The sequence below is a fragment of the Cupressus sempervirens genome, chromosome 9, assembly GCF_028749045.1.
Source record: "Cupressus sempervirens isolate cs-2001-9-10 chromosome 9, ASM2874904v1, whole genome shotgun sequence".
NCBI lineage: Eukaryota > Viridiplantae > Streptophyta > Pinopsida > Cupressales > Cupressaceae > Cupressus > Cupressus sempervirens.
Genome location: NC_143126.1, coordinates 167,358,527 through 168,511,959, shown reverse-complemented (window position 1 = coordinate 168,511,959; position 1,153,433 = coordinate 167,358,527). Strand labels below are relative to the sequence as shown.

At 33.8% G+C, this 1,153,433-nt stretch overlaps 1 protein-coding gene, 1 long non-coding RNA gene and 4 pseudogenes across 2 annotated transcripts; 3 read left to right on the top strand and 3 right to left on the bottom strand.

The window, feature by feature from the left end:
• Positions 1 to 52,183: 52,183 nt before the first annotated feature.
• On the bottom strand, positions 52,184 to 53,075 carry LOC149538037 (uncharacterized). Its single transcript, XR_016356510.1, has 2 exons — positions 52,964 to 53,075; positions 52,184 to 52,386 (listed from the first exon to the last, which is right to left on the bottom strand). It is a non-coding gene; the product is annotated as an uncharacterized LOC149538037 (long non-coding RNA).
• A 10,325-nt stretch (positions 53,076 to 63,400) lies between these two features.
• On the top strand, positions 63,401 to 65,627 carry LOC149538036 (peptidyl-prolyl cis-trans isomerase-like). Its single transcript, XM_089799429.1, has 2 exons — positions 63,401 to 63,546; positions 64,757 to 65,627. The coding sequence occupies exon 2, from the start codon at positions 64,769 to 64,771 to the stop codon at positions 65,282 to 65,284; it is 516 nt and encodes a 171-aa protein (XP_089655555.1). The 5' UTR covers positions 63,401 to 63,546; positions 64,757 to 64,768; the 3' UTR covers positions 65,285 to 65,627.
• A 99,241-nt stretch (positions 65,628 to 164,868) lies between these two features.
• Positions 164,869 to 168,866, bottom strand: LOC149538035 (putative isoprenylcysteine alpha-carbonyl methylesterase ICMEL2 pseudogene; annotated as a pseudogene).
• A 4,526-nt stretch (positions 168,867 to 173,392) lies between these two features.
• On the bottom strand, positions 173,393 to 185,919 carry LOC149538034 (isoprenylcysteine alpha-carbonyl methylesterase ICME pseudogene; annotated as a pseudogene).
• A 290,181-nt stretch (positions 185,920 to 476,100) lies between these two features.
• Positions 476,101 to 476,703, top strand: LOC149538033 (18.0 kDa class I heat shock protein-like; annotated as a pseudogene).
• Positions 476,704 to 1,111,928: 635,225 nt separating this feature from the next.
• LOC149538032 (monothiol glutaredoxin-S11 pseudogene) lies at positions 1,111,929 to 1,113,350 on the top strand (annotated as a pseudogene).
• Positions 1,113,351 to 1,153,433: the final 40,083 nt, after the last annotated feature.

Here is a 1,153,433-nt window from a genome sequence, read left to right as displayed (position 1 = left end):
CTAGGCTTTATCTTCCTTTCTCTCTTAGGAAATTTAGATTAATGATGACCAAGTTCCTCACATGTCAAAAAAATAACTATTTTTCTTACCTTTAGGTTCTCTCTTCATAAGAAATTCAAGTCCTTCATCAATCTTCTTGTCTTCTTGCTTTATTGTCCATTCTCTAGCAAAATCTACACTTGTACTCACACTCCTAGTTAATCAAGGTTTTTCTCTCTGCACGCTAAGATAAGTCTCAACTTTAGGTAATCCTCATTCAATTTCATCCATAATTCATGTGCATAAAAATTTCCAAGAAAAATCTCTTTGGTAAAGTTAGGTGTACAAGGAATGACTTTTTAATAATTTGTGCCTTCTGATTATAAGCAAGTGTCAAAGTTTTTAGAATCTTCTGCACAATATCACCTTCTAATTTAGTACCACCACAACTTCTAATTCCTACAAAAGTCTCAAATATCCCACTAAAGTATCCCTTTATAGTTTCATCTTCCCACATTTTAGCACTTTAAAACATAGTTATCAAACTCTTGAATCTAGACTTCTTTGCATACCCATCACCATCAAATATACTCAGTAATCTAATTCAAATTTCATGTGCAAGCTTTAAAGTTTTTACCTCTACATATTTAGATTTAGGAAGAGTTGACACCAGTGCTTCTTTAGCAAGCATGTTCTACATGAATTGATCTTTAGCCTCTTACTCATAAGAATAAAGCTTATCTTCATTTATCACATGTTTTTTCTTTAGTGTAACTAACCAAAATTATGGACCCATGCGCATTGAGTCTTCATACGTTCCTTCCAACTGTCATAACTTACTCCTTCAAACTTCAAATTTCAAACTTGTTTTATTGAAATAAGAAGCCATGAACCTCCCCAAGTTTGTAAAGATTCTTACTAGATTTCAAATTTGTGGCTCGTTGATGTGCAATTTTATTGTAGGTATGAACATTGTTAATAGAGGATATATTTGCTCTAGAATATGTTGAAGTTAGTACATAAATAACAAAGATAATATATGATGAGGGTACGCTCTGATACCACTGACGAAGGGCCACACCACCCTTACCAACTCACAACCAAGAATGCAACAATATGGAGACAACGAGATGACAAAACAATTTTATTACACTTGAAAATCCAATAGTAATTACAATAACATTTTTGCAAGATCTCTCAAGATCTAATCCAAACCCAAGCTAGTCTAGATCCACACTCTGGTAGAAAACTCCAAGATCTCAACTTGTGCTCACAAGCCACCAAGCAACCTCCTTGTTTCTAAATCGCAGCCACTAGCTCTTCTCTAACTCTATCCAAGATCCAAGTGTAAATTGCCTCACATTTGGCGCTCTGTCTACACTCACAACTCCACCATAATCCTACTGTAAACTGCCTCACATTCGGTGCTCTGTCCACAGACTCAAGAAAACTCACTCTTCACTTCCTCCTTCTCTTTCACACCTTGAAGCCTTCCAAGATTTCCAAGCTTCACCTTCCACAAATTTCACCTTTCCAAGCTTTCCTTCCGAAGCTTCTACTTCCTGAGCTTCTCCTTCTCAAGCTTCTCCTTCTCGAGCTTCCACTTCTCAAGCTTCTCCTTCTTGAGCTTCCACTTCTCAAGCTTGATTAGAAATGCTCATATGCCTTGCTTAAATAGGCACTTACCACCCAATACATGACTTATCCACAACCTTCTAGAATTCCTCCACAACCTTCTACAACTTCCATAACCTTCTACAATATCCACAACTTTCTACAATATTCATAACTTTCTAGAATTCTACCCACACACCTCGATAAATGGAATGACAACCATTTATTTTTTATTTTTTCTATTATGCCACCTATTCACCTCGAAAATAGAAATCCCCTTTTCCTTTCTCCTCTTCTTTTTTTCCCCTTTTTATATTTTTAAATTATTTCTCCTCTAATTTTCGTCACTTTCTCTCTCCTCCAGATTTTTTTTTTTTTTTTTTTCCAAATTATTATTTTTTTCAATAATTTTCCCATGCAAGATGCTCCTGCATCAGACTCCCTTGGTAGATAGAAAAGTGTGTCCCACACTTTGACACCAAAAAAGAAAGATCTATCACTATCTTCATCTTCACCAAAGGTTTCCACCTTAACAAGGACAAGAAAACCACCATGCAAATCTTCCACATCTGCATTACTCTATCAAACACCAGAATCTCAACCATCCAATTAGCATGCTCACTCCCGGGAGCAAACTGAACATAATTCTTCATCAACAAACCCTCATTCACATCAGCAACTAGTGAATCCACACCAGTAGCAACAAACCCTGCATCAACAACAACAAACTTCATATCAGCACCAACATGTAGATCTCCATCAATACATGCCAAACTAGCAATATCATTGCTCACAACAAGATGCTCTGCAATACATAACTCACCTCCAACAACAATCGAATCATCCACGACCAAGTGCTCTGCAACATACAAGTCACCACCAACATCAACTAGATCATCCACGACCAAATGTTCTATAGTCTCCATGTCAGACTCAACCATTTGATCATGAAAACCAACCTTTGTCCCAACATCAACAACGTTAGGAATATCTTCAGCAACAACCTCTAGCTGCTCTGCAGGTTTTGCATCAGACTCCACAAACTGATCAGCAAAACCAACCTCTTCCACCTTGACCTTCTTAGCTTGATCAGCCAATCTAGCATCCAACTGAGAAAACATCTTAGAAAAATTCCTCTCCACTATATCATAGATTTTCACAATCATCTTAGGGTCCAATCCTCTTGGAGCCATCTCCCAAGATCTTCATAAACCCTCTGCAACAAATCCTTCCCACGCTCCTTGTGACAACCAAATTGTTTGCAAGTCAGATCGCAACCTGCCACCTCGCACGAACAAGTTCAATCTTCCATCTCCACATCAATTGATCAATCTAAATGTTCTCCCAAGGTCCTAGTGCAAATTGCCTCAACTTTGGCAATCTGTTTACATGCTTAGGAACTCCCACTCTAATAAACTTCACCCAACCAAGGTCCTGGTACAAACTGCCTCACACTTCGGCGATCTACTTGTACACTCAGGAACTCTTGCTTTGATAAACTTCACCCAACCAAGGTCCTAGTACAAACGGCCTCACACTTCGGCGATCTACTTGTACACTTAGGAACTCCTGCTCTGATAAACTTCACCTAATCAAGGTCCTGGTACAAATTTCCTCACACTTCGGCGATCTACTTGTACACTCAAGAACTCTTGCTCTGATACCACTTGATGAAGGTATGCTCTGATACCACTAATGAAGGTATGCTCTGATACCACTGACGAAGGGCCACACCACCCTTACCAACTCACAACCAAGAATGCAACAATATGGAGACAACAAGATGACAAAACAAATTTATTACACTTGAAAATCCAATAGTAATTACAATAACATTTTTGCAAGATCTCTCAAGATCTAATCCAAACCCAAGCTAGTCTAGATCCACACTTTGGTAGAAACCTCTGAGATCTCAACTTGTGCTCACAAGCCACCAAGCAACCTCCTTATTTCTAAATCGCAGCCACTAGCTCTTCTCTAACTCTATCCAAGATCCAAGTGTAAACTGCCTCACATTCGGTGCTCTGTCGACACTCACAACTCCACCATAATCCTGCTGTAAACTGCCTCACATTCGACGCTCTGTCCATAGACTCAGGAAAAATCACTCTTCACGTCCTCCTTCTCTTTCACACCTTGAAGCCTTCCAAGCTTTCCAAGCTTCACCTTCCACAACTTTAACCTTTCCAAGCTTTCCTTCTAAAGCTTATACTTCTCGAGCTTCTCCTTCTTAAGCTTCTCCTTCTCGAGCTTCCACTTCTCAAGCTTCTCCTTCTCGAGCTTCCACTTCTCAAGCTTGATTAGAAATGCTCATATGCCTTGCTTAAATAGGCACTTACCACCTAATACATGACTTATCCACAACCTTCTACAACTTCCATAACCTTCTACAATATCCACAACTTTCTACAATATTCATAACTTTCTAGAATTCTACCCACACACCTCGATAAATGGAATGACAACCATTTATTTTTTATTTTTTCTATTATGCCACCTATTCACCTTGAAAATAGAAATCCCCTTTTCCTTTCTTCTCTCCTTTTTTTCCCCTTTTTATTTTTTTTTATTATTTCTCCTCTAATTTTCTTCACTTTCTCTCTCCTCTAGATTTTTTTTTTTTCCAAATTATTATTTTTTTCAATAATTTTCCCATGCAAGATGCTCCTGCATCAATATAATATTCTTGAACTTGAAATGTCCTTCGATCCTTGGATGTGCTTGCATTAATTGATTTTGATGCCTTGTTTATTTGGGCAGATCAAGTATACATATCATATGGAAGGGTGTGGGGGTTAATGGTAATGTCTCTAAATGGAGACATGAACATTCATCCTCACACCTGTTCGGTGTTAACTAATCATGCCCGATTTGTTACAAACTTAATACAAGTCTAATAATGTATTACCAATCATTATGATCTACAACCTGATATAAAGTATAGATCGATAGTGATCTAAATATCAAAGGAATCAAAAGAAGTTTTGATCATGCCTTAAATGATCTCAGAAAATATACATATAATCATCGGTTTCAACTATGCATTGATTCACATACATATCCACCATGATCTTGAACATACTAATCTTCAATAGATATCAAGTCATATGATATCTATCAACATGCTCTTTTAACTATCATGATTTTTCCATGAATATCAAGTCATGTGATATTCATCATGATAGTAATCTAATAATTATAAAGTCATCACCTTATATTATTCTAATCAATATTTCATTATAAAATATTGTCACCTTTTAATAATGTACATAGGGTAGGCCCATAAGTCATAGAGTTACACATATGACAAAAGAGTTTTACATTTTAAACATCTTTATTAAAATAATACAAATTTACGAAGTTGAGACTCAATCTCATAAACTTACATTTCAACCATACCAAGTTTCTTTTTGAAATGATCAAACTTCACTTTAGGAAGAGCCTTGGTGAGAATTTCAACTATTTGATCACCTGTATTAATATATTCCAACTAAATAGCTCTTCTTTCCACTATGTCTCTTACGTAGTGGTAAGGAATTTCAATATGCTTGGATGTATCATGAAATATCAGATTCACAAATAACTTGATACAACTTTGGTTATCACAGTGAATAGTGCTAAGTTTCATAGGCTCACAGAACAAGTTAGAAAACAACTTCCAAAGCCACACTATTTCTCTAGCTCCCAATGCTACTACAATATACTATACCTCAGTAGAACTCTGAGGAACTGAAGCTTTCTTTCTATAGATCCAAGAGATCATGGATGATCCTAAGTTGAAACAACATCCTGATGTGCTCTTCCAGTATTTTACACTTCTGGCCCAATTATAATTAGTATATCCATGTAGCTCCAAGCTGGTATTCTCATATTTAAGTTCATACCCAATAGTGCCTTAGAGATACCTTAATATATGCTTCAAAGAAACAAGATGAATTTCACGAGGTTCACACATGAACTGACTTAGTCCATTCACAACATAACATATATCAGGTTGAGTATTTACAAGATACATTAGAGATCAAATTATCTATCGATATAAATTGGGATCAACTAGTTTGGATTCAACACTTTCTTCCTTTAGCTTGTGTAATTTGGTTTCCATAGGTGTTGACATAGGTCGATAGTCCCACATTCCAAATCATTTTAGAATATCAACAATATACTTCTTTTGATGCATGAAGATATTCCTAGACTTCTGACAAACTTCCAAACCAAGGAAGTAATGAAGAATTCCTAAGTTTATTTCAAATTTAGAAGCCAAATATTTATTACACCGATTAATTAGATGTTCTTCCCCTGTAATCAGAAGGTCGTCAACATAAAGAATTAGAATCAACATATCACTTTTAGTTACCTTAAAGCAAAGATTTGGATCAACAATATTCTTGGTGAATCCAAGACTTAGAAGGTATTTATCAATCCTTTCATACCAGGCTTGGGGAGCCTGTTTAAGTCCATATAGAGCCCTCTTCAAGTTACATACATAAGAGGTAACATCATGAGTCACAAATCCTTCTAGTTGTTCCAGGTATACTTCTTCCTCAATTTTTCCATTTGGAAAAGTAGTTTTTACATCCAATTGATGGATTTTCCAACCTTTGGTTGTTGCAATGGCTATTACAGCTCTAACTGAGGTATACCTAGAAATTGGTGCAAAAGTTTCTTCAAAGTTGATCCCTTCTTTTGAGAAAACCCTCTGGCCACAAAACAAGCTTTATGTTTTTCAATGCTACCATCTAACTTTGAAGATCCATTTGGAAGAAACAACAACTTTTCCTTTAGGTCATGGAACTATATCCCAAACATCATTTTTTAATATCGAGTGATATTCTTCTATCATTGCATCTTTCCAAGCTTTATGTTTAAGTGCTTCTGAAGCATTTGAAGGTTTAGGATTTGGACTCTCTCACATGAATGCATTGTATTTTAATTTTAAAGGTCTTTTACTTTCTTTGAAAGTCCTAAAGGTGTTGTAAATTCATCTCCTTCCTATATATTTTTTCTTTCCCAAAGTGGCCTTTTTAATTACCAAGACTCTCTTCTTGAGTCTTAGAAAGAATCTTAGTTTCATTTGATGTCTCTTTAGGGTACTCCCTCTAAATCTTAGAAGTAGGAGCCTCATCTCAAGAGTAGGATAAATCATCTTAACCTAGTTCATCTAAATTTTTGGCTCTTTTGAAAGCAATATCTTCTTCAAAGATGACATCTCTGCTGAGTTCTATTTGTTTCTATCCAGGCATGTAGATTCAATATCCTTTTACTGTTTCACTAAAACCAATAAGAATTCCTTTTCTTCTAGTAGGTTCCAACTTTGTCCCTTTCTCTTTAGGTACATGAACATACACGAGACATCCTAATATTCTTAAATGACTAATGTCAAGTTTCATTCTTGAAAATGCTTCTTCAGGAGTTTTGTTGTCCAAATATGAGTGAGGACATCTATTTTGAATACAAACTATTGTATTAGATGCTTCAGCCCAAAATGGTATGCTCAAGTTTTGATCATAAATCATAGCCCTGGCAGCTTCTACAATAGTTTTGTTTTTTCTTTTAGCAACTCCATTTTGTTGAGGATTGTAGTGATGGGGACACAACCCAAGAACATAATGGACACAATAGAAAAGGGAAATTATATTAACTGAGAAAATAAGCTAGTACAAATAGTACAGGAAAATAAACTTCAAAACATGCCCTAAGGGCTTACAATAGCATAAATCTGGAGATAAATTCTCCTTATGGTACCTCCTCTCAAACTCCACTCCGAACTGCCTTTTACAATACCATAAATCTCCTTAAATAGACCCCAGAGGGTTAAGGACTAGGAGTACATTCTAGAAAGTGCTAGTAGGCATCCACCAAAGAAATAGAAGGTTCCGAAAGCTGCGTTAGAAGTCGGTGCAAATCTAGAAGAATCCAGAAACGGTAACCGAACTTTCGGGAGGCATAACTTTTGAACCGTAGCTCTGATTGACGAACCGTTTACATTTTTGAAAAGCTCTTGAAGCGCTCTATAGCCCTATGGAAAAGCTTTGCTTGTCCCCCATTTTTTGACCCTTTTCAAGGTCATTTAATGCCCCAAACCTGACTTTGAAGCATTCTTAGGAGGTCTCCAAAACCCGAAAAACTGCAATAACTTTCAAACCGTGGGGCCTATTGACCTGATTCTTTTTCTAGAATGCTTTAAATCATGATTACATTCATCTGGCCAATTCACACCTTCTAGTTTACTGAAATGATGGCCCAAATACATGCTCCTATTTTTTTGAGATTTTCAAACGCACTGATAGTTGAACTATGAGAGTTGGAACCTTTATTTGAGCCAAATGGGTATCCAAAAATGTAAAGACATGAAATAGAAACTAAGTCTAAGTACTTTTTTTTTTTGGGTCACACAGGATTGCCCTTATACCTCTAGATGCTCCTGCATCAGACACCTAGGGTAGATTGAAAAGTGACCCTGTCACTTTATGGATGGTAGAGGAAATCCCAAGTGGGAAACCTCAGCTACTAAAATCCAAGTTGAGTCCTCGATCGGTCGTCCTTTCCATTTGACCAAATACTCTTCATACTGCCTGTTTCTGGTACTCCTACCCACACGATGATCTAGAATGTCTTCTATCTCCTCCTTCTTAGAAGCAGGAATTGGACATGGCTCTAAAACCAGCTCCTCATTTGCACCATCATCATGATACTCTGTTAAATCTACAATGTTGAAAATGGGAGAAATATGAATACCATATGGCAGCTCCACCACATATGCATTTCCTGAGTTATGTTTCTTCAAAACCTTGCAGGGGCCAAATTTCTTCATTTTCAGCTTGTTGTAAGTACCAACTGGAAATCTTTCTTTTCGTAAGTGCACCATGACTAGATCCCCTACTTGGAATTCCTTATGTCTTCTCCTTTGATCAACCCTAGCTTTATACTCTTGATTCATCTTGATAATGTGTGCTTGAACCTCCTCATGTAGATGCTTGATGTGTTCAACAAATTCCTTAGCTTCAACACTTGTTATCTCCCCTTGTTCTATCTTCCTCAATTCTGGTGCAGTCCTTGGGCTATTCCCATATACAATTTGAAATGGTGATTTTCTAGTACTCCTATTTACAGAGTTATTATAAGCAAACTCTGCCTGTGGTAGAATGAAATCCCATCCCTTGGGCTTATCTCCAACTAAACATCTCAGCAAATTGCCCAGACTTCTATTTACCACTTCTGTTTGGCCATCAGTCTGTGGGTGATGCGTGGAACTGAATTTCAAGTCTGTTCTCAACTTCTTCCATAATGTCCTCCAGAAATACCCCACAAATTTAGTATCTCTGTCAGAAACTATACTCCTTGGAAGACCATGTAGTCTTACCACCTCTTTGAAAAACAAGTCTGCAATATGGACAACATCATGAGTTTTGTGGCATGGAATGAAATGTGCCATTTTGGAGAACCTATCAACCACCACGAATACTGAGTCATTACCCCTTTGTGTCCTTGGCAATCCAAGAACAAAATCCATACTTATGTCCTCCCATGGCCTTGATGGAACAGGAAATGGCTGATATAGGCCAGTATTTTGACTAAACCCCTTGGAAACTTGACAAACCTGGCAACTCTGTACAAACTTCTTCACATCCTGTGTAATTTGAGGCCAAAAATAATGTTCTCTAAGAATGGCAATGGTCTTATCCCGACCAAAATGTCCTGCCATCCCTCCACTGTGTTTCTCCTTAATCAGATTTTCCCTCATGGAACTCCTTGGAATGCACAATTGACTACCTTTGAACAACATGCCATCCTGAATCAAATAGTCTAACCACTTGGTTCTATCTACAACAATAGGTTCTTTACAAGCTTTCCATGCTTCAACAAAATCAGGATCCTCGGGGTACAAATTCTTGAGTTCATCAAACCCAACTACTTCAACCTCCATTGTTGTAAGCAACAACTGTCTCCTACTTAGTGCATCTGCGGCCCTGTTAGATTTTCCACTTCTATGCTTCAACACAAATGTATAACTCTACAAGAATTCTACCCACTTCATATGCCTCTGATTCAATTTACCTTGGCTATTTAGGTACTGTAATGCTTGATGATCAGTATACAAAAAAAATTCCTTTGGCAATAAATAATGCCTCCATTTCTTTAAGGCTTGAACTATTGCATAGAACTCTTGATCATAAATAGAATACTTCTTCTTTGCATCATTCAAATTTTCACTAAAATATGCAATAGGCTTACCTTCTTGGCTTAATACAACCCCAATAGTGCTACCACTAGCATCACAATCCACCTAGAATACTTTTCTAAAATCTGGAAGTGCCAACACAGGCTGTTCAGTCACCTTCTTCTTCAGCAATTCAAAACTTCTCGCAACTGCTGCAGTCCATTTGAACTCTTTTCTATCCCCTCTTATTGTATCAGTTAGGGGTGCACATATGCCACTGAAATTCTTAATAAACTTCCTATAAAAACTAACCAGACCATGAAATGATCTTACCTCAGTAGCAAACCTTGGAGTAGGCCATTCCAAGATGGCTTTTACCTTCTCTGGATCCATTTTGAGACCTTCAGGTGATATAAAAAATCCCAAATAGACTAACTCCCTTTTTGCAAAGACACACTTCTTTAGATTAATTAACAGTTTCTCTTCCCTTAGCCTCTCAAGGACACTACGAATATGCAGTAAATGTTCTTCCAAAGTCTTTCTGAAAATTAAAATATCATCCAAATAGACAATAACAAATTTTCCCAAGAACTTCTTAAGTACCTCATTCATGAGCCGCATGAAGGTGCTTGGGGCGTTCGTCAATCCAAAGGGCATGACTAACCACTCATAAAGACCCTCCTTGGTCTTGAAGGTTGTTTTCCACTCATCTCCTTCTTGAATCCCTATCTGATGATAGCCACTCTTCAGATCTATCTTTGTGAAGTACTGAGCTCCACTCAAGCAGTCCATAAGATCATCCATCCTTGGTAAAGAAAACCAGTACTTGATGGTTATCCTATTTATAGCTCGAGAATCTGTACACATCCTCCAATCTCCATCCTTCTTTGGTGCAAGTACTGCAGGTACTGCACATGGACTCAGGCTCTCTCGAATCAAGCCCTTCCTTAGCAACTCCTGAACCTGTCTATTTAGCTCCTCTGTTTCAGTAGGAGTCATCCAATGAATAGCCTTGTTAGGCAAACTAGCTCCTGGAATCAGATCTATCTGATGACTGATTTGCCTTACTGGTGGCAATCCATCTGGAACATTATCAGAGATAATATCTCCAAATTCCCCTAGTAAATCTAAAACTTCAAATGGTATTTCACTACTACCTTCTTTATCTTTCCTAGGAATCAAAGCATAGCACATATGCTGATGTTTCATGCCATCTAAAAACTTCCTTCCATCAACAAGACAAATCCTAGCACTGCTACATACCTTTTCACCTTCCTTTTTCATGGGCTTCAATTTGTGGTGAACTCCATCCTTTGTTAGAGAGTATGTGTTTGCATGTCCATCATGTATTGCATGTCTATCAAACTGCCATGGTCTACCCAACAATAGATGGCAAACATCCATCGAAATAACATCACAGAGAACTTCATCATGGTAACTCCCAACTTTGAATTTTACTAAACATTTTTCACTTACCAGGACCTTATGATCATCTTTTACCCAAGAAATCCGATAAGGTTGGGGATGTTTCTCCCTCTTGAGCTTTAGCTTAGAGACCATCTCTTCTGATACCAGGTTATCAGTGCTACCACCATCAATGATCACGTCACAACATTTATCCTCACACTTGCATCTGGTATGAAACAAACTCCTTCGTTATCCTGGTTCATTCTCACCACTTAGTAGGACTCTTTCATTTACCAAGGTCTCTCCTCTTTCTGCATCCTCTGAATGTGATGATTGTGCATCCTCATCCACATGAGCAACCCTAGCTTGGCTCTCAGCTCTCCTATCTGTCCTTCCTTGTCGTTGAGGGCATTCAAAGGCACGATGACCTTCTTCATTGCAATGGAAATAGGTACCACGGAAGCCTCCTCTTCCTTGTCCACGTCCTCTACCTCTTCCTCTTTGATTTCCAAAGTCTTGATCATGGGAGCAGTTGAAACCCTCATTCCTCTAGTTTCTGCTAGTACCCACATCTTCATTTTTCTTTTGGGTTTCATTGTGGCCTCCAGATGATCTACCGCTTCCCCTTCCTCCTTGACTGTGCCCTCTTTGTCTTCCTTCAAACCTTTTATTCAGCTTCTCTTCAACTCGTAGGGCAAACTGGTATGCCCCTTCAACGCTGGTCATTCTTACCAGACTTAATTCCTCCTAGATGCTAGGTCACAACCCACTGATATAACGAGAAACCTTCTCCTTATTTGCTTCTGCATGCCCCACTCTAATCAAGAGTCAGTAAAACTCCTCTGTATATTCTTGGACTGATCTTCCTGCTTGCTTTAACCCATGCATCTTCTTAAACAGATCAAGCTCGTAGTCCACAGGAATGAACTGCTTCTTCAATTTGTCCACCATGCGATCCCATCTTGTGATCTTCTCCTTTCCTCTTCTAAGTATTTCCAGTTGAACCTCTTGCCACCAGATTTTGGCATGGCCTTTCAGTTTGGCCTTTGCAAGCTTAACCCTATATGGGTCCCTTATATCCTCATACTCAAAGTATTCTTCCAATTCATTGATCCAATCGATCAACTCATCTGGTTTCAAATTTCCTGAAAATATACCCACTTCAATTGTAGGTCTTTTCCCAAACTTAGTAATGGCCCTAAAAAGCCTTTCCTCTACAGGATTCAGAACTTCCCCGTCAACTTCCTCTTCTGGTCCCATTACTTCCTCTTCATTGTCATCCTCACTATTGTCACCTGCGGCAACATTTGCTCCTCTACGAAGCTCCTCTTGCAATGCTTGTACCTGCCTCTGGAGGGCTCTAACCTCCTTAGGATCAATAGCTCTGGCCCTTCCGCCACGCTCTGTTCATGGAGGCATCTTCTAACTCGAACCCACAACCACACAGTCCTGGTGCAAACTACCTCACAGTCGGCGCTCTGTCTACACACTTAGGAAAACCTGCTCTAATACCACTTGATGGGGACACAACCCAAGAAAAAAATGGACACAATAGAAAAGGGAAATTATATTAACTGAGAAAATAAGCTAGTACAAATAGTACAGGAAAATAAACTTCAAAACATGCCCTAAGGGCTTACAATAGCATAAATCTGGAGATAAATTCTCCTTATGGTACCTCCTCTCAAACTCCACTCCGAACTGCCTTTTACAATGCCAAAAATCTCCTTAAATAGACCCCAGAGGGTTAAGGACTAGGATTACATTCTAGAAAGTGCTAGTAGGCATCCACCGATGAAATAGAAGGTTCCGAAAGCTGCGTTAGAAGTCGGTGCAAATCTAGAAGAATCCAGAAATGGTAACCAAACTTCCGGGAGGCATAACTTTTGAACCGTAGCTCCGATTGACGAACCGTTTACATTTTTGGAAAGCTCTTGAAGCGCTCTATAGCCCTATGGACCAGCTTCACTCGTCCCCCATTTTTTGACCCTTTTTGAGGTCATTTAATGCCCCAAACCTGACTTTGAAGCATTCTTAAGAGGTCTCCAAAACTCGAAAAACTGCAATAACTTTCAAACTGTGGGGCCTATTGACCTAATTATTTTTCTAGAATGCTCTAAATCATGATTACATTCATCTGGCGAATTCACACCTTCTAGTTTACCGACATGATGGCCCAAATACATACTCCTATTTTTTTGGAATTTTCAAACGCACTGATAGTTGAACTATGAGAGTTGGAACCTTTATTTGAGCCAAATGGGTATCCAAAAATGTAAAGACATGAAACAGAAACTAAGTCTAAGTACATTTTTTTTGGGTGACACAAGATTGCCCTTATACCTCTGGATGCTCCTGCATCATGTAGGGAACTGTGAACTCCCTAGTTCTAACACATCTTTAGTTTTTCTCAAACTACGAGGAAATAAATTTTTAGTATTTTTCCTTAAGGCACAACCTTTGTAGGATTCATTGTGAATATGAATTAATTTAGGCATTCAAATTACCAACTTCTCCATAGATGTTAGAGTATGAAAGTTGATATGACCTAATCTTCCATGCCATATTTCATTTGAATATGAAGTCTCATGAATAAGTGCAAGATTTTTCTTAGTGAAAAGCTCATATAGTATTCCTTGTTGTACTCCTATTGTTAGAGCCTTCTTTATAGTTGAATTATTAGGCCATTCTAGTACCATACCTTCCATGAATGCAATTCTATAACCATAATCTTCAAGTGCAAATATAGATATTAAATTTATTTTAATACCTGGTACATAAAGAGCTCTAGAAAGTTGAATAGAATTTATGGATTTCAATTTGATGGTGCAGGTCCCAATTCCTTTTGCGGAATGTATAAAATCATCACCAATTGTAACTTCTTCATCTATTTCTATTTGCATGTTTTCTAGGTTATCTTGATATCTAGTGATGTGTCTTGAAGATCCACTATCAATTATCCAAGTATTGGATTTGGTTGATATTTGACTAGACAATGTTGAATAGAAGGCATACTTCTTAGATTCATGATCTTCATTTGATTTATTAGTTTTGGAAAATGATGCTTGCAGTTTAGATCGATCAAGACAATTTAGTGCATAATGCCTATATTGATCACATCTAAAACATTGAATTTTGGACGTGTCTTTCTTCTATTTTGACTATCCTTTTCCATAAAAGTTGATTTTCCTTTTGTTGTTGTTCTTCTTTCCCTTCTTATGAGAGTTGGTGTTAAGAATTTGAATGTCTTCATCTAAGGTTTTATGTTTTCCTTTAATCATTAATCTTGATTCTTCATGAAGACAATCAGATCTCAATCAATCTAGTTTAGGGATTTTAGATCTTGCACTTATACCTTGTACAAAAGACTCCCAATAATTTGGTAGTCCTCCTAATGCTATTAGTGATAACTCTTGGTTGTCAATCTCATAATTAATTGAAGATAATTGATCTCTCAATTCTATGATTCTCATGAAGAAGGCATTCACTGTTTCTTCTTTATTCATACTGATATTATTCATTTCTCTTTTAAGAGCAAGTTTTTTGCCAATGTTATTTACTATGAATGCATTTTCAAGAGCTTTAAACATGTGATATGTTGTAGCATATTTTTCCACAATAGGAACTATGTGATCTCGAACTACATCCATGATTATCTTCAAGGATTTCTCATTATTTTCTATCCATTCAGTTTTCTCTGGATCATCTTTAAGTTCTTCTTTTTCTTCTCTTACAAAAGATTCCAACTTTTTTTTTCTTATGATAACATTATTATATGAAGTTTCCAAGATTCAAAGTTATCAACACTTGTAAGGTGGTGTTCAAATTTTAATATGTTTGTCATCTTGTAGATAAATGAGAGACTGTCATTTAATGTGAAATATGATCTCTTAAAATTAATGAGATATCTCCTTAACAAGGCTCTGATGCCATGTAAACTTTCTTACCAAATTTTAAATTTGTGGCTTGCTGATGCACAATTTTACTACAAGTATGAACATTGTTGACAAATGATAGATTTTCTCCAGAATATATAGAAGTTAGCATAGAAATAAAAAAGATAATATAATATTCTTGAACTTGAAATGTCCTTCGATCCTTTGATGCACTTGCATTAATTGATTTTGATACCTTGTTTATTTGGGCAAATCAAGTATACATCACACTTGTTCAGTGTTAACTAATCATGCCTGATTTGTTACAGACTTAACACAAGTCTAATAATGTATTACAAATCATTATGATTTGCAACCCGATATAAAGTGTAGATTGATAGTGATCTAAATATCAAAGGAATTATAATAAGTTTCAATCATGCCTTAAATGATCTTAGAAAATATATATATGATCATCGCTTTCAACTGTGCATTGATTCATATACAACAACAATGCATATGCATATATATAAAATAGTATTTGCATCATACTATTGTACATATATACATATGTATATATATGCTTATCACAGTTAATGTCAGATTGAAGCTACATGCTTTAACAACGTTGTTAAACTTTTGAATCAATTATGTGCATAAAATAACTTTTAATAACTTTATCAAATCTAAAATATGTACTCAAAAGATGCAAAAACCATATAAAGATAAACATACACAGTAACACAAAATTTGTTAACTAGGGAAACCCTTGATCAAATGGAAAACCCTAGTGGGAATGATGTCCACAAAATGATGTACTAATATAATAGTTCCTTATGAAAGGATAGACTCTTTTAGGAGCCAATGAAATATAATTACTATATATGAGTCCCTATTAGGAGTTGATAAGAAGATAAATGAACCCACTGTACAAATTGCCTTAGGACTATCTTCACTAAATAATCTTTAGAATAATATATCCAAGTTATTGAACTAAATAAGAAACAAAACCTTTGCCAAAGTAGTTCCTTTGAAGCTCACATTATATCAAAAATGTCAATCACTTTTATGATCTCATCAAACTCGCATCCAAATCTTGCATAACATAGAAAAAAAATCTCACTAATGATTACAACCAAGGAAACAAACTTTCCTTTATACCAAGTCCTAAAAGAAGTATTCATTCGGCCTTGAGGCTTTCTCAATTTACAATGAATAGTATAGGACCTCGATATTACATTTACACATTACATTACAAATAACACTTCCTATAATGATACAAACAATAGTTGACTTCCTAGGAACAACACATTAAATAGACTTCACAACTCATCACGAGGTGAGCATCTTATTTTTCCACATTAACTATAGCATCCTAAACATGTCTTCGACCATAATCCAATCCTGCTAAACAATCTTTAGGCTCAACGAAAAGATATAACACAATTACCAGAAACTCACTCTTAGAGAAGTATCCACAAAATATTTTGTAACTCATGCTAAACTCCACGTCCTAATTTGTAAACATAGATGGAGCATCAAAATACGTTCTTGAATAATTCACTAAATCGACATAACATAATGCTTTGACCACAAACTTCATTGAACGAATCTCCCTCTTAAACTCTGACTAGACTTTCTAGAAAACTAATATGTTGACATCAATGACAAAAATTGTCATGAATTCAACACATAAGCACTCAATAATCTCTCTGACACAGTGATAGTCTCCCTCATACAATTATACCTCTAATAACATCAAACATTAATGCTAAAAAAATTATAGCTGGGGAGTATGATGAAGTTGAAGTTAAAACTAAAAAAGCATTGTTAGAAGTACTAAATAATCCTAAATTGAAGAAGATGCAACCAAGGAGGAAATTAGTTGTATTAAATATTAAGGAATCAACCATTAAGATATGACAAGATGAAGAAACAATATAAATTTTTAGCACAGTAAAGAAACCAAATTTTTTATATCAGTGGAGTATCTATAACATTGGATGAAACATGTGATGAGGTAGAGAACAATAAAGATAACATGGACAAAACATGTGAAATATGAGAAATTTAAAAACATAATTTCATAAGCACTCAATGAGGAAGGAGACATCAGTGACAATAATAAGGAGGACAAAAAACAAGAATAAGAACCTAAGAAGGTTGAACAAGAAGAAATTAAGCAAGACATAGATTTAGATCAGACTACATTTCCGTATGTGCAAAATAAAGATAAATATTTTTTACCCACAACAAATGAAATAATAAGGGAGATGATCAAGCCACCATGGTTGGACGAACAACAACAAATGAAGCACAGGTAAACATTCAACCTTGTATTATTGAGTAGATATTGGTTGATAAAGCAAAGAATATTACCACACCATCTACACCAAGAACATCACTACAAACATTTTTGACAAGTAAGAATGTAGAAGATGACATCAAGAAGTTAGTTTTAGAGGAAAAATCTTAGTATTTGGATTTTCTAAAGTCCAAGAGAAATCAAAGAAGTCAGAAAAGAAAAGATGGTACATGAGAAAGCACTTGACAGGTTACAAAGAACCTTTTTCCATACCAATGTAGTTACATGGAACAAACATGATAGAGAATTTGGATAAGGTGATAGAAGAATTTGATGATCATTTCACTACATTGACTTAGACAACTAGGATAAAAACACAAAAAGAGTCTAAGTCTTCACAATTTTAAAAGGTATGTGCTAATATATAAAATGATATCTTAGTAATTTATGAGTATATAAAAGATATGAGAATTTTCGTTGTTGAATCCAAAAAGATGTACATAGAATGCACTAGGTCACATTATTATGTTGAGGATATAACAAAATGTATTAAAGAGGGTCAAGACAAGATAGAGAAGATAACCAATGAGCTAGAGCAACATAATTTAAGTGTGACTGAAGTAGATAAAAGAGTAAGAAAATCAATCAATGTCATATACACTTTAGAGCATGAGAGAAACAAAGTTTGAGGAGATTGAGTCATTCGAGAGACAACTTAACCCCTAAGTTCGATATGCTACAAAAGGAGTTGAACATTTTACTTGAAACAACGAAAGTATATGAGAAGTTCTCTCTTATGAACTTACAAGGAGCTGAAATTGATGCATATGTAATATGTGCAGTAATGCTTGTAGTAGAATCATTAAAGAAATCATGGGATGTTGAGCATGAGACCGTGAGAAGAAAAATTTCAAATTGCATAAAATTCTTGGATTAAGAGCAGTTTTTGGCACCACAATTTTGATATGTAATACTTATATAATACTCACCTTTTCCATTAATTTCAAAGGGGGATTGAGGAAAATTAAAAATGTATAAGTTATATAAGAAAGAGGGAACAACTAATAGAAGACATGTACACAAGAGGAGTATGGGAATAGGTATGAATAGTATAGTTACATGTAAAGATGATACAAATTTTGTATGGCCATAATTTTTTAATGTTTTACAATTTTGAAGATTCTTGATACTTAGTCAATTTTTATCACTACATGTTGCCATCAATGCCAAATGGGGAGATTGTTGGCAAGTTTTCTGAAGTAAGCACATGAATATTTGCATTAATGACAATATTATATAAGGCTAAGTTTGTTTATGATAGGTATATAGTTTTGGTATGTTAGCATGAAGAAATTGTTAAAGTATAACCAAGAAAAATAAAGTACAAGTATATTGTCCATGTTAGCGAGCTTCATTGGAAGCACCTATAGAGATACAAATTTAGAATATGGTAGTATGGAGAGTATGCATGATACATATATGACATCTTATGTTACTTTTGTAGTTGGAAAAAGTTTTGGATGGAAAACCAGGTAGCAGTTTGTTATTATAGAGGCAATGTATACATGACAATTTTGGTATTTTGATTAAGAAATTGAACTAACTTGTCAATTCAAGGAATTAGGAATGATGGGATGACATCCTATATGTTAAATCTTACTTATCATATCTTAATATTAAGTTTTTCTAATGGGTTGATAATGTACAAGGTTGACTGAATATGAAACTTAATGAAAAGGGTATTAAGACATAATATTTTGATAAGTGCATTGATCAATGTCTATGAGATGTTAAGATTCTTATGTGCAAGATTTTTTATGTCGTAAAGCTTTATTATTATTATTATTAGAATATAACAAAGGTGTATGGGCATGATCATATGCAAGGGACAACAAAGGACTAATTAGATATTTGAGATATTAGCATAGTCAAAGTTCTGCTATTTCTCTATACTGCTTGTAAAGTTGTATACTGTTGTAAGAGAAATGAGGTCGCCTCCTTGTAATGCAACTCCTAATAGGGTTGAGGCCTCTAATAAGGTGTAAGTCCCCAACAATTATAGATACACTATTTCTATGTAATAGACTCCTAACATTGTCAAAACCTTTCACAATGCATTTTTAATTAGTGGATCATTTTGTGGGTACCATCCCCACCTAGGTTTTCCCTTGGCTAAGGTTTCCCTAGTTAAACAAATATGGACTTATGAGTTTCTTTGTGGTATGCATGTTATTTCTATTTAGTTTAATTGTTTATACAAGTTTATGGTTTATATATGATATCCATATTTGAGCAAAAAAATTTGGAATATATTCAAGATAATTATCTAAGATAATATAATATGAAGAGACATGTGTCACATGTTATGTAAAGAGGCATGCCTTTGGAAATATAAAGAATTTTTTTAAGAAATTGAAGAGACCTTTTATTGTGAGAAGAAAATTCTCTTAATTATTTATATGTATATATATGTATGTGTGTGTGTATAGTATTCAATTGAAAGCATTGTACTTAAACATTTTATTATCAATAAAAAGTGATAATTTTTAGTGTGGTTGGGTGTTTCTCTTCAAGGTTGAAGTGTTTTCTCAAGATAGATGTCTACTGTCTTTTGGTGCCTATTTTTCTTTATTGTTGTTATCATAATTTCTTCCTAGATGGAAATTCAGAAACCATGGACCCATGTCAAAATATCTATCTATGGAAAAAGAGGAAAGCCTAAGATGGTATAAAATTCAAGAGATCATTTATAAAGGTTTTCATATTCATAAAAGAGGGATTTACAATACTTTAACACCTACCAATGTAGGAGACGAGTTTATTTGAGGTCACCACTTAATGGGCAGTATATGACAGATGCTTAAACCTCATTGTGAGTTATCACTGTTTAAGAAAAACCCTACACATAGTATGCATGATCAAAAATGTTGCGAAGTAGTTTGATATGAGTCTCGAGGTTCAGACATGGATATTTTCTTACATAATTTGGGCTTGGTCAGCATATTGGTCCAAGACTACCAATAGACTTGTGAATACCTTTAATAGGAGAAATATCTTTGATAGGAGCACTTAAAGCTTGATGATTTTCATTCTTATGTTAGGGATTGGGAAGAATTAGGGATTTATGAGGTTGATATGAAGAGGTAATACAAGGGGATGAGGGGATAATTTGATCTTGACAAATGTTCTTGGATGGAATATGAAGACAAATTTTCTCATGATTTTCAATAAGCTCAATGAAAGTGGTATATTTATTTTGCTTGGGAGGTAGACAAGATATAGAACACGAAGAGATATTTTGTTCTTGAGATGGGGACTGACATCTTGAAAGGGTATAGATGGACCTTGGTCATGATCTTTCTTGATACTTGTTTCTTCATCTTTTTGATAGTCCTCTTAATGTTCATGGAGCCTCTTCTAAGGATAAGGGATAATCTTGGGTTTGCATGATATTCTCTTGAAGAGGTAATGGAGGATTTATTAGAGTAGGTATGATGGGTGTAGTAGAGCATGAAGGTTTAGGATCTTTAGTCTTAGTAGCATTGAAAAGGTTTGCAACCAAATGTAGATTAGCTTGAGTTTCTTTTAGAGGTAGCCCTTTAGGGTATGCATAGTCAATCCAAAAAAGCAATAGGTTCTTTGTTTGATGGAGTCATGTTGGAAAGATTTGATTATTTAGGAGACACATGAGTGTTGGAAGAACTAGAGGTTGCAAGGTGTAATACCCACCCATAGTTTGCTTTATATTATATATGTTGAACTCTTTTAGGCCTATTTCATACATGTGTTAGTTTCAAAGATATATGGTATGATGTTATTTCATTACTTGAAAATATCATTTATGATTACATAGTTGATTATATTTCATGTGTTGTATAATGATTATGATTGCTTATGTGTTAATGTTGCTTTAATGATTCTTGGTTAGTAAATATGATTGCTTTCATAATTATGTTAGATGATATGTCTTTAATGATGATTGTTTTACATCCATAGTAATGCATTGTTATATCTGAGCATTTGATGAGTTGACTCGTGATTCATTATGGTACTTACCCATACTTGCATGTGTATGGTGTGCGTGTCTATTTTAATTTTATGTATAATGTGTCTAATGTGGTTAAGGGAGGGAGTCATAGTCACCTTCTAGTTGGGATCTACATGATGTACCACTCCCTGCCATTGTTTGTTTAGTTTAGTTATATAAATGCATATGTACATGCTCGTCTTTTATGCAGGTTGTAGGAATTGGGCATCGACTTGCCTGAATTGCCAGGATGAGCGTGCCCTATCACGATAACTCAATAGTAAGAATGCAAAAATGATGATTAGGTCCAATCCCAGCCATAGCCTAAACACTTGTGACTCTCTACCCCTTTTTAAATCCAATGTTTGTCTTTGTGTGTGTTGTTTGAGTTTGGATTTTGAATAGTTTTGCTTATGTGGATTTGATTATGTTATGTATTTGGTAAAAGGTTAATTGTGATATTTAGATCAATCAAATAATATTAGAATTATTAAATATTATTTAACTAAAAAGAAGAATTATAATATTAAGATATTTAATTAATTAGAAAATTAAATTAATTATTTTTTTTAAATTTAAAAGACTTGATTTAAAAAGTCCAAATATGAAAGTGGGAAAAGAGGATAAATTAAAATATTAAAAACTAAATATTGATTTATCATGAATATTTAATCAATGATAATAAAAGTAGAGTTGCACATAATTAATGGGCTTTAATTATTAATAATGATTAAACTAATTTTATGTAATTTAATTGCACATTAATTAATAAAATTTAAAATAAGACTTTTGAGTGGGGAATAAATTATTTAATTTAAAAGAAAGGATATTTATTTAGTTTATTGTAAAAAAGATAAATCTAATTTGTGAAAAGAAAGTAAATAAATAAAGAATATGTATTTATTTAATATTAAAAGAAAGGGGAAAAATACAAATTACGTATTTCTTTTATTAAAAATAAATAAATAAAGTGATTTTAAAAAAAAAATATATATATATATATATATATATATAAGAAAAAAAAAGAAAGTATTATTTTATTTTAGTTAAGTTACTTTCTTTTGTAAGTTTACTTATTTTAGAAACCTTAGTTTTATTAGTTTTATTTATTTATTTATTATTTATTAAGAGGTCATTTTGGTCTTTTTGGGGGGAAGATTTTTGGAGAACAACAAGATAATTTAGAACAGAGATTTTAGGAGACAAGTTACAGGTTATCCATTCAGATTTTGACGTAAAAGATTTTTTTCAAAGCTTGGGAGTAAAGTCTACAATTGTGTTTTCTTCTTCTTCTTAACAAATCAACTTGGTGTTTGAAGGTAGGGGTCTTAAAATCTCTTTGAAATTTATGTTGGAAAGATTGTCTTCTTCGTGCTTTCCTAATTATGAATAAATTTATTTGAGGGTTTGAAACATGTGATTTCGTTATAACTTTTATTTAATATATTTTATCAAAAATATAAAGATAATTTTAGAGACCCATTTGGACTTTATTTAACATATATAAAAATCATATATGATTGTTTTGTATACACATAGTCAAAGATTGACTATCATGCTAAAACAAGGCCTATTTGAGCTTGATTTTTCAATAAGAAATACACGAACAATTACTTATAAATTTTACAAGATAAATATATAGGAAAATTCCTTCTTTTTGATTGTAAATAAGTCTATTATGAATACTTTTCTTAATTTTCATGAAGATCCAACAGTTCAAACAAAAGTTATGTTCTTTCTTCTAAATTGGTAACCTTCATATCTGAATAGTGCTGCTAGGAAGATTCATATTTTACACCATTCAAATGAACTTTTCTTTAGCACTGGTAATAACAAAGAATATGTGAAATTAAATTATCTTTCCATCGATGTAGGTTGTAGATCTTTACCATTCCATATGAGATAATAATGTTTAAAATACCAACTGATTTACATAGAGAAAATGCATAAAAACTCGATGTTATGAACTTTGAAAATGTTTTATCTTTGTTTTAAATATTATTTATTTAACATATAAAATATTTAATTCTAAACTTATTAGATAATTAACAAACTAAATTTATCTAAACTTTTGTAACCTTTTTATAATCAAACAAAACTTCTGAAAATGGTCTAATCTAAATCATTCGATAGAACCTTGTATTATTTGGTGTGTGTATAATTGAGGTTTTTTGGTATTTTTTTTGTGATGGCTTTTATGTGAACTATTTAGTTGGCCAAACTAGGATGTGCACCATAGGTGTATTTTGAGATTTCTTTTATGATGGTTATTTGACTAGATGTCAGGATGTACGTTATGATTCAAAATTGAGGGCTTATGTTTATGAGATTTATTTGGTGAGGAAATGTGATGGCTTGGGTTTTGAGAGCCAATTTTTGTTTTGTTGGGTTGCCTATTAATGAACCATGTTCTATCATTATGGGTGTTGTGGTTTGAGACACAATTGTGGTTTATGTGCTTAGGGGAGGTTGTCTAGGTACGTGTCTTTGGGAGTGGCTTGCAATAGGGGTCTAGGACCGAAAGTGGTCATTACCAAGGTAACCTATAGTAATTTGTGTAATAAGTGGTAACATAGTAATTAAAACATCTTGCCTAACCCCTTTTCCTTGAGATACATTAAAAAGATAAGTTAGAGATGTACCTCGCCCATGCCTTGAGTGCTTGTATAGGCTAAGGATGGGAATGGAATGATACCTAATGATGACTGGTTTTCCTCATCTTTATGAGAGGTTATTTTGGTTCCACATGTGTCACGTTGAGGGTGGGTCTGGGGTTCAGAGTGACCAATCCAGGTTAACTCAATGCTTGAGGGTTTAGGGTCTAATGATAGACCAGTCCAGGGTAACTAAAGTAATTTGATCATGTGATGACACTTCCTAATATGTTGCCTAAGTCTCCTCCATAGATTTTGTATTTGCCTCTAGTGTGCAACCATTGGTGTTCTTTTTGTTGGATGTATTAATTTTTGGTGTTTAATTTTATTGATAATGATTGGTGATTCATGGTGATTGTGCTTTTGACATGTGTCTTTTTATTTGAGGTGTATATCTTTTGTAGAATTGGTACTTGATATATATACTTTCTATATGTATGTTGACTTGGTATGTGGTGTTGGTGTTGGATGAATGTTCTTTCAACTTTGGTTATCTTTTCTTCTTGAGTAGTTTGTGTTACCCTTGAGATAAATTTGGCTATTAGGATTCATTGCCTAGGAATTTTTTATGGTTTGATTAGTTGTATGTGGATCGTTCATTATCTTCCTTGCACGGTGGGAGTGGAGGCCTGACTAGGTAACCACGTGGTCGGGAGGTAGTGACTTCTTACCATTTGGGCCCCTCTCATATTTATAGATGTTAGAAGTTTGATGATGTAGTTATACTTTTATCATTCTTATCCCTATGTTGGAGACTTCTATTCAGTTGATATAATTATATGTTATCATGTATCTTATATTTTGATATACTTGTATCTATTCTTGCATACCCTATGACATGTGTAGTGGATGCTATCCATTAGATGTACTTCATTGTATCAGTTGTATTCATGATTTTTTTAATGAGATTAATATGTTATATTTTTATGATAATGGACATTGTGCTTAAGACTTAATCAATTAATAAAAAAAATCTTAAAACGTGACTTAATGTAAAGGAACCCTTGAGGAATGAAATCTATATTGTAATTGCATGTATAAATGTTGTGTTTGTATATATTGCCTTTTCATTGTTACTTTGATGTTGTATAAACTTTAGAAAGAAAAAAATAGTCTAGTAAACTTTGTAACATAGTAGGTTTATTTCTTTTGGGTTCTCGAGCGGGGCGTTACATAGGGGGACCATAACTAGACATATGTTCATCAATTTGATCTTGATCAAGAGTAGTATCCTAATCACATGAGTCTTTAGGGTTTCTAACATCAACAATCCCATCATCAATAAGATCTTCTATCTTATGTTTTAATTCCATACAATTTTTAGTTTTATGACCTTTGTTTCTATCGTAGGTACAATAATGATAATTGTTCTACCACTTAAGTTTTACCTTAGGTTCATAAGGTCTAGAGTTATCTAGTAAAGTGATGATCTTGTGTGTAACTAAGGTATTGAGCATCACATCACATGAGTCTCCCAAAGGGGTGAAGTTACACTTAGGTTTAGGAGATGAATAATATTTTGGTGAGATGGAGTGTTGAGACCTAGAAGAAGAAGATGAATGTGACCTTGAAGAAGATGACTTATATGCATAATAAGAGCTTAAGGGAACCTTGTGATGATGTGATTATTTCCTTTACCATTCTTTTAAAGTGTGCTTACAAATTTAGCATGTTCTTAGTGAGCCTAATGAATTAAGGATCATCTACTTATGTCATCTCTTTTAGCTCTTCATAGTAGGAGCACAAGTCTTGACAATTCTTAACAACGTAAAGGAACTCTCAATCATCTAGAATTGGTGGAGGTTTTGTAGGAAAATATTTTAATCGCATAGCTTTGGGTGAAAACTCAAGCATGAAGGAGAATAGAAGAAGCTTATAGTAAAGCTAGAGTGTCCCTAATTTCCAAACAAGGTAAGAAAAGTGTCCCCTTGTCCCAAGTGAAAAAAAGCATAAAAAATATAGCAAAGATAACTTGTTACAAGATGTCCAAGCCATGGGTACATGCCATGTGTATAGAATTTGTGAGAAAGAAAAGATAAAGATCAATAAAAGAGATATTAAGCGAAGATGGACAATTGAACAATCCACTGACCAAGATGCCAAAGTCACCAAGATGCAAGATGATTCCAAATAGAAAATTAATAGCATATTAATAACCTAAAGACATAAGGTATTAGAGAGTGAGAAGAGAGCCTCCTTTTAAAGAGAAAAGGATGGTTATAGATTAAGAAGCAAAATCTATAGTGGAGAATAATTCTCATGTTCACTTTGGTGTGCAAGATTCTCAAGAGGCAAAATCAATGGATATGTTTAAGATGAAAAAGCTATGTTGAGGAGATTAAGAGGTTAAAAAGATTCAATTGCCTTGGAAAGTTTGCATTCAAGTTGTAGACAAAAAGTAAATTTCCTTTATTTTTAAATTAGGAAATTATTTTTTATGTGCACACATGGGATAAAGGGGATTTTATGTAATTAAAAGGGAACAAGTTCTTCTAATTAAATAAAGACTTAGGATAAGGTGGCCAAACATAAGATAAAATTGAATAAATAATAAATTGATGATTTGATAAAAGATTAGATATTGATAAATATGCAAAATTGATCAAGCATAAGATGTAGTCTAACATAGAGATTAAAAATGTTGAAAAGGGAGCTTATAGTTTACACATCATTTTCGGGTGATTACAATAGACACATATTATGTGTAGGAAAAGACACCATTTTTTATTTGAGCATGAGACTTGTTGGCTGTCATACCGTAAATACACCTTATGAAATAAATTCTATGAAGTGAGATATCTAGAAGGGGGCACCACCCTTGAAGAAAGTCTAGGATCCTCAGAGTAGCCACCAAACATACTTGCATATTCTTTAATGTAATCTAGCTAGTCTTATTCCTATCTCAGATGCAAGCATTATCTTTCTATTCTAAAGGGCCAGTCCCTTCCATAGATAAGTAAAGCTTTTCTCAACTTAGTGATATCAAATTTTGGTAGTAAGATTTTGTTAGCATGAATGTTGATGATAAAACTTTGGGGGAGTATCCTAAGCATTGGAGAGTATTGACATGTTGCATTCATAACTATGTTTTTTTATTGATGTCAACATAGCATAGTTTCTGTAAAGACTGGCTAAGTAGCAGAGATAGATCTTAATGAATGTGTTTGTTTTTTATGTCAACATAACATAGTTTTTGTAAAGACTAGCTGAGTAGTAGACATAGATCTTAATGGTACAAACAATATTTTGATTTTTTGGTGATGTCTAGTTATGGACATGTTCAACACAATATCTCGATGATGTGGTTCACTACACAGAGTCTAAGTCAAAGACGTATGGAAGTTGTACCTAGTTTACAGAGAGCAGTTTAGAGACAAAGTATTGGGAAAGCAATTCCTAATGTTTGTTCTCTATCTTACATCTAAGATGTAGTAAGAAGATGAACAATTAGGAAGTGATAGAAGACAATTCATAGGTGACATTAGCAAGTGTGCAAGCCCTAGTATCGCATGTGTGAAGCTTTGTATAGACCGTGAGCCGATAGTGCTATTGTAATTATAATTAATTAACTATCTTATTAATATTAATTGGGAAAGCCTCAAGGTGGACTCCAAGAATTATTTTTAAGATAAGGTATAAAGGAAAGATCTTTTCCTTGTTTTTAAAGAGTAGTGCATTGTTGTACAAAGTGTCAAGTGCAAAAAGGAGAAGAGTGTTCGGTAAATGCATGTAAGCGATCCAAGGGATTATTGGATGCAAGTTTTTTGATCTGGTTACAAGATCATAATGAGAAGAGGTCCAGTTGATAGGACAGAAGAAGAGGAAGGAAGTACATTTCATTTCTATTATTTTGCAAGGAATAATACAGAGATCATTTGGACAGTGGGTTCATTGGTCTTATACTTGAAGTTGTTTGGGTAGTGGGTCCAACTATCTTCCACAACTCTTAACAGGGTTGGCACAACTCCTAACAAGGTTGGTACAACTCCTAATAGGGTTGGAATCTCCTAGAAGGGATTCAAAGTCTCCCAGTAGGGACTCATATGTACTAAATTTATTCAAAGACTCCTAACAGGGTCCATCCTCTAACAAGGAATATTTATATTAGTACATCATCTTGTGGGTATCATCCCCACCAGGGTTTTCCCTCTGATCAAGGGATCCCCTAGTTAACATATCTGGGGTTATTGTGTATGATTATCTTGTTGTGGTTTCTAGTTATATTTCTCATATGGTTAAAGTTTAATAAGGTTGATAATTGTGGTATTAGTTGGATAGCTTTAGAGGGAGGAGTCTAATGTAGAAATGTAACAATTGGAATCAATTATCTCATTATAGTGATATAAGTTATCACTATTGAGAGGCAGTCTTTTTTGAGAGAGAGTCTCAACCACTCTTATACATGTTTTTAATGCATTCTTAAATGGGAGAAGTGTGAGGTAAAATCCCTCATTCCACCCTCTATAAGTAGGTATGGTGGATTGTCATTTGTGAGTAGGCATGGTGAAAATGCATTTTTCTCTGGTAGAAGTCTAGGGTGAAAGACCTCATTCCACCCTTCTTCGAGTAGGTATAGTGGACCACCCTTTGTGAGTAGGCATGGTGGAATTCATGTGCATGGCTCCATGACTTTAATTTTATGTTCTTATGAAGTAACTATGGTGAATTATGTTATGTTGAGTTAACATGTTTTATGTGATGTGAATTTATCACTGACATCTTTGGTTGCAACTATGTGTGCCTCACACAGTAAAGATCTCTCTCTTGAAAAGAGGAAGTGTTGATGCTTATAATAGTGATAGAGATCTATATCTCTGATTTTGCTATATGTTGAAAATGCTCAATAATACCTATATATTTTATTTATAGCTAGAAAACATATTCAAGATATTTATTAGATATAATATTATATGAAGACACATGTGTTATATGTTTGAAAATATGAAAATACTTATTTTTAGAAATTGTAGGGATCTTCTGTTGTGAGATGAAGAGCCTCTTTATTCTTTATATATTGTATTTGGTTGAAATAATTATACTTGAATATTTTATTATTAATAAAATTGATATTTTTCTGGTGTGTCTTTTCATTTCTATTTCATTTATTAGTGTAATCATAATTTATGGGCTAAACATTAACACCCAATTCATTTTATTTAAATTTGAGTCTTATATTACTTGTTTAATATATATTTCTAATTGGATGACAACAAAAGAATCAACATTCTATTTCAAACTTAACCTCTACCCTACCAAGAGTAAGTCATATTTTCTATCACATCATTATTGTAATGGAGATTTAATGCAGGAGCATCCTGGGTTGCATTTCTATCTTGCATGTTTACCAAGTTCCTTACTTATTGTTGAGTTTCAATGTCTTGCATTATTGAGTTCTCTATGTTTGTCAAGTTCACAGTTGCTGTCGAGTTATCCTTTAGTTGTCGAGTCAGAGTGATTGCCAATTTCTCTTTGATTGCCAAGTTCTTTTTGGTTTCTGAGTATTGTTGAGTTCCTTTGGTTACCAAGCACCTTTGACTATTGAATGTTGCTGAGTTCGCCAAGTTACAACATTCTATTTGGGCCTTTGTGTGCCGAGTTGTTTGTGTGTGGTTTCTAGTTGGAGCCGACCTTTGCATTTAATTTCATGTTAGGTATTTTCTAAGAGCTAATTTGTGGCTTGTTTTAGTTTTTATTGTATGAGTTTATTTTTTTGTATTTGCAATAGGTCGACTTGTGTCCATGCATGTATTTAAAGGGGCCTTTGGTAGAGTTTTGGGTAGTAGGTTAGAGAAGGATAGAAGAGTAGAGTAGTAAGAGCAGAAGCAAAGCTGAAATACAAATTTTATCATTGTGGATCGAATCTGAATTGTAATGTTGGCCATAACCTAGAAGGCCTTATAATTGGACATGTATCTGCTATTCTGATGAATCTATGAAAGCATTTGTTCCTCTATCTCATGTTATTGTTGTTATTATGTTGTGTTCCACTGTGTTTACTCTCGCAAGTAGGTTGGAATAGCTGGGTGTGTCTTTGGCCCTTGTTGTCTCATCTCTCCCTGCATTAGGTGGTATAAGAGCCTAGTTTTTTTCTTGTAGAGATTAGATTATGTAGAACCTTAAGTGAATTTGGGTTGTGTATATGAGCAATGTTAGTATGCTAATAGAAACCAAATTTAAATAAAGCTTCTACAAACTAAACAAAATTCATAAACTTCAAGATAGACTAAGATGAGCTCTCAATTGAGAATATGAGCCATTAATGGGCTCTCTCAATGAGAAGCTCTCTTGTTGAGTAGCTTTGTCTAAATAGATAGGATGTATGCTCAAGCTTATGCTTCAAAAAGGGCTTCAAATGGAGTTGGAATTTGGGTGTGAGTGTATGGTTTTGATGTAAAATGGCTTCTCAAAATGGCATTATGACTTTACTTCATGGATTGTGTTATTTTGCAAAGGGGAAGGATCCAATTTATAGGCAAGAGGCTTGAGGGTTTGAGGGCTAAGATGCAAGGATGGGAAAAAGCTTACGGAGGGCTCAGATTGCATGAGAGGAGAGCACATGGATTGTGCTTCCTTACAACCAATCAAGGAGTGACACATGTCACATGGTGAGAGGATGGAGGAAAGGGGAAGGATGAGTCAACAAAGGAGGCTCAAGGGATAAAATCTTCATAAAGACCCTCATAATGACTTGTAAGAGCCATAAAAGGGCTTGTAAGAGTCATTTATGACCTAGTGGACTTCATAAAGTTTTATGGTTGAGATATTTTGAGGGTGATGAGAGAAATTTTGACTTGGACTTGATTAGGAAGGTTTTAAGCTTGTTTAGGCTTGTGCAAATGATTAGAGGATGGATTAGGATGGTTTAGGATTAGCTTAGGGATAGGCAAGTGGATGGCATTTAATGAGGGTGGGTGAAGGAGGAGATATTTGTTAACTTTGGCTTGGGTTAGTAATTCTTAACCCATGTTTAGGGAATGTGACAAGGTTAGGAGGGGATTAGGATTAGGTTTAAAGACATCTTCTAGAAGAGTCTAGACTTTAGATGAGGATAAAGACTTTCTAGAATAGTCTATAATTTCCTAGGATGAGGATGAAGACTTTCTAGAAGAGTCTAGAACTTCTTAGGATGAGGATAAATTAGATTTTTAAGAAATAAATAAAGTTTTATTTATTTCAAGGGTTTGGGTTGAGGAGATATTTATTAAAACTTTTTTAATAAGCATGAGGATTAATATTTAATCTTAATTAAATATTTTGAGTTGGGATTAGGGGTAGGAAATGATGGGATTAGCCTTTAATCGAAATTAAAGAAGGATTAGAAGATTTTGGAAGAGGTTATTGGTCATAAGGAAATTGGCCAAGTTTTGGGCAAAAAATAAATTTTTTATTTATTTTAGGATTTTTGGTCAATTTATTAATTAAATAATTAATAAATAAGGAAATAATGTTTAAATAAGATTTAAACATTTTTGGGAGGGATTCCTTAATTAAATATTTTTAATTAAGATAAAGGGATTTAATGGCATAAAAATTAATTAATTAATTAATTAATTAATTAATAAATGATGATGTCATCAGGACTTTTTCAGAAAATAAAAATACTTTATTTTCTAAAGGTTTTTAGGTGTCTACAGGTTGTAGGGTTGCAAATCTATAGATTTGACCTATAACTTGTAGAGGTTATGATCTTGCAGGAACTTGATTGTAAAGATGGTTTGAGGTAGAGGAAATGCTGACAATGTCATATTAGATACATTGAGACAAATCCCAGCCAGATTAGATGTTGCAGAGACAACCCAAGGAATAGGAGTGCATCTTGATGATGTGAGTGATTATGAAGCAACAACACCAAACCCTAATCTAGAACCTAAAGAATATCAAGATGAGGCAAGGTTGTTGAGAGTGTTATCTAGGGCAAGTTCAAAGCCTATTATAGAATTTGTTCCTTATGATGGAAAATTGGATACCAATGATGTGTTGGATATGATCTCTAAAATGGAGAAGTTATTTGAGTATGAAAACACTTTTGATAATAGGAAGGTGAAGATTGTAGTTTCTAGGATGAAAGTACATGCCTCATTGTGGTGGGAGCATTTGCAAACTAATAGGAAAAGGAGAGGAAAGGAGAAGATTATGACTTGGCCGAAAATGGTGAACAAGGTAAAGAACAAATTCCTTCTTGTTGATTACCAAGTTAGCTTGTTGAGAAAGATGCAAAATTTGACACATAGAGACATGATTATGAAGGAGTCTATTAAGGAATTCTATAGATTGGACATCATATCTAGACATGTGGATGATGATGTTGAGAAAATTGCTAGGTATCTAAATGTATTGAGATCTAGAATTCAAGATGAGATAAGTTTTGTGAAATTGGAAAGTCTAGAGGAATAATATCAATATGCCTTGAAAGCTAAGGAGATCTTGAAAAATAAGCATGAACAAATACAAAGAGGTAGAGGTGGTAGATTCCAGAGAGGTAGAGGAAGATCTTATGGAGAAGGTTACAGATCTAACAATTCTATGCAAGATAAGCAAAAAAATGAATCGAAGAATGATGATAAAGGAAAGACTAAGTGGAAAGGTGGTGATTCCTATCGAGGAGGTACTGATTCTTACTGAGGAAGAGGTAGTTCTTATTTTAGAGGTGGTTTTCATGGTAATTGTTTCAGATTTGATAAAGAAGGGCATAGATCTTTTGAGTGTAGATCATCTGAAAGTGGGTAAGGTAACAAAAATGTTGTGGTACAAGGAGACACTAAGAGTTCCCCAAGTGAACCTAAAGCTGGAGAAAATATGATGGTGAGAAGAACCTTATGTAATAAGGGAAGTGATGAGGAATCTATTCTAAGGAGAAGTCTTTTCAAGACCAAGTTTTACAAATTTGGCATTAGAAGAAATCATTACAAACTTGTAGTTGCAAAGGTTGGAGCATCCTAAACCTTATCATGTTTCATGGATCAAAGATGAGCATAAGATATTGGTAAGTGAACAATATATTGTGAAGTTCAATATTGGACATTATTTTGATGAAGTTCTATGTGATATTATGCCTATGGATTGTTGTCATATTCTATTGGGAAGACCTTGGCAATATGATAAATATACTATACATGATGGAAGATTGAATCAATATACTCTTTGGGTGAGTAGGAAAAAGTAAATATTGCTGCCTTTGATTGAAAGTCCAGATGAGGATAAATGTATTATTGTGAGAATTTGCATGGTTAATGGAAATAAATTTGAAAAGGAAATAAAGAAGAAACAAGTTTGTTTTTCCATAGTTCCTAGGAGATTGAGTTGTGCTAGTAGTAGTTGAGTATCAAAAAATAGTGTTAACCAAGTCAATAGCAACCAAATGATAGAAGCTAGTGGGAACCGAGTGACACCAGAAACTGATAGTATTGACCAAGTGCCAGTAGAAATTATAGAATTGTTGAATGAGTATAAAGATATTTTTGCAGAGGATATACCTGATGGTGTACCTATAATGAGAAGTATAATTCATTGCATGGATCTTATTCCTAGAGCTAGTTTTCTGAATAAAGCACCATATAGATTGACACCTACTGAAAATGAAGAGCTTAACAGACAAGTGCATGAGTTATTGTAGAAATTTTTGATCAGAGAATGTTTGAGTCCATGGTTGTACCTCCTATATTAACACCTAAGAAGAATGGAGAATGGAGAATGTGTACTGATTCCAAAGATATTAATAAGATTACAGTGAAATATAGGTTTTGTATGCCAAGGATGGATGACATAATGGATTGTTTGAGTGGAGAAAAGTATTTTACCAATATTGATTTGAAGTGTGGCTATCATCAAATCATAATAAGAGAAGGTGATGAATGGAAGATTTCTTTCAAGACAAAAGATTGTTTGTATGAATGGTTGGTAATGCCTTTTAGTTTGACTAATGCACTTAGTACTTTCATGAGGTTGATGAATGAAGTTCTCAAGAGATTCTTGGTTAGGTTTGTGATTATTCATTTGGATGATATTTTGATATTCAGTAAGACTAAGGAAGAACATCTTGAGCATGTTAGAAAAGTATTGCAAAGATTGAAAGAGGAGAAGTTGATTATTAATCTGAAGAAGTGTTCTTTTATGCAAGAGGATATTGTGTATTTGGGATTTTTTATTTCATCGATGGTTTGAAGATGGACCTTGACAAGGTTAAAGCAATTTTGGAATGGCCTATACTGAGAATGTAGGTAAGGTAAGATAATTTCATGGTTTGGCTAGTTTTTATAGGAAGTTTAAAAGGAATTTCAGTTCTATTTGTAATGATATGACTGAGACAATGAGAGGAGATAAAAAAGGAATTCAAGTGGACACATGGAGCTGAAACAAAAGGTTTTTGAGTTACCTGTGTTGGCTTTGGTTGATTTCAATAAGGTCTTTCAAGTTGAATGTGATGCAAGTGGTAGTGCAATAGGAGTTGTATTAAGTCAAGAAGGTAAACATGTTGCTTTCTTTAGTGAGAAGTTGAATGATACTAAAAGGAAGTATTCTGTGTACAATCAAGAGTTTTATGCTATTGTTCAAGCATTGAAGAAATGGAGACATTATTCAATTCCTAGGGAGTTTGTGTTGTATATTGATCATAAAGCTTTACAATACTTGAGAAGTCAACATAAGTTAAATCAGAGACATATGAAATGGGTTGAGTAGTTGTAGAGGTTCACATTTGTGATTAAGCATAAGAGTGGAGTCACTAAATGAGTTGCTAATGCATTAAGTAGAAGACATTCTTTACTAACCAAGATGAAGGAGTTGTATGATATTGATCCTCATTTTTTTGAGATGTGGAGAGAGTGTAGAGCACCTAGTTTGACAAAACAACCAAGTAAGTTTGATGAGTATTTTATTCAAGAAGATATGTTGTTTAAGGGTATTCAGTTATGTATTCCTAAGAGTTCTATGAGGTTGAATTTGATTAAGGAAAGTTGGACATTTTGGAATTGACAAGACACTGAGTTTATTGAAAGAGAAGTATTATTGGCCTCAGATGTACAAGGATGTTCAAAATTTTGTAAAGAGTTGTGGAGTTTGTCAAGTTGTAAAAGGAGTAAATCAAAATAATGGTTTATATACACCTATTTCTATTCCTAAGAATTCTTGGAGTAACATCAATATAGATTTTGTCCTTGGATTTCCTAAGACAGTGAGGGGGTATGATTCTATATTTTTTGTTGTGGATAGATTTTCTAAGGTGGCTCATTTCATACCTTGTAAGAAGACATCAGATGTCAAGCATGTTGCTAATATTTCTTCAAAGAGATTGTTAGATTGTATAGATTACCAAGAAGTATTATTTCTGATAGAGACTATAAGTTTGTTGGTTACTTTTGGAAGACTTTGTGGAAGAAGATGGGTACTGAGTTGAAGGTTAGTTCTACTTTCCATCCGCGGATACATGGACAGATAGAGGTTGTGAATAGAATCTTGGGTAATTTGCTGAGATGTTTAGTTGGAGACAAACCACATAATTGGGAAATGGTATTACCACAAGCTGAGTATGCATATAATAGTTATGTGAATAGGAGTACAAGTTAAACACCTTTTGATATTCTTACTGGAATGTAGCCTAAAGGGATATTAGATTTAAGGGATATTGTTCGTGAAGAGAAGAGAAGTGACGCATGAGAAGAGTTTTTTGATTTTATGAAGTCTTTGTATGAGGAAGTAAAATTGAGATTGGAACAAAGTAATCTGAAGTATAAGGAGAATGCTAATAAGTCTAGAAGACACCATGTTTTTGAAATTGGCGATGAGGTGATGGTTCATTTAAAGAAAAGAAGCTTTCCTATTAGAGCATATAGTAGGTTGAAGATGAAGAAGTTTGGACCTTGTAAGATCGTGAAGGAGTTTGACAGTGGAATTGATTATGAAGTTGAGTTACCAGATGACATGGATATATCTCTTATATTCAATGTTGTTGATTTGTACAAATATCATGAGTAGGATGATGAAGTTTATGTATCAGATAATTATACTAAGAAGCATATTGAAGAGGTTGAATAGGTATTGGATTAGAAAGTTAGTAAGAGCACAAGAGGAAAAGATTACTATGAATATTTGGTAAAGTAGAAGAATAGACGAATTGAAGATGCTACATGGATTTCCCAATCTAGGTTGGATTCAACTTGGGTTGTGACATCTCAATGATTCAAGAGAATCATTTCTTTCAACCTTGGTTGTCTGATGCAAGAGAATCTTGGGTTACATTGCTATCCTACATGTTTACCAAGTTTCTTATTTGCTATTGAGTTGCAGTGTCTTGCATTGTTGAGTTCTCTATGTTTATCAAGTTTATAGTTGTTGTTGAGTTATCCTTTGGTTGTTGAATCAAAGTGATTGTCAAGTTCTCTTCAATTTTTGAGTTCTTTTTGGTTACCAAGTATTGTTGAGCTCCTTTGGTTTCTAAGTGTTTCCAAGTTCTTTTGTTTGCTACATGTTGCCGAGTTCCTTCAATTGTCGAGTGTTTCTAAGTTCATCAAGTTGCAAAATTTTGTTTGGGCCTTCATGTGCCGAGTTGTCTGTGTGCAATTTCTAGTTGGAGCCAACCTTTGCATTTAATTTTGTGTTAGGTACTTGTTGAGAGCTAACTTGTGGCTTGTTTTAGTCATTATTATATGAGTTTATTTTATTGTATTTGCAAGAGGCTGACTTGTGGCTGTACATGTATTTAAAGGGGCATTTGGTAGAGTTTTGGGTAGCAAGTTAGAGAAGGATAGAAGAATAGAGTATGTTAGCATGAATACTAATGATACTACATTAGGGTAGTTTCCTAAGCATTGGAGAGCATTGATATGTTGCATTCATTACTATGTTTGTCATTGATGTCAACATAGTAGTGTTTCTGTAGAGACTAGAAGAGTAGCAGTCAGAGATCTTATGTTGCGCAGTAATTGAGTAAGGGTTAGGTGATGTGCAATTATGGACAAGTTCCTAAGAGTTTCCTATTGGTGTGGTTAAGAGGAAAAAGTTTGAATTCTAGATGTACGACAATTGTATATGATTTACTGTGAGTAGCATAGAAATTGAGCATCTTTTTGACAGTTTCTTATGTTTGCATTATATCTTTTAGCCAAGATGTAATGAGGTGATGCATAGTCAGCCAGTGACAGAGGACAGTTAGGTGATGATGTTAGTGAGTACGTAAGACCTGGAGTCATACATGTAAATTTTTGTATAGATTATAATTGTAATTAATTATATATCTTACTTTAATTAATTGGAAAAGTCTTAACACTGACTCAAGGAATTATTATGAAGATATGGTATAAAGAAAAGATGTTTTCCTTGATTGTAACATGTGTTGAAGTATTAAGATAGTTATGGAAGTGCGAATTGTGAAAAGGAGTAGAGTATTGATTGAATGCGAGTAAGTGATCCAAGGGATTATTGGATGCATAGTTTGTGATCTGGTTACATGATCAGAAGGAGCAAAAGTCTGTTTATTGTGGGTTCTTTGATCTTAACCTTGAAGCTATTTTGGTAGTGGGTCCAACTATTTTCCACAACTCCTAATAGGGTAATACGATTGGAATATCCTATTAGGGATTCAAAGTCTCCTAATAGGGACTCGTATGTACTGAATGTTGTAATAGATTCCTAATAGGGTCTATCCGCTAACAAGGAATATTTATATTAGGACATCATGTTGTGGGTATCATCCCCACTAAGGTTTTCCCTCTGATCAAGGGTTTCCCTAGTTAACATATCTAGTGTTATTGTATATGAGTATCTTGTTGTGGTTTTAGTTTACATTACTCATATGGTTAAAATTGTTTAAATTTTTTATTGGTGATATTATTCATATAACTAATTCACCCCCCTTCCTCTTAGTTATATCAGTAGACTATATATTCTAACAATTGGTATCAAAGCCTCAAGCCCTTGAAGGATAAACTTAACAACTTTGGGAGATCAATGGTGAATATTTTCTGTAAGGATAGTCCTAGACTTGATCGAGCCAACTATGATAATTGGAAGTAGAAGATGAAGACTCATCTATTGTGCATGGGTCTAGGATATTGGATCTTGACAAAGGGAAACAAAAAAATCGTTGAAGAATCAAAGCTAGAAGATTGCAGTGAGGAAGAAAGAGATCTATTCATGTGTAATATGAGAGTAAGAAAAGCTCTATTATCATCCCTTCCAAAGAATAAATAAAATCAAGTAAAATCTCTTGAAACATCTCATGAAATTTGGAAAGCATTAGAATCTACTTTTGAAGGTGATGATCATGCTAAAAGAATGAGGTTACAAAGTTGGATATGTGCATATCAAGATGCTAAAATAATGGAAGATGAATATGTAAGAAGTTGTATTGGCAGATTATCAAAAATAGTTGTAGGAATTCAATCTCATGGTGGAACCAAAGATGATGATGAAGTCATATGGAAGAGTTTGAAAAGTTTGTCACCACACTTCAAGCCAATTACGTAGATGATACAACTAGTGATGCCCTGCACTAAGGATTTCACCAAGGAAACCTTGCTTGGTTGATTGGAATTAGAAGAAGTAGATCTAAGACAGTCTGGTAAAATTGCAAGAGTTAAAACAACCTTTAGTGCCCTAAACATTCAACCTAAGTTAACAAGGAGTGCAAGCACCCATGGAGATTTTGTTAGCAGCAACAAAGCTGATGAGGACAAGAAGATTGAGGAAGGAATAGCCCTTTTAGTAAGAAGAGAAAAAGATGGTAATAAAATATTTAAATGTTGGACTTTTAATGAATTTGGTCATTATGCATCTAAATGTCCTAAGAGTGAGAAAAAATATAAAGGAAAGTTTAATCCTAGAAGAGATAGAGATAGAAATTGCTTATATGCAAATGAGGATGAATAATTTGACGAAAAAGGTCAAAGTGAAGGTGATGATGAATTAAGATTTGTGGCTATCAAGGAAGATGATCTTGACAGTGAAATTAGAGAAGAAAGAGCTCTAGTTACCAAAATGGAAAAGAAATCTAATTGGATATCTGACAATGGTTGTTCACATCACATGAATGGTGATATGAATAAGTTTGTTAAGTTCAAGAATCATGATGGAGGAATTGTTAGAGTTGCTAACAATGCAACTTGTCATATAATAGGGACTGGATCTATTACTCTTGATGGTAAAACTAACACTGATGATGTCTATTTTGTTGATGGATTGAAGCATAACTTGTTAAGTGTTGGATAGTTGGTGGACAAAGGTTATCAGTTGCAGTTTACTGAGAAGACCTACACTATCAAAGATAGAGATGGTGAGATGATTGGAACTAGAACTAGATCCAGAGGTAATGCATTTCAGTTGAATCCTGCTAAGATAACATGTTTAGTAGAAAAAGTTGATAATAGTTGGTTGTAGAATAGAATATTTTGTCATATAAACTTTGATAATATTGTGAAGATTAGTAGTACATTTGCAGTGAGAGATGTACCTAAGATTGTCAAGCCTACTAAAGTTGTATGCAAGGAATATATTTTGGCTAAGCAGAGGAAAGCATCTTTTCCTAGCAAGAAGTTCACTACCACAGAGAAGTTAGAGATTGTTCACATAGACCTGAGTGATTCTCCAAGAACCAGAGGATTCTATAGTGAAAGGTATTTTATGATTTTTTTAATGATTTCACCAGACTGATGTGGGTAGCATTTCTTAAAGAGAAATTAGAAGCTTTTGAGAAGTTCAAGATATTTTAAAATAGAATTGAGGATGGATCTAGCATTAAGATTAAATTTTTGAGATTCGATAGAGGAGGAGAATTTACCTCTAGAGAATTTAACATGTTTTGTGAAGAAAATGGAATCAAAAGATAGTTATTTGCACCTGGAACACTTGAGAAAAATGGGATTGTTGAGAGAAGAAATAAATCTACAGTAGAGGCAACTAGAGTGGTGCTATTTGAGAATGATGTTTCTAAGACATTCCAGAGAGAAGCAGTGAACACAACAGTGTATACTATGAATAGAGTATAGATCATAAAAGGTATGGACAAGACACCTTATGAACTATGGTTTGGACATTCACCATTAGTCAAATATTTCGAAATATTTGGGAGAAAATGTTATATTAAGAGAGACGATGACATTGGTAAGTTTGATCCAAGAAGTGATGAAGGTATGTTTCTTGGCTACTCTTTGAAAAGTAAGGCTTATAGATGCTTTAACTATAGAACTAAGACAATATTTGAGTGTGCAAATGTAAGGATTGATGAAAAGTTTGGAACCAAAGAAAAGATTATAGATTAAAATTTAGACGAAGAATTGGATAACTCTAGAATTGTTAGACAAAATGCTAAAGTTTTCCTTAAGACTTACAATGACTTGCAGATTGATGTGCAAATTATTGAACAAGGAGAAGAGCAGAGATCTAAACCTAGAGAAGAGATAAGAGTTGAGATCTCAACTTCTACCCCTAATAGAAATCTGACAAAGAATCACTCTCCAAAGCAGATAATTGGAAGTAAGGAGAAAGGATTGATGACAAGGAATAGAGTAAATGAGGAGATATGTTTGATATCTCAAGTTGAACCAAAGTGCACAGATGAAGCAATCATGCTGGATCCAAGCAAAGAAGGAAGAATTGGATCAAATAATAAACAATGATACATGGGAATTGGTTCCTAGAACAAAAGACAAGAATGTGATAGGAACTAAATGAGTTTTCTGAAATAAGATGAATTTGCAAGGAGAAGTTGTGAGAAATAAGGCCATACTTATTTGTAAAGGTTATTCACAACAAGAAGGCATTTATTATGAGGAGGCATATGCACTTGTAGAAAGAATAGAAGTAGTAAGGATGTTTTTGGCATATGCAACAAACAAGAAATTCAAGGTTTATCAGATGGATGTCAAGTTTGCATTTTTGAATGGAGAACTAGAAGAAGAAGTCTATATTGAGCAGCCTAAAGGTTTTCCTTTATAAGAAGACAAATACATGGTATGCATATTGAAGAAAGCTCTTTATGGTCTAAAGCAAGCACTAATAACTTGGTATGCGAGGTTAGACAGTTACTTGGCAAAGCTTGGATTTGCTAAAGGTACAGTTGACAGTAACTTGTATCTAAAAGAAATTGAAGATGGTTTATTGATCATTGTAATATTTAATGATGACATCATTTTTGGAGGCAATGATGAAGCTAGTGATAAATTTGGTAAAGATGTGAAGAATGACTTTGAAATGAGCATGATAGGAGAAATGAAGTTTTTCCTAGGATTGCAGATTGCATAGAATGATGATGGTATATTCATCTCACAAAGTAAGTACTTGAAAGACTTATTAAACAGGTTTGGTCTAGAAAATTTTAAAATTGTTGGTACACCCATGATAACTAGTCATAAGTTATCTAGAAAAGATGAGATACCTGCAGTATAACAGAAGAAGTATAGATCAATGATTGGATGTTTGCAATATCTAACTCACACAAGACTAGATATAGCAAATGCAATTGGGATAGTAGCTAGATTTCAAGCTGATCCCAAAGAATATCATTTTGTAGCTGTAAAGATAATATTCATATATCTGAAAGGGACATCTGACCATGGAATTTGGTATGACAGATCTAAAGATTTCGCACTTCGTGCATATATTGATGCTGATTGGGAAGGCAGTATGAATGATAGAAAGAGAACCAATAGTGGAGCAATATTTCTTGGAGGAAGATTGGTTTCTTGGTTAAGCAAGAAACAAGATTTTATTTCACAAAGCACAACTGAGGCAGAGTATGTTGCAACAACAAATAACTATAATCAAGTTATGTGGATGAAGAAAATGTTGAAGGATATTATGATTGAGACTGAAGAACCTGTTATAATTTATTGTGATAATAAAAGTACAATAAGTATGTCTAAGAATCTTGTATTGCATTCTAGATAAATCAAATATCAATTAAGTATCATGTGTTGAGAGAAAAAGTAGTAGAAAAGGAGATCAGATTAGAGTATATAAGTACGAAAGATCATATTGTAGATATTTTCATGAAGCCTTTTCCTAAAGATACATTTGAGTACCTAAGAGGTATGCTTGGGGCTATGCCCTTGCCTACTTTTGAGTAGGAGATGTAGAGAGTGCATCCGTCTAGTGGCACAGAGCACTAATATTTGACTAGACTTTAGCATGATGCTTCTTATATGGGGGAGTATCTAGTATGTACTAGTTCATAGAGGACTCTTGGTATTTAGTATATGGGTATTGAAAAGTATATTTGGATACTTGAGCTAGTTAATGACTTAGAGCAGCAAATTAGCAGTTGGTATGTAACAATTGCTTTTGTGATTGACACCTTTGACATTGATGTCAAAGGAGGAGAGATAGGCATGAAAAAAATCTCCAAAAAACATAGAGGAGAGTGTGCATGAGTAGTACTCCTAAGCAATAGGGAGAGATATCTTTTTACAAAGATTTAGAAAGATTCATGTAACAATGCAGGAATATGCACCTGTTGTATTGTGAATTATTTAGTGTGAAGTAAACAATTGATTCCAAAAGAAGAAGATGATGAACATAGCAGTGTTCCAGAGGATTTCATATTTTATTGATGAAGAGGATTTGAGAAGATGAGAACAATAAGCAACAAAAAAAGTTTACTTGGTATTCTTGGAACTTAGATAGTTTTTCATCTATGTTTCCATCAATGCCAAAGGGGGAGATTATTAGCATGAATATTGATGATACTACATTGAGGGAGTATCCTAAGAATTGGAAAGTATTGATATGTTGCATTGATAACTATATTTTTCATTGATGTCAACAAAGCAATGTTTCTATAATGACTGGAAGAATAACAGTCAGAGATCTTATGTTGTGTAATAATTGAGTAAAGGTTAAGTGATGCATAGTTATGGACAAGTTCCTGAGAGTGTCATGTTGGTGTGGTTAAGAGGACGGGTGTATAACTATTGTATATGATTTACTGTGAGCAACACAGAAACATAGCATCTATTTGATAATTTCTGATGTTTTCATTATATCTTTTAGCCAAGATGTAATGAGGTGATGTCTATTTAGCCACTGATAGAGAATAGTTAGGTGATGACATCAGTAAGTGTGCAAGACCTAGAGTTGCACCTATAAAGTTTTTTTTATAGACTGTGAGCTGACAATGCTATTGTAATTGTAATTAATTATATATCTTATTTTAATTAATTGGGAAAGCCTTAAGGCTAACTCAAGGAATTATTATGAAGATATAGTATAAAGGAAAGATGTTTTAGTTTGATTGTAATGTGTGCTAAAGTATTGAGATAATTGTGGAAGTGCGAATTGCAAAAAGGAGCAGAGTATTGATTGAATGTGTGCAATCGATGCAAGGGATCATTAGATTTGTAGTTTGTGATCTGGTTACAAGATCAAAAGAAGTAGAAGTTTGATTGACAGGACAAAGACACAGTAAGGAAGTATAATTTAGTTCTATTATTCTTAAAGGAATAATAGATAAATCATTTGGATAATGGGTTGATTGGTCTTAATGTTGAAGTTGTTTGAGTAGTGGGTCCAGTTGTCTTCCATAACTCCTAACAGGGTTGGCACAACTCCTAACAAAGTTGAAATATCCTAATAGGGATTCAAAGTCTCCTAATAGGGACTCATATGTACTGAATGTTGTAATAGACTCCTAATAGGGTCTATCCTCTAACAAGGAATATTTATATTAGTACATCATCTTGTGGGTGTCATCCCCACTAGGATTTTCTCTCTGATCAATGGTTTCCCCAATTGACATATCTGGTGTTACTGTATCTGAGTATCTTGTTGATGTTTTAGTTTACATTATTCATATGGTTAAAATTATTTAAAGTTTTTATTGGTGATATTATTCATATAACTAATTCACCCACCCTCTTAGTTATATCAGTGGAATATATATTCTAATAAAGTAGGAAGAGCATAAGCAAAGTTGACATGCAAAATTTATCATTGTAGATTGACTCTGAATTGTAATGTTGGCCCTAACCCATAAGGCCTTACAGCTAGGCATGTATCTGCTATTCTGATGAATCTATGAAAGCATTTGTTCCTCTATCTCTTGTTATTATTATTATTGTGTTGTGTTCCACCGTGTTTACTCTCACAATCAGTTTGGAATAGTTGGGTGTGCCTTTTGCCTTGGTTGTCTCATCTCTCCTTGCATCAAGATTAACACATGTATGAGGCTTAACTTAGGTAATCCCCTATACAACACAACCATTTTTTCCCTATTCTATGTGTAAATTACAAATATGATAATAAATAGTTATAGAGTTGAAAAGAGTAAAATAAGACATTCAATACTAGATTTTAAACACACGAAAGTACCTAGTCTATATCAATTATCACATGTAACCAACACATTTTGGATAGATGATGAAACCACTTTCAAGTCTCTAATTCCTAGTATGGACCAATAATTTTAGCCCCAAATTTTAGTGGCAACTTCCTTTTTATATCTAATTTCTAAATTTGTACTATTATGTTGACTTTTTATTGTACATCTTCTAGTCATGTTGTACATTGTCAACTTCATACCATTTTATCTAGTCATTGCATAGTCCTCTCAAATCAAATCAATGAAGAAAAAAGAGACAAACATTACACACATAGTTAAGCTCTCCTTTAAGATTGAAGTTGGATCTAGTGACTACTTCCCCCAATTTTTGATGATATTGATTTGGGATCTTAGTCTATGACTTTGGGCTACGATCTCATTTCATTTTTTTTGTTAAACAAAATGAATAGCAAGTGAAACAAATACAAAGTCAAATGGTCATGGCAATAAAATTTCCTTAGAGCTATAAGCTAATGAAAAGATACTACACAAGTAAAGGAAATCAAAAGAAAGTCACAAGCAATAATGAGTGGTATCCTAAAAGGCATATTTGAAACAATAAAAGAGGAGAAGGTTAAAACTATAGCCAGATATCATGAATGGCCTAATAAATGTATTTTTAGAAACTAAGAAAATAAAATTACATTATTTACACAGACAAAAGTTATGAATATGTGGTGAATGGGGATAAAATTTTTAATGAGAATCCTTTAGGTAGCACAACAACAATAACTAAATAAATTGATAGTACTTAGATAAAGGTATTTGGTAAGATATTTGAAAAAATGTTTAAATGACATAAATTTCTTGGATATTTGAAAACTACAATCCTATGGATCATATAAAGGGAAAAATCCATCAAGAAATCTAGTCTCTTTGCAACATCTTCACTAAGGTTGGCTAAATTAAGGCGATTTTTAAAAAATAATTAGGCATTTAGGCTAGGTAGAAATAACATGTTTGAAGGATCCTCGTGAATGGCCCCTGGGTGGTTCTGAGGAAGAGTGCATTGTGTTGGTTTCTATCTTTAAGGACAAGCTTTGCAACCCCCTTAACGATAAAGACTTATTAGCTTGGGGTCCTAATCTAAAAGGGAAATATATTATTGATGCTTATGCTAGGTTGGAAAAGAATTTATATGGTGGGGTTGATGGTCCATGGTGGAAGAAGGTTTGTAATAGTTTCTTGTGACCTAAATGTAATTTTTTATTATGGTTAATGGTTCAAAGGAAATGCCTCACTTGGGATAATCTTTGTAAGAGAGGGTTTCATGGCCCCTCTATTTTCTCTCTATGTTGGCGTAGTGAGAAATGTTTCTCCCACTTGTTCTTTTTGTACCCATATTCAAAGGAAATATAACATAGATGGTGGGAGGCTTGGCAATAAGAATTTACTCATGCTACCTCCTTAATATATTTCTAGGAAAGCTTAGGGAGACTCCCTTCAATGAATTATTTTCTTTAGGTGGCTTGGAATATTAGGCATTCCCTATTTTCTAAGATGCATGGTTGGAAAGGAACTATAGGGTCTTTTGTGATTCTTATCTTGGGAGTTTTCAGTTGGATTAGAAGACTACTTGCATGCTCTAGGGGACTATCTTTGCAAAATATGATATATTAGAGACTGTAGACCCAAGTGAGATAGTTTTTGTTTAGAATCTAAAGCTAGAAAATAATAGAGTGGGTTATGCTATGAGAAATAGACCCTGTCATGTTAATAAATGAATCAATAAGGAAGGTAGGTAGATTTTGTTAATTACAGGTAGGAAAGGTTAAGTATTGAGAAGTGGGGTGAACTAGTACTTGTAACAATTTTATTTTTCATTATTTTAATTGATAGTTTGTGACAACATTGTTCTGATAATCCATATCTAACCAATAGGATAAACACTTAACCATCAAAAATCCATATGCATGAAAGTAAATAACAATTCATAAAATAAATTTCACACACATAACACAAAGATTTTGTTATCATAGAAAACCCTTGGTTAGAGGGAAAAATTGCAGTGGGGATGGAATGCACAAATTTTTTACTGTAGTTTAAAATGTTTTTCGATTAGGCATACAACGATGCTTCCTTCTGAGAAACTCATTATGTTAGGAGTGACTAATATAGTGTTAATTGTATCTTTAGCCTATTAAGACTACTTCACCAAGAGATTTAATCCTGCCTATCTAGGCATTTACCTTGTTAGAGGTTCGAACAAAAGTTCATAAACAAACTTAACAATCCTAGAAAAGACTTTGAAAGTCTTGTGAAAACTAATTAGGTATTATACAAGATAACTTGACGTATCTAGTGCTTCTCCTTAATGTTGTCAAACCAACATGTTCCTTTGTCCTTTCTCTGTAATGTTCATATCATTGTTCTCCATTTATCTCTCTCTCTCTCTCTCTCCCTTATATCATTACCTATTTGATAACCCTAAATTTAATCTTGACCATAGATCGTAGGGTTAGTCAAACTCCAAAACTTCTCCTCCAAGTTTTTGATAATCTTGCTTATACTTCTTTGAAAATGTCTTCTATAATCTGATAGTATTTCCTCTCATCGATAGTAACTTGTGCTTAGTAGTCATGATAATAACTTTTACCATAATTATTTTGACATAAATGATAAAACTCAACTTCAACCCCCTTTGGCATTGATGAAAAAAACACAACCTCTGTAAACTAAATTCTTCTCCATGTTGTATAATCTATACCTGTACTTTGTACTCTCCCATACATATATGCATTGATTTCCTCTATATCTTGTAATCTTCTTATTACTCCATCTCTTTATCTCTTCATCATTAACTCACCATATATATGTATTTCTCCCCCTTTTTATTTATGGCAGTCAATGCCAACAAATAGAAAAATATGCAATGAAAAGTTCTTTTTTCACCTTACAATTTACTTACAATATTTGTGTATTTAAAATCAGTAAGTTACAATGATATTTCCCATGTTTTCTTCAGTGCCCAAATAGTCAAAATATACTTCTGAAATTCTACTGCCATCTTCTCCATTCCACTCATTGTAGTTTCCTCTGGTGCCTGTATACTGTGTTGTGCTTTCGATAAGCTTTACCTCATCACATCAACATGTAAACTTATCATTCCTTGCAACTCCATTATTTTAGCAACCAGTTTATCTCTTTTTGCTAAAATTTCTCCTTCTCTTGTAATTGATTCCTTCAGCTTCAATGAATGTTGGACAACATTAACTGATGAGTCCAATCTTCTCATATGACTTAGCCTTTCATTTTCAACTTCGATAAGTCAAGTATCTATTATAGAAGTAAATGTGTGAAAATTACACAAAGCAATATATTTTCTTAATGTAGTATTAAAAATCTCCTATAATGCAATTATATCCTCATGCAACTTCCCTTTGAAATTGTAAGCTTTGTCAACAAGCTTTGCCTTGTCTACTCTTCCAACTTGCTTGCAACTTCCTTTGCTAATAGCCCTTCTAGATTATTTATTACTGCTTCCATTTTGTCTAGATAAACTTTCAACTATCTTTGAATTGGTTTCTCTTTGTTTATTGTGACTTCTGGCATAAGATTTTTAAACATTCATAAAGTCTTCCTCAATACTTTCCTTTTGATTCTTTTGGATCTTCTTTTATCAATCTCAATTTTTAAATCAAATCCTTTCTTGAATAATAACCCATCTTTCTTATTCAAAATTAGTGTTGGTTGCTTTAGTATGTTAAATTGGAGATCATCGCTTGGTGGATCATCATCTATCTCATCCTCTGTCTTCTTCTTATTTCCTTTTACCTTTGACTTTTCACTAACTATATGCTCTTATCACAATCCTTCTTCTTATATTTGTCTTTCTCTTCATCATAATCTCTATATTTTCCTTTATCGGTTGATCTCGCTACACTGATAGTTGTTGGTTGGGACGATCTCAGTCCTTGAGTATTGGTGCTCTCATTCTTTCCTTTTTCTACCTGAGTGTTTGAGTCCTTAAATTGACTCATTGTTTCACCATTATCTTTTTGTTCACTTGTGTTACCTTTAGTAACCTTTGATGCTCATGGTGTCAGTGTTAGAATTTTATCCTCATATCTATTCATAGCATTCATTACCTCCTTTGTCGATGCTAGTGATTGAGTATTTAGATCAAGTGGTGTTTGACCTACACTATGTATCAATATAAATAAATATTGGCTTACTATAGCCTTATCGAATGTGTTTTCTCCTCATTATGTTGAAAACAATTATTCAATTGTATATTTTAATTAATGTTATACAAATGTTGAGCTTTAACCGAGCATAATGTTAACCAAGTTTAGTCAGGCACTAAAAGAGATTCCAATATTAGCCGAGCAGAAGTCAGTGTTAATTGAGTTTGGTTAGTCAATGAAGAATAATCAGTGCTAATTGAGTTTGGTCAGTCAATGAAGATAAGTTAGTGTTAACCAAGTTTGGTTGGTCATCGAAGGAAGCTCTATATTAACCAAGTAACCAGTCCAGTGTTAGCTGACTATCAACCGATTACTTTTGTTAATTAATTGGTTAATGCAAGTCATCTGAATAGATGTTAAATGTTTTTATGGAAGGGTATTCAATTTGACTTGATATTGAATATCATATATATGAAAGGTCAAGTTGTGGATTGAATCAAGTGATTGGGAACAATGTGAAACAAACAAACTGAGACGTATATTTGATTAAGAATAGAGTATCTGAGTTAGAAGATGAAGCTGCAAAGAATATTCTAATCAAGAAGGATGAAGAGGATAAACTAGAACAATGATCTAAATTTGTAAAGTTAGTTTCTTCAACAATTAGGTCAATCATTGTTACTCTCCAATAATTGTAGCAGTGAAGAAATCTATTAAGAAAGTTGGCTTAACAGTCATTTTGTAAATCCTCTAACAAGGTGGCATTTCTAGATTGAAGTGTCTAAAGACCTCTAATAAGGCCACTCCTAACAGGGCGATTCAAATCCTCTAATAGGGTCACACTTAACATTGTGTTTTGTAACCTTTAATAGGGTTGGCTCCTAACAGGGCTCACTTCATAAGAGTGAAAAGTTGTAACTAGTTGCATTGGTGTTTTACCCAAATTGGGTTTCCACGCTAAATCTTGGTGTCTCACGTGTTCATATTATTTGCTTAATGCTTTATATTTTTGCAACAAAGTTACTAAAGATTAATACACATTAATATCTTAAGACTGCTTTGTTAACCAAGTTACAGTAGATATCTAGTTCTAATCGAGCATAGCAAAGATATTTATTAAGTGAGAAGTTTGCATTGACATCTAAGGGACTTGGAATAATTTTGTGGTAACTGAATCAACCCTCTTTCTCAGTTACTCCTTGCATTTCCAACAATTGACATTAGAGTTGTTGGTGCTTGTAGGAAAGGTTTCAAAGACCTAAGCTAAAGATCAAGATGTCTTATAGAAGAAGAGATATTCCTAAGCTTAATCAAGATAACTTTTTAGCATGGTAGGAACTGATGAAGCTATATCTGGGAATCATTGGAGTTACAAGTCTACACTTCCCATTGAACCAGTATGTGGCACCACCAAAGCCTTTAACTATGGATCAAATTATGGATATGGAGAATCACAATACAATGATTATTAATATTGCTTCCTCTCTCAGCTATTTTGAATTTGATGAAGTCAAAGATTGCCGTACTGCTTATAACATGTAGAACAAACTAGAGAAGATCTATGGAGGATATGATAATGTAAAAAGAGCCAAAGTAGAATGTCTAAGAGGCCATTTTGATCAAATGAAGATGAAAGAAGATGAAAACATTGCTAACTATAGTGAAAGAATCAAAGCAAGTGTAAGTGCAATTAGAGCCGCAGGAGGAAAAATAGATGATGCAAGAGTAGTCAACAAGGTATTGAGAACTCTTCTTCCTATTTATTCAATTAGAGTTTCAACTATTCAAGAGATGAGATCTGATCCTAAAAATGATATAACTATGGATGCACTTGTGGGAAGATTAACTTCTTTTGAATTGGATAACTTTGATAACTATCTTCCTAATACTAACAACATAGAATCTATATTCAAAGCCAAACCAACTCTTTCTAAAAAGGGAGGAAACTCAAAAGGCAAATAGATTGACAATGAAGAAGATGATGATTTCGAGGATGATCTTGAAGCCATTGAAGCCCTACTTGCAAGAAGGTTACCAAAAGGCAAAGGTAAATATGAAGGTAAAATGCCATTGATTTATTTCTCAATGAAGAGGTTGGTCACATTGCTGCAAGGTGTCCAAATAGAGAAAACAAAGATCAATAAAAATACAATAAGTTCAAAGGCAAGAAAGACTTTAAGAGTTACAAGGATTACAAAGACAAAGGTAAAAAATCTTGTTACATTGCTAAATATTCTAATAGTGACGATGAAGACGAAATGGTATATATTGTTATTAAGGATGAATTGGATAATGAGGAAAATGAAAAGATGGCACTTATTTCTCATGTTAGCAAGAATGACACATGGATAATAGCTAGTGGTTGTTCTCATCACATGACTGGTGACAAAACTAAATTTGAACACTTGGAACATTATGATGGTGGAAGTGTTAGTTTCAAAAATAATGAACCATGTTATGTGAAAAAAAAATGATACATTTTATTAATTGAAGGAATCAAACGTGACAATGCTTACTAGGTTGAAGGACTAAGGAACACTCTTCTAAGTGTGGCACAAGTGAATAACATTGGATACAAAGTAGAATTCATGAATGAGAATGCCAAGTTGTTGGATGACAAAGGAAACCTAGTTGGGACTGACAATCAAACTAAAGGTAATCTATTATATCTAGATCTCACTAAAAATTCATGCTTTTTGGCACAAGTAGAGGAAAGCTAGCTATGACATAAAAGAATGTGTCATGTAAACTCTGATAACCTGGTTACCTTAAGAAAGAACAAAAGAGTAAGAGGTATTCCAAATCTGAAGAAACCTGATATGGCCATGTGCAAACAATGTCAGATTGGAAAAATGGGCAAAGGTAGTTTCAAAAGTAATAATTTCTAGCACATGTACTTGTGAGAGGTTCAAGGGATAAGCCAATAGTGTAATTTTAGAAAATTATCATTGTATGAAATTGCATAGAATAGGATATGTAATCAAATGATCAAATGACAAATGATAAACTTTAAACTTCTGACTGATAAGTGATCAAATTTATTGTATAATAAGAATTGCATCTCAGAAAGAAAAATGATTACATATGATAAACTTCAGACTTAGAAAAGTGATCAAATTTTCAAGTAATAGGTAGGTATTGTAACAGTTTCAAATTGATTACACATTTAAATAGGAAATTTTAGAAATTCAAGTTCTCATAAATTCTTAATTGAAGTTTAAGCTATGAGGCTCTCCAATGAAGACATCTTAATTAAAGTTCTCAGCTACGATGCTCTCTATTGAGTACATCTTAATTAAAATACATATGATAAAAAGTAATTTGATTAAAATAAAATTGCAAAAGAATAATCTCCAACAGAAAATTAATTCGATCATATGATTAAAAAAGTCACACATGTCACACATGATTCAGCTTGCAACTTAGAACCCTTGCTAAAGGAGGGCATAATAGGTACATTTGATGAATGGAAAATTTGATTAAAGAATATGGTCATCAGAGCTAATTCCTTGGCTTATAAGAAAATTTGATTAAAGAAGCTAACAACCTAATGAATACAACTTTTCTCAGCTCCCCCCACTCTCAACAATGAAATCCAAAATCAGCAGAGTTGTAGCTGAGGAGTCAATTACTTATATCACAGAACAAATCACCAATTGCACAAATATTTTTTAACATAAATGAAACGCATTGCCTCTTAAAAAAATTCATGTGCAAAATTCAGTAAACTTTAACACATGAAATAAACACTGCTATAAAATATTGTAATAGTGAGGATGAAACATTGCACACAAAAAATGTCACAAATTCTTTAAAACATGAGAAGGCTGATGATATGTGATCATAGCATATAGCCTACTTTCAAAGTATGCAGAAAACCTCTGTGCTTGCCAGCTTCCCTTCTGTTAAAAGAGAGAAAATAACTTCCCATCCTGCCCAAGGAGACCAAATGTTGTTGTGTAAGCCAAAGGAAAACATACAATCTTAACAAAACTTTTAGAGTTCTCAAATCAATGATGGAGCTGTATTCATGGCTAGAAGAAAAATTGTCATCTTACTGCCAAATTGAACGCTACTTTGTTTTAAAGCTGACAAAAATCATATCTACTGTAAGGTGCTCTAATTGCCCATAATTCATATCAAACATTGATGCTCATGACAATTATGCTCACAAGAAGCCAGTGATAGATTCTATTTCTCATTCTCTTTACCCAATATTTGATGTTCCTTTTCCTATTATTATAAATTTTGATCACAGTGGCGATTTATTTGAAAACAACTATTGTTCTACATACACAAAGGGCAAATTTCTTGATAAAACAAAAAATTTATTTTCATAAATTTTATTTGTCAAGAACCCTAAGCGTAAATCCCTATAACAGATAATATTTTTCACCTCTAGAAGCACTTATTGTAATAGGCAACAATTAAACTAAAAAATCAAAAGCAAGAACCAACCATTTGTAGAAAATAAAACAAGGAAAAACAAAATATGCACTAGAACCATACCAATTGAAATTTGCTGAATCACAGAACAGGAACGATTTTTTGGTAATTGCTAACGTATAAAGCAATGAATTTTTGGTAATTGCAAAAGTACAAAAGAAAGCAATTCAAGGGATGAAGTGGTTGTTTGTATTTAATCTAATTTGTAGTTGTGTATTTATACTGATTAGCTAAAGATGAATTGTGGTGACTGGTCAAGCGTCCCAGTTTTTGTGCATGCAAACTGCAGCAAGATAGGTATGATGTGGGCTAGTTCTAATCCCTTGGTTCTAGTCACCGAGTTCTGTATCTGGCTTCTCTACCATCACATGGCAATAAACTTGGCTTCTTAGTTGTGATGTTTGTTAGGTTGGTGCTCATTCAACATATACAGTGTACTACTTGCGATTTTAATTATTGTTCGGAGTTATCTCTAGTAATCTCCCTCTTTCTAGTACACATATTTTGACATGAGCTCCCTCTTTGGTTAGAAGTTTGCCCTCTCTTTAGGGCACATGTACGCAAATAGCACTAAACAACTTGGAACTAAGCTCGAGTCTTTGAGATGGGATTAAATGAGAATCAAGCAATGTGTTCTTCAAACTTTCTGTCGCTTCGTTTCAATGTCCTTGGAGTGATCCTCTCGCATAGATCCAATGCCCCTTTTGCATACGCATCTACTCCAGTGTCTCCACGATAAATCTGCATCATCAATTAAAGAATTAACTCACTTGACTACCGAATGAATGCAATTAACTTAGTTGACTGTTGAGTATTTATTGTGTGAGACAATTGATGTACGTGAGACAAAACAAAATAACTATTTTAGATCTATCGCTCCATACGAGAAGCATATCAACTTAACTATATAGAAGAAATCTTGGAACTAGTTCATACATATATTTGTGGACCAATAGGTATAGAGAGCTACTCCGGAGACATATATTTTATTTTGTTTGTTGATGATTATTTTAGGATGATGACAGTGATGTTCCTAAAAGAAAAATTTGAAGCTTTGCAAAAGTTGAAGTGGTATTTGGTTAGAGTTGAAAAAGAAACAGAAAAGAAACTGAAATTCTTGAGGTTAGATAGAGGAGGTGAATTCATCTCTAATGAATTCAATGAGTTATGCAACGAAAGAGGGATTAGAAGACAAGTATTTGCACTTGGTACATCTCAACATAATGACATAAAAGAAAGAAGGAATATATCCATCATGGATTGTGCAAGAACAATGATGATTGAGAAAAATGTTGCAAACAAATACTGGAAAGAAGCAATCAAGACAATAATTCATACCTTGAACTGAGTTCAACTGAAGAAAGGTACAAATCAAACACCTTATGAATTATGGTATGGCTATAAACCTAATTTTTATTATTTCAAAGTATTTGGAAGAAAATGTTATATCTTGAAAGAGGCAAAGAAAGGACAGTTTGATGCAAAAAGTGATGAAGGCATATTCCTAGGCTACTCCAACAAGAGTAAAGCATATAAATGTTTGAATCTTGATACTCACAAAGTTATAGAAAGTGTACATGTGAAGATGGATGAGTTTATAGAAAAGAGTGAAGAAGAAAGTAGCAAGGAACCTGAGGACTACAAAAAAATTGTTTGCTATGAAGCAGAGACATTGCCCAAGTTACAAGCAAGTATGGTCGGGCAATAGTAGACTATACCACTCGAGTCACCTAAGTCTATAGTTCAAACTAAGTTGTAGCCAGTGCAAACCAAGTTACATATAGTTCAAATTGAGTCTCAGATAGAGGAACCTAAGCCATAAACATAGGAACCCAAGTCATAGACAAAGGGAACTAAGTCTCAGACAATGAAACTTAAGCAAGGAACAAAAGATCATAGATTCATTGAACATAGTTTACCAAGTGAAACAAGTATAGAATCTAGAAGAAGAGAACCTATACTTGCTAAATATGTCAGAAGACATCATGCACCTGAACAAATAATTGGAGATCAGACAAGAGGCATATCGATAAGGAACAAACCAAAAGGTACATGTTTGCTTAGTGAATTTGAACCTAGATCTATAAAAGATGCTTTAAATAATGAAAGTTGGATAGAGGCAATGAATGAAGAAATTGAGCAAATTGAAAGAAAAAATACCCAGACTCTTGTTCCTAAACCCAAGGACAAAAATGTAATTAGTACAAAGTGGATTTTTAGAAACAAATTGAATGAAAAGGTGATGTATTAAGGAACAAGCAAGGCTATTGTGTAAAGAATATAGTCAAGATGAAAATATTGACTATGGAGAAACATTTTCTCCTGTTGCAAGACTTGAAGGAGTTAGAACACTACTTGCATATGTTGCTTATAAAGTATTCAAAATGTATCAAATGGATGTAAAATCAGCTTTCTTGAATGGAATTTTGGAGGAAGAAGTCTACATTGAACAACCTAAAGGTTTCATTGATCCAAATAAAGGAGACATGGTTTGCAAACTGCACAAAGCTTTGTATGGTCTGAAACAAGCTCCTAGAGTATGGTATGAAAGACTACATGGATATCTGGTAAGGATTGGTTTTCAAAGAACAAATGATAATAGTAGGTTGCATATCAAAGAAGGACCACAAAACAAGATATTGCTATTAAAAATATTGGTGGATGATATTTTTTATAGGACATGATGACTTCGGTAAATCATTCTCTAAAGAAATGAGGAAAGAATTTAAAATGTCAATGTTTGGAGAGATAAAATTCTTTGTTGGTTTACAATTTCATCAAATGAAGGATGGCATCTATTTCACTCAGTCAAAGTACATCAAGAAACTATTGAAGACCTTTGGAATGGAATATTCCAAACTAGTTGGAACACCTATGTCTACTGGACATAAACTGTCTAAAAATTTTGATTTAAAGGAGGTAAATCAGACTACCTACATATCCATGATTGGGAAACTTTAGTGTGTGGTACACACAAGGCCTGATATTGCATTAACAATTGGTATAGTTGCAAGATTTTATGCAAATCCAAAGAAAATCATATGATGGAAGTTAAAATAATTTGGAGATATCTGAAAGGCACCGAAGATTATGATTTATGGTACAAGAAAGGAGGAAACTTTGAGTTAAAATTCTTTACTGATGTAGATTGGGTTGGAAGAATTGATGACAAGAAAAGAACCAATGGAGGAGCATTATTTCTTGGAAAGAGGTTAGTGTCATGGACAATCAAGAAGCGAAATTACATGTCTCAATTTGCACTAGAGGCAAAATATGTTGTTGCAATAGTTAATTGTTCTAACATAATATGGATCAAGCAATTGTTATCAAGAATGAAGGAAGAAATTAAGGAACCAATGGTTATCTATTGTGACAATACAAGTGCAATCAATATATCCAAGAATCCAGTGATGCACACCAAGGAAAAACACATTACAATCAAGTATCATTTTCTGAGGGAATTAGTTCAAGACAAAGAGGTAAGATTGGAATATGTGAACACTAAGGAGTAAGTTGCAGACATATTCACCAAGACATTATCTAAGGATGCATTTATGTATCTTAGAGGTAAGCTAGGGGTCATTCCTAATGAGACCAAAATTTGCCTTTATTTTATGATGTTTAAGATACTTTGTTGATACTTTGTTTTATCTTTGTCAAAAGATTTGTGGACCTATGTTTACTGAACCTATGATAAACCTATGGGGTAGAAACTATGCCATCTTTTGCTAATATTATACATAGTATGCAGTATTTCATATAGTTATCAGAATGTGTGTTCTTATATTTGAATTTAATTTGATAAATGTTTATTTGCAAACATGTTTTGTGTTATAACTAACTTGTTAATGAAGACTAAAAGATGATTGGAGGAATTCAAAAGCTAAGTGTCAACAACATTTAAGGAGAAGAGAACGCCAAGGAGCAACCATGATGGAGGAAGTTGTGACGGTTCCAAAAGGCATGACAATGAGTAAGGAGGAACTATGAAGACTCATTGCCTTCTTTGCATTTATTGTTTGGCGAGTGGATGTTTAGACTTTATTATTCCCACCTTAAGTCGTTATTCCCTCTTCTCGCCTTCAGTTGTTATCCTCCTATTTTCTCTCTTGCGGATTTAAAGCTAGGTCATTTACTTTTTTGTTATGGAATAAATGTTGATTTCCTCTATATATATATATATATATATATATATATATATATATATATATATATATATATATATATATATATATATATATATATATATATATAGGGATCGACCCAAGTGTGTTAAGTTTTGGAACCAATTAGAGGAAATAGTTTTAAGAGAATAGACTGTTAACTTTTACAGTTGTGTTTTTACAATTCTGTGGTATGTAATGAATTTTTAAATTGAATGGAATAGTTTTTTTTTGGCTTCTATCCTGTGTTAGTAGTTTAGAGAAGCTGACCAAGAGGGCCCACTTGGAAGGTGGATTAGATTAGGATAGAATAGATGTATTTCCAAGCATTCTTAGTTTCATAATTAGAAGTTGTAAGTTCCTTCTTGTAGCATCGTACTTTGTGAATGTTCTTGCAACATATGTGAGAATAGTTATTATGGATGAACCAAGTTGGAATATTTGTTATTTGTTCATTGTATTTCTAGTATTCATAGAATTAAGTGTGTTAGTTTCCTGCACCAATAGTGTAAGTTCTTTTCCTTGCATTTTTACTTTCCTGCAGCATAAGCTTAGTGACTCATTAAGAGACCTAGTGCACATACTATGTCGACCATTTCAAGTATACGTCCCTAGGTTGATAAGATTAAATGTACCTCATAGTGGGAGAAATAGTCCTTAGTTTGCATATATTATTCCTAAGCAAGGCCTAGTGCATGAATATGATACACCTATTGTGAGGCGGGTCAATTACCCTATCTGATGCTCACTCAAATATGGATTAGTGATGCATCAACTAAGCTTTGTTGAAGAATTATCAAGTTGATGCAAGATTATTAGAGCACATTGCATATGAATTAGTACATCAAGTACATTGCAAATTCAATTTATGGCGTATTTGGAATCTGATGTCAAAGAGGAGAGATTAATGTTATGTCAAAGAAAAAAATAAGAAGGAAATATTTGTATAAGAGCAAGAGGGAGAGATTGATAAAACAAAGTTTGAAGATAGATGACAGAGGGAGAATCTCAGAAGGAGTTCTCATGGATGAAGAATCATAATCAAACTAAGGATATTATAAAAGCTTATAAATCATTTTGTTGCTCTAATTTTTTTTTGCATAATGACATGTTGTGTTGCCATTAATGCTAAAGAGGGAGATTATTGAAAACAATTATTCAATTGTATACTATCATTCATGTTACACAAATGTCAAGTTGTAAGTAAGCATAGTGTTAAGTGAGCTCAATTGAGAACTAAAGGAGATTCCAATATCAGCCAAGAAGAAGTCGGTGTTAACTGAGTTTGGTCAGTCGATGAAGAAAAGTTAGTGTTAACCGAGTTTGGTCAGTCAATAAAGAGTATTTAGTGTTAACCGAATTTGGTTAGTCATCGAAGGAAGTTTTGTATTAGCCAAGTGATTAGTCCAGTGTTAGTCGATTGTTAGTAGATTACTTTTATTAATTAATTGGTTAATGCAAGCCATCTGAATAGATGTTAAATGTTTGTATGGAAGGGTATTCAAGCCGACTTGACATTGAATATCATATATATGAAAGGTCAAGTTTTGGATTGAATCAAGCAATCAGGAACAATGTGAAATAAGTGAAATGAGAAGGACATCTGATTAAGAATAAAGCATTTGAGTTAGAAGACTGAGCTATAGATAATATTCTGATTAGGAAGAATGAAGAGGATAAACCAAAACAATGATTTGAATCTGTAAAGTTAGTTGCTTCAACAATCAGGTCACTCATTATTACTCTTTAATAATTGTAGCTATGAAGAAATCTCTTAACAGAGTTGGCTTAACAGTCATTTTGTAAATCCTTTAACAAGGTAGCATTTCTAGATTGAAGTGTCTGAAGACCTCTAACAAGGCCACTCCTAACAGGGTGATTCAAATCCTCTAATAGGGTCACACTTAACTGTGTGTTTTATAACCTTTAATAGGGTTGGATCCTAACATGGCTCACTTTAGAAGAGTGAAAAGTTGTAACTAGTTGCATTGGTGGTTTTCCCAAATTGGGTTTCCATGTTAAATCTTGGTGTCTCATGTGTTCATGTTAATTTCTTGATGCTTTATATTTCTACAACTAAGTTATTAAAGGTTAATACACATTAATATCTTAAGACTTATTTGTTAGCCGAGTTACAGTGGATATCTAGTTCTAAGTGAGCAGAGCAAAGATTTGATTTATTAAGTGAGAAGTTTGTATTGACATCTAAGGGACTTAGAATTAACCCCTCCCCACTTAGTTACTCCTTGCATTTCCAGCACATTGTTCATCACTGACAATAACTACTATATCTATCCCTTGTGTATTTGTTCAAACTTTCTTTCTTATGTGTTGTTACAATAGATTGATTTGATTTTTGGTAAAAATATATATACAATCATTAACTTGTGTTTCAATTAAAAATATCGTCATGCAAAGATAGGTTTAGTTTATGTAGATCATCAGTTATGTTACTGATATTAGCAATTGTTAGTTGTGATATCATCATAGTTCTTTCTTTTAGCAATGAAATTGTTTAAGATTTATATTAAATTTGATGTATAAACATGTTAAACTTGAGTTGTACATTAAAATAGTATAAATTATGTATTCAAAAAATATTGAAAGTCTTATTTTTAGTTTGGTATGTCATCTCATAGGAATATTTTTTTGTCTCAAGAAATTTGTAAGTGAACATATTTTGCATTTGAATGATTGTAATAATTCATTGGCCCCAAAATTGGTTCAAATCTATGGCTGTAAATTGGAAGAATGGCTATTGTGCTAGTGTTTTCCTATGAATTTTAAAGTTATAACTCCCTCATATGATTGTTTTTTATTTCTTTTGAAAGCTTAGTTGGGGCATAATTATAACTAGAAATTATTAAAAGCATATACAAATCACAAATTGTCATGCATGAATGTGGAACAAAAGCTATAATAAAATAATATTTTCAAAACTCTAACTTTCAGGCTCACAAGACATTCATAGACTTATAGAGATAATCCACTTCTACTTATCAACATGAAAATCAACATACTAAGACAAGAATAGACAAGTATGAGTAAAATAATTTGTTCAAATTTCAAGATAATAAAAACTATTTATGCAAAAAAAACATTTCAAAGAACATGTCATTTAGGTGTTCAAGCTCACATGCTTAGAATAGAATACAAGTAACATTCAATTCAATGCAGAAAGACAGATTTTTTAAGAACATAGCCAAAATTTCACTGATCTTCCAATTTGATTGTGTCTCACACTAATACTAGAAAGTATAATGAAAATAAAAATCAACTCGTTGCAATTTCTCGAAACTATTTTTTTGAAGAATTATTCAAAATAACATTAACAAGGTCCTTAGAAAACAATTGAGTAAAAGTAATAAGATAAAAGAGTATTGATATTAAGCTTACATCTCAGTCTGGTTTAGACTAGCATCTCCTTGTTGTGCTTGTCTAGCTTTATAATCTTGAAGAGCTTTCAAAATGGACTAGATCTCCTTCTCACACTTCATCGAAAAAACTACTCATCCTCAATCCCCACAAATCTTGATTAGATACGACGAGTCCTTTTTAATGGTGAAGGTTATCACATGATTGACACACTATATTAGAGAGAGAACAATCCTAGCCAATTTATTATGATTTTCTTCATCGAAGGATTTCAATCCAGAAAAAAATCAATGTTAATCTGAAATGTGACTTTGGGCTCATTTGTTGTAGCATCTTTGAAGCTATAATTTTTCCTAACTTAGTAATCAATGTTACCAAACTCTAGTATGAGATTTACTATTGCTTTATTAACATCTTTAATAACTTAATCTACTCATGCATGTTCTAATGTAGGATTTTGCATTTTCATTTGAGATTCTCGATGTACACCATAAAATGATCGCCTTGAGCATTAGAGATTATCTTTTTAGTGATGACAATGATTGGGACCACATCTCTAATCTCTCGGAGCTCTTTAATCATTTGCACATGTATAATATCTTCTTATTTTACATTTTAAACCTAGGCTGATGTCGATATTGGCTTTATTGTAGATATCCCCATATATGACCATAGATGGTGCTTCTCTTAAGTCATATTGTTTGGAAAAAGGATCTTTCCATTTCATTTATATTTTGCATCTGACTACTTTTAAATTTAATCAAAACAACAATCTTGAAGCCAATGATTTCTTCAAGCTATGAAATGGTAATCACCATTTTCATCTTGCTTATTTTGTGTTATTTATTCAAAGTTTTTAAGGCTAGAAAATGAATCTACAGTGAATCTACATTATAGCCAAAACTATGAATTTGATTCCTAAGCTTTCAAAAATTCAACCCAAATTGAAAAATCTCCACCCATTTTAGTAATTTTAGAATATTTTTGTAAAAAATCTACACCACCACAAGGGAGGTACAAAGTACCAAATAAGACAAACATCAAATAATCACTACAACAATTCATCTAGGATTCAACACAAATACTTGCATATAGTCAAACCCATATTTGAATAAAGTACATTGTTTTTACAAAAGGGATTACTGTGTCCGTAAACATTGCAATGAAATCATATAATATGGCGTGTAGCACACATTTGGAAATGTAGTTTCAAGCCTGATTACGAATGAGCTTTTATAATATGACTGAAAATATAAATCCAAGTTTAAGACCACATTAGTAGAGAAATTTTGCCCCTTCATCAATTTGTCTTGATGGTTTTTAATGGCCATTTCAAGCGTTGTATGTAGAGATGGTGGTCATATTAAATTCATGGCATAGCTCATAATTACAAAATCTTTGAATAAGATTTAATTGCACAAACTCTCTTTCCTTTACTTACAAGAAACAATGAAAATAGTCATTTAAAGAGAGTTTTTAGCATTAAAATATCCTAGTTGGTCTAATATATTGGCATGTTCTAAGATAGTTAAAAAAATTAAAGAAAAAACATGACTTAAAAATAGAGTTGCAAAGATTGCTTACAACAATTTGAAGATCTATTTTGCATTAAGTTTGAGTCGTCAAAAAAACTTTACATGTTTAATTCTTCTCTCATGATAAATGTGCACCTGCTCGCTACTAGGAAATAATCATCGTATAACACATTAACAAAAAATTTACTACATCTTACTAATCACATTTGATGGCAACATGCATGTTGGATGCCACATCTGGTAGTTGGAGGAATTAATTCCTCTCAGAATAGGTACCGACCACCTCAGTCGTCACAGTATCCTTCCACTTCATACATGTGCAATTGAAGTTGTCCATTAACACATTAAATTCCCTGCCATAAAAATGATGACATGGATTTTTGTGTAAGACGATTGTGATAAACTATTTCCTACTCTAGGACTACAAAGATTTAAATTTGTGGGACTTCAATTATTTTTTCACTTGCACAATAAACAATGCATTCACATAACACCACAAAACTAAATGAGATTATTTCTATCAAGGTTTCACATATTTGACATCACACATTCTAGCTATTTTCAACCAATAAACAACCAATTTAGAAGGTTGTCCCTTTACAACAACAATGTTAAAATATTAATAACATACAATATAAACATACATTTCATAGTCACTATATTGAAACAAAAAAATTACAATATATGTTATAATTTAAACAAAATATTTAAAGCATAATATTAAAAATAGTATTCATGATATCACCTCTTTTTTAAAATTTGAATTTAAGTCATATTGTATTATTGCTAATTCATGCAATTATTAACCTTAAAATTCTTTCCACTAAATTCATAAAGGTTTTCCTAAATAATATCTATAGGTAGAACTCACTAAAATGTTCTAGAAAGCTCCTCCATAAAACCTTACCCCAAGAAATATTTCTCCACAAATTAAGCAAACAAATAACACGGTCAAACTATAGTGGGAGTAGATATGTCAGGAGCGTGACACATCGATCTCGAGTGGATAAGTTTGAAAACCCCACCGGCGAAGCCTATTCTATGCATCTCATCATAGGGTCAGGTCGCAGGACACGTGCCGGTCGGAAGTGAAGTAACAAACAAACTACACTTTCTGGGTTTTTCTTTTACGTAATGCTGCACCGCTCGATTAGTACGCTGATGATCGGACGGCCCAAAACGCTTCTGCTCTAAATCTCCGACCTTTCATCTTTAGAAATCACGATAAACATGAGGAACTTAAATCGGCATATTTCGACCGTCCGATGGCCTAGTCCACGATCGGACGGAAGTTATTTATTTCAGATATTCGAAAATTTAGAAATTACGCCTGCCGTCGGATCTGGGAAAGGTGGTTGGACGGTGGCGATCGGATTTTGGGGATCGAGGAGAGTGTTTAAATTCTTGGCCAGCGGCTTCATGGTGCTACAAACGTAGACCAGAACTTTCTCATACGGTTAAAAGCAAGGGTGGTTTGTGTTTTCTTGTAAGCGGTTTATTGGGAGTTGTTTTGGGTTAAAGGCAGTTTGGCTTTCAACGTTTCTGAAAGTTGCAGAAAGGTGCTTCTGTTAAGGTAATTTCTTGTTTAATATCTATTTCTGCGTTAAAGAACTGTTTTTTAAGAGTTAAATCCTGTTATCACGTATTTCCAGCGCTTCTGAAAAGGCTAGATTTGTTCTGTTCTGTTTATTCTGTTTTCCAGTGCAGTGTTTTGTGTTGTTTTTCACAAGAATTTGGATATTCGACGTAGTGTTGGCGAAATACGTAATGTATTTTTGATGGATGCCGTATTTTATTTTCGATTTTGCCTAGGGTTTTGTGTAAAACGATGCATTTGTTCCTGTATCTTGCTATTCTGGAATCTGCAGTGATTATTTTGGATTTTGGCGTAGTTTCGTTCCTTGCAGGATTTTAATGTAGGCGCTCTAGGTTTCTGGCATTGTTTTATTCTTAGTTGTACAGGCGGCGGCGTAGGACATTTTTGACTTCAGGAGCTCTTACCAATTTAATTTCCTTTTCGTTTTTCGTTGGAGAGAACGTAGGAAAAAGTTAATTGTATTTGATTTAAAGATTCTAGGAATGTCGACTAAGATAAAGGAGATTCTAGGAATGTCGACTAAGATAAAGGTTTTATTTTTTGTGATCTGTGTTAATTTGTGTAAACAATCCTTAATTTAAGGCTCTCTGGATTATTCGGTCAATTTAATGGTGTTCCATTTAGTGTCTCGATTAAAATAAAGCTGTTATACTTCGTCATCTGCGTCTATTAGTCTCTATTTTAAGTTTCTCTATTTTAAGTTTAAAGGCATTTTGGATTATCCGGTAAAAATAAGCTGTTTATCTAGTGATCTGTGACCATTAGTACGAAGACTACATTTTCGATGTAAAGTTGATATACAAGTTGTTGTGCAACGAATTTGATTAGCTGATTTGCGACAATAAGTACAAAGACTCCGCCTTTTGGAGGTAAAGATTGTATTACACTCAATTTGTTGTATGCAGTAAATATACGTAACTATGTCCCGGCAGAATATTTTATAAGCAGTGGAGAGCTTTTATTTTAAGGCTTTGTAGAGAAACGATTCATTAGGATTTTAGAATTTGTTGGATGGTTTAGTCAGGGTTTTACAGGAATAATTCAGTTCGCTTTGTTATGTTTTAGAACAAGATTCCAGAATAGTCGCATGCTATACATAGGTTTTCGCACAAATAATGTCATCGCGCAAGCAAAGCTTCCATTTGGGTTCTCGCTAGTTAGGGTTTGATGGTAGCTATGATCGCAGGTTCTCGCGAACATGGCAAATCCGAAGGTGTTCTTCGACATGCAGATTGGGGGCACACCGGCCGGTCGAATTGTGATGGAGTTGTACGCCGATACCACTCCGAAAACGGCAGAGAATTTCCGAGCCCTTTGTACGGGCGAGAAAGGCACCGGCCGCTCCGGCAAACCCCTGCACTTCAAGGGTTCCAAATTCCACAGGGTGATTCCAGGGTTCATGTGCCAGGGCGGCGATTTCACTCGCGGAGACGGTACGGGCGGGGAATCCATCTACGGGAGCAAATTTGCCGACGAGAATTTCTCCAGGAAGCATACTGGACCTGGAGTACTATCCATGGCCAACGCTGGGCCTAATACCAATGGCTCACAGTTCTTCATCTGTACTGCTCAGACTCCATGGCTGGATGGGAAACATGTTGTGTTTGGTCAGGTTGTCGAAGGAATGGATGTCGTGCGCGAGATTGAGAAGGTGGGATCCAGCGGCGGTGCTACCGCTAAGACTGTGGTCATTGCCGACTGTGGCCAACTTTGAATTCTTGCATATTTCTTGCCATTATGAGTAGGATTCTTCAATGATCTTGTAGGCCTTTCTGTTGTGTTTCCTTGGTCTCGATATAGCAGTAGTAAGTAGTGAGTTCTAACATGATCAATATTAGGGGTTGATTAGTGTCACAATTTAGTGTCTAGGACGGATGCTTTAACATTAGCAAATTAGGGGTTATTTAGGGCTCCGGCTACGGTGCTCGATTCTCTGTCTGCCCGGATATCGCCTTATACTCGCATTGGAGTCGGACACTACGGTGTCCTCACCTGCCCCTATCTGCTTTTGTATATAAATATTAATCTTAATAAAAGTAATTAGTATGTTATAAATATTTTGGTTGTTTTAATTCAGTGGAAGGAGACATTTAAAAAATAATATTAATTCTTAACAATTTTTTAATTTAAATATTGTAAAGAAAGAATATATATTTGGTGAAGTTTTAATAATTTATTAGTAAGTATTAAAAAATTAGGGATATATTTTTTAAGAATTTGAAGTCATATATTATTTTTTTAAATTTATTTTGTTTTGTCAACAAGTAGAAATTTAGATTAAAAACTAATTATTATAAAATGTTTCATAATTTTTAACTATACTAAAAATAAAGGACATATTCTAAAATGTCATCATATTAGATATCATTTCTTCAATTTTTCTTTTTATAGATGCATAAATAAAATTTAAACGCCGGCCAAATTATTATTGAAATATAAATCTTCATATAATTTTAAATTTATATTAATATCAATTCTTAATAATCTAAAAAAAATTATATATTAATTTTTTTGAATATTTAGATTTAATAGTAAAAATGTTTAATTAATTTATAAAATAATAATATATAATATTATGTACTTGAACATTTAATAAATTTATGGTAAAACATATATCATATCATTACAAAATAATAGAGAAATGTTGGCTTAATTTATAATTAAAAATAATAGTTTAGATATTCAAAACTAAGTTATTTTTTTCCTAATTTAATGATTGAGAAAAATATATTCTAATTGTTAATAATTACTTTTAAAAGTTAATATATTCTTAGAAATTTAAGTTCTCAAATATTTTATAAGTTAAATTGTAAGTATTATCATATGCATATTTTTAGAAATTTCATGCACATATTTCATAAGTTAAATTGGGAGTATCATTATACATATCAAAATAAAAAGTATTAGTCAATTAGAAATCATTTCTTAAATTTATCATTAAAAATATTAAAAGAATATTTATCATTTTAAAATACAATTAAACTAAATCTTGACATATAATATATAAAAAAAGTTTAGTTTTATAAAGAATTAAGTAATATTGCTATTAAAATATATAAAAAGTGTGTGAAAAAAAAAAAGTAATCACTTTGATGAGCTATTGACCATTGTAATTTGAAATAAACAAAATTATCTTATTTTATCTTCAACTTATTTTTTATTATCTCATACTTATTTATAGTCGGCTTATGCCCTATTTGTCCTCTTTTGACAAGCCATACAAGAGAATCTTAACACGTAGAACTTAATTTATTTCAATTAATAATTTTTTTTCGGATATCATTTTAAATTACAATTAAACTAAATCTTGACATATAATATATAAAAAAAATTTAGTTTTAAAAAGAATTAAGTAATATTGCTATTAAAATATATAAAAAGTATGTGAAAAGAATAAAAAGTAATCACTTTGATGAGCTATTGACCATTGTAATTTGAAATAAACAAAATTATCTTATTTTTTTCGAACTTAATTTTTTTTTTAATCTCGTACTTATTTATAGTCGGCTTGTGCCCTATTTGTCCTCCTTTGACAGGCCATACAAGGGAATCTTAACATGTAGAACTTTAATTTATTTCAAAACAATTTTCTTTTATAAGGTTTAGATGGATGCATAGTCACGATAAAATTATAGGTTGATAATAGTTAGTTTTATTATTTTATTCGTTTATGATATTAAAAGAAAATAATATCATTTTTTATATCGAAGTTTATAGATTGATATTGGATTTATTATTTTACAATATAATAAAAAGTTATGTCACAATGGAGTGAGAGGGAGAGTGTTTTAGGGGAGGGCAACAATGAACACTTGCAACATGGGTGGGAAAGAATGGAGGACTAGCAAATGCTCGTTCAAACTTTAGAATGCATGAAGGTTGGACTTACGGGTAGCATAGTAGAAATCATTGGCCTTTTAATCGAAATGAACAAATAAGAAACCAATGATCCCTACCCTTTTTCACGAGGTTGTGATCATTTCATCCCACCACAAAGGTTTTACAGACAAGAATGGGGAATGAGAGGAAATGGGGAAAATATGCACAAGGCCAAAAAGCTAGTCTACACAAAGTTTAATAGGTTTGACTTCACCAAAATAGCTCATAAGTTTTACAGACCAAAGCATTTTCCATAGGCAAAGGAAAAAGAAGTAGAGGCAATCAGAGATCCAACCCAACAACCAGATGCTCACATCACTTATGAGGTAACGTTTTCCATCCAAATCAATAGTGCAAAATGGCAAGAAACTATTGTTGAGCTGTAGGATAGAGCTTTCTTTTTCAAATGGCATGGTCCATGGCCTTTTGTAACAAAGATCGGATTGGGCTATAAAGCAATATGGGGCAAGAACTCTAGGTTAAAAACCCTAATAAATGGTTTTTATATGGGGATAGCCCTTAGTAAAAAAGATGAATAGAGATCTTAAACAATGGCCCTTACCTTTTAGAAGGTCAAAGAATCTATCTAAAGGCTTGGGAGCCAAACTCTGATCCAGGGAACGCTGCAAGTTTTTCCTATATGGATAAATCTTCATAATATGCTAGTGGAATAGCGGGGAAAGGAGGTTTTAGCATAGATTGGGAATATGATAGGAATTTTTATCAAAGTAGAGGAAGTTCTAAACTTAAAGGATTCATCCACACACCCAAGGGTTCTAATCAATTTGAAGGAAGGAAATCCTATCCTTGACTTTGTTACTTTATGCACGGATAAAGGAGTATGGCAACAATCTATTGAAGTATGGGAAGGGGTGGAAAGCTCGATTTCGAAGGAGGTGATGAAAAATAAGAAGCTTTTAAAAGGGAAGGGGCTAGAGGTCAACAAACTATTGGATGAGCTAGAATTGAGGGAATGCCAGCGAGATATGGAGAAAAGGTCAAAGGAACAAAATCCCTTACAAGAGCCCAACAAGCAATAGGAGAACTTAGACACAATAAGGACAATAGTTTCTATGGAGAAAGTTTTTATGGCTTTGGAGGAGAGAGAGCAAGGGGATAATGTGGTCTCTACCCAAGTGGTTAAGAAACTCCTATGGAATTATGGCAAGAGAATGAGGGAAACGATCTACAAAAGGAAGTCTTGGACCTTGAGGAGGAAACATCTATACCAGAAAAGGTTAGTTTAACTCCTCTAAAATCCTTTCTATGGGCAATCATATAGATAAGAGTACAACGTTAAATTCATAAGCATACTTCAAAGAAACTTTAGGCACTGTGATGGGGACACCCTTGTTAATGCAAGCACAAAAGGAACTGCTAATGCAATAAGAGGAAAACAACTTTTATAAGGATATAGATGTTTCACCAAGTAGAAATCTTTGTGATTTTTTTGAGGAAACAATGGAAAGCGGTAGCGTGAAGGAAGCAAAAGATTCAACTCAAGAGGGGGGCTAGAGGGGGAGGAAAACCTAAAGAATCTAGATTTATTGGAGCATCCATGTATTTTGGATGAAAGATCTATAGAGCAAACAAGTTCTAAAATGCAAAAACCAAAAGTGGGGAGTAAAAAGAAAAGAGGCCCAAATCAATCAAGAAAAAACTTGAATTGGCAGGCAATGCAGCAAGTCAATCGAAAATTTTAAGATCGAGAAAAGGTTTAGCCTTTTCCCGGGAGCTATGAAAACCCTATCATGGAATGTTAGGGGTTGCAATGCCCCTGACAAGGTAAGATTGATCAAAAGATGTCTTGATCAATTGAACCCAGACATGGTGCTGTTACAAGAAACGAAAATTAAGGAGGATTTTGCAATGTTTAAGAATAAATTCAGAAAATGGGAATGCTTGTTAATAGGGGCTCAGGGTGCTTCGGGAGGCATGGCTATTTTATGGAAATCTAATCTTCTAGAAATAATTGTTATCCATGTTGACACAAATTGGCAATGGGTTAAAGTTTATGTTAAATAGTTACATTGTTCCTTTTTAGTGATAAACATATATGGTCCAAATAAGAATGCTCAGAAAAGGACCTTATGGTAGATCATTGTTGATAAACTACAAGGTTTAGACAATGAGGTGGCAATTTTCAGTAATTTTGTAAGCGATAGTGGGCTAGTGGAAATCCATTTCAAGAAAGGTGAGTTCACATGGACAAATATAAGAGAAGGTTTTGTGCATATAGCTGAAAAGTTGGATAGATTTTTTGTGGCAAGCAAGTAGGTAGAGGCAAAGTGGTCATGTTTTACAGAAATCCCCCATTTTAAGGATTTGACCATTTCCCTATCTTTATGAGAATTCAAGATGAAAAAAACTTCGGATAGATGCCCTTTCAAATTTTAAGCTATGTGGTTAAAAACAAAAGGCTTTGCAGATTTGATCGTTGACTAGTGGGATAAAGCTCCAGCAAGAAAATGTAACAAAGCTTTCATCTTTTCCAAAAGACTACAATTTCTTAAGGACCAACTGAAGATTTGGAATAGAGAACACTTTGGTAATATTTTTGATAAGAAATTGGCCTTAGAGGAGAAATTAGAATCTTTAAGCCTTTGAGTCATTGAAAATGGCATGTTTGAAGAAGATTATAAGGAAGAGAAATTTCTGAGAAAGGAACTAGATGAGTGCCTTGCCAAAGAAGAAACTTTTTGGAGGCAGAAATCAAGGGAAGTATGGTTAAAAGAGGGAGATAGTAACACACAATTTTTTCATAATTTGGTCAAAATGAGGAGGGCAGCTAATAAATTTTTTGAAATTCAAAATAAAAAAGGGATTCTCATACAAGACATTGAAGGGATGAATTTAGAAGCAGTAAGTTTTTTCTCCCAAAAGCGCCAACAGGTAGAAAAAACTTTGAAAGAGGTGGAAGAGGTCTTGAGTGTCATCTTGACTTTGATTACTGAGTCTCAAAACAGGAAATAAATGGACCTAGTTAGGGAGTGTGAAGTTTATGAAGCTTTAAAAGGTCTAGGGGGAGACAAAGCACCAGGCCTAGATGGGTTCCCTGAAATGTTTTTTTCAAATATTAGGGTTTATCTTCCAAAAAGAATTATGGGAAGTGGTTGAGGAATCAAGACAAGGGGGTTTCATTCTTAAAGATTTCAACAACACCTTTATAGCTTTAGTGCCAAAAAAAGCCACACAATTGACCTTTGAAGACTTCAGACCAATATCTTTATGTAATACATTATATAAGATCATCTCTGATGTCATGGCCAATAGATTGAAATAGTTATTAAGCTCAATCATCGTAGAAGAACAGAGTGGCTTCTTACAAGGAAGATCCATTTTTGAGGGCGTCGTTGTGGCACATGAAGTAGTCTACACCATTAGAACTTTGAAAACAAAAAACATGATGGTTAAATTTGACATAAAACATGCCTATGATGAAGTAGACAGAGGTTTCTTATCGAGTGTTTTAAGGCGGTTTGGTTTTGGTTAGGAATGGTTGCAATGGGTTGAAAGCTGCATTTTCATACCCTGCTTTTCAGTGCTCATAAATGGAAGCCCTCAAGGTTTTTTTGAATAAGAAAAATGTATTAGACAAGGTGACCCCTTATCTCCTTTCCTCTTTATTATTATGGCAGAGGTTTTGGGAAGGTTAATCAATAGATAGTGAGAATAGGGATTGTGGAAAGGGATTAAAATTACGGAGGCATTGGAAGCTATGAGACCCATACTAGTACCCTATTATAGATCTGATGAAATGAATGTGATTAGGAGTTAATTAGGTTATGAATGACATTTTGTTACTAATAATGATTTATGAGATCCTATTAGAGACTAATGCAGATTTAGGTTATTATAAGTGTAATACCTGTTCAATAACATTAGGTTGAATAGATAAGATCACATGAAAACAAGACTCAATATGTTCTAGCTGGGAACTTGGTCAAGGAATTCAAGGTATGATCTATAAGAAAATTAGGAAAGATGAACAAACATTCACTCTCGTAAGAAATAGCAATGAATATAATGACAAAAAAAACATATGGTTGCATTCATAGAATGGTTTTAAATTATGATGATATAATTATGGAAACATTCTAATGGCCTGAGGAACTAACCCTAGGAAACACACACACACACACACCCCATAACAAGATAAAAAGAAAAGAAAAAAGGAAGGACATTGTTAGAAATAACACTATGGGTAGTTGGTTTGGAAGGATACTAGTTAACTAGTCTGCACATTAGTGATTTTCACTTAAGACATATATGCTAAGATTCATTTTATATGTTTTCATGATTTAGTAAAGAGGACTTTAGAGTTTCATTGTTATGTTAGAAAGAGTTGTGATAATAGTTAGAATGATAATTGGTTATGTTAAGAAAAATAACTATTGATACACATATTTGATATTTCAATGTTTTGAATATTTTATGAAAATGATTAGATGAAAGTTAATTAGATATGTTAATGCGAATTATGTGATAATGGATTATTGTGCATTTCTTTGCATGTATTTCTATATTATTCCATTGGATTATTGACTTTTAAGTTGAGTGTGCAGGAAACTTGAACCACAGAAATTATTCGGGGAAACAAGGTTCAAACCTATGCGAACACGGTAAAGCCAAGGTGAATCTTTGGAAGATTCAAAATTTCGTTGTATTGTGTTTATTTCGTAATGTGTTTGTGCATGTGTGTTATAAGTTTAAAGATCATGATTAATTAGTGACATGTCATCGTGATGTGTAAAGTATTTAATGTGCGTGTGTGTCATTTGACACTTGTGAATGTGTAAATGACATGTCATATAGGACTTTTGGGCATGAAGTCACTTAACCTAAACTTAATTCCATTATGAAATTAAGTTAACCCACCTTGGAGAGTGTTAGGATGAGTTATCTTCATGATGAAATTAAAATTAAATTTGATAGGAACTTCAGCGAGCCTAAAAGTGGTTCCCGAGTGTTATTTTTGGTGAAAATGAGTCACCCACATGGTAGTAGTGTAGGTTGGGGGTCTAAATATAACCATAAGTTGGCCTAGGGGACTTAGGATACCCTCTAAACTAATCATTTTCAATCCAATTCGAAAATCAGAGTGTCACATGACTTTTGTCCTCATTCCCCCACTTGGGCAAGTTCTAATTGGTAGAAAGGTACAAGGGTGTAAGAGGGGTAGGTGAGGATGGAAGTGCAGGTCTTTTTAGGGAGCTTGTGCCAAACTTAGTGGTTGTTCACCCACTCTCTAATTGTAGAGACATATAGGGTTTTGGAAGAAGAAGCTTGGAAGCTGATGCAGACAACGCAACAAAATGATGAATGAGCCAATCAAGATTCTATGCATTGATATCTCCAAACAAATCTCAAGAAATCAAACATAACTCATTGCATAACCAATTATACTTGAGAAAGAAATTCATAATCTCACTGATGAAAATATTAATAAATTTGAATCATTGAACCAACAACAAATAATAGAGGCTTCCAATACAATACATAACCTTCTTGAATCCGCACAGTCAAGAGATAATCGGATTTAAATACAAAAGTCTATTTTAGTCATTCTTTTTGTATTCAATTGATTACATCGATTTCTCTTTATCCTCCATTCTACGCTATCTTACTTCACCACTACCTTCTTGATTCTCTATTATAGAGATAAAGATCTTGAAGAGAACACAATTCGATAACTAACTTTATAACTGACTCTCTAACAGTTTTCAACATCAATTAGATTAAGTTTTAGTTACAATAAAGAGACCACGAAATGTATCATGACTAATCCAAAACTATTGAAATGGCTTACCAAGCCATGTTACAATATAATAATCTAGAAATTTCAAAATATCTTCACGTGTCGAATGCCCCTGCATCAGAAGCCAAGGAAGGAAAGATCTTCATCACCATTCATAACCATAGATTGGAAGGAGGTTAGTGCTTCATACCATGTTTTCTCTCATATCATGAAGGTTGAAAGATGGAAATTGTAAGAGAGTGTTCTTGTAAGATTTACGTATTGTATATGGTGTAGGTTGTAAATGTTTGGGTATGTGAGTGTGCATGTTGAATCCATTTGTATTTGGTTTGTTTTCTTGAATTGTTGAGTTGGTTTGAATGTTGTATTGGGTGTGAAGGCTTCACTCACCCTTGGGAGGGAAGAGAAGCCTTGGGGTGAAGGGGTTAGTTGGGCTTTACATTGAAGTTGAGAAATCCTTCTCTTGGTGAGAGGATAGTGTTCATGGAGTATGGGCTCCATTAAAAGCCATATGCCTTTCTATTGTTCTATGAGAGGTATAAGTGAGGATATGTGAAAGGAGTAAGTATGGATAGCCTAGTTGAGGCATGTGAATATCGATAGCCTTGGATGGCATATGTTTCTTGGAAGCCTTGTTGGGCATAATGCAATTGCAAGATCTGTTAATGCATAAGGATATGGCAATCTTCTCTTTGGAGAGCCCACCTTCACCCAGTGTTTATTATTCCCTCTTTGAATCATTGTGCAAACCTTGGTTGGGGTTGTAAATGAGTTGTGTAAATATTGTATTCATGTTGGTTCTTGTTTGTGATGCTTGATTGAGTGTAACCTGTTTGAGTCTTGTTTCCCCTCCTCGGTGGGTGGCTTCTTAGAAGCCTAGGATGGGAGGTGAGCCTCCATGGTTCTTGTTATTTGTTGTGTCATGTTGAAGGTTTTGTGCTCAAAGAAGTTATGAAAAGAATGCTTAGGATGACCATCTTGTAGATGTTGTTTGAATGAGAAACTTGTTAATGTGCATCTTACATGTATTGGAGGATCTTTTCCCACCTTATTCATGTTGTAGCAATGTATGATAATGCAGTAGCAAGAAAGAGATATGTCATTATGTAATGCATTTGGAAGGAGAGATCTTCCTTCATGCTAGTTAGCATTGTATTTGTAAGGGCAAAGTTTTCCATTTGTTCTTCTTTTTTGTAATGTTTTGTAAATGAGGGTCTTCATTTAAGTATATATATTATTGTGAATATGGTCTTGTGGTAGAAATGAAGGACTTGGGATAAAATCATATATATTTGTATTGTAGTTTCAGTAGCAGGCAACTAGATGGATTGCAATGGAAAGAATTTATGTTTCATAATATTCTTAGGTGGGATGTATAAGAATCTCTCTCTTTAAGGATAATCTATTTCTTTGATACTCAAAAAATGAACCAAGCATTGTTGGTATCATGTTCTTTGGAAATTATGAAACGATTCAAGAGATTGTATTTAAAATAGGTTGGTCATAGTTATGCATTAGAGGAATAAGAAATGTCAATCAAATTTTATCATTGAAAGAATAGAATTAATTCAATTAGTTCATGTTTGACCCTCTTCTAGATACATTTCATGGGTTAAATTTATGCCTCAAGTGATTTTGAATGGATTGTTTATTAGGCATTTACATTGTCATATTGAATAATAATAATGATACAAACATTACCAAACCAATATCCTCAATCTCATAGTTAGGAAGAAACAAATAGACGAGTCTCCATAAGAAAGCATGCCTGTACATGCATATTTAACTTCTGGAATTTGTATGGAAATAAGAGATGGGACTCTCAGCTAATACAGTCTAGTATTATAATCAAGGAATATTCTTAGTATCTTGAGTATAAAATAATAATAAGTGGAATCCCCTTGACTTAAAAAAAAAAAGAGAACTCACACTCTAATATATAAAAGGTCTAGTCCTAAATTAATTACAAGAAACAACCACCATTAAAATATATAAATATGATTAAATTTATGAATACATGCTCTAGACACCTACATGTTAGGAGAGGACATGATGGAAGTTGACTTGACACATACCCCCCACTAGGCGTCCCCACCATTGGTAGAAAAGTAGTGCGCTTTCCTAGGAAACAAAGGTGACCCAGGGTTAAGTGAAGTGGTAGGAAGTCAATGCAAGTTGGATAGGTGCTTGGAGTAAGAGATGACTTGTTTTATGGGTATGTGGTAATGTTTAAGAGCTGAATTAGTATTTCAGTTAAGTGTTAATAGGAGGGTTACGTGGGGGGGAATAAGGTGACAAGTAGAGTAGGCTAGAGGTTAGTGGGTTAGTATATTAGATAATGTGGGTTAGTAGATAAAGTTGTTAGCAAGTTGTGTGATGTTAGATAAGGTCATTTAGAATATTATACTTGTGTTAGAATTTGGAGGGTGCCTTTCATGTTATAGGAAATTAAATATTTTAAATAAATATATTAAAAAAAAAAAAAAGAGAAAGAAAGATAATAATGAAATAAAAATTAATTATCATAGGAAGAAGTAAGCATATGCTAGTTAGTGTATGTACATGTTTAGTAAAAAAAAATAACAAAAAAAAATATATAAAAATATATATATATATATATATATATATATATATATATATATATATATATATATATATATATATATATATATATTTCTTTGAATGTATTTGCAAGTAGGCTTAGCAATGAACTACAATCTATACATTAAGAGTATATAAATATATTTTTAATATATAATTCAAGGTATTCTCCAGTTAGCAAAATAGGTAGAAAGTTGTTCGAATTGAAATAAATTTGTGAATTAATTAATACATTGAATGTGAATGAGAAGAAAGCTAGTGGTGGCTTCCATGTTAATGAAGATGTAAAATTTATTGATTTTGAGATATGATTAGGATGTTAAAATGACGTGGATACTTAAGGAAGGAATATATAAACAATAGAAATTCATGGTAAGAGGTTATTAATACTTAGATTATCATTTGGTTATAGAATAAAATGTTGATAATCACCATCGACATATGATGCTAAGGCTTAATAGAAATGGATGAGCATAAGGGTATTTGATAGTGTTTCTATCGTAATTTTGGATCGAAATTTATCCATCTAATGATTATACTTCACTATTGTCGTATATACTTACGTTTAAAATTCTAGGTTGATATATCCAAACTTCTATATCAAAGATCATTGTGATATAGGTTCAACTATATCACACCCCCATAATAAGTGCATGAGCATCTTGTAATTCTAGGGAACCCTTAGAAATGCCTACAACTCAGTATAGTTTTCTCCATCAACCTAATTATTTTTAGAATCCAAAGTATCAGACGAATGAGGTATCGGATTTGTATCACCAACAATATTGAAGCATTCAATTAACCATATCTTTATAGTTGACCAACCTATAGCATCAGTTCCAAGTTAGTGGTTGAAGTTGTATTCCCTTACAGACACAACCGATACTTGTAGACCCTGAGAAGATGTATGCTAACACCTAATTAATCGGGGTCCAAGTTGCAACATGCATGCGACCATATGTGTTTCCCGAATGTTAGCTTATATATATATATATATATATATATATATATATATATATATATATATATATATATATATATATATATATATATATATATATATATTGTAGTTGTGTTTGGCCCTGTAAGTTGGGTATGATAGAAGCTCTAACTTACTTGCAATTTGTAGATGATACCTTTCTAGCAAGAATAGCAAATGTTGAGGAAGCAAAGGCTATGAAACAAACTCTAGAACTTTTTGGAAGAGTTTTAGGATAGTTCATAAATTGGAATAAATCAGAGATTTTCTTCTTCAACACCCCACAATGTGTTAAAGTCATAATTTGTAGGATCCTGAATATAAAAATTGGAATGTTACCTAATAAGTATTTAGGGATTCCTTTGTTCGAAGGAGCAGACCTTTGGAAAAATTTGATAGATAAATGCCAGAAGAAAAGGGAAGGATGGAAAGGAAAATGGTTGTCTTTAGTAGGGAGAATCGTAATGCTCCAAACAATCATCTCAACAATGCTAGTTTTTGCAATGATGTGTCTAGATATCCCCAAAAAAGTTGTTCGAGTTTTGGAACATAAAATGAGGAAGTTCTTTTAGAATGGGTTAAATGAAGAACATAAAATACCCTTAATAGCATGGGAAAAGATTTGTAGACCCAAGGATAAAGGAGGGGCTGGAATTAGAAATTGGCAACTTATGAACAAAGCTTTGGGTGCCAAACTAATATGGGCAATGTATGAAAACCCACAACTATACTGGGTGAGAGTTCTGAAAGGAAGATATTTAGATTCAGATGAAGCCCATAGGATTTTCATAGTGAGAGATCCACCGAAAGGATCAACAATATGGAATTTCATGCTTTCTTGTAGGCAGATTATTGGAAAGCATATTTCTTGGTGTATTGGAGATGAGAAACAAGCAAAGTTTTGGGAGGACTCTTAGAATGGACACAAAGTTTTGAAGTAGGATGAAAATTTCAATGAGCTAAAAGTTTACTTTAAATAAAGATGGGGAGATTTTGTGTTTGATTATATGACAGAGAAGGATGGTTTGGAAGGAAATGAATGGGGTTGGAAGGATTTCTCAAGGGAGGAGCTGATAGAACAACAAAAGTTACAAATGAAGAGCATCTTAGAAGAAAGAATAATTCTTGTGACCTCAAAGAAAGATAAAATTATTTGGTGTGGATCCCTTTCAGGCAATTATTAAGTTAAACTAGGCTATAGTATTATGGCGAAAACAAATAGTGAAGTTTTCATTTCCAAAGATCTCTGCTAGAATAAGGATATACTACCCAAGGTAGGAGCTTTTGCATGGTTGGCTTATAATGGGAGAATTTTAACTGTGGAAAGGTTAAGGAAAATAGGCATAATAGGACCATCAAGATGTCCTCTGTGTGAAAGGAATGAAGAAACTTTAGATCACCTTTTGGTTCAATGTAAATATGCAAGGAAATGTTGGGATTTGGTTCAATTTAAATCGAAATGGCAGGGACCGAGAGCTCAACATGTAAAGGAGGTCTTTGATGGATGGCCAAGGGAGCAAAGAAAATCAACACTCTCAAGCATATGGTTAGTTGCTCCTTCACTAATTGTATGGGAATTATGGAAGGAACGTAATAGAAGAATTTTACAAGGAGAAAAAGAGACTCTAAGAAGATGTTTAAATAGGATTATTAATGCTATTAAGGAGACAATAAGTGCTTCGGACACAAAAAAGCAAGCAATGAAGATACCCTATACAAAGGAAGACAATGTGTTACAAGCCTCATGGCCAGGGATAAGATTTAAATCTCCCTCGGGAGCACTGGTAACCAAAAAGTCAAAGTTAAAGCCTGACAAGATATAATGGAGAGCCCCAATGGAAGGATGGGTTAAAGCTAATTTTGATGGAGTGGCAAGTGGAAACCTAGGAGCTTCGGGTGTTTGGGGTTGTTTTGAGAGATAGTGATGGCCACATTTTATTGAAAGGAGCAAAAAAGCTACCCAAAGACACCAATAACATAGCAGAGTGTGAAGCAACTCTATTAGCAGTAAGGCTAGCTAGAAAAGAGGGAATACAAAAACTACATTTAGAAGGTGACTCTCTCATAGTAGTGTAGGCAATATCAAAAATGCAAATTAATGCATGACACCTCCAAAAGATAATTGAACTAATTGTGCAACAAATTAGAAATTTTGAAGATTTTAAGATCACTCACATTAAACGTGAAGGAAACATAGAGGCGAACACACTATTAAAAAGGGCAATATTCTTTAATGATGAAGTGGTGCGGATTGAGTATTTAGAGTTTTGGGTAGATTTAAATCGCCTGTGTAAATGATTATGAAGTGCAGGAAACATTAAATGAAAATGCCCCCAAAGGATGGGTCAATCAGAAATGTGATGAAAGTAGATTTAATTGATCCTTTGGCTTGTGTGGGCAGCGAAAAATGTACAAAAACAGAGGCAGGTTTCGGAAATCAAACGTCAGTGTTTTCAATCAGGATAGAGATGCATCAACAAAGTGTGGAAAAAGCTCTTTAAATTAGAAGGGCATGCATCTCAATGCACAATTCTAAATTAAGTAAAAGCGAGTGTGAAGTAATCAATGGAGCTAACATTTACCTTCAAAACAGAGAAGCAACAAAAAGCTTTGTTTGGAAGAGTGGTGGATCGACGTCTCAAAAAAATGGTTAAGTGTCCATCAGAAGATGTCATTAGTGCGATGCAAGAGACCCTGTGTCCCCTCTTCCAAGAGGTAGACCATTAATGGAAAGTGCAGATGGCGTGGGGACTACAAGTGGGTGACCATGAACAAAATGTGGCTTGGGTAATGGAGGCTCTTTTGAAAAAGCCTTAATTCTGGAAATGAAGTCACTTCTGGAGTGGGCATACCCTGGGTGGGCCTTTGATTTTAGCAAAGGATATGAAGATTAGGATGAGGGGAGGGAGAAAGGGATTTTCCCCTTTGTCAACTGGCCAAGGGGGTAGATGGATAGAGAGGCTTACATCAATGAATGCCATCAGGCATGGGAAACTCTGAAAAATGCTATTCGACTTCATTATGAGCAATAGCGAAAAACCACTTTCCCAACTAGTTTTCCAAAGAAAAAGAGGTCTACAAGGAAATGCCACAGATTTTAAAGCAATAGAGGGCACTCCTTTTTGTTTTCAAAGATAATGAAGGCCCATTTTGCAGAACAAAGGATAGAGGGGTTCTCGGATGGTAGTGATGGAAGGTAGCATAAAGAACGATGGCATGTTTTTTTGAAAGGACCTATGATGTGGAAGACAAAACAAAGGGAGGTCGAGTGGCAGTGATTATGGTTAAAAAATTCGAGAAGGAAAATGTAGTTACCAACAACGTTTTTTAATTTTTTAATTTTTGGATTGGGAAAGAATGTCAACTTCGACTATGCTGAGGTCATCATGACAAAGATAACAGTAGTAGAAGTTATAAGTTTTTGAATGTGCACTTTTAAAGTTTATAAGTCTAATTAAGAGGCGTCAATGTAATGGTAGTATAGGAGGAATAAGGCATATTGTAAATGATGGTCCTCAAAGATAGAACATATGGACATTTTTGTTACTTATGTATATCATATTATATCAACAAAATATAAACCTATTATCGATAAAAAAAAATATTATAAAAAGTTATTAATTTATTTTTTTAAAATTGAAGTTTACATATTTAATAAGTAAATATAGATTTTTTTTTGGAAAAAGAGGGGTAAAAATTTATTAAGACAGAAATGATTACGACAAGGAGAGCTCAACAAGGACCTCTTTCCTGAGCAATAAGTTCATCAAATTTTTGCACCAACTCAAAGGGAAGTTGCCCCCTATCCATAATATTCTAGCCCGGAGCACGACCAAAAGCTCATTTGGCCAAACAATCAGCAGCTCTGTTCCATTCACAAGGAATGTAAGTAAACCTAATGAACTCAAGAGAGGTACAAAAGAGAAGAGTCTGATTAACAACAGTGGCCAGCTGCCAACTAATATCCTAACTCCTGCGAGGAAAGCAAGTTCACCACCACTTGGGAGTCAGACTCACAAATAATCTTGCGACATCCTCGCAAACAACACTGTTCTACAACATATAAAATGGTATGAGCCTACATGATATTGTTAGTGTAGTCACCCTAATGCACTGAGAAAAAGAATTTAACTTTACTAGAACTGCAACGAGCCACTTCCCCAATACCAGCAGGGAACCATCAGTGTTAGTGTTACTTTTAAATAATTTATTTAATAGTAAGTTCTTAGATTACTTAAATTTATTACTATATAGTATTATAAAATTAATTAATTTTTCAAAATTTAAGTTGATAAATTAAATTTTGAGTATTATTATGCATATCATATTATCTCTCTTTATATAAAAAGTATTACAATTTGACTTAAATTTTGATTAAATTATAATTCAAAAAAATTACTATAGATATAAATTTTTTCTAATTTAATGAGGTTTTTAATATTTTATAATTCTTTAAAAATTATTTTAGTATTCTTTATTTTAAAGTTATTTAAGATATATATATTTTTTAAAAATTCAAATAAAAAATATTATTTATAATTTTAAACATTAAAGTAAATCTTAAAATAAAACTAATAAAATCCCTAAAAACACATAAAAAGTAAATGATTTTGATTAATAAATAAAACTAAAGTACCTAATCCCTTTCCCTTTTAAATCACTGTTATAATTTGAAACTAAGAAAAAATTATTGTACGACAAACAAAAACTTATTTCTATTTCCCATGTCAGTGAAGGACAGTGGAGTCAAGGGATGGGCAGGGAAAACGAGTAGCGGCTCGGTGCAAATATGTTGCATCGTAGCCAGTGCCGCTATTTAGTGTCACCATATATTATGTAGGACGGAAGCCCACTCTGTTTATAATTGCACAGAAAAAATTAATTTAGATTTACATTGCCTATTGCCAAAAGTTTTGCATTGTTGTAACATTTACATTTGTTTAGAAAATTTGACAATATTACATAATATTAAAATAAATTAAAAGAAAATGAATTATTTAATTACACTTTTATTTTGATAAGTGATAAGGTGTTTGATAATAAAATTATTTTTATTTTTTATAATAAAATTATTTTTAATTATTTATTTAAATTTAAGGTGATAAGGTGTTTGATAATAAAATTATTTTTTATTATTTACTTTTTAATTTTAAAATTAATTTTTATTATTTATTTAAATTCAATTTATCAAATATGGAAAAAATAATCATTTGAAAAAGGTGATTTAAGTGTTGAAAAATAAGTTAATTTAGATTTACACTACCTATTTGCTAAAGTTAAGTTTTGCATTGTTGTAACATTTACATTTGTTTATTGACAATATTGTAATATTAAAATAAATTTAGAAGAAAATGGATTATTTAATTACACTTCTACTTTGATAAGGTGATAAGATGTTTGATAATAAAATTTGTTTTTTATTATCTAATTTTTTTATAATAAAATTATTTTTATTATTTATATAAATTGAATTTATCAAATATGAAAAAAATAATCATCTAAAAAATGTGATTTAAGTGTTGAAAAATTAGATTATTAATAATTTAAATTTAAATAACATACATTTACTAAATTTTTTAAAATATATTAATAAATATTATTTAAAGAAAAAACTAAACTAATATAAAAGATAATGACTGAATTATCAATAATTTTTGATTTAAATACATAACATTTACCAAAATATTAATAATTTTTAATCTAAGTAACATTATATTTACTAAAATATTTTAAATAAATTAATAAATATTATTTATTCAAATTTAATTTATGAAATATGAAATAAATAATCATTTAAGAGAAATCTATTATAAAAATTAATAACAACAAATGAAAAAATAATATGAAAAAATAAAGTTTCTAACAAATGTTCTATTGACTAAATAAATTATAGAAAACTATGAGAGAATATCTAAAGAAATTCACAACAATTTTTTAAAATATAATCTAATTCTTTAAACTATAATCTTATATTAACAAATTAGATTATTAATAATTTTTAATTTAAATAACATAATATTTATTAATTTTTTTAAAAATAGATTAATAAATATTGTTTATTTAAATTCAATTTATCAGATATGGAAAAAATTCATTTAAAAAAAATTCATCAAAAAAGCAAAGCCTCTACCAAATATTCAATTTACTAAACAAATTAAAGAAATTGGAAAAAATAGAAAAAAAACTAATACAAAAAGTAATTTAAAAATGAGAATTTAAATCAATTTTAAGAATCAAAAGTTAAATAAATAGAGATCACAACATGAGCAATTAATGTGGAGTTCATAAGTAATTATTTTTTAAATAAATAGAAAAATAAAAATAATAATTAAAAGCAAAGATAATAATTGATAATCAAAACAAGAGTTAAAAGTGGAGTGAGAAAAAAAAATTGGCCAGTAAATAATTAATGAGAAGGATTTATAACTAATAACTTTTCTATGAAAAATTTAATTTTAGGGAACAAAGTTCCCACAAATAGTCTATCAGCTAAATTAAGTAATTTAGATGCACTAGGATAAATTGGATTAGCTATACATCTAAATCAAGATATATTAAGAAAAAGCTCTTAATCTTTGCAATTTCTCATATTTGCTAAGGGCCCATTTGGCTGTGGGAATAGGAATAGCTATTCTGGAATAGAAAATGGGGCTACTGGTTCAGCCAATATTTGATGGAGAATTTGTAGACCCCAACATTTATGTTTTCTAAAATAAATAAAAGTGGAATAGGAATACATATTCCAATAACACCTATTTGGGTGGAATTGCAAAACTTCATTTTTGGGCCAAAATTGGCATACGTATTCCTATTTTACTTCGTATTCCAATTCTGATTTGGTGCATCCAAACAAAAAATTCAAAATTTTAAGAATTTACATATGCCTATTCCGCTTGTATTCCCATTGCCAAACAGGCCCTAAAAGCATGAACTCCTCCACAAGAATGTTTGAATCCTTTTGCTCATTGTCATATATGTTTGGAATTTCAAATTTTATTGTGCTATGAACCATGTAAAATTAGACATTCCTTTATTGTGCTTTAGAAAAGTGAAAGTTCAACATAAGATTGAAAAATACTTCTGTAAATGCTTTTTGCAAAGTGGAAACCTAATGTTAAATAATTTGGTTTAAGAATTTAATTATTGTTGTATTTCCAAAGATTTGAAGTTTCATTCGCTTTATTTTGTCTTACCAAATATAACTATAAGATTTGAAACCCCATAAACCAACTCAAAGAATTGAAAATTTAGGATGTAATTGTACTTTCACCTCAGTAATAGTGGATTGAAAGTTAAAATGTAGATTCATATTCGTGTGAATAAAGATGAACAATCTCTTATACCTTACTAAACTAATGCGATGTCTTATTCTCTTGTTTGAAAAGAGAGATCTTTTTAATTAAGATAGACATTCTATATTAAGCTATGTAAAATTAGATTTATTTTTTAAAACTTGATAGATAAACAAGAGTTCTAGGAGAGCTCCAGTCCCAACCTTGTGCAAGTGTCAATGAGATATTTGTAGATGTTTTAATGATGTTCATCTTTATTGTCATTGAACATAGGAAAAGAAGAGAAATAGTAAAAATGTTCAATAAATCTGATCAATTTGACCATCTTGCTAATGTGATCATTGATATAAAAACTAAAATTTTAAATTATGTAGAAATGTAAAATTAAATATAATTGTGATTAATGTATGAAACCAAATCTATATTGATGAAAAATATTAAATTAGAATGAGAAATTTAGAGGTTTATTAGTAAAAATAAATTAGAGTAAATTCTTGTAAAAAAATATATAAAAAATAACATGATAAGATATTTTAAAAATATAGTTAATATCAAAATTTTAGAAATCAAAACTCATACCATATAAATTTTAAATTTAGATTGTTGTTGTTTTTTAAAAACTAGATTTTATATCATCATTCTTAAATTGAATTATATAATTATAATATCTTAAAAATAAATTTATATTTTAAAAATATAAAAAAGTAAGATTTTAAATAACATGTATTTTTGTTTTGAAGATAATAATAATTTAAAATATTTTATATCCACTCTTTAAAAATAATTTGAAACATATATTCTATTAAAAAAATACTTTTTGAAACTTGTCTTCTCATCTTTAAATGCATATGCAAGAATGAAATGAAAGGTTGGCATTTTTCAGTTAGTGCAAAATATAACTATGGGTCGATTCCAAATATGCACTTATAAGGTTTAAGCTTGTAATATAAATCTAATAATTAAAAAGGAAAAGTCTAATTGTTAGATAATTTTTTTTTTCTACAATTTGCAACAATGAATTGAAATTGGTAGATTGTCCGAATAGACAACACCAACATGCTGAAGTGACCTTGCTTATAATTTTGATCTCACAATAAATAGTTTCGGCTGTAGTAATTGAAATTTGGTGAATTGTGTTTGTGGACTAATGTGACAAGTAATTAATTTATGATTATCATTCTATTTTTTTTTTTTTTTTTCATTTTATATTGAAAAATAAAATTAAACTCCAAGAAAACAGATTGTAGCCAATGTAAAAATAGCAATTACTTTTTATAAATTTAATTTATAAATAAACACATCCAAACTTTAGACTTTTCAAGCATATGGAAATTAATTGAAGGGGTCAAATGAAAATATTAGTTTCCTACCAAACTTTAGACTTTTCAAGCATATGGAAATTAATTGAAGGGGTCAAATGAAAATATTAGTTTCCTACCTCTATACATAGGTAATACAATTGATTTATTCAGAAGGCTTAGTAAACTGATAGATTGTTATATTGAATACATTCAATCTAAGATATTTGATATCTTCTATTTATTTGATAATTATTTTAGTTTGCCTCCAATAATTTAATAAGATATTTGATATCTTATCTTCAATTATTATTAAGTGTAGTCTAGTAATAAAAGAATAGTATCTTCCAATATTTTTTACTCGTGCAAAACTTTACATATTATTTTCTTTAACTAATACATGTCATTTACTTATTTTTATGGGTGCTTGTTTACTTTAACATGCATGATGCACAATAGCTTCACATCTAATTTACATTACAAAAAATTAAAATGCTAAGATAAAAGATATATCCAACTGAAACTTTACATTAAGATCCACATTGTATAACTCTTAGTTGGAACCTAATCATGTAGCAAGTGAAGTCTAGTCCAGCAATGGAACGTGCATTAGGAATAGGCCACCAATAACATAAACCAAAGGCTTCAAATACTGACTCTTCATGGCTCTAAATTGAAACCACAAGAAAAGAAAGAAGCTTAATATTCACTATCTACCTTAGGTATTCATTACTGGCTAGAATAAATTAAAAGAAATATGCATAGTTGAAAAAATATATGACCTAGATTTATTAGAACATAAACAGAAACATTCATAATTTAAACTTGAAAGATTTATAATTTGTTTCATTAAATTTATAGGTTGAAGTTTGTAGATGCCTTGTTCTTAACAAGGATGCAAAGCGTCAAAGTTCCTGCCTAAGTGTAATTTTTGCATATGACAAGTAGCAATTTAGATAGTGTTTTATACATTGGATATGCAATAGGATAAAGCATGTTCTGCAATTTTTCATTGTATTTCAATAATTGTTTACATTAGCAAAGCATCTACTCAATCATGTTATACAACTTGATAGAGAAAAAGTATGTCTCATAGCATATCAATGCATATACATTATTTCATTATACATATATGACACAGAGAGTGTACTTGGATATGGGACTCATACATATACATTATTTGATTACATGCTTTACTTTATATTGACTGGTATCTTTTGTAACTACCATTAATTATAGCTTGATATGTCATTATAGCTATCCATGATACTTGCAAATTCCATTTTGTGCATGTTAGTATATTGTTATTATGTCTCATAATAACTTGCTTTTCATATTTTAAATAAATGATAATTTGTGAATAGTCATATTTACCTTTTGTTGTGAGAAATTGTTCGATCTTCATTTGTCACAACATGATTGATGGCATTGTTCTAGTTTAATGTTAATTGACCTTTCACAGTGAAATCTTGGAGGCTAAAGATGAACTTTGATTTGTTCTGTGTGTAGTCCTCAACTTTTGTGTCTTTCAGGCTTGGTAGTAGTTGTTCAACAATGGACTTGTCTATTGAACACTAGATGTTTTGTTTGTTTTTAGTTGTGATGATAGTCTTTAGGTATACTGAATATACATATGGAACCTCTTGATTGCATCTATTGCAATGAGTTGTTTTGTCTTCTAGCATTCCATAATCCTCAAATTTTAAGTTGCATTGGGAACAAAAATGCATGAAATGGATTTGTGAATGAGTTGGCTACTTTGAGAACCCCATCAACTTGCAAGATATGTTTTGATATTAATGTAGCTTGTGTATGAATTAATTAGTAGTTGAAGTGCTAAATTATCTTAGTTTGCTTACCTATAGTGTTGTTTGTAGCAATGCATTCAAGGCATCCAATGTTCTCTTGTCTTTTAGTATACAGATGTATGTAGAAACCCCTTGCAAAATATTTTCTCCATGTCGTTCTGTCATACAATGTTTCTAAACAACATTGCAGGAGTCTCACCTCTTTGTAATTGGATTGCTATTTGCATGGATTCTTCTGGGAATGCAAAGTTGATTTGGAGCTAGTCATTGACAATAGATTTTTAATTTCTACTTTTAGAACTCTGTACTCAATAGAAACATGACTACTGTACATGTTGCATAGAAAGAAGGGGTGTTTAGTGTGCTTTTTACCTGTACTTTGTCATCATCATTGTTTCCATCTTTTATGTCAACAACATATTGGGAGCCTGTCTACCATCTTGCAACTACTAGTGTAACTATTGTACTAATGGCATAGGTACTTGTGCTTGTGAGTAGCTATTTGATTGTGGTGCTTGGTATGAATTTGTATTCTTGGCAAAGTTGCGGTATAGTTTCAATTGTGCTTGAATCTTGGAGCTTCAAGATGCAATCTGAATCTCCATGGTCAAAGGTTGTTTTGCATCCTATTTGAAATCCTAAAACTATAATGGATGTTCCTGGAACTATCTTGTTTTTGTACTTTTGTATGAGGTTCCCTATCACATTTAAAGTTATTGTCATTTCTTCTTTAAAGTCTGTCAAGTCTGCACGTAGCACCTCTCACATTTTGTTTTCTCTATCCAATGTTGCTATATATATGACAAGTATGTCTCCTTCAAAAGTGTTTCCTACTTTTCTTGCATTCAAGTCCTCAATTGATATTGCATTGGGGTTTCCTAGTTTAGACTTGCACAAAGTATTATGGTGTTAGTCTAGTACTGTAGTGGTTTGATATTTAACATTTTTTCAAATACTAGAAATTCATGTATTGATTGATCATTTTTCATGTGGGAATTCATGTTATTAGAGATGAGAAAAGCTCTGTACCTTTTTGTAGTTTTCTCTTGCTTGACATGTGTTCCTTTTCCTGTTCTTTTGCTTCCTTCCATTATTGTGCTGCACAAAAATGTAGAACATTGAAATATATACTATTAAATTAGAGTTATTGTCTTTGATACATAAAACTCTTAGGTGTAAGATGTATTTGCATTACTGTATATGCTCTTCTATTTAATTTTGTGTTTGGTTGTCTATATATTAGCAATCTAGAGTGGAGTATGAAACCTTATGAATGTAGCAACCTGATTAGTCTAGTATGCTTCTGCTTTGTAAAATCAACATATATTACTTGAGTTTGTCCAGATGTGATCAATTGATGGGTTGTATAAATTTTCTATTTTTTCTATGATGTAATTCATGTTGTGGTCTTGCATATACTTTTCAAGATTTTCTTTCCTAGCATTTCTTGTTGACATATCAATATTGAAATCGTCTACAATGTATAGATTAGTCATTGGTTTGACATATGCGGTGACTTGTTAAACAATAGTGGCATATTCTTCAATGGGTGTGTTAGGTCTTGCATAAAGATTACATATATTTAGTTCATTTCTTTTGGTCAAAGTTGTTATTGTAATAGATTCTATATTTGTTGTGTTGTATTGCTTTATCTTTGAAATGACTAGGATTTTGTTGGCTAGTGTCTTTATACCATGTATGTGGTAGGCATTGAAATTGTTGAAATGTTAGAATTGGTCATTTATTTTACAAATTTGCATGTGTACTTCTTGAATGTAGATGATGTCCAATGACATTATATCAGTCATTAGTTATGTCATTTATGTGAGGCTTTAAACTATGTGTGTTTAGTACGCATAATAGCATGGATGGTCTGTTATGAGAACATGTATCGTCATTCTCAAATTTCCATTTTGCACTTGATTGTAGGCGGGACATTTCAAGATGTATTCTCTCTTTGATTTTAATTTTTTTTTTTATGTTAGAGGTTTTAATAGGAATAATGAGTCAATTGTTTTAGTTTGTGATAGTGCTATGTGTCAATCCATATTGTCTCACACCTGTGGGGTCAAAAGCCATTGCCTCTATTGTAAGCCTTTGTGACTTGTGTATTGTTCTTGCACATGCTATTTGTATAGGGCATTGTTTTCGTACAATAATTTTATTTCTGATCGATGCCTTTGGATAGGTTGAATAATGTGTAGTATCGGTACCTAGTCATTTTCAATTTTTTCTGTATAGCATTATATGAGTTTCTTGCATTGTTTTTGTCCGATTGTATTGTCATTAAATCTTATCCAAACTATGTCAAAATCATTAAATTTTGTGGATGATTTGAATATGCCATCTGATCCATTTACTAGACCATCTTTTGTGTTGTAGTTTCCTGCATATAGTTCAACTAGAATATTTTTTTTGAGATGTATTTGATGTGGGAGTGAAATTGTTCGTGTGTAGGCATAATGCACCATTATTTTCATCATGTTTGTCAATGACATTGAGGACAGTCATTTCACCAGGAACTATTGCAAGCATTTTTGTATTATGAGCATCAACATCGATTCTTCTATAGAAAAGGAATGGCAGTGTTGGGTCCATTGGTGGTTTTCTCATGCATTGTTCGTTGATATAGTGCAGATCTTCATTTATTTGCATGCTTATTCGTATTTTGTTGAGAACATTAATGAATTTCATCCTTTTGCCTTACCTATACATGTTAATGAATAACTTTTAACATTGTCTATCCAAAAATTGTAAGACACCAATTATGACATAGTTGCTTTATTTTTAAATACGATTGCGTCAAGTACTGGTTGTGCTTGGTACAAGTCTCCGCAAAAGATTATATTGACGTTTCCAAAGTATATAGTGGGCATTTGCATTATCTCATGCAATCATTTGTCAATGTAACGTAGGAATGTGGCACCAACTAATGATATCTCATCAATGAGAAGTACACATAAATGATGATAGTGCTTTGACATTGCATCTAGTATGTTGCTATTGAGTGACAAGAAGTCAGATGTGATAAAAGGTATGTGGAATGCTGAATGTAATGTGACTCCACCTATGTTGTGTGCTACTTTTCCTATGTAAGTAGTTAGTAGGCCCCTAGGTTTTTTGGGATCATTGTCAATGTACTTATTGTAGATCCGAAGGAGAGCTTGGTATATAACTTTTGTAGTGAAAGTATTTCCAATTCCGACTCCGCCTATCAAGAACATATGGAATGGGTTCTTGTTGTTTTAATTTTTTTTAAACAATATCTTTGACGATTGCTTGTTGTTCTCTATTTAGCATTTGCCTCAATTTGTAGTACTCCTTGTTGTCCATAATTTGTGGATGGTGGCTGATTTCAAATGTGTTATAATGTATGTCACTTTGTATCTTGTGTACCTTGTGTTGAATGTCTTTTTGTATGTCATATTGCTCAATTTTCTTGTGTTTGTTGAATGTGAGGTTTTGGCCTCCATGTCATCATTTTTAGTATCTAGATCCTTGACTACTTTTCTCATGTCACCCCATGCAGGAGTTGTGTTATGATTAAATTTTGCTTATTCGTAATGACTATTTGTTGATACTATAAATGTGCTTGTTCCCATGGTGCAAAAGATTGTTTCAATGTGCTCTCATTGACTATAAATGGCACATATGCATTCAGTACAATACATTGCTGCAACATATGCATTCAGTACAAATTGTGCATCAGTATTGGCTCTCCATAGTTGTGGAATTTTCTTCGCAAAGCTATTATTCCAAATTTATGATGGCTTTCATCACAAGAAGAACGTTGATAATTGTAGAGTTGATCTTAGAGCCAAGATATATTCTTCTTCACTGGTTCCAACTTCATCTAAGAACATTTGAAATGTGTATGACAAGTCATAGTTTTCCTTTTCTAATTTTACAAAGATACTTGTTGCTTTTGAACTTATTGCTTCATTCTTCTTTAACAATAGTTCAAGTATTATTGTCCTTTGGAGGGGTGGAAAAGGAAAATTGTATCTGCATAAATTTTTTCTTAGTCTTCTACATCGCTTTGTATGGTGGTGCTTGTGAATTGTATGAAGACTAGGCTTTATATGTTCAGTTGTACAAGTAATGTAATTGTTGATAAAGTCTATGATGGATGTATTGCTATCTATTCCATATATTGGTGCATTTTTACCCAAAGTAGGAAATGACCATGTTCATTTCCTTGATTCTAGAATTTAGGTACTGAGAAGTAATCTACAACATTTCCAAAGAATGATTCATTAGTTAAAATTAATTTCTTCATTGCATCTATTTTGTGCCTATAGTATTGTGCACAAGTCATTGGGTCTTTCTTTATCAGATTGAATTTGTCACCTTTTGTTTCATACTAGTTGTTGTTGAATTTCTGACTGATGCACATTGTGCAATTGTTCAAGTGCACTTAATAGTGGATCCTAATTTTGTTCTGCACTATTAAAATTAACAAAAAAAGTTGAAGGCCCTAGATGGCATATCATTGCAAAAACATTCTTCTTAAGTTGGTGTACATAGTCTACAGATATTCTTATTCTTTTGAAGTCAATGTATCAAATATCTGATCTAAGAATTCTTTCCAAGTTGAGTTTTTGCTTAACATCTTTTGCTTGCAATTTGTGTCCTTTCAATTGTCCCTTTTGTATTCTTATCCACATTGTGGAAAGTACCTATTGTACCAATATCTTGATAGTCTTGAAGAAGATATTTGTTGTGTGGTATGCAAAGTGCCTTTTTGATTGCAAGAGTTCCCATCGTACAAACTTTTGGTAAGAAAATCTTTGAATGATGTCTTTGTCATGTGGTTTTCCAAAGAATAATGTGGGAAAATTCATTTCCTCAACATATTTATCTTCGAATATTCCAATTGGGTGGTGCTCTTGTGTAGGTGTGACGTCAATTATCTTGTCTTGCATTTTATGTATGGATCTAGATTTGGTGAATCCATGTACCAAAGTTTATGAAGGCTCATTATGTTCTTCATCATCGTTTGAATGTGTTGCATTTTCACTGATCAGAGAGGATGTTTCATCTTCAAAAATTACACATGTCATTTCATTATCAACATTAATCTCAAGAGCTTCTTTCCAATCATCTTTTATTTTAACATTTTCCATTATGTATAGTGGTGTACTTGTGAGTTTTGAGAGCACTTGCATCACTACATTTGGCTACACCATTCCTATTTGAAATGCATTTTTGTATTCCAGGCACCTTTTGAGAGCAATGGAAATAGTTGATGTGCTATTGGTTGCTTGTGGTAGTGCATTTTGTATGATGTTCATGTTCACAGGAACATTGATAATAGAACCTGTCAGTCCCACTTGTGATCTTTTCTATCCCAGTTCCCCTATTTGAGAAAATGCAATTCTCACCGACACTAGTCATTCTTCTAGTTGTGACAGGATTTGCACATCTTATATTGGTTCATTAATTCTAATAATTTTTGGTGTACTATATGTTGGGAGCTTGAGTTGTTTCAATGAAAACAAACATGTTCAAAAATTGAAATTATTTAGCGCTTTATATTTTATTTATGTCAGAGTATAATAGTTTTTCTTTTCCTTTTGTTTCATTGGTCTAATGTCTTTCATGAAACACAATAGTTGAGAAAATGAGCATGTGTGTTTTGGTGTATCCTAGATTGTTGTTTCAAATATCTCTATTGGTGACAATCTAGTTTTTGTTTTTTAGTAGACGACATTGTCCTGCCTCTTTTTTTCGTTCTTTGGATTCTAGATGTGCACGTTGACTTATTTTGAGTATTCTTGTTCTGATTTGCATCATTCGTTGTATTATTTTATGTATCTCTAATAAATTTCTTAAGATGACATAGTTGAAGTGCATCTATTGTATTTTTTATAGTATTACTTGGAAAATCTTTGATAAATCTCTTGAGATGACATAGTCAAAGTGCATGCTTTCTACTAGGGTTTTCTAGTTTGATATTTTTAATGTGCACCTTGTCGTGTGCTATATTATTTTTGTTTGCAACTTCTACAATGTGTTGTGCATTATGCTCTTTTATAAATCTCTTTAGTTTGTTGTATTGCATATGTGCTCGATGAATGACTTTTTCTGATTGTAATCTTAGTAGTGGTTCAAAGTGACTAGCAATAGGATTTGTATCATGAAAGAGGATTGAGTATGCCTCTTCTTGTATTCATTCATTGAAGTGCGGGTACTTTTTTCCTATTGTCGTTGACCAAATGCATATTTGCATTTTTAACTACTTGGATAACCATTGAATGCAAAATATATCTCCCCATAGTTTGACTTCTCCATTGTGTATGTTTTGCTTTGTAGAAAGTCACATTCTATGCAAATATGTTTTTGGATCATGTACTTGGTGTAGTTCGTATAGAGTTTGTTGATGAAGTTCTGTACAATATGAATGCAATGCTTTTGATTCACCTTCTTGTTTGCATTGTAAGAAGTAATCGATGGTCCCATTTCTTAGCTAAGTGATGTATATCTATAATTTAGTAGGAATTCAAAGGAGTCAAGTAAGTAGTCTCCTATGTTGTACTTGAATGTTGGCACTCTGCATAGTCCTTCATTCTCTGGTACAATGTCAACACTGCAATTTCTATCTTGACTTGTTGACTTGTAATGCTCTAGGTCTATAATTTATATTTCATTTTGTATCATTTTATGTTTCAGGAAGGACTAGTACAACCTTAGTTTTCTTGTCACTTGTATATTTGCGCAATGTTTATTTTCTACATGTGGATATTTCTTTCCTGCATGACAAGATGCATCTTTTCAATATACTATTTGTAGTTATCTTGGATTATTTACTTTGATTTTTCTATTCTTTAAAATTATACTTGCCATAAGAAACTATACTAGACACTGCAATATTTAGTCCTATTTATTCACAAGTATCTAGTATGACAGAATTCAACTTTCATAGAATAATTATATTTGGACTATGGTTGTCATGATAAGAAAAGTGTACTTCCACATCGATATTTTTATAGAGGAATAATTGCATACACTACTTCACAATGATAAATGTTAACCTGAAGACATGTGGACAATACAAAACTTATACTTCTTATCTCTTCTACTATCACATATTAGAAAAAGATATATTATGATACTAGACTTAAAAACACATAACATGTTACATCATTAGAATTCATTGATGAAATGTTCAAAAAACAAAATTCTAGTAGAAAACACAAGTAGCAAATACAAAAATGAATACTCCTCTTGTTCTTTGGTCATGTCTCCATGTTATCTTTATGCCTTTTTCACCTTTCCTCTTCACATCACCACCACAACATTAAATAGTCATCGATGAAATATTAAAAAAAGATAAATGCTAATACAAAACACAAGTAGAAAATACAAAAATTACTACTATTATTTTCTCTAATCATGTCTCCATCTTATCTTTATGCTTTTTTCACCTTCTCTTCACATTTCCACATCAAATATGATATGCTGACTATGTCATCAAGCAATAGAAATAATGTTCAGATTGCTCTATGTCTGTACCATTTGAATCATAAATTCAACGGTGAAGCTCAATGACATTATTATCACTTAGACCATGACATTCAGGACTTGCATATTCTAATGTCACATGGAAATTGGAGAAGTCAAATTTGTCATGGTTAACACCATGCATGTCTATATTGCTAGGATTAGTAGCAAGATTGTTTATAAATGAAGGAACATTTTTATTGGAAACATTACTAGCATATTTTTCTATAATTGGATCCATGTTGAGAATTGCAAAATTCCATTTTTCATGAGACAGGTGTATGGGGAAAACATCTTGTTGCAATAGTTGCAATGGGCATGGGTTTATCAAATTTAAGGGATGTATATTCTGATAACTCGTTTCAAATTTGAATAGTCCAATTGTACTAGGATAAGTTGATTTAGATAATGGATAGTGAATTTTTGTGTCACTTTCTGAAGAATACGTGTTATCTATGCTAGCAACATATATGGAATTGATATGTTTTTTCCATGAAAGATCTTGTACTAGATTTCTATGAAAACTTTCAAAGATGTTAGGTTTCATGTGCATCATAGTTAGAAAGTGTTGATTCTCAGTGATAGGTATTCTATGACCTAAAAGATCATTTGTATAGACCATTGACATTGGATCATTTCTTTTTGTTTCTATTGGACATCGTTCAACTTGAAGGCTCAATCCAAGTTGATCTTTCTCTAAGTGAGAGATACTTTTTGTTTCATGTATCTCTGTATCTGGATGCACAATATTTGTAATGGCTTTATATCCTTTGAAGGATATTACAGCCAGATCATATACGATAGCAGCTTCCTCTATGGTATCAAATGTTCCTAGCCATTTTTACTTTTGTTGTATAGGATTCCACACTTGTGTAACATAACAACCACTTGAACATTTCCAAACACCTCGGTATGACTTTTCTTTGGACAAATTTTAGATCCATTGCAAAATGACATATGTCCTTTGCTTTCTTCAACTTTTTCAGTATGTTCTTGCAATTCAGACAACTTCATGAACTTAGTTTTCTTCCTGTTTGATCTCATTATAGTTGAGATCTGAGTAATCTATGTATGCACCCTAAAATGGTCGCCTAGACTATGGGTCCCCATTATTCAATTTATTAATTTCTTGAATCAATGGTTTGCAATATTTTATTAAATCAATTTAAATCAATTACCCTGATCAAATTCAATTATTTATTTTTCTAAGGTTGATCATTTTATCCCAAGTCTTATTTAATTAAAATAAAATCTTCCTTTTAATTAAATAAAATAAGTCCCCATTTAATTAAAAGAAAACCTCTCTTTTAATTAAATAATTCACCCACATTTAATTAATTAAGAGAAAAACCTCTTTTTAAATTAAATTAAATATTTCCTATTTAATTAAAAGAACTTGCTTCCTTTTAATTAAATAAATTTCTCACTTAAATATCTCTTTGTGATGAAAAAGGAAATTGAATAAATAAAAATTAAACCCACTTGAAAGAGAAAATTAAATAAATCTTTTTAAATTTTTTTTCTCTACACTTAAATTCACATATCTCTAAGTGGGAGTCCTCTTTTTCTTCTTTCCACTTTCTTCTCAAACACTCCTCTTTTCTCATTGGTGAAATTTTGTCTCACATGGATCAAACTCTATTATCCCATATTGGTTTTGAGAAGCCTTTGACCTCCACATTTTTCTTTATAAGGGAGAGCCCTCTCCTCATTTTGGACATCCACAATTATACATCTATGACTATGCTATTGTTATGCTACAATTTTGGAGAGTGATTTTGGAGAAGGAGTTTGAGCATTAAAGCTTTTTCTGGAGAACTTCTATCTTCTTGTCTTATTCTCTCTTACATCCATGGCTTCCATCATGAGGTTTCATCCTTGCATTTTCATATTATCTTATAGTCATATTTATTTTCATAGATTAATATTGCATTATTATTTCCTTTCATAGATTAGATTTCCTTTCTTGCATTGTTTTGCATTGTTATCATATAGATTAATATTCATCTCCATTTGCATGCATTTCATATCCTTGAATCTCTTGTTTCATGGTGTACTTGCATGGGCACAAACTAGGTCAAATTGAGGGCCTCCATTACAAACCTTTGCACTCCATGAATAGAGAGCTATGAGCTGCCATTCGAAACCTCATTCTTGAGCAATCTTGGATATAAGGAATCGTAGAAGTGTGCTCACATTTTAGGCATACATTTTTGGCGCCCACCATGGGGCAACCCACCTCTACTTGCTGGTTTTAGATATTTTTGGAGTTAACCCCTTGTGTAGATTTGTTTAGAGACAAAAAATTCTAGATTTGAAAGATTTGATCATATCTCCTAAACGGCCAGGTATTTTGATTTGAATTTTTTTACAAGGTGGCGACATATCAGACAAGCTTCAGTCCAATTTTTAGATTTTTTCGAGATATTTTTTATTTTTTATTTTTAAATTATTTTGAGGAGAAAATTAGCAAATTTTTTAAAAAAAGTTTGTATTTTTGGAAAGCTCTCTGAATTCTAAATAATTTGGTTCTCTGTGTTTTAATTTTAGAGATAATAATATGACTCAATAATTTAATTTGCAAAAATTAGTCTATTTTGACAAAATGGCTCCCTAGGGCACAAATGAAAAAATATTTTTAAAATTTTGACATTTTTGGAGAGCTCTCTAATTTTTGATAGGGGTCATTTTTCTACATTTAGGGTTTTGGATCTGAATTCATATCATATAGGTCCAATCTTGATGACTAGGTCAAAAATAAATAAAAAAGGGGCATTTAATGAATAGCTTGCATTAATTTTTTTAAAATGGATCAATGCATAATGTGAGATTTCATTAGGGTTATTTGCTGATTATTATCACTCTTAAAAATTAGATTTTTAGATCTAACCCTATTTTTGTATACGTTGGATACATGTTGCATATCTTGTGTTTGCTTGTTTTGCTTGTTGCTTTGTTCATTGCGAACGAGCGCTCAAGCGTAAATGAAAGGTACAATAGAGAAAAGACACGTTACAAGGATTACAAGGTATTTTTTTGGATCTCTATAACATTTGGATTTGGAAGTAAAATGAACTCTCTCATGTGTTTGGCTTGAGTGCTTTCATAGCTTCACACTTAGTTTGGTGCTCTAAAATTGGATCTAGATTTGCTTTCATGCATCTGTGTTTTACATAGTAATTAGGCCCTATGAACACTATTTGAAAGATCTTGAGAGATTGAGCTTCATTCACTTGCTTTACATGTGAAGCTTCTCTTGACGACGGATCCCCTTGTAGTTAGGGAAGGATATTTGTTATTATCTCACTATTCTGCTTGGATTTGTCCTCAACATCCATTAGTCCTTTCTCTTTTGAGATTGGTGATGTTTGTTGTTAGATTTTCCAATTAGTTGGTGAGGTGATTTCAAATTAGTGTCTCAAAGAATCTTGATTGCTATGTTTGGGTAAGGTGAAGAGGCTAGAGGAGTATGCTCTGTTCTCTTTTGGGCACATCAAAAACTTGGAACCCTTAAATCCAAACCAAGTCCCCATGTGGTATAACTTTGCGATTCTTCCTTAATTAGAGAGGGTTAAACCATAGTGGACATTCTCTTTATTGGGTCAACCATGTGGATGGTACCTAAAGTGGTAATAGCCATTTGTTGATGTGGTAGTAGCAACCACTATATAAATATCTTTGTGGGCGAAATTCTCATGGGTGTAGCCTCCTCAGTATCTCTGATTGATTAAATTCTCAAAATAATTCAAAACAATGGTGCACCAGGATTGGATTTCACCCACTCTAAATTGCAAAAGCTACAGAGTTGAACATTACTAAGAACCATGGTGCCGCCAAATTTATTTTCTAGGACTATGTGCGTGATTGAAAAATATTTTGAGAACATACACAGTAGTGGTTTTAGGGATTAGATTGATACTATGACACTATTCTTGTTCATGTGCAAGGTTGCTTTGTCCATTGCTCATTGTTTAAAGACATTTTCTTGAAATTCTTGATTGCTATCTTGTGTGCTTGGTTCATGATTAAAAATATATTGATACACCTAGTTGGATATTTAAAACAAATAAAATCAGAGTTCCTGAGTCAAGACTTTACAATGAAATTGCTTTGTTGTCCTATTATTTCCAATCTCCCTAGGTTGATCCAGTTCAGATTAGGCTACATACCCTATTGTTAGAAACTTTTTTGCACCTTGGGTTATTGTGCTTTGATCGCTTGAATTAGTAATCATTGATTTCACAACAGACCTTGTTTGGAGTTGGTAAGTTAGAGACCATCCTTCTTGAGAAAGATATACCTTAGATTCTTTAATATTATGCTTGGAGAGTCTTAGTAATCTATTGCTCATCCACTTTCATCAAAATTCAATTTTAATTAACTAAAATTTGGGTAAATCATCCTCCTAGTCCATATGTGTTGGGGTATTCACCCAAAGTTGTGGGCACCTCTGTCGCAGTGTTGGTTTATGCCTATTGCAAGATTCTATCTTATTGCATTTCTTTTAGACAAGTGAGTGCTTTTTCTATATTAGTTTGGTACCAACACTTCTTAGGGTTATCCTATCAACTAGTACATTTTATTTCATGTTGGTTACAAGTGCTATTGCATGTTACTCAACATTCAAATGAGCTCAAATTGTATCAAATTTCCCAAAATGACTCTTGGTCTTCTTTCTTCTTCATCTTCCATGTCTTTCTAATCTCCCATTTCCATTCTTCCTCTTCTTCATGTCTTCTTGATTCTTTTCCTCCTATTATCATATAGTCTACCTTCTTCTATTCATCTTTTCTCTTCTTCTGTTGAGTTTCTCAGGATCTGCTGCAAATGTAATTGCATTGCCTTATTGGTATATGTTTTCCAAATGCATTTATCTCTATTTGTATGAGGAATAAACCGATAAGAGACATGTCCCTTCATGAAACATGTCTATTAATATAATTAATATATTAGTAACTTAATCAAAGTTATATATATATATATATATATAAACTTTTCTATGATCTCACAAGTTTATCCTACTAAAGCTACCAAAACATCAACACTCCCTCTTAGCAAGGGAGGATAAACACGAGAGTAAATAACAATTTTAATGATATCTCAGAAGATTTTCATCATTTGGTATGACATTTAATATCATAAGTATTGGCCTTCAGAATATCAACATATGATAATCACCAAATACTGTAAGTAATGGTCTCTAGAATATCAACACTTGATATTCACCATGTATTCAATAAGGTAATGGTCTGTATAACATCAACATATGTTATTACCATTATAATATCATATTTGAGTATTGGTCTACAGAATATCAACATATGATATTCACCAAATACTCTTTGAGTAGTGGTCTTTAGAATGAGATGTAAGATATTCACCAAGTACTATGAGTAATGGCCTCCAGAATATCAAGTCGTATGATATTCACCACGTACTCCATGTAATGGCCTCTAGAACATCAAATTTGCATAACATTCACCATATACTCAAAATGTTTATAAGGTATGTGAAAATGCATTCTCATAATGCTACCATATAAACATCCATCATGCAAGGTATAATTTATCATGATCTTCATAGATATCATAAGATATCCATCATAATAGAAAAATTAAGTTATTGTAAGATCGTCACCTTTCAATAACTTTTACAAATACAAGTGATAATCATTTGGAAGTTGTCACTTCCTCATGATGTACACAGGAGGTAGGCCCATTAAAATCACATAGTCACAAGGTATACTCATGAATTTCAGTCCTCTTGATTGCTACAATTTATTGATCATTGGAGAATCCATCTCAATGTGGTTTACTCCCTCTAAATCAATATGTTTGAGATCACCAAAGATTGATTGAGTTACATCCTCTATTTGCTCCCTCTCTTTCAATCTCCCTCTTCCTGCAAGAACATTCTTAGAGGAAAAAATCAAGGCATATAGCTCTAATAATAATAAAAAATTTCATTTAATAATTATTCTCAATAATTATATTATATAAGGTCATTCTAATATATATTTTAACATATTAATTTCTTATTAATGCCACAAAAAAATTAAAGTGAACAATTTCACTTATAATCATAAAATATATATATATATATATATATATATATATATATATATATATATCACCATATATTTTCAATGATAATATCTCATATAATGTTTCATTTAAATGAGGAAAGAAACATAAACTTACTTTATTATTTATTTACTTACTCTCGATTTGTAATTGCCCTTACCTCCATTTTAGCGGTAACCACGTGTAGTATCTTATAAGAGGAATTACATACATTTATTAATTACTTGACATTCACAATGACAATATACCTTAACCAAATTTGTCACCTCCTTGGTAAAAATGGAGCTGGATCACCCTTGGCATTGAACACCTGCATCAATCTACAGTGCTTTTGAATAATTCAATTCTTCCTACAGTAGTCTTCTCATTTGAGGACCTTTATTCTTGGTGGAGCACGTGCCAAGTGGAACTCGAGTCACATGATTAGCTTTGTCTATAATTCTATGAAGCTTGTGGTCAGTTAAAATGATCACTTTTTATTGATTCTTGCATATCTGACGTGAATGACCAGTTCGCACGCATGATCACACAAAACCTCCAAAACAACATCGTCACTGGTCTAAAGGGTGTAACTTCAATAATGAGGTATCATCTCTTCTTTGTACTACCGTTAACCCCTGCACCTCCCAACTTTCCTCCACATACACATTTACTAAGCTTAATGTTTTGTGGCCTACGTTGTGAATGTCACTGCTTGGTCGATAATTTTCAAGTATTCTACAAGTTGAAACTGCACAGATTTGAATGGCACAACACCTTCTTTAATGTTGGCTCCCAAGACCCTCTGTGCTATGAACTTCTAGATTGCCCTGATATAAATGGTAAGCTCTAACATTGGGTGCTCCACTGTAGACATGACTCATCATGTCTCATCAAGTCGAGCCTAACATCCTACAAATTTGATGGTGCTGCCTGCTCAACAACGCTTGGAAAATCCAAAAGAACCATCGCTGATTACCAATCTCTGAAATCAACGCATAATGCCAATATCCCATCTTGATAGTCGTTGTCCCTCTATAGACACTATAGAGGGGTTCAATCCTGTGATCAACCTGTGGACATTCACTCCCGAGGTCTTGCGCAAGACTTCAGAATTTCAGAAATTGTCATCTTCATATATAAGCTCTATACATTAGAATGGTCAAGAGTGGAAGGCTTTTGGAGTACAATAATTATACAGGTGACTCTTAGTTTATGCAAATAATGAAAGGATTATTTTCCTTCAAAATAATAGTCATTGACAATTATCATTTGCAACTAGGCTCTGATACCATGTTGAGTTTCTCAGGATCTGCTGCAAATGTAATTGCATTGCCTTATTGGTATATGTTTTCCAAATGCATTTATCTCTATTTGTATGAGGAATAAACCGATAAGAGACATGTCCCTTCATCGGACATGTCTATTAATATAATTAGTATATTAATAACTTAATCAAAGTTATATATATATTTATAAAATTATATTAACATTTCTCTGATCTCACAAGTTTATCCTACTAAAGCTACCAAAACATCAACATCTTCCATTCTTGATTCTTCTTCTTCTAGAACCATGGATCTTGAATATCTTCTTAGGGATCATCATTTGAGCATAGATGAGCTCAACCTCCTTATTGAATTTGAAAAGTGTTGTTACTCCAATAAATATATGGATGCCAACCTTGTGACAAAAATGATGGAAAAATGGAAGAAATTAGATAAGATCATACATAATATCATATCACAATATCCCTCTTCCAAATATTCCTTATCTTCCAAGTCTTATCACGATTCTTCTAAATATCATTCAGATTCTTCATCTTCTAAGTCTTATCATGATTATTCTAAATATCATTCATATTCTTCATCTTCTAAGTCTTATCACAATTCTTCTAAATATCATTTATATTCTTCATCTTCTATGTCTTATCATGATTCTTCTAAATATCATTCACATTTTTCATATTCCAAGTCTTACCATGATTCTTCTAAATATCATTCGTGTAGGTCTTCACCTACCTCTTCTTCATGATATCATTCTTCTTCTACTTCTACCAAGAGTCTTATTCCTCTTATTGAGATATACCCTAATGAACAACATGAAAAGTCTTGTGATATGCCTATCTATAATTCCTATAGTGACAATGATTATGATGATGATGATGACTATTATATTCCTACGATTCCTAAAAGTCCTCCTAGTCCTATGCTTGTGCTTAAAGTGGATGAGTCACTGATAGATATTGATGGTAATCCATATGAATCGAATCTTGAAAACAACATTGATCAATTTTGCGAACAATACCTAAATAATAAATTTGCATTTTTTGAGGAAGAGAAAGCATTTTTTTCTACTGAAATAAAACATCAATACCATAAGAGTTCCTCTTCTAAGAACCCTCATGCTGAAAATAAAGACTACACTCTTGAGCAAGATCATGTTAATGTTGAACCTTTTTCTTCTCATGCTCCCCTTCCATCTTCTACTTCCTCCACTATCCATACATCTCTTAAAGATTCTGAGCCTCTCAAATCTTCTACCAATCTTTCATCCAACAAAGATCTTAATGATTTTCATGCAGTTCCCTATAGTTATCCTCAAAGGCTACCTCTTAAAGAAACTCAAGATAACCTTCACTTAGCTGCAAATAATTTTGATAATGCTAAACCTATAGAGCCTAAGCCTTCATGCACTATAATGCCTAATTTAGCTAGTCCTTCATCATCTATTCCAAAGTCTTCCTTACAATTCCAACATGTTTCCTTCTCCTTAGGAGTTGCTTCATGTTGAGAGGACTCTAAAAATGATAAAGAAAAGAATATAAAGAAAGATCAAGATCAAGAACCCTCCATGTCATCCAATTATTTTCATGATATCTTTGATCCATTTCATGGTCCTTTTGGCCATCTATGCCCTTCCTCATTCAGTCCACCATGTCTTAATTCTTCTCCTGAGCAAGATCAAGCTACTACTTACACTGCTAAGCTTATTGAAAATCAAAATGACCTTAATATAGTTGCACCTTCCAAAGATGATATTTCTATTAAGGTTATTAAAAATGGTGTTGTTACTTCTAATTTTGAGCCTATTAAAAATCAAGAGAAAAACTTTACACTTATGCTATCCAAGGATCCTTGTCAAGGTCAAAGTTTTCCATCTTCTTGTTCTACCACTCCATGTTCCCTTCCACTTTCTACTCTTCCTAAGTCTTCTCAAGCTTCAAGTACTGCTATCAAAGAAGTTTCTCCTATTCAAGATGTTCATGATCCTATTGAAAATCCTAATGCTCACTCTAAAGATGTTAATGTCCTTGACTGTCATATAGATGTTGATGAACTTATTGATTACCCTTTTGCATCTTCCACATCCATCCTTGGACCTCCCCCACTGATATTGAATGCTTCATGTCTTCCTTCCATCTTGGGTCCTTATGTCCCTTCAATTTACCTTCCCATCTCTCCTAATTCAGCATCCATCTCGGGTCCTTACGTCCCTCCCTCTCCTATCTTTCCTCAAGATCACCGTAGATGCATATCCTTGAATCCTTTTCATCCACCCACTTACCTAAACTAGTCATATGATCCTTCTTCTTCCACAAGTCTTTTGGAAGAAACCTTAATGTTCAATACAAGAAAAAGAAGCAATTCAAGAATCTATATAAAAAAGAAGATCACCATGTCTTCTCTAATCAACATGGGGGCATAAAGTCAAAAGAGATATCTAAAAAAAAAATTATAAGACAAGTATGGGTTCCAAAGTCCATCATTGAAGATATTATCTCTAAATCATCAAAAAGAAATGAAAAGAGGCCTATGACTATATGGATTCCAAAGTATCTCTTAAGAGAGTCTAATGTTGAACAACAATTGAAGTTGACATTCAAGATTCCAAATAATTCCACTTCATCTTCTTCCAAAAGCATTCTTCCATTTTGTGTGCCTAAACCACAACCTCTTCTATACACTCACCATATTCCTTCACATATTCCTCCATTCACATTTTCTCCATTCTCATTCCACCCTTCATCTATCCATTCACCATATTCCTTTACGTATTCCTCCATTCACATTTTCTCCATTCTCATGCCACCCTTCAAGGTGTGTGTTGATGTTGATCTTGCTTTCATTTCCATTTTCCAATCTTGCTCAATTTACATAAAGCCATATCCTCCATTTTTTTCTTCCATCTTCCTTTCCCTATCAACATCTTTGAGCATATCATTTCAACTCCTTTGCATGTCATGGTTTAAAATTTCAATGAGCATTATCTAAAAAGCTTGACTTCCAAAAAATTCAAAAAAAAAAAGAAAAAATTTGGAAAAAAAAGAAGGAAAGAAAATGCAAAATTTGAAAATGTGTCTTGGTGAAAACCTGGTAATCAAGCACCTTGGTAGAAAAAGTAAAGAGAAATAAATTCATTCTATGGTGAAAACCACTCCCTTGTGTCACCTTGGATAAGTACCATGATGAAAACCTAACAATCAAGCATCGTACGTAGTTCTTCTACATCATTCATCCATTCTGTCTTTTCTCTTTGATCTTGACAATGTTGACATATACACATGTTGGAAATAATCAAGACTAGCTAAGTTACTGAGAGGGGAGGGGTGAATCAGTAACCTCAAAACTTTTAACAAATTCAACACTTAATCAACATAATCCATTCATCATTAATTCATCTAATCTACTGCATGCATGAGAAACTGAAAGATAAACATTTATGGCACATGAACACAATATTTTTTGACCTAGACACCTTCCAAATAGAAATTAAAACTAGGGTGGGGATGATACCCACAAAACTTCAATACTGCAATATAAAGTTAGCCTGTTAAAGCTTACAATGATCACTTTTGATGATCTGCCCTATTAGGAGCAATTAGGACTGCTAGGTCCACCTTGTTAGAGGCTTTACAAACATACAATGAAGTATGCACTCTGTTAAGAGATTCAATAAAAAGACTGTTAAGTCTACTCTATTAAAGGATTTGAATCTGATTCACCTATTAGGATAAAATAGTAGATCTGACTTACAACTGAATTTTCTGATTAGATCTTTGAATTGTTGATCACCTCTTGTGATAGATTTGACTTGTCGGCTCCTTATTAACCTGGTTGAATACTTTGCTTTGCTGATGAATCACATTCACATTCACTCTTCTCAAAACATTATTTCTTCATTATTATCATACTTGGGTATGATACAATACATTACATATACATCATCCCAATTCTCATGATTACAAGGTTGGCCAAAACACAAGTTAACACAAGTATTACTAAGTCGGCCCAAATGTAGAAAGTCAGGTTCTATAAGCTGACTTGGTGACCTTCTGATACTTAGCGTCCACTGCATTACTCGACATCATCATGCATTTGGTAGAAGTAGAGGCTCAGTCCATACTAATCACTCAATGTAGCTTTTGAACTCGGTGAACATTGGAGACTCGATGTATATAGTGTAACTCGGTAGAACCTTAATTCTACGTTTACCTTGCTTGCACTTGGTAAACACTGCTCATCCCATCACTCGGTAGACACTGGCTTCACATCATAGAAACTGATGACTCGGTAGACACTGTGAAGCTTAGTAACAACTGAACTGCTTGGTGATAACTACTAGACTTCGCACTACTTATTTTTACTTGGTAAGCTTTGGAATGCTTGGTGTGAACTGCTGAGCTACCAAACTCACTTGGCAACCACTAAATGCTCGGTATGAATTGCTGAATTGCTGAAATAACTTGGCAACCAATGAATGCTCGGTGTGAACGGCTGAACTACTAAACTCACTTGGCAACCATTGAATGCTTAGTGTGAACTGCTGAACTGCTGAACTCACTTGGCAACCACTGAATGCTCGGTAAACACTGGAGACTGAATAATGAACTTGATAACCATATAAAATTATGAATAAGTGTTGTCACTAATGACAAACGTAACTTAATGCCAAAAATATCTCCCTTTGGCATTAGTGACAAAAACACTTATTAGCCAAAACTTATGTACAATGACATACTAATTTTTTTGATTTTTCAAAATCTGTCTTTGTAATGCATTTGCACATATCTCCCCCATACTATATACATGCCATAACATAATATCATACAAATATCTCTTCTTCTTTACAAGTCTCTCCTTTTTTTTAAAATTTAGTACTATACATATGTTTCTCCACAAATATCTCTTTCATAAATATCTCTTTCTCCCCCTTTTTGATAGTAATGCCAAACAATTATGCACAACATACTTTATACAGAGACACTAAAATGTGAGAGAAACTTAGAGTGTACCTTGAGAATAAGAGCTAATGTCTTATCCCAGTTATCTTGCAAAATTTTGTAGGTATGAAGTGCCACTTGAACTTCTATTGAGAGTTCAATCATATGATCTACAATTAAAAAATTGTTATCATGAATCAATGTTTTTGAATAGGCAATGTGCTTCTACATTGAGTCCATGATTGGAAGCATCATGTTTTGGATGTCTATAAGTGTAGACCTGATCCTTGCTTCCTCTCTCAATAATTCAACCTGCATATCAGATAGGAATCTGACCCTTATGTGATGTGTTAAGCTTGAGCTAGGGTCAAGTTGCAACTTTTGAGCATTGGCCTTTAGATCCATATCTATCTTATTCAAAATTTTCTTTATTTCCTTAGTGTACTCGATAACATCACATAACTTGGCAAAAAGAGATGTTAAATTTGTAAAATAATTTTCAAGATTAGCCAAAATTGAGGAAAGCTCTACCTGATGAATAGCAATGTGCTGAGCAATGTGCTCAAGCACATTATTGTCAAATTTTTTCTCATCTTTTTCTATCAACTTTTCTTGACCAGTAGAGTCCTCATTGAATTTATTTACTGCTTCCTCTAACTGTAACAAAATATGTTGAGATGAATCAACATCCACACCTATGGCTTCTGTCAAGATATTCTTTGCACTTTCTATAATTTTGTATTCTTTGTCCCTTTCTTCTCTTAATTGCTTCTGTCTGGCTTTCTATTCCAGAAGTTGGCTGACCAATCTCATTTGTTCCATAGTGGCATTGTCAAAATCCAACTTAGGAATTTCAATTTCCTTGTCCAAATCTATATCTTCATCAATTTATTTTCCAATAATTACAAGTTTAAGTGGTGTTCTTGGTTCCACTTCTAATATTACTGCTTTGGACTTTGAAATAGAAACAATTGTAGAGATAGTAGGGCTTGCTGTGAAAACTTGAATAGGGCCTACTAAAGGAATACTAATTGGAGTGCTAATAGAATCCAAAATTGAAGTGATACATAAAATTGAAGTAATTACAAGAGTAAATACAATAGGAGCACTGATAGAAGTATTTACAAATGAAGTACTTATAGAAGCATGCAAAATTGAAGTAGACAAAATTGTAGAACTGGATGCTGTACATACTGCTGATGTCCTTGGCTTAGGAGCTAAAGAAGAGGAGGGCTGTAGCTCGGTGGATAAAGTGGTAGAAAATTCCATGAGTGATACCTAAAGATAAGAGAGTGCAAAGAGTGATTGAGTAGATGATGTATCTATTGAGGTTGCAATCACACTTGCTAAAGCTGTCTCCGTGCCAGATGATGTAGCAGTTTTTGGAGGAGAGTGAGGAAGGGAGGCTGTAACTTGTGTAGCTATCCTTACTATATCATTCTCTTCTTCTTCTCCTTCCTTATATTCCTTATCAAATTCTTCCTCTTTCTCTTCTTCACCATCCTTCAATGCTTGATAATCCTCAGCATCAAAAGTGACACAAGGTGTATTATCTTCTTCATTGTCACTATCATCATCATCATTTATTTCCACTAGATCCTCACTAGGTTTGTGCAAATGATAAACATTTTTCCACATGGATGTAGCATCCTTGACTGCATGCTCAATTTCTTTCACCAAAATTAAACAAGTATGAAATCTCATCATCATCTTCTCTTAATTTTTCTTCATTGCTTCCTTAACCTCAACATTGCTAAGATTTGGTAGCAACTGTTTCAAAGTTTTCTCAAATATATCCTTGGCTATCTAAATAGCCAATTCCCATCTAACCTTGACCTTGTCTAAAAAAATAGCAGGGATTTGTGAAGCAAACTGATCAAGAGAGAATTTCCATCTTTCTAACTTGTCCATGATCAAGTCTTCAACCTCTTTCTATTCAGTTGGAATCCTAGTTTCATATTTAAGTTCTTTGAAGTTATTGATTCCAACACCTACTCTTAACTGGTCGAGTCTTTCCTAAAAAGTAGGAAGAGTCTTATTAAACACAACTTCACTATCTCCTTTCTTTTTAGATCTTCTTATAAACACATCTATTGAGGCCTTAGGTGGCTTGGTGATAATCACCTTTCCTTTCTTTTTCAAAAGCTCTTCCTCCTTTTCTAATTCATTCTCTTCATCCTCAGATTCTTCTTCATCTTCTCCTTTGCCCTCGGTAAGCATGAGAGGAGCATTTTCTATTTTCAACTTTGCTATCTTCCTCTTACCTTTGCTTACTGCCTGTGGAAGCTTGATTTCTAACTCTATTCTGGCCTTTGCTTCCTCATAAGTTCCAAATATGGGTAACTTTGGATCTATTGGTTCATTCACTAAGGCTTCAATTATCTCCTTGGTTTCATCAATATTAACCTCATAGGGAAGAGGTTTCACCCATACAATTTTGGGCCTAACTGCCTGAATGTATACTCTATTACAATCAACCATGAAAAAAACATCATCTTTGTAGTCTTTAACTAGTTTTGGTGGAATTCGGAACCTATTATTCATCTTTTTCTTGAAAAATTTAAAATAGTTATCCATTATACTGTCAAAATTCTCACCCATTTCTGCAAGGAACTCATTAATTTGGTATGAAATTGGAGCGCCCTTTCTCCATACCACTAAACCTTTGGAAGGGAAAAACTTTTGAACATAAAAGAACAAGCAAGTTAACAAAGAGCCAAATTTATAGAGATTATTCTTTGATGTGCTTATGCTTTCCATGTTCTTGTTTAGTTGTTTCAACATCAAGTCTACTAAATCATATTTTAGATTATTCTTAACTACCTTGTAAGCTAGGTCCACAACCTCACACAACACACTATTCAGATGACTAGAGCTATATATCTTATGTGCAATAATATGAATTCCAAACCTAAGTTCCACATCAGATATATTACTGATTTTTAATCCTTTGCTGTTCCACTCAGCTAGGGTTTTCTTCTGTAGCTCATCCCAACCTAGGGTTTTGGTAACTTTGGCCTTATTAAGCATAGAGAGACCCATGATTTTGTGAATCATCTTCTTTGTTATCAAGACGAGCTACTCTAACCACAACTGACCATTATGCACATGACTCAAAATATACCTAATCCATTTGATTTGGAAGTTTCTTGGTAGATGCAAAATGTGGGCCAAGCCTTTCTCCTCTAAATATTTATGCTCGGATTTGAGGGTTCTATCCACACATAGTTCTCCTAGGGCACTATCCATTTCTAGGTTCCAATTTCTTACACAACACATTTGAAATGAGTATGATTATCATTTATGAGAAGTACCTTTGATGGAATTTGCAATTGAGCTCCATTAGGGTCGAGCGATTCTGTAATTGTTGGTACTAGTTTGAAATTTGGAGCCTTCCATTCGACACCTCACACTAAAATTTCCAAAACTTTCTTCATCTTGCTGCTACTGCTAGTGGAGGCCATGCTTTCTTAGTAGACTACGAAAAACTTCTTCAAAAAATTGCCACAAACTCTGCTCAAGATCACTTGAATGCTTTGCAAATTGCTTTGCTCTGGATATACTAAATTCACGGTGAAAATGAAGTCAAAATTTTTCCTTTTTGATGAAAACCTTCCATTAATGCTCGGTATGAAAAGAGCCATAGTGCTTGACATGCTATCATCCACTATCTATCCAGATAACTCGGTAGAACCTTGTTACTCCCGACCTTGCTAGGTAAGATCTAGTCTTGCTCGGTATAAATTGATGCTAAACTACTGTGATCCTTCTGTATCTAAAATATCGATTTGGATCTTTCCTTCCATTTATTGGAACTGCTTGAGATATGACCCTAAGAATGCAATTCTAGTTCTTCCTTAAGAACTTAATTGGAAATGGTGGAGTCACCCACTTCTTGAGTGACATGACCATCATTTGAACTGGTTCACTCGATAGATTTGGGAATCCACTGATGTCTCATCTACTTCCTAATGTTATTAGCTTTAGCTTTCTTTTCATCTTCAACTCTACCTATATTCATGCAATTCTTAGCTATATGACCAAGTTCAGTGCATGGATAAAATCTTATTGTAGTATCCTTCTTTCTCAAGTGATGCCTTGCACAGTTTATGCCAATGTGTCCATATTCTCCATAGTAATGACATCTACACCAAGTATTGTATTCCCAACCAAATATTGCCTTTATAAATTGTTCAACTGGTTTGAATGGTTTAAATATGCATTCAGATGCCTTGTGACCTTGTTTCTTGCATTTGTGACATTTTCCTTCAAACTTTGGTTTCTCCTTGCATTCATTAGCTTTATGACCATGTTGACTGCAATTGTAGCATTTTCCATTGAATTTTTCTTTTTCATTGCTCCAACATTTGTTTTATGTATGACCTATCTTACCACAGTGATTGCAAGTAGGTCTTTGATTCCTTTGAGTACCTTGTTTGGAGGATTCACTTTCTTCTTTGTATCCAAGTTCTGCTTTACCCTTTTTCCTATAAAGATTCTGCTCACTTTGCTAATTTAATTGATCCATGTCTACTTGGGATTTCATTATTCTTTTATTGAGTTGATTTTTAGAATGTAGATAAACTTTCAATCTTTCATTGATTTGTCTTTTAGTGCTTAACTCATTCCTTAATCTTTCATTTTCAGATCTCAGACTCATGATTTCCTCATTTGCATTGGAGAGCTGATTGATAAGACTTTTTTGCTGAAGGGATTGATTTTGAGTTACATTGTTCCTTGCTTCTAAGTCTTCATTTTCCTTATTTCTCTATTCCAAAATTTCACAAAATCTTATTGACTAAATTTCTTGTTCTCTTTTCAATTTTATTATCTCTTCTTGCAGGGAACCATTCTTTTCTAGGAGTTCTTTGATTGCCTCATGTGCTTCGTCAGGACTGCTTGAAGGGAAAAAGTATTCAATCTTTTCTTCAACATATTGGTGATCATTCATCTATTTTGCAAGTTCCTTCCTTCTTTTTAGAGATTGAGAAAGATGCTCTTTTGCTTCCTTGAGTTAAGCTATGTCCATCTCTATATTCAGCTTCTCAGTGTCAATAGCTTTGTCAAGTCCAAATATCTCTATTGTCCTAGATCTTTTCTCAAGCTGTTAAACTTTATCTTGAGAACCACAGAGCTTTGATACCAATTGTTAGAAATAATCAAGACTAGCTAGGTTACTGAGAGGGGAGGGGTGAATTAGTAACCTCAAATTTTTTAACAAATTTGACACTTAATCAACATAATCCATTCATAATTAATTCATCTAATCTACTGCATGCATGAGAAACTAAAAGATAAATATTCATGGCACATGAACACAATATTTGGTGACCCAAAAACCTTCCAAATAGAAAGTAAAATTGGGGTGGGGATGATACCCACAAAACTTCAATATTGCAGTATAAAGTTAGCCTGTTAAAGCTTACAATGATCACTTCTAACGATCTGCCCTGTTAGGAGCAAGTAGGACTTTTAGGTCCACGTTGTTAGAGGTTTTACAAACATACAATGAAGTATGCACTTTATTAAGAGATTTAATGAAAAGACTATTAAGTCTACCCTGTTAAAGGATTTGAATCTGATTAACCTGTTAGGATGAAATAGTAGATCTGACTTACAACTGAATTTGCTGATTAGATCTTTGAATTTTTGGTCACCTCTTGTGATATATTTGACTTGTCTACTCCTTATTGACCTTTTTGAATACTTTTCTCTGCTGCTGATTCACATTCACATTCACTCTTCTAAAAATATTACTTCTTCATTATTATCATACTTGGGTATGATACAATACATTACATATATACCATCCCAATTCTCATGATTACAAGGTTATCCAAAACACAAGTTAACACAAATATTACTGAGCTGGCACAAATGTAGAAACTCGGGTTTTGTAAACTGACTTGGTGACCATTTGATACTTGGCATCCACTGCATTACTCGGCATCATCATGCATTTGGTAGAAGTAGAGGCTTAGTCCATACTAATCACTAAAAATATCTTTTGAACTTGATAAACTTTGGAGACTCAGTGGATATAGTGTAACTCGGTAAAAAATTAATTCTATGTTTACCTTACTTGCACTTGGTAAACACTGCTCATCCCATCACTTGGTAGACACTGGCTTCACATTATAGAAACTAATGACTCGGTAGACACTGTGAAGCTCAGTAACAATTGAACTACTCGATGAAAACTACTAGACTTCACACTGCTTATTTTCACTCGGTAACCTCTGGAATGCTCAATGTGAATTGCTGAACTACTAATCTCACTTGGCAACCACTGAATGCTCGGTGTGAACTACTGAACTATTGAACACACTTGGCAACCACTAAATGCTCAGTGTGAACTGCTAAACTGTTGAACTCACTTGGCAACCATTGAATGCTCGGTGTGAACTGCTGAATTGTTGAACTCACTTGGCAACCACTGAATGCTCGGTAAACATTGGAGACTGAATGATGAACTTGATAATCATACAAAATTATGAATAAGTGTTGTCACTAATGAAAAATGTAACTTAATGCCAACAAAAAAAACATTTGGCTATTATGATGATCTTGTTTTCATTCCTTTTGTGTTTAGCCTTCATATCTATTTTTCTCCATTCATTCTAGTCTTTCACTACTCTTTTCCCATTTAATCCTTTGGTATTGATCTAATAAAAAAGAGTAAAATACAATGCTATGAAGCCCCTTGAAATGTCCACTCCTTTGGATTGCATCTTTCCCACTTTTACATTATACTTTTGTGAATTATCCTATGTTGGCTTTTCATTTCTTGTCCAAATGTGCTTTACATGAAAATTTTCCCTAGCTTGGGTACTCTTGAGGAGTCAGTCCTTGAAGATCACTTTCACTTGCTTCATATACTCCTTTCTTATCCATCATATCCACCAACTTGCTGGTCCATCATGTCCTCTACCTTGCTAGACATTGGGATTGCATGATGTTGTCTTGCTTGAGAGTTTGATGCCCATTCTGTCTGGGCGCATTGTATATTATTTGTATATATTTAATGATCTTGAAAAAATACAAAAAAATGATATATTTTGTATATATTTAATGATCCTAAAAAAATACAAAAAAATGATATATTTTGTATATATTTAATGATCCTGAAAAAATACAAAAAAATGATATATTTCAAAAAATCCAAAAAAATGATATATTGTGAAAATTCTAAAAACTAAAAAAATGATCATCTTAGTAATAAGCACTTTGATGTATCTCCCAAAAAATTATATATTCCAATAAAATAAAATAAAATAAAATCCAATTGGTAAAAACCTGGAAATGGGCACCAATTGAGGCCTTTGCACCCCTGTTTCTTAGTGTGCATCCTTGACCCTTCGCCTTTCTCCATCATGCCTTGTCCTTATTGCCTTGGTTTGGAATTGCTCTTTGTCTAGGGGGCATAACTATGTTAGCTTCAGTCTCTTGGATGTGTTAGTCTTTAGGACACCTTGCAAATGGTGTTTTTCAACACCACCCTAATTGTATTTTTCAATAAAACCCCTGACGTCAAGTATTTTTCAACACTTAATGGTTTGGTCTTAACTAGTTTCGTCATGCGATCTTACCTACTTACAAGCATTTGATCCTTATCCTCACAACTCAGTATCAATTAACACACTTAAATTTTAAACTCAAACACTTAATGCTTGACTTATGTCATGATCTTTTCTTTGTGTGCTAATTGTTATTGATTTTTGTTGAGTGTCATTGTCTAATAAGTCTTTCCAAGATGCATAGCTAGAGGACTTGGGGCATGGAGCATGTTTTTATTTTTTTTCTACTTGTGGGTGTGGTCTTGAAACTCTAGAGTGTCTCTTGTTGTCCCTTTGAAACACTTAGGAGATTTGAGGCATCATCCTTGACTATTTTTGCACAACCATTCTTCTTGTCATCCTAGCATCTATGCCTTGATGCAAGCATGGTTTTGCTACATTAAATTGGGTAAGCTAACATTGAAGTCATCTTGGCCTTTATATATTTGATACTTATGTTAGAATCTTTCCACATTCTAATCTGATATAGATCACATTCATATCTTCATAGTTGCGCTTGTAACTAGTGATGATTGCGCAATTGTGTAATGTCTGTTAATAATGACCCAATGATGAAAATAAGTTCCTTTACATTCTCTAATGAATGATGAACACAAAATCCTATGTTATAGTTGTTCTTTTGCAAGTACACCTTTGCATTTTCGTGTAGCTTGCATTATTAGACTTCATGTTAGTTTATATTTTTAGGTTGCATTATGAGTTTGAGAGGGTTTTCCATTCATCTTTCTTGTGGACTTTTAATAAATTATGGTCATGTTTTGATCTTCATTTTCTTATCTTCTTTTGTGATCTCAATCAAAATTTCTATCTTAAACAGTTGATTGATTTTGGGGCATTGTATTTTTTTCTTTTTGTTTCTTTCCATATCTTCCTAACTTCTATTTTCCATTTTCTTTTACCCCACTTCTTTTCTTCTAATTCACTTTTGGGGCATAATATTTCATGCTTGATGATCTACCTTGGTTTTGTGATTATTATATCTTTCATCTTACATCAAAAACCTTATCTTTAGTTTGATTTGATCAATTTGATCAATTTTTTGTTTCTCCTCTATCTTTTTTCGATTTCAATCATGAGGAGACAATATCTATCAAACTTCAATCTTTGATTCAATTTTATCAATTTTATCCTCTACTTTTTCAAGTCAAAAATTTATTTGTATTCTTTGTCCTAATGTGTTCCTGAATTGACCACACATCTGGGTTGTTTTGTGATCCCAAATCGATCTCACACTTAAATTTCTTTCTTTAACTACATGTGTTCCCAAATCAATCACACATCAGTCAAAGAGGGGCAAATGTATGCACCCTAAAATGGTTGCCTAGACTATGGGCCCCCATTATTCAATTTATTAATTTACCAATTTCCTGAATCAATGGTTTCCATTATTTTGTTAAATCAATTTAAATCAATTTTCTTGATCAAATTTGATTATTTATTTTTCTAAGGTTGATAATTGTATCCTAAGTCTTATTTAATTAAAAGAAAATCTCCCTTTTAATTAAATAAAATAAGTTCTCATTTAATTCAAAGAAAATCTCTCTTATAATTAAATAATTCATCCACATTTAATTAATTAAGAAAAAAACCCCTCTTTTAATTAAATTAAATATTTCCTATTTAATTAAAAGAACTTGCTCCCTTTTAATTAAATAAAATTCCCACTTCAATATCTCTTTGTGATGAAAAAAAAAATTGAATAAATAAAAATTAAACCCACTTGAAAAAGAAAATTAAATAAATAAAAAATTAAATAAATCTTTAAAATTTTTTTCTCTACACTTAAATGCACATATCTCTAAGTGGAAGTCCTCTTTTTCCTCTTTCCACTTTATTCTCAAACACTCCTCTTTTCTCATTGGTGGAATTTTGTCTCACATGGATCAAATTCTATTATCTCATATTGGTTGTGAGAAGCCTCTCACATCCACATTTTTCTTTACAAGGAAGAACCCTCTCCTCATTTTGGACATCCACAATTATACATCCACGATTATGCTATTATTATGCTACAGGTTTGGAGAGCGATTTTGGAGGTGTTTGAGCATTAAAGCTTTTTGTGGAGAACTTCTATCTTCTTGTTTTACTCTCTTACATCCATGGCTTCCATCATGAGGTTTCATCCTTGCATTTTCATATTATCTTAGAGTCATATTTATTTTCATAGATTAATATTGCATTTTTATTTCCTTTCATAGATTAGATTTCCTTTCTTGCATTGTTTTGCATTATTATCATATGGATTAATTTTCATCTCCATTTGCATGTATTTCAGATCCTTGAATCTCTTGTTTCATGGTGTACTCTCATGGGCACAAACTAGGTCAAACTGAGGGCCTCCATTACAAACCCTTGCACTCCATGAATAGAGAACTATGAGCCGCCATTCGAGACCTCATTCTTGAGCAATCTTGGATATAATGACTCATAGAAGTGTGCTCACATTTTAGGCATACACTTTGCACATTGCAAGGTTGATTATGAGGGTACAGTTGATATGACAAAAGTTGGTGTATGCATTACTGCCTCTGATTGACATGTTGGCCATGTCATATGCAAAGGCTTCTTGTTCTACTATGTCAAATGTTCCTAGCCATTTTTGTCTTCATAGCTTGGGCAATGTTATCTCTGTTGAAACTTGACCATATGCTTTCTTGCAAACACCCCTATATGTCTTCTCCATTTCTTCTTTTTTGTTTCTATATTAGAATTAAACTTTTGTTAAGACATGTTTCAATAAACACATATTTACATTACATTACAAATGATCAATCCTCTCAAACAATAATTTCAATTATAAAGAAATGAAAACAATATAGAATTCTAGAAAATAGTAGCTAAAAAATGACTATTGTTATATTCTTCATAATCATCTTTTGTCAATAGCTATTTGTAGCTTATCTTCATTATAAAAATTATTTCCATACTACGATCAATCACAACACTACTAGCTAATAAATACTAAATGTCATTATTATTGTCATGACTAATGATATTACTATTATTGTACATTGCTTAGTTACATACCAAATGCATACAATATGACTACCATACACACTACAATTAACGTTACAAACCACAGAGTATTATCCACTATGAAGAATAGTGTAAAATCTACCAATATTATCAAAGATTAGTGCCATCCATACTTTTGTTACAAGTTCATCATAGGTAGGCACATGCTCAATTTTGTTCTCACCCAACTTAGTCATCATGTTCTATGGATATGATCCATTCATTGCAAGGGGGTCACCAATCATGAGACATAGTTCAAAAAGTGGAAAAAAAATTCTTAGATTGTGGGTGGTCTCAACCTACAAGTGTATATATGCATTCTAATCTATTTTATAAGTCTGCATCTCTGAGATCTATTCAAGCACACCATTTCTTTGATATTTTTTGTTAGCAATCATTACTTTGAACACAAAAACTTATGCCAATAGAGATCTTATGAAATTCTAACATGGATCTTAAATAGAAGGAAACAAGTAGATTTGATGCAGGAGCATCCAGAGGTATAAGAGCAATCCTGTGTCAACAAAAAAAAAAGTACTTAGACTTAGTTTTTGTTTCATGTGTTTTCATTTTTGGATACCCATTTGGGTCAAATAAAGGTTCCAACTCTCACAGTTCCACTATCAGTGAACACCTTGGGATACGTGTAAATGTCAAAAAAATAGGAGTATGTAATTGAGCCATCATTTTGGTGAACTAGAAGGTGTAAATTGGTTGGAAGATTGTAATTGTAATTTAGAGCATTCTAGAAAAAGAATCAGGTCGAAAGGCCCCACGGTTTGAAAGTTATTGCAATTTTTTGATTTTTGGAGACCTCCTAAGAATGCTTCAAAGTCAGGTTAGGGGCATTAAATGACCTTGAAAAAGGCCAAAAAATGAGGGATGAGCAAAGCTGGTCCATAGGGCTATAGAGTGCTTTGAGAGCTTTTCGAAAATGTAAACGGTTTGTCAATCGAAGCTACGGTTCAAAAGTTATGCCTCCCGAAAGTTCAATTACCATTTTTGGATTCTTCTAGATTTGCATGGACTTCTAACACAGCTTCTGGAGCCTTCTATTTGGTTGGTGGATGCCAACTAGCACTTTCTAGAATGTACTCCTAATCCTTACCCCTCTGGGGTCTATTTAAAAACATTTCTGGCATTGTAAAATGCAGTTCGGAGTGGAGTTTGAGAGGAGGTACTAAAAGGAGAAATTATCTCCAAATTTATACTGTTGTAAGACCTTAGGGCATGTTTTGAAGTCTATTTTCTTTGTACTAAATGTACTAGCATATTTTCATAGTTAATAAAATTTCCCCTTTCCTGTTGTTTCCATTCTGTGCTTGGGTCGTGTCCCCATCAAGTGGCATCAGAGAAGGTTTTCTTGAGTGTGTAGACAGAGCACCGACTGTGAGGTAGTTTCCACCAGGATCGTGTGATTGTGGGATTGAGTTAAGAAGATGTCTCCACGAAGAGAACATGGTGAAAGGGCCAAAGCTATTAATCTTGAGGAGGTTAGAGCCCTCCAAATGCAAGTACAAGCATTGCAGGAGGAGCTCCGTAGAAGAACAAATGTTGCCACAGACGACAAAAGTGAGGAAGACAATGAAGAAGAAGAAATTGGACTAGAAGGGGAATTTGACATGGATCTTTTGAATCAGGCAGGGGAAAGGCCTTTTAGGGCCATTACTAAGTTTGGGAAAAGACCTATAATTGATGTGGGTTTATTTTCAGGAAATCTGAAACCAGATGAGTTGATCGATTGGATCAATGAAATGGAAGAGTACTTTGAGTATGAGGATATTAGGGACCCAGATAGGGTTAAGTTTGCAAAGGTCAAATTGAAAGGACATGCAAAAATCTAGTGGCAAGAGGTTCAATTGGAAATAAATAGAAGAGGGAAGGAGAAGATCACAAGGTGGGATCGTATGGTGGACAAATTGAAGAAGCAGTTCATTCCTGTTGATTATGAGATTGATTTGTTTAAGAAGATGTATGGGTTAAAGCAACCAGGAAGATCAGTCTAGGAATATACAGAGGATTTTTATCGACTTCTGATTAGAGTAGGGCATGCAAAAGCAAATAAGGAGAAGGTTGCTTGTTATATCAGTGGGTTGCGACCTAGCATCCAGGAGGAATTAAGTCTGGTAAGAATGATCAGCATTGAAGAGGCATACCAGGTTGCCTTACGAGTTAAAGAGAAGCTAAATAAGAGGTTTGAAGGGAGACAAAGAGGGCGCAGTCAAGGAGGAAGGGGTAGTGGTAGGTCATTTGGAGGTCGAAATGAAACCCAAAAGAAAAATGAAGATGTGGGTACTAGCAGGAACTAGAGGAACGAGGGTTTCAACCGCTCCCGTGATCAAGACTTTGGAAATCAGAGAGGAAGAGGTAGAGGATGTGGACAAGGAAGAGAAGGTTTTTGTGGTACCTATTTCCATTGCAATGAAGAAGGTCATCGTGAATGCCCTCAACAACAAGGAAGGACAAATAGGAGAGCTGAGGGTCAAGCTAGGGTTGCTCATGTGGATGAGGATGCACAATCATCACATTCAGAGGATGTAGAAAGAGGAGAGACTTTAGTAAATGAAAGGGTCCTACTAAGTGGTGAGTGATGAGATCCATTTATGACCCATTTAATACCATATTTTAATCCATTTTATGCACTTACCTACTCATTTCCATATTCCATTTTCATTCCATTACCACCAATTTTACCATTTTACATTGCATATGGTTTAATATATATAAGTAGTATTTAATGAGGTTTTGGGATTAAAATATGAAAAATTCATCATTGATTATATTTTACTAATCTTTTATATTGTAGCATGTTGATATGCATAACAAAACTTCCTGTCGCCTGCCAGTTGGGACTGTAACTTCCTGTCACATTTTGGATGTAAACTATTAATCTTCCAACAGAACATGGTCATTGCATTTCACCATCGATCAAATAACTGTCACTACAATCTTAATCTAGAAGATCAGTTTAACAAAAATTGTGCTTGATTCCATTTGGGCGTATGGAATAATGTTTCATATTATTTGGAGTCAATTTGTTGAAATTGTCAAGCATTATATCTATGGTATACATAGATAGATCCACATGGAGGACCTAAATCGACCAGCATTCTTCCTATTTTTAGTTACAAATAACAAACGAGTTGCGTGACTGGTATAAGGAAGAAAGATCTGCAAGTCTCATGTGGGAAGTTTATTCCTATATTTATTGTTTTTTATAATCAAAGATTGTACAAACTATTATATTATAGTTTTTAGCCATGGGCCGAAATGAAACAAACTCGTTTGGCATAAATAAGCTATATTTGCAACTACTTACAGCCTGTAACCAAGGTTGTATGATATCTGTTATGTTGTCTATTATAAGCTATTCCTATTATGTATTGTAGGCTATGTATATAAATAGCGTAATTCATAATCAAAGGGATGTGTATTAATTTTGTACCATTCCTCTGAGAAATAAATATTATCTATTGTGCTGATCAGACTTGTGCTCAAATGTTTTTAATCTCACCACCTGATGGACTGAGGAGGGGGCCCACTTCTTGGAACGTCTGGTGTATTTTCTAGGTTTATTTTAGTGTGATATGTTTGTATTTCAGTAATATCAAGTTTCATTTAATTATTATTTTTGAACTAGTTGATAATATGATTTGTATTGATATTGTATGCTTGCTGTTCCTATTCAATTTGGAATTTGATTTGCATTTATATAATATGATTATTATTTTCTTATAATTACTAATGTATTTTCATAGTTTTGAATAGAGGTAATCATATTATTATTGCTGGTAGAAAGACATTTTTGTTGTTGATGTTTTTGTTGTCAGAATTACTTTAGTAGATTTCAACCAAGCTCCTGTCGCAGGAAGTGACAGTTCCTGTCGCAGTTTTATTTCAATTTTCATAGATTCAATTTCGTGTGTTGTAGATGCATTCATAATTGCTCATATCACAAGCTGCACCCCTTGATAGCATATTGCTCGGACACCTTTCACAAGCTTATGCTCTCGGATTGACACGTATAGACCAGTCAAACTTCGTCATAAAATTATTAATTCTTTTGTTATTATTTGCCCCAGCGTTGACCTATCAATGAGATTGAACTAGGACAAAGGAGGAGTTTGTTCCGTACTAGATGCAAGTGTGAGGATAAATGTTGTGATGTGATCATTGATGGTGGTAGCACTGATAACTTGGTATTAGAGGAGATGGTCTCTAAACTAAAGCTCAAGAGGGAGAAACACCCCCAGCCCTATCGGATTGCTTGGGTGAAAGATGATCATAAGGTCCTGGTAAGTGAACAATGTTTAGTGAAGTTTAAAATTGGGAGTTACCATGATGAAGTTCTCTGTGATGTTATTCCAATGGATGTTTGCCATCTATTGTTGGGAAGACTATGGCGGTTTGATAGGCATGCAGTACATAATGGTCATGCAAACACATACTCTCTAATAAAGGATGGAGTTCGCCACAAACTGAAGCCCATGAAAAAGGAAGGCAAAAAGGTATGTAGCAGTGCTAGGATTTGTCTTGTTGATGGAAGGAATTTTTAGATGGCATGAAACATTAGCGTATGTGCTATGCTTTGATTCCTAGGAAAGATAAAGAAGGTAGTAGTGAAATACCACTTGAAGTTTCAGATTTACTAGGTGAGTTTGGAGATATCATCTCTGATAATGTTCTAGAAGGATTGCCACCAGTAAGGCAAATCAGTCATTAGGTAGATTTAATCCCAAGAGCTAGTTTGCCTAACAAGGCTGCTCACCGGATGACTCCTACTGAAACTGAGGAGCTAAACAGACAGGTGCAGGAGCTATTGAGAAAGGGCTTGATTCGGGAGAGCCTGAGTCCATGTGCAGTACCTGCAGTACTAGCACCAAAGAAGGGTGGAGAGTGGAGGATGTGTATAGACTCTTGAGCTATAAATAGGATAACCATCAAGTATCGATTTCCTTTGCCAAGAATGGATGATCTTATGGACTGCTTGAGTGGAGCTTAGTACTTCACAAAGATAGATCTCAAGAGTGGTTATCACCAGATATGGATTCAAGAAGGAGATGAGTGGAAAACAACCTTCAAGACGAAGGAGGGTCTTTATAAGTGGTTACTCATGCCCTTTGGATTGACGAACACCCCAAGCACCTTCATGCGACTTATGAATGAGGTACTTAAGAAGTTCTTGAGAAATTTTTTTATTGTCTATTTGGATGATATTTTAATTTTTAGCAAGAATTTGGAAGAACATTTATTGCATATTCGTAGTGTCCTTGAAAGGTTAAGGGAAGAGAAACTATTAATGAATATGAAGAAGTGTATCTTTGCAAAAAGGGAGTTAGTCTACTTGGGGTTTTTTATATCACCTGAAGGTCTCAAAATGGATCCAGAGAAGGTAAAAGCCATCTTGGAATGGCCTACTCCAAGGTCTGCTACTGAGGTAAGATCATCCCATGGTTTGGTTAGTTTTTACATAAAGTTTATTAAGAATTTCAGTGGCATATGTGCACCCCTGACTGACACAATAAGAGGGGATAGAAAAGAGTTCAAATGGACTGCGACAGTTGTAACAAGTTTTGAATTGCTGAAGAAGAAGGTGATAGAACAACCTGTGTTGGCACTTCCAGATTTTAGAAAGGTGTTCCAAGTGGATTGTGATGCTAGTGGCAGTGCTATTGGGGCTATATTAAGTCAAGAAGGTAAGCCTATTGCATATTTTAGTGAGAAATTGAATGATGCAAAAAAGAAGTATTCTGTTTATGATCAAGAGTTCTATGCAATAGTTCAGGCCTTAAAGAAATGGAGGCATTATTTATTGCCAAAGGATTTTTTTTTATATACTGATCACCAGGCATTACAGTACCTAAATAGTCAAGGTAAATTGAATCAGAGGTATATGAAGTGGGTAGAGTTCTTGTAGAGCTATACATTTGTGTTGAAGCATAGAAGTGGAAAATCTAATAGGGTTGCAGATGCACTAAGTAGGAGACAGTTGTTGCTTACAGTAATGCAGGTTGAAGTAGTTGGGTTTGATGAACTCAAGAATCTGTACCCTGAGGATCCTGATTTTGCTGAAGTGTGGAAAGCTTGTAAGGAGCCTGTTGCTTTAGATAGAACTAAGTGGTTAGAGTATCTGATTCAGGATGGTATGTTATTCAAGGGTAGTCAATTATGCATTCCAAGGAGTTCCATGAGGGAAAATCTGATTAAGGAGAAACACAGTGGAGGAATGGCAGGACATTTTGGTCAAGATAAGACCATTTCCATTCTTAGAGAACATTTTTTTTGGCCTCAAATTTCATAGGATGTGAAGAATTTTGTACAAAGTTGTTAGATTTGTCAAGTTGCCAAGGGATTTAGTCACAATACTGGACTATATCAGCCATTGCCTGTTCCATCAAAGCCATGGGAGGACATAAGTATGGATTTTGTTCTTGGATTGCCGAGGACACAAAGGGGTAATGAATCAGTATTTGTGGTGGTTGATAGGTTCTCCAAAATGGCACATTTCATTCCATGCCACAAAACTCATGATGCTGTCCATATTGTAGACTTGTTTTTCAGAGTGGTGGTAAGACTACATGGTCTCCCAAGGAGTATAGTTTCTGACAGAGATACTAAATTTTTAGGGTATTTCTGGAGAACATTTTGGAAGAAGTTGAGAATAGATTTGAAATTTAGTTCCACACATCACCCGTAGACTGATGACCAAACATAAGTGGTAAATAGAAGCCTGGGCAATTCGCTGAGATGTTTAGTTGGGGATAAACCCAAGGGGTGGGATTTGATTCTACCACAAGAAGAGTTTGCTTACAATAACTCTATAAACAAGAGTACTGGTAGATCACCATTTGAAATTGTATATGGAAATAGCCCAAGGACTGCACCAAAATTGAGGAAGATAGAGCAAGGGGAGAGGGCAAGTGCTGAAGCTGAATAATTTACTGAACATATCAAGCATCTACATGAGGAGGTTCAGGCACACATTACCAAGATGAATCAAGAGTATAAAGCTAGGGCTGATCAAAGGAGAAGACATAAGGAATTCCAAGTAGGGGATCTAGTCATGGTACACTTACGAAAATAAAGATTTCCATCTGATACTTACAACAAGCTAAAAATTAAGAAATTTGGTCCCTGGAAAATTCTGAAGAAACATGACTAAGGAAATGCATATCAGGTGGAGTTGCTAGATGCAATTCACATTTCTCCTATTTTCAACAATGCAGACTTAACAGAGTATCATGATGATGGTGTAGATGAGGAGCTGATGTTAGAGCCATGTCCAATTCCTACTTCTAAGAAGGAGGAGATAGGAGACATTCTAGATCATCGTGTGGGTAGGAGTACCAGACATAGGCAGTATGAAGAATATTTGGTCAAGTGGAAAGGACAGCCAATCGAGGACTCAACTTGGATTTCAGCAGCTGAGGTTTCCCATTTGGGATTTCCTCTACCATTCATAAAGTGACAGGGTCACTTTTCAATCTACCTTGGGTGTCTGATGTAGGAGCATCCAGAGGTATAAGGGCAATCCTGTGTCAACAAAAAAAAATGTACTTAGACTTAGTTTCTGTTTCATGTGTTTTCATTTCTAGATACCCATTTAGGTCAAATAAAGGTTCCAACTCTCATAGTTCCACTATTAGTGTTCTAGGATAAAGTATTGAACACCTTGGGATATGTGTAAATGCCAAAAAAATAGGAATATGTAATTGAGCCATCATTTTGGTGAACTAGAAGGTGTAAATTGGTCGAAAGATTGTAATTGTAATTTAGAGCATTCCAAAAAAAGAATCAGGTCGAAAGGCCCCACGATTTGAAAGTTATTGCAATTTTTCAATTTTTGGAGACCTCCTCAGAATGCTTCAAAGTCAGGTTAGGGGCATTAAATGACCTCAAACAGGGCCAAAAAATGGGGGATGAACGAAGCTTGTGCATAGGGCTATAGAGAGCTTCGAGAGCTTTTCGAAAATGTAAACGGTTCATCAATCAGAGCTATAGTTCAAATGTTATGCCTCTCGAAAGTTTGGTTACCAGTTCTGGATTCTTCTAGATTTGCATCGACTTCTAACGTAGCTTCTGGAGCCTTCTATTTGGTTGGTGGATGCCAACTAGCACTTTCTAGAATGTACTCCTAATCCTTAACCCTCCGAGGTCTATTTAAGAACATTTTTGGCATTGTAAAAGGATGTTCGAAGTGGAGTTTGAGAGGAGGTACTAAAAGGAGAAATTATCTCCAGACTTATACTGTTGTAAGCCCTTAGGGCATGTTTTGAAGTCTATTTTCTCTGTACTGAATGTACTAGCATATTTTCAGAGTTAATAAAATTTCCCCTTTCCTGTTGTGTCCATTCTGTGCTTGGGTCGTGTCCCTATCAAGATTTTGGAAACTTGTAACTTTGAAATTTTTGGATTCTAATCAAATGTATAACTTTACCTATTTTGTTCTTCACTCAATTTCCAAGCTCGTGGTATTTGATCCTTGTTGATTTTCCTAATTTGCAATCAAAGTGTCATATTAAGAAAAGCATAATCAAACCTTCACAACATTAGATGTAATTAATAAGGTCACTAGTTTTTATTCTACATAGGCAAAAATAATCTATTGTGTAGCATAATCATTATGCACACATTAAACATAGTAGATCAAACTATTACTAGTTCTTAGTAAACTTTGCAAAAACATGGTTAGCTAAACAAAGCTATCTGCACGTTTGCAATAGTCAGAGTTCAAAACAACTTCTAATATATTATAAAGTGAGATGGAGATTACTGGATACATATTGTAGTACATTTGTTGAAGCCTAAAGGGATACTTCACTACGAAGCAAATGACATAGAAAAGACTAGATACATATTATACTATGTCATAGTGAAAAATATTATGGCTTTTACAGGAAAGTTTTAAACTTTCATTCACAGTAAGGATAAGCTTATACATCATCACTATATTCTTGTGTTGATTGTCGTCTTGTAATCATTAGTTCACCAGTAAAGAAAGTGCCATCTCCCAATATCGTCTACAAGATGAATGCCAAGTGGCTCAAAATTATTCTCAAATACAAACAAAAAATGACATGAGTAATGGTGCTTTATGGTCTTAGCTACCAAGGCTCTCGTCTCATTATCATACCATTGCCCAAGAATCTTTGTGTTGTCATGTCTTATAATCCATTCAAGTGAAAAGGTTGGATATGTTAACACAAGGTTTATTATCTATAAAAGTGTTTCATCTTCAACAACAGTGCTAAATGGTGATAGTTCGCAAAATAATGTCTTGCATGCTAGATTGAAAATGACTGTCAGTTCTTCTACAATGTGATTTTTAGGAGGGAAATGTCTTATGATATCTTCACGATGAACTATGATATGAGCTTCCCTATATTCTTGCACCAGATGTTTTAAGTAAATCAATTCACCATTAGTCATAGATGGGGATAGAACACAAATTTGATTAGTGTATGGTATTGGCTGAATGTCTCCCCATCCATCATATATGAACATGAAAACATGCATATCATAAAAGTATCTTTCCAATATTTTTCTTTGGAATTCGTTTGGAAGTTCTATAATTTTTTCAAGAATACTAGATTCTAGACTTTCAGAGAGGTGATCCATATTGTGATCTAATGAAAAAAATGCATCAAGAAAATCCATACTTGTGTAATATGGAGATGAAAAACCTGTTTGCAATGAGGAACATTTCTTAGAATTTATAGAGCATTAGTTAGTTCTAAGATATATCTTCAAGCTATTGTCATTCTTTCATTGACATTCTTTTTATGGAAATAATCATACAAATATCATTAATATAAATGATTCCATACATACTATTCAATAAATGTGCAACAGATGACTATCAATTATAATGTTTAATTTTGCATCAATGCATTCCACTATTCATTGCATGTTAATAGTATACTATTCAATAAATGTGCAACAAATGACTATCAATTACAATGTTTAATTTTGCATCAATGCATTCCACTATTCATTGCATTTTAATAGTATAATTAGTATTCAAGTTCTAAAGTTATCTATAGTAATTATATAGTATCCTAAGTTTACAACCAATTAGATTCATAGCAAAGCTAGAAGAGACATTACTTTCATTATCTTTTTATTCATATATTGATAAAATACTCATATTACTTGTACATACTTGTTCATTGATAGAATAAAGTGCCTAGATAGAGCACCTAGTCTCTGCAGTATTCTCCATACTTTGTAGATACGTGTAACAATAGGCAAAGGACAATAGTCTCTATGCTAATTTTCACTTATACATACATGTAACAATAGGAAAAGGACAATGTGAAAACTAGGACATTATTACTTTCAATTTATGAGCAGAAGTCAATTTATAGTACTACTAGACAATCAAATAGTTCATGAAGAGCTTGTAGTTGAAGGAGTTGGAGCAGTCAAATCTGTTTTAGTTTGGAGTTGTTTCTCACTTGGATGCTTCTGTTCACATGGAACACTAGTTTCCTTGGGTAGATTTGTGTACAAAGACATGAATGCATTGTACACATTTGTTACTCTTGTCACAAGATGTTCACCCATGTGAGCAGCATGTGTATTTAATGCTTGAACTAGAACAAGACCACATTCATTAGTAATAGCTAGATGCACAACACTATAAACACATGATGCAACCTCACACTCTTCAAGTGCTTTATGGGAACATAGGCCACCAACAATAGAATCATGTTGAGTTCCTCGATATGAAGAAGTTGCTTCATGGTATCCTGTCGGTGGCACAAAGTACTCTCCTACATAAGCATTTGCAAGTTTCTCAATGACTGTTGCTTCTTGTACCAAGTCCATGCAATTTGACAAGAATCATGAAACAATATCAGCATAGAAGATTGTTCCTGAATTATTTTTCAGAAAGTCTTTTCCTATCAATGTCCTTAGAGATTTCTCGACACATGAACAGTCAAATATGAAGACATGTTGCATTGTAGTTGATTCAATTGGTCCTATAATGGGATAGTCCCACTGTGGCCTTGGAATACATACTTGCTTATCTATTTTCAAGGTGTAAAATCTATTATCAACTTTCCAATTGTCAGATTCTATAGTTTTTGAAATTTCTAAAGCTAGTTATATTAGTCACTAGTATAATTCTCCTAGTGGAGGAAGTAATTTCTCAAGATTTTGTAAAACATGTTGCAAATATTGTCTATAGCACAAGTTTTCATGATTGAAAAGAAAAATCAAGAAGATGCACAATAATACTCTTTAGTTTTGTGTTGTTTTGCTATGTTTTATTTATTATAACAATAAATTAACATGAAAATATGGGCTTGAAGGTTTACTTTCAAAAAAATAATAGTCAACATTAAAATTTTCATTATTATTTTATTTTAAAGAAATTTGGTGAAAGCTTGTATTAATAAATAAATCAAATATTCTCTTTTACCAATGAGATATTCTAATGATGGAAAATCTAATAAGAAAGTTTTTAAGTGGGAAATATTGTTTTATTGATAGATTGGCAGAAATGATTCTTACTAAAAATGCTTGAACATCAAATGGATATCACTTTACATGGGCTATGAATTAATATTTGCATAAGTACCTAAGGAAAATATTGTCAGTAACATGAAATATGATTACGATCAATGTCTTTATTTCAATTGTACCTTATGAATATATTGGTCCCACTCTCTATTCCCTTGTCTTCTTCAACATCAATACTTCTTTCTAAGTGAAATCTGTGATGAATCTATCTTAAGTTAATCAATATCAAAATTGGTAATATTGTAGCTATGATATGCACATCTAAAAATAATATTTCAAGTGGAAAATTTAATATGAAATAAACTATCCGTTGGAATATTCAAATATGGAAAGAATACTTATGAGGGGGGGGGGGGGGGGGGGGGGGGGGGGCAGGGGGGGTTGAATCAAAAGTATCACACTTTAACCAATAAAAATTTTAACTGAAAGTAAATTGCATGCATGCAAACACATCAAATAAACATGAAACTAATACATGCATCAACAACACATAACACTGGAATTTGGTAACCCAGAAACCCTCCAGAAATAAGAAGGTAAAACTGGGGTGGGGATGATACCCACAAAATTACTGCAGCAATATTGTTCAACCACTTCTGATGGTCTGCCCTGTTAAAGGATTTAATCACCTTTTGATAAGGATCTACAAATAGCTATTAAGCCAACCTATCTATATAGGGTTTCCTTTCTAATACAATGGTAAGAGAGTATTAGGTATTATAAACTTGATAGTTTGCAATCCTTGATTGCTGAATGCAGGCACTTGTTGGGGCTCTCTCTCTGATTTTGATCCTCTGAGATCTAATTTCTGTTCGTCTCCTTTGCTTTGTTTTGATCAACTAAATATCAAATTGCTCCTCTTACCCTCTATGTCTCCTTTCACTAAATTCCACTATGTTTTCCCTTTTTCATCCCTTGTTACAGTGAGACTTTTGTCTTCCTTAAAAAGACTTCGAAGACTTAGGGTTAAGTATGGATCTATGATCCACATTGAATCTTAATTTCTCGCTCAATACTTGCTTTTTGCTGATTGGTTGCATGCCTTTCCAATTTTCCAATTGGCTACATGCAGATTGCATAGGAAATGTAAAAGATTCGTTCTTATCTCTAGATCTTTCGAGATTTACCTTGTGTCGGCTACAAAAATGGTTTACATCATAGTTTGTGCAATTACAAACTCTTATGCTGATATTCTGAGTTACTTGGCTCATGAAGCATTACTGATGCTCGGCACATGCTGTTTCCTGGATAGCTCGGCACCTAAACAAAACTGTATCACTTGGCACTTGATAAACTCTGTATCACTCGGCACTTGATATCACTCGACACTTGATATTACTCGGCACTTGATAAACTCTTTGCTCAGCATGTATAGTGAAAAATGGTTAAGTGTATTGACACTCAGCTGTCAAAATTGTTCTTTAAACCAACACTATCTCAATCATAAAGATACCACCCTACTATATCCATCAAATAACATGTCAACACCAAGGCCATGTGATCTTCATCACCCTCCCATATGCTTATGCTTATACTCTCTTCTACAACTTCTATCAACTCATTCAATACCTTTGATAATGTGAGTGTCCCAAGTGACACAACTTATACCTCCATCACATCATCTTTTTTTACACATATTGGATTCTATAGTTAGACCCACCTAAGTTAATGCAATTCCTTCAGACACTGCTATTATTATGTTCCATGCTAACATTGGTGTAGATGATACTATGTACTTTACATGGGGCTATGAATTAAAATTTGCTTGAGTATCTAAGGAAAATATTGTCAGTAACATGAAATATGATTATGATCAACATCTTTATTTCAATTGTACCCTATGAATATATTAGTCCAACTTCCTATTCCCCCATCTTCTTCAACATTAATACTTCTTTCTAAGTGAAATCTGTGATGACTCTATTTTAAGTTAATCAATATCGAAATTGGTAATATTGTAGCTATGATATGTACACTAGATCTAGGGGGTTCATTTTGTTAAACCTTTGTGTAACTTTTCTAAACATGAATTAGGAACATACAAACTAATTGTAACATTTCAAAAAAATTAATATAAAAATCTAAAAATAATATTTGAAGAGGAAAATTTAATTTAATTTTCTTTATTTTTTAGTAAAAATCATTATTAAAACATCTTAAATAGTTATCATAATGAAATCTAGTTATATATATATAAAATTATTTTTTCTATTTACCCCTATTGATTGATCTATTTGTATCCCCACCATGACATATGAAATATATGTGTGGCCCAAAATAATTTTTTTTAAATCATTTTGAAAGTGCAAAAAAATATTTTTTTAAATGTATTTACTGTGACATTAAAGACATTATTTTTAAAATGTATTTACTATGACATTAAAGATGTTGTTCATGACGTATTAATATGATTTTGGTTATATTTGAATGAACTAGAATGCCATGTTTCCATACCTACTTCCATTGCATAATGATCCTCCATTACAATGAATGTGCCATCCTTGAAAGAAAAGGGAAGTGGAAAAAATATTATTTAGGTAGAAATGATGGTTTCAAAGATCTAACATTTAGCTTAGTACTTAAAGTTATTATATTTATTTTCCATGTGAGGAAACTTTGTAGGTAAATTAATGAAATAGTCGTAGATAAAATAGTTCTGCAAGGTAGTACAGAGACTACACAAAATCTCTAATAACACACGAAGTTGATTAAATCACCCACACAACTCCCAGTCAAAGACTTTAAAAATAATGGTGGAAAAAGGGCTCGGTAAGTACTCAAGGTATGAACAAGTAACCTTGATTTGAAAGGCTTATTAGTTAGTTAAACCTCATTCATGCTTTGCACCATTGCTATGTTTTAATATTAAGAGAACTTTGATTATTGGTTTAAATAATGTGCTAATTGACATAGACCATATACTATTGATTTGGCATGCAATGATACAACCCATCAAAGAAAACAAAAAAAGAGACAACCCCACAATCAATGGAAACCTGACCCCATACACTTGTCTTGTGTAGTGCTTTTTCCTAAAAGCTATTCATCCTTGGTATCACATCCTGAGCAAGGGTGGGAGCAGTCTTTGAGCTAGAATGCCCAAGGTTGTGAACAAGACCAACGATGACTAATTTCATAAATGATACAATTTGAAACTAGCTTCCCTTGTCTCTTCACAAAAAGAAATATCTAGGAAAATTAAATAGAAAGGAAAACTATGAGTTTACTATTCACACACACACACACACACACACACACACACACACACACACACACACACACACACACACACACATACACACAGATGAAAAAGCTAACACCTTTTGCTAAATTTTAGCAAATATTCTTTTGATTTATTTCTAATCTGCAAATCAAGTTGTCCACAAACTTTTCATAAGACATAAGCCAATTAGGAAAATAAAAGTAGCCCATAATAAAACTACTCGGTAGAGATCCCCTCAATATAATAAAAGGCATTGCAGACCATACCAATATTTAGTAGATTTGAGATAAAACAAATATGGGAGACATCTACCCACCAACTAGATAGAAAAGTTTGCAAATTGTAAAACAACAGACCATTTGGAATATTTTAGGGTGAAATACTTATGATATACATGATGCAGACAAAGGAAGAGAATAACTAGGGTCAAAGGCACACCCAACTATCCAAACCACCCACTGACACAGGAAAAGGGAGAGAATAACTAGGGCCAAAGGTGCACCCAGCTATCCAAACCACCTTGCAAGAGTTAACACAACAAAAGAAACACAAGAAAAAATGTTAAGGAGAGAGAGAATAAGAATATATTTATTGATTCCTCTAGTATTCACCGTACATGCTCAACTATAAGGCCTTCTCGGTTACAACCAATTATAAATGGATTCAAATCGAGACAACCAACTTCAAGTTTGCATCCCTTACTTTATCCTCTAAGTTCTAACTCCCTCTAAACTCAAACCTAGACCTCTTTAAATACTTGCCAAAATGGCGTATAGAAGATTCTAGAACATAGAAAGCCATAAGTCGAGCCAAAATAGATATTAACTACCTATACCAAAATTAAATGCGAGCAAAGTTAGCCCAAACTGGAACCAAACATAGATAACTCGACAAATGAAGACTCCTAGAAAATTGGCATTTAGCACCCACACGAGATCGGCATCCAAAGAAATCACTCGGTAGTAACTACAAACTTGGCATCCTTCAATGCTTGACAACCAAAGAAAATCACTCAGTAACCAAAGGCACTCAAAAACCAAAGGATTCACTTAGCATCCAAAGGAATTCACTCAGAAACCAAAGGAACTCAACAACAATTGAGAATGACTCGGCATCCAAAGAGTTCACTCGACAACCATAGGAACTCGACAATCAAAGGAATGGCTCGGCATCAATTGAACGCTTGACATCCACTAAGAACTCAACAACCACTAGCAAAAAGACCAAAAGTGCAGGATTACAAGGAAACCCAAGATGCTCCTACATCAATACGTTAAAGTCTATAGCTACCCATAATATACACCAAGTTAAAGATAATTGCTATAAGAAATCATAGAAAAAAATAAGCATCCACCCTTATTCCATTTTATAATCCGTCCTTTCAGGGCAATCATTTGATCTCTTCACAAATCAAGTGATATACTTCCATAGCCCAATAATTAGAAGCAAACAACATTTTTGGAATTCATGACATAGAAATTTTTTGAGTCGACATTTAGGCACCTGATTGAAAATATTTTTCAACTAATAGTTAAGATCACTAGTGTAGAAAAAATTGGGTTAAAAATATCAAATCACAACAGATCAACAAATTGTTACACAACTTCAATAATAAATTGACTTCATATTAATAATGGCAATTAAGTTAGATGGAAGGAGTTGAAATGACCAAATTAAACAAACTTTACAAGCAAAGGCCAAGCCTCAAACCACCAAAAAAAAATATCAAAATTAACAAAAATATAAATGACCAACATACCAGGCACAAGGGATTAATTTATGTAGTAAAAAAAACATGAAATTTGCAATATCAATAAAAACTAATAATATCCAAATACTGAAAGATCGAATTACCTTTAATTTGAAAAATAAAATTGACATACACAAAATGTTTGACAAGGCCTCTCTTACCTAACAACTGGGTCTTTCTAGATTTATAGAAGCAAAAAATCACACTTGCTACTGGTGAAATCTAGAGAGTTTATGATCTACCAATAGGGTATTTATAAATTGAAAAAGTTCAGATGAACAGCAGTTGTAGAAGCATGACTAGTGATAAAATTCAAATATTAAGTTATCCCTAATTACTATGCACTCTCATAGATTCACAATTAATAACAAAAAATACCAGACTTGAGCATTTAATGGTAATGGGATACTTTTGAAAGAGAGAAACTGAGGTTCAAATCCCACTTTGTATTGAAACTTGAGACAATCTACAACCTAATGGACTCCCCACTGATAATATACTTAAATATATGGGCAACTCTCACAAGACCCTAAGCCGAAACTAGGAGTCCATGATTTCTATAGGTAACCATGACCAAAACAAGGATGATCATAAGCCCATCTGAGAAGAGACTAGGGCCAAGCCAGGGCTCCATGATTTCGGTATGTAACCTCAACCAAGAAAAGGTGATGATCAAGAGTCCCATAATCACAAAAGTATAGAATCCAATCTAAGGTCTCCACCTAGTTACGCTTAGCAGATTTTCTTTTTAATCATAAGATACCTCAAAATTAGGAGATCAAGCAATCAAAATGAAGGGCACTCTCAATTGCAAAGAAATGCATACTAAATTCCAAAGCAAAGACCCAAGTTGAACCAAAAAACATAAAACATGGACCAATTGTGTAAAATTTAGTATCAACCACTCAAGCAACTATCAACATTGGTTGAATTTTAGCAATGAAAACCCCTCAGCATGTAGGGTCATCGTCCACTACCAGTACTCGCATACCCACCTAGAATTTCTTATCTGCTTTGCCCCTTGTGCCCATTCTCATTACTCCTCATTCACTTCACCAAAGCTCCTAGATCTTTTGAATGACACTAATGTAGGTAGTGCAAGATGGGGGAAGTTAGGACAGAGGAAATGCGATGTAGTCGAGGAGGAGGAAGATGATTAGAAACAAGGGATGATAAACAATTGACACTAATCTATCATCTAAGAATGAATAATAGTCAATAACAATCAATCATCAGAACTTGGTTGACAAACTATTCAACTGACACATTCTTAGAAATCTATTGTTAAAAAGATGAGAACAACAAACAATTGACACTAATCCATCATGAGAAAGAAGGGAGCTATAAACAATCAACACATTTTTGAAAAGCCAAGCAACAACAAGAGTAGGATTTGGACATTTTCTCAGTCCATGCTCATAAAAAAAAGCAATAAGAACATTTATTTTAAAAGAAAAATGAGTTATGAACTTACAAGAAAATGTTGGAGAGGCAGAAGAAGAAGGGGGAACTTGTTGGGAAGGAGTGAATAAGAAACCTATATAGTTTTCAATTGCGTAAACCTCTCTTTTAAAAGTGAACCTCATTGTGGGTCAACCTTAAGGCACAATACTCTTCTATTCATTATGTAAATTAACAACCATTGATTTTGATCCTATTTTTTGTACTAAGTAGTGGAATGTGGAATCCAACTATTCACAAGTCAACATAGTATTATTATTTCCTATTGTCATAGCTTGGTTCTTGACCAATTGTATTCAATTGATTTAACTACACTAATTGTGATGGGTCATCCTTATTCCTATGTATCATTTAATGGAACAAATATTATTCCCTATCCAACAATGTATATGCATAAGTAGTGCAATGTAGAATCCAACTATTCACAAGTCAACATATTATTATTATTTCCTATTGTCATAGCTTGGTTCTTGACCAATCGTAAATAATTGATTTAACTATACTAATTGTGATGGGTCATCCTTATTCCTATAAATCATTTAATGAAACAAATATTATGTCCTATCCAACAATGTATATGTATAAGTAGTGAAATGTAGAATCCAACTATTCGCAAGTCAGCATATTATTATTATTTCCTATTGTCATAGCTTGGTTCTTGACCAATCGTATTCAATTGATTTAACTACACTAATTGTGATTTTTCATCCTTATTCCTATGAATAATTTAATGGAACAAATATTATGCCCTCTCCAACAATGTATGTGCATATGCTACACACATATAAGTATGTAATATTAGAAACAAGCTTCATGAAAACATGTGAATTCAAAGCCATTGATGCTTTTAGTATTCACTAGGTGGATGAATTATGCAATAGTAAAGCCAACACACAACCATTAGATGCTTGGATCCTAAGTCGCCAAGTTGAACTTCAAGTTCAAATTTGGAAATTTGGATGAACTTGACATTATATTCACCTTGTATAATTTAAAATTATATTATATTATAAGATATAATAGTCTATAATAGTATCATACTATATGAAATTTGAATTTGATAAATCGTTTTACTAACATTATTATTAAAATATAATAGATAATCATAAATTTTAAAAAATTAAAATAGATATATTCAAAAATAACAATTTGTCAATATATAAGGAGGTATTAATATGTGTCCAAGTGAATGACTATGAAGTGATCAATTTTCGCTCATTATACTTGAGATCAATAAACAAGAATCAGAATGGGTGCAGCATGTGTTCGATACAAGAAATTTTTTACTGGCTACTATAAGTATAGAAAATAAATCTTATGATGCTTTAAAAAATCCAGGGATGGGGCTTTTAGAGTTAAAACCAATACAAGTGTCCAACAATCACTTAAGAAGATCTGGAAGTCAAACATTGACATCAAATGAAGTGGATATGGACGAAGTGTAAAAATGGATTAGAGGATTTGAAAGTAAAGCTTGTAATAAACATTCTCTAATTTGTATTTGTAATGAATGATTACATCAGTAAACTAACCTCATTACCCCATTTGGGCTTGGTTAGTTTGTATACTAGGGGAATATCTCTTTTATTTTTATTAACAAGACCCTAGATTTTCTTTGTCAGGTTCTTTCCTACTTCATTTCCATCGTAGGGTGCAATGGACTTCAAGACATAATGAACATCATTCTACTCCATGATGGAATTCAGGGCTTCCCCTTCTGCTCCTTGATCGAATACATTTTAAAGATGGCTCTCTTGATAATTGTCAAGGTGAAATGCATTGAACTCTCTTAAACATTAAAAATTAAAAGGTGGAGGTTCAACAGAGGAACCCCATCACCTAGCTTCTTAAAATTCTAGAAGAAGGTGATTTTGATTGATATCTAAGCATTCTATTTTCCATTAATTTAGTTTTGCAAACCATCTTACAAATATCAAGAAAAATTACAAATTCCAGAAGAATGGAAAGATGGGTGAAAGACAAGGAGATCCTATTTAGGTCCTTCAACACTAAACATCAAAAAACCTAATCACAAACCATACTCAAATTGCCATATAGTTTTCTACAATAATCAGAAGCCATACATCAAGCACATTATATTGTTCTACATTTTATCCTTGCACAAAATTATTGTGATCTAAAATATATGCACAGGTCTTCGCAAAAAGAAAAACTCAATTCTTTTACAACAAACTTGATTCTACACAATAGATCATAGATCTCAAATTTTGAAAAATGGATCTCAAATTTTGAAAAAAAAAACTCAATTCTTTTATACAACTCGAATGCAATATAATCTCAAATAAAAAGAATAGAAAAATCTCAGACATACCTTGTACTCTAGTAGGAAGAGACGAAAGCCTTTAAAAATGTGAATTAAAAACAATCAAGCAATGCTATAAATAAGGAAACAACAATTTTAGAGGATTCCATAATCAATGCTCACATAGGACAAATATTGACCTCAAAATAATTTATAAGCCACAACTATAAAGAAAAATATGCCTTGGAATCCTTTCCAGACAAACTTATGCAACAAAACAATGATAAACAATAAGAAATGTTCTCTCTCTAATTGCTTATCATGTTGTCTTATTTTTTTTGTTTGTGTTAATTTTTTAGAAATGGAATACAACTGTAACTACAACAATAATAAACAACAAGAAATGTCATCTTTCTAATTGCTTATCATGTTGTCTTGTTTTGATTGTTTGTGTTGATTTTTTAGAAATGGAATACAACTATAACCACAATCTATAAATGTTTGACAATATGTTTTATTATTATTATTCTTAGTATTGATATCTAAAGTTTGGAAAAAGAGAAAAAACAAATGATTTTGTGTGCAAAAAGAAAATGAAAAACTTTTAAACTCATGACTGTAGCAGACATAGGCCAATCAAATTGCATAAAAATAAGTCTCACTAAATTTGCAAAAATGTCAAAAAAAGATGTCTATAGTGGAAAAAAGATAAAAAAGATAAAAGCCCTTGATTGGAAAAACTAATAAGATCATTTGCTTTTAATGAATGCATAAGTTTCCTAACATGGCAGGAACTAATAATTATGGCAACACCATATGCTAAACATATGTTCATCATTATATAATTCTACAAAGGTAACATATAGTAAAATATCCTCCAAATATATAATCAAGCTTCACTTTGTAAGTGACCTTTGATTATAATCCACAAATAACAAAAACTAAAGGCTATGTATCTATATGATAGATTTATGATCCACAAATACTTTCAAATTAAAACATTTAATTTCTTTCTAGAAGGATATTACCTACAGTATGTTATTACATGAAGACAATTTTTATTTAAATTTTATGTAACAATCTTAACAAATTGTATTTCATTATTACACCTTGTATTCTAAGATAATTCAATACAAGTCATTTATATCAAATTAAATACCAGAAATTTAATTCAGAATCTTATTCATTTATATGTGGAAAAGGATAAAATCACAGTTTGAAAGTTCATATATATATAGATTTAATTCAGAATCTAATTCATTTATATGTGGAAAAGAATAAAATCACAGTTTGAAAGTTCATATATATATAAACATAAAACATAATAACATAAAGAAAAACACTATACTAGAAATATAATTTATATTGATATTGGAAACTATTAGAATATTTTATATCAACTGAAACAATGTTTAAAGCTTTATTCTTGAAATTCCTCAACTTTTACGGGAATTCTTAGTGAAAAAAACAAAAAACAAAACTAAGTAATGTCATCAAATGGTCCTTGTGCAAAGACTATAATCATTGAAAAAAACTTTTCTCTAGAAATCTTCAAGAAATGCTGCAAAATAACCACAAACCAACAATAAAATAGTAAAGATAATTAGAATTTTATAAAAGATTATTATTATTTAATAAATTTATCTATATCTATATGAAAAAAAAGTCATCTAACAAGTTTGGAAAAATAGAAATGAAAACATTAAAAACAATAATTTTAAAATATCGTGAACAATTTGTGTTGGGAGAAACATGAACATGAAGATTGACTTTGCAAAACTTGGGAAGAAGTCTGGCATTGTTCCAATTGATACCTTAAAATTTGCCTTGCTATAAAATACAAGTGCATGCACTTTCTCTTGCTACTCTCCCCCTGATTGCTGAATTCAAATTCGTAACTTCATCACAACATAAAGAAGATGGATGACCTCCTCTACCTCTCAAATAAGATAAACATGGCAATAGGTCCACAGTCAAAATTCCACAAGGTATGGCTGCACATGAACTTGTATAAAATGCTATCAACACCATTAAAACAAGAAACACTGATTTAACCATTTTGGAAGAAAAAGAGAAATCAAAATACAAAAGAAATGAGTATCTGTGAAGCTAAGTTGGCAAGAGAAATGAAAATGAAAATGTGTGAATTTCATAGAATTGTAATGAGTTTATATACATTTTTATGTACTTTGATTGATATAGAAAATTAATATAATCTTGTAGCTCATATATTTTCTTAACTTAATCTTATGTTATAAAGTTCAAAAATATATACTTTTTATTTAATGCTTACATAAACTAATTATTATAATTGATAAAACTATTGTAAACATCACCATTGTACAACAATTCACCAAAAACAATGTATTCAACAAGACATATATTCCATGCAATGACAATATGAAAATTAACTTAAAAATGAGCATTCAACAAAAATAATGTATTCTACAAGACATACATTCCATGCAATAACAATATGAAAATTAACTTAAAAAAAGCACTGATAATGACCAAATCTTAGTTTTATATATTATTTTTTAATTTATAAATTCATATCATTTATTTTAAGTTTGAGTGAACCATAAACACAATATTTCATGAATACAAAAATAATCTATTCAATTTCACATAAAAGACATGTAAAAATAATATGAAAATCAATCAAATATTAAAATTGAATATTAATAAAGTATTGATTTTATTTTAGAGATTTAAAACAAAAATTATTTCACTTAACATCATCACACAACATTTTACCTAAAAACCATTTAATACTAGTAATTGCACGCTTTTATGCTTGCAACTGTTGGAAATATAGATGGAGTAACTGAGAGGGGGGGTGAATCAGTTACCACAAAAACAAATCCACAGATCCCTTAGATGTCTTAAATAACTAGTTATTGCAGTCACTCGGTAGCCACATAGAAAAATGCTATAACTTGGTAGATGAACTGTGTATTAACTTATTACTGATTTTTAAGCATTCACAATTATTAACATGTATGCAAAAGGAAATAACATGAACACAAGAGACACCAGATTTAACGTGCAAATCGAATATGGGAAAAACCACCAAGTAACTAGCTACCAATTTTCACTCTTCTAGAAGTGAGCCCCATTAGGAGCCAACCCTGTTAAAGGTTACAAAACACACTATTAGGTGTGACCTTGTTAGAGAATTTAATCACCCTGCTAGGAGTGGCCTTGCTAGAGGGCTTTAGAACAATTCAGTAGAACTGTCCACCTTGTTAGAGGATTTACAAAATGGCTGCTAAACCAACTCTATTAAGAGATTTACAAATCACTGCTACAGTGATGAAAAAGTAACAATGAAGTGACCTGAATGATATGCAACTAAACTTTGCTGATATAGATCTCTATTCAGCTTCAATAGATCCTCACTGATTGAATACACCTTTTCTGCTCCTTAAGGATATATGATCCTTCATCAAAATTCACTCACTCTACCTCTTAACACAATCAACTCACTTGCATGCTTGCTCATTCATACATTCATCCATACTTTAGAATTCACAACTTGACCTTTTATTTATACCTTACAAATTGTTAAGTCGGCTCAATTTACAAGTTACATTTACCAATAAACAATACATCAGTCGGCTACAGTCATTACATGAAATAATTAAACTTTATTTCCCAAAATAATAAAATCTTTCATTGGCTGACCCTACTCAGTAAACATTGCTCTAGAAATGATTTCCAGTGTTAACCAAGTGAAGCTCGGTAAACACTACAGACTCTGCAAAATCCTTTGGAGACCGAGTGAACTCAGTAAGAATTGATTTTCCTTCGCTAACCTTGTGAGCTCGATAGAAACTGACTTTCCTTTGTTAACCTTGAGAGCTCGATTAACACTAACTTCTGTCACAGAATCCTTTGACGCCCGAGTGAGCTTAGTAGAAACTGTCTTCACAGTGTAGTATTCAGGAATGCTTGGTAGACTCTGTAACTCACTTTGCTGACTATTTGAGCTTGGTAGACTCTATCTTTTGCTTTGCTCACCAACCAAGCTTGGTAGACTCTGGCTGATAAGTGATATGACATTTGTGTAACATCAAAGGCAACACACAATTGATTAATTGTATCCAACAACAACGATAAGTTGATAGGTGCTTGATATTATACTTATTTTTTACAATATAATCTCAAGTGAATTATATTATTAATAATTTTCAATTTAAATAAAATAATATTTACTAAAATATTTTAAATAGATTAATAAATATTATTTATTTAAATTCAATTTATCAAATATGAAAAAAAAAATTATTTAAAAAAATGACATAAAAAATTATATTATGAAAAATTAATGAGAGAAATTAAAAATAGTAATATGGAAAAAAAACGTCTCTAACAAATATTATATTTCACCAAATAAATTATAGAAATTTAAAAAAAATTAAAAAATATAAACTAATAATAAAAATAAATAAATAAATTTAAAATTTAAAACCTAAATCAATTTAAAAAATTAAAAGTTAAATAAATACATATCACAACATGAGCTAATGTGAAGATCACAAGTAATTAATTTTTAAATAAATAGGAAAAGAAAAATAATATTTAAAAGTGAAGATGTAAAATATAATCTTATGTGAACAAATTAGATTATTAATAATTTTCAATTTAAATAACATAATATTTACTAAAATCTTTTAAATAAATTAATAAATATTATTTATTTAAATTTAATTTATCAAAAATGAAAAAAAAATCATTTAAAAAACTCCATCAAAAAATCTATTATGAAATATTAATAAGAGAAGTATGAAAAAATAGCAACATCTCTAACAAATTCTAGTGACTAAATAAATTATAGAAACTAAAAAATAACATTTAAAGAACTAAACTAATATAAATAATAAATTAAAATAATTTAAAAACTAAAATCTAAATCAATCAATTTAAAAAATTAAAAGTTAAATAAATAGAAATCACAAAGCTAATTGGAGATAAGTAATTAATTTTTTAAATAAATAGAAAAAGAAAAAAAAAGTTAAAAGTGGAGATAACAACTAATAAATATAAAAACAAGAGTTAAAAGTGGAGTGAGATAAAAACTGTTCGGTAAATAATTAATAGGAAGGATTTACAATTTTCTAGTCAAATTGACAAATTTTCTGGCCAACTAACAATTTTTTTGGTAAGTTGACAACTTTTCTGTCAAAATTTCAATTTCTGAGAACAAAGTTCCCACAAATAGATTATCGGCTAAATTAAGGAAAAAAGACATATAAACAATTATAAGATAGTTAAATAGTGGCCTTAGTCTAAGGACTGGAACAAGATTGTGAGTCATTATTAAAAGTGATATATAATTATGCATCATATACCACATAACAATGTAGACCTCCCAAAAATATGAGTTTATTTAAGAATTGAATAAATTCAAAGAGAGAGAGAGAAAAAAATGATTAATTATTTATTGAAATAATAGTATTAATTGTATGATTTTTGACAAAGAGTAAGTATTTTTATTATGGTTATTTTACTCTATCTCCAATTTAGAAAAGACGAGGTAATACATTAGGGAACACAATAAGAGTTTTACTCTCCAGTTCAAAAAAGGTGAAGGTAATACACTGGGGAACACAATAAGAGCTTTAATCAAGAAGTAAAATGAACATATATCACATTTCACAATATATCATATTAATATTTCTTGGTAATAGATATTGAGGAATAATACATGGAATTTTTATGAATCTAAAAGATATTGTACTTTGAGGTGATGCATATTGAATCCAAGGAGGATCTATTAATGTTGTTGGACCAAAAAGAGTAACCCCTCAAGATATCATGCTACCACCTTTTGCAAGAATAATTGATGCTACACAATGTATGAAAAACATGAACAAATCAATTACTTTAGCTACAAACTCATATTTTCTTGTAGCATGTTATTTATAATTCCTGCTTTGTCAAAATTTTGTTTAATTAAAATTATACTAAAAATATGCAAATCACGATGTTTAATTAAACTTATAGTAAAAATAAGTAAAGCATGGATTAACAAAAGTTAGAATCCTCCTTTGCCAAAATGTTGTTTAATTAAACTTATACTAAAAATAAACAAAACATGGTGTTTAATTAAACTTATATTAAAAATAAACAAAGCATGGATTAACATGACATCATCCTATTTTTTGGTTGCTTTTATAATTGACTACTCATAATTGGATAACATTTTAAAGATAAAACATAAAAGTTCTAAAGAAAAATTAACTTTAAACTATTAAAAAAATATATAAAGCATTTTTATTAAATATAAATGATTTAAGTAAACTTATTGTTGCAAACATGTATAAAAAAAAATCCACACATTTTGAAGACTTCATAAATTCATAATTGTATATTAATAAAAACTATTAACTAACTAATTGCCTTTCTCCTTTGTAATGGGGTAATGAAAATGCAACCTTAACGAAAATTAAAATAACAACTAAAATAAAAAGATAATACACACAATTAAAAAAAATTCATGTAGGTTAGTTTACTTTGGGAAACAACAAATTATTTCTAGCCTTGCATTTGATTGGGTGAAAGGAAAAATTTTAATTGAAAAAACTAAAACCCAAGCAAATAATACATCCACCAATCAGGAAAAGATAAAATTCAGCAAATATTCAATTTAATAAATATGATGATTATAAACCATAGGTTATAAATTTAAGCACGATTTCCAAAGAAAGATTAATTTATATAGCCTTATCGAAAACATTAATCTCTGCCTTAAGGGCCCATTTGGGTGGAGGAACTCGATGTGAATAGGAAATTTGTCCTCAATGTTTGAGAATATGAAATTTATCCTGCTAGAATTCAACAATACAATGTTTGGTTGCAAAAGTGAAAAATGGAATTAGAATATATTTATTCTAACTTTATAGCCCAAAATGGGCATGATGGACTTCCCACTAAATAGGTGGAACTCTTTTGTAAACTAGATTTAATACTTGGTTAGGTCCGCCACATATGACCGATGTGCATACGGCCAGTAGTTTTAACAGGTTCCATTTTTTCCATCAATCTAACAATTTAAGATTGACCATACGAGGATTTTAATAATGTCAGGTTTTCCTATAGTGAACTATAGCATGGTAATACTTCATAATATCATATCATGGGGGATTATTCTTTAGCAAATCGTGTGTCCTAGTATACTTGGTGTAGATAATATTGTAGACTATTCTTATCTACTTTTGCAAAACACAGAGTTCAGGGCATTCTTTTTTTTTGTCCATGGGTCAAAAATGTTAGTATAGAATTTAAAATTTAAAATTTATTAGTCTTAGATGGCTGCTAAATTGTCTTACATCCTTCAGTTATTACTGTCAAATCTACTACCTGAAATGACATGTATTTCCAAGCTGCTTGAAGATGTGTCTTGGTAAATGTCTTGAACCTCTCCTCTAGAAATTGCATTGTGGAAGACCTTTGACACTTTTGAAACTTTTGATTAGGGTTTCTGCATTATCCTTTTTTATAGAGTTTTGGCTTTAAAAAAAAAACTATGTGGAGACTTTAATAGGTGTGGAAAACATTGCGAAACTACTTTGATGATTAATATTTGTATTTAAGGGACCAAATTATAACTATACATTTTAAAATAATAAGTTTAATATTTTTTAAAATAATAAAAAAAATATTGAAAAATCAATTATAAGTAGTTATATAATACATTGAATATAATTTTAAAATATTTTTATCTAATTTTAAATACTTTCAAAGGTTGTGTTATACATTGACTATAAAGTCAAATTTAATTACTTTTAAAATAATTAACAAAAACGTTCAGATTTTAAAAACAAATTTTGTTATATTTAAAATATAACCCTTAAAAAAATTATTAAATTAAAAAAAAACTTATTCCAATTCCTATTTTAATTGTTACAACCAAACATAGAATAAACATCTTCTGACTTCTCTTCTAGGACAACTAGGGTCCATTTGGATCATGGATTTGAGCAGGAATTGGAATTCAGAATCCTCAAAATTTTCTAATCCACTATGGGTCTGCAAAATAGGAATTGGAATTCCAGGAAATGTGGATTCGGTATCCCCATTTGACCCCAAAATAAGAATTTTGTCTCCCCTCAAAATACTTATTATTTGAAATTTCCATTCAAATTCCCAATTTAAATCCCATTTTTTGAAAATGAGGATTTCAACTAAAGTGAAATTAAATTGGATTTGACATTCGAATGCCCATTTCAGAGCACCTATTTTTGAAATTTAATTGAGTTGTAACCGAGAGAGAGACATTTTAAGAAATGATGCCCTTTGCTTCTACTTCGAGCACCTTTGAACATCATTTTGTAAAACTTAACAAGTGCTACTTGAAGAAATTAGAAAGATTATTGCAAAATTTCATACAAATACAATTTTTTAAAATTGGGGGAAAATTTTTGGCTATTGTTGCACCTGCTCATATGTTTGGATTAAATAAAATAACTAGTACTTCACATATCTGATTTCTTTTGTCTTTCTTTTATTTTTTTATTGAATTTTTATTTTGCAATGAACATGGACATTTACAACATGTGTGGAGTTGGAAGCACCTTAAACAGGATCTTGAACAAATTGGAAATATGAATCACCTTTCTCACTGTAACTTTTATATTCGTATTTTGAACCAAATAGGCTTGGAATAACAAATTCTAAATATCAAATATTTTTTGGTTTGAACCAAACAACCCTTAATAAATTCTAGAAATTATAATATGGATTTCAAATTCCAGAATCCCAAATCAAGGATTTTAGATTCCAATTCCTAAATCATATTCCAGCAACCAAACAAACCACCAAACTTGTTCAAATGATATTCCAGAAGTTATTTTAACAATGCGTGAATTCCAAAAGAGTTTGAGACTAATAATAACATTATGTTTGGATAAGAGATTTGTGCTTTGTTGAGTTGCTATGCGATGTGTAATGCTTACCCCTACTTGACTTTTCTATTGTATTGTTGGATTCGTTTAGGCTAGTTTTCTTATTGTGTTTTATGATTATCGGTAATTGGTTACCAGATTAGGTTAAATGTATTTCATATTTAGTTGATATATGTGCTGAGTTACTTAGTTATTTTAGGTGTTTATGATTGTAATTTTGATGATGATACTTGTATACAGTGATTTCAGTTACTTTAGGATGATAGTTAGATAGGAATGATTTTATGTGTTTTCTATGGTTACTTACCCCATACTTGCATGTGTATGATGTACGTGTATGTTTTCTTTATGTTTGACGTTCTTGATGTGGTTGAGGAAGTGACTCATAGTCACCTACTAGTTGGGATCTACATGATGCACCACTTCTCGCCATTGCTTGTTTAGTTTAGAATATATGTGTTTGTACATGTGTGGATTTTATGCAAATTGTAGGTACCAGGTATCGACTTGGATGAGTGTACCCTATCACAATATTTCAATGGTATCAGTGGGGAGATAGCTCTTGAGTCCAATTCCTAAACTAAGTCTATTGTCATATAAAATAGGACAAACTAACTCTATTGTCTTAAAAAATAGGACACGTATCTAAGTTAGTTTTACCTGTCCAAATTTGTCTAGTGATGTGAATTCATGATTTTGACCCTGGAGTTTGATGTTCTTTGTCTTTAGTTGAGTTGTCGTATTTGGTTTTGTGGGTCTTTTGTGATTTTTGTTATAATTAAATCAAATTTAAAGATAATTTAATGATTTAATTTGATGGAAATTTTATAAAGAGAATTCAATGTTTAATTATATTTAATTAATTAGAAAATTAATTAAACAAAGGAATTAAATTTAAAGATTTTTATTAAAGTTCTATTTGATATATTTATATTTATTTAATTTAATGATAATTATTTAAGAGTTTTATTTTAATAATAAAATCTAAATAGTGTTATTAATTAAGTTAATAAATATATTATTAAAAATGTCTCATGAATTAATTAAATAAAAGAATTAAAATTAAAATATTATATTAAATTTTTATTTTTGATGTATTTATATTTATTTAATTTAATAATAATTATTTAGGAGTTTTATTTTAATAATAAACTCTAAATAATATCATCAGTTAAATTAATAAATATATTATTAAAATATCTCGTTCATTTATTTAAATAAAAGAATGAAACTTAAAGATAAAGTTATGATTCTAATTTAGACATAATTATATTTATTTAATTTAATAATAATTATTTAGAAGTTTTATTTTAAATAATAAACTCTATATAATATTATTAGTTGAATTAATAAATATATTATTAAAACATCTCGTGAATTTATTAAATAAAAGAATTCATTTGAAGATAAAATTATAGTCTAATTTTGGATGTGATAATATTTATTTAATTTAATAATAATATATTTAGGAGTTCATTTTTTAATAAATGCTAAATATTATTATTACTTAATAAATATTATATTAAAAATGATTAAAAAATTAATAAGAGAGAGTAAACAATTATTTAATAAACTTTATATTAATTAAATTGCATAAAACTTATGCATGAAATTAAAATATAATAAATTAATCAAACGGAGAAAGAAAATTAATTTAATAAAGATATTTTAAAATTGCTAAGGGTTGTGCATGAAAAGGTCAAAAATAACAAGTAATAAACAATAATTGATCAATTAGAGCCCCAAATTAAGGGAGAACTCTTTATCAGAGATCGCGTGATTGCACAATCAAAGCCCAAAATTAAGGGAAAACTCTTTATTAAAGATCTAGAGCTCATTATGCAATTACACAAGTTTGAAGGTGCAAATTAGAAAAAAGAGTTTTTCAGAAAGAAAGGAAAATTCTTGTGTGCTTCGTGTGTTGTCGAATTAACATAAGATTTAGGTAGAATCTTGTGGTTGATTTGCACAATAGATTTACATTGTTCAATTTTCTTATCTTCTTCGTGTCTAGTTAAATATGTTTTCAAAACTTTTAGAATTGTTTGAAACCCTTGCGATTGAAATTTATTATTTTATATTCTTGATTACGCACGTGAACAAATTAATGAAATTCAAACCTTGTCGTATATTTTAAATTGTTCTTTGTTCGATTATCTATATATGGGAAATAGAGATTTGAAATCCTCGTGTTAAAATTTACTATTCTCTACTCTTGAATACATCTGAGAAAGAGTTAAATTGAAAAATCTTGTTTAATTATTTCGGTATTTTGTAATTAGATGTTGAAATTGGGATTTGGGTTTTGAAAAGAAAATAATTTTATTCTATAGATTTTAACTATTTGATCTAGGTTTCTCTACCAGATTACTATTGGAAAGTTTTTGTTGTTAGTAAGTTTTCATTTTTAGAAAGTTCCCATTTTTGGAAAGTTTCTGTTGTTAGTAAGTTTCTATTTTTGGAAAGTTTTTATTTTTAGTAGGTTTCTATTTTTGAAAAGTTTATGTTTTTATTAGGTTTCTATTTTAGGAAAGTTTTTGTTTTTAGTAGGTTTATATTTTTGGAAAGTTTCTATTTTTAACAAGTTTAGATTTTTGAAAAGTTTTTATTTCTAGTAGGTTTCTATTTTTGAAAAGTTTTTATTTCTAGCAGGTTTCTATTTCCAAAAAAAAATGTTTTTACCAAGTTTCTATTTCAGGAAAGTTTATGTTTTTAGTGGGTTTCTATTTTTAGCAAGTTGCTATTTTTAGAAAGTTTATGTTTTTTGTAGGTTTCTATTTGAGAAAAGTTTTTGTTGTTAGTAGGTTTCTATTTTAGGAAAGTTCTATTTTTAGCATGTTTCTTTTTTGGGAAAGTTTTTCCAAAGTTTCATTAATTTAAAATTATTATGGTAATAATTGATAATAATAATTATTGTTAAAATTTTTAAATTTAATTATTTAAAAATTTGATTTATTACTTTATTATTCAAATATAATTCTAAAGTAAATTGAAAATCAAAGAAATCATTTGGGAGAATTAATGGTTATCTTTAGTAAACTTGGGTTGTGCTTGATGATTCGATTGTATATGAAAATGATTTATATTGCTAGGGAAATTTTCTTATTCAAAAACTTTAGTAATTAACATACTTTAAAAAAGATGAAAACTATGATGTGTATGTTCACTGAACTCTTATGTTTGATAATGAATTGAACTATGAAACAATGTCTAAACAACTTTATATGATTTGTTGAATCGTTTGGGGTTCTAGTGAACTCGGAAACCATAGTCTATCTGGAAACTAGAGAAATGGAAATTGAAAACCTATTTGAGATCGCAAACTTTATGAACTGTAATATATGAAAAATGAAAATGAAAACTTGAAAACTTTTGATGAATATTAAACCGTTGTGTTTTCTAAACCTAATATTTTGTGAAAGTTACTTTCGTATATACTCATTTTATAACATGTGATTTTACTATTGGGTGTTGGGTTGACTTAGTTCTTTGACCAAATCATGATGTTTACTAGAGGCTCAAGAGTTCTATTTTGTGATGTCACGATGATGTTTTGATCACAATCTTTTATACTCAACCATGATAATGTGTCTTGTATGATCTATGAGGTGTTTTGATCTATTGATCATTATTGCTTTGTAGTGTTCTTGTGTGAAATTGAGGTGAATGGTGTGACCTATCTGATATAACCTTTGAGTCTTTGATCAGTTTTTTTTCAATTGCTTTCCAGTCACTTGTATAGGATTGAGGTGTTTGTATGTTTTGTTCTTGGTGATGTCATGTTATGATGTGGATTGGTTTATGTATACTTGATTTTGGGATTAGTTCGTTAGGATGATTGTATTGGTGGAATATGTGATTATGATCAGTGATTTTCAGTACTTGTTAGTTGCTTATTTAAGAACTGATGTATGGTATGTGGTCTTTTGTGATCTTTTTACTTTATTGAGCTTAGGATAGGTTATCTATATGTCATGTTGGGAACTGGCTTGCAATTGAGGTCGAGGCCCTAAAGAGGCTGACAGGTAACCCATTTTTGGTTATTTAATAAGCGATAACATTTCATTAAATGAGTTTAAAATAAATTAATAAGAGTCACTGTTTTCATTGCCCATGCTTCAAGTGCTAGTACAGGCTAGGATGGGAGTAGAGAGGATGCTTGGTTGCGACCATGCTTCGTTACTATGCCTTGCCACTATGAAAGGATACTAGTGCTGCATAGAGTCATTAGTGGGCCAGAGGATTAAAAGACTAGCTAGGCATCCTTAGAGTTGGTTCGTGTGATGACACTTTCTCACATGCATAATAGATTTCCTATGTGTCTATGATACCTCTAGGATTAGTTGATATTTGTGTCTCAGTACCCTTTGAGATAGTTTGCTTTTGGGTGATTCCTTGAACCTAGATGTTGGTTTTTGACTTGTGAGTTTGTCCTATTTGGGACTTGAGACTATCTCCTTAGTATAGTGGGAGTGGACCTTTTTGGGTTCCAGGAGGTCAGGTGGTAGTGCTTTTTCTTATACCATTGAGATCTGACTATCAGATCCTGCTGCTGGATGTGTTTGTATAGATGTTCTTTTCTATTTGTTCCTATATTTCTACAATGGATGGTTGTAACTATTGTATTGTATTTTATTTCATGGATCTTACGAGATGATGTAATCTATTTCATGATGTCTTTTATTTCAGCCTTTCATACCTTGTGACCTGCACAATGGATGATTGTGCATTTTGTTTATTGCCAAGTGGCATTCAAGATGACTGTGTATTATTTAAATGGATTCATACTTGTATATTATTATTTGATGTGGGTTTATTATATATTGGTCTTAGTTTGAATTAAACTTAAATGTGATTCATCGTCATGGGACCCTTAAGAGTTGTAACCTGTTTATGTGTTGTTGATGTATGAGTGAATGTTAATTGCTTCCGCTATTCTATAACTATTGTTGTATCTTTATCTTAAGAAAAATGTTTGTCAAACTTGGTAAAAATTTAGGTTAAGTTCTTTTGGGTCACATGGTGGGGCGTTACAATGTGATGAACTAGAAATGTTCTTTACTGGGCACCCTTAATTGGGGGTCCTCAAATTTAGAGACCATTTCTTATCTATATCATACTAGGACATAATTTATTCTTATTATGCAGTGATATTAAAAAATAAATATTTTTACTGTATATCACATAACATAATATATTAAAACTTATCCTCTAAACATAGGGGAAATCTACATTAGTGTGCTCAATAAGTGACAGTAAAATTTACATTTTACCCTTTTATAGAATAGTAAAAGAATATTAAAATTTATCCTCTAAACATAGGGGAAATCTACATTAGTGTTCTCAATAAGTGATAGTAAATTTAATATTCAAAACCTTCTTACACAATTAAAATTAATTCAAAACCTTTTTACACAATACTAAAGGATATTTATTATGAGATTTATGCCATCTATAATTTAAAGTAAGAGGATGTAAAACAAAATTTACTGTATAGTTGGGATATTCTTGTCATTTTGTACATTTTCTATTAGTGCATTTGATTTCTCTAAGTTTTCTATCATTCTAGAAAAATGGTAAGGAAAATTGAAAAATGGTTTATTTAAAGATGATTAATAGTTTTACTTTTAGCTATCTTTGTATCCCTAGTTCAAATTAAAGAGCATTAATGATTATAAAATACATATTACCTCAAGAAATTATTAATTTTTTTTGATAGGTAATCGACCGAAGCTTTGATTATTTATAATTATTTGTGAATATTAATTATTATCATTCATTAAGCTTGAGTAGTTTCGAACCCAAGACCTTGATGAGAGGCTCACAAGTTACCATTGCATTGTAGGCTCTTGCCTTACCTCAAGAAATTATTAATAAGTTAAATTTTTATAGATAAATTTAAAATAATTTTTTTTATTATAAACAATATGAATAGAACACACTAGAATTTTTTTTCCATTAAATCCTTTTGCTTTTACAGACATTCCCACATATATTATTAAGTGTAACTTATTTTTCATTTTCTTCTTTCTAGATTGTATTTCTTGTTTTTAGATATAAAGTTGGCCTCTCTTGTAAATACACTATAAATATTTCTCTTTGAATGTTATCATTTATCCACTTTTTTAGCTTTATCTTAGTAATTTTCATTTAGTAGTGCTTCAAGGAGGTACAATAAATGTGTCATGAGGTTAGTAATACAACATGCTATCATTTGTAACCTCTATGTCAAAATTTTGCCTTATTAGAGTTTTATCCTTTCATCTAATCTTTCCATGGACTTTAATCAAATCCATCAAATATAGGGATATTCAAATTGTATGTACTTCAAATGTAGGAACCAAGATATGGTAACAATTGTTGAACAAACCAAATGGTGAATCAATTTTTTCACACTCTCAAAATCTTTCCAACTATTAGCTATAACAAAACATACATCCATTGCTACTAAAGATATTTTGGTTAATGCACAATAATACACCATTAAATGATAATCATTATGAACACAAGTACATCGACAATATGAACACTAGATATGGCATGGAAAATCCAAATTTTAAAAAATCATTGTAATGACCCTTTTTAAGGTCATTTATTTTTTGCCATCTTTTCTCTGATTCTCTCTTTCGTTTCTTGTTAGGGATCCCTTCGACTTAACACTGCCATGTAGGTGTTGTGGTGTTTGTTGCTATTAGAGTATAGTCTTACTACTGAACCATTATTGGATGCATGTAACTTTTGATTGACCTCACTGCTGATCCTTCCTCTATCATCGGCGATCAAATGTTGACCATAACCTTTTATGCCTGGATGTTGAATCCAAGGGATTATCTTGTGTCGTCACTCGCTAAATTGTTGTGCATATGTCATTAACTTAATCATTCTAATTGTATATCTTTTATCAAGCCATTCTGTAGGGTATGACAACTCTGTGCACATCTAATCTCCTTTAATATTATGAGAAACATGAAGAGATACGTCTCTTCTGAAAAGGGTAGATTTAGTTATTAAAAATATTATTAGAAAGTATACTAATATAGTTTTATAAATTATAATATTTCATTTATATTTGTATTCTTATTATTATCATATTAAGTTAATTTAAATATTAATAAGAATATTTAGAATTATTATTTCATCATTATAATACTATTTTATTTATTTATTCTAAATAGTAACAAATCATATATTGATTTAGTGTACCATATATTACACATTATCATTAATCATTTATTTATATATTTTTATACTATCATAATAATAATTATATATCAATATCATATAATAATGCTTGATGCACTACTATTAATATTTATATATTCAATATTTATTTAATAATAGTGTACATAATTTATTAATAACATTATTGTTATTATTATGTGTACAATTGATATCCATGAATCCTGATTACCTTACTAATGTTATCAATCTTTATTTATTATATCTTAATACTATTATCATATTATAATCATAATGTAATATCATATTGTACGATAATAACATTATTATTATTTTATTTATTAATAATGATTTGACCTTTAATATTACCTTATTACCTTAGTAATGTATTATTATATCAATAATATATTATTATTTATTCTTTAATAATATATTATAACATTAATAAATAATATATTTATTTATTCATAATAATTTACTTATATTACTCAAATTAGGGGACATGACAATCATAGAGAAACTAATTCTCATGAAATGAATAACACTGATTAAGGTGAGAATGATTTGTTGATTTGCTATAAGAAGACTTACTACCAGAATGAAGAAGGGGAACTCCTAGTAGGTGGAACTACTAGTAGGTTAACTGGGCTCGCTATGAATGGAAAAATATAGCCAAAATAGAATATAGTGTTAGGCCTCTATAACTCTTGGATTAAGGGTAAAAACATAGACATGTGTCACCTTTTATGACCTCTAAATGATGTAATTTTTTTTTCAAAAAGGTATAGATTTGATAGGGAAGTTTTAACGAGAAGGAAATATTATTGGTTTTTGATAAGGTCGACCTTGAGTACAATGATCACTATATTGCGAATGAAAAAATGTAACCAAAATAGAATATAGTGGTAGGTCTCTACAACTTTCAGCCAAAGAACTAGAGATCAAATGAGATAAATAAAGCAAACATTGATCCCTTTAGAAATTGAATTTTACCATCATTACTTGTAGTTTTCACTTTCATGTAGCCAAATTGTGTTGTGTTCTCTCAAGAATCAAGTTCCAAAATAAGTTGGAGACCTAGTCGATTGTGAATGACAACCCAAGATAAGTATTAGGTAGATTTGCACATTGACATATAAGAATATTTCCAATTTTCTCCTAGAGACTCTCATGGGTGTTGAGGAAATGATTTTTTGATATAATTTATTGTTTGTGTTATACAACAACATATTAACTAAAGAAGCATTGAAAGGCTTTATCTTCAAGCATTGAAGCAATACAAAAAAAGATTGTGTCATCAACAAATTGCAATGGGACAATAGGGGGCAGGTTTGAAGTAAGACACACCCCAAGGAGTTTATTCTCATTAATCATTTGCAATTTTTTTTCCCTATAACTTCTAGCAACATAATAAATAGGTTCATATATTTTGGATATGTCTAGTTTGAATAATTGAACGTCTCTTTTGCACTTTGAACATATAGTTCTATGTTGATCAATTCTTATAATATTGAATAAAATTTATTATGCAACTAGCACCCTAGAGAACACATAAGCTCCTTTTTGTATCTCTCTCAATATTAACTTTGATTAGTACTTAATGGGAGTTTCCCTTCTTAATCATTTTATCTTTGTTATGTATTTTTGTCTTAGGTTCCTCACTTGCTTGTTTAACATCCTTTTCAACTTATAGAAAATATGTAACATCTTAGTCATGCCCAAGCAATGCTAGATTATATAGATTCTAAATTACTCTTTGAAAAAAGGGCAAGGGTCCTTCTCCTAAACTTTAATTACCAAAAGAAAGAGTGTAAAATTTCAAAACTCAACTAATAATATTAGGTGGATCATCATCTAATAGATTGTTCTCATCTCATTAATTTGCAACCACTTTTATTATTTTTGATTTTATCAAAGATATATTGAGTATTTTCAATATATTTAGAATAACAAATAGACCTTTTGTAATCTTTCCATTTACTTGTGGAGTTGGCTCCATTTGTTCCTTTTGAAAATTTTGATTTTTCTTTGGAATCCATGTAAAAGTAGCATCTTCAAATAAGATGATATATTCCTTAGTATTCTTTGGACAATAATGTGAAATCCTACTTTTTTTAATATATATATATATATATATATATATATATATATATATATATATATATATATATATATATATATATATATATATATATATATATATATAGAAATAAAATCATCTTTCTCTTGTTTTATTTAGGTCGATAAGGTGGTTTTTGTTCTTAATACCTCTTGGAGTAATGCAAAGGGCTTTATCGATTCCTTATTTCTCCTTTTCACTAACTTTTTATTTGTTCTTTTAGATAGATACAATGGTATAATTATAAAGTTTTGTTCCTAAAAAATAACCATTAATGTTCCTTATATGTATAGTCATAGTATATGTCTTTAGTGTTCAACATATTTGTCAAGTGTAAAGTGACCTAATTATAAAATGTAATCATAAATATTTACATCTTATAAAATATTTTATAAATATTTCAAACATAATGAGAATGACATTGTTATTGGTATGATTTCTGGATTATATTGCATTCAATTTTTTACCATCAACATTTCGAATCACACTACATGATTCATCATCAGGATGAGAGAGAAATGTTGATCTCAGATTGGTTTTGACAATTGAGTGTCAACACACTTAAGAAATTTAACAAGTTCATGCTGAGCTAGTAACATATGCCGAGTATAATATGTATAGATATCAAGTTGCAATGAGTGCCAAGTCACTCATGTGTTGAGCAGTTTAAGTGTCGAGTGAACAATATGTGCCGATTAGTTCAAGTGTCGAGTGAATAGATGATGCTGAGTAGTTCAAGTATTGAGCCAGATAGAATTATAGTAAGCATCAGTATTAACAAGTGCCAAGTAACACAGAATTGACCTAGTTGTTTGTGATGGCACAAACAACTATGTAAACCATTTTTGAGCCGACATATAAATAAATCTCAAAGCTTCAAAGATACGATCGAATCTATTTGGATTCCTTATGTGATCAACATGCAACCAATCAAAAAAATGGGAGGAATTGAGTGGGAAAAATGAATGAATCTCAATCATAGATTCATACCTAACCCTAAGCCACCAAAGTCTTCTTAAAAGGGAGACGAAGCTCCATAATTCAGTATGTGAGAGAGAGAATTAGAGAATGCATGCGAGGAGGTAATGCTAGCAAAGATTTGAAGGAAGTGAAAAGGGGTGAATTGATCAGTATACATTCAAGGTGACTTAGAAGAAGGAAAAAATTGAAAAATTAGTTATTAGAATAGAGGATCAAGGGTACAAAAATTTCATATCAGATCAGAAAGGTTCAAGAAGGAATGAATTGAGATATGAAATCAGCAATATTAGATTGTAAGTGTATCAAATCAAACATTCTACTGTACTTTCTAACAACTGTATCAACAGAATTAAATCCTTTGTATCAAGGTTGATTTAATAGTCATTGTAAAATCCTTTAATAGGGTGACATTCTAAGTGAGTGTTCTAAAGTCCTTTAGCTAGGCACACTTTTAACAGGGTGTTAAAATCCTTTAACAGGGTGTTAAAATCCTTTAACAGGGTAGGGATCTAACAATCCTTTGTAAGCCTTTAATATTGCAAGCCTTTCACATGGTAGATCATGAGAATGGTCAAATTATGTAACCTTAACAAATGAAATTTATTGTTGTAGTAGTGAAGAATTGTGGGTGTCATCCCCACCCCAATTTTACCTTCTCATTGGAGGGTTTTTGGGTAATCATATCTGGTGTCAAGTGTTTATGTGGATACATTTACTTTACATTGTCATTTCAATATGTTTATGCATGTATTGTTTTAAAGTTAAAAGTTTTATTGGTTAGAGATTAGTACTTTTGATTCACCCCCACTTAGAAATATACATTTCCCTTTGTATTTCCAACAATTGGTATTAGAGCTAAGTTCTCACCAAGAGAAGCCTTACAACTTAGAGAAAAGATCTTGAGATTGAGTCTAAAAGTTAGGAAAGACCATTGAGAATTAGGAGATTGAGATACATATCTTATTACAACAATTTAATGAAGCCATATATGTCTTGAGAAGTTCGCTAAAGAGAAGGAAAGAGATTGCTATAGCTGAAAATGACACACTATACAAAGAGATTGACACCATAGAGTTATATGCAGATGGTAACTCCTATGAATTTGATGCAAAAATTGTAGATCTCATTGACAAGAATAGATCACAAGCTAAGGAAATCATAAATCTCAAGTTAGAAGAATAATCACAAGCAATACTGCTATGTGAGGTGACTGAGCAAAAGAAGAAAGCCATAGAAGACAAGCCATGATTGAAGAAGAAAAAATAATTTTGGGAAATAGATTGGAAGAAAAATCAACAGAGCTATCTAGGATCACAAACATGCAATTGGACTCCCTAAGCCAAATGGTGAATTCTCATCATGAGTTGAATGTCAAGGACATTGAGATAACTACATTAAAGTTACAGAATGAACAATCGCAAAATGACTTGAAAAGAGAAAAGGAGTTTGCTGAAAGTTTCAACAAGCCTAATGAAGCCATCAAATACTTTGAACAACTACTAAAATCCCTTATATCCAACAAAGATACATTAGGATTGGGTTATACAAACATCTAAGAAGGAGAATTATCCAAAGCTACTGAGAAAAGAAACAATAAAGGTAAGAATTCTAAACCTACTTGTCATCATTGTGGAAAGAAAGGACACACAACTAATATTTGCAGGAGCAAGAATGTTAGTCAAAATGCTAAGCCAAAGAACATGACATATTGTTACAAGTGCAACAAACAAGGTCATCAGGCACATGAATACATAACAAGAACCATGCATGCACCAAAATTTGAAGGACACTGCTACACTTTGTAGAAGTTTTGACACAAAGCCTTTGAATGCAGATCCAAGATCACATGGTCATCAAACAAGGGAAGAAGCCATGAAAACTCCTATAATTGGGATTAAAATACAAGACATAGCTATCATTATCTTCAAGAGTATGGATGCATCCCTGAGAATTTCATAAAAACACACTTTAGCGGTAGTTACAATAGATGGTTGAGTCAAACTACATGCTTTAGTTGTTTAAAGACTAGTCATATCAGCAAGCACCCACCAACAAGGAAAAATGCACCTAACTCAGAGTTCAACAAGGGAAAAGGCAAGGTAGATGTTGAGCACATCAGAGGAGAGATGAACAAAACATGGAAGAAGAAAGATGGATGCAACACATCAAATGAAGGGATCACTTCACCATAAAGGTCAAGTGATCACATTTCATCAAACTAAGCAAAAAGAGATATGTGGGACTAATATTTAAATGCTTCATCATACATAAATTCCAAGATAAGTTAGTGCTGAAAAAGGCTAAATTAGCATGAATAAAGATGCAAGTCAACAAGGAAAAACCAAGGTCAAAATTTGAGTTTTCATCTTACTACCGAGTGTGAAAAGTTCTCTTCAATTACTGAGTAAATTCTAGTGTGTGCTGAGTTGACAACCAAGCTAGTTGAAGCCAAGTTAGTAGTAGTTTTTGAGTGAATGAAATTCCTATTGGAGCCAAGTAAAGGTAATTCTAATAGCTTCCAAGTGATGAAAAACCAATGGATGCCGAGTGAAACAAAAATTGCATAGAAACTGAGTTTATAGCTGTACATGCACCATGCATTAAATGTGATGTTTTGAAAGGGTATAAGGTAGATTTTCACTCATTTTTTATCATTAAAAAAATATAGAAGAAGTGATTGATGAGAAGAGATTGAAGCATTTGCACGGATTCAAGCTAAGACCAAGCATCATTCAATCGATCCAAAGGTATTCTTCAAGTGCCAAGTTACATAGTTTTATATTTGTTGAAACCCTAGTTTGCAAAATGGCCTCTAGCTCTAGGAACCCTAAGGATAAGGAACCATTTGAAGTTTAGTTGGTCAGTAATTAGGTAAAACCATACTTTAGGGCTATTCTTGAGGTTTCATACAAAAACAACCCGACAAGCACATTATTAATCATTCCACTCAAGGTCATAATGGTCCAAGATGTAAGAAAGTGTTATAATTGCAAGGTTGGAGGAATAGGAGACATGGAAATTCGTCAAGCATATGATAAATTATTTGAGAATGGAGTGTTGAAAGAATAATTCCAAATCATAGAAAGGAAGGGCTTTACTCGTGCCCTAGATTTCCCCACTGTCTTCAAAACAGAATGGATAATAATTGTCTTGAGCATAATCCATGATGGATGCCTATGGCTAGAAGGAGGACCTATTAAACTATCAAAGAGGATTGCACATAAGGTTATAGGATATCCAACCATAAAACAACCCAAAACCCTAAGGAGTGACTCTAAAGAAGCAATTGAGTGAAATACAGGGGCTAAGTGGAACAAGAGAGGAATGATCATTGATACCATCAAGGATCCACTTCTTGAATTTGTAATGAGGGTCATATCTCACAAATTCTATTAATCAATCTGACTAAATAGTTTTCCATGTATTGCAATTGATGTAGTATACAAGATTGTGAAAGAAGATCACACTTATGATCTAGCAGAGCTACAGTTGCAACAAATCATTGAAAACCTAGGAGCAATAAGGAGATCCAAAAGTGCTCAATGCAAATTCGGTTCAATTTTGATATGCATATTTTTCAATGTTCAAAATGAGTTTCCTTCTTTTGGTAAGGTAGGATGGAAGACCAACAGATCTATAGCTATACAAATAAATGAGTACATTGAACAAATGTGAGACAATTTTGAATTTGTGATGACTAGTTATTTTGAGGATTTCAAGCAATCAATGAAACAAAGACTGATAATTCTAGTTTCCCTAGTGGAGAAGTACTATAATGACATATGTTTCTTGGTAGACATTGATTACACCTTTATCCAGGCTATAGTACCTAGAGTGAGATGGCTAAGGCCTTTGGGTTATGAGATCAACATAGATGAGGCATCTGTTGCCAAGAGGTAATTGACAAGACATCAAAAATCTTTGGTAATTATGATGTTGTCAAATCCAAACTTGAAATGGAGTTGAAAACTGCCTCAACTCTAAAGAAGAAAGATAAATTGGTAAAGAAGTTGAAAGCTAAATTTGGTGAGGGAGCTAAAGGCAATGACGATGATGATGAAGAAGAAGAAGAGGAAGAATAAGAACATGGACAAGAACCTCTTGCCCTAACACAATGTATGGGTGAAGATGAAGAAGAAGGTGCTAAGGAGGAATAAGCTAAGGAAGCACCAACAAAACAAGAGTCAAAGAAGAGAAAGGATAAGACGCAACCTACAACTTAGCCAAAAAAAAAGAAAATTGCTAAACCAAGTCTTGCAAAGCGTACTACTCCAGCCACAAGAGAAACTACAAGGGCCACCACACAAAAGGCTAAGGAGAAAATAAAAGAGAAGAAGAAGGCTACTGAACAACAAGGTCCCATGCAAAAGAAATTAAGGAGAAAATATGTTGCACAACCTGAATCTAATGATGAAAGGACCAAGTTAGAGGAAAATAGCTAGTTCAGAGTGGTAAGTCATGCTCCCAAGTTTAATATTGAAAATATTTGTGACAATATTAGGGATAATGAAGACTTAACTAGTTTGAAAAATATTGATTTTAATAAATTAAGTAGAGAAGATCAAAATAAGGTTGAAGAATTAGTGTATGCCATGAAGGCAAAATTCAAGAATACTCCACTTGGATTTGACACTACAATGCCCAGAGATTTATATTCAATTATTGAGAATAAATGACATTATTTCATAAATATGGAAAAGGAAATAAGAGAATCTACATTGGCACAAGTAATGTTAGAATTATCAAAGGGGCAAATAAAAAATACAAACAAGAAACATGGTAGCAAGTTTGCACTCAAGTACAAGGCATTCAACATTCTTCAAAACAAGATTGAAGATGTTGTAAAGAAGTCCACTCAAATCTAGAAGCTGATATATGGGCTGAAATACTATTAAGGAAGGAGAAGAGGATCCCTTTTGTTGGTGTTTTGAAATACTACAAGTTTCATATTACCCTGATGAAAACAAGACACATCTAGGGGAAGCTAATTCCCATCTTCAACATACTATTTCAGACACCAGGCCAACTATAAGGCTAGACCCTTCTTCTACTTCAGGCTCTGCAAAACCTAGGCCGATGGACCTCAGATTCAATTTATATGGTACAAGTGCTAAAAATATTCCTGAATCTAACAAAGCAGATATAACCCTTATATCTCCTAATACTTATGCAATCACAAAGATGTGCAGTAGCAAATTGCAACTCTATGAAATTCACAAGTTGAGTGAGGGAAATACTTTTAGCTCTTCAAACATAAAATATAAAAATGATTTGAATTTGATTTGATTTTATGTGGGTGGGGAAAGTGGATGAAAACCATGTATGGACAACAAACTAATGATCCTATAGCTGATCAATGCCTCATCCATTGGGCAATTTATGAATCTCCCTCATGCATTTTGGATATCTAAGACACATATCTTATGCCAAGACTTTGAATCTATCCATTTACCTTGTAAATTGGATATCAATATTCAATATAAATCTCATTCTTATCTAATATCCTCCTCAATATACTTGCAACCCTATTGATTTCCTTAAAGCATTTACATAACTCCTTGAATTATAAGCAAAAATGAAACAACATATAGCCTTAAGGGACTACAAATATGATCTAGGCTCTTTGTTCAAAGATCATAAAACATTACAACTCACTAAGAAAGGAGACAAGATTTAAATAAAACTCAACACCTACTATGATTTCCTTGAAATAATACATGAAAATGCATGAAATTAACTCACAAAGTACCTAATAAACAAGACTATACAATGAACATATGCTATCATATGAGAGAGAAAATGGTGAGAATGAGAAACTGATAGGATGGGAAGGAGGTATCATAGCCAAAGCAAAGCTTCATGGTCTGGAACGAACACATCCCATATCTCTCCATTTAGATTTCATCAATTCTAGAGAAACCATTTTTGCTTTAGTTTTCAATTCCAAGGAACCTTTCCAATATCTCCCAACCTCCAAGATGAAAAAGAGAGATTACATATATAGGATGAAAGAATTCAATCCTAACCCAGAGATATTTTCATTTTCTCTTTCATTTCACAAAAGATCTGATTCTTGAATCATGACTCTAACTTCAATCCCAAAATTTAGCCAAGCTAGAAAAACAAATATCCATCATAATTGAAAATTGGAGCCAAATTATACCAGAATGGCATAATATTCTCAAAATCAACCCACAGGCCTTTTACCATGTGTTTTTACCATGCCTATAACTGCATTTTAAAATTTCACCCATTTCATTGAGAAGGCCCAAATTTTACATTTATTCTTATAACTTGAACCAATTAATTTCTGTGCAAAAACAAATTCCATAATCAAAAATTTTGTCTTCTCCTGGTTTTGGCGATATATAATATGTCTATATTTTCCTGTTGAAAACCCCCTGAATATTAGTTTGAAAATAATACACCTAGCATGGCTCAGGTTTGCACTTCCAAATTTTTCAAAAATTTAAAATTTTCTAAAGTTTACAGTTTAGAATAAACTATTTTCAATTTAAAAGTCCGAACTTCCATCCTTTTGAGAAAAATAATTAAAAATAATTTTTTATTACTTTCAAATTTTAGCCATACCCATGCATCTTGTGTCAACTAAGGTTTGACCAGGCTGCCACGTGGTAGCACTTGATTGGTCAACCACTACACAATCATCATCTATTAGGTGCCACATGGCAGTCTCTGATTGGTTTTCCAACTACCATTGGACTACCACATCATTACCCTGGATGCACTTGGCATGTCACTGTGGATAGGGCCCATTGCCACATGGTGCTTAGGCACTTCCCTGCATTATTTAACTGTTGAGCATCTTCCTGAAGTGGGGAAGCACCTATCATAGGATGTGCCATGTGGCACAATCCTACATGTTTGGATCTGAGCTCACTATTTTGGTGCCACATCATCTATGACTGGGCCTACTGCCATGTGGCAGCTTGGCACTTGCCTTCTTTACTTAACCTCTGCACATCTTCATAATGCGGGAATGCATCGATTGTAGAATGCACCACATGGTGCAATCTTGTGTCTCTACCTTCACATCAACATCCGTCATCGTTTGCTCAAAAATTTTCTATGTTGACCTCTAGCTGGCTGACCATGGGGTCCATGCATGCACTTGTTGCTTCCAAAACCAGCACGGTCTTTGAGACACTATTCTTGTTGTGTGTTGGGGTATTTAAAGTCTACAAAGAATGCCTCCACAATGAATGTGGGACAAAAGTTATCTAATCTCTCCTTCTATATTGTGCCCGAAATCACAAATATGGAGAGGCTGATCTCAAGACTTGCAGTAAGCCATGTACAACATTGTGTGAAAATGCCTATCACTGCCCATTGACCCTTGCTAACAAACATCGATGCTACATAGCGTGACTAGGATACTAAATCAATTGAATCTACATTCGTGAAGAAAATGTAGAGTTTATAAGAAAATAGAGCACTACGACATTGCTGTTCTTGGAGGAGCCATTGACCAGTGATCTCATCTTTTCATAAAAGGGGAGATTTAGGAGAGTTTATGTGTGTTTTTCTTGATTGTGAAGCTCATCCTCTTACGTATGCCGTGGGTCTTCTTCTTTGGCATGAACTGCCCTGTTGGCACTTTGGATTTGTGTTGCTTCCCCTAGTGGCTTCTTTAATTTGTGGATCTCTTGCATAAGACAAGGTATGTGTATTTCTCTCTACCACTTCAGCAATCAATATAGGTTCTTGTTATTTAACATGAATGCCATGTTCCTTGCAGTTTATGCCTCCCCTGCTGCTCACCTCATGTTGTGAGAGCTTGAGTTTTATTATTGTCTTATGCTGGGGAATCCTCCTTTGACTGCGGCTCCTTCCATCTTATATATGTTGTCAGTCTATCTTCTACATAGTTAGAATGGGCTAACTTTGTGAGCTAGCTTAAACAGGATCTCTAGTACAAGGCATCTTCTTGGAGGTGTAGTTGCATCATTTGCTAGAGCCACTAGATCTCTTACATGAATGAAAGAAAGAATATCCTCCAAAATTTCATCCTTCCCACCTCGCATGGGGTCTAGTATTTTAGGAGAAAAGTGAGCCAAAGAGTCTTCCTCTTCCATTACACTCAAAAATATAGAACAATATAGGCCTCAATTATGGAAATGATCCATTAGCTGAAGTAGTTTGTAGCTACTAGAAATACCAAAGTAAGCTTTAATTTGAGAGGTGCTCCATGAAAGGTTTTCTCTTCCTATTTTAGCTTCTTCTATTGCATGATGAACCAATGCACAAGAAGAAATATGTGCACCCACTGACTACCCCACCAAATATATCTTGCTTGGATCACCACCATATTGAGCAATATTTTGGCATACAAATGAAATACCCTGTAATCAATGCATGCAACAATAACATCTCTTTCCACCAATTCTTGACCAAGAAGAGAACCCCAAGCTTTATACCCAATAATCTAGGCACCAGTAGTTACAAAGGCTACTACTGGATTTAGTTCATGGTTATTCTCTGGTATATACAAATCCAACCTATTCCTTCAAAATTTATTAGTCCTGGTGGAATCAATCCGGCCGCAAAGTGGGTCTGGCTAAATTTTTTTTGTTTCCAAACACTTGAAGTGGCAAAGTAATTCATTCACCCTCTCATACTGATTAGAATCAAGTTTGATCACTAAACCATCAATTAAAGCTCATTTTACCATTAATCTATAAACTGTCAATTTAATGCTAGAGGGTCTTTTGACCATCTTTAAAAACTAACCCAAACTTGTGACCAGGCTCTAAAATCAAACATACTAATTCTCTATTTTTCATACTTGCACCCTGTTGAATCTCATCTCATGAAGAATTCTCAATTAAAAGATATTGACCACCGAATTTTCACTCTCAGAACTACCTGGAAGAAAACATGTCAGAAAACAATAAATTGCGTATGGATTTGGCTTTGAAAATTGGGTGAACTAACAATTGGGGAAATGAAAATTGGGGCATTAGATCACTGTCATGAGGACAACATGGTTCTAATATTTGGGCTCATGATGAATAACATGACAAATTTGGTGAATGGTCAAAGTAGGCTACTCGAAATTTTTAGACAGGAAACAATAGCAGAAAGGCATACTTGAAGTATTTTTAGAGTATAATGCAGTGGTACAATCCATTTGATTTCACCTATCATAGATTCAAAGTTATGACATCACAAATAGGGTTTCCAAAAAATCTGCACTTCTTGACACTAGTACAAAGTCAGAAATTGCATTTGGAATCACATTTGAAAACTGATCAAACAGATTCATCATAAGCTCAAATTTGAAATGTAGTAAGTTTCTAACCTCTAAAATGCAACAAAAAAGGAATTTTATCAATTTAGTCAACTTGGTCAAAATTATAACAAGTCAAATAGGGCCTCCTAGAATTATGAATAATTTACATCAGCACGACATCAGTTAATGACCGACCTTGAGGGATTCAAAAGCTAGTCAAAAATATTCAAAAAAAATCAAAATATGAAACATAGGATCTCTAGTATGGACACTAAATACTCCCAAAGCAAAAAATCATGAAACAATTACTGGGTGCGAGATATTCAATTGCAAACACAACCTCTTATCACTATTCAACACTTAGGTAAAAATGCAAATTTGGATATTGCTCAAAACAGGACTTCACGTAATGTCTCAAAATGATAAGTTACCATCATGGAATGCATAGACATACCGAATGCAAGGTGTTAGAAACATTAAACACCTCTTAGGCCTCAAATGGATAGTCGGGTACATATGCATCAAAAAGCACTTATAGGGCTTGATTTTTCAATGGTACTCAAAATCGAGGCTTCAATTTTGAGTCCCAACAGTGGCTTTATCTAGGGATGCATGTCCCTTGTGGGTATGGAAAGGATCTAGATATTTGGGAGAAGTAGACCACACACTTGAAAACAAAAACTTCTCTTGCACAACTTTATTGAAGGCAAGAAATCTACTTCTACTATGTACAAACGATGACCCCTGGCCACCAAACTTCAACAAAACTTATTACCTTTATCATAAATCTGATTTTCATCTATACATTTTCATGAGGTTAGCTGCAAATATTATTCATATAAGTCTTGCCAATCATATTAACATCTTGAAACACACCACTTAGCAAAACTGAATCTACACCTTCACTTTCATAATGTGTATAAAAACTAGCTTCACTTTCAACCACTTGCTCATTATGAAAGTTCTGATCAACATGCTAAAAACTATTAGACTCAAATTGAAAATCTTCTCCAATGAATGAATCATGCATGCTATCGGTTTTGAATATGAAAGCTTCATATTTAACATGGGAAAAAAGGTCACACATACCTTCAAATTATATATCCTTATGTATAACCGGATGATATTCAGATGAGAAATTAGATTTGTACTCACACATGTCATCAATGTCAGCATCTATAACTAATCTGAAATCTTCAAATGGCTCTTTGAAATCAAGAAATGGATTAGTCATTACGTTAGAGTATCCATCATAAAACTCATTACAAGGTGCATGCTGATTTTCAATAACAACTTTGTCAAACACCTTATTATCCACATCATGAGATGCAACATAATCATCATTTTTACTATCACATCTAAAAGAAGAATAATCTGATTTCTTATAGCAGTAAGACAATGCATCATCATCAAACTCATTCTCAACTAAATCTGAAAGTTCCATGTGCTCTTCAAAAAATGGATTGATAACTCCATGCAAAGATCCCTTTTGAAAACTTTGAAAAATAATGGGCTGATCATCATCACAATCCTCATCATACAAAGTGTTAGTATACACTTTAAACTGACTACCCATTTCATCTTCATGGAGACTTTCAAATTGTGAAGAAAAATCAAAACTATATGAAGACTCACTTTCTACTCCTCAATGAAGCATATAGAATATAAATCAAAGTTACTTTCATTATCTTCATAAGGGTGATTCAAATGTCTTGCAAACCAATCATCTTCCATCTTACCAATAAGTGCTGATGCATTAACCTCAAAATCATTTGTATGTTGATTATCATTGCATGCATCCTCAAGACATTATTCTACATAATTAGGTAATCCATCCTTATAGATAATCTCTTTGTATTCATATTGTGTAGACAAATATTCTTCACAACTTTCAACCTCTAGCTGATTTGCACAATTTTGAAATGGAATTTCACTTTCGGATTTAGAAAAAGAACTCATACCTTTACTTGCATATGAGCATTCACTTTCGTCATTTCTTTCTTCTTCCCAATTTGCATCTGATTTATATGAAGATGAGTATGTACTATCATTATCCTCTTCTTGACTTGAGAAACCCCTCTCATCATTGTCTTCACATGATGCTTCTTCATAATACATTGGATTAGCAACTTCACCTTCAACATGTGACACATTACTTCCAACTTTTTCATCCTCACATTGTAGTGAACACCTTTCCTCTTCTTGATTCGATATGTTTTCATCATAAAGAAAATCACCAATAGGAGAAGGAATGACCAAACTTACATCTTGTATGTACCACTCATCAAGTGAACTAACTCCATCTTCTACTGCTGTAATATTACCAACATATGCGTTCAATTCAGCAATAATGGAATCATTTTTTCTTTGCAACAAAGAGACTTTATCTTCACATGTCTTTAATTCTAAATCTTCAACCAAATCATTTACAACAATAGTAGTATCTATTTGTTGATCTGAAATCAAATACTCTTTATGGCATTGATTTGTGCTTTGCACCTCATCTTGCCGAAAAACACTTTTAAAGAAGTGACTCTGGGTTAAGCCATATTTTATATTGTTTTCAATCTCTATTGCCGTTATGAATGCCTGATGAAAAGTCTCAGGCTCTTTATCTCTCAATAGGTAACTCATCTTCTTATCAAATGCACCAAGATAAACAACTAAACACACTTGATCATTTGGCTTATAAATTTTAGGAATCTTATTCAAAACTTTTGCAAATCTGATATTAAATTTAGGAACTAACTCACCATTCCTGATTTGGATTTTCAAGAACTTATCAAAATAATCAGAGATGCTTACTCTTTCCCTGAACTGCTTCATGAAGGCTGAAAGTAATTCATCCCAAGATGAAATTGAACATGCTAGTAGAAAGGAAAACCAATCCCTAGCATCATCTTCTAAAGTTTGAACAAACAACTTCATATGAACATCTTCATGAGCAATTTCAAAATCACCAACCAAGTCACTAAACATTTGAACATGATGACTAGCTGAATTTTCATGTTTCCCACTAAACTTAGGCAAATATTTTCTAAAATTATATAGCATAGGGTTTGAAAAACCATGAATGCCATCAAAACATAATGGCATATACCATTAGGTAGAAATAGATCTAGAGATTTCACTAATAGGCTGCATAGTAGGTGAGAAGAAATTTTCCATTTCTTCAAAGATTTGAAACTCATTCATCATAATTACTTTTTGAATTCATTTCTTGCAACAAATCCATAATTTTTTCTACCAATTCAAATATTTAAACATACTTCAAAATGTAAAAACACCTTTGCGGAACCTATTCTTCACAAAGTATTCTGAGATACATCAAACCATTCTCCTACTTAGTGTTGGAAAAACCACTTGATGGAGAAACTTTTGTGAAGCTTACTTTCATGGAAATGAAATCACATGAAAGTGTAAAATACCTTTAGTGTTGTTCATGAAAACATTGATATGCTGATTGGCATAGGTGCTATTTTCAAATCTTCACACCATTGATCAAATCCTTGTAGAGCCACCATCACCTCGAGGAGAATTGAATGAAATCACTATTGTGATTCATTTTAACATTTAAATTTCTTATGATAGAAAATCAATCAACACTTTAAACATCATTATTTAGGAACTCATAGACTCTCTCTTCTTGTCTAAAACTTAACATAACTTTTAGATCTGCATTACCAAGCTGAAAACTCTTTGAAAGCATTTATATATAACCAATCTACACTGGTATAGAGATCCTTTAGAGAGTCGCCACTCACAATTGTGAGAAAGATTTAAAACATGATTCATAACATGACAAATCTAAACTAGATTTTCAACTTGTAGAATTTGCAAAACTTTAAACACTTAGAAGAGAGAAACCATCTTTAAACAATTTTGACTCTGAATTTACAACAATACTTTTAAAACCACAATCAACCAAATTGACTAGAAATAAACTTAGTAACAACACAATTTGCATTCAATCCTTCAAAGCTACTACTATCTTGAACAAAGCATCACTGGGATGCATGAAATTTTGAATAAAAAAATTGGAAAAACATATCAGAGGACTCACTCCTGCAAATTTTTCATGCACTTCTCCTGTTGTACTGAATCTCCTTTTTAAATTCTCAAGGCTTATCTATCATTCAAATTCAATACAATCCCCAGTAAAGTCACCATTTTTTCAATGTTTTGAAATGTTACAGGTTTCAAATTACCCCAATGAGAACAAGACACATCTAGGGGCAGCTAATTCCCATATTCAACATACTATTTTAGACACTAGGCCAACTATAAGGCTAGACCCTTCTTCTACTTCAAGATTTGCAAAACCTAAGCGGGTGGACCTCAGATTCAATTTATATGGTACCAGTGCTAAACATATTCTTGAATCTAACAAAGCAGATAGAACCCTTATATCTCCTAATACTTATGCAATCACAAAGATGTGTAGTAGCAAATTGCAACTCAATGAAATTCACAAGTTGAGTGAGGGAAATACTTTTAGCTCTTCAAACATAAAATATAAAGATGATTTGAATTTGATTTGATTTTATATGGGTGGGGAAAGTGGATGAAAACCATGTATGGACAACAAACTAATGATCCTATAGCTGATCAATGCCTCATCCATTGGGCAGTTTATGAATCTCCCTCATGTATTTTTGATATCTAAGACACATATCTTATGTCAAGACTCTGAATCTATCCATTTACCTTGTAAATTGGATATCAATATTCAATCTAAATCTCATTCTTATCTAATATCCTCCTCAATAAACTTGTAACCCTATTGGTTTCCCTAAAGCATTTACATAACTCCTTGAGTTATAAGCAACAATGAAACAACATACAACCTTAAGGGACTGCAACTATGATCTAGGCTCTTTTTTCAAAGATCATAAAACACTACAACTCACTAAGAAAGGAGACAAGATTTAAAATTAAACTCAACACCTACTATTCTTTGTATTGATTTTCTTGAAATAATACATGAAAATGCATGAAATTAACTCACTAAGTATGTAATAAACTAGACTATACAATGAACATATGCTGTCATACAAGAGAGAAAATGGTGGGAATGAGAAACTGATGGGATGGGAAGGGGGTATCATAGCCAAAGAAAAACTTCATGGTTTGGAACCAGAACATCCCAGATCTCTCCATTCAGATTTCATCAATTCCAGAGAAACCATTTTTGCTTTAGTTTTCAATTTCAAGGAACCTTTCCAATATCTTCCAACCTCCAAAATAAAAGAGAGAGAGATTACATATATAGGATGAAAGAATTCAATCCTAACCTAGAGATATTTTCATTTTCCCTTTCATTTCACAAAAGATTTAATTCTTGAATCATGACTCCAACTTCAATCCCGAAATTTAGCCAAACTAGAAAAACAAATATCCATCATAACTAAAAATTGGAGCCAAATAATACCAAAATGACATGATATTCTCAAAATCAACCCAAAAAAACTTTTACCATGTGTTTTTACCATGCATGTAACTACATTTCCAAATTTCACCCATTTCATTGAGAAGACCCAAATTTTACATTTCTGCCTATAACTCAAACTAGTGAATTTCTATGCGAAAATAAATTCCATAATTAGAAAGTTCGTCTTCTCCCAGTTTAGGTGATATATAATATGCCTATATTTGCCTATCAAAAACCTCCTAAATATCAGTTTGAAAATCATAACCCCTTAGCATGGCTCAGGTTTGCACTTCTAAATTTTTCAAAAATTTAAATTTTTTTAAAGTTCACACTTTAAAATAAACCATTTTCAATTTTAAAGTCTACACTTCCATCCTTTTGAAAAAAATAATTAAAAATTATTTTTTATTACTTCCAAATTTTAGCCATACCCATGCATCTCAGGTCAATTGAGGTTTGACCAGGCTACCATGTGGAAGCACTCGATTGGTTGACTATTGCACAGTCATCATCCACTGGGCACCATGTGGTAGCCTTTGATTAGTTTCCCAACTACCACTGGACTGCCACATCATCACCTTGGATGCACCCACCATGTCACTATGGATGGGGCTTGCAGCCACGTGGTGCTTAGGCACTTCCCCACATTATTTAACTATTGAGCATCTTCCTGAAGTGGGGAAGCACCCACCATAGGATGTGCCACATGGTACAATCTTGCACATTTGGATCTGATCTCGTTATTCTCGTACCACATCATCTGCGACTTGGTCCACTGCCATGTGGCAGCTTGGTGCTTGCCTGCTTTACTTAACCTTTGTGCATCTTCATAATGTGGGAATGCGCCAGCCGTAGGATGTGCCACATGGCATAGTCTTGTGTCTCTACCTCCACATCAGCATCTGCCATTGCTTGGTAAAATTTTTACTATGGTGACCTCTAGCTAGCTAGCCACGAGCACCATGTGCACACTTGCTGCATCCAAAAGTAGTGCTATCTTTGAGACACTATTCTTGTTGTGTGTTGGGGTATTTAAAGTCTACAAAGAATGCCTCCACAATGAATGTGGGACAAAAGTCATCTAATCTCTCCTTCTATATTGCACTTGAAATTACATATATAGAGAGGCTAATCTCAAGACTTGCAGTAAGCCATGTACAATGTCATGTGAAAATGCCTATCACTTCCCATCAATCCTTGCTAACAAACATTGATGCTACATAGTGTGACTAGGATACTAAATCAATTGAATCTACATTCATGAAGAAAAGGTAGAGTTTATAAAAATATAGAGCATTATGACATTGCCGTTCATGGAGGAGTCATTGACTAGTGATCTCATCTTTTTAGAAAAGGGGAGATTCAGGCGAGTTTATGCGTGTTCTACCTGATTGTGAAGCTCATCCTCTTACATATGCCATGGGTCTTCTTCTTTGACATGAAATGCCATGTTGGCACTTTGGATATGTATTGGTTCCCCCAGCGGCTTCTTTAATTTGTGGATCTCTTGCATAAGACAAGGTATGCGTATTTCCCTCTACCGCTTTAGCAATCAATATAGGTGCTTGTTATTTAACATGCATGCTATGTTCCTTACTGTTTATGCCTCCCCTGCTGCTCAAGTCATGCCGTGAGAGCTCTTGTTCTATTATTGTCTTATGCTGGTGAGTCCTCCTTTGACTGCAACTACTTCAATCTTATATATGCTATCAACCTATCTTCTACATAGTTAGAATGGGCTAACTTTGTGAGCTAGGTTCAATAGGATCTCTGGTACAAGGCATCTTCTAGGATGTGCAATTGCATTGTTTGCTAGAGCCATTGGATCTCTTGCATGAATGACAGAAAGAATATCCTCCAAAAGTTCATCCTTCCCACCTTACATGGGGTCCAATATTTTTGGAGAAAAGTGAGCTAAAGAGTCTTCCCCTTCTATTACACTTAGAAAAATAGAACTATAGAAGACTCAATTATGGAAATGATCCACTAGCTAAAGTAGATTGTATCCACCAGAAATACCAAAGTAAGCTTTAATTTGAGAGGTGCTCCATGAAAGGTTTTCTCTTCCTATTTTAGCTTCTTCTATTGCATGATGAACCAATGAACAAGAAGAAATATGTGCATCTTCTGATTGCCCCACCAAATATATCCTTCTTGGATAACCACCATATTGAGCAAAATTATGGCATACAAATGAAATAACCTATAATCAATGCATTCAACAATAACATCTCTTTCCAACAATTCTTGACCAAGAAGAGAACCCCAAGATTTATACTCAATAATCTAGGCACCACTAGTTACAAAGGCTACTACTAGTTTTGGTTCATGGTTAGTCTCTAATATATACAAATCCAACCTATTCCTTCAAAATTTATCAGTCTTGGTGGAATCAGTTGGGCCCCAAAGTGGGTCCGGCTAAAAAAATTTCATGTCCAAACACCTGAAGTGCCAAAGTAGTCCATTTACCCTCTTGTATTGATTAGAATCAAGTTCGATCACTGAACCATCAATTAAAGCTCATTTTACCATTAATCTGCAAACTATCAATTTAATGCCAGAAGGTCCTTTGATCGGCTTTAAAAATTGACCCAAACCTCTGACCGAGCTTTGAAATCATACATATTAATTCTCTGTTCTACATACTTGCTCCCTATTGAATCTTGTCTCATGAAGAATTTTCAATCATAAGATATTGACTGCCAAAGTTGCCCTCTCAGAACTGCCTACAAGAAAACATGTTAGAAAACAATAAATTGCATACGGATTTGGCTTTGAAAATTTGTTAAACTGACACTTGGGGAAACAAAAATTGGGGTGCTAGATCACTGTCATGTGGATAACATGGATCTAAGATTTGGGCTCATGATGAATAAAAAGACACATTTGGTGAATGGTCAAAGTAGGCTACTCAGAATTTTCAGACTGGAAACAATGGTAGAAAGGCATTTTTTTCAAATGGAAAGGACCTGGGAAAGTGTGTAGACAGATTTGTCAAGACTTGAAAATTGGCACACTTGAAGTATTTTCAGAGTGCAATGTAGTGAGACAATCCATTTGATCTCACCTATCATGGATTCAGAGTTATGACATCACAAATAGGGGTTCCAACAAATTTGCACTTCTTGACACCAGTAAAAAGTCAGAAATTGCATTTGTAATCGCATTTGAAAATTGATCAAATAGATACATCATAAGCTCAAATTTTAAATGTAGCAAGTTTATCACCTCTAAAATGTAATGCAAAAGGAATTTTATCAATACAGTCAATTGGGTCAAAATTATAACAAGTCAAATAGGGCCTCCTAGAATTATGAATAATTTACATCAGCATAACTCAATTAATGACTAACTTTGAGGGATTCAAAACCTAGTCAAACGCATTTGAAACAACTCAAAATTTAAAACATAGGCTCTCTAGTATGGACACTAAACACTCAAAAAGCATAAAATCATGAAACATTATTGAGTGTGAGATATTCAATTGCAAACACAACACCCTGTCACTATTTGACACTTGGGCAAAAATGCAGATTTGGATATTGCTCAAAACGAGACTTTACAGAATGTCAAAATGAAAATTTACCATCATGGAATGCATAGACATACTGAATGCAAGGTGTTAGAAACATTAAACACCTCCTAGGCCTCAAATGGATAGTCATGTACATATGCATCAAAAGATGCTTATAGGGCTTGATTTTTCAATGGTACTCAAAATTGGGGCTTCAATTTTGAGTCCCAACACCTTTGAGGGAAGGAACAATGGAGAAGAGGAAGATAATGACAAGGAAGGAGAAATTGAGAAAGAAAAGGAAGATGACACAGTGGAGGCGACACAAAAAAAGGGAGATGAAATGGCAATAGCTGAGGAGCAACAAATAGATCAAGGTGTGCAAGACACACAGCTGCCACCATTAAGCCCTCCACATGACACAAACCACCTACAGAGATAGTAAAAGTAAAAGATGTTCCTGATAGCTTAGTTGAAAACATCAATCCACTAACTTTAGAAGATCTAAAGAAGATCCTTGACCAATCCACACTACAGGAAAAATTGTGTGATAATCCAGCGTTGGTCAGTGTGGATGAGTTGCAGAAAGTAGTACCTGACATATATAGGGATAAGGTGAATACACAAGAACCACCTTCTACCTTCTCTACAACTACTAGTGGTCAACCTCTAGTGCAAACATCAGAAGATACATAAGCAAATGTTGATACTATAGTCAAAGTTTTAATGACTGAACAATAGACTTAGATTGTAGAAGAGTCCACAAAGGAACAAATAGGACAGATAGAGGTATCTATACCTACTACACAAACACAAGGTGCACCACAAATAATTGTGATTGATCAAGGAGGATCAGAAGAAGAAAAGGAAATTCCAAAGGAAAAGGAATAGGGAGCCATTCAGACATTGGTTAATTTACCAACAATTGGGACTCCTACAAAAGTCCTTCAAAAGCCGAGCATTGACACAATGCCACTTCAAATTTTAGGACTAGGCTTGAGCTCCATAAAGGCTTCAAGGGTACTTCACTATGGAGACCCAACATTAAATTAAGAAATTGTTATACCAAAATATGACTATGTAACCATAAACCTTGAACAGATCACTAAGATGCAAGAGGCATTGGAAAGGAAGAAGAACCAAGAAATACTCAAAAAGGAGTATAAGTAAAGGCAAGAACTACATGAAATAAAAGACATCTTTTTAGATGCATTCAACTTGCAAACACCTGATGAAACTAAGCCAATATTGGGACAATTGTCAGAAATTGTTGAATAGGTGACAAATGAAGACCAGGAAACCAATGCAAAACTCATGGAATGATATGAAAAGAAGTTTCCAAGAGGTAAATGAGAAGATATCTAGTGGAGTAGCATTGTCACAAGTGGAATTGGCTACAAATATTGAAAAAGTGAAGAAGGTACTTGAGAATATATTCTCACTATACACCAAATTGTGTGACCCCACACTCTTCACACAAGAAATGAGCCAAAGGATTATGAGTTTGGAAAGAAACCTAAAAATATCTGGTATGCAATTACCATAAAATTTAGCTCAAGGTGAGAATCACTTTCGTTCCACGCTTTACACATAGAAGGAATCGACTTTATTAACAGCAAAAGAGGCTAATGCAAGAGCCAAACTCATCTAGACTCAAGCCTCCCTAACCCCTCACATGAAAATACTACCAAAAGAACTAGCCTATTATGAAATAGTACTCAAGAAAGATCCTAATATTTCAACATTAGATGGCTTAGTTCACCTTGTAGTAGAGATAAACATCCAAATCAAACCATTAGATATTACAATAGACAATTGAGATGCTGCTCTCAAAATTGTAATGGAAGTTAATAAGAACTTCTTGGATAAATACACACTTAGTGTATAGACCCTTTAACATCAGTCTCAAAAAAAGGGAGAAATATTAAAGGGGAAGATATATGCATGGGGGAGACATGTGAAAGGGGGAGTTACAAAATAAATAGAGAGAAGAAAGGAGGAGTAAACAACAAGAAAGTAGAAACAAGGTGTATCAGAACAAATCAGATAAAGAGTATTAGAATAATTGAAGCCAAGGAGAAATAGTAGAGGCAAATCTACTCATAGAGATTTTGGATACAGAAAAGACACATAAACTCAAGGGTAGTCACAAAATTTTGAGGTATATAGTTTATTACAAAATTTTGAACAATTTTGAAGTTTTGTATATATGTTGAACTGGATGTATATTATACTCAAGGAGATTAGATTCATCATGTATAGTTAAGTGTTTTTGCCACTCATATCAAAGGGGGAGATTGTTGATCTGAGATTGGTTTTGACAATTGAGTGTCAGTACAGTTAAGAAATTTACTAAGTTCATGCTGAGCTAGTAACATATGCCAAGTATAATATGGATAGATGTCAAGTTACAATGAGTGTTGAGTCACTCATGTGCCAAGTAGTTCAAGTTTTGAGTGAACAATATGTGCCAAGTAGTTCAAGTGCTGAGTAAATAGACGATGTCGAGTAGTTCAAGTGCTGAGCTAGATAGAATTATAGTATGTGCCAAGCATCACTATTAACAAGTGTCGAGTAACATAGAATTGACCTAGTTGTTTGTGATGGCACAAAAAACTATGCAAACCATTTTTGAGCTGATATATGGATAGATCTTGAAGCTTTGAAGATAAGATTAAATATATTTGGATTCCCTATGCAATCAACATGCAACCAATTAGAAAAATGGAAGGAATTGAGCGGGAAAAATGAATGAATCTTAATCGTAGATTCATACCTAACCCTAAGCCACCAAAGTCTTTTTAAAAGGGAGATGAAGCCCCATAATTCAGTATGTGAGAAAGAGCATTAGTGAATGCATGTGAGGAGATAATGCCAGCAAATATTTGAAGGAAGTTAAAAGGGGTGAATTGATCAGTATATATTCAAGGTGAGTTAGAAGAAGGACATGACTGTAGAATCAGTTATCAAAACAGAGGATCGAGGGTACACAAATTTCATATTAGATTAGAAAGGATCAAGAAGGACTGAATTGAGATTTGAAATCATCAATACCAGATTGTAAGTGTATCAGATCAAACATTCTACTGTACTTTCTAACAACTATATCAACATAATGAAATCCTTTGTATTAAGGTTAATTTAATAGTCATTGTGAAATCCTTTAACAAGGTGACATTCCAAGTGAGTGTTCTAAAGTCCTTTAGCCAGGCACACTTTTACCAAGGTGTTAAAATCCTTTAATAGGGTAGGGATCTAACAATCCTTTGTAAGTCTTTAACAGGGCAGGCCTTTCATAGGGCAGATCATGAGAATGATCAAATTATGTAACCTTAATAGGTGAACTTTATTACTACAGTAGTGAAGAATTGTGGGTGTCATCCCCACCCCAGTTTTACCTTCTCATTAGAGGGTTTTTGGGTAATCATATCTGGTGTGAAATATTTATGTGGGTGCATTTACTTTACATTGTCATTTCAATGTGTTTATGCATGCATTTTTTTAAAGTTAAAAGTTTTATTGGTTAGAGATTAGTACTTCTAATTCACCCCCCCTCATAAGTATACATTTCCCATTTGTATTTCCAACAAGATGATGAATCATGTAGTGTGATTCGAAATATTGATGGTAAAAAATTGAACATAATCTAATCCAAAAATCATACCAATAATTTCAATGGATTGTGGAAATCTGATATCTCCAAATGATAATGTTACTAACATGTGATAAAAATACTATAGTTGGAATAATTTGGCCCAAAGATTACCAAGAGGGGGTGAATTAGTACTCTACCAAAATTTTTTTTATGGATTTGATAAAACTTTTTGTTAAGTAATCACCATATGTATGCAATAATAAATTCATACTTGTAATGAAAGATTCCAAAATAAATGATGATCCACTCAACCCCAAGATTTTTCTTGTGGAAACCCAAATCGGGTGAAAATCATGCAGGATAGATGCCCAAAGATGTAAGATGAACTCTTTTGAAGTATACCCTATAAGGAGCTTAGTCTAGTTAAGAGTTTACAATAAATCTGGTTAAGGATAAACCATGTTAAGGGATTTCCCTCTAGCCCTATTAGGAGCTTTACACTATTAGAGGAGTAGCCGTGTGTGAGAGGAATTCAAACACTAATTTAAGTGTCACCCTTTTATATAATTTACAAATGAGATCTATTAGGATCTACCCAATTAAGAGAGATTATTGTAACAACTATTAGGAGACAACTAGCAAGATGATATGATGGATAGTACTATTTCTTGCTAATACACACTCAACTGACCACATAAAATTTCCTCACATCCAGATACAAAACTTCTATGAACCACACAACTCAATTCACACCCTAGCCACATTGCACGTGATCTTTTCTACTCAAAATACAACTTATTAAACATAGGATGACATTAATACATTACATTACATCAATTAGGGTTTTCCCACCGCCTTCACTTTTAATCTAAAATTTAAATTTCCTCCCTAGAAGTCTGCCAAACATCAACATCCAATTGCACAATGATTTGATAAGAAAGTTAAAACATATTACATTTCCCTAGGTGCATGTGTCTGCTCATGAATCTTTGATCAAATCGACCAATTATTTAAGTCATATGCAACTATTCACATCAACATGGACACATCATCATATAAATTTTTACCATTGATTGATTATTCAATCAAATCTACCTATATTGATCAACAATCTAATTAATTTTTTTACATTATTTGAATACTATAGACCACAATAACATGCCATAGAAATTCAAAGGCATCACAGGTCACACACATTATGCATGTCCACAAACTATATATTTTTTGAGTTTCAACCTAAGCATATAATTCATTAAAACCTTCATCCACTTCCTTAAACTCAAATACATATGCTAAATTGTACCTACAATTATCTATAAATCAAAATTACTTTATGCTTTGATAGTTTGTTTCATATTTCCCATTTTGGACAAGTTGGAAAGAAGTCTAGAATCAAACCTGCCATTTGCATCAATTGCAAAAGCATCTAAAGCCATTTTTAACTTATCTGTTTTGTTTGCATCCTCTAGCTAAGGCATTCCTTCAAATTTATTTTGAGGCATTCTATCAAATAGTTCACATACCTTGTCAATGAGTCCACATCTTGTGTCACTAGTAAAATTGTCTCATGTTTTCAATGAAAATTGGTCGAATATTCTACCCAAATTAGTCAAATGATCCACAAATGGTCTTGTGAACATTTTTCCCATTGAAATTTTGACAACTCCTTATTGAGGTCAAAATTTCTACACAAGTCTTTGTTGAAATTGGCATTACAATTGGCCATTGTGGTCGTCAAAAATTTGACCACTGTTGGTCGAAAATCCTGGCCCATCCAACCAAGATGCCAAACTCATGACAGTATCTTGGTCGGTGATTTGATCAAATTTTTTATGAAGGTTGGTAAAAAATTTGACGAATATAGAATGTTTAAAAAAAATAATAGCTGAAGATAAATATCAAGACTAATCGCTGTTGGGTGATCATTTTCCACCAGGTCAAAGACAAGAATCCATTGTGCCATTCCTCACTTGAAAAGCTAATCTTTTCGAGATCAACTCCAAGGTTTAGTATTTGTCTTGCGACGTACCAAAATCCACTTAGTTGAAGATAAATGTGATTGTTCACAAGGATTCCTTTGCTAGTTCTACTATGCTCTCGGAATGAAGTAAATCTATTTTCTATCTCAAAATAACACACAAAAAAAATTTATTTTTGTATTTCCTAGTTTTTTCAATGAATGCGATTCTAACAGTGCAACTAAAATGAGTTCCTATTCTAACAAGGGATTAGCAAAGCAAATAACAAAACTAAAAGAAAATAACATGAAATTGAAATCCTAAATGGACCTAAGGTACACAAAACAACACATTATGAGTTAAACTTTCGAAGAAATCGGAAGGAAACTAATGAAAATAGGAGCAGTGCTTCCTAGAATCCATTGATGCAATTGTTGATGGGAAATTTCAGTAACCAAATGATGTTTCACTCTTCATCAAATCAAAAGGCTACGGAAAGTGAGCTCATGTGAGACAAAGTGTTATGTAGGGAGAATTTGTGATCTCTCCTCAAGCTAGATACATCAACAAAATTCATAAATTTGTAGCAAACACCGGAACTAAAAGATCACACAACCAGAAAAAACACAATAAACCTTTGGCTACATCACAATCTCATGAATAAAATTCACAAAACAATGACACATTTAGGAAAGAATCACTACACTCCAAATACGAGCACCAAAAGCATAAATTTATTGCATAATAATGGTAGCCCTTGTTACATTTTACAATGGGTTATTTATAAGAAATCGTCTCCTCAATTTGTGTTGAGAGTGAGAGATATCTTCATGTAATAAAATGATTTTAAAACATTAAAATAAACTAAATATATATAGACTAACAATTAATCTGGTGCTTAGAGGGACTCCATCCATATTTCATTCATTAATTGGATGCACAAGCCCTTTACATGTCAAAAACAAAGAAAGCATGAGGGAGAAAGTAGGAGGGAGCCATCAGTCAAAGTGGAAGTGAATGGAAGTGCCAAAAATAGAAGCTGGTCCTTCACTAGGCGTGTGTCAAAGTTAAATTGCTATTAGAATGCACTCCCGATGCATGGAAAGTGCTATTTTTGGAACTAGTAATTAACTATCAGTGCACCTCTGAATTGTGGAGCCACAGACTTGTAAACTTGTAGAGTTGCGAACCTATGGAGCTGCAAACCTGTGCACCTCGATTGGGTCAAAAAATTCAAAATTTTACTGAGTATCAAAATTAAAATTTTGGCATCTGGGTTTTGTTCTTCTTTATCCCAAAGCTATGTTTGGATGTTTGCCGTTGAATTTCTCTATCATCTCAATAATTTTAGTTGCATCTAGAAGATCTAAAGCCTCATATTTATCCTTTACCTTCTATCTGTAGTTGTCCACCTCTATTTGAGTCTCTGCAAAATCTCCAAGTTTGGTGTCCAACTCTAACGATGCTTCCTTTTTCTTGAAGCCTTGCTTGATATCTTCATCACTGGATGCTTCCTCTAATGTCTTCTTGAAATTCTCTACTACTACCTCAACTAGCAATAGCTTCTCTCATTCTTCATCTTCAAAAATGCCCAAGCATGCATCACTGTACAACTTTTTTGCTTCCAAAATTCACTCTCAGGCTTTTTCCTTGAGCCGATGGATCTCCTCGTGTAATGTTTCCATTACTTTATTGCCATCTGCTATCTTCTCTATCCAATCATCTATCATGTCTAGCTCTTCTCTAGTATATACATCAATCAAAGTGCGGTACCTTTTCCCTTTTATGTCTTGTAGAGTTTGTAAATCCTTACTCTAGACACGTACCTCATCTATGATATTGAATTCCTACTTCAAAATTGCTACAATCTTATTCACGTTCTCCTACACAACATGCAATAACTTCAAATTCCTAGTGATTATAGTGACACCTCTATCTTCAAGGATTTCTCACAACTCTTGACAAGCTTTCAAAAATGTATTGAGCCATAAACCTTCCCCTTCTCTAAGAATGGTATTTAGCATCTTCTTAGGGCACTCAAGATCAAGAGGACCAACAACTTTGGCTAGATATCCCTCTAGGATCTCAACTTTCCTTTGAAGTGTTTGAAGTTCAATCTCATCTTGTTCCATGTGCCTGAGATTCTCTTTGACTCCCATAGTCATCATCTATCAAGCTAAATCCCATGTAGGCCTTCCTAACATAACATCATTTACTTCATAATCCTTAAGATTAACGACTTTTGTATTTGTAGCTTCAAGAGTGAAAGCCACCCGTGCAAATAAATCTTGGTTTTGTATGGTTGTGGAAAACACAAATGGAATTGCATCATGTAATGGAGACTCAAGTTCGTTCAAGATCTTTGCAATATCACAAATGTCATGCTTTAAAGTAGGGAACTGAGGCTTAGCACTCCTCATTATCTCCTTTTGGAACCATCTCAGAATTTGCTTCTCTACAACCTTGGCCCTTGATGATGAAGGGTTATGTTGAACTACCTCCTTCCCTTTATCACTCTTGCTTGGAGTCATCTCCTATTGTGAGGACTCTCCTTCTGTAGCTTTAGTCTCTGTAGATCTTGTAGCTTGCTCCTTAGCATCTTGGGAAGGTTGTTGTGCATATTCTACCATTTGTCCCTCCTTTGACACTTCATTAGTAGCCCTCGCCTTTGGTTGCTCCTGTAATGATGGTTCCTTTTGAACATATTCCTCTTCTAAACTCAGAGGTGGGGGAGTTACTAAACCCTTATCTACCATCATAATCTGTGGTGGAGAGGGAGGAATGAGATGAGGACCCTATGTTTCTGGCAGCATCTGCATCTAGTCTTCCTATTGGAGCTCACTTGTAGTGGTATCCCTGATCTTATCCCCAACCAAATTTGTACCCACGGGCATGAAAACAAAATTTTTCATGGAGAAAATATCATCAGCTCCTTCTATTTTCTCATTCACCCACTGCTACACTTCATCTTTTGAAGAAGAGAGTTCTAATGGTTCTACTTGGGTGGATGGTGGGGCACTCGTGGCACTCTTTCTTCTTTCCAACTCTGTGGCTTTTGCTAGCTGAGTCCTCCCTTGTAGGGGTACCTGTTCCTCCTCCTCTTCTAATTCTATTTCTCCCTCATCTTCTTCTTCTTCCAGAATGGTTTCGGGAATAGATGGATTAGGCACTAATCTTCTATTGATCCTTTTCCTTTTCTTCATCTTCATTTTGATCCTCTTATGTTTCTTTGGGATAGAAAGAGAGGGGGCTCTTCTTGTACAGGAGGAATGGAGGCTTATGATATTTCTCCCTCTTTTGGTTGGCTTGACACAACAGGGGGCAACTAAGGTTCATCCTAGATTTGAGTAACTCCAATATCTTGGGACCTTTGTATACTTGGTTCCTACTGCTGGGGAGAGACCTATTTTGCAACCTATTCTATCTAAATCCTCTGAGAAGAGGTCCTCTTTCTCTTTCCCTTCCTTTCTAGAGGGTGATAATATCCAATTGGGCGATCAAGCTAGAAGACTATCTGTGCCTAATAGGAGACTTGAGCGCAAAGGTAGGAACTGTGACTTTCCTTCCTTTACCCCTTTTTGGGTGAGCATGTGCATGGAAGATTACATTATTAGGAATTGGATCAAGTGAAAAAGGTTTTTTGATCCAATCCTTTGTCATTCTGATGACATGTCTTGCTTGATGATTAATGTGATCTCTTTCTTCCATGTCAACCTATGCATTTCGAATACGTCTTTCACCAATTTTATCCACATTGAATAGGGGGTCCAGTAACTCCTTTGAATCTTATTGCTTTATCTCCTTAGGGATGTTCAACTGGAGAGCCTTCTCTGCAAGATACAAAGTCATCCTAAAATAGTCCCTAATACAAACATCATAGTCATTTGTGGCATTCATCCAGTGATCTTCAACACCATCTTCATGATGGAAGTCTTTTCTTGCCAGACTCTCCACTTTACCAACATTTACAAAGTATGGCCGAGGAGAGTTGTATTCTTCAAGAGGATAGTTCTCCCATTCCCACTCGAAGGTCAGAATATCCTATTTTTTCTTCACCTGATACGACCCAATGACCAATGGCCATTCCCAACAGGGTCTCCATCACCTCTTTATCTTCTCATAGGCTGACTCAATTTGCCTAGAGATTTCCAATAGTACTAACTTGTTAGTTGGGTATCTCAGAAGATTCTTAGTATTGATGGATGCACCAGCTATGCATAAATATGTGAATGTGTTGAATTGGATGAAATAGGCTTTGAGAGCCATGATCTGTGCTTTGGCTTCATTAGATAACCTTTTCCCATAGTCACCCTCAATGAATTGTATGATAGAAAAGATGAACACATCATTCACAATCCTATTTTCCTTGCTCGATGCTGAGAGATTCTTCTTCACCAATTGAGGATAAACTATGTAAGGCTAGGCATTAGGGTCCATCATACTGCCTCTCCTATACAAACTAGGATAGTTTGTGGCCCTCGCTACAAGAAAGTACATAGGTAAGAAGTTATTTAAAATTTCTTCTTGTTGTTTACTTCCCTCAGTTTCTCACACAAGTTTTCACTTAGTGTGGTGGCCCAGTCCAATGGTATCTTTGCCTATCTGGTGGTATCAATGAAGTTGACCTTGAATGTGCTAAGGTGACCTGCTAGAGGTAGGACCATGACTCTACTCAAGCAAATAATGGAGTATCCAATGTCTTCCTTCATGTATCCTTGATTCATATCCACTTTTCTAGTTATCCTTCCCTGAGGAGGCTTCTCAATTAGGTACAAGGATTGTACAATGTCAATGGATTCTTGCTGATGCTCCTTGTACCATCTCTCAGCCACTTCATAGGAAAGTTAGATGAACTAGTCTGCTCTTGGTAGGTGGAAAACCTTCTCAATGTTGTCAGGTTGCAAATACAATGCCACTTCCCCTGTGATGCTTTTGACCACCCTCTCATTAGGAATGAAATGCTGTGATAGGGCCATAATTTGTTTAGCTGATTGTACTAACATGAGATGTGATGCTGTACTCACTAATCCAGAACAGATCAATGTAGATACCAAGGCTGACCTCTTTGTTGGCTTGTTGCAAATTCTCAGGAAATCTGCCAAATCTGTGTGTCCGAGGTTGGTATCTTGAATTTTAGCATAGTCATCACGGAATCTTGACTTTGAAGGTACACCTTGGAACTTGAACATGACTGGTTTGGGTGCTACTTTGGATGTGGATGACATTTAATTATCTGTACATTGTGAGAGAAAAAAAAATTGTTATTAGTCCAACATTAAAAAAAAAAAAACTATGAATAAATAATAAAAAAAAATGCTCCTTGTTTGGGAATTTATTTATTTTAATCTAAATTTTTTTTTTCAAAAGTTTAGATTAAAAAAAAAAAGCATTTATAATTTTTTTTTTAACATTTAAGGAAAAGGAAAAAAAAATGCATGTATGGGGGACGCGGGCGCCCAAAGGGGTGCCGTGTGAGTCATGCCACGTAGGTATTGTTAAAGGGGCACTACATGAGCATCACCATGCGAGTGCACTCAAAAGGGCACCACGTAGGTCGCACCGTGCGAGCATCATGAAAGGGGTGCCATGTCACAAAAGGGTGCTGCCATGCAAGCGTCACAAAAGAGTGGCGTGTAGGTCGCACCGTGTAGATGCCATTGCATGGGCATTGAATAGGAGCATTGTGAAAGGGTCTTGCCATGCGACCGCTGTTTAAAGATGAACATCACAAAACAAAAGGGGGCACCATGTGTGGGCACTGCCTCACGGGTGCTACTTCGCGCGCGAGGGAAACTTACCCTAGTGTGAGTGATCTTCAGAAAGAAATGAAGTTATGAGAAAAATTGAGAATGTGTTGGGCTTTTATAGCTCCACAACGGTTTGGGTGCATGGCCCACCTCAGTGCGTAGGGAGCACTCTGTCTGTGCGTGCAGGGATGTGCTTGACAATAATTTAATAATCTTTTTTTTTTTGAAATTTGCATTTCAATTTTCTATAATTTTTTATTTTTTCCAATTTTCTAATGTTTTTGTGTTTTTTCGAATTTCTATTTTTTTGTGATTTTTTGATTTTCTAATTTTTTTTGTTATTTTTTCAAAATTTTAATTTTTTTGTTATTTTTTCAAAATCTTAAAGTTTTGTTATTTTTTCAAATTTTTTATTTTTTGACTCCAAAAAAATCTAACTCTAACAAAACTTTCTTCTCCCGACTCTCGAATTATGAGTCTACAAGTCGAAAAAAGTAGAGGGTTCCCATTCCTTACTAGAAATTGGGTGTGTGTTTTGGACACCATATCAAATAGCCTCGAAAAAAGGAAGAAATGACCAAGGCATTTCTTCATCAGAAAACATTCCTCTAACATGTGTCAAACACCAACTAAACTTTGAACATCTCAAGCGTCTTTCAGATGACTTTACAATCAAAATCTCAGAATTTGAAACCTTCAAACTCAGTATGTGCATTGTGTATTCATTCCTTTTGATGTGTCAGGATGCAGTCAATCAAATTTTTTTGATAACTCAAAAACAATCTTCCACTCCTCCCAATTCATTCATTCAGAATATCCAATAAGGCTTTTTATCAATCAATTGGTTGACCAAATGAAAGAATCAATTCGAGGGCTCTTGGCGGGATGCCACATTCTTTTAAATTTCTAGCTATTTGAATAATTACTCCATGTCATTCAAAATGTTACTTTTGATGAAACAATGTGTATCTTTTTCCATTTTAGATCTTTAGAATCCTTCAGACTTAACACCATATTTTCTCCTTTTTCTTTATTTTCTATATCCTGACTATGCTTAGACTGTGTAGTCAAGACATCAGTGTCGTTTCTCAGATTCGATCTCTTGTGAACATCCCTTGCGTTCCTCTTTTAGAACTTTTGGAAAACTCTCATGCCAAACAAAAATCTTAGCAACCTTTAAAGGAGACCCTTCCTATTCGAACCAGTTGAAGTTTGGATCATCTCTTGCCATCTTTGACTTCAATTTGAAACAACACCTAAACAATCAAATTTTAAAAATTTGCAAAGTGTTGAGAACTTGTTGGTCAAGGCTTCTAATTTCTAGACTGCAAATCCCTTGTTTCCACAAGAAATGTTGGTTGCTCGGTTGGTATAAGACACACAATTGTCCAAATGTTTTGACAAAGAAATACCTCTTCTTGAAATTAGAACCAAAGAGTGGGTAGTGAAATCTTAAGAGAAAATCTCGAGTACACCTTACCCCGCAGGACTGACACAACTTTGAAAAGAAATGCACGAATGAAAGAAAACATGCAACATGAAAGAAAACACACTTGCAAAAATAAAATTCTAAGCTAAACATACAAAGAAAACTTAATTACATTTTTTTGTGTCTTTTAGGCTTCAAAATAATGCTTTAGAAAATGCCCATTTATAGGCAAGGGAAGAAATTCCCCGTATAAGGAATTGAGCCTAAAAGTGTTTTCTCCCAAAATTTCCACGATCTAATAAGGGCCTGTCCACAAGCGTTGAAACTTGGTATGACTACTTGGCTTTTGTTTTGCCTTATCCTAGAGTAGAAGCAGGTCAAAAATCCTAAATGATTTGATCCTGGCTCTTTTGTCAAACCATCTTTTCACAATAGCCTGATGTTTAGCCATGCACTCCAATGTAGCTATTCATTTTTAATCCATCTCTAAAAGATTCGTCAATCTAATTTTTACTTTGTTAGCATCTTCAGCATACCCACTCATGAATTTTAAAATCAAAATTCTGACATTAAATGGGAACATTGGTTCTTGTCCGTAGACAAGAAAATATGGAGAAGTCCCCAAAGCATTTTTGACTCTCACTTGATCTATCCATAAAGCATATTTGAGTTGTGTATGCCAATTCCTAGGATTCTTCTTCAACAATCATCTTATCATTGTGATCAAGTTCTTATTTGTAGACTTTGCTACCCCATTTCCTTATGGGTAGTAATTTGAGGAAAACTTGATAATGACTTGATTTTCAAATGCCCACTGCATCAAGAATGTAGATGCAAAAGAAAATCCGTTATCGCACACAAGGGCAAATGGAATTCCAAATTTGGTAACAATGTGTTCTTCCAAAAAGTTTGTCACCACCTTTGTAGTGCAATTTCTAAATGTTTCTGCTTCTGTCCATTGTGTGTAGTAATCCATAGCTATAAGAATATATGCATATCTAGTTGATGATGGTGGGTTGACCGGACCAATGAAATCTAGCCCCCACTTTGTGAAGGGGCGTATCTTGTACATAGGTTGTAAGGGAATTACTGGATTCCTTTCTCTATTGGCACTGGTTTGATAGATATGCCAAGAGCGTACATGCTCAAAAGTGTCTTTGAATATTGAGGGCCAAAAATAACCTGATCTTAGAATCATGTGGGCTGTTGCTTTTGCCGAACCATGTCCTGTACCATACTTATCATTAAAGTGTTCTAAGACTTATTTTGCTTCCTCACGGCCTAAACACTTCAGATAAATCCCTTCATAGTTTCTTTTGTACAACTTGTTATCCAGTAACATTTAAGACTTGCATTTCATCTTATGTCCCTTACATTGTGAACTATTCATCAATTTGGGGCATTGATCTTGTAAAAGGTAATAAAAAATGTCTTGGTACCATACGTTTGTCACCACTCCTTGATTAACATCAACTTGTGACACAACCATTCTTTTCTGATCATCCTTATCTGTCTCATCATCAAACTTGAATTCCTTTTCATTTCCATCTTGGTTATCAACTATCATCTTTGACAACCCTTGACCTCTGACTAATCTCATGGATTGGATTTCGAGATCAAATTTTTGAAGTATGTCCATCCACTTTTCTCTCCTTTCACTGAGTTCATTCTGCATCAAAAGCATCTTTACTGCTGGATTAGGCACAATTGCATACACCTTACTTCTAAGTATGTAGTGATGGAACTTCTTTACTGCCTTGATCAATGCAAAGTATTTTTATCAAGTTTTGAATATTTCAACTTTGCATTCTTCAAAGGACAACTTATAAAAGCAATTGGTTTCTCATCTTCCTTTTCCCTTTTCTGTGTTAAGATCCTTGCACAAGAATGTTTGAAAGCAAAGGAATAGATCTTAAAAGGCAACTAGTAATTAGGACTCACCAAAACTAGGGCCGTTGAAATGGGAACCTTGATATCTTCAAATGATTTCTTTATCTTGGGAACCCATTTTGTCTTAGCCCCCTTTTTGAGTAAATTGTTAAGGGGACAAACTATCTCTACAAATTCACTTATGAATTTTTGCAAAAAGTTTGTCTTTCCAAAGAAGACTTCAATTCCTTTCGACTATGTGGAGGTGCTAACTTTAGAATGGATTCAACTCTATCTGGATCAATGGAGATTCCAACTTCAAAAATAACATGTCCCAGGAGCTTTCCTTTAGTAACACAAAATGAGTATTTCTTGGGATTAAGAGATATGCTGTATTTACGACACCTATTGAATACCTATCTCAGATTAGCAATGTGAGTACTTCGATCTTTTGAAAAGATAGTAAAGTCATCCATGTAGATAACTATGCATCTATTAATCAATCCTTTGAAAGCTTCATCCATCACTCATTGAAATATAGCTCACACGTTAATTAGTCCAAAGGGCATCCTTCTGTAGGCAAAAGTTCCCCACTTCATTGTGAAAGCCATCTTTAGCCTATCTTCTTCGTCAACCATCACCTGATCATATCTTGAGTAACCATCCAAGAATGACACCATTTTTGAACCATTAACAATTTTCAAAACCTCATCTAGTGAGGGAAGAGGATAATTGTCTTTCTGGGATGCTAGGTTCAAGTTGCAAAAGTCAACACAAAGATGGATCTCTGTAGTCTTCTTCCACATAGGAACCAAATTTGCCACCCATGTGGAATGGAAAATAGGAAATATGATCGTAGCATCTAGTAACTTCTTTAATTCTTTCATGATCAGTGGTTCAATGAGAGGATTTACCGATCTTTGTCTTTGTTAGAATGGTTTGGCATTGGGCTTTAGCAAGATGTCATGTGTGATAATCTTAGGATCATAAGTCTTCAACTCTTCACAGCTCCGAGCAATGACATCCTTATACTTGATGAGTAATTTGAGCATATCCTCCCTTTCTTGTGAGTTGCACCCTTTTCCTATCTATACCATCCTTGCTTCTTCATCAATACCCAAATTGTACAAGACACATTCTTCGATTCCCTTTTCTTGAGTTTCCCTTCTATTAAGTGCTAATTCATCATGATCAAAAATGCATTCTAATTCAACCATTCCTTTCAGAATAGTGTTAGTTTTTAAATTTAGAATCCCATCTTTGTCTTCAAGCCCATCATCTTTAGGTCTATCCTCTAGTGTATCATCAATCTCTTGTCCCTCAAAATGGTGACTACACATGATAAACTCAAGTATATGTTGATCATCTTGAAAAACCTAAAAGTTGGCGATATTATCAGGAATGGATGGAACAATGACCAATTCTATTGAAAATCTTTTCAACTTGGTTGCTTCAACTAGTTGTAAAGCACTTGCTAAGATGGTGAGAGCATCTGCTACCATATTCTTTCTTCTTGGGATGGATTTGATGTTTAAGGCTTCAAAGTCATCCATTATATCCCATACCCTTTTTCTGTAAGCAAGTAATCTTTTATCGTTGCAAGAGTATATGGATTTTACTTATCATATGGCTAGTTGAGAATCCCCTTTATTCTAAGAGCTATGACTCCCTTTTCCAGTGCAAAGAGAAGTCCTCAAATTAATGCCTCATATTATGCAACATTGTTAGTACATCTAAACCGTAACCGATATGTAGCATAAAAAGACCTACCTTTTGGGTTGACCAATTCGATACCTGCATCGGCTCCCATTTTGTACCTAGAACCATCAAAGCAAAGTGTCCAAATTGCATTTTCCTTGGGTTTCCCAACTTTATGTTTATTTACCCTTAATTTCTCTTTCACTTGAGCCTTGAATGACTATTTCTTAGGAACCCATTGTAACTTTCTTGGTGTACGACTTGACGAGTCCCCTCCATAATCTGTAGATAGAGGAAGTGCATGTTTTTCTTGTTTATCTTGAATTTCCCCTATCAACTCTTTGATTTCCTCAACTTTAGGTTCAGGATGAATGACTACTAAAGTCCATCCTTTATCTTTTACATATGATCTCCTTCTTTGGACTTTAATCATCCCTAGATGAGGAGAAGGCAATCCTCCACCATCTGAAGAGGTATCACTATATGAAATGTTCAAATCTTCACTTTCTTCTTCAATATTTTCAACAAGGTTGGATGAGTTGACCAGATTTTGGTTTTTTGTGAATTCATTTGTTGAGGTGTTTTTATCCTTGTTTTCCATTATGTGTGTCAGTACCTTTGCTACTACTTCTTGGCATGATGAGCATTCAAATTTAGAGTGACTAACTTTGTGTAACCAACAAAATCTTAGAAGGAGGAGGATGCTGGGATCATCTTCCTCTCCTAAACATTGTAAATTAGTCACCATACTATCTATGAACTGTGTCACGATTTCACTTTTAGGTACTAGCACCTTAGGTCCCTCTTTCTAATCTTGAGGTGTATTGGTTGGAACCACATCCAATACCATCACTTTGTATGAACCCAAGTCCAATTGTAAGAATGCTATCTCATTTGGGGCATTGCAATCTATAATCATTGTTTTCAATTTGGGCTCAACATCTATCTTGATTTGATTGTTCAATCCTTTCCATGGCAACCACAATTGAGTGAAGTCTTTAGAAAACCATCCTCTCAGACATTTCATCCTTTCTCTACTTAGGAGTAACCCATATGTTTTCAAGATATCAATGACATGTATGTTGATAACATCCTAAATCTGAGGGTTAATTGTCAACTGTAGCCGCACATCTTTTAGTACACCAATGACTTTCACCTCTGTTCTATCCAATTGTATCACCACTCAATTAGAAGGTTGAGGACTAACTCCTAGCCTTTGAGATATCGATAATGGAATTATGTTACATGAAGCTCCTGAATCAATAAGGTAATTGTGAAGATTCTTCACATATATCCTGATGCTAAGTAAAAATGGGGGTACCTCAACTTTGTCTTTGAACATTGTGGGCATCACTTTTGACCCATTTACTTGTTGTGATACTATCTTTTGAGGGACAACATTCGTATTGTGGGAAACCTTTGTATTATCCAATGTTTTCATGAGTGCTTCTCATTGTTATGGACAATTTTGTAACATGTCAAACATGGACATATTGGCAGTGGACCAAGTAGGATTCTTCACTATTGTTGGTACACTCACTTGATTCTGATACTATTATTTTCCCTACACTAGTCTTACCAGTGGTGGATTGTTATTTTCCCTTGGATCAGGTGGAGTTGGTTGTAAACCTAGAGGAATCCCATCCATCAAGAGTTCCTTTCTATTTTTGGGATTATATGTATTCTGATTGTCACTGCGAAAAGAAAACATCTCATCTTGTTGAATATCAGGTTCCTGACTAAATGAGAACAAGAATGAGAATTCCTCTCTTGTTGGTTGTTCCACTTGTGCATTCTATGCAGAATCATAGGATTCCAATAGGATAGCATTGAATTGTACAGGAGGAGGATTGTCATTTACTTGTGAATTTTGATTCATCTCCTGATTGCCATTATAGTAAGAACCATCATTGTTGAGCACATTTTGGCTATCATAATACTGATTGATATTAGCATATTGAACGTTGTTGTTGTTGTTATTAGTAGGAATGCTTCCATTATTTGGTTAAGTGTTCCATTATCAGTTCTACCTTTGGAAGCCATTGTTTCAATGGGGAGGATTGAAGTTGTTTCCTCCATTGTTGTTTCCTGCATTGTTGTTATTGTTCCTGTTAAAGTTCTTGTTGTAATTCTGACCAAAATTATTGTTGTAAGGGCCAACATTGTTTCTTTGGAAGTTGTTATTTTTTCCTTATGAAAATCTAAGATGTGTCAATTCATTGTTCATCTATGGCATAGTCTTCTTCATTTGACCAACTTTTGAAATGAGGTTATTGTCTATTTCCATGAGAACTATAACCTTCTATTCAAAGAAAGCTATTTTTGGAGGCTCATACCCTAGATATGTTATCACTTGAGTTTGTGGAGCAGGTGCCTACTATAATGGAATTGGGTGCATAGGTATGAACTGGCTAGGCACCATGGGTGCTCCCACAGGGTATGTTGGTATTGTAGGGACTACTTGTGTTGGAAGAATCATTCCTCCTCCATCAGGATTGGCTTGCTTCATGAATGTGATCACTTCTGCAATGAATTTGTCTAATGTGTAAATATTTTCTGCAAAAAGTCTTCTTAGAAAGATTGTAGTAAGATGGTCCATAGTATTTAGATAAATTTGAATAGCAGCTTCAACCGATATGGTGTATGGAATTTCCAACTTGTAGTAGGCTATATGAAAGTGATGATTGAAGTGAGAAACTATCTCAGCTGGATCCCTTTTAATTGATATGAATTGTTGATGTATCACAGCTGGATTGATGAATGTTTTGAATTGTTCCAAGAACAATTTTTTGAATGTATCCCAATCTCCAATGCATCCCAATGGAAAATTGACATACCAATTGAAGGAAATTTCTCCCAAAGAGTAGGGAAATAAATGCCACATCCTCATTAGCAACTTGGTTGTGATTGCAAATTTCCTTGAATACTTTGACATGATCTTCTATAGTTCAAGTCTCACCATAGATGAATTTGGGGAAAAACTTCTCAGGATTCTTAAGGGGGTCATGAAGTGCACCTCTCAAGTTTATTGGTGAGTCCATGACATTCTTGAAAAAGGCCATTGGAGGGTTTGGTGGACCTAATAGTGGTTGTTGAGGAGTAGCTATTGAATATGCAGTGGTCCACCAGGTGGTTGGAGTGGAGGTGGAGTTGAAGAAGATGATGAAAGTTTGAATGGAAGTGGTTAAACTAGAGATGTTCCCTTTTCACTACGTGATTAAGCTCAAGAAACTCATGTGCACTTGGTGTAGACCTTAATGCTTGCTAAAATGGGGATTTTGGATCAATATCCTCTAGCTTGCATCAATTCTGGAAAAAGTGCACCTCTCTGCAAAAGTACACTTTCTCACCTCTCTAAATTTTGTGTACCACAAAGTTTTGCACACCTGTGCACCTATGAAGTTGTAGATCTTTGGACCTATGTAGCTGCAGACTTCTAGACCTATGTACCTATGGAGCTATGGAGTTGTGGACCTAAATTTGTCAAAAACTCAAGAATTTTTTTTGAACTTTTGGTGAAGCACAGATTATTGTAGGAGTGCAAAATTTTGCAACTTAGACAAGTTTTCTTCCTTTCTAGTAGTCAAAAGGGGGCCATCCTAGTGCCACTTCTATTGGGTGGTCATTTTACATGAAGTCAATAGCAAGAATCCATTGCACAATTCCTCTCTTGAAAAACTAATCTTTTTGAGATCAACTCCAAGGTTCAACATTTGTCTTGAAACATACCAAAATCTGTTCAGTTGAAGATAAATGTGATTGTTCATGAGGAGGCCTTTGCTGGTTCTACTATGCTCTCAGAATGAAGTAAATCTATTTTCTATCTTAAAATAACACCAAAAAGAACAATATTTTTGTATTTCTTTCTTTTTTCAATGAATGCGATTCTAACAGTGCAACTAAAATGAGTTCCTATTCTAACAAGGGTTTAGCAAAGAAAATAACAAAACTGAAAGCAAATAACATGAAATTGGAATCGTAAATGGACATAAGCTATAGAAAACAACACGCTGTGAGTTAAACTCTCAAATAAATCAATAGGAAACCAATGAAAAGAAGAGCAACGTTTCCTAGAATCCACTAATGCAATCATCGATGGGAAATTTCACTAATCGAATGATGTTTCACTCTTCATCAAATCACAAGGCCATGGAAAGTGCACTCATGTGAGATAAAGAGTTATGTAGGCACAATTTTTGATCTCTCCTCAAGCTAGATACGTCAACAAAATTTGTAAATTTGTAGCAAACACCAGCACTAAAAGATTGCACAATTAGAAACAACGCAATAAACCTTTAGCTCAATCACAATCTCATGAATAAAATTCACAAAACAATGACACATTTAGGCAAGAATCACTACACTCCAAATGTGAGCACCAAAAGCATAATTTTATTGCATAATAATGGAAACCCTTGTTACATTTTACAATGGGGTATTTATAAGAAATTGTCTCCTTAATTTGTGTTGAGAGTGAGAGATATCTTCATGTAAAAAGATGCTTTTAAAACATTAAAAAAACTAAATATATACAGACTAAAAATTAATCTGGTGCTTATAGGAACTCCATCCATATTTTATCCATTAATTGGATGCATGAGCCCTTTACATGTCAAAAATAAAGAAAGCACAAGAGAGATAGTAGGAGGAAGCTATTAGTCAAATTGGAAGTGTTAGAATTGCTTTAGAATAACTGGGGGGGGGGAGGGTGTGAATCAATTATTCACGGTCCAAATGTCCTATTCAAACTTTTCACTAAGTATAGTGAAATCATTCAACCATTCATTCATCCAAGCTTTAACTTATCTAATCAGCAAGTTATTGTAAATCAACATGCAAGCATAACACATAAGAAATCAACACATGACATAGTGATTTACATGGAAACCCAATTTGGAAAAAATCACCAGTAACATGCTACTCAATTCTCACTCTTTTGAAGTGATGCCCTATGAAAGGCCTGCCCTATTGAAGGCTTACAACACACTATTAAATGTGACCTTGTTAGAGGATTTAACCACCCTGTTAGAAGTGGGCCTAGTTAGAGGACTTTAGAACAGTCACTTAGAATGTTACCCTATTAAAGGATTTACAAATGGCTGTCAGGCCAACCTAAGTCCATAGGATTTTTAGATCTAATAAAATTGCTAGAAAGTATTAGAAAGTCTTAACTTGAATACAACATGCAACTTATCTTATAGATCTCAGATCACTTCTCAACTCATACCCTTGCCTGGCCTTCAATCTCTGCAACTCTTTGAAAGCGTACCCTCCTTTCAAGCTTTGTCTCCTTGAGTCTCCACACTCAATGTACCAGTGCAATCAACTCTTCATGACCACTCATAGAAGCAAAGCCTCTATGCTCTTCCTTCTCCTAGATGTCTCCTCCTTGACACCCTTCTAACCACTTTGTAGATTTGTCCCTTTAGCAGCAACAATATTAGCAACTTTTTGCTTCTTGGTCTATGAATTCTTAAATAGAAGTCTTAGAGTACCTTTTTCCATTTGATTCTTCCATTTTTTTTTTTTAAATTTCAATTTGCATGGATTAGGTAGGATTCATTGCATCCAACCCATATTCTGTTTCCTTTAGAAACTTCTTGAATAATCTTTTAGAATTCACACAAAAAAATGATTTACATAGGATTCTGTGCCACCAACTCATCATCCTTATCTTCCAACTCATTCACAAAATTCAATGTAACCACTATGTCAGCTTAGATTTGGAAAATCTTTATCTTTTGAAATAATGTAATAGCTCGACACTATTGAAATAATGGTACTCAACACATATTGTGTTACTTGGCATCAACTGTGTTTTTCTTGATGCTCGACACCTAAAGATCACTTGGCACCAACTGAAATTTTTTGATGCTTGGCACCTGATCTTCACTTGGCACATGAAGATCACTTGGAATACACTAAAGTTTTTTGTTACTCAGATTGTACTAAGAATTTTTTCGGCTTCAACTAACTTGCTCGGCAACCATTAATGATCTTAGTTCAAGCTTTGCAATCAACCTTGTTATAACTTCTTCCTCCAATGTTTCTAAGTGTGACCGCCCTTTGTATCTTTGAGTATGTCATTAATACATTACTTAACCATTATCTTAACTGATCCTTGCACTTCATTACAACATCATAACTCAACCTTTCCCTTAGGTGCTCTTGTTGCATCTTGTTGATCAAATCCTCTTCATTAATCAACTAAGTGATAGTACTTGGATCTTATAAGAAAATATCATCCCTAAAAATAGTAGGTTTGACATCAATGACAAAACAATGATTGAAACCATTCTTTTACAACAATCTTCCTTCTTTGCAACAATCTCCCTCTTTGATCTTCAAAAACAATGAGCTTTTCAATTAGATTTCCAATAGGAAGTGCATGGAGGTGCCAAAAATAGAAGTTGGTCCTTCACTAGGTGTGTGTCGAAGTTAAACTATTGTCAAAATGTGCTCTTGATGTATGGAAAGTGCTATTTTTTGAATTGGCAGTTAACTGTCAGTGCACCTCTAAATTGTAGAGCTATGGACCTATGGAGTTATATGAAAATGCAAAGCTATGGACTTGCGGAGCTACAGATTTGCACCCCTTGACTAGGTCAAAAAATTCAAAATTTTACTGAATATCAAAATTGAAATTTTGGCATCTAGGTTTCATTCTTCTTTATCCCAAAGCTATGTTTGGATGTTTGCCCTTGAATTTCTCTATCATCTCATTAATTTTAGCCACATCTAGAAGGTCTAAAGCCTCATATTTATCCTTTACCTTCTATCTATAGTTGTCCACCTCAATTCGAGTCTTTGCTAAATCTTTGAGTTTGGTGTACAACTCTAACAGTGATTCCTTTGTCCTGAAGGCTTGCTTGATATCTTCATCACTGGATGCTTCCTCTAATATCTTCTTGAAATTCTCTACTACTGCCTCAACTGGCAATAGCTTCTCTCATTCTTCATCTTCAAAAATGTCCAAGCATGCATCAGTGTACACCTTTTTTGCTTCCAAAATTCACTCTCAGGCTTGGTCCTTGAGCCAATGGATCTCCTCATGTAATGTTTCCATTAGTTTATTGCCATCTGCTATCTTCTCTATCCAGTCATCTATCATGTCTAGCTCTTCTCTATGATATACATCAATCAAAGTGCAGTACCTTTGCCCTTTTATGGCTTGTAGAGTCTGCGAATCCTTACTCCAGACATGTACCTCATCCATGATACTGAAGTCCTGCTTCAAAATTGCTATGATCTTATTCACGTTCTCCTATGTAGCATGCAATAAATTCAAATTCCCTATGATTATAGTGACACCTCTATCTTCAAGGCTTTCTTTCCACTCCTGACAAGGTTTCAAAAATGGATTGAGCCATACACCTTCCCCTTCTCTAAGAATGGTATTTAGAGTCTGCTTGGGGCACTAAGGATCAAGAGGACCAACAACTTCGGCTAGATATCCCTTTAGGATCTCAACTTTCCTTCAAAGTTTTTGGAGTTCAATCTCATCTTGTTCCATGTGCCTAAGAACCTCTTTGACTCCCATAGTCATCATCTGTTGGGCTGAATCCCATGTAGGCCTTTCTAACATAACATGCTTTACTTCATAATCCTTAAGACTAATGGCTTCTAAATCTATACCTTTAGGAGGGAGAGCCACTTATGCAAATAAATCTTGGTTTGATATGGTAGTGACAAACATGAATGGCATTGCATCATGTAATGGAAACTTAGGTTTGTTAAAGATCTTTGCAATATCACAAAGGTCATCCTTTGAAGCATGGAACTGAGGCTTAGCACTCCTCATTATCTCCTTTTGGAGCCATCTCATAATGTGTTTCTCTATGACCTTGGCCCTTGATGACGAAGGGGTATGTTCAACTACCTCCTTCCCTTTATCACTCTTTCTTGGAGTCATCTCCTATTGTGAGGACTCTCCTTCTGTAGCTTCAGTCTCCATAGATCCTGTAGCTTGCTCCTCAACATCTTGGGAAGGTTGTTGTGCATATTCTACCATTTGTCCCTCCTTTGATAGTTCATCAATAGCCCTCACCTCTAGTTGCTCCTATAATGATGGTTCCTTTTGAACCTATTCCTCTTCTAAACTTGGAGGTGGAGGAGTTACTGAACCCTTATCTACCATCATAATCTATGATTGAGAGGGAGGAGTGAGATTAGGACCCTGTGTTTCTAGTGGCATCTACATCCAATCTTCCTGTTGGATCTCACCTATAGGGGTATCCCTAATCTTATCCCCAACCAACTTTTTACCCACAAGCATGAAGTCAAAATCCATCATGGAGAAAACATCATCACCTCCTTCCCTTTGCTCATTCACCCATTGCTACACTTCATCTTCTGAAGAAGAGAGTTCTAATGGTTCTACTTGGGTGGATGGAAGGGTACTCGTGGCACTCTTTCTTCTTTACAACTTTGTGGCTTTTGCTAGTTGAGTCCTCCCTGATAGGGGTACCTATTCCTCCTCCTCTTCTAATTCTATTTCTCCCTCCCTCATCTTCTTCTTCTTCTAAAATGGTTTTGGGAATAGATGGATTAGGCACTAATCTTCTATTGATCCTTTGAATTTTCTTCATCTTCATTTTGATCCTCTTATTTTTCTTTGGGATAGAAGGAGAAGGGGCCTCTTCTTGTACAAGAGGAATGGAAGCTTTTGGGATTTCTCCCTCTTTTGGTTGGCTTGAAACAACAGGGGGCAACTGAGGTTCATCCTAGATTTGAGTAACTCCAATATCTTGGGACCTTTGTAGACTTGGTTCCTATTGCTAGGGAGAGACCTGTTCTATCTGAATCCTTTGAGGAGATGTCCTCTTTCTCTTTCCCTTCTTTTTTGGAAGGTGATAATATCTAGCTGGGTGATCAAGCTGGTAGACTATCTCTAGCCTAATAGGAGACTAGAGTGCAATGGTAGGAGCTATAACTTTCCTTCTTTTACGCCTTTTTGGGCAAGTATGTGCATGGAAGATTACAGTATCAAGAATTGGATCAAGTGGAAAAGGTTTCTTGATCTAATCCTTTGTCATTCTGATGACATGTCTCGCTCGATGATTAATGTCATCTCCTTCTTCCCTATCAACCTCTGCATTCAGAATAGGTCTTTCACCAATTTTATCCATGTCAAACAGGGGGTCTTGTAACTCCTTTGAATCCTATTGCTTTATCTCCTCAAGGATGTTCAACTGGAGAGCCTTCTTTTCAAGATACAAAGTCATCCTACAATAGTCCCTAATATAGACATTGTAGTCATTTGTGGCATTCATCCAGTGATCTTCAATAGTATCTTCATGATGAAAGTCTTTTCTTGCCAAACTCTCCACTTTACCAACATTGTCAAAGTATGGCCAAGGAGAGTTGTATTCTTCAAGAGGATAGTTCTCCCATTCCCACTTGAAGGTCAGAATATCCTATTTTTTCTTCACTTGATACATCCCAATGACGAATGGCCATTCCTAGCAAGATCTCCATTGCCTCTTTATCTTCTCAAATGCTAACTCAATTTTCCTAGAGCTATCCAATAGTACCAACTTGTCACTTGGGTATCTTAGAAGCTTCTTGGGATTGATGGATTCACCAACTACCCATAAATACATGAATGTCTTGAAGTGGATGTAGTAGGCTTTGAGAGCCATGATCTATGCTTTGGATTCATCAGATAACCTTTTCCCATATTCACCCTCAATGAATTGTACGATAGAAAAGATGAATCCATCATTCACAATCCTATATTCCTTGCTCGGTGTTGAGAGCTTCTTCTTCATAAGGCCAAGCATTAGGGTTCTGCATATTGCCTCTCTTGTAAAAACTAGGATAGTTTTTTGCCCTCGCTGCAAGTAGGTACACTAGGTAAGAAGTCATGTAAAACTTCTTCTTGTTATTTACTGCCCTCAGTTGCTCACATAAGTTTTCACTTAGTGTGGTGGCCCAGTCCAATGGTATCTTTGCCTGTCTGATGGTCTCAATGAAGTTGACCATGAATGTGCTGAGGTGACCTAGGGTGGGTAAGCCCATGACTCTACTCAGGAGAATAATGGAGTACCTAATGTCTTCCTTCATGTATCCCCAAGTCATATCCACTTTTTTGGTTATCCTTTTGCAAGGAGGCTTCTTAATCAGGTACAAGGATTGTATAATGTCAATGGCTTCTTGCTGATGCTCCTTGTACCATCTCTCAGCTGCTTCATAGAAAAGTCAGATAAATTGGTCTACTCTTGGTAGGTGGAAAACCTTCTCAATGTTGTTAGGTTGCAAATCCAATACCACTTCCCCTATGATGTTTTTGACCACCCTCTCATTAGGAATGAAATGTTGTGATAGGGCCATAATTAGTTCAACCAACTGTACTCACACAGGATGTGACATTGCACTCACTAATCTAGAATGGATCAATACAGATACAAAGGCTGACCTCTCTATTGGCTTGTTGCAAATTCTCAGAGAAATCTCCTAAATCCATGTGTCCGAGGTCAGTATCTTGAATTGCATCGTAATTATCGTGGAATCTTGACTTTGAAGGTACACCTTGGAACTTGAACATGACCGATTTCGGTGCTACTCTGGATGTGGATGCCATTTAATTATATGCACATTGTGAGAAAAAAATAATAATAAAATTGAATAAATAATATAAAAAATGCCCCTTGTTTGGCCATTTATTTATTTTCATCTAAAAAAAAGTTTTCAAAATTTTAGAATTTTTTAAAAAACATTTAAGGAAAAGGAAAAAAACAAAAGAGCGTATGGGGGCCACACTGGTGACATGATGCAGGCGCCCAAAGGGGCATTGTGTGAGTCATGCCACATAGGCATCACATGAGTGCCACTGCGTGGGCATGCTCAAATGAGCACCGCATAGGTAGTGTTGCACGGGCATCACAAAAGGGGTGTCGCGCAGGTGTCACAAAAGGGTACCACACAGGGTGCCACCGTGAGGGCATCACAAAAGAGCATTGCGTAGGTCACTATGACACGGGGGTGCTCAATAGGAGTGCCATGAAAGGGTGTTGCCGCACAGGTACTATTTGAAGAGGGGCATCACAAAACAAAAGGCATTGTCGTGTGCATGCACTGCTCCTCATGCGTGCGAGGGAAACTTACCCTAGCGTGAGTGATCTCTGGAAAGAAATAAAGTTATGAGAAAAAATGAGAACGTGTGCCAATGCATGGTGCACACTCCACCCATGCGCATGTGGATGCATGTGGTAATAATTTAATAATCTTTTTTTTTTAAATTTGCATTTCAATTTTCTATAATTTTTTGTTTTTTCCAATTTTCTAATGTTTTTGTGTTTTTTTGAATTTTTATTTTTTTTTGTGATTTTTCAATTTTCTAATTTTTTTGTTATTTTTTTGAATTTTTAAATTTTTAATTTTTTTTTCAAATTTTTAATTTTTTGACTCAAAATAAATCTAACTCTAACAAAACTTTCTTCTTCGAACTCTCAAACTGTGAGTCCAGGAGTCAAAAAAAGTAGGGGGTCCCTATTCCTCACTAGGAAAGAGGTGTGTGTTGTGGATACCACAACAATCACCAACAACATCTTGGTTGGTGATTAGTCTGGATATATATCTTTAGGTGTTACATCTGGATATTTATCTTCAAGTGTTACTTTGCATTCAAAATACCCAATTTATTGTTGGAACAAAAGTATTTTGTCCATGATATCCCATGATTCATTTATTCTTCTATAGCAGATCTTGCTTACATTTTGCACCATGTTTTCAAAGTCATATTTCATGATAATAAGAATGATATTAAGTGAGAGATGAATAAACATACTTTGAAATATTTGGTGATCTCGTTGCCATAAGCATAGGTGGGGATAACTTTGTCAAACTAAAGAATAGGCATAGATGATGCAACCGCACCAATTGTTAGATGTGGGTACTTTAGGCATCTATATAATAAGCTAAATAAAACTTATAATTGCTAAAATATCTATTTCTCTTGAATGATTAAGTGAGTAGTCTATTTGAATTTTGAATAATCTTAAACATTTACAGTTGTAAACATAGAAGTGAAAGAGGAATCATGAATTTATGAGATATGTTATTGGAGAAGTGTTGGAATTAGACAAGCCACTATTATAAAGATCTTTTACATTAACCAAATTTATTTTTTAAATTTAACATGTAATATAGTTGTGCAAAAAGAACAAATGCTTTGACTTATCAAGACATACAATTGGGCATACCTATTAGCCTTGGAGATCCACCTTCTCCAATAAATTTTGAACTACAATCTTCTTATCATAGCTACAATGTGTGATCAATATAACTATTAGAAATTGATATTTTAGCAATAATTATCTAAATTAACCACTGTATCAAATTTCACTAATGACCACTACAAAGGTTTTTAAGAAAGAAATGTTGCAAAATATGAACGTACCTCATATCCAAGGCTTTGGGGACACAAGTATGAAAGCTGTGAAGAAACTCATCAAATGTTATCCTTAGAGGGTAGCTCTGTCATGGCCCTGACAGTTTTATTATTAACTTTTCTGGATGGTTTGATACTTGTTAAGTTACTTTAATTCTGGTATTATTATGTTAAACTTTTTGAGAAGTCAGAGATTACTCAAAATCTGATTCTCAGAACAGATATTTTAATATTTTTAGTATTGTGTTATATTCAGAATCTTATTATCTGAATTAATCTAGAATCAAGAATTAAATTTTATAAATAAATGTTAGTATGGTTTCAGTTTTACTTATGTGTAAATCGTACTTTCTATTTGATGTATAAGGTGGTTTTAAAATTCAGTAGCACCTTGAATCTGTTGTTTGCCAATTTTTAAGCATAAGTATATATGTATATATATTTATAAGTTGTATAATATATATATATATATATATATATATATATATATATATATATATATATATATATATATATATATATATATATATATATATATATATATATATATATATACATGTAATTGTTATGTATTCGTGTGCTTGCATTTATATTTATACAGGTTATAAATGTTATGTATACATATACGTATACTTATTAATTAGTAAGCAACATTAATATGTAATTAGGATATTAATATTAATATTAATATTAACATTGATATGAATATTAATATTAATATTAACATTGATATGAATATTAATATTGATGTTAGTACTTAATACTATGTTAGTATGGGTTAGTGCCTAAACTAACCTATCGATGGGATTTAACTAAGTCATAAAACCTAAAACTAAAACTTAGCCTAAATTAATCGATGCCTAAACTAAAACTAGCATGAGGGTTTTGGGTTTTGGCTTATGGCGGAAAGTAAGTGGATTTTTTTTATGAAGGGCAGGCTCTTCGAATGTCGAGCTGGTACTTTGGCTGCCAAGTGTTGGTATTTGCTTTTTTTTTGGTGTTTGAGTTAAGTACACAGTAATGGGCATTGAATTGTTGTTTTGGCTGTCGAGTTTGTTGAAGTCTGAGTTTAGACCGCCATTGTTGGTTTTCCGTTGAGGCAATATGGATGCTTTGTTGAGCAGGTTTCTCTGCACTTTCATTGGGAAATTGATGACCATTATGAAGATCATCGTGCCTTACCAACATTTTAGAGGTTTTCAATTTTGTTTATTAATGGGCATTTTCTCAATTTTTATTTTGAATGGATTTCATTATTTTTTTGTGGCAAGGATTAGAGGGTTTTGGAGGTGTTGGGTGTGAGTTTGAACAGAGGGTTCTCCTGGTAGTTTTGTTTACGTTTCATCCCGCATTAATACAGGTAGGGGGCTTTTTTCTCTAACTCTATTCTCTTATCCTTAATATATTCAATGAGTATGAGGAATATTGTTTATTAAATAGTTGCTGTGTTTGAAATTCGATACCCAACTCTGGGTGTGTGCAGTATTTAATGCTTTCATGGTTAAGTTCTGTGTAAACCCAAAATCGGGTGTAGGCTTGAAAAATTGTTAAAAGTTTTTAATGGTATGTAATTTCCACTCTAGCATGGATATTTGTAGAGTATGGTTTTGTGTGTGATGCTTAGCTCTATACATATCCATAGTCAAGCGAGGGTATGGAGATTTAATTTTGGGTAATAATGTTGTATGTTTGTAGTTGTAATTTTATGTGTGGAATTGTGAGATAGCTTATGATACCGGCTATTATAAGTACTAAGCTCTGTGGGTATTCTGTGTAGTGTTTAATATTGTGTATACTATTTGTGACTCGGTCATGAGCTCGCAGTGATAATCGAACATGGTCACGAGTTTGCAACTTACAGATTCTTGGTTGTGAATCGAGGGTGTAGTCTTGTTACAAAGGTTGGATATTTCATCAAACAATTGTCGTTAATATTCTACAGTGCTATAAACTCTATTTTGGTATTGGGTTTAGATATCATTTAGAAAATAATACTATTACTTGAGTCGTAACTCGGCTGCTGTTTATCATCAATGTTAATGTGTTAGGGTCTGAAGTTATAGGCTCATAATTATGTCATTGTTTGTTCTTTGTATTGCAATGAGTTATAATAAACACTGTGATGAATAGATTAAGGGAAAAGGGTTTGACGTTTTTTCACAAAACATAAGTGTGGGTTTCGGTCTATCAAACAGTCATTTTCTTTGTAGTATAGATTTCTTTAAGATTGCTATTTAGGAGTCATGTAGAACAGAGGAAGTTCATTGAGTTAAACAGTGGACATTAAATGAGTTACATTGTTATGATTTTGTTTAGTATTGGAATTAAATAGTTTTAGAAGACAAAACTGGTATGCATGATGGTTATCGATTGTCCATACCATAACTTAGTAAGATTCGTGGCGGCTGTTAACTTACTATTAGTCTTTGAATATCAATTTCTAACTTGAATACCTTGTAGGATGTAGGAGATTTGGGAACTTATAGGTTCTAGTATTTTGTTGTCTACAGTAAATATTTTGATAAGAGATCTGTATTCCATTAATTTTGGTACAAGATTAATTGAGAATAATTATAGTCAGCATTAATTTTCTTTGACATCGGTACATTGTCAAATAGTTACCATTTAAAGTAGTGAATTGTAGTGTATGGTAATGGCTAGTTATTGGATTTACAGTGGAAAAGATTATTATCTATTTTAAATCTGACTTTTAATTAATATGGTTATATATATAGGTATATGTAAGTGAGTACGTGTATGTATATGTATAAATGCTGTGTATATATATACATGTATAAGTATTTATTTATATGTATCAACATGTATGTATATCTTAATGAATTGCATTGTCAGATTTATCATAGATACATAATTTGGAAATTCTTGTGATTATTGATTTTGGAAGTGGAAATTGATTAATTTTATGACTTGATGTCAGTTAGTGATAGTTTATGTGGATAATTTTATTAATGATATTTAAAAAAAAAAATGATAAGTAAATACAGTGAATTTAGGAAAAGTCAATTTCCTTATTATTTAATTAGAATATAGTTGTTATATGATTTAACAAAAAAGTGGTTACAAATATGGTTTCATTTGGTACTTTGAAAGATTGGAAATGGTTTCAAATGATATTTCTATTTGCTGGTGCAATTGTTATATTGAAGCAAATGAAATAAGTGTATTAGTTGGAATTGGAAAATTAATCTAAGTTTTCTTCCAATTAGTATAACTGGAATTATGTGTATGTTAGATTATGCAAGTGTGATCCTTTAGATTGGGTGGCTGTCATAAAGCGAGTAACTTGTGGTGATAGAATTATGTTGCTGGATGCCCTCCGACACTAATCTAGATCCTTATGGGAAAACTTATGACAGTTATTTAATCAAGTGGTAATATTTAAAATTTCATGGGTTGGGAATCATATAATAAGATAAGAACATTATGGTTTCACCTGGCATATTGAGTTTTACGAGTGGCTAAATGTAGAATCTTATGTTGACACCCATGGACTACTGGATCATTACTTTGTCATATTCTATGTGAGTTTATTTCTGCATATCTGTGTGTAAGAAATTATTGCACTTGCTTTACAATTTTAATGTGAAAAGAAAATTGTATTTTTAGTACATCTGTTATTTGGATTTAATGGTAATAATTTTGTTATAAAATCTAACGTGCAGGTTTATTGGAGGTTTTATCATTTTAATTTGTGTTCTAAGCCCTGTTTGGTGTGTTGTGGTTGTGTTGTTTTGGATTTCAGGTTCAAGATAGAGTTGGTTATGGACTTGAGGAAAAGGCTTTTTAACTTTTAGAACCAGTGAATAATTTGAATGTATTTTAATAAGAGTATCGATATGTTGTATACTCTGATGTAATAATTTGGAAATGTTACATTGCTATTTATGAGTAGTTTACTGAACTTGTTGTATTAAGGTTGTCTTGTAATGGGAATTGTTAAAAAAAAATTGTTCAGGTTCTAATCTTATATGTATGTTTGGATTATTGTGTTTGGTTATTCTTTAGTTTTGAGATAGTGAGGGTATTACAAGCTCACACAGTTGATTCTGATGACCTCCATGACACCCTATAATACAGCTAAAGCATAACATCTAAGGAAAATTCTATGTTTAAGCATTCTATCTTAATGATTGATCTTGGAAATCTCATTAGTCATTAAAAAAGAAAATATGCCTACTTTCTAGTTACTATCAAACTCAGAGAATCAAGGGTAGAAATATATTATTTGAAGATGCTCACTTTAAAACATGGTTTTTGTAGAATGTTATTATTCTCAAAATTGCATGGCTCTTTATCATTTTTTCATTTCACACATCATATGTAGTGAGGGTCTATTGATCAGTGTCTCTAGGAGCAATTTTAGTTGTTCCTAAATAAAAACAAAGAATAAATCAACATTTCAATAATTTGAAGATTAGTAATGTCAAAAAAATTATAGAAGCATATGAGTACCCATAAAAAAATCTAAGAAGAAGAAATTATAAAAGGTAAGAAGAAAAACAAAATAAATTAAAATCATGAAAGTCTAAAAGTTAGAAACTGCATTGTCACCTGTGTATAAGAAAGAATCTACCCTACCTCTAAATATGCACCAATTGAGTTGAGTTTGGATGACTTGGAAGGTCCTTAGGTTCCTTATATTGAGCAGGAAATTATTTTTAAAGAAAGGTACATTTTAAAGAACTTAATAGATCTTGATGCTTTTCAATGTCATAATCTTTGTTCTTTTCAAGGAATAAATTAGTCTAATATGTAACTTGGCATACCCATAAGACATAGGAGATGAGCATTCTTATTATACAAATGCAAAACTTTTACATATAAGGTATCATAAATATGAGTTAAAGATGAAGTTTCTCACTATTCCCCCATAGTGATGAATTGTGAAGTCAGTTAAGTGAGGTTTTAGTTTGCTAAACCACACATTTCTCTTGATTGATCAAAAGTTTATGTTCTCATAAATGCATTGTAAGTTTAGTTGAGAAAAGGATCATTCACTTTATATATTTACACCATAAGATTTTGAATTGTATAGAAATACATTTAGTATATGAAGCTTTAGACATGGGTTGACAAAACCATTTATCTAGAGCCTTGACAATGACATCGAATGTGCATTTAATAACACATCCTTTTTTTGCATATAAATGAAAAAAATCAGCAAAAGAAATAGAAATAGAAAAGACCTTTTCAATTAGATCCAAAACATCTTGATTGCTATGACATTTAATGTCACTCCAATTAATTTCTTCTTCTTTGTGTTCATCTTCTTCCATCTTAAATACATGCTACATGACATATACAAAAATCCATGGAAAATGTAACAAAAATGAAGACTTTTAATATGAACAAGAAAAATCATAAATAATATAAGTTATAAAAATGACATATTGCCAATGATAAACTTCTAACTTGAACATTGATATGCTTTACTGTTAATTAGTATCGTATCAAAGTTTCTTTGAGTAATTATGAATGCATCCTTGAGTAACTCTATCATAGACCAAATCACTAGTTGATTTGGCAGTCAAATTTAATTAACTTCAATCTATTATAGTGTTTATGATAAATGTTCAGATGCTTAACAAAAAAGGAAGAAATTTAATAGGAATAAGATTATAAAAATGACTTTGCCAATGATAAAATTCTGACTTGAATAGTGATATACTTTATTGTTAATCAATATTGTATCAAAGTTTGTGTGAGTAATTATGAATGCATCCTTGAGTAACTCTATCATAGACCAAATCACTAGCTAATTTGGAAGTCAAATGAAATTAACTTCAATCTATACTTGATCTTTGGTTTGCATCCAAAGATGAGATTAAGGAGATGTTATTGATTTGAAAATTATTTGAATTGAATGTTTGCACTAGGTAAGTGGTGTAGATAACAAGACTACATATAGTATAGTCCAAGTGTATCCACTCCTTGCATCCTTATGTAGAAGTAATAGTTTAAATTCACAAGTTCAAGTTGCATTTTGTAAGTTGGAAGCTAAAGTATATTTTCAATGCACATTGTGAAGCCATATTAATCGAAGTTAAGTAAAAATTTACTAATAAATCTTACCTGTTTCCTTTTCAATGCTCTTGATATGTCCCATCAATTATGGAAGGTGGTCTCGATTTAATCTAACAATAACTGCACAAATGATTATAAGACCAATAAAGAGAACCATAGTAGAATTAAAGAAAACATATTTGGTATTTTTCAATGTCATAATTTTCATTTACAAAGGATTTAATCTCAATGTCAGACTGTAAACTTGATCTCTACAAGAGGAACTGTGCAGATTTCATGCATTCAAGAAGAGAATACTTAGACAAAATGAAGCCGAATCATGCTAGACAAGTTAAGTATTGGCCTTTCTAGTTTATTATTTGATGGTTTCCTAAAAATGACACATTCAAGATGCACTTATGAGAAAAGACCTAGAACGAATGAAATTGATTAATTAATAAAGGTATGTTAGTTTGAGCTTCACTTGATTTCAAGAATACTTTAATATTCTATACTTAACAAGGCCAACCACGTGAAGGTGGAAGCTCATTTGGCCTCACCTCCTCCCAACATCAATTTAAATTCCCCATTAACATCTAATTACATACTTCATTCATTCATTCATCCATTTATGAACTATAACATTTAATCAATACAATCACATAACATTAATTAATATGATATAAAATTCATTAGTACTAAACACTAATAAAAAATTCATTAACACATAAAAATATTCATTAAAATGACACTATAATTCAATATTAATATGCAACATTCATAGATAATTACTTAAAAAAATGTTCTTTCATTATCCAACAAAGTTTATTAAACAAGGTTTATCAAAGAGCATTTTAAAAAAATCATTTTATTTTTTATTTTTCGTAGATTTCTTAAGGAAAAGGATAATAGTGTCGGTGTTAACTAATTCTAACTCCAAGTTCATTGCTATTTTGGTGCAATAATTTACAGGTGATGAGAAGTTGTTCAACTTTTGCTTAAACAGTGGATGTTCATGCATGCATAAATCATTCTATTATTTCACAATTCTTCACTGTGATTTCTTAATTGTTACGATGGTTGTTATTGTATAAATCATGCATATGAATACAAATTATAATCAATCAATGAGAAAGAGATTTTTTGTTTTAACAACTTTGTTTACTCTACTTTCTTGATCTGCAATTTGGCTTCATTCTTTTAGCAAATTTTTAATTTATTTTGTAGCTTTAGGTTGCAAAATCTTACATGGTATTAGAGCATAGGGAGTTGGAAGAAGAAGTATCCATGTTATATTGGAATTACAATAGGAAAGGTAAACTTTTGAGGGTGGGGGGGGCGCTATGGGTGAATCAGTAGTTTAAACTTTGACCCTTAAAACATTCACCACACATCCATCTCATACATTCACTAAGTAAACTGAAATACCATGTAGAGCATGTACATCTAAATCATGTAAACAAGTAAACACATATGACACCAAATATGATCACCCAAAAAACCTCCAATGAGAAGGTAAAATTGGGGTGGGGATGACACCCACAAATCCTCACTATTGTAGTAATAAAGTGTATCCAACGAAGGTTACAATGTTTTGATCATGAGTTATGATCTACCGTGTAAAAGGTCTACCCTGTTAAAGGCTTACAAAGACTGTTAGGTCTCACCTTGTTAAAGAATTTCAACATCTTGTTAGAAGTGTGCCTTGTTAAAGGACTTCAACTCACAATTAAGTACCCTGTTAAAGGATTTCAATCTAGCCTATTAGAAATACTCTGTAAAGAGATTACATTGATAGGAATGAATATTATGTTTGTGATTCACAACCTTCATTCAGTATGGGCAAGCCTTTCTTTCTATTGCCCCATAGAATAGTAGGGGCCTTGATTAACACTTTCTAAGTGAGTGAAGGTGTCACCTATCCCTCGCTCCTTACCAAATATTGACTGTGAGATTGTCGATCTTCACCTATTAGAATGATTTAGCAATGATCCTATAGTTAGCACTTGATCTCCTGATGATAGATCACCTCTATGCTAATGTATTCTTAATCCTTTTGATCAGATGTCTCACTACTGTATACTATTTCTTTCCTCTATTCTCCTTTAACTGATTCTACAATGTAATCTTAGTTCATAACTCCTTAACCACCATGAATGCTCTATTATTGCATGAAAACTTCTCTCTTTTGCTCCCTTTATTCCTTTGCAACATAGATAGTTTAGGGTTTATCCTCCTTAAGAAGACTTTGGTGACTTAGGGTTAGGTATGAATCAATGGTTGTGATTCATCCATTTTGCCACCTAATCCTTCCATTTTTCTGATCAACTGCATGCAATGCATTAGGAATCCAAATTAGGATTAGTCCTTATCTCCAAATATCATAATTTAATCTTTAAGTTGGCTCAAAAATAGTTTATAGAGTTGTTTGTGCCATTAAAAAAAACTATAATAAAATTTTCTTACTTGACATCTAAAGTCTCTGATGCTTGACATATACTATTCTCTATACTCTAACTTAGCATCTATATTACTTGGCATGCACTTCTTACTCAATCCTGAAATACTCAGCATATACTATCTGATCAACACTTGAGTAACTCAACACATGAATGGCTTAGCACTCACTGTGGACTCGACATTCTCTATTATATACATGTGCTCAGAATGTACTATTTATTTGACATAAACTAAGTAAATGACTAAAGTGTGTAGACACTCACTTGTAAAAACTAATCTAAGACCAACAATCTCCCCCTTTGACATGAGTGTCAAAAACACTTGGTCATGCATTAATATCCTTATTAATACAAGCATAACATATCTCTTATTTGGATTATATACAAAACTTCAAAATTTCCAAATTTTGTAACTTGTACATCAAAATCTGATAACTCCCCCTGAGTTTATATGTCTATTCTATATTCAAAATGATAAATCCCCCTGAGTAAATGTGCTTCAACTGATGCTCTTTGAAACTGATGTTATTTGTGCTTTCTCCCCCTTAGTTTATTCTATCTTTTCTTTGTCCCTTCTCTTACTCTTTGCTCTCATTCTTATTCTTATTTTTCTCTATCTCCTTTTATCTCCCCAAAATTTTATATCTTCCCAAAATCTATTCTAAAATTCTATATCTCCCCAAAAATCTATATCTCTCCCCCTTTTTGACACTTATGTCAACAAGCTTATACACTGATTGTGTTTTTGTCCAAAAAAGATTTATGGGCATCTAGGATAATTTTGAGAGATGCATCCCAATTTTCACATGCCACATCCAAAGATTTGATTTGGATAGCTAGCTTGACAACAAGGTAGACTAGACCATCTAATGTTGAAAGATTGGGGTCTTTCTTCATAAGTGTTTTAGCGTAGCCTAATTCATTGTGTAAAATATCCATGTGTGGGGTCAATGTTGTTTAGATGCTAATCAATTTAGACCTTACATTGGATTCATTAACTTATAATGAAACTAACTGAATCTAGGTTTGTAGCAAATTTTTGAAGTGCTTCTCACTGTGAGTTGGTGTCATAGGCAATTTTGCACCTGATGCATTAATTTGACTTTCCAAACTCAAAATGCAACTTCTTGTCTCTTGTGTAAATAGTGTTGGATTGCACAATTTAGTGTATAGTGAGAAGATATTCTCAAGTGCCTTCTTCACACTTTCTACCTTTGTTGCCAATGCAACTTGTGTGAGTGCTATGTCACCTAATATTTTCTCATTTACTTTGATTTGGAATCTATTTTCTGACCATTCTAATAATTTTTTATTTGTGTCTAGGTCTGCATCATTAACCATCTCCACTATATTCATTTATTTTTCAATAAGTGGCTTGTTTTCATCTGGAGTCAGTAGGTTAAATGCATCTAAAAAGATGTCTTTGATATCCTACAATGCTTTCTTTTGCCTATGCTCCATTCTGAGCATTTCTTGATGTTTCTTTCTAGCTAGGGCTTCTTGGAGTATGCCCATCTGCTCAATTGCCATTGTATCAAAGTCATACTTAGATAAAAAAATCTCTTCATCAAGGTTCACATCTCCATATTGTATCACTTCTTTAGCCTTGATAAGCTTGGACTTTACATTGAGATTTGCAGTGGTGTTGTATCTGTGCTTGGCTTCTGAAGAGTGTGACTAGGAGTGCCAATTTTTGGTAAAGTTACTAGTGTTTGAATGGCTGCTAGCTCCTTCATCTTTGGAGTCAACTCAATCTCTTTATGCTTTTTCTTCACTTCCACAATGCCTTGTGATGCATCCTATACTTGTATTGGAGGTGCAGATAAGATTATCTAACCTATTTTTGTCTTTATTTTTCTAGTGGCTTGGGTTTCCACTATGTCCTTTCTAACTATATCAACATTTTCTGATGTGACTTTAGGTATTTGATCTAAAGGTTGTACATTAGTGACTTGAGGGGTAATATTATGTGGTTCTTGTGTATTCACCTCTTCCCTTGTAGTTTCAGTCACTATTTTTTGTATCTCATCTACACTCACCAATATCAGATTATCACATAATTTGGCATGTATTGTAGACTGATCATTTATCTTTTTTAGATCTTCCTCTATAAGGGGATGGATGTTTTGAGCTATGATATTAGAAACATCCTTTATTGTTATAATTTCAGTTGCTATAATTTTAGTATTTACACTTGTTACATGTTAAGGGCTGACATTAAGAAATAGTGTATCTTGTACACTTTATTCTTGTTGTTGTTTTGCCTCAGCTGTTGCCTTTTCATCTACTTTCATTTCTACATCTCCTTCAAAAATTTCTTCATTTTTGTCATATTCTTCATTTTTCCTTCACCTCAATAAGCTCTTGTTCACCCACCTTTATTGTAGCAAGTCCATAAGTTATCTTCAACATCTAAGTAGACTTTTTAACTACATCTTCAATATTATTTTGTAGAATGCTAAAGGCTTTATATTTAGGTACAAACCTAACTACATATTTATTCATAGCCTTAGCAATTTGTGCCTTACTGAGTTCAGGCATCACTTGTGCAAGTGAAGTCTCCCTTATTTGTCTTTCCAAGTTCAAGCAATAGTGCCATTTCTGTTCAACTCTCTCATATAAAATTTTAGGCATTAAGTTGGCAATTTCTAATGGAGCTTTCTTAAAATTTTCCATCATAGCATATATAGCTTCCTCCACTTGATTTTTCTAAACTTTACCAAGATTATCAAAATCAGCATGAGTAAATCCTATCGAATATGCATTATTCTTGACATTTTCACATGGATTTTCTAAGTCTAATAGTGGATTGTGACTTACCACTTTGAATTGGCTATTGTTATCTGATTCTATTTTCTCCTCATTAGATTCAACTTGTGCAATGTACTTTCTCCTGGGTCTTTTTTGCACTTCACCTCCCTATTTTGTAGGCTTTGTCTTTTATTTTTCTTTTGGTGCAATGAAATGTGTAGTAGCCCTTGTAGTAGGTGCTATAGATTTGGGCTGACTCAACTTGGTGACCTTCTTAGATTTTGTCACTAGTTTGGTCTTGGCCTTCCTCTTCATTTGATCAGTAGGTGTACGTGCTTCCTTGACTTCTTCTCCCTCAACACCTTTAGTAACTTATGTCTCTTCTTCTAGCTGATCTTCACCCATTACTTGAGTTAATGCAAGTGGTGCTTGTGTCTGAATGTATTCTTCCTCTTTATCCTCTTCTTCTTTTTCCTCTTCCTGCTTAGAACCTTCACCAAATCTAGCTTTTAATTTCTTCACCAACTTCTCCTTTTTCTTAATAATAGAGGTAGTCTTTAGTTCCATAGTGATTTTGGATTTAGCCATTTCATAATTTTTGATTTCTTTTCATTTTTATCAATATCTTCTGCATGTAAAGCTATAATAGCTACAAGGGCCTCATCTACATTGACTTCATATCCTAATGGCCTTAGCCATCTTACCGTTGGAGTTGCTACTTGAACAAAATTATAATTAGCATCCACTAGAAAGAAAACATCATCAGAATGTTTCTTGACTAAGGAAACTGGTATTCTCAATCTTTTCTTCATTGATTGCTTAACGTCCTCAAAATAGCTAGTCATAACTAACTGAAAGTTCTCTTTCAATTGTTCAATGAACTCACCAATCTATACTTCCACTGATCTATTGGTTTTCAATACAACTGTGCCAAATGTAGAAATTTTTTTTTGGACATAAAAGAAAATGCATATCAAAATAGAAACAAATTTACATTGTGCACTCTCTATCTTCCTTACTGCTCCTAGATTCTCAATTAGTTGTTGTAGTTGTAATTCCACAAGATCATATGTGTGATCTTTCTTGACAATTTTATAACCAACATCTCCTGCAATACAAGGCACACTAGTCAATTTGCTAGATTGGTAAAACTTATGTGGAATAATCCTTACTGCAAAGTCTATCAAAGGATCTATAATGGTATCAATTGTCATTCCTCTCTTATTTAATATAGCTCTAGTATTTTTCTTAATAAGCTCTTTTGAGTCACTTCTTAGATTCTTCAACCAATCTAGGGTTGGATAACTGTTATCATATGGATTATCCTTTTGGTTATCTTGATGGGTCCATTATCTAACCAAAGTGAGTTGTCATGGATTTTTCTTAACATAATCCTAATCCATTCAGTTTTGAACACATTTAGGAAATCTAGGGCACGAGTTAACCCTTTCTTTTCTAGAATTTTGTATTCTTCCCTTAACACACTATTCTCACAAAGTTTTTCATATGCTTTCCTGATCTCCATATCACCTATACTTCCAATTTTATAGTTGTAGCATTTCCTAACATCTTGCACCATTCAAAAATTTGGTGGTATCATGGATAACACACCAAAGAGGTCTTGTTTATAAGAAATGTCTAGTATGGCTTTGAATATTGGTTTCTTAACCTCATTATTAATTAGTTAAACATTCAAAACTTCCTTTCCCTCTAAATTTTTTGAACTAGATGCTATTGTGCAAAACTAGGGTTTTCTAAAAATATAAATAACATAACTCAACACTTGATAAATACCTTGCAAGATCTAACAAAATGATATAGAATGGCTACTAAAATCTTCTACAATCACTTTGGAAAATTTTTCTAATCACCTTCTACTCTCCTTTCTCTTCCTTGGTTTTGAAATGATGTGAAATGAGTTAAAAATCAATCAAATACCCTTTGAAGTTCTGCAATAAATGCTAAGTGCTTACATAGCTGTAAGCTCAGCATAAACCAATTTTAGGCTCACTCGACATCCATAATCATTCCATTTTTTTGGCAACCATTACGAACTTGACGTCAACTAGCCAATCTGTTAGCTCAACATCTTCTAGCATTCCACTTGGTAGTCATAGGAAACATTTCTTGCTCGATAGTAACATGAAAACCTAAAGATTTTCTTGGATTCCTAATAAAATCTTGCATCTTTATTGATGCTTATATAATCTTTTCAGTACTAAGTCCTTTTGGAACTAATGTATGATATAACCTTTAAATATCAGTCCCATATACCTCTTGATTACTTTGTTTGATGAGGTGTAATCATCTGACCCATTGGGTGAAGTGATCCCTTCTCCATTTGATGTGCAACAAGCATCCTTTTTCTTCCATGTCTTGTTCATCTCATCTTTGATATTTTCAACATCTTCATTGCCTTTACCTTTATCAAATTTACAACTTAGTGCCTTTGACCTTGTTGGAAAATAGCGACTGATGTGACCAATCTTCAAACAACTAAAACATGTGGTTTGACTCAACCACCTTTTGTAGTCACCTTTGAAGTGTGTCCTAACACAATTTTAAGGAACATGTCCATATTCTTGACAATAATGATAGCTATATCTTGTATTATAATCCTAGTTGTAAGAGTTACCATTGTTCCTTACCTTTGTTTGATGACCACATGGGTTTGGATCTTCACTCAAAAGCTCTATGTCCATAATTCTAATAGATATAACAATATCCTTAAAATATTTGTGTGTGCATGGTCTTGGTCCTACATTCATTTGCTTGATGTCCTTGTTTGTTGCACTTATGGTGGTGAACCATGCTCTTATTCTTGACATTATAATTTACAGTCTTGCTCTTCCACACATTAGTAGTATGTCCTTTCTTACCACAATTATGACAAGTAGGTTTAGAGTTCTTACCTTTGTTGTTCCTTTCTTTAGCACTTTTGGATGATTCTCGTTCTTCAATACTTGTGTATCCCACTCCAGTTGTATCATTATTAGATCTAGGGGATCTCAATAATTGCTCAAAGTATTTGATGGCTTCATTTAGTTTGCTGAAAATTTCAAAAAATTCCTTTTCTATTTTTAGGTTGCTCTTCAATTTCTCATTCTGTAGTTTCAATTTTTTTATCTCAATTTCCTTGATATTCAATTCATAGTTGGCATTCATCATTTGAACTAGAGTATCCAATTGCATGTTGGAAATTTTGGTTGGCTCTAATGACTTCTCTTCCAATTTGTTTGTCAAAACTCTTTTCTCATCTTCAATCATGGCTTTGTCTTCCATAACTTTCTTTTTCTATTCAGTCACCTCACATAGTAGTATGGCTTGTGATTCTTTCTTTAACTTGAGATTTCTTATTCCCTTAGCTTGGGCTCTATTCTTTTCCATTAGATTTGTAACTATTGCATCAAATTCATTGGAGTCTTCATTAGCAAATAACTTAGTAATGTCTATCTCTCTGTATTGTGTGTCATTCTCCTCAATGGAAATTTCCTTCTCTTCAAAGATTTATTTAGTTTTTCTCTTGCTTCACCTAGTTGATGTAGAATGCGTTGTATTTCAATTCCTTGATTCTTAATGATCTTTCCCAAATTGTAGACTTCCATTTTCAAGATCTTTCCTCAAAGCTGCAAAACTTTTGTTTTAGAGAATTAGGCTCTGATACCAATTTTTGGAATTATAATAGGAAAATAAACTTCTTGGGGGGGGAGGGAGGGAGGGTGAATTAGTAGTTTAAACTTTGACCCTTAATACATTCACCATACATCCATCTCATACAATCATTAAGAAACTAAAATACCATGTAGAGCATGTACATCTAAATCATGTAAACAAGTAAAGATATATGACACTGGAGATGATTACCCAAAAACCCTCCAATGAGAAGGTAATACTAGGGTGGGGATGACACTCATAAATCTTCACTAATGTAGAAATAAAGTGTATCCAATGAAGGTTACAATTTTTTGATCATGAGACATGATCTACCCTATGAAAGGTCTCCCTTGTTAAAGGCTTAAAAAGATTGTTAGATCTCACCCTGTTAAAGGATTTCAACACCCTATTAGAAGTGTGCCTTATTAAAGGACTTTAACTCACAATTAAGTAAGTACCTTGTTAAAGGATTTCAATACAACCTATTAGGACTACTCTATTAAGAGATTTAACTAATTCACTTGTTAAAATGATTCAACAATGATCCTGTGGTTAGCACTTGATTTCCTAATGATAGATCACCTCTATATTGATGTATTCTTGATCCTTTTGATCAAATGTCTCACTGCTATATACTATTTCTTTCCTCTATTCTCCTCTAACTGATTTTGAAATGTAGTCTTAGTTCATAACTTCTTAGCCACCATGAATGCTCCTTTTTTGCATGCAAACTTCTCTCTTTTTCTCCTTTCACTCCTTTACAACATATATAGTTTAGGGTTTATCCTCCTTAAGAATTGACTATGGTGACTTAGGGTTAGGTATGAATCAATGGTTGTAATCAATCCATTTTGCTACTTAATCCTTCTCTTTTTCTAATTGGCTACATGGAATGCAATGGGAATCCAAATTAGGATTTGTCGTTATCTCCAAATATCATAATTCAATTGTTAAGTCAGCTCAAAAATGGTTTACATAATTGTTTGTGCCATTACAAAAAACTATAACAAAATTATCCTACTCAACATCTAAAGTCTCTAATGGTCGACATATGCTATTCTCTATACTCTAACTCAACATCTATATTACTTTGCATGCACTACTTACTAAGATCCTAAATTACTTGGCATATACTTTCTGCTCAACACTTGAGTGACTCGACACATGAGTGGTTTGGCACTCATTGTGGACTCAACATGCTCTACTATATACATGTTGTGCTCCATATGTGCTACTTATTTAGCATGAACTAAGTAAATGACTAAAGTGTGTAGACACTCACTTGTCAAAACTAATTTGAGATCAACATGTTATTTGCAGGTATTTCAGACCAGAGCTTGTTTAGAATGAATTTTTCATTATATTGGGGGTTGTTAATATTTTTCTTTTTGTAATCATGAACTAAGATAAAGTTCCATTTTGGGGGAGATCAATGATGTCTAGTATGTATTTTCATCCATCTAATGTCAAGCTAACTTAGAAAATTATCTATCTTAGAAAAAGGTTAAAGGATCATTGTGTTGAGAAATATCTAATGTCATATCTCCTTGGACACATTTATGAGCCAAACGAGTATGAATTTTTTTTTGCATGGTTTAATAGTAATGATATTGTCTATAGACTAATATTTCTTACTAGTCTGAGGATATTTTATATCATATAGACCACATAGAGTGCCCTTTCATTGCTTGGACCATCATCTAAAAATTGTATGGAGACATTGGTTCTTCATCTAAAAGTGATGATTCCTTGGATAATCAAACTTCTATGGGTGATAATAAGATTTTAGTTTCCTCATCTTGTGTGGACACATCCTTATTGGATGATAAATTTATTTATAACCCTAGTGCTCCTATTGTTTCTTCAAATATTAGAGTTTCTTCATTGAAAGCTTCCAATGATTCTTTGCAGTAGGATCATTTGTGTCTTCCAAATTTAGTTCATTGGGATAGATTTCTATCATACATATCATTTTTGTTTGTAGAATCCCTCATTTTGGATCTAGAAGACAATATTGATTTCATACATCTACTCTTTGATGAAGGTGATTCTTCTTCATTCATTATGAGGGAACCTTCTTTTCCTCTTCTTCCTTCTCTACATGGTTCTTCACAGATTGATACGAGCTTGGATACATTTGCACAATATTTTGAGAATATTTATTTGCCTTCTGAGGAGATAAAAGTGTCTTTTGATTATGTTATCCATCAATTTCTAACATATTCTAGATATTTCAAGATTTACACAAAGATAATGGAGCAATTTTGTGAGGCATCATACATCTTAAAATTTCTTCCTACATATTCCTTTCAGGACTGGGGAGACTACATTCATACATGTTCATGTTTGTTTCTTCCTAAAGGGAAGAATGTTGCTCAAAGGTCATGGACCACCTTTTGTACACAGTTTCAAGCATCTACCATTCACTACACACCATGTAGGGATCCATCTTCTCTTCCATTTCACTTTCTCAGAGAACTTCTTGTGGTGAAAGAAATTGTAGCATAGTAGTTTTATTGCTTTATTAGCATGCATTTTGAGGGGGGGGGGGGTTATTCCCATTAATTTTTTCCTCTTTCCTCTTTCTTTTCTTTAGATTTTTCAGTTTTCCTTAGTTATAGTTAAGGGGGGGTGTTGATGCTAATTAATTATAACTCCAAGTTCACTGCTATTTTAATGCACTAATTTATAGGTAATGAAAATTTGTTCCACTTCTACTTAAATGGTGGATGTTCACACATGCATAAATCATGTTGTTATTTCACAGTTCTTCACCAAGATTTCTTAATTGGTACGGTGGGTTTTATTGTATAAATCATTCATATGAATGGAAATTATAATCAATTAATGAGAAATAGATTTTTTTTTTTAGTGACTCTATTTACTCTACTATTTTGATTTGCAATTTGGTTTCATTATTTTAGCATATTCTTAATTTATTTTGTAGCTTTAGGTTGCAAAATCTTAGAGATAGGAGCATCAATATCTTCTTCATTCTCCTCCTCTTGTGGCTATAATGTCAAATTATGATGCTTCCTCTTTCTTTGAGGAGCATGAGGCTACTGCACTAAAGGGTGGGGGGGTTGGTGCAATAAAAAATAAATGGGTTAAATTCACATACTTTATTTTTATAGTTACAAGTATTTCATTAACTAGTAGACCATAACATGCATTTTTCTTAATGTGACAATTCCACATCATGTACATTAACATTTTGATCGGCCACCACCTCAACATGTTGAACACTTCGAACATGCTCCACTCATTCACCATGATGTTCAACATGCTCTAAAATATTCAAAAAAAGGTTACATGACTAATTGTAATTGAAGATGTTTAATTCTATTAGTAATTACATACTTTATTTCCAATAGTAGATTCTTACCTCCACCATTGTGATGTGCATCATGGCCTTTGTCATGCGCATTATTATTGTTGTTTTATATATAAAACATAAATAGTCAATTTATGTTGGAAATTAATACCAAACATGAAATTTATCAACTATTCAATTTGATTGACTTTTTATTTGATTAATTTACCCATATCTCATCTAGTGCAATAGATTCTTCAGTATGGCTTTCAGATTCTTGGTGTAAGCGTGCAACCACAACTTTATAGCCTTCCTTGAAGAATTTTTTTTTGTCTTCATTCTCTTAATATCATCAATTTTGCATGTATGATTTGATTAAAAAAAAAATTTTGCAACCTTATATTAAAAATAATAATATTAAATTCCATTTCTTCTACTGACAAGTTGAGAGTGAAGTTTCATATAGCCACTAGAGCCAAGTTTGTGTTGGCCAACGCTTTTTTACTCTCGCTTCTATAGATTTTGTTGTGTCCTACAGTATATGAAAAGTTTTAAACACATTAGATTATATATTTATAAAGATCACTAATTAGTGCATGATTACATTCTAATTAATACTATCATGACATACCTTCTTTTTCCATCTTCTGGTTGAATTCCTCTACTCTTTAGCATTTTCTCTTTTGCATCTTCCATTATTTCATTCCACTCCATTGGTGGAATCATAGGAGGATGCTCATACTTTGGGTTATCCTTTAGAGCCCTTCTATATGAGTCCCTCATAGGCTTTATATGTTTGGATGCTCTTTTAAGAATTAAGGCACTGTCAAAAATGTTATTTTCAAAGAGGTCCTCTAAAGATTTAATGAGCTAATTTTTTAATTCAGGACCCTATTCATTCCACCTTTTTTGAAAAAAACAAAATTGCTAGATACATAACTTTAATGTAGTACAATAAATGGAAGAAAAGAAAAATATTGTACCAATGATATGAAGCTACATACCTTTTACATGTGGTGGGCCTAAATAGCGTCAATGTCATTTAAAAAAAGAGTATCATAAAAAACACAATTTCCTACAAAAACATCATAGGATTATTAGTCCAAAATAAGTTATGTATAAGTAGACTATACTTACACTATAAATAATAACAATTTTAAAGCACTTGGGAGCTTTGGTAGGTTTAACAGAAACATATTTTATTTGTTCAACAATAATGACCCCAGAAATGAACCAGTACTAGTAACACATGCTGATCTAGGAAATGATTGAGCTCAATAGTAATGGTCTCTATTCTTGTATCAACTACAGGAGTATATATTAGTGCACAAAATAGGTCCATGAGTATAAAATGCACCTTAGAAAAAAATCAATGCATGATTAGCACATAAAAAAATATCAAAACAAGGTTTTACCAATTGTGTTGGTATGGACAAAAAATTTTGCAAGTTCCTTTTTGCCAACAATACAACCAATAGTATCAGAGTGGTGATCAAAGGAGGTGTCCACACTTCATCATGAGCTAAAGAATACACTGTTAGTAAAGAAATTTGCAATGGATAATGATCAAATGGGGTACTAGAAGCATCCCAAACATGAGTTAATAATTCATGCAAAGGTTAAATGAATGGTTAAAGGTTTAAGGATTATTTACATGAAGGCTATGCACTACAACCCTCACCATGTTGACTACGTTTCAGAGGTGTCAAAAATCCTATAAGAAGAACAGATCATATTTTAGATCATGATCCATAAGATAGTATAAACTATAAACATCTATTGAAATTTTAATATTGCTTAATTAAGAAATTAAATACTGCTTACCCTCATACAATTGACTCTATGTATGAATTCATCTTCGAGTGCCTCTGTCTCCTCGATCTTGTTTTGTTCCAGGACAAAGGTTAAATTTATTTACTATATTTATTCATCACCTGAGTAGCCATGAAATTGGGGTCAGTGCTAGATGCGATGTCATCTAAATGCCACCTCAATTTTAGATTGTATTTGATCTACTATGACTTTTGCTTTTTCCTATCAATAAGTATCAAGTTCTGACATCGATATAAGTAAAATTCTGTCAAAATAACTCCAAATCCATAAACAAAAGAACATAATAATATGACATTTATTTTTATATAATTTGTACAATTACACTAATTGAGGTTTACCTTTGCTGAAGAAGGTGAACAAGGAACATCCCCACCTGTGCCTTGTGGTGGATCCATGTCATGCTGTGACAAAGATTAGTAATTTTTAGCAATCAATAGTGAAATAAAAGTAATAGAATTCCCAAAAAAAATATTAATAAAATAATACATTGTACATTATAGTCAATATTAATTGGAGGCAATTGGTTTAAATGTTATACTTACTAGTTGTAGTGTCTCTCCCATTTGATTTATATAAGTCATCCTGATGGATGCAACCTTTTTTATCTTTCTTTGTGAAGTGATTGTGATTGGGACCATGAGTGGTCTACACCCTTAAGGTGATTAGATTTATGTTTTAGATTAAGGTAAAAATAGGTTTTGAAGGGACCCGAAACCCTTTAACAAAAGCAAAAGATCAACATTAAGCATAACCAAATTTTACATGGACCTAAAACCTAAAGTTTATCAAAAAACACATGAAACCAAGTTTTACATGGACCTAAAATTGCAAGTTTAAACCAAATACACCCAGGTTTTACAAGGAACTAGAACCTAAAGTTTAAACAAAAGCTGAAAAAAATAAAAATAGAACCAAAAAACAACATGAACTAGCAACCAACACACCAACAACCATGACTAGCACCTACAATAGTTCTTTAATGATCTTCTCCACCTCCTTTCTTGATCCTATAGTATTTTGGATAATATCAACCTTGGCAGAACCAAGAACCTTAGGTGCTTTAGTAACCTTTTGCCTCATACTCTGCATTGAAAGAATTGATTAATATCAATTTTGCACAACCCAAGAAGAACCTGTTAGCCAATAACTTGTCACAAGAGAAGAATAATGTAGATAGAAAAGAAGTTGCTCTCAAATGTGAAAAATGCATAAGCGATTATGAGAAAATTACAAGGCTCAACCTTATAAAGGTGAGATAGAAACCCTAAATGAAAAAGCTAGGTTGAACATTATTAATTACTAATTAATTAATAATGTACCTAAATGAAGCTTAAGTAACTAGAGTAAAAGAAACTTAATTAATTAAATCAATATGATTTAATTAATAAGTATAAATGAAAAAATACTCTAATACCCCCCTTTAAGCTAAAAGCAAGGAGCAAGCTTACCTAGCAAAGAAAAGCTATGAAAGCAAAAACAAGTGGGTCCTGGCAACAAGGCTTGATCAGGTACCCAGTACGAGGAAATCTCTATAAACTAGAGCAAAGGAGAAAACCCAGTGGGAGAAAAAATCCTCTCCAAAAAGGGATGTAAAGAATTCAAGAGACTCTCTCAAAGCCATAAGTACAATAAATGACTTCAACCCCTCCTCATGAGAGAGGGTTGAGGCTCCAAAGCCCCCTCAAAATGAAAGAACCCCTGGATCAATGAACAAACCACTGTGACTCCAATGCAAAGGAGTGAAAGTCAGTGGATACTGTAGAGGGAACCTTAAAAGCTGAGGTGTCATTGGAAGGCCGAGCTAATGCTCAAAGGAGTAGACACAAGGATCTTGCAAGGGAATCCCCAATGTAAGTGGTATGACAGGTGTGCGAACACTATCATCAAAGAGGAGATGAATGTTCTCTATAGAATCCTAAACAACTGCACCTATTGGCTCGATGAATGGAGGTAGAGGATCAGGCAGTGCTGAAGAAGAACTCTATTGAATAGAAAAGAGCTCAAGAGAAGGTGTCAAGGTAGTCAAAGCAGTAGTCTTAGGAACCACACAGAGGTTCAAGAAACCTGACTGTACCACACGATGCTCTCTCAAAGGAGGACAATCCTGCTCTAGCAAAGGTGGACCATAGTGTGAAAAGGAGTAGAAATGGGTGGAAAGATCAACTGTCCCTATAGCAACAATACCTCCTGTCATACTATCCTAGATCAAAACTGAATCTAGAGTGAACTCAACTATCTTCCCAGAGCCACTGTGAGAAATTTGATAAACTGAGAGAAGTTTTGCAAATAGAGATGGAACATACAACACATCATTGAATGTGCCATCCTGAATGCATACAGTGCCTTTCCCACAGACTATCATAACAGTGTTATTCCCAATGATAATACGGGGAATAAGAGAAACCTCAAAAGAAGAGAAAATCTCTTGAGAAGATGCCATATGGTGAGAAGCACCTAAATTCAGTATCCAAGGGACCTATGAAGGAGATGTGAAAGAAGCTCATAATGCATGACCCTTTCCAAGATCCTATCCAGCTGTAGGATTGATAGAAGAAGAATGATAAGTAGACCCCTATGAGCTAGAAGAGGATGGAGAGGAAAGATTTCTCTTTTGAAGAAGAGCTTGCAAATCCGCTATCTGTTTTTGATAACCATCAAAATTTTTCTGATAGCAAAGTGACTCATCATGTGTTCCCTTCTGATAATAGGAACATGTAGGTATCTCATTCTTTTGTTATTCCTTCTTAGAAGAAGATGGTGGGCTAGTAGAGTGCTAAGAAGAGGAATTTGATATCTGCTTTGGCTTCTATGTACTCTGAGGTGGCTTGGCAAGCAATGCCTATGACTATGAACCTGTAAGAGAATCCATCTAAGTGAGCTTTGATTTCTCACGAGTCAACTGGGCACAAAAGGTCTCAAAAGAGGGCATAACATGTCATGCACCTAGAGCATCCATAGTGGAGTAGAAGGTGGAAGTGAAAATTTGATAAGGACCTCGAAGCTTGGACAATATCAGGAAGATACACTCATCATCTGACTTTGTCTTTCTAGCAACCTGTAACATAGATCGAAGAGACTTGAATTTCATCAAGAAATCCTCAATGCTAGCAAAGGATTTAGGAATCAAGGAGGTAAAATCTACATCTATATATAGAATCTTGAACTGATTCATTGTTCCAAATAAGGTTGAAAACTTTTCCCACGTAGCCCTGGGTGTATTCAAACTATCTAGGTGAAACAGTAACCCCTATGAAATATTCATTGCAATGAGGCCCATTGCCTCATCCATTTTATTGCATTGCATAAGAAGCTCATAAGGCCTCTGTAGAACTAGCTGAGCCACATCAAGACATGACCATAACCCCTTCACCATAAGCAATCTAGTCATCTATCCTTTCCAAGTATGGTAGTTGTGTGGTGTAAGGCAAGCGACATAAGAGTCTGCCATTGAGATAAGAAGATGAAAGTAGAAGGGTCTTATTTTGAATTAAAGTATAGAAAATAAAATGCACCCCCCCCCAAAATAGATAATGATATCCCTCAAATACCAAAAAAACAACTATAGAGAGCATAAAAATTGAGAAAAGAACTTGGATTTTGGATGCAGAGAAGAGGGAAACAAAAGGGTCTATTTCAATGCTAAAATTGGAAGCCCAAAAAAACTCAAAATCAAATCAAACTAGTACCAATGTCTCTGTCTCTGAACTATCTTTCTAGCACTTCTTTTAGATTGGAAAAAGACCTCAGTATGCCCAAGTTATGGCCAAAAAACCAATTGTAGGTCCAAAAAAGGAGGTCTTTAGAAAATTACAGACCTAGGAAAAAATTTGATGGTTGTACGACCATCATATGAAATTTTGATGACATCATCATTGATAGTGCACTGATGTGGCAGTTGACTAGGTGCTGATGTCATTGACTGACTGATCACTGATGTGGTTATTGATTGGGTGCTGACATCATTGGCTGACTGTGCGTTAATGTGGCACCTCGAAATGCATGCCCAAAATGCAAATTTTGCCAAATTTGGTGAATCTTGCCAAATAAGGTGGATCTTACCAAAAAAATTGCCAAAGATGGCGGATCTTACTAAAACTTTGGAGAGGAAAATAAAGCTTTTTAAATTTTTTTTAAAAAAAAGGTCAAAATACACATGGTACTATGCTTTGCGTACCCTGCAACAAACTGACACACTAATGTGGACTGACACACTGACACCGACGTACCCTCATGCAACATCAAATCAACTTTTCAAAGTTGATTAATTTAAAAAAAAAAAAAAAAAAACGTTTTTCCAAATGCATGAACAACTTTTTTAAAAGTTGTATAAAATTTGTATTTAAACTTTTTCAAAAATGATGAAATAAAATATTTTTATGTAATTTTTACAAAAAATTGATAAAAAAAATGTTTGCATGTTTTTCAAGAAATTTACCTCAGATTGCATGTCAATGGTCAAAATTTTTACAGATTGCTCTGGTAACTAAAATAGGTCAAATTTTATATCAAAATTCTCTAGATTGATCCTCTAAATCCATTGGTGAGGTCTATTTTGGCTCAAGAGGCCTCCAACAAAAGTGTATCCCCAGATCCAACCAAAAAAAAAAAAAACTTTTGAAAAGATCAAACTCTTGAAGCTCCAGAAAATTCTTCAAATCAAGAACAAGTAGCCATAGATCTGAGCTCTGATACCATGAAAGAATTGATTAATATCAATTCTACACAACCCAAGAAGAACCTATTATCCAATAACCTATCACAAGAGAAGAATAATGGAGACAAAAAAGAAGTTTCTCTCAAATGTGAAAAATGCATAAGAGATTTTGAGAAAAGTACAAGTCTCAACCTTATAAAGGTGAGATAGAAACCCTAAATGAAAAAGCTAGGTTGCACATTATTAATTACTAATTAATTAATAATGTACCTAAATGAAGCTTAACTAACTAGAGTAAAAGAAACTTAATTAATTAAATCAATATGATTTAATTAATAAGTATAAATGAAAAAATACTCTAATATGTTCTCTTGGCCCTCCTAGACTCCTTACCCCAATTGTATCTGGAGACATGATCTCCTCATTACTTTTCTTTCCCAGGTTGGCTGTCACAACACACAAGCTAGAGGTAACCTACTCCATTCTTTGCTGGCTATCCTTTATTAATTAACAGAGTTCCAACTCATACTCCTTAAGTTTTTGAGGGATGTTTCCAACTTATCTTTCTAGATGGTCTCTCATAGCACGCTCATGGTCCAATTATTTCTCAATAACCCCAACTATTTTCTTGAGCACCATGATCTCATTGTAGATCCATGATACACCTTGAAGGGATGCCTCCACTTTAAGCTTGATAGTATGAAGACAAGATAACTTTAGTTGATGAGACTCATCCTTGCACCCTTCATTATCCCTATTTTCCATATCAATACTAGTATCTTTATTTTCTATATTGACTTGGATCTTGGTGTTTGTGTCCTACTTCTCATTGAGCTCCTCTTTATTCTTCTTACTTAGTTTGTGCTCCTTCATGACAAGGGCTTCACCCTCTTTATTCTTTCTAGTGTCTAGTGTCCATGTCCATTTTCTCCTCACTAAAATTCCTTTTAGAAGGAGATAGGTGAGCACTTTGTTTTTGTAAGAATTTGGTATAGCTCTGATACCATGTAAGAATTTTCCTTAGGGAAAAATTCACCCAAGAACTAAGAACTTGAACACAAGCACAACTATAGACCAAAAATGGATATGATCAATTAATCAAAATATGTCCTAATACATTGCTCTGTTTAGTATATTCAAACACACTAGAAGTGCTTGTATATAAAGGGCTCTTAGGAAGCACCTAGAATGTCTCTAGAAAGAACCAAGAGATAAGATAAGCATCATGACAACTAAGCACATTCCTTATCCATCATTCTAGATGAGTGGATAAGAATGACAAGGTTGTAGACACCATGTGCATAAAAGAAGTGTAGACTCCTGTGTTGTCAACATGACAACTCACAAGAGTATGCATACTCCTAGGTGGCTAATAAATAAATAATAAAAAACATGCATTAACCTAAGTAAACTTAAGTAAGTGTAAATAGTAAATACTTATTTACACCAACACCCTCTCTTAAGTGCAAGTTCAGGGAATACCCTTAAGCTTACAAAAACTAGGATGAAATACAAAACGGGTCCTGACTACTAGGCCATGTTAGGTACCCATGTACATAATGATATGAAAATCTCTTATAAAGTAGAGAAAGAGGGAAAACCTCATGGGAAAAACCCTCCCCCAAAAAAAGAGATGAAAAGGGATGCATGGATGGATGGAGTAATCAAGACCCCCCATTACAACATACATCTAGTATATACAAAAGGACAAAACCCCCTAAGAGGAAAAAGTCCCCACCCTACCAAAAAAGAAGAGAAGGAGATGAGGTAGTCCCCCCCCAAGGTAGTGTGCCAATCAGTGAGAAATGCTCTAATGTAGAAGTTGATCCATGAGCTTTGAATGATGTTCCTCCCCTTTGGAAGAAAAATTGGCAAGGGTACAAAGGAGATGCATCCCCTGTATGGAGACAGAATCATGATGATATAAGGTACCTCAAAAACTTGTTCAAGTGTCCCTATGTGGATACTGATGGTGGCTCCCTCCAAGACTGCTGAGAAGAAGTGCAAATCAATAAGGAGTGATCTAGAACCTATTTCAAGGAACCAATGGTCTTCTCAAATGTCAAAGAGACCTCTAATAATTGCTATACATAAGTATCCACAGTCACGCCAACCTATAAAGATTGATCATGTAGAGAATGGACATGAGGCTCAAAGTGGGCCCTTGCAACAACTATAGAAGGATCATCCTTACCAAAGAGAAGAAGTAGATCATCAAAGAAGTCCTCCAAATCCACTGTGTGTGACTCTACAAAAAACCTTGAAATGTCGGTTAGGAAGTCATCACCTGAGGCTGGAAGACCATGTGTACCCTGCTGTGCTAAAGTACATGAATCTGTCACTGTGGCAATGAATGAATTATTCATCTCAAAGAGAATATGAATCCTACATCTTCAATGTGAGACTCCATGAATAGGCTTGTAAGGGAAAAAAGGAAGTCATCACATGAAGGTAGAGTAAGAAGACATAAAGGGTCCTATTGCACTGAATTCGAAACATCTGTGGCTAGAACATGATCAGTAGGAGGAACATGAGTATCTGGAGGTGTAATCTCATCTAAAGAGGAGTCAATAGCAATTGGAGGCATGAGATTTTTTGGGAATGGAGGAATGTTTGGATATCCACATGTCTCCCAAAGATACATCTAAAAATCATATGGATACCATATCTTGGCAACCACCTTATAATAACTAGAAGAAGAGAGACCAGTACAAATGATAACTAATAGTCTAGTAACAGGTGGTTGTTCTTCAGTGTTAGAGATCAATTCATTGGAACATAAATAAGGAAATACTTCCTTATGCTCTCTTCTTAGATGATCAAGGAGTGTATCACTCCATTTGTGATAGTTTCTTTTTGTCAACCTGGGTCTAACTCCATGCAGATATGTGAAACAAAACTCCTCCATGAGATCAATCAATGAACCCCCAAAGAATCAAAGAACCCCCCCAATGTATGATTTGGGCACTTGATAGCCACTTGCGAATTTAGGGCCTATTTCTAAAATTAGTATTTCTATCCAAAAAACTTATAATATGATTGTAGATCTGGAAAGTAGACAAAAAAAATGCACTTTCAAAAAAAATGGAACCTAATTTGGAGTGTAGATGAGCTCATATTAAGCATTTTAAGTAGCAAAAAATGGGATTTGTGAATTGAAAAAGAATTTAGGAATAGAGATCTCAAACCACCTATACCAATGTGTAGATCACAAAATCCTACCCCAAAACAAAAAAAAATAGCTTGCAAAAAGGAGTTCGTATGAGGGAGATATCACTATTTGAAAATCATTGGTGCTGTTTTTTTTTTTTTTTGTGAATTACCACCGCGCCTCCAAAAATAAAATGGCTCTAGATTTTTCCTCAGATGTCCAATTTGGATGAAACAAAATCTGATTTGGGGTTTTTGGACCTTCTGAATGTGATGCAAATATTTGATTTGCATTAGCAAGCTCCAATCTTCACCTACAAAAAATCTCTCCTATGGCCCGATGACCAAAAAAATTGTAGAAAATAATGTAGATCCAAAAAAAATAGTAGAGATGTAGGTGAAAAAAATGCAAATCTAAAAATTAAATGTACAGATCTAAAATGATCATACCAATTCTGCAAATCGGTCCTTTTGGTGCCGGTTTGTAAAAAAAAATTGCCTCAATTTTGACTATGCCTAGGGAGGTGAAATTATATTCAAAATTCACTGAATCAACATTCCAAATGCAATGGCAAGGTTAGATCTAGCTCTAGACACTCCCAATTTTTGTAGTACTCTGAATTTGGGTTAAGGTGTTGAAGCAACCAATGGTCTTGAATGGCTATGTGATGAGAAAATCTTCCAGAGCTTTGATACCATGTAAGAATTTGGTATAGCTCTGATACCATGTAAGAATTTTCCTTAGGGAAAAATTCACAGAGGAACTAAAAACTCAAACACAAGGACAACTATAGAACAAAAATGGATATGATCAATTAATCAAAGTATGTCTTGATACATTGCTTTGTTCAGCATATTCAAACACACTAGGAGTGCCTGTACATAAAGGCCTCTCAGGAAGCACCTAGAATGTCTCTAGAAAGAACCAGGAGATAAGATAAGCATCATGACAACTAAGCACGTGCCCTATCCATCATTCTAGATGAGTGGGTAAGAATGACAAGGTTGTAGACATCATGTGCTTAATTAGCATGCTAAATCCTGTGTTGTAGATACCATGTGCATAAAAGAGGTGCAAACTCCTGTGTTGTCAACATGACAACTCACAAGAGTACACATACTCCTAGGTGGCTAATAAATTTTTTTAAAAAATGCATTAACCTAAGTAAATTTAAGTAAGTGTAAATAGTAAATACTTATTTACACCAACAATTTCCCCTCTTCATCCCCTAAAGCTTTAGACCCTGTGTTAGACTCAATTTTCCTATCTTTACTACCCTCCACATGATCTTTGCCAATTGACATTCCTTTTCTCTTGGAATAACCTTCCAGGTTCAAGCTAAGGTCCCCCATTTCCATTTTATTATCATCCTTGGCAAAATTCTTAGAATCTATAACTTCCTCCACATTTTTCTTTTTAATCTCCCATTTGTTACCCTTTTTGGTACTCTTACTATCACTAGTGCCTTGCTCACTTTTAACTTTTTTCTTTGAGTAAGGTTCATTACCAGCCACTTTTTGCCTCTTCTCCACAGTCAGAGAGGGTTTAATAGCCTTTCTTTTATAGTAATTTTCAATAAGTAAGATTAAACCCTCATAGAGCATAGGATGTGACTCCTTCTTCCTATGGGCTTGGAGGCTTTGAATCAAAGAGTATTTCAAATAAAAGGGAAAATATATTCTATATTTATATCTAAAATGATTTAGGAACAAAAAATGAAACTTGTGGACTCTCTTAGCTCTACAAGCAAGGATACAATACTTACAAATGCAAGATAAAACATCCCTCTAGATAACCTTAATCTGGCTTAGGTCATAGAAATAACCATTTTTCTCATCTCTTTCTCCTCTTCATCAGTTTTAGGGAATTTCTCGAAGGTCACATTCAAAATACTAGTCTCCTTGCTAAATTTAAAACCCTCCATTGGAAGACCCATAATCTCAGTGATAAATTCCTCTAATAGCTTCACAGTGAGCCCATGCAACATAACCCTATCTTCAATCCAATTTTTGAAGAAATACTTTTTAATGTGGGGATTATACCCATAAATTTTCTTGATATAAGCCGTGACTTTCCCTTTTTTTAGGATATCATATATCTAAATTTTCCTTCCATTCTTTACAATTATTCGACTCTTTCTTTCTTGGTTCCCCTCCCATCTCGTATTTGACTTTGCACCTACAACTAGTCTGATAAATATTAAGCAAAATGAAAAATAATTTTTAATTTATTTCCAAGAAACCTTTAACCTTGCATGCATGCCAAGTATGATCCATAATTATACAAAGGTACCACCTTGGGATACTCAAAAAATCTGCCATAAACCTATCACTTCCCTTAATAAATTCATCAATCTTGCATGATCTTTCCTTCAATAGCATGTGTCATATCATAATTAACAATTTTTGTCAACTCTAGTTCCTTTCTTAGGTCATCTTTCAAACCCAAATTTGTTTCCCTATAGACTGCTTGATCCGCAGTCGATTCAGTAGCTTTGTTGCTCTCCTGAAAAATATGAGAAATAAAATTATCAAATTTATTCATAAGATATTTTATTTCTAATATACGTCCCTCAATACTATAGGTTATCTATCTCTTATTATTCAGCATGTTAATAATACTAAGGGAGTCTCCTTCTAGCAATAGATTTTGAAAACCAGATTCTACTACCATCCTCGTAGTGAACAAAGTAGTTGTTGGCTCTTCTTTATGACTAGTAGACTTGCCTATAGGTACAACAATAGCATCCATAAAACTACTATAATGGTCTCTCAAAACACCTCCACAACCAGCACTTCTCAGATTCTCTTTTGCTAAACCATCAAAATTACCTTTGATCCATCCTATTGGTGGACATCTCCACTTTACATTCTGTCTCTAATCCTCTTGATTTATTTTTGTACCTTTGGCATTCATAGGATTACTTATTTGAGTCTCATCAAACATTTTTCTCTAATATTTGAAATTATCTTTGATAGCCTTGATAATATTTTGACCTAAAACCCAATCAGGAGTCTCCTTATTTCTAAAAATTCTATTCTTCCTCTCCTTCCATATACCCCACTAGAGATGAGGGAGAGAAATCTTCCAAAGCAAACCAATATCTTCATCCTTGATTGGGCATGTCTAGCTTTGAAAAAATTGATCAATGTTATTATGTTAAATCCAAACTAAATTCTAGAAGATAAGGAGATGACTCCAAACATTCTAGCTAAAACTATAGTTTAAAAAAAGGAGATTCCTATCTTACAGAGACAACATGTATTGACCAAGTAAACCCCTCTCCTTTTAAAATTATCCAAAGTAAAAAAATTACTTTGAAGCATAGTCCATAAAAAGATATTGGTTTTAGGAATACACCCTTTAATTCATGATTTAGCCCACATAGGGGTATTTCCTTTGCCCTACAATCTAAAAATAGAAGAGACCTTGAAATGTCCTCTTGGTTTAATCCCCTAAACCAAATTATCTTTTTTTTGAGGATAAAGGATAACAACATTCAAGGCCAACTGGATGCTGGAAAAATTATGATTAATCTTAGAAATATTAACCCATTTACTATAAATCCGATAATTCTCCACAAAATCACCATAAACTTGTTTATATCTATCAACAAAAGTCCTATCCTCAAAAGCCTCAATCAAAGGGTGATCCAAAAGCCATTCATCACCCCAAAACTTGATCTTGCTCCAATTACCTAATTTCCATTTACAACCTTTACTTATAATGTGTTAGCTCCCTTGACCACATGGCAAATATCAAAAGAAGAAGGAACAATAGAGTAGGAAAGAAAATAAGAAAAAGAGGGAGCCTCATAAAGGTACTTATGTTTCCATATTGTACTCCATTCTTTGTTATCATGATAGACTCTCCATCCTTGTTTAGCTACTGATGTTTTATTCATACTTCTAATATATCTTATACCTAAACCACCTTCCAGCTTAGGTTTATAGATCTTTTCCCCAGAATTTAAAGCCATTCTCTTCTTTTCCTCAATTCTAGACCAAAGGAATTCCTTTGAATTTTATCAATTCCATCAGCAAATTCAAGTGGAATCCTAAAGAGGCTCAAAGCATAAGTAGGAATACTTTGAAGACAAGCTTTGAGTAGAGTAACTTTACCATCTTGACATAGCATATTACCTTTCCACCCCACCAGTTTCTTATTGAATTTTTTAATGAGATCTCCCAATTTTTTTTTGAAGGACTCAACCCCAAGGGTAAACAAAGATAAGTACATGAAAAAGATCCTTTAGAGGAACCAAGAATATTTACAATCTTTCTTATCTAAAAATTAGAGTGTTAATAAAGAATAAAGAGCTCTGGTTATAATTAATTAGCTGACCGGTAGTAGAGGAATAGAGATTTAGAGCCTCCCTAACATCAATTTTCAAAGGAAGATGGTATCATCAAAAAATTGTTTGTAAGAACATACAAGAGGATGCGATGAAGGTTTCAACCATTGAATATCCCCTTCTAAAACCAACTTCCCAATATATCTACCCAAACAATCAACCATAATAGTAAAGATAATTAGAGATAAGGGATCACCCTGCCTTAGCCCTCTAAAGGGTTTAAAAAATTTAGTAGATCTTCCATTGACCAGCACAGCAACCGAAGTAGTAGAAACCATCTGCATAATAAGCTTAATCATAATGATACTAAAGGTAAAAGACATTAAGATCTTTTGGAGGAAAGACTATTCAACTCTATCATAGAATTTGGCTATATCAACTTTCATAATAAAACCGTGATTGTTAGAAAGAGATAAGGAATGGATATTTTCATGCACAGAAATTATAAAGTTAAGGATTTGTTTACCAGGAATAAAACCATTCTATTGTTTTGAAATCAATTTAGGAAGAATGTTCAACAGTCTCAAAGTAAGGACTTTTGAGATGATTTTATAAATCGAGTTGTAGAGACTAATAGGTTTGAACTAGTCTAAAGAATCAACTCCAATCTTCTTTGGAATCAGACAAAGGAAGGTAGAGTTCATTTCCTTTAGCATTCTTTTTGCCCCAAAGAATTCTTCGATAGTGTCACATACATCTTTTCCAACTAGTTTCCACTCTTTCTAAAAGAAAAGCATAGGGAAACCATCTGATCTAGGGATTTATCTCCTTTAAGGGAGAAAACCTCTCCCTTAGGAATAACACACAACAATTTATTCTACTCCTCGATGACCATAGAGGGAATAATGTCTAACAAATCAGCCTATTTAGTTTGATCAATATCTAGGTCTGAAGACATTAGGGATGAAAAAAAGGAAACCTATTCATCAGAGATTTTCTTTTCATTAATGATTTGATATCTTCCTTTAGTGAGACTGGAAATACGATTTTTGGCTTTGTATTTCAGAGTTGACAAATGGAAAAATTTCATATTCTTATCTCCTTCTTCGAACAAATGGATCTAGACCTTTATCTCCAATAGATCTGTACTTTAGAAATTATGTCATGGTACTGCACCAATTTCTCATTTTCTTCCTTCACCGAATCCATCGAGTAACCCCCCTGCTAGATTCTATCTTGGATAATTGTTAGAACATCTTTGATAATATATTTTCTTTCAAATATATTTCCAAATTATCTTTTATTCCATTATATAACTTTCCTTTTAATATTTTCAAGTTTAGAAGCCACAAAAAATAAATTCATTCCTTCAATGTTAATGTTCCACCATTCTGCAAGTTGATCCTCAAACTATGGATGTTGCATCCACATTTTCTCAAATCTGAATGAGAAATTATTCTTGGCTTGAATAGCCTTTGCCATAAATAAAAGAGGAAAATGGTCAGAAGAAATCTTTTAGATAGCCTTAAGGTTACACACAAATTCTTTAGTCCAGTCCAAATATATTAATACTCTATTGAAATGAGCTTGGATGCATTCATTTCCCACTCTTTTATTGCTCCATGTGAACTCAACTCCTTAAAGATCTAAGTCCATTAATTCCTCCTTGTTTATAAAGTCCATTAAATCCAATCTTCCTTCTAGTTGATTAGCATTTCCACCTTTTTTTCCATGTTCATAAAGAGGGACATCAAAATCCCCCAAAAATAACAATCAATACTCTCTATCTTAGATAAAGAGTCCCAACACTTTTTTCTACCTTTCTTGTTATTTGGTGCATACACATTAACTATATACCAATAGTTATTCTGGGCGTAACTCTTTAGCTTGACAACTATTAAATGTTTATTAACATCCATCAAAGTACTAGAGAACAAAGACTATTTCCACAAAATCATTGTTCCTCCAAAAGAATCTTTAGAACTACTTGCCATGATACAATAATTCTTAAAAGATTTAAGCTTTATCTTTTTCCATTTCATTTTTCTACAACACTAAGATATCAGGTTTGTGCTCTCTAACCAAATTATGAACAATATTAAGTTTATGAATACTGTTCATCCCTCTAATATTCCAAGTGATCACTTTCATTAGAACTTTTTAGGAGTAAAATCTAGAATAGTTTCCTATTTCCCATCAGCAATATTCTATAAACTTTCACTTTCTATTGTCTTCCTAGTTGTTTTTCTACTAGGTTTCTCTAGAATTCCAACATTCAGTTTCAATTTGAGAGAACCAATTTCCATTTTACTTCTCTAGGTTTCAACTCCTATAGATATAGGGATAGGGTTATATTTTTTCTCTATTTTCTTCCTTTGACCCTATTTCTATTTATATTCTTTCTTAATAGTGATAAGATCCATACAGTTTGGCTCTAGAACATTTTCAACAATCAGAAACTCTTGACATAAGGGTCTAAAAATTTTCATTCTATGACTCGTCTAAAATTTCAAACTCACTGAGTTGACCACTACTTTCCTCAAGGATTTATCCTTCCTCAACCTCCTCTGAATCTTCAATACTTCCCAATTCAAGATCTTTATTTTGATAGATTATCATCTGGTTCATAGGATCTTCACACTCCTCTTTATCCTTGAGCCTAGAGTCTTCATTATTTTGAGATTACTCCTTTGATTCCAACAACATCTACTTATTTTTATTATCTTGGACTATTTTAATTTCAATCACCTTTTCAGGGATAGCTTTAGGTTTCCACACCCTTTTTTACTTGGGTTCTACCTTTTTTTCCATGTTCATCATCTTCAGTTTATTTTTTATTTTCATTGGAATATGATTAGATTTATGTTATTATATCATGTTTCTTTGATTATTCTTATGGATGATTTATGAGACTATGATGTGTTATATGGTTTCACTAAGATTTGTGTCAGTGGTTACGAGGATTGATGTGGTATCATGATGCCATTTCATGATTACCTTGAGATGTATATCGAGTTTGCACTGTGTATTATTATCCTACTATACAGGACAAGGTTCCTATAGTAGTGCCTAGTCATGTATTTGACCATGTTTACTTATGTATTTTAAGTGTATTTTATGTTGTTTAACAACCATTATTAAATGCATAAATAATTAGAAATGAATTGTCCTTTTTGGACTCATTGGTTATGTGCTACATATATTTACCTTGTTCATTTTGGTAATTTATACAAAATGGGATATTTAAATATATGAAATTAATTAGATGCTTTAAGTACGTGATTTCATGTAATTGTTGCTTCAGCTATTATTATTTTGCATCTACACTTGATTGTGTTCATATATTGTTCAGGACTTATATCCCCGACAGTGACACATGGAGTTATTCATCAAGCCCATCATGTTGAGCCAATATCATCCTCGTATGGACAATATATCCTTATTGATAGTTTAATCCTCTGGTTATTGGTAAATCCAGATTCATAATGCATTATGTGATTAGATCCATGAGTGTGTTTGTGCATTTAGGAATCCACATTGGTCGTGGAAGTTATCTAATTATTGTGATTTAATTTCGTAAGGGAATTTTATATTGATGAGTTGTTGTAACTTTGAGCCCTCATCTTGTGTGTGACCATTGTTGGTTTCTACTTGTAATTTTGGATTATGATATGATTGGTGGAAATGGAGCTTTTACCTTGGATTTGAAAGAGAACATTCTCATTATTTGTGATATTTTTGGGTTGTGAGTTTCAAAATTGTGCTTGGAGATCTTTGAAAATATTGTAAGACTTCCACTAGTGTAGGTGAACATGTGAGTTTAGCCATGTTCCCTATTCATATCACCTTGTTTTGATGCTTTATTATTGCACTTGGTTACTTTATGTTGTTGTTCAATAAATTATCATAAGAAAAAAATTATTCAGTGCATGTTTTATCCTCGTGTTCCAAGGATCTTCAGGTGAGGCATTACATCTAGTATCATATCCCATGTTCAAACATTGGGATCTCTACATATATGTTGCCCACATGGTTGATGTTGTGATTGTACGAGTGTGAGTGCCTCTTTAAGAGCTCATGAGTTTTGTTGCTTGGGTATTCACTTGTGATGAAATTGCTTTTCTAGTAGATGCAACTAGAGTAGTGTGAGGAGAATGAAGTGAGTCTTTCCTTGTTTTGTAGATGAAATCAATGTGCCTTAGCATGGCTGGTTTTTGTGCAACCCTCTTAGATGGAGCCATTGATTGGTGTGTTGAATTTGAGTGTCTCTTTTGATTTTCCTTGTGGAATAAGGTACATTTTTCCCCTTGTATTCTCCTATTGTAAGTAAATAACTGAATCTTATTTGTGATTTTGTGTTATGTCAATTTAGTAATGCAATGTTCCTCTCATTGAGAAATGAGTGTATATTGTGAATCATTGCAAGGAAGTAGGTGTTGTATAAAATCCTTTGGATTAATGACTTATGTCCCCAAACTACTTGCTTATTCAACTTATGGAAATTATTGTAAAATTGTTGAATATTTAAGTGTTGCATAGCATGGAAAATAATTAAGGAAATTATTGTAGTCTGCATATGCATGAGGTTATTAATGGTATACTGCTTTATGTGTGTGAGTGCATCTCTAACATTGCTAGGATGATGTATTCCATTTCATTGTGTGGTGGTTTATCTCTCTTGTGTGTCTGTTCTCAATCATCACATGTAATGTGATTTGATTGATGCCTTATTTTATTTGGCTTTAGGTACTTTCTTCATTTTGTTGTGCTAGTATTGGTTTTTGGTATTTTCCTTTCTTGGACTAGTCATCAATTTCTCTATCACTCTCTTTGTGGCTATTGTCACACTTTAATCATTTTTGGAATGAGCTGTTGGGTGATTTACTATTGGATTTGACAATTCCCCCATTTGGGCTTTTTTTTTTTGGTTTATGATGACTATTCTAAATGTGTTTTACTAATGCCCATTTGTGTGTTGTGACTCTATCATGTTCATCTCGAACCTCTGGTAGTACATACAAGGGATAATATTATAGAGAACATACTAATGTATTTGTAAAAAGAGGTAAATGGGTTATTGAAAATGAAATCATATAATGATGATTAAACATAGTGTTATTCTTGAAGGAAATTTGAAAAGATATGTACTTGTTTTATGGTAAGTGACTCTTGAACTCTTGCTTCGAAAACCTTTTAGTTTCATTGTGCATTAATTCTTGTGTTATGGTCAACTAATGAAACTATGAAAGAAGTAATGATGGTTTTTATGTGTGAATAACCTTTCATTTCATGTCTTATGTCAATTTGGGCATATTTTCTCTTTGGTTTTGGACATTTTGTTTGTTGCTTGTCTTGATAATTGAGACTATTTGATTTTGCCTTTGTATTTTATCTTGAGTGGTAGCTCATACTGTTAGGTCTTATGACTCTCTAAACTCCATCAAGTTGGAATCCTCATCAAGATCTTTTTGAAAAATTTTGAACAGAGTCAATTAGAGTTTGGATGTGAAAGTTATGGCTTTTGGAGTGAAGGCAATCTTTGTGTTGATTTGAAATTTTGTGTGAGTAAACATGCTATCATGCATTTTCTTTCCTAGGAAATTGCATTATCTTGCCTGATTATGTGAGAAATATCATGAAAGAGTGTGCTAATGTAAAATGACGCCTAAGGAACAACATACACTTTTTGCACTTTTGTGAAGTGAAGTGTAGGCTGCAATAGTTTCCTTGCTTTGGGGTAGATGTTGCCTTTGCCATTTGGGAGTGACTCAATCCTTTTGGTGAGTCTAGTTCCTCCTTTTGGATGTTGAATTTGGTGCATCTTCATATTCTTTCCTCCTTAGAGAGAGTCAACTTGCATGGTTATACCACTAGCTCAATTAGTGTTGGATGAATATTAGATGGTTGGTGGACTTCTAAGTTCTCCCTTATGCATCTTGGTTTATTTTAGTGTGGAGGTTGAGAGAAACTCCCTCTCACTCCTAATAATTTGTAGTTTATTTCTCCCTAAGCTTGTATCTATTGGAAATGATTGAAAAGATCATGAGGAAAGTTGTTGGAATGATATATGGAAATGGTAAAGAATGTTCTCAATCATTGTTTTTTCATTGATGTCAAACTTGCTATTTGCAGGAATGACAATTGCTTTAGTGATCCAAATACTATCAATTAGTTGATTGACGAGGAGGAGGCAATCAATAAGATGTAACTAGTACACCAAGAGAAAGGTTGAAGTTATGATGTTGTAATGAAGTACAAGGATTAGCTAAGCCATTGATGAAAAAGTGTGTTGATGACATACTATAAGACACAAAGAATGGGTACACTGAAATATATCAAAAGATATAAGGCTTTTAGCTAAGACATATGTAAAGCCTAACTAAAAGTTCATTAAAGCTAGTAGGAGCCAAGCAAGCTAGTAGAAGCCGAGCAAGCTAATAGGAGCCGAGTAAGCTAGTAGGAGAAAATTCTTAATTGAAGCGAAGTAAACTTCAAGTGTCGAGTGATATCAAGTGCTGAGTGATATCAAGTGTCGAGTAAACTTCAAGTGCTGAGTAATATCAAGAGCCAAGTAAACTTCAAGTGTCAAGCAGACATAGGTGCCGAGTAGTACAAAGATACCAAGCACCAGTAAAACCAATAGTGCCGAGTAACATAGAGATGCCGAGCACCAGTAAAACCAATAGTGCTGAGTAACATAAAGATGCCGAGCACCAGTAAAAACAATAATGCCGAGTTGCTGCATTATTTTGAAAATCGAAGATTTTCCAGATCTAAGCTAACAAGGTTGTTATCTATAAGTTTGTAAATTAAATGGAAGATAAGAATGATGAGCTGGTGGCACAAAACACCATGTAAAAAATTTTAAGGATACAACTAATGAAGTTTCTAGATAAGAAAAAGATATGAGGTATATACATTGTATCCTACCTAATACCTTTTGAAACCCTAAAAAATAGAAAAGGTGAATTGAGCGGAAAAGGCAAAAATCAGATTTCTATTTAAGGAGACATAAGTTCATGAAAAAAAAAAGCAAGAGAGAGAGGCAGTCAAGCATGGAAGCATAAAAATGTTGAAGGAGGTGCTAAGGAGGAGAGAGAGCATAGTTACTCTGTTTCAATAAGAAGACCCAGATATGGATGCATTGGCATGATGAGTAAGAAGACTCAAGGAGATGAAGCTTGATAAGAAGAAAAGCAATTAGAGATGAAGTTATTAAAGCCAAGCATAAGGATTGAACTGAAAGTGTGATCTAAAATCTTCAAAGTATGTTGTTAGTTATATCAGATCAAAAGGCCATTATTGTTACTTTTGAGCAATTGTAACAATTAGTTTAAATCCTATGGATGTAGGTTGGTTTGATAGCCATGAGATAAATCCTTTAATAGGGTGACATTCCAAGTGAATTTTCTAAAGTCCTTTAACCAAGCCCATTCCTAACAGTTTGGTGAAATCCTCTAACAAGGTCACATTTAATAGTGTGTTGTAAGCCTTTAACAGGGCATCACTTTAGAAGAGTGAGAATCAAGTATCATGTTACTGGTGGTTTTTTCCAAATTGGGTTTCCACGTAAATCATTGTGTCATGTGTTAATCTTGAATACTTTATTTCTGCATATTGATTTACTGTAACTTATTAATATGGTTGATTTGAGTTTGGATGGATGAAAAGTGTATAGATTTATTAAAAGTATAGAAAAAGTATTATTAGGGCATTTTGGACCTTGAATAACTAATTCACCCCCCCTCTCAGTTATTCTAAAGAATTTGAACAGTATCTTTGAGAGGTTATCCCATTCAAGTCTCTCATTTATGGTTGACTTGAGGCAGGAGATTGAGTTTAGCAGTAGGTTGAGTGTAGAATTCCCAACATGTTGATGGAGGGTCATGGTATTGTTGGACACATGTTACCATCTTATGAGTTGGTATGAAGTTATTACATGATTTTTTCCACTGATGAAATTATTTGCAACCTTGTGGAAAGGTGATAACTTGTCTAGTTGGGTTAAGTAACCCTAGTTCCCAGTGATAGTTGAGCTCTTTTACCATAGAGACTAAGTGCTCATCTAGTTGGGTTAAGTAACCCTAGTTCCTAGTGATAGTTGAGCTTTTGTACCATAGAGACTAAGTGCTCCTACGCTTGGTGGTTAGTTGTAGAGAGTATCCTTTTGGAGTGTGCAATTTCTATAGTGAACCATCATAGTTTGTGATCAAAGGGTGAGTTTATGTGGATTCAAGGATGCTCATGTGTGGCATGATAGTATTCTTGGGAATTTTGGGTTGGTTATTCCCCATGATTCCAACTCTTTTTGTAAGGGTGTAGTGTTTTAACTTTGTTTTTTGGTCACTTGGTAGGTGCATGTAGTAGTTGGGCACCTATTGACGAGGTAGAGTGGCTTTTTCCTTATCTTGTAGTGTTGAATTTGTGGCTAGATGGATTTCCTAGTGTAGAGGAAGTTCCTTGTTGAAGGATCTTGTGTTAGTGTGACACCTATTCTTTCATGGTTGATAAAATAATTTGTAAGTGTTGGATTGATTTGGGTTTGGCTTATGGAAAGGTCAATTAATCATTCCTATTATTTGGCTTTGATTTTGTGCTTGATGTGTTTGGTCTATATTCTTGGATTGTAGGCTTCTAGGAGTAAGCCTAATCTATGGGGGGGATGATGTAGTGCCTCTCCCATTTGATTTTTTTAATTCACCCTAATGGATACAACCACTACTACATTTGGACTCGAATTATGATGATAGGACATCACAATTGTGATGACTAATCACCACCCAAGTGATAGTACCAAGAATTGGCTCCTGTTAGATGATCATTAGAATTTTGGCATCAAACATTGCAATGAAAACCTTGTCATCCCAATTATGACACCAAAATATGTCACAATTTGACAAAAGGAAAGGCCTAGAGGTCACCATGACATTGTCATAATTGTGACATGCCTCAATCACAATTATGACATCTAATAGTTTCACTTTGTCATTTGGATAGTGATGATCATACTGTATGGCTGATAGTCAAGTGTTAGAATGGACGTCACAACCACAATAGTATGCAACAATAGTACCATGGGTGTGACGAATCTCTGTCATCTTTGTCTATCACAAATGTAATAGATATGCAACGATAGTGCTCTTGTTCCAATGATATTTTGTAGGACCTACTGATATATTAATAAAAAAATATTTGTTCTTCTTTTTTAGAAATACATTTTATTATGTTGATCACATATGTACATTGTTTAGTGCAGGTCATGCAGTTTCCACTTTGGCTCCTCTCATGGAGATTGTGTTTGGCATTCTTCTAAGTTATTTGATTGATACTACTTCTGCTCAAGCATTTCACAGATAGTGTTGCATTTCAATTTCCTTTTTATATTACTATCGATAAGAAGCCCAATGTTGTGATTATTTCTCTATGTAGGAAGCCATGGATTCAACATACATTTCCTATGCAACATTAGTTTATTGAGGACTTCACATGAAAATAGGTGGACCATCGCCAAATGTTTCCAAGTAGCCTTCTAGAAATGGTTTGCCTATTTTCATGTCAATTCCTCAATAAAATAATGTTGCACACAAAATGTATGTTGTATCCACAACTTTCTACATGGACAAATAATCACAATGTTGGGCTTCTTATCTACAGTAATATAAAAAAGAAATGGAAATGCAACACTATCTATGAAATGCTTGAGCAATAGTATCAATCAGACAACTTAGAAGAATGTCAAATACAATCTTCATGAGAGGGGACAAATAGGAAATTGCATGACCTGCGCTAAATAGTGTACACATATGATCAACATAGTAAAATGTATTTCTAACAAAAAAGAACATTTTTTTTAAAACATGTTCTTCAGATGTTTTCCTTGTGGTATCATTCATTGTTTTTTTATATGTGTTGACAAATGATGAGATATTGTGTTGTATTCACTTATGTACACATCTTGTAAAGGATTTACCATGCCTTTTTATTGCTAAGGGCAGCCTTCCAATGCATCGGTAGGGCATTCATTTATGCTTATGCTCCATGCAAAAGACTGGTATTACTTTATAAGGTCCTTTGAATGTGGTGCAACTTCATTCATGTAGCACAAATTTCCTCCTTCTGAAGCACACTCCATTTGCTCTCCTACAGGTCTACCTAATATTGCAAACAATCTCAATTGCACAAGGTCTACTTTAACTATTTTCTTCTATATCTATTTGTCTTTTATTATCATTTTATAATAGCTGATTTTAATAAAAAATATTTAATACATAGCATTATATAAGTATCCCCTAAAAAACAACGAACAATGAATGTGATTTTGTGGAGTATTTTCCAAGAATCGCTTGCCTCTAAATAATATATACTTGTGATTATGATCTTAAAATCATGCTTAATAACTCACAACATTATGTAGAAGATTGCATGATTCAAGAACCCATTGTGATGGTTCCAGTTTCTTCTATCACAGTTTAAGTTCCTCTTGTTGTTGATGGTGTCACTAGAGCTCTTTTTCTTTCGTTGATCCACTCTGCCTAATAGTGTTTCAATGGGGGATGTGTGTCTTCCTTTGCCATCTCTTTCTTGGAGGTTCCTCTTTTTCATAAGGTTTTGGTCACAACTTCTATTGGTGTGGTTGTAGCTATGGTTGCTAAGATTTGAACACTACAAGTATGTATATTCCATCTTTGAATTAGTATGTTGTGACAAGGCTCATTGAATAGAACATAGATCAAACTAATATTCAACAGAGGTTAATTGAAATCAGATCACAAAAATTAATTATAATGTCGTACTCTTATTTTAGTACTTAGCCAATGGAGAAAGTGTTATCCCAAGGACTAAAAATGTCTCAATTATCATATGGAAAGGGCACAAGTACAATGTTGTGCATCTCTTCTTCAACCTTATACACATGAGCTGTATTGAAGTTAAATATTTTCTAGAAATATTTATTGTTGATTTCTTCATTGTTAGTTGTACCTGACTAATATAGACATGCATGCGGTTGAGAAGATTACTTAGAACTCCAAAAATTTGTTAGAAAAGGAATGATAGTTAAAGAACCTTTCTTTGAAAAGTATATCAATGGAAATTGAGAAATTCAACAACCCTCTTTAGAAATTCTATAATCTTTTTATGTGGGGTGGAAAACTAATTTCAAATTTTGCAAATTACTTTTCTTTTTTGTCTATCCATTATGTGAGAAACCTACCCATGCCAAAGTTGATAGAATATTTCTTCCCCTACATGAATTTTGGTTACCATATGTATCCATGCTATTAGTTCTTCTTCACCAATATTCATCCATCTTTCAGCATGATTCTTGTTGCTTTGATAAGTTTTTGTTTCCAAATACATCAATAACTTCTTCCCTAGATGAATTCTCACACTTTAGAGTGGGAGATTAGAAATGGTAAAATTATTGTGCACTTATGAGAAATTGGTTACATGGAAAATATGTTCACCTTAACCTCCTCCATAATAAAAAAACAATTGAGGACAATACAAATACATATACAATAGGGTATGAATAGGTTCCTTCTTTAGTGACAGATACAAATTGCATGTAGCATGTCTCATAAAATTTGTGCAATAAAATATTCATAAAAAAAAAGGACCTGTTTCATTTGAACATGAAATAGAGTGATCAACAATGTCCTCCATAACTATCTAGATTAGAGGCCTCTCCATAATAGTCAAAATCTTCTTTAGCTTAGATCTCCCAAAATTATCTTTTTTCTCTTCGAATAATTTTGTTATGCTAATACTATGTGAGACTTTGGGAAGAATTATCGAAGCATTCAAAGATTTTACACCAATAATACCATGCTTTGATTCTTTGTCTCTATTTAATAATAATAAACATAATGCTTTTCTTTTTTAGATCCTATATTATAGGAACCACCCTAAAAAGACCCACTAATATATGAATTATTTCAACAAATCAAAAAATAAATCCTATTCAACCTTAAAAAAACTTTGAGAATCATGTAATATTTTCCAACACCTGGTGCACACATTCAAAATTTCAAAAAAAGAAGAGACATAATACATTTCAGACACTTCCCAAACAACCATTTGTCAAACACCACGACACCTATGCCATCCATTCATGCTTTATCCACTTTAAATTCATGATTCAAATTTTAGACATTGTTAATAATTGCATATATGGGTCTACACACTTTATAATCTCAAGTGACATTGTAAATAATAAATATAAAGAATTGGGGTAACATTCTTTGCCACTGAATTTGAAGGGGACCATAAAATTTGGGGAAGGTGGCTAGAAGATGTTGTGATAGGGTCTTGATCAATATAAGTGTTTGTCAAAAAAGCTGTTGGGTTTTCTTGACTTTGCGTCTATTTCTTCTCTATTGCTCTTATCATTTTCCTTTATTTCTATTATGACTGACATTTCTTTCCATTTTTCTTGTTTGGGCAAGTTTTCTATATCTTTATGTTGAATAGTCATGTTTTAGTTATCAACAATCTTTAGTGTGTGTTCAACTCTATTATGGAAGCTTGATATATAGAAGTATGATTATTCTAAATATATAAGTACACCATAATATGCTATTACAATAAGAAGTTTAATTCCATTAAGAAAGTTTTAAGATTCAACAATCAAGAAGAAAACTCTAGGTCCCATGAGACATTTGTAGTTTTGAAGGTTTAGTGATATGCTCAATTTTGAGAGGTGCAAATACCACTCTGAATTTTTTGTTGATGTTAGTTTTTTCCTCCATTTGGGTCATATATTGTGTTTTGTTTCACACGTTTCTTTTCTTATACACTGTGATCAAATTCCATGCATGTTGGTTATGGTAAGTTAATGGGAAGCTTTCTCTAATTGCTATATATAGTTATAAAAATGTGAATGCCATAGATAGAGTGTCCTCATTAAAGGCTATACGGTCATCATAGTTTTAGCACAATTAGCAATTATTCCTCTTAGAAATGTGATTGATTTATGTGTAGTGTACATTTTAAGGAAAGTATGACTTTAAAAGTCTTTTGTTTCAAATTCTCTTAATTTTTTTGCTATTACATGATTATAATATTCTTACACAACTTGTAGTAGGGATAATCTATTAATAACAGTGAATAATATTTAATTTTATATTTTTTGACTACAAAATGATGCTACTTTAATCAATATAGGTAATGATAATCCTTTGTTTGAAATTTTTCTTCCTTGTCTTATTCTTTGAATGATAATCACTTATTGAGTTTGTGGACAATTTTTCTAGATAAGGCTAGATAAGTATTCTCCAAAGATGCTTAAAATGATGTTCTACTCATATGGACTGTATTTCATCCTTGTATTTCAAAATTTTTCATTCTTTCCTAAAGGTGTCAAGATATAAAAGAGTTTGTTATCTTGGCAAGAGCATGGGTTGTGAATAAGGAAGCACACACAAGATTAATGTAGATCTATTACCAAAGATAAAGTGCATATTTATGAAGGATTCTATGGACATATTTATGACCATATAGAGACTATGCAAATATACAAAGCATTTTGAAGAGAGTATTGTGAGAAGTTTCTATGGAAGTTTTATGAGACTTGAAATAAGTTTGGTGGAAAATTTGTTGTCATCATAATACGAATTTGAGGAAGAGGGATTGTGGAGAATAGATTATTTATCATCTATAGGAGAAGCAACATTTTAGACAATTTCTTGGCACTTGTTTAGGATTATATCTAAACAAGTTGAACTTTGCATTATATTGACCAACTCTATATATTAGTGGATATTTAATACTAATTTCATATGTGTTGTCTAACAACATGTGCATTCAAGAAAGGAAAAAAACTATTAAGTTTATCACCTTTTTTGTAAATTGCACCATGCACTCTTCAATTGTAACTTGAAAAGACTTGTTCCATTCATTTATATCATCACTGAGATTAGAAGCCTCATAAGTAAAATGCTTGCTCTTGCGCAAATTCCTTGCCAGATCAGGCATGGCGCCAACCATTGCTACAAAAGATTATGATTTTGAATATTGTTCAAGGATAGCAAAAATTTCAATGATATTAATCTGCACTTGAGAATGACCTACAAATTGACCAGAAAAAAGGCATGAAATATCATTAAAATATTAAAATGAAAAGGTGAACTTGGCATTTGGAAACAATAACTGAAATATTCACATATAAATTTTAATTTAACCTTAAGTATTTTGAAAGTAAAATTCAAAATTCAAATCAGTAGATATCATATACAAACCTAGCTAGAGATGTAGCCAATGAAGTTTGACTTTTGCATATAGTAATTTGCAACAAGGATTATAAATTATGAAATTATAAATGTTACCCACTTTCTCCATTAAGCATTGCATGTCATATAGACTTTATGATCCTCTACTTCCTCCCTGTAATAATATTGAAAATATCACCACACTCAAAAGAAATAATGAGAATAGTTCATGAATCAATGTATACTTTAGAATGATTTAATATCATTTGTGGTACATAAGTATATTAATTGTGAAAACAATATAAAAAACAACTTATTGATTGATGATAATCAAACCCCCCTTCAATGTGACCATTCTCCCAACAATGTTTCTTAGCTATTTTGATTTTGATTCTTCTTGTCTTTAAGCCATTACAACACTTGTGAGGACAATAACACTTTTCATTGCCTGGTCATTGAAAGTTAGACAACAATCTAGTGATTATCTCTCTATTTTGATCAAAATCCATTGTATTGTTTAACACGTTCCTTCTTCACAAGAATAACTTATTCGTGTACCCTTATTGAGTTGGTTGTAGTTAATGCTTATATTTACACATATGGTTTTGAAAGAAATATTTGGTGTAATTAATTTTTATATTTGCAAAAATATTGGACATGTTGTACTTAATGTTTATATCTGCACATATGGTTTTGAAATAAAAATTTAGTGTAACTAATGTGTATATATGCAAAAATATTGGACTTGTTGTACTTAATGTTTATATCTACACATGTGGTTTTGCAAGAAATATTTGGTGTAATTAATGTGTATGTCTGCAAAAATATTGGACATGTTGTACTTAATGTTTATATCTGCACATATGGTTTTGAAATAAAAATTTGGTGCAATTAATGTGTATATCTAAAAAAATATTGGACATGTTGTACTTACTATTTATAACTACACATATGGTTTTAAAAGAAAAATTTGGTGTAATTAATGTGTACATTTGCAAGAATATTGGACATTTTGTACTTAATGTTTATATCTGCACATATGGTTTTGAAAGAAATATTTGGTGTTGAAACACTACAGAATGTTTTACAAGAAAATGCACTTGAAGAACTGTTAGCTTAGAAGCAAGAACATGGTGTTGACATGTACAAAAGGTGCTTGACATGAGAGGTCCGCAAGTGAGGGTGTTGACCAATCTTGAAAACTTGAATGTTGAAATGAAAACTATCGAGGATCAAATACCTCTGCCAGAGTTACAACACAATGTGAACTTGAAAGCTATCAAGGATCAAAAACCTATGCCCCTTGTCCTCTATCCCCTTCCTCTTCATTCCTCTTTTTTGTAACTCCTTTTCACTCCCTCCATTTTTCTTCTTGTTTTTTTGTACATTAAGGGAGTTTTTTCACATGATTCCTCATTAGTTCATATTTTAATTAAATTCTTTTTCCTTCAGCTTAGCCATCTATTGGTTTATCCATGTGCAAGTGAATGGTGTCAAACATGAGTCATTATTGTGTCAAAAATTCATCTTTGTTCAACCAAACTATAGTAGGAGTTACATTCTTTCTTTTTCTATCATGATCACCTTGGAAATAGCATCTGCATTTGCTTAAACCAACATATCTTAATATCTTTATTGGTGTAAATATGTATTTACACTTACTTTACTTAGGTTAATGCATTATTTTATTATTTTATTTTATGAGACACTTCGGAGTTTGCACACTTTTTTGAATTGTCATGTTGACAACATAGAAGTATGCAACTCTATTTTACCACGTGTTGTCTACAACACTGATTTGCATGTTACACCGTTGTAGGCTTATCCTCTCATCATCACACTTACTTTCATGCTTAATGGAGGATAACCCATATTTGGTGGACATGTTCCTAGTTGTATGACTTATCATGCAGCTAATTCCAAGGCATTCTAGATGTATCTTAGAGGCCTTTATATACAGGCACTCCTAGTGTACTCTTAGCATGGCATATTGAATGAATATATTGTCATTTTGATCATACTCTCTTTTTCTGGTCTACAGTTGTGCTTGTATTTGAGTTCTTAGTTCTTGGGTGAATTTTTCCCTTAGAATTTTTTTACATGGTATCAGAGTTTGGAGATTTTATCATCACATAGTCATTCGAGACCATTGTTGCTTTAGCACCTCAGCCCAAATCCAGAGTATTATAGAAATTGGGAGCATCAAGAGCCAGATCTAACCTATCCATTGCATTTAGAATTCTAATTTGGTGAAGATCAACTATAAACTTGGATACCTTGGCCCAAAGTGGACCGTGAGGCAATTTTTTTTTGCAAATCGGCCCCCTGAGGCCCCGATTTGTAGTCTGGGTATGGTCATTTGTAGATTTCATTAATTAATTTTTGGATCTTTCATTCTGTTATTCTCTATTTTTTTTTACAAAATTTTTTTCCTGACAGAGAATTTTTTTAGTAGAACTAGGCTATTAGATCCTAGCCCTGTGTAGAGAATATTCCCATAGTCTCAAGGAATATTCTATAGTATATTCATTCATTAGTGGGCTTACTTCATTGTCGAGCATATTTTTTAGGCACCACTCATTATACATTAGCACTTGGTCTCTGTTCCCAGTCATGCATTTAGTTTCTAGCCCATCTAGTGGTATTCCAACCTTAGTGATTTGACTATCCTGCCTGATGTCATGGACTTCATTTTCGGTGACTATAATTAAATCTCCATCTGTAGGATTTTCCTGCCCATTCAGTAGTTTTGACAATGTTTGAAACTCCCACCCGCAGCCACGTGGCCACATGCCATTTTCCCACACATGTAGCCCACCCATTTTCCATGTGACATCACTGTACTGGTCTCTTTTTTGCCACATGGATAGACTGCAATAGCTTTATCACCATGTTGTAGGTGACCCAATGTCCATGTCAATAGCTACATCAACAAAAGTGTTATGAAACATCATCAGACACCTCAACACATCATTAAGATACACAGACTACCACCTGTGCCATGTCACCTACCACATGTGTAGCTATACAGTGCCACATACCTGTCTGTACAGTATGGTGAGCCCAGTCAGCCTAACATGTCATCCATCTAGTCTTTTTTCATTAACATTAGCCAGTCATGGGAAAAAAATTGATGGCCATCTAACCATCATTCTTAGGCCATTGTGAATTGCTATGGTGACTATTTGACTATCAAATTTAACATAGTAGTTTTCTTGCCAAACCCCTCTCCAGATTGCTTTTTGATTTGGTAGTCTAAATTTGCGAGCCCATAACTTGGACATTCAAACTCTAATTTAGGTGCAATTTTTTTTGAAATTGGGTAGAATTTCTTGAACTTTCTAGTGGCAGTGTTCTTTTCTAATTTTGGTGCAAGGATTTTTTAGAAGTTATGTTTTTGGTGACTGTACATGCATAATCTTGCATTTTACACCTTCAAACTCTCTGTATGAGCTCATCTGGTCACCTTTTTAGGTTCCTTTTTTTTTGAAAGTGCATTATTTTTCATATACTTTCTAGATCTATAGTTAAATTTTAGGGTTGTGTGGACAAAATTCTCACTTTCATAACTAGGGCTTTTTCTACATTGTAAAGCTTTGATTACTTTTTAGAATTGTTGTACATCTGAGCTATAGTGCCTAGTGATAGATTTGGGCCTCAAAAGGCAATTGTAAAAGAAAAATCAAAAAGTCCACTTTGTTCAGTTTGACAAGTGGCTCATTGTACATGCACTACTTATAAAGTGCCAAAAGCTCATTGTACATTGTCAAAACTACTGAATGGGCAGGAAAATCCTACAGATGGAGATTTAATTATAGTCACCGAAAATGAAGTCCATGACATCAGGCAGGATAGTCAAATCACTAAGGTTGGAATACCACTAGATGGGCTAGAAACTAAATGCATGACTGGGAACAGAGACCAAGTGCTAATGTATAATGAGTGGTGCCTAAAAAATATGCTCGACAATGAAGTAAGCCCACTAATGAATGAATATACTATAGAATATTCCTTGAGACTATGGGAATATTCTCTACACAGGGCTAGGATCCATGATATTGCTTGGAATAGATTAATGGAAAAAGGTTATAGTTTTATGTTGATGGTACAATTCCTAAACCAACTGATGCTAAAGAACTCCTTGAATGAAGGAAACAAGACTTGCAGGCTTTAGGAATTATCAAGAGTTGTGTACATAGAGATCTCTTCTTTCACATTGCTAGTTGTAAAGAATCCAAACCAACTTGGGACAAACTTGAACAATTGTATGGTAACGTGGACGAAGAAAAGGGATTTCAGATTGAGGACGATCTACTTCTCTTAGATCCAAAGAATTTTGACACAATTCAGGATTACATCAAGAAAGCCAATGAGTATAGGGCACTTCTTAAATATTGTGGAAATCCCATGAAGGATGAAAAGTTGATTCATCACATCTTAAAGAGGTTACCTTTAGAGTATGCTTTTTTTGTTTTGAGTTTTAATACTCACAAGTTAACCATGGGATTTACTTACCAGAAGCCTAAATTTGATGCATTTGTAGAAATATTGATTGTTGAACAATCTCACTTGTTGGATTTAGGACTTCTCAAGTCATCAAAGACCAAAGCCTTGGTGGATAGTGATGAGCACCAATTAAGTCAATGAGGGAAAAGAAACAACAAGAAGAAGCAATGGAAGCAAAAAACACAATCTGAGACATAACAATCCTCCTCACAACAAGGCAATTCTTCTTTCGACAAGAAAGGAAGTACTAAAAATAAGGAAAACCTTTTTTGTGCATATTGCAAAAAGCAAAATCATGACAAGCATCATTGCAAGACTAAAATAATCGATGAGTTGGAAAACCTACTTAGGAAGAACAAGATTCAAGTGCCAGGTACTTCCAAGGATTCAACTCCAACCTCTTCAAAGGGAAAAGGGAAAGCACTCATAAAAAACACAAGTTCTTCTTCAGAATGGATACCTGACTCGGGTGCCTCCTACCATGTGGGTTCTTCAAAGGAAGACTTTTATTCATTGAAGCAGTCAAAGGTATCACACATCTTTGTGGGAGATGATACTAAAATGGAAGTTGAAGGGAAAGGACATGTGGAAATGGACAATGGGGAATTCAAATATTTTCTCTATGTTCCAAACCTTAGCTTGAATCTCCTATTAGTTTACCAAATCACTCACCTTGGAGATCGTCATTAAGTTGAGTTCCTTCCAGATTCAGTGATGGTGCGCAGTCTTAGTGATGACTCATTGGTTGTAGTGGGGAAAGTCAATCATGACAAGAGGCTTTATTCCTTCTCCCACTTTGTGCCTAAGTCTCCTTCTCAAGCCTTGTTGACTCACTCTAATTCACACATCAACCTATGACATGAGTGGTTTGGTCATCTTACCCTCTGCTCTCGTCAGCAACTTTGCTCAAAACACACGGTCAAAGGTCTACCTAATATCAACTTTTCTAAGGGAGACTGTTCCTCATGTTTAGTGGATATGCATCTCGAGGAGAAGTATGATAAAGGGAAGTCTTCTAGAGTTCTAGTTGTTCTCCATTTGGTTCACATGGTTTTAGTAGGACCCTTTGTAGTGACTTCAGTTAGCCAAGGCTGCTACATACTTACTTTTGTTGATGACTTTTCACGATTCACTTGGGTCAACTTCCTTCATCACAAGAATGAAGTGGTTCATAAGCTTCAGGCCTTTAAGACTCATGTTGAACACAAATCTAGGAAAGCCATCAAGGTTCTATGGGTGGACAATGAGAACATATATGTAGATAGAAGACTTAGGGACTTTTGCAAACTTGAGGGAATTGATCTTCAAAATCCACCACCATTCAGTCCACATAAATTTTATGCTACAACATTAAGGATTAGGACTCTCGAATCCATGGCAAGTTGCATGATAAAAGCCAAGTCTTTTGATCCTACATTAGAAGTTGAATCCATTATCAGTGTTACTCACATACTTAACAGGTCTCCTCATGTTGCCTTAGATGGGAAGACTCCTTTTGAGGCATGTTGCGGTAGAAAACTAGTTGTGAGTCATTTTAGAGTCTTCGGTTGTCCTACATGGGAAAACCTATCATCTAGGGGATGTAAGGCACCAATACCTAGGCCTTGTACTTTCATCAGATATGAAGACAAAATGAAGGCTTATAGACTTATGGATCTAGAGACTCGCGAGATTTTTGTGGAGAATGATGTGCACTTTGAGGAAAGTTTACCTAGCTTATCCTCTAATCCTCTTCACATGTTATATATTGTGGAAACTGATAGTGACACTAGCAATAGTGCTTTAATAGATTTAGACATGTGGGGTTCTATTGACAGCTACAGTGAGAGGTCACATCATCAATTTAGTCCACATGCTTACATTGCCACAATGAAAGGTTCAATATGGCAGGGTACATGTTTTATTCTAGCTCCAACTTTAATTGATGACTAGATGGTAGACATTGTAGGTTTGTTCATGGATTCACACACTGTAGACTTGGGAAACACCCTTGAGGAATAACATCTTCTCTTTGATGAAGATGATCCTTCTACAATTGTTGCGAGGGATCACTTTAACCCTCATGTCTATTCTCTACATGATCAAACTTTTTAGGTTGGTGTGATTGTGGATTCTTATGAACAAAAATTGGTCGAGGTCTCTTTGTTAGTTGAGGAGACAACTAGTTCATTGGAATAGGTTCAACAGACCTCCTTCAGTCTTTTCAACAAAGTTGGAAGGGGTGACCACCAGCATCAACACAGGGATACTTGAGTAGGTTTCAGGGCCACCGTACATCTTCAAGATTGTACCCTTTCCTTTGTTTCTTCTAAAGGGGAGGAATATCATCCAACACTCTTGGACCAACTTCTTCCTTGAAGTAGCTTTCACTGATAGGCATTCTTCATTTTGGGGGGGGGACTACCTTGTCTCTCTTCCTCTTCTTTCTTATGGGGGGGGAGGGGGGGGGGGGGGACTTTTTCCTCTTATGAGGTTTAGTTCTTCTCATTCTTCACTATTGTATGTCGTAATGGGGGGGTCTTGATTACTCCATGCATCCCTTTTCATCTCTCTTTTTGGGGGAGGATTTTTCCCATGAGATTTTCCCTCTTTCTCCACTTTATGAGAGATTGCATTTTCATTATGTACATGGGTACCTAACATGGCCTAGTAGCTAGGATCCATCATGCATTTAATTCTAGTTTTTGTAAGCTTAAGAGCATTCCCCTAAGTTGCACTTAAGGGGGGGTGTTGGTGTAAATATGTATTTACTATTTACACTTATTTAAGTTTACTTAGGTTATGCATTATTTTATTATTTTATTTTGTGAGACAGTTATGAATTTGCACACCTTTTTGAGTTGTCATGTTGAAAACATAGAAGTACACAACTCTATTTTAGCACATGTTGTCTACAACACTGATTTGTGTGTTACACCCTTGTAGGCTTATCCTCTCATCATCACACTTACTTTTGTGCTTAATGGAGGATAACCCATATTTGGTGGACATGTGCCTAGTTGTATGACTTATCATTTAGTTGATTCCAAGGCATTCTAGATGTATCTAAGAGGCCTTTATATATAGGCACTCCTGGTGTACTCTTAGCATGGCATATTGAATGAATATATCATCATTCTGATCATACTCTCTCTTTCTGGTCTATAGTTGTGCTTGTGTTTGAGTTCTTAGTTCTTAGGTGAATTTTACCCTTAGGCAAATTCTTACAATCTTAAATGTTGGTTTCTTAGATTTTTTCATTTGAAATATTTTGCTAGTTCTTTTGTGTGTTCTTTATCTTCTTTCTCCTTTCAAAGTTTGCATGCATGGAATATTTAAAGAAAATACACTTCTCACAAGATTCTTACCATCCAATTTATTGCATTTAAGATATTAAGATATTAGAATTTGTCACGATCACCTTGGAATTTGTCACATCTACATTTGCTTTGCCATTTCTTATAAGAGTGTTTCAAGGTTGGAAACCACTTCAACATCCTTTGCATGGTTTAGAAGTAATTTCATTGTGGTAGAGGCTTCTACAAGGGAATGAGCCTCATGATTATGGCATTTACACAGAAGTAGAACTTTCTTCTTCAACTCCTTTCACTCTACTCTTCACTAAAGTTATTCTTCCAGTAGTGAGAATACTTGCTACAAATTCCTGGGAGCCAAGGGACCCTAAATCTATGCTACATTTTCTGGAGAGATGGGAGAAGTTACTACTAGATTTAGTACTTGATAACATTTTGGATCATATAGTGATGCCTAAATTAACAACAACAAAAGATACTTGGGATCATTGCAAGGAGACTATGCCAATACATGCATGGTTAAATCCTTCGATTCCTTTTTTGGGCTAGTGTATGGAGCTTCTATATCCAAATATTTATTATAAGTTGGGGATTTCACTTCATGCCTGACATGCAAGTGATGCATCTACATATGCAATTTTATTAACTTGAAAAATTGTATTTAATCCTGCTGGCTGGGAACAACCAATTGTTTAAATTATTTTCAACTGAAAAATTATTTTCCCATCTTCAAGTAACCTAAATCCTTTCTTATCCTAGTTGTATTGTTTCTCTATTGTTGTATATTCTATAATAGGTTTTCAATTTCTTTTTGCATGTTTTTATGATGCATATAAAAGCCCACATCATCTTAGGATAACACTAAGGAAAGTGGTTGCAAATAGATGAATAAAGAACTCAAAAAAGAGTTCAATTAAATAGATAATTTGTGTGTCCAGTGCTATTTAATGAAATAATAAGCCAACTATAATCATATACTTATAACAATCAAAGTGTGCCCTAACTAAGATCTTGGTACACAAAATTTCAGCAAAAAATTGAGGGAACAAAATTCAAATAGTGAGTCATATAGTATCTAACTATAATTATGAATTAAACATAATATCAAATACAATATTGTTTTTATTATACAAACTTTTTGTTAGTCAATAACCTTTTTCTTTTTTTAATTTGGTAGTAATCCTCTTGAATTGGGCATACAATGTTTTCTATCCAACTAGTAGCAGGACAAGCAAAAAAAACTCCTAGAATTGTTGTTCATAGACCCAATAGATATTAATGCACACCCAATTCAAAAGTTGCTACCATTAGATCACTGTTTCAGATAATCATATAAGAATTTGGGTTACGGTTCTCAACCTATGAGCACTCTAAGCCTTATCTTATCCTAGATGTCAGGTAAGTACATTCTATTAATCCTTTGATTAAATAAGCAAAAAGACTTAATCCCCACATGCCTTTCAAGAATCAATTACATTAAGCATTGAGATCATTGAAATTATTTTTATTAATGGTGGAATATAGTTTTTATGATTACAAAGGAAACTATTGGAGTGAACGTGTTTCTTGACCAACATCAATAAGATAGAGAGTAAAAACTCATCCATACCCCAAAATGATCGAGGAAGTCAAAGTCTTAAGAACAAAAAAAATGGAGTATATCTTAGCTTGGGCAATTGTACATCCATATGTGATTAATTAGCAAATAATTGTTAGAGTCACAAAATATATTTGTGAATTAATTAACTCCTTCTAGAAGCCACTAGTAGCCTATTGGTTAGGTTGATTTAATCAAGAAGCAACTAGAAACTTCTTGGTTAGGAAGAAACTAGAAACTTCTTGGTTGAGTTGTCTTTATCAAGAAGCAACTAGAAACCTCTTGGTTAAGAAGTATAAAAGGGGATCAAGGGAGGAATTTGGAGAATACAATAGAATAGAGAACAACAAGAGTTGTAGAAGCATTTACAATGTTGTAAAATGAGTTTGTAGTGATAGCAAACAATCTTGCAGTGCTAGGAAAGGCATAATGATAGTATTGGGGATAACAATAGAGGAATATCAATGGAGCAATTAGGAGGTTGTCTGAACTCTACTAGTGAGAGGAAAGGAATTTTGTATCTATTGATTTGCTGAAGTTAATATAATTCCTCATCTTTAGAACTAATTTTCTCTTACAAGTTTTTCTAGGGATGATTTGTCCAAAAATATTTTTCCTTTATGTTCTAAATTTCTTTCCATATTTTTATTAGTAAAGTTGTAGTTGTGTTATTTTTTGATATTAGTTGGAAATTCATTTCCAATAGTTTAATGATCATTTAAGATAGGAGATTAATAATCAGTGACTACAATAGTGTTAATTTAACATGGTATCTGAGCGATATTGAGGGTAGAAGAGTTTTTCCCTAGGAAAGAAATTGTGATCTCTTCAAAATTATTATTGCTCTAATCCCTTGAGATGGCTTCAGCTAGTTTGAGAGATTAGGACATATTGGATGTTGCCTCAAATTTTGGTGTCTAGAAGGCCAAAATTTCTTTATTGTTGGAAGAGAATGGTATCAAAGTTTATGCTACCACTGGTATAGTTGTACCTACATATGCTATATAGCTTACAATATATAAGAAGGATGATGCCAAGGTGAGGAGAATTATCCTTGGTGGTGTCAAGGATCATATTGTTCCACATATTGTGGAGCTAGATCTAGCAAAGAAGATGTGGGACACCATTCTAAATTTGTACCAGAATGCTACCATCAACAGGAAGATGATTATCAGAGAGCAGCTAAAGAATACCCAGATGAACCAGGGGACATTAAAATTTACTTCACCAGGCTTAGAATTGTCAAGGATGAGTTAGCAATTGTTGGAGATAGTCCCAGTGATCATGAGCTAGTGAGAATAACCCTAAATGGGTTTTCTAAATAGTAGTGTCTTTGTTGAAGTTATCAGTGGATGAGATACCTTACTGAGTTGGGATCAACTATGGACTGATTTCACTCAAGAGGAGTTTAGACTAAGTCTTGCCAATGGGGACAACAAGAGTTAGAAAAGTGAGGCAAAATAGGAAAATGTTGCCCTAGCAGGGAAAGGGAAAGCAAAGAAGGGATCTAGCTCACAAAGTGAGAAGAATAAGAAGGATCTTTCTAAGGTCAAGTTTTTTGGATGTCACAAGTATGGTCACTATGTCAGTGATTTCCTAGAAAGGAAGAAGGCAAAGAAGTAGGTGGTTACTTAAGCAAGTGCTGAAGAACTCTCTAGTAGAATGGAAGAAGAGTTTGCACTTATAGCTTGTATGGTAAGCTCAACCTCACAAACTGTCTAGTATATAGATAGTGAGGTGTCATTTCATATGATAGGAGTTAAAGAGTACTTCTCCAATTATAAGGAGGAGAACACCAATATCCAGATTTCTATGGAAAACTTGTCCAAACTCAACCTAGTTGGGAAAGGGACTGTTTAGTTTTAGAGGGAGACTGGAAAGATAATTCTAGTTCATGATGTGTTGCATGTGTAAAGATTAGGTATGAATTTGATTTCCCTATCTATTCTTCAGGATAGGGGATATAATATTCTATTTAGAGGGACACATGTGTTGATTAAGCATAAGGATTAGAAATCACCCATATCTAGGATTTAGGAGTGGTCAGCTTTATAGGTTGTAGTTTGATACTCCTAAGGAATTCATGAGAATCACTAATCCTACAAATATTGCAGAGCTATGGCAAAGGAGGATGGTCCATACTCATCATGGAGCACTCAAATTGCTTCATGAGATGGTGACAGGTGTTCTAGAGGTGAGCATAGAGCATATTTATGTATGTAAGGGATGCATGTTGGGGAAGTTTATCAAAGCATCTTTTTGAAGGAGTGACACTAAATCTGAAAGTGTTCTTGATTAGTACATTCAGGTGTATGTGGACCGATGTCAACAAAATCTCTTAGAGGATATGAGTACTATGTCACTTTTATTGATGATTTCTCTAGAAAGACTTGGATATACTTCTTGAAGCCTAAGGAGTTCAAGGCTCTAGTGGATAACTGTTAGAATTTCTTTAGAATAAGTTGGAAGGGAGGGGGGGGGGGGGGGAGGGGGAGGGCTGAATCAGTTATTCAAGGTCCAAATGTCCTATTCAAACTTTTCACTAAGAATAATGAGACCATTCAACTTATCATTCATCCAAACTTTAACTTTTCTAATCATTAGGCTACTGTAAATCAACATGCAAGCATAACACATAAGAAATCAACACATGACATAGTGATTTACGTGGAAACCCAATTCGGGAAAAACCACCAATAACATACTACTCAATTTTCACACTTTTGATATGATGCCCTATGAAAGGTCTGCCTTGTTAAATGCTTACAACACACTGTCAAATGTGACCTTGTTAGAGGATTTAACCACCCTGTTAGAAGTGAGCTTGGTTAGAGGACTTTAGAACATTCGCTTGGAATGCCGCCCTATTAAAGGATTTACAAATGACAATTAAACCAACCTAAGTCCATAGGATTTTTAGATCTAATACAATTGCTAGAGAGTATTGAAAAATCTTTGACCTGACTACAACAAACAACTTATCTTGTAGATCTCAGATCACTTCTTAGCTCATACCCTTGCATGGTGTTCAATTTTTGCATTTCTAATAGCTTGCTTTCCTTTCCAGTGCAATCATCTCTTCATGACCACTTGTCGAAGCAAAGCCTCTGTGCTCTTCCTTCTCCTAGATGTCACCTACTTGACACCCTTCCAACCACTTCATAGATTTGGCTCTTCAGCAACAATAGTATCAGCAGCTCTTTGCTTCTTGGTCTATAACTCCTTAAATACAAGTCTTGGAGTTCCTTTTCCCACTCAATTCTTCCATTATTTAATTTCAATTCATATGGATTAGGTAGGATTCATTGCATCTAACCCATATTTTGTTTCCTCTAGAAACTTCTTGAATAATCCTTTAGAATTCGCACAAAAATGGTTTACATAGGATTCTATGCCACCAGCTCATCATCCTTATCCTCCAATTCATTGACAAAATTTAATGTAACCATTATGTAAGTTCAAATTTGGAAAATCTTTGTCATTTGAATTAATGTAGTAGCTCGACACTATTGAAATACAGGTGCTTGGCACATACTACTTTACTTGACATCAATTGTGTTTTCCCTGATGCTCAACACCTAAAGATCACTCGACATCAACTAAGAATTTTTTGATGCTCAGCACCTGATCTTCACTTGACACTTGAAGATTACTCTGCACACACACTAGAATTTTTTGTTACTCGGCTAATACTGAGAATTTTCTCAGCTTCAACTAATTTTCTTGGCACCCAATAAAGATCTTAGTTTAAGCTTTGCAATCAACCTTGTTACACCTTCTTCCTCCAATGTGTCTAAGTGTGACTGACCTCTATATTTTTGAGTATGCTATCAATACATCATTTAACCATTGTCCTAACTAATCCTAGCATTTCATTACAACATCATAACTCAACCTTTCCCTTAGGTGCTCTTGCTACATCTTGTTGATCAAATCCTTTTCATCAATCAACTAAGTGATAGTACTTGGATCTTATAAGAAAATGCCATTCCTATAACAATTTTGAGATAAATGAAAAAACAATGATTGAAAAAAATTCTCTTAACAACAATCTTCCTTTTTTTCAAAAATCTCCCTCTTTGATCTTCAACAATGAGCTTTTCAATTAGATTTCCAACAATCTCCCTCTTTGGCATTAATGGCAAAGAAAACTAATTAACCATCAGACTAAACCATTCAACCACAAATTAACTATTTTAGAATAGTAAGTCAAATGCCAAAAAGTAATTGTAGCTTCACATCTCCTTCTACTATTATGATTGCTTCATTTCAGCTTCTCCCTCTTTGCTGTTGTATCCTTATTCTTTATCTTTCTCCCTCTGTATTGCTCATCTTCTTCTATTTTGATCAACTTTTGATTACTTCAGTCAACTTCTCCTATTGATTAGTTTTATGCTATTTCTCCATCTTTGACAACAATGCCAAGGACATATTAGCATCTTAATATGCAAGTGTAGCCTTTATAGGTTCATTCAATGTCTCCCTCTGTCACCTTTCTTGTGACTGATTTGGAACTTCAGTACTTCAATTACTTTAGGCATGAATCCCAAAGTAAACATCCTCCGCATCAATGTGTAAGGTCTTCAATAATTAGCTTATTTGATGCAAGGAAGTCTTGCTTTTGATTCAAGTAGCCTTTGTTAGGGGTATCACCCCTAATTTCCCTCTAAGATACAAAAATGCATCTTTAGGTAGTGCTTTTGTGAAGATTTTAGGAATCTATTCCTTTGAGCTAACATATTCTATTTTCACTTGTTTTTCTTCCACCAACTCTCTTACATAGTGACACTTGATTGCAATATGCTTGGTTTTAGCATGCATTACATGATTCTTTGATATGTTAATAGCACTTATGTTATCACACTAAAGTATTACAGGCTCAGTTACCTCTTTCTTCATACCTTCTACAAATTTTTTGATCCATACAATATTGGTGCAATTTATAGCAGCTCCAACATATTCAGCTTCAATAGTAGATTGTGAGGTGCAACTTTGCTTTTTGCTAGTCCAAGTAATCAACCATTTTAATAAGAAAAGTGCTCCTCTACTGGTGCTTTTTCTATCATCAATGTTACCTCCCCACTCTGCATCAGTGTAGGCTCTCAGTTCACATTTCTAACTCCTCTTGCAGTACAAGCCAAAGTCATTAGTTCCTTTCAAATATTGTATTAATTTCTGGGAAAGATTGTGTAAGAATTTTTTCATCAACGTTTCAGATTATACTACATGATCCATCATCAGGACGCCAAAGATTCAATGAGAGAAAAAATATGGAATGCAGATCTAAGAGTGGGCACAGAGAGTAAGGAGACGCGGATGATGAAGAGAATAAGAAGTAAACAAACTAAAGAAAAAAACAAACAAGAGAAGGGGCAGTCAACAGGAAAGGATGAATGATGCATCCAAGCAAGAAAGAGAGTGAAATAGAGGCAAATGTAATGAAATGACTCAAAAAGATGGAAGAAAAATAAAAATAAAATAAAGAGAGGACAACAATGGGGAAAGAATAAAAAAGAAAGACTATGAATAGGAAAAATAAATAAATAAATTATATGTATATATATATATATATATATATATATATATATATATATATATATATATATATATATATATATTAATGTATGTATGTATACATATATATGTGTGTGTGTGTGTGTATGTATGTATGTATGTATGTATGTATGTACATACATACATACATACATACATATATATAAAGATAAACAAGTGAACGAAAAGAAGTATAAAAATCCAAATGGAAAAGTGAAAATAAATATATGAAAAATGTATAAATATAAATAGAATAAAAGAAACAAAAATTATATTTATACTATTTATATTTATACATTTTTCATATATTTATTTTCACTTTTCCATTTGGATTTTTATACTTCTTTTCATTCACTTGTTTATCTTTATATATATATATATATATATATATATACATATATATATACATACATATATACATACATATATATATATACATACATATATACATACATATATATATATATATACATATATATATATATATACATATATATATATATGTATATATATATATATATGTATATATATATATAGATATATATACATTCATCCTTTACTGTTGACTGCCCCTTCTCTTGTTTGTTTTTTACTTTAGTTTGTTTACTTCTCATTCTCTTTGTCATCCGTGTCTCCTTACTCTCCATGCCCATTCCATCTCTCCTTCCTCTTTTTATCCCCACTCTTAGATCTGCATTCCATATTTTTGCTCTCATTGACTCTTTGGCATCCTGATGATGGATCATGTAGTATGATCCGAAATTTTGATGAAAAAATTCTTACACAATCTTTCACAAAAATTAATACAATATTCATGGATTGTGCAAATCTAATATCCTTTCAAATACCTTAGTACTCTCTTCACTGCCATTAAGTGATTTTCTCCTAGATTTAAAGAAAATCTTGCCTCTATTCCAATAGCTAATGCAATGTCTAGTCTACTATGTCCAACATTTTGCAGCTTTCCAATCATTGACCTATACAATGTCTGATTCACTTTAGCAGACTCATCATTCTTGGATAGCTTATGTCCAGTTGCCATTGGTGTGCTGACTTTCCTTGAGTCTTCTAACCCAAATATTTCGAGTACCTCCTTGATGTATTTGGATTAGGTCACAAATATTCCATGCTTCAATTGTTGTACTTGTAATCCAACAAAGATTTTGATTTCTCCAAACATTGACATCTCAAATTCATTCCTCATTTGATCAGAAAAATCTTTGCAAAGAACATCTTTTCCTCCAAATATTATATCATCCACAAAGATTCCTAATATGAAAATGTGTTTACCTCTTTCAGCTTTGATGTACAAGTTATTGTTGTCATCTATTTTCTCAAATCCTATCTTCACAAGATATTTGTGCAATCTCTCATACCATGCTCTTGGTGCTTGCTTTAATCCATAAATTGCATTGTGTAGTTTGTACACCATGTCCTTATTCTTCTCATCTACAAATCCCTCTGGTTGTTCTATGTAAACTTCCTCTACCATTATACCATTTAGAAAAGAAGATTTAACATCCAATTGGTACAGTTTAAAACCTTTGTATGCAACATATGTAAGTAATGTTCTTACTCCTTCCATTCTTGCAATAGGGGAAAATGTTTCCCCATAATCCAGTCCTTCTTCTTGTGTATAGCCTTTGCAAACTAGTCTGTCTTTGTTTCTTGTTATCTCACCATTTTCATCAAGTTAGTTTCTAAACACCCATTTGGTACCAATCACATTCTTATCAGCTGGTCTAGGAATTAGAGACCATGTTTTGTTCTTCTCAATCTGATCTATCTATTCTTCCATGGCTTTATACTAGTCATCATCTTGTAGTGCATCTTTCAATATTTTATGTTCAACCTTGCTTAGCAGACATGATTCATTCCTCATTCTATTCCTTGTCATTGGTCTTGCATCCTTGTCACCAATGATTTGATATGCAGGGTGATGTCTTATCACATACTTGGCTAACATTGGTTTAGTCCTTCTTTCCATGTTTGATCCTTCATCTTAAGATTTATTTTTTTCTTCTTAATTTGGCATTCCATCATTCCTCTCATGTGTACTATTTTTAGAGTCAGAATGTGCATTTCTACATTCTACAGCTTGACTTTTGAATGCAGCACGACATTCACAGGTTGAGACTTGACAAATACTGAGGTTTGTTGTTGATTCCCAACTTGATTTGTAGCATTGTCTACAATAGTCATTCCTTCATAGAATTATACAAAGGATCTATAATCCTCTATTTGCTTTGACTCATCAACCTAAACTTTTGCATCCTCACGAAATTTATATTTGCACTCTCCACAATCTTATTAGTGTTAGTATTCAAACACTTGTATGCTTTGCTTCTAGTGGAGTATCCAAGGAATATACCTTCCTAACTTTTAGCATCAAACTTGCCATTTCTAGTATCTTTAAGAATATAGCATTTACAACCAAATACTTTGAAATATTTAACATTAGGTGAGTGACCATACCATAATTCAAAAGGTGTTGTATTTTTACCTTTCTTGACTTGAATTCTATTCAGTGTATAGACTGTAGTGCTTACAACTTCTCTGCAGTACTTTAGTGCAACATTTTTCTCCATCATTAAGGTTCTAGCATAGTCAATCACTAATCTATTCCACCTTTCTGCAATACCGTTCTGTGGTGGAGTTCTTGGTGCTAATGTTTTTCTTTTGATACCTTTGTCATTGCAAACTATTTCAAACTCCTTTGATGTAAACTCACCTCCTCTGTCTGATCATAGGCATTTTATGTTCTTTCTTGTTTCCTTCTCAACTCTTGCCAAATACCACTTAAACATTTTAAATGCATCGGATTTTTGCTTTAAAAACATAGCAGTCATCATCCTAGAATAGTCATCCACAAATAGCATTATGTATCTGTCTCCTAGGTAGCTTTGCACTTCAATTGGATGACATAAGTCTATATGGACTAACTCTAGTACTTTCTTGGAAGTGTATGTTTTGCTTTTGAAACTAGACTTAGTCATCTTCCCTAGTTGACATTGTTTGCACATTGTGTTTTCAGGTTTCTTCAACTTGGACAACCCTCTGACCTTCTTGTTCTTGTTGATGCCAATCAAATTATCAAAGTTAACATGACATAGCCTTTTATACCACAACCACACATCATAAAATATAACAACAAGACATGTTGCATCTTGCATATCTAGGTAAAACAGATTACTCCTTATTTGTTCAACTTTTCCTTTTAGATTTCCACCAGTGCCATATATCTTAGTAGTTTTTTTTCCAAATTCAACTTTGCAACCTACATTGTCTAACTGTGATACACTCAACAAGTTGTAGTTCAATCCTTCAACATAGTATGCATTATCACATGAAATTTTCTCAGTGAGCTTAATAGAGCCTTTTCCTTTGATTTGTCATTGGGTATCATTACCAAATCTAACACTATTTCCATCATATTGAGTAAAGGTAATGAACTTAATTTTATCTCCTATCATGTGATGTTAGCATCCACTATCTATGACCCACTTGTCATTCTTTCTCACATAGGTAACCAATGCTATTGCTTCATCTTCTTCTTTATCTAATTCATCCTTCATGGCCACATAGACTATATCATCATTCTCATCAAAATCTTCTTCAACAATGTAGCATCATTTTCCTTTCTCCTTGTAGTCTTTGCTATCATCTTCTCTCTTGTTCCTATACTTATTTTCTTCTTTTTAGTTCTTCTTCTATGTACATCTTGCAGCAATATGACCTACTTCATTGCAATTGAAACATATGATAGGGAGCTTACCTTTGAATTTACCTTTGCCTCTATGGAATCTCATAGCTAATAGTGCTTCTAACTATTCCACATCTTCCTCATCTACGTTGCTATCACCAGATGCATATTTTCCCTTTCTTCTCTTCTTATTTGATGTTTCCTCCTTAGTGTCTTTTATTGTCATGTTGGCCTTTAAAGCAGATTCAATGTTCTCAAGTTTTTAGTTGTCAAAATTAAACAATTCAAATATAGTAAGTCTTCCCACTATTCCTTCAAAGGTTAGTGTGTTTCTTTGTACACACCTTAACTCTTGGATGACTGAAAATCTAATAGCATAGATAGGGAGTAGAGTTCTTAAGTATTTGGTGATTGCAATTTCTTCTTCCAATTGACCACCTAGACTTCTTATTACACTTACCACTTCTTTCATTCTTGCAGCATACTAGGTAGCATTTTCACCTTCCTCCATTTTCATGTCATCAAACTTTCCTCTTAGGCCTTTTCTCTTTGTTCTGTGGACATTTTGATCTCCTCCATAGATTTATGATAAGGCTTTCCACATTTTGAATCCAGTGTCATAGTTTTGATGTCATCATATTCTACATAATTAAGTGTAGGGGCAATCTCCAACATTGCTTGATTGTGCTCATTCTTTTCATTCAAATCATCTACATTAAGAGGTCCTGTTGGATTCACATGCTCTGTTCCAATTGAGGTTTGTGAATAGTCACCTATTGATCCAAGGTGCAATTTCATCAGACTCTTCCATGAAACAAAGTTTTCTTTGTTGACCTTGGGAACTTGTCTCTTGGACATCTTGATCTTCCTACTTCTAGTACCTTGAAACTAAATCGACAGATGGCTCTGATACCAATTGTTAGAATTTCTTTAGAATAACTAAGGGAGGGGCGGGGGGGGGGGTTTGAATTAGTTATTCAAGGTCCAAACGTCCTATTCAAACTTTTCACTAAGTATAGTGAGCCCATTCAACTTATCATTCATCCAAACTTTAAAATTTCTAATTAGTAGTTTACTATAAATCAACATGCAAGCATAACATATAAGATATCAACACATGACACATCGATTTATGTGGAAACCCAATTTAGGAAAAACCACCAGTAATATGCTACTCAATTCTCAATCTTCTGAAGTCAAGCCCTGTGAAAGGCCTGCCTTGTTAAAGGCTTACAACACATTGTCAAATGTGACATTGTTAGAGGATTTAACCACCCTATTAAAAGTGGGCCTGGTTAGAAGACTTTAGAACATTCACTTGGAATGCCACCCTATTAAATGATTTACAAATTACTATTAAACTAACCTAACTCCATAGGATTTTTAGATCTAATACAATTTCTAGAGAGTATTAGAAAATCTTTAACTTGACTACAACATAAAACTTATCTTGTAGATCTTAGATCACTTCTCAGCTCATACCCTTGCCTAGCCTTCAATCTGTGCAATGCTGATAGCTTTCTTTCCTTTCAACCTTAGTCTCCTTGAGTCACTATGCTCAATGGACCAGTGTAATCATCTCTTGATGAGCACTTGTAGAAGAAGAGCCTATGTGCTCTTCCTTCTCCTAAATGTCACCTCCTTGACACCCTTCCAACCACTTTGTAAATTTGGCTCTTTAGTAGCAATAGTATCAGCAACTCTTTGCTTTTTGGTCTATGACTCCTTAAATAGATGTCTTGGAGTTCCTTTTCTCACTTGATTCTTCCATTCTTTAATTTCAATTTGTATGGATTAGGTAGGATTTAGTGTATCTAACCCATATTTTGTTTCCTTTAGAATTTGCACAAAAATGGTTTATGTAGGATTCTGGTGCTCAACACATACTAGTTTACTCAGCATCAACTATGTTTTTCATGATGCTCGACACCTGAAGATCACTCAACATCAACTAAGAGTTTTTTGATGCTCGGCACCTGATCTTCACTTAGCACTTGAAGATTACTCAACACACACACACTAGAATTTTATGTTACTCAGCTCCTATTTAGAATTTTCTCGGCCTCAACTAAGTTGCTTGGCACCCACTAAAGATCTTAGTTTAAGCTTTTCAATCAACCTTGTTACACCTTCTTCCTCCAATGTGTCTAAGTGTGACCAACCTCTGTATTTTTTAGTATGCTATCAATACATCATTTAACCATTGTCTTAATTGATCCTTGCATTTCATTACAACATCATAACTCAACCTTTCCCTTAGGTACTCTTGTTACATCTTTTTGATCAAATCCTCTTCATCAATCAACTAAGTGATAGTACTTGGATCTTATAATCAAATGTCATTCCTACAAGTAGCAGGTTTGATATCAAAGACAAAATAATGATTGAAAAACATTCTCTTAACAACAATCTTCCTTCTTTCCAACAATCTCCATCTTTTCTATTCAACAATTAGCTTTTTCAATTAGATTTCAAACAATCTCCCTCTTTGGCATTGATGGAAAATCAAACTGATCAACCATTAGACTAAACTATTCAACCAAAAACTAACTAGGTTATAATAGTAAGTCAAATGCCTAAAAGTAATTGTAGCTTCACATCTCCTTCTACTATTCTGATTGCTTTATTTCAGCTTCTCCCTCTTTGCTGATGTATCCTTGTTCTTTATCTTTCTCCCTCTATATTGCTCATCTTTTGCTATTCTGATCAACTTTTGATTACTTCATCAACTTCTCCTATTGATCAATTTTTTGCTATTTCTGCCTCTTTGACAAATATGCCAAAGATATATATTAGCATCTTACTATGCAAGTGTAGCTTTTACAATTTCATTCAATGTCTCCCTCTGTCACCTTTCTTGTGACTAATTTGGAACTTCAATACTTAAATTAATTTAGGCATGAATCCCAAAGTAAACATCCTCTACATCAATGTGTAAGGTCTTCAATAATCATCTTATTTGATGCAGGGTAGTCTTGCTTTTTCTTCAAGTAGCCTTGGTTAGGGGTATCGCCCCTAATTTCCCTCTAAGATACTAAAATGCATCTTTAGGTAGAGCTTTTGTGAAGATGTAAGCAATCTAGTCCTTTGAGCTAACATATTCCATCTTCACTTATTTGTCTTCCACCAACTCTCTTACATAGTGATACTTGATTGCAATATGCTTGGTTTTAGCATGCATTATAGGATTCTTTGATATGTTAATAACACTTGTATTATCACAATAAATTATGATAGGTTTAGTTACCTCTTCCTTCATACCTTCTAACAAATGTTTGATCCATACAATAGTGGTGCAATTTATAGCAGCTGTAACATATTCAGCTTTAGTAGAGGACTGTGAGGTGTAGCTTTGCTTTTTGCTAGTCCATGTCATAAACCTTTTTTCTACGAAAAGTGCTTCTCCAATAGTGCTTTTTCTATTATCAATGTTACCTCCCCAATTTGCATCAGTGTAGGCTCTCAGTTAAAAATTTTCACTCCTCTTGTAGTACAAGCCAAAGTCATTAGTTCCTTTCAGATACCTTAGTATTCTCTTCACTAGCATTAAGTGATTTTCTCTTCGATTTGAAGAAAATATTTCCACTATTCCAATAGCTAATGCAATGTCTAATCTACTATGTAAAACATATTGCAGCTTTCCAATCATTGACCTATACAATGTCTGATTCACTTCAACAGACTCATCATTCTTGGATAGCTTATGTCCAGTTGCCATTGGTGTGCTGACTGGTTTTGAGTCTTCTAACCCAAATGTTTTGAGTGCCTCCTTGATGTATTTGGATTGGGTCACAAATATTCCATGCTTCAATTGATGTACTTGTAATCCAACAAAGAATTTGATTTCTCCAAACATTGACATCTCAAATTCATGATTTATTTGATCAGAAAAATCTTTGCAAAGAAGATCTTTTCCTTTAAATATTATATCATCCACAAATATTTTTGATATCAAAATGTCTTTACCTTTATCCGCTTTCATGTACAAGTTGTTTTTTCTCATCTATTTTCTCAAATCCTATCTTTATAAGATATTTGTGCAGTCTCTCATACCATGCTCTAGGTGCTTGCTTTAATCCATAAAATGCCTTGTGCAATTTGCAAACTATGTCCTTATTCTTCTCATCTACAAATTCCTCTGGTTGTTCTTTCTAAACTTCATCTTCTAGTATACCACTTCAAAAAGTATATTTAAAATCCATTTGGTACACTTTGAAACCTTTGTATGCAACATATGCAAGTAATGTTCTTACTCCTTCCATTCTTGCAATAGGGGCAAAAGTTTCCCCATAATTGGGTCCTTCTTATGTGTAGCCTTTGTAAACTAGTTTGGCTTTGTTTCTTGTTATCTCACCATTCTCATCAAGTTTGTTTCTAAACACCCATTTGGTACCAATCACATTCTTATCAACTGGTCTAGGCACTAGAGACCATGTTTTGTTCTTCTCAATATGATCTATCTCTTCTTCCATGGCTTTATACCAAGCATCATCGTGTAGTGCATCTTTCATTGTTTTAGGTTCAACCTTTCTTAGTAGACATGATTCATTCCTTGGTCTATTCCTTGTCATTGGTCTTGCATCCTTTTCACCAATGATTTGATATGTAGGGTGATGTCTTCTCACATACTTGGCTAACCTTGGTTCAGTCCTTCTTTCCATTTTTGATCCTTTAGCTTTAGAATCATTTTATTCTTCTTCATCTAGCATTCCATCATTCCTCTCAAGTGTACTATTTTTAGAGTCAGAATGTGCATTTTCTACATTTTTTAGCTCAGCTTCTGCATGCAGCATGGCATTCATAGGCTAAGACTTAGCAAATATTAAGGTTTGTTGCAGATTCCCCACTTGATTTGCTGCATTGTCTTCAATAGTCATTTATTCATAGAAGTATACAAAGGGTCTATAATCCTCTATTTTTTTTGACTCATCAACTTGAACTTCTGCATGCTTATCAAAATTTACATTTGCACTCTCCACAATTTTATTAGTGTTAGTATTCAAATACTTGTATGCTTTTCTTCTAGTGGAGTATCCAAAGAATATGCCTTCATCACTTTTAGCATCAAACTTTCCATTTCTAGTATCTTGAAGAATATAGCATTTACAACCAAATGCTTTGAAATGTTTAACATTAGGTGAGTGACCATACCATGATTCAAAAGGTGTTGCATTTATACCTTTCTTGACTTGAAATCTATTTAGTGTATAGACTTTAGTGCTTACAACTTCTCTCCAGTACTTTAGTGCAACATTTTTCTACATCATGAAGGTTCTAGCATAGTCAATCATTGATCTATTCCTCCTTTCAGCAATACAGTTCTATGGTGGACTTCTTGATGCTGATGTTTGCCTTTTGATACCTTTGTCATTGTAAAATATTTCAAACTGCTTTGATGTAAACTCACCTCTTCTTTCTGATCTTAGGCATTTTAGGTTCTCTCTTGTTTCCTTCTCAACTCTTGCCAAATACCACTTAAACATTTGAAATGAATCATATTTTTTCTTAAAAAATATAGTAGTCATCATCCTGGAATAGTCATGCACAAAGAACATTATGTATCTGTTTCCTAGGTATCTTTGCACTTCTATTGGACCACATAAGTTTGTATGGACTAACTCTAGTACTTCCTTGGAAGTGTATGTTTTGGTTTTGAAACTAGACTTAGTCATCTTCCCTAGTTGACATTGTTTGCACATTGTGTTTTTAGGTTTCTTCAACTTGGACAACCCTCTAACCTTCTTCTTCTTGCTGATGCTAATTAGATTATCAAAGTTAACATGACATAGAATTTTATGCCACAACCACACATCATCAATTCTAAAAATAAGACATGTTGTATCTTCCATATCTAGGTTAAAAGTAGATTACTCCTAGTTTGTTCACCTTTTCCTATCAAATTTCCATTAGTGCCATAGATCTTAGCATTTTTTTTTCCAAATTCAACTTTGCAACCTACATACACTCAAAAAGTTGTAGTTCAATCCTTCAACATAGTATGCATTATCACATGAAATTTTCTCAGTGAGCTTAATAGAGACTTTTCCTTTGATTTTACATGGGGTATCATTACCAAATCTAACACTATTTCCATCATATTGAGTAAAGGTAATGAACTTACTTTTATCTATTGTCATCTGATGTGAGCATCCATTGCCTATGATCCACTTGTCATTTTTGTTCACATAGGTAACCAATGTTGTTGCTTCATCTTCATCTTTATCTAATTCATCCTTCATGGCCACATAGACTACTTCATGATCATTCTCATCAAAATTTTCTTCAACAATGTAGCATCTTTTTCCTTTCTCCTAGTAGTGTTTGCTATCATCTTCTCTCTTGTTCCTATACTTGTTTCCTTCTTTGTAGATCTTGCAATGATATAACCTACTTCATTGCAATTGAAACAAAGGATTTGGAGCTTACCTTTGAATTTACCTTTGCCTCTATGGAATCTCCTAGCCAGTAGTGCTTCTAACTATTCCACATCTTCCTCGTCTGCACTGCTATCACTAGATGCATGTTTTCCCTTTCTTCTCTTCTTGTTTGATGTTTCCTCCTTAGTTTCTTTTATTATCATCTTGGCCTTGAAAGTAGATTCAATATTCTGAGGTCTATAGTTGTCAAAATTGGACAATTCAAATGCAGTAAATCTTCCTGCTATTCCTTCAAAGGTTAGTGTGTTTCCTTGTACATACCTTAACTCTTGAATGGCTAAAACTCTAATAGCATAGATAAAGAGAAAAGTTCTTAAGTATTTTTTGATTGCAATTTCTTCTTCCAATTGATCACCTAGACTTCTTATTACACTTACCACTTCTTTCATTCTTGCAGCATACTAGGCAACATTTTTACCTTCCTCCATTTCATGTCATCAAACTTTCCTCTTTGCTCTTTGGACATTTTGATCTCCTCCATAGATTTTTGATAAGGTTTTCTATATTTTGAATGTAGTGTCAAAGTCTTTGATGTCATCATATTCTACATAATTAAGTGCAGAGGCAATCTCCAACTTTGGTTGATTGTGCTCATTCTTTTTGTTCAAATCATCTACAGTAAGAGGTCCTACTAGATTCACATGCTTTGTTCCAATTGAGGTTTTTGCATGGTCACCTATTGATCCAAGGTGCAATTTCATCAGACTCTTCCATGCAACAAAGTTGTCTTTGTTGAGCTTGGGAACTTCTCTCTTGGACATCTTGATCTTCCTACTTCTAGTACCTTGAAACTAAATCAAGATATGGCTCTGATACCAATTGTTAGAATTTATTTAGAATAACATAGAGGGGGAGTGGTGGGGTGGGGGGTGAATCAATTATTCAAGGTCTAAATGTCCTATTCAAACTTTTCACTTAGTATATTGAGCCCATTCAACTTGTCATTCATCCAAACTTTAACTTTTCTAATCAACAGGTTACTATAAATCAACATGCAAGCATAACACATGGCATAGTGATTTATGTGGAAACCCAATTTGGGAAAAACCACTAGTAACATGCTACTCAATTCTCACTCTTCTAAAGTGATGCCATGTGATAGGCCTACTTGTTTAAAGACTTACAACACACTATCAAATGTGACCTTATTAGAGGATTTAACCACCCTGTGACAAGTGGGCCCGGTTAGAGGACTTTAGAACATTCACTTGGAATGGCACCCTATTAAAGGATTTACAAATGGCTATTAAAGTAACCTAAGTTGATAGGATTTTAAAATTTAATACAATTGCTAGAGAGTATTATAAAATCTTTGAGCTAAACACAATATACAACTTATCTTATAGATCTCAAATTACTTCCCAGCTCATACCCTTGCCTGGCCTTCAATCTCTACAATTTTGGCAGCTTTCTTTCCTTTCAAGCTTAGTCTCCTTGAGTCACTATTCTCAATGTACTAGTGCAATCATCTCTTTTTGACCACTTTTAGAAGCAGAGCCTCTATGCTCTTCCTTCTCCTAGATGTCACTTCCTTGACACCCTTCCAACCACTTCGCAGATTTGGTTCCTTAGCAATAATAGTATCAACAACTCTTTTCTTCTTGGTCTATGACTCCTTAAATACAAGTCTCAAAGTTCCTTTTCTAACTCAATTCTTCCAATCTTTACTTTCAATTCGTATGTATTAGGTAGGATTCATTGCATCTAACCCATATTTTGTTTCCTCTAGACACTTTTTGAATAATCCTTTAGAATTTGAACAAAAATGGTTTACATAGGATTCTACGCAACCAACTCATCGTCCTTATCCTCCAACTCATTCACAAAATTCAATTTAACCACTATGTTGGCTCATATTTAGCAAATCTTTGTCATTTGAAATAATGTAGCAACTCAACACTATTGAAATACTGGTGCTCAACACGTACTAGTTTACTTGGCATCAACTATGTTTTTCCTGATGCTCGGCACCTAAAGATCACTTTGCATCAACTAATAATTTTTTGATGCTTGAAACCTAATCTTTACTTGGCACTTGAAGATTACTCCTCACACACACTATAATTTTTTTTTACTTAGCTCCTACTAAGAATTTGCTCGGCTTCAACTAACTTGGTTGAAAACCACTAAAGATCTTAGTTTAAGCTTTGCAATCAACCTTGTTTCACCTTCTTCCTCCAATGTGTCTAAGTGTGACCAACCTCTATATTTTTGAGTATGTTATCAATACATCATTTAACCATTTTCTTAACTAATCCTTGTGTCTCATTACAACATCATAACTCAACCTTTTCCTTAGGTTCTCTTGTTACATCTTGCTGATCAAATCCTCTTCATCAATCAATTAAGTGATAGTACTTGAATCTTATAAGAAAATGCCATTTCTAGAAGTAGCAAGTTTGACATTAATGAAAAAATAATGATTAAAAAAAAATTCTATTAACAAATATCTTCCTTCTTTCCAACAATCTCCCTCTTTGATCTCCAACGTTGAGCTTTTCAATTGGATTTCCAACAAGAACTTGATAGAAAGGAAGATAAAGGTTTTTCAGTCAAACAATGGAGGAAAATACAAAGGAAATAAATTACATAAATTCTGTACCAGGGAAGGAATCAAGAGAGAGTGGAAAATTCCTTACAATCTACAATAGAATGGAGTTACTAAGAGGAAGAACCATTCTATATTAGAGGTGGCAAGAACTATGCTACATGACTAGGAAATGGCCCGTTACTTATGGGTAGAGGCATGTAGTACAATAGTCTACATTCATAATAGGGTTCCACACAAGGTTCTAGGGAGGATGACACCAAAGGTAGCTTTCACAAGTAAGAAGCCTAATTTTAGCCATTTCATAATATTTTGAAGTTTGACATATTGCCATATTCTACGTGATACACATACTGAGTTAGATCATACTATAGAGAGGGGGTACTTTGTTGGGTACAGTGAAACCTCAAAGGCATATAGGATTTTTTTATCCCCAAGACGAAAAGAATTATTGTCAAACATGATGTTATGTTCATGGAGGACAAGGCATTTACAAGGTCTAGAGATTTACCAACAGATCATCAAAGTGAGTAGCCAACAAAAGCTCCAAGGCTTAGTCAAGGGTAGTAGAGCACAAGTACAATTACCAGTACAAGTGTAGGCTCAGGTGGTGAAGATTCATAGAGCATGGAGCAATAGTTGCAATAGGAAATGAATCTAGAAGACTTAGAGGTTGATATTTCATCCTCTACAATTAGTAGTAGGAATTGCCAAGTTCAAGAGACATAAAGGGATACTCAAGAGTTTGTAGGAGCTCCTAGAAAGAATACTAGAAAATGGAGACAACCAACCAAGTTCAATGACTATGTGGCATTAGTTAGTCAGTTGGTAGATAGTGAACCTTCCAACTATCAAGAGGCTGCAGAGCATCAGTTATGACAACATGCTATGGTTGAGGAGTATTCCTCAATAATGTAGAATGATGTGTGGGACATAGTACCTAGACCAATAAATAGGGTAGTAGTTGGATCATGCTGGACCAATAAGATAAAGCACAGTGAAAATGGTAGCATTGATAAATACAAGGCAAGGTTCCTGGCCAATGGGTTCTCTTAGAAGGAGGGAATAGACTATGATGAGATATTTTCTCCAATAGCCAGGTAGGCTTATATATGAGATGTGATCTTGTTTGTATTATAGATGGGATGGTAGAAAGGAGGAGGTATACATAGAGAAACCAAAGGACTTTGTAGCACACAACAAAGAGACCCATGTGTGCAAATTGATCAAATATATTCAAGCTAAAGTTATCAGGTTGATGGGCTATACTAATGCAGATTGGGCAAATAGTACAATGGACAAAAGAGCACTTCAGGATGTTGTTTTATTTTGGGATCAAGATTTGTATCTTGGTTCAACAGAAAGCAAAATTTTGTGGCTTTGAATTCAACATAAGCAGAATACATAGTAGCTAGCATGGTGACATGTGAAGCTACATGACTTCAAAAGTTGTTAGTAGCCTTGTTTGGTTAGAACTTTGAGACTACTATGATACATTACGATAATCAGAGTTGCATCAAGTTGTCTAAGAATCCAATATTTCATGATAGGTCTAAACATATAGACATCAAATATCGCTTCATCAGAGATTGTGTACAATGGGGGGGTTTTTAGATATAGTACATACCTAGAAGGAATAGGTAGCAGACATTTTAATAAAGAAATTGGGGAAGGGGAAATTGATCTTCTTTAGAGATAAGTTGGGTGTCATGTAGAAAAACTTCCTCGCTAAGAGGGAGTGTTAGTTTTAAGTAGCTCAGAAAACTATTTGTCCATATGTGATTAATTGGTAAATAAATGTTAGAGTCATGAAAAATATTTGTTATTTAATTGACTACTTCTAGAAGCCACTAGTAACCTATTGGTTAGGTTGCTTTAATTGATAAGTATGAGGTAATTTCCACAACAAGTCAAATTATGATACTGCTATCAGGATTTAATTGTGTGATTTTTGAGTCAAACTTATTGACTCATATTTTATGAGTAGTGATTCAACATGAATCCATCTCTCATGAGAATAAATGGAACAATTAGCACTCATTGGATCTAGGTGATGCTCATAGGGGTGAAGCACAAAGACTTCCTAGGAGGTCACCCATCCCAGTACTACTCTAGCCTGAACACGCTTAACTACAGAGTTTCCTTAATGGTTAAACCCAAATCTTGCAACCCCATTTGCAAAACCTTCACCAAGTGTTGTGCCTTATGAACCATTCATTAGAAAGCCCCTTAAGCTCATCAATTGATAAGTATGAGGTAATTTCCATAGCAAGTCAAATTATGATACTGCTATCAGGATTTAACTATGTCATTTTTGACTAGGTGATTCATGTTGAATCACTACTCATGAAATATGAATCAATGAGTTTGACTCAAAAATCACACAGTTAAATCTTGATAGCAATATCATAATTTAACTGGGTGATTTTTTAGTCTTTCTAATAGCAGTATCATAATTTGACTTGCTGTGGAAATTACCTCATACTTATCAATTGATGAGCTTAATGGGCTTTCTATTGAATGGTTCATAAGGCACAAAACTTGGTGAAGGTTTTGCAAATGGGGTTGTAAGCTTTGGGTTTAACCATGGAGGAAACTCCGTAGTTAACCACATTTAGGCTGGAGTAGTACTAGGATGGATGACCTCCCGGGAAGTCCTGGTGCTTCACCCCTATGAACATCACCTAGATCCAATGAGTGCTAAGTGTTCCATTTATTCTCATGAGATATGGATTCATGTTGAATCACTACTCATGAAATATGAGTCAATGTGTTTGACTCAAAAATCACATAGTTAAATCCTGATAGCAGTATTATAGGTTGCTTTAATCGAGAAGCAACTAGAAACTTCTTGGTTAGGAAGAAAATAGAAAATTCTTGGTTGAGTTGTCTTTATCAAGAAGCAAGTAGAAATTTCTTGGTTAAGAAGTATAAAAGGGGGTCAAGAGAGGCATTTGGACAATATAACATAATAGAGAACAACAAGAGTTGTAGAAGCATTTGTAGTGTTAGAAAATGAGTTTGTAGTGATAGCAAACAATCTTGTAGTGTTATGAAGGGTGCAATGATAGCATTGCGGATAACAATAGAGGAATATTAATGAGATAAATTAGGAGGTTGTCTAAATTCTGCCAATGAGAGGCAAGGAATTTTGTATCTCTTGATTTGCTGAAGTTAATATAATTCCTCATCTATAGAACTGGTTTTCCCTTAGGGGTTTTTCCAGGGACAATTTGTCCAAAAATATTGTGTTCTCTATGTTCTAAATTTCTTTCCATATTTTTATTGGTAAAGTTGTAGTTATGTTATTTTTTTGATATTAGTTAGGAATTTATGTCCAACAGTTTAATAATCGTTAAAATAGGATATTAATAATCAATGACTGCAACAATGTTAATTTTTAGAGTTTGTATAGTGAAAAAATTATTCTATATTTTTAGTATATTTTGTAATATCTACTATGATATGTTTTTGTAAAATTTGTTGCAAACTCTGCCTATTTTTTGTGGTCTACATTATTTTTGTGTAGGATCTTAAGGTAAATCACTTAGCATGTATTGAGTGAGTTTTATTGTTTTATTATTTGGATTTTGGAATATGTATGCAACTGGATCATTTTTTCTATTGTGTAGATAATATTAATAAGCACCATAAAAAAATATCTCTCAAAATATATAAAGATATCTAATATGATATGTTTTTTGCAAACTCTATCCATTTTTCCTGTTGTACATTATTTTTGTGTAGAATCTTGAGGTAAGTCACTTAGCATAGGTTGAGTGAATTTTGTTATTTTATTATCTCAATTTTGGAATATGTATGTAGCTGGATCATTTTTCTATTGGGTAGATAATATGTAATAAGCACCTTTAAAAAGATCTCTCTGAATATATAAAGATATCTACTATGACATGTTTTTGAAAAATTTCTTATGAACTTTGCCCATTTTTCCAAGTCTGCATTATTTTTGTGCAGTATCTTGAGTTAAGTCACTTAGCATGGGTTGAGTGAGTATTTTTTTTTTATTATTTGGATTTTGGAATATGTATGCATCTCGATCAAATTTTCTATTGTGTAGATAATATGTAATAAGCACCTTAAAAAAGATCTCTCTGAGTCTATAAAGAGATACATGTTTAGAAAGAAATATAAAGACATACATGTTTAGAAGGAAAGGAAAAGAATATTTAAATATGTACCTCTTCTCATTCTAGAAGAAAATTGCAGAGCAAGGGTATGTCACAACAATGAAATCATAGAGCAAGGGTGTGAAAATGAAATGTAGAGATCATGAGGGCAAAACAACCAAATGTACTAATCACAAGGGCCATGAAAATGTCCACAACACTACACCTCTTTCATGCCCAACTCACTCCACCTCTTTCATGCACAACTATCCACAATCAAATGAAAAATGAAAAATGATTATCGTGTTTTCTTTTTGTTGTTTATGCTTGCAAGGGCATCAAAATTAAAATGACAATGTTAGTATTGAGAAGATGTTGGGCACAATTGCAAAAAAAAATTGAAAATCAACACAAATTACATGACTATCACAATTTGACCCCAAATGCTGTAGTGAACCTTATTAATTTTTCTTTGTGAAGTGATCATGATTGGGACCATGAGTGGTCTACATCCTTGAGGTGATTAGATTTATGTTATTCTATCAAGTTTCTTTGATTATTCTTATGGCTGATTTATGAAACTATTATTTCATGAAGGTTTGTGCTAGTGGTTACCAGGATTGATGTGGTATCATGATGTTTCGTGATTACCCTGAGATGTGTCCACTGATTGCATTGTGTATTATTATCCTATTGCACATGACTAGGTTTTTGTAGCAGTGGTTAGTCATATATTTGACCATGTTCACTTATGTGTTTTAAGTGCATTTTATGTTGTTTAACAATCATTATTAAATGCTTAAATAATTAGAAATGAATTTTCCATGTTGGATTCATTGGTTATGTGTTATAGATATTTACCTTGTTCATTTCAGTAATTTATGCAAAATGGGCTATTTAAATAGATGGAATTAATTAGACAATTTAATTACATGATTTCACATAATTTTTGCTTTGACTATTATTATTGTGCATCTACGCTTGATTGTGTTCATTTATTGTGTAGGACTTATATCCTCGATAGTGATACATGGAGTTATTGATCAGACCTATCATGTTGAGCCAATATCATGCATGTATGGATGATGTATCTATATTGATATTTTAATCCTCTAGTTATTGGTAAATCTAGATTCATAATGCATTATGTGATTAGACCCATGAGTATGCTTGTGCATTTAGGAATGCACACTGGTCATGGAAGTTATCTAATTATTGATATTTAATGTAGGAAGGGAATTTTATATTGATTTAACTTATTTTAATCGCCGACATCTTTGCCTTAGTTGAATTCTATTTAATTGGAATTTCTTGATTTTGTTTGGGTTGAAAAGGGATTATTTTAGTGAGCCAGTTAATTTCCTAGTTAATCCCATAGGCTTCTTCTATGGAGTGAACACTCCAAAATAAATGTATTTATTGTCTCACATACAGTCAACTATCTTACACAAAAATTAGAATGTTTGTTTATGTTATCACATTTCCCCTCACCATCGCATTCCCCTATCATTACAAACAACTATTTAAGACTATGAGAAATCATTGCATTTCGATGAGTTGTGGTGAAAGAAGTCAACCATCATATTTAAGGTGATAAGCTTCTCCTATGAAGCGATGTTCTAGTGTACATGTATTAAATATCTCATGCAGTAGTTTTGTCTCACATCCATATCACTATCTCATATCCAAACCTCTAGTTTTTCATAGCTTTTAGTTTCTCTATATAGATTTTATTTGGTCAACACAACATTTGTACAATAATTCTTCCATCCAAGAACAACATTCTAGTGCTGCCATTGACAACAATTTGTAACTTCAAAGTCGAGACAATCTGCCATGCAAAATTTTAATTAGAGTAGATCCTAGAGAGCCCATGCGGATCATTGAGAATCCTATGAGAACCCCAAAAATCCCATGGTCATCATAGGAATTGAAGGCACTAGGCTTTAAAAATGATCTTTATGTCAATTAACTCAAGAAGCATTTTTATGTGAGTATTTATAATTCAACTAGTGCCTTACAACATATGCAATCAATAGGTTCTTTTTCAAGTTATGGATGGAATTTGAGGTGCATCATACATGGGTACTAGATGCATTCTCTATAGGAATGCACAATATAGAAATGAGCCACAATAGAGCTCTTTAAACATCATCAAAGGGCTGATTAGTTCATCAATTTTAAGCATGGAAAAAATAGCTCTATCTAAGTAATTGCATGAGCCAAAAGGGCTCACCAAATATGGATATAAGAACAACACCCAATGGGGGAAAAAAGGAAAATACATGTTAAAATCTTGAATCTCTTTTAATTGTACTTTTGGCTTGTACCAAAATGGTAGCTTTGGAATAGGGTATGGGAATCATGCACACATGATGTAGAAGCATACACAATGCACCTAAATTGGTTGACATGATGCATTAGATAAATGTAGTCTCATTGAATGCACATATGCCTCTGATGTAAATGATTTAGGAACTTCTAGTCAAATATAACTAGCTGTTGATCCTAATTTGTTTTAGCATCCTTCCTACCTATTCCCAAATGACAGTTTTGGAATAGATTGTGGACATCCACTAGGGATTTTGGGAGATATTACATATGCAAATGCCTTTGTAGACATATATGCAAAATGTAGAGGAAGAGACAATGCACCTAAACTGTTTGACATGTTGCACCAAAGAAATGCAGTCTCATGCAATGCGATGGTTGCAAGATGTTCACAAAATAAGATTTTTATAAATGCCTTAGAAACTTTCAACCAAATGATATCATCCTTCTTAAGCTAGACTTTTTAGCCTTTTCCATCATCTCCATCATATCCAATCGATCAAAGGGTAAAAGGATAGGGGGATTCTATCATTTCTAAAGCTTAGTAGAAGGATGATTGAGAGTTTTTGTAGCTTCCCTGATAGACATCATCCAAAATATGGAGGCAAACAACACATAGTTGGTTGGATATTTTGTGTATTTGACAAAAAATGTTAATTTTCGACATTCTAATGATTAATATTTTATTAATAATTTCAAAAAATTTCTAAATTTTAATCAATTGTGTTGCACATTACACTTTAAAATTTATGTTATTTCTTTTAAGTATTTTTTGAATCATGTGGAACAAACTCTTAACTATTATTTGCAAGTACTTTTGAATTCGATCTTGTAAAGTTTTTTAGCATCAATGTTTCTAATCTCACTTTGTGATCCATCATCAAGATGAGAGCATAATTTGAGAACATCAGGAGAAATGTATCCATATTATTATTATGAAATGTATCTTTATTATTATGTATCCATATTAAATATTTTCAAATTTGATATGTATCCATATATTTCATTTAGATTTTTCATATTTAATTATTTTGGTATGCACACATTCTTTAACTATTATGTACCATAGTAAAACTACTCATTATCCATTGTTTTACTTCTATCTACACTCCACTATATAAAACAATCCAAACACACTAATAAGGGAGAGGTAGGGAACTTGATTACAATAACTCTGTTTGTCTAATAAATCAAGGTGTACAACTATCTGTCATTTCAACCTCACAACTTAATAGTTGTTGAAATATTAATTCCTTGTTAAAAATTTCTCTTTTGCACAAATATGCTCTTGTTAAATAACAATGTCACTTGTGCTCAACCCAACAATGCAAAGACATTATTTTGTAATCAATCTTTAGATTTTTAGGACCAAAAACATTGACAAATGTATTATATATAACCAACATTAATCTACTTGAAAATTTCCTTTGCCCTTCAATATATTACTCATGTATATCTTTCTATTGGTATGACTATTGCACCTTGTTAGGGTGGAATCACTAGTATTATATTCACTTTTAAAAGTGAATATATATCCAAAAAATGTAGTTCTTTATCACTTCTCACCTTTTGAGTTAGAAAGTTTGAGAGAAAAATCTAAATCCTCTTCAGGAGGAATTATTGTTTTGTTCGTTGTAGGAGCTACAGGTGTGAGATCATCATGAGGTTGGTCTTGTTGGATCTAGCTCTGGGAGACCTTGGATTGTTGTGACTTTCGATAGTTTCTATTAGGTTTTAATTTTACTTCTCGGGTTCCTATATTTTCCCTTTAGGCTATCAGGTAAGGCTCTCCTATTTTACTATCGGATGTGTAGGTTTGCATCAACAATACATGTTGCATCGACAACAGGCCTGCCATGGGTAGCCACATTACTGCCGAAAATGAAAATAATAGAGGAGGAAAGGTGAGTGGTGGCCTCTGCCCACCATTATATATATATATATATATAATTAAAACCAATCTCAAATAAATCCCCCATGAAATTTCACAAAAAACCAATGTATATTATGTGATAAAAATTATCACAATAAAATTTATTTTACCGTGGTTATTTTTATTAACATATAATTTAAAAATAAATAAATTTCTAATATAGATCTATTAGGAAAAATATGGATAACCAATCAATTTTTACAACTCAAATCTTTATATCTTTTCCAAACCCTCGTCTCGATTTTAACAATTTCAAAAACAAATCTCCAAGTTAGCAAACAAGGGTTTCTAATTTCAATTTATTTATAGAGATTTTTTTTAAAACAAAGAACAATCAAATTCATAAACAAATCAGATTTTCTCTTATAAAGCCACATTCCAATTTTTAACACATCTAAAAACAAAATCTTGGAATTCATCAAACAAGGTTTCCAATCTCAATTTTGTCTATAGTCATTTTTGAAATGAAAAGTAATTAAGTTCATAAACAAGGGTTTCACCCAAACTAAATTCTGAAAATAGAACACAGCAAACATGAAGAAGACAAATATTTTCAATGCAAGAACTATTGCATAAAACTCATGAAATTCTACCTAGATCTGATGCTAAATAACGAACACACCAAACATGCAGAATTTTCCATCTCTTTCAAAAACCCTCTTCTTGGAAATCAACTCCTCCAAACCTGTGTATGGAGAAATGAGCTCCGATTTCCCAATAAAGAGCTTTTCCCTAAATCAAGGCTTTGATTGTGCAATCACGTGAAAACCCTTTATCTTTTATTATTTTATTATATTTTAATTTGATGCACAACTTTTTGCAATATAATTAAAATAAACTTTATTAAATTGATATTTTCTCTCTCTTATTAAATCACAAGATGTTTTTAAAATATAATATTTATTAATTTAACTAATAATATTATATAGAGTTTATTATTAAAATGAAACTCCTAAATAAATTATTATTAAATTAAATAAATATAAATACACCAAAATTAGAACTTTAATTAAATCTTTTAAATTTAATTCTTTTATTTAATTAATTTCACAATTAATTAAATATTAATTTTTCTTTATTAAATTTTCATTATTAAATTTTCATTAAATTAAATCATTAAATTATCTTTTAATATTATTCAATTATAACAGAAAATCATCACAGACCCACAAAACCAAATACGAAAACTGAACTGAAAGACAAAGCACATAATCAAACTCTAGGGTCAAAATTATGAATTCACATCACTTGATGAATTCAAATGGGTAAACAATTCAGATACTTGTCCTACTTTCTAGGACAATTGGCTTAGGTTAGCGTTTGGAATCAAAAATTATCTCCCCACTTATACCATTGAGATACTGTGATAGGGTACAATCATCCTGAAAATTTAGGGAAGTCAATACTTGGTACCTGTAATCTACATAAAATCCACACATGTACATACTTATAGACTCTTAACTAAATAAGAAATGGTAGGAAGTTGTGCATTGTGTAGATCTCGACTAGCAGGTGACTACAACTCCCTCCCTCAACCACATCAGGAATGTATATCATAAAGTAAAACATACTCATACACCATACACATGTAAGTAAGGGGCAAGTAACCATAGAACTACATATAAGTCATACATCTAACTATCATCATGAGATAACTGAAATTAATGTATGCTATTATCATCATCAACATATAAAATAACTGAATAACTCAAGTAGCTCATCACATAACTAAACTGAGTATTAAATAACATCTAATCAATCTGGTAAACAAGTACCACTATTCACAAAACATAAACATAAAATAGGGCTAAAAGAATTTGACAATACAATTAGAAAGGTCAACTAGGGGCAGGCATGTACTTCTTTGCATAGAGAAACAAAGTCTTGCATGGAGAGGGTACTTCATCACATGACATGATGTGAAGGCTCACATGACATGATGAAAAGCCTCACGTGAGGCAATGAAAATCCTAGCACACAATTAGGCAAAGTCTTGCATGAGACTGAACATCATTGTTTCATTACACAAAAAACATTGGGCATTTATGCTTGGCTGAGGAAACTTCAGAAGTAGGTTTTCGACACTCTATTGGATTTAAACCTTCCTAGATCATTTTTTTTAATTTTCTATGGGGTTTAAAATATAATACTTAAGATATATTTTAATATATATGACAATTCATTTGAGATAGGTTCTAGACATCTCAGAATTAGGATAAAGATTCTAGGAAATTCAAACTTAGTCAAATTTCAAGGCATTGGGATTTTAGACTTAGCCAAATTTTAGGAGTTAGCATTTATCTTTTAGCATGGTGTCAATGGATGAGTGGTTGTAACTTTGAGACCTCGTCTTGTGTGTGACCATTGTTGATCTCTACTTGTAATTCTAGATTATGATATGACTAGTCAAAATAGACTTATTGTCTAACCATGCTTGGAGCTTTTACCTTGGGTTTGAAAGAGAACATTCCCTTGGTATATTCTCATGATTCGTGTGACCTTTGGGTTGTGAGTTTCAATATTGTGCTTCGAGATCTTTGAATGTGTTGTAAGAATTGCACTAGTGTAGGTGAACATGTGAGTTTAGCCATGTTCCCTATTCATATCACCTTGTTTTGATGTTTCATTGTTGCACTTGGTTACTTTATGTTGTTGTTCAATAACTTATCTTAAGAAAAAGATTATTTAGTGCATGTTTTATCCTTTTGTCGTAAGGATCTCTAGGTGGGCCATTACACTAGTCCCATGATAGTGGTTTTTTTTGTATCTACAAGATTCAAATTCTAATCAATCAGAAGCTCTTCCCATGCACTTATTGATTTTATCGCACATACAAAAACATGATTTCCCTCGCATACCTCAAATATACAATTCATTTTCTTATTAGTTGACATAGGTCAAGAACTATTTATAAAACCTATAATATTCCCTATTTCTTTTAGCCTTCCATTAATATACCCAATGACCCTTTTACTTTGATCATTTTCTTTGCATTGTATATAATTTTTTGATAATGCATACCTACGCATACTTTTTTATATTGCATAATTCACATCCAATTATTGTAATATTAACAAGGTCCTACATACTCCATCATGTTAACAACTTTATTATAACTGACCTTTATGCCATCCATGGAAAATAATCCCAAACCATGTAATGAATATGAAACTATGTGATATATCCTTTCATTAATAGAAAATTAGTGTTAACTAGAGGTAGTTCCTTGGGTACCCATTCTTTTTGAGGATGTGCATACCTTAAGGGAATCATCTTATCACCTTTGGTCTCATTATCATAAGAACATGACCTCCCCTTAGCAAGAAAAAAATGCATTCATTTATTGAATTTTCTTCTAATCTTTTGACCTCTAGTTGATCTCCCTAATATAGACCTATTGAATGTCTCACTTTTTTCTTCTATTCCTACATTTTCCTCACTCAAGGAAGACATATCAAACAAATACCTATTTGGTGATACTTGCAATCCATTAAATGAGAGACATATTAGGATCTATATACTTTGTTGACTAAAGAGAATGAAACCAAATAATAAATCTGATGTTTGACTAAAGCTTATGTGAACAGTAAAGAGAAGACACACAAATGATAAATTGTATCTATAGGGTCTATTGAATTATACCTATCAATCCATGTCACTATGCATGATCCTAGTTAGAGGCATTAAATTTCCTGCATATATAAATCATTTATCTTAAGTTATCCAAAAATTACATGATATGTATGCTACAAAATACATAGAAGACAAAAATTACATGATGCATTCAGCAAAATCATTGTATATTTTTTAATTCCTTACCTCTACTCTATATGTGTTAGCTATGCAAGATTATTGTATATACTCCATGACATTAGAGTTAAACACATAATACCTCAATTATAAAAACATACAACTCAAACAATTTTCTATGAATAAATCAATACCTTATACATGACATTGATCATACCTTGTCATACATTTCATTGAACATGTTATTGATCATCCTCTTCATCCATGTCATCATCATGACTATCATCATCATCATCATACTTGTCACCTTGATCATCGTTGTCATCCATCATCATCACAACCACCACCACCACCATCTTCATCACCATCATCATCATCATCATCATCATCATCATCACCATTATCATGAACATCATCATCACCTTCATCATTGCCTTCATTATCACCATCTTCATCACCATTATCATGATTATCATCATCATCACCATCATCATTACCATCACCAAAATCATCATCATTTTCTTCTTCTTCTTCTTCTTCATTATTGTGTAAAAAAAAGAATTAATGAGTTTGACTATGATATCCTTTTGCATTGCCTAAAACCAAGAGATTCATAGAGTTAGTTGTCATGTCATCATAGGTTAATATTTATCTTCACTATGTTTCAAGAATATTTTAATATTCTCTACTAATCAAGGCCAACCATGTGAAGGTGGAAGCTCATTCCCCCCCACCCCCTACCTTAACATTTAAATTCCCCATTAAGATCTAAAATATTTAAGAGAAGATCAATATTTGAAGTATTAAAAAGGTTCCAGACCTACAAAAGTGATATCATTTTCCCATATTTTCGCATCCAAAATAAGATTCTACCACACTCAACTGCATTATGTATGCATGGACAATATAAGGAGCTAAAAAAATCAAGCATGTTCACAATTATTAAATATGTCTATGCAAACCTTTCACAAAAATGCAAACTCATTGGGTTTTATTAGCTCCACCTAATGTTATATGTGTATGAACAGAGATTTCATATTGAACTATGACATCCTTTTGCATTTCTTGAAACCAATAGATACACATAGTTAGTTGTCATACAATTGTAGGTTAATGTTGAGCTTCACTTGGTTTCAAGAATAGTTTAATATTCTCTACTAAGTAGGGCCAACTACGTGAAGGTGGAAGCTCATTTGGCCCCACCCCCCTAACATCAAAATTCCCCATTAACATCTAAAATCATTAAGAAATGATTAATCTTTAAAGTACAAAAAAAAGGTTCCAAACCTACAAAAGTGACATCATTTTCCCATCTTGTGCATGTCACGATCCATCCAAAATAAGAATCTGCCACTTTGAATCGAGAATACACACATCCAGCTACATTCTATATGCATGGACAATAGGCATAGCTAAAAAATGTGACACAATTACATTTATTTAATAGGTCTATGAAGTTTTTAAAATTATAGACCATCATGAACATTAGAACTCTAGTTTCTATGGCCAAGAGAATGTTCATGATGGTCTATAACATAAAATACCTAATTAAAGACCTCTAAGAAAAAATGCAAACCTGTTGCATTTTTTAGCTGCATCTGATGTCCTATGCATATGAATTGAGATTTCATAGTGAACTATGGTCTCCTTCTACATTTCTTGGAACCAAGAGATTCACATAGTTAGTTTTCATGCAATCATATAAGGTTAATGTTGAGGTTTACTTGGTTTCAAGAATAGTTTAATATTCTCTACTAAGAAGGGCCAACCACGTAAAGGTGGAAGCTCATTTGGCCCCACCCCTCCCCCCCTCCCAAAACATCTAAATTCCTAATTAACATCTAAAATATTTAAGAAAGGACCACTATTTAAAGTACATAGAATTTCTTTATCACCTCCTTCCACTCTTAGGGGAAGTCCATCTTCACTGCTCACAAGCAATTCATCATAATTCTTTATTGATTCACGTACATCTAATACAAGTACATCCAGGAATATCCTCATCACCTCCTACATAAAATGAATCCAATATTACAAAATTCTCTTTAGAAATAATAGTTCACATGAAATAACACATGAATAATGAGAGAGAAAAAGAGGAATATACTTACCAACAAGCATTGCCATCACATCTGTGGCCATGCTACGTCTTGAGTGAGTTTTATTGTTTTTCTAATTAGCCAAGATCTCTTTGTTTATATACATATATACATACATAGATGCACACATATGTGTGTATATTTATGTATATATACATATACATATGTATAAATATGTATATACATACATACATACATACATATACAAAGATCTCAAGGGCACAACAATGAGATGCAGAGATCACTAGGGCACGACAATGAGATACAATGATCACAAGGGCACATAGATATATATACATACACATATACATATATATGCATACATAAATACATAAATACATACATACATACATACATACATACATACAAATATAAATACATACATACATACATACATACATGTATATATACAAAGAGATCTTTTTTAAGGTGCTAAGTGACTTACCTCAAGATCCTTCACAAAAATAATGCAGACTAGGAAAAATGGGTAGAGTTTGTAAGAAATTTTACAAAAACATATCATAGCAGATATTTTTAGAAAGAAACAAGTCATAACCCAGTTAAATGGGTCCAGTTGCTAGTTAGTTGGGTTGATTAAAAAATCCTATAGAACTATCATCATATTAGGTACAATAAAATGAGCGATATGTAGAGATCACAAGGGGATAAAAATGAAATGCAATGATCACAAGGGCATGACAATGAAAGCCTAGATCTCCACTAATACACACACACACACACACACACACACACACACACACACACACACACACACACACACACACATAAACACATATACATACATACACACATATACATGTATGTATGTATACAAAGATATATTTTTTAAGGTGCTTATTACATCTTAACACAATAGAAAAATAGATCCAGCTGCATACATATTCTAGAATCCAAATAATAAAACAATAAAACTCACTCAACCCATGCTAAGTGACTAACCTCAAAATCTTGCATACAAATAATGCAGAGTTAAAGAGCTATATATATATATATAATGTATGTAGGCAAAATATAATTCCCATTAACAATGATATTAACTCTGCCCATTTTTCTTGGTTTGTATATATATGTATATACATGCATACATACATTTGCATTCTTTGCATGGTATAGAGGTAATGTCATTGTGGCATAGGCTTCTACAAGGGAATGAGCCTCATGATTATAGAATTTACACAAAACAAATAGGGAATGATTAATATCATGTTTTATTTTCTTTTTTGTTTATCTCATGCAGTCCTCCATATGGCCTATACTAATATATGTATTGTATCTTCATTTTCTTTTCCATTACATCAACAATAGTTCATACTTGGGATCCTCGTAGGGAGAGCATGCCAATACATGCATGGTAACATCCTTGGCTTCCATTATTGGGCCAGTGTATGGATCCTTTATATCAAACCATTTTTTATAAATTGGGGAATGCGCTTCATGCTTGGCATTCAAGTGATGCATCTACATATGAAATTTTATTACCTTCAAAAACTATATTTGATCCTACTTGCTGAGAACAACTAATTGTTCATTTTATTGTACCTAACCTGATGATAGTTCTATAGGAGTTTGTAATCAACCCAACTAATCAACAACTAGACCTATTTAACTCGGTTATGGCTTGTGTGTGTGTGTGTGTGTGTGTGTGTATGGAACCACTTCAACATCCTTTGCATGGTTTATAGGCAACATCATTATGGCAGAGGCTTCTGTAGGGGAATGAGCCTCACGGTTATGGTATTTACACAGAAGAAAAAATTGCTTCTTCAACTCCTTACACTCAAATCTTCACTAAAGTTATTCTTCCAATAGTGAGAATAGCTACTACAAATTCCTAGTAGCCAAGGGACCCTGAACCAATGCTACATTTTTTGGATACATGGGAGAAGTTACTATTGGCTTCAATACTCCATATCATTCTGGATCATATAGTGATGCCCAAATTAACAACAATAGTAGATACTTGGGATCCTTGCAGGGAGACTGTGCCAACACATGCATGGTTGGGCCAGTGTATGGAGCCTTTATATCCTACAATTCATAATAAGTTGGGGAATGTACTTCATGCATCAGATTCAAGTGATGCATCTTCATAAGCAATTTTATCACCTTGAAAAATTATATTTGATCCTGCTAGCTAGGAACAACTGATTATTTTTTGTATTGTCCCTAATTTGATGACAGTTGTAAAAGAATTTGTAATCAACCCAACTAATCAACAAGTAGACCAATTTAATTGGGTTATGGTTTTGATGTCTATTATTCCCATTTATCATATGGTCAATGTTGGAGACATAATTTTTTCTAAAGTTGTCATAGATTCTCTAAAACAACAAGTGCTTGCACAATTTGGAGATAGATGGGTGATTGCATAATTGGAGTAGCTAGTTGAGATGCATCGTAATCAAACTAGAGGAAATCAATAATAAACCAAACATAAAATGAAGAGAAAACTTAAAAACTTGAATGTTGAAACAATGAAATGAAAGATATCGAGGATCAAACACCTATGCTAGAGTCACATCACAATTTGAAGATGATTATAGATATGGTAGAGGAAGGTATTCAAAAGTTTGATAAGAATTAAAGGCATGAGAGAGAGTTTGTGGCAATATATCCAAGAAATTGTTGTGGTAGGTACTCTGACATTGGAGCCACTTGCAAGTGTCTTTGAGAATTTATAGTCCAAATATCAGGAGGACTACATCATGTATTAGATCTTCATTTAGAGGAATAAATTTTCTTTTTTCATCTTTGTCTCATTGTTGGATACAAAGTGTTCTTCAAATAACAAATTTTAATCATCTACCACTAGTGGATAGATATAATAAATATGCCAAAATTGATTTCTCCCTTGATACAAATGTTCAAAGGAAAACACCATCTTACAAAGAAGATCAGATTTTCACATTCACAATGATCTAATGACCAGGGTATTCACCTAATCTAATGATAGTTTATTTTATTGTACCTAATCTGATGACAATTCTATAAGAATTTGTAATCAACCCAGCTAATCAACAACTAGACCCATTTAACTAGTTTATGGCTTGGGCATCTATTATTCCCATTTATCATATGGTTTTAATGTTGGAGGTAGATTTTTTTCCAAAGTGGTAGTAGGTGATTGTTTTGGGAATAGGGAACAAGTTATTCCTATTTATCTCAATATAGCACTAGAGGCATACTCTTTGGTAAGACCCGTAGTCCCAACCCTTAGTGCACATACCATGTTCCTCTCCAATTTTAATCTTGGCTGGTCACACATCAACAATGTACACTTACTTTTCTTCTACACACACCTTCCTCTTACTAAATACTCTTCATTCATAGAGCACATAAAAAAATCCTCTCATCTATTTTAGTGTGTTTCTATCCACTTGCTATTTAGTTGAAGAAGGGAGAATCTCATGGTAGAACACAAGTTGATTGCAACAATGGATGGGTATGTATGTGGAACTAATGCAATAAGCTCTCCAATATTTCCATTGTACGAGGTTGATTTTGGATAGGAAAATCAATTGGATGTGCAAATCGGAATAATGAATGAAATTAGATTAATGTTTTTGTCATGTGGAAAGGATGAAGGAAAAAACATTTTGGTCTCCACTTGCCTTCCTGAATGCTAGATGCAAGTAGTACATAATCTTCTCTCTATTTAACTATAATGGCTTGCAATATTCCCTTGTAGGATGCAAACTGTGGGCGATGACTAGTAATAATTAAGGTTATTACTAGAGGTAGTCCATAGAAACAATATCAAATGATCTATATTTAAGTCTATAGATGATTTACAGTAGCAATCCAACATATATGAAAGTTAGACCCATAATGAGACCAAAAAAAATTCTACAAGATAATTTACAACATACACATCAATTCATAAAATGAAATCTCTGTCTATTTCACTATACCAAAAGATTTATAATTTCCATATGAACCATTTCAACTTGTATGAAACTCGTCTCCATTGTTAGATCATCAAAAACTTCTAATATGTTCATAACCCACATACATATGTACTAATTAAAGTTTCAATTAAGAAACTCATCTCCATTAGGAGATCATAAACATGAAATCCCTTTACAACCCACACTACCAAAAGCTCTATTAAATCTACAAATGAAATACAACATACCGACCAATTCAAAATCAATTCCATAGTTAGACAATAAAGAGATTTCCATTTATAACCCACAACACCAAATGATAATCCTTTTGAGTCCATAGGCAACTTACAAAAATGCATAATTGAGTTAAATGTGGGACTTGTTTTAGTGTAAGTATACTCCCATTTTCTATATATATAACCATACCCACAGGTTTCATCACCTAATACAAAATGTGATGGATTCTTATAATAAAATTATTAAAGAAATGAATGATGACAAGAGAAATGTATATCAAAATTTAATAACGGAAATCACCTTGAGGAACTTGTGTATGCTCTTGGAAAACATGTCATCAAAAATATTGATGACCTTTTCTGCTTCTACATGTTTTTTCATGGAGCCTTCATACCTAGTGTTCACAAATGTCTACTTAAGGATGTTTTATTATATGGATTTAGGAATATATATGCAGCTGGATCAATTTTTCTGTTGTGCTAAGATCTCTCTATGTACACACACACACACACACACACACACACACACATGTATATATATGTATGTATATACATACATACATACATATATATAAATAATAGTAATATATGTATTGTATCTACATTTACTTTTCCATTGCTTATAAGAGTGTTTTAAGGTTGGGAAACACTTTAACATTGTTTGCATGGTTTAGAGGTAATGTCATTGTGGCATAGGCTTCTTCAAGGGAATGAGCCTCGTGAGTTAACATATAATGTCTTAAAATAGTTAAGTGATACCTAACTATGTCCAAGGTTTCTGCACATTGAAGGTATACTCCACCTATGAGGCTGCCTATATTTCCATATCCATGGATCAAGACCCTTGAACTATTCACTCTAAAAAATATGTAGTTTTGGTTTCTAATTGTTTTGATGTAGCTATATTCCTATAACCACTGGTGAGCTTTACTTACCTAATGCAACTCTTCACCATCATACATCCACTTGGGCAAATCACATGTTTTCTATAATTACAACATTGTAATTCCTTGGTGCAACATTTGTGATGTAGTTTATAGTTAATGTAAGGTTAACCTATATACCTCCTATCTCACTCCTTATATAGTTATGTTTAAAAGCTAGTTTTGAAGCACATATTCCTTTTATTAAATGTAAGGTTGATTTCCTAAATATCCATACATGTATAAGTATGGTAAATTACTTGGAATGTCATGAGATCAATATTTAAAGTACCTAGAATGTCCTCATCACCTCATGCTACTATCAAGGGAAGTCCATCTTCATTTCTCATGAGCAATTGATCACATAGGTACATCTAGGAATGTCTACATTGCCTCCTGCATAAAATGAATACAATATTACAAAATGCCCCCTAAGAAATAATAGTTCAAGTGAAATAAACACATTAAAAAAGAGAGAGAAAAAGAGGAATCTACTTACCAATAGGTGTTGCCATTGCATCTATGGCCATGCCACCTGTTTAGTGAGTTTTTTTGTTTTTTTGTTGTGCCAAGATCTCTCTGGCTATATACATACATACATACATACATATGTACATATACAGAGATTAGAAGGGCATGCCAATAAGATTCAATGATCACAAGAGCATGAAAATGAAATCTTAGATCTTCACTAATCTCCACAATTGACAAGATCTCTCTCTATATATACATACATAAATACATACATAAACACACACATATATACATATACATATGTATATATACATTCATACATATATATATATATATACATACATACATACATAAATACATACATACATATATATACACATACATACATATATACATACATTTGCATATGCAATTGTATCACCTTGGAAAATTGTATTTGCTCCTACTAGATAGGAACAACTGATTGTTCATTTTATTATATCTAATGTGATGATAGTTATACATGAATTTATAATAAACCCAACAAGTTAGAAACTAGAACAATTTAACTAGGTTATGGTTTGTTTCTTTCCAAAAATATCTGCTATGATATGTTTTTCTAAAATTCCTTGCTGACTCAGCGCATTTTTCCTAGTCTGCATTATTTTTGTGTAGGATCTTGAGCTAAGTCACTTAGGATGAGTTGAGTGAGTTTCATTGTTTAATTATTTGGATTCTAGAATATGTATGTAGCTAGATCAATTTTTTTTTGTGGCTAATATATAATAAGCACCTTGAAAAAGATCTCTCTCTATATATAAAGACTACAAGTTGTGCAATTTGTCAAGTATTACAGCTGCATTTGCTTTGCCATTGCTTATAAAAGTGTTTCAAGGTTGCAATGTTAGCATGAATGCTGATGATTCTACATTGGTGGAGGGGGTATCCTAATCATTGGAGAGTATTGATATGTTACATTCATGACTATGTTTGTCATTGATATCAACATAAAAGTGTTTTTGTTAGAGATTGGAAGAACAAAAGTTAGAGATGTTATGTTGTGCAATAACTAAGGGTTAAGTGATGCGTAGTTGAGGATATTTTATTGAGAGTGTATTGATGATGGTTAAGAGGACAAATTTAGAATCAAAGATGTACGCAAGTTGTGTTTGATTTACTATGAGCATCGCAGAAATAGATCATCTATTTGGTAGTTTCTGATTTTTGCATTATATCTTTTAGCCAAGATATAAAGAGGTGATGCACAATCAAACATACCTCCTATATACCTCCTATCAACTTGTAATAGAGGATAGTCAGGTGATGATGTCAGAAAATGCACAAGACCTAAGGTTGCACGTGTAAATTTTTGTATATATTGTGAGCCAACAATGCTATTAAAATTATAATTAATTACATATCTTATTTTAATTAATTGTGAAAGCCTTAAGGATGACTCAAAGAATTATTATAAAGATATGGTATAAAGAAAAGATGTTTTCCTTGATTGTGAGTGTGTCAACTATCTATTGTGCATTGTATCTGTGAAGTGCGAAAAGGAGTAGAGTGTTGATTGAATGCATGTAAGTGATCCAATTGATTATTGGATGCACAATTCGTGATTTGATTATAAGATTAGAAGGAGAAAAAGTTTGATTGATAGGAAAGAGACAGAGGAAGGAAGTAAAATTTAGTTATATTATGCTGCAAGGAATAATACAGAGATCATTTGGATAGTGAGTTTATTGGTCTTTCCCTCCAAGTTGTTTGCACAGTGAGTCTAGCTATCTTTCACAACTCCTAATAGGGTTTGCACAACTCCTAACATGTTTGGAATCTCTTAACTAGGATTTAGAGTCTCCTAATAGGGACTCATATATATTGAATGTATTCATAGACTCCTAATAGGGTCCAACCTCTAACAAGGAATATTTATATTAGTACATTATCTTATGGGTACCATCCCTACTAGGGTTTTCCCTAGTTAACATATCTAGTGTTATTGTGTATGCATATCTTGTTGTGGTTTCAGTTTACATTACTTATATGTTTAAATATTATTTAAAGTTGGTATCATTGTTAATAGTTGTAGAATTGATTTACCCCCCCCCCCCCCCCCACCTTTCCCAATTATGTTAGTGGACTATATAATCTAAAAATTGGTATCAGAGCATCAAGTCCTTGAAGGATAAGGTTAACATCTTTGGGAGATCGATGGAAAATCTTTTCAAAAAGGATAGTCCTAGATTTTATGGGGAAAACTATAATAGTTGGAAGGAGAACATGAAGGCTCATATGTTGTGCATGAGTCTAGGATTTTGGGTCTTGAAAAAGGGTAAGAAGAAAATCGTTGAAGAAAAAAGATAGAAGATTTTAGTGAAGAAGAAAGAGATATGTTCATGTGTAACATGAGAGAAAGAGAAGCTTTACTACCAGCCCTTTCGCAGAATGAATATAGTCAAGTAAAGTCACTTGAAACATTTCAAGAAATTTGGAAAGCATTAAAATCTACTTTTGAAGGTGATGATCATGCTAAGAGAATGAGGTTACAAAGTTGGATATGTGTGTATCAAGATGTTAAGATGATGGAAGATGGATTTGTAAGAAGTTATATTGATAGAATTAGAAATGGTTATAGGAATTCAATCTCATGTTGGAATGAAAGATGATGATGAATTCATATGGAAGATTTTGAATAGTTTGACACCACCATTTAAACTTATAGCTTAGATGATATAGCTAGTGATGCCTTGCACTAAGGATTTCACCAAGGAAACATTACTTGGAAGATTAGAATTAGTAGCAGTAGTTCTGCGATAGTCTGGTGAACTTGAAAGAGTCAAAACAACCTTTAGTGCCCTAAACTTTTGACCTAATTTGACAAGGACTATAAGTACCTATGAAAATTTTGTTGGCATAGGAAAAGTTGACGAGGACAAGAAGATTGAGGAAGGAATAGCCCTTTTGGTGAGAAGAGAAAAAGATGGTAAGAAAATCTTTAAATGTTGGACTTGTAATGAATGTGGTCATTATGTATCTAAATGTCGATGAAGATAGAAATTTTTTTTATGCAAATGAAGATGAAGAATTTGATGAGAATGGTCAAAGTAAAAGTGATGATGAATTAGGATTTGTGGCTATCAAGGAAGATGATCTTGATAGAGAAATTAGGAAAGAAAGAGCTCTAGCTACCCAAGTAGAAAAGAAATTTGATTAAATAATTGATAGTGGTTATTCACATCACATGAATAGTGATATGAATAAGTTTGTTAAGTTCAAGAATCATGATGGAGGTACTGTTAGAGTTGGTAACAATGCATCCTATCATATATTAGGAATTGGATCCATTACTCTTGATGGTAAAACTAACACTGATGATGTCTCTTTTGTTGATGGATTGAAGCATAACTTATTGAGTGTTGGACTATTAGTGGATAAAGGTTATCAGTTCTAGTTTACTAAGAAGATATCTACTATTAAAGATAGAGATGATAAGATGATCAAAACTATTAATAGATCTAAAGGTAATGTATTTTAGTTGAATCCTATTAAGATGACATGTTTGGTAGCTAAAGTGGATAATATTTGGTTGTGGCATAGAAGATTCTATCACATAAACTTTGATTATATTGTGAAGGTTAGTAGTACATTTGCAATGAGATATCTTCGTAATATTGTTAAGCCTACTAATGTTGTATGAAAGGAATTCATTTTGGCTAAGTAGAGGAAAGTGTCTTTTCCTAGTAAGAAGTTCTCTACTATAGAGATATTGGAGATCGTTCACACAGATTTGAGTGGTCCTATAAGAAACAAAGGATTCTATGGTGAAAGGTATTTTATGATCTTTGTTAATGATTTCACTGCAATGATGTAGGTATCATTTCTTATAGATAAATCAAAATCTTTTGAGAAGTTCAAGATATTTAAGAATAGAGTTGAGAATGAATCTGGTGTTAAGATTAAATGTTTAAGATCAGATAGAGGAGGAGAATTTACCTCTAGAGTATTTAACATATTCTATGAAAAAAATGGAATCAAAAGACATCTATCTACACCTAGAACACCTAAGAAAAATGGGATTGCTGAGAGAAGAAGTAAATCTATAACATAAGTAGCTAGAGCAATGCTATTTGAGAATGATGTTTCTAAGACATTCTGGAGAGAAGCAATGAATACAATAGTTTATACTCTGAACAGAGTACAAATTAAAAAAGGTGTGGACAAGACACCTTATGAGCTATGATTTGGACATTCACCATTAGTCAAATATTTTAGAATATTTGGAAGAAAATATTATATTAAGAGAGATGATGATATTGATAAGTTTGATCCAAGAAGCAATGAAGATATGTTTCTTGGCTACTCTTTGAAAAGTAAGTCTTACAGATGCTTTAACTATGGAAATAAGACAATAGTTTAGTGTGCAAATGTAAGGATTGATGAGAAGTTTGGAATCAAAGAAAAGATGATAGATTATAATTCAAATGAAGAAGTGGATAACACTGGAATTGTAAGGCAGAATGTTGAAGTTTTTCTTAAGACTAAAAATAACTTTTAGAATGATGTGCGAATTGTTGAACGAAGAGAAAAGAAGAGATGTGAACCTAGAGAAGAGATAAGATTTGAGATGCCAACTCCTACCCCTAATAGAAATCTAAGAATGAATCACCCTCTTGAGAAGATAATTGGAAGTAAGGACAAAGGAGTAATGACAAGGAACATTGTAAATGATGACATATGTTTGATATCTCAAGCTGAACCAAAGTGCATAGATGAAACAATCAAAGATAATCATTGAATCCAAGCAATGAAGGAAGAATTGGATCAAATAGTAAAGAATGACACATGGGAATTAGTTCCTAGACCAAAGGAAAAGAATGTGATAGGAACAAAATGGGTTTTTAGAAATAAGATGAATGAGCAAGGAGAAGTTGTGAGAAGTAATGCTAGACTTGTTTGTAAAGGTTATTAACAACAAGAAGACATTGATTATGAGGAAACATATGCACCTTTAGCAAGAAAGGAAGCAATAAGGATGTTCTTGGCTTATCTAATGAATAAGAAATTCAACATTTATCATATCAGTGTTAAGTTTGCATTTTCGAATAGAGAACTACAAGAAGAAGTCCATATTGAGTAGCCTAAAGGTTTTCCTTTATCAAAAGACAAAGACATGGCATGCAAACTGAAGAAAGCTCTTTATGGTCTAAAGCAAGCAACGAGAACCTAGTATGCAAGGTTGGATAGTTACTTGGCAAAGCTTGGATTTGTTAAAGGTATGACATATAGTAACCTATCTCTAAAAGAAATTGAAGATGGTTCATTGATCATTTTAATATTTATTGATGATATCATTTTTGGAGGCAATGATGAATCTAGTGAAAAGATTTCTAAAGATATGAAGAATGAATTTGAAATGAGTGTGATAGGAGAAATGAAGTTTTTCTTAGGATTGTAGATTGTGCAGAATAATGATGGTATATTCATCTCACAAAATAACTACCTAAAATACTTCTTGAAAATTTTTGGTTTGGAAACTTGTAAACCTATTGGTACACCCATGATAATTGGTCATAAGTTATCTGGCAAAGATGAGACACGAACAATAGAATAGAAGAGGTATAGATCAGTGATTGGAGGTTTGCAGCATCTAACTTGCATAAGACTAGATATAGAAAATGTAGTTAGGATAGTAGCTAGATTTCAAGTTGATCCTAAAGAATATCATTTTGCAGTAGTAAAGAGAACATTTAGATATCTAAATGGGACATCTAACTATGGAATTTGGTATAATAGATCAAATGATTTCACTTTGTGTACTTATACTATTGCTAATTGGGTAAGAAATATGGATGAGAGAAAGAGCACCAGTGGTGAAGCATTCTTTCTTGGAGGAAGACTAGTTTCTTCTTTAAGCAACAAGGAAGATTGTATTTCATAGAGTACTGCTAAGGCAAGGTATGTTGTAGCAGCAAACAATTGTAATCAAATTATGTGGATGAAGTAAATTTTGAAGGATATTAGAATTGAGATTGAAGAAATTGTTATCATTTACTATAATAACACAAGTACGATGAGTATCTCTAGGAATCCTATATTGCATTCTAAAACAAAGCATATATCTATTGAGTATCATGTGTTGAGAGAGAAAGCAACAGAAAAGGAGATCAAATCAGAGTATGTAAGTACCAAATATCATATTGTAGATATATTTACAAAGCCTTTGCCTAAAGATACTTTTGGGTACTTGAGAGGTATGCTTGGGGTTATTCACTTGCCTACTTCTGAGTAGAGATGTAAAGAATACATTAGTATAGTGGTACAACTCACTTCTATTTGATTGGATTGAATGTTAATGCTTCTTGAATGGGTGAATATATGGTATGTATTGAGTTATAGAGGACTCTTGCTATTTGTTATATGGTATTAAACAATGTCTTTGGACACTCGAGTTGGTTTATGGTTGAACAACTAATAAAAAATTAGTATTTTGATTGATACCTTTGACATTGATGTCAATGGAGGAGAGATTGGCATAAAAAACATCTCCTAAGGAATAGATGAGAGTGTGCATGAGAAGTACTCCTAAGAAATAGGGGAGAGATATCTCTTTAGAGAGATTTAGAAAGATTCATGTAAATATTTTGGAATATACACTTGTTGTATTGTGAATTGTTTAGTGTGAAGTAAACAATTGATGTCTAAAGAAGAAGATGTTGGTCTTAGAATGGTTTTGACATTTCAGTGTCAACACACTTAACCACTTTCTACATAGAAGCTAAGTACATTATATATGTTAAGCTACAGTATATGCCAAGCATTATATAGGTGTCGAGTGATATATAGGTTTCGAGTCATAGTTGATGTTGAGAAAGTTAGAATGCTTCATGTGCTGAGTGAGCTAGACCTATGCATGTGTAGAGCAAGACATAATGTAATAGGTGTCAAGAAAACTAGGATCAAACATGTGCTGAGCACCAGTAATTCAGTATGTGCTGAGTAACACAGAATCAACATATGAGTTTGTGCCTTCACAAACTCAGATTTAAACCATCTTTTGAACCAACATAGAAGGATTTCAAAGGATAATAAGGATAAGAATGAATCTTTTATATTTCCTATGCAATCAGCATGCAGCCAATAAGAAAAATGGAGAAGGCATGCAACTAATGGGAAAAGTGCAAGGAATGATCATGAATTAAAGATTCAATATGGATCGTAGATCCAAACCTAACCATAAGTCTACAAAGTCTTTATAAGAAGGCTTAGACCCCACAATTTTATGTTGCTAAATAGAAATTAAGGAAGTTGCTAAGCAAATAGAAAAATTACAGAATAGGGCAAGTAGTAGGGGCATCAGAGACTTAGTGAACTGAGTAGCAATTACTTATCTAGTTGATTAGAATAGTAAAAGGGCTACGAACATACATCAGATCAAGCAAGGATCACATCATAATGAGTAGATCAAGAGCCTAAAATTAGCAATTGAAGATTGTAAGCAATTAGGTCAAAGATTTCTAATACTCTCTAGCAATTGTATTAGATAGTGAAAACCCTATGATGATAGGTTAGCTTAATAGCTATTTTGTAGATCCTTTGAAGAGGTGACCAAATCCTTTAATAGGGTGACACTTCATGTAAAGTGTTTGTAAATCCTCTAACCAGATCACTATTGACGCAGTGTAAATCCTTTAACAAGGCAGGCCTTTCATAGGGCAGACCATTAGAAGTGGTCAAACAATTATTGTTGTAGTGATTTTGTGGGTATCATCCCCACCCCAATTTTACCTTCTTATTCTTGGAGGGTTTCTAGGTTACCAAATTCTAGTGTCATGTGTTTACTTTATTTTATTTAATATATTTACATGCATGCAGTTTACTTTTAGTTATTTGTTTTAAAGAATTTGAAAAGGTTAAAATTGTGGTACTTTTGATTCACACCCCCCCCCCCTCTCAGAAGTACTCTTCCCATTTGAATATTCCAACAATTGATATCAAAGCCTAGTTAATCACAAGGAAAAGTCTAACAACTTAGGGAAAAGATCTAAAGATGGAAGTCTTCAAACTTGGGAAGATCATAGATAATTAGGTGATTTATGTGCATCTCACTCTACACAAATTGAAGGAAGGTAGAGAAGAATTGAGAAAGTCCTTGAAAAGAAGGAAGGATATATCCATAGTTGAAAATGACATACACTACAAGGATATTGATACCACACAAGTGCTTTCCAAAGGGGATTCTAAGAAATTTGATGCAACACTAGCAAAATTGATGGAGAAGAATAGAGCTCAAGTAGAAGAAATTAGAATACTCAAGCTTGAACAAGAATCACAAGCCATAATGCTTTGAGAAGTGACTGAACAAAAGAAGAGAGCAATTGAAGACAAGTCTATGATAGATGATGACAAGAGAAATCTTACCAATAGACTAGAGGAAAAGAGAATTGAGTTTGAAAGAATCTCAAACATACAACTTGACACCTTAAGTCAGATGATGAATGCTCATCATGAGCTAAATGTGAAGGACATTGATATCTCCACCTTGAAAATGCAAAATGAAAAACTAAAAAATGACCTAAAAGGAGAGAAGGAGATAGTAGAAATTTTCAACAAACCTAATGAGGCTATCAAATACTTTGAGCAGCTACTGAAATCACGAAGGCCCAATAATGATACTTCAAGACTTGGTTACACCAGTACTGAAAAAGGAGAATCATTCAAGACTGTAGAAGAAAGGAGTAACAAAGGTTAGAATACTAAAACTACTTGTCATTTTTGTGGTAAAAATAGACATACCTCTAATGTATGTAGGAGTAAGGATGGCCATTAGAATGATAAGCCTAAAAGTGCAACCTTTTGTCATGAGTGCAAACAGCAAGGACATCAAGCACAAGAAAGTAGGACTAGGACTATCAGAACACCAAGATTTGAGGGTCACTGCTACAATTGCAAGAAATATGGACATAAAGCTTTTGAGTGCAGATCAAAGCCTATGTGGACACCTAATTAGCCTACAAGGAGAAACAACCATGCACACCACTGCAATTGGGACTACAACACCAGGTATAGATGTCACTACTATCAAGAATATGGACACATCCTTGAAAATTGTAGGACACACTTCAGAGGGAACTACAGTAGGTGGTTAAGCCAAACCACATGTTTTAGTTGCTTGAAGACTGGTCACATCAACAGGAATTGCCCAACAAAGTCAAAAGCACCCAAGTCAAAAGTCAACAAAGGAAAAGAGAAGGTAGATGTTGAACAAATTAGAGGGCAAATGAACAAGACTTAGAAGAAGAAAGATGAGTATAACACATCTAATGAAGGGATCACTTCACCTAATAAGTTAAGTTTTTTTATATATTAAAACCCTAGTTTGATATAATGGCTTCTAGTTCTAAGAACCCCAAGGGAAAGGAAAGCCATGAGGTCTAGCTAGTTAGTAACAAAGTAAAACAACCTAAGTTTAGGCCAATCTCTGAAGTTGCCTACAAAAATGACCCTGTCGGCGCATTGTCCATTATTCCACCCAAGGTAGTCATGGTATAGGATGTAAGGAAGTGTTACAACTACAAAATAGGAGCAGTAGGTGATCTTGAGATATTCCAAGCCTATGAAAAATTGTGTGATAACAAAATACTAAAGGACGAGTTTTAGATAATTGAGAAGAAGGGTTTGGCCCATGCCCTAGTTTACCCTAAAGGTTTCAAAATAGAATGGATATGAATTGTCTTGAGCAAGACACACAATGGTTGTTTGTGGTTGGAAACAAGACTATTTAAGATTACCAAGAGGATAGTACATAGGTTTATGGGTTTCCCAACCCTAGATTAGCCTAAGAACCTGAGAAGTGATTCTAAAGAAATTATTGAAAGGAATACAAGGGATAAGTGGAATAAGAGGGGTATGACAATTGATATACTAATAGATCCTATTCTAGACTTTGCAGTGAGAGTGATATCTCACAAATTTTACTAATCTAGCAGATTAAATAGTGTACCATGCATTGGTGTTGATGTAGCATATAAGCTTTTAAAGAAAGATCATACATATGATCTAGTAGAACTAATGCTTCAGTAGATAAATGAGAACCTAGGAGAAATAAGAAGGTCAAAAGGTGCTCAATGCAAGTTTGGTTCAGTTCGTGTGTTTATATTATTTTATGTCTTGGAAGGGTTTCCTTCTATAGGAAAGGTGAATTGGAATCCAAATAAAACTACAATTACTCAAATCAATGAGTACATTGATAAGATGGGTGATAATTTTGAGACCCAAATGATAAGCTATTTTGAAGATTTTAAGAAATCCATGAAGCAAAGGGTTAGAATACTAATTTTCCTAGTGGAAAAAAAATCAAAGACATATACTTTTTGGTTGACATTGACTATACCTATATCCATGCAGCAATTCCAAGGGTGAGATGGCTAAGGCCATTAGGATATGAACTTGATGTGGATGAAGCTTCAGTAGCAATCATAGCATTGCTTGCAGAAGAGATTGATAAAGAGGATCCTAATTTTGGCACATATGATGTCATGAAATCTAAATTTGAAATAGAATTGAAGACAACATCTATAATTAAGAGGAAAGACAAACTAGTGAAGAAAATAAAGAAGAAATTTGGTGCAGGAATTGAAGGAGAAGCAGGTGTTGAAGAGGAGGAGGAAGAAGATGATGAGAATGAAGAAGAAGAAGAGCAAGGGCAAGATCCTATGGAATTAACCCAAGGCTTAGGAGAAGATAAGGAGGAAGGTGCCAAGGAAGCACCTGCACAACTAGAGTCAAAGAAGAGAAAGGCAAACTCTCTACCTTTAGCCTAGGAAAAAGAGAAAAAGAAGGCTACAGAAACATCTCAAGCCAATCCAACACCAGTAACTAGGCCTACCACAAGGGCATCTTCACAAAAGTCCAAATAGGAAAAAAAAGAGAAGAAAAAGGCCACTAAAAATACTGATGAAATGCCAAAGAAAATAAGAAAGTATTTGGCACAACCAAAAACTAATGATGAGGAGAAAATAGAATCAGAGGATATCAGCCAATTCAGAGTGGTAAGCCATCCTCCCAAATTTTCCATAGATAAGATTTGTGAAGATACTAAGAATTCATATTTCAATGATTTAAAAAGCCTTGAATTTAATAAGATAATTAGAGAAGAGAAAAATAAAATAGAAGAATCTATATATGCCATGATGGCTGAATTTAAGAATACACCTCTAGAGCTAGACAATAATATGCCTAGGGAGTTATATGAGATAATTGAAAATAAATGGCATTATTGTCTGAAAATGGAAAAGGAGATCAGAGAATCTACCTTGGCACAAGTGATGCCTAACCTAATAAGACGTCAAATAAAAAAGGCTAATAAGAAACATGATGGCAAATTTGCACCTAAATATAGAGCGTTCAGAATCCTACAAAGTAAAATTGATGATGTAGTGAATAAGTCCACACAATTGTGGAAGACAATCTACAAGATAACTAATGACAAGGATGAAGAAGAAAATAAGGTAGAGGCTAGTGCCAAGGAGAAGATAGAGGAAAAGAAAGTGGAAGAGAAGCAAGAAGAAGAGAAGAAGGAGGAAGCAACAAAAAAAGGAGATGAAGAAAAGAAAGGAGAAGAAGAAAAGAAAGAGGAAGAAGATAAAGAAAAAGGTGAAGAGGAAGAGACACAAAAGGGAGAAGACATGGCAACAGCTGAGTAGCAGTAGCAAGAGGAACAGAGTTTGCAAGACACACAAATTCCACCCCCTAGCCCTCCTCATGTAACCATCACACCTGCAGGCCCAATAACTATCAAGGATGTTCTTGACACTCCTGCTCAGAACATCAATCCCCTAATTGCCAAGGATCTCTCCAAGATCCTTCACCAATCCACTCTGCAGGCACAATTATGCACAAATCCTATATTAGTGAGTGTAGATGACTTACAGAAGGTAGTAGTAGAACCAAAAAGAGACAAGGTGAAACTACAAGAACCACCTTTCATCTATATAGCTACTAGGATTCAAATTTTAATGCTTCCACCACCATCTCCAACAATTGCATTAGTAGTAGGTGATACCATTCAAAAGCTGAGTGTAGAAGAAGGAAAGTCTAATGAGAAGAAGGATACATCAAAGGAAGAGGAGTGGGCCACTATTTAGACATTGGTAGAGATACCAAAAATAGGCACTCCTACAGAAACCCTTCAAAATCCAAGCACTGAAGCCATACCTTTGCAAATCTCCACACCAGGCTCAAGTTCTACAAAGGTTACTAGGGTACTTCATTATGGAGACCTTGAGTTAGATGAAGACAGAGTCATACCTTCTTATGACTCAAAGACTATCACCATGAAGTAGATTACAGAGATGCAAGATGCATTAAATAGAAGGAGAAGACATGAAATACTCAAAAAAGAGTATAAACATAAGCAAGCATTACATGATATTAAGGACATCTTTATGGATGCCTTTAGCTTGCAGTCACCAGATGAGTCAAAGCCCATAATGGAGCAATTATTAGATATAGTTGACCAAGTGACAAGTGAAGACCAGGATACAAATGGAAAACTTATGGAATGGTTTGAAAGGAAGTTTCAAGGGAAGGTGAATTAGAAAATATCAAGTGGCATAGCACTTGCACTAGTTGAATTGGACAAGTAGATTGAAAAGGAAAAAACTATACTTGAGAACATCTTCTCATTGTACAAAAAGAAGTGCGATTTTTCCAATTTCATGCAAGAGATAGGCCAAAGGATAATGAGCTTGGAGAGAAATCTGAAGATTTCTAGCATGCAATTACCAAGAGATCTAGCTCAAAGTGAGAAGCATTTTTCTCAATTATTTCACACTCAAAGAGAATTAGTTACACTTACAAGTGAAGAGGCCAATATAAAGGCCAAATTGATGTAGATTCAGTCCTCCATTAGCCCACATTTGGAGGTCCTCCACAAAGAACAAGTCTATGTTGAAACTATCTTAAAGAAAGATCCTAATCTTTCTACACTTGATGGACTTGTACATCTTGCTATAGAGACTTCCATCCAACATAAGTCACTAGACATTACTTTGGAAAACTGGGATGCAGATCTAAAAATGATAATGGAGGTAAACAATACATTTTTGGCTAAATATGGTATTACTCTTTAGAACCCTTTGACATAAGTATCAAAAAGGGAAAGATAGATATACTATTTAAGGGGGAGAATACAAAGTATTCTAGTAGTTACATTCTTTCATTCATTCTTTTGGAGAATAAAAGGGAAAAGATTGTAGATAGCCAAAAAGGGGGGAGATAAGACATAATGTTTAAATAGTATGGGGAAGAAATAATGTTTTGGGGGAGATATGAATAAAACTTGCAAGTACAGTCAAAGAAGACAGAACAGCTCAACAAGTAGGTATAGGAAACATAAATAGGGCAAAGACAAGGAGTATCAAATACATCAGCAAAAGAATTTTTGTTGCAAGAATGAAATGGCACAATCAGCTCAGGGGGAGTTATAAGAATTTTAAGGTATATTATTCCTTACAAAATTTTGAATAAGTTTTTGGAATTTTGTACATATGTAGAGAAGATTGGATAGGGTACTCATAAGGATAGATGAATAATGCCTAGTTAAGTGTTTTTGAGACTCATGTCAAAGGGGGAAATTGTTGGTCTTAGAATGGTTTTGACATTTCAGTGTCAACACACTTAACCACTTTCTACATAGAAGCCGAGTACATTATGTATGCTGAGCTATAGTATATGTTGAGCATTATATAGGTGCCAAGTGATATATAGGTGTTGAGTCACAGTTGATGCCAAGCAAGTCAAAATGCTTCATGTGTTGAGTGAGCTAGAACTATGCATGTGCCAAGCAAGATAGAATGTAATAGGTGTCGAGCAAACTAGGATCAAACATTGCCCAACACCACTAATCAAGTATGTGTCGAGTACCATAGAATCAACATATGAGTGTGTGCCTTCAAAAACTCAGATGTATACCATATTTTGAGCCAGCATAGAAGGATTTCAAAGGATAATAAGGAAAATAATGAATCTTTTATATTTCCTATCCAATTAGCATGTAGCCAATAAGAAAAATCGAGAAGGCTTGCAACCAATGGGAAAAGTGCAAGGAATGAGTGGGAATTAAAGATTCAATATGGATTGTAGATCCATACCAAACCCTAACTCTATGAAGTCTTTATAAGAAGGTTTAGAATTGATGATTTTATGTTGCTAAATAGAAGTTAAGGAAGTTGCTAATCAGATAGAAAAATTGTAGAATAGGGCAAGTAGCAGGGGCATCAAAGACTTAGTGAATTGAGCAACAATTACTTATCTAGTTGATCGGAATAGTACAAGGGCTACGAATAGATATCAGATCAAACAAGGATCACATTAGAATGAGCAGATTAAGTGCCTGAAATCAGCAATTGAAGATTGTAAGCAATCAGGTCAAAGATTTGTAATACTCTAGCAATTTTATTAGATAGTGAAAACCATATGATGATAGGTTAGCTTAACAACTATTTTGTAGATCCTTTGAAGAGGTGACTAAATCCTTTAACAGGGTGACACTTCATGTAAAGTGTTTGTAAATACTCTAACCAAGTCACTATTGACATAGTGTAAAGCCTTTAATAGGGTAGGCCTTTCACATGGCAGACCATCAGAAGTGGTCAAACAATTATTGGTACAGTGATTTTGTAGGTATCATCCCCACCCTAATTTTACTTTCTTATTCCTGAACGGTTTCTAGGTTACCAAATTTTGGTGTCATGTGTTTACTTGCATGTGTTTATTTTATGTTTATTTAATATGTTTACATGTATGAAATTTACTTTCAGTTATTTTTTTTAAAGAATTTGAAAAGGTTAAAAGTGTGGTGCTTCTGATTCACCCCCCTCTCTTCGAAGTACTCTTCCCATTTGAATATTCCAATAGAAGATGATGAATAAAGTAGTGTTCTAGAGGAGTTCAGATTTGATTGATGAAGAGGATTTGAGAAGATAAGGAAACTATGCAACAATAGAAGTTTACTTGGTATTGTTGGAACTATTTCCAATATGGTCAGTTAGATGTCTTGATGGTTTTCATTTATGGCAACATATATTCAGCATTTCATTTATGCATTCAAATACAAAAAATTGTCTAAGTATTAGGCAATTTGCAATAGTACAACACAGATAATAAAAGTATAGGTGATGAGTAGGGAGTTATCTTATGTGGAGCTGAGGAAAGGCTTCTAACATTTTCATGATGATGTGTACCTATACATATGTGTGTATGGTCAGTATGATACAAGTTACAATAAGTTTAACAGTGCTAGTATTTAAAGTGCAAAACATAATATAGAAGAAAATAGAGTTGTATGACTTTAGGAATTATTTTGGTTTCAAAATTATTACTAAGTCATGTTAAGCTGACTATGTGGATACTATTTTATATTATGTCAAGCATGTGAAGACATGAAAGCCAACTAAGCAACAATTTGTGAATGCACAAGAGATAAGTCAAGATCTTATGTTGCACATATAGTGGGAATGTGAGTTGTGTAGTGAATGTGTGTAATGCACAGATATTGTAGAAGTTGCATGAACCATTGTGAGAACCATCTGTGACCCTTATGTGATGCGAAATTTGATGTTAGATTAGAGAAAGTGTGAGTTATAGAATCAAGAAAGTATTGTATGTATATCTATTTTGTGAAGGAACTAAATTGTATAATTGCATGTTAGGGCAATGGGATCTTCTTGTATACATTGTTATTGATCTACCAACTCCTAACAGGGTTGTAGAAACTCCTAATAGGGTTGAGGCTTCTAAAAAGGACTCGAGACACTATATGTACATCATAGACTCCTAATAGGGTCAATATCCTTAATCAGGTCCTATTGTTTAGTGAATCATCTAGTGGGTATCATCCCCACCAGGGTTTTCCCTTGACCATGGTTTCTCTAGTTAAAAAATAATGGTGTTATGAGCTCTCTATATGTATGGTTATATTTACTATTTAGCATTGTTGGTTTACTTTCATATGCAAGTTATAAATAATTAACAATATTCAGTTGTGGGTAAAAGTTTGTAGAATACTAATTCACCCCCACTCTTAGTATTATCTATTTCTAACAAGAACTTAGACAGTTTTTCATCTATGTTTCCATTAATTCCAAAGGTGGATATTGTTAGCATGAATTTTGATGATACTGCATTGGGGGAGTATCTTAAGCATTGGAGAGTATTGATATGTTGCATTCATGATTGTGTTTTTCATTGATGTCAACATCAGTCAAAGATATTATGTTGCACAATAACTAACTAAGGGTTAAGTGATGCACAATTAAGGATATTTTCTTTAGAGTATCTTGATGACATGGTTAAGAGGATGAAGTGTGAGTAGCGTAGAAACAAAGCATCTGTTTGGCAGTTTTTGATGTTTGTATTATATCTTTTAGCTAGGATATACAGAGGTGATGTGCAATTATCTAGTAATAGAGGATAGTCAAATGATGATTTCAATGAGTGTATAAGACCTGGAGTCACACGTGTAAAGTTTTGTACAGTCTATGAGCCAACAATGCTATTGTAACTATAATTAATTATATATCTTATTTTTATTAATTGGGAAAGCCTTAAGGTCAACTCAACAAATTATTATGAAGATATGGTATAAAGGAAATATGTTTTCCTTGATTATAAGTGTATCAAGTATTTATTGTGCACTATATTTGCAAAGTGAAAAAAAGGAGTAGAGTTTTGATTGAATGTGTGTAAGTGACCTAAGGGATTATTGGATATGCAGTTCATGATCTAATTACAAGATCAGAAGGATCAGGTGTTTGGTTGACAAGATAGAGACAGAGGAAGAAAGTAAAATTTAGTTATATTATTATACAAGGACTAATACATAGATCATTAGGACAATGGGTTCATTGGTCTTTCCCTCAAAGCTGCTTGGGCAGTGGGTGGACAACTATCTTCCACAACTCCTAACAGGGTTGGAATCTCTTAACAGGGATTCAAAATCTCCTAACAGTGACTCATATGTACTGAATGTATTCATAGACTCCTAACATGGTCCAATCCTATAACAAGGGTTATTTATTCTAGTACATCATCTTCTGGATACCATCCCAACTAGGATTTTCCCTCTGATCAAGGGTTTCCCTAATTAACATATCTAGTGTTATTGTGTATGAGTATCTTTTTGTAGTTTTAGTTTACAATACTCATATGGTTAAGATTGTTTAAAGTTGGTATTATTGTTAATAGTTGTATAGTTGATTCACTCCCCCTCTCAATTATATCAGTGGACTATATATTCTAACAATTAGTACCAAAGCACTACTATTTGATTGGACTGAATGTTGATGCTTCCTAAATGGGGGATTATTTGGTATGCACTAAGTCATAGAGGACTCTTGGTATTTGGTATATGGTATCCAACAATGTCTTTGGACACTCAACCTGGTTTATGATTGAGTAGTTGATTAATAAATAGTATTTTGATTGACATCTTTCGTGTTGATGTCAACAAGGGAGAGATAGGCATGAAAAACATCTCCTAAGGCATAGAGGAGAGTGTGCATAAGAAGTACCCTAAGAAATAGGGGAGAGATATCTCTCTAGAGAGATTTAGAAAGATTCATGTAAAGATGCAATAATATACACATGTTGTATTGTGAATTGTTTACTGTTAATTAAATAATTGATGTCTAAAGAAGAAGAAGATGAACAAAATAGTGTTGGATGCAGGAGCATCCTGAGTTCACATGTTATCCTACTCATTTGTGTTCATTTTTCTAGTTGTTGCTGAGTTGTAGCAATTGTTGAGTGCTAGAAATTTTGCGTTATGTGCCAAGTTCTTCAGTATGTTTTGAGTGATCCTTCATGTGCTGAGTGTTCCTATTGATGCTGAGTGTCAATATTTTGGATGATTTCTGTGTGTTTTGGTTCTTAATGGGAGCCACCTTCTGAGATTAATTTTGATCGTGACTTTTATGATAAGATCTTGTCTTGGGATGTGTGCAAACCATTTTAGGGTCAGCCTTTATGATTTGTAATGTTCTAGAATCTTATGTAAACTGTTTTGGCAAGTATAAATTAGGTTGTTAGCCTCAGATTTAGGGTAGATATTTTTGGTAGTAGATTTGGGGGGACCGAGTGAGTTTGTTGCATATGTGTCAGAAGTACAAATTTGAAGCTAGATCTTGGATCTTGAATGTATATTGTATCTAGTCATAACCCATAAGGCCTTATACCTAGGCATGTATGCTAATTTTTTGAAGAATCAATAAAAATGTTTCATTCTCTCTCTCTCTCTCTCTCTCTCTCTCTCTCTCTCTCTCTCTCTCTCTTGATGTTGTTCTCTTTGTGTGTTTGCTTCCATTGTGTTAAGTTTGCAAGGTTGGTTTGGATTGTTGGGTGTGCCTTTGGCCCTAGTTCTTCTTTCCGTCCTTGTACTAAGTGTTATTAGAGCTTGAGGTTTGTCGTTGTGGATATTGGATCATGTAGAACCCTGATTTGAATTTGGTTGCAGGGTTCTAGATCTAAGTATTTGACCTATAACTTGTAGAGAGTTATGATCTTGTAAGAACTTGATTTGTAAAGATGGTTCAAGGTAGAGGAAATGCAGATAATTTTGTGTTGGATGCATTAAGACAAATTACAACTAGATTAGATGCAGTGGTGACAACCTAGAGGAGAGGAGCACATCTTGGTGATGTAAGTGATGATGAAGTAGTAGCACCAAACCCTAATCTAGAACCTGAAGAAGATCAAGATGAAGAAATATTGCTAAGAGTATTGTTTAGGGCACATTCAAAGCCTACTCTACAAGTTGTTCCTTATGATGGAAAATTGGAAATCAATGTTGTGTTGGATTGGATCCTTGATTTGGAGAAGTTCTTTGAGTATGAAAACACTTCTGATAATAGGAAGGTAAATATTGTAGTTACTAGGTTGAAAGGTCATGCTTCATTATGGTTGGAGCATTTGCAAACTGATAGACAAAGGAGAGGAAAGGAAAATATTAGAACTTGGGTGAAAATGGTGAACAAGGTAAAGAACAAATTCCTTCCTACTAATTACCAAGTTATCTTATTGAGAAAGATGCAAAATTTGAGACAAAGAGAGATGACTATGAAAGATTATATTGAAGAATTCTTTGATTGGACATCAAATCTAGACATTTGGATGATGATGTTGAGAAAATTGCAAAGTATCTAAATGGATTGAGATCTAAATCCAGGATGAAATAATTTTTTTAAAATTGGAAACTGCGGAAGAAGCATATCAATATGCCTTGAAAGTTGACGAGATCTTGAGAAAGAAGCATTAACAAAGTCAAAGAGGTAGAGGTGGTAGATTCTAGAGAGGCAGAGGTAGATATGATGGTGAATGTGGAATATTTTATAGTTCTATGCATGATAAAGGTAAATATGAATGCAAAAATGATGACAAAGACAAGATCAAGTGGAAAGGTGGTAGTTCTTACTGAGGAGGTATTGGTTCTTACCGAGAAAGAGGTAATTCTTATTCTAGAGGTAGTTTATGTGGTAATTGTTTAAGATGTGGTAAAGAAGGTTATGGATCCTTTGAAAGTGCACAAAGTGACATAAATGTTGTGATTTAAGGAGACATTGAGAGTTCACTGAGTGGGTCTAAGGATGGAGAAAATATGATGATGAGAAGAACCTTATGTAATAAGGGAAGTGATTTGGAACCTGTCCTCAGAAGAAGTCTTTTCAAGACTAGATGTAAGATGGTTGGAAAATGTTGCAAGGTGATAATTGATAGTAGAAGTTCTACAAATTTGGCATCAGAAGAGTTGTTTATAAAGTTTTAGTTGCAGAGGTTGAAGCATCCAAAACCTTATCATATTTCGTGGATCAAAGATGAGCATAAGATATTTTTAAGTGAGCAATTCATTGTGAAGTTCAAGATTGGACATTACTTTGATGAAGTTTTGTGTGATATTATGCCTATGGATTGTTGTCATATTTTTTTAGGTAGACCTTGGCAATATGATAGATATGCTATACATGATGGAAGATTGAATCAATATACTCTTTGGGTTAATGGGGGAAATAAAATATTATTGCCTTTGATTGAAAGTCTAGATGAGGTTAATGGTATTATTGTTCAAGTTTTCACAATCAATGGAAAGTAATTTGAAAAAGAAGTTAAGAAGAATTAGGTCTATTTTGCTATAATTCCAAGAGGACCGAGTTTTGTTAGTAATGACAAAGTGACAAAAAAAGCTGGTAATGATCGAGTGACAACAAATAGTGGTAGCTGAGTACCAGAAGAAATTACAAAATTACTAAATGAGCATAAAGGGATTATTGCTAAGGATATTCTTGATGCTTTAGACTAGTGAGAGGGTGAACCCACAATAGTGGGTTACACTTTTTTGGAGGAAGAAATTCCTCCAAAAAAGTGTTGCATCAAAAAATTATCTGTAAAGTTTCAATCAAAACTTATCGTGAAAGTTTCAATCAAAATTTTTTTACTTTCTATCGAAAGTAACTTGCGATCGAAACTGTCGGGCGGTCAAATTTTTAATCGAAACTAAAGTCAAGTTTCGATTGAAACAATGAAAGCGGGTTTGCGCGCGGGTTTTAAAGTTTTGATCGAAACTTGATTCAAGTTTTGATCAAAACCCTAAGCCGCTAGCATATATATATGGGCGAAGCCGGTTCTCTCATTATTTTGATTGAAAGTTGGAGAGAGACCAATATCTGCCTTATCAACCGTTGAAAAGGGTATGAAATTTTTTTTTTTTCCTTTTTCTATTGTTTTAGTTAAAATTTATATGTTTTTAGTATTTAAATATATGTTTTTTGTATATTTTATTTTACTGGTCATGCTTAAGCTTCTAATGTCATTGTGAATCTCTATATACACAAATAAGATATTTTTTAAAGATGATTTTTCATCCATATTAGATCTAAATATATAATATTATCTTTTAATTTAAAGTTTATTTATGTTTATTTAGATGTTTTGAAATGTGTTTAATTTATGTATTTATTACAATGTTGAATGATTAGATTAGATTTAAATTCATTGTTTAAACATGTAATTTTACAAATAAATATAACTTTGACCTAGAACCATATAACCTCAACCTAAATTCATTATTTAAATTATAATCTCGACCTAACCATATAGTTGTGTACAATAAAACTCTAAACATATATAACTAAGTACTTAATCACATAACAACTCGCCAAGGGATCCAAACAAAAAACTTCTAGTATTTAAAATAATTTTACTTAAATTGTATTGTACTTTGTTTCATGGATTGAAAATGGATGATGTAAACTATTTTATAAATGTATATTCTTTCAGCCTTTCATACCCTGTGACATATATAGTGGATGATTGTGCATTCCGAATTAATTTGCCAAGTGGCATTCAGAACAAATGTATATAAATTATTTAAATGGATTGAACTGAAGTAGTTAATATTCTTTCATGTGGATGTGTTATTTATTATACTTTTAGTACTTATAATTATTTAAAAATGAAATGTAAATGTGCTCATTAAGGAATGCAATCACTTATGTTTTTTTATAAATGTAAATTAAATTGTATGTATGTTATTGCTTACTTAGTAAAACTTTTGATTAGTTCTTTGGATGCCTTGGCTGAGCGTCATTTAGGATTAACTATAATGTCAATTTCTATTGAATTTAACTCTAATTATAACCCTTACTATCATCTTAACCCTAATCTTAATTTGCTAAAACCTACACTAGATAATATATAAATAATTAAATAACTATCCTATCTTACCTTGAGTACTAATTTTATAAATGTCAAACCCTGAAATTGTAACCTTATTTATGATTTAAACTAAATTATCCTAGAGGAGCATCATATCTACATCTACATGTCATGTACATGTGAATCTAAAAACATTTGTACATATCTAATTACATCATTTATTACATAGGAAGGATTAAAAATTTTCATTATATATATATATATATATATATATATATATATATATATATATATATATATATATATATATATATATATATATATATATATATATATATATATATATATATATAATCCATGCATATCATATAAAAATAATCATATAGAAATGTCATTTACGACATGTCCATCATATCAAAAAATCAAAAAATGAGTGATATCAAAGCATTATATCTTAATATTTAACACTAAAATAAACTAACCCCTGGGTTAACCCTAAACCAAATTGAATATATCAAACTAGATTGAAAGGTAACCCTAGCCCTTAACTAATTAATATTATACTTATAAACCAAATTGAATTAAACCATGATCATAAACCTAATTATATATCCCAACTTAATAGTAGAAACCTTGAATTTAACCTTAAATTCTTTCCCCAACCATTAACCAAGTTAAACGTTGACCTTAAGACTAAACCAAATCACCTAGGTAAACTAGAACTCAATAATATATTCAACACTTTATTAAAAAAAAATTCAAACCTAACTTTTTTGAATTAATCTAAAAGCTCTAACTATAATTCTATATCTAAAACCAAATTTATCACTTCAAAACTTAATTCAATTATTAACTCTTGTCCTAATTGAAACCTAAGCATGTAAACCTAATCAAACAGTACAAACCAAATTGAACCCTAATCCTAAAACTAATTAAACATTGATATCAAGGTCTCAAAATGATACAGTGTGCATTATATATATATATATATACATGTATATATGTCATGATATGTATTTTTGCACATATCATGTGCACGTGTGTGTATATATATGCACATGTGTGCACATATATACACATGTGCATGATAGATATATGTGCAAATATACATATCATGCACATATATGCACATATAAATATATATACATATATATGCACACATATTTACTTCGTGGACCTAAATTGTACACTTGACAAGTTTATGTGCACACATGTATGTCTAAAACCTTTGAACATTCAATCTAACTTAGATAGAAATATAACTTGCACACATGTAGTTCTTAAAAGGTCCTTGAGTTACAAACATTATATATAACAACATGTGTGTTTTAAAATTTAGTTTTCTTTTAAGGTATATGTTCATTTATGTTTTAGGACTTTTATATATATGTAGACATGTACGTGCATGTTTAATTTTATTAAAACAATTTAGATATGTAAGTTTTTTAATTTTGCCAAATTGTACATACATATGTTAATATAAATTTCAAGTTTATTAAATGTCATACATTTTAATTTAAATTTTTAGGTTTACACATTATACATGCACCTACATACATTGACATGGCTGATCAACAACCTTCTATCCCCCCCGAGCAGCCTGTCCCCCTCGAGTAGCCTATACCCGGGCCCCAGCAGCCTATCCCAGGCCCTGAGCAGCAACTTATACCCGGGCCCAAGCAGCCTATCCTAGGCCCTGAGCAGCAGCATGTCCCCCGTGATCAGCTACCTATCCCACTTGAGGAGTTCTATGATCACACTAACCAAGAGATTCATAGACTTTAGGAATCCCTAACTAGTGGCACATGCTCTAGTGTTTATAGTGGTACATGCTAGAGTATCTTACGCAGCCTGACATTTATTCGAGATGAGATTCATGGAACTGCCCCATATTTTGCACATACTGTAGAGACTGTCCTTAACAGTAAGAGACGAGAGGTCTCCTCTGGTCTTTCACTCCAAGAGGTGTCAGGCTTGGTGCCCAAAGATGTCCTGAAGAGGGAATGTTTCCCTCATTATCTTTCACAAAAGTATGTGAAGGGTTATTCTCCCCTTAAGTGTATAGATCCATAGATGGCTGCATTGATATACCCACACTTCCTTGCTGCCCATGGTCGTTATCCAAATAATGACCAAATTCCACTCTATTTTTCCAGACAGCTTTATGTAGAGGGTCGCTTATGCAGGGCGGTGAACTACACAGATTTACCAAGACATTTAGGATAGGGGCATGGTAGATTGGCTAATAGGCAGCCAGGTCGTCCCCCACTGGCACATAGATTGATTGTCGGAGAGAGGGCACCTGCTCTTTCCCCTGTGTTAGGTCCATCAGCTGATGAGGCCATGTGTAACACTCAGTTACGTGGGGTCTTTCAGGGAGTTGGAGAGATTGCAGCAGCTGTCAGATCTATTTTGAGTGATGAGGTTGGTCAGTATTTGATGTCTCGTCGACGTTCTAGATCATCATCCTATGCTTCATCTTCAGGATACTTGTATAGTGTAGCAGGCATCCCTTCAGTGGCTAGCTTAGAGGGTCTCACTGGAGTGTTGGCACAAGATACTATGATTGGTCTGGCAAAGGATCTATTAGATACATATAAATTTGTATCAGAGCATCTTAGCATACCCATATCAGATGTTCGAGGTCATGTCCATGGTAGTACTAGGACACGTCCTCAGCCATATTCCTCTCATTGATCAGGTAGTGGTCATGGTGGTAGTGCATGTGATTATCCATCTACTGACCACTCTTTTGCTCTAGAGAGACATATACATACCACAGACCCTTCAGCCAGTGTTACAGTGCAGGCTCAAAATTCAGGTGTGGGCCTTGATGATGTTGATTTAAGCTTGTCAACCACAGGATGGATGGACTTGTTGACACGTGATGAATCTACTTCTATGCCATCTCATCTACATAGTCCACTTGGCTCGTCATTATTAGGACATGTGCCAGTCACCAGTCATGGGGCCCGCGTAGATCCATAGATTGACCTTGATGTGATGTAGCGAAATCTGGATGCATTAGTGGACATGATCGATGCTAGGCAGTCCGAGTATTATCAGATGCCACCATCTACATAGGTAAAAAAAATTTTGTTCATGTTAAAATTTCAATCATTTCAAACTAATTTAATTTAGACATGTGCATGTGTGCACATGTATGTACATCGTGCACGTAGATTCAAATGTAATCATGTAGACAAATTTTAATTTGATGTGTTGCACGTGCACATGTACAATGTACGGGGACATGCCTCGTTTTACTCTAGCTTTGATGCCAGATCATGTACGTCGTCGAGACTCATTGGATGGTGTCAGTAGTGGACAAGTAATGTTTATTTATGTTTTGATTATGTGTACATGTAAATTTCAATATCACTTTCTCTTGATTAAATGTATGTATGTATTGATATCACTCTCTCTTGAATTTATATATAGGGGTCAGCACATCCTAGTGAGCACCTTGATACTAGTCAGTCTTCAGAGCGCGTTATGAGGAGGCATGGCGATGATAGTCTTGTAGTTGATGATCTATAATTTTTTTTTATCTAGATGATTTGTTGTAGACTTTCATCCAGAGAGACATTCAATATGTTAGATAGACACTTTATATACACACATGATGCATGTTATATTTATATTTGATTTGATATAGATGTACCTAGATTTACATGTCTACATGTGTGCACGCTATTTATATTTGATATTATCTTCTGATAGATCTCTAGATAGATACATGTTTTTGTTATTTGTTCTCAAGATGATTGATACATGTTACATTATGTTGTGGAATCTAATGTACATACATACTATATCTAGATCTAGTATATTATAAATTGTTTCTATGTAAGATATGTAAGTAATTTAAATGTCTGGTAATATATCACATGTATTAAATGTTCAAGTATCAAGTAATTAGTTGTACATAATTCCTAACTCGAGTAAATCTATAGAACTCATCCCTTTTATTTGTACACATATCCTAGAATTTTATCCCCTTAAGCCCAATGTTCTAAAATTCAAGTCCAACTTAAAACATGTGTACATGTTCGAAATTTAGTTTAAACAAATTGCAATTTGAACTTGAAAGCTCACATGTCAAGTAATTAGTTAAATTGAAAGTGTACATGTGTTCTAAAATTGACAAGTTAAATGAAATAGAAAGTTCAAAATGAAAGAGTAAAAGTTCAATTTAGAAAATTAGTTATTCCACCAAATTTCAAATTGATCAAATGATTGTTCAACCAAATTTCAAATAGTTTGAACCAAATTTCAAATTGTTCTTGAGTTACATTTCAAATTTTAATCATAGTGAAATTTTAATTCAAGTACACATGTATCCTAGAATTTTATCCCCTTAAGCCCAATGTTCTAATTCAAGTCCAACTTAAAACATGTACATGTTCAAAATTTAGTTAAACAAATCACAATTTGAACTTGAAAGCTCACATGTCCTAAAATTGAAAGCTCACATGTCCTGAAATTGAAAGCATACATGTGTTTTAAAATTGACAAGTTAAGTGAAATAGAAAGTTCAATATAATATAATTAATTTTACAAACTCCTAATTTCATCCCCTTAAGACAAGTGGTGTTCGAATTTCTTTCCCTCAAGGTGCACATGTCAGGTAATTAGTGTACACACATACATATAAGTTCATAATTTCTATAATTAGTTACTTTAGAAAATTCAAAATGAAAGAGTAAAAGTTCAATTTAGAAAATTAGTTATTCCACCAAATTTCAAATTGATCAAATGATTGTTCAACCAAATTTCAAATTTTTCTTGAGTTACATTTCAAATTAGGAATTGTTTCTATCTCATATCAAGTGGATTAGCTCGTTCTTGGATAACATTTAATATTTTCTCATGATCATCAATATGGAGCCTCCACTTACGTATTCCAGGTCCTTTGACTAGATGAAGAGTTAGACTAGTGGCAATAACATGGTTACTATATTGATATACCTTATTGTTAGGTTGATAATCGGTGAAATGAATCCCATTTTTAAGTACTTTTATTTGCTTCAAATATGTTCCTTGTACAACAATAGAACCTGCACATGTACACATTTAAAAAATACATCAATCTTGAATTTAAGTCAAAGAATTTGAATTCATTAAAAACATGTAGATACTTGACATACATATATACATAATTCAACTATATACTAACCTATGGGAAAAATAATTTCATCTGCTAGAGTTGCACATGCACGATATAATAAATAAAATCAAGTAAGTTTATAAGGGGAAATATGGCTCACTAAATTTAAAAATTAAAGATATAAAGTTTGATAGAGACCTAGAATTCTATAGAGATCTATATTATATACTTGCAAGAGATGCACGTGTACTTGTTTGAACTTGGGATGAACCTTCTCCAATGTCGGTAGGTTGTCCTGGTTGACTACGTCCTAAATAAATTCATTTATTTAAATTTAATCATAATCTAATAAACCTTAATGGACTATAAATTATTAACATAATTGAATAAACAAGGTAATTCCCATGTACTAAATAAATTCATAACTTAAATTTATTCATAATGTAATATCTACCCTAAGGACTAATATGGACATAATTGAATAAACCCTAATGGCCTAAATATGAACATAATTTCAAATAAACTCTTAATATTAAGTTAATCTAGTAATGCTAATTTAAGATAAATATCATATTCCTAATTGGATTTAAACCCTAATCCTAACTAAATAAACTAATTAAATACATTGGAAAAAAGATTGTGCATGTGTACCTGATCTAAGATAGTATCTTGCTAGTGTTTTTTGATGATTTTCATCTTCTTGTTCCTTAGTTCTTCTTCGTGCATATTTACTTGCTCTTTTATCTTTATTGCCCATGTCGTAAATTCTTCCTAAAAAATTCAAAAATAGGTTGAAGTTTGTCAAATATTTCTTTCTTCCCAATTCAAAAGCCAATAACTTGATTTCACATAAATACAAATTGTAAAAAATGAAACTCATATTTATATACAAAAATTTTTTTTAAAAAAAACCTCCTTACTAGCCGACTAGGGAAAAACCCTAAGGAGCTGACTAGAGAAACACCCCTATTGTCCGAATCTCAGAAGTACAAGTCATTGTATGGATTTGATTCATGGATCTAGTTTTCTGAACAAAGCACCATATAGATTAACACCAACAGAGAATGAAGAACTTAAAAAAAAGTGCATGAGTTATTGTAGAAAAGATTGATCAAAGAAAGTTTGAGTCCAGGTTATCTCGCTTTCTTACTTTTGATTGAAACTATCTTCATAGTTCTGATTGAAACTAGGAAAGCAGTTTGCTAGCTGTGGCTATAAATCGCAAATAGTTTCAATAGAAACTTAGAACTTTAGTTTCAATCGAAAGTTTTCTAAATAGTTTCGATAGAAACTAAGTTTCTATTGAAACTAGCTAGATAGAATAGTTTCAAGTTTTTTCAATGATTTCCTCTCTTCGGAGTTGAATTACCAGGTTCAAATGGAGCACTGAAGACCTAAAATTGTACATGATTGAAGTACTTTGAACTAGCTTTCTAATGACTATGAATTTGGTGCTTTTCAAATTTTTTAGGTATATATATTTTAACATGAATTAAATATAAGTTTATTATAAAAAATAAATTGAGATATTCGACGCTCATGGAAAAATAGTAAATATAAAAAATATTTTTTTTGAAAAATAATTACAATCTCCATATTTGAGTCACCTTTCAATCAAATTTTTCTTATTAAAAATTGGGTAAATATATAATAAGTTACATGTGTCAAAAGCCATGTATGTCTAAATTAGTGTTATGCCAACTTTAAACTATAATAGTATATGAAATACTAACGATAAAGATATAAGACCAACTGAATGGTTTAGGTATGGATGTTAACAAACTAAATTCGAAAGAATCACATTGATATCTATTGCAGAAAAAAAGTTGTGTGTCAAAAATAGTGTCACTCTTTAAAAATTAGGTTTTTGATATCATCCCAATTTTCGTAGGAGAAAAAATAATTCAATAAAATCAATTTTAAAAAAAAAAAAAAAAAAGATTTAGAGTCTAGATACAAAATCCTAAAAGACTCTAGTTTACTTCATCTTCAAATTCCTAACCGTTAAATGGGAATTTGCATTTGAAAGTGAACGTTTTCTTAAAAATTTAGAGTTCAATGTCAATTTAGGCAAAAAAGTGTAACCCACTATTGTGGGTTCACCCATCCATGTATTGTACCTACTTTATTAACACCTCTAGGAAGAATGGAGAATGGAGAATGTGTACTGATTCTAAAGTTATTAACAAGATCACTATAAAATATAGGTTTCATATGCTGAGGATGCATTGTTGTCCAGCATCACTTGTAGGATTCATGACATGGCTTAACTGTCTCCTATGGTTCTATAAGACTATTGGTTGTATCGAGCATTAACATGCTGATCTTTTGGTGCAACGAAAACTGTGGCCTTTCTTACAATTGGTACCAGAGCTTGGTCACAACTTTGAATCCTATTAGCCATGGTGAGTGATGCTAGGAGGGCAATTATTGGTAGTGGGCTAGCATCCCTCATAGGATTCATGACATGCCTTAACTACCTCTTGTGGTTCTATAAGACTATTGATTGTATTAGGCATTAACAAGTCAATCTTTTGGTGCAATGACAACTCTGGCCATTCTAACATGGATGACATAATTTTACCAAGATTGATTTGAAGAGTGGTTATCATTAGATTAGAATCAAAGAAGGTGATGAATAGAAGACTACTTTTAAGACAAAAGATGGTTTGTATGAATAGTTGGTTAAGCCTTTTGGTTTGACTAATGCACCTAGTACTTTCATGAGGTTGATGAATGAAATTCTGAAAAGATTTTTGGATAAGTTTGTGATTGTTTATTTGGATGACATTCTGATATTTAGTAAGACTAAGGAAGAACATCTTGAGCATGTTAGACATGTATTGTAGAGATTGAAAGAAGAAAATTTGATGATTAATCTAAAAAAGTGTTCTTTTATGAAAGAGGCGATTGTGTATTTGGGATTTGTGATTTCAGATGACAATTTGAGAATGAATCTTGAGAAGGTTAAAGCAATTTTGGAATGGCCTACACTTGAGAATCATTTCATGGTTTGGCTAGTTTGTATAGGAAGTTTATAAAGAATTTTAGTGTTGTTTGTAATGCTATGACTGAGGTAATGAGAGGAGATAAAAAAGAATTCAAGTGGACACATAGAGCTGATAAGAGTTTTGAAACATTGAAACAAAAGGTTGTTGAGTTTTGATTAAGTAAGAATAGGTTTTAAAGGACCCAAAACCTTTTACAAAGTAACCATAAGTCTAGAGAAAAAAGAATAAAGCTAATAGCTAAGTCTAAATTCATAGTTCAGTAAATAAAAGGCCTCCAAAAAGAGAAAAGAAAAATAGGAAAATAGGAGGCCAACTAGAAAGAGAGCTGAAAAGACAGCAAAGGAACAACAAAAAACCACCACCCAAACAACTACATAGTCTTCAATAGGTCAACAGCCTGGTCTACCAAGATGTGCATATTCTCTGCAGTGGCCTTCACCTCTTCCATCTTGTTCTTTGCCTTATTCTTCTTAGAATGAGCCTGACTATGTTTGCTAGGTCCCTAGTTCTCAACAACAGTAGGGGAGTCATGTCCTTTATCTTGCTCATGCTTATTTAGGAGACTTTTCACATTATCTGCCATAGTCTTTAAAGCATTACTATTATTATCAATCATTTTCTTTATCATCTTTTCCATATTATTCACCTTGGCCTCCAGGCTTGTCACCTTCTTCAAATTGTCACCATTACAAAAGCTTGATGAGTTAATTGTATTGGCTTTGCCTGATTTCAATAAGGTACTTCAAGTTGAATGTGATGCAAGTGGTAGTGCAATAGGAGCTATATTGAGTCAAGAAGGTAAACCTATTGGTTTCTTTAGTGAGAAGTTGAATGATGCTAAAAGGAAGTATTTTGTATATGATCAAGAGTTTTATACTATTGTTAAAGCTTTGAAGTAGTGGAGACATTATTTGATTCCTAAGGAGTTTGTGTTGTATACTGATTATAAAGCTTTAAAGTACTTGGGAAGTCAACATAAATTGAATTAAAGACATATGAAGTGGGTTGAGTATTTGCAAAGTTTTACATTTGTGATTAATCATAAGAGTGGAGTTACTAATAGAGTTGTTGATGCATTGAGTAGAAGACATTATTTGTTAACTGAGATGAAGGTTGAAGTTCTTGGTTTTGATGAAATGAAAGAGTTGTATGATACTGACCTTGATTTTTCTAAGGCATGGAGAGAGTGTAGAGAACCAAATCTAATAGATCACATTGGTAAGTATGATGAATATTTTATTCAAGAAGGTATGTTATTCAAAGGTGTTCAATTGTGTATTGCTAGAAGTTCTATGAGAGTTAATCTAATTAAGGAAAAACATAGTGGTGGATTGGCTGGACATTTTGGAATTGATAAGACATTGAGTTTGTTGAAGGAGAAGTATTATTGGCCAAAAATGTATAAGGATATTCATAAATTTGTAAAGAGTTGTGGAGTTTGTCAAGTTTCAAATGGAGTGAGTTAAAATACTAGATTGTATAAACCTATTTTTATTCCTGAGAAACCTTGGAGTGAAATTAGTATCGATTTTGTTCTTGGATTGCCTAAAACAAAAAAGCAGTATGATTCTATATTTGTTTTTGTGGATCAATTTTCTAAAATGCCTCATTTTATACCATGCAAGATGACATCAGATGCCGAGCATGTTAGTAAAATTTTCTTCAAAGAGATTATCAGATTGCACGGATTACCAAAAAGTATTATTTCTAATAGAGATAGTAAGTTTGTTGGATGTTTTTGGAAGACTTTGTGGAAGAAGATGGGTACTGAGTTGAAATTCAGTTCTATATTCCATCCACAGACTAATGGATAGACAGAGGTTGTGAATAGAATCTTGGGTAATTCTAAGATGCTTAGTTGCAGATGAACCACATAAGTGGAAGATGGTATTGGAACAAGCTAAGTTTGCATATAATAATTCTATGAATATAAGTACAGGGAAGACACCTTTTGAGATTGTTACTAGAATGAATCCTAGAGGAGTATTAAATTTAAGGGATGTTGCTAGTGAAGAGAAGAGAAAAGCTATAGAAGAAGAATTTTCTAATTGTATGGAGTCTTTGCATAAGGAAGTAAAGCTGAATTCAGAACAAAGTAATCAGTAGTATAAGGAGAATGTTGATAAGTCTAGAAGACATTATGTTATTGAAATTGGAGATGGTTCATTAGAAGAGAGGAAGATTTCCTATTGGAACATATAGTAAGTTGAAGATGAAGAAGTTTGGACCTTGTGAGACCTTGAAAAAGTTTGATAGTGGAAATGCTTATGAAGTTGAGTTACCTAATGACATGGATATGTCTCTTATGTTCAATGTTGTGTATCTGTATAAGTATCAAGTGTTAGATTATGAATTTGTTGTACTTGATGATTATCCTAAGAAGTAGATTGAAGAGGTTTAACATATATTAGACTAGAGAGTTGGTAAAAGCACAAGAGGAAAAGACTACTATGAATATTTGGTGAAGTGGAAAAACATACTAGTTGAAGATGCTACATGGATTTCTCAATATGAGTTGGATTCTGCTAAGGTTATGACACTTGCATGATTTAGGAGAATCATTTCTTTCAATCTTGGTTGTCTAATGTAGGAGCACCGTGGGTTGTCTTGTTATCTTGTTCATTTCTATTCATTCTACCAGTTGTTGTCAAGTTGCAACAATTGTCCAATGCCAGTAATTTTGTACTATCTATCAAGTTGAAGTTATCCCATGTTATGTTAACCATTAGATTAGCATGTTATCCCATTTCACTCTGTAGTATGTGTCGAGTGATCCTTCATGTGTCGAGTGTTCCTATTGATGTTGAGTGTCAACATTTTGGATGAGTTTTCTATGTTTTGGTTCTTAATGGGAGCTGACTTGCAGGATTAATTCAAATTATAATTTTTATGATAAGATCTTGACTTGGGATGTGTGAAAACAATTTTAGGGTTGACCATTTTGATTTTTAATTTTCTAGAATGTTCTATAAGCTATTTTGGCAAGTATAAATAGGGTGTTTAGGCTTAGAGTTAGGGCATAGATTTTTGGTAGTAGATTTCGAAGGACTGAACAAGTTTATTGCATGTGTTAGAAGTGCAAATTTGAAGTTGGATCTTGGATCTTGAATATATATTATATTTGGCTATAACCCAAAAGGCCATATAGCTAGGCATGTAGGCTAATTATTTGAAGAATCAATAAAAGTGTTTTGTTCTCTCTCTCTCTCTCTCTCTCTCTCTCTCTCTCTTAGTGTAATTTTCTTTGTGTGTTTGCTTTCATTGTGTTAACACTGCAAGGTTGGTTTTGATTTTTGGGTGTGCATTTGGCCCTAGTTCTTCTTTCCCTACTTGTACCAGTGTTCTAGATCATTTTAGATTTAATTAATGAAGATGATTTGAGAAGATGAGAACAACAAGCAGTAGCAGAAGTTTACTTGGTATTCTTGGAATTTAGATATATTCTCATCTATGTTGCCATCAATGCCAAAGGGGAAGATTTTTAGACTGAATGTTGATGATACTACATTAGGGGAGTATCCTAAGCATTGGAGAGTTCTGATGTGTTGCATTCATGACTGTGTTTGTCGTTGATATCAATATAGCACTATTTCTATTAGAGACTAGAAGAACAACAGTTAGAGATCTTATGTTGTATAGTAAATGAGTAAGGACTAATTGATGTGTAGTGAAGGATATGCTCCTTAGAGTATCTAGATTATGCGATTAAGAGGAAAAAGTTAGAATTGAAGATGTATGATAGTTGTGTTTGATTTACTGTGATCAATGCAAAAACATAGCATCTATTTAATAGTTTTTGATGTTTGCATTATATCTTTTAGCCAAGATATAAAGAGGTTATGTGTAATCAACCATTGATAGAGGACAATCAGGTGATGATTTCAATGAGTGCACAAGACCTGGAGTTCCATGTGTAAATTTTTGTTTAGACTATGAGATGACAACACTATTGAAGTTGTAATTAATTATATATCTTATTTTAATTAATTGGGAAAGCCGTAAGGCTGACTCAAGGAATTATTATGAAGATATGGTATAAAGGAAAGATATTTTCCTCGATTTAAGTGTATCAAGTATATATTGTGCATTGTATTTGTGATGTGTGAAAAGAAGCAGAGTGTTGATTGAATGCATGTACATGATTGAAGGAATTGTTGGATGTGTAGTTCATGATCTGATTACAAGACTAGAAGGAGCAGAAGTCTGATTAATAGGATAGAGATAGAGGAAGCAAGTATAATTCAATTCTATTATTATGAAAGGAATAATACAAAGATCATTTGGATAGTGAGTTCATTGGTCATTCCCTTGAAGTTGTTTGGGAAGTGGATCTAGCTATCTTCCACAACTCCTAATAGAGTTGGAATCTCCTAATAGGGATTTAAAGTCTCCTAATAGGGACTCATATGTAGTGAATGTATTCATAGAATCCTAATAAGGTCCACCCTCTAACAAGGAATATTTATATTAGTACATCATCTTGTGGGTACCATTCCCACCAAAGTTTTTCCTCTGATCAAGGTTTTCCCTAGTTAACATATTTGGTATTAGTGTGTATGCATTTGTTCTTGTGGTTTTAGTTTACATTACCCATATGGTTAAGATTTTTTAAAGTTGGTATTATTGTTAATAGTTATATAATTGATTCACCCCACCTCTCTTTGTTATATCAGTGGACTATATATTCTAACAATTCTTATCTCAATTTTTAATTAATTATATATTCTAACAAGGGATAGTACACACATAATAGTAGATGTCAAAGAAAATCCCTTTGCAACATTTGGCCATTCTACTATTGGCAATATCTGATGCAAAGCGTACATCAATCAAGTAATTAAGCCCAATGAGAATCTAAAACATGACATCTCCTTTCAATTCCCAATCAATCATTCTTAACTCATGATATAAATAACTATAACGAAACTCATATCTTTTGATATATCAATGATGAGAGTATCCTAAACTAACACACCAAAACTGTTTCTTAGTACCTTGTGGCTGTCAAAAATACCACCTTACAGATTCAACATGAGCATGCATTCAACATAACACACTAACACCTTTACCATCATTTGAATGTTGATATCCAAACATATAGGACTCTGTCTACTATATAACACCACGCTCCACATTCACCATTCTATTTGGGACAAACCCCAAACTATTAGTGTCCCCAATCGAGACTGTCAAACCTGATTACAATTAACTGTGGAATGCAATGAACCTGTAACAATTTTGTATTCAAGAATCTTTTAAAACATTAACTTCTTTGAACCCACTACCAATAAATAACCATATCAATCCTCAAACTAAAATGATGAACTGAAAAAAATGAGTGTGTTATCAATATAGTAACATTGATCTTGAAAATTGAATACTATCCAAATTGAATCATTATTCCATTATAACTTTAGAAACCCGATTCCATAGCTAATCACTTCCTCCATTATACCTGAAATCAATCCTCAGTTCAAATCCAACTAAACCCAGATATTTCAAAATTGAGATTAATACATTACACTCGGTTCCAGTAACATAAATTTTTTTTTTTTTTTTTTTGATACGAATAGCTAGTTCATTTTCAAATAGAACTCATATCAAGAACAAACTAGGATTGAGATCTTCGATTCCATATAATCGATACCAACTATCTCATATTGAATCAGACCAATACTAAAACATATTCAATGAAATGAAGACAAAAACTTGATTTCACCAATATGCATATAACAATTTCTGTGATAACCTTTTCAAGATTCAAATTCACCAAAAATAGAGACTTATGGGAATCAACATAGATCTTCAAACTAAATGAAAATGATATCTATTCCGAACATTACACAGTTAATGAAATCATCCATAGGTAAATGAGAATAAATAATTACAAATGATAAATTGAAGAACCGAAACTCTCAATAAAAATTTCATTCTTCTTTCCATTAATTAGTTTCAATTAGATCTTTTCTTTCCATACTCAATACTCGTTCATACTAGCATACTCTCTCTTGGGTTTCTTTAATTACATATATATAAAAATATTCAAAAGAAGGTAACCTGATAATTAATTCTTAAAACTGACTTTTAACTTTCCACACTCGACTCATTCTAATTCTAAATATATTAAAGATACTAGTAAAGTATCTTGGAGTTTATTTAAAACTCTTAACTTCTAACCCCCAATTACCTCATTAAAATAACTATATAAAACTAAGACTCAATCCAACTAGTTACATCCAAATTGACATTCAATGGCTTACCAAGCCATAGGACAATGTAAAAACAATCATTTATAATGCATGTAAAATCCTAGTTCTATGAAATGATTGGAGTCCCCGAATGTGCCTGCATCAATATCACCACATACAGTAGCTTAGATGATGAGGAAGAAGATAAGAAGAAAAAGGAAGAATAAGAAATGAGGAAACAAGAAACAAAAGAAAATAAAAGAAAGAGATAGAGGAAAAGAAATGAGGAGAAGATGAATAGAAGAAGAAAAAAGAAGAAGAAGAAAATAAGAGGAAAGAAAAGGAAGAGGAGGAAAAGAGAGCATAAGAGAAGGAAGAATAAGAGAAGAGGAAGAAGGAAGAGGAAAAGAAGAAAAAAGAAGAAAATAAGATTAAGGCTACTACAACCTCAGTAGTATCAGTAGTTGGAACATCAACAACAGTACCTATTCCATCTGATGATGAAGGTCGGAAAGAGCTAATGGGCACCTTAAGAAATTTTTTTGAGGAAAAACAAATCTATGAAGTCTTTGGAGAAGACTCTTGCAAATCCAATTAGCGAGGTTGAATTTGGTCTCCCCCAACAATCATCCACAAATGGGTACTTAGCACCAAGAAAATAATTGTTCAATTCATCTTCACAAACTCATTGCAAGAATACTTAAACATCAAAGAAAATCTGAAATTTATCTAAAATTTTTGTGAAAAGCATATTTAAGAAAACATAATCTATCACTACTATGTCTTGGTGTGATTTTCCTTACCACATGCTCAAAATCTTCTGAGCTCTGATACCTCCTGATGTAGAGCTCACAATAGTAAAGTAATTAAGCCCAATGAGAATCTAAAACATGACATCTCCTTTGAATTCTTGATCAATCATTCTTAACTCATTATATAACTGACTATAAAGAAACTCATATCTTTCGATATATCAATGATGAGAGTATCCTAAACTAACACACCAAAATGGTTTCTTAGTACCTTGTAGCTATAAAAAATACCACCTTACAGATTCAACATGAGCATGCATTCAACATAACACACTACCACCTTTACTATCATTTAAATGTCGATATCCAAACATATAGGACTATGTCTACTATATAACACATGCCCCATGTTCACCATTCTATTTGGGACAAACCCTAAACTATTACTGTCCCCAGTCGGGACTGTCAAACCTGATTACAATTAACTATGGAATGCAATGAACCCGTTACAATTTTGTATTCAAAAATCTTTTCAAACATTAACTTCTTTGAACCTACTGCCAATAAATAACCATATCAATCCTCAAACTAAAACAATGAACTCACAAAAAAGAGTGTGTTATCAATATAGTAACATTGATCTTGAAAATTGAATACTATCCAAATTGAATCATTATTCCATTATAACTTTAGAAACCCAATTCCATAGCTAATCACTTCCTCCATTATACCCGAAATCAATCCTCAGTTCAAATCCAACTGAATAGAGATATTTTAAAACTGAGATTAATACATTACACTTGGTTCTAGTAACATAATACTCCATAATAAAAAATCTAATACCAATAGCTAGTTTAGTTTGGATTACATCTTTTCTTTCCATACTCAATACTCGTTCATACTTGCATACTCTTTCTTGGGTTTCTTTATATATATATATATATATATATATATATATATATATATATATATATATATATATATATATATATATTCAAAAGAAGGTAACCTGATAATTAATTCTTAAAACTGACTTTTAACTTTCCACACTCGACTCATTCTAATTCTAAATATATTAAAGATACTAGTAAAGTATCTTGGAGTTTATTTAAAACACTTAACTTCTAACCCCCAATTACCTCATTAAAATAACTATATAAAACTAAGACTCAACCCAACTAGTTACATCCAAATTGACATTCAATGGCTTACCAAGCCATAGGACAATGTAAAAACAATCATTTATAATGCATGTAAAATCTTAGTTCTATGAAATGATTGGAGTCCCCGAATGTGCCTGCATCAATATCACCACATATAGTAGCTTAGATGATGAGGAAGAAGATAAGAAGAAAAAGGAAGAACAAGAAATGAGGAAACAAGAAACAAAAGAAAATAAAAGAAAGAGATAGAGGAAAAGAAACGAAGAGAAGATGAATAGAAGAAGAAAAAAGAAGAAGAAAATAAGAGGAAAGAAAAAGAAGAGGAGGAAAAGAGAGCATAAGAGAAGGAAGAAGAAGAGAAGAGGAAAAAGGAAGAGGAAAAGAAGAAAATAAGATTAAGGCTACTACAACCTTAGTAGTATCAGTAGTTGGAACATCAACAACAGTACCTATTCCATCTAATGATGAAGGTCAGAAAGAGCTAATGGGCACCTTAAGCAAATTTTTTGAGAAAAAACAAATCTATGAAGTCTTTGGAGAAGACTCTTGCTGAAGTCTTGGAGTGGATGTAGAAGAAAATTTCCACAGTTGTAGCAAATCCAAATCTAAACTTACAAGTTAAGGAAAAAGACATTGTGAAGACCTTTGATAAGGAATCACAACTTTAGGTGAAGTAGCAACACTACAAGCATACAAAAACCTCAGATGTATGTATAAAAAAGCTAAGGAAGAGCTTAGATGAAGGTAAGAAGTTGTATGGATAGTGCATAATTTCTTACAATTACTTAGTACATTTTGATGCAAAGATCAAAGGCCATATGAGTGATATTCAGATACTCACTACTAGATTGCAACAACCAGAGGTCAAAATTGAAGATTCTAAAACTGAAATTGAGAAGATTAAAAATGTTGTTAGAGACATTGATTTTGACAAGGAGAAGGTATTAAGGAATTTTTTTGTTCTCAGAGAATATTTGACACCCAAAGTTCATTTTATAGAGGTGGTTGGAGGAATGTCTTGTAGTGAAGACATCCTATGACAAATTTGCCTATATTGACTTGAGCATAGTTGAAGTAGCATCTTTTGGACTTTGCACACTCATCGGTATATCAGATACATTCCAAGGCAACTAGAAGGACATAGATAGGCTGAAGATTGATTTTGTAGATAGTATATCTAGAACGACGAGCTGATCATCAACAAGTTGCAAGTTTTGTGATACAGTTTTTGACACCTTTGTCAATGATGTCAAAGGGGGAGTATTATGTAGAGAAATTTGTATAGATTTAAATGTATATGTAAGGAGGATCTTATGTATGTATCACTATAAAGGAGTGATAAGGAATGTAATGATGCATCAAAACATGAATAAAATTGTTATGTTTTCAAGGCAATTTTGTAGTTACTTTATTTTTCTTATTTTTGACATGTATGACATCATTTTGGGACTTAGCCAATTTTCCCAAATGTTCCCATAAATTCCAAAGGAGGATATTGTTGGAAATATGGTCAAATTTATGTCTTGACGCTTGTCAAATTTATGGCAACATGTATTCAACATTTTATTATGCATTTAGAGATAGAAAATTGTCGAAGTGTTAGACAGTTTTCAGCAGTACAAAGAAAAAATCTTAAGAGTATGGATGACTCATTAAGAGTTAGCTTATGTGTAGTTAAGAGAGGCTTCATGAAACTATCATGATGATGTGGTTAAGTGCATAGATGTGTGCGGTTAGTACATCACAAGTTATGATTAAAATACCAATGTGTGTATTGAGGAATTATTTTGGTTACAAAATAACTACTATTTTATGATGAGCCAACTTTATGGATATTATTTTATATTATGTCAAACATGCAAACACATGAAGGTCGACTGAGAAGAGTTTTGTGAATGTGCAAGGTATAAGTAAAGATCTTATATTGCACAGTTATTGTGAAGTCATGAGATGTTGTATTTTTTATCCAAACTATTATGCAAGCCTTATGTGATGTGAGATCTAATGGTTGATCATAGCAAGTGCAAGTTATAATAGTAAAAGCAAGTATTGTATGTATACCTATCTTGTGAAGAACTAAATTGTATTATTTAATGTTAGGGCAGTGAGCTCTTCTTGCATACATTTTATTTGTTCTACCAGCTCCCAATAGGGGTGAGGCTTCTAAAAAGGCCTAGACACCTAATAGGGACTTGAGACACTATATGTAATTCATAGACTCCTAATAGGGTTAGTATCCTTAACAAGATCCTATTTTTTAGTAAATCATCTTGTGGGTATCATCCCCATCAAGGTTTTCCCTTGGCCAGGGTTTCCTTGGTTAACAAATAATGGTGTTATGAGTTATCTAGGTGCATGGTTATATTTATTGTTTAGCATTGTTAGTTTACTTTCATATGCAAGTTATAAAGTAAGTGACAATAATTATTTGTGGGAAAATTTTTTTAGAATATTGATTCACCCACCTCTCAGTATTATTTCTAACAATTGGTATTATTTTCTTTGCCATTTCTTATAAGAGTTTTTCAAGGTTTGGAATGTGCTTCATTTATCGCATTCAAGAGATGCATTTGCATATGCAATTTTATCACCTTGGAAAATTGTATTTGATCCTACTAGTTGGGAAAATTTGATTTTTTATTTTATCATACCTAATTTGATGGCAATTTCATAGGAATTTATAATTAACCCGGCTAATCAACAACTAGATCAATTTAACCAGGTTATGGCTCAGGTATGTGTTATTCCCATTTATCATATGGTTGCAATGTTGGATGTAACATTTTTTTCAAAGTGGTAGTACATTTTGTATCATTGGATTTTTTCAAAACCTGATTTTAATGAAGTAACAAAGTGCTTTTTTTTTATGGTGGAATGGACTATATAACGAAGAGAAAACTTGAAAACTTGAATGTTGAAATGTTGAAATGAAAGATATTGAGGATCAAACACCTATGCCAAAGCTAAAACACAGCGTGAAGTTGATTTTAGATATATTTATATATAAAATAAAACATAAATCATTCTACATTTCTTTTGATTGTGGAGAGCTATGTGTGAAAGAGGGTGGAGAGCTCTGAACAAGGGTAGAGAGATTTGAACATTGGTGGAGATTTCATTGATGTGCTCTTGTGATTGCTACATTTTTTTGTCATACCCTTATGGTCTCTACATTTCATTTTTATTCCCTTGGTGGAGATTAGTGAAGATCTACGATTTCATTGTCGTGCCCTTTTGATCACTGCATTTCATTGTCGTGCCCTTATGATCTCTACATTTCATTATCATGCCCTTGTGATCTCCATTCCTTTTCTCTACAATTTTATTTTTGTGTCATGCCCTTCTGATCTCTATGCCCTTTGTACTACATCATTTGGGGTCAAATTGTGATGGCAATGTAATTTGTTGTGTATTTGTGTCATGTCCCCTTTTCAAATAATTAAAAAATAATAATCTTTGCTAAGGCAGGCAGGCCCAAGAAAGTGAAGTTTCGGAAAAAGGGGGTTAATCTTTGGAAACCGTTGGACTAATAAATGAAAATTATTATTAAAATAAGTTTTATTAACCTCTCTTGGACGTGAGTTACAGTTATGCCCTCTTTTAAGGGGTTTGGAGGCATTTTGGGCTCATTCCAGACTTGATTTTCGCTCATTCTTTGTTATTCTTCAGAGGCTGCCAAACCTGTGGAGAAGGAGACCCAAGAACGGGAGTTTGCAGGTTTCCAGGGAGACCCAAGAACGGGAGTTTGCAGGTTTCCAGGAAGGCTAAGGACGGGAGTTTGAAGCCATTCCATGTGCATGCTCATACAGAGTTTGCCTTTGTGCTGAACAGTGCAGATTTGTGAGTTTTCGGGTGTATTTTTGTAAGAGTTTGGTGTTTCCGGTTGAGTATTTCATATCAGTTTTGGTTGCTGCTGTATTTTAGACTTTAAGCTATTAAAATAGATCTGAATATATATATTGGGACGTGATTAAACTTCTGAGATAGATTATTAGTGTTCTTGTGGTGTTTCCGGGCATATTTTGTGCTATTTCGGGAGCCCGATGAGCATAGTTTTGGTCCTACATTTTTGAGCTGTTGTGTAAAGGCTATACGGATCTGGAAATGTCAATTTGTAGGCTGTTATGCTGCTGAAAGTTCTGTAAAAATTTCCATTTTCAGATTTATTAGTAATTGGTGAAGCTGTGAAGCTTTTGGCACAATTTCTGGCATACCCGATTTGGGGTTTCTTGAGAAATTTGGAGGATCTTTGTGATATTAGTTGTTTGATCTTAAAGATCTGATTAAAGGTTGGAAATATCATGTAAAATTAGAAAAGGGACATTTCAGTGGTATCAGAGCCATGATCTTGCCAGCCTGAGGGTTTGTAGAAGTTTGCAGGTCAGTTTTGACAACTACCCAGATCTTGCATTTCAGTTTTGAGAACTACCCAAATCTTGCATGTCATAATTTATGATTGCATGTTGCTTCTAATCAGTTGCATGTCCAAATCTATGGTTTCATGCTACTTCTAATCATCTGCATGTTAGTTCTTGGTGAATTTGGTGGTTGTAGAAGTTTGCATGTCAGTTTTGACAACTACCCAGATCTTGCATGTCAGTTTTGACAACTACCCAGATCTTGCATGTCATAATTTGGTGGTTGCATGTTGCTTCTAATCAGTTGCATGTCCAAATCTATGGTTGCATGCTACTTCTAATCATTTGCATGTTAGTTCTTGGTGTTTGAAGAAGTTATATCCTATTGGGGTTACACTCTACTTTATCCAGAATGGACAGGTATAGTACAGAGTCTCAGAGGAAACAATCTTGGACAACTGATAGCCAGAGTCAAAACAGTAGAAAGGATGGTTATTTAGACATTCGAGATAAACTTATGAAAATAAGCCATGACATGTCTAAACAGTTGGTTGAGCACCACCGCATAAATGACATGTTATCTGACCCAGCTAAGGTGGATAAGTTGACTGGATTTCTATTTGGCAGATTTTCTCACAGGACAGATGACACAATTCCCAAGAACTTGCATGAGGAGTTTGAGAAACTAGCTGATAGCCAGGTAGAGGTCTCAGATTCTACTCTGCCACAGGAGGTGGTGGGAAAGGATATCACACAGATTGATAGTAACAGTCAACTTGATACTCAAATTGAGACAATTGTTTACAGGTCATCAAAGGGTGATGCCACAGGTATTCAAGATGGTATAGTTACAACAGGCAGTGACTACAGTGTAGTGGGTTCAGATGATCATTATGAGGATGTTGTTGTGCAGGATGGTGGGATACCGGGTAGAGATGAGCAGACATTGAGCATTCATGACTTTGCTGAGAAAGAGTACCAGGCGCAGTTAGATGCTTCATCACATGAGGTTGAGGCAGGTAGTACTTCACATGATTTATCCCGCCAGCTGAAGGTGAGTGAAGATAGTATTGTGACTTCATTACCTCATCATGATAGGTATGTGGAGTTAGTTGGTATTGGTCATATTACTCAGGTGAGGAGTTTGCTTGAGTTACCAGTTGATTCTAGTTTACGGATATGGACTCGAGATTGTTATATTGGTGTTTGGGATTCAGTTGACTGGAGATCTTTAACACTTTTTGGTAGCAGTGTTTGTTTGGGTGCTATCATGGATTTGATTAGCAGATTACACGGTGTTGTCTTTTCTTGTGCCAGTATCTTGTCTGATGTTGGTATTAGTTTTTATACACCGGTGTTGGGCTTTGTTCATATATCCAGTCGACCATACTTGCTGGAATGTGTTGATGATATTTCATATTTGGCAGTGTGTATAGATGAGTCCCAGGATCATATTGGCATTGATGACATCCAGGAGGATGCAGTGGGCAGTTTTGAAGACTTAGTTTCCTTGGGTACAGAGGAGTTGGACAGCAATGCTAATGTTTTTGATACTTTGTATGTTGATATGAGCTTTAGATTTGATTCACAGGATATGGATGGTAATACTCTAGAGACTAGTAACTTTGAGGACACTCCTTCAGACAGTGCATCAGAGGAGGTTTGTAGGAGACAGTCAAGCCAGTACCATCATGTGTCTAATCAGTTGAGAGTTAGTGACCAAGACATTGCTATCACTTGCCAACATTTTGATGCTGCTCGTCAGTTGTTAGCAGTTTATGGATGGGGTTCTCCTACTAGTGATGAGCAGGGGGGAAGTTATCTTTCCTTGACAGAGATCCACTCTTTATGGGAGGCTATTCGGATTTTGAGACAGAATTATATGCAGTTGGTAGCTGACAGATATTATCTTATGGAGTGGGGTAGTAAAGCATATGATGCATTGTTGGCCAAGGAAGATGAGGTGAGTGAGCTTACTGAGCAGCTTGAGGTGACTTCTGAGATTCTTGAGAGTACACAGTTGGCTTTCAAGGAGTCACAGTTTCATTTGGCTAAGGTGACCATGGAGTTAGAGCAACTACAGTCTTTATCTAATTCTATACAGTCACAAGCTATGGTGTTTGATGATTCAAGGATGTCCATGGCTGAGATTGTCAGAGACAGTGGAGATGGGGATGCATCCATCCTTGATACTAACATTGGCATATCAGGTTCATTCCCACTAGAGTCAGGTTTAGTTGAGTTGGGTATTGTAGTAGATTATTGTATGCCTGACAGGGTGGTAGCCTCTAGTACTGAAGGCACAGAGACTAGAGATGTATCAAAGGTCATGTGTGATGTTGGTGAGTCGACAGTTGGCATGGTTCCTGCTAGTAATACTACTCCTTTGGTGATATCTTTGGAGGTAGTAGTCAGTTCCAACATGGTTGATGATCAATTGCAGTTAGTTTCATCTGGATTACATTTTGAGCCACTGACTGAGATTGGCGCATTCTATCAGCATTACACTGTGAGGTACGCTCATCAATTTACCTTTGATGACCATGTTGATGAGATTATGACACAGAAATGTACTTTGTTTCCTAGTGCTTATCATCAGTTATGGAATAGTTTGATGCCTCGAGATGAGAGTTGTGATGGGCACGACATGGCGACAGGTTCTGTAGTTGATAGCTTGATAATACATGACTTAGAGCAGGAGTTTTGGAGTGATGCTTCAGCAAGTGTTGTTATTGATTATACTCCTTTGGCTATGACATCTCCTGACTTAGCTAGTGATCAGTCACAGTGGGTTGTATCACTTGTTCATGGAAAATTTGGTTTGGGTTCCATTTCTTGTTGTTTATCTTGTGATGGCTTTTCACCATCAAGGGTGCATGGGAGTTATGGTTATGAGATAGTGGCCAATGATCTACAGAGTTGTGTTGACTGCAGGAGTTGTACAGTGTGTGGATTCTCCATACCTGGTATAGTTTCATTTGAGAGCATTCACCATTGTTGCAGAGTTGGATTGTACATTCCATATAGGCCAGTGGAATGCATTGATGGTATTTACTATGTTGGTAGTCCACTTTACTTGGGTTTTGATATTCTAAGAGTTTGTGTCTCATGGGTTTTTGACTGTGGTAATGGTGATTTTGGAGTTTGGTTGAGCTATAATTGCCAGTTTGATTATGGATTCCTCTTGGTCATATTGCAGAGGATCTTGCAGGAGTCTGTGTTAATTGGTAGTAGTATAGTTCATGACTACATTTGGGATCCAGGAGGATTGATTGGTTTATTGTTTAGCCATTGCTTGAGGACAAGCAATGTTTGGGAGGGGAGGACTTGTCATGTCCCCTTTTCAAATAATTAAAAAATAATAATCTTTGCTAAGGCAGGCAGGCCCAAGAAAGTGAAGTTTCGGAAAAAGGGGGTTAATCTTTGGAAACCGTTGGACTAATAAATGAAAATTATTATTAAAATAAGTTTTATTAACCTCTCTTGGACGTGAGTTACAGTTATGCCCTCTTTTAAGGGGTTTGGAGGCATTTTGGGCTCATTCCAGACTTGATTTTCGCTCATTCTTTGTTATTCTTCAGAGGCTGCCAAACCTGTGGAGAAGGAGACCCAAGAATGGGAGTTTGCAGGTTTCCAGGGAGACCCAAGAACGGGAGTTTGCAGGTTTCCAGGAAGGCTAAGGACGGGAGTTTGAAGCCATTCCATGTGCATGCTCATACAGAGTTTGCCTTTGTGCTGAACAGTGCAGATTTGTGAGTTTTCGGGTGTATTTTTGTAAGAGTTTGGTGTTTCCGGTTGAGTATTTCATATCAGTTTTGGTTGCTGCTGTATTTTAGACTTTAAGCTATTAAAATAGATCTGAATATATATATTGGGACGTGATTAAACTTCTGAGATAGATTATTAGTGTTCTTGTGGTGTTTCCGGGCATATTTTGTGCTATTTCGGGAGCCCGATGAGCATAGTTTTGGTCCTACATTTTTGAGCTGTTGTGTAAAGGCTATACGGATCTGGAAATGTCAATTTGTAGGCTGTTATGCTGCTGAAAGTTCTGTAAAAATTTCCATTTTCAGATTTATTAGTAATTGGTGAAGCTGTGAAGCTTTTGGCACAATTTCTGGCATACCCGATTTGGGGTTTCTTGAGAAATTTGGAGGATCTTTGTGATATTAGTTGTTTGATCTTAAAGATCTGATTAAAGGTTGGAAATATCATGTAAAATTAGAAAAGGGACATTTCAATTTGGGCCCAAATGTAGTAGTGCTCTACAATTTTCTTCAAGGGGAGAAGAGACACCTACGTAAATGTTCTTTTCTTTTTGTTCTAATTATCTATCTCTTTATATTTCCCCTAGCAAATGATTAGAAAATCTTCTCTTTATATATATGTATATATACATACACACACACAAACATGTGTGTCTATGTATGTATTTATATAGAGAAGCCTCTCTTTATGTATGTGTATGTGTATATATACATACATATGCACACATATGTGTGTGTGTATGTACATATACACATATGCATGTGTAAGTATATATATAAATACACATATATACATATAATAAGATGAAAAGATACCTCTATGTATGTATGTATGTATATATATAGATATCTGTTTGTTTATATACATGTATACATACATACATAGACACACATATGTGTGTGCATGTATGTACATATATATATGTGTGTGTAAGTATATATATATATATATATATACACATATATACATATACAGAGATCACAAGGCATGACAATAAGATGAAAAGATACATATATACATACATACATACATTTGCATATGTAATTTTATCTCCCCTCAAAACAATGTTAGTCATAGAAACTCAAACTCAAACTGATCCAGGTGGATCTTGAAAACCTCAAAAATTTAGCCCACTCAAAATCTCCCAAAATTGGCATCAACACATAGAGCACAGTGAAATGTTCCTAACATAAATTGAAGTGTGTCAAAAGGAGTCTATTTGCTCGAGATATGCTTGATCAAAGTTTGGGTCAAACTAGTGAACTAGGGGTTGACCAAAAAGGTGGAAATTTGACCATCTCAAAAGTGGTCAACAATGGGTTTCAAATTAAAGAGCCCATCAAGAGCTTTCCAATGACATTCGTTTCATTAAAAATGGAGTTCATATGTGAAAGTTATGATCGTTTAAAGTTGGATGCTAAGGCCAAGTATGATGACATCATGATAGGGTGTCATGAATTTCCATGATTTACCATGATTTTTTAAGATTTTTTAGAAGGACTTTTTGTTTTAAAATGACTAATGTTGTTTTAAAATATAAAATGAACGTATAACCTTCCTATTAATAAGGATTCACTTTCTTATTAAAAATTTTAATAAGAGGCCATAATGTAACTGTGATTTCTATGTAAGGCTTGACTTATAAAAGCCAAAAATTGAATCGGTTAGAATATGAGGGCTATTAATATTAAGGATTTACATGGGAGGTATATGGAAGATTTATTTGTTATTTAAGGAGGAGATACTTATCAAATTTTTTATTTGGTTTTACACCAAATAAGGAAAATAATTTGTATAAAAGCGAATTTATTTTCTTGAGAAGACAATTAATCCTGGAGGAGGATTTGATAAGCCTTTGTAATTCTCAGAGAGGAGAATTTTGGAGAAAATGCTTCAAAAAATTAAGTGAGACACTTAGTAAATTTTCTTGAGAGTATTTTTCATGACCTTATGTCATTATTGTAAATCTATTAGAAATCTATATGTTTTTTAGTGATAACAAATATACAATTCTAATTCTAATTTAAAGAAAAATAATAGTCTTAAATGTATACAATTAAATAAAATTAAAAAGAGTACTAGCTATAGCTGTATAATTCTAGTATTAGGGATTATGTTAAACAAAATGTTCAATAAAAAAAGTATGAAGTAACATAAATGGATCATTTGATTAATCTTATTATGACTTAATGTGAATGCATCCAGTCATTGCTAAGATGATATTATGCATGAGATCTTTACTCAATCACCAAGAGAAAATATAATCTGTAAGTACAAATTTTTGCATACTTAGTTTGGTATGAATAATTTTGATTGAATGCAAGGATAATTGCTTGTGTGAATTCAAGACATGAATGATTAATTTAATTTAGCACAAGGAATATGTAAGTGTGTATGTATGCATGCAAAGTAGTTCACATTATGAACTAATATAAATATGTACATGCACATATGCATACAATAATCATAATCAGTTATCGTTGAATCTGACCAAAGCTATTATACATGAACAAGAGTGATGCAGGAGCATCCTGGGTGTAAGGGCAATCTTGCATCACCAAAAAATATTTTATTTTCAGCCTTTTCTATTTTAATAAGGACTAGTAGACAAGGTGGTTATTATTTATGGGAACTTACTATTTTTAGTAAGTTTTTCATATGAGCTCAAAATGTTCTCATTTTCTACAAGAAGGTTCATTTTAGAGTTGTAAGCCTACCATAAAAATCTCATTGCTCAAGCATTAGTATCAAAGAAGTTATTGTGGGTTTTCGGTGGAAAAAATTGCAGAAAAATCTTCAAGCTCATTGTTGGAGACCTTAGAGTGCCCGAATGAGGTCTAAAAAACTCAACGGAAGGGCATTAGTGTCATTCCAAGCTTGTAGATTAGGATCTAGCATTTTTGAAAAGTGGTTATAATAGCCAATCAGAGTAGCGGTTCATGAGTTATGGCCTTCAGAAGTTGGGCTATCAAAATTTCTAAAATAATTTGTCAAAGATGTATTTGGCTGACTCTATGTGTATTGTTAGGTCTATCGGCCCTAGGTATTAAGTTTAAGAATCTAGAACCTTCCCGAGTGGCATAAACTACTTATTTAAGAAAGATTCAAACATTGTCCAGGATAGCTCTAGGTGATAGTTGATTGCACTGTCTTGCAAATTTCTATGATGAAGGCACCCATTTGGATTAGTATATTGTAATTGAGAATTCTACAATTCTGCATTTGTGGTGGTAATAAGAAGTCCATTTTTTTTTCTCACATTTTTTATTGTTCCTTTGTTTTCATTATGAGTTTATGGTATTAAGGGGAGTCCCCTGCATCAAGTAGTATCAGAGTGAGAGTTCTTGAGCATGTGGATAGATCATCGACTGTGAGGTAGTTCGCACCAGGACTATGGTTTGGGCTGAGCATGTAGACAGATCACCGATTGTGAGGCAATTTGCACTAGGGTTTTGATAGAAGCATGAAAGTGCCTCCACAAAGAGAGTGTGGAAGAAGAGCTACAAGTGTTACACTTGAGGGTTTTTGAGCCCTCCAAAGATAAATGCAAGCACTAGAAGAACAAATGTGTAGAGGAATGAATCTTCCCATAAGAGATGAAAGTGAGGATGAGGATGAAGTAGAAGAAAATGCTGAAGCGGAGGCAGTTCTAAACCTAGAGGAAGAGAGGCTTTTTAGGGCCATCTCCAAGATTGGAAAAAGACCTAAGTTTTAGGTTCCCATATTTTTTAGGAAATCTTAACCCAGAAGAGCTGATCCATTGCATCAATGAACTAGAGGAGTACTTTGAGTATGAAGATATTGAGGATCCAAATAGGGTCAAGTTTGTGAAGGCAAAACTGAAGGGACATGCAAAGATTTGGTGGCAAGAGGTTCAGTTGGAACAAAATAGAAAGGGAAAGGAAAAAATCACCAGATGGGATTGGATGATAGCTAAAATGAAGTGACAATTCGTTCCTATGGATTATGAGCTTGATCTATTGAAGAAGATGCAAGGAATGAAGCAAGTGGGAAAATCTGTTCAAGAGTATATTGAGGAGTTCTACTGAGTTCTCACTAGAACTAGCCATGTAGAAGCTGATAAGGAGAAAGTTGCCTATTATCTTAATGGATTAAGGCCCAACATTTAGGACGAGCTCAGTCTGGATTGAATGAACAATATTAAGGAGGCATACAAATTTTTCCTAAGGGTTGAGTAGAAACTGAGCAAGAAGTTTGACAATAAGAATAGTGGAAGAGGTCATGGTGGAAGATCTAGTGGATGATCTTATGCATGGTGAAAGCACAAACCTGTGTCACCATTTGTGATATTTGGAGGGGTTACGGCCGAAATAGTTTTGGCCATAATCGTTATGGCTGAACAAGTTTTGACCATACATACGTGGCAAGTTTCCTCGTCGACGTGGTAAGCATAGTTACGGTCGAATCACATTCGGCCAAAACAATTTCGGCCGTAACCCCCATGTTTTAAATGACTCAAAATATCATGAAAATAGCCAAAAAGTGATTGACAATAATTTTATACACTGGGGGGTTACGGCCGAAACCCTTTCGGCCGAAAGGGTTACGGCCGAAACCCTTTCTGTTGGAACTACCTATGTGGCATCCTAGGTGGCAGCCACACAAACAAAAATAAGAACTTTTGCAAACTTCTCACTTTGAAGGCCAATTTGATTTACTAAATTAAAGTTTTCTTTAAAACTAAAAATATAGTTTTGTAGGTCTCGGAGTCAAGATTATGATTATGTAATTTTTAAAAAATTTTGATTATGGATAATATGTTATAATTTGAAAATAGTACAAGTAGGTATTTTAAGATTCAAGAAGATGTCTATTCAAAAATAAGAAAAAAATAGTAAATCATGTTCAAAAATTATTATTTTTTAATGCTGCACTAGAGGAGAGAGTCTTCTTCAAGAATATGTAATTTTACAAAAAAAATATGTAGGTTTGATGGAAAAAGTTTGATGGGAGAAAAAAAACTGTCAATTTCTGATAACTTTGACTTTGACTAGTTATAACTTATAAAATATTAGCTGAATTTCAATTTTTCTTTTTTGGTGCACTAGGTATACATGTTGACTCTAACATATTCCAAAATCAGACCAAAATATGAACATTTTCATATATTTGTTTGACGAAGAAAAAACTCTATATTTTTAGCATTTTTAAAAAAATTAAAAATAGACTTTAAAAATTGAAAAATAGATAAAGTTTTCACTCAATTTTTTTCAAAAAAATTACAGACATAAACTTCATCCAATTTCACACATTTCATTAGTTTACATCATCTTCAAATTCTAAGCACAAATGCCACTTTTATGCCATTAAATTTGAAGACTTTAAATTCTGATATCACTTCTCCTTTATAAAAGGTGACACGGGTTTGTGCTTTTACCCTGCAGGTCATAATGATGATCAGAAAAAAAAAGTTTGAGGCTAGAAGTAGCAACTAGAACCAAAGGGAAATCAATTCCAATCATTTCCATGATGAGAAAAATAGAGATCAAAGAGGAAGAGGTACAGGTACAGGACAAGGATCTAGAAGAGGAGGCTTCCGTGGAAAATGTTTTCACTGCTAGGAAGAATGGCATAGAGCATTTGAATGTACCCAGTTCCAAGGAAGGACATATTGAAGAACAAAAGGTTAGGTGAGAATTGTACATGTTGATGAAGATGCCAGATCCTCACATTCTAAAGATGTTGAAAGAGAAGTCCTAGTTAACAGAAGAGTCCCATTGAGTGGTGAGAATGAACCTAATCAAAGGAGTTTGTTTCAAACAAGGTGCAGATGTGAAGATAAGTGTTGTGATGTGATCATTGATGGTGGAAGTATTAACAATCTGGTGTCAGAAATGATGGTCACCAAGTTGAAGCTAAAGAAACGTAAACACCTATGTCCATACTATATTTCTTGCGTGCAAGATGACTACAAGGTCATGGTCAATGAGCAGTGCTCAGTGAAGTTCAAGATTGGAAACTACCAGGATGAGGTACTATGTGATATCATACCTATGGACATATGTCATATGTTGTTGGGTGGGCTGTGGTAGTTTGAAAAGCATGTTGTACATGATGGGCAAGCAAATACCTACACTCTAACTAAGGATGGAGTGAAACATAAGTTGAAGTTGTTGAAGGATAAAGAAGAAAAGGTATGTAGTGCTGCTAGAATATGTTTTGTTGATGGAAAAGAGTTTCTTAAAGGTATGAAACATGAGCATATGTGTTTTGCTATAATTCCTAAAGATAGTAAAGAAGAAGTAGAGGAGGTACCTGCAGAAGTCGTAGATATGTTGGAAGAGTTTTTTTATATTGTATCAGATAATGTACCTTATGAATTGCCCCCAATGAGAAAGATCAATCACCAGATGGATTTGATTCCAGGAGCCAATTTCTCAAACAAGGCAGTGCATAGAATGACACTAGTAGAAATTGAAGAGTTGAATAGGCAAGTTCATGAGTTGTTGTAGAAGGGGTTGATTCAAGAGAGTCTAACCCCATGTGTTGTACCCATAGTATTAGCACCAAAGAAGAATGGAGAATGGAGGATGTGCACAGATTCATGTGCTATCAACAAGATCATGATAAAGTATAGATTTCCATTTCCAAGGATGGATGATATTATGGACTATTTGAGTGGAGCTAAATATTTCACAAAGATAGATCTGAAGACTGTGTACCATTAGATTCGTATCAGAGAAGGTCATGAGTGGAAGACTACTTTCAAGACAAGGGAAGGACTGTATGAGTAGTTAGTTGTGCCTTTTGGGCTAACCAATACACCGAGCACTTTCATGAGGCTCATGAATGAGGTACTGAAGGAGTTTCTAGGTAAGTTTGTCATTTTTTACCTAGATGATATATTGATATTTAGTAAGACATTGGAGGAGCATTTGATTCATATTCACAAGGTGTTTGAAAATTTGAGGGAAGAAAAGTTGTCGATAAACCTGAAGAAGTGCAGCTTTGTAAAGGAGTTGGTGTACTTGGGATTTGTAGTCTCGGGAGAAGGTCTAAAAATGGACCCAGAGAAAGTGAACGCTATCCTTGAATGGCCTACTCCAAGGAATGTGAAAGGTGTAAGATCTTTTTATGGGCTGGCTACATTTTATAGAAAGTTCATAAGAATTTTTAGTAGTATTTGTGGACCCTTGACTGAAACAATGAGAGGAGATAGGAAAGAGTTTAAGTGGACTGTAGGATTAGATAAGAGTTTCAATCTGTTGAAACAAAAAGTTACTAAGCAACCTATTTTAGCACTTCCTAATTTTAAAAGGTGTTTCTAGTAGACCATGATGCTAGTGGTACTGCAATAGAAGTTGTTTTGAGCCAAGAAGGTAGACTTGTTGCATATTTCAGTGAGAAGTTGAATAATGCAAAAGGAAAATAGTTTATTTATGATCAAGAATTTTATGACATAGTTCAAGTGTTGAAGAAGTGGAGACACTATCTTCTTCCCAATGAGTTTGTTTTGATATTGATCATCAAGCTTTGCAATATTTGAATAATCAAAGAAAATTGAACCAAAGGCATTTAAAGTGGGTTGACTTTTTGCAAAGTTATACATTTTTTTTGAAACATGAAAGTGGGAAGTCCAATAAAGTTGTAGATGCTCTTAGTAGAAGACAACTTTTGCTGACAGAAACGTAGATAGAGGAGGTTGGGTTCAAGGAACTCAGTACCTTGTATCTAGATGATCCTAATTTTGGTGAAGCGTGGAAGGCTTCTACAAAACCTGTTACACTTGATAGGACAAAGTGGATGGATTTCATGATACAGGATAAAATGTTGTTCAAAGGAACCCAGTTGTACATTCCCAAAAGTTTAATGAGAGAGAACATCATCAAGGAGAAGCATAGTGGAGGATTGGCTGACATTTTGGTAGAGATAAAACTATAAATTTGGTTGCTGAAAATTATTACTAGCCAGAGTTATAGAAAGATGTGAAAATTTTTGTACAAGGTTGTTGAGTATATTAGATGGTGAAAGGAGTGAAGTAGAATACAACATTGTATCAGCCATTACCTATACTAGAGAAGTCGTGGGAGGATGTCAGCATGGATTTTGTTCTTGGGTTACCAAGGACATAGTGTCTAGTGGTTGATAGGTTTTCAAACATGGCACATTTTATTCCTTGCAAGAAGACTAGTGATATTGTTCATGTAGTAGAGTTATTTTTTAGAGAAGTGGTGAGATTGCATGGTCTACCAAAGAGTATAGTTTTAGATAGAGATACCAAATTTGTTGGGTATTTCTGGTATACATTTTGGAAGAAGTTGAAGACAGATTTGAAGTTTAGTTCATCACATCATCCATAGATTGATGGGCAGATAGAAGTTGTGAATCACAATTTGGGAAACTTGCTAAGATGCTTGGTTGGAGATAAACCAAAAGGATGGGATATGATTTTACCATAAGAAGAATTTGCATATAATAATTCTATCAATAGGAGTACTGGTAAATCACCATTCCAGATTGTATATGGGAGTAGTCCCAGAAATGTTTTTGAATTGAGGAAGTTGGATAAGGGAGAGATAAGTAGTGCTGAAGCAGAGGATTTTACTGAACATTTGAAGAACATCCATGAGGAGGTGAGGAAGTGCATCATAAAGATGAATAAATAGTATAAGGCTAAGGTAGATGTAAAAAGGACATATAAGGAATTTTAGATTGGAGATCAAGTCATGGTTCATTTGAGAAAGGAGCATTTTCTAGTAGGTACATATCATAAACTGAAGATGAAGAAGTTTGGAACATGCAAGATAGTAAAGAGACATGATTCTGGAAATGCGTATGAAGTGGAGTTTCCTACACGAATTGAATATTTCACCAATATTTAATTTTTCAGATTTGACAGAGTACTATGAAGGAGGTGATGGAGATGAATTTGCAAAAATGAAGTGGAGCATTCTAGTACCTAGTTCGACTACCAAGGAGATTGAGGAGATACTAGATAGTCGTATTAGAAAAAGTACTAGAAAAAGAACTTATGAGGAATATTTTGTCAAATGGAAAGGGAGACTAGTTGAGGATTCATCATGGCTAGCAAAGGAGGAGGTCAACCATCTCAATTTTCCTCTGAACACCAGAGACGTAATAGGGTCACTTCTCAAATTACCCCGGGTGTCTAATGCAGGAGCATCCTAGGTGTAAGGGAAATCTTGTATCACCGAAAAATATTTTATTTTCAGCCTTTTCTATTTTAATAAGGACTAGTAAATAGGGTGGTTACTATTTATGAAAATTTACTATTTTTAGTAAGGTTGTCATACAAGCTCAAAATGTTCTCATTTTCTATAGGAAGGTTCATTTTAGAGTTGTAAGCCTACCATAAAAATCTCATTGCTCAAGCATTAGTATCAAAGAAGTTATTGCATATTTTTCAGTGGAAAAAATTGCAAAAAAATCTCCAGGCTCACTGTTAGAGGCCTTGGAGTGCCCAGATGAGGTCCAAAAACTCGATGGAAGGGTGCTAGTGCAGTTCCAAGCTTGTAGATCAGGAGATGGCATTTCCAAAAAGTGGCTATAATAGTCAATTAGAGCAACGGTTCGTGAGTTATGGCCTTCAAAAGTTGAGCTACCGAAATTTCTAAAATAATGTATCAAAGATGTACTTGGCCAACTCTATTTGTATTGTTAGGGTCTGTCGACCCTAGATATTATGTTTAAGCATCTAGAACCTTCTCGAGTGGCATAAACTAGCCTATTTAAGAAAGGTCCGAACATTGTCCAAGATAGCTCTGGGTGATAGTTGGTTGCACTGTCTTGCAAATTTTTGTAATGAAGGTGACCATTTGGATTAGCATATTGTAATTGAGAATTTTGTAATTCCGCATTTGTGTTTATAATAAGAAGTCCATATTTTGTTTCTCACATTTGTTGTTATTTCTTTGTTTTTGTTATTAGTTTATGGTATTAAGGGGAGTCCCTTGCATCAAAGAGATACATGTTTAGAAGAAAAGAAAAAGAGAACATTTACATAGGTACCCCTTCTCCCCTTGAAGAAAATCATAGAGAAAGGGCATGAAGATCACAAGGGCACAACATGACAATGAAATACAGTGATCACAAGGGAATGCCAATAAAATCCTATATATCCACTAATGTCCACCAACATTTAGAGCTCTTCACCTTGTTCAAAGCTCTCCACAATCAATCAAATTAGATGGGAAATGATTAATATTGTATTGTATTTTCTTTTTTTTGTTTATAATCCATATTCGACAATCCATAAGATCTCTTTGTATACATACATACATACACACATATATATACATATATACATGCATGCATAGATACATACACACACACACACACACACACACACACACACACACACATATATACATACATACATACATGAAAATAACAATGCACTTTCTAAGAGTTTATAATTGTTCAACAAAATTAATGTTTTACAAGATAATGCACTTGAAGAACTGTTAGCTCAAGAGCAAGAACATGGTGTTGAAACAATAGAGAAAGTGCTTGACGTAATGAGAGGAAGATGTTTAGAAGTTTGATAATCAAAATTTAAGGCATGATATCAAAGGAGAAGGAGAAGTAGCGGCTTTAGAAAGAGACTACATGACAGAAACAACAACTAGACAACATAGAGAATATTATGGGAGCCACTAGATAGAATAGAGGAAAGTGTTGCAGTAGGTACTTTGACATTGGAAACACCAGTTATAATTGGTATAGTTGCTTATTAGCTAGGTTGATTACTTCATTATTCTATGATCTAATGGTAATGTTATCTATTATGTTGACATACATGAAAATATTACTATTATTCATTATTATATATACACACATATATGAAAAAAACAATGCACTTTCTAGGAGTTTACAATTGTTCAGCAAAATTAATGTTTTACAAGAAAATGCACTTGAAGATCTATTATCTCAGAAGCAAGAATATAGTGTTGAATCAGTACAAAAAGTGCTTGACATGAGAGGCCTGCAATTGAGGGTGTTGATCTAATCTGATGACAGTTCTATAGGAATTAGTAATCAGCCTAGCTAATTAGCAACTAGAACCATTTAACTAGGTTATGGCTAGTTATTTCTAAAAATATCTTTTGTGATATGTTTTTGTCAAATTTCTTGTGAACTCTACCCATTTTTCTTGGTTTTCATTAGTTGTGTGGAGGGTCTTGAGGTAAGTCACTTAGCACAGGTTGATTGAGTTTTATTTTTTTATTATTTGGATTCTAGATGTATGTAGCTAGATGAATTTTTTTGTTGTGCTAAGATGTAATAAGCACCTTAAAAGAGATTTATAAATATACATGTTTAGAAGGAAATACAAAGAGATACTTGTTCAGAAGGAAAAGAAACCAACATTTACATATCTTTCTTGAAGAAAATCATAGAGCTAGGGCACAACAACAAAATCGTAGAACAAGGGCACAAAATGACAAAACAATCGTAGAGCAAGGGCACATAGATCAAAATGGCATGACATGGTAACAAAATCATAGAGCAAGGGCATGACAACAAAATTGTAGAGCAAGGGCATGACAACGAAATACAGAGATCACAAGGGAATGAAAACCAAATTGCAGAGCTAGGGTACAACAATGAGATGTAGAGATACACAACAATGAAATCACAGAGTAAGGGCACAAAAATGAAATACAAAGATCACATCAATGAAATGCACCAACGACAAGGGCACAACAATGTTCAGAGCTCTCCAGCCTTGTTCAGAACTATCTACCTCTTTTGTGCACAACTCTCCACCACAATAAAAAAAATGGGGACTAATTTATGTCATGATTTATTTTTTATTTATATTTATACTCAAGCAGCCATTGCAATTACAATGCAAACATCAGTATTGCGATGGCATTGGGTAAAATTGCAAAAAAAACATTAAAAATACCACAAATTATACTACCATTGCAAATTATTGTCACAATTTGACCCCAAATGTTGTAGTGCAAATACATGATTGCTTACTAAAGTTTTCCCACTAGGGTATCAAAATATCCACACATGCAAACATATTTGAACCCAATACCAAATGTATTTTAATGATCAATGTGTCTACTAAAAATCATGATGAAGATCCAAGGAAAAGTTTTTTTCAGTGTGCTGGAGACTTGAGCTCACTTTGGGATATGCTAGTTAGGACAAAGATCCAAGGAAATTCTCCTATTTGAACTTCACATTATTAGTTTTATTAAAAGTATTCAATCACAACAATTCCATCACCGTAAGCGTAATAATCATTGTGTCAAACAATTGGGTTGTGTTCTTCATGCTTCCACTTTTATCAAATATGTCTATTGATACCTTTCATAGCATTCTCTTCTCCTCGAGCTAATAGGCACTCTGTCATACATTTATTGGCTCTTTTTGCACTCATACATAAATAAAACATGTGCCTTTTAATGGTTACACTCCATGAATTTTGAGTTTTTCCACTACATTTCTTATGGTGATTCCTTCTTCTTTACCTTTTGATGGATAATATACAAGTTGTGAGCCATTATGAAAAAGCTAGAAGAGACATTGAATGGTCAAATAACTGCATGAAATGCCATCTCATGAAATATGCAGTTTCATTTAACATTTTTTATTCTTCATGTTAAACTTCATTGGACTTCTATAGGAATTTTCATATATGATTAAAGCTCCCAACCAATATTGTTTGATTGATTTTGATAGCAAAGTGTCAACATAGTTTGTAGTAAAAGATTCAAATTTTCCAATTTCATATATTCCACAAAATTCCATACACACACACAATATATATATATATATATATAAATATATATAGTGTATTCACATTGTTCTATTCCCCAACCTGATGTGCATGTGTACCTCTATTATGTTTGGAATGCATTATTGAGGTAAAATTTATGGGAGGTGTGCTTTCTAGTTGTTGTGACCCCTATGGTTTCAAGATGTTGTGTTAAATAGATCACATATCGATAAATCAATTAGTTTGTCATAAGCTTGGGAATGGAAGTTTCAAACTACAAAATTTGACACAGCCTTTGCCACTAATATTCCTTTATTGACATCCAAGAGATGTTCTAGTTCTCTCATTACTCTTGAAGAAATAGAATTTTTGAATTGTCACTGTTTGTGACTTCTTCTCAAGTTTTTTTCATTTTATTAGAAACCTATGACTAGATTGGTAGATAGGAAACAAACTTAGGTACACTCTATCAAACAATTCACATTATCAACAAATCCATGTTTGGCATGCCTATCTACCACAACATTTGCAGAAACATCTAACAAAGTTCCTCTATTGTTCATCCTATGATGGATGCCATGCCCTGATCCAGAGCTCACATTTGCACTTTAAAATGTTCCTTTTATGTGTAGAACTAAAACCACATCATTTTCTTCTCAACCAAATTTGGTGTATACCTCATGATCTTCATAAAATATTTTCACCATCTTATGCCTGAGGTTTTTAAATAACATCGATAATTTGCATTTCTTTGCTCTGACAATGACTTGAACATCAATTTTCAAAATTTTTGAAGCCTGTCTATGAAAGAACACACCACATGACTTGTTAGTTAAATAATGTAACTCTATTAAGGATCCATGATGTATACATAACCTTATATGTTCTTGCCTTGTGTGGTGGATTTTGAAGTGACGAATTGAGAAATTTAAACCCAAAGAACATAATCTCCCCTCAAAACAATGTTAGTCATAGAAACTCAAACTCAAACTGATCCAGGTGGATCTTGAAAACCTCAAAAATTTAGCCCACTCAAAATCTCCCAAAATTGGCATCAACACATAGAGCACAGTGAAATGTTCCTAACATAAATTGAAGTGTGTCAAAAGGAGTCTATTTGCTCGAGATATGCTTGATCAAAGTTTGGGACAAACTAGTGAACTAGGGATTGACCAAAAAGGTGGAAATTTGACCATCTCAAAAGTGGTCAACAATGGGTTTCAAATTAAAGAGCCCATCAAGAGCTTTCCAATGACATTCGTTTCATTAAAAATGGAGTTCATATGTGAAAGTTATGATCGTTTAAAGTTGGATGCTAAGGCCAAGTATGATGACATCATGATAGGGTGTCATGAATTTCCATGATTTACCATGATTTTTTAAGATTTTTTAGAAGGACTTTTTGTTTTAAAATGACTAATGTTGTTTTAAAATATAAAATGAACGTATAACCTTCCTATTAATAAGGATTCACTTTCTTATTAAAAAATTTAATAAGAGGCCATAATGTAACTGTGATTTCTATGTAAGGCTTGACTTATAAAAGCCAAAAATTGAATCGGTTAGAATATGAGGGCTATTAATATTAAGGATTTACATGGGAGGTATATGGAAGATTTATTTGTTATTTAAGGAGGAGATACTTATCAAATTTTTTATTTGGTTTTACACCAAATAAGGAAAATAATTTGTATAAAATCGAATTTATTTTCTTGAGAACACAATTAATCCTGGAGGAGGATTTGATAACCCTTTGTAATTCTCAAAGAGGAGAATTTTGGAGAAAATGCTTCAAAAAATTAAGTGAGACACTTAGTAAATTTTCTTGAGAGTATTTTTCATGACCTTATGTCATTATTGTAAAGGCTTACTACTCATTGAGAGAGAGTTATAGTTATATTACTTAGCATTATAAAAAGTGACGAAGGAGCTAGACATGAACATGTTGCTAGAAAGTTCATGTCATCGCAGTGTAGAAGCAAGTAGCAGATTGTAACTCCATGGAAGACCATGGTAATGTATGAGTTGTTGCATCATAGTAATGGAATTGATCTTGCAAATTTGCAGATCCAAAGATGTAGCCAGAGTTTGGTGAACTCCGAAATCAAATCCTTTGTCTCTTGTTCTTTCTTATGCATATTTTGTCTAGTTTTTTCTTTCACATTTCTAAGTATCATCTTCTCAATTCACAAGCAATTTTAGTTACGATATTTATATTTAAATCTATATCCTACTGAATCTTAAAATTCTAAGTGATCCATAACAAGGAGTTTACAGATCAAGTTTGGTAGTAGATCTAGTCTGACAAATTGCAAGTTGTGAGATACTTGGAGAAAATTGAAACAAAGTGAGGCAAGATGGTTTCACATAAGGAAAATCATTTTCCTTTTGTCTTTGATGAGATGTATGAAGAATGGAAGTCTGAGAAACAAGGCTTCTTAAAGAAAGCTAAAGATGCAGGCTTAGCAAAATCTCTTCACTCTTCTTATTTTCTTCCTTGTTCTCTTGGTAATTCTCATAAACAATCTCAAAATATTGGATTGGGGTTGTCAACCAAGATGGGGAACAAAGGAAAGAGCCTTGGAATTGATGAACAAGGTATGGTTGCACCTGTGAAGGTGAAAGCTAGACCTCTTGATGCAAGATTGGGGGTTGGTGAAGGAGAATGCTCCCATGTAGTGGATGCAACAAATTCTCTGAAAGAAGAAAAATCTCAAGAACAATATGAGGGAGGAAATGACACATTATCTTTAGGCAGTGGTGACACATGCAAGATGTCCAAGAGAAGAGCAAACACAAATTCTTCTCGACATGCATGCACCAAGGGTTACCATGAAAGGTATAGAAAGCCTAGTAAATCCAATGTTTCTTTTGATTATAAGAGTATTGGAAATATATAAAGTTTATGTTTTAGAAAACCATGCACATTTTTTGGGTTGGATAACCATAGTGTTGCCAAGTGTTGGAAAAGGATGGCTTTATACAAGAAGGTCAAGTCAACCAGTAATAGGACAATGCATAAAGACTTGTCTCCAAACAAGAAGAAAGAGAAGGGAAAGAAAAGTTGGATGTTGAGAACACCTTGCCCTTATTGTAGAAAAGGTAAACATCAAGAATCTCATTGTTGGAAGCTTCATCCAGAGCTTCTTCCAAAGGACACAAAGAAGATTGTAGTTGATTCTCCATTGGTGAACACTGGGCAAATGAAGAGGCTCATTTATGTGAGTAAAACTTCTTCACTTATGTTTGCAAAGGTGGGAAACAAGGTGATTCAAAGCATGAAAATGATGTAGTTTCTCGTATGCCTAACCATCATGTGCCTCAATGATCATCAATGCCACAACATGAGGATTTGTCATGGAAATCTATTTTGAGGATTAAAAGTATTACTAACTCATTTTCATTATCATCTTTGTATTTTTTAGTGCTACTAATGTGTTGCACACAGATAGTAGCTAGGGTAATAAATACAAAAAGATATGGGAAAATGCAAATGGGTAGCAATGTGATTGCAATTTTCATAATCATTGTACAACTTTTTGGTGAAGCAGGTGCACAAATAAGGTGGATAAGTACTGGACAAGTGGCAAAGTGTTTCTCTCACTTAGTGTCTAATTAAGAACCTTTTGAAGGTCCAAAATTTCCTTTAGTGGGGAGGAATGATCTAGGTGGATCTTGAAGACCTCAAAAATTCAGCCCACTCAAAATCTCCTAAAATTGGCATCAACGCATAGAGCACAGTGAAACGTTCCTAACATAATTTGAAGTGTGTCAAAAGGAGTCTATTTTCTCGAGATATGCTTGATCAAATTTTGGGTCAAACTAGGGAACCAAGGGTTGACCAAAAAGGTGAAAATTTGACCATCTCAAAAGTGGTCAACAATGGGTTTCAAATTAAAGAGCCCGTCAAGAGCTTTCCAATGACGTTTGTTTCATAAAAAAATGGAGTTCATATGTGAAAGTTATGATCGTTTAAAGTTGGATGCTAAAGCCAAGTGTGATGACATTAGCATGACATCATCATGATAAGGTGTCATGAATTTCCATGATTTACCATTATTTTTTAAGATTTTTTAGAAGGACTTTTTGTTTTAAAATGACTAATGTTGTTTTAAAATATAAAATGAACGTATAACCTTCCTATTAATAAGGATTCACTTTCTTATTTAAAAATTTAATAAGAGGCCATAATCTAACTGAGATTTCTATGTAAGGCTTGAATTATAAAAGCCAAAAATTGAATCGGTTAGAATATGAGGGCTATTAATATTAAGGATTTACATGGGAGGTATATGGAAGATTTATTTGTTATTTAAGGGGGGGATAGTTATCAAATTATTTATTTGGTTTTACACAAAATAAGGAAAATAATTTGTATAAAAATGGATTTATTTTCTTGAGAAGACAATTAATCCTGGAGGAGGATTTGATAAGCCTTTGTAATTCCTAGAGAGGAGAATTTTGGAGAAAATACTTTAAAAAATTAAGTGAGACACTTAGTAAATTTTCTTGAGAGTATTTTTCATGACCTTATGTGATTATTGTAAAGGCTTAATGCTCACTGAGAGAGAGTTATAGTTATATTTCTTAGCATTATAAAAAGTGACGAAGGAGCTAGACACGAACATGTTGCTAGCAAGTTCCTATCATTGCAGTGTGGAAGCGAGTAGCAAGTTGTAGCTCCATGGAAGACCATGGTGATGTATGAGTTTTGCATCATAGTAATGGCATCAATCTTGAAAATTTGTAGATCTAGGGACATAGCCAGAGTTTGGTGAACTCTGAAATCAAATCCTTTGTCTCTTGTTCTTTCTTATGCATATTTTGTCTACTTAGTTTTTTTTTTTTTTTTTCCACATTTCTAAGTATTATATGCTCAGTTCACAAGCAATGTTAGTTACGATCTTTATATTAAATTTGTATCCTAGTGAATCTTAAAATCCTAAGTGATTCATAACAAGGAGTTTACATATCACAAACAAGAGCTTCAAATTTTTGGAACCCACATGGGCATAGTTGCCTAAGTGCAATCAACACTTATTATGTGTTGATTAATAACTCAAGATCAAATGTGTGTATGGGATCATACTCACGACAAAGAATAAAGGTAAGGCACCTCTAAAAACCTATAAAAACTCACCTTAAGATGCTCCCACATGCGCGAAACAAAATACCAAAATACAAAACAACAATCTAAACTTTTTTTGTTTCACTTTGTTTATGAGCCTATTTTTGTATTGTATAACATGTAAAAAGCCTATTTTTATAACTGTTGGATGATTTTTAATCAATGGTCCAAATCTCATTTTAGGCAAAAAAATTTGAAGGACACCAAGTTTTAGAGAAAGTTCCTAAAATAAAGACATATGCCTACAATAATATCTATTTAGGGACAAAATGAGAAATGATATAAAGTTCCAAGGAAACTCTATGGAATAGTCCACATTGGTTGAAATTTCAACCAAATCGAGCCCATCAAAATTGGTCAAACTTTTGATCAAATTGGGCTCAAAAAAATTTGAATTTAACAAGACGAAGACACCTTGGTTGAAATTAAAGGTCAAAAACTGACTCGTATTTAATGTCAAAAAAATTTTGGGGGCATTTTGTCAAACATGTCACATGTCTTCTCTTTCTTTACACTTTTTTCATACGCATCTAACATGGTAGTTGCAGCTATTTCCTCAATCATTTTAATTCTTTAATTTTGGATATCCATACTTTGTTGCGATGCTCCTATATTCACATAGGCTAGGAGGTAACAAATTTTATATCTCTACCAATCTCATTTGATTGAAACTTTCTAAATCCTTCATTAACATTTAAATCTACAATTTTTATTTGAATTAATATGCTTTGATCTATGTCCATTCTCTATTGCAAAACCTCATGGAATTTGACCATATACGTAATAATTGCATTTGTTTAAATTTTCTTTTTTAAAAGCCTTTTCAGAAAATCAATTATGAACACACAACTGTCATTTCTTTCTGCAAATAATATTTTATTATAGCATTTTGAAATGGTTTATATTAGTTGTATGTGTTGCAAAATAATAATATTATTTTTTTGAAATGGTTTACATTAGTTGTAGGGAGGATTTTGACTTCCAAGAGACTACATTATAAAGGGTTCAATATGTTGTTTGAAGGTTCCCATGTTGGCAATGATTCAGAAAATGCCCGTACATATTGTAGATTTTCACATTGTGGGAATCAATATATTTGTATGAGTATAGAGGAAGTCTCACATCATCATCATCATCATACCTAAATCTAAAAAGCTAAGTATCTTAAATTATAAAAGAACTTTTTGTTCTTTTCTTCTTACTAAACAAATGGTTTATAATGAATCTTTCCTTCTTTCTGAGAGTTCATACACCAATATATCAACTAAAATAAAATTTGGTTGGATTGTGAGAAGAACGAAGCGAACTGAAGAACACTAGTGAACAAGAGAACCCTAGCTTTTTCTGCATTTTCTCGAGCACATTGGAGTAGTTTTTCCAGAAAATCTAGTTTCCATGGGGGGTTTCTCAGCTTTTTTCATCGGGCATAGAGACTTAGGTGACAAGAAAGCAGAGACAAAGGTTAATGGAGTGATAATAGCTGGCTATAAGGAGTAGGAACCTAGAATGGACGAAACTGTAATAGCTGTTTGCAAGGAGTAGGAACCCAGAATGGATGGTAGCTTTCCCAAACAAATGTGACTAAAGTATGAGGCCCATCTGAAAAATCAAGAGCAGGTGAAAGGAGTTGTACAAGTGGAGTCCAAGCAAAATTTTCAACTCACAAACTCTGTTTCAGAAGGCAAAGATCAGGTTGGCGTTAATGAATGTCTTAATTAGAATAATCATATTGATACAACAATGGAAAAAGGGAATGTGGATCCTAATGAGCCTATGGAAGAAGAAAATCAAGGTAAAACCTTAGAAATCCAACTTCTAGATGACATTGTTGAGATTATTGAAGACTATCAAAACAAAACTATCATTTTGTTTTTCTCTAAAAGGAGTCCCTTCTGAATCAGAATTTTATAAATGGGCTAGGCTAAATTGGGAAAGTAGGGGATGGGAGATTGAAACATTATGAGGTTTGGGAAAAGGATATGTTTCTTGCATGTTTAAACAAGAAGAACATGCTCAAGCTGTGCTATAGTATGGCACTTGGGTAATATGTGGGCAAGTCTATTACTTATAAGCTTGGACATTCAAATTTCACCTTGAAGGCCCTTCATGCTAACATTACCCAATGTGGGTTGAGTTGCCATTTCTTAATCTAGCTTTCAAGCCCTTTTTAAAGGATATTGTGGCCCGGTTGGTCAAATTAATATGGTGTAAACATAATGCTGATAAGTTTTCAAATCTTCGAGTTCACCCAAGGGCATGTGTTGAAGTAGACTTCAAGAATCCATTGCCAGAAAACATTAGACTTTTTGGCCTTGGTTTTGAATTGGTTCAGCCATTAGTTTATTTGAATAAGCCAAATGCCTTTTTTTAGTATCGAAAAGGACACTTTCTTTGTGATTATCCCATTAGGAAAAGTAAATTAGTATAGCTTCTACAAAAGTCTACTCCAACCAATGGCCATAGTCCATCATCTACTCAAATAGTGGGTCAGTTGTCTGCTTCCGCCACTAAGACTGTAGTTATTCCATCAGATCTTCATAATGGTTCTTCTATTGTTTTGGATACTATTGTTTCTTCATGTGAAGATGCATTGATGTCAGATGGTTGGATAATGGCCAAGAAGAGGAAAGATCCACCTGTGTCTTCCTCTCATTCTTTGATTTGGCCCCAATCCAGAGTCTAGGCACCTTCTCTAGTTGCCTCCCCTAATACTCATGATATCTCTCTTTCTTCTCACCCAAACTCTCCTTCTCCCACTGCTACATCCCCTAAAATACATGTCACCCCTCTTTCATCTCGTCATTCATTTCTTGAACCATGCATTAAAAATTCCACCTCTAGTTCTCACTCTCATCAATGCTCACAATCTCCCTCTTCTACCAAAGAATGTGATCCCAAAGATGCCGAACTCAACCTAGGTAATAGTTTTAGTGTGTTGGATCAAAATGACTCAGCCTCTAATGATCATCATGACTCATAAAATATTGTCTTGGAATGTTCAAGGGATTTCTCTCCCTCCTTGCAAGTCCAAGATGAAAGAAATGGTTTCTAAATGGAAGCTTGGTGTCCTTTTCCTTCAGGAAGTAAAACTCAATAGCACTAAGCTAGAAATTGCTTTATGAAATGTTTGTAAAGATGCTTCTTTTTGGTATACATATCATCCAGATGGCAAGGGAGGGGTTCTTATTGGCCTCGCTCCTTGGGTTGCCAATTATGTTATTGATAAAGGTGAGGATCCATCTCATAGTTGTGCTTGGGTTCTTACCTTTATCAATAATCAGCTCCTTGGTCTTTGTTCCATCTATGCTCCCAATTTTTCTAAGGAAGGCATTAAGTTATGGAATTGGATGATTGACATCAGCAGATTGGGTTTTAGGGGGAGACTTCAATATGGTTGAACATCCTTCTGATTGTAGCTGGGTTAAACTAACCAATCTTAGTCATGAAGAATTTAATAGTTGGTTGATATTCTGCAATTCTCTAGGTGTGGTTGATCCTATTTATAACAAACTCTTGTGTCAATCCAATAATTGGTTCACCTGGTCAAATTGTAGAATGGGTGATGATAGGAAATTGAGCAGGCTAGATAGATTTTATATATCTCCAATGCTGCTTGTGGTTTCCAATTCAATGGGAGTGGGTGTTCAAGTGGACTTATCGTCTACTGTTTCTAACCATTATCCTATCCTTTGTAACATTAAGTTGTCTCAAACAAAAAATGTTAATAATTCTTGACCTTTCAAGCTTAATGTATTGCATTTAAAGAATCCTATTTGTATAGCATCTCTATCAAATATTTGGAATTCCCTCTCTAAACCTATGAATGGGGAATTTGATGTAAGGCCACACCACCCTTACGAACTCACAACCAAAAATGCAACAATATGGAGACAAAGAGATGACAAAATGCTTCCCAAGAAATTTTATTATACTTGAAAATCCAATAGAAATTACAATAATAGTTTTGCAAGATCCCTCAAGATCCAACCCATACACTAGCTAGTCTAGATCCATGCTCTGGTAGAAACCTCCAAGATCTCAACTTGTGACCGCAAGCCACCAAGCAACCTCCTTGTTTCTAAACCGCAACCACTAGCTCTTCTTACAAAGTTGCAATTCCACCACAATCTTGCTATAAATTACTTCACATTCGGTGCTCTGTCCACAGACTCATGAAAACTCACTTCTCTGCTTCATCCTTGTCTCCAAGTTTTTACTAAGAAGAGATCACACATTGAAACTTTCACACCTTCTAGCCTTCACACCTTGAAGCTTGACCTTCCAAAGCTTGATTAGAAATGCTCATATGCCTTGCTTATATGGGCACTTACCACCCAATGCATGATTCATCCACAACCTTCTAGAATTCCACCTACACAATATCCACAACCTTCTAGGATTCCACCTAAACAATATCCACAACCTTCTAGAATTCCACCTACACACCTCGATAAATGGAATGACAACCATTTTTATTTATTTTTCTATTTTTCCACCTATGCACCTTAAAAATAGAAATTCCTCTTTTCTCCTTTTTTCTATTTTCTATTTTTTATTATTTTTCTTTCTATTTTTGTTACTTTCTCTCTCCTCCACATTTAAAAAATAAATAAAAATTTACCATGCAAGATGCTCTTGCATCAAACTGCCTCGGTAGATAGAAAAGTGTGTCCCACACTTTGACACCAAAAAGAAAGATCTACAACCATCTTCATCTTCGCCAAAGGTTTCCACCTCAATAGGGATAAGAAAACCAACATGCAAATCTCCCACATTTGCATCCATATGTCAAACACTAGAATCTCAACCATCCAATCAACATGCTCACTCCCAGGAAAAAATTGAACATAACACTTCAATAGCAGCCCCTCATCCATATCAGCAACTAGTGAATCCATACCAAAAATAACAAACTTGACAACAAGATGCTCTGCAACATACAAGTGACCACCAACAACAACTGGATCATCCATGACCGAGTGCTCTGCAATCTCCATGTCAGACTCAACCAACTGATCATGAAAACCAATCTCCATCCCACATCAACAAGGTTAGGAATATCCTCAACAATAACGTCTAGTTGCTCTATAGGTTCTATATCAGGCTCCACAAATTGATCAACAAAACCAACCTCTTCTACCTTGACCTTGTGATGCCATCTTCTCTCTCAAACAAGTCTCTTAACCGTCCAAACAACTCTCTTTTGGATAGGTAGACTCAAACTCCACAAACATTCATGAAATTCCTTCCTTACCTCATTCTTAATTCTATCAGCTAAGCTAGCTTCAAATTGAGTAGTCATCTTAGAAACTTCCTCTCCACTATATCATGGAGTTTTGTAATCATCTCAGAGTCCAATCCTCTCAGAGCCATCTTCCAAGATCTTCGTAAACCCTTTGCAAAAAATCCTTCCCACACTCCTTGTGACAACCTTAAATTTTTTGCAAGTCAGATCACAATGTACCACCTCGCATGAATAATCAAGAACCACATCACAAGTCCAGGACCATGGATCTACAATCCACAACTCTCTACGATCATGCCTCAACAAGATCATTCTTCCATCTTTGCATCCATCGATCCATTTGCAAGCCCTCTGTAATTGCAAGTCAAAACCACAATTTACCACCTTACAACCAAGAGATCTAGGACTCCAAAAAGAAAAATCCACCACCAAATCAAGACCAACTTAGATCTACTTCTCCAACCTGAGTCTTGGTGAAAAATTCCTCATGTTCAACGATCTGTCTACATGCTTAGAAACTCCCACTCTAATACCACTTGATGCAAGGCCACACCACCCTTACCAACTGACAACCAAAAATACAACAATATGGAGACAAAGAGATGACAAAATGTTTCCCAAGAAATTTTATTATACTTGAAAATCCAATAGCAATTACAATAACAATTCTGCAAGATCCCTCAAGATCCAACCCATACACTAGCTAGTCTAGATCCACACTCTGGTAGAAACCTCCAAGATCTCAACTTGTGCTTGCAAGACACCAAGAAACCTCCTTGTTTCTAAACTGCAACCACTAGCTCTTCTCACAAACTCACAATTCCACCACAATCATGTTGGAAACTACCTCACATTCGGCACTTTGTCCATGGACTTAGGAAAACTTGCTCCTCTACTTCGTCCTTGTCTCCAAGTTTCTACTAAGAAGAGATCACACCTTGAAACTTTCACACCTTCCAGCCTTCATACCTTGAAACTTTCACACCTTCCAAAGCTTGATTAGAAATGCTCATATGCCTTTCTTATATAGGCACTTACCACCCAATGCATGATTTATCCACAACCTTCTAGAATTCCACCTACACACCTCAATAAATAGAATGACAACCATTTTTATTTCTTTTTCTATTTCGCCACCTATGCACCTTGGAAATAGAAATTCCTCTTTTCTCCTTTTTTCTATTTTTTATTTTTTATTATTTTTCTTTCTATTTTCGTCACTTTCTCTATCCTCTACATTTAAAAATAAATAAAAATTTTACCATGCAAGATGCTCCTACATTAGAGTCTTGGGTTGAATGGTGGTGTGTAGCTATTTCTCAATGCACTACATTCTTACGCTTCTTTGGCAAAAAAATGGCATGGCAGCGTAAGCGTAAGGAGAAATCACTTTAAGGCAAAGTTGCTTGTGCTAGGAAACTTTTAAATAATCAGCCTAGTAACGTTCACATTCAATCTTCCATTGTTATTGCAGAGGCTGAATTAGGCAAATAAAAATTACAAGGGATAGGGGGCTAAAATTAGATCAAGACTTCATTGGATTAAAGAAGGCAATAAAGGCACCAAGTATCTCTTCAATTACCTTAACTATAAAAATTGAAAAGAAAGAATTGATATGATTAAGGATGAATTTAATATCCCACAATCTAATCCCTCTACGACTTATAATGTTTTCAAGCATTTCTATGAGAAACTTTTTGAGGATGACTATTGGTAAGCTATTCAAGAGGGTCTAGAAGACTCTATTCATGATTTCATCCCTACTCGAATTAAACTTGAGTATAGTCATTACCTAGATAGAAGGTTGACTTTACATGAGCTAGAAAATGCTTTATTTCAATGGCTCCTTACAAAAGCCCGGACAGCGATGGACTTCCTATGGAGTTTTATCAAGCTATGTGGCCACATATTAAGGAAGATTTGTACCACTTGTACTTGGAGGCTATTGAAAAAGGGTCATTGGGTCCTATTATCAATGGTGGTATAATTATATTTATCCCTTAAGGAAAAAAAGAAGATACCATTTTTGGTTGGTGCCCTATAACACTGCTTAATACTTCCTACAAAATCATAGCTGAGGCATTGGCTATTAGAATTAAACTTGTTGTGCAAGAAATTGTTAGACATGAGAAAACAAGGTTCATTGTTGGAAGATTCATCCTTGATAGCCTAATGTTGGCATGGGAGACATGTGAATGGGCCCAACAAACAAGCCAAAATGCTATTTTGATCAAACTTGATTTTGACAAAGCCTACAATAGAATACATTCGAGCTTCATTTTTAGAATGCTTCAATGGTTGGGATCTGGGCCTATTTTTCAAGCTTATTTGCAGATGTTGTTCAAGTATGCTAATGCTCATATTATCATTAATAATATGATGACAGATTCATTTCCACTACAACGATCTATACGGTAGGGTTGTCCTTTATCTCCATATCTCTATTCCCTTATAGTTGATGCCTTAGGATATATGCTTAGCTATTCTAATAACATGAAATGGGTTTCAGGAATCTCAATTCCACATGATGTTGTTGTAATTAACTGACACTATGCTGATAATAGCATGTTGTTTCTTCAAAACACTAAAAAAGATGTACATAATACTTTGGATATTTTATAGTTGTATTGTGTTGTTTCAGGATCCAAGCTGGCCAATGACAAGACTGAATTCTTGTTGGTACAATCTGGTCCAATCCCTCATTAGATCACTAAAGATTGGAAACAAATTAAACATGGGGAAATCATGAGGTATCTTGGTATACCTTTTGGTATTGGGTTACCTCTTTCTGATATGTGGAGATGGTATCTTGTTAGGGTAAGGAATAAACTACATAATTGGGGAAATAAATTCCTTTCCTTGGTTGGTAAAATTTAGGTTGCTAATAAAATCTTTCTGGCAACCCATGTTTACTACTCATCACGTTGGATGCCTTCTAAGATGGGATATGAGGACCTAGTTAAAATTATTCATCAATTTCTATGGGCTAAATGGGATGGTACTAGAGGTTTTATTTCTACCTCATGGGCTCATTGCATTCAACCTAAAAGCAATGAAGGACTGGGACTAATAGATCCAAGAACAAAAGGATTCTATTTGGCATCTAAATGGATAATTATATCTACTCATGGGAATGAGCCATGGAAGATACTCATACAGAATTGTATTGATCTTGCTATTGTGAAAGGTAAATGGTAGCAAGTGGGACAACTTGATAAAGTGATTCATGCCTCCTTTTCAATCAAAGCCTCCTTCTCACTCCAGTCTATATGGAAAGCTTGGTAGCATATTTTTTGTCTTTTGAGCTAGAAAGGAGACTCTCTTCAACATGGCTTTAGCTTTTCCACTTCTTCTATTTGGTGGAACAGACATGTTCATTATCAAAATCAACCTATTTCCTTAATGTTTCCCAAGCACTCCTATCACCTATTTAAAAAAGGAATTAATAGAGTTGGGGACCTTTGGGATTTCCATTCAATGGATTGGTTGCTTTGGGACACACTTAAAACTAAATTTGGTTTGAGTAATGGTTATAAAGCTTTCCTAATTTTTGTCCAATCTCTTGTCCCTTTGGAATTGTCTATGAAATTATGAACCCCAATACAATGTAATTTTTTCAAGGATTGGCGAGGCTATCTTCATATCCCTTTTTTTGTTTCCCTTTAAAGAAGGTTTATTTATGTATGCTTCTTGTGGTGCATGTGAAATATCAATTGAATATTAAATGGAAATGTAGATTTAATGAATCTTTTTGGCTGAAATTGTTTGCTCAAATTTGGAAGACAAAGATCAATGCAAATGCTCAATTGCTCACTCGGAAGATTCTACATTGCAAGCTTCCCATTAAGGATAGGTTGAAATATATAATGGTCTAGTCAATCAGTTGTCCATTTTACTATAAACTAGAGAGCATGAGACATTTTTTTGGGACTACTTGTTTGTGAAGAAGCAGTGGAATTTTGTTTTCAATGATTTGATTGCTATTTTTTATCACAAGCTAAGTTGGAAAGAGCCTCTTCTAGAGGTGGGTCTACATAAAAATATTATTGTTGATGGCGTGTGACAAGTTATATTATTCCATATATGGAAGACAAGGTGTACAACACTCTTTAGTACTCACAATAGTAATCATCTGGAATTTGCACTTTTAAGGCTTTATTTAGACATTTTTTATTGTCTGATATCTCTTTTCTCTCAGCTTTAGGTTGCTACTGAAAAAGATTTTAGATTGGATTTTCAGATTCAATGAATTAGCGCTCAGATTAATCAACCTCTTTGCTAGAAAGAGATCAAAGTAAGGCGTCACATGGCTGCATTACTAAGAGATTGAATTTGGCATATAGTTGCTTCTTGTTTTGCTCCATCTATGACATTTTCTATATGTTGAACTGATATTGTTATTTGTTTTGCTACAAAAATGTCATATGTTGTTTTTTGTGTTATCTTGCTGATTTTCTTGCAGTCCTAACTATAAATTTGTAACTCACATTTTTTAATTTAAAAAAAAAAGAGTTCATACACCTTGTCTATATAAGCATGCATGTTTATCAGAGCATTTGAAATAAAATTTATATCAGCTCTTTGAGTTCATGCTTTGACAAACTTCCATACATTGATACAAATCTCTAATTTTAGCCCACTTCAAAAGGATTATGACAAATATTGTGGAACAAAGCCATATATACCTATCTTTTTCATTAATTCAAAAGCTTTTAGAATTGTTTCCAACAAAATCATTTTGTATATGGTGTAATCATGTTTCTTTGAACTAGAAATTTCTCATATTGCTTAAAATTGTATAGAATAGTTTCTCTTGATACTTTGTAATTTTCAAGACTTAATTGTTTTTGCACTTCCATCAATCATTTGGATCACAAATACAATATGATAATTATTACTAAACTTGAATTTGTGAATAAGGTGTAGTCATTTGCAATTGGTTGTTCACAAAGAAAAATCTGTGACAAAGTTCATTTATGGAGGTACTAAACTATGGCCACACATATGATCATGAGGACTCTTGAAAAACATTGAATTTAACACAATTTAAGAAGGAAAAAAACTTGATGTATACAAGTGCAGCCAACAAACATGTAGAGAATAATGTTTGTGTGAAATTATGTGAATAAGTTGGATTCTTAAATAAATGAAAAGATAATAGGGAAAATATTACATCAAAAAATAATAGTCATATAATGATTTTGATTAAATAATGATTTTTAAAAAGATGAGTAAATCTTATTTAGATAAGGAGAAATATATTGAGGAATCTTTGATTTTGATTTGATTATGCACATTAGCATGAAGAAATGTTTTAGTATTTTTTCTATGAACAATATAAATAAATTAGCACCATCAAGAGGAAGAGAACATTGTCAAATAAAGGTACCCTTGCTCATACTCATTTGGGAATTATTCTTAAATGAGTATTTGATGAATGTGTTTGCTTGCATTATCTTGAGTTTTTACAAAAATGAAACCAAGACTGCATTTTATTTTTAAAAATACTAACCATTTTTTATATGAACCTCATTGATGGTGTTTTGGATATGATGATTAAAAATTAATTATTGTCATTCAATTATTGTGGCACATTTGGTAGTGAAATGGAGATGGTGACAAATAAAACACCATGGTTATCGGAAGAAGAAGTAGTTAAGGGAAGAATAACAGAGTAATTCATCCTACTACTAAAGGAATATATGCTACATACATGTCATATGTAATATTATACGCAATCAAATCTATCAACAAGGGAACCATTTTGGAATTGAATCCTAAACCTACTTATTAATTTCACATGAGTAGGTAGTTGTGAAGCTTGAAGCTTCAATACCATCGTTATATATATATATATATATATATATATATATATATATATATAAAGAGAGAGAGAGAGAGAGAGAGAGAGAGAGAGAGAGAGAGAGAGTAATTCTATTTTTAATGCTACTACAATCTCGCCAATACATCACATGTAAATAGTGGACATGGTACAAGGAAAAAAAGTGTTTTGGTAAGTAAGTGTGGACACTTTATAGATTGTTATATTGACTTCATGATTTACAAAACTATGTCTTTATGGTTGTTAAGTAGTTATAAAAATCAAGAACGGGTACATAGATTGTATCCCAACTGATAACATTTAACTTTAGAACCCGTAGTGGTACTTTATAACCTTGTACTACTCACTTTCCATGATTGATTTCCTTGCTTTATATTGGCAATTATAGTCTTTTTAGGTATTATTCTTGATACTGAAGAATCATTTGTGTGATGTTTTCTATTGGTGATTCAAATTTGTGTCCCTTATTATGCCATCTTTTTTGGGGTTTTTATAGTGCAAAAGCCAATATAATGAAATAAAACTATGGAGGAATATATTACACCTTGTGCACACGTATTCTATTCATGGGTAAGTGCACAAAGTTGCAGTGCCATAAGGGGGATATAAGTGGCTACTTTTTTTTAAATTATTATTATTAAATTTCTAAAATCAACAATTTCTGAACTTCGACAAGAATTTGAAGACAATTACGCTCAAAATTGTAAGATATGACAAAAACAAAAGTAGTAGTCTTTTGAATCTATTTTCTAAACTACTAACTTTTTTTCAAAATGGTTTAGAATTAGGCCCTCAAAAAAGGGGGCCACAAAAAGTGGTACTATTTTTTTAGAAAAAATATAACATAGTGCAAAGTGTGTCCCCTTAAAATTTTGACTTTTTAAAAAAAATCCTTTAATTGCTCTAGTCAAAAGTTACCTAACACTGTGTAGTTTATCCCATATTTTTTGGGTAATTTTATAATGTGTAACTCTTTTTAAAGAATTTTGTAAGTAGGCACATCCCAAAAATGTGAAATATCTATATGCTTCCCTTATAAATTATTGAAAACTAATCTAAAATCAATTTATTTTTCCAAAATGTGTAGAATAGAGCCTAGATTCTAAAAAACTATCTTATTGCAAACTTTGATGAATGAGCTAAAATCTACACCCCAATTAGTAAATGTTGGTTTTTGAGAGAAAATGGACACACTTTCAAAAGAAATTATAGTTGAAAGGCTTGAAATAGTCTAAAATAGAAATAAATTATATAGTTATATAACTAACATAGAGATCTACAATATAATGTAACCTAATTTTATCAATACTCAACTATAAGAAAGCTTGAAGGAGAGCACAGAAGAAAACTCAAGCATTTTTCGTATGCTTGCTACAAAAAACACATCTCACACTAGTTTAGAGCCTCTAAACCTTTGGGTTAGATCTCCAAGGGAAATCTAACACTTAGTCTTGGTTTAATCCAATGCTTTATATAGCATGTGCGCTCTATAGTGCATACATGCAATGTAAAACATCTTTTAATTCAAGGCTTATATAGTGTGCACACACTGTGTAAGCCTTGTATTTCAATAGTGAGGACAGAATAGGGAGGGAGCAAAGGAGATAGACAGAGAGGGTAGAGAGGGTAGAGAGTGAGAAAGAGTGTTGTGATGTAGAACCTAATCAGACTTAAAGGTTTATTTGGTGTGATTTCTCCCTAGATTATTTCTACAAGGGTTTGGGGGCAACAGCCCTATAGGGTCTTGGGATAATGCAGGGTGGGGTAAAGGAGCAATGACCTTGTCAAATTTTTCTGTTGTAGTGTCCTCAAAGGCAAAAATGACCTTATATTGTAAAAGGTGTTGACAAGTATTTTTCTATTGGATGACTTATTGTAGCCATAATTTTTTAAGTAGTAAAATCTTGTATAAGAAGGCTTAGGATTAGGGATTTCATAATGTATGGTGATATTGTAGCTTCTTGCAGTGGTATTGAGTTATAAGGGATTGTAGATTGTAATCACTAGATAGTAATAATATTGAACTTGTTGTTGGTGGATGTAGCCCAGGGGTTGGGTGAACCACATTAAATCTTGGTTTCTTTTGCTCTCTTCTATGCAATATATTATTTTCTAATATTGGTTATATTTGCATGTAACAATTATTTCTATTTGTGGTTAATCCTACAAAGAGTAGATGATAGGGAGGGATTAGGGGATGGGGAGGGAGAAAGGGAGGAGAGCGAGAGAAATAGAGATGCAACTCAAGAGATGGAGATAGAGAGAGAGAGAGAGAGAGGTAGAGGGAGTGAGAGAGATGGAGAGTGTAGGGGATGGGGTAAAAAGTATGGGATGAGAGAGAGAGAGAGAGAGAGAGAGAGAGAGAGAGAGAGAGAGAGAGAGAGAGTGGGGGAGAGTATGGGATAGGATGAAAGGAAAGAGAGAGAGGATGGGTTAAGGATAGAAGGAAGGAGAAATTGAGAGAGAGAGAGAGAGAGAGAGGGAGAGGGACAAAAAGAGAGAGGGAAGAGAGAGAGGGGGGGGGGGGGGGGAGAGAGAGAGAGAGAGAGAGAGAGAGAGAGAGAGAGAGAGAGAGAGAGAGAGAGAGTTCACATAGTGTGTATGCACTTTATAGGGTGTATGCGCTATATCTAAACACCAAAAAATGGTTACAAGGAAAGTTTGGATGCCTACTAACCCATATTCTTTATTTTTTTCTATATTTTGTTCTATTTTTTTGACAAAAAACAAGGGATTCATGGTATTGGAAGCTAGAAAACACCAAATTCAATTATTGGATACACTATTGAAGGGTTTTTGAACATTATTTGTATAGAAAAGGTTAGTGCACTTTTTAAATATTCTTTGTTACTATAGACACAAATTTTATTATAATTTGACAAGTTGTTTAATATATAGTGAATTCATTGAAATTTATATGTTTGAATGAATTGTTATTTAGAAATGGTTAGAAATTTTAATATATGAATAATTTATTATAATTTTACAAGTTGTTTAATATATATTGTGTATTCATTGAAATAATTATAATTTGTATATGTATTTGAATGATTTTTTATTTACAAATTGTAAGTAATTCAGATGTTTGAATAATTTGACATGTAGAAATCATCATCATGCCAAGCAAGAAAGAAAAACTCAAACAATGGAAGAGAGCGAGTGAGATTTGGCAATTAGAAGAGATAAAATGAAACTACTACATGAACAAATAAAATTGCAATGGAATAATGAAGAATTTCCTTTCGAAGAGGAATGAAAACCACCAATACAAAGAAACAAAGAAGACGATTTGGAAAGACAAAGAGAATGAATGATACTCTTACGCTCAAGAAGACAATTTAATTGTGAAGCTACACCATCTTCCAATGTTAGAGTAATCATCTCATGTTGAAGAGACACCAATTTCTATGTCTGAGAATGTACACACTTCATCATGTTATGTTGAAGGCACAACATTGACATATCAAGTAGGTGATATTACATCTTTTGCATCTTGTTGCCAAGGTACATCATCTTCGGTTCAAGTTACACAATTCACTCAACCTTATGTTGATGTTCAAAATGTTGAGGGAATGGAAGAGATTATAATTCCTTCTATAATTCATTTTAGAAGACCAAAATATTTGATTTATATTGATACTAACCTTTTGAAATCAATGCCTAACAAGATTAGCAAGCGTACTTGTCAAAGAAAAGTTAATCATATGTGGAGATTATTCTTTGAAGAATTAAATGTGATAGGTCAATACCATTTTTTTTTGAAATGATGAGGAGTTTTAAATTTAGGCCCATCATGAAGATTCTTGGGCTAAGAACGATGGATGAGTCAAATAAAAAAACATTGTAAAGAATCTAATGAGTGCATATGACAAATTGGGTTCTAAAGCACATACCAAAGATAGTAATATGACAAGACACGTACTTACATCAACAATAGTAAGTACCCAAATGAAAAAAGATTGACTCATGAGAAAGACAAGCAAAAAATTAAAAATTGGTAGAGGTACTCTTAGGAGAGCCATGGTAAGGTGTGAGAGAGTGGACAATCCAACAAAAAATGAGTTATGGACATTTAGCGGTAGACTACCATGAAAGGATAAAGAAATTAGTGAAGCTTTGAAATCATTGATTGAAGATTTTTGGACAAATAAAACATGTGTTTCACCTAATCAAATAGATGTTGTAACAAGGAGGATTAGTAGTTGAAATCACAATCCACATCCAAAACATTTTTTGGACTCAATTCAGATAAAAAAATTTACAAATATTATTGGTATGTATCCTCAAATTCAAATAAGTAAAATATTTTTTGAGATGGGTAAACCTCTTTATGTGAAGATAAATCATAAATGCACAACTTGTTGTAGGATACATATTGAATTTTCTAACCATTTTGATGTTTTAAGGCATATATGTGTGTTTTTGCATTCTAAGTTTGTTTTGTAGGATTGTGACATAAATGAGCCACCTAGATCTTCAAGGGAATTCATATCCAAAATTTTATGTGAAATAAGGGATGGTCAAAAATTTTACAAGTTGTCATTCTTGGATGGTACATGCTTATTTGGCAATTCTTTGCAAATTTTATCAACCTATGAACATATGGATAGTATACATTCAATTGGAAATCATATAGTATATTACAAAAAATATAAGACAATGACATGCTTTAAAAGATGAGAAACATGGTAAAAGATCTGATTTAGTAATTGAAAAGATTCTGGTGTATGAGTTCATGAAATTTTTTTTGAAAATATTATTTACAAGTATGCAAGGCATACACACAGAGATCAATGGCTAGATTTGTAATTCAATTTTTGCAAGGATACATTTCCAATGGATACTATTGTTTCAGTTGTAGACTTCACAGAGAACTACACACTACAACCACAAAATGAGGTGCAAGTGAAGTATAGTTACACTTCTCAACATGTTTCCATATTTGTATACATAACATTCATGCATTCACCTACAAATATAGAGGATGACATGAGGATATTGAGGGAATATCATTTTTACATTAGTGATGATCGATCACATTCTACAGAGTTTGTACATGGTTGTTTTCAACTATTTTATGGAAATTTGGGTAACAAGGGCATACAATATCACCAACACATTATTTAGTCAGACAATTGTGCATTTTAATTCAAGAATGCACAGATGTTTTGTTGGTTGAGAAGGATGCACAAGTTGTCTAGAATGCAATATATGTGGAACTCGATGCATCAGTGAAACCATCTTGCACCATTTCACAGAGACTAGTCATGGAAAGGAAGAGCATGATGGTGTAGACACGATGGTATAGCAAGAAACCCATATAAAAGAATAAGTAATGACAAGGCAAAGGAGAACTGGAAAGATACAAAGTGAGAGCCTTGGGAAAGGATGAGAAGTAAGTCACCTAGAGGCTACTTAAACATGCAATTTTAATAGAGACTCAATAAATACCAACAATACTAACTTGACAATGGAGAAACTAAAAATACATGATGTGCTTCTTTAAACCATTATGGAATACTAGATTCTTGATCACTTTTTGTAGTTTACAGATGTATAGTTCTAGTGGGAGTGGAAGGCTAGCTTCAACTCCATAGACCAGCTCAAATGGAGAAATTTTGATGGTCTTCTTGGGTGTCACCCTATCTTCTTAGAGGGATTCATGTAGTCTTTTGTGCTAGTCCTTCTTATTCTCAAAAACCAACTTCTTCATGATGTCAATCAATTTTTTAATTACTTGATTCTGCTTGACCATTCCCTTGAGGGAAGTAATATGATGAATGATTAAGGTGTATGTTGTTGTCATGGAAGAATTCTATAATCCTTTTAGAAGATAAATACGTAGAATTATCCATGACAAGATTTAGTGGCACCCCAAAACTTACTAGGATGTTTCCTTTGATAAACTTATAGACAACTTGAGAAGTAGTTCTCTTGGAAAGCTTGGCCTCTACCCATTTGGTGAAGTGTGAAGTAATCCGTAGCAGTGATAATGTATAAGTGACCATCAAAAGGAGGATTAATTGGTCTGATGAAATCAATTTCCCTTTACTAAAAGGGGCCTTCTATGACAACTAGCTTCAATGGAAAGGAAGCTTGTTGAGGTTTTCTATAAAACATCCTACATTTATCACATTTGGCCACCCACTTATAAGCATCTCTAAACATACCAGGCCAATGGTAGCACTGCCTCAAAATCTTGTATATTTTAAATGTAAATGAAAAATACCCACCACAAGTCTCATTGTGGAATGTACAAACTCCTAAGTATCTCACCTAAAATAATAATAAAATAATGCAATGTAATAAAATAATGCATTAACCTAAGCAAAATTAAATAAAGTGTAAATAGTAAATACTTATTTACACCAACACCCTCCCTTAAGTACAACTTAGGGGAATGCCCTTAAGCTTACAAAATCTAGGATGAAGTGCATGATGGGTCTCAGATACTAGGCCATGTTAGGTACCCATGTACATAATGAAATTCAATATCTCATAAAGTAGAGAAAGAGGGAAAACATCATGGGAAAAAGCCTCCCCCAAAAAGAGAGATGAAAAACACATACGATGTATGGATGGATGAAGTAATCAAGACCCCCCCATTACGACATACATCCAATATATACATAAGAGAAAAATGAGAAGAGGAAGAGAGATAGGATATGCTCCCCCCCCCAAAAGAAGAATGCCTGGCAGTGATTGCTTTGATGAATAAGCTGATCCAATACTATAGAATGGTGTTCCTCCCTTTAGGAAGAAACAATGCCATGGATACAAATGAGACACTTCTGCTATGCGTGGAAAGAATCCCATAGGTAAGTGATGTCTCTAAAACATACTCAACTAGTTGAAGAACATATCTCAACAAACTGTCTATCTCCTCAACTAATGAAGAAGCCTTCTGCAACGACTGATCATAAGTATCCACAATCACTTCAACTTTTGATGATCAATCATGTAGAGAATGAACAAGAGGGTTAGATGGATCCCTCATGAAAATTGAAGAAGGTGTTTCTACATCAAGAAGAAGAGGCAAACCATCAATATTATCCTCCTAATCTATCACTAATGCTACACCTAGAAGATTGAATGTAACCTACTATGCTAGACCTATCACTGTGGCGCTATATGCATGTGGATTGGATTGATGTAGTGACCTCTCACTACAACTATTAATAGAACCCCACATGTCTAAATCTGTTGAAGCACTATCGCTGGTGTCACTATTAGTTTCCACATGGTATGATGTGTGGAGAGGATTAGAGGACAAGCTTGGTGAACTTTCCTCAAAGTGTACATCCTTCTCTAAAAAGATCTAATGTGTCTCTAGATCCAATAGTCTATATGTCTTCATACTATCTTCATAACCAATGAAAGTACAAGGTCAAGGTGATTGTGCCTTGCATCCCCTGGAAGATATCTTTGCCCATGCAAGATAACTAAAGACTCTAAAGTGTGTTACAATAGGTTTTCTACCGCACCATGCCTCAAAAGAAGTCTTTCCATCTAAGGTTGGATGAAGAGACCTATTAAGAATGTGAGTGACACTACTAATTGCTTTGACTTCTAATGATGGATCTAGAGACTTGGCCTATATCATGCAACTTGCCATGGACTTTAGAGTGTTGATCCTCAATGCTGCTACATCTATCTTATGTAGATTGAATGATGGAGGATTCTGAAGATCAATTCCCTCAAGTTGGCAAAATTCTTTAAGTCTTCTATTCACATACATGCTTCCATTTTCCATTTTTAGAACTTTGATGGCTTTCCTCAATTTCTATTCAACATGAGTCTTGAAGGCTAGAAACTTGTCCAACACTTCATTCTTATGATCAAGAAAGTAGAACTGAGTGTATCTTGAGAAGTCATCAACAAAAGTAAGTATATAGTGACCTTGACTAATAGTTATCACTGAAAAAGCACTTGCTAATACCATCTGAACCATCTATAGAACAACTGGTGCTCTTGAAGACTTCCCTTGTGGATGCATATCAACTAAATCTATTGAAAATTCACCATGGGAAAATTTGAGGTAGACCTTTGACCATTCTATTTGTGCAAAGTTGTTGAAGGTAGCGGAAGGAAAGATGTCCAAACCACTCATGCCATTATTGCATTTGAGAATTGGATTGAGATAACAAGGCCTTTGAAGGAGACTTGGGCACAAAATGGGAGAAAGAATACAACCTTTTTTCATGTTTCACTTTCCCCACTGCAACCAATGAGTCATCTTTTAGACTATGCACCTGTACTAAGTCTGGAGGGAACTCAACTCTATGTCCATCTCCAAGGTAAGTGATTTGGTAGATTTATAGGAGATTAGAACTTAGGTGTGGAACATAGGAAACATTTTGAAACTCTCTATTTTCTATCTCCACATTTCCTTTCCCTTCAACTCCCATTTTGGTATCATCTCCCACAAAGATGTGCAGTACCTTTGACTGCTTCATTGAAGAAAAATCCTCTTTTGAAGAATTTGAATTTGCCTTGAGTGCTTTCCCTTTGCCCTTTGAATCTGAAGATGACCCTTTATCCTTATAAGCATTAGGTAATGGAACATTATGTTTCTTCATGATGTTGGCCAACTCATCAATCTTTTTATGATAACACTCATGTTCTTCATGGCCCATTTTCTTGAAATAGGCACACTTTTTCTTCTACTTATTGTTGTCCCCCTTCTTATTGGAATTTGAGAAAGACTTTCCTTGTTGATTTGATTGTGGTGTTGTCTTTTTTGCATCCTCTACTTCCACTTCTTATTCTTACCCTTTCCTTTGTTTGAAGACTGAGCAGCTGAATCTTGAGAACCCTCATTGTTGGCCACCAATGCTTTAGACTTAGGTGATTTGATAATCCCCATTGATATCAATTTCTTTCCTTCTATATCCAACAAATCAGTATTTTCATCAAAAGAGACTTTCTTATAGGCAAACCCTAATGTAGTCTTTGAGGTGTTATAAGAAGAAATAAATATGGAATACTCCAATGGTAGCTTGTTATGAATAAGATAGATCAATCTGTCATCTTTAATAGGACTCCCACAATCAATAAGATTTTTCCTTAGTTCATTCACCTTGATGATGAAATCATGTATAGAATCAAATGACTTAGGATCTAAGGAGACAAGCTCATCTTCAATTTTGAAAACATCCTCTTTAGAAACTTTACCATATAGGTTTTTGAGGGTATCCCAAGCTTCCTTGGATGTAGAAGATTTCTTAATTTCATACATGATCTTGTCATCAACCCCCAAACATATGTCACCTAGGGCTTTCCTATCCATTGCCACCCAAGCTAAAATATCACTTGCTAGTACATTATCACCTGTTGGTTTAGCAAGGGTACCATCTACATATTGAGAAACTCCATTGTGCATTAAATGATACCACATTTTGATGGACCATGTAGCATAGTTATGTGGAGTTAATTTTGGAAACTTAAATTTTTTTGTAATGTAGAAAATGAAAGAAAATTGTAGAAAAGAAGGAACACAACACCAAGAACACCCCCCCTTTCACTAAATGAAGAAACCCCCTCCCAAAATATATGCTTTTGGCACTTTATAAGTAGTGCAATTACAACGACCACTTGCCAATTTTGGCCTTTGTGGACTTCTAAGTTTTCTTGTTACAACCTCTTGAAAGATTAGAAATGTGGAACTTCACAATGTACAACAATTCTGAAGCAATACAAAGAAAAGAAAGGCCCTATTTCTAAAAGTGACTTTTGTCCACACAACCCTTCAAACTAACTACAAATCTAGAAGGTAGACAAAAAGAAATGAACTTTCAAAAAAAATAGAACCTATTTTTTAGTCCAGATGTGCCTGTATGAAGCATTTGAAGTTGCAAAATGTAGGATTACACAGGTACAATTTCCAAAAGATGTAATTTCTAACAAATATATGCACCAAAACTAGAAAAGAGCTACACCACTAAATTTTTTAATAAATTCTACCCAATTTCAAAAAACATTACACCTGATTTGGAGTCTGGATGACTGAGATATGGCCTCCCAAAGTTGGACTACAAATTCAAAAATCAATTTGGAGAGGTGTTGCATAAGCAAAAGATGGGGTTAAATTTGATGGTCATACAACCATTGCAAAAATTCTAATACACCCTAAAACAATGATCAGACGACTATCAAATTTAGGCTCGTAGATTTGATGATGTCAGCAAAAATGAGTCCCCTTGATGATGTCAGCACCGTACAGAGAAGTATGTCCTGTCATGTGTCATGTACAGACTAGCTAACTCAAATTGTTTAGATATCCATGTGGATGGTTGACGTGGAAGCTGAGTCACTATACAGTCTACCTGCGTGTTATGCTGACATGGATTGACGTAGGTGGTTGATTACTATCCAACTAGGACACCACATGGCATGTGCATAGTGGCTAGTGTAGGGTGATGTGTCACCACATATGCTACTGATGTGGGTAGGTAGTTTTTGTACATGTCATTCACATGGATGAATTAAATTATGTCACATGGCTGATGACTGTGTGCATGCAGACATGAGGCGGCGAGCCCTATCCACGTGGGCTATGTAGTGTATGTTGTGTCCAAGTGAATTAATGAGCGACATGTGTCTACTACTCTACATGGCCACAAGTTCATCGAGATTTAGATGCCACAATTCTTGCACTAGAAAGCATTTTAATAGTCACCAGAGAATAAAGCAAGAGTGGGAGTGATGTAATAGTGAGCGTTGATTTTTATTTCACAGTTGCCAGATTTTTGTTGCGAGGTCAGAGATTGGAGATCCTCACTGGTGATTGGTGAGACTTAGTCCCACATCACTTACACAATGATAGTGGGTGTTGTTTAAATGCCCACCAATGTAGAGCTAATGCCAAATGAAAGGTGTCATATTGTGTGCAAGGGCTGCTAGTTGGATTATGTCCATCGGGTTTACTTGGTTGCTCAATCGGAGGTGACCAAAATGTTTAGCATGTGGCCTTAGCTAGATTATATGGTACAAAAATTGATATAATGTGCGCTAGTTAAAAAATTCTGACCAAATTTGTACGGCCGAGGTGTGATAGCCCAGTTCTACAATAAAAAATTCTTTGACAACCGAACTGGGCAAAAAAATTCTCTAAAAATAAAATTCAAAAAATAAATTGTAGAGAATTAAATTAAAAATCATATCTAAACAATGATTAAATAGATCGATTAGATCATACCCGATTTGCAAATTAGGGCCTTCGGGTGCTAGTTTGCAAAAAAAATTGCCTCACAATCAACTTTCACTCAGCATAGGAAAACTTATAGTTGATCTACATCGAATCGATGTTTTGGATGTAATGGCGAGGTTAGATCTAGCTCTAGATGCTCCCAATTTTTGTAGATACTCTAGATTCAGGTCGAGGTGCTGAAGGATGAACAGTCTTGAATGGGTATGTGTAGAGAATCTCCCCAAGCTCTGATACCATGTAAGAATTTTTCTTAGGGAAGAATTCACCCAAGACCAAGGAACTCAAACACAAGCACAATAGTAGACCAAGAATGAGTATGATCAGAATGACAATATATTCATTCAATATGCCATATGAAAGTACACTAGGAGTGCCTGTATATAGAGGCTTCTAGAGAGCTTCTAGAATGCATAGAAGTTAGCAAAATGATAAGTCATACAACCAGGCACATGTCCACTAGATATGGGTTATCCTCCATTAAGCATGGAAGTAAGTGCAATGATGAGAGAATAAGCCTACAATGTTGTATCATGAAAATTAGTGTTGTAGACAACATGTGCTAAAAAGGGAGTGTGAATAATTGTGTTGTCTACATGACAACATAGTGAATGATGCAAACTCTAGTGTTGTAGACAACACGTGCTAAATTAGAGTTGCGTACTTCTATGTTTTCAACATGACAATTCATGAGAGTACACAAACTCCTAAGTATCTCACCTAAATAAAAAATAAAATAATGCATTAACCTAAGTAAACTTAAGTGTAAATAGTAAATACTTATTTACACCAACACAATACAATAAGTGAAATCATCCATCATAAAGTTATAATCATCTATCATAATGCACAAAGATAGAATGAAAGGAAAAGCAGACAAGAAACTCCAGCCATGGCAACACCGAATAGATCTCAATGGTAAGAGTAAACATCACTAACACTTGACCTCATGGTAACCCAAAAAGGTTCACTCCCATTGCATCGAGGAGATAGTCTCAAGTCCCAAATAGGATATCAATCCCAAAATCAAAAGTAATATCTATGTCTAGGAAACCCTAAAAGTAATCTAACTCAAAGGTTCCAAGATAAATCAACATCTAGACCCAGAGGCAACAAAGACATGTAGGGAATCTACTATATAAGTAGACAACTGTCATCACACAAATTAATGCTAGATTTACCCTGGAAATCTAACTTGACCCCTGCCCCCTAGTGACTCTATGCGGCAGTAGTATCCTTTTGTACTGAAAGGCATATTAACAATTCATGTCACAACTAAGCATTCTCTCTATTCCCATCCTAGTTTGTACTAGCACTCAAGGCATGGGTGAGAACATACAAAGACTCTTATTCTATTCATTTTACTCTCATTTAGTATAGTTTTTTCACTTATTAAACAACTTATAATGGGTTACCCTGGTAGCCACTTTGGGCCCCAACCTCCATTGCAAGCCACATCTTGACATTACATACAAATAACCTACCCTAAGCTCATAAAATCACAAATCAAAGAATCATACTATTTCACCATAGTCCTATAAAAGTGATTGAAAAACATCAAAAGATAATTCACAATAACCCACCAGTTCTTTATAAGCAATTGGAAAGCATCCCAAAAATACTAATCAAAGACTCAAAAAGGTTAAGTCAAATATATGATAACATTCATCTCGTTATCCCACAAGGACATTGAAAGCAATAAAAAACAATATAACCAAACTCATCATAGAGCATACCAAACATGTTACCATGGTTGAGTTTAAAAGATCAAGTTCAAATCATCACAATACCACAATCACAGAACTCTCAAGCCTTTGGTAGACATCCTAAAACTGGTCAACACTAATGCAGGAGCATCTTGTATGGGAAATTTTATATTTAAAAAAAAAAAATGGAGGAGAGAGAAAGTGACAAAAATAGAAAGAAAAATAATAATAATAATACAAAATGGAAAAAAGGGAGAAAAGAAGAATTTCTACTTTCAAGGTGCAAAGGTGGCATAAATAGAAAAATAAGAAAAATAGTTGTCATTCCATTAATCGAGGTGTGTAGGTGGCAACTTAGAAGTTTGAGGAAGGTTCCTTAAATCATGCATTTGATATTTGTTGTGATCCATAAAGGAAATGTAATTTTCTAATTAGGCCACATGGTGGTGCTTAGTCATATTTAGGTGGAATTCTAGAAAGTTGTGGATATTGTAGAAGGTTGTGGATATTGTGTAGGTGGAATTCTAGAATGTTGTGGATAAATCATGCATTGGGTGGTAAGTGTCTATTTAAGTAAGGCTTATGTTCATTTGTAATCAAGCTCTTTGAATGTAATCTCTTGTAAGGAAGCTCGAGAAGTAGAAGCTCTTAGTGAGAAATCTCTCTTATATTGTAAGAATTTGGAGTCCTTTCATTTGGAGAATATTGTAAGGGTATTCAAGTATTAATAAAACATGCTTTGAAGAATTTTTTCATCTCTTTGTCTCCATCTTGTTGTGATCTTGGTTGTGAGTTGGTACAGGTGGAGTGGCCCTTCATCAATGGTATCAAAGCATACCTATATTAGTGGTATCAGAGCGGGAGTTCATGAGCATACAGACAGATCACCGAACGTGAGGCAGTTTGCACTAGGACCTTGAGTTGGGTGAAGTTTGTCAAGAAGCTCTTGATTGTGTAGACAGATCGCTGACTATGAGGCAGTTTGCACAAGGGTCTTGTGTTGCACTAGATTTGTCTTCTAAAGACTTGATTATGGAGAAGAGAAAGAAGAAGATGACTTTTGTGATTGGATGGATTCTAAGGATTCCTCGACTTGAGAAATTTAGAGCAAGAAATCAACAGTCATTGGTAGTTGATTTGCAGAAGAAAGTGAATGAATTAGAAGTTGAATTGCAGAAATGAAGAGTGTGTCACCAGAAAAGAGATGTTGATAATTCCTTGTAGTCAAAAAAGAAAAAAAATCCAGTGGAGTATCCAATATGTGGTACAAAAGAAGAGCAAGAGGATGAAGAGGAAATTATTTGCGAACCTAAAGTTGAAGAAGATGAAAGAGAAGAGGAAGAGCATGAAGATGACAAGATTTACGAACCTGAAGTAGATCAAGATGATTTGAAGATTGCAGCAATGGAGGAAAAGTATAGTGCCTTAGTTGGAGATCAAGAAAGTGGAGTAGTTACATGCAACATGAAAGAGGCAAGCAAAGATGAAGATGTCAAACAGGTAAATTCTTACGAATCATGGGATGTTGTCTTTGAGATGAGTTTGAAAGATATTGATGATGGTTTGCATGAGGATCTTGTTAGTCATGTGTGGCATGCAAAGCAAGATTGGTATGGTGTTGCTAGGTTTATTACAGGTGTGATTAATTCAACAAGATTGGATGAGGATGAGAGTTATACTTGGATAGAGTTCATTGCAAAGGAGTATTTTCAGTAGCAAACATTTGTTCCAACTAGGTGTTGGAAAAGAAGAAAGAAGGAAATATATTGGCACCAGATACTTGTTCTAGCTAAGTGTTGGAAGAGCAAAAAAAAAATTTTGTTAGCAATGGCTACTTCATTTTGTGAATCCATATTCACAAAAAAAATTTCCTACCATGGGAGTCGGATGCAGGAACATCATGCATCAGAAAAAAAAAAAAAAAAAAAAAGATATGGAAGATTTGCATGTTGGTTTTCTTGTCCCTGTTGAGGTGGAAGCCTTTGGTGAAGATGAAGATGAAGATGGTTGTATATCTTTCTTTTGGCGTCAAAGTGTGGGACACACTTTTCTATCTACTAGGGGAGTTTGATGCGGGAGCATCTTGTATGGGAAATTTTATATTGAAGAAACAAAAATTAAAAATTAAAAAATTAAAAATGGAGGAGAGAGAAAGTGATGAAAATAGAAAGAATTTTTTTTTAAAAATAGAAAATGGAAAAAGGGGAGAAAAGAAGAATTTATATTTTCAAAGTGCAAAGGTGGCATAAATAGAAAAATAAGAAAAATAGTTATCATTCCATTAATCGAGGTGTGTAGGTGGCAATTTAGAAGTTTGAGGAAGGTTCCTTAAATCATGCATTTGATATTTGTTGTGATCCATAAAGGAAATGTAATTTTCTAATTACACTCTAGTCAACCCAAACCCAAAACATAGACAACATACAGATAACAGAGTAGTTTGATAGTTTGGTTTGATTTGAAAGCACATAGATGAGTTAACAGTAAGGTTTTAGTTTTCATTTTCAATGTAAGCTTTTGAGTATACAATATTTGCATTTTAACCCTTACTATTTAGCCCATTTCTTGTATATGAACAAATTGCACAATTACCTTTATCTTATTATAAGTTAAATATCCTAAAATAATCTAAAGGTAATTATTTATTAAATTATTACAATAAATATTATTGATTTTCAAATAAAGTAATTACAATTTGATTAAAAATCAAAATTATTAATAGTAATAATAAAATAATTTTAAAACTTTATTAGATAATAATCATTATTAATTAAACTAAATTTAATTTAATTAATTAATAATTTTAAAAATAAACTATATTATTATTATTTAATCATTAATTAAATTAATAATAATAAAACTATTAATAAAAATTATTAATAAATAATAATTAAAATTGAATAACATAAAATTTAATTAAAATTATTAACAAATAAAAAAACGTGAATTACTAGCACATTTTAGGCCAGCCGGCCATATATTGATACGACTGCAGTCATAACACCTATGGCTACTATCGTAGCCATGCTGCAACCATAGCAATTATTAACTGTTGCTACCGCAACACTATTGTGAGCATCAGTTGCGACATTAAAGTCACAAGGGATGGGAGATGGGGCGTGGAGCCCGCCTCCCCCCTACATATAATTTATATAATTTTTTTGTTTAAATGTTTTTTTTGTATTTTGTTTTTAATAAATTTTGTTTGAAACAATCCATCAACATTATATATATATATATATATATATATATGTTCTATCAAACACTCTGATAGGGAAAATACAACAAACTAATCGAATTTTAAATCTAAAATTTCTATTTTTTGTGAAACCCTTCCCAGTTTAATTTATTAATTTTAAATCTACTAAAAGAGGGTTCTAATGAAATTTTAATCTTCACGTATACAGATGAAATCCACATGCATACCAACAATTTCAAAATCCAAAATTGAAAAATTCATCACAATGAAATTCAAATAAACAATTCATAACCATGAAGAAGACAAGAATATTAAATAACATAATTTAACTAGGTGAATAAAACACAATGATCTACTTGTTTCTAGTGCTAAATTTGCAAACACCCAAAAGATTATGAGAGAAATCTTTTCTTTCAAAACCTTCTCTCTAAAAATTCCTTCTCCAAAATTCCCGGTCCCCCAAAAATGAACCCTTAATTGCTAATAAGGAGTTCTCTCCTAAATTTGGGGCACTAATTGTGTGATCACCAAAGGGAACTCCTTGATCACCACTCTTTAACTCTTTATTAACTTTTCTTTTATGTTTTCGTTCATGCTTATTGCAATATAAAATATCTTTATTTAAATTTACTTGTCTTCTCTTGTTTAATTAATTTATTATATTTTAATCTCATGCATACACTTTATGCAATTTAATTAAAATAAACTTTATTAAATAATTACTTACTCTCTCTTATTAATTTTTGAAGCATTTTTAATATAATATTTATTAACTTAAATAATAATATTTAGCATTTATTTAAAATTGATCTTCTAAATATATTATTATTAAATTAAATAAATATTACTACTCTCTCAAAATAGATTATGATTTTCTCTTATAAATTTAATTCTTTTTTATTCAATTAATTTATCACTTAGTTAAATATTGAAAATATCATAATAATTTTCCATTAAATTAAATCATTAATTTAATCTTTTAATTTCACTTAATTAATAGAAAAATCCCCAAAGACCTATAAGACGAAATACGAAAACCCATCATAAAATACCATATAAAAGATCAAACTCAAAGATTATAATCACGAATTTATGTCATGCGATGCATTCGAAAGGGTAATCATCTCAGATACTTGTCCGTATTTTCTAGAACAATTGGTTTAAAGGTTTAGGATTTGAACTCAAGAATTTATCTCCCCTCTCTTACCATTGAGATATTACGATAGGGTACACTCATCCTAGCAATTCAAGGAATTTGATACCTGGTACTTGCAATCTACATAAAATCCATGCATGTAAAAGTTCATATTTATTAAACTAAACAGATAATGGTAGGAAGTGGTGCATCGTGTAGATCCTGACTAGCAGGTGACTACGACTCCCTTCCTTAACCACATCAAAAACATCATACATAAAGGAAATATACACGCACACCATACACATGCAGTGTGCGGTAAGTATCCATAAGAAAACACGTATAATAATCCATCTAACTAATCATCATCAAATAACTAGAATCACTATAATAATCATCATCAAGGTATAATCATGCATAAAAGAAGTAAATAGTATCAAGTAGTCTTATCATAAAATCAATTAAATATGAAACAATATCTGATAATCTGAAAGATAATGCTACTAATCATCAAGCATAAACTGGCCTAAAAGAGTTTTGCAATAATAATAAAATGTAAACTAGGGGTAGACACTACATGAGGTCCCTTTTCTGCTTGTATGTCAGTCCATTAGGGAAATCTTTGTAAGTGAGAAAATAGGCGATGTTTGAAAACCAAGGGTCTTGGAGACTGACCATTAATGCTCTTGAGGATTCTTCTTCTTGACTTGAGTCTTGGTTTTTTGCAATTACTTTGCATACGCCATTTCCTTGCACCAATTTTTTTGGCTTCATTTCAATATCATACTCTTAAACTTTGGTTATCCATACACCTCTAGTGTTACACCCTATTTCTTGTTGGGTTAATATGTTCTTGACAACTGAATTAAGTATATATACAATAGAATGAGAGTGTAAGACATATAAACTAAAATTCTTGAGGGCTCTTACTACTGCATAGGTGTGCTTTTCCATTTGAGAATATTTCAACTTATGCTCCTTGAGAGGAGTTCTCATGAAAGTAATTGGTGCTTGAATACCTTCTTTGTTTTCATGCATGAGTATTGTAGAAAGTGTGTGATCTGAGGCATAGCAATACAATATGAATTCTTTGGTGTAATTCAAGTGGACTAGGATTGGATCTTTGACTATGGCATCCTTGATTTGATCAAAATCTTTTCTCCTAGGGTCATTTTATTTGAAGCTTTGGCTACCCTTCATCATGTCAACTATGCATTTGATGATTTCAGAAAAATTATGGACAAAGCATCTTAGAAAATTCACCTGTCCAAGTAATGACTTGACTCAAGATTTACATGCCAAAAAATTCAATTTGTGGATGGCTTTAACATGCTCAAGGTCAATTTTTATGCCTTCTCGGGAGACTATATGACCTAGTAATCTGCCTTCAATAACTCAATAAATGGACTTTTTGGGATTAAGTGAAATGCCATGTTCCCTACATCTTCTGAACACTTTCTCTAGTTCTCTTAAGTGATTTTGTCTTTTCTTGGAGAAGAATGTCAAATCATCTAAGTATATGATAATTGACTGCCTCACAATAGGTGTATCATTGTCATGCTCTAGGCCATGCTTAGGAATAATATATTCAAACTAAGGACAATTTTGCCACTATGAGGTGCATTTAATCTTGTCAACCCAAGGATGTATACTTGAAATGGTCGGCACAATATGTGCACTAGGTCTCTTAATGAGTCACTAAGATTATGCTGCAAGAAAGTAAAATGCAAGGAAAAGAAATTACAGTATTGCTACAGGAAACTAACACACTTAACTCTATGAATACTAGAAATACAATGAAAGGATAACTAATATTCCAACTTGGTTCATCCACTATAACTGTTCTCACATATGCTACAGGAACATTCACAAAGTGCGATGCTATAGGAAGGAACTTACAACTTCTACTTATGAAACTAAGAATGCTTGGAAATAAATCTATTCTATCCTAGTCTAATCCACCTTCCAAATGGGCCCCCTTGGTCAGCTTCACTAAACTACTAACAAAAAATAGAAGCCAAAAACTATTTCATTAGATTTCATAAATTCATTACATAACACAGAACTATAAAAACACAACTGTAAAAGTTAATAGTCTATTCTCTTAAACTATTTCTTCTAACTGGTTCAAAAACTTAACACACTTGGGTCGATTCCTATATATATAGGAAATCAACACTTATTCCATAACAGAAAATTAAATGACCTAGCTTTAAATCTACAAGAGAGAAAATAGGAGGATAACAACTGAAGGTGGGAAGAGGGAATAACAGCTTAAGGTGGGAATAATAAAGTCTAAACATCCGCTTGCCAAAGAATAAATGTAGAGAAGATAATAAGTTTTCATAGCTTCTCCTTACTCGGTATCGTGTCTTATGGAACCGTTGCACCTTTCATCCGCCGTGGTTGCTCCTTAGCATTCTCTTCTCCTTGAATGTTGTTGGTGCTTAGCTTTTGAATTCCTCCAATCATCTTTCAATCTTCATTAACATGTTAGTTTCAATACAAAGACATGTTTGCAAATAAATATTTATCAAATTAAAATCAAATATAAGAACGCACATTTTGATAACTATATCAAATACTATACACTATATATAATATTAGCAAAAGATGGCATAGTTTCTACCCATGGTTTTATCATAGGTTCGGTAAACATAGGTCCACAAATGTTTTGAGAAAGATAAAATAGAGTATCAACAAAGTATCTTAAAACTATCATAAAATAAAGGCAAATTTTGGTCTCATCATCTATTGTTCTCAAGCATTGCACTTCCTTGTTAATGACCTGAACTCTCCAATTTTTGTCCTTTCTTTTTTGTTGCTCTTGAAAGTGTAGTAAAATCCTCTAGTTCTCTCCCACACTTTCCTTCTATGATTTTCCTAAAGTTTTTTGAGTCTATCAACATTAATTTCATACAAAGGCCACAAGAGCATTGGAGGCTACATGGTTAGGGGACACCATAACTTTGGCCTAGCCTGCTTCCCTAAATCTAAATATTTTGGAACCCTGTGAGGTGTTGCCTCCAGGTTGATGGGACTGTGTGGTTTTAAATTTTTAAGAGATTCAAGTAGTTTGGCCCATCTACTCCTAGCACTAGTCATATTTCCTTGTATAGTTGACTGCATCCTTGTGAAGTGTAAGCTAATAATAACTAGTTGTCAAGATTTTGAAAGTTGTTCTTTTTGCTGCAAAGTGTCCTCTACATGGTTCATTATGACATGCATGTAGAATTTCATATGTCTCATCTTTTCTCACACATCTTCTCATAACTTGATTAGGTCCAGTGTCAAACAAGAGATTATCTATCTAGGAGAAACAAAAACTTTTCTCCACAAGAAGCTTCTTTTCCTTGTAAGAAAAATGTGCTAGTATCTTATTGGCTACAATGTAGTTAGCAATGTCTGCATACCATGGAGTTTGAACAAAAATACAAAACAAATGCTCATCCAGAAATGCATCATCTACCAAAGTAGTGTCAATATCATCATGATGGATTCTTGATAAATAATCAGCTATAACATTGGCTTTTCCAGGCTTATCAACAATAGTTATATCAAATTCTTGTAACAATAGTAACCATCTTGCTAACCTACCTATTATAGTAGGTTTGTTCATGAGATATTTAATTGTCACATGATCAGTATGAACAAATATGGAATAGCCAGTTATGTAATGCCAAAATTTGTTGAGGGCATAAACTACTAATAACAATTCTTTTTCAGTCATATTGTAGCTCAAATCTGGTCCATGAAGGCTCTTACTGATATAATAGATTGCATTTTCAAGATTCTAGAATTGTTGTGCTAGGATTGTACCTATGGCATAATCAGAGGCATCTGTATATATATGAAAAGGTAAATTCCAATCAGGGCCTTGTAAAACTAGAGCTGTAGTCAAAAGTTTCTTAAGCTGTGGGAAGGCTTCATCACATTCGGATGTCCAACTAAATTTAGCTTCTTTTGTGAGTAACTTATACAAGGGACTAGCTATTTTTCTATAAAAAATTATGAAATGTCTGTAATATCTAGCATGACCTAGAAAAGATCATGCATCTTTTGATTTTTTAAGTATGGGAAATGTTTGAATTACCTCTATCTTAGCTAGAACCACATGTATTCCTACAACAGATATAAAATGACCAAGTACTACACCTTCCTGCATAAGCATGAAACACTTTTCACTATTAAGTGCCAAATTATGTTCTTGACATCTGACCAAAACCTTTTCAAGATTCACCATTGCTTCCTCAAAAGTGACTCTAAATGTTGTGAAGTCATCCATGTAGATTTCCATGCAATTATGTGATATATGAACACATGAGTCTCCAAGGAATCTCCTAGAGGAAATACAAGAAAAGCCGCCTCCAATAGTTGATAAGCCATGTCATCTAATCCAACCATGTGAAGTAGTTAGTGATGAAGCTTCCCCATCTATAATATCACCCCCATCTCCCATAGCTATCATCCCCATACCATCCATCAAGTTGCTTAAAATCCTTCCACTTCCCGCAAGAATCAAATTCCCACCACCCATCGAATCACTCCAAATCCCATCCACATCTCCTCCTCCAAGCATTATCCAAATCCCATATAATGAACCTCATGCATCCACTCCCATCCATTCCTATGAAGATCTTGTCCAAAAGCATGTTGAAATATCCTCTGATAGAACAGCAGATCTCGCCATCCCACTTATTCCCCTACATGATCCACTTTTACCATCCCCTCCATATCTAAATCCTACCATCTTACTTACTCCATCTCAAGATCCCTTTCCCTCAGCCCACCCAACTCAAGATCCTATCCTCCCATCTCCTCTGCTTCATGATCATACATCTCCCATAATCTATGATGATAGATCCATCAAAAAAGAACTAATTATCATATCTGAAGCTCCAACTCCTTCAGCTAGTAATGGACTCACATCTTGTGTTCCAAATAATGAACATCATATTGAAAAAATAAATGAAAATGTATTTCTAGATGTTGGTATCCCTGCTATTCATGCATGGTCCCAAGTCCTTCCATCTCCACCCCAAAGTTCCCATCCATCTTATTCTGCATCTATTTTGGGCCCTCGTCCTACTCCTTATCTCCAACCCTCCATTTTGGGTCCATATATCCCTTATCTAAATCCCACACCCTTTCCATCCATTTTGGGTCCTTACATACCTAATACGAATCCTTTATCCCCTCCATCTATTTTGGGACCTACACCTTCCCCGTTTCCATCTATTTTGAGCCCATATCCTTCCTTCCCTCCATCCATTTTGGGCAATTATATCCATCCATATCCTATGTTCTAATCTATCCTTCCATCCCCTCAAATCCACCAGCTAGATCATCAAAGGCACTCACCCTTAAATCTTGTCCAACCTTTAAACCCTATCACTCCATCAATTATCCCTCCATCTCCTCCATGCTCTTGTTCCCATCCCATGGCTAATAGAAGCATATTGGATGCCAAAATACAAAAGCATAAATCCAAAAATCCACAAAAATCCAAGTCTCAACATGTCCCTTCTAAAATACATGTTCAAAACAAGAAACATTTAATCCCAATCAAAGAAAAAGTCAAGAGGCCACAAAAGCCCAAGCTAAAAAAGTAAAAAATCATGTGGATACCTAAGATGCTCATAAAAGAAATGCATCTCAAAGAAAAATCTCAATTGGCATCCATTCATGCTACTCAAAAAGCCTCATCCATCCATCCTTCATCCAAATCCCCATATAAGCATCCTTCATCCCCCCAATCCACTTTTAGTCCATATGATTCTTATCCTAAATTTCCCATCCTCCATCTTCCAACTCTACTTTTAGTCCTTATCTTTCTCTTCCTCCATTTTCTCCTCAACCTCACTCAAAACCATCTTTCCCACTACTTTATCACCTCTCAAGGTGTGTGCCAATGATGATCTTTCCATTTTCCTCATCCATTTATCCACAAGCCTTATGTCTTCGCATCCATTATCTGTCAAACTCCCACCCACCATTCCACTTGTTCAATCCAATCCTTTTTCATCCATCCTACCAACATCTATGAGCCAAAAATAGCTGAAGAAAGCCAAAATCATTCCAACTAAGTCCAAAGTCAAAAATTCAAAAAAAAATAAAGAAAAATAAAGCGTCCACTGGTGAAAACTTGGCAATTCAAGTGCCTTGGACAAGTACCATGATGAAAATTTGGCAAACAAGCATCATGTGTAATCCTGCCATCCCCAGCTTAGCCTATCACCCTCATGCTTTTGGTCATCTTTTGACATCCAACTCCATCTTCCAATCTATCCACCTATCCTCCACCCTCCATCTTCCATCTCACACCATCCACTTATCTCCTGCAGCTTCAACCAACCATCCTAGCTATCATCCATCTCCCTAGCCCCTTTAGCTTTTTCCATCCTAGCTTCAATCCTATCACATCCATCATAAGACCTCGTTCTACATGTTATCTTCTGATTGGGGGCACTATATTCCTTGGAGATCTTGTCTTGTCCATCCTCCCTTGTCATTGGTATCTAGCTCTAGGCTATCCTCATGCAAACCCAATGTCATCTCTTTATATCCATCATAATCCTTGCTATCTACCATCCTATCCAGCCATCTCATCCTTCTCCTCTAGCTATCCTTGGTCACAAAATCTCTCATCATCATTGGATGCATCCTACCAAATCCATATCTTTCGCTATCACCCCACCCTTAGCTTTTGCATCTTGGACAACATCAAACCATCCTGCTATCCTATCATCCTGAGCTTTTTCCTTCTTGTAACTATCTTGGTCAGCTTCATCTTGTAAATATCTTGGTTCGTTAGCTTGTACATCCTCTTTAGCTTAGTACCATTGTATCTATCCAGCATTCGTGTTAGTTCGTCCTTGATCAGCATCTTGCACCCATCGCACATCTTGGTTAGCTATTCCAATGCATCCTTTAGCTAGATTTCGTGTCACCAAAGTGTTATCTTTCTTAGTTCAGCTTGCCAGATGCATCACTCATCCAAATCCACCAACTTAGGTGCTCTCCGATAGGTCCTTGCAGGATATAGCTTTCCTCATGTCTAATCTTGGTATGTTAGTACCTTGTCCTACCCATCTCGTTGGCAAACGGTTCTCTTTTGGATTTTCCCTTTCTTTTGATTTGGACTCTTCCCTGTTGGGTCTTGAAATATCTTTTCCAAGCAATCTCCTTGTTCCCTCCTCAAGGTTGCCACGATCTTCCATATCATGGTATACTACGAATGGGGCAATCAGAGTGTAAGGTCTTGATCATGTCTTTTGCTTGTTTTCTTTTCTGCTTGTGGGTTACCCAGTGTCGTTTCCACACTGCTTCCTCTGGGATTCATGTGTGATGCTAGGGAAATCCTTGCGTGTTTGTTTTGAGTCAGTTCGTCAATCCTCTAGACAGTTGGTGAAAAGGCCTTGATGTTCTTGGTAACCTTGGAAATTAACCAATAGTCCTATAGAAAATCTAGTGCTCAACTACATGGTGGTACTTCTCTTTGAAGTATCCCCCCACTCAAAAAGCTTCAATGGTTTTCCTTCATCTCCATTGTCCCCCATCCATATCCAGCATCTGTCTCTCCTACCTCAACTTATGCATTAGTATCTCTTTGAATCACTCCTTACCTTTAGCTTTAGGGATCCACAATCCTAGTCTTAGGGATCCACCAAGCCTCATCTTTCGAGATCCACAATCCTAGTCCTAGGGATCTCCGAAACCCATCTTCCGCCAATCTGACTCTTTGAAATCCTGTTGCATCAGCTTTTTAATCCCCTCATCCATCTCCCCATCCTAGATTCCTTGTATAGCGCTCCACTCCTTCATCCTCTGCAATCCCTGAGATCTTAAGCTTGCTTCCCCTTGTGCCTCTGATTCTCCCTTTATCAGTCTCCCATAGTGAGAGTTTGCGCTAACTAAACCTCTTCTCTTAAGCCAATCTGAGTCTTCTTGCTCATCTCGAATTCTTGTACTTTTCAAGAAGTCATTGAGCCTCACTTTCTCTCCTCTTCTGCTCTAGCCTTGGGCATCTTATTTTCTTATCTTTGATGCCATGCCACTTGCGGCATCACATCAAAGAGGGGGAAAATGTAGACATCTAAAAACCTTTAGAAAATAAAGTATTTTTATTTTCTGAAAAAAAATTTTGATGACATCATCATTTATTAATTATTTATTTATTTAATTTATTTATTTATTTTTATGCCATTAAATCCCTTTATCTTAATTAAAAATATTTAATTAAGGAATCCCTCCCAAAAATGTTTAAATCTTATTTAAACATTATTTCCTTATTTACTAATTATTTAATTAATAAATTGACCAAAAAACCCAAAATAAATAGAAAATTTATTTTTTGCCCAAAACTTGGCCAATTTCCTTAAGACCACTAACCTCTTCCAAAATCTTGTAATCCTTCTTTAATTTTGATTAAAGGCTAATCCCATCATTTCCTACCCCTAATCCCAACTCAAAATATTTAATTAAGATTAAATATTAATCCTCATGTTTATTAAAAAAGTTTTAATAAATATCTCCTCAACCCAAACCCTTGAAATAAATAAAACTTTATTTATTTCCTAAAAATCCAATTTATCCTCATCCTAAGAAGTTTTAGACTCTTCTAGAAAGTCTTCATCCTCATCCTAGGAAATTCTAGACTATTGTAGAAAGTCTTTATCCTCATCCAAAGTCTAGACTCTTCTAGAAGATGTCTTTAAACCTAATCCTAATCCCCTCCTAACCTTGTCACATTCCTTAAACATGGGTTAAAACTTACTAACCCAAGCCAAAGTTAACAAATATCTCCTCCTTCACCCACCCTCATTAAATGCCATCCACTTGCCTATCCCTAAGCTAATCCTAAACCATCCTAATCCATCCTCTAATCATTTGCACAAGCCTAAGCAAGCTTAAAACCCTCCTAATCAAGCCCAAGTCAAAATTTCTCTCGTCTCCCTCAAAATATCTCAACCATAAAACTTTATGAAGCCCACTAGGCCATAAATGACTCTTCCAAGCCCTTTTATTGCTCTTACAAGCCATTATGAGGGTCTTTATGAAGATTTTATCCCATTGAGCCTCCTTTGTTGACTCATCCTTCCCCTTTTCTCCATCCTCTCACCCTGTGACATGTGTCACTCCCTGATTGGTTGTAAGGAAGCACAATCCATGTGCTCTCTTCTCATGCAATCTGAGCCCTCCATGAGCTTTTTCCCATCCTTGCATCTTAGCCCTCAATCCCTCGAGCCTCTTGCCTATAAATTGGATCCTTCCCCTTTGCAAAATAATGCAATCCATGAAGTAAAGTCATAATGCCATTTTAAGAAGCCATTTTACATCAAAACCATAAACTCACACCCAAATTCCAACTCCATTTGAAGCCCTTTTTGAAGCATAAGCTTGAGCATACATCATATCTATTTAGACAAATCCACTCAACAAGAGAGCTTCTTATTGAGAGAGTTCATTAATGGCTCATATTCTCAATTGAGAGCTCATCTTAGTCTATCTTGAAGTTTATGAATTTTGTTTAGTTTGTAGAAGCTTTATTTAAATTTGGTTTCTATTAGCATACTAACATTGCTCATATACAGTTGGTTATTTGGGTTTGGTTGAGGTTGTGTAGGTAACTGTGTTTTCTTTTGAGGTCTCGAATTTGCAGGCAGTGGCATTAGAGTAGGTTGTTGAACTGGGGGCAATAATTGTGGAGCACCAGTATTTTCTTTAGGCCATTGTTGAGCTCCCCTCTATTGCTTTGTAGACTGCCAATTCCCTTGGAGTGGTTGCCATTGGTTCTACTGATCTAGCTAGTAGTTCTGTTGGTTCTGCCAAGGTGGTTGGGAATTCTAAGGCCATTGGGATTGTTGTGGGTTATTTTTCCCAGCATTGTTCCAATTGGGTTGATTTTGTGGAGGACCTTAGGGATTACATTTTTTCCATTGATTACCATATGAATTTGAATTTTGCAAGGGGTCTTGAGGTATACCCTTACATTGGGCCCATGATCGGCATTGAGTAACAAAGAATTATTGCTCATCATCTCCATCTATCTTGATGTACTTAGTTGGGAGATGTTGGTTCTCCATGCTTGCGACCGGTTTACATTGGTAATCCTTCTTTTGCTTCTAACAATGAGGGCATTATTCAACTAGTTGTAACTTAGCTTCGGCTTGCTTCTTCTTTGTAGTCATTATGTCCAAATGTGTCGCGACATCATTGCTGATATCTTGTTTGAAATCTAACAATAGGTTAGATATCTCAAGCTTTGAAATGCCTTTAGTGATTCCTTTAGTGATAGTGGTCAAGGTCCTCAGGATTTCTTCATGGTTGACCTTGAATAGTTCACCACCAGCCATTAGGTCCAATGCTTCTAAATAGTCATTATTCACACCTCTCAAAAAAACTAGCTTTTGTGAATCTTTAGACAAAGTGTGCTGAGGGTTCTTCTGCAGTATATATGAAAAATGTGAAACATAATCTTCCAATGTTTCTTCTTCCTTCTGTGATATCCAAAAGATTCCATCCCCTCTTGAACTATATGCTATGCAATATTCTTTATACTTATCTAGAAACAAAGCTTGCATCTCATCCCAACATCATACTGCATTGGTTCCTCAACACATGAACCATCGTAGAGTTGATTCTTTCAATGTTGTTGGAAACACTTTAAGCTTATGGGCATTAGTGTTGTAGACAAAACTATGACAAAGGATATCAAATTCAAACAAGAAAGTATCAAGGTCTTTAGTTGCAAGGCCATAGAACTTTGGAAGAGCAGTGGGAGGTATGTTCTTAAGATTAGCATTGGTTACAAGACTTGGAAGAGGAAATGGAAAAGTATGTTGTGTCATGATTAGAGGTATCAGATTATGAGGTTGCTACTAAAAAGGGACTTTGGGTACTAGATGATTAACAACTAGTGGATTTAGAGCAATGTTATCAAGAAAACTAGCCAAAACTTCAGTGAAGGTGTGAAGACCACTTATATCTATTGGTTCAGCTCTTGATGTTGATGCTATGGGAAAAACAGGGCTTGCATCTTCAAAATGTAACTCAACTTCTTCTTCTTCAATTTCTTTGTTCAAATTAATAGACTCCCATGGAAGAAAACTGCCATATTCATCTCGTTGTCTTCCTCTTCAATGCATGCAATTAAACTTTTCACACTGGTGAAAGAAACTTCAAACTAGAGATTTCTAAAAAAACTTTATCTAAGAAGTAAGACTCAAAAATACTCCTAGCTTGCCACCATCCCGGGTAATAGTGCAAAAAATGATCTGCCTCACAATAGGTGTATCATAGTCATGCTCTAGACCATGCTTAGGAATAATATATTCAAACTAAGGACTATTTTTCCCACTATGAGGTGCATTTAATCTTGTCAACCCAGGGATGTATACTTGAAATGGTTGGCACAGTATGTGCACTAGGTCTCTTAATGAGTCACTAAGCTTATGTTGCAGGAAAGTAAAATGCAAGGAAAAGAACTTACACTATTGCTACAAGAAATAAAATAAAAGGATAACTAATATTCCAACTTAGTTCATCCACTATAACTGTTCTCACATATGTTGTAGGAACATTCACAAAGTGTGATGCTATAGGAAGGAACTTACAACTTCTACTTATGAACCTAAGAATGCTTGGAAATAAATCTGTTCTATCCTAGTCTAATCCACCTTCCAAGTGTGCCCCCTTGATCGGCTTCACTAAACTACTAACACAAAATAGAAGCCAAAAACTATTTTATTAGATTTCAAAAATTCATGACATAACACAAAATTGTAAAAACACAACTGTAAAAGTTAATAGTCTGTTCTCTTAAACTATTTCTTCTAACTAGTTCAAAAACTTAACACACCTAGGTCAATTCCTATATATATAGGAAATCAACACTTGTTCCATAATAGAAAAGCAAATGACCTAGCTTTAAATCTGTAAGAGAGAAACTAGGAGGATAACAACTGAAGGTGGGAAGAGGGAATAACGGCTTAAGGTGGGAATAATAAAGTCTGAACATCCGCTCGCCAAAGAATAAATGTAGAGAAGATAATAAGTCTTCATAGCTCCTCCTTACTCGCTATCGTGTCTTATGGAACCGTTGCACCTTTCATCTGTCGTGGCTGCTCCTTAGCATTCTCTTCTCCTTAGCATTCTCTTCTCCTTGAATTTTGTTGGCGCTTAGCTTTTGAATTCCTCCAATCATCTTTCAATCTTCATTAACATGTTAGTTTCAATACAAAGACATGTTTGCAAATAAATATTTATCAAATTAAATTCAAATATAAGAATGCACATTTTGATAACTATATCAAATACTATACACTATATATAATATTAGCAAAAGACGGCATAGTTTCTACTCATGGGTTTATCATAGGTTCGGTAAACATAGGTCCACAAATGTTTTGAGAAAGATAAAATAGAGTATCAACAAAGTATCTTAAAACTATCATAAAATAAAGGCAAATTTTGGTCTTATCAATGATAATATTACACTTGAGGGCATTCTATTATAAGAAAATGTTCCCCAAGGGGTAGTGAACACTATTTTGAATTGATCTTTTGGGTCTACCTCTATTTGGTTGAAACTTGAGAAATTATCTAACATAGACATCATTTTCAAGCTGACCACTATTTAAAGTAGATGATCCATGTTGGGCAAGTTGTAATTATCCTTTAAAGATGCCTGATTCAAATTTATGAAGTCCACATAAATTCGGATCTCACCATTTTTCTTTTGAACAGTGACAATGTTGGCTATCCAAGTCAAATGGTGTATGGGGTAGATGATTCTTTCTTCTATCATCTTGTGAACCTCTTAAAAATGGCACCAAAAACCATTGGGTTGTAATTACATTGCTTTTTTCTTAAACGAGTGGCTTCAGTCTTGAGGGGAATCTTGTGCTTGAACTCACCATTTATAAAGGTCTTTAGGTCGTCATATCCCCAAGAAAACACGTCTTGGTATTCAGAATGTAGTCCTTTAACCTTATTCCTTTCTTCATTTGGGAATTTGCTACCAATATTAACCATCTTAGGTTTATACTCGATGCCAATATTCATTCATTCAAATTCTATAGAAGATCCCCCTTTTGTACCCCTTTCCCTTTTGATAAATGCATCATGCCTATCAACCAATTTTTCAAGAGAAATGAGGTGTCTAGGAATCTTATTACCTTTAAGTTGTTCAACACCAAGCTCTAACTCTTTCTTGCTATCAGGGGAAATTTCTCAACAAGTACTCAAACTTCCTTCTAAGTATTGTTTATTGAATGGTTCAGATCCTTCCAGAAAACATTGAATTTGTTTGTCATTATTGAAGACTTGCCATGATTTAGCATTTTTAGGAACATTGGGTTTGAACAAAAATTCAATGTTGTACTAATTATCTATGAACTATGAATGTGGAAGTAGAAGCTAAGATGAGGTAGCTAACATATCTACCCTTGCATTCTACTCCCTTGGAAAAACTTATATCAAGAAGGCATCCAAGTCTTCAATCTCATCCTAGACCTTGTTTTTGTAGCTTCAAAGCCTTACATTTTTTAGAGTGTACTGAGCTGAGGCTTTCTTTACTAGAAGCTTTACATCTCCTTGGGCTCTTAGGATATTTACTCCTCTCTACTTCACAGTAGTGATACCCAACAATGCTTCGTACTCTGTTGTATTATTGGTATTCTTGAATTGTAGCTTGTATGCATGTTGTAATATATTTCCATCTGGGAAACAAGCACAATACCATCTCCAGATCCAAAAGTAGCAAAACTACCATCAAACTCTAAGGTCCATATCTTCTGATCACTAGGAGGATCTGATTATTATTCTTAATGGCTAAAGTTAGAGAACATGTAGTTTCCAAATTCCATCTCTTGGTATAGGATTTGGGCCTTAGGATTATTAGACTTATGACAATGAATTTAACCTTCTCCTCAGGTTCTAACTTGATCTTATTATTACCAACTATAATTATGGCATGAGACCAATCCATGTCTGTAGAAAACCTTCTAATCAAAAGCATGCCATAGCTAGCCAAAATATCAGCTACCAAGATGGTCAATTTCATTCTTTTTGTAGGGAGCACAACTAAAGCTACTTGTGCATCTTTTATTTTCCCTAAAAGGGGGACCTGTTTTGCATCCATGGAATATCAATGTCCAAATGTTTTTGTAATGGTCAATCCTAGAGCATGAGCAATAGAGGAAGGCATGACATTATCAGAGGCTTTGAAATTAGTTATCAAGTTACTAAGTTTATGACCATTCACATACAAGGACATGTATCAAGTTTCTAACTAGGGGAAGTAGCCAAGACTGATGCTTCTTCCTCTTTAAAGAGACAAGGTAAGACATGATCTTCATCAGTTAGTGGGCCACCATTCAATTGGGGTTGGTTATTGCTAACATTAGTATTGACATTGGGTTACATTTTACAAGTAGCTTCACCTTTACAGTAATCTACTAGCTTTTGCAATTTGACAAGGTGAGTTTTCAGATAATCAAGGGGAGATACCTACATACAAGAATCTTTATAGTACTAAATTATGTCAAATGAGGGATGAGGCTTACCATTTGGTTTGAATCTTGTCTTCTCTTTCCTTTAGGATGAGGAAGTAGATGCTCTAGCTATAGCTGGTAAAGAGTTAGGGGTTGTGTTTTGGGTAGGAATTAAGTTCATCAGGGTTCACTCTGTTTGGATTCTGGTTACCATGGTCATCTATATTCCATCTAAAGTGGTAAAGTAGTTACTTCAAACATTTGAATGTGATTCATACTCCAAGAAAAATGTTCTAGAGTCACCAGGGGCATCAAAATCATCTTCACTTTTAGGATATTGAACTGTTATCTCATTACTAGTACTGACTTGTCTATATCCATTCATCTTTGGGAAAGAATCACCATCGCGATCTACTCTTAGGTGAAATATACACATGTTTTTCTTTTTGGGAGTTGCCTCAATGGAAAGATTTTGCTGAGTAGATGGTAATTACAATGGTTTTCCTTGTTGCCTTCTAGGAATATCTTGATAAGGTTGCTAGAAGGAGGGAATTGTCTTCCCCATTTTCCTTTTCATGGCAATCATATTATTTGATAGCTTCTGAAGCATTACTTCAGTTTTATTAGTTGTACCATTAGCAGAGCTTGTCGAAGCTCCACTTTGAATTTCTCTTTTCCATTTCCTAGATGCTATCAAATCATCCTCCAATTCTATGGCCAAGGTATAAGAAGCCCAAATATTAGCCACATGCACTTGTCTAATCTGAAAGCTATTGTTAGGGGGCATAGAGCTACTTAAAAACATTTTCTAATTATCTATTGTTGGTCTACTTGCAACAAAAATCTAGTTTACCAACTTGTTGAACATTGCAATAAAGTCTCACATAGGAACATTGGGTTCCTTCTTTATTTGTGTGAGTTGAGTCAACAATGTGTGTTCATCTTATGTACTCTTTTAGTGTGCTTCAAATTGATTTTGCATGTTGTCCAAGATTGTGATACATCCCACTAGGAGATGTTGAAACCAATCAGCTACATTCTTAACTAGGGTTTCTACAAACATCCTTACTACTACATATTTATGTTGAGGACAAATAATACTACATGTAACAAAGAGAGTCATGATGTGCTCATCAACAGGGACCTTCCCATCACCATTAAATTTAAGAAAATTCTTTTGAGAAGCTCTAGGTGGGTCATTATTAGCAGCAACTCGAAGAGGGCCAATAACATTACCCTTGGGCATAGCCATTGAAGCAGGGAGAATTACTGGTATGTGCTAAAAAGTGGCATTGATGGGAAAACTACTCTATAAAGAGTGAGAGTGTTACAAAATGATGGGATTTGATGCAAAAAAATAGGAGGAGAAGATGAATGACTTCGTATCCAAGAGATAAGTTGGAGTGGTAGAAATAGAGCTCCATGGATACCTTGAAACACTGGATCCCATGAGTAGGATCTTCCTTGTCTTAGAGGATCTTCCAATATAGGAAACTCATCTTTCTTTATCTCTTTGAATACTGGGTCAATTTTCCCTTTGCCACAAACACTTCAGGTATACTTAGGATCCAGGATAAACTTTCTTGATTTGCAACAAGTGTCCTTCTCAATCTTCTTTCCTATAATACTCCTTCCCAATACTCAACATTAGCCTCTTATCTTTTGAGGGTGAAGCTAACTCTTTGATATTGGTCAAGGGACTTCTAGATTTTCTAGGCAAGGGTATTCAACTAGTTTCTTATGTGTTCTTTCTCATCCTAGTAGCCGAGGTTAGGTTGTATTGCCAAGATTTGTCCTTCATGGGGCAACACCATTTCTCCTTACAAGATAATATACATGACTCAACATTTTGAGTGCCATAGAAATGAATTCTAAGTTATCTAGTAAAGCCACAGACAAACTTACTAAGAAAACATAATACATATAAGTTCTTCCCTAGTAGAGTCACCAAAAACTATTGGCTAATAGTTTGTCTCCCTTAATTCTTTGGTTTATACCTTGACTCTTAAATATTTCAATAGCTAATGAAGAAAAAATAAGTTAACAAAAGAATGGGTTAGTGTAGTAATCTATCAAAGACCCCTAAATTAAAAGGAACAACTCCCTTTTAGATGCATGATTTGCAATGAATTTTGTTTGTCAGGTTTTTTTTCTTTTTTTTTTTTTGTGGGGGGTGGTGGTGGTGGGGGGGGTGTTGGAGAAGAAGCCAAAGACCAAATTGTTCAACACTTCAAACAACCTAGGCAATTTGAAAATAGGGACTAACTCTTCAAATGCAAAGATGGATACATGTAGGACAAGCTATGATAGTACGAGAGTAGGAAGGATGACAGAATAGGCAATTCTCAGATTGATGAGTTAACTGATATTTGACAATACCCAGATTGTCTACTTTCTAGCTACACCATTAATCAATTTTCGGTACTCTCATACAATGAACTAAATTACACAAATAAACCACGAAGTATAGCACAAAGAACAACAATTTTTCTAAAGCTGAAGAAAGTAAATCTTACAATCCACCGAATGAAAAAAATAAATCAAAGTTCACTTACATTCATTCAATTTTCAATGATAGCATACTTATTCTAAACACTATACTATAACTAAATGAACAACATAATTAAAACTAGACTTAGAGTCACACACAATAGTCCTTGCTATAGGGGTTTACCCACAAGTAATTTTGTCAATCTTATTCATTTCTCAAAAGTTACATATATAGACCTCTTCAAAATGGCTAGTTACATTAGATGATTATGATGCAAAGTATCCTTGAATGGAATAAACAAAAAATAGGACATGATTGAATCATTGTTTGTTACAAAGACTAAGCTAACTAATAGAATGCCATAAATGGCTACAAAAAGAAAGAAAGAGAACGGAATTACATATGTCTGGAAGAATGTTAGAGCATCATGTCTCCTTAGGAGTAACTACCTTAGCTCTATAAGATTTAATTGCATTAGTTACTTTGTCTAACTACTCGACAATTGGGATAATGATATTGTCAACTCAAATCATCCAGTAGTTGTGCATTTTTGTTAGCTCATCCACTCTAGCAAATTTTGACTGAATTTCTCTAATGCCCTCCTTATGATCGAGTCTCTTGATGAGAACTCCTGAATCATTGACATCTAGAAATTGAGTGTATCAACAACTTCATTAATAAATACTAGGAATATTGACTTTATCCTCTCAATATCTACTAGTTTTCCATTGGTAGACACATAGGACTCTATATGCAACACTTTTAGATATTCAAATAAATTTTCTATGACCTTCTACACTAGGTCATGCACATCCTTTAGCTCATTTGTGGACCTCACAGAGCTTTTGACTATGAATTCCAAATATTATTTCCAACAAAACAATGGATCTTTGCCCATTTTGGGGATCTCGTGAGAGATGGAAACACTAGTCTTGATGCTAATGACCTCTTGCAATAGGGTCATCTTCTCTATCAAGCTATGTGTTGCCTTTCACATGGTGATCTGATGACTGGAAGTAGCTTCCCTTAACTTATCAGTGTCCAATAGAAGATTTCCCAAATTTTCAATTAATGAGGGACCTTGAGCCTTCATCTGATTCACCCATGTTTGGCCAATCTATGTGAATTGTCTTTCTTTTTGTAGCTTCGGAAGTGCATTCGTGTTCTCCTCTACATTAAGGTTAAATTGTCTTGTTGAGGTATTCCCAAGTGTAGACCTAATATACTCCATCAATTTTTTAATTTAGGCCTTGAAGACTTCTTTTTTTGCTCTTAACTCTTCTAGCTTGTCCTCGACCTTCTCATTAGTAGACTTCCATATGTTAAATATGGAGTCATGAATAGGGATTTCAAGATCCACCAAAAGTCATTTGTGGTAAGTTTATGGAACTTCCCCTCTCTTTTTGGTTCTGCTATCTCCACCAACATGTGGCCAGTAGAAGGATCAGTAGCCAATGTTGTAATTGATATCTACTTCTTTGTCTTCTTGAAGGGTGGAAGAGAAGAAATAGCTCATGTAATTAGATCCTTTGATTAGGTGGCTTTTGTATAAATCCACTTCTTTCAATAAATAATTTCCTCCAACCTTGACTTAGTTGAGAGGACATTGATTTCAGATTGCAAGGCAATAGGATCAAACAACTTCCTTCGAACTAGGGGAGGTTGTTTGCTCTGAGGAGAAATGGGGAAGGAAATTAATTTGGCCACTAAGAGGGCTAAGGTATCCCCTTGTTGTGGCATATCTTGTCCATCCATGGGGTTAGTGTCACCATTCAAATTGATGACTTGAACTAGGGAGGTTGTCTTGGCCACTGAATTCTCTTGCTCTTTGTCCTTGTCCCCTTCCTTCTTCCCAAATTTTTTGGTGTCTAGAAGAGAGCCTCCTTCATAGGTTGGAGTGATTAGCAAATATTTTTTAGAGGGTGGTCTCCACCTTGGCCAATAGACTGAGTTGGACCTAGGAATGTTGAAGTAGCAATCATGGTGGTAGTCACTATAGTTGATTAAGAAGCTCCATAAGATGCTCCACTAGTAGAACTAGTGCTTCCCATCCTCTTCTTCCTTGCATAGGTCCACTCTACCTACTTTTCCATCCTCTTGATAATTTTGTGCATTAGAACCTCCATGGTGTCGATAACAAGACTTATAGGTGGGGTTGACACAATGAGAGTGCCTCTGATCTTCTTGTAAGATTAGAGATGCATGTCGAAACCATCATTTGCAAGATTAGAAATGTTAATAGAATCATTATATAATTTAATTTCATCGATAGTTAACTGGGACCAAAATATCTAACAGGTTTGATACTCATTGAGACATCCCACCCAAAAATCTTCAATATCCAAAATGTGTCTATAGGCGTATCCCAACTTCAAATGATTCCTCATGAAGTTCACTGGGTCATATTGAGGCTGAGTACCTCATAATAAATCAGTTTGATCTTACTTTCAAAATTCTTTACTAGATTGTGAGCATCGGATCTAAAGGCACATGAATAGGGTCCAACCACTATGGAGATGAATATCTTGGCTATGTTGTTCATATTTGAACATAAGGTGTTCACTTCAAAAATTTATTGACACAATTTGACAAGAACAACTTTGTCATCTAGGTACCTAGGAAGTCTTTTGGGAAATCCATAAAAAGAACCTATCCATAGGTAGGAGAATCTTGGAAATTAGATGAATGAACATCCAAATTGGCTAATAGCTAAAATGGCTTCCGGTGAAAATTTTCTCTCAAGGCAGCCTTGTAACTCCCTGTACAATCACACTATAAGGTGTCATTCATGACCACATATTCCTCAAAGCTCCTTTTCAGCTATAGGTGTGGGTATAACTCGTACACCTTTGTGTGTTCACCATAATTCTAAATTTTAGGAAGTTCAAGCCATAGGTGATGCATAGCCAAGACATAGATTAGGTAAGAGGACATGTAGAAGTGTTTGAATCCTCTGGCCAAATTTATCCATGAGGCGAGCTTGTCATAGATGATATGGGCCCAGTCGATTTGTAAACCTTCAGCATAGGTAGCTTGCATCAGGAAGAAATGGTGCTCAATAAACATTAGAATTTTCTCCTTTCTCTTTAGTCTGAGCAACAAGGCAAGGATATCTACAATCTCCCTTTTCAGATTGGTCCCAAAAAAGGGTCTTGGGAATCTTTCTCTTCTTTGAGCAAGGCATTTGAAACTAGGTCCTCTGCATATCCTCCCTTATAAGGGTCTTCTTCTCATTAAACATGGATTTAGAGGAGCCAAAGTTGATGTTATAATACTCCTCCTTCATAGGGATGTCAAACATAGACTGCAATAAAGATTTGTTGATTTAGAGGAGGATGGATTGATTGGGAAACAAAATTTGCTTCATTTTTGTATCATATCTCTCTATACACTCCCTTACTATCTTTGGAGCTTGCATTGCCTTGGGAAATCCAATCGCTTCTACCAAACAACTTTCTTTTATCTTTTGAGTGATTAGGTGAATAGGCTGAAAGTTTAGTCTTCTATAGCGATAACCTAAATCATAAAACTTAAATGATGTATGTGTTAAATCCTTCAACTCACTCTCCAAGCCATAATTTGCAACTCTTATTTTGATTTTCTATGATTTCCCAAGATGCAATTCTCAATTAATAGCCATTTTAAAAAAAATCTTGAGGAAACAAATTTCATGCAATTTTGATGAAGTAGATGTAGAAAACCAAACGTTGGTGCCACACAAAAAAAATTAAGTTTAGCCAATGATTATAATGGTAAGATTTGCATTAAATTTCATAACTAATGGCTATATAAACTTTCCATTTTCATGCACATAAAAAATTATAATCCCAAAAGCCTTGTTACTTTACTTAAAGTAAAGTCTTATCATTAAAAGACACTTATCAAAACAAGGACTTTGTTTTAGCGGAAAGTGTCTTGTTTAACTTCAGAATCTAGAATGAAGGAATGTTGGACAACTTCACATGTGCAAGGGAGAGAGAGAAAGTCAACTTTATCATAAGCCCAGCTTTCTTTGATTCAAAATTGCAATGTGGGGAATGATCTTTTAATAGCTTGCACACTTTATTCTTTCATTTTACACCCTAGACACTTAACATCTAATTTTCTTTATGTTGAGGTTGCACCTTAATAGCTAACCTTGACAAAAGCATCTTTTGAGAATCTCTAAAGAATATTTTCCTATTAAAATGATTTGACTTTCTATTTTCAAAACCTTCAGAGAAGTGGCCTTTTTCATTAGCTAATGACAAAAAACCGGTCTAAGAGCAACATTTTCCAGAGATAGGAAAAGCTCACGACATCTTCTCTTTGATCTCAACCTAATGGCTACAAGACAAGGTCTTGAGCATGGATCATTTTTTATGGGCTCAGAATAGTTCCTCTTAGCATTATGCTCATCTTGTTCATACATAAAGACTTGGAATTGGGCATCAACCAAGATGGCTTTGGAATTAGAATATAGTAACTACATTTCCATTAGTGAGTAGCTACAAATCCATAGATCTTTATTTCTTCATAATAGTAGATTTTTACATTAGAAATTTGTAAGAAATCGAGCAAAATGAAAACTAATAGAACAATCCAAGAGAGCTTAATGTGAAGAATATTACCATAAACCAAATGAGCTTCACAATGGATCAACAAGAATGGAGACAAGATATTTTGAAAGGGGAAAGCAAAGAAAACCCCTTGTGTAATATTAAGAATGTGGCAAAGAAGCCTAAGGAAGGAGAGAGGAGGAAGAAGTATTGTGGAGAAAATTAGCTCATTACAATAACATCAAGAAGATGTGTAGAAGAAGTTGTTGTAGAATGAGAGACGCATCTCTTTTATAGAGATGAGAAAGGAGTTGCATGTGTAACTCCCATTTATATAAATTCCACCATTCATAATAAGTGTGTGCAAAGTGTCAATATCCTCTTAAGGAGGAATAAACTACTTTCCTTAATAAAGGAATTACAAAAAAGAGTTATCCTCATATGTGGACTAGAGGACAAGAAAATAACATGTCCTTCACATGTGTACTAAAGGATAAAATACATAAGGGATACCTTGGTTTATCCCATTTAATAAATAAATAAAACCAAGGAAATATTACTACTTATAACATCCCCCTTTAATCTTTACTTGGGGAGATTTTATCAAAGGGTGTCAAACCCAATTTACAATATTACAACTTGATTTTTTTGAAATATCTTCATTGTGCAAGAGGTCTCATATTATCGTGGGTACATCATTGGAGAACCAAGAGAAGTGGATAGTCCTTCAAGTGTGTTACATATTCAAGTGGATTCATGTGGCATAGGATCTGTACAACAAATAATGATGTCTTGTATGTGCCTTGATGGATTACCTGAAACATAGAAACAAGAAAAAAGGCAACTATCCACAAGGATAATTTAATCTTATATTCAAGTTAGAAACTTTTTATGTATAAGTAAACTCTCACAGAATAAACATAAGTGTAACTTGGTACCACAAAGAAATCAAGATAAATCATATCCTACAAAGAACAAATACGTTATCAAAAACCTCAAGAAAGGAATATAAAAGGCACAAATGACCATAGACAAAGCCAAATAAAGAAACCAAAATCAACAATGCATCAATCACGTGGATATAGACAGTCCACTAATAAGTCATTTCACAACAGGTTAATGGGTGATCAATCCATAGCCTACATGACTCACGATTGAAGCAATGAAGTATACATAACATTATATGACATATTTTCAAAGATGTCAAAGGGAAGAAGTATGAGTATTAACAATAGATTGCCTTCAAATAAGAGTAAAATGCCTTCAAGATGGGTCAAAATAACTAAAATTGGAGGGAAACTCCAAGAATAAATGGTATAAACCATAAAGTGCCAATATGGCAATAGAATGATGCTAGAAAAGCATAAAATGACTTATGTGCCATTAGTAAAACAAAATAAATGTTGAAGGAAATAGTGTATAATAACTCATAATCTCAAAGAATAAGGAAAAGAAAAAAATAAATAAATAAATTTACTTATGTGAAATAAAGAATGCACTCATATTTGATAAGTCACAAGAGTCACAATAGTTTGTATATTTATCAGGATATATATGTGGGCCCCCATATACACACATGAATAAATATACCTAAACTATCATGGTATGAAATTATGCAAATAGAATTAAGATCATATATAGAACATAATTTCTAGGCAACATACTAAAGAGAAATGCCAAAGATGATGAAAGAGAATCATTAACATCAAACAATATTTGCAGTAATTAATCCTCCTAGGTTGAAGTCCACCAATTCTAAAAATTGATCTCTTTTACTAAGTACTTTTTGAAACCATTTATTTTTTCTCTTATCAAATTTATCACTAGAGGAAGAGTCATGATGTATGAATGCATCATTTGTTTCAGCATTAGCATTATTACCATGATCAATATTAACATTATTACCATGATCTATAAATGCATCATTACCATTACCATTGTAAGAAAGAATAGGAGGAATAAAGGTAGATATATGAGGAGTAGGGTTTAGAGAAGGAGGTTGGTCCTCCACTAACACAATTCTGCTTTCACAAAATTGTTCATTTTGAGCATTAGAGACATCATGCATATCTTTTTCTGCAATACAAACATTTTGTGTTATTTGCACTTTGTTAGTAATAGGATTATAAGCTTGACAATCTTTGGTATTTTGTATTTTTTCACTCATGGATCTAGTGCATGCAATCTTAGATGGAGCAATAGGAGGTAAATTGTCAACCATATTAGATGAGATATGCTCATTTTTCAAATGAGCAAGCCTTTCATGCTCCATATTAAAGGCAATATCTTTGTGCAAAGAGTGTCTAGAAGAGGTGAACCCAAAAAATTTAAATAAGTTATCATAGCCTAACTTAGCATTAGCAACAACTTCATTAGTGTTAAGATCAATAACAGAGCACATGTCCCTATGAAACTCAACTTTGTAATTTTGACATAATTTTACAACAGAAAGAAGATTGTATTTCAACTCAGGAACATAAAGGACATCATGTAATTTTCCATTTGGAATACTAACATTACCAAATCCTTCAACTTTGCAACTATGATTATCAGCTAATTGAATTGGAATATTAGAAGGATTAGGTTTTAAATTATCAAACAATTCTTTCTGAAAAGTAACATGTTGAGATGCACCAGTATCAATAATCCATTTTAAATTTTTAGGAACATTGTAACTAACAGTAAACGTATGATGAGATGGATGAGAGTTTTGATTATTGTTATTGATAGGTTGCTTATCTTTTTATTTTTTAAAACAATTATTAGTTACATGACCATCTTTCCCACAATACATACAGTGGGGTTTTTTATTAGATTGATTAGGATGAGCATTATTACAATGTGTGTTTGGATTATTATTATTAAATTTATGATTATTGTGATTATTATTATTATGAGTATTGGGAGAATCATTATTAGAAGATTTGAAATTCTGATTTTGACTTTTAGACACAAAGGCATGTTCATTAGATCTAAGAGTACCAAATTGTAACAACTTAGCTTCCTCTTGACGTAACAAATTTTGAAAAATACTATAAGTTAATTGAGTAGACAAAGTAGAAATAGCAAGTTGAGAATGAACATTAGTGATAAATTTTTGAAATTGTCTAGGAAGACATTTCTTTAAAATAATGGTAATTAATCTAATATCAGTGAGAGTAAAGCCTAATCCAATTAGTTGACTTTTAATATAATCAAATTTAAGTAAAAATTCATCTATAGATTTGAAATCAATATACCTCAAGTCTTCCAAATTATCTTGCAATTGAATCTTGCATGATTCAGATGGTCTGTCATATGTTTGCTTCAAAATATCCCAAGCTTCGTGGGCATTAGTGCAATGAGCAATTAGAACATATAAATCAGGGTTAAGAGATATACCAATGAGGCCAAGGGCTTCCTCATTTTTAATATTCCATGCATTTTTTTCATCTTATGTAGCCGAGGTACCAGGAACTATAGAAGGGTCAATAGCAACATCTAAAATATGCTTAAATCAAAAAATGAAGGAGAGATGTGTTTTCCAAACATGATAGTTAGAGTTATTCAACTTAATTTTAGGAATTAGAGTTGACATGATTAGAAGATTAATGTATCTAAAAAACCTTCTTTTGATGAAATAAATTTGAAAATTAAATTATAAAAAAATTGCCTTTTATACATTAAAAAAATAAATTTTATTAAACAAATGAAAGTATTTAAGAAGAACTGTAATCTTAAATAAATTTTTTTTTTTTTGAACTTGATTATAAAAACTTAAAAAAACATAGTGATATTAAAAACTTTCTAATAATTTTGAAGTTTCTAAAAAGCTTTAAAAATACTTTTAATATTTTAAAATTTTCTCTAAAAATCTATCCTTAAAATGAATCGTGCCTTACCCTAAAATAAAAGAAAGTGAAGATTTCCAAGTTTATAATAATATTTGCTCCTCTTTAAATGCTTATAATGGATTTAAATTTTTTTGAATAGGGAGTGAATAAATAAATCATTCTATGTGGTTTTCTTTAAGAAAAAAATTAAGTCATACAAATTTTGAAAGAGGATAAATGTTAAAATAAATGAAAACTAAACTTAGAAAAATTGTTACTTTTAGGCTTTCAGAAAGAATAATTGGTCAAAAAAAAGAATGTTATGCACATAATGATTAAAAGGGTGAGCTTCTCAACTTCAGAAGAAATTGTAGACTCTAATAGGAAAAATAATTTGAAATGAGTATATTATATATTATATAGTAAAAACTATTGCCAGAATTATCATGAAGGAATATAATGAATTAATGAAACCTGCTAGAGAATGTTAGCCAGAGTTTTAAAAAAGAATAAAATTATTACTAAGGCTGCAAGGATTGAAGAAGTAATAATGAGTAATTAGATTCCACACACAAAGAGAAATGTTATAAAATTGTTTTGTCTATTTTAGTGTCAGAAAAATGGTGAGAACAAAGTTTAGCCAAAGAAAAATGCCTAAGACTGTGAATTCAAATTGGGAGCTAGATATGATAAAAAAAATGATAATAAGCTAAGGGTATAGGCCAAAAAAATTGGATGGCATCAATAGATATGCACTCAAAGAAATGAGCAAAGCCAAGGCAGAGGGACACGTAAGACTAGCAAATGAAACAAGAACCACGTGGGATGAGATAAGATGGAGAGGGGGGAGAGCACATAGGGTAAGGACAAGGGTAATCCAGTGAGAGTGAGGGGAGAAGGAGGCCCACGAAATGAATAGGGCGCACAAAAAAATGAGGTGAGAAGAGGGCAAGTTAAAGCTACATCGAGCTACAAGCAGGAAGAAGGGAGAGAGCTGCGAGTAGGCTGAACAATACCAAGGCACAACGCATGCAAGGGGAGCAAAGAGGAAGTAGGAGGAGGCTACAAAATGTAGGATGACAGGTGCAAGGAAGCCACAAGGAGAGGAAGTGCAGGATAGAGGACTATGCAACTAGTGCAAAAGACTGAATTGGCCATGTTGATCCTAATTCGAGAATTTATTTCAAAGACTGCCTTTTTATCTGCCTCTACGCCCCAGGGGACACGCTGCAATCTAATCCATTTTGATCGCTTGTGCCTAGTAATATATTTTGATAATTCTCTGATAAAATCTATTGTTGTAATGTCACACTAAATTATACAAAAATATTTTATGCAGCTACTGGCATTACTTTTCAAACCAGCACAATATCCTTATTAAAACATATCAAAATGAAAAAAATTGTTATTTTTTTATATGTTTCTTATATTGCATCCCTAAACCAAAACCAATGGCTACAACTGTAGTTGATTCTACACAAGGATGCCCAAAAATAAAATTACCAATAAACAGAACCAAGCAAGGTCATGGCACAACAAGAGGAGAAGGGGTCGGCAAGAGATGAGAAAAAATATGGAAAAAAGAAGGAAATGATCTTAAATTTTTTTGAATAAAATAGAAAATTACAGAATTGCTTTAAAAAAACAAATATTAAAAATTTAAAAACCAAAAGTTATAGATATGAGAAGATTTTTTTTAAAAATTCTCAAAAGATATAAAAATGTAATAAGAAAATATGATTTTGAAGTGTTGCCTCTAATGAAATTATTAGGGAAGCAATAATTTTTTTATTTTAAATATTTAGAAAGAAAAAAATATAATAAAAAATTCTATAAATCTAATAATTCATAAATGCTACTTGTTAAAACAAGGGCAAAAAAAATTTTTGATTTAAAAAAATACCCTTTGACGGCAAGCCTTCCAAAGAGGGTTAATAAAAAATGATGAAAATAATAAAAACCTGCAACAAAAAAAATAGGAATGGATTTTTTTTCCTTCACTTCTCTTGTCAACAAAATTTTTCAATATGGTAACTTTCACAAAAGCTCAAAACAAGAATTAGAAAGCTCTGATACCATGTAAGAAATCAAACAAAATGAAAACTAATAAAACAATCGAAGAGAGCTTAATGTGAAGAATATTACCATAAACCAAATGAGCTTCACAATGGATCAACAAGAATAGAGACAAGATATTTTGAAAGGGGAAAGGAAAGAAAACCACTTGTGTAATATTAAGAATGTGGCAAAGAAGACTAAGGAAGGAGAGAGGAGGAAGAAGTATTGTGGAGCAAATTAGCTCATTACAATAACATCAAGAACATGTGTAGAAGAAGTTGTTGTAGAATGAGAGAGGCATCTCTTTTATAGAGATGAGAAAGGAGTTGCATATGTAACTGTAATTTCTATGAATGTCACCATTCATAATAAGTGTGTGCAAAGTGTCAATATCCTCTTAAAGAGGAATAAACTACTTTCCTTAATAAAAGAATTACAAAAAAGAGTTATCCTCATATGTGGACTAGAGGACAAGAAAATAACATGTCCTTCACATATGTACTAAAGGATAAAATACATAAGGGATACCTTGGTTTACCCCATTTAATAAATAAATACAACCAAGGAAAGATTACTACTTCTAACAAAATTTGACTCAAGATTTTTCGTGCTTTGAGTTTCACCTTCATGGATCTTTCTATTATGATATAATCATGTACATAGTTGTTGGGCATTCATTTTGCATGAGGTCAATGATAGGAATCCATTCATAATTCCTCTCTTGAAAAGTAAATCTTTTTAAAGATCCACTCCAAGGTTCAGTGTTTGTCTTGCAACATACCAAAATCTGCTCAGTAGAAGATAAATGTGAGTGTTCACAAGGAGGTCTTTGCTGGTTCTAAAACTCTTTTATCTCAGAATCAAAGTAAATATGTTTGCTGTCTCAAAATATCACACCAAAAGAGAACAATATTTTTGTATTTTTTATTTTTCAATGAATGCAACTCTAACAATACAGCTACTCTGAGGTCCTATTCTAACAAGGGGTTAGTAAAGAAAATAACGAAACTGAAAGCAAATAACATGAAATCAAATGACTTGAAATTGAAATTTCTAAATGGACATAAGCTATAGAACACAACACACTACGAGTTAAACCTTCGAAGAAATCAATACGAAACTAATGAAAATAGGAGCAGTGCTTCCTAGCATCCATTGATGCAATCGTCAATGAAAATCTTTAACAAATTGAATGATGTTTCACTCTTGATCAAATTGAAAGGCCGCGATGTAATGCCCCGCCAAGGGATCCAAAAAATTAACCTAGAATTTCACTAAATTTGGTAACATTTTTTTTTTTACATGAAAGTAAATACCATACATAACTTATTCACAATAACGGAAGCAATAGCAATGTCCATCTGAAAAGTAAACATAACATACATAACAGATTACATTCTTTAAGATCCCTTAACGTTGAATTACATACATGAATCCATCTAGTACAACAACCACATAAAATAATAATGATAAGTCCAATGTTCATACATTACATTTCCAAATGCTCAATCATCCACTGTACATGTCACAGGGTATGAAGGCTTAAAAGAATATACATATGTGAAATAAGGTACATCATCCTATTCTAATCCATGATACATCAAAGACAATCACATGATACATCATCGTAGAAGACATATACATCCATCATAAAGATCAAACAAAATAAACTAAGTGCATGGTTCCTCCCAACCGTTAATAGCATTATTAGACCATCGTGGGCCATAGCCATCCCTCCGTGCATAACATCCCAAATCATCGAAAGGATCATCGGTATTAACATAGTAGGAATGTCACTCCTAACATATACAACATCATATGTAGAAAGTAATCTAACATGCAAATATAAGCATAAGATAACATCATCTAACATATGCTAATCATCAATGAAAGGATACATATCCACCATCACGGAGGACGCATCAGCCACGATGTCTCGATGAATCTCAAATGATAAGAGTGAAAAATACACTACCACCCGACCGCGTGGTACCTAAGTGGTCCACTCCCACCATGCTGAGGAGTTAATCGCAAGTCCCAAACAAGCTATCCATAACACATAGCACAAATCTCTATAGTCCAAGAATCCTAAAAGTATACTAACTCAAAGGTTCCAATCATGAAACTAACATCTACTTCCCAAAGGCACACAACGACATGTAGGAACCTACTATGCAAGTGAGAAAGTTTCATCGCAATTATCACGTACAAGTTACCCTGGCAGTTAGCTAAACTCCATGGGTCCATACTGATTTCATGCGGCCACTAGTATCCTCTCATACTGACGAGGCATACTACGAAATGCAAGGTCGCAACCATGCGTCTCACTACTCCCATCCTAGCCTGTACAAGCACTCAAGGCATGGGCGAGAAGAAAACACTTATCTTTTTAGGTTCATTTTGTTAGTATTAGGTGTGAATGTTATCACTTATTAATCCAACTTACAATGAGTTACCCTGACAGCCTCTTAGGGCCCCGGCCCCCATTGCAAGCCACTTCTCGTCACTACATGCAAATATCCTACCCTAATGCTCATGGACTCATAAATTTCAAAATCACAAAAGATAATCCATAAAATCATCAAATATGCATAAAAGCATCAAATCTCCATGAGCAAACATCCATAGAAAAACATGAACACAACAGCTCTCTATTGGCAACTGAAGTACCACCGATAATCAAAGTATATCTCAATCATACTAATCAAAAACTCCAGAAATGGTTGAGTCAAACATGCCACAACATGACATCATCAAGAATAAATCCACATCTCAGTCTCATCATGGCGACTAGAAAATAATCAAGGATAACTGATCGATAACTCAAAAATGATTAGCTCAAGTGTCTCATGCACATACATCTCAACTTCACACATGAAGATTGATGAATAAATACAAACAGTAAATACAAACATGTCATAGAGCATACAATCACATTACCATGGTTGGGCTTATACAGATCAAGACCAAATAAGATCAACATGCCAACACATCTCATAACCCCCGAGTCTCTGGTAACAACCTAGGACTGGTCAACACTAGTTAACCCAAAACAAAAAGCATATAGATTACACGATGCAAACACATGTTTTGATTTTTGCTAAGTTTTCAAATTTGAATTTAGAAGTCTCAGTTTACATATTCTCAAATTATATTAAGTGGAAAAATTTCACGTTTTTCCTAACCCATGTATTTGTTTGATAGATAAAAGTTTCTCCTCAAAACTATTAGACTCCATTTGCTAATTGTACTAATAATATTTTGTCTATATAAACGTTGTTTGAAAAAGATCCCTATCACAAACCAATAAGACTCATTATAGATTTTAATATGAATAATCTTCAAATTCTTAACATTATCATCTTCATTAAACAACTCTAAAATTGTTTAATATATATTAAATAGTATTCAATATACATTCTAAAATTTTTACTATATTAAAATCGCTTTTCTTTTAATTTTCTCTCATTTAAAAATCCATTTACTTAGATTGACTAATAATTAATTACACTTCTTCTACTATTAACTAATCTTAATTAAATTTGATTTAATTAGATTAGATAATAAACCATATAAAACTAATGCATATTAATAAGATTCTAATAAGGGAAGATTGCAATAATATCTTTAATTCATTCAATGCTTTGGTATATTATCTTTTTTCTTGTGAAGTTTTAGCATAAAGAACTCTTGGTTATGGGGAAATGGAGAAATAACTGTCCTTGACTAAAACAGTCTCAGTACGATGGCCATATCTCCCTAATGAACCGTTGGATCGGGCTAAAATTGAAATATGTTGAAGAGGGCCAAGTCGTGCCAATTCTAACCGGAGCGATCGAATAAATTCGATCACAATAAAAAGTTATGAATGACTGAGTTTGGGCTATCCAAGGGGCAGCGACAGGGCAGTTTGTGATGAATTAAAAATTTCCTCTTAAAAATAATTGTTCTCTAAATTTAACCATAAAAGAGTTTATTCATACGCATCCAAAAATATAATATATATCAAGATTACGTCCAATCATTCGAATTTTCACCATAAAATTTCTATTTTAATTCCAAATCTTGTCTTTCTAATTTAATATAAATTTGAACCCAAATCCGATTCATATCTAATTATTTCTCCTTAATTGGATCTAGGGTTTTTCTATTTTTTTCTTCTCAACCAAATAGCATATCTAGATTCCAATTTCAAATTACAGATTCAATCATAGAGAAGTTTCAGACACATAAAACAGACACGATGAAGACAGGAATGCATGATGCAAAAATAGCATAAGTAAAATCACAAGAATCTACCCGAATTCTGATGCTAATTCGTTCTTTCTCCGAAAATCCACAGAGCAAGCTCCCTTCTTTAGAGTTCTTGAGTCCTCCAATGCTCCAATTGCTCCCCACCCTCTCCCTAAGCTTCTATGAATGCCTGAATACCAAGTGCTCTCAAGAAACCTTTGGAATGCTTCTTGAAACCGCTAAAAGATGTCACCAACTAAGCATGAGTCTTTTTCAATTCTTTTTTATGAGTCATAGAATTGTAGACACCTTGTGCTTAATTGATGCACTAACCCCCGTGTTGTTGACACATGTTAATTCTCATGCAAGCTTATAACTCCAATAATTTCTATTTAAATTTTATAACTTTCATTTTAATCTTTTATAACTTTAATTATTATTATTTTATTTATTACTTTATTATTATTTTATAATTATTATTAATTTTAATTTCTAGTTTTTTTTTCATTTAATTACTTTTCCCCAATAATTCACATTACAATCAAAATATCAAAGATCATGATATTTTATTAATTTTTTCAAATAAATAATTTATTAATTAAATCTATTTGTTAAGACTTAATTAATGGAAAATTCACCATAGACCTCCAAGATAGAATATGAAAACCCATCATAGAACAAATCATACAAAATAAATCTAAAGGGTTAAAAATAATGGAATATGTCATCCGACACATTCGGTGGGTATTCAACTTTGATACTTGTCCTAACTCACTAGGACAAATGGTTTTTTTAAGTTTGGGATTTAGACTTGAAAATTTATCTCCCTTCTCTTATCATTGAGATAGTATAATAGGGTACGCTCATCCTGGCAATTCAGGGAAGTTGATACTGGTACCTACAACTTGCAGAAAAACTATGCATGTACATACAATATATAATGCTAAGCTAAACAGACAATGGCAGGAAGTGGTGCATCGTGTAGATCCCGACTAAACAGGTGACTACGATTCCCTTCCTTAACCACATCAGAAACGTCATACAATAAGAAAACACGCACACCATACACATGCAAGTATGGGGTAAGTAACCATAATAAAACACATGAGATAATAAACCATCTAACTAATCATCATTAATAACTGAAAATAATGTAATGATCATCATACATACATGAAATGTAAAGTCTAAATGATCTCATCATATATCAACTGAATCCTTATCATAATATCTGATAGTGTCAAAACAACACCACTAAACCATCAACCATAAAACTAGTCTACATAGTCTGATAATAATAGCAACAATAAGTCTAGAAAAGATGTGAACGAGGATAGGCACTAGACGCGAAAAGTGCACTCATGCAAGACGAAAAGCTATGTAGACACAATTGGGTGATCTCTTCTTAAGCTCATTACGTCAGCAAAATTCGTATATCTATAGCAAACACCAGAACTAAAAGATCGCACAACCAAAAACAACACAATAAATGTTTGGCTCAATCACAATCTCATGAATAAAATTCACAAAAATATGACACATTCAGGCAAGAATGACTACACTCCAAATGCGAGCACCAAAAGCATAACTTTATTGCATAATAATGGCAGCCCTTGTTACATTTTACAATGGGGTATTTATAAGAAATTGCCTCCTCAATTTGTGTTGAGAGTGAGATATTTTCATGCAACAAAATGCTTTTAAAACATTAAAACAAACTAAATATATACAAACTAACAATCTAATTGGTGCTTAGAGGGACTCCATCCATATTTTATTCATTAATTGGATGCATGAGCCCTTTACAGGTCAAAAACAATGAAAGCATGAGAGAGAAAGTAGGAGGAATCCATCAGTCAAAGTGGAAGTGTATGGAGGTGCCAAAAATAGAAGCTAGCCCTTCACTAGGCATGTGTCGGAGTTAACTTGCCATCAGAACATGTTCTTAATGCATGGAAAGTGCTATTTTTGGAACTGTCAAGACACCTCTAAATTGTGAAGCTGTGGAGCTATAGACTTGCGGAGCTACATGAAAATGCGAAGCTATGGACCTGTAAAGCTGCAGACCTCAACTGGGTCAAAATCTCAGAATTTCACTAAGTGTCAAAATTGAAATTCTAGCATCTGGGTTTTGTTCATCTTCATCAAAAATCTATGTTTGGATGTTTTCCCTTGAATTTCTATATCATATCAGTAATCTTAGTCACATCTAGTATATATAAAGCCTCATACTTGTCCTTAACCTTCTGTCTGTAGTTGTCCACCTCGATTCGAGTCTCTGCAAAATCTTCGAGTTTGGTATCCAACTCTAACAGTGCTTCCTCTATCCTAAAGGCTTGTCTGATGTCTTCATCACTGGATGCTTCCTCTAATGTCTTCTTGAAATTATCCAGTACTACCTCAACTAGAAATAGCTTCTCATGTTCTTCATCTTCAAAGATGTCCAAGCATGCATCACTATACAACTTTACTGCTTCCAAAATTTGCTCTCGGGCTTGGTCCTTGAGCCTATGTATCTCATCATGCAATGTTTCCATCACTTTATTCCCATTTTCTATTTTCTCTATCTAATCATCTATCATGTCAAGCTCTTCTCCAGTATATACATCAATCAGAATGCGATACCTTTTCCCTTTTATGGCTTGTAGAGTTTGCAAATCTTTGCTCCATGCTTGTACCTCATCCATGATACTAAAGTCTTGCCTCAAAATTGACACAATCTTATCCACATTCTCTTGTGTAGCATGCAACAACTTCAAATTTCTTGTGATTATAGTGACACCTTTATCCTCAAGGTTGTCCCACCAATCCTGACAAGCTTTCAAAAATGGATTGAGCCATACACCTTCCCCTTCTCTAAGAATGGTATTTAGAGTCTCCTCAGAGTGTTCAAGATCAAAAGGACCAAAAAATTTGGCTAGATATCCCTTCAGGATCTCAACTTGCCTTCGAAGTGTTCTGATCTCAATCTCATCCTATTCCATGTGCCTGAGAACCTCTTTGACTCCCATAGTCATCATCTATCAGGATGTATCTCATGTAGGCTTTCCCAACATAATATATTTTACTTCATAGTCCTCGAGACTAATTGCTTCTACATCTATACCTTCAGGAGGGTGAGCCACTTATGCAAATAAGTCTTGGTCTCATATGGAAGTGACAAAAGCAGATGGCATTGCATCATGTAATGGAGACTCAAGCTTGTTCAAGATCTTTTTAATATCAAAAATGTCATCCTCTAAAGCACAAAACTAATCCTTGGCACTTCTCATTATTTCTTTCTGAAACCATCTTGGAATATGTCTCTCTACAACCTTGGCTCTAGATGATGAAGGGATGTGTTCAACTACCTCCTTCCCTTTATCACTCTTGCTAGGAGTTTCCTACTGTGAAGACTCTTCTTCTATAGTCTCAATCTTAGTAGATCTTGTAGTTTGATCCTCAACTTCCTGAGAAGGTTGTTGTACACATTTTACTATCTGTGCCTCTTTTAATGGCTTATCAATAACCCTTAGTTCTAGTTGCTCTTGTAATGATGGTTTCTTTTGAACATGTTTCTCTTCTGAACTTGGAGGTGGGGGAGTTACTCAACCCTTATCTACCATCGTGACTTGTGGTGGAGATGGAGGAGTGAAATCAGGACCTTGTGTCTCTAGTGGTATCTACATCCATTCTTGCTATTAAAGTTCACCTGTAGGGGTGTCTCTGATCTTATCCCCAACTAACTCCATACCCATAGGCATGAAATCAAAATCCAGGATGGAGAGAACATCTTCACCTTGCTCCCTTTTCTCATTCACCCATTGCTACACTTCATTGTCCCAAGAAGAGAGTTCTATAGGTTCCGCTTGGGTGGGTGGTAGGGTACTCATGGCACTCTTCCTTCTCTCCAATTCTATGGATTTTTCCAACTGAGTTCTCCTTTGTAGAGGCACTTGTTCTTCCTCCTCATCTGATTCTATTTCTTCCTCATCTATTTCTTCCTTCAGAATGGTTTTTGGAACTAATGGATCATGCACTAATCTCTTACTGACTCTTTGCCTCATTCATCCTAACCGTGATCCTTTTTTGTCTCTTTGTGAGAAGCAGACTCTTCTTGTATAGGAGGAATAGAGCTCTCTAGAATTTCTCCCTCTTTAGGTTGGCTTGAAAAAATAGGAGGCAACTAAGGTTCATCCTAGATTTGAGAGGCTCCAATACCTTGGGATTCTTGTGAGCTTTGTTCGTGCTACCAAGAAGACACATGTTCTGTATCTAAATCCTCTGAGGAGAGGTTCTCTTCCTCTTTCCCTTCCTTTCAGGAGGGTGATAATATCCCACTGAGCGACCAAGCTAGTAGATTGTCTCTAGCCTAATAGGAGACTAGAGCTCAAAGATAGGAACCATGACTTTCTTTCCCTTACCCCTTTCTGGGCGAGCATGTGCATGGAAGATTACAGTATTAGGAATTGGATCAAGTGGAAAGGGCTTCTTAATCCAACTCTTTGTCATTCGAATGACATGTCTTGCTCAATGATTAATATCATCTCCTTCCTCTCTATCAACTTCTGCATTCAGAATGGACCTCTCACCAACTTTATCTGCATTGAATAAAGGATCTAGTAGTTCCTTGGAGTCCTATAGCCTTATCTCATCAGGGATGGTCAAATGGAGAGCCTTTTTTGCTAGATACAAAGTCATCCTACAATAGTCTCTGATGCGGACATCGTAGTCATTTGTGGTGTTCATCCAATGATCTTCAATGGTATCCTCATGATAGAAATCTTTCCCAGCCAGGTTTTCCACTTTGCCCACATTGTCAAATTATGGTCAAGGAGAGTTGTACTCTTCAAGAGGATAGTTCCCCCATTCCCACTTAAATGTTGAAATATCCTATTTTATCTTCACCTGATATGCTCCTACAAAAAAAGGCCACTCCCAACAAGGTCTTCATTATTTTTTGATCCTCTCATAAGCTAACTCAATCTGTTGAGATATTTCCATTAGGACCAACTTGTCACTTGGGTACCTTGAGAGTTTCTTTGGATTGATAGATGCACCACCTACCCGGATATATGTAAATGTCTAGAATTGGATGAAATATGCTCCAAGAGTTGTGATCTGTGCCTTGGCTTCCTCAAAAAATCTCTTCCCATAGTCCCCCTCGATGAATTGAATGATGGCAAAGATGAAGGCATCGTTTACAATCTTGTACTCTATGCTCTATGGTGAGAACTTCTTCTTTACCAACTAAGGATAGACTATATATGGCCAAGCATTGGGATCCTGTGTACTTCCTTTTTTGTATAACTCGAGATAGCTCATTACCATTGCTACAAGTAGGTACACCACATAATAAGTCATATAGAACTTCTTCTTGTCCTTTACCATCCTCAACTACTCACACAAGTTTTCACTAAGTGTAGTGGCCCAATCGAGTGGTATCTTCGCATGTCTGATAATCTCAATGAAGTTGATCATGAATGGAGCAAGATGACCTACTATAGGTAAGCCCATGACTCTACTTAGGAGAATAATAGAGTATCTAATGTCATCCTTCATGTATCCCTGAGTCATATCCACTTTGTTGATTGTCTTTTCTCGAGGTGGCATCTCAATGAAGTACAAGGAATGTATGATGTTGATGGCCTCTTGGTGATGATCTTTATACCATCTTTCAATTGCTTCATAGGAGAGTCGGATGAATTGATTGACTCTAGGAAGATGGAAGACCCTCTCGATGTTATCAGGTCGCAGATCTAAGATCACTTCTCCAATGATGCTCTTAACTACCCTTTCAATAGGAATGAAGTGTCGAGACAAGGTCATGACCAATTCAGTTGATTGTACCGACACAGGATGTGATGCTGCATTCACTAATCTGGATTGGATTAAAGTAGAAACCAAGGTTGACCTTTGTGTTAGATTGTTGCAAACTTTTAGGAATTCTCCCAAGTCTATGTGTCTGAGGTTAGTATCTTTGATCTCAGCATACTCATCATGTAATCTTGATTTTGGGGGTACACCTTGGAACTTGAACACAACTGGTTTTGCTGGTGCTCCGGATGTAGATGCCATTTGATTGTGTTACCTATGCATCCCGAGAAAAAGAAAAAATGATCAGTCCTTAGATAGTGAAAAAATGACATAAGTAAAAAAAAGTTCCCCTTAAGGACTTATTTATATTTTGGTTTTTTTTTTTTTTAATTATTATTATTATTATTTTTTAAATTATCATTTTTTTTTGTTTCAAAGTTTAAAATGTTACATCTTTCGCAATAAAATTAAATTAAATTAAATTAAAAAAACAATGAATAAAGGCCGCAGGTGCTACCATGCAGGCACAGGCATGTCGTGTGGGTGCTGCCCCGACATCACTAGGGCACAAGTGCGAGTGCCACACCAACATCCCAAAGGGCGTCAGGCAGGTGTTGTGGCTAGCACCATGAGGGCACGAGCGTGGACTCCACGAGGGTGTGGGCATGGGTACTATGCCTAGCACCACGAGGGCACGAACGTGAGCATCTCACCTAGTGTCGCACCTGTGCCATGAGGGTGCAGACATGGGTGTTGTGCTGGTGCCATGCAGGCACCACACACGCGTGTCGTAGGCGTGCAACATGCGTGCACCCATTAGGATGTTGTGGCAAAAGAGAGAAGGGGGGGAAGGCTTACCTCTCCCTCCTTAAACACTTCAAGAAAAAGAATGAGGAGGAGGGAGAGGAGGGAGGGTTTTATAACCCTCCTCCTCTCGCACGTGTCATGCCTCGATGCGCACATGTGGGTCAGGGGAATTTGAGATGGTTTTTTTTTTTCAAAACTTGCATCTCAACCTTTTCAATTTTTCTAATGTTTTTATCTTTTTTAATTTTCTATCCTTTTTTTTGTGATTTTCTCATTTTTTTTAAAAAAAATTTATTTATTTATTTTTATTTTTAAATTTTTTATAACATAACTTATAAACAAATTTTTTTCCCAATTCTCGAACTGTGAGTTTAGGAGTCAAAAAAAGTAGGGGGTCCCCATTCCTAGTGAGGAATGGGGTGTGTGTTGTGGATACCACAACAATAGCTTGTTAGTCATTATCATAGCTTCTTTCCTTAGATACATGCTCGATGAAATTTTCCCAAGTGGAAGATTAACTTGATTCTTTAGAATATGAAAGAAATGGGCATGTTGGAGTGAGATATTTGCTATAGAAATAGGAATAACTTACTTCTCATCTGGAAGATGCTCGAAACACTTCCAATCCCAACCTAAGCTACCTAGACCCAAAACAAATTTGAATAGGAAGAAACCGGTATGAAAGAATAAGTAATAGTAAGGCAAAGGAGATCCAAAAAGGTAAAAAGTGAGAGCCTTGGGAAAGGATGAGAAGTAAGTCACCTAGAGGCTACTTAGACATGCAATTTTAATAGAGAATTAATAAATACCAACAACTCTAACTTGACAAGGGAGAAACTGAAAACTCTGAGAGAGGGCATTGAATTAGCATTTAAAATTTTTAACCTCTAAAACTATTCACCACACATCCATCTCACAATCTATGCATATAAATTGAAATACCAAATTAAACATATACATCCATAGCATAAGAGTATATATTCAACACATGTATGACACAAGATATTTGGTTACCTTGAAACCCTTTAAGGATAAGGTAAAACTGGGATGGGGATTACACCCACAAATCTTCACTACTAAAGTAATAAAGTGAATCCAATGAAGGTTACAATGTTTGATCATGAAACATGATCTACCCTATGAAAGGTCTACCCTGTTAAAGGCTTACAATATTGTTAGATCTTACCCTACTAAAGGATTTAAACACCCTACTAAAAGTGTGCCTATTAAGAGGACTTTCACTTACAATGAAGTAAGCACCCTACTAAAGGATTTACAATAGCCTATTAAGACTACTTTGTTAAGAGATTTAATTGATTCACCTATTAAAATGTCTAAGCAATGATCCTTTGGTTACCACTCTATTGCTTGATGTCAGATCAACTTTATACTAATGTGTACTTGATCCTTTTTGATGAGATGTACCTATGTTGTCATCTGATTCCTTTCCTTTGTTCTCCTTTAATTAATTCTACAATGTAACTCAATTCATAACACATTAATCAGCATGAATGCTTTGTTTGCACATGAAAACTCTCTTCAATTCTCCTTAGCATTCTTTTTTCTCACATAGAGAGTTTAGGGTCAATCTTCCTTAAGAAGAGCTAGGTAATTTAGGGTTAGGTATATATCAATAGTAGTGATTCACCCATATTGCCACTTAAACCTTCCCTTCTTCTGATTGAATGCATGTAATGCATAGAGATTCACAATTAAAATTCATCCTTATCGATAAAAGATCGTAAAATAATACTTAAATCAGCTCAAAAATGGTTTACATAGTAGTTTGTGTCAATACAAAAAACTATGTCAAAACTATATTACTCAACATCTGAAGTACTTGGTGCTTGACACAAACTATATCTTCAATGCTATCACTCAACATCTAAATGACTTGGCATGCACTACTTGCTTGACACTTGAATCACTTGGCACATACTATTTTCTTGGTATATAAGTGACTTGGTACTTTAGTGGCTTGACACTCACTATTTACTCTATTAGGATTAAACCTCGGATATAAATAACAATTACATGCAAATATAAATAATATAAAAAATAATAGGTCACACAAAGGAGAACACAAAACACCAAGATTTCATGTGGTTCACCCAATCCTTGGGCTATGTCCACTAAATAGCAAGTCCAATATTATTACAATCTAGTGATTACAACTTGATTACAATCTGTAATCCCTTACAACTCAATACTACCACAAGAACCAATTTCACATCACCTACAATGAAATAATCCCTAACCCTAAGCCCTTTTATACAAGTATTTTATGCCACTTTAGGGTTACAACATGCCAGCCATATGTCGACCATACATCGGCCATAATAAATTTATGAAGTGTGTACAGTACTTTCTTGATTAGTCACCACAAACTAACAATATCCCACTTGGAGATTGATCAGACTCTACACTAGAAAACAATATCCCACTTGGAGATTGATCTTGTAGCAATATTGCTACCACATGAGGCTTCCACTAGATCAAACCACCCTTGACTCTATTGTACTTTTATTCATGTTCAGTCTAGAAGACCAACTAAAGCTGAAGAGGAGTTCAACTTCTCCATGTCACTACCTTTGTAAACATATCCACTGGATTTTCATCTATATGTATCTTATCTAGCTTTAATTGTCCATCATCCAAAACTGACCAAATGAAATGGTACCAGAACTGAATGTGTTTGGCCTTTGAATGCAGAGCTAAATTCTTTGCAAGATGAATGATACTCTGACTATCTATAAACAAATAATTATCCTTTTGAGGGTATCTCAATTCTTCCAAGAAGAACTAAAGCCATATCATCTCCTTGGCTGCCTTTGTAGTAGAAACATACTCTACCTCTGTAGTGGATAAAGCATTAACCTTTTGTAACCTTAAAACATAGCTTATAGCTACCCCACCAACAGTGAAGACATAACCTATAATACTCTGCCTGGTATCAATATCCCCTACCAAATCTGAGTCAACATAGCCCCATAAGTCAGCAGTAGAGCCTCCAAAGTGTAAACACTTACTAGGTGTTCCTCTCAAATATCTGAGAATCTATTTTATTGCATTCAAATACTCAATTCTTGGATGACTCATATATCTGCTAATGACTCCCACTGCATGTGCAATATCTGGCCTTGTACATATCGTAGCATACATCAAGCTTCCTACAGTTGAAGCATAAGGTACCTTGGACATCTTATCCTCCTCTTCTTGTGTCTTAGGATGCATCTCCTTAGTCAACTTCAAATGACCAGGTAAAGGTGTGTTGATAGCTTTAGCAGTCTCCATAGAGAAATGTTGCAACACCTTCTAAGCATAATTAGCTTGAGATAGCATCAATTTCCTATTCTTCATATCTCTACAAATCTTCATACCAAGGATTTGTATGCATGTGCTAACTGAAATTTCAACCCCTTAATCTAATCCATGTTAGACCCAACTACAAGCATATCATCAACATATAAACATAAAATAATGTAGCTATCATCATCTAACCTCTTAAAGTAAACACAATGATCTTAATGACACCTACTATATCCATGCTTATGCATAAAACTGTCAAATTTCAAATACCATTGTCAAGGTGCTTGCTTCAAGCCATATAAACTTTTTTTCAATTTGCACGCTAAGTTCTTACCTTTAACCTCAAATCCCTATGGCTAAGCCATATATATCTCTTCATCCAAATCACCATGAAGTAAGGTTGTTTTAACATCAAGCTGCTCTAAATGCAAATTTTCAATAGCCACAATACTTAAAACAATATGGAAAGAAGTCATCTTAATAGCAGGAGAAAATATCTCATCAAAATCAATGTCCTTTTTTTGTGCAAATCCTTTTACAACTAACCTGGCTTTAGATCTTTTCTTACCTCCATCCTCTTCTTTTAACCTATAAACCCACTTATGTTGTAAAGCTCTTTTAGCTACAGGCAACTTGCATAAATCTCATGTCTTATTCTTTAGCAAAGAGCCCATTTCATCTTTCATTGTAGACTCCCACTGAATCTTAGTATCCACCTACACAACTTCATCATAACATTCAAATTCACTAGTATCTATTAATAAAATAGAATACAAAGAGGGAAAAAATCTTTTTGGATGTCTACTTTTCCTTTTTGACTGTCTAACATTCACTGGTGTGTATGGTATTTGTTGTTGTGATTGTTGCACATCATGAGGAATGACTAGAACATCATCTTTTGAAGTATCATCCAACACTACATAATCATCTTCTTATTAGGATTAAACCACAAACATAAATAACAATTACATGCAAATATAACCAATATCAGAAAATAATAAATCACACAGAAATTAACACAAGACACCAAGATTTAACATAGTTCACCCAAACTTTGGGCTACGTCCACCAAATAGCAAGTCTAATATTTTTATGATCCAGTGATTACAATCCATAATCCCATACAGCTCAATACTGCTGCAAGAACCAATTTTGCATCACCTCTTATAAAAAAATACCTAACCCTAAGTCCTTTTATACAAATATTTTTACCACTTTAGGGTTATAATTAATAATTACATGTCAGCCCAAAAAGCCCCAAATAATTTATGAAGTATGTACAGTACTTTTCTAATCAGTCACCACAATTTAACAATCTCCCACTTAGGGACTAATCAAGCTCCACTCTAAACAACAATCTCCCACTTGGATACTGATCCTATAGCTATGTCACTACTCCATGAGGCTCCCACTGGATCAAACCACCTTGGACTCTCATGTACACTGATTCCTATTTAGTCTAGAAGACCAACTGAAGCTAAAGAGGAATTCAACTTCTCCCTTTTCACTACCTTGGTAAACATATCTATTGAATTTTCATCTGTATGTATCTTGTCCAGCTTTAACTATCCATCCTCCAAAACTAACCGAATGAAATCTCCCACTTAGATACTGATCCTATAGCTATGTCACTACTCCATGAGGCTCCCACTAGATCAAACTACCTTGGACTCTAATGTACATTAGTTCCTATTTAGTCTAGAAGACCAACTAAAGCTGAAGAGGAAACAACAATCTCCCACTTGGATACTGATCCTATAGCTATGTCACTACTCCATGAGGCTCCCACTAGATCAAACCACCTTGGACTCTGATGTACATTGATTCCTATTTAGTCTAGAAGACCAACTGAAGCTAAATAGAAATTAAACTTCTCCCTTGTCACTACCTTGGTAAACATATGTATTGAATTTTCATCTATATGTATCTTGTCTAGCTTTAACTATCCATCCTCCAAAACTGACCAAATGAAATGGTATCACAATTGTATGTCTTTGTCTTTGAATGTAGAGCTGAATTTTTTGCAAGATGAATGACATTCTGACTATCTTTAATAAAAAAAAATTATCCTCCTAAGGGTGTCCAAATTATTCCAAGAAGAACTGAAGCCATATCATCTCCTTGGCTACCTTTGTAGCAATAACATACTCTAACTCTATAGTGGATAGAGCATTAATCTTTTGTAACCTAGAAACCCAACTCATGACTACCCCACCAATAGTAAAGACATAAGCTATAGTACTCTACCTGGTATCAATATCCCCTACCGAATCTGAGTCAGTGTAGCCCTATAAATTATTAGTAGAGCCCCCAAAGTGTAAATTCTTATTGGATGTTCCTCTCAAATATCTGAGAATCCATTTGACTACATGTCAATGCTCAATTCTTAGATGATTCATATACTTTCTAATGACTCCCACTACATGTGCAATATCTAGCCTTGTACATACCATAACATACATCAAGCTTCCTACAACTGAAGCATAGGGTACCTTGGACATCTTATCCTCCTCTTCTTGTGTCTTGGGACACATCTCCTTAGTGAACTTCAAATGACTAGGTAAAGGTGTGCTGACAGCTTTAGCATTCTCCATAGAGAAATGTTGCAACACCTTTTCAACATAATCAGCCTGAGATAGCATCAATTTTTTGTTCTTCCTATCTCTACAAATCTTCATACCAAAGATTTATTTTTCTACCCCCAAATCCTTCATAGCAAATGCATGTGCTAACTAGCATTTTAGCCCTTTAATCTGATCCATGTTAGACCCAACTACAAGAATATCATCAACATATAAACATAAAATAATGTAGCTATCATCATCCAACCTCTTAAAGTAAACACAATGATTTGAATGACACTTACTATAGACATGCTCATGCATAAAATTGTCAAATTTTAGATACCATTGCCAAGGTGCTTGCATCAAGCCATATAAACTTTTCTTCAATTTGTACACTAAGTTCTCCTTACCTTTAAGGAAGATTGTTTTAACATCAAGCTGCTCTAAATGCAAATCTTTAGTAGCCACAATACTTAATACATTATGAATAGAAGTCATTTTAACAACAGGACAAAATATCTCATCAAAATCAATACCCTTTTTCTGTCCAAATCCTTTTACAACTAACTTGGCTTTAAATATTTTCTTACCTCCTTCCTCTTCTTTCAACCTGTAAACCCACTTATTCTATAAAGCCTTTTACCTGTAGGCAACTTGCATAAATCCCATGTCTTATTCTTCAGCAAAGATTCCATTTCATCTTTCATTGCAGACTCCTACTAAATCTTAGTATCCACTTGCATAGCTTCATCATAACATTCAAGTTCACCAGCATCGGTAAGTAAAATTGATTACAAAAAAAAGAGAGAATCTTTCTGGAGGTATAATTTTCCTTGTTGACTGTCTAACATTTACTGGTGTGTGTGAGATTTGTAGTTGTTGTTGTTGCACATCATGAAGAATGGCTAGAACATTATCTTTTGGAGTATCATCTAGCACTACATAATCATCTTCTTTCTTCTCATGTTGCTGCAACAGATCTTTGTACAACACTTTCTCATTGAATATGACATCCCTACTTCTTACAATTTTATGATTTTCAAAATCCCAAATCCTATAACCAAATTTATTAATGTCATATCCAAAAAATACACATTTCTTTGACTTAGCTTCCAGCTTGGTTCTATTTTTAGAATCTATGTGAGAAAATGCTTCACAACTGAAGGTTTTGAGAAAAGAATAACTCACCTTATTACTAGTCCATGTTTCTTCTGGAATACCACAACGCAAAGGAGTAGAGGGAACTCTATTGATCAAATATATAGTAGTATTGACAGCCTCCACCCACATGTGTAAGGGAAACCCAACATGTAACCTTATGCTCCTTGCATGCTCCATTATAGTCCTCTTCATGCCTTCAGCTACTTCATTTTCCTGTGGAGTCCTTCGAACATTTTTTTGTCTACAAATACCATTAGTCAAGCAATAATATTCAAATTCATGACTGCAATACTCACCACCATTATCAAATCTTAGACATTTTAATTTCTTACCAGTCTCATTTTCAACCAAGCATTTCCATTTCTTAAAAGTTTGAAATACATCAAATTTTTGTCTAAGGAAATAAACCCATAATTTTCTAGTTTCATCAATAAATGTAACATATTAATGAGATCCACCAAGGGAAGATATTAGAGCCAGTCCCCATACATCGGTATGCACAAGTTCTAATTTCTCCTTTTTATTTTCCATCCCAAACTTCACAAAACTCACTCTCTTTTGTTTTCCATACACACAACTTTCATAGAAATCCATATTAACACATTTTAGACCTGGTAAAAAAAAATTTGAATGAAGTACTTTCATACCTTTCTCACTCATGCCCAAGTCTATTGCACCACATCAATATAGTAGAATCTATAGTAGATATTTGTTCTCCCTACTCAATTGCAAAAATTATTCTTGAACATTCATTTTTCTCTAAAACAATTAAAGTAGAAGGAACAATATGACTTGTACAAAGATATAAGGTTCCTACTTTCACACTTTTTGCTACTACAAGGGAACCTTTTGAAACCTTCCAACTTTTATAAAAAAAAGTGACTACACAACCCTCATCACTGAGTTGCCTTGCTGAAATTAAATTCCTACTCAGCCTTGGAACATGTCTTAACTCATGTAGTAGCCAATGATTCTCATTCTGCAACTTAATCTTAACTTTTCTATTTCCAACAATCTGATAGGGTTCATTATCCCCCAAATAAACAAGCCCAAAATATCCTTGGACATAATCAATGAAATAACCTCTATGAGGTGTAGCATGAAATGAAGCACCAGAATCTAAAACCCATGAATCATCAACACTTTCTAAACATAGAAGCAAAGCATCCTCTTCGAATTTGTTACTTACCAAATTTTCCTCCTTTTCTCCATCTGGTTCATCTCCTTCATTTTTATTTCGAGTCCAATAATCTTTCTTTTTATGCCCTAGATTTCCATAGTACCAGCAGTCATTTTGTCCTCTCGATTGAGACCTCCTCCCTTTTGACTTTCCTCTTGATTTCCCTCAATTTTTAGAATTACTTCCTCTCTCAATTGTTCTACCTTGACTTTGTGTTCAAAGAACTTCATAATGTAGATCCACCTAAGGATTTCCTATGAGTTTTCTCACTCAAAATAACATTGAACACATCATCATATTTTAGGGTACTAGATCTAGGAACAAAATTACTCACAACCATTACCAAGCTATTCCAGTTTTTAGGCAAAGAACACAAAATCAAGAGAGCCCTAATTTCTTCATAAAAATTGATACCACCAGAAGATAATGAACTAGTAGTAGTATTAAAATCATTTAAATGATCGATAAAAGATCCACTTTTTTCCATTTTCATATTAAATAAATTCTTCATGAGAAATACCTTGTTTGAAGCAGAGGGCTTTTCATACAGTTTCACTAGGGTTTGCATCAACTCTTCTATTGTCTTCTCTTTTGTAATATTAAATGCCACTGATGGTGCCAAGAATAATTGAATGATTCCAAGTGCCTTTCTATCCAAAAGATCCCAATTTTCATTTGACATAGATCCCTGATTCTTGGTTTTGCCTTCCAACGGCTTCCATAAATCCTTCTAATAAAGATAGTCTTCCATTTGCATCTTCCATAACTAAAAGATCTGCCCATGAAACCTATCAACCCTTAGCTTACCCTCATCTGCCATTGCTCCCACTCAATCATGAGACTTTCCTATAGAATATAATTGGAAAATAAAAACTTCACTTTGATACCACTTGTTAGGATTAAACCTTAGATAGAAATAACAATTACATGCAAATATAAACAATATCAAAAATAATAGGTCACATAGAGAAGAACATAAGACACAAAGATTAAATGTTGTTCACCTAATCCTTGAGCTATGCCCACCAAACAGCAAGTCCAATATTATTACGATATAGTTATTACAACCTAATTACAATCTATAATCCCTTATAGCTCAATATTGCCGCATGAACCTATTTTTCATCACCTACAATGAAACAATCCCTAACCTTAAGCCCTTTTATACAAGTATTTTATGCCACTTTAGTGTTACAACATGTCGGCCATCTGTCGGCCATATGTTGGCTACAATGAATTTATGATGTATCGTAATTCCCTGATCAATCACCACAAACTAACATACTCGGCATGCTCTATCTGATATGTTATGCTTGACATATGTTACTTGTTCGGTATGAACTAAGTAAATGACTTAAGTATATAGACACTCATTTGGAAAAACCAATCTAAGATCAATAGTCTCCCCCTTTGACATGAGTGTTAAAAACACTTGGTCATGCATTAATGATTTTATCCTTACAAGCATGACATAGATATCTAGTATCTATTTGACTTCTATACAAAAATTTCAAAATATCAAAATTTTGCAACACATGACTTATCAGTCATACCTCAAAATTTCATAACTCCCTCTGAGTTGATTGTTCTATGCTAGACATCATATCTAAACAAAAATCTTTCTCTTGCTAAGTAGATTGTTTATTTTTGTATCTCTATCTCTATCTCTCCCATACTCTTTCTCATTATTACTCTTCCTTTTCTCTTACTCCCATTGATTCCTTACTCCCCCTTTTTGACACTTATGTCAATAGGTTATACACTAATAGTGTGTTTGTCCAAAAATGGTTTGTGGATCTCTAGTATAATCTTTAGAGTTGCATCCCAATTATCACAAGCTACCTCCAATGACTTGATTTAGTTGGCCATCTTGGTAGCAAGGTATACTAAGACTTCATGTGTAGAAAGATGAGAACCTTTCTTCATGAGCATTTTAGCATAGGTTATTTCCTTGTGCAGTATCTCCATGTATGGAGTCAATGTGGACTAGATGCATATCAATTGAGCCCTAATATTAGCTTCATGTGCACATAATGTTTCTAACTAACTTTGGGATTGTAGGAAGGTGCTAAAGTATTTCTCACTTTTGGCTAGAGACTTTGATAGAGTTATGCCATAATACTCTCCAAGTTTAGGCTATGACTCCTAACTTCCCTTGTGAAGAGTGCAGTATTATTAAATTTAGTATACAAAGAGAAAATATTCTCTAGTATCTTCTTCACATTCTCTATATTGGTTGTTAATTTAACCTGTGTTAGTGCAATAGCACTTGATATCTTTTCATCAACTTTATGTTGGAACTTTCTCTTAGACCATTCAACTAATTTGACATTAGAATCTATGTCTATTAAATTTAGCTTCTACACTAATTTGGTTAACTATTCTATTATTGGCTTGCTTTCCCTTGGAGTCAATAGACCGAATGCATCAATAAAAATGTCTTTGATTTCAATCAAAGTTTGCTTCTACCTATTCTCCTTTCTGAGAAATTCTTGATTCTTCTTCTTTGCTAGGGCTTTCTAGAGTATTCCCATCTACTTAATAGTAATAGTTGCATAATCAAACTTGGCAAACTCAATTACTTCATCTAGATTTACATCAACAAATGATATAACTTCAACTTCTTTCGATGTGCTTGGACTCGGCCTAGAGGATTGTAAAGGTGCAACTTCTATGCTTAGCCTCTAAAGAGCTTGACTTGGAGGAGTGGCAGATTTTGATAATGTTACTAGTTCTTGTATTTCTAATTGTTCCTCTGGCTTTGTTGTCAAACTTGACTCTCCACTAGGTGTGTCCTTCTATTTCTTTGTATTACTAGTAACACCTTGATTTTGTGCTGTAGGTGCAGAAGTATCTACCCAACCTATTTTAACTTGTGTTCCTTCATTCTTCTATATCTCATCTTTCTACTCTCCAAAAGTCTCACCCTTGTCATGTATACTTTCCTTTATAGTGATTGAGACTGGAGTACTTTGTGCCAATGTACTAATGGTAGGAGTAGTTGTCTCCTTCATTCGATATACCCGAAGGGGTAATGTAGGTTGTATCATGATGCATTGAGGAGAGGCTAAAGGTGTGATTCATTGTTGTACTTCCTCCCCTGCAAATACCTTATTTTCCTTCTCAATCTCATCAATACTCACCATTACACAATTCTCACAAAGTTTTCCCTAGGTTGTGGATTCCACCAGTATCTTCTTCAAGTCATCCTCTATGAGGGGATTGATATTATGAGCGGTAGTATCAAAAAATCCTTTATCTAGATAGTATCATCTTCCATGTTCACCTCATGTAGAGGACTAGCACTTGGCACTAGTGTATGTGGTACACTCTATTTTGTTGGATGCTCATCCTCAGCTAGAGCCTGTGTGATTTATGTTCATGTCCATGCCTTCCTCAACTATATTTTGTTGAGTGCCCTCTTCTTTTTCTCCTTTTTTTCTTCACCATCCTCAATAGGTGCCTGCAATATTGCCTAGGATGTTAACAAATCATATAGTGATTTCCACATCAAAGTATTCTTTTGTACAACATTCTCAATGTTATTATGCAACATAATGAATACCCTATATTTTGGAGCAAATTTTCTAGTATGTTTCTTAATGGCTTTGGCCATTGCACCCTTATTTAGTTCTAGCATTACTTGGGCAAGTTTTGTTTCTCTTATTCATTTTTCAATATCTAGACAATAGTGACACTTTTGCTCAACTCTCTCATACAAACTTTTGGGTATGGAGTTTGCAAGTTCAAGAGGAGTCTTTTTAAATATTGCCATCATGGTATATACTACCTCTTTAACTTGATTATTTTCAATCTTCCCAAGATTTTCAAACTCAAAGTGAGAGAATCTACATAATTCAACATTATTTCTAATATTCTCACATAGATTATCTAAATTTGAAGAAGAACTATGACTTACCACTTGAAACTATTTGTTGTCATCAGATTCAATCTTCTCTTCATCAGATTTAGCTTGAGCAACATATTTTCTCCGCAGTCTCTTATGTGATTCTTCAACCTTGCTAGCTTGACTAGCTCTCTTCTCCTTTGGCATGGCTACTTCCTTAGCCTTTTGTGTAGTGGTCCTTGTGCTAGCCCTAGTTGTAGGTACTATAGGTTGAGCAGGTTTTGCAATCTTCTTTGGTTTGCTTACTGCTAGTGTTTTAGCTTTGCTTTTCTTCTTTTCAGTAGTTGTAGGTGCTTCACTAGCTTCTTCTCCCTCAACACCTTTGACAATTTCTACTTCCTCTTCTTCTTGGTGCTCTCCTTGACCTTGAGTGATGGCAAGTGGTGCTTGGATAGCTGCAAGTGTTTCTTTTTCATCATCATTATCATCTTCTTCTTTTTCCCCTTCACCAAATTTATCTTTTAGTTTCTTTACCATCTTATTCTTCTTGCTAATGACTAAAGCAATCTTCAAGTCCATTATGGATTTTGATTTAGCCATATCATAGTTCCCAAAATTTGTAGCCTCCTTGTCCACTTCTTCTGCAAGTAATGTTTTTATTGTTGTAGAGGCTTCATCAATGTTGATTTCATATCCTAATGGTCTTAACCATCTAACTCTAGGAACTGTGGCCTGGACATATGTATGCTCAGTGTCAACTAGGAAGAAAAAATCATTAAAAATGTTTCTCCACTAGTGAAAATGGTATCCTCAGTCTTTTTCTTCATTATATGCTTGAAGTCTTCAAAGTCGCTTGTCATTATTGACTCAAAGTTATCACCTAGTTGCTCCATGAATTCACCTATTTGCACTACAATAGGTCTATTTACCTTCCATGCAACTTTACCAAAAGTAGGAAATGTATTCTATACATACAAGAATAGATCCAAATTTTCATTATGCACTTTTAGTCTTCCTTATGGATCCCAAATTATCAGTCAATTGTTGCAACTACAACTCAACAAGATCATAAGTATGATCTTTCTTCACTATCTTGTATCCCACATCCACTGCAAAACATGGAACATTGTTGAGCTTGTTGGATTGATACAACTTATGTTCTGTAATCCTCACTACAAAAGAAATTAAGGGATCTATGATTGTATCTATTGTCATCCATCATTTATTTCGTACAACCCCTATGTTCCTTTTAATTGCCTCTTTTTCTTCACTTCTTAGTATCTTGGGTCGATCTAGGGTTGGATATCATGTAACTCTATGCACAATTTTCTTGTTGATTTTCACCAATCCATTATCTAGCCATACATAATTGTCATGTATCCTAGTCAAAACTATCTTTATCCATTCTATCTTGAAGACATTGGGGAAATCTAGGGCATAGGTCAACCCTTTCTTCTCAATAATTTTGAATTCTTCCTTCAACGCTCCATTTTCACATAATTTTCCATATGTCTCCCTAATTTCCATGTCTCCTATGCTTCCAACCTTACATGTATAGCAACATCTAACATCTTGAATCATTAAGACTTGTGGTGGTATCATTGACAACACAGCGGATGGATATTGTTTATAAGATATGTCTAGAATAGCTCTAAAATTAGGTTGTTTAATTCCATTGCTTATTAATTGTACATTCAAAGCTTCCTTTCCCTCTACAACCTTGGCTACTGAATAACTAGATGTCATTTCATAAACTAGGTTTTGCAAAAATTCAAACTATGTAGCTTGGGACACGATAAATACCTTTGTGAATCTACAGTGATGGTGTCAAGCATTTGTTGAATTTGTTTACAAAAGCTTAGGAAAATTTATTGTGCTCTCCTTCAAATTTGAATGATGTTGAATGAGTAGAAATCAACCATATAGACCTCAAAACCTTGCAATTAATGCTTAGTGCTTACACAGTTGTAATGCTTAGTGCTTACACAGTTGTAAGCTTGGCTTTAATAAAGATTCTAACTCACTCAGTAATCACTACAACATAGGTCAACACTAACAATTTTGATAGCTTGAAATCAAATAATATTTCACTCAGCAACCATGGTGAAACTTTTCATGCTTGGCAATAACATGAAAACTAACAAAACTTAAAGATTTTTTCTTGATTCTTAACAAAACTTTGCATTTTTCTTCATGCATATGTAATCTTTTAAGAACTAAATCCTTGGAATTGATGTAAAGTATATCCTTTTAGATATCAGTCCTACTTACCTTATGATTTCTTAATTAGAGGAGGTGTGATCACCTAACCCACTGGGTGAAGTGATCCCTGCTACACTTGATGTGTCACACACTTCCTTTTTCTTCCATGTCTTGTTCATTTCATCTCTAACATTCTCAACATCTTCCTTTCCTTTACCTTTGTTGAACTCACTGTTTGGTTCCTTTGACCTTGTTGGACAATTTCTGCTTATGTGACCAGTCTCCAAATAGCTAAAACATGTGGTTTGACTTAACCATCTACTATAATCACTTCTAGAATGTGTTCTTATGCAATTTTTAGCAACATATTCATACTCTTGATAGTAGTGACAACTGTATCTTGTATCATAATCTCAATTATAAGAGTTACCATTGTGCTTTACCTATGTTTTCTTATTTGATGACCATTTAGGCTTGGATCTACACTCATATGCTCTATGTCCATGCTTCTGATAGCTATAGTAGTGTCCTTCATTTTTTTGTGAGCTTATGGTCTTGGTTCTGCATTCATGTGCCTGATGTCCTTGTTTTTTGCATTTATGGCTATGATTCATGAACTTCTACTTAGGATTCTGATTTGTAGTCTTACTCCTATAAACATTAGCGGTATGACCTATCTTACCACAATTATGACAAGTAGGTTTTGAGTTCCTACTTTTTTTACTTCTTTCTTTGCCACTTTTCAATGATTCTCCTTCTTCAGTACTAGTGTATCCCAATCCAGAAGTATCACTATTGGATCTAGGGGATATCATCAATTGTTCAAATTATTTGATGGCTTCACTAGGTTTGTTAAAACTATCTGCAAACTCATTTTCTCTATTTAGATCATTTCTCAATTTTTCATTCTACAACTTCAGCGTTGTGATCTCAATATCCTTTGTATTTAGTTCATGATTTGTAATCATCATTTGACTCAAAGTTTCCAATTCCATGTTAGCAATCATAGTTATCTCTGATGTTTTCTCTTCTAGTCTATTAGTCAAAATCCTTTTCTACTTAGTCACCTCACATAGAAATACTAATTGGACTTCTTGTTCTCTCTTTATATATCTGACCTCTTAAGTTAGGGTTCCATTCTTTTCCATTAGATCTGCAACTACTACATTGAATTCATTGGAGTTTCCATTTGCAAATAATTCAGTAGTATCAATCTCTTGGTATTGTGTGTCATTCTCTTGACTCACAATTTCCTTCCTTCTCTTCAATGATATCTTTAACTTATCTCTTGTTTCATTTAGTCGGTGTAGGGCAATTTGTATTTCAATTGTTTGATTCTCAATAGTCTTTCCCAATTTGTAGACTTCCATCTCAAAGATCTTTCCTCAAAGTTGCAAAGCTTTTCTTTTAGAGAACTATGCCCTGATACCAATTGTTGAAAATACAATAGGAAGGTAAGCTTTAGGGGAGGTGGGGTGAATCAAAACTTAAAACTTTTAACATCTAAAACTATTCACCACACATCCATCTCACAAACTATACATATAAAATGAAATACCAAATTAAACATATACATCCATAACATGAAAGTAAATATTCAACACATGTATGACATAAGATATTTGGTTACCCAAAAACCCTCCAAGGAGAAGGTAAAATTGGGGTGGGGATGACACCCACAAATATTCACTACTACAGTAATAAAGTATAACCAATGAAGGTTATAATGTTTGACCATGAAACATGATCTACCCTATGAAAGGTCTATTGGAAATATGATTGAAAAGCTCATTGTTGTTGAAAGCTCAAAGAGGGATATTGTTATAAAAGAATGTTTTCAATCATTGTTTTTCCATTGATGTCAAACCTACTATTTGTAGGGATGATATCTACTTATAAGGTCCAAGCACTATCACTTAGTTGATTGATGAAGAAGATTTGATCAACAAGATGTAACAAGAGCACCTAAGGGAAAGGTTGAGTTATGATGTTGTAATGAAGTGTAAGGATTATTTAAGAAAATGGTTAAGAAATGCATTGATGACATACTCAAAGATACAGATGTTGGTCACACTTAGATACATTGAAAGAAGGAGTTGTAACAAGGTTGACTACAAAACCTTAACTAAGATCATCAGTAGATGCAAAGCAAGTTAGTTGAAGCCAAGAAAATTCTTAATAGAAGCCAAGTAACAGACATTTCTAGTGTGTGCCAAGTAATCTTCAAGTGCCGAGTAAAGATCAGGTGTCGAGCATTAGAAACATTTTAGTAGGTGTCGAGTGATCTTCAGGTGCTGAGCATAAGGAAAAACACAGTTGATGTTGAGTAACACAGTATATTTCGAGCACTAGTATTTCAATAGTGTCGAGTTCCTACATTATTTCAAATGAAAAAGATTCACTAAATCCAAGCCGTCTTAGTGGTTACATTGAATTTTGTGAACAAATTGGAAGATAAGGATGATGAGTTGCTAGCACAGAATCTTATGTAAACCATTTTTAGGCAAGTTCTAAAGGATTATTTAAGAAGTTTCTAGAGGAAATAGAATATGGGTTAGATGTAATGAATCCTACCTAATCCATGTGAATTGAAATTGAAAAATGGAAGAATCGAGCGAGAAAAGGAACTCCAAGACTTTTATTTAAGAAGCCATAAACAAAGAAGCAAAGAGCTAATGATACTGTTGTTGCTGAATCTACAAAGTAATTGAAAGGGTGTCAAGGAGGTGACATCTAGGAGAAGGAAGAGAACAGAGGCTATGCTTCTATGAGTGGTCATGAAGAGATGATTGCACTGGTACATTGAGTATGGAAACTCAAGGAGATAAAGCTTGAAAGAAAAGGCAAGATGTTAAGAATTGCAAAGATTGAAGGCTAGGCAAGGGTATGAGTTGAGAAGTGATCTAAGATCTACAAGATAAGTAGTATGTTGTAGTCAGGTCAAAAATTCTCTAATACTCTCGAGAAATTATATTAGATCTAAAAATTCTATGGACTTAGGTTAGCCTAACAACCATTTGTAAATCCTTTAATAGGGTGGCATTCCAATTGAATTTTCTAAAATCCTCTAACTAGGCCCACTTCTAATAGGGTGGTTAAATCCTCTAACAAGGTCACATTTAACAGTGTGTTGTAAGCCTTTAATAGAGCAGGCCTTTCACAAGGCATCACTTCAGAAGGGTGAAAATTGAGTAGCATGTTACTGGTGGTTTTTTCCAAATTGAGTTTCCATGTAAATCATTGTGTCATGAGTTGATTTCTTGTGTGTTTTACTTGCATGTTGATTTATAGTAACTTGCTAATTAGATAAGTTAAAGCCTGGATGAATGAATGGTTGAAAGGGTTCACAACACTTTGAGAAAACAATTGAATAGGACATTTGGACCTTGAATAATTGATTCACCCCCCTCCCCACACACCCCCCCCCCCCCCCCCTCTTAGTTATTCTAAAGCAATTATAAAAATTGGTATAAGAGCCTTCTGCTGATTTAGTTTCAAGGTACTAGAAGTAGGAAGATCAAGATGTCCAAGAGAGAAGTTCCCAAGCTCAACAAAGACAACTCTGTTGCATGGCAGAGTTTGATGAAATTGCACCTTGGATCAATAGGTGATTATGCACAAACCTCAATTGGAATAGAGCATGTAACTCCAAGAGGACCCCTCACTATAGATGACTTAAACAAAAAGAAGGAGCATAACCAAGCAATGTTGGAAATTGCATCTGCACTTAGCTATGTTGAATATGATGACATTAAAGATTGTAACACTACATTCAAAATGTGGAAAATCTTATCAGATATCTATGGAGGTGAGCAAAGAGAGAAAGCCTAAGAGGAAAGTTTGATGACATGAAGATGGAGGAAGGTGAAAATGTTGCCAAGTACATTGCAAGAATAAAAGAAGTGGTGAGTGCAATAAGAAGTCTAGGTGGACAACTAGAAGAAGAAACATCCATCAGCAAATATTTGAGAACTCTGCTCCCTATCTATGCTATAAGAGTTTCAGCCATCCAAGAGTTGAGGTGTGTACAAGGGAACACACTAACCTTTGAAGGAATAGTTGGAAGACTTACTACATTTGAGCTATCCAATTTTGACAACTACAGACCTGAGAACCTTGAATCTTCTTTTAAGGCCAAGATGACAATGAAAGACACTAAGGAGGACACATCAAGAAAAAGGAGAAGAAAATGAAAACATGCATCTAGTGATAGCAACACAAATGAGGAATATGTGGAACAATTAGAAGCACTACTGGCTAGGAGATTCCATAGAGGAAAAGGAAAATTCAAAGGTAAGCTTGCTATCATATGTTTCAATTGCAATGAAGTAGGTCATATAGATGCAAGATGTCCATAGAAGAAAAAATATAAAGAAGGAAACAAGTTTAGAAATAAGAGAGAAGATGACATCAAAGATTACAAGGAGAAAGGCAAGAGATGTTACATCATTGAAGAAGATTTTGATGACAATGATGATGAAGTAATCTATGTAGCCATGAAGAATGAATTAGATAAAGATGAAGATGAAGCAAAATCATTAGTTATCTATGTGAACAAGAATGACAAGTGGATCATAGATAGTGGATGCTCACATCACACGACAGGAGATAAAAGTAAGTTCATTACCTTTACTCAATATGATGGAAATAGTGTTAGATTTGGTAATGATGCCCCATGTCAAATCAAAGGAAAAGGCTCTATCAAACTTAAAGAGAAAATTTCATGTGATAATGCATACTATGTTGAAGGATTGAACTACAACTTGTTAAGTGTATCACAGTTAGGCAATATAGGTTGCAAAGTGGAATTTGGAAACAAAATTACCAAGATCTATGATATTGATGGAAATCTGATAGGAAAAGGTGAACAAACTAGGAGTAATCTATTTTATCTTAATATGGAAGATGCAACATGTCTTATTGTTAGAATTGATGATGTGTGGTTGTGGCATAAAAGGTTATGTCATGTTAATTTTGATAATCTGATCAGCATTAGCAAGAAGAACAAAGTCAGAGGGTTGCCCAAGTTGAAGAAACCTGAAAACACAATGTGTAAACAATGTCAACTAGGGAAAATGACTAAGTCTAGTTTCAAAAGCAAAACAGACACTTCCAATGAAGTACTAGATTTATTTCATACAGACTTATGTGGCCTAATAGAGGTACAAAGCTACCTAGGAGATAGATATATAATGCTATTTGTAGATGATTATTCCAAGATGATGACTACTATGTTCTTAAAGCAAAAATCTAATGCATTCCAAATGTTCAAGTGGTATTTGGCTAGAGTTTAGAAGGAAATATGAAAGAACCTGAAATGTCTAAGGTTAGACAAAGGAGGTGAGTTCACAACAAGTGAGTTTGAAAGAACAGATGACAATAGCAACTTGTACATCAAAGCTAAGAGAGGTAAAAACATTTTGATCTCAGAAATCTTTGTTGATGACATAATATTTGGAGGAAAAGATGTTTTATGTAAAGATTTTGTTTATCAAATGAGGCATGAATTTGAGATGTCAATGTTTGGAGAAATCAAATTCTTTTTTGGATTACAAGTACATCAGCTAAAGCATGGCATATTTGTGACCCAATCCAAATACATCAAGGAAGTACTCGAAACATTTGGGTTAGAAGACTCAAAACTAGTTAGCACACCAATGGCAATAGGCCGCAAACTATCCAAGAATGATGAATCTACTGAAGTAAATTAGACATTGTATAGGTCAATGATTGGAAAGTTGCAATACATTGTACATAGTAGACCAGACATTGCATTAGTTGTTGGAATAGTAGCAAGATTTTCTTCCAATCCAAGAGAAAATCACTTAATGGTAGTGAAGAGAATATTGAGATACTTCAAAGGAACTAATGACTTTGGTTTATATTGCAAGAGGAATGAGAAGTTTGAACTGATAGCTTAAACTAATGCAAATTGGGGAGGTAACATTGATGATAGAAAAAGCACCAGTGGAGGAGCATTTTTCTTAGGAAAGAGGTTGATTACATGGACAAGCAAAAAGAAAAGCTACACCTCACAGTCTACTGCTGAAGTTGAATATGTGGCAGCTGCTATAAACTACACCAATATTGTGTGGATCAAACATTTGCTGCAAGGTATGAAGGAAGAAGTAATTGAACCTATGACACTTTATTGTGATAATACAAGTGCTATCAATATATCAAAGAACCCAATAATGCATGCTAAAACTAAACATATTGCAATCAAGTATCACTATGTAAGAGAGCTAGTAGAAGACAAACAAGTGAAGATGGAATATGTCAGCTCAAAGGAATAGATTGCTAATATCTTCACAAAAGCACTACCTAAAGATGCTTTTCAGTATCCTAGAGGTAAGTTAGGGGTGATACCCGTAGCTAAGGCTACTTGAACTAAAAAGCAAGAATGCCCTACATCAAACATGCTAAATGTTGAAGAATTTACACATCGATGCAGAGGATGTTTACTTTGGGATCCATGCGTAAAGTAGTAGAAGTGCTGAAACTTCAAATTAGTCACTAACAAGGTGACAAAGGGAGATATTAAATGAACCTGTAAGAGCTACATCTACATATTAAGATGCTAATATGTCTTTGGCATTGTTGTTAAAGAGGGAGAAGTGAACAATTAATCAAAAACTATTGAAGATAAAGGATTAGAGAAGTAGAGGGAGATTTCAGAGGTTGATCAGAATAGTAGAAGATGAATAACAAGAAGAAGATGAATAACATAGAGGGAGAAAGATAAACATAAAGGATATAGCAGCAAAGAGGGAGAAGTGAAATGAATCAATCAGAATAGTAGTAGGAGATGTGATGTCACAATTTACTTTTTGGCATTTAACTTATTGTTCTAACCTAGTTAGTTTTTGGTTGAATATTTTAGTCTGATGATTGATCAGTTTGGTTTGCCATCAATGCCAAAGAGGGAGATTGTTGGAAATCTAATTGAAAAGCTCATTGTTGTTGAAAGATCAAAGGGGGAGATTGTTGTAAAAAAATATTTTCAATCATTGTTTTACCATTGATGTCAAACCTGCTATTTGTAGGAATGATATCTACTTATAAGATCCAAGCACTATCACTTAGTTGATTGATGAAGAAGATTTGATCAACAAGATGTAACAAGAAAACCTAAGGGAAAGGGTGAGTTATGATGTTGTAATGAAGTGTAAGGATCAGTTAAGACAATGGTTAAGAAATGCATTGATGACATACTCAAAGATACAGAGGTTGGTCACACTTAGATACATTGAAAGAAGGAGTTGTAACAAGGTTGACTACAAAGCCTTAACTAAGATCATCAGTAGATGCCGAGCAAATTCTTAGTAGAAGTTGAGTAACAAAAATTTCTAGTGTGTGCTGAGTAATCTTCAAGTGTCGAGTAAAGATCAGGTGTCGAGCATTAAAAAAATTTCAGTAGGTGCCGAGTGATCTTTAGGTGTTGAGCATAAGGAAAAACATAGTTGATGCCGAGTAACACAGTATGTGTCGAGCACCAGTATTTCAATAGTGTCGAGCTGTTGCATTATTTCAAATGACGAAGATTCACCAAATCCAAGCTGACTTAGTGGTTACATTTAATTTTGTGAACGAATTGGAAGATAAGGATGATGAGTTTTTGGCACAGAATCGTATGTAAACCATTTTTGGGCGAATTCTAAAGGATTATTTAAGAAGTTTCTAGAGGAAATAGAATATGGGTTAGATGCAATGAATCCTACCTAATCCATGTGAATTAAAATTGAAAAATGGAAGAATCGAGCGGAAAAAGAAACTCCAAGACTTCTATTTAAGAAGTCATAAACCAAGAAGCAAAGAGCTATTGATACTATTACTGTTGAATCTGTGAAATAGTTGACAGAGTGTCAAGGAGGTGACATCTAGGAGAAGGAAGAGCATAGAGGCTCTACTTCTATGAGTGGTCATGAAGAGATGATTGCAATGGTACATTGAGTATGGAAACTCAAGGAGACAAAGCTTGAAAGAAAAGGCAAGTTGTTAAGAATTGCAAAGATTGAAGGCTAGGCAAGGTATCAGCTGAGAAGTGATCTGAGATCTACAAGATAAGTTGTATGTTGTAGTTAGGTCAATATTTTTCTAATACTCCCTAACAAGGTCACATTTAACAGTGTGTTGTAAGCCTTTAACAGGGTAGGCCTTTCACAGGGTATCACTTCAGAAGGGTGAAAATTGAGCAGCATGTTACTGGTGGTTTTTCCCAAATTGGGTTTCCACATAAATCACTATGTCATGAGTTGATTTCTTGTATGTTTTACTTGCATGTTGATTTATAGTAACTTGCTAATTAGATAAGTTAAAGCTTGGATGAATGAATGGTTGAAAGGGTTCACAACACTTAGAGAAAAAATTTGAATAGGACATTTGGACCTTGAGTAACTGATTCACCCCCACCCCCCCCCCACCCTCTCAATTATTCTAAAGTAATTCTAATAAGGTTTTCCCTGTTAAAGGCTTACAAGATTGTTAGAACTTACCCTATTAAAGGATTTAAACACCCTACTAAAAGTATGCCTGGTAAGAGGACTTTAACTTACAATGAAGTAAGAAGTAAGCACCCTATTAAAGGATTTACAATAGTCTGTTAAGATATTTTAACTAATTCACTTGTTAAAATGTCTTAGCAATGAACTTTTGGTTAGCACTATGTTTCTTTTTGTTATATCATACTAATGCTTACTTGATCCTTTCAAATTAGATGTACCTCTACTATCCTTTGATTCCTTTCGTTTATTCTCCTTTAACTAATTTTTGAATATAGCTCAATTCATAACACTTTAATCACCATGAATGCTCTACTCATACATGGAAACTCACTTCAATTCTCCTTAGCATTCATTTTTGTCACATAGAGAGTTTCATGTTTATCTTCCTTAAGAAGACCTAGGTGATTTAGGGTTAGGTATGAATCAATAGCAGTGATTAACCCATGTTGCTACTTAAACCTTCCCATTTTTTTGATTGGATGCATGTAATGCATAGGGATTCACAATTAAGATTCATCCTTATCAACAAAATATCATGAAACAATACTTAAGTTGGCTCAAAAATAGTTTACACAATAGTTTGTGCCAATACAAACAACTATGTCAAAACTATATTACTTAACATCTAAAGCCCTTGGTGCTCGACACTAATTGTAACTTCAATGTTGTCACTTGGTATCTGAATGACTTGGTATGCACTGCTTGCTTGACACTTGAATCACTCAGCACTTGCTATCTTCTTGGCATCTAAGTGACTCAGCACTTAAGTGGCTCGACATTCACTATTTACTTGACATGTTCTATGTTATATTTTATGCTTGGCATATGTTACTTGTTCGGCATAAACTAAGTAAATGACTTAAGTGTATAGACATTCATTTATCAAAATCAATATGAGATCAAAAATCTGAATAGAGACTCAATAAATACCAAAAACTCTAACTTGACAAGGGAGAAACTAAAAGTTGGCAACAACTCCAAGTGGTTGGGTAAACATTATTCCCACGCTTGTCCCATCTTGTTGACTGCTCAAATGTTCTTGAGCACGCCAGACAAAATTGACCTTGAGAATCACTAAATGTCATAGGGCAGTGATCTTTGATGGGGCATATCTCAGAGTTCATACAAGGTATGGATGCAATGTTGGATGCTACATGATCATGTTGTTAACACCTAAAATAACCTCTCTCTCTCTCTCTCTCTCTCTCTCTCTCTCTCTCTCTCTCTCTCTCTCTCTCTCTTGGAGATTCTATTCCATTTTAATTTTGTGGCACCATCTTGGATGATATTGAAACTTGTAGTGTTGGCTAGTACAAATTTTCCAACTTGTGAATCTCTCTAACCATTCATTGTGGGATCAAATTCTCTACTCTGAGTAGCAAGATAAACCCTAGTCCCAAGCTCATCCTGTCCCACAGATTGCTCGATCATTTTCAGGCACACTAGACAAAATTGACCCTGAGAGTCACTAAATGCATAAGGCAATGATCTTTGATGGGGTATATCTAGGAGCTTGTGCAAGGCATGGACGTAATTTTGGGTGCTACAAGATCATATTTTTGACACCTATAATAACCTCTCTTACATTTTGGAGATTCAATTCCATTTTGATTTTGTGGCCCCATCTCAGGTGATGCTAAAACTTGTAGTGTTGGCCAGTACAAAGTCACCATCATCATGGGATCGAACTATCTACTCTGTTAGCTTTGAGTGGCCAAGTAAACCCTAGTTCCAATCTCATCCCACCTCATTGATCACTCAAACATTCTTGGGTATGACAAATGAAATTGACCCTAAGAGTCACTAAATATTGTTTGTCAATACTTGTAAGAATGAAAAAGATACAAGAAGTTGAAGATGACATCCTAGGGGTGTAGAATCCATCACCATAAAAAGAAGGTCAAAGATAGTGTAGTCAATGCATAGTGGATAATGACACACAAAAGATATGTAAGAAAAGATGCAACAACTATAGCTACATGAATCATAAGAAGAGCACACATAATGTGTTTCCATGAATGAAGCTCTCGAAGAGATGGATAAACAAGCAATCTTGATATCAAATTTCATGAATAAACTAAAAACTTTATCTCAAGTCTTCTCGTGTTGTGAAGATAAAGCATATATAAACTCTTGACATGTTTTTGATGACACTAAGATTCAAGCTTAGACATTTACATAATGCAACCAACTCAAGATTCAAATTTCAATGTTAAATTGTATAACAATAATAAGAATTCAAGTTTCACTATTTTCATCCCAAAAAAAACTCCAAATAGGTTACTCATAATTAAAAGTACTCATAACTTGTACAATCTAAATACAAATTAATATCATAATCTTATTCATATGTCAAAAGATACTATCAAAGCTTATTATAATGATTCCTACCCTTATTTTGGATTAAAATTACATTAAAATGAAATACATGAAATACTTAAAATGTAAACAAGAAAATATATATATATATATATATATATATATATATATATATATATAATGATAACCAACAATGTCGTACATGAAGAAACCGATGCATCAAAGTTGTAAGTCTAATAATGTCATGCATCAAATATATAATGTCATGTATAAATCAAATGTATGTCGAATATGTCCATTAACATGAAGTCCAAAATATATGTCCACTAATGCCTATATGTGTATACATCTGTGTATCTTCTCCTTCCCATGAGGGGAAGGAAACAAATCCCTAGAGGTCTTCAATTATCACATGGAGGGAAATGATGGGAATATTAGGGTCTTCCTCACACACTTGCTTGTCCTCTTGTTTAGGCTCCTCTCTAACTAGAGCTGATACAAAAAAAGTATAAATGAATCAATTATTATTATACATTGAAATCAAATATATGTACACACAAAATTAATAATTTGCTTACTGCCATCAAATAGTCACTCTATACATCCACCTCAAAGGCATGTGGATGATCAGGAGTAAGAAGGCCCTACAACAATTCAATCAATATAATTGCTTGATCATACTTATGAATACCATTTGAAATTGCAATACTAACTATTATAAATAAAAACTAAAACAATAAAAATTGTTTCATACCTCTATTAATGGCTCTGAACTAGCCATCATGACAATAACTCCACAATAGATGGACTAGCAAAGATGAGGAGTCTCTGATGTCAACAACTGCAAATCATATTATCTATATATATATATATATATATATATATATATATATATATATATATAATCAAATGGATTAAATTAACATGAAAAAAGTGTACCTCTACAAAGCTTGTATCATGCCTAGGCTCAGAGTTGGTTGTGAATATCAATGGTCCAATAGAGAATTAATGCACATGGATAATATTTTTTTGTCAATCCTTCATATGATTACTTAATAAATACATGTTTTAATTGAAATGATTAAATTGATACATACCCGTTGACTCATTGACAAGATGTAAAATAGGGTCAGGGAATCTATACTAGGGCCATCACCATCTTACCTTGAATTTTGAACAATGTCAAAACGTGCTAATTTATTAGTCATTCATTGTACATGCAAAATGTGATCAAATTAGTTTATTATAATTGTAAAAAAAATTGTGTCAATGCCAAATGTCTCACTCGGGAAGTCATCAGTGACTATCCCATCATCCATAGTGTCTCCAACGTGACTGTCAAATATTCATAAGGATCCATATCACATGCAAATGTGACCATGACACAAAGAAGGCTCTTCCTCAAATAATGGACTAGTACAATGAATGAAGGTCTATGTCAAAGCATTGATAGTCCTTGAGCACTAGTCTCTACATGTTCCTTCACAACAACAAGAATAATGACATGCTCACCATGTGGCTTGACAATAGGATCCCTAACTCCATTAGGGTCACAATATGCCCCCAACCTCTAAAATGATGACCCCCCAACTCTACCTTGAGAATCTAACATGTCAAAATAATTGAGGATCCCCCCAAGGACAAATTTACAATATAATTTTCTTAAGAAATATATTGAAACCTCATGATTATTGCAGTGAGATGCATCAAAACCCATCCACCATCTATCCCAAAATTTAATTTTAATATCATCATGGATGCACCAATGGATGGGGAACCATTTAGTTGTAGGTTTAATAATGTCTTCTTCTCCTAGCTTTTTAAACAATGCACATATGTCATCTTTCGTTATCTCCTTGTTTTTTACATCTTCATAGTATAACTTTTTTGCTTGATATCTTCTTTCTTCTTCTCTCTTAATATTCCAAATATCCAACTGACCACTAACAGAAGCTACTTAGCTCACACTAGACTCAAGAGAGGATGTCAATTATGCTCTCGTAGAATTAGTTTTCTTGCAAATTTTTAACCTACCAATGATTGATTCTAATTGAGTCTTCTTCATTCATTATATTGTCCTAGGTGTTAGGAGGAGGTCTTGCAATTGTTGGAGGTTGTGGAGGTTCTTGCTCTTCTTCATGAGGGTTTTTGTTTTGATTCTATGGAGGATTTTGTTGATCGGGCTGGGGATTTGGATCATTTGATGGTGTAGGGTTTGAATGGTTGATTATTCATATTTCTTGATGAGAAACCAATTGCATTTCAAAACACTAAACAAACTTGAAGTAAAACTAAAAACAACATACAAAGCAATGCTAAAACATACAAAACAATGCAAAAACAAGGTTATAAGACATACATGATGAACCCAATCTTGATCTCTAGTGATGAGTAGGTATTTTGAGGAGGCAAGAGAAAAGCTTTCACCATATACAAAATGTGTGTGTGTTGTTGGGGGTAGAGAAGGCAACCAACAAAAGAAATGAGAGAAAATGAAATGTGCCACAGGTTGTAGTCATTTTATGTGATTTTACATAGTGCATACATGTTTTGTAAAATCATACAACATGTACACATTATAGCATGCACACACTATGTGAATCCACATAGAACATGTACACTCATAGGCTGCACAAGCCTTAGGCTTGTGGAGCCCAGGCCATAGTGCATACGTGCTATAGGAAATTTTGAAAAATAATATGGGTGTCATCTTTTTGGCACCACAACTTGGTGCATTCACCCTCTTATCCTTTAATATGGTTAGTTACATGAAAAAATTCTAAAGTTATTATATCGATGCCTTGTTATCACTTCATTCAAAGGATCTCTTAGCATCCACATTTTTAGTTTGAATCATTGTGATTCACACTCCCTTTGATATTAAATGATATTGTTACATTATCTTTTAGAATGTAGTATATATCATGTTGCACAAAATTCATTATTTCTACCAGTTTTAGAAATTGATAAACATCCTTGTCTAGTGTCACATATTCTTTATGTTATAAAGAATTATGGGTTAGCATAGGTGATGCAAGAGCATTTTGGGTTCAAAGCAATCTTGCATCAACCAAAAATATTTATATTTCTAATTTATTTTTGTTTATCAGTTTGCATAGTCTAGAATATCAATTGAGTGATTAATCATATGTTCAAGTTAGCATTTGTGAACTTGGGATTCTTATTAGGACCTATTCATGGACATCTTCCTAGGATCACAACTCATTTGGTTCATCATTTCTCAAGCTATGTTTGATTTGTTATTAGATTTCATATTTATTCTAGTTCTTGGACATATTCACAAAGATAGGATTTTTGGCAGAAATTTATGATTGACGATCATTGATGGTGAATATATCTACATTCAAGTATCATGTGTGAAACTAAATCTTAGACAAGAAGTTCTCAAACCATTTTTGTAGTTTGTTCCTTATAATTCAGGACCATCCCTAACTACTGTAATACATTTCCTATTTTTGGGGAATGTAATTATTTCTTGTAAAAAAAATCATAATTAGAAACTAGATAGGAGATTCATGGTTTGTGACCAAATATTCATTTGTAATAAGGTATATTTTTCTTGGCATGTTTGAAGGTGTGTTACAACTAATTGTAAATTTTTTTTCTAGTGCATATAGGAATGAACTCAAATTTTTCTCTCTAATTACTTATTATTTCCATTCTATTTGCTCTTGTCACATTCTTATAGAAATCTCTTTGAGGTCCCTTCATGTGTGGCTTCACCAAGTGGTATCAAATCTAAGTTTGTGTTCCTTACGAAATTATGTGTTTAAATATGAAGTTGTGAAGCCCAACTTAATTTGTTATACAGTGGTAGAGTTGAGATCTAACCTATAATTGAAAAGGGTTGGAAGATGGTTCATGGATAGAGAGATGTGGATCTAAAAATAATGGACTAGTTTAGAGAAATTACATCTAGATTTGAAGTTGTGGAAACTGCCCAAAGAAGAGGTAGAGATATAGAGGATGTGAGTAATGATGAAGATGAATAAATTACCATTGAGCGTAAAGAACTTTTACTTGAGAAAAGAGATGAAATATTTCATGGAGTCCAAACTAGAGAAAATTCCAAATCGCATTTCACCCCTCTTGATTACAATGGAAAGTTAGTTTGTGATGAATTAATTAATTATATCACTAAGATGTACAAGTATTTCGAATAAGAAAGCACCAATGTTGACAAGAAGGTGAAGTATGCTAATATCATGTTGAAAGAACATGTGTATTTATGTTGGGAACACTTGTAGTTGGATAGGAAAAAGAGAGGAAAGGATAAGATCAAGTCACTAGATAAGATGGTAAATAAATTGAAAGACAATTTTTTACTAAGAGACTACCAAGTTAAGTTAAGGAAATTGTAGAGCTTGAAGTAGAAGAGACTACTACAAAGGAATATACTAAAAAATCATATAGGTTGGATATCAAATCTATGTAGGATTTGTCAATCCAACTTCATGAAACCAAGATTATTTACATGCAAAGATAACCTATCACTGGGAAAAATGGAATAGAAAAAAAAGGATTTGGGCTCTGAAAATATGAAAGACTAGATTATCACATGAAATGAATAAAAGATACAATGATCAATCCTTATAAAGGAGATTGTGAGTTCTAAAATAGGGAATCTTAAAAAGAAAACATTTCATAATTAATATAATTATTAAGTGTCACTAATGGGTAGAGTATTATCTTAAGAGAGAAGTAAAGGTAACTTAATGACCATGTCAAGATGACTTAATAATAAAGTTATTGCTTTATTCTAACACCTCCCCTTAAGATGAGTGATAATGCATGAAAATGTAAAAATTAAACTTGGGTTCCAACAACATGATCTGATGAGGTACCCAATCAAAATCAAATCTCTATAAAGAGGAGAAATAGATAAAACCTCATAGGAAAAACTATACTTCAAAAAGAGATGGAAATAATGTTGAAAAAAATATGAGGGAAGCAAGGCCTCATGAATACCCCCCAAGGATAACTTCATTCACCCAAAACATGGATCACAATTGAAGATAGTGTGCAAAGATGCCAAAGGTTTAGTGAAGATGTCTACAACCATCTTCTCTATAGCTATGTGCTCTAAGATGAGAGCACCATCCTGAATCAATTATTTGATTAAGTGCACATGGATCTCAATGTTCTCAGTATGTTGATGCTCCAATGGGTTGGAAGAAATGTGTATGGAACTCTGATTGTCACACAAAAGAATAGTGGGACTATCAAGAGGAAACCCAAACTCTATCAACAATCATCAAAGCCATGGCATCTTCTGACTAACTAAAACCACTACTCAATACTCAACCTCTATGGATGATAATGCAATACTAGTCTACTTCTTATAAGACCATATGATAGGACAAGAACCAATATAAAATATGAATTCAAAAGTAGACTTTTGATCATCAATATCACCAACTCAATCTGAGTCTTTGAAGCCAAAAACGTGAGGGGATCTTGGTGTATAATAAATGCCATGGTGTGCAGTTCCCTGAATGTACCTCAAAACATGTTTGGCAACTTTCCAATAAATCTCATGAGGATCATGTGAGAATCTAGAGACAAGGCCAACTAAAAAGGAAAGATTAGGATCAGTATGTGTTAGGTACAACAAACTACCAACCAACTATTAGTATAATGTGGGATCTACTAAAGGAGTAGTGCATGTGGTAGAACAAACAACACCTAACTGAAATGGTGTGGGGGCGGGCCTATGAACAAGGATGCCAAAGTGCTGAAACATATCAAGAGCATACTTCTACTAGAGTGTGTAAATCCCATTAGAAGACTAAATAAAATGTAGGCCTCAAAAATAGTGCAGAAGACCAAGATCTATCATCTCAAACTACTACATCAAAGTGTTGGAAATATAAGAGGAGTAACTAAGAGGGGAGGGATGAATCAATTAACACTAAAATAAATCCCAGATCCCTTAGATGTCAACACAAAATATAAATTTCACTAAAAATACTTTTGCTTAGCAAACTCATAAACATTCGATTAATACTGATAATATGTTGTAACTCAGTAACCACTTGAATAGGAACTGTAACCAAGCAAATCTTAAGATATCATATGTGAGTAACCATACTTAACTTTTTTGCATACACATAAAGGAAATAACAGGAACACAAGTGACACCAAGATTTAATATGGAAACCCAATTTGGGAAAAACCACCAATTGCAACTAGTTACTGATGTTCACTCTTCTAAAGCGAGCCCTGTTAGGAGCCAACCCTGTTAAAGGTTACAAAGAACACTGTTAGGTGTGACCCTCTTAGAGGATTTAATCACCCTGTTAGGAGTGGCCTTGTTAGAGGTCTTTAGACACTTTGATCGAGAAATGCCACCTTGTTAGAGGATTTACAAATAGTTGTTAAGCCAACTCTGTTAAGAGATTTAAATCACTGCTACAATGGTTAGAGAGTAACAATGAGATGACTTGATTTCTGATGCAACTGAATTGCCGATTAGAGATCTCAATTTTGGCTTGTATACTTGATCCTTTCTGATCAAATGTAGCTTTATAGCTCCACAAGGTTATTCTGCTTATCCCTTTTATTCACTTCCTCTAAGCATCTTCTATTCTTTTGTACACTTGCACACATTCAATCCTCATCTTGACCATATACTTATACCTTATGCATTGTCAAATCAGCTTGAGTACAACTTAGAATAATTAATATTCATCTCCTCAGTCAGGTAGAATTAATAAAAAACCCCATTAAACTCAATATGCCAAAATAAGAACATCCTTTGTTTGCTGACCCTACTCGGTAGGCACTAACTTAGAAATATTTTCTTGTATTAACCAAGTAAACTAGGTTAACACTACATCTTCACAAACTTCCTTTGGTAGCTGAGTGAGCTCGGTTAACACTGGTTCCATCCAACTCTTCCTTCATCAACCGAGTGATCTTGGTTAATACTCAACTTCTGTGAACTTCTCTTTGTCACCCTAGTGAACTCGATTGACACTGTCTTCTAAACTTAGTAGACACTAGAATGCTCACTAGATGCATGAAATTGTCTACATCACCTGAGTGAGCTCGACATACACTGACTGACAAAGAAATGAAATTTTTTGTAACATCAAAGATAATACACAATTAACCGATTATTTTCAATACAAAGCTCACTGAACACCTTGAGCCATATAGGAAGAACTACCCATTGTACAGTCTTAAAATAAGCTCACTTCATTTTGAGAACTTTTAGCCCTCCTAGTTTCAATCTCTCTTTTTCCTCCTTAATCCATCTTGCACTTCTATATAATCTCTTGTCTTCTAATATGGCCCTTTAAGTGTTGCTTTGCTACCTTTTTGGTTATATCTCATGGCAGTCCCACTATTTCCACATTTCATCTACACTCCCTCTCAGCCTTCTAGAGGCCTTATTTCTACCTCTCTCTGGAAACGAGTCAACACAAGTCAATCTATTCTGGAACAACTTGACCCTAGGCTGACCTTGTCTAGAAGGTCAATCTCTTCCTTAGTCATTGTGGGACTTGGGGCCCAAGAGGCCTTGGAGTTCTAATTGTTAACTCTTTGCTTCCAAGTCAATTTGTATTGTTTTCCTGCCCAAAAGTTAGTATATAATGAGGTTTGGGGGCTTCATTTTCACAAGCATGCATTCACAAGACTTTGATGATACATCAAACAATCAAGGCAAGGAGTTTAAACAAGAAAACAAGTATTTTCAAGCATTCATCATGTCAAAGCATTTCTCCTTTGCTTCAAGTTGCTTCCTTCAAGGTGGTAGTGGAGTTCAACTTCAAAGCAAGAGAACTATCACTGCATTCCTGCATGATTCTTCCATCATTCATTATGGGATGTCACATATGTTCCTATTCATTAAATTTTAGCTTCTTTGATTTTCCTTTGATTTCTTTGAGTCAAGACTATTATATTTATGTATACTTGATCACATATCAAATTGAATTGCATCTATGGAGGTAATTACATCTTTCATTTGATATTATTCAGTCCTACTACATGTTAGCATTTCCTTTATCAATTATATCTCAATTCAAGGTTGATTCCTCAATATAGGGCTTGATTAAGACAAACCCTCATCCACTCAACAATAAAAACATATGTTTTATGTGTGCATGAGTAGATATCAAAATTGTGATTGTAGATCTAGAAATAACTTGTTGAGATATTTCTGATGAATTTGGGTCAACCTTATTACAGTGCCCCAAAAATACAACAACATCATAGGAATCCTTCCAGAATAGTTACCACCAAGTCAGCCCATTCCTTTCTTCTCGACCGAAGAATCAATTTATGGGTTTTTCATTTTGTTAAGAGATCTACAATCATATTTTCAATTACAGGTATGGATCTGCACTTTTTAGAGCCAAAACACAACTTCCTCTTTTCTCTTTCAAGGTGAGTCTTATTTCTTTCAATCCATTAAATTAGTATAATTCTATATCTTAATTTGGCTGATTGTATATATTTTACATCTTGATCTACATTATTTAATCAATTACTTCAATTTGTGTACACATTATCACACACTCTAGGGACACATGTAATATTGTTAATATACATTGAGGAACTTCTAACTCCTATTATATAGAACTTAAATTAATATAAATATATAGCAATAATAAATAAATTTTCATATTTAAAGCAAGAGCCTACAATACAACAATAAATTGTGAGTCTCTTAATTAGGAGGTTTTAGATTCGAATCAATAATAATAACAAGTGCCACATAGTGGCTTAGTGCTTGCCTTTAGCTTTTATATAAATATAGTTTTAATTTAATAAATTTATTATAGTTTATAAAATATTTTAATTAATAAAAATATTAGATAATTATAGTTTTCTATAATGATATTAATTATAATTATAATTTAAATTTATTTATAAATATAATTATTAATATATATGTACTAGCACTCTCCATTGATGGTGTGGGAGAGAGAATAGGAAATTTTTGAACACTGGAAGAAATGGCTACCAAAAAATGGTAGGGGAAACCATGGTTGGAATGGAGATGCTTGATCAGGGATTCGATGATATGCATGTTGGTCTTATGGATATCAAGTCAATAATCTATGGCCTCTTAATCATTATAATAGAACTAGTTTCTAGCAAACGATGCCCTATGCCCAAAGAAATGATTATGTCAATCCACCACAAAGGAGATAAGTTAAGGGAATGAGAGGAAATGGGGAAATCGGGCACATGGACAAAAGCCAATATAAAAAAAATTTGATAGATTTGATTTCACAAAGATTGTTCATAAGTTTTATAGGCCCAAACATCAACAACAAGCTTTGGCAAAGGAGAAAGAGGTAGTTAAAGATGCTTCCCAAAACCCATAAGAGCATATCTCCTAGGAGGTAATGTCCACTATTCATATAGATAATGCAAAATGGAAAGAAACAATAGGTAAGTTAAAGGAAAAAGCTTTCTTTTTCAAATGCCTAGGCCCATGGCCTTCTGTAAGAACTATAAGGTTAGGATGCAAAGCAATACAGGGAAAGGAATGCAAATTGAAAACCCTAACAAATGGCTTTTACATGGGGATAGCTACAAGTAAAATAGACAAATGGGAAATCCTAAACAATGGCCCTTTCCTTTTAGAGGGCAAAGGATTTTTTATGAAGGACTAGGAGCCAAATTTTGACCCACACAAAGAAAAGTTGTAGACGTTTCCTTTATGGATCAATCTCTACAACCTACCAGTGGAATATTGGGGGGAGGAGGTTCTGACAAAGATTGGGAACATGATTGGAACTTTTGTTAAATCAGAGGAAGTTTGAGTATCAAGGATTCTTCCTTCCACCCAAGGATTTTAATCGATATGAAGGAAGGGAACCTTTGCTCTGACTTCATCACTCTGAGCACAGAAAATGGAGTGTAGAAACAACCTTTATATGTATGGGAAGGAGAGGATAATCCAATTTTGGAAGAGGCTTTACAGTGTAGCAATTTTTTGAAAGGGAAAGGGCTAGAGGCAGAAAAACTTTTAGAGGTTTTGTAATGGAGGGAATGCCAATTGGAAAAAGATAAAAGTTTAAACAATCATGGTCACATAAATGATCTCTATGTAAATTAGGAGATTTCTACTACAATAAAGTCAGATGTGGTGGAGAAATTTCTTATGGACAAAGAAGCAAGGGAGCACGAGGATAAAGAGATCTCAACCCAACTGGTGACAGAAACCCCTATGGAACATTGGGAAGCAAACAGGGGTGAGAACTTACAAAGGAGTAATCTAGAGAAGGACAAAGAGATGCAGGAACTAGTAAATGACACTCCATCTATGTTATTGATGTCAGGAAATAATAGAGAAAGAGCCCAGCCTGAAAATTTAACCCCCAAAGGATTTTTAGGAAATACTATGGAAACACCCTTGAAAATGCAAGATCACATTGGAAGACTATATTGGGAGAGGAAAACCAAGTCTTTAAGGATATAGAAGTATCCCCTAATCAGAACTTAAGTGAATCCTTTGAGGAAACTATGGAGAGTAGCAGCATGAAAGAAGGAGGAGATTCATCTCAGGAGGCACCATAAGAAGAAGATAACTTAAATGACCTAGGCCTGTTAGAGTGTCTAGGCATTCAAGAGGAAAGAACAATAGAGAAAAAAAGCTCTAAAAAGAAGAAACCAAATGTAGGTAGCAAAAAGAAAAGAGGCCCCAAATCTATCAAATTAAAATTGGAAATGGCAAACAATGCAAAAAGCCAATCAAAAATATTGAGATCGGGAAAAGGCTTCGCCTTTTCCAAGGAGCCATGAAAAATCTATCGTGGAATGGTAGGGGCTGCAATGCCCCTAACAAGATTCGATTGATCAAAAGGTGTCTTGATCAATCGAAACTGGACTTGATACTTTTACAGGAAACAAAGATTAAGGAGGAGAATTTTACCATTTTCAAAAAAAAAATTAGAAGATGGGAATGCTTGATGATAGGAGCTCAAGGAGCCTCAAGAGGTATGACAATTTTATGGAGATCAAATACTCTAGAAATAACTAAATTCCTTTTGGATACTAATTGGTAATGGATTAAAGTATATGTTAAACAATTACATTGTTCTTTCTTGGTGTTTAATGTCTATGGTCCAAATAATAATGCTCAAAAAAAGATTTTATGGAAAACCTTATTTGCAAAAGTGCAAGATTTAGATAATGATGTGGCAATCTTAGGAGGGGATTTTTATGCACTTTTGAACCCGAGAGACAAAAAGGGTGGGAAAGGTTGGATTCCATGAAGCCAAAAATATTTTAGTAATATTGTGAATGATAGTGGTTTAGTGGAAATTCAATTCAAAAAAAGTGATTTCACATGGACAAACAGAAGAGAAGTTTTTGTGTATATAGTGAAAAAGTTGGATAGATTTCTTGTGGCAGGCAATTGGGCAGAGGCAAATTGGTCATGTTCAGCTGAAATTCTCCCTTATCCAGGTTCTAATAATTTCCCTATTTTCTTGAGGATTCAAGATGGAAATACTCCAGATAGGTGTCCTTTTAAATTTGAGGCCATGTGGATGAAAACGGAAGGCTTTGCAGATCTTATTGCTGAATGGTGGACAAATGCTCCAACTAGGAAAGATAATAAAGCCTTCATTTTCTTCAAAAAACTACAATTCCTCGAGGAACAATTGAATATTTGGAATAGAGAACATTTTGGTAATATTTTTGATAAAAAAAAGGAACTAGAGGAGAAATTAAAAATTTTAAGTCTTAAAGTCATTGAAAATGGAATGTTTGAGGAGGACTTTAGAGAAGAGAAATTGCTTAGAAAGTAATTAGAAGCATGTTTTACTAAAGAAGAGATTTACTAGAGACAGAAATCAAGAGAATTGTGGTCAAAGCAGGAATACTAAGTTTTTCCATAATTCAGTAAAAATCAAAAGGACATCTAATAAAATCTATGAGATTCAAAATGATGAAGGGGTTCTCATCCAGGATAAAGAAGAAATCAATTTAGCAGTAGTTAATTTTTTCTCTCATAAAGGATAGTAGATTGTAAAGAATTAGAATGAGGTGGAGGAGGTGTTGAATGTTATCCTAAAACGGATAACAACTTCCCAAAATAAAGCACTAATGGACCCAATCAAAGAGAGTTCAAAGTGGTTGAAGCTTTAAAAGGTTTAGGAGGAGATAAAGCCCCAGGCCCAGATGGTTTTCCTGCTATGTTTTTTTAGAAATTGAGTTTTATCTTTCAAAAGGATTTATGGGAAGTAGTAGAAGAATCTAGACAAGGTGGTTTCATTCTTAGAGATTTCAAAAACACCTTTATAGCTTTAGTGCCAAAAAAAGAAACACAAATAACCTTTGAAGAATTTAGACCAATTTCTTTATGTAATATAGTTTACAAGATTATTTCAAAGGTAATGGAAAACAAACTGAAATAAGTTCTTAGCTCAATCATTTTGACAGAATAGAGCGGCTTCTTACCAAGAAGATCCATTTTTGAAGGGGTAGTGATAGCACATGAGGTATTTCACACTATTTGAACCTCAAAAATACAGAACATACTGGTCAAATTAGATATAAAATAGGCTTATGATGAAGTTTACTGAGGTTTCTTGCTGAGTGTGTTAAGGAGATTTGGATTTGCCTCAAAATGGCTACAATGGGTAGAAAGATGCTTATTTACACTATAGTTCTCAGTGTTGATTAATGAAAGCCCACAAGGCTTCTTTGAACAAGAAAAAGGCATTAGACAAGGGGACCCCTTATCCCCTTTTCTCTTTATCATAATGGAAAAAGTGTTAGGAAGGCTAATTCATAGACAACGGGAGCAGGATTTATGGAGAGGAATAAAAATTATAGAGACAGTGGAAGCCCTTACTCATTTAAAATTTGTAGATGATACTTTTTTAGCAGGAGCATCAAGTATAGAAGAAGAAAAGACTATGAAGCACATTCTAGAACTCTATGGAAGAATCTCAGGGTAGTTTATAAATTGGAATAAATCAAAGATCTTTTTCTTCAACACCCCACAAAATATTAAATTGAGAATATGCCAAATAATGAACATTAAAATTGGGCTGATGCTAAATAAATATATAGGGATTCCTTTCTTTGCAGGAAAAAATAAAGTAGAGCTATGGAATAATTAGTAGAGAAATGTCAGAAAAAGATGGAAGGATGGAGAGGAAAGTGGCTATCTTCAGTAGGCCAAATCCTTATGCTTCAAACAGTAATCTTAGCCATGCCAGTTTTCGTAATGATGTGTTTAGATTTACCCAAAAAAGTTGTCAACATTCTGGAACAGAAGATGAGAAATTTTTTTTGGAATGGATCTAATGAAGGTGACAAAATTCCTTTACTAGCATGGGAAAAGATATGTCAACCCAAGGAAGAAGGGGGTACTGGTTTAAGGAATTGGCAACTAATGAATAAAGCATTGGGAGCCAAATTAATTTGGGCAGTGTATGAGAATCCACAACTCTATTGGGTGTGAATTTTGAAAGGAAAATATTTAGACTCAGATGAGGCTCAAAGGATCTTAACAATTAGAGACCCTCCAAAGGGTTCAGCCATATGGAACTTCATGCTCTCCTGCAGACAACTTATAGTGAAGCACATCTCTTGGTGTATAAGGGATGGAAAGCAAGAAATTTTTTGGGAAGACTCTTGGAAGGGGCATAGAGTTTTGGGGGAGGATGATGGTAACTTAGATTTAAAAACATACTTCAAAGATAAGTAGGGAAATTTAGTAGTGGACTATATGGTTGAAAAGGAAGGTTTAATAGGGAAAGAATGGTGTTGGAAAGATGTTTCAAGTGAGGAGTTAATGGATGTACAAAAGAAAAGAATGCAGAGCATATTCAAAGAAAGAACAATGATTGTAAGTCTCAAGAAGGATAAAATAATTTGGAGTGGATCCTTATTAGGTAATTACTCAGTTAAATTAGGATATAATATTCTGGTTGAAACAAATAGGGAGGTCTTCATTTCAAAATATCTTTGCTGGAATAAGGACATTTTACCTAAGGCAGGGGCCTTTGCATGGTTAGCCTATAATGGGAGAATTTTAACAGCAGAAAGACTGAGGAGAATAGGTATAATAGGCCCATCAAGATGCCCTTTATGTGAGAAGCATGAGGAAAGAGTAGATCACCTTTTAATTCAATGTTAGTATGCTAGGAAATGTTGGGATTCGATTCAATTCAAGCTAAGGTGGCAAGGCCCAAGAGCTCAAAGTGTCAAAGGGGTTTTTGATGGATGACCAAGGGAGCAGAGAAAATCAATTCTCTCAAGCATATGGAAAGTTACTCCATCTTTGATCATGTGGGAATTGTGGAAGGAACATAACAAAAGAATTTTGAAAGGGGAAAAGGAAAATTTAAGAAGATGCTTAAATAGAATTGTAAATGCAATAGAGGAGACAGTTAGTGTTGCAACCACAAAAAGACAAGCGATGAAAATTCCTTACAAAAAAGATGATAGTGTGTTACAATCTTCATGGCTAGGGATGAGATTCAAATCTCCTTCTGGGGCATTGGTAACCAAAAAGAAAAAGAATAGGCTAGAAAAGATAGAGTGGAAGGCTCCACATGAAGGTTGGGTGAAGGCGAACTTTGATGGGGTTATAAGTGGCAACCCAGGGATCTCAAGGGTTGGGGTTGTATTGAGAGATAGTGCAGGTCAAATCCTTTCGAAAGTTGCAAAATAACTACCCACAGGCACCAACAATATGGCAGAATGTCAAGTAACATTGTTAGTTGTAAGGTTAGCAAGAAAGGAGAGGGTTAAAAAGCTGCACTTGGAAGGTGACTCTCTTATAGTAGTGCACGCATTAGCAAAAATGCAAATTGGTGCTTGGCATCTTCAAACGATAATCAGTTGAACTGTGGAAGAATTAAATCACTTTGAATATTTTAAAATCATGCATATCAAATGGGAAGGAAACAGAGAGGCAGACACCTTGTCAAAATGGGCACTATCTTTAAATGATGAAACGATTAGAATAAAACATTCAAATTTTGAAAGAAATATAAATTAGAATCTAAGTGAGGAAGGAATGTAAGTAACCTCCAAGCCAACCTATGCAAGGATGGGGAAGTCAGAAAGAAGTCTTTAGTAAGATATATTAAAGATTTTAAATCTTTGTGAAGCATGTGTGTTAATTATTTTGTGTGGCAACATGACTAATTTAAAAAGGGGAAGATGATGGCTATGATAATGTGATAGAGAATGCATCAGCAAGAGCATGCGAAGCTCTTTAAAAAAAGGAAGGGAGTGATTGTTTTAAACTATAATTTTCTTTAAGAAGGTAATTTGGTGCAAGTTTCATGGATCCAACCTTCACCTTCAAAATGATGAAGCAACATAAGGCATTGCTTGGGCGCGTGGTGGACCATCGTTTGAAGAAAATGGTGAAATACCCGTCTGATACAATGATTCAAGCAATGCAAGAGACTTTAGGCCCTCTCTTTCATGAAGTTGACCACCGTTGGAAGGTCCAGGTGGATATAGCAGCAATGATAATGGCATGGGGTTTGCATGTCAGCGAACATGAACAAATTGTTGCATGGGTGATGAGGGTGCTCTTTGAAGAGGCTTTAATTTCAAATTTAGAGATGTTGTTGGAATGGGTGCATCCAAGATGGGCCTTCGACTTTAGTGAAGGTTATGCAAATGAGAAGGAAGGAATAGAAAGAGGGATTTTCCCCTTTGTAAATTGGCCACATAGATAGATTGACAGGGAAACCTACACGAATGAGTGATGCCATGCATGGAATGATCTCAAATCTTCTATCCTATCCTACAGTGACTAGAAGAAGGGGGCCACTTTCCCAAAGGGAAAGAGATTGGCAAGAAATTTTCACCGTGCATAAGGTGAAGGAAGGTAGTGATAAATTTTGACGTGACAAGTGAAACTCGTGTTATGAAAGTTAAAGGAAAGGGAGGGTTGGATTTTTTTGATGGAAGGGAGCGTAAGATGATAGCAAAATATGGTGCTTCTTGATTCAGCAGTAGAGCCATTTTTGGAAAGCAGGAAGACCTAAAGACATGGAAGATAATGCATATAAGGACGCTTGGCTCTGCAATGGAAGATTTTGATATGGATTTGTAATTTCAGAATACAGATGTTTTTGGAGGAGCAACTCAGTGTAAGTTTTTTGGAAGCATCGAGGATATAACTGACGCAGGTGTAGATGATTTTTTTGTTTCAAAAAGGAGGAAATGCCTTTAAGAAAATCAGCCTAGTAGAGGCCTTTTGTGTTTTAGATGGTTAGGAGAAACATCATATTGTAAATGATGGTCCTATAGATAGAATTATGGATCTTATAATCTTGATTTAAATATTTTTATAGTATTAATAAAATCAAACTTATTACCGACCAAATACACACACACACACACACACACACACACACACACAATTGTATATATGTCATTTGATAATATTATATTAGAAATATATTAAAATATGAAAAATAATAATATTTTATAATAATAATAATAATATATAATGGTATTTCTTAAACTATTATATAATCTATGAAAGATATCTTTTTAATATTAATAATTGAATGACAAATATTATATTATAAAAAAATTAAACCAAATCATTTACATTAAAAAATATTAAACATCAATGAATCATATTCACCTTAATAAAAACTAACTCTTAAAGATTATTAGTTTTACAATCCACTCGGCCAATATAAGAGTCAAATGAATTCAACTAATCAAATCTTAGAAAAATAATTTCTAAAAATTGTAATTTTAACAATCATGCATCTATCTGGCAAGGTGGGAAATGGAAGTAATAATCCAGTTGAGGCAATGGCTTTGTTCTAGGGCTGCAACTTACTAGTGAAATGCAACTTAAGGAAATAACAATAGAAGGGGACTCCAAATTAATCATTGATCTGGCTAATGGGGTGTCCCAACTAGGATGGAATATCCAGACTATAATTATGGATATCAGGCATATTTTAGATGGGATGGAAAGAGTCCACTTGTAGCACATCTACAAGGAAGGAAATAAGGTGGCCAACACAGTGGCTGCCATGGGGTTTAAATCCATGACATTCACATGCTGGAGGAATATGGAGAATCTTAATGAAGACATTAAGTCCTTGATAAGCAAGGAAAGTAGAGGGAGTATCATGTAATAATGTTTATAATATTTAATGTTTGGGCAAAATTTGGCAAGTGTGAGTTGAAGTGTACTAAAATTAAGAAAGGTTTTAGGAAAATGAGGAGACGTGGCCATACAAACGAAAATATGAGTGAATGCAAATTAAGAAGAAGGTCACTTCATCATTATGGTAACCCATCGCGAATTCAAATTTCTCCCCATTTAAAAGTATGAATGATATGATTTATCAGATTGTCAGAGATCTTCGGGGTGCTAAAATTATGATACTATGCAATCACGAATCCCATAATGTATTCGCATGGGATTTTGAAGTTTATCAAGGATGGGACTGTAAAACTTATTTGCTAATTGTTGAAAGACTCAGGGTCGGTTGTAGGTGTAGTGCTTTCGCAGACAAGGAGGTTCAGATGCTCATCACTGAAGTGAAGGAATGAGAAATTGGCAGGATAGATATGGGTAGGGACTTGAATAGGATGGATCCCATAAAAATGGAGAACTTCAAAGATAGGATGGCCACCTAGTTTTTGTTGAAGGAGGGGGGCTTTTTTCCCTACATGTAGTCAATGGCGAGGTATGACGAGAATTGTGCCCTTCAGTTTGTCAATGGATGGAACAACCACAAGGTCAATATTAATGGAATCACTTTTCAAGTGAATAAAGAGGTGATAGCCATGGCTACTGGTCTTTCAATGAGAGGAAAGAAATGGAAGAAGGTCACTAAAACTATGGACAAGGCTAGTGAGAATATTTTTTTTGCAAATGGTGAGGAACCAGTGCACTATAGAGGAGGATTTAAGAGGGACAAACTGCCAGCTCCATGGGATGATGTGTGTTTGGTTCTTATGAAATATTTGATGTTGGAGGGCAGGTTTGATGTTTGCTTCTACTATCATTTCCCTTTGTTGAATCATTTTAGGAGTAGGGATTTTATTTCTATCCCTTTTTTTTTGTCGCATTCTCTTGAAGATATGATCAGTGATGTTAGGGAGAAAAGAAATAAAGGGAAAAACTTTACCATTATCCACCAAGACCTTATCTTTCACCTATACCAATTCCACATTTCCCTTTCTCCCCCTAGGGTGGTGGTGGTTGACAACTAGTGCCACCGTTAGAATTCACCCCCGAGCACCAGTATTGGAACAAAAATTCATACCCTGCGACCCTCCCCTAGCTATGAAAATAAGAAAAAGAAAAAACCTGATACAGTTGGGGAACAAAAGGGTAGTAAAAAAATTTAAATGGAAAAACCAGTGGTGGTGGAAGAGGAGGACTCAGAGGAGGAGGTTGAGGAAAAGGATAGGAGAAGGTCTAGGAGAATTGCCCAATCCCAAGCAAGACACAAACAAAAATCCAACAGGTTCATGGTTGAGGAGGTTGAAGAAGAAAGAACAGAAAATAATGAAGAAGAAGGGGAGGAGGAGGATTCCAAAGGAGAAGAAGGAATGGAGGAGGTAGAAAATAGTGTTAACTTAGTGGACAATTCTGTTGACAATGCCCAGTTCTATGTTGATAATACTCAAGTGGCAGCTAGCAATGCTGCAACCACGTAGACTACCCATGTTTTTGCTAGCTTTACCCTTTAGTCCATTACCTTCTATGAGGATAGCAGAAAAGTGGACACTTCCCCTATCACTATCTCCTCCTCGGCCAAAGAAAAACTTAAGGTTTTTACTAACCCAAGGGTTTTGCAGGATGATAACCAGGTGTAGAATGCTAAAGAGGAAGCTAAGAAGGTGGAAGTGGATAATAAGGAAGAGATCGAGGAGCAATTGGAGGTGTATGCCAAATTGGAAAAGAGGGTTAAAACTTTAGAAGAAGGGTTCTTCCCCTTCTCTAAATTTTCCCTTAAGGTCACCCACGCTGCTACCACTACCCTCTAACTGCTGGCTTAGGAGAAGGAGGACATTGGAATGAATATGGAGGATCATATGCTCCTCTTTAAATTCCTTGCGGATGAATGGGATCATATTCTACTCGGAAAGGAGAAAACTGTTAATTAAGTTTTTTAGATTTTGGGGATCCTCGGATCCAGATTTTTATGTTTATATGTTGCTTCTAATTTTTTTGGTTTTTAGTTGTTGCTCAGACTTGGGTAGGCATGGTTATGTCAATAGTTTTATGATGAACTCTCATAGTTTGATAGACTTATTAGACTGCTACTATAGTTTAGATGATTTTGTTCATAGTATTATGCTGGTTGGTAACATGCATAAGTTTTCTTGTGGTTAGGTAGAACTTTAGTTCAATTTGTTAAGGTCCTCAGTTGGTCTCTGCTAGTAATGTGTTGGTTACCAATTTTTTGGTTGTAAGGGCCGACCCCCTTGTTCTTGGTCACTTTTTATTTCAAAAACAATCATGCATCTATGCTATGCAACATATTAGTTGCATAATTTTTTTTTAAATCAATTAATTTTAAAACTGTAGAAACCAAAAAATAGTACTTAGCCTACCGGCAAGTTAGATAAAAATAAAAACTATAATCTAAAAAATGATAATCTAAAAGTTTATAAAATTGCATAAGAAAATTAAAAAAATATTACTATACAATAGTTAAAAAATAATAACGTTCACATTTTAATAAAAGAGGTGAAATTGTGTGAGATTTTTTTTCCATAGACGATTCTAGTGGCACTCTATATTCATCAAGATAAACATCATAAAACATAATTGAATCCAAAAAAATTACACTAATGATCATTGATATTCTATCTTTTAATTTTTTTTATCATAAATATTTTATTAAGCTAGTAGGCTTTCTCCCTAGAAGACTTTCGTTGGAATTTTCGAAGTTTTTGACGTTGTTGAATGCTTGAAAAGGCTAAAATGGGGTCGATAAAGAAAATGGTGTCGGGAGTTTCCTTGTCATAAAAAATGATAGTGGTGTCAGAAAAAGAAATAGTAGTTTGGACGCTGATAAAAAGAAACAACATTGGAAGAAAAATTCTTACTTCAGTGGCTGCTTCGCTGAGGATGGAAATATAACCATATTCCTCAGATTCAATTTATATTTTGTTGGACTCTTCAAACATGCCCTCCTCAGGAAAAATGGATCGAAGAGTTGAAAGGACAATTTAATTTGGTCATGTAATTATTATATATTTTTGACTTCAAGATATGGTCCTTCTCTAGTGAGATAATTGCATGAGCTTGTGAACCATGTCGAAGTTTGATGAGATTCAATGGATGAGAGATGCCAAAGAGTATCTGAGTTAGAAGAATAAGATTTATGAGAAGCCTCTATGCATTTTGAGTACATCCATGGCCTTGCTGAAGGAAAATGAGAATTCCTATGTGCCTCAGATTGTTTCCATCGGCCCTAACTATTTCAGGAAAGAGTGGCTCATGGGAATGGAAACATTCAAAGGCGATGCAACACATAGAGAGGTGCTTAGAATTCAATATGGCACTAAGAAATTGGACATTGAATTTGAACAAGTGATTGCAAGAATTAAGAGGAGGTAAGAGGACATAAAGAGGTGTTACTATACATCTCAAAACCTAAACTAAATTATCCTAATGTATGTCATAAAACTATAATACAACACTAAAAACTAAATATTGTGTTATGCATAATACTAATAAAGTGTATATATATAAGTAAAATTGGTAAGTAGATCAAATAAAACCTAGGTATCATTTCATGTTCTCTCCTGATTTTAAAATCATCAATCATGTATAAGCATTTTGGAAATGGAACCATCAAGATCTCAATAGAAATTGGATATTGTAATTAAAGACTATAAGGTCAACATCCAAGTTCAATACCTCCTAGCCTCTATTATCTTCAAAATCTATCAAATAAAAGGTAATATTCTCCCTTTAAAGCAAGTTTCTCTCCTATTTTATCCAAGTACACTACAATTATCTATCTAGTTCCCACTTCAAATCCTCCATTATATAGCTTTCCTCATAACTACTATATTTAATCTCTTACTTTGTAAAACACTCTCCCCATCTGACAAACCCTTGTACTTAAAAGGCACCTCAAATATGGAAAGTGAGTAGGAATTATGTAAAATTATAATTTTCTAAACGAAATATTGTAATATACAAAGCAAATATGAAAGAACCTTTTAACGATTAGAAATCATTTGAGATATTCTTGTTTTCCACATGTACAAAAGTCAAAATCCGTGGACACAAATTAATGAGACAATCCAAATCATGCTAATATTGGGAAACAAAAAAAATGTTTAAATGAATCATATTCTAAATGCCTCTTCCATCCTAGAAAATCTTTTACATTATTGGGAAACGAATTGAAAAGTGGTCTAACTTGATGCAAGCGAGTCCTTTTTGGCTAAACATGTCTTCTTTAACAAGAGGCCAGCTACAATGCCGCGATAGAGGTTAAGTAAAAATTTAAATATCTTAATTAGAAATATTATATTATGATTGTAAAAATAGTTTAATTTCATATACAAAAGTAATTATATTAGAGTATATGAGTTGTACTATATATTTTAATTAATATAATATTTAAAAATTTGTATTTTTTAAATTTTAATATATAGTGATTGAATTTTTTTTTGAGACTTCCATTGTAATTTCAATATAACTATAGTGATAATACATATTTTTTAAAATTATGATATATTATTTACAAATAAGGTATTTATAATTAACTTAAGTGTCAATGATGAATACAGGGATAGGGAGGTATATGAAGGATAAGGGGACATAAGCTAGGGGGGTTGAATAAGATGAATAATGTGAAGAGAGAACACATATAAAGAGCTAAAAAACTTAATATTGATAAAAAATAGGGAGGGAAAAATAGAGAGTGTGGGCATTTATGAGGGAGATTAATATGAAGGGAAAGATAAAGAAGAAGTGGGTGAAGAGTGGGGAGTTTGAGCAATAGAATATATATATATATATATATATAGTGAGAGGTGAATGGTAAAGAAATGGGTAAGATAAGATAAAAGTAGGGATGGAGAAAGAAGTGTGTGTATGAAAAATATATAAAGGAAATGCTTTGGAGGTAGATAGGGAGAATGTGCAAATTAGAGAGAGACATATGGACATAAAAATAGAGAAATATACAAAATATAGAGGAATATGGAGAGGAAATGATAAAGGCGACAGGATAGAAACAATAGCTAGGTTGTCCATTTTGTATTGGAAATAATAGTTAAAGGGATATATAATTATAATAAGAGATAAGGAGAGAGCGAGTGGGGTGGATAAGGGGGGAGGGAGTGAGTGAGATGAATATTATTAATAAAAAAGAGTGATAGAGTGGTGAACATATTGATTGAGATAAAAATAGATAGGGAAATATAGGAAGAGTTAGTGTATAGATAGATGGATTGGGATTGAATATCAAGGTGGAGGATAGTTATAAAGGGAGTGACAAAAATGAGGAGAGGTGGAGGGAGAGAAATAGGAAGAGAAGAGGAGGGAGATAAAGAGAGAGAATGATAAAGATATTTGAGGTGATATATGGATAGTAGATACATAGATTGATAGGTAGACATAGCACATACATAGAGTATAAAAAAAAAGAGAGGATATAGATACACGGGAAAAAATGGTAAAGAGGGTAAGATAAAATAGAGATAGAGAAAATATATGTTAATAAAAGAGATATAAGGATTAGGTAGGGAAGTAGATGGGGAGAGTTTATAAATAACTATTCAAGAACATCATCAAAAGTATACAAGATTATTGTTCTTTGGTGACTCATGTTGAAGTGACATATCATTTCATAAACATATTTGAAATTGACCTGCCCATAATAATTTGCATCATACATAGAAGAAAATATTGATCATTAGTGAAATCTTCTTATCAATCTTTTGTAACTTTTCCAAAAAATATATTCACCATGTCTCTGATTCCTAGCTTTGGTAAGAGATCCAACGTAGTACATCCATTTTCTCTTGATGTGTGGGATTTGTTTGGAGCTTTTAATTCAATTAGCAGGGATTTGGCTCCTTCGAAATTTACAAGGGAAACGATAGCCATTGGAAATAAAAAAATTGATTGAAAGGAGACTCCAGATGCACACATTTTCAAGGCTAATCTGCCAGGTAAGTAATTTATTCTAGCTTTATTTTATTTTGAAATTTGAATCTAACATTTTGACTAATGCATTTGCAATTTCCTTTTTCCTTTGTAGTTATTGATCTAATAGGGTCTAAATTTCTTATTTTTCATTAGGTCTGAAAAAGGAAGAGGTGAAAATAGAAGTTAAGGATGGACAGATCCTACAAATTAGTGGAGAAAGGAATAAAGAAGCAGAGGAAAAGAATGAAAAATATCATCGAGTGGAGTGCTAACATGGCAAATTTTTGCGACAATTTCGGTTCTTGATAATGCGGAGCTAGAAGATGTCAATGCTGCCATGGACAATGGAGTGCTAACTATGACTGTGCCAAAACAGTTAGAGCTAAAGTGAGAGGTTAAATCCATTGAGATATCTAGTTGATAGATGAGAATAGGATGGATTTGTACAAGGGTAAAACTAGTTTGTATGTAGTACCGCTGATTTAGCAAAATGAAAATAAAGTAGCATGTAACCTATAAATTTAGGTTTTGTTCAGCAATGTGAATGTAATGGTGTTTGCTCATTGTGCATATAAAAAGTAATATCAATATAGTTTTATGTTTGTACTATATATCTAGTCAATGTGAAAATAACATTTTGATAGTACTGTTGAGTATTTCTTTGCATTCCTTATAAGCGATGGACGAAAATAGATCTTTCAGTGATTTTTGGTATTGCAATTTTTTCAATTTCTAAATGATTTTTGGGCTTGTTTATGATTTGATATATTTGAAATTTAATTCAACTTTTAAAAAACTCAAGAAATAATATTTCAATTCATTTTAGCACAAACCTTCAATCGGCAACTGTTCCCATTAAAACTAGTGACCATAAAAACAAATTTTTAACATTTGATTGCAAAGACAAATTTGATTGGAAATTGGATAAGTTAAAAAAAATTATAATGAGATATTTTCTATATACATTAACATTAAAAAGATAGGCAACATGAAATACAGAAAATATATTAGACACCTTGTATATAAATTTGATGATTTTATTGTTTGAATTACCTAAGAGTTCCCAAGGTTTGCATTGATACACATTTTCATTAATCATACTTTTATCATTGTCACTCATTGGATTATTAACTTTCTAGGGAGTCTTCTGGGGTCTTTAGGCATTCATTACGGGGGAGTGGATCCTGAGTTTAGCATGGAGTAGCTAGAATTTTTTTTGATATGTGTGTTACTGCTTGGAATTTGTGAAATGTGTGCCTTTACAATAATATAATATATTATTCTCCCTCAGATGATCCTTGTCTTTTGAATACAACTGAGATCTTTGCTACAATTATTTCTCATGATTAAGAAAAAATGGTAAACCAAGTTTAGAGACACACAAAATACATTGAGCGTACATGTTTACACAAGAAAGAAAACAAGGTCACATGCATATATAAAGCCTCTTGGAAAGAGAAAGTTGTATTTAGATGATATATTGACTGCATTTTAGAAGGCTAGGTTATCCAAATCATTTATGAAATGATAATTAGAGGGAGGGAGAAATAGTAAGAAAGAGTGCACATATGAGGGAGGGAAAGGAAAACAAGAAGGAAGCGAGAGGGAGAGAAATAGGAAGTGGGACAGGAGAGTGGGCAGATGAAGAGATATAATTTGATAGAGATATGTAAGGTGATAAATAGTAGATTATAGATAGATACACAGAGAAGATAAAAGATAAATAGAGAAAATGAAATATAAATAATGAAAGGTGAATGGTAAAGAGAGGGGTAAGATAAACATAGGAAGGGGAAATGAGTTGAAATGTATATTAAAAAGATATGTAATGCTTACAACAAACATTTGGATAGAAGCAAGACTCGTCAATGGAGCTATAGGTGAAATCACATAAATTGTCTACAGAACGGGTACCAAACCACCAAAAATGTCCATGTATGTTGTTATACGTTTTGAAAACTACAATGGACCACCATGGAATCAAGATGAGTTGGTGGAATTGAAAGACAATGACTCATTTTTATAGCTATATCTAGAGTAAAAAAAAATAGATTGCCTCTGTGTCCAACCCGCTTTCACTCTTGAAAGATACTCAAAAATGAAAAGCAATCCATATACAATTATATGCAAACAAAACAAGGACTGCCTATATTAGATAGTTCTTCAGACAAAGTGTTTATATTTTGAGTGTGACAAGAAATCAAAATAACACAACTGAATCAAACATATTACATAAAGAATATACTCAAGCATATACTCAAAAGTACATAAGACTATCAGGCAACTCCTTGCACGATCAAAGGTGCAAGTGCTAGTAATAACAAATGTTAAGATAAATTCTTTGAATTGAACTTGCCCTAGGGGAGAGGACCTAGTACTTGAGCGCGTACCAATAGTTGTGACAGTAGTTGTTAACTTGATATCCACACTTGTTGATTTAACATGCAACATTTTTGACAAGATTGTACCAATAGATGTCTTTAAAGTTGTTCTTGTTAATGATAATTGTCCATAAGTGAATGAAAAGTGTCCCTTTTCCCAAAAAACAACCAATAGTGTGATGCCACATCAGCGGCACAACTATGGGGCTCTCCAATGCACTATGATTGGTCTCACTTTTTTTTTGGGCTGTTTTGGACACTTTGAGAAAAAGCATGCTGATGTGACATCATATTTGATGATGTGGCTCTGAAATCTTAGTTATAAGCAGGGGACTTGCCAAGTAAGCTACTACCAAAAAATAAGAGTGATTTGAAATTTTCACATAAGATTTTGAGAAGTGCGAAGTTAGGGTGCACAACTATTGAGTCCTCTCTTCTAATTGAGAGATAAGTAAAAAAAGTTTAAACCCTAAAATTCCGATTTGAAGTTTATCTAATTTATTAATTAATTTTAAAATCATAAAACCACTGATCTATCATTTTAAAATTAATTAATAAATTATTTACACTGTCAAATCGGGTGCATATATTCGGCTGTTTAGCCAAGGGCGAAGTTCAAACCCGTGAATTGTACGGTCGTACAGGTCCAGAAATGGCAAAACCCCCATTACAAATCTATACCAATTCTTCCTTAGAGCAGAAAGCGACCGCCATGGCCACGTTAGAGCAGAAAGCGACCGCCATGGACGCGTGGCCCTCTCAATAAATGCAACATTTAAAATCTGCGCCAGTATACACGTCAACCCATTCTGCCATCTAAAACAGTACGTGAAGGCCAGCTTGTTCTTCGCATCAAACCCTAACTTTACTCATCGCCATTTCCATTAATGGCGTCCGTACCAGGCATGGGAAGCCCCTCTCTCGAAAAGGAGCTCAAGATCGTCTTCACCTTGCAAATTAAGTGCTCTGAACCTTTAGATCCACGTCATCCACCAATTCCCTAGGCTTTCTTCGTGTCGGAGTAGGGGAAGCTGGACCTTTCCGGGGGACACCGCAGCGCCATGTAAACGCCGTTCCGCAGGTCCACTGGACGCCGAGACTAATCAGGAAGGGCCGCCATTAAATCAGCGGCGAGTGATTCATTATTATTGCGGGGCCACTTTTGGGAATGCCTGCAGGTGCCCCGTCTCGTCTCCGGTCGCCATCGCGGATCAAGAGGAGCGATTCTCTGACGCATACACTTTGTCTATATCGCAATAACTGCGTATATACACTGTATATCTAGGTTTCATTCTGTCTATATAGCAATAAGTGCGTATATACGCTGTATATATCTATGTTTCATTGTGTGTATATCGCAATAAGTGCGCATGTACACAATATATATCTATGTTTCCTTGTTTCTATATCACAATAAGTGCGTATACACATAACTTCTCTACGTTTTAATTTTTCTGTATGTGTGTATGTTACGGATCATTTCGTGTTTATTTGTGTATATATCGCATCACAATGCATCTGTATAGTAGGTAGCATGATTTATTCTAAGTATTTTTCCCATTGTGCTGTATATACAATTTGTATATCAAAATATATCGTATATAGTATATACTATTCATGTCAATTTATTTTGCCAGAATTTTGTATAAATTGCGGTTTATGTTTTTACATTTGAAGTGTCTATATTATGATGTATATATACATAATTTATATTTGCTGTTCATGTCTATATTATGATGTGTATATACATAATTTATATTTGCTGTTCATGTCTATATTATGATGTGTATATACATAATTTATATTTGCTGTTCATTTTGTGTATATATTTCGGTACAATACGTATTTATAGATCGCATGATTTACTAGACATTGATCACTTTGTGGTGTATATACAATGTATATATGAAAGATATTTTGTGTGTATGTGTATAAATCAATAATATTTTGTCTCTCATTGTTGACATGCAATCCATATGTCAATTATCCGTACAAGTAGGCGATATATACACATCAATTGCTCTGTCAAAATTATGTATGCGTCACGATTTATTTACTGACATACCTATCGTGCATAACCGCTCATTTTCTGTATATTTATATTTATACATATTATGATTGTTTCGCTTTGTGTACGTACTACATACTACGGTGCATTAGGGGATTCATTCATATTATGATTGTTCCGCTTTGTGTACACAGTACCGTTCATCAGGGGTTTATTTGTGTGTATATCATATTATGTGTATATACATCACATTTTATTTAAATACATTTTATTTAAAATATGTGTATTTATTACATTAAAGGTATATACAGTAGACATTTCTTTAAACAGTATGCATTTATTTAAATATTTCTGTATATATCACATTTTTGTGTATACAGTATAATTTTTTTTAAAAATATTTGTGTATATATCACGTTTCGTGTATATACGGTATATTTTCTTCTAAATATGTGTAGGATATATACACATTATATATTACGATTTATTCAATATATATTTATGTACCAGGATTGACAAGTGTATATAATATATTGTATATATCACATTTTTGTGTATATACAGCATTTTCTTTTAAATATTTGTGTATGTATCGCATTATATGATACATACACATTATATATTACGATTTATTTAGTATATATTCATGTACAAGGATTGGCGTGTGTGTATATATCACAATTCAATTTAATATCAGGGTTCATTTAGAGGGTCTTTGTTGTGTATATCTCACAGTGGACTTGATGTAGATTTGTGTAAATATCGCGATTGACAGATGCATTTACAGGCAGGGCGCGGTGGTGGTGTTTTGAATGGGTGCCTGGGGAAGAGGGAATGGGCACATGGGTGTCAGAGAGTAGGACGGCGTAAGTAGCCTCCATTAATAATGATGTACAGGCTGTCTTTGAGGAGGTTTGAGAAGGCCACTTGCCTGTCAGGAATGTACCCCCTTACCCCCTCCATACGTCATTTTCTTTTCCCTGCTTTGTTTGGTTCTGCGGAGCTGAATCATTATTAGTAATTTGCCATCTTTTTCTTCTCCAGCCGCTTCGGGCATACGCACAAGTCCACGGCAGTCCCACCAGAGAAAGATGCCGTTTGGGTACACAGAGACAGCCATGCGAGAAAAGGTGTTGTCCGTGGGTGGGTGATTGCTTTTGTCCAAAGATCCCGAGATTGCATGAGATGGATATTTGGCAACTGCAGCTTTCGGACAGCTTTCATCTCCTTATCCCGCTGGGCTCCACTTCAACCTCAGGTTGGTGCTCTCCCTGGTAATTTTGATCATTTTGGTTTAAAGCTTCCGGTATACGTTCTCAGGCAGTCTCAAGATTTTTTTAATGGGATTGTTGGAATCAGAACTTTCCAGTCACCAATTTTTCTATGATGGTTTGAGTATTTTAATGCCTTTCATTTTAAATTTTTTAAAATAGATTAATAAATATGATTTCTATAATTTTTAATTTATGAAATATGAAAAAAAAATTACTCAAAAAATAATATGAAAAAATAATGTCTCTAACAAATATTGACTAAATAAATTATAGAAACTAAAAAATAATGTTTAAATAAAAACTAAACTAATATAGAAAATAATTTATAAACTAAAACTTAAATCAATTTTAAAAATCAAAAGTTAAATAAATGTGGAGATCACAAATAATTGTTTTTTAAATAAATGAAAATAATTATTAAAATTGAAGATTTAAAATATAATCTTATGTGAACCAATTAGATTATTACTAATTTTCAATTTAAATGATATACTATTTGCTAAAATCTTTTAAATAAGTTAATAAATATTATTTATTTAGATTAAAAAAATCATTACAAAAAATCTATTATGAAAAATTAATAAGAGAAATACAAAATTAATATGAAAAAATAGCAACTAACAAATATTTTATTTATTAAATAAATTATAGAAACTAAAAAAAATTAAAGAGAAAACTAAATTAATATTAAAAAATTAAATCAAAATAATTTAAAAACTAAAATCTAAATCAATTTTAAAAATCAAAAGTTAAATAAATAAAAATCACAACATAGCTAACGTGAGATCACAATTAATTATTTTTTAAAATAAATAGAAAAAGGAAAAAAAAAGTTAAAAATGGAGATAATCACTAATAAATTTCAAAATAAGAGTTGAGATAAAAACTGGCCGATAGATAATTAATGGGAAGGATTTACAATTTTCTGGCCATATTAACAACTTTTCCAACCAAGACAACTTTTCTAGTGAATTGACAACTTTTCTGTCAAAATTTTAATTTTCGAAAACAAAGTTTCCACAAATAGTCTAACGACTAAATAAAATATTTATTAGAATTCGTAAAACAAATTTTTAAATCATATATTCTTTTTAGGAACATTCTAATTAAAAAATAATATATACTAATAATATATATATATATATATATATATATAACACAATTTATGACATTTATTTGCATTATTAAATAAAAATTTTAATTGTCTAAATTTTTTTTGATGGTTTATTAATAAATTTAAATATCATATTACAGTGTTATAGATATTAGTCTATCAATCTATGGTCTTATAATTTTTATCCCATTATATATAGTTCAAAAGTGCAAAGATGGGCCAATACAACCATCGATTGGGATGTTGGTTGTCGGTATTTCTTTGCTTGGTCTCTATTTTCTTTAACATTCAAGATAGGATATTTTTCATTTTAATTATGTGGCTTTTTTTCTTTAACATTCAAGATAGGATATGTTTCATTTTAATTATGGTGGCTTTTAGAGGGAAGTGGTTATCTATATTTGAATGGGAAAATTTGTACTTTTAGAATTGTTTATAGTATAAATAGTTAAATTGTACTTTTAGAAGTTCAAAAGTACTTTACTAATTACTTGCTTTTTAATGTAAAGAGGTACTTTGGACTATTTAATTATATAGATATGGACATTTTGTGTTATTTGAGCATTATAATTTAAGTGGTAAATAGTTTTTTGGGATTATTGAATTATAGATAGACATTTTGTCATTTAAGCATTATAATTAAAGTTGTATTTGAATTATGGTGTTGTAGAATCAATTGGTTGAGTTGTATACTTTTCCAAGTTTGATGTGTACCTTCTTAGTTATTCACTCTCTACCAAAAACATTTTTTTATTGACTAATTTGGACTTCAAACTTTATATTTGGACATTTTGGTCATTTAAGCATTGTCTTTTAATTAAATTGTTATCAAGATTGTTTAGAGGTGGAATTGGTTCAATCCTAATTCCACCAATTTTAACATATACTTTCCACAGATTTTTTATGGGATGATTTGAATTATAAATATGGGCCTTTGAATATATACTTTCCTTAGAATTTTTTTATGGGATGATTTGGATTATAGATATGGAAATGTATGTCATTTAAGCATGATGGTTGAAGTTGTCCTTTAGTTAAGTAATGAAAATTGTTTAGAGGTTGAAATGATTAAATTTTCATTGTCTTTTAATTAAATTGTTATCAAGATTGTTTAGAGGTGGAATTGCCTCAATCCTACGTCTAGCAATTTAAGCATATGCTTCCCCACAAATATTTTCTAGTGGATGATCTTCATTATTAATATGGGCATTTATGTCATTTAAGCATGATGGTTGAAGTTGTCTTTAAGTTAAGTTATCAAAATTATTTTAGAGGTTTAATCTTTTTGAGATTGAATTGATTAAATTTTAAGTTGTACTTGAAGATATTGTTAGAGTGGGGTTTCTGTTGCACCAAAAGACCAATCTGTCAATGCCTATTACAACCACACAACTTATAATACATAGGAGGCGGTTAAGCCTTTGTTACGAATCTTGAGGGGAGTACTAAACGAATTTCTAACAATCTCCCCCTTAGTGTTACTCGAGGGTATGAGGATTCAAACTTGTGACCAAGCTTTGGTACCACTTGTTAGAGTGGGGTTGTCGTTGCACCAAAAGATCGCTTTGCTAATATGTGATACAACCACTCAACTTATAATACATAGGAGGTGGTCGAACCCTTGTCACAAATCTCGAGGGGAGCGTTGAACAAATTTCTAATAGGTATACCATATACTTTTCTAGTTAGTTAGAATTTAGGTTTTAAATTTTTTTTTAATGGACCATTTAGATTATAGATGTATGCATTTATGTTATTGACCATGATGTTTAAAGTTACGTGTCTCTATCATAAAAATTATTTAGAGGCTGGATTAATTAAATCCTACTTCTAGGAGTTTGATCATGTACCTTCCTAGTTAACTACTTTTCGTTTTGCGGATAATTTGGATTAATTGATATGGACATTTCTAGTGTTCATCTTTTAATTAAATTGCTATAAGGTTAACAAGTTTGAAACCTTAGAGTCTGAATTGGTTTCATATCCTATTTGTTTACTATATAATTATATAGGATTTTTCATTTGTGCCTATCGTGTATTTATTACCTAATGTGTAATTGAATGGTATATTTTAGTATCAACATTTTAGAGTAGAGTATAAAAAATACCAAAACAAGAATTAAGATCACACTTCATGATTCATCATCACGTAATGAAAATAATTTATAAAAAAATATCTCATCTTGATAATGGACTATAGAATGTAATTTGAGATGTTGATGCTACAATATTTGTTATAATTAAATCCACAAACATTCTTAATCATAAATTAACTTATTAAATTGAGAATATAATTTTGAAATTTAGATCTATTTTTTTAATTTGACATAAAATCTATGGAGACACATATTATAAAGATTTGCAACATTAGGTGTGATCCTATTCTCATATAAGTATATTTTAATTCATCTTATAAAGATTATTTTTGCAACATCAATTATGATCCTATTCTCATCCTTTGACTAATGAATCACAATAAGTTTCTTCTTAGTGGGCATTATGTGAGCCATCTAACTTCACTAGTAGTCCAAGAGGTCACTTCACATTTAGTTAGAAATCAAACTTGTAGAATTTGAGTTTGTGTTGTTTCAATATATGATTGTTTTGACCGATTGTTTACACTAATGATATTTCTCTTGTTCTTTTTGGCGGAGATGTTGATAATGACAATAGAAATGATGATAATGCTAACTAAAGAAAATTAACATGGACTTTCAAAATGTACCATTTAATTATATGATAGTGTTTACATGACCATAGAAATCGTAGTGAGGTTTTTTTTAAATTTTATTTTCATTCCAATTACCATTTAGAATTCATGAGAACTATATAGGTACAAGAATAATCCTTATGTTTGGTTTCAATGTTTCAATCTTTATATTCCTCATTCTAGTATGTCATTCATTTGTCATAAGTTCCTTACAAAAGGGAAAAGTTTATTAAGTTAGCAATCTAGTAATCATTCTTTTGCATCAAAGCAATAGAGAAATGAAACAAGAAAACATGAAATATTGCTAACTAGTATTATTATTATGGCTATGATATCTTTGTAATGCTCTTTGTATCTTTGAACTCAAATCAAAATTTTAATTATATAAATTGAAGACCTTGAACAAAATTTACTATGTTTTTCACTCATTTTAGGTGTTTTTGTTTACTTGTTTCTGTACCATGTTATTGTCAACATGTTCTCTAGTATTATTTGTAATTATGTATTGTGTTTCCCTTCTCCTATGTCTTGAAAAACCTTGTAATAATTTTTTTATATATCATAGTACATCTTATTTTTTGATCTTTTCCTATGTGAAATTATATTTGTGTGTATCCCATTATATGCACCATAGACTTATATTCCTTATTTATCAATTTTTGTGGATCACAAAGACAAGAAACTTCTTCAATTCTCCAAGTTTTCCTCCAAACTCTCTCTCTCTCTCTCTCTCTCTCTCTCTCTCTCTCTACTATGCACACAATATGTTTATATTCCTTGATGTAGTTTCATAGAGTGTACCCATTTAATTAGTGATTATGGTTTCACAACCTCCTAGTACCCATCTTAATTTTTCTCTTGTTATATCCTTTGATCCCATTTTTGTATTGAAAATTAATATTAAAAACTATAGAATACAAGAGTTACCTTATTTTATACCTTATCTTAAATCTCAATACCCTTTTGGGATCCTTTTAGTGTCCCCTTTATTCTATATTATTTTATACACCCTCAAAACTCTAGATAAGATGGGTTGGACTATTTCAATAACACTAAACTATGTCAATCACTAACATAGTGTAGCCACCTTTCTATAACATAATGTGTAAGCCTTCTAAATGTCTAGATCTATCCTTGAAATGTGAATATGACCATTATAGGTCATCTTGAATGAAAACCAACATAATGTTGACAAATCCTAGTACCCCATGGTAATGATTTTAAAAGTTTCCATTGCTAGCAAAAGACAAAGGTGTAAAGGCTAAGTTATACTTAAGGATGTTATCGGCTTAGGAAGTGTTATCAAAGAAATGACAGAGCTATCAGAAAGATTGAAGTGTTCTTGGAACCCTAAAAGTTTATATCAACAACAAAGAAGCTAATATTCAACACATGGAGGTGCAAATGGGAGATATCCCAAAAAAACTAAAGGATTATGAGCAGAATCTTAGAGTGCTCATCAAGGAAAGTGGAACAAAAATGGAGCAAGTAACCTCAAGCATTTGTGTAGCTGCGGCGATATTGGGCAAAAGAGAAAATGAAGGAACCATATCTTCGGAGGGCCTAAGCAAGAGGACAAGACAGAGTTCGAGGAAGAAAGCTTTGATTGCTGCTGCTTCTTTAGCTGCTAACTCCATCCAGGACACGGCTAAGAGTGGTAAGGAGGCAGTGAAGATGATTACGAAACTGCAATAGTTTCCTGGGTCTTCTTTTCTGGTTGGGTTCCTGTCCAGGTCCTATTTGCTGGCTGTTACTTCTAGTTCCTGTGTTTGGTCCTATTTTCTGGCTTTTAGTTTTTAATATGTACTGACGGTTCCAGGTCCTTGAAAAACCTGGGTACTGTATTTGGACATTATTAGTGGTTTCAGGTCCCTGTAAAACCTGATTTTGGTTTTACTTTTCAGTAGTTTTAAGGGCTCTTTCTTGTTGGATGGCTTGTTTTTTCCTTTTTTGAGGATGTGAAAGGGTTTCAGGGTCCCTTCAAAACCTATTTTTACTGTAATCTAAAACAAAGAAGCTAAATGAAAAGGTAAAAAATGGTCCATGAATTTTTTTAGAAACCCTAATTAGGTCATAAAATGGAACACGAGATATTTTAGTAAAGAAGAAGATAAAAAATAAGAGAAAGTGAGAATGAGAAGAGAAAGTGATGAGATACTAAAGCACGTGTAAGTAATAGTGATTAGCTATCAGAAGAAGGAATGGTGGAACAATACAATAAGCTATCAGATAAAAGGACAAACAATACAAGGAAAAGATGACCTATCAAGTAGAGGAGAAAGGCTAGTTAGGTCAATCTTTTGATTTGTATAGTTAACAAGTTTTTCAACAAAGATTGTTAAATCCTTTAATAAGGTGGTCTTAATTAATTGGACTTAGAAGTTCTTGTTTCAAACATATTTTAAATCATTTAAGAATGTGAAGAGTGTATTAGTGGGATTAAATCTCTTGATCGAGTAGTCTGTAATAGGATTGTTGATACTTCTAACATGGTATTAGACACTTTAAACATGGTTTAGTCATTTAGAAGATGACATTATTGCAAGCTCTTTATGATGCACCTTATTACTATAGTGATGAGGTGTGGGTACCATCCCCACCAAATTTTTTCACTCCAACCAAGGGTTTCTACTAGACCAAAATATTGTGTTTCAAGTTCATGAGTTTTAATGTTTGTTTTAGTTACTTTAGATTGTAGTAAATCATATGAATACAGAACCTGTCGGTAAGGTTATTGGTTACACAAAGGAATATCAGAGCAAGTATTTAATAGTTTATTTGTTTAAGACATCTAAGGTGTTTATCTTTTTACTAATTCACAACACCCCCCCAAGTATCTCACATGCAACTTACCAACAATTGGTATCAAAGCATTTGGTTTTCAGAAGGAAGTTTGATAACTTGATTAGGTTTGGAACAATGGTAAGCTACATGTATAAGAAGGAATTAGAAGAAGATATGGATAATGCAAATGAACAAATCTTTGAATTAAGGATCAAGTTAAGAACATCCTTTGTAAAAAGAAAATAACTAACTTGAAAGTTGCAAATGAGTCTTGATGATTTGGGCAGGTTATCAAAGGGAAGTGTTAACTCTAAGCAAGTTGATGCTGCAATAAATGAACTACTAGAGAGAAATGGTAAACTACTGGAAAAGAACAAAGAATTGAAGGAAAAGTTGAATTTGATGAAAAATGAACATGGAAGTCAAGCCATTAGAATGACTAAAATACTAGATAGAGTGAGAACTATCGAAAATGATAGAGATGATGTTGAATTGAAGTATTAAGATGCTTTAGAGACAATTACTGGAAAAGATCTAGTCATGGAAAGATAGAGAAATGAAATCCATGCATAAGATGATCTAATAAAAAAACCAGTTCGATAGAAGTCAACATATGGAAATGGAAAATTAGAGACTAAAGACTGAGAACAATGACCTATGTAATGAATTGAAACTTGAGAAGGAAATCAATGTTAGACTTGTAAAGCTTAAAGGAGGTATACTTGAATTTGATAAAATCTTGATGAAACAAAAGGAATGGTTAGATGCTACTAAGTTGCGAGTTATAAACAACCATACGAAGGGGAAAGGCAAATCGACAAAGTCTAAACAACCAATGTTAGAAGACGATGAAATAGGTAAATGAACTACAATCTTATATATCATTATTTTAGAGATTATGGACACACATAAAATGTTTGTAAATTCAAAAAAAAGATGAGTGAAAAAAGAACATTATTCAATGGTTACTATTTTTAATTGCAACACAATTGGTCATAGAGCTTGATAGTGCAGGGTTGAAGCTAACAATAGTACAATTAAAAATAATTACAATGGATATTGCTACAAGTGCAATCAATATGATCACAAAGTTGATGCTTGCATATTTAGAGCACTAACAACCAAGAAAACTATGTTCTTTTGAGAAATCGAAGGTAATGATGTAGTGAAATTCTACAAATTTGGAAATCTAGGACATTCAACTATTGAATGCATATCAAGAATTACTTGGCCTTAGAGATCACTTGGATTACCATGTTATATATGCTCAAAGAATGGACATTTTGCCTAGAACTGTCACTAATAGTACTCCATTAATAATGATTAAGAAGGAAAAGGAAAAAGGATTGTTGATAAGGAACAAGTAAGAGATAAAACGAGGAAAATATGGGTTAGAAAGGAAGAAGATACAATTAAGACTAAAGATCCTTTGTTAGATGACATAACTACTTCATCCACCAACTAAGCAACTAAGTATATGTTTAGGGACATAGAACTTCATCAAGCTTACATATGCACAAGTTCTTAAAAGAGTAGATAAGAAGAGAAACATACTTCAACAAAAATTGATGAAATGATTTTTTTTGGAAATCATATCAATTTTTTTGTTAAATTAGTAAATGATTTAGTTATTAGTTATTGTTGACTTGCATTAAATTTTTTGGTACAATAGTTGTTGGACACTTATTTACTATATAAAAGGGGCATTTGTCATAATGTATTCATATTTGAGAAAAGATCAAGTCTAGAAGAGAAGTAATAACATGAAACACATATCCATCAAATTGTGAACCCTAGTTATAATATGATCTTGAGTTAGAGTTTGGAATCAAACATCAAGCATCATGGAGAATAGGAATATGTTGATTAGGAGATCAAATGAAGAGGAAACTGCATACATGTCATGCTTGTTGAAGCCTAAGGACATATATGGAACGAGAGCCCCATCAAGTATACCTAATGAAGTATTGCTCAATAAGGACATGAATGGATACATCCAAAGCAAAAAAATTATGACAATGAAGAAATAAGTGTAGCATACAAAGAATTACTCAAGGGAAAGGATATACAAAATGATGAGTATGAGTTATCTCATATCACTCATATGTTGAAGAACATTGATGAAGAATAGATCAAAATTGTGTTGAGAAAGATACATGGAGAATATTTATGGTTGGAAGTGTTGGTGTTTTACACTACCAAGTAACAAAATACCTAATACCAAGATGATGAAGAGAAAATTTAGTCTAAGGATTAGCTATTTCCTATGCTCAGCTAAGAAGTCTTCATATTTTGACCCAACTTCAACAAAATCATAAAGATTTTCTACTCTTTAGGCTTTGCAAAACCAAGACGGGTACACCTGAGGGATAAAATGATTCAAAACTTAATACGATCTTCACACTTGATTTATTTACTGATATTCTCTCACAATACTAATCCCCTATAGAAGATTTTTGGTCATGATTCTTCTTAAATTTACATGTAATCTTGGGTAACAACAACTAACTAAAACACAAAGATTAAAAGCAATCAAGTATTGACCAGCTATGATACTCTTCATACATTTAATGTAAAATTGATTTGATTTCAAGATTTTTCTTGATGATTATCCATGATCTCTTCATATGCAAACTAAAATAATTGATTAGTGCCTCATCCATTGGGATTCAGAGTCTATCCAACTATTTTGACCTAATTGATTGCATTGCAATCAATATTATCAACAATTTTACCTAAAACTTATTCTTATACATATCCTTTTTTACTGCCTGGAAATTCTATCATATTACTGAAGCATTTACTTAATTCATTAAATTATAAGCAATGACAAAATGATATACAACCTATCTTGGCTACATTAAATTGAATAAGCTTTTCCCATACAACTTCAAGATAACTAGTCAGAAAGAATGGAGATAAGACTCAGAGAAAATAGATATGGTGGTGATTCATCTTTGTATCAATTTACATTGAAAATCATATAACATTTGGAATAAAACTCAACACAACTCAGGACAAGGCAACCTAATCCTTCGAAGTTAATGTATCTTCAATTTTGTAGAGAACATACATCACCAAATTGACATTAAGGAAACTAGACCAAACATAAACCTACCAAAAAATTGAAAATTACATAATAGTTGAAACCCCCTCTCTAGCCTTGGAATCTCATTTATATAGTATGAGATGCAACAAGTGTTGGGCCTAGAGAGTACTGACAGCGGTTCTTATGATAGAAAAATATTTACAAAAGTTATTGTCACAAAGACAAAAATTGGTGCAACAGAATGATTTGTATCATGAATATTCCTTTTGTGGGGACCACTTCTATTGCACTTCTTTGTTGCTGAGGAGTTTTTGATTGGCTTTGATATAGTACCAAAAAATTGATAGTTATACTTGATTGTCCTATTGCCAAGTCATTAGTTTGAACCTCTGTACTTGCTACTACAATTGATTTTTTATCTTTCTCTTCTTATGCTTTAGTTGATGTATCAGTTGTTTGCAACTCATCTTGTTCCATTTTATCTTCATCAGTTTCAACAAGCACTAGCTATGTTGAAAGTACAAAATCTGCCATCCACTTATCAAAAAATGTGTCATCTAGCCAATTAAAGCTTAGAATCTCATATTGTTTCTTCAAAACATATTCTCCTAGTTTATCTATTTCAATAAACTCCTCTCTTAAAGAATCATAAGATATTTGAACTTTAAAAACTTCTTTAGTTGTATTTGTCAACCATGCACATCCCTTTTTATTTATGACCTTATTGAGCCTAAGGCATAATAGATCATCCTATTCTATGGCCCATTCCTCTTTATCTTTCAATTTGTCCATTTTATTCACCGCATGAGGGAAGTTCAAAGTTTCTACTCATATATTTTGAAAGATAGTTTATGATTCTCCTCTGCAATGCAAAAGATAGTTTATGATTCTCCTCTACAATGCAATTCTTTTATTGTCAAACTCAGAGAGATCATTAGTCAAGTCAAAGGTCTTTTCTATTTTCTCATAAGACAGACTGATAAGTGAGAAACATAAAAGAGTGACCTCCTTGTCCCTGTTATTCCATTTTTTAAAAATTGGCTTCAAAGCATCCTCATTTCCTTTTAGCTCATTCCATATGTTCATTACTTTTTCCAATTGTTCATAAAATATAGGCCAACCAATCTTATCCACCAAATGCATAATTGTTTTCCTCAATTTGTCTTCATACTGGATATCTAGTTCCACATGTAATGCCCAAAGTTTTATTTTTTCCTCTTCAAAATACGCTGTTGTATAATATTGAGGTCTCTATGGGGTATCTGGAAGCTCTATAAGGGGAGTTAATTTAAAAGGCTCAATTAGAGGATGAGTATAAGTAATTTTAGGTCTACTAAACTGTCCTTGGTACCATGTCATCTTATTCTCAAGCTCTATTTTCTTCTGTACTTCTTTATTATAAGCTCCCAAAACCTGCTCATATTTTTCTTGTAGTTCTCATTTTTGTTGTTTCTTCTTCCTCTCTGTAGCTTAATGTGAGATTAGCTTTTCCAACATTTAATTATGTAGCCTATTCATTCAGAATATCCTCCACCCTTTTAACAATCAAGTTTTCGATCATGTCAGTATCATCAAGCTGAGAGAAATTGGCCCTCTGGATCCTCTTCTCATAGACCAAATTACTAAGGCAACATGATCTTCACTGAACTTAGCACCTCTTAGCTCCTTTTTCACCTTTTCATTTGCACTTAGCTTCTTGTTAATAGTCATAAAAACTATTGCATCTGCAATATCCCAATTTGGCAAGAGCAAAACCCCAGATGATCTTATCCTTTTTCTTCCTTCCACAGGGGTCAAATTTTTAAATTCTTGCATCATTTCCTCTTTTATTTGACCTTGCAGAGCTGCCTCTTCCATTTCTAGATTCTTTGCCTCCCTCTTATTGCACCTTTGCTCAAATTGTTCAATGTTAGTCCTCCATGCAAATTGGTAGAAAGCTCTTGATTTGACAAAACTATCAGCTGAAAGAAATTCATGACTAGCTTGGTCTACCATGGGGTCTAACTCCTTTCCTCTATAATAAAAAATAGTTAGCTCAAGGCTAGGCATGGGAAGCTCTTGAGGATTCATTTCCTCTAATTTTGAAGTAGTAATAAAAACTCCCCTCGGGATCCTAATTGCTCTATTTTCTCCTTAGTAAGTTTCTCATCTTCTATATGCAATGGAGATTGAGCAAGTGTGTATTATTCTATTTGGGATACTTGTTTTTCTTCTATCTTTTGCCTCTTGGGCCTTGGCTTTTTAGGGCTTTCTTCCAAAACAATAATAGTTGATCCAACTATTTGTTTTCCCTTGTCAACTGCATGCTCTTTGTTCCTAATAATGATGTAGCTAAACCTTATTTGAATAACAAATTGTCCTAATCCTATTGTAGGGGTAAAAGATCAAATTTTCATTACTTCTTGAGCCTTGTAAAGATAAGAATTGATAAAAAAAGGTCTTCTTTCAATTCCTAGCCTCCATAATCTCTGGAAAAGTGATCATTAACTTATTCATCTTATCTACTTCTGTCTGTTCATTTTTCAAAGGCTTATAACTTTGTCAAAATAATTAATAAATTATAAGACCTTGTAATAAAATCTCCATTTCTCCTTTTTTATCTCTTATTCTTAGAGAGAATTCATTTCTTATTACATCTTCAGGAAAATAAGGTTGATGCTTTTTAGCACTAGTCCTTGCCCTTTGTCTGAATATTTTAAAAAATTCTTCATTATCATTAAAACGAGCATGAGAGATAGCCATTTTGTATGGTTCTAAAATTTTATATAGAAACAACTAGCCACCTTTTGTGATTATGAACTAATGAGCAACTGTACAAGATGGGAAAATAGAGCCCCTAGACTGACTAGTTAGTTCTGCTTCCTCTAAACTACCTATTTGCCATAACATCTCAGTTATTTCCACCTTAAGAGGTACTTGATAGGGAAGCACACGTGGAGTTCCTTGGAATCCATATACTCTGATTACTATTGACACAGGGTATGGTATGATATCTACCAAATTATGAGAAATTCTTAGACTAGTAGGGTTATCCATAGGCTTGATGAAATCTAGTAATGGCTTAGGTATCCTAGGGTCATCCTTTACTAATAGGCTCCTCAACCTAGATGCAAAGTATTTATCAAATCTCACAAAATTGCCTTCCTCTGCATCTTGGGTCATATTTGCACTCCACAATTGAAGTGGTAGAGATTCTCCCTCATATTCTCTTGTCAAAACCATTTCCTTTTCAAAGAAAGTAACCCCCTTATCTAAAAACATATGCATCAATAAAGAATAAAAATTAAAGGTTTTCTCAAATTTTCCCTTTGCAATTCCAATTAGACCTATGTGAATTTATTTTGCCAGAAAGGATGCAAAATCAAAAATAATATCCACACCAAAGGAAGAGATTTGTATCATTATATAGATAAAATTTATTGGTACAAATTCTTGTTCATCTTCACCAAAGACCTTGCACAAAGTCATGTAGATGTCTATGGCGCTAGAATTGAAAAACTATTTCTTGAAAGGTTCTCTAGTTGATGGTGTAACAAAAGTCAAATTAACAGTTGTGGCCAAGTGTCCTCTTAGTGCCCCTTGCCTAACCTAATCCTTATGAGACAAGTATTCTTTCTCCAATCCCTAAAAATCAATGACCTCATGATAATCTATGGTCGAGTCCATTCCAAAAACTTCTTGAATTTCTTTTGTAGAGATTTTCATTAAACATTCCCCATCTATTCTCCTCACCACCCTAGTTACCAGGTCATAGTTTTGGGCTATAGCTATGAGGAGGTCTAAATCCATGAAAATCCCAAGAACTACTAACTTACCTAAGTCAAAATTCCAAATATTTTCATGGGGAACAAACAATTTTCTCTCTAAAAACCACTTTTTAAATAATTGTAGCCCTGTTTGAGAAGTTATGGCACCCCTAGTCCAATTCCCCTTGTCAAACAAACCATCTGCAATTTGGAGTCTAGCGTTTACAAGAACTATTTTCTTTATTTGAGCAGATTCGTTAGTAGATTCACTCAATTGTTTCAAAAATCATTATGGATATTTCTACTAGCATATTCTACCTTCCTAGAGAAACCCTTTTTTGGAGGCATATTGGAACAACAATGAAGAGAGACTAGAATTCTTTTAATTATATGCAGACTGAGATACTTGTCTTTCTTATTTCTTCTCTAAATGCTGCAATGAATTGTTGATTTAGAAGATTTTTACAATTCAACCAAGCAGGAAAATAGATTCTTCAATAGGTTCCAACTTTAGGAAATTGAAAATAAATTTGTATGAAGGAAATCTCAACTGCCTACACTACATTCCTTGTTTTATTTAGCACGAGGAGCTTTAATTTCCATAAATGGATCACAGAGGAAACATAGTGGCATTCCTCTTCAAATTTGAAAATAGGTCATTGATTTTTTTAGAAAAATCTGATGATTAAGAAATAAAACATTTTATGGCCGAGCTTCAACCTTCCTAACTGACAATCAATCCAATTGAGTCTTAGCACATGAGCTTTTTCTTACCTTGTTGGCAACTTACATAGAACCCATTTATGTATCTAGATACGTATCAGGCTGTTGCTATGTTGCCAAGGATAAAATCTTTGCAACTTTTGTTGGTCACAAAGTGACCGCCGTCAATCTCAAAAGATCTAATAGTACGAACAATTATTACATCCCTGTGTAGTATATTCCTTACAACTGTAGACGCTCAAAAATGGTTGGCATCTACAACCTCATCACTTCTTCATATTAATTTATCCCATTTTCTCATTCTACTAACTTCGATCTTTTGGCCAGATTGATCATATTTTGTCATTTATATCCCCTTTCACATCAATTTCATATCAACTCGAAATCATATCAAATCAACTCAAAATCACCCCAAATCAACTCGGAATCACTCGAAATTGGTCCTAATCAACCCGAAACATATCAAACATCCCAAATCAATCATCATTTATCCGCTCCTAGGCATTGTTGTGGCTTTTAGTGCCTTGGAAACGTATCAACCTATCAATCTTATCAATCTGATCTTAGTACTGCCATGGCTCTCAGTACTAGGTCAAACTATCATTCATGTCATCCAATCTTTGACATTGTTGAGGCTTTCAATGTCAGATCATGGCATCATCAACCATTTTAATAACATTGACAATGTTTGTCGGTGTTATTATGATCAAACCTTATCAATCAATTTCAATCTTGTAGCATTTACAATGTCGGTTAAATGTTACATATCAACCAATTCATGTCATGTGTCCTTGGCATGTTATCAACTTCAATCAATCAATTTGACCATGGCTTTGGTCTTCTTTTTCATCATCTTATTCGATATCCATCATCGTCATATTTTCATCAAAGGATACGGTCACATTTATTTAATCAATTTGGCCAATCATCTGCTAATTTTCTCTATAGGATTAAATAACCCATAATTTAATTCTATTATTCTCACTAATTATTCTTCCTGATTATCATCCTCAATTAATTAATTTTATTAATTAATTGATTCATTATCTGCAAACCATGGAAATTTACAATTTTTTAAGTTCCATTTTCCATCATTAATTCCATTTTCTACTAATTCTTATTTTGTGGAATAAAAGGATTTTTAATTCCAATACTCCATAAAATATTTCATCATCATGACACTTGGATGTGACACCTCGTGGATTCTCCTTTGACACTTGGCTGAGATTTGTCATGATCAAATATTCTTATCTCTTATGCATGTCCCTATTTGGCTTATTCGTCATAGATTCTTGGCTTTAAGTGGGTTGAGGAATCTTATGACGCGTCATAGATTCTCTTCCACATTTAGCCAAATTTGACTCTCATGTGTCATAGAATCTTACTTTTGGCATATTCTGTCATATGCGTCATAGGAATTATTATTACCTCTTATGCATGTCCCTATTTGTCTTATTCATCATAGATTCTTGGCTTTAAGTGGGTTGAGGAATCTTATGACGCGTCATAGATTCTCTTCCACATTTAGCCAAGTTTGACTTGCATGTGTCATAGAATCTCACAATTGGCATATTTTGTCATATGTGTCATGGATTCTCAAAGGAATCTCTTGCCACATCGCATGTCTGTGGGTGACAAATCCAATGCTCTCACCTTACATGAAAATTATAAAATGAACACTCTTTCTCTCATTTTGAGTCCTGGAGTCTCTTGAATCCTAGAATGCTGAAGTCTTGAGTCTCTAATTTGCATTTTACATTCTCTCTCTCACATAAAATCACACTTCAAGTATTCTCATGGCATTATCCACATCATAGACTTTTGCTTCAATTTTGTGTGCACTATAGGCGAATTAGAGCTACAACCATTTGGAGAAGAAAGAAGAACATGAGAGCTACAAATGAAAAAGGGGGTTTCTATTGCTTTCTTAATTAGTTTGGCTTTCATGGTAGACTAGTGGGTGCTAATACATGATTATTGAGTTTTGTGATTTTCTCATAGTGTGTTATGCTTTTAGCCCATTTTTCTAGTCCTACAACAACAAATAAAAATTTGACATTTTGACAGTCTAATGATGATATGGAACCCATGGTACTTTTCATAAGGGTTGGTCCTGCCACATATCCACGTGGCAGGTTGTCGCTATGTCGTTGAGGATAAAAATCATGCTACTTCCTTTGGCGACAAAGTGAGGCCTATCGATGTTCCATCTAGTCTATGACAAAGACTTTACTCTTGAAACCTTGCTCCTTCTGACTAGGTCCCGCAAACAGGTGGTAGGCTATCACTATGTCGCCAAGAGTAAAAGGCCTCACAACTTTCATTGCCAACATGGCGACAACCCTTGATCTTAAGGGAGATCAAGGGTTATTGTTAACAATTTTTTCAAACAAAATATGTAAACCCACAAAATATTAAAATAAAATATATGGTTAAGACCTTTTACGAGAACTTAGGGAAATTGGATAATGTAAACAAGCCTTTTTATAAAAAAAAATACTTGGGAAAAAGGAAGAAAAGCATTAAAATGAATTTTCCCACTCACTTTCTTTTAAAAGAAATACACCACGCAAACCTAACTCAAAGGTCCTCTAGAGTAAGATTTAATCACTAGAAAATAACATAATAGAATTAGCGATTTTTTTGAGGTCAACAACAAATTACAAAAACCTTAATTTTTCTAAAAAGGAACTGGAATTTTCACTAAGGATGTATCAGAAAGTTTTATATGAAAAATCAAGCCAACAAAAAGATTACAAACAAATAGTAATACCAAAAGAAATTGTCAGTATTGTTATAAGACTATTGACAAATGACTGTAAATGCATAAAGGAACTGGACCTTAAATTTTAAATCAACAGACTAATTAGATACAAAGAAGATCATAACACTTTTAATTTGAACAATATCATGGATATAGGAATAATGTTTACATCCATGGTAATTGGGTACAATATTTATCAAGATGAAAACACATACAAGGTACTTGGAGGAGTTGTGCAAGTTGCATATGAGACTATCATGGAAGTGAAAAAGTTTTATTTTTCAGAAATGATGAGAGACAAGTTGATGATGAATCAAAGAAATATCAAGAAGAAAGGACTAAGGTATGGACCATTATGGGTGTGCATATTCTTTCATGTGCAAAATTTCTTTCTTGGAACTGAAACAATTAATTTGATAGTTTGAAAACCTGTCATACATCATATTAATAGATTTATTAAGAGATTAATCAAAAATTTCAATTTTACTTAATGTGATTTTTCTTAAAGATTTCAAAGTGACGATGAGTAGAAGAAATCAAGTTCCACCTCATCTAGTGGAAAAGTATAAGAAAAAAAATGCTTTCTAGTAAGCACACATTCATGCATAGTGAAAATTGTGGAGATAAGAATATCTTGGTTGGCACCATTTGGTTATAAAGTCTTAGAAGGAGAATTAATACCAGTGATAGAACAATTGCTAGTTGAACTAATAGATAAAGAAATTGAGAGATTTAAAACTTGTAATGAAAACTATAGGAGAATAACATTGGAGGAGAATAAATCGAAAGGATAAGGAAGCAGTAGGCCAAAATGTAGTGCCTACCCTAGTTTGGTTTTAGTTATAGGCTAGTTTTTATGCTTATGTTAAATTTCTTTTAGTGCTACTTGGTTACCAGGTTTGTGATACTAGTTTCACATTTTGATCATATATTTGAGGAGCTATTTCATGTGTTATTGTGGTTTATGATTATTCATTTAATTATGTTGGTGTCAATACTTTCATATAATGATTACAGTTTGGTTCATTATGATAATGATATATAGATTTTGGCTACTTACTCCATACTTGCATGTGTATGGTGTACATGTATGTATTACTTTATGATTGACGTATTTGATGTAGTTGAGGCAAGGAGTCATAGTCACCTACGAGGCAGGATCTACACAATGTACCACTCCCCCATCATTGCTTGTTTAGTTTATATATTAATTATATGTATATGTATATGTTCAAATTTTATGCAAGTTGTAGGTACCAGACATCGACGTCCCTGAATTTCCATGATGAGTGTGCCCTATCATAGTATCTCAATGGTAAAAGAGGGGATATAGTTCACAGGTTCAAATCCTAAACCCAAGCCTATTTTGTCTAGAGATAAGGACAAGTATTTGATTCCTCTACCCTTCCAAATTCATCAAGGTGACATGGATTTGAGAATTTCACCCTTGAGTTTGATTTCATACTTTGTATTTTAGTTTAGTTTTTGTATTGGGGCATGTTGCATATTTATGTGGTTTTAAAGTGTAATTATTCAGCAAAGAAAATTATTAAATGAATTAATTAAATGAGAATTTTAGGAGATAAAATATTATAATATTATATTTAATTAATTAAATAAAAGGATTAAATTTAAAATATTTTATTAAGAGCCTAATATTGGAAATTAAAATAAATTAAAATTGCCAAGGCTAAATTTTACATAATTATAATTATTTAATTTAACAATAGTAAATTTAGAAGTTGCATTTAAATATCGAGCTTTAAATATTATTTTTAGTTAAAATAATAGTTATATTTTCTACAAAACATCATGCTGAATTAAACGAAGTGGGAATAGTAAAATAAAACATGATTATAATTAAAAGGCACTAAGTGCATATAATATTTAATTAAATTAAAATAATAGTTACAGGGTCACAACCCATCTATTCTCCTCACCATCCTAGTTACCGGGTCATAGTTCTAGGCTATAGCTATGAGGAGGTCTAAATCCATGAAAACCCTAGGAACTACTAACTTCCCTAAGTCAAAATTTCAAATATTTCCATGGGGAGCAAACAATTTCCTCTCTAAAAACCACTTTTTAAATAATTGTAGCCCTTTTTGAGAAGTTATGACATCCCTAGTCCAATTCCCCTTGTCAAACAAACCATCTGCAATTCAAAGTCTAGGGTTTACAAGAACTATTTTCTTTATTTCAGCAGATTTTTTAGTAGATTCACTCAATTGTTCTAGAAAATCATTATGGATATTTCTACTAGCATATTCTACCTTCCTAGAGAAACCCTTATTTGGAGGCATATTGGAACAACAATGAAGAGAGACCAGAATTCTTTTAATTATATGTGGATTGAGATACTTACTTGTCTTTCTTTTATCTTCTTTGAATACTACAATGAATTGTTGATTTAGAAGATTTATACGATTCAACCATGCAGGAAAATAGATCCTTCAATAGGTTCTGACTTCAAGAAATTGAAAAAATATTTGTATGAAGGAAATCTTGATTGCCTGCACTACATTCCTTGTTTTATTTAGCATGGGGAGCTTTAATTTCCATAAATGGATCATAGAGGAAACAAGGTGGCATTCCTCTTCAACTTTGAAAATAGACCGTTGATTTTTTAGAAAATCTGATGATTGAGAAATAAAACATTTTATGACTTGGCTTCAACCTTCCTAACTAATAGTCAATCCAATTGGGTCTTAACACATGAGCATTTTCTTCCTTTTTTAGAAACTTACATAGGACCCAGTTATGTATCCAAACACATGTCAGATTGTCGCTATGTCATCAAGGATAAAAACCTTGCAACTTTCGTTGGCAACAAAGTGACCTTTGTCAATCTCAAAAGATCTAATAGTATGGACAATTATTGCATCCCCGTGTAGTATATTCCTTACAGCGAATGAAATTTTGACATTTTGATAGTCTAATGATGACATGGAACCCAGGGTACTTTTCGTAAGGGTTGGTCCTGCCACATATCCATGTGGCGGGTTGTCGCTATGTCACCAAGGATAAAAATCATGTTTCTTCCTTTGGCGACAAAGTGAGGCTTGTTGATGTTCCATTGGTCTACAATAGAGACTTTACTCTTGAAACCTTGCTCCTTTTGACTGGGTCCCGCAAACAGGTGGCAGGCTATCGCTATGTCACCAAGAGTAAAAGGCCTCGTAACTTTCATTGGCAACATGGCGATAACCCTTGATCTTAAAGGAGATCAAGGGTTCATCTTACTTAACAATTTTTTCAAACAAAATACGTAAACCCGCAAAATATTAAAATAAAAGATAAGGTCAAGACCTTTTATGAGAACTAAGGGAAATGTTGGATAATGTAAACAAGCCTTTTTATAAAAAAATACTTGGGAAAAAGGAAGAAAAGCATTAAAATGAATTTTCCCGTGCACTTTCTTTTAAAGAAACACACCACCCAAACCTAACTCAAAGGTCCTCTGGGGTAAGCGTTAATCACTAGAAAACAACATAACGAAATTAGGGATTTTTTTGAGGTCAACAATAAATTACAAAAACCCTAATTTTCTGAAAAAGAACTAGAATTTTCACTAAGGATGTATCATAAATTTTTATATGAAAAATCATGCCAACATGAAGATTACAAACAAATAGTAATAGCAAAGGAAATTATTAGTATTGTTATAGGACTATTGATGAATGACTTTAATTAATAAAGGAACTAGACCCTAAATTTTGAATCAACATACTAATCAAATACAAAAAAGATCATAACACTTTTAATTTGAACAATATCATAGATTTAGGAATAATGTTTACATCCATGGTAATTGGGTACAATATTTATCAAGATGAAAAAGTAGACAAGGTACTTGGAGGAGCTGTGCAAGTTGCGTATGGGACTATCATGGAAGTGAAGAAGTTTTATTTGATAGAAATGATGAGAGACAAGTTGATGATGAATCAGAGAAATATCAAGAATAAAAGGACTAAGGTATGGACCATTATTGGTGTGCATATTCTTTCATGTGCAAAATTACTTTCCTAGAACTGACACAATTAATTGGATAGTTTGAGAACCTATCATACATCATATTAATAGATTTATTAAGAGATTAAGTAGAAATTTTAATTTTCCTTAATGTGATTTTTCTTAAAGATTTTAAAGTGAAGATGAGTAGAATAAATCAAGTTCCACCTAATCTAGTGGAAAATTATTAAAAAAAAATGCTTTCTGGTAAGCACACATTCATACATAGTGAAAATTGTGGAGATAAGAATATCTTGGTTGGCACCACTTGGTTATAAAGTCTTAGAAGGAGAATTAATACCAGTAATAGAACAACTAATAGTTGAACCAATAGATAAAGAAATTTAGAGATTTAAAACTTGTAAAGAAAACTGTAGGAGAATAAAATTGGAGGAGAATAAATCAAAAGGATAAGGAAGAAATAGGCAAAAATGTATTGCCTACCCTAGTTTGGTTTTAGTTATATTGCCAAATTTTTTTAGGCTAGTTTTTATGCTTATATTCAATTTCTTTTAGTGCTACTTGGTTACCCGTTTTGTGATACTAGTTTCACATTTTGATCATATATTTGAGGAGCTATTTCATGTGTTATTGTGGTTTATGATTATTCATTTAATGATGTTTTTTTCAATGCTTTCATATATTGATTACAGTTTGGTTCATTATGATGATGATATATCAATTTTGGCTACTTACTCTATACTTGCATGTGTATGGTGTACATGTATGTATTACTTTATGATTGATGTATTTGATATAGTTGAGGCAAGGAGTCAGAGTCACTTGTGAGGCAAGATCTACATAATGTACCAGTCCCCATCATTGCTTTTTTAGTTTAGATATTAATTATATGCATATGTACATGCTCAAATTTTATGCAAGTTGTAGGTACCAGACATCGACCTCCTCGAATTTCCATGATGAGTGCGCCCTATCATAGTATCTCAATGGTAAAAGAGGGGATATAGTTCATAAGTTCAAATCCTAAACCCAAGCCTATTTTGTCTAGAGATAAGGACAAGTATTTGATTCCTCTACCCTTCCAAATTCGTCAAGGTGACATGGATTTGAGAACTTCACCGTTGAGTTTGATTTCGTACTTTATATTTTAGTTTAGTTTTTGTATTGGGGCATGTTGCATATTTTTGTTGTTTTAAAGTGTAATTATTCAGTAAAGAAAATTATTAAATGAGAATTTTAGGAGATAAAATATTATAATATTATATTTAATTAATTAAAAATTAATTAAATAAAAGGGTTAAATTTAAAAGATTTTATTAAGAGCCTAATCTTGAAAATTAAAATAAATTAATATTGCCAAGGCTAGATTTGACGTAATTATAATTATTTAATTTAACAATAATAAATTTAGAAGTTGCATTTAAATACTGAGCTTTAAATATTATTTTTAGTTAAAATAATAGTTATATTTTCTACAAAACATCATGCTAAATTAAAGGAATTGGGAATAGTAAAATAAAACATAGTTCTAATTAAAAGGCACTAAGTGCACATATAATAATTAATTAAATTAAAATAATAAAAGATTATTAAATGGAGAGGGCTTTGCATGTTAGTTAGCTGAAAACCTTAAGGAAGGTAAAATGCTTTATTAGGAGATTCATGCTCACTCTCCATACACATTTGGAAGAGAAATTTTGAAAGTGAACCAATGGCAAAGGTGAGAATGAAAAGCTCATTAAGTAGACAAGAAGATCAATGCATCTTCGAGGATATGTGACAAAGATCTACAAGAAAAGACAATGCTATATCTAGATCTTGTTAGGTAATTGAGAATGGGGAGGGTTTCGGGGGGGGGGGGGGGGGGGGGTGTCCAGTTATCCTACAATCCCTTCAAACAATTTATTACCAACAAAATTTCATAAACATCGTAAGATTTCTCTCGGTGATCTCATTCAACTTAACAATTAACACTTATTAACAATTTAATCCAACTTTTTCATTCATTATTTATATTATTACCGAATATCATAATATAATTATTTTATTACCTAGTTGTTACTAAGTTGCATTAAAAATAAATATCATGAAAATCAACTTGCAACATAATAAAAATCACACATTTGACACCAAGATTTTCAATGTGGAAATCCTGTAAAGGAAAAAACCACTTGGGATTGACAACCCAAAATTTTCACTCTTTTGAAGTGAGCTTTGCTAGGAGCCAACTTTGTTAAAGGTTAACAAACACATTGTTAATGTAACTTTGTTAGAGGTTTTACACCAAAAGATCATTTATACCTTATCACTCCTTGGTCTTGTCTAAAGAGTGGCCTTCTCTAAAGGACTTATAAATACCACAAATTGATATTACCGTATAGGATTTCATAAACTTTTCAGGTCCACTTGATTATGAGATTTATTTTCTACAATGATTATAAAGTAAAAGTACAAATTGATTTGTTAGGTTTAGCTCTACCTTTCTTATTCAGATCTCTTTTCTGCTCACTCCATTTCTAATCTCCTCCTTCAGATCTATTACCGGTTGATTTACTCCTTCAATTTTTCACTTTCTACTTAACTCTTCTTTGATCTTCTCTTTTCTTTTCTTGGTTCACTCTACTTTCAACTTCAACAACTTTTCACTTTGATCTTCTTTCTTATTATTCAATCAACATCCAATGAACAACCAACAACTCTCTCAACTACTCCTTAAATAGTAGTCTCTATTCTTCTAGATTCTTCCAATTATTGCCACTTAAACACAATTGTCTATCTCAAATTCATTACATTTAGTCACTTAAAAATATAAATTTTATATAACTTTACACTTGTCCTTATTCTTCTTCAATCTCCATCATCAAATCTTCATTGTATTTTTCTATCCGCAGATCTTATAGCAAACTTTGACCGATGCCTTTGAACTTCTCAACCATTTTTTATTTTTACCAAAATTCAGCCCCAACTTCCTTCTTTATAATCTAATTCTTCTTGCTATTACTTGGTGAACATAATAGTAAAAGATCGCTTGATCAATACTTAACTTACTCGAACAATGTTGAACTTTCAGTTGCTTTTCCAATTGCTCGGTGTTCACACTATCTTTCTTCTTTAACCTTGTCACTCGGTATAGATTGTATAGCTCAATATATTACAAGATTACATGATTTTAAAACAATCAAACCAAAATTATATTATCACTATCCAATTTATTCAAGTGCCCATTGAATACCATACTTATCAACTCAGTCATCAACATAATTTCTGCAAATCCTCTTCATTAATCAAACGATATGGTACTCTACTAAATTAATATTTAATGTCTAATCAACTAAGACTTGAAATTAATTAAAATATAAAAATTGATATGACTATTTTATATACATTCATAGAATTCTCAATTATATCATCAGTTGGGGCTAACAGATATTATACATTAGCTTGCTTTATTACCATCACATCTATTTGTATCTCCTAACAGAGCAAGCTTTAGTTGTAATCTTTTGTAAATCTTTTAACAATGTATCTCTCCAAAGGAGATTTGTAAATCCTTTGGAAAGGTAGCCTTCATAGTTTTGTGTAATCCTAATATATACATTGCTAATAGGATGTGCTTTCAGAAGAAACAACTATAGCTCTTAACTGGGCAACCCTTTACATGCATTATTGTAAGAATTTGCTTAAAGGCAAGATTCACCCAGGAACTAAGAACTCAAACAAAAGCACAACTATAGACAAAAAATGGATATGATCAATTAATTAGAGTATGTCCGAATATATTGCTATGTTCAGAATGTGATGTTCAAACACACTAGGAGTGCCTGTATATAAAGGCCTCTTAGGAAGCACCTAGAATGTCTCTAGAAACAACCAGAAGATAAGACAACTAAGCACCTTATCCAACATTATAGATGAATAGATAAGAATGAAAAAGTGTCATATGTGTGTAGAAGATTCATGTGTTGTAGACAACACGTGCTTAAAAGAGGTGCGGACCCCTGTGATGCCATCATGACAACACACAAGAGTGCACAAACTCCTAAGTGTCTCACAAATAAAATAATGCAAATAAAATAAATAATGCATTAACCTAAGTAAACTTAAGTGAGTTTAAATAGTAAATACTTATTTACACCAAGACCCCCCTTTAAGTGCAACTTAGGGGAATGCCCTTAAGTTTACAAAATCTAGGATGAAGATGCATAATGGGTCCCAGCTACTAGGCCATATTAGGTACCCATATACATAATGAAAATGCAAATCTCTCATAAAGTGGGAAAAGAGGGAAAACCTCATGGGAAAAACCCTCCCCCAAAAAGAGAGATAAATAAGGATGCATCGATGGATGGAGTAATCAAGACCCCCCCATTACGATATACATCCAATATATACATAAGAGAAGAATGTGAGAAGAACAAAACTCTGTAAGAGGAAAAAGTCCCCCCCAAAAAAGAGAAGAAGGAGACAAGGTAGTCCCCCCCTCCTTAAAAGTAGTGTGCCGATCAATGAGAAATGCTCCGATGTAGAAGCTGATCTATGACCTTTGAATGATGTTCCTCCCCTTTGGAAGAAACAATGGCAAGGGTACTTGTGAGATGTGTCCCCTGTATAGAGAAGAAATCTCAATGATGATCGGTGTCTCTAAATCTTGTCCAAAAGTCCCTGTGTTGATACTAATGATGGCTTCCTCCAAAACTGCTGAAGAGAAGTGTAGATCAAAAAAGGAGCGTGGTAGAAGCTTCTTCAGGAAACCAATAGTCTTCTCAAATGTGAAAGAGATCTCTTGTAGATGTTGTACATAAGAATTCATAATCATGCCAACCTGGAAGGATTGATCATGTAGAGAATGGAGTTGAGGGTCAGAGTGGGCCCTCGCAACAACTGTAGAAGACTCCTCAACAAAGAGAAGCGAGAAATCATCATAAAAGTCTCCCATATCTTCTATGTGTGACTCCAAGAATAGAGCTGAAATGTCTGGCAAGAAATCATCACCTGAAAGACCATGAGTACCCTATAGTGCTGAAGTACATGAATCTATAATTGTGGCAAAGGATGAAGTATTTGCCTCAAATAGAAGATGAATGTCATCAAGAATATCTCCCACATCTTCAATGTGAGACTCCACGAACAACTGTGCAATGTTTTAAAGGAAGTCTTCGCATGAAGGTAGATTAGGAAGATATAAAGTATCCTTCTGCACTAAATTCAAAGCATTTGTGGCTGGAACAAGATCAGTAGGAGCAATAGGAGATGGAGGTGTGATCTCATCTGAAGAGGAGTCAGCTGCAACTAGAGGAATGAGATCTTGTGGGAATAGAGGAATGTTAGGATCTCCATAGGTCTCCCAAAGATACATCCAAAAAACATATGGATCAGATGACTTAATTTTGAATGTCTTTTTCATAACTTTATACTCCATATGGGAAAATAGAGTAGGAATAAGGATGTTGATTTGATCAACAATATACTCAAGATCTGGCACATATGGCAATGCATTATGCTGAGAGAGATATCTAACCATAAGTTGACTCCATTCCTGATAGTTATCTAGGGTCAAGTAGATCAAATCTACCTCTTCCATGATGGACAAAGCAAAGAAACCTCAAAAAAAAATCAAAGAACCCCCCCCTAATGAATGATTTGAGCACTTGATAGCCACTTGCCAATTTAGGGCCTATTTTTGAAAGTAGTGTTTCTGTTTACAAAACCTATAATGTGATTGTAGATCTAGAAAGTCGACAAAAAAATGCACTTTCAAAAAAAATAGAACCTGATTTGGAGTTCGGATGAGCCTGTACTAAGCATTTTAAGTAGAAAAATTTGAGATTTTGGGATTGCAGAAAAATTTAGAAATAGAGATCTCAAACCACCTAAACCAATGTGTAGATCAAGAAATCCTACCCCAAAACAAAAAAAAATTCTTGCAAAAATGAGTCTGTATGAGGAAGATATCGCTGTTTGAAAATCGCTGCTGTCGTTATTTTTTCTGAATTGCTGCGGCGCTTCATAAAAAACAAATGGCTCTAGATTTTTTGGACCTTTTGAATATGATGCAAATATCCGATTTGCACTAGCAAGCACCAATCTTCACTTGCAAAAAATCTCTCCTGTGGCCCTATGGCCAAAAAATTTCTGAAAAATAATGTAGATCTGAAAAAATAGCAGAGATGCAGATGAAAAAAATGTAGATCTAAAAATTAAATATAAAGATCTAAAATGATCATACCAATTTTGAAAATCAGTTCTTCAAGTGCCAGTTTGCAAAAAAAATTTGCCTCACAATCGACTTTGGCCTAGGGTATGCAGCTTTGTAGCTGATTTTCATCGAATCAGCATTCCAGATGCAATGGTGAGGTCAGATTTGGCACTGGACACTTCCAATTTCTGTGATACTCCAGATTCAGGGTGAGGTGATGAAGCAAGTGTGGTCTCAAATGGCTATGTGATGAGAAAATCTCCAAGTTGCTCTGATACCATATAAGAATTTTCTTAAGGGCAAGATTCACTTACAAATTAAGAACTCAAACACAAGCACAACTGTAGACCAAAAATGGATATGATCAATTAATCAGAGTATGTTCGAATACATTTCTCTGTTCAGAATGTGATGTTCAAACACATTAGGAGTGCTTGTATATAAAGGCCTCTCAGGAAGCACCTAGAATATCTCTAGAAACAACTAGAAGATAAGACAACTAAGCACCTTATACCAACATTCTAGATGAATGGATAAGAATGACAAAGTGTAAACATTGCTCTGTTCAGAATGTGATGTTTAAACACATTAGGAGTACCTGTTTATAAAGGCCTCTCAGGAAGCACCTAGAATATCTCTAGAAACAACTAGAAGATAAGAAAACTAAGCACCTTATCCAACATTCTAGATGAATGGATAAGAATGACAAAGTGTCATATGTGTGTAGAAGATTCTTATGTTGTAGACAACATGTGCTTAAAAGAGGTGTGGACCCCTATGATGTCATCATGACAACACACAAGAGTGCACAAACTCCTAAGTGTCTCACAAATAAAATAATGCAAATTAAATAAATAATGCATTAACCTAAGTAAACTTAAGTAAGTGTAAATAGTAAATACGTATTTATACAAACAATTATAAAAGAAAGTGGGTACATAATCCCCACTATGGTTTTCATATCTAATCGAGGTTTTCCATGTATAAATCTCTATGTCATTCTGATAAATGATTTTGTTTATGAGTTTATAAGTTTTTATTTCATCACATTTATCATTGATTTGGTTCCTAAAAGGTTATTACTCATTTTATTTAGAATGGTTAAAAGAGAAACCAATCTGAGATTTGGTATTGATTCACCTCCCTCCTAGTACTGGTTGGGACCAACAATTGGTATTAGAACCCATTCCCTAGCAATAACAAGATTGAAATCTTGAGGGAAGATCCAATGAGATCACTTAGAAGGCATCCTGAAGAAGCACATGACACCATTGAAGATTTGAAGAACAAGCTCAGGAAATCTTTGACCAAAGGAAGAAATGATAAAAAAGAATAGTGATATTCAAGAGGTTATTGAACAAATGGAAGAGCATAATGGTTCTAAAGAGTTAGAAGAAGAGATGATGAGAACAAAAGTCCAAAAGACATGATTTATCAGATAAAAAAGGAGAAGGAAGAGCTGATAAAAGAAGTGAGAAAAACTCAAGTAGAATGAGACAATGCCATCTCTACTAGAGATGAAGCTGAAGTAGAATTTAGAAGAAAGGATATACAAAAGACTAAGGAGAGAGGTCCTCCTCACATGAAGCAGTTCATGTAGTTGACAGAGCAAGTACTCAAGATAACAAAAGAGATAAGGAGTACAAATAAGAGGAGTGAAAAGTTGAGAAAATCCAATGAGATCTCAAAGAAAATAGGTAAGCAATTGAAAGCACAAAGAAGAAACAAAAGAATAGTCTATCTTGGATACAAAGGTGATAGCAAGACTAAGGAAGGAGTGATCTCTGTAGAAAAGAACCTGGACATTAGAAGATTAGGAAGCACATCTCCAAAAGGTAAGAATACTGCCAAATCTACTTGTTACTATTGTGGTAAGAAAGGACATACATCTAGCATGTGTTGGTTTAAGAAGATAGGACTTGTTAAGTAGCATACAAGTTTGAAGGGTACTACAACAAATACCATCTTCATGGCCATACAACACAATAGTGTATATCTCATTTTGATGATACGAGAATAGATGGATGTTGCTAATATTTCAATAAGTATGGGCACATAGAAAAAGAGTGAAGGATAAGAGAAAGCGATAATCAATCTTCTCTAAAGGCAATGAGTCCCAATAGGAGGGATAAGTTTCCCACATATGTCTGTATGATTTTTGGGAACAACAATCATCTAGTGACATGATATAGACTAAGTATAAACCAAAGAAGCTATAATGAACCATGGAAAGGTACCAAAATTGCCTGCTACATATGCGAAAAGATCAATCATTTTGTAAGAGTTTGTAGAATTAGTAGAAGACTAGGTAGCAAATCCTAGGTCAAGAAAGAGAAAAAAAGACCATGGAGCAATTGGAAAATGACATCATCAAAAAGTAGATGAAGAAGAGTTGAGTAGCCAAGGTAGTGAAGCCTGATGAGGTCACCAACTCATTAGTTAGTGGTGAGCCATCACAAATAGACTATGTAACGCCCCGCCAAGGGATCCAAAAGAATTAACCTAAATTTTTACTAAGTTTGCCAACCAATTTTTTTTTTGTCATGAAAGATAAACCATTCACATCGAACACATAGTAGCAGAAGTAATAACATACAATCAACTATAAGGATACATAACAGGTTACATTCCCTAAGGATCCCAAGACGTTGAGTCACATTTAATCTAATTAACACTAAGTCTAACAACTACCACATCCACATGAAAGAATAGTTAAAGAAGTCCAATGTCCATAATATACATTCATTTTCAAATGCCTATTTAGAATGCTCAATCATCCACTATACATGTCATAGGGTATGGAAGGCTTAAAAGAATAAACATATGTAGAAATAAAGATACATCAGCTTCATTGAATCTATGATACAAGTGCAATAAAGTAAATGGAACTATTAACATACATGATACATCCATCCATCAACAATGATATAACAACCATCGTAAAAGATATCCATCCAACATAAAAAACAAATAATCTAAGTGCGTGGTTCCTCCCAACCATCAATAACATCATTAGACCATTGTGGGCCCTAGCCATCCCTCCACGCATAACATCCCAATTTACTGAAGAGATCATCGGCATTATCATAGTAGGGATGTCACTCCTAAAACATACTAAAACATATGCAGAAGGAAATATAACATGCTACAACATATACATAAGAAATCTAATCATGCAAAATAAAGCATAAGATGATCCTACAAAGTAGATAACATCATCTATCACATGCTAATCTTCAATATAAAGAAAATTGTCAGTAAATACATCCATCATAATGATCCAAGAATAGAAAGAAGGTAAATACCAATAAAGAATGCTCCAACCACGGTGACTATGGATGGATCTCAACTGGTAAGAGTGAAAAAGAACTACCACTTGACCATGTGGAACCTAAATGGCCCACTCCCACCGTGCTGAGGAGATAGTCTCAAGTCCCAAACAGGTTATCAAATTACATAACACAAGTACTCTCTAAGTCCAAGAAATCCTAAAATTATACTAAAAGGGTCGACACCTATACCCAGAGGCACAAAAATGACATGTAGGAAACCTACAATGTAAACGGGAAAGTGTCATCGCACGAATCACGCTAGAGTTACCCTGGTAGTCTCTCAATAGACCTTGGCTCCCTAGTGATCCCTATGTAGCCACTAGTATCCTCTTATACTGACAAGGCATACTATAGAATGCAAGGTCACAACCAAGCGTTCTCTCTACTCCCATCCTAGTCTATACTAGCACTCGAGGCATAGGCGAGAAAATACAATTATCTTATTAGGTTCATTTGAATCCCCATTTAGTGTAAATGTTTTCACTTATTAAATAACTTACAATGAGTTACCCTTGCAGCCACTTAGGGCCCCTGTCCCCACTATAAGCCACTTCCTGACACTACAAGTAGATAACCTACCTTAGGCTCATGGAATCATAAATCACAAAATCACCTCAGTCCTATACAAGCGACTGGAAAAATACCAAAAGATAATCTACAATAAGAACATCAAATCTCCATGAGCAACTTAAAAGCATCCATTGATAATCATGACCACAACAATTCTCTATTAGCAATTGAAGGTATCAATGATAATCTCAATATCCATATCAATGATAAATCACAATATCAAGAATAAATCAACACTTCAGTCCCATCAAGGCAACTGGAAAGTAATCCAAGTATGATTGATCGATGACTCAAAAATGGTTAAGTTGAGTGTCTCATACACATATAACTCAGCTTCACACAAGAAGACTAATGAGCATCAATGCATAGCAAATACAAACATCTCATAGAGCATACCATCACATAACCATGGTTGGGTTATAAAAAGATTGAGACCAAATAACATCAACATGCCATCACATTCGCATAACCCCTGAGCCTCTGGTAACAATCTAAGACTGGTCAACAATCTAGTCAACCCCAAAATCCCAAAACACAAATAGTATACATACAACAACGCAAGTTCCATGTTTGGGTTTAGCTCTGAACACACAATGTCAGTTCACCGCAAAGTTCCAATTTCCATTTCAGTGTGAGTTTTCAAATTTAAAGAGGTACATCTTTCTTGATATAGTTGTAAGCCTTTTCCCATATCTAATAAAATTCCATTTGCCCCACTTGATTTAAAATAACTTTTGAAAATAATCTAGAGGCAAGTTATTCATTTAACTTATTGAAGCAATAAGTAAGTTCGATCTAAACCATATAACTAAGAATAACATTAGAATAAAGATCTACAATATTCATTCAACTATATACATCATTAAATTTAATTAAACTAATTAATTAATGATGATCAAAATCCAAATGCTTGTCTTACTACCTCAACAATTATTAGTCACAAATAATTAATAAAATTACCTTTTAATTTTATCAATTAAAATTGACTATATTAGATGTAATACTACCTACACCAATAATAAAACTTCATTAACAATTATTATTATTGAAATAATAATAAAGAAGTATAGAAATCTTAGTAAGGCAACTTATTAAATAATTATGAATTCAAATGTTCATTTACAATAATAGGTAAACTAATTCCAAAATCTATTCTAACAATTGCTAGCAAACTTAATCTGTGAAAATATCTTCTTTGCCTAATTAAAATGTAACCCTTTGATTACAACTAACTTTTAGAAATTTAAATTCTATATATAAACTTTAAGTAAACTTAGAACTTGAATAATCTATCACTTGGAAATCACTATTTCTATTGGATGTAAAAGTACAAATCTTTGACTAAGAATCGATGATTGAAAAACATATGTCCCAATTTTGTCCAATCTAAAAGACATTATATAAAGACGAGCATTACCCTTATCAAGTATATTCCACCAAACAAACTATAACATTTATAGTAGTCTACTATTTGAATACAAGTATTAAAAAGAATATAAGGCTCTCATTTAAAAATTCATTTACTTAAATTGACTAATAATTAATTACACTTCTTCTACTATTAACTAATCTTAATTAAATCTAATTTAATTAGATTAGTTAATTAAATCATATAGAACTATTGCATAATAATTTGTTAATTTAAATATAACCCAAACCTGATTTAAAAACTAATTTCTTTCATCAAAGGAATGATGGTTTTCTAATTGAGTTTTTCCTTGATTTCTTCGCACAAAGAAAGGATCAACATGCATACCCAAATTTTCACAATATAAACATTCATCACAAGAGTTATCGAAGAAGTCATCTAGAAAACATGATGAAGCCAGGAAGAGAAACAACGTAATAAAATATGCAAGATAATCATGAGTACCTACTTGGACACTGATGCTAATTCGCTACACCTTAGAAAATTGTAGAGAAGCTCCTCCTCTTAGAACCTTCTCCTTTTTGAAAATTTCTTCCTTTTCCAACATTCACAATTCCTCCAAGAATCCGAACCCCCAAGTGACTAGAAGTGCTTGTAGAAGCATATAAGAATGTAGAAGCCTATGAGCTTGTAGAAGCATATGAGTATATCCAAACACACTAGGAGAGCCTGTATATAAAGGCCTCTAGGATGCATCTAGAATGTGTCTAGAAAGAACTAGGAGATAAGCATGACAACTAAGCACATAATTTTCACGATAAGAAGATAAACATGATGAGGTGTCTAAAATGTTGTAGACACCATGTGCTCAAATAATGTGCGAACTCCTAAGTGTAGACAACACGTGCATAATTAGAGTGCAAACTCATGTGTTGTCAACATGACAACTCACAAGAGCTCGCATACTCCTATGTGAATAAATATTAAAATAATGCACATTAACTTATTTAATGTTCACTTGACTCCTTTTTAAATTAATTTATTAATTTTAAATCTCATGCACTCACTTTATTAAATCCACTTGTTTTATCTTAATATGCATGCATCATGTGATTTAGAATCTTTTAATAATTTTAATATCTTTTCCATTTTAAACTTATTTTTGAAACTTAATTGATAAAATATTTATTAACTTAAATAATAATATTATTTAGCATTTATTTAAAAATGTACTCTAAATATATTAGTGTTAAATTAAATAAATATTGTCACGTTCCAAATTTAAACTGATAACTTTCATCTCCAAATTTAATTCTTTTTATTTAATTAATTTCTCAATTAATAAAATAAAATAAAATATTAAATTATCATAATAATTTTTTTATTTAATTAAATTATTAATTAAATATTTTAATTAGACTTAATTAATATAAAAAAATACACCAAAGACTCATAAAATAAAATATGAAAACCCATCATAGCAAAACACATATGATAATAAATCATCTAACTAATCATCATCAATAACTGCAAACACTATAATAATCATCATACATACATGAATTATAAAGTACCAAGTAATCTCATCATATAATACGCTGAATCTAAGACACTATCTGATAATCTCAAAATAATGTCACTAATATCATCAACATAAAACTGTTCTAAAAGAGTTTGGCAATGATAGCAAAATGTGAACTAGGGCAGGCACTACAGACTGAGCTCAATAAGCTTAGATGAATTATATGATAAAAGATCAATCATAAACCAATCCCCTAATCTGAACTAATAGAACACACAAGCAAGAAGTGAAGATGCAAATGCATAAAGTAAGCACAAACTATTGATCACAAAAAGAAGGGTGAAAAGTAACCATTGCAAGACAATCAATGGCATCAATGACATAAGTCCTATGGTAGGTAAAGCTTTTACTAACCATTGTAACCCTAATGTTACAATTTTACAACATGAATATGTGGATTTCAAATAATTTGTTACTTTGTAAATATTGAAATAATTTATGCTTTCATACTGCAAAACCCTAAGAGATCAAGAGCGAATCTATAAAAACACTATTTACAAGAAGAATCTTGCACAATCTAGCATAATGGTAAATTTAGAGTTAAGCAAGAATACAATGGTAGAAGAAATCAACAAGGTTAATATGATCAAAAGTAGACAATGTGATTATTCTTATTATGAAAGCATAATAGAAAAATGGAAAGATGTGGAAGATAAAATGGGATTATCATTGCTCCATGATGATGTTTTTCTTACAGAGGACATAAGTGAATACCTGAAAGTTGAGATATAGGATATAGGTGATAAAGAAATTCATGAGATGCATAGGTCATTCTATTTTGAAGGAATTTTGAAGGATGAACATAAAGACTTGGAAAGTTCTACACTAAGATAAGTGGTAGACATACCCAATTTCTTCCATGAAGAATGGGTAAGGTTTGTTTTGATTCAAATTCATGAACAATACATATGGTTGGATAAAACCTATAAGATTTCAAAGGCCCTAGTATAAAAGGTAACTAGATTTAATGCGAATGACATTGACCTATCCATGAACATCGTGTTGGCAAAGCAATAGACCAAAATCACTAGAGGGAAGCTGACCAAGATGCAATGGGATGCATAGTGAATGAGATCCTAGAATTGAAGATAAGGTTTACAACCATCGTAATGAGGTACAAGATGTGCCACACATGTAGGGAGAAGAAAATCCCTAGTAACACAAGTTATAGAGCATTCCAATCTATTCACAATAAGTCACCAATTGATCAATGTAGATATCTGCATAGGCAGATAATAAACAATCTAGCTAAGATCATGAATGGTTAGAATTGATCAAACCTTAAGATTTGGTTCAATACTAGTATGTATATTTTTCTATCTTGGAGGAGAATTTATAGGATCCCCACTCTACAAATTGAGTAAAGACCAATCAATCACCAAAAAAATATGTGAAATTTATAGAAAGTTGAATGGTAGAGGAAATTCCATTTTATGTGATTATTTCAAAGGTTTCTAGAAGTAAATGAAGCAATATGAAATGATACCCACTAGTCTAGTGGAGAGTTTCAAATATAATGTTTGTTTTCTCAAAAGCACACATAAGCAAATTATATGTGTAGTGCAATCAATAACTCATTGCTTGACACTATTTATATATGATGTGAAAGAGGAAGAGACAAAACTCTACAATAGAATGACTAGAGGAAATCAAAGAAAGGTCAATCCTGCCAAGGTTTGACACTTGTGCTAAGATAAGAAATAAGCTCTCATTGAGAGAAGAAAGGTGAGACAACCCCATAGAGGGAAACTAGGAGTAAAGCCTCAAGACCATTAAAGAAGGCACCATTCAAAGTGATGAGAACTAAAGAAATGGAAGCATAACTAGAAATTAGTCCCCCTTACATGACTCAATCTTAGAAGGATAAAAAGGAGTTAACATTGGCTCAGCCATACAAAGGATCATCAAAAATTGAGATTGATGATGAATTAGCTAGAGCAACTATAATTGTAGAGAAAACCAAGGAAGATGAAGCTAAAATATCAAGGACACCAAAGAAAGGTTAGAAGAAATATAAACCTTTTCCTATTGAAGAAATTATAGAAATAATTGTCAAAAAGCATAATTACTCAATTTAATGAATACATTCTCAATATTGTCAAAGGATAATTAGAACAAAGCCATAAGGGTTGTTCTCACTTGTATGAGAGAAACTGGTGATAAACCACATGATATTGGGTATAGATACCCAAAAAACTAAAGAAGACCCTTAATGAAAAATGGAGCATAGGTGTGAAGAATCACAAAAAATGGTACAAGATTCTTTGATTAAGATGAGACCAAAACTATTTGAAGCTCAGAAGGCTATGTGTATCGAATTATACAAGTGAAAGTTCAATTCTACCAAAGATATGATTAATATCACCACAAGTTGTACCAATCAAGCCTAGGCAAGCTTAAATAAATATTGGCAAGAAATGACTCAGAAAATAGACACATATATAAAGGGAAATCAACCACAAAAGAAACCATCCAACTCCAAAGGAAAAGACACAACCAAAGAAAAATAGATGATGCAAGAACAAAGTGCAATTACTAAGACACGCACATAAATTAAAGTGAGAACACAAAAAGCAACTAGTCCTCAAAGAGAGGAGGAGCCACAATTAGAAGAAAATAAATAGGAAACTAATGTGACTCAAGGATAATTAACTAAACCTTAGATGGAGGAGAAGACACTTGCAACTAAAACTATGAATGTCGAACAATTGATAGATGCCCCACCAATCACACATGATACAAAAACTACTAAAGAAAAAATCAAGTCATCTACATGTATGACTCAATAATAGATTGATGAGATCATTAGGCTTTCTGAAATCATTGTTGAATCATCTCTAAAGAAGGATATAATGGAAAAGTAAAAGTCACTTGTAGTACCAAATGAAGAGCTCTTAGAAGAAAAGACTCAAGAGTTAGAGTACGAACATGAGTCACCATAAGGATTAATGAGACAAAAATAAGAATTACATGGAAATATAACCAATATTATAAAATAATAAATCTCACAAAAGAGAACACAAGACACAAAGGTTTAACGCGGTTTACCCAATTCCTAGGCTTTATCCACCAAACAATGAGTCCAATATTCTTATTATCTAGTGATTACAACTTGATTACAACCTTTAATCCCTTACATCTCAATACAATTGCAAGAAGCTACAATCTCATCATACATTATAAAATCCCTAACACTATGCATTTTTATACAAGATTTTTTTGCTTATAAAATTAGGGCTAGAATAAGTCGGATGGGCATTAGACTTTTGGCATTGGACATTGCAACAACAACCTCATCCGTCACAATTATGACAGCCAAAGTTGTTGCAATTTGGTAGAAGGTAGGACAAATAGGTCATTGTGACATTGTCGTAATTGCAATAGGTCGATGTCGCAATTACGACATAAAATAGTTTCAATTTTCCATCCTAATAACAATGATTGCATTGTATGGCCAATAGTCAAGCATTGGAATGGTCATTGTAATTGGGACGATAGGTGAGAATGGTGCCATGAGTGCGACATCTCTCTATCATCTTTTTTTTTTTTGCAATTGTGATGGATATGCGACAACAATTCTCTTGTTCCAATGGTGTTCTATCAGACTTACTATCCCAATTGCGATGACTTGCTGATATATTTAAAAAAAATTTGTTCTTCTTTGTTAGAAATACATTTTACTATGTTGATCACATGTGTATGCTGTTTAGTGTAGGTCATGCAATTTCCTTTTGGCCCCTCTCATGAAGATTGTGTTTGAAATTCTTCTAAGTTGTCTGAATGACACTGCTTTTGCTCAAGCATTTCACAAATAGTGTTACATTTCCATTTACTTTTTATATTATTATAGATAAGAATCCCAACATCGTGATTATTTATCCATGTAGGAAGTCATGGATTCAACATACATTTTGTGTGCAACATTAGTTTATTGAGGACATGACATGAAAATAGGCAAACCACTGCCAAATGTCTCCAAGTGTCCTATTTTCATGTCAAGTCCTCAATAAACTAATACTACACACAAAATGTATGTTGAATCTATGACTTCTTGCATGGAGAAATAATCATGACATTGGGCTTCTTATCTACAATAATATAAAAAGGAAATGCAAATGCAAATCCATCTATGAAACACCTGAGTAGAAGTAGTATCAATCAGACAACTTAGAAGAATAAAAAACACAATCTCCATGAGAGGGGCCAAAGAGGAAACTGCATGACCTATGCTAAACAACATATGCATGTGATCAACATAGTAAAATGTATTTCTAACAAAGAAGAATAAATTATTATTTTTTAACATGTTCTTCAAATGTTTTCCTTGTGGTATCACTCAATGTTATAGCTCATGTCTTGACACATGATGAGATATTGTGTTGTATTTACTTATCTACCCATCTCCCAAGGGATTTACCACACCTTTTTATTGCTTAACATTGATTTTATAAGGTCCTTTCAATGTGGTGCAACTTCATTCATGTAGCACAAATTTCCTCCTTCTGAAGCACACTCCATTTTCTCTCCTGCAGGTCTAGCTAGTATTGCAAACATCCTCGATTGCACAAGGTCTACTTTAACTATTTTATTCTAAATCTATTTGTCTTTTATTATCTTTTTATAATAGCTTATTTTAATAGAAAATATTTAATACATAGCATTATATAAGTATCCCCTAAAATTAGTAAGCAATGACTGTAATTTTGTGGAATGTTTGCAAAGAATCACTTGCCTTTAAATAATGTATGTATATGAGCAATGTTAGTATGCTAATAGAAACCAAATTTAAATAAAGCTTCTACAAACTAAACAAAATTCATAAACTTCAAGATAGACTAAGATGAGCTCTCAATTGAGAATATGAGCCATTAATGGGCTCTCTCAATGAGAAGCTCTCTTGTTGAGTAGCTTTGTCTAAATAGATAGGATGTATGCTCAAGCTTTATGCTTCAAAAATGGCTTCAAATGGAGTTGGAATTTGGGTGTGAGTGTATGGTTTTGATCTAAAATGGCTTATCAAAATGGCATTATGACTTTACTTCATAGATTGTGTTATTTTGTAAAGGGGAAGGATCCAATTTATAGGCAAGAGGCTTGAGGGTTTGAGGGCTAAGATGCAAAGATGGGAAAAAGCTTATGGAGGGCTCAGATTGCATGAGAGGAGAGCACATGGATTGTGCTTCCTTATAGCCAATCAAGGAGTGACATATGTCACATGGTGAGAGGATGGAGGAAAGGGGAAGGATGAGTCAACAAAGGAGGCTCAAGGGATAAAATCTTCATAAAGACCCTCATAATGACTTGTAAGAGCAATAAAAGGGCTTGTAAGAGTCATTTATGACCTAGTGGACTTCATAAAGTTTTATGGTTGAGATATTTTGAGGGTGATGAGAGCAAATTCGACTTGGACTTGATTAGGAAGGTTTTAAGCTTGCTTAGGCTTGTGCAAATGATTAGAGGATGGATTAGGATGGTTTAGGATTAGCTTAAGGATAGGCAAGTGGATGGCATTTAATGAGGGTGGGTGAAGGAAGAGATATTTGTTAACTTTGGCTTGGGTTAGTAAGTTTTAACCCATGTTTAGGGAATGTGACAAGGTTAGGAGGGGATTAGGATTAGGTTTAAAGACATCTTCTAGAAGAGTCTAGATTTTGGATGAGGATAAAGACTTTCTAGAGTAGTCTAGAATTTCCTAGGATGAGGATGAAGACTTTCTAGAAGAGTCTAGAACTTCTTAGGGTGAGGATAAATTAGATTTTTAGGAAATAAATAAAGTTTTATTTATTTCAAGGGTTTGGGTTGAGGAGATATTTATTAAAACTTTTTTAATAAACATGAGGATTAATATTTAATTTTAATTAAATATTTTGAGTTGGGATTAGGGGTAGGAAATGATGGGATTAGCCTTTAATCAAAATTAAAGAAGGATTAGAAGATTTTGGAAGAGGTTAGTGGTCTTTAAGGAAATTGGCCAACTTTTGGGAAAAAAATAAATTTTTTATTTTTTTAGGATTTTTGGTCAATTTATTAATTAAATAATTAATAAATAAGGAAATAATGTTTAAATAAGATTTAAACATTTTTGGGAGGGATTCCTTAATTAAATATTTTTAATAAAGATAAAGGGATTTAATGGCATAAAAATTAATTAATTAATTAATTAATTAATAAATGATGATGTCATCAGGACTTTTTCAGAAAATAAAAATACTTTATTTTCTAAAGGTTTTTAGGTGTCTACATTTTGCCCCTCTTTGATGTGATGCCGCAAGTGGCATGGCATCAAAGATAAGAAAATAAGATGCCCAAGGCTAGAGCAGAAGAGGAGAGAATGGACTGTGAGATGCCCCTCAAGAAGGTAGCGAGGAGAGAAAGCGAGGCTCGATGGCTTCTTGAAAAGTACAAGAATCCGAGATGAGCAAGGAGACTCAGATTGGTAAAGAGAAGGGGCTGAATTAGCTCAAACTCTCACTATGGGAGAATGATAAAGGAGAATCAGATGCACAAGAGGAAGCAAGCTTAAGACCTTAGGGAAGGTGGAGGATGAAGGAGCAGAGCGCTATAAAAAGGAATCCAGGATAGGGAGATGGATGAGGGGATTATAAAGCTGATGCAACAGGATTTCAAAGAGTTAGATTGGTGGAAGATGGGTTTCGGAGATCCCTAGGACTAGGATTGTGGATCTCGAAAGGTGAGGCTTGGTGGGTTGATTTGATTGGTGGATCCCTAAGACTAGGATTGTGGATCCCTAAAGCTAAGCGTGAGGAGTGATTCAAAGAGATACTGATGCATAAGCCGGGGTAGGAGCGACAGATGTAAGATATGGATGGGGGATAATGGAGATGAAAGAAAACCATTGAAGCTTTTTGAGCGGGGGGATACTTCAAAGAGAAGTACCACCATGTAGTTGAGCACTAGATTTGCTATAGGACTGTTGGTTAATTGCCAAGGTTACCAAGAACATCAAGGCCTTTTCACCAACCGTCCAAAGGATTGACAAACTAACTCAAAACAAACACGCAAGGATTGCCCTAGCATCACACATGAATCTCGAAAGAATCAGAGTGGAACCGACACTGGGTAACCCACAAGCAGAAAAGAAAAACAAACAAAAGACATGATCAAGACCTTACGCTCTGATTGCCCCATTCACAGTATACCATGATATGGAAGATCGTGGCAACCTTGAGGAGGGAACAAGGAGATTTCTTGGAAAAGATATTTCAAGACCCAAAAGGGAAGAGTCCAAATCAAAAGAAAGCGAAAATCCAAAAGAGAACTGTTTGCCAACGAGATGGGTAGGATGAGGTACTAACAGACCAAGATCAGACATGAGGAAAGCTATATCCTACAAGGATCTATCGGAGAGCACCGAAGCTGGTGGATTTGGATGAGTGATGCATCTGGCAAGCTGAACTAAGAAAGATAACACTTTGGTGACAGGAAATCTAGCTAAAGGATGCATTGGAATAGCTAACCAAGATGTGTGATGGGTGCAAGATGTTGATCAAGGAGGAACGAACACGAAAGATGGATAGATACAATGGTACTAAGCTAAAGAGGATGTACAAGCTGACAGACCAAGATATTTACAAGTGAGCTAATCAAGATATGGTACAAGCTAACGGACCAAGATAGTTACAAGCAGGCAAAAGCTCAGGATGATAGGATAGCGGGATGGTTCGATGTTGTGCAAGATGCGAAAGCTAAGGGTGGGGTGATAGAAAAAGATATGGATTTGGCAGGATGCATCCAATGATGATGAGAGATTTTGTGACCAAGGATAGCTAGAGGAGCAGGATGAGATGGTTGGATAGGATGGTAGATAGCTAAGATTTTGATGGATATAAAGAGATGACATTAGGTTTGCATGAGGATAGCCTAGAGCTAGATACCAATGACAAGGGAGGATGGACAAGACAAGATCTCCAAGGAATATAGTGCCCCCAATCAGAAGATAACATGCAGAAGGAGGTCTTATGATGGATGTGATAGGATTGAAGCTAGGATGGAAAAAGCTGAAGGGGCTAGGGAGATGGATGATAGCTGAGATGATTGGCTGAAGCTGCATAAGATTAGTGGATGGTGTGAGATGGAAGCTCGAGGATGGAAGATAGGTGGATAGATTGGAAGATGGAGTTGGATGTCAAGAGATGACCAAAAGCATGAGGGTGATAGGCTAAGCTGGGGATGGCGGGATTACGCATGACGCTTGTTTGCCAAGTTTTCATCATGGTACTTGTCCAAGGCGCTTGAATTGCCAAGTTTTCACCAGTGGACGCTTTATTTTTCTTTTCTTTTTTGACTTTTTGACTTTGGACTTAGCTGGAATGATTTTGTCTTTCTTCAGCTATTTTAGCTTTTTTGGGATTTTTCACTGGCTGTTGGAATGTTCAATTTTGTTGCTAGCTATTGGTACACCGGATGTGTGATTTATGCAATAGATTGGATTAGATGGGATTGATGATAGGAGATGGAGGGATGAAAATGTTGGAAAGGAGCATGAGATGGGGATGCTTGCAAGAGCAACATTGGCACATGTTGGAATGGGTGTGAAAAGAGCATATGGGGGATAGATGGTAGATGCGGGCGTGATGGAGGATTTGTGGAAGCGTGCTTGGGGATATAGGCACCCAAGATGGAGTTAGGAGATGGGGGACATGAGTCACTAGATGGGGGATTAGCAATGGTGGATGCCATTATGCATTGGATTTCAAATTTTTTCTTGGGGATCCACATGGTTTTGGATTTTCTTTTCATAGGCTTTTGCATTGTTTCACATTCTTTGATTGGATTTTGCCTTTTTGGAGTATGTCTTTTAGAATAGACATATGATTGCCTAGGATGTGGATTTTTATCTTTATGCATTTTGAAGTTGGCATTTACATTGTTGTGGTAAGATTTAGGAAGATGGTTAGGAGAAGCTTTGTGAGATGGAGAGGATATGAAAGAGCATGTAGGGGGATGATGATGGATGATGTGCCCTGATATGTGCCTTTGTTGATCTTGCATAGGAATGGATGGAATAGGATTTTTATGATGGTTGATAGGAGGATGGAGGATGGTAGATTTTGGGACATAGGGACCCAAAATGGATTTAGCGGATGAAGGGGGGATATGGTAGGTTGTTTTGGGTTGCAAAGATGGTGGAGGGGGGATGACATAAGATTTCTTGAAGGAGTGATGGGAGGCTGGCATGGTGGGCTTGGAGATAGGCTTGGTTTGGGGGTGTGGTGTACCAACACCTTTAGATGGTGAGCCTTTGGATACATATCCAAGACCATGAAATCCTAGATTTTTTTGTGCAATAATAGGCTCTCTGATTCCTTGCTCTTGTGGTCCTAAACCTTGACCTTGATAATGCCATCGATTGAGCATTTGAACAAGCTGAGGAAACTTTTTGCTTGCAGAAAATGGTAGAAGTGATTTATTAGGTGTATTGCAATGGGGAGATACTATTCTTAATTCTTCTGCTGAGAGAGGGCCATCGTGGATGAATGTGAGTGAACCAAGAGGGTAGATTATAGATGGTGGAATAGCTTGGATAGGTGGTAAGATGGAAGCATGGAGCGGGGGAGATAGAAGGATAGGATCTTGATGTAGCTGGTGGGATGACAAGATATCTTGTAGTGGAGGAGATATGGCTCGAGGTTTTGGAGATGGAGGAGATGGTGACTGCACTATGGATGGAAGACATGGTACGATGATATCTTCATTTATGCTTTGGGGGATGTCAACATGCTTTTGGGTAGGATCTTGATAGGATTGGTTTTGAGTGGATGGTGCGATAGGAGGTGAAGGGATGGATTCTTCAAAGGCAGCGAATGGATAGATGGGAGATTCAGTAGTGGAGATGGGTGAGTAGAAGATGGATGCATAAGGGTCATTACGAGAGATTTGGGAAATGCTTGGAGGTGATGTGGATAGGATTTGGAGGGATTTGATAGGTGGTGGGATTTTGATGCTTGTGGGAAGTGGAAGGATTTTAAGCAATTTGATGGATGGTATGGAGATGATAGCTATGGGAGATGGAGGTGATATTATAGATGGGGAAGCTTCATCACTGACTACTTCACATGGTTGGATTAGATGACATGGCTTATCGACTGTTGGAGGCAAATTTTCTTGTATTTCCTCTAGGAGATTCCTTGGAGACTCGTGTGTCGAAGGTGGAGGTGGATTGACAGGAATAGCTAGTGTGATGGGGGTGGAAGATTGGAAGCTTGGTTGATGGGGTGATGGAGGGGAAGCTGGAATATCGGATGGCATGACTAGATAGTTTGGAATAACTCTTGGATTTTGGGGGATGCTTGGGGGAATGTTTCTAAGGCTTTCAATATACCCGTCATAGTCAACAAGATTTTCATCATCATTGGAATAGGAGGTAGCGGGAGCAAGGACAATGCGACCAAACACATCATGATAGGATTGGTACTTCATGCTTTGATGATGAGTTTGATGGGGATGGGGTCTTGCATATGGATGAACACGGAAGCTCATGGTTGGATTTGGATTAAGCACAGATTTTGGATTGGCTGATGAAAGATTTCCTAGGGAGAGTCAAAGCTGTATGACAGACCTAAGGAGGATTGGCTAGAGATTTTTGGCTTTCTTGTGGGTGGAAGACTTCAAGGGTATGCTATCAAAAAGTGAGAGTTTTTCTTTCCTATGTGCAGGATTCGTGGTGATTGTGTCAACTTAAGGATAGACTAGTGATCCTATGGCATGACACAAGATTGACCACTTGTGGATCCCAACCTTTAGCTCAAGGTGATGAGGGATACAAGTGACAAAGCTGGATTACCCTAGACAATGCTCTGTCAAAGGGATAACCTTGGTGAGATTGGTTGATTGGTAGGATTGATTGGATAACAAATTTTGGCAAAGTGACAACAACTCTTTAAAGGCTTGGGTGATTTTGGATTGGGTTGCTAGCTGGCTGGGGGGATGATTTGGATGGACTTTGGATTTGGGATTGTTCTAAGGCAAAGAACTAGATAGATTCGGTTGCAGCGGGGGAGCTTGGATGATTTTCTGATAAGGCAGTGACTACGCTAAGTATGCCTTGAGCTAGGAGATTTCTACTTTTTTGGGATTTTGACCAAAGTTGGCAAACATTCATTCAAAAGCTATGAAAAAATAAGTAGACAAAAGTTTTGAGCAATCTCGTCAAACACACCAACATCTTAGGAAGCTTTCTACAAGGATGAAATTTGGTTTAGCTAGGGAGTCCTCGATATACACAAGGTACGTGAGGCCCAAATCCGTAGATGAAACCAAAAAGATGTCACATAGCCGAGAGGAGCGGTAACCCACTTCTCCTCTTTCACTTCTCAAGGGTATAAAGTTCCTTGAGGCTTAGCCCGAGTGACAAAATCTTGATCCCAAGGGAGGTGTCTTTGGATTCACCTCCCGATCTTTATACTCCGTCGGAACGCTGGAGTTGAGGTCGTCCCAAGGGGTGATGAAATCCCCAAGCAGGCCTCCTAAAAAGCTAAGACAAGATTTTGGATCCTAATCTTATGCACCCAAGATGGCCTCGAAAGACGACAAGGGGAGAGAAGACTTGGATGATCTTGGGCTAAAAAACACGCTTTTTCTTTTCCAATTGATGATTTAGATTTTGTAAGCTATGATTGAAGACACTCGTGATTAGGACATACAATGTTCATTCCAAATTGACAGCGTCATCAACATAATGAAAATTGAGAATTCGTCAGCATAAGAAATGCGAGCGTCATTGAAAATGCATCAAAACCATGCGATGTTCATTGATTGTTAGGCATTCAAGATTGAGTGTGAGTTTGTTTTAAGCCCAAAACAAAGATGTGTGAAACTCGATTGCCAAGCGCGCGCCCGGAGGCTCTCCACGTCAAGATTTGTCCAATTTTTATGCCCAAATGAAGTGTGAGCAAGATTAATGCGCATTCAAGAAATTTTCTAACTTAGAAAAACCACTAAAGACCCAAGTGAGTGGAGTTTGATCTTTGTGGAGCACTTAACACACTCTTAGGTAGACCCATCCCCATAGATGGCGCTGAGATTGCAACCAATGGTTGAATTGATGGGTGATTAAAGAGGGTGAGTCCAACTAAAAACTTACTCAAAGCATCTTTATTAGTTTTTATAACTTAGAAGATTTCAAAAATGTGGATTCTTTTTATGCCCCAAAAGATGATTATTTTATCTATGGCATTCAAGATTGGATTTTGTTGTTTTAATCATGCATATAAAAAAAACAAGCTTGATTTTAATCCATGGCACTCAAGAGTGATTTTAGCAACATGCATTCAAAGACAAGTAATTAAACATTCAAGTTTTTTCCTTTGAGCATTCGAGATTGAGATTTTGTGTGTTGTTTTAAGAGCTTTGAAGTGCTTTGTTTTAACCTTAGATCATTCAAGATTGTTTTTGAACTCAAAAGTGAAAATGACTCTTTGGACTTTGGTTTTCATTCAAGATTTTGTGTTCTAGTTTGCATATTTTAAGCCCAAAAAAGATATTCCTAGATTGCTTTGATGCATGAAAAACCTAAGAAACATTCAAGATTTTGCAACAAGACATTTGTTTGGAACAAATAACAAATCTTTTAGGACAATTTTTGGCAACCATTTAGGACTCTTAGTTTTCATGAGATTTTTTTAAAAGAACTTTAGTGTGCACTTAGTGTTGATTTTGAACCTTTTGAAATGGAAACTTGAAGTTCTTTTAAATTCCCAAAAATGAAGTGTTCCTAATTTTGCATGAATGCATCTAAAACCTTGATGTTGCAAGGATGCAAATGATTAGATTGGTTTAGTTTCACTTGTTAAAAGATTTTTTCTTTTTTGCAAATTTTTAATTTTTCAATGGATTTAAGTATGATTTGGGGGTTCATTTTAAGCACTAAAAAGAAGTGTGCATGATTTTGCTTCCTTAAAAAAATGGCCAAGATCTCCCACAAGAAGAAGAAGAATAAGTAGATGGAATAAGAAGAATATAGACAAGAAGAGGAAGAAGAATTTCAAGTTCTTTGTCCACCTATAAGCTTGAAAAATCTGCAAACACTATGAGATAGATTATGAGTTCCTTTATCTTCTTCATGCTCATGTGGACCTACAAAACAAATTTATACAATCCTACCAATCACAAAAACAAGAAAAATTAGCCAAAATCAGCAAATGACATACAAAACTTGACTAAAAAAGCTAATGAAGATGACCCATGCAGGGTCCCACCGGGCGTGCCAAAATGTATATGAGCAATGTTAGTATGCTAATAGAAACCAAATTTAAATAAAGCTTCTACAAACTAAACAAAATTCATAAACTTCAAGATAGACTAAGATGAGCTCTCAATTGAGAATATGAGCCATTAATGGGCTCTCTCAATGAGAAGCTCTCTTGTTGAGTAGCTTTGTCTAAATAGATAGGATGTATGCTCAAGCTTTATGCTTCAAAAATGGCTTCAAATGGAGTTGGAATTTGGGTGTGAGTGTATGGTTTTGATCTAAAATGGCTTCTCAAAATGGCATTATGACTTTACTTCATAGATTGTGTTATTTTGTAAAGGGGAAGGATCCAATTTATAGGCAAGAGGCTTGAGGGTTTGAGGGCTAAGATGCAAAGATGGGAAAAAGCTTATGGAGGGCTCAGATTGCATGAGAGGAGAGCACATGGATTGTGCTTCCTTATAGCCAATCAAGGAGTGACATATGTCACATGGTGAGAGGATGGAGGAAAGGGGAAGGATGAGTCAACAAAGGAGGCTCAAGGGATAAAATCTTCATAAAGACCCTCATAATGACTTGTAAGAGCAATAAAAGGGCTTGTAAGAGTCATTTATGACCTAGTGGACTTCATAAAGTTTTATGGTTGAGATATTTTGAGGGTGATGAGAGCAAATTCGACTTGGACTTGATTAGGAAGGTTTTAAGCTTGCTTAGGCTTGTGCAAATGATTAGAGGATGGATTAGGATGGTTTAGGATTAGCTTAAGGATAGGCAAGTGGATGGCATTTAATGAGGGTGGGTGAAGGAAGAGATATTTGTTAACTTTGGCTTGGGTTAGTAAGTTTTAACCCATGTTTAGGGAATGTGACAAGGTTAGGAGGGGATTAGGATTAGGTTTAAAGACATCTTCTAGAAGAGTCTAGATTTTGGATGAGGATAAAGACTTTCTAGAATAGTCTAGAATTTCCTAGGATGAGGATGAAGACTTTCTAGAAGAGTCTAGAACTTCTTAGGGTGAGGATAAATTAGATTTTTAGGAAATAAATAAAGTTTTATTTATTTCAAGGGTTTGGGTTGAGGAGATATTTATTAAAACTTTTTTAATAAACATGAGGATTAATATTTAATTTTAATTAAATATTTTGAGTTGGGATTAGGGGTAGGAAATGATGGGATTAGCCTTTAATCAAAATTAAAGAAGGATTAGAAGATTTTGGAAGAGGTTAGTGGTCTTTAAGGAAATTGGCCAACTTTTGGGAAAAAAATAAATTTTTTATTTTTTTAGGATTTTTGGTCAATTTATTAATTAAATAATTAATAAATAAGGAAATAATGTTTAAATAAGATTTAAACATTTTTGGGAGGGATTCCTTAATTAAATATTTTTAATAAAGATAAAGGGATTTAATGGCATAAAAATTAATTAATTAATTAATTAATTAATTAATAAATGATGATGTCATCAGGACTTTTTCAGAAAATAAAAATACTTTATTTTCTAAAGGTTTTTAGGTGTCTACAATGTATACTAACATATTGTGAGTATGATCTTAAAATCATGGTTAATAACTCACAACATTTTTTATAGGATTGTGTGATTCAAGGACCCATTGTGATGGTTCAAGTTGCTTGTATCACGATTCAAGTTCATGTTGTTGATGGTGTTTCTAGAGCTCCTTTTCTTTTGTTGATCCACTCTTGTTATTGGTGTTTTAAAAGGGGCATGTGTGTCTTCCTTGCTCGTCTCTTGCTTGGAGGTTCCTATTTCTCATATGGTGTTGATGGCAAATTTTTTTGGTGTTGTTGTCCCTGTGGTTGCTAAGATTTGAACTCTACAAGCATGTATATTCCATCTTTGAATTAGTATGTTGTGACAAGGCTCATTGAATGGAACACCAATCAAGCTAATATGCAACATAGGTTAATTGAAATCATATCGCAAAAAAAAATTAGAATGCAGTACAAAGATAATATGAGAAAATTTTACATGTGAGTTTGAGCAGAAATATGGAAGCATGCAAAGATTTTATACAAATAATACCACACTTTGATTCTTCGTCTCTATTTAATAAGAATACACATAATGTTTTTTTTTTCCAGATCCTATATTCTAGGAACCACCCTAAAAGGACCCCCTGATATATGAATAGTTTCAACAACTCAAAGAAACAATTTTATTTAACCTTAAAATAACTATGAGAATGGTGTAATATTCCCAACACCTGGTGCATGCATTCAAAATTTCAAAGAAAGCATAGACAATATATTTAGACACATCCCAAACATCCATTTGTCAAACACCACAACACCTATGCCATCCATTCATTCTTTCTCCATTTTAAACATATGATTCAAATTTTAGACATTGTCAATAATTGCAAATATAGACATATGTAGGATTGGTTTCATTATGCTATAGTTAATCCATCATATCTCTTCCTATTTCCATATAATAAGCATCCTTCTATGCAAATAATATGATAAAGAACTATGTGAGATGAAATTAAAATTTGATAGCTTAAAAACAACATTCAATATTGGGTAGGATGGATAGCTACTTCAAATCGAGCCACCATGGCAAAAAGGAAATGTAGTACATTTTAAAGGCCTATCAAATACATGGATTCCAAACTGATTAATATTTTTGATTAAATAAATATTGGTAGAAAACGTGTTTTAAAAGAAAACTCTAACCTTGTAGAAAAATATTAAGTGACCAAGTGATTAATCGATGTAATTGTAATAATTTTGAAAAAGTTATAGGCCAACTATTATCACTATATCAATGTCTTTTATAACCATACCAAAATTTGCCTACAAATAAATGCAGCTTGATCAAATAAGGAAAGCTAATAGAGGCATAACCCAAGTTCAAATCTTTCTCACATTAAAATTAAAGAGCTCATAATTAAATTCCCAAAAAAGTATGTTAGAGTTCAACTAGATTTACATGTCTTAAGAATACATTCCAAGTTTGTCTTAACTGCAAAATTTGCACCAGTTCTACTAAAAGTGACTCACAATCTTACCAAAGATGCAAGTCATACCTCCAATTTTTAGATAACTCCATAATTCAATTCACTTATTTATATTTATTTTGGTTATGTTAAAAATCACAGATTGTTGTGATAGGGTCTTGGTCAATATATGTGTTTGCAAAAAATGCTATTGGGTTTTCTTGACTTTTCCTTTGTTTCTACTCTATTGCTCTTATCATTTTCTATTATTTCTATTATGACTAACATTTCTTTCTATTTTTCATGTTTGGACAAGTTTGCTATATCTTTTGTTTAGGAGTACCTTGACCATCTCCTTCGAATTTGGAGTCATAATTAGTACGTTTTTGAGTCTTCATAGGTTAGTGTATTAGTTGTTTCAATTTATGTTATTAAGTGTTCAATTAAGGTCATGTTGACCAAGTTCATGTTTTAAGCAATGTGGGTCAAAGAGAGTCTAAATGTGGAAAATGTCATGTAAGGTCAAAGGTGTAGTGTTAAAAGGTCATAATAAGATTTTGGACCTATTTGGGGTGCCAAGAAAGCATAAAATGCAAAATATGCAAGAAAAAGATGTAAAATTGTCAAAAAAAAAATTGCTATCAACATTTTTGCAAAATGACAAGTTTTGGGGAGATGGAAGGCCATCCATCTTGGAAAAGCCCTTAGAGGAGGTGAAAGGTCATGTTTTTGTATAAAATAATGTAGTCTTAGGTAGAAGATATAGAGAGATGAGATGTGGAGAAGAAAGATGAAAAAAACATAGTGTGTAATCTTGCATAATAAATTAGTTATTTTGTGAAATTTTGTTGATGTATTGATGTTTGAATTATAATCCTTGTATCTTCTCTCATATCTCATGGCTATGGTGATTCTTGAGCTCCTTATATGTAGTAATGAAGTTTAGAGTTATTGTTGATGTTATAGGTGTACATAACATCATTACATTTTGCCAAAGTTCTCATTGTTCACTGTTTTGGATAGTAAATTATGTACCTTGTTAGAGTGAAATACCTCTTTAACTACATATTACCACTGAATGGAGTTAAGGGAGTTGAGAATGTTTTCTTGGTTTCTTTTTATTTCCATCTAATAGTTTAACACCAAAATCTTGTTTCTTGTATTGGAGGTGGCTAGGAATCAACATGTATTTGTTGTTGCATGTGTAATGCAGTAAAACATCATTTTGGAAAAGCATGACACAAGTTGTCTAGATTTGCATGTGAGAAAGAAGATTTTTATACACTCATGGGATGTTGGAGAATCCAATGGAAGGGTTAGTAGCCGAGATGATGGAGGGTTGAGATTGGTTTCATAAATAACCTTGAAACCCTCATTAAAGGAAAGGGTTTGAAGGTTTCATTATCTCCTAAATAGCTAGGAGTCCACAAGTTGGAATTTGGAAACCTTTTGGTAAGGTAATTGCATATGCAAGTTCATTTTTAAGGATTCTTTGAGAGTTTGATGAGTTGGTAGCTCGAATATGGGTTTTAGGCCTATTAGCCTAGATTAGGGCCTATGAGTTATGTGCCTTAATGAACAAGTTAGAGCCTAAGATTTTGGAATTGGAGAGAGTTTAGTAATGGGTGTTTGAATCTGCCTTTTTTGGTAGATGTTTGGAAGAGTTTGATTTCTTACCTAAATCCCAAGGTAGGGCTACAAGTAAGAACCCTCATTAGGTCTATTTGCAAGAATTGAAGTTTGAAGCCCACCAAGGTGTGTAGAACCTTATGCATGCTTGAAATCTCTTTACCAATAATGAGTTAAGCCTTTGGAAGAAGTTTTGAGGTATGATGTTGTGAAAGATCTTGGAGGGTGAAAAGTAGTGGAGGTGCTATGTGTTGTGAGAGATAGTTAGTTGAAGTTAGTGAAGTTTTAGGTAGAGATATTTGGAATAGATGAGTGTGGCATGAAAAATAGGTTAACCACCTAGTCTCTAGCCTTGGAAGAGTCCTGCAGGATTGGTGGAATGTGTTTGGTAGGTTTGGAAGAAGCCTAGTTATAAATTTTTGGTAATAAAAACAAGTATAGTACCTCCTCCTTGCATCAATCTTTATGCTGAATAGTCATGTTTTAGTGGTCAATAGTCTTTAGTGTGCATTCAAATCTATTATGCAAGTTTGATATATAGTAGAATGATTATTCTAAATTGATATAAAGTAGCTATGATGTTTTTCATGTTCGCTATATTGAAGAATATGAATCTACATTTGAGAATGGCCTACAAATTGACCAGCAAAAAAACATGAAATATCATTAAATATTAAAATGAAAAGGTAAACATGGCATTTGGAAATAGTAACTAAAATATTTATGTACAAATTATAATTTAACCAAAGTATTTTGAAATTAAAATTCAAAATTCTAATAAGTAGATATCAGCTATAAACCTAGCTAGAGATGTAGCCAATGAAGTTTGACTTTTGCACATTGTAATTTGCAACAAGGATTATAAATTGTGATTATAAATGTTACTTGCTTTCTCCATTAAGTGTTGTATGCCATATAGACTTTATGATCCTTTGCTTCATCCCTATAATATTATTCAACATATCACCACACTCAAAAGAGAAAGGAGAATAGTTCATGAATCAATGTATACTTTAGAATGATCTAATATCATTTGTTTCCACTATTCAAATTCTTCTTCATGTCTACCAATTTACAACAAAAGTTATCATATGCAATCAAACATGATTGCAGATAAATATAAATAATAGCATACCTTGGAGAGGAATAATTTAAGGAAATCTCATAGAAAGCCATTCTTTTGAATACTTCATACACTGTAACTAAATTTTATAAATAAATGAGTTTGACTGTGACGTCCTTCTACATTGCCTAAAACCAAGAGATTCATATAGTTAGTTGTCATGCAATCATAGGTTAATTTTGAGCTTCACTTGGTTTTGAGAATAGTTTAATATTATCTACTAATTAGGGCCAACCACATGAAGGTGGAAGCTCATTCGCCCCCCATCCCCAACATCTACATTCCCCTTGTTAACATCTAAGATTCATTCATTCTATTAATAAAATGTAACATTCATGAATTATCACATGATAACATTCATTAATACATTAGTGTTATTAGAACATTCACATTAACATTGAAATATAAGATTCATTAGAAAATTCACATTCACATTCAATGGAACATAAATAAAAAATCTATACATAAACATCATTCATTATCAAATAAGTTACACAAGTTCATATGAATCATTTCTTTTTTCTTTTTTTATTTGTTTGTCCTTCCCTATATTGTTGTAGAGGTGTATCCATGTCATTGTCGATATTTATTCTCACCTGTGGACATGCACTTGATGTCCTTTGTAAAGGTTGATCCTCTGCAATAAAAAATAAAAGGTTTAAATTTTAAAAAAATGAGACTTTAAAGATTTTAAAGAACATTTTAGTGCTCTTTACCTTGTCCAACCACATCATCTTGCCTGCTAGCATGGACCTCAACACACTCATCATCTGCATCCCCTACAACTACAATACAAGATGTTTTGTTAATCCCAACACATATTATGGTTAAATTTTTATTACTACACCAAATTCAATTTAAAATAATTAATTTTATTAATAATTCAAAAATAAAAAATCGAATAGAAAATGTTTGCTTGTATATACATTGTTATTATTCTTCATCCATCTCATCATTAGGATCATCGTCGTCATCGGCATTGTCACCACCACTATTCTAGTCATTGTCAGCATCATCATCATCATCATAATCATCATCATCATCCTCATCATCATCATGATCAGTAGAAGCATCATCATCATGATTAGTAGAAACATTATTTTCTTCAGGAGCATCATCAACTAACTCTCAATTATGATCCACTTCTTCCTCTTCATCAATATCTTCTTCTTCCATCTCATTATACTATATCAGCCTTCCCTTTGGATCATGTCTAACAACAAATGACCAAACTAGTTTATGTGGAACCTTTGAGTAAAATACCTGCTCACATTGGCTTGGAAGAACATAGGGCTCATCCCGAAGTGGATCGAACTACCTTGTATTAATCATTGGAAATCTATTCTCATGCTCAATAATAGTTCTATCAGGATTATTTTTATTGAGTCACAGTCTATATCATTTGACGATGAAGAGAACTAATTTGAAGGAATAAAAATCACAGTCAACTATATCAACCAAAATTTTATAGTATCAATTTTGAGATTTTTGAAGATGTAAGTCATTTCTAGATGAAATATTGGTCACTTAGAAGATTGCACTTATCCCAGAATCACAAGTTCTCTTCGTGTCATCTAAATATTTGATGCAAAATTTATAATCATTGTAGAACATAGTCTTATGGTGTTTCACCTACAATAATATCAAATATGTATAAATTTTTCCACCATGAGTTCAAAAACATAAGTTTGATTAACAAACTTATAAGTACCCGGATATCTCTTAAACCATATGCTAAATCTATTTCCTTTTGTGTAACATTGGGATCTCTATTAAAATGAGTTTTTTTAACAAATGAAGACACATATTTTGATTTTAATCCATAACCAGAATGTTGACATCGTTCAATCCATACTGTCATCCAATCTTTGATTGTTTGCAGTGAACAAATGTTTTGCATCTCACTCTTTAGCAATTGTACAAAAGTAAATAGATAACTTAGAATAGATTTATTTTGAAGATTAATAATTAATTAAGTGTAATAACATCTCATAATTTATTACCTCTCACTTTCCTAAATCTACCTTTTCCCACCAAGTACTCCCCATTTTTAATGGATTTGAGATCCCAAAAACAATCTATATGGGTCTTTGTTGCAAGATTAGGAATATATTGAGTAATGTACACCATCATTTGGTATGCTTTATACCCCTCAATCATATAATCCTTGGGAAATTCTCTTTTTCAAACCAAACCTTTCAAAAATTTCAAGTGTCTCTCAACCATCCACATTGACCTAGGCTGTATAGGTCCACACAATTCAATCTCCTCAACTTGGTGTATAAGGTAGTGTTCTTGTGCATTGAAAAAAGTTGAAAGTAAACACTTTTACATTTCACACATTAGTATAGGAATTCTTTTTTTCTAATATTTTATATCTTCTTTATGTATTTCTTTAGATGAAAACCACCTACAAGGGATTGAAGACACAAAAACATATATATACAAGACTTTACAATATATTACTTGTTTGATATATTAAACAAATATCACTTCTCACCTCATGTATTTTCAAAGATCATATATCACTTGTTTGATATTATTGTCAAAGTCATCTGGGAGAGATAGGGGTAGCACATATTGCAACAATTATCAACCATTCATTTCATTCCTTTCTAACGTAATATAATCAAAATTCAATTTTCAATGAAAATTGAATTGGGCATACCATGTTTTCTATCCAAGTAGTATTAGGACAAGCACAAAAAACTCCTAGAATTGTTGTTTACAGACCTAGTGAATATTCATGCACACCCAATTCAAAAGATGTTACTATTAGATCTCTGAGTTTTAGATAATCTCATAAGAATTTGGGTTATGGTGCTTAACCCATGAGCACTCTAAGCCTTATCTTATCTCGGATGTGAGCTAGGTACATTCTATTTCTCCTTTGATTAAATTAGCAAAAAGACTTAATCCCCACATGCCTTTCAAGAATAAATCACATTTAGTGTTGAGATCCTTGCAATTCTTTTTATTAATGGTGGAATTTAGTTTTTATGATTACAAAGGAAACTATTGGAGTGAATGTGTTTCTTGATCAACATCAATAAGCTAGAGAGTAAAAACTCATCCATACCCCAAAAAGACTAAGGAAATCAAAGGCTTAAGAAAACAAAAAATGGAGTATATCTTAGAAGTAGAAGATCACCTAGCATTTGGTGGAGCTAAGAAAAGAGTGTGGGGTTGATAAAATTAAATTAATATTGCATAGCTCATGCATTCAACACTATTTATTTTTCTATTCAACAAAAAGGAAGAGTTTGTATAGTAAAAAAATCATTATGTGTATTTTTTGTATTTTGTAATATCTGCTATGATATGTTTTTGTAAAATTTCTTGCAAACTCTACCCATTTTTCATGGTCTACATTATTTTTGTGTAGGATCTTGAGGTAAGTCACTTAACATGGGTTGAATGAGTTTTATTATTTTATTATTTAGACTTTGGAATATATATGCAGCTAAATCATTTTTTTCTATTGTATAGATAATATGTAATAAGCACCTTAAAAAATTTCTCTTCAAATATATAAACATATTTGCTATGATATGTTTTTGTAAAATTTCTTGCAAACTCTACCCATTTTTCCCGGTCTACATTATTTTTGTGTAGGATCTTGATGTAAGTCACTTAGCATGGGTTGAGTGAGTTTTATTGTTTTATCATTTGGATTTTGGAATATGCATGCAGCTAGATAATTTTTTCTATTGTGTAGATAATTTATGTAATAAGCACCTTTAAAAAGTTCTTTCTGAATATATAAAGATATTTGCTATGATATGTTTTTTCTTGCAAACTCTACCCATTTTTTGTGGTCTGCATTATTTTTGTGTAGGATCTTGAGATAAGTCACTTAGCATGGGTTGAGTGAGTTTTATTAGTTTATTATTTAGATTTTGGAATATGTATGCAACTGGATCATTTTTCTATTGTGTAGATAATATGTAATAAGCACCTTTAAAAAGTTCTCTATGAATATATAAAGAATTCTGCTATGATATATTTTTGTAATATTTCTTGTGAACTCTGCCCACTTTTCCTAGTCTGCATTACTTTTCTGTAGGATCCTGAGGTAAGTCACTTAGCATGGGTTGAGTGAGTTTTATTGTTTAATTATTTGGATTTTAGAATATATATGCAGTTGGATAATCTTTTCTATTGTGTATGTAATAAGTGTAGACACCTAAAAATCCTTTAGAAAATAAAGTATTTTTATTTTTTGAAAAATTCCTGATGACATCATCATTTATTAATTAATTAATTATTTAATTAATTAATTAATTTTTATGCCATTAAATCCTTTTATCTTAATTAAAAATATTTAATTAAGGAATCCCTCCCAAAAATGTTTAAATCTTATTTAAACATTATTTCCTTATTTATTAATTATTTAATTAATAAATTGACCAAAAATCCTAAAATAAATAAAAAATTTATTTTTTCCCAAAAGTTGGCCAATTTCCTTATGACCAATAACCTCTTCCAAAATCTTCTAATCCTTCTTTAATTTTGATTAAAGGCTAATCCCATCATTTCCTACCCCTAATCCCAACTCAAAATATTTAATTAAAGTTAAATGTTAATCCTCATGTTTATTAAAAAAGTTTTAATAAATATCTCCTCAACCCAAACCCTTGAAATAAATAAAACTTTATTTATTTCCTAAAAATCTAATTTATCCTCATCCTAAGAAGTTCTAGACTCTTCTAGAAAGTCTTTATCCTCATCCTAGAAAATTTTAGACTATTCTAGAAAGTCTTTATCCTCATCCAAAGTCTAGACTCTTCTAGAAGATGTCTTTAAACCTAATCCTAATCCCTTCCTAACCTTGTCACATTCCCTAAACATGGGTTAAGACTTACTAACCCAAGCCAAAGTTAACAAATATCTCCTCCTTCACCCACCCTCATTAAATGCCATCCACTTGCCTATCCCTAAGCTAATCCTAAACCATCCTAATCCATCCTCTAATCATTTGCACAAGCCTAAGCAAGCTTAAAACCTTCCTAATCAATTCCAAGTCAAATTTGCTCTCATCACCCTCAAAATATCTCAACCATAAAACCTTATGAAGTCCACTAGGTCATAAATGACTCTTACAAGCCCTTTTATTGCTCTTACAAGTCATTATGAGGGTCTTTATGAAGATTTTATCCCTTGAGCCTCCTTTGTTGACTCATCCTTCCCCTTTTCTCCATCCTCTCACCATGTGACATGTGTCACTCCTTGATTGGTTGTAAGGAAGCACAATCCATGTGCTCTCCTCTCATGCAATCTAAGCCCTCCATGAGCTTTTTCCCATCCTTGCATCTTAGCCCTCAATCCCTCAAGCCTCTTGCCTATAAATTGGATCCTTCCCCTTTGCAAAATAACACAATCCATGAAGTAAAGTTATAATGCTATTTTGAGATCCAAATCCATACTAAAGCCATCTATCCATACCAAAAATCCACAATCATTCATTGAAGCCTTTGGAAGCATATTGAGCATACATCTTATCTATTTAGACAAAGCTACTCAACAAGAGAGCTTCTCATTGAGAGAGCCCATTAATGGCTCATATTCTCAATTGAGAGCTCATCTTAGTCTATCTTGAAGTTTATGAATTTTTTTTAGTTTGTAGAAGCTTTATTTAAATTTGGTTTCTATTAGCATACTAACATTGCTCATATACATTTTGGCACGCCCGGTGGGACCCCGCATGGGTCATCTTCATTAGCTTTTTTAGTCAAGTTTTGTATGTTATTTGCTGATTTTGGCTAATTTTTCTTGTTTTTGTGATTGGTAGGATTGTATAAATTGGTTTTGTAGGTCCACATGAGCATGAAGAAGACAAAGGAACTCATAATCTATCTCATAGTGTTTGCAGATTTTTCAAGCTTATAGGTGGACAAAGAACTTGAAATTCTTCTTCCTCTTCTTGTCTATATTCTTCTTATTCCATCTACTTCTTCTTCTTCTTCTTGTGGGAGATCTTGGCCATTTTTTTTTAAGGAAGCAAAATCATACACACTTCTTTTTAGTGCTTAAAATGAACCTCCAAATCATACTTAAATTCATTGAAAAATTACAAATTTGCAAAAAAAAAAAATCTTTTAACAAGTGAAACTAAACCAATCTAATCATTTGCATCCTTGCAACATCAAGGTTTTAGATGCATTCATGCAAAATTAGGAACACTTCATTTTTGGGAATTTAAAAAGAACTTCAAGTTTTCATTTCAAAAGGTTCAAAATCAACACTAAGTGCACACTAAAGTTCTTTTAAAAAAATCTCATGAAAACTAAGAGTCCTAAATGGTTGCCAAAAATTGTCCTAAAAGCTTTGTTATTTGTTCCAAACAAATGTCTTATTGAAAAATCTTGAATGTTTCTTAAGATTTTCATGTATCAAAACAATCTAGGAATATCATTTTTGGGCTTAAAATATGCAAACTAGAACACAAAATCTTGAATGAAAACCAAAGTCCAAAGAGTCATTTTCACTTTTGAGTCCAAAACAATCTTGAATGATCTAAGGTTAAAACAAAGCACTTCAAAGTTCTTAAAACAACACACAAAATCTCAATCTTGAATGCTCAAAAGAAAACACTTGAATGTTTAACCACTTTTCTTTGAATGCATGTTGCTAAAATCACTCTTGAATACCATGGAATAAAATCAAATTTTCCTTGAATGCATGGTTAAAACAACAAATCCAATCTTGAATTCTAAGGATCAATTAACTATTGCAATATCAAACACTTCATTTGGAGCTTCTAAAAATTGAACAAAACAAATCTTTTTTCCACATGCAATCTAGGTAAAGTTTGATTTTTGGACATTTAAGAAACCTTGTTAAGTTAAAATACAAATTTGCAAAAATCAATTTGAGTAGTTCCTTGGACTCACCTCTTTTCTAATCACCCATCAAATATTAACCATTGGTTGCAATCTCAACGCCATTTATGGGGATGGGTCTACTTGAAAAAGGTGTTAAATGTTCCACAATCTAACTCACTCACTTGGTCTTTGAATTTTTTCTTTAACTTTATCAAAATTCTTAAATGATCAAAACTCTAGATTAAATCGATCACACTTCAAGTTTGGGCACTAAAATTGAACAACAACTGACGTGGAGAGCCTCCAGGCACGCGCTTGAAATCGAATCTCACACACTTTTGTTTTGGGCTTAAAACAAACTCACACTCAATCTTGAATGCCTTAAAGAAAATTAATCGATACTTGACGTGGAGGGCCTCTAGGCACGCGAGTTTGCTTTTGTTGACCCTAACTCTTCTTATTTTTTGCATTCTTCGATCGATTTACTTTTGTTGGCACTTCAAGTTGGAATAAACATTGTATCTTAAACATGAGTGCTTGCAAAGTCTAGATCAGAAAACTTAAGCGTCAGTTGGTAAAAGAACAAGCGTGTTTTTTAGCCCAAGGTCATCCAAGTATTCTCTCCCCTTGTCATCTTTCGAGGCCATCTTGGGTGCATAAGATTAGGATCCAAAACCTTGTTTCTTTTTAGGAGGCCTGCTTGGGGATTTCATCACCCCTTGGACGACCTCAACTCCAGCGTTCTGGCGGAGTATAAGAATCGGAAGGTGAATCGAAAGACACCTCTCTTGGGATCAAGATTTTGTCACTCGGGCTAAGCCTCAAGGAACTTTATACCCTTGAGAAGTGAAAGAGGAGAAGTGGGTTACCGCTCCTCTCGGCTGTGTGACATCTTTTTGGTCTCATCTACGAATTTGGGCCTCACATACCTTGGGTATATCGAGGACTCCTTAGCTAAACCAACTGTCAACCTTGTAGACAACCATCTAGGATGTTAATGTGTTTGAGGTGACTGATCGAAACATTTGTAGAACATACACACTCCTTGGCGCAAGTATCACTTTCTGAGAATCAAAAAATTCTATCTGGTTGTTTCTATCTATTGCTTGATCTTTTATTTGTTGAATGAATGTTTGCCAAACTTGGTCAATCCTAGCTTAGGGCATACTTAGCGTAGTCACTGCCTATTCCAAAAGTTGAACGAGTTGAAGCAAAACAACCAAGATCTCTCAAAGCCAAACAGATTCAAAAATTGATGTCAGAGCAACCCAAACCCAAACAAAAGTTTCACAAAGTTAAACTCAAACCATCTCTAGCATACCAAGAACTTTCAGCCAAGAGAAAAGAAATAACACCAAGCCCACGAATTGCCAAACTCCACAAAGCAGAGGACAAAGCTACCGACGAAGCACTTCAAGAGGCCTGGTTAGAGCGCACCATCAAATTTAGCCAACATCCAAGAGTTAATCTTGCTTATGCCTTACCAACTAGGCATGATTTCTATGATTAGACACCCTTGTTTCTCCACATCTTCTTGGATTAGCTTCACTTTAGAGTCATCTTTGTAGAAAAGCCAGCCATCTTAGGTTATCCCCTTAAGCATTATTAGCTCATCCATCTCATTTAGAATCAAACCATCTAGCCAACAATCAAAACCTCACATCCAAGCCTTCAAAATTGTTGTCACTTTTGCCAAAAGTTTGCCACTCCTAAAATCTTCCAAATCCATCAATCTCACCAAGATTATCCCTTTGACAGAGCTTTGTCTAGGGTAATCCAGCTTTGTCACTTGTTATCCCTCATCACCTTGAGCTAAAGGTTGGGATCCACAAGTGGTCAATCTCGTGTTCTTCCTAAAGGATCATCAGTCTATCCTTAAGTTGACACAATCACCACCAAGCTTGCACATAGGAAAGCAGACCTTTCGTGCTTTGGCAACATATCTTTGAAGTTAGAATCTCCAACCCAATCCTCCTTAGGTTTTTTCATATAGCTTTGCCTTAACCTAAGAAATCATTTGCATAGAGAAGCCTTCCCCCTTTTGCATCCATCAGCATTATTGCATCTCATCCCTAGGAGCATTTTTTATGCCACCCGTCACTCGCTTAGCCAAGAAGAAAGAAACAATGGATCCCTATCATTTGGATCGAACAAACTCACCCCCCTTGAGCACTCAGCCATCCTTCAGCCCAGAGAAAGCCATGCCATCATGTACTGACATTGAAGCTTTCATGAACCAACCAGGAAATGCAGTATTGGTAAATGCCATTATAGACAAGAACAAAGAGACAATCATGGCTAATTTTCGAAGGGAAAATGTAGGAACCTTTGACTTTGGAAGACCCCCTCCATTATCAGATCCATCTCACCCATTGTTTGGGTAGCTACCACCACCCATAGGCTCTTATGATCCAAATTATCCTCAATATATGCCAAAAGAAGAGCCTCCAACCAATCCATATGATCCAACAGACCCAAACATACCATCATCCACCCAAGTTGAAATCTCCATGCCGCAAGCCAACCCATCCACCACCACTCCATCCTTGGTTCATACCTCTTCACTCCAAACCCCCTTTACCCAAAATAGCTCACCGTTCACCCCCTTCACTATTGCTGCTGCTGCTCCCCAACCCAACCTTCCAAATCCACCCATCTCCCAAATCAGTGCTAGCATCTTTGGCCAACCTCAACAATATACAACAGGGATGCCACCCATGGGGCCAAGTAATCAACCTTTCATCACCCCCAGCTTGTTCACTGCAGCCCAAAGCACAATCCCATCATTTCCATTAAGTCTTGGGAGCTCAATACCATTAGCCACAAATCTACAAGCTACTACCCTCACTCCACAAAGCTATCAAATCCCACAAGCGACTACCAATTTTCTACCAACCTCCCAAGTGACCCCAGCCCCTGCCACCACTCTACCAAGCTTCCAAATCCAACCACAAAGCTATCAAACCCCATCAGTTTCATTCCCAAGCTTTCAATTCCCACCACCTCCACCACCAACTAATCCATTACCTCCAATTACCAACTACTTTTCAATGCCACTTCTAGGAGGTAATCCACCACCCTAGCCAACCACCAATTATTTGCAGATACCATCCCAAATGGGGGCACAACCCACATATATTGGTCAAACCCCACAAGCCCCCCGATCCTTTCCCCAAGGCTCTCAACCATCTTATACCTTACCTCTACAAAGCAATCCATTTATCCCACAGCCAGCTTATGGTCCTCAATCCCAACCTCAAATCCCATATCAACGGCAAGCCTCGCAGCACATGCAGCAATATGCGCCACCTCCCCCTCAGCAACCTGTCATCCACCATGTAGCTACCCAAACAATGTATAATCCCTATCAGCAAATCCCTCATAGCCATCCATATTCAGTGGCCCCATCCAGCACATACCTACCTCAAGGCACTCCTACATTGGGGGCACCCCAGCCATCACTTATCAATTCAGAATGGGAGCAAATGAAGATAGCTCTGAAAGCCATCCAAGAAGGGAATGATCCGAAGACATTCAAGTTTGAGAATGTGTGTCCTTACCCATTTGACAGAGCCATTACCATGACACCATTTCCCAAACACTTTGAGGTACCCAAATTTTACAAATTCAGAGGAAAAGGAGACCCTATCACACATATCAAAGAATTTTACATGCACTGCCAGGACGTAGTATACAATGATGTCTTCCTCCTGCGCCTTTTTCCCAAAAGCTTAGTTGGACCAGCTCTTGAATGGTTTTATAGAATCCCCTATGGCACAATTAAAAACTTTGCTGAATTATCTGAGGCATTTGTAGCCCAATATGCCCATCTTATTGAAACAGAGCTATCAATAGTTGATCTTGTCCACACCAAGCAAAAAGGTGGAGAAAGCCTTGCCAAATACCTGCAAAGATGGAAAACCCTTACCACCCGCATATCCTGCACCTTGCCAGAACGCCATGTTGTGAAAATGTTTATTGATAATGCCCATCCTAGCTTGGCTCACCACATGACCATGAACTGTTTGCAAACCTACAAAGATATCAAAGAGAAAGGAATGATCCTTGAGCAAGGACTCATTAAAGATGGTGTGGTCAAGCTTTACAAGGAAGCCAACCAAAATCAATCACATTCCAATGACAAGTCTAGGTATTGGAACAAAAACAAGCACGTTGCAACAGATGGTGTCACTGACACCAGACATGTGAATATTGTTGGTCCTTCTCACAACCAGTCCAACCCACCATATCAACCAAAAAATCAACAAGCTATCAACTACCAACAACAGAATAACCAAAGCTATCAAACCACAATCCAAGACCCAACTTCCAAGGGTCTAGCAATCAAGCTAATGCCATCAATGTAGCTGCAGGACAAAAGCCTAGATTCCAACCTACACCTAGAAACTATACACCCCTTGGTGAGCCATTGGATGTCATTTTTGAGAAATTAGTCAAAGAAAACCTCATCAAATTTCCTCCTACCCAGCAAATTGACCCAAGCCAATCCAAAGCTGCATGGTACAAAGATAATGAGTACTGCAAATTTCATAGGGTAAAAGGTCACACTACCCTCAGATGCATGAAACTGAAAGACTATGTGCAAGACCTCATTGATCGGAAGGAAATCACTGTTGGTGCCCAAACCTCTCCCAATGCAGGCTTACAGATCTATCAAAATGCTTTTCCTCCACACCACAACCAAAATCTTGGAAAAGCACCTATCCAAACCAACAAAAACAACACCAACAACCGTCAGCCAAACCAACAACATGGGAAGAACAATGACCACACTTCATCCTATATAGACTATGGTAGCCTTATAGGTTGTATATCCGAGAAAGAGCCTTCCGTCAATGTTATCAATATCCAAGGACCAAACAATGAGTGTGCAGTCACCACTCGAAGAGCGCGATTTAACATCGCAGGCCCACCTGTTAAACCAACACCATCAGCTCCATCAAAAAGCCAGTACAATATCTTGGAACACCTTGGGAACATGCCAGCCCAAATCTCCATTTTAGACCTTCTTCGCACTAGTCCTGTGTACAAGAACATCCTTGACAGTGCCCTCATAGAATCTTGTGTCCCTTTTGATATCAATGCTACTGATTTTCGTAATCTTGTTGGACACCTCTCATCCTCATGTGCCCTGTCGTTCAAACCCACCGACATACCCGTGGTCGAGCCAGATCACACCCTTCTGCTTCGCATAGCCATCATGGTATCCAACTTTGCTGTAAAAAGAGTAATGATAGATAATGGATCAGCCTTGAATATTTGCACCCTAAAATTCATAAAACACGCTGGGTATACTGAGGCAGATATCATCAGTGAGGTTATCACCATCAAAGCTTATGAAAACTTGGAAAGAACCATAGAAGGAACTATTTTGCTGCCAATCAAGGTTGGGCCAGTCATCCAAGAGACACTCTGCCATGTTATTGATCTAAACCTACCATTTAACATCCTCCTCGGTCGCCCATGGATTCATGCCATGAAAGCCGTTCCATCCACTTACCATCAGTGCATCAAATTTCCGCATCAAGACACTGAGGTAACCATCCATGCCGATCCAGAACCCTTTGCTTACTGCAATGCGGTTGAAGCTTCATATACAAACCATTGCCCTGGAATTGATATCGGCACATCCATCGCCAGCTCATCCCACACTTATAATGACCCAGAAACCATCCTCGCCTCTACCCTGTCTACCGTAAAGATCAATAACAAAGGTTGTGGAGAGTATAGTCTATCAGATGCATTTGCTGTCGGGGCACTCCCACTTGATCCACATGCCCATGGACGAACGACATATCACAAAGCTAAGGAGGTTCCACCTCCTCGATACAAACAGTTTGGCCCAACAACCTTTGTATCCTCAAAAATCCCTCTTCATGAGGAGCTCACTCCAGATATCAACGAATGGTTACATAAGGATGCACCTTAAAGAAATCAAGCACGCCTTGATCACTTCAGCCAAAAGTATCCCCAAGAACATAAGCTCATCACTGACAAATGGAACTATCAAGGTGGTGGTCTAGGACTAGAAGAAAGAGGCATGCAGTGCCCTATCGACGCACACAAGTGGGAATCGAAGTCAGGTCTTGGCTTTGGCATACCCACAATTGGGGGCACCAATGAGAATGGTCATGCTTTTTTAAACATTCACCGCAACCTTGTCGAAATCGAAGACATTCCTGAGGAAGTTGAAAAGAGAGCCTACGATGATATCCTAGACCAAATCTCCCTCGGAGACTCTATTCTCCAAGAACTATCCATCCACCTCATTGACCTACCACTCGCCCATCCAAAACTCATAGATTGGGACCAACCAAGTGTCATACACATCGATGAGTTCACATCAGAGGAGGCACTTCTAAGATTCATGTGAGTTGAAACTCCTCACAAGAAAACAAAGCCAGATTCTGCCTATATCTACAAGCTAGATCCCAAGGGGTATTTTGGAGAAAATCCCCAACCTAGTTCCGATACACCCAAAACTGGAACTAAGGTGAATCTAAGACTTTCTAAGGCAACGAAGAGAACCCCTCAACAAGAAAATCCAGAAGAACATGAGGATTTAGCATTGCCTCCTCAAGATAATCGACTAGAGGTGTCTTCTATTCTAATTGAGGATACTCGAGAAGTCAACATTGGTTCATCAGAGATCCCCAGACTTGTTCACATTGCTGCATCCCTATCACAAGACCAAGCTGACCTCCTCTTTGAGGTCTTAAGAGAGAACATTGGCTGATTTGTATGGTCATATTAGGACATGCCAGGACTTGATCCAAAGCTTGTAGTTCATCATCTTGCAGTTGATCCAAAGATCAAGCCCGTCAGACAAAAGCTTAGAAAAATGCACCCCAAGGTGGCATTATTGGTCAAAGCTGAATTAGAAAGAATGTTAGCTGCTAAGGTTATCCGACCTATCGACTACTCAGAGTGGATCTCTAACATGGTCCCTGTCACTAAACCTTCCGGTGACATCAAAATCTGCACTGATTTTAGAGATCTTAACAAAGCTTGTCCAAAAGATGAGTTTCCCTTGCCCAACATAGATATGATTGTAGATCTTACAGCTGGACATGAAATTTTGTCCCTCATGGATGGATTTTTTGGCTATAATCAAATCAAGATTGCAGAAGAGGATCAGCATAAGATAGCATTCACTACCCCTTGGGGAACCTTTTGCTACAACATGATGCCTTTTGGCCTAAAGAATGCTGGGGCTACCTATCAAAGAGCTATGACAACCATTTTTCATGATCTCATCCATAGCATTTTGGAGGATTATGTGGATGATATCTTGGTCAGGTCTCATACCTTCATGGATCATCTTGCTGACCTGGAGAAAGTCTTTGATAGGTTAGCCAAATATCATCTCATGCTGAATCCCAAGAAATGTGTCTTTGGGGTCACATCTGGCAAGCTTCTAGGCTTCATAGTTTCTAAACGAGGTATAGAGATCGACCCCAAGAAGGTCAAGGCTATCTTAGACATGCCTCCTCCCTAGACGCTGCGACAGCTTCGCTCTCTTCAAGGAAAGCTCCAATCTGTTCGGCGCTTCATCTCCCAGCTTGCAGATAAGTGTACACCATTTTCACATTTACTGAAGAAGGATGAGAACTTCAAGTGGGATCCTTTATGTCAGCACAGCTTCGACCATCTCAAGCAGTATCTCATCAATCCCCCTATCTTGGTTCCACCAATTCCTGGTCGTCCCCTAATTTTGTACATATCAGCAACACCTACTGCTCTAGGGGCACTTCTAGCACAGCTTGATGACTACAACAGAGAAAGAGCCCTCTACTACATCAGTAGAACCCTAGTTGGTTATGAACTCAATTACACTCCTATGGAAAAAGCTTGTTTGGCAGTTGTTTTCTCAACTCAAAAGCTTCGCCATTACATGCTAAGTCATACCATCCAACTAGTCTCCAAGATTGACCCTCTCAAGTATATGCTCTCTAGAACAACACTTACAGGCCGTTTGGCCAAATGGGTTATGCTCCTTAGTGAATTTGACATCTAGTATGTGGATAGAAAGGCAATCAAAGGGCAAGCTATAGCAGATCACCTAGCTGATGCACCTCTAATAGATGCTTATCCATTGATCATAGAATTTCCAGATGAGCATATCTGTCTAATTGAAGAACAACCCCCATGGAAACTTTATTTTGATGGCTCATACACATCTCATGGATCAGGGGCAGGAATATTGTTGGTCACACCTCAAGGAGATTACATTCCAAAAGCCTTCAAGCTACAATTCTCTAGCACCAACAATATAGCTGAATATGAGGCCCTCATAGCAGGATTAAAGATTGCTGCGGAATGGAACATTGTCGAGCTACAAATCTTTGGCGATTCTCAGCTCATCATCAAGCAAGCCCTAAATGAATATCAAACCAAAGATGAAAAGCTATTACCCTACAAAGAGCTGGTTGATTAGCTAACCCAACATTTTACAAAGCTTCAGTTTACACAAGTGCCTCGAATATAGAACAAAGCAGCAGATGCTATGGCTACTATAGGCTCACTCTTGGAAATTCCCCAAGCAGCTACACAGTATGAGTTTTTAGTGGAGCAGCTCCTCACACCCGCCTATACGAATGAGGATTCAAACCGTGTTTGTATCTTGGTTGGTCCCCAATCCCCTTGGTACCATGAGATTCACGCTTACCTTAACGATGGTATCATATCCCCTCACCTCACACGTACCCAACGCCAGAACCTCATCCAAAAATCATCCCGCTATGTTATCATAGCCAATACCCTATATCGTCGGGGTTATCATGATACTCTCTCTCGATGTTTAGACCAAAATGAGGCCGCGATGGTGTTAAAGGAAGTACACTCTGGACTTTGCGGTGCCCACACGAGTGGTATTGTCCTAGTGCGATAAATCCTTAGAGCAGGCTACTATTGGCCTACCATTGAAGAAGACTCCTGTGACTTTGTCAGAAAGTGTCTCCCATGTCAGCAGCATGCAAATCTTGTGCACGCTCTAGCACAGGATCTACAGCCTATTGCACCACCTTGGCCTTTCGCTTGTTGGGGCCTTGATCTAGTTGGAACTATCACACCCCTCTGATCTGATGGACATAAATGGATAATAACAGCTACAAACTATTTCACTAAATGGGTAGAAGCAGTCCCCCTAGTCTCAGCTACAGGAGTTCAGATCTCCAAGTTCATCTTGTACCACATTGTTTGCCGCTTCGGCATCCCATCCACCATCTTCACCGACCACGGAGGTAACTTTGAAAATCTCAACATGGAAGAATTATGCACTTCCCTTCGCATCCATCACCACTTTTCTAGCCCATATTTCCCACAAGGTAACGGCCAGGCAGAGGCAACTAACAAAACTCTCCTCAAAATTCTAAAGAAAGTTGTCAATGATTCCGACCGTGATTGGCACCTACAAATAAATCCAGCCCTATGGGCCTATCGAACTTCCTTCCGTACATCCACAGGCACAACTCCATACTCCCTAGTCTATGGTGCCGAAGCGGTACTACCTATAGAGGTTGAACTTCCCTCCTTGCGCATATCTTTGCAAGGGCAAATATCAGATGAAGAATATAGAGTAGCTCGGCTCACCCAGCTAGATCTCTTAGACGAGAAGCGACAACAAGCCTATGATCATCTCACAGTCTATCAAACTCGTCTCAAAAGGAATTTCAACAAGAAGGTGCTTCCACGACACTTTCAGCCAGGTGACATGGTCCTTAAAGAAAACATGAAAGTCCAAGCAGATCGAGAAAAGAAAGGCAAGTTTGAACCTACATGGCTTGGTCCTTATGTTGTCACTGCTTCCTTTGGCTCTGGAGCTTATCAGCTATCTACACCAGAAGGAGAACTCTTGAATGATCCTACTAACATCATTCATCTCAAGAAGTTCTATGCTTGAAGATCCTTGGTATACCCAGCTTTTGAAAAATACAAAAAAAAAAAAAATAGTAAAGAGAAATAAGCGTCCAATGGTGAAAACTTGGCAATTCAAGCACCTTGGATAGGTACCTTGGTGAAAACCTGGTAATTTAGGCACCTTGTGTACTAAAGACTAATCCATTATCTATCACTATCCTATCCCTCATCCATTCACCCACCATCCCATTAGACACACTTGCTTGTTCCCTTGATGTTCCAACCAAATATCCAAAATCTGATGAAGCTTGTAAATACCTCCTGTACAGCTTGTAAAATCTTGTACCAAAGCTTGTATTATACCTTGTAAATCTCGTACCATACCTTGTATATCCAAATCTTGTCCAAAGCTTGTACCATACTCCAAATTGTAGATAATCTTGTATCCTAGCTTGTATCCTATCACATGCACCCAAAGAATTCCATTTTCCTTAAGCTTTTCGCAAACCATCTACCTATCCACCTATCAACAATTATAGACATCCCATCCTTCACAAACATTTCCATCTCACAAAAAACCAAAACATGAACAAACTTGTACATTTGTAACATATCTTGGTCGGTCAACCTGTACATCCTCTTTAACTTAGTACCATTGTATCTATCCAGCTTTCGTGTCATTTCATCCTTGATCAGCATCTTGTACACACCACACAGCTTGTTTAGCTATTTCAATGCATCCTTTAGCTAGATCTCCTGTCACCAAAGTGTTATCCTTCTTAGTTCAGCTTGCCAGACATACCACTCATCCCGATCCACCAACTTAGGTGCTCTCCGATAGGTCCTTGCAAGATATAGCTTTCCTCAAGTCTAATCTTGGTCCGTTAGTACCTCGTCCTACCCATCTCGTTGGCAAACGGCTCTCTTTTGGATTTTCACTTTCTTTTGATTTGGAATCTCCCCTTTTGGGTCTTGAAGTATCTTTTCCAAGCAATCTCCTTGTTCCCTCCTCAAGGTTGCCACGATCTTCCATATCATGGTATGCTGCGAATGGGGCAATTAGAGTGTAAGGTCTTGATCAAGTCTTTCTTTTGTTTTTCTTTTCTGCTTGTGGGTTACCTAGTGTCGGTTCCGCACTGCTTCCTCTGGGATTCATGTGTGATGCTCGAGCAACCCTTGCATGTTTGTTTCGAGTCAGTTTGTCAGTCCTCTAGACAGTTGGTGAACAGGCCTTGATGTTCTTGGTAACCTTGGCAATTAACCAATAGTCCTATAGCAAATCTAGTGATCAACTACATAGTGGTACTTCTCTTTGAAGTATCCCCCCGCTCAAAAAGCTTCAATGGTTTTCCTTCATCTCCATTATCCCCCATCCATATCCAGCATCCGTCTCTCCTACCCTAGCTGATGCATCAGTATCTCTTTGAATCACTCATCACTCTTAGCTTTAGGGATCCACAATCCTAGTCTTAGGGATCCACCAATCCAAATCAACCCACCAAGCCTCATCTTTCGAGATCCAAAATCCTAGTCCTAGGGATCTCCGAAACCCATCTTCCGCCAATCTAACTCTTTGAAATCCTGTTGCGTCAGCTTTATAATCCCCTCATCCATCTCCCTATCCTGGATTCTTTTTTATAGCACTCCGCTCCTTCATCCTCTACAATCCCTAAGGTCTTAAGCTTGCTTCCTCTTGTGCATCTGATTCTCCTTTATCATTCTCCCATAGTGAGAGTTTGAGCTAATTCAGCCCCTTCTCTTTGCCAATTTGAGTCTCCTTGCTCATCCCAGATTCTTGTATTTTTCAAGAAGCCACCAAGCCTCGCTTTCTCTCCCCGCTGCCTTCTTGAGGGGGCATCTCCTAGTCCATTCTCTCCTCTTCTGCTCTAGCCTTCAGCATCTTATTTTCTTATCTTTGATGTCATGCCACTTGCGGCATCACATCAAAGAGGGGCAAAATGTAGACACCTAAAAATCTTTTAAAAAATAAAGTATTTTTATTTTCTGAAAAATTTCTGATGACATCATCATTTATTAATTAATTAATTATTTAATTAATTAATTAATTAATTTTTATGCCATTAAATCTTTTTATCTTAATTAAAAATATTTAATTAAGGAATCTCTCCCAAAAATGTTTAAATCTTATTTAAACATTATTTCCTTATTTATTAATTATTTAATTAATAAATTGACCAAAAATCCTAAAATAAATAAAAAATTTATTTTTTTCCCAAAAGTTGGCCAATTTCTTTATGACCAATAACCTCTTCCAAAATCTTCTAATCCTTCTTTAATTTTGATTAAAGGCTAATCCCATCATTTCCTACCCCTAATCCCAACTCAAAATATTTAATTAAAGTTAAATATTAATCCTCATGTTTATTAAATTTTTTTTAATAAATATCTCCTCAACCCAAACCCTTGAAATAAACAAAACTTTATTTATTTCCTAAAAATCTAATTTATCCTCATCCTAAGAAGTTCTAGACTCTTCTAGAAAGTCTTTATCCTCATCCTAGAAAATTCTAGACTATTCTAAAAAGTCTTTATCCTCATCCAAAGTCTAGACTCTTCTAGAAGATGTCTTTAAACCTAATCCTAATCCCTTCCTAACCTTGTCACATTCCCTAAACATGGGTTAAGACTTACTAACCCAAGCCAAAGTTAACAAATATCTCCTCCTTCACCCACCCTCATTAAATGCCATCCACTTGCCTATCCCTAAGCTAATCCTAAACCATCCTAATCCATCCTCTAATCATTTGCACAAGCCTAAGAAGCTTAAAACCTTCCTAATCAATTCCAAGTCAAATTTTCTCTCATCACCCTCAAAATATCTCAACCATAAAACTTTATGAAGTCCACTAGGTCATAAATGACTCTTACAAGCCCTTTTATTGCTCTTACAAGTCATTATGAGGGTCTTTATGAAGATTTTATCCCTTGAGCCTCCTTTGTTGACTCATCCTTCCCCTTTTCTCCATCCTCTCACCATGTGACATGTGTCACTCCTTGATTGGTTATAAGGAAGCACAATCCATGTGCTCTCCTCTCATGCAATCTAAGCCCTCCATGAGCTTTTTCCCATCCTTGCATCTTAGCCCTCAATCCCTCAAGCCTCTTGCCTATAAATTGGATCCTTCCCCTTTGCAAAATAACACAATCAATGAAGTAAAGTTATAATGCTATTTTGAGATCCAAATCCATACTAAAGCCATCTATCCACACCAAAAATCCATAATCATCCATTGAAGCCTTTGGAAGCATATTGAGCATACATCCTATCTATTTAGACAAAGCTACTCAACAAGAGAGCTTCTTATTGAGAGAGCCCATTAATGGCTCATATTCTCAATTGAGAGCTCATCTTAGTCTATCTTGAAGTTTATGAATTTTGTTTAGTTTGTAGAAGCTTTATTTAAATTTGGCTTCTATTAGCATACTAACATTGCTCATATACAATAAGTACCTTCAAAAAGATCTCTCTGAATATATAAAGAGATACATGTTTAGAAGGAAATATAAAGACATACATCTTTAGAAGGAAAGAAAAAGAACATTTAAATATGTACCTCTTCTTTCCTTAGAAGAAAATCATAGAACAAGGACACATAGATCACAAGGGCACAACATGATAATGAAATCATAGAGCAAGGGCATGACACAAAAATGAAATCGTACAGTAAGGGTATGACACGACAATAAAATCACAATATAAGGGCATGACATTGAAATGCAAAGATCATGAGGGCATAAAAACCAAATGCACTAATCACAAGGGCCATGACAAGTTCACAACACTAACCTCTTTCGCACCTAGCTCACTCCACCTCTTTTGTGTACAACTCTCCACAATCAAAATAAAAAAGAAAATGATTGTCCTTTTTTGTTTTGTTTATGATTGTGAGGCCATTGCAATTATGACACCAATGCCAATATTATGACATTGTTGGGGAAAATTTCAAAATAAAAATAAAAATCACCACAAATTAGACCACCATCGCAATTTGACCCCAAATGTTGTAGTGTTTGATAAACAAGTTTGTACTTGTTTATTTGGATGATATTACTATTGTTTCTAAGGATACTAATGAACATCTTGTGCATTTGAGGAAATTTTTTGAGAGATGCAGGGAGTGTGGAGTATCCTTGAATCTTAAAAAGTGTTTATTTTCTATCCATGAGGGAAAATTTCTTGGGTATGTTGTTTCCAAGAATGGTAATACCATTGACCCTGGTGCGCAGAAGCTATCCTAGCCTTACCTCTACCAACACATGAGAAAACAATACAAAGTTTCCTAGACATGATTAACTTTGTTAGAAAGTTCATTCCTAATGTTGCAATGCTAATAAGGCCTATCACTTAGATGCTTAAGAAGAATGCAATATTAATATGGACTAAGGCCTATCAATCAGAGGCTATCATTTTTTTGATTGATGAAGATGATTTGAAAAGAAAGGATAACAAGAGAACCTCAAGAAAGGTTGAGTTATTTGGTGTATAAAAGGAGCACTAAGACCAAACAAGACATTGATGATATAGTGTATTTTTTATCTACTTAAGGCCATAATGAAAGGAAACTTGAGAAAAGACTTGAAGGAGCTTAAGTAAAGAAAAATGTTTGCCAAGCCTAATCAAGTAAATAGTGCAAGCTAAGCAAAGTTAGTGCAGGGTAAGCAGAAAATAGTTGAAGCTGAGAAGCAAAGTTCACTATGTGCCGAGTGAAGAAAGTGAGTATAAACCGAGCAAGTGAAATCTAGTTGGTGCTGAGTGAAGATAGTTTAGTATGTTTCAAGCACTAGTAAAGACCCAATGGATGCTAAGAAACCTAGTGTTGGCCAAGCATTAGAACACAATGTTTGCTAAGCAAACAAAGTGTTATTTTCGAGTGCCAAGAAAATGTGCTAAATCAAAAATTTAACAAATCTAAGTTGACAAAGTTAATTCCTTGAATTGTGTGAAGCACGTGGAAGATTACTATGATGAGCTAGTGGCACATAATTTAAGATAAACTATTTTGATGAAAATTCAAAGAGGATTGTAGATAATGTTTCTAGAAGGGCTAAAATAGAAAAGTGGGTAGATTCATTGAATCTTACCTAACCCTATAATGGACAATTGTGGTTAAGCAAAAAAAGATCTAAATTCTCTATTTATAGAGATAAAAAGCCATAATAAATAGTTGTCATGGGTGAGAACTTAAGGAAGACAAGAAGTCTAGGGTGTTGCTTCATATGGTGGTCGAATAGAAGAGTCTACAAATGGCACATTCTTGGTTAACAATTTGTCCCTCTTGCTAACTTGGCTTTACCTTAACTCTAGATGCCCAGAATGTGAGGAAACAAAAGGATGTCACCAACAAATGGGTCAGTGTATGCATTATATTATTGCTCTTTGAATTATAAGGTACAAATCCCTTATATGAAAGATATGCAATGAATTGTGTCTTTAATAGATCATTGAGATGAGGGGTATGCTCTTAACCTAAGAGTAGAAGAGGATAAACCAAGATGCTCATAACTACAAACACCTCAGGTAGAAATAAATTTGGGCAACCTATAACACCTAGTGAAATGGATATCACAAGCTACCTTAAAGCCCTTTTAATACTACTCCTAATCTAATATAAATGCAGATTAGTCTTATTGAAATGAAATCTAGGGAGAGAGTAGAGATGCACATGAAAGATGAAACGAAATCCACCATGACTGATAACCATCCATTAAAATGGAATCTAGTAAGATATCCTTAGCTTCAAACACGTGGCCTATAATCCCATAGAGACTACTTTACTATGCATGGTTAGCTCAACTGGAGAAGACAATAAACAAAAAATTAGAAATGTTGATCCTAAATGGAATAAAGATGACACAAAACCTAGTTGTAGCTATCAATCAAATCCTCCACTTCATACAACCTCTTGATTCTCACTCAGTATTTGGAAATACAGGGGAAAAAGTTGCATAAAAATACTAACCCTTTCTATTAACTTAGAAAATTACATATATAGGCCTCCTCTTAGGGTTCTTGGTCTATTACGAATTCATTATTTATATTAACAAAGCACTTGAATCACTCATAAATTAAACAGTCACCAATTACAATTCAATGCATTAAAGAAAGAAAACAAAAATTATTAGAAACCCTAAAAAATGTTAGATTGTGGTGATTGATTAGGGAAGTACTGCATATACTCCATAATTCCTCACCAGGGTTTTGGGCCCTATTTTATCAAAATTTTGGGCCGACATGCAATTATTAATTATAACCCTAAAACAATAAAAATAAGTGTATAAAAGGGCTTAGGGTTAGAATTTTTTACATAGTGGTGATGCAAAAATTGGTTCTTGCAACAGAATTGAGCTGTAAGGGATTATGAATTGTAATCAGGTTGTAATCATTGGATCATAATAATATCAGACTTGTTGTTTAGTGGACATAGCCTAGGGATTGGTGAACCACATTATATCTTAGTGTCTTGTGTTCTTTTCTCTGTGATTTATTATTTTTTGATATTGTTTATCTTTGCATGTTATTATTATTTCTGTCGATGGTTTAACCCTAACAAGTGGTATTAGAGAATAGTTATTTTTTTAGTTATCCTTTGTAGGAAAGTCTCACAGTTGAGTGGGAGCTATGGTAGATGAGGGTAAGCTAAGGGTTGATAGGTTTAATGGGCAGAACTTTTAGTTATGGAAGGTGCAAATTGAAGACTATCTTTATTAGAAGGATTTATGAAAGTTGTTGGAAGGCAAAACCAAGAATTAGGGATCTATGTCAAATGACATATGAGATCTTTTAGAAAGAAAAGTACTTAGAAGGTTTTGATTATGCTTGGCACCATCAGTGGTATTTAATATTACAAAAGCAAAGACAATAGAAGAGTTGATGCAAACCCTAGCGAAACTGTATGAAAAGCCCTCTACTTCAAACAAGGTATTTCTCATGAAGCATTAATTTAATATAAAAATGATAGAAGGTGGATCTATTTTAGATAATTTAAATGAGTTTAATACTATTACTAGTCAGTTATCTTCTATGGGTATCAATTTTGATGAAATTAGGGCTCTCTTGATTTTGTGTTCTTTTCCTGAAAGCTGGAATGGCTTGGTAATGGTTGTGAGTAATTTTGTTCCTGGATCTAGTACCCTAAAATATTATGATGTGATTGGTGTTATTTTGAGTGAGGAAACTTGTAGGAAATCCTCAAGTGGATCTACATCAAGAAGTTCTTTGAATACACAAAGTCGAGGCAAAACAACTAAGAGAGGAAGTAATTCTAAAAATCATAGGAAATGAAGAGGAAAGTCAAAGGGGAGGAGGTCTTAATAGAGAGGACCAAATGATTGCTAGTACTGTGGGAAACCAAGGCATAAAAAGAAAGGTTGTTGGACTCAAAAGAAAAATGAATGAGATAAACTAGATGGAGACAAAGAGACAAATGTGGTAAGTAACAAATCCAAAGAGGATACTTTGCTTCCGTCTTTAGAAAGTGTTGATGATTCATGGGTTTTAGATTCTGGTGCTTCATTTCATGCTACACCTCATAGAGGTTATTTCATTGATTATGCCTAAGGGGGTTTTAAACTTGTTTATTTGGGAGATGATGAACCCTATTAGATTGTTGAAAAATGAAAAGTTAAGATTAAGTTACAAAATGAGAATCATTGGCTACTACATGAGGTAAGACATGTTCCAAGATTGAGTAGGAATTTAATTTCGGCAGGGCAACTCGGTGATGAGGGTTGTGCAGTTACTTTTAATGATAAAAATTGGAAGGTTTCAAAAGGTTCCCTTGTAGTAGAAAAAGGTGTGAAAGTAGGAACCTTATATCTTTGTACATGTCATATTGTTCCCTCTACTTTAATTGTTTTAGAGAAAAATGAATGTTCAGGAACAATTGCTACAGTTGAGCAGGGAGAATAAATAGCTATTGTAAATTTTGATACAATGCTGTGGCACAAGAGACTTGGGTACATGAGTGAGAAAGGTATGAAAATACTTCATTCAAAGAATGTTTTATTGTAATGCTACACTAAACAAAAATAAAAAACTAGGAAATCATGAACAAGCATAAAGAACCATAGAATTTTTTTTTTTATAACCAACTATTACAAGAACAAGAACAATGATTGAGTCACTCTCAATTCGAAGACCTCAAAATATAAGAAGATATTATCCCAATAAATTTCCATAATGATGTTAATACATAAAGAGTTCAGTACAATAATGAAGAACAATATCATTCTTAGACGCTTATGTCCAACATATGGACTTTACAAGTATCAAATTCAGTTTCAAGAAGTAACTTCAACAGTCTTCCTTAGCACTAGTTATTCAACTTGAACACCTGAAACATACACAAAAATGCAACACAACACAAAGAGGGCTCAGTACACACTGAGTTGAAAAGTGTAGTCTACCTACATACATATTAGAATAAACATATATAAAACCATAATGCAGATATCTGAACCAAATAACATAGTGCAATTTTAAAATTAATATGCAAGAAGTAACCATCTTCTTAACAAAGCAAAATTAAACTCGCACTAAGAATAACTAATAAATGAATCATATATATACAGAGGTCTCATCACTATGGTGCTAAGATACTGCATCTGTATATGGTAAGCTCATAGACAACACATAGTAGAATTCTCTATGGTACTCGTGAAATGATGTAATAGAGACTTGCCTTGTTCTTCGTACTTAACCTTACTGGTTTAAGTCATAGGTAAGGCCAATTATCTTTTATATGTAATTAACCCACCCAATTCATCTTAAAATTATCACTGAATTAATTAACTGAATAGAATAATTCGATATTCAGCCACCTCGATATACGTTCATTACAGCTATCCTTAAAATACACATCAAACAGATATTCTAAGAATGCACTCGCAATGAATAACAGTCAGATTTCACATGCTATTACATTCTTCATCTTTTAAAATCTCATCTTCTACTACCAAACTTGAAAGTAAACTTAGGTTATTTTAACAATAGAAATAAATACTACAATATTACGATCTCGTAAATATAACTAAACTGTTACATCAATTTAATGATATTTACCAGTCATAATACTATAATACTTATTTCTATTGTTATAACAAACTAAACTTATCCTTCGAATTGGACAAGATAATAATACAATGCACATATGATATTCTCTCTTTGAATAACATATCATCAAACACATATATCATAAATATATCTTTTCCATAGAAAACAATCTTCAATTCAATATTGGACAGAAAACATCATTAAAATAATAGAATTCCAATTCACACACATATAATTTTCATCATAATATAAATACTATTGGCATATCTAAAATGCTTCAAAACAAATCAAATAAAATCATGTCTTACAATTCCCAACAGTGTACAGTTAACTAAATTTTCCAAGCTCTGTTGTTGTTTTAAAACAAAAACAACATAATCAATGGTACCAAGTGATCATACAAACTCATTTCCATTTTGCCAAATTGCAAGTTCTGACGCATGGACATCATATTTACTATTTAGAATCTCCAATATACTAACAGACAAGATGCAACACAACATAACATGTTACCAGTTTACACCACCTCAAGTAACTATTATAAAGGAATTCGAACTATACTATAATGTTTAGACAGTGTGTTAGTTGTTACTCATGGAAATTTTCAAACATTTCAATAACCATAAAAGATAAATGCTAATAACATGTAGATTCAACATTATTATGGTTTCACACTAACTATTCAACAAAATGCCTCTGCCCTTGAGTACGGTCATGAGCCCGTAATTTAAAGCAAAATCATGACTGAGGCCGAGCCTCTCACCTATTTGCTACAAATAAACAAGTGAGCTTTAAAATATGGGTTCTCACAGAGCTAGGCCCTGTCAAAGCCGAATACCCACATATAACAAAATCACATACTAATTAATTGTCGCAAGCATGAGGCTCCGACCGGGTTTAACTCGGTGAACAATATTTATATTTAAGGAAAAACTTGAATATATACATATGACTACACCCAATATGATATCTTCATACTCCACATTCAAAGGTGGATATATACAGAGCTAAGCATCACACACATTGCCATGCTTTGCATATACCCATCCTTGAATGTAAATTCACAATATGTAAAACTGATAACCATTTACATCATGCCAATTGAAATAACATTGCAATTGCAAATAGAGAGAGAGTAGGGTAAGAAATTGCCCCTATGTGAAAATTGAAGATGGAAAATGCTCTGCAATCTAACTCGATGCCAAAGCCCCAAATGCCAAATCAAATTGGTAACAATCTCCACATAGCTGACACATAATAATTCGCAAATGACTTCACAATGGGATGTAGTAGAAGAATCCCAACAATAACCAACATTATGTCGATACCTTAGCAACAAGATTACAAATGTTAAGCCAAGTAGTGCAATGCGGCCCAGTTTCTAGCCCATATTCTGCAAAAAACCTGACTCACAACAAGAAATGGCCAACCAAACTTCAGTGCCATTATTTTTCAAATAAAAGCATTCAATACCCATTAAGAATCACAGAGCCGTGTATTTGATAGTGTCAAAACCACTGCCATGAATTTGGTTTTTAACACAACGAATATGTTTCCTCTTTCATGGCATTTGATACCCATTTAGGGTTACATGATGCTTAAGAGGTAATTAAACCCTTTTAAAAATAAAAATGTTAATGCCAATCACAACTTAGAGTATTTAGCCCTTTTTAAAACAAGTATATATATATGTGCGATGCAAATAGTGGTTTATCAAACCCTATAAAACAAAATGAATATAAGTTATGTAATTAAAACCATCACAAGGGTATAAGCAATATAAAGTATTTAATCCCCATTACATCATATGCCTATATGCTAAATTGAAAACAAATCAAATGAAATAATTTAATCCCGTCTTAGTCACACATACGAAAATACAATGACAAGTTCTATATATATATATATATATATATATATATATATATATATATATATATATATATATATATATATATATATATATATATATATACAACATATTAACATTCAAATTAATCATACAATATATATTTACTTTCTTTCCAAAGTATACAAACACAGAATGTAGTTTACAATGAATTAAAACATAATAAACATAATTGTTACCCAATCAACATGAAATTATTTATATACCAGTTTTGAATCTTTAAATCCTAAATCACCATCACTACTAACAACATAGTTCAAAACAGAAAATACATTCAGCATAAGTCTCGAGTTTCAAAGGAAAGTACAATAACCAAGTTCTTACAAAAATAAAAACATAACAACAGCAAGGGACTTATAACAACAAGGTCCTAGAAGTAGAAAAACCCAAAGTAGTGGTCAAGCATGACATTTACTAGGTTCAAAATGTGTTAATATAGATTTTTGTGAAAGTTGTGTGTATGGAAAACAAAAAAGAGTGAGTTTTGTAAAGACAGGGAAGGAAAATAAAAGAGAAAAATTAGAACATGTGCATACTGATGTATGGGGACTGACTCAAGTATCTTCTCTTGGTGGCCCTCATTATTATGTTAGATTCATTGATGATGCAACTAGAAGAGTATGGGTTTATTTCCTTAGACAAAAATCTAATGTATTTCAAACTTTTAAGAAATGAAAATTCTTGGTTGAAAATGAGTCTAGTAAGAAAATAAAATGTCTTAGATTTGATAATGGTAGTGAGTATTGTAGTCATAAATTTAAAAATTATTGCTCCACTAATGGTATTTGTAGACAAAAAACTATTCCAAGGACTCCACAAGAAAATGGAGTGGCGGAATGCATGAACATGACTATAATGGAGCGTACAAGGAGTATGAGGTTACATGCTGGTTTGTCCTTACACATGTGGGTAGAGGCTATTAATACTATTGTATATTTGATTAATAGAGGTCCCTCTACTCCTTTGTGTTGTGATATTCTAGAGGAAGCATGGACTGGTAAGAAAGCGAGTTATTCTTTTCTCAAAACCTTCGATTGTAAAGCATTTTCTCACATAGATTCTGAAAATAGAACCAAACTAGAGGCTAAGTCAAAGAAATGTCTATTTGATAGATATAGCATTAATGAATCTGGTTATAGGCTTTGAGATTTTGAAAGTCATAAAATTTTAAGAAGTAGGGATGTCATATTCAATGAGAAAGTGTTGTACAAAGATCTGTTGCAGCAACATGAGAAGAAAGAAGATGACTATGTAGTGTTGGATGATACTTCAAAAGATGATGTTCCATCTATTCCTCATGATGTGCAACAAAAAATACCACACATACCATTAATTGTTAGATGGTCAACAAGGAAAATTAGACCTCTAGAAAGATTTTCTCCCTTTTTGTATTCTATTTTACTTGCTCATGCTAGTGAACTTGAATATTATCATGAAGCTGTGCAGGTGGATACTAAGATTTAGTGGTAGTCTACAATGAAAGACAAAATGGACTCTTTGCTAAAGAATAAGACATGATATTTGTGCAAGTTTCCTGTAGGTAAAAGAGCTTTACAGAATATATGGATTTATAAGTTAAAAGAAGAGGATGGAAATAAGAAAAGATTTAAAGCCAGTTTAGTTGTAAAATGATTTGCATAGAAAAAAGACATTGATTTGATGAGATATTTTTTTTTCTATTGTTAAAATGACTTCTATCTATATTGTTTTAAGTATTGTAGCTACTAAAGATTTTCATTTAGAGCAACTTGATGCTAAAACAAACTTCCTTCATGGTAATTTGGATGAAGAGATATATATGGCTTAGCCACAGGGATTTGTAGTCAAAGGTAAGGAGAACTTAGTGTGCAAATTGAAAAAAAGTTTATATGGCTTGAAGCAGGCATCTCGACAATGGTATCTAAAATTTGATAGTTTTATGCATGAGCATGGATATAGTAGGTGTCATTCAGATTATTGTGTTTACTTTAAGAGGTTGGATGATGATAGCTACATTATTTTATGTTTATATGTTGATGATATGCTTGTAGTTGGGTCTAACATGGATCATATTAAGGGGCTAAAATATTAGTTAACACATCCATTTTCTATGAAGGATTTGGGGGCAAAAAAATAGATCTTTGGTATAAAGATTTGTAGAGATAGGAAGAACATGACATTGCCGCTAGCTCAGACTGATTATGTTGAGAAGGTGTTGCAACATTTCTCTATGGATAATGTTAAAGCAGTTAGCACACTTTTACCTAATCATTTGAAGTTGAATAAGGAGATGTGTCCCAAGACACGAGAAGAGGAGGATAAGATGTCAAAGGTACCCTATGCTTTAGTTGTAGGAAGCTTGATATATGCTATGGTATGTACAAGGCCAAATATTGCACATACAGTGGGATTTGTTAGAAGGTATATGAGTCATCCAAGAATTGAGCATTCAAATGCAGTCAAATGGATTCTTAGATATTTGAGAGGAACATCCAATAAGTGTTTACAATTTGGGAGCTCTACCACTGATTTATAGGGCTATGTTGACTATAGGTTATTGATACCAGGGGATATTGATACCAGGCAGAGTACTATAGGTTATGTCTTTACTATTGGTGGGGGCATCTGTGAGCTGGGTTTCTAGGTTATAGAAGGTTAATGCTTTATCCACTATAGAGGTAGAGTATGTTGCTGCCACAGAGGCAACCAAGGAGATGATATGGCTTTAGTTCTTCTTGGAAGAATTAGGACACCCTTAGAAAGATAATTATTTGTTTACAGATAGTTAGAGTGTCATTCATTTTGCAAAGAATTCAACTCTGCATTCAAAGACAAAACACATATAGTTGTGGTACCATTTCATTTGGTTAGTTTTGGAGGATGGACAGTTAAAGCTAGACAAGATACATATAGATGAAAATCCAATAGATATGTTTACAAAGGTAGTAACAAAGGAGAAGTTGAAATCCTCTTTAGCTTTGGTTGGCCTTATAGACTAAATATGAATAAAAGAATAATAGAATGTAGAGTGGTTTGATCCAATGGGAGCCTCATGGAGTAGCGACATAGCTACAAGATTAGTCTCCAAGTGGGAGATTGTTATTTATTGTGGAGCTTGATTAGTACCCAAGTGGGAGATTGTTAGATTGTGGTGGCTAATCAGAGAAGTACTGTACATACTCTATAATTCCTCGCTAGGGTTTTGGGCCCTATTTTATAAAGATTTTGGGCCAACACATAATTATTAATTATAACCCTAAGGTGGTAAAAATACTTGTATAAAAGGGCTTAGGGTTAGGGATTGTTTACATAGTGGTAATGTGAAAATTGGTTCTTGTGACAGAATTGAGCTGTAAGGGATTACAGATTGTAATCAGGCTGTAATCACTAGATCATAATAATATCAGACTTGCTATTTGGTGGACATAGTCTAGGGATTGGGTGAACCACATTAAATCTTGGTGTCTTGTGTTCTTTTCTCTGTGATCTATTATTTTCTAATATTGTTTATATTAGCATGCAATTGTTATTTTCGTCCATGGTTTAACCCTAACAAAAAATGGTTCACATTCTTCTTTGATTTGTAACAGTCACGTTGGTACCAAATCTAAATAATTTGAATCTCAATGATCACAATAGGTTCAAATTCTGACAACCAATCTTGAATCAACAATCACAATTAGAACCTAGCAATCTTCTTTATATACTTAAACCGCGTGACCATGAAAATGAAGAAAATTTAAGCATTCAATAATCATATTCACTAGGTCATGACTTAAAAACCTTTACCTGCCTGATTACCCATGAGAATCCAATTGTTTTCTTTAACGGTTAACTATTATTGTTTTGCCAAGTCACAACTTAAAATCTCAAGTTAATTTAACCTTGCGACCTTGCAATCTTTGGTAGTTGTTGCTTCATAGCATTAACTTCATGAGGTTCCCCTTAACTGCAAGCAACTGTGTGATTTATTCCTTTCGCTTAGTTGTGACCTTAACTTGTAGTTTGCGTTAATCATGAGTGACCATGGGATAATCGTAGATTTTTAGGATTTGATGGTGGTGATAAAAGATATTAAGTCTTTGTTTTACTCTACATTGTGGGTCCACTTTCTAGCTATGAACACCATAGAAAATAGGTGGCATAATTTCATTGCTTGGAGAATTTGACATTAACCTTTTTGCTAGGTTGCAACTTATCATGTCTTTATTTCGTTAATTGCAGCAACTGGATAACAACTATTCATTAACCATGATCATGATTTCACAACATTAAGCTTAACTTCTTTTTTTGACTTGTGACCATGCAATGACTGATTTGATGTTAACTATTACTATAGTTTCTAATTTAAAACTTAACATTTCTTGAATGTCTCTTAACTGACGACCTTGCAAAAACTAATCACCTTAACTACTGCCATCTCTTACACTGTGACTGTGGTTTATCCCTTAACATTTCCTCAAACTATGACCATGCCAATAGGTTTTACTTATGACTTCACTTAGTCCCTACTTGAGCTATAAGTTACCCTTAACTACGTGCGACCATGCAATCAACTAACTGTTTGTAGATTTATCGATTTAATTTGAGTTACTTTTCGACCACCCATGACCATGCGATCACTTCACCTTTAACTATTTTTTCTCAGTCATTGTCATGTTAACTGTAGGTTACCTCTAACCACCAATGACCATGTGATCACTAGTTTTTTCTTGTTTGGCATGTTAACCCAAGGTTGACTTAAACTATCTACAACTCTGCTATTTTTTTTTTCACTGCTTCACCATGCTAACTCTAGGTTACTTTAAGTTGTCTGCAAACATGCAAAGATTGTTGATATTTATGATTTGATGGCTGGGAAGATATATCTCTTAAGGACCATTATAATTCCATCTTAAAATGTCATCTGTCAATTTGGTCTTCATTTGATGATCTGAATTTAATCTTTGAGCTATTTGACTTGTCAACTTTGCAATGTAGCTAGTTGGATCAAATGTGAACTATTCATTTTAATTTCAAAGAAATTCATACCACCTTTGACTGGGTTCTTTCACCATTTTTGAGGATTTATCTACTTCTTTTATATTTGATCTAATTTATTCAGTTTCCATGATGTTCTTATGATCTACATATCATATTTTAGCCTCAATTTTCATATTCTTTGCTGCCATTTTCTCTAAATATGCTTGTGATCTCTCCATTCTACCTATATTATGCCTTCAATGGAACTCTTGATCATAGAGTTAGGGTTATTATGAATAGAACTACTTCTCTCTCTCATCTAGCATATGCAAAAACTTACCCTCCAAAATCCTAGTCACCTAGCCTGATTGAATCCATTACATTGTTCTTGTATTCCCACCTAGGCAACTTAGAGATAAAGATGAGAGAGGAACCCTAATGGAAACCTAGACCAAACACAGACATGAAATATTAACACAACCCTAATCCTATAATCTTAAAAAATATAAGAGACTAAAAACATGCAAAGAAAGAAGGCTAAGAGGATGAATTATTGAAAAGTGAACAAATTGTCAGAGATGACGAGGATGAATGCCAAGAAAAATGGAGGACTGAATGTGAGATCTATGAGTTGTTATTGTTATCAGGTCAAGTCCTATTTTTACTTGCTAACAATTGTATCAATTTGCATAAATCCTTTGGATCAAGGTTGACCTAACAGTCATTAGTAAACTCTTTAATAGGGTGACATTCTAATGGAATGTTCTAAAGTCGTTTAACAAGGCTCACTCCTAATAGGGCGATTGAAATCTTTTAACCAGGTCACATTTAACAGTGTGCATTGTAACCTTTAATAGGGTTGGCTCTTCATAAAGCTCACTTCACAAGAGTGAAAATTGGTAGCATATTACTGGTGATTTTTTCCAAATTAAGTTTCCACATAAAATCCTCGTGTCAAAATGTGTGATTGATTTTTTTGTTTTACATGTTTACATTTTGCAGAGTTATTTTGACATAGGACAACAATATTCACATGTTTCAAATATTGAATGGTTAATGCATGCATAAGGATAAGTTGTACTACTAAAACTTTTTATTTGTACATTTGGACCTTGGATAACTGATTCACCCCCCCTCTTAGTTATTCTAAAGTATTCCAGTAGATATGAATGTTGTTCTAATTAATGGTGATGTAGGAAGGAATGCAGAGGAAAAAAATACCTCTAGTTGGGTCGCATAAATGAAGCATTATTTGGTTAATGGTCAATTTCCCTAAGGTTTAAACAACAAAAAAGGAGTATTATTGACTACAAGCCATTCCATTTTTAGTTATTGATATGTTTTGTATAGAAATGATTATACTGGATTGTTATTGAGATGTGTAGAACAAGACTAGATTGACAAGATTTTGGAGGAATTCCATGATGGAGTAGTTGGTGGACACTTTGCTCCTAGGACCATAGCTCTTAAGATCATGAGAGTTGGTGGTATAGGAGCACCCTCAATAATCACTATCAAACCTTGGATCCAAATATAAAACCTCAGATATTAGAATAAAACTTCAAAAAGATTAATCAAATAGGCATCTAGACCAAATTGTATGACCTAGTTCTAAGATTTGTACTATTATAAGCCCTTGGTCAACTATGGTCAAAGATGGTCAAAGGGACTAGAATATTAGTATTTTAAATTATTTCATGTTTTACCATGTTTGGGACCTATTTGGGTCATTAGATTTAAGTTTTTATAACATTTTCTTATAAAATGAAAAAAGTGCAAAAAAATACAAAATTGCTTTAAAAGTTGTCAAGCAACTTTTTGCAAATCAAAGCAAAAAATTCCCTAACGGCCATAAAAAATTTGAAATTTTGTTATGACCATTGGAAGGAAGGCCTATAATAAGCCCTTTCAGGTGGGTGATTGGCAGAGAGAGAGAGAGAGAGAGAGAGAGAGAGAGAGAGAGAGAGAGAGAGAGAGAGAGAGAGAGAGAGAGAGATTATGTATTTTCTGTTGGATACAATTGTTCAATTGTGTGTTGTCTTTGATGTCACAAAAATTTCATATCAATCATCAGATAGTGTCTATCAATCTTAGAAGGTTAGCAAGACAATAGACAGTGTCTACCAAGCTCAGAAGGTCAACAAGGCAATAGACAGTGTCTACTGAGCTTAGAAGGTTAGCAAGGCAATAGACAGTCTCTATCGAGCCCAAAAGGTTAGTAAAGATAGCTTGCAGTATCTATCGAGTAGAAAGATGATTACCGAGCCTTCAAGGTAATCAAAAAAATTCAGTTCTTTATGAGCTCACTTGGTAATCAAAGAAAATATGACAGAAACAGTTCTTACCGAGTTCACTCGGTCATTAGAGGTAATTTGGTAAAAGCAGTTCTTACCGAGTAAACTCGGTAGCCAAAAGATTTTAAGATTTTGTAATGTTAACCGAGTCAAGAAGGTTAACTCTAGAAATTCTTAGAAGCAGTATTTATCGAGCAGGGTCGGAAAATAAAGGACATTTATTTGTTTAAGAATAATATCTGTAGCTGACTGATGAATGATTTATTGGTAAATATAACATGTAAATGGGCCGACTTGACAACCTGAATGGTATAAGTAAGAAGTCAAGTTGCGAATTCAAAATGATATGGAGATATGAGAAGTTAATGTGATATGAAGACTGATTATTGTGGAAGCAAATTTTAAGAATGATCAGAGATCATTAAGGAGCAACAGAGTCATATTTGATCAAGGAGGATCTAATGATGCTGAACAGAGACCTGTATCTAGAAAATTTAGTTGCATCTTGTTCAGGTCAATTCATTTTTGCTTTCTAACCATTGTAGTAGTGATTCCAAATCTCTTAATAGAGTTGGTTTAACAACTATTTTGTAAATCCTCTAACAAGGTGACAGTTCAGTTGAATTGTTCTAAAGACCTCTAGTAAGGCCACTCCTAACAGGGTGATTAAATCCTCTAACAAGGTCACACCTAATAGTGTGTATTGTAACCTTTAACAGGGTTGGCTCCTAGCAGGGCTCACTTCAAAAGAGTGAAAATTGGTGAGTAGTTACTTGGTGGTTTTTCCCATATTGGGTTTCCATGTTAAATCTGGTGTCTCTTGTGTTCATTTTGTTTTCAGTTACATGTATGAATGCTAAAGGATAAGTAATAGCTTAATTTATCGAGTTGTAACATTTGTTTACCAAATATCAGTAGTAACTAGTTCGTTAAGACATCTAAGGGATTTGTGGATTAATTTTTGTAAGTAACTGATTCACCCCCCCCCCCCCCCTCTCAGTTACTCTATCTTTAATTCCAACAATTGGTATCAGAGCTTTTGGTGCTTATAGGAAAATATTTCAAGGATCTAAACTAAAGATCAGGATGTCTTATAAGAGGGAAATTTCTAGACTTAACAGGGACAACTTCTTAGCATGGCAAGGGTTGATGAGACTTCATCTAGCTTCTATTGGAGACATAGGACTAAAATACCTTGATGAAAAATATGCAAAACTAGCTGGTACACTATCTATCAATGATATTGCTAAAAAGAAGACCCACAACATTATGATGATAGATATAGCATCTGCTCTGAGTTATGAATAATTTGATGACATCAAGGACTACAAATCTGCCTTTGAAATGTGGGAAAAGCTAAAAGAAATCTATGGAGGAGATGATAATGTAAGAAGAGCCAAAGCAGAAAGTCTGAGAGGACAATTTGATCAAATGAGGATGAGAGAGGATGAAAATATTGCAAAATATGTTGAAAGAGTCAAAGCATGTGTTAGTGCAATCAAAGCATCTGGAGGAGATATTAAGGAGGAGACAGTCATAAGTAAAGTTCTTAGAACTCTACTTACCATTTATGCAATCAGAGTCTCTACAATTCAGGAAAGAAGATTTGAAGCAAATGATAAGATAAATCTAGAAGCCATAGTTGGAAGATTGACTGCATTTGAGCTTGACAACTATGACAATTATGTTCTAGCTACCAAAAATATCGAATCAACAGTTGAAGCCAAGCTTTCACTCAAAGAAAAAGGGAAAAAGATGAAAGATCTACAATCAAAAAGTGATGAAGAATCAGAACAAAGTTCAAATAGTGATCTTGAAGTGGTTGAAGCTTTGCTAGCAAGGAAATATTCTAGAGGCAAAGGAAAATACAAAGGTAAGGTTCCTTTAATTTGTTTTTCTTGTGAAGAAATTGGACATATTGCTGCTAGGTGCCCAAATAAGCAAAATAAGGATGAAAAGAAAGGTAACAAGTACAATGGCAAAAGAGACTTCAAATCATTCAAAGATAAAGTTAAGAGAACATTTTTTATGCTAAAAAATTCCAATGATTCTGATGATGAAAAAGAAGATGAAATTGTCTACATTGCTGTAAAAGATGAGTCTGATAATGATGAGGAAATGGCACTCATTTCTCATATGAGCAAAAATGATACATGGATCATAGATAGTGGTTTTTCTCATCACATGACTAGTGATAAAACTAAGTTTGAACACTTTGAAGACTATGATGGTGGTAGTGTAAGATTTGGTAACAATGAACCTTGTTGTATAAAAGGAAAAGGAAGAATCTCACTAACTAAGGAACTTGTATGTGATAATGCATATTGGGTAGAAGGACTAAAGCTCAATTTGTTGAGTGTAGCACAACTACTCAATAATAGATTCAAAGTAGAATTCATGCATGGGAAAGCAAGATTGCTGGATGGCAAAGGAAAGCTGATTGGATATGGCACTCAAACAAAAAGTAACTTATTTTATCTTGAACTTGGTGAATGTTCATGTTTCATTGCTCAAATTGAAGAAAGTTGGTTATGGCATAGGAGGTTGTGTCATGTAAACTTTGAAAACTTAATAAAGATCAGTAAATTCAAAAAAGTAAGAGGTATTCCTGACATAAAGAAACCTGAGGTTGGTCTATGCAAGAATTTTCAAATTGGTAAAATGGGAAAGACTAGTTTTAAAAGAAAGAATTATCAGACTGAAGAAGTTCTAGATATTGTGCATACTGATTTGTGTGGACCTATTGGTATTGAAAGTTATATTGGTGAAAAATTCTTCATTCTGTTTGTTGATGATTATTCAAGAATGATGACTGTCATGTACCTTAAAGAGAAATTAGAAGACTTTGAAAAGTTCAAATGGTATTTGGCCAAAGTAGAAAAAGAAACAGGCAAAAGACTAAAATGCTTAAAGTCTGACAGAGGTGGTGAATTCATTTCACATGAGTTCAATAACTTTTGTATTGAAAGAGGAATCAAAAGACAGGTTTCAGCACCTAGAACTCCTGAACAAAATGGAATAGCAGAAAGAAAGAACATATCTATAATGGATTGTGCAAGAACTTTAATGATTGAGAAAGACATTGCTATCAAATACTGGTAGGAACCTATCAGCACTACAGTTCATACCTTGAACCAAGTACAGCTGAAAAAAGACTCATTCAAAACACCCTATGGGTTGTGGTATGGCTACAAACCCAATGTAAGTTATCTAAAGGTATTTGGAAGAAAATGTTACATTTTGAAAGAATCTAGAAAAGGTAAATTTGATGTTAAAAGTGATGAAGGAATATTTTTGGGATACTCTTGCAAAAGCAAAGCATATAGATGTTTGAACTTATCTACTCACAAAGTTATAGAAAGTGCACATGTGAAAGTTGATGAGTTTGCAGAAAGAACAAAAGAAGAAAGAAAAAAGGAACTTGAAGACTACAGAAGATTTGTTTACATTAAACCTAATACAATACCAAGTATACCTATCAATCAAGAATCTTCAACTCTCGAGTCTTCATTAACCGAGTCACAGGAAGTTCAAACCGAGTCAGCATCTACCGAGCTACAAGAACCTGAGTTGCAAACATAAGCTACCGAGTTAACATCTATCGAACCCAAGCAATCAGAATCAGAACCAAAAGTTGAGATTCAGAAGGATAAAAATGCAAGTCATTCAAAAGGAAAAGAGCCTGTGTTAGCCAAGTATGTCAGAAAGCATCATGCACTAGATCAGATCATTGGTAATAAATCATAAGGAATAATGACAAGAAGTAAGTTGAAAGGCACTTATTTACTTATTGATTTTGAATCTAGAAATGTTAAAGATGCACTAGACAATGAAAGTTGTATTGAAGCTATGAATGAAGAGATAAAAAAGATAGAGAAAAACAAAACATGGACTCTTGTACCTAGACCCAAAGAAAAGAATGTGATTGGAACAAAGTAGGTATTCAGAAATAAACTAAATGAAGATGGTAAGATATCAAGGAACACAACTAGACTAGTATGTAAAGGATACTCTCAAGAAGAAGGTGTAGACTATGGAGAAAATTTTGCTCTTGTTGCAAGATTGGAAGGTGTCAGAACCTTACTTGCATATGCTGCATACAAAGGATACAAAGTTTATCAGATGGATGTTAAGTCAGTATTTCTCAATAGCATATTGGAGGAAGAAATTTACATTGAGCAGCTTGAAAGTTTTGTTGATCCATATAAAAAGAACATGGTATGCAAGTTGCATAAAGCATTATATGGTCTGCAACAAGCCCCTAGAGAATGGTATGAAAGATTGCATAACTTCTTATTCAGATTGGTTTTCAAAGAACTAATGACAACAACAGTTTGTACATTAAGGAAGAACTAAATAATAAGATTGTTTTGGCAGAAATATTTGTAGATGATACTTTGTTCACAGGAAACGATGATCTTTGCAAAGAATTTTTAGAACAAATGAACAAGGAATTTGAAATGTCAATGTGTGGTGAGATAAAATTATTTTTTGGTCTTCAAATTCAACAGAGTAAGAATGCCATCTACATTACTCAATCTAAATACATCAAGGAGATACTGAAAAAGTTTGGTATGAAAGATTGCAAACCAGTTGGGACTCTTATATGTACTGGATTAAAACTCACCAAGGATGATGAATCAAAGGAAGTGGATCAAACATTGTATAGATCTATGATTGGAAAATTGCAATATGTAGTGCACACAAGACCAGACATTGCCCTTGTAGTAGGAATTGTAGCAAGATTCTCAGCAAAACTAAAAGAAAATCACATGATTGCAATCAAAAGAATCATGAGATACTTGAAAGGAACTGAAGAATATGGATTATGGTATAAACTTGGAGAAAAATTGGATTTAAAGGTGTTTATTGATGAAGATTGGGAAGAAAATATTGATGACAGAAAAAGCACAAGTGGAGGAGCTTTCTTTCTCAGAAAAAGGTTGGTTTCTTGGACAAGTAAAAAGTAGAATTGTACATCTCAATCCATAGCAGAAGCTGAATATGTTGCAGCAGCAGTAAATTGGTCAAACATTGTGTGGTTTAAACAATTATTGAAAGGTATGAAGCAAGAAATCATAGAACCAGTTGTTATGTTTTGTGATAACACCAGTGCAATTAATATCTCCAAGAATCTAGTTATGCATTCAAAAACCAAACATATTTCCATAAAGTATCACTTTGTTAGAGAATTGGTGCAAGAAAAGGAAATAAGATTGGAATATGTGCATACAAAGGAACAAATTGCTGACATATTCACAAAACCTTTACCTAAGGATGCATTCTTGTATCTAAGAGGTAAGTTAGGGGTCATTCCCCTATCTGAAGCTCACTAAAATATAGTTTTAGTGATGCATCAACAAAAACAAAATTGAAGATCTATCAGTTGATGCAACAAACCAATGAAGACATTGCATATGAATCAGTACATCAGATACAATGCTATTCAGTTATTTTGTCTTTGTCATGTGTTTTCAAAGAGGGAGAATATATATTTCATATCTTTCTAAAATTTGCAAATAATAAGAGTTTATATAAGAGGGAGAGATTATATGTAAGAGGGAGTCTTATCATTAAAAAGACATGCTTTCAAATTTCATTCTCCTATGACATGTTGTGTTGCTATCAATGCCAAAGAAAGAGATTTTTGGATACAATTGTTCAATTGTGTGTTATCTTTGATGTCACACAAATTTCATATCAGTCATCAGATAGTGCCTACTGAACTCAGAAGGTCAATAAGGTAATAAACAGTGTCTACCGAGATCAGAAGGTCAACAAGGCAATAGACAATGTCTACCAAGCTCAGGAGGTCAGTAAGGCAATAGACAGTGCCTACCGATCTCAGAAGGTCAGCAAGGCAATAAACAGTGTCTATCGAGCCCAAAAGGTTAGTAAAGATAGCTTGCAGTATCTATCGAGTAGACAACTGATTACCGAGCCTTCAAGGTAGTCAAAGAAATTCAGTTCTTACTGAGCTCACTCGGTAATTGAAGAAAATATGACAAAAATAGTTCTTACTGAGTTCACATGGTCATCAAAGGTAATTTGGTAAAAGAAATTCTTACGGAGTAAACTCGATAGCCAAAAGATTTTAAGATTTTGTAATGTTAACCAAGTAAAGAAGGTTAACTCTGGAAATTCCTATAAGTAGTATTTACCAAGCAGGGTCGGCCAGTAAAGGATGTTTATTTGGTTAAGAATAATATCTGTAGCCGACTAATGAACGGTTTATTGGTAAATATAACATGTAAATGGGCCGACTTGACAACCTGAAAGGTATAAGTAAGAAGTCAAGTTGTGAATTCAAAATGATATGGAGATATGAGAAGTTAATGTGATATGAAGACTGATTATTGCAGAAGCAAATTTGAAGAATGATCAGAGATCATTAAGGAGCAGCAGAGTCATATTTGATCAAGGAGGATCTAATGATGCTAAACAGAGACCTGTATCTAGAAAATTCAGTTGCATCTTGTTCAGGTCAATTCATTGTTGCTTTCTAACCATTGTAGCAGTGATTCCAAATTTCTTAATAGAGTTGGTTTAGCAGCCATTTTGTAAATCTTCTAACAAGGTGACAGTTCAGTTGAATTGTTCTAAAGACCTCTAGCAAGGCCACTCCTAACAGGGTGATTAAATCCTCTAACAAGGTCACACCTAACAATGTGTATTGTAACCTTTAACAGGGTTGTCTCCTAACAGGGCTCACTTCAGAAGAGTGAAAATTGGTGACTGGTTACTTGGTGGTTTTTTCCATATTGGGTTTCCACGTTAAATTTGGTGTCTTTTGTGTTCATTTTGTTTTCAGTTACATGTATGAATGCTAAAGGATAAGTAATAGCTTAATTTACCAAGTTGCAGCATTTGTTTACCAAGTATCAATAGTAACTAGTTCATTAAGAAATCTAAGGGATTTGTGGATTAATTTTTGTAAGTAACTGAGTCACCCCCCCCCCCCCCCCTCAGTTACTCTATCTTTAATTCGAACAATTTCAACTTTCAATCAATAAAAATACCTTGTTTTTACTACAAATAGCCTGTCATCCTATGTTATACAGATTCGTATGGATTCATCTAGGGTTTAAAACGTACATTTTTGGATAGGTGGATGAAGTAGATTTCCAATTATTCTATTTTAAAGTCTCCATCTATTCTCTAACTCAAAATATTCATATTTTGTGTAAGTAGGTCCATATTTCTTGCTAACCTAGGGTTTTGAAGCATTTTTCAGCATAGAGGGGGATTTCACCATGGGAATTTAATGAACTCTAGTGAAATTATAGTATTGGATATTTAATATAAGATGAAAGTGGTTTTAAGTTTTTACTTGTAGGGATCCTTGAGAAATTTGATGCCCTAGGCATGCATTTCCCATGTGCATGCTAGGAAATGATGCAACATCTTCCACAAATCCAACTAGACTTGGCATCAAGGCTTGAAATAAAATTTGTAACTTGTCTAAGGTTTTTCTCACATGTTTCCATAATTTATTTTTAGGATGGAGTCATAGAACATGGACTTCCTTTGTAAATGGAGGCCTAATTATCTTAGTTGCCTAAGCGAGAAAGTGAACAAAAACCCATTCGTTTGTGTCATCAAACCTTGGTGCCTTAGTATGTTTTGTAAGTACCAAAAAGGTGTCCAAAAATAAATTTTTTTTCCCTAGTTTTTGTGGATATATTTCCTTTAAAATTTGATTTTCATCAAAAAGGGCTACTAGTCTTTTTGGATGGCTTAATAAAGCAACTATGTGAAAAAACTTACATAGTTTTGTTTTAACCATTGTTTCATGTCATTAGTGACCTAAATAGACTATTCCCATGTTTTGGAGACTTCCTTTTGTCATCTAAAGAAGTTTAAGGTTGTTTTCACAAAATTGGTCAATTTGTGCATTACAAGCAACTTGTGATAAGTTGTCTTGTTCATAGGGTTCCATAGTGATTAGGTTTTTCCTTGTTTGGGTGTAGAGTTGTGATATCCTAGTATCATCCTTGTAGCACTTTTGATAAGTTCTTGCACATTTGATCATCTTTACTAAGAGATTTGGTTGAAGGACTTCAATGAAGAGGGTCTTTGGACTAGTTGATCACCTTGTGATCAATCCCACTAGGCTACACTGCATCAAGTGGTGTTAGATCCATGGCTCTTATTAAAGTAGAGGAAGAAATGCCTACCAAGGTAACAAATGCTAAAATTGAAAAAATAGTAAGGGAGCAAAGATTAACAAATGCTGGTTTAGCAAAGAGGTTGAAGGAAATTGAAGGCAAGTTGGATAAACAAAGAGGCACATGGTCTGAAGAAGATAAGAATATAGAGGTTGAAGATTCTGATGAAGACGATGAAGTGCTTGCTAAGCAAAGGCCTCTCTTGAATGCTCTCAAATCCATGGAGAAAAGAACCATGGAGGGGAAGTTGGAATTATCAACTTTCAATGAAAAAATGAATGTTGATGTAGCATTGGATTAGATAGAAGCCCTATCTAGTTTCTTTGAGTGCAAAGACATCTGAGAGAAGTAGAGGGTAAAGATGGAAAAGTCCAAGTTGAAGGGAGCAACCTTAACTTGGTGGAACTTCATCCAGACATAGAGGGTGAAGAAAGGAAGAAACATGATTTCTTCTTGGGATAGAATGGTGGCACTAGTCAGGGAAACATATTTGCTTGAAGACTATGGTGTACAACTCCATAGAAGGAAACAAAGTTTGAAGCAAAATGATCTAGATGTTAGTTCCTTTATAAAGGAGTACTTAAAATTATTTATGAAGACCAACATAGTAGAGGATGAGGAAGAAAAATCGGCAAGGTACATGAATGGCCTTAAGTTACCCATCCAAGAAGAACTCAACCTTCACACCCTAGTTTTGTGACCAAGTGCTATCAATTAGTACTCAAGATGGAAGAAAAATGGAAGAGAAAGTAGGATCAAAATAAAGGCAAGGAGAATAATAAAAAATTCAAACCCAAGAAAAATTCTTGGAACAAGGGACAAAATAGTGGAAACAAACCTGCTCATCAAAATAAGGATCAAGGAGGGAAAAGTTCTAAGGGAAACTATAGAGGAGGAAAGTCTTTTAGAGGTAGAGGAAGAGGCAATGGCCCTCTCACATACTACAATTGTAATCAAGTAGGACATCATGCAGAAAAGTTCGCTAAAAGGAGAAACAATAATCAAGGGGAAAGAAAAGCACAAATTGTGGGGGAAGAGCATTTTGATTGCAGAGAACTTGAACTTGAGAAAGGAGCATGTCTAATGATGAGGCAAACACTTTTGTAGATCCCTCACACCTAGGGGCCACCCCAAAGAAAGAATATCTTTAGGACAAGGATCAAGTTCCAAGGAAAGGTATGCAATTTTTTGATTGATTTAGGTTCTACTAAAAATCTAGTTTCCTCTAAAATGGTAGAAAAACTTAAAATACCTAAGAAACCCCACCCCTTTCCATATCATGTTTTTTGGCTAACAAAGGGTCAACAAACCTTAGTGATTGAACAACCATGGGTAGAATTTTCTCTAGAAGACTTCAAGGATAAGTACTTTGTGATGTTGTAAAAATGGATGCATCTCATCTACTTCTAGGAAGACCCTGGGAATATGATGTTGATGCCATCCACCATTGCAAGAAGAATACCTATTATATAACTAAGAATGGTGTAACCTTCTCCATGAAGCACATTCCTGATCCTAAAGCCTTGAAGGAACTTTATGACCAAGGTTTTATTCTAGTCTCTAAGCCAAAGGAAAAGATAGCTTCTAAGGACCAGGATCCCATCCCTAAAAAGATACAAGATCCACTACAAAAGTGCAGTCAGTTTATTATTATTGATCTTCCCACAAGCATCCCTCCCATTAGAGATATTAGTCACCAAATTGACTCGATACCTGACCCTTCCCTACCTAACAAGGCACCCTATAAAATGACACCAACTCAACATGCTGAAATTGCCAAGTAGGTGAATTATTTGTTGGAAAAAGGTCTTCATTTGTCCTTGCTCCTAAAAAGGATGGAAAATGGAGGTTGTGTACTGATAGCAGGGCTATCAACAAGATTACCATAAGGTATAGATTTTTCATGCCCATAATTGAGGATCTATTGGATCAACTAGGAGGAGCTTGATATTTCACTAAGATAGACTTGAAGTCTAGCTACCATCAAATTAGAATAAAACTAGGTAATGAATGGAAGACAACATTCAAAACTAATGAAGTTTTGTTTGAATGGTTAGTAATGCCCTTTGGGTTATGTAATGCCCCTAGCACTTTTATGAGGCTTATGAATGAGATATCAATATATTTTATTGAAAAATTTGTTGTTATTTACCTTGATGAAATACTAATAATCAGTCATAGCAATGAGGAACATCTTGATCATGTGGAACATGTACTAAGGAGGCTTCATCAGCACAAGTTGGTGATCAACTTGGAAAAGTGCATGTTTATGAGGAAGGAACTTGTGTTCCTAGGATTTGTGATCTCATAAGGTACCCTCAAGATGGACCTTAAGAAGGTTGAAGCAATCATCAATTGGCCCCCACCAAAGAACCAAGGTGATGTAAGAAGATTTTATGGTCTTTCCACCTTCTATAGGAAGTTTATCAAAAACTTTAGTCATGTGTGTGCACCCATGCTTGACACCATCAAAGGAGGAAAGAAGACGAAATTTTCTTGGACAAAGGAAGCCAATGATGCATTTCAGTACTTCAAGAATAGAGTCTCTCAGTGCCCAATATTGGTTCTACCTAATTTCAATAAGGTTTTCACTATGGAAATTGATGCAAGCAATTTGGCCATAGGTGCTGTCCTAAGTCAGAAAGGTAAGGTAGTAGCATTCTTTTTTGAGAAACTAAATGATGCTAAGAAAAAGTTTTCAACTTATGACTTGAAGCTTTATGCCATGGTACAAGCCCTCAAGAAATGGATGCACTATCTAATCCCAAAGGAGTTTGTAGTATACATTGACAACCATGCATTGAGTTTCTTCAATTCTTAGGAAAAGCTATTTGTCAGACATCTAAAATGGATGGAGTAGTTGCAAGCTTATACTTTCAACATCAAACATAAGAAAGGTGTTGCAAACAAAATTGCTCATGCCCTTAGTAGAAGGGTTGGTCTAGTTGAAGAAGTACAACTAAAAAGTTTTGGAATTGATTTCCTCAAGTAGTTATATGCTGATATCCTAATTTTGCAGAGATTTTTCAAGTTTGCATAGATATGGTTGGAAGATATGATACAAATTTATTTGAATATCTAATTTAGAATGGACTCCTATTCAAAGGATCTTAGTTATGCATTCCCAAATTCTCAATGAGGATAAATATCATTAGGAAGAAACACTATGGTAGTCTAGGAGGACATTTTGGCATTGACAAGACAATAGATTCAACAAGTGAACAAGGTGAGCAGGTAGACATCCATAGTGAAGACAATGTAACTGATCTCCTTCAAAAAAAACTAGTGGAGTTAGAAGAAATTTTGGACACTAAGTTGCTAAAAAAGACTATAACCAATAATTACATGTAGTACTTAGTCAAGTGGAAAGAGCTCCCCAAAATTGATGCAACTTGGATGACAAAAGACCAGATCAAACAACATGTTACTTTTGTGGAGCAATATCCCTCAAGTAGGAACTTGAGTTTTGTAACACATGGGGAGTATGGTGTAGGAGCATCCATAATAAATCATTATCAAACCTTGGATCCAAATATAAAACCTCATATCTTAGAATAAAACATCAGAAAGATTAATCAAACAGGCTTTTAGACCAAATTGTATGACCTAGTTCCAAGATTAACACTATTATAAGCCCTTGGTAAACTATGGTCAAAGATGGTCAAAGGGCCTAGAATCTTAGGATTTTGGATTATTTCATGTTTTATCTTGTTTAAGACCTATTTGGGTCATTAGATTTAAGTTTTCATAACATTTTGATCCAAATGATGAGAAGGAGACTATGATCTTGAAGGTTTGATGATTACTCTTGTACATTGGGGAAGAATGTTGCCATTGTTCTTGAATGGAAGATCTTGAACAATTGTAATTGATTTTGGAGCTAATTGGATCGGTCCCTCTATTGGAGCAGGACCCAGAGACATAGTCCATCCCATGGATGAACTCTATTATCAATTGTGTTTTGTCTTCTATCTCTTTCTTTTAGTCATTCCTTATTATGCTTTGTTCATTTAAGCATTTAATTTATGTTAATTTGATAAATAATTCTTTGAATTAAATTTATGCAATTATGTTAAGAATTCCTCTATAATCATCCTAGATCCTAATTAGATCAAATCTGGTATCAGAGCTCTTGTGTGACTAGTATTGCAAATTTGAATGTTAACAAGATCTAGGATCGAGAAAGGCAAATGAAAGGTCAAGGATTACAATCCTGAGATCAAAAAACAAAAGAATAAACCATCATCACAAATGACAGATGAAAGTGGTGAACAAGTTTTTCAAGATAAGAGTATCCAAAAGACTCTTCAGAATTTGCAAATAATGGTAGAAGTTTTGGTATAGGAAAGAGAAGAAAAGATGTGAAGATCTGCAACTTAGAAGGACAAAGGAAAAAAGAAAGGAGATGATTGTGATCCTCAAAAAACACCTCCCTCTTCTCCTCCTTCTGCCTCTTCTCGTTCTCCCCCATTTTCTCCTTATTCTACCCATTTTGAGTGGTGGACATAAGCCTTGAATCAAGTATGATGTAAAGTTTGACTTATCAAAGTATTGTGGGGAGTTAAATTCTGAGAAATTAGATGACTAGATTCATCAAGTAGAAGTCTACTATAGAGTTGAAAACCTTGTAGATGATGTTGATAGAATTAAGTTAGCCACTCTTTGGTTAGGTGGTGTAGCTCTAACCTAGTGGGAGAGTAGGACTTGGGATGAAACTTCACAGCATGGTAGGTTCAAATTGTCTTGATAGAATTTGTTAGTGCTTTAAAGAAGCAATTCTGCCCCTTAGGCCATATGCAATAGTTAGTGATGAACTGGCAACATTTTAGGCAAGGGAAAGGTCAAACTATCCAAGAGTACACCCATGAATTTCGTAAAAAGGCTATTTTATTAAATGTTCCATTGTACACCTAGGATACTTTACTCAAGCAGATAGGTGGTATTCATTCTTACCTTATATTTTCTATTTTGGTTTTGAATCCATGTAACTTGGATGAAGTAAGTGTACAAGCAACACACTTAGAGTCAATGGGTAAGGGTACTTTCATTGATAGGGTTAAAAAGAAGCCATCTAAGTTTGAAGGTAAATCTAAAGAAAAAAGGAAGGGGAAAAAGACAATTACAGTAAAGAAAGAGGGTGAAAAACCCACATGCTCACATTGCAAGAAAGAAGGGCATGATGATTCTAAATGTTGTAAGCTACATCCAGAAAAGAGGCCAAAGCAATATGGTGGAGACAAAGGCAAACAAATGACTACTACTGTAATTCAACAAGATCTTGGATCTAACTCTAGAGATGAGACAAAAATGTTGCTACCAGGATCCAAGGTAAAGGAAAAGGTATATCTCTTTCATTAGCTACAAGTTCTTCAAATATAAGTGCAAGTACAAGTAAATAATCTTCTCCTAAGAATGATAAGCAAAGGAATGAATTATTTCATATTTGGGTGGTTATCAAACATATTAAGGTCGATACTTTGTTTGATATAGGTTCTCAAGTTAATTTGAGATCTGAAGAAGTTGTTAAAAAGCTTAACTTGACTACAACACCTCATCCAAAACCATATCCTCTTGGATGGGTTTGCAATGATGCACAGTTACAAGTAACTAAGCAATGTAAATTGAATTTTTTTATCACTGCAAACTTTGTAGATCATGTAGAAGCTTATGTAGTTCCTTTAGATATTTGTGGCCTTTTGCTTGGGAGTCCATACCTAAATGATCAGAAAGCTATCTTTTATAGGGGGAGAACAAATATCATCTTTTCAAAGATAAGGTTGAATACATTGTAAAGAGTAATCTTGCACTATTTAATCCTGGTCAGATGAAAAGCTTAGTCAATTCCTGTAAGAAATTTGTATTAATGCTTGTAAAAGCCAAAGAAGATGAAGCATCTTAGGCATTCAAGGGGTGTGATCCTAATCATAAATAAAAAATGGTCAAGATTATTTATGCTTATAATGACTTGTTTCAGGAATCGAAAGGGTTACCTCCTAAGAGAGAGATTTAACATGAAATTCAATTATAGCTAGATGTGCCACTTCTTAATATTGGCATGTATCATTTATTAGTTCTATAGAATAAATAAATTAAAAAGAAGGTTCAGGAGCTGGTTGAGAAAGGAGTTATTCATCCAAGTACTTCTCCTTGTGGTTCTCCTATTATGTTGGTTCCAAAGAAAGATGAGACTTGGAGAATGTACATCAACTATAGAGCTATTAACAAGATAATAGTAAAGAATAGGTATCCTCTTCCTAGGATAGATGATTTACTTGATCAGTTGAAACATGCAATTTATTTCACTAAGTTAGACTTGGATAGTGGATATTATCAAATTCGAATTGCAGAGAATGATATTTGCAAAATTGATTTCAAGACGAAATAGGGACTATTTGAGTGGTTGATCATGCCTTTTGGGCTTTGTAATGCACTAGCTACATTTATGAGAGTCATGAATGATGTCTTTCATCCCTTTATTGATGATTTTTTCATAGTCTATTTAGATGATATCCTTGTATTCAGTAAGTTTTGGGATGATCATGTAACTCATGTAAAAAGAGTCTCGAATGTATTGAGAAAAGAAAAACTTTATGTAAAGATGTCTAAATGTGAATTTGCTAAGACATAATTAGTGTACTTAGGCTATGTCATAGGGGATGGCCAATTGAAAGTAGACCCTATGAAGTTTGAATGCATTTTAAAATGGCCTAAGCCAAGTATAGTTACAAAAGTCAAGAGCTTCTTAGCTGCAGTTCAATACTGGAGGAAGTTCATTGCAAACGTCTCTTACATTGCATTGCCATTGCATGTATTAACCAGTACAAAGGAAACTTTTCAATGGGAAGGTCTGCAATACAAGGTACACTTTGAAGGAGAAGTTGAGTACTGCACCAATTCTAGCTCTACCTGATTTACATCAACCATTCGAAATCAAGACAGATGCAAGTGGGTTTTCCATGGGAGCTATATTAATGCAAGGAGGTAAACCAATCTGCTACCACTCTAAAAAAAATTTAGGGGCAATAAGTGCCTATCCCACTTATGATAAGGAACTTTATGCTTTGGTTCAGAGTGTTAAAAAATGGAAGAACAACTTAATGGGGAAAGAAACTATAATCCACACTGATCACCAACCACTTCAATATTTGCTCTCACAATCTAAGTTGCAACAAAGTAGGCACTTTAGATGAATAGTTTTTCTATAATAGTTTTATTTGGTTATTAAGTATAAGAAGGGTGCCCATAACAAAGTAGTAGATATTCTCTCTAGGCTTGCTATTACGAATGCTTTGATAATCCTTTAGAATAGTTCTATGATCATGAAAGTTTTTAGGAACAATATGCTAATGATGAGAACTTTAAGGATGTCTATGCAACTTTAATCTAGGGTAAACATGTAGAAGAGAAAGATTACTATGTCTAGGATAATTTATTGTACCACTTGGGAAAACTATGCATTCCTAAAGATGAACTGACACATGTAATTCGGGAAGCACATACCTCTTTGATTGTAAGACATTTTGGGGTAAGTAATACATTGGCTCAATTGCAAAAATATTGTTACTAGCCTTATATGAAAGAAATTCACTAAGCATATTAAAGGATGTGTAATGTGTGCAACTAGCAAACCAAATAATAGGAAATTGGGTTTGTACACACCATTACTTGTACAATCCCATCCATGGGAAAGTGTATCTATGGACTTTATGGGGGGTTTACCTATGTTTAGGAAGGGTCATGATTATTTTTATGTAGTAGTTGATCGGTTTAGAAAAATGTGTATCTTAATGTCTTGTAAAAAGCAAACCACTACTAAACTGACATCTCATTTGTACTTTCAATTTGTATGGGTTCATTTTGGGTTACCTACTATTGTATCAAATTGAGATTCTCGATTCTTTGGGGAATTTTGGTAATCTTTGTGGGGACTCATGGATACCAAGCTAAAGAAGAGTACAACCTGCCATCCATAGACCGACAGAAAGACAAAGGTTATCAATAGGATAGTTGTTCATTTGCTTAGAGGTTACTGTAGTAAGCATCCTAAGTTGTGGGATGAAAGTCTTCACTATGTGCAACATGCTTACAATCATGCTACACACTCTTCTATAAAGAGGTCTCCTTTTGAGATTTGCTTCAGTTACTTGCCTAAGACACCAATGGATTTCGCTTTTGGGAAGGATGATGTTGTAGATGGATGCCATAATGCAAAAAAGGCTTTAAAGTTCATCAAGAAGGTCCAAGCAATCCACTAGGTAGTAGAAGCACAGTTGGAGTAGAACCAAGCAAAATACAAGGCTTACCATGATAAGCATTGCATTGATCACCATTTCCAAGCTGGTGACATACTTTGGTTACATATCAATAAGGAAAGAATGCAAGGTGAAGGAAGGAAGCTCAAGCCTATCTGCTATGGTCCTTTTGAGATCTTAGAAAAGATTGGTACCAATGCCTTTTTCCTTAATCTTCCTCCATGTATGCAAATTTACTCAGTTATCAATGTTGAGAATTTGAAGTTGTACGAACCTCCAATGATCTTGGATGAAGACACAGACATTTAGGTTCCATCTATTGATGATCTTTCACCAAAGTACATGTTAGAATTGCCAGAAGATGTTATCCTTGATAGGAATGTTAGAAATTCATGAAGAGGACCAATTGAATATGTTTGAGTGGGATTCAAGGGGATGCATCTAAGCAAGGAAAGATGGATGGATATTGGTAAAGTGAGGGAACTATACCCTCGCCTACTTTTTGAGTAATCAAACTATCGGAGGTTCAAAAGCTCTTTAGTGGGAGGCTTGATCCAGGTGATGAGAAGGAGACTATGATCTTGAAGGCTTGATGATTATTCTTGCACATTGGAGAAGAATGTTGCCATTGTGCTTGAAGGGAAGATCTTGAACACTTGTAATTGATTTTGGAGCTAATCAGATCGGTCCCTCTATTGGAGTAGGACCTAGAGACATAGTCTAACTTGTGGATGAACTTAGTTATCAATTATGTTTTGTCTTCTATCTCTCTTCTCGCTATCTTTTAGTCATTCCTTATTATGCTTTTTTCTTTTAAGTATTTAATTTATGTTAATTTGCTAAATAATGCTCTAAATTAAATTTATGTAATTATGTTACACATTCCTCTATATTTGTCTTGATCCTAATCAGATCACATTCCCCAGCAACCATAACAAGTTTGAATAGTTGTTACAACCATTGGAAGGCATATAATAAGCCCTTTTAAAGTGGGTGATAGGCACGTACAAAGAGAGATTATGTATTTTCAACTTTCAATCAATAAAAATACCTTGTTTTAATTGCAAACAACCTACCGTCCTATGTTGTGCGGATTTGTACGAATTCACCCAAGGTTTAAAACCTATACTTTTGGATAGGTGGATGAAGTAACTTTCCAATGCTTCTATTTTGAATTCTCCATCTATTCTCTAACTCAAGATATTCACATTCTATGTAAGTAGGTCCAAATTTCTTGCCAACCTAGGATTTTTCAGCATATTTCAGCATAAAGGGAGATTCCACCATGGGAATTTAATGGCCTCTAGTGAAACCCTAGCATTGGATATGTAATTTAAGATGCAACTAATTTTAAGTTTTTAATTGCAGGGATCCTTGAGAAATTTGATGCCCTAGGCATGCATTTCCCCATGTGCATGCTAGGAAAAGGATGCAACATCTTCCACAACTCCAACCAGACTTGGCATCAAGGATTGAAATCAAGTTTGTAACTTGTATAGGGTTTTACTCACATGTTCCCATAATATGTTTGTAGGATGGAGTCCTAGAACATGTACTTCCTTTGTAAATGGAGGCCTAATTGCCCTAGTTGCCTAAGTGAGAAAGTGAACAAAAGCCCATTCATTTGTGTCATCAAAACTTGGTGCCTTAGTATGTTTTGTAAGTCCCAAAAGGATGTCTAAAACTGAATTTTTTTCCTTGGGTTATGTGGAGATATTTCCTTTAAAAATCTAATCTTCATCAAAAAGGGCTACTAGTCTTTTTGGATGGCTTAATGAAGCAATTATGTGGAAAAAAATTACATAGTTTGGTTTTGACCATTGTTTCATGTCATTAGTGACCTAATAGACTATTCCCATGTGTTGGAGTCTTCCTTGGTCATCTAAAGAAGTTTAAAGTTTTTTCCACAAAATTAGTCAATTTGTGCATTGTGAGAAACTTGTGATAAGTTGTCTTGTTCATAGGGTTCTCTAGTGATTCAAGTTTTCCTTGTTTGGGTGTAGGGTTGCCATAACCTAGTATCATCCTTATAGCACTTGTTATTGGTGCTTCCACATTTGATCATCTTTACCAAGAGATTTTTTTTGAAGGACTTCAATGAAGAGGGTCTTTGGACCAGTTGATCACACTGTAATCAATCCAACTAGGCTCCATTACATCAACTGGAAACTATTGGCTTGATATTTATAAAGATAAATTCAAATGGGTAAGGAAATGGAATAAATGTGCTTTATTTACTAGTAAGAAAAAGCTAGCAGCCCTTCCCCTACATCCTATTCAAGTTAAGAAACTATTTCTTAAATGGGGATTAGATTTTATTTGTCCCATTAACCCTCCTTCTAGTTTTGGTCACAAATGGATTTCAATAATCACTCATTATTTTACTAAGTGGAATGAAGCTATAAATCTTAAGGTTTCTAATGAGAGTTTAGTCCTAAATTTCTATGAAGATTTTGTGGCTAGGTTTGGTGTTCCAGATTCTATAATATCTAATAATGCATTGGCTATTATTGGTATAATTTTTTTAGAATGGGCTTTGAATAATAACATTTATTTGAATACCTAATATAACTACTACTTGCAAGGTAATGGTCAAGTTGAATTGAAAAAAATTAATTTGATTCAAATTATAAGGAGAACAATTGAGCAAAATCAAAGAGCTTGGCACAACAAGCTGAAGTTTTCTCTTTGAGATGAAATAATAACCCCTAAAAGGTCAAAATTTAACTCACCCTATACTCTTGTGTATGGTAGAGAAGAAAGAATAACCATTTCTATTGAGTTAGCTACTTTGAGTTTGATTAAAGAGTTAGAATTAATGGAAGAAGGACCTATGGAAGTTAGATTTGTTGAACTGATTTAGTTAGAAGAAACTAGAAAGTAAGCATTGCTGAATCTTGAAGCTCACCAAGTACAAATGAAGAGGATATTTGACAAGAAGGTATTACCTAGGACCTTCAATATGGTAGACTTGGTACTTTAATGGGATGGACCTAAGAGTAAACCTAGGAAATACACTAAGTTTGATGCATTATGGAATGGCCTGCTTGTGATTTCACCATTTAAAGCACATAATGATTTCCAACTTTCTAATATGGAAGGAGAAGAGCTCCCTATCCCAGTTAATGGGATCCACCTCAAAACTTTATATTGAGGTTACTTTCTACCCTTGTATAATATTGGTTTATTGTTTTCAATAAGTGTGAAGCATAAGTTGAATTTTTGTTGCAGCTTTTATTACAATTCAATTTTATATTTCCCTAAGTGTTGGAGCATATTTCGGTTTCAATTTGGGTTTGGTTTTAGTTGTTGTTAGTAATAAGTTTGAGACTTGTTGATGACATCTTTCAAAGCACACTTAAATGAATGTCAACCATTGGTATCATTAGGAAGAGTTGCACTCATACAAATCATTGACCCATTCTTAAATGGACTCTTTAGATTACATCAGTAAACCCTATATGGTTGGTTAGTTTCAATTTATTTTGTTGTTGTTCCCAATTTTGAGGCCTTATCTTCTTATTCCTATCTAGTGAAGCATTTCTACATCAGTGAACATGTTAATCAGATGAGAGTTAGTAAGGCATATGGAAAGTCATAATTTCCACTTTTGAGATCATTTCTAAGCTATCAAAACTCCATGCCAAATGGATAATTTAAGGCACCTAGTCACGATGCTTAGAAAATAAGAATTCATTAGAACTCGCTAGAAGTGTTACCATTTTTCATGTTCATTCATTTCGGTGCCAATTAGAGGCCTAATTACTAGGTGTATTGGTTCTCTATGATACCCTAGTTTGTGATTAATAAGTGACCTTAATTAGACTTTATTTTTCATTTTGCATGGAATGGAAAATGTACATGTATAATTAGTTGAACTAAAGAAACACACTGAAGGGAAATGAAGAGCAAGAGATATAGCTAAAACATTGTGTATATATTCACTAAACAATCAAATGTAAATGGTATAGAGTACATGAAATGATTATCAAAGAAAATGCATGGGTTCACACAAGCTATGAGCATGTCCAACCATATATTGAATATCATAAGAACAAGTACATGCATACACAAAAATAGGAGAGTGTAGCATACCATACATTTCCTGTGTAGACCTTGAATATTTTGACCCTTTGCCTTGATTCTTGCATCCTTCTAGTATCCAAATGCAACAAAACCTTCATGGTTTTCAAAATAGAAAAGGGGGTTGGGGTAGGGGGTGTTGGATCTTGAAAAGATCTATGCAATGCCTGATATCATACAATTTAATCCTATAGTCATGCATACAAATATTCATTCCTATAGTATGCAATATCTAGCTGGCCATACTCAAAACAAGTGCAAGATGATCCAAGGAACCATGCAAAAGGAGAAAGAAGTAACACATTTTTATCTAACAATGTTTGTTCTATAAGAAAGACCTTGTTATCCTAGATCCCAATACCCCTACTAAAAATATACCAAATATGGATTTGGATGAGTTGGAATATAGGAATCAAGAAGAGGACCCCTTTAGGCATATGGAGGTGGCTGGGATGGGCATTTATATCATGCATGAGCAGAAACACTTTACTCCTAACTTGGTCAAAGGAGAGATGCAAGAGTATGAAAATCAACACAGTGATTTGTTGCAGCTATTCTTTGATGGTACTAAAGGAAGGTAGGTTCTAGTGGTGGTGCAATGTTAATTTCACTTGAAGGGAAAATATATCACTTTGTAGTTCATTTTACCTTCAACTGTATAAATAATATGACATAGTATGAGACTCTTATCCATGGTATAGAATGGGCTAGGAAGAAAGGTATAAAGTGTTTGGAGATAATCAATTACACAACAAAAATAGCAATATACATGATGTACTTATGATGTATAAGCATAGAGTGTGGGACTTGATGGAATCTTTTGATGTTTTAAATCTTATTTTCGTGCCTCAAAATCAAAATAAGCATGTAGACAAGTTAGCTATGATGGGATCCAAGTTTGACATTCCCAAGGAAGTAAAATATGTGGAGGCACAACAATATTTGAAGGTGGTTGTAAGGCCTTAAATTCTAGATAGTCAGCTTAGTTGACAAGTCTTTGAAAGTGATAAACAAGTTTTAAATTTCTTAATGGAAGAAACTAATTTTTGTAAAGAAAATAAGAAGAAATTAGAACAATTGAATGGTGATAATATTTTATAGCTAAGATCTAACAAGTTACTCAAGGGTTTGGTCACCCTTGAGTCTATTTATAATGATGATTATTAAATTAGCATAAATAAGGAAAATATGATAGTTAAAGAAGAGCACTATCAACCTGTTGAGGTACTCCAAGATAATTCTCTAAAGCTTGACAAGGTATGCTCACAAGATGAACAATAAGCATTTGTTTCCTTGTGCAAAGAATTAACTTCTATTTTTGCATGGGCGTATCATGATTTGAAAGGGTTTGACCCTTAGTTAGCAAAACATACTGTAGAGTTGTTGCCTAATGCAAAACTAGTCCAACAAAAGAAAAAGCCCATCACTCCTAAGCTAAGAGCACTCATGAAGGCTAAACTAAGTAAGATGATTGAAGGTTACATTATATTTCCTATTAAGCACACTTCATGGGTATCTAAGTTCCGGTTAGAAAGAAGAATGGTGAGATAAGACTTTGTGTAGATTTTAGAGACCTTAATAGGGCCTCTCTTAAGGATCACCATGCCATCCACTCCATGGATTAGATTTTGCAAATAGTTTCAAGATCTGATTGGTTTTCTTTACTTGATAATGTTTTTGGGTATAATCAGATCCTAGTAAAGGAGGAAGGGCAACATAAGGCTACATTCACCACTAAGTGGGGTACTATTGTAATGCCCTGCCAAGGGATCCAAAAGAACCAACCTAAATTTTTACTAAGTTTTCCAAACATTTTTTTTAAGATAACACATAACAACAATTATAAAGTAGTAGAAACAATAACATACAATCATACATAAGAAAACATAATAGATTACATTCCTTAAGGATCCTAAGACATTGAGTCATATTTAAATTCAAATAATACTAAGTCCAATAATTAACACATCCACATGAAAGAATAACTACAAGTTCAATACATTTAAATAATATACATTTGTTCCAAATGTCACTTGGCATTAATTTAGAATGCACAATCATCTTCTGTACATGTCATAGGGTATGAAAGGCTAAAATAATATACATTTATAAAATAGATTACCATCCCTTTCAGATCCATGAAACAAAATACATTACAATAAGTAAAATCATCCATCATATAGATATAACCATCCATCATACTACACAAAGATAGAATGAAAGTTAATGCAACACAAGAAACTCCAGTCATGACATCAAGTGACAGATCTCAATGGTAAAAGTAAAAAGCACTACCACCTAACCTCATGGTAACCCAAAAAGGTCCATTCCCATCGTGCCAAGGAGATAGTCTCAAGTCCCACCTAGGATATATCTCCCAAAAATCAAAAGTAATATCTAGGTCAAGGAAAACCCTAAAAGTAATCTAACTCAAAGTTTCCATGATAAATCTACATCTAAACCCAGAGGCAAACAAAGACACGTATGGAATCTATACTGCTAGTGGGTAAGTTTCATCGCACGAACCAACTCTAGGGTTACTCGACTAGTCTTTTAATACTCCACCCCACTAATAATTCTATGCGGCAATAGTATCCTTTCATACTGACAAGATATACTAATGATGCATGGTCACAACCAAAAATCCTCTCTACAACCATCCTAGTCTATACTAGCACTCGAGATATGAGTGAGGAAACACAAAGACTCTTATTAGGTTCATTTTACTCTCATTTAGTATAATGTTTTCACTTATTAACTACTTATAATGGGTTACCTATTAGCCTCTTTAGGGCCTCGACCTCCATTACAAGTCTCTTCCCAACTTAACATATAAATTACCTACCCTAGGCTCATAAAAATACAAATCAAAGAATCACAGTTCTCACCTCGGCCCTATACAAGTGACTGGAAAACATCAAAAGACAATTCACAATAACACCTTAGTCCTTTTTCAAGAAACTGGAAAGCATCCAAAAATAACTGATTGAAGACTCAAAGGTTAAGTTAAAAAGGTCACACCATTCACCTCGGTTTCACACAAGAACACAATAACGAACAATAAATCTAAACTCATCATAGAGCATACCAAACACATTACCATGGTTAAGTATAAAAGATAGAGATCAAATCATCATCATGACATCACAAACATAGAACTCGCAAGCCTCTAGCAAGCATCCTAGAACTGGTCAATGCTCTAGTCAACCCAAACCCCAAAACATAAGACAACATACAGTTAACAATGTAGTTTCATAGTTTTGTTTGATTTTGAAGACATAGTCTAAGTTAATAGTAAGGTTTAAGTTTTCATTTCAATGTAAGTTTTCAAGTAGATAAGATTTACATTTTTACCCTTACAAATTTAACTCATTTCTTATTTTAGAATGAACTGCACAATTACCCTTAACTTATGAAATTACAAGGATTATAATTAAATTTCTTAAAATAATTTAAAGATAATAATTTATTAAATTATTAAAATAATAATTGATTATTATTTAATAAAATAATTACAATTCTATTAAAAATAAAAATCATTAATAATAATAAAATAAATAATTTAAACTTTATTAGATAATATTTATCATTAATTAAAACTTAATTACACTAAAATTAATTAATAATTATTAAAAAAATAAAACTATATTAATAACTTATTAATTATTAATAAATTAATAAATAAAAAAATTTATTAATAAATAATAATTAAATTTAATAAAAATTATAATTAGTAAAATAATTAAAAAATCATATATGAAAAAAAATGTTTTAGGCCTGCTAGCCAACTACATAGTCGACAGCTGCCACAGGCAGTACTACTACTGCGGTAGTAGAGTACTGCCCATGATGATACTCTTGCTACCACAATAGTAGTAACTATTGTGCATAGCCATTAAGGTGGCCAATAGTTCTACTGCCATGTAGAACAATCATGGGGAGGGGTGGGGTTTTGGTGGCCTCGCCCTGATTCTCATAATATTATATTTTTTTATAAATTTAAAACTCCCCCAATAATAATATGATTTTTAATTTTTAATTTTTTTTTAAAAAAATATCTTTTTAAAAACAAGACCCCCAAAATAAATGTTTATATATATAGATATTATTTAATAAAAAATGTGAATTTAATTTGATAGGGAAACCCAGATAAACTAATTGAATTTTTGTTCTAAATTGTGATCTCATTTCAAAACTATTCCCGATTAAAATAATCAACTATTCAATTTATAGAATGAAAGTTTCCTAATCTTTCAATCCTCATATACAAATAGAAGTTCAATATGAATACCAGTAAATTCACAATGAAAGATTGAAAGGTTCGTCACAAATGAAATTTGAAAAACAAATTAACAAACACGATGTAGACAACAATATAAAATAACATAATTCATTATGTGAATAAAGCACAAGACTCTATCTAAATCTAATGCTAATATGCAACCACCCAAAGATTGTGAGAGAATTCTCTTTTTCTCTCAAAAACCTTCTCTTTGAAAATCCCTTCTCCAAAAATCCCGATCCCTGTGAAATGAACTCTCAATCTCTGATATGGAGTTTTCCCCTAAATTTGGGGCACTAATTATGTGATCACACGAGGGAACTCGTTGATCACAATCTTTTAACTCTTCATTTACTTTTTTGAATATTCATGCACACTTTTTGCAATTTAAAATATCTTTAATAAATTAATTTCTCTTTCTTTCTTTAATTAATTTTCAAACCATATTTTTTTTGATAAAATATTTGTTAACTTAAGTAATAATAATATTTAGCATTTATTTAAAAATGATCTCCTAAATATCTTATTATTAAATTAAATAAATATTATTCTGCTCTAAAATTAGAACTATCAATTTCTCTTTAAATTTAATTCTCTTTATTTAATTAATTTCCTAATTAATTAAATATAATTAAATATTGAAATTGCCTTAATTATTTTCCATTGAATTAAATAATTAATTAATATTTAAATTTGAATTAGTTAATTGAAAAATCACCAAAGACCTACAAGATGAAATATGAAATCCATCATAAAATACCACATACAAGATCAAACTCCAGGGTTATAATCACGAATTTATGTCATATGAAAAATTCAAAAGGGTTATCATCTCAGATACTTGTCCTAATTTTCTAGGACAAATGGTTTAAGGTTAGGATTTGGACTCAAGAATTTATCTTCTCTCTCTTAGCATTGAGATATTGATAGGGTACACTCATTCTAGCAATTTAGAGAAGTTGATACCCGGTGCCTACAATTTGCATAAAATCTATGCATGTACAAACACATATATTATAAACTAAACAAGCTATGGTAGGAAGTGGTGCATCATGTAGATCTCAATTAGCAAGTGACTACGACTCCCTTCCTTAACCACACCAGAAATGCCATACATAAATAAAATATACATGCACACCATACACATGCAGTATGGGGTATGTATCCATAGAAAACACGTATAAATAATCCATCTAACTAACAACATTAAGTAACTAAAATCATTGTAAATCATCATCATCAAAATATAATCATGCACACATGAAGTAACTAGTACCAAAGTAGTCTCATCATATAATCAATTGAGTATGAAAAAAATATCAATATTCTGGGAAACACTATCACTAATCATCAAGCATAAACATAAACTAGCCTAAAAGAGTTCGGCAATAAAATCAAAAAAAGTTAACTAGGGGTAGGCACTATATATATGGCATACATAAAAGTGTATTTTGGGTTGTCCAATGTTGGTGTAACTTTCCAAAAGGTAATGGAGATGAACTTTCATGGTTTGATAAACAAGTTTGTACTTGTTTATTTGGATGTCATTACTATTTTTCCTTAGGATACTAATTAACATCTTGTGCATTTGAGGTATATTTTTGAGAGATGCAAGGAGTAAGAAGTATCATTGAATCCTACAAAGTGTATATTTGGTTCCCATGAGGGAAAATTACTTGTGTATGTTATTTCCAAGTATGGCACTACTGACCCTGAAAGGTTGGAAGCTATCCTATCCTTACCCCTACCAAAACACAAGAAAGCACTACAAAGTTTCTTAGGCATGATTAACTTTTTTAGAAGGTTCATTCCTAATGATGTAGCATTACTAAGGTCTATGACTTAGATGGTTTAGAGGAATTAAACATTCGTATGGACTAAGGAAGCTAAATATTATTTTGAAGAGGTAAAATAAGCTATTGCTACAACTACTAATCTTATCAATCCAATTTTTTCAATAGTTTTTATCTTGCATGCCTTTGAAAGCACTTATTTTGTTTCTATAGTGTTGGTTCATAAGAATGATGATAATCAAGAGAAACACATATACATCTATAACCAAGGTTTGGATGGGTTTGAACAAAGGTATACATTTGTTGAAAAATATATTTTGGTTGTTATTAGAAGTTTGAAAAAATTCAAACATTTGGTTTCACATAATATTATTCATCTTATAGTTCTAGATCCTAGTATTAAAGAATTTCTATTGAACAAGGATCTTAACCATAAGAGGGTTGGATTGATTGCAAAAGTTGTGATGTTTAGATTAAGATTAGTAAGATAATTAGAGGAAAAGACTTATGTGAACAACTAACTGGGAAACCTATTGATGGTGAACCATAAGATATGAATGTCGTCGTAATTAATTGTGACACATGACATAATGCAGAGGCAAAAAATACCTCTAGTTGGGTAGTAGAAATGAAGCATTATCTGTTGATTGGTCAATGTCCCTAAGGTTTGAACAATGCAAAAAGGACATATTACCGATTGCAAGCCATTATATTTATAGTTATTGATAATGTTTTGTACATAAAGGATTATCATGGAGTGTTATTGAGATGTGTAGAACTAGACCAGATTAACAAGATTTTGGAGGAATTTCGTAATGGAGTAGTTGGTGGATACTTTTCTCCTAGGACTGCAACTCTTAAGATCATGAGAGATGGACACTATTGATATGATCTCTACAAATATGCATTCAAATGGGTAAGGAAATGCAAGAAATATGCTCTATTTACTGGTAAGAAAAAGCTAGCAACCTTTACCCTACATCCTATTCAAGTTGAGAATGCATTTCTTAAATGGGGATTAGTTTTTATTGGTCTTATTAACCCTCCTAGTTCTAGTCACAATTAGATTTTAATAGCCACTGATTATTTTACTAAGTGGATTGAAGTTGTAGCTCTTAACAATTCTAATGAAACTTCAGTCCTAAATTTCTATCAAGATATTGTGGCTAGGTTTGGTGTTCCATATTCTATCATCTCTGATAATGCATTGGATTTTGCTGGTATGAAAATTTTAGAATGGACTTTGAATAATAACATTTATTTGAATACCTCATCTAACTATTAGCCATAGGGTAATGGTCAAGCCAAATTGACAAACACAAATTTGATTTAGATTATAAGGAGAAAATTTGAGGAAAACTAGAGAGCTTGGCACAGTAAGTTGAAGTCTTCTCTTTGGGCTGACATAATGACCCCTAAGAGATCAATAGGTAACTAATCACCCTATTTTCTTATACATGGTAGAGAAGAAAGACTACCCATTTCCATTGAGTTACCTACTTTGAGTTTGATTATAGAGTTAGAATTAATGGAAGAAGGACCTATGAAAGTTAGACTTGTTGAATTGATTGGGTTAGGCCAAACCATAAAGCAAGCATTGAAGAATATACAAGGTCACTAAGCAAAAATAAAGAGGAAATTTGACAAGAAGGAAACACCTAGGACCTTCAATGTGGGAGACTTGGTACTTAGTGGGATGAACTTAAGAGTAACCCTAGGAATCACACTAAGTTTGATGCATTGTGGAGTGGCCCATTTGTGATTTCAACATGTAAAGTAAAAAATGATTTCTAGCTTTGTAATGTGGCCAAAGGAGAAAAGCTCCCTATCCTAGTTAATGGGATCCACCTTAGACATTGATATTGAGGTTACATTTTGTCCTTTTACAGTATTAGTTAGTTGTTGTTTTCAATAAGTGTGAAGCAAAAGTTAAGTTTTCAATTGCAAATTTAAGTTCAGTTTATTTTTCTATTTTCCCTAAGTGCTAGAGCACATTTCAATTTCAATTTGGGTTTTGTTTTAGTTATTGTTTGTAGTTTTTTTTAATAATAAGTTTGGGACTTATTGATGACATGTTTCAAAGCACACCCAAATGAATGCCAATCATTGGTATTAGTAGGAAGAATCCCTCACATAAATCATTGGAGCATATATAAATGGTAAATCCTCGATGGTTAGCTAGTTTCAGATTGTTTTTTTGTTGTTTTTGTTGTTATCACTTTTGAGGCCTTGTCTTCTTAGTCTTATTCAATGAAGCATTTATGCATAAGTAAACATGTCAATCAGATGAGAGTCAACAAGGCATATAAAATGCCATAGTTTCCACTTTTGAGATAATTTCTAAGCTATCAAGACTCCACACCCAATAGATAATTTGAGGCACCTGGTCATGATGCTTAGCAAGAAAGCATTCATTAGAAGTTGCCAGAAATGTTACCATTTTTCATATTCATTCATTCTACTGCCAGTTAGAGCCTAATTACAAAGTTTATTGGTTCTCTATGATACCATAGTCTATGATTATTATGTGATCTTGATTAGAATTTGTTTTTCATTTTACATGGAATGGAAAAAGTACATGTATAATCAACTGAAGTAAAGAAACATGCTAAAGGGAGATGAAGAGAAAGAGATATATCTAAAAAATTATGTATATACTCACCAAGATATCAAATGTACATGCTGTAGAGTGCATGAAATGATTATCAAATAAAATGCATGGGCTCAAAAAGACCATGAGCATAGCAAACCATATATTGAATGTCATAAGAACAAGTACAAGCATACATAAAAATAGGATAAGTGTAGGCCAGTACCAAACTTTTCTTGTGTACACCTTGAAGAATTTGACCCTTTTTCTTGATTCCTACACCCCTCTGTGTCCAAATGCAACATAACCTGCATGAGTTTTAGAAGAGAAGAAGGGGTGGGGTAGTCATGTACACATTATTCATTCCTACAATATGCAATATCTAGCTAGCCATACTTAAGAAAAGCACAAGATGATCCAAGGAACCATGTAAAACGAGAAAGAATTACCATGTTTATATCTAAAAATGTTTGTTCCATGTGTAGGTATTAGATGCTGGTTATTGCTTTCTAATACAATAAATGCCCTCAACTAGAATATTCAGCACCAAGGGAGGATAGCTCTCTTGAGCTCCCTTTTGTGTTGGGATATTTTGGGTAAGAACACTTATAGGAAAGAACTAGGCCCCTCATAGTACTACACATCAGTGCTATGAGGTAGGATGGAAGATCCCTCACTAGGAGTTACCAACATGACTCTAGCACTAAGGATCTTTTACTGTTGCAACTAAAAGACAATCACATTGGAGGCAGAGAAGCAAGCCTAGGGGATCACTATTATATAAAGTAATGTCTCATCATGCTTTCACAAGTACACATTCTCAAAGGAGCTACAAGAGATTTCATGGTGATAGGAGCTTCGTAGGTTGGAAACTGCATAAGTGCAGAGTACTACAGGAAGTAGAATGAATCATACAACAACAGATAGTTAGTGCAACAAGATATTTGGCATCATAAATATATTGCTATAGGAGGAAAATAATGCAAAGATAAATCTGATTACAAATGCATTCCATATTTTCTTTGTATTTCATCAATACCTCATAAAGAGGAATAATTCTTTCAACTTGTTGATAAGATAATCAAAAGGAATAATGCTCATTGTCTTTCATACATGCATACACATACACAAGTTACAGAAAGAGAAATACATGCATGCATACCTAAAAGATAATACATATTGATGATGTTTCTACCTCATGAGCATAATAGCATACTGGTAAATCAAGTAGAATGTTGAAAGTATAGGAAATGAATACAGATGCAACTAGTACCATGAAACCAATACATTAGAAGTATGCATCCTACATGTTCTAGCATGCAATTACGGTAATATATAAGATAACAAGAAAGAAGTATGCATATATTGAAATAAACTTAGATTAAGAAGATTTGATATGCTACACCATAAATGATAGAATGAGCAATGCCCTTGGTGATGAAGGCATGGCCTTTTCATTTCAATGTGACAAAAATTCAAGAAATGACAATAAGATAATATGTAACCCATAAACATTCGTTTTAATAGAAAAATATTTTAGATTAATAGATGCAACTTCAACATGAAGGTACATGGTACATGGTCCTTGCATACAAAAGAGTTTGCATATATACATTAAAGATGAGACATCAAGATGAAAGTACAAAAATAAATATTTAACCACAACCCACATTGACATTAAGATAGAAACACCATATTAAAGATGATGTCCTACCCATATTATGTAGTCATGGGCTCTAGCATGCAAACCCTCATTCACTATATAAAGGGAGATGACATGAAATAAAAAAATTAACATTTCTTGAAGCATGCAACATAAATAAATATGTATGTAGTCATAGCCTTAACAAAAGCCATTCATACAAAAAAAATGAAGAAATGCATAAAAACTAAGTTGCAGGCCACAACTATTAAAAAATGTAGAGCAACACGAGTAAAAATGAAGGCAAAAACCAGAATGAATCGTGCAACCCACTATCTTCATTATTATCAGATTCAAGCATATATATAAACAACGTAAAACATTCATATAAATGAAAGCAATAAACAACCCCAATGTAGATTGAGCCATAAGAGAAATAAAACATGAAGCACTTGTATTCCTTGAAATGTAGATCAATCAAAAGGGGACAAAGAAAATCAAATGCCTACCTTATACATTCAAAGTTTTAGCTGTTTCCAAAAATAATGCCACAAAAAGTAGATCCAACTCATTGCAACCATGACAACTTTCCCTCTTCATTCCAGTTTGAGTGCGAGTACAAACTAGGGCATCTATTGAAATGTTTTGTTTTCATCAAGTCTTGCCTTGGATTGGATCATTCTTATGACTTTAGGCATTTCATAAATTAATATTTTTATTTAAATAATTTTTAAAAAAAGTTTATAGAAAGGCATTTGCTGCATTTTATTGGAAGAAGGATATTCAAAATGCCTAATTTAAGGGGGAAAGTATTGTAAATATTATTGTAAAGGGGGAATATTTTATTTCCAAATTCCTAGGAGTGAGAATTTATTATAAAGGCATTATTTTTGGGGAAAATAAAATGTTAAGTGTACAAGGGGGTTTAATTATGCATTTGATATTAAACATATACATTTAAATGGATGATGTCATTATAGATTATTCAATTCAAGTATAGTTTTAGAAATAAAAATATGCTAGAAGTGATATGGTTTAGTTATGTCAAATTCATGGGTAGGAGGATTTTTTAAAAAAGGGCACGTTACATACACCTACCACCAATAGATTTTTGGAGAGATGTCAGTTTTTAGGTTCAGTATGATTTGTGAGGGTGATAGATTTCAATTCTCAACTGATTTGATGGAAACCATAGATTGGTTTCAATTTGGGGATGGTGCATATTGTGGGTTTTTAAACCTATTTATACCCCATTTCTTGACATTTTTTAGTTAGTTCTTGCATCCTATCTCATTGCACAAGGATTTGTTCTTTCTCCTTACAAAGATAGTATTGTTTATAGCTAATGTCCTATACTATGATGTAGATTCTGAGCCTTTTTTCCTCCTGAAAGTAATATTCTAGTGATATTCTTTGGCCCTATTGTTAGTTTGCCATTTTATTTTGAGTATTTTCATCTTCAAGTTATTATAGTTTAATTAATTCTTGGCTTAAGTTAAATGTTTGAGAGGCATTTGAGAAATAGTTTTATGAGAAGAGTAAATGTAATTTGTGTGTAATCTAGTTTGAAAGTTTTGAACAAGTTTTATTCTTTTGAACCCTACATCTTGTTATCTTTCATGTACTTAAGATTAATAAGATTTTCTCATGATAAAAATATTTTAATAATTTCAAGGTGTGGGTTGATATTTTAAAGTTGCATCATCGTCATAGTGTTAGTGAATCACCTTCATTTCTAGTTTAGTGTATGTTATTTGTTCCCTCTCCCCTTTTCCTAGTACCAAGTTCAAGTCAAGTGTTACTAGGTGATTCAAGGGAAGTTGACCCTTTATATTGGAGGTTGATCCTCTTTATGACATAACCCACAAGCTAAGGATCATCCCATGTTTCACTAGATTTCTAAATGTTAAACTTTAGCATAGGGTTGCAATCTACGTGACAATACTACATGTCTAAGACACAAGGGACATTACATCTAATCCACCAAATTAAGCTCAAATAAAGAAAATAATAATTAAACTAATGGAATTTCAATGCACACTGTCATCTATGAAACACATGTCATAGAAGCACATATTTCTGATGCAAATGCACTAGTGGCCAAAGAACCAATCAACATACTAAACAAAATTGAAGATATCTCAGAAGATATAAGGAATGAGATGATTGCACTCACTAAAACCTTCAGAAGCTTACAAATATCTAAGGGGATACGTGGAAAAATATATAAGGGGATATAAATTCTTATTATTCCACTACTCAAGTAGGTACAATCCAATACCAATTTTCCATATGTGGAAGATGAATCTGGGTAGGCTCTTTGTTCCAAAGGTTTTTGTAAACATTGTACTATTAGAAGTGTTGGCTAGAAACTATTATTCCTAGAAGAGGGTTATATTGGACTCACAAAATAAAACCTCTATGTATATATATATGATTTTCTTCTATCATTTGAGGAATTGGTGGAATAATATACTAGGTTGGATACAACCTATAGGGATTGGAAATTGGCCATTCACAGAGAAAATGAAGAGGGGAAGTCTAGTTCTTTAATAGATGATGATTGTCATCGAAATAAAAATTATTCCAACAAAAACACAAACCTAAGTCACATTTTATAAAGAAAAAGGATTGTAGAATGTAAACAATTTAACTTTAATGACATAAAAAATAGTATTTTTCTTTAGAATTTGAAGATGATGTAAAATGATAAAATGTGTGAAATTGGATGAATTGCATTCCTATAATTTTAAATTCTTTTTGAATTATATATATATATATATATATATATATATATATATATATATATATATATATATATATATATATATATATATATATATATATTTGTAATTTTGAAGTCCCTTTTTTAACTGTGAAAATATACTGTGTAGCTCATGTCAAACAAGTCCATGCAAATCATCTTTTTCTTCTTCTCTAATTTAAAAATATGTTATAGATGACATGCATAGCTATGGGAAAATAGATAAATATTGGTTTTTGATTTATATTTTTTTTGTTATAAGTACTCAAGGTTGACCTTATTAGAAACCAACTATTTTTTCCTCCTATCAAAATTTCCCTATCAAATCTACACCTTTTCAATTCTTTTAAATATATTCTTGAAGAGAACTCTCTCCTCTAGGGCTAAATATAAAATTTAATTTTTTTATGTGATTTGCTAATTTTTTCCTTTTTTGAGGGAGAATCTTCTCAAATGTTAAAAGACCTACCTGTAATATTTTGAAAGTGTAACATATTATAACTAATCAAAACACTATGACATTTATATAATAATGATATTGACTCAAAGATATATAAAATGGTATTGTTGGTTTTTGAAAAAAGTCGAGTTTTGATAGAGAAATGAGATTTGACCAAAACAAGTTTAGAGGTCCTAAAAGATGACACATATTTTACTTTTACCCAATACACATACTTTTCCTATGGACACGTTGGAGATGTTGAGGTCCCTCATGTCATGACAATGGGTCTAATGGTGTTGGTAATATATTTCAAAATGTTTGAACCAGGCCATTTGATTACGCTCAATATGATGCTTAAAAAATGCATGAATGATTTATTTCTCTTCAAAAGGATGGTGATTAGATAAGATTCAAGTACTACTGAATATTGATGCATATGGTATTATTTCATGGGTACAAAAGGGGCATGTGAATAGAGAATATGATATTAGCAAAAATGGACAAAGAAGGGAAGGATAAATTGATATAGTTACATAAATCCATTTGGGATTCCAGGCACATCAATTCAAGCCATGTTAGATTTAAGAATTGGGTTGTAAATAATATTTATCATATGTATGGCCATCCCTATCACCATTCAATATCCATGGCGATAAAGAAGTTCCTAAGGCCTAAGAACTTCAATGACAGAAAAATAGTTTAGCTAACTAGGGTGACTAGTATGTACATCATGACTTTACTTGCATTAGAGCCTATGGTGTTTAAGGAAAAACATACACATTGCCTAATATGACTCTTGATAGGATTTCCTATCTTGAAATTGCAAGACAATTTCCAGGAGTCTCTTAACCTCTTTTTCAATTTTGGTAAACTGTACCACAAAACTTTCTTATGGATAACCTTAAGTTTTGGAGATTTACTATTGTTTTCAAAATAGTATATGAAGTTGTACTATTTTTTTTTTTGGATTAGTTCAATTTGAATGATTAGTATCCTTGAAAGGGATACAATCTTTAGGGATACATTCGCTCATGTAGAAAGAGAAAGATCCTAGGTGATTACCCTCATATTCCTAAGCAAGAAAATGATATATTACCCATGAAATAATTTCAAGTTGATAGAGATGATAGGTTGGAAGGACATACCACATTTATTTTTGATGACATGTTCATTAAGTCAAAAGAATTCACTTATCTTTCTTGTTTATTCTAAAGGTCCAAAATTTAGGGAGTCCTTTTTGTACATCACTCATGACAATGAATGACAATTGATGAAAATGAAAGGAAACTTTTAGAGTAGGAAATGTAGAACAAAACTCCCTAGAGGGGAAATAAAATGAAAATGGAATTAGGAGTAATATTGTTTCTAGGCTGGGATATAAGTGCTTCCCTAATATTTGATAGTTTCTTGCACATTTAGATAACAAATACTTTAAATAAGATATTAAAGGTATTAGTAAGATCTACATAGGATTAAGGTTTGACCTGGAGATAAGAATGCCTTGTTTCTACTAGAACTATACCCACTATAGAAAAGGCCTAATATCATTGATTTTATCAAGGCATTTGGGCATATAATGAAGTTAAAGTTAGGAAAATTGATGCCATTATTTATGAAGACATGAGTATTAATATGGATAAGCTCAATAAAGCCTAGGTGTTAGTGTTGGTTAGAGAAAAAGAAAACTACAAGAAAAAATATGGAATTGGATTGATGATAGGTAGTTCCTCAAGGTTTAGAATCACTATATTAGAGGACACATAATTGAAAACTAAATATGAATATTTATGAACAGAGTATTCAAAAATAAGTGAGAACATGAGAAATAACAAGTTGGATATCATTTCCACTATATTACAAAACATACATGATAAAATGAGAAGTGATGTCCATAATTTTTGGATTGTTTCTAAGGAAAACATGAAAAATATGATCATTCACAATAGGATAAAGAACATAATGTAAACCAAACTTCATAGTATGAAGAGAAATGGATTAGATACCTAATCTCTTTCAACAATGAATAATGCCATTATAAAGCATACCAACTATTCTAAGAGTTTGAAGTCAAAATATGTGAAAATTAGGATGACAGTCAATAAGGAACTCCCCAAATTGGTAGAAAAAGGTGGTCATGTGAAAGATACAGATCTATGGATTAATGAATACAATTCGATTCTAGTAACTAAATTAAATACTACTCAAGGTTATGGATCAATTAATTTGGATGGAGCTAGCACACAAATAGAACACATAATTGATTTGGATTATGTAGTTCATGATGCAGATACCTATGTGTCTAAGGGATACAAGAAACACATTAGTAAAAATCTTTGCTAGGAGATGACTAGTTCCAATTTTTAAAATATAATATTAATCGATTAGTTATTTAGTTTTATTTTTAGTTATCAAAAAATTGAAGTTGTAATTAATAATAAAGGGACATGCCCTTTCACTTTTGTAAGATCTTCTTCTATATAAAAAAGACCATTTTGTAATGAAAAATTCATCATTATGACTTTATTTTGAAATTTGTTTTGATATAATGGGTTGTATGTAGATATTCCTTCATTATTAATATATATTAGAACTTCTCTTTTCTCAAAAACATGGATTTATCCTTTCAAATAAATCAATTCTTTGTGATTTCTATTTTTGAGAAAGTAGAAACTATTTGAGTCTCGTATGGGATATTGTTTTGATTATATTGGCATTTGAATAATAGAATTAGTAGAGTTGTCATATTGATTTAATCTTATTCATATTTTCCCAATAAAATTTAAATTCAGTAAGACTAATTGCAACATAAGACAACAAAATAAAGGCATAGAGGTTACTATATGTGATAGATCCATTCAAGTGGTGGATTTAAACTATTATCTCATAAAGTTAAACACATGGTTAAGGATAAACTTAGAAGTGATGTCTAGAATGCTTGGATTGTTTCCAAGGAAGAAATGACAAACATGATAATTCACAATTGGACAAGGAACATAATAGAAACAAACCTTCATGATATGAAGAGAAATAGATCATATACCCGATCTCTTTCAATAATGAATAATTCCATTATAAAGCATGCAAACTATTCTAAGAGTTTGAAGTTAGAATATGTGAAATTTAGCATGAAACTCAATAAGGGACTCCCCAAATTGGTAGAAAAAGGTGGTGATATAAAAGATATTACTACTACATTTGGACCCAAATTGCAATGGTAGACCATTGCAATTGCAATGTCTACCCATCACCCAAGTGAAAGAACCACAAATTGGCTCTTGTCGGACAACCACCAAACTTTTACTGTCTAGAAAGGGTATTTGTCATAATAGCAATAGATGACATTGTCATAACTTGGAAGAAGGAAGGGATAAGAGTTCAAGTTCAAAATGTCACAATTGTGATAGTATGCTATCGTAATGACAATGTCTTAAGCTTCTAGTATGTCGTCACAATTGTGACGACTATGCGACAACTATGCTATGAAAATGAAATTCATTCATCGAGACTAGCCATTACAACTATGATATTTGTTACAATAGCTATGCTATGCAAGTTATGGCTAGCTATCAGAATAGGCTATTGCAACTATGATAATTAGGAAAATTATTTAAAAAAATATTTCTTTTAATGCCTAGGCTACTTCTACTATTAGAGAGGCTTCAAGCTCTAGTCACCATATGTAAAGAGAAGTAAAATAGGTGAAGAGATTTGAGAATGACATGGACCTATGTCTTAGAGGTCTCTTTCTAGAAGGGGCTAGGTGACATGGATAAATTTGACATTGGAAGGACACCTTTAATGAAAATAAATATGGTTACAAAAGTGGGTGGATGTGGTTTAAGTGAGTTAGTTATAGTTAATAAGTAGCCTTCCAATTAATTTGGACTATAGTCTAGTTTGGAAGTAGATTGTCCATGTGAAGTTGCAAATAACAGAGTTGGAAAAGGTTTGTAAGACATTCGAGGGATGCAAGTCATGATGGAGTCTTACCACATCTTTTCCTCAATAAGAAATGTTTTTGATTCAACTAGTCATGCCAATCCTTTTCCAAGCACAAGACTAGGGTCCCTACATGAATACAAATATCACAGGGATTCAAAATGGGGAAGACTTACACAAAAGCAAGAAAGCCTATAGAGTGCCAAGAAATGGATAACCTTGTGAATAGGGACAAGGAAGCTACAAATTTTTACAATGCTCTTCACTCATTCACTCCAGTAAATCAAATGTTGAAGTGTAGAAATTACAAACCATTAGATGTGTGGTGGGCTTATCTTTTCTCAAACTCTAGTGATCACTCAAACAACTCCATCAAATGTTGGGGAAGGGATATCCATCAGTGATTGATTATTCAGATTCATTAACCTTTGTAGGTGGAATATTATTTGATAGAACTATCACAAATTCCTCGGACACAGACTCCAACTTGTTTGCATAGAAAGTTCAAGAGCATATTTGATGTTTTCCTTTTGAGGAGGAGAATATGGATTATCACAATGAAATGAATACAACTCAAAAATGATTTAGCTCATTGACTAAGAAAAATGTTCTCAGTACCAAGAATATTCTAACAGACTCAACAAAACGTAATTCACCCATAGCTACTATTGAAATCTAATTGAAAAGGTCATTATTAAAGAAGGGAGATTGTTGATAAATAATGTTTTCAATCATTGTTTTGTCACTGATGTCAAACCTACTATTTTTTGGAATGACAATTGCTTATAAGATCCAAGTACTATCACTTAGGTGATTGATGAAGATGATTTTATCAATAAGATGTAACAAAAGCACCTAAGGGAAAGGTTGAGTTATGATTTTGCAATGAAGTACAAGGATCAGTTAAGACAATGGTAAAATGATGTATTGATAATACACTTGAAGATACAGAGGTTGGATGTACTTAGAAACTCTAGAAGATTAAGTTGTAACAAGACTATTTGCAAAGTTTGACTAAATTCATTAGTGGGTGCCAAGTAAGTTAGTTCATGCCGAGAAGATTATCAATAAGTGCTGAGAAAATGCAAAATCTAGTGTGTGTCAAGTGAAATAGAAGGTGTCAAGCACGTTTAGGTGCCGAGCTAAAAAAAAATGTAATAAGTGCCAAGCATCAGTAAAACTTAGTTGATGTCGAGTGAATCCATAGTAGGTGCAATGGAGGCATTAATAAGAATCCTTTTACCAACCTCACACTAAGTTAATCTTTCTGCTATAGAGAACCTTTAAAGATAGTTTATTTGGTTAATGACCGTTCTAACTTCTCACAAAAAATGGATCAAACCATTCCCCATTTAAAGAATTCTGTAATATGTGTAGAAATCTATCTAATCAAAATAACAAATTGATACTATGATCTTTGAATTTTAAAATAATAGACAATTCTAAAAACACCATTGAGTAAAAAGATGTATGAAAATGGTGTTACAATACAGTGAAAATACATAAGAGTATCATGTAACAAACTACCACATTAGTGTGACTACTAAAAAATGTTTTGCAAAGATTGAGATGGAAAAAATAATGAATATAGGATTACATCCACAATCAACTAAGTATCCTTCAATTAGACCAAAAAAATGAGCACATATAAAGTGGGAGAATGCCTTACTTGAAGCAAATATTACTTCAGGTTTGCATGAAACCACATTAACTTGCAGAAAATAACATGAAGATAGATAACTTGAGGATAAAATATAAAAGAATTAAAACCCAATGGATCTACATAAAGCCATTATTTTTTAAATGCACATCTACTTTAAAAAAAACCTACCAAAACTAAGGTGATAATACACACAGGACAAGGCTAGATCATGACTAAATTTAGATGAAGGGCTACATATCTATTTAATTGCTATATAAAAACTACTCTAGGAATGGCTCACATAAAACATAGGGACCAATTTAACCATTTTACCATCTCTTCCAAGTCATTTTTTCCTTGCCTGCTATGATTTAGATATATAAAAGGTTACCCAGTAAAATAGTCTAGTCTAGAGATGCAATGCATTATTTTTTATTAAATATGTTTACTCACATACAATCAACCATCTACTTCATATTCTATTTGAACTTCCTCTCTAGCTATTAAGTTTAGCTGCAAGTGCAACATCAACCAACAAAGAGTTAAAAAAATGCTTGATCACATGTATCCATTTCAAAATCTAGGAACCCATAACACTACCAAATATTTAAAGACAAATAAAGATACTCACGCGGGAGTCTAGCTAGTGATCTTGTGATGATGAAATTGTTGAAAGGTTACTTTGTTTGGTTTGTCCAGGTATAAAATTATCCTCTTGGTCAATGGAAAAAGTACACCTATTTCAATCTAAAATATGAAGAAAACAATGTTCTTAAATGATATGTGTGACAAAATATTCATATTCATGTAGATACGTGTGACAAAATATAACAAAAAAAGGTTCCAGATATGCAAAAGTGACATCATTTTCCCATCTTCTGGTGCATGTCATTTTTTGGTCGCATCCAAAATAAGATTCTACCACTCTAAATTGAGAATGCATGTGCAACTAAGTTCTTCATGGACAATAGGTGTAGCTGGAAAAATGCAACATATTTACATATATTTAATAGGTCTATTAAGTTTTTAAAATTATAGACCATCATGAACATTAGAACTCTAGCTACTATGGCCAAGAGAATGTCCTCAACAAGCTAACACATAGAAATTCTTGATATTCTTGCATGTTGAGGTGTTTACCTTTGCCTATAAAAATGCACCATGTTTGAATTTATTTAATAGGTCTATTAAGTTTTTAAAATTATAGACCATCATGAACATTAGAACTCTAGCTGCTATGGCCAAGAGAATGTCGTCAACAAGCCAACACATAGAAAGTCTTGATTTTCTTGCATGGTGAGGTGTTTACCTTTGCCTATAAGAGTAAAGTTACAATGTTTGTGATGGTTTATAACTTAAAACACTTAATTAAAGACTTCTAACAAAAATGCAAACTTGTTGCATTTTTTAGCTCCACCTAATGTCGTATGCATATGAATTGAGATTGCATATTGAACTATGGCCTCCTTATGCATTGCTTGAAACCAAGAGATTCACATAGTTAGCTATCATGCAATCATAGGTTAATGTTGAGCTTCAGTTGGTTTTGAGAATAGTTTAATATTCTCTACTAATTAGTACCAACTCGTGAAGGTGGAATCTCATCCCCAGCCCCCAAAAAATAAATAAATCTAAATTCCCTGTTAACATATAAATTGTTTAAGAAAGGATCAATCTTTAAAGTACCTAGATGTTGGGATACTCTTAGGGTAAGTCCATCTTCATTTCTCATGAGCAATTCATGACAATTATTTAGTGTTCCCATACATCTAACATGGGTACATCTAGGAATGTACTCAATGCCTCCTACATAAAATGAATCCAATATTACAAAATACCCACGACTAAGAATTTAAGTGAAATAAACACATGTAAAATTAAAGAGAAAAAGAGGAATCTACTTACCAATAGGAATTTCCATAGCATATATGGCCATGTTATGTGTTGAGTGACTTTTATTTTTTTATTATTTGGATTTTGGAATATGTATGCAGCTGGATCAATAAGCACCTTAAAAAAGAGCACTCTGTATACATACATACATACATAGACATACATGTGTATGTACACACACACACACACACACACACACACACACACACACACACACACACACACACACACACACACACACATGTATAGACACATACATACATACATACATACATATACATACACCATAAGGGCACGATAAGGATATGCATAGATCACAAGGGCACATCAATGAAATACAATGATCACAAGGGAAAGACAATGAAATCCTAGATCTCCACTAATCTCCACGAACATCCAGAGCTCTTCACTGTCTTTCATGCGTAGCTATTTGCAATCAATCAAAATAAATGGGGAATGATTAATGTCATTTAAAAAAATAATAATAACCATAATCCATAATCCTCAAGATCTCTCTGTATACATACATACATACATATATATACATACATACATATATACATACATGCATGCATGCATACATACATCTACATATGCAATTTTATCACCTTGGAAAACTATATTTGATCTTGCTAGCTAGGAACAACTGATTATTCATTTTATTGTACCTAATATGATGACAGTTCTACTGGAATTTGTAATCAACCTAGCTAATAAGAAACTAGACCAATTTAACTAGGTTATGGATTGTTTCTTTCTAAAAATATCTTCTATAATATAATTTTGTAAAATTTCTTGTGAACTCTGCCCATTTTCCCTGATATGCATTATTTTTGTGTAGAATCTTGACCAATCTTGAAAACTTGAATGTTGAAATGAAATCTATCAAGGATCAACACCTATGCCAGAGTTACAACACAATGTGAAGTTGATTTTAGATATGGTAGAGGAAAATATTGAGAACTTTGATCAAAATTGAAGGCACAAGAGAGAGTTTGTGGCAATATACTAGAAGAAGAAGGAGTGGCTTTATAAAGAGACTGCATGACATACACAACAACTAGACATAATAGAGGATATTATGGGAGCATTAGATAGAATCCAAGAAAGGGTTACAATAGGTACTGTGACATTGGAATCACTTGCAAGTGTCTTTGAGAATCTACAGTCCAAATATTGGGAGGACTACAAGTTGTGCAATTTGTCATGTATTGCATTTGCATTTTCTTTGACATTGCTTATAAGAGTGTTTGAAGGCTGGGAACTAGTTCAACATCCTTTGTATGGTTTAGAGGTAATACCATTGTGGCATAGGCTTCTGGGTATGTGTAGGATCATGGTGTGGCAAAAAGTGGCAATCTAAAAAATATGTAGCTCTAAATTGCCTCAAAGCATTTCAAAATCTATTCCAACTTTTTTCCACCCATCCTGATACAAAATAAAATAATTAATAACTTTATAAGACCTATTATATATTTTGATACCAACCATACATGGTCAACTTTAAAAACATCCTGAAAATGTGTTTTTGGTTTGTTCTTATATGTTTTTTAATTCAAACATGTAGCTGACGACCTTTTTCTCACCAATAATTAATGAAATGAAAAGGGTTTCTTAAGAATGTTCTTAACTTCCCATATATATGGTTTTTCAAATTACGAGTTTAGTAAGTAATTATTACTTATTTTCTAATAGAGTTACATATAAACTATTGATTGACACACTACTTGAAAAATAACTATAACTTTCAAATGGTACAAGATTTTTGAAATCCAAAAGATGCATCAAATTCTATGATTCTTCTACTATAACTTAAAAAATTAAAAAAAAATTTACAAAGTTTTGAATTAGTTAAGGTGGTCAGACACAAGAGTTTTTTAATTCTAAAACTACTATATAGTAAAAAATTATTAATAAATTATTTATTTAGAATAAAAATGCCCAAAAATATTTGGCATCAACGCATGAGTCTATTTATTATATCTGGTATATTATTAAAAAATATTATCATTTGATTTTGATTAAGGTGTCAAACATACATCTACTTATTTTTGTCCTAAAATTTAGTACTATTGCATTAAAATTAAGAATTTTGACCAATCAATTTTTATTACTTTTAGATAAGGCGTAGTACATTAGAAACTAAATTTGATTTCCTAGAGATTCTTTTGTCTCAACTTTTTGATATAAAGTTTATAACAAGTAGAAAATTGCACGTCAAGTTGACATAACCCTGATTTGCTAGTTTTCTATTGCAACTTAAGAGCATAGTTTGGTTGACCATGATCTTGCACATACCCTTCTACAAGTGAATGAGCCTCATGATTATGGCATTTACATAGACACAGAACTTGCTTCTTCAACTCCTTACACTTAACTCTTCACTAAAGATATTCTTCTAATAGTGAGAATAATTGCTAAAAATTCCTGGGAGCCAAGATACTTTGAATCTTTAGTACATTTTCTAGAGACATGGGAGAAGTTACTATCAGCTTTATTACTTCAAAACACTTTGGATCATATAGTGATGCCCAAATTAATAGCAACAGTAGATACTTGGGATCCTCACAAGGAGATTGTGTCAATACATGCATGGTTACATCCTTGGCTTCCATTGTTGGGCCAGTGTATGGAACCTTTTTATCCAACAATTTTTATAATTTGGAGAATGTGATTCATGCTTGGAATCCAATAGATGCATTTTCATATGAAATTTTATCACCTTTGAAAACTATATTTGATCCTGCTTGCTGGGAACAACTGATTGTTCATTTTATTGCACCTAATATAGTGATAGTTCTATAGGTAATTCGTAATTAACCAAACTAATCAACAACTAGACCAATTTAATTGGGTTATGGATTATTTCTTTCTAAAAATATCTGCTATGATATGTTTTTGTAAAATTTCTTGTGAACTCTGCACATTTTTCCTTGTCTACATTATTTTACTGTAGGATCTTGAGGTGAGTCACTTAGAATGGTTGAGTGAGTTTTATTATTTTATTATTTGGATTCTGAAATATGTATGCAGCTAGATCAATTTTTCTATTGTGCTAAGATGTAATAAGCACCTTAAAAAAGATCTCTCTATATACATACATACACAGACACACACACACACGTGTGTATGTATGTATATATACACATAAATACATATACACATGTACATATATATGTATGTATGTATATAGATTATATATACATATATATTTATGTATTTATATATATATTACACACACACACACACACACACACACACACACACACACACACACACACACGTATACATATGTAAATACATACATACATACATACGTACATATATCCATCTACAACATCAACACAACTCCCATTTCATATTGATTACTTATTTGGACTATCTTTCTCCCATTGATAAGTGTACAATTGTTTAAAAAAACTAACGTTTTACAAAAAAATGCACCTCAAGAATTGTTAGCTTAGAAGCAAGAACATGGTGTTGAAATAGTATAGAAAGTGCTTGACATGAGAGGTCCACCAGTGAAGGTGTTGACCAATCTTGAAAAATTGAATGTTGTAATGAAAGCTATCAAGGATAAAACATCTACTCTAGAGTTACAACACAATGTGAAGTTGATTTTAGACATGGTAGAGGTAGATATTGAGAAGTTTGATCAAAATTTAGGGCATGGGAGAGAGTCTGTGGCAATATACTAAAAGGGCTAGGAGTGGCTTTAGAAAGAGACCGTACAAAAGAAATAATAGCTAGACAACATAGAGAATATTATGGGAGCACTAGATAGAATCCAAGAAAGTGTTGCAGTAGGTACTATGACACTGGAATCACTTGTAAGTGTCTTTGAGAATTTATAGTCCAAATATTGGGAGGACTACAAGTTGTGCAATTTGTCATGTATTGCATCTGCATTTGCTTTTCCATTTAGTATAAGAGTGTTTCAAGGTTGGGAACCACTTCAACATCATTTACATGGTTGAGAGGTAATGTAATTATGGTAGAGACTTCTACAAGGGAATGAGCCTTATGATTATGACATTTACAGAGAAGCAAACTTGCTTCTTCATCCCCTTACACTCAACTCTTCACTGAAGTTATTCTTCCAGTAGTGAGAATAGCTATTACAAATTCTTAGGAGCCAAGGGACCCTAAACATATGCTACATTTTCTAGAGACATGGGAGAAGTTACTATCAACTTCATTACTTCATAACATTCTAGATCATATAGTGATGCCCAAATTAACAACAACAATAGATACTTGGGATCCTCACAGGGAGATTGTGCCAAGACATGTATGGTTACATCCTTGGTTTCCATTGTTGGGAAAATGTATGGAGCCTTTATATCCAACCATTCATTATAAGTTAGGGAATGTGCTTCATGCCTAGCATGTAAGTGATGCATTTGCATATGCAATTTTATCACCTTGGAAAATTATATTTGCTCTTGCTAGCTGGGAACAACTAATTATTCATTTTATTGTACCTAATATGATGACAGTTCTACAAGAATTTGCAATCAACATAGCTAATTAACAACTAGACCAATTTAACTAGGTTATGACTTGTTTCTATCTAAAAATATCTACTATGATATGTGTTTGTAAAATTTCTTGTGAACTCTACCCATTTTGCCTAGTCTACATTATTTGTGTGCAAGATTTGAGGTAAATCACTTAGCATGGGTTGAGTGAGTTTTATTGTTTTAATATTTGGATTCTAGAAGATGGATCAATTTTTCTGTTGTGCTAAGATGTAATAAGCACCTTAAAAATAATCTCTCTATATATATACATACATACATAGACACACACACACATATGTGTGTATGTATGTATATATACATATACATATACATATACATAAAGAGAAGCTTCTCTAATCTCTGATGAACAAGTACTAGATTGCATGGATATGATGTCCTTGAATACTTTTCCTCCAAAGGATAGAAAAATGGACTTTTGGCCAACAAAGCCAATGGATTTTAGTTGCTTAAATCTTTGTTAATTTATATTGATAAAAATATTATGTAAAACCTATTTATGCCTCTTCCTCTGTACTAGGTCTCTGATGGTTGTAGGTATGAAAGACCATTCTACATTGGTAAGTTTTTATAATCTATTTCAAAATAATTCCTTGGTATATTAGCTCTATTCTTGTTCATCTCATTTTCATCATTTTCATTTTTTTATCAAATCATGTTTCCCATTTCTTGCAAAGATACTATGGATGAATATGTTCTAGGGACTCAAAGACTTAGCAATAAAATTCTTTGCCTCCTATATGAGAATCTTGGGCTAACATTAGACTATTTCCTAGACATGTGCAAAAAAATGAGATAGAGAATGAGAATGAATTACTACTAAGCCTAGGAAAGAACTAAGAGTGATGTGTGTGTGTAGAAACTCACCTTGACTTGATTTGTTTTGGAGGGGTGTTTGAATATTACATTAAGATTAGGATGATACCAAGAAGAATGATACTGAGGATAGAATACTTAATCTCCCTACCAACAACATCCCCAAGGGAATGGTTGCTTTAGAAAAAATATTTGACTTAGGAACCCAAGTGAAAGAAAATATTCTCTAATCACATGATGGGGAAAATATAAAGAGATACATGTTTAGAAGGAAAACAAAAGAACATTTACACAAGTACATCTTCTCCCCTTGAAGAAAATTGCAGATCAAGGGTACAAAGATTAGAAGGGAAAAAAGATCACAAGGGAACGACACAGAAACAAAATTGTAGAGCAAGGGCATGAAGATCAGAAGGGCACAACAATGAAATGCAGATATCACAAGCAAGGGCATGAAAATGAAATGCATTGATCGCAAGGGCACTTCAATGAAATCCTAGATCTCCATTAATCTCCACCAAGGGCACAACAATGAAATGTAGATATCACAAGGGCACAAAAATAAAATGTAGTGATCACTAGGGTATGACAATGGTCGAATCTCCACCAACGTTTAGAGCTTAGAGCTCTACACCAACATTTAGAGCTCTCCAGCCTTGTTTGGAGCTATCCACCCTCTTTCGTGTGCAACTCTCCACAATTGATCAAAACAAATGGGAAATGATTTATGTCATGTTTATTTTTTATTTTTTTGTTTATACTCATGCTAGCATAGCAATTGTGATGCCAATGTCGATATTGTGATGATGCCAGGGATAATTGCAAAAAAAACATGAAAATCACCCAAAAATTACCTTGTAATTGCAAATTGACCCAAAATGTTGTAGAGTATGGATATATGGATTAATGAATGTAATTCTATTCTACCAACTACATTGACTTCTTTTCAAGGAAATGGATGAATTAATTTGGAGGGAACTAGTGCACAAATAGAAAACATGATTCATTTGGATTATGTAGTTCATAATGCAAATACCTAAGTGTCTAAGGGATACTAGAAACACATCAATGATTGCAAGGCTTCTCTAGGAAATGACTAGTTCCAATTTTATTTATTTATTAAGCGATTAGTTATTTATTTTATTTTTAGTTATTACAAAATTGAAGTTGTAACCAATGATGAAGGGGTAATGCCCTTTCACTTCTGTAAGGTCTTCTTCTATATAAAGAAGATCATTTTGTAATTAAAAAATATCATGAATACTTTTTTTGAAATTTATTTCTATATATGTGTTGTATGTAGACAAGCCTTCATTTTTAATATATAATAGAACTTCTATTTGCTCAAAGGTGTGGATTTATCCTTTCAAATATAACAATTCTTTGTGATTTCTATTTTAGAAAAAGTAGTTCAACCATTTGATTCATTGTTTGGGATATTATTTTCACTACATTTCCATTTGAATTTTAGAATTAATATAGTTATCATATTTGTTAGTTTTTCATAGAGGATTTTTTGCAAATGCATTACCACTGCCATTTTTCTTGGTATGTGTTCAAAAATCTCTTATTTATATTGATAATAAATCAAGAGGAGACATGTCTATTCATTAAAATGGTAACAACATAATTAATTAAACTACAAACAAACAAACATACATACATACATATAACTTGAGTTTTAATCTCAAAGTTTATCCAACTGGAGCTACCAAACTTTAACACTCCCTCTTAGCTAGGGAGGATAAACTCAAGACATATATTAGGAATATATTTGATCAAAAGACATCCAACATTTAGATATCACATTTGATATCACAAGTATTGGCCTCCTAATATATCAACGATATTCACCAAGTACTTAAAAGGTTTTGATATCACATCTAGTATCAAGAGTATTGGGCTCCAAAAATATTGACATCCGATATTCACCAAGCACTCAAATAAGATTTTGATATCACATTTGATATAAAGAGTATTGGCCTCCTAGAATATCGACATCCAGTATTCACCAAGTACTCAAATAAGGTGTGATATCACATTTGACATCACGAGTATTGGTCTCCCAGAATATCATACGATATTCACTAATTAATCAAAATAAAGTTTAATATCACATATGATATCATGAGTATTCGCCTCCTTGAATATCAATGACATTCACCAAATACTTAGAGTAATGGTCTCCCAAAGTGTTGAGATGCAAGACATTCACCATTTACTCAATCTATTAGATCTCATAATACAAGTTATTGTAAGATCGTCACCTTACAATAACTTCTCCAAAATAAAAGTGATGATCATTTGGAATTTGTCACTTCCTCATGATGTACACAGGGGTAGGCCCATTAAAATCTCATAGTCATGAGACATATTCATGAATTATTGTCCTCTATAGAATCCATCTCAACATGGTTTACACTCTCTTAATCAATACGACCAAGTTCACTGAACAACATCCCCAATCTTCTCCCTCTCTTTCAAGGTTGCCTCTAGTAACATGGTAGGCTCCCTTTGAATCTCAATCTCCCTATTCTTGCAATAATATTCTTTGAGGAAAAGAATCAAGGAAAATAATTGTTATAGTACGCATAGAAATACAAATAAGAGATTAACAATAAAAATAAGTAAAGTTATTTTTCAAGATATAATAATCAAAAAATACTTATCTCTCTCCTTATCTTGAATTCCACTTAATATTCTTTATAGATAGTATCTTTAGAAATGGTTCCTCTTCACAAGACAATTGGATTACACATACTTTGGCTTATTAATTTCATCACTTCATCTGTAATCAATTTATTATGTATTGAATAAACGTCTTTATTCCTTCTATTTTATCATTGAATAAGTCAAACCAAGCTTTTCAAGAAATGACATGGAGTCTATATCTTGAATCATAAATTGGCATCGATGTTGCTTTAAGAAATGATTATAGATGTTACTTTAAGCCTTTTTCCATTTGAATGAGTCACTCCATTTTGTTTTACATATGATAATAGTCATTGCTTCCACTAATCACTATTTTTAATGTATTGTATACACATTTTAGGTTGAGCACTACTTGTAACATTCAATGGCCTATCTGACAATATTCATATGTATGCAATATCTACTGTGAAGTCATGTGTTCTTATTTGATAGATTGGTGTATAATTGATCCATTGCCTTCAACAAGCACACAATATTATTACATATTGTTGTCTTGATGTATCACCCTCAAATATTAATTGCAGTTTTGTTTTGTTTTGAGGCATTGTGAATATTTTTTTGCGTTGTTAAACTTGACTTTTAAAACTCTAATTTAGAGTCATCACTTTACATCTAAAGTCGCAGCTATAAATTTAAATTTTATATCATTTACATATACTTCATTTTTGGATGAAGCCGATAATTCAAATATTTTTCATGTCTTCAATGAATCACTACAGCTAATAGTTTTTTTTTTTTTTTACACTATTGGTCATTGATATCATTGTTTTCTTCATTGTTGTTGTATTCCCATCTGTATGATATCCTTCCTTAATATCCAACACTGTATTTTTAATTCTCATCTTTACAATTCTTCTTCTATCGCTATTCATATATTTTGCTGCTAAAAGAGGCTGGGCAATATATGTCATCACAGATTCATGGTGTTAAATTTTCTTTTCAAAATGGATATTCTATTGCTAAGCCATTGAACTCTTGATACTGTTGAATTGAAAAAAGCATTGATAGGATGGGATCCTTTGATTATTGCTTTCATTCATTGTCTTGATGTAAAATTTTCCCATTATCAAGTACAAGCTTCCTTTTCTACATTTGCAGTGTGGCTCTGATACCATTTTAGTTTTTCATAGAGGATCTGTTGCAAATATATTAGGACTGCCATTTTTCTTGGTATGTGTTTTCTACTTTGCAACAATCTCTTATTTATATTGATAATAAATCAAGAGGAGACATGTCCCTTCATGGACATGTATATAAATTAAAATGGTAACAACATAATTAATTAAACCACACACACACACACACACACACACACACACACCTTGAGTTTTTATCTCAAAGTTTGTCTAACTGGAGCTACCAAACATTAACAATATTGATTTTATCTTATTGGTGTATATGAGAAATATGTTAGCAAGTAATACTAATCTATTAAAAAACAAAAGCATTAATTAGCATATAAACCATAACATAAATGAGAGACTAAAGAGGAAACCCCAATTGGAAATGTGAGCCAAATGAATGGACTCTCCCAATAGGATTTAGCTCCTTGCTTGGTAGATGGGTCTAAGGATTGGGGTGTATGCTCAAGGTTCCTAAAAAAACTAGCTTCAATGGAGATGGAAAATGGCAAATTGGTAGCTTTGTGAGCTCTCAATTTGGCATCATAAGGGTATGGTTGATGGCTTTTGGCTCTCAAAAGGGCATTATAACTTTAGCTCCAAGATTGTGATGAAATGGCTTGGGAGGGGATTCAATTTATAGGCTAAGGGATTGAGGGATGGAGGGCTAAGATGGAAGGAAAGATGAAAGCTTAAGGAGGGCTAGGATGCACTCAAAAGGGAGCACATGGATTGTGCTTGTTTAGCATCAATCAGGGAGTGACACATGTCACAAGGTGAGTGGATGGAGGAAAGGGGAAGGATGAGTCAACAAAGGAGGCTCAAAGGATAATATCTTCATAAAGACCCTTCATTATGGCTTGTAAGAGCTTGTAAGAGTCTTTATGGCTTTTGTAAGAGCATTCATTGTTGGGTGGTTGGGATATTTTGGAGGGAGTTGAGATTGTTGACTTTCCTTGGCTTAAGAAAGTCTTAAGCTTGCTTAGGGAATGTGACAACATTAGGGGGTGGATTAGGCTTGGGTTTAGGATTAGATTAGGGATGTTAGAGATTTGCAAGTGGATGACATTCATGAGGGTGGGTGAGTTAGTGACTAAGCTTAGTTAGTATGGGTGGATGGGGTGGATTAGGATAAAAAGAGGATTTAGGATAGGTTAGGGGTTATTAGATTTGAGGGTTTTATTTATCAAATAGGTTTATTTAATAAATGGGGATTTTGGATTTAGATAGAAGAATAGGATTTAATTGATAAATAATAGGTTATTTGATTTATCAATTAGGACTATAGATGATTAATTAAATTAATCAGCTAGGGGATGGCAAAGGATTAATTAAATAGGAATTTAATTAATGATGCCTTTAGAGATAACTAAATAGGATTACCAAAGCAATGTAATCAAATTTAGGTGTCTACAATTGGTATTTTCTCAGCAAAATTTAAAATCAATAAAACTAATTGCAATAAAAGACAACAAATATAAATAAATAAATAAATAAATTATATATATATATATATATATATATATATATATATATATATATATATATATATATATATATATATATATATATATATATATATATATATATATATATAACTTGAGTTTTAATCTCAAAGTTTGTCCAAATGGAGCTACCAAACATTAACAATATTGATTTTATCTTATTGGTATTTTCCCAGGAAAATTTAAAGTAAATAAGACTAATTGCAATATAAGACAACACCCCCCCCCCCCCCCCCCCCACACACACACACACACACAACTTGAGTTTTAATCTCAAAGTTTGTCCAATTGGAGCTACCAAACATTAACAATATTGATTTTATCTTATTGGTATTTTCCCAGAAAAATTTAAAGTCAATACGACTAATTGTAATTTAAGACAACAAATATATATATATATATATATATATATATATATATATATATATAACTTGAGTTTTAATCTCAAAGTTTGTGCAACTGGAGATACCAAACATTAACAGTATTGATTTTATCTTATTGGTATTTTCCCAGCAAAATTTAAAGTCAATAAGATTAATTGCAATATAAGACATCAAATTAAAGATAGAGGTTAGTACATGTGATGGATCCATTCAAGTGGTGTATTTAAAAGTTTATTTCATAAAGTTATACACATGATTAAGGAGCTTAATAATTCTATTCCCAAAGGAAAGAAGGCACTAGTCCAAATTAGTTATTCAAGCTCTTGATCTCAACTTTCACATTCATAAAAAAGTATTAAAATCAATACAAAGTATCCAAGTAACAATGACATAAGTTAAATAATCAGATAGTTCTAAGATACTCAATCATATCTTTTTCAAGAAATCATTACCATCTTTATCTATATCATCTAAGATTTAAATACAATTTATCTTTTATAAAAGTACTTTAACCAACATATAGTGGTAATGTATAGGCTCTCCCACTTTGGTTTCACAAAGACTAATGCATAGGGGAAGATGTTTGTAATCAACCATTCCCATTTATTGGAAAAGTCCTTTAGAATATTTGAGCATTGATTTTGTTATGCTCATAGAATTCTCCAATCTATTGATTTGGGAACCAACAAACCCCTAAGTAAAATAAAGTTGTAAAAATAATTGACATGACATTGATGGAGAGGGAAATGAGTATGTTTAGTGGTGCTTGCCTTGGAAAAGTTCTTTTTTCAAGGATGCATTTTATTTTAGTTTGATTAACATATATACTAAACTAACTCTTAATGAAAAGACACCCATGGAGGTGTAGTTAGGTTATAAGACTATAACTTTAGATATCTACTAAGTTAGGTGCAAACTTTTATTATATAAAACAGGCTCAAAAGTTATCATTGTATTGTAGACCATTTCCTAACAAGGCTGTAAAGTAGCGAAGTTCTTGCCTAAATTATGGTAATTTCATTTCAACTTTGAACATTAATTTGATTTTTTTAATGGAGCCTTCTAATTATCATTTTTTGGTGTAGGTTAAAGAATTTTTTTCTATGTTTATTTATTTATATAGCATATGATACTCAATCATTGTAGAGTTGTAGACAAGATTGTCATGATGGAAATAAAACTGAAGCAATGTGTTACAGAGGTTGTATACATGTATTACTAATAGTGTATTAATTGATTTAGATACAAGAATTGTTTAAAAATACACATAGGTAAATACAATACTAACTGATAATAAGAGTATACCAAGAGTTTAACAACTTTTTGTCAATTTAAATAGATTTTATTTTAGAATATGAAAATAAAATCTTCCTTAGTAATAATATTAAAAGAATCCATATAATACTTATACAAAATCATGCATAACATCTAATAAATAGAAAAAATAAGATAATTACGATACAAGTTGAAAGAAACACTCTTTAGTGAAAATTGTCTAGTAAAAAATAAGATAAAAAAATGTTAACTTACCAATTACCATACACAATATTTTTGCAATTATTTGAGTTTATTAAAATGTTAATGTAATATATGAAAATTTAATAGATATATATTTTAAGACTATGTTAAAGAAATAATTAAAAATATGATTGTATTATTAGATGTATATTATTTGAAATAAATACTTAAATATTTTAAATTTATTTAACAAAAATAATTAAATTTCTTTAATAACTTCAATCTAAAAAAATAAATACATATTCAATTAAAAATATATTATTAAAAACTTAAAACTTAAACTTAAATACTAAATGTTTTTGATTAAGAAAAAAAGGTTTTTTTACAGGGGCTCCTAAAACCCACTAGTTAACTCCAAAATACAACTAAAAGTTTAGGTCTAGCAACCAAGAAATAGAAAAAATAACAGGCCATACCCAATCAATAGACATAAACAAAAAAGAAAAGGCCAAAAGTCAGGGTACAAACAAAAAACCAGGAGCAACAATTAGGGCACCAACACTTTAGCCAACTTCACTTTCTTGAGCTCTAGCTCTCCGATGACCTTAGCCTCGTCGATCTTTGATTGGCTATCATTCAGAGAGACCTCCTCTTCCCTCTTCCTCTTTTCCGCTCTCCTTCTCTTTCTTAGGCTCTCACCCTGAAATGGCTTAGGATAATGAAATGGTGGGTTCAAATCCTATCAAACCTTGTGTTGAGCATAATGTGGGATATAATCACCCTTAGGATAAACCTCCACAATTTTTTAATAGATGCAGGCTCATAATAGGCACCAGTCTTCACTAGATCCTTCATCTCCTTCATGTTCTTTGTAAAGTCTTCCACCACATTTAGGGATATTTTCTTATCCTTATAGAATTGTATGCTCTGATTGAAAGAGTTAATGAACTTGATGATGATCCCTTCATTGACTTGGAAGTTGATCCCATCAATCTTCACCTTCCCATCTCTCCATGACTTAACTATAAGGTCATTTATCTTCGAATCCTAGCCATGAAGTTTTTTAATGAAGGACAAGATGTTGCCTTCCCTCAGCCTCTCCCACACCTTCAATTGCCTCTTCCACTTCTCTACTTCTCCCTCTGGCTCTCTACAATGCCTCTCCCCAATCATTATGTTGTAGAAAGAAAAACAAAAACTCTATGTTTTCTACACACCATGAGCCAAACCCTCATTTTTCTCATAAAACCTATACTTGGGTCCAACCTCAACAAACCAATAGTAATAGTAATTACTGATTGCCCATAAAATCTCCCATAAAATGTGCCTCAAAGCCCCCCAATTATGATGCCTCTAAATTGATTTGTGCTAAGCTTTCATCACTTTATAAGTTTGATTCACAGCATTAACTACCATTATTACACTTTATGTTGCCTATCCTCCTCTGGATTCTCTCTAGCTCAATTATACTTTTAGCGGCCATCAAAAATCCCTCTCCACTAGGCCATCTATGTGATGTGTCCCTCCTTACTACCTCATTAGCCATCCAATTAGCACCCACATTTCCCTCATGGTAAACATGTGACACAAAGACCCTTTCAAAGGGAAGTAAGATATTTTTTGTTTCCTCCATCATATTCTTAATAGTCCATGACAGAGGGTGTTCTCCCCTTAGGAATTTAATAATAATATTTGAATCCCCCTCCAACCATAGGCATTTTACCCCTACCTCTTTAGCCAATTTAGTTGTTTCAAGGGTAGCACAAGCCTTCACATAATGATTTGTTTGGTGTCCCAGGGGGAAAGTAACCATTGCAATACCATACCCATGACTTTTTCTGATCACTCCTTCGCATCTCATTGCTCTCAAGTCACCTTTGGCTACTCCATCAAAGTTGGCTTTGTGCCAACCTTCCGAGGGTAAAGAACAATGAAACTTCGTTCTTCTTATCTAAGTATCAATACTACTTCCAGTTTCACCTCCAAAAGGGTTAGATCCTTTCATAAAAATATAGTTTTCTATGAGGGTATTTTGAATTTTACTAGATACAATACTAGTAGGAAGGCTAGCATCCCTAAAGATATGGTTATTGCACTCCTTCCAAATATCCCATCCAAAATGAGGCAAGCCCCATTTACTTATAGTTTGAAGCTCAAGTTCAATTCCTTGCTAAGAGTTATCTCACTTGTTAAAGAATTCAATAGTTGAGTTAGAAGCACACTAGCTCAACCCAAAAGCTTGACTAAAAAAAGACCAAACCTCTCTAGTGAAGGAGCAATGTATAAAAAGGTGATCTATAGTCTCAACCTAGTTTTTTCAAATGAGACATCTATTAGGAATAGGAAGATCCCTTTTACTCAGCTTGTCTATTGTCAGGATCTTATTCTAGAGTAAAAGTTCGAAGAAAATATTGATTTTAGGGATAAGAATAGGGAACTAGGTCTTTGCCAAGTCTGATCAAATCCTACCTCATAATAGCTTGGTATCCTAAGGCCACAAAGTAGGTACCATCTGAAGTATTCTCCCAAAAAAGTTGGTCCTGATCCTCATTCAAAGCCACTGAGTGAAGAATTGTCATTAGAGGTTTTAGGTCCTCTAATATTGAACCAAGATCCCTCCAACCTTGGCCTTGTCTATAATCACTTACAAATCTGCCAAACCTTTGGATGGAAAAGCGGGCCCATCTTTCAAAATCATGAATGAAGATAGGATGCCCCTAAATCAACCAATTGCCCTGCTAGAAAAGGGTGTCATCTCCATTCCCAACACTCCATTTTGCACTACTGTTAGCTATCTCTTTAGCGACAAGAAAAATGTTCCATATATTAGATCCTTTGGAAATGGACTCACCAAAGAGAAAGTTTCTATTTGAAGGTCTTCAAAGGTATTTTTCTTCCAAGATGTCCCTCCGGTCCCCCTTGTTGGAAAAGATTCTTCAAATCTATTTAGCTTGGAGGGCTTTGTTGAAAGATCACAGTTTCCTTATCCCTAATCCTCTATTCTATCTTGGGAGGCACAAATTATCCGACACAACCAAGGGAAACTACTTGTTGTCTTCTGATCCCAACCAAAGAAAGTTCTCTTGGATCTTCTCTAAAAGATCTACATACTTTCTTGGAATCCCAAAGAGACCCAGCACATAAATTGGAAGATTCTGAAAGGTTGATTTTACCAACTAAATCTTGCTAGCTTAGCTAAGAGTGACTCCTTTCCAGCTAGCCAATTTTTTTTATTAAACTTGTCTATTAAGTTAATCTAGAAAGAGTTAGGGGGTCTCAGTTCCATGGGGAGACCCAAATATTTAGAACTTGTAGGCTTCCTAGATCACATCCTAGAATAGTAGCAATCTTCCTCTGACAACCAATTGGAGTATTCATGAGGAAAATAGAGCTCTTGTTCCAATTGATAAGCTACCCCAAACCCCTAGAGTAAGAGCTCAAGATCTTTTTCACCACCCTGGCCTCACCAATGGTAGCTTTTCCTCCCATTATGGTATCATAAAAAAATTGTTGGTGGGAGAAAAATAGGGGACTAGAAGAAGGTTTGATTGCTAATAGAGCACCCAAAATTCTGTGGGTTGAAACCATCCTTCCAAGACATTCAACCAAAATAATGAAAAGAATGGGTGAGATCATATCTCCTTTCCTCAGACCTTTGGAAGGTTTGAAAAAATTTGAGGGGAAGCTATTGACCAGCATAACCAAAAGGGTAGTAGTCACTAACTAGCCAATAAGTTTGATGACCCTAGAATTAAACCCAAGGTCCCTAAGAACTTTGAAAAGAAAGGCCCAATCCACTCGATCATAAACCTTTGACATGTCAAGCTTGAGGAGGAAACTATCTCTCTTACCTTCTTCAAAAAGTGGATAACTTCATGGACAATCAAAATAGAATCCAATATTTGATGCCTTGGGACAAATCTAGATTGTTGAGGCATTATAATGGAAGGCAGAACCTTGATTATCCTTGAAGCCAACACTTTCGAGATAATCTTATAAAAAGAGTTACATAGGGTGATAGGTTTGAATTGGTCCATATAATCCACCCTAGCCACCTTTAGGATAGGGACTAGGAAAATGGGATTAGCCTCCTTGAGTAGACTTCTAGCACCAAAGTATTCTTACACTACTTTGGTGACATCCTATTAAACCACACTCCAAAACATTTGAAAGAAAAAAAGATGAGAAACCATTCAGACCTGGGGACATGTTAGCTGCAAGAGAAAAGACAACCTACTCAACTTCCTAAGGGGAAGGAATAGCCCTAGTCATTGAGTTTTCCTCAAGTTGGATTAGAGACGGAATATTCAATAAGATTTCCAATTGATCTTGATCCACTAAATCTAGATCTTTTGAAAGAAAATTAGTGAAGAAAGAAATAGCCTAAGAAACTATTTCATTTTCTTCTTCTAGAACAACATCCCTCTTCTTGATGTTGCTAATTCTATTATGAACTATATTTTTCAGAGTAGAGGTGTGGAAGGACCTAGTATTTTGGTTCCCCTCTTTCAACCAAAAATCCCTTGATATTTGTGTTGATCTTAGATTGGTTTTGACGAGTGTCAATACACTTAAGTTATTTACTTAGTTAATGCCAAACAAGTAGTACATGTCGAGCACATCCTATATATATTAGAGCATGTTGAGTTTATAGTGAGTGTCAACCCACTCATATGTCGAGTCACTCAAGTGCCGAGTAGACATTGAGCAAATAGTGGATGTCGAGCAATATAGATGCCAAGTCACAATAGAAAGATTACTGTATGTTGAGCATTAGAGACTTCGTATGTCGAGTAAGACAATTTTGACATTTTTTTTGTAAAGGCACAAACAACTATGTGAACCATTTTTGAGCCAACTTAAAGATTAATTACGATATTTTGGACATAAGGATGAATCTTAAGTTCGATTCGCAATGCAATTACATGAAGCCAATCAGAAAAAGGGATGAATTAAGTGGCAAAATGGATGAATCTCAGCCATAGATTCATACCTAACCCTAAGTCACCAAAGTCTTCTTAAGGAGGACAAACCCTAAACTCTCTAGTGAGTGCGTAAGGTGTTGAAGAAGAGTATAGAGAAGCTTGCATGTGCAAATAGAGCATTCATGGTGGCTAAAGGAGTTATGAAGTGAGATTACATAGCAACATTAGTTAGAGTAGAATAGAGGAAAGAGATAGCATACAAAAAAGATACATCTAATCAAGAAAGATCGAAAAGACAACAATTTAGAAGTGATCTGTCATCAAGCAATCAAGTGCTAATCATAGGATCAATGCTGAGACATTTTAATAGGTGATTTCAGTCAAAAGCTCTTAATAGAGTAGTCCTAATAAGCTATATTGAAATTTTCTAACAAGGTGCTTACTTAATTGTGAGTTGAAGTCCTTTAGCAAGGTACATTTTTAACAGGGTGAGACCTAACAATCTTTATAAGCCTTTAATAGGGCAGATTTTTCATAGGGTAGATCATGTTTCATGGTAAAAACATTGTAACTTTCATTGGATACACTTTATTATTTTAATAGTCAAGATATGTGAGTGTCATCCCCACCCCAGTTTTACCTTCTCATTAGAAGGTTTCTAAGTAATCATATCTAGTGTCATGTGTATGAAAGTTTTCTTGTTTACATGTTTTAGATGTACATGTTGTACATGTTATTTCAGTTTACACATTCAGCGTATAAGATGGATGTGTGGTGAAAGTTTTATGAGTCCAAGTTTAAACTACTGATTCACCCCCACCAGATGTTTACCTTTCCTATTGTAATTTCAACAATTGGTATTAGAGCCTTATTCTCTGCAAGAGGAGCTTTGCAAGTTTGAGGAAAGATCTTTAAAAATGGAAGTTTACAAGTTGGGAAAGACTATTGAGAATTAAGAGATTGAAATACATCTCATTCTACATCAAGTAAATGAAGAAAGAAAAGAACTAAAGAAATCCTTGAAGGGAAGGAAGGAAATTTCTATTACAGAGAATGACACACAATACAAAGAGATAGACACTACTAAGCTATTTGAAAATAGAGACTTCAATGAATTTGATGCAACAGTTGTAGATCTAATAGAAAAGAATAGAGCCTAAGCTGCAAAAATCATAAATCTAAGATGATAAAATAATTTTGGCCAATAGACAAGAAGAGAAGTCAATAGAACTAACAGATATCTCCAACATGCAATTGGATACTCTAAGTCAAATGATGAATGTCAACTATGAACTGAATGTCAAGGACATTGAGATAACAACATTGAAGTTGCAAAATGACCTAAAGAGGGAAAAGGAGTTTGCTGAAAGTTTTAGTACGCTTAATGAAGTCATCATATACTTTGATCAATTATTGAGATCCCCTACATCCAATAATGACAAGACTTGGATACACAAGCACTAAAGAAGGAGAGTTATCCAAATGTGCTGAAGAAAGGAACAACAAAGGTAAGGATTCCAAACCTACTTGTCATAATTGTGGTAAGAAAGGACATACTGCTAATGTGTGTAGGAGTAAAACTACAAATTAGAATGTCAAGCACAAGAGCATGGTTCACTACCATAAATTCAACAAGCAAGGTCATTAAGAACATGAATGCATAACCAAGACCATGGACACAAAAAGATTTGAAGGATACTACTACAACTATCAGAAGTATGGAGATAGAGCTTTTGAGTGTAGATCCAAATTCATGTGGTCATCAAACAGGAAAACAAAGGTAAGGAACAATGACAACTCTTATAACTGGGATTATAATACTAGGTATAGCTATTATAAGAGCATTGGACATGTTATTAAGAATTATATTAGGACACACTACATAGGTGACTACAAGAGGTGGTTGAGTCAAACCACATGTTTTAGCTATTTGAAGATTGGTCACATCAGTTGTTATTGTCCAGATAGGTCAAATACACCAAGTTGTAAATTTGATAAAGGAAAAGGTAAGGCAGATGTTGAAAATGTCAAAAATGAAATGAACAAGACATGGAAGAAGAAAGATGATTGTAGCACATCAAATCGAGAAGGGATCACTTCACCCAATGGGTCAGGTGATCACACCTCATCAAACTACGAAATCAAGAGGTATGTGGGACTGATATTTAAAAAGTTATATCATACATTAGTTCTAAAGGACTTAGTACTAAAAAAGATTACATTAACATGAACAAAGATGCGAGATGTTATTAGAAATTCAAGGAAAATATTTAAATTTTTCATGTTGTTGCCAAGCATGAAAAGTTTCCTATGTGTGCTGAGTAAAATGCTAGAAGATATCGAGCTAATAGACTGGCTAGTTGATGTCGAGCTCGTAGTAGTTGTCGAGTGATTGAAATGGCAATGGATGTTGAGTGAGACTCAAATTGGATGATGCCGAGCTTATAGATGTGTAAGCACTCAACATTTATTGTGGGGTTTTCAAAGGGTATTTGGTTGATCTTTGACTCATTTTTCATCATTTCAAAATAAAGAAAGACCAAGGAGAGAAAGAGGTGATCAGAAAACTCATCCAAAGTGATTGCAAAAAATCTAAGCAATAGTTCTACACCACTTCATTAGATCTTATAAGGTATTTATCAAGAGTCGAGCTATGTAGTTTATATTTTTGTAAACCCTAGTTTTGTACAGTGGCTTCTAGTTCAAAGAATATTAAGGAAAAGAATGTTTTGAATGTCTAACTAGTTATTAATGAAGCTAAGCAACTAATTTTCAAATCTATTCTTGATATTGCTTACAAGACCCTTTGGTGCATTATCCATGATACCACCTATTGTTTTAGTGGTTTAGGAAATACTATAACTATAAAATTGGTAGCATTGGTGATATGGAGATCAGGGAAGCATAAAAAAAACTTTGTGATAATGGTGTACTGAAGGAAGAATTCAAAATCATAGAGAAGAAAAGGTTGACACGAGCCCTAGATTTTCCAAATGTGTTCAAAACTAAATGGATTAGGATAGTGCAACTCAGCTGAATTCATAATAGTTCATTATGGCTAGATAATGGACCTATCAAAATTACTAAGAGGATAATCCATAGGGTTATCAGTTATCTAACCTTGGATCAACCTAAGACACTGACAAGTGACTCAAAAGAGGTGATTAAGAAGAACACTGGAGTTGTATGGAACAAGAGAGGCATGCCAATTGATACAATTACTGATCCATTAATAGAGTTTTCTATCAAGGTTATTTCACATAATTTTTACCAATCTTGTAGATTAACAATGTGTCCTATATAGTAGTGGATGTGGGATATAAAATTGTTAAGAAAGATCGCACATATGATCTTGTAGAATTGCAACTACAAAAACTAGTTGAGAACCTTAGAGCAATAAGGAAGACATAGTGTACAATGTAAATTTGGTTCTATATTGATATGAATGTTCTTTTATGTGCAAAACACATTCCTTATATTTGGAACAGTTGCATGGAAAATCAATAGATTAGTAGCAGCGAAAACTTCAAATAGTCAATGAAGAAGAGATTGGGAATACTAGTATCTCTACTAGAAAAGAATTATGATGATATTTTTTTCCTAGTGGATGTTGACTATACATTTGTCCAAGCTACTATACCAAGGGTGAGTTGGTTGAGGCCACTTGGGTATGAAATAAATGTAGATGAAGCCTTTGCAGCTATAACTACATTACTTGTAGAAGAGGTAGATGAAAATGCTAAGACATTTAGAAACTATGAGTTGGCAAAGTCCAAAATCTCAATGGAATTGAAAAATTCTTTTTTTATTAAGAAGAAAGATAAATTGGTGAACAAATTAAAAGCTAAATTTGCAAAGGGTGCCAAGTGGGAGGAAGAATAGAAGAAGAGGATGAAGAGGAAGAAGATTCTCAAACACAAGTATCTCTTGCACTAACTTAGGATATGGGAGAGGACCAACAGGAAGAAGAGGAAACTGAAGTTACTGAAGGTGCCGAGGGAGAAGATGGGGAAACACCTACTCCCACTAAAAAAGAAGAAGAGGAAGACCAAGGAACAACCTATGGTAAGGACTAAGAAAACTATCAAGCCAAGCCAAGCCAAGCCTACAACACCTACTACAAGGGCTAGTGCATGTGCAACTGTACAAAAGGCTAAGGAAAAGACCATACCAATAGAACATGGAGGTCAAGTGCAAAAAAGGCCAAGAGGGAAATATGTGGCACAAGCTGAATCTGATGAGGAGAAGACAATCAGATGACAAAAACCAATTTAAGGTGGTGAGACACAATCCCCTATTAGATCTTGAGAACCTTTGTGAAAATGTTAAGAACAATGCATATCTATTAGGATTTTCTCATGTAGATTTTGGCAATGTTGGTAAAGTGGAGAAAAATAGAGTGGAGGAAGCCATATATGCCATGATGGAAAAATTCAAGACTACCCCACTAGAGATTGCCACCTTAATACCAAAGTGTTTATATGATAGAGCTGAGTAGAAATGACAATATTGTCTAAACTTGGAGAGACAAAAAAGAGAGACCTCACTTGCACAAGTGATGGCTAAACTAAGGGTCAAATTGCTAAGATTATGAAGAAATATGCAATTAGGTTTACACCTAAATGTAGAGCCTTTATCATTTTACAAAATAATATTGAAGATGTAGTTAAGAAGTCCACATAGATGTGGAACCTTACATATGGGTTGACTACAGTCAAGGAAGGTAAGCCAGAACCCATTGAAGTGAAGGATGATGAAGAAGATGATAAAAATGATGACACTATTGAGGGAACTTTCAACAATAGTCACTAAGGTTTTCTCTTTGACTTCTTCATTATCCATCATCTAGAAAATTTATCATCTTAAAATCAACTTCATCATGCTCATCAACATAGAAGCAATCATGTGTAAACTTTGACTTATAAGGCTTTCTAGACTTTATCTTCTTCTCTCTTTTAGGATAACTAGATGAAAAATGACCAAATTCTTTGCAAGTCCAACAAAAAAAATCATACCTTGATTTTCATTTTTCGACCTACCATAATTAATTTCATTAAATTTCAAACTTTCTTTTCTAAAATACACCATAGATCTCCTTAAGTTATTGATCTTTTCCTTCAAGGACCTAATACTATAATACCAGTTGTTAGAAAGTGAATTCTGCTCAGATAGTTGATGGGGGGAGGGGTTCAATCAATTATATAATTAAAAAAATTCTCAATGTCTTTATTAATTCTAAAATGTGTAAACATTAGATGCAAAAACCATAAAAAGATAACAATGCACAATAACACTAGATATGTTAACTAGGGAAACCCTTGATCAGAGGGAAACTCCAGTGGGGATGGTACACGCAAAATGATGTACTAATATAAAATTTCCTTGTTAGAGGATAGACCCTATTAGGAGTCAATGAAATTTAATTAGTACATTTGAGTCCTTGTTAGGAGACTCTGAATCCATGTTAGGAGTTTTAGGGAGGACCACTAAATCCACTATCCAAATATCCTGTATACTATTCCTTCAAATAATATTATGTGAAGCAATAATTGCCCAACCAAAAACTTTTGATTTCCAAATATAGTTCCTTGTAATGTCACCATACCAAACTATGAAATGATCTTCACAAGTTCACATACCAAGTTCACACAATAGATATGATCACATATTCACACTCTACCAAATGGAAAAAAATATTTCTTTTATACCAAGTCTTAAAATAATTTATTGAGTCAACCTTGAGGATTTTCCAATTTCCAATTTATTAATATAGGACATATTATAGTACAGTTATACCTTTTTTCAATATTTTCAATGATCTATCAACTCACAGTCATTTTAACTTTTCCCACATTGATTATCTAAATATTCCCTCTAAACCAAGGAATACATAACATGTTTTAAGCCTCCATCTAACTTCTCACAAGCCAATTCCATTCCAATAATTAGATAGAATCAAAACACAAGTACCCACTTTTTAGAAACATTGTCTAAAAGCCACTTTTAGTAAAATCTTCTTAACTTCATATAGACTTTTTATTTCTTTACACCCTATGAACCATAGAATCTATAGAATGTATTCAACCTCCATCTAGGTTCTCTTAAGCCAATTCCATCTCAGTAAGGATATAGATTCAAAACATTAGTAACTACTTTCTAGACATGTTGTTTGAAAATTGCCTTTGGTAAAGTCTTCATAACTCTATATAGACTATGTATTTTTGAATCCCCTCTTAAGAAAAGAATGTTGGAAATGATTGAAAAGCTCATGAGGGAGATTGTTGGAAATGACTGAAGAGATCATACATAAAAAGTAATGGAACTGGTAAAGAATGTTCTCAATCATTGTTTTGTCATTGATGTCAAACTTGCTACTTGCAAGAATGACAATTGCTTTAGTGATCCAAATACTATCAATTGGTTGATTGATAAGGAATAGGCAATCAATAAGATGTAACTAGAACACCTAGGGAATGGTTGAAGTTATGATGTTGTAATGAAGTAGAAAAATCAGCTAAGCCATTGATGAAAAAGTGTATTGATGACATACTCTAAGACATAGAGAAAGGGCACACTGAAACATATCAAAGATGTAAGGTTTTAGCTAAGTCATTTGTAAAGCCTAACTAAGTTCATTAGAGAGAGAGAGCCGAGCAGATACAAGTGCCAAGCAAAAACAAGTGCTGAGCAGAAACAAGTGCTGAGCAGATACAAGTGCCGAGTAGAAACAAGTGCCAAGCAGATACAAGTGCCAAGCAGATACAAGTGCCGTGCAAGAAACAAGTGCCGAGAAAATACAAGTGCCAAGTAACATAGAGGTGTCGAGCATCAGTAAATAAATAGTGTCGAGTTGCTACATTATTTCAAAAATTGAAGATTCTTCAGATCTAAGCCAACAAGGTTGTTATCTTGAATTCTATAATTAAATAGAAGATAAGAATGATGAGTTGGTGGCACAAAACACCATGTAGAACATTTTTGGAGAATACAACTGGACTCTAGATGAAGTTTCTAGATAAGAGCAAGATATGTGGTAGATAAATTGTATCCTACCTAATCCATTTGAAACCCTAAAATTGGAGAGGGAGAATCGAGCGGCAAAGGCAATCCAAATTTCTATTTAAGGAGTCATAAGGTCATGAAGAAAAAAAAAAAGAGGAGGCCAAGAATGAAAGCATAAAGTGTTGAAGGAGGTGCTAAGGAGTAAGAAAGCACAGTTACTCTACTTCAACAGATGACCATTGATATGGTTGCATTGGTATGATAAGTAAGAAGACTCAAGGAGGTGAAGGTTGAGATGACAAGCTGTCAGAGCTGAAGTGATCAAAGCCAATCAAAAGGACTAAACTGAAGTGTGATATGAAATCTGCAAAATATGTTGTAAGTTGTATCAAATCAACAAGCCATTATTGTTACTTTCTAGCAATTGTAACAGATAGTTTAAATCCTATGGACTCAGGTTGGTTTAATAGCCATGTTGTAAATCCTTTAACAGGGTAACATTCCAAGTGAATGTTCTAAAGTCCTTTGATTAGGCCCATTCCTAATAGTATGGTGAAATCCTCTAACAAGGTCACATTTAACAGTGTGTTGTAAGCCTTTAGTAGGGCATGCTTTTAACAGGCATCACTTTAGAAGAGTGAGAATTAAGTAGCATGTTACTAGTGGTTTTTCCCAAATTGAGTTTCCACGTAAATCACTATGTCATGTGTTGATCTTGCATGTTTTATCTCTGCATATTAATTTACTGTGATTTGCTAAGATGATTGATTTAAGCTTGGATGGATGAAAAGTTTATGGATTCACTATAATTTGTGAAAAAGTATTATTAGGGCATTTGGACCTTGGATAACTGATTCACCCCCCCCCCCCCCCCCTTAGTTATTCTAAATAATTCTAACAACTGGTATCAGAGCCAAACTGCTGATTTAGTTTAAAGAGACTATAAGCAGAAAAGATTAGAATGTCTAAGAGAGAAGTTCCCAAGCTCAATAAAGACAACTTTGTTGCATGGAAAAGTTTGATGAAGCTACATCTTGGATCCATAGGAGATTATGCCAAAAAATTCAACTATTACTGAACATGTTGATCAAACTGGTACTCTTATTGCAGAAGATTAAAAAAACAAACAAGAACACAATTAGACAATGCTGGAGATCGCTTTTGCACTCAACTATGCTGAATTTGATGATATCAAAGGATGTGACACCGCATTCAAAATGTGGAAAGCCCTATCAGACATCTATGGAGGAGATTGGAATGTCCAAAGAGAAAAAAGATAAAGCCACAAAGGAAAGCTTGATGATATGAAAATGGAGGAAAGTGAGAATGCTGCTCAGTATGGTGCTAGAATAAAGAAAGTGGTAAGTGCAATAAGATGTTTGAGTGGTAAATTGGATGAAGATACTATTAATAGTAAGTTCTTAAAAACCTTGCTCCCTATCTATGCTATTAGAGTATCAGAAATACAAGAACTGAGATGTGTGCCAAGAAACAATCTAAGTTTTGAAGGTATAGTGGGTGGATTGACTGCATTTGAGTTATCCAACTTTGATTACTACAGACCTGAGAATGTTGAGTCTGTTTTCAAGGCCAAGCTATCATTGAAAGATGCTGAATAGGTGAAATCAAAGAAAGGAAGAAAAATGAAATATGTATCTAGTGATAGTAGCACTGATGAGCAAGATGTGGAACAATTGGAAGCATTGCTAGCTATAAGATTTCACAAAAGCAAAAAAAAATTCAAAGGTAAGATGCCTATCATTTGTTTCAATTGCAATGAAGTAGGACATATTGCTGCAAGGTGTACACAGAAAAAGGATTACAAGGAAGGAAACAAGTACAAATATAGAAGAGAAGATGATAAGAAAGATTGCAAAGACAAAGGCAAGAAGTATTATATTGCTGAAGAGAATTTTGATGATAATGATGATGAAGTTTTTTATGTAGCCATGAAGGATCAGTCTGATGAAGAAGAACCTACAACACTGGTAACATGTATGAACAAAAATGACAGATGGATCATAGATAGTGGATGCTCACATCACATGACAGGAGACAAAAGTAAGTTTGTTAATTTTACTCAGTATGATGGAAATAGTGTTAGATTTGGTAATGATGCTCCATGTGAAATAAAAAGAAAAGGCTCCATTAAGCTCATAGAATAAATTTCATGTAATAATGCATACTATGTTGAAGGATTAAACTACAATTTCCTGAGTGTCTCATAGTTAGGCAATGTAGGATGCAAAGTAGAATTTGCAAACAAAATTGCAAAAATATATTGTACTGATGGTAAATTGATAGGAAAAGGAGATCAAACAAGAAGTAATCTATTTTTATCTTGATATGGATGATGTTTCTTGTTTTGTTGCAAAATTTGATGATGAATAGTTATGGCACAAAAGGCTATGTCATGTCAACTTTGACAATCTGGTCAATATTAGTAAAATGAAGAAAGTCAGAGGTTTACCAAAATTGAAGAAGCTTGATAATATCATGTGCAAACAATGTCAGCTGGGAAAGATGACAAAGTCAAGTTTCAAAAGTAAAAACTATACATCTAAAGAAGTAGTTGAGTTAGTTCATACTGAATTATGTGGTCCAATGGAAGTACAAAACTATAAAGGAGATAAATACATAATGTTGTTTGTTGATGACTATTCCAGGATGATGACTATTATGTTCTTCAAACAAAAATTTGATGCTTTTCAAATGTTTAAGTGGTATGTGGCTAGAGTTGAAAAGGAAACAGGAAAAAGTTTGAAATGCTTGAGATCAGACAGAGGTGGTGAATTCACATCAAATCAATTTGAGATATTTTGTAATGACAAAGGAATCAAAAGATAAATGTCAGCTCCTAGAACTCCCCCACAAGATGGAATTTCTGAGAGAAGAAATAGATCTGTGATTGACTGTGCCAGAACATTAATGATGGAAAAGACTGTTGCTCTAAAATACTGGAGAGAAGTTGTAAGTGTAGCTGTTCGTACATTGAGTCGAGTACAAGTTAAGAAAGGTACTAATACAACACCTTTTGAATTATGGTATGGTCACTCACCTAATGTAAAACATTTCAAAGTATTTGGTTGCAAATTTTTTATCCTTAAAGATGCTAGAAATGGAAAATTTGATGCAAAAAGTGATGAAGGTATATTCCTTGGTTACTCCACTAGAAGTAAGGCATACCAGTGTTTGAATACTAACTCTAACAAAATTGTGGAAAGGGCAAATGTAAACTTTGATGAGCATATAGAAGTCCAAGCTAAAGAACCAAAGAGAATGAACGAATACAAAACTTTTGTGTATTCTTATGAAGGAATGCCTATTGACGAGGATGTTGTCAATCAAATTGGGATTCAACAACAAATTTCAGTTTCAGTCGAGTCACAACCAGTGAATGCTGAATTTCATTCAGAAGCTGAGTTATAGAATGAAAGAAATCCTAAAGTCAGTATACATGAAAGAGATGAGGAACAATCTGACAACTCAGTGCATAGTGACCTTGAATTTGAAAGATCAGACATGGAAACAAGGATAGAATCAAGATTATCCAAATATCTAAAAAGACATCACCCTACTAAACATATAATTGGTGACAAAGATGCAAGACCAATGACAAGGAATAGACTAAGACATGAATCATGTTTGATCAGAAAATCTGAACCTAAGACAATATATGGTACATTACAAGATGATGAATGGTATAAAGCTATGGAATAAGAGATTGATCAAATAAAGAAGAACAAAACCTGGAGTTTGGTTCCCAGACTAGTTGACAAGAATGTGATTGGCACCAAGTGGGTATTCAGAAATAAGTTAGATGAGAATGATGAGATTACTAGAAACAAAGCTAGACTAGTATGCAAGGGTTATGCTCAAGAAGAAGGATTAGACTATGGGAGAATATTTGCCCCTGTTGCTAGAATGGAAGGAGTAAGAACTTTACTTGCATATGCTACATATAAAAGTTTTAAAGTCTATTAGATGGATGTAAAGTCTACTTTTTAAAATGGTATACTAGAAGAAGAAGTCTATATTGAACAACCAGAGGGATTTGTTGATGAGAATAGTAGGGATATGGTTTGTAAATTACATAAAGCACTCTATGGTCTGAAACAAGCACCCAGACAATGGTATGAGAGACTTCACAAATATCTAGTGCAAATAGGATTTGAAAGAATTGATGATAATAGCAACATGTAAATCAAATTAGAAGAAGGTAAGGATATTATTGTATCTGAAATCTTTGTGGATGACATAGTTTTTGGAGGAAAGGAAGTGCATTGCAAAGGCTTTGCTGACAAAATGAAATATGAGTTTGAGATGTCTATGTTTGGAGAGATAAATTTTTTTTTTGGATTGCAAGTACATCAACTAAAACATGGTATATTTGTGACACAATCAAAGTGCATCAAAGAGATACTTAAAATGTTTGGATTGGAAGAGTTCAAACCAGTCAGCACACCAATGGCAATAGGAAATAAGCTATCCAAAAATGATATATCAGTTGAAATCAATCAAACAATGTACAGATCCATGATTGGAAAACCACAATATATTGTACATAGCAGACCAGACATAGCATTAGCAGTTGGAATAGTGGCTAGATTCTCTGCTAATCTCAAAGAAAATCATCTCATAGCAGTAAAAAAAAATAATGAGGTATCTCAAAGGAACTGATAACTTTGGTCTATATTACAAAAGAATGAGAAGTTTGAACTCAATGCATATACAGATACAGATTGGGGAGACAACATTGATGACAGAAAAAGTACAAGTGGAGGTGCATTATTTTTAGGTAAAAGGCTAGTTACTTGGACTAGCAAGAAACAAACATGCACATCCAGGTCCACTACATAATCAGAATATGTGGCAACAATGTTAATTGCACAAACATTGTGTGGCTCACACATCTATTGAAAGGAATGAAAGAAGAGGTAACTAAACCTATGATATTGTATTGTGATAACACAAGTGCTATAAACATATCCAAAAATCTAGTAATGCATGCAAAAACCAAGCATATTGCAATCAAGTACCATTATGTTAAAGAATTGGTAGAAGACAAACAAGTGAAGTTGGATTACATTCACCCAAAGGAACAAACTGCAGATATCTTCACCAAACCATTGCCCAAGGATGCATATGAATATCTTATAGGCAAGTTGGGGGTAATACCCCTAACTCAAGCAGTATAAAATAACAAAGAAGCTGCCCTACATCAATAGGAATAAATCATTGAAATATCTGAAGAATGATGTAGAGGATGACAGTAGGAGCAAAAAATCTAAATTAGTCACAAGCATGGTGACAGAGGGAGAAGACATCATTGCCAAAAGCTTATATTGTGTCTATTAATGATGCTACATCTTTGGCATTTATGTTAAAGAGGGAGAAATATGCAGAAAACTAATCAATACAAAGCAAGAGGGAGATATATAAGAAAGAGGGAGATATATATGAAAGAGGGAGATATATGAGATCAGTAGTAAGGATGCAACAACCAAGAAAGTAGTAGACAATGTATACAATCTTGGTGGTAACTAAGTTAATCAATTGATCAGTTTGGTTTGCCATCAATGCCAAAGAGGGAGATTGTTGGAAATGATTGAAAAGCTCATGAGGGAGATTGTTGAAAATGATTGAAAAGCTCATGAGGGAGATTTTTGAAAATGACTGAAGAGATCATACATAAAAAGTAATGGAACTGGTAAAGAATTTTTGCAATCATTATTTTGTCATTGATGTCAAACTTGCTACTTGCAATAATGACAATTGCTTTAGTGATCCAAATACTATCAATTGGTTGATTGACAAGGAGGAGGAAATCAATAAAATGTAACTAGAACACCTAGAGAAAGGTTGAAGTTATGATATTGTAATGAAGTAGAACGATCAGCTAAGCCATTGATAAAAAAGTGTATTGATGACATACTCTAAGATATAGAGAAAGGGCATAGTGAAACATATCAAAGATGTAAGGTTTTAGCTAAGTCATTTGTAAAGCCTAACTAATTTCATTAGAGAGAGAGAGCCGACCAGATACAAGTGCCAAGCAGAAACAAGTGCCAAGTAGATACAAGTGCCAAGTAGATACAAGTGGTGAGCAGAAACAAGTGCCGAGCAGATACAAGTGCCGAGCAGATACAAGTGCCGAGTAGAAACAAGTGCCGAGCAAGAAATAAGTGCTAAGAAAATACAAGTGCCGAGTAACACAGAGGTGTTGAGCATCAGTAAACAAATAGTGCGGAGTTGTTGCATTATTTCAAAAATTAAAGATTCGTCATATCTAAGCCAACAAGGTTGTTATCTTGAATTCTGTGAATTAAATAGAAGATAAGAATGATGAGCTGGTGGCACAGAACACCATGTAGAATATTTTTGGAGAATACAACTAGACTCTAGAGGAAGTTTTTAGATAAGAGCAAGATATGGGATAGATATATTGTATCCTGCCTAATCCATTTGAAACCCTAAAATTGGAGAGGGAGAATCAAGCGGCAAAGGAAATCCAAATTTCTATTTAAGGAGTCATAAGGTCACAAAGAAAAAAAAAGAGAGGAGGTCTAGCATGAGAGCATAAAGTGCTGAAGGAGGTGTTAAGGAGTAAGAAAGAACAGTTACTTTGCTTCAATAGATGACCACTGATATGGTTGCATTGGTATGATGAGTAAGAAGATTCAAGGAGGTGAAGCTTGAGATGACAAGCTATCAAAGCTAAAGTGATCAAAGCCAAGCAAAAGGACTGAACTGAAGTGTGATCTAAAATTTGCAAAATATGTTGTAAGTTGTATTAGATCAATAAGCCATTATTGTTACTTTGTAGCAATTGTAACGGATAGTTTAAATCTTATGGACTTAGGTTTGTTTAATAGCCATGTTGTAAATCTTTTAACCAAGTGACATTCCAAGTGAATGTTCTAAAGTCCTTTGATCAGGCCCATTCCTAACAATATGGTGAAATCCTCTAACAAGGTCACATTTAATAGTGTGTTGTAAGCCTTTAATAGGGCAGGCTTTTAACAGGGTATCACTTTAGAAGAGTGAGAATTAAGTAGCATGTTACTAATGGTTTTTCCCAAATTGTATTTCCATGTAAATCACTGTGTCATGTGTTGATCTTGCATGTTTTATCTTTGCATATTGATTTACTATAATTTGCTAGGATGATTAATTTAAGCTTGGATGGATGAAAAGTTTATGGATTCACTATAATTTGTGAAAAAATATTATTAGGGCATTTGGACCTTGGATAACTGATTCACCCCCCCCGCTCTCAATTATTCTAAAGAATTCTAACAAAGAATCCATAGAAATATCTCAACATATATTTAATTGTGCATAATATAATCTTCATTCCATGAACCATGTCAAATTTTTCTTCCTCTATAACTCTGTCAATCTCCATATATTAACCAGTATGCTAACATCAATGACAAATATTGTCAAGAATGAAACACATAATATTTGAATCATGTTCTCCAACAATACTAATATACTCCCTCGTAGGAATATAATCATCATTCATGCTATCAGTATACTGCGATGTAAGGAGGGATATTAATAACCATATCATTTTCATTCTTGTCTTCAATTAACAGTCTCAATTTTCATATTGACCTCTATATCAAGGGATTTTTTTGTAGGGGCCTTTTTTCTTTTCCACATTTTGTTTTACGGTGGCCCTTCTACACTTAACCTTTTTGGGCTTCCACTTCTTCTCTTTCACATCTTTTACTTTCAAAACTAGTGGAGGGATGGCTTTTTTTACCTCAGGAATCTTGTTATTAGTAGATTTAATGAATATCCCAAATGGATTGTTAGAATCATTGTTCACCACCCTATTCCTCAAGTTATAGGTTCTCATAACTTGAGCCATCATTTTTATTGTGATCTTATCTATCTCTTCTTTGGACAATGTTCTCAAACTCACATGGTCTTAATCATATGTCATTTTGCAAGCTTTGTTAGCTACTTCTTCTTCATCATCAAAAAACATTGCTAATGGAATTTGTCATAAAATTGTCTCTATGTGTTTACATCCATGTTAGCTTCCTCTTGATTAGAGACATCTCCACATTTGAAGTAGGATCTTGCCAAGTTACATGCCATATCATCTAGATTACTTTTGTTAGCATCTTCTTTTTCCTCACAATATTGAGATGTAGAAATTGATTAAACTAAAACACAATACTCAAAGAGATGTTGGGATTGACATGCCATAAACCAAGATGTGTCTTCTATAACATCAGTTAAAATCCTTTGTAATAGATCTAGAGTGACCATCTCATTGTTATTCTTTATGGGGGTAATGATAGGTTTCCCATCCTTCCATTAAGTATTATAAGAGAAACTTTGTAGCCTATTTTTCCTATTAAAATTATTACCAAAATGAGGTTCACCATTAGCAAAACCTTTATTGGCAGTATTAATAGTAGGCTTCAAATTCTTTAAAATATTCAGTACTTTCTCCATCTTGTCTTCTTCTTATTTCTTATTTCCAATAGGTTTAGCATTCTCCCTTTTTTATTCCTAGAACCAAATAATTTATTGTCATCTATTCTCCCTAGTTTCCTTCAGGTTCTCCTATTAATCTCAATATTGATAGTAGTTCTAAAGGCATCCCTCAAAGTCTTAGGATCCTTATCTCTCAATAGGTAATTCATTTTGTTGTCAACAACATTCAAGTTTGTAGTGAGACACATATTTTCATCCAACCTCATGCCTTGGATCAACTTATGCGTTGCCCTTTGAAATCTAACACTTAAGTCAAATGTAGATTCATTTTGGTTCTTAATATTGTTGAATTAGCTGAGCATGAAGTTGGCATTTTAATTATCTCCATATTTCTCCTTAAAACACTTTTCAAATTCATCCCATCAGTTAATACTATTATCAGGGAATCTTCAAAACTAGTCTCTAACATCTTTAGTGAGAGAATGTACATATAGCATCATGACTACATCATCATAATCTACTTGATAATTATTCAACATGTCCATGAAACTCTTAAGATATTCCTATCCATGAATGGCATTATTATCGACAAACTTACTGACCTTGTCTCTCCTTTCATTTAGAACTAGGTTTGGGTATCCAAGGATAGCTATAAAGAATATCTTCTTATATCTTTCTAAATATATAGGCACTCTCTAAAAATCCAAACCACTACTACCACTAGGACCAATAGTATTAGCCAAATTTCCCAAGTTTGTACTCATTTTTTGTCCAAATATAGCTTCATCGATTCCAATAGAAGAAAATGTAGGACCAACTTGGGAAGTGTTAGCCATTTTTGTCCCCCTTCCAAAGTTTGAATATTCAGGGTGATATCCATAACCATGTCCATTGACTAATTATTAAATGTCATGTAAGCCTAATAGGGATACAAAAAAAGACTTTGACTTTTCTTTTATATCCCCAAGCCTTATAAAGCTCATATTGAAGGAAGAATTTAAGATGCAATGATGCAATCCTTCCTTGCTTGCATTATCATAGGAAGTTAAGACTTAACCATCAAGGAGGTTACAAGTGTGCGACACAATCTTCTCAATAGTTAGCACAACTTTGCGGTTCATAGGGCTAGCATCTAGTTCATAAGTGTGATAGAGCGATTAGCTTCAATCACATGATCACAAGTAGTCTCATCTTTAAGAATTTTTTAATTTATGACCATTGAACCTTAACCCCAAAAGTTTGAAACTATTTGCTTTAGCACTGTCATGAAAGGTTAAGGGAAAATCAAGGTTAGGGTGGCAAAGTCATGAATCACTTTGTGCACATTATTGTAGGTGTTCAAGATGCAGTCACCCTTTAAGTCATGATGATGAGAAAGGAAATAACAGATGCTAAGTTTAAAGTAGTCATAGTGTCAAGGGAATTTTATGCCACCCTTAATCTTAAGCTGTGAAGGGGTAAAAAAGATAGAACAACCAATTTTGCATCATCATGCGGTTAGTGGTTAGTTAGGCCCAAACCATGGAGATGGTGCAAAGGGCCAATTTCACAATGACTGCAAGGTCACAATAGCTAAATGAATAAAGTGAAAGCAAGTTGTGAAGCAATTATAAGAATGAAACATGAGGACAGTCACAGTTTCATAGGGTTAGACCATTAAAGAAATAAATAAGTTGTGAAGTTGTGAACAAGGGAAAGCATAGGTTAATGAAAAATAGTTGAATGTCGTATAGGGCCATGTGGCAAAGGTAGAATAGTTGAATGTAGTTCACTTGTTGATACGACTAATCTGGCATGTCGTATAAGAAGTACATGCAATATTTGGAAAAGAATGGATAAATGATCTGATTCATCTACAACCACTTCTTCCCTCAATGCTGCTGCACTCCATGCCTCTTAAATGCATGTCATGATACATTTTTCTCAGATTTAATCTCTTGTGGTTGAGTGCATTTTTTCCCTTGTTCTTTCTATCATTTCTTGTGGGTGATTACACTTCATGATCAGATTTTTTGCTTGGGAATGTGCACCTAATCAGATTTGGTTCTTTGATTCTTGCTTATTGCTCTCTTTTACAACTCAACCTCACTTGGTTGGGGTTTTAACTCAATGTAATATCAGAGTTATGCTTGAACTCTATAAAAGGAAGTTGTAAATATTTTTTAGTGGTTCTTCTCTATTCTTTTTGGGTTCATGATAGTAGCATTATGCTCTATTTGTGTAATTGTTTGCCTTATATGAAATTTTTTTTTAGTGTACCTCTTCTTACATTTAGCTAAATGTGCATATTCCTTACCTTGCATTGAACACCTTCTCTTTGTCTTTCTAAGTTTACATGTTGTGTCAACTATCTTATGAATTCTACATTGTGAAAGTTATTTTCCTTATATCAACTCATTAGTTTTGACCTATGTGTGAATTTTGGGAGATAAATAGAACTAAGATTTGTGCATTTTTTATTTGTATTCATGTTTTTTGTATGTATAGGAAGAGTTGTAACCACTATTCTATCTTGTTGCATCACCCCTTTCCCTTTCAACATTTTTATTTTTGCATTCTCTCTCCCTTTTCCTCTCAAGCATTAGTTTAGGTGCATCTTGATACTAAGGAAGTCAACCTTCTCTAGAGATTTGATCTCAAAGTGCAAGTACCACACTTGGAGGTCATTTCCATGTTACACGAGGTCACTTTTTGGCCATACCTCAAGAAAGGGTGCAAAGTTTTGTATCAACAATTTTTGGCACACCTGGTGGGATGGCCTTTAGATTCATAAGTTCACTGGTTAGTCAGTTTGGAGATTCATTCATTAAAAGTTGGGTATTTTTTCTCAGTGTCATTGGCCTTGAAGACATTCATCTAATACCATGGCAACTCTATGCATCTACCAGTTTCAACAAACCAAGTGTTGGTGTGATTTTTGGCTTTTATGTTTATTCAGGATTTCTATGAAGGTGCTTGTTTGAATGTTTTTTCATGGATCCCCTTCATAGAGATGCCTCCCACTTTCCCCCATATTATGGAGAGACTATTCCTTAGCCCTCTCATTCCCTACATCAACCTTCCCAGTCTTTTGTAGAAACTTGTAGTGATCTTGGGTCAAATGTAGGAGAGCTTTATGATTGCTTAAATAGTTTAGGGTTCAGGTTTGTTGACCTTGGAAATATTTTAAGCCATGTTAAAAATCCATACCAAAATATGGATTGTAGGGATTTTTATTTTGTTATGCTCATTATAACTTCTTTGATTAAAGATTTGAAGGGTGAAAAGGAGATTTGGGGGAATGATCCTTATGTTGGTAGCATGGTGTCTGAGGATTTTGATATTTTCAATGAAGCTCATCGAGACCTCCTTAGGTTGCAATAGAAGGAAGAAATATGAGGAGGAGGAAAGACTCAAGCTTTCCCAAATGTAGAGAGTTGAAGTGAAAGAGCCCCCCAAGAGGGGGTTTGCTAGCTTTAGACAAAGCAACCCTCCCTAGATTTCTATGCCAAGCTACCCTAAACCTCAACCCTCAATTCAGATACCTCCACATGTCAATGATGATGAGCCCCAGAATGATTATTGTCCCTTCTTTATAATTCCTATAAAAGTGGATATATCTTTGTCTATATCAAAGACAAAAAAAGAGAAGCCACCCATTGAAGAACATGTACTACAGAAAGAGGTTGAGGAAGAGGAAAAAATGGAGGAAATCCCTACCATTGAGGAGGAACACATCAATGTGTATGAGGCTGCTCCCCAACTTGCATGCAATAACATAACAGAAAAGACCATCCAGGTAGAAGTTTTCCTCTCTTCTTAAATCCATCATAGAGACTATTGTGACATGAGGACATCATAGTGGATGGGGAAGATTGATTTATGTGAAGTTGATGCCTCATGCCTATCTAACAAGTCATCTTCCCCATATGAGTAACATATGTTGCAGTAGACAACCCTTCATAATGTGGAGGATGAAAAGGAGGATCCTAAGGATAGAGAACATGTTGACATTCATGAGGTTTCCCCTCAACCTATCCATGTTATTGCAACTATAATTGAGGAGATCAACAATGAGGATGATCTCTTAAAATAGTTTTATGCTACATGCACTTCCATAGAGATTGAGTCATTATGCCCTATACATGAAGAGCATGTTCTATAACCGCAACATGTGGAGAACCATGCCATACAAGTAGCTCCCAAGGAAATGGATAACGAGCACAATGAAGACAAGGTGGAGATTTTTTCTTCACATGAAGAGGAGCTACTTCCAGATTAGTTGGATGCTACCATTGCATAGCACATCAACATAGTCAATGTTGATTGCCTAGACCTAGCACCATCAAGAGGATGCCCTATACGACATCTAGCTCTATAATAGTGCAAGTTGCCCCCATTTATGCTTTCTCCTAAGCATGAGGAAATTTTTCACAAAGAAGAGAAAGCATGTTTTTCTAAGGTTGAAAATGTCCCAATGTTGGAAAGCTTCATTATTTTCAATATTGGGAAGGTGCTCCAGGTTGTAGCAGTATGCTTGTCATGCTTACTACCATTTTCAGCTACCCAAACACATGGAAGAAGAAATCAACTAGTGAGGAAGGGAGGCTACTTCAATAAATCAATTAATGTTTTTGTTTTATATTTTCTTTGTAAATTTCTGTATATATTAGAGAAAATTTTCCCAGTCTTTCAAGAAGTGCACAAACATAGGCTATTTCTCTATGAGATAACAAGTTTTGACATTTTTGATAGTTGTAGAGATTTTAGTTTTCTAATTATCTACATTGAAGGTTTCATTTTTTGTGACTCTATAGACCAATGGGTTGCTTAAGGCTACTGGCCTACGCTTAGTAGGAAAGCATCCCCTTTGAGTTGCTATAATTATCAGCCATTTTTGCCCCCCCTTCAAAAGTTTTAATATTCAAGGTGATAGCCATAACCATGTCCAATGAATAATTATTAAATAACATGCAAGCCTAATAGGGATACGACAAAAGACTTTGGATTTTCTTTTATATCCCTAAGCCTTATAAAGTTCATATCGAAGGAAGCATTTAAGCTGTGATGATGTGATCTTTCCTTGCTAGCATTATCATGGGTAGTTAAGACTTAATTGTTAGTGATGTTATGAATGTGTGACATGTTTTTTTCAACAGTCAATGTTCAAAGAGCTAGCATCTAGTTAATAGTTGCAATGGAGTGATTAGCTTCAGTTGCATGATTGCAGGCATTCTCATCTTTAAGAATTTTCAAGTTGTGACCATGTGAACCTTAACCCCAAAAATTTAAAATTATTTACATTTTCATTTTAATAGAAGGTTAAGGGAAAATTAGGGTTAGGGTGGTGAAGTCATGAATCAATTTTTGCACATGGTCATTGGTGTTCAAGATGTAATTAGGCTTTAAATCATGACCGTGTGAAAGACAACAATGGTCACTAAGTTTAAAGCATTCACAGTGTCACAAGAATTTACCCTACCCTTAGACTTAAGCTATGAAGGGGTGTCAAAGATAGAACAACCAATTTTGCATGATCGTTTGGTTAGTGGTTGGCTAGGCCCAAATAGCGACAATGGTGTGAAGGGCCAATTTTACAATGATCACAAGGTTGCAATAGCTAAATGAATAAAGTGAAAGCAGACTATGAAGCAACAATAAGCAAGCAACATGAGGATGGTCATGGTTTTATAGGGTTAGATTGTTAAAGAAATAATTAAACTGTGAAACCATGAAAAAGGGAAAGCATAGGTCAATGATAACTAGTTAAATGTTGTATAAGGTCATGTAGCAGAGGTAAAACAATTGAATGCAGTTGACTTGTTGATACAATTGATCTAGCATGACATACAAGAAATACATGCAATAGTTGGAAAAGAATAGAGAACTAATCTAATTTGTCTACATTCCCTCAATGCCACTACACTCCATGCGTCTTAAATTCATGTCATGATCTATTCTGCTAAGATTTAATCTCTTGCAGATGAGTGCACACTTTCCCTTGTTCTTTTTGTCATTTCTTGTGGGTGATTGCACTTCATGATTGGATTTTCTACATGGGAATGTGCACCTTATCAGATTTCTTCTCTAATTCTTGGTTATTTCTGCCTTTTGCAACTCAACCCCACTTGGTTGGGGTTTTAACTCAATGTAACAGCAGAGTTATGCCTGAACTCTATAAAAGATAGTTACAAATATGTTTTAGTAGTTCTTCTATGTTCTTTCTAGGTTCAAGACAATAGCCTTATGCTATGTTTGTGTAATCATTTTCCTTATATGAATAGAAATTTTAGTTTACCTCTTCTCACATTTAGTTGTATGTGCATATTTCTTGCCTTATGTTGGATGACTTCTTCTTGTCTTTCTAAGTTTACATGTTGTGTCAACTATCTTATGAATGCTACATTGTGAAAGTTATTTTCCTTATATCAACTCATTAGTTTTGACCTATGTGTAAATTTTGGAATTTGGTTCTTAAGGCTTCACGATCACCAAAGATATATGTATGGAATGATATATGGTTCTCCTCCAACCTCTTATTTTGATCTTTTGACAATGTTATTCTTCTAAGTAGATTCTCTCTCTCCATGATAAAATTCATGGTCTCCATTTCTTTCTCTTTTTCCAAATGTCTACATTTTTCATCTTCCTCTTTAACTCCCATTCTAGGAGCTTCAAGCTTAGTGAATAAGTCATTAATATTGATAGCAATTGTCCCTAACTCTATGCTATCACATAGATCTATGAGATTTCTTTAAGTTAAGGGAACTATAGTGGTTGAGATCTACAAGGTTGTACACTTGTTGATTTTCCATGTTGATCCACATTTCTTGAACCAATGTACTAAAATGTGGTGTCTCCAATAGATGCAATAATTTTATCTTTCTAGACTCCTTGTTGAAAAGGAGTATTGAAAAGTCCATCTGAAAGCCTAATATTATCACATGTAGAACTTCTGGAGGAAGATTCTTTTTGTCCTATTGGTTGGTACTAAGGATTACTTATGTTATCATTGTCTTTCCAAGCATGAGAATTACTTGATTCTCCTTTTTATTGAGCCAATTCTTCTTGTTCCCATGGGATAACTCAATGTGCAATGGGATTTTGGGATGTGCCCTTGTATAAATCCTTGTATTATTTCCCCTATGAACCATTTGAATAATATAAAATAAAACATTGTTTGAGGAACCTTCATTTGAGTTGCCACCCACTAGAGGAAAAGGAACCTTTCTAAAGACAAACCTTGAGAATCTAAAAAAGTGCTAAACAAGACACAATTGGGTATGGATCCCAATCACATGAAAAATAATAGTACCTTTACATGCCCACTCGAGACAAAAAGTTGCACACTTATTTAGAATTGTACTCAAAGCACAACCCCAAGAAAGTAACCACGTAGTACAAATAAAAATAACTTTATGAAACAACCCAATGACATTAATCTCATAAATACATTGTGGGTTTTAAATACTATGCATGCATTTTTTCTCCAATAGAATCATCATTCTATTGGCTCCTAGTTTGATAGAATTTTAACAACCTTGTAGAGAGAAAAATATACCTAAGGGGTAGCTAATTCCCATGACAAAGACAACTCATCTTTCTCCACTTTAAACTCTATTAAATTTAGGTGGGTATGCCTAGGATTATGTTCATTCTTCTTTTAGCATCACACTTAACTTAATCCCAAACAAAGCAGATAATAGCCCTTATTTCTTCTAAATAAAAATAAAATAAAATGAATAACAACTAATTATCTAATCTAGTAATATCTAGGCCAAGTGAGGGGAAAAATTTAGATCTATAATATAGCATAAGGTAAAACTGTTTTTGATTTAATATTTATAATTGTGATGGCTTCAATATATGCTTACTAGCAATATTATTACTAGTGATTTATCCATTAGGGATCTCTCACACAAATCAAACACTACAATTGAATATCCCTTCATCTACTTTGTAAATGAAAATTAATATACTTCTTCCATCTTCTACTTATAAAAATATCTTCATGAAATCATATGACTCTCTCATATCATGTTAAGCATCTACTTAATTTGTTAAATTAACAAAAAAACATGATGCACGATATAACTCTAAATGAATTACAACTGGGATTCAGTTTCTTTGTCACCTAATCACATAAAATCAAAGAACAACATGAAAAGAGAAAAGATCCAAAATATGTAAGTTCATGAATTATTCATTGTATTAATTTTCTTGAAATTTATACATGTCTAGTATTAGATCTGAGCTCCAAAATCACCCAAAATAGGCTCAAACTATAATAATTTCATTTCATCCCTTTTTTATGTTTACAAGCATATCAAAACAATCACAAAGTGTTGGACCAACAGAAAGGAATATAACATTCAAAAAATCAAAAAATTTCCTGTTCTCCAAGTCTTGGGAATCCTTTAATAAGGAAGGATTACAAAAAGCTTAAGGCTAGAGAGAATGACACATGTCACATATTCATTTGATGCACATCTTTAATTATAAAAAAATACATGATCTGGGAATAGAAAAGTACATGCACATTAAACAAAAAAATTGGAAGAGAGATTAAAACATTTACAAAGGCAACTGACATCCTAGATTTGTAGAATTACTCTTGGTTTGTTATGTAAGAATGGTCATAGCAAGTGAATTGCAAAAGCAAAGCATTTTGGTCATGTGATTTGTCCTTCTTTTATTGGTGTTTCATGATGCTCATCTAGCTCTATCTTTCACTACTCCTAGGTGGTGGTGTAGAAGCTTCAACTCTATTCTCTTCTTCCAAATCAAGTGTCACCTATGTACTCACCTCATTTAAACTATATTTTTATGCCCATTCGTTAAAAAATAGCATCATCAGGCCATTGGAATTGAACCAAATTTTGTTTCTATACGATTATAACTTTCCACATTGCCTTCAAATATTTTTCCTATTCCCCTAAAAAATAAAAGTATATTTCATCTTTTACAATACCATCAATAGTCCTTGTAAACAAGTAGTTATCATCATTACTTAGGATACTATTGATTCTTGAGCTAAGGGTTGCTGGAAGTCTTGATTGGAAACCAAGATACTGAAGTGGGTGTTGAAAAAAAATTGATACAAGTATGATAAATGTTTTTCAATCATTTTCTTTTCACTAATGTCAAGTCTAGTACTTGGTGGTAAGATAATTGTTTATATGATTTAAGTACTATCATTTTTTTGATTGATGAACAAGATTTGAATAAATGAGGTAACAATAGCACCTAGAGAAAAGGTTGAGTTATGATATGGAAAAGGAGTACAAGAAATAGTTAAGACAGAGATATTATAGTGTATTAATAATCTACTTAAGGTTGCAAAGGTTGGTTACACTGATTAAGTTCAAAAGAACAAGTTAAACAAAGTTTGTTTGCCAAGCTTGACAATTTGCATAGTAGGTGCTGAGAAAAGTTAGTGCAAGCCAAGTAGAAAATCAATTGGAGCCAAAAAAAGTTGATTTTAGTAGAAGCTAAGTAAAGTTTAGTTGATGCCAAGTGCTAGTAAACTTTAGTTTGTGTCGAGTGATTTGACAATGGATGTGAAGCAATGTAGTATGTGACGAGCAACAAAAGCTAGTTGATGTCGAGTGTCAACATTATGAGAAAGATCGAGAATTTGATAAATCTAAACCAACAAGTTTGATTTCTTAGATTGTTTAAACCATGTGGAAGATAAGGTTGATGAGTTGGTGGCATAGAATTCATGATGAATGATTTTGAGGTGAATTCAAAGAGGATTGAAGGACAAGTTTCTAGAAGGAAATGAAATGAAATAAAGGGGTAGATTCATTGAATCCTACCTAATCTAACCTAACCCTAAAATAGACGATGGACGATGAATGAAAAATATCTTAATTCTCTATTTATAGAGATGGCTACTCAAAAGAAAGGGTTCTCATGTGTGAGAACCTAAAGAAGACAAGGAGTCTAGGGTATTGCTTCATTTCATGACCTAAGAGAAGAGACTGCATTAGCAAGAAAAGCAAGAAGGCTTCAGGGTATAGATGCTTGAAGGGTGAACAAGTTATTAGAGCTGAAGTGTGTGAAAGCTAAGAAGAATGGAGGATTAAAATAGAGATTTTTAATCTACAAGTGTGTTGTAAGTTGTTATTAGATCAAACCTTAATGTTATTTTCTAATCATTGTATCAGTCTAGGGTAAATCCTTTGGATTAAGGTTGACCTAAAAATGATTTGTAAATCCTTTAACTAGGTGACATGTAATGCCCTGCCAAGGGATCCAAAAGAATTAACTTAGATTTTCACTATGTTTGCCAAATAATTTTTTCTTAAATCATGAAAGATAAACCATTCACATCAAACACATAGTAGCGGAAATAATAACATACAATCAACTATAAGCATACATAACATGTTACATTCCTTAAGGATCCCAAGATGTTGAGTCACATTTAATTTAACTAATACTAAGTCTAACCACTACCACATCCACATGAAAGAATAAATAGAAAGTCCAATGTCCATATTACACATTTGTTTCAAATGCCTCTTGGCAATTAAATTCAGAATGCTCAATCATCCACTGTACATGACACATGGTATGAAAAGCTTAAAAGATTAAACATATGTAAAAATTGCTAGCATAAAGTTATTTGCCATTAGTGACAACACTTTTCTCACAGTATTAACCGAGTAAAGAAGAACTCAGTGTTATCCGAGTTCAGTCGGTTAACATAGAACTTAGTATTAACCGAGTTCAGTCGGTTAACTAAGAACTCAGCATTAACCGAGTTCGGTCGGTTAATTAAGAACTCAATATTAACCGAGTAAAGACGGATGCAGTGTTAACCGAGTTCAGTCGGTTAACATAGGACTCAGTGTTAACCGAGCTCAGTCGGTAAACAAAGAAGTTTGTTCTACCGAGTTTGTTTTGCTATTTGGCCGACTCAGTTAAATTTTGTCTACTTTTATTCAGCCGACCATTGCATGTAATTTTAACTTGGATGGTATATATATGTAATGTATTGTATCATTCTAAGTGTGTGTGAAGTGTGTGAAGTATGTGAAGTATGAGAAGTATGTGAAGAATGTGTGCGAAAGCATGTAAGCTGAATTTTGAAGGTTTTCAGCAAGGTCAGCATTGGAGCAGAAATGTTTTATCTATCATATCAAGGACAATCAGAGCATAGCGGATCTTATCAGCAATCAGTTGTATTCAGATCCACTGTTTCATTCTAACAGGTGAATCAGTTTTTATAAATCCTTTAATAGGGTAGACTTAACAGTCTTTGTACTAAATCTCCTAACAGAGTGCATACTTATGAAGTATGTTTCAAATCCTTTAACAAGGTGGATATAACAATCTTTTATGCTCCTAACAGGGCAGATCACCAGAAGTGATCATTGTATGCCTTAACCGGCTAACTTCCTACTGCAGTAAAGAAGATTTGTGGGTTTCATCCCCACCCCAGTTTTACTTTCTATTTTGGAAGGTTTCTGGGTCACCAAAATCTCTGTGCTTATGTGTTATGAATGTCTACATACTGCAAATTAGGTGATTAAATATTTTACTGGTTAATATGAATTGATTTAAGATTTTATGTTTACTGATTCACCCCTCCCCTCTCAGTAAACTGTTATATCTTGAATATTTCCAACAATTGGTATCAGAGCTAACTTGGTTCTCAGGACAAATCTTGACAGCTTGAGCAAAGATCAAAGTCAATGGAGATATTCAGACTGGAGAAAGTTATAGAAAATGAAAAGTTAGATCTTGAAATGGCCATGGTTCAACTTAAAGAAGCAAAGGAACATCTTTCTCAATCCCTAAAAAGAAGAAAGGATCTTGCAAAACAAATGAATGATCATCAGTATGTTGAAGTGAAGATTGAAGACCTGTTACCATCAAGCAATTCAGAAGAAGTTGACCAAGCAATCAAAGAACTTCTAGAAAAGAATGGATCTCTACAAGAAGAGGTAAGAAAGCTTAAGAGAGAACAAGAAATACAGTCAATCAGGCTATGTGAAGCTTTGGATCAAAGAAACAAAGCACAAGAAGAACTGGAAGATAGAAGTCATGAAATCCGCAATCAAACTCATCAGTATGAAGATCTCATAGACCAACTCACCAATGCAAATGAAGAAATCAGGATTCTCAGAGCACAAAATGAAAGAATAAGGAATGATTTGAACATTGAAAAGAAAATCAATGAAAGTCTACAGAATGACTTGAGATCAGAAAGACAAATCAATGAAAGCTTGGAAAATGACTTAATCTCTGAAAGGCAAGTCAATGAAAGGATGATGAAATCTCAGGTAGACGTAAATCAATTGAATGAGCAGAATCTTCAAAAACAAACAAGCAAAGCTGGTCTTGGATACAAGGAAGCTGGTGAATCCTCCAAGCAAGGTGAACAAAGAAATAAAAGATCCACTTGTAATCATTGTGGCAAGATAGGTCATACATCAAACAAATGCTGGAGCAATGGGAAAGCAAAATTCAATGGTAAGTGCTTCAACTGCAATCAGCATGGTCACAAGGCAAATGAGTGTAAAGAAAAACCAAAATTTGAAGACAATTGTTAGAAATGCAAAAAGCATGGTCACAAGGCATTCCAGTGCAAATCCAAATCATTCAATCCAGCTGAACAACTTGTCAAAGCCATATTCGGATGGGACTACAACACCTGGTGCAGATGTCACTATTGTGGAGAGTATGGACATACTGGCATGAATTGTGCCAGACATCACCTAAGGAAAAAGGACACAACTGTAAGGTGCTATACATGTACAGAACTCGATCATATAGCCAAAAATTGCATGAATATCAAAAGAATTGAAGATGAAAAGAAAATCAAAGCAGATAACATTCGAAAGCAAATGAAGCAGCAATGGATTCCAAAATCTACCGAACAAGATAAGTCAGATAGGAGTGTCACTCAAGAGGTGGGTGACTCTACCATTTCCAATTAGTATTCATATAAGAAACATTGGAACTACATCTTCCAAGATTTATCCTATGCAGCTCTAAAAGAAAAAGATGGATCAAATTAGTATTGTAGATACACTCTGACTCCAGGACGGTTCAATACTTTACCAAGTTTGGTTGGATGTAACAAAGCTTCATTAATCGAGTAGCAGTTACCGAGTTGAGTCGGTAAGAGACTTTGCCAAGTTCGGTCGGTCACAACTAAGTTTCATTGACCATGTTGTGTCAACCGAGCAAGGTTGGTTCGTGACCTAACCGAGTAAGGTCGGTACTTCAATATTTTCTTTCGATCGCCGAGTTGATAATATCTACCGAGCTAGTGGATGACAACCTGTCATTTCTTCTGCCATCGTACCAAAACATTTATGGAAAATTTGTTATCAAAAGGGGCTAAATTTGATCTAAATTTTTACTGCGAACAAAGAGCTAAGGTATTTTTTGCAATTTCAGAGCGAGCTGAAGACATTTTCGAGCGAATTTTTCAAAAGAGCGAAAGAATCAATTCAGAATTTTTCTACACCTACCAAGTAACAATGGCATCCGGAAGTGGAAGCTCTAAGACTAAGAAAGGCTCAGAAATGCTGGTTAGAGGAGAGGAATGGAAGGCGCCGAACTTCAAATTAGCACCAGCTATTGCAGAATCACTGGACCCTAATGGTGCCCAATCTCAAATTCCTTCAAAGGTACTTCTTGTCAATGATATAAGATCTCATTTTAAATGCTCTATTCAAGAACTTGGAAACCTAGAAATTGATAATGCCCTAGGTGAAATGAGCATAGATGGAAACCTAAAAACCGAACATAAGCATCTTGAAACAAAAGGGTTAACCCACATTTCACACTTGCCAAGGAAATTTCAAGTTAAATGGGTTAGGTATGTACTCAGTCGAGTTCACAATGGCCAATTGTGGTTAGAGCAACCAGTGCTCATCACAAAGAAAATGATTAACAAAATTACTGGACTCCCCATGCTGAGCAAAGCCAAGTCTACCAAAACCCTGGGTCGGGAGGAATTGTAAAAACTGACCCAAGCAGAATGGGATGGTAGGGGACTTAAGCTGAATACTGTAGCTGACGTCGAATTGAGATTTGGCATTCACGTCATTGCTCACAAAATCTATAGTTCAAGCTATCCAAACAGTGTACCCTGTGAAGCTGTGGATCTGGCATACAAAATAGTGAAGAAGAATTTAGAATTTGATTTATCAGAATTACTTTTATCCCAAGTCAATAAGAATATGGAAAGCATTAGAACCTCCAAGAACAATCCCTGCAAATTCGGTTCGCTTTTGATTTGTTTATTCTTCTATATTCAGAAATCTTTTCCATCAAAGGGATCAGTAGTATGGAGAAAAGATATACCAATTCTTTATCAGATAAATGAGTTCATTGCAGAACTAGGTGAAAATTTTGATAGTATTTTGGATAACTATTTTGAAGAATTTAAGGAAAAGATGAATCATAGGTTCCGAATTCCACCCAAACTGGTTGAAGAATATAAGGAAGACATATGCTTCATGGTAGATTGTGACAAGGTATACATTCAGGCAGCCAGGCCTCGAGTAGCATGGGTGAAACCTCTTCCCTATGAGGTAAAAATTGACGAAGCCAGGGATATCATAGAAGCACTGGTGAATGAACCAGTAGACCCAAGGCAACCAATTTTTGGAACATATGATCAAGCTAAGGCCAGAATTGAGCTCCAAATTAAAATCCCTCAGGCCATTAGCAAAGGAAAGAGAAGGATAACCCAACTAAAGACGGAAGTTGGCTCTCTTATGATAATAGAAGGCAAAGGAGAAGACGAAGAAGAAGAAGAGGAAACCGAGTCAGACAAGGAAAAGGAGCCTCAACAAAAGAAAGGCAAGGTGATCATCACCAAACCTAAAAGGCAAGCCTCTGCAGTCTTCTCCAGGAGAACAAGACAAGGAAAGAAAGAACCTGTACTTGTTAAGCCTCCACTCACATTTGAGGATAGATTGAAGCAATTAGAAGCAGGTGCTAGCTTCACAAACTTCAAAGCATTGAAGTTTGAAACCAGAACAGAACAAGAAAAGATGTAGATTGAGGAACTGGTACTGACTAAAATGGGTAAATGGAAATATTCACTGGACCAGATAGCCTCCCAGATTTCCAAAGAACTATTGGAGAGGTTGCAAATCAGATGGGAAGCTGCAACCAAGACTGTAAAAGACATCTATGAGCAGACACTAAAGAATCTCCTGCCGAGTTTCACTAATGCTGAAGTGAAAGCATCACTGAAAGATCACAAAGGCAATATGATGATTAGATTCCACACCTGTTTGATACTTGTCAAAGACATTGAGCATGTGGTAAATGATGCAGCAAACATGTGGAAAACCATCTATCATCTACACAAATCCAGTGATGATACTGTTGAAATCAAGGACATTGACAACAATGATGATGATGAAGATGATGATGATATTGAAGATATTCTAGAGGATCTTCATTCAATCATGTTAGAAGTGGAAGAAGAGGCTAAGAAAGAATTAGAGGAAGAAGAAGTTGAAAAAGAAATGGAGGAGAAAGAAGATGAACAAGCAAAGGTGGAAGAAGATCCAGTACAAATTGCAGCTGAAGTCATTGCATCTCTTCCACACTCTCCATCCAAAACAGTTACATCAACTATGGAAATAGCTTCTACTGGTAAGTCCTCTCAGCTCCGTGTACCATCTATGCAAGTGCCAATCACTTCATTAACCGAGCTGCAGCCACCTTCATTAACCGAGTCTCTATTAGTCTCTGCAGTAAGTTCATCATGCACATCAACCTCTACTGCAGAATGTATAATAAGTGTACCTACAGATACTACAATTTTGACTTCTCTTAATCAAATTTTGGCAACTATTAGCTCTTCCACTCCATCCTGTACAGCAACATCAATTTTTGATACCATTTGCACATCTCTTAGTCTTCCTTTACATAGTCCTATTCCAGTCTTATCAGCCAGCCCTGCCTCATCAACTATAGTCTCAGTTCACAAGGGTCAAGATGAAGTCTTTGCAGGAAAAGCAAAAAGATACATGTTTTCCAGCAAGACACTGGATGAGGAAATTGATTTGGATAAGGACATTATCCTTCCTAAAATAGATCTTGATACAGCATCAGTTGATGAAATGAGAATGCTCAGTCAGCTATTAGAGCAGAAGGCTAGGCAGAAACAGCTACGGCATGAAAGAGATCTGGAATATACCATCATTGAGAGTGCTAAAAATATTATAACAGAGGCTATAGGTGTTGAAGTAGATTCTACTCAACACATTTTGATTCAGTTGGAAGAGGCTGTAAACAAATTCAATGAGGATACCTCCGGCCAAGAAAAGTTGATTGAAAAGGCAGAGAAGAAATTTGACAATAAGGTGCTTGAGCACATTGCTCAGCATATTGCATTAAATCAGGTAGAATTGTCTACAATTTTGAATAATTTTGAGAATTCTTTTAATAATGTAACTTCACTTTTTGGAAAACTCTGTGATGTTACTAAGTATACCAAGGATATAAAAGAAAAGTTGAATAAAATTGATGAGGATATGAAGGTCAGTGCCCAAGTGCTACAATCTGACCTTAGTACAAGTTCTTCCCATCATCATAAAATAAGATTTTTGTCGGAGAAACAGGCAGAATTGCTGAGAGAGGAAGCAAGAATCAGGTCTACTCTCATAGATATCCAGAATATGATTCTTCCTGTCACGACTTCAATGCAAAAGCATATTGCTCATTCCAGAACATTGATTCATGACAACAATTTCTCAGTTGCAGATCATATGATTGAACTTTTTGTAGAAATTCAAATTGCACTCTCCTCCAGCAAAATTTTGCAAGAAAATTGGGATAAGACTTTGGCTCTTATTCTCAAGGTACATTCAGAATTTCTCTCTCATTTTGAAATCTCAGTATAAATATATGTTATTTGGCATTATTATCAAAAAGGGGGAGACAGAACTTCAGAACTTCAGAGCTATCCGTGCAAAGATATATGTATTGATCTGTAAATACTGTGCATATTGTATGGGGGAGACATACATCTAATAAGATCTACAATTTTGGAAACTTTTTGAAATGTATGTCAATTTCTGTACATAAAATTTAATTGTTTTTGTCACTAATGCCAAAGGGGGAGATTGTTGGCATAAAGTTATTTGCCATTAGTGACAACACTTTTCTCACAGTATTAACCGAGTAAAGAAGAACTCAGTGTTAACCGAGTTCAGTCGGTTAACATAGAACTTAGTATTAACCGAGTTCAGTCGGTTAACTAAGAACTCAGCATTAACCGAGTTCGGTCGGTTAATTAAGAACTCAATATTAACCGAGTAAAGACGGATGCAGTGTTAACCGAGTTCGGTCGGTTAACATAGGACTCAGTGTTAACCGAGCTCAGTCGGTAAACAAAGAAGTTTGTTCTACCGAGTTTGTTTTGCTATTTGGCCGACTCAGTTAAATTTTGTCTACTTTTATTCAGCCGACCATTGCATGTAATTTTAACTTGGATGGTATATATATGTAATGTATTGTATCATTCTAAGTGTGTGTGAAGTGTGTGAAGTATGTGAAGTATGAGAAGTATGTGAAGAATGTGTGCGAAAGCATATAAGCTGAATTTTGAAGGTTTTCAGCAAGGTCAGCATTGGAGCAGAAATGTTTTATCTGTCATATCAAGGACAATCAGAGCATAGCGGATCTTATCAGCAATCAGTTGTATTCAGATCCACTGTTTCATTCTAACAGGTGAATCAGTTTTTATAAATCCTTTAATAGGGTAGACTTAACAGTCTTTGTACTAAATCTCCTAACAGAGTGCATACTTATGAAGTATGTTTCAAATCCTTTAACAAGGTGGATATAGCAATCCTTTATGCTCCTAACAGGGCAGATCACCAGAAGTGATCATTGTATGCCTTAACCGGCTAACTTCCTACTGTAGTAAAGAAGATTTGTGAGTTTCATCCCCACCCCAGTTTTACTTTCTATTTTGGAAGGTTTCTGGGTCACCAAAATCTCTGTGCTTATGTGTTATGAATGTCTACATACTGCAAATTAGGTGATTAAATATTTTACTGGTTAATATGAATTGATTTAAGATTTTATGTTTACTGATTCACCCCTCCCCTCTCAATAAACTGTTATATCTTGAATATTTCCAACAAAAATAAAGATACATCATCCTCATCCATTGTGATACAAGTGAAATAAAGTAAATGAAACCATTAGCATACATGATACATCCATCTATCAATAAAGATATAACATCCATTGTAAAAGATAACCATCCATCATAAAAAACAACTAACTAAGTGCACAGTTCCTCCCAACCGTCAATAGAATCATTAGACCATTGTGGGCCCTAGCCATCCCTCCACGCGTAACATCCCAAATTACCGAAGAGATTATCATTATTATCATAGTAGGAATGTCACTTCTAAAATATGCTACTACATATGCATAAAGAAATCTAACATGCTACAACATATGCATGCAAACATTAAGCATAAGATGATCCTACAAAGCAAATAACATCATCTATCACATGCTAATCTTCAATATAAAGAAACATGTTAGTAAATAACATCCATCATAAGATCCAAGAATAGAATGAAGATAAACGCCAACCAAGAATGCTCTAACCATGGTGTCTACAAATGGATCTCAAATGGTAAGAGTGAAAAAGCACTACCACCCAACTGCGTGGGACCTAAATGGCCCACTCCCATCATGCTGAGGAGATAGTCTCAAGTCCCAAACAGGATACCAAATCACACAATACAGGTACTCTCTAAGTCTAGGAATCCTAAAAGTATGCTAACTCAAAAGTTCCAACACACAGATCGACATCTACTCCTAGAGGCACAACAATGACATGTAGGAAACCTACTATGTAAGCGAGAAAGTGTCATCGCACGAATCATGCTAGAGTTACCCTGGTAGTCTCTCAATAGATCATGGCCCCCTAGTGATCCCTATGTGGTTACTAGTATCCTCTCATACTGACAAGGCATACTGCGGAATGTAAGGTCGCAACCAAGCATTCTCTCTACTCCCATCCTAGTTTGTTCTAGCACTCAAGGCATGGGCGAGAACATACAATTATCTTATTAGGTTAATTTTAATCCCCATTTAGCCTGGCAGCTACTTAGGGCCTCGACCCCCATTGCAAGCCACTTCCTGACACTACAAGTAGATAACCTACCCTAGGCTCATGGAATTATAAATCACAAAATCACCTCATTCCTATACAAGAAACTGGAAAGCATCAAAAGATAATCAAAATAATCACATCAATTTTCCACGAGCAACTGAAAAGCATCCAATGATAATCATAATATCCATCAGTTCTCAACGAGCAACTGGAAAGTATCTCAAAATAGTACTGATCAAAGACTCCAAAATGGTCAAGTCAAAACATGTCACAACATGACATCATCAAGATTAAAATAAACACTTCAGTCCCATCAAGGTGACTGGAAAGTAACATAGGTATAACTGATCAATAACTCAAAAATGGTTAAGTCAAGTATCACAAATACATACACCTCGGCTTCACACAAGAAGACTGGAAAGCAATAACAATTAGTAAATACAAACATCTCATAGAGAATACCATCACATTACCATGGTTGGGTTTTAAAAAGATCGAGATCAAATAACATCCACATGCCATCACATTCACATAACTCTGAAGCCTCTAGTAGACATCCTAACTGGTCAACACTCTAGGACCACCCAAACCCCAAACATGGATAGCATAAAGAACAAGATACAAACACATATTTTAGTTTTCTTTTGCAATCACATGGTTAAGCCAAATATTAGGTTTCAGTTTTTGTTTTCAAGTACATTTCAAGTGTATAAGATTCTTCATTTAATCTACAATTCAACCCATTAATTTTTTTAAATAAAACATAGAATTATCCCTCCATTATTTTAAAAAAATTTTCTATAATAATCATAACATAATTATTTACTTATTTAAATCATTGAACTAATTCCCATTGACTTTTGGATAAAATCATTCACATTACTCAAAACATTAGAATAATACTTATCAACTTTCAAATAATTAGTTTACAATTTCCTTTAAACACTTCAAGGACAATCATTTATTTAAAATAATCCTCATTGATTTCAAGTAAAATCAATCTCATTAATAATTCAATTATTTAATTCCACTTATTAATATCTCTTTTCTTTTAATATGCCCTCATTTAAAAATTCATTTACTTAAATTGACTAATAATTAATTACACTTCTTCTACTATTAACTGGTGCAGGAGCACCAGGGCCAAGGACAAAAGGCTTAGAGGAACTAGGGTCACTAAATAGATCCTAGGGTAATCAAAGGATGAACATGACCTTGAAGGGTCATTTTATTGTAATAAGTCCACAATGGTCACTTAATAATGTTTTGTTTATGTTTTAAATGTTTTGATTGATCACTTTGTAAAAGGATCAATGATGTAGCCTTAATGGCATTTTGGGAGTTAGTGTACCTAGGGTTCACTTTGGGATTCTAAGGTAGATGAGTTATTTAAAGACCTTTAAAGGTCCAATTTATTTTAATATGGAAAGTAGAGCCATTATATGGTGTCAAATGCACTTGAAGTGCCTAAAAATGTAAATTGCCAAAAAATGGCAAAATGAAGCCTAGAAGGCTGGTAGAGGGTTTATGGGATTTAAGAGTGGTTTGAGGATTTAAAGTTGGGATAAAACTCTTGAAAATACTTTGGACTATTAATAAAATGCATAATGATGTAAGGCTATCAAATTTGACAACCATGTTGTCAACTACACAACAAAACATTCAACTAAATGTAAACAGTCATAACTGACTGTAACCGGTTTGAGGAAGTTGCAAATGGTTTGAAATGTATTATTAGCATTGATGAGCATGATTTTTAGGAGGGGAGGAATAGTAGGGAATTTTTAGGGTGTCTATGGTTGAAATGATGCAATGTAACAAAGTTTCATACAATATCAAATTAAATTATCTGTAAAGTCCTAGCTTGCTGCTGTAAGGGCACAATTTGTTCTTTGTATTGAAAAGACTTCTCATTTGGATAAAATATTGAGTATAAATGTCTTAGATCTATGTTTTTTTAGTTTTTAATTCATTCCATGCTTTGATAGATTATTTTTGTGAAGTTTAAGCACAAAGAACTCCTGGTTATGGAAAATGGAGGAATGACTGTCATTGAATAAAATAGTCCTAGTACGGGGGCCATATCTCCCTAATGAACTGTTGGATCGAGCCAAATTTGAAATATGTTGGAGAGGGCCAAGTTGCTCCAAATATGACTGGAGCGATTAAATAAATTTAGTCAATGTAAAAAGTTATGAATGTCTGAGTTCGGGTCTATGTAATGGACAGCGACAGGGCAGTTTGTGATGAATTTCCTTCATAAATAAAACTAGAGTTTCCTAATGTTTTCTTTGCAACCAAATAAAAATTAACATAAATATCTAGATTCCAATTTCAAGATTGAATATTTATTCATGGAGTATATTCAGACACATATAACAGACCTGATGAAGATAGGAAGAGAAAGAGTGCAAATGGAATATGTGAAAATCACAAGTGCATTTGGATACTGATGCTAATTTTCTATGCCTTAGAAGTCCATAGAAAAATCCCTTCCTTCTCCAACATTTTCCATTCCTCTAAGAATCAAAACAATCAAAACCCCCAAGTGACTAGAAGTGCTTGTAGAAGCATATGAGCTTCTCGAATGCATGTAAGCTTGTCCATACACACTAGGAGAGCCTCTATATAAAGGCCTCTAAAATGCATCTAGAATGTGTCATAAAAGAACTAGGAGATAAGCATGACAACTAAGCACGTAACTTCCACGAGAAGAAGATAGACATGATGAGGTCTCTAGAATGTTGTAGACACCATGTGCTCAAATAATGTGCTAACTCCTAAGTGTAGACAACAAATGCATAATTAGAGTGCAAACTCTTGTGTTGTCAACATGACAACTCCCAAGACCTCGCATACTCGTATGTGAATAAATATTAAAATAATGCATATTAATTTATTTAATATTCACTTTATTTATTTTTATAAATTTGTTAATTTTAAATCTCATGCACTCGTCATGTGGTCATGAAATTTTAATAAATTAATTTCTTTTCCATTTATAAATTTATTTTTGAAACTTAATTGATAAAATATATAATAATATTATTTAGCATTTATTTAAAAATGAACTCTAAATATATTATAATTAAATTAAATAAATATTATCACGTTCCAACTTTAAACTTATGACTTTTATCTTCAAATTTAATTATTTTTTATTTAATTAATTTCACAATTAATTAAACAAAATAAAATATTAAAATATCATAATAATTTTTCTTTAAATTAAACCATTAATTAAATCTTTTAATTAGGCTTAATTAATAGAAAATACACTAAAGACTCATAAAGTAAAATACAAAAATCCATCATAGAAAAATACATACAAAATCAAACCAAAAGGGTTAATATCATGACTTACGTCATTCGACGTATTCGAAGGGTACCTAACTCAGATACTTGTCCTAATTTTCAATTAGGACAAATGGCTTAAAGGGTTGGAATTTGGACTTGAGAATTTATCTCCCCTCTCTTACCATTGAGATAATGTGATAGGGTACACTCATCTTGACAATTCAGGGAAGTCAATACCCAGTACCTACAACCTGCATAAAATCCATGCATGAAGATCTCAACTAGTAGGCGACTACGACTCCCTTCCTTAACCACATCATAAATGCTATACAGAAAGGAAACAAACACACACACCATACACACGCAAGTATGGGGTAAGCATCCATAAGAAAACACACACAGAATAAACCATCTATCTAATCATCATCAATAACTGAAATCACTTGAATAATTATCATGCACACATGAACTATAAAGTACCAAGTAATCTCATCAGTTAATAAACTGAATCTGAAACAATATATGATAATTCTCAAAATAATGTCACTAATAATCATCAACATACAATTATTCTAAAAGAGTTCGAAAATGATAGCAAAAATGTGAACTAGAGGTAGACACTACATAACATTCTAAGTGAATGATCTAAAGTCCTCTAATAAGACTCACTCTTAATAGGGTGATTAAAATCCTTTAATTGGGTCATATTTAACAGTGTGTATTGTAACCTTTAATAGGGTTGACCTTTCATAGGGCATCACTTCAGAAGAGTGAGAATGAGTAGCATGTTACTAGTGGTTTTTTCAAATTTGAGTTTCCACATTAAATCATTGTGTCAAATGTGTTATTGAATCTGTTATGTTTCATGTTTACATTTTTGCAAACTGTTTTGACAATATCTTACAAGTTTTAGTGATTGTATAATCTAAGGGATGCATGCATGATGAATTTTTTTTTTTAATGGATATGGGTTCTCTAAGTTGTGAAAAGTTTTATTTATGCATCTGGACTTTGGATAATTGATTCACCCCCCTCCCCCTCTTAGTTATAATAAATAATTCCAACATTTGGTATCAAAGCCATTTGCTTAAGAGGACTAGTTTGAAGGTACTAGAAGTGAAAAGATCAAGGTTTCAAAAAGAGAGGTACCCGAGCTCAATAGAAGTAACTTTCTGGCATGGAAAAGTCTGATGAAGCTACACTTAGGAGGACTTGTAGATCATGCACAATCTACTATTGTTGTTAAGCAAGTTGATCCTACTAGAGTCTTAATTGTTGAAGATCTAAAAAAGAAAAAAGAGTAGAACCAGACAATGTTGGAGATTTTCTTTTCCCTAGCTATGCCAAGTTTGATGATATCAAGGGTTGTGACACTGCAAAGAAAATGTGGGATGCTCTACACACTATCTATGGAGGTGAAATTTTTTTTTTAAGTATTGGAATTCTTTAGAATAATTGAAAGGGGGGTGAATCAATTATCCAAGGTCTAGATGTACTATTACAACTTTTCACACCTTAATGAACCCATAAAACATTTATCATGATGCATGCATCTATAGGATTATGCAATCACTTAAAACTTGTAGGTTACTATCAAATCAATTTGTAGAAATGTAAACATGAAACATAATAGATTCAATAACACTTGAGATAATGATTTACGTGGAAACCTAATTTGAGAAAAACTAACAATAACATGTTACTCTTTCACACTCTTCTAAAATGATGCCCTGTGAAAGGCCATCCTTGTTGAAGGTTACAATGCACGTTATTAAATGTGACCCTATTAAAAGATTTCAATCACCCTATTAGGAGTGATCCTTGTTAGAGGAATTTAGACCATTCACTAGGAATGACACCTTGTTAAAGGATTTACAAATGATTGTTAGGTCAACATTAATCTAAAGAATTTACCCTAGACTGATACAATTATTAGATAGTAATAGTAAGGCTTGATCTAATAGCAACCTAAAACTATATTTGTAGATTAAAGATCTTTGTTTCAGTCCTCCATTCTACTTTTCTTTTACACAATTCATCTTTGATAGCTTGTTTACCCTTCAAGCATCCACACCCTTAAGCCTCTTTCTTTGCTTGCCAATGTAGACTCTTCTCTTAGACCATTGAATGAAGCAATACCATAGACTCCTTGTCTTTCTTAGGTTCTTGCATATGAAAACCTTTGCTTCTAACCAACCATCTCTATAAATAGAGAATTAAGATATTTTTCATTCAGTCTCCATCATCCAATTTAGGGTTAGGATTCAATGAATCTACCCTTTATTTCATTTCATTACCTTCTAGAAACTTCTCCTTCAATCCTTTTTGCATTTACCTCAAAATGGTTTATCTTGAATTTTGTGCCACTAGATCATTAATCTTATCTTCTACATAGTTCACATAATCTAAGAAGTCAACTTTGACAACTCAGATCCATCAAATTCATAATCTTTCTAATAATGCTGACACTCAGAATTTACTAGCTTGTGATGCTTGGCACATACTGCGTTGCCTGACATCCATTGAGAAATCACTCAGCATGAGCTAAAGTTTACTAGTGCTCGACATCAACTAAACTTTACTCGGCAATAACTATTTCACTTGGCTCCAACTAATTTTTTGCTCGGCACCTACTATCCACTCAGTCAAGCTTGGTAGACAAACTTTGTTTAACTTGTTCTTCTAACCTTACTCAATTTAACTAACCTTTGCAACCATAAGTAGATTATCAATGCACTATGATATTAGTGTCTTAGCTAATTCTAATATTCTTTTTCTATATCATAACTCAACCTTTCCTCTAAGTGCTACTGTTACATCATTTTGATCAAATCCTCTGCATTATTCAAACAAGTGATAGTACTTAAATCATATAAGTAGTTGTCTTACTAGCAAATAGTAGGTTTGACATTAGTCAAAAATAATGATTGAAACACATTTATCATACTTTTATCAATTTGTTTTCAACACTAAGGGCCAAATTTGATAGTCCAAGAGGTAAGTTCAATGATATGAGAATGCAAGAAAGTGAGAATGTTGCTCAATATTGTTTTAGGATAAAAGATGTTGTTAGTGCAATAAGAGGAGCTACTAGTAAAATAGATGATGATACTATACTAAGAAATTTTTGAGAACAATGTTGTCCATATATGCTATTAGAGTTTCTATAATAGAATAATTAAGATATATGCGAGGGAATGATCTGACTTTTTAAGGTCTAGAAGGTAGGCTCACTACTTTTGAGATATCTAATTTTGATAATTATAAACTTGAAAATATTGAATCTATTTTCAAAGCTAAGTAGTTGTTGAAGGAACCCAATGAGAAGAAGAATAAGAAGGAAAAGTTAAAATATGTGTCCAATGACATTGATACAAATAAGGAAGATGTAGATCAACTTGAAGCACTACTCGCAGGGAGATTTTACAGAGGTAAAGGAAAGTTCAAAGGTAAGTTACCTATCATATGTTTCAATTGCAACAAGGTTGCTCATATTGCCACTAGATGTCCAAAGAATAAGAACTATAGAGGTGGTGACAAGTACAAAAGTAGAAGAGATGAAGACAACAAAGATTACAAAGATAAAGACAAGAATTCTTGCTATATTATTGAAGAGGAAACAAAAGATAAATTTGATGATCATGATGATGAAGTGGTATGTTGCAATGAATGATGAATCTAATGAGGATGAGGAAACTACATTAGTGTCTTGTGTAAACAAGAATGATAGATGGATCATTGATAGTGGGTGTTCACATCACATGACTGGAGATAAAAGTAAGTCCATTGCCTTAAATTATTATGATGGAAAAAGTGTAAGGTTTGATAATGATGCATTATGTCTGATAAAAGGAAAAGGTTCTATCAAACTGATAGAAATTTTTTTATGTGACAATGCTTATTATGTAGAAGGACTTAACTATAATTTGTTGAGTGTGTCGCAACTAAATAATTTAGGATGTAAGGTTGAGTTTGAAAAAAAAATTGCTAAGATATATGATAATAATGGAAAAGTAATTGGAAATGGTGATCAAACTAGAGGTAATATATTCTACTTTGATATATAGAATGCTACTTGTTTAATTGTAGAATTTGATGATTTATGGCTATGGCACAAGAGATTATGTTATGCTAATTTTGATAACTTGGTTAGTATTAATAACATAAGAAGAGATAGAGGTTCTCCTAAGTTGAAAAAGCCTAAGAATATAATTTGCAAACAATGCTAGCTTAGCAAAATGACAAATTTAAGTTTTAAGAGTAAGACTCATACCTCTAAAGGAATACTTGAGATTTTTCATACTGACTTGTATGGACCAATTGAAGTGCAAAGATACAAAGGAGATAAGTACATTATGCTATTTGTTGATGGTTATTTTAGAATAATGACAGTTAAGTTTTTGAAACAAAAATTTGATGCTTTCCAAATATTTAAGTGGTACTTAGCAAGAGTTGAGAAAGAAATAGGTTAAAGTTTGAAATTTTTGAGATTAGACAAAGGAGGATAATTGACATCAAATGGGTTTGAGATGTTTTGTAATGACAGAGGAATCAAAAGACATACATCCTCTCCTGGAACCCCTCCACAAAATAGAATTGCTAAAAGGAGAAATAGGTCTATAATGGACTGTGCTAGGACACTCATGATAGAGAATAATGTTTCTTTAAAATACTAGAGAGAAGCTATAAGTACATCTATCTATACCTTGAACCATGTGTAGGTCAAGAAGGTACTCATTCAAAACCTTTGAACTATGGTATCAATGTAAAATATTTTAAGAAATTTGGAATCAAATGCTATATTCTCAAAGATTTTAGGAGTGGCAAACTAGATGCAAAAAGTGAAGAAGGTATATTCTTTGGCTATTCCATGAGAAGTAAGCTTACAAGTGTTTAAATACTAACACTAACAAAGTTGTGGAAAGTGCAAATGTGAAATTTGATAAATACACAAAAGTATATGAGGCTGAAACTATAAAGAAATGAGAATATTACAAATCATTTGTATACTTTTATGAAGTTATGTCTGCTGAAGAGGATGCTGAAAATCAAGTTGCAACCCAACAATAAGTTTTATTGACTTTCTAGTCACATATTATGAATGTAGAGTTGCATTCAGGAATCGAGCTACATTCAGTTGTCGAGTTACAGAATGAAGTTGAGGCACATTCTAATTCTAAAATTAGTGTGCATGAAAGAGATGTTGAACTACCTAAAAAAGATGCACATAGTGATTCAGAAGTTGAGAGACCAAATGAAGAAAATAGAACAAAACCAAGATTGTCTAAGTATGTCAAGAGATATTACCTTGTTGCACAAATCATTAGAGATATAGATGCTAGACCAATGACAAGGAACATGTTGAGAAATGATACATGTTTGTTGAGAATGTAAGAACCCAAAAAAATGAAAGATGCCTTAGAAGATGTGGACTGGAGAAAAGAAATGGAAAAAGAGATTGGACAAATTGAGAAAATAAAACATAGGGTCTAGTTCCTAGACCAGAAGAAAAATAATGTGATTGATACCAAGTGGGTATACAAAAATAAGTTAGATGAAAATGGTAAAGTCACAAGGAACAAGGCAAGATTAGTTTGTAAAGGATATGCACATGAAGAAGGGATTGACTATGGGGAAACATTTTCCCCTATTGCAAGATTGGAAGGAGTAAAAACTGTGCTTGCTTACTATGCATACAAAGGTTTCAAAGTTTATCAAATGGATGTTAAGTCTTCATTTCTAAATGGTATATTGGAGGAAGAGGTTTATATAGAATATTTAGAAGGATTTTTTGATGCTAACAACAAAAGCATAGCGTGTAGACTACAAAAAGCTTTATATGGTTTGAAGCAAGCACCAAGAGTATGGTACGAGAGGCTTAATGATTATCTTATAAAGATTGGATTTGAGAGGATTGATGATAACAACAATCTATACTTGAAGATAGAGAAAGGATAAGGTATTTTGTTATCTAAATTTTTTATTGATGATATCATATTTGGAGGTTAAGATATTATATTTGGAGGTTATGATATCAAGTTCTTTGTGGGTTTGCAAGTACATCAGATGAAATATGGTATATGCATCACTCAATAAAAGTATGTTAAGGAGATACTGAAAACTTTTAGATTGGAGGATTCCAAGCTAGTAAGTACACCTTTGGTGATGGCACATAAATTGTCAATGAATGATGATTCAACTAAGGTGAGTCAAACATTATGCAAGTCTATGATTGGAAAATTGCAATATGTAGTACACAACATACCTAATATTGCATTATTTGTAGGGACAGTTCTAATATTCGCTGCTAATCTTAGGGAGAATCATTTGATGGTTGTTAAGAGAATAATGAGATGTATGAAAGGAATAGAGGACTATGGTCTATACTACAATAAAAATGAGAAATTTGAATTAAGAGCCTATATTAATGTTGATTGGGCTTGAAATATTGATGACAAAATAAGCACCAGTGGAGGATCTTTTTTCCTAGGCAAAAGGCTAGCTATATGGACTAACAAGAAACAAAACTACATTTCTCAACCTACTGCTGAAGATGAATATGTTGTTGCTATAGTAAATTGTACAAACATTGTATGGATCAAATAGCTACTTAAAAGGTATGAAAGAAGAAATCACTAAACCTATGATACTTTATTGTGATAATACAAGTGCTATAAATATATCAAAGAATCTTGTGATGCATACAAAGACTAAGCACATTGCAATCAAGTATTATTACTTGAGAGAATTAGTTCAAGATAAAGAGGTGAAGATGGAATATGTCAACACCAAAGAGAAATTTGTTAATATCTTTATAAAAGCAATATCTAAGAGGTAAACTAGGGGTGATACCCCTATCGAAGGCTATCTAAGAAGCATGAGGAGTGCCCTACATCAAACAGTCTTGATTGGCATATGTTACACATCAATGTAATGGATCTTAGTTTAGGAGCTGCCTAAAGTAATCAAAGAGTTGGAACTATAAATCAGTCACAAGAAAGGTGACAGAGGGAGAAACTAAAAATATTCATATCTACATATGAAGATGACATGTCTTTGGCATTGTTGTCAAAGAGGGAGAAAGTATACTAAGTTTCATGAAAGTTGAGGGAGATGAAGGAGAGATCCTAATCTACCTAATCTTGACTACTAAGGGAGAAAGTATACCTGTTAATTATAAATACCTAGTAAGAGGGAGATAATATTATGGGAGATATAAGAAGTGATCAAGAGGAAGTAATAAGGATAAGTTGACTGTCTATTGATCATAATAGAATTTTGTGATCTATTTAGAAGATCAAAGCTATTGATAGAAGGAGAGATTTCAATACAAGAAAATACTTTCTTTTTTGGTATTTTGTTGGTTATACTAATTAAGTTTGGTTAGTTTGGTTTGCTATCAATGCCAAAGAGGGAGATTGTTGAAAACAAATTGATGCAACTATGATAAATGTGTTTCAATCATTTTTCTATCACTAATGTCAAACCTACTACTCGTTGTTAAGAAAATTGCTTATATGATTTAAGTACTATCATTTATTTGATTAATGAAGAGGATTTAATCAAATGAGGTAACAATAGCACCTAGAGGAAAGGTTGAGTTATGATTTGGAAAAGGAGTACAAAAATCAATTAAGACATGGATATTATAGTGTATTAATAATCTACTTAAGGTTACAAAGGTCGGTTAGACTAATAAGTTCAGAAGAAGAAGTTAAACAAAGTTTGTCTACCAAGCTTGACAATTTGCATAGTAGGTGCCGAGACAAGTTAGTGCAAGTCGAGAAAAAAATTAGTTGGAGCCAAGCAAAGTTAATTTTAGTGTAAGCTGAGTAAAACAGTGTAAGTTGAGTAAAGTTTAGTTGATGTTGAGCACCAGTAAACTTTAGTTTGTGCCAAGTGATTTGACAATGGATGTTGAGCAACATAGTATATGCTAAGCATCAAAAACTAGTTAATGTTGAGTGTCAACATTATGAGAAAGATCAAGAATTTGACAAATTTGAGCTGACAAGTTTGATTTCTTGGATTTTGTAAACCATGTGGAAGATAAGGTTGATGAGTTAGTGGCATAGAATTCATGATGAACCATTCTGAGCCAAATTCAAAGAGGATTGAAGAAGAAGTTTCTAGAAGGAAATGAAATGAAATAAAGGGGTAGATTCATCGAATCCAACCTAATCTCACCTAACCCTAAAATGGATGATGGATGATGAAAAAAATAAATCTTAATTCTCTATTTATAGAGATGGTTGGTTAGAAGCAAGGGTTGTCATGTACAAGAACCTAAGAAAGACTAGGAGTCTAGGATATTGCTTCATTCAGTGACCTAAGACAAGAGACTGCATTGGCAAGCAAAGCAAGAAGGATTATAGGTATGAATGCTTGAAGGGTGAACACGCTATCAGAGTTGAAGTGTGTGAAAGCTAAGTAGAATGGAGGAAAAAAATAGAGATCTATAATCTGCAAGAGTGTTGTAAGTTGTTATCATGATCAAGCCTTATTATTACTTTCTAACCATTGTATCAGTCTAGGGTAAATCCTTTAAATTAAGGTTGACCTAACAGTCATTTGTAAATCCATTAACTGGGTGATATTCCAAGTGAATAGTCTAAAGTCCTCTAACAAGGCTCAGTCGTAAAAGGGTGATTGAAATCCTTTAATTGGGTCATATTTAATAGTTTGTATTGTAACATTTAATAGAGTTTTCCTTTCATAGGGCATCACTTCAAAAGAGTGAGAATGAGTAGCATGTTATTGGTGGTTTTCCCCAAGTTGGGTTTCTACATTAAATCATTCTGTCAAATGTGTTATTGAATTTGTTATGTTTCATGTTTACATTTCTACAAATTAATTTGACACTAACCTACAAGTTTAAGTTATTGAATAATCTAATGGATGCGTGCATGATGAAAATGTTTTTATGGATATGGGTTCACTAAGTTTTTGATGAAATAGCATCCTGGCTATTCTGTTATCTTGTTGATTCTATTGGTTGTTGTTGCATTACAACAATTATCGAGTACTAGTAATTTTGTAGTTTAAGCCGAGTTGAGGTTATCCCATGTCATGTTAACACTCAAGTTAGCATGTTATCCCATCTCACTCTATGTGTGTGCCAAGTTCCACAATGTGTGTTGAGTAACTCTTTATGTGGCAAGTGATTCTTCGTGTGTCAATTTTTCCTATTGATGTTGAGTGTCAGCATTTTGGACACATTTTTTGCATTTTTGGTGCAAGCTGACTTGCAGAATTTATTTTGATTTTGAAATTTATGATACGATCTTGTCTTGGGATGTGTCTAGACCATTGTTGGGTTAGAATTTCTATTGTGTAATGTTCTAGAATGTTTTGTAAGCTGTTTTGGCTAGTATAACTAGGGTGTTTAGGCTTAGAGTTTGGAAGAGATTTGACAAGAGCAATTTTTAGAGTAGCTAAAGGGAAAGCTTTCTTGAGTTCATGAATAGAGCATTGAATGTGAGGTAGTTTATAGTAGGATTGTGGTAGAGTTGTGATTTTGGAGAAGAGTTAGTGGCTTCAATTTAGAAACAAGGAGGTTGCTTGGTGGCTTGCGAGCACAAGTTGAGATCTTGGAGGTTTCTACCAGATTGTTGTTGTATTATAGATCTAGGCTAGCTGGGATTAATGTTGTGAGTTAGATCTTGAGGGATCTTGTATATTTTGTATTGTAATTGATATTGTATTTGACCATAACCTAGAAGACCTTATAGCGATGTGTATTGCATGCAAACAATTATTTTATAATTAAAGAGTTGTGATTTGGTATCAGATCTTGCATTATTGTTATCTTGGGTTGTGTTTTTGCTATGTGGTTATATTTTTGGGGGTTAGGACATCTCCTTTGGGAACACTCATTCTTTGCACTACATTAGGTGGTATTAGAGTGAAGGTTATTCCTAAGTGTGTAGACAGATTATCGAAGTTGAGGTAGTTTGCACTAGGACTTGGGTTGAGAGAAGTTGATTTGAGAAGATCTTGATTTAGTGGTGGACTTTCTTTCTAGAGTCTTAAATCTCTTGTTTGTGAGGTGGTAGAACATGGTTTAGACTTGCAATTATAGAGGGCTTGCAGATGGATCAATGGATGCAAAGGTGGAAGGTTGATTTTGTTGAGACATGATCACAGAGAGTTTGTGGATTGCAGATCCATGTTCCTAGACTTGTGATTTGGTTTCTGATTGTTCATGCAAGGTGATAGGTTCCAATCTGACTTGCAACCAATTTGGTTTTATCATAAGGAGCGTAGGAAGGATTTGTTGTAGAGGGTTTATGAGAGAAGGCTTTCTAAGATGAGTACTTAGTTTGAAGCTAGTTTGGCTGATTGAAATAAGGACAAGATGAGGAAGGCATTTCATAGATGTTTGTGGTGTTGGAGTCTACTGATCCAAAAGAGAATTTTCTAGCTAGTTAAGAGACTTGTTAGTGAGAGAAGATGGCATAGCAAGGTTGAGATTAGTTTTGTTGATTAGATTGTGGAGTCTAATACAAAACTTGCAGAGCAACTTGAGGTTGTTGCTGAGGATATTCCTAACTTGTTGATGCTAAGATGGAGTTTGGTTTTCATAATCAATCGGTTGGGTCTGACATGGAAATTGTAGAGCACTTGGTTGTGGATGATCTGGTTGCTATTGGTGGTGACTTGTATGTTGTAGAGCATCTTGTTGTGAGTAATGAAATTCCTAGTGTTGTGAGTTTGGCATGTGTTGATGGAGATCTACATATTTTTGTTGATGTGGAGTTAGTTGTTTTTGGTGTGAATTCACTAGTTGTTGCTATGGATGAGGATTTAATGTTGAAGCACTATATTTAGTTTGTTCTTGGGAGTGAGCATGCTGATTGGGTGGTTGAGATTCTAGTATTTGAGAGAATGATGTAGATATGGATGGTGTGTAGATTGGTTTTCTTGTCCCTATTGGAGTGGAAGCCTTTGGTGAAGATGAAGATGGTTGTTTCCCTTTCTTTGGACATCAAAGTGTGGGACACACTTTTCTATTTATGTAGGGAGTCTGATGAAGGAGCATCTTGGCCATCACATTATCTCATTGATTATGTTGGTTGTTGCTGATTTATAAAAATTGCTAAGTGCTAGTAATTTTGTAGCTTAAGCTAAGTTGAGGTTATCCCACATCATGTTAACACTCAAGTTAGCATTTTATCTTAGCTCACTCTGTGTGTGTGTCGAGTTCCATAGTGTGTGCCGAGTGACTCTTCATGTGCCGAGTGGTTCTTCATGTGTTGAGTTTTTCTATTGGTGCCAAGTTCTCCTATTGATGCTAAGTGTTAGCATTTTGGACATATTTTCTGCATTTTTGGTGTGAGCCAAATGGTAGAATTTATTTTGATCATGACATTTATGATAAGATCTTGTCTTGGGATGTGTTCAGACCTTTGTTGGGTCAGATATTCTATTTTGTAATGTTCTAGAATTTTTTTTAGGTCATTTTGGAAAGTATAAATAAGGTGTTTAGTCTTAGAGTTAGGAAGATATTTGAGAAGAGTGATTTTGGGAGTACCTAAAGGGTGAGTTTTCCTGAGTCTATAAATAGAGCAGTGAATTTGAGGTAGCTTAAAGTAGGATTGTGGTAGAGTTGTGAGTTTGGAGAAGAGTTAGTGGCTACAATTTAGAAATAAGGAGGTTGCTTGGTGCCTTGTGAGCACAAGTTGAGATCTTGGAGATTTCTACCAAATTTTTGTTGTGTTACAGATCTAGGCTAGTTGGGATTAGTGTTATAAGCCGGATCTTGAGGGATCTTGTAGAACTATTATTGTAAGTGTTGTTGTATTTGGCCATAACCTAGAAGGCCTTATAGCTAGGCATATTACATGTAAATAGTTCTTTTATAAATAAAGAGTTGTGATTTGGTATCAGATCTTGCATTGTTGTTATCTTGTGTTGTGTTTCTATTGTATGGTTATATTTCTAGTGGCTAGGACATCTACTTCGTGGATTATCCTACCTTTCACTTTGTCAGTTGTGAAAAGTTTTAATTTTACTAATTCATCTCTCCCCCCCTCTCAATTATTCTAAAGAGTTCCAATAGAGTGGGGTTGAATCATGATTTTTGACACTTTAAACCTTTTCATAATGTTGGTGCATTCACCTCATTTACCATCTCATATTCAATTGATTATGTATGCATAACTTATAAAATCAAATTTTAATAACATATAGATCTAATCTATCAATCACATGCATGAAAAGTAAGCACATGACACAAATATTTTGATTACCTAGAAACACTTCAAGGTGAAAGTAAAACTAGGATGGTGATGACACCCACAAATCTTTATTATTGCAGTAATAAAGTTAACCTATTAGGGTTACAATGTTTAACCATATCCAATGATCTACTCTATGAGAGGTCTACCCTATTAAAAGATTTTGAGACTATTAGAACTCACCTTGTTCAAGGATTTCACACTTACAACACAGTAAGGACTCTATTACGAGATTTACAAATATATTTTACGACCAATATATTAAGAGATTTACCCTGACTCAATATGTTAAAATTGATTTAGTAACTAATCCTTAGTCTTCTCTTATAAGTTATTCTTAGATCTCCTCTTTCCAATCTAATCTTTGATCTAATATAGCTTTACTATCCTTCACTTCTTGACTAGGTCGCTTGCTCTATTCTGAATAATAAAACTCTTTTGCCTCTTCTGCAATTTTTGTGCATTCACACTTGAATCACATGAATAACTCATCCACTCCCTTACATCATTGTACTATTCACCACACCAAAGCTAGGTTAAGATCTTCTCTATTTATATATTTCTTAAAGAGTTTTCTAGATACTTCCTTGTTTTGCTTCTCTATCTAATTCATTCATCTTAGAACATAGGGATCTGTGATCTGTGTCATAAAATATATAATGTACTCTGTAAAAACTCTACAAGTATTAAATATCTTGTCTATGTTGGCCTAAAATGGTTTACCTCAAATTTTGTATCATTCCTAACTTGAATGTTAATTTTGTGTTGCTCTGTCCGATACTCAACATTCACTATATATGCTACTAATGCTCAATCTCTACTATATATGCTCGACACCTTCTATGTAACTCGGCAACAATATTCTTAAATTTATCAATAAATATTAGAATTGACTTAAATTATTGGTGACCAAAGACTTACTCATCTTCTATAGAGCTTGGTATATACATGTTTATATACAAATCTATCTTATGACTTGGCCTATATAGAGTAGCTTAATCATAATGATGATCGTCTGACTCTACCTAGTCTATAACTAAGTGTTTGACACTAATAGACAATAATAGTTAGAGATATCAAAAATCTCCCCATTTGACATTAGTGGGAAAAATACATTGTCATGATTACATTGTTACCCTCCCCCTAAGCCTATGACTTAGTTTATATAGAACTACAAAACATTGACTTATGTTGAATAAACAAATAATGAACAATGAACAATATATACACATGACTCTAAGTAAACTGATTATTTCAATGTCATATCATATTTTCATTTTGCATTTTGATTGCCTTCTAAAATATGATGTTTGACTTTGAGCTCTTTTGATCACTACTTTTGTCATTATCTCCAATGAAAAATATGTAATCATCATTATAATTTCATTCCATCTTGACTTCTCTTCTGAATTTTCTTTTTTCCCCTTGACTTCTCTTCTTTCCCCCTTGGTTTTTTTACTTACGTCTACTATTGGGGTTGAATGGGTGGATTCAAACCATATTTTTCAATAAAAGGTTTGTGAACTTTGTTGATCATAGAAAGTGCATGATCCCAAGTGGTTCTTGTTGATTCCAAAATGTGACTTTGCAACTATAACCTAGATGCCAAACCAATCAAACTCTTAACCACTAAAATATTATGATCTTCATTGATAAGATCTTGTGCTGATTTGATTTCTCTCTACATAACCTCCAAGTGTGGTATTATCACGGATTGGATGGAGATTGACTTTGATCTCATGTGGTTATCAACTAGCTAAATTTTGGCCAATTTCCTTGAACATTCAATAATTATGATAATTATTTGAACTAGATTCAGCTGACTATGAAATGATGTTTCTTGTTTGCTTCATATCAGCTTGAATCTGATTGATGTTTATCTAGAGATCACGAGTGAATCTTGGCACATCACACAATTTTTTTTACAAATGTTGTACTTTTTGAATTAGTAATATTTTATTCTATACACACTCTTTTAATAACACTTTCTTCTCAACAATAGTTGTAGAAACTTTGTCCACAACCTTATTCTCAAATTTCTTTTCTAACTAATCCATCAATTTTTCACTGATTTTTATATCTCCTGCATTTATTTGTTCAACAATATTTACAAGCTAGGAAATAATTGGGGCTTTCCCATCAAAATTTTATATATCAAATACCTCAACAAAAATATCTTTACCATCATGCAATACCTACTTTTTTTGATGTTCTATTCTTAGCTCTTCCTTCTTATTCTTGGCCAAAATCTCTTGCAACAAAATTGTTTTCTTAAGAGTGAGATTTGCCAAATCTAATTGTGGAATCTCAACAACTTCATCTAGACTAACTTCAATATTTGGTGAGTTTTCTTTTATTTCTTTCCTTGTAAGAAGAGTAGAAGTTTTGTTGGTGAGAACTACTTTGGGGGTTGGTGAGGATGTATCAGCACTCAGTCTTACTTCTACATCAATACTAGAGGCAACAATAGTAGCATTTAGCACAATTTGATTTTTCTCTATATTTTCCTCAATATGAGCTAATGATACATTTGGTCCTTCTTGACCTTGGTAGAAATGTCTACACTTGTGTCTTTATCAGTTTATTCTACCCCTTGCTCCTCCTTGTCTACATCTGAGGGCTTCTCTAGAGTGTCAGGGGTGTCAGCATGAATTGGAAAAATGCTACCCTATGAACTCGACACACCTAAATTCATTTCATCAATCTCATCATCTTGAATAGTTACTGTCTTAATTTCCTTTGTTTCTTATTTTGTTATGAGACCAAAAATACTTTTCCAAAGTAATGCATTCTATTGAATTACAGCTTCAGTTTTATTTTTCAATATCATAAAGATTCTAAATTTAGGAAAATAAATGTTCCTGTATCTCTCCAAAAATGTATCCTTATGTTCTTGTGACAGATCAGGGATGACATTGGCTAATGTGTTATTTCTAATGTTTTTATCTTCTTCTTCTATCTATTGTCACCTTTTATCAAGTCTATTGTATAAATCTAAAGGTATCTTCTTCTATACTTCATTTAGAGCTAACCTATGATTCACCATCATATCTATCATGGCCTCCTCAAATTTTTTTCTATCAGCATTATCCAATATATCATATTTCAAAAATCTAAAACTAGATAAACCTGAAGATCTTCTTAGGTTGGCACATACCTCATTAATCAATTTTATTTTCCTTGTGGGTAGTCCTTTGACAAATCTTCATCTCTCTCTTTTTAACCTACTAGACTCAGTATTCTCCACTACTCTTTTCTTTGTAGATTTCTTGGCACTAGCTATTGACCTTGTCCTTGGTTTTGTAGGTGGTGGAGGAGAGAGGGGCATCACCACTAGATTCTTTGTAGTTCCTTCAACCTTCTTTCTAGGTGGTGTGACAATAATTGGGGCTTTAGCCTTGACTCCTTCTTCTTCTTCCTCAGCACCACTATCCTTTTCTTCATCTTCTCCTAGACCTTATGTAATCTGCAGAGGTTCATTGCTCTTGCCTTGGGATACCTCATCAATTGATTTTTTTTCCTTGTGGGTAGTCCTTTAAAAAATCTTCATCTCTCTCTCTTTAATCTAGTAGAATCAATATTCTCCACTACTTTTTTCTTTGTAGATTTCTTGGCACTACTTTTTTCCCTTGTCCTTGGTTTGGTAGGTGGTGGAGGAGAGAGGGGTGTCACCACTAGATTCTTTATAGTTCCTTCAACCATCTTTCTAGATGGTTTGAAAATAATTAGGTCTTTACCCTTGATTCCTTCTTCCTCTTCCTCGGCACCACTATCCTTTTCTTCATCTTCTCCTAGACCTTCTGTAATTTGTAGAGGTTCATTGCTCTTGTGTTTGTTTTGCCTCTAGGTCTTCAATCATTTTCTTTATTTTCTTTTCCTTGGAAGATATTTTGATATCTATATTGATTCTTGCCTTAGCTTCTTCATACTTCCTAAAAGATTTTGCTTCATTGTCAATTTCTTCCTTCAACAGTGCAATAATATTTGCATTAATTGTATTACTATCAACTTCATAATCAAATGTTATTAGTCATGCCTTCCTTGGCTTCACTACCTGCACAAATGTGTTAACTATGTCTACTAAGAAACATACATCATTATAATGTCTCATTACCAATTCTTCTAGTATTCTCATCCTCATCTTCACTATTTGCATGAATTCATCAAAGTATGTATCCATGAAATGTTCAAAATTCTCTCCTAGTTGTGTTATGTATTCATTGATTTTCCTTATCATTGTTTTCCTTGTTCCCAAACAATATTTCCAATACCAAGAAAATACTTTTGAATATAAAAGGAAATACACAAACAAGTGATCTGAACTTACACATTGAGTTCTTTTCCTTCCTAATGGATATAAGGTTTTCTACTAATTGAAGTCTCTACAACGTGAAAAGATCATATTCATGATCTATTATGACTATCTTTCATGCTTGATCCACTATCATACATGGCACATTGTTTAATCTGATAGATTGATAGAATGTGTGAGCAATCACTCTCACTGCAAATTCAATCCATGGATTAGGAATGTTTGTGATAGACAACCCTCATCCATTCCACTCAGCTCCTATATTGTATTCAACTTCTTCCCAACTTTGACTTTGCATTGTCTTCTTTTTGTCTAGTGTATGATAACAAGTAACCTTATGAATCATCTTCTTGGTTATTTCAATTGGTCCATTGTGTAGACAAAAGTTCATGTCATGGATCCTTCTCAACACAACCTTGATCCATCAAATCTTGAAATTACATGGAAACTCTAAGACATGAATTAACCCTTTCCTCTTAATAATTTTAAATTCCTCCTTTAGAACTCCTTCATCACATAATTTCTCATAAGCTTCTTGAATCTCATAGTCACCTACTTCTCCAATATTACACATGTAGAAACCCCACAGATTGTGTATCATGATTATCTTGGGTGGTATCAAGGATAACACACCCTTTGAGTCACCTTTCATTGTGATCTTAGGAATAGCATAAAACTTAGGTGGAGGATGAGCGTCACTCCTCACCAATTTAATATTACTAACCTCTACTCCTTGACTCTTTCCTACGGAGGATGAAGTTGCCGATTTTCTCTATTAAGGTTCAAAAATTTCTTCTCTCTAGATCACTCAGAACTACAATCTTTTATTTTAGATTATCTCTTTAAAATTCCTTAGGATCTCTTTTCAATCAAATTGCTCTATGCTCTCAAAATATATATGCAACATATGAAATAATGTCTTCATATTTTGATAAATACTTCCTTTTTCTTGATTTAGGGTCTCCATTAATGTTGTGTACTCAAGTAGGTGGAATCCAGCTATCTTGGTCAACATTGTTCCTTCAAACTAGGTATTTACTATACAACTCAGTTTGTTCCATCTAACTCAGCCTATATACCTATTTAGCTTTTGAAGTACTCGGTCCATATGGAAATACTCTGTCACTATAGATAATTTTACTAATGTTTGGCACTGACTATGTATACAATTATTTTGTAGTATTCCTTTAATAAATTTTTTCTTTTACATCTTTACTTATTCCATTATTTCTGCTACCTCCATCTTCTTTCTTTTTCTTCCATGTTTGATTCATCTCCTTTCTTATTTGATCAATGCCCACTTTTCCTTTACCCTTGGTGTTGTTGTGATTTGTAGTTGATACTTTTTCCTATAGTATTTTCTTGAATGTCTAAACTTGTGGCAGTTGGAACATATATTTTTAGGTGCATGGTTTTTCCTTTGATTTTTCTTATAGGTTTTTGTCTATCATCTACATTCATATGCTCTATGTCCATACTTTTGATAATTATAATAGTATCCTTCAAATATAGGTGTAGACAATGTAAACTTCATTCTTCACCTACACTCATGTATTTGATGTCCTTGCTTCTTGCAGTAAAAACAATAACCAGTAAAGTTAGGTTTAGGATTTTGCATACCATTTTTGTTCCTACAGATATTTGTTGTATGAACCAATTTTCCACAATCATAGCATGTTGGTTTGCATTTAGATTTTACATTTCTCCATTTCCCACTCTTGAATGATTATCCTTGCTTAGTAGTTGAATGTCTGAAACCAATAGTGCTACTAGATGACCTTATAAGTTCTTCAAAGTATTTCATTGCTTCATTTGGCTTGTTGAATCTCTCCACAAGTTCTTTTTTTAGTTTTTAATTCATTCTTCAGTAGATCCTTCTATGATTATAGATTTTCTATTTCCACATCCTTTCTCTTCAACTCCTGATTTGCAAGCATTAATTGATTCATCACGTCAAGTTGAGTGTTGGTAAGCTTTTTTTCATCAAATATCCTTTCTTCAAGTTTAGTTTCCATTTTATTTTTGTCTTCCTTAGCTTTCTTCTTTTGTTGAGTGGTCACTTCACATAGCCTTACTGACTAGATCTCATGTTCCCTTTTTAGTCCTCTAACTTCTTGATTTAGGATTATGTTCTTATCTAGAAGATTTATAGATATTGTGTCATTTGAAATTACTATTTCAAATAGTCCTTTAGTTTCAAATTCTTCATAATAATGATCTTTTATTTGAATAGCCAACTCCTTTCTCCCTTTTAGGGTTTTCTTCATTTCCTCTCTTGTTGTTTCAAGTTGATACAATATGAGTTGGATGTCAATCACCTGATTGTTAATAAATTTTTCCAATTTATAAGCATCCATCTCCAAGATATAAACTCCATGTTGTTAAACTTCTCCAAGAGAACTTATCTCTGATACCAATTGTTGGAAGTCTTAATTGGAAACCAAGATATTGAGAGGGAGGTGAATCAACATTTTTGACACTTTAAATCTTTTCACAATACTATTGCATCCACCTCATTTACCATCTTCTATCCAATTGCTTATGCATGCATAACTTGATTTTGGTTACCCCAAAATACATCAAGGTGAAGTAAAACTAGGGTGGGGATACACCCACATATCTTCACTATTGTAGTAATAAAATTGACCTATTAGGGTTATATTGTTTGACTATATTCAATGATCTACCCTGTGAGGGGTCTTCCTTGTTAAAAGATTTTGAGACTATTAGATCTCACCCTATTAGAGGATTTCACATTTACAACAAAGTAAAGAATCTATTAGGAGATTTACAAACATCTATTAAGATCACTCTATTAAGAGATTTACCTTGATTCATTCTATTAAAAATGATTTAGAACTTGATCCTTGATCTTCTTTGATAAATTATTCTTGGATGGGTAAAAGCACAAACCTATGTCACCCTTTAACAAATGAAAATGCTAACAAAAGTATAGCTTTTCACCTTCAACGACATAAAACTGGTATTATTATTTAGAATTTTAAAATGAAGTAAACTAATGAAATGTGTAAAAATGGATTAAGTATAGGATTATAATTTTTAATAATTATTTGGAATAAGAAATTATATATTTTCCTATTTTTTAAAGATAATTTATTTCCTGAAAAATGTTGGACATTGGGGGTCTAGTTCTCGCTAGTAAACTACATGGAAATAAACTTATTTCCCTTTGATCTCAAATTATGTTATAGATAACATATGTAGCTAGAAAAATAAAAAATAAAAATTGGCTTTAGAATTATATTTTCTCTTTTATAATGATCAAATTTCAACTTATTCAAATCGATAATTTTCATCTCCCACCACATTTTCCAAAATAAATCAATTTCAACCAAAAGAAAAATTATAGATTCTAGAAGAGGACTCTCTCCTCTAGAACGTCATATAATAATTATTTTTTAAAAATATGATTTAGTATTTTTTTTTCTCTCAAAATTGACATCTTCTTGAGTGTTAAAATACATACTTGTAAAATTTTTTAATTACAATATACTATATCTAATTAAAATACTATAAACTATATATGAGAATATTCTTGAGTTTGAGCTCTATAAAATGGTATTTATATGTTATTAAAAAAATATCATAACAAATAGTAAGAGTTATTGAAATGTCAATTTTCTAAAACAACTATATTTTTTTAGTTATTGGATACTAACTAGTATAAAACATGCATTTAATAAACATTTTCAATTCGAAAAGTGTGAGACCATATATAACTTAGCTAGAATAAATTTATCAAGATCATATGTTTTAAAAATTTGAGTTTTAGATAGAAATACTTAAATTTAGTCATTCTGATAAGTTAGCATGAAAGGTGACACAACTTTGTACATTTACTTGGATCTCCTCTTTGCAATCTAATCTCTAATATGATCTAGCTTTATTATCCTTCTCTACTTGACTAGCTCTCTTTCTCTATTTTGAATAATAGAACTATTTTGCCTCTTTTGCAATGTTTGCACATTCACACTTGAATTGTATGAATAATTCATTCACTCTTTCACATCACCATACTCTTCATCACATAAAAAATAGGTTAAGATCTTCTCTATTTAAAGATTTCTTAAAGAATTTTCTATATACTTCCTTATTTTGCCCCTTCATCTTTTTCATTCATCTCATAACATAGGGATCTATGATCCATTTCATAAAATGCATAATGAATTCTATGAAAAATCTACAAGTATTAAATATATTTTCTATGTTAGTATGAACTAGTTTACCTCAAAGTTTGTATCATTCCTGACTTGAATGTTAATTTTATATTGCTTGGCACTTAATCTCTTCAACACTCGACATTCACTATATATGTAGCTGACTCTTAGTCTCTACTATGCTCGGCCCCTTTTATGTAACTTGACAAAAATATTGTTGAATTGCTCAGTAAACATTAGACATGGCTTACATTGAAAATAGTCAGTGACTAAGGACTTAGTCAACTATTATAGAGCTTGGTATATACATGTTTATATACAAGTCTATCTTAAGACTTGACCTATATAGAGTAGCTCAGTTGTAGTGATGACCGTTTGACTCTGCCTTGTATATGACTAGATGTTTGGCCTTAATAGACAACAAAAGTTAGAAATATCAACATAGAGAGCATCTAATTCTCCTACCTAGTCTTCATGGGTATTTAATATTTTTTCACCATTTAAAATACAAGGAAAATGATCAAAACTCTTATTGATATACTTAAAAAGAAAATTTTTTGTCTTCCTCTACAAAGACTATCAGTTGATGAAATATTCTAGAAAATTTATAGCACAATTATAGGTTTACTCAATTAAATTTTCTACTTTTGTGTGTTCCCTAACCACTAAATAAATTATGTCCAACTCAGTTTCTAGTCCAACCCACTTATTTAAAATATGTTCCAATAGATTCTTATTTGCTTTGAAAGGATTTGAAAAATCAACAAGTTTTTATACCCATATTTAATAAATAATTTTTGTATTTACAATGTTAATGAGGTGCAAAAGTCTCCTCATATTTTTGGATAGTATTTATTTATAAGGCCTTGTGCTCGGCCTTTTATTCTTGTAACCCTTCACCAAATTTTGATTCAAGGACCATTAGGAATGGGTGCATTTCAACAATCGAGCTTGGTGGGGGTGGTCATGTAGGCAATGATGCAATTAGTTTCTAAGAACTCTTACCAATTGCTGCATGTCAAGCTGGCTAAGTTTCAAATTGGAAAATCCTTTGTTAGAAATATGTAATACTGAGAGGGAGTGAATCAATATTCTGTAAACTTTTTCCCACAACTAGATATTGTTAATTACTTTATAAATGCATAAGAAAGTAAACCAACAATGTTGAATAGTAACTAGAACCGTACACATAGAGAGCTTATAACACCAATATTTTTTAACTAGGGAAACCCTATCCAAGGGAAAACCCAAGTGGGGATGATACCCACAAGATCCACTAAACAAAAGAATCTTGTTAAGGATATTGACCTTGTTAGGAGTCTATTAAAATGCATGCAGTGTCTCAAGTCCTTCTTAGAAGAGTAGGGCCTATTAAAAGCCTCAACCCTGTTAGGAGTTGGTGGAACAATTACAATGTATGCAAGAAGATCCCACTGCCCTAACATGCAATATACAAATAAGTTTCTTCACAAGAGTAGGTATACATACAATACTGTCTCACTTTTGTACTTTGCAAATCCTCTAATCATATACTAGATCTCACATTATACAAAGCTTTAATATCATATGAACTTCCTTCACAATAGTTTGTATTACATTCCACATTCACATTAGCTACACAAGATATAATCTTTACTTATACCTCAAAGATTAACAAAACTCTGCTTAGTTATCCTTGATGCTTATATGTGCTTGGCTGATTATAAAATGACTTCAAGGTTAACATCTAGGATGTTGGCCCATCATGGCTAAGTAATTATTTTGATAACAAAATAATTCCTTAAGCTGTACAATCAATTTTTTTGTCATTCTCTATTGTACTCTATTAATTACCTATACTGGTAATTCCTCCATAACTAATGGTGTACTATTCATATAGACTTGTGCATTGATGTACATCATGAAGACTTTATCATCAATCATTCCTCAATTACATGTTTCCTATCTCAAACTTTGTCATCTATACATACCAAAATGATCTTTTTGCTACTGCAAATTGTCTAATAATTACACAATTTTCTATCACTAATTTCATAATGAAATACCAAAATATTTATGTTTCCATAAATGATAACACTACCATATCAACTTAGCCACATTTTCAAAAATCTCTCCCTTTGAAATTGATGGCAACATTTGGAAAAATTGGCTAAGTCCCAAAATGATGCCATACACAATAATAAATACAAAAAGTAACTAATCAAAATTAGCCTTCAAAACTTGAATATTTTATTTATGTCTTGATGGAGCATTATATTTCTTATGAATCTTTTACATTGATTTCCTATATTCATAGATGAGCTCCCCCTTACATGTATATTCATTTTTTATACAATTTTACTTTACATTCTTCTCCCCCTTTGACATCAATGATAAAGGTGTCAAAACCATAAGACAAAAACTTTGTTACCTTCCTTTGATCAACTTGAAATTCTTGAAATACATTCTACAAAACTAAATTTCATCTTTTCAAGATCCTTCCTCTAGTTCTCTTTAACTATATTAGATATATTGATAAGTGTACAAAGTGCATAAGATGCAACTTTAACTATGCTCAAGTCAATATACAATTTTTTTTCATAAGATGCCTTAGCTGCAAGACATTCATCAAATTTCCACTACAAAATGATAACTTTAGGAGATAAATATTCTCTAAGAACAAAGAATCTCTTTATTACGTTCTCCCCTCTGATAAGATTGTGAACTATCTCCATTTTAGCTTCAATGTCTTCAATAATTGTGTGAAGTTGTTATAAATTGATTATGAGTGTTTGAAGCTCACTCATTCTTCCTTTGATCTATACATCAAAATCTAACAAGTAATTGTATGACAATGTGCATTGTTTATATGATTTCAACTCTTCATCTAAGGTCTTCCTCAGCTCCTTTATGCAAAAATTCAAGGTTTGCAAGTGATTCCTGACATTAGTACATATTGTGTCAAACAATGATGCATCAAGCTTAGTTTGAACATGTAATGAGGAAATATTAGACAAAGTGGTGAATTCTGCATCAAAAGATCTCATCATCTCTTTTGCCTTCCTCTGAATAGCTTGTTCTATAATAGTGAATTGCACTATCTTCTACATTTGTTCCAGAAATTTTTCTAATGTTCTCTCCAAGGTCTTCATATACTTGTTCTTCTCTAGTAACTTGCCCAAAGAGGTCACCAAACCTTTATGATCATCATTCTCATCAGATACTATAGGCAATATAGTAACTGCTACTATTGGGGTAGCTTCTGGAATGGGTGTGACTACTTTTAGTTTAGTACTCTTCTTCTCCTTCTCTTCTTCTTTCATTCTTTCATCTTTCTTTTTCTCCTCTTCTATTGTTTTCTCTTCCTCTTTTCTTTTCTCATCTAAAACTTTATTCCTTTATTTCTCTTTCCTTCTTTCTTCTTCTTTTTCTATTGTTTTCCTTCATTCTTTTCTCTTCCTCTATCTTATTCTTTTCTATGCTTTCATCCTCTTCATCTGAGTTGGAATAAGCAGTAATATTTCCAACAATATTGGTTCCAAATTCTGCAAAAGGATTCTCTTTAGCATCTATAGTTATATGAGTACTATCCACTTGCATGGATTCGGTACCAATAACTATATGTGGAGGTGAGCTAATTTGTTGAGATTCCTCAACCTCTTCTACATCATTAGTAGGTGTATTGGATTCAATGTAAATAGGACTTGCACTTTCTCATTGCACACTTCCTTTAGTATTTTTTGGCATAGAAGTCATATAATTAATTATGGCTTCTTCATTTTCTTTCTTTACCTCTTCATAGCTACCTCCCATTAGAAGAATGGATCTTCTTTTATTTTGCAACAAGGGTTCAATACCTTTCAAAATTATTTTTGTATCCCCATCAAGGTTGGCTTCACACAATTTCTTAATCATATTTATCTTAGTTTTGTATCTTATTCTACTCTTCTCTTTCTATTAAGTAACCTATTGTACAAATCTTTAGGTATCTTGTTCTGAATTGTATCAAATCATTTATTCATTAGAATCATATTTCGTACTATAACATTTTCTAGCTACCTTCTATCCATGTTACTGTAGAGACTTTAATATTTATTTAATTGCACAAAATTTTCATTCTCAATAATTTTCATATTCAAATTTTCAACTTTAGGCTTCCAAGATCTCTGACTACATGTTGTTCTTCCTTCACTAACTACCTATTCCATGGCTTTTTCTTCAGTCTCTTTATCAAAATCATATTCACTAATATCTAGTGTCTTCCTTGTCTTTCCTAGACCACTGGTGGTTTGATTTTTCCTCTTTCGAGGGGATGGTGTAGGTTCTTGCTTCACCTTTACCAATCTCCTAGATTTCCTCTATGCAAATCTTACTCTTATCACATCTTCATCAGGTTTCTTCTTTTGTTGTACAAGATGATCCTTGACTGGTCGAACTTGCACAACTCTTGCATAGGTTGTAATAGGTATCTATGAAGTAGATCATGTTATTGACAGTCCTTTAGAATGTGTTGCAATGGAAATAGGAGTAGATACAATTACTTATGATTTCCTATTGGACTTCATTTCCAAAGCAATACCTTTGATCTCAACAAATTCTTGTCTCGTCATACCTATTTCCTTGAGAATGGGTTCTATCCTTTTCTCCACATTCTTCTTGAATATTTTTCTGTGAATTTTAGAGTGAACTTCCTTAATATTTTCATCATATGTTTTCCATCTATGACATTCAATATCTATATTATCCTTGTATAACCTTCAATGACTTCTTCACTCATTTCATGGCCCATAGGTTCTATAAATTTCACTCTTGCTTCTACTACCTTTATACAATTTGTATCAGTTTCTACCGTAAAACATATTTCATCCTTATACTTTCCTACCATAATAGGAGGGATTTTTTAATCTTTTCTTCATTTCCACTTCAAAACTCTTTATAATTTTTTCAATGTCTATCTCTTTGACATCTTCAAGTCTAGCCCTGTAACACTGGGTGACCATCTTCATAGAAAATTCATTATCATCCCAATTTGTCAATTTGGGGAATTTTTTGGTTGCATAGAAAAACATATGTGTCAACAAAGATTTATATCTAAAAATGTCATTCTTATATTTCTTCAACTAAGTAATATTATCCAACAATTACACTCTAACAATTTCACACAAATTCACCTTTCTCTTTTCAACAACCATCACATATGATGCATTTAGAAATCCTGTTGGCACAAAATTTACCCTTGAATTGTAATTTCGCTTATGGTCTATAATCTTTCTCAATTCTCTAATTCATGTGTCTTGAATTAGGTCAACTCTCATGTTTCTTCCATTAAAATTTGTATTCAAATTTGTTTCAACTATCATTCTGATGTTCTTTTCATTTACGTGATTACACCCTTCAATGCTTAGTCCAGTGACCTTATCAATTAGGTCATTATCAATTACAATAGTTATGTCACCTACCAAAAACATTTCCTCACGAAATCTTCTTAGGATAATCCTACTCCACTTGTGACAATCAAATTCTTGTCTTCCTTCATTATTTTCTCTTCCTGTATCTTCTTCTTTTTTGCACTTTCATCCTTTTCATTGGAGTTGGAATAAGCAGTAATATTGCCAACAATATTGGTTCAAAATTCTGCAAAAGGATTATCTTTAGCATCTATAGTTATATGAGTACTATCCACTTGCATGGATTTAGTACCAATAACTATATTTGGAGGTGAGCTAATTTGTCGATATTCCTCAAGCTATTCTACATCATTAGTTGGTGTATTGGCTTTAACGTACATAGGACTTGCACTTTCTTGTTGTGCACTTTAGAAGTCATATACTTAACTATGAATTATTCTTCTTTTTTTCTTTTTTTACCTCTTCATAAATACCTCCCATTAGAAGAATAGCTCTTCTTTTATTCTACAACAAGGGTTCAATACCTTTCAAAATTCTTTTTGTATCCTCATCGAGTTTGGCTTCACACAATTTCTTAATCATATTTTCTCTCAGTTTTGTATCTTATTCTACTACTATTCTCTTTCTATTAATTAACCTAATATAAAAATCTTCAATTATCTTGTTCTAAATTATATCAAATCATTTATTCCTTAGAACCATATATCTTACTATAGCATTTTCTAGCTACCTTCTATCCATGTTATTGTACAAACTGTAATAGTTGTTTAATTGCACAAAATTTTCATTCTCAATAATTTGCATATTTAAATTTCAACTTTAGGCTTCCAAGCTCTCTTACTAGATCATGTTCTTCCTCCACCAACTCCCTATTCCATGGCTTTCTCTTCAATCTCTTCATCATAATCGTCAGAATTACTAATATGTAGTGTCTTTGTTGTCTTTTTTGGACCACTGGCAGTTTGATTTGTTTTCTTTCAAGGGGAGGGTGTAGGTTCTTGCTTCACCTTTACCAATATCCTAGATTTCCTCTATACAAATGGTACTATTATCATATCTTCATCAGTTTTCCTCTTCTATTGTCCAAGATGATCCTTGACTGGTTGAACTTGCACAATTCCTGCATAGGGTGTAGTAAGTATCTAGGAAGTAGATCTTGCTATTGACACTCCTTTAGAAGGTGTTGTAATGGAAATAGGATAGCTACCAATACTTTAGATTTTCTACTAACCTTCATTTCTATAGAAATACCTTTGATCTCATCAAATTCTTGTCTTGTCATACCTAATTCCTTGAGAATGGGTTCTATCCTTTTCTCCACATTCTTCTTGATTTTCTTTTTTTGTCAAGTTTAGAGTGAACTTCCTTCATCTTTTCATCATATGTTTTTCATCTAGGACATTTAGTATCTCTCCCTAGTTGCAATATTATCCTTGCATAACATTCAATGAGTTCTTCACTCATTTCATAGCCCATAGGTTCTATAAATTTCACTCTTAGTTCTATTGCCTCTATATAGTTTGTATCAATTTCTACCATAAAACATATTCCATCCTTATACTTTTCTACCATAATAGGAGGGATTCTGTATCTTTTCTTAATTTCCACTTGAAAAATCTTTATTATTTTGTCAGTGTTTGTGTCTCTAACATCTTCAAGTCTAGCCCTGTAACACTGGGTGACCATCTTCATAGCAAATTCATTATTGTCCCAATTTGTCAATCCAAGGAATTTTTCGGTTGCATAGAAAAACATATGTGTCAACAAAGATTTAAATCTAAAAACTACATTCTTAAATTTCTTCAACTAAGCAATGTTATCCAACAATTTCACACATATTCACCTTCATCTTTTCAACAACCATCACATATGATGCATTTAGAAATCCTGTTAGCATAAAATTTACCCTTGAACTGTGATTTGGCTTATACCCTATAATCTTTCTCAACCCTCTAATTCATGTGTCTTGAATTAGGTCAAACCTCATGTTTCTCCCATTAAACTTTATCTTCAAATTTGTTTCAAATATCATTTTGACATTCTTTTCATTTACGGGGTTACACCCTTTGATGCTTAGTCCAGTGACCTTATGAATTAAGTCATTATCAATTACAAAATTTATGTCACCTACCCAAAACATTTCCTCATGAACTCTTCTCAAGATAATTCTACTCCACTTGTAACTATCAAATTCTATATAAAACATATACTTGATTAGGTTTAGCTCATTCAAGTATTCGTACTCAAGTTTAAGGGTTAGGTTATCATTGCACATAACTCCTAAATCCTTGTGAATTTCTTCATCATGAACACTCTCAAATTTACAATGAATGTAACTTCTCACATCTTCTACATGAATTACATTAGGCGAGATTTGAGAAAATGCTCCCAAAGGATCATCAATAAGGGAAATAAATAGGTGTTTCTTAAACTTGTACCTTGGTCTCTCACTAACATCACCTACTATCTGGCTTTCCATAATGCTAACTATTTTAACGAAAAATTCCAAGTAAAAGCTTTGTAAACTACCTTAATTATCACATAATAGGGCTTATGTAACTTCACAATTTTGGATACTTCAATTTATTGTCAAATCACACACAAATGCTCTAAACTCTTTACATGAACAAATGGTACTAAAAATCTTGTTTGTAATCTTTAAATCATTTCAATTTTAACTTTTCATTAAATGCATATCTACTTTATCTTCACAAATTATTTTTGATTACTAGTAACCTTGATTTCTTCCGTATGACTTGCTGTGATTATACAAATACTTGTGCACTTTACTATAGTTCCCTCACTATGTCTTCTACCTTTTGTTGTCTACTACTAGAAATTCTTAATTCAAATAGGATGAGTCACAAATAACTGTTGACTTTAATCTTCCATTGGGTGCATCAAAATATTGCTCTTCTAAAACTGTATAAGAACTTTCTGGATCATTAGCTTTCACAAACGCTTCCTTGAATTCATCAACATGCACTTTAAATGCTTTCTTCTAACTATTATCACTACCACTGTCATTTTTTCTATTATTTCTATTATTTTTCATTCCTTAATTAGGATTCCTACTAATATTTCTTCTATCCATTCTGTAAAACTTTGTTTTGTGTCCAAAGTTATTGCATAACTAATATATAGGTGCATTCCTTCTTAGATTGGTCTCATTCTGACTATCAAGTGTTCTACAATTCCTTGCAATATGTCTAATTTTGTTACATTTGTAACACACAACCTGGTTCCTTCCTTCATTAGGTCTTTCACCATAATTGGATCTTCTTTGTGATCTCCATCTTTCATTTCCTATAGGATTAATATTCCTAAACATTCTACTATTTACAGTACTACTATCAAACTTAGGATTCTTACAATCTATTGTCTTATAACCATAGCCATGAGAATTATAAAAATAGAAATTAGAAATAGGTTTAAACGACTTACCTATGAAATCTCTCTTCATATGAAAAAAATCATTTCATAAAAAGCATCTACCTTTGAATTCATGTCTATCTTCCTTAGGTGATTGTTTTGTTTTCTTAGGTTCATCATGTTTCTCAGATAGATTGATTTGATTTGTTTCCTTAGGCACTTCTATGGATATGCTTGATTCCATCTTGCTTTGATTAGTTCCTTTAGGGGTCTCAACAACTGGATCTATTTCTTTCCTAACTTTAATTTTCTTAGCTAACTTTTCTCTAACAAGATATCCAAGGATTGTCTTATCATAAGAAGATCTTTGGTAAAATAATTGTTTATTAATTTTCTCACTACTAGAATAAATCTTCTCTAACTTTTGTTTAGCTTGTGTCAATTATCCTTTCACAATAGTATTATACTTTTCCAATTCTACACATCTCTATCTCAATAGAATCTAGTTCAGATGTTCCTTGAGACAACTAGGGTCTCAGGTTTGCATTCTCAGATTTTGGATCTGGTTCAATCTTACAGTCATCTTTCTTCATACTCAACTTAAGTTCAACAATTTTCAACTCATTCTTAAAGATCACATTTTCTTTCCTGAGAGTTCCTACTGCATCATTTTCACTAGTTTTCTCTTTATATTCTTTCCTAGATCTTAGATCATCAACCTGATCATTCAGTCTGCCAATGTGAACTTTTGCATCTTCATACCTATCTTCTAGGTTATCTTATTCTTCAATAGGAAGATCTATTTTATCAAGACCTTCTTCAAGATTTCTCTTCAATTATTCCATATCCATAGGGGTCTTACTCAAGTTTTTATGACTCTTCTGGGTAACTATGCTTTGATACCAATTGTTATAAATATATTATAATGTGAGGGGGGGGGGGGTGATGAATCAGTATTCTACAAACTTTTTCCCACAACTAGATATTGTTAATTAATTTATAACTTTCATTAGAAAGTAAACTAGCAATGTTGAACAGTAAATAAAACCATACACATGGAGAACTCATAACACCATAATTTTTTACTTAGGTAAATGTTGGCCAAGGAAAGACCGCTATGGGGATAATTAATTTATACGTTTCATTGGAAAGTAAACCAGCAATGTTGAATAGTAAATAAAACCATACACATAGAGAACTCATAACACCGTAATTTTTTACTTAGGTAAACAATGGCCAAGGAAAAACTCTTGTGGGGATGATACATCACCTATTGACTAGCTTTCCATAATGCTAACTATTTTAACAAAGATATTCCAAGTAAAAGCTTCATAAAATACCTTAATTATCACATAATAGGGCTTTTGTAACTTCACAATTTTGGATACTTCAATTTGCTATCAAATCACACACAAATGGTACTGAAAATCTTGTTCGTAATCCTTAAATCATTTCAATTTTAACTTTTTATTAAATATATATCTACTTTATCTTCACAAGTTGTTTTTGATTACCAGCAAGCTTGATTTTTTCCGTATGACTTACAATGATCATACAAATACTTGTGCACTTTACTATAGCTCCCTCACTATGTCTTCTACATTTTGTTGTCTACTATTGAAAATTCTTAATCAAATAGGATGAATCACAAACAATTGTTGACTTTAATCTTCCATTGGGTGCATCAAAATATTGCTCTTCTAAAATTGTATAAAAACTTTTTGGATCATTAGCTTTCACAAATGATTCCTTGAATTTATCAACATGCTCTTTAAATGCTTTCTTCTAACTATTATCATTGCCACTGTCATTTTTTCTATCATTTCTATTATTTTTCATTCTGTAATTAGGATTCCTACTAAAATTTTTTCTATCTATTCTATAAAACTTTGTTTTGTGTCCAAAGTTATTGCATAACTAATATAGAGGTGCATTCCTTCTCTGATTGGTCTCATTCTGACTATCAGGTGTTCTACAATTCCTTGCAATATGTCTAATTTTTTTACATTTGTAACACACAACCTGGTTCCTTCTTTCATTAGGTCTTTCACCATCATTGGATGTTCTTTGTGATCTCCATCTTTCATTTCCTATAGGATTAGTATTCCTAAACATTCTACTATTTATAGTACTACTATCAAACTTAGGATTCTTACAATCTATTGTCTTATAACCATAGCCATGAAAATTATAACAATAGAAATTAGACATAGGTTTAAAAACTTACCTATGAAATCTCTATTGATATGAAACAATTCATTTCATAATTTAAAGCATCTACCTCTGAATTCATGTCTATCTTCCTTAGGTGATTGTTTTGTTTTCTTAGGTTTATCATGTTTCTCAGATAAATAGATTTGATTTATTTCCTTAGGCACTTTTATGGATATGCTTGATTCTATCCTACTCTGATTAGTTCCTTTAGGGGTCTCAACAACTGGATCTAGTTCTTTCCTAACTTTAGTTTTCTTAGCTAACTTTTCTCTAACAAGATATCCAAGGATTTTCTTATCATAAGAAGATCTTTGGTAAAATAATTGTTCATTGATTTTCTCACTACTAGAATAGAGCTCCTCTAACTGTTGTTTAGCTTGTGTAAATTCTCCTTTCACAATAGTATTGTACTTTTATAATTCTACATGCTCTATCCTAATAGAATCTAGTTCAGATGTTCCTTGAGACAACAGGGGTCTTAGGTCTGCATTCTTAGATTTTAGATCTGGTTTAGTCTTATAGTCATCTTTCTTCAGACTCAACTTAAGTTCAACATTTTTCAACTCATTCTTAAATATCACATTTTCTTTCTTGAGAGTTCCTACTGCATCATTTTCACTAGTCTTCTCTTTATATTCCCTCCTAGATCTCAGCTCATCAACCTTATCATTTATTTTTCCAATGTGAACTTTTGCATCTTCATACCTATCTTCTAGGTTATCTTATTCTTTAGTAAGAAGATCAATTTTATCAAGACCTTCTTCAATATTTCTCTTCAATTATTCCATATCCATAGGGGTCTTACTCAAGTTTTTATGCCTCTTCTGGGTAACTATGCTCTGATACCAATTGTTATAAATATATAATAATGGTGGGAGGGGGTGAATCAGTATTCTACAAACTTTTGCCCATAACTGGATATTGTTAATTAATTTATAACTTTCATTAGAAAGTAAACTAGCAATGTTGAACAGTAAATAAAACCATACACATAGAGAACTCATAAGTCCATAATTTTTTACTTAGGTAAATGTTGGCCAAGGAAAAACCCCTGTGGGGATGATACCCACAAGATGATCTGTTAAACAAAAGAATCTTGTTAAGGATATTGACCTTATTAGAAGTCTATCAAATACATATAGTGTCTTGAATTCTTGTTAGATGACTAGGCCCTATTAAGAGCCTCAACCTTGTTAAGAGTTGGTGGAAAAATTACAATGTATGCAAGAAGATCCCACTTCCCTAACATGCAATATATGAATAAGTTTCTTCATAGGAGTAGATATACATACGATAGTGTCCTACTATTGTACTTTGTGAATCCTCTGATCATATACCATATCTCACATTATAAAAACTTGCATATCATATAAAATTCCTTTAAAATAGTTCACATTGCATTCCACAGTTACGTTAGTTGTGTAAGATATAATCTTTATTTATACCTTGTAGATTATCATAACTCTACTTAGTCAGCCTTGATGCTTCCACACACTTGGCTAATTATAAAATGACTCTAGGATTAACATCTAGGATGTTGGCCCATCACAGCTAAGTAATTATGTTGATAAAAAAAAAATTCCTTAATTCCTACAATTAGTTATACTGTCGTGCTCTATTCTAGTCTATTAATTAGTTGTACTAGTAGTTCCTCTATAACTAATGTTGTACTATTCGTATAGAACAACACACTAACATACATCATCAAGAGATTGTCATTGATCATTCCTCAATTGTGTGTGTCCTAGCTTGAACTCTGTCATCCATACATACCAAAAGTATCTTTTTGTTGCTACAAAATTTCCAATACTTAGATAATTTTCTATCATTGATTTCATAATGAAATGCCAAAATATGTACTAGCACATCTGCTTATCCATATTTCTAACATCCTTCCCATTACTTCACTATTTTCTTCTTCTTTTCATTATAATATTTCATTATTGAAGAGTCATATTTGTGGCTTCAATCCCTGAATCTTCATCTACCCTCCTTACAATCAAGTTTCCAATGAGATCAGTGATGAAATTTTCAGCCCTTTTAGATCTATCTCACTTCTGACATGACCACATCATAAGGGCAGCATGATCATCACTATAAACAATTCCCTTTTAAGTTAATTGGGCTTCCTCCTCTATTCTATATGTAGTTTTGGTTTCTCTTTTGATGCATTAAAAACCATTGCATCAACAATGTCCTACTTGGGAAAAATAATAACTCCTCCCTCTTGATGGGTAATCTTTCTAAATTCTTCCAACATCTATCTTTTTATTTCTTCCCTAATGACAGAGTCCTCTTTATCAAGTTTCTCTACATGATTTTTCTTACATGTACTCTCAAAATCATAAATATTGGATCTTTAAGAAAATTCAACAAAAGCCTTGGACTTCACAAAATTGGCATCCTCTAAAGACCTATCACAAGCTTGCTTGTGATAGGATTGAATTCCTTACCTCTGAAGTCATCCATTGTGAGGTCCAGGGTGAGTGTAGTAGGGACTTGTAGAACTTCTTTCTACTCAACATATGTAAAAACAATATTCCCAAGGCTTCCCAATTGCATTAATTGTTATGATGCTTCATGTTCACTTTCAAAGTGGATGGGGGATTGAGAGCGAGTATGTGTTTCTTCTCTTGGAAACATTGTTTCCTCCACCCTCTACCTCTTAGGAGAGGGGCATGTTGGGGAATATTTAAAGATAGGTATCTTGTATGTTGAGGATGGATCTACACTTGCTACATGTGGTGGTGAGGGAATTTCCTCTATCCCTTTATCTCTCCTTCTGACATCCTCTATGGGTTTCATCACACTATACCCTATGTTATTTTGCAAAGTGTGCTGACTGGTGCTAATCACATGAGTAGGTGCAAGTTTATTCATTGAAACTTTGGCTTGGTTAGGATATGCATTTATGACCATAGTCTTGTCCTTATTCAAGGAACTCATAATTTCTTCAAAATGTGTTGTCAATTTACTTATTTTCTCACCAAAAGGCTTACAATCCTCCAAAGGAATATATCTTTAATAAAAAGATTTAACAAAATCTAAAGTCTTCTTGTAAACTAGCCACTTTTACTCTTTATCTTGTGTCCTTATAGAGAGAATTCATTCCTAATAATATCCTCTAGATAATGGAATTAGTGAGTCATAGCTCCAGACCTATTTCTCTAACTAGGCATCTCAAAAAACCCCTTATGGTCAACAAATCTTTCAACAAATGTTGTCATTCTATAAGGTTCCAATATTTTATCCAAATGATTCTAGCCACCCTTGGTGATCACATATTGATGTTCCTAAGTAAAATATAGGAAAATATTGCCTCTTCCTCTACCTCTTCCTACAAATTCTTGCTTGTGCACACAACCAATATCGCATAAAATGTTTATTATACCCACCTTAATAGTGGTGTAGGAGCACCTAGTCAAACTTCTTGTTTTGATTTCTAGTTGTGATTTTTGGCATGTACTAACTCTAGCCAAATCAAGAGTGTGAGTTTGGACCTTTCAAGGTCATGTTTGTTTCCTCCTAGATGGATTGTGCCTAGTTCAACCTAGTCTAGATGTTTTTTTTATTTTCTTTATTGTTCAGGGTTTTTGAGAGAAAAACTAGGGTTATGGGTCTTATACCCTAGCAACTTGAGATAGGTGTTGTAGACACCTAAATTTGATTACATCACTAGGTAATCTTATTTAGCCATGTCCTAAGATATTATTGATTAAATATTTATTATTTAATTAATTAATCATCATCCCCTAGTTAATTAATTAAATTAATTAACTATTGTCCAATTGATAAAATCAAATGATAAGCCAAAATCAACTTATCAATTAAAACCCTATTCCTCTATTAAATGAAATAAATTCTCAAATCTATTTAATTTAATTCCATACCCTCATTTTATTAAATAAATCATTTAATAAAATATCTAAACTCCTAAAACATCCCTAAGACTAACCTTTACTCCTAATCCAACCTATTCACCCATACTAACCTCACTTAGCCACCTAACTAACCCATCCCATCAAAGATAAACCACTTAAATCCTAACCCCATTTCTAAGCTAATCCTAATCCCCCTCTTAAACATGCGCACAAATTTATGCAAGGGTTAAGACTTGCTAACCCAAGCTGAAGTCAACAAACTCATCCTCACCGTCACCCTCCAACATTTATGATTCTTACATCCTCTTTTATGACTCTTATACCCCCCTTTATGACTCTTACATCCCTCTTATATACTCAACCTCCCTCATTACTCCCTTGACCAACCCTTATCCTATCCTTTCACACTCATCCTCCTTGTGACAAGTGTCACTTTCCTATTGGCTCTAAAAAAGCACAATCCTCGTGCTTCTCTTTGAGTGCATCTTAACTCTCCTTCACTATCCTTCCATATTTGCATTAAACCTCCTTCACTATCCTTCCATCCTTGCATCCTAACCATCCATTTCACTACCCCTTGGCCTATAAATGAAACCCGCTCCCTTCACAAATATCATCCACCTTTTCATGCAAAGTTATAATGTTATTTTAAGAGCCTAAAAACTACCAAAATACCATCACAATGTTGAAATCCCTCCATACCCCCATTGTTGAAACCCTCATCCATACACACACTTGGTAAAAACCCCCATCATTTGGAAGCTTGAGCATGTTCAAACATACATCCCCTTCCATCAGAGACATATCCACTTCATCATGGGTTATACCATAAGGAGCCTACCATTTTTGGTTTTCTTCCTTTGGTGGTGATAACCTTGGTCCTATCTTAAGTGTTAACTTGTTTAGTTGTGTGAATGCTGTTGTTAATAGTTAGTATTCATTTTACACTACTAGATTAGGTGATACATGCGTGGTTTTGAAAAATCTTGTCCTTTATGATTCTTGTACATCCTTATGCATAGGTTGGAGACTATGCCTTTCCATTTGACAAAAGTTGGGGAAAGATGTCAAAAATATGTAAATTGTACAAAAGTTGTTAAATAGGTCCAAATGGCTAAAATCATGTAAATTGATGTTGTGAAGGAAATCATGCCTAGAAATGCTTTGGAAGTTTTGGAAAAATGGCTCCCCCATTAATCCTCACAATGTAATCATCATGGTTTTGGGGATATGGAAGTGGATCCCTTGTAAAGTATACATAGAAAATGAGAGGCCTAGAAAATCTTGGAAACTATTTTTAAAGTGATGTCTTAGGCAAGCCTTAGATGCATGGCTAGGTGGTCATAGTGCTAGCAAGTGAGATTTGATAGATTGAATGTGTTAGATACTTCAATTCGAGAGTTACAAAGTGAGGATGGATGTGTAAGGAATCCTTGTACCAAAGGAGAAGGTTCCAAGACCATTTTTTCCATATTTTTTATCAAGCCCTAATCAATGTTGTTTGGGAATGTTAAAAACCCTTGTTTATAGGCATTAAAATAGCAAGGGAGTGTACGAATAGGTTGGGAACCTGAGATCCACAAAATCTCATAAATTTTCCAAAAGGGTATCCATATCTAAGATTGGTTTTCCATGTTATTAAGAAAAACTTGGAATGGTAGCCCAAAAACTAACTTTGGAGGCCTCATTCAGTTAGGACTTTTTAGGACAATTTTGTCAAGATTGAGGAAATCAATAAGTAAACCTATGGAAAATGAGTCAAGGATGGTATGGATAGTCTAAACAACATTAATATGCACTCGAAACTCCATGATGAAGGTAGGAAGATTAAGCTTTAAGAAATGGTGAGCTTGAGGACTAAGAAAGATGTCCCTAGGAAGCTAGCAAGTGTGAAAACCTTGGTGTAACAAGAGAGTGAAGTGTAGAGGGTAAGGTAGATATCCTCTTGGGTTTACCAAGTGACATAGGGGAAGCCTAATAGGATAAGAAGAGAGCCTAGTGATTCCTTAGTAAAGGAAATGACAAAGCAAGCAATCCAGCTTACATCGGATTGGTATTAGACCTTAAAAGATTGGGCTTGTGGTTAAATGTATCAAATTGAAGAATCATTGGATGAGAGAAAAATGGTGACTAATATAGGCTAGCTAAAGAAATGGGTGAGAAAAAGGAGAGAAATAGAATCCTTGAAGAAGCCCTAGAATAAATGAAAACAAAGTTAGAAGAAGTTGTTGAGGCACCTAAGAAGAAAGACCAAGAAGGTGAAAATAGTAGTATTGGTAAAGAAAAGATTGATGAGGAAGACATCATACCTATCCAAGACCCTCCATTGAATGAGGAACCATTCTTAAAATCCATCAAATTATTAGGTGGGAAATATCTAGAAGGAATCCCTTTGTTTAGTGGGAAGATGGACACTGGACTTGTGATGGAATGGATTTAAGGGATGGAGATCACTTTGAGTGTGAAGGTGTGACTAAAGCTTAGAAGATTAAGGTAGCCAAATCTAGGCTAAGGGGGTCAGCCCTAACATGATGGAAATACCTCCAAGAAGAGAGGGAGAAAGTAGGAAAGATGTGCATTACAAATTGGAAAGCCATGGTAACAAAGGTGAAAGAACAATACATGCTTGAAGACTATGAAATTTAAATACACAAGAAGAGGTAAAGTTTAAAACATAAAGACATGGATGTGGAAAATTACACTAAAGAGTTTTAGAAGTTTTCTTTGAGGTCAAGAGTACAAGAAGATGAGACCATCAAATTGGCCAGGTATCTAGGAGGCTTGAAGTGGAACACACAAGAAGAGATCAATCTATGGTCTCCTACATCAGTCCATAAATGCTTCCAACTTGCTCTGAAAGTGGAAGAAAGAAAAAAGTAGACAAAAACTTTAGAGGCAAAGATAGAGGAAGAAATGGAAGAAGTCAAAGAGTCTATGGCGGAAGAGGATCAAATTCAAGGTCAGAAGGAGAAAGCAAGTTGACTAAACAACAAGAAGGATGTTCAAGAAGAGGAAGTTTCAATAAAGGCAAAGGTTCTAACACTAGTTAGAGTGGGAGGAGTAGCAACACAAGGGAGAAGATCCTACTTCACCACTGTGAAGTGCTATCATTGCAATCAATTAGGATACCCTACATATAGATGCCCTAAAAAAGGTTCAACTTCCCAAGTTTGTACAAAAAGAGTTAATTATGTAAAAGAAGAGTCTAGCAGTGGACATAGGAAATCTAAATTACCTTTACCTACCTTTAGAATCAGAGGAAAGGGGGAAACTTGATGATAAGAAGAAAATTGATCACGGAGCCAAGCAAAGAAGAACCAAGTCAAAGAAGAGCACTCTTTATAATTAGATGTAAAACCATGCAAAAGGTGTGTAGAGTCATCATTGCCTCAATCTCAATAGATAACATATTCATTGAAGAGGTGGTAGGAAAGTTGAAGCTAGAAATAATCCAACATGCCTACCCATATAAGGTGACATGAGTCAACAAAGGACAACATATTATTGTGGGAGAGAAAGCATAGGTAGAGTTCACCATAGGAAGATATAAGGATAGAGTGCTATGTGACATTATTCCTATGGATGCATGCCACCATCTACTTGGAAGGCCATGGAAATTTGATAGCCAAGTCATACATGATGGAACCAAAAATGCCTACTCATTCAAGAAGGATGGTGTGACTTTCAAGATTCAGTCCTTGATAGAAGAATTTGGAGAGATGAAGACCTCAAGTCCAAGTGTACTCATGATTGGTGAGAAATATTTCTTAAATACCCTAGATGAAGGAGATGGAGTTGATTTTGCATTAGTTTTGAAGCCCAAAGATGAAGTTGTTGCCAAGAAAACATAGATACCAAATGAAGTACAAGAATTACTCAAACATAATCATGAAATTGTTAGTGATGGACAACTTGCCACCCTACCTCCTAAGAGACTTGTTAGCCACAAAATAGATTTTACACAAGCTACCCTCCTCAACAAGGCTGCCTATAAGATGAACCCTCAACAAAATAAGGAAATCACCAAACAAATTTAAGAGCTCCTAGACCAAGGCCTAATTAGGAAAAACATTAGCCCATGTGCAATCCCTACTATTTCAGCCCTCAAGAAAGGAGGAACTTGGAGACTCTTTACTGATTCTAGAGTCATTAATAGAATCACCATTAAGTATAGGTTCCCAATACCTAGAATTGAAGACCTAATGGACTATTTGGGGGAAGCAAAATATTTCACCAAGATAGACCTAAACAATGACTACCACCAAATCAAAATAAATGAAGGGGACGAGTGGAAAACAACCTTCAAAACCATAAAAGGTTTGTATGAATGGCTTGTAATGCCATTTGGTTTTTCTAATGCTCCATCTACTTTTATGAGGCTGATGAACAAGGTATTGGAAGCTTACATTGGTAATTTTGTTGTTGTCTATTTAGATGACATTAATTTTTAGGAAAAAAGAAGAAGAGTGTATCAAGCATTTGCAAATTATTTTTAAGAAATTACACAAAGAAAAAATAATGATAAACTTGGAGAAGTGTGAATTCATGAAATATGAGCTAGTTTATCTTGGATTTGTTTTGTTTCAAAGTAACCTTGAAATGGATCAAGACAAGGTGTATGTCATTCTAAGTTGGCCTATTCCCAAAGCAAGAGCACAAGCTTGAAAAAAGATAGTTATATAGTATCCAAAGAGTTGAGAGTGTAAAATTTAAAACTTGAAGAAAAGTGAGATATCCAATTTGAACTATAAGACGACCAAGAATATTAAATAGGAGAGGATGTCAAACTTGGGCTCCACCAGAGCCATAATATTCCTACTCAATTTAGTAGGGATAGACACCAGGGTCATAATTATGGATGACAAAAATTTAAGAATCAAACCTGAAATCCTTTTACCTCGCTTCATAAAAAATCATAACTCAGAGTCATACCATACCATTATAGTCCTTCAAAGAAAACCCATAGGAAATGAAGATGACTAAAACAACAAGGAAGATGCCAAACCTAAGTGTCACTTCAGCTTGATCATAACTAATAAAATAAAGAAAAGAAGGGTGAATAATAATAGGGGAATTCATAAATGATTGACAAAATGACAAGAATTGAGTTTTTATAAGAGGAAACCTTGGTGGGAGATAATCTAAAATTTAAAATTTATGGGGCCGAGATATATAAATTTAAAGAATGAGTAGATTAAGAAGGGATAGGAGAGGAGACCAAACTTGGGGTCTATCAAAGACATTGCATTTTTTCTCTATCTAAGAGGAATATGCCTTGGGGTTGGGATTCCAGGGGAAAATAACAAAATATTTTAAAATTGGGCCAGAAAGCTTGCTTCATAAATGATCAAAACTCAATCATATTATAAATTCTTCAAAGAAAACCCATTACAGATGGAGATGATTGAAGCAATGAGGAAGATGCCAAACCTAAATGCCACTTCAGCCTCTAAGTAGTTGAAAAGATAATAACAAAAATAGGGGGACTAATAATAGGGGCAATCATTAATGATCAACAAAATACCAAGAAGAAAGATTATATTAGAGGCATCAAATAAACATAATACATTATGATAAGAGTCCATATATTTATTGAAAAAATATCAATTTTCCAGATTATATAAAAGATGACAAGTAGATATAATAAGTTTTGATAGAAGTCACAGTCCATGGATTGAATAACTTTACACTATAAAGGAGTAGATATAAACATTAGAACTACAGATAGCAAAAACCAATGGGACCTAACTACTCATCCTTCAAGCTAGAGGATGAGTCAGACCCCTGGTCACTATAAAGAAATTAGATGATTTAGATGTTATCAAATAATAAAATTGATTTATGAACAAAGTAATCAAATTATTAAAAAAGGTTTAAAAATTCATGTATTTTATGTAATGGAACCACCAAGAGTAATTTTTGAAGCAAAGTTGAAGAGGACGACAAATGAGGACTATGTAAAAGAGTAAAGCACTCACTTGGTCTTTAATAAATACATAATCCTAATATTATGTGTGTATAGAATCTAGAGTATTTTTTTCAACAACCAATTCTAGTAAAATTAGATCTATGAAAAATCTATTAGTGTGTATATAGAATTAATAAAGTAGGAGACTAGAAATATGAGTTGTGATTAAGAATGCATTACTAAAATAAGAAAACACATACATTATGTCATTTTTAAATAGATAATATCCTAATAATACTAAGATAAACTCAAATATTTATTATAATGGAAGAAGAAATGCATTAAGATAAAATATTTAGATATTAGAATAAAGTCATAGGGCTCAAAACTAAAAGGAAACAATTCTTTTTAACAAAATAGCATCACCTATTCAATGTATCCTTGAATGAAATGCCTCCTTGATCATTGAATAGATGTTAGTTTTTGTTCTCAAAATAAATTCATCCAATAAAAGATCAATAAACTAGAATAGAAGTCTATCATTAAATGTCATAGGTTAAAAATGGTTACCACAAAGATAAAATGAGAAGTGGAATGGATCCTATGGTAATAATATGATTGGAAAGAAACATCTTGGATCTCTTTTTTAAAAAGTCCTATAGAAAGTTTATTTACAAATTGATGAAAAATATTATTTAAAATTTGTTTAATTCAAAAGAAAAATAGTTCAAAATGCAAGATTGATGATGTTATCTTAGCCACTTAAATTGCAAGATTGATGATTTTGAAAAGTTTATTTTTTATATTACAATTTTGATGTTACCAATAGATGTTTTGGTAGAACAACAACCACACTTGTAACAAGTTGTATCAAATCTTAGTCATAGGTTCAAATCTCTCTCATGAGTGATGTGAACCTACTCAACATGATGTTGGAGAATGATTTTTAGTAGTGTGTCAATGTCCCATGATGAATTCATGACATGGTTTAACTACCTCTAATGGATTCTACAAGTAAATTGGTTGTATCAGACATTGATATGACAATATTGTGGTGCAATGAAAGCTACACTAGTGAAGAGTTGATTCTCTAAAAGGATGGTACTTTAAAAATGTGTTAGGGTGGCCTATTTTGTGGTGCTCATGTATCAATTGTATAGAGTGATTTATTGTTTTGGATATGGTTGTGGAAATACAATTTTTTTTCTTTGTTTTATGTCATGTTGATGTGGTCTAGAGGCGTAATTATTAAAATTTTATTTATCGTTAAGCATTTGGGTGTATGTTTGTGTGTTAGGTGGTCCACTTTTCATTCCTCCCCACTATGGGAATGCTTAGTATGGACCTATTTAAAAATGATATTGGATGACTTGGCAATTTCATATTTGTAACATCAATGTAAGTGAGTAGTTGTTTGTGATGGATCAGTAAGGAGGTTGATTGAGAAGAGTCTGACATTGTGCAAAGATCTTGTGGAAGCACTACTAGCATTGGGCCAATGTCCCTCATCAGATTTGTGACATGGTTTAATAGCCTCATGTGTCTTCTATAATTTTACCGGTTGTATTGGGAATTAACAAGTTGATCTTTTAGTCCAACAAAAACCTTGGAAGTTCATAAGAAGCATCATAACTTTCTCATAGGTTAAAATCCTTTCAGGAAGTGAGAGTAATGCAAGGACCGAGATTGTTGGCAGTGGGCTAGTGTTCCTCATTGAATTTGTGACATGATTTGACAACCTCTCATGTCTTCTACTAGTCTAGTGGTTGTATCGAGAATTGACATGTCAATTTTTTAGTGAAATGGAAACCTTGGCAGTTAACAAGTACAGAGTTGGATGGTGAATAGAAGACATGTGTTGTTTTAAATAGTCATTGAAAGTAGTGAGCTAATGGTATCTTCTATACCAAAGTGGTGGATTTCCAAAGTATCTCTTCTTTCTTACGGTAGTGATCCATCCTACAATGAGAATCCTGGTAGTAAGCCACCCATTGTAAAAAAAATGTTAACTAGTATTTCTATTCATGAGAATTAGCTTCTTTGTGGTTTTCTCCATATTGAATTTTGAATATAACAATCTTGTTTTTCTTGTATATGATTCATGTGTGTTATCTTTCATGTTTACGTTTGGTTTGATTAACACGACATCATATTAATCTATTCATTGTTGATTTTTGAAAGTGATATGTATTTGACAACTAAACCAACCTCTCAATTATGTGAGACATTCATCATATTATGATCAAATTTAGACAAGAATTAGAAGAATTGTGTTGAAAGAACAATAAGATTTTGGTCTAGAATTTAGGAAATACCAAAGAAATAGAGTTGAAACATCTATTTACCTAATTTTTAAACATGTTATAAATATTGTTTCCATCTCAAGACAATAGTGCAATTATCTAAATATTCATTAAGTTGTGGTTCTTCTTAATAGGAGATCCATATTATAGAGCTAGAGTAATAAAATAAATAGAAAATATATATTTAAAAAATTATAAGAACACAAGTAGTTAGTGCTTAAATTTAGGAAAAGGTGAAGGATGATATATTTAAGTCATCTGTACAAGCTATTGTGATGAACACTAAAATAAGTATGTTGTTTAATTAGGTATGTCATGTTTGTTATTAAGTTCTCACTAAATTTATGTCTCTCTTGTTTGAAGAGGTAATAATTTAATTACATGGGGAGAAATAAATATTTCATAGGAGAGATTTCATTAAAATGAATAGTACCAAATATAATCATTTATGCATATATTTTAAAATTGATGAATGAACACACTAGCTTAGATATATGTGAGGAATTTATAGTATCTTGATTCATGTTAAGGTGGATAGAAGGTAAGGTAGAGGAATAAGTTGAATTGGTCTAATGAGCTATTAGATTTACTCACATATGCATAAATGTGCATGTACATATGTACATACATACATACATAAAAGAATTGATTAAATGACAAACATGAATCTTTACAATAGATTAGAAACAAATGAAATATATGTATCCTTGTCCAAAGTCTCAAGAATAGTTTCAATGGTCCATGCATATAACTTTCCTAATAGTTTAGTCTATTTATAGAATCAATTTTAACAAGTTTGAATGTAGTATTGAATTCATTTTATGTGGGTGAACCCTTAGACTAGAGCATTATCATGTTAGACACACATATAGAGGGCACACATATATATAAGAGGCCTTCTAGTGTGAAGTTAGCATTTCTAATCTTATGATTAATATTTTTGACAATGTAGAATGCATTATAAAATTCATTTTGATGATTACATGTTCTACTATAAGAAGAACAAGTCCGTTTGCATGGTAGAACTTAAAAACTGGACTTCTATTATCATTTGATAGCTTAAATATAATAGAAACGTCTTCTTGGTTTTGCACATCTGACCGAATTCTCCTCCAAAAAGCTAACTGAAACTATTCAAAAAATTGAAAGTTAATAAGAGTCTTAAACTACAGAAAAAGAATGATAATAGACTAATAATTATAGAGCAATATAAAAAATGAGTAACAGAAGAAGATTGTGGAGTGTAAAACTACAGATTGAGTTTCCTCAATTCTCAACTCGTACTGTATAATACGCACTGACAATGCTTTCTATGTCGACAAACTTTATGATGATGCTTACGGTTGATATTCATAAGTGAAATGCTGTACTTTTAGATTGCCCATAAAACCCTGAAATTATATCTCATTAATCATTATGGCAGCTCTCTAATATAGCTCAGTAACCATTAATAACTTATCCCCTCTTCTAAGGAACTCAACATGGTAATATGTGGTGCAAATCTGTCCATACTTGACATACTTTCTGCTACACTGCACAGACAAGAAAACAAAATGTATCAGAGTTTAACTAAAAACAGTGAATTGAATTGAGCACATTAAGATCTGCTTAATTGTACTGCCAATGTAACAGACAAAGTCAGGTTTTGTCTAAATAGACTCAGTTGAATGTAAAGAGCAAGTAATATGGAACGTTTTACAATATGTGCTTCTGATTGGATAAGTGGGAAAATAAGTGACTTGACCTTCCAAAAAAACTGTCTTCTCAGACAGTACAGGTATAATCTGACTGAAACACCACTTCATTTGTTTACAAAACAAATGAATTATGGTTTATTTAAATAAATATATCTTGATGTATGAAGAAGTAATATTTAATGTTGTTTTTTTTTTTTTTTTGGTATAAGTGAGAATATCAAATTTTTGACTGTACTTTTTACAAAATTAGGTCAAATGTAAAGAACATGTAATATATAATGTTTTACATTATATGTTTTAATTAAGTAATTTAGAAAATAAAAATTTCAAGCTGACACAAAGCAAAATAGATCCAAGTGATCAGAATTATCAATCTTTTTATTTCATTGAAAAACATCATGTATTCTTTTATTAGGTAAACTAGAAAACTACAAAGTAGACTCTCACAAGTTTAAAATGTGTCATTGAGACAAAACAAAACAAAATAGACCTTACTGACTAGAATTATCAGTCTCTTTACATTGTGTATTCATTGGGGAACATCGTTTAATTGTTGTCCAGGCCTGTTATATGTATTGAGTGTAAGGAGAAACTTATATCCTGTGTTTTTTATTAGATCACAGAAAATAAGACCTTGACCTTTTACAAAACTTGAACACACCCCAACTGAGGAGATCTTTTACTAAGAAAATAAATAAAATTAGAGTTTACCTAAATAAACATATCTTAATATAAACAAATAGAATGAAATATTTTATATTATATGTTTCTATTAGATAAGTGAAAAAACCAAAAAATTGGTTCTCATCTTTTACAATAATTAGATAGAACAAGTAATATACAATGTTTTACATAATATGATGTTTATTAAATAAGTTAGAAAGTGAAAAGCTCAATTTGACTGTGTACCAAATTAAATAGATGTAAACGTGAATTTCAGGGCCCCTCTTATTCTGTTTTGTGTGGTAATGGGGAGGAGTCTGTCTCCCATCTGTTCTTCCATTGCTCCTATTCTATTCAGCTATGGCACCTTTGGTGGCATACTTGGGGTTGCTCTTGTAGGCATGCTTCCTCTTTGTCTGGGTTCTGGGCCCGCTTGGGAAGTGCTCCCTCCAAGTCTTCTCCTCTCCATGCTGCTTGGATTGCTGGTCCTTCATTCATGCTTTGGCATATCTGGTTGGAGAGGAATCGTTGAATATTCCAAGATGTTCGGCTAGATGTTTTGCATCTTTGGTGGAAGATCTCACATTCTCTTCAGGAAACTATTCATGTGCAGTACGAGCTAGATGGGGGTATGGATCCAGTTGATCTTGCTATATGCAATCGCCTCAATTTTCATCTTCAGGATGGGGCTATAGCTAAAAGGTTTCCTTCTATGTCTAGGTAGCTTCAACATCAGAGGAAGGGTCGGGTGAATCGAGATGGGCATTGGACTCCTCCTCCCTATGGAGTTCTAAAAATTAACACTAATGGTTCTTCCCGAGGGAATCCAGGCCTTGCTGTTATTGGGAGAGTGGCTCGCTGTAGTTTTGGTGATGTTAAATTCTTTTTCTTAGTTCATAAGGGTGATTTCACTAACAATCTCATAGAAGCTCAAGCTATTTTATATGCTGTGGAACAATGTTGCTTGCGGGGATGGCATAAGATTATCTGTGAGTCTGATTCCTAGGTGGTGGTGAACTTGCTTTCTTCACAGGAGCTTGACAATGTTAGTTGGCAGCTGGCCACTATTGTTAATCAGATTATTCTCTTCTCTACCTTTTTTCAATTCATTAGGTTCATGTATATTCCTCGTGAATGGAGCAGAGTTGCTGATTGTTTAGCCAAATGGGCTTCTAGTCATGATCCGGGTTGGAATATTATGGATAGGAGGCATCTTTCCTTTGAGATGGTGCAAGAATTTGATGATCTTGTTGCTCAGGATCGAGCTCCTTGTTGAGCTCTCCTTGTTGTATTCTTTTTTGTCTCTTATTAAGAAAAAAACAAAATAAAATTGATCCAACTACCCAAAATTATCAGTTTTTTTGGCATTGTGTATTGAATTGGACAACATCATTTAATAGCTGCTCAGTCCTCTAACTAAAAACTTACATCCTGTATTTTTAATTGAATCGGCAGAAATTAAGAATCATGACCTTTTACAAAAACTGAACACACCCAAATGACCAGAAATCAGTCCTTTTACAAACCAAATCAGACAAGAAAATAAATGAAATCAGGGTTTACCCAATTAGAATGTAAAGAATAAATAGCACGCAATGTTTTACTTGCCTAGGGAAAAATCTCCATTCTCATCTTTTACAAAATTGGTCTTTTTAAGACAAAACAAAACAGACCCAAATGACCTGAAACATTAGAGGTTTTCTTTAAGACAAATAAAACAGACCTAAATGACCAGAAAGAGCAATCTTTTTACATTCGCTTAATATATTTGTAAGCAAGATAATAAAACTAACTCGTACTTTCTCCAAAATTCAAAGGGATCCAGAAATATTAGTCCTTTTACATTGTGTGTTTATATTAATTGGGGGACATCATTTAATGGTTGTTCATGCCATTTTACTTGTATTCATCTCCCCGTATCTTGTCATTTATATTGTTTTTTTTTTTTTTTTTACTTAAAATTGTTAATGAAGGGTTTATCTTACATTCTAAATTTTTGTGAGATATTTTCATGGTGTTGAAGATCACCTGGTTGATATGAATGGATTCTAAACATCACTCATAATAACTTCGATCTGCCTGATCATTCATTCTTCATGTCATTAATCTTCTTTTCGGACAAACATTTTGTTTCTGCCAGTCTGCCTCTCCTTCACCCATCACATTCAGTGTAAATTCATTACAGTCTGAATATAAACTGAACTTTAATGTTCTATACAAACATTGAATTGGTCTGAATATAAACTGAACTTTAATGTTCTATACAGACATTGAATTAGTCTGACTATAAACTGAACTTTTAATGTTCCACACGAACATTGCATACCATTCAGAAATCTTTGAACTACATTCTGATCTCTGTCCAGAATTTCATAAATAATGAACGGACAGCGTTTGTACTTTTCAGTTCATGGATCTTTAAAATACGGCAATGTCTATGCTGTTATCAAGACTACAATTTTTTATTTTTAATAATTAAACTTAAATTTACAATGCAGTTTCAAACTGATTTTTAATTTAATTATTAAAAATAGAAAATTGTCATTTTAATGTCTGCATAGACATTGGCCTGAAATGCCTCCTACACCCATTCCCACATTTACATGTTTAAGAAACAAACTATGTATGATAATATTATATTCTGTTTTTAATTATATTTAAAACAGTTGATTTTGTTTGAACTATTATTTTTATTGTGATTCTTAATTATATGGTTTTGAGCGAATTTCATTGATTCTTGATTCATGAACGTTAGTTCACATCAATCAATTTCTCATAAATTCCCTTATTATTTGAATTAATTATAAAACGTATAAAAGATAAAGAAATAGTGTAAGAAATAATATTATATAACTATACTTGTTGAAGAGAATTTAAAATTAGTTCTTTTGACTATCAACTGATAAAAATATTGAAAACACAAAGAATTGTAGATTCCACTCCTCTTAATTCACCTCTCCATAAATAGAGGGAACTCTTGTGGATGAAGGTTAGTTCAATTGAGTGCCATCAAATATTGATTGGTCAACTATAGATTTATTATATTTATGTTAAGTGAGATATTTCATGAACAATATGATTGGGCTATAAGAGTTTTTATTGTTTTTTCTTTTATATAACATTTTTCCTTTGTAGACTATAGAATTATAGGTATCGAGCTAATTTTAACTAGTGACTAAACTAAACAACTTCAACCAATCAAAATTTACTATTTTTAAAATTGTATTATGTCTATAGTTCATAAAAAAATTAGCATAAGAGGGATTTTCCCCAATTAACCATTATGCAAATATATTGACTAATTTCTAACCTTAATCTATTGCTATACAAAAATTATAATTAAAAATCAAATTTTCCAATTAAAAATATATGCATACCACAAAACCTAAAATTCAATTGTTTCAACATACTTTTTAAATATTATTATTTTATATACATTTTAACATTTCAAATTTTAAATGATAATAAGTAAAATATATAATGTCTTGTAATTAAAATTTTAAATAGGAAGTTTTAATGAATATCAACATTTAGAATTTTCACAAATGGCCAGGTGAGGGAGCGGGTGTCGAAGCGGGAATTGGAGAGATAGGAAATTTGAATTTAGCCTTGGGCGACTCTATCCAAGATGGAGCAGAAAAGGGTTCAGGTGCTTTCCAGGAGGAGGAAGACCAGGGGAATATTGTTCCCTCAGGGAATGAGGGCCCATGGAATCAAGGCAGGCCCTAGGGAAGGAGGATTTGAAATCTGGTCGGACAATGTTGGGCCTGCAAACTACTCGGAAGGTACCTGACTCGAGCTTTCAAGGTCGATGGTCTTCTCTCTTTGGGATAAAGCCCACAAGTGAGTGTTCCTTCCTGGAGATAAAAGCCATATTAGACAAAGAAAAGGGTATGTTTTCTATTGAAATCCCTAATGAACTTGTAGATCATAACACTGCATCTATGGCGCCCTCTTTAGTTGGGAAGTTCATTGGCCCTAGGCCGAATATAGACATTGTGAGGACCCATGTGAGAAACAAATGGGACCTAAAAGGGCATGTGGAGATAGCGGTTATGAAAAAGAGCTTCCTCTCCTTTAAGTTCTCTTGTATGGAGGATCTCACAAGGATTCGGTGTGCTAGATCCTAGTCCTTTGGACATTTGATGCTAGCCTTGTAGAAATGGACTTCAAAGCTAGATCTCAATGATTCCTTCTTTGTTCAAGCACCTATATGGGTCTGTCTGCCTAAACTTCCAATGGATTTTTGGTATGAGGATGTTTTTTATAGAATAGCTAAATCATTTGGGGAGCTCTTATCCATAGATCTTGTCATAGTGTCGAGGAGTCGGTTAACTTATGCTAGAATATGCATTGGAGTCAGTGAGGGAAGAGATATGCCATAGGTGGTTTACCTCCACTCCAAGCTAGGTACCCTTATTCAAAAGCTAGATTTTGAAAGTGTCCCTTTGCTTGTTTTCATTACAAGAAAGTAGGCCATGTGGCTAAGCTTTGCCCTAGGTCTTGGAGGAGAAAGCTAGGAAACAAGATTAGAATAAAAGTAAGGCCAAGGGAATAAGAAAGGGAAAAACCAATAGCTCCAAAGAGGGAGAGAAATTTTGAAAACTGAAGGAAATAACTAACAAGGAATCAGCTTTGGAACAGTAGTAGGAAAAAATGGAGGTTGCTTCTCCTTTGGTAGTTGAGGGAGTCCCAGGGGAAGAACCTACAGGAACCAAATTTATTGTGAGGAATCCCAAAGGCCTGTGGTTGAGGAGTAGAGGATAGTGTCTGAGCCAAAAGCTCTAGAAAACTTGAAGCTATCATGCCCTACGAGGGAATTAATCCAAGAGGATCTTCCTAGGAAACTGAGACCTAACCCAAAAATAGGCAAGGATATATCTTATGTCCCCATGACCTACGTCTGGGTTGAGAATGAGGAGGCAAATCTCTTAGGTAGTTCAATCCTCATGGGAGGTGGTAATCTCAATATGAGGATTGCCTCTCCCAAGAAGATCTCAAGAGTAGTGGAGATGGTAAGATCCTCTTCGCCAGCACAACTTACTCAAATGGAGGATCTGTTTGTGACCTATATTCTCAAGTACCTTCTTCACACTTTTTGCTTTTTTTGCCAATGCAACTTGTGTTAGTGCTATATCACCTGATATCTTTTCATTTACTTTTCTTTGAAATTTCTTTTCTAACCATTCTAATAACTTAGTATTTATATCTAGGTCTGCATCACTAACCTTCTCCACTATGTTTGTTAGTTTTTCAATTAGTGGCTTGGTCTCATCCGAAGTTGTCAAACTAAATGCATCTAAAAAGATGTCTTTTATATCTTACAATGCTTGCTTCTGCTTGTGCTCCCTTCTAAGCATTTTCTAATGCTTCTTCCTTGCTAGGGATTCCTAGATTATGCTCATCTATTCTATAGTCATTGTATCATAGTCATACTTGGGTAGAAAATTTTCTTCATCAAGGCTCACATCTCCATATTGTATGACTTCTCCCTTTGATGAATCAAGGCTCAACACTGAGATTTGCAATGGTGTTGAATCTGTGCTTGGTTTTTGAAGAGTTTGAGTGGAAGGAGTCCCAGATGTTGGTAAGATTACCAAGGCTTATATATCTACTTACTCCTTCATTCTAGGTGTCAATTCTGTCTCTTTAGGCTTGCCCTTGACTTCCACAATGACTTGTGATGCACCTTGATCTTGTGCAGTAGGTGCAAATGACTCTACCTAACCTATTTCTTGTTGTTCTTCACTAGTGACTTGTGTTTCCACTGTAACCTTTCCAATTGCATCAACCTTTTTAGATGTAGCTTTTGATGTTTTTTTCAAAGGTTGTGCATGAGTGACTTGAGGGATGATAGAAGGTGGTTCTTATGGATTCACCTCTACCCTTGTTGTTTCAATCACTAATTTCTGCAATTCATCCACACTAACCAATACAGGATTATCACAAAGTTTTTCCTATAGTGTGAACTTATCTAGTATCTCTTGAGATCTTCCTCTATAAGGGGATTGATGTTTTGAGCTGTAACATTTGAAACAACCTTAACTATGATTGTTTCAGTATTTTCACTTGTTACATGTTGGGGGCTAACACTAGGAAATTATGTGTCTTTCACACTCTATTTTTCTTGTTGCTCTGGCTCAGTTGTTGCCTTGTCATCTACTTGCATTTTTGTTCCTACTAAAGTCAAATTTGATGAGAGATTCAATATTTAATTATAGAGGATACTTGATTATGATTATGTTGGAGAGGCTAATGATATAACTAACATTCAGAATGCCAAGCAAGAATTATTTTATGACATTGACACTAATTTGTAGACTGATCTACAAGGAGAAATAAAGAGAGATAAACCTAGCTCTGAGCCCACAGAAGAAAGAATAATTGAACAAGCGACAGTTAGCAGAAATATGGAAAAGAATCATCCCATTGAACAAATCATTGAGAGCAAGGATAATGGAGTTATGACAAGGAACACAGTACATGAAGAAATATGTTTAATTTATCAAGTCGAACCTAAAAATGCTAATGAATCTTGTAAAGATGATCATTAAATAATAGCTACAAAAGAGAAATTGGATTAGATTGAAAAGAACAAGACTTGGGAATTGGTTCCTAGACCCTAAAGATAAGAATGTTATAGGAACTAAATGGGTATTTAAAATTAAGATGAATCAACAAGTTGAAGTTGTGAGAAACAAAGAAATATTGGTATGTAAATATTATTCACAGAAAGAAGGAATTATTTTTGAATAAATTTTTGCACTTGTTGCTAGACTAGAGGCAATAAGAATGTTTTTGGCATATGCAGCTAACAAGATCATTAAATTTTATCAGATGGATGTCAAATTAGCTTTTATAAATGGATAACTAGAAGAAGAGGTATACTTTGAACAAAATGATAGTTTCCCTTTGATAGATAAAGATGATATGGTTTAAAAATTGAAAAAGACATTATATGGGATGAAAAAATCACCTAGATCCTAGTATGCAAGATTGGATAAATACTTGAAAAATCTACAATTTGGAAAAGGTATTGCTAATAGTAACTTGTAATTGAGAAAGAATGATAAAGGCTTATTGATTGTTGTAGTATTTTTTGATGACATTATTTTTGGAGGTAATGATGAAGAAAGTGAGACATAATGAAGAAATAATTTGTGATGAGTATGATTGGAGAGATGAAATACTACTTGGGATTCTAGATTGTAAAGAACAAAGATAATTTTTTTTAATATATAAAATGAAGTATCTTAATTATTTTTTGAAAAGATTTAGATTGGAAACTTGTAAACTATTGGAACACCTATGGTAACTAGATGTAAGTTATCTAGCAAGGATGAATCCCTTATTGTTGAAAAAAAAATTATAGATCTATAATTGACAGAATGCTTTATTTGACACACATTAGACATGATAAAGGTAATGCTATTAGAATTGTGGAAAGATTTCAGGAAGATCCTAAAGAGACACATTATGCAACAGTAAAAAGATTTTTCAAATATTTGAAAGACACATCTAATTATGGATGATGATATGATAGATCACATGATTTTATTTTGTGTTCATACACTGATGTTGATTGGGTAGGAAGTTTAGATGACATAAATAGCACTAGTGGTGGAGCATTCTTCTTGAGAGGAAGATTGATTTCTTTTTTGAGCATGAAACATGATTGCATTTCACATAGTACAACATAAGTAGAGTATGTAGTAGTATAAAAAAAACTATAATCAAATTATTTGGATGAAACAAATGTTGAAAGATATTGAGATAGAGTTCACTGAGCTTGTTATTATACATTGTGATAATACAAGTACTCCAAGTGTTGGTCTGACTTTTTTGTAGTAAAAACTTTCAGTTAAATCATAGAAAAGTCAAATGTTCTATGCCTAAGTGAAACATAGGGTTTTGGATAAACCATCTATAAGAAATAATTGCCATATAAACCCTATATCATCTCTATTCATAAATTGTCAGGCGCGAAATTTTGAATTTTCAAAACAGACGAATATGCTGTCATTTTCCTTTTCCTTTCTCCCGGGTTACCTTTCTTCCTTTTTGTCCCAACCGTCGGATCCGATTAGATCTACCATTGGCGTTACCTTGCTATTGAGAGTTGCATGCTCATTAAGTATAGCGAGATAGCGAGTATTGAGTTTTTTTTAAGCGGTGGGACCATAAAGTGAAGATGCGGCGATCGAAGATTTGGTTATTAAATATTTTATTGTGCAGGTACACTTTGCAATTCACCATCCAAAAGAGGGGGGGGATAGGGACCCACTAGAATATCTGACATTAGAGCCAGAATGTTGATTTTTTGGGAAGTTCCGCCACCTCGCTATTGGAAAATTCAGGCACTTCACCGTTAGCGAAGTAGCGAGGCCACGTGAAAATCTAAAAATGATGACATTGCATCTTGCCTGTATCATAATTACACCAGGTGGCATGACCAGTCATAAATACCGTTGTCAGAATCAGTTTTAATTAACAGAAGTAATTACTGGGTAACCCTTGCATTTTCCGGCACATAATCCTTTCAAGTGCTGGAGCTCGCTACCTCGCTATCGAAAAATTTAGGTGCTTCACCGTTAGCGAGTTAGCGAGGCCCCATAAAATGGAAAAAGATCGGTAAGATCTTTGATGATATGTAATGACAGATGACTGTGATAAATTTTGACATGTGCCTACTATGCAGAGATCCGATTCTCATTAATGCCTATCTGACTGAATGTACAAGAAATCTTGAACGTCAGCTTGAAATGGATCAATGGAGCTCGCTACCTCGCCATGAAGAGATGCAAGGGAGATAATTATAGCGACATAGCAAGTTGGGCCCACCGCCTTCTTTCTTAAGAAGCCCTGTAGCGTATCTTTCGATCATTTCTTGATCTGATCAACGATTGTTGCCGCTTCGCCATGACAAGGTGCTTGTTCTTTATGCATAACGAAGTAGCGACATGCTGACACGTGTTCTCCGTCGTCAGTAGGTCTAAATATAAGCGCCATCAAAAGAAAGAATTCTGTACGTGGCAAGTTCTCATTGGGTAAACTAACTGACATGGCAAATATAACTCCTAGTTGTTCTCTCTGTACCACATGATCGTAGGATCTTTGAAGATCAACGCTGCAGTTTTAAACAAAAAATGTAGTGCCACTCTCTGTATTAATTAGACAAGAAAGCTTCGTCCGTGAGGAAAAATAGAGTATAATACAAAGAGATTGCACCAGTTTCATTTCACGCGAGAAAAGATTTGAAGCCATTCTTGTGCAGAAGCCATTACTGAAAGAAAAGTGTGCCAAGGTTTGATAAAAAAATTGTCAAGTTGTCTGTTCGCGAAAATTTTGCAGGAATACAGAGGAGAATTGAGACAGAATTCAAGTAAGTAAAACTACCATCATCTTCGTGAGCTTTTAAGTTTTAAAAAAGATAGCCCAAGATGCCTCCTAAGAAGGGATTTACAGGTGCAATAAACTACCTGGATAGAAATGTGCATGATGATCTGCTTGAGTTACTTCCTGAATCTACTGTAGAAACGGTGCAAGTTAAGAGGTTAACCTCACTCAACCCTAGGCTAAGGGTAGCTGATGGATTGTATGATAAGGGTAATTGGGTCCGGGATGCTCAAACTTCTCAAACTGGTTTGAGTTTATTCAAAAAATGGTTTGTGGAAAGGAAGTTATATGCCCCTCATGCCAATATATGGAATTTTGATCTTGGGAAGCTTGTTGTCCCCAGCGTGTTTATGGATTTTGACCTGCTTGAAGCTATAGCAAAAAACTATGACCAAGCCACTAAGGTAGTGAGAAGAATGGATGGTGAGGCTTTAGTTACCATCAGTCCTGAGGAGATTAGGAAGGTTTTCAGTCTGGGACCCCTCACCATGTATCATGTGCTCATTAATTTGATAGATTTAGAAAAAGAATATATATCCAAGAGGGATGTAGTTAGACAGGGTGCACTGAAAGCCCACATAGGCCGGATTGGAGGCCTCCCAACCATAACATCATCTTCTAAAGAACCATTCAAGAAATCATGCTTTAATGCCAGGGCAGTGGAGATATATAGGACCCTGTGCAGAGTCTTCGGAGAGGGTGAAGAAGATTTTATTCCGGTGAGCTTCATGTATATGATCACCCAAATCTCTTCTTTTGGTGTGGAAATAATTTTTGATTTTGCATCTTACTTGGCAAATGAGATTCATTAGGGATTGGTGGGGATTGCACAGGGCAAGGTGGAAAAGGTTTGGGGTCAGTATTCCTTATTGATGCATATGTTTCTTTTTAAAGGGGCCACTTATTTTGGTAAAGAAATGGTTTTGAATAGAGAACAAGAAGGGGAAGCACTGCCAGTCCAATTATGGAGTGCAGACATGACCTGGGAAGCGAAAAATGCTAGCTTCGTTAGATTTGATAGGCACTTTGCCTCCAAACTAAGGTGCCTCATATTGAGTGATAATCCCAGAATCCCTAAGGCATTAATGCACCTTGTCAGGCCTATGGACAAAACCCATAATCTAAAAGTTTCACATAATTGGGGAGATATTATCCCATATTTAGTCTCAACTGTCATCAGGGTCTATGGATTCAAAGGAACACCCCATGTGTTACCCTATTAGGTACCTTTAAAGGTAGGGATAGCTAAATTTTTGTGGCAGTTGGGAGGAGTGGAGGAGGCCTTTTTGCACAAAAGGGGGACAGGATCAATTTTTCCTACTTGTACTATAGCCCACCAGTTTGTAATAACTAAAGAAGGGTGGGTCTTTCTCCATAAAATTTTGGATCAATATAAGATGGCAGTGTCTCACTCTCATTGTTGTGATACAGAAGGTTTCTTTAACTCTGCCCTTAGATTGAGAATCAAGCTTCGTCCAGTTCAACATGAATTCTATTTTCTTGAAGATATAATAAGAAATGAATACTCTCTCCATGAGCAAGAAATAAAGAAAGAAAAATGGAGAGTCTATTCAAAATTTTTGGAATTCATTAATTGTTTTGACAAAGATTTCAGTGATCTTAGTAATGCTGCAACCAATGCAGACAAAATACATAAGCTCATGAGTACTTTCTCTGAAATAATGGAAGTAATGAATGAGAAGAAACAACATTTTATTAATTCTTTTCCAGATAAAGCCAGAGAAATTATGAGAAAATTGGGTTTCACCCCCAACATTGGGATAGGTCCACTGGTGGTACGAAAGAAGACAGGATATACTATTGTTCAACAGCAGGTGCTCATTGTACATAAAGAAAAATAGATAGTTGAATCCACCAGCACTGTCCTAGAAGAAAGACCCCCTGAACCTTCTCCCAAAAGAAGGAGAATAATAAGGGAGGAAGAATCCCCTGATGAAAGTTACTCACCTTCTCAAACCCCAATAAGAATTGAGGAAGAACAACTCACCAATGAGAAATTCGAACAAATGGGGTCACAAGGAGAAATTTTTGTTACACAAGCAGAAATTGATGAAGGGAACCACCAGGAACCCCCTGTGCCAAGTTTTGAATTAACTACAGCAGATTTCAGAGGAAGGGAATTGGACCCTGTTTTGGAACAAGCCAGTCAGCATTTCTTATTTGATAACAATTTTGTAAGATCTAGGGCTTTCCATCAATTTGCGTGGAGAGTAAACATGCACATTTTTGAGCAAAGGTGTAATAATATGAAAATAGAACATCCAGAAATGGATGAGACCTCCATTCAAAATCTAATAAAGGAACAAATGGTGCAAGAGTTCCAAAATATAACCCCTAATGAGGGAAGACAAATGGTAAAAAATGCTAATGTTTTATTATTGCCCAATTGGGACATTGCTGACGCATTAATTTTTAATTCTGTTTCAAATAATTTAGGACTCCAGGATCCAAATAAAGAGGAATTCTTGGGTACAGCATTCGGCAATGATCAAGCTGCCCTTGTTATGTGGTCCCTGAGAAGAGGATCCAGAACTACTTCATCACAGCCTGATGATTCAGGATTAACAGGGAGTATCATTGTAAGAAGAGTTGCTGACACTTCAAATGTACAAGCAGCCCACATGAATGTGGATTATTCTAAATTTGCCTTGGCTACTACGGAAAGAGGAGAGAGGGAAATGATTGATATGCATAATAAATATGAAATAGTGGTGGAAGCCTATAACCAAGAGGTAAAAAGGAGAATTGAGTTAGAAAACAGGGTATCTCAATTAGAAAAGATACTTGGAAAGAGGAAAGTGGGAGAATCCAGTACACTGAGAATTGCATATCCCCCACAGTCATCCGTGGGATTAACCCCTATTATTGAGATACCTGACACCCTTGAAAGACCCCAATTCTATACTGCAGAGGAATTTGAAGCAGAAAAAACCAAATTACATGAGTGGCAGATAGAATTTAGAAATCAGCAAGAAGAGAAATGGAGGCAGGGTGTGACATATTTGAGGGATAAAATACAATGGTCAACTTTTTATGATCAGTTGACAAGGATTGTAACCCTCATGGATGAGCTAAATAAAGAAAAGAATGGACTAGATTCTCTTGCACAGAAATGGAGACAGAGAAACAATGATGTTACAATTATTTGTATATCTACAGTCCAAATGCCTTATCATCAGGTTGAAAGGATTTTTGATTTATTGAATCAATTAGATAATTTTGAGAATAAAAGAGATTCTTTACAGAGAAAATTGATACTCTGTTTTTCAAAATATCTTGCTAAAAAATTCACCCTATTTCTTTGTGCCTTAGAATCTGTTGATACAGTAAAGGAAAAAGACAAATGGAAAAAGGAAATGGATGAATTATTCGATAACAGAATAAAAAACATCATCAGTGAGACTAGCCATTGGTTTTGGGCAAAGACAAATGAAGAGCTGGTAAAAATACAATTATATTATGCTGATATAAGAAAAGAATTCGATGATTTAGAAGAAAATGCCAATTCTTTAATAAAGATACAAAGAGAAACCCTAAGTTTTGATTGGCCAGATGATGATACTTTTAACAGATGGAAAAATCAGTTTAGTGAGCAGATGTCAGGAGACGATGACGAAGAAGATGTAAGAGTAATAGTTACTTTTGTAGTCAGCAATGATGACATAGAAAATCCCTAGGTTAAAGTGAGTTTGCATGTAATAGAAGATGATACATCACTTACAGACCTTATGGGTATGTACTCTAAAGATGAAGAATGATTGTGAGATCAGATCATAACAACCAAGAAGCATAACAGAAAGGGACCCGCCAAGAATTGCTGTTGTAATCAACCTTTCTGTTATTCTTGTTTTTGTTTTTCAAAAGGACACCTGTCACCTTTTGTAGCCTGAAGCTTGTTGCATCTCACATTATTTAAGTGAGATCTCAAGGCTAAAGATGGGTCCAAATTTTGTTTTCACTAAGTATTGTGCTTAGTTCTATTTTTGGTCCAAACATTTTGGGAAGGAAATTTATAGTATACTTTTCTGTCAAAATTTCTGAGATATAGATGAATGTAGAAAGAACTGTGCTTCTTCTCTGAAGGTTTTTTTTTTTTGGTCTTTTGTAAAGGATATACCATTTTCAAAGGAAATGAATACAAATTATGAACTGTCCCCATATCTGTTCTTCTCTGAATTTTGTCTCCTTTTAAATACTTAGCTACCTTGATGTTGTGTGAGTAAAAGCTTATGCAATTGATTGCAATATAGTAAGACTGTACATCCATTTGTTATTGCTGTTAATTCAATGGATTAAATAAAGGCTCTAATGAATGTGATGAGGTTGCTTGGGTGTTAATAAGGATTTTTGAATCATAAATTCTGGTAAGAATTGCTGATGAAAATTTGTTGCAAAGCAACAAATTAGATCTAAGAATTTACTTGACTCTGAATTCCCAATGGATTAGGCACTGATTGAAAGTATTTCAGCCAAAAGAGAAGTATATTATGACTAGCTTTTTCAAAGTACATCATAAAATCAATCTTTACTTATATTTCCTGTAAGATATTCAAAGCTGGCCAGCACTTGCCTGCATGGATTGTTTTAGCTTCACTTAGCCATTGCTGTTGGAAACATCTGCAGAGCTATAGAAGATTTCTTGGCCATATCTGTTCAAGGGATGTGTTTATCAATTAGGTAAGATTTACGTATATGTTTGAGGATTTAGAGATGAGAATCAAAATGAAACTAAGAATAATTCTCATACAATTGTTCCATCTTTGAACCATCCCTGGGTACACCCGCCCTGGTTTTTACAGAGCCAAAAGAGTAGAAAACTGTCTAAGGTTTTGTTGGAGTTGGGTCCTAGTACTTTGCATATGCAAGTGATAATGAGAATTGGCTATTCTTTAGGTTGTGTATGTACTGATATCTAGGTATTAAGCCTTTTGTCGCCTAGTAGTTTTAGCACTGTTAACATCAAAATAAAACACCAACACCAAGTATGCCAAAGAATCTAGTATTACATTCAAAGATAAAACATATATCTATTAAGTATCACTTTTTGAGAGAGAAAGTTGCAGAAAAAGAAATTAGATTGGAATATGTTAGCACAAAGAAGAAAATATACTCACAAGACCTTTGTCTAAAGATACATTTGAGTATTTGAGAGGTATGCTTGGGGTTATTCCCCAAGATAATTTTGAGTAATTGATGCAAAAATTTCATCAGTCTGGCTAGTAGTATAGCAGTATTTCTTTATCTGGACTAGATGTTTGATACTTCTTCTATAGGGGAGTATCTGTGCTTGAGTTGAGTCATTGAGGACTCTTGGTATTGGTATTCAATAGTTTCTTTGGACACTCAAGATTGAATAGATTGTTTTGGAAATGATTGAGCTTTGAGAGTTGATGAAATGTCCTGCTCAGAGATCCTTGGAACAAGGGTAAATAAAGGCCAAGATATATTTTTTTATACACAAGTATGGATGCATATTATAATAAACATAAAAGGATCACAAAGACCACAACAAGAGACTAAAAACACATCCAAACACCAACATATCTCCAAATTCCACTACTAACTAGAAACAACAAATAATAGAAGTCACAAAACACATTTGAATCTGAAAAATTCTGAATTTGAAATATCAAACACTAGGGATCAAGAACTCCACAATGGGTATCCCAATTACCTCTCTAAACCTTTTGGTCAAGTCAAAAAGTGTCCGTTGGTTACCCAAGTGGGTTTTCTCACAAACTGAAGTGATACTCTCATACAGCTTAGGCGATACTTTCTAGTATCATACGACCTTTTCTCAAAGGGCGTGAGGTACTTTTAGGGTAAAGGTGACACTTCTTCTAAATTTGTGAAACACTCTTCTAGTATTCTATGAAATTCCACCAAGAGGTGTGTGATACTTTATAGTATCGCATGACATTTCTCCTTAAGGCATGCGATACTTTCCAGTATCACGTGATACTTCTTCTTTGAGTGTGTGATACTTTATAAGTATCGCCTAGTGTTGGAAGTGTCACCCAAGAAAAGAAAGAACACTCCAATGAACATTCAGTAAGGTAAGAAAAGAGTTAGAACATCCATACTAAGGAGTATTGGATCCACAAATTGAGGCTTGAACAATTGAACACCAGAAAGGCATTACAAAAAAAAAACTAACCATTAGAACATAGCAGTAAAGGAAATGCACTGAAAGAAACATCACAATGAATGAACATAACAAAATTCATGTTCCTCCCAACCATAATAGCATCATTAGACCTCAAAGGTCCTAGCCATCCCCCACACTTCATCTCAAACTACCAACTAGATAGTCGAAGCTATCTTATGAGGGTGTCATTACTAAAATGTAATAACATTGTAAGAACAAGGAAATATAACATACTAATCCAATAAGTAATAGATAATCCAACTAAGTAAATCACATCATCTAATCATATGCTAAAAATCATAAGATAGGAATGCATAAAATAACTAACATCAACTAAACATGATATCCAAGCATTCTAATGAAAGTATAAATCACAATTAGGAAGCATACTACGAAATCCCAAATATACCAAGTGAAACATCAAGCACCAGTCTAACTAGAATAATAGATCATCTTTGTAAACTAGTCCCCAGTAGTGGTATAGGCAGCTACACTTCCCAACCATGTGAAATCCATAGGCTCACTCTCATTGTGCTGATGGAGATAATGACCCAACCACAAACACACATAAAGAAAATGTCCATGGCTAACACTCACACCAAACAATAAAGATGATTGAAACCAAGATCATGAGACAATGCAAGTACACTAGGTTATGGTTAGACACTCAATGGGTAACTATATAGGGACTAGCCTGGAGGGGAAAATACTTGGCATCGAGAGCGTAAGCTAGTGTTGTGTTTAACCAAATTCCCAATAGAAGGCTCATGTACTGTGTCCTCAGACTAACATTGGATGCTCACAAAGTATTTTATTATCTTAAATTTATTACCCAATTAATTTATTTAGTTATTACTTGTTAAGCCTTCTTTCCACCAACCTGGAAAATATCACCAAGGTTGTGGTAGAAGTCGCTCCATGAAGCTACCCTACCCTACCCATACTCATCCAATGATGAGCACATGTAGACATGCATATTACCAATCCAACCCTAATGAACATAACTCAATCAAAATACAATGAGAGATTGGGCTTCACAAGTCACCCAAAAAATGCATGCACATGTGCTTGTGTGTGGGTGCACCACCCACAACAATATTTGGGGTCAAATTGTGATGATAATTTGTGATGGTAGTGTAATTTGTGGTCATTTACATGTTTTTTTGGAAATTTTCCTTGACATCATTGCAATACCAATGTTGGCGTCATAATTGTGACACCCTCCAATCATTAAAAAAAAAAAAAAACACGACAATCATTTTCCATTTGTTTTGATTTTGTAGAGCTATGCATGAAAGAGGTGGAGAGCTCTGAATTATGAGGGTGGAGAGATGCGAATGTTTTTGTGGCCCTTGTGATCAATGCATTTGGTTACTGTTCCCTTGTGATCTCTACATTTCATTTTTGTGCCCTTTCTCTATGATTTCATTGTTGTGCCATGCCATTATGATCTACGTGCCCTTGCTCTATAATTTTCTTCAAGGGCTAGAAGAGATACGTATGTAAAAAAAAAATTATTTTCCTTGTAAACATGTATGTCTTTACATTTCCTTCTAAACATGTATCTCTTTATATATTCAGAGAGACCTTTTTCAAGGTTCTTATTACATATATGATCTAGTTGCATACATATTTTGAAATCCAAATAATAAAACAATAAAACTCACTCAACTTGTGATAAGTGATTTACCTCAAAATCTTGCACAACAATAATGTAGACTGTGAAAAAATGGGCAGAGTTCACAAGAAATTTTATGAAAACGTATCATAGCAAATATTTTTAGAAAGAAACAAGCCATAACCTAGTTAAATTGGTCTAATTTCTGATTAGATGGGTTGATTACAAATTCCTGTAGAACTTTCATCAGATTAGGTACAATAAAATAAACAATCAACTTTACAAAAAATGATCCAAATAATAAAACAATAAAACTCACTCAACGCATGCTAAGTGACTTACCTCAAGATCCTGCACAAAAATAATGTAAACCATGAAAAATGGGCAGAGTTCATAAGAAATTTTACAAAAACATATCATTGTAGATAATATTAAAAAGAAACAAGGCATAACCTAGTTAAATTGGTCTAGTTGCTAATTAATTGGGTTGATTACGAATTCCTATAGATCTGTCATAAGATTAGGTACAATAAAAAAAAAATCAACTTTACAAAAAATGATCCAGCTACATAAATATTCCAGAATCCAAATAATAAAATAATAAAACTCAATCAACCCATGCTAAGTGACTTACCTCAAGATCCTGTACAAAAGTAATGCAGACTACGAAAAATGGGCAGAGTTCATAAGAAATTTTACAAAAACATATCATAGCAGATATTTTTATAAAGAAACAAGTCATAACCCAGTTAAATTGGTCTAGTTGCTGATTAGTTGGGTTGATTATAAATTATTGTAGAACTGTCATCAGATTAGGTACAATAAAATGAACAATCAGCTTTACAAGAAATGATCTAGCTGCATACATATTCCAAAATCCAAATAATAAGACAATAAAACTCACTCAACCCATGCTAAGTGACTTGCCTCAAGATCTTGCACAAAAATAATGCAGACCACAAAAAATGGGCAAAGTTCACAAGAAATTTTACAAAAACATATCATAACAGATATTTTTAGAAAGAAACAAGCCATAACCCAGTTAAATTAGTCCAATTTTTGATTAGCTAGGTTGATTACAAATTCCTATAGAACTTTCATCAGATTAGGTAGAATAAAACAAACAATCAACTTTACTGAAAATGATCTAGCTACATACATATTCCATAACATTGGCCTCCACATCATTTTACTTATTCTACAATAAAATCATAGGGATGACACATTTTTCAAATAGATGTAGAGAGTGTATTTTTGCATAGAAATATTCATGAGGAGATCTATATGGATCAACTATAGGTTTTTTTTTAGGAATTCTATGTTTCTTCTAGTATCCAAAATTTATTATATGGCCTCATTGGTAGGAGAAGATGAACTCTCTCTCTCTCTCTCTCTCTCTCTCTCTCTCTCTCTCTCTCTCTCTCTCTCTCTCTCTCTCTCTCTCTTCTAGTTTCACCCATTGTCATTCTAATCCCATAGTTTAAACTCAATAGCAAGGTGGAAACAACAAGAGGAGTATAATTTTATCTTGGTATTATATGTAGATGATTTGGTCCTTACAAATAGATCTCACTCTATGATTCAAAGTGTTCAGTAGACATTGGTGGAGATTTTTGACTTGAGAGATCTTGGGTGTCTATGCTATTTCCTTGGGATTAAGGCTATCTTTATTAGTTGATATTTATTTTGGCAATCTATGATACTAGCACATACTTGTATTAATATTTCTATTATGGTTTACCTTTACATGGTCACTTTTCTCATGATCCACATGAGTGAGTAGCAGACTATCAAATGCATTTGAGGTACTAGAGTTTTTTTTATGAATTTTGAGGTTTTACTATTTACATGAAGAAATGCAGTATCCTTATTGTTTTGATGTGGTTATGAAAGCTTCCACTAATGGAAATTTTCAGGGAAAACTTGTCAAAATGTTCAACAAAGCTTGGAAAAAAAGAGAAATAGAGAAATCCATGTTCAAAAGATAGGGCTAGGAAGAGCAATTTATGGTCATGGTCTTCCAATGGGTAGTCCTTGACCCAGATCATTCTCTTTTATCCATAAAACAATATTTGGTGGGTTCTTGTAGTGCACCATAGTAGAACTCATCTGACCTCTCATCAAATGGGTATAAACACTACCATTCATTCTTCCAATATTACTTAGGTATTTAATTGATGCCTCCTCCTCTATTTTAACCTTTGAAGATGCATATGGTTGTATTGTAGTTCTATAAAGATGACAAGTAGAGTGAGAGTAAAGCTACATATCAATACATTCTGTATGGAAGCTATGGTTATAGTTTGACAAAATTCTACATTTATCATTCTCTTGGAATTCAAAGAGACACACTACACAATCTTGTCCTTGATTGCAACTCTTTGATTTGTATGCAAATATAGGTAGAGCATCTAGAATTTATTTATTCAAGCCTATGGTGGGAATAATTGTAGGATTTTCTTTAGAGTTAGATTAGCTAGTCCTCCTGAGGTGTATCTAGTCCTAAAAAGAGTCTATCAATTGAGTCACCCATTTCTACTAGAAACCATTCATTGCTCAAAATACACAATTGGATAGCAACTTTGACAATTGAAAAAGAGGTTTTGGGTGAGGATTTTATATGTTTTCCTACACCATGGAAGATTTTTAAAATTCTCAGAGCATGTTTGGATAGGTTTAATTAAATCATTCTTAAAGAGGAATTATATTTCTTCATAACTTTATTTATCTTGGTTTAGGTCTTATTTCATTTTTTTGCAAGAACTAATTTGTAACTGCATTATCATCTACAAAGGCTAAGTACAAAGCGACAATTATAGTCAAAAGGTTTTATGGCATAATTATTTAATGGTAGAGTTTCTCTTTCCTCCTAATGGTCTCATTATTCTTTTGTGTGATAATTAGAGTGCTATTCACATTTTGTGCAATCTTTGTAAAGCCTTTGGCATCTCCGTGCTATCTTTATTTGCATTTGATTATTTCAAAGAAGGAATTTTTCCTTGAGGGGTCCTCTTGAGGCCTCCCTTTATTTTACATTTCATATAGTTACATCTCTCACTTTTGGAGAGGGTTTTTTGACCATGTGGTTTTGCTCCTTTTTCTTCACTTTGAGAGGCTTTCACTGTGCAAGGGTACTTAATAAGGTATTTTTTTGTTAGGACCTATTCATGCATTTCATGTTGACAAAGTTTGCAATCTTGCATTAACTAATTTCCTGCATGTTCAAGAATATAATCATAGACATCTATATACATAATGAAGAACATGTTTGTACATTCATGCACTAACTTAATTTCACTTAATCGAGCCTAAATTTATAATATTCTAGTCTAGTTGGGCTCTAGTTTATACATTGTGCAAATCATGCACTTCTAACTTGTATATCTAGCTCTATTATACTACAAATTTAGTTTGAGTTATCTCTTCATTGTAATTCATATTGCATATTATGAATTATTTTTAGGAATATGACTCCCTATTTGAATTTTATTTCCTTTTTTTAGCTAAAATTTTGTGTACTAAGATCTTACTTTGTGCATACTTTGATCATTATAAGTATATGATGATTAGTTGGTTTAGTATTTCATTAAATATCATCGAACACACAAGTTACTTATCTAATTGAACTCCTTTTTGAGTTTTTTATTCATATATTTACAAAAACTTTCCTTAGTGTTATCCTAAGATGATATGGGCTTTTCTATGCATCATAAAAACATGGAGAACAAAATTAAAAATCTATTCTACAATAACAATATAGAAACAATAAGTCATACATAATAGTACTGACATGTTGAGTACAAGTAGAGGGAGTGGAGGGAGCAATGGTTTTCAAAATTTGAATTTTCAAATGGGAGGGACACCTCTGGTCTATTAGGATTGGGCCCCTGGAATGGAACACAGGTCACAAATGGGGGATGATCAGGCAGTTCCTAATACTGGGGACCAATCGAAGATCATGGATAGGGACCTAGATGTCCCCCCCAAGGAAGTGGTCAAGACTCCTTCGGATCCCAAAGCAGATTAGCAAGGCCCCACAAAATGGTCCTGCCTTTTCAGGACCAAACCCTCAGGTAAGTCTTCTTTCCTGCCTGTCAAAGCCCTTTTTGTTTTGGATAAAGGTTGTTGTGCCATTTCCATCCCTGACAAAATTATGGATCATAGCATTCAATCCATGACTTCAACTCTAATCAAAAATTTTGTGGGGCCTAGACCAAACATAGATGATGTCAAATCTTTTATAAAGAAGAAATGGGCTCTCAAAGGCCAAGTTTCGGTCACAGCAATGGAAAAGGGATTTATGTCTTTCAATTTTTCATGCTTGGAAGATCTTTCCAGCATTGTGTGTGAAGGATAGTGGGCTATTGGACGTTCCACTCTGGTACTTCAAAAGTGGTCTTCCAATCTAAACTTAAATGACTCCTTTTTTGTTCAAGCCCCTATTTGGGTTAGATTACCCGAGCTACCTTTAGAATTTTGGAACAAAGATTTTTTTGTGGGGCTTGTGAGCACCTTTGGTGAACTCCTCTCAATGGACCCTATCACTACCTCCAAGTGCTACCTCAACTTCTCTCACATCTGCATTGGTATTAGTGAAGGCACATATATGCCAAAGACTGTGGCCTTTCATTCCAAGCTCAGATTGCCCATCCAAAAACTGATCTATGAAACTATTCCTTTTGCCTATTTTCTCTGCCTAAAGGCTAGTCACAAGGCTCATCAGTGTCCCAGGGTAGAAAAGCTAAAGACCAAGGCTCCTGATACCTCAAAAGAAGCTAAGAAGACATCCCTCCCCTCTCATCCTTCATCCAAAGGGAAGAAGAAACTGATATAGAGGTGCAAACTAGCCAAGTCTCCAAATTCAAGGGAGAGTAAGGTAGACAAGAAGAGTGCCCCTAGGTAGAATGTTACCAAGAAGGGTGATCTTGCTTTGGAGTTAGCAGCTATTGCTTCCCCAGAGGAAGCCCCAGATGTAGAGGAAGTAGTAGTGCTAGAAGGGCCTGCATAGATTGCCTTGTGGTAGGTCTCACCCTCTAATACAAAGAGAGAAGTTTAGAGGAAGGAGTCCTCCCCTAGAGGCCTTCCCCTAGGCCCAATGATTCCCTACTTTTCCCTTCAGGCTTGGTCCCAGCCTAGGGGAAGGCTCATTCTAGTCTCATGGGTTTGGAGGCCAAACTCCTACAACTTATCAACAATTCCTCTCCTGACCAAGTCTCTCATTGGGAAGAATGAATTGACAGTTGCTCTCTTGGTAGCCTGAACAACTAGTGCATGAAAAAAAAGAGCCAAATTCGAGATCACCCTCCTTTGTCCCCAGCGACTACTCGAAGCAAGGTTAAGGTTTATGTTGGTTTTAATCCCAAGCAACCTAGCAGGAAGAAAATCAACCAACTCTTGCAAGAAGAAACCAAAAGGAACCTGGCAGATGGGAGCCAAAGAACCATCAAGGAATTCTCAGAAGTAAGAAATGAAGGTAATTTCTTGGAATATAAGGGGCCTTAATGGGGCCCATAAATAGGAATTAGTAAGAAATATGATTAGAGATCAAAGACCAGATTTTTTTTTGATCCAGGAGACCAAGATGAAAAGGGAATTCGTTAATAAGTTATCTTTTAGTAAAATCATGAATAGTGTAGCCACTGATTCAGATGGAGCCTCTAGAGGGGTGTTGATTCTTTACAACAATAGGAAGTACCAATTGTCCTCAATTTTCAATGCTAATAATGCTCTCCTCTACAAAGTCTCCCTTCTCCATAGTGATGATTCTTGGTTCATCCTAAACCTATATGCACCTAACTCTAAAAGGGAAAGGAAAGCCTTTTGGGATAGATCCATTGCAGTAATCAACAACATCAACACCAAAAAAGGTATCATCATGGGGGATTTCAACTCCCCTCTTACTAATGATGACAAACATGGAGGGCTAGCCCCAGATCAAGATAGTAAGCTTGACCTCACCAACTTCATCAACAATCTTACTTTTTTGGATGTGGATCTCTTGGGGGGTAGTTTTACTTGGTCTAACAAAAGGGTCAGAGGGGAATGTATCCAATTTAATCTTGACAGAGCCCTCATCTCTCTCAGGTGGCTTTAGACTCACTCTTATAGACTATCCCTCCTCCCTAGAGTTGGCTCAGATCACTCCCCTATTTTTGTTTTTGTTAGTCCCCTTGTTGTAAAAAGGACTTTTCCTTTTTTATTTGAGAAAATGTGGATAACCCACCTGGCTTTTGAACCTAAGATTTCTTCATGGTGGAACATTGAGATTGAAGGCACTACCATGTATAGGGTTTCCCATAAAATGAAAAATGTTAAAAGAAACATTAAAATATGGAATAAAACCAACTTCGGTCATATTTTCTAGGATAAAGATGAGAAGTTTACTCAGCTTAGCAATATCTATGAAGAAATTTAGCATATCGGTTACAATGATTAGAAAAGGCTAGAAGAGAGGGCCACCCTCTTAGATCTCCATAACATCATTTCAAAGGAAGAACACTATTGGAAACAAAAATCTAGAGTTAATTGGTTAAAAGAAGGTGACCAAAACTCAAGGTTTTTTCATCTGACTACCCTAAAACATCAGCAAAAAAACAAGATCTCTTCCATTAAGAAAGGCCAGGATCATTTAACCAAGGACAATGAGATTGCTAATGAACCTGTTCAGTTCTTCTCCTCCCTCGTTTCCAAGGATCCTTCTCTCTTGGATCCTGACAAAGCTGACATTTTGTCTGCTATTCCATCCTTGTTGCAAGTGCACCACAATTCGATGCTGAAAGCTATCACCTCCCCGAAGGAAATTTTTTGGGCTCTCAATTCCCTCCTGGGAGACAAAGCCCCTAGCCTGGATGGTTTCTTGACTTTCTTTTCCCAAGTCTTTTGGGAAGTGGTCAAAAATGATATTATTAAGGCGGTACAAGAATTCTTTGGCACCATAAATCTTGTGAAAGAACTTAATGCCACCTTCCTGGTTCTCATCCCTAAGATTCCAGGAGCTGATTCGATGGATAAGTTCAGGCCCATAAGACTTTGCAACTCTTTGTACAAAATCATTTCAAAGGTTCTTACCTCAAGACTCCTTAGCATCATCCCTTTAGTTATTTCCCCCCAGCAGACTAGCTTTGTTCCTGGGAGACAAATTCTTGACTCCATTATCACGGTCCATGAGGTCATCCACTCTCTTGAGGCTGGTTAGAAGGAAGGTTTCTTACTCAAACTGGATATGTCTAAAGCCTATGACAGGGTGGACTGGAATTTCCTTCTGGTAGTTCTACAAGCTTTTGGTTTTGACACCTAGATTTGCAAGCTCATCTCTCAACTTGTTGCTTCTCCTTCTTTATCTTATTTGGTAAATGATTCCCCCTCTCTTTTCTTCTTTCCTTCAAGAGGGCTGAGATAGGGAAACCCTATTTCCCCTATTCTTTTCATCATTATGGTTGAATGCTTGGGAAGACTCATCTAGAGGAAATGCTAGGACAAGAGTTTGCTTGGTCTTAAACCCTCTTCGGGTCCCTCTACCTTCACTCACCAAAAATTTGTGGATGATACCATTTTGGGGGGTGAAGCCACTATCAATGAGGCCAGAGTTTTCAAGGGTCTCCTGAACACCTACACCAGGGGCTCAGGCCAAGTGATCAATTGGGAAAAGAGCTCAGACTTCTTCATCAACACGCCCTTGGAGAGATAGAGGAATATTGCCCACATCTTGGGAAGTAATATTGGGTCTCTTCCTGCCAACTATCTTGGCTTGCCCTTGGGCACCCGACCCCCAGATTCTCTCTAGAACAACATCCTAGATAGATTCAATAGGAAACTTGTAGGCTAGAAAGGTGCCACCCTAAGCCAGGCTCGCAAGTGCACTTTGGTTAAATCCATCTTTCAAAACCTCCCAACTTTTGGCTTAAGCCTTTTTGGCATCCCAGTCAAACATGTTGATAGGACTTTCTCTAGTCAGGGTCTGATGACCATAAGAGATACCACCTAGTTTCCTAGGATCTTGTTTGTCTCCCCAAATGCTATGGTGGTCTTGGAATAAAAAAAAATTAGACATCTCAACAATGCTCTCCTAGCTAAGCAGATGTGGCACATTTTTCAGAGTTCAGGTGTCTGGAGGGATATCTTGACTGAGAAATACTTGAGAAGGCAATCCCTCAACTCCATGTTTGATGGGTCTAAGATTCCCCAGGGGTCTTACATTTGGAATGGTTCTTGAAGGTAGAGCCCTTGGCCAATTCTAAGGCTAGGTGGAAAGTTGGCAATGGGGACAATATCCTTTTCTGGCATGACAACTAGACATGTTAGGGACCTCTAATCAATCACCCTTGCTTTGGTAGATGGGTTGAACAAAGTATAGAAGGGTATGGTCTATATGTCAGAGATTATAGATCTTGAAATGATTGGCATGACCTATCTGAGCTATCCCTAGACCTCAACTCTTTGATGATTTATCTGAAAGCCACCTTCCTTAATAATAGCAAGGATACTCTCATTTGGGGGGATTCTTCGAGTGGGTAGTTCTATGTTGCCTCAGGATATTTCTCCATGTGGGACAGGATGGAGAAGCCAATTTGGGCTAAAGCTTAGATTTTTGGTCTCACTCCTAAAATCAATATTTTCTTCTGGCTTCTCCTACAAGACAAAATCCTTACCCTAGACAATTTAGCCAAGAGAGGCCAAATTATCCCCAATAGATGCAGCCTTTGCAAACATGAACTAGAAACAGTTAATCATTTGTTCATTCACTTCCCTTTCTCTTCCAAGGTGTGGAACCTCCTAACCAGGGACCTTGGTTTTAGTTGGTGCCCCCCAATTAGTTTCCAAGACTTCTTTAGCCAATGGAGAAGCCATCACTCTGGCTTGAATTCACATTTATTTAGCTTATGGATTCTCCCAAACTTCTGCTGGGGAATCTGAAAAGAGCACAACAAAACAACATTCAGAGAAAGGGAGTCTCTAGAGTTCATAATTGCTAAGAAAATTGAAGGTCTCACCTTGGAGAACTATGCTATAACCAAGTGGGGAAACATCAAGGAAGGAGGGAACTATAAAGCCAGAAAGGAAGACAAGGACAAGAGGAGACAGGATGCCAGATGGTCCTTTTTCCCTAAGGATTGGCACAAAGAAACCTATGATGGGGCAACAAAAGGGAATCTTGGTCCCACCGAAGGTGGAGGCATTATTAGAAATAGTTTGGGCAAAGGAATTACTACTATATCCTTCCCTCTTGGTCACCAAACTAACCACTTTGCTAAAGCTAGTGCGGCCAACCATATTGTTAAACTGGCTTTGGCTTCTAGAATTGAGCATCTCTAGCTTAAGGGTGATTCCTTAAACATCATCAACTATATCAAAGGCCTCACCACACCATCCTAAACTATTTCCAACATCATTGAGGATATCAAATCCAACTTGGGCAAGTTCAAAAAGACTTATGTCAGCCATATTTTCAGGGAGGCCAACCTAGTTGCTGACTGGTTTGCCAACTACGCAATCACTAGAAATTCAGTGATGATGTGGAGGAATAGTGAAAAAATTTTGGTTTCGATGACTAAATTGCTCTAGCTGGACTAAATCTAGGGCACAAATATTATCCCTTTTTAATTATGACAGGATTTTCCAAATTGCATGTCAGTAGAAGAGTAATAAGAAGTAATGTGGAGCCCTTTTCAAGATATAATTACATGTACGAAAGGCATGCTTTGAAGGTAGGCTCGAATAGAACCACTAAAATCATAAAAAAAATAAAAATTGTTTTTTGCATCCCAACCAATTCTGCACTCTGGAATAATTCTAGTCGTTTCAAGTTTTCTGAGTTGAAGATTACCATGGTGGGTGAAAGGATCATAAGAGAGCCTTTGAGGGAGTCAGAGAGTTGGAAGGAGAAGAAGAAGGTCAGCATAAGCTCAAAAAAGGGGGAATAACCAGGTTCATGGAGAAGCTACATGGCTTTGATGCTAGGGTTATGAAGGTCATGGTGGACTCTTGGAGCAATGGGAGAGTCAAAATTGATGGAGTAACCCACTAAATCACTGAGGGCTTAATCGTGGAGGTGACAAAAATCCCGCTGGAAGGCATAAAATTTTATAGGGACAAAAAGATGTTGGCCAATGCTGTTAATGATTTTGTCAAGAATGACAAGGAGAGAGACAAGCTCATCAAGATTAACACCTACTATGATATTGAATCCATCAAGAAATTATGGAGGTATGTCCTCAGAATCCTCATTGAGTACATTACTCTTGATCTCAGGTTCAACAGGATAAGAACACACCATTTTGTTTTGCTGAACCACTTTAGGCATGGTGTTGAAATTTCTTTTCCCTTCTATCTTTACACTTCCATATCTAAGGGTATTGTGAGTTTCAAGAAAAAATATGTTACTAATCTTTCCCTCCACGAAGGCCTTCTTCTCTTGGTTTACGAGTTTTTGAAAGCCTATACCAGAGGAAAATCCCTTGGTGACCCGGGTAGTGAATCAAAGGATACTGGCAGTTTGGACTCGGAGGATGTTCAAATAATTAAAACAAAGGATGCCAAACCCACCTCTATTGCTCACAACTCTAGCATACCCAGTAGAAAGAGTCATAGGAGCCACCCCCCCTTCCCCCCAAGCTTGAACCTCAGGAGGAGAAAATTGTTAGTGAGGAAGAGGAGGAGACATAAACTAATTCAGATGAAGAGGACAAGGAGTAGGGGAAGGACAATGTGAGTGAGGAGAAGAAGGGGAGGGATATCGACAAGGAGGAGGCTACCCCAATTTCCCCTATGTGTAACCCCAAGAAAAGAAAGGCCGACCAGCACCTAATTCAGGAAGAAGCCTAGATTCTTGAAACCCATGGCCCTGACTCTCCCATATCCCCACCTGAGGAGATGAATGAAATTATGGTGGAAAGAAGTGGGGAGGTGAAAAATAAGAATAGGAGGAGGGCTTGTTGAACCGGTGAACATCTAGGTGTTGAAGGACCTAGATGGCAGAACCCACTATGGTGAGTTAATTGACCTTGCGATTTTGGTCATCTCCGACAACATGCGAGAAACTGGCTTCAATTTCTTGAACAATGCAAAGAATAACTTGATAGACAATTTTTGCTCTATCAAATGGTTGTTTCAAGAAATTGAGGCCCTTAAGGAAAAGAACAACCACGACACCAGTTAGAATACCCGCAAGGTTCAGGAGACCAAAGGAAAGAAAACTACCTAGGTTGGTAACCAGAACATCCATGGTAGCTAGGAGACTAGGGATGGACAAGAGGACAGACTCTCCTTGGTTGAACAAAAAGTCCAGAAGTTCGAATCCATCCACTAGGTGCTAACTAAACAAATTGTGGACACCCTACACACTTTGAATGAGAATAATGTCAACTTGGGTGACTCTTTGATGAGAGTCGGCTTAGGTAGGGATACTACAAAAAGGAATGGGAAGGATTTCAGGCAATTGGAGTTGGCTCAGTCTGAAGTTAGGGACCAGAGAACAAGGCGGACTAGATGGAGACATAGAATAGGAACCAAGAAGGAGCAGATTGTCAGAAGGACAAAAAAGCTACAGAAACTCTGCAGGACCTGGAGAAGGAAAACCAATAGTTTGCTTCACTTTTGGTTTTGTTCTTTGTTTTGGTTTCTAGCCTTTGCCTCCTGGCCTTAGGCCTTTTTTTAGTTTTTGGCTTTTAGCAGTAGTCTCATGTTAGCTGGACTTTTTCTTTTCTTTTCTGTTATGCAGTAAACTTTTGGGTTTCAAGATCCCTATAAAACCTATTTTATTTAATCAAAAATAATATTGAAAAAATACATCTGGGAGAAGTAAGGATTTAGGTTAGTTGAAGATGGAGAAATAATTTTTTAAGTGAGAATAATTTGAACAATAAGCTATTCCTAGCTAGTAGGATCAAATATAGTATTTCAAGATGATAATATTGCATATATAGATGTATCACTTGCATGCCAGGCATGAAGTGCATTCCCCAACTTATAACAAATGGTTGGATATAAATGCTCCATATGCTGGCCCAAAAATGGAATCCAAGGATGTTGAAGAATCACTCTAAACATATTGAAAGACATTTTGTGGTCGACATTGAGACCCTTTCAAATGATGATCAAATAGGGCCCTAAGGTGCAAATGTCTTGGGTATTAATTTGAGCACCCAAGATCATGATTAAGGATGTCAAAGTCATGAGGATGAACGAGTTGAAATCACCTCCCTAACATGGCTATCAAAGTAAATGTGATGGGGACAAATAATAATAGCCCAACCCATTGGGAGTTAGCAAGGTAGATCTAGTATCAACATCATGTTCCTTCTTTTGAGCTAATAGTTCTTTAGGTGCATTTTCTTGTAAAAAATTAATTTTGTTGAATGATTGTAAACTCTTAGAAAATACATTCTTTCTTTCTATTACCATTGACAAACTTCCCTTGAATAAAATCAAAATGAAGAGGCATAAATACACCAATTTTTTGTTTCAAAACCATATGTGCAGATAGAAAGATTAAGTACAACATGTCCAATATTTTTACAGATATACACATTAATTACACCAAATTTCTCTTTCAAAACCATATGTGTAGATATAAACATTAAGTACAACATGTCTAATATATTTGCAGATAGACACATTAATTACATCAAATATTTCTTTCAAAACCATATGTGCAAATATAAACATTAAGTACATGTCCAATATTTTTGTAGATATACACATTAATGACACCAAATTTTTCTTTCAAAACTATATGTGTAGATATAAACATCAAGTATAACATGTCCAATATTTGATATGAGAAATATGTTAATGCAATTTTTTTGTTATGTATTATTCTTTTCTAATAATTTAGATTGATTTTAAATATAGAGCTAATAATATTTCTCTTGCAAGTGAGTGTTGATCAGGACAAGGGAAAGGAAAAAGTAGTCCATGAGCATAAGGAGCTATGCCATGATGAGCTGGTTGAATTTACTATTGATTTTAATTTACTCCCTAATCTAGTTCTTGCATTGAAGGACTGTATTAATGATATAGGAAAAATATTATCAAAACTAACATTAACTCAACCTCAGACTCCTACAACACAAGATAAGATCAATAGGTTGTTGACCCTAGTTTGCACAAGTATTAATGTAGTTTTTAATTGTAAAAAATGTTCAATTACATTTTTCATAGTAAACTCTTTTATTTATGTGATTAAATAAAATTAATGTGTTATTTTTTTAGAGGATGGTAAGGATGTTAAGGGGCGATCTCCTAGAGGATGATACTTCAAGTGGTTCAAGTATCTTGTGTGTTCTATCCCACACTTGTGTTTTTCTTGAACAATATTTTTTTATTAGCTCTAACAATCTTGTTTTATTGTACTCTAAAAATCTCATTTTTTAGCTCCTACCATTGATCCTCTATTCACTATGTTTCCTACTATAAGGAACAAAACCAAAGAGGCACTGTCGACTAAAAATTTGGCAACACGTAGCTTGATGATAGATGCAATGGCACTGCCTATTGGTAAGTTGATTCCTCTTTTTCTCTCTCATTTTTCATGTGTTTATTTCACTTGAACTATTATTTCTTAGGGGGAATTTTGTAATATTGGATTCATTTTGTGTAGGAGGTGATGAAGAATTTATTGGGTGTTCCCTTGTTAGATGTATGGGAACATTAAATAATTCTGATCAATTTCTTGTTAGCAATGAAGATGGTCTTCCCCTGAAAGTACCCCAACTTCTAGGTACTTTAAAGATTGATCCTTTCTTTTACTATACAATCTTATAATTCTAATCAAATGCACTAACCTCCTATGCAATCCCTTGCAATAACTACTAATCACATTATTATTTCACAGGGAATAATATATTTTATGAAAAACTTGATGATGGATTTTATGTCTATTTGGGCTGACCATATGCATAGGGTGTCATATTTTGATTTCATTGCTAGATCACATTTCCTTAATTTGATCAATTTCTTCAAGTAAATTAAAAGGTAGCTTCAGTTCATTTATAAATATAACAATTTTTTTCTTTTCTTAAAAGGTGGAATTTGCAAGCGAAAGAGTTAAAGGACCAACTCATTAATGCCATGACATCACTTTTTGAACCCAATGTCTTTCAAAGACTTAGGCTCCTCGAGAAATTAGGCCACGCTTTGAAGTATATTAGGTTCAACTATAGGACCCAAATGAAAAGAAACTCTTGTTATCAGTGACTCCCCTATATTCCCATTATTGAGTGGGATAATCTTATAAAGGATGCCACTGAGATAAAATCAAGAGATGATGGAGAACCAATTTCACTTGAGGAAAGAATGTATGTCATAATATTAAGAATGAAATTATGTAACAATTAATCTTAATACCTATGTGATCTAACATATTTCAAACTTTACATAGGTTGCTTGACACATCAAAGGAAAACGAAGCAAGAAAATAGAAGCATGAGAAACACAAGCCTGGCTCAGGTGGATATTCAAAACTTGTTGCATGAGTTGTAAGTATAAGTAAATGAAAAAATATATGCAAATATTTATAAATTCTAAACAATTTGGTCTTGATGAAATTGATTACAAAAAAATTTCATGATACCAAGTGAAAAGGTAGGCCATGGAATTTTGAAAAACAATCTTCTAAGAGCACAAGAAATTAGGCTACACAAAAGACTATAAAGCCATCGTTGAATGACTCCAACCAATGAGTGCGCAAGGTTCTTCTACTAGATCAGTCAATGGGATAAATAAGTCAATTGATTTTTATTTCAATTTGAATACTCTACCAATTACTGTATTTGATATTATCTTCCAAAAATATAAATTTTTATATTTGTTTAAAGTAAGGAAACAATGATTATATATTTGATATACTTATTAAAATGAATGATTAAGATTTTTCACTATTTGTCTTGTATTTATATGTATATATTACTTATAAATGCACTAATTATTTACATTGGATTGTAGCTTGCCAATCCTGATACATCAACCAAGCATAATGGAGGTGGCAATTTGAATGTGGATCCTAGTACTCAAGGTATATATTTTCTATTCAATTTTTTATATTTAAATTATTAATACAAGTAAAATTTTAAATTAAATTTAGTGTACTAATACAAATTTATCTATAATATGTGTTGGGATTAAAAAACATCTTGTATTGCAATTGTATGGGATGTAGAGGTTGTTCCTGATGGGCATGTTGAGGTCCAAGCCAATGGGCAAGATGATGTGGTTGAACAAGGTAAAGAGCACTACAATTTTCTTTAAAATCTTTAAAGTATCAATTTTTTTTAAATTAACCCTTTTATTTATTATTGTAGAGGACTTTCTTTTGCAAAGGACAATGAGTGCACATTCATGGGTGTGAAGAAATATCGATGACAAAATGGATATGCCTTTGCAACAATATAGTGAAGGACAAAAAAACAAAAAAGAAATGATTCATGTAATTTGTTGTAACTTATTTATGTAACTTATTTGATAATGATTGATGTTTATGTATAGATGTTTTATTTATGTTCTATTGAATTTTCTAATGGAATTAATGTGTTATTGAATGTTATCATGTGATAATTCATGAATGTTACATTGTATTAATAAAATGAATGAATTTTAGATGTTAACGAGGAATTTAGATATTAGTAGGGGGGTTGTGGGGTGGAGCAAAATAAGCTTTGACCTTTATGTGGTTAGCCCTAATTAGTAGAGAATATTAAACTATTCTCAAAACCAAGTGAAGCTCAACATTAACCTATGATTGTATGACAACTAACTTTGTGAATCTCTTGGTTTGAAGAAATGTAGAAGGACACCATAGTCAAACTCATTTATTTATGAAATTTAGTTGCAATGTATGAAGTATTAGAAAGAATGGCTTACTATGGGATTACCTCAAATTATTCCTCTCTAAGGTATTCTATTGTTTCTATTTATCTGCAATCATGTTTAATTGCATTTATTAACTTTTTTTTATAAATTGGGAGACATGAAGAAGAATTTGAATAGTGGAAACGAATGATATTAGATCATTCTAAACTATACATTGATTCATGAAATATTCTTATTATTTATTTTTAGTGTGGTGATATGTAGAATAATATTATGGGGAGGAAGAAGAGGATCCTAAAGTATACTCATTATCTCAAGGAAGAGCATAAAACTCTTGAGATAGCCGAGTTTTTATAAACAAACATCAATAGACATTATTTCAAATTCCACAAAACCTACCATCATTAAAGAGGTATTTATTTGAATAAATCTAACATTTCTCTTAACTAGGCTTTGATACCATGTTAAAGATCCTATGTAAGATCAAAGTTTTGATTATTCATCAAGTCTAAAATCACCAGATATCGAACAATAAAACAAAGAGTGGTGCTTTGCCCGCTGCTTTGTCATACAACATACTTTGTCATACAACATACTTTTTCATACAAATAAGCTTAAAGAAGAGATGCACAAATTATACTTGTGCCCTTTCCATATGATAATTTAGACATTTTCAGTCCTTGGGATACCACTTTCTCCATTGGCTAAATATTGAAATAAGAGTATTGCATTATGATATTAAGTCATTGTGTTGGCCTCTAATATTTCTTTGGTGACTTGCATATACCAAACTGATCACAACACTAATGGATTTGATACCAATATGATGTATAAGGGATTGTGGTTTAACTAACCAAATACATTTTTTCTTAACAAGGTCTTAATTGTTTCTCCTACAAATCCTAAATGACCCCTAAATTAAATTTCCTACTCTTTTCAAGATATGAAATAGTATCAAAGAATGGGAATTTGGTTTTTTTCTCCTAACTCCCTTCACCTAGATTGAGCAAGATTAGGCCTGATTTGCAGATTTAGGACGAACTTGCTTTGTTAGTTACTATTGAAAATATTCACTAGACATCTCTGTTACTAAGGACAAAATCCTATACCCTTGATGGTATGACTTTTATATGTTTTCATTGTTGGTCAAAACCTTTATATTATGTTGTATGACATAAGGAGAAGTGTTATCAAACAAGTGTTATTGATATACTTATAATCTGGTCCAACTTCCATTAACTTACATTCTCATTGGGACTTATTTTTAGTTTTCTATTAATTGTTCACTGTTATATTTTCCAATTTGCTTCCAGTGTTTTCACATCGTTCTTTCTTTTCTTCTACCCAATTGTCTATTTGTTCTCATCTCTAATGCATCATTTTGACATAGGGTGAAATCATTTTTTAGACAAAGGATTTGTATTTAATAGAGTAATATTTTTACAAGAACAAGAAATAACTCCTTGTGTTGTCATTGTAAAAAAAAATAGCATTTTTGATCTCACACAAACCTTCGTCCAATATTTCCTTTTATCCCCCAAGTTTTCGAAATGGGGAGGATGGTAAGGGACAACAATTAAAATAAGGAAATTAATAGAAGTATAAATTTTTTTTTTTTTAATTCCAATCAAAATAATTATTCACTTTCTTTTACCTAATAATTATTACAAGATTCACATAGATGTAAAAATTTAATGAATATGATCATTACTATATTAAAACACTACATAGATAATAATAATAAAAATAAACTATAGAGAGAGAGAGAATTCTAGTATGCATATTAAAATCACTCTTAAACAAATTTTAAAATAGTTGTTAATGTCTTGTTAGATCTAACATTGACAACAATTACTTCTTGCTTGTTAATTTAAACCAAGATCTTATCATGACTCATGTCCTATCAATTAATTTGCCACACTTCAATAGATCGTCTATATGAATGTACATTCATCACCTTCTCTTTAATTTAAACCCCTTAATTTGATTATAAGATGTCCTTGCACTAAAACAAGCATATCATGTCATCTTAGGTTTTTTTTTGGCACTAGCTTCCTATTTTATTAGCTTTTAAAGCTCCTAATGGGTCTCTTTCGCATTTCTTCTTAAACTCTATTTTTTTGTGATATGAATTGGTTTTTGTCTCAATTAGTTTGAAAATGTGTTACAATGTTGAAATTTTTTTGAATTTAATTGTGTAAAGAATTATTTTGTTATTAGAATGCAAGAGAGCTATGGAGTTGAAAAAAAACAATTCCATCATCCAAGCACTAAAATCAAGATCAGCAAGTAGCAAACAAATTGTAATATAAAAGCATTCATTTTTTAGCTTGAAAGTAATAGGAAAAGTTAGTTTATTCAATCATTACTTTGATGTATTTATTTTTCTTCTAGTTCTAATTTATTTACATGTAATTACAAGAAGGGAAAGATTTGATGTTTTGTTGATTTTAGAATTAGATTGGGTAATTGCAATATACTTTGATGTACTTATTTTTCTTCTAGTTCTTTGGTTTTGGGTAATTGCAATATATGTGAGATTGTGGTTGTGAGGACACTAACCATACATATATGGTTTGCTAGAATATTTTGGATAAGCACAATAAGCAATATTTAGATCCCTCAAGGGCACTTGTAAAATATGGAATCCCGATCTTAAATATCATTGTTTATATTTTTTGAAGAAAACTATTCATTGTAGAAGGGCATTGCAATGATCCATCACCCAACCACCTATTTACATAAAATGAGAATATCAGTAGCAAGTACAAGTCTAGATAGTGAAATGAGACTTTTGAGTGATACATTTTATGTCCATTGGCTAACACGATACAACAAGTACAAGTCAGACTTCAGATCATTATAATTCCTTGTACAATGAATAGTTATCTTCAACAAATAAAAATAATGATATTTAAGATCGCGATTCCATATTTTGCAAGGGCTCTTGAAGGATTTGAATATTTCTTATTGTTCTTATCCAACATATTCTAACAAACCATATATGTATGGTCAATTTCCTCACAACCACAATCTCATGTATATTTCAATTGCTCATAACCAAAGAGTTAGATGAAAAATAAGTATATCAAAGTATATTGCAATTGTCCATCTTCATTCCTATCAAACAATTTTTTTTTAAAACTATTTTAGCATGACTTCGTAATTGCAATGGCCCAGCCTGATAGAACACCATTGGACCAACAATGGTATCATCAGATGCCCATCACACTTGCAACAAAATAATCTAATAGATTGTCTTTGCATCCATGACATAGTTGTCGCACACTGTGGCACTTGCGATGACATTTTGATAGATGATTGTCAGTCATAGAGCACACACATCACTATGGGGATGACATAATGGAATAGTTGGCCATTGAATTGTGATGCCCACCTATCATAAATATGATAATGTGATAATGACCTATTGGAATTACCATCTGCCAAATTATGATTTTTTTGTGTTGCAATTGTGATGGAAGAGCTTGCTATGATAATTTGCAATGCCAAAAGTATGACGCTTGTTCGATGGGAGCCAATTCTTGGTATTGTCACTTAGGTGATGGTTGACCATCACAATTGTGAGATCCTACTATCATAATTCAGGTCCAAATATAGTAGTGACCATCATGAAGATCATAAAACAAGGTTAATGAGAACACAAGAAAAGTAACATTCAATCGAAACCAAGATTAGAAGGATGGATGCGATGCGTATCCCAATGCAACATAAAAGTGAAATAATATTCTAACTAACATCCTACAAATAATCCAAGTCCACAACCAACATCATGCCAAGAAAACCCAAAAAAACTGGGTGGCACACAAATTGAGGTAAAAACCTCAAAACTCAAAACCTTGAAAATTAAAACCCATTTGGTCTTAGGCTGCAAAAGCCACAAAAATTCAATAAAATTTAGGTTCAGACATCATGTACAAAAATGAAAAGCATAATGGTGTAAAACCCTAGACCCTTATCTAAAAATAAGAAAATATTCATACCTAACCAACTGGACATAACTAATAATAAAAAATAGAGGGGAACACTAGTTCTCAGCCTCCTAACATACATTTACTAGAAATGAAGGTAGAAAAAGAGCTAAAATACAAAAATAAGAGAGCCTTACTTGATAGCCAAAAGGGCTAAAATGGGAATCAGCCAGATAAAATAAATATCCCGCAGAAGATGCCAAAAGTCAAGGGAAACCAAGGTCTCCCCGAGCTAAATTCAATGAGACTAACCTTATGAAGATCCCACACCCGTAGCTCTCACAAAAAATAGAAATGTAATCCTCCAAAAGAGGATTTTGGAAAAATCTCTCAAATTTCTAAGTTGGAAAAGTGAGAAGTGAGGAATTAATTTCCTCTCTAGATACTTATTTAATTTTTAGGGGAATAATTGATTAGGATAAATAACCAAGAAAAATAGTTAAACCCTGAATCAACCCAAATGAAAATAGGTTGTTCGAAGTAATTGGAATTCATCTATGGAAAAATATCTAGAAATTAAAATCAATAAAAATAAAGTTTGAAAATCCTTAAAGTAAAATCATAGAAAAACCTTACAAACTTCTGCAACAAATGATAACCTCCAAACACATAGACATGTTCATAGGTCTAATCATGTAATGCAAATGAGTCTAGATTTATTAAATTATCGAAAGGTTTAATTTAAACAATTAAATAAGATGCGTCAAACATATAGGGATGACATTTGTGAAATATGAATAGCTGAATCACTAACTCCATATGCTACTACCACGGGTATAAATATCCTGCACACTAAAGCACATGATCAAGTGCAATTTCATACAATAACATAGCCAAAACAATAACATTAAATAACCTAATTTAATAATTTATTTAATTATACCTAAATAATCTATTTACATAACTCACCTACACATAAAGCATAAAAAAAAAGAATGAAGTAAATTACCATCGCATTAAATCCAACATATAACATAATCAAAGATATGTCCAAATACCAGATAACTAGATATCATCATAACACATACTATCTTCTCAAAATTACATCATCATGCAAATATGATAAACTAAACATCATAGTAATCTAACATCTATGATAGTAGAAATAAAAGTATGACATCTGACCCTTAGTTAATCTCAAATGTAAAAAAATAACATGAGTACAAGTATCTCTCAAATCAAAATAAACAAGGTATAGATTGCAAACATGAGAGGCACTACAATTGACATAATGATACCTTTTCATTGATGTCAATGGGGGATAGATATCTACATGAAAAACATCTATTGGGAAAGATGTGTTTTGGGAAGAGAGACTACTGATTAATGAAGAGGATTTATGAAATTTGTTGATGTATGGAAGATTAACACCTTCCTTATGTATGTTGGTTACTTCGTGACATATGAAATTCATGAGCAACATGAATGGTGGATCAAAGACATATGAGGAAGAAGTATATTTGGTATTCTTGGAACTTAGATATTTTTCATTTATGTTTCCATCAATTCCAAAGGGGGATATTTTTAAAATGAATGAAAATTATGTTTCTATGGGGAAATATATTAGCATTTTTAAATACATAATTTAGAGCTTATATGTTTCATTCATGACAATGTTTGTCATTGATGTCAACATATTGGTTATTCTGCAAAGACTGGTTACAAATGAAGAAGCAGTTGGCATGGATTGTGGGGTGAAGATCAGCTTATGCACAGTTAATTGGATGTTTATATATGTCTATATATTCTATGGTTAAGAGGGAATAAATAAATATGAAGTCTGTATGATGTTATGAAGATTTTACTAAAGGTAGCTTTCATATACCTTTTCTAAAAAGTAGTTACTGATGTTTTGATTCTATATCCTTACTGAAATGGAATTATCTTGAGTTAAATCACATGGAGGTTGAAGAAATAAAATATATTCTATGGTATATAGGGTGTAAATAAATAAAAATAATGTATGGAGTTATGAAGATTTTACTAAAGACAACTTTTAGACAAGATTTTTGGAATGTGGGTATTGATTTTTTAATTGTATCTAATTACTAGGATGGAATTTTCTTGTGCAAGTTTATATGGAGCTTGAGGAAATGCTAGAGATGCTTTGCTTTAGAGGGCAGAATCATATTATTAGAATTCAAAAGTTTATGATGACTATGAGCTAACAATTTATTGTTAATCTAGAAAAGACAATATAATTGTAATGTAATGTGTCCTATATAACTATTGTAAATTAGGAAAGCCTCAAGGCCAAATCAATATAATTTTTTAGGACTAAAGGAAAGATTTTTTCTTTATGGTAGAGTGTGGATATGTGGTCATATCATTGTATTACCTATTGTAAAAACTTGGTATGTGAACTTGTGACGATCACAAGAGAGTTGATTCCTAACATGGTATACCCTCTAACAAGACATAACTATAGTAGTACACCATTTTGTGCAAACCATTCTCATAAGTTTTTTCCCTCTGATCAAGGGTTTCCCTAGTTAACATATCTAGTGTTATTGTGCATGGTTATCTTTTTATGGTTGTTGCATCTAATGTTTATATGCTTCAAAATTAATAAAGATATCAGTAGTTATTTTAATTACATAAATAATTCACCCCCCAACCTCCACCCCCACCCCTTCAATTATCTTGGTAGACTTTATAACATATAGATATTGTCCATGTTGTCATAGACCACTCTAAAAATTCCCTTATCTGAGATTTTTAGAATAGAGGAACAAAATTCAAAGGCCCTTGCATGCATAGATGATATTGGAGATAGTAATACCACTAAATATAGTTGGCATATAGGTGTAAATTTAGAGGTTTCACACAAGGAAAAGGAGGATGAAGGGGAAGTTTTCCAAATTCCCCCAATACATTTAGATAGCTCTATTGAAACATATATTAAAAATATTGATCCATTTTTCTTAAGCCTCATTTTTAATGGTAGGACAAGAATAAATTGTATGATAGATTCAGAAGCTTCTATTATTGTCATGCCATTTAAAATTATGGAATCCATTGGTTTGAACGTAGACACCAAGAAAGGAAGGTGTTGTGCCTTAGATTCTAGAGAGGTCCCTATTATAGGAACCATAAATGCTTTTCCATATAAGTTAGTTTCTTACCTAGAAAAGGACCTAACTATAACTATACACATAGTAGATATCCCTCCTCATTATGGTATGTTGTTGTCAAGAAAATGGAGTGATTCTAAGGGTGGAAGTTTGCAATGTGATCTATCATTTGACACATTCCACATAGGAGATAAATGATGCAAGGGCATATGAGGTTCCTAAAAATTTTGGTAGTTTTCACCGAGTTTCTATGTTAGCCTACAATGTTAATTGAGTTACAGTGTTAACTTAGAGGGTTAACTAAGTTGCAATGATAACCAATTTGTAGTGTTAACCTACGATTTTAACGGAGTTGCATTGTTAATCGATTTGTAGTGTTAACCTGTAGTGTTAACGGAGTTGTAGTATTAATCGAGTTGGCAATGTTAATTGTGTTTACAGTGTTAACCGAGTGTTCCTTTGTATAGAAAGTGAACTTGATATTTTATGATACTTGGAAGTGGTTTTTTGATGCTCAGTCATGTCTTTCTTTTAGCTTTTCTTGAGTTGTTTGTGTTCAGTTTCTAGTGTGATCCTACCTTGACATTTAATTTGGTTGTATGTATTTAATTTTTTCTGTAAGCTGACTTGTAACTTAAATGTGCATTTAATGTAAGGGTTTATTCAATTTTTAACATACTAGGCTGACTTGTGTCTTAGTTGGGTATAAGTAGGGGTTCTTGTGGAGTCTTGAGTCATTATTTAGTGTGGGATCCAATATGGAGAATATGAAGTAGCTGAGTGAGAGAAGTTTTCCTAAGTGTGTGGACAAAGTGCCAAATATGAGGAAGTTTACTCCTAGATCTTGGGTAAAGTCTAAGAAGGGCTAGTAGTCAAGGCTTGAAAAATAAGGAGATTTCTTGGTGGGATTGCAAGCACAAGTTTAGATCTTCCTTGGAGTATTCTACCATATTGTGGATCTGGACTAGCTAGGGTTTGGGTTGGATCTTGTGAGATCTTGTAGAACTATTATTTTTATTTATTGTTGTATTTGGTTGTAATCCAAAAGGACTTATAGCTAGGCACATTACATGTAAACAATTATTTTATGAATGAAGTGTTGTGAATTGGTATCAAATCTTGCATTATTGTTTTGTTTCTACTATATGGTTATTTTTTGGGGGCTAGGACATCTCCTTTGGGGACTCTCCTACCTTTTACTATATTAGATGGTATCATAGTGAAGCTTTTCCTGAGCATGTAGATACATCACCAAAGTTGAGGCAGTTTTCACCAGGACCTTGGGTTGGAAAAGTTGATCTGAGAAGATCTTGATCAAGTTAATATTGTGGTTAATTAAAATTTCTAGAGTCCTATATAGATTAGCTATGAGGTCGTAGATTTTCATTTTGACTTACAATTCTAGAGGACTTATAGATAGACCGATGGATGTGAAGATGGAAGGTTGATCTTGTCGGAGCATGATTGCAAATATTTTTTGTGATGTGTATTGAAAATCCATGTTCTTGGACTTGTGATATGTTCTTGGTTGTTTGTGTGAGGTGGCAGATTGCACTCTGACTTGTGAAACTATTTGAGTTTATCATAAGGTTTGTGGGAATGATTTGTTGTAGAGGTTTTGTGAAGATATTGGAAGATGTCCCTGAGAAGATTGGACCCTAGGATGATTGTGAATCTCCATGATGTGGTGGAGAATACAATTTCAGAGATGTCTACTCAATTTGAAGCTAGATTGATCAATTATGTTATGGAAGGGATGCTTGAGTTTCATAAAAAATTGTGGAGCTAGAGTTTATCAATCCAAAAGAAAGTTGTCTAGCCAATTAGAAGACTTGTTTGAGAGAGAAGATGGCATAGAAAGGTCAAGGAGGAAGAGGTTAGTTTTGTTGATCAGTTTGAGGAGTTCGATGAAGAACCTGCAGAGAAACTTGAGGTTGTTGCTGAGAATATTCCCAACCTTGTTGATCCTAGGATGGAGACTTGTTTTCATGATCACTTGGATGGATCTAACATGGAAATTATAGAGTGCTTGGTCATGGATGATTCAGTTGCTATGGGTGATGATTTATATGCTATAGAGAATATTGTTGTGAGCATTGAGATTGTTGGTGGTTGATGATGGATTTCAAATTATTTTTGATTTGGATTTGATTTTGAGTTTTCTTTTTGTTATTGTTGCAGATGTGGAGTTTAATGCTCTTATTGTTGAGATGGCTTATGGTGATAAGTTTCATACAAATTGGTTAATGGTGATATAAACAATTCTAGTGTTTGGATGGATGCAATAGTTGTGACTAATTTACGTATTTGTTCTATTTTCCCTAATGGAGTGGAAACCTTTGGTAAAGATGAAGATTCAATTCGATCATTCTTTGGGAACCAAAGTGTGAGACACCCTTTTATTTATAGCCTAGTAGTCTAATGTAGGGGCATCTGAGGTTCCTGAAGATCTCGGTAGTTTTCACCAAGTTTATGTGTTAACCTGCAATGTTAACTAAGTTTTAGTATTAACTTACAATGTTGATCGAGTTTCAATGTTAACCTATAGTGTTAACCGAGTAGTAGTGTTATCCTTTAGTGTTAACCGAGTTGCACTATTAACTTGTAGTGTTAACCAAGTTGCAATTTTAACCTATAGTGTTAATTGAGTTGCAGTGTTAACCTGCAACAATGTTAATTGAGTTTGCAGTGTTAACCAAATTTGCAATATTAACTGAGTGTTCCTTCATGTGCCTAGTGAACTTGATATTTGCTAAAACTTGGAAGTGATTTTCTGATGCTTAGTCATGTCCTTGTTTTGGCTTTTCCTGAGTTTCTCACATTTAATTTCTAGTGGGAGTTGACCTTGGCATTTAATTTGGTTTTATGTATTTACTTTTTATTGTAAGTTGACTTGTGTCTTAAATGTGTATTTAGTGCAAGGGTTTATTTAATTTATAACATACTAGTCCAACCTATGGCTTAGTTGGGTATAAGTAGGGGTTCTTGTAGAGTCTTGAGTTATTTTTTAATGTGGGATCCAGTAAGGAGAAGATGGAGTAGCTAAGTGAGTCAATTTTTATGAAGTGTGTGGAATGTGAGGAAGTTTACACCTAGATTTTGGGTAAAGTTTTAGAACGGCTAGTAGCCGAGGCTTGGAAAACAAGGAGATTTCTTGGTGGGCTTGTGAGCACAAGTTTAGATCTTCCTTGGAGGTTTCTACCAGAGTGTGGATCTAGACTAGCTAGGGTTTGGGTTGGATCTTGAGGGATCTTGTAGAATTTTTATTATAATTTCTATTATATATAGTTGTAACTCGAAAGGCCTTATAGCTAGGCACATTTCATGTAAACAATTATTTTATGAATGAAGTGTTATAAATTGGTATCAGATCTTGTATTTGTTGTATTATTTCTATTGTGTGGTTATTTTCCTGGGGATAGGACATCTCCTTTAGGGATTATCCTACCTTGCACTACATCAGTATATCTATGAAAGTAGATAGGGAGCCAAGGGTCAAAGACATGATCAAGCAAGGCATTGAAAATCATGCAACATGTTTCTTGGATATAGATATGAATGCTTTTAGAGTTGAGGTAATTTTTTTGTAAAAATACATAACACCTACACTAATGATATAAGAGGTAATGAAAAAATTTGAAATGGGAGACTTGTGGACTATGTCCTTTGATGGTGCCAACTCTAAAGTGGGTGATAGTGTTGGAGTATTATTGATTTCACTAGGGAAGAAGACATTTAAGTTTTCATTCACTTTGGATTTCACTTGTACTAATAATATTGCTAAATACTAGGTATTGCTCCTTTCTTCACAAGTAGGTGCAAAAATGGTATAAATTATCTACATTTGATTGGAGATTATGAACTAGGGGTATTACAAGTTAGATTATCATATGCATCCAAAAATAATAGGCTCAAACAATATAGAAATGTAATATGGGATGTGATTAAAAAATTTGATGCCTTTGGGATTGTATGGATGGAATAAAATAATAATAAAATGGAAGACCTTCTTGCAAATGTAGCCATAAAACCAGATGATATGACTTTTGTAGGAGTACCAAGATTTAATGTACAAACCTATAAGAATTATTTATAATAAATGGGGGGGCGAGGTGTGAATCCTTAGGCCCTAATGCCCAAATTAAACCTCTAAAAACTACAAATACTTCAAATCTAAACATTCAATAGCTCAATCTATATAGTAGATAATTAGTAACATAACCTTACATTCCATTGTCCTAATAGTAACAAACTTGTAAAATGTAAAACATTAATAGTAAAACATCTCAAATGACATCCATACAAGTATGACACTAGGGTTTAAAATAGAAATCCAATTTGGAAAAAACCACCAATAACATGTCATTTTTCACTCTTTTGAAGTGAGCTCAATTAGGAGCCATCCTTGGTGAAGGTTACAAACCACTCTATTAAATGTGACCTTGTTAAAGGATTTAATCACCTTCTTAGGAGTGACCTTGTTAGGTTGATCTTGATTAAAGGATTTCAACATTGATATAATGGTTAGAAAGTAACAATAGGTTGATCTGAAAAATACAAGTCATTTTGAAAATTCAAATCATAATTTGGTTCATATATTGATCTACAATCTGGCCTTCATTGTCATCTCAGTCTATGATCTTCTTGGCAACCCTTCAAGAAATCACTCATCACCTCTTCTGAACTCTTTTTAGCTTCCTAATAAAGTTTGTCAATCAATAGCATTAGCAAAAACTCCAACCTTATGAGGTTAGCCCTTACATCTCCTTAAATGGGTAATTCCAATCTTTTAATGCTTAAACATCACCATAGATCTTAAGGTTTGGTGAAATTCATCAAATCCTTCTATCATTTCATCTTCTTCATTGTCTTCTCGAAACTTCTCCAAAATTCTCCTTGAACTATTGCATATAAATTCTCAAGCATGGTTTCCCTTGAATTAAATGTTCCATCTCATCCATCCTTATCTTCAACAAACTTTACACATTCCAAGAAATTAACTATGTTGGCTAGAAATCATGATTTGCTAATTATCTATCAAATGTTGCCCCTTGGCCAAAATTTTGTTCTGACACCCAGTCATCATTGGATTAGTTGATTGCTGCTAAATTTTCTATTCTACACATACACTAACACTCGGTCAGTACTAATGCTTAGTTGACACTATATTTTCTTGGCTTATGCTGGGACTCAATTGATACTAGCATGATTCAACATGAACATCAAGTTCCTTAATATTTTACTTTTTTGCTCGATCAATCCTATAATCACTTCTTCTTGGCATTAGTACAATTGTCTTCTTTACTTAGGTTATGTTTAAAGAATCATGTTATCTTGTCAAATTCTAACTAATAAAGTTCCCATTATGGTTCTTCATAAATCAACCTTTCCTTTAGGTCTTTTTTTTATGTCCTTCTCAAATCCTCTTCATTAATTATCTTGATATGTAACTCTATTTAGATAGAAAAGTGTCTTAATTGTAAGGTTTGACATCAACAAAAACATAAAAATTGTTTCAATTACAGTTTCCAACAATCTCCTTCTTTGGCATTTATGGCAATACTTCTACTTACCATGCAATCCAAAATATGTACTACTTCGAGCATATTCCTCTATGTTTAATATTACATCTTCATTAATATCCTTAGTTTCAATATTATTCTCACCTCAGTGTCCAACAATCTCTCTTTTTCAGTTTCATTCTAATTTTCATCCATGTAGCTCTGATATACAACACATAAAATCCCTCTATCATATTAGATCATGAAATCAATCAACTTCCTTTGTATTGTTGGAAACATCTCTTGTTGAATAACTCCATCTTCACATGACAATTGTAGTGTTTAAAACAAATTGATACAAGCATGAGAATGTGTTTCAATCATTGTTTTATCACTAATGCAAAACTTGAAACTTGTTGGTAAGATAATTGCTTAGATGATTTGAGTATTATCATTTTTTTTATTGATTAAGAGGATTTGATCAAATGAATAACAATAGCACCTAATTGAAAGGTTGAGTTATGATATGGAAGAGGAGTAAAGGGATTAGTTAATACAGTGATATTATAGTTTATTGATTATCTACTTAAGGTCACAAAGGATGGATATGTTGATTGTGTTCACAAGAACAAGTAAAATAATTGTGTCTACCAAGATTAACAATCTACATAGTAGGTGCTAAGAAAAGCCAGTGTAACCCAAGTAGAAAATTAGTTGAGCCAAGAAAAGTCAAATTTTAGTGTATGTCAAGTGATATAGTGTTAGCTGAGTAAAGTTTAGTTGATGCTAAGCACCAATAAAATTTAGTTCATATTGAGTGATCTGATAGTGGATGTCAAGCAACACAACATGTGTCAAGCATCATAAGAAATTTAATGCCAGGAGACAATATTACGAGAAAGATCATGAATACAATGAATCTGCACCAACAAGTTTGATTTCATGGATTGTGTGAACCGTGTGGAAGATAAGCTTGATGAGTTGGTGGCACAAAATTCAAGATGAATAGTTTTGTGGTGAATTTAAAGAGAATTGAAGAAGTTTATAGAAGGAAATAAAATGAAAACATGGGTAGATTCATTTAATCCTACCTAATCCTACCTAACCCTAAAATGGATGATAGAGGAAGAACTAAAAAATATCTAAATTTTATGTTTATAGAGATGGTTGGTCAGAAGTAATGGTTGTCGTGTGAGAGAACCTAAAGAAGAAATGGAGTCTAAGGTATTGCTTCATTTAGTGACCAAAGAGAAAAAAAATTTATTGGAAAGCAAAGCAAGAAGGTTTAAGGGTATGGATGCTTGAAGGGTGAACAAGCTATCAGAGTTGAAGTGTGTGAAAGCCAACTAGAATGGGGGAAGGAAATAGAGATTTGTAATCTACAAAGTGAGTTGTAAGTTGTTATTAGATCAAGCCTTATTATTACTTTCTAATCATTGTATCAATATAGGGTAAATCCTTTGGATTGACATTGACCTAATAGTCATTTGTAAATCTTTTAATCAGGTGAGATTCCAGGTGAATGGTCTAAAGTCCTCTAACAAGGCTAACTCATAATAAGGTGATTGAAATCCTCTAACCAGGTCACATTTAAAAATGAGCATTATAACCTTTAACAGGATTGGCCTTTCATAGGGCATCACTTTAGAAGAGTGAGAATGAGTAGCATGTTACTAATAGTTTTTCCCAAATTGGGTTTCCACATAAAATTATTGTGTCAAATGTCTTATTGAATCTATTATGTTTCATGATTACATTTTTGCAAAGTTGATTTGATAGTAACCTATAAAGTTTCAGTAATTGTATGATCTAATGGATGCATGCATGATGAATATGTTTTATGGATATGGGTTCACTAAGATGTGAAAAGTTTTATTTGGACATCTGGACCTTGGATAACTAATTCACCTCCCTCTTAGTTATTCTAAAGAATTCCAACAATTGGTATTAAAGTCATCTACTTAATAGACTAGTTTGAAGGTACTTGAGGCCAAAGATCAAGATGTCAAAAAGAGAGGTACCAAAGCTTAATAGAGATAACTTCCTTGCATGGAAAAGTATAATGAAGCTATACCTAGGAGGTCTTGGAGATCATGAAGAATGTACCATCATCACAGAAAATTCCAATCCTATTGGAGCCCTAATTGCTAAAGATCTGAAAAAGAATAAAGAACACAACTAAGCAATGTTGGAGATTGCCTCTACCATAAGTTTTGCCAATTTTGATGATGTCAAGGGTTGTGATAGTGCAAAGGAAATGTGGGATTCTCTTCACACTATTTATGGAGACACAAATGTTCTAAGAGCCAAATTTGAAAGTCTTAGAGTTAAATTCAATGATATGAAAATGCAAGAAGGTGAGAATGTTGCTCAATATTACTCTCGAATAAAATATGTTGCTAATGCAATAAGAGGAGCTACTAGTAAGATAGATGATGAGATTTTACTAAGAAAATTTTTGAGAACATTGCTTCCCATTTATGCCAGTAGAGTTTTTGCAATACAAGAATTGAGATGCATACTAGGTTCTAATCTAACTCTTGAAGGTCTAGTAGGTAGGGTCATTGCTTTTGAGCTATCTAGTTTTGATAATTTCAAATATGACAATGTTGAATCTGCTTTCAAAGCCAAACTATCATTGAAGGAACCTAATAAGAAGAAGAATAAAAAGGTAAAATATGTTTCTAGTGATAGTGATACAAATGACGAAGATGTAGAACAACTTAAAGGACTACTAGCAAGGAGATTTCATAGAGGTAAAGGAAAATTCAAAGGTAAGTTACCTATCACGTGTTTCAATTACAATGAGGTTGGTCATATTGTTGCTAGATGTCCAGAGAAGAAAAATAATAGAGGTGGAGACAAGTACAAAAATAGAAGAGATGAAGACAACAAATATTAAAAAGACAAAAGAAAGAAGTCTTGTTACATTGCTGAAGAAGAAACTAAAGATGGATATGATGATCATGATGATCATGATGATGAAGTGGTGTATGGTGCAATGAAGGATGATTCTAATGAGGATGAGGCAACTGCACTAGTGTCTTGTGTGGACAAGAATGAGGTGGATCATTGATAGTGGGTGTTCACATCACATGACTAGAGATAAAAGTAAGTTTATTACCTTGAATAATTATGATGGAAATAGTGTAAGGTTTGATAATGATGCACCCTGTCTGATAAAAGTAAAAGGTTCTATCAAACTCACTATTATGTGACAATGATTATTATGTTGAAGGACTTAACTATAATTTGTTGAGTGTGTCACAACTAAATAGTTGAGTTTAAGAACAAGATTGCTAAGATATATGATACTAATAGAAAACTAATTGGAAAAGATGATCAAACTAGAGGTAACCTGTTCTACCTTGATATGGAGGATGCTACTTGTTTAGTTGTATAATATGATGACGTGTTGCTATGGCACAAGAGGTTATGTCATGTTAATTTTGATAACTTGGTTTGCCTAAGTTTAAGAAACCTGACAATATAATTTGCAAACAAAGTTAGTTAGGCAAAATGAAAAAGTCATGTTTTAAGAGTAAGACTCATACCTCTAAAGGAATATAAGAGATTATTCATACTAACTTGTGTGGACCAATTGATGTGCAAAGCTACAAAAGAGATAAGTACATTATGCTATTTGTTAATGATTATTCTAGAATGATGATAGTTATGTCTCTGAAATAGAAATTTGATGTTTTCCAAATGTTTAAGTGGTACTTAGCAAGAGTTGAGAAGGAAATAAGTAAAATTATGAAATGTTTTAGATTTAATAGAGAATGAGAATTTACATCAAATGAGTTTGAGATATTTTGTAATGACAAAAGAATCAAAAGATAGACATTTGGCCCTAAGACCCCTCCACAAAATGGAATTGTTGAAAGGAGGAACATATATGTAATGGACCGTGATAGGACACTCATGATGGATACAAATATTGCTTTGAAATATTGGAGAGAAAATGTAAGTACACCTGTCTATACCTTGAACCATGTGCAAGTCAAGAAAGGTACTCACTCAACACGTTTTGAACTATGGTATGGTTACTCACCCAATGTAAAATATTTTAAGGTATTTGGAAGAAAATGTTATATTCTTAAGGATTTTAGGAATGGTAAAATAGATGCAAAAGTGAAGAAGGTATGTTGCTTGGATGTTCCACACAAAAAAAGCTTATAAGTGTTTAAATACTACCACTAAAAAAGTTGTGGAAAGTACAAATGTGAAATTTGATGAATATACTTAAGTACATGTGGTTGAACCTATAAAGGAACCAAAGGAGTACAAATCATTTTTATATTTTTATGAAGGTATCCCTGCTAAAGAAGATGTCATAAATTAAGTTGCAAATCAATAGAAAGTTTTAGTGACAGCCAAGTCACATACTATGAATGTCGAGTTGCATTTAGGAACTGAGCTATAATTAGGTGCTGAGTTACAAAATGAAGTTGAGGCACATTCTGATTCTAAGATTAGTGTACATAAAAGATATGTTGAACTACTTTATAGAGATGTATATAGTGATTTAGAAATTGAGAGACAAGATGAGAAAAATAGAGTAGAACCAAGATTGTTAAAGTATGTGAAGAAACATCACCTTGCATCACAAATCATTGGAGATAAAGATGCAAGACCAATGATAAGGAAAAAATTGAGAAATGATACATGTTTTATTAGCATGCAGGAACCTAAAAAAGTGAAAGATGCCTCAGAAGATGTGGACTAAAGTAAAGTCATGGAAGAAGAGATTGAACAAATTGAGAAAAATAAGACATGGACTCTAGTTCCTAGACTAGAAGATAAAAATCTGATTGGCACTAAGTGGGTGTATAAAAACAAGTTAGATAAAAATGATAAAGTCACAAGGAATAAGGAAATATTGGTTTGTAAAGGATATGCACAAGAAGAAGGGATAGACTGTGGAGAAAGATTTTCTCTTGTTGCAAGATTGCAAGAAGTAAGAACTTTTCTTGCTTACTCTGCATATAATGGTTTCAAATTTTATCAAATGAATGTCAAATTTTCATTTTTGAATGGTATATTGGAAGAGGAGGATTATATAGAAAAACCAGAATGGTTTGTTGATGCTAACAACAAGAACATGGTATGTAGACAACACAAAGCTTTATATGGTTTAAAGCAAGAACCAAGAGCATGGTATAAAAGACGTTATAATTATTTTGTGAAGATAAGTATTGAGAGGGCTGATGATTACAATAATTTGTACTTGAAATAGAGAAAGGAAAATATATTTTACTATCTAAAATTTGTGTTGGTGATATCATATTTGGAGGTCAAGATACTTTATGTAAAGTTTTTGCAAATGAAATGAAGAAAGAATTTGAAATTTCTACATTCGAAGAGATCAAGTTCTTTATGAAACTGCAAGTACATTAGATGAAATATGTTATATACATCACCCAGTCAAACTATCTAAAGGAGATACTAAAAAATTTTGAATTAGAATATTCCAAGCTAGTAAGCAGACCTATGGTGATAGGACATAAATTGAAAAAGAATGATGATTCAACTAAGGTGAATCAAACATTGTATAGGTCTATGATTGGAAAATTACAATATGTAGCACATAATAGACTTGATATTGCATTATCTATAGGGATAGTTGCAAGATTCTTTACTAATCCTAGGGAGAATCATTTGATGGTTGTTAAGAGAGTAACGAGATATTTGAAAGGCATAGAAGGCTATGCTCTATACTATAAGAAAAATAACAAATTTCAATTTAAAGCCCGCACTGATGTTGATTGGGCTAGAAATATTGATGACACAAAGAGCACTAGTAGAGGACCATTTTTCTTAGGAAAAAGGATGGTTACATGGACTAGGAGGAAAAAAAATTGTATATCTTAATCTACTATTAAAGCTGAATATGTTGTTCTTGTTAATCTCAAATTAGTTTTGACATATGAGTGATAATATACTTAAATCATTTACTTAGTTAATGTTGAACAAGTAATACATGCTGAGCATAAGTTGTCAGATAGTATATATCGAGTGATAGATATTTAGTATGTGTGAAGATATTTAGATGTCAAGTGATTAGTGGATGTTGAGTCATTCAGAGGCTGACCTCCAAGATTGAAGTTACATTTGATGTTGAGCATCAGGGACTTCAATTGTCGAGTTACACAATTTTGTTATAGTTGTTTGTAATGGCACAAACTTCTACGTAAACCATTTTTGGGCCGACTTAAGAATTGTTTTACGATCCTTAATGATAAGGATGAATCTTAATTATGAATCCCTATGAATTACATGCATCCAATTAGAAAAAGGGAAGGTTTAAGTGCCTAGATGGGTGAATCACTACTATTGATTCATACCTAACCCTAAGTCAACTAGGTCTTCTTATGGAAGAAAAACCCTAAACTTTCTAAGAATGCTTAAGGAGTATTGAAGAGAGTTTACATGTACAAATAGAGCATTCATGGTGATTAGGGTGTTATGATTTGAGTTACATTGCAGAATTAGTTAAAGGAGAATAGAGGAAATGAATAAGAAGATAACAGAGATACATCTGATTAGGAAAGGTCAAGTACAAATCACTATAGAGGTGCTCTAACATCAAGCAATAGAGTGCTAACTGAAGGATCATTACTGAGACATTCTAATAGATGAATTAGTTAAATCTCTTAACTAAGTAGTCCTAACAGGCTATTGTAATTCCTTTAATAGGGTACTTACTTCATTGTAAGTTTAAGTCCTCTCAATGGGCACACTTTTAGCAGGGTGTTTAAATCCTTTAACATGGTAGACATTTCATATGTTAGATCATGTCTCATGATCAAAATATTGTAACCTTCATTAGATACACTTTATTATTGTAGTAGTGAAGATTTGTGGTTTCATCCCTACCCTAGTTTTACCTTCTCCTTGGAAGGTTTCTGGGTAACCAAATATCTTGCATCATACATGTGTTGAATATTTTACTTTCATGCTATGGATGTATATGCTTAATTTAATATTTCAGTTTATATACATAGATTATGAGCTGAATGTGTGGTGAATATTTTTTGACGTTAAAAGTTTTAAGTGTTGGTGCACCCCCCTCTTAAAGTTTACTTCCCTATTGTATTTTCAACCAATTGTTGTAGTAAATTGTACAAACAATGTATGGATCAAACAACTACTCAAAGATATGAAGGAGGAAATCACTGAACCTGTGTTACTTTATTGTGATAATACAAGTGATATAAATATATCAAATAATCCTATAATGCATACAAAGACTAAGCATGTTGCAATTAAGTATCAGTATTTGAGAGAGTTAGTTCAAGATAAAGAGGTGAAGATGGAATATGTTAACACAAAAGAGAAAATAGATGATATCTCCACAAAATCATTAGGTAAGGATGCTCATGCATATCTCAAATGTAAACTAGGGGTGATACCCCTATCCAAGGCTATTTAAGAAGCACAAGAAGTGTCCCGCATCAAATAAGATAATTGATATATGTTACACATTGATGCAGTTGATCTTACTTTAGGAGCTACGTAAAGTAATTAAAGAGCTAGAGCTAAAAATTAGTCACAAGCTAGGTGATAGAGGGAGAAACTAAAAATGTTCATATTGGTATATTAAGACGACAAATCTTTGGCATTGTTGTCAAAGAGGGAGAAAGAAAAAGATAGAGAGAAATAAAGGGAGGTATAATATCTACTTAGAGGGAGATAGTGCTAAGGGATATATAAGAAGTAATCAAGAGGGAGTCATAAGGATGAGTTGATTGATTGTATGTTGATTAGAATAGAATTTTGTACTCTATATAGAAGATGAAAGTTGATGATAGAAGGAGAAACTTCAATAGAAGGTATGATTTCCTTTTAGTATTATTGTTGGTTGTACTAATTAAGTTTGGTTTGTCATCAATGCCAAAGAGGGAGATTGTGGAAAACAGATTGATACAAGTATGAGAATGTGTTTTAATCCATTTTTTGTCACTGATGTCAAACCTACTACTTGTTGGTAAGATAATTACTTAGATCATTTGAGTACTATTATTTGTTTGATTGATGAAGAGGATTTGATCAAATGAGGTAACAATAAAACCTAGAGGAAAGGTTGAGTTATGATATGGAAAAAGAATACAAGATCAGTTAAGATAGTGGTATTATAGTGCATTGATTATCTACTTAAGGTTGCAAAGGATGGATACACTGAATTGTGTCTGCCAAGCTTAACAATATGCACAATAGGCGTTGAGAAAAGTTAGTGTAAGCCAAAAAGAAAATTAGTTGGAGCTAAGAAAATTCAAATTTTAGTGTATGCTAAGTGATAGAGTGTTAGTCGAGTAAAGTTTAGTTGATACCCAACAATAGTAAACTTTAGTTTGTGCCAAGTGATCTAATAGTGGATGTCAAGCAATACAATATGTGTCAAGCATCATAAGAAAGATAATGCTAAGTGACAATATTATGAGAAAGATCATGTATTCAATGAATCTAAGATGACAAGTTTGATTTATTGGATTGTGTGAACTTTGTGGAAAATAAGCTTGATGAGCTAGTGGCACAAAATTCAAGATGAACCATTTTGTGGTGAGTTCAAAGAGGATTGAAGAAGAATTTTCTAGAAGGAAATAAAATAAAAAGATTGTTAGATTCATTGAATGCTACCTAATCCTACCTAATCCTAAAATGAACGATAGAGAATGAATGACAAAAGATCTAAATTTTCTATTTATAGAGATGGATGGTTAGAAGAAAAGCTTGTCATGTTTAAGAACCTAAGGAAGACAATGAGTCTTAGGTATTGCTTCATTCAGTGGTCAAAGAGAAGATATTACTATTGGAAAGAAAAGAAAGAAGGCCTAAGGGTATGGATGCTTGAAGGGTGAACAAGCTATCATAGCTGAAGTGTGTGAAAGCCAAGCAGAATGAAGGATTGAAACTAAGATCTATAACATGCAAAGTGAGTTGTAAGTTGTTATTAGATCAAGCCTTACTATTACTTTCTAATCATTGTATCAGTCTAAGGTAAATAATTTCAATTGAGGTTGACCTAATAGTCATTTGTAAATCCTTTAACTGGGTGACATTCCAAGTGAATAATATAAAGTCCTCTAACAAGGCTCACTCCTAATAGGGTGATTGAAATCCTCTAACCAAGTCACATTTAATAGTGTGCATTGTAACCTTTAATAGGGTTGGCCTTTTACAAGGCATCACTTTAGAAGAGTGAGAATGAGTAGCATGTTACTAATGGTTTTTCCAAAATTGAGTTTCCATGTAAAATCATTGTGCAAATGTGTTATTGAATCTATTATGTTTCATGCTTATATTTTTGCAAAGTTGATTTGATAATAACCTACAAAGTTATGTGATTGTATGATCTACTGGATACATGCATGATGAAATTTTTCATCTAATCTAATGACTGTTACAACATTTTGTTCTTCTCACTTCACTACTTTAGGGAACTCCTAAAGTATGACTTTCTGCATCAACTTTTAAGATATTCTAATCAACACATTTGATGCAAAGATCCATCTTAGCTTAAGCATCCTTAGCTTAGAGAATTACCCTTAATTTACCTATTAGATATTCATGAGAATCCTTAGGTAAAGCCTTAGTGAAAATATTAGCTATTTTATCCTTAGTGTTTACATACTCCAATCTCACTTCTTTTTCTTGAGAGCAATATGATTGGTCTTTGTGTGTATTATAGGGTTCTTTTATATATTTATAGCACTTTTGTTGTCATAAAAGATAACAAAAAGATCAGTGATCTCTTCCTTCATACCTTTCAACAATTTCTCGATCCTCACAATGTTTGAGAAATTTAATATTGCTACCATATATTCAACTTCAATTGTTCATTGTGAAATACAAATCTACTTCTTACTTGTCCATGAGACTAGTCTCTTTCCTAGACAAAAAACTCCAACACTTGTACTCTTTATGTCATCAACATTGCATGCCCTGTCAATATTAGTGTATACTTTTAGCTCAAACTTGTCATTCTTCTTATAATAAAAACCATAGTTGTCTATTTCTTTCAGATATCTTAGTATCCTTTTCATTGGTATCATATGATTCTCCTTAGGGCTTGTGAAAAATGTTGCAACAATCATAATTGTTAGGGAAATACAAGATCTGCTATGAACAATATATTGTAGTTTCTCAAATATTTATCTATACAATGTCTAGTTCACATTAGTTGAATCATCATTCTAAGATACCTTATATCTTGTAGCCATAGGTATCCTGACTGGTTTTGAGTCTTCCATCCCAAAAAAATTTAGGATATCCCTCATATAGTCTTAATTTGGTATACTTGTAGTCCAACGAATAATTTGATCTCATTAAATATAGACATTTCAAATTTCTTTTTCATTACATGTGCAAATGATTTACATAATGCATCTTTTCCTCCAACTATGATATTGTCAACAAATATTTCAGCTAACAGTATCACTTTATCACTATTCGTCTACAAGTATAGATTGTTGTTATCATTAGTTATAACAAATCTTGACATAGTGCAAGGCAGGAGAATCCCCAAAAAAGATGTCCTAGCCCCCATCAAAATAACCACATAGTGGAAACACAACACAAGATAACAAAAATGCAAGATCTGATTCCAAATGACAAATATTTTTTTATAAAGATAACTATTTACATGCAATATGCCTGACTGTAAGGCTTTCCAGGTTAGGGCCAAAAAAAAATAAAAATACAATAACAGTTTTGCAAGACCCCTTAAGAGCCAATCCAAACCCTAGCTAGTCTAGATCCACAACTAGATAAGAACACCAAGAAGAATCCACACTTTTACCCTTAGGTCCACTAAGCTATTCTCTTGTTCTCAAGTCATAGCCCTAGCTCTTCTCACAAACCTACAACTCCACCACAATCCTACTGTAAACTACCTCACATTTGGCACTCTATCCATAAACTTTGGAAAAATTTCCCTTTAGCTACTCCCAAAATTGCTCCTCCCAAATCACTTCTCCTAGATTGTTGCTTAACCCTAAGCTTAAAACCCCTATTTATTCTTTCCAAAATGGCTTAAATAATACTCTAGCACATTGAAAAATAGAAAGGCCAACCCAACAATGGCCTAGACACATCCTAAGACAAGATCTTATCATAAATTTCATAATCAAAATAAATCCCACAAGTCCGCTCAAACCAAAAACATAGAAAACACATCCAAAATGCTGACACTTAGCATCAATAGGAAAAATCAACACATGAATAATTACTCATTACATGAAGAATAACTTGACACACACTATGGAACTTGATACACACTACAGAACTCAACACACAATACAAAGTGAGATGGGATAACACACTAACCTGAGTGTTAACATGACATGGGATAACTTCAACTCAGCTTAAACTACAAAATTAATGGCACTCAACAATTATTGTAACTCGGCATGAACCAACAAAATTGGTGGGATAATGCAATAGCTAGGATACTCCTACATTAGACTCCCAAGTAAATAGAAAAGTGCATCCCACACTTTGATGCCCAAAGAAAGAGCAAAAAACATCTTCATCTTCACCAAAGGCTTCCACTCCAATAGGTACAAGAAAACCAATTTGCACATCATCTGTATCTACATTATTCTCTCAAACACCATAATCTCAACCACCCAATCAGCATGCTCACTCCTAGAAACAAACTAAACATAATGCTTCAACATTAGTAGATATGCATATCTCCATAAAAACATGCCAAAGTCACAACACAAATAATCTCATTTCTCACAACAAGATGCTCTAAAACATACAAGTCACGAACAACCACTGGATCATCCACGACCAAGTGCTCTAGAATCCCCATGTCAAACCCAACCAATTGATCATAAAAAAAATCTCCATTCTAGCATCAGCAAGTTTAGGAATATCCCCCACTCTTGAATTTCTATGTCAGACTCCACAATCTTATCAAAAAAACCAACCTCAACCTTGCTATGTCATCTTCTCTCACAAACAAGTCTCTTAACTGGCCAGACAACTCTCTTTTAGATCACTAGACTCCAACTCCACAAACATCCACAGAATGCCTTCCTCATCCTATCGTTATCTCAATCAATAGAACTAGTTTCAAACCAAGTGACCTCCTCCTTAGCTTGATCATCCAAATGTTGTGGTTCCATAATGCATGCCCCATTTCGATCAGAAATGGGGAGCCCTAGTTTATTTTTTTGTTTTTGGAGCTCTAGTCCAGGGTCCAAGTCCTTTTTGTGGTATTCCTAGTCCTAGTTTGTGTTTGAGTCCCAATTGAGAAGTTTGTTTGTTCAAAAATTAGGCATTTTAACCAAGAGATCTTTTTTTGCAAGAAGAAGGCACGCTAGCACACATAAATAGGTGCACTGATGTGCCAAATTAGAGAGGGAGAATTTTTTTACCACAACTACATAGCTGCAAACCCCCTAATGGCACACAAATTACTTTAGGCCTATAAAGCCCCCTCCCTCTCCTCATTTCTTACCTCACTTTTATTTTTTTCCCCTCTAAGTCTTCATAAGCACATCTCCTCACTCCTCATAGCACTGCATCTTCACACTAATAGAGGTGTGTCACTCCTTCTTGCTTCAACCTATGAACACAAAGAGAAAAACAATGTTAAGGTTGGTGCACATCAGCACACCTCCCGAAGTATGTTGATGCACACCAAACTTTCAAGTCAAAAAACTTTTAAAACTTTTAAAATTTTGTGAAAATCCACTCTAGGTTGGGTGCGCATTAGCACACCTTCCCAAGTGCACTGATGCACACCCATTATCTCTAAAATAAACTTCAAAAACCTTAAATTAAGCTTTAAAACCTCTTTTTGGTGCATAGTAGTGAACCTAAAAGACATAAGTAAAATTTTAAAAAAGATTGTGCATCAAGTGCCTCTATTAGGTGTGTCTGGTGCACCAATCCTGTATATCAGTTTTGGGACATTATTATCCATTTTTTCTTCAAATTTGAACTAATGGGCATCTTTTGTGTAGATATAGTGGCATCTTCCTCATCCTCCCTTGAAAATGGCACCAAAACTTGTAGTGTTTAAGTTCTAGGGCATCCCAACAAAATCAAGGTTTCAAGATGACAACTTGGATATCAAGGATACAGATTTAAGACATACAAACTTGGGGGAATTCTTGAATATTTGCAACAAACCCACCAAGATGTTTGAAATGATCTCTACACTCATTAGATTAGGATTCATCAATGCAACATCACACCTAGTGTTGGTGCAGTCTTTGGAACACATTATGACACTTTCAAAACACTTTGTTCCTAAGGAGAGGGTTGTGAAGAGAATAACAAGAGAAATTGTTCTAGATCTTTGACTGAAGAATATTGAGAAAGTGTTCCATCTCCCATGATTAGATCAATTCATCAGGCTTACCTATGAGCAAGCAGAATGGTGGTACTGAGAATATATTGAGGAGGCCTTTGCGATCATTCAATCATTGTACCTCATAGAGAAGACTCCTTTGGGAAAGAGAACTAGAAAAGTGGACATTTCCAGAGGGTACATGAAGGAAGATATTGGATGTTTGATCATACTCTTCAGTAGAGGTATGGGTCTACCAGTAGTTGGACACCTAAACTTCTTTATGGTGCACTTTATTGAAATAATAAAGAAAGTAGAAATTTCACTAGATTGGCCTTCCACTCTTAGTGAAAATTTGTGTGAATAGTTAGAGGTGACAAAGAACAAAAGAAAGTTCTATATGACATTATATTTGGTGTCTTGTTGGGTGCAAGAGCAAAAGATTATCTTGAGCTCTACAAGAGGGGTAGCATGCAGGATGCTAACATATGGCCATATATCATGTACCCCTAGCTGGTAAAGAAAAGACTTTCAGAATAGAGAAAATAATACAAAATTGTTAATGATGCCTTCATATGCCCTGTAATCAAATTCATAGAAGGGGATTATGCGAAGAGACAATCAAATGATGCAATGACATAGATATTGTTGGTTAGGGCTTATTATATTCAATTCAGGATATTTACATATCTAAGGGTAGCAGTACAATTGTTAACCCCAAGAACCTCCCAAGGTATCCCAATGACATACTCGTTCTCTTGGAGATCTCCCAACAACTCTTTTCTACATATGATAGAGTTAGAAAGCAACATAAAACATGTTGGAGGTGGCCTATGATGATAGGACCTTTCTAGGTGGATCAATACCAAGATATCTCTTCTTTTGAGTGTGAGTGGGATCAATATCCCTTGTAAGAGTACAATTCTCCATGACCTTGTTTTGATAATATTGGGGGAGTACAATATTTGGTGGAAAAAACATTTCAACATGAAGAAGCCATCAAGTATCATTGGATGAATGCAACAAATGACTACGATATCCAAATAAGGGATTATTGTAGGATGACTTTGTATTTGGCAGAAAAGGCCTTAAAAGTAAAAATTCTATTGAAGATATTGCAGTAAGACTCTAAAGAGTTACTTGATCCTTTGTTCAACAGGGATAAGATTGGTGAAAGCCCCATTATGAATACTGAGGTTGATAGAAAAGATAATTATGATATCAACCATAGGGCAAGGCACATCATTAAAATGATGTAGGATTGGATCAAGAAACCATTTAAGCTTGATCCAATTCCTAAAATGGTTATCACTCATGCACAAGCCTATCTAGCCAAAGGTAGAGGGAAAAAAGTCACCATCTGTACTTTTTCAGCTCAATCACCAGTAAGGTGGGAAATTGTACGCCAACTTGATAGGCTAGTTGGTTATTATAGAGGTCAAAAGGGAAAAGGAAGGGGCAAGAGGAAAAGAAGTTCTCCTCAGAGAGTTGAACCTAAAGAGGGAGAAATCCTAGCACTTCCACAACAAGGAGAAGAAAATATACAAGGTCTAGAGAATATTGGAGTCATGCAAGCCCAGGTTGATCCTTAAGTTCCACCAGTTGCAGTGAGCCAAATAGAATAGGCATCTCCTTCAGTGTCAAAAAGAAGAAAGAGTAAGACTTTGGTGAAAAGGAGACAAAAGGTGATCAAGAAAGTGATCCCTTTTCTAGCCATCCGTGAACTCATCCCAGAAGAGGATGAAGAGGATAATCTACCCTTGAGTCAAAGGACTCAACTAGCCAAGGCCATAGAGAAAGAATGAAGAAGAAGCTCTATGGTTACACCACCATCTATCCCGAATGAACCCTTGCAAACCACCATGTTGGAGGATGAGATGCAATAATGGATAGATGAATAATAGGTAGAGAGCACTAATGTCATTAAGATGTCAAATTTTGAATTTATGCCTATGGGTACCGAGTTAGTTGGGGATAAGATCAAAGAAACACTGACCAATCAACCTCAATAGGAGGATTGGACTTAGATACCTCTCAAGTCACAAGGACTCAAAATGGTTCCCCCATCCTAGTTGCAAGTCACATTTTGTGTTGACAAGGGATTAGCTACCCCTATTCCTCTCAGTGTAGAAATTGAACAAGTCCAAGGGGAACATCAAGAAGAGACACAACAAGTATCCATCAAGGAAGTATCAAAAGAAGGATAGGGAAGTGAACAACCTCAAAAAAGTTCCCAAGACATAGAGGTACAAATTATGGGCTCCATAGATACAGGGACTGTAGACAAGGAGCCTTCACAAGGGGAAAAGACCCTAGAGAAGAGTGATAAGGGCAAGGGTATAGATGAAAAAACTCCTTCATCTTCAAAAGGAAAGTCCCCAGCATAACATGTTCCAAGCTGGCTTCAAAAAGAAGTAATTAGAAACAAGAAACAATAGTTCACTACCAAAGAGGAGGATATAATAGAACTAAGATAAGTACTAAGGAAACCCGATTCTCCTCCAAAGGATGCAAGAGCATTAGCCTTCATCATGAGTGATCAGAATCAGGACCTTTTTTCTCACATGGATATCCCTCCTCCAAAATCAAATGTTCAATAACTAACTCCTAGGGATTATCAGATCTAGGAGGTGATCCTTGGGAAGCCAAACTTGGAAACTGTGAAGCTAATGGTTACTACTAGGATGAAGGAAGTTTTCAGGAGCTTGGAATAGGATGGGGTAGAGTTGATAACAATTTGATGAAAAAATGAAATCCTAAAAGGATATTTGAATGAATTTTTTGGACCTTTTGATCCCACTAATCCTGAGGAGACTCTAAATACAAAAATTTAGAGAAGGGATAGGGGAGTGGTGCAATTGGATCCATTTTTTAATGCCTGTCAGCAATGGCAGGAAATTTTTGAGGAGAAATGCGTACTCATCATCTAAGGGAATCTTAAGCTACTACATGTCATGTAGGAGAATGTAGATAAAATAGTAGCAATTTTGAATCAAGATTTTGGTCTTATGGATGAGGTGCATACCTAGGGGAAGGATCTATAGCTATTATAGGTGATAAAAGGCCAAAGGTATTGGATGCTCATGGATGTATACGAAAAAGGAACTAGATTTAATAGATGATTGGATAGAGAAGATAGTATATAGCAATAAAGTAATAGAATCATTGCATGCAGATATTCACAGGCTCAAGGACCAAGCCCAAGAGAAAATTTTGGAAGCCAAGAGACATTATAGTGATGCATGTCTAGACATTTTTGAGGATATGGATTGGAGAAATTAATACCTGTAGAGGTGGTGGTTGAGAGATTCTGGAAGACTTTTGATGAAGTTTCCAATGATGAAGATATCCGGTAAGCATTTAGGACAAAGGAAGCTTTGTTAGAAATTGATACAAAACTCGAGGATTTTGCAAAAACCCGTATAGAGGTGGACAACTACAGGAAAAAGGTAAAGGATAAGTACAATGTCTTAGATTTACTAGATGAAGTGCAAGTCACCAAAAATAATTGAGAAATTAAAGGGCAAGTACCTAGAAATATCTTTGGTATAGAGGGGAACAAAACCTAGAAGACAAATTTTTTTTTTTGACACTCAATTAAATTTTGCATTTTTTGGCCTCAGAGGTGTGCTAGTGTGCTATTTCGCCAGGTGTGCTAGTGTACTTTTTACAATAATGTTTTGGAAGATTTTTTGAGGAAGTCAGAGGTGCACTAGTGCACCAAGTCTGCTTCTTCCGAGGTGCACTTTTCTAGAGGTGCATCGATAGTTAACTACTAGTTCCAAAATTAGAGCTTTCCATGCATTTTGACAGTAGATTAACTTTGATAGATGCGCAGTGAAGGTTAAGCTTCTATTTTCAGCACTTCTAGACACTTCTACATTAATTGAAGGCTCTCTTCTTCTTATTCTCTCATGATTTCTTTGTTTTATGACATGTAAGGGCTCATGCATCCAATTAATGATATAAAAATGGATGAAGTCCTACTAAGCACTAGTTAGATAGTCAATTTGTATATAATTAGTTTGTTTTATTAGTTTAGAAGCACATGATTCCATGAAGATATCTCTTAATCTCAACATAAATTAAGGAGATGATTTCTTATAAATATAGGATTGTAATATGCAATCAAGGCCACCATTATTTTGCAATAATATATGCTTTTGGTGCTTGCATTTGGAGTGTAGTGATTCCTACTTAAGTATGTCATTTTTTTTGTGAATGTATGTTCATGGAATTGTGATAGAGCCAAAATTTTATTGCATTATTTTAGGTTGTGCAATCTTTTAATTCTAATGTTTGCTCTAGGTCTACAAATTTTGCTAACATATCTAGTTCAACAAGAGATCGCCATATTGTTCCTGCCATGAGTACACTTTCTATGGCCTTGTGATTTGATGAAAAGTGAAACATCTTATGGTTACTAAATTCCCATTGATGATTGCATCAATGGAATTAAGGAAGTGTTGCTCCTACTTTCATTAGTTACCTACTGATCTTTCTGAAGGCTTAACTCATAGACACATTATTTCCATGGCTTATGTCTATTAGGATTTTATTTCCATGTTATTTACTTAATTTTCTCATTACCTTATCTTCATTATTTGCTTTACTAACCCCTTTTTAAATTAGGAATTCAAATTAGATGCATTGTTAGATTGCATTCATCAAAAAATAGAAAATAAAAAAATATAGTTCCTGTTGTGTGTTTATTTTGAAGTAGCAAATAGATTCAATATCTTATCTGAAGTCATTTGAACCAGCAAAGGCCTCCTCATGAACACTCACATTTATCTTCAATTGAGAAGATTCTAGTAGGTCACAAGATTTCTTAGAACCTTGAAGTTGATCCTCATATTAGCTTTCCAAGCGAGGAGTTCAAAAGGATTCTTGTCATTAAGCATCATGCAAAATGATAGCTCAACACCAAACTAGCTTCAAACTGAGTAGTCATCTTAGGAAACCTACTCTCCACCACATCAAAAAGATTCACAATCATCTTAGGGTCCAATCCTCTTGGATCCATCTCCCAAGATCTTCATAAGCTCTCTGCAAGAAATCCTTCCTACACTCTTTGTGATAAAATCATTTTTTTTGCAAGTCATATCACAACCTACCACCTCACAGAAACAATCAAAAACCAAATCACAAGTCTAGGACAATGGATCTGGAATCCACAAACTCTCTACAATCATGCCTCAACAAGATTAGTTTTCCATCTTCACATCCATCAATCCATCTACAAGCCCTCTACAATTTTCAACTTAGAACCATGATCTATCACCTCACAAATAAAAGATCTAGGACTCTTGAAAGAAAATCCACCACTAGGTCAAGATCTACTTGTCCAATCGAAGTCCTAGTAAAAACTACCTCAGCTTCGACAATCTGTCTACACACTCAAGAACAACATTCACTCTAATACCACCTAAAATAGCCCAAGGTGGGAGAATCTCCAAAAGAGATGTTCTAGCCCCCAGCAAAATAGCCACATAGTAGAAACACAACACATGATAACAATAATGCAAGATCTGATACCAAATCACAACTCTTTATTTATAAAGATAATTGTTTACATGCAATATGTCTGGCTATAAGGTCTTTTAGGTTAGGGAAAAATATGACAAAAAATACAATAATAGTTCTATAAGATCTCTCAAGATCCAATTCAAACCCTAGCTAGTCTAGATCCATAATTGGATAAGAACACCAAGAAGAATCTAAACTTGTACCCTCAGGTCCACCAAGCTATTCTCTAGTTCTCAAGCCATAGTTGTAGCTCTTCTCACATACTCACAACTCCACTAAAATCTTGATGTAAACTACCTCACATTTAGTGCTCTATTCATAGACTCAGGAAAAATTTCCCTTCAGCTACTCCCAAAATTGCTCCTCCCAAATTGCTTTTACCAAATCATTGCTTTACTCTAAGCTTAAACACCCTATTTATACTTTCCAAAATGACTTATAGAACATTCTAGAACATTACAAAATAGAAAGGCCAACCCAACAATGGTTTGGTCACATCCTAAGACAAGATCTTATCATAAATGTCATGATCAAAATACATCTTGCAAGTTGGCTCACACCAAAAATGTTAAAAGTGCATCTAAAATGCTAACACTAGGCATCAACAAGAAAACTTGGAACATGAAGGATCACTCGGCACATGAAGAATCACTCAGCACATGAAGAATATCTTAGTACACAATGTGGAACTTGTCACACACTACAAAACTTTGCACACACTATAGAGTGAGATGGTCTAACGCGCTAACCCAAGTGTTAACGTGATGTAGGATAACTTCAACTTGACTTAAACTAAAAAATTACTGGCATCAACAATTTCTATAACTCATGAGAAACCAAAAAAATTAGTGGGATAATGAAATGGCCAGGATGCTCCTGCATCAAATCTAATCTTTATCAAGTAATTGTACAACCTTTCATACCATGCTCTAGGGGCTTATTTCAATCCATATATTGCTTTGTGTAGTTTACATACCATTTTCTTCTTGTTGGGATCAACAAATCCTTCTAGTCATTCAATATAAACCTCTTCTTAAAGTATTTAATTCAAAAATGTAGATTTGACATTCATTTGGTACACTTTGAATCCTTTATAATCACAATATTCAAGTAGTGTTCTAACTCCTTCCAATCTTACAACTAGGGCAAATGTTTACCCATAGTCAATACCTTCTTCTTGTGCATATCTTTTTCATACCAATCTATCTTTTTTCCTAATGACTTCTCTTTTCTCGTTTAACTTGTTCTCGAATACCCACTTAGTTCCAATAACATTCTTATCCTTTAATCTAGGTACTAGCATCTAGGTTTTGTTCTTCTCTATCTCTTCAATTTATTCATTCATTGCTTGAATCCTATCTTCATTCTCCAAAGAATATTTTACTAATTTAGGTTCAACCTTAGAAAGTAAGCAAGTATCACTTCTAATTATTTTCCTTGTCATGAATCCAAATTCTTTGTCTCCAATGATTTTTTTAGGTGCTTGGTGTCTTCTCACATATATTTTTAGTTTAGGATCTTTCCTTTTTTCTTCTTGCATAGGTTCATATTGAAAATTGATCTCAAGTTCATTTGGCATCTCTTCTTTTGGTTCTAGTTTAGGTTCTGCTTGCTCAACATTGTTTTCATGATTTTAGACATCTTCTTCATTTATCTTGGCATTATTCTGCTGCTTATTCACACTTGCAAGTTGTTACTTGAAATCCTACTACTACAACTCGACATTCACTGTTTTTTGTTGCTTGATAGGTTTATTATCTTTCTCAAGTAAGGTGTATTGAAAATTCTCACTAACATTTATGAATGTGTTGTAATCTTTAGGTTCTGTCATGCATTCAACTTCATTCTTTTATGCATATTCATCAACTTTCACATTTGCACTTTCCACAACTTTGTTAGTGTTAGAGTTCAAGCACTTATAAGCTTTTCTCTTACTAGAATATCCTAGGAATATGCCTTCATCACTTTTAGCATCAATTTTTCCATTTCTATAATTTTTGAGTATATAATATTTTCTTCCAAATGCTTTAAACTACTTCACATTAGGTGTATACCCATACAATAAGTTAAAGGGTGTAACATTTGTACCTTTCTTGACTTGCACTTGGTTCAAAGTAAAGATTTCTATACTTATAGCTTCTCCCTATTATTTTTGTGACACATTCTTCTCCATCATCAGTGTTCTAGCATAGTCCATGATTGATTTGTTCTTCCTTTTAGCTATTCCATATTGTGGAGGGGTCCTAGGTGCTTACATTTGCATTTTGGTCCATCTATCATTGAACAACATGTTGAATTCATTAGAGATAAAGTCTCATCCTCTATTAGATCTCATGCACTTTAGACTCTTACATGTTTCATTTTCAACTGTGGCCAAATACCACTTAAACAACTAAAAAATATTATATTTTTCTTTAAGAAAGATTACAGTCATGATTCTAGAACAATCATCAAAAAATATAATTAAACATTTGTCTCCATAATAGCTTTCCACTTTAATAGGTTCACAAAGGTTAGTATGAACCAATTCCAAAATAATATTAGATGTATATGTTTTTCTCTTGAAACTAGACTTTTTCATTTTTCCCAATTGACATTATTTACACATAGCATTATCAGGATTCTTCAATTAATCTTGGTAATCCTCTTACTCTTTTCATCTTACTAATTCTTACAAAATTTTAAAAATTCACATCCTCTTGTACCATAGCCATATATATTCATTTTGTGCAAACAAGCATGTCTCATTAGATAAATTTAGATAGAACAAGTTACCTCTTGTTTGATCTCCACTTCCAAGAAGTTCACTAGAGGCATCATATATGGTGGCCTTCCTATGATAAAATCAACTTTGTATCCTAATTTGTTCAACTATGAAACACTTAGCAAAATATAGTTAATTCCTTCAGCCTAATAAATATTATCAAAGTTCATCTTATCAGTCAATTGTATTGATCCTTTACCTTTCGTAAGACATGGTGCATCATTACCAAATTTAACACAACTACCTTTTTGTTAGCATGAATGTTGATGGTATTCTATTGGGCGAGTATCCTAAGCATTTCTAGAGCATGTGGGCAATTTTTAGCATGATTTCCAAGTTGCATTCATGACTTTGTTTGTCCTTGATGTTGACATAGCAATATTTATAAGAGGAATGACAGAGTAGAAGATAGAGATTGAGGTCATACAGGCAAATAAATGATGATTAGGTCAAGAACAATTAAGGACATGTTCTACATTGTATCTTCATAAAGTGGTTAAGTGCACATCTAGAGAGTTGAAGATATGTTTGATTTACAAAGAACATTATATAGACTCAACATCTAAGAAATAGTTTGTGATGATTTATTTGTATCTCTTTACTGTTATATAATTGTGATATGCAAGATTAGACAGTAACATAAGACATGTAGTGTCTCTTGTGTTTGTAGTCTATACCTTGTTTATTTTGACTCATGCAATACTTGATACTCTTATTATATGTACTTTGAGATGACATGAGGGTCGGATGTTATACTTTGATTTCAATAGCATAGATGCTTTACTACTATGTTGTTTAGTTTATCATATTTTCATGTTGACGACATTTTGAGATGATAGTAGGTTAATGATGATATGTAGTTATTTGGTATTTGGACATACCTTTGATCCTATTATTTGATGGATTTTATGCTATAGATATTGATGAGCCTTTAAAATGTCATATTTATATTAATCTACTATAACACATTACCCCATGGTTTCAATATATTCCCAAGCCATTTCCATACATTAACTTGATTTATGAAGTACCATAGATTCTTTACTACTATATTGTTTAGTTTATCATATTTGCATGTTGATGCCATTTTGAGATGACAGTAAGTTTATGATGATATCTGGTTATTTGGAATTTGGACATACCTCTGATCCTATTATGTGATTGATTTTATGCTATGGATATTGACGAGCCTATAAAATGTCATATTTATATTCATCTACTATAACACATTACCCCATGGTTTCAATATATTCCCAAGCCATTTCCATACATTAACTTGATTTATAAAGCATTAACTATGATAAATGATTTATTGATTAACATTTGTATGTGTAGTTAGTCAATGCTAAATTATGATGATTTATTATGATAAATGGTTATTATTAAATAATAATTATCTTGAGGTGATTAACATGTTGTTTGTGAGATATTTGAATCGTTCATGTAGTTGGAAAGAAGGAAAAGCAAGTTGACACTTGTCAATATTTAGCAGTTGTAGGAAATGTAGAAAAAGTTAAAAGTCAGTTTCAGTAAAATAGGTATATCTCACTCAATACATAATGAAATTAAGAATAACTTATGGATTTGGAAATATAAAAACAAGGTGCACAAACCATTTTGAGTGTTTGAGTTGGTTTGGAATAGTTAATGACCACCATGGATCATAAGTTGACTAAGTAAAAGGTGGCACATTTTCAGGCAGCAGAAAACCACTTTCAATTAAATAATCATAAATTCCACATTTCTTAATGGAATTTAGGTTTTCAAATTTATCTAAAAAAGTGAAAAGAAAGAGAATAACATGATAATAAAGGAGCACCATGCACTTGAGTGGACTGCTAAAAAGATGGAACAGAAAATCAACATACTTAGTCATTATTTTTTTAATAAATCTCTTCCTTGTTTGAAGGAATGATGAGACACTTGTTAGAAGGTTGTTAGAGAGTCAATAAGCTTATATATTTGAAATTTTAATCAATAATTTGAGATGGATGGATGTGGAGATATGTAGAGATAGATAGAAACTTGTAGTTTTTAATATATAGTTCGTACAACCATTACTGTGCAGTTTCTTGCAGTTTCCTATAGCCATTATTGTGTACTTAGATTTATTTCCAATATTATTATAGTTTATGTTTTGCAATAATATAACATCTTAGAGAGTTTCATGGTGCATATACTTTGCAGACTTGCTTCAAGTATACATCCTCGAGTTGACAATTTAAATGATTCTTCTCCATAAGAAAGATAGCTACTCATTTTGGATGTCCAATCCATGAGTTGTGTTTTTTAGAACCAAGTTATTGATCTAATTGGGAAGCCAAATTTTTTGGCACCATTGCCATGGATAGGTCAAGATATGAGAGTCTCTGAGTTTTTAGTAGCTAGAATCTTAGTTTCTTTTCAAAGCACTTAGGATCATAGAAGTTGGTAGCAACACAATATGGATTTTAGATCCATGGAGAATAAGAATAAAGAGCCACTATCATTTTCAACAAGTTTGGAAATCAATGAAGACATGTTTTCTTGCATAATAGAGGAATTTTGTTCACATATTGATGATAAAGTGTTGATTTATGAAGAGGAAAATGAAGGGAACCTTGTTTTACAAAATGAAGAAATCACCATACACAAGGTTGTTGTTGAAGATGAATGTGATGTCAAATTAGAATTCCTACTTCAAGAAGAGAGTTGTATAAAATAAAAATCAATCCTCCCATGCATAAAAATAAAGAAGATATTGAAGAAGATCAATTTTGGGATGATTTAGAAGAGTTTTGTTTATCATTAGATGTTAAATCAACATCTCTTGTAGAGAGAAACTATGAGACTTATGAAGATGGCACAGAAATTCCTATACTTTTATCAAATCAGCCACACAAATTGGTTTTTAAAAGTCAAGAAGAGGATGAAGAAGCAACTCATCTACACAAAGCCTACAAGGAGGGTTCAAATTTTTTCCTTTCATGAGTGTGTCCAATTAGACATCTCATTCATATAGAGGAAAAAATATTATCACAAGCTATGATTAGAACAAAGAAATAACTTACAATTGAAGACGAAGCTGCATATACAACTATAGCAAAAGGGGACACATTTCAGCTTAAATATGTACTTCAATATAGCAATATATATTGTCAACATGAAGTAATAAGTGAGTTTGTTAATTTATTTTCAAAATTATTCTTGTTTATTAAGTTTCTACTGATGTTGCAGCTATTTCCAATTGCTCATAAGCATGTGAAGCATTGGAAGATTTTGAGAAGAGGAAGATACTTCAAAGAACTAGTTAATGGTTTTTTTTAGAAAAGGTGATGTTATTTGATTAGTGTAGGTTAGGATATATTAGGGTAGGTTTTTCATTCAATAAGTTTTCTTACACAATTTCTTAGAGTTAATAGTTGTCTAGTTTAGTTTGTTTCCTGGATCTTCTTGTCTCAATGACTATTTTGGAGGAGTTACAAATGGTTGGTTGCTCATATTTTCAATCATATTTCCAAGGGTGTGAGTGATTCAAGTCTTTAATTCTAGAAGAGAGTCTTTGCATATATTTCCAAAAGTTGCATTGAGTAGTTAGGTCTTTATAATGTCAAGAATGTATATTCAACAATGGAATCTAGTTGGTATTATTTGTAGGTTTCATGTTGTAATAGTTAGTCCTGCAGCAACTACTATTTGGTTTTAACAATCAGTCTTGCAGCCACTACTCTTTGGTTCAATAGAAAATCCTAAAGAAACTATTATGTGACTAAATAGTAATTTTGCAACAACTATGTGATCTATATTTACTCATATTGAACATGCAACACTCTTGAAGGGACCTGATTATTCAACACTAAAGGGGCCTATACTTTCAGCTATTTGCAAAGAACAAATCTTCTCAAAATAACACAAATGGTACTATGTTTATGATTTTCATTTATTCATAATATTTATCATTTTTAGTAATTGATCATCTATGCATTTCATTTTGGTTTTCAATTATCATTATTATAATTATATTCTTCATAAATGATTTGATGCTACCCTCATACATACATTATCATTTGAGGATAAACAACCTTTCAGTTAGGGGGAGCACATGCATGCCTTGTGTTATTTAGACCATTCAAGGATGACCTTTAATATATATTTTTAGGTTACCTCCTATATTCTTGGTGAAAAATATGTAGATGAGAGATGGAAAAAATTATGGAATAGTAATAGCTTTCATGACTATCTAATGCCTATCTCTTGCTTGGGGACAAGCAAGATTTTAGTTGGGGGGAATGATGAGCCTATAAAATGTCATATTATATTCATCTACTATAACATGTTATCCCATGGTTTCAATAAATTTCCAATCCATTTCCATACATTAGCTTGATTTACGAAGCATTAACTATGATAAATGATTTATTAATTAACATTTGTATGTGTAGCTAGTTAATGCTAAATTATGATAATTTATTATGATAATGGTTATTATTAAATAATAATTATCTTGAGGTGATTAACATGTTCTTTGTGAGATTATTTAATCATTCATGTAGCTAGAAAGAAAGAAAAGTAAGTTGACACTTGTTAATATCTAACAATTATTGGAAATGCAAAACAAGTCAAAAGTCAATTTTGGTAAAATAGGCATATCTCACTCAATCCTTAATAAAATTAAGAATGAATTATGGATTTGGAAATATGAAAACAAGGTGAAAAAACCCTTTTGAGTGTTTGAGTTTGTTCAAAATATTTAATGAGCACCATAGATTAGAAGTTGACTGAGTAAAAGGTGGCATGTTTTCAAGGAGCAGAAAACCACATTCAATTAAATGACCATAACATACAAGTTTCTTAATGGAATTAAGATTTTAAAAATGATATGGAAATATGAAAAGGAGGATAATAACCTAGTAAAAGTGTTTGATGCAATTCATAATAATAAAGGAGCACCATGTGCTTGAGTGGATTGCTAAAAAGGTGGAACATAAAATCAACACACTTAGTAATTAGTTTTGTAATAAATCTCTTTCTTGTTTAAAGGAATGATGAGACATTTGTTAGAAAATTTTTAGAGAGTCAATAAGCTTATACATTTGAAATTGTAATCAATCATTTGAGATGAATGGATGTGGAGATATGTAGAGATAGATAGTAACTTGTAGTTTGTAATATTTAGTTCCTACAACCATTACTATGTAGTTTCATGTAGTTTCCTATAGCCATTATTGTGTAGTTAGATTTATTTCTAGTATTGTTATAGTTTATGTTTTGAAATGATAGAGTAGCTCAGAGAGTTTCATGATGCATATACTTTTTAGACTTGTTTCAAGTATACATCCTTAGGTTGATAGTTTAAATAATTTTTCTCCATAAGAAAGATAGCTACTCATTTTGGATATCCAATCCATGAGTTGTGTTCTTAAAACCAAGTTATTGATCTAATTGGGAAGCCAAATTTTTGATCCCAATTAGATCAATAACTTTTTTCTAAAAACACAACTCATTGATTGGACATGCAAAATGAATAGCTATCTTTCTTATGGAGAAGAATAATTTAAATTGTCAACCCAAGGATGTATACTTGAAACAAGTCCACAAAGTATATGCACCATGAAAATCTCCAAGATATTCTATCATTGCAAAACATAAACTTTAACAATACTAGAAATAAATCTAAGTACACAATAATGCCTATAGGAATTGTATATTACAAACTACAAGTTTTTATCTATATCTACATATCTCCACATGCATCCACATGCATCCATCCTTTTCAGTAGTTCACTCAAGCACATGGTGCCCCTTTATTATATGAAATTAGATCAAACCCTTTTACTAGGTTATTCTCCTCTTTTTCACCTTTTTATGTTATTTTTAAATATAAATTCTATTAAGAAACATGGAAGTTATGATCATTTAATTGAAAGTAGTTTTTTGTTGCCTAAAAGTGTGCCACCTTTTACTTTGTCAAATATTGATCTATGGTGCTCTTTAACTATTTTGAAAAAACTCAAGTGCTCAAAAAGAGTTTGTGTGCCTTTTTTTCAGCTTTCCAAATCCTTAAGTAATTCTTAATTTCATTAAGAAATTAGTGAGATATGCCTATTTTATCAAAATTGACTTTTGATTTTTTCTGCGTTTCCTGCAATTGTTGAATATTGACAAGTGTCAACTTGCTTTTCCTTCTTTCTAGTTGCATGAATGATTTAAATATCTCACAAAAAAAATGTTAATCACCTCAAGATAATAATTATTTAATAATACCCATTTATCATAATAAATCATCATAATTTAGCATTAACTAGCAACACATATAAATGTTAATCAATAAATCATTTATCATAGTTATGTTGGAGTTGATGAAATCCAACTCCAAAGATGCCCAAGATCACCTGCATATAAAAACCTATCAAAGGGAAGCCAAGGAAGGAAGAGCATGGAGCAAGGGAAAAACCCTAAATGGACATGAGAGACAAAATATTGCAAACACAAGAAAATATGTATTTACAATATGCTAATTTTTTTGATGTTATGAAAATACAATGAGGGAAAGACCACTTATAAAGGCCTTAATGAATCTCCTAGAACAAGCTAGAAGAAGGTAGGAGATAAGTGTGACAACTAAGCATACATCCACATGAGGTGGAAAGTTCTCGAACAATGTGAGAGGATAAGTATGACTTAGGAGAGAACACACTCCTAGACTAAAACTAATAAATAAATGCATTAACCTAAGTAAGCTTAAGTAAATAGAATAAATAATTAGTAAATTAATTATTTACTCTAACACCCCCCCCCCCCCCCCCCCCACCCCCCCCCCCCCTCCTTAAGTGCAACTTAGGGAAATGCCTTAAGCTCACAAAACTTAGAAATGCAGAAATGGGTCCCAGCAACAAGGCCATTTTAGGTACCCATGAACAATGCAAAAGCTGCAACCTCTAAAAATGAGGAAAGAGAGTAAACCACGTGGGAAAAACCCTCCCCCGAAAAGAGGTAAACCTAGTGAAGAATTAAGAAGTCTCCAACTAGGGGAAATTTCCCCTAAAACAAGAATCAGAAAGTGATCAAGAAAGAGCATCACTGAAGCATGTAGAAGCCGTAAATCTATCAAACTATTAATCTGAAGAACCTCTATGGAAGAAGAGGGCAAGAACTAAGCATGTCTATATGGTAGATGATCTATCTCACCGAAATGCATAGGTAGCCAGCCACTACAATCGCCTTGTATATAGGATCAACCACTGAATACATAGCTCACACTAATGAACCATCAAACCATGGATGCATTAGAACAACAACATAACCCCCCCTAATGCAGATGGGATGAGATGACAGACAACTAAAAAGGTGGGCCAAAGTCTCCTGCAGACAAACCAAGAACGATGAGAGAGGAAGAGGTACAAAAAGCTATAAAGACACGGTCAAACTGATGCTGCATGGGGCTAATGTCTTGGAAGGGACACTCACTTGAAAAAGGGAGAATGCCTAAAATAGCAAACAACTATCCCCCCATGGCACTTTATAAAAACAATGCATGTACAACTGACTCAAAAATAATGTTCATGACCCTGAAATGCAAGAGTGACACTTTATCTTAGTATGATACATAAAAGTGCTTCAAAATGATAGTTACAATGATCAAAACTAAAAACAATCTGTAACAAAGCAAAGTACAGCCTAAAAAAAAAGAAACCATGCTAGGAAAATGATCCTCGGGCCTAAAACACTCTAGATATCCACCATATAGAAAAAATGCAAAAAAATGATAGAAAGAGCATGGGCTAGAATCTAAGGAAAATGACTACATTTCTAAAAAGGTAAGAAAACTAGCTTTCCAAAAATATAAAGTTTTCAAAAAATTGACATGGGATGCAAAAGATATGAATGTTGAAGTCAAAAACACAACTTTAGACTTCAACTAAAAAAAGGGCAACAAAAATGCATCAAAACCTAGAAATACCTATACCAATGTCTTTGTCTCAGAATTAGCTTTCTGATGCTTCTTTTAGATCAGAAAAATACCTCTGTATGCTCAAGTTATGGCCAAAAAACTAAGAGTAGGTCAAAAGGGACCTTAGAGAATGCAAGAAGAAGGCTTGATGATGCAGTGTTGACATCATGCTAATGTTAGCATTTTATGACCTTAAATTTGATGGCTAAACTACCGTTGTAGCAAGAAAGAGGGCCACATGGTAGAAATCTGGCATGGCAGGTGACATGGCAAGGCCACATGGCAAAGTGCCACATGGTTGACCTACCACGTGTCACATGGCAAGTGGTTTAGGAATCAACATGGACAAGCTGATTGTGCACAAAATTCAATGTGGCAAAAATGTGGAAGTCCACATGGGCAGGATAGTCACTAATGTTTTAGAAGCAGAGGCTAAGGGTTTGGGAAGCACCACCAGCGGAGCTGTTGGTGTAGTGACAGGATCACGAAGGAGCCACCAGCCGTGGTGGCAATAGGGCGGCATCGGGGTGGAGGCTTTAGACAGGCTGTGTAGTGGCCAAAACCACCAGAGAACAAGAGGCACAGCGAAAACTAGTGGGTTTCAGGTGGCCGCTGGGTGGTGCTTTGTTGGCCACTTGGCAGTGTGCCCTACAATATATTTTTTAATTTTTTTTTTGTGCAAATCATTCATATAGTCTGTACGGAAGGCTTGAAACAAAAATTTTTTTGCCTCTCGAAACTTGTCTCTAAAATTGAAAAGTTTTATATGAATCCTAACTGTAAACGACCTTTCAGATCTAATGGAAGCATCCATTTAGGCTAAAAGTACTTTGAGAAATTGTTGTTCCCCTGATTTGAAGAAAAATGCACAAACAAACTAGGGTTTTTGACTCCAAATCATGGCTTCAAATATCTTCAACAAAGCAGCAGTAGGGAGGCTTTGATACCATGTTGAAGTTGATGAAATCCAACTTTGAAGACACCCAAAATTACCTGCATGCAAAAACCTGTCAAAGGGAAGCCAAGGGAGGAAGAGCGTGGAGCAAGGGGAAAACCCTAAATGGACATGAGAGACAAAATATTGCAAACACAAGAAAATATGTATTTACAATATGCTAAATGTCTTGATGTTATGAAAATACAATGAGGGAGAGACCACTTATAAAGGCCTCAAGGAATCTCCTATAACAAGCTAGAAGAAGCTAGGAGATAAGTGTGACAACTAAGCATACATCCACATGAGGTGGAAAGTCCTCGAACAATGTGAGAGGATAAGTCTGACTTAGAAGAGAACAAACTCTTGTATTGTCAACAACTTATAACAAAATCCTAGACTACAGCTAATAAATAAATGTATTAACCTAAGCAAGCTTAAGTAAATAGAATAAATAATTAGTAAATTAATTATTTACTCTAATAGTTAATGCTTCATAAATCAAGTTAATGTATGGAAATGGCTTGGGAATATATTGAAATCATGAGGTAATGTGTTATAGTAGATGAATATAAATATGACATTTTATAGGCTCATCATATATTTACTTCATTCTTGTTTCAATATGCTTTATGAAAAAATGAGTGATGTAAATGGATTATTTCAATATAATTAAATAAATGGTTAAGTTAGTCATTTAATGCATTTATTGCTTTAGCTATGATATTATATGAAATTGTACTTGATCATGTGTTTTAGTGTGCAAGAATTACTGGCAGTGGCACATGGAGTTAGTGATTTAGCTATTTATATTTCACCAATGTCATCCTTGTATGGTCGACTTATCTTTAGATGTTAAATTAAACCTTCCAATGATTTCTTAAATCTAGACTCATTTGCATTATGTGATTAGAACAGTGAGTGTGTCTGTGCATTTAGAGTTTCACTTTGTAAAAAGTTGTTAAGGCCTTCTATGATTTTGGTCATAGGGTTTTCATGCTTTGTTTAATCAATTTTTAATTTCTAGTAGCTTTGCCTTGGTGAATTCCTATTACGAGGGATAACATGTTTTTGTTTGGGTTGATTTAGAGTTTAGCTAGTTTAACTATCTATTTTCCCTAATCAAATATTCACTCAAAAAGTGAATAAGTATTGGAAAAAAGTAATCATTTTCTCACTTCTCACTTTTGCAAAACACAAATTTGAGAGTTTTTTTTAAGAATCCTCTTTTGGAGGATCACAGTTCTATTCGTTGTGAGAGCTATGGGCATGGGATCTCTGTGAGGTCTATCTCATTAGATCCAACTCAAGTAGACCTTACTTTGCCAATATTTTTGATAGTTTTAGCAATAATTTATTTTATTGTTTCCCATTTTAGCCCCTTCTACTGTTAGGTAGGGCTCTCCCATATTCTTGTTTTAGCTAAGATTCTATATTTGTTTTTGGTAGTTGTTAGTCTGGAGGCTAAGAACTAGTGTTCACCTCCATTTCTATTTCCTAATTTTGTCGGGTTCGTCAGGTATGAACATTTTCCCTATTTTTGGGATGGGGGTATGGGGTTTCATACCCTTATGTTGGATATTTTTGCATACGGTGTCTAAACCCAAATTTTATTGGATTTTTGAGGATTTTATGCCTAGAGACCAAATGGGTTTTAATTTTGAAGTTTTCCAGTTTTGGGGGTTTTTACCTCATTTTGTGTGTTGTCCTATTTTCTTAGGTTTTCTTGGGATGATGTTGATCATAGACCTAGATCATCTATTTGGATGTCATTCTGACCATTTTTGTACTTTTATGTTGCATTGGGATGTGTGTCACATCTATTCTCTTGAGTCTATTTTTGATTGAGTGTATTTCTGCACTATGTTCTCTATAGTGCTATGATCTTTATGATAGTGGTATGGCACACATGATTACATGTGTGTGCATTTATTGGGTGATTTTTGAGGTCCAATATTCTATGATACTTTCAGAAGTTATGATCATTAGGGTTGGGTTGGGAATATGCATGCCTATGGGCATTTATCATTGGATGAGCATGGGTAGGGTAAGGTGGCATGTGGAGGGGCTTCTATCTTACAACCTAATGATTATTTCCCATTGGTTGGTAGAGGAATTTTTATATAAGTGATAACTAAATTAAAATACTAGGTGGTAATAAATATAAGATAATTAAAATATTGGGGAGAGTACCTTCTAGTGGGAACAATTGCCACCCAGATTGTGCACCTTCTATGGGGAGTGCAGCTGCCAAAACTGGCTTGGGCTTTTAGATGCCAAGAGACTCTCCATGATGTCAGTCCCTACTTAGTAGCTCATTGAGTGTATGACAAGGACTATGTTGCACTTGCATTGTTCATGATCTTGGTTTTAGTCATCATTACCATTTGGTGTAAGTGTTAGCCATGGACATTTTCTTTATGCATTTTTGTGGTTGGATCATTATCTCCATCAATACAATAGGAGTGGACCTTTTAGTTCCACATGGTTGGGAGGCATAGTTATGCAGACCACTGCTAGGGACCGGTGTATAGAGATGTTCTTTTTTCCTAGTATGATAGTTGCTAGATGTTTTCACTTAGTACTTCGGGTTCTAGAGTATGCTTCCTTATGATTTATACTTTCATTAGAATTCTTGTATATCATGTTATTTATTTGACTCATTCCATTATTGTGATTTTTAGCATGTGATTAGATGATGTTAGTTGATTAGTTGGAGTATCTATTTCTTGTTGTTTAGCATGTTATATTTTTAGTTCTTATGATGTTATTACACTTTAGTAGTGATGTCCTTATAAGACAACTCTGACTATCTAGTTGGTAGTTTGGGATATTATGTGTAGGGGATGGCTATGACCTTTGAGGTGTCATAATGCTATTATGGTTGGGAAGTGCCACACACTTAGCTCATTGTTTTGTTACATTGCATTGTTGCATCTATTCACTACGATGTTTCTTTTAGTTATTTTCCCTTCACTGTTTGTTAGATGGTTAGATTTAGCTTCCATCTTTTAGTTATTCATTCGAGTGTCTTTTTCTTGATTTGTGGATCTAGTACTCGTTAATGTGGAGGAATTAATTTTCTAGCTTTCTTCCCTTAATATTTTTTTGGCCTATTGTTTTGGATTCTTGTGTGGAATTGTAGCTTCTTGCATGAGAATTCAATTTCTCACATGGTGTGTTGGGTTTTCTCACACAATCTCTGGCACTTTCTTGCATGAAACCCAACACTAGGTTTAGGTGTCTAGGCTATTGGGCCAAGTACATTCTCGTGTCATTTGGTGCACTTCCTCGCATGAATGGAAATTTCTCATGTGGCATGTCAGGCTTCCTCGTGCAAGAATCCATCAGTCTATTGTCCCCAGATGAAAAATAGGGGGTATCTAGGCTTTTCTAGGGAAATTTTAGAAGTTGGTTTTGCACACCCTATTATGTTTAGTCTATTGTCCTCGCATGAAAAATAGGGGGTATCTAAGCTTTTCTAGGGAAATTTTAGAAGTTGGTTTTGGATACCTTGTTATGTTTTACACCTTCCTAGTTCAAAAAAGATTTCCTATAATTTGACATATATTTAATTCCTTATACTTAAGACATATTTTAATATATACAACAAGTCTTTTGAGATGGGTTCCAAACCTCTAAAAGCTAAGATTAAGATTCTAGCAAATTTTAGGGTTTTAGAATTTTAGACTTAGCCAATTTTTTTGGAGTCAATTTTTTTCTTTCAACATGGTGTTTAGTAGATGAGTTGTGCTTCTGTTGTGATCTTCATGATCTGCATATGATAGTTGACTTGTGCTTCATACTTGTGAAAAAAAAGTTGTTTGCCTTTTATCTATCCTTGTTCCAAGGATCTCTAGATGGGGCATTACAAAATAATCTAATGATGACATTAGCAAGTGCACAACATCTAAGGTCACACATGTGATAATTTGTAAATACTATGAACTGATAGTGTTGTACAGTTGTAAAATACTTAATTGGCTTAATGAGGTCCTATTATAATTAATTATGAAAGCCTCAAGGTTGAATCAAGGTGTTATTTTGAGGATGTAGTATAAAGGAAGGCTATTTTCCTTTTGGTAAAGCATGGGAATGGGATGTTTATCAAGTACAAAGTGTGCAAACAAGAGAAGAGCATGTGGTAAATGTGAGTAAGCAATCCAAGGGTTTATTGGATACAAAGTTGGTGATTTGGTATTGAGATCAGAAGAAGATAATCCTAGTTGACAGGAAAAAGGACAAGGAAGTAAAAGTACATATCATTTCTATTATTATGCAAGGAATAATATAGATATCAATTGGATAGTGAGTTCACTGGTCTTTCCCTTGTAGCTATTTGGATAGTGGGTCCATCTTCCTGCTATAACTCCTAGTAGGGTTGGCACAACTCCTAATACATTTGGAATCTCGGAACATGTATTGACATGTACTAAATGTATTTCATTGACTCCTAATAGAGTTAATTCTCTAACTAGGAACATTTATATTAGTACATTAGTTTGTGGGTACCATACCCATCGAGGTTTTCCCTCTGATTAAGGGTTTCACTATTTAACATATCTAGTGTTATTATGTATAATTATCCTATTATGGTTTCTGATTATATTGTTCACATTCTTAAGAATTAATATGGTTGGAAATTATTATATTAGTTATATAACTGATTTAGTTTCTATCAATTAGTATTAGAGTGTGAGGTCCTTGAAGAGAAATATTATAATTTTGGGAGATCAATGGCAAGTCACTTCAAGAAAGAAAGTCCTAAATTTGATAGAGTTAATTTTGACACTCAAAAGATGAAGCTCCTTGGTGAGATATTAGAATAATGTATAGAACATAAGATTGAGTTTCTAGATCTAGAATCTTTTTGATTCATACAAAAGAATATAAGCACAAGTAAGGAAAAATCTAGATCTAAAGAAGACAAGAAGCTCAAAGAAGGAATTGATCTTCTTATGAAAAGAGAGCCAAAAGGTATGATTTTTTGTCTTTTTTTGGACATGTAAGGAATTTGGTCATTTTTCATTGAGATATCCTAAGAGAGTAAGTAAAAATAGAGAGGATTCACTTTCTAATAATGATGAAGAAATTAAAGCAAGTATGGAAAGATTCTTGAATGATAGTAATGATAAAGATAATGATCTTGAATTGGTTGAGAAAAAGGAAGTATTGAAATAAAAAGATTTAGTAATAATTATTGATGATTATAATGAAGAGGCTAATTTGAAGACTAATAAAAAAATATTGAATTTTTTTATGATACTAAAAATGATTTGCAGAATGATGTACAAATTTTTGAGCAAAGAGGAAAACATAGAATATAACCAAGAGAAGAGATACAAGTTGAGATAACAACTCCTACACCAAACAAGAATTCGGCAAAGAATCACCCCACAAAGAAGATTATTGGAAGAAAAGAAAAAGGAGTGATGACAAGAAATATAGAACATGAGGAATTATGTCTAGTTTCTCAAGTTGAACCTAAGAGCATAGATGAGGCATGCAAAAATGATCGTTAGATTCAAGCAATGAAGGAAGAACTAGATTAGATTGTGAACAATAAGACATGGGAATTGGTTCCTAGACCTATAGATATAAATGTAATAGGATCTAAATAGGTATTAAGAAATAAGATGAATGAACAAAGTGAAGTTGTGAGGAACAAAGCTAGAGTGACATACAAAGCATATTCATAGCAAGAAGGAATAGATTATGAAGAAACTTATGCCTCAATAGCCAAAATGGAAGCAATAAGAATGTTCTTTTCTTATGTAGAAAAATAAAAAGTTTAAAGTGTATCAAATGGATGTCAAATAACCCTTATTGGATAGAGAACTTGAAGAAGAGGTTTACATTGAGAAGCCTAAAGGATTTTCATTGACAAAAGAAAAAGACATGGTATGTAGATTGAAGAAAGCACTATATGGTCTAAAGCAAGAACCCATAACTTGGTATGCAAGGTTGGAATTTGGAAAAACTTGGAATTTCTAAAGGTTCACAAGATAGTAATTTTTATTTGAAGTAAATTGAGAATGGATTGTGGATTATTGTGATATTTGTTGATGACATGATATTTGGAGGTAATGATTAAGCAAGTGATAAGTTTGCTGAAGAGACGAAGAACGAGTTTGAGATGAGTACAATTGGTGAGATGAAGTTTTTCTTGGGGCTATATATTGTGTAAAATAGTAATGGTATTTTCATATCACAAGCTAAGTATTTTAAAGACTTTTTGAAAAGATTTATCTTGGAAATTTGTAAGCCTATTGGTACACCTATGGTAACTAATCACGCCTATAATTGAGAAAGGATAAGATGCCTACAATTGAGAAAAATAAGTATAGATCTATGATTGGAGGTTTACAATATCTAACTCACACCAAACTAGATATAAAAAATGAAGTTGGAATAGTAGCTAGATTTCAAGATGATCCTAAAGCATCTTATTATGTAGCAATAAAGAGGATATTCAGATATTTGAAGGGTGCACCCAATTTTGGATTATGGTATGATAGATCGATTAATTTCACTTTATGTGCTTATACTAATGTGGATTGGGTAGGAAGTATGGATGATAGAAAAAGCACTAGTGGTGGAATAGTTTTCCTTGGAGGAATATTGGGTTCTTGGTTGAGAAAGAAATAAGATTGTATTTCATAGAGTATAGTTGAAGCAAAGTATATAGCAACAAAAAGAAATTGTGGTCAAATCACATGGATGAAAAAGATGTTGAAATTTATTAGGATAGAATTTTTAGAATTTGTTATCATACATTGTGAAAACACAAATATAGTGACTATGTTTAAGAATCTTGTATTGCATTTTAAGACTAAGGATATATCTATTAAGTATCATATTTTGAGAGAGAAAGTGATAGAGAAAGAAATTAGATTGGAGTATGTCATTAAAAAAGATCAAATTATAGATATCTTTATGAAGCCCTTGCCTAAAGATACATTTGAGTACTTGCAAGGTTTATGCTTGGGGTTATGTCCCTACCTACTTCTAAGTAGTTGATGCAGAAATTGCATTGGTCTAGTGGTACAGAGAGTTATTGTTTGACTGAATTGAATGTTGATGCTTCCAATATGGAGGATTATCTAAGATGAGAGGAGTCATCCAAGAATCTTGGTATTTGGTCTAGAATACTATTGTTGGACACTCAATCTGGTTGAAGACTTGGAGTAGATGATTAATATATTGAATCCTTTTCCATTGATGTCAATGGGGGAGAGAATACATGAAAAAATTATCCTTAGTACTATGAAGGAGAAGATCCTCTAAGCACAATAAGGGAGAAAATATTATTGATGAAAATGGGGAGATACATTGAATGTGGGAGAAGTTGAGAGTTGTTCCTCAGAATCAAATTTTGAACAACTAATGCTAATCCTAAAGAAAGAAGATGTAGATAGAGCAGTGTTCTAGTGAGGTTCATATTTGATTGATGAAGACAATTTGAAAAGAGAATACTGTTATTTTGGTATTCTTGGAAATTAGATGTTTTTCATCTATGTTTCCATCAATGCAAAAGTAGGAAACTATTAGCATGAATGATGATGGTATTCCTTTTGGGGGAGTATCTTAAGTATTGCCAAAGCATGTGGGAGATTTTTAGCATGATTAACATGTTGCTTTCATGATTATGTTTTTCATTGATGTCAACATAGTAATATTTTTTAGAGGAATGGCAGAGTAATAAACATAGATCAAGGTCATACAGATAGAGAATTAATGATCCATTCAAGTGTGGTTAAGGACATGTTCTACACTATGTCTTGATAAAGTGGTTAAGTGCACATACAAAGAGTCAAAGACGTGCATACGATATGTTTTATTTACATAGAGAAATACATAGGTAGAGTATCTAAGAAGAATTTTTTGATGATTGATTTGTATCTCTTTACTAAGATAGAATCATGACATGCAAGGTTAGATAGTAAAAAAAATAGTCTAATGATGACATCAATGAGTGTGTAACAATTGAAGTCACACATGTGAGTAGTTGTAAATACTATGAGCTAATAGTATTTTGTAATTGTACAGTAATTAATTTCCTTAATGAGATTCTATTATAATTAATTGGGAAAGCCTCAAGGTTGACTCAAGGAATTCTTTTGAGGACATTATATAAAGGAATGTTATTTTACTTTTGGTAAAGTGTGAGAATTGGATCTTAATCAAGTACAAAGTGTGTGAACAAGAGCAGAGTATGTGGTAAATGAGAGTAAGTGATCCAAGGGATTATTGGATGTGAAGTTGGTGATCTGGTATTGAGATCAGATGAAGAGAACCTAAGTTGACATGATAGAGGAAGAGTAAGTACAACTACACACAATTTCTATTATTTTGCAAGGAATAATGTAGAGGTCAATTAAAAAATGAGTTCAGTGGTCTTGCTAGACAGTGGGTCCATTTGCCTTCTAGAATTCCTAATAGGGTTGGCACAACTCCTAAAAGGGTTGGAATCTCCTAACAAGGATTCAAAGTTTCCTAATAGGGACTAATATGTATTGAATGTATTTTGTTGACTCCTAATATGGTCCATCCTCTAACCATGAACATCTATATTAGTACATCATTTACTGGGTACCATCCCGACTGGGTTTTTCCCTTTGATCAAGGGTCTCCCTAGTAACATATCTAATGTTAATGTGTATGAGTATCCTTTTATCATTTCTGATTATATTGTTCACATGATTAAGGATTAATAAGATTGATAATTGTTATAATAGTTATATAACTTATTCAACACCCCCCCCCCAGTTATATTGGTGGAGCTTAATTTCTAACACTTTGTATAGTTCCATGGTTTCAAACTTTTATCACTAGTCATGTGATGTGAGAAACCACTATTAATTATCCACCTATCACCTTTAATCACATATGAAATTAATGTAGTATTATCATCTTCATCAAAATCTTCTTTTATAGCAACATAGACAATTTCTTCATGATTACTATTAGACTCGTTATCTATTTCTTGTTTAGCAATGTAACAAGTTTTCTTACCTTTATCTTTGTAGACCTTATTTCTCCTATTGTCTTGGTCACCTCTTCTACATTTGTACTTGCTTTCTCTTTCTCATCCTTGTCATCTCTATTAGGAAATCATGCAGCAATGCGACCAACTTTGTTACATGAAAAATAGATTATAGGAAGTTTACCTTTGTATTTTCTTCTACCTCTCAGAAGTCTTCTTTCCATTAGTTTAGAGATCATCAATTTCATCATCAAAACAACCACTTTCAATATTCACACACCTTCCTTTCTCTTTCTTACTATTAATAAAGTGATATTCAAAAGCATATTCAATAGAACTAGGAGTGAAATTATCAAATTTTGACAATTGAAAAGCAATAGTTCTACGAACTACATCTTCCAAAGTCACATTGTTACTAGGGGTACATCTTAGTTCTTGTATCACATAAACTTTGATAGCATAAATAGGAAGTAGGTTTCTTAGTACCTTTTTGATCATAGTCTCATCATTAATCTTTCCATTTGGTCCTCTTATAGAATTTACCATCTCTTTGATTATTCCATAGTATTACACAATATATTCACCTTCATCCATTCTTATTTTGTCAAATTTTCCTCTCAAACTTTTTGATTTTTCTCTCAAATTTTTTTTATCTCCTCAATAGATAGTTTGCAATGTATCCCACATTTTCTTAGCACTAGTGCAATCCTTTATGTCATCAAACTCGGCATAGCTAAGGGTCAATGCAATCTCCAACATAGCCTAATTATGTTCTTTCTTCTCTTTCATATGTCAAGATGTTAGAGAACCTAGTATTATCACATATTCATTTTCCACATAGTGTATTGCACCATCTCCAATTCCTGCTAGATAAAACTTCATCAAATGTTTCCATGTAGAAAAGTTCTATTTGTTTAACTTTGGCACCTCCTTTTTGTACATCTTAATATTTATCTCCAAGTACCTTAAAATGTTTCTCTAGAAGCACCAATGCTCAAATACCAATTTTTTGAATGATTTAGAATAAAAGAGAAGGGGGGGTTGACTCTGTTATCCTTAGGTCCTAATGTACCAATTGAACTTTTAAACACACTAAAATACTTGAAATCTAAACATTTAATAGCTCAGTTTGTATAGTAGATAATTAGTAACATTAAGTTGTAGTCCATTTTCCTATTAGCAACAAGCTTGAAAAATGTAAAACATTAATAGTGAAACATCTCAAATGATATCCACACAATTATGACACCAGGATTGAATGTAGAAACCTAATTTGGGAAAAACCACTAGTAGTGTGTCACCAATTTTTCACTCTTCTAAATTATGATTTGTTAGGATCCAACCTTGTTAAAGGTTACAAAACATACTATTAAATGTGACCTTAATAAAGTATTTAATCACACTAGTAGGAGTGGCCTTGTTAGAGGGCTTAAGTACATTCCATTAGAATAACACCTTGATTAAAGGATTTACATATGATTGTTAGGTCAACCTTGATTAAAGGATTTCAATACTAATCCAATGGTTAGAAAGTAACATGAGGTTGATCTAAAAAATACAAGGTGCTTTAACAATTTAGATCACAATTTGGTTCATATGTTGATCCACTGACTAGCCTCCATTGTCATCTTAGTCTATGATTTGCTTGGCAACCCTTCAAGCAATCACTCTTGACCTCTTCACAACTCTTCTCAACCTCTTACTCAATTTTTCCAATCAATAACATTAAAAAAAGCTCGAACCTCATTAGGTTAGCCCATACACCTCTTAAAATAGGAAATTCTAATCTTTTGTCACTTAAACATTGTTACCAGACTTTCAGTCTCCCTTTTTCAATCTTCTAGTTTGATCATAATTCAAGGAAAAAAAATTTATATCCAAATTAAGCTAGCCCTTAGGGGACATTCTTTCTCACCTTCTTCTATAATCTTATCAATATGAGTATCAAAAAAGTAGTGTATATTAGTCAAGCTAGGCGACTATACATTTTGAAGGGGAACTGCCATGCATTTTCCTTGGTATGAAGAAGACTAGTTACTACAGTATGTGCTCTAAAGCACTCACATCAAAGTTAGCATCCATATGAAGCCAACTTAGCCAAAACTCATCTTCTAAGTGACATGTGTGGAATTTTCTTCAAAAAGATGAAATTCATGCTCTTGGGAACTAGAGGCCAACTTTCTTAAATGAAGACATAATGAGAATTTCACCCTTTTGGGTGATTTCAAAAAGTCTATGCTTCAGGTCTACAACAAAGTTCTTCATCCCTATTTCTAATGAGTTTTTTTTGCCCCTCTATTAAAATTTATAATCCATCTATCATTTGTAGTAAAATATAAGTCATAGATTTTCTCAAGCATTAAAAGGATGTGTTTTGATTGCAAATATGGTAAAGAAATGATCCTAGTCACCATTAGCTCATGAAAGAGCATAAATATGTTGTCCACCATCTATTTTGGAAACTATCATTCTTAATTCACCAAGGCCATTGTAGAGTAGCATTTCTAGTTAGTTGAAATCATATTTGAATGAGTTGGTTCAGTCTCTAAGATGGAGGAGATTGTAGAATTGTATAGCAAAAAGAAGGAGCATATACATCATGGATTGTGCAAGAACCTTGATGATAGAAAAGAATGTTGCAATCAAATACTAGAAGGAAGAAATTAGTACTATAGTGAATACCTTGAATAGAGTAAATTTGAAGAAATACTCAAATCAAACTCCTTATAAACTATGGTATGGCTATAAACCTAATGTAAGTTACTTGAAAGTATTTGGTAGAAAATGTTATATCTTGAAGGAATCTAGGAAAGGTAAATTTGATGTCAAAGGTGATGAAGGCATATTCCTAGGATACTCCTACAAAAGTAAAGAATTTAAATGTTTGAATTTGTCAACTCACAAGATGATAGAAAGTGCACATGTGAGAATTGATGAGTTTGCAAAGAAGAGTGAAGAAGAAAGCAACAAAGAACTTGAGGATTACATAAGGTTTTTCTACTATGAACCTGATATAGTGCCAAATCAAATTGGAAGTTAGTAGAATTCACCTCCCAAGTCCCCAGAATCTCCAAAAGCTATTGAGTTGCAACTAGTGCAACCTAAGTCACAGTCTGAAGGACTCAAGCCACAGTCAGAGGCTACCGAGCTATTGCCAAAGCAAACCAAGTCTAATGGACCTGAGTCATAGATAGCAGGACCAGAGCTTGATATAAAAGATCTTGAAGAAGTTAGTGGAACATTTTCTAAATCCAAAATACTTGTGTTAACAAGATATGTTAGAAGGTACCATGCACCTAACCAAATCATTGGAGACAAGTCAAATAGAACAATGATAAGAAACAAATTGAAAGGTACATGTTTTCTTGTTGAATTTGAACCTAGAAATGTTAAAGATGCTTTGGATAATGAAATTTGGATTGAAGCTATGAATGGATAAATAGAATAGATAAAGAGGAATAAGACTTGGACTCTTGTTCCTAGACCCAAGGATGAAAATGTAATTGGCACAAAGTTGGTTTTCAGAAACAAGCTAAATGAAGATGGAAAAGTTTCAAGAAACAAAGAAAGGTTTTTTTGTAAAGGTTATTCTCAAGAAGAAGGTATTGATTATGGTGAAACTTTTTCTCCTATTGCAAGATTAGAAGGTTTTAGAACTTTACTTGCTTAGGCTACACATAATGGAGTTAAAGTTTATCAAATGGATGTAAAATCTGCATTCTTGAATGGAATTCTTGATGAGGAAGTATACATAGAACAACCTAAAGGTTTTTTGGATCCTAACAAAAAGGGTATAGTCTAAAAATTACACAAAGCATCATATGGTCTCAAGCAAGCTCCCAAAGCTTGGTATGAAAGACTTCATAACTACTTGATAAAGATTGGTTTTCAAAGAACAAATGATAATAGTGGTCTATATATCAAAGAAAGATCAGGCACAAAGATTGTGTTGGCAAATATCTTTGTGGATGACACTTTATTTACAGGAAATGATGACTTATGTGAGGCATTCTTAGAAGAGATGAGTAAAGAATTTGAGATGTCTATGTTTGGAGAGATAAATATATCAAGGAGATACTAAAGAAGTTTAGAATAGAACATTCAAGACCAGTTAGGACACCTATGTCTACTAAACATAAGCTTCCCAAAAATGATGATTCTAAAGAGGTAGATCAAACCACATACAGATCAATGATTGGAAAATTGAAATATATAGTGGACACATGGCCTAATATTGCATTAGAAGTTGGTATGGTGGTAAGATTCTCAACAAATCCCAAAGAAAATCACATGATGGCAATCAAAAGAGTCATGAGGTGTTTGAAAGGTACTGAAGACTATGGATTATGGTACAAAATAGGAGGCAATTTTGATTTGAAAGCATTCATAGATGTTGATTGGGTAGGAAGTGTTGATGATAGAAAGAGCACCAGTAGTGGAGCATTATTTCTTGGTAAAAGACTAGTGCACTAGACAAGAAAGAAGAAGAATTGCATTTCTTGGTCCACAACAGAAGTAGAATTTGTGGTAGCAATAGTTAATTGTTCCAATATTGTTTGGGTCAAGCAACTGTTGGTAGGCATGAAGGTAGAAATCAAGGACCCAATGGTTTTCTTTTATGATAACACCAATGCAATTAATATATCAAAGAATCTTGTGAAACATACCAAAACAAAGCACATTGCTATAAAATATCATTTTTTGAGAGAATTCATACAAGATAAAGAGGTAAGATTGGAATATGTGAATACTAGAGAACAAATTGTAAAAATATTCATGAAACCATTACCTAAGGATGCATTTATGTATCTAAGAGGTAAGCTAGGGGTCATTCCCCTATCTAAAGTTCACTAAATGCAGTTTAGTGATGCATCAACCAAAGCATGTTGAAGATCAAATAGTTGATGCGGTATTGAAAAGCCATATTGCAAATGAAATAGTACATGGGGTACATTGGTATTCATTGAATATTGTCTTTGGCATGGGATGTCAAAGAGGGAGAAGTTTTCTATCATATCTCACATTAATTTTCTAAAGAAGGAAAGTATATATTTTAGAGATGTCAAAGAGGAAGAACTTGGTCTGATATCAAAGAAGGAAAGTTTTCTATCAGAATAAGATGTTGAAGATAGAGTTCTATTAAAAAAGGGAGAAACTGAAGGAAGAGAGAGTTCACACTGATAGAGGGAGTTCTCATGGATGGAGATCATAATGAAACTAAGGATATTTTCCTTAATTTATTTTTCTCTAAAAATTTCATTGTATTATGACATGTTGTGTTGCCATCAATGCCAAAGATGGAGATTGTTGAAAATAATTAATTAATTGTGTAAGGTGTTTAATGTTACACAAAATGTCATATCATTGCCAGTCAGTTTATACCAAGCTTACTCAATTGATGAAGAAAATTTCTTGTGTCTATCAAGAATTCTAGAGTTTGCCATGTTCAGAAGATAGTATCTACCAAGTTCACTCGGGTGTCAATGGAAATTTTGCAGAAGTTGAGTGTCAACTAAGTTCTCTCGGTTAATGAAGGAAATGTTAGATGGAACTAGTGTTAACTAAGCTCACTCAGTTACCAGAGGAACTTTATGAATATGCAATGTTAATTGAGTTCACTTGGTTAACATAGGAAAAAAATTTTTGAGTTAGTGTCTATCAAGTAGGGTCGGCTAATGAAGAATTTCCTTGTTTTGGCATATTGAGTTCAATTGATTTGATTGTTGGTTCTAGGAAACTCAGGAGATGAATATTAAGTATTCTAAGTTGTACTCAAGCTGACCTAAAAATGTATAAGATATAAATATAAGTTCAAGTTATGGATTGAATGTGTGGAACAAAATGAAAAATTGAAGATGCTTAGAGGAAGTGAATTAGAAGGATAAGGAGAATATCCTTGTTGAACCGCAAAGATACATTCGATTAGGAAGGATCAAGCATACAAGCTAGAATTGAGATCTATAATTAGAAATTTAGTTGCATCAAAAATTAGTTCATTTCATTGGTACTCTTTGACCATTGTAGCAGTGATCTAAATCTCTTAAAAAAGTTGGCTTAATAGCTATTTGTAAATCCTCTAACAAGGTGGCATTTCTAGATTGAAGTATCTAATGACCTCTAACAAGGCCACTCCTAATAGGGTGATTAAATCCTCTAACAAGGTCACACCTAACAATGTGTTTTTTAACCTTTAATAAGGTTCACTCCTAACAGGGCTCACTTCAGAAGAGTGAAAATTAGTAACTAGTTGCAATTGGTGGTTTTCCCAAGTTTGGTTTTCACATTAAATCTTGGTGTCACTTGTTTTCATGCTATTTCTATTATATGTATGAAATTAAGTTAAACTTAAGGTTAATCATATTAAGATCAATGTAGTCAATTATTTTCAAGTTGAATTTGATTCTCAATATCTACCGAGTTACACATTTGCTAGTAGAAACCAAGTGCATGTGTGTTTGTCAAGTAACTACATATACAGTTTAAATTAGAGCTCATATTTTGATTTGTATTGACATCTAAGGGATATGGGATTTATTTTAGTAGTAATTGATATTCCCTTTCCCTCTTAGTTACTCTTATATTTCCAACAACAAGCCATTTTTCCAAAATCAGAGATATGGCTAATAATGAAGGTATATATGACAAAGCCTAGAATTCTAGTGATGCTCAGAAGCATTCAAATTATGATTAGATTATCCTTTGGAATATATAGTAAATCTATTAAAGTCAACCCTAAGCCTTGGATAAATTCAAAATTGAGAACTTTAGTTAAAGAAAGTCCCCATTGGAAAGGGTATTGTTTTGACTATGCACTTGATGAGTGAGTATAGGATAGGGCATGTTTCCAAAGTGCAAAGGTAACAAAGTGAAAGGTCATTTTGAAAATAGAATGTTTGTTGGAGATTCTTGGAATGTTCTATTCTCAAGAGAATTATAAAGAGTGAATAATTATAAGGAAGTACTAAATTTTAGACAAGAAGTAAAAATGCTATGCACTCAACCGAAGGAAAATAAGCTAAGTTTTAGAGGTATCGAAAAAACACAAAATGGATATGTGCTCAAAATATTAAAGAAGAGAGTTGTGAAACATGATACATTGGTATTTTCTTCAAACCATTATAGGGGTAGATGTTGTTCCTTGAGGCCTCCAGAGCTTATTAACTAGAACATACATAGGCATTGGAAAAGTGCCATTTTTTTTATTGTCAAGCTTAAAAGGTGAAGTTTATGAAATTGAGTGATAAATATCACTCTTAAGCTTGTAGTTTATTCAAATAATACCATTTACCCATCATATTAATGGAAAATATAGAAATTTTCATCCTAATTGGCCTAATTTTCTCATCCTTCCACACCCCACTCGTGTAATGTGATAGATTCAAAATTTAATAGTTATATTTGAATCAAATAAAATATTTGATGGGCATTTTCTTCTATAATATCTTGCATTGACACTATTCCTTTCTATGTGTGAGATGTTATAAGTTTATGTAATCCATGGCCTTAAGAAATGAGATGGAAAATAAGTTACCTAGTCTAGTGATTAAATTAAAGGATTTAACATACACTTCTTTCCATTTCTATGATCTATGTAATCTTCATAGAAGACTGAATTCCCAGCTAGTCCACCAAGTCACAAAGAGACTCAAGTGGAGTGGGTTGGCTGAATCTATGAGATTACCTATGGCCATTCAAGTCTTTAAGTTGGTTCAAGGGTACATTTTCTAGTATGACTGCACGACAAAACATATAAAGATGCCAGATCATTCTAAGTTGCTAACTTTTAATAGAACCTTGATGCAAAGTAATTTTGGGTTGCCAGATAGAGATGAATTTTGTGATATCAATTTTGGATCATGTGCCTCCATGTATAATGAAAAGAGGACTTTGAGGTGAGGTGATATTCTAAGAACTTAGTTTCAACCACCAAGGAGTTCAAAAATTAAGTTTCCTAAGACTACTTGGAGCTAATTTGAAAAGAGAAATTGTGGATATACTAGTTTTTTTGTTAAGATTAAAGGGTCAAGAGTAACTGTTAAATTTAATTGAACATCACTTATTTTCAGTCCATGTTCTATGTGATGATGGACAATATATAGATTGGGCATAGATATTGTATGATGAATTCACAAGCTAGATCAACTCAGCTAAGAATTTTAAATAGTTTTACTTGTCTTCCTATCTAATTTATGCTCTAGAAACACATAAATTATGGCCAAGCTTTCCCTATAATGAATATTTTGATGAGTCCACCAAAGTGCATGAGTTTTATCCTTGTCTTCCACTAGAAAGAAGCTATGAGAAATTCATGAAAATAAATTATTTTTTCACTATGAGATTGTGTAGGGAGCTTCAAGGGTACCTTGAAAGAAGATTTCATCCAGAAGCCATTGCAGTGGTGACTCAGTTTGGTTTTTGTTTGATACAATTCCCTTCTTTCTCTAACATCTGAATTGGTGGTTTTGATGGTTTTCCTTGGAAGATACTTAGATATCCAAATGATAGAGTCATACTAATTGAGCTTTACATACAAGTATTCAAAGTAAACACTCTTTGTGTTGCTAAAAAGAAGGTTGGAATCTTCTTTCCAATTGAGATAGGACCTTATTTGTGTGCATTAGGATCTGATGCAAAAAACCTCATAAAGACCTTTTAGAGTAAGTTAAAATTCAAATATTATGAATTTATTAGGCCTCAATTTGATCATGTGAGATTTATGAAGAATAATCTCTAGCTAGGTGCAAGATTCAAGCATATTCCTTACCTTAAAGATTACTGAGCTATGTGTTACATTGAATATCAGATTAGGGAAAGATACTAGCTGAGGCTCACTATGGAGGAAATTTTTTTATATAATGTGAACATTAATTTGGATGATATTAATGATGAGAAATCTAATATGACATCAACAACTTATGAAAAAGAGATGAAAGACAAGCCTATTCTGTCCATGCCACCTGAGGGCCCAGTAATTGATAAATTGGAGATCTTCATGGAGGAATTGTGAAAAGATCTGATAAATGGGTCGAGTGAACTAGAGTGAGGATGAAAATGAGTGGAGGCAATAGTTCTTCTATGGAAGCATCTTTAGGTGCTCTCAATAAATCATCAACTATCACTTCTACCACACCTACTTCTACTTCTACAGTTATGGGTCCTTAACAAAAAATTGGTGTAGGAGGTGGAGATCAACCACTTGAGAAGAACATCCATATCCCTCTAACTTGAAAAGGAGGCTCTTTGAAAAATATAGGAAAATTTGAAGAAGCCAAGGTAGGGAATGAAAAAGAGAAGGGTAAAGAAGAAGAATAGGTTATCATGCCAATCATTAATTTAGATGGAGAGGAAAACTAGCCACCTAGACACCCTTTCAAAGGTGGAAAAGGTGGTGACCAACAAGCCTTGGACACTTGTTAGCTACAAGGAGATGCAAATCAAGATACTATTCCTAATCATTCTTCTACTAAAATGGTGTTCTTTCCATTTTCTAGTAGGAAAAAGGAGACTCCTCCCTTGGCTAGAAAACTATTGATCCTTGAACTCTTGAGTCAAAATTCAATTTCCTTCAAACCAATTCTTGGCTAGAAGATACTATTGATAGAAAGAAAAGGAGAATGGAGGAGAGAATCCCACCAAAGAACTTGATTTTACAAGCAAAAAAACTATCACAACCAACACCTAAATAAAATAAGTAGAAGACTCTTGTTTCTTTGGCTATAGATTTAGATACAGAGCACATGGTGGTAGAGGTAGTTGAACCTCAAAAAGAAGGAAGAATTGGGAGCTTATATCCTAGTGATTTCTGAATAAAGTTGGTTGATATAGGTCTTCCTATACATGACTCTTGGTCAATATATGGAAATATACAAATTAGAGGATTAAAGATAGATTGGATGAATTTAAAGTAGCAAAGGAAACATTGAAGGCTTCCAACAAGAAATTGGTTGATTATATAAGAGTTATGTTGGGACCTTTGGCTATTGCACTAGTGGATAGTGCTACACCAAGCACATTTGATCCAAGTGTACAAGAAAATAGGAACTTTTTGATGAAATTGCAATAGGAGAGGCTATTTGGATAGATTGCTCAAGATTGGATTGGAGCTCTTAAGTCATAGGGTCCCCTTTGATTGAGAATTTTGGAAATCTAATTTTGGATATACACAAAATAAGGGAGGTAGTGTCTTCACATCAAGTCTCAATGTAGATAGAGTCTGAGAAGCTTAAAGATGAATTGATACTAATCCAAGAACTAATTGACATGAAAGATGATGTTGCCTTCAATCTTGGCATACTCAGAAATTGAAAAGATCCCTTTCTTCATTGGAAGTGATCAATTTAGTTAAAACATGAGAGCTTGGTTAAAGCTGAACCAGAGTTGAAAAGGGTATATTATATTGTGAAAAAGATTATTGAGAAGGTCTACATGTATCTTAAATACTTGTGTATTGATACACATATCACTGAAAATAATCAATTTCTTGACATTGAAAGGATGAAGGTAAAATTATTGAATTCATAAACGAGTCAACCAACTATGCAAACTTTCAAGATTCAATGATTTTAGAGTTGGTTAATATTAATGGAATACTAAAAAGAGTTCTAGAGAAGCTCTAGTCTAAGGTTTCCATGGTGGGGAATTTGATAGAGGACCACAACTATTGGGTGGTGACAGCTGATAATGTCTACAACTTACGCGTCAAGGAGATAAGGATGATGTAGGACACATTGAGGGAATGGAAGGTCATTATAGTAAAAAAGAATTGAATCATTACAGTGCTTCTCATGATGTCCTCCCAATCCTAATTTTACCCTCTCTCTCTCTCTCTCTCTCTCTCTCTCTCTCTCTCTCTCTGCTCCCCTTTTATTGTAGCTAAATATGACAAGTCAATCCTATTTTGAGATATTCCCATTCAAATGCTTTAAAATTTAATCATGCAATGTAACTAGCCAAAGCTAAGAGGGACTATATATGTAATTTTTAAATTTTAATGGAAGATCAAATTTTTATACGTGAATGAGCTTTGCAGTTCCATCTACCTAGTTTATCTAGTTTTTTGTCACTCACTTGCATTTAGTTTAGTTTTTTCCCTTGAAATTGTAGGGTAAATACAAATGAAGCTTCTAATTTCTTACTAAATTCCATTTTAGATAAATTTTATTTGTTAAATAAATTCCATTTTCCTTTTATATGTATTTCTACTCTTGTTCTTGGTTGCATTGCATGTTACAATTATTTTCATGAAGTTGAGACACAAGTGTACGTGAACTTGTTAGTAACTTCCTAGATTTCATTTTAGCAAAGTGTTAATAATAAAATCAATTCCATTTTCCCCTCATATTCACTTACACTTCTTCTACTTGTTTTCATTGCATCTTTTCATTCATTAGAAGTAGAGATAGTCATTAAAGTAGCAATAGGAGCAAGCTTACATTTAGAAGACTAAAAAATAACTTGTAGAAGACTTTCCACTGGTATTATGAGCTGACCAAGTCATTAATCTACCTAGGTTTTTTGAGGTTATAGGCATCCTAGTGTTGACCTCTATTTCTCTCTAGTTAAGATCATACCCCCCGAAATTGATCTACTAAGGGTAGGGTTAAATGAAAATCTTTGTAAATATAAGGGATTTGTATCTTTAAATTTAGGGGTTAGTGACATAAAGTTGCACTAACCCATTCTATCATTAACATACTTTTATTTCTCCATACATTGGACATTTTTAGAGTCAAGTTATAAACCAATATAGGATAATAAATTTTTAACCAAAAAACATCACCATATATCTTAGGGTTTGGTCATATTCATTGAACCCTTCCATTATTTCATCGCTTCTATTCTCTTATAGAAACTTCTCCAAACCTCTCCTTGAATTCTGCATAGAAACACTCAAAAATGGTTTCCCTTGAAATAAATGTTCCAAGTCATCCATCCTTATCTTCAACATGCTTTACATATTCCTAGAAATGAAATGTGTTGGATAGAAATCATGATTTCCTCATAATCTATCAAATGTTGTCTCTCAACCAACACTGTGTTTTTACACTTAGCCATCACTAGATTACTTGGTTACTAATAAGTTTTTTGTTTAGCACATATACTACACTTGGTCAATATTGATGCTTGGTCAACACTATTTTCTTGGCTTATACTGGTGCTCAATTGACACTAGCATCATTAGGCATAAACTTTAAGTTCCTTAATCTTCTTCTCTTTTCTTTGGTCAAGCCTATACATTTGGTCATTTTTTTATTACTTCTTCTAGGCTTCACTACAACTATCTTCTTCACTTAGGTTATGATTAAACAATCATGGTATCTTTTCAAAGTCTACCTATTCAAGTGCCCATTGTAGTTCCTCATAACTCAACCTTTCCTCTAGGTCCTTTTGTTACGTCCTTCCCAAATCCTCTTCATGAATCATCTTGGTCTATTCAGATATAAAAATTTATTTCCTATAAGGTTTGACATCAATGGAAACATAAAAATTATCTCAATTTTAGTTTCCAACAAAACCATGCCTCAATTCTAGATAATATTGAAATTTGGCAGGTATTTGAGGATGATTCATATATCTTAAATTTTCTCAACTATGAAGGAAGATATTATGGTGATGAACTTGATTGTAGTGCACTTGTGCAAACCATGGATAAAAAGGAGACAATTTTTGGGAATGGGGTGATTCATCTTTAAAAGAACAAGGCTCCCAAGGGCTTGGTTCTATTGGAAAGTATTTTTGACAATCAAGATAGGATACAACTAGATGTTAAAGATATGAAAGAAGAGGATTTAGAGAAGATAAACGTAGGTACTAATGAAGCCCCTAAAAAGGTGTGCATAGGTAAGAAGATATCCCCTATAGTAAGAAAAGCCTTGATTGAATAGTTAGGGAAGTATCAACATGTCTTTTCATTGTCCTATGATTATCTAGAGGCTTATAGGGAAGACCTCTTCAAGCATGTTATCCCATTGAAATAAATTGAAAAAATATTTAGGAAAAAGAAAATACCAATTAACCTAACTCTTTCCCCAGAGATGAAAGAGGAGTTGATAAAACTTAGGGATGCTAGTATCATAAATCCAATTCAACACTTTTCATGGATTTCTAGTCTCATGCATGTTATGAAGAAAAATAGAGATATCAAACTGTGTGTTGGCTTTAGAAACTTAAACATGTCATCATTGAAAAGAATTTATGCCTTTCCTATTATGGAGGCCATGTTGTAGAGGGTAACATGTACTGATTTGATGGCAATGATGGATGAGTTCTCAAACTACAACTAGGTGTTGGTTGAGGAATTAGAGTAATATTAAACTTTATTCACCACACCTTAGGGGCATATATTTATGCGAGGATCCCATTTGGACTTACTAACATTGGTGCTAATTTAAAAAGAGGAATGGATGTAGCCATTGCAAATTCCATAGATAAATTCATGGTGGTGTATCAAGATTATCTCAATGAATATTCTAAGTAGGAGGAACACTATAAACACCTTGAGGAAATTTTTGTAAGATCTTTGGAGAATGATGTTTCTTTGAACCTAAGGAAATATACATTTAGGGTGAAAAAGGTAATCTTTTGCATCACTTGGTTTCCAAGGAATGGGTTAGGATAGACCCTGAGATAGTTGAAGCCATAGACAAGATCTCAAGGCCCAAGAATGTGAAAGGAATTCAATATTTCTTTGGACAAGTTAATTTCTTGAGAAGGTTTGTAATCAACTATGTATAGACAACTATACATATCTTGAAAATGCTCAAGAAAGGAGTAGAGATAAGATGGGATGATGAGCCATTAATATCATTTAAGAACATCAAGGAATCCATTAAGAATTCACCTTTGTTGAGAACTCCTAGCTATAGAAAATAGATGCACATATTCCCTTTTGCCTCATTTTAGACAATTGTAGTAGTCTTGCTCTAGAAAAATGAGGAGGGTTTTGAAAAGCCCATTTATTTTTTCAAAAAATCTCTCCAAGGCACAAAATTAGACTATGATATAAATGAGGAGAAATACTATGCATTGGTGAAGGCTATATAGACATTTAGATGTCACTTGGTGGGAGAAACAATAATATCATTTATCCCTAGTGTAGAAATGAAGGATATTTTCTCTCAACCAGAAGGTTTCAAGGAGAAGATGCAAATGGATCAATACGATCCAAGAATTCAATATATATGTCTAGATCACCAAGTCGGTTAGAGGTTAGGGCTTAGAAAAACTAATAGAACAAGATAATACAAATGCCTATCAAATAAATAAAATATATGATGATCACAAGGAGTTTTTTTTTAATATTCATGTGACCAATATAAATATATCATCCATTATTCACAACATATTTAGTTCCCTCCTAGGTTGAGTGAAAATGAGAAAAGGGAATTGAAGTTGTAGGTCATTAAGTATATAAGTGTGATAGGAAAACAATGTTGGAATATTGTAGAAGGTGTTTTGTTAAAATGTATAGACCAAGCACAAGCAATCAAGATATTAAATGAGATGCATGGTGGGGACTGTGGCAGTCACTAAATGGAAAATACACTACCCATAAGGTGATAAGGGTTGGGTTTTGGTGGCTAACAGTGTTCAAGGATTCCCATCAGCTGGTAATGAAGTGTGATGCATGCCAAATATTTTTAGGTATGTTAAATTTTTTTAGAAATCTATCATTGAAACCAATAGAAGTGTGGACACCATTTCAAAAATAGGGAATAGACTTTATAGGTGAGAAATAAAACAAGTCTAGTGGGGGACATTTTTGGGTTTTGGTAGAAAATGATTTGATGTAGGAGCATCCTGGGTTGATGTGTTATCCTACTCATTTTTGTTCATTCTACTAGTTATTATTGAGTTGCAGTCATTGCCAAGTTGTAGCAATTGTTGAGTGCTAGTAATTTTTTAGTACAAGCCGAGTTGTAGTTATTCTAAGTTGCGTTAACCTTTTGGTTAGCATGTTATCCCATCTCACTCATCAGTATTGATCAAGTTATATAGTGTGTGCCAAGTTATCCAATATTGGTTGAATGTTCATGCATATGCCGAGTGAGTCTATTATTTGTTGATGCTCAATTTCTTCTTTAGCCAAGTTGTTTGTATTTTGATTCTTCATGGAAGCCAAATTGTTTGTTTAATTCTAATCATGAATTTAATGTTAGGATCTTATCTTGGAATGTGTGTATACTATTTTAGGGTCATCCTTCTATTATATAATATTCTAGAATCTTCAATAAGCTTTTTTGGAAAGTATAAATAAGGTGTTTAGGCTTAGAAGTTGGGAGAAAAACTTAGAGGAATGAGAAATTTTGAGGCATACGTCACTAGAAATACAAATTTTTAGTTGGATCATGGATCTTGAACGTATTTTTGTATCTGGCCATAATCCAGAAGGCCTTACAACTGGGCATGTATGCTGATAATTTGATGAATCAATAAGAGTATTTCATTCTCTCTCTTTAGTGTTGTTCTCTTTGCATGTTTTCTTCTGTTGTGTTAACTTTGAAAGGTGGTTTGGATTGTTGGGTGTTTCTTTGGCCCTAGTTCTTTATCCCTCCTTACATTAGGTGGTATTAAATCTCAAGGTTCATCCTTGTGCAGATTGGATCGTGTATAACCTTAAGTAGATTTGGTTATCGAGTTGTAGATCTACAGATTTTACCTATAACATGAAGAGGGTTATGATCTTATTGGAACTTGGTTGTAAAGATGGTTTGAGGTAGAAGAAATGATGATAATGCCATATTGGATACATTGAGACAAATTGTAGCTAGATTGGATGTTGTAGAGATATCACAGAGGAGAGGAAAACATCTTGATGATGTGAGTAATGATGAAGTAGTAGCACCAAACCCTAATCCAAAACCTGAAGAAGATCAAGATAAGAAAATATTTTTGAGAGTATTGTCTAGGGCATATTTGAAGCCTATTGTAGAAGTTGTTCCTTATGATGGAAAATTGGAGACCAATGTTGTGTTGGAATGGAACTCTAATATGGAGAAGTTATTTGAGTATGAAAACACTCTTGATAATAGGAAGGTCAAACTTATAGTTACTAGGTTGAAAGGTCATGATTTACTATGGTGGGGGCATTTGTAAATTGATAGAAAAAGGAGAGGAAAGGAAAAGATCAAGACTTGGGTGAATATGGTGAACAAGGTAAAGAAAAAATTCCTTCCTACTAATTACCAAGTTAGCTTGTTAAGAAAGATGTGAAATTTGAGACAAGGAGACATGACCATGGAGTATATTGAGGAATTATATAGATTAGACATTAGATCTAGACATGTGGAAAATGATGTTGAGAAAATTGCAAGATATCTAAACAGATTGATATCTAGAATTCAAGATGAAAAGTGTGGAAGAAACATATCAATATTCCTTGACAGATGAGGATATCTTGACAAAGAAGTATGAACAAAGAAAAAGAGGTAGAGGTGGTAGATTCCAGAGAGGCAAAGGTAGTAGATTTGACAATTTTGTGAAAGATAAGGCCAAATCTGAATGGAAAAGTGATGACAAGAATAAGACTGAGTAGAAAGGTGGTGATTCTTACCAAGGGGGTACTAGTTCTTACCAAGGAAGGGATAATTCTTATTCTAGAGGTGTTTTTCATGGTAATTGTTTTAGATGCAATAAATAAGGGCATAGATCATTTGAATGTAGATCCCTTGAAAGTGGGCAAGGTAACACAAATATTGTGATTCAAGGAGACATTGAGAGTTCATCAAGTGGACCTGAGGCTAGATAAAATTTGAGTGAGAAGAACCTATCCTAAGGAGAAGTCTTTTCAAGACTAGATGTAAGATGGTTGGAAAATGCGAAAAGGTAATCATTGATAGTGGAAGTTCAAAAAATTTGGCATCAGAAGAGCTAGTTACAAAGTTGCAATTGTAGAGGATGAAGCATCCTAAACCCTATCATATTTCATGGATCAAAGATGAGCATAATATATTGGTAAGTGAAGAATGTATTTTAAAGTTCAAGATTGGACATTATTTTGATAAAGTTATGTGTGATATTATTCCTATGGATTGTTGTCATGTTCTATTGGGTAGACCTTGGCAATATAATAGGTATGTTATACATGATGGAAGACTAATTTAATGTACTCTTTGGGTGAATGGGAGAAAGAAAATATTATTGCCTTTGATTGAAAGTCCAAATGAGGTTAATTATACTATTGTTAAAGTTTGAATGGTTAATAGAAATAAATTTTAAAAATAAGTGAAGATGAATCAAGTCTATTTTTCCATAATCCCTAGAGGACCGAGTTTTGGTAGTAATGACCAAGCAACAAAAGGTGATAAGGACTAAGCACAAGAATAAATTGAAAGTTTTTTTAATGAGTATGAGGAAATTATTTCAAAGGATATACTTGATGGTTTATCATCAATAAGAAGTATAAATCATTGCATGGATCTAATTCTTTGAGCTAGTTTGTCGAACAAAGTACCATAGAGATTGACACCTACAGAGAATGAAGAGCTCAAAAAACAAGTGTATGAATTGTTGCGGAAAGGTTTGATCAAGAAAAGTTTAAGTCCATGTGATGTACCTATTATATTAGCACCTAAGAAAAATGGAGAATGTGTACTGATCCCACAACTATTAACAAGATCACTATGAAATATAGGTTTTTTATGTCGAGGATGGATGACACAATGGATTGTTTGAGTAACGAAATGTATTTTACCAAAATTGACTTGAAGAGTGGATATAATTAGATAAGAACTAGAGAAAGTGATGAAGGGAAGACTACTTTTAAGACAAAAGATGGTTTGTATGAATGTTTGGTTATTCCTTTTGGTTTGACTGATGAACCTAGTACTTTCATGAGGTTGATGAATGAAGTTCTCAAGAGATTTTTGGGTAAGTTTGTGATTGTTTATTTGATGACATTTTGATTTTTGGTAAGACTAAGAAATAACATATTGATAATCTTAGACAAGTATTGTAGTGATTAAAAGAGGAGTAGTTGGTGATTAATTTGAAAAAGTTTTCTTTTATGCAAGAAGAGATTGTGTATTTGAGATTTTTAATTTTGGCTAATGGTTTGAGAATGGATCCTAAGAAGGTTAAATAAATTTTGGAGTGGCCTACACATGAGAATGTGGGTGAGGTAAGATCATTTTGTGGTTTGTCTATTTTTATAGGAAGTTTATAAGGAATTTCAATTCTATTTGTAATGCTATGACTAAGACAATGAGAGAAGATCAAAAGGAATTCAAGTGGATACATGGAGTTGATAAGTGTTTTGAGACCTTGAGACAAAAGGTTGTTGAGTTGCCTATATTGGCTTTTCCTAATTTCAATAATGTATTTCAAGTTGAATGTGATGCAAGTGGTGGTGCAATAGGATTTATATTAAGTCAAGAAGGTAAACTTGTTTTTTTCTTTAGTGAGAATTTGAATGATGCTAAAAGGAATTATTTTGTGTATGATCAAGAGTTTTATGTTATTTTTCAAGCTTTGAAGAAGTAGATACATTATTTGATTCATAAGGAGTTTGTTGTATATTGATCATAAAGCTTTACAGTACTTGGGAAGTTAACATAAATTGAATCAAAGACATATGAAATGGGTTAAGTATTTGTAGATCTTTACATTTTTGATTAAGCATAAGAGTCATGTTACTCATAGAGTTGTTGATGCATTGAGTAGAAGATGTTCTTTGTTAACTAAGATGAAGGTTGAAGTTCTTGGTATTGATGAGATGAAAGAGTTGTATGATACTGATCTTGAGGTGTGGAGAGAGTGCAAAGCACCAAATCTATCAAATCACATGAGTAAGTATGATGAATATTTTATTCAATAAGGTATGGTATTCAAAGAAATTCAATTGTGTATAGCAAGAAGTTCTATTAGAATTAATTTGATTAACGAAAAGCATTGTGGTGGATTGGCCAAACATTTTAGAATTGATAAAACTATGAGTTTGTTGAAAGACAAGTATTATTTGCCACAAATGTATAAGGATGTTTAGAAGTTTGTGAAGAGTTGTGGAGCTTGTCAAGTTGCAAAAGGAGTAAGTCAAAATACTGGATTGTATGCACCTATTTTTATTCTTGAGAAACCTTGGAGTGACATTAATATGCATTTTTTTCTTAGATTTCCTTAAACAACAAAGGATATGATTCTATATTTGTTGTTGTGGATTGATTTTCTAAAATGCCTCATTTTATACCATGTAAGAAGACATTAGATGATGAGCATGTTGCTAAACTTTTGTTCAAAGAGATTGTTAGATTGGATGGATTACGAAGAAGTATTATTTCTGACAAAGATAGTAAGTTTGTTGGTTATTTTGGGAGAACTTTGTGGAAGAAGATGGGTATTGAGTTGAAGTTTTTAATAGAAGCTTGGGTAATTTTATAAGATGCTTAGTTAGAGATGAACCACATAATTAGGAGATGATATTGGCACAAGCTGAGTTTGCATATAATAATTTAGTGAATAAGAGTATAGGGAAAACACCTTTTGAAATTGTTACTAGAATGTAGCCTAGAGGAGTATCAGATTTAAGGGATGTTGCTGGCAAAAAGAAGAGAAGTTCTAGAGGAGAATAATTTTTTGATTTTATGGAGTCTTTGCATAAGGAAGTGAAGTTGAAGTTGGAACAAAATAATTAGAACTACAAGGAGAATGTTGATAAGTCTAGAAGACATCATGTTTTTAATGTTGATGATGAGATGATGCTTTATTTAAAGAGAGGAAGATTTCCTATTTGAACATCATAAGCTGAATATAAAGAAGCTTAGACCTTGTAAGATCTTGAGGAAGTTTGACAATGGTAATTCTTATGAAGTTGAGTTACTTGATGACATGGTTATATCTTGTATATTCAATGTTGTTGATTTTTACAATTATCATGACTTAGATGAGGAAGTTTCTATATCATATGATTATCCTAAGAAGTATATTGAAGAGGTTGAATAGATATTGGATCAGAGAGTTGGTAAAAGAACAAGAGGAAAAGACTATTATTAATATTTGGTAAAGTGGAAGGACAAACCAATTAAAGATGCTAAATGGATTTCTCAATTAGAGTTGGATTCAACTCAAGTTGTGACATCTCAATGATTCAGGAGGTCCATTTCTTTCTACCCTAGTTGTTTGATGCATGAGCATCCTTGGTTCATGTGCTATCCTTCTCATTTGTGTTCATTCTACTAGTTGTTACCGAGTTGCATTCATTGGTGAGTTGCAATAATTGTTGAGCACCAATAATTTTTCAGTATCAGTTGAGTTACAGTTATTCCAAGTCATGTTAATCTTGTGGTTAGCATGTTATCCCATCTCACTCTATAGTATTGACCAAGTTATATAGTGTGTGTTGAGCTATCTAGTATTGGCAGACTATTCCTTCATGTGTCGAATGAGCCTATTATTTGTTGATGCTCAGTTCCTTCTTTATTTGAGTTGTCTATGTTTTGGTTTTTAGTGAAAGCCAACTTACATATTTAATTTTGATCACAAATTTAATTATAGGATCTTTTCTTGGAATGTGTGCAAACCATTTTAAGATCATCTTTTCTGTTATGTAATGTTCTAGAATCTTCTGTAAGTCATTTTGGAAAGTATAAATAGGGGTTTTAGGCTTAGAAGTTGGGAGACAAACTTAGACGATTGAGAAAGTTTGAGGCATATGTGTCTAGAAGTGCAAATTTAAACTTGGATTGGGGATCTTGAATGTATTTTTGTATCTGGCTATACCCTAGAAGGCCTTACAACTGGGCATGTATGCTAACAATTTGATAAATCAATAAAAGTGTTTTTCTCTCTCTCTTTGGTCTTGTTCTCTTTGTCTACTTTCTTTTTTTGTGTTAACTCTGCAAGGTGGTTTGGATTGTTGGGTGTGCCTCTATCCCTAGTCCTTCATCCTTCCTTGCATCATAATTACTTCACAAAATGGGTGAAGTCTATCCCAAATAGAAGGTCAACTAGAAAATTAGTGGCTCACTTCATTTTGAACAATATTATAATTAGGTTTGTTTTCCTTGAGAAGGTTGTAACCAAAAATTCCATGTGCTTCAAATAATAAATACATACAATTATGTGATAAATATGGGATTACTAGATCCATATCTTTCCCATACCACTCCCAAGGGAATGGAAAAACATAGTCTAGTAATAAGTGCTTATTGAAAATCAAGAGGATCTTACATGAGAATAAGAGAGCATGGTATTCCAAATTATGTTTGCCATTATGGGAAGATAGAGTGACAGTTAAAATGGTTATAGGTTGTGCACCTCTTGACTTGGTCTATGGTATACATGCAACACTATCTCAAAATAACTTTATTTGAATGTTTAAATTCATCCAACATATGATAAAGATGTCAAATATGACATCTTTGAGTTGGATGAGACTAGAAGAGACACCTCTACCAAGAATGTAAATTTTCAATTACAAGTGAAGCAATTGTATGACAAGAAATCCACAACAAGAAGATTTGAGATTGATGACCTAAACCTTGTTTCGAATTCTAGATTAAAGGAAAAAGGTAAATAAGTTAAATTTGACTCAATTTGGATAGGTCCATATATGATCCATAATAAGTGGTGAGAAGATTCATACATCATCTAGGCACTCTCTAGTGACCTTTTGGAATCACCTATTCATAAACAATTCCTAAAGAAATACTTTTGTTGAAGGTATTTTTCTTCCATGAATAGTATATAGGTGCATATATCTTGTGAATCATGTATATTGGTTTTTTTTTTTAGTATGGTTGTTCCTTTTACATATGTTTTTCCTTGGTTTTTTCCTAGTTTTCTATTTTTTGTTGTTTTCTAGCCTAGTTCTCTTTGAGTTGTCAAAGTGTGAGGTGTGTAGTCTTCTCACTCAAAGATTCTAAATTTCTTGCATGGACATAAGTTTCTCATCATCCCCAGACATAGCTAGTGTTAGCCCTACTTCTAGTGAAGTGTAAAAACTTGGAATTGTGTCTTAAATTATTTATATTCTTCTATTAAAATGGTTTCTACATATTACCATATTTATGAAATTTTTCTAAGTATGAAAAACCCTAGGTAAAACCCGTAGAAACCATTACTATTTTATAATTTTGAGTTATTTTTTGGAGAAACTTAATGAAGGATTGGGCGTTTTTATTTTTCTAATTTTATATGTAATGCCTACCCCTAGTTTACTTTTCATCTTATATTGTCAAATTCTTTTGGGCCAGCCTTATGGTATGTTTTATGATAAGTGATACTTGATACTTAGTTATTTCATGTGTTCATGATTATTATTTTGATGATGATGCTTCATATGTTCATATGGTTATTTCAATTCTTTCATGATGATAGTTAGATAGATGATTTATATGTGGTTTCTATGGTTACTTACCCCATACTTGCATGTGTATGGTGTACTTTTATGTTTTACTTTATGTTTGACATTTCTGATGTGGTTGAGGGAGGGAGTCATAGTCACTTGCTAGTCAAGATCCACATGATGCACCACTCCATGTCATTGTCTATTTAGTTTAGATTTTTATGTATATGTACATGCTTGGATTTTATGAATTTTTTAGGTGTTAGGATTAACCTTAGAGAAAAATAAAAGTTACATGCAAATATAACCAATATTAGAAAATAATAGATCACATAGAATAGAACACAAGACACCAAGATTTAACGTGATTCAACCAATCCCTCTAAGGCTACATACACCAACAACAAGTTCAATATTATTATTATCAAGTGATTACAATTCGCAATATCTTATAGCTCAATACCATTGTAAGAAGCTACAATATCACAATTATATTATAAAATCCCTAACCCTAAGCCTTTTTATACAAGATTTTAGAACTTAAAAAATTAGGGCTAGAATAAGTCGTCCAATAGGAAAAATAATAGCTGATACTTTGTACAATATAAGGACATTTTTGCCTTTGGGGGCACTACCCCCAAAAACCCCCACAGGGGCATTGCCCCTCGACTCCACCCTATACTGCAACAGGGAGTGCACTTGGGGTGCTACCCCCAAAACCCCATAGAAATAATATGGGGAGAAAATCATGCCAAATAAACCTCCCAGTCTAATTAGGCTTTGCATCACAACAATATCCCACTTGGAGACTAATCAAACTCCACAAAAATAACCTGCCACTTGGAGACCGATCATAACATTGCTAAACCTGTAGCTCCCACTAGAATATCAAACCACTCTGGACTTTATTGTTCTTTTATTCTACTCAGTCTAGAAGACCAACTGAACTTGAAGAGGGTTCAACTTCTCACTGGTCACTACCTTTGTAAAGATATCCCCTGGATTTTCATATGTATGTATCTTCTCTAGCTTTAACTGCCTATCATCCAAAACTGATTGGATGAAATGGTACCACAATTGTATGTGTTTTTTCTTTGGATGTAGAGCTGAATTATTTGCAAGATGAATGATAGTCTAGCTATTTGTAAACAAATAATAATCCCTCTATGGGTGTCCCAATTCTTTCATGAAGAATTGAAGCCATATCATCTCCTTACATGCCTCTATTGCAGCAATGTACTCTGAACCTTTTGTAACTGAGAAAGCCAACTCACTATTGCCCCACCAATAGTAAATACATAACCTATAGTACTCCATCTGGTATCGATATCTCCTACCATATCTAAGTCAACATAGCCCTATAAATAAGTAGTAGAGCCCCCAAAATGTAAACACTTACAAGATGTTCCTCTCAAATATCTAAGAATCTATTTAATTGCATTCCAATGCTCAATTTCTGGATGAATCATATACATAATAACAACTCCCACTACATGTGCAATATCTAGCCTTTTACATACCATAGCATACATCAAGCTTCCTATAGCTGAAGCATAGGGTATCTTGGACATCTTATTATTATCTTCTTTTGTCTTTGGACACATCTCCTTGGTCAATTTCAAATGACCAGGTAAAGGTGTGCTGACAACTTTAGCATTTTCCATAGAGAAATGTGGCAACACCTTCAAAATATATTCAACTTGAGATAATGTGAATTTCATGTTCTTCCTATCTCTACAAATCTTCATGCCAAGGATTTGTTTTGCTACCTCCATATCTTTCATAGAAAATGAATGTGTTAACTATTCATTTAACCTCCTAATGTGATCCATGTAAGACCTACCTACAAGAATATCATCAACTTATATAAACATAAAATAATATAGTTTTCATCATCCAAACTCTTAAAATAAACAAAATGATATGAATGACACCTACTATATCCGTGTTGATGCATAAAACTATAAAATTTTAGATACTATTGCCAAGGTACTTGCTTCAAGCCATATAAAAATTTCTTCAATCTACATACTAAGTTCTCCTTACCTTTAACCTCAAATCCTTGTGGCTATGCCATATATATCTCTTCATCCAAATCACCATGAAGAAAGATTTTTTTAACATCAAGCTACTCTAAATGAAAATCTTTAGTAGCCACAATACTTAAAATAGTATGAATAGAAGTCATTTTTACAACAAGAGAGAATATCTCATCAAAATCAATGATTTTTTTTGTGCAAATCCTTTTACAACTAACCTATCTTTAAATCTTTTCTTACCTTCATCATCTCCTTTCAACCTGTAAACCCATTTATTCTGTAAAGCCCTTTTTCCTATAGGCAACTTGCATAAATCTTTTCTAAGTCCCATGTCCACCTAGACAACTTCATCATCTTCAGTAAGTAAAATATAATACAAAAAAGTAGAAAATCTTTCTAGAGGTCTACTTAGCCTTATTGACCACTTGAAATTCATTGGGATGTGTGGTAGTCAGTTGTTGCAAATCATGAGGAATTGCTAGAACATCATCTTTTGGAGTATCATCCAACACTACATAATTATTAAATTTCTTTTCATGTTCCTACAATAGATCTTTGTACAACACTTTCTTATTGAATATGACATCCCTGCTTCTTGCAATTTTATGATTTTCAAAATCCCAAAGCCTATAGCCAAATTCATCAATGCCATATCCAAAAAATAAACATTTATCTGACTTAGCTTCTAGCTTGGTTCTATTTTCAATATCTACATGAGCAAATGCTTCACAACTAAAGGTTTTGAGAAAAGAATAACTCACCTTCTTAACAGTCCATGCTTTCTCTAGAATACCACAACCCAAAGGAGTAGACGGGCCTCTATTAATCAAATATACTATAGTATTGATAGCCTTTGCCCACATGTTTAAGGGAAACCCTACATGCAACCTCATTCTCCTTGTATGCTCTATTATAGTTTTGTTCATGTGTTAAACCACTCCATTTTTCTGTGGAGTCCTTGGAATAGTTTTCTATCTAAAAATACCATTACTGGAGCAATAATCTTCAAATTCATGATAGCAATACTCACCACCATTATCAAATCTGAGATGTTTTAATTTCTCACCAGTCTCACTTTCAACCAAGCATTTCCATTTCTTAAAACTTTGAAATATGTCAGATTTTTGTCTAAGGAAATAAACCCATACTTTTCTAGTTGCATTATTAGTAAATCTAACATAATAATGAGAGCCACCAAGGGAAGATATCTGAGCTAGTCTGTAAACATCTGTATGCACAAGCTGTAATCTCTCACTTTTCTTGTCCTTCCCAGTCTTCATAAAACTCACTCTCTTTTTCTCCATACAAACAACTTTCACAAAAATCTATATTAACACATTTTAAACCTGGTAAAAATTTCTTTGAATGAAGTACTTTCATACCTTTTTCAACTATGTGCCCAAGTCTATGATGCCATCGCATTATATCAGAATCTACAACAATCATTTGTTCTCCCTACTTAACTACAACAATTGTTCCTGAATATTTATCTTTCTCTAAAATAACAAAGTAGAAGGAATAGTATGACTTGTACAAAGATATAAGGTGCCTACTTTCACCTTTTTCTACTATAGGGGAACCTTTAAAAACCTTCCATTTTTTATCATTAAAAGTAACTACACAACCCTCATCACCGAGTTTCCTTACTGAAATTAAATTCCTACTCAGCCTTGAAACATGTCTTACCTCATGTAGTAGCCAATGATTCCCATTCTGCTTAATCTTAACTTTTCCCTTTCCAACAATCTAATAGGGTTCATTACCTCCCAAATAAACAAGCCCAAAATCTCCTTGGACATAATCAATAAAATAACCTCTATGAGGTGTAGCATGAAATGAAGCACAATAATCTAAAAACCATGAATCATCAACACTTTCTAAAGATAGAAGCAAAGTATCTTCTTCAGATTTGTTAGTTACCACATTTGCCTCATTGTTCCCTTATGGTTTATCTCTTTCATTATTCTTATGAGTCCAACAATCTTTCTTCTTATGCCCTAGTTTACCATAGTACCAACAATCTCTTGGTCTTTTAGATTGAGACCTCTTCCCCTTTGACTTTCCTCTTGATTTCCCATGATTTCTAGAACTATTTACTCTCTTAGTCATTATGCCTCCACTTTGTGTGTTCAAAGCACTTCCTAATATAGATCCACCTGAGGATTTCCCATGAGTTTCTTCATCAGACTAATAGCAATGACATCATCAAATTTTAGGGTATTGGATCCAGAAATAGAATTACTCACAATCATTACCAAGCCATTCAAGCTTTCAGGAAAAGAACACAAAATCAAGAGAGCTCTAGAATTTCTTCATCAAAATTAATAGCCTCTAGAAGATAACTAACTAGTAATAGTATTAAACTCATTTAAATGATCCCTAATAGATCTACCTTTTGTCATCTTCATATTAAATAAACTCTTCATGAGAAATACCCTGTTTGAAGTAGAGGGCTTTTCATATAGTTTTGCTAGGGTCTACATCAACTCTTCTATCATCTTTTATTTTGTAACGTTAAATGTCACTAATAGTGCCAAGAATAGTCAAATTCTTTGAAGTGCCTTCCTATCTAAAATCTCCTAGTCCTCATCAAACATAATTCCTTGTTTCTTAAATTTTTCTTCCAACGACTTCCATAAATCCTTCTAATAAAGATAGTCCTTCATTTGCATCTTCCATAACTGGAAGTTCTGCCCATTAAAATTCTCCATCTTTAGCTTACCCTCATTTTTCATCACTCCCACTAAGCCATGAGACTTTCCTATAGAAATTGCCAAAAAAAAATTTTAAAATGGCAATGGTCTAGCTAAAAAAAATTTGCAATTGTTTGGCTTGGATACCTCTTGTTAGGATTAACCTCAGATAGAAATAATAGTTAAATGAAAATATAACCAATATCAGAAAATAATAGATCATACAGAAGAGAAAACAAGACACCAATATTTAACGGTGCTTCACCCAATCCTTGGGCTATGTCCACCAATAGCAAGTCCAATATTATTTTTATTTAGTGATTAGAATATGTAATCCCTTACAGTTCAATACTACCACAAGAAGCTACAATATCACCATTACATTATGAAATCCCTAACCCTAATCCTTTTTATACAAGATTTTGTCACATACAAGCTTAGGGCTAGAATAAGTCATCAAATAGGAAAAATAACAACTGACACCTTTTACAATATAAGGGCATTTTTGGCTTTGGGGGTGCTACCCCTAAAAACCCTCATGGGGTTATTGCCACAGAACCTTGTAAGGGTGTTGCCCCTTGACCCTATCTTGGTGGCACTGCCCCCAAACCCTCGTAGAAATAATATGGGGAGAAAACTACACTGAATAAACATCTAAGTTTGATTAGGCTCCACATCACAACAATAGGTACCAGAAATTGACTTCCCTGAATTGCCAAGATGAGTGTGCCCTATCATAGTATCTCAATGATAAAGAGGGGAGATAGTTCTTGACTCCAAATCCTAACTCTAAGCTAATTGTCTTAGAAAATAGGACAAGTATCTGAGTTAATCAACCTTTCAAATTTTTCAAGTGATCGGAGTTCAAGATTTTGACCCTTGACCTTGATTTACTATTGTCTTTAATAAGAGTTTTCTTATTTAGATTTGTGATTTTGTTGTGATTTTTTAGTTAGAATAAAATCAAATTGATAGAATATTAAATGATTTAATTCAATGAAAATTTTATAAAGAAAAATCAATTTTGAATTATGTTTACTTAATTAAGAAATTAATTAAATAGAAGAATTAAATTTAAAAGGTTTAATTAAAGTTTTAATTTTTAGCATGATTATATTTCTTTAATTTAAAAATAATTAATTTAGGATTTTCATTTTAATAATAAAGTCTAAATATTATTATTAGTTAAATTAATAAATATACTGTTAAAAATGTCTTGTGATTTAATAAAAGAGAGAAAAATAAATATAATAAATTTTATTTTAATTAAAATATAAAAAGTTTGCACATGAAACTAAAATAAATTAAAATAATAAAGAAAAGGGTTTGCTAGATTGTAAAATTGAAACCCTAAAGGGAGAAAGCCTTTTATTAAAAAATTAGAGCTCACTTCTCCACACACAGGTTTGGAGGAGGAAATTTCAAGAAAGATGGTGTTTGAGAAAAAAAGAATTCTTGCAAGCTCCAAGCATTCATCTAGTTAGCATCAAATCAAAGTAGGATCTTATTAAGATTTGCATAGTAATTTTCCTTCAAAATTTCTCTGTCTTCTTTATGTTTGTTATGGATTTATTTTTAGAAATAATTTTTGTTGAAACCCTTGTTAAAATTTTGGTTTTCATCATTGAATTGTCTGTGAGAGAAATCAATTGAAAATTCTTTTGGAAATTGCATTGTTTTAGAGAATTATGAATTGGGTTGGGGTCTGGAAAAGAATACCAGAAATTAAATTAAAAATTTGATAGTTTACAATTATTTTCCCTATCATATTTATACTAGGATTTGTTTAAAAAAATATATCTTATAAAAAATTACCATAGTAAATAAATTACTATGATTATTTTATATTAAATAAAAATTTCTTTTTAATCCAAAAATTAGGTTTTGTAATGTTGTCAAAATACTAGTTTTTATGTGTTTTTATACACATAAAAAAGTTTAAATCTTATTGGGGGAGGCAGGCCATTACCCCCACACCCTCCCCTTTACCTTTCTTGGTCATAGCAAATCATACTACATACAATAGTAGTGAGTGCTCCAAGTAGCAGCTCACATTGTTGTAGTAGTCATGAGGGCTATAAGCAACAACTCATGCTACTTTGGTAGTGAGCATGCTACTTTGGTAATGAGCGCTACCTTGTAGCCTCACGTGCAAGTGTGCTAGCCCATCGGGCTTAACAAATAAATTGTTATTTTATTTTATTATTCTTATATTTTATTAAATTTTAATTAATTAACATTATTAATATTTAATAAAGTTTTATTATATAATAGTAAATTAACTTAATATCATGTTATCAATAATCCAATAATAATCATAATAATTAATTTAATAATTTTTTTATTAAATCTTAATAAATGTTTAATTAAAGACTTGTTTAAATGGATTCACTTTATGTATGTATGTATGTATGTATATGTATATGTATATATAGATATATAGATATGTATATGTATATATATCTATATATACATATATATACATATATATCTATATATACATATATATATACATACATATATATATATATATACATATACATACATATATACATACATATACATACATACATACATACATACATACATATATATGTATATATATATATATATATACACATATATACATATATATACATATACATATACATATGCATATACATATACATATACAGGTAATTGTAATTCAATTCAAAAAATTGATGGCTTTTAATAAAATTCAAATTTTTGTTTAAAGGGTTCATTTTATATGTAAATGATTTCATACTAAGGAAACATTGTTTCTTTTATAAGCTCAAAAAAATTTGCTGTTAATATGAATCTTTGGAAACAAAAACTTGAACACTGTTTGTAAATAAGATTTGTATGTTTTCAAACCAAACAATTTATGAAGCTTCCCTAGTGATATACTTGATGTGATGTATATTTTACCTTGCATTGGGTTTGGGTTTGACTTAGCATGTTGACCAATTTTGGATGTTTACCAAAAGCCTAGGAGTTATTGTTTTATGATATTGTATGTCATGTCATGATTAGGTGTTTTGATCTATGACAATGTTATGTTTATTATTTGGTCATGATCTTTTAATTCCCAACCATTGTGATGCATTCACATAATTCTATGATGAGTATTTGATTAGTTATTTGCTAGTGCTTTCCAGTTGCTTGTATAGGACTGAGGTGATTAGTGTGATTTTCTTGGTGTAACCTATGAGGTTTTGGTCAAATGTCTTTTGGTGCTTTTTAGTTGCTTGTATAGGAATGCGGTGAATATTATGATTTTCTTGTTGGAACTTTTGAGTTTTGATCAGTTATCTTTTGGTGCTTTCTAGTTTCTTGTATAGGATCAAGGTGAATATTGCAATTTTATGAGTTTACTTTTTATGAGCTTAGGGTAGGTTATCTATGTGTATGTTGGGAACTGGCTTGTAATGGAGGTTGGGGCACTAAAGAGGTTTCCTAGGTAACCCATTGTAAGTAGTATTAATAAGTGATAACATTTTATTAAATGCATTAAAATGAATTAATAAGAGTCATTTTTTTACCTTGCCCATGCCTTGAGTGCTAGTACAAGCTAGATGGGAGTAGAGAGGATGCTTGGTTGTGATCTTACTTCATTAGTATGTCTTGTCTATATGAAAGGATACTAATGTTACATAGAGACACTAGGGGGACAAAGTTGAGAGAGGCTGCCAAAGTAACCTTAGAGTTGGCTTATGTAATGAAACTTTCCCACTTACATAGTAGATTTCCTATATGTATTTTTTGACTCTAGGTTTAGATGTTATTTTTGTCTTGGTACCTTTAAGATAGATTACTATCAAGTTTTCCTTAACCTAGATGTTGGTTATGACTTTTGGATTGATATTTATATGGGACTTGAGATTATACCATTTGAGATATGATAAATGTATGTTGTTGTTGGCTGTGCTCGTGCAGTTGTTCTATTCTTCTTGTATTATGATAATGGTCTATGGTCATATTCTAGTATATTGTACTTTGATTATTTGGGATCCTATGAGATGTTGTATCATATTTTGATGTATATTCTTTTAGAATTTCATACCTTGTGACTTGTATAGAGGATGATTATGCATTCTAGTTGTGCCATGTGGCATCTTATGTACTTCTATATTATTTCATTTGATTTTGTACTTATGGTTATCCTATGATCTAAAATTTGTTATGTATTAGATTTAATTTTAATAAAACTTATGAATGTGATTCAACATCATGGTACCCTTGAGAGATGCAACTATTATTGTATTGCTTATTTATGTATGTGATTTATTGCTTCTACTATGTTATCTCTTGTTTTAATCTTTCAAAAAAGAAAATTGTAGCAAACTTAGTGGAACTTTAGGTTAATTTATTTTGGATTCCCTAGCAGGGCATTACATTTAGTATTAGACCCCAAGTTTTTGCATTGGGAGCTCTAGGTATATTAGAATGCCACTACATGACAACTAGTTAAATTGAAATGAAACTTAAACAATTTTATGTATCTATTACAACATGAAAACTTTGAACTTTAGATGCATTTACTTGAACAAAGAAGAAGGACAAAATTGCATAACTCTTGATTTGGATTTCAAACATATTTTCTTATGATTGTGCTTTAACATGGTATGCCTATGTTGACTTTGTGAGCATTTTTGTTATTCTTGCTTGGGATGTGTAGGAGGATAGTGTATGGGACTAGATTACCTATTAGAGGTAGTAGTGCAAGTTGAGGTAGAGGTTGTGGGAGAGGTGGACATGATAGTCCTCTTTTGACTCGTATAGAGACTCCTATTCAAGAAGAGAATAGGCAGGAAAGCCATAGAGGAGAACATGCTAACTCAGAGCAGGATAATATGAGAGAGATGATGAGGATGATATTAGAGCACATACCTCCTCCAAAGGGTGTTGATTAGGAGGAATTACATCATGTTGGGAATGAGGAGAGGCAAAGATCTATGAGTCCTTAGGGAGACCTCCATAGAGATAGAACCTCCAAAGGGTGTTGATCAGGAGGTATTACATCATGTTGGGAATGAGGAGAGGCAAAGATCCTGGAGTCCTTGGGGATACCTCCATAGTGATAGAAATGGTTTGGCTAAGGCTTCTTAGATAAGGGACCTATAGAGGTCCAAGATCAAACCTTTCAACAGAGTTGATATAGGATATGTGGCAGAGCAGTGGTTAATTGCCTTAGACAGATATTTTACTATGCAAGACTTTGACTCCAATGTTAAAGAGAGGTATGCCATCACACATCTAGAACTCTTTGGGGCTACATGGTGGAATATTGAATTAAAGAAACTAGGTGTGGATATAAAAATTATTACTTGGGAGTTATTCCTTGAAAACTTCTATGATTGCTTCCTATTAGAGGAGTGGCACCAGTAGAGGGCAGATGAATTTCATAATCTAAGGTAGTATACCATGATTGTGGTAGAGTACAAGTGAAAATTCTATGAGCTCATGCCTTATGCAGGGACCAATGACAGTTCACCACTGATGGTTCATTATTTTATTTGGGTTTTGAATAACCATTTCATTGGGGGTGTAAGGCATTCCAACCTAAAACCCTCAAGGATGTGGTAAATTATGCTATTCTTGTAGAACATAGTGTCATTTTAGGGCATGGTGGTTTTGTGGGTGCACCTACTAGTGGACATGCATTATCTAGGTCCAAGGGCACACAAAACTAGGGAATAGGTAGTAAAAAGAAGCCTACTTCTTTAGGAGGAAATGTACTCTAGCATGGAGTGGTGGAGGTGGTTCACACTCTAGGGATTCTCAATACTCTCAGTGTAATAGGAGCAACTAATATGATCAGCCAACTTAGAGTACTCATTCTTATGCTAGTGGGGGTAGCTTTCAATAGTCCAATGCACCTAGAGTGCATGAGAGTTTTGATGGAGAATGCTTTTCATGTAGAAAATGTGGGCATAATTTTTCCCATTATCCTCAACAAAAATGACAACTCTCATATTAGAGGCCTACATTTTTCAGAACCCACAATTGAAGATATGGGTAGATCGCAGAGGGTGTTTTCAATGGAGTCTTATCCTCCTACAGTGGAAAAGGGTCCAATGGGACCCACACATTGAGTGCCTAAATTTTATATTATTTGTAGGCTTCTAGGAGTAAGCCTAAGTCTAGGAGGTGGATGTAATGCCTTCCCCTAGTTTACTTTTCATGTTATAATGTTGAATTATTTTAGGCCAACCTTATGGTTATGTTTTATGATTGGTGGTACTTGGTTACTTGATTTGATTAGATGTTATTTCATACTTAGTTTATATATTTGATGAGCTACTTGATACTTAGTTATTTCATGTGTTAATGGTTATCCTTCCGATGATGATGCTTTGTATGTTCATATGGTAATTTTAGTTATTTCATAATTATAGTTATATGGATGAATTATATACAGTTTCTATGGTTACTTACCCCATACTTGCATGTGTATGGTGTACGTACTTGTATGTTTGACATTTCTGATGTGGTTGAAGGAGGGATTCGTAGTCACCTACTAGTCAAGATCTACATGATGCACCACTCCATACCATTTCCTACTTAGTTTAGATTTTTATGTATATGTACATGCTTGGCTTTTATGCATATTATAGGTACTGGACATCAACTTCCTTGAAATTCTAGGATGAGCATGCCTTATCATAGAATCTCAATGGTAAAGAGGGGAGATAGTTCTTGAGTCCAAATCCTAACCCTCAACCTTTCTAGGACAAGTATCTAAGTTAATTATCCTTCCGAATTTGTCAATTGATGTGAATTCAAGATTTTGACACTTGAGCTTGATTTAACACTTTGTCTTTAAAAGGAGTTTTCTTATTTAGATTTGTGGGTCTGTTGTGACTTTTAGTTAAATTAAACCAAATTGAGAGAATATTAAATGATTTAATTTAAGGAAAATTTAATAAAGAAATTTCAATTCTGAATTACATTTAATTAATTGAGAAATTAATTAAATAGAAGAATTAAATTGAAAAGTTTTAATTAAAGTTCTAATTTTTGACGTAGTTATATTTATTTTTATTTAATAATAATTAATTTAGGAGTTTCATTTTAATAATAAAATCTAAATATAATTATTAGTTAAATTAATAAATATATTATTAAAGACTTCTTGTGATTTAATAAAAGGGAGAGAAAATTATTTTAATAAAGTTTATTTTAATTTAAATGCAAAAAGTTTGCACATGAAATTAAAACAATAAAGAAAAGGGTTTGCATGATTGTAAAACTGAAACACTAAAGGGTGAAAGCTCTTTATTAAGAAACTAGAGCTCATTTCTCCACACAAGTTTGGAGGAGCAAATTTCATGAAAGAGGGTGTTCAAGAAGATACAAACTCTTGTGAGCTCTGAGCATTTGTCTAGTTAGCATCAGACCAAGGTAGGGTCTTGTTGAGATTTCCATAGTAATTTCCCTTTGAAATTTCTTTGTCTTCTTTGTGTTTGTTATGGATTTGTTTTCAAAAATAATTTTGGTAGAAACCCTTGTTAAAATTTTGGTTTTCGTTATTGAATTGTGTATGAGAGAAATCAATCAATTTTTTTTTTTGGAAATTGGATTGTTTGAGAGAATTATGAATCAGGTTTGGGTTTGGAAAAGAATATCAGAAGCGTAACTAATAATTTGATAGTTTACATTTATTTTCCCTATCAGATTTATACTTAAAAATATATATATATATATATATATATATATTATAAAATTACCATAGTAAATAAATTACTATGATAATTTTATATAAAATAATTATTTGGTTTTTACCTAAAAATTGGGTTGTGTAATGCTATCAGAATATTGGTTTTTATGTGTTTTTATATACACAAAATAATTTTAATTTTTTTTGGGGAGGCGGGCCATTACTCCCACCCCAGTTTCCTTTCTTGGCTGCAACAACTCATGCTACATGTAATCGTTGTGAGTGCTGCAAGTAGTGGCTTATGCTTATGTCGCAGCTCATGTTGCTTTGGCAGTAATGAGCATTGCCTTGTAGCCTCACACAAAAACATGTCACCCCATCAGGCTAAAAAAAAATGTTATTTAATTTATTATTATTTTTTATTATTCTTAAATTTCATAAAATTTTAAGTAATTAACATTATTAATATTTAATAAAAAAAAAAATTATAGTAAATTTGATAATAATGATTATTAATAATTTAATTAATATCATGTTATTAATAATTCAATAATAATAATAATTTATTTATTAATTAAATCTTAATAAATAATTTCAATATATATATATACACATATATATATATACATATATGTATGTACATACATATATGTATACATACACACATATATATATATGTACATATATATATATGTATGTACATATATATATATATATATATATATATGTACATGTATACATATATATACATGTGCATATATATATGTACATATATACATATGTATACATGTACATATATATATATGCACATGTATATATATGTATATATGTATATATATATATATATATACATATATACATATATATACATGTGCATATATATATATGTACATGTATACATATGTATATATGTACATATATATATGCACATGTATATATATGTATATATGTATATATATATACATGTACATATCAATATATATATATACATGTACATATCTATATATATATATATATACATGTACATATCTATATATATATATATATATATATATATATATACATGTACATATATATATATATATACATGTACATATATATATATATATATATATATATACATGTACATATATATATATATATATATATACATGTACATATATATATATATACATGTACATATATATATATATATACATGTACATATATATATATATACATGTACATATATATATATATGTATATGTATATGTATATACATATATATATATTGATAATTGTAATTCAATTAGGAAAATTGATGGCTTTAAATAAAGCTCAATTTTTTTTAGAGTGTTCATTTGATATGTAAATGATTTTATACTAAGGAAACTTTGTTTCTTTCATGAACTCAAAAATTTTTTTTGGTTAATATGACTCTTTGGAAATGAAAATTTGAACCCTATTTATAAATCGAATTTGTATGCTTTCAAACCAAATAATTTATGAAACTTCACTAGTTATATACTTAATGCGATGTATGTTTTACTTTGTGTTGGGTTCGGGTTTGACTTAGTATGTTGAGTAGTTTTGGATGTTTACTAGAGACCTGAGAGTTATTGTTTTGTGATGTAATATGTGATGTAATAGTTAGGTGTTTTGATCTATGACGATGTTATGCTTATTATTTGGTCATGATATTTTAATTCCCAACCGTTATGATGCATTCATGTAATTCTATGATGAGGTTTTGATCAATTATTTTCTAGGGCTCTCTAGTTTCTTGTATAGGACTAGGGTGATTAGTTTGATTTTCTTGGTGTAACCTATGAGGTTTTGATCATTATCTTTTGGTGTTTTCCAGTTGCTTATATAGAACTAAGGTAAATATTGTGATTTTCTTGTTGGAACCTTTGAGTGTTGATTGGTTATCTTTAGGTACTTTCTAGTTTCTTGTATAGGATGTAGGTGAATATTGTGATTATATGAGTTGTCTTTTTTATGAGCTTAGGGTAGGTTATCTCCATGTATGTTGGGACATGGGTTGCAATGGAGGTCAAAGCCCTAAAGAGGCTACCTGGGTAACCTATTGTAAGTAGTTTTAATAAGTGATAATATTTCATTAAATGGGTTAAAATGAATTAACAAGAGTTAGTGTTTTACCTTGCCCATGCCTTGAGTGCTAGTACATGCTAGGATGGAAGTAGAGAGGATGCTTGGTTGTAATCTTGCTTTGTTAGTATGTCTTATTTGTATGAAAGGATACTAATGTTGCATAGTGTCACTAGGGGGGTGGAGTCAAGAGTGACTACCAGGGTAACCATATAGTTGGCTCATGTGATGACACTTGCCCACTTACATAGTAGATTTCCTACATGTCTTTGTTGCCTCTAGGTTTAAATGTTATTTGTGTCTTGGTACCTTTGAGATAGATTACTATCAGGTTTTACTTAACTTGGATGTTGGTTATGACTTTTGGATTGATATGTATATGGAACTTGATATTATCTCCTCAACACAGTGGGAGTGGGTCATTTAGGTTCCATAAGGAAATGTGGTAGTGTTTCTTATACCATTGAGATCTGACAACTATATGTCATTGCTAGCTGTGCTTGTGCAATTTTTCTATTCTTTTTGTATTGTGATTATGTTCTATGGTCATACTTTGGTATATTGTACTTTGATTATTTAGGATCCTATGAGATGTTGTATCTTATCATGATGTATATTTTTTTAGTATTTCATACCCTGTGACTTGTACAGAGGATGATTATGCATTTTGGTTATGCCATGTGACATCATATGTGGTCGTATATTATTTCATTTGATTTTGTATTTATGGTTATCCTATGATGTGGACTTTATTATGTATTAAATTTAATTTTAATAAAATTTATGTATTGATTCAATGTGATGGAACCCTTGAGAGATGCCGTTGTTATTGTATTGCTTATGTATATATGTGAGTTATTGGTTTCATTATGTTATCTCTTCTTGTTTTAATCTAACAAAAAAAAAGTTTGGTAAACTTAATGACATAATAGATTAATTTCTTTTAGGTTCCCTGGTAGGACATTACATCATAAATTGATATTCCTACCCTATTGTCTTATATCCTAAATTATTATTTTTATATCATTAAAGGATGGGTTGGTCATTGTATAGAGGGTCCCCTTTTATTTCCCTAATGAGTCACAAAATTTTAATGTTTTATGTCTAACCTTGGCCATTACTTTTAATAGGTCCCTAAATCCTTTTCTGCATTTGCAAATGATTTTCTACATTTACAAAGATAGAATTCCAATATCGCTTTGCTCCTTATTCTACATGGTAGGATCTTATTTGGTGACACTTTCCTAAAAACCAATGGACCCACTAGTTCTATATCCTAATCTCATTATCATCTGATTAGATCTGACATTGGTTGTGAACCTGCAAAAAAAAGATGCACAATGTTTATTCATTATGACTTCACAATAAAGTGTCATATATTTGGGAACTCCTTTTTTATACGAGTCAAATTTGATCCAAGATAGAAAGAATTTAGCAATTTTCATGGACCTACAATGGAAAGACACAAGTTAATTTAGTCATTTTGGCTTAGCAATTGAATGCCATGTGTCCTTGGAAACTTGCAATGTGCAGAAAATATGTGAAAAAGGATTAGTGTGATCTGATGACTGTTGTAAAACCATGATTGGAAGTTCTGTGATATTTATTTTTTATAGCTTCATGATATTTTTCCACATGTCTAGTATGACAATGTCAAATCTGGGTGAAGATTAAAATGATCGATGATAGTTATAAACCCACAATAAAAAGATGCATGATGTGGCAAGCATTGTGTATTAATGACAAACTAACACTTATTTGATCTTATTGATGTTGTGCAAGTCAGATATGGTCAATGGAGGAAATATCCAATAGTGGTCATGAACCCATGATGGAAATATGCAGCCTAGTTTGGTCTTTCTAGCTTCACAACTAAACACCATGTGTTTAGGTAGGTAAAAGAAAATTTGGGTATAATCTTGATCATGAAGATCAAATGGTTGTTGTGAATCCATGATGAAGAGTTGTAAGAAGTTTATTCATCACATCTTCATGACAAGTTGACACATGTCCACAATGCATGGAAACCTAGGTGGTGGGGTCTACATGCAAAGTACTATCTAGATGTTTTCTTTTCATTGGTAAATCTCCAAATGAGCATAATAAAGGGTGGACCTAGTGTTTTAGGGATAGATCCGAGCTGAAAAATATTCTTGCATGGAAATCGATTGACAACTCAAATTCAAAATTGTTTCATGGTGGATTTTTCACCTGTTAGTTGTGACATTCAATTTTGGTGGAAGATAATTCAAAGGGTTTAACCATTAATATTGTAGACTAATAAGTCCTTCTATGGTTATCATCATTTCAAAAATAATTCAAGATATTCAGAGGGAAATTAAACTATGAATAGATGTTGTTGGAAACAATTGTAGAGTTAAGGTTTCCTAGTGGATATTTAAGTTTCATGCATGTGAAATAGAAGGTCATTTTCTTTAATCCCACTAAATTTACATTTTATTTAAAGGAAATTGTGAAGTGTCATGTTGAATTTTATATTTTAAATCCTAGATTATAAATGACACCATGTAGGGATTTAACTAGGAAAATAAATTACCAATATAAGGTTGTTTACAATGATTTCTTAGAAAAATTAGAGAAGTTTACAAATGATTTCACAAAAGGAAAAAATCACGTCCCCAGTTAACCTCATTTGAAGGTTGATGAGAGTTTATATGAAAAGGGTAACTGGTTGAGGATGCCAAAACAACTATTAATGGTCTAGGTTAGGTTAAGGTTAGGTTTGCATAGAGAAACTCTTATGCCCCACATAGAAATACATGGAAATTTGACATGGGTAAACTAGTAATTCTTGGAGTATTCATGGATGTCATCTTATTAACCAAAGTTACAAGGAGCTATGACCTAGTGACTAGGGTTATGAGGGATAAGAATAGAGATCATCTATTAAGCATTAATATAAATAAAATTCATGAAGTTCTTAGGCTAGATCTACCCTCTGGTTTTCATGAGCCTATTGATTTTGATTTTTTAAGGAAAACCTATGAAGCTCAAAGGGTTTATATTAGAACTAGCACTTTGAAAGAGCACTTTAAAGTTTTTGGGGCTGTAGCATCTTCAGATGGACACACTTTATTTTGAGATCATTTAGCCCTCCTAATTGTGGTTTTGATATCTTTTTATCCTTTCCTCTTTCATTTCATTCCTCTTTATCATCTCTCACTATATGACATGGTCTTCTAGGTGTCACCTTGCTACTCTTTTTTTACCATATCTCATGTTCAGTCAAGTATTTTCATTTTCACCTACACCTCCCTCCAGGGCTCCCTATGGCTCCCCTAATCTAACCTCTAGGACCATGTCAACCTAGGTTGATCTAGACAAGACTAGGTTGACCTAGGTCAACCAAGATTGACCTAGTCCCTAGTAGTTATGAAGTTTAGGGTGAGAAAGTTTTTGAGTTTGAAAATTAGTTAAATTAACTCCCACATTGACCAAAGTTATTTTTCCACCCAAAAACTAGTATAAAAGGATGCTTGGGGGATTCATTTTTATATATCATCTCATGTTCTCAAGATATCTTATCCACAAGAAAGCAAGTAATCAATCCATTCTACTTCAAGAAAGCATTCTTTAAGCATCCGAGTCTAAGCATCTCCTTATTGCATCAAGCTTCTTCGTTCAAGGTGGTAGTGGATTTTTTCTATAAGGATAAGATTTATCATTCTAATCCATTCAAATTATTCTACTATTCATCCATGGCATGTCACATACATTTTCATACATGAGGTTTTAGATTCTTTGATTTCCTTATAGTTTCTTTGAGTCAAGGCTATTACACTTATATACTTGATCACATATCAAAGGCAATTTGATCTTCAAAGGTAGCTATATATTTCACTTGATATTATTCAGCTCTACTACATAAAAGCATTCCTTTTATTAATTAAATTTCAATTTATGGTTAATTCCTTAACCTAGGGCTTGACCAACACAAGCCCTCATAAAACCCCAACTAGAAAACCCTTCTTCTTGGTGTTTACTTATAGGATACCAATAAGAGATTATAGATCTAGAATAAACTTTTTAGGATATTTCTCAAAATTTCATTTTTAGGTTGTTAGACAATATAAACCTGGTCAAAAGGTTCCTTTCCAAGTTGACTTATATTTTTAGTGTCCTTTTCTAGGGAGATTTTTGGGTTTTGTTTCTTCGTCATTTTTTATTGAGATCCATAAAATTGATATTTAGAAATAGCTCAAATCTATGAGTTTTGGAGCTAAAATAAATCTTCCTCTACTTATTTCAAGATGAGTCTTTCATATTTTATTTTCCTTGATATCTTTACCCTAGATCTATATCTTAATTGGGCTAATTGTATTCACATAGCATCTAGATTTACATTATTTAAGCAACTAGTTCAAATTCACATTTACATTATCCTATCAAGGGCCAAAGAGTACATTTCCTTGTATAGCATTCTCCTTTATAATTTAGATTTAGTATTAACACCCTTCTTCCTTTGGGTTATAGCTAATCTAATTTGGATCATAAGTGGAATCATATTTGGAAATTCCCCTGTTTGGAAAAGAAGAGATCTACAGTCATATTAAAGTGTCTCCCATTTCCCTATAAAAATTTTGGTGAACTCAACTTTGGATTATATTCTTTACCTTATTTTGGTGAATCTGATCTTCTTACTCTCTTTCTTAAAGTTAGATCTTTCTAGATCTCCCTTATTTCCATTAAGTGTTTACCTTCCTTTTTGGGATCTTAAACATGGCATTCTTTTGTCTATAACAATTTTTACGGTTACTACTCTTCTTACATGTCTTTATCATACTTATAATGTTTATTCAAGTTTATATCACTTTATATTATTCATGTCTTTATATTGTTTTCTTGTATTGTCTCTTTTATGCTTAACTAACACAAGATTTTCAGCTAGAGCATATTTCAATACTATCATTAGACTTTTATATGGTTTTCTCATCTATATTTTAAATGTAATTATAGATTTTGTTATTCATCCTCCCAATCCTAACCCTAATCCTATGTCTATTCTTTCTAATGAGGAAATCCTCTCTACATTTCAAAATATTCAAGGTATGGTTCATGATCTTGATATTTCTAGTTTTTAAATGAGTTGTCTCCTTTGTCACCTCTTTCCACTTCTCAAAATTCTTTTGACACTACTTCTCCTATAATTCCTCCTTATACTATGTTTTCTCATACTTCTTCCAACACTAGATTTTTTCCTTCTACCCGTCATCGTACTTATACTATGGGTTATAACATTTTCACTCGACAAGGTTATAAGGGTTTAGGTCTTGGTATTAATAAACATGGCATTAAGAACTCTATTGAACCTCCTATAGAAAATCATAAGTGAGGTCTTGGTCATATTCCTTATTCTAGTGATCCTTCTTCTTCTTCTCCTCTACCTCAATCCCTTTACATCTTCTTGTTCCAGGTCCACACCTTTCTTCTATTGATACTATGGAAGCTTTAACCTTAAGGGTTTATCTTAACCTTTTGCAAGCTCCTATCTTACAATATAAACAACCAATTCCAAATGTTTTCTCTATATTTAAATGTCCTTTTTTCTGCACTAATAAAAATTATCTTCATGATTGTATATAATCTATTGTGTATATTCATGGTAACATTGAAGATGGTAAAATTTCTTATATAAAATATAGTTACTCTCATCTTCACAAAAATTCTTGGCATTTCTAACCCCTATTTTCATCACTCCCTTTTATTTTGCATAATATTTTTAGGAGTATTACAATAGGCCCTTCTCCTTGTTTATCTTCACTATGAAAAATGATCATTATGACTTGGGATATATTTTGGTTATTTTATATCTAGATATCCTTTCTTAAAGTGCATATTTAGTTTGGGTATAGCCTCTTATGTTATCCCTTAGTCCTTTTTAGGTGTGTATTCATTAATATTTTCACATTGATCGGTTGTACAACTTGATCTTTGTATTATGCATATTATAATGATCTCACGTGAATGCATGTTTTCATCTTCTTTCTTCATGTTATCTCTTATTATAAGTATACCATGTTTCTCCTCAATCTTTTCACTTATTTCTCCATAGATTGTATTATTTTATGGTAAATTTTTATCTTTGGTTAAATATTTTAATACTATGTATGCTTGTCAATTGGCTCAGAATTGTAACATGACCCATGTTTTTTCCTTTGGGCTATTACTTATAAAACTAACACTATAGCTTCAAATATACCTCTTCACTTTGTGAATAAGATTTAATACACAATCTAGATCTGATACTTGACATAATCTCTACATGAAACCCTTTAATTCTCTCATATCATATTAAGAAATTTACTTAATCAATTTAATTGACAAAAAAAATGAAACAAGATATAATTCAGAATGAATTGTGATTGGAATTCAACATGTCATTGAATCACAATTTTTTTTTTTTTGAAAAGCATGAAAAGAGACAAGATCCAAAATAAGCTATTTAAAATGACTTCCTCATTTGTATCAATTTACTTGAAATAATACAATTGGAGTATCATATCTTATGAAATTAAACAACTCAAGACACACTAAAAAGCAATGAAACTCTATTTCATTCTATTCATGAGCCAAAATCAAAATACAGAACTACATAGCATTGGACTGATTGAGCACATAATATAATATTTGTTTCTTCAAAATTTTTACCAATTTTCAACTCTTGGGAGCTCATTTATAGATATGACTTACAAGAAGCTTTAGACTTGAAATGAAAATATACATGTCTCAAAAATATTGGATACAAAATCTTGCACAAAAGACAAAATGTCAACATCCGTTATTTGAAAAAGGAAATGAGAAGATATAGTTATAAAAGTTACAACTAGAAGCTCAAATTTTCAAGATTAGTTCCTTGTTTTTCATGTAGGCATATCCATAGTAGGTGAACCACAAAATTAAGATACCCTATTTGGATAACTATCTTCCCTCTTTTGGTATTCATTGATAACCTCCAACATGCTGTTTAAATATCTTCAACTATTGGTTGGGAAACATCTTCAAGTGGTAGTATAACCTCTTCTAGTTTATTTTGATCCTAGTCACCAACTCTCACCCACAGATTATCTTCCTTTAAACCATATATTTTTACCCATTCATTAAAAATAGTATCATTAGCCTAGTTAAATTCAACAATCTCGTTTTCCTTGCTAGTAATATCCTTCCATGTTTGCTTCAACTATTTTATTTCAAACCATAATGAATTAAAGAATATATCAACTTTTATAATTTCATAAATTGTTCTTGTAAATAAATAATTATATATTTTTTTTATTATATCATTCATCCTTTGGTTGAGGGCATTATTCAATTCACCTTCCCATTCCTCATGAACCTTCATACTATTTGTATCTTTTATGACATAAGGGAATGATCAAAAGCATTATTGACATACTTAGAGAAACTAAATCTTACCCTTATTTGCAATAGTTCTCTTTTTACATTGAATTCCATGAAACTAGCCACTAGACTATTTCTCTTCTCCATTAATTCTTTAGCTTGTGATTTCTCCTTAGTAGCTAAATAAATTTCATCTATCTCTTTCTCTCTATTGATCCATCTATTCAAAATGTGTCTTAACACATGTTCATTCTTTAAATAATTTCCAATATCAACTAGCTTTGACATCCAATAATGAAGAATCATGGTATCAACATTACTTTTACATCAAATTCCTTGAAACTAGCCACTAGACTATTTCTCTTCTCCATTAATTCTTTAGCCTATGATTTCTCCTTAGTAGCTAAATAAATTTCATCTATCTCTTTCTCTCTATTGATCCATCTATTCAAAATATGTCTTAACACATGTTCATTCTTGAAATAATTTCCAATATCAACTAGCTTTGACATCCACTAATGAAGAATCATGTTACCAACATTACTTACCAAGTACAATATTGTATCTCGGATATTCTCTTCATATCTCTGTACCACATCTATTTTTACAACTTTGAGTTTATCTTTTTCATCCCCAATTTCTTTGTAGAACTATTCTTTAGGATGCAAGGGAGTATGAGGGAGTTCAATTATAGGACCAATAGGAGGTGGTGATGATGTAATCATTCTCTAAGAATATTATCCTACCTTCATTTGTCTCACTTTTTGACTTTCATACATAGCCACTATTTTCAACAACTCACTATTTTTTCTTCTCTCTATATCATAAGCTTTCAAGACCTTTTCATACTTGAGATTTAAACCATCCAATTTCTATCTTTCCCCTTTAGTAATGGCTAGTGAAAAATCTGTAGTCTCTTTTCTCATAAGAGCAGCTTCAACTCCTGAAGTCTCACCTACTCTTCTTACCATTAAGCTTTCCACTTGATCAATATTAGATAATTTATGTTGTCTAAACTTGTTTCTCTTTTGTAAAGACTACATGACTAGTGAATCATGATCCTCACTATACTTTATCTCTCTTAATGCTAACCTAGCCTCTTCTTTAATTCTATACTTAGCATTTTTTCTTTCCTAAAAACATAAAAATCCATGGCATTTGCAATGTACCATTAAAAAAGAATTAGTATCCCTTATTCTGTTATCATCATTCTTCCTTCTTTTGGAGTAAAGAATTAGTATCCCTTATTTTGTTATCATCGTCATTCTTCCTTCATACTTGAGATTTAATTCATCCAATTTCTATCTTTCCCCTTTAGTAGTGGCCCGTAAAAAATCTGTAGTCTCTTTTCTCATAAGAGCAGCTTCAACTCCTTAAGTCTCACCTACTCTTCTTACAATTAAGCTTTCCACTTGATCAGTATTAGATAATTTATGTTGTCTAGACTTATTTCTCTTTTGTAAAAACTACATGACTAGTGACTCATGATCCTCACTATATTTTATCTTCTGAATGCTAACCTAGCCTCTTCTTTAGTTCTATACTTAGCATTTTTTCTTTCCTTAAAACATAAATGTCCATGGCATTTGTAATCTCCCATTAAAAAGAAATTAGTATCCCTTATTTTGTTATCATCATTCTTCCTTCTTGCCAAATTCTTCCATCATTTCTTATTTTAATTCATCCTTTATGATAGAGTCCTCTTTGTTATGTTTTTGTGCTTGCCTCTTTCTACATAGGGCCTTCAAACTGGATATGCTCAATCTCAAGGAAAACTGGATGAAAGCCCTAAATCTAACAAAATGATAATTTGATAAGAATTTTTGACAAGCTTGTTCAATAATAGGGTCTAACTCTTTTCATCTAAAATCCTCTACAATGAGGTCCATGATTGGTATTGGGGGTTCTTTTAGTATCCCTTCCTCCAATTCAACTATTGTAACAAAAATGTCACCTTGGCTACACAACTGCATCAATTATTCATCTATTACTTGTTCATTTTCAAAATTATTTGGGGATTGGGAAGGTGAATATACCTCTTTTCCTAATAAGGTGAATATACAAAGATCTTTTATATGTTGAGGCCAAGGAGTCACTTGAAATACATGGGGTACTAAAGGCCCACCCTCTACTTCTTTACCTCTCCTAGTAACATCTTCACTTTCAATCTCACAATAATATACCTTGTCTTTTTGTGGAGAGTGCATTGTCTAGGATTAATAGCAAGGGAAAGTGAAATCCTTTGTATTACCTCTCTTAATCTATCTAGATATGAATTAACCATCATATCTCTTTTCTCATTTAGAATCTCAATAATCTTAGTAAAATGTGTCATCAATTTATTCAATTTTTCACCCAATGTCTTTACATCCTTCAAACGATTATAATCTTTATCAAAAGAATTTATAAAATCTAGGGCATTCTTGTAAACCCTCCATTTATCTTTCTTGACTTTTTCTCTTGCAAGGAAAATTCACTTCTGTTGATATCCTTAGGGTAATAGAACAAGTGATCATGCCTCTTAGCTTTAGTTCTCTTCTAGAACATTTCATAGAATCCCTTTGGGTCTTAAAATTTGGCATGAGATGTTTCCATCCTATAGGGGTCCAATAATTTATCAAAATGTACCCATCCTCCCTCTGTGATTATAAATTGATGTGCAATAGAGTGAAAAGGAAATATTGTACCTCTTGATCAATTTGTTAACTCTTTCTCCTCTAATCCACCAATTTTCCATAGACCTTATGCAATACCTATCTTAAGGGGAACTTGATAAGGAAATACATGGGGAGTCCCTTGAAAATCATACACTCTAAAACTTGTAGAAACTAGATAAGGAACAATATCACCCCAATTGTGGACCACTTTCAGATCTTTAGCAATTTACTTTGGTCTAATGAGTTCCAATTTTGGTTTCGGAATCCTACAGTTTTTAAGTGATAACAATGCTCTTAACTTAGAAGAATAATATCTGTTGAACCTTACAAAACTAGCATCCTCCCTATCCCATGACATACTTGTACTCCATAATTGGATAGGAAATACTTCTCCATCTTGTTCTCTTGTCAATTTCATTTCCTTCCCAAAGTAATAAGCTCCCTTAAACAAGAATATGTCCATAAGCATGGAGTACCATACAAAAGGTTTTTCCACCTTTTCTTTTTCAATTCCAATTAGGCGATTATGAATCTCTTCATAAATCTAAGAAGCAAAATAAAAAATTACATCAATACCATAATGGAGAGTCTGGACCATCACGTACATAAAGTGGATAGGCATATAATCTTGTTCATCTTCACCAAAGACTTTACATAAATATATATATACTACTAGTGGACAAAAATTGAAATAGGTCTTGAAGAAAGGCTTAAGGGTTGATGGTGCAACCAAAGAAAAATCCCCAAAAAATGATAAGTGCACCTTCCAAGAAATATTTCTTAGATAAACCCTTTGAGCTTCATTTACTTATTGTAGCTTTTGAAATTCAATGGTCTGATAGAAACTAGAAGGTGGGCCGAACATAAAAACCTCATGAATTTCTTCTACTATGATTTTTACCAAACCAACTCCATTATTATCATGCACCAATCAAAGAACTGGATTGTATTTCTTTGCAATTAGGGTTAGGAGGTCCACATCCATAAAAACCCTTGGTACAACCAATTTCTCTAAATCATAATTTCAAACATTAGTCTATAGGGAAAATATATTTCTCTATGAAAACTAGTGTTTGAATAACTTCCAAACACTTATCATTGTTTTAGCATCCCACACCCAAATTTTCTCTAACATTAAAACCCTCAACAATCCAAAGATAGATCAAATTCAAAATAAGTTTCCTACCTTTGAATACTCATTCGTAGACATGTCTAACTATTCCAAAAAAGCATCACACACATTTCAATTTTAGTAATTTATCTATCTCGTGAAATCCCTTCTAGGCACCATCTATTGGGTTTATAATAATACCATAGCCATAGGTACTCAACTCCAATTAATTTCTAAAAATAAATTCTATGAGCTAGATAGGAGTACTTACTGGTTTTTAAGATCATAATTTCTACAATAACTTTCCTAAAAAACTCTATTTCTCTGATAACTTCTTCTAGTAATGTATGCTTGCAATTTTACCAAGATGTCAAATACAATTCAATAAGAAATTTTTTGATGAGATAGAAAAGGTTGATCTCATTAATAGCCACATAAGTTTTGAATTAATTTTCCATCAATTCTATAGAAAACGGGCCAAAAGAACCATGGATCAATGGCTTAGATTTAATCTGCTAATGATGAGTCAACTTTATTTTGGTGACAGGGAGGTTAAATGAATCAAAAAATAATATCTATAATCCACCTTGACACTAAATGCCATCTTTTGACCTTTGGATCACCTATAAAAATATTGTGGTGTTGTAGTGGGTAAAGATCATGTAACTTCCATAGAGACATCATGTACACCATCATATTTGTTCAAATTTGATGCTCAGGAACTAAACATCTAGTTTTTTTTTCATGGATCACTTCATTGCCTCACATGTGCAATGTGCTAACTTGATAGGATTTAGGGTGTCTCATCCTTGGTAACTACAACTTAGCAACTAGCTCTTTTGATGCCAATTTTTTTGAACCACCACTATCAATGATTACCTTCGAATATTATCCTACAATCTTTCATCTGGTCTTAAAAATACTTTACCTTAGGAGGGATTCTTCATTAGTTCTCTCATTACACAAAGTTATCCTCACCATCAAAATTAACCCTTTTTTTAGTTCCATTTGGATGACTCACAGATTCTCCTTGGATTACAACATTTCTATTACTACTTACAATTTTCTTACATTGAAAGGCTCTATTTCCCTCTTCACCACATTTGAAATAGGTTTCATGAAATCCTCCTCTTCCATACCAACCTTGAAAATAAATAATTCTTCCTTACTAAGAACTTTTAGTGCTTTCCCCTAGTTTACATTTTTCTATTTTTCCAAACTATTTTAGGCCAGTTTTATGCTTGATGATTAGTAGCATTATTTTGAGATTATCAGATATTGTTTTAGATTTAGTTGATTTATGATGAGATTACTTGGTACTGTATGTTGAAAACAATCATCTAATTGTGTGTTGTCTTTGATGTTACACAAATGTCATATCAGTTGGTAGTCAGTACCTACTAAGCTCAATTGGTTAGCAAAGAAAATTTTTGTGTCTACCGAGCATTCTCAGAAATTACTCTATGGAAATAATGTCTACTGAGCTCTCTTGAGCATCAAAGGAAAATGTGGTAGGAAGTAGTCTTAACTGAGCTCTCATGGTTAATGAAGGAAAGTAAGTGTGTACCAAGTTCACTTGGTCTCCAAAGGATTTAGCAAGGTTCGTAGTGTTAACCAAGCCTCTATTGGTTAACATAGGAAATCTTTTCAGGAATAGTGTTTATTGAGCAGGGTCAGCTAATGAAGGATTTTGTTAATTTGTGAAATAAAGTTTAATTGTTTCAAGTATTGATTCTAGCCAACTGAGGTAATGATTATTGGTAATTGTAACTTGTAATTGGGCTGACTTGATAATCTGAAAGGTATATATGAAAGATCAAGTTGTGATTCTAATGTGTAATGAGCGAGTATGCAAGTGTATTGATTTTTTGAAGAGAAAAATGTGAGCAAACTTTGAAGGATGGTTAGATATCCTTGAGGAGCAACAAAGTTTCATTTGATTAGGGAGGATCTAGTGAAGCAGAAAAGAGATCTGTATCAGCAATTTAGTTGCATCTCATTCAGGTCACTTCATTGTTACTTTCTCACCATTGTAGCAGTGATTCCTAATCTCTTAATGGAGTTGGTCTAACAGCCATTTGTAAATCCTCTAACAAGGTGACAGTTCTTTTAAATTGTTCTAAAAGACCTCTTACAAGGCCACTCCTTACAGGGTGATTAAATCCTCTAAAAAGGTCACACCTAATAGTATGTTTTGTAACCTTTAACTAGATTGGCTCCTAACAGGGCTCACTTCAGAAGAGTAAAAATCAGTAGCTAGTTACTTGGTGATTGTTTCCATATTAGGTTTCCACATTAAATCTAGTGTCTCATGTGTTCATGTTATCTATTTAATGCATGCATGTTAATCACTATGAATGTTTAAGATCCATTAAAGTTAACATACACAACATTTACTGAGTTACAGTAGTTTCTATATGTTTACTGAGTGACAGTAGTAAGTAGTTTTATTAGACATCTAAGGGATCTATGGATTTTTTTTTGTGGTAACTGATTAACCCCCCTCTCAATTACTCCATCTATATTTCCAACAATTGGTATTAGAGCTTTTGGTGCTTGTAGGAAAGGTTTCAAGGACCTAAGCTAAAGATCAAGATGTCTTACAAGAGAGAAATTCCAAGGCTTAATAGGGCTAACTTTTTAGCATGGCAAGGTCTCATGAGGCTTCATTTTCTTTCCATTGGAGATACAAGATTGAAATACCTTGATGAAGAATACACAACTCCTTCTGGTACATTATCTGTTAATGAAATTGTTGAGAAGAAGACACATAACACCATGACGATAGATATTGCATCTGCTCAAAGCTATGAAGAATTTGATGAAATCAAGGATTGCAAAACTGCCTTTAAAATGTGGAACAAGCTAAAAGATATCTATGGAGGTGATTAAAATGTGAGGAGAGCCAAAGTAGAAAGTCCTAGAGGATAATTTGATCAGATAAGAATGAGAGAGGATGAAAACATTGCCAAATATGTTGAAAGGATCAAAGAAAATGATGCGGGAGCATTTTGACCCTTCATACATTATGATGAATTTCATAATATTGTAATATTTAATTCATTTAGATTTTCCTATAACCATGTTAAAGAAATGGTTGAAATGCTTAATTTTGCATTGTGATGTATTAAAACTAGGAAAAAAATACATTTGCATTGTAATGAGTGTGCTTAAAGAAGCATTGAAAAATGTACAAGGATTAAAAGAATGTGTTGGGTTGGTTAAAAAGGTGGTTGGAAAGTTTTAAACCACCAAAACCAATTTAAAATCATTGTATTGGTCATTCCAAAGAGAGAGGAGTGAATGAGAAGATGAAAAATTTCATTTTTGAAGCAATTGGTTTTCAAGAACTTGTCATTTTGATTGGTTTTAACTGTTTTAGTGCTGGTTCTAGGTCTTGTATAGACATGTATAGCCTAAAACAATTTTATTAAGTTTTGAAGAAGTTATGCTAGTTTTGGTGAAAGTGCTCATTTGCAAATTTGAGGATGCCCAGTTATAGTTGGATTTATATGTTTGGTAAGGGAATACTTGAATGAAATAGAAACTCTAGTTGTATTCATTGGAAATATATATAAACTATATTTTATTTCCAATTGGTTTGAGTTGTTTTCATTTAGATATGTGTCAGTTATGTTAATTTTAATGAAGACTTGTTTTTAAAGATTTGTGTTGAAGTTGCAGCCAATAATTTGTTCTTGTAGAATGATGTATCAATTGGAAAAATTAATGGATTATATATTCAGAAACTAGACTCATGTAGGGTTGATTGAAAATTGGTTTGGTTTCATTTGGAGTCATTTTGAGAAATTTATTAGATTCTCAAGGAAGGGTTACTGGTTTTACTTCAGATTTATGACAAATAAAATGGATCTAGATGCAGAGACTATAACGTGTAATGGATTGAGTTTTTTTGGCTCAGATTTTGATATGTTTTAGTATTTTTAAATTATAACAAATAATCCAAAGGGTTTTGAAAGAAAATTTTAGGATTGAAATTTATGATTAATGTACTCAAGTATAGCAATCAGACTATGTGAATGGTAAAGTATTGTAAACCAGTGTTGGAAAGAGTTTTGTTTTGCCCCATTGAGATGTCTTTGAAAATTGAATTTATTTCATGAATTTTGAAGGAATAAGCATGTATTAAAACATTTGGTTTACTCCATTTATTCTATTTACATCAGATTGGTATCAGAGCCAGCGAAAGATCTGGTGTTTTTGTGGGTAGAGATAACTGGTGGTATGTGGATCCATCATAGCTGCAAGAAGGATGCATTTGCAATTGTGTATGTGAAGATCTCATGAGAAAAGGTCTTGGTATTGTCTCCATTAGAGATATGGTTGGAGTAGGATGTTGAGAGAAACCACTGAGCGAGAGTGGGAAGTGCATCATCAGACCGAGTCTATTGTTGGGTAAGATGATAATAAGGTGGTATGAAGAAGCAACATGAAGCGTGATGGCTAGCAGCTAGTTTTTACTCCTTTGATGGGATTTATTTGAAAAGGTTAGAGTACATAGTAGAAGCATGGACCTAGTGAAAAAGACAAAGAAGTGAAATATTTGTTCTCCAAACTCTCCATTGCACATTTCCATGGGACATGGAAATCTTTTAAGCCTGGGAGTATGATGCAGGAGCATTTTGACCCTTTATACATTATGATGAATTTCATAATATTGTAATATTTAAGTCATTTAAATTTCCTATAACCATGTTTAAGAAATGGTTAAAATTTTTAATTTTGCATTGTGATGTATTAAAACTAGGAAAAAAATACATTTGCATTGTAATGAGTGTACTTAAAGAAGCATTGAAAAATGTAAAAGGGTTAAAAGAATGTGTTGGGTTGGTTTAAAAGGTGGTTAGAAAGTTTTAAACCACCAAAACTACTTTAAAATCATTTTATTGGTCATTCCAAAGAGAGAGGAGTGAATGAGAAGAAGAAAAAGTCATTTTTTAAGCAATTGGTTTTCAAGAACTTGTCATTTTGATTGGTTTTAACTATTTTAGTGCTGGTTCTAGGTCTTGTATGGCCATGTATAGCCTAGAACCCTTTTATTTTCTATAAATTTGAATATTAGGATGAATAATCATCTTTCTCTTTTTTGTTTGGAACAATTTTATTAAGTTTTGAAGAAGTTACGCTAGTTTTGGTGAAAGTGGTCATTTGCAGATTTTAGAATGCCCAGCTACAGTCAGATTTACATGTTTGGTACAGGAATATTTGAATGAAATAGAAACTATAGTTGTATTCATTGGAAATATATATAAACTAGCTTTGATTTTCAATTGGTTTAAGTCATTTTCATTCAGATATGTGTTAGTTATGTTAATTTTAATGAAGAATGGTTTTTAAAGATTTGTGTTGAAGTTGTAGGCAATAATTTGTTCTTGTAGAATGATGTATGAATTGGAAAAATTAATGGCTTATATATTCAGAAACTAGACTCATTTAGGGTTTCATTTGGAGTCAGTTTGAGAAAGTTATTAGATTCCCAAGGAAGGGATATTGGTTTTACTTCAGATTCATGACAGATAAAATGGGTCTAGATGCAGAGACTATAACATGTAATGGATTGAGTTTTTTTGGCTCATATTTTAATATGTTTTAGTATTTCTAACTTAGAAAAAAAAATCCAAAGGGTTTTGAAAGAAAATTTCAGGATTGAAAGTTGTGATTAATGTACTCAAGTATAGCAATCAGACTATGTGAATAGTAAAGTATTGTAAACTAGTATTGGAAAGAGTTTTGTTTTGCCCCATTGAGATGTATTTGAAAATGGAATTTATTACATAATTTTGAAGGAATAAGCATGTATTCCAAAATTTTGTTTACTCGATATGATGCTTTTTACATCAGCAAGTGTCAGTGCAATCAAAGTTTCTAGAGGAGATATCAAGGAAGAAATAGTTATAAGTAAAGTTCTTATAACATTACTTCCCATTTATCCAATTAGAGTATCTGCAATTCAAGAAAGGAGATGTGAAGCAAATAATAAGATAACTTTGGATGTCATAGTGGGAAGGTTGATAGGCTTTGAGCTAGATAACTATGACAATTATGTTCCAGCTTCCAAGAATATTGAATCAGCATTTGAGGCCAAGCTTTCACTTAAGGAAAAAGGGAAGAAAATAAAGGACTCTCAGTCAGAAAGTGAAGAAGAATCAGAGGAAATTTTTGACAGTGATCTTGGAGTTGTTGAAACTCTACTTGCAAAGAAATATTCTAGAGGCAGAGGAAAACACAAAGGTAAAGTTCCCCTAAAAAAAATTTTATGTGAAGAAATTGGTCATATTATAGCCAGGTGCCCAAACAAGCAAAGCAAGGATGAGAAGAAAGGTCATAAGTGAAATGGTAAGAAATATTTCAAATCATTCAAGGAAAAAGGTAAGAAAACATGTTTTATGGCTAAGGACTCTAAGGATTCTGATAATGGTGAAGATGATAATGGTGATCATAGAAAGTGGTTGTTCACATCATATAACTGGTGATAAAACAAAGTTTGAACATTTTGAAGACTATGATGGTGGTAGTGTAAGGTTTGGAAATAATGAACCTTGTTGTATAAAAGAAAGAGACCAAATCTCATTAACCAAAGAACTTGTACGTGATAATGCCTATTGGGTTGAAGGACAAAAACATAATCTATTGAGTGTGGTATAGCTAATCAATATTGGATTCAATATGGAATTCATGCATGGCATGACAAGACTATTGGATGAAAAAGGAAAGCTGATTGGATTAGGCAAACAAAAAAAAAGGTAACTTGTTTTATCTTGATCTTGGTGAGTGCTCTTGTTTTATTGCTCAAGTTGAAGAAAGTTGGTTATGGCACAAATGGTTATGTTATGTGAATTTTGATAACATGGTAAAGATAAGAAAATTCAGGAAAGTAAGAGCCATTCCTAGTATAAAGAAACTTGATGTTGGTCTATGCAAGAATTGTCAGATTGGTAAGATGTGTAAGACTAGCTTTAAAAGCAAAAACTATCAGTCTAAAGATATTTTGAAAATTGTGCATATTGATTTGTGTGGACCTATTGAAATTGAGAGCTATTTTGGAGAAAATTTCTTCATTCTTTTTGTTGGTGACTACTCTAGAATGATGATTTTTATGTATCTAAGAGAGAAGTCAAAAGCATTTGAGAAGTTCAAATGGTATTTGGCCAAAGTAGAGAAAGAAACAGGGAAAAGATTGAAATTCTTGAGATCAGATAGAGGTGGTGAATTCATCTTCAATGAATTCAATAACTTTTACATTGAAAGAGGAATCAAAAGACATGTGTCAACTCTTGGAACTCCCGAGCACAATGACATAGCTAAAAGGAGGAAAAGATCTATCATGGATTGTGCAAGGACTCTAATGATTGAAAAGAAAATTGCTATCAAATACTGGAAGGAAGCTATCAACACTGTAGTTCATACCTTGAACTGAGTAGAGATAAAGAAGGACTCATTCAAAACCCCCTATGAGTTATGGTATGGCTATAAACCCAATGTAAGTTACCTGAAAGTATTTGGAAGTAAATGTTACATTTTGAAATAATCTAAAAAGGGTAAATTTAATGTTAAAGGTGATGAAGGTATATTATATTTTTGGAATATTCTTGCAAGAGTAAGGCATATAGATGTTTGAATTTGTCTACCCACAAAATCATAGAAAGTGCACATGTGAAAGCTGATGAGTTTGAAAAAAGGAATTAAGAAGAAAGAAAAAAGGAACTAAAAGATTAAAGGAGATTTATTTTAATTTAACTTGATACAGTAATAGATACATATGTCAATCAAGAGACTTCTACTCCTGAGTCTTCCTTAGTCACCAAGTTGCAACAAGTTCAAACCGAGTCACAAGGACCTGAGTCACATTCTGAAGCTACCAAGCCAAAGCCTATCAAGTCTAAGTAGCCAGAACCTAAAGTCGAAGTTCAAGAGGATGACAATGCAATTCATTCAAGAGGCAAGGAACCTATATTGGCCAAGTATGTCAAAAGGCATCATGCACCATATTAGATTATTGGAGACAAATCAGAAGGTACTATGATAAGAAGTAAGCTAAAAGGTACTTGTTTACTTGCTGATTTTGAACCTAGAAATGTCAAAAATGCATTGGAAAATGAAAGTTGGATTGAGGCTATGAATGAAGAGATAGAGAAAATAGAAAAGAACAAAATTTGGACTCTTGTACCTAGGCCTAAAGATAAAAATGTGATTGGAACAAAATGGGTATTCAGGAATAAGTTGAATGAAGATGGTAAGGTATCAAGAAACAAAGCTAGATTGGTGTGTAAATGCTACCCTCAAGAAGAAGGAATTGATTATGGTGAGAATTTTTCTCCTATTGCAAGATTGGAAGGTGTCAGGACCTTACTAGCATATATAGCACATAAAAGATTTAAGATAAATCAGATGGATGTTAAATCTGCATTTCTCAATGGTATTCTTGATGAAGAAGTTTACATTGAGACACCTGAAGGTTTTGTTGATCCAGACAAAAGGGACATGGTTTACAAATTATAAAAAGCAATGTATGGTCTGAAACAAGCCCCTAGAGCATGGTATGAAAGATTGCATAATTACCTTAGTCAGATTGGTTTCTAGAGAACTAATGATAATAGTAGCTTGTACATCAAAGAAGGACTAGATAACAAGATTTTTTTGGCAAAAATATTTGTGGATGATATTTTGTTTACAAGGAATGATGATCTATGCAAATTTTTTTTAGAGAAAATGAACAAGGAATTTGAAATGTCTATTTTTGGGGAGATTAAGTTCTTTGTTGGTCTTCAGATTTAGCAGAGCAAGAATGGTATCTACATCACTCAATCTAAGTATATCAAGGAGATACTCAAAAAGTTTGGTATGGAAGATTCAAAACCAGTTGGAACCCCATGTGTACTGGACTAAAGCTTACCAAAGATGATGATTCAAAAGAGGTAGATTAGACTTTATATAGATCAATGATTGGAAAATTATAGTATGTAGTTCATACAAGGCCTGATATTTCTCTTGCAGTTGGTATAGTGGCAAGATTTTTAGAAAAATTTAGAGAAAATCATATGATGGCAATCAAAAGGATCTTGAGATACTTGAAAGGCACTGAAGATTATGGATTATGGTGTAAACTTGGAGAAAATCTAGACTTAAAAGTTTTTACTAATGTTGATTGGGCAAGAAACATTGATGACAAGAATATTACAAGTGATGGAGAATTCTTTCTTGGAAAAAGATTAGTCTTGGACACGCAAAAAAAAAAATTGCACATCTCAATCTACAATAGAAGCAGAGTATGTTGCAGTGGTAGTGAACTGTTCTAATATTGTTTGGTTTAAATAGTTGTTGGAAGGCATGAAATTTGAGATCAAAGAACCATTTGTTATGTTTTTTGATAATACAAGTGCGATTAACATATCAAAAAATCTAGTGATGCATTCCAAAACAAGGCACATTGCTGTAAAATATCACTTTGTCAGAGAATTGGTGTAGGAAAAGGAAATTAGATTGGAATATGTCCATACAAAAGAACAAATTGTAGACATATTCACCAAGCCGTTATCTAAGGATGCATTTTTATATCTAAGAGGTAAGTTAGGGGTCATTCCCCTATCAAAAGCTCACTAAAATAAAGTATTAGTGATGCATCAACATGAACCAAGTTGAAGGTCTATTAGTTGATACAGCATAGTCATGGGAACATTGCATATGAATCAGTACTCAAGGTACATTGTTACTCATTTGGTATGTGTTGCCTTTGGCATGTGTTGTTAAAGAGGGAGAGTTTACTGTCATATCTTTTTGAAATTTGTTTGAGAAAGAGTCTGTTGTTTGAAGAAAAAGTTATATAATTCCTTCATAGAGAGAGATTACTACATTAGAGAAGTTTGTGGAATAAAATCTAAGAGGGAGAACATATTCTATTAGAAAAAGACTTGTTTTCAAATTTCATTGTGCTATGACATGTTGTGTTGCCATCAATGCCAAAGAGGGAGATTGTTGGAAACAATTGTCTAATTGTGTGTTGTCTTTGATGTTACAAGAATGTCATATTAGTTGGTAGTCAGTATCTACTGAGCTCAGTTGGTCAGCAAAGCAAATTTATGTGTCTACTAAGCATTCTTGCAAATTACTTTGTGGAAACAGTGTCTACCGAGCTCACTTGGGCATCAAAGAAAAATTTGGCAAGAAGTAGTGTTAACCAAGCTCTCATGGTTAATGAAGGAAATTTAGTGTTTACCAAGTTCACTCGATCTCCAAAGGATTTTTTAGGGTTCACAACATTAACCAAGCCTTTGTTGGTTAACACAAGAAATATTTTTAGGAACAATGTTTATCCAAAAGGGTCGGCTAATGAAGAATTGTGTTAATTTGTGAAAAAAAGTTCAATAGTTTCAAGTATAGGTTCTAGCTAACTGAGGTAATTATTATTGGTAATTGTAACTTGTAATTGGCCTAAATTGATAATATGACAAGTATATATGAAAGGTCAAGTTGTGTTTCTAATATTTAATGAGTGAGTATGCAAGTGTATTGATTGTTTGAAGAGGAAAGTGTGAGTGAGCTTTGAAGGATGGTCAGATATCCTTAAGGAGTAGCAAAGTTTCATTTGATCAGGGATGATCTAGTGAAGTAGAATAGGGATCTGTATCAACAATTTAGTTGCATCTCATTCAGGTCATTTCATTGTTACTTTCTTGCCATTGTAGCAATGATTCCTAAATCTCTTAATAGAGTTGGTCTAACAGCCATTTGTAAATCCTGTAACAAGGTGACAGTTCCTTTGAATTTTTTTTAAAAAACTCTTACAAGGCCACTCCTTATAGGGTGATCAAATCCTCTAACAAGGTCACACCTAACAATGTGTTTTGTAACCTTTAACCAAGTTGGCTCCTAACAGGGCTCACTTCAGAAGAGTGAAAATCGGTAGCTAGTTACTTAGTGGTTTTTCCCATGTTGGGTTTCCACATTAAATTTGGTGTCTCATGTGTTCATGTTATTTCTTTTATGCATGCATATTAATCACTCTAAATGTTTAAGATCTGTTAAAGTTAACATACATTACATTTACCAAGTTATAGTAATTTCTATATGTTTACCGAGTGATAGTAGTAAGAAGTTTTATCAGACATCTAAGGGATCTATGGATTTGTTTTTGTGGTAACGGATTCACCCCCCTCTTAGTTACTCCATCTATATTTCCAACACTCTATACTTCATGTATGCATCGTGATTATTCAATGATTTTAGTTATTGATGATGATTAGCTAGATGCATTATTATGTGTCTTCTTATGGATACTTACCCCATAATGCATGTGTATGGTGTGCATGTATGTTTTCTTTATGTATGGCATTTTTGATGTGGTTAAGGAAGGGAGTCATAGTCACCTGCTAATCAAGATCTACACGATGCACCACTTCCTAACATTATTTGTTTAGCTTAGAATATTGTGTTTGTAGATATGTGGATTTTATGCAGGTTACAAGTACCAAGTATCGACTTCCTTGAATTTCCAAGATGAGCCTACCCTATCACATTATCTCAATGGTAAGAGAGGGGAGATAAATTCTTAAGCCCAAATCCTAAAACTTTAAGCCATTTGTCCTAAAAAATTAGGACAAGTATCTGAGTCGTTTACCTTTCAAATGCGTCGAATAACATTAATTCAAGATTATAACCCTTTAGTTTGATCTTGTATGTTTTTTTCTATCATGGGTTTTTGTATTTTGGTTTATGAGTCTTTGGTGGTTTTTCTATTAATTAAGTCAAATTAAATAATTAAATTAATGATTTAATTTAATAGAAAGTTATTATGATATTTTAATATTTAATTAATTAAGAAATTAATTGAATTTAAAGATGAAAGTTAAAGGTATAATATTAGAATGTGATAATATTTATTTAATTTACTAATAATATATTTAGAGTTCATTTTTAAATAAATGCTAAATACTATTATTCTTTAAGTTAATAAATATTTTATCAATTAAACATTCGAAGATAATTTTAAAAGTGGGAAAAGAAATTAATTTGTTTAAAGTTTCATGATTGCATGATGCATGTATGCGATTAAATTTAATAAATTAATTTAAAAAGAAGTCAAGTGAAAATTAAATAAAGTAATTTAATAATTCAATAAACGTGCATGGGAGAGAAATAGAAAAGATAAAGGAAAGATAAAGAAATTTAATTTTGAGTTGAAGTTTGGTGAGCAATGAGTTCTCTCAGGTGAACACACAATTAGTGCCCTGATTTTAGGAGAGAACTCCATATCACAATGTGGGGTTCATTTTTGAAGATGGCAAATTTTGGGGAAGGAAGGAATTTTCAGAAAGGAGAAGGCTCTAAGAGGAGAAATTTCTCTACAATTTTTTAGAGTGTAGCGATTAACATTAGTGTCTAGGTAGGCACTTGTGATTATTCACTAAATTTATTACGCTCATTCTTTCCTGTCTTCATCGTGTCTATTGAATGTTTTTTTTAAAAATTCTTGTGACAAATGTTTTTAGTAATATGCATTCCTAATATGAATATTAAATCTTTTGTTTATAGAGCAAATCAAAAGATCTATATAAACCTCTTTCAGTAGATTAAAGAAATGAGAAATTAATTGGGAAGGGTTTGAATTATAATGGATATTTTCTTAATAAAAAATTAAAAAAATTTGGTCGGTTCACTGTAATTTCTCAATCAAGTTAATGCTGAGGTTGTAATAAAAAAAAAGTTTTAATTACATTATTTTTTAATTTTTTTTATTAATTACGAATTTAATATAAAATAAATTAACTTTGAAACAAATATTTTAATGAAAAGAATTATTAAAATATATATTAAAAAATTTTAAAAATTAATTTTGATTGGGGGAGGGAATTACCCTATACCCTCTTCTGTTACTGCGTGCGGTTAATACCTATTGTTGTAGGTACTGTGACAACAGAGGTACTCTATACCCTATTGTCGCAAGCCTTGCGACAATAGGGTACTACGGTGGGCCACAGGCCTTTAATAAAAGTCGACAGGCTTTAAACACTGATTCATATATTTTTTTAAATTAATTTTTATTTAAATTAGTTTTATATAATGCTTTTAATTAAAATTTAATTTTTAATTTTTAAATATTAATTTATTAATAATATTTATTAACAATTTTAATTTTTAATAATTAATTAAATGTTAATTATATAATTATTAGTTTGATTAAATATAAATTAATTAATTTAATAATGGGAATTAGATAATTAGGTGTAAAATTATTTAATTCTGACATTACTAAATTTCAATTATTTTTATTGAAATTCTATGAGGAATATTTTAAATGATCCTTTATATTTATATATATATATATATATATATATATATATATATATATATATATATATATATATATATATATATATATATATATATATATATATGTATGTATGTATGTATGTATGTATGTATGTATGTATGTATGTATATACATATGTATGTATGTATGTATATACATACATACATACATATGTATATGCATACATACATACATACATATATATATATGTATATGTATATATATACATATGTATGTATGTATTATATATATATATATATACATATATATGTGTGTATATATATATATATATATACACACACACATATATATGTATATGTACACACACACACACACACATATGAAATAACTTTAGAATATTTTAGGTAATTGAATTAAAATATAATGGGGTAATTCTATATTTTATTTGATTAAATGAATAAGTTAAACTATAGGGTAAATGAAGAATCTTTGTACTTAAAACATACACTGAAATGGAAACTAAAACCTTACATTTAACTCAACCATGTGTTTTCTAAACAAACCAAAACATGAAACCTACACCTTGTTTTCTGTGTGATGTCTATGTTTGAGGTTTGGGGTTGACTATGTTGTTGACCAGTTCTAGGATGTCTACTAGAGGCTTGGGAGTTTTGTGAGTGTGAAAGTATGCTGACTTGATCTTGATTATTTTAATTAATCCATGGTAATGTCTTGATATGCTCTATGATGAGTGTGATTATTATTTTTATTTCCTAGTTTTCATTGTTATTGTGAGATAGTGAGATAAGTGCCATGTTATATTTGGCTTAACCATTTGAGTCTTTGATCAGTATTATTGAGATACTTTATGGTTGCTTATTGAGAAATGATGGGTATTGTGATTTATCTATGATGCTTTGCAAATACTTGTTTAGGACTGAGGTGATTTTACTATGATTCTTTAATTTTTGATTTCATGAGCTTAGGGTAGGTTATCTATATGTAATGTCGAGAAGTGGCTTGCAATGGGGGCTAGGGCCCTAAGTGGCTGCCAAGGTAACTCATTGTAAGTTGTTTAATAAGTGAAAACACTATACTAAATGAGAGTAAAATGAACTTAATAAGAGTCTTTATATATTCTCAGCCATGCCTCAAGTGCTAGTACAGACTAGAATGGGAGTAGAGAGAATGCTTGGTTGCGACCTTGCATTCGTAGTAAGTCTTGTCAATACGAGAGGATACTAGTTGCCGCATAGGGATCACTAGGGTGTCAGGGTCCTAAGAGACTGCCAGGGTAACACTAGCATGATTCGTGTGATGACACTTACCCACTTACATAGTAGGTTTCCTGCATGTCTTGTGTGCCTCTGGGTATAGATGTCAACCTATCTTGGAACCCTTGAGTTAGAATGCTTTTAGGATTTCCTAGACTTAGAGAGTAATTTTGATATTTGGTTTGATATCGTGTTTGGGAATTGAGACTATCTCCTCAGCATGGTGGGAGTGGGCCATTTAGGTTCCACGCAGCAGGGTGGTAGTACTTTTTTTAACTCTTATCATTGAGATCTATTCATGGTCACTGTGGCTAGAGCATTCTTTGTCTGCATTTCCTTTCATTCTTTCTATGAATCATTATGATGGATGGTTATATTTCATGATGGATGTTTATATCTTTTATGATGGATGGATATATCGTGTATGGTGGATGGTTTCATTTATTTTCTTGTACCTTGTATCATAGATCCAAGGAGGATGATGTGTTTCTATTTTTACATATGTATATTCTTTTAGCCTTTCATACCCTGTGACATGTACAGTGGATGATTGAGCATTCTAAATTTCGTTTGACAAGAGGCATTCAGAACAAATGTATATTATTTAAATGGAGATTGAAATTTTTTAATTATTCTTTCATATAGATGTGGTATTTGATGGATTTAGTATTAATTAACTTTAAATGTGATTCAACGTCATGGAATCCTTAAGGAATGTAACCTAAAATGTATGCTTTTCGTTGATTGTATGTTATTGCTTCCGCTACTATGTGTTTGATGTGTATGTTTTATCTTTCTTGTTTAAAATTAAAAAATGTTCGCAAACTTAGTAAAACTTTAGGTTATTTCTTTTGGATCCCTTGGCAGGGAGTTATATTTGGTATCAAAGCCTAAGTTTCTACATTGGGAGCTTTGGCTATTTTGGAATGCCACTAGTTGTTAACTAGTTGAACAAAACAAAGCTTAAACTATTATGTATATCTATTTCAAACTAAAACTTAAACTAGTTGAATTGAAATGGAACTTAAACTTTTAGTTGTATATTGTCAAACTTGAACTTTTAAACTTCAAAACTAAATTATATGTAAACCTAAAAATAGGCAAAACTGAAATTGAACTCATACTATTTTGAAAACTTGTGTCTTTTGTAAATGTTGTAGTATGTTTTATGGTTATTATAACACCTTGTTATCTCAAATATTATTGTTGTAGTTTTCTTAGTAGAGTCGGATCCTCCTACAGGGGGAAAGGGTCCAATGGGACCTGTATAGTGAGTTCTTTCCTTTTCTCATTCTTGTAGGCTTCTAGGGGGTGGATGTGGTACCTACCCCTAGTTTACATTTTTCTATTTTGCCAAACTCTTTTAGGCTAGTTTTATACTTGATGATTAGTAGCATTGTTTTGAGATTATTAGATATTGTTTCAGATTCAGTTGATTTATGATGAGATTACTTGGTACTCTATACTTTATGTATGCATGATGATTATTGATGATGATTAGTTGGATGGATTATAATGTGTCTTCTTATGGATACTTGTCCCATACTACATGTGTATGGTGTGCGTGTATATTTTCTTTATTTATGGCATTTCTGATCTAGTTAAGGAAGGGAGTCGTAGTTACCTTCTAGTCGGGAACTATACGATGCACCACTTCCTACCATTGTCTATTTAGCTTAGAATATTGTGTTTGCACATGCATGGATTTTATGTAGGTTACTGGTACCAGGTATCGACTTCCCTGAATTGCCAGGATAAAGTACCCTATCACATTATCTCAATGGTAAGAGAGGGGAGATAAATTCTTAAGTCCAAATCCTAACCCTTTAAGCTATTTGTCCTAGAAAATTACTATAAATATATGAGTTGTTTACCTTTCGAATGCATTGAATGACATTAATTCATGATTATAACCCTTTACTTTGATCTTGTATGTGTTTTTCTATCATGGGTTTTTGTATTTTGTTTTATGAGTCTTTGGTGGTTTTTTCATTAAGTCAAATTAAATAATTAAATTAATGATTTAATTTAATAGAAAATTATTATGATATTTTAATATTTAATTATATTTAATAAATTAAGAAATTATTTAGATAAAAAAAATTAAATTTAAAGATAAAAGTTAAAAGTATAATATTAGAACATTATAATATTAATTTAATTTAATAATAATATATTTAGAGTTCATTTTTAAATAAATGCTAAATAATATTATTATTTAAGTTAATAAATATTTTATCAATTAAATGTTCAAAGATAATTTTAGAAGTGGGAAAAGAAATTAATTTATTTAAAGTTTCATGATTGCATGATGCATGCATGAGATTAAATTTAATAAGTTAATTTAAAAAATAAGTCAAGTGAAAATTAAATAAAGTAATTTAATAATTTAATAAATGTGCATGGGAAAGAAAAAAAAAGATAAAGGAAAGATAAAGAAAATTAATTTTGAGTTGAAGTCTAGTGAGCAAGGAGTTCTCTCAAGTGAACGCACAATTAGTGCCCCAATTTTAGGAGAGAACTCTATATCACAATGTGGAGGTTCATTTTCGAAAACAACGAATTTTGGAGAAGGAAGGAATTTTCAGAAAGGAGAAGGTTTTGAGAGGAGGAATTTCTCTACAATTTTCTTGAGCGTAGCAATTAGCATCAGTGTCCAAGTAGACACTTGTGATTATTCACTAAATTTATTACACTCCTTCTATCTTGTCTTCATCCTGTCTGTTGAATATTTTTCTGAAGAATTCTTGTGATGAATGTTTTCAATAATATGCATTCCTAGTATGAATATTAAATCTTCTATTTATTGGGAAAATCAAAAGATCTGTATAAACCTCTTTCAGTAGATTAAAGAAATGAAAAATTAATTAGGAAGGGTTTGAATTATAATGGATATTTTCTTAATAAAAAAATTTAAAAAAAAAAAAAATTGGTGGGTTCGCTGCAATTTCTCAATCAGGTTAATGCTAAGATTGTGATAAAAAAATGTTTTAATTACATTGTTTTTTTAAAAATATTAATTAAGAATTTAATATAAAATAAATTAAGTTTGAAATAAATGTTTTAATGAAACACATTATTAAAATATATATAAATTTTTTTTAAAAAATTTTTTTGATTGGGGAGGGAATTATCTCATACCCCCCCTTGTGCTATCATGTGCAGTTAGTACTTGTCATTGTAGGTACTATGATGACAAAGATACTCTGTACCTTGTCACCGTAGGCCCTATGACATTAGGGTACTGCAGTGGGCCGCGAGCCTTTAATAAAAGCCGATGGGCTTTAAACGTTCATTCATATATTATTTTTTAAATTAATTTTATATAATTTTTTTAATTAATTTTTAATTTTTAATAATTAATTAAATTTTAATTATATAATTGTTAGTTTGATTAAATATAAATTAATTAATTTAATAATGGGAATTAGATAATTAGGTGTAAAATTATTTAAGTCTGACTTTACTAAATTTTAATTATTTTTATTTAAAAACTATGAGGAATATTTTAAATGATCCTTATATATATATATATATATATATATATATATATATATATATATATATGAATGACCTTAGAATATTTTAGGTAATTGACTTAAAATATAATGGGGTGATTCTATATTTTAATTGATTAAATGAATGAGTTAAACTATAGGGTAAACAGAGAATCTTTGTACTTAAAACATACATTGAAATGGAAACTGAAACCCTACATTTAACTCAACCATGTGTTTTCTAGACAAACCAAAACATGAAACTTACACCTTGTTTTCTATGTGATGTTTATGTTTGGGATTTGGGGTTGACTAGGTTGTTGACCAGTTCTAGGATGTCTACTAGAGGCTTGGGAGTTTTGTGAGTGTGAAAGTTTGCTGACTCGTTCTTAATTATTTTTACTAATCCATGGTAATGTGTTGATATGCTCTATGATGAGCGTGATTATATTTGTTGTTTACTAGTTTTCATTGTTATTGTGAGATAGCTAGATAAGTGCTATGTTATATTTGACTTAACCATTTGAGTCTTCAATTAGTATTATTGAGATACTTCCAGGTTACTCATTGAGAACTGATGGGTATTGTAATTTATCTATGATGCTTTCTAGTTACTTGTTTAGGACTGAGGTGATTTTAATATGATTCTTTGACTTGTGATTTCATAAGCTTAGGGTAGGTTATCTATATGTAATTTTAAGAGGTGGCTTGCAATGGGAGCTAGGGCCCTAAGTGGTTGCCAGAGTAATTCATTATAAGTTGTTTAATAAGTGAAAACACTGCACTAAATGAGAGTAAAATGAACCTAATAAGAGTCTTTGTATGTTCTCACCCATGCCTCAAGTGCTAGTATAGACTAGGATGGGAGTAGAGAGAATGCTTGGTTGTGACCTTGCATTTGTAGTATGCCTTGGCAGTACAAGAGGATACTAGTGGCCGCATAGGGATCACTAGGGGTCTGGGGTCCTGAGAGACTACTAGGGTAACTCTAGTGTGATTCGTGCGATGGCACTTGCCTACTTACATAGTAGGTTTCCTATGTGTCTTGTGTGCCTTTGGGTATAGATGTCAACATACCTTAGAACCCTTGAGTTAGAATACTTTTAGGATTTCCTAGACTTAGAGAGTACTTTTGATATTTGGTTTGATATCTTGTTTGGAACTTGAGACTATCTCCTCAATGCGGTGGGAGTGGTCCATTTAGGTTCCACATAGTTGGGTGGCAATGCTTTCTTTTATTCTTACCATTGAGATCCATTCGTGGTCACTATAGCTAGAGAATTCTTTGTCTGCATTTCCTTTCATTCATTCTATGTATCATTATGATGGATGGTTATATTTCATGATGAATGTTTATATCTTTTATGATGGATGGATATATCATGTATGGTGGATAATTTCATTTATTTTCTTGTACCTTGTATCATGGATCCAAGTAGGATGATGTATTTCTAGTTCTACATATCTATATTCTTTTAGCCTTTCATACCCTGAGACATGTACAGTGGATGATTAAGCATTCTGAATTTCATTTTCCAAGAGGTATTCAGAACAAATGTATATTATTTAAATGGACATTGGATTTTTTTAAATTATTCTTTCATATGGATGTGGTATTTGATGGTTTTAGCATTAATTAAATTTAAATGTGATTCAACATCATGGGATCCTTAAGGAATGTAACCTAATATGCATTCTTTTAATTGATTGTATGTTATTGCTTCCACTACTATGTGTTTGATGTGTATGTTTTTTTCTCTCTTGTTTGTTTTTTTTTTTTTTAATGTTGGGAAACTTAGTAAAACTTTAGGTTATTTCTTTTAGATCCTTTGGTGGGGTGTTATAGAACTACCACCTTTCCCCTTGGTCTTTCCTTTTTCATCATCTTTCCACTTGGTTTTACCCTTATCTTTCATAGTATTCTTTGATCTAGTACTTTCTCCATAAGATCTACCTTTTTCTTTTTAAAATATTCCTCCTCTACCTCTTTGTCTTTGTTCATGATTATTTTCAAATATTTTCCTCAGCTTTCAATGCATATTGATATGCTTCTTCCATAGTATCCAATTTCACAAAACTAATCTCATCTTGAATTAGCATTCTCAACCCATTCAAATACCAGCTAGCTACTTTCTCTAGCTGATTATCAAAATGTCTAGTCTAATTTCTAATCTATTAAACCCCTCTATATATTCTTTGGTACTCATATATTTTTTAACCAAATTTTATGTCTTCCTCAACAAATTGACTTGCTAATAAGTAGGGACAAACTTCTTCTTCAATTTATTAACCATGTTCAGCCATGTCATAATCTTCTCTTTACCTTTTTTTCTATCAATTTTTAAATGTTCCCACAAAAGTAAATCATGACCCTTTAACTTGGTGACTACTATCTTTACCTTCATATTATCAAGAGTGCTCTCAAATTTGAATAATTTCACCATCTTAGAGATCCAATCCAATAGAGTGTTGGTGTCCAATCTTCCATCATATCTTGTAACTTCAACAATAGACTTAAAATGAACTCTAGATAAAAATCTCAATACTCTTTCCTCATTAGATTCTACCTCGGGTTTAGGGTTAGGGTTTGGCGCGTGAGGTGCACCTTCATCTTCAGTCACAGCATTAAGATGTACCAGTCTCCTTTGGGCTATCTCAACAATAGCTATTATGGCTGAAATTTGTCTCAATATATCCATAATGGCATTATTGACATTTCTTCTACCACAAACCATTTTTATAATAGGCTCCAACAAGGTTGTAACCCTCTACAAGTTATAGCTCAAATCTTAGATTTGACACCCTATAACCAAACCAACTTAGGGTTCTACATGATCCAATTTTCACAAGGATGAAACCTTTCTCTAATACCACCTAACACAAGGAGAGAGGTGATAATTATGTCTAAATAATTTCCTAACAATCAACCAATCTTGTAGAGTTAACACAACATAATAAAATCAAGAAGAGATAATGCCAAAAAGGAGAGAGAAATAGAAATCTTCATAAATTCATCAAATTGACATCATACATGCCTAACAAAGAGGCCTTTTGGGTTATGGCCAATACCAAGATTCAATACAGAAGAAATAACCACCAGCATGCATGATCTATGATCTCCTTTTACAAATTCTATCTCCCATCACTCGATCCTACTGAACTCACCAACTCTTTCTTTTTTAAACCTCAACCAAGATCCTATATTTATACTTTCCAAAATGGCTTACCAAATATTCTAGATTATCATATGAAGAAGGCTGGCCACATAATAGTCTATATGAATCCCAATGATTGATACAATACATTAAATTACAACCTTGAATAAATACACAAATTAACTCACATATAGAACCAAATAGAAAACTCGATGAAAGAAATCACTGAACAACAACATGAAAGGTCATCAAGGCACTTGGTGAACATAGAAATATAATCATTTGGTGAAAGAAGAACCTGAGTCACTTGATGAACAAAGGCATAATCACTTCCACTAAGCCAATCAATAATGAAGTCATCGAGTAGGTCCACAAGTATAATTGAGAACATATCTTCTAAAAAGGATGACAAAGCAACCCTAGATGCTCCCATATGATAAGTCAAGAAAGTCTCAATAATTTTAGTTTAAGTGTTTGTGTGAAGATTCAAGTCATTATCTTTGTAGGACTCTTGACTGCAAGTGAGAAACATTACATTATCCTAGACTAGAGAAAGTATCAACTTAAGGTAAAGTATCTTATAAGTGTTGAGAAATAGTTGATGTCAAGTGAAAGTGTCAAAAAACACCTTTTAGATAGCCTCCAAAGAAATGTAAATGAAACATAGAGATCTAGAAATATATACAGTTCATGTCCCCTAAACCTAGAAAAGATCTATTCCAAACTAGGAAAGGAAAATAGATCTAAGATGATTAATTCAGAATGCAAAGTGACATGCTAATAGAGATAAGTGTGAAGGTCTCAAGTAGCATCTCTTTCTAGGTTTTCACAACTTGGCAAGATTGAGTGGCTCTTGAAGCAAGATCATATCATTTTGTCCCAATGTCAGGTAATGTATAGGAAATGAAAAATTAGCAAGTTAGGATAAGCAAGGATGAGTGGAGCAAGATGAATGTGATCCTCAAGGACCATCTCCTCAAGAGTTCCCAAGATAGGGGAAATAGCCATATGAAGCAAGTCTGAGATAGGTAATCAAAGCCAATAAGAAAGATATAAAATAGGATAATGAGTTGATGTCATTAAAGTATATAGCCCAAAAGAGTAGACATGTTAAGAGGGTTCTAAGAACCATGGTTTTCTTTTTTTAATCAAGACAAATGGGTTTAATGGATAGGATAGAAGGGTAAATTATCATTATGGAGGATAAAAGTGAATGATTTTGGATAAGAAAGATCATGATGGGGTAACTAATGGATAATATAATGAATGCTTATGAATAGCACAACATTGTAAAGGTCAAAGGGGAAAGATAGAATTGATGAATTACACATGAAACCTATTTGTTAGGTTTCATCATGGTACTTATTCAAGGTGCCACAAGAAGTGGTTTTCACCATTGGAAGAATTTATTTCTCTTTAATTTTTCTACCAAGGAGCCTATTGACCATGTTTTCACCAAGGAACATTTTTCTCTTTTTTTGTTGTGATTTTTCTATTTGGATAGTGCCCCTATTGGGAGGATAAGTCATGATAAGTCAAGACCTTAGAAAGGTATACTCAAAGATGCTAATAGGTTGATAAAAATAAGATGATAGAGAAAAGCTATACAAAGGATAAGGTTTGATACTTTGGAGGGATAAAAGGAGGATGGATAGTAGTTAAATATAGAATTGAAAGAATTGCATAAGAGTAGGTGAGAAAGTGAGCAAGGTCAACATTGACAAACACCTCGAAGCATGATGAAATCATGGAGGAGTCATGGATGAAAGAGATTGAGGATTTGAGGCATGAAGTGGTAACGGATTTATGGAGGAAGATGGAGTGGAAGGATTTGGAAGGTTTTGAGGAAGATGTCTAGATGAAGATGGAGTGGAAGCCTTTGAAAGCTTGAATGTCAACTTTGATTTATCGAGACTTGAGAATACATGTAGATTTTGATTCTTCTTTTCCTTTGGATGCTTTAGACTGAATTTATTTGATGATGGATTTAAGAACCCATATTTTTTTTTGGTTTGAATCTTTGTTTAGTGGGCCTTTGTGGTCTCTTGAATGTTTCTTCTTTCTTCGTATTCATATGTTGATTAAATAAGAAATAGTAATATTCTTTTTAAATGGATTCTTAGATTTCTTATTATGTTATACACCCAAATTGCTTCTAAAGACTTGGGGTTTGTGGATGGATAAGGTTTATATTGTGGGTTCATATGAATTGATTGATAAGAAGGGTTCAAGGATGTATATATTTATTGATCTTGAGGTATGATGGGAGTGTTAGGAGTGGACATTATAGTAGAGGTTTGGACATAAGGGCCCTATATAGAGGGAGAGTATGAAGGATAGATTTAGAAGATACAAAGGGATAATGGATATTAGCATCTTTAGAGTGAGTGACATGTCCAAGACCATTGATAGACTCATCAGTAAGTTTGATAGGAGAAATGTCTTTAGTAGGAGAATTTGAAGCTTGAGAATATTTTTGAAGTTGATATGGGGATGTAGAATAAGAGGGGATACTTTAGTCTTGACAAGTTTCTTTAAATAGCATAGGCATAAAACTTTTCTCATGATTTTTAATATGCTCGATGGAAATAGTGGAAGTGGTGCATTATCCTACTTGGGAGATGGACAAGACATATGATATATAGGGATATTTTTTTCATGAGGATGAGGTATGAAATCTTGAAAGGGTATGGAGGGATATTCATCTTCATCTTTCTTTATAATTTTTTCTTCAAATTTTTTATAGTCCTCTTGAAATGAAGCCACTTGTAAGGACAAGGGAGTATGTGAGGTTTGCATTATAGGATCTTGAAAAGATAGTGAAGGATTAGTTGGGGTAGGAAAACTAGGCATAACATCACATGAAGGCTAATAATCTTTAGTCTTAGTAGTATGGTAACAGTTTGCATCCAAGTGAAGGTTAGCTTTAGTTTATTTTAAAGGTATCCATTAAGAGTATGCATATTCAATATGGAAAGCATTAGGTTCTTTTTTGGATGAGGTTGTTAGAAATATATAATACTAAGAGGGGAGGTGAATCAATATTTTACAAACTTTTACTCACAACTAGATATTATTAATTACTTTGCAACATGCATATGAAAGTAAATGATTAATGTTGAACATTAAATTAACCATACACAAAGACAACTTATAAAAACATATTTTGTTAACTAGAGAAATCCTAGCCAAGGGAAAACCCTAGTGGGGATGACACTGAAAAAGTTATCCACTAAACAAAAGAATCATGTTAAGGAAATTGACCCTGTTATGAGTCCATTAATTACATTTGTATCTCATTCCTTGTTAGAGGAATATGCCCTATTAAAAGGCTCAACCCTGTTAGTATTTGGTATTATAATTACATATGTATGCAAGAAGATCTCACTACCCAAATATGCAATTATAGAATTCAATTCCTTAAACAAGATAGAATAGATACAATAACCTCTTATCTGTAGTCTATTGTATTTTACATAGCTATGATATTACATCAAAATTCACATCATAGATCTTTCATGCGAGTTCACATATCACATACTTAGTTTGCATATGCACAATATACTTCACATTCACATTACACCACATCACACTCTACTTTGCAAGTAGTGGCTCTTTACTTATACCCTTTTCTTTCATAAAAACTCTTGTGCATTGAGCTTGATGGTTTCACACATTATGATAACTTAGGATAAAAATTTAGGGTGTCATCCCTACACAAGTAAGTAACTATCTCATGTTTAAAATAATTCCTTAACACTTTATTCCTTTATTTCTCTTGTACTCTATTGTACTATGTTTACTACCTTTACTAGTGTTTTACTTGAACTTCATCTATAATGTCTATATTGATCTATGCACTTAGGTACATCATCATGAAACTCTATTCTACTTGTCCTTAACTACACACATATTAATTACCACTATAGACTTTGCAAAGCTAAAGTTGCCTCTAAACTAATATCAGAACTATCTAACACTTAAATAATTTTTTGTCTCTAGTCATAGATTCTTCAGCTGTAAGACCTATCTTTTATTCCATAATGATAAGTTTCCATAAATGACAACCCTTAACCTTACCGTCTTAGCCATATTTCCAATAATATCCCCCTTTTCATTAATGGAAACATATGGGAAAATTGGCTAAGTTTCCAAAATTGTTACAAATTTGTTCTCAAAACTTGGCCTTTACGAAATTTTCAAAATTTCAATTTTTTTGGATCATTACATATTACCATCTTTAATTTATAACTCCTTATAGTTTATACAATTTTCATGTATACTTCTCCCCCTTTAACATCAATTACAAAGGTGTCAAAAATTATTTACCTATCAAAATTTAGTTCATTACCTCCCTACGAGGCTAATAAGTGAGGAATGTAGTCACCAAAGATGATTTTCATATACTTCATGTTCTTTTCCCATAAATGCTTTAATCCTTATGAGATGCTAAGAAGAGTGCATAATCAATAGGATGCAATCTTCACCACATTCAAATCTGAGTAAACAAAAGTGTCAAAGGATGTCTTGACTAACATACATTCTTCCAACTAATGTTCAATTATGATTAGTTTCACAGATAGGCGTTCTCTTAGAAATTTTGGAATTACAAATTGGAAATGTATACTTTTGAGGGGGGGGGGGGTGAATTAGAAGTACTAATCTCTTTCCAATAAAACTTTTAACTTTAAAACAATGCGTGCATTAACATATTGAAATAACATGCAAAGTAAATGAATCCACATAAGCACTTGAAACTAGATATGATTACCTATAAACCCTCCAATGAGAAGATAAAATTGGGGTGAGGATGACACCCACAATTCTTCACTACTGCAACAATAAAATTCACCTATTAGGGTTACATAATTTAACCATTCTCATGATATGCCCTATGAAAGGCCCGCCCTATTAAAGGTTTACAAAGGATTGTTTTGATTAAGTAAAAATAGGTTTTAAAGGACCCAAAACCTTTTACATAAAGTCTAGAGAGAAACAAAGAAGAAAGGAACATAGAGAGATACCCAGAGCAAACATGAAATAGACCTCCAACAAATACATCCAAGAGGTCACTCAAAGGACTATTAAAAAAAACCACAAAAAGATAGCAAGAGAAACAACAAAATGCTAGCTAAGAAGACTTGATCAGGTCAAGTGCCTGGTCTGCAAGGATGTGCATATTTTTAGCCACGACCTTCACCTCATCCATTTTTCTCATGTCCTCAATCTTCTTTGAGTGAGCCCTGGTATGCTTCCTGGGACCCTGAATCTCAACAACCTAAGGGGAATCTTGACCTTTCTCATTCTCCAATTTCTTTACCAGAATGCTCACATTCTCAGCAATCTATTTAAACAATTTTTTCAAATTGCTCACATTCTTCACCAGAATGCTCACATTCTCAGCAATCTTTTCAAATTTTCCAAATTGCTTATCAAATTGATAATTTTTACTTTTAAATCTAGTCTTTCCCATCTTACCAATCTAACAATTCTTGCATAGACCAACCTCAAGTTTCTTTATACTAGGAATGCCTCTTACTTTCTTGAATTTTCTTATTTTCATCATGTTATCAAAATTCACATGACATAACCTTCTATGCCATAGCCAAATTTCTTCAACTTGAACAATAAAACATGAGCATTCACCAAGTTCAAGATAGAACAAGTTACCATTTGTCTGTATGCCTGATCCAATCAGCTTTCCTTTGTCATCCAATAGTCTTGCTTTTCCATGCATGAATTCCACTTTGGATCCAATATTGATTAGTTGTGCCGCACTCAACATATTGTGTTTTAGTCCTTCAATCCAATAGGAATTATCACATACAAGCTCTTTGGTTACTGAGATTCTTCCTCTTCCTTTTATGCAACAATGTTCATTATTACCAAATCTCACACTACCACTATCATAATCTTCAAATTGTTCAAACTTTTTTTTGTCACCAGTCATATGATGGGAAGAAACACTATCTATGATCCATGTATCATTTTTTCTCACATGAGACATAAGTACCATCTTATCTTCCTTATCATTATTAGATTCTTTCGTAGTAATGTAAACAATTTCATCTTCACTATCATCAAAATCCTTAGAATCTTTAGCCATGAAACATGTTTTCTTACCTTTTTCCTTGAATGGTTTGAAGTTTTTCTTGCCATCACACTTGTGACCTTTCTTCTCATCCTTGTTTTCCTTGTTTGGGCACCTAGTAGGAATATGACCAATTTCCTCACATGAAAAACAAATTAGAGGAACATTACCTTTGTATTTTCCTTTTCCTCTAGAATATTTCCTTGCTAGTAGAGCTTCAACCACCTCAAGATCACTGCTAGTGTAGACACCTAAAAATCCTTTAGAAAATAAAGTATTTTTATTTTCTGAAAAATTCCCGATGACATCATCATTTATTAATTAATTAATTATTTAATTAATTAATTAATTAATTTTTATGCCATTAAATCCTTTTATCTTAATTAAAAATATTTAATTAAGGAATCCCTCCCAAAAATGTTTAAATCTTATTTAAACATTATTTCCTTATTTATTAATTATTTAATTAATAAATTGACCAAAAATCCTTAAAAAAAATAAAAAATTTATTTTTTTCCCAAAAGTTGGCCAATTTCCTTATGACCAATAACCTCTTCCAAAATCTTCTAATCCTTCTTTAATTTTGATTAAAGGCTAATCTCATCATTTCCTACCCCTAATCCCAACTCAAAATATTTAATTAAGATTAAATATTAATCCTCATGTTTATTAAAAAAGTTTTAATAAATATCTCCTCAACCCAAACCCTTGAAATAAATAAAACTTTATTTATTTCTTAAAAATCTAATTTATCCTCATCCTAAGAAGTTCTAGACTCTTCTAGAAAGTCTTCATCCTCATCCTAGGAAATTCTAGACTATTCTAAAAAGTCTTTATCCTCCTCCAAAATCTAGACTCTTCTAGAAGATGTCTTTAAACCTAATCCTAATCCCCTCCTAACCTTGTCACATTCCCTAAACATGGGTTAAAACTTACTAACCCAAGCCAAAGTTAACAAATATCTCCTCCTTCACCCACCCTCATTAAATGCCATCCACTTGCCTATCCCTAAGCTAATCCTAAACCATCCTAATCCATCTTCTAATCATTTGCACAAGCCTAAGCAAGCTTAAAACCTTCCTAATCAAGTCCAAGTCGAAATTTCTCTCATCACCCTCAAAATATCTCAACCATAAAACTTTATGAAGTCCACTAGGTCATAAATGACTCTTACAAGCCCTTTTATTGCTCTTACAAGTCATTATGAGGGTCTTTATGAAGATTTTATCTCTTGAGCCTCCTTTGTTGACTCATCCTTCCCCTTTCCTCCATCCTCTCACCATGTGACATGTGTCACTCCTTGATTGGTTGTAAGGAAGCACAATCCATGTGCTCTCCTCTCATGCAATCTAAGCCCTCCACGAGCTTTTTCCCATCCTTGCATCTTAGCCCTCAATCCCTCAAGCCTCTTGCCTATAAATTGGATCCTTCCCCTTTGCAAAATAACACAATCCATGAAGTAAAGTTATAATGCTATTTTGAGAGCCAAATCCATACAAAAGCCATCTATCCACACCAAAAATCCACAATCATCCATTGAAGCCTTTGGAAGCATATTGAGCATACATCCTATCTATTTAGACAAAGCCACTCAACAAGAGAGCTTCTCATTGAGAGAGTCCATTAATGGCTCATATTCTCAATTGAGAGTTCATCTTAGTCTATCTTGAAGTTTATGAATTTTGTTTAGTTTGTAGAGGCTTTATTTAAATTTAGTTTCTATTAGCATACTAACATTGCTCATATACATTTTTATCTCATAGTCCATTCTCTCCTCTTCTGTTCTAGCCTTGGGCATCTTATTTTCTTATCTTTGATGTCATGCCACTTGCGGCATCACATCAAAGAGGGGCAAAATGTAGACACCTAAAAATCCTTTAGAAAATAAAGTATTTTTATTTTCTGAAAAATTCCCGATGACATCATCATTAATTAATTAATTAATTATTTAATTAATTAATTAATTAATTTTTATGCCATTAAATCCTTTTATCTTAATTAAAAATATTTAATTAAGGAATCCCTCCCAAAAATGTTTAAATCTTATTTAAACATTATTTCCTTATTTATTAATTATTTAATTAATAAATTGACCAAAAATCCTAAAAAAAAATAAAAAATTTATTTTTTTCCCAAAAGTTGGCCAATTTCCTTATGACCAATAACCTCTTCCAAAATCTTCTAATCCTTCTTTAATTTTGATTAAAAGCTAATCCCATCATTTCCTACCCCTAATCCCAACTCAAAATATTTAATTAAGATTAAATATTAATCCTCATGTTTATTAAAAAAGTTTTAATAAATATCTCCTCAACCCAAACCCTTGAAATAAATAAAACTTTATTTATTTCTTAAAAATCTAATTTATCCTCATCCTAAGAAGTTCTAGACTCTTCTAGAAAGTCTTCATCCTCATCCTAGGAAATTCTAGACTATTCTAGAAAGTCTTTATCCTCCTCCAAAATCTAGACTCTTCTAGAAGATGTCTTTAAACCTAATCCTAATCCCCTCCTAACCTTGTCACATTCCCTAAACATGGGTTAAAACTTACTAACCCAAGCCAAAGTTAACAAATATCTCCTCCTTCACCCACCCTCATTAAATGCCATCCACTTGCCTATCCCTAAGCTAATCCTAAACCATCCTAATCCATCTTCTAATCATTTGCACAAGCCTAAGCAAGCTTAAAACCTTCCTAATCAAGTCCAAGTCGAAATTGCTCTCATCACCCTCAAAATATCTCAACCATAAAACTTTATGAAGTCCACTAGGTCATAAATGACTCTTACAAGCCCTTTTATTGCTCTTACAAGTCATTATGAGGGTCTTTATGAAGATTTTATCTCTTGAGCCTCCTTTGTTGACTCATCCTTCCCCTTTCTTCCATCCTCTCACCATGTGACATGTGTCACTCCTTGATTGGTTGTAAGGAAGCACAATCCATGTGCTCTCCTCTCATGCAATCTAAGCCCTCCATGAGCTTTTTCCCATCCTTGCATCTTAGCCCTCAATCCCTCAAGCCTCTTGCCTATAAATTGGATCCTTCCCCTTTGAAAAATAACACAATCCATGAAGTAAAGTTATAATGCTATTTTGAGAGCCAAATCCATACAAAAGCCATCTATCCACACCAAAAATCCACAATCATCCATTGAAGCCTTTGGAAGCATATTGAGCATACATCCTATCTATTTAGACAAAGCCACTCAACAAGAGAGCTTCTCATTGAGAGAGTCCATTAATGGCTCATATTCTCAATTGAGAGTTCATCTTAGTCTATCTTGAAGTTTATGAATTTTTTTTAGTTTGTAGAGGCTTTATTTAAATTTAGTTTCTATTAGCATACTAACATTGCTCATATACATTTTGGCACGCCCGGTGGGACCCCGCATGGGTCATCTTCATTAGCTTTTTTAGTCAAGTTTTGTATGTCATTTGCTGATTTTGGCTAATTTTTCTTATTTTTGTGATTGGTAGGATTGTATAAATTGGTTTTGTAGGTCCACATGAGCATGAAGAAGACAAAGGAACTCATAATCTATCTCATAGTGTTTGCAGATTTTTCAAGCTTATAGGTGGACAAAGAACTTAAAATTATTCTTCCTCTTCTTGTCTATATTCTTCTTATTCCATCTACTTCTTCTTCTTCTTCTTGTGGGAGATCTTGGCCATTTTTTTTAAGGAAGCAAAATCATACACACTTCCTTTTAGTGCTTAAAATGAACCCCCAAATCATACTTAAATTCATTGAAAAATTAAAAATTTGCAAAAAAGAAAAAAATCTTTTAACAAGTGAAACTAAACCAATCTAATCATTTGCATCCTTGCAACATCAAGGTTTTAGATGCATTCATGCAAAATTAGGAACACTTCATTTTTGGGAATTTTAAAAGAACTTCAAGTTTCCATTTCAAAAGGTTCAAAATCAACACTAAGTGCACACTAAAGTTCTTTTAAAAAAATCTCATGAAAACTAAGAGTCCTAAATGGTTGCCAAAAATTGTCCTAAAAGCTTTGTTATTTGTTCCAAACAAATGTCTTATTGCAAAATCTTGAATGTTTCTTAAGTTTTTCATGCATCAAAACAATCTAGGAATATCATTTTTGGGCTTAAAACATGCAAACTAGAACACAAAATCTTGAATGAAAACCAAAGTCCAAAGAGTCATTTTCAGTTTTGAGTCCAAAAATAAAAATAAAATCTTGAATGATCTAAGGTTAAAACAAAGCACTTCAAAGTTCTTAAAACAACACACAAAATCTCAATCTTGAATGCTCAAAAGAAAACACTTGAATGTTTAACCACTTTTCTTTGAATGCATGTTGCTAAAATCACTCTTGAATGCCATGAATTAAAATCAAATTTTCCTTGAATGCATGGTTAAAACAACAAATCCAATCTTGAATTCTAAGGATCAATTAACTATTGCAATATCAAACACTTCATTTGGAGCTTCTAAAAATTGAACAAAACAAATCTCTTTTCCACATGCAATCTAGGTAAAGTTTGATTTTTGGACATTTAAGAAACCTTGTTAAGTTAAAATACAAATTTGCAAAAATCAATTTGAGTAGTTCCTTGGACTCACCTCTTTTCTAATCACCCATCAAATATTAACCATTGGTTGCAATCTCAGCGCCATTTATGGGGATGGGTCTACTTGAAAAAGGTGTTAAATGTTCCACAATCTAACTCACTCACTTGGTCTTTGAATTTTTGCTTTAACTTTATCAAAATTCTTAAATGATCAAAACTCTAGATTAAATCGATCACACTTCAAGTTTGGGCACTAAAATTGAACAACAACTGACGTGGAGAGCCTCCGGGCACGCGCTTGAAATCGAATCTCACACACCTTTGTTTTGGGCTTAAAATAAACTCACACTCAATCTTGAATGCCTTAAAGAAAATTAATCGATACTTGACATGGAGGGCCTCTGGGCGCGCGAGTTTGCTTTTGTTGACCCTAACTCTTCTTATTGTTTTCATTCTTCGATCGATTTACTTTTGTTGGCGCTTCAAGTTGGAATAAACATTGTATCTTAAACATGAGTGCTTGCAAAGTCTAGATCAGAAAACTTAAGCATCAGTTGGTAAAAGAACAAATGTGTTTTTTAGCCCAAGGTCATCCAAGTCTTCTCTCCCCTTGTCGTCTTTCAAGGCCATCTTGGGTGCATAAGATTAGGATCCAAAACCTTGTTTCTTTTTAGGAGGCCTGCTTGGGGATTTCATCACCCCTTGGACGACCTCAACTCCAGCGTTCTGGCGGAGTATAAGAATCGGAAGGTGAATCGAAAGACACCTCTCTTGGGATCAAGATTTTGTCACTCGGGCTAAGCCTCAAGGAACTTTATACCCTTGAGAAGTGAAAGAGGAGAAGTGGGTTACCGCTCCTCTCGGCTGTGTGACATCTTTTTGGTCTCATCTACGGATTTGGGCCTCACGTACCTTGGGTATATCGAGGACTCCTTAGCTAAACCAACTGTCAGCCTTGTAGACAACCATCTAGGATGTTAATGTGTTTGAGGTGACTGATCGAAACATTTGTAGAACATACACACTCCTTGGCACAAGTATCACTTTCTGAAAATCAAAAACTTCTATCTGGTTGTTTCTATCTATTGCTTGATCTTTTATTTGTTGAATAAATATTTTCCAAACTTGGTCAATCCTAGCTTAGGGCATACTTAGCGTAGTCACTGCCTATTCTAGAAGTTGAATGAGTTGAAGCAAAACAACCAAGATCTCTCAAAGCCAAACAGATTCAAAAATTGATGTCAGAGCAACTCAAACCCAAACAGAAGTTCCACAAGGTTAAACTCAAACCATCTCTAGCATACCAAGAACTTTCAGCCAAGAGAAAAGAAATAACACCAAGCCCACGAATTGCCAAACTCCACAAAATAGAGGCAAAAGCTACTGACGAAGCACTTCAAGAGGCCTGGTTAGAGCGCACCATCAAATTTAGCCAACATCCAGGAGTTAATCCTGCTTATGCCTTACCAACTAGGCATGATTTCTATGATTAGACACCCTTGTTTCTCCACATCTTCTTGGATAAGCTTCACTTTAGAGTCATTTTTGTAGAAAAGTCAGCCATCTTAGGTTATCCCCTTAAGCATTATTAGCTCATCCATCTCATTTAGAATCAAACCATCTAGCCAGCAATCAAAACCTTACATCCAAGCCTTCACAATTGTTGTCATTTTTGCCAAAAGTTTGCCACTCCTAAAATCTTCCAAATCCATCAATCTCACCAAGGTTATCCCTTTGACAGAGCTTTGTCTAGGGTGATCCAGCTTTGTCACTTGTTATCCCTCATCACCTTAAGCTAAAGGTTGGGATCCACAAGTGGTCAATCTCGTGTCCTTCCTAAAGGATCATCAGTCTATCCTTAAGTTGACACAATCACCACCAAGCTTACACATAGGAAAGCAGACCTTTCGTGCTTTGGCAACATATCTTTGAAGTTAGAATCTCCAACCCAATCCTCCTTAGGTTTTTTCGTATAGCTTTGCCTTAACCTAGGAAATCATTTGCATAGAGAAGCCTTCCCCCTTTTGCATCCATCAGCATTATTGCATCTCATCCCCTAAGAGCATTTTTCATGCCACCCGTCACTCGCTTAGCCAAGAAGAAAGAAATAATGGAGCCCTATCATTTGGATCGAACAGCCTCACCCCCCTTGAGCACTCAGCCATCCTTCAGCCCAGAAAAAGCTATGCCATCACGTACTGACATTGAAGCTTTCATGAACCAACCAGGAAATGCAATATTGGTAAATGCCATTATAGACAAGAACAAAGAGACAATCATGGCTAATTTTCGAAGGGAAAATGTAGGAACCTTTGACTTTGGAAGACCCCCTCCATTATCAGATCCATCTCACCCATTGTTTGGGCAGCTACCACCACCCATAGGCTCTTATGATCCAAATTATCCTCAATATATGCCAAAAGAAGAGCCTCTAGCCAATCCATATGATCCAACAGACCCAAACATACCATCATCCACCCAAGTTGAAATCTCCATGCCGCAAGCCAACCCAGCCACCACCACTCCATCCTTGGTTCATACCTCTCCGCTCCAAACCCCCTTTACCCAAAACAGCTCACCGTTCACCCCCTTCACTATTGTTGCTGCTGCTCCCCAACACAGCCTTCCAAATCCACCCATCTCCCAAATCAGTGCTAGCATCTTTGGCCAACCTTAGCAATATACAACAGGGATGCCACCCATGGGGCCAAGTAATCAACCTTTCATCACCCCTAGCTTGTTCACTACAGCCCAACACACAATCCCATCATTTCCATTAGGTCTTGGGAGCTCAATACCATTAGCCACAAATCTACAAGCTACTACCCTCACTCCACAAATCTATCAAATCCCACAAGCTACTACCAATTTTCTACCAAGCTCCCAAGTGACCCCAGCCCCTGCCACCACTCTACCAAGCTTCCAAATCCAACCACAAAGCTATCAAACCCCATCAGTTCCATTCCCAAGCTTTCAATTCCCACCACCTCCACCACCAACTAATCCATTACCTCCAATTACCAACTACTTTTCAATGCCACTTCTAGGAGGTAATCCACCACCCCAGCCAACCACCAATTATTTGCAGATACCATCCCAAATGGGGGCACAACCCACATATATTGGTCAAACCCCACAAGCCCCCCAATCCTTTCCCCAAGCCTCTCAACCATCTTATACCTTACCTCCACAAAGAAATCCATTTATCCCACAGCCAGCTTATGTTCCTCAATCCCAACCTCAAATCCCATATCAACAACAAGCCTCGCAGCACATGCAGCAATATGCGCCACCTCCCCCTCAGCAACCTATCATCCACCATGCAGCTACCCAAACAATGTATAATCCCTATCAGCAAATCCCTCATAGCCATCCATATTCAGTGGCCCCATCCAGTACATACCTACCTCAAGGCACTCCTACATTGGGGGCACCCCAGCCATCACCTATCAATTCAGAATGGGAGCAAATGAAGATAGCTCTGAAAGCCATCCAAGAAGGGAATGATCCAAAGACATTCAAGTTTGAGAATGTGTGTCCTTACCCATTTGACAGAGCCATTACCATGACACCATTTCCCAAACACTTTGAGGTACCCAAATTTGACAAATTCAGAGGAAAAGGAGACCCTGTCACACATATCAAAGAATTTTACATGCACTGCCAGGATGTAGCATACAATGATCTCTTCCTCTTGCGCCTTTTTCCCAAAAGCTTAGCTGGACCAGCTCTTGAATGGTTTTATAGAATCCCCTATGGTACAATTAAAAACTTTGCTGAATTATCTGAGGCATTTGTAGCCCAATATGCCCATCTTGTTGAAACAGAGCTATCAATAGTTGATCTTGTCCACACCAAGAAAAAAGGTGGAGAAAGCCTTGCCGAATACCTGCAAAGATGGCAAACCCTTACCACCCGCATATCCTGCACCTTGCCAGAACGCCATGTTGTGAAAATGTTTATTGATAATGCCCATCCTAGCTTGGCTCACCACATGACCATGAACTATTTGCAAACCTACAAAGATATCAAAGAGAAAGGAATGATCCTTGAGCAAGGACTCATTAAAGATGGTGTGGTCAAGCTTTACAAGGAAGCCAACCAAAATCAATCACATTCCAATGACAAGTCTAGGTATTGGAACAAAAACAAGCACGTTGCAACAGATGGCGTCACTGACACCAGACATGTGAATATTGTTGGTCCTTCTCACAACCAGTCCAACCCACCATATCAACCAAAAAATCAACAAGCTATCAACTACCAACAACAGAATAACCAAAGCTATCAAAACCACACTCCAAGACCCAACTTTCAAGGGTCTAGCAATCAAGCTAATGCCATCAATGTAGCTGCAGGACAAAAGCCTAGATTCCAACCTACACCTAGAAACTATACACCCCTTGGTGAGCCATTGGATGTCATTTTTGAGAAATTAGTCAAAGAAAACCTCATCAAATTTCCTCCTACCCAGCAAATTGACCCAAGCCAATCCAAAGCTGCATGGTACAAAGATAATGAGTACTGCAAATTTCATAGGGTAAAAGGTCACACTACCCTCAGATGCATGAAACTGAAAGACTATGTGCAGGACCTCATTGATCGGAAGGAAATCACTGTTGGTGCCCAAACCTCTCCCAATGCAGGCTTACAGATCTATCAAAATGCTTTTCCTCCACACCACAACCAAAATCCTGGAAAAGCACCTATCCAAACTAACAACAACAACACCAACAACCGTCAGCCAAACCAACAGCATGGGAAGAACAATGACCACACTTCATCCTATATAGACTATGGTAGCCTTATAGGTTGTATATCTGAGAAAGAGCCTTCCGTCAATGTTATCAATATCCAAGGACCAAACAATGAGTGTGCAATCACCACTCGAAGAGCGCAATTTAACATCGCAGGCCCACCTGTTACACCAACACCATCAGCTCCATCAAAAAGCCAGTACAATATCTTGGAACACCTTGGGAACATGCCAGCCCAAATCTCCATTTTAGACCTTGTTCGCACTAGTCCTATGTACAAGAACATCCTTGACAGTGCTCTCATAGAATCTCGTGTCCCTTCTGATATCAATGCTACTGATTTTCGTAATCTTGTTGGACACCTCTCATCCTCATGTGCCCTATCGTTCAAATCCACCGACATACCCGTGGTCGACCCAGATCACACCCTTCCGCTTCGCATAGCCATCATGGTATCCAACTTTGCTGTAAAAAGAGTAATGATAGATAATGGATCAGCCTTGAATATTTGCACCCTAAAATTCATAAAACAAGCTGGGTATACTGAGGCAGATATCATCAGTGAGGTTATCACCATCAAAGCTTATGACAACTTGGAAAGAACCACAGAAGGAACTATTTTGCTGCCAATCAAGGTTGGGCTAGTCATCCAAGAGACACTTTGCCATGTTATTGATCTAAACCTACCATTTAACATCCTCCTTGGTCGCCCATGGATTCATGCCATGAAAGCCGTTCCATCCACTTACCATCAGTGCATCAAATTTCCGCATCAAGGCACTGAGGTAACCATCCATGCCGATCCAGAACCCTTTGCTTACTGCAATGCAGTTGAAGCTTCATATACAAACCATTGCCCTGGAATTGATATTAGCACATCCATCGCCAGCTCATCCCACACTTATAATGACCCAGAAACCATCCTTGCCTCTACCCTGTCTACCGTGAAGATCAATAACAAAGGTTGTGGAGAGTATAGTCTGTCAGATGCATTTGCTGTCGGGGCACTCCCACTTGATCCACATGCCCATGGACGACCGACATATCACAAAGCTAAGGAAATTCCACCTCCTCGATACAAACAGTTTGGCCCAACAACCTTTGTATCCTCGAAAATCCCTCTTCATGAGGAGCTCACTCCAGATATCAACAAATGGTTACATAAGGATGCACCTCAAAGAAATCAAGCACGCCTTGATCACTTCAGCCAAAAGTATCCCCAAGAACATAAGCTCATCACTGACAAATGGAACTATCAAGGTGGTGGTCTAGGACCAGAAGAAAGAGGCATGCAGTGCCCCATCAACGCACACAAGTGGGAATCGAAGTCAGGTCTTGGCTTTGGCATACCCACAACTGGGGGAACCAATGAGAACGGTCACGCTTTTTCAAACATTCACCGTGACCTTGTTGAAATTGAAGACATTCCTGAGGAAGTTGAAAAGAGAGCCTACGACGATATCCTAGACCAAATCTCCCTCGGAGACTCTGTTCTCCAAGAACTATCCATCCACCTCATTGACCTACCACTCGCCCATCCACAACTCATAGATTGGGACCAACCAAGTGTCATACACATCGATGAGTTCACATCAGAGGAGGCACTTCTAAGATTCATGGGAGCTGAAACTCCTCACAAGAAAACAAAGCCAGATTCTGCCTATATCTACAAGCTAGATCCCAAGGGGTATTTTGGAGAAAATCCCCAACCTAGTTCCGATACACCCAAAACTGGAACTAAGGTGAATCTGAGACTAGCTAAGGCAACGAAGAGAACCCCTCAGCAAGAAAATCCAGAGCCACAAGAAGAACATGAGGATTTAGCATTGCCTCCTCAAGATAATCGACCAGAGGTGTCTTCTATTCTAATTGAGGATACTCGAGAAGTCAACATTGGTTCTTCAGAGATCCCCAGACTTGTTCACATTGCTGCATCCCTATCACAAGACCAAGCTGACCTCCTCTTTGAGGTCTTAAGAGAGAATATTGGTCGATTTGCATGGTCATATCAGGACATGCCAGGACTTGATCCAAAGCTTGTAGTTCATCATCTTGCAGTTGATCCAAAGATCAAGCCCGTCAGACAAAAGCTTAGAAAAATGCACCCCAAGGTGGAATTATTGGTCAAAGCTGAATTAGAGAGAATGTTAGCTGCTAAGGTTATCCGACCTATCGACTACTCAGAGTGGATCTCCAACATGGTCCCTGTCACTAAACCTTCTGGTGACATCAGAATCTGCACTGATTTTAGAGATCTTAACAAAGCTTGTCCAAAAGATGATTTTCCCTTGCCCAACATAGATATGATTGTAGATCTTACAGCTGGACATGAAATTTTGTCCCTCATGGATGGATTTTCTGGGTATAATCAAATCAAGATTGCAGAAGAGGATCAGCATAAGACAGCATTCACTACCCCTTGGGGAACCTTTTGCTACAACATGATGCCTTTTGGCCTAAAGAATGCTGGGGCTACCTATCAAAGAGCTATGACAGCCATTTTTCATGATCTCATCCATAGCATTTTGGAGGATTATGTGGATGATATCTTGGTCAAGTCTCATACCTTCATGGATCATCTTGCTGAATTGGAGAAAGTCTTTGATAGGTTAGCCAAATATCATCTCATGCTGAATCCCAAGAAATGTGTCTTTGGGGTCACATCTGGCAAGCTTCTAGGCTTCATAGTTTCTAAACGAGGTATAGAGATCGACCCCAAGAAGGTCAAGGCTATCTTAGACATGCCTCCTCCCCAGACACTACAACAACTTCGCTCTCTTCAAGGAAAGCTCCAATCTGTTCGGCGCTTCATCTCCCAGCTTGCAGATAAATGTACACCATTTTCACATTTACTAAAGAAGGATGAGAACTTCAAGTGGGATCCTTTATGTCAGCGCAGCTTTGACCATCTCAAGAAATATCTCATCAATCCCCCTATCTTGGTTCCACCAATTCCTGGTCGTCCCCTAATTTTGTACATATCAGCAACACCTACTACTCTAGGGGCACTTCTAGCACAGCTTGATGACTACAAAAGAGAAAGAGCCATCTACTACATCAGTAGAACCCTAGTTGGTTATGAACTCAATTACACTCCTATGGAAAAAGCTTGTTTGGCAGTTGTCTTCTCAACTCTAAAGCTTCGCCATTACATGCTAAGTCATACCATCCAACTAGTCTCCAAGATTGACCCTCTCAAGTATATGCTCTCTAGAATAGCACTTACAGGCCGTTTGGCCAAATGGGTTATGCTCCTTAGTGAATTTGACATCCAGTATGTGGATAGAAAGGCAATCAAAGGGCAAGCTATAACAGATCACCTAGCTGATGCACCTCTAATAGATGCTTATCCGTTGATCACAGAATTTCCAGATGAGCATATCTGTCTAATTGAAGAACAACCCCCATGGAAACTTTATTTTGATGGCTCATACACATCTCATGGATCAGGGGCAGGAATATTGTTGGTCACACCTCAAGGAGATTACATTCCAAAAGCCTTCAAGCTACAATTCCCTAGCACCAACAATATAGCTGAATATGAGGCCCTCATAGCAGGATTAAAGATAGCTGTAGAATGGAACATTGTTGAGCTACAAATCTTTGGCGATTCTCAGCTCATCATCAAGCAAGCCCTAAATGAATATCAAACCAAAGATGAAAAGCTATTACCCTACAAAGAGCTAGTTGATCAGCTAACCCAACATTTTACAAAGCTTCAGTTTACACAAGTGCCTCGAATACAGAACAAAGCAGCAAATGCTATGGATACTATAGGCTCGCTCTTGGAAATTCCCCAAGCAGCTACACAGTATGAGTTTTCAGTGGAGCAGCTCCTCACACCCGCCTATTCGAATGAGGATTCAAACCGTGTTTGTATCTTGGTTGGTTCCCAATCCCCTTGGTACCATGAGATTCACGCTTACCTTAACGATGGTATCATATCCCCTCACCTCACACGTACCCAATGCCAGAACCTCATCCGAAAATCATCCCGCTATGTTATCATAGCCAATACCCTATATCGTCGGGGTTATCACGATACTCTCTCTCGATGTTTAGACCAAAATGAGGCCGCGATGGTGTTAAAGGAAGTACACTCTGGACTTTGCGGTGCCCACACAAGTGGTATTGTCCTAGCGCGACAAATCCTTAGAGCAGGCTACTATTGGCCTACCATTGAAGAAGACTCCTGTGACTTTGTCAGAAAGTGTCTCCCATGTCAGCAACATGCAAATCTTGTGCACGCTCCAGCACAGGATCTACAACCTATTGCACCACCTTGGCCTTTCGCTTGTTGGGGCCTTGATCTAGTTGGAACTATCACACCCCTCTCATCTGATGGACATAAATGGATAATAATAGCTACAGACTATTTCACTAAATGGGTGGAAGTAGTCCCCCTAGTCTCAGCTACAGGAGTTCAGGTCTCCAAGTTCATCTTGTACCACATTGTTTGCCGCTTCGGCATCCCATCCACCATCTTCACTGACCACGGAGGTAACTTTGAAAATCTCAACATGGAAGAATTATGCACTTCCCTCCGCATCCATCACCGCTTTTCTAGCCCATATTTCCCACAAGGTAACGGCCAGGCAGAGGCAACTAACAAAACCCTCCTCAAAATTCTAAAGAAAGTTGTCAATGATTCCGGCCGTGATTGGCACCTACAAATAAATCCAGCCCTATGGGCCTATCGAACTTCCTTCCATACATCCACAGGCACAACTCCATACTCCCTAGTCTATGGTGCCAAAGCAGTACTACCTATAGAGGTTGAACTTCCCTCCTTGCGCATATCTTTGCAAGGGCAAATATCAGATGAAGAATATAGAGTAGCTCGGCTCACCCAGCTAGATCTCTTAGACGAGAAGCGACAACAAGCCTATGATCATCTCACAGTCTATCAAACTCGTCTCAAAAGGAATTTCAACAAGAAGGTGCTTCCATGACACTTTCAGCCAGGTGACATGGTCCTTAAAGAAAACATGAAAGTCCAAGCAGATCGAGAAAAGAAAGGCAAGTTTGAACCTACATGGCTTGGTCCTTATGTTGTCACTGCTTCCTTTGGCTCTGGAGCTTATCAGCTATCTACACCAGAAGGAGAACTCTTGAATGATCCTACTAACATCATTCATCTTAAGAAGTTCTATGCTTGAAGATCCTTGGTATACCAGGCTTTTGAAAAATACAAAAAAAAAAAAAAAAAATAGTAAAGAGAAACAAGCGTCCAATGGTGAAAACTTGGCAATTCAAGCACCTTGGATAGGTACCTTGGTGAAAACCTGGTAATTCAGGCGCCTTGTGTACTAAAGACTAATCCATTATCTATCACTATCCTATCCCTCATCCATTTACCCACCATCCCATAAGACACACTTGCTTTTTCCCTTGGTGTTCCAACCAAATATCCAAAATCTGATGAAGCTTGTAAATACCTCCTGTACAGCTTGTAAATCTTGTACCAAAGCTTGTATTATACCTTGTAAATCTTGTACCATACCTTGTATATCCAAATCTTGTCCAAAGCTTGTACCATACTCCAAATTGTAGATAATCTTGTATCCTAGCTTGTATCCTATCACATGCACCCAAAGAATTCCATTTTCCTTAAGCTTTTCGTAAACCATCTACCTATCCACCTATCACCTATTATAGACATCCCATCCTTCACAAACATTTCCATCTCACAAAAACCAAAACATGAACAAAACTTGTACATTTGTAACATATCTTGGTCCATCATCTTGTACATCCTCTTTAGCTTAGTACCATTGTATCTATCCAACGTTCATGTCAGTTTGTCCTTGGTCAACATCTTGCACACATCGCACACTTTGGTTAGATATTCCAATGCATCCTTTAGCTAGATTTCCTATCACCAAAGTGTTATCTTTCTTAGTTCAGCTTGCCAGATGCATCACTCATCGAAATCCACCAGCTTAGGTGCTCTCCGATAGGTCCTTGCAGGATATAGCTTTCCTCATGTCTGATCTTGGTCCGTTAGTACCTCGTCCTACCCATCTCGTTGGCAAACAGTTCTCTTTTGGATTTTCACTTTCTTTTGATTTGGGATCTTCCCTTTTGGGTCTTGAAGTATCTTTTCCAAGCAATCTCCTTGTTCCCTCCTCAAGGTTGCCACGATCTTCCATATCATGGTATGCTGCGAATGGGGCAATTAGAGTGTAAGGTCTTGATCAGGTCTTTCGTTTGTTTTTCTTTTCTGCTTGTGGGTTCTCCAGTGTCGTTTCCACACTGCTTCCTCTAGGATTCATGTGTGATGCTGGGGCAATCCTTGTGTGTTTGTTTTGAGTTAGTTTGTCAGTCCTTTGGACGGTTGGTGAAAAGGCCTTGATGTTCTTGGTAACCTTGGCAATTAACCAATAGTCCTATAGCAAATCTAGTGCTCAACTACATGGTGGTACTTCTCTTTGAAGTATCCCCCCGCTCATAAAGCTTCAATGGTTTTCCTTCATCTCCATTATCCCCCATCCATATCCAGCATTCGTCTCTCCTACCCCAGCTGATGCATCAGTATCTCTTTGAATCACTCATCACTCTTAGCTTTATTGATCCACAATCCTAGTCTTAGGGATCCACCAATCCAAATCAACCCACCAAGCCTCATCTTTCGAGATCCACAATCCTAGTCCTAGGGATCTCCGAAACCCATCTTCCGCCAATATAACTCTTTGAAATCCTGTTGCATCAGCTTTATAATCCCCTCATCCATCTCCCTATCCTGGATTCTTTTTTATAGCGCTCCGCTCCTTCATCCTCTACAATCCCTAAGATCTTAAGCTTGCTTCCTCTTGTGCCTCTGATTCTCCCTTTATCATTCTCTCATAGTAAGAGTTTGAGCTAACTAAACCTCTTCTCTTAATCCAATTTGAGTCTCCTTGCTCATCCCAGATTCTTGTATTTTTCAAGAAGCCACCAAGCCTCGCTTTCTCTCCCCGCTGCCTTCTTGAGGGGGCATCTCATAGTCCATTCTCTCCTCTTCTGTTCTAGCCTTGGGCATCTTATTTTCTTATCTTTTATGTCATGCCACTTGCGGCATCACATCAAAGAGGGGCAAAATGTAGACACCTAAAAATCCTTTAGAAAATAAATTATTTTTATTTTCTGAAAAATTCCCGATGACATCATCATTTATTAATTAATTAATTATTTAATTAATTAATTAATTAATTATTTAATTAATTAATTATTTAATTAATTAATTATTTAATTAATTAATTAATTAATTATTTAATTAATTAATTAATTAATTTTTATGCCATTAAATCCTTTTATCTTAATTAAAAATATTTAATTAAGGAATCCCTCCCAAAAATGTTTAAATCTTATTTAAACATTATTTCCTTATTTATTAATTATTTAATTAATAAATTGACCAAAAATCTTAAAAAAAATAAAAAATTTATTTTTTTCCCAAAAGTTGGCCAATTTCCTTATGACCAATAACCTCTTCCAAAATCTTCTAATCCTTCTTTAATTTTGATTAAAGGCTAATCCCATCATTTCCTACCCCTAATCCCAACTCAAAATATTTAATTAAGATTAAATATTAATCCTCATGTTTATTAAAAAAGTTTTAATAAATATCTCCTCAACCCAAACCCTTGAAATAAATAAAACTTTATTTATTTCTTAAAAATCTAATTTATCCTCATCCTAAGAAGTTCTAGACTCTTCTAGAAAGTCTTCATCCTCATCCTAGGAAATTCTAGACTATTCTAGAAAGTCTTTATCCTCCTCCAAAGTCTAGACTCTTCTAGAAGATGTCTTTAAACCTAATCCTAATCCCCTCCTAACCTTGTCACATTCCCTAAACATGGGTTAAAACTTACTAACCCAAGCCAAAGTTAACAAATATCTCCTCCTTCACCCACCCTCATTAAATGCCATCCACTTGCCTATCCCTAAGCTAATCCTAAACCATCCTAATCCATCTTCTAATCATTTGCACAAGCCTAAGCAAGCTTAAAACCTTCCTAATCAAGTCCAAGTCGAAATTGCTCTCATCACCCTCAAAATATCTCAACCATAAAACTTTATGAAGTCCACTAGGTCATAAATGACTCTTACAAGCCCTTTTATTGCTCTTACAAGTCATTATGAGGGTCTTTATGAAGATTTTATCTCTTGCGCCTCCTTTGTTGACTCATCCTTCCCCTTTCCTCCATCCTCTCACCATGTGACATGTGTCACTCCTTGATTGGTTGTAAGGAAGCACAATCCATGTGCTCTCCTCTCATGCAATCTAAGCCCTCCATGAGCTTTTTCCCATCCTTGCATCTTAGCCCTCAATCCCTCAAGCCTCTTGCCTATAAATTGTATCCTTCCCCTTTGCAAAATAACACAATCCATGAAGTAAAGTTATAATGCTATTTTGAGAGCCAAATCCATACAAAAGCCATCTATCCACACCAAAAATCCACAATCATCCATTGAAGCCTTTGGAAGCATATTGAGCATACATCCTATCTATTTAGACAAAGCCACTCAACAAGAGAGCTTCTCATTGAGAGAGTCCATTAATGGCTCATATTCTCAATTGAGAGTTCATCTTAGTCTATCTTGAAGTTTATGAATTTTGTTTAGTTTGTAGAGGCTTTATTTAAATTTAGTTTCTATTAGCATACTAACATTGCTCATATACAGCTAGAACTTTCTTCTGATTCTTTTGATTCTTCTTCACTTTTTGATTGAGAATCCTTTATCTTTTTTCCCTATTCTTTGATTGAAATCTTGGCTTCAAATGCTGATTCAATGTTCTTGGAAGCTGGAACATAGTTGTCATAGTTATTTAGCTCGAATGCAGTCAATCTTCCTACTATGGCCTCTAAATTTATCTTATGATTTGCTTCTCTTCTTTCTTGAATTGTAGAAAATCTAATTGCATAAAGTGGAAGCAATGTTCCAAGAATTTTACTTACAACTATTTCTTCTTTGATATCTCCTCTAGAAGCTTTGATTGAACTAACACTTGCTTTGACTCTTTCAACATATATGGCAATGTTTTCATCCTCTCTCATCCTCATCTGATCAAATTGTCCTCTTAGACTTTCTTCTTTGGCTCTCCTCACATTGTCATCACCTCCATAGATATCTTTCAACTTGTTCCACATTTCAAAGGGAGTTTTGGAGTCCTTGATATCATCAAATTCTTCATAGCTTAGGGCTAATGCAATGTCTATCATCGTGGTGTTATGTGTCTTCTTCTCAACAATGTTATTAACAGATAATTTACTAGAAGGAGTTGTGTATTCTTCATCAAGGTATTTCAATATTGTATCTCCAATGGAAAGTAGATGAAGCCTCATGAGACCTTTCCATGCTGAAAAGTTATCCCTATTAAGCCTTGGAATTTCTCTCTTGTAAGACATCTTGATCTTTAGCTTAGGTCCTTGAAACCTTTCCTACAAGCACCAAAAGCTCTAATACCAATTGTTGGAAATATAGATGGAGTAACTGAGAGGGGGGTGAATCAGTTACCACAAAAACAAATCCATAGATCCCTTAGATGTCTAATAAAACTACTTACTACTGTCACTTAGTAAACATACAGAAATTGATGTAACTTGGTAAATGTTGTGTATGTTAACTTTAATAGATCTTAAGCATTCATAGTGATTAACATTCATGCATAAAATAGATAACATGAACACATGAGACACTAGATTTAATGTGGAAACCTAATATGAAAAAAATCACCAAGTAACTAGCTATTGATTTTCACTCTTTTGAAGTGAGCCCTGTTAGGAGCCAATCTGGTTAAAGGTTACAAAACACACTATTAGGTGTGACCTTTTTAGAGGGCTTAATCACCCTATAAGGAGTGGCCTTGTAAGAGGTCTTTTAAAAAAATTCAAAGGAACTGTCACCTTGTTAGAGGATTTACAAATGGCTGTTAGACCAACTCTATTAAGAGATTAGGAATCACTGCTACAATGGTTAGAAAGTAACAATGAAATGATCGGAACGAGATGCAACTAAATTGCTAATACAGATCTCTTTTCTACTTCACTAGATCCTCCCTGATCAAATGAAACTTTGTTGCTCCTCAAGGATATCTCACCATCCTTCAAAGTTTTCTTACATTTTCCTCTTCAAAAAATTAATACACTTGCATACTCCCTCATTACACATTAGAATCACAACTTGACCTTTCATATATACCTTTCAGATTATCAAGTCGGCCCAATTACAAGTTATAATTACCAATAATCATTACCTCAGTTGGCTAGAATCAATACTTGAAAGAATTAAACTTTATTTAACAAATTAAGAAAATCTTTCATTAGCCGACCCTGCCCAATAAACACTATTCCTAAAAAGATTTCCTGTGTTGACCAATAGAGGCTTGGTTAACACTGCGAACCCTGAAAAATTCTTTGGAGACCAAGTGAACTCAGTAAACACTAACTTTCCTTCATTAACCATGAGAGCTCAGTTAACACTACTTCCTACCACATTTTCCTTTGATGCTTGAGTGAGCTTAGTAGACACTATTTCCACAGAGTAATTTCTAGGAATGTTCGATAGACACAAAAAAATTATTTGCTGACCAACTAAGCTCGGTAGGTACTGACTACCAACTGATATGACATTTGTGTAACATCAAAGACAACACACAATTAGGAAATTGTTTCCAACATAGAGTACCAAGTAATCTCATCATAAATCAACTAAATCTAAAACAATATCTGATAATCTCAAAACAATGCTACTAATCATCAAGCATAAAACTGGCCTAAAATAGTTTAGCAAAATAGCAAAATGTAAACTAGGGGCAAGCACTACAAGTTCTTACTAAGGAAGAATTATTTATTTTCAAGGTTGGTATGGAAGAGGAGGATTTCATGAAACCTATTTCAAATGTGGCGAAGAAGGAAATAGAGCCTTTCAATGTAAGCAAATTATAAGTAGTAATAGAAATGTTGTAATCCAAGGAGAATCTGTGAGTCATCCAAATGGAACTAAAAAAAGGGTTAATTTTGATGGTGAGGAGAACTTTGTGTAATTAGAGAACTAATGAAGAATCCCTCCTAAGGTGAAGTATTTTTAAGACCAGATGAAACATTGTAGGATAATATTCTAAGGTAATCATTGATAGTGGTGGTTAAAAAAAATTGGCATCAAAAGAGCTAGTTGCCAAGGATGAGACACCCTAAATCCTATCAAGTTACCACATTGCACATGTGAGGTAGTGAAGTGATAGATGAAAGAAAAACTAGATGTTTAGTTCCTGAGCATCAAATTTGATCAAATATGATGGTGGACATGATGTCTCTATGGAAGTTACAAGATCTTTACCCACTACAACACCACAATATTTTGATAGGTGTCAAGGGTGATCCAAAGGTCAAAAGATGGCATGTAGTGTCAAAGTGGATTATAGTTATTATTTTATGATTCATTTAAACTCCCTATCACAAAAATAAAGTTGACTCATCATTAGTAGATTAAATCTAAGTCATTGATCCATGGTTCTTTTAGCCTATTTTCTATAGAATTGATGGCAAATTAATTCAAAAATTATGTGGCTATTAATGAGATCAACCTTTTCTATCTCGTCAAAAAATTTCTTATTGAATTGTATTTGACATCTTAGTACAATTGCAAGCATACATTGCTAGAAGAAGTTGTCAGAGAACTAGAGTTTTTATGGAAAGTTATTGTAGAAATTATGATCTTAAAAACTAGTAAGTACTCCTATCTAGCTCATAGAATTTATTTTTGGAAAGTAATTGGAGTTGATTACCTATGGGTATGGTATTATTATAAACCCAATAGATGGTGCCTAGAAGGGATTTCACGAGATAGATAAATTACTAGGATTGAGATGTGTGTGATGCTTTTTTGGAATAGTTAGACATGTCTATGAATGAGTATTCAAAGGTAGGAAACTTATTTTGAATTTGATCTATCTTTGGATTGTTGAGGGTTTGTATGTTAGAGAAAATTTGGGTGTGGGATGCTAAAACAATGATGAGTGTTTGGAACTTATTCAAACACTAGTTTTCATAGAGAAATATATTTTCCCCATAGACTAATGTTTGAAATTATGATTTAGAGAAATTGGTTGTACCTAGGGTTTTTATGGATGTGGACCTCCTAACCCTAATTGCAAAGAAATACAATCCAGTGCTTTGATTGGTGCATGATAATAATGGAGTTGGTTTGGTAAAAATCACAGCAGAAGAAATTCATGAGGTTTTTATGTTGGGGCCACCTTCTAGTTTCTATGAGACCATTGAATTTCAAAAGTTGCAGTAAGTAAATGAAGCTCAAAGATTTTATCTAAGAAATATTCCTTGGAAGGTGCACTTATCATTTGTTGGGGATTTTCTTTGGTTGTACCATCAACCCTTAAGCCTTTCTTCAAGACCTATTTCAATTGTTGTCCCCTAGTAGTATATATATCTTTATGTAAAGTCTTTGGTGAAGATGAAAAAGATTATATGCCTATCCACTTTATGTACGTGATGGTCCATAATCTCCATTATGGTATTGATGTAATTTTTTATTTTGCTTCTTAGATTTATGAAGAGATTCATAATCGCCTGATTAGAATTGAAAAAGAAAAGGTGGACAAACCTTTTGTATGGTTCTCCATGCTTATGGACTTATTCTTGTTTAAGGGAGCTTCTTACTTTGGGAAGGAAATGAAATTGACAAGAGAACAAGATGGAGAAGTATTTCCTATCCAATAATGGTGTATAAGTATGTCATGGGATAGGGAGGACACTAGTTTTGTAAGGTTCAATAGATATTATTCTTCTAAGTTAAGAGCATTATTATCACTTAAAAACCTTAGGATTCCAAAACCAATATTGGAACTCATTAGACCAAAGTAAATTGCTAAAGATCTGAAGGTGGTCCACAATTGGGGTGATATTGTTCCTTATCTAGTTTCTACAAGTTTTAGAGTGAATGGTTTTCAAGGGACTCCCCATGTATTTCCTTATCAAGTTCCCCTTAAGATAGGTATTGCATAAGGTCTATGGAAAATTGGTGGATTAGAGGAGAAAGAGTTAACAAATTGATCAAGAGGTACAATATTTCCTTTTCACTCTATTGCACATCAATTTATAATCACAGAGGGAGGATGGGTACATTTTGATAAATTATTGGACCCCTATAGGATGGAAACATCTCATGCCAAATTTTAAGACCCAAAGGGATTCTATGAAATGTTCTAGAAGGGAACTAAAGCTAAGAGGCATGATCACTTGTTCTATTACCCTAAGGATATCAACAGAAGTGAATTTTCCTTGCAAGAGAAAAAGTCAAGAAAGATAAATGGAGGGTTTACAAGAATGCCCTAGATTTTATAAATTCTTTTGATAAAGATTATAATCGTTTGAAGGATGGAAAGACATTGGGTGAAAAATTGAATAAATTGATGACACATTTTACTGAGATTATTGAGGTTCTAAATGAGAAAAGAGATATGATGGTTAATTCATATCTAGATAGATCAAGAGAGGTAATACAAAGGATTTCACTTTCCCTTGCTATTAATCCTAGACAATACACTCTCCACAAAAAGACAGGGTATATTATTGTGAGATCAAGTGAAGATGTTACTAGGAGAGGTAAAGAAGTAGAGGGTGGGCCTTTAGTACCCCATGTAGTTCAAGTGTCTCCTCAGCCTCAACATATAAAAGATCTTTTTATATTCACCTTCCCAATCCCCAAATAATTTTGAAAATGAACAAGTAATAGATGAATAATTGATGCAGTTGTGTAGCCAAGGTGACATTTTTGTTACAATAGTTGAATTGGAGGAAGGGATACTAAAAGAACCCCCAATACCAATCATGGACCTCATTGTAGAGGATTTTAGATGAAAAGAGTTAGACCCTATTATTGAAAAAGCTTGTAAGAAATTCTTATCAGATATTCATTTTGTCAGATTTAGGGCTTTCATCTAGTTTTCTTGGAGATTGAGCATATCCAATTTGAAGGCCCTATGTAGAAAGAGGCAAGTACAAAAACATAACAAAGAGGACTCTATCATAAAGGATGATTGAAAATAAGAAATGATGGAAGAATTTTGCAAGAAGGAAGAATGATGATAACAAAATAAGGGATACTAATTTCTTTTTAATGGGAGATTACAAATGCCATGGACTTTTATGTTTTTAGGAAAGAAAAAATGCTAAGTATAGAACTAAAGAAGAGGCTAAGTTAGCATTCAGAGAGATAAAGTATAGTGAGGATCATGATTCACTAGTCATGTAGTTTTTACAAAAGAGAAATAAGTCTAGACAACATAAATTATCTGATACTGATCAAGTGGAAAGCTTAATGTTAAGAAGAGTAGGTGAGACTTCAGGAGTTGAAGCTGCTCTTATGAGAAAAGAGACTACAAATTTTTCACTGGCCACTACTAAAGGGGAAAGATAGAAATTGGATGAATTAAATCTCAAGTATGAAGGAAGAATGATGATAACAAAATAAGGGATGCTAATTCTTTTTTAATGGTACATTGCAAATGCCATGGATTTTTATGTTTTTAGGAAAGAAAAAATGCTAAGTATAGAACTAAAGAAGAGGCTAGGTTAGCATTCAAAGAGATAAAATATAGTGAGGATCATGATTCACTAGTCATGTAGTCTTTACAAAAGAGAAACAAGTTTAGACAACATAAATTTTTTGATATTGATCAAGTGGAAAGCTTAATGGTAAGAAGAGTAGGTGAGACTTCAGGAGTTGAAGTTACTCTTATGAGAAAAGAGACTACAAATTTTTCACTAGCCACTACTAAAGGGGAAAGATATAAATTGGATGGATTAAATCTCAAGTATGAAAAGGTCTTGAAAGCTTATGATGTAGAGAGAAGAAAAAATAGCAAGTTGTTGAAAATAGTGGCTATGTATGAAAGTCATTGACAGATAATGTACCAGAAGGAGTTACATATTCTTCATGAAGATATTTCAATCCTTTATCTCCAATGAAAGCCAGATGGAGTCTCATGAGACCTTTACATGCTGAAAATTTATCCTTGTTAAGCCTTGGAATTTCCCTCTTGTAAGACATCCTAATTTTTAGCTTAGATCCTTGAAATCCTTCTTGCAAGCACCAAATGCTCTAATACCAATTGTTGGAAATATAGATGGAGTAGCTGAGAGGGGAGGTGAATTAGTTACCACAAAAAAAAAATCCATAGATCCCTTAGATGTCTTATAAAACTAGTTACTGCTGTCACTCGGTAGCTACATAGAAAAATGCTATAACTCGGTAGATGCAGTGTATGTTGTCTTTAACAGATCTTAAACATTCATAGTGATTAACGTGCATGCATAAAAGAAATAAAATGAACACATGAGACACTAGATTTAATGTAGAAACCCAATATGGGAAAAACCACCAAGTAACTAGCTACTAATTTTCACTCTTCTAAAGTGAACCCTATTAGGAGCCAACCCTATTAAAGGTTACAAAACACACTATTAGGTGTGACCTTGTTAGAGGATTTAATTAGCCTATTAGGAATGGCCTTTCTAGAGGACTTTAGAAAAATTCAATAGAACTGTCACCTTCTTAGAGGATTTATAAAATGGCTATTAGATCAACTCTATTAAGAGATTTAGAAATTACTGCTACAATGGTGAGAAAGTAACAATGACTTGACCTAAATGAGATGCAACTGAATTGTTGATATAGATCTCTATTCTAGTTTACTAGATCCTCTTCTAATTGAATACAACTTTGCTGCTCCTCAAGAATATATGATCCTTCTTCAAAATTCACTCACACTTTCCTCTTCACATAATCAACATACTTTCATGCTCGGTCACTGCACTTTAGAATTCACAACTTGACCTTTTATTTATACCTTAAAAATTGTCAAGTTGGCTCATTTACAAGTTATAGTTACCAATAATCATTACCTTGGTCAGCTACAATCATTACATAAAAAAATTAAGCTTTATTTTCCTAAATAATGAAATTCTTCATTGGCCAACCCTGCTCGGTAAACACTACTCCAGGAATGATTTCTAGAGTTATCCAACTGAAGCTCGGTGAACACTGCAAACTCTACAAAATTCTTTGGAGACTGAGTGAACTTGATAAACATTGACTTTCCTTTACTAACCTTGTGAACTCGATTACCATTGACTTCTACAGCAAAATCCTTCAACGCCTGAGTTATCTTGATAGAAACTGTTTCCATAGAGTATTTTTTAGGAACTCTCGATAGACTCTGGAATTTTCTTTGTAGACCAACTGAGCTCAGTAGACTCTATCTAATAACTGATATGACATTTGTGTAACATCAAAGACAACACACAATTGAATAATTGTATCCAACACATTCTATATTACTTGGCACTTGGTAATACTGATTCTCGACAGTTACTATAATTATGTCTTGCTTGGCACTTGAACTTGCTTAGAACTATCTATTTTCTTGGCACTTGATTGACTCAGCACATGAGTGAGTCGGCACTCATTGCAACTCGACATCCATACATATTATACTCAGCATGTGTTACTAGCTTGGCATGAGCTTAGTTTAAATCTTTAGTGTGTTGGCACTCAATTGTCAAAACTAATCTAAGATCAACAATCTCCCCCTTTCACAGGAGTGGCAATAACACTTAACATTACATAAAAAATCTAATTTCCTTGAGTATAATATACATACAGTTTGGCATATGTACAAAACTTTAAAATTTTTTCAAAATTTTTTAGTGGACTATATACCTCAAATTTTGTAACTCCCCCTAAGTTAATGTGTCTTTTCTTTATCCAAAATCTCTCTAAGTAGATTTTCCTCTTCCTAATACTCTTTATCTTCAATCATTTTGATATTTTTTATCTGATATGCTCTATTTCTGCTTCTTTGTTGTTTACTCCCTCTTTGTTTGATCTTTTCTCTATTTACTTTATCTCCCCTTTCACATGTCTCCCCCTTGCACATTTGTCTCCCTTGGATTTTATCTCCATCTTATGCTTATCTCCCCCTTTTTGACACTTATGTCAAGGGGTCTATACATTGAGTGTGTATTTATCCAAAAAATTCTTATTGACTTCCATAACAATCTTTAGAGTAGCATCCCAATTTTCTATTGCAACATCTAAGGATTTGATTTGGATGGTTGTCTCTGCTACAAGGTGAACTAAACTGTCCAAAGTTGAAAGATTAGGGTCTTTTATTAACACTACTTTTGCATAGGCTAGTTCCTTCTATAGTATTTCCATGTGAGGGATCAGGGAAGCTTGAATGTGGACTAGCTTGGCCCTTGTGTTAGCCTCTTCTACTATTAATACAACTAGTTCCTTTTGTTTTTAAAGCACTATATGGAAATGCTTCTCACTCTGAGTTGGGTTTTGTGGAAATTGCATGCCAGATATCTTTAGGTTTCTTTCCAAACTCAAAATCCTCTAGCTCATTTCTTATGTGAAGAGTGTGGTATCACACAATTTTTTGTATAGTGAGAATGTATTCTCAAGTACCTTCTTCACTTTTTCAATCTTTGTAGCCAACTCTACTTGTGATAGTGTTATTCAACTGGATATCTTCTCATTTATTTTTCCTTGAAATTTCTTTTCAGACCATTCCATGAGTTTTACATTGGTTTCCTAGTCTTCACTTGCAACATGTTCAACAATTTATGATAGTTGTTCTAATATAGGCTTGGTTTCATTAGGTATTTGCAAACTAAAGGCATCTAAGAAGATGTCTTTGATCTCATGAAGTGCTTGCCTTTTCTTATACTCTTTCCTGAGTATTTTTTGTTTCTTCTTTCTCTCTAATGCTTCTTGCTTGATATTAATCTATTCTAAGTTCATGGTTGCATATTCATATTTTGGTATAACTATTTCTTCATCTAGTGTTGGGTCTCCATAGTGAAGTACCCTTGCAACCTTTGTTGAGCTCAAGCCTAGTGTAGAAATATGAAGTGGCATTGCATCAGTGCTCGGCTCCTGAAGGAATTTAGTAGGAGTGCTAGTTGTTGTTAAATTAACTAATGTTTGTATGGCTTCCTGCTTCTTTTCCTTGGGTATGTCCTTCCCTTCATCAGATTTTCCTTAATCAATCACAATTATTTGTCCTACACCTTGAGTTTGTGTGTCAGGCATAGATACCTTTGTCTATCTTGTTTGATCATTTATGGGCTCCTCTGTAGTGTAAGTATGTTGTTCAATCATAACAAATTTTTACTGTGGTATCAACCATTGTTGATGTATCATCTAATGTTTGCACTGGAGATTGACCAATAGTAGTTGTAGGGATGGTAGAAGGTGGTTCTTTTGTGTTCACCTTGTCCCTATTTATGTTAGCTATGACTTTCTATAGCTCATCCACACTGACCTATACTAGATTATCAAACAATTTAGCTTATAGTGTGGATTGGTCAAGGATCTTCTTCAAATCCTCTACAGTTAATGGATTAATGTTTTTAGTTGAGCTGTCAAGAACATCTTTCACTTTTATTGTGTCTACAAGTGTGTTTGTGTCATGTGGAGGGCTTAATGCTAGCAATTGTGTATCTTGTACACTTTGTTCTATTTGCTACTCCTCAGCTATTTCCATTTCATCCTTTTTCTATTGTGCCTCCTCCACTATATTATCTCCCTTTTCTTTCTCAATTTCTCCTTCCTTATCATCATCCCCACCTTCTCCATTATTCCTTCCCTCAAAGGGATCCTCTTCTCCTTCCTTGATAATATTCAAGTCATATATCAACTTCCACATTTGGGTGGATTTCTTTACAACATCTTCAATCTTGTTTTGCAAAATGTTGAAGGCTCTATATTTGGGTGCAAATTGCTACCATGTTTCTTATTTTCCTTTGTGATTTTTCCTTTTGAAAATTCTGGCATCACTTGTGCCAATGTAGATTCTCTTATTTTATTTTCCATATTTAGGAAATAGTTCCATTTATTCTCAACAATTGAATATAAATCTTTGGGCATTATGTTGTCAAATTCAAGAGGTGTATTCTTGAAATTTGCCATCATGGCATACACTAACATATTCTAGTCTTCTCTACCAAGTTTATTAAATTTAATATTTTTCAATCTTGTTAAGTCTACATTATCCCTAACATTGTTACTATAAGAATTTTGCTTGGGAAAAATTCACCCAAGATCAAGGAACTCAAGAAAAAGCACAACAGTAGACCAAAAAAGAGGATGATCAAAATATTGATATGTATTTGATTCAATGTGAAAGTACACTAGGAGTTCCTATATATAGAGGCCTCTGGAATGCTTCTAGAATGCCTAGGAATCAACATCATGATAAGTCATACAACCAGGCACATGTCCACTAGATATGGGTTATCTTTCATTAATCATAGGAGTAAGTGTGATGATGTGAGGATAAGCCTACAGAGGTGTAGCACACAAATTTATGTTGTAGAAACAATGTGTTAAATTAGGAGTGCAAATAACTGTGTTGTCTACATGACAACTAAGTTAATGATGCAGACTCCAGTGTTGAGTTAGAGTTTCTTATTTCTATGTTGTCAACATGATAACTCATGAAAGTACATAAACTCCTAAGTGTCTCACAAAATAAATAATAAAATAATGCAATATAATAAATAATGAATTAACCTAAGTAAACTTAAGTAAAGTGTAAATAGTAAATACGTATTTACACCAACACCTCCCCTTAAGTACAACTTAGGGGAATACCCTTAAACTTACAAAAACTAGGATGAAATCCATGATGGGTCCTTACTACTAGGCCATGTTAGGTACCCATATACATAAAAAAATGCAGTCTCTCATAAAGTAGAGAAAGAGGGAAAACCTCATGGGAAATACCCTCCCCCAAAAAGAGAGATGAAAAGACAAGATGCATGGATGGATGAAGGAATCAAGACCCCCCATTACAACATACATCCAGTATATACAAAAATGAAGAATGAGAAGAAGAAAATCTCATAAGAGGAAAAAGTCCCCCCCATAAGAAAGAAGAGGAAGAGAGACAAGGTAGTCCCCCCACCCAAATGAAGAATGCCATTTAGTGAAAGATGCTCCAAGGTAGAAGTTGGTCCAAGAATGTTGAATGATGTTCCTCTCCCTTTGGAAGAAACACTGGCAAAGGTACAATCTTGAAGATGTATGGTGGCCCTAAAACTTACTAAAGTGTCCCTATGTCGATGCTGATGGTTGCCCCTTCCAATAGTGCTGAAAAGAATGAATGTAGATCTAGCAAGGAGGTCTATAGAACCTATCCCAATGAACCATCTATCTTCTCAACTAACAAAGAGACCTCTGAAAACTATTGTTCGTAAGGATCCACAATCACATCAACTTGTAGAGATCGATCATGTAGAGAATGGACATGAGGATCAGAGTGAGACCTTGCAACAACTATAGAAGGATCATCTTCATCAAAGAGAAGATATAAATCATCAAGGATGTCTCCCAAGTCTGCTATGTATGAGGATATATCTCCCTCCCTTATTGCTAAAGCTGAAAGACATGGTGTACCCTACCATGCTAGACCTATCACTATGGAACCATATGCATGTGGACTATACTGATGTTGTCACCTCTCACTACAACTATTGATAGAACCCCATGTTTCTGAATCTATTGAAGCACTATCACTTGTGTCATTATCAATTTCCATAGTGTATGAAGTGTGGAGAGGATTAGAGGATACATTGGGTAAAATTTCCTCAAAGTGTACATCCTTCTCCACAAAGATCTCATGTGTCTCTAGATCCATAAGTTGGTATGCCTTAACACTATCTTCATATTCAATGAAAGTACAAGGCCTAGGTGTTGGTGCTTTACATCCCCTAGAAGATATGTTTGCCCATGTGGGATAACCAAAGACTCTAAAGTGACTCACAATTGGTTTTCTACCAAACCATGCCTTAAAAGGATTCTTCACATCTTAGGTATTATGAGGAGACCTATTAAGTATGTGAGTGGCACTGCTAATAGGTTTGACTTCAAGTGTTGGATTAGGAGACTTGGCTTGTATCATGCAACTTGGCATGGACTTAAGAGTTCTAATCCTTAGTGCTACAACATCTATCTTGAGCAGACTAAATGCTGGTGGATTTTGAAGATCAATTCCTTCAACTTTGCAAAAGTCTTTAAGTCTTCTATCCACATATCTACTTTCATTGTCCATCTAAGGAACCTTGATGTCTTTCCTTGATTTCTATTCAACATGACTCTTGAAGGCTTGAAGCTTATCAACCACTTCATTCTTATCATTAAGGAAGTAGACCCATGTGAAGCATGAAAAGTCATCAACAAAAGTAAGAATATAGCAGCCTTGGCTAACTGAGGTCATTCCAAAAGGACCTGCTAAAACCATGTGAACCAATTGAAGAGCAATTCGTGCTCTTGAAGACTTCCCTTTATCATACTTCTCCTCAAGATTCATGTCCACTAAACATGATGAACACTCACCCTTAGAAAATTTGATGTTAGGTGGACCTTTGATCATGTGTTTTGAGAAAAGTTATTGAAGATAGTAGAAGGCAAGATGACCAAACTTCTCATGCCATAGTTTGAATTGTGAATTAGATTGAGTTATCATCAAGGCATGTGAAGGAGACTTAGGCACAAAGTGGCAGAAGGAATAAAGACTCTTATCATGATTAACTTTCCCCACTGCAACCAATGAATCATCTTTGAGACTACCCACCATCATTGAATCTAGAAGAAACTCAACTTTGTTTCCATCTCCAAGGTGAGTGATTTGGTAAATTGAGAGGAGATTAAAGCTTAGGTTTGGAACATAGAGAACATCTTTGAATTTCTCATTTTCCATCTCCACATGTCCTTTCCCTTCAACTTCCATTTTAGTATCATCTCCCACAAAGATGTGTGGTACCTATGACTACTTCAATGAAGAAAAGTCCCCCTTTGAAGAACCCATGTGATAGGAGGCACCTGAGTCAAGAATCCATTCTGAAGAAGAACTTGTGTTTGCCATAAGTGCTTGCCCTTTTCCTTTTGAAGAGGTTGGAGTTGAATCCTTGGAAGTACCTGGCACTTGAATTTTGTTCTTCTTGAGTAGGTTTTCCAACTCATTGATTCTTTTAGTCTTGCAATGATTCTCATCATGATTTGGCTTTCTGCAATATGCACTAAAATTTTTTTCCTTCTTTTCATTACTTCCCTTCTTGTTGGAAAAAGAATTGCCTTGTTGTGAGGAGGATTGTTGTGTCTCAGATTGTGATTTCTACTTTCACTACTTATTCTTATTATTGTTGGAACCTTTTCCTCCTTAACTTGAGTGGTTCTCATCAGTGGCCACCAATGCTTTGGTTTTTGATGTCATGAGAAGTCCCACATCTATCAAGTGAGATGTGATGAATTGACTTTTCATCCATCATGGGATTCTCACAATCTTTAAGTAGTTCCCTATACTCATTGGCTTTGTTGATGTAATCTTGAAATGTGTCAAAGTTCTTGGGATCCAATAGAAGTAGATTATCCTCAATTTGAAATCCCTTTTCCTCATCCACCTTACCATACAATGATTCAAGTTTGTCCCATGAAATTTTGGATTCCTTGAAACTAGAAATGTGGAAGAAGAGATCTCTATGTACACAATTCTTGATAATTCCTAAAGCCTGTTGGTCTTTTTTTTTCCAATCAATGAGTGTTGTAGCATTAGAGGGTTTGGGAATTATACCATCAACATAAAGACTTAGAACTTTTTCCATTAATCTACTCCATGAAATATCTTTCCATGTAGAATAACTACATGAAGTTAGAATTGGACATTTAGGTGAACCCATGATGCAAAAAAGTAAAAGAGCACAAAAGAGAGACACGACACAATACACCCCCCCCTTTTCACTCAATCAAAAGACCCCCCAAAAAAAGTTTCTTTTGGCACTTTATATGTAGTGTGTATAGAATAGGCCACTTATCAAAATGTACAAAGTGGACATCTAATTTTACTTTTTACAACTGCCTTTTGAGGCCCAAATTCATCACTAAGCACTATAGCTCAGATGTACAACAATTTTTAAAAGTAATCAAAGCAATTCAATGCAAAAAATGCCCTAAGTCTAAAAGTGAGATTTTGTCCACACAACCCAGAATATGAATGTAGATCTGGAAAGCAGATGAAAAATAATGCACTTTCAAAAAAAATGAAACCTAAAAATGTGTCCTGATGAGCCCATACAGAGCATTTGAAGTTGCAAAATGTAGGATTGAACAGGCTTAGTCGCCAAAAATTGCAATTTCTGACAAATCCTTGCACCAAAACTAGAAAAGAACATGACCATTAAAAAGTTCAAGAAATTATACCCAAAATAAAAAAGAAATCACTCTTTACTTGGAGTCCGTATGACCAAGTTATGGCCTCTCAAAATTGGGCTGCCAAATAAAAAATGCATCTGAAGAGGGGTCTAGCCAGAAAACTGTGAACTTAAATTTGACAATCAAATAGTCATCGCAGTAGTTATAAATTTCCTAGGAATGACAACCAGATGATTGTCAAATTTGACTTCATTAAATGTTGATGTCTGGCAAAAAATCAGCATCTCAGAGTGATGTGGCAGTTGATTGGATCGTACAGATAGTATGGAGGGGTGACACATGGTCATACAGTGCTACCTTGGTGAAGGTATGGATTCTGTATGGTATGGATGATGTGTCTTTGCTGCTGATGTGGCTAGAGTGTGATGTGGCAGTCTATCCCAACTAATTGGATGATGACTTGGATGCTCAGTTGGCATGTTGATAGAGTAGGTGTGTTGTCCATGGGCTAAGCTAGCATAGGTGTTATATGGATAGTTTACACTAATTTGGATAGTCCAAAGTGGTAGTGCCACATGAGCAATTGAGCTAGCAGGTCCATTGGAGGCAAGGCCAGACAATGTTGATAGCCCTAAAAAAATCAAAGCCACTGGAAAGAGGTTGTTCAGGCTAGAAAGCAACGGTGCCAGTGGGAAGCTATCAGGATCAGGTTTTTTGCACTAAGAGATGTTTCATAGTTGGTGATGAGTTTGTAGGGGCTGAAAAAATTTCCAAGCATTGGTGAAGATGTAGACCAGTGGTGTTGAGTTTGATCACTAGCGAGGAGGTAAAGTCTAGGCAGTCAATGACGGGAGCTGAAATAAAATGCCAGTAGGAGTTGAGGAAAAAATGATTGCTAGGTATATGTGGATTATCCCACAGGCATGCACAAGGCATAAAAGAAATTATTTAAAACTTTCAATGCCATGGGGTGAATATAACTAAGCCCGCCATGAAGAGATGTTGTCACTGCTTATGGTGATTATTGAATATAAATGTAGAAGTTGTTGGAAATATAAAATGTGCTCGTCAAAATGAAATAGAATATTCTCTACAAAATATTCTTTGTGCAAGGAAAATTTAGTATGGTCATACAGTGCTAGGGTGTGATTTCCTAGTACCTATACAAAAAAAAATTCTCTACAGGGCCACCTAGCCAAAAAAATTCAAAAAAGTAGAGAAAAAAATTAGATCCGAAAAACAATTAAGTAGATTTGAAAAATGAACATACCCAAATTGCAAATTGGGTCTTCAAATGCTGATTTGCAAAACAAAAAAAAAATCCTCATGATCAAATTTGGCCTAGAGTAGCCAAATTTATAACCAATTTTCACCGATCTATGCTTTAGACACAATGGTGAGTCTATTCTAGCTCTAGATGCTCCTAATTTCTATGGTACTCTTGATTTGGGTCGAGGTGTTTACGCAATAATGGTCTCGAATGACTATGTGAAGAGAGATTCTCCAAGCTTTGATACCATGTAAGAATTTTCCTTAGGGAAAAATTCACCAAAGATCAAGGAACTCAAGCACAAGCACAATAGTAGACCAAAAAAGCATATGATTAGAATATTAATATGTATTCAAGTCAATGTGAAAGTACACTAGGAGTGTCTATATATAAAGGCCTCTAGAATGCTTCTAGAATGCCTAGGAATCAACATCATGATAAGTCATACAACTAGGCACATATCCACCAGATATGGGTTATCCTCCATTAAGCATAGGAGTAAGTGCAATGATGTGCGGATAAGCCTACAAAGGTGTGGCATGCAAATTTATGTTGTAGACACCATGTGCTAAATTAGGAGTGTGAATAACTATGTTGTCAACATGAAAACTTAGTTAATGATGCAAACTCTAGTGTTGAATTAGAGTTTCTTACTTTTATGTTGTCAACATGACAACTCATGTAAGTACTCAAACTCCTAAGTGTCTCACAAAATAAATAATAAAATAATACATTAACTAAGTAAACTTAAGTAAGGTGTAAATAGTAAATATGTATTTACACTAATAGCTACAAATATTTTCAATATTAGACTTGGGAGCATGACTTACCACTCTAAATTGGCTTGTGTCTTCTGACTCAGTCCTTCATCATTTGACTATGGTTGTGCCACATATTTTCTTCTTAGTTTCTTTTGCACAAGACCTTATGGTTCAGTAGCCTTTTTCTTTTCCTTTACTTTCTCCTTAGCCTTTTAAGTGGTGACTCTTGTGTTGGCTCTTGTAGGGCTTGGTTTAGTTTCTTACTTTCCCCTTGGTTGTGTTGCAGGCTATGTTTTATCCTTCCTCTTCTTTGATTCTTGTTTGGCTAGTGTTTCCTTGACTTGTTCCTCCTTGGAACCTTCTTCTTCTGAAACCTCACCCATGCCTTGGGTTAGGGAAAGAGGTTTATGACCTTGCTCTTCTTCTTCTTCATCATCATCATCATCATCATCTTCATCTTCAATGCCTTCTCCAAATTTTGGTTTTCAGCTTCCTCACCATTTTGTCTTTCTTTTTCAAGGTTAAGGTAGTTTTAAAATCCATTTCAACTTTAGATTTCACAACATCATAGTTACCAAAAAAAAATTAGCTATTTTATCAACTTCTTTAGCAAGAAGTGTAGTGATAGTGGCTGAAGCTTCATCAATTTTTATTTCATAACCTAGAGGCCTTAACCATCTCACTCCAGGTACTACCACCCAAATGAAGGTGTAGTCAATATCCACAAGAAAGAAAATATCATTATAGTTTTTCTCTACTAGGGAAATATAAATTTTCAGCCTCTGTTTCATGGATTACTTGAAGTCTTCAAAGTAACTAGTCATTGCTAACTCAAATTTCTCTCCCATTTGTTCAATATACTCATTTATTTGCACAACCACTGACCTATTGGTCTTCCATCCTACTCTACAAAAATATGGGAATTCATTTTGAACATAGTAAAATATGCATATTAGTATGGAACCAAACTTACATTGAGCACTTTTAGACTTCTTTATTGCTCCTAGGTTCTCCATTATTTGTTGCAACTGTAGTTTTGCAAGATAATAAGTATGATCTTTCTTGACTATCTTGTACCCTACATCAACTCCTATACAAAGAAAACTATTTAGTAATCTTGACTAATATAATTTATGTGATATGACCCTCACTACAAATTCAAGAAGTGGATCTTTGATAGTGTCAATAGTCATTCCTCTCTTGTTCCATTTCACTCCTGTATTTCGCTCTATCACCACTTTTGAATTGCTTCTCAATACTTTAGGCTGATCTAAGGTTGGGTAACTAGTAACCCTCTATATAGTTCTCTTTGAAAGTTTGATGGGTCCACTTTCCAACCAAAGACATCCATCATGTATTTTTCTTGGAACAATCTTGATCCTCTTAGTTTTGAAGACAGTTGGAAAATCTAGGGCATAGGTTAAACCCTTCCTCTCTATGATTTTGAATTCTTCCTTCAACTCCCCATTTTTGCATAACCTATCATATTCTTGTCTAACTTCCATATCTTTAATCCCTCCTACCTTGTAGTTATAACACTTACTCACATCTTGAACCATAACAGCCTTAGGTGGAATAACTGATAGTGCACTTGCTTGATCATTCTTGTATGCAACTTCTAGTATGGCCCTAAAGTATGGTTTATTCACTTTGTTTCTAACTAATTGAACTTCAAATGGTTCCTTATCCTTTGGATTCTTAGAACTTGAGGCCATTATGTAAGCTAGGGTTTTACAAATATGAAAACTGTGTAGCTTGGCAGATAAAGAATACCTTAAAATTTGATGAACTGACACTTGATCTCCACAATGATTTGTGAAAATGCTTTTTTCTTTCTTTTCAATCACTTCTTCACTCTACTTGCTCTTGCTATATGTTTTTGATAAGGTAAACAGGTTTTAAGGGGTCCTGAAACCCATAAGTTTAACAACAAGACAGGCTGAAAATAAGCGAAAAATCGCCCAGCCAAATCATAATCCTTATGGCTGAAAATAAGCCCAAAGGCCCAGCCCGAAACAGCTGCCCACTAAAAAGGCCAGAGAACCAACCAGAAAAAATGGAAACCAGACAAAAAGCCAAAGCCAGGAGAAACAAAAACCAAAGGACAGAGACCAAACCTAGCAGACTACTTCTCCATCTCGAGCATGGTCTGGGCAGCTTCGGCGCACTCATGTTGCTCTTCTACCTTATGGTCCTGGGCGTTCGTCAGATCCTGCTCCATAGTGTTGTCCTTGGCTTTATCTACATCCAGCCTATCTTTGTTTCTGTTCTGTTGATCATCTTCCTCCATCTGGTTCCTGTCTTTGAGATTATCCCAGAGAGAGAGGATGTTGTCGTTGATCGAAGCGAGGAAGGAGATCATTTGACTAGCCAAGTTGTGATTGTAGTTCTCAATATTTTTTACTCTCCTCTCCATCAGAGTCTCCCAGCTGTTTCAATCGCCTTGGCTTTCAGCACCAGTCTTGCTCTTGATTTTTTCCATTTGGGAAACCCTATCTCTGACATCCTCAAGCTCATGGAAAAGCCATTTAATCGACCTGAAGTTGTTGATCATGCTATTGCGAGCATTGTTCAATAGATTCATTCCCGTTTCTCTTGCATTATCAGAAATAGCCACCATAGCCGGGTCAATTAGCTCATTGAGTCTAGGCTTTTCGAGGTCGTCCACCAGGAGTTGGGGGTTCATCGCCTCTCTGTAAATTCCCATAGTGGCCGTTCTCACATTGAAGTTCTTGCAAGCCTTCCTTCTGTTATTTACCTGCACTTCGCCCTCAATCTGTCCAGAGTTATCATTCTCCTCCAAAGGAGGTTGGGGATGTATAGGGGAGAGGGGAATGGCCAGAGAATCCTTTCCCTGACTGCTGGATCACTCCATGCTCTCTCCTTCCCTCTTCTATCTTTTTCTCAGTTTCTCCTCATCCAGCTCCTCCTTCGAAACCTTGTTAGAATCATCAGTATCCATTTCCTCCTCCTCCTCAGCAGAGCCAATTTTAGCTGGGGTATGACCTCTAGGGCTCTTTCTGCTGGGTAATTTGATAGAGGGGTAATCCTTCTTATGGCTTTTAGTCTTCTTACCTGAATGCTCAAAAACCTCATCAGAGCTGATGCTCTCGACATCTTCAAAATCTGAGGAAAACCTGGAGCTGCTCTTGTCAACATCTGCCCCCTAGATAGGGTTTTTGCTAATGGTTTGAGCATGGAAATGCTCATGAATCAGAAGCAGAAGACCCTCATGCAGAGCCGAGTTGACGGTAGCTTTCTTTTTAAAACTAGAAATGGCCTTGTTCATCGAGTTAAAAAGATAATACGTGAAGGAGATCTTACTACCATGCCGAAAATGATTTAGAATCACAAAATGGTGAGTCCTAACCCTATCAAACCTGGGGTCTAGGGTTATATATTCAATGACAGCGTAGAGAACATACCTCCAGAGCTTCTTTATAGTATCCGTTACAAAAAATGTCTCTTTCTTGCCCAGCTTGTTCAGCTCTTCAGTGTTTTTCACAAAATCCTTGATAGCATTAGAAGACATCTTCTTGTCTCTGAAAAATTTATGCCCCTCCTTCGGAATCCCCGTGACTTCAGCAACCACATCCTCAGTAATTTGAAAGTAGACCCCGTTCACCTTAACCTTACCATTATTCCATGAATTCACCATGTTGTTAGTGATCTCAGGATCCGAGCCATGAAGTTTCTCGAAGAAATTAGTAACCCCACCCTTTTCCAGCTCTCTCCAAACTTTGGCCTTGTTCTTCCACTTCTGAACTTCCCCCACCGGCTCCTTTCTGCTCCTCTCACCCGTCATGTTTACCTGATCAACTTCCACAATTCTCATGAACTCTGATCTATGCAAGTTATTTGCATTCGAAAAAATGGTGATGTTTCTTTTATGATACCCATGAATAAACCCCTTTCTGAAAATAATGGTATCGTCCTTTCGAACGTGTCGAAATGTCAGAGGAAACCCCTTTTGCTGGTGCAAATCACGATGCCAAAAATGGCACTTACCATTTAATAAGCAATCATTATTATCTATAATTGCATTGGATTTGAGCCGTCCTTCCCAAGATATTATCTTGGTCGATGAGCAACTTTGCCTCCGTCGAAAAATCTTTTCCGGCATGCCAGGACAGATTATTGGTGGCGTTAACCCCTTTATTAGCAAACCAATCAGCGACTGGGTTTGCCTCTCTGTAAACATGAGTGACATGGACTTCATCGAACTTTGTGAGAGTGGCGCAAGTCTCAGCAATTATGTTCGCAATCATCCACGAGGGAGGGGAAATACCATTAATGGTATTAATAATGTTTTTGGAGTCCCCCTCAAGCCAGAGTTTAGTAATCCCAGCTTCAAAAGCCAACTTGACCACCTTACTCGCAGCTCTAGCTTCAGCCAGATGAATAGTCTGGATTCCCAGCGGGGAAGCAAAGGCAGCTATTCCCTCCCCATAGCTATTTCTTATGATTCCACTGCAGCCTAAAGGGCTTGGGTTACCCTTGGAGGCCCCATCAAAGTTGGCTTTTGACCAACCATCTAGGGGGAGAAGCCAGCTAGCATCCTGCCTTTTGAGGTTCCTGTCTTTTTCTTTAGCTATCTTTCTGTCCCCTTCTTCTTCTTCTTCCTCCTTCAGCACTTGGAGATTTTCCTTTATATTCTTCGAGACCTTCCTGCCAAGGATTATAGCCGGCTCCTCTCTGTCTCTAAATATTCTATTATTCCTTTCCTTCCAAATTCCCCAGCAAAAATGGGGTAAAATCCAGTCCGAGTGATCCTGCCGACCAGCAATCTTACAAAGACCTTTCCACTGATGGAGAAAATCCATGATATTATCCGGTTTGCACTAGAGGGTTTCATTATCATGTGTGATGACATTCCACACCTCCCTGGCATATTCACATAAGACGAAAATGTGATTTTCGATCTCAGCCTGATTGTTACACAAGGGACATCTACTGGGCATAACATGTCCTCGCTTCATGAGTAAGGATTTTATTCTAAAGAGCCAGCCAGTAAAAAATGTTGATCTTTGGAGTGAGACCCAGAATCCAAGCCTCCGCCCAAGGGGCCTTCTCTTTTAAGCTCCAAAGGGAATTATAGCCTGAGGCAATAGAGTATCTTCCATTAGGATTATCCCTCCAGACCAGCTCATCCCCCAAATTGATAGGAATCATGGAATTGAGCATAAGCATTATAGGAGTCAAGTCCTCACAGATGAGGGATAGGTCACTCCATTCCTGGCCATTCCAATAATCACAAACTTTGGACCCAATTTGATCAGTACAAGCTGGCATCCATCTCTCAAAAATAGGGTTATTGATAAGTGGATCTTGGGAAAGCCATCTATCCGACCAGAACTGGATGTCCTTCCCATTTCCCAATTTCCATGATATCCTGGCCTTAGCCAGGTCCCTGGCTTTCATGATCCCCTTCCAAATGTTCGATCCTTTTGGGATATCTTCATTAAAAAGGGTGAAAAGAAGAGTGGGTCTTCTAAGGTACTTGTTTACCAGGGTGTCCCTCCATTCACCGGTGCTACTGAAGATCCGCCATATTTGTTTAGCTAGGAGAGCCTTATTGAGGTGAGTGATCTTTCTAATGCCCAGACCTCCGTACCTCATAGGGAGGCATACCTTCTCCCAAGAAACAAGAGGATATCTTTTCTTCCCTTCATTACCATTCCAGAGGAAGTCTCTCTGGATTTTCTCCATTCTTTCAGCTATTTTCCTCGGAATTCCAAAGAGGCTCAGGGCGTAGATTGGCAGATTTTGAAGAGAAGATTTGACTAAGAGGCATTTCCCCGCTTGACTAAGAGAGACCCCTTTCCAACCAGCCATCTTCCTGTTGAATCTGTCCAAAATATCATTCCAAAAAGACTCTGGGTGTGAGGATCCCAAGGGAAGACCAAGATAGGTAGAGGGGAAAGAGCCTACCCCACAACCCAGAATCCTGGCGATTTTACTTTGTCTAAACTTAGAGGTAAAATGTTTGAAATGATGAAAAATGGTAAAAAATATGCCTTATACCCTTTCAAAATATAGCATTTATTGCATGGTACATATACATTTATAAACTCGGCTTCAATGTAATTTATGTTTCAGTTGACATGCATTGGTTTTCATCAGTCGACAACTATAAGAATTATCCTTACTTGAAACCAATAGAAATTTCCTTCACTTGAAAACTACTACTGACTCGACTTCATGTAGCTTTGGCTAACAACTCAGCAATTGAAGAGGTCTTTTCACACTCAACAGTAGGATGAGAACTTAAAGATTTAACCTTGGTTTTTCCTTATTATCTTGCATCTTCCTTCGTGCTAATACATCTATTTGAGTATTAACTTCTTTTGGAATTGATGCATGATAAATATTTTAAATATTAGTTTCACATACCTCCTTTTTCTTAGTTTGATGAGATGTGATCACTTGACCTATTAGGTGAAGTGATCCCTTCATTTGATGTGCTGCATCCATCTTTCTTTTTCTATGTTTTCTTCATCCCTCCTCTAATGTGCTCAACATCTACATTACCTTTTCCTTTGTTGATCTCTAAGTTAGGTGCCTTTGTTCTTGTTGGGAAATGCTTGTTGATATGACTAGTCTTCAAACAAATAAAGCATGTAGTTTGACTCAACGATCTATCATAGCTACCACTGAAGTATGTTCTTATACAATTCTTAGGGATATGTCCATACTCTTGACAATAATTATAGCTATGTCTTGTATTATATTCCTAGTTATAGGAATTTTCATAGCTTCTTCCATTTGTTAACTTGTTTGATGACCATGTGGACTTGGATATGCATTCAAAGGCTTTGTGTCCATACTTTTGACAATTGTAGCAATGTCCCTCAAATTTTGGTGCATGCATGGTTCTAGTTCTACATTCATGTGCCTGATGAGCTTGTTTTTTGCACTTGTGACAATGAGTGATGTTCTTTGGCTTAGAATTTTGAATAGCATTCTTGCTCCTGCAAACATTAGTTGTATGTCCTTTCTCTCCACAATGATGACAAGTAGGTTTATAATTCTTACCTTTATTATTTATTTCCTCAGCAGCCTTGCATGAATCTCTTTCTTCAATGCTTGTGTAGCCCAATCCTGATGTATCCTTACTAGATCTAAGGGATTTCAGATGTTTCTCAAAGTACTTGATGGCTTCATTTGGCTTGTTGAAACTTCCAAAAAACTCCTTTTCTCTTTTTAGGTCATTCTACAATTGATCATTCTACAACTTCGATGTAGTTATCTCAATATCCTTGACATTCAACTCATGATTAGCATTCATCATTCAGCTTAGAGTGTCCAATTGCATGTTTGAGATCCTAGATAGCTCTACCAACTTTTCTTCCAATCTGTTTGCTAAAATTATTTTGTCTTCTTCAATCATGGCCTTGTCTTCTATAGCTTTCTTCTTTTTCTTAGTCACATTACATAGCAATATATTTCGTGATTCTTGTTCCAACTTGAGATTTATGTTCTCCTTAGCTTGTGCTCTATTCTTCTCCATAAGATTTGTAATTGTTGCATCAAATTCATAGGAGTTACCATCTGCAAATAACTTTGTGGTGTCAATCTCTTTGTATTGTGTGTCACTTTCTACCATAGAAATCTCTTTCCTTCACTTTAGCGAACTTCTCAAGGCATCTCTGGCTTCATTTAGTTGTTGTCATAAGAGATGTATCTCATTGTCTTGATTTTCAATAGTCATTCCCAACTTGTAAACTTCCATTTCAAGATCTTTTCTCCAAGTTGTAAGGCTTCTTGTGATGAGAACTTAGCTCTGACATCAATTGTTGAAATTACAAATGGGAAATGTATACTTTTGAGGGGGGGGCGGGGGGGGGGTGAATCAAAAGTATTAATCTATTTCTAGTAAAACTTTTAACTTTAAAACAATGTATGCATTAACATATTGAAATAACATGTAAAGTAAATGTATCCACATAAGCACTTGAAACCAGATATGATTACCCATAAACACTCCAATGAGAAGGTACAACTAGGGTGGGGATGACACCCCTAGTTCTTCACTACTACATCCATAAAGTTCACCTGTTAGGGTTACATAATTTCACCTTTCTCATGATCTTCCTTGTGAAAGGCCTGCCTTGTTAAAAGCTTATAAGGATTTTTAAATCCCACCCTGTTAGAGGATTTTAACACCTTATTAAATGTATGCTGATATAGTTGTTAGAAAGTATAATAGAATGTTTGATCGTCTACATACAATATGGTATTGCTGATTTCAGATCTCAATTCAATCTGTCTTGATTCTTTCTGATCTAATATGAAATTTTTGTATCCTTGATCCAATATTCTACAAACTGATTTAGCAATTTTTTCCTTCTTTTAAGTCACCTTGAAACTGATCAATTCATCCCTTTCATTTCCTTCAAATCTTCACTAGAATCACCTTCTCGCATACACATTCACTCATAATCTCATTTTTTCTTGGTTTCATCTCACTTTAAAAATGCTTTGGTGGCTTAGGGTTAGGTATGAATCTATGATTGGGATTCATTCATTTTTTCCCTCCCAATTCCTTCCATTTTTCTAATTGGTTGCATGTTAATCGCATAGGGAATCCAAATAGATTTGATCTTATATTCAAAGCTTTGAGATGTATCCATAAGTTGGCTCAAAAATAATTTACATAGTTATTTGTGCCACCACAAACAACTAGGTCCATTATGTATTACTTGGCACTTGATGATACTGATGCTTGACACTTACTATAATTCTATCTTGCTCGACACATGTACTTTTTTGGCATCAAGTATTCATTTGGCACTTGAACTTGCTCAACACTGTCTATTTTCTCAGCACTTGATTGACTCAACACATGAGTGACATGACACTCATTGTAACTCAGCATCTATACATATTATACACAGAATGTGTTACTAGCCTGGCATGAACTTAGTAAAAATCTTAAGTGTGTTGACACTCAATTGTCAAAACCAATCTGAGATCAACAAGAAATAAGCACATCTTTGTCAACAGACTTATTTTATCATAAGTCTTTCTAACTTATGCTTCAATTGCTTCAATTTGTACACCAAGTTGACTTAACTAAATTTCCAATGCTTCTACTTCTATGCACTTACATTTAAGTTCATTATCAATGTCTTTTGTAAGGATAAAATACACTGCACATTTTGTATATAGATATTTTCCTTCAAGCTCGGACTTCCTTAAAGTCTTGATACTAGTATCAAGAGTCAACAAATTATTTCTAATGTTCTAACAAATAGTGTCAAACATTTGTGCATCATGCTTGGCCTAGGATTGTGCTACTACAACCTCTAACAAACTTGTAAATTCAACATCAAATGCTTGAATCAAAATGTTTGCCCTATCTTCAGGGTTAGCATCAAGTGACTTCACAATCATCTAATCCTATGAGTGCTACAAGGGTAAGAATAATGTTAGGTGCACTTTCTTCTTTCTTTTTCTCTATTCTTCTTCTTTTACACTTTTCTCTTCTTTTATCTTATCTTCTTCCTCTTTTATCTTCTTTTCTTCTTCTTTTTTCTTTCTCTCCTCTTCTTCTCTCTACTTCTTTTCTATCTCCTCTCTCCTCTTCTCTTCTCTTTTCTTTTCCTCTTCTTCTATTTTCTTCCTCTTCTTTTTCTCTTCTCCTCTCTTTCTTTCCTCCTCTTTTTTCTTCTTTTTAGCCTCTTCTTTTCTTTTCTTTTCCTCCTCTTATTTTCTCTTTTTCTCTCCATCTACTTTCCTCTTTCTTTCTTCTTTCCTTGTTTCTTTTTAGTTTCTTCTTTTTCTTCCTTTCTCCTTTATTCTTCTTTTCTTTTCTTTTCTTCAGCTTCACTTTTTCTTTTCTCTTTATCTTCATCAAAGCTAGTATAATCAACAATATTGCCAACAATGTTTGGCCCAATATCCTTGAAAGCATCCTCTACGATGTTCATTGTTTCTTTATTTTGACCAATTTACATGGTATTTGGCCCAATCAAGATCTGCAAAGATAGATCTTCTATTTTGGTTTCCTTAACTTATTCTTTTGTTGTATTTGAATTAGTCTATTAAAAAATCATAGGGATTGCTCCCCCTATCTTCATGCTCTGTTATGAGATCTTAGGCATAGATGCCATATACTTAATGATAACTACCTTAGTTTCATTTTTAATATCTTCATAGTTTCCTCCCATTAAAATAATTTCTCTTCTTTTGTTTCTTAACAAAGGTTCAATACCTTTCATCATTCTAACTAAGTCATCATCTATGTTGATTTAGTAAAGTTTTTCGATCATGTTCTCCCTTATTTTCTTATCCTCATCTATAACTCTTCTTCTTGTATTTATCAATCTGATATACAAGTCCTCTAGTGCATGCCTTTATACATCTTCAATTTTTTTACTCTTTAAAATTATATTTTTTACCATTGCATTCTCTAATTGTGTTTTGTCTATATTTCTATACATACTATAAAACTTACTCAACTAACTGAAATTATCACTATCTATAATTTGTACTTTTAGATTTTCTACCTTATGTTTCCAAGCCTTCTTCCCTATCAAAGTTTTGTCTTCACCTACTACTTACTTTGTAGGCTTGTCCTCAGTTTCTTATTCTTCCTCTAATTCTTCAGATTCAGATTCAACAATCTTCAAAGACTTCCTTCTCTTTCTAGGTCCACTTGCCTATTGCTTGACTCTTTTCTAGCTTATGGACTCTAAAGGTTCAATCTTAACCTTGGTGAGTCTTTCTGACTTTATGGTGCTAGGAGGAGTACTTGAATTATCCTCATCAATATGTACTTCTTCAATCTCTTTCCTTTTGAATTGATTATGTTTCATTGGTACAACTGTGGCATAAGGCACAATAGGCATTTGTGAAGATGATTCTACTATGGTGGCTCCTTCATAAGGCCTGACCACTGCTAGAGGTGTGGCCAAAAACACATTAGACTATCCACTAGCCTTAATTTCCAAGGCTATACCTTTTACTTCTTTGAAATCCTATTTGGTCATTCCAAATTTCTTGAGAATTGATTCAATCTTCTTCTCAACATTCTTCTTAATCTCCTTGTTGCAGAGCTTGTGCTCTACTTCTTTGATCTTTTCTACATAGGTTCCCCATCTAGGAGTGTCTTTTTTCTTCTAAGATTTAAGTATAATCTTTGCATACCCTTCAATTATCTCTTCACTTAAATCATAGCGCATAGGGTCTATGAACTAAACTCTTTACAAAACTACCTCTATGCAAGTTACATCTATTTCAACCATGAAATATGTCTTCTTTGTAATTTTTCACCAGTGAGGGTGATATTTTGAATCTTTGCTTCGTTATAGTTTGAAATATTTTCATCATTTTGTTTATATCTTCAACAATCCTCTCCTCAAACTATTTCCTATAGTGGTTTTAGAAATAATAGTCCACCAAGATAATTGAGATGGGGGGAGGAATTAGTTATCCAATACTTAATGCATTTATCTTCTTTAAAAAAACTTAACCATTGAACCAAAGTAAACAACAACCATAATAAAATGCACATAGAAAATTACACCATATATGTTAACTATGGAAACTCTTGATCAGAGGGAAAACCTTAGTGGGAGTGATGCCCACAAGATGATGTACTAATATAAATGTTCCATGTTAGAGGATGGACCCTATTAGTATTATATTAACATTTAGTATATAAAGTTCCTATTAGGAGACTTTGAATCCTTGTTAGGAGATTCCAACCCTGTTAGAAGTTTTTGTACAATGTATGGAAGATGAGCCCACTACCTAAACATGCAATTTCAACTACAAGAAGAGCTCACTACTCAAACATGTAATGTACTATTATATCCTTCTTTCTTTTGTTCTATCAACCAAACCAATCACTATCAGACCTTGTAGACTAGGTCATGAATATCAAACCTCTAATCACTTAGTAAAACCTCAACAATGAAGTTTTCTTCACATCCACATTGATCTGCTCAACTTTGCATTCCGCTCTTACTACTTCTTATCATCATTCACAAAACCATATCATTCCATACCATGATAAAGGAAAATGTCCTTCCTTTATACTGAGTCCTCAAAACAATTCCCTAAATCAGTTGTTAGAACTTCTAAATTAATTATTATAGGACCACATTAAGAACACGTTACACTTAGTGATAACATAAATCTCTTGCCTTACAACTTGAATATATTTTCATACATGCAATATTATGATGAGATAACTTAGCCACATCATTATCAATATTTCTTTATCATGTGCTTAACCTCAATTCTCAGAATATCAACTTTGCTAAGAGATATAACAAGTTTACTAAAACATGCCTCTGTAAACTCTATATCAGAATAGACATCATCAGAACTTACATAACTTATTCTAGACTTATTATTTATTTTTCCAATGTTAACTACATATACTATATGCTCAGAAGTATCTCCCATAACTTTAGATAGTGTAAACACTCAACTAGCCATCTGTACCGACTTGATCTTTATGCTATTCTTCTATTAGATACCACAAAAAATTACTATGTTGACATCAATGACAAACTCAGTCATGAATGTAACATATCTACAATACTCCCCCATAATAATATCATCAATATTCATGCTTCCAACCAATCTTCTAACAATCTCCGCCTTTGTCATTGATGGCAACATAGATGAAAAAAATCTAGTTCTAATAATACCAACAAAAAGATTGTTCAACTTCTTTTCAAATCTTCTTCATCAATCATTCTCCCATTGATATACCTCAATGTTATTTTCTATCAAACTATTATTCCATGCTAAACTTATGTCAAACATTTCCATACTATTTTTCATGCCAAACTTCTTCAACAATATAATGTTTTTCATGCAATATTTATCCCCCATTGACATCAATTTCAAAGGTTTCAGCAACCAACTTTACTACATCAAACTCTACAACAACTGATTCTTACTAGCTCGAGTGTCAAAAGACATTGTTCACAACAATATCCAACAAGAGTCCTAGATGACTTTGTCCATCATAGATACTTCCCCATATAGGAAGCATCAACATTTAGTCCAGAAAAATAATAATGCTCTATTACACTAGACTGATGCACTCTTGCATCTTTTACTCTGATGTAGGAAGGGGCATTTTATAACCCAAAACATACATCGTAAATACTCAAAAGTCTCTTTGGGAAGAGGCTTAGTGAATATATCTATAATCTACTCTTTCATGCTCACATACTCCAATCTAATTTCCTTATCTGCAACTTTCTCTCTCAACATCTAATACTTGATAGAAATGTGCTTGGTCTTAGAATGCAACACTAGATTCTTATACATATTTAGCATGCTTGTGTTGTCACAATGTATAACAACAGGTTCACTAATTTTACTCTGTCTAGTTCTTTTAGGTGTGTGAACTCTTGTTTTAATGACAAGTCTCCAATACTCTCAAATTTGCAATGAATGTATGACCTAATATCTTCTACATATAGAAAATTTTCCAAAACTTGCAAAATTGATCCTAAGAGATCATATACTTGAGAAATGAAAGGCTTCTTCTTAAAAACATACCTCAGCCTCTCACTAACATCACTAATAGTATGATTCTACATTTTAATAGATTCGAACACTTTAAAAATTTCATAAAATACCTAAATTTTGTGTAATTAGGGCTTTTCTCACTTTGCACCATGAATGCTTCAAATTATCCTTTACTTACTTTCAAATCGCTTTGAATTTCTCCTTAACTCTTCACATGATTGAATGGTACTCAATATATTGTTCACATCCTTTAAATCTTTCAAATTGAATTTACATTAATTGTGCATCTACCAAAATTTTTAAAATTGTTACTCTTTTAGCCAATAAACTTGTTTTTCTTCATTCTCCTTCATGCGATTACCAAATGAATTTCACTCTTGATTAGAGCTTCCTTATAATATCTACTACCTCTTGTTAACTTCACAACTCTCAACTTGAATTATAACTTGTGTTCCATCTTTTTGATGCTTTGTCTATGATAAAAGGTGTAATTCAAATAGGATGAATCATACATTATGGCTGATTTCATTCTTTCTTTAGTTGCATCAAAAAACTATTATTTTAAAATAGTATGTGAACTTTTTGGATTTTTTTCTTCAATATTCTCATTAAGTGCTTCCTTCTAGCTATTATTGCTATCACTATGTTTTTGATAAGGTAAACAGGTTTTAAGGGGTCCTGAAACCCATAAGTTTAACAACAAGAAAGGCTGAAAATAAGCGAAAAAATGCCCAGCCAAAACATAAGCCTTACGGCTGAAAATAAGCCCAAAGGCCCAGCCCGAAACAACTGCCCACTAAAAAGGTCAGAGAACCAACCAGAAAAACAGAGACCAGACAAAAAGCCAAAGCCAGGAGAAACAAAAACCAAAGGACAGAGACCCAACCTAGCAGACTACTTCTCCATCTCGAGCATGGTCTGGGCAGCTTCGGCGCACTCTTGTTGCTCTTTTGCCTTATGATCCTGGGCGTTCGTCAAATCCTGCTCCATAGTGTTGTCCTTGGCTTTATCCACATCCAACCTATCTTTGTCTCTGTTCTGTTTATCATCTTCCTCCATCTGGTTCCTGTCTTTGAGATTTTCCAAGAGAGAGAGGATGTTGTCGTTCATCGAAGCGAGGAGGGAGATCATTTGACTTGCCAAGTTGTGATTGTAGTTCTCAATATTTTTTACTCTCCTCTCCATCAGAGTCTCCCAGCTGTTCCGGTCGCCTTGGCTTTCTGCACCTGTCTTGCTCTTGATTTTTTTCATTTGGGAAATCCTATCTCTGACATCCTCAAGCTCATGGAAAAGCCATTTAATTGATCTGAAGTTGTTGATCATGCTATTGCGGGCATTGTTCAATAGATTCATGCCCATTTCTCTTGCATTATCAGAAATAGGCACCATAGCTGGGTCAATTAGCTCATTGAGTCTAGGCTTCTCAAGGTCGTCCACCAGGAGTTGGGGGTTCATCGCCTCTCTGTAGATTCCCATAGTGGCCATTCTCACATTGAAGTTCTTCCAAGCCTTCCTTCTGTTATTAACTTGCACTTCCCCCTCAATCTGTCCAGAGTTGTCATTTTCCTCCAAAGGAGGCTGAGGATGTATAGGGGAGAGGGGAATGGGCAGAGAATCCTTTCCCTGACTACTAGACCGCTCCATGCTCTCTCCCTCCCTCTTCTATCTTTTTCTCAATTTCTCCTCATCCAGCTCCTCCTTCGAAACCTTGTCAGAATCATCAGTATCCATTTCCTCCTCCACCTCAGCAGAGCCAGTTTTAGCTGGGGTATGACCTCTAGGGCTCTTTCTGCTGGGTAATTTGATAGAGGGGTAATCCTTCTTATGGCTTTTAGTCTTCTTACCTGAATGCTCAAAAACCTCATCAGAGCTGATGCTCTCGACATCGTCAAAATCTGAGGAAAAACTGGAGCTGCTCTTGTCAACATCCACCCCCTGGATAGGGTTTTTGCTAATGGTTTGAGTGTGGAAATGCTCATGAATCAGAAGCAGAAGACCCTCATGTAGTGCCGGGTTGACGGTAGCTTTCTTTTTAAAACTAGAAATGGCCTTGTTCATCGAGTTAAAAAGAAAATACGGGAAGGAGATCTTACTACCATGGCGAAAATGATTCAGAATCACAAAATGGTGAGTCCTAACCCTATCAAACCTGGGGTCTAGGGTTATATATTCAATGACAGCATAGAGAACATACCTCCAGAGCTTCTTTATAGTATCCGTTACAAAAAATGTCTCTTTCTTGCCTAGCTTGTTCAGCTCTTCAATGTTTTTCACAAAATCCTTGATTGCATTAGAAGACATCTTCTTGTCTCTGAAGAATTTATGCCCCTCCATCAGAATCCCCGTGACTTCAGCAACCACATCCTCAGTAATTTGAAAGTAGACCCCGTTCACCTTAACCTTACCATTATTCCACGAATTCACCATGCTGTTAGTGATCTCAGGATCCGAGCCATGAAGTTTCTCGAAGAAATTAGTAACCCCACCCTTTTCCAGCTCTCTCCAAACTTTGGCCTTGTTCTTCCACTTCTGAACTTCCCCCACCGGCTCCTTTCTGCTCCTCTCACCCGTCATGTTTACCTGATCAACTTCCACAATTCTCATGAACTCTGAACTGTGCAAGTTATTTGCATTCAAAAAAATGGTGATGTTTCTTTTATGATACCCGTGAATATACCCCTTTCTGAAAATAATGGTATCGTCCTTTCGAACGTGTTGAAATGTTAGAGGAAACCCCTTTTGCTGGTGAAAATCATGATGCCAATAATGGCACTTACCATTTATTAAGAAATCTTTATTATCCATAATTGCATTGGATTTGAGCCATCCTTCCCAAGATTTTATCTTGGTTGATAAGCAACTTTGCCTCCATCAGAAAATCTTTTCCGGCATGCTAGGTCAAATTATTGGTGGCGTTAACCCCTTTATTAGCAAACCAATCAGCGACTGGGTTTGCCTCTCTCTAAACATGAGTGACGTGGACCTTATCGAACTTTGTGAGAGTGGCGCAAGTCTCAGCAATTATGTTCGCAATCCTCCATGAGGGAGGGGAAATACCATTAATGGTATTAATAATGTTTTTGGAGTCCCCCTCAAGCCAGAGTTTAGTAATCCCGGCTTCAAAAGCCAACTTGACCACCTTACTCGCAGCTCTTGCTTCAGCCAGATGAATAGTCTGGATTCCCAGCGGGGAAGCAAAGGTAGCTATTCCCTCCCCATAGCTATTTCTTATGATTCCATCGCAACCTGAAGGGCTTGGGTTACCCTTAGAAGCCCCATCAAAGTTGTCTTTTGACCAACCATCTGGGGGGAGAAGCCAGCTAGCATCCTGCCTTTTGAGGTTCCTGTCTTTTTCTTTAGCTATCTTTCTGTCCCCTTCTTCTTCTTCTTCCTCCTTCAACATTGGAGATTTTCCTTTATATTCTTCGAGACCTTCTTGCCAAGGATTATAGCCGGCTCCTCTCTGTCTCTAAATATTCTATTATTCCTTTCCTTCCAAATTCCCCAGCAAAAATGGGGTAAAATCCAGTCCGAGTGATCCTGCCGACCAGCAATCTTACAAAGACCTTTCCACTGATGGAAAAAATCCATGAGATTATTCGGTTTGCACCAGAGGGTTTCATTATCATGTGTGATGAAATTCCACACCTCCCTGGCATAGTCACATAAGATGAAAATGTGATTTCCGATCTCAGCCTGATTCTTACACAAGGGACATCTACTAGGCATAACATGTCCTCGCTTCATGAGATTGTCATGAGTAAGGATTTTGTTTTGAAGAGCCAGCGAGTAAAAAATGTTGATCTTTGGAGTGAGACCCGGAATCCAAGCCTCCGCCCAAGGGGCCTTCTCTTTTAAGCTCCAAAGGGAATTATAGCCCGAGGCAACAGAGTATCTTCCATTGGGATTATCCCTCCAGACCAGCTCATCCCCCAAATTGATAGGAATCATGGAATTGAGCATAAGCATTATAGGAGTCAAGTCCTTAGAGATGAGGGATAGGTCACTCCATTCCTGGCCATTCCAATAATCACAAACTTTGGACCCAATTTGATCAGTACAAGCTTGCATCCATCTCTCAAAAATAGGGTTATTGACAAGTGGATCTTGGGAAAGCCATCTATCCGACCAGAACTAGATGTCCTTCCCATTTCCCAATTTCCATGATATCCTGGCCTTAGCCAGGTCCCTGGCTTTCATGATCCCATTCCCAATGTTCGATCCTTTTGGGATATCTTCATTAAAAAGGGTGAAAAGAAGAGTGGGTCTTCTAAGGTACTTGTTTACCAGGGTGTCCCTCCATTCACCGGTGCTACTGAAGATCCGCCATATTTGTTTAGCTAGGAGAGCCTTATTGAGGTGGGTGATCTTTCTAATGCCCAGACCTCCATACCTCTTAGGGAGGAAAACCTTCTCCCAAGAAACAAGAGGGTATCTTTTCTTCCCTTCATTACCATTCCAAAGGAAGTCTCTCTGGATTTTCTCCATTCTTTCAGCTATTTTCCCCAGAATTCCAAAGAGGCTCAGGGCGTAGATTGGCAGATTTTGAAGAGAAGATTTGACTAAGAGGCATTTCCCCGCTTGACTAAGAGAGACCCCTTTCCAACCAGCCATCTTCCTATTGAATCTGTCCAAAATACCATTCCAAAAAGACTCCGGGGGTGAGGATCCCAAAGGGAGACCAAGATAGGTAGAGGGGAAAGAGCCTACCCCACAACCCAGAATCCTGGCGATTTTTCTTTGTCTAAACTTAGAGGTGTTGATGAAAAAGAGCGAGCTTTTGTTCCAATTAATCAGCTGACCCGTCCCACTGGAGTAAGTATCAAGAATCTTCTTCAGGGCTTTGGCCTCTTTGACAGAAGCTTCCCCCCCCCCCAAGATAGTATCGTCAACAAATTGCTGATGAGTGAAGGGAACACAATTAGAGGAGGGAAGGATCCCTTTGATACAAGCCTCACGCTTTCTACAGTCTATAATCCTTCCTAAGCATTCAGCTAAAATGATGAACAAAATGGGCGAAAGGGGGTCTCCTTGTCTGAGGCCTCTGGAAGGTTTGAAAAAATTAGAAGGGACTCCATTAACCAGAACAGCCAACGAGGAGGTGGACACCAATTGAGAGATAATTTTGCAAACTTTACTGTCAAAGCCAAAAGTTGAGAGGACCTTCCCAAGGAGAGACCAGTCCACCCTGTCATAAGCTTTAGAAAGATCCAGTTTGAGAAACATACCTTCCCGTCTGGATGCCTCAAGAGAGTGGATGACTTCGTGCACCATCTGGACAGAATCCAAAATTTGTCTCCCTAGAACAAAACTTGATTGACGCTGCGAGATTATCATGGGCAAGATCTTGAGCATTCTTAAAGTGAGAACTTTAGAGATGATCTTGTAGAGTGAGTTGCACAGACTAATAGGTCTAAATTTGTCCAACGAGTCCGCCCCAGGGGATTTAGGAATGAGAACCACAAAAGTCGAGTTTAGCTCCTTGAGAATAGATTTGGCTCCAAAGAATTCCTGGACATCCTGAACAACCTCTCCCATGATCACCAGCCAGAACCTTTGGAAGAAAAAAGTGGGAAAACCGTCCGAGCCTGGAGCCTTGTCAGCAGGCAGAGAAAAGAGAGCCTCTCTAACTTTCGAAGCATTAGGAATAGCACAGAGCTGTTAATTATGGATAGGTTGAATGAGCTAAGGGATACAGTGTAATGAATCCTCCTGGTCCAAATTGGAAAGCATTGGGTCCTCAGAGAGAAGGCTAGAGAAAAAGGAAACAACTTCTTTCGAGATGGCAGATTCTTCAGTTAACAGCTCCTGTCCCTTTCTGATACCATAGATCCTGTTACTAGCACGGTGCTTGAGGGTGGTTAGGTGAAAAAACTTAGTGTTTCGATCTCCTTCCTTTAGTTAGGATTCTTGTTGAAATTCCTTCTATCCATTCTACAAAATCTTTCTATGTGTGCAAAGTTATTGCATAGATGACATACAAGTGTATTCCTTCTCTGATTGGTTCCATTCCAATTATTTGGTGTTCTATAATTCCTTCCAATTTGTCCAAAGTTGTTACACTTGTAACATACAATATAGTTCCTTACTCTATTAAGTCTTTCTCTATCATTGGATTTTCTTTTTGACCTCCTTTCATTAGCTATAGGGTTAGTATCCCTAAACATTTTACCATTTCCATTATTATTATCAAACTTGGATTTCTTTCAATCTACTACTTTATGTCCAAAACCATGACAATTATAACAATAATAGAAATTGGTTCAAAAGACTTACCTATGTAATTTCTCTTCATATGACCAACTTCATTGCATATAAAAAATCTACCTCTAAATTCACATCTATCCTCCTTAGGTGGTTCATCTTGGTCTATTTTTTTTGGTTCATCACATTTTTCAGGTTGATTTACTTTCTCAACTTATTTATCTAATTCTATATATTTTCTTGGCTAAACCCTATTCTTATCATTTCTTTAGGTTTAGGGGTTTCAATTACTAGATATGGTTCCTTCCTAACATCAATTTTCTTGGCAAATTTTTATCTAATAAGATATCAAAGACCTATCTTATCATAAGAAGATGTTTGATAGGATAGTTGTTCATCAATTTTCTCACTACTAAATAAAGCTTCTCTAACTCTTTCTTATCCTAAGCTAATTCTCCTTTCACAGTGGTATTTTACTTTTCTAATTATGCATGCTCTATTATGATAGAATTTATTTCAGATGTTACTTGAGTCAGATGGGATCTTAGATCTGCATTTGTAGACTTCAAATTTAGTTTAATCATAATATCATCCTTCTTTAGACTCAACTTAAGGTCAACAATTTTCTACTCATGTTTCAAGTTCTCATTTTCTTTTTTAAGGGTTTCTACTTCATCACTATCACTAGTCTTCTCTTTTGATTCTTTTGTAGATTTTAGATAATCAATCTTATCCTTCAATTTTCCAATAGTCTTTTTCATCTTCATAACTTTCTTTCAAGTTGTCTCTTTCTTCTATAAGAAGATCAATTTTCTCTAGGGATTCTTCAAGATTCCTCTTTAACTATTCCGTATCCATAGGGATCTTACTCAAGTTATTAAGCCTCTTTTGAGTAACTATGCTCTAATACCAATTTTTAGAAATTGATAATACTGAGAAGGGGGCTGAATTAGTATTCTACAAATGTTTTCCTAGAACTAGATATTATTAATTACTTTACAACATGCATATGAAAGTAAACCAATAATGTTGAATAACAAATAAAACCATATAAAAAGAGAACTCATAACACCATATTTTGTTAACTAAAGAAACCCAGACCAAGGGAAAACCTCACTGGGGATGGAACCTACAAAATGATCCAGTAAATAAAATAATCTTGTTAAGGTTATTGACCTTGTTAGGAGTCTATTAATTACATATAGTGTCTCAATCATTGTTAGAGGACTAGGTCCTATTAAAAGCATCAACCCTATTAGAAGTTGGTATTACAATTACATATTTATGCAAGAAGAGCCAACTACCTAAAAATGAAATCATATAATTCAATGTCTTAAACAAGATAGGATGGATACAATAACCTCTTATATGTAGTCTATTGTATTTTTCATAGCTTTGCTACTACATCAAAATTTGAATCATAGATCTCTCATACAAGTTCGCATATCACACATACTTAGTTCTAGTTTGCATTATACTTTACATTTACATTACACCACATCACACTTTAATTCACAAGTAGTGACTCTTTACTTATACTCTTTTCTTTCAATAACAAAGCTTGTGCAGTCTTCTTGATGCTTTCACACGTTATGCTAAATTAGGGTAAAAATATAGGATGTCATCCCTACACAATTAGGTAATTATTTCATGACTGAAATAATTCCTTAACACTTTATTCCTCTATTTCTTTTATGTTTTTTTCTATTGTATTTACTACCTTTACTGTGGTTTTACTTGTAACTTCATCTGTATTATCCATACTAATCTTTGCACTTAGGTACATCATCATGAAACTCTATTTTACCTATTTGAATATCTTTTTGTTTTTCTATTAAGGGTTTTGGGTTCCTTCAAAACCTATTTTTACCTTAATCTAAAACTATGCACATGCTAATTACCACTATGGACTTTCCAAAACTAAAGTTGGCTTTGAACTGATATCAAAATTGTCTATTATGTAGACAATTTTTTTGTCACTAATCATAGATTATTTAGCTATAAGACTTACCTTCTATTCCAGAATGATATGTTTTCATAAATGACAATGCTTGATCTCACTATCTATCCATATCTCCATTAGGAGGTATGTTGGGAGTTTTTGAAGTTTCAGGAAGTTCATACATGTTGGAATAATTGGAGGTGTCAAGATGACTATCACTAGACATAGGTTCATCAACATGATCTTACTCAAGAGAAGTATCCTCATCACATGAGTCATTAAGAATTGAAAAAATAGCTAACCCATCAACAATGAGATCTTGGACTTTGTGTTTCACCTCTATGCAATATGATGGACTATGCTTGTTATGCTGATGATAGGCACAATAGATCTCCAAGAGTGGGTTTCTTTATGAGCTAGAGTTAGGAAATGTGATGAGCCCATTATGAAAGAGTATTGACAAGATGACATCACAAGAATATTCAAAAGTATGTCTAGGCTCTTCTTATTGTTCTTCAAGTGAATATCATGCATCCGTGCCTTCATCATATTGGTAAAAGACATGCTTATAATGAATGGAGATAAATTCTTGATTAAAGGTAATATTTATTTTTGTGTTCTCTAAAAAGGTCTTTAGATCACATAACTAAAGACAATTGATGTCTTGAAGAGACAAGGTGTGTAGACATAGAAGAAGAGGATGACCTTAAAGAAAATGACACATAATATGTGAAGGCCTTAAGAATAATTCATGTGATGATTCTATCATCTCTTCTAACATTTGTTTAAGCTTAGAGGGAATTTCCATTATGCATTTACTAATACAAAGGTAAGTGGGATCATCTATCTCTTCTAGTTCTTTGTATCGAGGGTATAGGTCTTGAAATGCTTGAGTGACCCATAGGAGATCATGATCATATAAATTTTGTTGAGGTTTGGAAGAAAAATACTTGAATCCCATAGTGATAGATAGAAAGTTAGGCATGAAGGAGACTAGAAAAAGCTAATAAGGTGACATAAGATAACTTGATGTCCAAACTGTTGGAAATGATTGAAAAGATCATGAATGAAAGTAATGAAATTGGTAAAGAATATTCTCAATCATTGTTTTGTAATTGATGTCAAACTTTCTACTTGCAGGAATGACAATTGCTTTAGTGATCCAAATACTATTAATTGGTTGATTTACAAGGAGGAGGCAATCAATAAGATGTAACCATAACACCTAGAGAAAGGTTGAAGTTATGATGTTATAATGAAGTATAAGGATCAGCTAAGCCATTGATGAAATAGTGTATTGATGTCATACACTAAGACACAAAGAATGAGCACACACTAAAACACATCAAGGATGTAAGGTTTAGCTAAGTCATTTGTAAAGCCTAACTGAGATCATTAGAGAGAGCCAAGCAAGCTAGTTACTGCCGAATAGATTCTCAGTTGAAGCCGAGCAAAGTTTAACTTTAGTAAGTGTCGAGTGATCCTCAGGTGCTGAGCGGCCTTTAGGTGTCGAGTGAAGATCAGGTGCAGAGCATGATACAAGTGCCGAGCAACACAGAAGAAGTTGAGCATCAATAAACCAATGATGCTGAATTGCTGCATTATTTTGAAAATTGAAGATTTTCCAAATCTGAGTTTACATGGTAGTTATCTAGACTTTTGTGAATTAGATAGAAGAAAAGAATGATGAGTTGGTGGCATAGAACACTATGTAAAATGTTTTTTGGTGAATACAATTGGATTCTAGACGAAGTTTCTAGATAAGAGCAAGATATGGGATAGATACATTGTATCCTACCTAATCTATTGAAACCCTAAAGTTGGAGAGGGAGAATCGAGTAGGAAAGGTATTCCAAATTTCTATTTAAGGAGTCATAAGGTCATGAAGCAAAGTAGATGGTCAAGCATGAAAGAATGAAGTGCTAAAGAAGGTGCTAAGGAGAAAGAGAGCATAGATACTCTATTTCAATAGATGAACACATATATGATTGCATTGGTATGATGAGCAAGAAGACTTAAGGAGAGAAAGCTTGAGATGACAAGCTATTAGAGCTGAAGTGATTAAAGCCAAGCAAAGGAGTGAACTGAAGTGTGATCTATAATCTCCAAGATATGTTGTAAGTTATATTAGATCAAAAGCCATTACTATTACTCTCTAGAAATTGTAACAGTTAGTATAAATCCTATGGACTTAGGTTGGTTTAATAGCCATGTTGTAAATCCTTTAACAGGGTGACATTCCAAGAGAATGTTCAAAAGTCCTTTGACCATGCCCATTCCTAACAGTATGGTGAAATCCTCTAACAAGGTCACATTTAACAGTGTGTTGTAAGCCTTTAACAGGGTAGGCCTTTAACAGGGCATCACTCTAGAAGAGTGAGAATTGAGTAGCATGTTATTGGTGGTTTTTCCCAAATTGGGTTTCCACATAAATCATTGTGTCATGTGTTGATATTGCATGTTTTATTCCTGCATGTTGATTTACTATAACTTGCTAAGATGGTCGTATTAAGCTTGGATGGATAAATAGTTTAATGGGCTCACTATAATTGGTGAAAAAGTATTATTAGGGCAGTTAGACCTTGAATAACTAATTCACCCCCCCTCTCAGTTATTCTAAAGAATTCTAACAGTTAGTATCAGAGCTTTGTTGCTGACTTAGTTTAAAGGGGCTAGAAGCAAAAAAGATCAAAATGCCTAAGAGAGAAGTTCCCAAGCTCAACAAAGACAACTTTGTTGCATTGCAAAGTTTAATGAAGCTAAATATTGGATCCATAGGAGATTATGCCCAAAATTCAATTATTATTGAACATGTTGATCCAATTGGTACTCTTACTACAGAAGATTTGAAAAACAAATAGGAACATAATCAAACAATGCTGGAAATTGCTTCTGCACTCAACTATGCTGAATTCGATGATATCAAATGATGTGACACTAGATTCAAGATGTGGAAAGCCTCATCAAACATTTATGGAGGAGATCTGAATGTCCAAAGAGAAAAAAGAGAAAGCCTCAAAGGAAAGTTTGATGATATGAAAATGAAGGAAAGTGAGAATGATGCTCAGTATGCCTCTAGAATAAAGGAAGTGGTAAGTGCAATAAGATGTTTGAGTGGTAAATTAGATGATGATACTATTAATATTAAGTTCTTAAGAACCTTGCTCCCTATCTATGCTATTAGAGTATCAACTATACAAGAGCTAAGATGTGTGTCAGGAAACAATCTAAGTTTTGAAGGTATAGTGGGTAGACTCACTGCATTTGAGTTATCTAACTTTGATAACTACAGACGTGAGAATATTGAATCTTCTTTCAAGGCCAAGCTATTACTGAAAGATGTTGAACAGGTGAAATCAAAGAAGGGAAGAAAGATGAAATATGTATCTAGTGACAGTAGCACTGATGAGGAAGATGTGGAACAATTGGAAGCATTACTAGCCAAAAGATTTCACAGAGGCAAACAAAAATTCAAAGTTAAGATACCTATCATCTATTTCAATTGCAATGAAGTAGGACATATTTCTGTAAGGTGTACACAGAAAAAGGAATTCAAGGAAGGCAAAAAATACAAATATAGAAGAGAAGGCGATAAGAAAGATTACAAAGACAAAGGCAAGAAGTGCTACATTGCTGAAGAGGATTCCGATGATAATGATGATGAAGTTGTTTATGTGGCCATGAAGGACTAGTCTGATGAAGAAGAGCCTACAACACTGGTAACATGTATGAACAAGAATGAAAGATGGATCATAGACAATGGATGCTCACATCACATGATAGGAGACAAAAGTAAGTTTGTTAACTTTACTCAGTATGATGGAAATAGTGTTAGATTTGGTAATGATGCTCCATGTAAAATTAAAGGAAAAGGCTCCATTAAGGTTACAGAGAGAATTTCATGTGATTATGCATACTATGTTGAAGGACTAAACTATAATGTGCCAAGTGTCTCACAGTTAGGCAATGTAGGGTGCAAAGTAGAATTTGGAAAGAAAATTGCAAAAATATAGGAAAAGGAGATCAGACAAGAATTAATCTGTTTTATCTTGATATGGAAAATGCTTCCTGTCTTGTCACAAAATTTGATGATGAATGGTTATGGCATAGAAGGCTATGTCATGTCAACTTTGATAATTTGGTCAATATTAGTAAAATGAAGAAAGTTAGAGGTTTACCTAAACTGAAGAAGCCTGACAACATCATGTGCAAACAATGTCAGCTAGGAAAGATGGCTAAGTCAAGTTTTAAGAGTAAAAACTATACATCTAAAGAAGTACTTGAGTTAGCCCATACTGACTTATGTGGTCCAATAGAAGTACAAAGCTATAAAGGAGATACATATATAATGTTGTTTGTTGATGACTATTCCAGGATGATGACTGTTATGTTCTTAAAACTAAAATCTGATGCTTTTCAAATGTTTAAGTGGTATGCGGCTAGAGCTGAAAAGGAAATAGGAAAGAGTTTGAAATGCCTAAGATAAGATAGAGGTGGTGAATTCACATCAAATGAATTTGAGACATTTTGCGATGACAAAAGAATCAAGAGACAAACATCAACTCCTAGAACTCCCCCACAGAATAGAATTGCTGAGAGAAGAAATAGATCTTTTATTGACTGTGCCAAAACATTAATGATGGGAAAGACTGTTGCTCTAAAATACTGGAGAGAAGTTGTAAGTGTGGTTGTTCATACACTAAACTGAGTACAAGTCAAGAAAGGTACTAGTGCAACACCTTTTGAATTATGGTATGGTCACTCACCCAATGTAAAGCATTTCAACGTATTTGGTTGCAAATGCTTTATTCTTAAAGATGTTAGAAATGAAAAATTTGATGCAAAAAGTGATGAAGGTATATTCTTTGGTTACTCCACTAGAAGTAAAGCATATAAGTGTTTAAATACTAACATTGACAAAATTTTGGAAAGTGCAAATGTAAACTTTGATGAGCATACATATGTCCAAGTTGAAAAACCAAAGAGAATGGATGACTATAGAACCTTTGTGTATTCTTATGAAGGAATGCTTGTTGATGAGGATACTATCAATCAAATTGGGATTCAATAGCAAGTTTCAATTTCAGCAGAGTCACAACTAGTGAATGATGAGCTGCATTCAAAAGCTGAGTTGCAGAATGAAGAAAATCCACATTCTAGCTCTGAAGTTAGTACACATGAAAGAGATGTAGAACTACCTGACAATGAAGTGCATAGTGACCTTAAATCTGAAAGATCAAACATGGAAACAAGGACAGAACCAAGATTATCCAAATATGTAAAGAAAAATCACCCTACTAAACAGATAATTGGTGACAAAGATGCAAGACCAATGACAAGGAATAGACTAAGAAATGAATCGTGTCTATTAAGAAAATTTGAACCTAAAACAATGTATGATGCATTACAAGATGGTGATTGGTATAAAGCTATGGAAGAAGAGATTGATCAAATAAAGAAGAACAAAACCTGAACTTTGGTTCCTAGACCAGTTGACAAGAATGTGATTGGCACCAAGTGAGTATTCAGAAAATAGCTAGATGAGAATGGTGAGATTACTAGAAAAAAAGCAACACTAGTATGTAAGGGTTATGCTCAAGAAGAAGGATTAGACTATGGGGGAAAATTTGCCCCTATTGCTAGAATAGAAGGAGTAAGAACCTTACTTGCATATGCTACATATAAAGATTTTAAAGTCTATCAAATGGATGTAAAGTCTACTTTTTTGAATGGTATATTGGAAGAAGAAGTCTATATTGAACAACCAGAGGGATTTGGTAATGAGAACAACATGGATATAGTTTGTAAACTACATAAAACACTCTATGATCTAAAACAAGCACCTAGAGCATGGTATGAGAAACTTCACAAGTATCTAGTGTAAATAGGATTTGAAAGAACTGATGATAACAACAACATGTACATCAAATCAGAAGAAGGTAAGTATATTATTATATCTAAAATCTTTGTGGATGACATAGTTTTTGGAGGAAAGGAAGTGCTTTGCAAAAGTTTTGTTGACAAAATGAAACATGAGTTTGAGATGCCTATGTTTGGAGAGATCAAATTTTTTGTTGGATTGCAAGTACATCAACTAAAACATGGTATATTTATGACACAATCAAAGTACATCAAAGAGATACCTAAAATGTTTGGATTGGAAGACTCCAAACCAGTCAACACACCAATGGCAACATGACATAAGTTATCCAAAAATGATGTATCATCTGAAGTCAATCAAACAATGTACAAATCCATGATTGGAAAACTACAATATGTTGTACATAGTAGACTAGACATAGCATTAGTAATTGGAATAGTGGCTAGATTCTCTACTAATCCTAAAAAAAATCATCTCATAGCAGTAAAAAGAATAATGAGGTATCTCAAAGGAACTGATGATTTTGGTCTATATTACAAAAAGAATGAGAAGTTTGAGCTCAATGCATACACAGATGCAGATTGGGGAGGCATCATTGATGACAGGAAAAGAACAAGTGGAGGAGCATTATTTTTAGGTTAAAGGCTAGTTACTTGGACTATCAAGAAGCAAACATGCACATCTCAATCCACTGCAGAATTAGAATATGTGGCAGCACCAGTCAATTGCACAAACATTCTGTGGCTCACACATCTATTGAAAGGAATGAAAGAAGAAGTAACCAAACCTATGATATTGTATTGTGATAATACAAATGCTATAAAAATATCCAAGAATCTAGTAATGCATGCAAAACAAAGCATATTGCAATCAAATATCACTATGTCAGAGAATTGGTAGAAGACAAACAAGTGAAGATGGAGTACATTCACACAAAGGAACAAACTACAGATATCTTCACCAAACCATTTCCCAAGGATGCTTATGAATATCTCACGGGAAAGTTGGGGGTAATGCCCCTAACTCAAGCAGTTTAAAGCAACAAAGAAGCTGCCCTACATCAACAGGAACTAATCATTGAAATATTAGAAGAATGATGCAGAGAATGACAACAGGAGCAGAAACTCCAAATCAGTCACAAGCATGGTGACAAAGGGAGAACAAATGAGATGTAAAGCTTATATTTCACATGTTAAAGATGCTACATCTTTGACATTTATGTCAAAGAGGGAGATATATGCAGAAAACTGATCAATACAAAGTAAGAAGGAGATATATATGAAAGAGGGAGATTTATGAGAAACTGAAAGGTAAAGATATGGAGATATATGAGATCATTAGTAAGGATGTAGTAGTCAAGAAGGAAGCAGAAAGCAGAAAAAAAAGTATATAATTTTGGTGGTAACTAAGTTGATCAATTGATCTGTTTGGTTTGCCATCAATGCCAAAGAGGGAGATTGTTGAAAATGATTGAAAAGATCATGAATGAAGAGTAATGAAATTGGTAAAGAATGTTCTCAATCATTTTTTTGTCATTGATGTCAAACTTGCTACTTGTAGGAATGATAATTGCTTTAGTGATCCAAATACTATCAATTGGGTGATTGACAAGGAGGAGGCAATCAATAAGATGTAACCAGAACACCTAGAGAGAGGTTGAAGTTATGATGTTATAATGAAGTATAAGTATCAGCTAAGCCATTGATGAAATAGTGTATTGATGTCATACACTAAGACACAGAGAATGGGCACACACAAAAAGACATCAAGGATGTAAGGTTTAGCTAAGTCATTTGTAAAGCCTAACTAAGATCATTAGAGAGAGCCAAGCAAGCTAGTTAGTGCCAAATAGATTATCAGTTGAAGCCAAGAAAATTTTAACTTTAGTAAGTGCCAAGTGATCTTCAGGTGATGAGTAGCCTTTATGTACCAAGTGAAGATCAGGTGCCAAGCATGATACAAGTGCCGAGTAACACAGAAGAAGTTGAGCATCAATAAACCAATGATGCCAAGTTGTTGCATTATTTTGAAAATTGAAGATTTGCTAAATCTGAGCCAACATGGTAGTTATCTAGATTTTTGTGAATCAGATAGAAGAAGAGAATGATGAGTTGGTGGCATAGAACACTATGTAAAACAATTTTTGGTGAATACAATTGGATTCTAGACAAAGTTTCTAGATAAGAGCAAGATATTGTATAGATACATTGTATCTTACCTAATCTATTGAAACCTTAAAGTTGGAGAGGGAGAATTGAGTAGGAAAGGTATTCTAGATTTCTATTTAAGGAGTCATAAGGTCACGAAGCAAAGTATATGGTCAAGCGTGAAAGAATGAAGTGTTGTAGAAGGTGCTAAGGAGAAAGAGAGCACAAATACTCTATTTTGATAGATGACCATAGATATGATTGCATTGGTATGATGAACAAGAAGACTCAAGGAGACAAAGCTTGAGATGACAAGCTGTCAGAGCTGAAGTGATTAAAGCCAAGTAAAGGAGTGAACTAAAGTGTGATCTGTAATCTGCAAGATATTTTGTAAGTTGTATCGGATCAAAAGCCATTATTTTTACTCTCTAGCAATTCTAATAGTTAGGATAAATCCTATGGACTTAGGTTGGTTTAATAGCCATGTTGTAAATCCTTTAACAGGGTGACATTCCAAGAGAATGTTCAAAAGTCCTTTGACCAGGCTCATTCCTAATAGTATGGTGAAATCCTCTAACAAGGTCACATTTAACAGTGTGTTGTAAGCCTTTAACAGGGCATCACTTTAGAAGAGTAAGAATTGAGTAGCATGTTACTGGTGGTTTTTCCCAAATTGGATTTCCACGTAAATCACTGTGTCATGTGTTGATCTTGCATGTTTTATTCTTGCATATTGATTTACTATAACTTGCTTAGATGGTTATATTAAGCTTGGATGGATGAATAGTTTAATGGGCTCACTATAATTGGTGAAAAAGTATTATTAGGGAATTTCAACCTTGAATAACTGATTCACCCCCCCTCTCAGTTATTCTAAAGAATTCTAACACAAACTAGGGAGGTAGAGTGTTTACTTGCTAAGATAGAAGCAAGTGATTAAAGTGGCCTATCAAGAAAAGTGTGTCCAAGTAATTTATGACACTACAGAATTAAGCCAAGTGATAAGTAATTAGCTAAATAGATAAGTAGGTAGATAAAAAAGGACAAGTGGAAAAAATCCCAATCAAGTAGTGTAGTCAAGATACCAAGGTAACCATGCCTAAATAGTTCCTAAATGTAAGTTTTATGCCAAGAGACCAGGGTAGACCAAGTATAGACCCTCTAGATCAATCAAGAACAAGTTTGAAGAAAGACCAAGTAACTTTAGTAACTAAATGATACAACACATTAAGCCAGATGATGGTAGGACAATAGATAGGGTTGTAAAATACTTTGCAAGAAGAAATACTATAATTAAGTCCAATACCATACTTGGCAAGAGGTAGTATGATACTTTGCAAAACCAGTATAATACTTTGTAGATACCAAAATTATATTGTACAATATTTCTCATGGTAAAATATGATAGTTAGACAATTTGATGATATAGACAACTTGTAGAGTGTTTTTTCTAAAAATGCTTAAATTGATTGAGTTTTTTGACCAAGTAGATTGTTGTAACTAGGTCCAATTCCAATGTTAATAGTAAAAAATAGGTTTTGAGTGGGAATGATGATGCAAAAATATGTCTTCAAAAAATTAGACAAGGGACAAATAAACCTTACAAATACAAGCACTTGTGAGGTCTTGAAAAGTAAAATCCCTATGTGACTACTGATTGTGTATGTTCAATAAGATTTATGTAGGTGTCACACATTTGAAAATACATGAAGCAAGATCTACCCAAGGTCATGCCTCACTACTCAATAAATTGGCCTACAACTTTATTCTCCCTTGCCTCACACAAAGTGGTTTCCCACAATGGATATTGGCTTTGTCATAGATGGGTTATCCACATCTAAAGGAACACATAGCATGAGTATAAATCCTAGGGTGATCTAGGTAGTCCACTAGGATCTCTTCTTGCAATGAGATACTCAAAAGAAAAATAGGGCAGCTTCTAACCTATGGTTCTTAGTAAAGATTTTATTCATAGTACCCCTCTTACATGTGATATGGGGTGAATTCCTCACAACCACAAGAGTACCTTAAGCATACCCATCTAATGTTTTCCTCATTGTCACAATCCCACAAGTAATCTCACTAAGTGAAGTCAAGTATTATATCCCCCACGACTTTCACCTTTGTCAAGGGCCTTGTAATTATAGTGGGTCAGATATATGGGTTTTTTGTGTTCCCACTTGGGTTGTTCCTATTGTTATCTTTCCAAAAAATAGTGGGCCATCTAAAGGAGTAAATCTTAGTAGGATATTGAACAAAATGGATCCACACCATGTACGTCAATATTTCTGATTCACCAAGAAGTTGAAGAGAATACTCTCCTATTATCTAATGCTTCCCTTGAACACACCAAGAAAGGTAATTAAGACCACTAAAGAGTAGAATATAAATCCCAATTTCTTGACCCAATGAAGAGTCAAGATTTCTAAATTTCCTTAAGGAAAAAGAGCATACTTTCATATCTTCAAAATAACCTTACTTATGGTTTTTATGTTCATATGAAATAAAACAACTAGTAGATCCAAGAACAATGAAATGAAGACACAATAAAATAAAATAAAATTGGGAAGACCTACAAACAAGTGTTAGTAGCCCCTTTTTGAAACTTTAACTTTAGCAATGCAAGCAAGCAAGTGGTTTCCTATAGAGCCATAAAATAAGGGCTTCAAATAAGCATGAAAAATGCAAAATAACCTTGCAATTCCAATATTAGAAGCTATTAAAAAACTAGAAAAATAAAAATGAAAGCTTAGAAGTGCAAATGAAAACCCCATACTTGTGTTATGCAAGAAAACTAGATTGTACAATACTTTACATACTGACAAAGTGTCATTCAATATACCATAGTGGGCATAAATTTATAGATAATATGGTATTCATAGCACATAAATCAATGAATCCAATATGGATAACTAACTTTCTAATTATTTTAAGCATGTAATGATGTAAGAATATCAATTACTCAACAACACAAAGGGTGTTATAAACATATAATTCAATCTGGTCAAACTCATGAGTAAACATTATTATAGGAACATAGTCAAGTGTAATCGGACAAATAATACATAGTGCAACCATTATTCCCATCTCAGGGTAATCATGACACAACATCATGATACCATTATGATTCAAGTAACCACTGGCACAAACATGAGTGAAAGCATCAAATACATCATAATCTCATAAATTAGGCATAATTATAATCAACCAACTAATGAAATAATATAAATCAAATCACCCAAAGGGTATAGACCACTCTCAAGTCCTAATCATGATCATTCACAAAGAAAGACCATCAAGGTTGCATCCATCAGGAGGACTTATAGAAATTAAATGGGAGAGGAACTACATCACCCCCCCCCTAAAGACTAGGTTTACTTGTGGAAGCTTGTAATCCAATAATAGAAACCAAGCACACCAAGTGCAAAATCAAAACCATCCAAACAAGAAAACCATATTGACTTCTCCACAAGTCTAAGCATATGAGTCCAACATTTGAAAAGCATCTTTCTAACTCCAAAATATATCAACCATGAGAGAGAAAAGGTGTCACATTGATCCAAAGTTATTTAACAAGGAACTTCCTATACACTGGGAAAACCCAAATGATATTTCAATCTAGTATGACACTTGACACCAAACCAATACAATAATCTATACAAGGGAGTATGATAGAGTACATAATTTTAGTATGACAAAAAACTACAAGAGTATAATACTAAAATAGAAGAAAGTATCCAACTATAGTACAAAAAGTGTCATATAATACTAGTGCCTTAAAAAAAATGAACATAGAAGTACAAAATCTAACAAAAACTAGCAAATGGAGTTAAAAAAAAGAGTATAGATCCATAGTGGGTGCCAAAAAATGTTTTCATAAAAAGTGTGAAAATTATATAAACCATTATTCTCAAGAATACCCATGATGAAGAGCATCTCAAGAGAAAGCCTATAACTCTCTACCTATGATGCACAAGAGTACAATGTAGTATGGTGGCTCTCAAATAAGCCTAGTTAGGTAACCCCTCAAAGGAGTAGAGACAAGAGTTCCAATATCCAATAATCAAACTATGCAATACAAATACAAGTAAGAACTAAATTAAATGCAAGATGTAAGCTAGCAAAGAGTTATAAAAACCCTAAATAGACTAGATGAAGTAAGATATTGCATAAAAGGAAACTAAGATAAGAATGAAAGTAAAGAAAATGTGAGTGAAAAGTTCTCAAGAGTCAGTAAACAAAGTGACAACATAACACTAGCATGAGTGTCTAAGATATGAGAGAGTGGGAAGAGAGCCTCCTTTTAAACATAAATAAATGATAGAGATTAAGAGGCAAAATAAAGGGTGGAGAATGAGTTTGATGTTGACTTTGTGCACAATAATATCAATAAGCAAGATTTAAAATGATGTCTAAGTGGCAAAATATGTGTGAAGGAGAACTAAAATAATTTTAAAAATAAATATTCCTCTAAGATAGAAAAATGTACCCCTCATGCATAGGAAAAAATGGGTTTATTTTTATTTTAGAAATAGGGAAATGCCTTTATGTGTGCATATAGGAATAAAGTGGGATTTTATTTAACTAAAAGGGAACAAGTTCTTCTAATTAAATAAAGACTTAGGATAAGGTGGTCAAACCATAGGTTATAATCAAATAAATACTAAAGTGGTGATTTGATTAAATATGAGTGATAGGTAAATTATGCAAAGTTGCTAGAAAGGGGGCTCATAGTCTAGAGGACCATTTTTGGGTGATTATAGAAACCACTATTGTCAAAGTAATGTGTGTGGATAAAGAAGCATTAGAGACCTAGTTCACTAAATTTATTGATTAAATAAAATATATTTTGAGAAATTGAGTCAATGACTATTCATATTTACATATTGGATTAGATATTATATCTATCTAGATGATATAATTTTTTGTAAAATGATGTGATAAAATGTATGAATTGAATGACACAATTATTTTCGATTATGACATTGCCCATTTGACTTGAAGATGCTCTTATCTCAAAATTTATAACAAATGATATAGGAGCTTGGTATTATTTTTATTTACTTAATGGAAAAATCTAGGGTTAATGAAAATTAAATAAATGAGCTGCACATAAAAATTTGATACTAAGTATTGAAGGGAAGAGCTCTTTAGGAATTGGGTTCAATCAATAATAATGAAACTCATTTACTTTATAGTGTTATTGCATATTTTATCAATATAAGAAATCAAGTTACAAAAACTATTCATGGTATTTTTTGCAAAATATTATAATTTTAAACAGGCTTTCAATTTTTTAAATATTTTTAAAAAGGGGATATTATAAATAATGCATCTACATTTATCTTTTTTGTATTGTGGCTATTTTATTATTATCCATTTATATTTACCTTATTATATCTTCATTTCATCATTTTTTCCCCCTAAGATCTTATATAAGGAAGAACATGAAGAATTTTGTTAAGTGAACCTTCAAGAGAAGAAGAAATGAAAAAAGTTCAATTCTTCTAGTGAGAACAAAGTGAATAGGTGAAATAAACAAGGATACCAATAGTTATCATTTTTCATTCATTAAATATTAAGAAAATTATTCTTTTTTACTTTACTTACATTTCTAATAGTCTTCTCTTTATATTAGGAATAATTTTTCATCTTAATGTAGTGTCAATCCAACAACCCTTCCCAAGATTTTAGGATTGACCATAGCATACTTTTTGGATATAATAAATCCACCATTTCTTTTTTAAATGGTGAATTCATTCAATGGATTAAAAATAACTTGATTTGGAAAGATCACTTGTTGTGATTGTGACATGGTAAATTTTGATTCCATTATATTATTATATCCTTGATGGTTTATTCTAAAGGCTCTATTCTTGATCGATTTAATAAAGTAACTTTTCTACTTTGACTACATTTATCTAAATCAGGATTTCCAATTCAATGGTAAAGTACTTGGCTTTTAAGTGTGGCTATGGTCTTTTACATGTTCAAGTGAACAAGTAAATTCATCTATAACATTGATTAAATTAGTAAGACTATGATTGATTTTAAAAATAAAAATAAAAATAAAAAATCAACATGTCATTTCGAGAATCTATTGGAAATATAAAGGGATAGTGAGATACTAAGAGGGAGATGGGGGGTGGGGGGTGGGGAGAATCAGGATCTCTAAAACTTTTACCACTTCAAATATAAATTATATTTAAACTTAATTCACCACACATCTCAACCTTAACCTTAACCATGCATAATTATGTAACAACATGTAATATTAGATCTAACATCTACTTACATGAATAAAACACATAAAAAAGTAATGAACATAGAAAACAAGATTTTTTAATGCAAAAACCCTCTAATAAAGGTAAAACTACATTGGGGATGGTACCTACAAAATCTTGACTACTGTAGTAATAATGTTCCTATTAGGGCTACAATTTTGATCACTTCTAATGATCTATCCTATGAGGGCTCTCCTCTACTAAAATGTTACAAGACTGTTAAGTCTACCTTGATTAAAGGATTTATACATCACAATTAAGTGAGCACTTTTTTAGGAGATCTTAAATAGGTATATTAGGACCACTATGTTAAGAGATTTATCGTGATACACTTCTTAGAATGTAATAGTGCCTTGATCCTTAAGTTTGCACTAATATGCTAATAAAAAAATTATCATTCCAAATTGTAATCATCTCAATGTGACTAATTGGCAATATCTCCTCTCTACACTGCTTAGTCACCTTAGTCCTTCAACCTCTAATTCACCTTCAACTTTGTATTCCTCTTGATAACAACTTCAACAACACAAAATTATATCTTAAACCCTTCTTAAATAGTCATCTTAAGAATTTTCTAGAATGACATCAATAATCTAGATTCATCCTTATTGCTGCTTAGTCTTTCCAATTTTTTTATTGGTTGATCATAGCACATAAGGATTAGTGATGCATAATTATAGGAATAATTACCTCCTTGATTATCTCCTTGAACTTAGCAACATGATTCATTCTTAGCAAAGTAGTTTGATTATGATTTTGTGTAATTCTAGACTCATATACAAAAACTATGTAACTCAACACTTATACCTTCCTTACACCTAATTATGCTTGGTTCTTGATGTTGCCCCTTGACATGAACTTTACTTTATCTCTTCTTTTCTCATCTCATGTAGCACTCGAAAATACTATTCCTTCCTTCTAGATAACTTCTCTTGTGTGTTACCCTCTAAACTTCTCAACAACTACTGGATTTCTTAGTGACACTTACGTGCACTTGAAAACTACATCTTATTAGCACATACTGAACATTTTTACTTCTTCACTATGTATCTTGGCCTTTATGGTGACTCGGTCATAGTGGTGACCAACAAATTGTGTCTTGTGAATGATTTAGTGTTTTTCACTAGTAGACAATACTAAGATTTCCCTTAGGGTTAACAATATCCCCTTTGATATTAGTGGTAAAAATACTTATCGTGATTAAAAAATTCATAACAAAACTTCAAAATATTTTCTCACTCTTAGGGTGTACTCCATACCTATAGCTCGGTTATCATATAGTGCACAATTACTTAATTTCCTCATTGTAATTCTTAGACATATTTTACATAAAAATCTACATACATATATACATTTCACCCTTAAAAAATATTTCTCTAAAATCTTCAAATTATTCATACATTTCACCCTTTATACCCATACACATATTTCCCTCTCTTTTTTTCACTTATGTCAACTAGTGACATTCAAATGTGGCCCAAGGAAAATACCAAACTCTTTCAAAAATGGGTGGTACAATCTCATAACCATAGCCATAGTTTTATCCAAATTATTCTTGAGTATCTCAAGTACTTGTGTTTCAATCTTCATTCTAGCTATGAGATTCACCATATTATCTATTATACATACTTGTGGATTTTGCATAAGATATTTAGCAACCTATAAGTGTCTTTGCATTACTTCAAATTGAGGTAATAATAAGGCTTGTATGGAAGTGACCTCATTTCTAGTGTTGCACTCCTTATGTAATAGTTCTGACTATTTACCTTGCCAAAAGCTTATCTTTGAAGAATAAACTAAACTAGATCTAGGATCCAAGTTCATATCTTATTCACATTTACATAACTCTTCATCAATTTTGTCCATTTTCTCCCCTATTTCCTTTGTGAATCCTAGAACATTGAATTATTTACCAAATAATGTGTTGGCACTACAAACTAATTACAATTGGTAATAAGAGTACAAAGCTCAACCTTCTTAATTGTAATTTCTATTGCTACTTTCTCCAATACTTTATTCTCAAACTTCATTTATGACCATTGCATGAATTTTCTTGAGTATCAATGTTAGGGTCATTGAGCTTATCAATAGTCTTAATAAATTGATCAATTATGGGGGATTTATCATCCAAATCATCAACAACAATAGTCTCAAGAAATATATCATTGATGTCATATAATAGTTGCCTTTGTTGATGCACTTTTATCATCTCCTCTTGCTTGGCCTTTCTAGTTAACAAATCACTGAGTATTTTCATCTGATCACCAATTTAATTATTTGTGTCTCAATTAGGAATCATTATATCTTCATCTAGAGTAATATGCTTACCCTTAATCTCTTCCAGTGACTACTTCACCATCTTCTTTATTCACTTGCCTTTAGAGTCAGGTTTGTTGGAGCTTTATAAATCTTGAAGTTCTTGTGTTGGTACTTCTAGACTTAGCCTATGTGGTTCCTCTTGTATCTCCTATGCCTTCTTGCGTTCTTCACTTGGCTTCTTCTCCTTAGGTTTGTTTGAGTCTTATTGTATTGGTTCATATCACTTCTCCTTGTTACCATCAGTGTCAATTTTACTAGTTGAACTCTACTATCTATCCTCCTTATTTCCCTCAATCTAAGGTCCTAAGGCACTTAGTCTCTCACTGATAGTAGACTAATCTACTTTTTCATTTAGGTTTTTTTATTCCTTCTCACCTTCATTTTTTACATTGGTATTTCTTCAGGAAATTGTGCTTTTTTCCTTCATTGGTTTATATACTCTATTGCTTGACATGACCAACATTTCCTTCACCTTGTCCTTGGTATTGACTAATAGGAACAATAGAAGTAATAGGTGTGGATTCTACCTATTGTGTGGAATCATGTATACCAATCTTAGGATAGTCTTTAACTTGCACAATTATAAGATTTAGATCCATCAATATCTCACAAGTTGTCATTTGTATTGTTTTGATCCACATATGACATTCATTCTATCTCTCTAGCTCATCTATGACATTCTCTTCATTCAACATATTCTTGTCTTGGCTTATTTGTGACTTAGCATCTATCACTAATGTCTCTATTTTCCCTTTACTTTATTCAACCATGTTATGACTTGTATCCACAAGTTGTTAAGTGTCATCATATATATCTTCTTTTTTGTCCAATTCAACATGTTTAGCCTCACCTATTTCTTCCTCATCTTTCTACTCATCATTGACAATTAATCCAAATGAATTCTTCCATATTACCATAATTTCTTCCACAATATTATCCACTTTATTCTTCAAAATAAGGAAATCTCTCATGTTTGCAATGAATTTATCATTGTATTTTTTCATATCTCAGGAAATTTGTTTCTTACCCAAATGAGGCATGACTTGGACAAGTGTGCCCTCTCTGATTTGTCTCTTAGTTATTAATGAAAATTTCCACTTTTGATCAATATTCTCATACATTCCATCTAAAATCATTTTTCCTAACTCTAATGGTATATATTTAAAAAAATTTATTATATCTACAAGAACTAATTCTATTGTTTCCTTATCAATTTTACTTAATTTATCATACTTTACATATTTAAAGCCTAATAATCTTGCACTCCCCCCAATGTTCTCACATACCTCATCAATATTCTGGCATTTCTTGTGCACAATAATATTGACCTGGCTGATTTCATTGGATTAGGTCCTCATCATCATCATCATCATCATCATCCTTCTAAATTATGAGTCATCTTCTTTGCATCTTTATAGTTTTTGTCACCTCAGCTTCATCTATGGTATTCTTCCTCTTATTTTAATTCTTTCTTTGTGTTTCTTTTGTCATGATTAAAACTCCCTTCTTCTATGGCTCTACAACTGTAGTTGTAGTTTCCCTAGTTCTCTACCTAGTTACTCTTTGTGTAGTAGGGGCAATCTTAGTATTTTTATTCCTCCCTTTGCTACCCTAAGGATTGATTATAACTATATCTTTTTCTTTTCCTTTGACTTCCTCTTCTTCAATGTCTCGTTCTTCTTCATCATCACTTGATAAGTCTTCACCTTTTTATTGGTGATCTTCAATGGTAGTTCATGTTCAACACCTTCTCCAAATGTCCTTTACAAAATATTTATTATACATTTTCTTTTCCTCTCTGAATTTGGAATTTGTGTTTGCATCATAATTTTTAATTTTGCAATCTCATATGTGTTGAATGGCTTGGCATCCCTATCAATAGGTTCATCCAACAATGTTCTGATTACTACAATATATTCATCAATATTAATTTCATATCCCAAAGGTTTTAACCATATAATCCTAGAGGTAACTACTTGAATATGGATCCTATTTGTATCCACTAGAAAATAGATGTTGTCATAGTAATTACCCACTAAAGATTTAGGGATCCTTGACCTATTCCCTATCTTATATTTAAACTCCTTAAAGTAACCATCCATTACTATCTCAAAATTATATCCCAATTGACTAATGAACTCATTAATCTATTGTGTTACTAGCTTCTTCTTATTCCATGTAATATCACCTATGGTGGGAAAATAATTTTGTACATAAAAAAATATGCAAACTATTAAGGATCCAAACTTAAACATGATATTGTTTTCCCTCCTCAATCTCTCTAAGTTCTCACCTAATTACTTCAACTATAAGTTAGAAAGGTCATAGGTATGACCCTTCTTCACAATCTTCCATGCGACATCTACAATGACATAGGGGACACTATCTAGTTAGCTTGATTGATAGAACTTGTGTGAAATAACCCTAACTAAAAATTCTATCTTGGCTTCTTCAATAGTAGAAATCAGCATTCCTTGCTAGGTCCATTGAGATAAAGTGTATTACTCGATCACCTCTTTGCTTTGGCAATGCATTGTCTTCACTTTATCCATAATAAGGTATCTGGTAACTCAATGAACAATATATCTTGTAATCTCAATTGGTCCATCTAGCCATAATTTTATCTCTTGAACTTGGCTCAAAATAATCTTCATCTACTCTATTTTGAAAAAACTTAGAAAATATAGGGCACACATGAGTCTTGTCTCAGTAATATGTTTATGTACATCATTTAATTTCCCATCAATGTATAACTTTTCATATGTACTCCTAATTTCATAATCATTGACTTCACCAATATTACATGTATAACAAGATGTTACATCATAAATTAAAATTACCCTTGGCGGGATCAAAGATAGGGCACTATATGAATATCCTTTCACTGCAATCTATGGATATGCATTAAACTTAGGTGGATTACATGCCTCATTTCTAATCAATTGCACATTACTAACCTTTGATGACTTCACCCTGTCTTTAACAAATTAACTTGATACTATTTTCACATTTAGAGTTTGATCTTCAAAAATCTACTTCACTCTATATCAACATAACTTCCTCAAATCACTTCCAACTCTGATGACACACTATGAGATCTTCACACAATCTATCAAATTCAATGAGAAATCTCTCAAACTCTATTATCTCTTTAAAACTCAAATGCAATAAGACTAGAATTATTAATAAAATTTTCTATATAATTCAAAAAAGCATAATTTTAGGGCCTCATCAATGTTTCATACATATAGAAAATACAATATAGGTTGTCTTGATCATTACTACAAAGTCGAGTAGTAACATATCATTTTTTATTCAACTCAACTAACACCAAAACTTGTTGTATACTAGAAAATCTTTTCTTGGTCACATAACACTTTCATTCTCAATACTAATACTTTGCAATTATGAAATTTTCAACTCACAAATTCATACACATTACTTGGTTCAAACTTCAAATATGTCCTTAAGAATGATCATATGCTCATTTGGACCTCTTTATCTTAGTTTGGGGTGGGGAAGTCATCTAATCCATTGGATTGGGTGATCAAAACTTTATCATTTGCTTTGTTGCTTACTTCATATTTCTATTCCATATATGATTCATCTATTTTCTTACTTCTTCAACATCAACCTTTTCTTTTCCATTTTTCTCTTCATTATTGAATGTCGGTACTTGATTCCTATGGTCTCTTCTTAGCCGACTGACCTTCTAACAGTGAAATTATATTTGACCAAAGTTATTCTAGTTTCTAATTCTTCCTTTGAATTGTATTCTTGCATAATTTTTTGTAATATGTCCACACTTTCCACATAATTGACAAGTGAACCAAGTATTGTAAGCCAAATTTATTTCATTACCTTACCTAGTTTTATTTCCTTGTCCTTTAGGTGTCCAATAGTGTTTTGCATTGAATCTACAATCCTATACCTTATGGCCATACTTCAGACATGTATAGCAATAATCTTCAAATTTAGATGTATCTTGTGTCTTACTGATTTTGTATCTATGTTAATGTGCTTGATGTCTATACTTTTTGTAATTAAAGAAATAACCATTGAATTTAGTGTTAGGATTATACTTACCATTTTTTCTCCTGCAAATATTTTCTATATGACCTATTTTTCCATAGTGATAGCATGTAGGCTTATTGTTTTTTGGTTTTGCATATGCATTCCTTTGTTCTACATTCTTTGATTACTCTCCTTTCTTGGTAGATGATAAAAACTTTGTATAGCCTAATCCAATAGTGTCATGAGGTCTTCTTTGTACTTTCTACTATTCATGAATTTTTCTCATGGCTTTTTTAGATCTGTTCATTATTTCAACAACTTTCCTTTTGAGATCTCCATTCATTATTTAGATGATCATCTCAGATTTACAATCTCTTCTACCTTCCTATCAGTCTCATGATTTTCATTTAATAACTGATTGACCATGTCAAATTTATTGTGTATTAGCCTTTTTACTTTAGTGATCCTTTCATCAATTCTTGTATCCATTTTCCACCTATCTTCATCAACCATTACTTTATCATCTTCATATTTTCTCTTTTGTTCCATGGCTTTGCATTATCTCACTAAGCGCATTTCATGTTCTCTCTTTATTGCTCTTAATTCTTTATTCATATTGTTATTCCTTTCCAAAATATCTACTATTGCTACATCAATTTCATGAGATCTACCTTCATCGCATATGTCTTCAATTTTTTTTCTTGGCATTGTTTGTTATTTTTTTGGATTGTCATCTCCTTTCTTCTTTTCAAAGATTTCCTTGGTTCCTCTTTTGTAGACTTAACTTGTTCTAATGGAAGTTGCACATCAAAATTCCAATTTTCAATCACCTTTCCTAGTTTTTAGGCTTCCATCTCGAGGATGTTTGACTCTCAAGTGGTTAGAATTCCTTCTTAGAGAACTAAACTTTGATACCAACTATTGGAAATCTAATGGGAAAGTGAGATGCTAAGAGAGGGGGAATCAAGATCTCTAAAAAATTTTACCACTTCAAACATAAATTATATCTAAACTTAATTCACCACACATATCAACCTTAACATTAACCATGCATTATTATGTAACAACATGTAATATCAAATATATTGAGTTGTCATTTTTCACAATGCTGAATGATAGAGATCCTTTCAAATCCCTCTCTATAAAAGATGATCAAGGACCAACTCCAAGGTTCTAGGAGAGTTTTTCAACCTACTGGGTAACTCAATTGAAGATAAATGTCTATGTTTACAAGGAGGCCTTTGTTGGTTTGAACCAATCTACACAACCTGTTGCTTAAATGTAACCACATAAGAGATATATTTTTGTATTTTGTATTTTATGATGAATGCAATTTATTGATGCAATTATATGAATTCTTATTGTAACCAAGTCTTTGAAAATAAAATACAACGATAGAGTAATGAAGGATTAAAGAAAAATAAAAATGAAGGATTAAAGAAAAAAATAAAATGGAAATTACTAATGGACATAAGCCAAAGCAATAACATGTTTACGAATTAAATTATCAAAAGGATTGGGTAGGAAACCAATGAAATTAGGAGTAGTTCTTCCTTAACTCCAATGATGCAATCGTTGTTGGAAACTTCAATAATAAATGAAAGATGTTTCACATTTCATCAAATCATGAGGCCACAAAAAGTGCACTCACATGAGAGAAAATACTATGCAAGAAAAAAGATTATCCTTTCTCCAATTCATCACAATAGCAGAATTTGTTAACACAAAGAAAACACTAGAAATAAAATAATGCACAATCATAAAAACACAATAAAATTATTGGCTCCATTATTATTATTGAACATGCATTCACAAAAATAACACACTCTGGCAAGAATAAATATACTCATAATGAGAGCACCAATAACATATATTATTGCATCAAAATAATAACTTGGAGTACATATTACATCCATGTATTTATAAGAAATAATCTCCTCCATTTGTGTTAGGAGTGAGAGCTTTTTAAAAGAAAAATTATGCTATAAACTAATTTAAAAAATCTAATTATATACAAACCAACTCTCTAAATGATGCTAACTAGGTCTCCACCCTTGTTTATATTCATTAATGGGTGTATGTGCCTTTATATGAGATAAAAATAATGAAAGAATAAGGATATAAGAAGAATGAAGCTTTGAGATGATGTAGTAGTCTTTGAATCTCTAAAAATAGAATCTTGTCCTTCTTTAGGTATTTCTGGGAGTTGAAATACCATCAAAATGTATTTTCAATGCATGGAATGCTCTGAAATAGCAACTAGCAGTTAAGTGTTGATACATCTCTTTGAAAAGTGAACATGCACACCTTAGTGACATGACTCAAAAAACCAAAAAATCTTCTAAGTGTCAAAATTGAATTTCCAACATCTAGGTTTTCTTCCCCTTTATACCAAAATGATGTCTAGATGTTTATTCTTGAATTTCTCTATTATATCTACTACTTCACTGGCTTCAGGTAAATCTAAAGAATCATACTTATTCTTTACTATTTTTTAGTAGTTGCTTACTTCTATCCTCATTTCTCCAAAATTCTCAAGCTTGGTGTGTAGTTCCAAAAATGCCTCTTCAGTTCTGAATTCTTGTCTTATATCATCTTCTGACAAAGAATCTTTGAAAGTTCCTCTAAATTATTGGACTAATGATGACACCACAAAAATATTGGTCTTTGACTCATCCTTAAAAATCTCAAGGCTAATTTTGTTATAGTACCTTTCCACCTCCAAAAATTATTCTTGAGCATTGTCCTCTATCTTTTGGATACTCTCACTAGAACATTTTGACCAATTTTTAGATGAAACTTGGTTGAATTCAACTAATGGCTTTGTGGCTATTTTTGTCATCAAAATTTTGACAAATTCTTGTACTGGTCAGAATTTTGACCAAACATTTGGTCGAAATAGGTTTCCCTTGGTGTGAGGACTATTGGTCACAATTTTGATGAGTATTGGTCAATATTTTCACCAAACTCTAGTCATATAATTGGTCAAAATTTCAACCAAGCTTGGTTAGAATGGCCACCAAGCATTGGTCAAAAGTTCAACCAATGTTAGGCCTTCATCGACTAGCATGCTAAACCCACAACCAAAGAATTGGTTGAAATGTTGAGTAAAGTTTGGTCAAAAGTTCAACCAATTCTAGACTTTGATCGACCAACATGCCAAACCCATGACCAATGCATTGGTCAAAAGTTTGATCAAACTTTGGTGGAAATTTCAGCCAAGTTTGGTCAAAATTTTGACCAATATGATTAGTTTTCAAAAAAAATAATGGGTCTACCACCACCTTGAGATGAGATTTCATAGACCTATATTGGTGGCACTATAAGTGGCTACAAATGGATGAAGTTATGATATTGTCATCATATACAAGTCCAAATGTGATTGTACCTTGATCATTGCACTCTCATACCATTGAAAATCAAGCCACTTCAACCAAGGAATATAATCCCCAATATTAACACAACAATTATACAAAAAAGACTCCTCAATCTCCTTGAAAATAATCTCCTCTGAGACATGAACATCTTGAAGTTAAAGAAGGAGAAGAACCTCTTCATGTTAACACTATTCTACAATTGATCCTACTCAAATAGAGAAGCAGCTCCTTTGCGAAGTTGTTGCTAGACTCTCTTAGGAGAGAGAAGCTCAAGAACATAAATCCTTTAATAAATTCTCTAGAAGGGTCCATATGTAGCCCAAGAAACCATTGAATAATTCTACCCCAAATGATTCCCTTGTAAAAGTCCATCTATGATGTAGAACCCTCTGTTGTCACCATAAGTAAACTAATTCAACTCGAGGATTCAACAAGAAAATTAGAATTAGTCATACTCAAAGATAAAATGGAGTTCTCTAACTTTATAAGACATTCCCACAACCATTCTCATGATTTTACTAAAAAATATCTTTGTTCCCATCTCTCCAAGCACCAATACCCTCTTAGACCACCTAGTGCATCTAGTGCCTCCACCATACCAAAACTCCAACCGGGCTTCACAACTTGATACTAACACATTAGATCATCTCAACATGGTATATTTTACATGTTACAACTTCCCATTCACTCCTATCCACTCATCTTCAACCCTTTCTAGGCCTACCTAGTAGCCATTCCAACACTGAAATCAACAATTCTCTCCCAAAACCCCCAAAAAACCTATCAAGGTTTTAACACTTAAAAATAACCTTTTTAGAGTTACTAAGTTCACAACATTCTCAAACTTTCATGACCTGAATGGTGAACATTTCCTACACCCCCAACCCTTCAACTAGGCCTAATTAGCCCTTGCCCAAAGAAGCATTTCTATCATCCATTAATCTGTAGGACTTCACAACCCAAAATAATCTTGACACAGAATTATAATATAGGTTAAAAATGAGTAGGGGAAAAGAAGGCATTAAGTTTTTCACAATTTTGTAGACTATCATATCTATATATATAGAAAGATTTATCCATTCAAATATAAAATGACAATGTTACTTTGCATTTATAAAATGTCGCCTCGCTACAATTGCAAATATTTCAAAAACCCCATTCATTGCACCTCCAAACTTGGTCTTGTCTGCCTCAAACTTGCTAATTCATGTAGTATCTTCTATATGTCCAATAAAGTACCTGAAGAAATGGAACATGGTGAATATATGAAATGCATGAAAGTGACAAAGACAAATAATTTATAATAGAATTGTTTATGGTACTTTTACTTACCTATCAAAAGGATAATTAATACAAAAATTGCACTATGAGTCTAGCCTTGCCAATAAATGTTGCAACACCATTCAAGAGAGCCTATTATAACAAAAACCATTTTTGTGTTTTCACAAATTGAGCATGAAAATAAAAACAATGAATAGACATAATGGATAATTTGATAAGTCAAGAAGGGTCCATGACAAAACCTATAGTGGAGTTTATTCCCCATTATCCTTTGATATAATTTCCATTAAAATACCTCACTCAATATTTAATCCTCCTCCAGTAAGCTATGATAAGCTAGTAAAATATGTCAATACTTAGTAGTATTGTTCAAAAGCCATCTATCGCATTACATCTAAAAATTAAAATTTGACTTTTTTGATCTTTGTGAACCAATAGTCAAAATAGGGAGTTAAGATGATGACAATATCTTAATAATTTGCATCATAAACTTATAAGATATCTATCACCTTGAAAACATGTCATTGACACAACTTAAGAGAGATTTGCATACAAATTTGCTTTCCCCAATCATGCTAGATTCATCAATTGAAAAGGAATGCCCTTCAATTACAATGCCATCTATAGGGACCTAAAAAGAAATGATAAATGTCTAAGAAAGAAATAATTCATTTCCAAAATAGACTAATAAATGAATGTATAGGATAAAAATGTTAGGCAGTTTACATATATACCTAATCACCAATATTTGAAGGTAGAGCATCACCAATGAGAAGATAAAAAATGGAACCTTAAATCTTTTCCCCCCTTAGATAACCTGAACATGTAATGCAAAACATTGTCAAATCAAAGAAATTGATAGTAGAAGAAAAAGAGACAGAAAAAACTTGTCTATTGGTCAAATACAAGATTGAGGAAAATAAAAAGATATATACCTCTAGTTGAATATTCCTTTTTTCTTCATTTAGATTTTGAAATTGTAGAGACTATCGATAGTCACTAATTTCTACAAACAAAAAAGGCAAGGCACATAATAGTTTGTAAAATACTATTCCTTCACAATGGTGGTGGTAGAGAATCCCTTAATGAGCCATCAATTCATGAAGCCATCAAAGTCAAAGGACATTTTTGGGAAATTTTCTATGTTACATTGGCCCAAAAGATACAAGTGTTTGCATTCATTCCAATTAATTCTAGTAAGAAATATGCATTCATTTACATATATTTATTAATATACAAACTTCCAATTATAAGTAGATACCAGGATAATTGCCAATAATAACACCAAAATAGATATGGAATTACATGCGATAATTTTTTGTACAAATTCAAGGCTAAAAGAATTAAGACAATTTTGATGTACACGTGAGATATATAGCACACCTTACTATTATAATGTACACCTTACTATGAGCACCTCTAGTTAGATCCAAGGTATTGGAAAGATGATTGAAAAATGGCTATGATATTCTGGTAGCAATTTGTAGAGCCTTTTGGTTTAACTTCCATGTCTGCAATATTTAATCAATTAAAGAAGTAATGGTAAAGGGATCTTTAGAAGATAAAATAGATAAAATAAACATAGTAATTTAATACCATGTTCACATACAACAAGAAAATATCACAATGTAGGCCATGTGATGACAGCATATATCTATGCATATAGAACAAGTTATTCTTAAAAACCTTTGGAAGAACCAAAATATAAGGCAAAATCATAGCTACTATTTCTTTTAACCTATTTGGATATTGCACTAAGAAACTTGATGATGCTAGTGTTAGAACAATTGATTAATTGTGTATTGTCTTTGATATTACAAAAATGTCATATCATCACCAGTCAGTATATGTCGAGCTTAGTCAGGTATTGAAGACAGTTTTCTATGGCTAAGGAGCATTCCAAAGTTTTCCTAGTTCAGAAGTCAATATCTATTAAGTTCACTTGGGTGCCAAAGGAAATTATATGGAATATTAGTGTCAACTAAGCTCACTCAGTTAATAAAGGAAATGTTGGATGGAACCAGTGTTAATCAAGCTCACTCAGTTACCAAAGGAACTTTGCGAGTATGTAGTGTTTACCAAGTTCACTTGGTTAACATAGGAAAATCATTACTAAGTTAATCTATACTAAGCAAGGCTGACTAATGAAGGATTTTCTTATTTGGGCATATTGAGTTCAATTGATTTATCTATTGAATCTAGCTGAATGAAAAGTCAAATTTTAATTATTCTAAGTTGTATTCTAGCTAACTTGACAAAATAAAAGATATAAATATAAGGTCAAGTTGAGAATTAGAAAGTGTGAGTGCATGGAAGACAATTGAAGATTTAATGATGCTAAGAGGAAGTGAATTAGAAGGATAAACAAAATATCCTTGAGAATTTGAACAGATATATTCAATCAAGAAGGATAATGTATACAAGCCAAAATTGAGATCTGTAATCAGAAATCTAGTTGCACACAAATCAAATCATGTCATTGTTACTCTCTAACCATTGTAGCAATGATCTAAATCTCTTAACAGAGTTGGCTTAACAGCTATTTGTAAATCCTCTAACAAGGTGGCATTTCTATTAAAATGTCTAAAGACCTCTAACAAGGCCACTCCTAATAGGGTGATTAAATCCTCTAATAGGGTCACACCTAATAGTCTATTTTCTAACCTTTAATAGGGTTGGCTCCTCATAGGGCTAACTTCAAAAGGGTGAAAAATAATAACTAGTTGCAATTGGTGGTTTTTCCAAAATTGGGTTTCCATGTTAAATCCTAGTGTCAAATGTGTTCATAATATTTCTCTTATGTGTTTGCAACTAAGTTTAAGTAATAAGTCGTCATAGATAACATCTTAATATTTCCATGTTAATTGTTTACCGAGAATTCTTAGTATTTATCGAGTTACAACATTTTTAGTGTGTTTACCAAGAAACAACAGAGTTAAGTTTTTAGAGATTATTTTGTACTAACATCTAAGGTATCTTGATAATATTTTGGTAGTAACTGATTCACCTCTCCCCTCTTAGTTTCTCTTATATTTCCAACAATTGGTATTAGAGTTTTTGGTGCTTATAGAGAAGGTTTCAAGGACCAAAGCTAAAGATCAAGATGTCGTATAGAAGAGGGATTCCTAGTTTGAACCAAGACAACTTTGTAGCATGGCAAGGACTTATGATGTGACATCTAGTAACTATCAGTGATTAGGTTGTAAGTATATTGATGTCAAATACAAGACTCTTAGTAGAACATTATCAGTTGAAGATATTACTGAAAAGAAAAATCATAACATCATGATGATTGATATTGCATTTGCTCTTAATTATGTTGAATTTGATGAAATAAAAGACTATACAATAGCTCATGAAATGTGGACCAAACTGAAAGACATCAACGGAGGATATGATAATGTAAGAAGAGCTAAAGTAGAAAGTCTCAGAGGTCAAATTGATTAGATGAAAATGAGAGAAGATGAAAACATTGCAAAATATGTGGAAAGAATCAAAGCAAGTGTAAGCACAATCAAAAAATCTAGAGGAGACATTGATGACAAAATAGTTGTAAGAAAGGTAGTCAAAACTCTTCTTCTTATTTATGAAATTAGAATGTCTACTATTCAAGAGATGAGATGTGATCCAAATAGCAATATAACTTTGGATGCTTTAGTTGGAAGATTGATAGCTTTTGAGTTGGAAGATTGATAACTATGTTCCTAGTTCCAAAGGTATTGAATTTGCATTTGAAGCCAAAATCTCACTCAAGAAAAAGTGTAAGAAATCAAAGGCCAATCAATCAAGAAGTGAAGGAGAAAGAGAAGAAAGTTTTGACAATGATATTGAAGTTGTTGAAGCCCTACTTACAAAGAAATATTCCAAAGGAAGAGGAAAATACAAAGGTAAGATTCCTCTAATCTATTTTTCTTGTGAAGAAGTTGGTCACATTGCTGCTAGGTGTCAAAATAGAGAAAACAAGGATGAAAAGAAAAGTAATTTGTATAAAGGTAAGAAGGAATTCAAAAACTACAAGGACAAAGGTAAGAAAACTTGTTTTATGGCTAAAGATTTGGTTAGCGGTGAAGATGAAATGGTATATATTGTTGTAAAAGATGAATCTAATGATGAAGGAGATAAGATGGCACTTATCTATCATGTTAGAAAAAATAACACATGGGTTACTGATAGTGGTTGCTCACATCATATGACTAGAGATAAACCAAAGTTTGAACATAGAATTTTATGATGGTGGTAGTGTGAGATTTGGAAATAATAAACCTTGTTGCATAAAAGGAAAATGATGCATTTCATCAACCAATGAACTTATATTTGATAATCCTTATTGGGTTGAAAGAATAAAGCATAATCTACTAAGTGTGACATAGTTGAATAAAATTGGATTCAAGGTAGAGTTTATGAATGGGAAGGCCAAACTACTAGATGGAAAAGGAAATATAGTTGGATCTGACAAGAAAACAAAAGGTAACCTATTCTATCTAGACCTAAGTGAAAGTTCATGTTTTATTGCTCAAGTAGAAGAAATTTGATTATGGCACAAAAGATTATGTCATATCAATTTTTATAATCTTGTTAAGATAAGAAATTATAGAAGAGTAAGAGGTATTCCTAGCTTGAGGAAACCTAATATGGGTCCATGCAAAAATTGTCAAATTGGTAGGATGGGAAAGACTAGTATAAAAAAAAAGAACAATCATTCTGAAGAAGTCTTAGAGCTTGTGCATATAGATTTATGTGGACATATTGGAATAGAGAGTTACAGCAGAGATAAGTTTTTTATTCTTTTTGTTGATGATTATTCTATAATCGTGATTGTAATGTATCTAAAAGAAAAATTAGAAGATTTTCAAAATTCAAATGGTATCTAGCAAGAGTAGAAAAATAAATTAGAAAGAAGTTGAAATGTTTTAGATCAAATAGAGGTGGTTAATTCATCTCCAATGGATTCAATGAATTCTACATTGAAAAAGGAATTCAAAAACAAGTATTAGCCCTTGGTACACCTCAGCAAAATGGTATGGCTAAAAGAAGGAATAGATCTACCATAGATTATGCAAGAACTTTGATGATAGAAAAGAAAGTTGCAATGAAATACTATAAGGAAGCTATCAACACTGTAGTTCATACTTTGAATAGAGTAGAGCTGAAGAAAGACTCAAATTAAAACTCCCTATGAACTATGGCATGGCTACAAATGTAATGTAAGTTACTTGGAAGTATTTGGTAGCAAATGTTATATCTTCAAAGAATTTAGGAAAGGTAAATTTGATGTCAAAGGTGATGAAGGCATATTCCTAGGATACTACTACAAAAGTAAAGCATACAAGTGTTTGAATTTGTCTACTTATAAAATCATAGAAAGTGCACATGTGAGAATTGATGAGTTTGTAGAAAAGAGTAAACAAGAAAATAGCAAAGAGCCTGAAGATACAAAAGATTTGTCTACTATGAACCTAATACCCTGCCAAATCTATCTAAAAGAAAGGAGGCTTCACCTCCCATGTCCCCAAAATCTCCAACAACTACCAAGTTGCAAAAAGTGCAGCCAAAGTCACAGTCTGAATGACCCAAGTCATAGTCAGAAGCTATTGAGCTAGAGGAAACTAAGTTTGATGGACTCGAGTCACAGATAGTAGGACTCAATCTTGATATAGAAGTTCCTGATAAAATAAATGAAAGAAACTCCAAAACCAAAGAACCTATGTTAGCAAGATATGTGAGAAGGCATCATGCACATGATCAGATCATTGGAGACAAATCAGGTAGAACAATGACAAGAAGCAAATTGAAAGGTACATGTTTATTTGTTGAATTTGAACCTAGAAATGTTAAAGATGCTTTTTATAATGAAATTCAGATTAAAGTAATGAATGAAGAAATATAATAGATAGAGAATAAAAAAATTGGACTCTTGTTCCTAGACCTAAGGATGAAAATATAATTCATACAAAGTGGGTATTCAGAAATAAGCTGAATGAAGATGGAAATCTTTCCATAAACAAAGAAAGGTTGGTATGTAAAGGCTATTCTCAAGAAGAAGGTATTGATTATAATGAAACTTTTTCTCTAGTTGAAAGATTAGAAGGTGTTAGAAATTTACTAGCATATGCAACTCATAGATGATTTAAAGTTTTCAAATGGATGTAAAATATGGATTCTTGAATAGAATTCTTGATGAGGAAGTCTACATTGAACAACCTAAAGGTTTTGTAGATCCTAGCAAAAGGTACATAGTCTGCAAATTACACAAGGAATTATATGGTCTCAAGCAAGCTCCCAAAGCTTGTTATGAAAGACTTCATAACTACTTCATACAAATTGGTTTTTAAAAAATTAATGATAATAATAGTTTATATATAAAAAAGGACCAAATAAGAAGATTGTGTTGGCAGAAATATTTGTTGATGATACTTTATTCATAGAAAATGATAACTTGTGCAAGACATTTTTAGAAGAAATGAGTAAAGAATTTGAGATGTCTATATTTGGAGAGATAAAATTCTTTTTTGGATTGCAAATTCAATAGAAGAAAGATGGTATCTACATTACTCAATCTAAATATATCAAGGAGATACTAAATTTTTTTGGAATGGAAGACTTAAGACCAGTTGGAACCCCTATATCTACTGGACATAAGATTTCCAAAAATGATGATTCTAAAGAGGTAGATAAGTCTACATATAGATCAATATTAGAAAATTTCAGTATGTAGTGCACATAAGGCCTGATATTGCATTAGCATTTGGTATGGTGGCAAGATTCTTAGAAAATCCCAAAGAAAATCACATGATAGCAGACAAAAGAAGCATGAGATATCTAAAAGGTACTGAAGAATATGGTTTATGGTACAAAATAAGAGGCAATTCACATTTAAAAGCATTCAAAGATGTTGATTGGGCATGAAGTATTGATGATAGAAAAAGCACCAGTGGTGGAGCATTCTTTCTTAGTAAAAGACTAGTGTCTTGGACAAGAAAGAAAGAAAATTGTATCTCTCAATTCATAGTAGAGGCAAAATATGTAGTAGTAGTAATCAATTGTTCTAATATTATTTGGTTCAAACAATTAATGGCAAGTATGAAGATATAGATCAAGGATCTAGTAGTCATATACTGTGATAACACTAGTGTAATCAATATATCAAAGAATTTAATGATGCATATCAAAACAAAACACATTACTATAAAATATCATTTCTTGAGAGAATTGGTTCAAGATAAAGAACTCAGATTAGAATATGTAAATACAAAAGAACAAATTACAGATATATTCACCAAGCCATTACCTAAGGATGAATTTATGTATCTAAGAGGTAAGCTAGGGGTCATTCTCCTATTTGAAGCTCACTAAATGAAGTTTAGTGATGCATCAACTAGAGCATGTTGAAGATCAATTAGTTGGTGAAATTATGACAAGGGCATATTGCGAATGAACTAGTGCGGTACACTGATAGTCACTGAACATTGTCTTTGGTATGAAATGTTAGAGAGGGAGAAGTTTGCTATCATATCTCATAGAAATTTTGTGAAGAAGTTTGCTATCATATAGAAATTTTGTAAAGAGAAAGAGAAAGAGATGTCAAAGAGGGATAATGAATTTGGTTTGATATCAAAGGAGGAGTTTTCTATCAGAAGAAGTTGTAGTAGAGAGAAGTTTTATGATAGAGGGAGTTCTCATGGATGAGAATTTGAATGAAACTAAGGATATGTTCCTTACTCTTGCTCCAAAATTTCATTGTATTATGACATGTTGTGTTGCCATCTATGCCAAAGAGGGAGATTGTTGGAACAATTGATTAATTGTGTATTGTCTTTGATGTTACACAAAATTTCATATCATCACCAGTCAGTGTATTTTGAGCTCACTTGGGCATTGAAGACAATTTTTTGTGGCTCCTGATCATTCCAGAATTTTCCTAGTTTAGAATTTAGTATCTACCAAGTTCACTTGGGTGCTAAAGGAAAGTGTGTGGAAGATGAGTGTTACCTAGGTGCACTCAATTAATGAAGGAAATGTTGGATGGAACCAGTATTAATTGAGCTCACTTAGTTACCAAAGGAACTTTGCAAGTATGTAGTGTTGACTAAGTTCACTTGGTTAATATAGGAAAATCATTTTTGAGTTAATGTCTAGTGAGCAGGGTTGGCTAATAAAGGATTTTTTTGTTTTGGCATATTGAGTTCAATTGATTTATCTATTGGTTCTGGTTGACTGAAAAAATGAATATTAATTATTTTAAGTTGTATTCTGGCTGAATTGAAAAATTTAAAGATATAAATATAAGGTCAAGTTGAGTACTAGACAGTGTGAATGGATGGAAGACAATTGAAGATTTAATGATGCTAAGAGAAAGAAAATTAGAAGGATTAGCAAAATATTCTTTACAAGCTAAAAAGATATATTCAATCAAGAAAGATCAAGATACAAGCCAAAATTGAGATCTACAATCAGCAATCCAGTTGCATCCAAATCAGGTCATGTCATTGTTCCTCTCTACCCATTGTAGCAGTGATCTAAATCTCTTAATAAAGTTTTCTTAATAGCTATTTATAAATCTTCTAACAAGGTGGCATTTCTATTGAAATGTCTAAAGACCTCTAACAAGGCCACTCCTAATAGGGTGATTAAATCCTCTAAGAGGGTCACACCTAACATTGTGTTTTGTAACCTTTAATAGGGTTGGCTCCTAATGGGGCTCACTTTAGAAGAGTGAAAAATAGTAACTAGTTGTAATTGGTGGTTTTTCTCAAACTAGGTTTCCACATTAAATCCTAGTTTCAAATGTGTTCATATTATTTCTCTTATGTGTTAACAACTAAGTTAAAGTAATAAGTAATCATAGATAACATCTTAAGATTTGCATGTTAAGTGTTTGTCAAGCATTCTCAGTATTTACTAAATTAAAACATTTTTAGTGTGTTTACTGGGCAACAACAGAGTTCAGTTTTTAGAGATTATTTTGTACTGACATCTAAGGGACCTCAAAAATATTTTTGTAGTAACTAATTCATCCCTCCTCTTTCAGTTACTCCTCTTATATTTCCAAAAACAAGTTCAAAGCATAAATCTACAACACCATAAGCTTGTTCTTTTAATGCCTTGGAACCTACAAAGAAAAATAATATTAATATTAATAATGTGACTATTTTAAAAAAATAGGTAAGTTACAAACATGCAATATATCAACTTTGTTCAATAAGGTATTAGTATTCCACATGTCTTAATGAGTATAATATCTTGGATGGGGTAGTAGGGGCTTAGAGAGTCATGTTGATGGGCTTAAAAAGATGCATCGTGTAGACTTTACTACTGGAACAAAACCTAATGAATACAATAGAACACCATGCAGACTTTGCTGAGGGATGAAAACCTAATGAATACAATAGAACAATAGTTGAAGGAAGAAGAGGTATCAGGATCAAGATTATATTTCTTGTTAACTAAGCTAAAGATTATAAAAAATAAATTGTTACTTTGGAACAAGAATGACTTTGGTAATAATTTTGAAGAAAAAGAAAGGATAGTGTAGGAAATTGAGGAGCCTAAAAGAGTAGTGATTGATAAAGGAATGGACACATAACTCTATCTCAAAGAAAAGAAACTATTAGCTAGTTAGGAAAATATCCTTAGTATGTTAGTTTGAGCTTCACTTGGTTTCGAGAATGCTTTAATATTATTTACTTAACACGGCCAATCACATGAAGGTGGAAGATCATGTGGCTTCACCCCCCTCCCCCTAACATCAATCTAAATTCCCCATTATTATCTAATTATATAATTCATTGATCCATTCATCCATTTATGAACTATAACATTAAATCAATACAATCACATAACATTCATTAATATGGTATAAAATTCATTAATACACAATACTAATTAAGACTTCATTAACACATAATAATATTCATTAACATAAAATAAAAAATTAATATTAATAATCATCATTCATAGATAATTACTTAAAACAACGTTGTTTCATTATCCAAAAAAGTTTATCGAACAAATTTTATCAAAGAGCATTTTTTAAAAATCATTTCTTCTTTTTTGTTTTTCTTAGATCTCTTAAGAAAAAGGTAAATAGGAACATCAATATCTTCCTCATTATCCTCCTCTTGTGGCACATGTAATGTAAAATTATGATGTATCCTCTTGTTTTGAGAAGCAGGAGGCTATTGCACTAAAGGGGGCTCTATTGCAAGAACAAGTAAATGGGTTAAATTGACATACTCTTTTTCTTTTTTTAACTATTACAAGTATTTAATTAATCAGTACAACATAACATGCATTTTTCTTACCTAACAATTCCACATCATGTACATTAAAATTTTGATCTGCTGCCACGTCAACATGCTAAACACTTGGAACATGCTCCACTCCTTCACCATGATGTTCAACTTGCTCTAAAACATTCAAAAAAATTTTACACATCAAATTGTAATTGAAGATGTTAAATTGTATTCATAACTGCATCCTTAATTTCCAATAGAAAATTAATACCTCCATCACTGTGATGCACATCATGGCCATCATCATGTGTAGGTTTTGTGATAGGATATGAAGGTTGCAGTGAAATGTTATGTAGTCAATTTATGTTCAAAACTAACACCAAGAAAGAAATTTTTTAACTATTCAATTTGATTTAATTTTCATTTGACCAATTTACATGTGTCTCATATAGTGCACCAAATTCTTGGGTATGCCTTTTAGATTCTTGGTGTACGCGTGTAGCCACGACTTTATAACCTTTCTTCAAGACAATTTTTTTATCTTCATCTGTGGGCTCTACATTGAATTCTGTGCCCTATTTTTTCTACTAAATATCATTAGTTTTTCATGTATGATTTGATTAAACAAAATTCTTTGCAACATTATATAAAAATAATTATATGAAATTCCATTGCTACTACTTACAAGTTGAGACTAAAGTTTCATATAACCACCAAAGCCAAGTTTTTGTTGGCCAAACATTTTTACTCTCACTTTTGTAGCCACTAATGTGTTCTACAGTCTATGAATAGTTTGAAACATGTTAGATTATATATTTACAAAGATCACTAATTAGTGCATGATTACATTCTACTTAATAATATCATGACATACCTTCTTTTGCCCGCTTCTAGTTCATTTTCTTTATCATTAGCCTTTTCTCTTTTGCATCTTCTAGTATTTCATTCCACTCCATCAGTGGAATCATAGGAGGATGGTCATATGTTGGGTTCTCTTTTATACCCCTTCTATATTGGTCCCTCACAATCATTATATGTTTTGATACTCTTTTGAGAAGTATGGCAGTATCAAAAATGTTTTTTTCCAAAAAGGTCCTCACAAGATGTAATGAGCTAGTTTTTTAATTTAGGACCCTGGTCATTCCACCTTTTAAAAAAAAATGTTAGATCAATAATTTTAATATAGTACAATAAATGAAAGAAAAGAAAAACATTGTAGCAATGATACGAAACTATGTACCTTTTATGTATGGGGGGTCCAAATAGCATCAATGTCATATCAAAAAGATGATCAAAGAAAACATTATTTCCTACAAAAAAATGATGGGATTACCAAGCCAAAATGAGTTATGTATAAGTAAATAAAAATTACACTATAAACAATAACAATTTAAAGCACCTAGAAGCTTTTGTAATTTTAATGGAAGGAGAGTTTCCTTGTTCAACAATAATGTCCCTACAAATGAACTAGTACCAATCATGTACACTACTCTGGAAATCAGCTTCAGTAGTACTAGTCTCTATTGCTCTATCAACTAACCGTCTATCTATTAGTGCAAAATCTAGGTCCATGAGTATAAAATCCACCTAGTGGAACCCAATATTTTGCATATATTTGTTCACCTTCTTGGATGCTTTCATTAATTATTTCTTGTATGTTCTAAAAGGTTTTGTGAATAAAATAAAGCTTCACTTATTTCATCTATTTGTGTTTTGATAGAAACTTGGCAATTGATTATGATGTCATGGCTTCAAAGTGCTCTCTATTACATAGGCATCAGATGGTGTAGTCTTATTTGGAAACATATTGATTGGTTATTTAATAAGAATTCAAAATTGCCATTCATTAGTTATAGTGAATGTCTCAAAATTATCCTTGCTAAATATAGACCCTACTTTATTAGAGTGGATTTATATTTCTTATTAGAAGCATATGTCTTGTCCTCGTCAGTACTAAGTGTAGACACCCAAAAATTGGCAAAGACCTGAATTATGCAATTTTGATCAATCAACACAAATTAAGGAGGAAATCAAAGGAAAATAACAAACTTTCAAATTAAGGATTACATCAGATCATTAATCGATTAAATCAACTATCAAATTATTAATACCTAAACCAAATTCAAAAAAGGAGAGAAACAATTCAAAATCATAAAATGAAATTCAAAAGGGAGAGGGAAAAAGACAAACTTTTGAAAATAAATGGAACTTTTATTAAATCAATAAATCCAGTTCTTTGAGCTCTGCTCAGGCTGTGAAAGCCACACATCCAGCATATCTCGTATGAACAGCATATGAATTTCATAGATAGTTCTGATACAGTAGTGTGATCTTGTATCTTGTTTTATGCATTCCTGATGTACTTATTTCAAGGAGATAAATACATTGTACAGAAGGTTTTGAATTTCAATATAATTATGTCTCCTTTCTTGTTGAATTTGTAATTTTATATGTTCAAGAACAAAGATCTTGAACCTATTTGCAATTGCCCAGTTGTATGTTTGAGGTTTGCTTGCCTTTGACTCAAGGAGTCATATAATTGCTTGTGGTTTTAGACAGGGTTGCAGATTCATTGAGAAGGATGCGTGAAAGTATGGGGTTATATTGGATATTGTTGTCTGATTCATAAGGTGAACAGACAGAACATGAATGTTTCTACATATACCATATGTTGAGTGATGTTCAAGGATGCATAATTCTGGAGTATAGGATTGCCCTAATGGATAAGGCACTGGTCATTTGTAGGATCATCAAGTTTTTGCTGCATATTAGACATGCTATCTTTTCTCAATATAAATCAATCATTTTCCCTTCATGTTGAAGTGGAAATAAAAGTTTAAACCCTCACTCAGTTTATGAATAATATAGGTTTGCACCTAGCTATTGTAGAATCTGTGTTGTTTCATAAGCCATTAGGAGAAATAAGGGTTTCTATCTGCTTTGTATTAGATTCAGTGTATGCTTTGACAACTGGTACCATATAAGGAATCTATAGGTTCACCCACCTAGGTTTTGCAGAGCCTGAAGTGCAGAAGGAGTATAGCCTTATAGTTGGCCTGGTGTCTGAATGGATGTGTTGATAATGGGAGTTAGCTGCCCCTAGATGCATCTTGTTCTCATTAGGGTAATTGGAAATGGGTAACGTTTTCAAACTCCAACAAAATGGCGACTCTGCTGGGGAAATAAGATGGCAATCCATTTTGTTGAAAGAACAGGAGCCTTTGATGTGAAACAGATTGGATATATCATATCAATAGCAAGATGTGTTCCTTTTCCTTGCTGAAGTTTCATGTTCCCCAGTTAAGCTTTATTCATTATCAGCAGTATGTTGAAACTGGATGAAAATTGTGTTCTATGACTGTCATACGTCTATCTTCAATCAGTTCAGTTTTTGCAAATACTGTAGAAAAAGTTTCAGAGTCAAGAATTCATTTATAAAGTATATTTTCTTTTCAAGATGTCAGTGATCTGCAAGTTTCTCCTACATTGAAGGTCTGGTTCAGATTTGTCAAGTGACAAATTATGTTTTATTTCTCACCAAGTGTGAGTGGCGACTCTCAAATCTCTGTACCAGTTTGTTACTAGTTGATTTCATTGCAAAATTTGGAAGGACTTTCAGTTGTATGGGCAGATCTGAAGCTTTTGGTAGTTTCTTGAAAAGGAGTTTCAAATTCTTGATAAGTTTTTAAGTGCTGGTTGCAATCTACTGTTATAAATAATTGAAATATAAAAATAGATCACAGCAGTGGTTATTTCATTCCTCTTGCAAAGAGGTGGCGACTCTACAAAGTTTGATCAGTGGTGTAAAGGATTTTCAGTCTTGCACCTGTGCCAAATCAGCAGATCCAAGTTCAGTATCAGCACTGGAGGTATTTTGGTTTTCATGTTTTCTTTTCATGGAAGTCAAGTGTTTAAAGAAGTTGCCTCTATTTAGTGATTTTCAGCACTAGAAAGAAGAGGTAGAAAGTTTGTTTTATGATGGAGTCAGATCTTAGATCTGAGATTAGTTCCCCGAATTCTGAGAGTTTGAAAATCGTGAATAATAACATTACTATGTTGAATACAATGGTTTACAAAAGGATTGTAAATCTTATAAGAAATGAGGTAGGCAGTACTCAAGGTCTAAGTGTCGAACAATGTTATTTAAGGCTTAAGTCAGTAATCAGTAAGATGCCTTTTCATTGTAGACCCGAGGAATCTTCACTACCTAATATTTTCCTTGATGTTCTAGTACCCGATTCAATCAATTGGCCAGCACCTATAAGATTACAAAAGTTTTTACAAATTGAAAGATTCATTCAGGAGATGGAAGATGATGATTACAGATTTCATATTATGTCTCTTGATGATAATGAGTGTGTTGAAGGCTAAGGTAGTAATGAATACAATGAGTCCGTAGAGCAAGATAATCTATCTTCTGATTGTGAAGAGGCGGATTCAAATGTTAATGAATCAGGTAATAGCAATCAGCATGAAAAAGATGGATATAAAAGAGAAGATAAATTTTGTTATAGTACATATGAAGTTGAAGAAAGTTGTAACAACAGTAGATCTAGTGATTGCCACGATAAGAAAGAATATTGTAATAATGTTGATTTTCCATATTGTTACACTAAGGATCTTGCTGTTGTAAGTTCTTCATGTTATCCAGATGACAATCACAGCCAGGAGAAGATTTGTGAGGAAGTCTTTTTGAGCTCTAGTAAAATCTCAAAATTGTTGGCTTGTGAGTTTGAAAAGCACGTAAGTATCTCTAAGGATCTTCATATTTTCTCTCATAATACTTTTTCATTCAGTCAAATCAATTTCCCAAAGTTTGATGTGGAAAAAGAGGTAGAATCCGAACAATCTTTGTTAGACTTTGGAGGTGTAGGTGACAGTTCCTCAAATGTCTTTGCACATGACGATTTGTTGAATGCCGATTATGTTAATGAAGGGAAGTTTAATGCTGTTTCAAATTCTTTCCATGCTGGTTATGCTACAATAAGTTTTGAGTTTTCATATGATGAGGAGGAAAATAGTGAAGGTTGTCAATCAGATTATAGATTTTCTTCATGTGCTAATAAGTCTTGTAAAGATGAGTTCAAGGTGTATTCCGACATTCAGTTTGATGAAGAAAATGATAGTGATCAGCATAGTCTAGATCAACACTTTCAGAATGAATTTTCATATATGGTCACTAATCAATGTTTTGAGTGTGAAGAGGTTTCAGCAAAGGAGGATAAATCTGATTCAAAGTGTAACATGGTTGCAAGTAGGCAACGATTAGACTTCACATACTCTTCATTTATGGAAGCACAAGGTGAGTTACAATCTGCTCCATGTAACTCGTTGAATGAAATAGAGTACCAAGCTTTTGTGTTTCCAGTTGAAAGAATCCATGACTCAATCAGTAGTGATCAATTTCATTTTCAGTATGATGTAAGTTATTATGATCACGCTGATTCATATTTTCATAGTGGGCAAGATGAAGAAAGTATATCTAATTTTTATTCGCACTATGAAGATGATGATAGTTTTGTTTTGCCTATTGAGCTGATTGTGAATAATGATGTGTTGGGTAAGACAAGGAAGAATGAGAGTTTCAGTTTTCCTCAGGAGAATGTCAATGAAAATAAGGTGTATGATAGAGGTAAAGAGTTCTGAAACTTTTCGGTGGCTTGGGGCCATCTCTTGTACATAGTTAAGAGTAGTTTTCCTGTTTTCAATAAAGTTGTTCGAGAGAGTTTTGCTATTCAGTTGTGTGGTCTACTTCTCCCAGAGATCTAAATCCTTGCCATGCCCGCAAGGGGCATGCATCCACAGACAGAGCCACTGTTGGGACTGAAAATTGCATGCTTCATTTTTAGTCACATTTTGAAAATTTTGGAAAATCATGTCCTAAAGTGCCTTTTATGCATGTGGTCAGTTGGTAGCTTGAGGCCTAGATGGTGTTTGAGTGGCTTAAAACCTTTCATTTGACATATTCATATGATCCACAATGTAATTTTTCCATCCCGAATCATTCTGTGAAGTCCCATTTTGAGCTAGTGTCAAAATTTGCAATTCTACCAAGTGTCAAATATCGATCAGAGGCCTAGTTTGCATCTGAATATCTTTTACCCAGGACTGTGTCATGACTATTCACTTTGGGGATGTTTAGTGTGTATAACAAAGAACCTATGTTTTAATTTTCAAGTCTTTTCGAATCCGTTTGACTAGGTTTTGCACCCCGCAAAGTTGGTCATTTACTGTTTTGTGCATTTAACTAGTTGATCACAATTCTGGGAAGCCCTGTTCGACCAATCATACCTTTGACCCAGTTGACCCAAATGAAAAAATCCTTTTTGCATTGTGTTCTAGGGGTAAGACACTTCATATGTTCCAATTTTGAGATCATGTCGAATCCATTTGATCAGTTTGCTAACATGATCAAAAACCCAGTTTGCATTGTTTTGTTATGGCTACGGTATCCAGATTGATCCGTACCCCTGTTCGGCATGTTATAACTTTGATCGTGTGATTGGCTAGCCTAAATGGATTGTACCATTGTGTTGTGTCCTAGAAATCCTTGAAGTATGCCAGTTCTTAAGTCATGATGAATCCATTTGCATACTTTCTTATGTCTATACATTTGCCAAAAATCACTTTTTGACACATTTGCCAGTTAAAATTTCCAAGTGCCTGTTTTCGAAAATTCGCCAAATGTGCCCTGTGATTCTTCATGAGCCCAAAACATGGAATTATATCCTCTTCATGGCAAAGAACTTATATCCTAGTTTTCAAAACCCCAAGTGATCAATAACCTAGTTTATAATGCCGAACCCGAGCCCAGTTTATGTTTTCTAACATTGTTTGCCTGCAGAGTAATTGAAGTATGGATGTTCGGCAATTAAAATCTTTTGACTGGGAATCCATCATGGGTTGAAAATTTGCAGTGTGATAGAGTATGCAGGATTGAACACTCATGCCGATTTTCATGGCCTGGTTACCTGATTCAGTTAGTTTTTACGGCCACCTGGCGGGCCTTCAGACACAAATTTCACACTAGTGTGGAAATGATTTAAAATGAAATTTTAAATTGATTGTTTTACATACAATCATTACAATGCTTCACTATACTCATTGCCATTATCTTAGTTCACTAAATGTACGAGATTAGACTTTTTCTCAATGATAAAAGAATCAAATAAATGTGAAGGGCTATTTGTTTTGACAATATAATGTTTTAACACAAGAAGAAAACTAAGAAGATGCATTGAGCAAAATAGAGGGCTTTCATGCCATAATAGAGGCATCACCAAGAAAAGAGTCATTCATCCATAGGCAAGGAAGAAGGGAAGCACCAGCTGAGAGTCTCATGTTTTAAATAAGACAACCAACAAGGAACTCCATGTTTTGGAGCAAATCACAGAGCAGCCCACATTTTTGGGGCATCCATATGTTGCAGGGCGTCCAAAGAGTAGAATAAAGATTACAAAGGGAAATGCCACTGTCCAAGGCAATAGGAACAACAAAAGGCTCCACGTTTTGGCACAGGGACCATGAAAAATGCATCTCACACACTGAATGGAGCCCCACAATTAAAAGGCAAGTCCATGGCAGCAAATAATGCAGCAATGCACGTTTTTGAGAGGGGCCATGTGAGGATAAGTGCAGCAATTTACACAATGGGGAGGCCCATCAGAGATGGTACATGATCCATGTATGAACAAGGGAGCTATTCACTACAGCAAAAAAAAAAAACATTGAAACTGTTTTATCCCATATTCATTGTGGGAAAGAAGTTTTGATTATTTAAATACAAATCTTTACCAATGCTTAGTGTCAGCAAGACAAAGGCTTTTATAAAGCCAAAGCTAGTGCAGGTGGGTCCGTGGTTGGTTGGAGACAAGTAAAATTTTGAAGAAAAACGTGTAGACAAAAGGATGACGTCAGCAAATCCGACTGGAAAAGTCAAAAATCCGGCAGGTCGCTATGTCGCTTGCCGGAAAATCTCAAAAAATCCGGCTAGCGATATAGCGAGGTTGTCGGAAAATTCAAGAATCCGGCAAGAGTCAAATCAGCGAATCAGCACGTGACACATGGCGATATGGTCAAACCAAGTTTGACCCGACTGAAACATATGGTGGAATTTTCAAAGGTTAAAAAAAAAAAAAAATTTAATTTTTTTTTCTAAAAGATCACGTGGGGTAGATTTTTAAAATAAATTTTCACTTATCATATAGTTTGAAACTATATAAAAGTTAAAATTTTTGCAAAACTAGATGGAAGTCATGAACAAGACTGAGATTTTCAAAAGGCAATATCTGGGGCAATTTTTAACCAAATTGGGCACTCCAATATACCATCGGAATCGGGAAGATCTGAATTTTCCGAATTTGAGGTTGGTTCTTGCACAGGTGCTCACCAGTTTGAGTTATAGGTCAATTTGTGTTTCTTGGGGCATTAGCGACAGAATGAGAAAACTTGATTCTAGAGCATCAAAATTGGTTAGAGGGAAATTTTAAAAGCTTGTCGGGATTTGAATATGGAGAAAAATCAACTCTCAGCAGTTTTCTTGCATTTTGGAGGTCACTGTGAACTGATTTTCACTTTTACATTGAGTTCTTTTTTTTCATCAAAATCAGTTACATTATTTCATCATTAGGTTGTTGAGATATTTGATGCTCTTGAGAGGTAAAATGAAAAGATTTGATTCACCAGTTGAGGGGAAAGATTAAAGAGTTGTTTTAACCTGTTAAGAAGGTTTTTCAGATAGACAAGTGTCAATTGCAAATCAAATCCAGGAATTGCCTTCTCCATACATATTCTGTCTTCTTCCCTAAAAAAAAGGTTGTTGGTTGGTTTTCTTTTTCCAGTTCTTTGAGCTCTGCTCAGGCTGTGAAAGCCACACATCCAGCATATCTCGTATGAACAGCATATGAATTTCATAGATAGTTCTGATACAGTAGTGTGATCTTGTATCTTGTTTTATGCATTCCTGATGTACTTATTTCAAGGAGATAAATACATTGTACAGAAGGTTTTGAATTTCAATATAATTATGTCTCCTTTCTTGTTGAATTTGTAATTTTATATGTTCAAGAACAAAGATCTTGAACCTATTTGCAATTGCCCAGTTGTATGTTTGAGGTTTGCTTGCCTTTGACTCAAGGAGTCATATAATTGCTTGTGGTTTCAGACAGGGTTGCAGATTCATTGAGAAGGATGCGTGAAAGTGTGGGGTTATATTGGATATTGTTGTCTGATTCATAAGGTGAACAGACAGAACATGAATGTTTCTACATATACCATATGTTGAGTGATGTTCAAGGATGCATAATTCTGGAGTATAGGATTGCCCTAATGGATAAGGCACTGGTCATTTGTAGGATCATCAAGTTTTTGCTGCATATTAGACATGCTATCTTTTCTCAATATAAATCAATCATTTTCCCTTCATGTTGAAGTGGACATAAAATTTTAAACCCTCACTCAGTTTATGAATAATATAGGTTTGCACCTAGCTATTGTAGAATCTATGTTGTTTCATAAGCCATTAGGAGAAATAAGGGTTTCTATCTGCTTTGTATTAGATTCAGTGTATGCTTTGACAACTGGTACCATATAAGGAATCTATAGGTTCACCCACCTAGGTTTTGCAGAGCCTGAAGTGCAGAAGGAGTATAGCCTTATAGTTGGCCTGGTGTCTGAATGGATGTGTTGATAATGGGAGTTAGCTGCCCCTAGATGCATCTTGTTCTCATTAGGGTAATTGGAAATGGGTAACGTTTTCAAACTCCAACACTAGGTAGGATTACTCAGCCATAGAAAAGCTACCTTACAAGTTGTCGTAGTAGGGCTAGTGAGAGAGAATGCCTCCCAATCTTGCATTCCCAATCAAATTGAAGAGATATATGTTTGAAACATAGCCTTCCTCTAGTAGTCCCATAAGGGATTGCACCAAACCTCCTTAACATATGTGGGGAAGCTCTCCATTAGAGGAGATGTAAACCTGAACATTGATGGGTAAAAATTAAAACCAACTAGTCACTAGCTCTAGATAACCTTGTTAGGAAGTTCCTTTCTTCCATTTTCTAGGTGCATGCATTTTTATATTTTATTGTGGGCTCTACAATTGTGATTGGATGTGTTTTAAAATTTTAATAACAAACTCTAGTTTGAATCACAGTCCTTTTGAAAGACATGACTATAAACTGATAATAAGAAGCCAAGTTCAAAACTATAACATTAGTGAAAGACTCTGAAACAATGCATCTACCTCTCCAAAAAATATATCTAAATAATCGTGTGACACATTTTAACTCTATTAAAATGCATATAACTTCAAAACAATGCATCTGAATCCTTAAATAACACATTTTTCCTACAAAACAATGCATATGAAAGATAAAATAGAATATTTGAACATTTAAATAACACATATGATCATTGAAATAGCACATATGATTAATGAAATAGTGCATTTAATCAATCTTGTGACACATCTAAGAAAGAACCTAAAATAGAGGCTATCTACATACTTGACATTTATAAATGAAAAATGGATTTGGATACACTTTTTTCCCATTGATATTCTCCAGACTGAGAGATGCTGAAATTGACCAGAACCATTTTTGAAACAAGAAAAGCTATGAATGATATTATTAATCCAACAACCCTAATTGCTTCATTTCACATATCAAGGTAGAAATGTCCAAAGAAACACATTTGTTCCCTACCTGACTTCGCAAGAGTGAACTTATCCCATCAATATTTCCAAACACCTTGTCTATCCTAGCTTTTTACTCATAACAAGTCATGGTCAACGAAAATCCTCATATTGTGAAAATACATACGAGTTAGAGGAATCCTGTTCACTTCTCATGCCACTATGTAAAACTAGTGTTACTGTGAAGCTAAAATGATCACCTAATTGGGTGAGTGCCAAAATAGCTAGTAGAACCATCAAACCTATTATCCCAAATGATTATTCACCAAACATAGTTACTCACAAGTCACCCCTGTTCAACCAAAGTTTAGAACCCTTTGCCAAAATGGATTCATCTAAAAAATATGATGAAAAGAGAATTGAAACTAAAATTAAAGGCTTTCAGCAAAATCCTAAACTTGTCGATACCACGGACAAGATACTTGAGAAACACAAAGAATGCTACATACTAGCACTAGCACAACAAAACACAAAATTTTCATCCAACTTTGATGTGACCAATCTGAAAACAAGATGAAGAAGAGTCACCCTTAGATATTGCCAAACAAAAATTACAAGACTTACAATTAGAAATGGAAAGGATGAAGCAAGTGAAAATACAACCCATAGAGTTTAGCCTCGAAAAGGTATGTCCTCTACCATTTGATAAAAGCATTGCCTTCATACCTTTCCCTCAAAATATCCAAATACCAAAATATGATAAATATTTTGGTACATCAGATCTAAAAGATCACCGTAGATAATTCTATGCACTAAGTATGGATTTTTTCCATGACACGACTTACCTAATGCTTTTGTTTCCTAAGAGCCTCGAGGGGCAAGCATGGAGTGGTTTCAAAGATCTCCTCCAACATTAAAAACTTTAACCAATTGGCTTCCATTTTTATCGCCCAATATTCCAATAACATCGAAAGGGAAGTTACAATGATTGATTTGTGTAACACAAAACAACATCCTGGCAAATCATTCAAGGTCTTCCTACAACAATGGAAACACACATTTTCAAAGTATCATAGAGACATACTAGATAAAGAGAAGAAATAAATCTTCATCAATAGTCTCTCAAAACCCATAAATTACTAGCTCCAACTTCAAGGGCCTAAATATTTTAATACTACCTTAGAAAACACTTCTAAGGTAGAAGAAACCTTGATAAACAATGACATTATTAAATTATCTAAAGATAGTAAGGGTTTCTCCAACAATTCCTCTGATTGGTCCATTAACAAGAAAAAATTGTGGTCAAGAAACAATAACAAAAACATTGAGAATGATGGGGTGGTTGAAGCCAACCATATCAAACCTCAAACTCAACCCCCTCTAAATCAACTGGGTCCTATCACCAACAACACCAATCCAAACACACATTGACAAGATAACACTCATACATTTTACCAACGTAATACAACAACTCCCTCTACATATAATTAGAAAGTTTCTTATAATCAAGCTCCTCCCCAATGAAGATATTAGTCTTTTGATATACCCAAGGAGTATACACCTATCGGGGTGTCTTATGAGATTTCTTTACAAACCCTCTTGGCCGATGAACTCATTGTGCTACCTAAGGCCAAACCATATGAACCCCAAGTCAAACCAAAGTGGTGGAATGAAAAGCACATTTGTGCATATCACAAAAATAGGGGGCACTTAACAAATAACTATTTCACCCTTAAGGGGTCCATACAAAAATTAATCAATTCTAGAACTATCGAAGTAAATAACCTTAGCAACAATGAAGACATATGACCTTCAAGAACCCTTTCATATGTCATTAAAAGGGTGAATCATCAAGAGCTAATTAGAAGACACCTCCCATAATAAGGTTAATTATGAACATAAATATGATAACACCATTGGCATGATCTCTAGATTTGATGATACCATAAATGTCATCATAATTAAGGAAAAAAACAAGAAACAATCATCAAATGTTGTTACCTAAGGCCAGGCCTCTAAAGTCATTTTACTAGGACCCATGATAAATTCAGATCATGCAACCATGAGTTCCTCCTTTCCTAAATATAACTTGGTCAACCAATTTCTTAAAACTCCTACTCATATCTTCATTTTTGAGTTGTTGTAAATCTCATCAAAGCATAAAGAAATCCACACCAAACCCTTAGTGCCAAATGACCTAGATGTTAGTAGGTTTCAAAACATGGTCAGTAATATTGTGACAACTCATTAAATCTCCTTTTAAGCCCAAGATGACATGTCCATCATCTAGCTGCAAAATTCCCCTCTGCATATTGAAGTCTTTATCTATAGAAATAGAATTAAGAGATCATTGGTTAATGGAGCAAAATGTCTCAACATTTGCACACTAAATTTAGTGAAATCCCTAGGATATTCAGAAGATGTTGTTGATCCAAGGAAGAAAATCATGATCAAAGCTTATGATGACGAGGAGAGATCCTCCAAATGCATGGTTATTATGTCAATTAGGGTAGGACCAATTATGAAAGAAGTCATTTGTCAAGTCTTAGACTTGCAATTAACTTATAACATCCTGTTAGGAAGACCATGGATTCATGACATGAAAGTTGTCCCCTCCACTTACCATCAATGTCTTAAATTTCCATACATGGGTCAAGAGGTGACCATACCCAGGGACCAAAATGTTGCACAATATTGTAACTCCCTTGTTCCTCATAATAGTGAAGACACTTGCACATTGACAAATGACATCAGTCGGTCCACATCGATAGACACTTCATGTTCTACTAGCCAAAATAATGACCACTCATCTACATCAACTAAGGGTAAAGAGAAAGTTGGTTGTTCAAGTTCTTCCCTTCCTTCACCATCATCACCAAAGGACACTAAATAGACATATTATGAAGAAATGGATAGGTTGATGAAGGAATTTGATAGAAAGTGTAAAATACAACACAAAGGGGTAGGTGAGTACTCGGTCTCCTTATTTGATCCCCCACTCTCTCCAAGATCTCATGGAAAATTATTATCCACCACTAGACCGTATCACACACATTTTGTTAAGGCAAGTGGAGTAACCCCAATCATAGTAGAAGAAATTAGTAAAAAAAATATTGACATCTCCCCCAATCTACACAGAAAAGGTTTTGATCTAATGAAAAAGATGGGATGTATGGGAGAAGGTCCCTTAGAGAAAGGGAAAGGCATTATCAAACCTATTGTAGCACAATTCTAGTCCAACAAGTCCAAAATAGGGGTAGGGTATAGCAAACAAGGGAAAGTATAGAGCACCCCTGAGTCTCTTCCAAAGAAAAGTGATTCTACCTCTTCTGCTTTGGCATGGGTATCGAAAGAAAGAGGTGGTAATAGCAAGAAGGAAATTGATATAGTAAATGTTAATCTATCTTTCCTTAGTTTACAAAACACAAGAGAACTGCTCATGGACACCTCCAATAATGAAGACAGTGACAACTTCACTAAGTGGGAGTTTGAATCATTATCTAAAGAGTCCACCCATGACAAAGAATGTGATGTTTTTCACATTCCTGTAGCCAATGATTTCACTACACATGGATCAACCTCTCATCTGGATCTTACTCCACCAAGGGTCAAAGTACAATAGAACAACTTAGGGGCTACTACAAAACATACATGTCACACTGCATCATATGAGGATGATGAATATTTTGAAGGATTCCAGTTTCAAACCCTATTTCTTGACTTCTTTCCAGAAAAAGTCAAAGACGACTACTACAAGCCACTCACAAGCTCTACTTTTCTTGACACTTTAGAGGAAGCAAATGTCATAGACCTAACTGATACAACATATGAGCCATCTAACAAGATCATGTTTTTGAACCTCATGAAACCCTTTCCATATTATGAATCACTCTCCCTAGTCCATGTTGAACTAATTAGCTGGGATACAAGTGAGCCTCACCATATTCCTTATTTTGACACTGACTGTGATGTCCTTGTCTACCTTAACATGGTTGAACCATCTCATTCACAAAGAACCAAAGAAATGCACACAACCAAGTCTGATATCAATCTTCTCAGTCATACTAGTACAAGCCAATTAGTTCATAGCCTTGAGGATCACTACCAAGTTTTAGCCAATATTGAGAAATAAATAGAAATAAATAGAAGTGATGCATCCAATGGTGAAAACCCAACTCTGGCACCCATGGATCAGATGATTGATACCTTACTTGTGCACTCCCAGGAAAGATCATCCATTTTAATTGAACAAACCAAAAAGTCAACATTGGTATAGAACATGAACCAAGGATCATCTATTTGGTGTAGTCTTTAAGTACAGAGGAAAGAACTGCATTCATTTTATTCTTTGAAGAGAGGCAAATAAACTTTTCATGGTCTTGCATAGACATGCTAGGATTAGACCCAACTTTAATCCTCCATCACCTCAACATTTCTCTAGTGGTCAAACTGGTCAAACAAAAACTTAAGAAAATGCATCCCCACATAGCTCTACTAGTCAAATAGGAATTGGAAAAATTGATTAGTGCCAACTTCATTCAGCCCCTAGTGTATGTTTCATGAATATCAAACATTGTGCCCATATCAAAGAAGGATGGAAACATACACATTTGCATTGATTTTTGGGATATGAACAAAGCATGTCCCAAAGATGATTTTTCCCTTCCAAATATTGACACCATTGTAGATCTGACAACCGACCATTCCATGTTTTCACTTATGGATGGATTTTCAAGGTATAATTGGATCAAGATAGCTCCAAAAGACCAAGAGAAAATAACTTTTACTTGTGCATGGGGCATGTTTTGTTGGAATGTGATGCCCTTTGGGTTGAAGAACGCAGGGGTGACCTATCAATGAGCCATGACCACTATCTTTCATGAAATGATGCACATCTTTATGGAAGACTATGTAGATGATGTCATTGCCAAATCCCACACACAAGAAGAAAATATCCTCATCTTGGACAAGATATTCTCTTGCCTAGAAGCATTCAAAGTTAGAATAAATCCAAAGAAATGTGCTTTTGGCATCAAATTTGCAAAGCTTCTAGGATACGTTGTCTCGGCCAAAGGGATAGAAGTTGATCCTAAAAAGGAATAGGTCATAGTTACCATGCAACCATCGAAGAACCTAAGTCAACTACATTCCCTCCAAGGAAGGATTCAATCAGTCTATCATTTCATTTCCTAGTTAGTAGAGATGTGTGTGCCTTTCACCCACTTATTACACAAAGACATAATTTTCAAATGGGACGATCAGTGTTAGAAAGTTTTGATTTACTCAAAACCTACTTGATGAATCTACCAGTGTTGGTGCCTCTAGTGTCACACAAACCATTACTGTTGTATATTTCCCTAACTGAGAAATCCATTGGATCCCTCTTTGCACAAGAAAATGACCAAGGAAAGGAAAGGGCCATTTATTACATCAGTTGTAACCTGGTCAACTATAAGCTAAATTAATCCTTTATTGAAAAGGCATATTTAGTTGTAGCTTTTGCTTCCCAAAAGCTACGCCATTATCTTTTGACACATAAGGTCAAGCTCATTTCCAGGATTGATCCCCTCAAATATCTTCTTAGCAAAATAGCATTAATAGGTAGATTGGCCAAGTGGGTGATGATCCTAAGAAATTTTGATATTGATTATGTTGATAGGAAAGTAATAAAAGGACATGCCATCATCAAAAAATTGGTAGATGCACCTATAGAGAGCTTGAGTCCTATCTTAGTTGATTTTCTAGATATGCACATTCTTCAAACAAAGTCGATAACTTAGAAGTTCTATTTTGATGGTTCTTACACACACCATGGTTCAAACACCAATATTTTGTTCATCACACCACTAGTTGTTACCATCCCCAAATCATAAAAACTACTTTTCTCCTACACCAAAAACATGGCAGAATATGAAGCCTTGGTCTTAGGTCTCAAGCTAGCTTTAGAATGGAAATTAACAATGCTAGAGGTTTACGAAGATTCCCAGTTGATCATCAATCAAGTCACTGACACATATCAAACCAAGCATGAAAATTTATTGCCTTACAAATATATGGTTGACACACTTAAGGAATATTTTCTTCATATTAATTTTGAAAAAATTCCTAGAGACAAGAATAGAGCAACAAATGCGATGGCCACCTTGGCCTCCTTGCTTCAGTTACCAAAGTAGCATAAGCGGTATGAGTTCTTAGTAGAAGAGGTGGTTAAACATGCATTTATAAACCTGATTACCTTATCATTTTTCATTTAGATGCTCCCAATTCCCTCTAGTATAGCCCCATCATCACTTACCTTCATGATAACACCATTCCCTCCAACCCTCCCTGTACGTATTGGCCTCTACATTAGACCACGTGCCACACCCCTCCAAGGTAATACCATAGCTACTCAGCCTCACCCTCCATATCTCCCCCATGCTCTAACCACACCTCTGGCTCTCCCTCTACCCTACCATCTCCATCTCCCTCTCCTTGGACCACCCTCATCATTCTCATCCTCCCTCACTCGATAACTCATGAATCCCTGGAATAGGCTCTGCTAAATCTGTGTATCTTAGAAAGGGATGCTCCTGAAACCATTGTGCATAGTCCCCCTCCATCCCTACATCTGCCTCTCCATCCCACAAATCCCATGGTTGTATTGTGTCTATCATCTACAAAAAGGCCTCTAGATAAGCCTCATACTCCAAGGTTGGCCTCCACACTACCCTTTCTGACTAAACCTGAGCATAATGTGTTGACCCCTGTGGCATGCCCTGCCACCACCCAAACTATCTCACCATCCACCAAAAAAAAAAAACTCTATCACTACAAGTAACCAACCAAGAAAATATTTTGGACCAAAGAAATATACCATCTCATCATTGTCCTTGGCCCACGACCCACGACTCTATGAACCTATATGGTCTCCACACAACCTCATCAATGTCGTCCAACATACACTGCCAATACTTTGTCTTGCCCAAATGGGGCTGCATTATCACCAGAGTAAGTGTACATGTAAGGCACACCCTAGGACCACTTTCACACACATACTAGATGAGTAATGGGTAAATACTCCCATGTCCATAGTTGTAACAAAACCACTCCTACTGATAGTGATGAGGCTCCCGAATATACAACCTAATGCAAGTCATGGTACAAGTGGGCCAATATACAACTACCCCATGCAAATCTTTGTGGTTGATCTATCATATCCTATATCAACTGACCCCATCCAACTAGAAATCCTTGCCCTTGTCAGTCTAACAACAAAAAACCTCCTATCAATCTAGCCAAAATTGTCAACAATGGATCATACTACAGCATCCAGAACCATGATACATTGTCATCCCCAATGCTATCATCTCCAAACAAATCTCTGAAAGTAGTACCATATGCAGTCTAATCATAGTACACTAAATCACCTATTGTCAAGATCTACAATATCTGATATACATCCTTTGAGTCACCATCATCTCACCCATCAACAAATAAAAGGTGTTGTGGTCTGAATGTCATTGCTCAACCACAACTATCAATAGCCCCCTATTCACTTGGAATTGGGGCATCTATAGTAAATAAGTAAATCCACATCTGTTAATATCTATCACTCCTAAATTGACAATCTGCCTACTGCCTCTAGGTGCCATGGATATAGCTCTTATACCATGAGCTTTCTCCCACATACCTATTTTTCATCAAACAAATAAACAACAACATCATCTTTCATCACAAAATGATCATCATACATCAGTCTACTATCTATATCTAGCTACTTAGCTACTGGTTCTATCTTGAACCTGTTACTCATCTTTCTCTATCCTAAGTCAGACTTGTTTGTTTTCCCTACTCTATATCTTGAGTTGGGGCATCATTATTTCCCTATTTATCATCAGAGTGATCCTAAGACATCACTTCATGACTACTTAGTTGATAGACCTAGAATCTAGCTTTTTGCATTATCTTACACTCAGTTATGACTTTATAATCTATTTCTACCCTTCAAAGTTCATTTGCACTATTTCCTATGACATATGCACTATAAGATCCATCAAATGAGCTAGGACATCCATATGCACTATTATAACATTTGATAGCACTATTTCTTGGATCGAATGCACTATAACATATGTAAGTACTATCAAAATGCTCATATGTGCTCTTTAACAGTGCATAAGTGTTATTATAACCAAAAACATTAAAACACAATGCATATGGGCTACAAGATCATTCAAATGTTCCCAAACACTCAGATTTACTATTTAAAACTCCAAATGTGTTATTACCTAAAGCATGGTGCTCCTGCATCCGACTCCCATGGTAGGAAAATTTTTGTGAATATGGACTATTTTCCTCCTAACCTAAGGTTTCAAATGCACTATTTTGTTGCACATATGTACTAAAAGAGTCTTCAAATGTGCTAAAAGAATGCATATCCACTAAAATAAAACCTAAATGCATGACAATACCTAAACTATCACATTTACCAGAAAAATTCACTCAAAATCACACAAAATTAGGTACAGATGCACAAATCTTAACAATGGAGGATCTCGAGGACTTATCGAGGCATTGTAGTCTATTGGACACTCGTACCTATAACCCCACTCAAATTTATGCTCTCATAAAGGAACTACAAGCCTCATAAACTTAGATCTCCAAAATGCCAAATGTCAAAGTAGAGTGTGAAAATGACAAGACTAAATGCCCTTTTGACCTATTTAACCCTAGTTAGGGGCATTTATATCACTTTTCCACTCTATTTACCCAACATTAGAACCTTTTTTTCTCATTTTCGTAAATTGGGTATTGTATTTGAACCAACTTAATCCTCTTTATCTGCCACATATTGAACGTTTCAAAAATAAAACTAGAACCTCTTTAATTTTTGTCCTTTCATTTTTTTCCAATTTCATTTCTCAGGGGACAGTATATCCATATCAAATTGGGGCATCAAATTTTCCAAAAATCAAAAACATTCTACCTTAGCAAAAATTTCAAAAATTAAATAAAGCCAAATATTCTACCTTAGCCAAAATTTCAAATGTCAAATCAACCAAAACTAGGGTATCCAAGTAAAAACATCACAACATCAACCAGAAAAATCAACGACAATCAAAACATCAAATCATCAATAATCAGACATCAAGCCATCAACAAATAGACACCATGACAACTATGAAATGTCAAAATATCATCGAACATAATTACAATCATCAGAATTTGACCTAAAATTAGAAAATCATGATAGTCTTTGAACTAATATGCTTCACATATTAGCTCAAAGAGGGGCATTTCTAGACACCCAAAAATTGGCAAAGACCTAAATTACGCAAGTTTGATAGATCAATGCAAATTAAAGAGGAAACTAGAGGAAAACAACAAACTTTCAAATTAAGGATTATATCAAGTCATTAATTGATTAAATAAGCTATCAAATTAAGAAGACCTAAACCAACTTCAAAAAAGGAGAAAAATCATTAAAAATCATAAAATGGAATTCAAAACAGAGAGGGAAAAAGACAAACTTTTGAGAATAAATGAAACTTTTATTAAATCAATAAATCCATTTATCCTCACAAAATGAAAATCCTCCTTTTATATTATAAAGAATTGAAAAAATCCACATTTATCCTAAAAATCAAGACTTTTGGACTACTCCTATTGTCTCTTATGAGACACTTTACTTGAAAAAAATCCACATTTATCCTCAAAAATCAAGACCTTTGGAGTCCTCCTCTTGTCTCTTATGAGACATTTTAGTTGAGAAAAATCCACATTTATCCTCAAAATTGAGACTTTTGAACTCCTCTTGTCTCTTATGAGACATTTTCAATTTCACGTCTATCCACCAATTAAAGGTAGAACCTATATTCTTACCCCAACCCCTTCTAAAATCTTATAAATAGAAGGAGAAGTCAAGAGCAAAGGGACTCAAGTTTTAGGCATCTGCATTATAGGCATATTCAGAGATGTCATATTGAGCATATTAGCATTGTTATTCTAGCAAGTTTATGTCATTTTGATAGTATTTTAGCTTTGTTTTCATGTTATTTAGTATCATCTTAACACATATTTAGCTCATTGCATGTTCATTTTGATAGTACTCTAAGAGTTGTTACTTGCATGTAATCTTCATTTTTATCTTAGATCTTGCATACATACTAATAGATTTGCATTTTAAGCATACTTCTCATTCTAGAAATATCACGAAGATGTTGATCTAAGAATATTCTTAGTGGTTTTAGTTAGGGAAACATGGAACGTTCATAGAGTTTGCATTTTGATAATGATTTCTTGGGTTTAGTCTAGTTCATTATCATTTTATCTGGACTCTACATTAAGGCTTCATGAATACGTGAATATACCATGTACAAAATGGCACTCACCATGGGGCTTCATATTAAAGCTTCTCTATTCTTCAAGTTTTCTTGCTAATCTATTATTTTTCTTTTAGATCTATTATTCTTTTTCTTTTAGATCTACTTTTTTTTCTCTGGTTTTTGGTGTAGATCTAACCTTCTATAGGTCTAATAGTGTGTGAGGAGCTTCATAATGAGATCAAAAAACTTTCAAATACATTTCCAACCTCATGAAGATCAGATTTGCCATTCTGTTGATGCAGTAGTGCTTTTACACACCATTGTAACACTTTTGCCCAATCTTTTAATGCATTTGAAGAATTCGCTCATTTTTATAGTGCATTAAATCATTCTTCCAGCACATTAGATCAGTTTTATAGCACATTTTCTTATTTTTATAGCACAATTGCTCATTTTTATAGTGCATTTGAAGATTCTTATAGCACATATACCGCTTTTTGTAATGTATATGTTGTTTTCTTTTATACATCTAATCTGATCTATTAACCTTTAGATCTATTGTTCAGATCTAATTTTTGATTGTTTGCAAACCTCATATAAGCTGACAAAAATTCTCAGGTTACTCAAAATGTGCGACAGGAATGAAGACCCTCAAAAATACACCTAGTGTTTGCTAACTCTGAAATACATAAGTAGATCAGAACCCTCATGAATTAGACAGTGGCATTTTTAAAAATCCATAACCTATTCTATGTAGTACATTTTACCTCATTGATCTAATCATAATTAGGCCTATGCTCTCAACTCATGAGAGTTGATCAGAAAGTCAAACCTTCTGTGAGGGTTAGTAATAGTCAAATAGGGAAAGAACAAACACATAATTTAACTAGGAGCCCCTTTGTCTACTATAGTTAAGGGCTTGGAATTGAACAAAACTTTTTTGTTGTGTTTGGGAGGTCAGAATAGTAGGGATATGCTCTCACTCTCCTAGAATGATCAAATTCCTGGACCTATTTATGATATCCATTTTCCTACTTTTCACTAGGTAGGATTACTTAGCCATAGAAAGGCTACCTCCCAAGTTGCCTTAGCAGGGCTAGTGAGGGCGAATGCTTCCTAATCAAATGCAAGCCACTTGTGTTTGAAACATAGCCTTCCTTTAGTAGTGCATAATGAATTTTGTAAAACCCCCTTAGCATTGGTGGGAAGCTCTCTATTAGAGGAGAGGTAAATCCAAACATTGATGGTTAAAAACTAAAACCAACTAGTTACTAGCTCTAGATAACCTTGTTAGGAAGCCCTTTTCTTCCATTTTCTAGGTGCGTGCAGTTTTATATTTTATTGTAGCCTCTATCATTTTGATTGGATGTGTTTTAAAATTTTAATAAAAAAATCTATTTCAAATCACAGTCCTTTTGAAAGTTGTGACTATAAACTGATAATGAGAAGCCCAGTTCAAAACTAGAACATTAGTGAAAGACTTTGAAACAATGCCTCTATCTCTCCAAACAACATATTTGGATAATCATGTGACATGTTTGAACTCTGTTAAAATGCATATAACTTCAAAACAATGCATTTGAATCCTTAAATAGTGCATTTTCCCTGCAAAATAATGCATATGACAGATAAAATAGCACATTTGAACATTTAAATAGCACATATTATTAGTGAAATAGAACATATGATCAATGAAATAGCGCATTTAATCAATATTGTGATGCATCTGAGAAAGAACCTAAAACAAAGGCTATTTGCATACTCAATATTTGAAAATGAATGATGGATTTGTATAACCTTTTTCCCCATTGATATTCTCCAGACTGAGAGATCTTGAAATCGACCAGAACCATTTTTGAAACAAGAAAAGCTATGAACAATATTATTAATCCAATAGCCATCACTGCTTCATTTTGCATATCAAGTTAGAAATGTCTAGAGAAACATATCTATTCCCTACCTAACTTTGTGAGAGTGAACTTATCCTATCAATATTTCCAAACACCTTGTCTATCCTAGCTTGTTACTCCTAACAAGTCATGGTCAACGAAAATCCTCATATTGTGAAAATACATTCGAGTTAGAGGAATCCTATTCGCTTCTCATGCCACTATGCAAAACCAGTGTTACTGTGAAGCTAAAATGATCACCTATACAAGTGAGTGCCAGAATAGCCAACAGAACCATCAAACACATGAAACCTTTGGATCTCATTGAACCTATTACCCTAATAGATTGTTCACCAAACATAGTTACTCACATGTCACCCCTGTTCAACCAAAGTTCAAAACCCTTTTTCCAAAATGGGTTCATCTAACATATAGGATGAAAAGAGCATTCAAAAATAAAATTGAAGACTTTCAAAAAAATCTTGAACTTTTCGATATCATGGACAAGATACTTGAGAAACACAAAGAACACTACATACTAGCACTAGCAGAATAAGGCACAAAATTTTCATCTAACTTTGATGTGACCAATCTAAAATGAGATGAAGAAGAGTCACCCTTAGATAGTGTCACACAAAAATTATAAGACTTAAAATTAGAAATAGAAAGGATGAAGCAAGGGAAAATACAACCCATAGAGTTTAGCCTCGAAAAGGTATGTCCTCTACCATTTTATAAAAGCATTACCTTCACACCTTTCCCTCAAAATGTGCAGATACCAAAATATGATAAATATTTTGGTACATCAGATCCACAAGATCACCTTAGATAATTTTATGCACTACGTATGGAGTTTTTCCATGACACAACTTACCTGATGTGTTTTTTTCCTAGGAGCCTCAAGGGGCAAGCCAAGGAGTGGTTTTCCAAGCTACCCTCCAACATTAAAGCCTTTGACCAATTGGCTTCCATTTTTATCACCCAATATTCCTATAACATCGAAAAGGAAGTTACAATGATTTATTTGTGTAACACAAAACAACATCCTATGAATCATTCAAGGTCTTCCTACAATGCTGGAGATACACATTTTCCAAGTATCATAGAGACATACCAGATAAAGAGAAGACATACATCTTCATCAATAGTCTCTCAAAACCTATGAATTATTTTCTCCATCTCCAAGGGCCTAAATATTTTAATACTACCTTAGAAAACATTGCTAAGGTCAAAGAAACCTTGATAAATAATGACATTATTAAATTATCTAAAGATGGTAAGGGTTTGTCCAACAATTCCTCTAATCGGTCAACTAACAAGAAAAAATTGTGGTGGAGAAACAATAACAAAAACATCAAGAATGATGGGGTGGTTGAAGCCAACCATGTCAAACCTCAAACTCCACTCCTCTAAATTAACTGGGTCCTATTGTCAACAACACCAATCCAAACACACCTCGACAAGATAACACCCATCCATTTTACCAATTAACATATACTATGACCCCCTCTACATCTAATCAACAAGTTACTTGCAATCAAACTCCTCCCTAATAAAGATATAATTCTTTTGATATACCCAACGAGTATACACCTATCGAAGTGTCTTATGAGAGTGCTTAAAAAATCCTCTTGGCTAATGAACTCATTGTGCTACCTGAGGCTAAACCATATGAACCCCAAGTCAAACCAAAGTGGTGGAATGACAAGCACATTTGTGCCTATTACTAAAATAGGGGGTAGTTAACAAATAACTATTTTTCCCTTAAGGGAGCCATACAAAAGTTAATGAACAATGAAGACCATATGACCTTCAATAACCCTTTCATGAGTCATGAATAGGGTGAATCATCAAGAGATAATCAAAAGGAACCTCCTCATGATAACATTAATTATGCACATCACTATGATAACACCATTGGAATGATCTTTGAATTTGATGATACCGTAAATGTCATCATAATTAAGGATAAAAACAAGAAACAATCATCAGATGTTGTTAGCCGAGGTTAGGCCTCTAAAGTCATTTTACCAGGACCCATGATAAATTTTTGTCATGCAACTACGAGTACCTCCTTTCCTAAATACAACTTGGTCAACCAATTACTTAAGATTCATACTTATATCTCCATTTTTGAGTAGTTGCAAATCTAGTCAGAGCATAAAGAAATCCTTAACAAACCCTTAATGCCAAATGACCTAGATGTTAGTAGGTTTCAAAACACGGTCATTAATCTTGTGGCTCCTCATTGCATCTCCTTTTCAACCCAAGATGACATGTTCATCATCTAGATGTAGAATTCCCCTCAGCATATTAAAGTCTTTAAACATAGAAATAGAGTTAAGAGGGCATTGGTTGATGGTGGGGAAGGTCTCAACATTCACACACTAAATTTAGTGAAATCCCTAGGATATATGAAAGATGTTATTGATACAAGGAAGAAAATCACCATCAAAGCTTATGATGACGAGGAGAGATCCTCCAAAGACATGGTTATTCTACCGATTAGGATAGGACCAGTTATGAAAGAAGCCATTTTTCAAGTCTTTGACTTGCAATTAACTTATAACATCCTATTACAAAGACTATGGATTCATGACATGCAAGTTGTTCCCTTCACTTACCATCAATGTCTTAAATTTCCATACATGGGTCAAGAGGTGACCATACTCCCTTGTTCCTCATAACATGGAAGACATTAGCACCTTGACAGATGAAATCCTCCTTTTATATTATAAGGAATTGAAAAAGTCACATTTATCCTCAAAATCAAGACTTTTGGACTGCTCCTATTGTCTCTTATGAGACACTTTAGTTTAAAAAAATCCACATTTATCCTATAAATCAAGACTTTTCGACTCCTCCTCTTGTCTCTTATGAGAAATTTTAGTTCAAAAAAATACACATTTATCCTCAAAATCAAGACTTTTAAACTCCTCCTCTTGTCTCTTATGAGACATTTTCAATTTCACCTCTATCCACAACGTAAAGGTAAAACCCAGATTCTTACTCCAACCCCTTCTAAAATTCTATAAATAGAAGGAGAATTCAAGAGCAAAGGGACCCAGGTTTTAGGTATCTACATTATAGGCATATTCAGAGTTGTCATAATGAGCATATTAGCATTGTTATTCTAGCAAGTTTATGTCATTTTGATAGCATTTTAGCTTTGTTTTCATGTTATTTAGTATCATTTTAACACATGTTTACCTCATTGCATGTTCATTTTGATAGTACTCTAAGAGTTGTTACTTGCATGTAATCTGTATTTTCATATTAGATCTTGCGTATACACTAGTAGATCTAGATTTTAAGCATACTTCTCATTCTAGAACTATCACTGAGATGCTAGTCTAAGATCATTCTTAGCAGTTGTAGTTAGAGAAACATGGCATGCTCATAGAGTTTTCATTTTGACAATGATTTAGTCGGTTTAGTCTAGTTCATTGTCATTTTATCTACACTCTACATTAAGGTTTCATGAATATGCGAATATACCATTTACACTAAGAATCTGCCACACAACCTTTCATCAATGTTGAATGAAATGTTTCCATTACTAGATGAATTATTTTTAATGTTGACCATATTTCTCTCTCCTTATTTGTCAATGATAATGGTCTGTATATATATATATATGTGTGTGTGTGTGTGTGTGTGTGTGTGTGTATGTATGTATGTATATATATACATACATACATATATATATATACACACACACATAGATATATATATATATATATATATATGTATATATGTATATATGTATGTAGATATATGTATGTATATATGTATATATGTTGTATATATATGTATATATATATGTATGTATATATATATACATACATACATACATACATACATACATACATACATACATACATACATATATATATATATATATATATATATATATATATATATATATATATATATATATATATATGTCACAAACTGAATGTTGCACATTGAGAAATCTAATGATGTACTACTGATGGTACATATGTTGATGCTAATTGTTTGACCCATCTTATTTTGTAGATTGGTATCATATTTTACTACCTATGGATGTAGCTTGCTGCTATAGGTGAATGTTTTTTTAGTAACTATTGAGTTCATCATGTTTTCTCATCACTAGTTAATAAGGAACTTCCATTAGTAATAATCATCTAAGAATATGATTGTTACATTCTAAGAATATTCACTTTAACTTTCATTCATGAAGACTTCTTTTATAGAAATTGTTACTTAATTCTTAGATTTCTCTATCGGTATTTTTAAGTTTATCACTATAGCTACAACAATAAGAAATTAGATTTTGAGATACATTGCAACAATTGAGTTTTAATAGTTTGAAGTCTAGCATGGTGTCGCTATAGGAAATACTGATTGGGTTAGTCACTGAACAAAAACATGTTTAGGGAAAAACTCGAATATATACATATAACTACACCCAATATGATATCTCCATACTCCACATTCCAAGGTGGATATATATAGGGCTAAGCATTGCACATAGTGCCATGCTCTGTACATATCCATCCTTGAGTGTAAATTCACATCATGAAAAAAAATTGATAATCATTTGCAACATGCTAATCAATATCACAATGAAACTGTAAACAGAGACAGAGTAGGGTCAGAAATTGCCCCTATGTGAATACTGAAGATGGAAAATACTTTTGCAATTTAGCTCGATGCCAAAGCCCCAAAAGCCAAGTCAAAACTAGTAAGCAATCTCTACAATGCCAACACATGTAACTCACAAATGACTTCACAATCGAGTGAAGCAAAAGAACCCAAAAAAACAACAGACAACTTCTGATGAGTAACTCCATCGTGCTTAACCACATGCATGTATCCCTTTCTAACAAAATCCTTCATTATGTCGATACCTCAGCAACAAGGATCACATATGTAAATCAAAACAGAGCAATGCGGCCAAGTTTTCGGCCCAAATTTTGCAAGAAACCCAACTCAAAAAATGAAAAGGCCAACTAAACCTTTAGTGCCATAATTCCTCATAATCATGCATTCAATTCAATTGTGACACTTCATAGGGCTATGCACATGATAGTTACAATGCCACTGCCATGTTTGGCTTTCAAAAATAGTGAATATGTTCCCTCTTACATGGCATTTGATACCCATTTAGGGTTGTATGCCCTTTAAGAAATATTAAACCCCTTTTTAAAATAGAAAATGTTTATGCCAACCTCAACTTAGGGTGTTTAGACCCTTTTAAAATAAGTATATATATATGAAATGCAAACTGTGGTTTATTAAACCCTTTAAAACAAAATGAATATAAGTTATGTAATTAAAACCATCTTAAGGTTATATGCAATATAAAGTATTTAATCCCTTTACAGCATATGCCTATATGCTATACAAAAAAACAAATCTAATGCAATAATTCCATCCCTTCTCAATCATGTCTATGAAAGTACAATGACAAGTTCTAAATGCATATAGCATATTACCATTCAAATGTATTTGCAATGTCAAGTTAACATAAAATATATAATAGAATGCAGTTTACAATGAGTTTGAAACATAATAAACATAATCGATACCCAATCAACATGCAATCATTTATATGCCAGTTTCAAATCATAAAATCCTAAATCACATTCACTGCTAATAAAATAGTTCTAAACAGAAAATACGTTCAGCATAAGTCTCATTTCCAAAGGCCAGTAATATAACCAAGTTCTTATAGAAATAAAAACATAACAATAGAAAGGAACTTATAACAACAAGGTCCTAATATGTAGAAAAACCTGAAGTAGTGGTCAAGCATGACACCCTCACCCACTAGGATTCGACTTTCTCCTAGAAGTCAATAAACAAGAATGAATGAGTTGCTCTCATCATTTCAGTGTCCTCCCAAGTAGTAGATGTTTCATCATTGGGGTCCCATAGGACCTTTACCTACCTTATTTTTCTCCCTCTTAAACTCATAGTTCTACTTTGAGTGATTTGCACTGGTTCCAGCATGATTTGACCATCCATAATCTACAAATTTTTCCAATCAAGCACATGAGCAATATCAGGTATATACTTACACAAAACTAAAATATGAAATACATTATGAATGCATGAAAGACTTGGTGGCAAGGCAAGTTTATAGGCAATAGGTCCAATCCGTTCCAGAATTTCAAATGGACCCATGAATCGAGGTGCTAACTTGGATCCCTTTCCATAACAAATTGGACTCTTATGCGGTCTTACCTGGAGAAACACTTTATCACCAACCAAGAATTGACAGTCAATTCTATGCTTATCAGCATATTTCTTCTATCTATCTTGAGCAGTAATAAGGTGCTCTCTAATCCTCTTAACTTTCTACTCCAAATCTTGCAACATATTAGGTCCTAAAAGAGTCCTATCCTCCAAATTATCCCAACAGAGAGGTGTCCTACAAGGTCTACAATTAAATGCTTGAAAGGATTCCATACCTATGGAACTATGATATCCATTATTATAAGAGATTTCTACCAAGTGTAGATACTCCTCCCATTTATTTTGTCTCTCCATTATGTACATCCTAAGCATGTCTTCCAGAATCTGGTTGACACGTTCAATTTGTCTATCTATCTCTAGGTGATAAGCTGAACTAAAATTCAGTTGAGTACCTAACTCTCACTGCATGGATCTCCAAAGAGAAGAAGTAAACACTGGATCCCTATCAGAAATAATCTTTTTAGGAATACCATGTAGCTTAACTACTTGCTCCATAGATATCTTGGCAACCGTTGTTGTATTATAGGACGATCTAACTGGAATAAAGTGGGCAACCTTAGAAAAATGATCCACTACCACCATAATAGTGTCATGCCTATGAGCTATAATAGTAAATCTAGTAATAAAATCTATAGAAATGGTGTCCCATTTCCATTATGGAATATTATGTGGTTGCAATAATCCCACAGGGTGCTGATGTTCAGCCTTAACCCGTTGACATTCTAGGCATCGGGCCACAAAATCTACTATGTCTCTCTTCATTCCAGGCCAATAGTAATGCTGCTTAAGGTTAGCATGCATTTTCTTAACACTCGGGTGAGCCAAATACGGTGCTTTGTGGGCCTCAAACAAAACCAGATTTCTCAAATCACCCAACTTAGGAACGTTCACACTCCCTCTAAAAAGCAGTAAACCTTGAAACCAAAGATTTGCAGAAAGTTTCTGTAAAATCTTATCCTTAAGATCCACTTTTAGGATCAAAGAAGATAATTCATGTCACCTTCTGCTAAGTGCATTAGCAACAACATTCTCCTTCCCTTGCACATAACTAATCTCGAAGTCATATTCACACGAAAATTCCATCCATCTTCGCTACCTAGCATTGAGGTCTGGTTGTGTGAAAAGATACTGAAGGCTTCGGTGATCAAGTATGTAACTCAAACCATTGACCTAAAAGAAAATGTTGCCACTTGGTCAAAGCATGCATAATCGCTGCAAGTTCGAGATCATGAGTAGGGTAATTCACCTCATGACTCTTTAGCTTTTTTGACTCATAAGCTATAAAATGTCCTTCTTGCATCAACACTACCCCTATGCCATCCAAAGATGCAATAGTGCAAACCATGAACTCCTTAGCTAAATTAGGGACTGCTAGAACTGGTGCACTGGTCAAACATTCCTTAATTTTTTGAAATGCTACCTCACACTCCTCTGTCCACACAAATTTCTTCTCTTTTCTCTGAAGAGACATGATATGATGCGCTATTTAGGAAAATTTTGACACAAATCTATGGTAATAGCTTGCTAAGCCCATGAAACTTTGAACCTCGGACACATTTGCAAGTGCTGGCCAATCTACAATAGCTCAAATTTTGGATGGATCTACAAAAATTCCATCCCCTAAAATGATATGACCTAAGTAAAAAATTGTTGATTTGAAGAATTCACACTTCATAGGATTGACATACAGTTTGTTTCCACGAAGGAATTCCAAAACTTGCTCTAAATGTTGGTCGTGCTCCTTAGCAGTGTTAGAATACACCAAAATATCATCCAGGAAAACCACTACAAACTTATCTAGAAAATTTCTAAGCACACCATTCATTAGGCTCATAAAGACAGAAGGTGCATTTGTTAATCCAAAAGGTACTACTATGAATTCGTAGTGCCCATACCTAGTGCAAAAAGCTGTCTTATGAATATCAGCTTCCTGGATTCTAAGTTGATGATTACCAGATTTCAGATCAATCTTCAAAAAGACTCGGGCACCCTTGACTTGATCAAACAAGTCATCAATTCTAGGCAAAGGATACCTGTTCTTAACAGTAACCTTGTTTAACTGTCTATAGTCTATGCAAAGTCTCAAGGAGTCGTCTTTCTTCTTGACAAAGATTACTGGAGCACCCCAAGGTGATACACTAGGACAAATTAAACCTTTCTCCAAAAGCTCCTCCAACTAAAATTTAAGTTCAACTAACTCTTGAGATATCATTTTGTATGGAGTCTTGGAAATTGGTTCTGTTCCTAGCACTAAATCGATTCAAAAATCAATTCCTCTTCTTAGAGGTATTTCGAGAATCTCCTCAACAAAAACATCCAAAAAACTTTGCAATACTGGATGATCAAGAGAAGAACCTTTAACCATGGAATCTTCTAAGTCATTTACCAATATGGCAAACAAACTGCAGCCTTTTCAACCACACCTTGCCAATTGCTTGGAAGAAATAATCCGCAAAGAGATGGGTCTCTTGATTCCAACAATAACCCTAACTAATCCAACATCATCTAAAAAAATTAATTATCTTATCCTTGCAATCCATAATAGCTTGATGCTATTCTAACCAATCCATCCCCAAAACTATGTCATATGATCCTAAAGGTATAACCCTAAGGTTTGCTGAAGTAGTAAAAGGTTTCATTCAAATTTTACAGTCAGGAGCAACAATATCAGCATTCACCCTAGAACCTGACACTAACTCCACTTGCCATCTATTCCTTGCCTTAACCACAAGAAGTCCACTATATGCAACTAAAGAAGAAGAAATAAATGAGTCTATAGCTCTAGAGTCAAATAAGATAGATACTTTCATACCTTGAGTATTACTCTGAGCTTCAATAACCATGTTCTAGTCTTCGGCTTGCCTCTGATCCAGGGTACAAAAACATGGTGGTTCCTGGCAGAATCACCAACTATTACCTCAAACCTAGCTAGCTTAGGTCCAACCTTTGGCTTGTCCCAGTTAGGGCACTGAGACTGGTAATGACCTATCTGACCTCAATGATAGCACTCAACAGATTTCCTGAATCCCATGTTCTGACCAGAAAGACTAGGAGATGGATTATTACTCTGTACACTCTGAGGTGGTTGAGATGGTCTAGGCCATTTTGAACCCTTGGAGTTCTTATCAAACTTCCTCTTCTTGAATTTGCCAACTGAAAATCCTGATTTCAAACTATTCTGAGGAGGCTTTTGATTCTTACTAACATTCAGGGTAGGTAGATCCATGCTAATTTTGTATGATGTCCCATGATAGGCAGTCTTCATCTCAATCAGCTCTGCTCACTCTGAAGCTTCCTGCATAGACACAAGTCTAAAAGTTCTCACTTCCTCCCCAATCTTGGGCATAAGCCCCCTGATGAAATGTTGTATCATGGCCTTATCATTTTCAGCCGAGCCAAAAAAAATTTAAGCTCATAGAACCTATGTTCATAAGCTTCCACTATAGAGCCAGACTGCATAGTCTGAAAGAACTCCTCTGCACAGGCCTAATGCCAATATTCATACATGAACCTCTCCTTGAAATTCTCTATAAAGAGCTCCCAATTAACTAAAGAGATATCAATGCCAAGCTTCTCCAACTCCTATTCCCACAACAAGGAACTAAATCCCCTCAAATGCATAACCATCCATCTTACTTTCACGTTACTCAAGTAACGGTGTAAGATAAAGCACCGCTCAATATTTAGTAGCCAAGCTTCTGCTACTGTACCCTATTCCATACCATAAAATAATGGCCCTTTCACCTTGGACAGATCCTTGAGCTGAGCTCTTGCCACTAGATCATCCTCTATAAGAAGGTTAATACCCTGCATAAGAGGTATCCTAACATTTTCTCCCCCACCAGGAATCTAGTTGTTAGTCTCAATATTATTGAGACATTCCAGTATCTATTGAAGAACGATATCTTGATCTACCTGGTTATCCTGGTTGTTTCCAACCCCAGCATTCTGATCAAACTGATCATCCCCAACAATTCTCTGGTGCCTAGGACCTCTACCATGGCCCCTGTCGCTACTTTTGCCTCTGCCAACAAAGTTATCCTCAGGAATACCGCATCCTCAAGCTCCTCTAGTGACAGGAGGCATAATAGCAACCTAAAAAATAATAATTGTTAATAACACATTGATAATGAGAAAAACCCTATAACCCAAGAGTCCTGGTTATTCTAACCATGCTCTGATACCAAAATGTAATGCTATACTAAAACAAAATAAATAAATAGGAAACCAAGAAAAAGCATAATGCATGAAAGAATTTTTTTTTTTAATTTAAACATCTTTTACAAGAATAAGAACAATGATTGAGTCACTCTCAATTCGTAAACCTCAAAATAGAAGAAGATATCATCCTAATAAATTTCCATAATGATGTTAATACATAAAGGGTTCAGTACAATAATGAAGTACAATATCATTCTTAAATGCCTATGTCCAACATATGGACTCTACAAGTAACAAATTCTATTTCAAGAAGTAACTTCAACAGTCATCCTTAGCTATTTGTTAACCAACCCGAAACACCTGAAAATACACAAAAATGCAACGCAACACAAAAAGGGGCTTAGTACATACTAAGTTGACAAGCATAGTCCACCTGCATACATGTTAAAATAAACATATACAAAACCATAATGCAGATATCTGAACCACATAACATAGTGCAATTCTAAAATTAATATGGAAGAAGTAAACATTTTCTTAACAATGCAAAATTAAACTTGCACTAAGAATAACTAGTAAATGAATCATATATATACTGAGGTGTCATCACTATGGTGCTAAGATACTAAATCTGTATATGGTAAGCTCATAGACAACACATAGTGGAATTCCCTATGGTACTCGTGAAATGAGTAATAGAGACTTGCCTTGTTCTCCATACTTAACCTTACTAGTTAAAGTCATAGGTAAGGCCAATTATCTTTTGTATGCAATTAACCCACCCAATTCATTTTAAAATTATCACCCAATTAATTAAATGAATATGATAAATCGATATTCAGCCACCTCAATATATGTTCATTACAGCTATCCTTAAAATACACATCAAACAGATATTCTAAGAATGCACATGCAACGAATAACAAGTCAGTTTTCTCATGATATTACATTCTTCATCTTTTGAAAATCTCATCTTTTACTGCCAAATTCAAAAGTAAAATTAGACTATTTTAACAACAGAAATAAATAATACAATATTACGTTCTCGTAAATATAACTAAACTGATACATCAGTTTAATGATATTTACCAGTCATAGTACTATACTAATTCCTACTATTATAATAAACTAAACTTATCCTTTGAAATGACCAAGATAATAAAACAATGCACATATGATATTCTTGCTTTAATTGACATATCATCGAACATATATCATAAATTTGCCTCATATATGAAACAACTTTCCATTTCAATTATGATCGGAAATACACCTGTATAAGTAAAAATGATTCTGTTTCAAACATATTATCTCAAAACAATCCATAATTGCTTTTAAGATTCTTCTTAGAAAAAATTAAACATAATTGAATCCAAGTGCAGCCAATGCATTAACAAATGATCCTTTACAATGTCATTGAATATTCAAGTGTCCATTGAAGTTTTACCACTATTTGGCAGTAAGCCACCACCCAGTTATAACTACAATAGCATTTAAAAATCCAATATTTGAGATCAATTCAAAATGCAATTCAAAAATATGCAAAGTAACTTACATCATGCCAATGACCAAAAGTAATTAGGATGCAAATCCCTAAGCTATAAGAAGCACACAAACTGTTCACATAATGACCCTGTCAATAATGAACTAATAGCATGTATCCATATCTTTGTTTATAAAAATAATGTCTTAATTAGTTACGAATAGTTTCACATAAACAATTTATTACTACTCAATTTCCATCATATATTAATGGTTAATTTATGTTGTCGAAGAGAATTTTCTACTTGAATTGAGTATCCTTTTTAACTATTTGACATAATGTTGTTACCATCAGTAATCAAACACTATTCACTATATTACTGATTTAAATACATAATGACCGAGCTATAGAATTCAAGCACACTATATATTATAATAACTTAACCCTTGGTTCTAGTTAACTAATTCTTAAAATAGAGTGACTGTGCCCTTAATCAATCGTGAGACTGCAACCTAATGCAAGCTCATGATTGTGGCCAAACCACACATATCAATAAACTCAAGATATGGGTTCTCTCAAAGCTCAGCCCTATCAAAGCCGAATACCCAAGTATAACACAATCACATACAAACTAACTGTCACAAGCATGAGGCCCTGACCAGGTTCAACACAGAGAAGAAAAAATATGTTTAGGGAAAAACCCGAATATATACATATAACTACACCCAATATGATATCTCCATACTCCACATTCAAAGGTGGATATATACAGGGCTAAGCATTGCACACAGTGCCATGCTCTGCACATATCCATCCTTGAGTGTAAATTCACATCATGAAAAAAAATTGATAATAATTTGCAACATGCTAATCGATATCACAATGAAATTGTAAACAAAGAGAGAGTAGGGTAAGAAATTGCCCCTATGTGAATACTGAAGATGGAAAATACTTTTGCAATTTAGCTCAATGCCAAAGCCCCAAAAGCCAAGTCAAAACTGGTAAGCAATCTCTACAATGCCAACACACATAACTCGCAAATGACTTCACAATGTGGTGAAGCAGAAGAACCCAACAAAACAACAAACAACTTTTGATGAGTAACTCAATCGTGCTTAACCACATATGCATGTATCCCCTTCTAACAAAATCCTTCATTATGTCGATACCTCAGCAACAAGGGTCACAGATGTAAATCAAAACAGAGCAATGCGGCCAAGTTTTTGGCCCAAATTCTGCAAGAAACCCAACTCACAAAATGAAATGGCCAACTAAACCTTTAGTGCCATAATTCCTCATAATCATGCATTCAATTCAACTACGAAACTTCACAGGGCCATGCACATAACAGTTACAATGCTACTGCCATGTTTGGCTTTCAAAAACAGTGAATATGTTCTCTCTTACATGGCATTCGATACCCATTTAGGGTTGTATGCCCTTTAAGAAATATTAAACCCCTTTTTAAAATAGAAAATGTTTATGCCAACCTCAACTTAGGATTTTTAGACCCTTTTAAAATAAGCATATATATATGAAATGCAAACTGCGGTTTATTAAACCCTTTAAAACAAAATGAATATAAGTTATGTAATTAAAACCATCTTAAGGTTATATGCAATATAAAGTATTTAATCCCTTTACAGCATATGCCTATATGCTATACAAAAAATCAAATCTAATGCAATAATTTCATCCCTTCTCAATCATGTATATGGAAGTACAATGACAAGTTCTAAATGCATACAGCATATCACCATTCAAATGTATTTGCAATGTCAAGTTAACATAGAATATATAACAGAATGTAGTTTACAATGAGTTTGAAACATAATAAACATAATTGATACCCAATCAACATGCAATCATTTATATGCCAGTTTCAAATCATAAAATCCTAAATCACATTCACTGCTAATAAAATAGTTCTAAACAAAAAATACATTCAACATAAGTCTCGTTTCCAAAGGCCAGTAATATAACCAAGTTCTTACAAAAATAAAAACATAACAACCAAAAGGAACTTATAACAACAAGGTCCTAATATGTAGAAAAACCTAAAGTAGTGGTCAGGCATGAAAAATGAGCTCTTATTGTAGTTGAAATTGTATGTTTGGGCAGTGGGTTCTTCTTACATATGTTGTACCACAACTCCTAACAGGGTTGGAATCTCCTAATAGGGACTTATTGTACTAAATGTTGTAATAGACTCCCAACAAGGTGCATCCTCTAACAAGGAATATTTATATTAGTAAATCATCTTGTGGGCATCATTTCCACAAAGGTTTTCTCTCTTATTAAGGTTTTCCATAGTCAATATATCAGGTGTAATTTTCTATGTGAATTTAATTATGGTTGTTGTTTACTATGTTTGAATGGTTAAGTTTTTCTATTGAAGATAAATGTTTTAATTATTAGATAACTAATTCACCACACCCCCCACACACCCCCCCCCCCCCTGCTCCCAATTATCTTGGTGTACTATGGTTTCTAACAATTGGTATCAGAGCATCAAGTCCTTGAAGATAAAGTTTAACAAATTTGGGAAATCCATGGCAAATATGTTTAGGAAAGATAGTCCTACATCTAATAAAAGAAATTTTGAAACTTGAATGGTGGAATTTCTTGGTGAGTTATCATATTTGTGTAAGGAGCAGAGTATTGAATTTCCAAATCCAAAATCTTTCTGTTGTATACAGAAGAACAAAATTTCAAGCAATGATGAATCCAAATCTGAAGAAGACATGAAGATAGAGGAAGGTATTGATCTACTTACAAAGAGAGAGCTAGAAGGTATAAAAAAAAATTTTGTTGGACAAGTGAAGAGTTTGGTCATTTTTTGAGTAGATGTCCTAAGAGATTGAGAAAAGCTAGAAGGAATTTACTCTCTAATAAAGTTGAAGAATTTAGAGAAAGTATGGAAAGATCCTTGAAAGAATGTGTTAACGAGCCTAGATTGATTAATGAGAAGAAAGTAATAGAATGAAGTGAAAATGTGAGAATTGATGAGAAATTTAGAATACAAGAAAGAATAGTTGATTACAATTCAGATGATGACGTTGTCACTAATTCAAGGAATGATGAATTATTTCTTAAGACTAACAATGATGTGCAGAATGAAGGGGAGCCAAGGAAGGAAAAAAGCTTGGAACCTTTAGTAGAGCGAAGAGTTGAGAAAGCAACTCCTACTTCAGGAATGAATATGATAAAGAATTGCCCATCTGAGTAGATCATTGAAAGAAAAGATAAAGGTGTGACAACAAGAAGCAAAGTCAATGAGGAACTATGCTCGATATCTCAAGTTGAGCCTAAGAATGTAGATGAAGCAAGTAAATATGATTATTGGAAACAAGCCATGAAAGAGGAATTGGATCAGATGGTAAATAATGAGACATGGGAATTGGTCCTTAGACCAATAGACAAGAATGTGATAGGAACTAAATGGGTATTTATAAGCAAGATGAATAAGAAATGAGAAGTTGCAAGGAACAAAGAAAGATAGGTATGTAAAGGTTTCCCACAACAAGAAGGGATATATTATAAGGAAACTTATGCTCTAGTGGCTAGAATAGAAGTAGTAAGATTATTCTTAGCCTATGTAGCATAGAAGAAATTCAAAGTATATTAGATGGATGTCAAGTCAGCATTTCTAAATTGAAAACTTGAAAAAGAGGCATACATTGAACAACCTAAAGGATGTCCTTTGACAGATGGAAAGGACATAGTATGTAGATAGTATGAAAACTAAGGAAAGCATTGTATGGATTGAAGCAAGAAACTAGAACATGGTATGCAAAGTTGGACAAACATTTGACAAAACTTGGATATAAAAAAGGTATAGAAGATAGTAATTTGTATTGGAAAGAAAGTGATGATGGTTTCATGATTTTGGTAATATTTGTTGAAGATATCATATTTGGTGGTAATGACGAGGAAAGAAAAAAGTTTGTTGAAGAGATGAAGAAAGAATTTGAGATGAGTATGATAAGAGAGATGAAATATTTCCTAGGATTGCAAATTATATAGAATAAAGAAGGAATCTTTATTTCTCAGACTAAATACTTGAAGGATTTACTAAAAAGGTCTAGATCGAAAGCATGTAACTTATTGGAATACCTATTATAATTGGACACAAGTTATCTACAAAGGATGAGACACCTATTGTTGAGTAGAAAAAATATAGATCTATGATTGGAGGATTGCAATATCTAACTCAAACAAGGCCAGATATAGAAAATGCAGCTAGAATTATTGCAAGACTCTAGGCTAATCTAGAGAAGCACATTATGCAACTATAAAAAGCATATTTAGATATTTGAAAGGAACATCAAAGTATAGATTATGGTATGATAGATCTAATGATTTCACTCTAATTGCCTATACTAATGCATATTGGGTAGGCAGTATGGATGATAGAAAGAGAAACAGTGGCGGAGGCTTCTTTCTTGAAGGAAGATTGGCTTCTTAGTTAAGAAAGAAGCAACATTGTACATCACAAAGTATAGTAGAAGCAAAGTATGTTGCAAAAAAAAAAAATTGCAATCAAGTCACTTGGATGAAGTAGATGCTAAAACATATAAGGATAGAAATCAATGAACCTATTGTCATACATTGTGACAACACAAGCACAGTAATATGTCTAAGAATCCAATGTTGCATTCTAAGACCAAGCACATTTATATTAAGTATCATATGTTGACAGAGAAAGTTGCAAATAAGGAAATTAGATTGGAGTATGTCAGCACTAAAGAGAAGATTGCATATATATTCACTAAGCCTCTTCCCAAAGATATGTTTGATTATTTGCAAGGTATGCTTGGGGTTATACCCCTTCCTACAATAGAGTAGAAAATGCAAGAGTGCATCAATCTAGGGTAATAGAGCACCATTATTGTCTAGACTAAATGCTGATGCTTCCCGTATGGGGGAGTATCTATGATGGATAGAGTCATCTAAGACTCTTGATTAATGTTGCTATGAAAAATGTCTTTAAACACTCGAGCTAGTAAGAATCAATTATTGTAGAGTTTGATGTAGTATGGTTGGTTGCTGAAACCTTTGACATTGATATCAATGGGGGAGAATATTACATGAAAAAAATTATGTTGAGGAAGATGTTCGGCATGAGTACAAGACATTTAGCATAATGTTAGCATGGAATGATAGTTTGTTAGAAAGTACATTGAGGTATATCAATGGGGGAGAATGATTGATGAAGAGGATTCAAAAAGTAAGATGAGCAATCTTTTGTGGGTATTCTTGGAACTAGATATTTTTCATCTATGGTGTCATTAGTGCCAAAGGGGGAGATTGTTAGAATATTGGTTGAAAGCATGAATGCTGATGATATTCTTATGGGGGAGTATTATAGATATGTTACTATGATGATATGTTACATTCATGATTGACTTTGTCATTGATGTCAACATAATAGTTTTCGATGGTATTTAACAAAAGAATAGTGGAAAGATCAAGTTGGTACAGATAGTTAGTTGGCTATTCTCACTACCCAAGGTTATGGGAGATACTACTAAGTATCTAGTATATGTTTTTAATGCTAGAAGAAGAAATGATAAGTCTAAAGGAAGTTATGTGAGTATTAGTGTTGTCTATTCTGAGATGGAGTTTACAGAGGCATGTTTTGGTAAACTTGTTATATCTCTTAGAAAATTTGTTATTCTAAGAATTAAGGTTGAGGAGATAAAGAAGACATATTGATAATGATGTGGCTAAGCTTGGTCATCAAAATATTATGTTTATGAAAATTTATTCAAGTTTCAAGGCGGAAGATTTATGTTATCACTAAGTGTAACATGTTCTTAATGGGGTCCCATAATAATTATTTGAGAAGGTCTAACAGCCAACTTAGGGAATTGTTTTGAGAACTTGGTTAAAAGGAAGGACATTTTCCTTTATGATGATATGGATGATATGTTTTTTATATTGGTGTTAAGCAGCAACAAGACCAGAATGTGAAGTTGAGCAAAGCTGTGCAGAAGAGAAGGAAACTTCATTGCCTAGGTTTTATTGAGTGATTTAAGGTTTGATATTTGGATCCAAGGTTTGTGACCTAGTCTATAAGGTCTGATAGTGATTGGTTTTGTTGATAGAAAAAAGGAAAGGAAGACATAATAGAAATTACTTGTTTGAGGAGTGAGCTCTTCTTGTAGTTGAAATTACATGTTTGGGAAGTGGGCTCTTCTTGCATACATTATCCCACAACTCCTAATAGGGATTCAAAGTCTCCTAACAAGGATTCATTGTACTAAATGTTGTAATAGAATCCTAATAAGGTCCATCAAATAATTTATTCACAACCCCCCCCCCCCCCCCCGCTCTTAGTTGTCTTGGTGGACTATTGTTTCTAACAATAAATGCACAAATGCAGTTTGTTTTGTAATAAAAGGGTAATCATTATAATTTTATGGTTACAAATTCTCATAAGTGATCTAGTAAAGTTAACATTTTTCTTCAGTATTCGCAAAAGATTTGTATTTGAAAAAGCATTAGGAACAATCATGGAGAGCTTGAGTTCTATTCAGAAAAGGAAAGTAGAGAAGGTTAAGGCAAAGGCTAAAAAATAGTAGAAATTTGATGATGAGGTGCTACCATGAAAATTGAATGAGGATCTCATTAAACAAATGGAATTTGCAAGCCCCAAATTTAGAAGAAAAAAATTTTCTTCTCCAAACAAGGTGGAAAACAAGTACAATGAGGTTGAGTTTTCCAGATTTAGACTAGAGGCTATGGGCTATTTCTATATTGTTATGTGAGAAGAAACCATAAGGCACCCATTTTTCATCCTTGGGAGATGAATTTGGGAAATTTGACAATGTCAAATGTATTCTGCAATTTGGAGTTGCACAAGGTCATTATTAGCAAATATAATACTGAGGACAGATGCATATATGACAAAGATAGGAAAAAATTCATGGAAGTATCTATTGAATCCTTGAATGAAGAATTTCGACTCACTAATTGCCTAACAATGAAATTTTCTTTTATTTAATTAAAAAATGAAAATGAATAGTCAAATATCTCATACATGTTGTGGATGTTAATGTTGCATAAGATAGAAAATGAGCCTTTGACATTAGCAAATGGGCCTCCTTTCAATGCCAAATTAGTTTAGACATACTTAGATATGACTTATCAGTAATGCAAGCAAGTAGGGTGAATGGAAGCACCTAATTTCATGGAGGTTGGCCCTATGGTATTAGCATCAAATGTACAGATGCTAGAACCAAGATCCTATGATTACACAATGTAAGTTGTTGACAATATTCATACTACTTTTGTTAATTTTGACGATGTAGAATACCCTAACTTTAAATTTTTTTCATTATTTATGCATATGGTTTTATATTTTGGACAAAAGAAAGGATAATAGGGTGAGGTTTTAAAGTTGAATTTAAGAAAGTCCAATGGGGATATGAAACCAGTTCAATATGGATGTCAGTATGGGATTATAGGTTCAGTGGTTCTTATTATCTAACATTTGAATATCACTATGTGCAACCTTGGTATACACTGTTTGGACATCACTCTTACCCTTCAATTAGCCCTAGCATCAAAATATTCTTAAGAGCTAAGGAGAATGGGCTAGGTGAGAAGATTAAGCATAATTGGGGAGAAGGGAGACCAAATAGATTTCTTGCATTAGTGTGTTAGAATATATAGCGCACTGATATAATTGAGAGGGTAGGGGGGGTAATCATTTATATAACTATTATAGCAATCATTAACATTAAACAATAATAACCATGTGAGTAATGTTAACTAAAACCACAACAAGATACTCATACATAATTAACACCAGATATGTTAACTAGGGAAACTCTTGATCAGAGGGAAAACCCCAGTGGGGATGGTACCCACAAGATGATGTACTAATATAAATATTCCTTGTTAGAGGATAGACCTTGTTAGAAGTATTTTACAAAATTTAGTACATATGAGTCTCTATTAAGAGACTTCCAATCCCTGTTAAGAGTTGTAGAAGATAGTTGGATTCACTGCCCAAATAACTTCAAAGTTAAGACCAAAAAACCCATTGTCCAAATGATCTCTATATTTTTCCTTGCAATTAATAGAACTAAAATATACTTCCTTCCTCTATCTATGTCCTATCAACTAGACTTCTTCTCCTTTAGATCTTGTAACCAGATCTCATAGTGCACATCCAATGATCTCTTAGATCACTTGCATGCATTCAACAAGCATTTTGCTCCTTGCACTACACACTAATACTTCAAATTTGACTTGATATTCTTCTTCTAGATACCTTAAAAATAAGGAAAACAACTTTCCACCATACCTTATCTTCATAATAATTCCTTGAGTTGGCCTTGAGGCTTTCCTAATTAATTAATTCATAATTACAATACCACTGTCATCTCGCAGTCTATACAAAACTTCACACATGTGAAACCACATCTTGCACACACATTGATGTCATCCTATGACTATCCTCTATTATTGTATGACTACACATCTTGTCATTACATCTTAGATGAAAGATAGTGATAGATCATCAAAACTCTATTTTCCAATGTTCTATTTCTACACTACTTATTGTAAATCAAGTGTAACTTGTGTACACCATTGACTCATAATTAGTCCTCTTCACCACATCATCAAGACAACCCCAAGAACATGTCATCCACTATGCATCATCTAAAACATACTCAACTTCTACATATCATAAGATTACTGACTAGTATTCTTCTAGTCTTAACATAATTACTGCTATGTTAACATCAATGACAAATGCAGACATGAATGCAACATTTCAATACTCTCTAATGCTTTGGATACTCCCCCAATGTAGTATCATCAATATTCATGCTAACAATATCCTCTTTTGGCATTGATGGCAACATAGATGAAAAAAATCTAAGTTCCAAGAATACCAAATAGTACTCTGTTGTTGTTGTTGTTGTTGTTGTTGTTGTTCTCATCTTCTCAAATCCTCTTCATCAATCAAATCTAAAATTCTGTGGAATATTGTTCTGTTCATCTTCTTCTTCTCTAGGATTGGCAATAGTTGTTCACACTAAACAACTTGTAATACATCAGGTGCATATTCCAACATTGCTACATGAATCTTTCTAAATCTCCCTAAAGAGATATCTCTCTCCCATTTCTTAGTAGTTCTTCTCATACATATTCTCCCCCATGCCTTAGGAGATTTTTTTCATGTGTATCTCTCCCCCATTGACATCAATGTCAAAGGTGTCAATCAGAATACCAATTGTTAATCAGCTGCTCAAACCATCAACCATCTCAAGGGTCCAAAGACATTATTTAATACCAATTATCAAGAGTCCTACATGACTCAGTACATACCAAATACTCCCCCATTTAGGAAGCATCAACATTTAGTCTAGTCTAACCATAGTGCTTTGTACCACTAGATTGATGCACTCCTTGCATTATCTACTCTAAATTAGGTAGGTTCATAGCCCCTAGCATACATCTTAGGTACTCAAAATTATCTTTAGGAAAAGGCTTCTTAAATATATCTACAATCTTATCTTTAGTATTTACATACTCTAACATTATTTCCTTTTCAACTATATTTTCTCTTAAAACATGATACTTAATGGATATGTGCTTTGTCTTAGATTGCAATACTAGATTCTTAGACATACTTACTATACTTGTGTTACCACGATAAATGATAATAGGCTCTGTAAACTCAATCCCAATATCCTGCAGTATTTGTTTCATCCACATAACTTGATTATAATTATTTTTTGCTACAATATACTTTGCCTCAATTGTACTCTGAGAAATGTAGTCCTATTTCTTGTTAAACCAAGAAATTAATCTTCCTCCAAGAAATAATACTATGCATACAAAGTAAAATCACTTGATCTATCATACCAAATTCCATAATCAAATGTACCAATCAAATATCTAAATATCCTCTTTATTACTGCAAAATGATACTCTATAGGATTAGCTTGAAATATTGCTACAATCCCAACTGTGTTTTCTATATCTAGTCTAATGTGAGTCAAATATTGCAATCCTCCAATCATAGATCTATACTTTTTCTGCTCAAGTGTAGATGTTTCATCTTTACTAGATAAATTGTGACTAGTTACCATGTGTGTACCAACATGTTTACAACTTTCTAAACCAAATCTTTTCAACAAGTCATTTAGATACTTAGTTTGTGAGATAAATATCTCATTTTGTTTTGTGCAATCTGCAATCTTGGGAAAAACTTCATTTTTCCTATCATGCTCATTTCAAATTTATTTTTCATCTATTCAGCAAAATTATCACTTTCTTTATCATTTCCTCCAAATATTATGTCATCCATAAATATTAAAATGATAAATAAACCATCATCAATTTTCCTCAAATACAAATTACCATCTATTGTACCTCTAATAAATCCAAGCTTAGACAAATACCTATCCAACCTTATAATTCTAGGTGCTTGCTTTAGACCATATAGTGATTTCTTTAGTCTACATACAAAATCTTTATCTTCTGTTAGAGGGAATCCATCAGGTTTTTCAATGTAGACTTCTTCTTCAAGTTCTCCATTTAGAAAAGATGACTTGATATCCATATGATAAACCTTGAAATTCTTTCCTACTGCATAAGCCAAGAACATCCTTACTGCTTCCATTCTTGCCATAGGTGCATACGTTTCTTCATAATCTATGCCTTCTTATTGTGAGTAACCTTTGCAAACAAGTATGGCATTGTTTCTCACAACTTCTCCATGCTCATTCATCTTATTTCTAAATACCCATTTGGTTACTATCACATTCTTGTCTTTAGGTCGAGGAACTAATTCCCATGTCTCATTCTTCACAATCTGATCTAGTTCTTCTTTCACAACTTACATCCAGTGATCATCCTTACATGCCTCATCTGTCCTCTTAGATTTTTCTTGAGAAATTAGACACAATTCCTCATTCACTCTATTCCTTTTCATCACACCTTTATTCTTTCTCTCAATTATCTATTCTAGAGGGTGATTCTTTTTCATGTTTCTACTAGAAGTAGGAGTTGACATGTCAAAACTTATCTCTTCTCTAGGTTCAGATCTCTGATCTTCTCTATTCTCAATAGATACATCATTCTACAAGTCATTGTTAGTCTCATAAATAACTTCAACATTCTATCTAACAAATCTATAATTATCCTCTTCTTTATCAAAATTATAATCTACCATCTTCTCTTTATTACCAAACTTTTCATCAATCCTTACATTTGTGCACTCAACTATTATCTTAGTTCTATAGTTGAAACATCGATATGCTTTACTTTTCAATGAGTAACCAAGAAATATACCTTCATTGCTTCTAGGATCAAACTTACCAATATCATAATCTCTCTTTATGTAACACTTACTTCCAAATATTTTAAAATATTTGATAGATGGTGAACGGCCAAACCATAACTCATAGGGTGTCTTGCTCATACCTTTTCTAATTTGTACTTTGTTTAGAGCATATATTACAATGTTAACTACTTCTCTCCAAAATGTTTTTAACACATCATTCTCAAATAACATCACTCTTGTTGCTTCTACGACTGACTTGTTCCTTCTTTCAACAATCCCATTTTGTTAAGGTGTTCTAGGTGAAGATAATTGTCTTTTGATTTCATTCTCTTCAAAGAATAGGTTGAACTCTCTAGAAGTGAATTCTCCTCCTTTGTCAGATCTCAAATATTTAATCTTGACAATAGATTCATTTTCATCTATATTCTTAAATATCTTAAATTTCTCAAAGGCTTTAGACTTCTCTTTAATAAATGCTACCCCACATCATCCTAGTGAAATCATCAACAAAAATCATAAAGTACCTTTCTCCATAGAATCCTCTAGGTCTTGTAGGACCACTCAGATTTGTCTCAACAATCTCTACTTTCTCTATTGTAGAGAACACTTTGTAAGGAAAAGACACTATCGTCTACTTAGGAAAAATACATTCCTTATAGATAACATTAGTAGGCTTAATAATCTTATATAGATCTCTCACTACAAATGTACTACTAAATTTCACAATATCATCAAATTTTATATGAAAGAACCTTCTATGCCATAACCAACCATTGTCAAACTTTGCAACCAAACATGTTATTTCATCAGGATTTAACTAAAATACATTACCTCTAGATCTGGTTCTAGTACCAATCAACTTACCATCTTTGTCTTTGATAATGCATGTCTTTTTGTAAACTACAATAGATATCCATTGTCTACCAACTATCCAACACTTAGCAAATTATATTACAAACCATCAACAAAGTAAACATCATCAGTGTTATTTTCACCATCAAGAGTAATAGGTCAAATCCCTATAATATGATTGGATGCACTATTACCAACTCTAACAATACCTCCATCATGATTTTTGAACTTAAAAAATTTGTTTATATCACCAGTCATGTGATGTGAACATCCACTATCAATTATTCAATCTAATTTCTTCTCAACTTTGGTAACTAGAGATATTTCTTCTCTTATTTCTTTATCAAGATCGTCTTCCTTGATAGCCAAAAATCCTAATTCATCATCACTTTTTCTCTATTCTCTTTCATCAGATTCTTTATCTTCATTAGCATATAAACAATTTCTATCCTTATATCTTCTAGGCTTAAATTTTTCTCTCTTTTAGGAGATTTAGATGCATAATGATCATATTCATCACAAGTCCAACAATTAAATATTTTCTTACCATCATTCTCTCTTCTTACTAGAAGGGCTATTCCTTCTTCAATCTTCTTATCTTCTTCAAATCTACTACTATTGGTAAAGTATCCTCTTGTGCTTGCACTTCATGATAGATTAGGTCAAATGTTTAGAGCACTAAAGGTTGTCTCAACTCTGATTAATTCTCCAAACTATCTCATTTCTACTTCTATAGATTCTAATCTTCCAAGCAATATTTCCTTTTTGAAATCTTGGGTGCAGGAAATTACTAGCTGAATCATCTGAGCTATTTTCTTGAATGGTGGTGTTAAAATTTTCAAGAACTTTCATATAAGCTCATCATCTAGTTTAGTTCCACTAAGAGACATAATACCTGCAAAAATTTCTAATATTCTCCCAACATAATTTCTTATAGAATCATCTTTCATCATCTTAGCATCTTGAAATACACAAATCCAAGTTTGCAATCTCATTCTTTTTGCATGATAATCACCTTCAAAAGTAACTTCTAATGCTTTCCAAATTTCATGAGAAGTTTGAAATGTCTTTACCTAATTATATTGATTCTTTGGAAGACCTGATAGTAGGGCTTCTATGGATCTCATGTTACACATGAACAAATCTCTTTCTCCCTCACTACATTCCTCCAACTTTGATTCTTCAACATTTTCCTTCTTAGCTTTCATCAAAAGCCAATATCTTGGACCCATGCATAGTAGATGAGTCTTCATCTTTTCCTTCCAACTATTATAGTTGGCCCTATTGAATATTGAACTATCCTTCCTAAACATATCCATCATCAATCTCCCACAATTGTTAAGCCTTATCTTCAAGGACTTGATGCTCTGATACTGATAGTTAGAATATTTAGTCCACTGATATAACTGAGATGGGGGCTAAATCAGTTATACAATTGCTATAGCAATCATTAACTATAAAAAAATTTAACCATGTGATCAATGTTAACTGAAACCACAACAAGATACTCATACACAGTTGACACTAGATATGTTAACTAGGTAAATCCTTGATCAGAGGGAAAATGATGAAGGGTGCTCCCCTTAATACCATAAACCCATAATAGAAACAAAGAAACAACAACAAATGTGAGAAGAAGATATGGACTTCTTATTTGTGTCGTAAATGTGGAATTATAGAATTCACATGTACAATATTCTAACCCACATGGGCACCTTCATTACAGTAATCTACAAGACTAAGCTATGAACTACCACCCAAAGCTATCCTAGAAAATGTTTGGGCCTTTCTTAAATAGACAATTTTATGCTGCCCGAGAAGGTTCTAGACAATAAAACTTAATATTTAGGCCCAACAGACCCTAAAAATACATATAGAGGTTGCCAAATACATCTTTAACAATTATTTTAGATATTTTGGGTAGCCCAACTTTGGAAGGCCATAAATATCAAACTATTGCCTTGATTCTCTATTATAACCACTTTTCAGAAACACCAACTCATGATCTATAGGCTTGGAAATATGCAAGCACCCTTCTATTGAGATTTCAGACCTCATCTAGGCACTCTAAGGCCTCCAACAGTGAGCATGAAGATTTTTATGTAAATTTTTCCATTGAAAATCCACAAAAAATTTGCTAATACTTAAGTTGGAGCAATCTAATTTTTATGGTGGGCTTACAACTCTAAAATGAATATTCATGTAGAAAATGAGAACATTATGAGCTCGTATGAAAAACTTACTAAAAAGAGCAAGCTCCCATAAATAGTAACCACCCTATCTACTAGTCCTTATTTAAATAGAAAAGACTGAAAAGAAAATATTTTTGGGTGATGCAAGATTGCTCTTACACCAAGGATGCTCCTTCATTATGCACTCGATGTAATTTGAGAAGTGACTCCATCATGTCTCAAGTGTTTAGGGGTAATCCAAGATGGTTAACCTCCTCTCTTGCTAGCCATGATGAATCCTCTACTGGCCACCCTTTCCATTTGACCAGGTATTCCTAATAAGTTTTTTCCTTGTACTTTTGCCAACACGACTATCCAATATCTCCTTAATCTCCTTAGTAGTCGAACTAGTTGTTAGAATACTCCACTATGCTTCTATAACATCATCTCCATCAATTCCTTCATGATACTTTGTTAAATATATTCTATTAAATACTAGTGAAATATTTGATTCAATAGGCAACTCCACTTCATAAGCATTTCCAAAATCATGCCTTTTCACTATCTTGCATGGTTCAAACTTCTTCATCTTTAGCTTATTATATATACCCACTATAAAATGCTCCTTTCTCAAATGAACCATGACTTCAACTCCAATCTAAAATTCTTTATACCTTCTTTTTACATCTTCCTTAGCCTTATATTGTGTATTCATAGTTATGATGTGTTTTCTCACCTCCCCATGGATGTTCTTCAAATGTTCAGAAAATTCTTCTACTTCAGCACTATTTATCTCTCCTTTATCCAACTACCTCAATTTAGAAGCATTTCTAGGACTACTCTCATATACAATCTGGAATGGTGGTTCACTAGTACTCCCATCCTTTTGGTTTGTCTCCAACCAAACATCTCAACAAGTTTCCCAATCTATGATTCACAAATTTTGTCTATCCATCATTCTATAGATGATGTGATGAACTAAAATTCAACTCTTTCTTCAACTTCTTCAACAATGTATGCTAGAAATACCCAACAAATTTGGTATTTCAATCTGAAACTATACTCTTTGGCAAACCATGTAGTCTCAACACTTATCTGAAAAAGAACTCTACCACATGATCAACATCACTAGTCTTCTTGCAAGGAATATAATGTGCTATCTTTTAAATCCTATCAACCACCACAAAAATAGAATCATACCCTCACTACATCCTTTGTAAACCAAGAACAAAATCCATGCTAACATCCTACCATGACTTCTCTAGTACAGGTATTGGCTAAAACAACCCTGTATTCTACTTCACTCCTTTCACCATCTAACATACTCTACAACTTTGTACAAGCTTATTCACATCTTGTTGAAAAGTGTTTTAGTGATAATTCTTAGCAACCTAAGCTATGGTTTTATCTATGCCCAAATGTCCAACCAATCCTCCACTATGCTTCTCCTTGATGAGATTATCTCTCATTAAACTTCTGGGAATGCACAACTAGCTTCCTTTGAACAACATACAATCCTAGATCATGAAATCCAACCACTTTGTCCTATCAAGTGTAGCAGGTTCTATACAAGATTTCCATGCTTCACCAAAATTAGGATCATTTGGCTATAAAGTATTAAGTTCCTTGAACACAACCTCCTCTATCTACATTTCTATTAGCAAAAGTTGTCTTCTTCTTCTACTAAGAGCACCTGCAACTTTGTTAGACTTCCCACTCCTATGTTTCAAAAAAAAAATATAATTTTCTATTTCAACAAATTAAAAATTTTATCTACTCATATAGTCCACTTAAAGTCTTTCATATCCCCTCTCATTATTTTAGTCAAGGGTCCACAAATACTACTAAAACCTCTTATGAACTTTTTGTAAAAACTAGCCAGTCCATGAAAATATCTTACCTCTCTCACACTTTTTGGAGTAGGTCATTAAAGGATAGCCTTCACTTTCTCTGGGTTCATTTTTAGTTTTTCTACTGAGACTACAATTCCCAGGTACACCAACTCCTTCTCTAAAAATTGCACTTCTTTAGGTTTATCAACAACTTTTATTCCCTCAACTTATCAAACACCTTTCAAATATGAATCAAATGCTCCTCCAATGCCTTACTAAAGATCAAAATACCATTTAGGTAAATAGTGAAAAACATAACCATAAACTCCTTTAGTACCTCATTCATGATCTGTACGAAAGTGCTCAGTGCATTGTTTAGCCCAAAAGGCATGACTAACCACTCGTATAATCCTTCCTTTATCTTGAAAGAAGTTTTCCACTCATCACCTTCTATGATATGAATATGATGGTACCCACTCTTCAGATCTATCTTTTTGAAATTCTCAACTCCACTCAAACAGTCCATAATATCATCCATCTTTGGAAATTGAAATCTATACTTGATTATTTTCTTGTTGATAGCACAAGAACCTATGCACATCCTCCATTCTCCATTCTTTTTTGGTGCCAATACAGCTGGTACATCACATGGACTTAGACTCTCTCAAATCAATCCCTTTTGTAACAACTCATGAACTTGTATGTTCAACTCTTCACTTTATGCTGGTGTCATTCTATGCATCACCTTGTTTGGCAAACTGGCTCTTGGAACCAAATCCATTTAGTGAATAATCTTCCTTATTGGGGGCAATCCATTAGGTACATTATCTAATACAATATCAAAAAACTCTTCCAACATATCTACAACTTCTACAAGTACCTCCTCTAATTCTTCTTTACTATCTTTAGGAATTCTAAAAAAACACATATGCACACACTTCATACCTTTGAGAAACTCTTTTCCATCAAAAAAACATATAATGGTGGCACTATATACCTTTTCTTCTTTATCCTTCAATGGCTTTAACTTATGCTTCACTCGATCCTTAGTTATAGTGTAGGTATTTGCTCGCCCATCGTGTACACAATGCTTGTCAAACTACCATGGCCTATTCAACAACATATGACATATATCCATAGCTATGATATCAAATAGTACCTCATCCTAGTAGCTTCCAATCTTGAACTTCATTGAGCACTTCTCATTGACCATGACCTTACTGTCATCTTGCACCCAAGAAATATGGTATGGATGTAGGTGTTTGTGTCTCTTCAACTTGAACTTTGAGAGCATCATTTATGACACCAGATTGTTAGTACTTCCACCATTAATGATTACATCACAACACTTATATTCACATATTTACCTTGTATGAAACAATTTCCTTCTTTGATTAGGTTCATTCTCACCACTTAGGAGGACTCTTTTGTTAACTAGGACTTTTCCTCTTTCAACATCTTTAGAATGTGATGATTTGACATCTTCATCAACATGTGCAACTTTGTCTTGGCTTTTAATTCTTTGATCTATCTTTCCTTGGATATTTTGATCTATAGGACTAAAATTACAAAAGCACCCTTCCATCGAGTTGTCAGACCTTATTTAGGCACTCTAAGGCCTCCAATGGTGAGCCTAAAAAAAATTCTATAAATTTTCCCCCCAAAAATCTGCAATAGGTTCTTTCATACTTAAGTTCAAGAAATGAGATTTTTATGGTAGATGTACAACTCTAAAATAAACCTTCTTGTAGAAAATGAGAACATTCCGAGCTCGTATAAAAAACTTAATAAAAATAGCAAGCTCACATAAATAGTAACCACCATATCTGCTAGTCCTTATTAAAATAGAAAAGAGTGAAAAGAAAATATTTTGGGTGATGCAAGATTGCTCTAATACCTAGGATGCTCTTGCATTAGAAAACTTCGGTGGGGATGGTAACCACAAGATGATGTACTAATTTAAATTTTCCTTGTTAGAGGATAGACCTTGTTAGGAGTTTGTTACAACATTTAGTACATAGAGTCCTTGTTAAGAGACTTTGAATCCCTATTAGGAGATTCCAACCTTGTTAAGAGTTGTGGAAGATAGCTAGACCCATTGCCCAAACAACTTCAAGGTTAAGATCAAAGAACCCACTATCCAAATTATTTTTGTATTATTCCTTGTAGAATAAAGAAACTAAAATATACTTCCTTCCTTTGTCTATGTCCTATCAACTAGATTTCTGCTCCTTTAGATCTTGTAACTAGATCTCATACTATGCATCCAATGATCCCTTAGATCGCTTACACACATTCAGCAAGCATTCTACTTATTCTTGCACTACACACTAATACTTCATATTCCACTTGATCTTCTTCTTCTAGGTACCTTAGAAATAAGGAAAACAACTTTCCTTTATACCTTATCTTAATAATAATTCCTTGAGTTAGCCTTGAGGCTAATTAATTAATTCATAATTACAATAACACTCTCATCTTAGAGTCTATGCAAAACTTCACAAGTGTGAAACCATATCTTGTGCACATGTTGGCATTATTCTACAACTATCCTCTACTACTATGTGACTATGCATGTCTTCATTACATCTTAGATGAAAGATAACAATATATCATCAGAACTATATTTTCCAATGCTTTATTTAAGTACTACTTCTGGTAAATCAAGTGTAACTTCTGTACACCCTTGATTCAGACTTAGTCCTCTTAACCACATCATCAAGACAACCTTAGGAACATGTCCTCCATTGTGCACCATCAAAAATATCCCCAACTTTTTCACATCATATGATTACTGACTACTATTCTTCCAATCTTAATAGAATTACTACCATGTTGACATCAATGACAAATACAATCATGAATGCAAGATATCAATACTCTTCAATGCTTAGGATACTACCCCAATCTAGTATCATCAATATTCATGCTAACATAGTTCTAATCAGATTTCTTATTTGGAGATTGTTAGGAAGATGTCAGAGTCCAGCAAGCAACATTTTGGAGATAAGAAGAGAATGCATTATTTCCTTCCTTCAACCTTATCATTTGGAGATTGTACTATTTGTTCAACTAAGCCATATGATACAATAGAAGAAAAACTATAGAATGAGTATCATATGTATATTGTGGATTCCTAGACTAACTATGATCTAGAAGGATACACTCATGTATTTAGAAAATCACAAAAGTTGGGTGATTACACTCACCATGGAAAAGAGTATGAAGATAGTGTCAAAAACATAGAATTGATTGAAGTACAACAAAATATTGAGGAATAAGAAAGGAAAATTGAAGAACAGAGGCAAAAAGCCAAGGAGCAATTCATAGAAGAAATTCAAAGAGTTCCAAATTACCCTATTCAAGTTTCTAGAACTATGGAAAGGCTAGTACTTCAACCTATGAAACATGATGTACAAATCCTAGAGAGGATATATTTCAAGAAGGATGAGAGAGTTTTAGAGTCTAGAAAATTTGCAAATGATGACGCTTTCATCAAATCCAAAGAATTTATAGTTGTATTGTATAAACATAGAGGTAAAGTGTTGAGGAAAAGTATCCCTAATATCTCTCGTTAGAATGAGAAAGAATTAATGTCAAACCTGAAAGAAGATATTAGGAGAGAGGTTGAACACATGACTCCACCAAGAGGAAGAAAATTGTTGAATGAGGTAGGGGTAATGGTTCTGCCTGGTCGGGACTTAAGTGCATCATATGTTTTTGATAGTTTGATCAATTTGGGCAATTAGAATATGAAGTTGGATGTGCAAGGAGTCAAAGATGTTATTATTCGATCACAATTTATTGAGGATGAAAAATGTATTTTTCTTTGCGCTTTATATCCAACACATAAGAGGCCAAAAATCATCAATATTGAATAGGAATTTGGTCATTTAATGACATTAAAGTTACTATCACAAACACAAAAATTTACAGGCATCCAAGTAGATCTTGCATTATTCAATGAAGTAATTGTTAAGTGGCTTACTTTTGAAAGATATAATTGGAAAGCTATGTATGAAGATTTTTCAAAAATAGGACAGCCTCATATGCAACCAAGGATACACTTATCCCATGATACCCTAAATTCTAAATTGAAGAGGATGCGAGAGGAAATGCTAAATTGAAAGATATCTCACTGATCAAAAGGGAGGTTGTTAATACCATGATAATAAATTTTTTCAAGAAATTGTTTGTTAAATTAGGTTAGGTCTTGGATACTTAGAATGTGTATGAACCTCTAGCCCAGAGACATAACAAGATATATAAGAAATTGGTTAAAGAAAGAGATACCCTCAAATAGGATGAAGATATAAAGGAGTCTAAAAAATGGATCAGACATCATACTATGTATTCTCTAGAATTCCAGGTTTCTTTTGGATTGATGGAGCAATTAGTGATAGAGCATGGAGTTGTATCTTGGCAAGAAAAAAATGGTGACATCATTAGCTAAGATATATGGATGGATACATTCCATGTGATGAGATAGAAACCCTAGAAGTAGTAGATAATGATGATCTATAAATGACAAAGGCTAGCATGCAGATAGAGTGTATGTTCGAGATTGAACTCAAAGCTCAAGAGATTATTAATGATGCAAATTTGTTAGAGGATGAAAAGTATACCAAACACATCAGGCTATGTGATCATTTTATCAAATAATCATCATCAGAATCAATGACATAAAGCCTTTTATTTTATAATTATGCTTAAAAGTGCATTCAATTTTTTGTTAATATGTCAATTAGTTATAAATTTTGTAAACAAAGGGGCATGCCCTTTCACAATATAACCAATCTAATGCCTATAATTATAAGTGTTGGATTTAGAATAGAACATCATAGGACATAAAATTTTACATTATTAATCAGAGTGAGTTAATTCTTTTTGTTCACTCTGGATTTTGTCAACTCTATGCACCAACAACATATGTAACCATGTGGTGAAGCATTTCAAATTTAATATAAAGGCTTATATGCTCATTTGATATTTTGGTGATATTTATTTTGTCTCTTTCATTTTGTTTCTTGTTATCAAATCTTAAAAGTTTTCTTTTTTGATAGTCAAATTGAATGTATGGAATAAGGAATTTCAGTATTCAAAGAACAATTGTGTTGTATTAATTGGTCAATTTGGGCACAAACACCACACAACAAAAATAACAATGCATGATAAGCACATTACAAGAAAAAGAAGGTTTTACCAATTGTACTTGGCATAGTTGAAGATGTTTGCAAGCACCTTGTTACCAACAATGCACTTGACAATATTAGAGTGATGATTGGAGGAGGTGTCTGCACTTCATCATGAGCTAAAGAATACATTGTTAGCAAAGACATCTGCAATGCATAAAGATCAAATACTAGCAAGAAGCATCCACAAATAAAAGTTGAGTGTTATAATATTGATGAAAATAAACAATGTTACATTAGTAGGGCCACAATCTTCTGTTATTGCTCACACTATTTCACAATGTGTACAACTATTGCATTCTTTCTTCTCATGGGAATACAAGAAAGTATTAATTAAAGAGAAAGTGTAATAATAGTATAATTTTTAGTAATGTTCAATATTTGGATTAAATGTATATATTGTATTTTCATATATCTGACTACAAAATCAAACCCACATACATTGCCCTTTGTATAACATTATTATTTAACTTATCAAACTTGAATGTTTAGAAGTTACCATTCATCATTATAAAACAATCAATAGAAGGAAATATCTTAAAGTGGATTTTTACAAGATCATTATCACCGAGTAATAATTTTTCTAATACGAGACATTGCACACCATAATGAAGATCAAAACTATTGATGGATGAATTAGGTGCAACCATATGGAACACAAAAAATGCCCCTTCAAATGTTGCAAGGGGAAATAAGGGAGTGCTACGTAATTATACATATTTTAATGATACAAAAGGGTACATATGTGTGCTAAGTAATTGTTTAGAAATTGTTGGAAGCATGAATTCTGATGATATTCCTATGGGGGAGTATTTTAGATATGTTACTATGATTATATGTTACATTCATGATTGATTTTTCCATTGATGTCAATATAGCAATTTTCTTTGGTATTTGACAAAAGAACAACAAAGAGATCAAGTTGTTATGGGTGGCTAGTTGAGTATTCTAACTATCTGATGTTATGGGAGATACTTTTGAGTATCTATTATGTTGTTAATATTGAAAGAATAAATGATAATTCTAGAAGAAGTTATGTAAGTTTTGGTGATGTTTGTTCTAAGATAGAGTTTACAGAGGCATGTTCTAGTAAACTTGTTCTATCTCTTAGTAGAATTATTATTATAAGAATTGAGCTTGAGGATGTGTAGAAGACATGTTCATGATGATTTTACTAAGATAGCTCATCAAAATATTGCCTGTACAGAAAGCTATTCAAGTTGCAAGGCAGAAGATTAATGTTATCGCTAAATGTAATGTGTTCTTAATGTGGTCTTATAATGATTAATTGAGAAGGTCTTGTTGGAATACTTCAGAATAACTAAGAGGTGGGGGGTGCAGTTATCCAAGGTCTAGATGTATAAATAAAACTTCTCACAGATTAGTGAAGCCATACAACATTCATATCCATGCATGCATCCATAAGATTATGCAATCACTAAAACTTGTAGGTTACTATCAAATCAACTTTCTAAAATGTAAAGCATGAAACATAATAGATTCATCAACACACTTGACACAATGATTTATGTGGAAACCCAATTTGGGGAAAAACACTAGTGACTTGCTACTCCTTTTCACTCTTCTGAAGTGATGCCCATTGAAAGGCCAACCCTATTAAAAGTTACAATACACACTATTAAATGTGACTTGGTTAAGGGATTTCAATCACCCTATCAGAAGTGAACCATGTTATAGGACTTTAATCCATTCACTTGAAATGTCACCCGATTAAAGGATTTACAAATGATTGTTAGGTCAACCTTAAACTAAAGGATTTACCCTAGATTGATACAATTGTTAGAGTGTAAGAGTGGAGCTTTGATCTAATACAACTTAAAACTTCTCTTGTAGATTACAAATCTCTATTTCATCCTCAATTTTGCTTGGCTTTTGTACATTGCAACTCTGATAGCTTGTTCACCCTTTAAGCATTCATCTCCTTAAGCCTTCTTTCTTAACATGCCATTGCAAATTCTTCTCTTAAGTCACTTGATGATTCAAAACCATTAACTCCTTCTCTTCATTAGGTTCTCGCACATGAAAACTTTACTTCATGAAAAGATTTTCCTATAAATAGGAAATTAAGATATTTTCCTACTTATTTTCCATCTTCCAAATTTAGGGTTCGAATGGATTAGGTAGGATACAATGTATCTACCCTATATTTCATATCTTTTCTAGAAACTTCTTCTAGAATCGATTTGGATTTTCCTAAAAATGGTTTACCTCAAATTCTGTGCCACTAGCTCATCAACCTTATCTTCCACCTAGTTCAAAAAATTTAAAAAAATAAACTTGTTAGCTTTAATTCATCATCTTCAATCTTTTAAATAATGGAATAGCTCGACATTATCAACATTTCGATGCTCAACACATACTGCATTGCTTGGCATTAACTATAAAATCACTCGACATCAACTAAAGTTTATTGATGATCGACATCAAATAAACTTTACTCGGCATCAATTTTCTTCCTCAGCATCCACTAGAATTTTCTTTTACTTAGCTCCATCTAACTTTCTACTCAACTTGCACTGACTTTGCTTGGAACCTACTATCCACTAGGTCAAGCTTGGTAGACAAACTTTGTGTAACTTGTTCCTCTAAAATTTCTATGTGTAACCAGCCTTTGTAACCTTAGGTAGATTATCACTACATCATGTCATCACTATCTTAACTAATCCTTGTACTTCATTACATAATCATAACTCAACCTTTCCTCTATGTGCTTTTGTTACATCTTATTGATCAAATCCTCTTCATCAATCAACTAAGTGATAGTACTTGAATCTTATAAGTAGTTATCTTACTAGCAAATAGCAAGTTTGACATTAGTGACAAAACAATGATTGAAACACATGGTCTTCTTCAACAATTTGCCTCTTTCAATAATCTCTCTTAGCAATGATCTTTTCAATCAGATCTCAACAATATCCCTCTTTGGCATTGATGGCAAACCAAAATGATCAACCAAATCAACAAAATGGTAAAAAACCTTTTTCAACCAAACTGATTAGGTTAAAATAGTAAGACAATACCAAAAAGAAAACTTGTATCAAAATTTCTCCCTCTACCATCTTATGAATCAGTTACAACACTCTTTCTTATAACTCCCTCTAAGTTCCTTCTTGTATCTCCCTCTTACAAGTTAGATTAGGATTTTTCCCTTTGACTTGAATTGTTCTCTATCTCTCTAATCAGTAATCTCTTGATATCTCTAATATCTCTTTCTTTCTCATTCATCTTTCAGATACTGGCTTCATCTATCTCCCTCTTTTCTCAGTAGAATATTTTAGTAGAATATCTCCCTATACATTCTAGCTTTTGATAAGTAGAATATCTCCCTCTTTGACAATGATGCCAAAGACACATACCAATAACATGTCATCTTAAATATGTAGATATAGGCATTTGTAGTTTCTTTAGTTTCTCCATCTGTCACCTTTCTTGTGACTATTTTGAAGTTTCATTTCTATGATTACTTTAGGCAGCTCCTAAAGTAAGATCCTTTGCATCAATGTGTAACATATGAATATCAGCTTGTTTGATGTAGGGCATTCCTTTTGTTACTTAGATAGTCTTTGATAGGGGTATCGCCCTAATTTACCTCTTAGATTCTCATGAGCATCTTCAGGTAATATTTTTGTGAAGATATCAACAATTTTCTCCTTTCTATTAACATATTCCATCTTCACCTCTTTATCTTGAACTAACTCTCTCAAGTAATGATACTTGATTGTAATGTCCTTTGTCTTTGTGTGCATCACTGGATTCTTTGATATATTGATAGCACTTGTATTACCACAATAAAGTATCACTAGTTCTATGATTTCTTCCTTCATTCCTTTAAGTATCTATTTGATCCACACAATGTTTATGTAATTTACAACAGCAGCAACATATTTAGTGTCAGCAGTGGATTGTGAAGTACAACTTTGCTTCTTGCTAGTACATGTAACTGGTCTCTTGCCTAAGTAAAATGCTCCTCCATTGGAGCTCTTTCTTTCATCAATATTTCCAGCCCAATCAGCATCAATGTAGGCTCTCAATTCAAAATTTTCATTCTTCTTATAGTATAGACCAAACTCTTCTATTCCTTTCAGATATCTCATTATTCTCTTCACAGCCATTAAATGATTTCCTTGGGATTATCAGAGAATCTTACAACTATCCCTATAGATAATGCAATATCAAGTCTACTATGTACTAAATATTGCAATTTTCCAATCATAGACCTTGATGCAAAGATATCAAAAATAACAAATTTCTTTGTAAAACCCTTCATTTTCAAGCAAATTCAGACCTTCTGTCAAAGATTTTATCATATCTCACACATCCTAGCATCTCAAGACTTTGAATCTAATTCATTTGAAACATATTACAACCCCCTAAACATATATGAATGATTCAAACCATTTTCCTTCCACAAAAACATGTGACAAAGCTGGAAACAAGAAGAAAAAACATGAAGAACAATACTCAGAATTTTAATCATTGTTCAGTAAATTTTAGTTATCTCCCTCATATGGAAGAGTTAGAACCTCCAACTAGATTCATCGGAAAGCTAATAAAAATATATATTCAACCATATAATTTTTAGATATTATACAAGTTTCATATACAAATGGGAATCAGACAGTGGCAAACATTTTTTCAAAAATTAGAAAATCTCTCTTGTTTCTATATCCAAACTTGTCAAAAAACCCATTTTTCGTTGTTCATACGTTTTCCCTATGATATAATTCGACCATAAAAGCATATATAAATGTCACTCTTGGCCTTTTGAGTTCTTGTGTATTTAAAAGGCTCTTATACTTCTAAAATTTCTAGAATTTCCTAGTTTTAAAGTGCAACTTTGTAATATGCAAGCAATATTAAAATACCATGCATTTCTATTTGTGTGACCCCTATGAAGCACTTAGATGATCTTGATATTGAATTAAAATAACTAATTACATGATTATAGGCTAGTTGAAAACTTGAACATGATGGCTTATAGGTGTGCCAAAGCATGTAAGTGTCTTACACAATAAGCCTTTATTATAACTAAATGCAATTAAAAGACTAGATGACATGAACACATCCTATCAAACATGAGTAACATAATCTATCTTAATGCATGATGGACATATGTACATGTGGAAATGAAATTTAAAAACTTTTTATGTAGGATCTCATGCCCACTTGAGATGAGCTCTTGTAGAGTGGTACCCTTCTTTATATCTTCCTCTATCATCCAAACAACATCTAAATTAGAATAGCCTCTTATTTTTACCAAGTATTACTTTTACTCCTTTCCTCTCATCTTCTTCACTACTTTGGTGTCAAGTATCTTCTCTAGCTTTGGTGCCTCCTTCAATGGTAGATCTTTAATGTCTTCTACATCAACAATCTATCATGTATCAAATCCTTCATTGGCTACTTTGAATGGTGTGAGGTCTTCTATGTTGAAGATGGGAGAGATTCCAATCTTAGGTGGCAATTGAATCTCATAAGCATTGGTTCCAAACTTCTTCACTATTTGGCAAGGACCTAGTTTTCTCAACATGAGCTTGGTATGTTTACCTTTTGGTAGCCTCTCCTTCTTGAGATTAGCCCACACTAAGTCTCCAAATTTAAATTCTAAGTGTCTCCTTTTCTAATCTACATGCTTCTTATACTTTTTAGAGGTTTGTTGGAGTTGTGCTTTGACTTCATCATGTATCTCTTTTATGGTTGTAGCAAACTCCTCTCCTTGTGCACTAACTTGTTCTTGTGAACTCATATCTCTTAACTCCAAGATCCCTCTACGATGAATTCCACACACCACTTGAAATGGTGAATTTCTTGTACTCCTATTGATGGAGTCATTATATGAAAATTTAGCTTGGGGTATGATTGCATCCCACTTTTCTCTATGTGTCATTGTGAGTGATCTCAAAAAATTTCCAAATGTTTTATTAACTACCTCTATTTGCCCATCAGTTTGAGGGTGATGGGTTGATGAGAATGATAAATTGGTTCCAAGTTTTCTCCATAAAGTCCTCCAAAAATGTCCCACAAACTTCACATCCTTGTCTAAAACTATGTTGAGAGGTAGCCCATGAATCCTTATGACTTCTTTGAAATAGAGATATGATATATGGGAAGCATCATTGGTTGATTTACATTGTAAGAAGTGAGCCATCTTTCTGAACCTATCCACTACAACAAACACAATATCATGCCCTCTTTGTGTTCTTGGAAGCCCCATTACAAAATCCATTGTTATGCTTTCCCATGGCCTAGATGGTATTCATAAAGGTTGATAGAGCCCTACATTTTTAGTCCTCCCTTTGGCTCTTGACAAATCATACATGTTTCCACAAAGTTTCTAACATTAGTCTAAATTTTAGGCCAATAGTAATACCTCCTAACCAATTCTAAGGTTGTATCCAAACCAAAGTGTCCACTCATTGTTCCACTATGCTTCTGTTTTATAATATTTGACCTCATAAAGCACCTAGGTACACATAGTTTCCTTCCTTTGAAAATAAGTCTATCTTGTATCAAAGAAAAACAAAAACCAACATGGTATCTATCACCAAACACCATATATACCTTGTAGATTTCACCAAAATTTGGATCTACTACATACAAGTCCTTTAATGCTTCAATTCCTACACTTTTCTAGCTGAATTTGGGAAAAAGTCATGTTCCTTCTACTAAGAGAATCAACAACCTTATTTTTGTTACCCTTCTTATGCTTCATGGTGAAGGTATAGGCCTGAAAAGACTCCACCCATTTCATATGCCTATGACTTAGCTTGTCTTGGCTATTCATAAAACTAAGTGCTCAGTTATTAGTATACACAAAAAACTCCTTTGGTAACAATTAATGTCTCCACCTTTTGATGGCTTGAACCAAAGAATACATTTCTAAGTCATATGAAGAGTATTTCTTCTTGGATTCATTTAGCTTTTCACTTGAAAAAGCCACTAGTTTTCCTTCTTGACTAAGAACAACCCCTATAGCAAACTTGCTAGCATCACATTCTACTTGGAAAACTTTGTTAAAATAAGGTAAAGAAAGAATTTCTTCTCACTAACCTTTTTATTAATAAATTTAAAAGCTTCATTTTCTGATTGACTCCATGCAAACTTACACTTCTTTCCACTTTTAATAGTTTCTAAAATAGGAGCGCATATATGACTAAAATTTCTTATGAATTTCCTATAAAATGTAGCAAGACCATGAAAAATTCTAACATCTCCAACTATTTTAGGAGGTCACCAAGATATTATAACACTTAACTTATCATTATCCATCTTCAAGATACCTTGGGAGATCAACAAAACCAAGATATGTTAGCTTCTCTTGCATGAACGAGCACTTTTCCAAGTTTATCACCAATTTCTCCTTGTGACATATTCTCAAAACCATGTCAATGTGCTTTAGTTTTTCTTCCTTTTTCTTTTTGAAAATTAATATGAAATTCAAATATACTATGATGAATTTACCATGGAAGTCTTTAAGCACTTCATTCATAAGTCTCATAAAGGTACTAGGAGCATTAGAGAGTCCAAATGGCATTACCTTCCACTCATACAATCCATCATTGGTTTTGAATGCTATCTTCCACTCATATCTAGCCCTTATCCTTATTTGATGGTACCCACTCTTTAAGTAAATCTTGGAGAAATACTTTGCACCTCTCAAGCAATCAAGAAAATCTTCAATTCCTAGCATTGGAAACCTATATCTGATTGTAATCTTATTAATGGCTATTCAATTAGTGCATAACCTCCATGTTCCCTCCTTCTTGGGTGCCAAAATAGTAGGTACAGTGCATGGACTTAAATTTTTTTCAATTAAACCATAATCTAGCAACTCCTTTACTTGTCTAACAATCTCCTCATTTTGTTGAGGTGTCATCTTTCATGCAACCTTATTTGGTAAAGAAGTTCTAGGAATGAAATTAATACAATGACTAATGTCTCTTATAGGTGGTAAAGAATTTGGCATGCCTTTTGAAATCAAACCTTCATACTTATCCAAAAATGCTTTCACTTCACTAGGAATTGCCTTCTTTGTTTTAGCCTTCTTCTTGTCATTTTCAATTTATCCTTTTGTTTGTGGTTTAGGTATCAAAAGAAAAAAAGTCTTAGGTTCATCCTTCATGTCGTGTAACAACTCCTTATCAACCATCATAATTTTGGCTCCCCTCTCTTTTTTCTCTTTCACTTCTTCATGATCAATAAATGGAATCAATCCAATCACCTTTCCATCCTCCTTGATGGAGTATACATTAATTTTTCCATTATTTTGTGCCTAAAAATCATATTTCCAAGGTCTACTAAACAATAGGTGGCATGCATCCATGCCAACTATATCAAACAAAATTCTATCATTATACTTTCCAATTTAAAAATCAACCCATGCTTGCTCATTTACAAGAGTTTGTTGACCCTTTGTTAGACATGAAACCTTATAGGGAAAAGGATGAGGCACCCTCCTAAGTTTTAACTACTGAAACATCTCAAGAGAAACTAATTTTTTAGTAGATCTCAAGTTGATAATGACTTTACATACCTTACCTCCTGATTCGCAAGCAGTCCTAAAGATGGTCTTACTTTGTGGTGGCTCCATGGTAGTAGGCATATTCAAAAGTATTCTTCTCATCATCAAATTTTCTCCTCTTTTAGGTACACTATCAAAATCAGCCATCTCCTCTTGGTATTAATCATCTTGTACCAAATGTGTTCTTCTTTCACCTTGTCAACTTGAACTAGCTCTATTCAGGCACTTGGATGCATAATGTCCCTCCTTATTGCAATTCAATCAAGTTATTGGACTTTCCCTTCTACCACCAAACCTACCTCTTGAATTTCCCCTTCTACCTCTTAAATTATCTCTAAAATTTCCTTCACTTTGATTAGATTCTTGCTTTATCTCCTTGTGATCTTCATGGATTTGTCATCTTCCTTGGAAGTTTCCTCTTCCCCTTTGGTCTCTTCCTCTTCCTCTACTATTTTGATCTCATCTTCTCTTCAATTTGGATTCTGCCTTAAATGCTAATTGATAACATTTCTGAACTATATTAAGACACAAAAGATTAAATTCTTCTTGAATGTTCAACCTCAATCCATTGAGGTCTCTTAGGTTCAACCTCAAAAGATACACTTTCACATTCACTATGTTTTTCCCTTAGGCTCAATTTTTGGAATTCTTTAGTATAGGTTGTGACATCTAGCTCCTTTTGTCTTATACTTTGTCTTCTTATATGTAGTTAGATTTCATAATGCTCAGGTAGGTAAGCTTCTCTTACCTTGACATTCATCCCGCCCCATGAATTTATCATGTTCTTACCTTCTTTGACCCTTTCTCCTTGGGGGAAATTCCACCTAGTGAGGGTTGTTCCCTTCAACTTTGACTTGGAAATCTTTACCTTATCATTTAATACTACATTTTCACATTCAAATTGGTTGTTCAAGGGTTCTATCCAATCCACAATAGCATCAACATCCATCTTGCCTAAAAAGATGGGTAGGTCACCTTTGACATCCTTCTTGCCAACTCTTTCAAGGGCTTCTATGAAGTATCTCTAATCTACAAGCAAGTTAACCACCTCCTACTTAGGGTAATTTTCTTCTTCCCCTTCTTCCTCTTTCTCCAAGGTATTCTTTAATCTTTTCTCCTTTTGGCCCTCCAACTTCTCAAGTTCATCCAATAACCACTTATTGGTTTCCTCATGTTCTTGAATCTTCTTTGCCAATTCAATATTGGTGACCATGTTTGATTTCTTAGCTTAAAAATTTTATTCTAACATTAAAAAAAATTATTTTAGGAGCTTTCCCCAAGTTTAGATACCAATAATGATGCAAAGATATCAAAAACAACAAATTTCTTTGTAAAACCCTTGGTTTTCAATCAAATTTAGACCTTTTGTCAAAGATTTTATCATATCTCACACATCCTAGCATCTCAAGATTTGAAATCTGATTCATTTGAAAGATATTACAATTCCCTAAACATTTATGAAGGATTCAAACCCTTATCCTTCCATACAAACATGTGAAAAATCTAGAAACAAGAAAAAAAATGTGAAGAACAATATCCAGAATTTTAACCACTATTCAGTAAATTTTATTTTTTTTCCCTCATATGGAAGAGTTAGAACCTCCAACTAGATTAATTGGAAATATAATTCAAATATCTATCCAATCATATAAGTTTCAAACCTTAACCAAGTCACATATACAAATGGGAACTAGACAGCAGCAAACATTTTTTCAAAAATCAAAAATTCTCTCTTGTTTCTATATCCAAACTTGTCAAAAAAAACCCTTTTCACGATTCATAAATTTTCCCTACAATATAATTCAGCAAAAAAAATCATATATAAATGTATCTCTTGTCCTTTTGAGTTCTTTTTTATTCAAAAGACTCTTATACTTCTAAAATTTCTAGAATTTCCGAGTTTTAAAAGTGCAACTTTGTATTATGCAAGCAATATTAAACTACCATGCATTTCCATTTGTGTGACCCCTATGAAACACTTAGATTATCATAATATTGAATTAAATGAACTAATTACATTTGTATAGGCTATTTGACAACTTGAACATGATGGCTTATAGGTGTGCCAAATCATCTAAGTGCCTTACACAATAAGCCTTTATTATAACTAAATCCAATTAAAAGACTAGATGACATGAACACAATCTATCAAACATGAATAACATGATCTATCCTAATGCATTATGAAAATATATATATGTGGAAATGAAATTTAAAAAATCTTTATGTAGGTTCTCCTGCACTAGGCCTATACATTGTTTGGTTCACCTCACCAAAATCATCATTTTTTGACAACTTATGTCCTATCACCATAGGTGAACTTACTGGTCTACAATCCTATAATCCAAAAGTTTTCAATATTTACTGGACATACTTTGAGTGTGTGATATATATACCATATCTCATCTGATATACTTGCAAACCCACAAAAAAAATGATCTCTCCAAACATAGACATTTCAAATTCTTACTTCATCTAATTTGAAAAATTCTTAGAAAAAGCATCTTAACCTCCAAATATGATATCATCAACAAATATTTTAGATAATAAAATACCTTTTCCTTTCTCTATCTTTATGTATAGATTGTTGTTATCATCAGCCCTCTCAAATCCAATCTTCACAAGATAATTATGAAGTCTCTCATGCCATGCTCTTAGTGCTTGTTTCAAACCATATAGGGCTTTGTGCAATCTACATACCATGTTCTTATTGTTATCATCAACAAAACCTTTTGGATATTCTATGTAAACTTCTTCCTCTAATATACCATTTGGAAATGCAAATTTAACATCCATCTGATAAAATTTGAAACCTTTGTATACAACATAAGCAAGTAGAGTTCTAACTCCTTCCAATCTAGTAACAGGGGCAAATATCTCTCCATAGTCAATTCCCTCTTCTCTTCCATATCCCTTGCAAACTAATAGTTCTTTGTTTCTTATGACTTCACCATTTTCATCTAGCTTGTTTCTAAATACCTACTTGGTAACAATCACATTCTTGTCCTTTGGTCTAGGAAGTAGACTCCATGTTTTGTTCTTCTCTATTTGTTTAATCTCTTCTTCCGTGGCTTTGTACCAGTCAACATATTCTAGTGCACCTTTTACTATTTTGGGTTCCTTTAAGCTCAGAAAACATGTTTCACTTCTCAAACTATTTCTTGTCATTGTTCTGGAATCTTTATCTCTAATGATTTGAGCAACAACATGATGTCTATTGACATACATAGACAATCTTGGCTCAGCTCTTATTTCTTCATTTTGTCTTTGAACTTCAAAATCACTGTGTATATCTCTGTTGAGTATCTCAACATCTCTTTCATGTTTACTAATCTCAAAATTAGAATGTTCATTGACTTCATTCTATAACTCAACATCTAGATCCAGCTCTGTTCCTAAATGCAACTCGACATTCATAGGGTGTGACTTGGTAGTCACTGTAACTTTTTTTTGATTTGAAACTTGATTTGCAACATCTTCTTTAGCAGGAATTCCTTCATAAAAGTATACAAATGATTTGTATTCTTTTGGATTTTTCATAGGTTCATCCTCATGTACTTTTGTATATTGATCAAAGTTCACATTTGCACTTTCCACAATTTTTTTAGTGTTAGTATTCAAACACTTATAAGCTTTACTTCTTGTGGAATATCATAGGAATATGCCTTCTTCACTTTTTGCATCAAGCTTCCCATTCCTAACATCTTTAGGAATGTAACAGTCACTTTCAAATACCTTAAAGTATTTTACATTAGGTGGATATCCATACCATAGTTCAAAATGTGTTGAAAGAGTGTCTTTCTTGATTTGCACACAGTTCAAGGTATAGACAGCTATACTTGCAACTTCTCTCTATTATTTCAAAGAAACATTCTTCTTCGTCATGAGTGTTCTAGCATAGTCTAGTAATGATCTATTTCTCCTTTTAGGTATTCCATTTTGTGGAAGGGTTCTAGGGGTAGATGTACATCTTTTGATTCCTCTATCATTACAAAACATCTGAGATTCATTTGATGTAAATTCTCATCCTCTATCAAATCTTAAACATTTTAGACTTTTACCTATTTCCTTTTCAACTCTTGCTAAGTACCACTTAAACATTTCAAAAGCATCAAATATTTGTTTCAAAAACATAAGTGTCATCATCCTAGAATAGTCATCAACAAATAACATTATGTAATTATCTCCCTTGTAGCTTTGCACTTCAATCATTCCACACAAGTCAATATGAACAATCTCTAGTATTCCTTTAGAGGTATAAGTTTTACTCTTAAAACTTGACTTTGTCATTTTTCCTAGCTGACATTGTTTGCACTACATTATTAGGCTTCTTCAAATTAGGAAAATCTCTAACTTTCTTCATGTTACTGATACTAACCAAGTTATCAAAATTAACATGACATAACCTCTTGCGCCAAATCCATACATCATCACATTATACAACAAGACAAATTGCATCCTCTATATCAAGATAGTATAGATTACTTCTAGTTTGATCATCTTTTCCAAGTAGTTTCCCAGTTGTGTCATATGTCATAGCAATCTTGTTTTCAAATTCAACCTTGCATCCCAAATTGTTCAGTTATAACACACTCAAAAAATTATAGTTTAGTCTTCAAAAAGTAAGCATTGTCACATGAAATCTTATCTATGAGTTTCATAGAACCTTTTCCTTTTATTAAACATGGTGCATCATTACCAATTCTTACACTATTGCCATCATAAAAATTCAAGGTAATAAACTTACTTTTGTCTCCAGTCATGTCATGTGAACATCAATTGTCAATGATCCATCTATGATTTTTATTCACACAAGTCACAAGTGTAATTGCCTCATCTTCATCAAATTTTTCCTTCATTACAACATACACCACTTCATCATCATGTTCATCCGAATCATCCCTTGTTACTTCTTCAACAATGTAGCATGACTTCTTGCCTTTATCTTTGTAATCTTTGCTATCATCTTCTATTTTCATCTTGTACTTGTCACCACCTCTATAGTTCTTCTTATGTGTACATCTTGCAGCAATATGACCAACCTCATTGTAATTGAAACAAATGATGAGTAACTTACCTTTGAACTTTCTTTTAGCTCTGTGGAATCTTTTTGCTAGTAGTGTGTCACTAGACACATATTTTATCATTCTCTTCTTCTTCTACTTCAACTCATTAGAATATTTTAATAACTTAGCTTTGAAAGTAGATTCAAGACTCTTAGGCTTGTAATTATCAAAGTTAGATAGCTCAAAAGCAATGAGTCTACCTACTAGACCTTCAAGGGTTAGATTATTTCCTAGAATACATCTCAGTTCTTGAATTGAAACCACTTTAATAGCATAATTAGGTAGTAGTGTTCTCAAGACTTTTCTTAGCACAATATCATCATCTATCTAACTAGTAGCTCCTTTTATTGCACTAACAACTATTTTCATCCTAGCAACATATTGAGCAATATTTTCACCTTCTTCCATTCTCATATCATCAAACTTACCTCGAAGACTCTCAGATTTGGTTCTTTAAATATTTTTGTCTCCTCCATAGATGGTGGCTAGGGCATCCCACATTTTCTTTGCACTATCAAGATATTTGATATCATCAAATAGGCAATCTCCAACATTACATGATTGTGTTCTTTCTTCTTCTTTGTATCTTCAATAATTAGGACTCCAGCTGGATCAACATGTTCCACAGAAATGGTAGATTGTGCATGATCTCCAAGTCCTCCAAGGTCTAGCTTCATCAAACTTTTCCATGCAAGAAAGTTATCTCTATTGAGTTTGGGTAATTCTATTTTAGATATCTCAATCTTTATGCTTCTAGTACCTTCAAACTAGTCCTCTTAAGTAAATGGCTCTAATACCAATTGTTGGAATACTTTAAAATAACTTAGAGGGGGGTGAATTAGTTATCCAAGGTCCTGATGTATAAATAAAATTTTTCACAATTCAGTGAACCCATACAACATTCATATATATGCATGCATCCATAAGATTATGCAATTACTAAAACTTGTAGGTTACTGTCAAATCAACTTGCTAAAATGTAAAGAATGAAACATAACAAATTCATCAACACACTTGACACAATTATTTAAATGGAAACTCAAATTGGAAAAAACCACTAGTAATATGTTACTCCTTTTCACTCTTCTAAAGTGATGTCCTGTGAAAGGCCAACTCTGTTAAAGGTTATAATACACATTTTAAAATGTGACCCAATTAAGGGATTTCAATCACCCTATCAGAAGTGAGCCTTGTTAGAGAACTTTAGGGCATTCACTTGGAATGCCACCTAGTTAAAGGATTTAAAAATAACCCTTAGGTCAACCTTAATCCAAAGGATTTACCCTAGATTGATACAATTATTAGCGAGTAATAGTAGAGCTTTGATTTGATACAACTTACAACTTCTCTTGCAGATTATAGATCTATATTTAGTTTGCAATTATGTTTGGATTTCATAGTTTTTAGCTCTGATAGCTTGCTCACCCTTCAAGCATTCATCTCCTTAAGCTTTCTTGCTTAACATGTCATTGCAGACTCTTCTCTTAGGTCACTTGATGAAACAAAACCCTTAACTCCTTCTGTTCCTTAGGTTCTTGCACATGACAACTTTGCTTCATGACTAGACATTCCTATAAATAGGAATTAGGATATTTTCCTTCTTATTTTCCATCTTCCAAATTTAGGGTTTATATGGATTAGATAGGATACAATGTATCTATCCCATATTTCACATCTTTTCTAGAAATTTGTTGTAGAATCCATTTAAATTCACCTAAAATTGTTATTCCTCAAATCCTATGCCACCAACTCATCAACCTTATCTTCCACCCAGTTCACAAAATTTAAGAAAACAAACTTGTTCGCTTAAATTCATCAAATCTTTGATCTTTTAAATAATTCAACACCTCAACATTACCAACCTTTTGATACTTAGCACAAACTATGTTGCTCAGTATCAACTATAAAATCACTCGATATCAACTAAAGTTTACTAATGCTCAACATCAACTAAAATTTACTTGGCATCAACTATCTTTTTGGGCATCCACTAAAATTTTCTTTTACTTGGCTCTAACTAACTTTCTACTCTACTTGCACTAACTTTGCTTGACACCTAGTATCTACTTGCTCAATCCTGGTAGATAAGCTTTGTGTAACTTGTTCTTATAAACTTTCTAAGAGCAACCAACCTTAGTAGCATTAAGCAGATTATCAATACATCATGTCATCACTTTCTTAACTGATCCTTGTACTTCATTACATAATCATAACTCAACCTTTCCTCTAGGTGCTTTCGTTACATCTTATTGATCAAATCCTCTTTATCAGTCAACTAAGTGATAATACTTGAATCTTATAAGAAGTTGTCTTACCAAAAAATAGTATGTTTGAAATCAATGACAAAATAATGATTGCAATACATAGTCTTCTTCAACAATCTCCCTTTTTCAATAATCTCTCTCAACAATGATCTTTTCAATCAAATCTCAACAAGTCTAATAGATGACTTGGAAATTTTTTTTATGGACTTGATATTAAGGAAGGACATTTACCTTTATCATGATGTATGGTATTTTATGAAATTATATAGATGAGAAGTAATTGTGAGCAGTAGAGAGTAGAATGCAAAAATGAGAAAAGCAAAGTGAAAGTTAAGGAAATTTCATTTATGGGGTTTTGCCGAGTGATGTGAGGTTTGATATTTGGAGCTGAGGTTCATGACCTAGTCTACAAGGTCTAGCATTTCTTGGTTTGTTTGATAGAACAAAGAAAAGAAGAACATAATAGTAAATTTCATGTTTGAGTAGTGAGCTCTTTTTGTAGTTGAAATTGCATGTTTGGGCAATGAGCTCTTCTTCAATACATTGTACTACAACTCCTAACAAGGTTGGAATCTCCTACGAAGGATTCAAAGTTTCCTAATAGGTACTCTATGTATTGAATATTTTAATAGACTCCTAACAGGGTCCATCCTCTAATAAGGAATATTTATATTACTACATCATCTCATGGGCATCATTCCCACTGGGTTTTTTCTCTGATCAAGGGTTTCCCTAGTTAACATATTTGGTGTAATTGTCTATGTGCATATTATTATTGTTACTATTTACTTTGGTTAAATAGTTAAGTTTGTTTAAATAATATTAATGTTTTGATTGTTGGATAACTAATTCAACCCCCCCCCGCCCCACTCTCTCAGTTATCTTGGTGGACTATAGTTTCTAACAATTAGTATCAGAGCATCAAGTCCTTGAAGATAAAGTTTAACAACTTTGAAAGATCCATGGAAAGCATGTTCAGGGAAAGATAGTTTGGAGTTCAATGGAAAAAATAATGACAACTAGAATGAAAAGATGAAGACACGTCTATTGTGTATGGGTCTAGGATATTGGATCTTGACAAAATCAGTAAAGACAACCATTGCTAAAAAGATTTGGAAAATTGTATTGAGGATGAAAGAGATCTTTTTATGTGTGACATGAGAGCTAAAGAAGAATTATTAACTACACTTTCTAAAATTGAATACAATCAAGTAAAGTCACTTGCTACTTCATGTTTGATTTGGAAAGCTTTGGAAAAGTTTTAAGGTGATGAATATTCTAAAAAAATTAGGCTACAAAGTTGGATTTGCACATTTCAAGATGCTAAAATGATGGAAGATGAATTTGTAAGAACATTTGTAGGCAAAATATCAGAGATTACTATAGGTATTAGATCTCAAATAGGAACCAAAGAAGATGATGAGGTTATATGGAAGATATTGAAAAGCTTAACACCACCATTTAAGCTAGTAGTTCAAATGATATAGTTGTTAATATCTTGTACCAAAGATTTCACAAAGGAGACATTGCTTAGAAGACTTGGAGTAGTTGAGAATGAACTTAGATAGTCCAGAGAATTGACCAAAACTAAAACAACCATTAGTTCCTTGAATATTCAACCTAGTTTATCAAGAATCACAAGTGCTAGAGGATATTTTGCTAGCAGCAAAAGATCAGAGGCGGATAGAAAGATTGAAGGAGTAGCTCTTCTGGTAAGAAAATATTTAAAAGTTGGAGTTGTGATGAATATGATCATTATGAATCTAATTTTCCTAAAAGAGAGAAAAAGTATAAATGAAATTAAAAACCTAGAAAAGATAGCGAGTATTTCTATGCAATAGAAGAAAATGATTCTGATGATCAAGCAGTGAGTGCTACTGATGATGAAATTGGATTTATAGCAATTAAAGAAGAAAGTCTAGAAAAAGTAGCATTGGTGTCACAAGTTGAGAATAAATTTGATTGGATAATTGATAGTGGTTGTTCACATCATATGACTGGTGATATGAACAATTTTGTTGACATCAAAATTCAAGATGGAGGCATTGTTAGAGTTGGAAACAATGTAGCATGCCAAGTTAGAGGTATTGGATCTATAACTCTTGATGGTAAAACTAAGATTGAGGATGTATATTTTGTTGGTTGTTTGAAGTACAATATTTTGAGTGTTGGAAAATTAGTAGACAAAGATTATTAGTTATAGTTCATAGAAAAGACATGCATAATCAAAGACAAAGATGGAAAGGTGATCGGAATAGGAACTAGATCTAAAGGTAATGTATTTTAGTTGAATCTCACTTAAATTACATGTTTGGTTGCTAAGGTAGATGAAAATTGATTATGGAAAAAGAGATTTTTTCATATAAACTTTGACAATATTGTGAAGACTAGTTGCATGTTTAGAGTTAGAGATTTGCCAAAGATTGTAAAGCCTACTAACACAATTTGCAAGGAATGTGTGTTGGAAAAGCATACCAAAACTTCTTTTCCCTGGAAGAAGTTTACTACTATAGAAAAATTGGAGATTGTACACATAGATCTCAATGGTCCTATGAAGACTAAAGGAATCTATGGTGAAAGGTATTTTATGATTCTAGTTGGTGACTTTTCTAGAATAATGGGTTGCATTTCTTAAAGAGAAATTTGAGGCATTTGATAAGTTCAAGATATTCAAGAATAGAGTTGAGAATGAATCTAGTGTGAATATTAAATGTTTAAGATCAAATATAGGAGGGTAATTTACTTCAAATGAGTTTAACATGTTTTATGAAGAAAATGGAATCAAAAGACAGTTATCAGCTTCAAAAACCCCTGAACAGAATGGCATTACAAAAAGAAGGAACATGTCAGTTACAGAAGAAGTAAGAGCTATGTTAGCTGAGAATGATGTATCCAAGATGTTTTGGATAGAAGTTGTGAATACAATAGTCTACACAATGAATAGAGTGTAAGTCAAGAAAGACACAAACAAGACCCCTTATGAACTATGGTTTGGTCACTCACCTATAGTTAAGTATTTCAAAAAAATTGGGAGTAAGTGCTATATGAAAAGAGATGATGATATTGGTAAGTTTCATGCTAGAAGTGATGAAAGTATGTTTCTTGGTTATTCATTGAAAAGAAAGGCTTATGGATGCTATAATCTGAGAAATAAGACTGTTATGGAAAGTGAAAATGTGAGAATTGATGAGAAATTTAGGATACAAGAGAGAATAGCTGATTACAATTTAGAAGATGATGTTGTTACTAAGGAATGGTGAAGTATTTCTTCAAACCTACAATGATTTGAAGAATGAAGGAGAGCCAAGGAAGCAAAAAATCTTGGAACCTTTAGTACAACCAAGAGTTCAAATAACAACTCCTACTTTTGGAAAGTATATGATAAAGAATCACCCATCTGAGTAGATCATCAGAAGTAGAGATAAAGGTATGATGAAAAGAAGAAAACTAAATGAAGAACCATGTTTGATATCTCAAGTTAAACCTAAGAATATAGATGAAGCATGTAAAGATTATTATTGGAAACAAGCTATGTAAGAGGAATTAGATCAGATAGTAAGGAATGAGACATGGGAATTGGTCCCTAGACTGGTAGACAATAATGTAATAGGAACTAAATGGGTATTCAGGAAAAAGATGAATAAGCAAGGAGAAGTTGTAAGGAACAAGGAAAGATTGGTATGTAAAGGGTACTCACAACAAGAAGGAATAGATTATGATGAGACCCATACTCTAGTGGCTAGAATAGAAGTAGTATCATTATTCTTAGCCTATGTAGCACAAAATAAATTCAAAGTGTAATAGATGGATGTCAAGTTAGCATTTTTGAATTTAGAACTTGAAGAAGAGGTATGCATTATATAGCTTGAAGCTTGTCCTTTGACAGATGACAAGGACATAGTGTACAAACTGAAGAAAGAATTGTATGGCTTGAAGAAAGCACCCAGAACCTAGTATGCAAGGTTGGAAAAACATTTGACAAAGCTTGGATATAGCAAAGGTATGGGAGATAGTAATCTATATTGGAAAGAAATTGATGATGGTTTGATGGTTTTGGTAATAATTTTTGATGATATCACATTTGGAGGAAATGATGAGGAAAGTGAGAAGTTTGCAAAAGAGATGAAGAAATAATTTGAGATGAGTATGATATAAGAAATGAAATATTTTATAGGATTGTAGAATGTACAAAATAAAGAAGGAATCTTTATTTCTCACACTAAGTTCTTGAAGGATTTACTGAAAATGTTTGGTTTGGAAACATGTAAACCTATTGGAACACCTATGGTAAATAGACATAAGTTATCTATAAAGGATGAGACACCTATTATTGAGTAGAAGAAGTACAAATCTATGATTTGAGGTTTGCAATATCTAACTCACACAAGACTGGATATAGCAAATCTAGTTGGAACTGTTGCAAGATTGCAACCTAATCCTAGAGAAACACATTATGAAGTAGTCAAATGAATATTTAGATATCTGAAGGGAACATCAAAGTTTGGATTGTGGTATGATAGATCTAATAATTTTACTCTAAGTGCTTATACTGATGCTGATTGGGAAGGCAATATGGATGATAGAAAGAGCACTAGTGGTGGAACCTTTTTTCTTGGAGGAAGTTTGGTTTCTTGGCTAAGCAAGAAGTAGAATTGTACATCACAAAGTATAGTAGAAGTAGAATATGTTACAACAAAAAACAATGGTAATCAATTTGTTTAGATGAAGTAGATGTTGAAGAATATAAGGATAGAAATTAGTGAACTTTTTTTCATACATTCTAACAACACAAGCACAGTAAATATGTCTAAGAATCTAGAATTGCATTTAAAGACTAAGCACATTTCTATTAAGTATGAAAAGTTGAGAGAAAAAGTTGCAGATAAAGAAATTAGATTGGAGTATGTGAGAACTAAAGAGAAGATTGCAGATATATTCACTAAGCCTCTTCCCAAAGAGACTTTTGATTATTTTCAAAGTATGCTAGGGGTTATGCCCCTTCCTACATCAGAGTAGAAGATGCAAGAGTGCATTAGTCCATTGTAAAAGAGCACCATTTTTGTCTAGACTAAATGTTGATGCTTCTTGTATGGGGAGTATCTATGATGGATAGAGTCATCTAGGACTCTTGTTGGATGTTTTTTTCAACAGTGTCTTCTAACACTTGAGCTAAGTAACACTAGTAAATTTGGACCCAATTTGCAACCAATTTTGGTCAAAATTTTGACAAATGTATTCACCAAAATTTTGACCAACCTACAATTTGGTCAAAATTTTGATGAGAAAAATAGCAACAAACCTGGGTCAAAATTTAGACCAAAATTTGTCAAAAATTGGGTCCAAATTTACTAGTGTAAGAATCAATTGTTGCAGAGTTTGATGTAGTGAAGTTGGTTGCTGAAATCTTTGACATTGATGTCAATGGGGAAGAAGTTTAGCATGAAAAACATGTTGGGGAGAAGTACTACATCATGAGAAAATCATAAGGAGAAGTACAACATGGAATGATAGTTTTATGAAAAGCACATTTAGGTATATCAATGAAGAGAATGATTGATGAAGAGGATTTGAAAAGAAAGATGAACAATCTTTTGCTGGTATTCTTGGAACCTTTTGAGAGATTTTTGGAAGCATAAAAGCTAATGATATTCCTATGGGGGAGTATAGTAGATATTTTATTATGATGATATGTTACATTCATGACTAAGTTTGTCATTGATGTCAACATAGCAATTTTTTTGGTATATGATAGAAGAATGATAGAAAGATCAAGTTGGTACAGATGGCTAGTTGAGTATTCTAACTATCTAAAGTTATGGGAGATACTTTTGAGTATCTAGTATATGTAGTTAACATCAAAAGAAGAAATGATAATTTTAGAAGAAGTTATGTAAGTTTTGGTGGTGTCTATTCTGAGATAGATTTTACAAAGGCATGTTCTAGTAAACTTATTATATCTCTTAGCAAAATTATTATTCTGAAAATTGAGCTTTAAGATGTATAGAAGACATGTTGAAGATGACATGGCTAAGATCGCTCATCATAATATTTTGTGTATGGAAAGCTATTCAAGTTGCAAGGCAAAAGATTAATGTTATCACTAAGTGTAACATGTTCTTAATGTGGTCCTATAATGATTAATTAAGGTCTAACAACCAAATCAGGGAATTTTTTTTATGGACTTAGTATAAAGGAAGGAAATTTTCCTTTATCATGATGTGTGGTATTATATGGAACTATATAGATAAAAATTAATTGTAAGTAGCAGAGAGAATATAATGCGAAGTTGAGCAGAGCAGAGTGAAAGTGGAAACCTCATTACCGAAGTTTTGTTGAGTAATTCAAGTTTTGATATTTGGATCCAAGGTTCATGACCTAGTGTACAAGGTCTAATAGTGCTTGGTTCAGTTGACAGAACAAAGAAAAGAAGAACATAATAGTAAATTGCATGAACTTGAACAAGGAGCTCTTCTTGTAGTTGAAATTGCATGTTTGGGTAGTGGGCTCTTCTTGCATACATTGTAATACAACTCCTAATAGGGTTGGAGTCTCCTAACAAGGATTCAAAGTCTCCTAGCAAGTACTCTATATACTAAATTTTGTAATAGACTCCTAACATGGTCCATTCTCTAACAAGGAGTATTTATATTTGTACATCATCTTGTGGGCATCACTCCCACTGGGGTTATCCCTCTGATCAAGGGTTTCCCTAGTTAACATTTCTAGTGTGATTGTTTATGTGCATCTTATTATGGTTGATGTTTACTTTAGTTGAATGGTTAATTTTTTTTCAAGAAGATAAATGTTTTAATTTTTGGATAATTGATTCACCTCCCCTCTCAGTTATCTTGGTGGACTATTGTTTCTAACAGTAATTAAACATCTTTTAACTTAATTATGTTAGCTATTGCCTAAAATGTTGTTGAGAATGGAGCTGATTTAAGTGCAACAAATAATTCTAAGAAAATAATCAAGATCACATGGAAAAATACATCTTGGGCATCAATATGGGTTTGTTGGTGTAAATAGGTATTTACTATTTACACTTTACTTAAATTTACTTAGGTTAGTGCATTATTTTATTATTTTACATTATTTTATTCTTTATTTTTTGAGACACTTAGGAGTTTTCATACCTTTATGAGCTATCATGTTGACAACAAAAAAGTACACAATTCTAATTCAACACATGGTGTCTACAACACTAGAGTTTGCATCATTCATTGAGTTGTCATGTAGACAACATAGTTATTCGCACTCCCAATTTAGCACATGGTGTCTACAACATAAATTTTCATGCTACACCATTGTAGGCTTATCCTCTCATCATTGCACTTACTTTCGTGCTTAATGGAGGATAACCCATATCTAGTGGACATGTGCCTAGTTGTATGACTTATCATGATGCTGATTCTTAGGTATTCTAGATGCATCTCAGAGGTCTTTATATACAAGCACACCTAGTGTACTTGTACATTACATTGAATACTATACAGTTATTCTGATCATACTTTGGTCTATTTTGTGCTTGTGTTTGAGTTTATTGGTTTTGGGTGAATTTTTCTCTAAGGAAATTTTTTACATGGTATCAGAATTGAGGGAGATTCTCATCACAAAGCCATTGGAGACCTTGTTGCTTCATCTCTTGAAGAGCCCCCATTTAGATTCAGAGCATCTAGAGCCATAGAAGACCTCACCATTATGTCTGGAGCAATGATTTGGTGAAAATCAACTATAAATTTGCCTACCCTAGGAAAAATTCAATTTTGAGGCAAATTTTTTTTGCAAACGAAAATCGGAAGGCCCGATTTGTAAGCTGGGTATGGTTTTTTACTTAGATCTACAATTTAATTTTTAGATCTAATTTTAATTTCTCTGTAAAAATATTTTGTTATTTTTAGATTATTTTTGAATTGCATTTTTTGGCCCAATTGGCCTAGTAGAGAAATTTTTTTTGGTACAAGCACTGGCAATCACACCCTGGCCCTACACCTACATAGAATATTTTGTAGAGAATATTCTACATATTTTGGTGGGCATTATCTTACATTGTTCAGTGGCATTTAATTTAAATCTAACTTCGAATATCTGGCACTGGCTGAGCAAACAATCCAACCAGTGGCACAATACTTTGTTTATGATTATTGCATGCAGTGTTTTATTTAACTACCACATCATTACCACATTAAATGTGGGATAATTGGTGTTAACTTTGGTGAGTTTAAATTTTTGATGCCTATCTTATACTTGTCAGTGATAGTTTACTTCATGGTACCCAATGACTATCTTGGCCCCTAGTGGCAGTTTAGTTTACAGCCCATAAAATCTTCTAGTGACTATTGAAAGCTTTCCTAATAGCACTTTTTTGAGGACATGTGGCCTCCTAAAGACATGCCACAGAGCCTTCCTTTATGCTCCATGCAGAAAAATCCCTACCACTATCAGACCCCTTGTGCACAGTACACATGGTAGGCCATCCGGACACCACGCAGATGCAACTGCCTCCATGATGGATAGACATGACAGCTTAGCACACACATCACCCTACGCTATCTCAAATTGTACAGTAATCTAACATGTCATCCGCGCTATCAGCTAGCTTGTTGTCTAGTCAGCAAGGGTACGACTGCCACCTCACCTGCCTAGTCAGCCTTGAAAAATGTCAATGTACGTCAAACCCTGATGTAAATTTTGTACAGTGTCATACATGCTAACATCATCAGCTATATAGGTGACATCATCACCATGTCAGCTAGGGCCTATGTTTTTTTTTATGTCAAAAAAATGCTAGCCTAAATTTGACAATCATCTGACCGTCATTCTAGGGTAATTTTGAACTAATGCTATGGTAATTTGATTGTAAAATTTAACATAGTTTTTTCCTCTATAGACCCCTCTTTAGATGTAATTTTGATTTGGCAGCCTAACTTTGAGAGGTCATAACTCGGTCATCCGAACTTCGAATAAGATGCATTTTTTTTATTGTGGGTAAAATTTCTTGAACTTTTTAGTGATGTAGCTATTTTCTAGTTTTTGTGCATGGATTTATCAGAAATAACATTTTTTGGCAATTGTACCTATCTAATCCTGCATTTGGTAACTTCAAATGCTTTGTAGGGACTCATCTGGACTCCTTTTCAAGTACCATTTTTTTTTAAAGTGCATTTTTTTGTCTACTTTTTAGATCTATAGTCAGATTGTAGGCTTGTGTGGACAAAAATACCACTTTTAGAAATATGTCATGTTTTTCATTGTATTGCTTCACAATTATTGTATTTTTAAGCTAAATTGTAAAATTTTAGATTTGTACTCTATATAAAGGTTGTAATCAGCAAAATTAGAAGCTCACTTTGTCCATTTTGACAAGTGGCATATGGTAAATGCACTACAAATAAAGTGCCAAAATTATTCATTTGGGGTGGGGGGAGGGGGTTGTGGTTTGATTGATTGAAAAGGGGGGGGGTGTATTGTGTATTGTGTCTCCTTGATCTTGTGCTCTTACATTATGGGTTCTTTTTCAAATTTAACTCCACATAATTATGCTACTTGGAAAGAAAACATTAAGGAACCATTGGTAGAAAAAAGTTTACTGTGTTATGTAATTGGTGCAACAAAGAAACCTCCTATTGATGTTGATGAAGCTCATAAAGAAGATTGGGAATCCAAACAAGAGATGGCCCTACGAACCTTGTTGAAAAATATCTCTGATCCTGTCAAATTTCACATTAACAATCTTATCGATCTAAAAGAGGTATGGGCTAAACTTGAAGCATTGTATGGGATAGTACATGAAGACATGGCTTAGACCATAGAGGAAAAACTTCTCAAGTTGGATCCTAGGAATTTTGACACCATCAAAGACTATCTTACCCAAGTAGACATGTATAGGGCACAACTTAAGGATTGTGGTGAACCAATCAAGGATGGGAAGATGATCAAACACATCATGACTCATCTTCCACCTGAATGTGCTCCTTTTGTTTCTAGTTATAATACACACAAATTAACAATGGGTAGTGCCTATGTTAAGCCTTCATTTGATACATTTTCAAAAATGTTGTTCTTAGAACATGACAATCTAGTGAGTATGGGAATTCTCAAGTCTTCCAAGACCAAAGCCTTGATAGCTAATGAAGGTAATTCAAGTGGTAAAAACTCCAACAAGAAGTAGAAGTAGAGGAAGGCTAAGCCACAAGTTAACACACAACAATCCTCCTCAAAACAACAATCTTCCTCAAATCAATCTTCTTCCACTCAACAATCTTCTTCACAACAAGGAAAGTCTTCTTCCAAAAATAACCAAAAGTGGAACAATTCTAACAAAAAGGAGAAGAAAACTTGTTCCTATTGTAAGAGGAATGGTCATGATGAACATGAGTGCAAGGATAAGAAAATTGATGAATTGGTCAACATAATGAGGAAACACAAAATTGATGTACCAAATGCATATAAGGAAAAGGGATCTTCATCCACTTCAAAGCAAAAGGGACAAGCTTTGGTAGCAAGTACAAAAAAAATTGAAGAATGGGTTCTTGATTTAGGAGCAACACATCATATGGGTGCTTCAAGGGAGTAATTTTCCTCTTTGAAACTATCAAATGTACCTTACATTTATGTGGGCAATGATACTAAAGTGGAAGTTGAAGGGAAAGGAAATTTTGAGTTGCAAAATGGCATCTTCAAGGATGTACTATACATTCCTAACATTAGCACCAACCTTCTCTCCATCTATCAAATAACTCACTATGGATGTGGTAACAAAGGAGAGTTCCCGATACAATTATGGTGAAATATCTCCAAGATGATTCTATGGTGGTGGTTGGAAAGGCTAATCATGAGATAAGACTTTATTCTTTCTCACATTTATTGCCTAAGTCCACTTCCCTTTCCTTTTTGACTCATTCAAATACACAAAGTAAACTATAGCATGAGAGATTTGGACATCTCAATTATCGCTACCTTTAACAACTCAGCAACAAGGAAATGGTCATTGGTCTACCTCAAGTCAAGTATTCAAAGGGTGTATGTCCATGTTGTGAAGTAGGCAAGCATCCTAAAGAGAAATATGACAAGGGGAAGTCTTGGAAGGTAACTATTGTTCTTGAATTGGTTCATAGTGACGTAGCTGGCCCATTTCAAGTGCCATCATTTGGTAAGGCCTGCTATATTCTCACATTTATTGATGACTTTTCATGGTACACTTGGGTCTTTTTTCTTGCACATAAGAGTGAAGCATTTGATAACTTCATTACTTTCAAAGCTCAAGTTGAGAAAAATTAGGGAAAGCCATCAAGATTCTATGAATACATAATGGCCGGGAATATGTCAAATCTAGGCTTATAGACTTTTGCACTCATGAGGGTATTGATCTTAACCATTTAGCTGCATACATGCCACAACAAAATGGTTTCATTAAAAGAAAGAATAGAACCCTTAAGGAAATGACCGCTTGTATGCTTCAACATAAGTCTCTAGATCAAGTGTTATGGGCAGAATCCATGTGTTGTGCCAATTACATCCAAAATAAAAGTCCCCATAAGGCCTTAGATGGAATAACACCTTTTGAGGCATAGTGTGGCAAAAAAAAAAGTGAAAGCACTTTAAAGTTTTTAGTTGTCTAGCATGGGCAAGGATACCTCCACAAAAGTGAAAGGCATTAGAACCATAAAGCAAACCATGTATATTTGATGGATATCCTGACCATCTCAAGGCATACAAACTGATGGATCTAGAGACTCGTGAAATCTTTTATAGAGGAGTGTTCACTTTGAAGAAACTTGTCCAAGTTTGGCTTCTTCAACTCCTAATTCTTCCTCCTTTGTGGATAGTGATTATAGTGAAGATAGTGACTCAGAAGATGAGATTCCTTCAACTTTTACTTGTAAGACACCACCTTCATAGGGTCAATAAATAGTTGAGGACATTCCTTCTTCTAGTAAACCTTGTTCAGTACATCAAACCCTTAATGTAGCAAGTTCATTGGTGGAGAATCCTTTGGACACTTGGAGGAAAAGGTCACAACACAAGTCATTTCCACATGTATATATAGCCATTGCTTTAGATCCACAATCATTTAAAGAAGAATCAGGGATTGGAAAATGGGACAAGGCTATGGAGGAAGAATATAATTCTTTGATGAAAAATAACACTTGGGACTTAGTTCCCCTTCCTAAGGGAAGAAAATTGGTTTGAAGGAAGTGGATCTATCGAACCAAATTTATAGTGGATGGAAGTATGGATAAGCATAAGGCTAGACTAGTTGGCAAAGGTTTCTCATAGGTTCCAAGTATTGACTATATAAATAATTTTGCACCAGTTGCCAAGATGAACTCCATTCACTTGACACTAGCTATTGTTGCAGCTCATGGTTGGGTTGTACACCAGATGGATGTAAAGAGTGCTTTTTTGAATGGTGATCTTCATGAGGAGATTTATATGGAGCAGCCATAGGGGTTCGTATAGGATTCTACTATGGTTTACAATTGAAGAATCTATTTATGGTCTTAAGCAGGATCCTCAGGCTTGGTATGCCAAAATGGATTCCTTTCTACTCTTAGTAGGATTCACTAGGTGTTATTCTGATTCAAATGCCTACATTCTTCAGAAGGATGACTCACACTTGATACTAGTGCTTTATGTAGATGACTTGATCATTACAGGAAGCACTTCATCCATCATTGCCAGTGTCAAGACCTATCTATAGGACATATTTGCTATGAAAAACTTGGGTTTGCTACATTACTTCCTTGGCATTGAGATCACATAGTCTTCAGCATGTATCATACTTTCAAAACCCAAGTATGCTCTTGACTTGCTTTCTTGGTTTCACATGAGTGACTACAAGCCTACTCCTACTCCCTTTCTATCAGGTGTCAAGTTAGAGGCTACGTGTACCACTCCACTTGTTGATGTTGCATTGTACAGACAATTAGTTGGGAGCCTTATCTACTTGACACATACATGTCCTGATATAGCTTTTGCAATTAGCATGGTTTCACGCTTTATACAAGAACCACATGAGCTTCATTGGAAGGTTTCCAAGTGCATTTTGCACTACATAAAGGGTATACATACACATGGGATACATTATGCATTAGGTATAGGACTTCATTTGGTTGGATACATAGACTCAGACTATGCAGGGGACTTAGATTCTCTTAAATCTACTTCAGGTTACATATTTCACCTTCGTTCTGGCCCTATTTGTTTGCAAAGTAAGAAGCAAAATAATGTTACTCTTTCTTCCATAGAGGTTGAGTATTGAGGAGCTGTCAATGTAGCTATAGAGGCTCTTTGGTTACAAAATATCTTGAAGGAGTTTGCATTTGATCTACCTAAACCTATAGTCATTCATTGTGACAATCAGAGTGCTATTGAGATCTATAAGCATCTAGTTCAGCATCAGTCGACCAAGAACATTGAGGTTCATATGCACTACATCAAAGAGTTTATACATGAGTAGATCATTGCACTACAATATTGTGCTATAGCAGAGCAGGTCACTGATACCTTCACCAAACCCTTCACTAAGGTCAAGTATACTCATTTGCAAGATCTCTTGGGGGTGTGAGATGTTGTAGAAAGGGGAGTCCCTTGACTTATCTCTTCTCTTTCTTTTGGGAGGGATTGTTTCCTCATCTGAGGTTTTCTTCTCTCTCATCTTCTTTTTTGTGATTATCTATCTTTTTGGGGGAGGGTTTCTCCCATGAGGTTTTCCCTCTTTCTCTGGTTTATGAGAGATTGCATTGCATCATTGTATGTATAGCATTACTTTTGTACATGGGTACCTAACATGGCTTCATAACTGGGACCCATCATCTATTCGTGAGCTTAAGTGCATTCTCCTAAGTTGCACTTAAGGGGGGGTGTTGGTGTAAATACCTATTTACTATTTACACTTTACATAAGTTTACTTAGGTTAGTGCATTATTTTATTATTTATTTTGTGAGACACTTAGGAGTTTGTGTACCTTTATGAGTTGTCATGTTGACAACATAGAAGTACTCAACTCTAATTCAGCACATGGTGTCTACAACACTAGAGTTTGCATCATTCATTGAGTTGTCATATAGACAACACAATTATTCACACTCCCAATTTAGCACATGGTGTCTACAACATAAATTTGTGTGCTACAACATTGTAGGCTTATCCTCTCATCATCACACTTACTTCCATGCTTAATGGAGGATAACCCATAGCTAGTGGACATGTGCCTAGTTGTATGACTTATCATGATGTTGATTCCTAGGTATTCTAGATGCATCTCAGAGGAATTTATATACAGGTGCTCCTAGTGTACTTGTACATTGCATTGAGTACTATATAGTTATTCTAATCATACTCTAGTCTGTTTTGTGCTTGTGTTTGAGTTCCTTGGTCTTGGGTGAATTTTACCCTAAGGAAAATTCTTACAGGGTTTTTTTGGCAAAATAGGATAAAGAAAACCTTAAAAAGCATAATAGAATTACATAATTCTCTGTTGATAATAATCAAGTATCAAAGCTAGGTTTTGATCCTAGGACCTATGGGTTATGGGGTAATTCTAATATGGAATCATATATCACATAAAAGCCACATTTAGTTATAGATTTTAATCATAGAATGTGAAGTTTCATTTCAAACCATAAATCTTTTACCTCATACGATATGCAACTTAAAAATGAATATGTTAATAGTAAATAAGTTCTCAGTTCAACTCTCACCTTTCATCATCAAGCATAGCTTAAACTAGTTCAAATTGAATATGCCTTAAATAAACTCAATGGCATAATAATACTATTATTTTCTGTAATGTGTAATTTTCAGTAATGTTGTAAAGAGAAAGTGTTATTTACATGATGGTTTTGTGTTACAACCCTCACCATGTTGACCACATGGTCTCGCAAGTGTTGATCAGACCAAAATTTGCCTTTATTTTGTGATGTTTAAGATACTTTTTTGATACTCTATTTATCTTTGTTAAAAGATTTGTGGACCTATGTTTACCGAACCTATGATAAACCTATGGGGTAGAAACTATGCCATATTTTGCTAATATTATACATAGTATGTAGTATTTCATATAGTTATCAAAATGTGTGTTCTTATATTTGAATTTAATTTGATAAATGTTTATTTGCAAACATGTCTTGTGTTATAACTAACCTGTTAATGAAGACTAAAAGATTATTGGAGGAATTCAAAAGCTAAGCATCAACAATATTTAAGGAGAAGAGAACACCAAGGAGCAACCACGGTGGAGGAAGTTGTAACGGTTCAGGAAGACATGGAAATGATTAAGGAGGAACTATAAAGACTTATTACCTTCTCTACATTTACTTTATGGCAAGCAGATGTTCCAACTTTAATATTCCCGCCTTCATTTGTTATCTTCCTATTTTCTCTCTTGTAGATTTTAAGCTAGGTCATTTACTTTTCTATTATGGAATAAATGGTGATTCCTATATATAGTAATCAACCCAAGTGTGTTAAGTTTTAGAACCAATTAGAAGAAATAGTTTAAGAGAACAAACTGTTAACTTTTATAGTTGTGTTTTTACAGTTCTATGTTATGTAATGAATTTCTAAATTGAATGAAATAGTTTTTGGCTTTTATCTTGTGTTAGTAGTTTAGAGAAGCTGACCAAGGTGGCCCACTTGGAAGGTGGATTAGATTAGGATAGAATAGATTTATTTTCAAGCATTTGTAGTATCTTAAGTAGAAGTTGTGAGTTCCTTCCTGTAGCATCGCACTTTGTGAATGTTCCTACAGCATATGTGAGAATAGTTTTAGTGGATGAGCCAAGTTGGAATATTTGTTATCTTTTCATTGTATTTCTAGTATTCATAGAGTTAAGTGTGTTAGTTTCCTACAACAATAGTGTAAGTTCTTTTCCTTGCATTTTTACTTTCCAGCAGCATAAGCTTAGTGACTTATTAAGAGACCTAGTGCACATACCATGACGACCATTTAAAGTATACATCCTTGGGTTGATAAGATTAAATGTACCTCATAGTGGGAGAAATAGACCTTGGTTTGAATATATTATTCCTAAGCAAGGCCTAGAGCATGACTATGATACACCTATTGTGAGGCGGGTTAGGTGCCACAAAATCATTTAGAAGAACATATAATATTTTAGATCATGATCCATAAGATACTATAAAATATAAACATCTATTGAAATTCTATTATTTCTTGAGATTAATTACTTATTACCTTCAAATATTTGACTCTACATAATAATTATTCTTTTAGTACCCCTATCTCCTTGCTTGTGTCACTGTCGAGGATAATGTTAAGAATTTCATCACTGCATCTTTGTGTGAGTTGATAGGCCATGAAAATGGGGTTAGCACTAAGGGTGATGTCATCTAGAAATGACACCCCTATTTCAAATTGCATTTGATCTACTGTCATTTTCATTTTTTCTTATCAATAAGTATCAAGTTGTGACATCAATATTAGTAAAATTCCATCAAAATAACTCCAAAGCCATAAATAAAAGAACATAATAATATGACATTTGTTTCTATATAATTTGTACAATTACAATAATTAAGTTTTACCTTTGCTAAAGAAGGTGTATGAGATGGTACATGCCCATCTGTGCATTGTGGTGTATCCATGTCACCCTATGAAAAAGATTAGTAATTCTTAACGATCAATAGCAAAATGAAAGTAATAGACTTACCAAAAGAAATTATTAATAAAATAGTAGGTTGTATATTGGAGACAATATTAATTGGAGGTAATTGGTTTAAATGTTATAGTTACCAGTCTCATGATAGGGAATTTTTTTGTATCTACATGATTCAAATTGTAATCTCTTAGAAGCTCTTCCCCTACACTTATTGATTTTATTGCACATACAAAAACATGATTTCCCTCCCGTGCCTTGAATATACAATTTTTTCACTTACTAGTTGACGTGGATCAAAAACTATTTATAAGTCCTTCAATATTCCCTATTGCATGATGCATTTTTCATACGTTGACATACATTTCATTGATCATGTCATTGATCATCATCTTCATCCATGTTATCATCATCATTGTAGTTGTCGCTTAGATCATCATCGTCACCACCACCAAATTCATTGCCATCATCATCATCTTCATCACCATTATCATGACCATCATCATCATGGCCATCATCACCTTGGTCATGATCATTTTCATTAGCATGATAATGATTGTCATCATCATAAACATCATCACCATCATCATTAGCATCACCAAAATCATCATCATCTTTGTATAAAACTCATGCATGATCATCATTTAATTTATCTTCTAATTTTTCAATATCTTCTTCCTCCATCACATTATACTTTATTGGTTTTCCTCTAGGATCATGTCTAACAACAAATGACCAACCCAGTTTATGTGGACCACCAAAGTAGAACACTTGCTCACATTGGCTTGGAAGAACATACGACTCATCTACAACTGGCTCAAATGACCTTGTATTAATCATTGTAAATCACTATCATGTTCAATAATAGTCCTATCAAGATCATTTCAATTCAGTCATGGCATATACAATTTGATGAAAAAAAGAACTAATTTGAATGAATTAAAGTTGCACTCAAGTATATCATCCAAAATGTCACAATATCAATTTTCATATTGTTGAGGATGTATGTCATTTCTAGACAAAATATTGATAACCAAAAAGAATGCACTTATCCTAGAATCACAAGTTTTCTTTGTTTCATTTGACTTTTTTGTGCAAAATTTCTAGCTATGCTAGTGCATAGATTTGTGGTGTTTGATCTTCAATTATTCAAACATGTAAGGATTATTTGCATTGATCTATAAGTTGATATTAAACTTATGAATCTTCTACATACCTTTCTATCTCTTAAGCTAGATGCTAGATCAAGTACCATTAGAGCAACATTAAGATCTCCATTATGTTGAAATTATTTAACCAACTATGCAACACCATCTTGTATAATTGCACGACCATTTTGTTGCTACTGTTGAATCCATACCATCATTCAATCAAGATTGTTTGCAATATACAAATGTAGTGCATCCTACTCATGACCAACTATAAAGAAAGAAAATAGACCAGTTAGAAATAACTTATAATGATGATGGATAAGAATTAATTAACAACAATAACATCTTATAATTACCTCTCACTCTCCTCAATCTACCTTTCCCCATCAGGTACTCCCCTTTGGATTTGTTAATAGAGTTGGGATCCCAAATGCAATCTACATAGATATTTGTTGCAAACTTCAAAAGAAATCCATTAATGTACACCATAGTCTGGTATACCATATAACCCTCTACCATAAAACCCTCAAAATGTGCTCTTTGTCAAACCAAGCCCTTCATAAATTTCTAATGCCTCTCAACCATCCACATTGAGCTAGTTTGTATACGTTCAGACAATTTAATCTCCTCAACTTGATCTATGAGGTAGTGTTCTTGAGCATTGAAAAAAGTTGAAGGTAGACACTTTTTCATTTCACACATAATTTGTGGAATTTTTCTCTTCCAATATTTTATATCTATTTTTATCAATTTCTTAAGATGATAACCACTTAAAAGAGATTCAACATGCAAGGACATATAAATAAGATTTCAGATAAAAATATACAATAGATTACATAAACAATAAAGCAAGTCATAAATAAAATATATGTACAACAAATCTAAGAAATACCACTTCTAACCTCATATATTTTTCAAGATCATATATAACTTGTTTAATACTATTTTTAAATGGGTGTGGGAGGGATAGAGGTAAGATGTATTACAATCATTAAAAAATAATCTTTTCAATATATTATAAAATAATACAATAGGTAAAAAAAATTGGTATTATTCGCCATTTGTAGATTTTCCACTAAAGTTATGGCTAATTATGGCCGACATGTTATAACCCTAAAGCAGTTTAATACTTGTATAAAAGGGTTTAGGGTTGGGTATTTTTCATTATGTTGTGATGCAAAATTGCTTCTTGTGGTGGTATTGAGCTGTAAGGGATTACGGATTGTAATCAGGTTATAATCACTGGATTGTAATAATATTGGACTTACTGTTTGGTGGACATAGCCTAGGGATTGGACGAACCATGTTAAATCTTGGTGCCTTGTGTTTATTTCTATGTGATCTATTATTTTCTTTTATTGGTTATATTTGCATGTAGTTTTTATTTCTGTCCGTGGTTTATCCTAACACTCATTACACCATAGTAGACTTCTATGAATCATTGTACCCACAAGGAGTACTTGAGCTCACATGAGGAGAACATGTTATCCCAACTTTATAACCAAAGTGTATTATCTCTTAGCTCCTCAAGTACTACTACACAATCTAAACTTTTTGATTCTTACTCTCATTCACATCTATGATAAATTCTCATGGATAGTTATTGAAACTCTACCTCTCCATGTTGAAATCAAATTTCAAAGATTTTCCAATGTTGCTTCTCACTAAATCCTATATTCACATCACTCTAAGCTTTCCTTTTGGGTAAAAATGTATGTCTTGTATTGGGTCAAAGAATATTTGTGGGTTCTTGTCACTTGAAATTTACATGATTTGGTATGGACCTTGTTTCCTAGTGGAAGTTTTTGATCTTTTGAAAATTGGAATGATGTTTAATGATGTATCCCAATGCACCTAAGTATGAGAGATGTATGCAAACTACACCTTGTTTTTTCTTTTTTGGATTTTTTGAAATATAAGTATGAAAAAATGCACACTAAGGGTATGTATGAAAAAAATTTGGAATTTTTGAAATTTTGGATTATGAAATTTTGACATTAGCAGTAGAATCTAGGCAAAATTTGACGGACTTTAGACTTATTTTTAAAGTTCTTTTTTGGACTATTTTGATCAACTCAACCCTCCAACCTTAAAATAGACAACTAAAAAACAATGAGTTATCCTAGGACTAGTAGCGATGTACTCTCCAATACAACATATTCATGATTAATTTACAACATATTATAATATTAATCTATGGATGATCATTAGAGGGAGGTCAAAATCTTAGGGAAATTGAAATCTAATTAAACATAAACAATTTCATTTCAATGTTTCATGGGAAGGATAAATAGAGTTAAATCTATAACTTGTTTGAACTAAAAGACTTGCTTATTCCCAAATTCTAGCATCTCAAGACTTGCAAGAAATGAAGGAAACCAACCTCCACTTGGAGGTAATCTATGATTAATCCATTCTAGCACATGAATGAAGTTCCCATCCTTGTTCATGAAACTCAAGTGACTTCATTTTTGCCAAGATCTTATCATTGATAAGTAAACTAAAAATAATCTCAATGCCACTCTCTGGCAATCTATAATCACAAATGTAGATAGTAAAATCACTTTCTATTCTCTTGATTTTGATTTGCATACCTCTTATAGAGCTTTAGGTGTTTCAATTGTGTCTTGAAACAATCCTTGAGACTCAATAACCTCCTTGCACACAAGTGTATCTTTAAAATCTACTGCACCAAAATTGCATGTCCTAACTGCTATTCCACAAGAAACAATCTATAGAAAGAAGAGATAAATATCATTTTTTATTGAACACAAATCATAATCCCACAAATATATAGGCATATTTAAAGAGCACAAGAAAATTATATTGCTTAAAACCCTTTTTTCAAACAAAAGATGAAATATTTCTAAACTTTGAGCTTCTCGTACATTGCAAGAAAATTTCTTCAAATACCTCCTCAACCAACAACACCATCATCAAAGGGGCACTACACTACTAAAGTAGAGCATCGGGGGTTACCTAAAATTATATGGGGTGTTGAACTAGTGCATCTTGTGGTAGAAAAGTTGTGCATTGAAAATATAGCTCTCACTATCCCGATATTGTCTAGCCCACCTCTACTCCTAGCTTCAAAATTCTTGCTAGGAACAATCATTCAGAGTGTCATTCACTTACATTCAAAATCCTACAATTGATAACCTATATTCAAAATGGTATGGAGTCAATGGATGACCAAATAAATGAGCTTGATAACTCCTCTCACACTCATGATTTATTAGTTCATAGTGAAAATGAAACCTTCTATGCACTTTTCTCTTTTTTTCTAATGTTTATAATCAATTTTGGTCAAAATTTCAACCAAAAAAGCTCATGTTGCTCATATTTTTTACCAACTTGGGATCTTCACCAAAAAAAGTGAACATCAAATGGAAAATGGCATAAGGTCAAAAATTACCACCAAATATACTAGTGCCTCATGAAATCCCTTCATTACTTTATTACCTGCACATATTTTCTTTATCTAGTCAGTGAGCTTATCCAACTCATCTATAGCATATACTTCCATTATCATCTAGCACCTTTGAACCTTTATTGATCTAAGTTCTTTTAGATCATTTTCCTAGGTAAATACTTCATCCATTAGCCCAAAACCTTGGTTTAAAATAGAAAAAAACTTATCAGTGTTTAACTAAATGTTGTGCAGCAAGTTCAAATTACCTTGTATTATTTGTACTCCTCTTTCCTCAAAACTATCACACCATTTCTAACATGCTTCCAAAAATGAGTTCATTTGTGACCTTTTTTGTTTCCTTCCCAATGTAGTTCCAAGAGAAATCTTGATGTAGGAGCATCCTAGGTGTGAGAACAATATTGCATCACCCAAAAATATTTCACTTTTAGTATTTTTTATTTTAATAAGGACTAGTAGACAAGATGGTTACTATTTATGGGAATTTGCTATTTTTAGAAATTTTATCATATAAGATCAAAATATTTTCATTTTCTACATGAAGGTTCATTTTAGAGTTATAATAAGCCTACCATAAAAATTGTGTTTCTCCAGCTTAAGTATCAGAGAAGTTATTGCATATTTTCAATGGAAAAGTTTACAGAAAAATTGGACGAAATTGCACTTGCATTGTTTCGAGCCTGTAGATTGGGAGCTAACATTTCCAAAAAGTGGTTATAATAGCCAATCAGAGCAATGGTTCGAGAGTTATGGCCTTCCAAAGTTGGGCTACCCAAAATATCTAAAATAATTGTCAAAGATGTATTTGGCCAACTCTATATCTATTTTTAGGGTCTATCAGCCCTAGGTATTAAGTTTCACTGTCTAGAACCTTCCTGAGCGACATAAATTTGCCTATTTAAGAAAGGCCTAAACATTAAATAGGCCTAAACATTGTCTAGAACAACTCTAGATGATAATTTGCAGTTTGTCTTGTAAATTTTTGTAATGAAGGTGCCCATGTGGGTTAGCATATTGTAATTGTGAATTTTTTAATTCTACATTTGTGGCAATAATAAGAAGTCCATATTTTGTTCTTGCATTTTTTGTTGTTTCTTTGTTTCTATTATGAGTTTATGGTATTAAGGGAGAACCTTTCATCAAATCTTTGGGTTCTCCAAGTCAATGGGTCCCACTACTTCATTCAAGTAGCCTCTAAATATATCATTCATCTTTTGTAGTGTTATCAATTCCAACTCATTCAGATCCATGTGTCTAAATACCTCCTTCAGGCTCGTAGTGATCAACACTTCAGCTCTGGCCACCATGGGCTTTCCCACTATAATCTCCTTCATTTGATAATCTTTAGGAGTCAATTCTTCAATATTGGCATGAGGAGGAGGAATGATGATATGGGAAAGAAGGTCATGATCTTGATAATTAATAATGAAGGCACATGTTCTAGAATCACCCTTAGGTGGCTCAAGTTTTTTTTATCACTTTAATAAATTCCTTCATTTCTTCCTCTTCTGTTAGCTCCATCTACTTCTTTTGTCAAAACATAACTTCTTCAAAAATGATGGTGTGGTGCCTATTGGTAACATGTACTTGTTGAAGAAGGTGGTTCTAAAGTAGGCTTCTTTCCCTTATTACACCTCTCTAGAATCTTCTCATGCTGGGAAGATCTTTGGAAGGAGTTTTTGTTCTTTTTCAAGCTAAGGGTTTTAGCTCTATATCTAGGGGAGTTTGTTAAGTTTCTTCTATTTTCCCATCTTTAGATACTTCATCGGCATGAAGCTATTGGTTTTCTCCCTCCTAAGTGTTTTGACTCTTTGGTTCTCTTTGTATTGTCAAAGGAGGTGGGACTACTAACCCTTTATCTAATATGGTGGCCATATCTTGTGGTGGTGGTGATTGGATGCTAAGAGGTCCTTAAGGTAGAGGAGGAAATTTGTTCCAAACCTCTCCTAAAGGCTCATTGGTAGGAGTATCTCTTATCTTCTCACCACCATCTTAGTGTCCAATGGCATCAAATCAAAGTTTGAGAGGTCAAAAACATATGTCCCTTCACCCTCCATCTCATATATCCACTTCTATTATTCATCTTCTAAAGTTTCTACCTAGATAGGCTCCCTTGGAGAAAATGGAGGTTTCTAAATAGAGCTTCTCCTTCTCTCTTCCTCTACTACTTTTTCCAAGTGATTTCTATGACTTAAGGTGAAAATTTCTATTTTTTCTCCTACTTCCTCATCCTTTTCTTCATGTATGGTCTCTAGAACTTATGGGGATGGATTACTTTTCTTCTTTAATCTCTTCCTATTTACACCAACCACTATCATTTCTATTTTTTCTCTCTTTGGCATTGAAGCAGAGAATTCTTCCTCTAAAGTTCTCAATGGTGGTTCCCTTTCATCCTCTAGAACTTCCTCCTCTTGTTGCTCTAGCTAAGCTTACTCTAGTTGAGGCCGGTCATTTGGCTTTGGCTTAGCTTGCCCTTGCTCTTGTTCTAGCTTGGCTTGTTGGGCTTGTAGTATTGGTTCCCTCTCCATAGGGGCTTCCATTTTCCTCTTACCTTTTTGTCTTGTCCATAACAAAATAATCAACCTTCCACTCATGTTGATGTACTATTTCTAACCTCACTAGGGATTTAGCAAGGTAGGTTGGTATGGTGACCTTAGCACCTTTACCTTTTTGAGCCCCAACTATAGCTTGTAGAGGTATAGCCTAGGGAACTAGATCTATCCAAAATGGATTTTGGATCCATTCCCTCCTTAGTTCTACCATATGTCTGGCCTAATGATCTATATCATCATTTTCCTCATGCCCTATTTTTTCATTTATAATTGTCCTACCATAGATTTTGTCCCTATTATACAAAGGATCCATTACCTCCGGGACATCCTTATTTGTGACCATTAGGGAAATCTTCATTTTAAGGAAATTTTCTACCAAATGTAGACTCATCCTACAATAGTCCCTAATGTAGACATCATAGTCATGTACTACATTCATCCAATAGTCTTCTAGGGCTTCCTCATGGACAAAGTATTTTCCTACAAGATGTTGAACCATCCCAATATTGTCAAAATAGGGGTGGAGAGCCTAATAGTCTTCTAGGGGATACTAATCCCATTTTGAATCAAAGGTAGAAATATCCTATTTTTTCTTTACCTCAAATTCCCCAATGGTGATTGGCCAGACCTAGGTTTTCTTGTGTTGTTTCCTCACTCTATCATATATAGAAGTGAGTTGGTGAGCTATCTCCAAAAGTATCAGTTGATCTAAAGGGTACCTTGGGATATTTTTGGGTCACAAAAGAGTACTAGTTAGTTGGATATATGTGAATGTCTTGAACTGAATATAGTAGGCTCCTACTTCAATTATTCTTGTTAATACCTCTACTAACATTCTTTTAGCATAATCTCATTTAATGAACCTGATGATGGAAAATATGAGTCCATCATTTACTACACTATACTCCACATTTTTTAGTGGGAGCTTATTCTTCACTATTGTGGGTAAACAAAATAGGGTTCAACATTTTCATCTTATATTCTCCCCTTCATGTATAACCCTGGGTAGTCAATAGTTTTGGCTGGTAGAAGGTACACCATGTATGATGTCATGTAGAAGTGAGAGTTTTTCTTGATTGTGACTAACTTCTCATCCAAGTTGTCACATAGGATGGTGGCCCAATCAATAGGTATCTTTGTAGTCCTTATGGTTTCAATGGAGTTAATCATCCATGTTTTTGTGACCCACTACAGGGAGCCCCATTTCTTTGCTAAGGAGGACAATCGAGTATTTGATGTAATCTTTTATATATCCTCGGGTCATGTCTACCTTGCCTACTCTTTGGCCTAGAGTTGTGTTGTCAATCAAAAATGAGGTTTGCACCAATTACTTTACTTCTTTCTTATTTTCTCTATTCCATCTATCTAGTCCATCAAAATATATCTAGAGCTGCTGGTCTGCCCTCGAAAGGTGGAACACTTTCTCTATGTTGTGAGGTTAGAGGTCTAGGACTATCTCTCCTATGACACTCTTCATGAACTTGTTTGATGTCACATAATGTTCTACCAATGTCATAATCAATTCTAAAGATCGAATTGATGTGGGATGTGAAGCAGCATTCACCAGTCCAATTTGGATCAACGAGCATATCATCATAGACCTCTCCTTTGGTTTTTTGCATATTGTCACAAAATCATTCTAGTCAATGTGACCAAGCTCAATATCTCAAATCTCTATGTGTCCATCTTGGAATTTAGATTTCTTTGGTGCTCCTTGGTAATTGAATGTAATGGGCTTTAGTGCTATTTTCTCTGCCATGGAAGATGATGATAAAGAATTTTACTTGTACAAAAGAGGGAAAAATTAGTCCACTATTATTGGGAGAGTCAACTAGGACCTAGACTAATAAAAAATGGGTCAAAATTAGTCAAACTAGTAAAAACTATGAAAATTTCCCCCCAATAGCCAGTTTTGAGCAGCAATGCACCTTCACAGGTGCCTAGGGTGTGGTAATGTGCATTTTTTTCCCCTTTGTTTGGCTTAGTGCATAGTTTTACACTACCACACATGTGCGTCTTCGATAAGTGTACATATGTGCAACTGCACACATGTGGATCAGCGTGTTTGCGCAAGGGGTGCAACAGATTTTTTAAAGTTTTATAGGTGTGTTTAGCTTTGATTTGGTGTAAAAATGACCATCTCTTGAGGGTGCACATATGCACACCTTTATTACCTTAGTTAGGTGTGTGGGATGTTTTAGAACATTACAGCTATGGACTTGCGAAGAGCATCTAGGTGCGAAGGTGTAGTTAAAATTGGAAGTGAGGAGAAAATGGTAAGGAGAGGGGAGGGGTCAAGGTCTATCTATAGCCTTTGATGTAGTTGTACATCTCAAGTGAGTGTGCATGTACACACCTCTGAGGGTGCACAAGTTTAGACCTCCAAAGGGTGTGCATGTGTGCACCTAACTTAGAGATGAACATCTTCCCCCTTTAAAAAATTAATTTTTGGCCTCCTCCTAGTTGACAATGCCTAATTGAAGGTTGGGGATTGGACCTAGACCAAAGGGAGGGTCTCATATGACCAAGGCTTCGAACTAGATACCCCATAGAGAATTTTGAAATTAGGGGGTCCCCATTTTGTGTCTAAAAATGGGGCATGCATTGTGAGACCACAAAAAATACCCCCAACAAAAGGGACGAAGGACAAAGGTATTTCTTCATGAGAAATAATTCTTTTAGCATGTGTCTAATAGAAAATGGATTCCAAATACTTCAAGTAGTTTTCAAGTCCTTTGGAATTCAAAACTTCAAAATCTCTAAATTTTCAAGCTCAATGTGTTCTTTGTGTATCAATTTCCTTTGACATCTCAAGGTGTAGTCTATCATGAGTATCTAGAAAATTGGAGAAAATATTTGTCTCTAGTGGTTGATTCATCATGAATCCTCTTAAACATGTTTTGTTGAAATTATAGTCAAGTTTTTTATTAGTAACACACACTTATTTTGATAGATAGTATCTACTGACCTTATTGTACAATGTTAACCAAGTAATTGAGATTCTAACAAGTTCTACAATTGCTACCAAGTTCAAGGAATGATATTCACTTTGCATCGAGTAGTTTCTACCAAGTTGATGATTATTATTTTAAAACACACTTCATAAGGTTTACCAGCTTTCTCAATGCAAAAAAAATTATGCAATAGTTAAAGAGTTTGCAAATTCAGCAAGGTGAATCTAGTGTTGATCGAGCCACTCAATTTCAACCAAGTGATTCAGTTTATATCGAGCTCATAGTAATATCATTGACTAAGCTATACAGTATGAATTAAGTGACTTAGTTTATATGCCAAGTTTCACATTATTCACTAAGTCACTAGTGCATACCGAGTTTAGACTACTTGGAAGTGATCAGTATGGACCAAGATTCTACGTCTACTTAATGCATGATGATGTCGTATAGTGACAGTGGATGTCGAGTATCAGAACCTCATCAAGCTAGTCTTAAGAAGTTGAGTTCTTGTAGTTGGGCCTATAGAAGTTGATGAAAGCCAACTTCACATCTCACCAAGATCACCTGCATGCAAATAACCTGTTGAAGGGAAACCAAAGAAGGAAGGGTGGAGCTTACATAAACTAACAGACTGAGAGAGAAGATATTTCAACAATGAAAAAGAATTGCTATAAAATATTGGGATGCAAAAGATATGAAATTACAATAGGAGAGCCTATTTTTAAAAGCCTCTAGAAAGCTTGTTGAACAAGCTAGAAAGCTCTAGGAGATAAGGTTGACAACTAAGTATACATCCACAAAAGGTGGATTATACTCAATTAAGGTGAGAAGATAAGTATGACTTAGATAGGAACGAACTCTCATGCTGTCAACAAATCCTAAACTACAACTATTAAATAAATGCATTAACCTAAGTAAACTTAAGTAAAAGTGTAAATAATTATTATTTACTCTAACACCCCCCCTTAAGTTCAACTTAGGGGAATGCACTTAAGCTTACAATAGCTAAGATAAAATTTAGAAGGGGTCCCAATAGCAAGGCCATGTTAGGTACCCATGTACAAATGCAAAGAAATGCAACCTCTAAAAGTGGGGAAAGAGGGAAAACCTCTTGGGAAAAACCCTCCCCCCAAAAGAGGTAAGGAAACCTAGTGAAGGACTAAAGAAACCTCCAACTAGAGGAATGTCCCATAAAATAGGAACAAAAAGTGATCATGAAGAGCATCATTGAAGCATGAAGAAGCCACAAATTCTATCATCGGAAAGAAACTACTAATCTAAAGAATCTCCATGGAAGAAGAAAGCACATACCAAGCGTGTCTATATGGTAGATGATCCATCTCACTAAAATGCATAGGTGGCTAGCCACTACAATTGCCTAGTATATGGGATCAAATACTAAATACATAGTTCACACTATTGAACCATCAAACCAAGGAAGCATTAGAACAATAGAATAATCCCCCTTAATACAGACAGGGTGAGATGATAGGCAAGTGAAAAGGTGGGCCAAAATTCTCTGTAGAAAGAACCAAGAATGACGAGAGAGTTGAAGAGGTACAAACACCTATAAAGGCATGGTCACCAACACTACATGGGGAAAAAAAGGAAGAGGGTACAAAAGTAGCAAACAATTATCCCCCCATGGTGCTTTATAAAATAGTGCAAGTATAACTATCTCAAAACAATGTTCATGAACCCAGAATGCAAGAGTGACACTTTATCTCAGTGTGTTTACATAAAGATTCTCACAAATGATATCAACAATGATCAGAAAGGGAAAAAAGCTGATACAAAAGATAGTACAGCCCAAAACAAAAGATCCCATGCCATGCAAAGAAATCCTCAGACCTAGAACACCCAAGATATCCACCATAGAGAAAAAATGCCAAAAATATGATAGAAAGAGCATGGGGCAAAATCTAAAGGAAAGCAAAAAATTTCTAAAAAGTAGATAGAACCATCTTCCCAAAATAATGTTTTCAAAAAATGGAGATGGGATGCAAAAGATATGCTTGCTGGAGTGAAAAATAGAACTTTGGATTTTGACTATATAAATGAGCCAAAAAATTGTATCAAAACTAAAAATACCTACACCAATGTCTTTTTCTTGAAACTAGCTTTCTATCACTTCTTTCAAATCAAAAAAAACCTCTATATGCTAAAGTTATGACCAAAAACTACAAGCAGGTCAAAAAGGACCCTGAAGAGCCTGCAAGTGAGGATGATGATGTAGTGATGACATCATGCTAATGTCAGAAAATCACTAGATTAAAATTGATAGCTAGGGGATTGTCACAGCAAAAAAGTACCACACGATAGTATGGCTATAGGGTCAGCTGACATGGTAGGGGCCACATGGAAAGTGCCAATGTGACACGTGTGCCATGTGGCACCCACAAAATAATGCCAAGTGTTTCTGCTATGGCAGGCTAAAAGGTGGTGGATGCAAAGAGGCATGAATGTGGTGGAACTTGGTAGAGCTACTGTTGGTGGCTACAGGGGTGGTGGAGTGTGGTGTCACTATAGTGGTGGGTAGCAGACTGATGGCACTATGGGGGCCACAAAGTGGCGGTCATGCTGCGGCTACCCTGGGGCTGCACTGTCGGTGGTAGCAGCATCTGAGCTAAGTGTCAGTTGCATGATGGTGGTGCCAGGGTGGTGTAGTGGTATTTGTCTAGTGTTACAATTTTTTTTTAAAACATGTAATAAATGTGTCGTACAGTCCGCACACGTCCCGTAAATTTTTTTTTTTTCCCTCCTGCATCAATTGTGTCCAAAATGGACAAATTTTATATGGATCTTGACTATAACATGCCTTCTAAACTCAATGGCAATGTCTGTTTAGGCCCAAAGTGCTTTGAAAAATGCTCTTCCTCCTTGTTGAAAAAAAAAACACAAACAAATTAGCGTTTGTCTCCGAATTGGGGCTTCAAAAATCCTTTAGCCAAGAAGCAGTAGGGAGGCTCTGATACCATGTAGAAGTTGATAAAATCCAACTTCATAGCTTACCAAGATCACCTGAATGTAAATAACCTATTGAAGGGAAACCAAAGAAGGAAGGGTGGGGCTTGGAGAAACTAAATGGACTGAGAGAGAAGATATTGCAACAATGAAAAAGAATTGCTATACAATATTGAGATGCAAAAGGTATGAATTTACAATAAGAAAGCCTATTTATAGAGGCCTCCAAAAAGCCTGTAGAACAAGCTAGAAAGCTCTAGGTGATAAGGTTGACAACTAAGCATACATCCACAAAAGGTGGATTATCCTTGATCAAGGCAAGAAGATTAGTATGATTTAGATAGGAATAAACTCTCGTGTTGTCAACAACTCCTAAACTAAAACTATTAAATAAATGCATTAACCTAAGTAAACTTAACTAAAAGCATAAATAATAATTATATACTCTAACAGGGTAAACTTTATGTATTTTGTGTAAACTTGTATCATAGCCAACTTTGTTGAATTGTAATTGGATTGATATAAATGTAATGTATTGTATCACATCGAAAGAAAAAAATAGAAAAAATGAGTATAATGCAAATTTGAAGAGTAGAAGTGTGAAGTAAAAAGGCTACAACAGTATAAGGAGTAGTAAAGATTTATCTATCATAGCAAGGTGATCATTACACTCAAAAGAATCTCATTTAGCAAATCAAGTTATAGATCAAAGGTCAACCACTAATTCATCCTAATAGGTGGATCAGTTAAATCCTTTCGCAAGGTAGACTTAACAATCTTTTTAAAATCTCTTTACCAAGTGCATATTCATTGTATGTTTATAAATCCTTTTGCAAGGTGCACCTAATAGTCCTTATTTCTCCTCACAAGGAAGATCATCAGAAGTGATAATTGTAAGCCTTAACAAGCTAACTATATAAAATAGTACTAAATCTTATGGGTATCATCCCCACACAAGTTTTACTTTCTATTTAGAAGGTTTCTGTGTTACCATATTGTGTCAAAAGTGTTATTAATATTTCAATGCTTTGAGATTCTCATGTGTGCAATTAGATCAAAATTTACATAAAGGATTAATTGGTGAAATAAGATTAAGTTTTATTAGTTATTGATTCACCCTTCCCCTATTAGTAACTCAACCTATCATATATATTTCCAACAATTGGTATATGAGCTTTTTCATTCTCAAAGAAAAGTTTCATAGCTTGAGTAAAGACCAAGAATCTATGGAGGTATTTAGACTTGATAAGGCTACTGACGATGAAAAGCTAGATTTGGAATTGGCTATTGGGCAACTCAACAAGGAAAAAGAGAAAATATCTCAATCCTTGAAAAGAAGAAAAGATCTTGCAATTCAAATGAATGACCAACTCTAAATTGAAGAAAGAATTGAATACATCCATTCAAAAAGCAATTCAGATGAAGCTAATGAGGCAATCAAAGAACTATTGGAAAAGAATGGTACACTTCAAGTAGAAGTTAGAAAACTAAAAAGAGAACAAGAAATTTAGTCAGTGAGATTGTGTGAAGTGATGGAAGAGAAAAACAAGATAAAGAAGAGATAGAAGGAAAGAACAAAGAAATTTAGCATCTATTCCTTCAGTAGGTAGACTTTGTCAATTAGCTTACCAATGCAAATGAAGAAATCACAAATCTAAGTTCAAAGAATGAAAGATTGCAGAATAACCTAAACACTAAAAGGAAAACCAATGAGAGGATGATGGAATATCAAGTAGACATGGATCAACTAAATGATGAAATCCAATACAGACTAAAAGGCAAGGTCTGAATTGGATACGCAAAAGAAGGTGAATCATCCAAACAAGGAGCTCAAAAGAATAAAAAACCTAGTTGCAATCACTTTGATAAAATAGGTTGTCCATCAAACAAATGTTGGAGCAATGGAAAAGCTAAATTCAATGGAAAATGCAACAATTTCAATCAACATGGTCATAGAGCTAATGAATGCAAAGAAAAACATAATTTTGAAGGCAAATGTCACAAATGCAAGAAGCATGGGCACAAATCTTCTGAATGCAAAACTAAGATATTGAAACCAGCAGAAAAAATTGTAAAAGCTATATTTGGTTGGGACTATAACACTTGGTGCATATGTTATTACTATAGAGAATTTGGACACATGTGAATGAATTGTGTAAAACATCACATGAAGACAAGAGATACTACTAGAAGATGTTTCATTTGTACAAAACTTAGTCATCTTTCCAAGAATTATTTGACTACTAGAAGAATTGAAGATGAAAAGAAGGAAAATGATAATAACATCAAAAAATAGATGAGACAATAATGGATTCCAAAATCTTCTAAGAATGCAAGTCCAAGAAATGAAGCAATTGTGACTCAAGAATTGGGTGACTCAAGCATTTCCACTTAATCTCCCACAAGGAGAATTGGAACAAAGATTTTGAAGTAGACATCTAACATCAATTATAGTTAGTAGAATGAAAAGATCCATATCAAAATCAAAGATGCAAAGGGATCACTAAGAATTCAAGAAAATGCTAGTCATTACCAAGCAAGGTTGGGTTGCAAGACCCTACCAAGCACGATCAAGAGTTACTAAAGTTAATTGTGTGGAAACTGAGTCATGAAGATCCCTATCTAACATTTAATGCAAGTTGAGTGGAAGATAGTCTACCATCAGTGAAGCAACCATACCAAGAATTTATGGTGATTAAAAGGAAAAATTTGATAAAAGGGGCAAAATCAAAGTCATGTGTTATCGTGAATTTTTTAGAGCTATTTATGCAAAGTGATTTTTAGTACATCCAAGTGATCCATGCAAATTACTATTGAATATTTTTGTGTTCTCTCAAATCCTATGAAGGAAATTACATCCTTTAGTAGGAAGGCTAAGAAAGGGTTAGAAATTTTGGTTCGAGGTGTGGAATGAAAGGTACCAAATTTTAGGCTTCATCTGGTGATTGTAGAAACCATAGATCCAACTAGAGCTCAGTCTCAAATTCCATCAATTGTACTACTGATTAATGATATTTGCATGCATTTTCAATGTATGATACAAGACATAGGAACTCTAGACATGGATGAATCCTTGAAAGAATTGTGGGTGAATGGTGTGTTAAAACTAGAGCATCAACACCTTGAAGTGAAGGGTTTGACTCACATTCCTCATATGCCATGAGACTTTCTTTATATGGATGAGATTTATCCTCAGCCATGTGCATAATGGATAGTTGTGGTTGGAACAACTTATTGTGATAACAAAGAAAATGATCCATAGGATCATAGGTCTCCCAATGCTAACCAAGGCAAAAATGACTAAAATCCTAAGTCAAATAAGGCTAGAAAAGAAAACCCTTATTGAGTGGAATGGAAGGGGACTGAAAATCAGCTGTGTCATGGATATAAAATTGAATTTTGGGATACGTCTCATTGTGCATAATATATACAACTCGAGCAAACTCAACAATGTATCATGTGAAGTTGACAATCTCACATACAAAGTGGTCAAGAATAATATGTCAATTTGACCTAGCTGAGTTAATGTTGAATTAGTTCAACAAAAATATAGAGAGCATCAAAACTTCAAATAACAATCCTTGTAAGTTTGTTTCACTCTTAACTTGTCTATTTTTCTTTGTGCAAAAGTTCTTCCCATCATAAGGTATAGTTATATAGAGGAAAGAAATACCCATTATTTACCAAATAAATGATTATATATCTAAAATAGGAGAAAACTATGCTAGTATTATGGACAACTATTTTGATGCATTTAAGGACAAGATGAATAACAAATTCAAAATTCCCAAGAAACTTGTAGATGACTAAAAAGATGATATTTATTTCATGGTTGATTGTGATAAAGTGTATATACAAGTAGTAAGACCGAGAATTGTATGGGTCAAGCCTCTGGGATATGAGGTTAATATGGATGAAACCAAGGACATTATTGAAGTACTATTGACCCAAAAGCTACATATTTTGGTACTTATGATGAAGCAAAAACAAGAATTGAACTTGAAATAAAACTCCCTCAGGTGGTCAAAAAAGGAAAGAAGAGAATAGAAAAATTGAAACAATCTAGCACCCCTCTCCTGGTGACAAAAGGAAAAGGAGATGACATTGAGGAAAATAAATGTCAAAGATTCAAAAAGTGGTTATAATTTCCGATTGAAGCAATGATTCAAGAGTTATGGCCTTTCAAAGTTGGGCTACTTGAAATTTCCAAAATAAATGTCAAAGATGTATTTGGCTAACTCTATATGTTTTGTTAGGGTCTGTTAGCCCTAGGTATTAAGATTGAATGTCTAGAACCTTCCTACATGGCATAAAATTGCCTATTTAAGAAAGGCTCAAACATTGTCTAGGAAAACTTTAGGTGGTAGTTCACAGCTTAGTCTTACATATTACTATAATGAATGTGTCCATGTGGATTAGCATATTGTACTTATGAATTCTGTAATTCTACATTTGTGGTGATAATAAGAAGTCCATATCTTGTTCTTGCACTTTTTGTTGTTTCTTTGTTTCTATTATATGTTTATGGTATTAAGGGGAGTACCCTTCATCAGATTTTAAGACTAGAAGTCCTCTACAACTACAAGCAATACCTATTTTTTAGTTGGTACAAGAAACAAATTCATATGAATTCTTTGACAAAAAAATACCTCCTCCCTATAGTCAAAATCAAATGAGGTGTTCTATTTGTATGCATCAAGAATGGATATTGACTGCATCTAACCCCCAAACTAACCAAAAAAGACAAACACAAATTTAAAAGAAAAGACACGACTAAAAGTATACACACTTAAAGAAAATAAACACACATGAAGAAAGTAAAAAAATTAATTATTATTATTTTCAAATGTTTTCTGTTTAATGCTTTGAAATAATGCTTCAAAAACTGGATGTTGGCTGGAAAAGGAACTAATTCCCCTTGTAAATAACTTAGCCTAAATGTATTTTCTCCCAATATCTGTACAATTTGATAAGGACCAATCCATAAGCTACTTTGTATGACTACCTAGTTTTTCTTTAGCCTTGTCCCATAGAGGTATAAGGTCTAATTTTTTTAAATATTTGATCATGGCTCGCCTGTTGAACCAATGCTTTATGATAGCCTAATGTTTTGACATGTGTTCTAAAGATGTTGTTCTTTTCTCATCCAATTCCAAGATATTAATCAATATGATCTGAATTCTATCAACATTCTCAACATATCCTCTCATGAATTTCAACACTACAATCTTAAGATTGAGTAGGAATATTGGTTCCTATCTATAGACAGGTAGATATGGGGATTTTCCCAAAGCATTTTAATCCTAACTATGTCTATCCATAATGCATATTTCAATTGAGTGTGGCAATCTCTTGGATTCTCTACGAGCAAACATTTTATCATTATGATCAATTTCTTACTAGTGGACTCAACCACGTCATTGCCTTGGGGATAGTAATTAGATGATAACTTTATTATAACTTGATTGTCCAATACCCATTGAGTAAGGAAAATTGATGCAAAAGATGACCTGTTATTACACACTAGGAAGAACAAGATTCCAAACCTAGTGACAATGTGCTCTTCCAAGAAATGAGTAACCACTTTTTTTGTATAGTTTTAGAAAGTTTCAGTTGTAGTCCAACATGTGCGATAATTTGTAGCTGTAAGGATGAACATATGTACAATTGATGATGATGGGTTTACTAGTCCAATAAAGTTGATGCCCCACTTGGAAAAAGGGCATACCTCAAATACTAGTTGCAGTGGCATAGTTAGGTTTCTCTCCTTGTTGGCACTTGTTTGACAAGTGTGACTAGAGCATACATGTTCAAATGTACCCTTGAAGATTGTAGGCCAAAAATAACCTTATCTCAAAATATAATGGGTCGTATCCTCTACTGATTCATGTCTAGTGCCATATTTATCATGAGATTGTTCCAATACTTCTCTTGCTTCTTCATGTCCCAAATATTTCAAATAAATTCCCTCATAGTTCCTTTTATACAGTGTCCTATTCTTGAAGCATGTATGATTCACATTTTATCTTGAGTCATCTGTGTTGAAAACTATCCATCCAGTGAGAGTACTGATGTTGTAGGAGGTAATGCACAATATCTTGATACCACACATCTATGATTATTCCTTCATTAATGTCTACTTGAGACACTATGATTCATTTTTCATCATGACTTTTAATCTCATTTTCAACTATCATCTTGGTCATCCCTTGTCCTCTCACTAGTTTCATTTGTTGAATTTCCAAATTAAACTCTTGTAATATGGCTATCTATTTTCCCCTTCTTTCACCTAATTCATTCTACATTAGTAATGATTTTACTATAGGATCTGACATAATAACATATACCTTACTCTTGAGTAGGTAATGGCAAAATTTCTTGACTACCTTTATCAGAGCAAATGATTCTTTCTAGGATACTTGGTTCAAATTGCAAAAGTCTAAACAAAGGTGAATTTCTCAGGTCTTTTTCCTTATTAGAACCAAATTAGAAAAATATTTAGAGTGTCAAATTGGAAAGATTAACTTGGCATCAAGAAATTTTTTGACTTCTTTCATTATTAATGGTTTGATAATGGGGCCCACTAGTCTCTATCTTTGACGAAAAGGCTTAGCATCAGGCTTTAATGGAATATCATGAGTAATAATGTTAGGATCATATGTCTTGAGTTCTTCATAACCCCATATAATGACATCTTTCTATTCTATAATTAACTAAAGCATACTTTCACATTCTTGAGGACTACATGCATTTACAATCCTTACCAACTTAGGATCATCTTCTGTGCCTAGATTATATGAATCACATTCTTCAATTCCTTTTTCTTCAACCATTCTCTTTTTACTTGTTGATTCACCTCAATCAAAGATATGTTCCAACTCTACCATCCCCTTAGGAATAGAATTATTTTTTAAATTTATAATCATGTCTTCATCTTCTAGTTCATCATCTTCAAGTTTTTCATTGGGAGTATTGTCAATCTCTTGTTCTTTGAATAAAACATTACACATGATAAACTTAAGAGTATGTTGGTCTTCTTGGAAGACCTAAAAGTTAATAATTTTGTGTGGAACAACTAGGGAAGCCACTAGTTCAATTGAGAACCTTTTTTTTTTTTTTTCAATGGGTTGAAATGCGCTAGCTGAAATTGCAATGACATCGGCTACCATATTCCTCCTTGGAATGGACCTTATGTTTAGGGATCTAAAATCTTCCATCAAGTCCCAAACCATTTTTCCATAAGCAAGTACTCTTCTATCAATGCAAGAGTATATTGATTTAACCTATCTAATCACCAATTGAGAGTCTCCTTCAATTATGAGAGCTTTGAATCCTTCTCTAATGCAAAGAGAAGTCCATGTAGCAAGGCTTCATATTCTACAGCATTGTTAGTACATCTAAATTTTAAATGATATGTAGCATAAAATGAACAACCTTTGGGATTAATTAGTTCAATAGCTGCACCGGATCCTAATTTTCATTTAGAGCTATCAAACTTGAGTGTCCATATCAGTTGTTCTTTCATCTTTCTTGACTTGTGTTTATTTTTTCAAAGTTTTTCTTTCACTCAAAAATTGAAGGACTACTTTTTTGGGATCCATTGCTTTCTTTCATGTGGACTTGATGAGTTTTTTTACCTTTGATATGGGGATCATCTAGTTCTATTATTCATCCTGAATTTCCTCAATTATTTCTATGATTTTATTAGTTTGTGGTTTAGGATGAACAACTACTAAGGTCCCAACTTCACCTTTTACAAAATGTCTTCTCCTTAGGACTTTAATCATCCTAGTGGAAGAGAAGAAAAAGCTCCACCATTTGAAGAGGTTCACTGTATGATGCATTAGGATCTTCCTTTTCCTCTTCATCATTCTCCAAGACTTCAAATATGTATGGGAGACTCAAATTTCTTTCTGATATCTCACTTGGAGTTTGACTATTTTCAAAGTGCATTATCTAAGTTAGTATTCTAGTAATCTCTTCTTGGAAATGTGAGAACTCAAATTTTGAGTGACTTACTTTGTACAATCTTAAAAATCCTAGGAGCAAAATATTTGGATCTTCTTCTTCTCCTAAGAATTGCAAATTTGCAACCATGATATCTATGAATTGAGTCACGGTCTCTTCTCTTGAGGTAGGGTTTAGTGATTCTTTATTTGCATTCCATTTCCATTTATATGAAGCTATGTCAAGAGCTCACTTTTGGCATAATATAAGCACTTAATCAAGTGACTTATAAAATGGATTATTAATTCACTTAATAATTTATTTTCCTCCTCTTCCCAATTATATCAGACAATTCTAATTAATTTGGAATTCAACCATGAAAAATTAGCAGACAATAAAATAAAGATTAAATAAAATCCCTTTAATCCATTAAAAAAACATTTAATTTAACATTTTATGTGACATATATAGAATCCTAAATGCATAGGCATGCTCATGAGTCTAATCACATAATGCATTATGTATCAAGATTTACCAATCACTAGAGGGTTAAAATAATATACTGAGGGTTAAAATAATATACTAAAGATACATCGCCCATATAGGGATGATATTGGCTTAACATGAAAATGTTTTATCACTAACTCCTATTGGAAATGTAAGAGGAGTAACTAAGAGGGGAGGGGTGATTCAGTTACCACAAAAATAAATCCTTGTCCCTTAGATGTTCATACAATCATCCACTTGTCATACAATGCTAAATTGCTTGGTTAACACTAGAATATAATTGATGCTCAGTTAATAAAGAAATATTAAGATGTATTTTTTTTTTTTAATCCTTTAGTGACTTAGTTGCAAAAATATGAAGCATAAGTAAATAACATGAACAGATATGATACCAAGATTTAACGTGGAAACATAGTTTGGGAAAAACCACCTTGCAATTAGTCACAATAATTTTAAGTCTTCTAAAGTGAGCCCTATTAGGAGCCAACCTTGTTAAAGGTTACATTACATATTTTTAAGTATGACCTTGTTAGAGGATTTAGTTCAACTTGTTAGGAATGGCCTTGTTAGAGGTCTTCAAACACTTTAATCTAGAAATGTCACCTTGTTAGAGGATTTACAAAATGACTATTAAGTCAACTCTATTAAGAGATTTATTTAGTGCTACAATGGTTAGAAAGAAACAAAAAATTGATGTGATTTAAGAAGAAACTTTCTTTTTTTATTCACATCTTTATTCTGGCTTGACCTTTGGATCCTTCTTGATCCAATGTTTCTTTGCATCTTAACTTTCACACTTTCCTTCTCTGCCTTGCCTTTGCTTACATATCCATCTTTTTCATTTTCATCTTGATACCCATCTTGTCCTCACAACTTGACCTTTCTTATATATCATAACCTAGGAAAAGCTTTTTTGAAAACCCTTTCAATACATCAATAAACATCCAAATAGTTGGCCTCAACTAATAAAACATTTTTTTATTTCAATCAGTTATCACTCAGTCAACAATGATCCAAACACTTGGATGACACTATGAATTTTTCATTTCTTGAGCACTTGGTCAATACTTAACTCTTTCAATGCCTGACCTCTTAGTCAATACTACAAGTAGGAATCCTTTCATTAACCAATTATTTAGTTAATACTAGAAAGTCTTCATTACTCGACTGCTTAATCAATACTAAGATCTACAAGGTTGACATTTGTGTAAACATTAATGACAATATACAACTGAATAATTGATTCCAATAAACTCCATGTGCCATTGCTAGGGATATAAGTCCTACACAATAAATGGATACAATTAATGTAGATACACACAAAAAAAAATTGAATAAAAAATTATGTGAAATTACATAATTGAAGCATTTAATTAAACCCATTTAAATAATCATTCAATAACCATTAATTAACACTTCCAAATCAAATTGGAATCATAGGAAAAGTCATTCCAAAAAAATTTGAGAATGCTACCATGCAATATATGAGCATTCTAAAACCCAAGAAAACTCATCCTCATAACACATATCATGAAGGTTCACTACCAAAATTGCACTTTTCTGAGGGATACTCTTAACAACAAACTACCAAGCATAGGAGCAACTTATTCTATATGGTACTAAAAGATCAAATCACTTGAAACTAGGGTTACCTAACCCAACCAAACAAGGCATCACCTTTCAACAAGGTTGCAAGGAATTCCAATAATGGAAAAAATCATATGATTAACTTCATACCAACTCATGAGATGGTAATAAATTTCCAAGGATACCATGTCCCTCTAGTGACATGATGGGAAAACTACACCCAACTTGTAGCTAAACTCAACCTCCAATTCTCAATTCAAGCCTAAGAAAGCAAATTGACTTAGATAGTATCCAGAAGTTACAATCTTAGGGAGATAAAACCACTAAATGTCAAGAATGGGAATGAAGTTTCTCTTAGTCTCCTCACAAAGCCATCCCAAGATGAATCAGGGATAACTCACAAACCCACCAATCATGTAAACACTCATCTAACACTACTATGATGGTGGCATAAGCACGCCAATCTACTCACTCTAAAGAGGTGAGGATAAAGGGAAAATGCAAACATTGAGGCTCACAACTAGGGTCAACACTTAAAGGTGAACTAAATCACACCCAAACCTCCAATGATAACATCTACTCTAAAAGACGAAATCTCCATAGAAGAACATGGTAATAAGACCTATGATCACATATCAAATAATTTTAAGCATTAGGTCATGCGGTAAAGAAATAAGTGACCTTTACTTTGGGAGCCATAAAGATCCATTAGAATCCACAAGAGCTACCATGAGAAATACTCTTCATATCCAAGATCTACTTGACTCTATTCAAAAGAGTAAGAAAGGTCTACATGAGTTCAGTGGCAAGAAAAACATGAACCATCTAAGGAAAATGCAAGGACCACTCACAAAGAGGAGGAATACAAACATAAACATGGAACTTGACAAAAAAATAACAACACATACTTAAACCAAATAATCTCATTTACATAATCAGTATAGCTCAATCATGTTATAAGTAGTTACAATTATTTAAATTCAAGATAAAACAATGCATCATGGATAAATTGCCAATTAACAAGTACACACATTTATCAAATTTATTTTTCTTTCAAGGACAATGAAATACTTAATCCTCATGAAAATAATTAACATTTCACTAGAAACTTTATATCATTAGAAAACACACTAGTATGTTCTCTATGATTTTATCCCTTGTACATTCTCTCAAGGGTTCTAAATGAACATGATAGAGTCACAACACACAATTGGGAAATAGCATAAAATATTCAAGATGGTCATCATGAGACTAAGGAAAAGGACCAAATAGGGGAATTATTAATTCCAATAGTATATCTCAAAAATGTGCATAATTCAACAATAAGCCAAGGTAATGATTGTCACAAGACAAAGATAGAGAAGTTTTAATGACTAGTCCAAGAAAGGAAAATACCAAAATAATCCTAGCCCAAGAAACATGTGAAAATTTTCACTAAACAAATAAAATAAGGCATCCACATAATCACATTACATGGGATGACTAAGAGTAGTCACTTAAGAGGGATTAACTGCTATAGTGTGCTAAGGAATAAATCTTCCTAGAATCATTAGAGAAAATACCCACACATATAAAAAAGGATACTATTAATGACCTCATACATATGCATACTACAATATTCTTATGAATGTAATGACATTTTACATCAATTAAAATTGGCCTAAGATTAATAAAGAAGCTATTTTGGAAAATAAGTCATTAACCCAAAAGATCTAATGCAAAAAATTACTTATTTTACTATGATTTCACAATATACACTCATTTCTCAATGAAAGAATACCTCACATTACAATAATAAAATAATAATGGATTATAGTTACATTCCATTTATTTTACTTTCAATAGAAAACAAGGAATACAGTGCACCACTCTCCATAAGGAGAAATACAAGAGGAATTCATGTCCCAACAAGGACACCAATCAATGACTCTGACTAAGGGGTCACACAAGAAACCAACCATTTTAAGGTATATCAATTGTAACTGCATAATAAGAGTTAATATTGTTAGGATCAACTATGGATAGAAGTAATAGATTCATACAAATATAACCAATATCAAAAAATAATAAATCACATAGAAGAGAACACAAGACATAAAAATTTAATGTGGTTCACCCAGTCCCTAGGCTACATCCACCGACAACAAGTCCAATATTATTTTTATCCAATGATTACGATTTGCAATCCCTAACAGCTCAATATTTCCACAAGAAACTACAATCTCATCATACATAATGAAATCACTAACCCTATGTCATTTTATACAAGCTTTTTCCTCTTAAAAAATTAGGGATAGAATAAGTTGTCTAATAGAAAAAAAGTAGTCGATGCCTTTATAATAATAGAGTCATTTTTGCCTTCAATGACACTGCCCTTGAAAGCCCCTATGAGGGCATTTCCCCTTGACCCCACCCTATACTACCACAGGGAGTGCAACCTCATCTTGGGGACACTTCCCCCAAATGCCCATAGAAATAATATGGCAAGAAACTACACTGAATAAGCATCTAGGTTTGATTAGGCCCCACATCACAACAATCTTCCACTTGGTGATTGACCAAACTCCACAATAATGACCTCCCATGTATTGGATTTCTTTACAATAACTGGGGGGTGGGGTGAATCAGTTATCCAAGGTCCATATGTACAAATAAAACTCTTCATAGCTTAGTGAACCCATATCCATAAAACATTTTCATCATGCATGCATCCATTAGATCATACAATCACTTAAACTTGTAGGTTACTATCAAATCAACTGTGTAGAATTGTAAGCATGAAACATAATAGATTCAATCACTCATTTGACACAAAAATTTAATGTCAAAACCTAATTTATGAAAACCCACCAATAACATGCTACTCATTCTCACTCTTCTAAAGTGATGCCCTATGAAAGGCTAAACCTATTAAAGGTTACAATTCACGCTATTAAATGTGACCTAGTTAAAGGATTTTAATCACCCTATTAGGAGTGAGCCTTATTAGAGGAATTTAGATCATTCACTTGGAATGTCACTCGATTAAATGATTTACAAATGATCGTTACATCAACTATTGTCTAGTGTGGAGTATAATCAATCTCCAAGTGGGAGATTGTTAGTTTGTGGTGATTGATCAAGAAAGTACTATACATACTTCATAAATTCTTTGGGGCTAGAAAAAAAATTTGGGCCCTATTTTATCAATATTTTGGGCCAACATATAATTATTAATTATAACCCTAAAGCAGTAAAAATAATTGTATAAAAGGTTTCAGGGTTAGGGATTGTTTCAATGTTGTGATGTGAAATTAGTTCTTGTAGCAGTATTGAGTTGTAAGGGATTATGGATTGTAACCAGGTTGTAATCACTAGATCATAATAATATCAAACTTGTTGTTTGGTGGACATAGCTTAGGGATTGGATGAACCACGTTAAATCTTGGTGTCTTGTGTTCTTTTCTATGTGATCTATTATTTTCTAATATTGTTTATATTTGCATGTAATTGTTATTTCTATCTGTCATTTAATCCTAACATCAACCTTAATCCAAAGGATTTACCCTATACTAGTATAATGATTAGAATGTAAAGGTAAGGCTTGATTTGATAACAACTTAGAATACATTTGCAAATTATAGATCTTTGTTTTAGTCCTCCATTCTACTTGGCTTTCATACACTTTAGCTCTGATAGCTTGTTCACCCTTCAAGCATCCATAACCTTAAGCCTTCATGTTTTTCTTACCAATGTAGAATTTTCTCTTTGGTCACTGAATGAAGCAATACCCTAAACTCCTTGCCTTCCTTAGGTTCTCACACATGACAACCTTTGCTTCTAACCAACCATCTCAATAAATAGAAAATTAAGATCTTTTCCCATTCATCCTCCATCTATTTTAGGGTTAGGTTGGATTAGGTAGGATTCAATGAATCTACCCATCTTTTCATTTGATTCCCTTCTAGAAACTTCTACTTCAATCCTCTTTGAATTTGGCTCAAAATTGTTCATCTTGAATTATGTGCCACCAACTCATCAATCTTATCTTCCACATAGTTTAGACAATCCAAGAAATCAAACTTTTTGGTTCAGATTGATCGAATTCATGATCTTCCTCATAATGTTGACACTCAGCATTGACTAGCTTCTAATACTCAACATCCACTATCAAAACACTCAGCATGAACTAAAGTTTACTCATGCTTGACATCAACTAAACTTTACTGCACTTACACTATATCACTTGGCTTACACCAAAATTGACTTTTCTTGGCTCCAACTAATTTTCTACTCAGCTTACACTAACTTTTCTCAACACCTACTATGTAGATTGTTAAGCTTGGTAGACATACTTTATTTAACTTGTTCTTTTGAACTTAATCAGTGTATGCACCCTTTATAACCTTAAGTAGATTATTAGTGCACTATAATATCACTATCTTAACTAATCCTAGTACTCCTTTTCCATATCATAACTCAACCTTTCCTCTAGGTTCTATTGTTACCTCATTTGATCAAATCCTCTTCATCAATCAAACAAATGGCAGTACTTAAATCATCTAAGCAATTATCTTACCAGCAAGTAGACGGTTTGACATCAATGACAAAAAAATGATTGAAACACATATTCATACTTGTATTAATCTATTTTCAATAATCTCCCTCTTTGGCATTGACGAAAAACTAAACTAACCAAACTTAATTAGTATAACCAAAAAAAAAAAAAAAAAAGATTCTTTGTATTGAAATCTCTCCCTCTATCAACAACTTTTCACCTTCTGAATAGATTACACAATTTCATTCTAATCAACAAACAATTAATTAACTCATCCTTATGACTCCCTCTAGATCACTCCTTATTACTTCTTTGACCTTAACTCCCTCTTACTAGGTATTCCATGTATCTTTTTTATTTTATTTCATCTAACTCTTTGACAACACTACCTCCCTCGGGAGTTAGGATTTCTCCCTCTGTAGGATTTCTCCCTTTTTGACAATAATTCCAAAGACTTGTCATCTTGATATGTAGGTACGAAAATTCTCATTCTCTCTCTTGGTGACTTATCTTGTGACTAATTTGTAACTCTAGCTCTGTGATTACTTTAGGTAGTTCCTAAAGTAGCATCCACTACATCAATGTGTAACATATGCCAATCAAATTGTTTGATGCAGGGAACCTCTAATGCTACTTAGATCGCCTTTGATAGAGGTATCACCCCTAGTTTACCTCTTAGATACTCATGAGCATCCTTAGGTAATAATTTTGTGAAGATATTAGCTATTTTCTCTTTTGTGTTAATATATTCCATCGTCACCTCTTTATCTTGAACTAACTCTCACAAGTAATGATACTTGATTGCAATGTGTATAGTCCTTGTATACATCACAAGATTTTTTGATATATTTATAGAACTTGTATTGTCACAATAAAGTATCACAAGTTTAGTGATTTCCTCCTTCTTACCTTTGAGTAGCTATTTGATCCATACAATTTTTGTACAATTTACTACAACAACAACATATTCAGCTTTAGCAATAGGTTGACATATATAGTTTTTTTCTTGCTAGTCCATGTAGCCAACCTCTTGCCTAAGAAAAATTCTCCTCCACTAGTGCTCTTTCTGTCATCAATATTTCAATCCCAATAAGCATCAGTGTAGGCTCTCAATTCAAATTTCTCATTTCTCCTATAGTATAGACCATAGTTTTATGTTCCTTTTAGATATATTATTGTTCTCTTAACATCCATCAAAATATTCTCTTAACCTACACAATGTTTGATTCAACTGAACTAAATCATCATTCTTTGATAATTTATCACCTATCACCATAGGTGTGCTTACTAGCTTGGAATCTTCCAATCTAAAAGTTTTTTAATATCTCCTTTACATACTCTCATTGAGTGATTTATATACCATATTTCATCTTATGTACTTGAAAACAAACATAGAACTTGATCTCTCTAAACATAGACATCTCAAATTCTTTCTTTATTTCATTTGTAAAATATTTACATAAAATATCTTGACCTCCAAATATGATATCATCAACAAAAAATTTAGATAGTAAAATACATTTTCCTTTCTCTATCTTCAAGTACAAATTTTTGTTATCATCGGTCCTCTCAAATCCAATCTTCACAAGATAATTATGAAGCCTTTCATACCATGCTTCAAACTATATAAACCTTTGGGTAGTCTATATACCATTTTTTTGTTGTTAGCATCAAAAAATCCTTCTAGTTGTTCTATATAAACCTCTTCCTCCAATATACCATTCAGAAATGCAGACTTAACATCTATTTGATAAACTTTGAAACCTTTGTATATAGAGTAAGCAAGAAGAGTTCTTACTCCTTCCAATCTTGTAACAAGAGAAAAGGTTTCTCCATAGTATATCCCTTCTTCTTGTGCATATCCTTTACAAACTAATCTTTCCTTGTTTCTTATGACTTCACCATTTTCATATAATGTGTTTCTATATACCCACTTGGTGCCAATCACATTTTTATCTTCCGTCTACGAACTAGTGTCCATCTCTTGTTTTTCTTAATCTATTCAATCTCTTATTTCATTGCTTTACTCCAATCCACATCTTCTAAGGCATATTTCATTGTTTTAGGTTCTTGCATGCTAAGCAAACATGCATCATTTCTCAACTTGTTCCTTTTCATTGGTCTAGCATTTGTATCTCTAATGATTTGTGCAGTAAGATGATGTCTCTTAACATACTTAGAAAATCTTGGTTCTGCTCTATTTTCCTTATTTACAATCTTGGTTCATGTACACTAATCTCAGAATCTGAATGTGCCCCAACTTCATTTTGTAACTCAACACTTGAATGTAGCCTGGTTCTTGAATGCAACTGGACATTCATAGTATGTGACTCCGTAGTCACTGAAACTTGTTGTTAATTTACAACTTGATTTACAACATCTTCATTAGCAAGCATACCTTGATAAAAGTATATAAATGATTTCTATTCTTCTAGTTCCTTCATAGGTTCAGCCTAATGTACTTTTGTTAATTTAATCAAATGTCACATTTGCACTTTCAAAAACTCTGTTAGTGTTAGTATTTAAACACTTATAAGCTTTCCTTCTTATGGAATAGCCAAGGAATATACCTTCTTCACTTTTTTCATTTAATTTACTATTTCTAAAATCTTTGAGAATATAACATTTTCTTTCAAATACCTTAAAATATTTTACATTTGGTGAGTATCCATTCCATGGTTCAAAAAGTGCAAAATGAGTACCTTTCTTGAATTGTACATAGATCAAGGTATAGATAGTTATACTTGTAATTTCTCCTTAGTATTTCAAAGCAACATTTTTCTTCATCATGAGTGTCCTAGCACAGTCCATTATAGATTTGTTCCTCCTTTCAGCAATTCCATTTTATGGAGGGGTCCTAGGAGTAGATGTATGTCTTTTGATTCCTCTATCATTACAAAACATCTCAAACTCATTTGATGTGAATTCTCCTCCTCTGTTAGATCTCAAGCATTTTAGACTTTTACCTATTTCCTTCTCAACTCTTGCTAAGTACCACTTAAACATTTGGAAAGCATCATAATTCTGTTTCAAAAAAATAACCGTCATCATTCTAGAATAATCATCAACAAATAACATAATGTACTTATATCCTTTGTAGCTTTGCACATCAATTGGTCCACACAAGTCATTATGAACAATCTCTAATATTTCTTTAGAGGTATGAGTCTTACTCTTAAAACTTGACTTTTTCCTGACTCTTTTCATGTTACTAATACTAACTAAGTTATCAAAATTAACATGACATAACCTCTTTTTCCATGGCCACACATCATCAAATTTTACAATTAAACAAGTGGCATCCTTTATATTAAGGTAGAATAGATTACCTATAGTCTAATCACCTTTTCCAATTAGTTTTGCATCAGTATCATTTATCTTAGAAATCTTGTTCTCAAACTCAACCTTACAACCTAAATTTTTCAGTTGTGACACACTCAACAAATTTTAGTTATGTACTTCAACATAATAAGTAGTGTCACATAAAATCTTTTTTTTTGAGTTGGATAGAAACTTTTCTTTTTATCAGATAGGATGCATCATTACCAATCCTTATGCTATTTCCATCGTAATAATTCAAGGAAATGAACTTACTTTTATCTCCAATAAAGTGATGTGAACACCCACTATCAATGATCCATCGGTCATTCTTGTTCATACAAGACACTAGTGCAGTTGCCTAAACCTCATTACACTCATCCTTCATTATAACATACACCACATCATCATCATGATTGTCAGATCCATCTTTTGTTTCCTTTTTCACAATGTAGCAAGACTTCTTGCCTTTGTTTTTGTAATCTTGGTTGTCTTCATCTCTTCTACTTTTGTACTTGTCTCCACCTCTAAATAATTCTTCTTTGGACATCTAGTAGCAATATTACTAACCTCATTGCAATTGAAACACATGATAGGTAACTTACCTTTGAATTTTCTTTTACCTCTACGAAATCTCCTTGCTAGTAGTACTTTAGGTTGTTCTACATCCTCCTCATTTGTATCACTATCATTAGACACATATTTAACATTTTTATTCTTCTTCTTCTTCTCATTAGGTTCCTTCAATGATAGCTTAGCTTTCAAAGCAAAGTTAACATTGTCAGATTTGAAATTGTCAAAATTGCATAGCTCACAAGTAGTGAGCCTACCTACTTGACCTTCAAGAATCAGATTAGAACTTGGTACATATTTGAGTTATTGTATTGCAAAAACTCTAATAGCATAAATGGGTAGTAGTGTTCTCAAAAAAATTCTTAGTACAGTCTCATCATCTATTTTACCATTAGCTCCTCTTATTACATTAACAACATCTTTTATCCTGGAACAATATTGAGCAATAATTTTACCTTCTTGCATTTTCACATCATCAAACTTACCTCTAAGACTTTCAAATTTGGCTCTTAGAACATTTGTGTCTCCTCCATAAATAGTGCAAAGAGCATCCCACATTTTCTTTGCACTATCATAACCCTTGATATCATTAAACTCGGCATAACCTAGGGCAGAGGCAATCTCAAACGTTGTCTGGTTGTGTTCTTTCTTCTTTTTCATATCTTTAGCAATTAGGGCTCTAGTAGGATAAAAATGCACTCTGATGATGGTATATTTTGCATGATCTCCAAGACCTCCTAGGTGTAGCTTCATCATAATTTTCCATGTAGGAAAGTCATCTCTATTAAGCTTGTGTACCTCTCTTTTTGACATCTTGATCTTTTTGCTTCTAGTACCTTTAAACTAGTCCTCTTAAGTGTTGGAATACTTTATAATAACTAAGAGGGGGGGTGAATTAGTTAGCTAAGGTCCATATGTATAAATAAAACTTTTCATAGCTTAGTGAACTCATAAAACATTTGACTTCATGCATGCACCCTTAAGATTATGCAATTACTTAAACTTGTAGGTTACAATTAAATCAACTTGCAGATATATGTAAACATGAAACACAACAGATTCACCAACACACTTAACACAATGATTTATGTGCAAACTCAATTTGAAAAAAACCACCAATAACATGCTACTCTTTTCACTCTTATTAAATGATGCCATGTGAAAGGCCAACCTTGTTAAAGGTTACAATACACATTGTTAAATGTGACCCTATTAAAGGATTTGAGTCACCTTATTAGAAGTGAGCCTTGTTAGAGAACTTTAGACTATTCACCTAGAATGTCACCCAGTTAAAGAACTTACAAATCTTTGTTAGGTCAACCTTAATCTAAATGATTTACTCTAGACTGATACAATTGTTAGAGAGTAATAGTAAGGCTTGATCTAATAACAACTTACAACTACATTTGTAGATTATAGATCTCTATTTCAGTCCTCCAATCTACTTGGCTTTGAATCATTGCAGCTCTGATAGCTTGTTCACCCTTCAAGCATTCATACCCCTGAGCCTTCTTTCTTAACGTACCACTGTAGACTTTTCTCTTAGGTTACTTAATGAAGCAAAACACTTGACTCCTTGTCTTCCTTAGGTTCTCACACATGAAAATCTTGCTTCATGACTAGCTATTCTTATAAATAGGAAAGTATGATCTTTTGCCCCTGATTCTCCATCATCCAATTTAGGGTTTGACTGGGTTAGGTAGGATATAATGAATCTATCTCATGTTCCATATCTCTTCTAGAAACTTCTCCTTGAATCCTCTTTGAATTCACCTAAAAATAGTTCACCTTGAATTTTGTGCCTCCAACTCATCAATCTTATCTTCCACCTTGTTCACATAAGTGAATTCACAATCTTTCAAATAATATAGTAGCTCACCATGAACATGCTTCTAATGCTCAGCACATGTTGTGTTGCTCAACATCCACTATAAAATCACTCAACATGAACTAAAGTTTACTGGTACTCGGCATCAATTAAACTTTACTCAGCATCCAATGTTCTACTTGGCATACACTAGAATAGATTCTTACTTGGCTCAAACTAATTTTTTTCTCTTCTTGCACTAACTTCACTCTACACCTACTATCCACTCAGTCAAGCTTGGCAGACAAACTTTATGTAACTTGTTCTTCTAAACTTTCTTAGTGTAACTAACCTTTTTAACCTTAAGTAGATTATCAATACATCATGTTATCATTCTTAACTGATTCTTGTACTCCTTTACATAATCATAACTCAACCTTTCCTCTAAGTGCTATTGTTACATATTTTGATCAAATCCTCTTCATCAATAAAATAAGTTATAGTACTTAAATCATATAAGCAGTTGTCTAACCAGCAAATAGCATGTTTGACATTAGTGAAAAATAATGATTGAAACATACAATCTCCCTCTTTAACAATCTTGTTGTTCAACAATCTCTTTTCAACCAATTATCAACATTAAGGAGATTACTCTGATACCATTTTTTGGAGTTCTTTAGAATAACTAGGGGGGTGAATCAATTATCCAAGTTCCATTTGTACAAATAAAACTTTTATAGCTTAGTGAACCAATATCCATAAAACATTTTCATCACGCATGCATCTATTAGATCATACAATCATTTAAACTTGTAGGTTACTATCAAATCAACTTTGTAGAAATGTAAGGATGAAACATAATAGATTCAATAACACATTTGACACAGTGATTTAACATGAAAACCCAATTTGGGAAAACCCACCAGTAACATGCTACTAATTCTCACTCTTTTGAAGTGATACCCTATGAAATGCCAACCTTGTTAAAGGTTACAATGCACACTATTAAATGTGACCTTGTTAAATGATTTCAATCACCCTATTGGGAGTGAGCCTTGTTAGAGGACTTTACATCATTCACTTAGAATGTCATCCAGTTAAAGGATTTAAAAATGACTATTAGGTCAACCTTAATCCAAAGGATTTACCCTAGACTGGTATAATGATTAGAAAGTAATAGTAAGGCTTGATCTGATAATAACTTACAACACATTTATACATTACAGATCTCTATTTTAGTCCTCCATTCTACTTGGCTTTCACACACTTTAGCTCTAACAGCTTGTACACCCTTCAATCATCCATACCCTTAAGCCTTCTTGCTTTGCTTGCCAATGTAGTCTCTTCTCTTAAGTTATTGAATGAAGCAATACTCTAGACTCCTTATCTTCCTTAGGTTCTTGCACATGACAACCTTTGCTTCTAACCATCCATCTCAATAAATAGAAATTTAAGATCTTTTTCCATTGATCCTCCTTCATCCATTTTAGGGTTAGGTTGGATTAGGTAGGATTCAATGAATCTACCCATCATTTAATTTTATTCCCTTCTAGAAACTTCTCCTTCAATCATTCTTGAATATTTCACCTAAAAATAGTTTGTCTTGAATTCTATGCCACCAACTCATCAAGCATATCTTTCACACGATTCACACAATGCAAGAAATCAAACTTGTTAGCTTAGATTGATTGAATTCATGATCTTTCTCATAATGTTGACACTCGACATTAACTATCTTCTAATAATTAGCACATACTGCATTGCTCAACATCCACTTGTTGACATATGATTGAAAATATCATTTGAGTAGAAAGATTGTTATTGTTGAAGAAGTGTTTTCAATCATTATTTTGTCACTAATGTCAAACCTACTATATGTTGGTAATATAATTGCTTATATGTTTCAAGAACTATTACTTAGTTGATTGATGAAAATAATTTGATCAACAAGATGTAACAAAAGTACGTAGAGGAAAGGTTGAGTTATGATTATGTATTGAAGTGTAAGAATTAGTTAAGATAGTGATAACATAATGTATTGATGATCTATTTGTGGTTACAAAAATTTTGGCTACACTTAGAAATTTTAGATGAAAAAGGTACGATAAACTTCATTTGCTAAGCTTGACCAAGTTGATAGAAGGTGTCAAGAAAAGTTAGTGCAAGCCGAGCAAAAAGCCAATTGGAGTCGAGTGAAAGAAATTTTTGGTAGGTTTCGAGCAAGGTAGTAGATTTTGAGTAAATTACAATAGATTTTGAGCACCAATAAAATCAAGTTGATGCAAAATGATTTTACAGTAGATGTCAAGTAACATAGTATGTGCTGAGCATTAGTAAATTGATAATGTTGAGCTATTTTATTATGAAAAACATTGAAGATTCGTCAAATAAAATCTGACAAGTTTATTTTCTTGGAACTTGTAAATTAGAAGGAAGATATGATTGATGAGCTAGAGGCAACAAATCTTATGTAAACCATTTTGGAGGTGAATTCAAATAGATTATAGGAGAAGTTTCTAGGGAAGACAAGATATGGGATAGATACATTGTATCCTACCTAATCCATTGAAAACACTAATTTTTGAGATGGATAATGAGTGGGAAAAGAAGTTCTAATTCCCCATATGTAGGGATGTCTAGTCATGAAGCAAGGTTGGTTGGAGGTCAGAGATTTTTTGGGTGCCAAAATCTGATAAGGAGAAGGAAGAGAGTTTGCTTCATCAAGTGACCTAAGTGAAGAAGTCTGTTTTGGTGAGCTAAGAAAGAAGGCTAGAGAAGGATGAATGCTTGAAGGGTGAAAAAGTTGTTAGAACTAAAAATATTCGAATTCAAGCAGATTTGAGGACTGAATAATGATTTGTAATCTGCAACTAAGGTTGTAAGTTGTATCAAATCAAACTCTATTGTTACTCTCTAACAATTTTATCATATTAGGGTAAATCCTTTAGAGAAAGGTTGACTTAACAGTCATTGAGAAATCCTTTAATAGGGTGGTATTCCAAGTGAATGATGTAAAGTCCTCTAACAAGGCTCACTTTTAACAGGGTGATTGAAATCCCTTAATTGGGTCACATTTAGCAGTGTGTGTTGTAACCTTTAAGAGGGTTATCCTTTAATAGGGCATCACTTCAGAAGAGTGAAAATGGAGTAGTATGTTACTGGTAGTTTTTCCCAAATTGGGTTTCCATGTTAAATCATTGTGTGAAGTGTACTGATGGATATGTTGTGTTTTATGCTTTACATTTTTGCATGTTAGTTTAACAGTAACATATCAGTTTTGGTTCACACATAATGAATGCATGCATGGTTAATAATGTTAAATGGGTTCAATGAATTGAGAAAAGTTTTATTTGGATATCTAGACCTTGAATAACTGATCCACTCCCCCCCCCCTCACCTCTTAGTTATTCTAAAAGAATTCTAACACCATTATCAAAACACTCATCATGAACTAAAGTTTACTAATGCTCGGCATTAAATAAACTTTACTCAGCTTACATTGTATCACTCAGCTTACACTAAAATTGACTTTCCTTGGATCCAACTAATTTTTCACTCAACTTACACTAACTTTTCTTGGCACCTACTATGTAAATTGTTAAGCTTGGCAGACACACTTTTTTTAACTTGTTCTTCTGAACTTAATTAGTGTATGCTTTGCAACCTTAAGTATATTACCAATGCACTATAATATCACTATTTTAACTAATTCTTGTACTTCTTTTCAATATCATAACTCAACCTTTCTTCTAGGTGCTATTGTTACCTCATTTGATCAAATCCTCTTCTTCAATCAAACAAATGATAGTACTCAAATTATTTAAGCAATTGTCTTACCATCAAGTAGCAGGTTTGAAACACATATTCATACTTGTATCAATCTATTTTCAACACCACTTGGAGATTGATCATAGCACCACTAAACTTGTAGCTCCCACTAGAATATCAAACCATCCTGGACTCTATTTTTATTTTATTCTATTTTGTCTAGAAGAGAAACTAAAGCTAAAGAGGATTTTAGCTTCTCCCTTGGTACTGCCTTGGTAAACATATCTATTGGATTATCATCTGTGTATATCTTCTCCATCTTTAATTGTCCATCATCCAAAATTGACTGAATGAAATGGTACCACAACTGTATGTGTTTTTTCTTTGAATGTAAAGCCAAATTATTCATAGGATGAATGATACTATGGCTATATGTAAACATATAATTATCTCTCTATGGGTGTCCAAATTCTTCCATTAAGAACTTAAGCCATAATATCTCCTTGGATTCCTTTGTAGTAAAAACATACTCTTCCTCTGTAGTGGATAAATTAACCCTCTATAACTGAGAAATCCAACTCATTATTTTCCCACCAATAGTAATTACATAACCTATAGTATTGCACCTGGTATCAATATCCCTTACCAAAACTAAGTCAACGTAACCCTATAAATTAGTAGTAGATCCCCCAAAATGTAAACACTTACTAGATGTTCTTCTCAAATACCTGAGAACCCATTTAACTATAATATAATACTCAATCCTTGGATGACTCATATACTACTAACAACTCCCACTGCATGTGCAATATCTTACATCCTTGCTTCTCACAAGTTTACAATTTTCAAAATCCCAAAGCCTATAACCAAAAACATCAATACCATATCCAACAATTACACATTTCCTTGGCTTTACTTCCATCCTAGTTCTATTTTTAGATTCAATATGTGCAAATGCTTCACAACCAAAGGTTTTGAGAAAAGAATAACTCGCCTTCTTACCAGTCCATGCTTCCTCTGGAATACCACAATACAAAGGAGTAGAGGTACCTCTATTAATAAAATATACAATAGTATTGACAACCCCATCCCACATGTTTAAGCACATCCCACAATGCAACCTCATATTCCGTGCATGCTTCATTATTGTCATCTTCATGCATTCAGCCACTCCATTTTCCTATGGAGTCCTTGGAACAATTTTCTGTCTACAAATACCATTATTGGAAAAATAGTCATCAAATTTATTTCTACAATACTCACCACCATTATCAAATCTGAGACATTTTACCTTCTTAACAATCTCATTTTCAAGAAAGAATTTTCAAAACTGAAAAAGTTACAAATACATATAATTTTTGTCTAAGAAAATAAACCCATTCTTTTCTAGTTGCATCACGAATAAATTTAACACAATAATGAGAACCACCAAGAGAAGATACCTAATTTTGTCCCCATTCATCTGTATGAACAAGCTCTAATTTCTTATTTCTCTTTTTCTTCCCACTCTTCACAAAACACACTCTCTTTTGTTTTCTATGCAAACAAATTTCATAGAAATCTATATTGACACATTTTAGACTTGGTAGAACTTTTTTTAATGAATTAATTTAATACCTTTGTCACTCATGTACCCAAGTCTACTGTGCCATAGCATTGTATCAGAATCTACAACAACTATTTTTTCTCCCTACTCAACTACAACAAGAGAACCTTTTGAAATCTTCAAATTCTTATCATTAAAAGTAACTGTGCAACCCTCATCACCTAGTTTTCTTGCTGAAATTATATTCTTGCTCAATCTTGCAACATGTCTTACCTTAAGTAGTAGCCAATTATTCTCATTTTGCAACTTAATCTTAACTTTTCCCTTTTAGATAATCTGATAGGGTTTATTATCCCCCAAATAAAAATCACAAAATCCCCTTGGACATAATCAATAAAATAACCTCTATTGGATGTAGCATGAAATGAAGCCCTAGAATCTAAAGCCCAAGACTATCAACACTTTCTAAAGAAAGAAGAAAAGAATCCTCTTTGGATTTGTTACATACCATATTTACCTCTATGTTCCCTTCCTATTTATCTCCTTAATTGTTCTTTCAAGTCATGCAATCTTTCTTTCTATGGCCTGATTTCTCACAGTACCAACAATCTCTTGGTCCTCTAGATTGAGACCTCTTACTCTTTGATTTTCCTCTTTATTTCTCACAATTTCTAGAATTACTTCCTCTCTTAGCCATTCTACCTCTACATTGTGTGTTCAAGCCACTTCCTGATGTAGGTCCACCTAAGGTTTTCTTATGAATTTTTACATTTAGAATAATACCAATCACATCATCAAATTTTAGGGTATTAGATCCACAAACATAATTACTCACAACCATTACCAAGGCATTCCAACTTTGAGGAATACAAGACAACTTCAAGACAACTCTAATTTCTTCATCAAAATTAACATTCAAAGAAGATAAATGACTAGTAATTGTATTACACTTATTTAAATGTTTTCTAATAGATCCACCTTTGGTTATCTTCACAAAATATTAAATAAATGCTTCATGAGAAATACTTTTTTTGAAGTGGAGGGCTTTTCATACAACTTCACTAGGATTTGCATCAACTCTTCCATCGTTTTTGATTTTGTAATATTGAATTTCATCAAATGTGCCAAACATAATCGAATACTTCCAAGTGCCTTTCTATTCAACATTTTCCACTCCTCATCTGTCAAAGTTATTTCTTGTCTTTTTGTTTCAATCATTGCCATAAATCCTTCTAATAAAGATAGTCCTCCATTTTTATTTTCCATAACTAAAAGTTCTACCCATTAAGCTTCTCAACCTTCATCTTACCCTCATCTTCCATCACTCCCACTTAATGTGAGACTCCTCTAGATGCTTAAAATCATTCCAAACACTATATTAAATTCTTTAATAATTCCTATGACATTATAATTAATTAATTATATATGTCATTTTTTTTACTTATTTAATTAAATTTATTTAATTAAATAGGTTCATTTCCTAATGTCCATAAATCCCCTTTTAATTAAATTCTAATTTATTTAATTTCCTCCACTTCATTAAATTCTTTAATCCTATGATTAAGTTAAATCTTATTTTATTTAATCCTAATCTCATCCTAAAAACCTAGTCTACACCCATCATTCTCATCCTTCTTAACCTATCTATTAGTTAATCCCACTTATTTATCTTAAACACATTTCTAAACACCTTTTAGCTCCTAAGTGTTTGTTCACACATGTGTGAGAAGCTCATGATCCAATAAAGTTTTCACTTCATTTACACCTCTTAAATCTTTGTCCTCCACTCCTTTCCCCAAGGTTGCTCACACATGTGTGAGCACACCTTTAGACTCTCAACCATAAAAGCTCTTTTTGAATTTTGCATGGCTTGTATTTTAGCCCATGTGTCTCTCTTGTGGCATCTATGTGGATGCCACATAGATGGCACCTCCCCCAAGGCCTCTCTTAAACCTATAAATAGAGCTCTTGTCTCAAGCATTTTCCATCTCCCTCATTTGCATTGTTATCATGCTAGTTTAGAGTTAGAGCTTTCTTAGTAATTTTCTTGTTGCTACTAACCCTTTGGTATTTTTTTACTTCTTGCATTGCTTTCTTATTCATGATAGTATTGCACTCTTAGATTCTCTTTCTACATCCACTTCCATTATCCATTGAGTTCTCTCAAGAATGTTTGCTTCCATAGCCATCTCTTGAAGCATTCTTCATCATTTAGCTTAGTTACATGATTCATTATTGCATCTTTCATATCATTGGGATTCATAGTTGTATTTGGGAGAGTAAATCTAAATCACTCACACTTAATCACATCAAAAGGGCCTCTTATGGGTGACCTTGTTGAGCTACTTTGAGGTTGTGTGAGGACTCTTGTTTATCGGTTGCATTAGTTTTAAAACACAATATTAGTTAGTAGTTTTATTTATTTTGATATTATGATATGGACATGCTACTTACATTTTATTATTTATGCATGCTCCTGATAGATTAGGTTTTCACACATCCAACTCTCACTCAACTATGAGACCTTCCTCTAGAGGATACCTAAAAAATGATGATAGTTTGCCTCTGATACCATTTATTAAGATCAACCATGGACATAAATTATATTTTCATGCAAATATGACCAATACCATAAAATAATAAATCACATAGAATAGAACACAAGACACAAAGATTTAATGTGATTCACCCAATCCCTAGGCTATGTCCTCTAATAGAAATTCCAATACTATTATTATCTAGTCATTACAATCCACAATTCCTTACAGCTCAGTACCACTACAAAAACCTACAATATTATCATGCATAATGAAATCCCTAATGCTAAGTTGTTCTATTAAATATTTTGTCACTTACAAAATTAGGGTTAGAATAAGTCATCCAATAGAAAATATCAGTTGACGCCTTTTACAATAGTATACTAATTTTTGGGGCTCTACCCTAGGACCCCAAGCAAGATACCCATAAACCCCCATAGAAATAATCTAGGGGAAGTCATTCTAAATAAACCTCTAAGTCTGATTAGGCTCCACATCACAACAAACACAACACATCAAAATATATGCTAGACAAAAGAACAACATAGATCTATCTTCCAGGGCACCCACTTGCATGAACCCCAAAAGCACCACCAACCAATAAAATAAATGATAAAGAACCCACAACATGATCTAGCATGTTTGGATGAGATTCTCACCAATCAGTCATCCATACCTAAAAGGTACACATAACTGAAAGACTCACTACCTTCTTCTCACACTACTCAAGTCAATCTACCAAATAAACAAGTTTATCCCAAGTAGGTACCCAAGAAATAAGAAATTATGATCTCACAAAGAGACACTTGAACTAATACAACAACAACCATCAACCATATGGAAAACATATAGACAAAGATGCCAATGTTTAAACATGGGCTCCAATACAAGATGTAATGCCCCACCCAGAGATACTTGGATATAAGGATAAACAAAGACACACACACACACACACACACACACACACACACACATATAATAGATACATGAAACTACAAACATAAAATAAATTGTAATGGAAGACAAATAACCAAACAACCAAAGATCCCCAAGCATTCATCACTTACAAATGCAATCATTTCCATTAATAAAAATAATCATATAAGGCTCATCTCAAGATATAATTAAACATCATAATTGAGGTTCATTTTAAAGTCTAAATCAAAATTTCCTAAGTGATTAATCCATACAAGTTTAATTTACCATTAATAGCATTAAGAGAACAACAAAAAATTGCCATCTGAATCTTGCACATCTCATGGATGAATTACTAAGGTCTAGGGATCACAAACTCCCAAAAGGGTATCCCAATCACCTACCAACATTCACCAAGAAATTTAGGAAGTGTCCTCTAGTTGGTCAAGAAGGTCTTCCAAAAGGCCCAAGGTGATACTTCACAATATTGATAAGCCATATTTGATATAATTTACAAACATTACTCAATAATGAAGAGGTATGATACTCTATCAGTATTGTACAAAATTTCTCTCTATTGTGTACAATACTTTGCCAGTATCGTATAAGATTTCACTACATTAGGTATTATACTTCACCAGTATTGTCCAATGTTGTATCAATATCACCCAAGATTAGAAAGATGAGCTAAAAGGGCTAACAAAAGGGGTAAAAGAGTCAAATCCTTCACACTAGGGAGTACTAAAACCACCAAAATTGAGGAGTGAATACTTGAGAACAAAGAAATGAAAGAAATGACATAACTTACTTGGTCATAAGAATATTCCTACTCTATGACAATATGCAACATCATAATCAAGCAAAGGAATTGTTGGCTTCTGAATTAATGACTTTTGAATAATCTAGTGATAAGAACATTTACACCTAGGGGTAGCTAACTCCCAGCCTCAATGCACCTATTCAAACACCAGGGCCAACTATAAGGCTATTCAACTCTCCTTCTTCTTCTTTAGGCTTTGCAAAACCTAGGCTAGTAGACCTTAGATTCTTTATATGGTACCAGTGTAAAGGCATATAACTAAATCTAAATAATTGATAATAAGCCCTAAATATTCTATGTTTATACAAGCATTCATGGAAATGAAATAGCTAATAATAGGGTACATGAACTTGATAAACTAAGTGGGGGAAACTCTTTTCAACTCTTAAACTGAAAGGGAAAAGATATTCAATTAATGATTGAATCATTAGCATAACCCAGGTATACAACAACAAGAACATGTAATATCCAAGATGATCAACCCCTTATCCACTGGTCATTCAATTAGTTAGACCATACACATGGATACCTAAAATATACTCATATACTCAAACATCAGATCTATCTATCTACCTTGCAAATAGACATTTATTTTCATAATGAAACTTGTACTTATCAAACCTCCTATGATCTGTGTAGTTCTATCAATGCAATATCAAGAAAATTATATAGGTCCTTGACCAAACAAAAAGACATACAGTGGCATACAACTTCAATAACAAGCTACAACTGACAATATAAACTTTTTGAATAGTCAATAGAAAACTACAAACCAACAGAAAAGGAGATAAACTTCAAGATGAAATTTCAAATAAGGCTCTATGTTAATTTCTTTAAAATCAATACATCATGTATAAGAAAAACTAAGAAAATAACACAAGGGATGATTGTATAAGTTAAAATGCTTCAAAATAAATACATTTTTGTAGTTTGCAATAGAGAAAAATTGAAGAAAAATGGTATCACAGTAAAAACTGGAACCCTTCTAGTCTCACAATAGTGAGAAAATCTCAAAATTGAAACCTTTACAAAGAGAGAAGAGTATAAATTTATAGAGAAAAGGAAGGCTCCTAGATTAGATCTTGATATTGACATGTGTTCACTTGAGATTCTTCTTATCTTGTTGCTATTGAAACTATCTCTTCTCCATCTAGAAACAATCAAAACTTATTAATATTGTTGCAAAAATATCTGATATATCTGTTAAAGTAATTAGCAAAACTCCTTTTTAAGGAAACTAATATGCATCTAGAAAGTGCAAATCTCTCAATCTAATCTTCTCCTTGTCTGCCTTTTTCATGAAACTCTAACTACCCTATCGGCAAAACACTATCTTCTGCATTTTCTTTTAAAACACATTCAATTCTCTCTTTTTGGTCATTTATGAAACTAAGCTTATGTAAATCTAATCATATCTAATCCCATTCTCCTCTAAAATGTCAAATCTACATTTAAAACTAAGAATGCCTCTGAAATCACAAAACTATCTATAGCTTCTTCTAGGGAAACATGTGTAAAAATTGACTGCAAAAATGGAAAATTCAAACTCTCCTAGTTTTGATAAGTATGTTATAGTGCATGTTTCTGATAAAAATAATGCCTCTAAGGTGTATTTAGAAAATTAGGCCCCAGGCCATGAACTAACATTAAAATGAAAAATAAATATACTATATAGTCAAAACTATATAATAAATCCCAAATATAATCCAAATATTTCAACTTAGGATGGAGCGCTCATTTTGAAAATATATGATCTAAAAATTCTTTTTATTCCATTCCTTTTGCAAGTGGATTCCAAGTGTCAATTTCTCATTCATCGAAGTGCCTAAGTGGACCCCACCTTTCCATTACACTATATTTGAAATATTTTAATTTTATGGTATTCTTGATCAAAAACGTAGCATCTCAAGGCTCAACATTTCATGTCCTAACCATGTGATATATCATAGCATTATATATCTCAATTTGTCTTCACCCAAACTTATGATAGCCATCATAGCATCTCCACTCCATCTTATTAGGCTTACAACCATATGCCCAATTGTAACATCATAATGGCATAACTTTGAAGCCCTTAATCTTTCCTCACCCAATTTCATGATGAGCCTCCTGGGTTGCACCACATGAAACCTTTTGACTACTTGGGCACCCAAAATTCTTGCATTTTTACCCCTAGCCCCACTAGAAAAGTCATTCATTTTAGAATACACCATGTCCTAAAGAAACTATGAATTAGTATTCTTGTGCGTTTGAACATTAAAAGCCTCCTTTGTCCAAGAAATGTGGTATATTTGATATGTATGCAAAACATTAATAGATAGCGAAATAAGGCCTGAACTAGCCAAGCAAGAGGAACCCACTCACCCCTTGTATGCATCGCAAAGCCTCAAATGCCACCATCCTATTGTTTCTCAGGATTACACTTGCAATACCTTCATAGTACACTAGCAATCGGTCAAGCAAGAGGAACCCACAACATGGGACAAAGTGGCTCAAAATGGATGCATTGACGCTTGTACATCTCTTCAAACTGCAACTTCCACACATTTCTTTTGACCATATGTGAAGCACTTGGGCCACAACATTGTATGCTAAAATTCCAATAACTCTCATCCCAAATCCATCTTCCTTGATGTTGTGATGTCCCTCTTGCTCTTGGATCTCCTCTATTTTTAGGATTACCTCTCACATCCTTTTCCCATACATTTTCCTCTCCTTAAATCAAAATGATCTTGCATTCCATTGACCAGCTATAGACACATTTTAATAAATATTTCCTACCTATAGCTTAGAACTTGGTCATGGTAGGTATTGGGGGCTAGAATGGAAATATGATTTTCCAGTGAAATCAAGAGTGATGGTGAGAACATAATCACACTAAGGAGATGGTGATAATAGAAAGATGGAAAGGGAGCTCGTTTCCTCTATTTTTGTCATACCCTACTCACTTGAAGTAGTGTTCATGATGGTAATAAAAGCTAGACTCAACAAATGATTAAGATCCCCTTTGTAAGTTGTGCCCTCAATGCTAGGCTTTTTATAAATTATGAAGTCCATCTACATAGATTTAATAGCCAACACTTAAAATTTAATTGGTTTCCATTTCAAAATACTATGGACGGTAAGTGATAACAACACACAAAGAAGGAAATGTGTGGTATGAACAAACTCACAAATTGCATTGCTAAAGGTAACTGCTTCTTTGGAAAAATCACATTCTTCAACACAATACTTCTCCATGATCCCATTAAGTTCATCAAGTATTTTAACCAATTAGATTCTTTCATTTTAAAATGCTTATATTTAATCTAAAAGTTCCCTCCTTGAATGTCTATTCCAAAATGATCTTGAATGATGTTGAAATTCATTTTTGAATCATTGGATCATTTTGATTATTTCAAGCTTTATTAAAACAAAACATAATATCCTAACAAGGCAATATTTTTATGATGATTTCATATCCTTTTGACATCCCTTTGACCAAGAATATTCTATCTCCTTCAGTGACCTAATGAATTTAGTCGAGCCCCAAAGTGAATTTGGCTAAAAAAAAATTAACTTGAAACACTTGAACTATCAGATTGATATAGTGATAGTTTGGTACTGACTAGAATCAAATTCAAGCCTTGAAACATCATTTAAAACTCAATTAGCCTATCTTCACAAACTGATATTTGCTAACACAAAGGCATATAGGCTCGCTTTAAAAACTAGCAGAAAGACCTGATTGAGCCTTGGGATTTAAATTTTTGTTTCTTTATTTAGCATCCTTGCACCCTATCAAATCTTGTGTCATAACGACACCTAGGTCAAAAGATATTGATTGTTAAAGTTGCCTAGTTGAAACTACCTATAACAAGACATGTTAGAAAATTGGAAAGTGCATTTGGATTTGGCTTTGAAAATAGGGAAAACAGATTCTTGGGGGCACAAAAATAGGGGCAATAGTTCATTGGCATGAGGAAAATATAATTCTGTAATTTGGGCTTATGACAAATAATAGGTTGCATTTAGCAAGCATGCAAAATGAGGTACTTAGAATTGCAAAATAGTGAACATCAATAGAATTGTGGTTTTTGCAAATGGATTGGACCTAGGAAAGTATGCAAATGGATTTGTCAAGACTTGAAAAGTGACACACTCGAAGTATTTTCTGAGTAAAACACAATGGTAAAACCATTTGGTCTCATCTATCATAGGATCAAAGTTATGATATCCCGAATAGGGGTACAGATCAATCTATATTTTTTGACACGAATAAAAGTTATAAATTGCATCCGAAATTGCATTTGAAAATTGAACAAACAATTTCATCATGTGCTCAAATTTGAAACATATAAAGTGTGTGACCTGTAGAATGAAATATAAAAGGAATTTTCTTAGTATAGTCAACTAGGTCAAAGTTACAATCGATCAAATAGGGCCTCCCAAAATTTAGAGCAATTTGCATTGGCATGACAGAGAGAAGTAATCAACTTCAAGGGATTTAAAACCTACTCAAAACATATCAAAATGACATGAATATTGAAACATAGGTTCACTAATATGCATACTAAATAATCCCAAAGAAAAGAATCATCAAAAATTAATGGGTGCAAGATATTCAAATGCAAAATAGGCCTTATATCATTGTTTGATACTTAGGCAAAAATGCAGAAATGAACACTGCTCAAAATGGAACTTTACAGAATGAAAATTTATCATCATAAGATGCATAAGCATACTAAATGAAAAGTGTTAGAAACATAAAACACCTTCGAGGCCTTAAAACAATAGCTGGGTACATAAGCATGAAAAGCACTTATAGGGCACAAAGTGACTCAAAATTTTGGAATGGTACTCAAAACGGGAACACAATTTTGAGTCCCACTAGGTACCAAGTGTGACATGTGCATGATGAAACATAAACCACAAGTAATCCATAAGCATAAAGAGGATAAAAATCCTCACATAACATCATACTACTCTAATCCACAATAAGCAACATCTCAAAAAAGAGAAAGCACAAACATAATGTGCAACTAAACTCTAAAAACCATATTTGTTGCCTCCCTACCATAATGGAATCAAGAGATCCCAAGAAGGGTTTACTTTAGTGGAAAGTATTCACCAAATGGCTAATCTCACTCATTGGGACCCCTAAATTTGGGTAAGTTTTTGGCAGATTTTGGGTGGCAACATTGCCCACAATTTACAAAAACTAGGTCACATGCTCAAACCAAATGCCAATAATGATACGTAATCATTTTTATTTTGATGATGACTTTGCCAATGGAATCTAATATTTCCACATGGTAAATTAAATATTTTTGCCTATAATTTTTTAGGCATGTCTTAATTGATGGTCACATTGACCAATCTTTGGTAAAACTTTAAGTCAGGTTATAAGTAAAGTACATATATTTGACAAGTGTCTCTATTCTAGAGACTTTCTTAGGAAATTTTTATCCTTCAAATCTTTACCCCAAAATAGATTGTACTATGGACAAGTGTCATTATTTTGGAAAGTTTCTCTAAAACTTGTTGTAATTTAACTTTTTAGCCCAAAATTAGTTTTAGACAATTGATTTAGGATCATCTAATGGACATTAAATAGGGTTATTGTATCTTGGATGATATAAATTTATGGTTTCTATATATTTTTACTTTTGGTCACGATTTTCTAAAATAATTAAAGATTCACCACAATTTTATACATTTTTCCAAAGTGAGGTTTGTTAAAGTTATCCCTTAGATTCCCAAGGGCCCTAACCATACCCCTAAGAATGAAATCTCAACTTTCCAACAAGATTATTGGTGCTACCTTATGAGTTCCAACTTATCAATAACCATCATATGTATATGTGTGTGTGTGTGTGTGTGTGTCTATATGTATGTATGTATGTATGTATGTATGTATGTATATATATATATATATATATAATTATCATGTGTGTATATATATGTATATATATGTATGTATATATATGTTTATGTATATGTATATGTATATATACATATATACATATATATATATATATATGTATGTATGTATATATATATATATATATATGTATGTACGTGTATATATATATACATACATATATATGTATGTATGTATATATACATGGCTAAGCCATAGCAGATGTAAGTAACATGAACTAAGTCATAATATCAAACATCATGATAAAGGAATGAAACAAGTAAACCTACTAAGCATCATCTAAAACATGACATCAATGCATCCAAAGTAAAGCATAACTACAAGGGAACATACTCTAGATACACAAAAGACTAAGTAAGTTCATCCAAAATCAGCCTCAAACAAGAAGTATACCATCTCTATACACATGTCTCCAATAGTTGTATAGGTAGTTAAACCTCCCAACCATATGGTATCCATAGATCCAATCTCATTATGTTGATGGGGATAGATGGAGTTAATCAAAAGGCTATGGAGGTATGTTCTCAGGATCATCATTGAGTATATTTCTCAGGGACCCCAGATTTGATAGGATAAGAACACATCATTTTGTCTTGCTTAATCACTTTAGGCATAAAATCAAATTTTCTTTTCCTTTCTATATTTTCACCTCCATGACCAAGGGTATTGAGGGTTTCGAAGGAAAACCCACAACTAATCCAGCCCTTCTTGAGGGATTACTCCTAGTTTATGAGTATTTCAAGGCTCAAACCAAAGGAAAATTGCTTGGTGATGCTGGGTGTGCTTTCAAGAAAATTGGGAGCTCAAACTCTGAGGAAGTGTAGAGCATAAAACTAGAAGAAGAGGAGTCCAAATCTAAAGAAGAAAGGAAACCCTCTACCTACATCCCCTATAGAAAGAGCCCAAGAGGTTTACCCCTCATTACCCCTAAGCTTGAGCATCAAGAGGTGGAGGAGGATACTAAGGATGAAGAGGACGCTGATTCAGAGGAAGAGCAAAAGGAAGAGGGTGATGAAAAGGAGGAGAAGAAGGGGAGGGATAGTGAAAAGGAGGAGGAAGATTCTATCGATGTGTCAGGGAATCCTAAGAAAAGGAAAGTAGAAGATGCCTTTGATGCTAAAGACCAAATTCCTGAGATTCCTGGCCCTAGCCCCACTTCTTTCCCAACTATAGACATTCTAGGAAAAGAGAGTGGGGAGGTGATAAAGAAAAATAGGAGGAGCTCTTGGAGGAATTTTAATTCGAATAAAGCCAAATTGGGGATTGTCAGGGAGCATTTCAATATTCAAGTGATGGAGGATATTAATGGCAAAACCCATTATGATGATCTCATTGATCCTGGTCTGGTTGTGATTTTAGACAACTCTAGGGAATCTGGACTTAACCTTTTGAACAATGCTAGGAATAGCATGATAGACAATTTCTGGTCTATCGAGTGGTTGTTCCATGAAATTGAAGATCTCAAGGGGAGAAAAAGCTAGCAAGGTGACCAAAACAGAGGCAACAACCAGGGGAACAATGAAGAGGATAGAAGCCAAGATGGAAACCAACTGCATATCAAGGTCCAAGACCATAGGGCTGACCAGGAGGACAGAATCACAAAGGTTGAAAAAAGAGTTCAAAGGATGGAGTTCTTCTACCAGAACCTACTGAATTAGGTGATCGCCACCTTGAATACCTTGAATGAAAATATTAACAGCCTAGGTGAATCACTGATTAGTGTTGGATTTGGTGGGGAAACTCTAGAGAAGGCCAACGTTGACAATGGGTAGGCTAAGGATTATCCAAAAGAAACCAAGGACCAAGTGGATGCTCAGAACCAAGACTAGGAGGACCCAGATAATAAGAAGACCATAGAAGCTACAGAATCCCTACAAGTTTTTGATAAAGAGAATTGATAGTTAGGTTGTTGTTCTTTCCTAGTGTAGCTAGTTCTTTTTTTCTCTAGTTTTATTGGTTTGTTGTTCCTAGCTATGGGATAGTTTTACAATTGACTTTACTAAATTCTTCTATTTTTTATATGATGTAATACTTTTGGGTTTCAGGATCCCTATAAAACTTGTTTTACTTAATCAAAAATGACCCTTCCACAAACACAAATAATAGTCACCCATGGCTAACATACACACCAAATCAAGTATGATACCAATATCCATATGATCATGAAGACAATGTAGTACATCAAGTCCTAGTCACACACTCTATAGAATAACTATGTAGGGACTCTAGTTTAGTGTAAGTAACTTGGCATGGGGGAACCTAAGCTATATTTGGTGCAGAAAAAATCCATTGAAAAACTATCAAACCTTGCCCTCATCTTAACCATACAGTCACACACCCTTGGCTTAACTATACAGGTGTTCTCTCATCTTATTATTATTATTTTATACCCCATTATTAATTTTGGTTATCACTTGTTAGAACGTCTTCATGTTACCTTGTTAGAATACTTGATGGGGAACTTCTTCACTCTAGAACTTTCTTTCTCTTCCAAGGCTACTTCTAGCCTACTTGGGTTACTATTCCAAACCCCAACCAAGAGGACTCTTTCCCAATCCCCTTTCACCAAGAAACTCACCCAATAATTTAGTTTTCCATCCTCTCCCTTCAGTTTACCAACTATGTACTATTTGGCCTAGAATGCCAAAACTTCACCAGGTGCACCTAAAAGGGAAAAATCAAGCTTAAACCACCATTATGAGTTTCTTGACACATTTCCTAATATTTTTCATCCTTCTTGTGAGTTTCACACTTACACAACTCCAAATTACCTTATTTAGCCTTCTAGCCCTAAGAGCCCCTGTTAGCCCTCCTAAAAACAAGGAACAAGCTCCAACTCCCAAAAAATATTAACAAGGTCACTTGGTATCTTTAAAAAATTTATTTCCTATGACTAAAACTTGAATATTTTTTAGGTATTAGGCCCCTAGGATTACCATACAATATGTCATCAAAAAACCCTCATTTTAAAGGTTTCAAAGGCAATGACATTCAATCTTTCACCAATGGTTTCAAACTCCACTTCCAACCTCCTCCTCCAATTTATGAACCCTTAACATTCTATTCCTTCATTTCCTAGTCTATATTGGCACTTACCAATCCACTATTCTCAACAAAACTTCAATTCAAGCTTTCATTGCACCTTGCCAAGCCTACATTGTTTGCCTAGGGCTCACTTGAAAAATTAGCCACTTGCATTATACAAACCCAAAAATCACTATATAAATTATTTATAGAGGACATTTCTTGACCTCTAAATTCCATGGTGTATAGACAATAGAATTTCAAGCCATAGCCAATTGCATGTTGGGAATACAAAACTGGACAGCAGGAAGGTAAAACTTAACTAATTCTTGGATCCTCTACCTCTACAAGAGCCTCCCCTCTGAATGGTCTCATTGGAATGTTCATTTCACTTGGAAACCCCATAGCTTCTTTTCTCATTAGTCCTCCCACTAAAGCCTCCTCTTGAGCCACCTCTGAAGTCCTTACCTCTGCCTCTATTCTTGGAACTTGAGTCTTTTTTCTTCCTCAGCTTATCTTCCACTTTCCCAGCCATTTGAAAAAGCTTTGCATTATGGTGAGACTAAACAAACTCAACTCTTCTTGAATAGACCATTTAGATACCTTTCCACCTCGAAGCTCTCTATCTCCTATACCCTTGACCTTAAAACCAACTTTTGAAACTCCTTTGTATAGGTAGCCATACACTAGTAAATTTGAATTCAATTTTTGATAAATTTTGGTCAAAATTTCAACCAAGTAGTTCGTGGAAATTTTTCTCATCAAAATTTTGACCAACTTGTAGGTTTGTTGAAATTTTGACAAATACATTTGTTGAAAATCTTTTTCTCTACTAACTCTAATTTTTCATTTTTGGTCAAAATTTTGACCAATTCTTTGTAGAAAACTTTCAAGAATTGGTGAAAATTATTGGTAGAAAACTATCAATAATTATTCAAATTTTCCACCAATTCTTTGTTGAACACTTTAAAGAATTGGTGGAAATTTTGACCAATTATTGGCAGAAAACTATCAAGAATTGGTCAAAATTTCCACCAATTGTTGGTTGAAAACTTTCAAGAATTGGTGAAAATTTTGACAAATTCTTGGTAGAAAACTATCAAGAATTGGTCAAAATTTCCACTAATTCTAAGTCAAAAAAATTTAAAATATGGTCAAAATTTTGACCAAACTAAGTTGTTTTAAAAAAAATAGAGCGGTTGAATCCCCAAACGAATGCCTAGTAATGGTTCTTTTAATAAATTGATACATATTGCTTCTAAAGGTTGTCATTGGCATGTGTAAGATGAGTCACCATATACTGTGATAAAATAAATATGGAGTTTGGAAGATGTTGATTAGGGAATACATTCATGGTGAATGCAGCATTAGAAATGGTTTGTAGGTTCTAACTTTTCTAATGTTGCATTCTTCATGGTGCAGTGTGATATGGATTTCTCCATTTGCCAATCGATTATCACAAGAGGTTCCACCCCTGATTCAGTAGATGAAATGTTTGGTAAATTATGAAGCACTAAAGTTTTTTGAATAGATTGCTACCCTTGCAGACTAGTTAGTACAACATATGTTTAAGCATAGCTCCATAAGCGATGGAAAATATATTGTTGTTCATCTTCAATTTGGAGAGGTGCTTACACTTAGTTTTACTTCTTTTTTTAGTATTTAAATCCAAATTTATTAATAGTCAACCCATTTGTAGTTATGCCAAATTAACCCATATGTGTTGCCTACTTGATTTGTAGGATATGGTAGCATTTTCCTGTTGTGTATATGATGGGGGCAAGGAAGAAAAGGAAGAGTTGGATATTGTTTGAGAAAAAGGATGGAGGGGCAAGTTCAATTGAATAGGCCATATCATTAAACTTGGGAAAATTAGGAGGAATGGAAAATGTCCATTAACTCCAGTGGAGGTATTTTTTTAAGGCACTAGACTATCATATAATTCATTCTTTACATTTATGGTGCCTTTCAAAATCCAATCTCACATGATATTTTTTCTAATTGCAACTTACAAAGCTTATTAGTTGTGGACTTTAAACATTTAGCATATGAACTATTAAATGGGATGATGTAAAACTTGTCCTAATCTTAATTTAAAGCTTCTAGTGTGAGCCTAGTGACTAGCTGGCATTGTAAGATATAAAGAATAGTGATACCTGTTCGAAGTGTCTTTAGAATCTCAACTCTTTTTCTTAAATAGGTCATTATTGTTAAATTTTCAAACCAGTAGATTTCACTCAAAAAACTAATCTTAAATGTAAATTATATCTTCAATCAAAAAATCAGACCTAAATATGATATCTTCTATAAATGCTCTTATAAAAATACAAACCGTAGTAAAAAATTTGTCTCCTATTAACTGAAATCAATTACACTGCACTCAACTATGTTCTCTGCATGTTTTTTTCTCTACACGTAGTTATGTTCCTCAGACCTCTTCCATGTAGTAGGAGAAACATTTAAGCATTATAGATACGCATTTTAATGGAGCATTAAGTTGGGAAAATGAGCTTTATCATTAAACACTAAAGTAGAAAGTGAGCAATACGGAAGATAGGAAGGACGTTGCTTGAGAAATAAGAACTATAGCTAAACTTTAGAATCCCTTCAAATATAAGACCTCTACTATTTAGATGATCTATGCTTCCTTACTTCCAAATTTTATCTCACAATTTGGTTATTCAATTTGAACATCTGAACAAAAGCATACAATTATTTATTTATTTGCCTATGATGAAAGATAAAAGCATAAAATATGTAATTCATTGTTCAGGTACTAAGATCTCAAGCATCTTGTTGAATATCCTAATTTATCATTAAAGATAGGGATCAAAATGTCATTTTCTATCCCTTTGGGAGGATAAAAATAGAATAGTGACTTCCTAAACATTAAAAAAAAAAGATAGAAACTTGAATTTCAAACTTACACACCTTCTTGTCGCATTCCATTACTATCTAGAGGCCAACCTTGGGAAGAATCCCACTTTACCAAAGATGATCCCATGTCATCAAAAGTAGACCTTGTTGATGTGAACTAACCTTTGTTGTGTTGTATCCTGCACAATAGGAATTTTATTGTAATAAGGATTTAGGATGCTAGGAGGGTTAGTAGGGCTAAAATGCATTTATTCCTATGAGTCTTTATTAAATCAAAGTTATAAATCAAAATAAATAGTGCTAACAAACTTTTCCTCTATTTCCCTATAAATATTGATCCTCTACATTCAATGACTTTTAACTTATCATCATGGGATGGGATGCCCTAGCCAATGCATAGATTCCTTTAGTTTATGTACACAACAAATACATCGTCCCTAAATTTTGTTCATTGGAATATGGATTATCTCAATTTATACTATTAAGGATTAATGCAATATTTTGAGATATTATAGATTGACTAAAGAAAAAATGTTGCTATTAATCAGCTCAGGTTTTACTGTTATGACTCCTTTCTTTCTTTTATAGGATGTATTGCCACCAAAAGATATAATTTCTGTAGAGAAGCATTTTAAGATGGCAAATCTAATCATATGATTAGGAAGTAGATAACCTCTTAAAATCTAGAAGCAATTAGACAAGTTATAGTGTGCCTCTTTACTACTAATATTTCAAGAATAAAGGAACAGTTGAACTGCTTAGAGCTGCAGGACTATTCATGAACATATATGAAGTAAAATGTATGTCTATTTTATTAGACTAATAAACTTAAGACTTTAATGCAAAGAAAAAATTATAACATGATCAATAGCCACACTGTTATGTGTTTTTTGCAATTTTCATAGCAATAGATTTTGTAAATAATCATACTTTTTAACTACTTTTGGCAAAGCTCCACTTCCATCAAACCATGGTTCTTCACATTTTCCTTGACAAGCCAATGTTAGTGACAAAAAGATTCAATTTAATAGCCCATCAATTTATATTAACTACAAGAATGGTGGAGAAAATTAAACCTTTATCTTCTTAATATCGGTCCCTTAGATAGTACTAAGGGAAAGTTGTTACGAAGGACTAGGGACAAGCTTCTATGCAAGGTTAGATGTCGGGTCCATGGCAAAGGAAAAATTATTGTGTATATCAATGGACTATATAGATGAGTACTCTTGTATTTCATGGTGGCTATGCCATGTTGATAATATTAATCCATGTGATATCCACATGAAAACATTTAGAATTTATTATACCCTTCTTGACAACAAACTTACTTGATGAGTGAAACCATCTATATGAGGCAAACTGGATCAAATGTTAATTTGTAAATTGTGTATGTTGAAAATTAGCAGTCAGCAAAATGCTACAAATGTGCTCTGTCAAACCAATTCATGCTAGAAAACAAAATATGAAAATAACAAAGAAGAAAAAAGATGGAAAGTAGTCAATATCATATTTTTGTATTTCTATTGTAAAGAACAAATCCTACATTGACAATTGACAAAAGCCATTAGCAGAAGTCCTTTCACTAAAATAAATTACTCTAATACCAAAAATTTTGGCATGTCCAATCTGATTGAGATGGGCCTTCAATCTATAAGAAAAGAGTAACACAAATCTTGAGAAATCAAATTGGTTAAAAAATATGTCTTCTAGTATGATCCACCAATTCCAAGTTATTAAAGTCCAGTTCACCTAAAACTGAGAACAAAACTATGTCTCCTTACTTCATCTACTCTAAACTTTTTAAGACAACATCCACATGAGCCTCGAAAACACATATAAATTTTTTTCTTTCAACCTCTGATATAGAGACATAGTGTAGTGTAGAGTGCAGACACCACAAACTATTTATTTATGCCCCATGACATCCCCAAACATTGCTAGAAGTCTAAATAGAGAAAACAAACAAAGCATGAATTCAACGTCACTCCAGTTAGCATAGATTTAAAGGAATCAGTTTCAAAGTTTAAAGACTAGATTAAATGTTGAAGATAATTCAACCCTTTTTGCTAAGTTAATTACATTTTCTTGCCTGAAGAGGATCAAATTATGATAGATTCATGTCATTTAGTAGGTCTGTTTAGAAGAACTTGGAAACTGATGGTGCATTAAAATTGAAGCTAGAGCAATAGCTAGATTATGGATCCACTCAGTTACCTTAATCTTTAAAAAGAAAAATTAAGCCCTAGTATCTTTAATGCCTGTAAAAAGTGAATCTTATACTAAAAAAGATATAGATAAATCCTTTTGAAGAAAATAATTCTTTTTGTACTTTACTCTGAGGTGAGTTTTAGAATGAACATATGGTTTTATCTCATCTATACCCTATTCCCTAAAGATCTATTGTCTTTCATTTTTTAACCAAAATCACCCAAATTTCATAAACAAATCTGTTGTACAGAAAGAAAGAGAAAGGTAATTAGAAACACCATTAATTGACTCACCTTCATGTAATGTAATAGAATGTTTGTAGTAAAACAAAGATATCTAAATGTAATCAGTATGGAAAAGAAAATAGGAAGTACCACGTAATCGCCTTGGAAATTCATTTTAGATAAAAGCCAAATAGATATTTAACAAGAGGGATCATATTACAACTAAAATAATGTATTGTTGTAAATATTGCAGATCATGTGATGAAAGATATTTCCCTATTGGCCCTCCTAAATAGGTATTTCAGTCACTCACATACATAACAAAACACTTGGAAAACAAACTACAGTTTCAAATACCCTTTTCAGACATACTGAATATATCTAGAACTCAGATATAGGTACTTTGAACCATTGTCTAGAACCAATTCCCTGCAGCCTTTACAACTAGCCCAATCAGGCCATTTTTACAAAGTGAACCCTCCAAATACTTGTTTTTGAATCTCTACACCCACAAACAATCTTATTACAATGCCAAATCTCAAATTTCCTAGGTATCGAGTGGTGTCATGCCCATCTTCACACCTAACCACAAAACCCTCCCTATTAAGATTACAAAACTAGCGCTCTCTCAATATCACAACTCGAAGTACTTCAAGATACTACCAATGGATCAAAAACCTTGTATTGCATTTGGACAAACATAATCATTCATAAAATTACAATCGCATTCAATGATCTCACTCAAACTAATACATGGCACTAAGAATGCATAGTTTCCCTTTTAGCCCTCTACCTTAGGGTATTAACATGTAATCTCCATGATCTCCCTTACACTCCTAGTATTATAACATCCTATAATACACTATTCCAGACCCATTCCACAAGGAATAGTTGTCACATAAAGTGGAATGGGTCATATCCACATGATTATCCTCAAACTACGAAGAAAATGTCAGATATAAAAGTCTACACAAATAGTTAAGGTGAATTGAACATAATGGTTTAAATGAACTTCAAACCATACCAAATGAATATTGGAACATTATTCTATTATGTCCAATACAATTTCAATCAGAAAGAAGATTTGCAACCACCAATTTGCAAAGAAAATCTTGCATTATCATATTTGTTGTCTTACAACCCAAATCCTTCCACACCATCGTTTTGGGCATGTAAATAATTTTTTAAATACATTCTAATCCTTCCCAAATTCTCTCAACCAAATTTTTAGCTAAAATTAGCCATTGGTGAAAAGTTGTCAACAAAAGCTACTGTCACTTGACAACTTTTGAGCAACTTTTTGCATTTTACTCTTCCAACCATTCTATCAACCCAAAATGGTTACATTTAGTATATCTACTTCAAATGTGACTCAAAATCATGATTTTTCCCTTTATCACATGCACTTGACCAATTTGACAAATGGGGATCCAATGGATTGCTAGGGGAATGTCATCTAGCAAAAATTGTATTAGAATCCCCAATGAAACTAGAAGCAACAAGTACATCTCTAACATATAGTAGATCAGGAAACTATTCCTCTAAAAAAAAAATACCATCCATTCTTAGAGATTCAATATTAAAATTTTCAATGGTAGAAAACATACTCTTGGATGTATGGGGTGTTCTAGACTCTGATGGCATGTTGCAAGTATTTTCCCTTGCAATGTCCTCATCTCTAATTTGCTTTCCCATTTATCAAGTTATAAGTGTTTTTCTGGAGTTTCAGCACCCTGATACAAGCCAGTATTTGTAGGATGGGAAGGTTATAGATACACTGGAGGGTGCAAATCCATCAGAATTGACCAACAAAGTGGCCAAGGTGTTTGCTTCCATAGTCATTTCCGAGATAGGTAGTCCTACTAGTATTAGATTGTCTGATAGTTCAACAATTATCAAGACAGTGAAACAAATATATAAGAAACCTCAGACTAGTAAACTAATATAGAGCCTAGTGATGTAGTTAAGAGAAAACTACAACAACTTGTGAATTCCAAACCAGTCATGTTGTCTATGAAAGGGACACTCAAGTAGCCGCGATGTGGATTTAGTAGAAAGTTTGTGAATGTTTTGAAAACAAAGGGTTTGGAATATGGAAACTTTGATATTCTAAGTGATGAACAAGTGCGGGAACACTTGAAGGCATTATCCAACTGGCTGACCTTTCCAGAGTTGTATTGTAATGGTGAGCTACCTGGAGGTTGTGATATCACCCTTTAGCTACGTGAAAGTGGGGAACTAAAAAATATATTTAAAAACCATGGCTTTCTCTTAACCGCTCATGAGTCTTGTGAATTAATTGCAAATGCTACTTTTGCTAAACCAAAATCTGATATTGCTATCTCAGAATCTGATAATGGTTGTATAGTGGACTCAACTGGTATAAGTAAATCATTAAGTTCATGACTAGAAAATATCATTAATTACAACCCAATCATGTTATTTATAAAGGGCACTCCTGAAGAGCCATGTTGTGGTTTAGTCAAAAGTATGTTGAAATTCTTAGAGAGGAAGGGGTAGAATTTGGGAGCTTTAACATTTTGAATAATGAAGAGGTAAGGTAAGGTCTTAAAAGATATTCTAACTAGTCTAGCTATCCATAGTTGTACATAAAAGGTGAGCTTATCGGTGGATCAAATATCATGATAGAAATACACAAAAGTGGAGAGCTGAAAACATTGCCTTGGAAAAAGGAGTGCTACCCATAGAGTCACTTGATGATCAATTGAAAAAACTAGTTAATTCTTCTCCTCTCATGCTCTTTATGAAAGGAACACTTAATGATCCTCAATGTGGCTTCAGGTAAAAGGTTGTAAATACTTTGAATGAAGAGGGTTTAGACTTTGGTCATTTTGACATTTTGAGTGATGAAGAAGTTAGAGAAGGCTTGAAGACTTATTATAATTGGCCAACATTTCCACAGTTATATAACAAAGGTGAGCTTATTGGGGGATGTGATATTGTTCTGGAAATGCATAAGGTTGGAGAGCTAAAGTCATCCTTGACAAAATAGAACCAATATATAAAAAGGGACAAAGATTCTAAACAAGCTTATCTAGTTGTTGACTTTTGGCTTTTTGGTACTATTGTATGGCTTCATCCTTTATTAGGTTTGCTAGAGAGAGTAGGATTATGTGAATGGTGACTCAAGTTTTTGAATTGTGAAAGGAAGTGTGTATTGTTTAACTCATCTCAACAACTTCTGCAACTCTTTGTTGCATCTATAATGCTAAAAATTGGTAATTTAGGTGCGAATGAAGACATTAATTTTGTTTTCTTTATAGTTTGACTCATAAGACCACATTTTTTACTGTGTAGCTTTTGACTTGCTTCTATTCTATTAATTGGGTCTCCTTTCAATGTTGATTTTCATATTTCATGGCTAATATGGTAGATGCTACTATGGGGATTCTTGAGAAATTAACATGCAAATTTTATTAATATATTATCTCGTGTCTTCTTATTGTTGAGCTTGAAACTGTTGGTACTTGTGTTTGTGAGTGTTTCTTTCCTTGGAATTAAATTTAGAAGAGCATGCTACCATATGTGTTTCTACTTGGTCCAATATTTAATACAGTAATTAAAGACAATTCTTTGCATGAACAAGTGAAATTGAAATGGTATTAAACTACATGATTGTTTATTATATTCCCATTATGTGGCAAAGAAACTGAATTAGATTTGGTAAGTTTGATGGTTATTGTTTTGGACACACTGTAAGATATGTGACTTGTACTAAAATCAATCAAGCACAAAAAGTTCCAAGATCATATGAAGACTGCAATATGAGGGTAGATGTGAATCCCAAATATTGTGGTGTAAGAATGTTGACAGAAATGAAAAAAAAATAATATGCCCACAAAAATACTTAAAATAGTAAAATATGGGCTCTGTTGAATAGCATTTTAACTAGTCAAACATTAATATTCTATAACTATAGGCAGAACAGTTTTTTTGGTCAAGAGGATAACAATTGTGAATTATTTTGTAATCCATTGGTGTTGGGAGCTCAAATCCTAGGAGCATAAATAATCAAGCTCATTTGGTTTAGTGTTAAGACAAAGATATCCATTTCCCCAAAATTGGTTGGGCCCGTATAATCCAGTATTGTCTTTTTAGTGTTAGAGCCTTTCCATTTGACAATATATTAATATTTAACTCTTTTTGATCTTTACATAGCCTTTGAGAGTAGAAACAAAAGGACATAGAAAGAACATGATCAACGGTTAGATATTACTAATTATGTGTTCCCTTGCAAATTTTAGACAATAGTTGATTGTAAGAAATTCATAGTAAAGACTGACCACAATAGTCAAAATTCTTCCTAAGACAAAAAAGTCTAAGACCTAAATAGTAGACATCAAAAATTTGTGAATAACTTCCAAGAATTCGAATTCAATATTGAATACATGAAAGGCTAAAATGACATTATAACCAATACCTCATCAAAAAGATTAAGCTTATTTGAGTATCGACCAATACCCAAGAACATCAATTGCATAAACCCTGTGGGACTTTGCAAGAATAGGAAGATTATTCCTCCACCAATCAATCACTGCAAAATGAGCCTTACAAAACTGTACCCATGAGAAATGGTAGGGGGTTGGGGCGCATAGTTTTGATGCAAAGTGTTGGATCAATAATTCAAGATTAAGTTCCCATCCTTCCAGCAATCTACAACCTTTCTATTGGTTTAGCTACCTCTCTATCAATCCTAGCAATGGACCCACCCAAGACAACAAAATGTCACAATATCATTAATAATGGATTTAAGAGTCCACCCAATAGTCTTGAAACAAGCATGGTTGATATTCCAAAAAAAAATTCTATGACATGTTTCTGTGACAACATGTTTGAAGAAAATGATGGCTCTAATTTCTTATCCCACACATTTTGCAACCAATTCTTCATAAAATACAAGAAGGAAGTTTGGCATGATTAAGAATCGCAAGAAACAGAGCCACATCCCTAAGTCTATCCCTTTCAAACATAAGTGGACAAGTCTTCATTAGGAATAACAACAAGATTAGCTAAAGCATCCTTTAAGATTAAGGCTCTTATCATCATTCATATGGCTTACTACCACATACTTTTCCTTTTTTGCATATTTCTTTGATCCTTCAACAATGATTTACAAAGAGGTGGTTGAAATCCTAGGTAGTCCTTCAACAACATGACATAAGAATCATTACCCCTACAACAAGAAAATTCCCTTCACAAAAAAGGGAGTGAATAAAGGAGATGAGGAGGTTAGATTCACCTAAACTGAGCAAGTCCAACCCAGTAACGGAGTAAGCCAACCCATGAAGCAAGTCCAACCCAAGAACGGAGATGGGGAGGTCAAATTCACCTAAACTAAGCAAGTCCAACCTAGTAACGAAGTAAACTAACCTGTCGAGAAATTCCAACCCAAGGACAGAGTAAGCCAACATAAATGAATAATAGTATATTGGGGTCAGGAAGGAGGGGAAGTAGCCTACAAGCCTATTACCTATGATTTTCAACCAAACCTGTTACCCACAATTTTCAACCTACGCGGGAATGAGGCCCAACCTACATAATGTGCAAATATATAATAATAACATACCTTTTCTTTGTTATAACCCGAGTAGGTTGAAATTTTGACCAACTCGGGAAAACTTAGGACATTTTTTACCAAAATAGGGATGAAAACTAAAAAAAATCATAGCTTCAGTCAAAAATTTTGGTACAAAAACAAGTGCAAATGTACTAATGAAATATTTCAATACATTGATTATATGTCAATATACATTGCACTTACCTATATACATACCCAAATACTGTCACTAATATAGTCAAATCCAAAGGACTTCCCATCTAATATCATTTTTTTATTAGTGTAACCCATATGTTTTCTAAAATAAGTTATTTCTAATGCATTATGTTTTAGATCCCATTAATTTTTTGGGCATGCTATCATAATATGGGAATCTTTTTGTAAAGATGAGTTTTTCTATAAAGGGCAACATTTGGAGTCATTATTGAACCAAGGTTCATAAAGCTCAACAGAATTAGATAGTTTCAAGGGTTCAAATAATTCAGTAAATTTGAGTTTAGATTTAGAAGATTACTGAGTTTAAATTTTTGAGAGTTTTATTATTCCTCAAAAATTACCATGTTTCTAAAAATAATGAAAAGATGCTCAACATGTCCAATACTAGTAATTTGGCAATAGAATTTGAACTGGAGGAGACATCAAACTTGAAAAAATAGTTCATTAAAAGTGGATCAAACTTGCAACTAGTCACAACAAGGCTTGATACAACACCTGCAAATGCTCCATGAATGACCATCTCTGATATTCAAGAAAAGAATCAAGTTATAAATGAAATATTCAAGTGCATGTTGAGCAAAAACATTACACATAAAAAGAGACAAGATATATTACTTGATATGCCCAACTCAAACAAATGGACAAGAATTTAAAAGGGCTTTGACTCAAGATAATGAGGGAAAATAGTTTTGTTCAATGTGATGAAAATATCTGCAAAAGATTTGTATACAATACAATTTTCCCATGATGCAAACAAAGAGAGTGGATAGATTATAAAAGATGTAGTTAATGAACAATATGTTCTCACCTTATCATGCATCTTGAAATCAATAATATAAACACATTCTGCTGAAAGAGCACACTGCTGCAAAACCAGAATAATAAAAAAGTAATCATAAAAAGAGAAACAATTACGTGGAAGATGAACACCCAAGGAGAATATTATTCTTATAAGGCTAACAAAAACTTCTCAATTATTAGGTACATCTGAATTCTTAAGGAAGACATTCACTAAAATATTTGTCTTGATCATAGCAATAAGAATTATCCATTTCTTCTTCAAAGATTCTATCATGAATTATTCATTTCTTTCTCAAAAATTCTATCTCCAAATTATCCATTAATTGTTGCTGAGATTTTCCTTTCTCTATTATTGAGAAACTAATTTTGCCTTGTTTTCCTCTACCCATTAACACTTTTAGACACTTATGATCATCACTTGCCTCCCACTACAATGCCTAGATTTATTATTTATGTTGATTTAGTGTTTGTATGAAGGGACTACTAGGCTTAGAAGGACATTTGAAGTAAATTGACTCCATATCACAAAGTTTTTTGAGTTCATTTTTTAACTTGATCTTGCATCAACATAATAATGGAAAAGAATTTCTAATTTATTTTTAGTTCTATTAAAGAAAAGCATATGTATTACTGCTATGTAAGTTTATAAACCTTCAAGAATATTTAAAGCCTAATCTCAAAAGAACCTATTGAAGTAAACATAGAGTATAATGTCACATGAGTAGACATGAGAATCATCTTTATGGACTAACACACGTCCCCTCCCCTTGCAGAAGTGGATGTCTGCTACTACATATTTCAAGGAAAATACAAACTCATAATTCAAATTTAGTTCTAAACCTATTGGTTTATCAGTGCCTTCTATTGGAAATTATTATGCAATGTGTTAAAGATAAATTTCATGATTCTTTCACTTGGGAAGACAAAAATAGATCAGGTATATGTCTTGACTCTTACTAGACATAAGACTTGTCTACACATCCATTGCATTGTATTTTTATCCTTTTACTTTTGTTACTCTTCGATAATTGTATGGAATTTTTTGTTTTAAGAACTTGGTCAAACATTAGTGTAGGGTTAGGGTGTAATTTCAAGAGAATGGATGTTAGGGAATTTAGATTAATGGGCACTGAATGATAATGTCATGCCCAAATTTTCTTGAACAAGACACAAAAACACACACACACACACACACACACACACACACACACACACACACACACACACACACACACACACACACACATAACATTATTCAATTTTAATTCTTGGAAACAATTTAAGAAATATTTAAACTAAAATATATTCATAGTATTAAAAATTCCATTTCAATTATTACAATCATAATTGAATCCTTACATCAATTTACAATTACATGAAGACCTACTTCTATTCTTTTACAAAACATAACTTTTACAAATATTCATAATAAATCATCTTCAAATCTCCAACAGAAAGTGAAAATCTTCCAAGCTTTTCTTCAATCACATATCCATTTAGAAAACCTGTAAAAAACAACCCTATAAACCATGGAGAGCTCACCTCCCAACCTAGGTCTCTAAGAGGCCACCCATCAAGCTTGGAGAACCAAGACCAACTGGGTAACAATCAAGCATACACATAAAAATCAACAATATAGGATACAAAATTTGAAACCCTTTTTGAGCTTACATAGTAGGTTACTAGAGGAACCAATAGAATGGGTGAAGGTGTGCCTAAAACCCCAAGGAGAATCCAAATATAGAAAACCAAATTTTCCTTCACAAGGTATACAAAATAAATACCAACTCTCACAAACTTTCTCCCCTTATCAACCCCCAAGTGCATAACAAAGTACTAGCACATGCAACCCATACTACATGCTTATCCCTCTTCCTTCTGGGGAAGAGACTCTGCACTCAAGGGATAGCCCCAACTAACCCCTTCACCCAAAGGCCACTTCCTCCCTCCCAAGGGTGACTAATGTCCTTCCACATCCATAACATCATACTCTCAAAAAAAATGAAAATAAGGCAATAGAAATTCATCCACACCTAGCAATATAGAAGGGACAATGAACAACACACATATGCATCTATAGCAAAATTTACACATCTTTTATTTAGAAAAACAATGCAATACATAATTTCCAAAACATGGTATAAGCTCCAACCTTTCTCCAAGCTATGGTAAATGACTCGATTTGAGAAGAGCCCTTTATCCTTCCTTGATCCAATCTCCAAAACTCAAAAAAATCTAAAACTAGAGAGTGGGTGAATCTCCAACCCATTTTCCCATTTCCCTCTAAAAGAAGAACATTCCTAATATTTCTCCATCATGAAAGAGATCAAACACTTTAATTCCACCTAAGTTTCCCTATTTGGTTGGAATTATCAACTCACTGAAGATAAGGTGGGAATTTTGGGTAACACTTCTCCATTTTCGCAATACTTAAAAAATGGTATTTTACAAGTGTTAGAAAAGAGACTTTGACTCTAGTAAAGCCAAAATTAAAGCCCTAACATATAGTACTAACATGTAGGTAATTTAATTTCACTAAAAGAACACTCTAAGACTCAAACAAAGCCCTCTAAAGTCACCCTAAACTTGAAATCCGAAATTTAATTTAATTAAAACCTTCATAAGATATTTTATGCAAGGGGATGAAAACTTAAACATTTCTAACTAGTTAGGAATAAGGTTGGGGGTCTTTTGCCAATGACTCAACCTGACTTGCCACTAAAGACATAACAACACAAGTGTCAAGTGACACTATAAGTATACATTTAACATTACAAGTGGCAAATCAATTTTCACAAAAAGGAATCTAATCTAAAACATTCATTCACATTACATTCACAAAGTAAAATACTAACCATGAGATTAAGATCTCTTCATTAGATCTAACCTTGGCAATCTCAATTAAACAAGGGTATAGTCTTGGTTCTCCATTTTACCATGGATATTTCCTGCACACTCAAACCACATATCAGTAGCCCAAGATAAATTAAACATATGCATATATAAATCCTCAATCAATTCTATATTCATAATTGAATCAAAACATAAGGCATTTCTCAATTGAATAACATTTTTCCATTTCTAACCATTGTGCATATATAATACAATCATTATCGAACTAAACATGACATGACTCTTTTCTACATTTCATGATTTCCACACTATATACAATCCATCTAACATTTATATTCAAACATAATTTCCTGCTCATTAATAAAATAACCAACCAACTACATGAATGTAACTAATCATCAAGCATCATAAATAAGTTCTAACATCATAAATGATTACCATAAAATAAAGTGTCTCATAGTATCAAATAGTCTGAGTAACAATCCAAAATAGTCCAACATATAACAAAGTCTCAAATATAAAGTATCTAAAATGCAAAATATAAAGTATCTAAAATGAAAATAAACTACTATGATATGCTATGATAAAGTATCTAGAATGAAAATAAATTGCTATGATATACTATGATGGGCCAGGGTGAGGCCTCACAGATAAATTATACGTTTGAGTAGAAACATAAGTCTCGTATTGTATTTTGCTAAATAAATTTGGTAGAAAATTTTGAAGAATTTGTTCAACCATTTTTAGGATTCAAGGAACTTTGGCAAGAGACGTGAGGCTATAGAACTTGAACTACTACCCATTAAAATTAAATGTGCATAACCATTGTGTGAGGCCTCGCCCCGACCCTTCGTAGCCTTAGTTATTACTTTATCTTTTTTTTCATACTCACGTCTCGAGATGTCGAGACATTATCTGATACTTAGAACATATTATATTATTTCATGTTATGTGATGATTACTTTCAGATATATTGATGTTTGTCATTTAAATGTTTTATGTACATGTATGTTGATGAATTATGTAAAATGTAGGATTAACACATTGATTTGGAATCTTTATGATTAAGAATTAAGTAGGATGAGGAAACCCTTATTGATGTATGTTTTAATTTATGTGAATTTTTGAATACGTATACATTATGTACATGTGATTTTACGGGACTACTGATGTGTGAAATGAGTGTGCAGATATTTTAGCCAAGAAACCCTATGGAGGACCAGAACTAATCTCCATGTGCTAAATTTGAAAACTTTGTTGTTCGTAATTCACGTATTGTATTGTGAGATGTATGTATGCATCTTCCTTGTTCACTGAATGTTAATGTTCGTAATTATGTTCTTTCAGTGTCGCTTGACACTCGTAAAATGGTTATGTGCTTCAGTGGCTGTGTAGGGTTAATTGTTTAACCTTTGGACCAAATTGGTTTAAGTTAGTGTCAGTTTTTCTATTAGGTTAGTCATCATTAATCCGGATTAGTGCTTATTTGCAAGTTAAAGTAGTAAGTTGGACCTATTTTATTCCTAGATTTTATTTGACTCTAAACCTCTTTCCTAAGGCTTTTAACCATGTTATTATTCTAACCAAAGGGTATGGGTATGGGTTAGGGGTCTTTTCCAACCCCTAAGCCCCTTTTTTTGACTTTTGAGGTCACCCAAAAAGTCCCTTTTTGCCTTTGTGCGAAAATTGATCATGGTTATCTTGAGTTACTTCACCTCATCTCCACTTAGGGTTTAACCATAGTGTAGGTTGAGTTAGGAGTTTCTAGAGTTGCTAGTGGGTGGAAATAGTTATTGCTCCTTTTGGGTGGTTGAGTTGGAGGCTTATTTAGAGGCCTTCCTTGGAATAGTTGGTTGTTACCCAATCTCTACATTTAGAGAAGTTTTCTTGAAGCTTGAAGGAAGGAAAGGGATACTCTACTCAAACTTGTTCATTGCCATTACCTCTTTTGTGAAGGTAGGAAATTCTCATCTCCCCTATTCAGTTTTTATGTTTTGTTTCATGTTCATGTTACCTTGTTGTTGTTTCACTGTTTGTATGGATGTGGGTATGTTGGGAAGATTTGATAACCATGTTATTTTGGTTGTTTTTCCTTTCTTGTTTATGTTTGAAATTTTGAGTTTTCCTTGCATGGGTGTTTTGGTATTACTCACCCTTGGAGAGGGTAGAACTGACCAATTTTGGGAAAGGTCTATTTAGTTGGACTCCAACCAGTGTAGAGTCTCTTCTCAGGATGAGAAGAGGGATAAAGGGCAGGGTGTTATGGGCCCCTACCTGTCAACACAAACCTGGTATGAGTATGGCATGTTTAAATGGAAGAACGGAAGTTCTTGGTTATTAGCCCCGATTGGGCATCTAAATTGGTGTTGTGCTTGACTTCTCCTGTTGGAAGAATCCACCTTTCCCTAGTTTTGATTCATTGTGAATCCTAATGTGTAAACCATGTATGAATTATGCATGTTTGATTTTCTTTTGGCTCTGCTGGGTTGTCACCCGATCAGTTATTGGTTTCCTCCATGGTTCTTGAAAAGAGATTCAGAAAACATTACAAATTCCTTGATTTTGATCATGAGGAAAAATTTGATTTAATTGTTGAAATTTGGGATTGAGATCCTATTGTAAATTGTATTTTAAACCTTATTGTAAATGGCAATGAAGCCGGGTTTTCTTCCTGGTTCTTTCCCGGCTGAGCCTTTGAATCAAGTTGTTAATGAAATAAGTGATTGAGTAATTTTTGCTTCTCTTGGAGTTTTCATATTTATTTCGACGTATGAATGTATATCAAAGACAAGATGAAATGAGGATGTTCAATTATGCAAGATTCAAATTATAAATGTATGGTATCTCCTTTGGGTTTGATATGATTTCGTCCATGGTTGTTGTGTTGAAAGTAAATTCGCAAGAAATTTGTGTGCTAGATACTCCCTTCAAACGAATAGCACACCATCATCCGGATCTCCTTATGTTCTTAATTGCCTTAAGACTAGTTTAGTCACTATGTCATTTAATTTGTGCTCCTTTAGTTATGATAGATAGTTAAATGTATATGTAGATGACTGTTTCTATGTAATACGAGTATCATTGAAATGCATAGCATTTAAAGTTAAAAAAAATTATTAATCAGGAAGTTCATAAGAAATTTTACATAGATTTTATGATCTTGCAATAGTTGTTTTGTTAAGTATGTTATAAAATTAGATGATTTGTTAATATCATTAATCAATATAACACCAACCCTTTAAGACTCCATAGTAAGACTCAAACCAATCAAGAAAGTTTCAAAATGCATGTAAAAAGCCCTATAGTAGCACATTATCATTCTGGAAATTGTATGGCAAACACCAAATTTAGTTGATGCTATTACAGTGCAATAAAATAATAGACCCTCCATGAAAAAAAAAAAAATACTTTATAAAAATCTTCATATCCAAGCTACTAATGTCTTCTTTTCTTACCATATTAACTTTTTGCATTTACTCCTTGCATCTTCTTGACGCCAGCTCTTAGGAAGGATATGTTTAGCCTTTTGCATGATTAAATAACGTCAGTCTAGGGTGATGTCACCTGTACATCACCTCTTGACTTTGTGCAAGGGTCGATTCACTCCTTGGAGAATGCGCTGAATGTTCTTGCTTTGTGTTTGATTGCATTTTGATGTGTGACCTTTTTCCTGGGCGTCACCCTCACCCTTTTTTTGTGTCAGGCGCATCTTCTTTGGGTCAACCTGTCCTTTCATAGCTGTTGCTTGTAGGTTGGGAGTTGATGTGACGTGGCCAGTTGCGTGTGGGTCTGGTTTCTTTTTGTTCTTTTTGCCCTCTTTTCATTTGGTCGCCCATATCCTTTGCAGGGGTCAGCGTTTGGAAAGCGCATGGGCTTGGATGGGTCGATGTGACATGTTGGGGGGGAGTAAGGTAGGTTGTGTAGGGGGAGTTGAGTGTGGGAGGTTAGAGTAGGATTGTTAGCATAGAGTTAGTATAGAGTTAGGAGTTAGTGGTAGGGAGTTAGTAGGTAGTTAGTATAGGTTGTATTCATGTTAGTATTGTGTTAGTATTAGAATTAAGTTTAGTATATGTTATGTTGTTAGTTTAATTTTATAAAGATCATAGGTTAGATGATTAGGATAGTTTTTATTTTAGTATTAGTTTGTTAGGTTTTGTTTTTGTTTGTTAAAATTTTTAATTAGTTAGTTCTAAATGTTATTATTTTGTTAGTATAGTATTGCTAAAAGGATTAGTTTGTTTTAAAAATTAGTTTAAAGCATCTATGTTATAAGTTAGTTAATAGTTTAGTTGGAAATGTATTTTAAGTTATTAGTATAATTTGTAGATTTATAATGTAATATGTAGTTAAGTTTCACAGATTTAGTTGATATTTAAATTAGTATTATTAGTTAGAAAATATTTTATTTAAATTATTCGAATTTTTACATTTATTTTATGAAGAAAAGTTTCATTAAAAAAAAAATTGTTTAGATGGGTTACTTTTATTAAGTATTAAATTTAGTTAGTTTGTTTTTTTTCAATTCTTCAATTTTAGATTTAGTTAGTTAGTTTTAAGTTAAAATTAATTACTAGTTAGTTAATTTAATATATGACAAGTTAAGATTCGCAATTATAACATTTAAATTGATTATTGATATTAGTGTCTTAATATGTTCTAAATTAAAATTCATACACGCAATCTTAGTATAAATTAGATAATGATAAAATAGTTGGTAGATGTATCATTTAAGTCTGGCAAGTGATTAGTCGATAAATATTAATTTATTTAGTACATTCTTTTATTGATTTAATATCAAAAGATTAGATTAGAAGTTTGCGAGAAATGTTAATATTGATTGTTTAAAGTATTATCATAATTATGTAAATTGAGTTTTGATGACTATTAGTTATAATTAAATGTATGATTGATTAACTAAGAAAATTAAGATAGTATTCAATTGGAGTTAGTTTAGTTTTAAATCAATTTAATTGTTTTACTATCTTATAAAGTTTTGAATTATTTAAGTATAGATATTAGATTTAGATAGTTTGAGTTTTCATATTTGTTTTAATGGTTTCTTATTGTTGAAGGTTAATGTAGAGAACCTGTACTAAAACTTTTATCCATCATTTCAACTTAGAGCATGCTTAATTATTATTTATTATTCAAGAAAAAAAAAATACTATTAGTGTGTGTGTGTTTTTGCCTTCGAGTTTTGGGCATAACACATTGAGTAACAGTGACAAATTTTCTTCACAGTTTTGATGAACTAATCAAACTTATGTGATTATATGGAACCCTAGAGTGGGCGAGAGAATAAGTGTGATGATTATAACAAAAATTTTGTATTCAAGTTGGTTTATGAAAAGCTATGAAATTTTAACTAGGAACTCAATTTTTCCCTACTATTTCAATAGTAATATGCAGAGGAAGATGGAGACGAATTATTTAGAGAATAACTTTCACAGCCAACTTCTTGCAAGTATCCCATGACTAAAAGAGAGGAAATTGGTACAATAAAATCCATAATTTAAATTAAACACTTTGGCTAAATCCATGATTCACATTAGACATAGATCTATCTTTTTGAAACCCCAACAAAATTAATAGTAAGAGATAAATCAAAGAAATGACCAAATTAATCTAAATCATTTTTTTCTAATTGAAGAGACACTGAAAACCTACAAACATAGGTAAAATGAAAAAAGATTCTCCAATGAATAAAATATTTTTGAACATACTAAAAAGGATATTGCTCACCCTAGACTATTGGTGTTAATGCCAAAAGAATGAGCTCATAGCTATGGATAATGGAGGTGGTTTAAAGCCATAAAATGTTTTAGAGAAACATTCTCTGGTTTTTATTACATCATCCAAGCTTGATTCCTTCTACCTCAAGAACAAGAAAATGTTTTTTTTTGAAAGTGGATCTTCATGACATTCAATAGGTACTCACATATATTCGTTCTCAAAGTGGCTTCCAACAAATCATTACTGTGCATAATATGTAAGAATATCAAATGATTTGTGTGCAATCTACAAGAGAATATGTAAAGAAGTCAAATGAACGTAAAACCATGCCCAGACTTAGTGTATGCAGTCAGATCTACAAAAAGCCAAAATGAGAAAAGCCCACCCGACGCACAAATGAATCCCAATTTTTTTGTTGCCCATGCTCATACCTTTATTATCCAAAAATGAATAAATATTTTTTATTGTACCCCTGAATGAATGAAACATTTTCTTTTTTTTTTGTTATAAAATTTAGTTGGTCAAAATTCAACTTCGAAAAACATAGGTTGGTTGAAATTTTGACCAAATCAGGCATAGAATTTTTATTTTTAACCAATGTAGGAATGAAAACAAAAAAAAGGAAGGAATCACAGCTTTGGTCAAAAATTTTGGTAGAAAAACAAGTGCAAATGTACTAGTGATATCAAGATCCTTCTGCCTAATATTCTTCCTCTACTTGTGAATTTGAATCTCATAGTCTTCTAGAAAATAGGTTTATTTTATCTTTGTAACCATAGCCTTCCAATTAGCAATAGGTTTCTTCCCTTCACACTCTCTTTCCTCTTGCACAAACTTCCACCATGTCAATGCTTGACTTTTCAATCTAGATTTTCCAAATCTCACCTTTTGAGACTCTATTGTCCCTTCACATTCAAATTCATTCTCAATTCTCTCGATCCATTCAAGGACCACCTCTACATCAACCTTGACATGGAAAAGTGGGACATTTTCTAGGCTCTTTCCTCCAAAAGCCTTGAGGGCTTTGAGGAATGGTTCTTGCTCACCAAGTGGAGGATTTGATTCAAGTATCTCATCCTCCAAAATCACCTTCTCTTTACCCTTGTTGAAATCTTCATCATCCTTAGCTTGGGATGCTTCTTTCATCTCCTTTCTCTTATCTTTCATGTCCTCTATCACCTCATCAAGGACCCTAGTCTTCTCTTCTATGAGCTTCTTGTCCTCATCAACCTCATTTGCTAACTCTACATTGTTAACCATCTTTGAAGATCCACTTGACTTGGTGGATTAACATACAACCACAAGCCATAATCTTATTGCTTTGGTAGTGTGTGCTAAAATGTTGTCACACTTCTATGAATCATTACATGTAAGAAAACTCAAGAATGAGCCCTCACAAATCAATCCATAGCTCTCTACTCATAGAGTGCAAGGGTTTGCAATGGAGACCCTCAGTTTGACCTATTTTTGTGCCCATGCAAGTACACCATGAGATGAGAGATTCAAAGAGGAAAAGCAAGAATGCTAGTCTCCATGATCTTCAAATATGCATCAAAATAAGATCTAATCTATGAAAGAAAAATCTAATCTATAAATGCAAGATCTAAGCTAAAAGCCCATGAGGGGTGCAAGAGAGAAAAAGACAAGAAAATAGAAGTTCTCCACAAAAAGCTTTTGTATTCAAACTCCTTCAAAAATTGGTCTTCAAAACTGCAGCATAACGATAACATAATCATGGGTGTCTAACATGAGGAGAGGGCTCTCCCTTATAAAGGAAATTATGGAGGTGAGAGGCTTCTCACAACCAATATGCGATAATAGAGCTTGATCCATGTGAGAAAAAATTCCACCAATGAGAAAAGAGGAGTGGTTGAGAAGAAAGTGGTGATCCATGTGAGACAAGATTCCACCAATTAGAAAAGAGGAGTGGTTGAGGAGAAAGTGGAAAGATAAATCCCACTTAGATCACATTTTTAAGTGTAGAGAAATTAAATAAAAAGAATTTATTTTATTTCCTTTTTTCATCAAAAGAGATATTTAAGTGGGATTTTTATTTAATTAAAAGGGAGCAAGTTCTTTTTAATTAAATAGAAGATATTTAATTAAATTAAAAGAGAGGTTTTTCTCTTAATTAATTAAATGTGGATGAACTGTTTAATTAAAAGAGAGTTTTTCTTTTAATTAAATGGGGATTTTATTTTATTTAATTAAAAGAGAAGATTTTCTTTTAATTAAATAAGACTTGGAATAAAATGATCAATCTTAGAAATGAAATAAATCGAATTTGATCAAGGAAATTGATTTGAATTGATTTAATAAAATATTACAAACCATTGATTCAAAAAAATTGATAAATTGATAAATTGAATAATGGGGGCCCATAGTCTAGGCGACCATTTTCGGGTGCATACAGGTACCACTTTGATGGGGAACTTCTTCACTCTAGAACTTTCTTTCTCATCTAACGCTACTTCCAGCCTACTTGGGTTACTATTCCAAATCCCATCCTAGAGGACTCCTTCTAAAACCTCCTTTCACCAAACAATTCAGTTTTCCATCCTCTCCCTTCAGTTCACCAACTATGCACTATTTTGCCTAGAATGCCAAAACTTCACTAGGTGCACCTAAAAGGACAAAATCAAGCTTGAACCACCATTATGAGGTTCTTGACACATTTCCTACTATTCTACATCACTCTTGTGAGTTTCACACTCCCACAACTCCAAATTACCTTATTTAGCCTTGTAGCCCTAAGAGCCCCTATTAGCCCTCCTAGAAAAAAGGAACAAGATCCAACTCCCAAAAAAATATTAACAATGCCACTTGGTGTCTTCATAAATTTTATTCCCTATGACCAAAACTTGAATTTTTTTCAGGTCTTAGGCTCTTGGGATGACCGTACAATACAACTTCAAAAAACCCTCATTTTAAGGGTTTCAAAGGCAATGGCATTGAATCCTTCACCAATGGTTTTGAACTTCACTTCCAAAAAAATTCTCTAATTTATAAACCTGTAATACTCTACTCCTCCATTTCATACTCTAGATTGGCAAGTACCAATTAATTTTTTCTCAACAAAAATTCAATTCAAGCTTTTATTGCACGTTGCCAAGCCTATACTGCTTGCCTAGGGCTTGCTTGAAAAATTATCTACTTGCATTGAAAAAACACAAAAATCAATTTATAAACTATTTATAGAGGCTATTACTTCATCTCCAAAGGCCATGGTATTTAGACCAAGGAATTTCAAGCCATAGCCATTTGCATGCTAGAAATACAAAACTAAACAACAGGAAGGTAAAACTTAATTAATTTTCAAAAACGTTAATAAATGAATACTTGGAACCAAAAAAATTATGTATATTTTTAATATATGATCCCAAGACTCTATTCTATCCAAAACACTAGGTTATTTAATCCACTTTCTCTATTCAATCCTTCAAAACCACATTTCTGATTGCAAAATTGCTCCACTACAGGTGTTGTTCGTACAATTCACTATCCAACCCATGAAAATGAGTTGAAGAAGGTTTAAATAGAGTTCCCACTCCATTCTAGCCTTTTTTTCGAGAATAACTACCCAAGAAGTTCATTCCTAAAAATTGTGCAAAAAGTTACGATGCAATTTTGCAAAAATCACAAAGTTGTCAATGCAACTTTTTGACAACTTTTGCAATTTTGCACATTGAGCCTTCAGACTTGACCATTCTATTTCCAAACCTTCTAAAATGACCTTAATACACCTAAGGACTACTCTTACATACATCTTTCTCCCTTTTAAGGCATTTTTCCACATTTTTCCCCCTTAAGAAATTTTTAAGCAATTTTGCCTATCGTGACCTAATCAACAAAATTTGACTCACATTCCAAGTCCTATTTATCCAAACCTCCTAAACCCACCTTGGGACTTTATTCCTAGTCATTATTACCTTAATGGTTGGTTAGACCATCTACAAACCAAAAATACATTAGGGTTTCTCTTTTACCCCTAGGTGCTCCTGCACCAATAGTACTAACCCCGATGTATATGAGAGAAACCACTCCACATGTCTACCCTATATACCCATGCTCATCACACGATGAGTTCTCATAGGAAATGTAAGTTCCAAACCTAACCCCCAAATGAAGAATCACTCTACCAACCTATATTTGGCAATTTGGGTCTCACATGATCCTATCATACACACACACACATGCTCTATTGTAATTCTTTAGAATAACTGAGAGGGGGGGTGAATTAGTTATCCAAGGTCCAAATGTACAATTAAAACTTTTCACAACTTAGTAGACCCATATCCATAAAAATTTATTATGCATGCATCCATTAGATCATACAACACTTAAGCTTTGTAGGTTAGTGTCCTAGGATATAATAACTTTACAAAAATGTAAACATGAAACATAACAAATATAATAATACATTTGACACAAGGATTTTACATAGAAACCAAATTTAGGAAAAATTATTAGTAGTATGCTGCTAATTATCACTCTTTTAATCTGATGCCCTGTGAAAGGCCAACCCTATTAAATGTTACAATACACACTATTAAATGTGACCTAGTTAGAGGATTTCAATCACCCTATTAGGAGTGAGCCTTGTTAGAGGACTTTAAGACATTAACTTGGAGCATCACCTAGATACAGTATTTACAAATAACTATTAGGTCAACCTTAATCCAAAGGATTCATCCTAGACTGATACAATGATTAGAAAGTAACAGTAAGGCTTGATCTGATAACAAATTACAACTCACTTGCAGATTAGAGATCTTTCTTTCAATCCTCCATTCTTCTTGGCTTTCACACACTTTAGCTCTGATAGCTTGTTCACACTTTAAGCATTCATACTCTTAAGTCTTCTTTATTTTCTTTCCAATAACAGTCTCTTATGTTTGGCCATTGAATGAAGCAATACCCTATACTCCTTGTCTTCCTTAGGTTCTCACACATGACAACCTTTTCTTATGACCAACTCTCTCTATAATGAGAGATTTAAGATCTTTTTCTGGTTAACCTTAATCATCCAATTTAGGGTTAGATAGGATTAGGTAGGATACAATGAATCTACCCGCTTTTCCATTTGGTTCCTCTCAAAAATTATTCCTCAATCTTCCTTAAATTCACCTAAAAATGGTTTACCTTGAATTATGTGCCACCAACTCATCATAGTTATCTTCCACATGCTTCACAGAATTCAAGAAAATAAAATAGTTAGCTTAGATTTGTCAAATCTATGATTTAACATAAATACTAGCACTTGACATCAATATGCTATCATTCAGCTTCCATTCTATTCTTCCACTCATCTTCAACAGTTAACTTGGCAAATAATAAAGTTTACTGATGCTTAGCACCAACTAAAATTTACTCGACTTATACTATGTTCACTCGACATACACTGAATCTTCACTTTTCTTGGCTCCAATCAATTTTTTTCTTAGCTTGCACTAACTTTTCTCGGCACCTACTGTGTACTCAACCAAAATTGGTAGACATAATTCTTCTTACTTGTTCTTCTATACTTAATTAATGTATCCAACCTTCGCAGCCTTAAGTAGATAAACAATACACTATATCATCATTATCTTAACTGATCTTTGTACTCATTTTCAATACCATAACTCAACCTTTCATCTAGGTGCTCTTGTTATCTCATTTCATCAAATCCTCTTCATCAATCAAACAAATGATAGTACCCAAATCAACTAAGCAGTTGTCTTACCAGCAAGTAGCAGGTTTGACATTAGTGACAAAATAATGATTCAGACACATTCTCATACTTATATTAATCTTTTCTCAACAATCTCCCTCTTTGGCATTGATGGCAAATTAATACCAACGACAATACCCAAAAGAAAATAATTCCTTGTATTGAAATTTCTCCCTCTATCAATAGCTTTCATCTTCTGTATAGGCTACACAATTTGTTCTGACCAAAAAATAGTCAAATCTTCCTTATAACTCCCTTCATATGTCATATGTTTGCTCTATTGTTATATCTCCCTCGATACTTTCTCCCTATTACTAGGTAGATGTGTTTCTTTTAGTCATTTATCCCTTCTTTAGTAAACATCAAGTACACTATCTCCCTCTAAGTAGATATTCCATATTTCTTTCTCCTTCTAAAGTATTTCTCCCTCTTTCTCACTTTCATTGGTATTCTTTATTTCTTCCTCTTTGACAAAAATGCCAAAGAATTTTCATCTCAACATAAAGATGTTAACAATTTCAATTTCTCCCTCTATCACCTTACTTGTGACTGATCTATTGTTTCAACTCTTTGATTACTTTAAGCATCTCCTAAAGTAAGGTCCACTACATCAATGTGTAACATATGTCATTGATCTCAGTTGATGTAGGGTGTAGACACCTAAATCCTTTAGAAAATAAAGTATTTTTATTTTTTGAAAAAAAATTCTGATGACATCATCATTTATTAATTAATTATTTATTTATTTTTATGCCATTAAATCCCTTTATCTTAATTTAAAATATTTAATTAAGGAATCCCTCCCAAAAATGTTTAAATCTTATTTAAACATTATTTCCTTATTTATTAATTATTTAATTAATAAATTGACCAAAAAACCCAAAATAAATAAAAAAAATTTTTTTTACCCAAAACTTGGCCAATTTCCTTAAGACCAGTAACCTCTTCCAAAATCTTCTAATCCTTCTTTAATTTTGATTAAAGGCTAATCCCATCATTTCCTACCCCTAATCCCAACTCAAAATATTTAATTAAGATTAAATATTAATCCTCATGTTTATTAAAAAAAAATTAATAAATATCTCCTCAACCCAAACCCTTGAAATAAATAAAACTTTATTTATTTCCTAAAAATATAATTTATCCTCATCCTAAGAAGTTCTAGACTCTTCTAGAAAGGCTTCATCCTCATCCTAGGAAGTTCTAGACTATTCTAGAAAGTCGTTATCCTCATCCAAAGTCTAGACTCTTCTAGAAGATGTCTTTAAACCTAATCCTAATCCCCTCCTAACCTTGTCACATTCCCTGAACATGGGTTAAGACTTACTAACCCAAGCAAAAGTTAACAAATATCTCCTCCTTCACCCACCCTCATTAAATGTCATCCACTTGCCTATCCCTAAGCTAATCCTAAACCATCCTAATCCATCCTCTAATCATTTGTACAATCCTAAGCAAGCTTAAAACCTTCCTTATCAAGCCCAAGTAAAAATTCCTCTCATCTCCCTCAAAAAATCCCAACCATAAAACTTTATGAATCCCACTAGGCCATAAATGACTCTTCCAAGCCCTTTCATTGCTCTTACAAGCCATTATGAGGGTCTTTATGAAATTTTTTCCCTTGAGCCTCCTTTGTTGACTCATCCTTCCCCTTTCCTCCATCCTCTAACCCTATGACATGTGTCACTCCATGATTGGCTGTAAGGAAGCACAATCCATGTGCTCTCCTCTCATGCAATCTGAGCCCTCCATGATCTTTTCCCCATCCTTGCATCTTAGCCCTCAATCCCTCAAGCCTCTTGCCTATAAATTGGATCCTTCCCCTTTGCAAAACAACACAATCCATGAAGTAAAGTCATAATGCCATTTTAAGAAGCTACTTTACATCAAAACCATACACTCACACCGAAATTCCAACTCCATTTGAAGCCCTTTTTGAAGCATAAGCTTGAGCATACATCCTATCTATTTAGACAAAGCCACTTAACAAGAGAGCTTCTCATTGAGAGAGCCCATTAATGGCTCATATTCTCAATTGAGAGCTCATCTTAGTCTATCTTGAAGTGTATGAATTTTTTTTAGTTTGTAGAAGTTTTATTTAAATTTTGTTTCTATTAGCATACTAACATTGCTCATATACATTTTGGCAAGCCTGGTGGGACCCTACATGGGTCATCTTCATTAGCTTTTTTAGTCAAGTTTTGTATGTCATTTGCTAATTTTGGCTAATTTTGCTTGTTTTTGTGATTGTAGGATTGTATAAATTGGTTTTGTAGGTTCACATGAGCATGAAGAAGACAAAGGAACTCATAGTCTATCTCATAGTGTTTGCATATTTTTCAAGCTTATAAGTGGACAAAGCACTTGGAATTCTTCTTCCTCTTCTTGTCTGTATTTTTCTTATTCCATCTACTTCTTCTTCTTCTTCTTGTGGGAGATCTTGGCCATTTTTTTTTAAGGAAGAAAAATCATACACACTTCTTTTTAGTGCTCAAAATGAACCCCCAAATCATACTTAAATCCATTAAAAACTAAAAATTTGCAAAAAAAAAAAAAAATCTTTTAACAAGTGAAACTAAACCAATCCAATCATTTGCATCCTTACAACATCAAGGTTTTAGATGCATTCATGCAAAGTTAGGAACACTTCATTTTTGAGAATTTAAAAAGAACTTCAAGTTTCCATTTCAAAAGGTTCAAAATCAACACTAAGTGCACACTAAAATCTAAATCAAACTCAAAGCATCAATCAAGGATAAAATGAACCTCATTTGCAAATATTTTAAAGTTCTTTTAAAAATCTCATGAAAACTAAGAGTCCTAAATGGTTGCCAAAATTTTCCTAAAAAACTTTGTTATTTGTTCCAAACAAATGTCTTGTTGCAAAATCTTGAATGTTTCTTAGGTTTTTCATGCATCAAAACAATCTAGGAATATCATTTTTGGGATAAAACATGCAAACTAGAACACAAAATCTTGAATGAAAACCAAAGTCCAAAGAGTCATTTTCACTTTTGAGTCCAAAAAAATCTTGAATGATCTAAGGTTAAAACAAAGCACTTCAAAATTCTTAAAACAACACACAAAATCTCAATCTTGAATGCTCAAAGGAAAAAATTTGAATGTTTAATCACTTGTCTTTGAATGCATGTTGCTAAAATCACTCTTGAGTGCCATGGATTAAAATCAAGTTTGTTTTTTTTATGAATGCATGATTAAAACAACAAATCCAATCTTGAATGCAAAAGGTCAATTAATCATTACAATATCTCACACTTCATCTTTTGGGGCATAAAAAGAATCTACATTTTAGAAACTTTCTAAGTTATAAAAACAAATAAAGACACTTTGAGTGAATTTCTTGTTGGACTCACCCTCTTTAATCACCCATCATTCTAACCATTGGTTGCAATATCAGTACCATATATGGGGATGGGTCTACCTAAGAAGGTGTTAAGTTCTCCACAAAAATCAAATTCCAATCACTTGAGTTTTTATTGGTTTTTCTAAGATAGAGAATTTCTTGAATGCACATTAGTCTCGATAACACTTCATTTGGCCATAAAAAATTGAACAAATCTTGACATGGAGGGCCTCTGGGCGTGTACTTGAAATCGAGTTTTACACATCTTTATTTTGGGCTTAAAAAAAACTCACACTCAATCTTGAATGCCTTAAAGAAAAATCAATCGATACTTGACATGGAGGGCCTCTGGGCGTGCGAGTTTACTTTTGTTGACCCTAAATCTTCTTGGTGTATTCATTCTTCGATCAATTTTCCTTTTGTTAACGCTTCAAGTTGGAATTGAACATTTGCATCCTAAACATGTGTGTTTGCAAGGTCTAGATCCAAAAAACTTAAGCGTCAATTGGAAAAGAATTTTGTCTTTTAGCCCAAGATCATCCAAGTCTTCTCTCCCCTTGTCGTCTTTCGAGGCCATCTTGGGTGCATAAGATTAGGATCCAAAATCTTGTTTAAATTTTAGGAGGCCTGCTTGGGGATTTCATCACCCTTTGGGACAACCTCAACTCCAGCATTCCTACAGAGTATAAAGATCGGGAGGTGAATCCAAAGACACCTCTCTTGGGATCAAGATTTTGTCACTCGGGTTAAGCCTCAAAGAACTTTATACCCTTAAGAAGTGAAAGAGGAGAAGTGGGTTACTGCTCCTCTCGGCTGTGTGACATTTTTTTGGTTTCATCTATGGATTTAGGCCTCACGTACCTTGGGTATATCGAGGACTCCCTAGCTAAACCAATTGTTAGCCTTGTAGACAACCATCTAGGATGTTAATGTGTTTGAAGTGACTAATCGAAACATTTGTAGAACATACACACTCTGTGGCACAAGTATCACATTCTGAGAATCAAAAACTTCTATCTGGTTGTTTCTATCTATTGCTTGATCTTCTACTTGTTGAATGAATGTTTTCCAAACGTGGTCAATCCTAGCTTAGGGCATACTTAGCGTAGTCACTACCTATTCAAGAAGTTGAACGAGTTGAAGCAAAACAACCAAAATCTCTCTAAGCCAAGCAGATTCAAGAATTTATGTCGGAACAACCCAAACCCAAATAGAAGTTTCACAAAGCCAAACTCAAGCCATCTCAGGCATACAAAGAAATTGAAGCTAAGAAAAAGGAAGTAACACCAAGCCCTCGAATTGCCAAACTCCACAAAGTATAAGAGAAAGCTGTCGACGAAGCCCTTCAAGACGTTTGGTTAGATCGCACTATCAGATTTAGCAAGTATCTAGGAGTTAACCTTGCTTATGTCTTACCAACTAGGCATGATTTCTATGATTAGACCCCCTTTATTCTCCACATCTTCTTGCATAAGTTTCACTTTAGAGTCATCCTTGTAGGTAAGCCAACCATCCTTAGTCATCCCATTAAGCATTTTAGCTCATCCATCTCATTTAGATCTTTGCCTTAGAACCAATCCAATCCCCTCAAACCTAGCTAACATCCCAAAAGCCTAATTTTCACATCCAAGCCTTCAAAATTGTTGTCACCTTGCCAAAGGTTTTCCATTCCTACCATCTTGCAAATCCACCAGCCTCACCAAGGTTATCCCTTTGACAGAGCTTTGTCTAGGGTAATCTAGCCTTGTCACTTGTCATCCCTCATCACCTTGAGCTAAAGGTTGGGATCCACAAGTGGTCAATCTCATATTTTTCCTAAAGGATCATTAGTCTATCCTTAAGTTGACACAATCACCACCAAGCTTACACATAGGAAAGTAGACCTTTTATGCTTTGGCAACATATCTTTGAAGTTAGAATCCCCAACCCAATCCTCCTTAGGTTTGTCATATAGCTTTGCCTCAACCTAGGAAATCATTTGCATAGAAAAGCTTTCCCCCTTTACATCCATCAGCATTGTTGCATCTCATCCCTAGGAACATTCTACATTTTCATGCCACTCGTCACTCGCTTAGCCAAGAAGAAGAAAGAAACTATGGAGCCCTATCATTTGGATCAAACAATATTGCTACCCTTGAGCACTCAACCATCCTTCAGCCCAGAGAACACTATACCATCACCTACTGACATTGAAGCTTTCATGAACCAACCAAGAAATGTAGTATTGGTGAATGTCATTATAGACAAGAACAAAGAAACAATCATGGCTAACTTTTGAAGGGACAACATAGGAACCTTTGACTTTGGAAGACCTCCTCCCTTATTAGATCCATCTCACCCATTCTTTCGACAACTCCCACCACCCATAGGCTCTTATGATTCAAATTATCCTCAATATGTGCAAAAAGAAGAGCCTCAACCCACCCCATATGATCCAACAGACCCAAACATACTAGCCTCCACTCAAGTTGAAATCTCCCTTCCGCAAGCCAATCCAGCCACCACCACTCCATCCCAAACACCCTTTGCCCAAAACACCTCATCATTCACTCTCCTCACGATTGTTGTTGCTGCTCTCCAACCCAGCCTTCCAAATCCACCCATCTCCCAAATCAGTGCTAGCATCTTTGGCCAACCTTAGCAATATACAACCAGGATGCCACCCATGGGGCCAAGTAATAAACCTTTCATCACCCCCATCTTGTTTACCTCAGCTCAGTGCACAATTCCATTATTTCTACTAGGTCCTTGGAGCTCAATGCCATTAGCCACAAATCCACAAGCTACTGCCCTCACTCCACAAAGCTATCAAACCCCACAAGCTATTACCAATGTTCTGCCAAGCTCCCAAGTGACCCAAGCTCCTACCACCACTCTACCAAGCTTTCAAATCTAGCCACCAAGCTATCAAACCCCATCAGTTCCATTTCCAAGCTTTCAATTCCCACTACCTCCACCACCAGCTAATCCATTACCTCCTATTACTAACTATTTTTCTATGCCACTTCTAGGAGGAAATCCACCACCACCAACCTCCAATTACTTGGCCTCTTTTGCCATGCAAATACCTTCCCAAATGGGGGCACAACCCACAGATATTGGTCAAACTCCTCAAATCCAAAGTCAAGTTCCAAAAGCTGCCCGATCCTTTCCCCAAGCTTCACAACCATCTTATACCTTACCTCCACAAAGAAATCCATTTATCCCATAGCCAGCTTATGTTCTTCAATCCCAACCTCAAATCCAATATTAGCAGCAAGCTTCACAACACATGCAGCAATATGTGCCACCTCCACCTCAGCAACCCATCATCCACCATTCAGTTGCCCAAGCCATGTACAATCCCTACCAGCCCATACCTCAAATCCATCCATATTCCATTGCCCCATCTAGTGCATACCTACCTCAGAGCACTCCTACATTGGGGACACCCCAGCCATCACCCATTAATTCAGAATGGGAAGCCATGAAGATAGCTTTGAAGAACATCCAGGAGGGAAATGATCCAAAAACCTTCAAGTTTGAGAATGTGTTTCCTTACCCATTTGATAGAGCCATTACCATGACACCATTTCCCAAACACTTTGAGATACCCAAGTTTGACAAATTCAGAGGAAAAGGGGACCCTATCACACATATCAAAGAATTTTACATGCACTTCCAAGAAGTGGCATACGGTGACGTATTCCTCTTGTGTCTCTTTCCCAAAAGCTTGGCCAGACCAGCTCTTGAATGGTTTTATAGAATCCCATAAGGCACAATTAAAAACTTTGCTGAATTATCTGAGGCATTTGTAGCCCAATATGCCCATCTTGTTGAAACAGAGCTCTTAGTAGTTGATCTTTTCCACACTAAGAAAAAAGGTGGAGAAAGCCTTCCCGAATATCTGCAAAGATGGCAAACCCTTACCACCTGCATATCTTGCACCTTGCCAGAATGCCATTTGGTGAAAATGATTATTGATAATGCCCATCCCAGCTTGGCTCACCACATGACCATGAACTGTTTGCAGACCTACAAAGATATCAAAGAAAAAGGAATGATCCTTGAGCAAGGACTCATTAAATATGGTGTGGTCAAGATTTACAAGGAAGCCAACCAAAATCAATCACATTCCAATGACAAGTCTAGGTATTGGAACAAAAACAAGCACATTGCAACAGACGACATCACTGATACCAGACATGTGAATATTGTTGGTCCTTCCCAAAATCAATCCAACCCACCTTATCAACCAAAAATCAACAAACTATCAACTACCAACACCAGAATCACCAAAGCTACCAAGACCACAATCCAAGACCCAACTTTCAAGGGTCTAGCAATCAAGCTAATGCCATCAATGTAGCAGCAGGACCAAAGCCCAAGTTCCAACCTGCAGCTAGAAATTATACACCCCTTGGTGAGTCATTGGATATCATTTTTTAGAAATTGACTAAGGAAAACCTCATCAAATTTCCTCCTACCCAGAAAATTGACCCAGGTCAATCCAAAGCTACATGGTACAAAGACAATGAGTACTGCAAATTTCATAGGGTAAAAGGTCACACCACCCTTAGATGCATGAAATTGAAAGATTATGTGCAGGACCTCATTGATTGGAAAGAAATCACCGTTGGTGCCCAAACCTCTCCCAATGCAAGCTTACAAATCTATCAAAATGCTTTTCCCCCTCACAACAACCAAAATCCTAGAAAAGCACCTATCCAAACCAACAACAACAACACCAACAACCGCCAGCCAAACCAACAGCATGGGAAGAACAACGACCACACTTCATCCTATATAGATAATGGTAGCCTCATAGGTTGTATATTCGAGAAAGAGCCTTCTGTCAATGTTATCAATATCCAAGGACCAAAGAATGAGTGTGTAGTTACCACTTGAAGAGCATGATTTAACATCCCAGGCCCACCAGTTTCACCAGCACATTCAGCTCCATCAAAAAGCCAGTACAATATCTTGGAACACCTTGGGAACATGCCAGCCCAAATCTCCATTTTAGACCTTCTCCGCACTAGTCTTGTGTACAAAAACATTCTTGACAGTGCTCTCATAGAATCTCGTGTCCCTTTAGATATCAACGCTATTGATTTTCATAATCTTGTTGAACACCTATCCTCCTCATGTGCCCTATCATTCAAACCCATCGACATACCCGTGGTCAAGCCAGATCACACCCTTCTGCTCCGCATAGCCATTATGGTATCCAATTTTTTTGTAAAAAGAGTAATGATAGATAATGGATAAGCCTTGAATATTTGCACCCTAAAATTCATAAAACAAGCTGGGTATATTGAGGCAGATATCATCAGTGAGTTTATCACCATCAAAGCTTATGGAATTTTGGAAAGAACCATAGAAGGAACTATTTTGCTGCCAATCAAGGTTGGGCCAGTCATCCAAGAAACATGCTGCCATGTTATTGATCTAAACCTACCATTTAACATCCTCCTCGGTCACCCATGGATTCATGCCATGAAATTCATTCCATCCACTTACCATCAGTGCATAAAATTTCCACATCAAGGCACTGAGGTAATCATCCATGCCGATCCAAAACCCTTTGCTTACTGCAATGTGGTTGAAGCTTCATATGCAAACCATTTCCCTGGAATTGATATTGGCATAGCCATCACTAGCTCATCCCACACTTGTAATGACCCAGAAACCATCCTCGCCTCCACCCTATCTACTGTGAAGATCAATAACAAAGGCTGTGGAGAGTCTAGTCTATCAGATGCATTTGTTGTCAAGGTACTCCCACTTGATTCACACGCCCATGGATGATCGACATATCACAAAGCTAAGGAGATTCCACCTCCTTGATACAAACAGTTTGGCCCAACAACCTTTGTATCCTCAAAAATCCCTCTTCATGAGGAGCTCACTCCAGATATCAACAATTGGTTACATAAGGATGCACCTCCAAGAAATCAAGCACGCCTTGATCACTTCAGCCAAAAGTATCCCCAAGAACATAAGCTCATCACTGACAAATGGAACTATCAAGGTGGTGCTCTAGGACTAGAAGAAAGAGGCATGCAATGCCCCATCATCGCACACAAGTGGGAATTGAAGTTAGGTCTTGGCTTTGGCATACTCACAACTAGGGGCACCAATGAGAATGGTCACGCTTTTTCAAACATTCACCGTGACCTTGTCAAAATCAAAGACATTCCTAAGGAAGTTGAAAAGAGAGCCTACGATGATATCCCAGACCAAATCTTCCTCAAAGACTCTATTCTCGAAGAACTATCCATCCATTTCATTGACCTACCACTCGCCCATCCACAACTCATAGATTAGGACCAACCAAGCATCATACACATTAATGAGTTCACATCAGAGGAAGCACTTCTGAGATTCATGGGAGCCGAAACTCCTCACAAGAAAACAAAGCTAGATTCTACCTATATCTATAAGCTAGATCCCAAGGGGTATTTTGGAGAACATCCCCAACCTAGTTCCAATACACCCAAAATTGGAACTAAGGTGAATTCGGGACTAGCTAAGGCAGTGAAGAGAACCCCTCAACAAGAAAATCTAGACTCACAAGCAGCACATGAGGATTTAGCATTGCCTCCACAAGATAATCGACTAGAGGTGTCTTCTATTCTAATTGAGGATACTAGAGAAGTCAACATCAGTTCTTCAGAGATCCCCATACTTGTTCACATTGCTACATCCCTATCACAAGACCAAGCTAACCTCCTCTTTGAGGTCTTAAGAGAGAACATTGGCTGATTTGCATGGTCATATCAGGACATGCCAGGACTTGATCCCAAGCTTGTAGTTCATCATCTTGCAGTCGATCCAAAGATCAAGCCTATCAGACAAAAGCTTAGAAAAATGCACCCCAAGGTGGCATTACTGGTCAAAGCTGAGTTAGAAATAACGTTAGCTGCTAAGGTTATCTGACCTATCGACTACTCAGAGTGGATCTCCAACATGGTCCCTGTCACTAAGCCTTCTGGTGACATCAGAATCTTCACTGATTTTAGAGATCTTAACAAAGCTTGTCCAAAAGATGATTTTCCCTTACCCAACATAGATATGATTCTAGATCTTATAGCTAGACATGAAATTCTATCCCTCATGGATGGATTTTCTAGGTATAATCAAATCAAGATTGTAGAAGAGGATCAGCATAAGACAACATTCACTACCCCTTGGGGAACCTTTTGCTACAACATGATGCCTTTTGGCCTAAAGAATGCTGGGGCTACCTATCAAAGATCTATGACAACCATTTTCCATGATCTTATCCATAGCATTTTGGAGGATTATGTGGATGATATCTTGGTTAAATCTCATACCTTCATGGATCATCTTGCTGACCTGGAGAAATTCTTTGATAGGTTAGCCAAATATCATCTCATGCTGAATCCCAAGAAATGTGTCTTTGGGGTCACATTTGGCAAGCTTCTAGGCTTTATAGTTTCTAAATGAGGTATAGAGATTGACCCCAAGAAGGTCAAAGCTATCTTAGACATGCCTCCTCCCTAGACACTACGACAGCTTCGCACTCTTCAGGGAAAGCTTCAATCCATTTGGCACTTCATCTCCTAGCTTGCAGATAAGTGTACGCCATTTGCACACTTACTGAAGAAGGATGAAAACTTCAAGTGGGATCCTTTATGTCAAGGCAGCTTTGATCATCTCAAGAAGTATCTCATCAATCCCCCTATCTTGGTTCCACCAGTTCCTGGTCATCCCTTGATCTTGTACATATTAGCAATGCCTACTGCTCTAGGGGCACTTCTAGCATAGCTCGATGACTATGGCAGAGAAAGAGCCATCTACTACATTAGTAGAACCCTAGTTGGTTATGAACTCAATTATACTCCTATGGAAAAAGCTTGTTTGGCAGTTGTTTTCTCAACTCAAAAGCTTCGCCACTACATGCTAAGTCATACCATCCAACTAGTCTCCAAGATCGACCCTCTCAAGTATATGCTCTCCAAAATAGCACTTACAAGCCATTTGGCCAAATGGGTTATGCTCCTTAGTGAATTTGACATCCAATATGTGGATAGAAAGGCAATCAAAGGGCAAGCTATAGCAGATCACCTAGCTGATGCACCTCTAGTAGATACATTTCCTTTGATCACAGAATTTTTAGATGAGCATATTTGTTTAATTGAAGAATAGCCCCCATGGAAACTTTATTTTGATGGCTCATATACATCTCATGGATCAGGGGCAGGAATATTGTTGGTCACACCTCAAGGAGATTACATTCCAAAAGCCTTCAAGCTACAATTCCCTAGCACCATTAATATAGTTGAATATGAGGCTCTCATAGAAGGATTAAAGATAGTTGTAGAATGGAACATCACTGAGTTACAAATCTTTGGAAATTCTTAGCTCATCATCAAGCAAGCCCTAAATGAATGTCAAACCAAAGATGAAAAACTATTACCCTACAAAGAGCTAGTTGATCAACTAACCTAGTATTTTACAAAGCTTCAGTTTACACAAGTGCCTTGAATACAGAACAAAGCAGCAGATGCTATGGCTACTATCAGCTTGTTCTTGGAAATTCCTCAAGTGGTTACGCAGTATGAGTTTTTAGTTGAGTAGCTCCTCACACCTGCCTATATGAATGATGACTCAAACTGTGTTTGTATCTTGGTTGGTCCCCAATCCCCTTAGTACCATGAGATTCATGCTTACCTTAAAGATGTTATCATCTCCCCTCACCTCACACATACCCTATGCCAAAACTTCATTTGAAAATCATCTCACTATGTTATCATATCCAATACCCTATATCATCGAGGTTATCATGATACTCTCTCTCAATATTTAGATGAAAATGAGGCCACGATGGCATTAAAAGAAGTACACTCTGGACTTTTCGGTGCCCACATGAGTGGTATTGTCCTCACATGACAAATCCTTAGAGTAGGCTACTATTGGCCTACCATTGAAGAAGACTCCTATGACTTTGTCAGAAAGTGTCCCCATGTCACCAGCACGCAAATCTTGTGCACGCTCTAGCATAGGATCTACAGCCTATTGCACCACCTTGGCCTTTCACTTGTTGGGGCCTTGATCTAGTTGGAACTATCACACCTCTCTCATTTGATGGACATAAATGGATAATAATAGCTACAGACTATTTCACTAAATGGGTGGAAGCAGTCCCCCTAGTCTTAACTACAAGAGTTTAGGTCTCCAATTTCATCTTGTACCACATTGTTTGTCGCTTTGGCATCCCATCCACCCTCTTCACCAACCACGGAGGTAACTTTGAAAATATCAACATGGAAGAATTATGCACTTCCCTTCACATCCATCACTGCTTTTCTAGCCCATATTTCTCACAATGTAATGGCCAGGCAGAGGATACTAACAAAACCCTCCTCAAAATCCTAAAGAAAGTTGTCAATGATTTCGACTGCGATTGGCACCTACAAATAAATCCAGCCCTATGGGCCTATTGAACTTCCTTTCGTACATCCATAGGCACAACTCCATACTCCTTAGTCTATGGTGCCAAAGCAGTACTATCCATAGAGGTTGAACTTCCCTCCTTGCACATATCTTTGCAAGGGAAAATATCAGATAAAGAATATAGAGTAGCTCGGCTCACCCAACTAGATCTCTTAGAGGAGAAGCAACAAAAAGCCTATGACCATCTCACAGTCTATCAAATTTATCTCAAAAGGAATTTCAACAAGAAGGTGCTTCCACGACACTTTCAGCTGGGCAACATGGTCCTCAAAGAAAATATGAAAGTCCAAGCTGATTGAGAAAAGAAAGGCAAGTTTGAACCTACCTGGCTTGGTCCTTATGTTGTCACTGCCTCCTTTGGCTACGGAGCCTATTAGCTATCTACACCAGAAGGAGAACTCTTGAATGATCCTACTAACATCATTCATCTCAAGAAGTTCTATGCTTGAAGATCCTTGGTATACCCAGCTTTTGAAAAATACAAAAAAAAAAAGTAAAGAGAAATAAGTGTCCAATGGTGAAAACTTGGCAATTCAAGTGCCTTGGATAGGTACCTTGGTGAAAACTTGGTAATTCAGGTGCCTTGTGTACTAAGACTAATCCATTATCTATCACTATCCTATCTCTCATCCATCCATTCATAATCCAATAAAATACCTGCTTGTTCCCTTGGTGTTCCGACCAAATATCCAAAATCTAATGAAACTTGTAGATACCTCTTGTACAGCTTGTAAATCTTGTACCTCAGCTTGTAAATCTTGTACCCCAGCTTGTAAATATTGTATCATCCCTTGTATCATAGCTTGTATATCCAAATCTTGTCCAAAGCTTGTACCATATTCCAGCTTGTATTATATGCCAAATCTTGTATCCTAGCTTGTATCCTATCACATGCACACAAAGAATCCCATTTTCCTTAAGCTTTTCGCAAACTATCTACCTATCTGCCTATCAACTATTGCAGGCATCCCACCCTTCAAGAAAATTTCCATCTCACAAAAACCAAAACATGAACAACCTTGTACATTTGTAACATATCTTGGTCTGTCAGCTTGTACGTCATCTTTAGCTTAGTACCATTGTATCTATCCAGCTTTCGTGTTAGTTCCTCCTTGATCAGCATCTTGCACACATCGCACAACCCTTGGTTAGCTATTCCAATGCATCCTTTAGCTAGATCTCCTATCACCAAAGTGTTATCCTTCTTAGTTCAGCTTGCTAGATGCATCACTCATCCAGATCCATCAACTTAGGTGCTCTCCGATAGATCCTTGTAGGATATAGCTTTCCTCATGTCTGATCTTGGTCCGTTAGTACCTCATCCCACCCATCTCATTCGCAAATAGTTCTATTTTGGATTTTCGCTTTCTTTTGATTTGGAATCTTACCTTTTGGGTCTTGAAGTATCTTTTCCAAACAATATTTTTGTTCCCTCCTCAAGGTTGCCACGATCTTCCATATCATGGTATACAGTGAATGGGGCAATCTGAGTGTAAGGTCTTGATCAGGTCTTTTGTTTGTTTTTTGAGTTATCCATGTCGGTTCCACGCTGCTTCCTCTAGGATTCATGTGTGATGCTAGGGCAATCCTTGCGTGTTTTTTTTGAGTCAGTCTGTCAGTCCTCTAGACAATTGGTGAAAAGGCCTTGATGTTCTTGGTAACCTTGGCAATTAACCAACAGTCCTATCGCAAATCTAGTGCTCAACTACATGGTGGTACTTCTCTTTCAAGTATCCCCCTACTCAAAAAGCTTCAATGGATTCCCTTCATCTCCATTATCCCCCATCCATATCCAGCATCCATCTCTCCTACCCCAGCTTGTGCAACTGTATCTCTTAGAATCGATCTTCACTTTGAGCTTTAGGGATCCACAATCCTAGTCTTAGGGATCCACCAATCAAATCAATCCACCAAGCCTCATCTTTTGAGCTCCACAATCTTAGTCCTAGGGATCTTCGAAACCCATCTTCTGCCAATCTGACTCTTTGAAATCCTATTACATCAGCTTTATCATCCCATCATACATCTCCCTATCCTAGATTCCTTTTTATAGCGCTCCGCTCCTTCATCCTCTGCAATCCCTGAGATCTTAAGCTTGCTTCCTCTTGTGCCTCTCATTCTCCCTTTATAATTCTCCCATAGTGAGAGTTTGAGCTAACTAAACCTCTTCTCTTAAGACAATCTGAGTGTCCTTTCTCATCTCAAATTCTTGTAATTTTCAAGAAGCCGTCGAGCCTCACTTTCTCTCCCCGCCGCCTTCTTGAGGGGGCATCTCGCAGTCTATTCTCTCATCTTCTGCTCTAGCCTTGGGCATCTTATTTTCTTATCTTTGATGCCATGCCACTTGCGGAATCACATCAAAGAGGGGGAAAATGTAGACACCTAAATCCTTTAAAAAATAAAGTATTTTTATTTTTTGAAAAAATTCCTGATGACATCATCATTTATTAATTAATTAATTATTTAATTTATTTATTTATTTTTATGCCATCAAATCACTTTATCTTAATTAAAAATATTTAATTAAGAAATCCCTCCCAAAAATGTTTAAATCTTATTTAAACATTATTTCCTTATTTATTAATTATTTAATTAATAAATTGACCAAAAAATCCAAAAAAAAAATTTTAAAAAAAATTTGCCCAAAATTTGGCCAATTTCCTTAAGACCACTAACCTCTTCCAAAATCTTCTAATTCTTCTTTAATTTTGATTAAAGGCTAATCCCATCATTTCCTACCCCTAATCCCAACTCAAAATATTTAATTAAGATTAAATATTAATCCTCATGTTTATTAAAAAAGTTTTAATAAATATCCCGTCAACCCAAACCCTTGAAATAAATAAAACTTTATTTATTTCCTAAAAATCTAATTTATCCTCATCCTAAGAAGTTCTAGACTCTTCTAGAAAGTCTTCATCCTCATCCTAGGAAGTTCTACACTATTCTAGAAAGTCTTTATCCTCATCCAAAGTCTAGACTCTTCTAGAAGATGTCTTTAAACCTAATCCTAATCCCCTCCTAACCTTGTCACATTCCCTAAACATGGGTTAAGACTTACTAACCCAAGCAAAAGTTAACAAATATCTCCTCCTTCACCCACCCTCATTAAATGCCATCCACTTACCTATCCCTAAGCTAATCCTAAACCATCCTAATCCATCCTCTAATCATTTGCACAATACTAAGCAAGCTTTAAACCTTCCTAATCAAGCCCAAGTCGAAATTCCTCTCATCTCCCTAAAAATATCCCAACCATAAAACTTTATGAAGCCCACTAGGCCATAAATGACTCTTCCAAGCCCGTTCATTGCTCTTACAAGCCATTATGAGGGTCTTTATGAAGATTTTATCCCTTGAGCCTCTTTTGTTGACTCATCCTTCCCCTTTCCTCCATCCTCTCACCCTGTGACATGTGTCACTCTTTGATTGGTTGTAAGGAAGCACAATCCATGTGCTCTCCTCTCATGCAATCTAAGCCCTCCATGAGCTTTTTCTCATCCTTGCATCTTTGCCCTCAATCCCTCAAGCCTCTTGCCTATAAATTGGATCCTTCCTCTTTGCAAAACAACACAATCCATGAAGTAAAGTCATAATGCCATTTTAAGAAGGCATTTTACATCAAAACCATACACTCAAACCAAAATTCCAACTCCATTTGAAGCCCTTTTTGAAGCATAAGCTTGAGCATACATCCTATCTATTTAGACAAAGCCACTCAAAAAGAGAGCTTCTCATTGAGAGAGCCCACTAATGGCTCATATTCTCAATTGAGAGCTCATCTTAGTCTATCTTGAAGTTTATGAATTTTGTTTAGTGTGTAGAAGCTTTATTTAAATTTTGTTTCTATTAGCATACTAACATTGCTCATATACATAGGGCACTACTCATGCTTCTTAAGTAGATTTGGATAGGGTTATCACCCCTAGTTTACCTCTTAGATACTCATGAGCATCCTTAGTAAATATTTTTTGAATATATCTGCTATCTGTTATTTTGTATTCACATATTCCATCTTAACTTCTTTATCTTGAACTAACTCTCTCTCATAATGATACTTCATTGCAATGTGCTTAGTTGTTGTGTGTATCCTGGGGTTCTTTGGTATATTTATAGCACTTTTATTATCACAATAAAGTACCACAGGTTCAGTGATTTCCTCCTTCATACCTTTGAGTAGCTATTTGATCCATACAATGTTTGTATAATTTACTGTAGCAACCACATATTCAACTTCAGTAGTAGATTGAGATATATAGTTTTGTTTCTTTCTAGTCCAGGTGACCAATCTCTTTCCTAAGAAAAATGATCCTCCATTAGTGTTCTTTCTGTCATCAATATTTTCATCCCAATCAGCATCATTGTAGGCTCTCAACTCAACTTTTTTATTTTTCTTGTAGTATAGACCATAGTCTCCTATTCCTTTTAGATATCTCATAATTCTCTTAACAACCATCAAATTATTCTCCTTAAGATTAGTAGAGAAGCTTGCAACAATCCCAATAGATAATGCAATGTCAGGTCTATTATGCACTATATATTACAATTTATCAATCATAGACCTATACAATGTTTGATTCACATCAGTTGAATTATCATTCTTTGACAACTTGTGTCCTATCACCATAGGTGTGCTAACTAGTTTGGAATCTTCTAATCCAAAAGTTTTCAAAATTTCCTTCACATATCAAGACTAAGTAATGTATATACCATATTTCATCTGATATACTTGTAAACCAACAAAGTGTTGGATATAATTGATTAATTGTGTATTATCTTTGATGTTACACAAATATCATATCAATATCAGTCAGTGCATGTTGAGCTCACTCGAGCAATGAAGATAGTTGTATGTGTCTACCAAGCATTCTTGTGTTTTCCTAGTTCAGAAGGCAATGTCTACCAAGTTAACTCAGGTGTTAATGGAAAGTTTACAAAAGATGGGTGTCAACCGAGCTCACTCAATTAATAAAGGAAATGTTGGATGGAACTAGTGTTAATTGAGCTCACTCGGTTACCAAAGGACCTTTTGTAAATATGTAGTGTTAACTGAGTTCACTTGGTTAAAATAAGAAAATCATTTCTGAGTTAGTGTCTACTGAGTTGGGTCGGCTAATGAAGGATTTTTTTATTTTGGCATATTGAGTTTAATTAATTTATCTATTTGTTCTAGCTGACTGAGCTAATGAATATTAGTTATTCTAAGTTGTATATGAGTTGACTTGACAATATGAATGATATAAGTATAAGGTCAAGTTGAGAATTTTAAAGTGTGTAAGTGTGTGAATGCATGGAATATTTTGAAGATCTAATGGTGCAATAAGGAACCAAATCAAAAGGATAAGCAGAATATCCTTGTGAAGCTAAAAAGATATATTCAATCAGGAAGGATCAAGTACAAGCTAGAACAAAGACCTATAATCAGACATTCAATTGCATTAGAAATTAGGTCATCCCATTCTTACTCTCTAACCATTGTAGCAATGATCTAAATCTCTTAACAAAGTTGGCTTAACAACTATTTGTAAAACCTCTAACAAGGTGGTAGTTATATTGAATTGTCTAAAGACTTCTAACAAGGCCACTCCTAATAGTGTGATTAAATCCTTTAATAGGGTCACAGCTAATAGTTTTTTTTGTAACTTTTAACAAGGTTGGCTCATAATAAGGCTCACTTCAAAAGAGTGAAAATAGTAACTAGTTGCAATTGGTGGTTTTCCCAAATTGGGTTTCCATGTTAAATCCTAGTGTCAATTGTGTTCATGCTATTTTCTTTTTTGTTCTTGCATCTAAGTTAAAATAATGGTAATCATAGATAACTTCTAAAATTTTCATGTTAAGTAATTACAAAGCATACGCAATATTTACTGAGTTACAACATTTTATGTTTGTTTGTCGAGCATCAACAATATTTAGTTTTCAGAGTTTGTTTTGTACTAACATCTAAAAGGATCTGGGATTTATTTTGTGGTAATTGATTCATCCATCCCCTCTCAATTACTCCTCCTATATTTCCAACACAAAGAACTTGATCTCTCCAAACATAAAAATCTCAAATTCTTTCTTCATTTAATATACAAATGCTTTATATAATCGATCTTGACCTCCAAATATGATATCATCAACAAAAAATTTAGATAGTAAAATACCTTTACCACCTTCTATCTTCAAGTATATATTATTGTTGTCATCAATCCTCTTAAATCCAATCTTCACAAGATAATTGTGAAGCGTTACATACCATGCTCTTGGGGCTTTTTTTAAACCATATAAAGCTTTGTGTAGTCTACATACTATGTTCTTATTGTTAGCATCAAAAAATCTTTCTAGTTATTCTATATAGACCTCTTCTTCTAATATGACATTCATAAATGTTGACTTTACATCCATTTGATAAACTTTGAAATATTTGTATGGAAAGTAAGCAAGCAGAGTTTTTACGCCTTCCAACCTTGCAATAGGGAAAAATGTTTCTTCATAGTCTAATCCTTCTTTTTGTGCATACCCCTTGCAAAATAATTCTGCCTTATTCCTTGTGACTTCACCATTCTCATATAACTTGTTCTTGTACACCCACTTGGTTCCAATCACATTCTTATCCTCTGGTATGGGAACTAGAGTCCATGTCTTATTCTTCTCAATCTACTCAATCTCTTCTTTCATGGCTTTACTCCAGTCCACATTGTCTATGGCATCTTTCACTATCTTACATTCCTGAATTCTTAGAAAACATATATTACTCCTTAGCCTATTTCTTGTCATTGATCTAGCATCTTTATCTGCAATAATTTGTTCAATAGAGTGATTTCTTTTGACATACTTTGACAATATTGGTTATTTTCTGCCATCCTCATTAGGTTTGTCAACTTCTAAATTGCTATGTACTTCTCTATTAGGTAATTCAAAATTTCTTTTATGTGCATTAATCTCATAATAAGAATGTGGCTCACCTTCTATTTGTAACTTGGATCTTGACTATAGCTCAGTGCCTGAATGCAACTTGACATTCATTGTATGTGACTCTACAATCACTAAAACTTTTTGTTGATTTTCAAATTGATTCACAACATCTTCATTAGTAGACATACCTTCATAAAAGTATAAAAAAGGTTTTTATTCCTCTATTTCCTTCATAGGTTCTACCTCATATACCTTGTTATATTCATCAAACTTCACACTTGCACTTTTCACAACTTTGTTAGTGTTAGTATTTAAACACTTATAAGCTTTACTTTTTGTGGAATAACCAAGGAATATATCTTCTTCACTTTTAGCATCTAATTCACCATTCCTGACATCTTTAAGAATGTAACACTTTCTTCCAAAAACCTTAGAAGATTCTACATTAGGTGAGTATCCATACCATAATTCAAAAGGTGTTCAATGATTACCTTCCTTGACTTGCACATAGTTCAAGTTATAGAAAGTTTTTCTTACAACCTCTCTCTAGTACTTCAAATTAACATTCTTCTCCATCATGAGTGTATTACAGATATGTTCCTCCTTTCAACAAATCCATTTTGTGGAGGGGTCCTAGGTGCAAATTTCTTTCTTTTGATTCCTCTATCATTATAGAACATACCAAACTCATTTTATGTAAATTCTCCACCTCTATTAGATTCCAAACATTGCAGGCTTTTCCCTATCTCCTTTTCAACTCTAGCTAAGTACCACTTAAATAATTGGAAAGAATCATATTTATGTTTCAAAAACATAACTCTCATCATCCTAGAATAATCATCAACAAATAGCACAATGTACTTGTCACCCTTGTATATTTTCACTTCAATTGGTCCATAGAAGTCAATATAAACAATCTCAAGAATTTCTTTAGAAGTGTGAGTCTTAGTTTTGAAACTAGATTTTGTCATCTTGCCTAACTAACATTGTTTGCAAATTATATTGTCAGGTTTCTTCAATTTATGCAAACCTCTCACTCTTTTCATGTTATTGATACTCTTTTCTTGTTCCATAACCATACATCATCAAATTTTACAACATGACAAGTAGCATCACTCATATAAAGATAAAATATATTACCTCTAGTTTGATCACCTTTCTCAATTAGTTTCCCATCAGTATCATAGATCTTAGCTATCTTGTTCTCAAACTCAACCTTGCAACTTGAACTATTTAGTTGTGACACACTCAAAAAATTATAGTTAAGTCCCTCAACATAATAAGAATTGTCACACAAGATCCTTTCTATGAGTTTGATAGATCATTTTTCTTTTATCAGACAAGGTGCATCATTACCAAACATTACACTATTTCCATCATAATAATTTAGAGTAATGAACTTACTTTTATCTCTAGTCATGTGATATGAATACCCACTCTCATTGATCCATCTATCCCTCTTGTTCATATAAGACACCAATACAGTTGCCTCATCCTTATTAGAATCATCCTTCATTGCAACATATGCCACTTTATCATCATGGTCATCAAATCCATCTATGGTTTCTTCTTTTTCAATGTAGAAAAACTTCTTTCCTTTATCTTTGTAACCTTTGTTGTTCTCATCCTTTTTACTTCTATATTTGTCTCTTCTTCTTTGGACATCTAGCAGCAATATGACCAATCTCATTGTAATTAAAATACATGATAGCTAACTTACCTTGCCTATTTAAAATCTCCTTGCTAGCAGTGCTTCAAGTTTTTCTACATCATCCTCGTTCGTGGCACTATTTCTAGAAACATATTTTACCTTTTTCTTCTTCTCTTTAGGTTCATTTAATGACATTTTAGCTTTGAAAGAAGATTCAACACTATCAGATTTGAAGTTATCAAAATTAGAGAGCTCAAAGGTAGTCAGCCTACCTACCAAACCTTAAAGAGTCATATTCAAACTTGGTATACATCTTAATTCTTGTATGGAAAAAACTCTAATGGCATAAATGGGTAGCAGTGTTCTCAATACTTTACTCTATACAATATAATCATCAATAGTACCATTAGCTCCTCTTATAGCATTAACAACATCTTTTATTCTGGAGCAATATTGAGCAATTTCCTCACCTTCTTGCATCCTTATGTCATTGAGCTTACCTCTAAGACTTTCATATTTTTCTCTTAAAATATTTGTGTCTCCTCCATAAATAGTGTGCAGAGTATCCCACATCTTTGCAAAATCACAACCATTGATATCATCAAACTCAACATAACTAAGGGTAGAGGCAATCTCCAACATTGCCTAATTGTGTTCTTTCTTATTTGTAGATCATCAACAGTTATGGCTCTAGCAAGATTAACATGCTCAGTAGTGATGGTAGATTATGCATGCTCTCTAAGACCTTCCAGGTGTAGCTTCATCAGACTTTACCATGCATGGAAATTCTCCTTATTAAGCTTGTGTACCTCCCTTTTTGACATA

What these genes read in the sequence shown, in the direction of transcription:
- LOC149538036 (XM_089799429.1), top strand. Translation starts at nt 64,769, where the DNA reads ATGGCAAATCCGAAGGTGTTCTTCGACATGCAGATTGGGGGCACACCG.